Source organism: Candoia aspera, chromosome 2 (assembly GCF_035149785.1).
Source record: "Candoia aspera isolate rCanAsp1 chromosome 2, rCanAsp1.hap2, whole genome shotgun sequence".
Classification (NCBI taxonomy): domain Eukaryota; kingdom Metazoa; phylum Chordata; class Lepidosauria; order Squamata; family Boidae; genus Candoia; species Candoia aspera.
In genome coordinates, this window is record NC_086154.1 from 75833907 (window position 1) to 76898457 (window position 1064551).

Consider the following 1064551-nt stretch of genomic DNA (forward strand, 5'->3'; position numbering starts at 1 on the left):
GCTGCCAGTACTTGCTCTAGAGCTTAGGAATAGGGTGAGACAGAAATCCAATTAAGCGCGAAGCAATGGACGTGCATTCTGAAGCAAGTGTCCCCTTCCAGGGCATAAACCACGGGGCCAAGACAAAAAACGCTCCCTGCCCTTGCTGCATTTGCTTCGTCCCCCTTGTCGGTCTTTTAAACGAGCAGAACCCCGCCAAAAAGATGCCCTGTACAAATGCAGCAGCCGGGGCGGTGCAATGTACCTATCCGCACAGCTGGTGTTGCCAGGAGACCGAGTCGCATGCTCGGAGAGGGAGGAAGAAAGGCAGAAGGGAGTGGGCTGCCGAGGCTGGAGGCAGAGTGGCGGCGGCGGCAGCGGGGACCTCTGGGAAGGGAGTGTTCTCCTGGCTGCTGCAAAGTTAACCTGCTGCTGTTGCTTTAGGCGCGAGAGGAAGCGGCGCAGGGGCGAGAAGGAAGGCGGCCGGCTGAGCCCAGCCAAATCAGGGCGCCGAGTGGTTCGCTGCGGCAGCGCTCGAGAAGCGAGCGGGCAGGAGCCGAGGGCGCATGCAGCAGGGCTCCAGCTCCGCTCCGGCGGCGCACAATGGACGACGAAAGGTTTGTGCGGCTCGCTCGGCGTGGCTATGCGAAGAGGGCAGGCGCCTTTTTGCTTGCGTGGAGGGTGGGCAGAGCGCTCCGGGCTTCCTGGCGCTGGCTGAGGAAGCCTGGCGGAAGATGCCTTGGCCGAATTCGGTAGCATCCCCCGAAAGTTGGCTGCGGTAACCTCCGGACAACGCGGTTTATTTGCGTCTGTTTATTCGTCGCGGCCCCGGAGGTTGCGCCGCCGCCCCTCGTTTGGAGATGGTCCCTCTGGTGAATCTTCCCCCTTTTTAAGGGAGGCGGTGGCGTTTGCACCGTGTGACTTTGCTTTTAATCAAGGGTTCATTCATCGCGAATCTCTTTCAGCACTTCTACAAATCCCCCCCAACACACTTCCTGTCTGCAGTGGCCCTTCTTTGAAAGTGTCTCCCTGTCTCCTTCCGTTGCTCTGGGGAACCTCGAGGCGCAATTTCTAGTATCTCCTTGGAAAGCGGTAGTCATTTTGGGAAGCCGATTCCTTTCCGCCGGGGCAAAGCTTTTAACTTCGTGCTCGGAGTTTTAATACACTCGTCGGAAAGATGGTGAGGTGAGGCGTGCGTGCATGGGTGTGTTTGACCTTTGGGTGAACATCCCACCCTGACCGGGCAGGCATTAAAATACAACAGCAGTGATTAGATTCAGTCCTGCTGATTCGAGCATGAACTCTCCTTTGCCTTCTGCTTCTCTTCCCCCTCCCCTCCCCTCCCCTCTCCACTGTTGTTCTGCAATTCACTTTTTAATCCACATATACATGCCTGCTTAGTTCCTTGGCACGGCAGTTACATAGGTGAAAGGTTAACTTGTTTGGATTTAATGAATCTCAAGCTGCAGGAAATATGTGTGAGTGGGAGCCTTTGCTATGGGAACACTTTTGTATTTTCGTAAAGCTACACCTGGTAGATTCACACAATCTGCTTTCTTAGTGTGGGATGCTAGTTGCTGCTGCTCCTTGACAGTCTTATCATGGTAGTTGCTGACTGAATAATCATAGCTACGAAGTTGGGGGCAGTTTCTTATGCGGATTTCCAGGTGTAATCCATTTGAAGCTCCCTGATATTTGTATGATCATAAGGTATGAGTTGAATATGATTGTGCATCACAGTGAGTGATCTTTCTTTGCACCCTACTCAATGATAGAAAATTATACAATTCATCACATAAGAAAAGAACTGAACCCTTGTTTCCAGCGGAGTGGCAATAGATGTCTTCCAAGACATTGTAATCTAATTTTTCTACTGTTTTTGATGTTTGGCAGTTCTTGATGTTTATTTTGGATCTTCTTAACCTGGAAGTTTTTGAGAAACTTAAACTAAGAAAAGTACAATATGTTTACAAAGATATTACTGCAAAAACAAAGCCAATACTAGCTATGACTTGTAAGATGGCAGGTGAAAAAGCAAAAGTTATATTAACATTTAAATAAAAAGGTGACTAATCTATATCAGAATGCATGAATTTTGGGGCCCAAGGCCATGAGTTATGAACCCAGAGCTAAATCTGAGCGGTTGCCTGGGCCAGAACAATAACTAAATTTGATGTAAGTTATGCTTACATTTAATTATGATGAAATTTAATGAAATGCTATTCTTATGATGACTCCCTCCATATTTAACATGCTCTATCATGTTGCACCTTTGGAGGGAGTCTGGAGGCTGCATTCAAAACTTTTGGGTTGGTATGAAGCCGTGGGAACTTACGTTACTCACAATGCTAGTAAATGCTTAAGAAGAATGATGAGATGTAATATATGAAATATGGTGGGAAGTTATATTATTTCCCAGTAATCAAATTAGAAAAGTGTTGTCCTCTCACTATGAGAGAATTCAGATTGATGAAATACTGGCCATCCTCCTCCATGCAAACTCAAAGCTTGCTTTCTTTGAAAAACAGGATATGTCAAGCACTTCCTTTTTACACTGTTAACTGGACTTGTTCAGGAAAAGAACACGTGGAAACTGCTGTGTGTTGAGATAGAAGAGCAACGGCTTGCCTTTGCTGCTCTTAGTATGGGAAGGAGTGCTGCTACTGATGTTATCTGAATGCTGGAGTCCAGTAACTGGGCATCAGCCCCATTAATGTGGGTGAAATGTGCCCTTCTATTCTCTCTTTCAGTGGCCTGATTCACTAAGCCAAAAGGAGGGTGATAATGTTTTGGGCCCAGTATATTTTGGAGAACTAGACCTTTTGGCTTATAAACTGTAGTTTGTGACTAGGTACAGCATATGAACCCAGCCAGTTGTGGTTTATTTGACAAAGTGTGGTGTGGTAAACCATGGTTTAGCACAGGAGTAGGCAACATTTAGGAGCACATTTAGAATTTTAAAAGCATGTGATTAGGGCACTCATAAGACCACATAGTCGATCACAAAATTCCCACTTACCAGAAGAACCAGTTTGGTGTAGTGATTAAAGCAGTGCTTCCCAAACCTGGGTAAATTACCCAAAATTGGGTAAAAGTGGTTTTTCTTTGGGTAGCAACTATGAACCCATTAAATTGACTTAAAGTGTTTCACCTACATTGAGTAAAAAAGGACTTTCTGATAAGCGATTTTGGATAATGAAGGAAAACTTTTGGGAAGCACTAGGTTAAAGCACCAGGTTAGAGACCGGGAGTGCTAGCCCTGGCTTACGCACAAAGTCAGCTGGGCCAGTCCCTCTCTCTCTCTCTCAGCCCTAGGAAGGAGGCAAGGGCAAACCACTTCCAAAAAATCCTTGCCAAGAAAACTGCAGGGACTAGTCCAGGCAGTCGCCAGGAGTCAACACGAGAGGATAATCATATTTTAATCTGATACCTAAAAAACAGATTCCTGTCAACTTCTTCTGTGAAAGGAAATCCATACCTTGGGTATGACTACTGGGGAGGGGGGAAAAAACCCCTTATTGTTGTCTATCATTTGTTCATGGTGGGTGGCACTCTGAACCACTCCCCCATGAAAACTGTCAGGGCAAGCTACTGTATAGACACAGGGAGCAAACCCCACACTAACCAGCACTGATGATGTTACCTAGTTGGATAATGAAACATCTGCAAACAAACAACCAAGCTCAGAGAACACCAAGGACTCCACAGTTCAACCCTGAGCTACAGCTATTCTCTTTGGTTGGATTTTAATTTGGTTGGCAACTGACATGGGCAGAGATTAGAGTGAATTGGAAATTTCCTTTTCCTTTCCCTCTAAATGTGATATAAGACTTTGGCAACTCATTGCCCCAAGAAGCCTGCAGTTTATCTTCATCGACTGGATTTTCTGGTTTTGGTGGGATTGCTTTCTTGTACTAGCAGTCAGGCCCGCAACTAAGGTCTGTGTCACCCGGGGCAAACATGGATTCCGAGCCCATTTTGGTGCCCCCCCAGTGCTCATTTGGGTGCCCCCCCAGCTTGGTGCCTGGGGCACATGTCCCACTTCCCCCCTCCGCTGGCAGTTTCTGTAGTGAATGATAACAATTACTGTAGCCGGTTATGTCTGATTTTATATTAGCCCTACAGGTAGGGATGGATGAATCTGTTGGTATTGGTTGTCCTCTAACATTCACATTTTAAATTCAAAATAACACATCTTGTAATAAATAAAATATTACTTGAACAGAAAAAAAATGGTTGCCCTCCAATATAGCTTGACTCCTGGTGACTTATCATGGCATGATATGGAACGACTTGCCGTTACTTTCTTCCAGGATGGCAAGTGGTTGTTTTTTTTTTTACTTCCCATTCTAGTAACTTTGTCCTGAGCCATATTATTAATGCATCTTTGTTTGAATGTCATATATGTCCTCAGTATATTTACCACTTGTTTTCTGGTGAAGCCACTTCTACAGCATTTGAGTAATTCCAATTTTTTTTTTCTAAAATATTTTGAAAAAACAGAAAGAAGCTTGGGATGGGATGGAATAGAGAAGGGAGAACACACCTTTGTTTAATTTATCTGTTTTTTCATCATATGTAATTGGCCCATCATATGCAACTCTTTCTTCTTAGTAAATAGACATGTATGTGAACATGTTATTCACCTTCTGGACTGGAACAGTTTCCAGAATAGTGTGACTTAAATCCACTTTACTCAGTCCATGGCAAGAATCCTAGGCTTGTAGAAGAGTAATCCATTTTGGCTTCTACCATTTCATGTTACTCTGATCTTACATTCCAGTGGAGTGTTTCTGCACGTGGTTTATTCCAGTAGAAGGCATGCGTGGCATGTACATAGTTTCAAGACATCTGCTGTCCATGGAATGCGTTTGATAGTTACAAACACAGATTCTATCCTTCTTCACTGAAATGGATTCTCTCTTGATTATGCATTAGTACAAAGTATATTTTAATGTTGCTGAGAATATTGGCAAGTTCCCTGATTTTCAGTGTTGAAAGCAAGTTAATTTTGCTTACGAAAGTTTGGAAAACTGACCAGTGCCTGAAGCTGAGATTTCTCCTTTTCCAGTAAATAATGATATACAGTATTGTCACAATTAGTGAATGCATGAAAAAGAGGCAACTGCCATAGTCTTCTCATCTTTTAATGACCATCATAAGCATATATAGATGGAAAGCATTTTTTAAAAAAATATTTATTATAATTTTAAGTTTATTTGTTAGATGTATATCCTGCCTTTTGTTCAGGAGCTCAAGGTGGTGAAGTAGCACTAGGTGAAAGAACTTCAGATTGAGGCTTTTTAAAAAAAAAAAGTAATTATGTCCTGTTTTCTAAATCCCTGAGCCTACCTTTTTAATAGCTTTTTGTTTGTTTTGCAATCAGTCTTTCCTAACAACCTTTTTCTGTTTCTTTTCTCTGAATTATCCCAGCTAATCAGTTATATATTTCCATTAAAGGCAAAGTCATTAATATAACATTGTGCATCCTTTACAGATTATTTCCATGATTTTAGCAAGATCCTTTCACCTTTCAAAGATAGGACCTAGCTTATTGGAAGAATCTCAAAGAGAATACAAAGCACGTACAGTTTTTTCCACATGTCCAAATAACACAACAGAATACCAGTAATTGTTGACTTCCTTTGATTGTTAAGATTTGTTTGTTAAAGCTTCCCAATGTATGATTATCTGATACCTGGGATATTTTTTATTGTCATCCTACATTATGATTTCTTCAAAAGACGTTATGTTTTCTGTTGTCTTTTAGCCATGTTAGTTTGTTCAGGGGGAAGAAATCTGAAAAATGTTGTAAGCTGGTATTTCTATTGGAGCTGACTAAATCATACAACAGTGATAAAACTTAAGTTCTCCAGAAGCACATCTGGAAAAGGAGAGGGGTAAAAGCTGTTAGGGATGCGGTGGTGCTGCGGGTTAAACCGCTGAGCTGCTGAGCTTGCCGATCGGAAGGTTGGCGGTTCGAATCCACGTGACAGGGTGAGCTCCTGTTGCTAGTCCCAGCTCTTGTCAACCTAGAAGTTTGAAAACATGCAAATGTGAGTTGATTAATAGGTACCGCTTCGGCAGGCAGGTAACGGTGTTCCGTTTAGTCATGCCAGCCACATGACCACAGAACTGTCTACAGACAAACGCCGGCTCTTCGGCTTTGAAATGGAGATGAGCACCGCCCCCTAGAGTCGGACACGACTGGACTTAATGTCAAGGGAAACCTTTACCTTTACCTAAAAGCTGTTAGTGCTGTAGAAGCCCCAGTTTCCCCTTGGTGTAATAAAACATAGTTAAGATACAAAATAAAACTTAGAAAATACTAATAAGAGAAAGGGGAGGTTGACCCAGCCAAGAATTTATTACTAGTAGTTGAGTAGTATTACTGGTCCTTGTGGTTTTAGATTGAAACGAGAGAAGCAGAAAGAAGGAAGGAGAGAATGTAAGACTCAAAAAAAATCCAACTACCCCAAAGCAGAAAACCCTCTTGTGTGGGTCTAGTGAGAACTCTTGGGAAAAATAGTTTCCTAAAATGTAAAAAGTTCTGGCCTTCATTCCTGTTTCTGGATCTTCAGTAATGATTTTAAATAATAGTACAACAAACCTTTGATTTAATGGACCTTGGATTAGCAGACTTCAGGTTTAATGGACAAACTCTGCTGGATCTGAATTTTGTCTGTTGTTTAGTGAATTGGTACAGAGAGTGTTGTCTGCTCCCCCGCAAATGGCTATTAATTCTTATTAGTAAAATAAGCTTTTTCAGCTAAGAGTGTATTTTGTGTTTAACAGACATTTGGTTTCTTTCCATTAGTCCATTAAATCAGTGATTATTTCTGAGTTTGGGAACTGAATGCTGCTCCTTGCTTTTCAAGTCCATTTCTAAAACAGCAGTTGTGTTGGTACATTAACTGTCTTTCTTTAAATACTTACCTTCCTAATAACATATTCAAGGCTCACAGCAAGAAATGAAGTAGAATAAAGCCATAACTTGGGTTAAAAACAATAGTTAATGTACCAACACCACTGATGTTTTAGAAATGGACTTGAAAAGCAAGGAGCAGCATTCAGTTCCCAAACTCAGAAGTAATCATTGATTTAAGGGACTAATGGAAGGAAACCAAATGTCCGTTAAACACAAAACACACTCTTACCTGAAAAAGCTTATTTTACTAATAAGAATTAATTTGATTTGATTTTAAAGAAATTGTGGGTTTTTATTTTTTTACTTTATCTGACATTCCCATGGGTAGTATTTTGATTGACTTGTTGCTATCATTTTTACATTTCCATAAGCCATCTTGAAAAAATTAAGTCCCCATTAATTAATTGTAGGTGCCCGTAATCTCACAATATATGGGGATAATGCAGGAGATGGGATTGGTGGAATCTTGCAGGATCTGGGCTGTTTTAAAATCAGGTTATAGGAGGATTGATGCTTCTTAGCAGAAAAATTTGCTGACCTCTGCTGTAGGATATGGCAAGAGTAGGCAACTATTTTGTGGTGGTCATAGGCTATCCTTTTAGTTCGTAGTTTTTCTCCCACATCATGGTATGATCAAAGGGTGTGAGTGTGATTTTTTTCAACTTTTTATATGGTGCGGGGGAGGTCTTGGCTCTTATTTTTTAACAGTTAAAGCCTAATCTGAAAATATTAAAATAATTTTCAAATGATGGAGATCTACACTGACAATTTTCAGTATTTTCTAGCTGCATTTCAGTGGTGTCTGTGAGCGACAGGTTAATTGAGATTAAATGCTTCTACTCCAAAGAGGCATATTTCTATTTTAATACCCTTTTTAGCATTGCTTCAAATAAGCTTTGGGGTGAAAAAGTGAATTGTACTGCAGTCAGCAATACAACTGAGCATCCGTTATGAACTCTACAGTATATACATTAGGGCTGTCTCCACTCCTGGGATTATAGATAGTAAAGAATAATTTTTTTTCACTGTTTCTTTTTTGTATTCTTTTTTCTCATTTTTGGATGCAGTGGATTCCTGCTGGGTAGATCACAGACGTACAGGTTCAAGGCTTTGGTGGAATCTGTGGATTCGAATCCCACCAAAAAAAGCCCTTTGCTTTGCTAAGAAATGATTGTCCTTTAAGTGCTTCAGTTTGATGGGCGAATTAAGAGAATTGTGGGCTCAGGAAATACGTTGCTATCCAAGGCAGAGCAAACTGCTTCTCAATTAGCCTTCCAGAAGTTAGCCTTTCCCTCTTCAGACAAGAAGTACGATGTTCATCTTGTACTTGGCATTTCTTATTTTAGAACTCATCCTCATTTGCTTCCTTCCCCTCAGTCCATCTGTTCAGTTCTCTTGCATTTTATCCTTGGCTCAGGATGGAGGCTGCTGGGTTTGTTATGGACAAAGCAGCACACCTTTCAAATGTGTCTAAGTAGCAGCATGTAAACCGAGTACAACTCCCTGGCGTTGAAATAGTCACGTTTAAATTGACCAGCAAACCTGTTGGGGAGATCAGTTTGAAGAAAAAGGTTTTGGATGCTAGCTTTACTAAAACTTTTAATCCAACGGGAAGGCAGTTTTGCTTGCCCTTCAAAGCAGTGCTATGAATAATCAGAGAGCAGATAAATGTAACTTTAAAGCTTTCAAAACATGAATGTGGGGGGAAATGCTGTTTTTCTGTCTCTTAGCTAAGTGGTAACATTTTCCCCACTTCTCTTCCACAACAAGCAAAAAGTTTTTTTATGGGCTAGACCCCAATGCAGTGTTGCTCAGCTTTGGCAGCTTGAAAATGTGTGGACTTCAACTCTCAGAATTCCCCAAGCTGCCAAGGTCGAGCAACACTTCCGTAGTGAAATATGTCCCATTTCTTCTCATGCTTGGGTCCTATGTATCAGTTGCTTTGGGCCAATAGCTGTAATTTTGCTGTTAAAATTCCACTGATAGGGGAGGGGAGAGATGGGCGGTGAATAAATTTATAAATAAATAAATAAGTTATTACTGGTGCTGCCTCACCAGCAAATGTCCTCTTTTCCAAAGGTCTGAGTGTCCAGCTGCAGTTTCCTTTTCCCCCTAATAAACCACCACTTTATTTCCCACTGCTTGCTACCCCTTTCTTCTCCATGCCAAGACAATCATTTCTGGCCTACCAGCCAAAGTATATAGAAACCACCTTGATTGCTTCTTCCCCTTCCACTGAACAAAACCCATCTTACCTATTTTGCCTGGTAGCCTATGCTAGCATATTGCACAAGCCTGGGAGGGGCGGGGGCAAGGGTTAGGAGGTTCTGTAGAAGTCATCTGAAAGCCAGACTCTTTTCTTCTGTTCAAGAGGAGCATTGAAGGGGATGCCTTATTTTCTGTGGAGTCTGGTGGAAGTGTTCTGAGAAGAAGAGGCAGCAAGTGAATTGAATATTAGAGGAGGGAGACAACTGGTGGATTATTTCCAGGGAAGGGTGGTACTGGAGAGCTGGCATATGAAGATGGGTCTGAAACGGTAGGCTGGAAAGGAATGAGGGCAAGGAGCGGTTGCTTTCCTTAAAAAAACCCAGAGGAGCAGCAGGAAGGGTTCCAGCACCTTGTATGCATAAGCAAAATCACCCACTCTGCCCAGTTCTCAGCCTCTATTTATGGTGGCTAAGGGCCCAGTTTAAAAGTGAAAGCTGGCTTTGTGAGATGCCCTGTGGGTAGGTTTGCTGTGTCCCCAGGCTCATGAGGCATCTCTCTTTAGGGAATGGTTCAGTTAGGCTTCTGTCTTTTCAGGAAGCGTTTACCTACAGCTGAATTGGCCAGTGCTGCCAGTGAACGTGTTTTTTGTTTTGTTTTGATGGAACTGGTTTGGCAAGGTTCTGTGATTGTTTCTGGGCTGAGTGTAGAAATGGCCTTGCCTTACAACTATTATCAGATGCTTTTGGATTAGGCAGTACATTCACTCCCATAGGCCTCTCCATTTGACCTTGAAGTTGCACTAAAATATTGGGGAAAGAACATATGAACTGTTTTTTATATCAATGAATGAAGTGCTGAATAATTTACTTTAGTTTGTGGCTGTAGAGTGAATGATGTTAATTGTATTGCCATTCAGATTTGTGAAACCTGTGGATTGTTTGAAACACTGGATCTGGATATTTCATGGGGGGAAAAAGACATTTCCTGGTAGTGTCTTTGTTTTTCAGGTGCAATAAATAGATCAGTTGTAATTCCAATGTCTCTTGACTTTTTACTTTTTAATCCAGATGACATGCTGTATTTACCCAAAAGGACGATGACTGCATTTTTCCCAAGAAGATTTGACAGAAAAACTGATCTGCCTCCATTACCATTTTCTTATTAAATCTAAGACTCAGAGAGTTAATCATATTTCTTTCCATGTGAATACTTTTTTAAAAATTACACATAAATGTGCAGAGATCTTTAAAAGCTCATGTATGCTGTTCACAAATGCTTGCCTTGGTTAAGCAAAGAATTCGTGCATGTGTTCTGAGCACATATTTCACATAGTTATGTCAAAGGCATTCACTTTGGCATAGCTGAGATTTTAAAACAGTACTCCAGTTACACTTTGCAGAAGTAGTATGGACAGCTGGTTGTGCAAGCTGAAAACTTGTAATCATTTGTAATATGTGACAATCAATGAGATAGTGGTTTTGTGTTAATTATTAGGTCATATTTTATCTCAGATCTTACAAATTAAACGGGGGTGTTTACTTGCTTTTCTTTCTTGTCTTCAGCATCAAGAGGTGCCCCCAACCACCTGAGGCAGATGGAGACAAGGACCAGCGAACAGTGACCATCAATCCTTGTCACATGGGAAAGGCATTCAAAGTCATGAATGAATTAAGGAGGTACTCCTTCATGTTCATTTTGCATCTCCTTGCAATTATTAGCCACTTGCTAGCTGGAGTCGACGCATCTAACCTGCAGAATGATTTGTTTCTGTTTGGGTAAAAGGTACTCAGTTCCAGCATGAACTTCAAACTCTATACTGTTCTTTGTAAGTTCCTCCTGTGGATTCCCCAAATCATATGGTGCTTCACAACAGAACACAAATGCTGGTGCTTGTGTACAAAATAACTATGTTATTTAAGCAATCTACTGGATACTGTACCTTAAGCAATATTGATGTACTTATTTATTTTATTATATAGATTTGTATTCAGCCTGATTCATCAACCTAATTTAGGGAATCTGCAAACTAGGACTGCTCTAGTTCTTACAGGGGCCCTGGACAGCCTCCTTTGCCTCCAGTCTCTACTGGGTTTCCTTCCTTCCCCACTTGCCCCTTGCTAGGCACATATTTGCTTCTTCTCCCCCTCCCTATAGTTTGATGTTGGCTGCGATAAAGCTACAGAACCCTAGCAAGAGGGGCAGGAGGATGCCCATCTAGGATATAAAATGATGGCAGGAACAGATCTCTCAGGTGCTGAAAAGGTACTGGGGGCTGTTGTGGGCAAAATCAAGCGTTGATTTTGTTTGAGATGTCCGTGTTCAGGAGGATCCTGGGAAAACTCAAATAGTAGTGTGATGAAGGGCAGGAGCTCTGTAGCACTGCTTTCCATTCTGAGACAGTGCAGTTAAACTTCAATGGTATACAATGGTAAGGAGTAGGGAAGACCATTTGCCCAATAATGCAAAGGTGGACTATCGCATTACAAAGATCATATTTTTTTGAACATATTTGGAAGTTTGCTACTATCAGATTCAGTCACAATAAAACAATTTTAATGCAATTTTCCACTTGGCACAAAGGTCCATATAGTCCATATTTATAAAATGATAGGGCAGTTTTACTCATATTAAATACTGTTGTACCTAATCGCAGAGGAAAAATGGCTAGTTTATTACTTGTTTTGGTTTTTGTTTCACTGACAAGGCTCGTACTGTACAATTAAGCATTTTATGATAGTGTATCTAAGAGAGTATTTTTATTTATTTATTTATCAAATTTGTCACTGCCCATCTCCTCCCACCGGAAGGACTCTGGGTGGTTTACAACAAAATACTCACTAAAACAATAAATATATAAAAATGCCTTATAAAATTACATATCATTAATAAATATAAATAAGAGTAAAGTCTGGATGGCTGTGATCTTGTTCAGTCTTTGCGTGGAAGGGGTACTTCAAGGTTCTAGCCAACCCCAGGCATGACTGTTTTCCTCCCTGCCCCAGGCCAGGTGGCAGGGCCAGGTCTTCAAGTTCCTCCAAAAGGCCAAGAGTGATGGGGCTAGCCTCACCTCTGAGGGCAAGATGTTCCAAAGGGCGGGCGCTACTGCAGAGAAGGCCCACCTCCTGCACCCCGCCAGATGGAATTCTATTACCGACGGGGGTCCTCAGCATGCCCTCTCTGCAAGATCGGGTGTGGCGGGTTGATGTAACAGGGAAGAGGCGGTCCCTCAGGTAACCTGGCCCCATGCCATGTAGGGCTTTAAAGGTGATAACCAACACCTTGAATTGGACCCAGAAGCAAACTGGTACGCAATGCAGCTCGCGTAGCAAAGGTGTTATATGCGCCCTTCTGGAGACACCACAAATAGCCCGCGCAGCTGCATTCTGGACCAGCTGAAGCTTCCGGATACTCTTCAAGGGTAGCCCCACGTAGAGCGTGGGCTATTTGTAAAGTATACTTTCTGCCATTCAACTAGTCTGTAAAAAATGGCCTATGATATCAGCTAATCACTTTTGTAATTAAGGTAGTTGTGTATGTGTTCAAGCTTATGTATAATTTTTTTCAGAGCAAAGTGCTCACTGGAGATAGATAGATAGATTGATAGATAGATAGATAGATAGATTGATAGATAGATAGATTGATCGATCTGTTCAGCTGTGTCTGATTCTTGGAGACTGCCTGGACAAGGCCCTGCAGTTTTCTTGGCAAGGTTTTTCAGAAGTGGTTTGCTATTGCCTCCTTCCTGAGAGTGACTGGCCCAAGGTCACTGGCTGGCTTTGTGCCTAAGGTGGGACTGGAACTCACGGTCTCCCAGTTTCTAGCCTGATGCCTTAACCACTACACCAAACTGACTATCAGATATTATTTAGAGATATATAAATAAACCTATTGTTCTTGTCCTGGGCTAATGCAAAGGATATTTGTGGGTAGGATATTCTTTGCCACATGGAGATATTGTGTTTTAGACATACATAGGTGCAATTCTGGCTAATCATTTAAATTCTCTGCATATTAATAAGGATAGTAAAACTAATTGTAGGTAATATTGGATATATTTCATGAAACATGAAATGCAGAAATATTTATAATAGAAAGTTTCTTTGTTCATGAACACAGTTGCAGTTATTTTATTTTGGGGAAAAGGAAAGTACTGATTTATTTAGAGATTTTCATTAAAGCAAGTCAAATGGCATTGCTAAACAAAACATTTAACAATATTGGCAGCAATGTAGGAAATGATCTGTTCTTTCATCAAGATCTGAAAGCTGTTGATTAAATCAAAAAGCCAGACCTGCTTGGATTAATTGGCAATATTTCATCTCTCTAATTATTACACAGGTCTAGAAGAATAGCAAAACAACATTTTCAGGCAAGTTTTGCTGCAGGAGTCTAGCCACAGTCTAGCGGTTATCTATAAGCACCAGTGTTGCTCTGCAGACTTGTACCAAGGCATTCTCAACTGTGCCACCATGGAACTGCTATTCTCTGAGTTCACATAAAAATCAGGAGTCTAGCGTTCATACCTTTTAATAACATGTCTTTTAATAAACCTTGTTAGTTAGAAAAGGTACTGTCAGACTCCTGATTTTTTTGCCACCAAAGACTAACGCAGTTCTCCTCCTACAATGAGTTCACGGAAGTGCAACTGTAATGTTTAACAGCTCATCATCAGCCATTGCTTGGTGATACATACTTTGCTTTATAACACAACGGCCATGCCATTGTACGAACACATGGAGAAGCATTTGCGTGCCCTGTCTAGGAAGGCATCAGTCCTGAGTGAATTATCCTGCCTGTTGTCCCTTGGTACAAATTGCTTTTGCCTCTTCTTTGCTGGCATAGGACATGAAAGACTGGAGGGCTGTGGTTTGTATGCTGCTTCAGCTGGGGTACAAGCAAGATTAAATGAAAAAATATTAGATTATTCCTTTTGTAACTTGAATGCTATGGGGGATAATGGGAGAAGAGTGACAGCATTTCTCTTAGAGGAACTAACAGCGCATGCTGCCTATGACACCCTTCCAAACAAGCTAAATTGCAGCTGCCCTGAAATCCCTGTCATCTCTTCCCTTTCATGCTTATTGCTGATTTATGCTCATTCCTGCTGCTGAGCCATTGTAGAACTAAAATATGGCAGTAGTTGAATGCTTTAAATTGGTAGGCAAAGGCTGATCGCCATAGCAGGATTATGTAGAAAGGTGTTTAGGGGCCACTGAAGTAGGGTAGGGATAGGAAAAAGAGAAATCCCCCTGTGTGCCTCCAGTAGCATTCTTCAAGGAAGGGATATACTCATGAACGGAGAAGGGAGAGTCTTAGTTGGTGTAACTTGATGCTGCTATCTGTCTGTGTAACTTGGGATTCCTTAGAATGCTGGTGACATTAAAAGTCAGCTGCTCTCTTGAATCTTCCCTGTCAAGTGAGCTAGTCCAAGAATGGATGGTTGCCTTGCCTGCTGGTTTGTTGCATTGGCACTGGAAACTTCAGACATTAAATTATGTTTACTTATTGGTTATCCTGATTTGTTAATGTTTCTGTTTATCCCCAGATGAGCCCATGAAAATGCAATGTATATGAAACAATTTTTTAAATCAAAATGTTTTATATGTTTGAGCCTTTATGTAGATAAATAGGCTGGCAGTATAAAGTGCTATTGTCCATCAAGATCATAAGTGTCCTTGGGGTTTTCTGGTAAAGTCCTAGTTATCTATTCTAGCTTGCAACAAATATGCAGTGCAAATTCAAAATTATATAAAGATGGATGTTAAATATACTGATGAAAAGATACCAGTTTAAGGAGGGAAGATCGGACAGTTGTGGAGCTGGATAATGATGAAATTAACTTCATCTTTATTTTGGGCCAATCACTCCACTCTAAATTAAGCTTTAAAAACAAAACTGGTAACTAGAGGGTTTTTAGAGATGGAGATGATTGAGCTAGTAGAAAATTAATCCAAAAAGAGATTGTAGGGGTTGGTAAACTACCTACTTCGGATTGAGTTTTGTAGCAGGTTATAATCTAGATTGCATTTCTGATGGGCCAAGTACTGAGTTCTAGATTCAACACTAACTGGGAAGGCTAAGATGGCAGTGGGAGCTAGGAATGCTTTTTACCAGCTTAGATTGGTTTTAGCTGTCCATGCTTTGTAGCACAGTCTTCCCCAACTTGGTGTGCTTTCGATGAATTGGAGCTGCAGCATCTCAAATTCTTAGTTGACAAATCTAGAATCTGAGAATTTTAAGAACACTGGTTCAATAAATGTGGAAGATACCAACTTGAGTAGGCTGCTCTTGTGATATTTAGGCTGTCATGCTGTAATGTGCACTAGGTAGGTCTGCTATCCCATTCTGAAAATTCAAATGGTGCAAAAGTTGCTTGCTAATGCAATGCAACCATGTTATGTCACATTATATCACTTTCAGATTTTACCCAGCCAATCTCCAGCCAACATTAAATTGTCTATGTTTGTAAAGAGAGAAGCAGTTTGGGTTGAGGTTAGTTGACTAATCTGCTGCATGATCTGTTGGCACTGGAGGTCTGCTTGTGTGATGATCCATTTGATCAGATTGAACAAGGGATTGCCATTTCTCAATAGTGGCTTGCTTCTTGTGGCATTGTTTTCCACATGATGTTTGTTTGGCCTTGTCTCTCTAGGCCTCTTAAAGCTCACATGAGTACGTTAGCCTGTAATAGAAACTGAATTCAGTCAAGGGCACTGTATAGATGGTGCTAGCTCATTTGACTTGGGAATAGGTGGGTTATTGTATAATTGTTTCTCTTATTATTGTGTTATATTTTTGTAATTTTTCTGGTCTGGGAAGGTTTATTCTGGTAGGTGGCATATGGATCCTAATAAAAATATAAACAAGCATGGCAACTATAGCCTTCATTTATTTAGTATGCATTCAGTGGTTCTGTATTTGCCAGATTTGTTCTGAAACCATCCTTGTTGATATGTTCACAGCAAGCGGCTTCTTTGCGATGTGGTAATTGTTGCTGAAGACATTGAAATTGAAGCCCACCGTATTGTCCTAGCAGCTTGCAGTCCATATTTCTGTGCAATGTTTACAGGTAACTTTATTTTCCAAACAAATAACTATTATTATTTTGGGAAGGATGAAAAGAAAACATGGTGGTATTACATGCATGTGGGAAAGGTAGAGGTGTGGCCTTTATTGAAAATGTTCTGCCAGAAGAAGGAAAGATAGGCACAAAGTGTATGGCGTACACTATAAGCCAATATTCCTCATTTTTAGTGAATGTCTCATGACTATGGAGCTTCACATCATGGGTTGGATCGTGGAGATAATATCGGTCTAAAATCAATATAGTCTTAGTGGAAGTTTTGGGTTGGCCTTTGCATTAAGGCTGCCATTGGGCTGGTTTTGATGGTAGAGGATAAGATCCTTATTTGAGCACCAAGGTGACTTGGCCGCTACTCATCCATTTAAAACAGACCAACAGAAAACAAGCTTCATGAACTTTTGCCTCTCCCTTCCCTTCTCCATTTTTTACCTTACTTTATCACCTTTGTAAGGGACGCGGTGGCGCTGCGGGTTAAACCGCTGAGCTGTCGATCGGAAGGTCGGCGGTTCGAAACCGCGCGGCGGGGTGAGCTCCCGTTGTTAATCCCAGCTCCTGCTCACCTAGCAGTTCGAAAACATGCAAATGTGAGTAGATCAATAGGTACCGCTTCGGCGGGAAGGTAACGGCGTTCCGAGTCGTCATGCTGGCCACATGACCCGGAAGTGTCTATGACAACGCCGGCTCCAAGGCTTAGAAACGGAGATGAGCACCGCCCCCTAGAGTCGGATTCGACTGGACTTTACGTCAAGGGAAACCTTTACCTTTACCTTTATCACCTTTGTATGGCAACTGTGATAACTGGTGTTACTATTTTTACCCAAAAAAATAGAAAAAAAATGCTTGGGGCATAATATCACCCATGGTGTGAATCCTCTGCAGACCACACTTCACTAAGTATCTTATTTGTGTTACTGTATTCTATCAGTGTTATATTTTACAATTAATAATTACCTCTTTGACTTTTGTGATCACAGTTGCTAAAAAACACATGGTTTCTTTTTGCTTGAACAATGAAGAAATGGAAACATAATAATATATAGGTATAGATATAGATATAGATACATGACATTTGACAGATACAATCCAGGTTTTTTAAACATTTGGCTTGTATGAAGTGGTCTTTAAAGCACTTAAGTATATTTTATTGGCTGTGACATTGCAATTATACAGATTGACTTCATTGCTTGCAAAGCACTAAATAAGAGACCAGCATTTGATACTCAGGGTGCAGGATCTGACACCATCTGAGAAAGGGGAAGATTTTTTCTTTTTTGAATGAAGCAGTGGCAACCTTGCTAGTACCCAGTATCAAGATGGAAAAGGAGAAGAGAGAATTGAGTCTGCTACTGCCATGCTACCATCCCATCTAGTACATCTTCATGAACAGGAAATTAAGAGTTACCAAAAAAAGAGACCCAAGGGGTTGTCCTCCCTCCCAGTTTCAGGCTTGCAAGAATAGCCAGCATAAACTCAAAAGAAGAGTTTAAACAACTCCATTAAAAAAAGAAATAGAAAGAGTAAGAAAGGGATTGTAGTTCAGCAGTAATGCATATGGTTTGCATGCAGAAGGTCCTAGGTTCAATTCTTGGCGTCTCTGATTGAAAGATTCCTTCTAAATCTAAGACTTTGAAGAGGCAATGAGAGAATAGACACAATTACTGTAAGCTGATTTTGGTAAGGCAGCTTCATTTTTTTCACTCCTTTCAAGGAAAGATGGCTTTTCTCTTCAGTGTTGATTTTGTGGCTGATTGTTAGCCTTCACCCATATAATATAAGGAAATAAAAGGGAAATTGTCTTAAGTACTCCATGAAATCTAAAATGAAGCTCTCAAACCCATCATCCATAATCCAGCTTCTTTGAGGTCATTGCTTTACAGTGCTTTCAAGCTTACATTTCATGGACGTTATTGTTTAGTGAGGCCTCCTATGACTGCATTTCATCCATATGGTATTTCATCTGTATGGTTTGTCTTTGTGAACCTGCTGAGAATAGTCTTTTTGGAATGCAGGGGTCAAGAAAGCAATGGTGGCCCTAAACTGAATATAGTACTAAAGTAGATGCTGTCAAAAAGCTTAAGTTCAGTCCAGAGAAGGAAAAAGTCATGAGAGAAGTTGATTTGGAATACTTGTTCTAGATTGAGTTCCATTCACTGTGAAGGAGCAGATTCACAGCTTGTGGGTCTTTCTTGGGCCCAGCATTGTTCCTGGAGGACAACAAGATTATTGTGGTAAGTAGTTTTGCCCAGCTTCAGTTGATGTGTCAAATATCCTTTTTCCTGGACAAAGTAGATCTAGCCCAAGATAATTAATTAATTAGAATGAACTGCATGCATTTGTGTGAAGTTAGGGGTTTACCCCACTATGCACTTATTTAAATTAAAACATATTTGCCAGTTTTAAGAAATCCACTTATGTAACTCTCTTATTAAGAACATTGGATTGACCCTTTCTTTATAAGTATTTGTTTCTTACTCTGCTTTAAAATACTGGGCTACGTGTACTTTTTTTGTTTCAAAGTGATTGGAAGCATTGATTTCTGTGTTGAAGACAACTGTTTTTTTTTTTTTTTTATAAGTACTAAGCTATTGTATGAAAGATACAGATACTTTAGAGAAGCTTGACTTGGTATCAACTCTCTTTATAGCACTTGTACACAAAAAAGGGTTATTTATTCATTTAATTTATTTAATTTTTATCCCACGCTTATTATTTTTATAACTAGCTCAAGGTGGCAAACATACCTAATACTCCTTCCTCCTCCTATTTTCCCCACAACAACAACCCTGTAAGGAGAGTTGGTCGGAGAGAGAGTGACTGGTCCAAGGTCACCCAGCCGGCGTTCATGCCTAAGGTGGGACTGGAACTCCCAGTCTCCTGGTTTCTAGCCCAGCACCTTAACCACTGGACCAAACTGGCTCTGGTTAAACTGGTTAGGTGTATTTTCCAGTGTTGTGACCATGACATCTCTCAATTGGTGTTAAGCCAGACTTCAGCCACCTTAATTTTTCAGTGTTCCTTTTTTTTCCTTTGTTAATGGTCTCTTTGTAGATTTTAATGCTGTTTCAGGGAAATGCATGCTCCCGGCTTATACTCTAGGAAATAAGGGGATGTTTGCCCTTGTCTGAAATTTATGTTGAAATACACTATTTATGATTATGGCTGATTCTGTACTTTCCTGAAGTTGCTGATTTACTCTAAAAAGCACTAATTAATCTTCCATTATTAATTCTACCTCTCCTATAAATTGTCATAGTATTTTGCTACTAATGGGGTGGGGTGTTTATGAAAGCAGAAGATTAATTATATTCTTGTTATCTTAAAAAAAATACTCCCATTGATAATGACAGTGTTTGTAATGCTTTCCAAATAGTATGCACAATTTTTATAAGGCCTTTTTAAAAAACAAAACAAAGCAAGTGGTTCCTCTTTCTGGTGCGTATGCGTGTAAAGGCTGTGCAGATTCAAAGGGAAAAGTATGCTTTGAAGCATGTGCAGGGCTCATGTACAATTTGTCAGCAACTCCTTAAAGCAGGTGTGCCTTTTCCCTCCTGCCCATGTATATTCCCCATCAACTTTTTCTCTTCAAATCTACTGGGCACCATCCTTTGACAATGGAAAAAGCCTCCCCAGATAATTATATCAGATAATAAATTGCCAACCTTGAGTAGTTTTTTTGTTTTTCCAGATCATTAGCCATGAAACAAAATAGTGAACATCAGGGATACTTTCTGTGCTGAAATACTTTGCTATGATAATGCAGATTATTCAACTGTATGGGCAAATACTTTATTACTTGGTGAAGACCTAAGGGTTTGCTACGTATCTGAATGTGTGACAGAAAAAGGATGAAGTTCACACGTTGTATATTATACAGGTGCTTAAGGAACCCTTTGGTAGAATATTTACTGAGGTAATCCATTGCCAATGATAGGTTAGAATTATGTTGTCCTCCATGATAAAAACTCAGTAGTGATAAATCCAAAGGTATTATCTCCTGCCCAGAATGCAGGGACTTCATGTTATTCACGGCATTTAACCTCATTTTGAGTAACAGACAGAATCTCTTGCATAGGAGAGGCAAGAAAATATTTTTCTCCTTCCCTGGAACACCAACCAAAAAATGTATTTGGGTGATGGACAAGTACGCTGACTTTCTCAAGTCAGGTTAAAATTTGAGATGAGCACTGTAAATGATAAAACTCTGATTTATGAACCAGAAATTACGAAACTTGGCAACATGGATATGTAGCAGTAAGAATCTATAATGGAAAGATAATGATTTGAATTTTCAGATTTCATCACATTATCCTCAGTTTTTTCACCTTTAGCTAATTAAAATTCATCCCCAGACCTACATGGAATGCATCCAAAAATGCTGTACAACTAGTCTCGTCCACTCTGGCTTTACTCAGGCTACCTATTCTGAAGGTTGGATATAAAGGAATACAGAAACTGAAGAACTTTTCACTAAGACAATCGTAGTCATTGTGTTCTAAACCAGAGGATAAACATAGTTACCTAGTTTTGTAACATATGTTTTTCCCAAAGGAATAAAAACCCTGTTGAAGGCATAAAAAGATACTCAATTTATCACCTCAGAAAAGAAACAAAAACATGTTGGTTTTGGCTTTCTTCATGGAATAGTACGAAATTATATAGAACATTACAGTTGGTATAAAAGTACAGTTAAAGAGTAGAATAATAGTTTCTGAAGTTTAGAAGTTGTAATATAGAATCATAGATTGGAAGAGATTTTCAAGGTTATCTAGTTCCACTCTGGAAACCTACTACTGCAGCATCCCCAAAAGAATAGATGCCCAGTAATTGGTTCAAAGAGAGACACCTTCACTTTCCCACATATATTCTTTGGTTATTCCAAATATGGCTTTTAAAATAAAAAGATAATAAGTTGATGGAACCTAATGGGATCTCTCCCAACTCAAACTATGACTGCCTTTTAAAATAATTTCTATAATTGAATTTCAGGAGATATGACTGAAAGCAAAGCAAAGAAGATTGAGATCAAAGATGTTGATGGACTAACCTTAAGCAAACTAATTGATTATATCTACACAGCAGAGGTAGAGGTCACAGAAGAGAATGTCCAGGTGAGGAAAGCTTAGAAGAATCTCTTGGTTACTCTGTGGTTTTAGCAGCTCATAGAAGCGCCCTGCCCTGTAAATTCCTTTTGAACCAGCTTTAGAATGCCTTCTGTTCTATGATTTTCTGCTGGTTCTTGATGTTACTATTACTTTTCAATTAAAGCAAACAAGATAGCAATGCATCCTCAAGTATAAAATAGGACAACATAAGAAAACAGTTAAAACCATTTAAAAGAATATAACATTTGAAATATTAAGAAATACAGCCATTTAAAACTTCCATATTCAATATTACTATGCATAATGACATTGAATAGGTAATGTATTTTCAATCTTACTGATATAAACAAAATGCAGAGATCAATTTTGAACAAGCAGCATTTAAAGAATACTCTTTGCCGACTTTTGAAAAAACTATTGTTATTTCCCATGTTGTTCAACATTATTGATCTAAATAGGTATGTATTTTAGTTCAGTAAAATTATGTGATAGAAAATATTATGTGTAAATTATTGGGAAACATAGACAATAATTTTGCCAATTGATATATAGACAAAATTTGCTTCGATTGGTACATAGACAATAAACCTACAGTAGAATTTATTACCAAATATGCTTGTTCATATTTTGTTCTCATTATTTTGTTGTTGTTGTTAGTACAATTTACAGTGTTATCTTGTACACATCTCAATCAGAAGGTCCGCTAATTTCAGTTGGGTTTATTCGAAGCAGAGATAAAGGATTACTGCTTTTCTTATCTAAGCCACTTTGGAAATTTTTCATTTTAATGATGGGAAGAAAAAATAACAAAAGTACAGAATACATTTTGGGTTGAAATTTAAATTGAATCACTATAACTCTATTATACCCATGTGTGCATGAAAGCACACACACAAAATTGCGGTGTCTTATCAAAATTAAGTATCTCTGAAGAATTTAAAAGTACAGAATGTACTTTGGGAGCATTACATCTGACATGCCAGTGAAAATGTAATCACTTGATCTGGTTTTGTTGTTCAAGATTTCAGTTCCGGCAGCGTTTGAAAGTTGAAAGCTGCAGATTTTAAATGAAGTTTGCGGTCCACTGCAGTGTGGTTTCGGATGCCCAGACGTTGACATTCAGTTCATATTGTCTGTTTTTATACAGTCCAAGTCCTGGTCTTACGTTCTCGTTCAGATTGCTCTGAAACCCTCTCCAGGCATTATAAAATAGGAAGGATGGATGGGAGGGTGGCAGGAACCCCATCTCCATCTCTTCCACCCCTGCTTCCTTGGATTGGCAGGGAAGGTCTGTGTTGAGCTGTAACTGTCTCCATCTTCAGAGAGCAATTAATCTCCACAGAGTTGGGAACTTGCATATTTGGGATTTCCAGTCTCATGGAGGACCATTAACAAGAGATTGGACACACTTAACTGTTCCTCTCAATCTGAGGAGATCTGTGAAGGGGTTTCTAAAGGATACTCGAGGGTCAGGTTTACCAACAGATTTTGAAAATGCCGGCCATTGGTATATGATACTCCAATAACTTAACCATTGAAGTACAACATAGATGTGGATGTCCTCCTTACTGGGAAAAGTGCTGTAAGTTACATTTATATTCTGTCCTTCATTGTTTGAGTAGGATATTAAAACCCTGAAGAACTGATATTAGCTGAAAAGAAAACAATCATGATTAGTTTCCCTTTACTAGGTTAAGCTAATCTATTCTAAGAATCAAAATGTTGAGGCCTAGAGACTGATAGCTTAATTAATTTCTTCATTTTATTGATGCCTGTTGGGGTTAGTGCTCTCTAAAAAAGTTACTGATTTGTAATATTCCCGTGTGATCCAGTTGGGTTGGATTGTTCTTGCTGGAATAGTAGAATGAATGCACCTCAGGGCATGCTGCGGTTTTATTGTTCTGTTTGGCTGAAGTATGTTAAGGATGTAGAGAAATACAGTTCTTTTCTTGCCCAGGTGTGTTATAGTATGGTTAGTCTTCAGTACTTTTTAAAATTGTGTTTCAATGTATTGCCTTTTCTGGAGGAGACAACCTGGGACTTCAGTTGCTAATTCTTTCTTGCATTTTCTTTTTTCAACTTTCAGGTTTTACTGCCAGCCGCCAGTCTATTACAACTGATGGATGTTCGACAAAACTGTTGTGACTTTCTTCAGTCTCAGCTTCACCCCACAAATTGCCTTGGAATTCGCGCCTTTGCAGATGTGCACACCTGCACAGAATTATTGCAACAGGCCAATGCCTATGCAGGTGATTATAAAAGCCGTCAAGATGTTCCTGGCTTTATAATATGAAAATATGGATGCCTTGAATACTAGTACATCCTTCAACATAAAACAAAACAAGGGGGAGGGAACTAATCTGCTGCTTAAGCTTGCAGGTGATCCTCTTGCTAAATAGAGGACTTTTAACATGCATAACATGCTCATTCTAACGGGTGAAATTCAACTGAATATATATGATCCATATCTCTAAAATAGAGGGAGGCTTCAGGAAGAAGTTTCATAATTCTTGAACAATGATCTTGTTGCATGAAGTATATTAAAGCTGTAGTTCAACACATTTGGAGGGCAGTATGTTTCCTACTCTTAGCTTAGAACAGCCACCCCAGCCGAGGTGCCCTTCAGAAGTGTGGACTTCAGCTCCCAAAATTTCCTAGCCAGAATGAACATTGCTGAAATGTCTGGAGGGACAAACATTGGAAAAGGCTGCCATTGGGATATTAATTTATCTAAATAGCCATCTTGTACTTTAAATACACTTTCGATGCTAGATGTTCCAAACAGACATGGAAATTACAAAATGCTTTCAGTTTACAAGTAGTAAATTGAACAGAATTTTTTATAAAGAAAATTATACTGATATTTCAAAACAGCAATGTTGAGTAAAATGACCATTGCATATTTAAGATCTACTGAAAAAACAACCAACCCTGTCCTTCCTAAGAGTAATTGCCTGCTCTCCAGTCAACTCTAATCTAATATACCATTAGCTAAAAAATGGATATGGGGGGAGTTAGAAAAGCTAAGTAGAATATTGTGGTTTTAATTGGGAACATGTCTTTGCTCTCTTAGATGTAACCATCATTAAAAGAGCACCACTGAGTTTAAAAGTCAAGGATCACTTTTGAGCAGGAGGGTGGTGGAGTCAAGTTTGCATAGGAAAGAAACACCATGATGGATTTTTAGGAAATGGCCTAAAATCAGAGAAGGTTAAGAGAGGTAAGAAAGGAAGTAAATTAATAGCAAGGAATTGTCTAAGAATTGTCTAAGAAACTACTTCCAAGTAGAATCACTTGGAAGTAGAAAAGTACACAATATCTAAAGAAAGAGAAGTAACAGAAAGAACTGATGTAAGAAGAGAGAGCAAGCTACAAAGAAGAGTTTATCATGAATAAGCAGATAGTAGAGGGAGTAGAAGGAATTTGAGTAGAATATTAGGAAAATATTACAAGGTCAGGTTGAAGGAAAAGTTGTTAGTGCAAACAATACCCATCTCTCCCTGCTGATTTGCTGCAAGCTTGTCTCAGCTGTTTAAGAATTGAGGAGGTAGTGGGAGGGTGGGCAAGGGAAGTGATTTTTTGACCCACTATGTGCCTGTTAGTTCAGCTTACAAGTCTTGAAGCCAACTGGTAGCCTGCCACTGGCCTGTTATATGATTAAGTAAAATGTAGCCTTTTTCTACAGCTATAATATTAAAGACTTAGCACCCTATTCACTGAAAGTTAGCATATTTGAGATGAGTTGTAAGAATGTAGCCTTGTTCATGAGATGTCAATTTCCAATTGGCAGGTTTCTGATATGGGGAGTACTTAAACCATGTGATCTGTTACGTGCTATCAGAAGAATAAACAATTGTAGAAAAGTTATGGGTAAAATAGACAAGAATAGAGAACCTTGAAGTATCCTTCCACTATTATTATTTATAGGTCCTGAAGTCAAGTACTTCAAGCATATATGCAGAAAATGCTTTACACTGAAGCAAATTCTGTCCTTCTCCTAAGATTTCAGATCTATTCCCTAATCACCATTTTCATAGCCTTCAACATAGTTGTACTTACCATGTAGTGCCTTCCCTGGAGCCTTCCCTAAAGGAATGGAAGTACAGAGCTAGTGGTGTCCATGTCAATGACGCAGTCTTGTTTAGACGACAATGATAACAGCAGTATATCATAGGATGATTCTATATAGCTGCAGCTCTGTCTCCACCTTCTTTGTCCAAATAAACTGGACTTGGCTAGTGAATATGAAATTTTAAGTGTGAATCAAATTATTTGCAAATCCAGATGCAAATCTTTTCAGTAACTTTTTCATTGATTAAACACAGCAGGCATGTGCTAAGGGGACAGATGCTGTCATGGAATGGTAGCTGGCTAAAGAACAGAAAATAGAGACAATTTTCATGTAATAGGAACTGTTGAAGACTGACTGAAAAGGAGGATTTTGAATCATGATGGATAGATCTAGGCAAACATCAATCCATTCTGTGATGACTGTAAAAAGAAAAGACAAATTCCAGGCTTGGAGCCATTAGGGAAGGAAGAATTAAAAATGAAATTACTGGCATCCCTTATTAGCCATGATACATTATCTGCAGTTTTGCATTTTCATGGTTACTAAACAAACCAGACCTAAAGGTTTTGCATATCTGCAGTGTTGACCTTATATTTTGTTCCTTTACTTAAGTGCAGACAGCCTTTTGCAGATGCATAAAATACATTTTTGTAAGGTCTCGTTTCTGATGTAATGAAGTGAGAACAGAATCCCTGAAGATAACCAGGTCAACCAATGCACCAATTCATAATACATCTTTGGTGATACTGCACTTGGAGTATGCATGCATGTTCTCCCTAAACCTTGGCTAATCTGAGAGCTGGGAAAGATATAAACAAGGGCAGTCAATATGATTATGGGGCTAGATCAGTTCTATAAAAAAAAGCTACAGTTTAGGTTTGTTAGCTTGCAGCAAAGGCAGTTAAGAGGAGACAGGTTAGAGTGGTGTTTTCATCCTGAGCAAATCCAGACTTTTAAGGTGGACTTTTAACCCCCAGAATTCCATAGCCAGCATGGCTATTGCTGGGAATTCTGGCAGTTGTTCACATATCTGGACATTGGCTAGGCTGAGAAACACTATCTTAGAGGAGTGTAAAATCATACATGTGTGTATGGACCTGAGGATAAGGAGAGAGTTTTTTTTTTCTGTTTCTTAACTGGAGGTTCTGACATTGTTAAGAAACAGAAAATAAATAAATAATATTTATTTATTTATTAAGAAACAAATTTGTTATTTTTATTTGTTAAGAAACAGAAATAAATAAATAATATTTAGTTATTATATTTTTATTACCACCCATCTCCCCCACTTGGGGGACCCTGGGCGGTTCACAATAAAACAATTTAAAATTCAATAAAATCAGAATAACATGGGGAGATTCAACCTGATATGGGGAGATTTAGGACCTGTAAAGGAAGCACTTGGTTAAACCTTGGAACTGGGGATGATGGCTACTGATTTGGGTGGCTGTAAAGGATTCCAGAGAAATTAAGGGGTTATCACTGGCAACAAAGATGTTTGTTACAGTTGACCTGCCTTGAAAATCAAGGACACCTGTTGCTCCGTTGCCCACATTTCTGAGCTTCTTGAATGTAGGGCAGTCAGAGCTTTTCTTACATTCTGATGTCTGGGACAAATAATTACCTTTTAAGTGTTTGATTTTTGGAACCTTTTAATCTTTAACCAGACCGGTACTGTATGACATTTAGTTTAAATCTGGCTTGATTGCAAGAGCTGCGCTTAATGTTTTGTTGCCCTTCATGAAGAATGTATTACTTTAACATCCCCCTACGAAATGTTAATGAAAATATTCCAGAACTTCATTCAAAATTCCTTTGGCTGTACATTAACTGTGTACAGTAAAATAATCTGCATGTTAAAGCAGCAGAAAGCAACTTATGAGGTCACTGAATATCTTTGAGAAATGCCTAAAGCAGATGACTTAGCCTGTGTTGACATGGTGCCTTAAGCCACAATGTGATTTATTGGATTTTGGTTTAGTGTGATATATGGACTATAATCTTGGTAACACTAGAGTGTAAATTTTTGCCTTCGTACAATATTGAATATTTGTATAGAACATTATATCCTCATTTTTAAAAGTTGTTTTCCCATAATAAGCTATTGGATGATCTGTGATAGACCATTATAATTATTAAAGTTGGGTTGAGATTGATGTTCTCAAGAGCCACCTGCTGGTGAACAGAAGTATTTTAGCAGAGCTAATTTTAAAAAAATACTCAGTAATAACATTCAGAACTGATACCGGAAATGAAAAGTTCTGAAGATAAGTATCTATATTGTAATCTATCTGTGTCTATGTATTTATATGATGATAACATCTTCATTATCGCGTTGCTTTTCAGCTTGGAAAACAAACTAGGTTCCAATCTACTATGGATTATTTGTCTAAAAAGAAATTCAGTTTCTATGTGCAGTTTTCCACACTAGTACAGAAACTGTCTTTCTTGGGCCTGCCCTCAGGAAACAGTGTTATACTATTCCTCCATATATGTAATCAGTCTTTACAATTACAGTCTTTACAAGCCTTTCCCACCCAAGCACTTCCCAAATGCTTTGGACTACAGTTTCCATCACCTACAGTCAGTGTAACCAGTCGCAAGCCTGGTCAACATTGGTTGATACAGTAGATGCTGCCTGCAGAATCAGATAGATGTTCTTCTTGTTGTTGTTGTTTTCTGTACATGATTGGACCTGAGTTCCTTTGCATGCCAAGCATGTACTAAGCTGTGGCTCTTCTACAGCGTGTCAGTGAAATTCAGAGTTTCACACATGCGCAGCAGCAGGCTGTACACCTCTTGATGTAACTGTGGAGCTCATTTTCTTTATTGGTGTCATTCCTGAGCACCAATCAGTCTGTTCTTTATACACTGTAATACCATCGTTCAGCTATTAGTTGTTTGTGTTGAGTGAAAACTTGGATTTTCATTATGATCTTCCTTTTCTTAACTTCTAATTCTTTGGAACAGAGCAGCATTTTCCTGAAGTGATGCTTGGTGAAGAATTTCTTAGCCTAAGCCTGGACCAGGTTTGCAGCTTGATATCAAGTGACAAGCTCACAGTGTCATCAGAGGAAAAGGTATTCTTGATTGTATCTTCTGTAATATGGAAATGTAACAAAACTTGCTTCACTGCATAGACAGAGGAAAAAGAGAAAGACCTGAGCATTCAAATAAATGACAACATTTGCTAGCTGTCACGTGGGTATTCTCCATCTTCTGATTTTGTTTTTTGTTTTTAGTTTTAAGCTTAGTTTCAGATCCCCTGTGACAAGTATTTGGGCTAGTTACATGAAGTGATGACACATGAGGGGAGCCTGTACTGAGGTCCTGGCTCCCATTTAGCTCTTCCCTAACAGATAGGGAAAGCTCTAATAACTGTTGTTTTTCCAACTCTGTTTGGAGATCCCATTCCAAGATTTCGAATTTGCTGGAAGTGGGAAAGATTTGTTTTACTTACGTTTCCCTTTTGTACAAAGCAATCTTTGATTCTTGGCTGTTTAGCAAACTTCAGTGGAGGAAGGGAACTTGGGCTAACATGGTGCCGCTTCTTTCTTTTACCCATGTCAGTCAATTCCACACAAAGTCCTTTAGCTAAGCTTTTGTCTTCACAGTCGTCTATTAATGTAATTAGACTGACAGGAGGTGCGAAATACATGTGCTATCCTGATAGGCTAAGAAAAAAGATGATAAAAACAATCTTTTGGAGGAGCTCTTTACATCAATTGCTGCCTCATTGCCATCTTGGCTCTTGTCGCATGGATATTGCTTCTAAGAATGAAATAAATTTTCTTCTTCTCTGAGAAGAGCCTCCCCTGAAGATCCCAAGGCACACATATGCTGCCATAGGGAGTGATGCGTCTTAGGTATTTGGATCTCAAGCTAATTAGGGTTTTAAAGATCGGCACAATCATACACCTTGGTGTTTAAAAGCCTTGGCATGGTGCTGCCCAGAGCCAAGACAGAAGTGGAATAAACTCCAGCAGGCTTTGAAATTCTGTAATCTAAGAAGATGCAGCGCACCTAAAGGCAGAAGACTTACATGATCAGGAAAGGGATACACCAAAACGCCCACTAATGAAGCTGAAAAGATGAGAAGGCACACAGATCAAGGTTCACAATTTAAAACATTGCTAAATGAGTAATTGATTAACCTTTTGTAGAAAGTATAACAAGCTAGAGAGAATGCAATTAGTGCCACTTTAAATTTAATGTCCCATCCCTAATTTACACTGGCTGAAGGATTCGGTTTTTAAGCAACACAAGCATACAAATGTGCATAAGCACCATCAGTACTTTAGTCTGGACTTCCCATTTGCATCTTTTTCTTACTGCAGATTCATTAATTGAAGCTCCTTTTCTTCAACATTCTTTCTGATGCTCTTAGATAATATTCAGGCCTCCAGCCTGGAGGTTCCTTATCAGGCATAACTCCTGCACTGAAATAAATTTGTGGTTGCTGGTGATTGGATGATTTCAACACAAACCAGGATTTTAGCTGTGCAGTGGCTATGTATAGTGATCTAGACTATATTTGGATCTTCCTTCCCTTACCTACAAAATCTATTTTGAACTAAAAAGTGAGATTTCCAATGGCTGGTGTATACCTTTGTTCATTTCATAGAACTCCATGATTTTTCCACGCTCCTTTTGTGTTCCCTGCTATCACATACTACACGCTCCAGTATCTTCTTTCCGGTTGGTCCTTAGAACATTATCCAAATAGTCATGCAAAAGACTTGAAGCGGGAAAATTAAGTACACATCCCAAACACATTTTTTTTCTAGTGGTGAAATCAGAATGTGAATATTGCCCTTGAGGTTTTAAATTAGCTTCAGAATGCTAACAATTATAATGTAGACTTATTGCACAACACTGTAAACAAGTTGATGTTCTGGACTGGAAGTGTGCTACATAATTTGAAGTCAAAAAGTACACAAGCTATGGCTTATTTGAAGTTCTATATTCTCCTCCTGCACACAATCTTATTAATGCTTATATAAGCCTTATTCTATCATCATCCTCTGCCTTTTAAAAATGTTTATTTAGTTTCTGCAGACTTAGTATTGCATAATTTATGGAATCACTGGTTCCAAAGTTCGGTTCTGTAATGACAAATTATGTCCCTTTTAGGCAAACAAGTTTTTTTGCTGTTTGCAGGTCTTTGAAGCTGTCATTTCTTGGATAAACTATGACAAAGAGTCTCGTTTGGAACACATGGCAAAGCTGATGGAGCATGTTCGTCTTCCTCTCTTGCCCAGAGATTACCTTGTACAGGTTAGTAGTCATCAGATCTTTGCGCAATTAAAAATAACAGAAGCTTGAGCTGCTTCTTTATGAATTGGAATCCATTCATCTATCAGCCTTAGAAATCAGTCTTTGCATGCTTTCTTGCTAGGTAGCACAATGCTTTCTTCACTTGAAGGCTCAGTTGGATGGAACAGGGATTAAACTTGTCTAATAAATGGCACAGGAAAGGCTGCCATTTTGCATTCTAATGAGATATGAATTCAGAATTCATATTATATAGGTTTTTTAGTAATGTAATCACTGGGAGGGATCATTTATTGACCCAGGGTGAAGCTATAGCAGTGTGCTGATGATGATCATTTATAGGTCTCCACCTCTGACTGAACAGGAGGGGCTATCAAGATTCATTTCCAGCAAGCTGGAGTGGCTGTGGATTTAGAAGCAAATGGATTCCAGTGGAATTCAATCTTTAGCACTGAATGGGGTAGCGCTCCCCATCCAAAGGTCATCCATAATCTGGGGATCTGCTTGAATTCATGGCTCTTGCTTGAAGAGCAGGTGGAGACTATGGCATAACTCATCTTGTGAGCCAATTGTAGCCATTTGTGGATTGAGATACTTCGATGATTGTCACTTAGCTTTTGTCACCTCATGTTTGGACTACCATAATTTGCTTTGCATGGGCTGTCTTTAAAGATCATGTGGACATTTCAGGTGGTCCAGAATGCAGTGGTCTGCCTAGTTAATGGGCACCACTTGGTTCACCCATCTGACACCGCTCCTTTAAGACCTGCACTTGGTGCCATTTGGTTTCTCAAAACCTTTTGTAGCTTTGAATTTGGATATCTGCCTTCTTTGGGTGGAAACTTCCTGCCCAATAAAATCAAATAGGTAAAGCTTAATGTAGGTCCTCACTCCTGAAGTGTACTGTTTTGGAGTGTCATATGCGTGCCTGAATGCATGTATGTATATGCGTGTGTGTTACTATTGTTCTTGCTGCTGTTAGCTGTTTTTCAGAGAAAAATTCTTCCAAGGGAGTTTACAGGTTAAGATAATACTGATGTCAATATTAATAAAGGCCAAGTTAATCTTTTCCCAAAATATGAAACACCAAATACCATAGCAAGTGTGGTTAAAAAAAATTAAGTAAAGATGATAGACTACAGGTTAAAATTTTAAATCTTCCTGAAGACCTGTAGAGATGCTGTTTGAGAAACTTCTAATATAGGGATACTGTAAAAAAAATCCTGTCCCTCATGCCTACCTCGTTCCTACTATCATCACACAGACTATTTAGGTAGTCTTATGCATGTGTTCATATCTTTAAATGCTGGCATTTAAGTCAATTACCTAAGTTTAAAAGAAAAGAAAATCCTGGTGATAATAAACTGCATGTTCTCCCAATCATTGTATACTTGATGGGGAATGGATGTCCTCCCATTCTTGTAATATTAATTATCCAATCACAAGAACATTTCATTCATCCTCTTGTTAAGTTCCCACATCAGTGCAATTAAAAAAAACATGAGCATCTACAGAAACCAAAAAACCCAAACAAATTTAGCATGTGAGATACCTTCTGCGCCAAAGAGACTAATATGTCATAATTAAGTATCTTTGAAAGGATTGCTCAGTTCACTCTCACACACACAAACTTACAATACATATGGGTGGCCTACAAGTTACATGCAGCATTCAGTCTTTTTTTATGTGGGCCACATGGGCATCACATAATTGCCTCCCAACTTCTGTTAAAGGGGTCAGGGAGGCAGAAGAAGGGCCATCTCTATGCTTCTTTGCTATGGAGACTATGTTCCTCCCAGCCTGTTAAGCAACAATTTAGGCTGAGCGAAGTACACTCTCTCCTGAATTGGAAAGAAGAATATATTTTCTGATCCTGGCATTTGAAAGCCAAAATTTGTGCAGTGTCACTACCATCTTCCCACTTTTATAGGATTTGAAAGATGATTCAAATCATCCCAACCCTGCACACTACTGCTTTCCATGTCTGTTTTTTTCTGTGCCTGAAAACTCTGTGTATGCCTTGAGGATTTCCCACCCTCATTTTATATCAGTGTTTGCCATCTGTGGCAACTTTTAAGATGTGTGGACTTCAGCTCCCAGATTTCCCCAGCCAGCATGGCTGGGAATTGAAGTCCACACATCTTAAAGTTGCCAAAGTTGGGAAACACTGAATTAGATAAGGTGGTAGCACAATTTCATGCATAGAATGTGCATCAGTGCCCACTTAAAATAAAACTAATATTGTAAGGAATGAAATATGGGAACCGCTTAATGGACTAAGTGTGGAATAGGCAGAATGGCCTATAGCTTAATACTGCTACATCTAAATCTTTCAAGACAGATCCAGCAAACTTCCCTTGGCACATACTTTTTAACGTTCACCACCTATTGTTCATTAGTGAAATGTAACCATTGCACTAATCTGTATTGACATATTTAGACAGTTGAAGAAGAAGCTTTAATCAAGAATAATAATACATGTAAAGACTTCCTCATTGAAGCCATGAAATATCACTTACTTCCTCTGGATCAAAGACAGCTGATAAAAAATCCTAGGACCAAACCAAGGACACCAGTCAGTCTGCCAAAGGTAAACAATGTTTCCTTGATGAAAAATTCACTTTTTAGTTCAGAACTCTAGCATGTACCACAGACATTGGCAAGGATTCCAGCCCAAGTATAAAAATAAGTTGGCAATATGTATTCCAGTGGTTAACACTTTTCCTACCCAAATGTTTTTCTATTTAGTGTTGATTCAGAAGTCACTTACATTACATTTGGTTTGTGTGCCAAAACCTTGTTTCTGCCATGCTGTGATACGGAAAACACCAGTCAGACATAGTATAGGATATCTACAGTGCAAAGAAAGCACAAAGGGGAGTGCTACATATTGTTGTTGTTTATTCGTTTAGTCGCATCCAACTCTTCGTGACTTCATGGACCAGCCCACGCCAGAGCTTCCTGTCGGTCGTCAACACCCCCAGCTCCCCCAGGGACAAGTCCGTCACCTCTAGAATATCATCCATCCATCTTGCCCTTGGTCGGCCCCTCTTCCTTTTGCCTTCTACTCTCCCTAGCATCAGCATCTTCTCCAGGGTGTCCTGTCTTCTCATTATGTGGCCAAAGTATTTCAGTTTTGCCTTTAATATCATTCCCTCCAGTGAGCAGTCTGGCTTTATTTCCTGGAGGATGGACTGGTTTGATCTTCTTGCAGTCCAAGGCACTCTCAGAATTTTCCTCCAACACCACAGTTCCAAAGCAACTATCTTCCTTCTCTCAGCCTTCCTTATGGTCCAGCTCTCGCAGCCATATGTTACTACGGGGAACACCATTGCTTTAACTATGTGGACCTTTGTTGTCAATGTGATGTCTCTCCTCTTAACTATTTTATCAAGATTTGTCATTGCTCTTCTCCCAAGGATTAAGCGTGTTCCGATTTCCTGACTGCAGTCAGCATCTGCAGTAACCTTCGCACCTAGAAATACAAAGTCTTTCACTGCTTCTACATTTTCTCCCTCTATTTGCTAGTTATCAGTCAAGCTGGTTGCCATAATCCTGGTTTTTTTGAGGTTTAGCTGCAAGCCAGTTTTTGCACTTTCTTCTTTCACCTTCATCATAAGGCTCCTCAGTTCCTCTTCACTTTCAGCCATCAAAGTGGTATCATCTGCATATCTGAGATTGTTAATGTTTCCTCCAGCGATTTTAACTCCAGCCTTGGATTCCTCAAGCCCAGCATGTCGCATGATGTGTTCTGCGTACAAGTTGAATAGGTAGGGTGAGAGTATACAGCCCTGCCGTACTCCTTTCCCAATCTTAAACTAGTCTGTTGTTCCGTGGTCTGTTCCTACCATTGCTACTTGGTCGTTATACAGATTCTTCAGGAGGCATACAAGATGACTTGGTATCCCCATACCACTAAGAACTTGCCAAAATGTGTTATGGTCCACACAGTCAAAGGCTTTAGGATAGTCAATAAAACAGAAATAGATGTCTTTCTGAAACTCCCTGGCTTTTTCCATTATCCAGCGGATATTGGCAATTTGGTCCCGAGTTCCTCTGCCTTTTCTAAACCCAGCTTGTACATCTGGCAATTCTCGCTCCATGAACTGCTGAAGTCTACCTTGCAGGATCTTGAGCATTACCTTACTGGCATGTGAAATGAGTGCCACTGTTCGATAGTTTGAACATTCTTTAGTGTTCCCCTTTTTTGGTATGGGGATATAAGTTGATTTTTTCCAATCTGATGGCCATTCTTGTGTTTTCCAAATTTGCTGGCATATAGCATGCATTACCTTGACAGCATCATCTTGCAAGATTTTGAACAGTTCACCTGAGATGCCGTCGTCTCCTGCTGCCTTGTTATTAGCAATGCTTCTTAAGGCCCACTCAACCTCACTCTTCAGGATGTCTGGCTCTAGCTCACTGACCACAGCGTCAAAGCTATCCCCGATATTGTTATCCTTCCTATACAGGTCTGCTGTATATTCTTGCCACCTTTTCTTGATCTCTTCTTCTTCTGTTAGGTCCTTGCCATCTTTGTTTTTGATCATACCCATTTTGGCCTGGAATTTACCTCCAATGTTTCTAATTTTCTGGAAGAGGTCTCTTGTCCTTCCTATACTATTGTCTTCTTCCACTTCCGCGCATTGCTTGTTTAAAAATAATTCCTTATCTCTTCTGGCTAACCTCTGGAATTTTGCATTTAATTGGGCATATCTCTCCCTATCACTGTTGCCTTTTGCTTTCCTTCTTTCTTGGGATGCTTCTAGTGTCTCAGCAGACAGCCATTTTGCCTTCTTGGTTTTCTCTTTCTTTGGGATGTATTTTGTTGCCGCCTCCTGAACCATGTTGCGAACCTCTGTCCAGAGTTCTTCTGGGACCCTATCTCCTAAGTCCAGTCCCTTAAATCTATTCTTCACCTCCACTGCATATTCCTTAGGAATATTAGTGAGCTCATATCTAGCTGATCTGTGGGTCTTCCCTAATCTCTTTAGTCTGATCCTAAATTGTGCAAGAAGAAGTTTGTGATCTGAACTACAGTCAGCTCCAGGCCTTGTTTTTACCGACTGTATAGATGTCCTCCACCTTTGGCTGCAAAGGATGTAGTCAATCTGATTTCAGTGTTGTCCATCTGGTGAAGTCCATGTATAAAGCCATCTCTTAGGTTGTTGGAAGAGAGTGTTTGTTACGCAGAGTGAGTTGTCTTGGCAAAAGTCTATCAGCCTATGTCCTGCTTCGTTTTGTTCTCCCAGGCCATGCTTACCTGTAATTCCAGGTGTCATTTGACTGCTCACCTTAGCATTCCAGTCTCCCGTGATGAAAATAACATCACTTTTAGGCGTGTTGTCCAGTAGGTGCTGCAGATCCTCATAGAACTGCTCTACTTCAGGTTCTTCACCATCTGTGGTTGGGGCCTATATTTGGATCACTGTGATGTTAGATGGCTTGCCCTGAATTCGAATTGAGATCATTCTATCATTTTTTGGATTGTATCCAAGCACTGCTTTAGCCACTTTACTATTAATTATGAAGGCTACTCCATTTCTTCTGTGGTCCTCTTGTCCACAGTAGTAGATCTGGTGGTCATTTGATGTGAAGTGGCCCATTCCAGTCCATTTCAGTTCACTGACGCCCAAACTGTCTATCTTTAATCTTGACATCTCACCAATAACCACATCCAATTTGCCCTGGCTCATAGATCTTACATTCCAGGTTCCAATGGTGTGTTGATCCTTAGAACATTGGATTTGCCGTTCACCACCAGCACCGTCGGCCGCTAGCTGTCCTTTCGGCTTTGAGCTAGCTGCGTCATCACGTCTGGGGCTAGTTGAACTCATCCTCTGTTCCTCCCCAGTAGCATTTTGACCATCTTCAGACCTGGGGGTCTCATCTTCCGATGGTATACCGAGATATCTCTGGTTGTACTGATGCATTTAGTTTTCACGGCAAGAATACTGGGGTGGGTTGCCATTACCTTCCCCAGGGATCGCATTTAGTCTGACCTCTCTGTCATGACCTTCCCGTCTTGGGTGGCCCTTCACGCTTTAGCTCATGGCATCAGTGAGGTGCTGAAGCTCCAGCACCATGACAAAGTAACAATCCTTTGCTGAAGGGGCTACATATAGTCTTCTTAAATATTTTATTTATTTTATTTATTATTTAAATTTATATCACCGCCCATCTCCCCCCAATGGGGGACTCTGGGCAGTTTACAATAAACCTAAATTACAATCTAAAAATATAAATAAGATAATAAATGTAAAATCCAAGAGGAGGTGGCGCAAACTATCCCCAGGTGGAGCTGTTACCCTCCCCATCCCAGGCAAGGCAGCAGAACCAGGTCTTCAAATTCTTCCGGAAGGCCAGGAGTGAGGAAACCCATCTGAACTCCGGGGGCAAGATATTCCAAAGGGCGGGCGCTACTGCTGAGAAGGCCCGCCTCCTGGACCCCGCTAGATGCAGTTCTTTTGTTGATGGGGTCCGCAGCATGCCCTCTCTGCCTGACCAGGTGGGGCGAGTCAATGTTATGGGAATGAGACGGTCCCTCAGGTACCATGGCCGCATGCCATGTAGGGCTTTAAAGGTGATAACCAACACCTGAATTGGACCCGGAAGCAAACTGGTACCCAATGCAGCTTGCGAAGCAACAGTGTCACGTGTGCCGATTTTACAGCACCAACAACTGTCTGCGCAGCTGCATTCTGGACCAGTTGAAGCTTCCGGATACTCTTCAAGGGTAGCCCCGTGTAGATCGCGTTGCAATAGCCTATATGGTTATGTTTCTTCTATACAACATACATAAATATGTTAAATACTGGCATGTAATAGGTGACCATGAATATCAGTTCAGATTAGTCAACTTGTGGAGGAACACTTTAGTTTTGGCAAACATGAATTTTGAAACTTTTTCATCTAGGTTTACACTTACGTAAGAATGCAAATAAATATTAAACACAGGTTTAAAATGTTGAAGTATTGTTTTTCATTAGCTCAATTTCATTCTGATTTGTTTTAACGTTCTGTGTTCCTCTATATTAAAACTGCTCTCTTCTGATATTAATCACCGTTTTTAGTGATATTATTCATAGAATTGTCATATCTTTCCAGGCGGTTACCACAGGTTTTTGTTAAAACGTGTTTGGGATTCTGAATTATGGCCTTTTACAAAGCAATGTAGTTTATTAAGCCAAGTGCATAGGCCTTATCCAAAGATAACAGCAACAACTTTTTGGGTGTACTTTTAATTTTAATATCATGCAGATGTCAAATTCCCATGCTTCTATTATAAAACATTTTTTCTTGAGCAATTTCTTACTCTGTTTAATGCACTCAGTTATTTTGGGAGACAAAGAAGTTTAAGAATTACATTTTCTAAATGTCTATTTCTATTGAAAAGACCATGATCATATGAGATTTCTTTATTTAGTAATTACTTTTCCTTTCTCACCAAGATAATGATTGTGGTGGGTGGGCAGGCCCCAAAAGCCATTCGAAGCGTAGAGTGTTACGACTTTGAGGAGGAGCGATGGGATCAGATTGCTGAACTTCCTTCTCGGAGATGTAGAGCAGGTAAGTTTTGTTCTTTCTAATAGTTTCAATCACCATTCAAATATTATTTGTTGTATTATTTATATATCCTGTCACCTATAAGTAGGTATGTAACATACCCACCACCCTACTCCTTTTTTGTGTAAGCAATATTGTGCAAAGTACAAGATTTTGTAAGGAAAGAAATCGGATACGGAAGAGAAACAAAACAAAACCTAAATAGATCTAGTTTTCATCAGCACTATTTGCTCTGCCTCTTTTCTATCCTTGCAAACTGTTCTTGTTTCTATTATGCCCATGCCCTGATTCATTCATTTCTTTCTGTTCTTTAAACTTCTCACCTCTCTTTTTTTGAGGATCTTATTCAACCACCACTTCCTTGGTCTTCTCCATCTTCTGAATCCATTCATCCTTCATAGATTTGGTTTGCAATTCATTCCTCATTTATTCTTTTTGTGTGACTGAACCACTTCAACATACTTCATTTCTAGAGGTCACTCACTTTTACATTTAGTCCACATTCAATCAATATTGATCCATTGATTCATTCTTCCTGTTTTACACACATACATCTTAAATAACCAATTCTCAGTGCATTCGACTTATTTCTGTGCTGCTCATGTCATATCTAGCTATCGTTTTTCTATAATGGTCAGAATTTGCTGTTACACGCAGCAATCGTTGCTTCTTTCAATAGTCTGAATACTATCTACTGCTCTTCTACTAACATTTACACATCTTAAAATGTCTCTATCCATTTCCTCATCATTAGCAAGCAATATATCTTCTAATAATTTTTTTCATACAGGACTCATATGTTATTTTTGAGGAGTTGCTCTTCATTCTAACTTCTTTCACTTCTTGCCTTTTTTTCCTGGCCCATTTTTCCCTATGATTCCTGACACCACCAAAAATTGTCTGTGATACATTTGGAACATCTTATCTCTTTTATCCTTCACTAATTCTCTAAATCCTTCATTATAAACAATAAATCATGCTTTTAGATTCATGCTTTTGCCAAGTGTAAACAAGAACCTCTGCTTTATACTTATTCTTAAGCATATGTTTAAGTCGTATATTTATGCCTTAGCTGTGCAAATTCAAAAGAGACCTTTTTTTAAGCAGATAGTTAGCAAACAATCACCACTGGTTTCTGAGTAGCCCTGAATTTAGTTTTCCTATACTCTCTTTTCTCATTCTTGCTTACCCATTCATACCACCTAACAGAATAACTTTTTCCTTTTAGATCAAATTCATTTAGAATGCTGCACAATTTTCCCTAAACGCATCCCTGGTTATTTCAGTATCATTGTTTATGAAGTGTAACATGAAACTATATCGGTCTATTATTGAACGTTTTCATATGTACCCACAATAATCTAGATGACACTAACTCAGCTTTCTAATACACATTTTAGGCTTTTAACTTCCCTCCTGTATTCATCCGCTCTCCTCTACAAGATCAGACCTTTTTTACTCAGATCTATTATATCCTTTCCCTTTCCTCTTAAGTCTTTTCGCAGACACGCAATATATTTATTTTTCTTTCATTCAGTTAATATCTTAATTCATGCTGTTTTTTATATACATACATACATACATACATACATATTTCCAAGTTGCAATCTTCCATGTGCCATGGTCATCTGGGCCAATGAATACTGATAATCAGATGTCCATCATAGTTTTGGTTAATTGAGGCTTACACATAATACTTCAGTATACCATTGGAAGATGAGACCCCCAGGTCGGAAGATGGTCAAAATGCTACTGGGGAGGAACAGAGGATGAGTTCAACTAGCCCCAGACGTGATGACGCAGCTAGCTCAAAGCCGAAAGGACGGCTAGTGGCCGACGGTGCTGGTGGTGAACGGCGAATCCGATGCTCTAAGGATCAACACACCATTGGAACCTGGAATGTAAGATCTACGAGCCAGGGCAAATTGGATGTGGTTATTGGTGAGATGCCAAGATTAAAGATAGACATTTTGGGCGTCAGTGAACTGAAATGGACTGGAATGGGCCACTTCACATCAAATGACCACCAGATCTACTACGGTGGACAAGAGGACCACAGAGGAAATGGAGTAGCCTTCATAATTAATAGTAAAGTGGCTAAAGCAGTGCTTGGTTACAATCCAAAAAACGACAGAATGATCTCAATTTGAATTCAGGGCAAGCCATCTAATATCACAGTGATCCAAATATACGCCCCAACCACAGATGCTGAAGAAGCTGAAGTAGAGCAGTTCTGTGAGGATCTGCAGCACCTACTGGACAACACGCCTAAAAGAGATGTTATTTTCATCACAGGAGACTGGAATGCTAAGGTGAGCAGTCAAATGACACCTGGAATTACAGGTAAGCATGGCCTGGGAGAACAAAACGAAGCAGGACATAGGCTGATAGACTTTTGCCAAGACAACTCACTCTGCATAACAAACACTCTCTTCCAACAACCTAAGAGACGGCTTTATACATGGACTTCACCAGATGGACAACACTGAAATCAGATTGACTACATGCTTTGCAGCCAAAGGTGGTGGACATCTGTACAGTCGGTAAAAACAAGACCTGGAGCTGACTGTAGCTCAGATCACAAACTTCTTGCACAATTTAGGATCAGACTAAAGAGATTAGGGAAGACCCACAGATCAGCTAGATATGAGCTCACTAATATTCCTAAGGAATATGCAGTGGAGGTGAAGAATAGATTTAAGGGACTGGACTTAGGAGATAGGGTCCCGGAAGAACTCTGGACAGAAGTTGGCAGCATTGTTCAGGAGGCGGCAACAAAATACATCCCAAAGAAAGAGAAAACCAAGAAGGCAAAATGGCTGTCTGGTGAGACACTAGAAGTAGCCCAAGAAAGAAGGAAAGCAAAAGGCAACAGTGATAGGGGGAGATATGCCCAATTAAATGCAAAATTCCAGAGGTTAGCCAGAAGAGATAAGGAATTATTTTTAAACAAGCAATGCGCGGAAGTGGAAGAAGACAATAGTATAGGAAGGACAAGAGACCTCTTCCAGAAAATTAGAAACATTGGAGGTAAATTCCAGGCCAAAATGGGTATGATCAAAAACAAAGATGGCAAGGACCTAACAGAAGAAGAAGAGATCAAGAAAAGGTGGCAAGAATATACGGAAGACCTGTATAGGAAGGATAACAATATCGGGGATAGCTTTGACGCTGTGGTCAGTGAGCTAGAGCCAGACATCCTGAAGAGTGAGGTTGAGTGGGCCTTAAGAAGCATTGCTAATAACAAGGCAGCAGGAGACGACGGCATCCCAGGTGAACTGTTCAAAATCTTGCAAGATGATGCTGTCAAGGTAATGCATGCTATATGCCAGCAAATTTGGAAAACACAAGAATGGCCATCAGATTGGAAAAAATCAACTTATATCCCCATACCAAAAAAGGGGAACACTAAAGAATGTTCAAACTATCGAACAGTGGCACTCATTTCACATGCCAGTAAGGTAATGCTCAAGATCCTGCAAGGTAGACTTCAGCAGTTCATGGAGCGAGAATTGCCAGATGTACAAGCTGGGTTTAGAAAAGGCAGAGGAACTCGGGACCAAATTGCCAATATCTGCTGGATAATGGAAAAAGCCAGGGAGTTTCAGAAAGACATCTATTTCTGTTTTATTGACTATTCTAAAGCCTTTGACTGTGTGGACCATAACACATTTTGGCAAGCTCTTAGTGGTATGGGGATACCAAGTCATCTTGTCTGCCTCCTGAAGAATCTGTATAATGACCAAGTAGCAACAGTAGGAACAGACCACGGAACAACGGACTAGTTTAAGATTGGGAAAGGAGTACAGCAGGGCTGTATACTCTCACCCTACCTATTCAACTTGTACGCAGAACACATCATGCGACATGCTGGGCTTGAGGAATCCAAGGCTGGAGTTAAAATCTCTGGAAGAAACATTAACAATCTCAGATATGCAGATGATACCACTTTGATGGCTGAAAGCGAAGAGGAACTGAGGAGCCTTATGATGAAGGTGAAAGAAGAAAGTGCAAAAGCTGGCTTGCAGCTAAACCTCAAAAAACCAAGATTATGGCAACCAGCTTGATTGATAACTGGCAAATAGAGGGAGAAAATGTAGAAGCAGTGAGAGACTTTGTATTCCTAGGTGCAAAGATTACTGCAGATGCTGACTGCAGTCAGGAAATCAGAAGACGCTTAATCCTTGGGAGAAGAGCAATGACAAATCTCGATAAAATAGTTAGGAGAGACATCACACTGACAACAAAGGCCCGCATAGTTAAAGCAATGGTGTTCCCCATAGTAACATATGGCTGCGAGAGCTGGACCATAAGGAAGGCTGAGCGAAGGAAGATAGATGCTTTGGAACTGTGATGTTGGAGGAAAATTCTGAGAGTGCCTTGGACTGCAAGAAGATCAAACCAGTCCATCCTCCAGGAAATAAAGCCAGACTGCTCACTGGAGGGAATGATATTAAAGGCAAAACTGAAATACTTTGGCCACATAATGAGAAGACAGGACGCCCTGGAGAAGATGTTGATGCTAGGGAGAGTGGAGGGCAAAAGGAAGAGGGGCTGACCAAGGGCAAGGTGGATGGATGATATTCTAGAGGTGACGGACTCGTCCCTGGGGGAGCTGGGGGTGTTGATGACCGACAGGAAGCTCTGGCGTGGGCTGGTCCATGAAGTCACAAAGAGTCGGAAGCGACTAAACGAATAAACAACAAAACATAATACTTCACACTTAGAGAATAAATAGACTGTTACTAGCCTCATTAATGCTCATGCCCATGCTGCATTTCCTGCTAATGGTAAGGATAGTACTAGTCAGTTTAGTTACATTTGGGGCAGTATTCCATAAAAGCAGCTGACTCTCAGTTTTACCCTAAGCATGCTCATCTTATTCTTTGCAAACTGGGATTTCTAATCTAGAGACCACCTTGCAAGCCAATGCTCTATTGCCTGAATCCCACCAGCTTGGAGTTATTAGCAAATAGGGTACCTATATCTCACTAACTTTCTGTATGATGCTGAACAGGACAAAACAGTAAAGCCAGGGTCCCATAGGTAGTGCCTGTGGGCACTTCTCATAGCATCCACTAGGCTTCTTATCACACCCACCTTTAACAGTTCCATTTTAGAGAAAGATGTCAGGCTGCAAAGCTAAGCCCATAGATTCCAGACCATTCTTAAAAAATAAAACTAGTAGCTGGCTGAAGCCTAGTGCTTTATCTATTTATTTAAATATTGTTTATGGCTGCTCATCTTAACTGAATAACTCTGGGCAGCTAATGAAACAAGTGCATAAATCAGACATTATAAAAGCCGTAAGGCAATACATAATTAAAAATAACTGAGGCTTCACATGGAACTGTCTCATAGCACAGAACAAAACACACATACCAAGCTTCACTAGCATCCTGGCCTCAGTACCTGAAGGAAAGCCAGATCTTCAAGACCATCCAGACCTTGAGGGGAAACAGTTTCATAGGGCAGGTGCTGCGACAGAGAAGGCAAGCCACCTGGGTCCCACTGGATGACAGTGTTTCATAGAAGGGACACAGACCCTGCCAGGTCCAATAGAACAGGCAGAAACCAGTGGAAACAGGCAGGAAACAGGAAGTAACCTGGCCCTGTGCCATACAGGGCTTTAAAGGTGAAAACCAGCACTTTGAATTGCGCCTGGCAACCACTGCAGCTCATACAGCAGTGGTGTTAGGTGAGCATACCCACATACCCCTGCGGTATGCCCCAAATTGTACCTGCCACTGCATTCTGGAGTAGCCCTCATATCACCCTTTTGGTGAGAATACCCATGTTATGCCTTCCAAATTCCAGATGTACTTGCTGACCCTCCCCCCCAATTTTGGGAATCGCTGCAGTGAACATTAATGATAATTAAAATTGAATTAGCTTCTGCTAACAAGTTCTCTAAATTCATTTCAGCAGCTGCTAAAACCTATTTAACATACTGCACTAAAATCTTGTTGAGTGTAACCGCAATTGCAGACACTTGTGTATAATCCAAGGAAAATTAACCAGGAACTGCAGGTGCTTGTTGGGTGTACTTAGTGTTCAGTCCAGCCTTTTATTTGTATAATATATGAAATAACTCACACTGGTTGTTATCAAATGCTTCTGTTGACTGGTGGATTATATCTACTGAATATAGATCATGACAATGCTGAAAAACTGCCAGAAATTGCTAACGCAAAGGTTAACATGGTGTTTCGCGGAATCAGAAGCAGGTAGATGTTACTGCATTTGCATGGAACGGATACTTTCCTGTGTTTTTCTTTTTTTATGACCCTTACGTGGCTTCCTTAATGTAAGAAGTTGGGATAGGAATTTTGTGGTAGACAAAATGATGATTTGCTTAAAGATTTGTTCTTTTCCCATTTGTTTCTAACAGGAGTGGTATTCATGGCAGGCAAGGTCTACGCAGTGGGAGGTTTCAATGGCTCTTTGCGAGTTCGGACAGTCGATGTGTATGATGCAGTGAAAGATCAATGGACATCTATAGCTAGTATGCAAGAAAGACGAAGCACTTTAGGGGCTGCTGTGCTCAGTGATCTCCTGTATGCTGTTGGTGGATTTGATGGAAGTACTGGTAGGTTGCTGCGCAAAAGCCAGCACCAGTGGGAGAATATTCAAATCTTTATTCTTTAGACCTTCTTCTGGAATAAGTGTTCCTCTGTTCATAACTACAACCTTGGACATTCTGTACCTACTCATGTTATGCCCCCACTTACTTTAATAATGATCTCTCAGGGAAATGGATGGCGTTGAAGCCTATTGGAGTGTGCAGATTTTTCAGGATGGTTAATTTTGGTTCGCCCATTGGAAGAAAAACCTAAATGTTTGCTTAAGAAACACTTTGCTTCAAAATGCCACAAGAATGTAGTGAGTAAGATTCTACAGAACCCCTCTTAGAATATCTCTTCACTGTTGTTTAGAATGTGCTGTTAAGCACTGATCAATAATAAGAACTGGGTGTAGCTTCTTATTGCAAGCGCATGACTATTGCAATGGGTAAGGATAGCTTTAAAGCCTGGAAAAGAAGCTTCCTGATTACCAGAGGAGCTGTGGCTTGCTTCCTTCCCCTTTTTGCCTAAAGGGAAACGATCATTATTAGATGACTTCTGTGATAGAAACACTGTATTATGGACATAACCCCCCCCCCCACTTTCATGTTTTCAAACTAGGCCTGGCATCTGTGGAGGCTTATAATTATAAGATCAATGAATGGTTTTTTGTGGCACCTATGAACACAAGAAGAAGCAGTGTTGGAGTTGGAGTTGTAGAGGGTAAGAATTTTCTGTTCTGAAGTCACTGTACAGTATTGCAACATTACAACTACAGAGAATATGACATCACATTCAGCCACTTAAATGAGTCAGGTGACCCTAGATGTCTTTCTGTAAATACATACATCTTTGATGTTCTATAAATTCAGCTGTGATTGAAGCTTAGTTGGTTACATTTTCAATGTGTTCTTCTTACTGAGAGTGTCATACATATTTTATCCCCTGGTCTGGAAAGAAATCAAGAAGTTGGTAGGCAGTCCTTGACTTACAGCCATTTGTTCAGCAACTGTTCAAAGTTACGACGGTGCTGAATGAGGGGGACTTAAAACGGGTCCCTGGAGTTCCGGCCATTGGCAACATGGTTTTAAAAAGTGACAGTAACTAATACACTTCCATTCCATTTTAGAATAAGGGAAAAACCTGAAATGATTGCTGCTTGTAGCTAGAGTTTTTAAAGAGCTGCTTGCTTTGCAAGAGTTTCTCATTGCCTTGATCTTTTATTAGAAATGCCTAATAAAGGTTAATTGAAGCATATTATAACTAATGCCACCAAGCTTGTAGATCTTCAACAAGATTATGTCTATTATGTGATAATCAGATCAGCAGTGATGAAAAACTGGTTGTCAAATATTCACCATATATTTTCCTTTAATTGATCCTGTTGATGGCTGATGCTGCAAATTCTAGGTAAACTCTATGCTGTTGGTGGATATGATGGAGCATCGCGTCAGTGCCTTAGTACCGTGGAGCAGTATAACCCAGCTACAAATGAATGGACTTATGTTTCAGATATGAGTACTCGGCGCAGTGGTGCAGGTATTTTATCCCAGGTTATCCTCCTCCGAGGACAGACCCTACATTTATTTAAAGCGTTAGACTTCTGCAACATAAGCAAATAGTTCCTTTTATATTGTTTTCCCCCCAGTTCTTTGTGCCAGTCTCCTTATGGTCAGGCATTCAGGCCAAAGCAGATAGCCTCATATTGGCCTGGAGTAGATAAATATGCAGTATCTAAAGAAAAAGTTGAACATAATATTGGCTAGCAAGTTGGGATGTTAAATGGACTTAATTCCTTATGTGTTTGTCATGATTATTGAGGGCTAACTTGAAATCTGCTTCAAATGTGACAATTCAATCTAGTGAGAATGAGCTTCAGGTGGTAACCAGGTCTGACATTGGACACAGAATATTTATAGCTACAGCAATTCCTTTTCACACATCCCCATATAGATGTCATGAACATGTTTGGAACATAGAAGTGACTGTGTATTTGCCTCATGGCTAAGGCTGCCTCCATATAGTTGATTTTTGTATATTACCTTGACTTTCAGTGGTTTACATAGTGAAATGGATTACTAAGGGGAAACCTCTAGTTGGCTACAGTGGAAAGCACAACTTTTACTGCCTGTAACACCTCAACTCTTGATGGTTAAAAATAAAAAGACAGGTAGCTATGCTGTTTTGCCTCTCACTTCCTCCCAAATGGGAGACATTGGCCCACATTTGGGAGGGTTTGGGCAAGGGTTAAAGCTCGTATCTCACCCTCCCAAATCCCTAAAATGCTCCCAAAAGAAAGAAAGAAAACAGAGCCCTAAAATGCCCATTCCCAGTGGCTGGAAAAGAGTGCTAGGTAGCCTCAGATTTTCTCTCCATTTTAGGCCAATTCTGTCAGCCCTTCAAGGTAGACCAGACTAGGAAACCAAAGTTGCGAATGCTAATACTGCTTTTATTATAAGGTTACAGTAACAGAATCTTGCAAGCCTGAATATGCCTCCTCCATCCTTCCCTTTATTTTCATGAGAACCAGGGAGGGTCATGTCTGAGTCGCTTTCTCAAATTACATTTCTGCCCTGGACTCAGATTTCTTTTATCTGACCATGCCTTGGCTATGGCTCTTCCTCCTGTTCCTCAAGGTTATTCCTTCTGCCCATTACAAATTAGTTGCCTGTAATAGCTACCACAGTGGATACTGTGCTGTTTAGTGCTCTTTCAAGGGTATGATCTTGGTGCAGCTCTTTATCATTCATGCCCAGAAGTTGATGCACAATAGATCCCGAGACTCCCTGCTTGGCTTTTCAGGTGTTGGTGTTCTTAGTGGCCAGCTGTTTGCTACTGGAGGTCATGATGGTCCTTTGGTGAGGAAAAGTGTGGAAGTATATGATCCTGGAACAAATACATGGAAGCAAGTAGCTGATATGAACATGTGTAGAAGAAATGCAGGTATTTCCCCCAAACATTTCTATATCACTGTTGTTCAGATATAAACAAAACAGTTAAGGGAAATATTAATACCAAGGACATACAATAATAAAAGCACCACAACACATTTAGTTACTTCAGCAATAAATAGGTAATGATGTCTTATTTTAAGCTTGATGTTTCTTTAAGTCTACATACTTTAAGTCCAGCAGATTTGAAAATATTTGTAAAAACAGTGTCAAATAAGGGAATCTTAGTGGGCAGCCAAAATGTCAGAAATCTAACAAGGGGCCTGATTTGCAGGGCATTTAATATTCTTTTTAATTACATGTTTCTATATCTTGGATTTGTAAAGAAATATATTAAAAATAAATAAATACACACAGAGAATATTAAAGTACTTTAAAATCACATTTTACTTTTATAAATGTTAGGATAGTGTACAAGAGTACAACTTAAATATAAAACTATGGAATTTAGAGAAGGCATAAAACCACAAGAATTAATGTATTTATTTTAAAGGATTTCTAGGTATCTGAAATTTGAAACTTTTGTGTCCTGTAAATCTCATCATTTGCTAGGCCCCAGGACAAGCATTTTAAACAGGGTGTACTTTCTCATTTTTAATTAATTAAATGCTAAACGTAAGGGTGAGATAGTTCAATTTATATTTATTGCAGAATGGATGCCATGTTCAATGAATGTGTAATGCTGTCCGTCCGTCCGTCCTTCCTTCCTTCCGTCCTTCCTTCCTTCCTTCCTTCCTTCCTTCCTTCCTTCCTTCCTTCCCTGCCCAATTCCTTAATAACTCTGGGCAGTTTACAATTAAAAGAGGAAAAAAGCATATAGAAAAAATATATAGGCTTTTGCTAATAGTTCGTTATTTCATTTTCAACTTTATTTCAGTTTTCCACACGCATGTCTAGAATTATATGGATTGCTATTGAGATCTCATAGTTAACAAGAATTCTTAGATCCATTTTTCATTTTTATTATTTTTCATTTTTATTATGAATTACAAACACAACTATTATTTTTATCTATTCATTTTTTTAGGCATGGGGTTGGCTGGCTTTTCACAAATAATGTCTTCTTAGTGGTTAGAAGAAAAGCAAAAAAAAAAGTGCAAACAGAAGCCACTAGCATTGTTTCTCTTCTCTCTGTAGGTGTGTGTGCAGTGAATGGACTTCTCTATGTAGTTGGGGGAGACGACGGGTCTTGCAATTTGGCTTCTGTAGAATACTATAATCCTGTCACTGACAAGTGGACGTTATTACCAAGCAACATGAGCACTGGAAGAAGTTATGCAGGTAAGCAAGGTATTGGTCTGTGTGGGAACAGAATAATAGACAAGTTGATTATCGATTGTTCAATTTCCTGCTGTGGCTTTTCTTGGGGACTGCTGATCATTTTCCTGACTGAACCTGATAGGATCTTAGATATTTGATAAGAGTTCGTGTCTTCATTAGAGTTACCCACTGATTATTTAACATTATGCCATTGGCATCTTTTTCTGGGTTTGAAAAGCTTATTTAAACAAATGAACAAACCAACCAATCCATGAAAACACATGCATACATACCTACATATGTACTTTATTGCAAACACAAACTAAAAATTAAATCAGTATAAAAAGAGATGAATGGATAAAATGATAGTAACAAAATAAAATAATAAGAAATCCATATATTAGCTTTTTAAAAGTTAACCCAAATCAATCCTAGAGGGGTTAACAAGAATGTGACAAATCCTTGTAGCTGTAAAATACTTTGCAACAAAATATATAACTATGTAAACTCCACTAACAGATACATCAAATATAAAATTATCCTGGGTAGCCTGAGAAATGTTTAATAAAGGTTGAAGCAGCCTTTAGTGAGAGTCAGAATAAATACACAACGTAGCAGCATTTTCCCAGTCTTACCTGGTACATAAGAGCAGAACCTTGGAGGTTCTACCCCTCAAAATGTCAAGGGGAGATCATTAAGGCAGGCTGTAGAAAATCCCCATGATACTTGGGCTAAGTAAATGATATTTTGCCCTTTCCAGCCCTAATGATAATCCTTGTGCAAGAGGCCCTATTAGAGCACATGGCTTATATTGTTGTTCTACCACCTGACCTATAATTGCCCAGTAATATTAATGAGAACAGCCCAGTTGAAGCCTACAAAATAAAATGACAAGCCAAACTATAGCTTTGACTCTCAGCAGCCCAGTTTCTAATCTCAGAGTGCACTAGGGACACATCTAGGAGTTAAAAAAAATACATCTTAAAAAAGACTGTACCTTTTCAAAGGGGATGAAGTTAAAATAAAGGCCTAAAAAGAAGGGAGATCTTTAAAAAGACTGTAATTTTTCAAGGGGGATGAAGTTAAAATAAAGGTCTAATTGCGCCCCATGCAGTAATTACATGATGGCAGCTGGAATGAACAATAATTTGATGGCAGCTGGAATAAAATTCTTTCCCTGCATCCAGTAAAATTGCTGGGATGCTTTTGGAGTCATGGAGAAGGTGTAATTCATTGGAGAGGCTTGAAAAACATCTCCCAAGATTTTTAAAACAACTCATCTGCTCTATGTCATTAGGTAAAACAAGATATACGTCTAGCATCATTTAGCTTACCTTTCAGGAGTGTCACTAACAGGAATGTTTAGATCATGTTTTTCTATTTTTATCAAAAACGATACAAATTTTCAATTAAAACAATGATTTTTTTCTTAGCAGTGGAGACTGTTTCAGATTTCAGCTTCTCGACCATTTATGAGGAGACAGTATTTTCTCAGTCCTCCCTGATATTGAAGTCTATAAAACTTAAGAAAAAGAATAGAACTCTTGTTTCTAAGTCCCAAATATTTGTATCCAACCAGCTGATGCAGCTTTGAGCTTTGAGATGAACGGTGGTTCATTCCAAATTGGGTTGTATCTTTACTTCTGGAAAACATTACTTCACTGCTAATATTAATTTTTTGTCCTTTAAATTATGGCTCACAATCTAAATTTCTAAAATATCTCTGAAACATACTCAGATATTCAGGTATTGTCCTTCAGACTGATTAAATCTGATTCAAGCTAAGTATGCAAATTAGTGTAGAATCTTTAACTTTCTTATATTATACAGTAATTTTGCTCACCAAGTGATGAGTGGAAGCTCTGTATACTTTTGACTAAAGTTCTACAACTTTGGCCTTCGTATAACCATCTTGTGCTCTGGGTTTTATTCCATCATTCTCATTTCAGATAGTATCTAAACCAGTTTGCTCATCAGTGGGGTTTTTTGGTTATCAATTACTCAGAATTCATTGAACGTTTCCTTGGATCTTCCCTTTAATACAATTAATATTTCTACTTACTCACACTATTAAGGATTCCTACATGGGCATCTTCATTGTTTTTCACTTACCTTTTTATAACAAAACAATGTATTCCCTGGGGGAAGTGGGTTAGCGATTTCTCATAGACTTTCTAGTAATTTTAGTACTTGAAAACGAGTGATTAACTTAAAAACTGTGACCCTTTTTGCTAATTGCTTCAGGACATGGAACAATATTATGCTTTCAGCCAATAAGCTCCCATCAGTGTTATTATTTTGATGCGCATATCAAAATAATAGGTCTGTTGGAATCTATTTGCTGTGTAACAATGATAAACAAAAGAGACTTCACTTGTGAAAGAGTCAGTAGTTTATGACTCAAGATCTTGAACATGTCTGCTCACTATTTTACATGAAAATTAATCTCTAAATCAACTTGAATGGAATGCATTGAATGCCCATTTACTTCTCTTCCTTGCAGGTGTAGCTGTGATCCATAAACCATTGTGACACCCATTTGTGTGAATGCAAAGCAAGAAATGATATCTGTCTAGCTTGACGTGTTTTGGAAGATACTGATGGGGGACTCTTAATTGCCATACGAACACTGCACTTCTTGCCTGACAAGCATATACTAAGAGCATCACCTTCTGCTTAACAATGGGCAGAGCAGCAATGTGAACATGCCACTGCTGGGAACAAATTCCAGAAATAAGATGTTGCTTATTTCGTAGGTGTTCTGTTCTGTTTTTGTGTGAGCTGTTTTATGTACAGCCAGGATTGAGATTGAAGCGAATTTCTCGAGAGGAAATATTTCTCTACAGAATGTGACTGGGAGAACTTTTTTAAAGAGTTCTTTGCTACTGACAGTGAATAAGTAATAGACATAATTTTTATTGCTTATAATAAGTACTTAATTAAACCTACAGAAACTAGACCTTTCAAAATACCCATAAGAAAACTGGGAAGCAGGCCCGAAGTTTATTTGCTGTATTGTATCCACTCTGTGTATATATCCTACTTGACTACTGTAAATGTATAATTTTGGGTGCTGGAAGTATCCACTGTATGATTTTCTCTTGAGGCAAAAACCCACATTCATCAAATTGGTTTGATGAGCCAATTAGTGTCTTTCTCTGAGGTTCAAATACCCAAACACCAGGAACACCATTGAAATGCAGTGTTCTCAAGGGACCTACTGCTTTTTGAACAGACATTTTTCATCAACGTTGACTTTTCAATGGAGTGGTGAGGGAATATAATACTTTCGTTGGCAACAACTGAAAAACCAATCAGAAAATGCAAGCTGGACCTGCAGTCTGTTTTTGGTATTGTGATATCGTTTCATACTCAGTAATGTAGTATTATGGAAACATGCCACCAAATTCCAGAGAACCTTGCAACTTTGTGATGGTTTGGGGATTTCAGGTGGGACCATAAGCCACTTCAGGAACAGAAGCAGTAGCATCCCTGGATGGTAAGGTACTGCCGGGTACAAGGGCTGAGGGAATTTTGGGCAAGGCTTTCTGTGGAAATGGATCTTCAGAAGAGCAGATGGGATGTCAACAAGACTGGAAAAATCATCTGGCAAATCCCAGCTAAGCTTTGATTAGAAGGAACTGGATTCCTGCATATACCTCTCATGCATTTGGCCATTCACCATCAGTTGCCCAAGATATTTAAAACTTCTAAGTGTTTTCCACCTCATCATCGTTTAATTCTTCCAGCTAGAGCTATCCTTTTAAAAAGTTATCCATACTTTCATTGTTCTATATGTAAAAAAGTTACTTGGAGTTAATTTATTCTAAAAAGGAAAGGTGACTTCTCAGAGTAGGGAAAATCATCCAACTACATGACTTGATCTGTACCTGATCCCCTTCTAGCTATTTTTTTAATCAAAACTATCATGACATGGAAAATAATTTCGTTGCTAGAAATATATTCTTATTCACTTCCAGTTTTTCTGTTCTAGTTAACATTCCCCCAAAGGCACATATTTCCCTGTTCTCCAATATTTTTTTCTTGAATACATTTTCTGTTTTATTTTGATTTTAAGAAATAGCATTTAACTCACTTGTCATGCTTTCAGCTTTTCTATCACTTAAAGCAACTGTGAACCATTAGCAGTGAAGCAGAAAATGCAATTGAACATAATTTTCAGTAAGTGTTCCTAAAGGCAAGGCTGCATAATTTTTTTATAAGGGATTTCTTCCCTTTATCCTTTAAAAAACTCGTGTGTCTTGCAGTTCCTTTTTTATATTGGCAGAAATGCTCATAGAGCAATCCTAGCTGCTGTTTAAAACTCTTGGGCGGGAACCTGTTCAACACATTCCCTAAAGCAGGATATAGCATTTTCTTCTCCCTTTCTACCAAGGTAACCTGTCACTAAGGAATTATTTCCAAAGCTGGGGTGGAGAACTGTTTTATCAATTGCGTTTTCTGTATGGAGCGTGAGGGTTAATGACATACAGCTTCCTTTTCTCCCATAGGAGTTCCATCCAGAGTCATTGAATACTGACCTCCTATGGCAAATCTCCAGTCCTTCCAAGGAAGATTTGGGAACGCTGTGGAAATTTTGACAGGGCTTAGCCAGGAACAGTGGCCTGGCTTGGATGTTAATGCTAAACAATAATGGGTTGAGTTGATATATTTTGTTCAGCCAAAAGCAAACAAATCACATCCTGTCTGAAAGTTATATGTGAACCAGGACTTTGCATGGGATGATGGTGGACAGCATTCAATGATTTATAAACAAATAGATGCTCACTTGTAAATCCTGTAAACAGGATTTAAAGACCCTATTTTCCTACCACCACCCACACAAATCTCCCTAGAGGGTCTCCTGGATACCACTAGTTTTTGCTCAAAAATCTCTAGGGTTCTTGTCTTGAGTATTTCTCCTTGTCTGAGAATAAATCCTGTTGTGCTCATACATCTGCGTAGGATTCTGTTAATCTTGCCTGTAGCAGATGTGAATCAACAGGTGGAAAATGCTTCCAGTAATTCCCATGTGAAGACTACAGCATGTAGGCCATTCAAGTCATTGAAATACAGTGAGATTTGTTCCTTTGTTTTTGCTCTATGATGCTAATTGAGGAATTCCTGAGGTGGTAAGAGGCCATATTTACCTCATTTGATGATGCAAGTATTTTCACAAATGTGTATGCATTGAAATCCAACTTCTTATCAAAGCTGCGTGCTGCTTATATTCCACCACTGATGGGCAATGCATTTTGCTATCTAGCTCTACTATGAAGTGGCACCTATGTTCCCATGTGACAGCTGGGGGGAAAATTGCAAACTAATGTGCTGGCTGTTCATAAATGGCATTGGTTTCAGCTAAGAGCCACTTATCACTAGCAAATGGTATGTGTCACTTTCTGTGGGTAAACTTGCAGGGTTAATGCAAGTCAAGTGACCTCATTTCTCAGCTATGCAATATTAATAATTGTGACACAACAACCAGCTGCAATAGCCCTTTCAAAGCGCTTTTGAAATAACTTTCATTTGCACCATGCCAATTCTGAGCCACAGCCTTTCAAAGATTGCCTTTTTACAGGGCTTGAGAATATAGCTTTAGAGCTGGCAAATTTAAATTATTTTTGTAAGATAATTCTTAATGAGTTCTTGGATCTCTTGATGTTGGTGGCAATTATGATTAGTGTCTAATCCTTACACCATGGGCCCAATTCTCACCAGCCATTTATTTATGATGGCTAATGGAAAGGACACAATCCTCAATGTTAATTAACAGTGGACTGTTACCTCTATGACTAGTAACATTCTGAACTGAGACACACAGGCGTGCCCGTGTGTTTACCTGTTTGCTTTTTTTAAAGGGTTAGGGCATATTTGGCTTCATCTTTTACACCAGGGTTGTTTTATTTTTCTCTCTGGTTTTCTGTATTAACGTGCTGTGCAGCTAAATGCTAAAGACAAATTTAGAAGTAAAGTTTCTTTCCAAGATGGTTTTGAGAGAGCTAATCTTTTCCAAATATTATTCACCGAAGCTGTTGTTCAATCTCTTATTCTAAAGCTGACTTGTTTGGCGGTGAGATGATCTTCCATAAACCTGGGTGATAGATGCAAAACCTAAAAGCAAATGTGAAAGACTGTTTTTATGTCTCTGTTCAATATATGCTCCCAAATATGTTACAGATTTTCCTTCTTGGAAGCTGCTGCCACAGAATCCCCTCTCCCCAGTATTTTAAAGTAAATCAGTATGATGCCAACTTAATTGGCATGGATGAGCTGTTTCCTCCTAACTTTTCCACTTCAGTTGCTGTTGTAGTTCGCTAGGCGTAACAAAAACCCGGAGTTTTCTGTGTGTCTCTGCTGCCATCTAGTGGCTGCCTGGATTTTTTCAATCCAGAGATGAGCCCAACTCCATTGATGTTTCAAACTTTGGGATTTTCAGTAGAGGAGGGGTTTGCAAGCAGCTAGCTTATTGGGTGAGCTTAGGTCTAGAAGTTAAAGCACAAAGCACTACTGTACTTAAAATGTATTCAGAACTAAGTGCTGTATTTATGCAGCATGTATAAATGGAATTTTTAGTTTCTCTGGCCTAGTATTATGAATTAGCTGCTAGCTTTATTTGAATTTGTGTATAAATTGGCTTAACTGAAGCTCAGACAGGTTAACTGGATTTCATTTTGTATTTAACTAGCTTCAGCCAGATTCTATTATATATATTCAATAGACCCTGAATAGCACTGCATGATTAAGCAGTGAAAGGGGAATTGTTTTATTTTTTGCACTATTTGTACACTGAGGACTTTGGATATTATATTATTTACCTTTTCAATTAAACGATTGCACATGTCCACTACTTTAATGGGCTTGTTTCCTGTTTATGTGTAGGAGTCAAGACTGACTTGAAGGCACTGAAAAAAAACCCTAAAAAATTAAAGATGATCCACATTTGGAACATAACTGAATTAACAGATTTGGGGTAAAGGGGCAGTTTGCCAGTAGCTCTTCCAGAATATTGCGTTTCTGAAAACATGTAATGATTACATTCAGCTGAATTTCAGGCATTCAGATACCTCCTTCTACAGCACAGTTTCTAACTGGATTCCATAATTTGTTCCTAAATTATCACCCAGATGAGTTTAATCCTGGATTATGGATAGATGTTGGCTTGCTGCCATGCAAAGGCAGGAGGGAGCTGGTAAGGTGCTGCTTGTGCATATAATGGTTTGGTTAAGGATGACATCTGAATGTGCTCATTATGTGATAAGTATAGTATATAGTAGAAGAATCCAAAACTCTTTGTTTCCAATATCCTAAATTATTTTATTTTCCTGTGCGGTAGCAATAAATGCTAAGAAGTTTAATTTATAAATATATTGTGTAAGATACAGTTTAAAACTAGCAGTAGATTGTAAAGGTAAAGGTTTTTCTTACAATCTAGACTGAGATACAATGTAGCTGTGATCCTATACTATTTACAGCCCAATCCTGTGCATGTTTACTCAGAAGCAAGTTTCACTTTAAACAGTGGGAGTTACTTCTAAACAGATGTGCACAAGATTGCAGCTGCAATTAGTTTAATTAGTTTTTTCCCCAATCATATTGCACATTACATTGATCTGTTAACTATTTATACTGCTGTGGGACCAACTGGTTGCTGGTGCAATTCTATTCTCCCCTCTCCCCCTTTCTTTCAGCTTCAAGACTCCATAAAAATGTTAGCTTGTCAACATGAAGTTATATGTATTTTATAGCACATTGAATTTTGGTTGAATAAAGCTGAGCAAATGAAACTGATTTTGTATTTCTTCTGATCCTGTCAAGGGTTTCAGTGAAAGAAAGCATGGTGTGGAAATGTATTTTTTTCTAACGATGAAGCTTCAGTAATCCTATTATTTTCTGCATCCATGCAGTTAATATGTACACATTATAACTATTAGCAAGTTTTAAGATCAAAAAGTCAACCTTTCCTGTTCCTTCAGGTGGATGATGGAAACACTTGGAATAAAAAATATTAATTTTTTTATATATATATGTAAGATTGCACATATATTGAAGGCTTTGGTATAGTGTCCATTATATTGAAGGCTTTGGTATAGTGTCCATTATATTGAAGGCTTTGGTATAGTGTCCATTGCTTGGAATGAGTATGAAAAGGCTATTAAAATGTTGGCTGTAATGAATTCTGCTTGCAAGAGATGCTCAGGAGAAGCTGCTTAAAGTTGTATTGAAAGTGGCAAGCTGTAACTGCACTTAAGTTTGCTGTGGGAATTGACCATTGAGAAACATATTTTTCCTCAGTGTGGCCATATGGATGCAAACAGGCTAAGAAAGTTTGCAAACCAATCTCTGAGCATAGGGTGCTCCAAATTTCATTACTTGTGGAAGTTCATCTGCGGACTTCCGCACCTCACTTTTGGTTACATATTAAACTGCCTATGACAATGAAGAGCAGTTGTGTGAATAATGCAGAGTAACTTTTGTATATTACTCATAACTGATACCCACTGCATTCAATGGCTCTTACGCTCAGATGTGCATAGCACTGTAATCTACATACACAGAGTTGTGGAAAATAATGTAAGCACAAACCAGAGAATGTTAGGAAGTAGTTGAGGTGACCTTACTCTGTATATAGCTGTTTCTTGTCAGCTGTTTCATTAACAAGCAATACTTCTGCTCAACAATGTTCTTTTGGGGTGAGCAGCCAAGGCTTGTAAAACTAACCCCAAAAGGGATGTCCAGAGGGATGTCCAGCAGTTCACAGCCATCTTATTTCCTCTGTTCAGTTTAAAGGTGGTTCTCCCAGAAAAATTGAAGATACATCCAAATGCCAAGCCTCTCACATGGTGATATGAATAAAGTTCACAATCTGCCTTGGCGGAAAAAAAAATCCCAGATCCAAAATGCATCAGAACAGATCCCTTCACGACAGTGACATCAGTGCATTTCTTACTGATCCTTCCTTTTGTTTTGCCTATTGATACCACAGCTAGGTATCCTTGGTTCCTATGATATCTGCCCTGCTGCAAACAAGTATGGCCACTGAACCTTTATGCTATTTGTTCTGGAGCCCTTGAATCTGGCATTCTTTTTCTTGGCTTTGTTTCCTGGTTCTGATGCCTGTGTTTTCCAAGGTCAGCATAACTCCACCTGTAATGATTGCCTATTCCAATAAAAGGAGTCTCATCAGTAGTTACTAGAGAAAACTAATTTATTGAATGAATAGTATGCAAAGTACGAAGAAAACTGAGAATGAGCAAAAGCGCGCCAAATGCAAACTTAAAAAGCCTTGCTCCCGTTGCGAACCCTCCCCTCAGGCTAGCATAGCAACCACCCCCCCAGATGCTAGCAACCGTTAGAATCGGCCTGAGAAAGTAACCTTGAACAGCAGAGATAACCCAAACATACATTCCAGAAGATTACAAGTCAGCACAAAGGAAATTTACCAGCGTGGCCAGGCAGGCACGCAACTGCAGATATGACATGTGAAACGTTACGAGGAACCATAAACATCGGAACGGGAACATGACACCACCCCCCGCAATTCATTTGAGGTCCAAACTACTCCTCGGGTGGTTTTTGATCTAGTTTTGTGCCTAGCTCTTGTTTTTAGGGTCCCTGGTGCTCCTTGAAAATCTTGTTTCCTCATTTTCTTGGAGAGCCATGTGTCTTCCTTGCTTAAAAAGAAAGCTTTACAATCCTCAAAAAATGTACACAATCTGGAGATTGGTTTCATATAAAAGGAATAATGTACCTGTGAACTTTTATTTTTTCATACCCCATGTTAAACCATATTTTAGGAAGATATGCTGGTTTTGAGGTCACCCTATTAAAGATTATGTCTCTTCATTCTCTCATTATCTCTATGAGAACCCATTTTGTCAGAACTTCACTCACCTATATCATCCAAGTAAAAATAAATTTAGATGTTGAGATCAATATGAATAACTGGTGCTATTCAAGTAATTCAATCTTGGGTTCTTCCAGGGCTAGATAAACTTCTAAAGTTTTACATGCTTAAGGCTCATTTTCTTCAGGAACTCATCCATAAATGATGTGACAAGGGACTGTTGCAACAGGCAAATCTTGCCCACACACAAGTGATACACTCTGAATACCAGGTTATTTAATGACTGAGATAGAAGATCATATACCCATTTACCTGGCAGTAAGCCACTGAACTGAATGGATCTGATTTCTGAACAGATGCATATAAAATAGCAGTAAGGTGTTCTTAACTTCCAGTCTAAAAATGTGCTTTTCTAGCCAGCTGTATTGTAGGTTTCCCTAAGGAGGTTCACTAGATTAGTGGGCTATGGGCACACTTTCAATGAACAACATAGAGTTTTTGTAATTCTTTTTTCCTATCTATGTTCCTTCTGATTATATTTATTGAAATGTAATTTTATGTCTGTTGGATCTAATAATAAATTGGGCTTGTATTTTGTATGTCTATTTTTTTAATTTCATTTTTTAACAATTCATTTTTATTGAATGTTACAAAAGTATTGGTCTGTGATAGATTGGAATTTTTTTTAAAAAACTGGTCCTTCACCACAGATAGTTTGAGGATCACAGAGCTAAGGGACACTTATGGACAGTGGTAATTTTAGCACACCTGAATACATTAATCCAATAAAAAGTGATGTGTACAATAGAACCCACCCCTTTTCTTACTACTGAAATTTCAGCTACGCAACACAATTCCTTGGAAATAATATTCTAAATGGATAATATATTTTAATACAAATCTTCACAAAGAAGGATAGTGCAGGTCCAAGTGAAAAACTTCCCATAGGTTGTTCAAAATCCTTGCCATTTCTGTGAATCTAGGATTGTGTATCTAATTTCAGATATACAGGAATTGTGTATCCAAACCTAATTTTGACGATAAATAACAATAGAAATCAACTGGAAAATAAATGTGTTTCACTCAATTAGGTAAAGGTAAAGGTTTCCCTTGACATTAAGTCCAGTCGTGTCCGACTCTAGGGGGCGGCACTCATCTCCGTTTCAAAGCTGAAGAGCCGGTGTTTGTCCGTAGACACTTCCGTGGTCACGTGGCCGGCATGACTAAACAGAACACCGTTACCTGCCTGCCAAAGCGGTACCTATTAATTAACTCATATTTGCATGTTTTCAAACTGCTAGGTTGGCAGGAGCTGGGACTAGCAACAGGAGCTCACCCCGTCACGCGGATTTGAACCACCGACCTTCCGATCGGCAAGCTCAGCAGCTCAGTGGTTTAACCCACAGTGTCATTGCGTCCCCTCAATTAGCCGGCAATTAATCAAACATTGATCAAAAACCAAGAATAGCTTTTCCAGTAAGAATCACTCTTACTTTCTGATATGACAGCCTGGAAAAGATTACTGTTCTGTAGTTTGAGGAGAGAGAATTGCAAGCAGACACTAGAGGTCGCTAGAGCCAAATAGTAGAACAATGTGGCACGCAGCAGTTGCAGAATTAAAAGCTGCTTTCTCAAAATACCTTGCAATGCTGTATTTGCAGAAATGTGAGTACTCTCTAATTGTGGGTTATCATAACAGCCTTGGTGTGAACTAAAATTATCATGTTCACGTTGGTTATTTTTGTTGTTATTGTATGTTTTCTCCAGCTAGTTCAAATGCCAGCTAGTGAAAGTGTGAATTATAAAAGAAGCACTTGGTTGCAGTCAGCTCTGTGTTCAGTGCCAGTTTATGGTTTTGTAAAATTTCCATCAGGTCAATGGGAAGAAAACCTCTGCTTTTAATCATTTCACCTTTTTATTTGCAAATGAGTGATTAAAAATCAGGAATGTCTCTTCAAAAGACTTCTTGTCAGACTAGGCACGTATAATAGAAAGGTGATAGAAGTCCTTTTTATAAAATTTTATGGGTGCCCTCTATGTATTATTGCAACGTGGCATTATGAAAGAAGAAAACATGCATGCAACCTCTGTAGCCATCTCTCTATTTATTCTGCAAAGAGTTAAGCTTATGGAGTCCTTGGTGCTCTCTGAGCCTTGTTGTTTTCTTGCAGACATTTCATTGCCAGACTAGGTAACATCTTCAGTGTGAAAAGGGAGTGGGCCTTGCTCTCTGTTTACACACCACAGTTTGTCCAGCTTGTGTTGGTGGAGGTGTTGTTCTCTCCTTGGGAGTTCCTTGATTGGGCTGTTGTTTGCTGCTTGGTTGACTGACTGAGTTAATATTTCCTTGATTAAGATGTATTGTGCTGTTTGATGGTTCATCTGGTGTTAATCCTAGTGTTGATTTTTGCATATCTGGGTGTTGATTGCTGGCAAGGAAGTGTCCTGGTCTTTTGGCTTTTCTATTGTCTCTTTTGAATGGTATGTAAATGTTGTTTACCTCTATGCATCTGTTGATGGCTGCTTGGTCTGAGTGCCAGGCTTCCAGGAATTCTCTGGCGTTTTTGGATTTGGCTTGGTTTAGGATGCTCACCATTTCCCAGTTGAAACTATGGTTGAGTCTGTCCATGTGTTGTGAGATTAAGGAGTTCTCATTGTGTCTTCTGACTGCTAGTTGGTGTTTGTGGATGCGCTCTGCTAGTCTTCTGCCTGTCTGTCCTACATAGTGGCTATTACAGTCCTTACACTATAAGTTGTAGATCACTCCTGTTTTTTCTCCTTGGGCTACTGGGTCTTTTGGGTTGCTTAAGATGTTTTGAAGAGTTTTAGTTGGCTTATGTGCTACGGTGATGCTGTGTGGTTGTAACAAACTGTTGGTAGTTTCTGAGATGTTTCTGATGTATGGCAGTGTTATCCTTTTCATAGCTTCTGTTGATTGGGTTGTAGTGGGTTGAATGGCGAGGCACATTTTGATAAAGTTGAGGGGGTATCCATTTTGCTGGAAGATGCTGTATAGATGATCTCTTTCATTTTTTTTTTTTTTGGTGTTCAGGGTTGCTGCAGTGTGTAAGTTAAGCTTATATTATGCAATAGCACATCGCTTCCTCATCTATAAGAAGAAAAGAAAAGAAAAGAAAAACACCAGATAAATCAATAATTGGGAAAGTGTTGGATCCATTACAAACATTCTAACATAGAGTGAATTTCTTCCAGCTGGAATATAGAACTTGCATGGAGGCTAGCTTGCCTTTAAGAAGGGCAGTATTATACCATATTGAAAGTAATTTTTCCTTGACAAGAGAGGAGATATGAGCTCTTCTTGGCTGGCCGCGGTTCTTGAATATGATACTTTGCAATACTCTGCCAGACGGAAAAGGCTGGCTTTTGCTCTGTGTTGGATTTCAATTACTGAATCATACCTGCTCCATCATGGGCAGTAGCATCACTGCTATCAGTGTTTGTTTGAATTCTCTTCTAATATAGGGCAAAAAGCAGAGAAAGACAGACAGACGAGGGCCAAGAGAGAGATAAATTATAATCTAAGAAAAAAATGGTGTTAGGTGTTTTGGGACTTTTCTACTCTGACATGTTGTACCTTCTCTTCTGTCCCAACTATAAAAGCAGATTGGAACCACTGTACACATTTGTTTTAAAAAATACATCTAGGTTCTGTTTTCCAAATTCGGACTAACGGGTTCTTTCTCTGATAATGGGATTAAGTACAGGAGCTGAAAAGCGTGACTGCATCAGTTTTTTTGTAGCTGAGTTGAAAACTAAAAGAGGGAAGGTATAGTCTACCCAATAGGTCAGCTTTCTCTCATCTGCTGCCCCCTATATATGTCGGAACTTGTGGTCCCTGGCCACTTTGGATGCTGGGCTGGAGTGGTTGTGTTAGGATTTGGTAATATAAGTCTGGGCCAAACTGGGCTAGATGTATAGAAGCTGCTCTCTCTTCTGGGGGAGATGGGCGGTGGCTAAATTTGAGTAATAAATAGATAAATAAATATTCAGTTTCAGGCCCTGAGAAGTCACCTTGTTAGTTGTTCATGCCAGTTGGTGAAGGCTAGGCATGTGGATTTTTATTTAAAAGCAAACATTTATCTTCATTTGCAACTTAATTATTTCAGAAGTCCTTCACATCTCTGGGAAACAAGATTCTCTTTTAGAGCTCTGTTACTCCTGTGAGGCAAGTACAGTAAATAGGTAGAAAGGTAAATATAGCTATTACCATTTCTCCTTTTACTGCAGCTCACTTAAAGAGGAAGAGAAACTTCTCTCTGTCAGGGATGTCTGCAGGGTATGGAAAAAAAGTCAAGATGGCAGCCAGAAGGATGCCATCGAAGCATCGACTCCATGGTGATCGCACCTTTCTGGCTGCCATCTTGACTTTTTTTTACCATAACTTGCAGATACCCCTGTGTTTCATGAATGGGAGAACAAAAAAACAATAACAGGGGAGCTTATTCTGGTGAGCATGAGAAAAACATCTAAACCTAAACCTAAACCAAGGCTATTATGATAACCCACAACTAGAGAACACTTGCATTTCTGCAAATACAGTATTGTAAAACCTAAACACAAACCTAAACCTACCAAATTCTTTTACCATCTGCAGACAACATGTACCATTTGAAGTGGAGCCAGAAACAAGCGGCCCGCCAGATAGTTTTGGACTATGGTTTCCTCCCTCCCTGCACATCGGTTACACTGACAAGGCTTATGATCAGAATTTTTTTTCTCACTAAACAAAAGAAACATAAAGCTGCATTGCAGCAAATCTGCATCGAGAGTAAAAATATTTTGTGACTCATGTCATAAAGGATTGTATTCAAATAATTTTGTCACCTCCTTGGGGACTCCTGTGTCTCCAGCTTGTTGTTGTTTATTCATTTAGTCGCTTCCGACTCTTCGTGACTTCATGGACCAGCCCACGCCAGAGCTTCCTGTCGGTCATCAACACCCCCAGCTCCCCCCAGGGACAAGTCCGTCACCTCTAGAATATCATCCATCCACCTTGCCCTTGGTCGGCCCCTCTTCCTTTTGCCTTCCACTCTCCCTAGAATCAGCATCTTCTCCAGGGTGTCCTGTCTTCTCATTATGTGGCCAAAGTATTTCAGTTTTGCCTTTAATATCATTCCCTCCAGTGAGCAGTCTGGCTTTATTTCCTGGAGGATGGACTGGTTTGATCTTCTTGCAGTCCAAGGCACTCTCAGAATTTTCCTCCAACACCACAGTTCCAAAGCATCGATCTTCCTTCTCTCAGTCTTCCTTATGGTCCAGCTCTCGCAGCCATATGTTACTATGGGGAACACCATTGCTTTAACTATGCGGTCTCTGCTCTTAACTATTTTATTGAGATTTGTCATTGCTCTTCTCCCAAGGATTAAGCGACTTCTGATTTCCTGACTGCAGTCAGCATCTGCAGTAATCTTCGCACCTAGAAATACAAAGTCTTTCACTGCTTCTACATTTTCTTCCTCTATTTGCCAGTTATCAATCAAGCTGGTTGCCATAATCTTGGTTTTTTTGAGGTTTAGCTGCAAGGCAGCTTTTGCACTTTCTTTTTTCACCTTCATCATAAGGCTCCTCAGTTCCTCTTTGCTTTCAGCCATCAAAGTGGTATAATCTGCATATCTGAGATTGTTAATGTTTCTTCCAGCGATTTTAACTCCAGCCTTGGACTCCAATGTTTATAATTTTCTGGAAGAGGTCTCTTGTCCTTCCTATACTATTGTCTTCTTCCGCGCATTGCTTGTTTAAAAATAATTCCTTATCTCTTCTGGCTAACCTCTGGAATTTTGCATTTAATTGGGCATATCTCCCCCTATCACTGTTGCCTTTTCCTTTCCTTCTTTCTTGGGCTACTTCTAGTGTCTCACCAGACAGCCATTTTGCCTTCTTGGTTTTCTCTTTCTTTGGGATGTATTTTGTTGCCGCCTCCTGAACCATGTTGCGAACTTCTGTCCAGAGTTCTTCCGGGACCCTATCTCCTAAGTCCAGTCCCTTAAATCTATTCTTCACCTCCACTGCATATTCCTTAGGAATATTAGTGAGCTCATATCTAGCTGATCTGTGGGTCTTCCCTAATCTCTTTAGTCTGATCCTAAATTGTGCAAGAAGAAGTTTGTGATCTGAACTACAGTCAGCTCCAGGTCTTGTTTTTACCGACTGTACAGATGTCCGCCACCTTTGGCTGCAAAGGATGTAGTCAATCTGATTTCAGTGTTGTCCATCTGGTGAAGTCCATGTATAAAGCCGTCTCTTAGGTTGTTGGAAGAGAGTGTTTGTTATGCAGAGTGAGTTGTCTTGGCAAAAGTCTATCAGCCTATGTCCTGCTTCGTTTTGTTCTCCCAGGCCATGCTTACCCGTAATTCCAGGTGTCATTTGACCGCCCACCTTAGCATTCCAGTCTCCCGTGATGAAAATAACATCTCTTTTAGGCGTGTTGTCCAGTAGGTGCTGCAGATCCTGATAGAACTGCTCCACTTCAGCTTCTTCAGCATCTGTGGTTGGGGCGTATATTTGGATCACTGTGATGTTAGATGGCTTGCCCTGAATTCGAATTGAGATCATTCTGTCGTTTTTTGGATTGTATCCAAGCACTGCTTTAGCCACTTTACTATTAATTATGAAGGCTACTCCATTTCTTCTGTGGTCCTCTTGTCCACAGTAGTAGATCTGGTGGTCATTTGATGCGAAGTGGCCCATTCCAGTCCATTTCAGTTCACTGACGCCCAAACTGTCTATCTTTAATCTTGACATCTCACCAATAACCACATCCAATTTGCCCTGGCTCATAGATCTTACATTCCAGGTTCCAATGCTGTGTTGATCCTTAGAACATTGGATTCGCCGTTCACCACCAGCAGCACCGTCGGCTGCTAGCCGTCCTTTCGGCTTTGAGCTAGCTGCGTCATCACGTCTGGGGCTAGTTGAACTCATCCTCTGTTCCTCCCCAGTAGCATTTTGACCATCTTCCGACCTGGGGGTCTCATCTTCCGATGGTATACCGACATATCTCTGGTTGTACTGATCCATTTAGTTTTCACGGCAAGAATACTGGGGTGGGTTGCCATAACCTTCCCCAGGGATCGCATTTAGTCTGACCTCTCTGTCATGACCTTCCCGTCTTGGGTGGCCCTTCACGCTTTAGCTCATGGCATCATTGAGGTGCTCAAGCTCCAGGTCTATGACAAGGTAACGATCCTTTGCTGAAGTGTCTCCAGCTTAGGGAACCTCAAATATTGTTTGGATCTGTTAGATTTCATTTAAAACCTGGTCTGAATTGATCATTGTTGTGTCTTAGTACCTCAAAGCTGAATATTTACTTATTTATTATTCAAATTTTGCTACCACCCATCTCCCCCAAAAGGGGGACTCTGGGCAGTTTACAATAAAATCAATAAAATCAAGACTATAATAATAACAATTAACATCTATAAAAACAATTACAGATATAAAATACAATTAATAAGTATAAAATCCAAGAGGTTAAAAATTCTGATCAGGTGGGAGGGGCTCTAAGGTGTGAGCCAACCCCATGGATGGTTGCCCACTTGCCTGCCCCATGTGAGATGGCAGAACCAGGTTTTCAGGGCCGTCCTAAAGGTCGGAAGTGAAGGCGCCTGCCTCACTTCTGAGGGCAAGATGTTCCAAAAGGCGGGGGCAACTGCAGAGAAGGCCCGTTTCCTGGACCCCACCAGATGGAATTCTCTTTTTGACAGGGTCCGCAACATGCCCTCTCTGCCTGACCCGGGGGGGCGGGTCGATGTTGTGGGGATGAGATGGTCCCTCAGGTAGCCTGGCCCCATACCATATAGGGCTTTAAAGGTCATAACCAACACCTTGAATTGGACCCGGAAGCAAACTGGCACCCAGTGCAGCTTGCAAAATATTGCAAAAAAAAAAAAAAGCTCAACATGTAAAGTGAGTTCTAAAATGGTCCCACTTTTGAAAGGGCTTTTAAAAAATGGCTTGACTAATTCAGTGTAGCCATCTCTACAGACTTTGGAACCAGCAGTGGTTCTGTAGAACCACTGTCCTGTTCACATGCAAACTACTTTCTTCCCAAGGATGGTCCTGCTACTGAGGCCTTTGCTTCTTCAGAAAGTTAGACAATATTCAGGCTTTTTGTTCCATTGCTGTTGTGCTTCAGTGAAAGAAGTTTTAGCTGTGTGTGAGCTGACCGTCAGACAAACGGCAGGATTCATTTTCCCTTTTGGAATATTTAGACTTACTAAAGCCTTGTGCTTCATAGTCTTGCCTCCCATTCCTGGTAAAGCTTTTATATTTTTAATTGTTGCATGACACATAAGAAGTTCAACAGGTGAGGTCTCATATGTTTCATTTATTAAGGCCCATAATTCCTCCCCAAGCATGACTGTAGGCAGAAGAGCATAAAAAAACTGAAGATGGTGGCTGCAGCTGTGCAATCAAAGCCCCACTCCTTTTTATATGTATTGTGTTGCATATAAATAGGGATGGGGTTTCAACTGCGTAGCTGTAGAACTGTTTTAACTTCCCCTGGATGTCCCTGCTCTCCCCGCTTAGAGATCCATTTTATTCTTTAGCTTTTAATATCAAAATTAAATAAGAGTGTTGAACAACTGGTAGATGTAACACACTTTTTAATAACAAGCCAAATTCAGAAAGGGCTAAAAATTGTCCTTGCCCCTTCTAGTCTCACTGTTTCATCACCATGTGCACATAAACCTGCATGCACCGATACCAGTGAATTATGCTCGTAGGCCATAAAAAGTTGACTTAAACTTCTGTTAAAAGGCTACAAGAACCATTTCTGTTACTTGGATGCAATACAAATGGGTTGGCTAAAGTACGCTATATATAGAATGTTCCCCCCCCCCCAACCATTGAAGGAATATATGGAGGTCCAGCCTTGCCTTTCAAAGATAACATTCCAGGGGAAACTACTGTGATATCATGGAATGACTGAGGGTTGGTCTGTGCTCCTATTGCCTTCAAAGATGCAATTCTATAAAATAACCAATCTGATTTAAAACACACAACTGGCTTGATATCATATAAACATAAGAAAAACTATTAAACAAGAAGAGTTTTATGATGAGCAGGAGATTAGCTTAATGGTCTCCATTTACTTGAAGTTGTGATTACCAGATTGTTGGGGGCCAAGGTGCGTGGCTGCAAGGTAATAAAAACACCTAACAGCTGAGGAGTGGAGAGTTTCTCTGGGGGCATACAGACTGAGATGCCATAGGCAAAAGACCTTTGTGGTAATGACAACTTCATCATCTGCAGATGTGACTATTAATCTTTTAGGTAAATGCCTATCCTGGTGAGTCTATTTATTCATTAATTCATTAATTCATTAATTCATTAATTAATTCATTCATTCACCGCCCATCTCTCCCCAATGGGGGGACTCTGGGCAGCTTACAATAAAATGTTACTAGAACAGCTTTGGTGGCAAAATGATCTGCCCTTCTGGAGTCTCCTTCTCCATTATCTAAATTTGGGCTTCTTGATGGACTTCTTCCCATAATCATATCTGGCAGAGGAAGCTACTGCCATCCCATCCAACAATCTGGTGATGGTTAATGATCCAAATGCAGATGACACATCTGGAAGCTAAGGGGCAGTGAAGAAGGCAATCCATTCAGGATACGGAAATTGTCAGGACAGAGTTTAAATTTTGCAAGCAGCATGGTTTGTAAATACCATTAGATCTGTTTGGAACAAGATGGCTGAATTTTAATACACGAAAAGTGGCTTTGAACTTGGAAACTAACCACAGTGGTGATCAAATAATATTTCTGCTAGGAGAAATCATTGATTTATTGTGATAAATCATGAGAGACATGACCAGAATGCCTTTATCAGGGTTGAAATTTCACTCAGTATCAGCCATAGCTTTCCTCCTCTTCTTCCTCTTCTTCCTCTTCTTCAACTTAATCTTGGCCACAGGGTGGCTGCTATCTAATTTAAGCTTCAGTTAACAAATATAGACAAGCCTAGGAAAAACAAAAATAATATTATTGACAGCTGGTATTATTGACATCACACCCCACCTAGGCGAGCTACAATTACATGTAATGCAGTTTGCTTCTTAAAAGGATCACAGAAGTCACAGATAATAATGCTTTAGAGAGATCTCAGCAATGTTATTTGAAAGAAGCTTTCCTATTTATTAATGTAAGTATCCACCCAAATGCTTTTATGCCTCTATATTTTGGTACATACATGTCAAACCCTTTACAGCAGCTCATAAAGTGAGACTCTCACAGATTCAGAGGAGGTAGGATATTGCAAGGCCAAAAGGGCTTAAGTTACAGGGACTTGGAAACTGGCTAAGCGTATCTTGGCCCATGTTTACCAATAAGTATGGTAGGGTGGGGACTATCTATTGCCTTTGATTTTTTTTTCCATAAACAATCTTGATTTAATGAAGATGATGCAAATTGCTGATCTGATACCACAAAATTGTCCATCTGTCCATGTTCTACAATATTTTAGAATTATCCATTTTCATTCTCAGAGCGAGAGGATTCCATCACTGAAGTATTTATGTACAGGAGCTGGTGTGGTTGGGGCTTTATTTTTTCCTTTTAGAGAACAATCATTCTCCTTTTGCCTTCATGTAATAGCACTGATTCAGCACTGATTTTCCTACATACTGTATACACCATGCTTTAAGTAGTGTTTCTTTCAGTTGGCGGTGCCGCTGGGAACTGTATAAAAACTGTCTTGTTTTAAACCATTTCAAATATGCACAGAAGACAAGGTACATCTTGAAATATTGTTCTGTGTACATGGGCAAGAATGGATTGATGATTGGCACAAGGGACAGCCAATCAGCAGCAGAAGTGGGAACAAGAAGAAACCAATTACTTTAGAGCTTGGCTTATATCCCTTGCCAAAAAACAGTAAGTGTGAATTCATAGTCAGCTCACCATGTATTTCAGAACTAAGTTTTTGAGCAGAAGTATGGTTCTGAAATTTAGAAAACGTTTCTTAGAATGATTGAATAAGGACTTTGTGTTCCCCGTTCTTTCATAAAGTCTGCAGTGGGAGGAGTAGCAGATACTACAACAGGTTCTGAAGTTTTGGAACAGATGCAGAAGCATAAGAGGATAATGAAATGAGAAGAACTTAAGATGCTGACAGGAATAAGATGTCCTTCCACCAAAGGGAATGTAAGATATTCTCTTTAGGAAGAAAAATAAATGTAGGATATCATGAGGGGTCTTTGCTTTCCAAGGACTGGATATATCACAGCATAGGAGATCTGTACACATTGCTTTATTGTGGCACACACCTTCCACAGCAACAGGCTATTGCTCTGAGTTAACTCCACCTTTCTAGGCTTTGCAAATTGATGTTACCACATAAATACATCTTTAATACTCAGTCCTTAAAGCAGGGTTTCTCAACCAGGGTTCTGTGGAACCCCAGGGTTCCGCAAGAGGTCACTAGGGGTTCCCTGGGAGATCACGATTTATTTAAAAAATTATTTCTCGCTCACCTCAGCTCACCTCACAGGGTTGTTGTTGTGGGGAAAATAGGAGGAGGAAGGAGTATTTGGTATGTTCACTGCCTTGAGTTATTTATAAAAATAATAACGGTGGGATAAAAATTAAAATAAATAAAAAAATTCAAATTCAGGCAACTTCACATTAAAGAGGTAAGTTTCAGTCTTGATTTTTTGTTTAAGAACACTGTTAATGCATATATACAGGCCTACATATGAAAGGAATATAATAATTTTGTAACTTCTGGCCTATATTTGAGCCTAAACATGCAGGGGTTCCCTGAGGCCTGAAAAATATTTCAAGGGTTCCTCCAGGATCAAAAGGTTGAGAAAGGCTGCCTTCAAGCAAACAAAAGTCTCGAAGTCTATAAAGTGGCATATATCCTTTGCCTCCCTCCAAAAGTTCTTGCACTGGTTGGGATGAGGTGCTGCCTCAGTGTGGTTGTTCCTTTTTGGGTTGCTGCTGAGCTCCAGGCCAAGCTCCAAGTTTTGGTCTTAGCTCTGCTTTTGAGCTCTCCAGCTGAGCTCCCAAGCCAAGCTCCAGGCAAGAATCCCACCAGGCTATGCTGCTTACTGTAGCTTGTAGTCCTGGCAGTTGACTGATAGCCCTCTTGCCTGCCTCTAATAGTTGTCAATCTCCAACCATCACCTCCCGCTTCCCCATCTGCTTGCTGTTTTTTTATCTCCTTTTCTTCTACACACACAGTCTTAGAGTTGCTTGCTGTTTTCTTCTCTCTCTCTCTTGGTTTACTTTTGTAAGCTAAGGGTCTGGGCGGGGTGAGGCTGCCTCTGGATGTCAGCATGTTCCTGAAAATGCCAGGGTGTGGCTCAATTAGCCAGGCATCTGGAACACTGGTGTGGATGCTTGTGAGTAGACAGTGAGTGAATGAATGAATGAGCCCATCAAGTTTCTGGGGCTATAAACTTTTGGGAAAAAACATGAGCTTTGCTGAGCCTTGGGGAAGTGGGGGTAGGAAGCATTTCTGCCTGACTGCCACTGCTTTTCCCAAGCACAGATAGCAATCCCAGCTTCACTTCCTCACAGCCACATATACAAGATGGCATATTCATGGCTTGGAAGCACTACAGCAGAAAAGACCTTGGGTGTGGTCATTGACAACAAGCTGCACATAACAGTGTGGGACAGTTGCTAGAAGGGGTCATGTAGTTCTGAGCTGCATCAGAAGAAGCATTATGTCAAAGGTGTGTGAAGTTCTGATTCCTCTTTACTCTGCACTCAGTGAGGCCACACCTGGAGTATTGTATACAAGTCTATGCATTACATTTCCAGAAGAATATTGACAGGTGAATAAATTCAGAGGAAAGCAACAAAGATGATACAGGGACTTGAAGACATGCCTTATGAGGATAGTCTAGAGGAACTGGGGATATTCAGTCTGGAGAAAAGAAAAGTGTGGGGAGATATCAGTGTTATCATATGGCATAAAAGAGTGCCATATGGAAGATGGTGATTGCGACAGGAACCAAGGAACAGTAATAATGGGTACAAATTGCAGCTACTTAGATTGTATTTAAATATAAGGAAGAACTACCTGATGGTAATATCTCTGCACCTCTTGAACAGTCCGCCCACAAAAGCTGTGAGTTCTCTGTTGGCAGATGCTGGGAAAGCCTTTAGCCCAGGAGAGGTCAAAAAAGTCACACACCAAGCATTTCTATAAAAATAATTTATTTACAGAAAACAAAACAAAAGCAAAACATATTTAAAGGACTTAGCTCCCTTGGAGCAAGCCTTTCTTGCCTACATTGCCGGCAGAGAGAAAAAGAGGAAGTGAGAACAAGTCCGGGCAGGTTTCCTCCCCCCCAGGTGATTTGCATGAAGTACGTTAGAGGAGACAATCTTAATACAACCTTTTTAACCCGGCCAAAATGATTAGGCACATATAGCAGTCTTAATCTATTAGTAGGAAAACCTCAACATTCTCTATTTCTGGAGACTTTTAAGAAGAGGCTAGACAGCTGCCTCTCACAAGGATGTTTTAATTGCTTTTCCCCACATTTCCCGCACATTCCAAGGGTTGAACTAGATGATCCTTTTGCTCTCTTCCAACTCTACAATTCTGTGATACTCAAGAATGAAACTCTGTTGTCTGCAGCTGGCAGAGTGGCATTTTTCAGAACTGCATTGAAATGCCGGATGAGGTTGTTGTATTACTCCACTGGATCCTCTCCCCTGCAAGATTTAGGCTTTGTCCTACAACCAAAGGTCACTGGAAAACTGCTGTAGGAAGGCATGTATTAGTTGCACCCTTCAGTGGTGTGCTGGAGTGTTTTAAAGGCTCCCCATACGAAGGGGAAAGATCTCATTTGCTACATATTTTCTTGACAGAGGCTCTGGCGTGACAAGAGCTGCAGAACAGGCAGAAATTCACCAGCTGCAGCTTTCTCATAAGGCTACATCTGGCTGCCAGATGGAGGTACAGCTGCCTTTCCTGCAGCTGTGGATGGAATGGTACTTTCGTCAGGGAAACTGGTGGGAACAAGGTTTACCCATTCTTTGCTGGGAGGGTGTATCTCAGCTCTTTATATGTTCATGAGACTCAGTTAATGGGAGCAACTGCCCCACAGCCAGTTTGCAGCCTGTCCCTTCACTGTCATCTGGGCCACAAGCAATAAGAGAAATCCCAGGAGACAGGAGATGCAAAGTAGCTAGTCTAAGTGTACATAGAAGAGTTTCATGAGGTGGAAGAAAACTCTAAGGTGGGTCTACTTTGGGGGAAAAAAAACATTTGTATTGAAGCAATTTTTTTTCTTTTTTCTTTTAAATGACTTCATACCTTCAAGGTTTTCTCCACAATGGCTAAAAAAGTGTCCTAAACTGTATTTTGCACACAGCTCCACAGATCCTGTTTAATGTAACCCTGGCATGGAGGCATGTTTTTACTTGCCCCCTTTCTTTCTCGTTATGTTCCAGGATCAAAACTGCCTTAAATTAAATGACAGTTTTCTACTAATGTCTGAACTATGGAATTGTGGCTTAAACTTGGTAGATTTTACTCTTCCTTTGTTAATCATCATAAAGCTAGAGTTCCTCTGCTCGCATGTAATGGGTATTCTGGCTTGCTTCAAGCCAAGATCTCCATAGCAGAAATTAAAGGGAGGAAAAACACATGACCATGGTTTGGATGAATATAGCTACAGACCATACACTTCACAGCCAGGTACGAAATAAGCACCCCTCTGGCTGTAATTTTGCTTACAATCTCAATGTCTGTAATATGCATAGAGCAATTTGTAAACAATTTTCCACTTCATTTTTATTGTCTGTAACAGCCATTCATTGCGTGCTTTCTGAAAAACACTTTATACAGGTGGACATTTTAAACTTTGTCCTGAAAGTGAGAAGCCAACATCCAGAAGAGAGCGAGCACATCTGAAAATATTTCATGACTGAGAGAGCACAGCAAGTGGTTTCGTTTCCCGAGTCGAATGTGTTCAGCCTTGGTGGACAATGTTAGCTTTTTAAAAAGCTTATAGGATTCCTGTATTTGTTAAGAAAATATAAATCCAAATATCTCTTTGGTTTGCTAGAATTTGTTATAGTGTAGATTTTATGTAGCCAGCCAGCCAGTAATTTATGTGTTATCTCTTATGTGTTGTTTTAGGACCTTGCAGTACATGAATGTGAATAAAACTTAAGCTGTCAGGAAGAACATCTAGGTACTTACTTTACCCGTCAGGTATTTATTCATATTGTCTGACAATTGCTATTATTTTCAGTCTGCTTCCGTGTCAGTCTGTCAAGAGATAGTATTATTGCCTCTGCTTCCTCACAGCATTTACTTTAAATGCAGAACATACTGTTTATATATATACTTTTTTCTCATCTTTGAATAGCTAACTAATGGTGTACTTTATCATAACTACAACAGTTATGCACAATATGTAGGAAAAAGGTTGATAATGTCTGGAAAATCAATCTTATAGTGCTGGAATAGATGTTCTTTTCAGTTCTGTCTCTGAGCAAAATAAGTATAGGAAATCTACCCACTTTCTTAAGTGCTGCCTTTGGCCATTCATGCTGTTTTACAAGTGAAGGTTGTGATTAATGAGTCACCAATAATGAAGGTATAAATAGCAAAATGACTGGTACGGCTGCAGGCTGATGATCAAGCATTTCAAATATGGCCATGGTCTAGTCTGGGATTCAGATTTTTCTCAGTGGTATTTTTAATATATACATAATCAAATGCATCTGTAGGCAATTAATTAGACACTGCCTGGGTAAACCTTCATGAAGAAAATATTTAAACATATATATAAAGGTAGGAAAAATGTTTTTTGTCACCATCGCCGTATATGAAACCTGTTTTGTTCTCCCACATTGGATTACTATTAACATCCTTCTGGTGGAGCAGATGAGAAGGAAAGGCGGGTGCTACTATGGCTGAATTTTCCACATTTATCTTTGTCACATCATTTATCTTTGTCTTCTGTGAATGAAGCAACCATCATGATAGCTGCCTTGTGGAAGGCAATACACATAATGCTGGAAGTTCTGCTCCAGTAGAAATGCACAGATCTTAGGCATATTGGAAGGATATCTGCTGAGACTGAATCAAAAATTCAGCTCAGGTGAAATGCACCCAAGCACAGCACTGACTTCCTGTGAGCATCTTCTCCTTGGCTTTGTTGAGAAAGGAGTGAATTGGAATGGGTGACTTGCCTATGCGAACTGTCAAGTGCAATTCTGTAGGTAAAATATGCATATACTGTATGCAATGTTTTTCCATGGAGACAATTCATAGATTAATTTAAGAAAACCCATACTAGGTCAAACCCAAGCTGTACCTAGTTCAATGCTCTATTCCCACATAGTCAATGATTGTCTGGGGAAAAGTCACAAGCCAGACATGAGCACTATAGTACTCTCCCTCATTTTCCCTGATATTGAGAAGTGTACTGGATTTATCTAGGGTTGGTTTATTTAGTAATTTTGCATACCATCATAACCAACAAGTCTTAGTCCACAAGGGTGACAAACTCTACCATATATCAAAAGCATCTCTGAAACTACTAACAGATTAAGATAAAGCTAAAATGTAATAGACTTTAGAGTGCTATTTAGGGAACTCTTTTACAGGTAGTCCTTGTTTAGCTACTGCCTCATTTAGTGACCATTTGCAGTTTGGATGGTGATAAAAAATGACTTTATGACCAGTCCTCGCATTTACGACCTTTGAAGGTCTGTAAAGCAAAGGAAAGCAGAAGTAAGATCATAAGCAGAGTTTCACTTGGTGACCACTTTGCTTAATGACTGAGCTGCCAGTCCTAATTGTGGTCGCTAAATGAGGACTACCTGTATTTATATCCCTCTGTATTACTTTTTGTTTTCTATCCATACGTCCATAAGAGGACCTTTTTTTCTTTTATAAGATTGCTAAGCCTACTCAGGAGACTTTAGGAATGATATTGTAAAACTCCTTTGAAGATTGAAGCATATGATCCCTTCTGGATGTCTCCATATCCACAAATGTTCACATCTCTGGATCCAGAATTGACTAATGAAACAGTTGCAGCAGTACTACACAACACACCAAACCTAGCACAACACACAAATTTGAAATACCCAAACTTAGGGAACTTCACCACCTACTCCCAGTTGGATGGACAAATATACAAACAGATCAGAGGAACAGTTACGGGATCACCTATTTCAGGATTCTTAGTAGGGATAGTGATGTTGTTCTTTTCTTTGTTAGAACCCACGATCAGACGAACACAGTGCTTCTGATCGCGTTCTTCTGCCAGTAGTGATAATGTGTGTTCAGCTTGGCTGTGAACTGGAAGGGAGGGGGAGAATTCCAGAGAGTGATTGTTTGGGTAACGCTAGAAGCCAAGGCCGAACTCTTTGAAGACATCTGGAACAGGCACAATGAAGACGGTTGGAAGACGGGTGAGAAATGGAAAGGGAGGGCTAGTCTGCCTGGGCAGTAGAATGTTTTGATTAGGAAAAAAGGCGCAAATTGACACTTGCAACTTTGCTTCTGAATTGTATGCATCTTTCCAACAATACAGGATTTTCTGCTTCTGTGCTGAATAGACTGAAAACTTTAATATTGGGAATTAAGCAGTGCAGTTCTTACATTCTTCTTTTGTAAATCTGATGCCATGGAAAGTGTTGTTGATGGTTTTATGTGTGTGCTCTAGTTGATCTTTTTTTAATAATGACAAATTTGTCATTCACATAATGGAGCCATATTTGGTTTGTATCTATGGGGATACTGTTGTTAGAACAGACTACCCTGGACATGCACATCAGCAGGGAGAATAATAATGAACTACAAACCCAAGTGTACTGCAAAACAAGCCACACTGATCAAGTACTCAACTATCACAGCAGCAGCCCAACCCAATAACGCCCAAAAGAAGCTGTGTAAGAAGTTCAGACAAGCAAAAACATGTTGCAATAACACAAAACTCCAAAAAGCTGTCATAGAGTATCTATATAATACATTCTAATTCAATGGATACCCATGCAACTTCATCAAAAAGTGACTATCCCTGCAACCAATAAGTACATGACCCATACAACCCATGAAAAGGATAACTCTAACATATATGAAAAACGTCTCTGAAACTTCCAACTGAGTACTATACAACTCCTAGCTCCTAAGCCAACAAAATCTATCTGGAGCATGCTAAGCAAACCCATTAGCCAAAGAAGACAAAACAGTAATTTACAACATACAATACATGTACTGTTAAAACCAGTGTAATAGAGTTAAAACAGGCAGAAAATTAAGAAAACACATCCATGAACATCAACTGGCAGTCAAAAGACACAATGAAAACTCCTTACTTTCACAACATGCCAACAAATTCGACCACAATTTCAACTGGGAAACTGTAGACAACTTAGAGCAAGCCAGATCCAAAAAGGCAAGAGAGTTCTTACAGGCTTGGTGCTCTGACAAATCAGTCATTAACAGACTCACTGAGATAAGCTCCATCTACAAACCATTCAGAAAAGGAAACAGTCAAAGGCCAGGAAGGGAGCAAACAATCCTAAGCACATCCTTCCTCATTGTACACCTATTAACCAACATCCAGACTAGCAGAAAGCAGTGTCATAGAAACAAGAACAATCAAAGAAGAAACAAGACCCCATTCAAGGAACAATAAAGAATTAACAATACTTTAATCAAAACTGGTCAGACAAGCTACCACTTATAAACAGCTAGCAAACTCCACTCCACCATGCAGTGATGGCATTACCTAGTCTGGTCATGAAATGTCTGCAGGAACAGAAGGAAGCTCAGAGAATACCAAGAACCTAATAATAAATACGTTTTAACCTACCTTGGGTTATATATTCTATATTTCTGTTGGAGAAAGATAGAATATATCTATTTATAAAAACTATGTAAAAACTAGTAAACTTAACTGTTCACAGGGTTCATCAAATAAAGTAAGTACCAAAAGAATTTAGAAGCCAGTATTGCAAAAGTTGTATTTTAGAAATATACCCTGTTAGCTAGGGCTGGTCTAATAAAAACATATTTGATCTACTATACAATTAAATAATATTCATATATTTAACATATTAATTAAATAATACATCAGTTTAGCATCCAGATTCAGGTTAATTAACTGAGGATACAGTCCAGGCAAAATTGCAATCAATAATTGGCAAGAGCTAACAGCATCCATATAAATGTAGGGAGGGTAGAAAACTATTAAGGAAAAAATAGTTGTAAATCTAAAATGAAATCAAGTGATAACTCACATACTCAAGGCTTCAATTCCTTTTTTTTTTTGGCAGCAGTTGATCTCTCAGACTGTTTTTACTTTGAGTTAAATACTGTTGAATGTAAAAGAACTTACTTTAAGCAGAAATATATACATTTGTTTGTTGGTCTCTTGTCTCTCCACCACATGATGGCACCGGCATACAGGAGCTATACCTGCTTTATGGATAGAAGTCTACTTTTTTGTTTTTTTCATAAAACAGAAAATTGAAATAAATGGTTCACTTATGACATGGATTTCTCTGTAAAACTGGTTTCCAGTCTTGTTACTTTTATGACATGTTTCAATTAAGAGTGTTTTTTAAAAATGACATGCTTGGTAGGGGTGGACAGTCTAAGGGCTGCATGAAGGCTCCCAAGTACCCTGAATTCATCAGAAAAAAAAGGCAGAAAATTTCAGTAGTGCCATTTGGGGTGGGGTCTGGGAAATTTAAGTGTGGGGTTAATGGCATTTTGCCCCCTGCCATTCTCAGCCTTAAGACCTCCAACTGCCAAAATATGGGCCAAAAGTTTTGGCCACATCCTTTTGATTGAGGATATCATATCTTGGCCTAGCCACTGTGGCCCACCTCTGGAGTAGCCCTACAGTAGGATACCATTTGCTTTGCAGCAAAGGCCAGTCTTGCATCATGGAATCACAACTAAGTAATATTAATTACTGCTATTGCTTCAATATTATTTCCATAATATCTATTGGTATTGTTAAGATTGCTTCACAGCTTGACACTAAGACTTGCTTGAGCAGGAGTTATTTTTTTCTTCTTCTCAAAATTGTACCTGCTTATGGACAGGTGATGACAATATGTTGACAAAATTTGGATAAGAGAAGATTTTAGATTCATGAGGCTAAAAAGGCAAGTTTTTATGTTTGTTTGTTTGTTTATTATTTATTTATTATTCCAATTTCTATCACCACCCATATCCCCCTGAAAAATGTTTGTTTTTAGAAAGTCACTAGTCAAAGAAGCAATTACTTTTTGGATTTCTTCAATCTTCATCCCAAATGCTAAGGCTTTAAATCTTAGACCCAGATTTCTCAGGTTTCTTCCTAATGATATTTTACTCTGGCTTCCTGGATCCACATGTTATCCTCTAATCTCAGGTAGGACTAGTGTCTTGGAAATGGTAAGAATTGTTTTAAACTTGTTTTACAGAGTCAGATTCTTACTGCGATACTGTTCCCCGTAATTAATCATGCAGATGCAGAGAATCCATGAGGCATATTTACTGATTGTAATGCCTCAAAATGTTTAGGCATTTTTGTGTTCATGCCAAGAATGTAAATGTTTATTCATAAATAGATATACAGCATGGAAATAAGCTACTTTCATGGGCATGCTGTGCCTGCCTAATATGTCTATAAAAAGCTTAAAGAGCAGCATCTTGAAGTCGGTATGCTTATGTTTTGTTTGCATTAAGTGTAAAGCTATTAGAATGCCTCCTGGAAAACAGTGAGCATGAGTAAGATTATTCTTGAAAATAAAATACATTACACAATTCAGGCATGCGTAGGATGGCATGGGGGGCCCCTGGAAACTGGGCTGATACAGTGAAGCTAAATTAGGGGAGATATTTAGAACAAAACCAATGTAGCTGTTTCAACACAGGGTGATGTGGCACCTCCTAGAGATGCCAACCCCACCCCGCCCTCTGTGCCACCACATTGTGAGCCAGCTCCAATCAAATGAGGACAGAGATTCTTCCTGTGTCTTAACCATTGTAATGGTATGTGGGATACTCCTGTATCTGTCAGCATATGTTGATGAAACCAGATCTCTTTTCTCTGGGTAAGGACACATCTGGTTAAGCAAAGGAAGCTGATAAAAGTCTCCCTATGCCATTGTTGTGATGTAATTATCCAGTATCAGTTTTGGATCAAGGAAGACCCAGACTGCAAATCTCTTCCTTCAAGACGAGTGCAACCCCATTCAGGATAGCATATTCTCCAATCTCTGGACCCCTGGCCCTGGAAACAGCAATAACTCTGATTGGCTGAATTCAGCTTGTTTTCCCATATCTGGTTCTTTACTTCCTGGAGACACATGGAGGCCCTTGAGACTTCTAACCCTAAGCTCCAGAGAAAGAAGGATTACAGCTGAACATTGTGAGCATACAAATGGTAGGTTACTCCAAACTTTAGAAAGACTTTTCCCAGCAGCTTCATATAGGTGATAAATACTTTGAGAGACATGATAGAACCCACCAAGACAATTCCCAAGTAGATGTTTCCCAATATGATCTTTTGTTGGGTCCAAAGAGAGAATAGAAGACTGAAAACAGCAACTTCAATTCCCAGCTCTTTTAGGTACTCCAAAAGAATACTGGGGTCAATGTTGTCAAAAGCTGCTGACAGATACAGGAGTATCCCACATACCATTACAATGGTTAAGACACAGGAAGAATCTCTGTCCTCATTTGATTGGTCAGAACAAGACACATACTCAAAAATAGGGAAGTCCCAAAGATGGGGCCTGGAAAGTGAGATGAAACCTTAATGGAACATTTGCATGTGGAAAAATAGTCATAGAAAAGAAAATGTCAAGGGATAAAGGGCTGGCCTTGAAGTTTCTTCTCTTTCTTACAGTATCACATCATTTCTCATGGTTACAGTTTTACACATCTTTTAAACTGAAACACAGGTTTTAGATACTCAGATTTGAAACAGTTTATCAGAATTACTGTTATTTTAAAATGACTAATAGCCCCTTTCAGCTCCATGATTCCACAAGTGATTTGCCCTTCTTGATAACCCCAAAAGTTATCTAAGTTTTCAAATTACACAAATTGCTTCCAAATTCAAAATATCTCTTATTGGTCTCTTACTTAGCCTGTTTTGCAACAAAACAGGAGGATATATACTTCAATATATATGTTCATTTAGGCCATACTTGGCTTGTAAAAAATAAGCAAAACCAAAGCACCTCACGACATTATCATGTGAAAACTGGTTGAAGTGTTGTATGCTCAAACTATTAAGCATTTCCTGCTCAGGCAGCAGCAGAATAACAGAAAAATTGACATCAGGAACAGCATTGCTGTGTACCTGTCAAAAGGCACAGACTAACAGCAGACTAACCTGTCAAAAGGCACAGAACAACAGGTGGTCCACCTGGCTCTGCTGCTGGCCAATAAAAAGAGTATGGAGGAAGAACTGGACTCTCCAGGTTGCCTTGTCACAGCTTGGACTATGGCTCAGAAGCAGAATGCAAACAAGTAGATAGTGGTTTAGCCTTCCTGAAGCTAACATATGCTAAATGGTTAGGGTCAGAACTAGAAATCATTGGAGACCTAGTGACCCCCTTTCTGCTTTTCTCTTTCCCTCTTATACCGTGTAATAATATAAAATACAGGATACGACCAAATTTTCAAAGTTACTAATTTAGCAATGGTTGTTAGTGAAATGGCAAAGACAGGTAGGATACTTGTGATATGATAAAAAATGCTAGGGAGCTGAGCACGTTTCACAGGATTTCAGCTTATTGTAGTTTTCCAACTGATAATGTGATTGTGTTGGACACCCTAGTGAAGATGAAATTATCCAGAATGTTGAGGAAGTTGAGACGTTATTTTTTTTCAGCTGGAAAGATGGGAAGCCAGTCCTCAAATTTAACTTTTCCTATTCCTTATTTTCTTGATTGCCTTTTATGGCAAAATGGTGAGCTATATATTCCAGAAATAAGTACAAAATAAAAGAATTGGCAGATGCACTCACAAAATAGTCAATGTTTTGCTTAACTAGTGAGTTTGATTAGGCCAGCCTTTCTCAACCTTTTGACCCTGGAGGAACCCTTGAACTATTTTTCAGGCCTCAGGGAACCCCTGCACATTCAGGCTCAAATATAGGCCAGAAGTTACAAAATTACTATATTCGTTTCATGTGTTGGCCTGTATATATACATTAACAGTGTTCTTAAAGTAAAAATAAAGAATGAAATTTACCTCTTTAATGTGAAGTTGCCCAAATTCGAAATAATTTTTTTAAACAAATCGTGATTCCCCCAGGGAATCCCTAGTGTCCTCTCGTGGGACCCTAGGGTCCTATGGAACCCTGGTTGAGAAACCCTGGGTTAGGCTAACCAAGGCCTCTCCTGTTCATCTGAATCCTGTGTATTTTTACCTAGCTCATACTGATTCTCAAGTGTGGGACATATGCTTTATTTAAGTATTTGAATTATTTTTCCTCTCTTGTAAGGAATGTTAATGATGTAACCTTTCTGTTTGCTATGTAACCTCTACACTTTTCAGAGTAGGTTTTGAAGTTTCTCAACAATGAAGAGTTTCATATTGTGAGAATTAACCTCTAGCATGGTAGGATTAATCTTCGCATCACTGGATCTGGAGTTTGATTAAGCCATACCCTCAAGTCATTCTGCAGGCCTGTCCTGCGTTTTGCAGTGTGTCCACCTTCTACTGTGATGCACAAATTACTTCACACACATTCAAACCATTCTAGTCCCCTTGAAGTAAGCTGTCCAAGTAAACAAATTTAGACAAATATGCTTGTTTAAACAGGGATAACAGTCATATTCTGTGTCTTTTCGCCTGTTTTGTGTTCAAGTTGTTCGCTGGCCACCTCAGTGTATATTTCTTGTATCTGACAGATTCATTTATGGCTCTGTCAGTATGTGGCAAGTTGGGTATGTAGTTATACTGCTGTGAAACTAGGTTTTAGCATACCTTCTTAAATTTGGGGTGTGTGTGTGTGCTTCTCACATTGAAGATATATAGTATAGCTGTTTCTAGACTGTACCATTTCAAACCACAGTTGGCAGTGCCTCACATTTAAAAATGATGTTCAGAGAAAGCAAATCTAAAATTCTTAAATGACATTTCCAACTGAAGAAATTATTACAGAACGGCCTTAAAAAGGAAGAAAGAAAGAATTTTGTGTGAATTTTATGTTGGTGTATTCTGGATTAACTAAAAAGTAAGTGAATGAAATATGGCCAGAAAGGATTAAGTGGCTAGAACAGAAGCAAATAATCAGCATGAGAGCTTGCTGAGCACATGTGTACAATTAGGAGTAGTGTTTTGCTATTATGGATACTTTTAAAAAATCCGTTCAATCTTGTCCGATTCTCGGAGACTGCCTGGCAAGTCCCTGCAGTTTTCTTGGCAAGGTTTTTCAGAAGTGGTTTGCCATTGCCTCCTTCCTAGGGCTGAGAGAAAGTGACTGGCCTAAGGTCACCCAGCTGGCTTTGTGCCTAAGGCAGGACTAGAACTCACGGTCTCCTGGTTTCTAGCCAAACTGGCTCTCAGACTGATACTAGATAACACTATATTCTGCTGTCTTAGCTCTGTCGCGTCCCCTACTCCCCCCCAAAAGTTTTCCACGCTATCTCAATATGTTTGCTGCAAATGAACTGAAGTGGTTTGATAGGACTGGACTATAAATCCTCAACATTTTCCCTCTCAGGAAATCTAAATGCATTTGCATTTGCAGAAATGGCCAGATATAACAGAGCAATGTTGTTTTGCTGTTAAGTATAGCATTTTATTATAATAATATGAAACAATATTAAATTTCATTCCAAAGACAGTTCATAAATTCAGCACTATCTTGTACATGCAACTGTTAACTTATTTCTACCACCATGGGGCTCAGATGGCTATATATTTGAGAAAAGAGCAAATGGTTTAATTGATTTAAAAGCTTTGTATTTGATTCTTGTATTTAGTTTATCTTTTTCCATGAATGCAACTTTATGCTTGAGTTGGTATATTTCTTCTTAAACTGATTTATAGGCAGTGATTAAGAGCTGCTTTACACAGTCTGGCTTTCTTTTGTGGATAAGAAATCTTCCTATAAGGAAAACATATTCATGTTAAATGAAGAGTCGTTTTCTGTCATTGTGAAGGCAGGGCAGTTGATATACACAGGATTAGGAAATCTGTTGCCTTCCAGATGTGGTCTTCCTACAGTTCCCAGAAACTCAAGCCAGCTTCAGCTGTAAGAGAGACACTGTGTGTACATGGCAGAAAATGGTAAGTGCCTTGATCTTTAGATAGCACAATAAAGATATTCCAGTGTAGCCTAAACTAGCTTAAATACACCACATGAGTCAACTATTTTATGGACAGTTTTTATGACTTACTGTTTGCACTAAAAAGGAAAAAAGATATACATTTATTTGAAAACAAAACTTCAGGTACATCTATGCATTTTTAAAACTTTATATAATGACTTTTGTCCTTTTTACTAGTAGAGTTTAGCTAAAACTATCCTTTGGCAGATATGGTACCTTAAATCTTCACCTTCCATTTCTCTCCAATGAACCTAATAAATCATTTACCAATCCACTCCTGCATGGTCCAAATCATTTTCAAGTTTATTACTATTTCCTCTTAAACTGACAACCATTTGCCCCTCCAGTTTGTGCCATTATCCTTTTCTTTATCACCTTCCTACATATTTTTTCCAGACCAGTGATACAAAAAAATGAATAAAACCTGCCTTGATAGTAATCTTTATAACATTTTCCAAAAGAGCAACTTTCATCCCCAAAATGCATTGGAACGAATGTCAGTGAAATGGATTCTATCATACATTAAAAAATCTGTTTCATTGCCAGCAATGCATTTACCTCAGGTTTTTCATGGCAATGACATAATATTAGAGACACTCACAAAAGGAAACACGGACACAAGCCCATTTATATTTTCTGGCTATGGTCAGTCTCTTCTGATCATAAATGGTGGTGAGTTCTCTTCTCCAGGTGAAGCAGAATTCTATGGGGAACAGAAATTCTGCTGAGAATCAGGATGGCTGGGAAAAAAAAAACCACAGGTAGAATGCTGTGAAAGAATATTGTAATATTAGGAGTTACCCACTTCTGGCTTCTCAGGTGGTGTTATCCTGCTAAAGGATCTGGACTTTGGGAAAAAATTGAAAATTGTATGTAACCCAAAGAGTTGTAGTAGAATTGGGAAATGAATCAATCTGATACAGATTGCTAGGGTTTTGCCAGGCAGAAAGTTAGCTTGGATGCTAAAACGATAGCTGCACAGGTCTGTACTAGGACTCAGAAGTATAGGAAAGAGATTTCTCAGATACTAAAATAAATAGGAGGAAAGAAAGATAAATAGATCTTAGGAAAAAGATAAGGTAGGTCTATAGCAGATTGTGTGGAGTCTGCAAGGACATTAAAATTTGGGACACCCACAAAGTGTGTGTTTGTGTAGGGGGGAGAGGTTGTCTTGAAGAACTGAGAGGGAAGAAATAAAGTTTAGAGTTTGGGTGGGGGAATCTAAAAGCTGTAGAGCTGTAGGCACAAGGTACTTCACTAGATGCTGACAGATGCATTGGGGAGAAAAAAGGCATTAATCAGGAAGCAATAGATAAAAAAGGAAACAATTAGCCTAGAAGAAGAGGCAAAGATTCCAGGTTCAAGGAGAGACAGAAAGCCTTACTTATGAGTAAGAGGAAAAGGAGAGAAGTGTAAGAAATTGTCTGGAGCATTTGTGGGTGATCCCAAGTCTTCTCCTTGTCCAGAGAGGAATCTCAAAGAGCTGATCTATTTGCTGGCTCTTCATTCCACCACAGTCATTAGCTCTGCTCTCAGCAGAGCCATCCTCAGTTTGTCTTTTCTTTCCCCGAAGGAGACCTGCTTCATTTGTGATTATTACTATTTTTTTACCGGGATAGAAATTGTATGTTCAAAAGATGTAAATAATGTTGTAAATCCTACATAATTGTAAATAATATATAATTATGGTACACGTATTTTGCAGCTATACATGTGCCAAGAAGTCATTTTTCAGCTTCTCAGTGTGTTTATCCAACAAAAATGATAATGCATTCATTAGAGTCAGTATATAGTTTGTAGATGTCCATCCTTATAGGACATTCATTATATATGAAGTGGTACTAATTGAATTAGTAAATTTGCCCTTGTGTAAAGTGAAATGGCATTTATTCAGTAAATTAAGAATACTCATGTCTTTATAACACTCTCATTTGTAACTGCATGAAGAACAAAGGTTGAAGTGGATTTGAATAATTCCCATTCAAGTTCCTTGCCTGGCTGTTTCTGTCAATATTTGGAGCAGTTGTTTTTATGCCAGCGGAAAGATTCTGAATGCAGGGTACTGTATGTCCTAAAGAGTGCATTTGCTAAAAGAAGGGTAAGATGTTCCCTGGCCTGAGCTTCATTTTATTTTTCTCCTTCTTCTTTTGGTTGGGAATAATATTTTCCAGCTCACTTCTTGAAAGAAAACCAAACCACAAAAAGATAATTCCTCTAATTTAAGCATTTTCTTCTGCTACATAAACATTTTTGATAGGACTGTTTGTTAGCGATTCATGGTCTGCAATGCATTTCAGCCATGCTGCTGCTTAGGAAATAACATTTACTTGTAATGATAGTATAAGGGATAAGGTAAGCATTTGACATTTCACGTAATGCTGAGCTAAGGAATAGATTATAATTATTTTTAGAAAAATAGGCTGTATGTGTTGGGAGAATACGTTAAGAGGGGAAGCTAAAGGCTAAAAACATTGAGTCAGGAGGCAGTGTCAGAACATCAGGCAACAGGAACCAAAGCAATACAAATGACCTTAGTTATGAGAGACCTACTGAAACAGGCAAGCAGACATTAAATTCCTAGCCATGTGCTGATTTTCAGAATTGCTCTGATTCCTAGAATGAGGAATTTGTTTGGTCCTAAGAGCACTGCCACTGATAGACCATCAGAATTAAGAGACTGGGTATACGTAGCATAATTGTGATATGCCTAAAGAGACGATTCTAAAAAGTAACAAGCTGAAAGTCTAGTGATAAATGTTCCAAATTTGTTCTGGGCCATTTTCCCCATTTTGCAAGTGTTTTGAGATCAAAACACTCTTGACTTTGAAACTCTTCCCACATGGCTGAAACAACTATTTGGATCTGGAAACAATTTGAATTCAAAACATTTGCACACCCCTAAACATTCCACCCTTATACCAAAGAGTATAAGGTGTAAGTATAAGAGTACAATATATTCTGCATTCTTCACTCCTTTGAGGCCATCACCTATCAGGTGGGTGGGAGAGGAGATTACAGAGATATCTTAAAACATTTTGTTTATCTTCTTACTTGTGTTCTATAAGGTTGTCAGTCAAGTTACATGGAAAGTAAGCAAACATACATTGGTGGTCTATCTATTCCCCTGAAACTCTTTTAGCTACCCTGTTAAAAAGAAGACTGTTCAATTTTTTTTCTCTCCTAGCTGCTCCGGTCACCATGACCAGTATTAGGAAAACATAAGCTATGGAAAATACAAATGGGAAAATAATATTTCACTTACATTCTGCTGACGAATATCAGCTTGGCCTCATGGGGACAGAACACTGGGCACAGGAGGTTTCTACAGTATAACATGGAAACCCTCAAATATAAGCTTAGGCTTTTTGGCAGAGACATCCAAACAATTGTAGGATTAATGCTTTTTCTTCCTTTTTCCCATAGTCAATAACCCTCTTTAATACAGCAGAGTTTATATATTTCATCAGGTTTAAAATTCTGATGCTTTAAATGAAATATATTAAGAAACAGCATTCAGGAAGATAATTATTTCTTTTTTTTTCTTTTTTCTTTAAATTAATTAGTAATTGTTCAAGATATAATTAAGACAAATGCACAACATAAAATATTAGTTACAAAACTTGAAAGTTGAGTTTTTCCATTTCTAAACTGAAAGAACTGAGTATGCTCCAGTCCAAAATTGATTCATACAAAATGTATTTGTTTCAGAAGTGCTGATATATAAAACTATATGCCCTTCAGGCAATACTATAGATTGCTAAATTATCTAATGATAGTGCATATTTCATATTTGCTAGTTTCTTTGTATAATATAGTAATACAGTAATGTAATCTAAATACACACACACACACAATTCTTGGTGCAATTCAAAGCATACCCTGTTACTACATTTTAGTCTAAAATCCTGCCCATGTTGTCTGTAAGATAAATGAACAATTTTCAGATCTTTTCTTATGTTCAGACATGAACAGGGATCTCGAAGGGTACAATGGAGGTATACTTACTTTGGAGATTGGCAGTGTTCATGAAGTTCGAACACCTCAGCTACAAGTTTTTGTAAACCTTGTGTTGGATCCAGACTTGGGCTGATAGGGCTTAAATAAGTCTACTTCTATTCATTCTGCATATCTGCTGAATTACTAAATGTGATTCCAAATTAATGCTTACATGGAAGAGAATAGCATATGTGATCCAGTATAGACTATGATTTCCTCAAGGCTAGTGCCCCATGTAATCCAGAGTTAGCTTGGAAAAAAAGGTACATCCCTTATATAAGAATGTTGTCTAATTGAATATATCAAAACAAGTATGCAGAACCCCAGTAATATCTACATTCTCCTGATTCTGATGCACCTTAGAGTGTTTTGACTTGGCAGAAAGCACAGGTAATTGTATAATGTTGCTATTGTCCCTCGACCATTGATACAAGGGATTGACTTTTGCTTACTGGGGACAGTTTGAGGCTAGGAAAGAAGGTCTTCAATATATCTATTTTCTTTCCTTTATAGCTCAATTAAAGATAAGGTTGGAGGTACTGCATGCCATAACATCACTGTTTTTGCTAAAGTTCAGCAGTTCCCCCATCCAGAGTTTGTTTTTATCTTCTGTTTCCATCTTTATTTCTGTTCTTGTTGGGAATCAATCTCCTGAGATTAGCTGGGTGAAGTTAAAGGGGAAAGTGAAGGCTTCACAAGGGATATATAGTCTGTTCAGGCTCTTTCTGATTATGCCGCCTATTGCTAGCTATTGTGTGGCTTGTTCTGCTTCAGTATTGGTATGCACATACTGCATTGTAGGCCTCAGGGACAATAAGGCTGCTGAAGGCTTGATAAAGATTTTATTTTCTCCAAAAACAAAATATATACAAACCCTGGAGTAGTCCCCACAGATCTGAAGAGTATGGAACAAGCAACAGATGCTTGTGTAAAACTGAAACCTAATTAAACCAAGACCAATCTCATAGGCCCAGAAACATTGGATTCTGGATTGCCATGTTCATGTGCTTTGAATTTTATTGTGTTTAGCTTTATTTTTAACCCAAGATGAAAATGCTGACCCTTTCTGATTTGTAGAACATAGACAAATGTCTTGCATTGTAAAAGAGCTTCATTGCACTAGTTGGTTCCATCAGTTTCCATCTGAAAAGCAGATATATCTTGCAAGCACAGAATGCTGGGCTGCTTTCTTTAACAAACATGAAGTAGCTACCTTTAAAGAGTTAGAGCGTGATAAATAAAATTCTGAAATATTTTTGGAGAACTCTGTCAGATTTTTAACACAGATTCCTCTTAAGATGCAATTTCTTTTCAGTTGTCTTATCATAGTCTATATTCTACCACTAGACATTTAACTTTTTACTTCAGTCATGTCATGAGATCAACATTGTTGGAGAAAGATGTTGTGCTTGGAACGGTCAGAGGCAAAAGATGACGAGGATGACAAAGAACGCGCTGGTTGGGTGTAATCAAAGCAGACACAGGCCGAAATATAAAGCAACTGAAAGAAGCTCTACAAGATCGGAAATCATGGAGGGAGCTGGCTGATGGAATCGCCAAGGGTCGGATAGGACTGAATGGATGATTCAATTGATATATTTAGCTGTATTTTTCTGAATTCTGAGGTAGAGGTCAATATGACATTTCCATACTCCATTCCATTCCATCTATTTCTAGTTTTTCAATTTGCACATACCTATGAGCAAATAAAGTGCCTTCTAGTCGAAAACGGCCTACTCACAACATGAAGTGATCCTCTAGATCAGGGTTCTGTGGAATTGAATAAGAAAAAAAAATCACAACTTTTTTTTCACTAATCTCTAATTGAAATTTAATTGATTTTTTCATTCAATAATGTATGTAGGCTACAGAGTAATTTGTGTCTCCAAAAATGCTTGTTAACTTCAAAAAAATCTCACTATCTAAAATTATATACCATAAAAAGGGCATTATTTTGTTACTGATTGAATGAATAAAAAAGCATATCAATTACTATACTATATATGTATTATTTTAAATAATTTGATAACTGTATTTGAGCATTAGTTTTCTTTGTAATACAATTTATATCTATGCATTTTATTTTATGCATGTGAATACATTTTCTAAGAAGGGATTCATAGGTTGAACCAGACTCTCAAAGGGGTCCATGGAACAAAATGGTTAAGAACCCCTGCTGTAGACTGTGCACATATATTTTGCATAATCTTGTACAGCAAATAGGATTTGATTTGGTAGCACTCTAACATATGGGGCTACAGAGTAAATGCAACATTCCCAGCTTCAGACTGGAAGCAGTAAAAATACCGTGTATTCATGGACATTTTTTCAAGGTAGGGTAGAAGGGAGATATTTTTTAGAGTGTTGCATAATTTGATATCTTCATATTTCCAGAATTTGCCAAAGAAGAAATCTAATACAGAGCAGTGTGGGATAAAAGGAACTGCATGCTACTAATGGAAGGGGTGTGGGGAAACGATCACCCTAAAAATATTACACAAGGTACAAATAATCAGGCTCAAGTTATCCTACTGAGGACACATTATGCAAGACATTAAGCAAAGGCAGCTCTAGTGCTGGGAAAGGTGGAAGGAAAGGATTCATTGAATTGGATTCCAGATGCAGAGTTCCCATCTAACAAGCCATTACCTCCTCTGCTATCATCAGATCATTTGAGTTGTATGTCCTTCAGTGAAATTGTGAGCTGAGCTATATTGAAGTTGGCTACTTTTTTCGCAGATGGCATTAAAAGATAAACGAAGAAGGCCTTGTTTCTTGGTGCAAGTAGATCTTACACTCATAGCTCAGAACTGAGAACTAATTTGATCATCTAACTGGCTTGAGCTCTTTGATGAAACTACAGAATAATTACAGAATAGGCTAAAGCCATCGAATAAACTAATTAGTGGATCTATGAACCAAGCAGCTCAAATAGATTGAGCTGACGAAGCAAATTCCTGTTTGCAAAGCAAGCCAGTGAGTCGCAATTACTCATTCTGTTTTTCCTCAACTGTGCAGAGCATACATTGAATTAAACTTGGCAAAATTCATTACTCCTATTAGCAAAATGAGAAAGAAAGCCAATAGCAGTGAAGAGAATTGGTCTGCAACTTACCTGTTTAGGTAATTTTCATTAAAAATCACTCCCAGTAAAAGGCTCCTGGTTGCTGGAACTTACATGGTCAAAGTATCAATGTCAATTCAATCAATCAATTCAATTCAAGTTCAGCTAGATCAACATACAGTACATGCAGAATGACCTCGAATCTCACATTCTAAGTGAGAACAATTTGGGTATCATTCATTTTCTATCTAGATGTTTTTAAACATATTTTTGAATTGACCCTCCCCCCCCAATGAATGCCAAAAGTGATTTACAGATAAAACACAAACATCTTGAAACAAATAAAATACATTAGAATAAATGGAGGACCCTTCTAAATTCTAGGAGGGATATTCATCATTACATTTTTTCCCAGCCATTTAAAGACCAATAATTTCATGGCCTGTCATGAGCACTGATGGTGAGCAGGAGGCGGCTCCTACCCAGGGGGGAAAATGCATGCGTAGTAGTGAGGAGTTGAGCAGCCATTCAAAGAGTCACAGAACAGACCCACCTTGACTTTTGGGGTTTATCTATATGGGTTTTCTCATGCTTCTTCAGTTTGTTAGGATTTTCTGTCTAATGTAGCAGTAATAAAACACTAGAGACCTATTCCTCATCTCAGCGTGGTTCCTGACTGTTAGGACATCAATCCTAACAAACTCCTACTCCCATTGAAAGAGGGAGGAACAAAAAAAACAGAGAGACATTTGGGAAAATGTCTTCGGAAAACCAGGAAATTCGGCAAGCCATCCAACAACTGGCAGCAGCCTTGCAACAACACCACCAACAAGTAGATCTCTAGATCAACACATTACAAGCAGCTATGCTACAGCAGTTACAACAACCAGCTCCGATTAACCCGCAACTGGTGCCAGCAGCAGCAGCAGCAGCTCCGCCAGTAGTCTTGAGATCCCAGGGCAGTCTACCAGAGAAGTTTGGAGGAGAAGCAGGACAGTTGAGAATCTTTCTCACACAGTGCACAATGTTTTTCAACAGCAGACCGGCAGAGTTCCCAACAGACCGAACCAGAGTCACCTTCATTTTAAGTCTGCTAAAGGGCCCAGCAGCCAAATGGGCTATTCCCATGGTGGAGAACAATGATCCAATTCTCAATGACTACCAGAATTTTCTGGCAGGGTTCCGAGCACACTTTGACGACCCGATCAGAGAGGTCACTGCCAGCCGGGAAATTCGGAAGCTCAAATAAGGCAACAAGAGGGTGGGAATTTACATTGCTGATTTCAAGCTGTTAGCAGGACATCTGGACTGGAATGAGAGTGCCTTGAAAGACCAATTCAAACAGGGGCTGGATGAGGAAATTAAAAATGAATTAGTGCACCAGGGAACACCAGCTACCTTAGAAGGTTTATATCAGCTATCTGTGGTCATAGACGCCAGACTAGAAGAGCTCAGACAGATGCAGCCAGGGAGAGGCAGGGGCTTCAGAGCGCTTCCAGGATTTCCAGCTCTCTCTGCAGCATCTCTCTACTCAGGACCAGAGGAGCCGATGCAGATTGGGGTGAGCAGGAGGCTTACTTCCGAGGCTGAGAGACAGAAAAGGAGAGAGAGAGCCCTCTGTTTCTACTGCAGAGTCCCGGGGCATATGGTGAGAGCTTGCCCAGCGAGAAGCCAAGCAAATTTCGTTAGAGCCCCAGGGCAAGCAGCAGAACCAAGAGCCACCTCCACCTCTACTTCCAACCAGGGAAACTCCATCAGTCTCCCTCCACAGAGCTCAGCAGGGAGACCATCAATCAATTAAGAAGGGCTCATTCCGAGGATTCCAGGCAATCCTTTTACTACTTACCAGTCATAATGCATGTAAACCCAGAGCACCAGGTCAAGCTAGAGGCCCTCGTGGATTCCGGAGCTTCCACCAATTTTATTGATGTACAGACTGTACAAGACCTGAACATCCCAACCATGGAATTGCCACGTCCCATAGACATTGAGACCTCAAGGCAGGACCAATTTGAAGTTTCACAGAACCTTTGCAACTAACAACAGGAGACCACACTGAGTGGATCCAACTTTATGTTACTGCATCACTTAATGTGCCTATAGTCCTGGACACACCTTGGCTGAAGATCCACAACCCATTGTTGGACTGGACTACGGGAGCAGTCTCCTTCCCAGCTAAGGAATGCCAGCACCACAAGATTCAAGCCGCTCTTCTCTCTCCAGCAACCAACGCAGTCACTGAAGCAAGGGGGGTCCAGTTGCCAGCCAAGTATGCAGATTTCGCAGACGTTTTCAGCGAACAAGAGGCCACAGCACTACCCCCCCCCCATAGGGACTGTGATTGCACCATTGAGTTGATACCAGAAGCCAAGATTCCAGCAAAGAAACAATATCCCATGTCCCCCAAGGAACTAGCCACTTTTGGATTCTAATCTCCAAAAGGGTTTCATCCGACCATCTACTTCCCCAGCATCTGCTCCTACATTCTTCGTACCAAAGAAGACTGACCCGTTGGCACGGACAGCTCAGGAGGCACCCATGAGAGTGGTGCATGATTTCAGCTCCCTCAATAAGGTCAAGGTCAAAGAAAATTACCCACTCCCCTTAATATCTGATCTGCTGGATTGCTTACAGAAAACATGCATTTTTACTAGGTTGGACCTCAGGAATGCATACAATCTGATCTGGATGAAAGAGGGGCATGAATATCTGACTGCCTTCGACACCAGGTTTGGTAAATTTGAGTACCTTGTTTTGCCCTTTGGCTTGACTAACGCAGGAGCCATATTTTCCCGATTTATGAATCAAATTTTCTCTGATTTACTAGATAAGTATCTGGTCATTTATCTAGATGACATATTAATATTCTCTGAGGATGCTACAACTCATGTAACCCATGTACATAATGTCTTACAAAGACTGAGAGAGAACAAGCTGTTCGCCAAGCTAGAGAAGTGTGCCTTCGATTTAACTGAATTACATTTCCTGGGCTATAGAATACCAACAGAAGGCATATCCATGGATCCTTCAAAGGTCCAGGCAATTCTCTCTTGGCAACCCCCCCACAATGTGAAAGAAGTACAAAAATTCCTAGGATTCTCCAATTTTTATAGAAAATTTATAAATAAATTTAGTGACAGGGCCAAACCCCTCACACAGCTTTTGAAGAAAGGATCAAAATTCATTTGGGGGGAGAGGGAGCAAGCAGCCTTCCAAGAATTTAAGCAACTCTTTGCATCCCAGCTGCTTTTAAAGCATCCTGATCCCATGAAGCAATTCATAATGCATTCAGATGCTTCAGATTTTGCTATCGCTGCTGTTTTATTGCAATATACTGACAAAGAAGGGAAGACATTGCTTCTTTGTGCCTTTTTCTCTCGCACACTCTCACCGGTAGAGAGAAACTATGATGTTTTTAACAAGGAGTTCCTGGCAATTAAAGCAGCGTTTCAAGAGTGGAGGCACTGGCTAGACGTTGCATCCTTTCCTGTGAAAGTTTGCACTGATCACAAGAATTTACAGCTTCTACAAAACACCAGATCCCTTACCCCATGCCAAATCAGATGGAGCGTTTTTCTCCCGTTTCAATTTTGTTATTTCTTATGTTCCTGGGGTGCAGAACTGTTTAGCAGATGCTTTGTCTCGATCCATTCAGGCAACCCCCGCTACTCACCAGGAGGTCCAGGCTACTATATTACAACCTCACAACTTTGATCAGTCTATGAGGGGGAACCAGACAGAGATTTTAGCAGCAGGCAGACAAGCAGAGGACCTATTTACAAGAGTCAGAGCTCAGCAACAACAGGACCTGTATGCCAGGGCCAGGATGGATGACCTCCAGAGGGGACCGCAAGACACTCCCTCCCCATTTAATGTGGAAGCAGGAATCCTCTGGCATAGTGGGCGATTATACATTCCCCCCTCATTGAGGGAAGAAGTACTGAGACTTTGCCATGACCATCAAACGGCAGGCCACGGAGGTGTTTTCAAAACTCTCTATAGAGCTCCGAGAGACTACTGGTGGCCTAAGATGACTGCAGACATAAAGGGTTACGTTGCTTCTTGTCATACCTGTAGATGAGCCAAGCTGTCCTAACAGTCAGGAATCACGCTGAGACGAGGAGTAGGTCTCTAGTGTTTATTACTGCTACATAAGACAGAATCCTAACAAACTGAAGAAGCATGGGAAAACCCAGACAGATAAACCCCAAAAGTTAAGGCGGGTCTGATCTGTCTCTCTTTGAATGGCTGCTTAATTCCTCAGTACTACACATGCGTTTCCCCTCTGGATAGAGGCCCCCTCCTGCTCACCGTCATTACTCATGACATCGGCCTTGGGATACAATCTCCATGGATTTCATCACTGATTTACCCCTGGTCCAGGGGCTGACTTCCATACTAGTGGTGGTGGACCTTTTCACTAAAATGGCGCATTTTATTCCTTGCAAGGGCCTCCCATCTGCGTAAGCCACAGCGCAGTTGTTTATGGACCATGTTTTTAGGTATAGAGGCATGATAAATCACTTGGTGAGTGACAGAGGCCCTCAGTTCACTTCCAGGTTCTGGAGGGCGCTTTTCCAGTCATTAGGGGTCCAGATCCACCTATCATCATCGCATCATCTGGCTAGTAATGGGCAAGCTGAGAAAATTAATCAATGGTTACAGCAGTATCTCAGGTGTTACACCACTTATTAGCAAGACAATTGGCCTGCCCTGCTCCCCATGGCAGAATTTACTTATAACAACTCTGTGCAATCCTCGACCAAGATGTCTCCTTTCCAAGCACTCTACAGGGTTAACCCTCAGGTGTTGCCCACCTCCTCCCAGCAGGGAACTGTTCCAGCCGCAGCTGATTTTCTTAAAGAGCAACAAGCCACACAGGAGTTGTTAAAGGAGCAGCTGAACAGGGCAAAGAGTGCTCACAAGATTGCTGCAGATGCTCACAGACAAGAGGGGCCAGCGATTGTGGTAGGAGACAGAGTGTGGCTCTTTACCTAGTTTTTGACCTCTACCAGGCCTTCCAAGAAGTTGGACTCTAAGTTTGTGGACCCTTTCACTGTAGTACAGAAGATAAATCCAGTGGCTTATCGTTTACAGCTACCAGCATCCATGAAAGTCCATCCAGTGTTTCACAGAGCCTTGCTAGCCAAAGACCCTCCCCCAGTGCCTTACGATCACAAATGCCCCCCCCCCAACCTCCAGTAATTGTGGATGGGGAGGAGGAATACGAAGTCGAGGAAATTCTGGACTCTAGGAGGAGGGGAAGCGGCATCCAATATTTAATACACTGGAAAGGGTACATGTGGGAAAATGCCAGAGATGTGCATGCACCAGTGCTGGTTCAATGATTCCATCAGCTTTTCCCTCACAAACCCAAGCCTCGCACTCTACCAGAGATTCCTCACTTGACTGAGCAAGCAGAGGAATCCCAAGCAGAGGAGTTCGTAAGTTGGCAACCTCCACCCCCACCAGAGGCTCTGAGGCCAGAGCGAGAGGAGGAGGGGGAGCCTCAGCCCTCCACCTCGGGCTTGTATTTCCCAAGGGGGAGGGGGGAAGAATCATCTAATTATCTAGCTATTTTCCAGCAGCAGCCACCTGGGCCAGAAGCGTTATCAGACCTGGAGAGCAGCAGTGATTCGTCCTTGGAGGAGTTTTCCTTTGAAGAATTTCCATCCTTGCCCAGTTCCCATGGGAGCTTGGAGGGGGAGATGGACTCTCATGAGACTTTGGAGGGAGGAAGGAACTCTAGAGAGGAGGGAGCTGAAATGGAATGTAAATCTGGAGGGGAGGGTGATGTCATGAGCACTGATGGTGAGCAGGAGGGGGCCCCTTTCCAGGGGGGAAAACGCATGCGTAGTACTGAGGAGTTGAGCAGCCATTCAAAGAGACACAGATCAGACCCGCCTTGACTTTTGGGGTTTATCTGTCTGGGTTTTTCCCACACTTCTTCCGTTTGTTAGGATTTTCTGTCTAATGTAGCAGTAATAAAACACTAGAGACCTATTCCTCGTCTCAGCGTGGTTCCTGGCTGTTAGGACATGGCCAGGATGCTGCTGCAGAGATGATTTTATTGTATCCTTCCAAAGACAGTTGTCTAGAATCAGCTATAACAGGGCCATATTTATCAATGTACTCAGCTAAGTTTGAAAGGATCTATGTTATGTTTACAAAAGACAAATACACAGATTCTTGAAGAAACAGAGGAGATTAACAGCAAATTCTTTTCTCTCTGTGGAAGAGGGTAACTTTCCTCCCTGCTCCAGGATCCATGCATGCCCAGATGCCACCAGGATGGGGGCCTGTAGACCACAGCTGAGTCATCAGCTGAGAAGCAATAAGAAAAACCATTGTTTTGCTGGTAACATCTCACCATTCTCAAATCACTGAAGTGAATGGAACATGGTGTTAGGAATATCAGAATAGCAATAGGTTGATACAAATGACCTTAAAATATTTCAAGTACATTTTATTTTTCCAACCCTTAGACAACAAATAACTCAGTATTTGGCAGTATCCATAGATTAGTTATATTTCTCAGCATAGTGTACATTGGATGAAGTACCTAAGAAAATGTAGTCCAGAGAATTCAGCAGATCCATGATTAAACGTGGGTTGTATAATCAAGAAACACACACACACACACAATTATTGTTTGACATAGGCAGTGTTCTTTTATGTCTCAGTGCAATCCTATGGATGTTTGCTTAGATGTTCAGTCCATCTGTGTTCCTTGAGCTGTAATGTTAGACCACTGTCAGGTAAGATTGCAGTGAAACATTTAACAAACCTTTTGAACAAACCCTTGGTGGGTGCCCACATTCCTAGAGTGTGAATGGATAACCGAGCCATTTATCTAACATATATTTAAGATGTCTCCACTCAATGAAATTAACTCATCATTTAAGGATATTTCCTTTCTTTGTAGGTCATAACATCATAGCGGGGGAAGGGATCTTGGAAGTCTTCTAGTCCATCCCATTGCCCAAAGTAGGAGTCCTCATATCATCCCAAACAAATGGCCGTCCAACCTTTGCTTGAAAATCCCCAGTGATGGAGCCCCATGACTCCAGGAGGCAGGCTGTTACATTGCTTAATGGCTCTCAGTCAGGAAATTCCTTTTTATTTCAATTTTGGATCTCTCTCTATAAAGCTTCCACCCATTGGTTCTTGTCTTACCCTCAGAAGAAGAAATGCAGAAGAAATCCATACTGTCTTCTCTGTGGCCACCCTTCAAATACTGGAAGACTACTATTCTGTGCTGACTGTGTGGTTTCTGCAGTCTAAACCTTTCAATGGAGAGGAAGCTTGTGCAGTAAAAAATAGCACAGAAAAGTGCCATTAATATTGTAATTTGAAGAGTTAGAGCATGAAGTTATTGCATTAGTGGTATGGGCCAGATATAGTAGTATGTGAATACAAACATTTTATAATTGCTAAATTAGCGTTACGTTTTTTATATACTGTGTCCATAGGTTCCCATTGTGTACAATTTTTGGTTAGAAATAGAACCAGTTCTTTTGTCTCTGCCCAAAGTCATAGCATTATAATTCAGAAATAGCACTGAAATTTTGTCACCAATAGTATTGGCTTTCACAACTTGTGAAGATCAGAATTTTGGTTTATTTACTGGCTTTATTTAGGGTTAGCAAGTCACTTAGCTTTTGCTTTCTACTCCCTTTCAGGTATTCACATTTGAAATATGTTTCTAATCAAAATGTTGGGCTGCAATGTCTTTTTTCAGTTTCAGCTTTATGAACATCATTTCAGTAGAAAACAGCACCTTTTAATAGTTTTTTCACTGAAGTCAGAATCAACAGTGGGTGCAGTTCAGTACAAAGTTAGCCCTTGAATGGCTGGGAATGGCCAATGTGCTTTTGGTCAAGAGATGTAGCAAAGAATAAGAGTTTTCTGTATTTCTTTGCTGCCATTAAATGATGGTCTGGATTTCTGCAGCCCATTTCCAATAGACCAAATTTAACTCTTCATTTTGAAACCAGAAGCAGGCATAGAACCTTTCCGTAACAAACTTGCAACAATTTGTAATAATAGAGAGAAGCTCCTATAGCAAAGTAGCTCTTGTATGAATATATAAACTTCCAATAACTGATGCTATCATGTGCAGAGATGCTATTGAGTTCCTGTCCCAACTGCCTATCAATTAGACTTTAGCTTCAAGGCTTCGTTGATCGCTGGCTTGCTTTTCCTACACTGTCAGAAAGACTGGAAGTGTTCTTTGGCTAAGTATTTAAACATTTACAAAGGCTGCCTGATGTCAAAGGACCTTCTGTTGATTGGCTACTGTCATGTATCCTATGCCTAATTTTTATGTAACATCTCATTATATCAGATTGTTTTGTAATCATGTTTAATTTTGGTTTACCCATGGTAATCAAATCTAGCTGCAGGCTTTTAATTATGCTTCATGGTCCTAAGCCACTAATTCTGTCTAGACTTCAATTGAACTGTCTTTTGCTCACATAATGTCTGATTTAGCATTTGTACAACAGAATTTGGCATGCCATTGTCAAGAGCTTGCCCTCCATTAGATCTGTTGATCCTTTGTTGATCTTGAACAGAAAGAAGCAGAGATTAGAAATATGATAAAAAGCAGTGATCAGGATAATGAACATAGGAAAAAGCCAACTTTTTTTTTTTTGCATTATTAAAGGGCAGTATAGAAGTTTTATCCATACTCATTCCTCAGCATAAGCAAAAGTTTCAAATCTATGTCATCGTAGCATTCTGATTGCAACCTCTGAAAGTTATACAAAAAAATATGATTTTTAAAAGTTAAATACCATGCTTTGAGGGAGAGGGGGAGAGAGAGGAAATATTAGATTTAGTGACTAGCAGGTCTATCTGTTGTGGTACCTGTCCTCTGGAATAATACCCCCCCCCCATTTCTATGGCTCACACCTTGATGATATTCCAGAGGCATTAAAAATGTGATTATTCTTCCAGGCTTGGGGGTAGAATGGTGGTGAGCTCTTGTAAGATTTAGTGTGTTTAATACAATGTCTTTTCTGAATGCACATCTCTTTGTTCTTTTACTTTATTCTGGCTTTTAATGGTGTAAAGGACCCAGAGTTGCTGGGAGTCAGGTACTTTTCAAGTTTATGTAAATAATAAAGAATAATTGTCAAATTCAAATGACCACTGTGATCTGAACATTCTAATCAGCCCCTTGTGATGAATTAGGAGAACATTGTTTTCCAATTTCCATTCTGATTAGTTGGTTCAGCTGTTCTGAGAATTCCATCACAACTCTACACATAGAAAAATTAAAGACATTTTTTCTGGGGGGGGGGGGGACCAAAGTTCCAGTTTTCCAAATCCTGCATTTGATTCTCAGACAGAAACATATTGGACTTCCATCAGACTGAAAGCAAATCAATACTTTTTGGAATTCTGAATCTGCCCTCAAGCAGTTCAAATGGTTTTTGTACACACTATCTTCTCCTGGAATTATATTTTGCTACATGCTGTTAATGTGTTCTGGATAAAGATACAGATAAAACTAAGGACGACTCAGCTATGAGTCTTCAGATTTTACCTCAATTTGGAAATTACTTCCAAACCGAATCCCAGAAAGTCTTAAAAATCAAGCAAAGACATGAATTATCAAAGTTTTACAATAAGCATCCCATAGTTTACAAACATAATTACAGGAACATTTAAATGAACATGAAATCCATGGAACAGTGAAATAACTTCAGAGAATTTTTCCATTCACCGTAAACTGAATTTCTGAATTTATTTCCTGGATCAATATTGTTCAACTCCTACTCTGTGTTGGTCACTATGACTGGCTTTGTGCTGAAAGAGGGACTAGAACTCATGATCTCTTGGTTTCTAGCCTAGTGCCTTAACCACAACACCAAACTGGCTATTATGATTTAGTACATATTATTTCCATTATCACAGATTCTGGCCTCTCAGGCCAGTTTCCTGGGGAAGGGTGTGATTAGCATTCACCTCCAGCTTGTGGACTTAGAATCCAATTTTCCATTAGAGAAATTACCCTAGATTAAATAAACCTTAGCCTGATCCAGTATAGCTCTTTTTATGTAGTTATATTATTGGTAGAATCCAACTGATACCTATTAAGTTCTGGTGTCATATTGTATTCTTCTTTAAACCATAACACACATGTGTCCATTGCAGGAAGGAAGGAAGGAAGGACTTTTTCTCAGCTACTATGATGGCAACTTTATTTGCACAGTGATATGATGGCTCTGCTTCAGAAGTATGATGTGCAGGAACAAGTAATATCCAAGGAATATTTGATCTCAATTTGAAATCTACTACAAGTGGCACATTTATTTTCCCTTTCCATTATTTTCTCTCCTGGAAAGCAAGCTCTTCATTTTCTTCTAACGTTAGCAAATTCCTTTCAAAAAACAGCTAAATAATTTAGAATCCCAAACATTCACTGGGGAGTGAACCTTTAAAATTATTACATCTTCTTAGAAACTTCACCCTTACTGCTACTACATGTAGTTATTTCCCCCCCTTTAACTGTCATTGATTCTCCCTGATGTATGGGCGAATCAATGTTCTGCTTCTATTGACAAATTGCTGTCTTTCAGAAAACTCATTTTCAACATTTTCCTTTGGTGTTACAATCTTCTTTCCCCTATTCTTCAGTCCTTAATCAAACCCTTCTCAATCTTGCAGTCTCTTTGCTAACCCATATCCCCAAATTTCCTCATTTTGAATCTTATACTCCAAATCAACATCTATTTCATCTACACAGATAGACCAACCCTGAATAGGCAATTGTCTGATTGCTGTGCACATTGTTTTTTATCATATAGCTTTTCCCACTCCTGGACAATCCTATCAGTTCTCTTTTCTTCAGTGTTCTCTAATATGGGTCTTTGCTGATTGAGAATACTTTACAGTGATGGATAGCTCCATCATAACTCCTACATGCTTAAGGCCTGATAATATACTTTAATATTTGACTCCAAAATATGGTGTAGTGTAAGATAATTCCATCTTGTTATTGCTCCATAGGCTACATAATTCATAAATGTAGCCCATTTCTAACAGTCTGCTTTAAAAAAAGCAGTGATTTGTTTTACTGCAGTTCTGGCAGCCTACTAAGTTTGAAAGGGACAGAACAATGCAGGTTTGTCTTACAGTATATGCAATTCCTACATACACACACAAGCCTACTGTTTTGGACCCATAGGAATAGGAGGTTAATGTTATTTTGTGAATTTTTCACAAGAGGTATCAAACTACTGTGCACTACAATATCTCAATATGGCAGAGGTTGGGTCCCAGTGCAAGAATAGTCAACAACAACAACAACAACGCCTTCTTCCAGTCACTTTTAGGCAACTAAAGTAAACTGAAGCTTTCAGAAATGTGCATGGATTGGAGGAAGTGAATACAGACATTTCACCGCCCCCCATGACATTAGATTTTGGGGTAGAGGGATAAAATTGATTGGAAGAAGATTCAGGACAGTCAAAGGAATTACATTCTACATAATATGATAAGGAATAGGATTGTTATTTAAATAGAAATGAATGAAATAATGCATTTATAGCATTTTTTTCCATGAGAATATGGTGTTAGTATCTGCTCAATTTACAAATCAAGTTATAGAAGATGAATCTACAATGGCTACTCTGCTTGTTGGCTTTGTGGAAGTATTTTCTTTATTTAAAAAAAACTGTCTTTCATAGGGCATTTATGTTCATCTTGCAGTGTGGTATTTATTCAGGTACTTATTTCAGATTCATATTCTGTCAGCATGAATAAGCTTTCCTTCAGAAACATCTTTCACATTTAGTCTAACTATTATTTCAAAATCTTCTGCTGCTACACAAGAACAGAGCACATAAATTCTAATCACAGGTACAACTCTTCCTTCAGCATTTTTTGAGCACTAAATCAACTCTCTGTCTTTTCCTTTATTATTTTTCAGAACAGAGTTGAAACAGAAAGCAAGTGAGAAAGAGACAGGAATACTCTGACACAATCTACTATAAGCATACATATACATTTAAAGATTAAAGTTTTGCCTGAAAAAAATGGCCTCCAAGTTTATCTGAGCTGACCTTTTTCAAAACTCTAGAATGGTTCAATGGTAGCACCAAACCACTGTTTGGGGGTTAAATCAGGTGTATTAGGTTAATTTACATACTCTGTGCTCCATCTGTTTATCCTAGTTAGAAGCAACCACAATTTGCAATTAATAAACATCTTTGATTTGGATTTGGAGTTGCTTTTTATACTACATGGAATAGAAACCAGCAACAGATGGAGTCCTTAAGTTCACCATACTGATGCAAGGGAAAGCCTCTAGAACAATACCACTTGGGCCAACAGCTTCTACTTCCAGTCTTTTGACCCGCTCCAGAAGCCTGAACCAATCTCTGAGATGAGATAGCAACAATTAGGTAAGAGAGAAATATGTCCAGAGAAGCGGGATAAGGTGTGGTGAAATACCATCTACAGTTTCTTCTTCTATAAAGCCTCCATGGGCTGGTCAAGGGAATTTAATGGCAGCGAGATAAGTAAAGAGAATTGATACTCTTTCCTTTCACAGTCCTGGAGATGAATCTATTGATGGTCAACTTACATTCCTATTTTTTTCCTAGGTGATTTGTAAGTCCAAAAATCCTTTGTATTAACCCTTCTTGATATAAAGAGAGAAGAGCCTATTTATTTATTTAGTTAGTTAGCCCTGGTGAACTAGAAGCTCACTATGCCTTATTTTCCTTAAAACATGATACTGCTGAATGAAAAACACATAAGTAATATATGCTTCTACTAGGTTGATGGTTTCTCAGTCCACTGGTCCAGTGAGGCTGACATAAATTGCTTGGGGCAGATTTTGACTTTATTCCATACAAACTTCTTTTTGATGCTGATTTTTTTCTCCTTAAAAATGGCAATTGAATCTTGTATTTTCTTATCTAGAATAGTAATTTATTTTGCATGAAAGTTCTATATCCCAGAACTATACTTAAAATAATTATTTCTCTTTTCAGTTCAAATTTTATTGTGGTCTTTGACCTACTTGAAAAGGTTTCAAAGAGAAATAAGAAACAGTAATACTAAAATCCAAGTTAAAAACTATGAGATTAAAATTAAATGCATGAATGTTGGGACAATATATAAAATAGAATACATAGAATATAGAGCCATACATAAAGCCATTTTGGTCTAGTGGTTAAGGCACCAGGCTAGGAACCAGGAGACTGAGAGTTCTAGTCCCACTTTAGGCATGAAAGCCGGCTGAGTGACCTTGGGCCAGTCACTCCCTCTCAGCCCAACTCACCTCACAGGGTTATTGTTGTAGAGAACATAGGAGGAGGGAGGAGTATTTGGTTTGCTGCCTTGAGTTGACCAAATATTTTAAAAAAGGCAGGATAAAAATCTAATAATAGTATAATGTTAATCCAATTATTTATTTTGATGTAGAACTCCTCAACCATATGAACCACAGATGACCCACAAAGGATTATCTACAGAACTATTCCCAGGCAGGGCTGCAACTAGAGGGGGCCAAGTGGGGCATGTGCCCCAGGTGCCATGCTGGGGGGGTGCCAAAATGAGTGCTGCATGGGCACCAAAATGGGTGCGGAATCCATGTTTGCCTTGAGTGATACAGACCCTAGTTGTGGGCCTGTGCCCAGGAACAGCCTCCAAGATAAAATCAGTTAAGGTACAGGAAGTCTGGTATAATCCTGCAGTGCAACTCCAGCTCCATTGCAAGCTGAATTGGAAGCTCCAAACTTCCATGGGAAGAACCTCAAAAATGTCTCAACAAAACTTCAGAGGACCAGGATCTTGTGAAGCTTGCAAATCAAGCAATGGAAAAAGAGGTTCTAGGAAGAAGCAGCTTCCCTTTTTATCAATGGTGTTTTTACTTCTGAAACAAGAAATATTTTCCTAAAAGCTTGATGCTTAAAAGGAGAGGGCCTAAATTTTTGTCTTATAGAAGTAGTTGCTTAAACTAAGTTTTTTGTTATCTGTTTTGGGGTAAATCAGACTTTTATATTTTGCATGCAAAGGAGAGCTTCACAACTTCCAGGAATTAGATTAGTATTTAAACAATGGGAGCAAGCAATTTTAGGAAATAGAATTAATGGAGAGGGTTGTGTAACATACAGACAGTTCCAATCGAAGCAAATATTTGTAGCTTAGGGTTGAACTGTGGAGTCCTTGGTGCTCTCTGAGCCTTGTTTTCTTGCAGATGTTTCATTGCCAAACTAGGCAACATCTTCAGTGCAAAGAGGGAGTGAGCCTTGCTCTCAGTTTATATACTGTGGCTTGCCCTGCTTGTGTTGGTGGGGGTGTTGTTCTCTCCTTGGGAGTTCTTTGATTGGGCTGTTTGCTGCTTGGTTGATTGCCTGAGTTAATAGTTCCTTGATTAGGGTGTATTGTGCTGTTTGATGGCTCATCTGGTGTTAATCCTAGTGTTGATTTTTGCATATCTGGGTGTTGATTGCTGGCAAGGGAGTGTCCTGGTCTTTTGGCTTTCCTATTGTTTCTTTTGAATGGTATGTAAATGTTGTTTACCTCTATGTGTCTGTTGATGACTACTTTGTCTAAGTACCAGGCTTCCAGGAATTCTCTGGCATTTTTAGATTTGGCTTGGTTTAGGATGCTCACAGTTTCCCAGTTGAAACTATGGTTGAGTCTATGTGTTGTGAGATTAAGGACTGCTAGTTGGTGATCGTGGATGCGCTCTACTAGTCTTCTGCCTGTCTGTCCTGCACAGTGGCTGGTACAGTCTTTGCATTGTATGTTGTAAATAATTCCTGTTGTTTCTTCTTGGGCTATTGGGTCTTTTGGATTGCTTAATATGTTTTGAAGAGTTTTAGTTGGTTTATGTGCTATGGTGATGCCATGTGGTTGTAGCAGTCTGTTGGTGGTTTCTGAAATGTGTCTGATGTATGGCAGTGTTATCCTTTTCATAATTTCCATTGGTAGGGTTGTAGTGGGTTGGGTGGTGAGGCACTTTTTGATAAAGTTGAAGGGTTATCCATTTTGTTGGAAGATGCTGTGCAGATGTTCTTTTTCTTTTTTCTGGTGTTCTGGGTTGCTGCAGCGTGTAAGTGCTCGTCTGAATAATGTTCTTACACAGCTTCTCTTGTGGGAGGTTGGTTTGTGACATTGGTAGTGGAGCACTTGGTTGGTGTGGGTAGCTTTCCTGTAGACTTGTGTTTCTAACTTACCATCATTTCCTCTACGGATGAGGATGTCCAGGAATGGTAGTGAGTTGTTGTTTTCTTTCATGGAATTTTATTCCATGAAAGATGTTATTGATGGTTTTGTGGGTTTCTTCCAGTTGTTTCTTTTGTATTATGACAAAAGTATCATCTACATACCAGATCCATACTTTGGGTTGTATGTGTGGGAGTGCTATCCTTTTCAGACGCTGCATTACGATCTCTGCTATAAGTCCTGAAATTGGTGATCCCATGGGTGTTCCTTTGATCTGTTGGTATATTTCTCCATCAAACTGAAAGTAGGTTATAAGGCAGAGGTTGATGAGGTCCATTATCCTGGGTATTTCTATTTTGGTGTAATTGGCTAGGTCAGGTGTGTTGCGCAGAACTGCAGCCATGGATTCTTTCACTAGGGCTGGGGCTATGGATGTGAAGAGAGCTGTAATGTCGAATGATACCATGATCTCATCATCTTCTATTTTTATCTCCTCAGAGGAGAGTGAACATTCGATCAACTCCCCACTACAATGCCTCCAGAAAATCAAAAACATAAAAAACACCTAACACCATTTTTTTCTTAGATTATAATTTATCTCTCTCTTGGCCCTCGTCTGTCTGTCTTTCTCTGCTTTTTGCCCTATATTAGAAGAGAATTCAAACAAACACTGATAGCAGTGATGCTACTGCCCATGATGGAGCAGGTACGATTCAGTAATTGAAATCCAACACAGAGCAAAAGCCAGCCTTTTCCGTCTGGCAGAGTATTGCAAAGTATCATATTCAAGAACCGCGGCCAGCCAAGAAGAGCTCATATCTCCTCTCTTGTCAAGGAAAAATTACTTTCAATATGGTATAATACTGCCCTTCTTAAAGGCAAGCTAACCTCCATGCAAGTTCTATATTCCAGCTGGAAGAAATTCACTCTATGTTAGAATGTTTGTAATGGATCCAACACTTTCCCAATTATTGATTTATCTGGTGTTTTTCTTTTCTTTTCTTTTCTTCTTATAGATGAGGAAGCGATGTGTTATTGCATAATATAAGCTTAACTTACACACTGCAGCAACCCTGAACACCAAAAAAAAAATATGAAAGAGATCATCTATACAGCATCTTCCAGCAAAATGGATACCCCCTCAACTTTATCAAAATGTGCCTCACCATTCAACCCACTACAACCCAACCAACAGAAGCTATGAAAAGGATAACACTGCCATACATCAGAAACATCTCAGAAACTACCAACAGTCTGTTGTGAGATTGATGCCACACAGCATCACCGTAGCACATAAGCCAACTAAAACTCTTCAAAACATCTTAAGCAACCCAAAAGACCCAGTAGCCCAAGAAGAAAAAACAGGAGTGATCTACAACATATAGTGTAAGGACTGTAATAGCCACTACGTAAGACAGACAGGCAGAAGACTAGCAGAGCACGTCCACGAACACCAACTAGCAGTCAGAAGACACAATGAGAACTCCTTAATCTCACAACACATGGACAGACTCAACCATAGTTTCAACTGGGAAACTGTGAGCTTCCTAAACCAAGCCAAATCCAAAAATGCCAGAGAATTCCTGGAAGCCTGGCACTCAGACCAAGCAGCCATCAACAGACACAGAGGTAAAGAACATTTACATACCATTCAAAAGAGACAATAGAAAAGCCAAAAGACCAGGACATTCCCTTGCCAGCAATCAACACCCAGATATGCAAAAATCAACACTAGGATTAATACCAGATGAATTATCAAACAGCACAATACATCTTAATCAAGGAACTATTAACTCAGTCAACCAAGCAGCAAACAGCAGCCCAATCAAAGAACTCCCAAGGAGAGGAGAACACCCCCACCAACACAAGCAGGGCAAGCCACCGTATATAAACTGAGAGCAAGGCCCACTCCCTCTTCGCACTGAAGATGTTGCCTAGTCTGGCAGTGAAACGTCTGCAAGAAACAAGGCTCAGAGAGCACCAAGGACTCCATACTGATAGTTTGCAAATTCATGCTTCCCTTTGCCTTTGGATCTCCATTGAAACCTTCTCCAAGTCCTGTTGTGGCTAGGAAGCAAACCTTGGAACTCTGAGTAGCATTTTATTTTGAGTCTCATTGAGAGGCAAAATAGTATCATTTAGAGGAGTAGAAATCACACTTACAGTATTTATCTCAGGACTATGAATGAAAAATTAACCTTTTTGCAGGATATACATATTAAGTTTGAAATTGCCTTTCATAGGCTAAATGGGCACAAAGCTTGTCAGAATAGTTTGTTATATGCTATAATGGGTCATTGTTACCAGGAGCATTTTGATGAATTTAGAAGGTGGCCCTCTAATGATATCAGAGTCATTATTAAAGCAGAGGCCCCACCACATTACTATCCTTCTGGACTGGCTTCAGGAGTTGGAGGTGGGTGGCACAGTGTTGCGCTGGTTCTCCTCCTTCCTCCGGGGTTGGTTGAAGTTGGTGTTGATGGTGGGGGAGAGATCCAGCCTGCACCCCCTACTTTGTGGAGTGCTTCAGTGTTCAGTTCTCTCCCCTCTCCTATTTTAACATCTACATGAGGCAACTGGGGGAGGTGATCCAACCGTTTCGGGTGGAGATATAAGGCTGGGTATCATCAATATGCTGATGATAAGTAAAGGTAAAGGTTTCCCTTGACATTAAGTCCAGTTGTGTCCAACTCTAGGGGGCGGTGCTCATCTCTATTTCAAAGCCGAAGAGCCGGCGTTTGTCCGTAGACACTTCCGTGGCCAGCATGACTACACGGAACGCCGTTACCTGCCCACCGAAGCGGTACCTATTAATCTACTCACATTTGCATATTTTCGAACTGCTAGGTTGGCAGGAGCTGGGACTAGCAACGGGAGCTCACTCCGTCATGCGGATTCGAACCACCGACCTTCCAATCGGCAAGCTCAGCAGCTCAGCGGTTTAACCCGCAGCGCCACCATGTCCCTATATGCTGATGATACCCAGCCTTATATCTCCACCTTGGGCTGCCTGAGTGATGCCGTGGATGTCCTGTCCCAGTGTTTGGAGGCTGTAAGGTCCTGGATGGGGTGCAGTGGGCTTCAGCTCAACCCAAACAAGACTGAAAGGCTTTGGGTATGTGGGCCTTCTGGTGACAAGGTTTTTCCATTGTTGGTCCTGAATGGGGTGGCACTGCCCCAGATGGACCCAGTGTGCAATCTGGGGGTCCTCGTGGACTCACATCTTCTGCTTGAAGAGCAGGTGGCAGTTGTGGCTAGGAGGGCTTTTGCATACATCCGGGTTGTGCGCCAGTTGTGCCCATTCCTGGACCAAGAGGCTCTGCTCACAGTCACTCATGCCCTTGTGACCTCCCGTCTGGATTACTGCAATGTGCTCTACATGGGGCTGCTCTTGAAGAGCATTCAGGAGCTTCAACTGGTACAGAATGCAGCTGCAGGGGTAGCAAATGGTGTCGGATATTCGACACATGTAATACCACTACTACGTGAGCTGCATTGGTTGCTGGTGTACTTCCGAGTGCAATTCAAGGATGGCACCTTTAAAGCCCTCCATGGCTTGGGATTGGGTTACCTAAGTGACTGTCTTCTCCCAGTTGTTTCTACCTGTCCAATTTGGTCTGGTAGGTTGAGCATGCTACGGGTCCCATCAGCCAAAGAATGTCGGTTGGTGGGGATTAGAAGGTGTGCCTTCTCTGCCGTAGTGCCTGCCCTCTAGAATATTCTCCCTTCAGAGATTAGGAAGTCCCCAACCCTGTTGGCCTTCTGCAAGGCTGTGAAGACCTGGTTATATGCCCGGAGCCCGGGGCCCTGAGTGTGTTAAGGGCCCCATTTCTTGGCTATACTAACATCTATGCATTGTTTACTTGGTGACCATATATATTTTGTATTGTTTAATTGCTTTTAATTATGTTAACTGTTTTATGGTTTTATGATTGTAAGCTGCCCAGAGTCACTTGTTGAGATGGGTGGCTATAGAAAATAAATAAATACATAAATAAAATCTGAGAAGGCCAGTTTCATCTAGACTGAAGTGCAGCCAGAGAGAAGGAATACAGCATGCTCTGAAGAAAGGGCTACTCAATTGATGCAATATTTTCTCCATTAGATTTCTACCTGTCACTGTGGTGGCAGCCAGGTTCTCAGTCTGATGAAGACAATTGCAGAGCATCCTGGAACAATGTTTGAAGACCTGAAATGAGGACAACTTAAAGAAGAACACTTGACTTAATCCTGATGTGATGGTTGGAAAGACAGCTTCTTTAGGATTTTAATTCCCTGGAACTTTTGTATGTATTTTTTCCAGCAATACTAAGACTGTTCTGAATGATCTTTGTGTCCAGATGAATTATCAATAAAGGAAGAACTGCGAAAACAATGCAAACATGAAGTTATTGTGTTAAGGAACAAAAGGTTGGAGAGACTTATATTTACTATAGTTCAGATCTGCCTGACCTTGATGGCCATTGCAGTTCAGAAAGACTAGGATTTCTCAGAACTCTTCTGTTTAGAAAACTGGTCTCTGGTGTGCAAATAAAAAGGAAATCAGTAACAAATCAAAATTATACTGTTTTTCCATCTATGGATTTGTACATGAATAAATTCTTAAGAAACCCTGTATAGAATGCTATAGACTGTTTCTTAAAAATGGATGCCGGTTAGTCCACAATCTCAGAATTTTTCTTGTGAATATCAAAAGGGTAAAGCAATTGATATGCAACATTATATTCATTTTCAGCAAGACCAGCTAACACAGGTGGAGGAAAACTTGGCTCGATGCTTCTGTTTCCGTACAAACCATTGGGATTAGTGGGCACAGGTAATAAAAAGTGCAATTTGACTGATATCTTGCTTCATGCCGAACCAATTATTTTATTAGTGGAATCTCCTCCCTTGATGGGATCAATATTTAGTGGTTCAGTAATGAACTAATATTGCCTAATAAACAGAATAGAGCATATGTAGCTTTTACATGCCTGCATATGTACTTGGCATTTGTTTTTGGTAGAATAATTATTTTCTCTAGATAAGGGTGACAATATCCTATATGTTGTTGTTCCATGCTCTCAGTGGATTGAAGGAAATTACTTTTGGATGTTGCATGCATATAATGACTCCTTTCCAGCATATGATCTGACTCTGTTGATCACTGTGATTTGTAACCTGTTTCTGATGGAAATGGATTCTGAAAAGACAGGACTTGGAAGTCGCAGACACCCAGAATGACAGTGTGTCTTGTATCCTGAGTGCTAAGAAGAATGATGTATTTGGGACAATAGATTGTATGGCACTCAGTGACTATGAACGACAAAATTATGGGGATTCAGAATTGGGAGTGGGGGTTGTAATGGATTCCTTGAGTGGACCTGAATGTGTAATGTGTAATCATTTACAACACTTGTAAGTAAGTTCTTTTATGCCATTGAAAAAGCTTCCTTGTATTCTTTGTGCTGTAGAATTTTGTGATCATGGCTTTTCCCACTGGGAAACTCCAAATGGATTTTGTACATCTTATCAGTAGTTTTATTTAGCTTCACGTTATGCTAATTATATGATACTTCCCTATCAACAACAACAACAACAGCTGCTTTTCCTTGGAGACAAGAGTGGGAGTAACAGAAGAATACCCCCTGAAAAATTTAATTTGCATGAGGATATTAGTGTATCAAATATGGAAACTATCTAAGAAAAAGCACCTGGTTACAGTGACCAATGAAATGAAAAAGATTCTGGAGAAAATGTAGGTTTATATAGGAGTTATAGAAAAATTGTTGAAGTAAACATTGCACGGATATTTCAGATATAGAGAGCATTGTTTTCCCTTGGTTGTAATGGTTGCCTAAACCCAAATACTCAGTCTCACAAGCTCGGGCTTAAGGATAACTGATTTATTAAAGGAATAGTATGCAAATACAGAGAAAGCTGAGAATGAGCAAAAGCGCGCCAAATACAAACTTAAAAGCTTTGCCTGTGAGCCAGTCCCGCCCCAATCACCCGTCAGTGCGCACCCCCTCCCAGGTGCTAGAAACCGTTACACGCGCCTGGGAAAGTAACCTTGAACAGGAGCGCAAACCCAAACACACATTCCAAGGCTTCAAAACATCGGAAGGCGGAGGAATGGAAAAAGCCTGAAAGGGCGAAGGAACACGGGAAAGAAGTTGACATGTGAAACGTTACAATGTTAACAGAACATTGAAATGGGGAACATGACATTGGTAAATCTACTTTGGAAATATATATTCCAAAGATATTTAACAGCAACACACGTAATGATTTAACAGAGAAGATGGTGTTATCTCAAGGTACCTGCTCATAAATATCTGTCAAACATGAGACATGAACTCTTAAGTAAATACCAGATTAGGAGCAATATAAATGGAAACTCGTGCAGAAGCCACTTTAGCTACTCTAACTGGATATTTCAATTCCTTTTTATTCACACATTAAATTGACTGTGTAAACAAATCAGAATGAAACAAGGAAAAATAACATGATAAAAGGTATGATTTTGTAAACCAGCTCCTGTCAAAAGCCTTTCTTTTCTACCCCCCGTTTTTCCATTCGAGAATTCAGAGTAGTCTGTGCAGAAACACCCAGTCAGCATCTACTTGGTTTCAAAAATACTCCCTCAAACTTTGAGTTCAGGTGGGATGTGGGTCTTGAGAGTAGCTTGGGAAAGAATGTTTCCATTTTTCTCCATATATTCTGGCAAATTCACTCCACCCTCTGAATCTCTAATAAAAAAAATACACTCTGCATCACTGCATGATATAAACAGTGATGGAAATAGTTCTTTGAAAAAATCTGAAAGCCAATTGGGATTTTAATTGCTTTTCTAAAGAAAATACTAAAAGAAAATGTACATCCGCCCCCCCCGCACGCATTCAATCTTACCACTTAGTGTTCTTTCTACAGGGGGACATTATCACACAAAGTTCCCTCTTTCCTTGAGATAACTCAGATTACCAAGATCATTTTATTTTCTTTGATAAAGCCTGACTCTAACAAGTAAACCATATTTAATCTAGATTCCCAAACATGTTGCTATAAATAAAATGCAGGGCATTTTATTTACAAAGCAATGTGACACTTCCACCACTTGCTCATTTTCATCTTAGCTGTGCTCTGCAGTTCTAATGGCTTTCCTAACTGAATTTTACTGGCATTCTACTTATCATTGTGATTCATACTGTAACAGGGCCTAAGAACCACCAGTATTAGAAGAGCGTCCATCAATTTATACAACTTACACAATTTACACATTGCATGAGATGGGTGGTGGAGAAATGTAATCAAACAAACTGGAACTCCCACCCCAACCTAAGGCTAATTTCCTCAAAATATGTTTGATAATGGGTTCAGGAAAGAAACAAAATGCACTGTCATTATCTAAAAGGTTTACAGGACCAATTTATAGATCTTTCACTGGTTCCAAATAACACAGAGATGTTTTTTTTTCAGATATTCCCACCTCACTGGATTTCTCTGAATGTTTATGTACATACTTTTATAGAGAGAGGCAGTTAAGAGAATTGGAGGCTTAAAATGGACAGTGGAATTCCTTAGCTATTTTCCACTTCTTCATCATGTTCGGCAGATATAAGTGCCACATCAGAGTAAAAGTTTTCAGCAGTTGCTTCATGAGGAAAGTCCATTCTGTGGCATATGAAATGAACGCATTGGGAGAAGTTAGGAATGGACTTTAATCCATATCAGCACATAACTGTTGGATACAGAAGTAATAAGAGAATATTTTGTAAAAGCAATGGAGCCAAATCTAAATATCCAGTCAATACATCCCTCCAAAGTTTTATGCCTTGGGGCACATCAAGGAACATTAAATCTCATGTTTTTTTACTATTACCTATACACAAGTGTACAAATATAGTTTTGAGAGTATATAAACTGAGTGCTGAAATATTGGATAGAAATATGAGCAGCATGGTATCTCTTCAGGCACAGAACACTTTAAACAGAAAAAGAGATTAACATACATATCCTCACTTATATTCTCCCATTATGTTCCAGTAATGCCCATATGAAGCTGCTGATAAAATAGTTTGGCTCTCAGTTCTGTTGTTAGCAATGTGGTGGCACCCTGCCACCTTTCCTTCTCCTAAATGAATACCACACACCTCTTTTGACAAAAAAGATGACAAAATGCTTGATATTTGGAGTAGGAAGTTTCATTAATTTGTGCATAGTATGCATTGCTGAGCTGGTAAATCCAGTATCTCGGCTATTTCAACAACAGTTTTAACAGCATGAAGATACTTCCCTAATATTTATATATTTGCAAATATGACTGAACTTCTTTTGCAAAGCATTTAAAGAAGCAAAAGACCAATTCTAATTTTATCTCCAGTGCCCATTAATGCTTCCAGTAAACTCAAGTGTAAACACAAACCATCTCCTCCTTTCATACCAAGGATCCAACAGTTGATCAGAATGCTGCCTGCCAGAGCTAATTCACACCTTATAGAACAACAGTGATTTGTTTTCTATTTAAACACAGGGAAGGAAAGTTTACATCTTCTGCCTTGTACTGTACATATATCACTGAGCTGCAATTACTCATGAGTGCCTGCGTGCGCTCCTGAGAATTTGGCCTCCTTAAATCTCCACTGTGGAAATAACAAAATACAGCTGCCACCTAAGTATGAATTGGCCCTCAGCCTATAAGATTCCTTAAAGCATTCATGCCTTCTAGGAGGAGCATGGAACCGCAAAGAGCAGTGACAAAAGCAATTAATGTTGAAGCTTTATTTATTGTCCTTTATCCTTTGTTTATTTATTTATTTAGTAGCCCCTACAGCTGCTGAGTGTTTTAGACCCACAGCTCCTGATTGCAATAATGAGAATAGACATACAGTATCAGGACAAAGCCCATCTTAGACCAGAACTTTGTTTCTCACAGTGATATTTCTGGGATGCTTACAAACAAGAGATGGAGTCATAGTCTTCTCTGGTTTTTATTGCCCTGTGATTGCTATTTGCAGGCATGCTTCAGCCAACTTGGGGGTAACATGAAGTCTTCAAGACAAACAATCCTTGGTAGACCTCTCCTCCATGAATTTATCCAATCCAGTTTTCAAATCATGAAGAACCTAGTAGAGAATTTAACAATTTATAACTTGAGATCCTTGAATTCAAATTCACTAAGTGGTTGATAGACTTCACAGATTGTAAGTTTACACATTGTTCTATAAAGTCCCTGTGAACCTACTATATAAACAAATGATAAAGACTGTCTAATTCTAGTAAGTTTCCTAGATTTTATTGGTAAGATTGTATATTGACTAGGAACCAACCAACCAACCATCTATATATGGCAGGACTGCTCCATCCACAGTTCATTCCCTCTCCCACCACCATCCCCAGTGGTTTTGGTTTTTCACTTTAAATCTGAATTTTCCTGCTTACGCGAATTTTTTAAAATGCTTTTTTATCCACCACAAAAATCTCAAAATATATTCTCTTCTGGAACTATCATCACAGAGCCAGAAGTAGCAACTAACTCCTGAATAAGCAAGTCTGGCTGGAATCGGGCAGCATAAAATCTATCAGAACTTCAAGAAAATCAACTGCATCCACCTTATTTCAAAGCCCTTTGTAAACTACTGAGGAAATTATGTAAAAATGATATACCCAGAACTAAGGAAGTCAAATTAATTTCTGTGCTTTGATGGTTATACATATTTTACACTGTAGGGCTCTTGTGAAATTTAGAAAGAAAAGCTAGAAGAAATGGTGACTGCTGCTTAGATAATCTGGAAAGATGGAATGGTAGAAATGGCTCTTTGAACTCAGGATGTACAGTATTTCATCTTTTTTTTAAAAGAAACATTATAGAATTCCATTTATATGTTTACAATGCGGTATCTTTATAAAACTTTTCATGCGAAATACAATAAGTAAAAGAAGAATGGACATGAATAAGTTCATGGTACTTTAGACTTGTTAAACCTTGGATACACATTTTAATCTAGCGGTAGAACTGTTTTCCATTTCTTATTTTTTCATCCTGTAATTCATCCAAGTTGCTCAGGACAAAGGCAGACTTCTTTCGCCCTTTTATCCCGATAACAATCCTGTGAAATAGCAACAGCTAAAGGAGATTGGTGCATCTCTCATTTTTAATTTTCATTGTTATTTTAAAATCTTCATAGGCCGATTGTTCCTGAACTACTAAATGCTAAGAACAAGTACCTGTATCTCTTCAAATGGTGGTCCTCTATCTAGATGAACTCATCTACTGCCCATGAACACACATATCTGTGACTAGCTCCCCTCTTACAAACATTTTTTTTTAAAAAAAACTGTACGTTACCTTCATTACAACACAAGCAATGTATTTTCTAAATGAAAAGGATAGATGTCCAAGTAAAACTCTCCTCTTCCTCCTCCTCCTCTTTTGTAATTATTCTGCCTGCTTCTTTGGTATCATGAGACTCTGCTTTTGCCTATCTCATTTTTAGCTGCTAAGAGCAAATACAGGAAAGCTTGAATTGTTATGTCAGTTGCTGTAAATTGGTGTCTGGGTAAATTAAGCATTACTGGATCCAAACTGGACTGGATAAATTCATGGAGGAGAGGTCTGCTGAGGAGAGGTCTACTGAGGATTGTTTGTCTTGAAGACTTCATGTTACCCCCAAGTTAGCTGAAGCTTCATTAAGGCCAATGCTGAATCTGACTGGTGAGAAACACTGCACATAGACGGTTTTCAGGTCTATGAATCAGACTTCAATCTGACTAGGCTGGGACTGCATTCTCCTTGAAATAATAAGTTTGCAACGTCTGCATCAAGTTTGCCCTGAGAAGCTCTGGTGACCTCAGCATCAGAGTCCTTTTACAACTGGCTGGCTCACCAGCTGCCACTGCTGAAGAGGGATCAGTTGATCCTGGTAATCCATGCTCTTATACCCTTCCATCTGTAATTTTTAAATGCTCTATGTGTGGGACAGCTCTTGAAGATGTCACAGATGCTTCAGTTAGTGGAGAATATGCCTGAAAAATGGTTGAATTTTTGACAGTCTGATTTTGGGGCATCACATCAATTTTAAGAGAACTGTATTGGCAACGTATTCATTTCTGATATCAACTTCTGACCTAATTCCTTTAATGCCATTGATGGCAAGGAATCTGAATCCTTCAAGGAGCATCTCTTTCTATAGCAGCCAGTTCATAAGATCAGTCCCTTCTCCACGATATTGATCTATTTTGCAACTATAGAGCAGAAAGCTTTTTTCAGCATAGTAGAATTCTCAATCTTTAGAGGGAGACATAGGAAACAGCACTATAGAACTACCAGGTCTTGGCTGCCGAAATATATGGGTGACCACGTGGTGGCAGCAAACAGTTAGTGTTCTGGAGGTCGTTCAGATCTTTGCAGCCCAGATCTAGTAGCTCTAATCTACATTAAGATTATATATATTTTTTAATCTATATTTTTTTGGTGCCATTTTACAACATTTTTATTTGGCTAAGCATCTCAATCTGCGTTTGCATCTTAGGAATGCTTTGTGGTTTCTAGTTGCCCCTCTTGTTACCATCATTAATCCTACTGCCTTCTACTATAAATCTTGCACTGTTTCTATTTTGTAATACACTGCCCTGAAATCCAAATGGGGTGAAAGACAGTATGTGAATGTGAATCATAAATACATACAGTTATAGTGTCTCAATTTGGGCTGATAGTTCAACACTGTGAAATGTCTGAAAGAGGATTGTACAACTGAACAATAAGGTCTTTTTAGCTATATTTCAGAGACTTTTTGGAAAATTATTCTCATAAAGCCTAAGAAATAAAACTACAGAGAAAATCATTACCTGGATTCTTTAAGCTAGAAGAAGGGCTTGTCTGAGATGTTTTCTCAAATTACTTTCTTGGCCTGATCTCAGGCTCCTTTTATCTGTCTGTTGCCTTGGTAGTGGCTCGTCCTCCTGTCCTTCAAGCCATCCCCTATGCTCTCTATGAAACCCAATAGGGTCCATCAGGTATCTGGGGTGGACCAAGTGAATAGGTCCCACTTTTCTGTGACAGGGTGCAGCCTCAGAGTACTCTGGAGCATTCAGAAAACATTCCACTTGTCCTCATGTGTGTTTTACTTCTAGCAATACTGTCACAGCATTTAGCAATCTACCAACAGTTCCACATGAACCTATTCACTTTCTCATAGCTTTACTCTAAATCAATAATGGTACAAAAATCTTTATTTCTCCCATGTATACAATTCTTAATTATCTATTGAAGGCCAAACATCTGTTTAGCACACACACATACCCATGCCAGGCATAAGTGACACTGCGCTTCCCAAATTTGGCTCATTGCTTCTTTGCAGAATTCTGCCAAACACCTTCTTGGGTGCACACATTTAACAAAGCAATTCTCCCATAGTTTTTGCATTCACCCCTCCTACATTTTTCTTTGTGTAGGAACAATAAGAGCATTCTTCTAATCATCAGGCACAGATGTGGCTTCACACACACTCACTAAACAAATCACACAGCCATTCCATAATACATAATATTATAATAATAAAGACTTATGCAGCTAAATAGCTCAGTCTTGAGGAGAACGGCTGGTGATGGCTTACTTTATATCTAAAATTAGCCACTTGGGATGCTAGAAACAAGCCACTATTATAATTAAGTGTTGGCTCTCTAAATGCACCAAGTTATGAAGTTTTATGATAATAGGCTAATAGGACTTGCCAAAATTCTATTTTTCCAAAAAGTCATTAACAACACTATAAAGTTATTAGCCGAGTCTTCTTTGACTCTGAATGAGAAAACTGGATTCAAATATTATCTCCTCTCACCAAACACGATTGAGACAAAGGGCTGTTTTTATTTTTTGTAAGTGGAAAACTGTTTATGTTAATGCTGTGGAAGTACTTGGCATTAAACAGCTGGACAAATTATAGCCAGGTGTTGTTTTTGTTCTTTTGTTCAGGTAGTTTTGAACAATTCTTCCTTGTTTGTGCCCTCCACATCCCCCCTCCCCCCAGTGTGTGTGGCTGTGGCGTAACCGTGGTAAATAATCTATAAAATAGACGGCTCTGCCCATCTTCCCAGAACACGACACTCCTCCAGTCTCTGTGCTATATAGAGAAGCTGAAATTATGGCTGGCATTTGGAGGGACTCCCAAGAGCCCAATCTAAGGCTTGTGCTAAAATGCTAAGCCTGCAAACCTGTACTGTCCTGCATCTCAAGTGAGGGTCTATTTGCACATAGGGGTACAGTTTGTCCTCCTTTGAAATACTGTAGATCCCTAAACATGCCTGGCATAACAAATCAGCTCCCAATTGAGCTGTTCCAGCTTCGGTGCCTGCTCAAAACCTAGCAGCCGAATGCAAAGGTTTCTACCGAGGAAAGGCGGTAAAGAGAAGTGTCAGGACAAAGGAACATCTGATCTGTTCAGAGGCAGCCTTCTTGCTGGGGGCTGTAAAAGTGGTACAGGTTTGAAAGGGGCAGAGATTGTCTTCTGTGTGGGGGAAGGAGGTAGAGGCAGACTGCAAGATTGAAAAAGCGATCACAGTACTGTTAAACATGGATCTGCCACTCTCCCTTTGGAAAGAAGAATGAGGGTAGCTAAAATCCTATGTATACAGTATGTTCCTTAATTCCCCTAGAGGATAAAGGAGGTTAATCAAGGAGAGAGAAAAACTCATTCTGTACCACAGTCATCTGCTAGTGGGAGTCAGCTTCAATAAAATCATTTGATTGATGTGCTCCTTAATTCCTTCTGGCCAAATAATTTCAGTCTGATACCATTTTTTTCTTTATTTGCTTTTTATATTACTATGTTCTTTATTTCACTGCTGAATAAGCAGTTGAGGATCCTGTATACCTAGAATTTAACTGTGTGTCTACAGAGGTTGAAAGCCTGGTGAATGGTACATTGGAAATAAATAGATCTGTGGTATTCAACTGCAATATTCCCCCCCCCCACACACACACACAGCTGAATCACAGTTCACCACTTTGTTCTTGTACAAGACTTTTTCATTCAGCTACTATCTCACATGACACTGTAGGCAGGGGTTGGCAACCTATAGCCTGTGGGCTGTGTGGCAGAGTGCTGGAAAGTGTTTGGCCCGAGAGATCAGAAAAAACACACACCAGGCATTTCTATAAAAATAAATGTATTTACAGAAAGCATAAAACATAAACAAGTTTCCATATCCAGAGCTGGATAGGCTCAAAAGCTTCTTATATACAAAGAAAACATATTTTACAAGCTCATTCACACGCACACATGCTCTGAGTAGGATGAGCTGCTGCTGTTGCTGGGCTTAAAACAGAAACTAAACACCTTTCTGGTGGCAAGCTTCCCCCCAGGCAAATCAGCAGCTTTAGCTTATATGGTCATCTTTTCACACCCCAACCTGAGGATACTTAAGTTTGACCTGTTCACCCTGCCAAAGTGATTTGTTACCATAGTAACTTAGTGGCTTGCTACTTGCAAACAACCACATACCAACAGGCTGGATGTGTCCCACCATCCAAAATCATGTGGCCTGTAGTCCCAAAAAGAAATACATTCATCCAGCCCGCCATTTTGGTGAAGGCTTCACCAGTTGCCTTGGGGTAGTGGAACAACAAGTGCCCTAGAAATGGGGGTGACAGCAGCATGGCTCTGGCTTCTATGCTGAAGGTTGCCACCCCCTGCTGTGGAGGAGAGCTGTGTTAGTCTATGTGGCAACAAATCAGAAGATGTTTGGTAGCAAGCTCCTACATTAATCTAGCCATTCTATGCCCCTGATGAAGTGAGCTGCAGCTCATGAAAGCTTTTGCCTTTTAATAAAATGTGTTAGTTGGAAATGGCGCTACCAGGCTCCTTCTGATTTCTTATGTGATACAGAGCTCATAAATTAATTGACTCCCGCAAGTGGGTAAAAACTGAAAAACTACCATTGTTTAAGCTGTGCATCTAGTTGGATGGGGAACACAGAGATGCTAGCTAATTCAAATTCAGCCAATGTTCCTGTATTTATTTGAATTTCATAATTTATTTTTCTTTATAGGTAAAGTAAATCAAATTGAAGAGGATTAAACTCATGGACTATTACGTATAACTTGACAATGGCAGCTGCTTACTGAGTGTTCCCTTTACTTTGCAACCTTTAAAAGTGCCGGAATGTTCTTAGAAGTCAGGACTTCCTGTTATGCAATACTCAGCACTCCCACATTAGTGTGGGGCAGTGGTTAAGGCTCCAGGCTAGCAGCTGGGAGACTGTGAGTTCCAGTCCTGCCTGAGGCACAAAAGCCAGCTGGGTGACCTTGGGCCAGTCACTCTTTCTCAGCCCTGGGAAGCAGGCAATGGCAAACTACTTCCGAAAAACCTTGCCAAGAAAACTGCGGGGACTAGTCCAGGCAGGCACCAGGAGTCAAGACTGACTTGAAGGTGTACACACACACACACACACACACACACTAAAAGTGGTTAGGCTGGCAACCCTCAGTCAAAGAAGGCCCTTGGGTAACTTTGGGCCAGTGACTCTCTACCTAGTCTGCCCTATAGAGTCGTTGTGGTGGGGCGGGGAGGGAGGAAAGAGCTCTATGTAAGCTGCCTTGATTTCCTGAATGAAAGGTGGGATACCAGTCTAACAAATAAATGAACACATGTATGGAAATCTAGCCCAAGTGTGTCATTTTCAAGGAAGGTGACATTTCTAGTGTCAGGGTATAGACTATTTGGGGAAGTAAATATTCTCAGAATGTTTTCTGAATATGACAATCCAATATTTTGGTGTTTCTTCTTCCTTCTAACTGCATAATCTTGCTTCATTCACTACAGTGAGTTTATTCACAGGAAAAACAGACATTGCTTTTGGGGCTCAACAAAGGGATGCGTTCGTTTCTTGCCCAAAAGTATGCTAAGTCAACTAAGCGTACCTGCTGATCAGTTCCCTGAATTGATTACAGAGCTGAAGCAAATGGCTTCTTAGTATTCTCTGTTCTGTTTCTAAGCAAAGAGATTGGGAGAACCCCCTAAATGCTCTAGGGCAGTTGTTTCTCAACCTTGGCAATTTTAAGAAGTGTGGACTTCAACTCCCAGAATTCTCCAGCCAGCCATGCTGGCTGGGGAATTCTGGGAGTTGAAGTCCACACCTCTTAAAGTTGCCAGGGTTTCCCTCGACGTAAAGTCCAGTCGTGTCCGACTCTAGGGGGCGGTGCTCATCTCCGTTTCTAAGCCTTGGAGCCAGCGTTGTCATAGACACTTCCGGGTCATGTGGCCAGCATGACTCACGGAACGCTGTTACCTTCCCGCCGAAGCGGTACCTATTGATCTACTCACATTTGCATGTTTTCGAACTGCTAGGTGAGCAGGAGCTGGGACGAGCAACGGGAGCTCACCCCGCCGCGCGGTTTCGAACCGCCGACCTTCCGATCGGCAGCTCAGCGGTTTAACCCGCAGCGCCACCGCGTCCCCCAAAGTTGCCAAGGTTGAGAAACAACTGCTCTAGGGGATCTCACATTAGCTGTGGCAGTAGAATAATGGTGTCCAGCAACTCTATGAGTAGCCATGGGCAAATAAGCACACAGAGTCTCACAGGGTTTACTTTTAATACTTAGTAATTAAACCTATTTTCCCCAACAACAGTCCTGTGAGGTAGGTTGGGCTGAGGGCAAGTGCCCGGCCCACAGTCACCCAGTGAGGTTTCTTGGCTGAAGGTGAACTTGAAACCTGGGTTTCTTCAACTGTATTCCAACACTTTCACCACTACAGCACATTTTAATTACATTCTCTCCCATGTCTCAGATAGTTGTTCTGGGAAATGGAGGAGGAACAAAGAGTGCCATTACATAATGTGGTGGAAAATGTTCAGGATAAATGGTCTTTTTTAGGAGAAGAAAACAGGAGAACTTTTATTTTTCATGAGATATCAGAATGCTGAGTTCTACAACCCAAGCCAGTTTCTATGTTTGTTGCAATTATGAAATCATGAAATATGCAAAGTCCTGAATATTGGACATAGAGAAAAGCTTTCCAAGTTTTTCTTAGGCACAAAGACTGCATATTTCACTTAAGTTGTTTCTTCTCCTTCCCCGATCAATTTATGTTACAATGTAATATAGTGATGATGATAATAGTAATAGTAATAATAAACAAGTTAGAGGATAAGTTGCACTTAATAAATGGTAGATATTTGGGGGGGGGGAGTCAAAATTAATGTGTTTCATCACTGCATCTTTGCTCAATCACTCCCAGAGTTATAGAGTCAGTCTATTCATTCATCCCTAAGAACATATGTAGGAATATTCATTAATGTTCACTCATGTAGAATAACCCCACTATATTAGTTGCGGTCCTATAAATTTGGCTAGTTTTCCACACACATCACATGAATTATAGCCCCATAAAAAAATAGCCATTGATTTCTATAATGCCCCCTACAGACAATACATTGCAATATGAAAGGAAAGTCCTAGCTTTTTCCACTCTCATGTCTGATTATGGAAGATAAAGTCATATATATGACTGCTGGTTTATTAAGAATGATTTTATTTAAGAAGCACCCATACATTTATATACAATGAGATCGATTTTTTGTGTTGCTGGGTTTTAATATCCCGAATACCTGCGTAGAGTTTGAAACATGGCCTTGAAAAATAAATCCAAATAAATAAACTTCAGTCACATGAGCACCATCTGAATTATTAGCTCATGCTCCAAAATTATTCTTCTCAAGAAAAATAGCATCATTTTGGAGTCACAAGGCATTACATTTGTTTACACTCTAAATGCCCTTAATGCTTTACAAGCCAAATACATATAGGAGTCAATTTGCAACAACCACCGAAAAGCTTTGCAGAGCTTGGAGGCTATAAAGCCAAATCTCTCCTGAGACTTTTCAGTGTTTTTTTCAGCATCCCAACCTAGCTAACAGCCCTAGAATACCTGGCTGGTCCTTTAACTGAGTACAGGGGCATCAATGGTGTGTGTGTGTGTATGATTAGAAAAGTCAAGGTGGCAGTTGTGACCATGCGATTGAAGCCCCACCCCTTTGGTATGTGCATGGCAAATTTGAAAGGGGTGGAGTTCACATTGTGATGTCATGATGCTGCTTTTGTCATCCTGATAAAAGCTGCAGCTCTTCCAGATACCCATGACTGCATTAAAGTAAACAGAATTGCTGGTCTTCTCACGTAACATAACACACACACACACACACAGCCTAGCTCTTCCTTAAATTGATTATGTGCCATCAAGTCATAGAAATAATTTATCCAGGAGGATTTGACCCCAACCTGGTCCGACAATCTTCCAGCAGTGCACCCATCACTGCTGTAATTGAGTCCATTCACCTTGCTGCTGGTTGTCCTCTAATTCTCCTTCCTTGCACCTTTCCCAGAATTATAGAGTTCTCTAGAGAGCTAGGTATTTGCATAATGTGACTGGAGTATGATAATTTGAGGCTGGTCATTTGTGCCTTGAGTGAGAATTCTGGATTGATTTGTTCAATGATCTTTTTTTTTTCTTGGCTACCCATGATACTCTGAGGAGTCTTCTCCAGCAGTAAAGTCCAAGAGCATCATACTTTTTCTATTCTGTTTCTTCAAGGTCTACCTTCCTTAAGAGGAATATGCTGTGTGTAGTACCTATAAAACAAAGGAAACTAAGCTCAGAAATCCATACTTAAGTCCTACACTGGAGAGTGCCACCCATGGAGGGACAGAGATAACTCCTGCAATCATTTTGTTTCACTGTAGCTAAAGGCAATCATTGGTGTGGTTCTCTAACAGTTGCCATGCCAAAGTCAATTGTTTATTCATTTAGTCACTTCCGACTCTTCGTGACTTCATGGACCAGCCCACGCCAGAGCTTCCTGTCAGTCAACACCCCCAGCTCCCCCAGGGACGAGTCCGTCACCTCTAGAATATCATCCATCCACCTTGCCCTTGGTCGGCCCCTCTTCCTTTTGCCCTCCACTCTCCCTAGCATCAGCATCTTCTCCAGGGTGTCCTGTCTTCTCATTATGTGGCCAAAGTATTTCAGTTTTGCCTTTAATATCATTCCCTCCAGTGAGCAGTCTGGCTTTATTTCCTGGAGGATGGACTGGTTTGATCTCCTTGCAGTCCAAGGCACTCTCAGAATTTTCCTCCAACATCACAGTTCCAAAGCATCTATCTTCCTTCGCTCAGCCTTCCTTATGGTCCAGCTCTCGCAGCCATATGTTACTATGAGGAACACCTTTGCTTTAACTATGTGGACCTTTGTTGTCAGTGTGATGTCTCTGCTCTTAATTATTTTATCGAGATTTGTCATTGCTCTTCTCCCAAGGATTAAGCGTCTTCCAATTTCCTGACTGCAGTCAGCATCTGCAGTAATCTTCACACCTAGAAATACAAAGTCTTTCACTGCTTCTACATTTTCTCCCTCTATTTGCCAGTTATCAATCAAGCTGGTTGCCATAATCTTGGTTTTTTTGAGGTTTAGCTGCAAGCCAGCTTTTGCACTTTCTTCTTTCACCTTCATCATAAGGCTCCTCAGTTCCTCTTCGCTTTCAGCCATCAAAGTGGTATCATCTGCATATCTGAGATTGTTAATGTTTCCTCCAGGGATTTTAACTCCAGCCTTGGATTCCTCAAGCCCAGCATGTCGCATGATTTCTTCTGCATACAAGTTGAATAGGTAGGGTGAGAGTATACAGCCCTGCCATACTCCTTTCCCAATCTTAAACCAGTCAGTTGTTCCGTGGTCTGTTCTTACCATTGCTACTTGGTCATTATACTGATTCTTCAGGAGGCAGACAAGATGACTTGGTATCCCCATACTGCTAAGAACTTCCCACAATTTGTTATGGTCCACACAGTCAAAGGCTTTAGAATAGTCAATAAAACAGAAATAGATGTTTTTCTGAAACTCCCTGGCTTTTTCCATTATCCATCAGATATTGGCAATTTGGTCCCTAGTTCCTCTGCCTTTTCTAAACCCAGCTTGTACATCTGGCAATTCTCGCTCCATGAATTGCTGAAGTCTACCTTGCAGGATCTTGAGCATTACCTTACTGGCATGTGAAATGAGTGCCACTGTTCGATAGTTTGAACATTCTTTAGTGTTTCCCTTTTTTGGTATGGGGATATAAGTTGATTTTTTCCAATCTGATGGCCATTCTTGTGTTTTCCAAATTTGCTGGCATATAGCATGCATTACCTTGACAGCATCATCTTGCAAGATTTTGAACAGTTCACCTGGGATGCCTTCGTCTCCTGCTGCCTTGTTATTAGCAATGCTTCTTAAGGCCCATTCAACTTCACTCTTCAGGATGTCTGGCTCTAGCTCACTGACCACACCATCAAAGCTATCCCCGATATTGTTATCCTTTCTATACAGGTCTTCTGTATATTCTTGCCACCTTTTCTTGATCTCTTCTTCTTCTGTTAGGTCCTTGCCATCTTTGTTTTTGATCATACCCATTTTGGCCTGGAATTTACCTCCGATGGTTCTAATTTTCTGGAAGAGGTCTCTTGTCCTTCCTATTCTATTGTCTTCTTCCACTTCCACGCATTGCTTGTTTAAAAATAACTCCTTATCTCTTCTGGCTAACCTCTGGAATTTTGCATTTAATTGGGCATATCTCCCCCTATCACTGTTGCCTTTTGCTTTCCTTCTTTCTTGGGCTACTTCTAGTGTCTCACCAGACAGCCATTTTGCCTTCTTGGTTTTCTCTTTCTTTGGGATGTATTTTGTTGCCGCCTCCTGAACCATGTTGCGGACTTCTGTCCAGAGTTCTTCCGGGACCCTATCTACTAAGTCCAGTCCCTTAAATCTATTCTTCACCTCCACTGCATATTCCTTAGGAATATTAGTGAGCTCATATCTAGCTGATCTGTGGGTCTTCCCTAATTTCTTTAGTCTGATCCTAAATTGTGCAGTAAGAAGTTCGTGATCGGAACTACAGTCAGCTCCAGGTCTTGTTTTTAACAACTGTATAGATGTCCACCACCTTTGGCTGCAAAGGATGTAGTCAATCTGATTTCAGTGTTGTCCATCTGGTGAAGTCCATGTATAAAGCCGTCTCTTAGGTTGTTGGAAGAGAGTGTTTGTTATGCAGAGTGAGTTGCCTTGGCAAAATTCTATCAGCCTATGTCCTGCTTCGTTTTGTTCTCCCAGGCCATGCTTACCTGTAATTCCAGGTGTCATTTGACTGCCCACCTTAGCATTCCAGTCTCCTGTGATGAAAATAACATCTCTTTTAGGCGTGTTGTCCAGTAGGTGCTGCAGATCCTCATAGAACTGCTCTACTTCAGCTTCTTCAGCATCTATGGTTGGCGCGTATATTTGGATCACTGTGATGTTAGATGGCTTGCCCTAAATTCGAACTGAGATCATTCTGTTGTTTTCTGGATTGTATCCAAGCACTGCTCTAGCCACTTTACTATTAATTATGAAGGCTACTCCATTTTTTCTGTGGTCCTCTTGTCCACAGTAGTAGATCTGGTGGTCATTTGATGTGAAGTGGCCCATTCCAGTCCACTGACGCCCAAACTGTCTATCTTTAATCTTGACATCTCACCAATAACGACATCCAATTTGCCCTGGCTCATAGATCTTACATTCCAGGTTCCAATGGTGTGTTGATCCTTAGAACATCGGATTCGCCGTTCATCACCAGCACCGTCGGCCGCTAGCCGTCCTTTCGGCTTTGAGCTAGCTGCGTCATCACGTCTGGGGCTAGTTGAACTCATCCTCTGTTTCTTCCCAGTAGCATTTTGACCATCCTCCAGCCTGGGGGTCTCATCTTCCGATCGTATACCGACATATCTCTGGTTGTACTGATCCATTGAGTTTTCATGGCAAGAATACTGGGGTGGGTTGCCATTACCTTCTCCAGGGATTGCATTTAGTCTGACCTCTCTGTCATGACCTTCCTGTCTTGGGTGGCCCTTCATGGTTTAGCTCATGGCATCATTGAGGTGGTCAAGCTCCAGCACCACGGCAAAGTAACAATCCTTTGCTGAAGGCCAAAGTCAATGGAGACAGGATATAGAACAGAGGAGGAGATTGAGCAATCCTGCCAGGTGAGGTATTGAACCAGCTGGCTAGTTCATCTCATTAGAAAACATAGGAAGGGAGAATCAGTACAGCGTGAAATAGTTTGCTGATCCAGAACTCGGTCTGTTTGCAAATATGGTCCTATCACAAGCAGATATAAATGGTGGTGGAAGGGAGCGTTTGAGATAGATGGGTAGTCTGAGACGTAGCAAAGAATATGAGAAGAACCTGGGTGACCATAGCCCCTTCTGCTCCTAATTATCTGAAGTCTTTTCACAGATATCCAAATACAGACTACAGATATCCTCCTAAGTGGGTAAGCTATTTTCAGAGTTTCTTGAAAGGTAATACTAGCCCAAGTCACCTTACTGAATTTGAGAAATATTTGAAGATTGAATAAGCTACACATGCCAAAGTTTGACTCAGAACAGGACCAACATTCCAAACCGTGACAGGCTATGATGTGTGTGGCACGCAGAACTGATGTCCCTTCAGGAATGAATTTGGGAAAATACAGTACTTCCAGAAATACATGTCTACCCTTGTAGAATACCATCCTCATGTGCCAGGTGAGATTCAACTCTCTCCAGAGCAAGAGGTATCTGTGTTACTTACAGAACATGACACATTTCTTCTTAATAATGAGTAATGGAGGTGGCACAGACATCAATAGCTGTTTATTCCTGCCTTTCTGCAAGCTGCTATTTAAGATTAATGTATGTAGTAGACCTTGTTGCTCAGAGCTCAAAGATAACAGCTCTGCTGAAAGGACTGGTCACTTCAAACAGGATTTGCCACAAAGGAGAAGCGGTTTCTATAGAACTGGGCAGTCACACAGGTGGAGCAGGTAGAGCTCTTTAAGGATAAGTTTAATGCTGAGCAGCTAGATTGGCATTTACAGTATTTATCCAGCCCAGGATCCCAGTTGTGGAAATTGTTGCTTTTTATAGAATATGGAGATGGATTGGGAAAGTTGGGATCTTAAGCATGGTGGCTTCCCCTCAACTCCCTGTCCTGATTAATTGATATACAGTATATCTCAGTGAGGTTGACATACAGTACTGCAAAGCAAATCTCTGGTCTCCTTCCTCGCCTTTATTTTCAGCAGTGGCTCTGTGTTATTTGCAAAGGCAAATAACAGCAATAACAATAATAGATGTGGCATGCTGTAACCAGTGCTTCATTTGGAAGCATGGCAACGCAGCCAGAAAAAGGAGAAAGGTAAGCTAGCCTGGCAATTGGCAGTGCTTGGCTTATGCTTTGTGTGTCTTTTGTCGTGCTTCATGGGGTCAACATATAATTTGGCACTTGAGGCTCATATACCTTGTCTCTGCCCTACCCCAGTTTCTGGGTCAAGTTACTTGTTCTTTGTATCTTGATCATTCACTTTGTTTGTTGTTTTATTTATTTATATGATTTCTATGGCTGCCCATCTCACACAGATGTCTCTAGGCAACTTCCAAGGATTAAAACACAGAAAAAGCCACAACTTACAACCCCTGGTGCCCAAAGATAAACAATAACTCCGCTCGCTGAAAAAACACATACTGTAGATAACAACAAAGCTCATCTACCCACCTGACCCAAAGACCTGGGGAAACAGCCAGGTCTTCAATGCCTTGCGAAAGACTAACAGGGCTGGGGCCATCTGAATCCCTGGGGGGATGCTGTTCCACAGGGCAGGCACTGCCACTGAGAAGGTATGACCCAGAATCCAACAGAATGGCATTGTTTGATAGAAAGGATTTAGAGCATGTTGTCTCTATTAGGTCTGGTGGGGCAGGCAGAAACAATAGGAGAAAGGCCGTCCCACAAGTAGCCTGGCCCTACACCATGGAGGATTTTATAGGTGATGACCAATGCTTTCAATTGCACCTGGAAGCCTACTTGGAGCCAGTGCAGCTCATGGAGCATCAGTGTTATATGAGCAATATGAAGAACACCAAAAACTGCCCATGCTGCTCCATTCTGGACCAGCTGCAGCTTCTGTGTTTTCTTCAAGGACAGCCCCACATAATGCACATTATAGTAACCCAAATAGGAGGTAACTAAGAATAGAATAGAATACTTTATACTTTATTGGCCAACTATGTTTAGATATACAAGGAATTTGACTTCGGTGCAACAGCTCTCAATATATTTACATAACATAAAAAATAAACAATAGTAAAGTAATAATGTTATTTACTAAAACTATACAATCAAGAAAGAAAAAAAAAATGAAGGAAATAATACTACAGCTATTAACTAACACACACTCATATTTAATAGGAGAATTAAGGGACAGCATACTGCATCTGTTGTCTAACATACGTTCACATTTAACAGAGCATTACCGGTCACATCTTAGCAGTCATGTCTTACCATACATTGTCAATCATTATATCAGGCTACGTTAATCAGGAGTTCAACAGAGCAATGGCACGAGGGAAAAAACTGTTTCGATGTCTAGATGTTTTGACATACGGTACTCTGTAGCGCCGACCTGATGGTAGAAGTTGAAACCGTTTATGTCCAGGATGCGAAGGGTCTGCAGATACCTTCTCCGCCCTCCTTTTGACCCTTGCAATATACAGGTCTTCTATAGAAGGCAGGCGGATTGCAATAATTCTTTCTGCAGACTTCACTATCCGTTGAAGTCTATATCTGTCCTGCTTGGTTGCGGAACCAAACCAGACAGTTATAGAAGAACAGATAACAGACTCAATAATTCCTCTGTAAAACTATACCAAAAGCTCCTGAGATAGATTAAACTTCCTAAGTTGACGCAGGAAGAACATCCTTTGTTGTGCCTTTTTGATGACAGTTCTGATGTTAAGCGTCCATTTCAGGTCTTGAGAAATTATGGAGCCCAAAAACTTAAAGGACTCTACTACTAATACTGGGCTATCGAATATGGTAAGAAGAGGGGAGTTAGAAGGATTCTTTCTAAAATCCACAGCCATCTCTACAGTTTTGAGCATATTCAGTTTTAGGTTGTTATAACTACACCGCAGGGCCAGTTGTTGTACCTCCCGTCTATATGCTGACTCATCCCCATTCCAAATGAGACCAATAACAGCTGTATCATCTGCAAATTTCAGAACTTTAACAGAAGAATCTTTTGAAGTGCAGTCAATGGTATAGAGGGAGAAAAGCAACGGGGAGAGCACACATCCCTGAGGGGCACCTGTGCTAATTGACTGAATACTGGATATAGTTTTGCCTAACCTCACATGCTGTTTCCTATGAATCACTGTGAGCAAGCCCTCCCAATCCAGGAATGGGCATAATTGGAGCACAAGATGAACCTGTGCAAAAGCCCTGCTGGCTATGGCTGCCATCTGCTCTTTGAGCAGGAGCCAAGAGTCCAAGAAGACCCCTAACTCTGTGTGATGTAAGCATTCCTGAAACAGAGAAACCAGTTTAAAGGAGTGCCACTATGCTTTGGATCGTAAAATTCACTTTTGCTTTATACACTTATACAAGTTATTTGGGCTTCAGCAGTTTGCCTAATCTGTGATTACATATCACAATTGTTTGGGCACCTATGATGATTCATTAGCAATATTCTCAATAGATCCAGCATGCTCCATGATCCCAAAGGCAGGGAAACTGTGCAGATAAGGCTTCTGGAATTCTTTGTAGCTTCTTTACCACAGTAGCCATAAGAGTCACCTGCATTTTCTTCTCTGTAATGAAGCAACATATTGCATGTTTGTGTGTGTGTGTGTGTGTATGCAGCATTTGCTCTCTCAAGTTGCATCTATCCATATGCATGTATTTGCGTGCACTGGGAATCACAGGGTGGGTTGCATAGACTCTGCTTCAGTTAGGAGGCTAAGACAGAGGAAGAAGAGGGCTTGGAATGGAGGAGTTGCCCACATTCCCAGCCAAACCCAATTGCCCAACACACAGAGATGCATTGGGGGATTTTTTCCTGGATCTTTTTCTCTACACTCCTGGCTAGATCTGGCCCTTTTTAATTTTAATCTTTCTTTTGTCAGCTTCTCCAATTTGGTTCCATTCTGTTTAGTTTTTGGAGAGTTATCCAATTGACAGACAAACTGTCCTGAGACCCTTACATTATTTCCTAACATCACAATACTGAGTTGGATAGAATAAAAAGGAAGGAAACTTTTAGTGCAAACTACTTGTGACTTCTCCGCAATTCATATAAGTAGCTTTTATGTGTAAAACACATAATGGGGCATAAGTTATTAAAGAGGCTGGAAAAGCAGCAGTGATGACTGTATAATTCCTCTCTATCCTTTGCATATCATTCGTATTTCTGTTTTTGTTATAGCTTGTCCTGCAAACTGACACTTGTAAAGCCACATAAAAATTAATCCATTAACAAGATTAACTGGTTAGTTTCTATTTCTTACCTACCTTTCTCAAAACTATAGAATTAAACCAAAATTAATTGCTCCATCAACTAAAACACACTGCAGCTTGAACCTGTGTAACATTTCATCTTTCTCAAATTTACTGTGCCTCAAATTGGGCTGTCCTTGCATTGTCTATAACTGGCACAATTTCTTAGATACAGTGTTAGGCAACAGAGCAGGACCAGGCAGCCTCTGAGCAGCCACAACTGTAACCATGGAGTTTTCTAACTTTCTGAAGGGCTTCAGCAGAGGGCCTGGTGAAACAGTTGTTGGAGGTTGACCTCTTGTGTGCAATGTGAACATTCTTGAGAGCACAAGGATTAGTGAAGCACACATTTTATAATGGAAAGAGGATTTATTTATAGGAAGTACATAGCTGGGATAGGCAAAGCAACTACATCCTACCAGGTGGATAATCCAAGATCGTGTATTCCCATGAATGTTCTTTGGAAGAAAGGCAGAAGGAAATTACCTCAAATTAGCAACCCCTTAGACAAAGAGCAGACAAAGAGGTAGAAAAGAGCCAGTTTGGTGTAGTGGTTAAGATACCAGGCTGGAAACTGGGAGACTGTGAGTTCTAGTCCCACTTTAGGCACAAAGTCAGCTGGGTGACCTTGGGCCAGTCACTGTCCCTCAGCCCTAGGAAGAAGAAGGTGATGGCAAACCATTTCCAAAATCTTGCCAAGAAAACCGCAGGGAATAATCCAGACAGTTGCCAGGAATTAACACTGATTTAAAGACACATGCACACACCCCAAATAAATCCTTAATTCCCGATGTATACCCTACTGCCACCTTGTGGTCTGTAGGACATGAGGTGCTGAAGAGTTAATACCAACAGATTCAGTTTGTCAACAGCCATGATCACTGGAATGAGAATGGCCAAACCTTTTAAAACCTGATTGTTGATTTTTCTGAGAGGGGAGGAGTAAAGTGTGGAAATGGAAGCTGGGGATATCTGGGAGGTAAACTGCTACCATGTTCAGCTGTAAGCTCCTCCCAACTCCCCCCAATGCCTAAAGATCACATTTTTGAAACTTGGGCATTGCCCACCAAATTTCTGTGGTGCAATCTCAGGGTACTTGTGGGCAGCTGGAAACAAGGTGATTTGGGTTACATATAGCCCACTGGGCTATACTAAAGGCTGCTGATTTTAAGAGTTACAGTGAATAATTAAAAAAAAATCCCATTTCTTTTTCCCATACTAGGATTTAACAATCTTAAAAACAAAAATAGGCTTTTAAAAATTTACGCCATGATTTGTTTGATAATATTGAAGAATATTATTTATTTTTTACACATCTAGGCAAGGGCACAGGAAGAACTTCCAAAGCTGATCTACAGTTCATTTAGAAATTTAATCATACCACAATTCAGTCATCTATTTTGGGGCACCACACATACATACTACCTTACGAAACAATAAATTCATCAACATTTTTAAATATTTGGGAACATTTCTAGCTGTATCAGTTTTTAAAAAAAATACAAAATTAAACCATTCCTTTCCTATCAGGCATTTTCCAAATAAATGTTAGGAACATTTTTCTAATAATAACAATTCGACAACTGAGAAGTGACAATTCCTCTTCATTTAATGTATTCAAGGAAGGGCTGAATAGCCATCTGTTGAGGATTCTTAAACTGGGATTCCTACAATGAGCAAGGGGCTGCCCCCATCTGTTTCAATTCTGAGATTCTATGAAAATGCTTAGCTCGCTTCATGATGAGGGAGGCTGGTGAATTGTTGTATCTTCTCTATAATCTTTAAGTGGTATGGTCTCTTATTCTGGGAGGGCTTTTTATTTGTTTCTCTTACAACAATACCCCTGTTTTGAACGTTGTACCTGATTTCTAATTTACTAAGAAAATGCAAAGAACCTCCTCTGTTACATGCGCTCCCAGGCTTGGCTTATGATCACTCACTTGTGCACACACAGCCTGTCGAGCCACAAAGATCTTGCAGCCACCCTTGCGGTCTACCTGGGCTTTCCAGATAGGAGTGGCTAGAGCATAAAACACACACAGCCCTGGTCAGCGGCTGGGAAATAATTAGGAACAGATGCAAATCACTTTCAGCTGAACACTGAGGCATGTCAGGTTCTGATGGAATACATGGAGACCAAATTGATTCAAAGTGGCAGCAAAACTATACTGGTTATAATGTACACTTGTGCTCTCTCTCTCTCCCCCCCCCCCGCCCCACCCCTTACCCATATCCTTCTCAGCTAGGCTATCAGGCACTAGCTAGAGGGACAGAAGCTGCCAAGTCTAGATCCAGGAGGACTCAAAGAGTGGGCAGGCTTCAGGACCCCTTTTCTCCTCAGAAGTCCTTGCTTTGTTGATTCACAAGTCTGGTAGCTGCCGGTGGGATTGACGGCTTTTCCAAATGCTCAGCGTCCAGCCTCCTTAGTCTGTCTTCTGGTGACATTTCTCCTTTGATCCTTAATTACTTGGTTCCTCTCATCTACCTCCTGAAGGGATATTTTTGAAAAGATTCCTGGCTTTTGTCCTCTCTGCATATATGCCTGCTTCATTTTTAGGTTATGGCAACTTCAGCCTGGTCTGATACCCCAGGACTGAATTATTCTTCATACCAAGCTAGGTTACACCAACTTCCTTGACTTTTAATAAAAATAATTGGAATCCACTGAGAACATGATATTTTCAAATTAGTTATAGTACGGTCAGGGCTTCATAGACAAAAATATAATTCTAATTCTACATGCCCACTAGAGTAAGCAATTGGTTGATTCCTTGGTTTGGTTCTCTCCTCCTTCTGCATGGCCAGTGGGAGCAGTGCTTTGGCAGTCATGAGGCTGCAGCAGGAATGGGTCAGGTTTGGCTGCAGGACCATATTCAGTGCCCTTGCACACTTCATGTGCTCCTACTCCCCCATCTGATTATAACTCAAGTTGCACACATAAACAAAATCATATTGAAATCATAAAGTGCTGAGTCACAAACAACACTTTTATTTAGGATTTCTTTCCCCTTCCTTTTATTTTTTTACTTAGGTGTCAATATTGACTTTGAGTTTTCTCCATGCCCTGTCTGGGAGGCAACGCAGGGGGAGGGGGTGGCCGTGCTTATGTTAAACCACTAAGGGCCACAGAATTCAAGCAGGTACTGCCAACTGAGCAGAAGTGCTACTGTGCAATTCTGATAGACCATCTGTGCATCCAGCTCTTTAGGGATGCAGAATGGAAGCAGAGCAGGCTGCTCAGGGATGGGAAGAGAGAAGGCATGTCTGCATCAGTCTGAAGTGGCCAATGAACTTTGCTCTGATCTCACCCACCCCTAGTCAGCTAGTTTGCCTCCAAAATAATGGGTGGTAAAGCATAATCATTTTTACTCACCTTACAACTACTGTTGGGTACTCTTGACTTAAATGAGAAAATGCTTCTTTATTAATAGGACTCATGGGCTGGGAATAAGATAAGAGCATCATAGAGACATGGCAGAAAAAAGATATTGTCAGAACACTATGTTAGGTGCAAGTGGAGAAAGGCCATCAATGAAAATCCCATGCTTATTTAAGTTGTACCTCTGCTGATACAAGCTAACATGAAAGGCTAGGATATATGCAGTCTTTATCTGGAAGCCAGAGTTACCTTAGATTATGTATTTTAACAAAGATTAGTAGAAGGAATAAGTCACAGCATACTGATGCTTTTCAGTATAGAACAGAATTAAGTAAAGATGAGGTAATAAGAATTAAGGTCATATTCTATAGAGGGTGGAGGAGCCAAGCTAACAACTGAGACAGGCCCATAAGTGTCAAGCTTTGTCTAAACACAATAGCTTTATGGCCTTGTTTTGTTCCATTCATTGTAAATCATTTGTACTGGATACAAAATGAGAAACGTTATTCAGAACAAATCTCTAAAAAAAGATAAATTTCAAGAGAGAAGATAGATGAAAACTAGAACCAAGAAATGCCACTGAAAAAGCACAGAGAGCGGTAGGATATGTACCATGTTCTAGGGTAGAGCTGGCATTTGTTACAATTATTTAGAGATAGGCTTCCCTAATCCCTATTGTATTTTTGCATCCATACAAAAGATGGTCTCTATTCAAACTTCAAAAGCCTAGGAATTTGCTGCCTGAGCTTTTAATGGAGGTTGATGCTATGAGGCCTTATATGTATTTGAGGAGCACTCATCAGTCTCTTCAAATGCCAGTTTATACACTCTGTGCCTCTCCCCAACATCAGTACATATATTTATAATGCATGCAATCACATCTGTCAGCCTAAGGTTCGTCTTCCATCTTATGAGAGAAGCCATAAAATGGAAGAATTCAAGCTGACAATAGCTGTACATCTGTCAAAGAAATGACGATTGAAAGAGGTGGGGAGAAGAAAATTACCATTTTCTCTTCATTAGAGTAGGCTGGCAGCTGCATTAAAGCAAAATGCCAGATGCCTCTTGGTATGAAACCAGGAGGGAAAAGGCAGTGTACCTACAAGACTTCACCATATGAGCTTCACAAACTGGTAGTTGGGGCAGCCATGGGCTTCATTTGCATTTTTATTGATATTGGACTACCTTAGCTTTCTGTCAATCATTGTATGACTTATAGTCTTTGCCTACATTTTTCTATTTCTTGTTAGCCTACATCTAAAATGACCTTCCTGGTGCTTTAGTCCTGAAGCAAAATTATATTTTATAATAAGGAGCTGCTGCTGCTGCTGCTGCTACAAATTATTTTGGAAAGTACACCCCTGAAATGGATAAATACTTGTACATCTGCCAGTCTTGGAGGTTGACTTGATTGTTTTATTCTTTTCTGCTATATTAAGTGATGTGAAACCAATCAGGAATCCCTGCAAATTCCACTTAATTTTATAGAAGTAAAGAAACTGATAAATGGGTTACAGGTTTGACAAAACAGTACCTGAGGCAATAACAGCATTTCAACAAGATAATTTCAAAAGGCTTGCCAGTTCTTATTTCCCAAAATGAAGTTGGGCTTGATGGCCTGATAACAGTATTCCTATAAAGTTTAGGAGACAAAAGTGATCTCTCCTGCCTTTTCCACTCCATTTTCCCTGAGTGATTCCTAATCTTGAGGCAACTTCTATTATACCTCTGAGATGACTTTGCTTCTTCCTTTCACTCAAGGAACAATAAGCTCAACAAATTATTACAGACATGAAACTTCCAGCCAGGCTTGGCTTATTTGGATTTATTTAGACATCTTGTTATGAGATTACCTTTTCCAGATTTAAACCTCCTAAATAGGGACTTCTGCAGAACTTGGGTTCACAAAACGTTTTCTGTGGCTAACCTTTCTAATGACAGTGGAGAAAAATTGTCACTAGCTAAGCTTAGAGCATATGTTCAATGCATGTATGAATTTAACAAAGTCTTAAGTGTATTTTAGATACAACAGTTATGAGATGGAGATAATCACTAAGCTACCTATAGGTGATTGGAGTATCTTGCAACAGCTGGCTATGAAAGGTGAGGACATCTGGCCAGCCATCTTAACAAGAAGTGAACCTGTACCTGTAGCCATGTGTCCTCTCACTAGTATACCATCTTATCACAACCTTGCCTAACTGAGTAGCATGGCTTCATCTCCTAGAAATCAGATGTGTGAAACGGTGATTCAGCTTCACCAAAATGACACTATTTCTCAGCTCCCTGTCTATAATATTGTAATGCTAACCTACCTTTCTAGTAACTAAAAAATGTATACAGGTAATGCTTGTGAAACATTCTGAACACTGTAAAAGTATGTAGTGACTAGAAGATGGCTTGTTTTATTTTAGAGTTGACAGTGGCTTGCTTAATATGTAAAACTAAATAAAAAACCATAATTGATTACGGCTTGAGTCACACAAACTATCCAGCTAAACCCAACCCAAACATAACATGGGTTAGTAAATTGTGTGAATTTCCACAGTGAGATTGAAGCTGACAATTCATTATTTGTTAACTTCTCTGCATTCCATAGAAGAGGACAGCTAGCTATGAATGTAAACTATCTCCTGGGTTTACAGTTAGCACTGACTACAGTTTATTGTTTACATTTTCAACAACTTTTTATGTTCACCCCAATGACAAATCCTTTTTTTCTTTTCTTTTCATATTTTCAAAATATTTTCAAAATCAGTTTAGTACGTATAGTTTAGTTAAATAAATATCATTCCCTCTCATTATTTCAGAGCACTAAGGCATACAATAGTGCACTCTTTGAAGACATTTGAGGAAACATTTTCAAACATTTTCTGTTTTATTATCTAGTGATATTTTAAACTTCAGGTTGTTGCTTGAATCTTCCCAGAAGCAATAATTTGTTCTGACCTGTCTGTGCTCCTCACTTTCTTTCAAGCATCAATTTTCTTATGTTTCTAAGAGAGCTTGAAATTAACAAAGCTGAACTCATGATTAAAATACAAACAAGCTTAGTTACTGCCTTTGGAATTGGCAGGAACTGTAGCAAAACGATGATGGCCACCCTTCTTCCCATGAAATCATTGCACAAATGCTGCCATTATATATTTGTCTTCTGATGTCTGCTGCAAGTGGGTAACTTGCAGCATTTGCACTTTGATGGTGTGTCCCATTTGTATCTTCATTTGCCCCTCCCCACAATACTGAAGTCTATATTTACCTTGGTAAACTCTTTGTACTGCATACATACATACATACAATTATGTAGAGTTGGGCTAAATAATTGCTTAGGGATTCCTTACATGATAATTCCTTACACTCTGACACTATTTTGTGGAAGGCCAAAACTGACTAAACAGGGTGAGTTTGGAAGGAAGGCCCTCCTTGTGTTAGAGGAAAGGACCAACAAATATCAAAATGGATGCCTTCCCCACTTTCTTCCACACCAAGGTATGTAGTTAAATTGGGTGCCTATGAAGAACAAAGAACTTTTGGGAGATTAATGGAGACACACAGTTGAACTGTTTTCTATAACATGAAATCCATAGAAATCTGATGGGAAGCAGTGCTTTTGAAATAGCTTTAAGTGTAATTTGTATACATGTGTAATCACCTCTCCCCTATATTGCAAAATGCCAGTCCAGATCTTTCCAGAAGAGCATTTTATTGTGCAATTGCCCTATCTCTTTCATGATTTCCTGGCAGTGTCAAAGAATCTTTTTTATTTAGAATGGAAAGCATGGGGCTGAAAAAGCTCAAGATCAGGATCACTTCCCTGCAAGATCAGATCCAAAGATCTGAGTTGGACAAAGAGGCTGAGGGACCACCAAAGCCTAGGAAGCATAGGTATTTATGGTGCAGGCTCCAAAAGGTAGGGTAGATTTCAACAACAAATCTTCTCAAGATAAGGAATTTGTTTGGGAGCACAGCCCTGTTTGAAAGTAGCAGTTTCATCAACAACAGTTGATAACTAGTAGTGGAGCATGGGTAGAAAACTCTAATTTTTCTACCAGTCCTAGAAACAACATTTCCTTACTTCGTTATCTTCACTGATACTCTTATGGATTCTCTGGTTCTTGAGACAATGAGGACTTTGATGTTGGCTCTTTTTTACCCACCTGCCTGAATCTCAGGCATGAAACCTGCTTTGCTGATTCTGGTACAAATCACTGCTCTTCTGTCTTCCTGAGTTGATTATCAATTCTCTTGGAAATCTACACCCTAGCCAGGACATGTGGAATTTCAGAGGGCCCAGATGTTTTTGCCGACTGTTATTTGCAATCCTTGCATTTTCTTTACTGTTGTTTCCATTTTTTATTTTGCATGAACATCCATCAATGAGGAAATTTGAATATTTTGCAATTTATTCTGCTTGATGGTGGTAGGAGCCATCTGTTGACTGGTTCTAGAGAGACTATATTCAGGGCAAAACTCTTTTTGAGTTTTCAGCATTGAGAGTACTGAGGCAAGCCTTTTGATTAGAAGCTGTACTGTTAGAACACATGGGACTGTCTTCATAATTCTCATTCAGCTCACAGTGAAGACCACTTTTCATAGTGACAGGACCTGCCTCCAGCTCTATTGCTGCATTAGCCACTGGCACTTGTTACGCTAGTACCTTCCTCTTGCCTTTGGCATAAACTTCCCCAGCGAATAATGGGGAAGGAAAACTGGGCTGTGCATGCCACTGTAGCATATTGCCTCACAGGATCACAAGAAGTTAGTCTTCCAAAGAGAAACAGCTCTTGAGTCAAAAGACACCACACACAGAATCCTTCCTTGCCAGAGTGGAAGAAGGCCCTGTTCACCCCAGTCCATAAAACTCACGCTGAATCACTCCACCACATGCTGAGAAATCTGCAAAGGAAATTGGGGTCATGATGAGTGAGGGTTAACTTGATGGAAGTTTCCTACCTCTGTGATTGTGACACAAAATATTCATTTGCTGCATTTTGCTAATTAGCTTTGAGCAAAAGGATGGCTTTGTTTCAAGCTGCTTGGCTGGGAAGAGTTAACAGTGTTCCTCTTCTTTACCCATCCAAGAGCTTTCATTTCTCAAATAATAATGTTTCTCTCCCCCTTGACATGGTGCAGTACACAAAATACTACCCCAGACAATCATAGTCATGTCTATTAGTTTCCAAGGCAACCATCTTGGATACATTTGTTTGAACCAATTTCAGAAGGCTGACTAAAACCAAATAAGAAAATTGAAGATCTTTTTGCTTTGCAAAATTTGGGAAGCAGGAACCTCCATTACATTTTGTCTTCTTTAGCATCACAGAATCTGATGGAAAAAGACAGGGGAAGGAAAAGAGAAAATATACTTGCATGCAAAGAATCCTAATGCAGAACTAAAGCGAAATGTGTTATATACAATAGCCAAGGATGCAGAATGATGACTGAGCCAAAAACAGATGAGCCAGTAAAATTGCTTGTAGATTGTTAGATTGAAGGTGGAGGAGGTAAAGTGCCTGGACTTTGCCCCATGAAAACTGTTGAGACACACAGAAAACTAACATGTGATGGAAAAGGCTAGACGGCTAGTGTTTGTTTAGCTATCTTTTTTCTGTGTCAGGCATCTTGGTGAGTTTGTTTTACATCCAAAAATACGTTCAGCTGCACATCTGCCTCTCCTCCATAAGATGCCTGAAGGGATATAGTCCTTTTCATCCAACTCTATTCTAACCTGAACTAGCTGGTCTCTTCTCTTCTCTTCTCTTCTCTTCTCTTCTCTTCTCTTCTCTTCTCTTCTCTTCTCTTCTCTTCTCTTCTCTTCTCTTCTCTTCTCTTCCCTTCCCTTCCCTTCCCTTCCCTTCCCTTTGTTGGCATTTGATTGTTTTGCAAGGACTAAGCCACTATGTTACTATGGTAACAAATCACTCTGACAGGGTGAACAGGTCAGACTTAGGTATCCTCAGTTTTGGGGGTGAAAAGGCATGACCATATAAGGTAAAGCTCCTGATTTGCCTAGAGGAAGCCTGCCTGGACTAGTTTTGGTTTCCTTTCTGTAGCCTCTCCTTCCAGTATGAGCTTGTAAATACGTTTTTGTGCTTTCTGTAAATACATTTATTTTTATAGAAATGCCTGGTGTGTGTTTTTTTCTGATCTCTCAGGCCAAACACTTTCCAGCACACTCTGACACCCTTCCCTTCCCTTCCCTTCCCTTTTTTGACTGGGGATTATAAAGTGTTGGAGTTAAAGACCTGGGTAAAAATATACTGGGAAAGAATCCAACTTGTGGAAGATAAGAAGAGGCTATTAAGAGAATTATGACAGTGGTAAGTCTGAATTACAGTACCAAACGGAGAATAAAACAAAGCTGTGTTAGTTGGCCACATTTGCCATCTCTTATTGAGAACATTAACCTATGGATTTATTCTATGCCAAGGCTTTTTTGCTGTAGTTTGTGCCTTTTGTATCCCAGTTAGAACAAGCTGAATCTGCTCTTTGTTCAAACACGCACATTCTCGCCTGGATTCCTGACCTAGCAACAAGACCATGTATAGTTATGCACCATATTGCTCAGCCAGAGGGGAAAATCCAGTGACATTACAAAGCATTAGCTTTAATTAGGTGGTGAGGCGAGAGATCGTTTGCACAGTGTGTGAACTACTGAGCGGCATGTTCAGCATGTCCCAGTGAAGGTCACTGTGGTCCAAGTACTCCATTGATTTTAAGGCTGTGCCTGATCAAGGCTAAAAGTTTTACACTCTGTGAAGTGAATACTGATTTTTCTTGAAAGGAAATGTTGCTCATGTCTTATCATTCAAAAAGTGATTCTTTTTCTTCAAGAAGGGCAACTTAAGACAAAACAGAAAGAAGTTATGCTTCCTTAGGTTATCAAGCCCTTTCCCTGCTTTAGGTTGTCTAGCCAGTTTTGCCCCTATTTTTATTAACTGTGTCATATTAAATTCTTGGAAATGGTATTGCATTGTATATTACATTGGTGGCAAAAAGTCCCCTGTGCAAGCACCGAGTCGTGTCTGACCCTTTGGGGGGACGCCGCTTTCGCGACCTTTTCTTGGCAGACTATAGCGGGGTGGTTTGCCATGGCCTTCCCCAGTCGTCACCTTCCCCAGCAATCTGAGTACTAATTTTACCGACCTCGAAAGGATGGAAGGCTGAGTTGGCCTGAGCTGGCTACCCGAGAGAGAATCCGGCTTCCTCTGGGATCGAACTCAGGTTGTGGGGGGAGTTTCGGTTGCAATACTGCCGCCTACCACTCTGCGCCACATGAGGCTCTGTATCATTATATATTATATAATACATTATAATATATTATAATGCAATGCATTGCAGAGAAGTTGGATTGACAGATGCTTGGTTAAGAACATGAAGAATTATTCCCTTTGTAGCTAGCCAAAGTCATTCTGAGTTGGGTGGCACCAAAATAGAAATCAATCAAGCTTACAAATGGCAATTGACATCTTTTAAAACATGTTTCAATACATTACTTCTGTTGCATCTGCACAATTATATTATTTATTAATGATTTTCTATAATATAAGGTTGCCCAATATTTGCAATGTTCATTCAGAAAAATAGTGCTTTGTTTTTATTTAATTCTACCAATTTCAGGGCTGCCTCATTGTGAGTACAATACTCTTTCTGAAGTCAGGAAAAGCACTCCAAACAGACAGATGTTATTTTGGAGTTGACAGCTGGAATGTGAAGTAGTTGAGGCCAAATTATATGTTACTGTTAATTGCTTGAATACAATTAGTCTGGGCTTTTTGTTTTGTTTTGTTTTGTTTTTGGATCACATGAATAACAGTTGCAAGGCAGCCTAAGTAACACAGAATCTCCCTGAGAAAGGGAGATATTAACCCTTTGTTCCTTTATGTCTGCAACAAGAACTGGTATATCATGTTTAACATGTATCAGAAGCCCTCCCCAGCTGCTATTGCATTTTTTAAAACATAGTTATGTACAGTCATAGACCCCTGCCAAAGCTATTGCATCATTTAGCTCCAATGTAGGCTTCCCTTCTGATGCTAACAGCTAAGGGACAGATTTCCTTGCTGCCATGACACAAGGAAAGGGTTAAGCTCTTCTTCTCCATCCCCTTTAATTTCCATATTGCTTAGGCTTCTCCACAGCAGCTACTTACAGAATAAAAAGTATGTATTGATGCTCATTGGAATTTAGAAAACGAGCTATAAGTTTTAAACTCCAGACTTAGCCCAGCTATGACCTCACACTAGATACTTTACGCAGAGCACCATCTGGTTTGGCTCCAGGTTTGAGAAGGCCCTCAGTAAATTGTTTTCAGAGGCCTCATCAGTAATGTTGGCAGAGGTTCCCAAGCATGAATTTAAATCAGAGCAACAGGTAGTGTATTTTGAGCAAGTATTATGGAACATTGATGGAGGACAAATCAACACTAGATAGGATTTGCTGGAAAATTGGAGATTCAGTGTTAGGGTGGTGAAATAGTGACCGCACTCCTACACTCTCAGCCCCCAGTCATCTGCAATAAAGTAATAATTTGCACTGGGTTTTTGGTGAGATTTTTGAAAATAATATGAGATATCACAGGTGTATGTTGTCCCTTGTCATTTCCTTTAAAATACACTGTACCCCACATTATTTTTAGTTAGAAGCACTTTCTGTTGCTACACTAGTTTAGAATAGTTTAAAATTATATTTCCAAATTTATTCTAGGTACTTTTATTTTAAATTGTTCAGAGTATCAGTGTGCAGATTAAGCTTATATGAAACTGATAAATATAATTCCTTGGGAGCAAAACCCTGATCCATAGAATAAGACCTAAGCTAGAATACTGAAGGAGAAGAATTGGTTTTATTTTTTTATTTTGAACCCCAACCCTTCCTTTGAGTTTTTGAAGCAGGGAAGCAGTGGCCACCTGGACAGAAGAGATGACTTAAAGGCTTTTTCCAACCATTAAGCTTTATGACTCTTGTAAACGTTTGTGTTGTTTGGGGAAATTTTATTTTAATTAAAACAACCATCTAGCATAGAGTGACATATAAACAGATACAGTTACAAAGGAGGCAAAATAATGCTTAGAGTTTGTCCACTGGAAAATAACAGCTTTGCCCACATTTCACATTCTGGTAAGCATGAGCAATAGCTTTGTTCCAGTATAATTATATACTTTCCCCACATGCTTTTCTTCCAATTAAGTTCAAGTGCATGGCCATTTAACTAGGTTTAGGGTGCTCATTAATAGTGAGCTATTTCAGAAATCCAGAATTAGCGCAGCAAAGCACTGTAGTGCTACATGGCTCATGTGTCTGTATCACAATGCCCCTAGCTTTTTGCTTTTGAAAATCTGTAACAATGGAATATTTCTTTTCATAGCTTTATAAAGGAATTGGGAGAATGGAGTTGGCAGGACGGAATGCACAGTGACCTTTTAGTGATAGACAGAGATGAGTTAATATTGAAAGACAATTATCTGAAGTGCCTGTGGGCACCAGCTTCCTGTTGATAACCTGCAATGCTAATTACCTCTAAGAATCCAGGGCAGATGTTTGTGACTTGAATTAATTGGCACTCAGGAAAGAGTATTTATTGTGGTCACTAGCAGAAAAGAATGTAAAAAAGGGGAACACTTTGTTCAGTAATAGCACAGACCTTTTAGGATTCTGATCTTCTCCAATCTTAATTAAGCTATGATGATAATGTGTATTTAGGTTTATTGAAATTGCCATGACATTGCTGTTTGCTAGGATTGTGTATGCATTAAACATTATTTGTAAGAAGGGCTCTGGAGCTTATGCAAACCCAGGATCTTTCTGTTGTTCATCAAAGCAGAGCCTCAAAAAGAGGCCAGGGAGGTGCTGGGCTTGAGTGAGAACCAAAGCGCTTCTTCCAAATCATTTTACTACACACTACAGCATTTCAGCTTAACCATAATTCATACATAATGTTAAACTTTAAGGCTTGAGATTTATTTATTTATTTTGGCGCAGAGTGGGGAAGAAAGGCTGAAAATGATGTGAGAACCTATCCCAACATAGAAAGATGTGGTTTCCGAACCAAAGGGGATGGTATTATGTGTCAGATTAAACAAAAGGAAGGCTGCTGAAATAGTGTGGTTTTGTGGAGTCTTTGACTTGTAATTGTGCCAGTGGAATTGGGTGCCAGTGGGTATTTTAATTGACATATCATTGAGTTTGTTTTTCTGATTTGTTTTGTTTTTTATGGTTTTTACTGTGAACAGCTGGGAATGTTTTGCAGCACTGCAGAATAAAAAAATATTGCCAATAAATGCATAGATCAATCAATCTCAGATATAAGCCTATTTAAATTCAGTGGAGGTATAGTTAGTAGAGTCTTGGAACATTTTTAAATCTTGCCAATGGATTTCACTTCCTTGTCTTTCCCTGTTTAAAGGCTTATGGCCCTAATAAAGGGAAGAGTGTGATGAATCCCTGCTTATCAAAATGAATTTCCATTTCAGTCAGAATGCTGGGTATTTTCAGTATCTAATTTAATTGCAACCTTTCTAACTGACATTTAAAGAGGCACAATTGAAACTAAAACTAGCTTAACAAACAATGACATAAAAGCCTAAATCAGCAAAGAAAAAAAAATCCATGGAACTGTAAATGAAATGGCAAATTAAAAACTATCCAGCAGAACTACCATGGCTAAGCCCAGTCACTGTAAAATTAGTAGTCACATTACAGTAACACTAAGAAGAGTTCCCCAATTGGGATACCCCCATAAAAATGTATTTTTTCTAATAAACACTTAAATGAATGTTGGTTCCCAAAGGGGAACCTCTGGTGATAATTTCAACAGTTAACCAAATTAATGCAGAAACAGGTACTCCTTCAGTGACCATGCCCTCAGAAAATATGGCAGTGCAGTTCAAACAGCTCTTTCAGCTGTGCCTGCTATCATATCCAGAGTGTTCCAAGATCTCTCTATATAGGTCAAGAGATTAGTCACTATATTCTGAGTCCCTTGAAGTTTTCAAAGGAAACTTCACCTTTAACACATGTAACCCAGGGGGTTGCAGTAAAGTTGGGGAAATAAATGAATCTAATGCAAACCAGTAGAAATTGGCCAGAAGAAACAAAGAAATAACTTGGGTGCTAGGAATCTGAGTGCCCAGCGTTGTAATTAGTAGGATGTGAGAATGAGGAAAGAAGATGCCAACATAAATAGGAGAAAATAGGGGTAGTGATCATGGGATAAGATCCAGGGCTTTTTAGTAGACAAAATGGAGCCTGCAAAGAAAATGTCATGAAACTGCAAATACAATTTTATCTAATAATGGTCAAACACTGTAAAGAGTAAGGAAGATGACCCTGACAGAAATATGCAGGAACCATTAACTAGGAAAAGGGGCTCAAACATTTTTTAAGTCCAGAGCACCGAGATAACATTCAGAAGTGACTCAGGCAGATACCTCCCTGAGTAATTAGAGTATAAAAAGAGGAAGGAGGTCCAGCACAACCAGACTTGCAAGATGCTGTTATTGTAGCCAATCTCAGTAAAAGTAGTTTTAGCCTCCCTGTGGAGTGGATTTCCTGGTCTTGTCTACCCAGTGGTCCTGATAAGTATCTTCTCTAGAAATTATTACAAGAATAAAAAATGATCTCAGGAAGAAGGAGGCATCTTGAGAAAGAATCTGAAACATTTATACAGAATCAATATCATCTATTGGGATGCATCTATAAACTGTTATTGAAATAGCTTGGAGACAGAATGAATTGAAAACTGCATGATAAAATGGATGCAAAATTTCCACAAAGTAATTACAATGGAACAATGGGAAGAGCTATGGAAAAAAAATAAAAAAAATCAATCCAAGGTACAATTTGAGAGAAAATTGATACAAAACCTTTTATAGATGGTACATAAACCTGTTAATTATTAATAAGATGGACAAATCATACAATAACAAATGCTACAAAAGCCAAAATAAAGAAGGAATGTTCTATCACATGTGCTGGCTATGTGGAAAAAAAACCCGCAAACCCAAAGTATTGGAAGGAAATACACCCAAGACATGCCAAATTAATAATAATAGTAGTAATAGTAATAATAATAATAATAAAATATTTTTACTAGAAACAATTTCAGACAGCAGAAAAGTATCACAGTTTACTAAGATACATGCTGAGTAAGAACAAATTTGGCACAACTTTTCTGATAATACAAGAATGGAAGACCAAAACTGAAGCATACGCAGTGGTGGGAAAACTGGCCGTATATATTCATAACTAAACTTAACTAAATTCAAGCAGGAATAGCTCCTTTGCATACAATATATCACACAGCAAGGCAGATTTAGACATTTGGAATACATTTTTTTAAGGAAAAGAGTTAAGAGAGCGATTAAAAAATAGCAAATGAAACAATTTAAATAAATATAAGCAACAATATCCAATATTTTAAGAAAAGTACAAATACTTCAGTAGTGATCAGTGGTTAGGGAAAATCAAAGGAAATAGAAACATAAGGTATCAAAAGTTCATCCTTTTCTCACCTTCTCCATTGTTAATGACTGGAAACCTGCTTCCATCTTGTCAAGATTTAATTCCAACTTTCTAGTCCCTTTTCCAAGCTGTTCCAAACAAACGGCTCCACCAATTAAAATGATTGTACATTTTAATTGTACTTTCCTTAACTTAAATGGATTTTTTCTGGAAATAAAAACAACAGAAATTGTGGAGAAAGACAGGAGGGTCACTAATGGAGAATGGGGTCATCTCATAACATTCTGTGAATAAGGTAAGGTTAATTGTACAATCAAAGCCTTGTCAGGAAACAACACCTTTCTGACATCAGAATGTGTTCAGAAAAACCACTGTCTTATATAGTTTAGATTAAAAAAGAAGAGGGGGGAGTTTATGTTGATATCTCATTCCAAACTCTAGAGGATTGTTTCTCAACCTTGGCAACTTTAGGATGTGTGGACTTCAACTCCCAGTATTGCCCAGCGAGCTAGATGACCTTTCAGAAAATATGGCGACTGCAAAGCATGAAGAACAAAAGAATCCCAAAGAATCCCATTGCATAAACACCCTGGTACCCAGGAAGATCCCCTCGTCTTCCCTCTGAATTTTATTGAACAGAGAGAAGCAAAATCAAGGGAACTCAGTGCTTCTTCCTCACTTTCCTCACAGGATACCAGGAAATATTTCCTGCTTCTTCCTCACTTTCCTCCCAAATATTGTTGAAATAAATGAATCTATAACACAAAGTGAGTTATAGTTGATAAGTGTAGTTCAGTTTCTAGGTGAAAAAAATCTTAGATTTATCTTAGAAATGCAGTCTTCAATGTGACTCTGTGTTCACTCATGCACAATTACTTTAGCAAAGTATGATTTGCAAGCAAATTATGAAGTCAGTCTGAATAAGTTCAACAGAGAGCTCTTTGGGAGAGAACACCTTTCCAAATTAATCCCAGATTAATTTCTAGATTGGTAAATTGACTGTGAACCTTAAGTAAGGAATAGACCAAAAAAAGTGAAGACTGATAACTCTAGTTATTTCTTTTTAAACGAAGTATCAGAAATAGTGTCTAAAGTCGTGGTTTTTCCTAGGCATCTTATGAAACTACAGCCTTATAAAAGTAGCAACTCCATGTACCTGAACTATTTGTTATCTGAATGTCTTGGATGTGCCTCGGGGAAGTGAATAAATGAGGTTGTGCCATAATTAAAATTTTACTAGATCAGTCATGCTTTCAGGCTACATGTGTGGCATATGCCAATGTTAAATTGTAATTGAGAAGGATTTACAGTCCTTAGATTATATAGTCCCTAACTGCAGATAAATCCACCTGTAATCATTTTTACAGTTTATCCCACACAACCTGATGAGTATTAACCCTGCAGTTTCTAATTTGACTGTATTTTTATAGACAAGTTAAGATTAGACAGGTTTGAACGTAGTCACACTGATGTGTATAAATATTTACTGTTGATGTTGATATCCAGCTAAGTGTTTACCCTGTCCTCATCATCAGGCTACAAACATTTGTTTTTCTCCCAGGAACATCAGTGCACATTTAAATGTGTGTCCTGAATACTGAGCATAGTAATCAAGTTTGCCATTCATCTTGGTTACCCTGCTGCCAATGAATTCAGCTTCATATCTTTTCAAAGATCAAATGGAGATAATATGTGCATTTTGTTAGAGAATGGTAGGTAGATAGATAGATAGACAGACAGACAGACAGGCTGACAGACATATAAATTGCTTGCTTGCTTGCTTGACTGATTTACTACAGTCCAAGACCAAGGATGTAATTGCTAGTGATAATTAATCCTGTCTCTTTAGTATTGTCATTTTTTTATACTTCACTGCAAAAAACAGTTGAGAAGCAACGCTATATTGAAAGAACTAGATAGATCCTGAAGAAGCCACTTTTATTTGGTTGGTTGGTTGATTAATATTGAGAGAACATTTTAAGTGACTCAGGAAGAAGGTAAGGCTCAAAGATGTTGAAGAAACTCTTTGGGTTGTTGTGGTCCACTTTCCCTGCAAAAAGCCTTAAGGATACCAAGATTCTTAGATCCGATATAGATTGTGCAAGCTGCATTCCACAGTACGTAGGTATGCTATGCTACTTCTCTACAAAGAAAACCTTGGGAAAAGGTCCTGGTAATGCTCACACTGGGGCACAACAAGGCATTGGTAGATGACCCTCATGGAAAGCTAATTTGCAGTCTCATCCAATGTGTGTGCACAGGAGCCAGCTACAATTGTCAGGCTGGACTTTAGAGGACTCAAGCCTTTGAAGTGTCTCTTTGGCCTGTTTGTAGGCACACAACACAGAGGAAGCAATTTGGGAAGGCAGGAAGGGTTTGTTTATTCCTTAAGAATAAACCTGAACAGAATCAGCCTGACAAACCTGACTGAATGCATTCGTTTTCTGTAGTTTTCTGATCTGTTTCTGCTTAAATACTTATATGATCAAATTCCAACCATGTCAACTTTTTAAAATCAAAATTTTAAGGAAAAGAATATGTAGGGGACATTTTGCTACTAAACTGATTTGGGCTGAATTCAAAGTATTGCTTCTCAATGATTTTTTATGCAAAAGTACTCTCAGGGTGTCTGCAGCAAAGCAGGATGAGTTATGGCAAGTCCTGTTTAACATCTTCATGAAACTGTTGGGTGACATCATTCAATAGCATGGGGTGAGGTATCACCTGTATACTGATGGTTGATTGATTGATTATGTGCCATCCAGTTGTGTTTGACTCCTAGTGTCCACATAGATAGATTTTCCCCATGATGATCTATCCCTAACCTGTCCTTTCAAGTCTCCCAACGGTCTACTCATCGCCACTGTAACTGAGTCCATCTGCCTTGCTGCTGTTTGTCCTCTTCTTTTCTTTCCTTCCACCTTTCCCAGCATTACAGCCTTCTCCAGAGAGCTGGGTCTTCGCAGAATGTGTCCAAAGTAGGATAATTTGAGCCTGGTCGTTTGTGCCTCAAGTGAGAACTCTGGGTTCATTTGTTCAATGATCATCAGTTTGTTTTCTTGGCTGTCCACAGTGTTCTCAGGAGTCTTCCCCAACACCAAAGTTCAAAGGCATCAATACTCTTCCTATCCTGCTTCTTTAAAGTCCAACTTTCACTTCCATGGAGTGTCACAGGGAATACCATGGCTTGCACAATTCTGATCTGTGTAGGTATAGACACGTCACGGCATTTGAATATCTTTTCCAAGGCCTTCATGGCTGCTCTACAGAGTGCTAATCTGCAGTATATTTCTGCTTGTTCTTTTACTCTTGATGGTGGATCCTAAAAGGCAAAAGCTATCCACCACTTCACTATCTTCATTGTCAATTCTAAGACTGATTGTTGTATCTATTATCATTAGTTTGGTCTTCTTTATATGTAATTTTAGTCCCATTTTTTCACTGTGCTCTTTGACTTTTAGGATTGGGGACTGCAGATCCTTTTGCATAGCACAGGTTATTGATGTTTCTTCCTCCAGTTTTAAAACCATGCTCATCTTCTTCCAATCCAGCTTTCCTTATTATATATTCTACATATAGTTTGAATAAATAAGAGGAGAATATGCAGCCAGTCTCAATCCTTTGCTGACCTGGAGCTAGTCTTTTTCACCATGTTCTTTCTGTACTGTGGCTTCCTGACTTGTATATAAGTGTGTATATACTGATGATGTTTTGTTGTTTATTCGTTTAGTCGCTTCTGACTCTTCGTGACTTCATGGACCAGCCCACGCCAGAGCTTCCTGTCGGTCGTCAACATCCCCAGCTCCCCCAGGGACGAATCCGTCACCTCTAGAATATCATCCATCCACCTTGCCCTTGGTCGGCCCCTCTTCCTTTTGCCTTCCACTCTCCCTAGCATCAACATCTTCTCCAGGGTGTCCTGTCTTCTCATTATGTGGCCAAAGTATTTCATTTTTGCCTTTAATACCATTCCCTCAAGTGAGCAGTCTGGCTTTATTTCCTGGAGGATGGACTGGTTTGATCTTCTTGCAGTCCAAGGCACTCTCAGAATTTTCCTCCAACACCACAGTGCAAAAGCATCGATCTTCCTTCTCTCAGCCTTCCTTATGGTCCAGCTCTCGCAGCCATATGTTACTACAGGGAACACCATTGCTTTAACAATGAGGACCTTTGTTGTCAGTGTGATGTCTCTGCTCTTAACTATTTTATCGAGATTTGTCATTGCTCTTCTCCCAAGGATTAAGCGTCTTCTGATTTCCTGACTGCAGTCAGCATCTGCAGTAATCTTCGCACCTAGAATACAAAGTCTTTCACTGCTTCTATATTTTCTCCCTCTATTTGCCAGTTATCAATCAAGCTGGTTGCCATAATCTTGGTTTTCTTGAGGTTTAGCTGCAAGCCAGCTTTTGCACTTTCTTCTTTCACCTTCATCATAAGGCTCCTCAGTTCCTCTTCGCTTTCAGCCATCCAAGTGGTATCATCTGCATATCTGAGATTGTTAATGTTTCCTCCAGCGATTTTAACTCCAGCCTTGGATTCCTCAAGCCCAGCATGTCGCATGATGTGTTCTGCATACAAGTTGAATAGGTAGGGTGAGAGTATACAGCCCTGCCGTACTCCTTTCCCAATCTTAAACCAGTCCGTTGTTCCGTGGTCTGTTCTTACCATTGCTACTTGGTCGTTATACTGATTCTTCAGGAGGCAGACAAGATGACTTGGTATCCCCATACCACTAAGAACTTGCCACAATTTGTTATAGTCCACACAGTCGAAGGCTTTAGAATAGTCGATAAAACAGAAATAGATGTTTTTCTGAAACTCCCTGGGTTTTTCCATTATCCAGTGGATATTGGCAATTTGGTCTCTAGTTCCTCTGCCTTTTCTAAACCCAGCTTGTACATCTGGCAATTCTCGCTCCATGAATTGCTGAAGTCTACCTTGCAGGATCTTGAGCATTACCTTACTGGCATGTGAAATGAGTGCCACTGTTCGATAGTTTGAACATTCTTTAGTATTTCCCTTTTTTGGTATGGGGATATAAGTTGATTTTTTCCAATCTGATGGCCATTCTTGTGTTTTCCAAATTTGCTGGCATATAGCATGCATTACCTTGACAGCATCATCTTGCAAGATTTTGAACAGTTCAGCTGGGATGCCTTCGTCTCCTGCTGCCTTGTTATTAGCAATGCTTCTTAAGGCCCACTCAACCTCACTCTTCAGGATGTCTGGCTCTAGCTCACTGACGACACTGTCAAAGCTATCCCCGATATTGTTATCCTTGCTATACAGGTCTTCTGTATATTCTTGCCACCTTTTCTTGATCTCTTCTTCTTCTGTTAGGTCCTTGCCATCTTTGTTTTTGATCATACCCATTTTGGCCTGGAATTTACCTCCGATGTTTCTAATTTTCTGGAAGAGGTCTCTTGTCCTTCCTATTCTATTGTCTTCTTCCACTTCCACGCATTGCTTGTTTAAAAATAACTCCTTATCTCTTCTGGCTAACCTCTGGAATTTTGCATTTAATTGGGCATATCTCCCCCTATCACTGTTGCCTTTTGCTTTCCTTCTTTCTTGGGCTACTTCTAGTGTCTCACCAGACAGCCATTTTGCCTTCTTGGTTTTCTCTTTCTTTGGGATGTATTTTGTGCCGCCTCCTGAACCATGTTGCGGACTTCTGTCCATAGTTCCTCCGGGACCCTATCTACTAAGTCCAGTCCCTTAAATCTATTCTTCACCTCCACTGCATATTCCTTAGGAATATTAGTGAGCTCATATCTAGCTGATCTGTGGGTCTTCCCTAATTTCTTTAGTCTGATCCTAAATTGTGCAGTAAGAAGTTCGTGACCGGAACTACAGTCAGCTCCAGGTCTTGTTTTTACCAACTGTATAGATGTCCACCACCTTTGGCTGCAAAGGATGTAGTCAATCTGATTTCAGTGTTGTCCATCTGGTGAAGTCCATGTATAAAGCCGTCTCTTAGGTTGTTGGAAGAGAGTGTTTGTTATGCAGAGTGAGTTGCCTTGGCAAAATTCTATCAGCCTATGTCCTGCTTCGTTTTGTTCTCCCAGGCCATACTTACCTGTAATTCCAGGTGTCATTTGACTGCCCACCTTAGCATTCCAGTCTCCTGTGATGAAAATAACATCTCTTTTAGTCCAGTAGGTGCTGCAGATCCTCATAGAACTGCTCTACTTCAGCTTCTTCAGCATCTGTGGTTGGGGCGTATATTTGGATCACTGTGATGTTAGATGGCTTGCCCTGAATTCGAATTGAGATCATTCTATCGTTTTTTGGGTTGTTCCAAGCACTGCTTTAGCCACTTTACTATTAATTGTGAAGGCTACTCCATTTCTTCTGTGGTCCTCTTGTCCACAGTTAGTAGATCTGGTGGTCATTTGATGTGAAGTGGCCCATTCCAGTCCATTTCAGTTCACTGATGCCCAGAATGTCTATCTTTAATCTTGACATCTCACCAGTAACCACACCCAATTTGCCCTGGCTCATAGATCTTACATTCCAGGTTCCAATGGTGTGTTGATCCTTAGAACATCGGATTCGCCGTTCACCACCAGCACCGTTGGCCGCTAGCCGTCCTTTCGGCTTTGAGCTAGCTGCGTCATCATGTCTGGGGCTAGTTGAACTCATCCTCTGATCCTCCCCAGTAGCATTTTGACCATCTTCCAACCTGGGGGTCTCATCTTCCGATGGTATACCGACATATCTCTGGTTGTACCGATCCATTGAGTTTTCACGGCAAGAATACTGGGGTGGGTTGCCATTACCTTCCCCAGGGATCGCCTTTAGTCTGACCTCTCTGTCATGACCTTCCCGTCTTGGGTGGCCCTTCACGGTTTAGCTCATGTCATCATTGAGGTGCTCAAGCTCCAGCACCATGACAAGGTAACGATCCTTTGCTGAAGATACTGATGATACCCAGCTTTATATCTCCACCCCTGGCAGGCCAAGTGATGCCATGGAGACTCTACCTTGGTGTCTGGGGGCTATGGGGTTTTGGATAGGGCAAAACAGGCTTCAGCTCAAGCCTAACAAGACTGAGTAGCTCTGGATTTCAGGGCCTCTGGTTTTCCATTGTTAATTCTTGATAGAGTGAATGGAACCTGTGTGCAACTTGAGGGTCCTCCTGAACTCGCAGCTCTTGTTTGTGGAACAGGTGGTAGCTGTGGCCAGGAGGGCTTTGCACAGCTTGTTTTGTGCACCAATTGCACTGGTTCCTAAACTGAGAAGCTTTGCTCATACTCATTCATACCTTAGTCTACTGCATGGGCTACTGCTCCCATTTGGAACCTGGGAGTTGAAGTTTACACATCTTACAGCTGCCAAGTTTGAAAAACATTGATCTACAGCATGGCTTATAAACAGCTTTTCCTGACTCAGTTGGCTGTTACTCTGCAAGAGTTTAATGTTTCCTCTCTTCTTGCCCAGTTTTGCAGCACCTGAAACACCTGGTGTCTGCTTTATCACTGTCCACAGACCAGGGCTGGGCTCTCCTTTCTGCCACCTCTTTGCAGTTTTTGTCCTTGACCATCAGCTGCTGCAGGCTTCTTCCCCATTTCTTTCTCTCCGTGGCTGGTCCCAGGCTCTTTCTCATCCTGTTTGGTTGTGTCTCAGTCCAGCAGCATCTCCTACCAAACCTAGAGCTCCCCCCCACCCTCCATATCAACCTGTTCTGGCTTCTTTTTATACTTGGTTGCTACAAAACTCCTGTGCCAGCTTGCAGGCAAATCTTAGGAGTTTAGACTTTTTTCCCCTTTTCTTTGTAAATGCTTCTGTGCCAGGCCATCAGACCACCAAGGAGAAAGAAGCCCTTGGCCCTCGGCTTTTGCATCTAACAAAGTTCATATTTCATGGGAGTTAATCCTTCCACAGATGCAGCCCTGTTTGCTCTCTATGGATGCCACTAGTGTGTGGGGCATAATGACATTAGGATATAGCTAAAACTATACTTATCAGGAGAAGCAATTTCTGCTAGTAGCAAATTTTATTAAGAGATTATTCCCCCTCCCCCCTTTGTCCTATGTATGAGATGAGAAAAATGTAGAGAGTTTATGAACTTGCTGGAAAGCTACATTAGTTGTTTCCTAACATACATGTTACATCTGGTTGCCAACATTGCTGATCTATATTATTCCAGATAGCTGATCTGGTTAACTTTTTGTGTAAAAAAACTTCATTCCTGGCATCGGCACTTGAATTTGGAAGGATCCTGTCTGAAAAACTGGAGAATTATTGTCTTCAGTGTAGGCTTATTTAGAGAGATGATGTTAGAGTAATATAAGATAAAAGAAAGTACAAACTATTCCACTGGAAGAGACATATTCCTTTTATCCTCATAGATCACCTTGGATTAAAACAAATATAAAGATAATTTTCATGGGAGTTTAAGATTTTAGTACTTTAAAAACTATTTAACTATTATTAAAATCAAAGTTTAGATTAACAAAGGGATCTATATAATAATAAAAATAATCATAGTTTAAAAGTTCCAAACTTATTAACTTATTTTAATAACCCTCTGATGTGGCAGCAATGTATGTACAGAATTATACTCCATAAACTATTTTACACATTCATGCATACTCCCATAGTTTAAGTTGCCATTCCTCTAATGAAGAAATTAAATGTGATTTCCAGTAAAAAGCATAATGTGTCATGGTGGCAGTTTATACATAAAGACAACTCAATGTATTTAGTATGTATATAAGGTTTAGTGCTACTTAACAGAAAAATAGCTGGTAGAAATGGAAAATCATTATTTAGGACTGTAGCAGATCCTCTTCCAGAATGGCTAAGCTTTATGACATTGCCACCCAATATGGTAAAACTTTCCAGATTAACTTTAAGGCAACTTTCTTCAGAGAAGGGCCATACTGCAGTGCATGTGGACGTTTCTGGAGTCAGTCTTGGCATAAGACCCCTTTTTCTTTTGTCAGTCTGCTTATTATAAATTATAACTAGAAAAATATAATTGGACTTGATCAAGGGCAGCACTCTATGGTCCATCTAACAATAGTCTGTAGAAAAGGCTTGTAGTTCAGTGATAGGAATGCATCTCAGATGTAGGCCCTGCCTTCTTCAAGGAGGTCAGGGAAAACCACTGAAGTCCTAAAATGGTGGATAGACAGTTGATATAGTCCAGGTTCTTAAACTGCCCCCAGTTTATTACAAACTACATACTGCATGAGTAACTTATGGTAAATATTAATAGAGCTGTCACAAAGGAGTACCTAATTCTTGGTCTTTGAACAGGGTACCTACTTGCCATTTGATTTTTTTTTTTAATGTTCACTTTTTGTTCTATTTTCAGTGGAAGTTTGTAGGGCCATTTTTCATTTTCCCCAGTGCTTTGGGCATATAATTCCTATGAATCTGAGCAGTCATATGTGAAGTCACAAAATAATAAATACTGGTGTGACAAAGATTTAAGAAAATGAATGAGCTTTCAGTGGTAATAGGCCTATTGTGTTTTATTATTTTAAATACATTACCAACAGAGGCTGTTAGTGCCTTAGGATCTATCCTTTAGGCAGACAGATAAGTTGTTGAATTTTGACATCTACCATGACATCTATCAAATAAATTAATTGTTTTCATTCATGTACTCATTAAATTGAATTAGTGTTATGACAAACTGAAATATTAGCCCTTCAGAATCATTTAAGCAATGATTCCAAAAAGGTAGTAGATCATATTATACTGGTGGATTATGAGAAAAAAAATGTAAATGTGTGTATGTACGTGTGTAGGAACATCTGGCTGACTTCAAAAGGAAGAGAAGTCTTCTTGCAATTAGTCCTTGGTGTTTGATTTACAAATAACGTTTCTTGTTATTCTAATTGGTCAGTTTGTCCAACTTTCACTGCAAAGGTTTTGGTCAGCCCCATAGTGCAAATCTGCATGCTTAAATAATATTGCCCATTGTCTCCCCTTTGAAATGAATTGTTACTTATTTGACGCAAACAGATGGTTCCAAGTGGCTAGCATCTGCAGAGCTCAGTAACAGAATGACAACATTGGTAATGATCAGTTTTGGCAACAGATGGCTTATAGACAGATTTCTGTGTAAACTGGCAATGGTACATTTAAAATGAAGGCTCCAGTGAACCTGCACATTATTTCTCTGATTACAGCATCACTCAGATGTTGAAAAATTAAGTTATGCTTTAATGTGTTATGTAATGTCTGAGATGAAAGGTTAAGAATGATTGATTTGATAATTATCATTTTAACACATCTGCAGCAGTTTTGTATACACATTCCCCACCTAAATTGTTGTAATGATTGTTTGAACATTTATTAGGCAGATAGGCAAGCAGTGTGCTTGCCTTATAAAGTCCTTGTATTTTTGTTTCAGCTTTAAAAGCCTTGCCTGGTAGAAAGGTATCCCTTGTCAAAAGCTGAAATGTCAGAATGGACCAAGTTAGAATGAATGACACATTGGAGCCAATTCTGGAAAAAAATTCCAAATACAGTCGACTGAAAAGTTGGCTTGTTACTACAGATCACTAACTTGGAGCAGCCACTCTGCAGTTTCTCCAATGAAGTCATAGTCTCCATTTTCAAATAGGCACAACTGCATTGTATACAACTCACAGGTTGGGTTATTGCTACCTGGGAGAGCTAGGGCTGTTCCTTCCAGCTTCACATGTACATTAGTTTGCATAAGTCACCCGTGACTGGGATGGATTGAGTGCTCTCGCCTGACTGTTCTTCACGACTGAAAACTGTTACATTTTTTGGCTTGTTTCTAAACTCTTTTCATTGAGGTGTAATGATTTATGTGTATTTCCAATTTCCAAGGGATTAATCCATCTGATACCAGCTTGAAACCAAAGCTGTAAAATACCGAAGTGAGTTCCACTGAGCACTGTTCTCTCTTTTGTCATCCTGCACAAAATAATTGCCCACTTCAAGAAAGGGAAACATTTGAAATCCTCAAAGTCCCTTAAACCATCCACTCATATAAATATTGTTGGAAATGACAGGTTCTACGCCCTTTGACTTCAAGGGTGTATTTTGGGGGGAAGGCAATAACTATTGCTCTGTTGCCAGATGTATTGCTTGAAAATCGTTCTGTTCAGTTTTCATTTTTGCTAAACTGTTACAGTACATGAGACTCCAGTACAGCAGGAAAATTGCATAGTAAAAATGTATCAAAATGCTAAGCCTAGTTAATTTCCATAAAATATTCAATTCACAGTTTATTCTGGATTACTTTGCAACACAAATCATCTTTTCATGGAAGCAAAGAGTTTTTATAACGATGCAGAGGCTATTACAGCTTCAGTTTTTCACAGTGCTCAAATTGTACAATAAAAGTGTCTTGGGTGCTAACCCTTGGTGCAAAGACAGCTGGCTTATTCTCTTGCTTGTTTTGAAGCCAAATGAAACAAGTCTCTTCTTTTCTTCAACAGGATTCTTTTTATAAGAACTCTGGTACACATTGGATAGAAATTTATTTATTTATTTATTTATTTTATTATTCACATTTCTATCACCACCCATCTCCCCCTAAAAGGGGGACTCTGGGCGGTTTACAATAAAAATTACTTTAAATGCAAAGAATGAGAGATGTCAAAACTGCAAGTTTGGCACTGAAAAGAACAAAGGAATTTAATGAACTTAATCCAGTGAAAGAACAAGTGAAAAACTGGGGTTCTTTTAGAGTCTTGGATATAACTATTTAATACATACAATTTATCTTTTTCAATCAATGTTATCAGTTAAGATATTGAAATCCTTCATATACCATTTTTTTTACAATTCTTTATTTCTTCCAAAAAATAATTTCCAATTTTTTTCCTGTATAGGTTCAGATTTTTTTCTTTTTTCTACAGTTCCAGATTTTCTAAATTTTCCCTTATTTATTCATTTACTATATTTTATATGCCACTCAATCCATCAAGAGTCTAAATGGCTTACAAAATAATACAACTTTGGAATAAAAAACAGTGACATAAAACAATCAAACAAAACAATAATAATAATGATAGTGATAACAATAACAAGTTTGATATTACCTTCATATTTATCATCACACTAAGGAATGACACTTTCAGCAACCACCAACCCACCACTGTGATGGTAGGTACCCACCATTTTATCCATCCCCAAAGGCTTTCTTAAGTAGCCAGATCTTATTGGCCTTTCAAAATGTTCAGATGCAACACTGTCCCACAGGGGAAGAGCAGCAGCAGAAAAGGCATGTCCTCATGGTGCTTGATGGTAACATTACTTCAAGGATGTGACTCGAAGGGTACAGCCCTATGAACAGTACATTGCAATATTTGAGTTGAAATGTGACCATGGCATGAGTGATTGAGCAGACTTCCTGCTCTAGGGATGATTGTAACTAGTGCATAAGTTGTGCAAAGGCCCACCTAATGAGTCTAGGAGGACTCCCAAGTTTTGAGTCTAGGAGGACTTCCAAGTTGTGAATCATTTCAATCTCAGGGGGAGCCATATCCTATCTAGAATCATATATCACAGGCCTCAGCTGGTTTCCAAACTTACATTCATTTTGTCTTGCTGGGATTGAGTCTGATCCTATTCTTTCCCAGCCAGACCTCAGCCTTCAGGCACTGGAATAACACTTAGACTGCATCTCCTGTTTGTCCAAGGGTCAACAACCCAGCAGGCCTTCTTATTACTGTTTGTTTGAAGAGAAATTATCACCAGCATCTTTATTACTTCTTCCAGTTCTCCCCTTATCTTATTTTCATTCTTAGTTCCTCTAAGAAGCAGGAAAGAACAGCCTTTGAAAGACTAAGCTTAGGGAAAGAGAGAGAGAGAAAAAACGTTGACTGTGAGTGTAGAATATGTACAAATATTTTTCTGTATTTTAGCCCACAACACTAATCTAAAAATTAAGAGTTTTTGAGCTGCATGGTCAGACTTATTCAAAGGTCATGGTAATAAAATATAGTGCTCATTAGAAGTAGGAATCTTCAGCAAAGGATCGTTACCTTGTCGTGGTGCTGGAGCTTGAGCACCTCAATGATGCCATGAGCTAAACCGTGAAGGGCCACCCAAGACAGGAAGGTCATGACAGAGAGGTCAGACTAAAGGCGATCCCTGGGGAAGGTAATGGCAACCCACCCCAGTATTCTTGCCGTGAAAACTCAATGGATCAGTACAACCAGAGATATGTCGGTATACCATCGGAACATGAGACCCCCAGGTCGGAAGATGGTCAAAATGCTACTGGGGAGGAACAGAGGATGAGCTCAACTAGCCCCAGACGTGATGACGCAGCTAGCTCAAAGCCGAAAGGACGGCTAGCAGCCGACGGTGCTGGTGGTGAACGGCGAATCCGATGTTCTAAGGATCAACACACCATTGGAACCTGGAATGTAAGAACTATGAGCCAGGGCAAATTGGATGTGGTTATTGGTGAGATGTCAAGATTAAAGATAGACAGTTTGGGCATCAGTGAACTGAAATGGACTGGAATGGGCCACTTCACATCAAATGACCACCAGATCTACTACTGTGGGCAAGAGGACCACAGAAGAAATGGAGTAGCCTTCATAATTAATAGTAAAGTGGCTAAAGCAGTGCTTGGATACAATCCAAAAAATGAAAGAATGATCTCAATTCGAATTCAGGGCAAGCCATCTAACATCACAGTGATCCAAATATACGCCCCAACCACAAATGCTGAAGAAGCTGAAGTAGAGCAGTTCTATGAGGATCTGCAGCACCTACTGGACAACACGCCTAAAAGAGATGTTATTTTCATCACAGGAGACTGGAATGCTAAGGTGAGCAGTCAAATGACACCTGGAATTACAGGTAAGTATGGCCTGGGAGAACAAAACGAAGCAGGACATAGGCTGATAGAATTTTGCCAAGACAATTCACTCTGCATAACAAACACTCTCTTCCAACAACCTAAGAGATGGCTTTATACATGGACTTCCCCAGATGGACAACACCGAAATCAGATTGACTATATCCTTTGCAGCCAAAGGTGGCGGACATCTGTACAGTCGGTAAAAACAAGACCTGGAGCTGACTGTAGTTCAGATCACGAACTTCTTCTTGCACAAATTAGGATCAGACTCAAGAGATTAGGGAAGACCCACAGATCAGCTAGATATGAGCTCACTAATATTCCTAAGGAATATGCAGTGGAGGTGAAGAATAGATTTAAGGAACTGGACTTAGTAGATAGGGTCCCGGAAGAACTCTGGACAGAAGTTCGCAGCATTGTTCAGGAGGCGGCAACAAAATACATCCCAAAGAAAGAGAAAACCAAGAAGGCAAAATGGCTGTCTGCTGAGACACTAGAAGTAGCCCAAGAAAGAAGGAAAGCAAAAGGCAACAGTGATAGGGGGAGATATGCCCAATTAAATGCAAAATTCCAGAGGTTAGCCAGAAGAGATAAGGAATTATTTTTAAACAAGCAATGTGTGGAAGTGGAAGAAGACAATAGAATAGGAAGGACAAGAGACCTCTTCCAGAAAATTAGAAACATCGGAGGTAAATTCCAGGCCAAAATGGGTATGATCAAAAACAAAGATGGCAAGGACCTAACAGAAGAAGAAGAGATCAAGAAAAGGTGGCAAGAATATACAGAAGACCTGTATAGGAAGGATAACAATATCGGGGATAGCTTTGACGGTGTGGTCAGTGAGCTAGAGCCAGACATCCTGAAGAGTGAGGTTGAGTGGGCCTTAAGAAGCATTGCTAATAACAAGGCAGCAGGAGACGACGGCATCCCCGCTGAACTGTTCAAAATCTTGCAAGATGATGCTGTCAAGGTAATGCATGCTATATGCCAGCAAATTTGGAAAACACAAGAATGGCCATCAGATTGGAAAAAATCAATTTATATCCCCATACCAAAAAAGGGGAACACTAAAGAATGTTCAAACTATCGAACAGTGGCACTCATTTCACATGCCAGTAAGGTAATGCTCAAGATCCTGCAAGGTAGTCTTCAGCAGTTCATGGAGCGAGAATTGCCAGATAAACAAGCTGGGTTTAGAAAAGGCAGAGGAACTAGAGACCAAATTGCCAATATCCGCTGGATAATGGAAAAAGCCAGGGAGTTTCAGAAAAACATCTATTTCTGTTTTATTGACTATTCTAAAGCCTTTGACTGTGTGGACCATAACAAATTCTGGCAAGTTCTTAGTGGTATGGGGATACCAAGTCATCTTGTCTGCCTCCTGAAGAATCTGTATAACGACCAGGTAGCGACAGTAAGAACAGACCACGGAACAACGGACTGGTTTAAGATTGGGAAAGGAGTACGGCAGGGCTGTATACTCTCACCCTACCTATTCAACTTGTATGCAGAACACATCATGCGACAAGCTGGGCTTGAGGAATCCAAGGCTGGAGTTAAAATCTCTGGAAGAAACATTAACAATCTCAGTTATGCAGACGATACCACTTTGATGGCTGAAAGCGAAGAGGAACTGAGGAGCCTTATGATGAAGGTGAAAGAAGAAAGTGCAAAAGCTGGCTTGCAGCTAAACCTCAAAAAAACCAAGATTATGGCAACCAGCTTGATTGATAACTGGCAAATAGAGGGAGAAAATGTAGAAGCAGTGAAAGACTTTGTATTCTAGGTGTGAAGATTACTGCAGATGCTGACTGCAGTCAGGAAATCAGAAGATGCTTAATCCTTGGGAGAAGAGCAATGACAAATCTCGATAAAATAGTTAAGAGCAGAGACATCACACTGACAACAAAGGCCCGCATAGTTAAAGCAATGGTGTTCCCTGTAGTAACATATGGCTGCGAGAGCTGGACCATAAGGAAGGCTGAGAGAAGGAAGATTGATGCTTTGGAACTGTGGTGTTGGAGGAAAATTCTGAGAGTGCCTTGGACTGCAAGAAGATCAAACCAGTCCATCCTCCAGGAAATAAAGCCAGACTGCTCACTGGAGGGAATGATATTAAAGGCAAAACCGACATACTTTGGCCACAAAATGAGAAGACAGGACACCCTGGAGAAGATGCTGATGCTAGGGAGAGTGGAAGGCAAAAGGAAGAGGGGCCGACCAAGGGCAAGATGGATGGATGATATTCTAGAGGTGACGGACTCATCCCTGGGGGAGCTGGGGGTGTTGACGACCGACAGGAAGCTCTGGCGTGGGCTGGTCCATGAAGTCACGAAGAGTCGGAAGCGACTAAACGAATAAACAACAAGAAGTAGGAATTAATGTAATGGCACTAGATGGGGCCATAACCAAGGGGAAGATATAGGGGTCTAGTCCTTCTAAATGCCTCCCTCTCCCCTTAAATATTTATAAGCAAATAATGTTTAACTAACTGCATAGGCAGATTTACAAACACCAAATAACCTCCCCCATCTTTTTCATGTTCTTCCCTTATATTATGTTAACTATAAGCCTGACAGTAGATTGAGATTATTGGTCTCCTAGTCTGAGGTATCTGCAGAATTTTTATCTTCCCCACTGACTTTTATTTCAACATTTCAGTCCTGTTCAGGATGAATTATTCTTAACATACATGTAATTGCATTAGTAGGTAAGTAACGAGGAAGGGCATATTAAAATAGGCATGAAAGTGCTTACCTGGTATATCAGAGCCTATTAATAATGTCATAATGCAGGAATAAAATGCTAATGGCCAGCAATAGCAGCTGTGTGCCATACACTCTTTCTGGCAGTAGTAATCTGGTTTAATGTCTGTACAGCAAGAATAATTATAGCAAATATATTACAGAATTAGTAGAGCCTTTCTGTAATATCACATGAGGTAGCCAAAGATAAGTATCTTTTTGGTTCTGATTGAATGAACATGTGACATACAGAGTCCCAATCAAGCCATGAAATTGTAGCCAACCCTTTTTGTGGGTAATTCTCAATTTAGTTTGGATCCCACATACTCCCAGTCAATTCATATATCAAGATCACAGCAAGCACACATGTCACTCAGCTCAGCCAGCAAAAAATATAGCTTAATGTTTATTTATTAAACATCAGCAAACATAAAAAACAATTAATTGACAAAATGGGACAAAAGGCAGGCAAAAGCAGGGGGAGGAAGACATGAACAATAGGCAAGAATCTATCATCTATGTCTACCTGTCTGTCTGCCTTTCTGTCTGTCTGTCTGTCTGTCTGTCTGTCTGTCTATCGATCAATCAGCTACCCCTGTTACAGCATTTTCCATGGGAAACAAGATTGTGGGTAATTATCATGGAGAGTTCCAAAGGGAGGGGCCTTTGGTCATTCCAGCTTTAGCCCTTTTATGCACTGGATGGCAGCAGAATAGAGTTGGATGCCAGGGGATTCCTACTCTATCCACACCCTGAAGGAAATCATTTGGTGGACAAGGATGATGTATCCAGTACCCTTGATAGCAATGCAGAGGTGGACAAAGATTTTCTGACAAGCAGCTCTGATTTAGGTCTTTAATCTCAACAACAGTCTAAATTATGACTTTAATTGCAAATAATAAACTGGTGATTTTCAGCTGGTAGTGCCTAACAACCATCAAGGACTATGTCAGGACTATTATAATAAAGAGCAACACGAGATTATCCTTACAACTGCGGCAAAGATCCATGGAGTCCCATAAAATCAGACCCAGCCTGTGACTGATAATGAGCATAAGGAAATGTGCTGCATTTTCCTAATGATGAGAGGCAAACTGCTGGACTGATAATGCCACATGAAACAATGTTTCTGATATAATTGTGCTCCCAGATTGAAGACTATTTTGGGTAACTGCCTTTCTGTCCTATGCATGGAAACTTACCAAGCTGGATTCAACCAAAGGATCTTGGTTTTCTAAGCACACTTTCCTGGAAATAAAATTATTGAATTCTGTGGGAGTGACATTTGAATAAATATGTATGGGACTGTGCTGCTAGTTGGGCATGGTAACCCATAAGGAGCTTGATAAATGTCATAGCTTGGCAGTTTGTATAAGACTGCCAAAAACCCAGGACAGGCACTGTATGGATCCCAAAGCACTGCTAACAATGCCTGCTGTGATGCAACTAAAATGAAGTATTGTTTTTATTTAGCTTTTATTTAGCTGTTTAACTCTCATGCATCAATTTCAAAAGAGAAATGACTTGATTAATCAATTAAGCTATCTCATCCACTCTTTAAGGATTCCTTATAGCCCTGATAATAATGATTGTAGCCTCCAGAATCTTTCATGAGCTCTTGTCCTGTTTTGCCTCATTGACTTGGGTTCTCTTGCCTCCCTTGAACATTGCAGGATCATGATAGAGCAGCTGCTACTGTTTCCTTTTATGTTTTCCTAATCAGCACAGACAATGGGATTCCATATGTGAAGTCAAACAAGATGATCTTCTTTGTTTACAGGAGTTTCTATTTATACTGCATTGCACCAGAAATAATAATCCAAAGGTTAGAGCAGGTAACACAAAATGTTAGCTGAGAGTCAATGGATTATCTACTTAAATCACAGCCAAAGTTCCAAATGTTTTTTTTTCCCCACAGAAGGCAAAAGCTGTTAAATTGGACCACAAAAATATTATAGTTTATATGTGATATAGACCAGGTAGGATTAAATTACAGCAGCCAATGAACAAGGGAAATTTGTACCATAGTTTTGGAGTAAAAAGCATTGAATTTCATTTGACTAAGGCTACCAACACCCAAGTAAAAGAGTAAGTGGAAAACATGAGAATACAAACTTTATAGCAGTTGAGATGACAGGTGAAAGAGACTGTTTAACTTCCTTCCTAGTGTTCAAATCAAAACAGACCTGCCTGCAAAATGGTTAAAAATCCCCATTGTGGGATTATTGTTAAGACAACAATAAAAGGAAAGGAAATGTTTTATTATGATCTAGTTGGAACCCCTGGGCCTCATTTGCAGTATACTGCTACTGACAAAACCTGGACTAGATTTTTTCCAAATCCTGGCTAGTTACAATTAAAACAAAAACATGAATTGGACTTTTAAACTTTGCATCCATATCAGAAAGAAAAGTTTTAGGCCAGGCCGCTCACTGCTATTCTAATTTTCTACTTACAATTGTTTTACATAGGGAACATTTAGACGTGTAATGTCTTAGTGCAATCTGTTTTAATGCTTCATTCTCATTGTATTAGCTGCATGAGTAAACCAAGCCTTGGAGAGAAATGGATTTGAAACGAACAAGATACTTGGGTCTTGTCTTTATAGGGTAAAATACACCTACTTGGATTGTACTGTAATACTTCAGTGGCAATGAATGCTTTCTCATACATTTTCCCTCTGAAGAGAGAAAACTAGCGTGTCACAGTGAAGGCTACATCGGTATCCAGACTGTATTCAGGAATGAGTGTATTTTTATATAGGCTAGTATTCTACCATGTAAGCTCCACCTTTGAAATCAGAAATGAGATCTTATTACTAGGACTTCTAAGCTTTGCTACTTTAGTAAGAATTGAAAGGAAATCCCTATTCTGTAATAAGGGAATAACATATTGACAGTAACAATGTGTCAGTCCTACTTCAATATTTCCAACACTACTGATTCCGTCTCCGGCCTTCCTCTATTAATTGAACACCCTTACAACCTTTCCTGTGATTGAGAACCACTCACCTCACAGAGGCTAAGCATTTTCAGATGCCCTGATAAATGCTGAGAAAATGGTATTGAATTCCTTTGGAGAATTACAAGTTAGCAGTATGAGAACTAAGGGCATCAGCTGCAAACGGAGCTTTCTGTTCAGTGCTAAGTGTTATCAATATGCAATGAAAATAAGTAGCTCCAATTTCTACCACATAGCTACAATATATAGTATATGACCGGAATACTTCCTAAGTTCAGTTTTAAACCATGGCTGATTAATAAAAAAAATCAGCTGCACTTAAATTAAGATGTACCATGGAACTCATCAAGGTTGTCCTTTATCTCCTCTTATATTAATTTGATATTGGATCCATTGGTCTGTCCTCATCAGGCAATTGAAAGACATTCTAGGCATGAAAGTGGCTGGAGTTGAACACAAATTATGTGCCAATGATATATTATGTTTTGTGATCATTATAAATACTCTAAATCAAAACTTGAGAGAGCCAGTTTGGTGTAGTGGTTAAGGCATCAGGCTAGAAACCAGGAGGCCGTGAGTTCTAGTCCTGCCTTAGACACAAAGCCAGCCACTTGATGTTGAGCCAGTCACTCCCTCTCAGCCCTAGGAAGAAGGCAATAGCAAAGCAAAAAACCTTGCCAAGAAACTGAAGGGACTAGTCCAGGCAGTCTCCAGGAGTCAACACTGACTCAAAGGAAAAAAACAAAAAACACCTTACAGATACAGTACAAGAATATGGTAAACTATTAAGCTACTTAATTTACTGGAGCAAATTTCATACAGTTCTTGTAGGTTGAACAGTATCTATGGAGATCTTTAAACTGGGTTTTTACCTGGTGTGTGGATTCTCCAGAAACTTTTGTGTTTGTAGATATAAATATATTTTATTTATAAAAGAGTGTATATCAGATTAGTTGATATAATTGTTAATTATATTGATAATCCAATGTTAATATTCTTATAAATACTCTTATATTTTAAGTATGCTGATAAGTTATTAAGAATATTTTATGGGAAGAACAAACTCCTAGGTTCTCTTACTGTAACCTTATAATAAAAGTAGTATTAGTATTCATAACTTTGGTTTCCTAATCTGGGCTATCTTGAAGGGCTGACACACTCCCACACACCCCATGTTATTATTTACACAGAAGAAAACCCAGGAGCCTCTATTTCCTCATAAAATCTTTGATTATATTCCTAATATAATCTCTCTAATTTTAGGAAGTTTCTTTTGTTATGCAAAAACTTCTCTCCTTCTATTAACAACACCCCCATCTGTTAGAAATAAAAACTGTCCATACAACTAGCCAACTACCTCTATTGTCAAGAACGTGCAGTTTGTGATAGACAGCATGCTTGTTTCAATTAAAGATTCATAAACCTTGTGCAGTCATTACAATAGCATCTACTACAACTGTCTTTGAGTGATCTGGGTATGCGTGAGACTACAGCTAGTCCTTGTTTAGCAACTGCAATTGGGACCAGCAACTTGGTCATTAAGTGAAATGGTCGCTAAGTGAAAATCATGTAACCATGACTGTGCTTAGGTTTTTACTTCAGTTTTCCTTTGCTTCTTGCTACTTCCTTCAGCTGAACTAGGTTCTTTCTCTTTCTCTTTGAAGACATCTTGGTATGGGGTACTGTAAATAAGCAAGTGAAAACAAAAGCAGGTTATATGTGTGTTGCCATTAATCTATGCCTTGATATTTACTTTAGAATTTACAGGATGGACACCAAAGAACTAGAACACTAAGGGAGATGCCAGGAAGGTGATAAATCTCAAAAAAGGTTTGATACAGTCCCAGTTGAGTGAACCCAAACAGCAGGGAAGGTTTCTAGAACTCAGCTCACAAGTAAGTTGGGTAAAAGGGCAAATCTTATCACCCTTTTCCCCCACTCCCCTGCAAGAAGAGAATTAATGTTTGTATTTACATTCATTGGAGAGGAAGGGATTACAAGACAGTAAACTTTGGCCACATAATGAGAAGACAGGACACCCTGGAGCAGATGCTGATGCTAGGGAGAGTGGAGGGCAAAAGGAAGAGGGGCCGACCAAGGGCAAGGTGGATGGATGATATTCTAGAGGTGACGGACTCGTCCCTGGGGGAGCTGGGGGTCTTGACGACTGACAGGAAGCTCTGGCGTGGGCTGGTCCATGAAGTCACGAAGAGTCGGAAGCGACTAAACGAATAAACAACAAAAAAAGCAGGCAGACAGTGTGGAATACACATGGAAAGGAATACTCTGGTGCTGCTGCTGTTTGCCTAGCAGTCTTAGGAGGCAAAAAAAAGCCTTTAGTGTGAAACTGATTAAGATCTTGTCAGTGTCAGGCAGCAGCTGCAGGTGGGCAGAAGCTTCTCATCAACTAATTAATGTCACAGAGCAGAGCTTGTTAACTTGTGGTTAGCACTTTTTAGGGATGCGCTGTGCTGCAAAGAAAAGCCACTCAGGAAGAGATAGCTTGTTTAGGCAATCTCTCCCCTCTGCAAGGGGAAAAAAGGAAAAAATGGGTCAGGCACAGGACAATGTGATGCCGTACTAACAGACTGTAATGGTGAACACGTGACTGATAGAGAGACACTGCAAAAATCATAAATGTGTGCATTAGTCACAAAATTACTTTTTCATTGCCATCGTAATTGCGAATGGTCACTGTCCAAGGCAGTTGCTAAGCAAGGACTACCTGTACAGTATTAACTTTTGTTTCCTTTAAGTCACATGATTTCCCTGAACTAATGTGGCTAAAGCCATTCCCTAAACACCTTATAAGGAAATGTAACTCAAGAATCATACTAAAGTTGCTCATAACAAACACGTGACCAGGCCTCTGCATGTGACTAATGATGAAAGCAAGAAGGAAGAGTCTCTACAACCTACTGTACATATGGAGAAGTCAGTTTCTGTGCTCATTCTGCTAACGTTCCAAGTGCTGCAGGAAATAGATTTGACTCTTTATCCAAGGAAACATATTTGCTACAGTTGAATTCTCTCTGGTTCTGATTTATTGGGTTTAGGAAGAACAACATCTCCTATGATGACTGATGGTAGTAGGGTCAGAAAGAGTTCTGGAAACCTTGCTGTGCCTGATTTTCCTAAATTGCTTGGTATTTGTAGACTGATTGGGTTATTAATACTTTTAACCAGCTTATTGCCAATCCAGTTTTAAACCTTAGGAGCATTGGAAGAGCCACATGAATTTTCTAGAAAAGCAGAATTTCCGTATATTCCGTTAAAATGTGTTTTGATTTCACAGTTTGGTCCAGATGTATTAGAAACAGCTAATTACTCTGAGCATTGAAATGTATTTTGGAATGTTCCAAATCCACAGTAGTTTTATAGACATGTTATATTATGGCAACTAATTAGGTTGGTAACTAATCTTATGATAGATAAGAACAACAATGACACAGAGGAACAGAAGTGCCAAAAAGTGAACCATACAAAATGGAAGGTAACATGTATGTGTGGGGGTATACACATATACTGTACATCTCTGAGAGCCAATATGATGCTGTAGTTAAGGTGCTAGACTAGGAGTGGGGAGACCCAGATTCCTGACTGGGTGACTTTGGGCCAGTCACTCTCTCCCAGCCAAAGACTGGAAAGTAAAAAAATGACCTACAGTATTTAGCAATCTGCACTGAACCAGTGTGGTATATTACAAGCTATAGCCTTCAGTGAAGAAGCCTTCATCCTGCAGTGGATGGATTCAGGCTAATAACAATCAAGATCAGAATCATGGTATTCCCTATGACACTCTATGGAAGCAAAAATTGGACTTTGAAGAAGCAGGAAGAGTATTGATGCTTTTCATCTTTGGTGTTGGAGAAGACTCGTAATAATACTGTGGACTGCCAAGATAACAAACAAATGATCATCAAACAAATCAACCCAGAGGTTTCACTCAAGGCACACATGGCTAGGCTCAAATTATCCTACTTTGGACACATTATGTGAAGACCCAGCTCTCTGGAAAAGGCTCTGGTGCTGGGAAAGGTGGAAGGAAAGAGAAGAAGAGGACAACCAGCAGTGATCTGAGTGCACCATTGGAAGACCTGAAATACCAGGTTAGGGACAGATTGTCATGGAGAAAATCTATGTGGTTGCTAAAAGTTGAGAATGACTTGATGGTACATAATCCTAATAATAATCACAAATATGCAACTCAAACTCTACTTTAGTGATGAAACTAAAATATCTTATTTCTAGCTATAATAGAGGAAAGGAACTTGAATTAGAAGGATACATCTGTTGAGATCCTTCCTCTAAGGCAGGGTTTGGACAAACGTGTGGGTGGCTGGGAGCCACTCAATCCAATGCAAAGGACAGGAATTTTTCCCCTCTGTGTTTTTTTTAGGAGCATTGAGATTTGTCTTTGTTTTGTCAAGCTATGTTAAGGGCTTATTCTTCTGATAGGAAATGTCACTGCCTACCTTTACATCATGGATACACTGTCCTTTGTGGGTTGAGGGACACATGGAAAACTTGTTAGAATATGTTGGGGATTTCATCAGTATGGAGAAATGGGGAAAATGAGTGTGATCAAAGGAAAAAATGATACAGTATAACCTGCCTCATCAATCTTATCTAGTTTTAAAATAGCCTAATTTATGTAGTCTTAAAACCACTGTACTTTATTTTAACAATGATAATTAGTGAAGAATTACAGGCAATAGAAATGTCATCTTACTTGGCTCTTGTGAAGTCATGGGGATAAGTTAATAAACTTTTATAATATATTATTTCACATATTCCTTTCTAGTTTGTGATTAGGACTAGAATTGATGTTGAGCGGATCACACTTTGTATTGTCTTGATGCTCTCCAATTTTGGCTCTAATAAATTGAGCAAAGGAAGCATTTCCATATTCTGGAAGTTACTACTTCCCTTGAGCCTAGAGGGTTATGTAAACCAATTGCTGTCAGAATTAGAAATGTCTTCAGGACTCCAATAATTTAATACAATTCTAAGAATCAAGAAAATCAGCGTTCATCATTATTAATCAAACTCCTTTTCCACTGCTATAGACACTGAGTGGAATTTGCTTTGTTATAATATCATTCAGTCACGTTTATGTGAGATATTACTATAAAGTGTAAAAATATCTTCAAGCTCTTGATGCAAATGGAATTTTTATCAGAGAAATCACACCCTATTGGCAACATTTTCATCATCAGGATTTTAATAAGCTGCTACTGTTCACAATTTCTTAATTAATTTCACCTTTTCAGGCCTTCAAGTGAATTTATCAGCTAAATAAGTTTTGTTAAACAGATGAAATAGTTCATATATTATTTGGTTTTCATTTATTAACTAGACTGTCTCAGTTGTTTAGTTTTAAAGAGTTTGTTGTATAAATTCAAGCACTATACATTTATTCCTGTTACCTTTGAAGAGAGTAATTTTATTGAGTTGAATGGATTTGAACTAAACTTTTATCAAGTAAGGTGGTAAGCACAAAACCATGGTTCAGTTTTCATTATACAAGGTTGACTTCAAGTTTTGCTTTTTCTTTAGATGTTAATGTTTTGGGGAAAAAAAGCCTTGCCCTACAAGAGTGATAGTCCAGCTTTTCTCTTTTTGAGTGGATTTTGTATTAATCCAAAGCTCAAATCAAAGGGGTTTTATCCATGCACATATATAAAAAAGAGAAGAACCTTGACCATATACTCTTTCAGTCATGGTGGCTAAAAAGCGATAAGTTTAAATGCCCACACACATACACTCTTTTTATGTTCTTGAGCCTTCATTTAGGTGCTTGATGACCTTTTCTCCTGCATTATTTTTCACAAATGACTGAAGGGATATTACCCTGTAGTTGAAAACCAAGGCTGGGAAATTTCTGCAACTTCCACTTGATGTTGCAGAGAGATTTTTTAAATTAATGCCTAAGCTATAAAAGATTTTATGCAGTTTTCATTAAAAACAGGTCAGTTTTCAACACGCTAGTTTATTAAGGCTAACATTGATAGCAATGATTGATTGCAAGCAGGATGAATTTCAACTCAGGCCAGCCCTAGGTCTCATTATTGTGTAGGCTAATTAGGGAAGGAGGGAGGCCTAAATATGCCAGATTTGCAACATGCTGGTATTTTCCCTTAACTATGCTGGTGATGTCACTTCTGATCAGCTTGTTGTCAACATGATTCAAATCTTTGAGTGGTGGTTTCTGTTCTGATTTATCACTAGGCACCAGCAGCTAAAGCAATCCTGTTGCTCCTGAATCCTCTGTCAGCTTGGATGACTGCTGAGATCCAATTCTCACCTATTAACACAGCTTTTCCTTGAGGTGTTCAAAGAAAAAGGTTGAAGTTGACATTAGCTGTAATTATTCATTTCCAATCAAGCTTCTACTGTTTGAAACATCAGTAAGGAGACTAGAAACTGGCTCAGCTTTTCAGTAATTAGATCACAATCCTAAAATACTATTTAGCTATTCAGGCTGTGTTGTTGATTACAGAGGAGGCAGGAGTTGCACCTGCAGATGCTGTAGTAGAGGAGACAGATGTGCAGTTGTATCAGGCCACAGCTTTAGTCTCCTATTTAATGTGACAGCTGTAAACAAAATTATGACCAATGTCCTAATTCCAGGTCTAAGGAGTAGCCCAGGGTGCCCTTCATGATTATCCAGGACTTGTGTGTATGAATATGAGGACTAAATTAAGCTACATTCCAGAGAAGATCCCCATCATAAGTGTGGACAACTTTTTAAAAAATCCAATTGTCCCTTTTCCTTTTTTGATACTGTCTTCTTTCTCTTTCCTTCCCTAAACAACAGTTTAGAATAGATCATACTTTCCAGAAGCATACATGGTTTGCTTGCAAAGGACTTTTCAAAGGCCGTAATGAAGTTAGAGAAATGGCCTTCTAAATCCTTTTAAGTTGCCCATCCCTGCCCCACAAGCACACACAGTCGGGTTGTTCCTTCCTAGTGGTACTATGGGAATTCACCCAATCCCTCCAATCAAGAATTCACCACAGTTATCCTGCTATGTTCTCCCACTGCTAATGTCCCAGGGTGATTTCCCCAAGTAAGGGGTCCTCTTGCAAAGACGTGTTGTTGTTGTTTATTCATTTAGTCGTTTCCGACTCTTCGTGACTTCATGGACCAGCCCACGCCAGAGCTTCCTGTCGGTCGTCAGCACCCCCAGCTCCCCCAGGGACGAATCCATCACCTCTAGAATATCATCCATCCATCTTGCCCTTGGTTGGCCCCTCTTCCTTTTGCCTTCCACTCTCCCTAGCATCAGCATCTTCTCCAGGGTGTCCTGTCTTCTCATTATGTGGCCAAAGTATTTCAGTTTTGCCTTTAATACCATTCCCTCAAGTGAGCAGTCTGGCTTTATTTCCTGGAGGATGGACTGGTTTGATCTTCTTGCAGTCCATGGCACTCTCAGAATTTTCCTCCAACACCACAGTTCCAAAGCATCTATCTTCTTTCTCTCAGCCTTCCTTATGGTCCAGCTCTGGCAGCCATATGTTACTACGGGGAACACCATTGCTTTAACTATGCAGACCTTTGTTGTCAGCGTGATGTCTCTGCTCTTAACTATTTTATTGAGATTTGTCATTGCTCTTCTCCCAAGGATTAAGTGTCTTCTGATTTCCTGACTGCAGTCAGCATCTGCAGTAATCTTCGCACCTAGAATACAAAGTCTTTCACTGCTTCTACATTTTCTCCCTCTATTTGCCAGTTATCAATCAAGCTGGTTGCCATAATCTTGCTAAACCCACAGCTGAAGTGCTACAATGCTGGAAATAACATGCTGATTTCCTTTTAATCAAAAGTAGCACCAGCAGCACTAAATCAGGAACTAGATTATCTAGGGCCACTCACTAACATGCAAAGCTGAGCCAAGCAAAACAGAGATTTAATAACATAAACATGGCAAAGCCACAGGACCTGAGCAAGTCACTGTGGAGGCACTGAAGGTAGGAGGGCCTGCTGTAGTTGATTACAGTATATTCACAGCCTATTTTCAATGGTATGAAAAGAAGAACAGGTCCTATTTGACTGGAAACTTGCTGATATTGTCCCTGATTTAAAAGAGTGATAAAACACGATGTGAAAACTATTGTGGAATCAGCCTCCTCTATATAGTTGGAAAGGTCCCTGTGCATATGTACAGTCTGTTAATATGTTTTCTACGACAGATTAAGGTTACTATGGTAACTAATCATTTTGGTCGGGTGAAGAGGTTGAATTTAATTGTCCCCTTTTCAGTTGTTAATTGTTGCACTGGGGGGGAGAAGAACTTGCCTGGACTTGTTAGTTTCAGTTTCCCTTCTGTGTAGGCTTGCAGAGAATATGCAGCTGAGAGAAATCTCTCCTCTCAGCAAACAGCCTTTAAATATGTTTGTTTTCTGTAAATAAAATTATTTTTATAGAAATGCCTGGTGTGTGACTTTTCTGATCTCTCCTGGGCCAAAGGCTTTCCTAGAAATCTGCTAACAGGTTATGGGCCCAATAAGCAGCCCAGTAAACCCAGTAAGAAGCCCAGTAAAACCCCAGAGAGAATAGAGAGATCAGCTCCACAGCTCACGCACAATTTAAAGGCAGGTAGCAAAGACCTGTGAAGATTTTCTTTGAAGCTGCCTGGAGATCCAAAGTGCCAGTCTACAGGACAAAGAAGCCAGCTGAGGTGACTTGCATAAGAAGGAAGAAGCCATGGCTACCTCCCAGCCCTCAGTGATGCCTCTGGAGCGCCTATCAGAGACCAACTATTTGAATTGGGCCCTGAAGATGGAGATGTATCTTCGCAGAGAGAATCTTTGGCTGCCAATTGGTGAGCAAACCCCCCAAAATCCCAGTGCTGAATGGCTGAGACAGGATGAGTGGGCTAGAGCCACCATTATCCTGGGAGTTGAGGACAATCAGCTAGTCCATGTGTGAGGTATGCAGTCTGCAAAGCAACTTTGGGACATTTTGAGAGACTTGTATGTAAAGGCAACAGCAGGGAGTAAAGTTACCCTGACAAAAAGCTGTACAGAGCCTACCTTGCAGAAGGAGATAGCCTTCCTGAGAACCTGCATTATATTCAGCAGCTGTTTGTTGAGTTGCAGGAGAGAGGAATGGAATTTACACCTCTCACAAAATCCTATATCCTCCTGTCCTCACTGAATGAAATGTGGGACACACTGATTTGTACCCTGGAGGCTATGCCTGAAGCAGACCTCACCCCATTGTATGTTACACAGCGCTTACTCGCTGAATGGGAGAAGAGAGAAGAAAGATCCCCCATTTCTTCTGGAAAGCTGCAGTACCAGAAAAGAAGGGAAAGGAAGCTGAGGCCACAGCGCTAGCCAGCCAGCGATGCTTCACCTGTGGTTCAGCTGGACATTTGCAGAAAGACTGTGCCTTGAGACCCAAGAGTAGAAAGATAAAGAAGAACACAAGGGCAACACAGAAGAAGGCTCTTCAGACAACCCAAATTGCACAGGTTGCTGAGAAGGGTAATTCTGATGTATGGGTGTTAGATTCTGGGTCCAATTATCATTTATGTAATTGTAAAAGCTCTTTTGTGTCACTGTCTAAAACTGAAAGACAAAGTGTATCTTTGGCTGATGGGTCTGTGATCAAAATTATGGGACAAGGTGACTTGTATTTATCCTGGTTGGGAGAAACTGTAAAACGTGTGTTGTATGTGCCAAATTTACAATCAAACCTTTTATCTGTGGCACAATTGGCTGCAAAAGGGTATGTCATAACATTTAAGAAAAATGGTTGTGAGATATTAAAAATGGAAAATTGTGTGCTACTGGTATATTAAAAGACTCCTTGTACATTGTGCAAAATGCAAGGAAGCCAAGCTGCAAGGCTGCAGCTGGCATCACGCCATATCATGACCAATGTGTACACCTGATGCACAGGAGATTTGGTCATGCTAATTTCAGGTATATAGCACAAATGCCACAGCTGTGTGCTGAGCTAAAGATAAAACCCTGTGATAAATACTTAGACTGTGTAGTTTGCAAAGAATGCAAAACACTAAAAGCTCCTGTGAGTAAGCACAGTGACAGAGTTACAACTAGACCTTTGTACACTCTGTACAACTAGAAATTGTACACTCTGACATTATTGGTCCTTTTGCTCCAAGTCTTGGACAAGCAAGGTATGCAATGACCATCATTGATGATTTCTCAAGATACACATTTATCTACATCTTAAAACACAAAGATGAGGCATTTGAGAAATTTAAAGGTTTTGTGACATGGGCAAATGGAAAATTCTCTAGGCCTGTATCTGCACTCCAATGTGATAGAGGAGGAGAGTACCTTTCTCACAAATTCAAAAGGTTCCTAGTGGAAAAGGGGATAGAACAAATTCTTTCTAAGCCATACACCCCTCAGCAAAATGGTGTTGCTGAAAGAAAGGACAGAGCCTTGCAAAATGCGATGGAATGCATGCTTAAAGATTCACATTTATCTTTTAAGTATTGGGGAGAGGCCATATCTACTGCCTGTTATGTACAAAACAGATTGTATAACTCTGTGATTCAGGACACTCCATTCCATTTGTTTTATAGTGTGAAACCAAAGGTAAACCATCTTAGAGTGTTTGGTAGCACTGCTTGGGTTCATATTCCAAAACAACAGAGAAGGAAAGGAGGCCCCACAACAAAGAAAGCCATCTTTGTTGGCTATGAACAAAGCCAAAGGAGCTACAGGTTCATAGTGGGAGAGAAATTAATAATTAGCAAAAGCACTTCTTTTGCTGAGCAAAACTGGGGGAGATTAAATTCTTAAAATCTTTAAGCATGCATTCCATCGCTCTCCAGTTGATCTGACCACCACAAGAGAACCACAAGGACTTGCTGATAGTGATCTTTTGCCTGATGAGGACATTAAACCAGAAAAGCAAACTGAAGATCTGCCTGATGAGACAGATGCTTCTCAGGAAAGCGATAGGAGTCAAAATTTAAGCCCTGTATTACCTCGCCGATCTCAGAGGAGTAATAAAGGCGTTCCTCCATCACGTTTTCAGGCTGAAACGGTAAAGGCTTTTCACATATTCACGGAACCTGAGTCTTTAGAACAAGTGAATGCTTTACCACCTGAGATTGCACAAAATTGGCATTCTGCCATGCAACAGGAGTTAGCATCCTTGAAAGAAAATAAAACATGGAAACTGGTAAATCTACCTCCCAATGAATGCTGTCTAGGTTGCAGGTGGGTTTTCAAACTGAAAAGGGATGCTGATGGCAAAATCCAAAAATATAAAGCAAGGTTAGTTGCAAAAGGGTTCACTCAAAGGAAAGATTTAGACTTTGACAAGACTTTTGCATCAGTTACTAAAAGTGAATCAATTAGATTACTGTTAAAAATTGCTGCACTCAAAGGAATGTCAGTTCACCACTATGACATTCAAACTGCATTTCTCTATGGTGATTTAGACCACAAATTATACATGCAGCAACCCCCTGGCTATGAAAAAGGGGAGAATCTAGTCTGTGAACTGCAGAAGTCAAACAATGGGTTAAAACAAGCTGCTAGATCCTGGAACCAAAAATTAGATGAAAAAAAACTGCAGAATTTTGGTTTTGAAAAAGGAAAAGCAGATCCATGTGTATATATGAAGAAAGACAAACAAGGCTGTATGTATCTGTGCATTTATGTTGATGATTTGCTGCTGTTCACACCAACAGAAATATTAAGGCTTGATTTTGAAGCCTGCATGAAAAACCATTTCACATTAAAAAGCCTTGGAACTGTAACAAATTACCTAGGTTTGGAAATACACAGGAAGAAGGATGGTAGCTCTCTGTTAAAGGAAAGGGGAGATTATGTTAAAATAATGTGAATGGAAAGACATACAGAGTTGTCAAAGAAAATTGGTTTGCATCTTATTCTGTAGTATAAAAAGGGGAGTGTTAATATGTTTTCTATGACAGATTAAGGTTACTATGGTAACTAATCATTTTGGCCGGGTGAAGAGGTTGAATTTAATTGTTCCCTTTTCAGTTGTTAATTGTTGCACTGGCGGGGAGAAGAACTTGCCTGGACTTGTTAGTTTCAGTTTCCCTTCTGTGTAGGCTTGCAGAGAATATGCAGCTGAGAGAAATCTCTCCTCTCAGCAAACAGCCTTTAAATATGTATGTTTTCTGTAAATAAAATTATTTTTATAGAAATGCCTGGTGTGTGACTTTTCTGATCTCTCCTGGGCCAAAGGCTTTCCTAGCAATCTGCTAACACAGTCACCACTGTAGTGATAGATTGGGTAATGGGGAAAGCCTGGCTGGGCATGCAGGATGAGCTGAACTTCAAGGTGCAGCATAAGCCTTGTTTCCTAGAAGAATCAGAGCTGAAGGCACATGAGCCATTAGATGTCAGAAGCAAAAGAGCACAGAGGCTTTGATAAATGCAAACACAATCAAAGCCTTGTCAACTGTTGGCGTATGAGTTAGCCTTGACCTTACAGGTGAGCCAAGTGAACAGGTGGATGAGTTCAAATACCTAAGATCTTTAATCTCTGCATCAATGTTGCCACATCCACTGATGTTGCTGCACAAATTTGTAGTCCTCCAGCAGCTTTTGCCAGCTAATTGTGATGCCTAAAACATTAGCCTGAAAATGAAAAAAATGTGTATTCAGTACAGCTATCATGCCAGTCTTGCTGCATGCAGCAGAAACTGGACTCTGCTTGCTCATGACCTACAAAATCTAGAGGTGTTTCAGATGAGATGTTTGAAGACAGTCCTGGGCATCTTCTTGCATGACTGATGGCAGAATGAGGACATCCTACAGATATAGTCAACACCCCACAGCTGGGATTAAAATCTGGCAGTCAAGCCTTCATTGTTTTGGTATGTCTGTAGAATGGATATAGCATATCTGCCTGGGAGACTGCAGGAAAGTCTGCCTTCCTGAAAAATAACAAAAAATGCCCCCCCCTCAGACCTGGATCACCCAGACAGGAGTAGAAACACAATGGTTATGCTCTCATGTTGCAGAACTTGCAGCATCTGCTCAGAACATAGAACACTGGAAGGGTATCTGGGGACATATTAGCCCTGGCCACCAAAGCTCCTGCAGTAATATCTTAACATTGTCAGGGCTATCCTGCTGGCACTGGAGCACATCAGTGAATGAATGTATGAAAGGATGCACCACAGATAGTTCCTGGATCCTTCCCCCAGCTGGCCAGGAACTGCTCAGAGATGATTAGAAAATAGGGCAGAGAGACCTGTTCCAAGCAGTTGCTCTGGTAGAAGGTCCCTCCCCAAGGCAGGGAGAGGAGGAGAGGCAGGAACAATCAGATGTGCAAGAGTTTCATCCTGTTCATTTGTGGCTGGGCAGAAATGAGCAACATTTTCTGAACTCAACTTTTTCCTGAAGCAGTAAGAAGTGTGGTAACTCAACATCTTCTCTCACTCTTTGTCTGTAAATTTCTCTTGTTTTATCTTTCGGGGAATAACAATCAACAGTCTTATACTGTTGAGGACTTGGGGAGGAAGGTATGAAGTATAATTGATGGTCGCATGTTTTGCCCTTGCCCTGCAATATAACTCATGAGGTTTCAGATAAGACACAAGCATTTTGCAAGCATCCTGTACTCTGTTTCTAACCCTTCTCCTTCATTGCTGCATCAGATCCAGAAAACACAGCTGGAAGTAACCACCAACTTTTCTCAGACAAAGGCTGAGACTGCTATTCTAGTGGGACTCACAGGAAGGTGAATGCCACCTACCTTGCTAATAATAATTTGACACAGAATTTGGTTTCCATATTTTGGATCTATTTTGAATTTGTGGATTGTTTTTTCTTGTCCCCTAAACTTCTATATAAAATTTTGGAAAGTTAAAAAAAAACTTATAAAATTAAGTGAAAGAATACACATCTTGTGTCCAGAAGATCCCAGCTTTTAATCCTTGATTTTTCCTAGTAGAATGGCAAAGCGCTGCCAGGAGTATGAGGCGAGAGTAGGGGACTTCTGGCACTTTTCATATTGTTGAACTACATCTTCATGAAGTCTTAGTAAGCATGGCCAATGAGGAGGAATGACAGGAGCTATAAATCAGCCCCCCACCCCCAGTACTCATAAACTAAATGGTCTAGTAGCCTAACTTGATTTAAGGTTATATGCTTGTCACCTGTGTCTGCCAAAACTATTTTAAAATAATACAGAAATGAATTCTAGTTTCAAAAAGTTCACATTTTTATATTGTTGCTGTTTCTGTTGATGTTAATCAATTTGTATCTAGGAATCATGCTCAACTCAAAGAAGACTTTTACCATTTATCTCACTTCTTTGTCCAGAGCCGTTTGAAGTGATTGGCAGTAAGACAACAACAACACCCCCTTTAGTTAAAATCGTGTTAAAAACAATACATTCTTTACTAATTCAAAGTCAAAAGGCCCATTTAAAGAGAGAGATGTGGGCCCCTTTTCTGAAAATGAAAAGAGGGGTGCTGAGCTCATTCTACAGCTGGATAGCCACGCAGCACAAGGACTCACATATTGCATCATGCGCATCATTGTTTGAGCGCTAAGGCCAGGATTGCTCAGTTCGTGCACATTCTGCCCAACATGCCACAAGCACAGCCAAAGCCCAGTTTGGCCCAGGCACGCTCACACTATTCTATGCAAGCTATGCTGTCTACTCCAGAGACAACCTTAAAAACCATGTAGCATCTCAGAGGTACATGCAATATATTGACACATGCCTAGGATGTGTAAATGAAATGAGTTCATTTTGTTTTTATTCTGTAAACTCCACTTTTCCAGCCTTGATTCAGCCACTTCTGCCTGTTTTAAAAAGACTCAAATTGTTCTTTTTCCAGCTAAGGGAGGAACAGGGGCATTCCCTTTTGTGTACATGACAGAGTGCATCTCTCCCTCATTGAAGATGTGGATTGGGCATGTCTGCGTTGGCAGGCTGGAATGTCCAAGCCTGCATGTTCACAACAAATTGTTTTGGCTGGATTGCTTTTCTTTTTCTTTCAACTTCCTTCTCAGATTGGAATCTTAGGGACCAACTCCTGGCTTGATTTTAGGTAGAGCTGTCTTTCCCTTGTTTGATGCTTGACCAATATATATTTCTTTAATGATTTTATTCACTGTGGTTCCCCTTTCCACTGTCATATCAGTTCGACTGGGAAAAGTACTGTCTTTATTCCAAGTGATTTTATTCTGGTGAGAGCTTTTTCCAGAAAACAACCTGCTATCCAGAATATTGAACAGACCTGCTTTGGCTCCAGGAAGCATGGGTAGAACTGGTAATTTGAAACTGCAAAGGAGCAGATTTTCACTAAGCATTAGGAAAAACCTCCCATGGATCTTCTTCCATGATGGGAGAGGCTGTCTTGAGGCAGCATCCTCTGTCATGGAAGGATTTTCAGGAAAGGAACCATCTTATGAACAATTCCTCTGTGTTCCAAGTCCCTTTTATCTATCTCTATTTTTGTCAAGCAATTAGCTTAACACTTACCAGATAGAATTTATTGAAGTAAATTGACAGACTTCCCTGGAGACTTCTCTCTTGAGATTTGAAACACACATGACTTATCTTTAAATCGTTCTTTGAGGCATCTTTCTCTCTTTTCACTAAAACATGGGTCGATGACTTGTTGGAACTGGTGAAAAGAATATTAAAATATGTTATCTTAATCCATCAGTTTAGGTACTTCTACTGCTTTCCAGTGTGGTGTTAGACATACAGACACACACATACACACAGACTTGCCACGATTAGTAAAATTAAGGTGTAAAGCTATGGGTCCCATAGTTTCTCTATAATAGCATGAAAGATAATTTTAGGATTATCTTTTGATGCTATGACAAAATATAAAGAAAATCTGCTTTGGTATTTAGGATCTTGTAAATAAAAAGTCACATCCCTAAAATGGCTCAGTATCTCTGTGGCAACAAGTACAGTGGCAACCAGACCCTTCAGCACCGGAAATACACTTGTGTGGGAAGGGAAGCTGCTAAGTAACTGAGCCCCTGCATTCTGCATGACTGTAGCTTCTGAACCTCTTCCACCATGCTTGTAGATTGGACACTGAATGGACTTGATGAACTATTTCCTACTATGAGGTATGAGACAAGCATTCCCTAAAGGGAGTTTCCAGAATATACTGTATGTGTGAACTTCCACCAACTCCTCATAAACCTCCACCCCTAGGTGAAGTATGTTGACCAAGACAATCAGTCTCTTTTTCAATCAATAACCAGCATAAACAAAAACAGTCCCAAAAGTAAAGAAGTACGAAACTAGAAAATAATTTCAAGCAACTTTCTAGATAAAAGTATAAAATATCACGACACCGATAGGTCTCATTTCCAAACTGTGTGAAATACAGTTATGCAGCACTATAACTTACTCCACACACAGAGGTGCTTGCTCCTCGGCACTATCTTTCTGAGTTCTTCTGCACAGAACTTCTGTCTGTGTGCAAAATCCTTCCTGAAGATGGGAATATGTGAACTGTATGCATGCGAAGCACGCACACTGGCTCTGACTTCTGGGTTTTCCTTGTCTCTCAGGCTTGTTTCCCAGTTATTGAATCCTTCCCTTCTTCAGACCATTCTGATTAAGAAGGATAGACACTATTCTTAAGAATCTGCATAAGAATTCTGTGAGGGTTATTCAGCTGAAAAATGTTAGCACATTCAGGCATTTGTCTCTATCTGTGAAGGCTGAAAATTGGGTAGAAGACAGAGCTATCTATGGTAGTCCCACTGCCCCATGTTTTCTTCTTCCTAATAATCAGGTAGGAGGTCTAAAGAGGAGCTGTAATTAGGTTCACAGATGAGCATCACTTTTGGTGTTCTAAACATCTCTGTACTGGTATCCAGATAGACTTCAATGCAAATACAGCTCTCTGCACAATGCAAATGTGTCTCTCCTTCAGACCATCTGGATAAATGTCCCATTTTCTACTCTATTTCAAATTTGGGCAAACCAGTTAAGAGTGCTATTTACTGTGCAAAATCCAGGCAATGAGTTTTATAGCTGAAGTAGGTTCTAATTCCTTAGTTCTATAATATCCTGTCTAGCCTGCTATGCTCTGCTATGCTAGATACCATTCAATGTCAGTCAATAGAGGACGTTTCATGAAAGTATCTTTTTATTCAATTCTGACAGGAATTAACTAGAACTATTTCCTGTTTTCAGTGTCTTTCTTTCTTTGGCTTGAAGTATTTTTCATTCTCTCTATAAGGTCTCAGTGAGTGAGAATGAAGGAGAGTCAAATGGAAGACAGTTGGAAAGGACTAATTTTCAAGAAGGAGGCAGGCATAGAGTTCAAACAGAAAGAGGAATTATGAGGAGTGGTGAATGATGCGCATCACATAATTGTGTCTATTTTGAAATCTCAAAGTAGAAAAATTGCCCAGTGTGTAACAAACCTTTCTCTTATAAATCAAGCCTAAATTATCACACTGAGGAGAAGCCATTTAAATGTGGAATGTGGAAAGGGTTTCATTTGGAGGACAGAACTCAATTACCAGCAACAAATTCACACCAAGGAGAAACCGATTAAGTGCCCTGAGTCTGGAATGAACTTCAGCTGAAGGGTGAGCTTGTTTAGACAACAGAGTCTGCACACAGAGGAGAAATCCTATGTGTGCCTATATAGCCTATTATATTTTATTGAATTGTCTCATGAATATAACTGCAAAAACATTAATTCTTCAACTGGGCAGTGTTTTCTACCTTGTGCTTAAATGCATTTTTATATGCTCTCTGTGTGTGTGCGTGCGTATACACACATGCACACACACAATTCACTTTGTGAGTCAGCTATAATGAAATACAAACAGATTTCTATAGGATGTAATTCAAGCACCAAACACAGAGATACCTAAACAGTCCAAGATTGGAAATGTGGTTGTTCCATTGACTTAGATTGCCTTCTGCACTTGAAGCAACCTCTGCTAGCTTCTTGGAACCTTTGCTTGAAGTCCAAAATGAAAATGTTCCGACTCTCCAGATGCCTACAACCTTGCCTGGAACAAGAGGTGTTGGAAGTTTAAGCCCATGATCGTTCCGTGCTACCATGAAGGAGACTTGTGCCTTTCAGGGCCCCGAAATGCACTGCCTAAGGATAGAGCCTTTTAGCCCCTATAAAGTAAGGGATGGTGGCCTCTAATGGACAACTTGTTCAGTTTGTTAACTAGTTTATCCAGCTGGCTAACTGAGAGTGAAGGTTACACCTGTAGTGGGGAAAGCACTTCATTCAGAAGAGAAGTACAACAGCACACCAAAGAATCCACCACATGAAGGAAAGTATTTAAATGTTCAGAGCAGAGAAGGAATTTCATTCACTATGTAAACCATGGTAAATTTACACATAGATAAAACCCATTTCCAACGTTTCAGATGTTGGAAAAAGTTCAGATGCTGGAAAGACTTGGTATCCCACCAAATAACTCTTACAGTAGAGAACCCTACTAAATGCTCTGAGCATGGAAAGTGCTTCTGTTCCTCTTCAGACATCATTAGGTGCCAGGGAATTCACACCAGTGAGAAACCAGTTAAGGGCTGGCTCAAAGTGTGGACTTGCAGAGAAAGGCTTATGGGACCCGTGACCTCATCCAGGAGACACTAGTCTATGGTGGCAAAATTCAAAAGGTGTAAGCCTTCATGAGCTGCAGCTCACTTCATCAGATGCAGAAGCTTTCATGCATTTAAGCTCACTTCAGATGCAGCTCATGAAAGCTGATGGCTTTTAATAAAATTTGTTGATTGGCAAAGCTGCTACTAGACTCCTTCAGATTTTTTTGCACACAGGAGAGAAGCTGCAAAGGAGCCTTGAGGTGGTGCCAAAGAGTTCATAAAAGGGAGAAGCTACCTCTGGCGGCTCACAAGGCATCATTCTGAGGACTCAGCAGTGCAATGTCTGTCTCTAGGAAAAGACTGCCTGAGTGGCAGGTCATTTCTTCCATCTTGTGCAGTGGGCTGTCAATTTCCTTTTCTAATCCCTGTTATCTACACTGAACCTTACTCCTGGTGACTTCAGGAATGTGTCCATATAATTTTCTTGGCAAATGTATGGAAATGGATGCACACTTCATTCCAGAAGTTTTTTTTTAAACTTTCTGATATTAACTATAGAAATTGTCTGGTTGCCTCCTATCCACATACTAACCAGGTCTGACTATAGTCAGTCTTTTGAGAGCAGCCAATGTCAGCTAGGTGCTGCCATCTGGCCAGGCCAAAGCAGGATTGTAATACCTCAGATATGGAAGATTTGGATTAAATGCAGTTTGAGCCCACTCAGTGCAGTAAGAAAATCGAAAAAGGGATTTAGGGGGTATAGTCATAAAGTGTGTGAAGGTGATACTGAGCAAAGTGTAACATAAAGGAGTGTCTGTATGTGTGTGTGTGTTTATGTGTATAAAGATAATCACAGGATTATTCATCTATCAGGTGAATTTCAGTTAGAATCAACTTGTTGTCAAGGACACAGACTTAGTAGGCTATTGCAAGCTGGTGAATTTCCTATGAATCCAAAACCAATAATCGTAAGAGTCATAAAATATCACAACCAGTGATCAGATTTCTGAGTTTTCCAGAACTCTATAAGGATGGCTGTTATGCAAAGGGGAAAGAGCATTAAAAGCTTGTTTATTCTGATTTTGGATCCTGATTGTGACTGACTATGAAAAAAGTTGTCACTCATCAGAGATTCAGGATGGAAGAAATAAAAAGCTTTAGTTCTAAATACTCTGCAGATTCCTAGTCATATCTAGAGATGCTAAAGCAAAGGTTGAATCCTTTTTTATTTTTGGAATTATAAAAAGAAGTTGCCCAGCTTTCTTTCTATATGACATGCCCATTTTATTGTTATATAGTATATAAAAGTTTTCCCAACTGAAAATAGAACTGAAACACATGATTCCTGGTGTGGGTGTGTATTTAATTAAATATGTCAAGATAATCCTTATTTTACAAAAAAGCAGTTTGATCACATTCCTCCACGATCTAATTGAAAGGTTATTTGTTTCTGGTGCCTGATGGTACCTTCATCCCCTTTGGGAAATCACCAGCCATGTTGGTTAAAAGTTCCTACACCTGGAACAGAAGAGATGAAAGTTCCAAGGAAGAAAAAGAATGAGAAAGAAACACTAGAATGAAACAGTTTGGGATTATTTTCTGCCCCTTGGAATGACTAGGATGAATGGTTCTTATCCATTGTTCTTCATGACTATTTTCTTCTGCCTGAAAAGAAGCAGCTTTCTACCCAGATGAATAGCTGGGAATTGACCTCTGGCCCACCTTCTCTAACTGAATCTTTGCTCAGACAAAGGGACCCCAAAAGGTGGGCCTTTGCAGTGGAGAAGGATCATAAAGGGATGGGATCTTATGTAGGGCTGGAGCCCTCAAATAGGCCTTGACTGATTGAGGAGGGGCAGGAGACCATGCTGGCTAGTTCAACCGTGGGGCTGCTTTCCCCCTTCCCTTCCACAGTTAAACCTGCTGCATTGATTTCCTTTGCATGCAGATCAACAGAGTCTGTTTATGAAGAGAAGGCAAGATGTGTTGCCCATTCCCAATGACATTAAACTGGTTTTGTTTCTTGGTTGGAAAGTGGAAAAAGAGAAGGAGCCTTTAAAGGCTAAAGTATGGAAAGAGCTTTTCTCAGAGGCTAAGAAGTCATTGGGGAATTCACATGGGGAGAAACTGTGCACCTACCTGGAAAACCTTTCATCAGGTTGTGGCTCAAATTGTACAGCAATGCATTCATGCAGCCAAGCAACCATCAACATGCAGGACCTATGGAAAGAATTGGAGTCCTTGATCATAGCTGACTTGCCAACTAACAGTTCCCCCAGAAGAGAAGCAATATGCATGCTGGCCACATGGAAAGAGTTTCAGGCAGAATACAAATCTTCCTTTACATCAGAGAAATAATGTACATAGAGGAAACAGGGCAAAAAGCATGGAAGGGCTTTCAGGCACTGCTCCACCCCCTTAGGAGAGAAGCAACTTATTTGTAGAGTGCTCAAAATACCAGCCTTAATTCACATACGGCTTTCATATTAGCACTAGCTTTACTTTATATTGACAAATTCACACAAAAGAAATATGATATACTTATTCTGAGTGTGGGAAGAGCTTTTGTATAACTATAAACTTATTCTCCCTCTCTCTCTTTCCATCTGTCTCTCCTCTGTCTGTCTGTCTGTCTGTCTGTCTGTCTGTCTGTCTATCTATCTATCTATCTATCTATCTATCTATATCTATCTATCTATCTATCTATCTAATCTATCTCTCTATCATCTATCTCATCTATCATCATCATCCTCATCCTCATCTCTATCTTTTCAGAACAGTAGCTGAGGGCCTTCTTCTTTAAATTCAAAGCATACTTCTATTTCCCAAGACTCCGTGCACCAGTGGATTGTTGATATTGTTCTTTGTCAGCATTTGAATTAGATTTTTTGAAAAGGGCACTGTCAAATCTTTGGAATTGTTCTGGCTATAACATAATTTTCCAGGAGATTTTCTTTCTACTTTTTCTTCTTTATGTCATCATGATTATTAATATTGAGGTCACATTATATTAATATTGTTCTATGTACTCTACTTGTTAATTAGTTTAAGAATAAGAATAAAATAATATTTTCCCAGGATTCCATTTTTTTCCCATAGTCTTCTGAGTCATTATTCTAACCCAGAAAGCTTGGGGTGTTTTATGATATTTCTAACAGTCTGTCAAATCTTGATATGTTGTGGATAAAGTAAGCTGATACTATAATCCAGTTTAAATGTAAATGTATACACAGAGTATTGAAACTTTTGAACTTTGGTGTTGGAGAAGGCTCCTGAGAATACCATCATTAGCCAAGAAAACAAACGAATGGATCATCAAACAGATGAACCCAGAGTGCTCACTCGAGGCACAAACAACCAGGCTCAAATTATCCTACTTGGGACACATTCTGCAAAGGCCCAGGTCTCTGGAGAAGGCTCTAATGCTGGGAAAGGTGGAAGGAAAGAGAAGAAGAGGATGACCAGCAGCAAGGTAGATGGACTCAATTAGAGCAGCGTTGAGTGCACTGCTGAGGACAGATCTCCTGGAGAAAATATATCCATGTGATCACTAAGAGTTGATGCTGACTTGATGGCATATTATCAGTCAATTCATAGAGAATAACAACATACCTAATCCTGTTCCTCTTTTTCTTACGGATAATGTAAACTTTTACTGAGATTTATTAAGCTGGCCCTGACAGATGCTCCAGTTACAGCTATCAAAAGACTGGATTTCTCACCCCATGCAAGAATAATATTTGAATCAAGGAAATGTGACCAGTCAAAATTGTCATTGACTCTTGTGGCCCCCAGACAAAGATTTAGTCTCTTTTAAAGTTGGTAGCAAAAGTCCAGATCCAATCCCTAGAACAAGTGTTAACCATCTAGTGCCCATAGATACCTCCATTGCTGCCTGACAGACTTCCTGACCCAGTTTATTTATTTTAAATTACAACTACATAAATAGATGGGAGGCTGGTATATTGAAAAGCAAACTGCCAGCTCCTAGCATCAATTTTATTTATGAGAATGCCTCCAAGCAAAACCTGTGCTCCATAATACTGTATGTTAGAGTGCAATCTGTGTCTATTAAAAAGGAAAAAAAGGATGGAATTGTAAAAAGTATCCTTGGGCCCTAGAAGAGGTAATAAATGGTGGTTTTGTGGCTGTTCACACCTACTGTGTCAGCCGTTTTGTAAGATCTAAAGGCCCACAAAGATGACCTCCCCCCACCCTGGAATCGCCATTCTAAAATGATCAGGTAACAGCTGATGTGAGTATTGCCTGGAGAGTGAATACTCTCAGGGCCCTGGAGAGTAACTATAAGAGAGAACCCATCAGGCATGGCAAAGAAGATTCCTACAAGGCTCTACACAAGCAACCACAGATGCCCCAAACTGAGCATTTAACAATAAAAATGACCACACCTTGTGTGATTGACAATTCTTGTAGAATCTCAGCATTGTTTCATATGATCTTAAGAGGGAAGATTGCCAAAATCTTGCAAAATTTGGTCATGGCCCAAGGTCTGAATTGGCTACAATGTCTATGTTCGGTTCCCACTCTGATGCATGAGACTGCACAGTGTCTTCCTCACCCTGAAAAGTTGTTGATTCCTGGGGTGTCCTGACATACTGGGCTAGCCTGATAACTTTGCCTGACACAATAAAAACCATTCATTACATTGCAAACCTTTGTGTATGCTTTCTTAGGAGCAAGCCCCACTGGACCCAGATTTTCTGCTGAATGAGCAGAATGGGCCACACTTACCAATCTGGTATTTCAGAAAGTGATGGAAGATTTGCTTTGGTCCAAACTTCAGAAAATATTCTAGTTTATCAGCTTGCAATACTGTACCAAAATTGATACCTTTTTCACTGGAGTTGTTCACTTCATCCAAGACTATAGTAAGGAACTATTCTTCCATTATTTCACTGTTTGCATCCATTGTCTTCAGCTTAGCTGCACTGTTTCAAATAGAAGAGTGGCATACTGCAGTTATCTGAATGGAAGCCTGCCTTTTCCTAAATTATTTAAAAGAAGCTAAAATCTAAAACCAGTTATGTGTAGTTGGCATTGAAATTTGTACATATGCATGTGCTGGGCTAGGTGGAAGCAAGCTTTGTTCAATGTATGTGTTGTTTATTCGTTCAGTCGCTTCCGACTCTTCGTGACTTCATGGACCAGCCCACGCCAGAGCTTCCTCTCGGTTGTCAACACCCCCAGCTCCCCCAGGGATGAGTCCATCACCTCTAGAATATCATCCATCCATCTTGCCCTTGGTCGGCCCCTCTTCCTTTTGCCTTCCACTCTCCTCCAGGGTGTCCTGTCTTCTCATTATGTGGCCAAAGTATTTCAGTTTTGCCTTGAATATCATTCCCTCAAGTGAGCAGTCTGGCTTTATGTCCTGGAGGATGGACTGGTTTGATCTTCTTGCAGTCCAAGGCACTCTCAGAATTTTCCTCCAACACCACAGTTCAAAAGCATCTATCTTCCTTCTCTCAGCCTTCCTTATGGCCCAGCCATATGTTACTACTGGGGTTCAATGTATATTGAGAATAATATTTGCACATTTGAATAGGGCACCTTTGAATACAGGTAGTCCTTGTTTAGCAACTGCCTCACACAGCAACCATTCAGTCATGATGGTGATGAAAAAGTAACTTTGCAACCAATGCCCACATTTACAACCTTCCCAGAGTCTCTCTCTCAGTCATGTGTTTGCCATTACAGTCAGTATGTGTTGTTCTCTGCCTGACACATTTTTCTTCCTTTTTCCTTCCCTTGCAGAGTGGAGAGACTGCCTGAACAAGCTAACTCTTCCTGAGCCCCTTTTCTCTGCAGAATAGTGCATCCCTAAAAAAGTGCTAACTGCAAGTTAGCAAGTTCAGCTCTGTAACCTTAATTGGTTGATTAGAAGCCTGGACTGCTGGCAGCTGCTGTCTGTAACTGACAAGGCCCTAATCAGTTTCACGCTAAAGGTTTTCTTTTGCCTCCTAAGCAGCTCAGGGCTCATAGCTGGGAGCTCGCTAGGCAAACAGCTGGTGCCAGCACATTCCTTTCAACGTGTGTTCCCCATTGTGTGCCTCCTTACTCTCTTGTAATCCCTTCCTCTCCAATGAATGTAAATACAAACATCAATTCTCTTCTTGCTAATTATCCCAGCACCGGGGTAAGTATCCTAAAGGGTTCTGGGGATGAGGAAAAAGGCATATAAGATTTGCCTTTTACCCAGCTTCCTTGTGAGTTGAGTTCTGGAAACCTTCCACACCATTTGGGCTCACCTTGCTGTTTGGGGTCATATCCTTCTGATGATGTAAAGCAAAGGAAAGCTGAAGTAAAAGCACAGTTGTGATTATGTGATTTTCACTCAGCAACCTCTTCACTTAATGACTTAGTTGCCAGTCCCAATTGTGGTCACTAAATGAGGACTACCTTTCTAGGAAAATATTTGCACTATGCAGAATAGAGTGTTACCTAAATTTGGTAACAGTCATCTCCTGTAACAACTCTGACCAGTGCAGATCACTGTAAGAGCCATGGAATTTACTCCCAGAAAAACATGTAGGATTGCAGTCTAAATGTGGCTCTTCCTCCATGCTCCAGGGTAAAGAGTAGCTACCAAACATCTCCCCATTTTTAATTTCTGCATGATCCCCAGAGGCCTGAACTGCCCCTTTTCCTTTCTTGTAATTCTGATGGCCTCACTAACCAAGACGTTTCATGAAAGACCAGTCCCAATGTTTATCTGCCACGTGAAGCATAGCGGCAGAACACAGAGACTAGGAATACTTCCAGTTCTCTTTCAAATGGCCACTTGAACCTCGCCTCAAGTTGGAAAGGAAACCACTTCCTCACCGTATCTTTACAGGGCTTCAGAACTGAGTTGTTGCAGTTGATTTGGAACTAGAAATCATTGGGAGCTGGAAATGTAGGTCCCCCTTTCTTGAGCTGGTGTGCTTTGGGTCTATCTTTCCAGCTTACTTCCACCACCCTGCTTGTTAAGCTTTATTACAACTGGTTTAGAGCAGTGTTTTTCAAACTTGGCAACTTTCAGAGGTGTGGACTTCAACTCCCAGAAGTCCCTAGCCAGCAATTCTGTGAGTTGAAGTCCACACATCTTAAAGTTGCCATGTTTGGAAATACTGGTTTAGAGGATCCAGACTGAGCTGACCAGATACCCGCACTGATTCAGAGAATGGACTAGAAAATGCCAAATGTCTATCCAGAGTTTCAGTTCTAAACTAAAATGCAGTAACGGCAGCCACTCAGTTTGAAAGATTGCACCTTGCTTATGCTAATAACAGTATTGGAAAACAAAAGATACTCTTCTATTTTCCTTGTATTTTTCCACCCTTTCCAGATGGACAAAAGCAAAGAACAATTGATTTATTATTTCTCACTTTAGAAACATCTCCTCCTGCAATTTCTCTCCAAATAGCTAAGAGTATGGTTTTCAAAGCTTTGCATTGGCGCAGACTCTGCAGAAATAAAAGGGGCTTACATACAGAGAGGGTTTGAAGCATTCTTCAACAATACCTGGAGGAGAACCTTTGCAGTGAAGAGAGACTTGAAACAGGAAACAGTGACAAGAATATTGCTTCATAACCCTTTGAAGTCTCTTTCTCTCTCTTAGCATATCAATGGTTACTTTTTCGTTCCCAACTGGAAAGCAATCAAAGTTGGCCATGAGGACCAGAGTTGTATGTAAAGCTGAACAAATAGTTTCTTTGATGTTGTGTACAACAGTCATTTTGAAGATTTTTCCCACTGTTGTGTTTCAGATCAACTGTAAGGGTGCACAACTCTGGGATGAGTATTGGAGAGAAGAACCATGTAAAACAAATCATTGAAATAATTCACAAAAACAGATTGCAAATGCATTGTATCCTCTGAAATGTGTGACAGTAGCTGGCCAAGATCAATACTTCTCATCCTGATCCTTGCAAGCCACCAGGCCCTGCAGTGGTTCTTTACTCCATGATCCAAAGAATGGATACCACAGATGTTAACATAAATCTTACCTTTGATGCAAACAAATCTAGAGCTTTAGCAGAACAGGCATCCAAGTGGATCCTATGCTAGTTCAAGGACAAACTTATAATTTCTTTGTCCTTTTGTTTTATAAGCAAAATCTCTTGAATGTCTTTATTATGTATAATTAACTGTAGATCATATTATGTCTTAGTTTTACTTGAGTTAACAAAATTCTAAGGTTAGAGGGAACTTCTCATCCCATAAAACTTCAGTGAGCTGTTACTTTGGCAAACAGGAATGAAACTGAAGGATGGTAGTTTTTTTCAAAGATGAGGGAAATACAAGAAGCAGATCATATTTTCAGATTTATATTTAAGAAACAGAGCAGCCTGGTCAAAGAACACAGCACATTCCTGAGAGCCATAAATCAATTGTCTTGTTGTGGAATTATTGTTACTTCTGGGTACAACCCAACTGGGAGATACTGTTAGAGTTTGCTGGAAAGCATTTGGCTTGAGAGACCAGGAAAAAAACACACCAGGCATTTCTATAAAAATAAATGTATTTACAGAAAGCATAAAAACATAAACAGTTTCATATCCAGATATCCTGGATAGGCACAAACACTTTACAAGCTCATATTTACAAGCTCAGACACACGGATGCATGCTCTGAGTAGGACTGGAAGGAAGGCTGTGTAAAAGGAAACAAAACAAGCCCAGGCAAGCTCCCCTCCAGGCAATTTCCTTATATGGTCATTCTATTCACAGCCATTACAAAGTCACTACAAAACAGTGCTCACAGACTCAAACCCACCATATATCCTAAAAGTATACAGTAATGGAGAACACTGGAAGGCACTGAGAGGGCCAGGAAAATTAGAAGGACACAGATATTTTTTTTCAAGGTATCCATAGAAGTCTCCATTCTGTGTCCTGGCTGAAAGCCCAATATAAATGTGTCTGATGAATCAGGATCATCCATGTGTGGGATGGACAAGATGCCATCTAAGACCTTTCCCAATTCTATGTTTCAGTGACCCAATTCAATGAGAATTCGATATGATGCACATTACCAAGATTTCCCATACATTTGTCTTGCCTTTTGATTCTGTACCAAGATTTACAATGTTGTTGTTTATTCATTCAGTCGCTTCTGACTCTTCGTGACTTCATGGACCAGCCCACGCCAGAGCTTCCTGTCAGTCATCAACACCCCCAGCTCCCCCAGGGACGAGTCCGTCACCTCTAGAATATCATCCATCCACCTTGCCCTTGGTCGGCCCCTCTTCCTTTTGCCTTCCACTCTCCCTAGCATCAGCATCTTCTCCAGGGTGTCCTGTCTTCTCATTATGTGGCCAAAGTATTTCAGTTTGGCCTTTAATATTGTTCCTGCAAGTGAGCAGTCTGGCTTTATTTCCTGGAGGATGGACTGGTTTGATCTTCTTGCAGTCCAAGGCACTCTCAGAATTTTCCTCCAACACCACAGTTCAAAAGCATCGATCTTCCTTCTCTCAGCCTTCCCTATGGTCCAGCTCTCACAGCCATATGTTACTACAGGGAACACCATTGCTTTAACTATGTGGACCTTTGTTGTCAGTGTGATGTCTCTGCTCTTAACTATTTTATCGAGATTTGTCATTGCTCTTCTCCCAAGGATTAAGCGTCTTCTGATTTCCTGACTGCAGTCAGCATCTGCAGTAATCTTCGCACCTAGAATACAAAGTCTTTCACTGCTTCTACATTTTCTCCCTCTATTTGCCAGTTATCAATCAAGCTGGTTGCCATAATCTTGGTTTTTTTGAGGTTTAGCTGCAAGCCAGCTTTTGCACTTTCTCTTTCACCTTCATCATAAGGCTCCTCAGTTCCTCTTCGCTTTCAGCCATCAAAGTGGTATCATCTGCATATCTGAGATGGTTAATGTTTCTTCCAGCAATTTTAACTCCAGCCTTGGATTCCTCAAGTCCAGCATGTGGCATGATGTGTTCTGCGTACAAGTTGAATAGGTAGGATGTGATGAATGCCTAAGGCCAAATAAAAGACTCAGACTCTAAATCAAGTTTAAGCTCTGGCTTTTATTTAGAATAGAATGCACACCAGTAAAAAGCTGAGAGTGAGGGAAGTGTGCCAAAAGTTGAATTAAATAGTCTCGCGCCAAACAGCGCTCCACCCCCACACTCCCCAGGTGTGCCCCACGAGTTCCACGGAGTGACAGGTCATCAAGACTTGATAGGTGAGAGGTCGTCCAGCCCCATTCGCCCCGGGCATCGCCCTGTTTATCTTCCTGCGAGGTAATGGTCCATTACTGGGCGATTAGACCTTGATATTCCTCGAAAGCCCGGATGCGCCCTTCTGAACCTCACCCTGATCATTTCTTTGACAATGGTATCAATGGTCGATTACCGGGCGATGAGACCTTGTTGTTCAATAGATCTCCCAAACCCATTACCTTCTTTGTCTGGTTTATCACCCGCACCTCTCCAGTCATTGACAAGCATCCACGCTTTGTCATGCGAGCTGTTACGATATCGCAAACATTGCAATGGCGATCATGACATACCACCCCCCTGAAGAAAATCAAGCCGAGGGCTTGGAGGGATATGCAACATGGAAGTTGCGGATTAGCTCAGGGGCCTGAATGTCGTGGGCAGTGACCCACTCAGGGTGGGGAAAGTGTTTCCAGCGCGCTAAGTATTGGAGAGAGCCACGAAGCTTGCGGGAGTCGAGAACCTCCTTGACTTCGAAGTGCTGCTTTCCATTGATCATGACGGGTGGAGGAGGGGGAGTGCATGGATGCCACCAGGAGGGGTCACTGGCCGGCTTGAGTAAGCTGCAGTGGAACACAGGGTGCAGCCGCTTCAAATTATGAGGTAGATCCAAACGCACCGTGACCGGTTCACAATTTGTGTAACCTGAAAGGGGCCAATAAATTTGGGGGCCAGTTTCTTGGAAGGCTGAGGTGACTTGATAAATTTAGTGGAGAGATAAACCAGGTCCCCTACTCGAAAAGGTGGCTGTTGGCGCCTGTGCTTGTCAGCCTGAAGTTTGTATGAGGTCTGAGCCTCATTGAGAGCGTCCTTGATGACGGGCCAGGAGTCTGCGAGTTTAGAACCCCAATCACAGGTTGCCACTACTGGAGACGGGGGCTGCGGGAGCTCGGGAATGGGGACGAAGTCCCAACCCAACACCACCCCGAAGGGGGGTTGTCCCATGCTTTGATGCACCGCGTTATTGTATGCAACCTCCGCGAAAGGAAGCAAATCCACCCAGTCGTCCTGGTGGTAGTTGATGTAGGAGCGGAGGAATTGTTCAAGGGTGGCATTGAGGATCTCAGTAGATCCGTCAGTCTGGGGATGCCAGGAGGTTGACAATGCTTGCTCGGTGCCAATTAATCTCAAAAAAGCCCGCCAAAACCATGAGGTAAATTGTGTGCCCCTATCGGTCACCAGTTGAGAGGGGCAGCCGTGAAGGCGGTACACGTGCACCAAAAAGAGCTTCGCCAGCTGTTGCGCCGATGGGATAGAGGCACAGGGGACAAAATGAGCTTGTTTGGAAAAGTAGTCTTTGACTACCCAAATGACTGTTTTCTTTTGACTGGGCAGTAAATCCATGATGAAATCCATAGAGATTTCATCCCAAGGGCGTGAAGGGTTAGCCACGGGCTGCAGCAAACCCAACGGTCGCTTAGACATTGTGCAAACAGGGCAGGATGCCACATACGTTTTGACATCCTTCCTCAGCGAGGGCCACCAAAATTGACGTCGGGTCAAGTGGAGGGATTTGAGGAACCCGAAATGACCAGCCTGTTTGCTGTCATGAGACCGGCTGAGGATAGTTGATCGTTGCGAGTCAGGGACATACAAACGACCCTCCACCCAGGCGAGGTCTTGTTCCATGGAAATCTTGTCAGGGTTAGCAAGGAGCCAGGGATCAGACTTTAATGCGAGGGCAAAATCTGCACACAACCCACCCGGCATCTGTGGTTGCCTGCGGCCCGGAGCGGGCTGCACTGGAGTTGTTCGCAAGGGGGGGGGAGGCTGTTCCCGAGCGCGGCTCCATGTGACAGCGGACAAACCCAATTGAGACTCAGAGAGCACAGTCCCCACAACGTTGGAGACAGGCTTCGCATCCTGGGGCAGTCGGGAAAGTGCATCTGCCAAAAAATTCTTCTTCCCCGGAATAAACTTCAGCTGAAAGTTAAAACGGCTGAAAAATTGAGCCCAGCGAATCTGCTTAGGGCTGAGGCACCTGGGTGTGCGGAGCGCCTCGAGGTTGCGGTGGTCTGTCCAGACCTCAAAAGGGCAAGTCGCCCCTTCTAAAAGGTGACACCAAGCCTCCAGTGCCGCTTTTACTGCAAATGCCTCTTTTTCCCAGACATGCCAGCGCCTTTCCGTCTCGGAAAATTTCTGGGAGAGATAGGCACAGGGCTTCAAGAGTCCAGCAGAATCCTTTTGTAATAGGATAGCCCCAATTGAAAAATCAGAGGCATCAGCCTGAACGACAAAAGGCTGTTCGGGGTCGGGATGGGATAAAATTGGCTCTGCTGTAAAGAGAGCTTTCAACCGGTTGAAAGCAGCCTGACAGGTGGGAGTCCAATTGAGCATGGCCCCTGGGTTTTTTACCTTGCGCGTTTCCCCGATGCCTTTGGTCCGCAACAAATCAGTCAAGGGCAGGGCAATCTCTGCAAACCCTTTTGCAAAGGATCTGTAGAAATTTGCGAATCCCAGGAAACTTTGGAGCTGGCGCCGGGTGCATGGGCGCTCCCAGCTCAAAACAGCCTGAACCTTTGCAGGATCCATTTCGATGCCCTTATCTGAAATCCTGTAGCCTAAGTAATCCAGGCGTGACTTATGGAATTCGCACTTGGAAAGCTTAGCATAAAGTTTAGTGTGCCGGAGCTTGGTGAGAACCTGTCTTACCAATCTTTTGTGTTCTCTCTCAGTTTTGGAGTATATCAGGACATCGTCCAGATAAACCAGTACTCCTTTAAACAAATGGTCATGCAGAACCTCATTAATTAGTTGCATGAAACCCCCCGGGGCCCCTGCAAGACCAAAAGGCAGTACCTTATACTGGAAGGAGCCCAAGGGACAGTTAAAAGCTGTTTTCCATTCGTCCCCCTCCCTGATGCGAATGCGGTAATATGCCTCGCCGAGGTCCAGTTTGGAAAAAACCTTTCCAGTTGACAAGTGTGCCAACATGTCTTTCACAAGGAGGAGGGGGTACTTGTTTGCCAAGGAGGCTGAATTTAACCTGCGATAGTCTGTACACAGTCTCAGGGTACTGTCCTTCTTCTCGCGGAACAGAACGGGCGCTCCAACTGGCGAGCTTGCCGGTTCGATGAAGCCACGAGCGAGGTTTTTATCAAGGAAGTCCCGCAATGCCGCCAATTCCTTTTGTGTCATTGGGTAAATTTTTGGCTTAGGCAATGGGACATGAGGGAGCAGTTCAATGGCACAGTCCATCTTGCGATGGGGGGGGGTGTAACTGGTCCGCCTCCTCCTCCCCGAAGACGTCAGAGAAGTCTGCGTATTGTTCTGGCAACCCCTCCGTGGGGGAAGCGTGAACTTGAGGGTCGACAATCTCAACCCTCCCTACAGTCACAGTGAGGGATTTCCCTTTAGCAGGTGCCTGGTAGAACCCATCCTCAAACATTATCGTACGGATCCTCCAGTTAATGTAGAGATTGTGGTGAGTTAGCCAGGGGATTCCCAGAACCACTATAAGCTTGCCCACCAGGGTGACCACGAATTCTATGGTTTCCCTGTGCGTGCCTATTTGTAGGGTAACATTCCCTGTACCCTGGGTGCCCCCCCCCCCATGGAACCATCAAGTTGCTGGAAGATCAGCAGCTTCGGGAGAGGGAAACAGGGTAAATTTAGCGCAGCGACTAGGTTGGGGTGGATTAGGCATCTGGAGCACCCGGAGTCCACCAAAGCCCTGACTTCAATGGTCTTGGAGCAGTAGCTCAGTTCAATTTTTACGGCCAGGATGGGACAGTCCGCACTCACCCTGGTGGTATCGCATCCATTCTCCACCACCTGCCCAGCAGCGCTGTTTAGGAGAGGTGGAAGGCGTTTTCCGCCGGCTGCTCCGGGGCGGCCAACCCATCCCCCGTGAGGTAGACATCCTCTTCTTCGTCCAGGGTCGCTAGTGCCCCTGTCAGCTGTCAGGGAGGGTTGGGTGGTTTCTGTGGAGCCTTCTGCGTCGGTCTAGGTGGGCAATCCGCCGTCCTAGCCTTGTGGTATTCTGCCGCACGGTGACCTGCCTTACCGTACTTGATGCATTGCCCACGGGCAAAGTGACGTTGTCTTTCGGCATCCCATGTCGGGCCTGACTGTGGCAGTGGCCCTTTCCCACTGGGAGGAAGCCTGTCTCTCTTAGCCACCAGCATGAAGGTGCGCTGGGCATGTTCAGCCTTCCCGGCAAGACAGATCCAGTCATGCAGTGATTCCGGATCATCTCTGTACAGCACCCATTGCAACACCTCTCGATTGAGGCCATCCTTAAACATATCGATCAGGGTGGCCTCTGACCATTCAGGGACCTTCCCTGCCAAGACCTTAAATTCTAGGGCGTAATCTGCGACTGATTTCTGCCCCTGATTAAGTTCTTTCAGAGCGCCTTTAGCCCTCTCCTTCACCAGGGGGTCTTCAAAGTACCACTTCAAGGCGGTCAGGAAGGTGTGGAAGGTAGCCAGGGCTGGGGCTCCGGACTCTGACATTTTACGTACCAGTCTGCGGCTCTGCCCTTATGTTTTGTGGCAATAGCCAAGATTTTAGCCCCTTCTGATGCAAAACAATGTCCGTATAGCTGGATGTAGTTTGTTGCGTTAGTTAAAAAGAATGACAGGTTTGTGGGGTCGCCATCAAATTTTACTGGAAAGTCTTTAGCAATCCCACCAACTGGAGAAACCCCAGCCTGTGAGTGAGTAGGGGTAATCCCCACTGGAATAAAACCACAGGGCCCTGGGAAAAAGTCCCGCGCCTGGCCCCTTCCTCTCAGGGCCGGCGATAGGGTGGGTGGGATGCCGAGACCCCTCCCTGTGCCCTGCGCAGCAGCACTCTTTGTGAGCTCACTCACCACAGTTGACATGGATTGCAGCATGTGTTCTAATGATTGCACCTTGGACTCCAGAGCCCTGATCCTGTCTGGTGTGATGGGATCGTCCATCCTCGGTGCTGCCGGTTGTTGCCCGATCGGCAGTCCTGCGAATTCCCTCTTGGGCATCTGGGGGCATTGGAGTCTCCAAGTGGTGTGGGATGTCCCTGGCCAGGGGTCCGCTACGCCGTCCCACCTGAAGTGTTGACTCATGACTCCCTCTTCCATCGGGGCCCTCCACTCCGGGCTGGGGCTCCAGGCTCCAAACTAGGGTGTGGTGTGGGTAGGGAGGGGGCTCGTGTCCCATCTCAGGAGTGCCAATTCCAGAAGCTGTCTGGTCGCTTCCCCCACTCGCGTTGATTCCTTCGCATCTCCGCTTGAAGCGCCGACTCTAGGATCGTCCCCGGTTCAGTCATCGCTAGTTGCTTCTCTTGCAAAAAAAAAAAATCCTGGTAGAGGCTAGCGAGGTTCATTCTTAAAAGACTCTCAGCTTTATGTGATGAATGCCTAAGGCCAAATAAAAGACTCAGACTCTAAATCAAGTTTAAGCTCTGGCTTTTATTTAGAATAGAATGCACACCAGTAAAAAGCTGAGAGTGAGGGAAGCGTGCCAAAAGTTGAATTAAATAGTCTCGCGCCAAACAGCACTCCACCCCCACACTCCCCAGGTGTGCCCCACAAGTTCCACGGAGTGACAGGTCATCAAGACTTGATAGGTGAGAGGTTGTCCAGCCCCATTCGCCCCGGGCATCGCCCTGTTTATCTTCCTGCAAGGTAATGGTCCATTACCGGGCAATTAGACCTCGATATTCCTCGAAAGCCCGGATGCGCCCTTCCGAACCTCGCCCTGATCATTTCTTTGACAATGGTGTCAATGGCCGATTACCGGGCGATGGGACCTTGTTGTTCAATAGATCTCCCAAGCCCATTACCTTCTTTGTCTGGCTTATCGCCCGCACCTCTCCAGTCATTGACACGCATCCGTGCTTTGTCATGCGAGCCGTTACGATGTCGCAAACATCGCAACGGCGATCATGACATAGGGTGAGAGGATACAACACTGCCGTACTCCTTTCCCAATCTTAAACCAGTCTGTTGTTCCGTGGTCTGTTCTTACTGTTACTACTTGGTCATTATACAGATTCCTCAGGAGGCATACAAGATGACTTGGTATTCCCATACCACTAAGAACTTCCCACAATTTGTTATGGTCCACACAGTCAAAGGCTTTAGAATAGTCGATAAAACAGAAATAGATGTTTTTCTGAAACTCCCTGGCTTTTTCCACTATCCAGAGGATATTGGCAATTTGGTCCCTAGATCCTCTGCCTTTTCTATCCCTGTTAAAAATCCTGCATTATGAACCAATTATCTTCACTAAGAATATGTCTTGGTGAGACAATTGATAAATTAACAATGTGAGGAAATAACTGAAAAAATTGAAAAAGAACTTAGTGTGGAAAAAAATGAGAAAAATGGGAGAATAATGAGCTCTTGTAAATAAAACCCACAAACAATAAATTCAAATTATGAAGCAACAAGCTGTAAATAATCAGTGTGACATTGTTAAGTAATGGCATGCTGCTGCTTCAGGCAAATCCCATTTCAAGAAAATTGGGAAAATGGGGAGAATATGAGCAAAATGGCTTTTCTTAACTGTTGGGCATAAGGCAAATGCCTGATTTAACCCTTGGTAGCTTGAATAATAATAAAAAAGAAAGGTTGATTGTTGTGCCTACTGAAATTCAATCAATCTTTTTTGCTACTTGCTGCATGAAATGCACCCAGTAGTTTTTGGCTAGTCTCAAATACAACTTGATGGGGAGAGCTGTCTTAAATGAATAAATCAGGCACATCTGAGGACCAAATGAGATGTTACTTGGTAGATGCAGCATAACAGTTGCCCAGTAAGAATGTTTTTCATGAAAACCATCTGTGGTTGGTCGCAAAGTTGATCAAACACAGAGTAGAGAAAACCGTATTGATTCTACAGTAGCTCCTACCCATTATATAATTAAAAAACTATACAGGTTGAAACATCTGTTCATGAAGATCAGGTGTACATTTTGTTTGAACTGATTTAAACTATATACATTACCCCTTAGTCACAGGTTAGCTAAAATATGCAATCATAATAAAACCTCAAAATAAACAATAAAACCTCAAAAAGATCAAACTAATAACCTTGGCAACAGCAACAGCAAATCAAGTATACTAGAAGCATCCACTGTGTTTTGTTAAAGGCAGAAAAAAATATCAACATTTTAGGTTTGTAGCATGAGATTGCCCATTTGTATGCTTATCTGTGTCACACATGGCTTATTCCTGGGGACAGAAGGGGCAAATGTGGCTGGAATTAAGGTACGGTGAAGGCTTCTATAACAGAGGGCATGATGCAACTCAACTTGAAGGAGGTGGTGGTTTCCCTTCTGAAGAAGTCATATCTTGATCTAGTTACTTTAGAGAGCTATTGGACAAAATTCAGCCTTTCTTTTCAGAGAAGGTTTCAAACTCCAACTGTAGAGAACCCTGGAGAAAATGGCTTTGGTAGACTAGTCACAGTCAGGATTTGGGCCTGGAGATGGGATAGAAATGGCATTGGTCACTTTGTTGGATGAGGGAGCGAGTGTGCCTCTTCGGGACCTCTCTGTGGCCTTCTGTACAGAGTGAAATCTTTCTGGACAGCCTGCAGGAGCTGGGGTGTAGACACACTATATTACAATTGTTTCACTCCCTCCTACATAGGCATTTCCAGTTGGTGTGCACAGGGAAAGTGGATGCAATCATGACTATTGCAATATGGGGATCCGGAGGGCTTGGTTCTCTTCGAAATGCAATTTAAGTTCTATATGAAGCCTCTGGGGGAGGTCATTGGTTGGTTTGGGGTGGGGTATTACTAGTGTAGTAACAAAATCCTGCTGTAGGTTGCCACTCCAGGATGGATGAATGCCTGGAGGCAATAAATGCCTATATGGGTCAAATCAAGTTTGGATTAAATCCCTGCAAGATGGAGTTGCTGTTGATTGGTGACTGATCTGTCTTGAGCCCAGTTCCAACTTTGTCACTGGATAGGGTTCCATTCCTCATGAAGGATCCAATTTATAATCTGGGGGTTTCTTCAACTCTCAGCTCCTGCTAGATGCTGTGGCCAGGGGTGCCTTTGCTCATCTCCTACTATTTTGTGAATTGCAAGTCTTTTTGGCCTGACATGCCTGGCAACAGTGAATTATGCCCACATCATCTTGGGTATAGACTACTGTAATGCACTCTACATGAGACTGTCCTGGAAGATGACTTGGAAGCTTCAATTGATTGAAAATGCTGTGATCCATCTGCTAATTGGAAGTAGCAGATTTAGCAGTGTTGCACCCATGCAGTTATTACATTGGCTACTGGATTGCTTCTGGGTTCAGTTCAAGGGACTTGGTGCCCAGGTGCCTACAAAACTATCCTCACCAGAGGTCAGCCCACCCTGTCGAATCATTGAGGGAGGAATTCTGAGAGTTCCTATCCCTTGAAAGGTGGTGCCGGGGTTTCAGTCCGACTTCTCAATGGCAGACCTCACCCATCTCCTTGGTTTCTAATTGTTTTAGCCTGGTATAGTTGGTGGCATAATATTTTCTGGTTAATTTGGCCCCTGGCAGTTCTTGGGTCTTAGTAGGTGCTTAATTAAGTCATCTAGACTTGTTTTCAGTAATGGACTTGTAAGTAGTTTACCTTCTTTTTTCCCCCCCCCTAAGTGTACCATATCTGTATGAATAAGTAATCAGAGAAAAAAAGTGTTATTTCATATTTTCCAGTAAGAACTTTGAGGTAGTTTTATCAAGTAGGCAAAATGAATGAGAATCAAATGGCGAAACATACACCATATACGAAGGAAGAGTGAAAGAGTCAAGAGGAAGTCTGAGAAAGTTGTGGTTGTGTGGAATTGATGAGATCTTGAAAAAGAGGTGGGTGAGAAGTTTAAATAACAAAAGGCAACACATGGACTGGTGCAGAGATGTGAAAGACACAAGGTAGTTTTGCAATGATAGAGAGGTGTTGTGAATGGTGCTGTTGACTAGATGTCAGCTAGATTTGTTGTTGACATGGTGTGAACTAGATTTAATTATTTTTTTCTTTGAGTTACTATTTCTCACTCCCTTTATGTGCTTTGTGCAATGTTTCTGACCCAATGGGAATAGCCTCATGGCTATGTATGTGTGGTATAAATTTCTTCTAAGGTGGTGCTTTACATATATACACCCGTTTTTTGTCTTTGAAGTAATTTATATGTGTGAAAGTTGTCCATCATTAAAAGTCATAATGCGAGGTTAATGGTAACTGTTTATACTGAATTGGAAGAGATGCAATAATATTATGATCCCTTGTGGAGGCAGAAATATTCATTTTATTCCTACATATGGCTGTCTTTATATTTTGATAATTAGCTTAGTCAGCAGCTATTGTTATGGCCCTTCCCTTTTCACACTGATCTTCTTTTCTCTTCTTCATGAGGCCTCTCCAATGGTCTCCTTGCCTCCTGAAGAGAGGCTGGAGGCCAAGGAACACTTGTTCTTGGCTTGCTTGAAAGAAAAGCCCCTTCGCCAACACCAGCAGTCAGGCATTCTGCATCTGGCAGAAACGGAGAGAGAGGGAGAGAAAAGGAAGAATACAAGTCATGTATGACTGCTGATTTTCTTTTTTATGCTGGATATTCCTTTCTTTCTTTAGGAGTGTGGCAATAAAAACTGTCGTGCGAAGTACCGTACCACCCAGGAAACTGACCACGGGTTTAAATCTTGGCTGACTTCTTGTTTACACAGCCTTTCCTAGTTTGGCAGCTTTCAGATGCTTTGGATTACAAATGGCATCAGTTGCAGCCTGCACTGTCTATACGAATTGGGACTTCTTCCATATCCAGCTGTCTTTTCTAGCTTTGCGCAAATTAGAGGAGAGATGGCCCACAGTGTCATGAGGAATGTTTGTTGAGCTGCTGTGAAGGAAGTGCTCACAGAACAAATTCATAAAGACCAGAAATGTCCAATCAGCCAATTTGACAGCTTGCTGATTTGGTCATATGCATTGGTGCAAAAAGATGAGCCGCTATAGGTCTGCAAACTTCATCAAAAAAGACAAATTAGATAGGCAGTTTCATTAAACATTTACTATTTTATCCCCAAAGAGTCTGGACTGTAACATAACCATATATCAACCTCAGTGAAGTCAGTGTTATTCATAAACTTTATTTGCTTAAGTATCTTGTTCCTCCTTTGCCATCAGTACAGCTTTTATTTGCTATATACATGGCTTTCCATTACAGCAGAAGTATAAGGTAATGCTGGCTCATTTCCAGTCTCTATTCTTTGGGGTTCTTCATCCTGAGTTATATCTTTAGTTGCCATATATGGCCTACAATAATCAGAGTGAGCACCAAATGGTGGCCAAGAGATACTGAGGTTTGTTCTCTTTGATGGATGTCTGGAGTTTTGCAGGCCTGACACAACAGCCCTTTGTATCAGCTGTTAAGATATGTGAGGCTGAAAATTAGAATATCTGGCTTAACATGAGCATGACAGTAAGGTGATTGTGATGAATGTCATCTGATTTCTTAAAAAATAATATAAATTAACAAGTTTTCAGCTTAAAAAGAAAAATGTAAAATCAAATCAGGGAACGTCTACCTCTCAAGGCATTTATATCCTGTCTTCTAATAAAGTGTCTAACAAAATGAAATTATCAAATAAAATCTCAATAATCCTAGAATGAGTGAAGTGAAATAATACGTAAATGAAATTGAATTATACAACCCACAAATCCTTTGGAGCGTCAGCTTGTGTGCAAGGGACAGAGGGTATCAAGCACAGAGTGGGGACTCTCTGAAGGCCACTCTCAGATCTTACTTGACCCCAGTGCAAAGCGCAAAGTGCTCTCACTGCACACAGACCAGGCTGTTGTTTCTTTGCCACACAGTCTGAAGGAGGTGGTTAAGGATTTCTTCGCAGGGGACAAAGGGGCTGGGATGCACCTCAGGATAACGCTACGGCCTGTGCTGGTACTAAATGACAAGTTATAACAAGTGGTGTTTCTCTCTCATCAATCAAGAAAGGAATCAGGACTCCAAAAGCATTAAAATGCTAAAATGAATAACACTCCCTGGAAAGAAAACAGGAAAAAGGAATTCTGTCTGTTGCTTCTTTAGAGGCATCATGTCTTTCTCACACAGATTCTCCCCACACTGCTTTAGCATGAATACCTGGATTCATTCATTCATTCTTTTTTTTACATTTTATTTTGGTTGTGATCTTTTAATGTATTTTCCAAGTTCATCAATGGCACATTAGTGTTCTTAAATGGAAAAGCTAACAGTCTCTTGACAACCAAGTTATTCACAAACAATTAAAAGGAGAAGGGTAATTATCCTTTTAACTGTATTTTGATACCTTTGTGTTCTGTCTTTCATGATCAACATTAGAGTCAAGATCACTTGATTCCTCATGTTTCTATTTATATATTTGTTCAATTTATATGTCCACCCATCTTACCATATACTGTTCTGGAATACTAGCAGCAGGAGTTGTTTACATGAATTGTTTCTACTTTAGTGTATCAGTTTTTTTTAATTCTTGGCTTTATGTTAAAATGCAAAGTGCTTTCCATTTCCTTAGTAATAACTAAGGAAATTACTGGTCCAGGATTTTAATGAATGAAACCCAATCAGTCAGAAGCCCCGTCAATCAGAGTTTGCTCAGTGAAGGGAATATTTAAAGGAAATAGGCTTTACATGAAGATTTTATCTGCTCCCAAAGATGGCTCCTCCATGATCATAGAAGCCCCCCAGCAAGTCATAGGAGAGTTCCCTGGAAGACCATATAGGAATCTGTTCAGTAGTGCACATATTCACATTTAAATGAAGCCCAATGTGTATCTGTTGAAATTCATAAAGTTCCACAAACTCCAGTAGTCATCTCAAGTGTCTTCCTGGATAAATGAACTGCTGCTATGTACTGTAATCCAGGAGTTGGTCCAGATATGCTTCTTTGCTACAGACCATCTCCTTTTGTGCATATTACTATTTGCAGAAAAAGCACTGACTGCCGTTTTGTTAGATTTCAGCAATATAAAATCAGACAGTAAGGAGTCGCAGACAAATCAAAATTTATTAAGACAGACAAAAATGCAACTACTTAGGACTACAATTCAGCATTTACAATTAACCCAGGAAATCAGCAAAATATTCACATTCCTTTAAGTTTTCATAGGGAAAAAGCATTCAAAATTTACTACACTACTCTAACCATGATATTGTACATTCCATCTACAGTAGGGACATAAAACTGAAACACTTAATATTTGGACCTCTCCTTACAACGCTACACATTAAGCAGTAACAGATGTCAGCAGCATTGAGAAAAGTATAAAAAGACCAAGTACCATGCAGTGTAGAAAGGGCTCTTAGATGTGTTATGACTTAGACATTCTGTGCAGTTAAAGCAAACTGGATGACAGAAAGAAGGACGGCAGTGAAAGCAACAAACTTTATGAAAAAAGGTGAGATTTCAAATGCTTTGATGGCAGTGAGAATCCTGGATTCATTATGTATCATCAAGCCAAGGGTAAGCCTATTACTTCTAGGAGTCAAAAACATACACTTAACTCTGCCACTTAGTAACTTAAGTCTGAGTTACAGATTCCTTGTTTCTGGATTGTGCTCCATATCATTTGCTGCTTAGAGAATATGGAAGTATTACCTTTCAAATCACTGTAACAAAAGTGAAACCAAAGAAACCAACAAGTGTATTATTTTAAAGATGAGTCCTCTGTGGGAAATACAAACTACAGAATAAATATGAAACTCATAGATAACAATCCTACACAGAGGTTCAACTTACTCCTGCACAGGCTTACTTAGGAGGCTCACGAAGTTCCCTGTGACTAGTTTTATCATGCATAGGGTCATCCCTTATGTATTTTCATACTGAATACTGTGTCATGGTGGCAACACCAGCTTCCATCCAGCATTTGCTCTTACCCTCAAGAGTTCTCTTGAGCAGCACTTGCTCAGTTACTTCCCTCTGCAACTCCCAACATCATTCCTCCTGCTGTCCAAGAAAACTCTCAACCTGTTGTAGCAGGGGAAGAAAGCAGCTGTCAAAATATCCTTGTCTATTGTTTTACAGGCAGTCCTTGTTTAGTAACCACAATTGGGACCAGCAACTTGGTCATTAAGTAAAGTGGTCACTAAGTGAAATTGCAACTGTGCTTATGATCTTATTCCCACTTTCCTTTGCTTTACAGACTTGTGAAGGTCGTAAATGCCAGGATTGGTTGCAAAGTTACTTTTTCATCACTGTCATAACTGCAAATGGTTGCTAAACAAGCCAGTCGCTAAACAAGGACTACATGTATTGGCAGCTCAGCTTTTCATCACAGATCCAACCTGTTGCATAATTTCAGAGGAAGCTGTGAACCAAAGTGCTATTTTGTGGAAACAGCATGTGAAATACAATGTGAAAACATAATGATTCTTTTAGTAAAGGTAATGTAACAAAATTAGGTGGCAGCCCTAAAAGCTTCCATATTTCAAAGTGGCTCCATTTACACTGAGGGACTAATAGGCTTGAGTATTTCTGGACTGCTCTGGTTCTCTTTTATATGGGAATTGTCTGCTTTCCAATTTTGGGAAGGTCAATGAATTGAAGGGAAATGGAATACTTTAAAGGAAATAGAAATTAAGTGAAGCTGGAGGCAAGTTAAAAGCTTTCTGTTGCCATATGGGAGAAACTCAATACTTAATTCTGTTGTAGGGTATAATAGTTGACGGCTCTACTTTATACAGAATTAAAGACCTCATTTCTTTATTATTTTAATTAAATGGAATCCTTTTTTAAGCATATTTTCAAACAAGGGGGCAAAAAGCCACAGTAAGAGCTCTTACAACGTGACTTTAATGGTGCTTGCATTAACTATTTAAAAGGAGGTGTTAATTATGAATAGAGTACTAATAATTCTAATAACCTGTATCAATAGTCTAATTTATGCCTTATAAAATAATTAAATTAGATTATGAGATTTGCTTTCTAGTAAAGTTTTTCACTCTGTTAATTTTGCCAGAAAGTCACCAGGATTAATTTAATTATATATATTGCTACTACAAGATTCTTTAAATGAAGATGGATTCTAAACATCACTTCTGTTCACATTAAAATCATCAGACATAGTCTTTCTCAACATATGTTTAAATTATTATACTGAGTTCCAGACTGGGTGCTTATTAACCCACTCATAAAACTAGTTCAGTAGATGGCAATTTACTGGGGGCAAAATCATTCTCCTGGCTTTAGAGTACCAAAATGATCAAAATAATCCAACCATACCTTTAATAATGCAGATGCTGTTCTAAATACACATTTGTGAAAAATCATTTGCTTTCTCACATGGTTAGATTTTACATGAATATAAATATCATGCAACAATATATAGCATGAACGGTCTATGGCCATAGTTTACATTTCAATGTAAATATTAAATGCCACTGATTTAGGCAAAGTTTCTCTACATGCATCTGTTCTCCATTATATAACGTACTATATTATGTTACATCATGGTTTCTTATTCTGATAATAATCACTGGAAAAAAAGCAAGTAAAGGCTGCAAAGATTTAGAAGGAAATCTTGTCACAGTGCAAATCGAGAGTCCAATATGATTAGGGAAGAAAGCCTTGAAATGTCCTTGCGTTCTAAGTGGAAATAGGGAAGGCTTGAAGTCACTACACCTCTATCTAAGAATCAGGTTCCCCAATTACATGAATATGAAATACACATTGGAGCTTATTTTATTTAGTTATGGTTCAGCAGGTGATACCGCTGAACTAGAGAATGGAAAACGGGCTTCAGATGAAAGTAATCAAAATTCTAATCTCTGGGATCTAGTGTTTGTTGGGACTGTTTCTTTTTTCCACTTGTTCTTAGATGCTATAGGTTAGTCTTCTAGAGTGATGAGTACCCCTTATATACCTGGAATAGATGCTCCCTCCCAAGCTCAAATAGGTATGCTTTGCCTTGCCTTCTGCTGAAACCAAGTTCAGGACCATTAAGGCTATTAAGGTTAGGATAGAAGACTGTGGCCCTTCAGAATGTCTAAAGTTACTTGATTTCCAGTACTGTTTCTCCCTCCCCTCCACACACATTTGGAGGACATGGTGTACCTGCTGAAGTTAGAATTGCCTAGACAGAAGGCAGAAAACAAGAATTATTTGGGCAAACATGAAGAGGGGTCCTGATGCAGCAATCCTGATAGGAAGCAATGGGGAAGATACACAACTTTTGCATATGAGGATCTTCCTGGTAAAATGGGTTGGGGTGGGATATAGGAGATAGTGGTGGAATCTCCAGTAGCTGATCACAAGAAAAACTGATAGCGCTGACAATATTTTAGCATGGAAGAAAAAAAAATAATTTTAAAAAGGAGCTTATAGATCTTCTAAAAAGATAATTCATAGAATAATGGAATGGAAGCTGCACATTTAGAGACAAGTCCACAATATGGCTTGGTCTTTGACACATACAGATTGCTGTTGATTATAATTTCTTTGAACCAGCTGCTGGTTCGTATCACTGTATCAAAATTGAATATAACCTAGTATAAAATAACCCAATTTTATGTTCTGGTTATATGCACAGCCAAACACCATTGTTATATTTTGTCTGGTAGCAGTTAAATCCACGAGAAGCTATAAATAAAGTAATTTTAGAGAAGCTAGGGCAGGAGGCCTATTATTGGCTTGGTAAGACAAAATAGTAGTTACATTTATTATTTTCCCCCCAGCAATTTAATGAGAAATGAATTGCAGCATTCTCTGGCTTGATAGGAATCTCAGAGATCCTGCCATGGCTTTGTATTTGGACTTGTTCTAGTTTTGCACAGTTTTACAGAGGAATAATAGGTTGTAAGGCTTGCTTAGTTAAATCCCATGTAGTTTTGCCCTTTTGTCCCATTCCCCAAAGCTTATGTTTACTGTTTTCTTCTAATGAAGCCAACTATTCAACATGACAATGACTAGGAAATTATGCTGCGACTTTTCAGTTTTTCCAAAGGCACAGTTCTATTCTGCTTCTTTGGCACAGCTCTCACGGGCTACAAAGGCTTGGTCTTTCCTTCACATTGCTGCTGATAAATTGATATAATTATAGGAATGTTGTAGTTGTTCCTGCAAGTTTTCTACCTGAAATTACATGAATCCATGGTGGTTTATATCATGCCCTTGAAATCTTGCCCCCTTTCCAAGCTTAAAATGCGCTGTCTAGACAAACAGGAAATCAAATGATAGGAAATCACAAACAGGACAATGATTATGGTTTGCCATTTCTGACAGAATGAAGATGGACCAGGGCAAGTCCTTAAGAGCTTATTTTATAGGTGTTCATAAAACTAAGGAGGTTACCTGTTACACTTTATTTATACACGGCATATTGAAATGCCTCTCTCCTTTATAATTTTCACATCTTTTGCCACAGTTTACTTAGGAGGTTATATTTCAGGGAAAACATTTGAAACAGCTCTTCAGAAAATTGTACACCACCACGTGCTGGCAACTTTGAATGCACAGAGGTACCACGTACAAATGAAAACTATGTTACCATAAGACTGTGGGTTCAACAGAAGAATTACACATTTTGAAGAAACAAGAAAATAAACCATGTGTTTTTGTACAAGTCCATCATCAGATGAAATGAACTGTTAATACTACATTTAAACCCAACGTATCTCCCAATCTGGGATTTTTTTTAAAGTTCTGGATGAGGGCAGTCTTACTTAAGAAAGTAATCACTACATCCACTTTAAATCAACATAAACTTTAACTATTGATGGATTTAAATAGAATTTAGCTGTGAGTTACAGAGGCAAATGCTGATCAAATGGGAGAAATCTCTGATTCAATGTTCAGCAACACAGGGGGACACCAAACACACATGCACATACACATATGCAAATCCCCTCAAAAAGCTGCTCCCATGTTACTGTTTGTCTTGAAAATAAAGCTACATGCAAGTTACTTTCCAGTGTGCAACAGACAGGATTTCTGTGCAACTACAGCCAATGTGATTTCTAGGAGCTTTATTAAGCAGAGACCTTGCCTTTAATCAATAGGATGAAAGTGGCCATTATATTACAGCTTCAAACTGGCTTTTAACTTCTCTTTAATAGCTCTGCAGCCAAATCTAAATACTATGGCTAGTGAAATTCATATTTCACTTGTACTTTGCACTTAAAGTCATCTGTCTTTGGGAGCAAACTCTATTACTTTTACAGAACTTCAAGCATAAGCTCAGGAGAAACATCCCATGGTCCGATTTCCTGAAGCACCTTAGAAGCATGATAGGTTACTATGCTTGGGGCGAGAAGGTGATACTGACATACACCAGAGCTTTGCAATGAGCCAAGATTTGACCCAGTTCCCATTGCTGATGCAGCCAGCAATATAACTTTTATCATCAACTGCCACTCGTTTCTCTTGCAGCTCTTCCAAAGAAAAGTAGTTTCATGGCTTTACTGGAAACTGGGGTAGGGCTGGGGAAGAGACAGTCGGATGACAGTTTATATTCCTTTGCTGGGAGGTCTGTACAAACCTCCAACGTCTATTATTGGCTATAAGATCAAGTAGAGGCCAAATGGCAATTAGGGCAGAGCCCAATGGCTTTATTGTATTTCATATTAAATGTAACAGCACACATCACGGTTTGGGTTGCTGTAGATAAAGCATTTTTAAAAAAATCTAAGCTACCATATGAATTTCTTCAGTAGGGCTCTGCAGTATAGGATAGACTATAGAAATATTATTCCTTAAGAGTCAAAGCCCATTAAACTACTAGAAATCTTTGTGGGCAAGATTTCAGGCTAAGGCTGTGTCTGGCCACCTTTTTTTGCGGACCAATGAATTTAGACTGCCCTCTCTAGGAGGAGTTAAACAATGGGCAAAATGAGATATCAAGGTATCACATTTGGCATTATTCTGAAGGATTCATTTTCAGTCCTTTTTGTGTGACTTTTTTTTAAAGCAACCTCAGACTTCATCATGCCAGAAGCAAAAGGCATAAATAAGCCAAGCTGTAATAGAACAAACAATGATCTGTGGGTAGATGCCATTTTGTAGTTATTTAGAAAAAATGTTAGAAATTTACACCAAAGAAGTATCTTCTCAACAGTGTATAAAAATATACACTTTTCTTTCTTTTTTAATTTGTAGAAGCCATGATAATTTAGTATTAACAGGAAGGATCGAGATAGACTAAAGTAGATATGGCCCTTAGTTTTTGCAGAACTTAAATGACCTAAGTAGCAATGGATTTCCTTGTATTTAATGAGAAAAAAATGGGCACTTGTTATAAATGCATTGGTTGCTGCCCCAGCTCTTCTTACATACCCATTATGTTTGGTCCTTATGTGGACATCAAACATAATAAAATGTCTGCCGTAGCACATTTATTTTCCCACAATGAATGGCAATTGAGTACAATGAGATGCTGCTATGGAGATAGAACAATGCAGGAACGCTTATGGAATAATTCTAATCACACTCTTCTGGTTCATGAGTATAAGTATCTCTTGTGATGTTAACTAGGAGTGATATTAACCATGGAAACAACTGCCTAAGGATATTTTTCTTCTAAAATGGAGCAAATAAATATTAACAATTTAAAATAAAAGAAAGACAGCTTATTACTTTTGATGGTTAGTGCCTCTGACAGTTTCAGTGCTTCCCAATGAGGAATCATTTAGTGTGAATGAAAAAAAAGCATTTTCAGCAATCCAATGGTATGCTATTCAGGAAGCAGAGACAGCTTGCATAGCATTAGCGCAAACTTGATTAAAACAAATTCAAGACTTGCAAGTCTGCAAAAAGACTAAAGAGAAGCAAAGAAATATCTTTGCAAAGTATTACTTCCTCGCATGTTCTGAAAGACGGTTCCTCTTGCTAACAGCTAGAGGTGAGCATCGTGTGTAAGCATGCAAGTCAACAATTTTTTTTTAGTCAACATCACTTTCATTAACTTAAATTGAACTGAGATTGATTAATGGGCTGAAAGGTCAACCAACATCTTGTCCTCTACACTCTTAGTCAGTGGGGAGAACTTTAACTGAGTTCTATTGGAATTCAGCTCTGCTTTTGTTCTCAGGCAAAGTGAGAAGGAGATAAAATGGAATAATTCTGCCAAGCCAGAGTGCTAAGGAGTTTGATCTTTTCTAACAAGTTCTGCATAGCAAGACAAAAAGATCACCTGCCTTAGCTGCTGAAACAGAAAGCAGAGTAGTAGCTGATAGCAAATGGCACAATGAAAATGGACCCGCCAATTGAAAACTTCAGAAACTATAGTATAAGAGGAGCCTAGTTTTGGGCTAGCTCCCCCTGCTGTGGTTTCTGTTTCATTCAAAATGATATGCTGCATGAACGGATTTAATTCTGAAAATGTGAAAAACAAATGAGAACAATGCTTACAGTTATTCTGAACAGCAGCTATTTGAGAGTGAAAGCGGTTTTCCAAATTAATACATAGCATACAAAATTAAATCAAGTGGAGAGAGAGTTGTCCTTACTGACAGTATGATGGTCACAGGAGCCCAAATGCACATGTGTGTATAAAGTTACCCCATGTGTACAAGGAGCACCCACATGCAAAAGGTCTTCCCAGTTCACTTCAGTGACAGATTCAGGTATGCATGCTGATCTCCATTGTGCCTGTGGAGTTATGCCTACCAGTAAAGTGAAAGGAAAGCCCAATTGTGAAGGAGATCAGGGTGCATACTGGGAGGCCCATACAGCTATTGACTGAGCTCCGTGTGTGATGCCTGATGTTTCCATTATCTCTGCAGAGTTACGAAATGATTTGTGATATTGTGCAAAACATGAGTCCTCAGAGTTATGGGAACTACCATATATACCCAATTTCATCATCCTTATCATCATCTTCATCTTCATCATCCTCATTAGCTGCTCTTACATGTATCTTCTGTTTGTCCTTTTTTGCTGCTTCATGTGCTTCTTCCAGGTCGTCCAACAATAACACTGATCCACCACTACCAAAATCCCCTGAGGTTTCTTGCTCTTCTTCTGCAAAAGGGAAGAATTCAAAGCTATAATTTAAGCCCAGTTTTCTGCCTTGGTATGTCAGTTGTCTCACCCATTAAGCTAAATTAATTCTTTTTGTCAGTATTGCTTTTAAATATTTCCCCCCACAATGGAAGATATCACAACGGGAACTCGAAAGAGCATACAGTCCTGGCAGAACCCCCCCCACACCGTGCGTTTTCAGGAGGAAGCAACAGCTGAAGACAGAACCTTACATTTCTAAATAGTTGGCTCAAATCCATTCCAGGTCAATGGTGACTGAAAGACACCACCATCTGATGAGTATTCGAAGGTATCTGAAATGAGTCGGTGGTCTCAGTAAATTGCAAACCTCAAAACACCTCCCCACAAGCATCATTAAACACTTGATCCATTGATCCTGACTCGACATCTCAAGAAAGAATGGATTATAAATGGAACCAGAAATATTCCAGTTGTGATCCTACCTACCAAGTCAAATAAGAAATAGGGTAAGAAATGTTGGGTGGTCCTGCATCAAAATAACTATAGTGGTTTGTTTATGGCTTTGGCTGCTAGCTACGTGGCACAGTATATACAGACTTGGCTTTCAAACAGTGTGTGCCTTGAGAGCTGAGCTGAGGTTCCCCGCAAAGATCAATAATGGCAGACAAACTCTTCTGACAGTCAGGCTGTCTACCGGTCCTGGCTGACTGCACTTTTCTTGATCAAAGGTGTCCCTTAATAAAGAACGCAGAAGTCTCTGCAACACAGAACGTTCCCACTGCAAATATACAGGAATGTCTGTCTTTGCAGCTAGAAAGAGTGGAAAAGGTTCCTAGAAGAAGTCTAACCACCACCACTTTTCTTATCTTTAGTGGTGTTACAATGAAATAAACGCCAGTGCCATTACTCTTCATGCTTTGAATCTGAAGAAGAAATTCCAGATGCAGACCTTCCATGTATAAGAACTGAATGCCTTTGAAGAAGACTGGCTTACAAAAGTTTCAGTGCTGCATTTCTCTAAAGCCAAAATGTGTCCTTTTAAACTCATTTCCTCACTGAAAGGACTGAACTGAGCATGGAATTGTAGAAACGGCACTTGGCCTGCATTCCCTCAGTTGGCACTCCCAGAGGAGTTCCCGCAGGATCGGTGCCTTTTGGCGTTGCTTGCACACCACTTGACAGGGAAGGACTGAGGCTTGGCAGCGAAGAGGATATGGCCAGCCATGGTGGGGAGTGGGACTGGATTCTGCTCAAGGTCCAGTGAGCCTTTGGCTGGGCTGGCTGGGCTGAGATGTCACATCTTCAACATGCAAAGTGCATGTGGCCACAGATGTGTGTGGCTGGCAGAATTAGCAGCAACTGTTCATATTTAACTTCTGTGACAGCGATGCTTGCCTGATGCTTCAGTTGCAATTCCAAAAATGTGCTTTGAGCAGTGTGATGCCAGGAAAAGATGTGGCTTCTTCAAAGCATCTTTTCTGAATTACTTTTGAAGCGTTACATAACCCCAAGGCAACTCTGCTAAGTTCTTTATTTGTGTGGGGTTTTTTTCCTGCTATGGGCATCATATTAAAATTCAAACAAAACATCTCTACCCACAATAATCACTCCATCAGTATATTTTACATAAATACAAGCCACTGTTGTCTTTTAAGCTGACAGGGAAAGCAGATTGGACTCTTTTACCAAGTTCACATTGTCTTTCATGCTTAGGAGGAAAGGTTTCTTGCATGAGCACATCTGTGTTATAAATACAAAGACTTGAAGATAGTTGTCCTGATGGCTAACACATGTCTTCTATGTCATGTTGTACTTTCCTAGCCAGCCTTGCAGGGATGGGCAATGACTTACGTAGGGCAGACTCCTATTTTCTTGGAGAACGTCTGATGTCACTTACCACAGCTAACTGTCCCTTGCTTCCTAGAGCCAGCAATCTCATTTCCATACTTATCAACACACCAACACTGGCCAGTACTTCCGTGACACTGAGTTGCTTTGTAATAGCCTTCTTCGTTGCAGCGGGGGATGAAGGCACCTGGAGGCAGCAAATGGAGACTGGGTCAGTAATAAAAACCTTTGTAATTATACAGTGCAGCAGGCAGGTAATGTGGCATGACCCTGGCTCTGATTTTCCAAAATGTCCTTTTGGGCTCTTTAGATAGCTAGGTCAAAATTATCATGCCTTCTGTTTCTTCCTAAATCAACACTGCTTAGGTAAATACGATACTGTGACACAAGGTGCATTTTTGGTCTGAATAGAGGCCACAGCTTACCTGGGTTTATTTCAGCTTATGAAGGAGTAAAGTTTGCCACCATAAATACCCAGCCCAATTGCTGGCAGTTCTGTGTCAATGTTTGTATAAGAACAATCCACTGAGTACTACAGATGTGCACCTCTCATTCATTTTGCTGGGTATGTACCTAGCAGTAAATATTATTTGATGGAGCCTATGCCATGGAGAGGTCTGTAGTGCTAGTAATCCAAAAGCAATCACTAAAGGGAACACACACACACCTGTGTGCGTGCCATTATATTCCAAGATACAGCTTTTCAGTACCAAACAGCACGAGTCAGTGCAATCTTTTCCAACCAGCATACATATACTGTACGCATGCAGTGCATGCTGCTTTGGAAAGAATCAGAAAATTATTAAGTCTCTGTCTCATTTTTAATTTACAATTTGTATTGTTAATAATATAAGGATAAATTACCCTGGAAGTGTCTGCTTGGCCTAGGCAAATCCTGGCTCCAGTATCAATCCACGCCAGTACTGGATCTCTATATAGTACCAAATCCACCCACCTCATGGATGGAACAGCATTCACACTGAATTTAGGAAATCCTTTACTGGGAGATTATTCTGGCTGTGGCTTTTTGACTCAATCTGGTTTACTTGAGTCTCTCTTGAGATGTCCCACTTCTCCACATCTGAAACATGTAGAGGCTGGGTCTGTCAGGAAGCTTGTCCTTAGTGGTATGTTGGGTGATGAGTAATGTAGCATTGTTGATGCTTGATATAGTATAACTCCTAGACTGACTCTGGCCAGAATTCCTCTCAAGTTTTGTGAACATATCCATTGCCCCTGGAGGCCTTGAAGCCACCAGCTTTTGGGTATCCCTCCTGGTGTCTTTTATGTTTCTGAGTATCATTAGAAATTCTTGATCATAAATATGGTTGAGTATTTGGGCCATGAACTGTTCCACTTTCATCAGCTTTTTGACTTCCCTAACTGTATTGGCTCTTGCCTGTTCACATCAGTTATATATCATGTCCATTCTGTGGGTGAAGGCCTGAAAGGAATCAAACATCTTTCACTGTAGAGACTTGAAATTCCTTCTACACTTTCAGGCATCAATTCTTGCATGGACTTCACCATGGTTTTAAATAGTGCATAGCTGTCCATTTCACCCCCAAGTCATTTCATAGCCCTTAACAAGGGAATCAGTTATCTTAACAAACACATATACTAACTTTCCTCCACTGTGGCAAGCCCTTTCTCAATTGTCCAGTTTAGTGGTTAGGATCCTCCCCTTTCCTGTATTCTGAAAACTTGTACTTTTCCACAGGAGCTCCTGAGATTGTGGATTAGTTGCAGTAGAAACATTCCATTCTTCAGCCTCTCACTTTCTAGTTGAGAAACATGTTTGTTTTCCTCTTATTCCAACACTACTTTCTTCAATCTTTCCACTTGCTCCATTTCCAATGTTTAAACTTTTCCCTACCTCTGGAATGCCATTCTTTTTGATGCTGAAGTTGGCTTTATAACTGAAGTTGGCTTTATAATTTCTTTAACTCAAATGGGTCAATAGGTCCCATCACAGTGCTTGGTTCATTGGGTCCCATTGGTGTAGCTGAGCTACCTGTCCTGTCCTCAGGCATGACACTCTTGGAATCTGGAACTTCAAGATGTCTTTGGCTGGGCAAAGACATCATCTCATTTCTCCATAGCATGTGAAAGAGCTCTGTCTCCTAACATTAATCTAGCTATCCTGTCAAGCCTGGAAAGTCAAAATAAAAATAACTTTTGTGTAAGTCACTTTAGGTCTCTGCTGAAAAGAACTACGAAAAAGAAGAAAAAAGGAAGAAAATATTTTCCTCCATCTACCTGACCCAGTTAGACTCCTTCCTGCGTGTCAGGCACAAAGCAACCACACCCGTTTAAAATCTTGAAAGTCGTAAGGGGGGTGGGTGGGGAGGGAAGAATTATTTTGGACTTGAGGTTGATCCTTAGTGTCCATTGTTTTCACCCCCTGTAGCAGCAGGGTGGAAAAACTATTCCCAGATGTCCTTTAGGTCTAAACACTCCAGCTCCATTTCCTGCCTTGATGTAGCATTTGGTGATTCTTGCTGTCCCACCTAACTATCAGGAAACACCTCATGTGTATCTATGTCAAGAGAAACAGGCCAAGAACTATGCTGAGTCTATGTCTTCAACTCTAGTTCTTTACTGTTCATACCATGCAGACAAAATCTTGCCAGACTGAATGTGCTCTAACTGACCTAAGTGTAAATAATCAGTGAGGCTCTAGGGCGGAGCTACCCTGAACCTCTTAGCTTTCCCACAAACAGAATCTGGACTATGAAATCTCTTATCTGCCTGGAATGTGCCCCCTCCTCTCTGGGAATGAGGGGCAGCTCTGAAATCCACCACAGTCTTCCCCCTAACCTTGGTGTGTGAAAGAGGCAACGCTCCCATAACCTGTGTTACCTTCTGGCAATTTAAAATGGAGAGGGAGGGAGAGAGAATGAGAATAAATTCTAGTCACCTCCTACCCGGGTTGTATGAAGAAACCCAACTATTGAAATTCATCCCTCCTCCCCTTTCTGCTTTGTGGAAGATAGACCAAACTCATGAGACATAGAGAGAATAAAAATGTTATTAAAAGGGGGGGGGGGTATGTAAACTCCTTTTTAGCTTTAAAACATTCAACGTGTAAAGCATTCAGTGGCAAAGGAGATGAAAATATAGAGCTGTTCCAATTACAGACAGCATCTGAAAAGAACCTCCAGGAGAAAAACATCCAAGACAATACAAGGCTCTGAGCAAATTACAAAATGCTACAATATAGAAGCAACTCTGACAGAAAGAGGTGCTAATTCGCATAAAACACACAAGGAGTGAGTCAATAAATTAGACCTAAATACCCACCGTCAAATTAACAGTAATCTAACTCAATATTTCTATTTTAGCATTTTTTTAATGTATAATTTCAAAGACAACTATTTTTTTTCCTGAAACAGATTTCCCCGTTTCAGCTCTTCCTGGACTCCCCTCCTGAACTGTCGTGGCTGGAGATGCCCTGTTTCTTTTCCCAAATTCTGCCATTGTTTTTAAAAGACAATTTGTCTTCTAAAGGGAGAGGTTTGGGTAATCTGACTTTGGGTAATCTGACTTCGTATGTGACCCAGGTCATGCAAGTGCAGATATAGGTTCTGTGTTGGAGATGAGTGAAGGTGAATTGAAACTCAGATGTGTCTTGCTGGGCGAGGTGAGTTGGCTACATGGACAAGACAAGACAAGACAAGACAAAATATTTTCTAGGTATGCCTTCCAGGGTTCCCCAAAGTGGTCAGTATCGACCCCAAGGGTCAATGGGACTATACAAGAAATGGCTGAGGGTCAAAGGGGATCAGTAAATGTCTGGGGGTCAATAGATGATGGATAAATGATGGAAGGTCAATTGGGGTCAATTAATTTTTTGGGGTCTTTGCAGAGCTCCATGCCAGTCCCTAGTCCTGAAGATGAGAAGGCTAGAGGTGAGACAGTGTTACTCAGGGTTGGATGGTCAACCACCAGTGAGAGAGGCCCTGTCTTTATTTTTATTATTGTTATTCATAGTACCATTAGTTAAAGTGATATTTATTAAATTATTTACATATATGTTTAGGAGTTGATGAACAATTAGGAAACTTCATGAAGGGGTTGATGAGCTGAAGAGTTTGGGGACCCCTGGTTTATAACAACCTCGCTGATACAAGGTGGCTTTGTGTATAACTGCAGCTGTTCGCTTAATCAGTCCTGCCTTAAGAAAACCGGCTGACTTCTGTCATCATCTTCAGCAGATGCAGTGTTAATGCACCTGAAGGCATACATACAACCCAAGTTACTTCTACCTGGAGATCAGTTAGATTAATTCCTCATGGATGCCTCTGTAGTAATTTCCATTCTCTGCCATTTGCTTCGCTGTCAGACACAGAGAAGCAGCTTTTATTATGTGCAGTGATATTGGGGGGGGGGGGGGTCACTCTTTTGTCAGAGAGATGCTCCTTGATTTACTGGTAATAATAAGAAAGGAGCTTCTTTCACCAGTTCCATACATGGAGTGTGTCTGCAAAGTGTGCGTATATGTCAAAAGGGCTATTTTCACTCCATTTCCCATGGAAGGCAAAAAATGAACAAAATGCATTGCTTGAAATGCCATGCCATTATTTCCCTAAAAGACAGAGAAATGAGAAATCACTCTAATATTTCATACATTATAAATAAATGCATTTTCCACCTCAGCTATTGCAGATATTAAAGTGAGTGTCCAATTTTTAAATGTTACAAATGTAGTTTATAAATAGCTGTATATTAACCTTCCTGTATCTGATCTGGGTCCAGCTCAGATAACAGTACCAAGCCAACTTTTGGTGGATCTCAAAAAAAAAAAAAGTGCTATGCAGGGTTGGAGCTAGTCCTTGGATGGGAGACCACCAGGAAAGGCCAGAGCTGTAGGCTAGAATTGGAAGTTGAAAAAACATCCCAGGAGAAGGCAGTGGAAAATCATGTCCATTATGATGCCATGAAAGTAACATGGATGTCTCAAATTAGTCACCAGGAGTCACATTTAGCTTGAATAGTCTTTACCTTTCTCTCTTGCCTAATTTTAAAACAGTTGTGGTGAAAATCATATTTTTTAGGCTTTCTTTTCAAACACATTAAAAAAAAGTCTTGGTGAAGGTGAAAGAAACTAGCAGTGAGAGTGGAAGCTGAGTGCATGTGATTATGAAATTAAAGTCCAGGGCCCAAATGAGATGGAATGTTTAACTCTCTTGTGTTCAAAGTTCTCCAAACGAATCCTCATTCATTACCTCTTCTGCAGTTGCTAAACCAGGTGGATGTTTGGTTTTTTTAATCTTGGGGTAGGGGGAGAGAAGGAAACAATTCATCTCTTTTAGCAGGTAGGGAAAATGATATTTAGGAGCCATGTTGTGACTCAACACCCTTAAAAGAAAGAAAGAAAGAAACCACTGTTTGTGGCAGTAGCTACAGAAGTAGAATTTGGATTACTATTTTACCCAGAACACATGATGCTAATTGAACTATTTTGCCTCCAAATGCATGCAAAGTTATTCTGGCCAGACCAGTCCTCTAATTCTGCCTGAGTGAGTTCCACTGAAATGAAAACTGCTTTTCCCGGCAAACTTCATTGTTAGGTAATCTCACTGATGGCTTTGCAAAGTTGCAGTTTTACAGCGGATTTTCTTTTCATGGCCCTGCTTTGGTTCCCTTGCCTCTAGGCACTGGTCCTGCAGAAGACTGTGAGGAGTTAGTGGCATGGACCCCTTTCCCCCTTTGCATATACAGGAATACATCTGCAGAAAGGGTTATTTAGACACTTTGTATGGAATTTGGCATGCTTTGCATTGCAAATTCCTCCACAAATGCACTTAGGCTTTGTGGATTGCATCAGTGTGTTGTTAATCACTCTTGCTTGCTTCTTATCTATATTCCTACTTGTAACCATTCAGATAAAGAGGACAACACCAGCTCCTTAATCTAATACCTGCCAAGGGAAGAGGAACAATAGCTGCTTAAGAATGTTCTCATAAACAAAGGGTCACTTATCTGGGTTTCCAAGGCTCTAATAAGGCATGTCATCAGACCATCCCCAGGTGCTGTCTGCTAGAGACCCTGCCTTCAATAAAAAATATTCTTGGCAAAGGTTCTACCGTCTAAAATGATAAGATGTGCTATCGTACCATTTCTAGGTGTTCTCATTTATATTCCCTGTCTGAAAAGATGGCAAAAGCAACCAGTTTGAACCTCTGAGTAGGCCCAAAGTCCTGGAGGATGCTATGCAACTCCCGGCTCCAGGGGGTCCATTTATCACCATTCTTGGGATCTGTGGCCTGCTGAAGGGATGTGGATTGGTATTTCTTTCTCTGTTAACTCTCTTCATATTTATTCCATAAAATTCTCTTTGGCATTTCACCCTGGTTCCAGCTTATTGCCTCTGAATCCTAAAGAACCTACTGGATCCCAGTTAGTTGCAGATACAAATGGATAAGGGCCTTAGGTAGGGAGACACAGCAAGAAAAGCAAGGGACTTAGAAAAGGGAGTTGCTATATCTAAAGCTGGCTAGAAATGACAGCACACACATTTTAAAGCAGTGTCATTCACCTCAATGAGTTTTGTTGATTCATTGCTTTTTTAGCCTCTTAACAGTCCTGATAGAGTTTTATCAAGGGACTGCCTGTCTCCCGAGATTTCTGCCCAGCCATGTGAGCCAACAGAGTCGCTCCAATTAAACACTGTCATCTGTTGGGATGACTCTGTTGTGCTGCCTGCCCTGTGGATGAAGGTCCCCCTGAGATCTGCATGGCTCCCACTCTGATGGTATTCTGGAACGTCACCAAAAGCTGGCTGCTCTCCCAGGCCTTTTGTTAGAGTGGAGCCCCTTTTTGGTTGTATTTTGTATATGTTTTTCTAAGTTGTTTGGCTGTTCATCATTTACCGATTATTGCTTTTTTTAAAAAAAAATCTTGTTCTGTCATATTGTGAGCTGCCCAAAGTCATCCTAGAGTTGGGTGGTGACAAAATCAAATAAATAAATAAGCAAGACCAAAACTTTAAAAGGCACACTGTTCCATTTACGGAGAGTGGGTTAATCAGAAATTAATCGAGAGGGCTGTGTGTAGTTCCAAAATGATTAAGAAGTGATCTCAACCACATGCAAACACAGCACCTCTCTGCTATTCATTAACATAGCCCCTTTTTTTCAGATTTCAAAGTGAACCTGAAAAGAAGTACAGCTGCTTTAAGGACTCACCTCTTAATACCACTCTTAAAGCAGCTGGATCTTTTTTTTCCACCAAAAAATGCTAGGCAGCTTTAAAGAATACCAGAGAGGTAATATGGTTGTGCAAGATCAAAAGCATTTCCTCTCATTTTCAAAGTGGCCACAGCCCTATTAATCATACAATCCTATTCAAAAATAAACCACATTGGCTTAGTCCCAAGATAGCATGCTAAACAATCAATGAGTTTAATCAATAAGTTGAAACAATGAAACAAAGGAGGGAAGGATTTCAGATCACTTTCATTTGAAACAATTAGATTGTTAATATATTACTTTATTTTAATCCTATCATTATAACATTGTTAAAAAGTACAATTTAGACTTAAGGGAGCAAAAGAATCAATAAATACCATTTATGCATGTTGATTCAGGAAGAAGGTCAATCGAATTTCGTAGGTTTTGTTTTAAGGTAAGTATGAATATGACTGTAGCTTTAGGTCTTTTCTTATGCTTTAGATTTCCAAAACAGTAACAAGAAAATATATCTATCTATGCCCAATGTCAATTTAATTTAATGGACCTGATTTAAGACTTTGGTAAGAAGACAATATCCTTTTGCTATAAAGGTGATGCCAAGTCATGAATCACATATATTAATCTTCTGTTCTGTATGTGATTTTATGAAGTGGCACACAGGGACCATTGCTATTTCAATAGGAACTGATTACATCATATAACATATGATGCTGTGTTATATATGGGTCCCATCGATTAAAGAATGCCATCCTGTGGGACCCAGGCAGTGTGCCTTTTCTGACACAGCACCTGCCCTCAGGAACACCCTACTACCTGAAATCAGATTGGCCCCAACCCTGCTTGCCTTCTGAAAAGTATTGAAAAACTGGTTGTTTTTGGGAGTTATGTAGTCAGTGGGAGTTATGTAGTCAGTTAAGCCCAAGTGGGTTGATATTATATTACACTGCTTTTTATTCTTTCAGGTGTTTTGCTTTTGAATTGCAGTATATGTTTAGCATTGTATGTTTTATTTATTTATTTATCAAATTTGTCACTGCCCGTTTCCTCCCACCAGAGGAGTTTTAAGTTTTATATTGTGGTTTCTATTTAAACTTTGTTTGCTGCCCGGAGTCACTGTGATGAGAAGGGTAGCCATATAAAAATAAATAAATAAATAAATAAAGTAATAGTAGTAGTAATAATGGAGGCTTTAATTAATAGCTTGAGTGAGTGGCAAATCACTAAACTTACCCATCAAGTTCTTCCCTTTGCCCATCTTTTGAATTCTGTTCATCTCATTCTGGCATGGGAGGCCTAAAACATAATTCATGAGAATGAGTTTCCAGATGGTGAGGGACAGACCCTCTAATGATTAGCTTCACAATTGACAGGCAATGTAGTCTATTGCTCACCTGGGAATGAACAAACTACATATGCTTGTACTGTACAGCAGAAGAAATGCATGACATTAGCTTTACTAATTAAAAAATTCACAACATGCTATGCTTAAAAATAGTGTTTGGGGGCCATTTTAGTTGTTAAACAGTTTTTTCTTTCTCTTCATCAGCCTGATATAAACAGGATGCTAATTTACCACTGGCTTGTCAATTAATTTCCTCATTTTAAGCAATTACCTAGGCTATAAACTAATAGCAACTGAAGCAGTTCTGAAGTTTTCATTGCAACTCATGGCCATGATCTACATTTCTCAGGGTATTTACAGAGCATCCTGCTGCTTAATCAATGGAACAAGGTCCTCATGTGATTGAATTTAGTGTGTTTTGTAGTAGTTAAGTAGTAGACCATGCACGCATTAGAAGTTTGGCCCTACAGTGGAGAAAGGCAGAAATTTTTGTGTGTATATGTCAAATACACGTTGCTGGCACCCTCCTTCCCTACCTGTAAGCTGAATGTCTAGGAAGACTGAATTTTTGTTATACTGCTTGCAAAAATTTGTATGGGATATTGCAAAGAAGGTTCTCTATTCCTCCCAGAAGCAGCCCAAAAGCATCTGTTATTCCTCTTAGACTATTACTGAAACAGACGGGACGGAGAAGGTATCATGTTGATATAGAGATGCTTCTGAGAATGTGGAAAGAGATTCTGTATTCTGCAGATTTCTAACAAAATGTAACATTCTGAGTGAACGTCTTCTGCTTATGTAATAATGGTTTTGTTTATACTTATACAGAAATATAAGGAAATGTAAAACTAGTAAGAAGAAAAATATGGAGAGATTAAAGAATAGTATATTGAACAGTTGAGGATGAAAATGGAAATACTTTGTTCAAAAAGAAAAATTAGGATTAGAAACAGTAAAACATTAACAGAGAGAACTGCATTAAACAGACTAATACTTTATGAAATGGAAAAGAGGAAAGATAGAAAAAGGATATATGAAATTTGATAAATTTATCTTTGAATATATTAGAAACTATCTGAATGGTGTCTTTCTGAAGCCACAATTCAATCTTTCTTTGTTCTCTTTAAATGAAGAGTCTAAAAGAAACAACACAAGGAAAAGAACAAAACACTTCCATATCTGAAATTGTGTTTTTGGACAGGAGAAATAGCTCTAAAATAGAAACCATTGCACACACTGGAAAGTAATCCTAAATTACATAAAACCTTTCTTTCATCTGGGAAAAAGCTGCTCCTCAAACAGTCTCTGCATATCAATAAATGTTTTTGGGCTCACTGTCAGAGGGATACAGGTGGTAATAAGCAGGTATGAGTATGGGAAAAGTCAGATGTCTACTGTTAACCCTTCTCACTTTAGAGGAGAAGATAATACCTTAAATCAAGTTAATGAAAGTATACTGGTTTGGGACTAATTGCTGTACCAAAGGGAAAGAAGGACTAAAGGAATGTCTATGCTACATCCCACCCATGGCTTGTTTGGATTGGGCCAGGCTCTGAATACTGACTTTAATGCAAAAGTTGGAGAGGGACCTGCATGGAAGCAGGCCAATGGCTGGTACTTCTGTACAGAAAATGGTCTGTACGTTGCTAATACATTCTTTCAGCAACCCAAATGACAGTTCTATATCTGTATCCAAATGGACAACACAGTAACACAGTAGATTACATCTTATGTAGCAACAGATAGAAAATTTCTCTGCTGACTTATAAAACACTGTCAGGTGCTGAGTATGGATCAGACTATCATCTCCTAACCACAGAAATATGCTTTAGGCTGAAAAAGTCTAGAAAGAATCAAATCCCAATGAGCAATAACACATTCCTGACCTGAGGAAATAGAAGATTGAGGTCAGGAGTAAAGATCTGGACCTTTGTGGGAAGAACTGTGGGAAGAAGTTAAAAGAGGAAGCTGGAAAACACATAGCAACTTGGGAGTGCAAACAGAAGAAAAGAACAAAACTGGAAGAACACGGGATCTATTTAGGAAAATTAGAGACATCACAAGAATGTTCCAACATCATGTTAATGTCATAAGGAACACTCATGGAAAGGATTTAATGTTTAAAAAAGTGCAAAGAATGCATGAAAAATACTGTACAAGACAACCAACTTAGATAAGATTGTATTCAAGATGGAAGAAGTTGACAATGAACCAATGGTGCTAGAAAAGCCCCAGTGGGGGATAAAATAACCACAGAGTGCTTAAAGGAAGCTGGTATGAAAACAGTAAAGATCATGATAGCTCTCTGCCAACTAACATGTAAAAAAAAAAATAGCATGGTCCAAAGACTGGAAAAGGTCTATCTATATCCCAGTCCCTTAAAAGAATTACAGAACAATAGCCTTAATACTATATACCAGCAAGATACTGCTGAAAATCCTTTAGAACAGGTTAGAACTTTATATGGAGATAAGTAACAATTGAACAAGCAGGCTTCAAACTCAACTACCTGATTCTTCTGATAAGAAAGCTCTACAATAAGGAGGGTGCCATGGTGAGAATGGAATGTGTATGGTTTACTGTTGGTGCCATACCTATTCAGTCTACATCTTGAACATGCCATGCATGCCATAGGTCTGTAAGAACTGAGGGCTGGTGTCAAAATCAGTGGGAAAGAAGTAAATAACCTGAGATAGATGGATCTTGATGGCAGAAACCGAAGAAGACCTAACAGCAGTCATTCTAAAAGTAAAGCAGGAGAGTAAAAAGGCAGGACTTCCTTTCAACGTCAAGAAAATGAAGGTCATGTCTACTGGAAAGCTAGAGGAATTTAAGGTAAGCAGTGAGATGATAGAAGTGGTTAACAGCTTCGAAGTTCTAAGCTCCAGAATTGATAAAATAGGGTGTACCTAAAAGAGATTCAGAGAGTAATAATGATGAGCAAAAAGGCTTTGGGGGCCTATACGTCTCATGAAAGATCATGACATTTCAGTTAAGTCAAAAGCTAGAATGGTCCACTCACTGGTCTTCTCTTGTTAGGATGAACGGATGTGAGGGATGGACTCACCATGTGAGAGGAAAAAGATTAATTCCTTTGTACTTTGGTGCTGGAAGAACCGCCTTGCATCCCTTTGACAGCCAAGAGAACCAACCACATACTGTAGTACTAGAGGAAATCAAGCCTGAGTGCTCATTGGAAGTACAGATCACAAAACAAAAGCTATAAAACTTTGGGTGCCTCATAAATAAAAACAAAACTAAAGAAATGAGAGGGCTCTATACACTGTAGTGCACATGGGAGGGACATAAACTTGCTTCCTGTGCTGTTCAGCAACTCACCTGCTATCCACTAGACTGAAGTATGGGATATTTGGATTTTTGCATCCTTAGGCAGGTAACTTATGAATGCTGCTCTCTAGATGGAATAGTTACATGAGGTATCAAATAATTTGTGCATGAATATGAACATCAACACCACTCTTAAAGATATACAAGCAATTGTATTGTGGAAGCATGGTTATAGATATCACACAAATCTTCAGAACCTCTTTGCCTTTTAATTTTACTTGGAAGTGACAGTATAGCATACTGAATTGCAATCCCTTTTCTCTGACATGGAATTAAGTCAATTACCTCCAGGCTTCTGAAAGCAGTAACACCATTCATTGTTGGAAAGCTTTCCATCTTTGAAGGAGTCACAGGAGTTGAAGAGAGGTTTAATGCATGGTTCATATTTATCAAGATAAATAGCATTGATCTCAGAGTGATCAAGGAGAAGGTCATAGTTCATATCCAGTTTGTTGAACATCCAGCCCAATGAATCCTTACAGATAGGTAATATGCTAGTATCAAATCCTGTAAAGGAAGGAACAAACAATGCCAGCTGAGAAAAACACAGGTATCTAAAGAAAGTTAAAAAAAGCCCCACTCTAATTAATTGGGTTCTCATGTTTTGCAAATAATGGTGGCAAAATTGGATTTCACATTAAGTTTTCCTCCCTGACTTGCTAGAAAATGGAATATGTTCTCAGTTCAGACCTAAATGAAAATGAAATGGGCTGAAGCTATGGTAGATAAAATCTTCAGAGCATAGAGATGCATGTGGTCCACAGTTAAATGAAGACTTTTTCAATCAGAATTCAGTTTAATTGTTCATCTATAAATGAAACACTCTTCATTAAATAAAATGATTTATTTATAATTAAAGAATGTTGGTTTTCAGTGAACCATATATTCCTATAGTGGTTCAAAGAAATTATTAAATTAAAGTGCAGAATGCTGCTGGAATTAGCATTTTGCAATTGAAACAGGAGTCATAATACCAGAAGAAAAAATAACATTTCCTCCTCCCCTCACAATTTTAGCAGAAGCAGCATTAATATCTTCGTATTATCTAGAAGCTGAGAATAAGAGCTACCATGAAGGACACACTAGTTTTCTGCATTAAATTCATTAATATCAATAATCTCACATTCCTTAAACATTTGGTCTCTGGAAAGCATTGCTTTGGAAGCAAAAAGCAGCATCTTCCCTGTTAGTGAACGGTTTTCTCTTTTTTAAAGGAAAACCTAAGTTGTGTGCATATATTTTGAGGCAGAACCATTTTAAAATCTCAGGTGTACATGGATGAGTATTAACTGTGATAAAATGAGCCTGCATCTCCAGGAAAAATATGCAATTACGTTTTCTTTCAAACTTCTTAAGATCTCAGGTTACAACACCCAAATATGACAAGTTCCCAATCTTCCTTTCAGACCTACTGTACTAAAATCTCACTTCCTCTTGTGTCCTTTTGCTTTTGCTTCTTTCAGGGTTAATGATAAGAAGACACACAATTTGTCAAACAATTTTCTGCATTAATTAGGTATCTAGGTGTGCAGAACTTTTTGAACTCTGACTTATGGTAACCAGGTAGTAGGTCACTTCTCAGGATCACCAGTCAACATATCTGCCAGTCCTCTGTCTGGTGAAGCTGTTATTTCTTCATAATTTATAAACAAAAGAGTTGTATTTCCATTTGTAAACATTATGTATCAGAATTTTCCATATGGTGTGTCAGTTGTAAAGGCCATCCTTGTAACAGAAGAAAACATCTTTCACCCAGATGGAAGTGTCCTGAAAACTAGAAAGGCACTGTAATGTACTTGCTACTTTAAATGTTAACTTGTAGGAAGAGAAAGACATCTTCCTAGAAGAATTAGTGCCAAGCCCAGGTGAGGATCATCAATGACACTGAAGGATCATCCAAAGAGGCTTTGGTAATGCAGACATTGATGCTATTTTATAACATGCTGCATTTAACAGATAAGCTACAGATGTAATGGATGAGGTCTGAGCAACAGTTCCAGCATTCTGCTTTTTTTTTTTTTTGGCAGTACGTTATGTGGTTGAACATAAATACAACAAAAATGAAAACCAGTGCAAAATAATCAAATTCTTGTTTACATTTAGCTAAATGATCATGAGTAACTTTGGAGAAATAAAGCTCTGACTCACTATTAAACACGGACATTTCTTCAATCAGATACTGTATAAGTGAACCAAGAAACTGTTTATACACTTATTTATGACTTTTTAGGCTGTTACCTGTTACATATCTCCAAAGCTCTATTTGTATATTGCTAAATATGCTCAATAGATACCATAGAGTAAAAGCAGCAGAAGCTTTATAGCCTGCATGTCATATTTGTGACATCTGGTGGGAAAAAGTATGTTGAACTAGCTAGTCCTTTGGTTGACTCCAGCAGGGTTTTTCTTGTACTTGTTCCATAAACCAATAATTTACAACCTGGTACAACCTGTGATGATGTTATGTGCACCATGACAACATCATACAGATGATGGAAATTATATAATTTGTTTCATTTGTATGATGATATCACAGTGCAGATGTCATTTGTCTCTTCTTCCTCCCCCCCAACCCCCTAGGATGCCCATATGCATGGATCAACCATCATTAATTCATACAAATTATTCCATAAAACAGGGAAGACCTTTCTTATGGTGATCTCATAAGAGCATTTGGTTTCAGTAAAGAAGCTTATGTAGTTTCCAAGTATCACTCTCTCTCTCATCTCTCTCTCTTCTATCATCCATCCATCCATCCATCCATCCATCCATCCATCCATCCATCCATCCAAATATTATAGAACCATCCTAAAATTTGTCTATAGAACTTTATATCCACTGATGTCACCTCAAACAGTATTTCTGAATGGACATAATTTCAAGTCATCTAAAATGAAATGGCCAAAAATATGCAAAGTAATTTCTATAACTTATATTTTAAACATCAATATCAATACTCCATTGATTCATGTTTTTAATTAATTTATCTAAAAACGAATGTGATCAGATGTCATCCCTCTATCTTTCTCTGCCATAGGAGATCTTTTGCATATTAAAAACAAGGAGATTACATATTCCAGGTCCAATATCAACCTTTCCATCTTTCCTTATAAAACTTCACAATGTACAAAGTGATTGGATTTCCATTTGCTGCTCATTTCTTCCCATAAATAAACACTACGTTAGAGGATTAATGCACTAACTGAAGACTCTGTGGCTGCTATTAAATTAATCAGCTGGTTTATTAGCTAACAAAATTGATGGCTACTATAGAAAAATAATTCTGAATTCTGAATTCTGTACACAGTTTATTGCTTTTATTTCTAGTATGCAACAGATTGAATTATAACCCTTGTATGCTGCTTTGGCTAAGCTATGAGGGAAATCTAGGAAGCTAGAGTGAGGACAGACATAACAGCACATCAATTAATTTCAGCCAATGCCAATTTTATAGTCTAATCCAGTGTTTCTCAACCTAAGATGTTATCTTAAAGTTGCTGAGGTTGAGAAACACTGGTCTAATCCATTGGAATATGTGTCAGCAAATCAAATCATTAAAAAAAATCTTTACTACTGATATCTCCTTTATGTTAAAGTGGGTTGTCACCTTTAAAACAAACATGAAGTGGCAGATGTGTTTACTACCATAAAATGTTTTTAAAGGGATTGAAATGGAAGAGGTTTCCTTGTTACAGTGTGGGATAGGGAGAAAGATAAACAAAGAAATGAGCAAGTACTATACTTAGCTAGCCATTTCTATAGGAGAGACATACATTCAATGTGAACAAAGCAAGAGTCCATCCATTCTTATCAAATTGTTGCAATATGCATTTTGAATGCATTAGGTAGAAATACTGAGATTAATATGGGCATCCTAATTGTTATGATGCACCATAAAGATCAGATAGGAACATAGATGTAAACAGTATTTTTGGAAATACTAGTTTTAATATAATGCCCATTATGTATAATTACAAGAAGTTCTTTTTAGCACCTTCTAGGAAATGTTCTTTACTTTGATTTATAGGCATTTTGAAAAGAATTAAGAAAAAAGAATAAGAAAAAAAAATAGCTGGGTAAATGCATATTGCTGTTGAAAATGTTTATGCTAGGAAATGTTTCCAGGACTATATTCTATTGAGATGCTTAAAATTGCCAGTTTATAAAAATGGATGTTCGTAAGTCACCACTTGGCAAAGTACGGTTTCTTGTCTTTTCTAAATCATTAAGAACAAAAATGGTAAAGATATTTTCTTGTTTTTTTCTAAACAACTTGAACAACTTGAATTTTAAGTAAGCAGTGCATTCTGCCTAAGATACATATTTATCTGGATGTAAGCAACGGTAGGAATTTTATCTTGGAAATGTTTTAGATAACCTATAATTTAATTCACTTAATGTAAGTTCTATATAGGAGAGGATTCTAAATATTATTTACCTATCTAGGAAAAAGAGAAATAGTGCCCTAAAACTTTCAGGCTTTGAGAAACTACCTCAATTGCTGTACACTGCTCCCTATTTCAGGGAACTAGGACTGAATATATAGAGTATTTTTTGCACTAAAAATGTTACAAGGTAACTTTAGATGAATAAAGCCCAACTTGAATTCTGCCTCAGCTCATAGATCTTATAATGCAGAAAATAACTTAACTGATTGTAAATCTTAATCCTGCAGACTAATAATACAGCATATTATTACTTTTCCCCTTTTTTGCATAACATACATAGTTTAACAAAACAGTGGAACACTCCAGCTAAAGATACAGTGAAAAAGTCAATCCTACACTGGAGATGTAGGATTTGTGGAAAATCTGAAGCCTAGAAAAAAGTGTATTTACTGTAAATACTTTTTAAAAATATTCTGAAAATTTACAGTTACCTTCGTACTTTGGGGTATAACACTATAACTTGACTTGCTCATAAGATCATAATGTATGGTATAAAAATGTAAAATGTGTGGGTGTTTCATAAAATCAAAACTGTTTGGACAAGTGATTCAAGTTAGTAGAAATTCAAATATTGATACAGATTATGGAAATACACTAATGAAATGCAACGGAAGCCAATATACAGAATTCTGAACTTCTACTTTTCTTTTTCCTTTTACATAAAAAAGTTGTTCTAAACTTCATGTTAGGGCTCACAGGAAGGGGCAGAGGAGCCCTTTCTAGTCCAGACCTTTAAGGCTTGCTATATCCTTCTGAGCAAGCACAGTAGCCAGTTCCTGGTTTCTAATTTAATCTCTACTTACGATCACATTAGGGACTGGAAAGTTTGTCATTAAGTGGTGCAGTCATTAAGTGAGGCATCATGTGACCACATCCAATTTTACAAGGTTTTTTGTGGTGGTTGTTAAGCAAATCACAACATTCCCCAGAAGCCAGCTGGGAAGGTCACAAGTGGTGATCACGTGACCCTGGGATGCTGCAACCATCATAAATACATGCCAGTTGCCAAGTGCCAGAATTTTGATCACGTGACCAGGGGGATGCTGTGACAATCATACGTGCAAGGATCAGTCACAAGTCACTTTTTCCAGTGCTGTCTTAACTTTAAAAGGTCACTAAATGAAAGTCACAAGTCGAGGACTACCTGTAAATGCCTACTCTGCTGCATTTCCAATTCTTTGATTCGATTCCTAGTTAGGCTAGCTGAGGACAGGAAAAGATCCACCAACTGATACAAATCTGCCCCAATAAAGCACTATAACAAGGAAGGGATTGAGGGTACCCTGAAAGCAGAAATGCATTTTGTTTCTGGCAAGCATCTCTTACCAGGCATTCCAGGACTAATAAGGTTTATTATGATCCTCTATAGAAAATCTTCCTTTTCCATAGTTTTATTCCTTTTCTTAAGGAAAGTGTTACGTAATCCAATTTCCCAGGCCATCCTAAATACAAGGTTATTACTAATGATTCCTGTTCTGACATAATTTATTCAGATCATAATAAGAATAAGCAAGCATGATTTGATGAAGATGAAATGTCAAAATATTACACGGATGTACAGTGCTGGATAATATAAAAGTTATACAGGGAGACACTATAAGAGAAGTCCATCCCATGCCAGTATTGGCTCAGGCTGGGAATTACAAGAAATAAATGGGCAAGAAAATTGGGGCTAGAACACACAATTAGTTTATCACTTATATGCTGTCTACCTTCCCCTCCTTCCTTACTGAAAAAATAAGAGAACCCTCTTCTGCAGGGCAGGGTGAGACGCCCCGATTGGGACAGAGTTGTAAATTGGCCTCAAGATTAAGTTAAAGGGTTTTTTTCTGGTCAATGTACCAAATCCATGCAAAGTGTCTTGCCTAATTAACATACCCAGGAGTAGGCACACTTGCCTCTTAGGGAGAGTATATAAGTGGGACAGACTTCTTAAGCAATGGAGGAGGCTGTTGGACATTGCTGGTGTTTTATATGTGCTGTGTGGATTGAAGGTGATGTATGAATCCAAGAACAGATGGAGGAGAAATCTGCAGCTGAGGACCCATCAGGAGCAAGCAGGATCAGAGAGAGACCTGCAGAGCAGTCTGGCTGATAAAAAAGACTGCTACAGTTGGAAAGGACAAGCTGGGAGTTAGCTTCCAAAAGGCTTAGGAAAGAATTATTTTCCCCTCTTTTCCTCCTCTTCTCCAGGCTAAAAGCAAGCCCAATAAATACTGAAGCTGCCTAAGCGAGTGAGCATATCAAGGTTTCAATTTTTGAAATTGATAGGTTTCCCTGTGTGAATCAGAGACAGAATAATGGATTAGTTAAGAACTGTAAAAACTTTGTATAGAAATGTATGTATAGGTCAGTGTTTCTCAATCTTGGCAACTTTGAGATGTGTGGACTTCAACTCCCAGAATTTCCCAGCCAGCATGAGTTATTAAATTAAGCCCACTGTGTATGTAACAAATAGGCACAAATTATTTACTTGAAAAGGAATAATAAACCATAGTGAAATTTAGTGAATTATGTGTGTGCAGCTGGACAATTTCTGTCCCTTTTCCTACCCTCCATCAAATATTCAAAAGGGAATCTTGTGAATCAGATCATAAATGGGTTGAGACATTATCTGGAATGAGGTCCACTCTGAGACCTGGATATTCCCCACCCTACTGGTGTTTCAAAGGGGCTTGAAGACCTGGGTCTTCTCCCAGGTCTTTAGCGAGGGTGAGCGAAGCCCCCTTGGATATTTTTCCCCGTTCCAGTCCAGTTTCTGTCATCTTGCTATCTTTTATTCCTATTTTTTGTTTTTGTTTCTGGTTGTATCTTTTTAAAAATCTTTTTACTTGTGAGCTGCTGGGAGTTGTGAGTTTGGCAGCATACACATTTAATAATATATAAACATATGACTTGTCTTGAGCAGTTGGTTACAGCATCTAACTCCTATTCACTTCAAATTCTGTAGCAGCTCCAAACAACCAACCCACCTGAAAAAGGCCTTCCCATCCTTGAAATAGAACATTCTTATACATCTAACCCCAAGACTGTATATTAAGCAACATTGCATATAATCTTTCACCCATTTCTATTGAAGGCTATTCAAGGACAATAAGATAATTCTGGGGAAATGGTTTTAGAGGAGCCAGATTCAGTACAGAGAAAGATCTCCTACGGCATTCACGAGAAGCAGATGTTAAGTTTCATATTTCTAGTCTTACGACTCATGGAGCTGAAAGTGGGTGGAGAAAAAATCCCTTTCTACATTCTGTGGAGAACAATTAGTGCATTGGACTGCAAGCAACGCAGCTCAATGTGTTCATTACAGCCTTCACCACAGGACAAAATCACAAGATGGGAACAATAGGGAGGGAACAAACTAAAAATAAAATGACAAGACAATGCTGGACAAAACTTTCAGAAGACTTTGGCTATGGAATTTTTGACTTTGGTCATGATATGTCTCATAAAACAGAACAAAGCTAAAGAAAACAAATTTTAGTAGACCTACAGTAACTGCAAAACAAAGAAAAAAATCTGAGCTGATCTCCAGATTAAATCTAGGAGCATGAACATTAAATCTAAGACATGATTCTGATTCCACCAAGTAGATGTCAGATTGTGCTACTTCTCTTTGTGTCTCCAAAAATGGACTTATATTCTTTTGCTTGCAAAGAAAGAAAGGAGCTTCCTCTGTAGCTGATGAAGGCTAATACTTAAGTCTGTGCCAATATTCTCATTTCAAGTTAGGAGATTTTTAATTTTTTGTCCATTTTTAAAATTTACATTCATAGCAACATTTCAGTGTTTTAATAGCTCATGTGATGCATCCAAAGGAGTTTTAACCCATCATTTCCCACTATCTTTAAGTGACTTTACAACTTTAGTCCTCAATGTGGTACCCATGGTGATTCCTTCCATATCTCATTTTGTTAAAAAAAGAAAAAAGGGTTTGTTTTTTTAAAGGGAAACAAAATATCAATCACTAAGTACAATCTTTATTCCCAGTACTGTTTCTAGGTATCACATGAGCCTCACAGACATTCTTAGAAAATAAAACTGATGGGTGACTGCAGTGTTTTGCTTGGAAATGTGACCCATCTGTCCAGAAAAACACAAATGTGACATGGATGGTCGTGGTAGGAGGAAGCATTCTAGGAAATTAGAAGATTCAGGAGTACATTCTCACCAGTTTTTGTTGTACAAACTAGCATGTCTGTAATTTGTCACACTTATCAAGGTGCTCCAGATTTTTAATTATAGTGTCCATGACATAACTCTCAACATTGTAAATGTTTGATCACTAGTTGAAAGCCATACAGCCTACACAACACTGTACGGGGGGAAAAATTATATACCCACTATGGCTTCATAAGTATATCCTGATAACTCATGTCAGGGAGGATTGTAGAAGAAAGTACAAGCCAATAGCAGACATATGAAGAATGTGCCTTATACCTAGTTCATATAGGCATCACTGAGATAATAAATCCACTCTTAGTTTGTACCACAACAGACAGCAAGTCAGGTTGAGTTCTTCCCTGTGTGTATATGAATAACCTGTACATGTCCAATTTAGCATAGTAAGAAGAAATTCTAAATAGAAACTTCATCCTTATTCTCTATGCTCAGAGAGGATATTAAGAAGATCCACATTTGAAACAAGTTGACTTGACCTGTAATTCATGGCCTAATGCATGGAACAGCATGCAGATTTTACAGTTCTCCAAATTTTGCACTGTGGCAAAATACCAAAACATGTGAAAAGATTCCTGTTTTAGACAAATACACATTTACCATGTGTACACTGAATAATGTGATTTTGCTCCCTATAATCTCTGTGGAAAAAGTACAAGAATTGTGTAGAATGGTCTGCTGTTTAAGAGGCTTGGTATATCTGTATGAATGTTTGAATTTCAGGAATAGTTAGAGATGCAGTTCTTTTCGTCTGAATGATTACAGTTGTCAAAAAGCGTAGCAAGGTCTTATGGCATGTATATAGGTTCTAGACTGGGTCACTGATTTAAGAGAAAAGCTCAGCCTTGTTGGCCAACTTTTCCCCAAAGCTCATCGTCCCACAGAAAGAAGCAGATTTGTACAGAGAAGATCTCAAAGGTTCTTTGCTCAGAGAGATGGGCTTTCAGGCTTCATAATAAATGTGTGTTTTAAAAGATATTTTCTTAAAGTTATGTTTTCAGTGGAGTACCTGTCAGGAGCATATAGCTTTTTGTGGTGGTTTTTTTTTTTTACCTACAGACTGAAAAATTGACCACGTTTGACAAAGTCTGTCATGGGTAGCTGGGAAGTTGCTGACAGGTTCAGCAAAATCTGCTTCCCACCACTGAAAGAAGGGAATATCAGGCTGACAGATTTGTTTCTCCTCTCTCTGACTGTTGTCTACCAGGCTGGCATGAAAAACAGCAGGGCTGCCAAAGGGCTTTTTATGCTGCCCTGCGCTTTAGCTCAAATTCACGGTTTTGTAGGTCTTTTGGCAGGCAATTGTAATTGGATCCTTACCTGCCCTTTGTTCAGTGTTCTTTGTTTATGTGTAATTGTGCTTTATATTTTTCCAGTGACACTCGGTGGCATGAAAACTGGTTCTCAAATAAAAAATGGGGTCAGAAGATGATCCCATGTTTCTTTCAGCACCTAAGTATCCCAGATTCCATACAGTATCTAGAGGACCACATATTCCCCATCCCTGGATTAAATTGAAGGAAGTTGCTCCCAGAAGTTGGTGATACATGTACATATCTATCTGATTATCAAGTTTTCAAGTTTTTGGATTACAACATCCAGAACAGACGTTCAGAATATCACATCAACAGTCTTCAAGGTATCATTTGGCTTCTGTTATGTGATCCCTACCCTAATTGGCCCCCAGTCTCACAACTAGAAATCCAAAAACTAGTTTCTAATTGAAAAGTGGCAAAGCCACAGGTAAAGATACGATTTTGGAAGAATTACTGAAAATAATCCTGGCTAGTGGGCCTCTGTGTTAGCCCCCTGGTTAACTGCCATTAATAACTCTTTATCTTTCTCCAAAGAGGGGCTTAATTCTATCACTCTCCCATTATATAAGAAATGGCAAAATCCAGCTATTGCTCGATTAGCTAATTGTCAATCATTAGCAAACTCTATGTCCAATTTTTATACCATAAACGTTTGGATTTGATGTATTCAGAGAATATTTTAGCTCTTGAACAAGCAGGTTTTAAGTTAGGATATACCACCATGGATTAATGTACAATTTTGCACCATTTAGCTGAAAAATATGCTAGCCTTAACAAAGGTGCCTTTTATGCTGCTTTTTCCAATTGAAAGGCAGCTTTCGATTCAGTTCCTCATGACTATGGAGACTATGGAGGAAATTAGCCACAGCATCCATCAATTGTTGCTCTCTCAGGATGATAGTTCATTACATCAAAATATTACAAATGTAAATTAGGGGCAACTGTAATGACGATTTAACCACCCCCATCCCTATCATTGGAGGAGTCAAACATGGTTGTATCCCTGCCCCCTTGTGTTCAACTTTTATATAAATGATATTATTGTGGCTCTTCTTAAACCAGAATTTCACCTCCCAACAATTTGCTTACATTCCTGTTTCAATCCTCTTGTATCCTGAGGATGCAGCCATCTTACCTGTGACTCAAGTGGGCCTTCATAGATGCCTAGCTGCTTTAGAACCCTATGGTTCTAGGGAACTTCTTGAAATTCTTTGCTCAAAAACATGTTCTAGTTTTCTCTAGAATGCCCTTTAAGTTGCCTGTTAAATGGGAAAGCCACACAAGAACCAATTAAGCAAGTTAAGGACTTCAAGAACCTATGCATCCACTTGCGATCCTCCACCTGCTGGAATAGCTAACCAAGTGAGCTTTCATTCATGCTCAAAAAGCTTCTAACTCAATCTTAAAATATGATAGTCATCACAGCAGTACTTATATTCCTGCAGCAATAAAACTGTATAAAGCAAAGATCTTGGGCTTGTTGTTAGATGCTGCACAAATTTATGCTTATAAGAATGCCCCTACTCTAGAAGCTGTTCAGTCTAAGTTACTGAAAAACATGCTCCGTGTCCCTCGCTCAACCCCCTTGTTCAGCTAGAGCTTGGTTGCATTTCTCTTGGGGCCCATCTGAGACTTTGCTGTCTCAGGTTTTGGCTGAAACAAATCCTTTGGGGTGAATCTCTGGTTCACCTCACCCCACTGGATAGGTTTTCCTCATTCCTGAGGAGGCAAATCGTTTCTGACCTAGGATACTGCGGCCTCTCACTCCAGGCAATATTGTCTCTTAGCCCAGAAAAAGCTTTAATTGAACTTAAACAGAGTATTTGTGACTACAAAATGACAGGGCAAAAACCATCCATCCCTATTATGGCACAATGGCAGGTTCTCCATGGATGATTCCTAGCTATCTCTATAACATCCTACATTTTTCACACAGGAGACTTTTTACCTTGGCTCGAATTGGCACACTACTGATTATAGAGACTACAGTATAGGCAGATATACTACTCTCCAAAAAAACCATTGTATGTGTTTCTCCTGAGATACAGAGCTTGAGTCAGTAATCCATGTATTGCTGCACTGCCCATTGTACCACCCATCATGCCTGGCATGCATAACCTGAATATCAGAAATTTTAGCCATCTTTCTGATAAAAAAAAATTGCAATCTTCCTTCTATAAGACCTAACTTGACAACCACTATGAAGGTGGCGATGTTTCTAGCAATAGCTATGGCTTGCAGAAATGGGAAGATATCTTCTCATTATTAATGGCTCTTCTCATTGTTAATGGCTTCAGGGTTGTTGGTTTTTCCCCTGTATGTTAAAGTTTGCATTTGTGTTTTATTGGTCTGGGCTTTAACATTATTCTTCATATCCATTCCTTGCGCTATCTGTCCTCTATCCCATGTGTCTAGGGCCACGACTCTTGCTTTCCTTGAGCTACCTTGCTGCCTCATTTGCCTCGAGATATGTTTGAAGAACTTTAAATAAAGACTCTCCCATTGATAAAATGCATGTTAAGTCCGAATCCCATGGCATGACCTAACTGTGAACTTTCTATTTCCATTTTATGTTGCCTTGCATAAATAGTATCTCTTGTAGTATAAACATCTGGCTTGAGGGACAGTGGTTCTGGGGACAACGCGAGGTTTTAGAGCAGTGTTTTGCAACCTAGGCAACGTGTGGATTTCAACTCCTAGAATTCTTAGTATTGGCCATGCTGGCTGGGGAATTCTGAGAGTTGAAGTTCACATATCTTAAAGTTGCTTAGGTTGGGAAACACTAATTGACAGCATTTAGTAATGTGCTATCAAAGCAGTTCAGCCAATCAAACCAATCAGCCACCTTTTAGTTCTATTCTTATACCAAGTTCTGAGCTTGTTCATAATGGCTAAATCTCAATTTGGCCTCTTCATTAGAAGCTGTTGTGCCAGAAATGCTCGTTCAATTCTAAATAGTTTTTGGAGACTGAGAAACTTGAGATATTTTTGCCTCCTTAAAATTTAGAATCCAATGTTCAGACAAGAAGGTAGCCTGTGTACATTCTGACTTTACAGAAATGAAGCACTTTGTTTTCTTCTTTATTCTGGAGTAAACAATTATAATGCTGTCTTTCACTATTTCATTTCCTTTTCCCTTCTAAATCTATATATTTATATTTCACTTATGTGGCCCTGTATTTTACCAAACTTTTTTCTGATGGACAGAAATGAATGTTTTTCCATTTCTATGGAATTTTTTCTACTTGTCATTTGGTGAACTCTAAACCTCCTCAGTATGTGTAGGCGAGTATACTAACTGTGTTGTTGGCTATATAATATCTTCACATCGCCTCTGAATACAAGTTACTACATTGTGAATACAAGAGCCAGTGTGGTGTAGCAATTAAGGTGATGGAATATGGCTTGGGAAACCCAAGTTGAAGTTTATCCTCATCCATGGAAACTCAATGGGTAACCTGAGTTTCACTTTCTCTTAGTCCAATATACCACAATAACAAGTTGTTACTGTGGAAATAAAATGAAGAGAAAATCTCCATTCAAGAAAGGATGGATAATAAATATAACAAATTAATAAACAGTGGTGTGGAAAGGACTCATGTCCTTTTTGTAGCCTTTCTATATGTATCTGTTTAGCTACTGTGGGGAATAGGACTTCAATTTGATCCATCAAATCCCTTCTAACGCTTTCATGAAAAAGAGACAAAAATAACAGGACCTGTAAACTCTTGTCAGAAGCATAAAAACACCTGAGCTTTAGAGCCTGGTATCCTATAGTATCTCACTATCAGGGCTTGATAGTGTAAGTAAAGTCAAAGTTGCCCTATTTCTTGTCCCTGCCCTACCAAATAACTCTCCATAACCGGATTAAGGAGAAGGGATTGGGGAAGTCCAGACACTGATCCATACCAAGCCACAGAAGTGTTTATGAAATATACTAATGCATATATTGATCTCCCCTAAAACCTCCCTCCCCAAAACTATATTAATTTGAAAGCAGATCTTAGATTAATTCAAGCTTAGAAATTTGAAAGTAACTAGAGAGCAAGGCAAGTTACAAAACATTATACCATGAATTGATCGTGCTGTTTTAGAATCCTTCCTCATTCTTTGTTATAGTTTGATTTCTGTACATTTCCAAGTTTAATTCAGCTTTCTCATTTAAGCCTAGAGGGCAAGACCCTGGAATCCCTAGGGGCTGAAAGAAAATACAGTACTATTATACAAGAAACTATTTTATTTTTAAAATGTATTTAAAATGGCAGTCCTTGGCTAGATGAACCCTGCTTCACTACACAATGAAAATATGTGGTTGTGAAAGGAGTGGAAATATGTGCCAAGGCATTACTGGATCACTTAAAAAAAGATAGCTGTCATTGCTATTCTTGTTGAACTTGTGAGTATATCTTAAATTTTATTCTCAGATTTGTCATCTTACTGCCTTGTGCTGAATCTGAGCTTGTTGGCTTGATGACACGATTCGCATCTTCATGAAGACTGCCAAACCAGTCTTTCAGACGGGATGCAAGATTTCGCAACTCCTTGTCTGTGCAAGCTGCAAAAAGAATGAGAGCAATTACATGACGGATAACATGATAAACATATCCTTACCAAATATTATTTTTGTTTACTGCCTGAAGAATAAACTTTGATTCAAAGACCACTGAATTCCAAAGAGAAATTATGTAGCAGGTCAAAGGGTAAGACTGTATCAAGAACATACAAAGCAGCAAGACAAGATTTATTATTATGCTTGGATTTTGGCTAAATGGGAGACATAATTTATGATGTACAATCTGGACACAAATCCATCTTCCGTTGCTTCTCAGTGAAGTGTGGGATTTTTCTATTTTGTTTTTTTGGTAATAGGTATCACCTTTTAGGTCTTCCAAGAAAGGACATCAATCAAACAGCAGTAGGGAAAAATAGCACTGCTATTAGAACAAGACTCTGGATATAATTTATAACCTTGTTTGGTTTAGCTTAAATTTATTGCCATGGTAGTAGGAAATCTTAATGTGAGGTTTCATGTTTTCCAGTTTGATGGCATTTTTAAAAATCCCTTCTGTATTCTTAAAGCTTATTTAAACATTAGCAACCACTAAAGCATTTCAAATATATGACATAATAAAAAATAAAGAAGTAGAAAAGTACACAAAAGCATTCACACACTGTTGTGTGTAAGTGTGTGTGTGTATCTGTAATCTTTAATATTGAAATATTCAACAGCTCTGTCCAGAATGATATTTGTATAGATGGAGGTAATATATTAGGCAATGCTATGTTGGTGTAATTAAAAAACATAACAAACATGAATAAAGTAACCTTAAATTAAAGCATTCTTCATGTGGTGTTAATTTTTCATCCAAGGCTGAAAAACTAAACTTTAGTTTTCCAGTGACTTTTGTTATAGCAAGTCTGGCAGCTTATAACAGAAATTGAATTAATTTATTATATTGCACCATTTTATGTCTTGGGAAAAATAAACAGTAAGCTTATACTAGTATTAATTATTAAATGTTGTTTCGTAATCCTTCCAGTTTCAAGATCTTTCAGTCAAAATTAAGAATCACATGGTTACTACCACCAGAGATAGAACGTGTACTGATTTGATTATAATCCCTTCATCACAATCAACACATTGATTAATATAAAGCAATTTTAAGGAGGTATTCTATCATTTATGAATTATCTTGGGGGGAGATAGGCGGTAACAAAATTTGAATAATAAATAAATAATTTTTTATAGTCAGTTCTTGATTACTTCCAAAATAAAAGGAATTTAAAAGGATTTTAACACCATAAATAGTTCCCTGTTGATTCATTACGTTCAAATCCCAAGTTCTCTTCTCATACTTTTAAAAGGTTTGTTGTATTTGATACAGGACCCTGCTAAGTGACAGTACCAATCTGCCCTTGAAAAAGCTAAGAAGTTGGATGGGAGACCTACCTGGAAATCATAGGCTGTAGGCAAGCTGGCATCTGGGGGAAAAAAATCCCAGAAGGCAAAGGCAAACTACTTCTACAGTATATTGTTGCCAAGAAAATAATGTGGAATTTAGCTCAAGAGGTTACCATTTTATTGTGCATTTCGCATAATACTGAGAAGGCTCATTTGATTCTAAAATATACACCATTCTTCAAACCCTGTTAATTGCAGGTCTGATAAAGTCATATTAGTTTATGAAAGAAAACTGAACTTGCATAATTTGAACTTCTGGTCAATTTTTCTTCGAAATATATTCAGCAGAAATAGGTTTCCAATCAGTGATCAAGTGTTTAATCCTATAGTCCTCAATCCTCCCACTTCTTGAGCACATATTTATTCATGTTTTAAAACTTGGATGATCAAGGAATGGGAGAAAAGAAGGATGAAAGATCAAAATTTTATTCCTCTTCCAAATTTCAAAAGGTAAGTTTTAAATACAGATTCGTGATGGCAATAGGAATTACTAAACACCAGGGAGAAAGTGTACTACCTAAGAGATGACAATTTGATCAGTTAATTTGTACTATTAACTATCATTTGAGTTCTGAATAAGATGACTTCATGCATTTTAAATGAAAAGCATTAAAGCAATGTTTCAAATTTGGTGCATCTGAACCTCAATCATACTTTTGCCTATCATTTTTGCTTATCATTTGGCTGGCCCCAGTTTTTTATTAATTAAGAATGTATGTATGTATGTGTAATGAACATACATACTAATTCTTAGCTACATACAAAATAAAGTAATAGTTAAGGCAAATGTAAGTGTCTGAAACAAGAATAAAAATTGTAGATTGAATTATCATTTTAATTGCAGGTATTCTGTCAAGCAATAATAAAGGAAAGTGCCATAATGTTAAGTTCTCCTTGGATTTTTCAGAATAGGATCATAATTACATTGCTTTCTTAATAATTATCCCTCTCCAATCTTTCAATGGTAATATCATTTCTTCATGTTATCTAGATAAATGTATCCACTGTTTGTTTCTGTTATACATGTTTATTGGGGAATATCTATTTTTTTTTGTTATAAATTTCTGCTAAGCGATTAGTGGCCAGCAGAATCCATTATTTATAAGAAAGGACAGAAAAGATGTTCCAGCTTTTCATTATCTTTAGTGATAGAATTTACATATTGAAGCCATTTTATTATTCTTCACATGAGTTCATTCAAAAAATTAAATAACATTAATCAAATACAAAGGAAGATTTTCCTCCATGTTTCACACAATAATCCATGAATTAATGGACATGCTTCACACAATAACTTGCATTGTGGTATCTTCATTCATTGCATATTCTAATATAGTCCCTTGAACTATATCTATACAGCCCAATGAATGTCATTGTGTTGCACAAAGTTAGGAAATTGGATTTTTATTTAGTGCAAGAAATTTTTAAAAACAGTTTAACAACAGAGCAAGAAGGAGAGAGAGCATAGCAAGGGACAGAAGTGGTAGTCACAGGGATTATATATCAAATCCAAAATCAAATTCAATTGCATGAGCCAATACAATTAAACGATTGTATCCGAACACCCAGAAAAATGGACTTTTATCTATGAAGCCAATGAACTATCTTAGCAGTCAAAGAACTAACTTAGCAGCCATACACACACACACACACACACACACACACACACACACACACACACACGATGGAACCCCATCCCTGCTCCCAATCAGCTAGTGTCTGCAACTCTCCTGTTCTGATGCAACTTACAACAGTACCCTTACAAGATTTGTAAGCAGCCTTGCACACTGATCTAGTTTAACTCCCTACTCAGTGCATAGTCTGCAATGCAGGACTTAAGATGCAACCACAGAATAAGTGATCATTAGTATCAGCAGGTGATGTTCCAGTCTCTGGTTAAACACTTCTAGGGAAGGCGTGTGTACAACTTATCAAGGCATTAAGCTCCATTCTTAGGAACATTTCTTCTAATTTGTATCCAAAAAAAGCTGCTCTGCAATTTTCAGCAAATGATTCTGATGTTTTCAATAAATATGGTTTAGTTTTTTTCATCTATCATGTGACACCCTTCAGATTATTTAAAGAATATCACTATATCTCCCCTTAATCTTATTTTCTACTGGATAAATATGTATCCAGTTCTTTTGTTTTGTTTTTACCATTCCTTGTAATTCTTGGGTTTTCAAACTTGTTACATTCTGGTTATTTTTCTAAGAGTACACACTTGCTTAAATCTAACATCCAAAACTAGACACATTAATTCAAAAGTGGCCTAACCAGCACAGAGTAAACTGGAATGATTATCATCTGACCTGGATGTATTACAGGTATTCACTTTTTAGCAACAACCCTGTGCTACTATCTCATGTTCAGACAGTTTATATTAAGACACTGGAACCGTATGTATGATTGCCAAGCCAGATTTTTTTCATCCCATACTTGGGCCTTTGACTTGTTGTACCTAAATGTAGGTACAACATTGACATTAATTTGTTGGCATCACATTTATTCCATTTTCGTATTCCAACTTTCCAAGATAATTTTGAACTTTGGTGTTAGCTGCCACTTCTGACCGTGAAACTTCTGTACACTTATATGTCATTGAAAGGCCAAGTACATTCCCTGGCTAATTTATTATTTTATCTAAGTCATCTATAACATTTTTGAAATATCATAGATCTTAGGATAGATTCCTTTTCTTTACAGCTGTCCCATCTGCTTAAGGTGTGGGGAGGGGGAGAACTCTGTTTCTGTATATAAGGGTGTTCTATCAGCTCAAACAATAGGTATGTTGCCTTTGGGAAGTATGCATGTGCCTTTATAAGACCATAATGGCTTCCTGAAATAAGTAATAATTCAGAAACATGGGGAATAAAGCTTCTTTGAATTTATTTTTCAGGAAAAAATAAAGTTTTATAATGACCACACATAACACTACATTGCATTATAGCCTTCATTCTGTCATACAACGTTGTTCTTAGAAGCTGGGGGGAGCCAAAGACTTGGCAGCTAATATTCACCTTCCCAATCTACTTGACTTAGTGAATTCCAGCTGTTTAAGGACTATGACTACCATCAGCCTTAGGCATCTGGACACCTGATTTTTCATCCATGTTTATTACATGGATTAGCTACATCACAGTATATTACTTGGTAGGCTATATTTAGTTTCAGGTACCTCATAAATGACACAGGCCTGTTGTTTGTATAAGACTGTGCTACTTTTTACACTTTTTCAAGAGTGTTCTATGGGATTCATAAAAAAAAAAGAAGCAAAGAGATTTGTTGCACTTAAATGATCTCGAGCCATTATGTGCAAAGTTTTTTTAAAAATCCAAAAGACATAAACATGTAAAATTGGCAAATTATAGTGAAGGGAAATGTAATTTTAACAAGTATATTGTTTTTATTACTGAAAAGGCCATGCATTATTCATTATCCTTTATTATTAGAAACTATGCAACCTTATATTTTATTACATTCTACTCTTTGTTCAAAAATAGAAATAAAAGACTTTAATTAATTAATTATCTAAGGATACCAAGTAGTCTTCCCTTTAAAGAACTGCCTGAACCACTGATAATGAAAAACTACTTTCCATCTTCCACTACTTTATTTAACAGATTAAATAAGCATAGAAAGCCCTTCTGGAGCATATGGGGTTGCTGCACACTCCTGGATATAAATTCTACTGTTCTACTGTTCAAGGATCTATGATGAAAGGTTGGTGACATGGAACATTTTCCATGAATTTTAGCTGGTTCACTATTTTTGGACAAAATGATATTTCATGCTATCACTTCTTATTTGACTATGTCGTACAAGGGGCTATTCCTGAAGATGACTGAGCAGCTTCCATAATACAGGTGTTGGAAGTTTACTTGCCAAGTTCCATTTTATACAAATTAATCCTTTCAAGAAGCTTTGGACACAGATTCCTCAAGGAACATCTCATCCCGTATTAATTTAATCATGCATTATTATCTGCAGTGAGGTTCTGCTCCATGTGTCTCTTTTATCAAAGATACATTTATCAAAGATATATATTTTATCAAATATATATATATATAACGATATATATTTAGCAATCATGGTTAGGGCCTTTTCAGGAGAAGCCTGGTTAGGGAATGTCCTTCTTTAGGAAGGTGCCATTACAATCTTTTTAGTTCCAGGCAAAAGTGTACTTTAAAAATTATGTATTGTTTAAGTGTATAGTTTTCAATTTTAGTTCTATTTTAATAATGTAATTTATTGATGTTTGTATTATGCCATAAATGATGGATATTCTTGAAATAAGATCCATATCTTCTATATTATTGAAGCCATATCATCCTACACCATTGAAATTATGGGGAAAAAAATGCTGAAATGAGGCTGAGTAGGAAGAAGGGTTATATGTGTGTGTATATCAAGAAGAAGTGCTCTCTAATCTCAGAACATCTGATTCAAATGCTAGATGGCCCCTACCTGGCCCAGAGTGAGAAGAATTTGGCATGCTGCTGGGGCTTCAAGAGACATATAGGTGTTGACAGTCAAAGGTGGACGCTTAGGATCCAGCTTTGGGGGAAAAAGAAGAATGGCATTGCCTGAAATTACTTGAATTAGAAAAAAAATGGAATAGAGGAGGGGCAACAGAAACACTGGTTATAAATATGTTTCAAAGACTCACCCACATTGCTGACAGCCAGTTTGGTCTAGTGGCAAAGGCAGCGGGCTAGAAACCAGGAGACTGGGAGTTCTAGTCCTGCCTTAGGCATGAAAGCCGGCTGGGTGTCCTTGGGCCAGTCACTCTCACTCTCAGCCCAACCCACCTCACGGGGTTGTTGTTGTGGGGAAAATAGGAGGAGGAAGGAATATTAGGTATGTTCGCTGCCTTGAGTTATTTCTAAAAATAATAAAGGTGGGTTATAAAATAAATATAAATAAATAAATAAATAAATAAATAAGTAAATTCAACAAGGATAAACTCTTGACCCTCAGGATTCTGTTATCTTAACTGAGAACAGAGAATGGCCTGTTCTCTGCTTATGACCTTGATTTGGTTCCTGTTTTCTTTGGTCCTTGTGCATGATGGTCTGGTTCTTGACCACTGGCCATGTATGGATTTCATGTATGCTTCAATTGTTTCTTGCTAGAAAGCTGTGGCAGAAGAGCTCATTCATTTCAGGCTGAAACTGGAAAAGTTTCAAGCACATTATTGCAAAACTCTGTTAGCATCTGATAATGATAAAGCTATTGAATTGGCTCCAATTTAAGTTGTCACTATTTAATTTAAATCCCACTGAACTATGTTCAGCTGAGGCTGAATCAGATCCATTACAATTCATATTTAATGGATTCATATGATTCATAAGTCAGATGGATTTAACACTAGCTAATGGTTTGGCATTAAATGTAAGAACAGACTAAAACCTCACGTATGTACCATCTGTCTCTTTTTGCCATCATGCAGTTTCTGTTCTACATCTAATTACCTGGCTCTAACTCTGTGTTTCTCAACCTTGGCCATGTTAAGATGTGTGGACTTCAAATCCCAGAATTCTGACTGGGGAATTCTGGGAGTTGAAGTCCACACATCTTAAAATGGCTGAGGCACTGCTCTACACAAAGTATCCCTTGGCATCTTATCTGAACTGGGAAAATTACTGTTGGCTCAAACCTTAGCTTACTCACAAACAGAAGCAACTCTAGTTTGCGACTTTTGTGGGTATGGTTTGCGCAGTTTGAAAAGTTCAAGCTATAATTTGCCAAGAATAGGGGAGTGCAGAAATCTTGATGTGCTAAGCGGCCTGTGAAGGCAATGTTAAAACATAGTATAGCTAACAAGAGTCACTGTTTTATTTAATGCTAACAGCTAACAAAAGTTATTGCCCTTCTTAATCCAAAGGGGCATACAACACTTTGGATTCTATTCTAAATCTTGTGAGTAGCTAGGTGTTCTCCTGAGCCTGCAACTGCACAGTCCTAAAGGAAAAAGGTGCAGCTGTTTTCAGGTGTTGAAGACAAGTGCTACATTTGCACTCCTGCATGCTGCAAAGCACTTTTTTTTTTTTGGAACTGAATCCAAAGTGATGGTGCATAGCCCTACTTATCACCAGCTATATCGTCTTTGTTTTGGTGCTAAATGAAATTGAAATTATAATTTCTAGTTCTGCTTTCACTGAGAATTTGTAATTACTGAACTATTAATGGAACATCAGGCAAAAGGCAAGAAATTATTCTGCTGCTTTAATTTAATACTAAATGTTGAGTCTGACAATGGGTTCAAAAAATTGATGTTTCGTTATATAGTCAGGACTAAGCTATGGCTGCACAGATGCTCATAAATTGTCCATCTCTTTTTGAGTACTGTTTATGTAATTTTATAAACATTTATTTGTAGATCTGCCTCCCAGGAGAAACTACCATTATTCTTTTAGTGAAATTAAAGGCATGCCTAGCATCCTTGGATGAGGTATGTTTCTGGTTCTTGAAAAATAGCCTAGAAGGCCAAATCAGCAGTATCAAATCTTTTAAAACTGTCTGCCAGGGTCTGTATGCTTACCTGCTTACCTGCTTACCTGCTTACCTGCTTACCTGCATACTCTGTTCTTTTTTGGAAAGCTCAAAGCCCTTTGGCACACATATTAAATATTATAATTGAAAGTTGGAAGTTTGAAGAATACAGATTGTTCTTCTTCATGGACTCTTCATTAGCCTAAAGGAGGAAGTATGAGCTGCCTCAGCATGCATTTTAATTATAATAATGAGCAATATTGGGGCAGTCTGATTCTGGGATCCAGATGAAATTCAGATGGGTTTAAATGATATATTCCATGTATGTGTGTGTGTGTGTGTATGTATACACACACACACACACACACACACATACAGTATATATATGAAAAGGACTACAAATTAATGCTGTGTTGTGTACCTATTTCAGAGACAGTGTATTTTTATTATGTTATGATTAATGAGGTTGAAGGAAATGGTCTTTCAAATCAAGCTCCTTCTTGATCAGCTTTAGCTGAATGAAATAGAAGTACAAAGTTAATTTCATGGTGTTTCTTCCTCTTGTTGTATACAAAATCCCAAGGATGCAGGAGAGGTGGGACAAATGTTTTGGCCCCACCTCAAACACTTCTTCATTCACAGGGAAGAGCTGTAATCATGTTGGGCTGAATGCAGTTGCAGTTTCATGCATTTCAGGCCTTCCTCAACAACCCAAGAAGTTGACAATAGAGGAGATGAAGCCAGCAAGTTTGTATCCCCCTCCACAATTAGGATACCTGGATAACCATAGTCAGCAAAGGTAATTAAAAGGGTCATCTGGAATGCTACACTAAGAACGAGTGCACTTTTGATACAGGTTTTGAAGTTCCTCCTGATCTTTCATGAAGCCTGGAAGTACTTCTGAGAGATCCTGATGGCTCCAACCCTGAAGTTCATTAGTTCAAGAAGCTAATGAAGACCTGGATGTTCTCCCAGGACTAGGAGTAGGTTGACAGTGGAATTCCTGCCGGATGGGATTTTTTTGTGTATATGGCTGTATATGAATATTTCTTTCTTTTATGGCATTGTTCTTGATTTTTAATTGGAAGTAGCTCAGAATTGTTAGAGTCGGGCAGCCTTAAATAAATACATAAGAAAGAGACTGAATATTTTTCCCCCCTGAATGCTTGGGAATGTGCAGTCCTTGGGAAACTGTATTTTTCTAGATGTGAACATTTCATATTTGCACGAATTTCCAAAGAACTGTTCATCTCTGAGCATTCACTGATCAATCTTCTTAGGAGGAAAAGCTTTGGGCAACTGCTTTCAATCCCCACATTGCTTATTTACACCTGATCCTATAAACAAAGTCAAAGAGGGTAAGAATTTGTAATAGCAGCTGTGAGATGAGTACAGAAAAAAGCGGTTTCTTAGAGCAATGTTTCTCAAACGCTTTGTTCTCAGGACCCTTTCTCACTTTTAAAAATTATGGAGGACACCAAAAGAGTGTTTGCTTATGTGGGTTATATTTATCAATATTTATTGTATTAAATATTAAAATTGACACATTTATAGAATATTTATTTATTGAATCATGTGAAGATAACAATGTTGAACACATTAGGTTTTAACATAAATAAAATATTCATGAAAAAAACTGTCTTTTTTTAACCTATAAAAATTAATAATGAGAAGTGTGACATTGTTTAAAATTTTTGCAAATATCATCAATATTGGGCAAGTAATTTTTGATTTTGCAGACACCTGAGAGGGTCTTGGGGGACCCGCAGGGGTCCTCAGACCACACTTTAAGAAACACTGTCTTAGAGGAAATAAACAGATCTGAAGCTTATATAAAACCCGAACTTTTAAAGAAACAAAGCCCAGAGAAAACAACATGAAAGCTGAGGGCTCAACTTTCAAAGCTGCGTGGTAAAAAGAACAGCAGTTTAGTCTCTTTACATAATTCATGTCAGAAGCTTCCAGTTAATTAATGCTGTGGGAACTTTGAAAGATATAGCCATTTAACTTACTCAAATATCTAAAAATCTGGATGCTAATCTCAGGCTTACATCAACTACTTTAACATAGTGGGCAGGCAGATTTACTTCTGTATTTTATGCTACCTGCAATGGTGTGCCAGATGTTTTTTTCCCCGAGACAGTGATTATCTTTCAAGAGCTGCAGTCCCTATATTAGTGTTGCTTTTGTTAGCATGGCAATGCACTTGTGGGAATTTTCCTGCCTACAACTTTAAGAAAGTTGGAAAATGCGCAGCTGTGGGAAAATGTAGGATTGGTGCAGGTAGGTGTTCTGCCTGTCATTTTGGCAGGACACCTGTGCCTTTAGCAACTTAGGGAAGTGTTTCTCAATCTTGACAACTTTTAAGATGTATGGACTTCAACATGGCTGGCTGGGGAATTCTGGGAGTTGAAGTGCATACATCCTAAAGTTACTAAGGTTGAGAAACACTGATTTAGGAAGTGATCTTAGGTTTCTGTTTTTGCAGAGAGCTCTATGGGCAGACACGTCAGAAAGAAGGTCACAGGATACATCAAAGAAGACTGTCTATTCCATCCGCCTTTAAATAAAATAGAGGTAGAATATCCCTATGTATGTGTGTGGGTATATTTGATCTATATATTTATTGTTAAAATATTTAAATATAAAGGTAGTAGAAAAAGCAAGATGATACCAAAAACCCCTGCTATATTTTAACTAAAAATAAATAAAGAAAAAAGAAAAAGTAATTTTTTAGTCATGCATCCTTCCATTCTTCCTTCCTAATATCCCTATATTTTAACCTTCCCTTTCATAACAAAAAGTGTCTTTGAGACAGAGGGAATGTGAGGTGCATGGGATAAAAGCTGTTTTTCCTTTGCCCTTCAAATTTTCTTATCTTTATTTAGATTTCTATTCTGACTAGTTCCAGAAGGTCAGAGTAAGACAGAATATAATTCTTATCAATAGAGATATTACTAAGAGAGGCAGTTTGACAAAGATTTGAACAAAAGGATATAAATTGCTCAATTGCCAGGGCAAATTCTAAATATATATAATTCCAGATTTTTTTCCACAAGGTCTTCTTTGATAGTGGAAGATAGACTGACTCATACATGGAGGGTGTTTTCCATTACCAGACCATTCAGTCAAGATTTATTACACTGCAATATGATCCCATCAAATTTAAAAAATGTATGTGATGTGTATCAATCTATTAATCTAGCTATTTTGATGGTCCTGGAGCTGCATCTATGATCGTACTGGTCAAAACAGTCAAGATGGTGGTAGCAGCAGCACAATTGATATGCATCCACATTGTGCACACACACAGAGGGATAGTGATTCAATTGTGTAGTTGTGACTGCCATCTTGCCATTTTTGACCTCCTCAGCAGATGCCCCTGTGCTGTTGTCAAAACAGGGTGAATTAAATGAATATTACTGTGAAAGTTAATGTAAATTTGCTGATGAAACATTTTAGCTATACCTAAGATTATTTCCATAATAGTTTAGTTTTTATTCAGACACATATATGCCTCTCTACTTAGTTTTATAAGTTATACTGTATGTAGTGAAACATAATACATAAATCTATTAATGAAAGAATTATATTTTTACTATTTACTGTATTTATTGTGCATATATACATAGCCAAATCATATTTATAAAATAAAATCATCTATATGGTTTTCCCCATAAACTTCTTCACCAAGTAATCTGAAACAAACAAACAAAAAACCACCACAGTCAAAATAAAAAAACTAACAACCCCAAACATAAAGGTACCGTGACTCTACCAGTCTTGCCCAAAGGCTCATCTGAACAGAATTGTTTTCACAGCTCTGTGAAAGACCAGAAAGTGTGGGAGCCTATCGCACCACAGGGAGAAGTAATGTTGGGGCCACCACTGAAAAGATCTGCTTCCTAGGATGCTTGCCCTGGACAGTGTTGGAGGACACAGTCCCAGAGATAACAGAGTTGTGCCATGTTGGGCTTCAGACGTTAACACCAGGGCTGTGAATTGTACTCAGAAACCTACTGGTATCCAGTGCAGTAACTGTGGCACTGGTGTTATGGTGCAAAATTGGTTCTCATCTATCAGCTGCTGGCTACTGCATTCTGGACCAACGATGATTTTCAGGTAGTCTCCAAAGTCAGCACCTAGTGAGAGTGTCACAGTAGTCTCATTCACGGTAATGAGGGCATGAGTCACTGCCATACAGACTGTCCAGTCCTGGAAGGGCAATATTTTGAAGCTAGGTAAAGTCTTCTACCCACTGCTTCAGCAAGAGCCTTAACTTCGGAATAACCTCCAAATTACAGGCCTGACCTTTCAGGGGATCTGTATCCCTGACCAGAGCTACCACCAGAACTGGAATTCAGAAACATTTGCAGATTAACAGTACCTCCATCTTTTATCTTTTTTCTTCCTTTTAATTGGTTTTATTGTAAATTCTTGTTTTGATAGTTGTGAGCTGTCCAGAGTCACTGGGAGTTGGGCAGCATACAAGTTTAATAATAAGTAAGTAAGTAAGTAAGTAAGTAAGTAAGTAAGTAAGTAAGTAAATAAATAAATGATCCAGACCATCCTAGACCAAGCTAAATCCAAAACCACTAGAGAATTCCTGGAAGCTTGGCATTCAGACAAATTAGCCATCAATAGATACACAGAGACAAACCACATTTACACACCATTCAAAATAGACAATAAAAAAGCTAAGAAGGAAACAAAAAGACCAGAACACATCTCTCCAGCAGCCAACTCCCAGATAAGCAGGGATTAACACCAGACAAACGATCAGGCAGAGAACAATACCCTAATCAAGAAACTACCAAGTAGAAAACCCCAGCCCCACCAACACTGGCAGGGCAGGCTACTGTATATAAGTGGGGAGCAAACCCCACACTCACTTGCACTGATGATGTTACCTAGCCAGGTAATGAAATGTCTGCAAGCAAACAACCAAGCTCAGAGACCACCAAGGACTCCACTGTAAATATAGCTTTTTAATGTTTCAGTATAGGCTTTAACTTTTAAAAAAAAATAAAATATGTAATAAATTAGGACTGTTCTTCATTGATGCATTTGTATTGTAGCTTTTCTACTCTTGGTTGAGAATTTGATGAATATGCTACTTCCATATTTGAAACCTGTATCATCAAACAGGACTTGCAAGGGCCAGCAGGCCATCTCATGGTATTCTCAAACAAAACAGGGAGAATTCTCTTAGCAAGTTAAACCCAGTGCTTTTCAATGGTGTCTGATGACTCTTGACAAGGTAATGGCAATTTCCTTGAGGAGCAGATGACTTCTTAATGTCCCCCAAAGACTTCTTAATGCCACTACTTGTACCTTAAAGAGAACTGAAACTAAATTGATTTAAAGAATATGAAGAGGCTCAATGGATATTGGGTTCTATTTTTAGTCTTCAAAGTAAATTGACTCATGACGTAAAATCACTTTTCTTCGTTGTGACTCAAGTCCAGTTTACGCATTAGAATGAAATAGGACTGAAATTTCTATTAAGGGATATGTGAATGAGATCTAGATATGGACATGCACACTGAAATCATTGAGTGGATGCTCTTGACACAAAATGAACTAGCTTGCAACGCTATAAATTTTTTCCCATTGTTTACCTAAACTGAAAGAGCCTTAAGGGACTCTCAGGTAGATTTATGTATATACTACAATTTCACTCTTCCACAAAGAAATGAATTACAAAATTTGGTCATGGTGATTTTTTTCAGAGTCCAGATTTTATTTTACAAAAAATACACATATTATGATTGCGAAAACATTTTTGTGAAAGTATAAGTACTGTGCTCAAAAAATGGAAACATAACTAGTAAAGCTTCTAGTTATTAATGGTTCATTATTCTAAGCAGTGACTAACACAAATAAAGTACACAAATCATCCTCATTTTGCATAACTGGAAGGGTGGGGGGAATCACAGAGTTTGGTTCCACCGAAGCTTTTTTAAAAGTATGGTATATGTGTATGTCTTATTTTAAAAGCTCCATGTATTCATCCCCAGTTCTTTCATCTGCAAAATGTTAATGTTGTTGACAATATCAGAAGTTGTGAATACACTCCTTTCTGAGTTTTCTATTTCCATCCCAGGTTATCAAAGTGATGCAATTTCATAATCGCTAATAGGGACTTCTTGGTATAGTCATCAGACTAATTTTTTTATGAGTGCTCCCCTATCCATATCTATTCAGAAGTAAGACTCACTGAATTTAAGGAGACTGACTTTCCTAAATTTGCATAGGACTGCAGCTTCGGTACAGGAGTGCAGAAAATCACTTTGTGCTCTTTTTCATTGAATGCAGTTAATGAAGTATTCTAGTGCTGTTCAGGAAGGATGAAATTGAAGAACGTAACACAGGCAGCTCCACTCAAATGTATTTGACATCTGAAATTAATTAGATCCCTGCTGGTTATTGTTTCTATTTTAATTTTTTTAAATGATATGTTTTCATAATTTCTTTCTTTTATTACATACCCTGGGGAAACAGAAATAAGCCCCCTTGTGAAAATCTTTTTATTTACATAGCATGAAGGTACACAAATAAGAAATTATTAACTACTTGCAGAAATTCAAATGATTTATTTTAATCTGAGCTGTTTACTGAATGTAATCATATGCAAGGCATTATGAAGCTTTACTCATGAGCTAGCTGGGTTGGCTTTCAGGCATGTCACAACTGTAAGGTGCATGTAATCTATTTGTTTTGTAAGATGTCTCTCTGCTGTGCATACAGTATTTACAAGGGAGAAAAATCCTAATCAGACACTGAAAAACTTTTGTCTCTTCTATCAGGGTGAAAAGATTGATACACTTAATTTCTAAATTCCGTTTTTTCAGGACCTATAGTAGGAAATCATGAGAAAATTTTGATTAACTGGAAGATGACAGTGGAGTCCTTGGTGCTCTCTGAACTTGTTTGCTTGCTTGCAGACACTTCATTACCCACTATGTACCATCATCAGATCATCATCATCACCATCTTCATCATCATAGATATTACCTAGTCGGGTAATGAAACATCTGCAAGCAAGCAACCAAGCTCAGAGAGCACCAAGGACTCCACAGTTCAACCCTGAGCTACAAATACTCTCTTCTATTGGAAGATGGCAACACTGCTTTTGAGATCTGGTACAACATTCCATAAAAATAATTAAAACAATTATTTCCCACTCAGGTCCATTATTAGTAATCAGCAGACAGTCTATAAAGAGAAACTCCTGGTGAATATTTTTTTTTCCTGGGACCTCCATATAAGGCAACTAGGTTTCCCAATTGCTGTTGGAAATGTTCTCATCCAGTTGCTGCATTTTGAACCATCAGGAATTTCTCAGTAACTTAGAAAGGGAAGCCCAATAGGAATGGATTCATTCTAGTACTCCAGACTGAAGACTAGCCAAACTCCTTCTCTCCAGGAAATGCCACAATTGCCATATGAGCATCAGTTAGGAAAAGGACTATGTAACCAGCGCCACAACAGAGGTGGGTGGGTGGGGAAAGTGGGGCATGTGCCCTGGGTGCCACGCTGGGGAGGCACCAAAATGAGCTCGGGGGGGGCACCAAAATGAGTGCTGGAGGGGCACCAAAATGGGCGTGGAATCCATGTTTGCCCTGGGTGACACAGACCCTAGTTACAGGCCTGAAACCCAGCTTTCATTGTGGAAGCCTGGTAGAACAGGTAGAATCTTACCTCTGTTGTGAGGTGAACTACAGTACCTGTTAGAAACAATACCTCCATGTTACTTCTATTAAGTTCTATCTTTCATCCTGTCCATCATTGACATAAATGTGAATTTTACAGATGGAGAACATATGGCTATTACCCAACCAATGAAAGTTCAGCTCAAATGTCTGAGGAAAATTACTTAGTGTTTTCACATAACTGGACTTTTCAGAACTGAATATTAGTCACTGTATGAAAATCAGTGTAGGTAGTTACAGTCAGTATTTACTGTCATAACCTGAGTGACGAGATCCACATTGCACTTTGACTATACCGTATGTATTAAAATTAAAATTCTTTTCGGTGCATCTAATACCTGAATGATACATAAATGCAGGATTATATCATGACTTTAGGGAAACCCTAATATTAATCTATTTAATAAATGGAATAATTTCTTCTTTGTTATAATAACTTTATTAAATTTTCAAAGTAAAGATAAATCATAAAAAGATAGAAAAAGTGTGAAAGAAAACTAAAGAAAAAAAAAGACAAACTAAAAAGTGCAGAAATAAATAGAAAAAGATACAAAAAGAATGACTTCCGACCTTTTACAACAAAGATATAGATAAAAAATACACCAATCTCTTAGGTCAATTTTAACTGTAATAAACATTATTTCTATAGTCCATATCAACCTAATAATCAAAACCCTAAAGTAAAACTTCATTTTTTCCCAGTTAAACAAAAAATCAAAAAGCGATTCTCTACCAGAAACAAATTTAAACTAAACATTTTCTCTAATCCATATAGTCAATTTTGCCATCTCTGCCAGATCCATTAAATTTATCTTCCATTCTTCCCTTGTAGGAATTAATAATACCTTCCACCATTGTAAATTTAAAAAATTCTTACTGTTATTATCATATGTAAAAAAAAAAAATCCCAAATACTGTTTCAAACCATATCTCCATCAAACTTACAAGGGAAAAACTCCAATTCCAATTATACATTCAACTTAAAAGTCTTAACATTACAATACATATCTATTCCCAGTATTTCTTAACATTCTTAAATGACAAAAAATACTTTCACTTTATGTATCTTCAACTTTATACAGTATATCAAACATAAAAATACATTTTTGCTAATACTTAAAAGATACTTCCATTATCAATATCAATATTGCCTGAAGTAACAATACCATCCTGGGCAGAGCATTCAACTTAGTCACCAAAAATCCACCCCAACAAAAATAACTGGAATTTATTCCACCTCGAAGTAAACCAAAACATCTCTTAATCTATTATTCATTGTTACATATCTTAAATTTATACAGAGAACTTTATCCACCTCCCCCATCTTTTCTTCTTCCCATCCTGGCAGCCCCAGTATTATTTGGGATACTTTCCTCCCTATAATCCCTTGTTTCTCTTCTGGGACCCCTCACAATTTTAAACCACATTCCTTTTCCTGAAGCTCAAACATTACAATCTTATCCAATTCTCTTTTTATCTCCAAATCTCTAGTATCCATCTTGTTCTTTAGAAGTTCCATTCTGTCATTTAAGTGTTTAACATTGCCATCAGTTTTTTCCAACTTCTGATCCAGCCTCTTTTCCAAACCTTCAGATTTTTCTTTACAAATTGGATAACTTTCAGAGTGAAATAGCTTTAAGAGATTCCATATTTAGAAATCCAGACCTTTATATTCTTCTTTCTGCAATGGTGTATGGCTCCCTCTAGTGTCCCAAAGTACATAACAAAGGCAAGATAAACACCGCTCCAGTAGTGAAAGTTATTTCAAAAGGAAGGGAAAGTTCTTCAATTACTACTGCTTACACAGCTAAGCCAATCGACACACTGGGAAATAATAACAAAAGGCAACTTTCCTACAGGAACACAGACACACAAAAAAAGACAGATTAGGGTTCCATCAACGTAGATTTGCCCCCCCCCCAATAACTTCAATAATCCATAAGACTTCTCTTGCTTCTTAAAAAAGGAAAAACAACAACAACGAGTAATCCCAGCTTCAGTCTTTCTGCATTATATGCAAAACATGAATTTCCAAGCCATTCACATAAGAAGAAAATCTCAGAAAATAATGAGAGCCTCCAAGAGTCTCAGCTTCTCTTCATTGTAAAAAGCCTCGCTTAGGTAACAAATAAGTAAATAATACAGTGTCTTACAAATGGGGTGGTTAGTTTCAGAGTCTATTTCCCGGCTTCGACACATCTCGAAGAAGATGACAGCCCTGCCTCCCAGCTGCTCCTCTCAGTGCTCAATTGCATAAACTCCATTTTGCAACACACACGCGCACACACACACCCTGTGAGGAACAGCTGTCTGGAGGACAAGTGGATTGATTTTCCAGATTTTCCTTGCATCCAGAGAATTCTTTGGGCTCAAGGATCCAGCTGGAGCCCCCCAAAAAACCTGTGCCATCAGCTCCACTTCAAAGGAGCCGGTCAAGCCACCATGTTCCCCACCGGAAGTCAATAAATAGAATAATTTCAAACTAAGCAACATTCATTTTGTTTTACAGCAATGCTAACAATAATTTTATTTCATTTTAGGTGTCAGCCAGGTGATATATTTTAGCTTACACAGTCTGCAAAGCTTATTGTTTGATAATGTTTGTACATTTTATTTGTTATGTTTGTCTAATGTCTTTGTGCTTCTGTTTATCATCCTGTATGCAATAAAGAATAAACAAACTTAGGTTTTCCTAGAAAACAAATGAATTGAACATCTCTTTTAACATGGAGTTTATTTGTCCTGATCCCTTTGATACTTTGCCTCCTACCATGCTTATAAGATCAAACAAGACTTCAGTTTGCCCCAAAGCATTCAGAGGAAGAGGCAAAAGAAAATGGACTGCTAAATATCCCACCTAAAGGGGGATATAAAGGTATAGGAAATGTAAATGCCTCTATACCTGGGACTTTTCCAAACACAGTCACTGATATTTTCAGAAATACTGTATATTGGAAGGTGTCAGAGAGTTTATCCAAGATAATGTGGTTAGATTTCTCAGTTATTTCTCAGTTTCTCTTGTTATTTATTTATTTATTTATTTATTTATTTAATTTATTTTTCGAATTTTGCCACTGCCCATCTCCCCCCAGCAGGGGGACCCTGGGATCCAACAGAGAAGCTTAAGTTTGAATATGTACTCATAGACAGAATTATTTTACAAATTCAAGATTAGGAAGCAGCACTGCACCATGATAGCCTTGTCCTGAAATATGGTTTATTTTACAAAATGAATTACTGGAATCACAAAACACTAGATCGTTTGCGTTGTTGTTTCCAAAGGACTGGATTTTACATTTAGAACTATAAATAGAATTTGGAAGCAAAATCTGAATATTGTACAGTATCTTTCAACATACAAACCATAAATTTATTTACAGTTGCAATACAGTGGAAATAGATGACCTTTCAGTTGTGATGTGGCCTGAGGTATAACATATAATCTAATTGAAAGTAAAGGACTCTTATTCTCTTGTCTTTCAGAGACCCTCATTCTTCTTTCTTAAACTCATTAGTAATTATCTCAGAGTCTTTATGATTAGTGAGGCTGAATTATTGTACATCTTATGTAATTTCCTGCTTTGTTACTTAAGCTAAAAGTTGCTCAGAATCTGATATAGTCTTACTACAGATACTAATTAGCAAGGAGGCACAGATTGTTATTGCTCAAAAGCTGTATGATGAATGGAAAGACATGCATATCTTAAAAATCCAACAAACAACTGTCCAGCTAAAGGTAATTCCAATTCTTCATATCTCTGTGTATGGCTTACATCCAAAATTATTGCTTGGAACTTGATCCTAAACATCCTAAAGCTAAGGCTTCTCAAATTGAATTTGATTCCTGATGACTACGTGGACAAATCCATGTAGGGTTTGCCATTGCATCCTTCCAGGATACGGATATGGATATGGATATATTTCAATTTTCCAGTTTAGATTGCAACCCTGGGAAGTTTTCGAGGCCTTCCATGCAAGTTCAAACCAGGCTTTTTTTTTTTTTAAAGACAGCTAATGTGATGTAGAGGCTGCTATCTGCTTAAGTACTTTTATTGTGATTCAGAAACATATGCAAATAGCTCTAACTTTGGGAACTATTTTATATTAAATCACTCTGCCAAGAAAGGACATCTGACATATGTAAGGGGTAAGGGTAGAAAAATGAAAGAATTATAGTAAAAGGGCAGAACTAAAAGCAGAACATTTAAACCAGCTAAACTGTGGGAAAATTATTTCACAAATTCAAGATTGGAAAGCAACACAGCACCATGACAGCCTTGGCCTTAAATACTGTTTATTTTACAAGATGAGCTACTGGAATCACAAAACACTAGAACGTTTGCATTGTTGTTTCCAAAGGACTGGATTTTACATTTAGAACTATAAAGTATGAGGCCCCCTTCATATGTAATTTGATCACAGAGGAGGGGGCAGACCTGGCGTACGTTACCGAAACCTGGCTGGGCATGGAAGGAGGCATCCTTCTTTCGGAGATATGCCCAGCTGGGTTCCGAGTTTGGTACCAGCCGAGACCTCAGGGCAGGGGAGGAGGGGTGGCTGTTGTCATCCGGGAATCTCTAGCAGCCGTCAGGGGCTCTGCTCCACAAGTGGCCGGGTGTGAGACCTTGTTTTTCAAGTTGGGTTCTCGAGAGCAGTGTTGCTATTGTACCAGCCTCCCTGTTGCATAGCAACCTCCCTGCTGGAGGCCGTCTCCAGTTAGGTGGTGGAGTTCCCCAGGCTCATGGTTCTGGGGGATTTCAACCCACCATCCCTGGGGCATGCCTCGGAGGCAGCTCGGGAGTTCATGGCCACCATGGCAGCCATGGGCCTGTCTCAGATTATTCAAGACTCGACTCAAGACAGTGGCCTCACACTGGACTTAGTTTTCTTGTCAGAGCAGTGACAATGTGATCTGAAGGGAGAGTTACATCTTTCCCCTCTCTCATGGTCGGATCATGCCCTAGTGACCTTGAGATTCTCTCATGCCTCCCCCCTTTGCAGGGAGGCAGGACCCATTCAACTAGTCTGCCCCTGGTGACTGATGGACCTGATGGGGTTTCAGAGGGAGCTGGAGGTTATACCTGAGGATCTGCTGCATGGTCCAGCAGAGGACCTGGCTGCTGCCTGGAATAGGGAGGCGGTTGGGGCCTTGGACAGGATCACGCCTGTGTGGCCTCTCTTGTCCCATTGAACCCGACACTCCCTGTGGTTTACGGAGGAGCTGAGCATTTTGAAGAGGATTAAGAGATGCCTAGAGCACCGCTGGAGGAAGACAAAGACTGAATCCGATCAAACACAAGCTAGAACCGCTATTAAGGCCTACCTTGTGGCAGTAAGAGTGGCAAAACGTCAGTATTTCTCTGCTCTTATTGCATCCGCAGAATGCCATCAGTGGCCCTGTTTAAGATTACCCAATCCCTTCTTGGGAAAGGGGATTCAGAGATCCATCTACAGGGCTGTGCTGAGGAATTTTCTGGGCATCTGCAGGATAAAATAGCTTGGATCCATTGTGAGTTGGACTCTGAGCATGGGACAGAGTCTGAGGAGATACCCAGGGAACGTACTTACCATGTTATCTTGGAACAGTTTGACTCTGTTAAACCTGAGGAAGCGGACAGGATCCTCCAGTCTGTAAATGCCACCACTTGCCAATTAGATCCATGTCCCTCCTGGCTGGTGAAAGCAGCTTGGGAGGTGACTTGTGGCTGGGTCCAGGCAATGGTGAATGCATCCTTGAGGGAGGGGGTATTTCCAGCAGCCTTTAAGGAAGCGCTGGTGTGCCCCCTCCTCAAGAAGCCATCGCTGGACCCAACTGTGCTGGACAACTTTCGCCCAGTCTCCCACCTCCCCTTTTGGGGGAAGGTGGTTGAGAAAGTGGTGGCGTTACAGCTCCAGAGGATTTTGGATGGAATAGATTATCTAAACCCCTTTCAGTCAGGTTTCAGACCTGGTTATGAGATGGAAATGGCATTGGTTGCAGTTATGGATGATCTGTGGCAGGAGCGGGATGGAGGCAGTGCATCCATCCTTGCTCTTCTTGACCTCTCAGTGGCTTTCAATACCATTGACAATGGTATCCTTCTGGACCATTTCAGGGAGTTGGGGTGGGCAGCATAGTCTTGCGCTGGTTTGCCTCCTTCCTCCAGGACCAGTCCCAGTCAGTGTTGATAGGGAGTGAGAGATCCAGCCCACGTCCCCTATTCCGTGGGGTTCCGCAGGGCTCGGTACTCTCTCCGCTCCTTTTTAACATCTACATGAAACCATTGGGCAAGGTTATCTGTCACCATGGGGTGAGGTATCATCAGTATGCGGATGATACCCAATTATACATCTCCATCCCAGGTGAAGTAAGTGATGCCATGACCACCCTCTCTGAGTGTCTGGGGGCTATGTGGGCCAGGATGGGGAATAACAGACTTTGGCTGAACCCTGGTAAGATGGAGTGGCTGTGGATTAATGGCTCCTTGGTTTCTGCAAAATTGCCATCTTTAATTCTGGATGAGGTCGCACTGCCTCAGACAGATCAGGTGCGTAACTTGGGGGTCCTCCTGGACTCACGACTCCTGCTCGAAGAGCAGGTGGCAGTAGTCACCAGGATGTTGCGCAACTCTGTGTTGTGTGCCAGTTATGCCCTTTCCTGGAACGAGAGGCCCTTCAAACAGTCACTCATGCCCTGGTTATCTCCCACATAAACTGCTGTAATGCACACTACATGGGGCTACCCTTGAAGAGTATCCAGAAGCTACAGCTGGTCCAGAATGCAGCCGCATAGGTAATTCTTGGTGCCCCAAGGGTGGCACGCATAACACCTTTGCTGCGTGAGCTGCACTGGGTTCTAGTTTGCTTCTGGGTCCAATTCAAGGTGTTGGTTATGACCTTTAAAGCCCTACATGGCATGGGACCAGGTTACCTGAGGGACTGTCACATCCCCATTACATCGACCCGTCCCACCTGGGCATGCAGAGAAGGCATGCTACGGATCCCATCTGCTAGAGAGTTCTATCTGGTGGGGTCGTGGAAGCGTGCCTTCCCTGCAGCAGCTCCTGCCCTTTGAAACATTCTTCCCCCAGAGTTGAGACAGGCCCCATCACTCCTGGACTTCTGCAAAAACTTAAAAACCTGGTTTTGTCATCATGCCTGAGGCGGGAAGGAGAACAGCTCCTCTTAGCTCCCTAGAATTGCCCTGTTTTGCTTATGGATTGAGAGACGACTTTGCCATCTGGATTCTATTACATTTTAGTATATTTATATTTTATTGTTTATTTATATTAGATAATTGTACCATATTTATATTACATTGTGGTTAATTGTTTTTTACTGTAAACCACCCAGAGTCCCTCCTTGAGGGGGAGATGGGCGGTGATAAATTTGACAAATAAACAAACAAACAAACAAATAAATAAAATGGTTCACAGATCAGATACTGATAGTATAAAAACAATATACTTTGAAATGTGAAAAGAATTTGCTAGTTTAGAGGGGAAAAAGGGGGTTCTCCTGTCCATATAAGCTCAGATTTCTGTGGTATTTAAAATAAAAAACCAAACCAAAATGTCCTTTAAACTACTGTACCATGTAAAACTTAAATTTTGTCTCCTTGTATGATTTTCCACAGCCCTGTCCACTAAGGGCTTGGCGCTGAGATCATTAGAAAACTGAGAAGATCCATTTGGACTGTAAAGTATTTCCCCAACTTTTCAGAAAGGATCTTTGCTACACTGGCATAAATCTAATTCATTTTGGTTGCAGCAAGATGAAAAATGTCGGCTGCAAGTCAGCATTACATGCTTACAGATATCATTTCTCTCTTCCATTAATATATATATACAGTATATATACATATACATATACATATATATACATATACATATACATACATATACATATACATATATATACATATACATATACACACACACATATATATATATATATATATATTTGGGTATGTCCAGCTGATTTTGATTTTAAATAATGTGTGTCCTCTGGGTTTTATTTGTATGTTTCTCACTGAACATTATCATGTCTTTTACCACAAGGACTTCATTAAAGTAGAATGTTGTCATGCAGGGAATTAGTCTCAACTGTGAAAACAGAGTGGCTTCAAAAGGAAAATTAGGTGTCCTGGAGCACCACAGGATTGCTTGTATTTAAAGATGTCCCAGAGGATCTTTCCTGCAATTTTCGGAAAACTTAAAAGAAAGGTAATGACTGTGCAAATATGGAAAAACCCAGTTCCCTAACGAATGGCAACAGAAAAAAACTTCATGGAAAGAGCAAAGTGTCTTTCTGCCCTGCTGCTTTGGCTAAATTGAAATGAATGAAACATGCTGGCTGGGTACTTTGAAGAACAACTTTTAAGCAAGTGAAGTTCTGACTCAATACCCAAAGGCAGGGCAGGTTCATGTACAATTGAAACCAGAGGTTTTTCTTTTGGGACTAATGGACAAACAGCTGGAAAAAGATCACGGAACTTTGTTTTTATATATAACTACTGCAGCGAGATTATTATATGTTGAAAAGTGGAAAGGTTTGGCACTACCCACAATGGTTGGTGAAGATGATGGAACTTGCAGGGATGGCTAAACTGACTTCCTTGATTAGAGAAAAGTCAGTATCTACATTTATTGTTGACTGGAAACCTCTTATAGACTTTTTCCATGAAACAGAAAAAAGTGAACTCATGATTTGTGGTTTTGATGATTAGGAAAAAAATCTAGGTAATAGAAAAAAGAGAGCTTTTCTTTTTGTAACCATAGAGTAAGAGATAATTTTGTAATCATACTTGTATTTGCTGCAAAGAAAATGGGAGCTTCTTCTATTTCTTTTTATATTTTCTTTTTGCACTTTTGTCTTTTTGTCTTTCTTTTTCTCCTCTTCCTCCTTCCTTCTCTTTCTTTATGTTTATGTAAAAAGTTAGTTTTTATCTTCTTTTTAAAACTTTTAAACACACACACACACACCCAAAGGCAGGACAGGCAAACTATAGTAAGGTTTTTGCATTAAAATCAAGGTGCATTCAAACAAGAATGAAGGGGTTGCTGGTTCAAGTTAGCAGCTTTTAATTCATAGGGTTAATTCATACAGTGAGATGTCCTCCTACACATCACTGACAAAACCAAAGACAACTATTTTTGAGATGAAACCATGTGTATTTCATGGCTGAGTATTTCTAGCATTCTTGGAGGCAAAGGAAATGCTGTCATGTGGACATTCCTTCTATGTGTATTTTCAGAAACATGTTCAGACACATGCACAATCCATCATGCAAGCAAATTAGTTGCCGGTGAAGTCCCAAAACATCCCTAGAACTCTGAACTTGTTCTATAAACAAAGATTTCTTTTTATTTATTGATTGATTCAAATTTGTTATAGTTCCCCAACTCCAACTGGATGGTATACAAAACCACAAAATCCATAAAAACAGATAAAACATAAAATTACACAGACAGCCTGGACTAAAACAATCTTAAAAGCAACACCAATCGAACAAAAGGGTAGGGATCAAAAACTACTCTTAATTACTCCTGAGACTATCAGTACCTGCTATTGCAAATATTCAATTTAAAACCTAAACTGATTTTTTAAAAAATGGGATGGTTAAACTCTCCTAGCCCTATGCATGTTTCCAGTTTGACTAGTGTGATAATCTGGACATTTAGTCTAGTGACCAAAGAAGAAAGATCTTGAGACCAAAACCACCATATTTATCGTTTTTTCAGTAGCATGACAATGTGGTATTGTGCTTGTTGTAATTTCTGCCATAATTTCACTACGAAGCCATCCAATTTCAATGAAGTACAACTCTCCTTAGTAAAACAGTACACACACACGTCATTATACAATGGCTTTTTAAAAATATGGAAAAGCAAAAAACAAGGACCATTTCTGCTACTATTAAATAGATCGAGGATGATTTTTCTGGATTTATAGCATTAAAAGAATGATAAAAAATACATAATTTTAATTTCAAAATTAAAACTATATAACTGAGCCATAACAGAATATACTTTAGATGTAAATGTAAAAACCTAATTGAAGATGACTCAGAAAGCCAGCCCATACATCTGCCATCTAAGGTTAGTGGGCACTTTGAAGGCACTTTTATGACTCTTTTCATTTTTATGTATCTGATAAACAAGCTTTAGTGCTTCTACTTATTCAAAACAAACAAACAAATCAACAACAAACCTTCCAACTCAAAGAAAGTAAAAAGCTTTTCTAAGCTGTTTGACCAAATCTATAGTGAAACAAAATAAATCCCCCTATTACTAAAAGGAACAAAAAGTCCTGCCATACAGCTACCAGCCTCCTTATTCTTACTCTTTGCAACATCTTTGCGGCATCAAGAGGATGCCCCCAAGCTGTTCTATCCTTCCCCTGTCACCAGCCAACACCTCCTCAGCTGGCCAAGGGGACCATGCCGCCAGCGCCAAGCCTGCACCCTCATTCTTTCTTTGCTCTGTTTTCTTTTTGTGGCAAGGAAAAGTCTGGATTGCAAAATCTTGAGCATTGTCTTACCAGCACGTGAGCAACTGTTCAGCAGTTTGAACGCTCTTTAGCACTGCCCCTCTTTGGTACTGGAATATAAATTGATCTTTCCCCATTGAGTGGCCACTCCTGATTTTTTCATTCCTGTTTACAGACCCCTAGCAGCATTTTAACTTCGACATCTTGCAAGCTTTTAAACAGCTCTACCGGCATTTCATCTATCTTGCAGCTTTGTATGTATCGTGAGCTCTGGGATCTGTCAAATACAGTTCTTCTGTATATTCATACAATCTCCTCTTTATCTCCCTTTACTCCAGTTGATTTTTTCCTTCTCTCTTATCATACACATCTTTGCATAAGCTTCCCTTGATTTCTGCAATTTTCTTAAATGTCTCTTGCCATTCCCACCGTTACTGTTATTAATTCCTTTGCACTGTTTATTTAGATTTTTAGCTTCTTTAAAACCTACTGCCTGTTCCCAGCACAGCATGTGCTCTGTTTGGCCCACAGTTTTCTATTATTTCTTTGCAGAACTGCTGAATAAGGAATAGCTTTAAAAAACATTATTATAGGGAGGAACTGTAAGTGTAGTAGGGCCAGTTTCATATATTGAGAATCTGCAGGCAGGAGAAGGCTGATTTGTGCAGGTTCAAGTTCTGATTTCATCTAAATGTATTTGTGTGGAATGCCCATGTGTCGTTGATCTCTAGATTCCTGCATGTTTCCCCGAACATCTGTAAAAGGCCAATAATATAAAGTGATCACAACCCTTTAGTGCAAAAGATCCTGTGTTTTCCCATACGGAGAACAACTGCACATCCTTTTCTGCTTTTTTTCAGTAATACTGTTATGCAATTTATATTAAGAAAAACGAATACCTCTTATTACTGTGTTCCTCTCCCAGAACTGAAACATGAAATGTCACTACAGTTATTTAATTATGGTCCAGAAATTAGACAATGATACCTGTTTTCTGCTCATCAGGTTGTATGTCATTGGCTAACTGTATACGGGTAAAATAATCAATATACGTATCTGGCTACACCAATGTTATTGATGAAAACAGTGCATTTAATTGTCTGGAGTTCTTTGAAGACTCACAGGCCAACATATGTATTGATCTACCAGAAGTAAAGTCTCTGTTAAAACTTGCTCAAGTAATTATGTTATTGCCTTAGAATCAAGATGGAACTCTACTGCAGCAAAAAGAGGCTGAAAATGAAGGGAACTATGGAGGGGAATATAAGTCAATACTTAATCCAACACCTAAGCAACTGGATTAGCAGCCAGTATAGAAAGCCTTACCACATCTCCAGTCCTTCATGCCTGTTCCATCCATACAGTAAAATAATTACTGATTCCCCCACCCCCAGTTCTCTAGAGGACCTCTATAGTTACCAATACACAAACAAACAAACAAACAAACAGAACAAATGAATTAAACTTTCTCAGATCCAAGACAGATTATGTGAAAATGAAGATAACCAATCCAATTTAAATGTTACCAATTCTGGAGAAAACTAAACAGATATCGAAAGGAAATGGAAGTAGAGAGCAATGTTCTGGGAGATGGCAACGGCCTTCATTTACATTTAGATCTTGTGTGGTTCATTCAAACCAGTCTCCTGTCTGTCCTCATGGTACTGTTCTGAATAATTATTTCATCAGAATGGTTATGGATCAATGAATCCAAAATGTTGGCAATTAAAACATCTTGTAAAAGGTCCAGCCAGGCATTCTTTACAACAAAGAATTCTGAACTCTAGATAAAACTTCTATATTATGCATACATCATCAGCATTACAGCTGAGACAATTTAATTGCTAACAGCTTACTGATATATAATATATGTACTTAATGGGTTTCTTTTATAATGTGAATGGACTTTTGTAAAATTTCATTGTACATCTAAATTGATGTTATGCCTGAACAGTTCCAGTTATCCAGTTGATTCAAAGCCTGATTCGGTTTTGGTTTTACACAATTTTCTCTATGTATCCCATGACTTTGCAACACTCTCAGGGGAAAGGAATATAATAGAGGACCAATGGAAAATGGGACTCCCTAAATGGAGTAATGCCATTCTCCAACAATACCAGGATGTAGAAGGGGCTCATGGAGACACTGTTGCTGTTCTAATAAAAAAGCAAAGTAGGCCCAGATATGCAGATTTTTAGGGATGGAAGAGCTCTCTACATTAAGGTACAATTCAATAGCTTTCATAACAGAAATTTTGGGCAGCCTTTGCTGATCAGCCTTAGAATGCCACTGTCCTTGCCAGCAACTGCAAGAGGTTAGGCTTAAAAAATGATATTTACAGTACAACAATGCAAGAGCTCGGGAAAAGTAAACAAACTTACTTCAGAATTCATAGTTCCATGCAGACAAATCCAAGAGCCAAGAATGAGAACTGAGAGTAATGTTGTACTCCCATTGACAAAGGTCAATCAGGAAACAAGGTCCAGAGTTAGAAAATTGTTTGCCAATAGAAGTCTGACTTCTTCAGACTTTTTGAAAGGACTGAGTCAGGCATGTGGATTTTCCTGAGTCATGTTTCTTTCTTTTGTGGAACATAATTGAATGTCTTTGTTCTACTCACTTGATCATTTTGCATGTGCAAGAGCTGATCCTCTGTTCCTGTTTAGGCTCCATGTTAGATGATTCGGCTGAGCTTCTATGTCAGGTGATTCAATCTGTTGCTATGCATCTCTGACAAGTGGCTGATTACCTGACTGCTTCTGAACTTCAGGGTCATCCTCCAACAGTTCCTGCTTTTTCTGAATGTCATTTGCAAATATCTAAAAGTTCACTGGCTCCTGAGTTACAAGGTCAGAACCTACCAAGCCCTGCTCTTCCATTTAGTGTCTGGCTCATCAGGCAGGCTCATAACAGCCACACAAAAAATCCAAGATACATCTGTCTAGAATTGAGAGGAATTGTGGCTCTGTGGTAAAGCACACAAACCCTCACATCTCCAAATAAAAGAATCAGACAACAGGAAACAGGAAAGACATTAGAGTGAAGGGAAAGTCAACAAGACTTCCTTGAAGTGACTGTCTTGTCATTCATTGTCTTTGCTCTGCAAGCCATTTTAAGCAGGTTCACCAGGAAGATGATGAGTCACCAGTGGTAAGAAATGACTAGTTTCCCACTGTGAATGGCATTAGGAAATCAATGGACTATTCCCTTGGCCAGCTCAGCTAGCTAGCCAGTTCGAAAAGCAGGTCGTATTCTATTTCTCTACAGGACACAATTTTTATGCCCAAGGCATGCAAATAACACTTGTTTGTTGTGTTGTACACCACCCAGAATCATGTGAGATGGGTGGCTATATAAATATGCTAAATAAATAAATGTCTCCTCCTAAATTATTTATAAAATGCAACCAAAACATGACAAATAGAATTTACTAGACAATCCTGTGACCCATTGGGTCATCCTTTGAGAGAAAGGTAGTGCCTTCTGATGTTACCAGAATGAACATTAAATTTTAGGCTGCTCATATTTTTTTAAACAAAATGCTGGATGGCCCCGTGTTCATCTAAGAAGGGTATATATCATAAGTAGAAAAATAATTGTAGTGGCAGCAAACTTCAATAGTAAGTCAATAGTTACTTAAACAGATAAAAAGAATGACCATGGGTGGGCAAAAAAGCAGTGGGAGCGGGACCTATTTTTGACTTCCTGCTGGCTTCCCCATTGACTTTGCTTGTGGGAAGCTGGCAAGGAGGGTCGGAAATCATGATCATGTGACTGCAGGGATACTGCAATGGCTACAGCTTTGCAAATAAAACTGGTCTGAACATCATGGAAATCTCAGTTCCACAGGAGGAATTGGCTCTGGAATTTTTACCCATTCTTTTATTATAGTAAATTTTATTAAGTTTCAAGAGAACAATAAAAACTACAAAAAATCCAAAAAACTACAAAGAAAGAAAAAAGAACTAAAAAGGTGAGAAAACACAAGAGAAGATTTTTTCAAATTTACAAAAGATGTGGCTTCCGACTTTTAACAGCAAGGATGTACAAAACTTTCCATAATCGATCTCTTACTCTGTATTACACCAAAACACCACATTATCTCTATAAATCATTCCACTTTGGCACATAATAAAGATCACTAAATACACCCACTCCTCCCCTTTATATTAAAATAAAGAGAAAAAAAATTCCTAGAAACCTCCTAAATATCTTTCTCCTCTCAAAAAGATAACACATATTTAATTATTCCCTTCCTACCACTATTCTATCTTCAGCAAAGGATCGTTACCTTGTTGTGGTGCTGGAGCTTGAGCACCTCAATGATGCCATGAGCTAAACCGTGAAGGGCCACCCAAGACGGGAAGGTCATGACAGAGAGGTCAGACTAAAGGCGATCCCTGGGGAAGGTAATGGCAACCCACCCCAGTATTCTTGCCGTGAAAACTCAATGGATCAGTACAACCAGAGATATGTCGGTATACCATCGGAAGATGAGACCCCCAGGTCGGAAGATGGTCAAAATGCTACTGGGGAGGAACAGAGGATGAGTTCAACTAGCCCCAGACGTGATGACGCAGCTAGCTCAAAGCCGAAAGGACGGCTAGCGGCCGACGGTGCTGGTGGTGAACGGCGAATCCGATGTTCTAAGGATCAACACACCATTGGAACCTGGAATGTAAGATCTATGAGCCAGGGAAAATTGGATGTGGTTATTGGTGAGATGTCAAGATTAAAGATAGACATTCTGGGTGTCAGTGAACTGAAATGGACTGGAATGGGCCACTTCACATCAAATGACCACCAGATCTACTACTGTGGACAAGAGGACCACAGAAGAAATGGAGTAGCCTTCATAATTAATAGTAAAGTGGCTAAAGCAGTGCTTGGATACAATCCAAAAAACGATAGAATGATCTCAATCTGAATTCAGGGCAAGCCATCTAACATCACAGTGATCCAAATATACGCCCCAACCACAGATGCTGAAGAAGCTGAAGTAGAGCAGTTCTATGAGGATCTGCAGCACCTACTGGACAACACGCCTAAAAGAGATGTTATTTTCATCACGGGAGACTGGAATGCTAAGGTGGGCAGTCAAATGACACCTGGAACTACAGGTAAGCATGGCCTGGGAGAACAAAACGAAGCAGGACATAGGCTGATAGAATTGTGCCAAGACAACTCACTCTGCATAACAAACACTCTCTTCCAACAACCTAAGAGACGGCTTTATACATGGACTTCACCAGATGGACAACACCGAAATCAGATTGACTACATCCTTTGCAGCCAAAGGTGGCGGTCATCTATACAGTCGGTAAAAACAAGACCTGGAGCTGACTGTAGTTCAGATCACGAACTTCTTCTTGCACAGTTTAGGATCAGACTAAAGAGATTAGGGAAGACCCACAGATCAGCTAGATATGAGCTCACTAATATTCCTAAGGAATATGCAGTGGAGGTGAAGAATAGATTTAAGGGACTGGACTTAGGAGATAGGGTCCCGGAAGAACTCTGGACAGAAGTTCGCAACATGGTTCAGGAGGCGGCAACAAAATACATCCCGAAGAAAGAGAAAACCAAGAAGGCAAAATGGCTGTCTGCTGAGACACTAGAAGTAGCCCAAGAAAGAAGGAAAGCAAAAGGCAACAGCGATAGGGGGAGATATGCCCAATTAAATGCAAAATTCCAGAGGTTAGCCAGAAGAGATAAGGAATTATTTTTAAACGAGCAATGCGCAGAAGTGGAAGAAGACAATAGAATAGGAAGGACAAGAGCCCTCTTCCAGAAAATTAGAAACATCGGAGGTAAATTCCAGGCAACAATGGGTATGATCAAAAACAAAGATGGCAAGGACCTAACAGAAGAATAAGAGATCAAGAAAAGGTGGCAAGAATATACAGAAGACCTGTATAGGAAGGATAACAATATCGGGGATAGCTTTGACAGTGTGGTCAGTGAACTAGAGCCAGACATCCTGAAGAGTGGATAATGGAAAAAGCCAGGGAGTTTCAGAAAAACATCTATTTCTGTTTTATTGACTATTCTAAAGCCTTTGACTGTGTGGACCAAAACAAATTGTGGCAAGTTCTTAGTGGTATGGGGATAGCAAGTCATCTTGTCTGCCTCCTGAGGAATCTGTATAACGACCAAGTAGCAACAATAAAAACACACCACGGAAAAACCGACTGGTTTAAGATTGGGAAAGGAGTACGGCAGGGCTGTATACTCTCACCCTACCTATTCAATTTGTACGCAGAACACATCATGCGACATGCTGGGCTTGAGGAATCCAAGGCTGGAGTTAAAATCTCTGGAAGAAACATTAACAATCTCAGATATGCAGATGATACCACTTTGATGGCTGAAAGCGAAGAGGAACTGAGGAGCCTTATGATGAAGGTGAAAGAAGAAAGTGCAAAAGCTGGCTTGCAGCTAAACCTCAAAAAAACCAAGATTATGGCAACTAGCTTGATTGATAACTGGCAAATAGAGGGAGAAAATGTAGAAGCAGTGAAAGACTTTGTATTTCTAGGTGCGAAGATTACTGCAGATGCTGACTGCAGTCAGGAAATCTGAAGACGCTTAATCCTTGGGAGAAGAGCAATGACAAATCTCGATAAAATAGTTAAGAGCAGAGACATCACACTGACAACAAAGGTCCGCATAGTTAAAGCAATGGTGTTCCCCGTAGTAACATATGGCTGCGAGAGCTGGACCCATAAGGAAGGCTGAGAGAAGGAAGATCGATGCTTTTGCACTGTGGTGTTGGAGGAAAATTCTGAGAGTGCCTTGGACTGCAAGAAGATCAAACCAGTCCATCCTCCAGGAAATTAAGCCAGACTGCTCACTGGAGGGAATGATATTAAAGGCAAAACTGAAATACTTTGGCCACATCATGAGAAGACAGGACACCCTGGAGAAGATGTTGATGCTAGGGAGAGTGGAAGGCAAAAGGAAGAGGGGCCGACCAAGGGCAAGGTGGATGGATGATATTCTAGAGGTGACGGACTCGTCCCTGGGGGAGCTGGGGTTGTTGACAACCGACAGGAAGCTCTGGCGTGGGCTGGTCCATGAAGTCACGAAGAGTCGGAAGCGACTCAACGAATAAAGAACAAAACCCACTATTCTATACATCCCTGTCTACTATAACAAGAATCAAATTGAAAAGCACATAGATTGTCTGCTATTATACTTGATAATGCAACTGTTTTAATAATCCTAATCCCAATAAACCCAGAAAACAAGGACAATTCAAAACAATAAATTCAAATCTTTAAAAGCAAATAATATCAATCAACTCGTTAAAGCAAACCAGATAAACATTCTTTAACCCTTATCCCACTTCAAAATAAACCAGAACATTTACATATCCCCACAATATGCACAGAGCTTTTCTCTTGAAAGAATCAAACAGCCCAACTGTCCCCCTCAAAGACTCCAGGTTCTTTTCATGGCATTCCACCATAAAGTCAGTCTCACTCATGGCTTGCAGATCTCTCTCTCCCTTAAATTCCTCCAAGTCTACTGTCCAATCTTCAGCCAGTATCTTGATAAAAATCCCAATTTCACTCTTAAAACAAACCTTTCTATTGCTGTTGAATTCCTCAATTTCATCTACCACATCCCCAACCTGGTGGCACATTTTAGATCTCATATTTTCCACAATGTCCTGAATATCTTGCATAAAAGCTTGATAGAAGTCAGAAGAAATCTGTTTAAAATCTTGGTGGAAGTCAGAAAAAATGTTTGAAATCCTCCATGTCTCACACAGTAGATTATGGCGCCCCCTAGGAGCTTAACCAGCCGAAGTCAAAGATATGAAAAAGTTCTGAAGTGTGTTTACATAAAGTGAAAGTGAGATAGCAGACAGTTTTCAAGGGAAAGTGAAAACAGAAAGCTGCAGGTTGAAATCAGCTGATTCAACAAGTAGGAAAATGCTAATATCTTCAAATGTAATACAAAAATAATAACAGGAAGACAATTGTTTACTCTCAATCCTCCTTTATATTTGGAAGGAAAACGAAATCCAAAACTTAAAAATTTTAAAAAATCCTAAAACTAATGATAAGCACCAAGAGAACCAGCTTCTCCTCACTGTAGAAAGCCTCTCTTGGGGTACATATACTTAAAAAAAATACAAACTGATGATTTAGAAATGGGGTGGCCAGTCTTAGTGTCCCTTTAAGGCTACAGCACGGGTTGGAGAGTGATGGTGGCCCTGCCTCCCAGCTGTCTCTTACCAGTCCAACACGAAACGCTGTTTGCAATCTTCTGGCTGCAAGCAGCTGTCTGGAGGACAGATGGGGTGTTTCCAGGCATTCTGCTTTATCGGAGAACATTTCTGGGCTTCAGGAGAACCTGAGCCCTAAAAAAGTTGCGTTGTCAGCTCCGCCTGCTGAGCCTGCAGGCACAGCCATTCAGTCTGCCATTCCCACCAGAAGCCAGAATTTTTACACATATTGTACTTTCAGTTAGCGGAATTCAGGTATGTTGATCCAAAAATTGTTGCGGTATAATGCATTGTTTGGGCTACCTTGAGGGTACAAACAGATAAACACAATGAGAGTTTTAATAGTATATAGATATTGGGGAGTTCATATTGCCCAGCTAAGCTAAAGGTTGACTTACTTGTTTCAAATGACACCTGTAAGGAAGGAATCTGGTGAAGTAGGAACTAGGAGCTAGGGTTTCTCAGGTTAGAGAACACAGGTTATGTTAATACAGATTGAATGCCTTCCAAGGCCAACAAGAGAACAGAAACTACTTGAAAATGTAGGAAAAAGCCTAGAATTTAAATCCTGGGGCATAGGCTCATAGATAGTCTTTAACTTTTATATACTGCAGTAAGCATTTCTTCTTTGTCCATAAGGGTTCATTTTTGCCTGCAATAGAATAATTTTGCTGACTGATGTCTGTCAGCCTTCTACCATGTAAGCCAACTCCTGAATAAGTGGAGTTGAAGTCTTCACTGTTGAAGATCTGAAATTTACAAGTGTGCCTTTGTGAAGACTGACAGCTAGGTAGATCCACTCCTACTCCCATTAATATAGGAGGAGAGCCTTGCCTATGATTATACTATTACAGGCAGTTTTGGGGTTAATGGCCGCTCGTTCAGCAGCCATTTGAAGTTGTGACAGCGCTGAACGAGTGATACTTACAAACAGTCCTCGAAGTTCTGGCCATCCCAGAACCCCTTCAGTCATGTGATTGCGATCTGGGCACTTGGTAACTGGCTTACACGAGAGTTGCAGCATCCTGCAGTCATGTGATTGCCGTTTGAGACCTTCCCTGCTGGCTTCCCACAAGCAAAGTCAATAGGGAAGCCAGCAGGGAAGGTTGCAAGTTGCTTGGGTAAGTCTTCTTCACCCTGCAGCAGCCACCCCCAGCTCCGCCATGCTTGTGCTGCACCTCACTGGCCCCTCACACACCCTCCTGCACCCTGCAGTAGACACCCCAAGCCCTGCTGTACTTGCACCGCACTGACCCCTTGTGCATCCTCATGCACCCTGCAGCAGCCACCCCAAGTCCCACTGCGCTTGCACCATGCCTCACTGGTCCCTTGCACACCATCCCACAGCTGGCAGCAGCCACTTACTTGCCTGCCAGCAAGCTGCCTGGGACTTGCAACTTTCTGCTGGCTTCTCCACTGACTTTGCCTGTTGGAAACTGGCAGGAAGTTGTGAGGAGGTCCTCGCTTAACAACCTGCAATCCTTGCTTAACGATGGTAATGGGGATTGCTAGGATTGCCATCACTAAGCAATGCAGTCACTTGATGTCCCACTTTATGACCACATTGCTTAGTGACAGAAATTCTGGTCCCAATTACTATTGTTAACTGAGGACTACCTGAATGATCAAACTAGCCATTGATCAAGTTGCCAGTCTTTTGCTTTAATATCAGAACCAAATGATCAGCCAGACAGATCAGTTAGCCAAGACAATGAGCCATCTAGCTCAGCAGATGGGACAGAGTCTATTACAACCATTGCTAAAATAACTGCAGCAGCCACAGCCCTCTGAAATGAAGTATATGTTTCCTTGAGTAGTCTGGAGTGAAAGAGGCTTAATTGCCCAATTCAAAGAGGGACTAACGGATGAAATACATAATGATTTACTAGGGTACTCCAGATATTATCTCAGCATTAATCTAGGGTATTCTGACTCTGAGGGGAGGAGGAAAGTTGTATGGTTAATAAGAGAGACTGAGTCTGTCCTGGCAAAGATGAAGGGAGAGGTCTGGAACAGACAGGTTATTAATGAAGAAGTAGAAAAGATGGAAGTAACCTCTTTCCTGTTATCCAATGTCAGGAGGAGTGGAGGGCCTGAAATGGGGGAAGACTTTAATTTCAGCAGAAGAAACAATGGACCTCTCCCATCCTTAGTTTGGAGGAGAAAGAGAAGAACAGGCCTGAAAGGAGGTGGTAAATCTCATTAGCTACAAAGAAATGGGAAAAGGAAAGAGGAGCATATTGCCCACAGCTACTCATGACCAGAAGGAGGGAAAAGAGCAGCTTCTGACACTTCCAGACCCAGAGAGGGAGGGGAAAGAAAACATAGAGAACGAGATGGTTAAGGAATGAAGCTGGCTGAGACAGGAACTAGCAGTTATCACACTAGAAAAAAAATGTTATGTCAACGTAACTTTGGGCTGAGAGAAAGTGACTGGCTCAAAGTCACCCAGCTGGCTTTCATGCCTAAGGGAGCCCTAGAACTCAGTTTCCTGGTTTCTAGCCCAGCACCTTAACCACTATACCAACTGGCCATCATAATTCTCACAATCATGTCAGCTTCTAACATTTCATGGATGAAATTAAGGAACCACCCCTACAACACCTTGGAATTATTTAGATGAGCTGCTCACTGCTAGTTACACATTGTGGAAGACTTCAGGCATTCACAGGACCATACAGAGAGAAGCACATCTTTCTTTCAGATGAAAACGCAGGCCAGCAGGTACGCTATGTCTTCACCCACCTGAAGCCCTTATACACATCCAGGTGAAAGCTTGAAGAGGGCTTCTGTCATTTGATATATGCAATAATTATTTAACTTGCATTAGTTTACTTCTGCATTGGTTAAAAAAATACTTTTTCAAAAGAAGCTCACAAGCTGTTATAAGCAATGCAAAATACATTTCACTAGCATAGAAAAAATCTTGTGTAGATTTAATATCTTTGTTTTTTGAAAAGGAACTTTGCTTTAAAAGAAAGACTAGAAGGACAAGTAGTTCTAAAAACAATTTACTTGCTAATATAATTTGTACTGATCTAGTAAGTCAATTAAAGCTTTTCTAGATTATTAAATTCTAGTAACCTTTAATATTTTGTTGATTAAAATAGTATTACTTCAGCCAAAACAAAAGGGTTTTAGAAATTATACAACATTTGCATTACATATTAGCTGAACAACACTTTCTAGTACATTAATCTATGATTTTTTTGACTTGCTAAATGCAACACTAAATTATCCATTTCATTTTTTTTTAATGTCTAGGTAAAACAGTATATTTATTACCCTTAATGATGAAGATTGCTTTGTTCATCATTCAATGTGTCTGACATGCCTGTTGAATTACTGTACACAGTAGAATTAGGCCCAGTATGAGAACAAAACCACATGCTGTGGTTTTAAGAGGAATTCTGTGAATGATGTTGATCTCTCTTCTCTCTCTCTTTCTGCTTCTGTTGTGTTCATAATGAAAGTAAAGGATATTTGTTCCACTTTACAGGTTAGAACCATTAGTCTTACTCCATTAGGAATGCAAGTAAACACTAACTGGAATGCAACGTGTATTGCTCAGGAAACAAGACTGGGGATCAAGCCTGGGACTATTTATTAGAGATTAACAGATCTTGCTGTGCCATTACTCATTCAGCTCTGTATTGCAGTCATCTTGACTTCTGATTAAATTAGTATTTTGATGTAATTAATTTCCAAATTGGAGCATGTGTTGTTTGCTGCAGCATTTGCAAATATTAGTTGCTTCTGTTTATTTGTACCTTATCTCTACGTTGCATATGTAGATTGATCAAATAATGGATGTTTGTATGAGCTGCTGCACTCTGGTGAAACACTAAGAAAAAAGCTTTTTATTATATAATCCAATTTGCTTTTTACTTGAGCACGTAAGTAAAAACAGTATAAAAATAACCTTCATGCAATTGTATATTAAAACATCAATATGTTATTTGTAACGTTTTGCCAGTCATAATGTATGTATATGTGTGCGCGCACATGTGAATCTGACTGACTGAAGATCATGGTTTTTCCACAGCTTGTTACTTATATGTATGTGCTCACCCATAATGTGAGGGGAAGAAACATACAAAAAAATGTAAAGCTGTAGGAAATGGTGAGGACTGCCTCTGAAATTCTTTCCAAACCCTTTACCAGCAATGGCCATAAGAGGCTTCTCTCTCTCTCTTTTTTTAATAATAAACTAATATGTTACCTCTCTCTCTTTCTGTGTGTATCTGCCTTCCCCTCATGTTGTGTCTGTGTTTGTAGGTATGTATGCACCGAGAGGGCTATATATGCTCCATTTTGGGTCATGTGACAAGCAGGGAGGTGGGCTTAAGAATGAGCAGTTGAGAACATGCCAAGCTGCTGCTCAATTGCCTTTCTCATTGTGATGCATATTCTGCTGCAGCCCCATCCCACATTCAGCCCAGTTTGGTTCCTGATCTTTCTTTGGTCGGCTTCCCCCACCGTACCAAATTTGGTCATGTTCTAACATGGTTTGGGAAAGCTGTCCTCCTGATGGACAGAGTCCTGAGCCCCTTCAGTTTTTTCCAACATTTGGTTGGGTTAGAAAGAATAAAAATGATTCAGTGGTCAGCTGGAAATATTATAAGATAATTTGGGGAAAAGCTAGATAATTTTGGAAGCATCCCTAGTATCTTTGTATGTTTGTAGCTGTATTACTGCAACCCTTTGTGTGTACTGTCTATTATACGTGGCTTAATCAGAGAACTGTAAAACTTCACAGTGTATTTTAAGAATAGTCTCATCATTGTGCATATAGGTGGATTCATTCAGGACATCGATCTTCATACTCCTGCTTTTTCAAATGTTATTTCTCATGATTGAGTGTCTGTTCCAAATAGGTGGACAGAAATGCATAAGAGATTTCAAAGTTCTTCCTTAGTGGGTGACTGCAACTACAAATGATATCGTTCTAGTCATAAAGCCCTGCTGGAAATCATTACTGTCACACACTCTGTCAGTTGCTACCCAAATCTGACTTATTACCTAATTAGTAAGAAGTCCAAGCCCATTTGAATCTCTGTATCTAATTGACCTTCAAACTGAATTAGAAAATTGAATTACAGAATTGGATTGAACTGACCTGATTCAGGGCTTTGCACTAAAGTGCCAAATCAAACTGATCTTTCAAATGGTTAAACTGACAGTTCAAATCAGATTTGAGTTGATCCATCAATTACTGTAATTAAGCGCATCTGAATGACTTCCTCAATGAACTATCATATCAGAAAACATGGATCTATTTGTGGGAAAATAAAGTAAGTTCTAGGGAGTTTTCTTGAAGGCATGTTCATGTCCAGTTTTCTCCAGCATTGCTTATTATTTGAGAAGAGCATTCTACTAAAAATTGACAGATTACAGTGACATGGCTGCCATCCTGACTTTTTTTTACCACACCCAGTGGACCCCCCTGATGAAAGCACTTTAGAAATACCTATCAGCTTACAGGAGGAAGGGGTAATACAGAGATTAATTGTTTTTAAAAAAATCATTTGTCTACTATTCCACAGGTAATTTCAAGCTTTCTTCAGAAGCATATGGATTGTCTATGTGCACTTTTTGCTACAGTACACACTGCAAACTTTTCTTTTCTACCTTAGCGATCCCATCACATTGACTGCAATGCTTCACTGAGTGTAATGGGCATTAGAGGAGTGAAAAAGCACAGATGTAGACTCTTACAAACAGTAAAGGCCCTCAGAACTGATATACCTGATGGCCAAACTGGAAATCCCTCAGCTGTGTGCTGCTTTTATATTGAACTCACATTCTGATTGTGCTGATGCTGCAACACACATCACTTTCTTAAGCATCAGCATCTCCTACTTTAATTAAAAGGGGAAAAAATCTCATAGAGAGTAAGTCAATCACTGTCAAGCAAAAACGGATCAGCATTTCCAAACAGAGAACCCACATATTTCAAATTAACTCCATTATCCTGAATTAATTCAAGACGGCTACTTCCTTTTCTGCAATGATACTCTATCATGGCCTGCCAATACAATTTTTTGTCAGTTCTCCCTTTCAACCAAATATAATGGGATCTGCGCTTCATGGAGAGCAACCTGTCATAAATGATTACTTTGTGTATTATGATACATTTTTCAGGGGGGAAAAAAAGTTAAAGAAGTAATAGCCAGGCCAGAAGATCATAAACAGATAGTGTCAGCCCACCACCACATAGAACTTGGATAGGTAAATTACTCTGAATAACATAGTCAGAGGACAATTTTGCACTGCAATCTAAGCTGCTTGTCTGTCATGCTGCCCTTGGACATTGCAACGGACTGGAAGTGGGGCCAGGTTGCTACTCAGCCTGGACTACACCCACTGCAAGACTTGATTGTTAGTTCCCCTGCTTCTTGCTTTTCCCATCCATGCAAGGAAGGCAAACCTCACTGGTTGGTTCCTGTGTGGACCAGTCTACCAGTGCCTGCCCTTTCCTTTTAGGGGTTGTTCCCTCCTTGCTAGCCCCTTTCTTTTGATTTCCAAGATGTTTGCACACATGGATGCCTTCACATCCTTTTCCCACCTATCTCCTTTGACACTAACACACGCCCGTTCTTTTTTCTTTTCTCGCCTTATGGTACCATTGTAGCTCTGATGCTACAATATTCAAAACAAAAGGGAACAGATTGTTCTTTTGCTCCTATCTTCCTCTTTAGGTCCATGAAAACTCTGTAGCAAGACAGACTGATAGTTCAGCTTCAGAGGAACAAAATGGCAGCATCCCTATGTTGCAACTTAAAGATATTTTAAAAAATAATAATAAAGGAAAGAGAGGAGAAGCTTTGCAGAACTGTGGGGGAGGGGGGAGGGGGGAGGGGAGCAAGAGGAGCATGCTTCACCCAGTCTGGAGAGAAACTGAAAGGGTTCCCACTGGGAGATGTGAAGGTTAGACTTAATGGGCCATCACTGGATCAACTGCAAGACCATTAAGAAATAAACCAAAAGAAATAGCAATTGCCAACTAGCAGAGAAAATAGCAGCCTGGCAGTCCAGGATGAAATGATTGCCCAGGGCAGCAACCAGGTGCTGGAGGGGAGGGGGCATGCTAGGCACTGCAGTCAAGTGGAGCTACTACTAGAATGGAATGAAGCACCGGAGACCATTTGACCAGAAGGGCTTAAGACAGCTCAGGTCAGAAAAGAGTACAGTAGTTTTAAATCAAAGCCTGAAAACATGTGCGTGTGGGGACATTTGCAATTGGGAGTGGGAGTAAAGCAAAGCTGTTTGTTTCTGCACTCAGACAGTGGTGAGTCACCCATACTGGCTATGGGCCAAACAGAAAGTGTTGATCCCACCAGCATCGATCAATCGGCCTTTCTTTGCTAAGCCTGTGGAAAGTACGTGCTCCTTCAGGTAGGATGTTTGCAAGCTTCAGCTTGGATAACAGTCAACTGACTTGAATGTAGAAGGTTGAACAGCTCTGGTCTCAATGCATGTAAAAAGCCAGGCATCTTTCTCTCTTTGGGCCTTCTCATTGCCTCTCACTAGATCACTGTTTCTCAACCTCAGCAACTTTAAGACGTGTGGACCAACTCCTTGAATTCCCCAGCCAGCATGGCTGACTGGGGAATTCTGGGAGTTGAAGTCCACGCATCTTAAAGTTGCTGAGGTTCAGAAACACTGCACTGGATAATCTCTCTTGGGGCAATTTTCTTTTCCCCCAGTGAAGCACTAACCCTTCTCGTATATTCAGCTTGTGTTTTTCCAAAGCTCTGTATAGCATGAGTCACTGCCACCTCTGACTTCACCTGTTGTTTATCTCTGCTGACTTTTTCTCCATCTTTCAACCCAGAGGGACAATAATAGTCTCAGAAGGAAGAGCAACCAACAGGTAAACAATACCGAAAATGGCTGGTAGCTCCCCATTCTAGAACATGGGTGAACATGCAGCCCTCAGCCAGTGTATTGTAATAGTTAGGGGTTGTGTTGGGACTGGGAACAGCCAGAATCAAGTTCCTGCACAACCAGAGAGCTCACTGGATGATTTGGGGCCAGATGCTCTCTCTGCTCAATCCACCTCACAGGATTGTTGTAGCAATAAAGCGACCTCCTAATATAATCCAGCAATAACAATTTGACTGGCAGAAACCCATTTCTGCTTTCCTGCCACTGATGGCAGGAAAGGCAGCTGATTATCTTACAAGTTAACTGGCAGAATCAATTGTTAGTAGATAGGTAGGAGAAGGGGAGGAAAAGAAAGAAAAGAGATATGAGGTGTGTTATGAGTATTAGCTCTCTGTGTGTGAAGATTACAAGTTTACAAGTGTGCAGCAGCAATTGTGCTGGGAGTGATGGTGCTGTTTTTTCTAGTATCTTGGTGTACTGGTTCTGAATATGGAAACTTAAAATATATCATAGTTGACAGGCTGGGCTTCCACACCTGGATTTGTAACAGGAACCTTGGTTGCACAATTGAGTAAAAGTGGAGTGAGTAGGATTTTAGTGCACCCACATCTGAGAGACATTTCACTCACAGATCTGCAAGTGTCTACAAGATCATCCCAGCATTCCAGGTTTTTTTCAGGATTGCAGAAGTCAAGCGAATCTGTGTTTGTAGGACAAACTTATCATAAAATAAACAGCTGGCCAATGATGCTGTATGCCTTGTTAATATATTGTTTTCTACTACAGATTAAGGTTACTATGGTAACTAATCATTTTGGCCAGGTGAAGAGGTTGAATTTAATTGTCCCCTTTTCACATGTTAATGGTTGCATTGCCTAAGGGAGGAACTTGCCTGGACTTGTTTTAGTTTCAGTTTCCCTTCTGTGTAGGCTTGCAAAGAATATGCAGCTGAGAAAAATCTCTCCTCTCAGCAAACAGCCTTTAAATATGTTTGTTTTCTGTAAATAAAATTATTTTTATAGAAATGCCTGGTGTGTGATTTTCTGATCTCTCTTGGGCCAAATGCTTTCTAGCACTCTGCCAACATGCCTGAAGATGCAAAGACTGCCTGGTAAGAGAAAGCGGATTTTCTTAACCCAGTTTTTTGAGTCAATGGATATTTGCCAATTCTTTTGATGGCCTTGTGAGACACCTGATCTATGTTGAGATACAACTAAACTGCTGTCTCTTTCCTTCCAGCTTCATTCATTAAAGAGTGAAGCAGAATCAATTACTAGATTGTAACATGGATCAATATTTAAATATGGATTATATAAACTCAAGTTCTAAAGTTAGTTTACTTCTAAAATGTAACTCGACACCCAGATATGGATTACAAATCTATGATTACTATACTTTTTAACATCATATTGACAATGTTATCGGAACATGTCATTTAGCCACTGTGATCACCTTTATTTTCCTTTTGTGAGATTTCTTCCATATTTGTTAAAAGATTTCATGTGCAGGGTAGATTTTTTAAATCTTTCTCAATATTTTACTAGTGAAATGTTCCTCATTACAGTTTGTCAGAATTTAAATGATGCTGATGCTTATTAATGTGTTGTGAGTTTGGGGGATGAACATTATAGTAATAGTTATATTTGTATTTCATAACAAAATATATTTAAACGTTTAAAAGTAAATATATAACAAAATATATTTACTTTGTCGGCATGAGCTACAGCACTCTTTGTTATTCCTCCCTTCAACCCTTTGCTTGCATTCGTTTTCAAATGTGTACTGAATTTCTCAAGAAGATTATACTCTATGAACCAAGACTTTACTTAAATCACCATCTAAACTCCTCCATTGTTTATCTTGCTTTCAAGCACTAATTAGCACATCGTTGTATGGGGAGCTTTGATCATTTGTTCCAGCAATTTCAATTTTAACTTAAAGTGGAGTTATCACAGCCCCAAATATTAATTTTTGAAATCATGTGCATCAAAGGGCTTTTGCTGTAGCAAGGCAGCACTCCCAACACTACACAAGAGAAGCAAATTTCTGATATATGGACCCTGGAGAGAAGGCAATGGGAAGCTGGCTGAACCTGCTGCACTTTTAAGGAGTACTGACCATAAAAGCCGGGGGCGGGGGCAGGAGGAACCCAAGAACTTGGGGATCACGGTGTTGGACAACAGAATCTCTGTGCATTTTGCTGTGAGGGAGAAGGTCAAAGAGGAGCCAGCCTCTTCACCTAGAATTAGATTTGTCTGTCTAAGGCAGTGTTTCTCAACCTTGGCAGCTTGAAGATGTGTGGACTTCAACTCCCAGAAATCCCCAGCCAGCATGGCTGGAGATTTCTGGGAGTTGAAGTCCACACATCTTCAAGCTGCCAAGGTTGAGAAACACTGGTCTAAGTGGAAATGAGGGCATCAGTACCCATTTCATAGATTTGAAAGGAAGCCTTGACAGCACTCTCGTCTTTCAATTCAGGAAATGGGCCAGATTATTCTGAGAAAATACTGTCTTTTCCAATTCTGCAAAACTTTTTAATCTGCTTTCTATATTACTTTTTAGGGACGCGGTGGCGCTGCAGGTTAAACCACTGAGCTGCTGATCGGAAGGTCGGCGGTTCGAAACCGCGCGGCAGGGTGAGCTCCCGTTGTTCGTCCCAGCTCCTGCTCACCTAGCAGTTCGAAAACATGCAAATGTGAGTAGATCAATAGGTACCGCTTCGGCGGGAAGGTAACGACGTTCCGAGTCATCATGCTGGCCACATGACCCGGAAGTGTCTATGACAACGCCGGTTCCAAGGCTTAGAAATGGAGATGAGCACCGCCCCCTAGAGTCGGACACAACTGGACTTTACGTCAAGGGAAACCTTTACCTTTACCTATATTACTTTTTACCTTCCTTGTCATAGGGTTGATACCAAGACAGCTGAAATCTGATGGAGGGAAATAATTTTGGGAGAACACCCACTACTAGTTTTATCACTGCCAACAGTGCACTTATGAACAGTATTACATCTAAGCAATTGTTTAGATATTCTGCACTTAAAGGACAAAAGAACATATATGCTGATATGATACTCTGCACAGGTCTTTGTTTAACATGAAGCTACTGGAAGAGGTCCTCCAGTGATGTGTGCTGTGGTATCACCAGTTTCCTGATGATACCCAATTGTACATTACTATCCCTGCCACATGGCAGATGCTATCAGCAACTTGACCCAGTGTTTGGAGGCTGTCAGGGTCTGAAAGGGATAAAAAAAGGCTGAAATTTGTTACTTCTCAGCTGGACTGTTGCAACACCCTCTGTATGCCCAGAAAGTCTATCTGGAAGCTGCAGCTGATCCAGAGCACAGCAGCTCAAGTAGTTTCAAGCACGCTTAATCTGGTTGCTGTGAGAGCTGCACTAGCTACGAATCAGCTTCTGGGTGCAATTCAAGGTGCTGGCTGTCACCTTTAAAGATCAACATGGTTCAAGACCTCAGTGTCTTTGGGACTGCCTACTCCCAGTTGTATCTGCCTGTTCAACAAGATGTGGAAGGGAGGGCTCACTTCAAGTCCTTATTTTGAAAGAGTTTTACCATCCCACAAGGGTGGGACTTCTGTATCATTGCCCCTTTTCTCTGGAACAATATTTCTCCTGAGATTAGACTGACACCAGCACTGCTGGGGATTAGGAAAGCTATTAAGACATGGCTCTTCCAGAAGGCCTTGGGAGTAAATATGATTGAAATATTATTGGAAAGATTATGGCTTTGTGGAATTTTGGATTGTTGTTGCTTGGCATGCTATGAAGGAAAAGAACTATTGTTATGTTCTATAATATTTATTGTTTCAATTTTTTCTCAGTCTGTAAATTGGGAATGTAAATTACTTAGAGGCATTAATGACTAAAATGGCCTAAAAGCCTAAGCAAGCAAGCAAATAAATAAATAGAATCTCAGCAGGATGGAATTGCTGTTTGTACATTGAGGTTCTTTTATAGCTTTGCTGTTTCTCAGTGGGGTGACACTGCTCCTGAGAGAGCAGGTTTGCAACCTGATCATACACCTGGACTCACAGCTAGTAGCTGTAGCCAAACCTGGAGTAGTGGGACTTCACAACATTACTTCATGCCATTATTGGACTACTACAATGCAGTGTACATAGTACTGCCTCTCAAGATCATCTGGAAACTTCAGTTAGCTGAGAATGCAATAGCCTGGTTATTGGTTGGTGCATATCACCAAAAGCACATTACACTGGTGCTTCAGTTCCTTCACTGGATTCTTATTGGCTAATAGTTCATATAGGGGTTTAACCATATGAATCATATAAACCCCTATATGGCTTGGTGCTGAGGAACCTACATGACCACTTTCTCCAGCTGGAATTGATTTCCCTGATCTACGTATATGTCCCAGGGAAAGCTGCTTAAGGCCCTCCCACTACCTCAGTGTGACAGAGGCTGGCCATGCCTCTTGGAAGGACATCAGACTGATCACCACATTGTTGGTCTTCTGAACACTGTTAAAAATAGAATTGTTTCAGAAGGTGATGGAGATGGCACTGAGGTATACTTGATGGTTCTTATTATTTTATATTGGGGTTTCATTTATTATCTACTTTATGTATTTTTACTTTGGCTGTTTTATTGTATTATTCTTCTATGTGATTCTTGTGAACTGCTGAGACTGTGGTTGATTGCAATACAGTAGGTACAAATCATAAGTACATACATAATACGTACGTATAATTAATAAAAGAAAAAGTGCTTTTATCTGACCATAGGACATGCTGTTATAAATATCATAGTTATATCATAGTTCACTTTTATAGCACATGGCGTTCTTTTTTCATTTGCTCAATAGTGACTGAGCCAAAGTCACTTATACTACGTTTCATCTTTGCTTTTGTCCCTGTAACGGACTCTCTATTTTTGCATCCCAGGATTTTACTTGAATTCTTTTTTAAGAGATGCCATAAAGTAAGATCTTAGATTGCTTAAGCTATGGCTTTATGAGGTCATGGGAAATGTGACTTAATGAAGTATGAGGCTCTGTAACTGAAAAGACTGTCTACCACAAATCAGAAATAATATAAAAAAGAAGAGTGAGACATGCAGAGAGATTTACAGAGAGACCCAGAAACACACATCTCTGCAACCTTTATGGAATCTGTCAATTCCTCCCTCTGTCAGGAAATCCTTAACTGTTTCTGTAGATTAGTTTCCTGGCTGCTTTAAGTAGCAAAACAGCTGCATCAGGATTCAGTATTGATCCCCAGATGGTGTGCATTAATGAACATAACTGGCCCATTCATAAGAAGGAGGAATTTAACAGCAAAAGCAAACAATAGGAGCCTAAAATAGAAACACGGTTGACTAAGGCTACAGTTCAAGCATGCTTGTTCAGAAATGCATCCCAGTGCATGCTATGGGGCTCAGGTCCAAGCAAAACATGCCTGGCAGTGGCTCTAAAGTTGAACCCATATTGCATTTGCCAATAAAGGCTACATCAAGCAAAGCAGGTCAGGCCTTTATTTGGAAGACACATTGTTCTGTCTTTAATTTTTTGTTCATAAACCATTATATCTTCCAATCTGAATGTTATCCACTAAGTACTACTGCCCATCCAGGGTTTTAGGCAACAATCCTTTCTGGACCATTTGTGAGATGCCATAGATGAAGCCCCAAATCTGTTACAAACTGATCACTTCATAGTTCTGTGAAACTCTAGAGCAGCACATTGCCATAATCAATGCTTCTGCCAGTTTATGCTACCCCTTGACAGATGAGAGACAGCAAATTCTGGGCAAGATTTATAGAATGCGGGCAGAATGACACAAATTAGCAGGACAGACACAACAGTCAGATGTTGTTATCCCTGGCCTGGGAGAGAGTACAAGAGTGAAGAGGTATATGCATACATTGAGCACCTCAATGATGCCATGAGCTAAACTGTGAAGGGCCACCCAAGACGGGAAGGTCATGACAGAGAGGTCAGACTAAATGCGATCCCTGGGGAAGGTAATGGCAACCCACCCCAGTATTCTTGCCATGAAAATTAAATGGATCAGTACAACCAGAGAGATGTCGGTATACCATCGGAGGATGAGACCCCCAGGTCGGAAGATGGTCAAAATGCTACTGGGGAGGAACAGAGGATGAGTTCAACTAGCCCCAGACGTGATGACGCAGCTAGCTCAAAGCCGAAAGGGCGGTTAGCGGCCGACAGTGCTGGTGGTGAACGGCGAATCCGATGTTCTAAGGATCAACACGCCATTGGAACCTGGAATGTAAGATCTATGAACCAGGGAAAATTGGATGTGGTTATTGGTGAGATGTCAAGATTAAAGATAGACATTTTGGGCATCAGCGAACTGAAATGGACTGGAATGGGCCACTTCACATCAAATGACCACCAGATCTACTACTGTGGACAAGAGGACCACAGAAGAAATGGAGTAGCCTTCATAATTAATAGTAAAGTGGCTAAAGCAGTGCTTGGATACAACCCAAAAAACGATAGAATTATCTCAATTCGAATTCAGGGCAAGCCATCTAACATCACAGTGATCCAAATATACGCCCCAACCACAGATGCTGAAGAAGCTGAAGTAGAGCAGTTCTGTGAGGATCTGCAGCACCTACTGGACAACACGCCTAAAAGAGATGTTATTTTCATCACAGGAGACTGGAATGCTAAGGTGGGCAGTCAAATGACACCTGGAATTACAGGTAAGCATGGCCTGGGAGAACAAAATGAAGCAGGACATAGGCTGATAGAATTGTGCCAAGACAACTCACTCTGCATAACAAACACTCTCTTCCAACAACCTAAGAGACGGCTTTATACATGGACTTCACCAGATGGACAACACCGAAATCAGATTGACTACATCCTTTGCAGCCAAAGGTGGCGGTCATCTATACAGTCGGTAAAAACAAGACCTGGAGCTGACTGTAGTTCAGATCACGAACTTCTTCTTGCACAGTTTAGGATCAGACTAAAGAGATTAGGGAAGACCCACAGATCAGCTAGATATGAGCTCACTAATATCCCTCAGGAATATGCAGTGGAGGTGAAGAATAGATTTAAGGGACTGGACTTAGGAGACAGGGTCCCGGAAGAACTCTGGACAGAAGTTCGCAACATGGTTCAGGAGGCGGCAACAAAATACATCCCAAAGAAAGAGAAAACCAAGAAGGCAAAGTGGCTGTCTGCTGAGACACTAGAAGTAGCCCAAGAAAGAAGGAAAGCAAAAGGTAACAGTGATAGGGGGAGATATGCCCAATTAAATGCAAAATTCCAGAGGTTAGCCAGAAGAGATAAGGAATTATTTTTAAACAAGCAATGCGCGGAAGTGGAAGAAGACAATAGAATAGGAAGGACAAGAGACCTCTTCCAGAAAATTAGAAACATTGGAGGTAAATTCCAGGCAAAAATGGGTATGATCAAAAACAAAGATGGCAAGGACCTAACAGAAGAAGAAGAGATCAAGAAAAGGTGGCAAGAATATATGGAAGATCTGTATAGGAAGGATAACAATATCGGGGATAGCTTTGACGGTGTGGTCAGTGAGCTAGAGCCAGACATCCTGAAGAGTGAGGTTGAATGGGCCTTAAGAAGCATTGCTAATAACAAGGCAGCAGGAGACGACGGCATCCCAGCTGAACTGTTCAAAATCTTGCAAGATGATGCTGTCAAGGTAATGCATGCTATATGCCAGCAAATTTGGAAAACACAGGAATGGCCATCAGATTGGAAAAAATCAACTTACATCCCCATACCAAAAAAGGGAAACACTAAAGAATGTTCAAACTATCGAACAGTGGCACTCATTTCACATGCCAGTAAGGTAATGCTCAAGGTCCTGCAAGGTAGACTTCAGCAATTCATGGAGCGAGAATTGCCAGATGTACAAGCTGGGTTTAGAAAAGGCAGAGGAACTAGGGACCAAATTGCCAATATCCGCTGGATAATGGAAAAAGCCAGGGAGTTTCAGAAAAACATCTATTTCTGTTTTATTGACTATTCTAAAGCCTTTGACTGTGTGGACCATAACAAATTGTGGTAAGTTCTTAGCAGTATGGGGATACCAAGTCATCTTGTCTGCCTCCTGAAGAATCTCTATAACGACCAAGTAGCAACAGTAAGAACAGACCATGGAACAACCGACTGGTTTAAGATTGGGAAAGGAGTACGGCAGGGCTGTATACTCTCACCCTACCTATTCAACTTGTACGCAGAACACATCATGCAACATGCTGGGCTTGAGGAATCCAAGGCTGTAATTAAAATCGCTGGAAGAAACATTAACAATCTCAGATATGCAGATGATACCACTTTGATGGCTGAAAGCGAAGAGGAACTGAGGAGCCTTATGATGAAGGTGAAAGAAGAAAGTGCAAAAGCTGGCTTGCAACTAAACCTCAAAAAAACCAAGATTATGGCAACCAGCTTGATTGATAACTGGCAAATAGAGGGAGAAAATGTAGAAGCAGTGAAAGACTTTGTATTTCTAGGTGCGAAGATTACTGCAGATGCTGACTGCAGTCAGGAAATCAGAAGACGCTTAATCCTTGGGAGAAGAGCAATGACAAATCTCGATAAAATAGTTAAGAGCAGAGACATCACACTGACAACAAAGGTCCTCATTGTTAAAGCAATGGTGTTCCCTGTAGTAACATATGGCTGCGAGAGCTGGACCATAAGGAAGGCTGAGAGAAGGAAGATCGATGCTTTTGCACTGTGGTGTTGGAGGAAAATTCTGAGAGTGCCTTGGACTGCCAGAAGATCAAACCAGTCCACCCTCCAGGAAATAAAGCCAGACTGCTCACTTGAGGGAATGATATTCAAGGCAAAACTGAAATACTTTGGCCACACAATGAGAAGACAGGACACCCTGGAGAAGATGCTGATGCTAGGGAGAGTGGAAGACAAAAGGAAGAGGGGCCGACCAAGGGCAAGGTGGATGGATGATATTCTAGAGGTGACGGACTCGTCCCTGGGGGAGCTGGGGATGTTGATGACCGACAGGAAGCTCTGGCGTGGGCTGGTCCATGAAGTCACGAAGAGTCGGAAGCGACTGAATGAATAAACAACAACAACCTTTTGGCACTTTCTTGTCATACTACACAAAGCTGCAATTGTTTAATCTAATTTCACTCTTTCTCCATCTTAACTTTTCAGATCCACCCCTCCTCTATTAATTGCCTGAAATCTTCCCCCCTCTTTGTATACGTATATGTATGCTTTGCTTTCTTATCAAAGCTAGACAGAAATGCCTTCTCTAAGTATGTACATTTACCTCAAGTAAGATTGCAGAGTTGAGGAAAATCTGAACAACCAGCAGAGGTGGTTTTCTGTAGCTCTTTGCTATTACTAAGTATGGTCTGGATTTCTGTGGCCCAATTATAGTAGCCCTGTCTTTTTCTTTTGAGTAACCTGCTTGGGTTATATTCCCCTCTTTTAGAGCACAGTTAAGCTCATTCAAAATAAGTTCATTGAGTTTAGTGAGGCTTTCTCCCATGAAGAAACATCTCCTCAATCAAACCCACTGTGTTTTGTGGGTTTGTTGACTAAGAAAAGGAAATGATGGAACGGCCTGCTCATGAGGTGCCTGCATTTCAGACAGGCCTCTCACATTCTTACTGCAATGCAGCCACTTCAGTATTTTACCTGGCAAATGATGTGTGTAGAAAAACTTGTCAGTCCTGTTATCTTAAGTGATTTGCTTTTATTTGTTTCCTCTGTGGGTTATTTTTAGCTGAACTGTTAAAAGTAGCCAGAACAGATTTACATTTGGATATGGAAAAGATACAGCAAAGACAGGAAAGCTATCACATAAATTCTAGTTACAATGCAAATAAAGGCAATAAAAATCACTTAACCATAGCATGATACATAATGAACAAACAGGCAATAATTATCTTCCATAACATGCTCTTGGCCTGCTTTAGCATTTGCACTTCTTTGTTGCTGTTTGTTGCAAAAAGTTCTTCCAGTAGCTGCTCAACCCTCACACAAACACAAGAGTTCACGTTTACCACAAATGCAGCAGCAGCTTCAGTAAATCATGTTTTTCTTCAAACTAGAAGTATGAGCTCCATTTGTTTATTTTTTAAAAGAAACACTGAGGGAAAAATCCCTCCCTAATACAGGGACTTGCAGACCTCAACACATCTCACAGACCTTTGTTTTTACAAGATTCACCCTCTTAGAATGAAGGAATGCAGGAAAGGAAGGTGAGTGTCATTAAAATTGTACTGTATGGCCGATTCATTAGGCAGATTAATTCCACAAGTTAAAATTCCATCACCTATTTTTACATAGACAAAATGTAAAACTTTTGACTGTAGAAGTTCAGTTCCTTGGAATCTCTACTTTGGTATAAAGCTAGAGAAGTTAACCTTGAAATTAACTACAGTTGTTCAAAATTGCTACAAAACAGAGCTCTACCTGTACTGTACTGAATCTTTTATACAGAGGAACTAACAAGTGGAAGCTGTGTCTATTTATAGATTATTCATTGTGGTATTTTATTGTACATTTAAGGCTGCCTTTGCCCCTCTCACCCCGTTCTAATATGGCCAGAAGTATTTATCAAATATTTAAAAGAATATATCATGCACATGGAAAATAGTTTTGTGTTAGTTTTTTTTTAAAAAGCTTTGCATGATCCATTGGAAGATGCCAAGTATGTGTGTCAATAATAGAACAAAGATTAAGAAAAAAGGAGCTTGCTTCAGAACAGGAAAAAATCCCTCTACATTAAGTGATATGTCAGTCCCAACATATCTGCAATCAGAAAAATACAGAAACCCATGCACCCACTCACACTGAAAACAACAAATTGGAAGATGGAATGGAGATGTTGAAATATTGGAACAGTATGATCCGGTCTTAACAATTACCACTTAAGATTTTCTCTGGTGCATTTTTCTGGAAGGAAGCAATAAAGAATGCCCTCCGCTTCGTTTTGATGCATTCCAATGCATTCAACTACCACAAGCGTCTGTTCACTATCTGTGTAAAGCAGACTAAGATTGTAGCCTTGTACTTCTTGTGACTCACTTAAAAAACAAAATATAACACCAGTCCCAGAAGTACTAGAAACCACTCTGGCTGAAGATCAATTCACAATGCAACCAGCACAGACAGAAAAGTTTTCTATTTTAGTTCATTTTATTCAATTCATATTGCAAAATGAATCTCTTACAGAGGACTGTGATCTCCCCTAGGAGAGAGATATGGACATTTCAATAAACATGCCTTTGTAAAATGTGTTGTGTCATTTCTTGGATGAGTAAATTTAGTTGAAAATAAGCCTTGCCTTGAATTTCATGGTATGGGCAGAGTCTTCTACTTGCTCTTGTTTATTATAAAATATCTGACTATCTTATTATAGAATATCTGACTATCCTCCTTGTGTCTTAGTCAGAAACATTTCATCATCATTAAAAAATCTAATCACAGCAGTTGCACAGGGCATGCTATAAATCAGGTGTCCTGTTTATTTGTCAAACTTGTCAGCAGCATCAAACATGCTGGCATTTTATGAGAATGTTACCCTTTTATCATATGCATCAGTCTATGAAAATCAGAAGAACAAATAAACTGCTACATTTTTGTGGAGTGAAATATTAGCATCACATCTTTCACAGGCGCGACCAATTAGTGACTGGGTTATAGTGATAAGACGATGAAACATAAGCAATGGCCGAATCTCAGTAACGCAAGGAATGGATTAAAATAATAAACTGAAACTGTATGACTTTAAGAACTGTTTAATCTTGAGATGCTTTATATGGGAAATCTGAATGTTATTCAACTGAAAAGAAGTAGAAGCAATAACAAATGTTTGAGTATTTTGGATTATTTATCTCATGATAAAAAGTGCCTTTATTTTATTTGTTCTTGGCCTCAGGTTCTTCTGTTTGTTTATTAAATCAATGTTTCTCAAGTAAAAAAATCTTCAGCTATTTTTGCTGTGCCCTACAAGTTTCACCCGAATAGTTTACTGAAAGTTTTTGTTTTGTTTTGGCCTACCCCACTGAATGGCTACTGAAAGGATAGTATATTATTATCTAATACTAATGTACTATTCATACATTATGTTTCTATGGAAATAAGTGCTGAGTGGCATTCTCACAAAATGCACCCTGGTTGTGTAATGTTGCTTTGATCATGATAATCATCACAAACAGAAGCCATTTTCTCTGGTCCCACATTTGCAGCACTTCTGCAGTTCTGCCCTGAGATTGAAGAAATGCTACAGTTAAATTTTGTTTCAGCCCCAAACCTATTTAGTCATCTTAGGCAAGCCATTATTATATGTGTAGCTTCTGTTTTTCCCATCTAAAATAACTCCAAATTATTTTACGGGGTTGATGTAAGGATTATGAATAATTCATATGCACCGGTTGAATCTGGTATGCAATTGTTTATTACTATAATTCTTATTAACAACAACTGACATCCTGCAATAATAGATTTTATTCATTTCAGCCTCTCCATTGTTGATATATTCCAGGAGTTATGCCTTGGATGAAATGCAGCATCCGTAGCAAAGGACTAATCCATGGCAATTCTTCTGCATTCCACTCATTGCTGACCTGGCTGTGTACAAGTATCGCCAGAGTCTGAATCAAGGGCCTCTGTTTGGCAGATCTGCAGTAGCACAGCATGCTAGTCAGTCTGTGTTAACACACTCCAGTGAAATCCATGTAGTTTGGGGCCAATTCACACCCAAACTCTCTGCATTTTTATTCCAGCTTTCAATCCTGACCCAAGTTCTTTGCACACAAAGCAGGGAGAAAGAGGCAGGATTGGCAAGTGAGGTTTTCATCACACTTATGAAGGTGAGTACTCAGGTGAATATTCCATTTCACCACCATCCATGGAAATGCACTGGGTGATAAGTCACTCTGTCTCAACCCCACCCATCTCAGAGGATAGCTGCTGGGGAGAGATCTTCCATGTAATCTACCCTGAGCTCTTGGAGGAAAGGAAGTAAATCTAACAATAATTATGTAAGAAAAGATAAGCCAGCTAAAAGCTCTTGAGATGGTGCTCCTGAATGAAAAAAAAAATCAAATCTGACTGAACTTTTCCTCTGTTTACAGGGATCTCCATCCAAACTATGGTTAGTAAGTAGGCAAATTCAAAGCCCCTGCTCTCCCCAGCAGCAGCAAGTGTAAAACAAACTGAGTCTGTAGATCACCTGGTTAAAATGTTTCTCATGATGGTGAGCTATGGATTTCTATTAAAGTTATAGTGTTGCAGATTGCAACATCTCTTTGCAGCTATGAGCTGTTATAACCATTAGGACAAGTGGTAAGAGATTGCTAAAGGGAAGAGTTTTCATATGGTATCTCTATGTTTTCTACTCTCATCTGGCCTATTGTTAAATTATTTCTTCTTATTATTAATTTAAAATTTTTGGCCACCTAACTCCGGTAGACTCTGCGTGGTGTACAAAACTAGGAAAAAATAACATAGAAACAGCTAAAAACATAAAATCAGACAGCCCAGACTAAAATAATCTGATAAACAACAAAATCAACAAAATCAAACAGGGGCCTTAAAGAAATCATAAACATCAACCCCAGACCTGGGACCAGAGCCAGGTTTTCAAGGCTTTCTGAAAACCCAGGAGAGAGAGTGCCTTCCTTATTTTGGGGGGGGGGGGGTTGGGGGATGCTGTTCCAGAGGGTGGGGGTCCACAACAGAGAAGGCACGCTTCCTAGGTCTCACAAGATGGCAGTGTTTAATGGAGGGGACCTGGAGTGCACCCACTCTGTTGGAATGCACTGGGTGGGCAGAAACATTTGGAGATAATAGGTCTCTCAGATATCCAGGCCCTATCCCGTACAGGGCTTTATAGGTAATAAACAGCACCTCAAATTCCACTTGGAAGCCAACTGGCCTATTGGTTCCCATTTCCCCCAGCATGCTTTCCCCACTTGACACTGACTGAGGTGAGTTTGCTATGGATGGATTGCTACTCCACCTTAGAAACATTTCTGAGACATCTCCCATGACCTTTTCTCCTCTCCACCCTTCCCTTTCCTTCCCTTTGACTGAGACACAGAGCTTTAATAAGTAATTACACAGAGTAATTACTTATTAAACTTCAGATGCTCAATTTTGTATTCTTTTATTCAGCTAAGGAAAGAGATAACAAAAAAGCTAAATCTGGTCTAATTCTTAAGCCAATTTAAAGAACCTTAAAAGGATTGTCCTTTGAATGCTGTAGCCTGGCCTGAGAAAGAATGGGACATATGATTGATTGTAGGGACCAGATGTGGTAGAGATATCCAAAACAAACACAGGTGTTTTGGGATCAGTCTCCTTAGAGGAATTCCTATGAAGTTTTGGGGTCATTATTGATAGAGACCTCTCTAAGATTCCTCAGGTCAATTTTGATGGAGACATTTTAGGATTATAGAGTGACTTAAGGGCTCAGGCTGCTACATATGGGAAACTCAGAGTGTGTTCCTTGGTCCTGGGTTGACTTGACAGCCTCCAGTATGGGATCCACAAAGCGGTATGTGACTCGAAAGGAAAGCAAGTGTGTGTATACCCAACCCCAGAGTAATAGCCACAGGTTTAGCCATCTCTCAAAATATGCTGAGGCTTTTATAGTGTTCCATCTTATAAGGGAGTGAGAAATAAGTATCAAAACATTATACATCTGCATGATAAACTCAGTGGGAATGAAAAGCTTAGCACTAGTTATTTGTTCCAAATTGGTGACAAAAATAATTATATCTCTCTCATTTTTTCCCTTTGCCCATATGTATGTGTGAACCATACATGTTCAGATGTATGAACATAGTTAGGAGCTTGCTGTGAGACTGATAGGAGCTAACCTATGTACCTGGATTTAAATAATGTTTCAAGAGGATTTTTATTTGGAAAAGGTAATATTTACGTCATTTTTCCCATCCTTGTCCCCAAAATCAATTCCTGTTGTGGCATTTTCATTCCCATAATTATCTTTGTTGTGAGAGGTTTTTATTCTCTTCATAATTTCTGGAGAAGACAGCTGCATAATACACACTAAATACATTATACATTTGATATGACCTTTTCACAGTTCTAGAGTTTGATTAGCTAGTCATTCCAGTTTTTTTTTTCTTTTTCTTTAAACAGTCCTGGCAGTCTGAGGAAAATTGGTGGTATAATTGCACAATCAAAGCACTAGATCTTTATGAAGTTGCAATTATAACTATACTTGTTATAGTTATACAACAATGGTTCCCAGTCTGTGGATCATGAGGACAGAGCAGGTGATCCATCTTTCATATGGATGAAAACCTAATACATTTTTAAATGTCCAAAATCTTATATCCTATGATCAACTGAATGTTTAAATTATTGTGGTTGATCACACAGTCAGCCAGAAGTTTAGACTGGATTTGGCATTTTGGTCCACCTATCGAGCCCTTCCCAAGGGCCTGGGATAGGAAGATGCTGCTTTTAAAATAATATTAAAGATATCATCACAGGATGGAAGCTGTTCCAAGTAAAACTGCCTTTTGCAACTGACTGATGGTGATTTTGTCAATGCCAATAGTGTTCAAATGGTGCTCCAGATGTTTTGGAATTGCACCCAAGGTGCCTACTGGTACTATCTTTTCTTTTGCCACAGTCGTCCTACTTCTATTTGCAGGTCTTTATATTTCGTGATTTTCTCCAGCTCTTTCTCTTCTATTCTGCTGTCTCCAGGTATTGCAATGTCCACTATTCAGATTTGTCTTTCTTATCAATAACAACAACAACAACAACAATAATAATTTAATTCCGTGGTTCTGCAGATGTTATTATTAGAGTGGTCTACTAAAATTTTTGATAATGGAGGAGTAGTTTGCTTTGGGGATCACAATTCTTCAAGTCTATTGTAAATATTAAGATGAAAACTCAAAACCTTTCATCTTGAAACTGGGGACAATTAATGACTTCTAAAATTAGGGGCAGGGAAAGATTGTGGGAAGCAATTATTGACAACAGCACATATAGGCACATATCATTGATGGTGATAGCAATGATTTCCTTTCCCTTTTTTACTTAATTCTTCCACAACAGATGGCAGTGATGAAACTCCTCTGAAGATCACCAACATTCCTCACACCAACGATTTGCCAAAAATTACTACACTTCGTTTATAGGAGAAGATGGATAGGTAGATAGAGATAACTACACTGTACACAGTAATTGTAGAAATTAATACTAAAATAAAACATATCCATTATATTACTGTACATTGATTTAATAGCTATTTGCTGCCTCTTCAAGCTTCCCTTATTTTCTCAGAAATGTATTTTTGGAACTAAAGGTGACTGACTGCCATTACTTCTATCTTTGCAAACAAATATGGGAAAGCAACTTCTACAATGCTTTTCCTTTTTTGCTAGAAGCAGAACCCGCAACACATGAACAGCTTGTAGAAATGGGGTGACCGGAAGGAATCCACTGTTTTTCCTTGGTCAGCGTGCACAGTGCCATCAAAAGGACAATCCTCCTCTCCCCTGTAGCTATCCATGCAGATTTTCTAGGGAAAGAGACTGTATCAGAGAAGAAGGAAAGACACTCAAGTTGAAGTTCATTTGTATGTCACGGTGTCTTGCATGTAGGAAGATACGCTTGACTCAGATCTCTTAAAATACTATACTTTACACGCTGTTTTTATATGCAAGAAGGAGCAGGATGTAATTTCTCTCTCTCTCTCTTCCCACCCCCCCTTCATTTTAGGTTTTAAGCAGGTAAATCTGTCACCCAGCATTATGGGAAGATGTCATTCACATGTGAGATAAAACGAGAAATACAGCAGTAAACTTCTACAGGTATATGGACCTCTACAGTTTGTCATGAAAATGTGTGCCTTTTAAAAAAAAAAGTTGCAGCAGTTTAAAATGGCTGGAAATCTACCTTAATGAGAGGAAAATAAACAAGAAGGACTGGCAGCTTGTTGGGCTGGGGGCGGGGGTTGAGTCTCTTGTATATCATTCTCATTTGCAAGGGCAGCTCTACTGAATTGCGGGTGCGCATTAGAGCCACTGGAAGCCTCCTGCTTTTGAAAGGGTGTTCAGATTACCCTTAGACTCTTTCAGGTATAATTAGGATGCTTCTCCTCACCTCCCAGTAGCTGCAAGGGTCAACAGGGCCGGGATCAATCGCTTGGTGGACGTCAGCAAATGCTTACAAGAAAGCACCAGAAGTCACCTGATGCACAAAAAAAGATGAGAAAAGAGCTTTCTCTGGCCTCCCTTTATCTTTACTAATTATGTACACAAAAGTGAATTAAATAAGATGAGTAATATGTACCCAGTGAATGAATGAATGAATGAATGTATTTATTTATTTATTTACTTACTATAGCTACCCATCTCAACAAATGACCCTGGGCAGCTATAGAAATTAAATGAATTTGATTAAGTATCATTTTTTTCAATCCATTCAATCGTGTCCGATTCTTGGAGACTGCCTGGACAAATCCCTGCAATTTTCTTGGCAAGATTTTTGGAAGTGGTTTACCATTGCCTGCTTCCTAGGGCTGAGAGAGAGTGGCTGGCCCAAGGTCACCCTACTGGCTTTGTGCCTAAGGCGGGACTAGAACTCACAGCTTCCTGGTTTCTAGCCTGGTGCCTTAACCACTACACCAAACTGGCTCTCAAAAATATCATTACTCCTTCATCAATCAGTATCATTACTTAGTATCAGTATCATTACTCCTTCATTAATCAGTGACTCTTAAAATCAATGAGTTGGAAGGGACCTTGTAGTCCACTGCCCTGCTTAGTGCAGGAATTCACTAAACTATCCTAACAGATGTCTGTTCAACCTTCGTTTGAAAGTCTTCACCAAGATGAATCTACTACTGCTTTAGGCAGACTGTTCCACTGCTTAACAGCTTTTATCATCAGGAAATTCCTTATAATAGTCAGCCCAAATCTCCTTTTTTTAATTTCAATCCACTGGTCCTTGTCTTGCTCTTGGTTACGAAACAGATCAGTTCTGCCCCCTCTTGCATATGAGAGCCTTTTTGATATTTGTAGATTGTTGTCCTTTCTCCCTTAGTTTTCCCTTTTGCAAGTTAAACATGCCTAGCATCTTTAACTGTTTAATGGGACTTGGTTTCCAGATCCCTTATCATCCTCAATTTTACTTTATTTGTGTATTTCTGCTTTAGCAAGCACTCAATACAGTGCAATATTTTCAGAAACCTTAGAGAAGAATGTCAATCCCACATACTCCTCCCTCCCTCCCTCCCTCCCTCTCCTGAGAATATTGTGGACAGCCAAGAAAACAAACTAATAGATCATCCAAAAAAAAAAAAATCAACCCAGAGTTCTCACTCGAGGCACAAATTTTCCTACTTTGGACACATTAGGCAAAGACCTAGCTCTCTAGAGAAGCCTCTAATGCTGGGAAAGGTGGAAGGAAAGAGAAAAGGATGACCAGAAGCAAAGTGGTGGAATTGGTTACAGTGGTAAGGGGTGCACCATTCAAAGACCAGGTTAGCCACAGATTGTCAAGGAGAATAATTATCTATGTGGTCACTAAGAGTAGACAATAACCTGATGGCACATTATCTATCTATCTATCTATCTATCTATCTATCTATCTATCTATCTATCTATCTATCTATCTATCTATCTATCTTTGCTTTCTATCCTACCAGCCTCAAAAGGCTCCATGAATTGCTGCAAGCAGCTCAAAATGTTAAAGTACAAAATGACAATAACCACAGGTATACAGCTGCACTCATCCACCATTACTTCAGTCTCTACAGTGGCCACAATACAGGGATCCATACAGCAATTGGCTGAATGACAATAACAATCCAGCTGTCCGTATTTCACATCTGGTTTGGTTTACAGTTTGGATCCTGAACAGATTATTTATGTTTCTGCTCAAAATGTCATCAAGACCATTCAAGAAAATATATTCCAATGGCCTTCCTGGTGAAGCAGCAGGCATTAAGGGCATGGCCAGTTGAATCTGGCTAAGTAGCACTGCAACCTGTTTTCTGAGCAGGTAGCATTTAAATGGTTCACAGCCTTAAATAAGAGGGGAAAATCCTCAGCCCTGTTTCCTGTAAGATTCCTCCCTTTGTCCTCTTAGCTACCTTTCTCATGTGATAACTCATTACAGCCTGTTTAAATGATATGTGTGTGTCTGTGTTGAGGCAAAAGGGCTAGTAATATAATGGGGCAGAAGCACAGAATCTCAGTGCCTTGAATCATTAAGTACATAGGCACCACTGTGTAGGATCAGGTCACTAATTGCTAAGAAAAAGTGGCCATCAGTCAAAGTCGAGACAGATTGAAACATCATTATATCTATATCTTTGTGTTGAGGTTCTAATTTCCTAATATTCTTATACCACAAAATAATTAATTAAGGCTAAGATTCTCAAAGCAAAATGTGACCCAATTTCCAAGAAATATGTAGCTCTCCAATTCCTTTAAGCATCTTGGAAAGCTCAAACACAGGTCTTCTGGCAATGTTCAATATTGTAGCCCCAGGTCTGCTTGATTTCTCTTGAGTATTTCTTTGCATCTTGACCTACTGCTAAGGGCATTTTTCATACTTCAGGCCCATGGTAAAGCCTCATTTAATCCTGTTACACTCTAGGCTTGTAAGATAGAACCCTTTGCTTGCTTCCTCGGGGAAATAAGCACTTTTAAAAATAAGTCTGGATTGTAGAATGACTTAAACAAATACAAGAGACCTGGTTACCAGTGAGTCATTCCATTTTCTGCTGCCCACAAAGATGACTGTAACAAAAATGACTAATAAAAGAGAGAGAAAATTATGTGCTTTTCTACATGGTCATTTGTGATTTTTTTGTTTGTTTATTGCCCCTATGTTCTCCAAGAAAGCCCATTTCTTTTTCCAGCAGCAATAACTTGATAAACTCAAAGATCTAACTGGCAGACAAAGTGTCACTTCAGCTTTCATTGCTACAATCATCCTTTCCCCCACGGGAAAGTCGGGCAGCAGATATAGCGAGACAGAAAACCAATGTCAATTATCCCATGAGTCTGAAACTGGATACCAATATTTGCTCAAAATGCAAATTTGGAGAAAAAGATATAGAGGTCAATAGACATGACAAACTGCAGTGAGGATACTAAATCGACAGTTTTTTTTTATTTTTTTTAAAATGCTATAACAATCTTTTGGGTCCTAAGTACTTATATAAAAATATCCATCAAAGACCCCTACCCCAAAAAGAGTACCATGACCAACATACAAATTACTGTAATTATCAACCTTAATCCATTATTTTAGATAATTAAAATGCAGCTGAATACTAACTGGCAATCTGAAACGGTTGTAAAAAAGGAAAATATAATTTGAGGCTGCATCTATAGAAGTGTGGTGTCCAAATTAAGGGAAGGGATAGTTCCACTTTTTTCTCTGCTGATCAAACGTACTTCATATTGAGCCCATGTTCATCTTTGAGCACCTAGCCTTAAGAAGGGTCTACACAAATTAGAAAGGTTCAGAGGAGGATAGCAAGAACGATCAGAGCATTGGAAAAAATGTCCTAGGAGGAAAGAGTGGGGGAACTGGATATGTTTAACTTTGCTCAACCTTTAGAAAAGATTACTGAGAGGACAGTACAGTACTTGAAGGAATGCCATCCCTTAGTGCAAGATACAACTTAATAGTTTTAAGTTACAGGAAGGCAAATTCCAACTGAATGTTTGAAAAGTATTTCTAGAAATAAGAGCAGTTTGACAATGGAAGTAGATACCTGACAGAGTGGAAGAAAGTTTTCAAGTAGAGCTGAGGCACTTTTCTATTGGGAATGCTTCAATCACATCTACATCAGGTAAGAGAAGATTGTCTCAGGCTATGAGACTGTTCACTCCACATCACTTCCCAGGTGACAAGACACTGTTCTCCTCTACTCTCTTTATTATCAATCTAGCTTTCAAAATTAATATTTCATTTTGATTCTATCATTTTCATTTTTTCCCCTGAAGAGCAAAGACCTAATGTCAGGATAATCTCTTTTTCAGAAGAAGCAACAATTCTTTTATCACTCTACACTGAATTATTGAGGTATAGCATGCATAAAAGGCTGATTCCCTCTTCACTTTATGTACAGAAGTTCATAATGATGGTACGTGACGATCTGGCAATCTCTCTGATTCTCAGGGTAGATGCTTCTGCTAACATCACTACGGTCACAGTCTAGACTCTGTGATGACTGGTTAGCTAAATCCCAGCCCACTTCAATGGCACAACAGAAAAAGTGCCCCAGGCATGAACTTCTGACAAACAGCAATTTGTCAGAATATGTCAAGGCAATACAGCTGCACCATATCTAGTTCTATTAGTCCTGAAGCCTCTTCACTTGAAGGAGAGCTTAACAAACCTTTGGAAAGTATTTTCATGCCTTTTGTGTTGCTGTCTTGGGAATTAGTAATGGTCACTCCTCTCTTCTGCCTTAGTTTTAAACTGAAGTGAAGGGATAATTTTGACAACGGGATCTGAAAAGAATGAAGACTCTTGTATTTTGTGCCATTGCAGTATGAAATCTACTCATCCATATTCCAGACATTTGGTCAGAAGACAGCCTTGTCCTGAGCAAAAGTCACAGTGCTTTTGATCGCATTTCAGATATACATTTACTCTGTCCATTTAGGTAACAGTTCAAGAAATGATCCGGCTCTTCTTTTTGGCACCTGCTGGTGCCAGATTGAATTTATCTGCCATAATGGTGTGATGTGTGGTGAATCAGCTCCTGGGATTTTTTCCTGGCTGAAATATTTCTCATGTGTTTTATTTTCCCCCTGTTATTTACTGAAATATATTATCTTGTAACAATATACTGATTTTATCACACAAGCTTTGCATTTTTAATTGTATTATTGAACACAGACAAAAAGAAAGAGAAGAGGAAGGGAAAAAAAATACATCTCTTATGCTCACAGAAGTAGTTTTGCCTAGAATCATAGCCTGGAAAAGGCCATTTATGCCATTAAACCTAAACCTCTGCTCAAACCAGGAATCCAAATTAAAGTACCACAAGATGTGGCTGCTCAGCCTAAAGGCAATCCGCCCTGGACAATTGGTCCCACTGTTGCGTTGCACTTATAGTTGATGTTCAAGCCTTGTTATACAATTACATTAACGTGTATATTAACATTAACATGTAAAGTCTGTACTTAACAGTAGGAAACAAATGGAAACTAAGCATATGCATGAATGCATGCAGTCTACATTTATACACAGTCTTCAGCTGGGACTCCCAACAATAAATTGCTTGTCTGATACATAAAAAGATTGTATATCAGATGAAGAGTGGGTGTTTTTCCAAACTTGTAGTATTGCTATAACATTATGGAAGTTTCTTTTGTCTGTTTGTTGTTTTGTAAAGCCATGAAACCTAAATCTCCTTTCCTCCATCTTTCTATAACTTACCTTTCCTTCTTTATAGCCAATAAATGTGCTTTTTGTGGAAATGTAATATCAGCTTTTAGTCTCTTACATTTAGTTAAAAGTTTGTTTTCACTTGCTTAGGGATATGTGAATCCCCTCACATTTCATTACACAACATTCAAAGATGTATTAATCTACAGAAGTATATATGCACATGACTTATTACAGGGATAATGTTCAAAACTTATATATGAAAAGAGCCGTACATTTTCACAACTACAAAAATTACAGTTTTAAATACTAAGATCCCCAAATCTGTATTGACTGAGGCAATTTGCATTATTTTTGAAAACTTTACTAGACTTTGAACTGAAAATGATTGAAGGTTTTTTATAGCGTTTTATTACATAATTTTCACTTCCTTTGAAGTGCTATTTTGATAAGCTGGTACTTGCTGCCTGTCTTTTATTGACGTTTGCCTTCCAAGTTACAATGCAATATTTAATAATACATGGAGCTTTTATTCAAAATATTTTAGTGACAATGATTCTGGCATTAAGGACAAATGACAACTTCCTTCATTTCCCCTTTTTTCCCTTGTGTCAAAGAATGGAGTATGACTTTGCCAGTAACAATGATAGCACCAGCAACAGAAAAAAAAAAAAGCATTACTGTGTTCCTTCTGCAGGTACCCTTGCCATTCAGTCTTCTGGCCCAGGGGAGAGATCAGAGGATTTCTACTTTCACATGTGCTTACAATTCTCTTCCCTTAACTACCAAAAAATCAACAGAGGTGTTAAAGAAACTAGTAGTGCAGGTCATGCCACAATAAATTTGGCCTCCTATCCTGCAAATCAATGATATATCTTCTCAAAACTTCATTTCAAGTGGTGGAGATTCATTTTTGTTTAGTCATTTTGACAGACACTAAATCTCAATGCCTTGCAAGACCAAATTCTCCATCCAGGAGCCAGAGTGATTTCAACCAGTGCCACCAAAAGTGTGTCAGCAAATTACAATTTGAAAATCTAATCTAATCTAATCTAATCTAATCTAATCTAATCTAATCTAATCTAATCTAATCTAATCTAATCTATTGTTATTTTTATGTTGACCACTTGGGTGACTCTACATGGCTTACAACCAAGACCATAATATTTTGGGTCTAATATATTATTAGGAGTATGGTCCCATTAATTATCCTACTCTAATGTTTATATATTTTAATGAGGCTGGTGAAGTAGAATTTTCCAGCTGGTGTCTCCTGCAATGGTTTTTCAGGCCCACTTCCGTCTCATAAAGCAATTTCCTTTAGTTTATTGAGACCATTACATTTGTTATGCTTTATGGATTCTTTCATATTATAGGCAGAGAGCCAAATGACTTCTTTCCATACAGAACTTAACTTTGTCAATCCCTTGGTTGTTTACATTTTTTTTTTATAAAAATGGCATTAATGATTTAATGCCATTTTTAAACTAAAAATAGCTTTCCTTTTACACACAATTGCACTGAACAGTAGGTTAAACCAACTGCATTTTCTTATGTTTTATTACATAAAAAAAGATGTCTCTAGAGCTTAAATTCTATACATACTTATCCTGGACTTAATGGCCTTATTAATTATTTGCAGAGTGCTATATGTGTATCAATGTCCTGCAAACTAGGAAGCAGCCATTTCATCATCTGTCAGCATAAGCCCCACTTTCTGTTATTTCAAAATTAAGATGAAAGAAACCCTATAGACAAGGCTATTTCTCAGAGAAAAATGGAACAGCCATTCCCTCAGTTTTCTGTCAGTATTTGTCTTGATAAGCATGTACCTGCTAGGTTTAGAATTAGAGAAACGTCCTGAACAAAGATTCTGACCTAAGGATGGTTCTTTGAAGTTAGTGAAATATTGTTTTAAATATCTACGATAATACTTCACTAAGGCAAAGCTCTATGAATAATCCAACATTGTACATACTGCTTTGGAGCCCATATTGTTCTTCAACTTTCTGTACTTTTATTCCTAGAAAAACTGTCTCATGTATATAATTATTTTGTCTTCAAACTCTTCCAAAAAAGAAAAGAAGTCATTGCCTAGAAAGTTATCAAGATACTGTCTGGCAAGGCACATCTCACCATTTGCCTGTATTAAGCTTCTTAAATTTTATTTTTATTCAAGACTTATTTTCAGTGCCTGAGGCTGTTGAATTGATGCACAAAATAATCCAAGGCCTGGGGAATAGTTCCATTAGCTGCAGTACTGCTTCAGTTGTTAAAACATCATAATTGAAATAAGCATCTCAATGAAGATCTATGAAGTTGTATGAAGATGTAAGATCCATTGATCTTCCAATGGACTACTAACAAATGAAGAAAACTAAGTTCTCCTCATCCCAGATGTGATGAATTTGAGAGATGGAAGCTTTCCTTCCTGGCAGAGTTTTTAGTAAGAGTCCTGCTAATCTGCAAATCAGAATAGGCTGTCTTCACATACTGATTCTAGCTTGAATAGTCTGTACTTATAGAGAGTTTATGTATATGGAGCTTCTTGCTGTCATAAACTTGGCTCATGAAATATTCAACCACAAGCAGCTCTGGATTTACCTTACAAAGGCAAAGAAGACACAAAATTTAGTGAAATACTGTGAACTATCTGAAAATATCCTCCTCTCCGCATATGAGAAAAATTTTAATGTGATTAAAAAAAATATTTTCAAACTGAGTAAGATAATCAATTTATTCAGAGAAAAAAGAGATGAGGAGGAAATAGGACTTGCAAAAACAACAACAAAAAATGTCATTAAAATGCAGTAAAATTAAACTGGTTATAATTTACCTGCTTTCATAATAATTCAATTCTCACAGCATGTACTGTGACAGAAAACAGCATTGGTCGCACTTATGGATGATCTCTGGAGGGAGTGGGATGAAGGCAGTGCATCCCTCCTTGCTCTTCTTGACCTCTCAGCGGCTTTCAATACCATCGACCATGGTATCCTTCTGGACCGGCTTAGGGAGTTGGGGGTGGGTGGCGTGGTTTTGCGCTGGTTCACCTCCTTACTCCAGGGTTGGTCTCTGTCGATGTTGATAGTGAGCAAGAGATCCATCCCCCGGACCCTCCTTTGTGGGGTGCTGCAGGGCTTGGTACTCTCTCTGCTCCTTTTTAACATCTACATGAAACCACTGGGCGAGATCATCCGTCTCCATGGGATGAGGTATCATTAATATGCTGAAGATACTCAACTATACACCTCCATCCCAAGGGAAGTAAGTGATCCTGTGACTGCCCTTTCCAGGTGTCTGGGGGCTGTTGGGGTCTGGATGGGGAACAACAGGCTTCAGCTGAACCCTGGTAAGATGGAGTGGCTGTGGGTTAATGGCCCCTCGGCTCCTAGGAATTTGCCATCTTTGGTTCTGGATGGGGTTGCACTGCCCCAGACAGATCCGGTGCATAACTTGGGGGTCCTCTTGGACTCACGACTCCTGCTCAATGAGCAGGTGGCAGTCGTGGCCAGGAGGGCCTTTGCGCAACTTTGTGTTGTGTGCCAGTTACGCCCCTTCCTGGAGCAAGAGGCCCTTCGAAAGGTCACTCACGCCCTGGTCATCTCCCATATAGAGTACTGTAATGAGCTCTACATGGGGCTACCCTTGAAGAGTACGCAGAAGCTACAGCTGGTCCAAAATGCAGCTGCGCGGACAGTTTTTGGTGCCTCAAGATCAGCACATATTACTCCCTTGCTCCGCGAGCTGCATTGGGTGCCAGTTTGCTTCCGGGTCCAATTCAAGGTGTTGGTTATCACCTTTAAAGCCCTACATGGCATGGGTCCAGGTTACCTAAGGGACCGTCTCATCCCCGTTACATCAACCCGTCCCACCCGGTCATGCAGAGAGGGCATGTTGCGGACCCCGTCTGCAAGAGAATTCCATCTGGCGGGGTCCAGGAGGTGGGCTTTCTCTGCAGCAGCTCCCGCCCTTTGGAACATCCTTCCCCCGGAAGTGAGCTTGGCCTCCTCTCTTCTGGACTTCAGGAAATGGCCGAAGACCTGGTTTTGTCACCATGCCTGGAGTGGGGAGAGGAGGAGCCACACTTGGGATTGGTAGGTTCCCTAGTCCTGCTGGAACCGGTCCGGTCCCCTGTGGATGGAATTAGATCTGCCATCATTTGGATTTTATTATATTTTATATGTATATTTATTGATATTATTCTGATTTTATTGAATTTTATAGTGTTTTATTGTGAACTGCCCAGAGTCCCCCGAGTGGGGGAGATGGGCGGTAATAAAAATATGACAAATAAATAAAATAAATAAATGTACAGTATTATCTGCTAGAAAAATAATCTGAGAGGCTAATGGTTAATGGCTAATGGTTCCAAGCAGCCAAGACTGAAGGTGCAGCTTCCCATATTCATAGGAAGCTGCCTCAAAACCGAAATGGATTGATGGATTGTTGTTCTGTTTAGTGGTAACAGAAATTACATTTCTGATGTGAGTGGATTACATAGCCAATCACAGTTTAGGTCCACTTCTTTTATCCACTTTGCATTATAGCTGATCCTGACTAGTTTTGTTAACTGTGAAAAAAAAATCAACCTGAAAGGGTTTGAAATATCCATGTTGCAGCCATTCCTTTCATACCTTCTTAATGAATTTTCTATTGCAAAAGAAAATATGGAAGATACTCTGGGAAAACATGTTAATATTACATGAGAATATGTCATCTGGATCCCACGTTAAATTCCATGAATGAGGCAAAAAAACTAGATACAGTATTGTAATAAAAGGTACATTTGAATGAAGCCCAAGCTACTTTCCTCAGGCAAACTGGCTGAACTGCTCCTAGTTTAGTCTTGAATTATGCAAATCCCACAATATAGTCTGTACATTAATTCATTAATTAACGTTCCGCAAAGTTATTTATGTATGTTTCACTGTGCAAACTCATTATCTAATAAACATGGAGCTGAAAATACATAATTTTTGAAAGTATATAATTAAGTTAGTTATCTTAGAAGAAGAGATGGAAGACCTTAGGCCAAAACCTGCCATATGGTCTTTACATAATAAATTATTACTGTTGTTTTTGTTGGGTTTTGGTGCTGTCACCCATACTTCCTTGATAGCTCAAGCACTCTCTGTTCAGAGTGTAAAGCAATTCATGCTGTCAGTCTGACATGACTAACTAATGATTATTAATTCTTAATCCTCCCTGAAGATGATGATGCTAGGGAGAGTGGAAGGCAAAAGGAAGAGGGGCCGACCAAGGGCAAGATGGATAGATGATATTCTAGAGGTGACAGATTCGTCCTTGGGGGAGCTGGGGGTGTTGACGACCGACAGGAAGCTCTGGCGTGGGCTGGTCCATGAAGTCACGAAGAGTCGGAAGTGACTGAATGAATAAACAACAACACCTCCCGGTCTGAAGGTATGTAAAGCTGTCATGTAGCTGGTTTAGGTGTAATTATCTGCTCGGTAGCAAACTTCCCAGAAAATGCTATTTAAGTTGCCTTGACTTCCATGGTAGGAGAAAGATAGGATATAAATATTACATCTGCCTAAATGATTTGCAAGGTAAGTATCAGGGATATGCTGATTTGTGGAAGTATCTCTTGTATGTCGACATGCACGTTAAGGAGATCAGAAAAGGGTTCCAAAGCAGCTGCAAGGAGCCACCAAGAGCTAATCTAAATACTTGGAGCCCACAAAGTGCCCCTTGGAATGATTGAATTGCCTTATATTTATATATAAATATAAATATAAACAAATATAACAATTTGTTTAGCTGAAATATTGCCATTTGTTACGCTATATTTGAAAACTTATTTACTGAGCAATGAGCCCCATTAAATATACTGGGACTTACTTCTCTGTAAAGGTGCACAGGATAGCACAGTTAGAGGAGCTCTGCTTGGGGGAAAAGATAGCTTGCTTTATGATACACTCTAACCCTATTAACAGAATGTGTTTATTTATAAATCACATTTATAAACCACCCCAATTAAATGACTCTGGATGGTGAACAGAAGAATTTCCAAGCATTAATAAATAATCTTCAGAACAATAGCTACAAAAAAGACTATATAAAATCAAATAGCCCACTGCTATCCTCCTTAAGCATCAAAATAGTTGAAAGCTAACCAAGAAAGAACAGTTTTAAGAGGCTTCCTGAAGGCCATTGGGAGTTCTGTGGAATAGTGGCCACAACTGAGTAATTCTTTTGCCTCATCCATGTTCTGTGCACCTCATATGGGTGTGGCCTCTCTGGATGAAGGTCAGGAAGAATAATTTTGGACAAAGTAGTCCCTAAGGACTTTATTGGTAATAAACAGCATTTTGAATTGTGCTCAGAAGACTATTAGCAACCAGTGCAGCAAATGTAATATAGGTGTTATGGCAGGATCTGGCTGCCAACGCCTGGCTGCCACATTCTGTAGCAGCAGCAGCTTCTAGGGTCATATTCAAAGCAGCCCCATGTAGAGTGCATTACAGTAATCCAACTGCATGATGATAAGACTGTCAGTCATTATCATCAGTGGCTCCCAGTTCAGATAAGCACATAACTAGCACATCAACCAAAGCTGGGCAAAGCCCCCTGGCCGTAGCTTCTATCTGTTGCTCAAGCAGATACTGTGAGTCCAAGTTACAGAGCTGCTGTTGCAGAGAAAGTGCATCCCTGTCCACAGCTACAACTAGAATGAATGTTTCAAGGAAGTAAGAAGTCTATAGATGGATAGTAATTCTGTCTTGCTAGGGTTTGGTCTGAGCATGTTTCTCTCCATCCAGATTATGACAGCCTCTCAGTACCAGTTCAGAACTTCCACTGCATCTTCAGTCCATTGCAGGATGAAGATAAACAATCAGGTATAATCAGTATGATCAACCCCACCCAATGGATAACCTCTCAGTGGTTTCACATAGATGCTTAATGCCATATAGGACCATGGGCTAGATCACTCTTCCCTTAAATGGAACCACCATAAAATAGTGTCAAATCTCAACTTGCATGAGCAGTCCAGTAACATATATGGTCAATAGTACCAAGCCTGCTGAGAGGTCTAATAGAACCAGAGAGTATGCATTTCCCCCATCAGGTCCTGATGAAGGTCATCTACCAGAGAGACCAATGCTGTTTCTATTCTCACTCAGACCTGAATCCTGGATGAAAGGGATCTAGATTATTTCCTCAAGAGCTTTGTAGCTGATTCTCAACCACTCTCTCAACAATATTGCCCCCAAAGAAAAGATTGGAGATTAGGTGGGAATTGTCAAATATGGCTGGATATAGAGATACACTCCCCTCTTCAAAGCTGGCACCTTGCCTTTCCTCAGAGAGGCTTTAATCACCTCTGGAATCTAGCCAATCATGACCTTCCACAGCTGCCCAGTGGGAGAGGGGTTCAGCTCCCAGGTGGCTGAGCTCACACTATAAAGAACTTTATCTTAGGCTCCACACACCCAAAAGAATTCCACCTTGCTTGGCTCTCCCCTGTTGGTGCACCAATCCTGAAAGAATATGAGCAACTTCATCTACAAAGAAACCCACACAAACTTTATAGGTGTCTGTAGGAATCTTATCTTTTCCAATCTTCTCTAAAAGACTCAGGGTCAACTTGAACAGGAATGAAACTCCATTCACAATAAAGTGGAGAAGTACAGATGTTTCATTCCTCTTATTGCTATTGTGTAGCCCAAATGTGGGCATGTACCGTTACTCGGTCATGATCAGTTCTGGTGGGCTTTTTTGATGGGGGGGGGGCAATGTTGCTTGAAGTACATTTTCATTTGTTTCACTACCTTCACCTCTTCTGAAAACCAAGGAGCTACATAACTGGAATAACTGGAAACAGGCTTCACAGAGCAACTTGTCTAAAAACCTGAGTGACTCATTTACCAGAATTGTGCAAATTTTGCAATAAAAATGGTTTCAAAGCTATTAATAGATTAAAAACTTTGCATGGATATACACCAAGGTTTATTTTTCCTGGATTCATTTAGTTTCACTTGTCTTAATTTATGTCTTGTGAAACTGTGGTGTGACATTATAATTTTATTTATATTCCTCCCCTGTGCCACCTGCCATTATGAAGTGGTTTCTTAATAATTATGTATATTGTTATGAAAACTTAAATGGTAACTTGTTAAGAAATAGTCCATTTATAATCTTGTTTTTATTATGCCTTCAAGAGGATCAAGAGCTTTTCTTAAGGAAATTATTGTCTAAATGAGATACACAATTAATTTTAGACATGGGAGGTTGTATCTTGAGAGTCTAACACAACCTTTAAGAAGGTAGTTTGTTGGCACAGTTAAGGACCAGTATTTTATTTCTTCAATATTCAGGTGTTTCAGGACTGAGATTAATTGGTGATGAAAGACTTTATTATATGGATTATGAAAGTAAGTCAGTGATACATTTGATGTCAAATCTTATTTATTTTAACCAGTTGAGATGTAAACAGATGCTGGTCTATAATACGTTTATATGCAGGATATTGTCCTAACAGTCAGGAACCACGCTGAGACAAGGAATAGGTCTCTAGTGTTTTATTACTGCTACATTAGACAGAAAATCCTAACAAACTGAAGAAGCGTGGGGAAAACCCAGACAGATAAACCCCAAAAGTCAAGGCGGGTCTGATCTGTGTCTCTTTGAATGGCTGCTTAACTCCTCAGTACTATGCATGTGTTTTCCCCCCTGGATAGGGGCCCCCTCCTGCTCACCATCAGTACTCATGACAGATATGCTAAAATTTAAGACTTTTTCCACTCATCATGTTACCGTATTTTGAATTAGTGATGAGTGCCCTGAGTATTCTTTCTGGTTTGGTTTCTACTTACTTATTGGTTTGACTGCAATGATTTGAATGATAACCTTAACTAATTATTTTAAAAGAATTCAGTGATGACTTTGGGAGTCTAAACCTCAGGCCATTTAACAGTTTTAATAGCCTGTAAGAATCATACAGTTGTGGACATTCTTCTTAAAACACTGTGGTATCAGGATGTAGGCATTTTTACAGGTTTCATGTAAACACTCCAAACACACCCCAGTTTTCTTTCTACTTATCTTCTAATGCTTGCCACTTCTATAAATGTATAAATCCATGTTATGATCTGTTTCCATTAGCAGACCAAACATATGGTTGGTCACTGGTCTGAGATGGGCAGCTATATAAATTAAATACACAAATAAAAAAGATTAAATGATATCCCATTTTTAAATCCAATTTTTGTTGTAATTTTTTTCCCAGAACAATTCTTTAAGAAATTGCATTATTTAGAGAACCTGAATTTCTCACAGCTCAGTTGGAATAATCTTCTTAGTTTCATAAATCAGGGGTACTCATCAAGGCCACGCGTTTCTTCATTCTTCCTTTTCTTCATCAATATGTACTGGCTTTATTGCAAAGAATCCTGGCTTGTATTACAGTGCAAGTCTATCACATTCAAGCCATCTGGCTGACCTTAACTGGGCTTGGCAGCTAAGCATGGCCAGATCTAGTTAACGCTTATATAGAAGTTCCAGGGCTGTGGGCTAGACTGGGAAGCTGAAACACCATCTCAGAGAGCAGCAATGCCAAAACACGTCCATGCAAAACATTTCCAAGAAAACTGCATAGAGGTCTCTACGTAAACACGAAGACTCAGACTTGACTTAGGAGTCTTGTTACCAGTAGCCAATCCTGCATATTTGACAACCATACGTTTTTGAAAACCAATATAAACTCATTTGACCATTTTTTCATATGCTTTTCAAATTAGTTAAATGCTTTATATGAATAAATTAATTGTGAAGCAATCCTGTGTATACAATAATGACCATTCTGTACATTTCACAAAAGAAATCCTAAATTGGTCCTAGAATTGGAGCATGAAACACATTTTGTAAGACACATTTTCAAATTCCAGACATCTTAGTGGCTAGCAAAAAATATAAAATGTGAAATATTACTAAAGTTCAGATTCTTTTTCATTGTATTTACTTATGCATTTATAAATTGCTATGTTATTTTGTATTAATTATGTATGGTTTTTTGTCTTTTGTATGCCACCTAATGCCACACAATTTGAGATGAGTGGCCATATAAATGCATAAATGAATAATATATATTTAAGCTACCTTTGTACCAGAACAAGTGGTTCAGTGCAATTCATTTTCAGAGTGTGCTGCTTTTGCTTTTCAGACACAGGGTGGAAGAATTATTTTGTGATACACTGGAAGTTTAGTCATGTCAAAAGAAGAAACCTAGTCAGTTGCAGCTATTATTTAAAATTGGTTTTCTTTTCATAAAATATTTTTCCCACTGCTGGGGAACAAGTATTTCAAAAAAGTAGGGTTAATTCAAAGTTTGTGCATCAAACTTAGTAAAGCTTCTTAGGCATCAGTTATTCAAAATGAAACACAATAGAATCGGTTTAAGCGGGGTGGTATGTGTGTGTGTATAAAAACAGTCAAGATAGTAGTCACAACCATGTAATTGTCCCTTTTTACCACGTATATACCATGTATGTACCACTTATTTACCACGTATGCATATACAATGGATACAAAAGAGAGTCAAGGATTTGATCACCCAGTTGTGGCTACCATCCTGACCTTTTTTACCTCCTCTGAGGACACCCTTTCACTTAAGGAAGCAGAATATTTGTTTTCCAATAAACATTATTATCTGTTAACAACTTTTAGTATAATACTATTAAGTGCTGCATCAGGTATGAAGTTACAGTTGCGTGAAGAGCTGGAAAAAGACATTAATAATATGCAAGAATTAGGAACTAATGTTTAGACTTTATGATTTTTACAAAATCCACTCTATTCATCCACTCAAAGAATTTCTGGGCCTTTGAGTTTCATTCTAAGCTCTTTGAATAGTCACTAAAATTATCTATCTATCTATCTATCTATCTATCTATCTATCTATCTATCTATCTATCTATCTATCTATCATCTGTCTGTCTGTCAAATTTCACCACCGCCCATCTCCCCCTGGGAGACGGACTCTGGGTGGTTTACACTAGAGCAAAAAAATTAAATTACAATAAAACCACAATTAATACATAAAATATAAATACAGAATATAAATATAAAATAAAATCCAATCGCAGTAAAAAGTTCCAATTCAATTCAAGTATATAAGAGGACCACCTTAAGGCGCCAGCCATCCCCAGGAATGACTACTCCCCTTCCCGCCCCAAGCGAGATGGCAGAACCAGGCCTTCAACTTTTTCCGGAAGGTCAGGAGAGAGGGGTCTTGCCTCACCTCTGGAGGAAGAATGTTCCAGAGGGTGGGAGCCACTGCAGAGGAGGCCCACTTCCTGGACCCTGCCAAATGGCATTCCCTTGTAGACTGGGTCTGTAACATGGTCTCTCTGCATGGCCAGGTGGAATGGGTTGATGTAATGTGGATGAGATGGTCCCTTCATGCCTGAATTGTGCCATGAAGTGACAAGAATAAAGACAGAAACGGCTGTGTAATTCTCCATATAGCATGGTACACGAAAGGGAAATGATCAAATAACTACCAAGGCTAAGGTACTGGAAGAGCTTCCTCATCTCTTTGCTTCTCTGCAATAAAGCCATAGCTCTAGAGGCTGTCAACGTTTTTCTAGCAGAAATCCTAAAAGCTTACGTTGTCCCAAAGTATTCTGGTTCGTGACATTTCAATATTTTGCCTGAGAAATTCTTTCTCTTTTGTCCTTAAACAGCACAGCCATTCACTGCACTCTGGGTGGATTTAAGGCAAATAACACTGATTAAAGGATTTCCATGGAATTCAAAATTGCTTGGTTCATTAAATGTAACCATAGGTGGAATCTGCACTTGACTGCATGAGAGTTAACAAGGGAAATTGTCAGTGTGAACTGTTGCTTTTTTCTTATGCACTGCTCAGGCTTCTGGAACAAAACACAAGAATGCAATATATTAATATGTCCTGGAAGGCCCCGGGTTCTCTTTTCTTATAATCCCCATCATATTTAAAAGAGAGAGAATAGCACTGCGGGTGCTTGTGCATGATCGGCACAACACTGAAAGCCTTGAGCCTTACCAAATAAATCAAGGAATAGATGGGGGACTGACGTACTTCAAATTTGTAAAGAAAGGAACTGACACCCTCTAAATTTAAAACTACCAGTAGGAGGGGTCGCCTTTGCTGAAGCAAGCCTTGTTTGGCAGCTTCTACCCACCTTGCCTCATTCTCAGCCCAGCATTCTTCATAAAGGGAGCTGCTTTTGAAAGGCACAGCAAGGGAAGAAAAACTGTGGCTGGGTTCAGATATCACCCTAAACCATTATGGGCTTGTTTTGGATTTTGGCTTCATGCATGATGTGAGCCTAACCATTGTGATCTGTAAACCATGTTTATACAGCTTAGTGTTATCTCTGAACCCAGCCATTACAGCTTTTTCTTTTCTTACTTTTACAACCTGAGTTAATTCAAGCCATGGCTAGGTGCTGTACAAACCCAGCCATCGTTCGCTATTGGACCTTTTGCTTCTATACCCCTAATTCTGCCTCCTTCTCTAGGGGCCTTCGTAAGGGAGCTTATGCTAGAAGGAAGAGTGTTTCCCATCAGGGATCGGCTGTTTCTTCTGGCCTCACCCCGTCCTTAGCGCTAGGAATGGCCTTTTCCATTTTGTCTCTCCTGATGCTTCATCACCTACAGGCAACAGGAAATGAGCTGGCTCAGAAGGATACCATGGTCACAAGTATCGAAAGCCGCTAAGAGATCCAGGAGGGGTGTTGTATCATCCGTGTGCCAAGCCCTCCAAAGATCATCTGCAGGTGTGACCAATGCCATCTCAGTACTGTATCCCAGCCTGAAAAGGGTCCAGATAATCCACTTTGTCCAGGGCCCTTTGCAGCTGAGTACCAACCACCCTCTCAACAAACTTTCCTAGAAAGGGAATGTTGTGGACTTGACAAAAGCTTGTGTGGCAGCACAGTCTGATTTAAGGAGATCCTGACAAGCGTTATATACATGTCTGCTTGTGCTCCAAATAATCTTTCCCGACTGAATCCAGAACAGCTTTTTCTTCAGTTTGGAGGAATGAGGCCGTATTAGCACTGCTTCAAAGGAAATGACTTTGCATGGGATGGAGAGCCCATTACCCTCTAGATGCTTTCTGCATCAACTCCCATCCACCCCAGTCTGTATGACGAATAGTCTGGAATGATGGGAATTGTAATGAACAACATCAGAGGATCATAAGTTTTTCATATCTTGCCAAAAATCTTAACCATTACTCTCTACAGAAGCAAACCCAGGCTCTTGCTGAAAAGCTTCCTCTTTATGCTTTTATTTTGCTATTTCTTTCACAAATACAGAAATTAGAAAAAGGAAGAACAGGTGGTGGTAGTATAATAATACAGATGAATAAGCATTACTGCTGGAGTGCTCATACTAAGATTGCTATGGCTGAATTACTTCATGTATCTATGAAACTAAAACCTCAGTGAAATATAGAGAAAGAGAATAATACAGTATGTGAAATTACACATATTGCTACGTAGAAAGCAAAATCAGGAAAGCAGATTCAGTAACATTATTCTTGTCACAGAGGCGATAGCATAAAGGTAGATTGTTGAGTACTCTGCTATTTAACCATTCAACACTTGACAAGGAGTCTATCTTTGAGAATGTTGGCTTTTGCATCTTTAAGAATCATTGTTTAGGGTATTAAAAAATAACTCTATAGAACCAGTGAAATGTCACTCAAGAGCATTCTCTTTCAAAACAGCACTTTGCACAAAATTCAATATAATATATAGTGGTGATACATGTTGCATAAAACACTTTTTTAAAAAAATGCCTTCAAGGCACTCCTGATTCCTGGGGGCTGCCTGGACAAGTCCATATTGTTTCCTTGGAAATATTTCCAGAAGTGGCTTGCCCTTGCCTTCTTCCTGGGGCTGAGAGAGAGGGACTGGCCCAAGGTTACCCAGCTGGCTTTGTGGCTAAGGCCGGACTAGGTCTCCTGGTTTCTGGCTTTACCTTATCAGAAACTTTTATTATAGGAGAGGGATAATATATAATACGTATTACATATTAACCCTTACAATAAAAATTTCTGATAACATTTTTGGTGGGGGGAGGTTCTGAGAAAATTAATAAACTGGTAATGGAAGAACAACAGACTGCAGTATTGGAGCTTATTACTTTATTTCACTTTATGCTTATGTTATGGGCCTAAGACAAACATCTTGGTATTAGTAGAAGACAGACATCTACTAATACCAACTGAAGTTATTTGGAGGTGTTTGTTATTATGTCTACTTAAGCAGAAGCTAATAAACATTAGCATGAAAGTTGATAATGCCTGTTTTACACTTTTTCTCTCTTTCCAGTAATTCATATACTGTATACTTGAACAGAACTGTATTTTTTACCGAACAGGAAATGCTTTAGGGACACAGTTATTGTTGATCAGGGTAAAAGAAGGGCTGTGAGGCTGAAGGATGTATGGGCCTCTACATTAAAGCAACCCTATGACACTTATTCTCATATGAGCACTGGAAACAATTTTTGCTGCACTGCCATAATTATGCAGGGAAACACTGTGGTGCTGACTTGGGGGCTGATAATTAGGCAAGCTGTGACTGATCCTCTTGGGCAAGTATTGTCCAACTCTGTAAAATAATAATAGTTTCTTGCTTCAGACTTTGGAACTCGCTCCCTCTCTTTGCTGAAATACTTAATGTGTTGGATTGATTTTAGAAAACAGGAGCACGCTGTCTGAAAGGATAGCAAGTTTCAGTGCTGATTACAAATAAGCATTTAACTTTTAACACTTGTTGAGCATCATTACCAAAACAGACAGTAGGGCCCGGTGTTGTTGTAAATAATGAAGAATGTACAATATTTTTATGGAGTTTAAGAACAGAGACAGCAAAAGAAGATTCTCTCCTTGAAAAGAGTTTACTATAGAATGACAAACAGTACCAGGAGCAGTACACTGCCTAGCCTTTCATCAATTATCCTCATTATAGAGCCATCTAAGTAAAATAATTATGTGAAGACATAATGGGAATGCTAAGGTCCCTCCCAAATGACAGCTTTGATTCTTTGGTGGAGTGACATGACCATTAGTGAATGCTGTTCCTGGGTGCATGTGATTGTGCCAAGCCACTTTTCCTTCTTGCTTCTGTAGGGAGGGTTTTAAAAATTTCAGTTTCTCATCAATAATGGAAATAATAATAATAATAATAATAATAATAATAGTAACAGTCATTTTGCAGAAGAAATCAGCATCTGACACACACATTGAGAAAAAAAAATTACTAAGATGTTTTCTATATACAGTATTATTAGCACAGCATCAGCAGATGGCAATAAAATTGCCTAATAGATATGCAGAGAGGATACCAAATCACTGGTCACATAGTGTTAGATTCTGAAGAAAACCTTATGAAATACCATGTGTATTTGAACATACCATTAAGAGATACTTGCACGTTAAGACATTGGTGTGCAGCTGTGGAGGAGGGGATAGTACATAACTACCTTCTTTCTCATCATGCGCTTGAACAAAAGTAGCTCAAGCACATGATGAGAAAGAAGGTAGTTATGTACTATCCCCTCCCATATTCCCCCCTATTGAACAAAGAGGTTGGAATAGGAAATTTTGCATAGCCTGAATCATAGCAGTAGAGTGGTAGTTTGGAAAGCAAGAGCTGTGCAACAACCAGCAAGACTGATCCTGGTAATTATGGGAGAGAAGAATAGGCAGCAGGAGGTGAGGTATAGCATGAATGCTAGCCCCAGTTGTTACTGACCTATTATTGCTTCACTCTAGTCAGGAGGGGAAATTTGTTTAGGAAGAATAAGGAAAGTGCTGCTCTTTTGGATTGTGAGATGAAGAAAACTTGACACTCTCTTAGAAAAAAGGAAGATAAGCAGCACTCATACAGATAGCAAATCAATCACAAACATTTACTCATTTAGGGTATAACAACATAACTGTTGGAGATGCAATTTCAAAACAATTATTGCCTCAAACATCCGGGAAGTGGTCTTGTACAATAAGCAATCAAACCACAACGGACTCTGTTCAGCAACATTAGCTGAATCAGAGATTCAGCCACAACAAAAGAGTGCCCTGCTGAATGCCTACATGCTGTCAAATTTAGTTTATCAGCATCATGGTTATTACAATTTATTCTGTTGTCTGAGCTTAAAATGCCACTGGGAATTTATTAATACAATATTACTTCTGATAAGGGCAGGTGAAACGGTATGGAAAGAACATATTATCAGAGGCTAAGCGTGTACATCACTCTACGTGCATTCTTTATCAGGGCTGGTTCATTTATGAAACACATGTGATCGTACTGCCTAAACTGTTTTTCAGAAGTGTGTACGTGTGCACACATGCATATCTATGAGAATACTGATGAACTTTGTGAATGGTGCATCCCAATTATATGTTGATTTTTATATCTGCAGCTGAAGAATGTAATTTTATTTGACCTGATAAAATGAATGAAGTGAATGAAATCAGTAATTCAATAAAAGATCTCTCAAATCTGTTTTATAAGCATAGTTTTTAAGCAATGCTCATCTTGAGTCTCTGACTCAATTCTACCAAGACTGAGAGGCTGTGGGTGTTTGGGCCACCCAAATCTGGGGATATTCCATCTTTGACCTTGGATGGAGTATCACTTCCCCATTCAAGCTTGGTAGGCAATCTGGGGGTCTTCCTGGACTTGTCAGACAGTCACTCAAGCCCTAGTCACCTCATGGCTTTACAACACGTTCTACATGGGGTTGCCCTTGAAGACCAACTGGAAGCTTCAACTGGTCCAGAATGTGGCAATGCAAGCAGTAATGGGCATGCCCATGTAATACCTCTGCTTCGCGAGCTGCACCAGTTGCCAGTTTGCTTCCTGGTGTGAATAAAGATGGCGGCTGTTACCTGTAAAGCCCTGCATGGCAGAGCTGTTGTGCTCTGGGTTCTTTCAATTAAACAATGCCATCTACCGGGACACCAGAAGCAAACCTTCTTTGTAGCAGTACCTGGCCTCTGGAATGAGGTTCTCCCTGAGATCCAGATGGCCCCACTCTGCTGTCATTTAGAAGAACTGTGAGGACCTGGCTCTTCACCCAGGCCTTTCGCAAGGAAGAGTGAGACCTCTTGCTTCATCATACTTGCCATCTTTTATCTTTATCTTTTATCTGTTATTGATTTGATTGTAATTTCTTTGTTGAATTGTTGTGAGCCTCCTAGAGTCATTGAGAGTCAGGTGGCATAAAAGTTTAATAAATTATTATTATCTTCAAAAAGTAGTTCTTTGGATCTACCATAAAGGAGGCATCTAAAGAACTGTGCATTCCAGCTCTATGGTGTTTGCGATTTTCAAGGATTACTTTTCCTCTGCAATGACTGGCTGCTCTGGAATGTAGGAAAGGCCAATTCTGAATAAGTCCTCCCAAAACATATAGTTGCAGTCTGAAATCTAGGGGTAGGAATGGAGGTAGTAACAAATGCTGACTTAGGCCATCCAGGAACAGTATGCATGCATGCATGCATACATGCATTCATTTTCTATCCCACCTTTATTATTTTTATAAATAATTCAAGGCGGTGAACATACCTAATACTCCTTCCTCCTTTTCTCCCCACAACAACAATCCTGTGAGGTGAGTTGGGCTGAGAGAGGGTGATGGCCCAAGGTCACCCAGCCAGCTTTCTTGCCTAAGGCGGGACTAGAACTCTCAGTCTCCTGGTTTCTACCTTAACTACTAGACCAAACTGGGTCCTTTGATCTCTTGCTATCAACTGAGAAGTCAGGTATAGTCACTGGTAGATACAAACTATTTGACATGCTAACTAGAAATCCAAGATGGGGCTCTTGACCAAAAGTCTTCAAATATTTCCTTCAAGAATACAGAAATAAGCAGTTGTATTTTTGGTTCTTCGTTGCCCACTTCTTAGTTTCTCACTAACAAGATAATGTACTTGTCAAGTGCTTGTTCTGCACTGTCCTTAACATGAACTTGCATTAACATTTTATAAGTCAGCTGCAGGGCTCCAAGAGCCATTCTGTATTTATCGTTGAGTCTGGGATTCAAGAATGCTGCCATGGTTAATAATCTTTTACCTCTTTCCTTAATTCCAACAAAATTTGTAAACCAAATATCAATACATAAATGGCAATCCTATTATTTTCTGGAAAATAATAGTGGGTTTAATGGGTCTCACTTCTAAACAAATATGCATAGGATTGGTCTTCCAGATTATTACGATAATAAAATTCACTGAGAAATCTGATATTTAATTCAACAGGTAAACTCACCAGGTTTCTCAGTCTTGTGTTTTGGACTCTCTTGTCCTGGAAGGCATGGGCAAGGCCCTTCACAGCGAGCTGCAATGTTTTTGCCAGATGTGCAGGCATGAAACTCCAACTTGCACTGTAAACACAACAAAACAAACACCATTTATTGGATGTAAAAGTGGAGTGAGACAGAGATGTGAAAATAAACACTCTCATCAAAATAGGACCTTGAGAATCAGTTTTTCTGTTCTGAGTTTCAAGTTACTTTTGTTTGTTACTTAGTACCAATATATTTGGCCAAATTTCCAGTTCTTTATGCTGGCTTAGGAAATTCTATTGCTATAGTTTATTGGGATCGCCCTTTCCCTGTCTCACCTATATTTCAAAGTCCCAGTTTTGAGTGTTACAAGTAGTCCGGATAGAGGATGGAATCCGTGATATAATGATCTGATGGAAGTGGAACTCCCTATGCTACAGTTTAGAACAATTCTTTTATTTCTCATCAACAAAAACCCTGTATTTTATTAAATATAAGGAGGTTTTTCTTGTACTGTAGTTTTATGCCATTCATCTTGTTTGGACAATTGAGGGCTTCGTGGCTGACATATTGATTGTGGAACTGTGCAAAAGGATTGTTTGTGAAAGGTGAAAGGTCCCCTGTGCAAGCACCGAGTCATGTCTGACCCTTTGGGGGGACGCCGCTTTTGCGATGTTTTCTTGGCAGACCATAGTGGGGTGGTTTGCCATTGCCTTTACTCTCACCCAATAAACATAGGGGACTTATTTGATGCTGATGTCAAGAGTGTGCAACATGGGGGAGTGAGTGGGCAAATAAAGGACCTTATTCACAGGTGGGAACTATGGCCACAGGGGGCTTTGCACAACTTAGCTTTGTGCACCAACTGTGCCCTATCCTGGATTGGGAGGATCTGCTCATAGTCACTTATGCCTTACCTTGTGGTTGAGTCTGTTGGAGCAGGCAGCTATAATAAATTTAAATAAATAAACACAACACGTTCTACATGGGGCTGCCTCTGAAGACCATCCAGAAGCTACAATTGGTCTAGAATGCAGTGATGTGGTACTTATTGATGCTTCTTGCTAGGCCCATGTAACACCACTACTCCAAGAGTGGCATTGGCTCCCAACTGGCTTCTGAATGCAGTTCAAGGTGCTGGCTGTCTCCTTTTAAGCCCTGCATGGCTTAAGATTGGGTTACTTGAGGGACCACCTTCTTTCCAGAGTATCTGCCCTCCCCACATGCTCTGATAGGGGAGGGCAGATACTCTGTTTACTACAGTCCCTTCATTGAAACAATCCCATCTTGCAGGACCCAGGATGTACGCTTTCTCAGTGGCAGCCCCTATCTTATGGAACAATTGACCTCTTGACATACAGTATGAAGAAAGACTGTCAAGATCTGGTTCTTTCCCTAGGACTTTGGGTCATGATGCCTTGGTGCCCTGATTGGATGATGGTTGTACTGCTGTTTGGATCATTGTTTTATTCTGTCATTATTGTTTGTAAGTGCAGGTATTATGGTTTTGTATTCTTTTCGTTAGGCTTTGTCACCTTGGTTGAATTGGGGGCCATATAAATGTTTTAAATAAGTAAGTAAGTGGTTATTCAGGTTCACAGTCCAAAATGTAGGCAAGGAACAGAATACAAATACTTACTGAATAAAAATATAAGCTAAATTAAAATTAAATTTAATTAATTACAGTTAGCTAGATTTAATTACTCTTTTCTTAAATATTTAGAAATCACAGTCCATCAACAAGTTTTGAAAGGACTCTTAAGTCCCTGGTCCCTTTGGATGACTGCATGAACCCCACAGCCATTGGTTACACTCCTCTTCCCTAAATATAAAACCTCTTATAAGATGTCTGTAATGACCCACCACAACAAATGATAAAAATTAGCCATTTTGAGATGAAAAAAAGGTTACAAAACTACCTGTAAAAGTGAGTAATTTAGTAATATCAAAGCATGTCTATTTGAAATCCTGAACAAGATTCTGTACCTTGTTGATACTGATGGAAGCCATGCCTACAACTGTTGTATGGGAACTAAAGCAAGGTAAATACATGAGATAAATCAATCAGCAAACCAGTGAATCACTGCATATTTTTCAGAATTACATTTTTGCTTTCTATTCTACTACAATAAAAAGCAGAGTGAATGAATCTTGCCGCAAGATTAATGCCTCCCACTCTGAAAATGCCAGAAATAGCTTGCTTCTGCTTGTGTGTATTTTTCCTAAGCGAGTTCACCTCCCCAGGCTTTAATCCAGCAGCAGGAGACTGTTTATTCTCTGACAACATTCTGTCCCAATGACATTATCTCCTAGGTGCTTTCTGAACTTCAGAGGACCCTGAGGACTGCAAATTGCCTCTGCTATTCCACCCTTCAGATTTAGAACATTCACGGATACAGCCTGCTACCCTCTTGTGGATAAATTCAGGGGGCGCTCTGTGCTGTTTCGTTTTCCTACCCATATCTAAGAAGCAGATGAAAATCCCATGTGTGAATGCAACATTGTGGGGTACTTGGATTCCAGTCAAAAGAGGAGGGATAATTCAAATCATACAATGACAATGGCTGAGAAGGTATAGAGTAGACAGAAAGGCTCGGAAAAAGGAAGGACCCAAATACAAATTAAAAACAGAAAAATTGAGATAAAATGCCCAAAGAATAATAGAAGAAAATGAAGATTTTCAATTGTACTATCCTGAATTCAACACTTTGTCCTATTCTTAAAAAAAAAAAAGGAATTACACTTCTAGACATTATATTGGTCTTTTTCTCTTCCTTTCATTTATAGAGGAAAAGCAGTAGCATTCAGAAATAATTATTTTAAATAGAAATACAACTAATGGTACTTTTAGGATAATATCATTGGCTTAGGTCAGGGATGGAGATCTGGAGGGTTATTCATAATCCCTAGAATAAGGAAATACTGTGTAAACTTTTGACTAGCTGCTGAAATATTTTCTCTCTTGCATGCTGAGGAGAGAAAACGCAGAGATGAGGCAAACACCGCCCAGAGTCACTTGTTGAGATGGGTGTCTATAGAAATCAATCAATCAATCAATCAATCAATCAAATAAAATGTGATAGAGGGAGGAGAAGACAGCAACACCAGAAAAGGTGGGATTGAAAAGGAGGATAAAAATGGCGACAGTGGAAAAGTCAGGGGAGAAGGAGGCAGAAAGCTTGGAAGAAGCTTGTGATTATTTTAGTGTGTTTGTGTGGGTTTACATGTATAGAGTTATTGTTGCTAGTTTTGTAAGTTTTTTTCTTCTTCAAGTTTGGTGAGGTACAGCTTCAGTGCAGAAAGATTTTGTTCTCATACTGGCAGCCAATAGGACAATGCCATAACAAAGCAGACTCTGTAGGCACAGGCCTCTTAGCAAGCTTAAGGGCCAATGAGACATTTATTACCAGTCCATCACACTATTATTTATTTATTTAAATGTATTGGTTGCCTAACTCCAGTGGACTCTGGGTGGCATACAAAACTAGAACAAAACATAAAAGCAGCTAAAAACATTAAATCAGACAGACAGCCCAGACTATGCTACATGCTCTCTCAATCCTATGTAAGATGGCTGAAAGATACAGTTAAGTTCTATTTTGTAAGCAGATATTCGCCCATAAAAAATAGGCCTCAGATATGTTGTCTGTCTCTACTTGAAATGAACATTAATTTAAAAAATGAATTATAATGGAGTAGTGAAAAGTTTAAACTGTTCTTCTTCTTACACAGAATAATTGTACACTCTTCAAATGTCCCACTGATTTGTTATATTTCAGTTTGATTAAACAAAACAAAACAAAACACTTTCATATGGTGCATTGGCGGACAGAGGAGTTAATCCACTGATATAGTTCTGCATTGCATTAAAATGGTAACGGAAAACATTTTTGTAATATAACTACCTCTTTATAAAACAATGGTGCATGATAAAAATTAGTAGGTAACCTATATGGATTTGTGGTTTGGGTACATCCTTCTAAATGATGGTGCTGGTAACAACCCAATGTTCCTCTGATGGTTTCTTGCCAGGGCCTGCCAGGTTTTCCACAAGAATGGCAGTAAAACTCAGCTTCTAGACAAATAACTCCTTATTCAGAAAATTAGCTTGTGTGGCAAAAGATTCAGAGACACGACTTAGCAAAATTAATCTTTTTATTTACTGTAGACAAGAATAAAGACCATACTTCCCTCCCTCCCACAGAGTCAGAAGTATCCTCAGGTATTTCTCCACTGGGGAATCACCATTTCCCACTCCACTATTTCTACTTCTTTGTGGGCTGGAGCTGATGAAATGTCACTCTTTTTAATGTAGGGGGTAGGAGGAAGAGGATTCCTCCCTCCCTATTTTAGAAAGTCAACCAGCCTGTATCTATATATTGTTTTGGAAATGGTTATTAGCTTTTTCTCAATATGAGTACTAGACTTCACAAAGAATGTGCCAGAAAAGGAATGTCCAGAGGATGAAGTTGTCTTCAAAGTTTGGAGTGGAATATAAACATACAGCTTCCAAGGTGAATTAACAAGCATTTGCTTTTTCTCAATGGGCTGAGAATGGAATGCTTGCTGAGCATCATAATAATACTTAAGAGGTACTCTCTTCATGGTAAGATGAGTCAATGGGATGGTCAGTGCACAATACTAGAAGTGAATGTATGCTTTAAATTGCTAAAGCCCATAAAATGCTATATAGCTCTGGTAGTGTATGATCATGGCTTCCTTTGAATGTGAAAACTCCCGTCATTCCCTTGTCCTGAATATATTTCCAATTTGCTGGATCAAATTTGAATGTTGTATCGCTCCCTGAATATATTTTTGTTTATTGTTTTTAATATTTTTATTAAAGACTTTTTTTTACAAAATTAGAGGGACGCGGTGGCGCTGCGGGTTAAACCGCTGAGCTGTCGATCGGAAGGTCGGCGGTTCGAAACCGCGCGGCGGGGTGAGCTCCCGTTGCTCGTCCCAGCTCCTGCACACCAAGCAGTTCGAAAACATGCAAATGTGAGTAGATTAATTGGTACCGCTTCGGCGGGAAGGTAACGGCGTTCCGTGAGTCGTGCTGGCCACATGACCCGGAAGTGTCCTATGGACAACGCCGGCTCCAAGGCTTTGAAACGGAGATGAGCACCACCCCCTAGAGTCGGACACGACTGGACTTTACGTCAAGGGAAACCTTTACCTTTACCTTTTACAAAATTAAAAGATAAACATAAAACAATATAGAAAAAAGTATGAAAGAAAGATAAAGAAAAAAATGTTGAAAACAATAGTGAAGAGAAAGAAAAAGAAAAAAAGGACTTAAAGAAGCAACTTCTGATCTTCTTTAGAGCAGTTATAGACATATTGAAAGAGTTTCTCCCCTTCTAGGTTATATAACATGGTTTCCTTCTCCCCATATTCAACCATTACTAATCAGTAAATCCAGAAATCATCAGTTCATTTTTATCCATTTTCATCAAAAAGTCCATAAAGGGTTTCCAGTCTTTTATAAAAGCAGTTGTTGTTCCCTCCCTAATCAAACAAGTCAATTCAGCCATTTCTGCAAGTTCTGTCATCTTCACAATCCCTTCCTCCATTGTGGATTCCTTGAATATGTTTTTGCATCATGTAGTAGGCCAATGGATTGTTTCACATGAATAATAAAAGCTATTAGGAGATCCCTTTAAAACTATAATGTAGAATTTCAGTTTTGAGTTTATTTACTTAAATGGCATATCAGAAGGATGTGTCACAAGGATACCAATACTTTATTGCTCTATAATATTAAACAACTTTTTAAAAAATCTCTCATTTTCAAAACTTTGCACCCAATACATAATCTGTTTTTATGGATATACTGTACTTCTGTTTTCATTTGATATTTGCTTTCCATAGCCTTTATCTCTTAAAAAGTAATGATTTTTTCCCTCTTATCTGATCAATAAAAAACAGTATTTTGAAGTAAGGGATAACAATGTTTGCAATTTTTCTGATCTAACCTTTCTTCTCCTGATCATTTGGAGATTCAGGCATCCTTGGAGAAGAAGATTTTGTTGACTTCTATTGGAGCACTTCTTGCCAACATCCTATGGTTTTATCATTATAAATCTTCCTGTTTTGGTGTTCGTGGTTTAAATGTGGTTTGGTGGTTTTTATAGAACACAGCATTGTAGGAAACAAGACAGCTAGCTTTTTAACCAACTACAGATTTTTAAAAAAATACTTTTTTTAATATACTCACAAGGATGAGCATCTTTATTTAAAAAAAAACTGTAGTGCTGTTTCACTTTCATGTTGCCTGCTATTTCATACCAAGAAGATTTAAAAATGAATTTAACATGGGTTATTTGAGTAGCGAACAACCTTAAGCATATAGGTTTTGATGCTTCTCTTATTAAAGTCGAAAAGCTTTCTACTTTATTGCTGCAATAGTTTAGACAATTTTAACTGTCTTATGTCCAGATTTCTTGATTATTCTTGTGGAGTAATGACTGATAAATAGGATGAATGTATAAGTAATAAACTGGTCCTACCAATTTGCTCTTGGTTCCTATTTATTACTGATTAAGCTGGATTTACCTTTTTGCAAGTAAAGAAGCATTTAGCCAGTCAATTTCATGTCATTTCATTAAAAGGGAAACCCATACAACTTGAATTATTATATATTTTTTCATCACTGATCTAATTAATCGCAGAATTCTCTGATTGAATAAGAATCACTGTCATTAATATTAATAGACATTAAATCTGCCAGTAGTGGTGGCCAAGACCACCAAAATAACATTCAGTGTTTACTGTGTAAATATGTATTTAGCCATCTGGGAAATACGTGTTAAATTTGTTTTCTTGAGTGGGTATTATTTGCCTCTTTGAAGTAGATTTCACAGCTGATTAGGCTAGAAATACCAACTTTATAAGTAACTAAATGTTGATTGACATATAAGACCATTATTGACTGTTCTGTAAATGAATACACATTAAAAACTCCCTTCTCAGTTCATATTTACACTTCAGGCTAGCAGCATTTAACCATCTAGGAAAACAGTATGCATTAGGAAAGCTGCCATAATAAAGGAAGTTTACCGCATCTTTACAAAAGACATTGAGTACATTTATTAGGTGGGAGGGAGACATTTTTGTTACCTCTCAGAGTCACTGAGAAGGCTGCAGAAATGAGCTCCTGGTAAGGCTGACAATATGGGCAAGTGTTTCTGCTCCACAACCAGGGCTGGGATGGCTTGCTTTGTGGCCTAAACCAGGCTGCTAATGTGGTCACAACGCTGCCTCCAGGGAAAATGACTTTGGAACTTGATTTCAGTAAGATGCTGTAAGATTCAAAATGGTGTATTTGTGGATTCTGAACTCTGGTGGTTGGTGTTCAAACTATTAAAATCTAATATATAGTATTTGCTTATACCCTGTTCAGTGGATATATCCATGAAAAATTAAAACACATGAGGAGGTCATACCTGGTGACTGCACATCCACCTCCCACACAATCATCTGAATTTGTAATTTATTACCTAGAGCTTTAGATTTGGTTCAGAATTGGCTTGCACAAAATTAGGTCTCTGGAAATAGTCACAAAAACCAAGCCAGGATCCTGACCTTTTCTTTCATGTTTATAATGGCTAAACAAGATGGCCTAATAGAACGAGTACTGGAAACATCTGCCTCATGACTGGGTGGCATGGGTAGGAAGTTGGTGTAGAACTGCAGCTCGTGAAGGAGTAGCCTCCTTGGGAACCCATCTTTTTCTTCCTCCAGTGCTGATTTTTCTAATGCTGTCACTAGCCATTCCATGCATAAAGGATAATTCAGAATTAACCCTGTACGTTTTACTATCTGAAGTCATGACTGTAGAATAAGCAGATCCAGTCAATTTGAAAACTACAGAGCCCATGGTTTTGTACAGTACTGGCACATCAAAAAGAGAGACTGTAACTCAAGATACTGTATGATGTTTACTCTGGGCCCGGTTTGCTTCAATTAAAAAGACTTCAAGAGATATCTTAAACGATATACACTATTTTAACAGCAACAATAAGAACAGGAAAAGATCATGCCAAATCAAAAAGACAGATCAAAATATTATCAAAATATCTGAAGTGTCTAATTTGTTTTCAACAAAACAGATGTGTTTTCAGATTAAACTATTGCTTTTATACATAGACATATAAATGAAAGTCAAAGACACTTGTGAAGATTCTAAGAAAATATGCTTCAATAACATATCAGTATAGATTAGTGAGGAATAATGTAATAACTTTATTTCTCATGGAGCTACAACTATTATTATGATCTCCATGATTCAGAGATCATTCTTGCATATCTACCTAAATAGGGTTATCATTTCTAGACTGAAAAACTGCAGGCTACCTCAAGCTGGCAGCAGAGCTTTTTATATCTCTTTGCTGCCATCTAGTGGAGTAGAAAAGGATACATTTGGTAGCGTTATCAAAATAACTACCCATAGGAAGGGTCCACCAAAGGAAGAACCACTCTCCAATTGAGATATTAATTCAATATTGGGTCCTCAAAATTTTTAATTCTTAAAAACTTGTTTTGGAGTATTTTAGCTGATACATCCTCCTGCTTGCGTGGTTGTACCAACTGAATGCTATACAAGACTGATACTTTGCACAGACACAATCTGCTTTAAAAGAAGATAATCTTGAAACTGAAATAACTGTCTGTATGGGAAGGTGAGGTGAGGAACTAATCCTTACTGTTTCTAGGAATAAATTTTCCTTTGATGTTTAGCCACATTAAACTATAAAACTTCCTGAATTTGATTTGTGAATGAGAACAATTTGGTTTATCTTCCCATCCCCATATTATGCAGTTCAGGGAGCAGATTCATTTGGGATCTGTACATATAAAGTCTTGGTATTAAGCTAATTCAGTGAGCTCTCTATGTGATAGTTTACATAAGTCCTTAGACGCTATGCTGATATTGCACAGAAAACCAAAACACATTTTTTATTTCTGCAGGTATGACTTAGATAGGAATTTAAAAAAAGATAAATAATCACACTCGGTCATCTAATGGAAGCAATCCATTGTTCTAGTGGTGGAGCTGGAAACCAAGGATATAACAACATCTTATTACAGAACTGCTCATTTCTGTCCTGGAGAAAAACAGATTACAACCTTACAGACTGGTTCCCCAAGCACAAAATGCTATGTTAATGCCAAATAAACTGTCCCAAGAGACAGATGAAGGATCAGCTCATTCAGAGAGAAGGAAAATAGAAATGCAGTCAATCACAACAGTTTTATGATGTGTAAAGTAACAAGCAAGGAGGTACTGTAAAATAGCTTTTAAATGTTTTTAAAATATTTTAAAGTATCTTAAAAAATAAAGGTATGTTATAAATCTTTAGTAGGAGCCTTAAATGGAGGGCTAGGGAACATCTCCAACAGGAGGCCATAGGGACAAAGACTAATTTGTTCCTGGGCAGTCTGGACAGGGCATTTAAAACCAATTCATGGACCTATTACTGTACCACCATACGGTGAAAGACTTCTGTCCAACAACTGATCAGACACATCTTGTTTTCCTGCTTGACACAGAAGGAGTGATGTGGACAGAACAGCCTAATTAGCAAGAGGAACTGCCACAAAGGAACATTTGACTCATGGAACAGCTTAAACCAGGCCTTGAATGGTGCGTATTGTCAGCCAGATTATCAAAGGTCAGAAGAAATTGTTTTCTTTTTTTATTCCCTGCTGTATAATTATACTCACAATGGGAATTACACTCACTTTTGGCCCTGGAATAGAAGCTACCATAGAAAATGCTATAATAAGAAGCAGCCTTTTCCCCTCCATTCTGGCTTTGCAATGGTGCATGCTGCTGCTAAAGACTCACAAGCTATAGAAAAACCTGCACAAAGAAGGAGGGAAGGCTAGTATAGGCCCCCTATGCAATACTCCAGAGCCCAAGGGTTGGCATTCTTTGCAAGTGCCGAATTGTACAAGACTAGATTGCTCCCACCTTTGAGGTCCCACATTACCTCTAGTGGGAATACCAAAACTGTCATCTATGAATGCCAAAACTGAGCAAGGCTTCCGTGTTCTTCTGAGATGTTGATGACTGTTAGCTATTTTAAAATTATCTTGTATTTATTTTGGGGGTTTTCAAATACTGTCTAAATTATTGAATAGCAAGATAGGACTGGAGTTCCTATTCATATGCAGTTGCATAAATATACTTTGGGCTTCTGGATTCCAATTAGCAGGATTTGAGATCCCAAGGAGTGTTCAGTTTGACAGGACCAGAATCTCCTTTTAGACTTCTTATTTAATGCAGCACATTGTAAAAGTCAGAACAAAACATACATATGTACAGCATACTTATCCCAGAAACAGTTTTCTGTTGCTGCAACTGAGCTTTTGACATAAAATTTAAAAAGCCTATTTTCTGATTCTAAAACATTTTTGCCTTTGGGAGTTTGTAAAGATTCTCTTCACCTTACTCTATCTTTTCATGTAAGAATCTTTTCAGGTATTATTCTTGTAGTTGAAGATGGAACATGAGGTTAATCAGAAAAAGGCATGCTTCTTTGGTGCTGTTCTTCTTCTCAAACTAATCTTCCTGCTTGTCTATTTTATTGGTTTTCCCAAGCCATACTTTCACAAATGTGGGTGGATGGCAGAAGCATTCAAAATTGGATTGTGAAAAGAGTGCATGTTCCTGTCACTCTCTTCCAGGACAAAAATAATAATTTCTGAAGTAGCGATACATATAGTACATTTGCTAAAGGAAGTGTCAAGCTATTCAAATGAATATTCCTTTCAGGCTTAGCGGGAGATCTTTTAACAAAAGATCTTTCCCCTGAAGAAATTAGCAGAACCTATTCAGGTGAACATTCTTCCCTGGCCAAACTGAGGGATATCTCCATAATCAAATAATAAAAGATTCCTTCCCCAGAGAGTTAACATTCCAAAGTAGCAGTGCTGATAGGAAAAAGCTGCAGCTCAGCAGGATGCCTAATTGCCTAAATTACAGGAAACTGCAAAGAGCAGGGTGCCTGACCACAAAGTGCCCTCTCTGGAACTCTGGCTATTTGCACTTTCCCAGAATTCCTAGAGGGCGGGCTCTCCTTTCCTGAGCTTTTGAAGAGCAAAGGCAAAGTTTCCCCAGGCTTTTGGAGAAATCCTGATTGCAGCTGCCCCAGCAGCTGGCTAATCTGTGCATCATGCTTTTGGAAAATAAATTTCACCTCTAATTCAAGCAACTGCCTATGCAATTTTTTTATTCCTGACTCAGAAGCAAACTCGGTAAGATTTCATTCTAACACCTTGATGAAAGAAGTTTTATGTAAGTTTAAGATTTTTAAAGGAAAAACTAGTTTTGAATAAACAGCAAAAGGTAACTAGAACATTGATTTTGGAAAGCTATAAATGGATTAAGGGGCCAGATGGACTTGACAAGTTTTTGAAATTCATTACAAGAATACTTTCTGTGGGTTCTTTAAAATTTTATAAATGTATTATGAAGATGTTGAAACCAACTGCAAGAAATCTTCCCATGGGAAAGTGTTGCTGATTAGAAAAAATAAACACACGATAAGAGGGGACTTTAAAGGTTGACTAGAGGGAACCAGAGAGAGCTAAAATTATAATTAAAGGAGAAGAGACTTATTAATACAGAATGGAGCAATATTATTTGACTGTGGAAGAATTCAAGGTATTTGGGAACAATGCACTCAGAAATTGCTTTTAAGAATGTCTGTTATTATAAGAATGGATTCAAAAGCAGTTATGGAAGTAAATTAACGTTAAAAGTAAATATGGAAATAAAAAAAAAGTTATGGAAGAAGAGCAGATTTTACTGGATAAAACAGAGTGAGGCTGATTTGAATGTGGATCTGAAAATGGGTTTTAAAATGTCAGGCTATAGGGAGGATATGGAAAATGGTGTTACACTGGATTTACAAATGAAACTGGCTGATGTCTTAATAATTAATGGGGACGTACAAATAATACATCAGAAGACTGACTTGGATGGCTTTCTTATCTTGGAGACATCTTAAACTTGTGAAGGAGTTTCTGAGAGGAGACAAAGAGAAAACGATAAGAAATCATCTTTTGTGACACTATTTGGAGGAATGAAAATCAAGCTTCTTAAAAATAAATGGAAGGCATACAAAGTAGACTTACAGTATATGATCATATTTAAAATATATATGTTGTTTTGGGTAGCTCTTAATGGATTTATTTTTTACTAGGACTGAATGACAAGGCTTTAAAGATATGTTTATAGATAACAGATAAGGTATGGGAAGAATAGTTTTTTTGCTGTATTTTTAGAGAAAGTAATATGTCACTGGGTTAAAAGGAATATACAAATGATTTATTTGATTAGTTAAAATATATATGCTATTATTTCTGGTACCTCTTGATGCACTTTTGCTGATTGGGATTGAATGATGGGATTTTATAATTGGTTTATTGATAAGAGATGAGTTATGGGAAGAGAGATATTTTATTGAAATATCAGAGAAGGTGATAAGTTACTGAAGTTGTTTGTACTTGTCTTGAGGGAGGGGGGAGTCATTTCTTTATACTGTTTATCTTTCTTCTTTTTTTCCTTCTTCTTTTTTTCTTTTTTTCTGCACTTCTTTCTTTTTATATTTTTATTTTTATTAGTTTTATTTTTGTATTTGTAAACTTTAATAAAAATTATTACCAAAAAAGAGATTTATATATATATATATATATATATATATATATATACACATACATACATACACACACACACACACACATACATACACAAACACACATACACAAATACACACATGGTACAATTGCATTTCCTTCCTCAAAATGGCAGGCCCCCAATCTGACCTTAATTAATCAAGCCCTTGAAACCTGGTTATTTCTCCAGCCCTTGGCCAGAGTGGACAGCAGACCCTTTGTGGGATCATTCGTTCATTGGATGTTGTTTTTTCCAGACCCTTTTTTCCTTTTTAGGCTGTACATGTTATTGTTCCATATTGTTTTTATATTGTGAGCCGCTCAGAATCATGATGGAGTCAGGCCTATAACTCAAATGAGAAAGAAAGTAGGTAGGTAGGTAGGTAAGTAGATTGGTTAGAGGAGAATATTAGCTCTCTCTTTCTTGTCCCCACTTGGGCATGTAGCTTCTTGCTCCTTTCCCTCCAAAGTTCTGCCCTGTTTTTCAGACAAATTCCCAATCTCTAGCCAGCAGACAGGGGTTGAGAGATTTTTTTTTTTTGCACACATCCTAAAGATCATGCCTGAGAGAAGATGCTGATTCAAATGATGAGTCAACATGAAGGGCTGACAGGCAGGTTCCAAGAGTGAAAGTGGAGGTGGAGTTTGCATTTCATTTATTACTTGGGGGCTGAATAATATAACTGACTACTAATCTCTATTCTGCTAAATTGCTCATTTGAATACTTGCACTTTCTCCCAGCCTACTCATTGTGTCATGAGTAAGGATGGCGAGCAGGGGGCTCCCTTCCAGACTGTTAAGCGCATGCGTAGCACTGAGGAATTGTTCAGCCATTCAAAGAGACACAGATCGGGACCGCCTTAACCTGCGGGGTTTATATGGCTGGGTTTTTCCCACGCTTGTTCAGTTTGTTAGGATTACTGTTATGTACTAGCAATAAACATTAGAGAACAGTTCCTTGTCTCAGAGTGTTTCCTGGGAGTCAGGACACATTGCATGACAAGTACATTTTTAATTCTTTCAACTCATCTGTTATTACCAGACTCTGTTCTGCTCTAAGTTAACACTTGCAATATACCAAGTCACAGGTAGGAGGACCCTATACTGATTATGTTCTTCAATGACAGCAATATGTTGCTATATATGTAAAGAAATCACATTCATCCTTAGATTTTTTAAAAAATGGAATAATGTAGGCTAACTGAAATGCAGAACACTAAATGAAATGCATAAGAAGGATGTGCTCTATTGGTGAGCTAACATTATACTTTATTGCCATTAAGATGATAAGAATCACAACAGTAAAATCAATGATTTAGCCCCTAGCTATCTTCTTGGGCAATATGCTTATATTTTGAAGTGTTCTCAACTATATGGGAGCTAATAATCTTTAAATAGCATCCAAGTGGCTGATCCAAGTATGTGGGTGGAGCCCACAAGACAAGTTTTATTAGGCAGTTAGCACCTCTTCCCTGCTCACTGTGGTGTGGCTGTCTAAAGAAGAACAAAGCAATCCTCCTGTTTTAGGAAATGGGGCAGAGAACAGATACATAAAAGGAAATTTGAACAAACTACTATCTAACTAGCAATAAGGGATGAAGATATAAAGGGTGGATCTTACTGAGATAGGCAGGAAAAACTTTGGGCAGTGGGATATATGCAGCACAATTTAGGAGGTTTTTTGGGGATTACCAATCTGTGTTCATTTGGCCCAATCAAACCAGTGGAGCTGTCTCTGTGAATCAAAAGAATTACAAAGAAAAATAATCATAGCTATCACACATAATGCTTTTGAACTTCAAGGATAAACTTGGATTTTTATAAGCATATAAAAATGCAAAAGTTACCTTCTGCCCATATTTGAAGATCTTTGAATCATTCATGGAAACTGGCCATATTCTTTTCACAGTGCTTTAATAGCAGAGAGATTATTTAATATGTCTATTTGTATTTGTCAGTCAAATACATTTATCTCTGGTTTATATAAATAAGCAAATATTTTATTCTCAGGACACCACGCTGCAACAGATCTACTGGCAGCTATTGAAACAACGTAAGTAGTAATAGTACATAGTTTTTTCTAGTGTGACTTATCAGTACTTTTAATCAGCGACATCGTCAGTGATGTAATCAAAGTTAAACACACGTGATGCTTATGTCACCAGGTCATGACCCTAAGCAGAAGTGACGTGCCCAGCCCCCAACCCCCAGATATGACGTGCATAGCCCTCCTCCCCAGATGTGATGTGCATAATCCTTCCCTCATGTGGTGTAGGACTCGCAAGGTTATAACCCTAGCTGGATATGATGCGCGGGACCTAACCCCATCAAGTAAAGTGTGAGTCGCGAGGTCGTAACCCTAATCAGATAAGGTGTGTTGAACCTAGCCCCGTCAAGAAAGGTGTGGTGGTGTAATGGTTGCCTAATCCCAAATACTCAGTCTCACAAGCTCGGGCTTAAAGATAACTGATTTATTAAAGGAATAGTATGCAAATACAGAGAAAGCTGAGAATGAGCAAAAGTGCGCCAAATACAAACTTAAAAGCCTTGCCTTCAATCCAGTCCCGCCCCAAGCACCTGTCAGCACGCACCCCCTCCCAGGTGCTAGCAACTGTTACACGCGCCTGGGAAAGTAACCTTGAATAGGATTGCAAACCCAAACATACATTCCAAAGTTCCAAAACAAAGCAGAGAGCAGGAATGGAAAATACCAGCAATGAGCAAGCTGGGTATACACGGAAAAACGGTTTGACATGTGAAACGTTACGATGTTAACAGAACATTGAAACGGGGAACATGACAGGTGGTCAAGGCCCTGGGTACGTGATTATATTAACCCCTAGCCTAATTCTATGGGTGTTCAAAGCCAAAACAGCTAAGTAAAGTGAACAGAGGCCTAGGCAGCCCTGTATTTTTGGGAAACAAACCCTTACTTTGTGCCCTGTGAAATAAAAAATAATCGCCTAATGATGCTTTTAATTTTTGTGTAGTGCTAAAAATCAGTGCCTCGAATACTGGAAAATGATCCCCTAAAAGGCAGCCCCAGCCTGCGTTTGACCCCCTTTTTTAAAATCACTTCATTGAAAGCAGGAAAAAAAGCCCTTTTAAAACCACAGCCAGCTTTCACCTTTGTAAAAAGTCTAAAGGCGTGTATTTTGCCAATTGTACCCTCAAATCCACATGTACATGTAAGTGTTTGAAGCATGGCCTTAATAAAATTTATTCCGCGCCTACGGCAAAAGAGAAGGAATGTTAACGGGAATAAAAATACTCACAAGCAACAATCAACCAGGCAGCAAGCATCCGGTCATCGTACTTATTATGGGTACGTGTCAGGACCACGATTCCAGGCATGCATGTTTGTGTCTGCTAGTAAAAAAAGAGGTTAAGTCTTGTTCAGGACATGCCCGGGCATGCCAGACCACCCGCGATTCTGGGCATGCGACAGGCATGCGCAAGGCTCGTTGACATGTCTTTGCAGGGGTAGGGAAGTTTGTGCAGACAGGCCTGAACAGCTACCGGTTTAAACCTAGCCGGGGTTGAAAATAATATGGCAGCCTCAGATTCCAAAGAAGTGCTTAATAAAGGTTCTGCAACCCTTTCTACCTCTTTAGACACCCCTACCAATACAAGGGACAATTCAAGGCCGCTGCTGGCAGAATGTGGCAAAAGCTGCTGTTGAGGTTTTGATAAAAAAAAAAAATGAGTTCTTCAGACCGGTGTTGTATGGGTGTAGTAAGCAGCGCTGCAAATTTAGTGATGAGGAATAGTGGGAAACAGTGGACACATCCTGTAATACTTACAAGGCGGATTGTGAAATGGTGAACAGATCATCTTTAGTCCCCCTCAAAGGACATGGAGCGGGTAAGTAACTACTTTTATTTATTGCTATGTAAATGTTGCTGGAGTGGATAGCACGCTAACAGGATATGTTTTATAAAAAACTCAGTATTTAAGAGCATGGGTAAGACATTTCTCAGGGTACAGAAGGATAACAGAAATTCCATCTTATGCTATTGCTGTTAATTGTCCTGAATGCCAGTATTTTCAGCCTAAAATGTCTTCAGATAATTAGTATTTAAGGCGAATGTCTACCTTCCATAGAAGGTATATTGACATGGTGTCAAACTCAAACTGAAAAAAAGGAAAATGATTCATAAGAAGGTGGTTTAAAAATCCTGTAAAATGTTGGGATTCGATAACAGGGCCTGTAGAAGTGTCAGTTGCATAAAATCTTTTGGTTCTATGATATTTCGAAATGTATGGAGATATTTATTTATTTATTTGTTTGTCAAATTTATCACCGCCCATCTCCTCCAAGTGGAGGTACTCTGGGCAGTTTACAATATAAAACAATAAATACACAATAAAATTTCAATATAAAACACATTATAAAACAATTTTATATTAAATCTGTATTATTTTTTTCATCCCCCCACCAATTTAAGATGGAGTTTCACCTCATCACTTTTTTCTGTTAACTTCTGTTAAGAAGAAAGATTTTGTCAACCCTAATACTTCAAGTATTTGATCTCACGTATTTGTATATGAATGAAACTGAAGATGAAATTAAATATCCATTAAATTATCTATGTTTTCTGCAGCATCTGTTTCTTTCTCACAAAAACACTAAAAGACAATTGTACATTTATTGCAGTATTTTGTTTGTTCAAATAAACTAGCTACAGTACAGGGAACGTCCAATAAAATATAAGCATTTCTTTTATATCAGTGATGTATATAGCAATTACAATGCTTTAATGTCAACTGATATTACCTGTTTATAATATATTTATCTCTTGCTTTTGCTGTAGGAGCTCATGGTAATATATTTAATTTCCCCATTTTAACCTCAAACAATTGTTTGAATTAGAGTAGGCTGAGAGAGTGTGAATTTCATATCAAATAGTGCATTTCATGGATGAATGATGATTTCAACCTAGGATTATCCACTTCTAGTCCAAGCACTCTATTATGCTATACCTGTAAGCGAGTAAGCAACTTAATGCCCTCATTTATAGACTTCAATTCCCATCAGTCCAGGCAAATGATCAATGGGAGGGGATTGCTCAAATATGCAGTGATTGATTGCTTAGTTCTTTCAAGAAATACGGTGGAATGTCTGCCTATTATAATTGTATAGGAAAATTCTGTGAGTGGGAAACCCAGAAGGGTGTTTTTAAGTACTGGGTAACTGACAAGCCCACAGGACAAGCTGGCATGGGCGATCTACACACCCCTGTATTAACAAGCAAATGAATAAAGCCAAAAAGCATTCAGGCTGGGTGGGTGTATTTTAGACAATACTATAAAGGGTAGAGCTAATATTGGAAGTGGATTATTGGATGGACGTAACAGTCAGAAGATGAAAAGGAGACAAAAGGGCTATAAAAAAGCTCATGCCAACAACATTTGGAAAAGGACATGGTGTACAGATGTTTCTTTACCAGTGAAATAAGTTTTGCAGCCAAGGCAGAAGAATTAGTGTTTGACTATAAGCAAGAACTTAAATATAGCGGGCACAACAGAAATGTGGTGGAACAGAGACTCAGTGGGAGACAGTCATTCCTGAATACAAGCTTCCGAAAGGATGGAAAAGAGTCCAGTCTCTTAAAATATCTTTATATTTTTTTCTCCAATTTTTTGAGTGAGATAATCAGTACTGGCTTTGGAATGGAGTGGGGTGCGGGTGTTCTTGTCCTGTATTTTCAGTACATTCTATCCAGAAGTTTCAGTAGTAAGTTTTTCTGGTATGTATGTATGTATGTATGTATGTATTTTCTATTTCTTTTATTATTTTTATAAATAACTCAAGGCAGGGAACATACCTAATACTCCTTCCTCCTCCTATTTTCTCCACAATAACCACCCTGTGAGTTCAATATGACATCTTTATTATTTTTGAGGAATATAAATGGCTTTAAATATCCTTCCAAGTGGCGACAAATACTACATTGTGCAATTTAAAACCTGTGGTTTAATAAAAAGCCAAGAAAGTCATACTTTTCCAGAAGAGAAATATCAGTCTAGCTATATATTGGAAGAAGTTCAAGAACTGCTGGGGGTTTAGTAATTTTTATTGATAGTCACTTAAAATTTGTGTTGGAACATAAAATGAGTGATCCAAAGGGTATATTTTATTACTGGTGATTGTTTCAATAAACATGCTCCATTTATCAATTATTATGATTCTATTCAACATTACACACACACACACACACACAGAAACTTTTTCTTAATTCCACTCCACCATGGATGAGGTAACTATGGCTGAAGAATTTAATCAAGTTTTAGATCCCTTATTAGGTTATAATACCAGCTCATTTAAATTTAATTCTTGCACATGGTAAACACTGTAGTGTTATGTATCAGTTTAATATGGTGGACATATGATGACTTTTAAATCCTGCACAAGAAGAATAGCTTTTTTAAAAACTCCGTGTGAGCTTTGTTCCCAACCTAATTGTGTTTTTTATTTTAATCTTCAGATAAATTGTTAGATAAATATAATATAGCTTCTACTGCAATACCTGATTGGGTCTTGCAGTAGAAGCTATATTATAGTACCAATAACATTATCAACGAGTATATAAAACAGCTACCACATTTTTTTCATGATTTTTCATGATGGTATTTAAATATTTCATTATTAAAAGATCTACTTTTTATAAAGGAGACACAATAAGAGTTTGAAGTTATTTTTCCCTATAAATGAATGTTCTGTGAACTTAATGGTTGTTTCAGTCAACTATAAGGAATATATGCATACTCATACTGTTACTGATACTTCATGGAAATTTTGAACGTATAAGTTTTTGGAGAAAGATACTTAAGGAACTTGTAAGTACATTTTCATGATGACTTATGCCACAATCATGTAAAACATTTATAAGTACTAAATTGAAATTTAATTCCCTTTAAACGCTTGGAACAGAGTATTCATTGAATTGTATAAAGGGAAGATACTGGGAATAAGGTGAAAGACCTGGACATTTATTAGCCGCTCAGCTGAAATTGTTACAATAAAGCAATATTATGCAATATTATCTATACTATTAAGGAAACCCAGGATAAAATATATAGTGAGTCTGAGTCTATAAAGGAACAGTTTACAGTTAATTACTTTTTATTATCAATTGCATAAAACTAAGTCAAATGTAAGAATAAAGTAATCAATTCTTATATAATATAGCTCTTCCTAAAATTATGTATGATCAGGCTGACTACTTAGCTGAACTTTTATCCCTCCAAGAAATTATAGAAAGGATTAAATCTTTGAAAATAGGAAAAGCTGACTGGAAACCCTTTATGGATTTTTTGCGTAAAACAGAAAAAAATTAACTTATGACCTATGGTTCTGAAGGTTAGATAGGGTAGATTATAGAAAGAAGAGAGTCATGATGTAACTTTAGAGAAAGAGGTAAATCTATACTTGTACTTATAACTGCTGTAAAGAAAATCGGAAGCCACTTCGTATCTTTTTTCTTTCTTTTCTATTTCTTTCTTTTCTATATATCTATTTCTCTTCTATTTCTATTTTTCTTCTGCCTTTTTTTCTTTTTTTCTTTTTGCACTTTAGCTTTTTCTTTTATTCCCTCCTTTTTCTTTTTTCCTACTTACTCTATTTTGGTTTGCATCAATTTTTACTTTTGTTTTTAAAACTTTCAATAAAGTTGTATTTAAAAAAAAGAAAATAGGAAAAGCTTCTAGTCTAGATGGTTAGCCCATGAATAAAATAACACAGTATATTGAATTATTTGCTACAATATTATTGGAGGCCTATTTTTAAATACGAAGGCTGTGTACTCTCCCCTTATTTATTCAGCATGTATGCCATATATATATATTGAAGGAAGCTGGATTGGAAGAAGGTGAACATGGTTTTAAAATTAGAGGAAGAAACACCAGTAACCTGCACTACGTTGATGACACTATTCTGATAGCCAAAAATGCAAAGGATCTGCAAGCTATGGTAATGAAAGTCAAGGACCACAGTGAAAAAAATGATACTAAGGTTAATTATAAAGAAGACCAAACTAATGACACAGGTAGAGCAAACAACCTTAGAACTGACAATGAAGATACTGAAATGGTGGACAGCTTCTGCCTTTTAGGATCAACTATCAACAATAAAGGAACCAGCAGTCAAAAAATATGCAGCAGACTAGCACTTAGTAGCGTAACAATAAACGTTTTGGAAAAAGGTAGTCATATGCCAATTAAAATCATGTACAAAATGGTTTTCCCTGTAACAGTCTATGGAAGCAAAACTTGAATTTAAAGAAGCAGGATAGGGTTATTGACACTTTTGAACTCTGGTGAAGAAGACTTCTGAGAATACCATGGAAAGCCAAGAAAATAAACAAATAGATCATTAAACAAATCAACCCAGAGTTCTCCCTCGAGGCACAAAGGACCAGGCTCAAACTATCATACTTCAAACAAATTATGTGAAGACTTCTCTGTAGAAGGCTCTAATGCTGGGAAAGGTGGAAAGAAAGAGGTCAACCAGCAGCAAGGTGGATGGACTCAGTTACAGTAGCAATGGGTAGACCATTGAAGACCTGAAGGACCAGGTTGAGAACAGATTGTCCTAGAGAAAATGTTTATGTGGTTGCTAATATATGACGACACAAAATCAACCAACCAACCAACCAACTTTTAAATAAAAAAATCTATCTTCTTTCAGTGAGGCTTATATAACTGAATATGAAGGCTGGTAAGGATCCTGCTGCTTCTGCAAGCAATTGTCCAATTTCCTTAAATACTGATGCAAAAAAATTGTCAGTGAAGCTGGCATATGCATTACAAATGGTATTTCCTTTGATCATGTATCCTGCTCAATCTGGCTTTACAAAAGGTACCAAGGGTCTGATAATATTAGATTACTAACTGAATTCTAGATCAGTGTTTCTGAACCTCAGCATGCTGGCTGGGGAATTCTGGGAGATGAAGTCCACACACCTTAAAGCCACTAAGTTTGAGAAACACTTTTCTAGACATATGTTTCAAAGAATTGAAATCAGCAATGGCAGACTCAGTGGATAAAGAAAGGGTCACAGTGCTGTGGAAATTTTTTAAAACAAAATTTTGTTTTAATACAGAGCTCCTGCTCCTTTTTATTAATTGGATCACTATGTGGTCCTCCACTCTTTTTGGTAGGATTATTACAAATTGAATTCTCTATTCAATTTATCAGGCTACATCATGGAACTCATCCAATATGCATTTTGTTTTCATTTATATTATATTTGATATTAGAGCTATTGGCTTGCCTTAACAGACAAAAAAAATATTTTGGGCATAATAATGGCTGAGGTTGAACACAAGGTATTATTATATGCCAAAGACATATTACAGTTTATTTATATTTATATATGTTCTGTACCAAAATCAGGTTATTCAGTTAAGTGGAATAAGTTTCTCATACTTCCTCTAGGCATTAATTTTCAAAAGTATGGTTTTACTTGTCTGAATTTTTTTAAATTCCTGGGAATAATTATTCCAAAGAAACATTCATTCATAGATGTAAATATATTAAATTGCTTATCTTACATGAAAATCAATAAGAATAATAATTTTATTGAGTTTATGGACAAAGATAAATGTTGTAAAATTGGATACTATGTTAAAACTTTATTTACTTAGACGTATTCCTATGTTAATACTTTAAACCATTTTAAGCAAATTGATAAGATATTAAGAAATTTTATATGGGCAAGATAAACCCCTTTATTTTTTATATTTAAATTGTACTTTCATATGATGATATTTTATTTTATATATGATGATATTTTAACTTCCTTGATTTTCAGCTTTATCACTGGGTGCACATTTTGACTACAATTCCTTTATGGGATGTGCAAATGGTTAAATTAAAAAACCTCTATCAGCACAATTAGAAAGCCATTATGTGACTTCTCTGATAGATCTTCTTTTAGTAATGGTTTTATTGCATTTCCCAGACTAAAGGCATTTTTAGAAGATGTTGACATGGAAGCGTAATTTTTATCCTTATTCATACAGTGGACTTGTATTTTCTGACAATCGCAGCTTGAAATTTGCAGGAAAACCCTGTTTTGGGAAGATATTATTGGTTTAGATCAGCTTATTGCTAATGAGGGTTTTATACTGTTGAGTTCCTCCATGTAACGGTTGCCTATCCCAAATACTCACAGACTCTCAAGCGGGGGCTTGGTAATATCTGGTTTATTTAAGAATAGTGAGCAAACACAAAGAAAGCTGAGAATGAGCAAAAGCGCACCAAATACAAACTAAAAACCCTCGGTGCGAATGTGATCCCTCCCCCTTCATTCAACTGTTTCAAATTCCCCATCCCAGGTGCTCCTAACGAGTTCTGCTAATCAACGGGCAAAAAGGACCTTGAACACCAACGATAAGCCAAACACATTCCATCCCCATGAATAGAGATAGAAAGCCTGGTACAAAGTCTCCCAGCAGCTCCCTCCCGACCGGAACGCGCGTCAGCACCATGGCATGCGAAACGTTACGATGTACATTGAACATTGCAACGATGAACATGACACTCCAGGAGGAATTTGGATTGCCCAAATTAGGGCATCTCTCGATTTCACCATTTGGTCCACATGCACTAGCAGCATCTCAAATTCCTGAATTACTGTCAGTATTGCTACAGTATATGTTTTAGACCAGGCAGCCCTCCAAACAGTCACTCACACTGTTGTCACCTCACAACTCTGCTACCTGCAATGAACATGGACCTGCCCTTGAAGCTTCAACAGAACGTAGTGGTGGGGGTAGTACTGAGCTCGCCTGAGTATGCCCACCTGACACTCCTGTTTTGCAAGCTGCCCTGGTCACTAGTGTGCTTCTAGGGGTGATTCAAGGTGCTGGTTATCACCTATAAAGCCCATCTCCCATGGTTTCTGCTTGGCTGGCCAACAGAGTGGGTACTGTCATCTGTTGTGGCATGGTCCTCTGGAATGAAGTCCCCCTTAATATCCATATGGCTCCCTCCGTGACTGTTTGGAGGGCTGCCCAAGAAGTTGTGCGACCAAAAAAAAAACCCATTGATGTTTGAAAAATAATGAGACCCCAGGATTACAGTCTTATATCAGTTATATATTCATTGGTTCTTTATGAATTGGCTCTTTGACAGCGTAATGGAGACTGATCAATATTATTCTATGTGGTCAAGATTTAATGATTTTTTCAAAAATTGGGTTGAATTATTTTTTTCCAAATGATGTTTCAGTTTTTGTTAATTTTTTCCCTATTTATTTCTTTTTTCTTTTTTGTACCTAAAAACAAAAATAATTTTAAAAGAGACAGGTGTCAGGGCAATTGGCAAAGAAACAATGCTGAGTCGAAGTTCTAACTCTGGTTGTTTATTGCTTCTACCATACACAGAATCTTGCCAGATTAAAGGCTCCTTCTCTGAGCCAAAGGGAAAAATACCCTTGGGAAACTAAGGTGGTGCCTTCTTCTTAGGCCCCCCTGCACTTTCCACGCTAAGCAGGCTGAGACTTCTTTTATCAGTCTGGAATGTATTCTCCTCTCCCCCTTCTCTGAGCTCCCTCACAAAGGGTGCATTAAGGGCCACGTTGCTCTTTACATCAAGAAGAGTATGAAATCTAATATATTAGAAAATTTTGGAAGACTGAATTTCTTCAGGGAATCACTATAGTAGCAATATCTGGACAAAATAATAAATAAGGAATATGCTATTACTTCCTTGATTAAAATATTGAGAGTGATCCTAACATGATGAAAGAAAGAAAGAAAAAAAAAAAAGGAAGGGGCACCAGAGAATAATAATAATAATTAATAAAGCATAAAAATAATAATGCAAAATAAAATAATAACATATAAAATAAATTAATAGTAATGCATAATAATAAAACGTAATAAAATAAAATAACTGGCAGTGGTGGTCCCAGTGGTTATCGGCACGCTGGGTGCCATTCCAAAAACTTCCATCTATCAATTACAAAAGGCCACATTGTTTGGATCCACACATATACTATTCTGATACATTACAGCATCCTAGGTTCTTGGAAAGAACTCAGTGTGAATGAAGGCCAACATCAGCTAAAGAACTGGCAGCTGTGATTTTATGTTGTTGTGTAAAATAATAATAATAATAACAACAGCAGCAACTGTTGGTCCCTGACAAACCAAAGATACTCTAAGTGGCTGCAGCAGTTGGCCCTGGAATCAGCTACAGGGGAGGCAATCCTAGATTTAATCCTAAACTGTGACCATGACCTAGAATGACATATAAGTATTGCATAACTGACAGGAAACATAATGCCATTACATCTGGTATACAAGCAAGTGAAAATCATCAGTTGTCATATCTGACTACAAAAAATGGAAACTTCTGAAAAAATGACTGGGTTAGTGAAAAATAGAGAGAAAGAAAAAGCCAAAAGGGCCAAATCATGATGCCCTGGAGGTTATTTAAAACCACAATAACTGGTCTTCAATTGGAAGACATTCTCCAGTATAAGAAAGGGACCAAGTCAACCAAGTCAGGGAAAAATCTGGCACAGCTGTCTAATAATGTCCAAGAACACTATTATTAAAAGTTAAGACAGCTTAGAGTGTTTCAGGAAAGAGAAAGTCTGTCCTCCGAATGAGGAGAACAAAAGGGAACACAAATTCTGGCAGAAAAAGTGTGAAGTGGTAATAAAAGAATGTTTTTTTTTAAAAAAAACCAAGGATATGTCCTAACATAACATAACATAACATAACATAACATAACATAACAAAAAGAATAATGACTTCAGAAATGTATCTGAAGTGGAAAACTAGTCATGAAAGCAGTTGGACTGTTAGTCAGCAAAGGAGTCAGCAAGGAGATTCTATATGGAGATTGTAGAGAAAGTGAATGAATCTATTTTGCATCTATTTTCACTACAAAAGATACAGGAGATGTACCTGAAGGAAAGAACTGAAGCAAATTAAGACAAGTGAAGTCACAAAAGAATATATTCTCTTGAGAAACTACAAAATAATGAATTACTAGGGCCTGATGGCATCTACCTGCAAGTTCTTAGAGAACTCAGATGTAAGGTTCCTGACTTTGTTTCATAACTATGTAATCCTCACCTCAAGTCAGGCTCTGTACTAAAGGGCTGGAAGATATCCAATGTGATACTTTTTTTTTTAAGGTGATTGAGGTAAAAATGATAGTTTAATGCCTGTTCTAGGCAAATTTGTAGAAATAATAATAAAAGAAAAAGTAACTAAATTGTTAATTGGTTAAAAAATGGGAAACAAAGAGTAAGAGTAGAATCAATTGGTAATCTTTTGTCAATGGAGAGAATTAAGAAGTGGAATCTTTCAAGGGCCAGTGCTTGTCGACATGTTCATAAATGATTGTGATTTAATGGTAAGCAGTGAGATGACCAAGTGTGTGGATGACATTAAGCTATTCAGGGTGGTGAAAACCATGTTATACCTCTTGGCTCAGGAAGATGTCATGAGATTCCAGCCTGTTGACAAGAAGATTATGCTACTTCCCCACTTGCTTTCTGACTTTTAATTGGTTCCTTTTATGTTCCATGAAGTTGTCAGCAGCTGTTTAGGAAACTGAAGTTGATATAGATGGATTTTGTTTTGAGAACAGTCTCGTGGTTGAGAAATCTATAATGTCTGGGAGATGCCTTTGTCAGGAGAACCTATCTTCCTTAAAGACAAGCTTGCCCATTCCAGGTGGCATCAGTTTCTCACATGATCGTGTGTGACACGATCTTTGCTGCCATTCCATCCACCCTATTCCCATCTGCCATCATGGACATCTCTTCCTGAGCCTTAGCATTTAAAGTAAAGTGAATTTCACCATAAGTCATTCACAGCTACTGTTTAAGGTCTTCCTAAAAAAATGTTTTTGATCTTGCTTCAGTTCTTGAAGCTCCTGCTCATTCCTTAATTTACATAAGGTAGCTTCCCATGGCTTACTACCTTAGTTAATATATGGTGCCACACAAGAGACATCTTAACCTAGATTGTTTACATTCACAATACATGTTGTTATCAAGCCAGGTATCCCCTATACCTGCACATTTATTTATTTTCTTCCTAAATGAAGAACTTTGCAATTGTCTCCATTACATTTTATTCTATTATTTTCAGCATATTGCATTTTAAATTGTATTTCTGTCTTCCCAAATATTACCTACTCAGTGGGATACAGTAGTTTTGTCCTAACTACCAGGAAACACACTGAGACAATGAACTGGTCTCTAATATTTATTATTAGTACTTAACAAGAATCCTAACAAACTGAAGAAGCGTGGGAAAAACCCAGCCATATAAACCCCAAGGGTTAAGGCGGTCCCGATCTGTGTCTCTTTGAATGGCTGAACAGTTCCTCAGTGCTACGCATGCGCTTGACAGTCTGGGTGGGAGCCCCCTGCTCGCCATCCTTACTCATGACAAGTTTATCTGTAAAGTTCATATTTTTATCCATAACACTGATGAAAATAATAAAGAAAAAATGGTGCAGGACCCAACCCTGCAGCACCCCACTTGTTCTAGTTTAATGAGAAGCCCTGATGAGGACTTTCAGAGCATGGTTTTTGAAGGAGCTGCTGATCCACTGAATACATATGCCATTCAACCCACATTTAACTAGCTTGCAATCAGAATGACATCAGGTACTTTGTTCTTGAAAAATCCATGCTGACTCTAGTAATCAGTACACTACTTTCAAGGTGCTTACAGATCAATAAATGTATAATGTGCTTTAGAATCTTCCAGGTATTGATGTCAGACTGACTGATTTGTAATTCACTGGATTCTCTGCCCACTTCGAATATAGGAATGCTTGCCCTTCTCCAGTTATGTGGTAGTTCTCCAGGATTTCTAAAAGTTAATGAATAGTTTCAGTCAGTCCATCAATCTATGATGCAATCAATCTGTCTCTGTAGATTTGAACTCATTCAAGTGAGAAGGTGTTCCTTGTATATGAGCCTATAGAGCTCAAGCTGAAATCCTGCTCCTTATACCAGCTCTTCACAATTGCCCAGTGAAGACATATTCTTTTCTCAGGGGAGACTGAATCCTGTTTTTTCTTTTTTAACTGCCTGCATTCTTCCATCTTAACTGAGCAGCTTATATACTGATCTCTCTCTCTTTCTCCTTTGTTCTCAGCATCCTTCACTAACTTCAGTTTATGCTGAGCTTCAGCTTTCTTAACTCTTTTGCTACACCTTTGACCTACTTGAATGAACCATCTCTACAAATCCACACTATCTCTTTCCACCTCATATAGTATCCTTTTTGTTTTTCAGACTGCCTCCAGGCTTTTTGTGCAACAACACTGGCACCTTCTGTTGTGCTGACCTCTTTTTTCTCACAGGAATTGTTTGCAATTGTGTTTTTAATACATGCTTGCTAAGGAACTCCTACCTATTTTGAGTCCTTTTTGCATTAGCGTCTCCTTTTAAGTGGACCTACTTTATATACTGTAGCCCTAAATATATTATCATCTGCTTTCTTGAAGTAAAGGTATAAATTTGACTACACTTAGAATTTCTTTTAATATCAAGAATTCCAAAATTACATGGTTATTTCCCCAAAGGTTCCCACTATCTACACTTTATTTTTTTCTTTAACCGTTCAGTTGTGACCGATCCCTGGAGACTGCCTGGACAAGTCCCTGCAGTTTCCTTGGCAAGGTTTTTCAGAAGTGCTTTGCTATTGCCTCCTTCCTAGGGCTGAGAGTGACTGGCCCAAGGTCACCCAGCTGGCTTTGTGACTAAGGCAGGACTAGAACTCACAGTCTCCCAGATTCTCCCAGTCTGATGTCTTAACCACTGTGCCAGACTGTCTCTCTCTTTGTCTATTAAGTTTTCCTTATTACTTGGGGTCCAGTAATTTCAGCACATCCTCTTGTGCCTTCCTCTGTCCCCTGAAGGAGAAAGTTATCGGCCATACAAATCAAATATTTCCTGAAAGGACCAGTGTCTGGCAGAGATATTCCCCAACAGATGTCAGAATAATTAAATTCTCCCAAAATACTACTCCATGACTTTTTGAAAGAGCTGCTGTATACTTTTGGAAAACCCCATCCACATCTTCTTAGTAGATGGCCATAATGGGAGCCTGCAACAGTACTATTTTCATTTAATCTTCCACTTCATGCTCTCAAGTAAATTATTTTGGATTTCTGTGAAGGAGTGGACATTTCTATCATATAGAGAAATTCCTCTTCCCTTTCTTTGTTTTCATTCTTTGAGCAAATGGTATCCTTCAGTTGCTGTATTCCAGTCATGAGAATCATCCTATCAGATGAGAGCTAGTTGGTGTAGTGGATAAAATGCTGGACTAGAAATCAGGAGACTGAGAGTTCTAGTTCTCCTTTAGGCATGGCAACCAATTGGATGACTTGGGACCAGCCACTTTCTCTCAGCCCAACCCACTTGTTGCTGTTGGAAAATAGGAAGTGGGAGCATTGTGTATACTGCCTTGAGTCATACGAAGTAACATACAAATATAATAAAAATCAGGTCTCAATAATACCTATTAAATTACATTTGCTTTTCTGTATTAGGAGTTCAAGTTCTTTTTATTTACTTCCCATGCCCTGAGCATTGGTATATAAATAAAGGCCATTAATTTTATAATGTCCTTCCTGATTTTTCTTTAAATAGTTTAATAGGCCCCAGGTACAGGTAGGCCTCAACTTACAACCATTTGTTTAATGACTGTTCGAAGTAACGATGGTGCTGAAAAAGTGACTTATGACCAGTCCTCGCACTTACAACTGTCGCAGTGTCCCTGTGGTCACATGTTCAAAATTTGGGCACTTGGCAACTGGCATGTATTTTTGATGGTTGCAGCATCCCAGAGTCACATGATCACCATTTGAGACCTTCCCAGGGGGCTTCCAACAAGCAAGGTCAATGGGGAAGCCAGATTCACTTAATGACTGCACCATTTGCTTAACAACCACAGTGATTTGCTTAACAACCATGGCAAAAATGTTCGTAAAATCAGGCTCGACTCACTTAACAACCACATCACTTAGCAATAGAAGTGCCAAGCCAAATTGTGGTCGTAAATCGAGGACTACCTGTATTCTCTCACTTACTGCTGCAGTACACAAGTCTTTATCTGAAGTTCTTACTTATGGGTTTCCAGCTCTAACCTCCACAGGATTAAGTTTAAAGTGTTGCTGATGAGGAAGATACATTTTCTCAGTCTTTGTAAGATACAACACATTATCGAGTTAAAGCAACTCTCTTGTTGACACCATTTCTCCATCAATATTGTCCCAAAACTTATGATTAAGATTTCAGATAAATGATTATTAGCACTGGAGAAAACAAGGCCTTATGAAGCCCCATAGCATGCTTTCAGTTACAGAGGAGTAATTACCCAATGTTAATCTCTGAATCTGCAAGTAGGAACTACTGTGATAGTTCAGATACATCAAATCCCAGCTCATATTATATCATGGTTGCTGATATGAAAAGCTACAGAGAGATTAAGCCCCACTTCCATTCTTTTTCCCCTGTAGCTGGTCATCTGTTTGAGCTGGGATAGACAACCTACATCTGGCAGGACACCTATGCTCCCCAGCACTCCATTTGTGGTCCACAAAATATCCCAAGCAGTCTACCTACAGTATCTATGGATCCTCAAAGAAGGCACCATTTTCCTGGGCTCACATAGTAGTCCACCATGCTGCAGTCTGCCAGGATAATGAATGACAGTTCTTCAGCTGAAGAACTTCAACCACTCTTTCATTAGGTGATCGAATCTAATCCTGTCCTCAATCCAGCTTGAACCAAGACTGAAAGGGGGCAAGGTATCAGCAAAAGTCATAGTGGGTTCTAGACACTGATTGCAGCCAACTCTACTGAGATTCAACAAGCTTGCTCCATAATATGCCTTTTTAAGACTTCTCTCTTCATGTTCCTGATGTGAGGTTGGAAGATAATGATTTTCTAAAGATTTCTAAAGGCTACCTCTTGGAAGAAAGATTTAAACCAGTTTTCCTGCAGGCAGGACTGACTGTTAATCATTGCTCTCTACTATTTTTCCAGAAATAATATAGTGATAGCAAATGGGCTAAGTAAGCTTACTTTGTCATAAAGAAACATAGCACTGAAATGTAAAAGCAACTATTTTTATAAAATACAGCAAAGGGAGATAGCATATAGAAATGAAGGGTCTGAAAGCACTCGGTTTTATTCTGCTTGTGGAAATATACCGGTCTGGGTCTGAGCACTGCTAAAGTAGAAAACAGGGCACAGATGTGAGGAATAGTAATCTATCCTGATTCTTTTAATTTCTGATTCTTTTTTAGAAAGAAGGTTATATATAGTAGGTCTGACTGCTCTTATAGTATTTTTTTTGAAATTTTTATAATGATTGCTTTTGAAGCAGTTCTTTTATGGAGTAACTCTCGAGAGCCACTAAAGGCCTTTTTACAGTTTGAGAAGAGGCTAAGTCTTTAATGATCTCTCATATTCTTTTCAAACCAAACACATTGCTGTTTTACAACAGAAAAGAGAGTAACGCACACACACACACACACACAGGTACCTTCTGTGAAATGGGCAACATAGTGCATGCTATATCTTGAATTTTTCTTTCTAATGATTGATTCTATTTTTGTAAAACTTTTCCACATTGATTCTGCTACAAAAAAAGTAAGGCTGTCTAAGTTATTGTGCTGTCTATAGAGAACATGTAAGGGTTTCAAATCTTGACCTACAAACCTAGTTTTATTTTTGATTAAATACAAGATAATAATCCCATTATCTAGAAATAAGATATATTCATTACTTCTGGGACCACAATTAAGTTCTTTGTCCCAAATTATATATTTTATTGAAAAAAGATAAAAGCCTTCTTTAGAAGGAAAATATTGTAGAAACATATTTAGTCTTTCCCCCTTCTGATTTCCCTTGAATGATGATCTTAAGCAAACCAGTTCATACATGAGCCCGTGCATATATATTATATCACTTGGTATATTTGGCAGGGCTTAACTGAAAACAGTGTTTGAGATAACATGAAAGTTTTTCTCGCAATGCTTGATCTATGATATTGATAACCACTTCCACAACTGATAATTGTGCTATTCTGTTGCAGCAAAAATAGTACTGTAGGACTTGAAAACAGATTAAAGCATTTTTTTTGAGGGTGAGATCAAAGTCTATTTTATTAGATGCAAATCAAGGCCTGATACTTTACTTACACTCACTAATGGATAAGCAGAAATGGTATCAGGAGACTCATTCTCTTATTCTTGCTTTGGCTAAATTCCCAAGCCATAAAACACTAAGTGACAAGCTTATTGGGGCTAACATCAATGTTTTATACTGTGAGGTGTATAAGTCTAACAATTATGCAGCTCAGCTGTTAACAGCTTATCAGAATCCTGAGAATTCATAGAAAAATGTTTTCACTTATCCCAGCCTGTTATTTAACATACTTCAGATATTTGATGTGTAAGCAAATAAGAGCTTGAAAATAAATACAAGAATATAAACTGGACTACTACTAATTGTTGTTGTTTATTCATTTAGTCACCTCCGACTCTTCGTGACTTCATGGACCAGCCCACACCAGAGCTTCCTGTCAGTCGCCAACACCCCCAGCTCCCCCAGGGATGAGTCCGTCACCTCTAGAATATCATCCATCCATCTTGCCCTTGGTCGGCCCCTTTTCCTTTTGCCTTCCACTCTCCCTAGCATCAGCATCTTCTCCAGGGTGTCCTGTCTTCTCATTATGTGGCCAAAGTATTTCATTTTTGCCTTTAATATCATTCCCTCCAGTGAGCAGTCTGGCTTTATTTCCTGGAGGATGGACTGGTTTGATCTTCTTGCAGTCCATGGCACTCTCAGAATTTTCCTCCAACACCACAGTTCAAAAGCATCCATCTTCCTTCTCTCAGCCTTCCTTATGGTCCAGCTCTCGCAGCCATATGTTACTACAGGGAACACCATTGCTTTAACTATGCGGACCTTTGTTGTCAGTGTGATGTCTCTGCTCTTAACTATTTTATTGAGATTTGTCATTGCTCTTCTCCCAAGCATTAAGCGTCTTCTGATTTCCTGACTGCAGTCAGCATCTGCAGTAATCTTCGCACCTAGAAATACAAAGTCTTTCACTGCTTCTACATTTTCTCCCTCTATTTGCCAGTTATCAATCAAGCTGGTTGCCATAATCTTGGTTTTTTTCAGGTTTAGCTGCAAGCCAGCTTTTGCACTTTCTTCTTTCACCTTCATCATAAGGCTCCTCAGTTCCTCTTCGCTTTCAGCCATCAAAGTGGTATCATCTGCATATCTGAGATTGTTAATGTTTCTTCCAGCGATTTTAATTCCAGCCTTGGATTCCTCAAGCCCAGCATGTCGCATGATGTGTTCTGTGTACAAGTTGAATAGGTAGGGTGAGAGTATACAGCCCTGCCATACTCCTTTCCCAATCTTAAACCAGTCCATTGTTCCGTGGTCTGTTCTTACTGTTGCTACTTGGTCTTTATACAGATTCTTCAGGAGGCAGACAAGATGACTTGGTATTCCCATACCACTAAGAACTTGCCACAATTTGTTATGGTCCACACAGTCAAAGGCTTTAGAATAGTCAATCAAACAGAAATAGATGTTTTTCTGAAACTCCCTGGCTTTTTCCATTATCCAGCGAATATTGGCAATTTGGTCCCTAGTTCCTCTGCCTTTTCTAAACCCAGCCTGTACATCTGGCAATTCTCGCTCCATGAATTGCTGAAGTCTACCTTGCAGGATCTTGAGCATTACCTTACTGGCATGTGAAATGAGTGCCACTGTTCGATAGCTTGAACATTCTTTAGTGTTTCCCTTTTTTGGTATGGGGATATATGTTGATTTTTTCCAATCTGATGGCCATTCTTGTGTTTCCCAAATTTGCTGGCATATAGCATGCATTACCTTGACAGCATCATCTTGCAAGATTTTGAACAGTTCAGCTGGGATGCCGTCGTCTCCTGCTGCCTTGTTATTAGCAATGCTTCTTAAGGCCCATTCAACCTCACTCTTCAGGATGTCTGGCTCTAGCTCACTGACCACACCGTCAAAGCTATCCCCGATATTGTTAACCTTCCTATACAGGTCTTCTGTATATTCTTGCCACCTTTTCTTGATCTCTTTTTCTTCTGTTAGGTCCTTGCCATCTTTGTTTTTGATCATACCCATTTTGGCCTGGAATTTACCTCCAATGTTTCTAATTTTCTGGAAGAGGTCTCTTGTCCTTCCTATTCTATTGTCTTCTTCCACTTCCATGCATTGCTTGTTTAAAAATAATTCCTTATCTCTTCTGGCTAACCTCTGGAATTTTGCATTTAATTGGGCATATCTCCCCCTATCACTGTTGCCTTTTGCTTTCTTTCTTTCTTGGGCTACTTCTAGTGTCTCAGCAGACAGCCATTTCGCCTTCTTGGTTTTCTCTTTCTTTGGGATATATTTTGTTGCTGCCTCCTAAACCATGTTGCGAACTTTTGTCCAGAGTTCTTCCGGGACCCTATCTCCTAAGTCCAGTCCCTTAAATCTATTCTTCACCTCCACTGCATATTCCTTAGGAATATTAGTGAGCTCATATCTAGCTGATCTGTGGGTCTTCCCTAATCTCTTTATTCTGATCCTAAATTGTGCAATAAGAAGTTCGTGATCTGAACTACAGTCAGCTCCAGGTCTTGTTTTTACCGACTGTATAGATGTCCGCCACCTTTGGCTGCAAAGGATGTAGTCAATCTGATTTCGGTGTTGTCCATCTGGTGAAGTCCATGTATAAAGCCGTCTCTTAGGTTGTTGGAAGAGAGTGTTTGTTATGCAGAGTGAGTTGTCTTGGCAAAATTCTATCAGCCTATGTCCTGCTTCATTTTGTTCTCCCAGGCCATGCTTACCTGTAATTCCAGGTGTCATTTGACTGCCCACCTTAGCATTCCAGTCTCCTGTGATGAAAATAACATCTCTTTTAGGCGTGTTGTCCAGTACACCTACTGGAGTACACCTCATAGAGCTGATCTACTTCAGCTTCTTCAGCATCTGTGGTTGGGGCGTATATTTGGATCACTGTGATGTTAGATGGCTTGCCCTGAATTCGAATTAAGATCATTCTATCATTTTTTGGATTGTATCCAAGCACTGCTTTAGCCACTTTACTATTAATTATGAAGGCTACTCCATTTCTTCTGTGGTCCTGTCGTCATTTGATGTGAAGTGGCCCATTCCAGTCCATTTCAGTTCACTGACGCCCAAACTGTCTATCTTTAATCCTGACATCTCACCAATAACCACATCCAATTTGCCTGGCTCATAGATCTTACATTCCAGGTTCCAATGGCGTGTTGATCCTTAGAACATCGGATTCGCCGTTCACCACCAGCACTGTCGGCCGCTAGCCGTCCTTTCGGCTTTGAGCTAGCTGCGTCATCACGTCTGGGGCTAGTTGAACTCATCCTCTGTTCCTCCCCAGTAGCATTTTGACCATCTTCCAACCTGGGGGTCTCATCTTCCGATGGTATACCGACATATCTCTGGTTGTACTGATCCATTGAGTTTTTACGGCAAGAATACTGGGGTGGGTTGCCATTACCTTCCCCAGGGATCGCATTTAGGCTGACCTCTCTGTCATGACCTTCCTGTCTTGGGTGGCCCTTCACGGTTTAACTCATGGCATCATTGAGGTGCTCAAGCTCCAGCACCACGACAAGGTAACAATCCTTTGCTGAAGACTACTACTAATAATAAACACTTAAAATACTACATGATGCATCAGGTATGTCATGTTGCCCTACAATCCAACTGAGAATATTCAGATTTTTGTTTAATGGCAGGATGCAAGATCTTCCATACTTTACATATTATCACAACCAGATTCAACTTGTGGGGGGGAAAACCTTTCATTTTCAAATACAAAATAACAAGGATAGATTTATGCCAGTTTCAGTAGGTAATAAGAGCAAGCACATCACTGATCCTTAGTCATGAGAACATTTTGAGGCTTAGTGACAGGGTTAAGTTGGTGCATTATTAGCTCTCCTCAGTGAAAATGGAAGATCTACAGTATATTGTGGTGGCTGGCCTTGTATTTTTTTTTCCTGAAAAGGTGAAACAGTATTGATCCTGTCTGTTTTTCTCAGCCTGTGTACTCTGACTGGAATACATGTTTTAACTTCCAAGTCCTTTCAATCAGTTTAGCATATACTTGTCATACAATATACTTGTTCTGGGATGGAAATAGCCCAGGCAGGACACAGACAACCCTTTTGGTGAATAAGTGTGTTTATTTAGCAATGTGTGCTATAAAAATAAACTTTGCTAATTAAACAGTGAGGTGCTTGGTTATTCACAGTATAGTTCTATTTCCTGCATACTTACTTTCTTTTAGCTTAACTTATTTACTGTCTATCTTAGAACTTATTGTTATATCTGAACTTAATTCCGAGTTCTCTTCTTTATATGCCTTACATGTACTTCCAACTGTTCTATATTTCACCAGCTCCCAGCTGGTCTTTATCTTCTTTCTTCTTCCTCTGGCAGCTGCTTTTTATCAACCCTGCCTATCTTTAGCTCACTTCCTTAGCATAACAATTCATTCTATATTTTACATGTGCATTTATCTTAATTTATTTTATCCCCTTCCATCCCTATTCTATTCTTATTTAGGTAATGCTGCCAGGCCTATTGTACTGGTCTGTCTTGAAGGTGTTCTCTCTCTCTCAGCAGGTCAATGTTGAGTGTCTTGGTAGCCTTCAGGATATGTTTTGAATCCAACCTCCTCCTCCTCCTCCTCCAGCTGGCACTGCTCTCTGAAGCTCTGGCTCTCTCTGTGAATACAACTGGAAAGCTGCCAGCTGCTTGGCACTTTGACGGTGGGGCTATGGAAAGGGAAGAAAGTCTACCCTTTTCTTTCTTCTGCTTGCTTTATCCCCTCTTGGGATGCAGCCTGCCCCTTCTAAACTTCCTGTTCCTCTACGGCAGCCCTTCAAGGTTTCTGCAGATTCCGACACTACCTTTCACAATTCAGCATCTGGGATATTCCCACGATCAGTCAGGAATGCTTCCACAGGCTATGTAGACTCTCTCTCTGCTACAAATGGCTTTACTTCTAACTTCCTACTGGTTTCTGCTCTTGCTTTTTTTCTTTAAACCTTTCTTTCGTCTTTCCTCCTTTTTCTGACCAGCCGGCATGAAAGGCCCATACTCTGAATCTGAAGTGCTAACCGCTCTCCCCTCTAATGTGCCCAAGACCTGCAAACTACGTGAGAAATTGGGTAGAAAGCAACAGTGCCTCAGCCGCTTCCCATAATTCTACACACTTATGTTAACCTTGGTCATAGGACTTTGCTTTCTTATTATAATCCTATGTGGTGACAGGGCTTACTGCACACAAATATTGGAGTTCTCACAAACACCTGCAGTTCTAGGACTTTATTTTTAGTGCTATTGTTTCTTATCTTTTTAGTGAAGAACCCAGTGTGACTATGTCCAAATACGTATCTAAAAAGGTATGTTATGGCATTGGAAGGATATTTCCCCAAAGGAGATGAGAGTTGTAAGCAAGTTGAACTATGGCTTATTTTAGTTCCCTATAGATGCCATCTGGATTATTGCACATTATTTTTTACATTATATTTTTAGACTTCTTATTAACCTCCTTTTCTCAAGGTTATCTAAGACATGATGCTAGTTTACCGTATGGCTCTGTGTTCCCTGAGCACTCTGACAGAGAAATGACAACTGAACATTGTTCAATGGGCTGAAGGCCAGGAGTATGGTATTTTTTTTTTCAATAACTTGCAGCCTTCTTGATTTTAAATGTTCCTGTGATTTAATTCCAAGTGACAAAAAATAAGGGGATTTTCAATAGATAAAACGTTGTTTCTTCTTCTTCAGTCCTCTCATCCCAACACCACTTTGAGAGTCAGATGCTCCCCACAGGAATATCTCCCTGGAGCTGTCATGACCCAGAGACAAGTGTGGCAAGGGTGTATTAACTACACCCTTGCCACACTACTCTACTTTTTAGTTATTAACTCAATCACTAACACCCCTGTTAACTCATCTTATAATGGGAATTTTATTAAGCAGGTGTGCACTTAAAAATGCCTCACTTTTCTAGAGACATTTTTTATATCTGGCAAGTGTTCAGCTATCCTGAAATTTATCCCTCAAGGAGCCCACTTCATCCCTACAACTTGCAAGGTCTTCATAGTCAAGGTCATCTCCAGCTTCCTGTATGGAGTTCTTTACTATTAGAAACCTTGACATCCTTGAAGCCATTGAATCTAAGCTTATTAGAGGTATTCTTGTAGCTCAAATATTCTTGTAGCTACAAGCCAAGATGCATTAAAAGGCAGCACTTCATTTAGAGACAGGCTTAATCGCCATGGATCTAGAACTCATCTCTCCAGATTGAGAGGACCTTCAGACAGTTACCCATGCCCTGGTCATATCACAACTGGACTATTGCAGCATACTGTATGTGAGGCTACCCTTGAAGAACACCTGGATGCTGGTTCAAAATGCAGCGGTGCAAGCAGTTACAGGTGACTTTCAGTATGCCCATGTGTCACCATTGCTACACGAGCTGCACTGGTTGCCAGTTGGCTTCCAAGTGCAATTCAAGGTGTTGGTTATTACATATAAAGCCCTGTATGGCAGAGGGCCTGAATACCTGAGGGACTGCTTGTCTCCAATGGTTTCTGCCTGCTGTCATGGGTTCTTTTTTAAACCATGCGCAATTAGATTGATCCAGACTCAAGAGAGAAACAAACACACCGGACCCAGGACCAGGTGGCTTCTTTATATCTGCCTGTAAGGGTTGGGGAGATGTTTTATTTTGAAAAACAACACTAGAAAAGTGATATGTGAAACATACAGATCTATATGTGAGTGTTTCCTATTACTTTTATCCTATATTCTGTTCTACTGCTATTATTTCTATACTATTACTATGACGATTACTATTACTATGACAATGTTTCCACAATACTAATACTAGTAAATACTATGCTATACGTTATACACTATACTCTCACGATGACGATTACCTCTATACTATGCTCTATACTATTACTATTATATAGCAGTGTTTCCTTCTTACAGAACCTGTTCTGCCTCAGTTCGTCGCTCTGGGATTTCTTCTACTTTTTTCTTCTCTGTTAATGGCCAGCATGTAGAGCTCTTGCACCTTTCCACATCGTGCTTTGCCTTGCTGGGCCTCTGTGCTTCTTTGTTTCTCTCTGGACCGTCCACTCCCTCTGAAGGAAAAACACCTTCTTCTTTCTTTTGGCTGCTGCACATCTCCCTTTGCTGGTGGCTGTAGAGCTCCCAAACACCCCTCTCCTCCCACACCTGCATCAAGGTTGCTGCTTTATTGGCAACTCTACCATGCTGCGGCTGGGGGAAAGGCTCAGATGGGAGGGAAAGAAGGCAGCACAGGGGCCTGCAGTTTTGCCAAGCAGCCTGCTCTTTCTCACCTGCCCGGTACATTCCAGTAAAGTGGATGTGCTCCAGGTCTCTTCTATTAAACACTGTCATCTTGCGGGGCCAAGGAAGCATGCCTTCTCTATCATGGCCCCCACCCTCTGGAACATCCTCCTCCCTGGGATAAGAACTGTGTCCTCTATCCTAGGGTTCCAGAAAGCTCTTAAAACCTGGCTTTGGTTCCAGGCCTGGGGCTGATGTATTGCCTTCTTGTCCTATTGAGGTGCTATGAAATTGCTCAAATATATCTTTCCAGGCTGGCCAATCTTCCACCTTTATATTTGTACCCAGTCTCTCCTTGGGTCTGAAAATGTACTAGGGTGTTTTTTTTTAAAATATACTTTCATTTTAACCTGTGTGACTGCTGGCCTTAGGGCTGTAATAAAGATTTCATTTGATTTCAATAATTCAGTGATGCTTTGTTACTTAGAGACTTTGGGATTTTTTTATTTGTTTGTGTAACATATCTTCTGCTCTCCACTAGGGCAAGCAGATTTTAATGGTACATGGATTTGAACACCCTAGATACTGGAGAAAATGCAGTCTTTGAGAAATTTGCAAACAATACTACCTCTTCTCAGATGTTTGAGAATACCTTCTGCTATCATATTTTGTAGCTGGCATGTTTCTAAACTAAAGCCATTTTGCAATTCATTTTTTCTGTCTTTCCTCTTACTGTGGGTCAAGGAACTAACTCTGTTAGGAGATTCAATATTTAATAGCATTTTTAATGAAAAGCTATTACAATTATGGTATAACATAAAATAACTGTATGAATGACAGTTACCAAATGCATTTTAATCCTCTTTGTAGAACTGTATATATCCTAAAAACAATGCATGCTAATTTTTCCATATTAAAAGAGTAAAATTAATCAACAGGTCTATTTATGTATTTGTGATATATATATATAGCTCACTCTTGTTTGTTTTGCAAATAACACGCCTCCACATACAGCCACACAGTGCTTCAATAACAAATAGTACAAAGCTGCTTTACCCAGTCTGGAGTTCTCCAGGTATACCGGATTATGAACCCCAGAATTCTCAAACAACATAGATTATGATTACTGGGGATTCTGGGAGTTGTTGTCTAATGATCCAAGTGGCAGTCAGTTGGACAAGGCTGGTGGAAAGGTCATCACACGAAAACAGACATGCAGGACATGCAGTATTTTTTTAAAAAGAGTCTTGAGGTACAGTCACCACACCAGGGAAGAAACTGCTCTTATTCCCACCACTCAGCTATTCGTTTACCTGACCCAACTTCAATTTGTACCATTTTCTGCTGATTTGTCAAAATAGTTGACTTGAATTTTAAACCTGAAGAGTCAGCAGCCTGATTGGATTGTCTTGAAAATGTGTCGGTAATAGACTGGGTTCATCAATTTAGAAGAATGAGAGTCGAATCCAAGAAGAGTGGGACAATGGCCAAGGAAGGAAAGTAATGAATAAGGTAAGAAAAACAAAACAAAACCGCAGGGATAATGCCTTTAAAATTAGCATATAAACTGGAAGGAAGTGACATTTTAATTTAAAATATAGTCTCCATCTGATGTAATCAGCCATTGTTAAGTGGATGATATTGCTTTAATATATAGCAGGGATTATATATTAACTGAGATCGTCAGCACTGCGCATGAGTTAGCAATGACAGGGACTCGCATTTTCCCTAGACACACTTAGGTATCAGTGTGCGCATCAGATTTAGTGTACATATCTTTTTTTTCTACCTTTTTTTAAAAAGGTCAAGAATTAGTAAAAAGGTATCAGATGAAGTTTGAGGAACTCCAAGACTCTGAAGTCTGAAAGTTTTTCATTGCAATAAGTTGTTTAGTGACTTCATACGTATTAATGGATGCTTTGAAGTGGAAAAGACCAGTTCTTCTAGTTTAGATAAAAACACTGTATTACTAAATGTGAATGAAATAAAGCAAACAAGCCATCTTTTACAAATATTTACTGTCTAGAAAGCCTCATCAAAAGAACGTGCAGGTCACATTTGCATAGGTTTTAGTTGATAAGAAATGTGGTCAAAGTCAATTCAGTTCATTTAGAAAAAAATATTGCATACATGCACAAACACATACACACACATACAGAAAATATAAAATTACAGAAGCTTAAAGATCAACCTGAAGAAAAAAATGACTGAATTTCAGTGTTTGTTAAAGGCCAGCATATCTAAATAATGCACAGCAATATGCATACAAGAAAACATATATTCATTTACTTATGGGAAACTAGACTGATTTGGGTACTACAGTTTCTCTAACCTTGATGTGGTCACAGTAAAGTAATTTAAACCCTATTGATTTTAGTGGGGAAAATTCAAACAAGCATGTGCATAAATATGTTGTGTTTATTTATTTTTATTATTAAATTTATACACCACCCATCTCACTATAAAAGCAACTCTTTTATATTGCATTATTTCAAAAGTGTTGAAATAATGGGACTTAAAAGTGCTTGATTTGGGCTGCATCATGTCATCTGGCCATGATCTAAGAATATATCCACAACAACTTCACCAGCAGGGCAGAGGACTAGAGGGATTCATAGAGAATTCAATGTTCTCCTGCCCCCCCCCTTTAAAGATATCCCTTAAAATGGAACCAGGCAGGAATAATAATAATAATAATAATAATAATAATAATAATAATAATAATGGTAGGCAGAGCAAGAACACAATGCAAACAAAACCACTTTTTCCTTTCTCTGACATCTTTCTCTTTCTCTTAGCCCTTGTTCAGTAGGCTGTCCAGGATATGACAGACACATTTGACAGAGGTGTGAATTGTTCACTTTGAGGCAAAGGCCTCAAAATTAGGCTGAGAAATGCCTGAAATTAGGCCCTGGGCCACATGTGGCCCTTCAGCCACAGCTGTCCTACCTTTGCTTAAAATGGATTTTGCCCTGACATTCAAAAACTGACCTTTTTATGATGGGAAGCCACTATTTCTAAATCAACACATCAGTCATTAGTTGGTGACCTTAACTTTGATTTTTCATGGAGCACCTTGAATGATCTGTTGCTCCTACTTGAAGCAATACTCATTCTTGGGAGCACTGTGTTCAACCCAGCATGTCTGAATTAATTTTCTTAATAAATACTAAAATAAAGTGATTTTGATCTATACGGAACCTTTGTGGCATCTTGAAAGGAATGAAAGGGTAAATATACAGTTATCAGTAAAAAGAAGATATCACAGCTGGGAAGGCCTCTTTATGGTGCAAAATCAAAGCCCCAAAAGCTCTCCCAGCAGTCAAGTCCTCTGGCCTCATTAATTAAAACCGCATGAGGTCCTCAGCCTGACACAGTCTGTTTCTTGTACAATGACAAGGGCAGGGAAGCAAATTATTAGAGACAGTCATCAACTCATTCCAGGTGGAAAGGAAGAAATAGTGGTGTGAATGGCAGGGGACTGCCATATAACACACACACCTTATTCTTGCAGGACTTCTGATGTCATTTGGGACTCATGTGTCTCAACAGGCATGAGAGCCAGAAGTCCCAATTAAAGAGAAGCAAAGAAAACAGAAGTATAACTCATACTCACTTGTTCACAATGCTACTTGTGATGTATGAATGGTCTTTCTAGTAAACCAAACACCTCTTCTAATATGGCTGTGTATCCCAAATTCTAGTATTTATAGAGGAAAAACATTTGCAATCAATGCCTAAAACCCTGTCTTTAATCTTATTCATTTTATGATTCATACATTACCATTCTATGGATGCATATTTGGCAAGGCAAGAAGGGCTACTTCTTATCACATGAGTTAAGGAGGCAGTGGTGCGTCCTCTCCTCAAGGGGCCATTGCTTGACCCAACCAGCCTGGACAGTTTTCGTCCAGTCTCCAACCTCCCATTTTTGGGGAAGGTTGTGGAGAGAGTGGTCGCGTGGCAGCTGCAGGGGACACTGGATGAAGCATATTATCTGGACCCTTTTCAGTCAGGCAGGAGCAGGATGGGGACAGTGCAACCATCCTTGCCCTTCTTGACCTCTCAGTGGCCTTCGATACCATCGATCATGGTATCCTTCTGGACCAACTTCAGGAGTTGGGGGTGGGCGGTACAGTGTTGTGCCGGTTTTCCTCCTTCCTCTGGGGTCAGTTCCAGTCAGTGTTGATAGAGGGGGGGAAAGGTCCAGCCCACATCCCCTACTCTGTGGGGTGCCTCAGGGCTTGGTCCTCTCCCCTCTCCTATTTAACATCTACATGAGACCGTTGGGGGAGGTGATCTGATGGTTTGGGGTAAGATATCATCAATATGCTGATGATACTCAGCTTTATATCTCTACTCCAGACCGCCTGAGTGATGCCATGGATGTCCTGACCCAGTGCCTGGAGGCTGTAAGGGCCTGGATGGGGTGCAATGGGCTTCGACTCAACCCAAGCAAGACTGAGTGGCTTTGGGTTTGTAGGCCTCCCGATGCTAAGGTTTTTCCACCTTTGGTCTTAGATGGGGTTGCACTGCCCCAGACAGACCCGGTGTGCAATCTGGGGGTCCTCTTAGACTCACGGCTCCTGCTCAAAGAGCAGGTGGCAGCTGTGGCTAGGAGGGCCTTTGCACACCTTCAGGTTGTGTGCCAGCTGTGCCCATTCTTAGACCGAGAGGCTTGGCAGTCACTCATGCCCTCGTGACTTCCTGTCTGGACTACTGTAATGCGCTCTACATGGGGCTGCCCTTGAAGAGCATTCGGAAGCTTCAGCTGGTGCAGAATGCAGCTGCATGGATAGTAAATGGTGTCGGGTACTCGACACATGTCAGGCTCTGCCTGCGATCCAGTAAAGACACAGACGCTAGCGTAGGCTTAGGTTCTGGCTTTATTGAGGAACAGAGTGCATGCCTTTAAAAAGCTGAGAGTGAGGGGAGCGCACCGGAACGGGATTTAAATAGCCCGCGCCCGTCAGCGCTCCACCCCAACTTATTCCAGGTGCATCCCACGAGTCCCACTGGTTTCGTCCCTGTCAGGTGAGAGGTCGTTCAGCCCCCCTGCGCCCCGGGCGTCGCCTCGATCGCCTTCCTGAACGGTAATGATTCATTGCCGGGCGATCAGGCTCTTAATCCTTTGACAGCTCGGGCGCGCCTCTCTTGTTGTTAGTCAATTGCTTGTTGGCAACTTTGTATCACTGTCTTCTGCACCGCTGGTCTCGGTTGTTACTTAGTTTCCTGCACCTGTTGCTTTCTTTTGTGTTTCATAGTTCCCTTTGCCTTAATCCACCAGGGACCCATTTCCCTGTATTGTCATGCGAGCTGTTGCGATGTCACAAGCATCGCAACGGTGATCATGACATACTGCCCCCCTTTAGGAAATCACCGAGGGTTTGGAGGGATAGGCGGTATGGAAGTTGCAGATCAGGTCGGGAGCCTGGATGTCGTGGGCAGTGACCCACTCAGGGTGTGGGAAGTGTTTCCATTTGACTAGGTACTGGAGGGAGCCCCGCAGCTTGCGGGAGTCTAGTACCTCCTTGACCTCGAAGTGTTGCTGTCCGTCTATCATCACTGGTGGGGGGGGCGTGTGTGGGTGCCACCGGGAGGGGTCACTTGCTGGCTTAAGTAAGCTGCAGTGGAACACCGAGTGCAGCCGCTTTAAATTATGAGGCAGGTCCAAGCGCACCGTGACTGGGTTCACGATTTGTGTCACCTGGAATGGCCCAATAAATTTGGGGGCCAGTTTCTTAGACGGTTGCGGTGATTTGATGAATCTGGTGGATAGGTAAACCAGGTCCTCTACCCGAAACGTTGGTTGTTGGCGCCGGTGTTTGTCCGCTTGCAGTTTGTATGCGGTTTGCGCCTCTTTAAGCGCGTCCTTGATGACCGGCCAGGAATCTGCGAGTTTCGCATCCCAATCACAGGCGGCCACTGCTGGGGACGGGGGCTGGGGTAGCTCAGGGATGGGGACGAACTCCCGACCCGACACCACCCCAAAGGGGGTTTGTCCCGTGCTTTGATGTATCACGTTGTTGTATGCGACCTCTGCAAACGGGAGTATGTCCACCCAGTCGTCCTGGTGGTAGTTTATATAGGAGCGGAGGAATTGCTCCAGTGTGGCATTAAAGATCTCTGTAGATCTGTCCGTCTGGGGATGCCAGGAGGTTGACAGGGCTTGCTGGGTACCTATCAGTTTCAAAAAAGCCCGCCAAAACCTTGAGGTAAATTGTGTGCCCCTATCGGTCACCAAGTGGGAGGGGCAGCTGTGGAGGCGGTACACGTGTACCAGGAAAAGTTTCGCCAGCTGTTGTGCTGATGGGATCGAGGCGCAGGGGACAAAATGGGCTTGTTTTGAGAAGTAGTCTTTGACTACCCAAATGACCGTTTTCTTTTGGCTAGGCGGTAAGTCCACAATGAAATCCATTGAGATTTCATCCCAAGGGCGGGAGGGTTCAGCCACGGGTTGCAGCAGCCCCTGGGGTTTACCAGCTGGTCGCTTGGCCATCGCACACACCGGGCAGAACGCCACATACATTTTGACGTCCTTCCTCATCGAGGGCCACCAAAACTGTCGCCGAGTTAGGTGTAGGGTTTTCAGGAACCCGAAGTGACCAGCCTGTTTGCTGTCATGCGATCCGCTAAGGATCGTCGGTCTTTGTGAGTCAGGGACATATAACCTTCCCTCCGCCCATGCGAGGTCCTGTTCCATAGTTACTTTGTTAGGGTTGGCGAGGAGCCAGGGGTCAGATTTTATTGCTGTTATAAAATCTGCCCATAGCCCACCTGGCATTTGTGGTTGCCTGCGCCTTGGGGCGGGTTGCGCCGGAGTCGCTTGCAAGGGGGGGGGGCAGGCTGTCCCCGAGCGCGTCCCCAGGTGACAGCTGCCAGACCCAGCTGGGAGTCAGAGAGCACAGTCCTGACGATGTCGGACATAGGCTCCGCATCCTGGGGTAGTCGGGAGAGTGTGTCTGCCAGGAAATTCTTTTTTCCTGGGATGAACTTCAGCTGGAATTTGAACCGGCTGAAGAACTGAGCCCAGTGTATCTGTTTGGGACTGAGGCGCCGGGGCATATGGAGTGCCTCGAGATTGCAGTGGTCTGTCCAGACCTCAAAGGGGCAAGTCGCCCCTTCCAAAAGGTGACGCCAAGCCTCCAGTGCTGCTTTAACTGCAAAGGCTTCCTTTTCCCACACGTGCCAGCGCCTCTCTGTCTCTGAAAATTTCCTAAAGAGATAGGCGCATGGCTTCAGGATTCCAGCGGAATCCTTTTGCAGTAGGATGGCCCCAATTGAGAAGTCAGAGGCGTCCGCCTGCACCACAAAAGGCCGTTTGGGGTCCGGGTGGGACAGGATTGGCTCTGCTGTGAACAGTGCTTTTAGCCTGTCAAAAGTGGTTTGACAGTCGGGAGTCCAATTAAGCATGGCCCCTGGGTTTTTGACCTTGCGCGTCTCCCCGAACCTCGCCAGTCTCCACCAGGAAAAAAATTTTTCTGCGGGAGAAAACACTGGCGATGACGGAACTGGGGACGGCCATGGAGTTGGCGCTTCACACCAGAGGCGCGAAGGACGGAACGGAAGAGGGGGAGATGACCCAACAGCTGCTAGAGTCGGCGCACCCGAGATGGGACACGGGCTCCCTCCCTGCCCACACCACACCCCAGTTCCAGACCTGGAGCTCCAGCCCGGACTGGAGAGCCCCAACAGAAGATGAAGTCAGGGGCCAACAACTCTTCACATGAGACAGCGGAGCAGGACCCCGGACGGGGACATCCTACACCACCTGGAGACTCCACTACCCCCAAACGCCCGAGCAAGGAGTCGCAGGACTGCCGATCGGGCAGCAACCGGCAGCACCGAGGACGGACGACCCTGTCACACCAGACAGGGTCAGAGCCCTGGAAGCCAAGGTACGAGCCCTGGAACACATGCTCCAGTCCATGGCATCGGTGGTGAGTGAGCTCACAAAGACTGCTGCTGCACAGGGGGCAAGAGGGGATCGGGGCACCCTACCCACCCCATCGACAACCACAAGAGGAAGGGGCCAAGCATTGGACTCTTTCACAGGGCTTCATGGTCCCAGCCCGGTGGGGGTCATCCCTAACCACCCACAGGTGGGGGTCTTGCAAGTTGGGGGATTCGCCAAGGACTTCTCTGTGAAATTTGACGGAGACCCCACAAACCTGTCATTCTTCCTGACAAACGCCAGGAACTACATGGCCCAGTATGGACATTGCTTCGAGATGGAAGTGTCCAAAATCTCAGCAGTGGCCACGAAACTCAAGGGCAGGGCTGCAGACTGGTACGTCCAGATGTCAGAGTCTGGAGCCCCAGCCCTGGCCACTTTTCACAACTTCCTAGCCGCGCTCAAACAATACTTCAAAGACCCCCTGGCAAAGGAAAGGGCCATGAGTACCCTTAAAGGACATCGCCAAGGGAAAAAAGCGGTGGCAGACTACGCTCTCGAGTTCAAGGTCCTAGAGAGTAAAATCCCAGAATGGTCTGAGGCCACCTTGATCGACATGTTCAAGGATGGCCTCAACCGTGAGGTGCTACAATGGGCACTCTATAGGGACGACCCAGACTCCCTACATGGGTGGATTTGTCTGGCTGGAAAGGCTGAGCACACCCAGCGCACCTTCATGCTAGCAACCACGAACGATAGAACCCCTTCCAGTGGGAGAGGACCAGTCCCACAGTCGGGCCCGACCTGGGATGCAGAGCGACAATGGCGGTTTGCCCGCGGGCAATGTGCCAGGTGTGGGAAGACGGGCCACTGGGCAGCTGAATGCTTCAAGGACAGGACAGATCACCCGCCCAGACCAACACAGAAGGCGCTGCACAAGCTGCCCAACCCTCCCAGATGGCTGACAGGAGTGCTAGTGACCCCGGACAAGGAAGCGGACGCCTACCTCACAGGGGACGTGGTTGACGCCCAGGAGCCGGTGGGAAACGCCTCCCACCTGCCCTAAGCAGCGCCGCCAGGCAGGTGGTAAAGAAGGGGCGCGACAACCCCAGGGTGAGTGAAGATTGCTCCATCCTGGCAGGGAAAATCGAACTGACTTACAGCTCTAGAGCCATCGCGGTCGAAGCTCTGATGGACTCTGGGTGCTCCAGAAACCTAATCCACCCAGACATTGTCACCGCACTAAAACTGCCCTGCTCCCCCATCCCTAAACCGCTGGTGTTCCAACAACTCGATGGCTCTACAGCGGGCGGGGGGGGGGGGACCGGCCACCCAGGGTACAAGTAAGGTCACCCTGAAAATGGGCACCCACAGGGAGTCCATAGACTTTGTGGTAACCCCGGTGGGGAAGCCCATAGTGGTGCTGGGGATCCCCTGGCTAGCACACCACAACCCCTGCATAAATTGGAGGACCCGCTCTATAACGTTCGAGGACGGGGTCTACCAAGCACCAACAAAGGAGAAATCCTCCGCTCTGACTGTGGGGAGGGCAGAGATCATCGACCAAACCCACGCCCCACGCCCCCAGAAGGACTGCCGGAGCAATACTTGGACTTCGCAGACGTCTTCGGGGAAGAGGAGGCGGACCAATTACCCCCCCATCGCAAGATGGACTGTGCAATCGAACTGCTCCCGGACGTCCCATTACCCACGCCCAAAATCTACCCCATGACCCAGAGGGAATTGGCGGCGCTGCGAGAATTTTTGGACAAAAACTTCTCCAGGGGCTTCATCGAACCAGCAAACTCGCCGGTTGGAGCGCCCATCCTATTCCGAGAAAAGAAGGACGGCACCCTGAGACTATGCACAGATTACCGCAGATTAAATTCTGCCTCCCTATCCAACAAATACCCCCTTCCCCTCGTAAAAGACATGCTGGCACACTTGTCAAAGGGAAGGGTGTTTTCCAAACTCGACCTCCGCGAAGCGTACTACTGAATTCGCATCAGGGAGGGGGATGAGTGGAAAATGGCATTCAACTGTCCCTTGGACTCCTTCCAGTACAAGGTACTGCCTTTCGGTCTTGCGGGGGCCCCGGGAGTCTTCACACAACTCATCAACGAGGTGCTGCATGAACATCTGTTCAAGGGCGTACTAGTTTACCTAGACGATGTCCTAATCTACACAAGGACTCAGAGGGAACATGAGAGATTAGTGAGACAAGTTCTCACTAAGCTCTGGAAAGCCAAACTCTACACTAAGCTGTCCAAGTGCGAATTCCACAAGTCGCGCTTGGATTACTTAGGGTACAGAATCTCTGACAAGGGCATAGAGATGGACCCTGCGAAGGTTCAGGCAGTTTTGAGCTGGGAACGCCCATGCACCAGGCGCCAGCTTCAAAGCTTCCTTGGGTTCGTGAACTTCTATAGGTCCTTTGCGAGGGGGTTCGCGGAAATTGCCCTGCCCTTAACCGATTTACTAAAGACCAAAGCTGAGACTCTCAGCTTTATGTCAGGCTCTGTGTCCTAACTGCCAGGAAACACGCTGAGACAAGGAACTGGTCTCTAATGTTTTATTGCTTGTACATAACAGGAATCCTAACAAACTGAAGAAGCGTGGGAAAACCCCAGCCATATAAACCCCAAAGGTTAAGGCGGTTCAGATCTGTGTCTCTTTCAATGGCTACCTAATTCCTCAGTGCTACGCATGTGCTTAACAGTCTGGATGGGAGCCCCCTGCTCGCCATCCTTACTCATGACACTCTGCCTGCGATCCAGTAAAGACACAGACGCTAGCGTAGGCTTAGGTTCTGGCTTTATTGAGGAACAGAGTGCGTGCCTTTAAAAAGCTGAGAGTGAGGGGAGCGCGCCGGTCAGCGCTCCACCCCACCTTATTCCAGGTGCGTCCCACGAGTCCCACCGGTTTCGTCCCTGTCAGGTGAGAGGTCGTTCAGCCCCCCTGCGCCCCGGGCGTCGCCTCGATTGCCTTCCTGAACGGTAATGATTCATTGCCGGGCGATCAGGCTCTTAATCCTTTGACAGCTCGGGCGCGCCTCTCTTGTTGTTAGTCAATTGCTTGTTGGCAACTTTGTATCGCTGTCTTCCATGCCGCCGGTCTCAGTTGTTACTTAGTTTCCTGCACCTGTTGCTTTCTTTTGTGTTTCATAGTTGCCTTTGCCTTAATCTGCCAGGGACCCATTTCCCTGTATTGTCATGTGAGCCATTGCGATGTCACAAGCATCGCAACGGTGATCATGACAACACATGTAACACCACTGCTACGTGAGCTGCATTGGTTGCCGGTGTGCTTCCAGGTGCAATTCAAGGTGCTGGTTGTCACCTTTAAAGCCCTTCGTGGCTTGGGGCTGGGCTACCTAAGGGACTGCCTTCTCCCAGTTGTTTCTGCCTGTCCAATTCAATCTAGTAGGTTGGGTATGCTGCGGGTCCCATCAGCCAGGGAGTGTCAGTTGGTGGGAACTAGAAGGCATGCCTTCTCTTCCATAGCACCTGCCCTCTGGAACATCCTCCCCGCAGAAATTAGGATGTCCCTGACCCTGTTGGCCTTCCATAAGGCCGTGAAGACCTGGCTTTGTGCCTGGGCCTGGGGCCTTGAGCGTGTGGATGGTCCCACCTCTTGGCTGTATTAACATTCATGCATTGCGCAGTTGGCAGCCATGTACATCTATTTTGTATTTATTTTATATTTTAACTGTTTTAATTGTAATTGTTTTAATTGTTTTATAGTTTTATTGGTGTAAGCCACCCAGAGTCACTTGCTGAGATGGGTGGCTATAGACAGCAAACAAACAAACAAACAAACAAACAAATGAGTTCTACCCAAACAGTTAACAAGGGGGCACATGGTAGCCCAGTTTTGTTTTGTTTTGTCCATTGTGTGATTAAACATACCTTAGAGATACTAAATTTATATCCTGTAAGAGCTATTGATTTGAGAGTTACTTTCTAATCTGTTATTGGACACACCTGCTTAACTTCTTCCAAATAATGATCAAGAATCTGTAGCCTTTCAGGGTTGGACTCTAATGGCTAATGATGAAAGATGCTTGGAAGTGTAATTTTGAAATCCAGCAATCTTAGGCTCCTCACCTGTGCAATAATACTACAAATTCTCAGATAACTGACATATTGACAGCAGTACCTGGGAAAATCCTAGAAAAGATCATCATGCAGTGGGATTGCAAACACTTAGAAAGGAACAAGGTGAGTAGTAGATGCCAGCACAGATTTGTTAAAAACATGTCATGCCAGACAAATCTTAATGCTTTTTTTTTTTGGATAAAGTAACTAGATTAGTAGGTGAGAAGAACGCTGTAAATGCCATGTACTTAGACTTCAGTAAGGCATTTGATCAAGTTGACTACAGCCTCATTCTTGATAAAATACAATGAAGTTGGATGGATTTGCAGCTGGTTGAACAACTGTACCCAATATATAGTTCTTAGTGGTTCTACATCAACATGGAGTGAGGTATCCAGTGGGGTTCTGTCCTTGGCCCAATGCTCTTCCACATTTTCATAAGTGACTTAGAAGAGGGGATAGAAGGGATGCTCATCAAGTTTGCAGATGACACTTTAGAAGAGAGGCTCAAGATCCCAAAAGATCTTGATAGACTTGAACATTAGCCCTATCAAACAAAAGCAGTTAGGTAGGAAAAAACAGGTACAAATCAGGTGGTAACTGGCTCAGCAGTAGTACTTTGTGAGAATTATCTAAGAAAACCTGTACACAAATTCCCTAATGAATTCAGTCCTCCCACCCACCCCTCAAATCCAGACTATGTGCTACTTCACCTCAGTCAACCCTACCTTAGGAAGACTGAAAGGTTGCAAGGGAGTGATCTGGTGTGTATCAGCAGGAAATTTGAAAGGGAAGAATGAGAGAACTATAAGCAAAGATAACATTATGAGTTACAGGTAGTCCTCGCTTATTGGCTGCTCATTCAGCTACCGCTCAAAGTTACAGTGGCACTGAAAAAGGAGATTTATGACCAGTTCTCGAACTTGTGGATGTTGCAGTTTCCCCACAGTCACATGATCGAGATTCTCTGAAATGCAACTGGTGTGCATTTCCAACACTTGCAGTGTCCCACAGTCACGTGATCTCCATTTACAGCCTTCACAGCCAGCTTCCATCAAGCAAAGTCAATGTTTCCCATCAGGAAGTTGCAAGTTGCAAGCTGCCATCAGAAAGTTGCAAGTTGCAGTCACATGATGTCATGCTTAATGACTGTGGGTGCTTGTGACAGAGTGAAGTTGGAAAAGGTAGATGCAGTCATGCAGAAACACTTCTCAAACCATTTCCCACATACATTCATTCCCTAACCCACAATGTTACTCACAAGAATCCAAACTGGCGTTCCGGCTGCCTGTGATAATTAAGCCACACGCTAGCATTTTCAAGGATATGCTGACCTCCAGAGGCAGCCTCACCCCACCCAGACTCTTAGATTACAAAAACAAATGCTAAGAGAGAGTGAGAAGGGTGTTTGTGCAGGAGGAAAGGTGATAAGCAAACAGCATACAGACGGGGAAGCGGAGGTGACTTCTGAAGATTGGCAGCTATTACAAGCAGGCAAGAGGACTATCATTCAACTGCCAGGACCACAGTTATGGCAAGCAACATATCCTGGTGGGAGTCCTGCCTGGAGCTTGGAGCTTTGCTGGGAGCTCAGTAGCAACTAGAAAAGGAACAACCACACTAGGACAGCACCTCAACCCAACTAGAGTAAGAACTTTTGGAAGGGGAAAAAATGTACGTTATTTTATAGACTTTTGAGATTTTTGTTTGAACGGAGTATTAAAAGACTGAGTATAAAGGACTGAGTATTAAAGACGTATTTATGTGGCAACAGCAACTTGCAAGGCCTAGAAGGGTGGAGTTGACCCATAATAATACCCTGTTGTTGGGGAAGGTGTGTGCAGCAATAAAGCATTGTGTACAGATTTGCAATGCTGTGGTGTGTCCAGTCCTTGGAAAGTAAAGAACCCTCACAGTGATTCACTTAACCACGGCTGGAACTGACGTGGCAAATCAGACATGGTCACTTGATGTTTCACTTTACGCCATGTCACTTGGCAACAGAGTCGCTGGTCCCAATTGTGGATGGTGAGGACTACCTGTACAAACCTCATAGAAGAGAGTGATTATTGCTGTCCAGGGCTATTGGTTCTGAAATCTCAAGTGCATGTGAAAGCCTGAGCTATAAATGGACAAATTTGTAAGTCATTTTTTTAGTGAATAAAAATAGCACTACCATTCGATTCTATTGTCACATACACTTGTTGAAAAGAGAGGAATTATAGCACTGCAACCACATTGACCAACCATGCAATATGCCAGTCCCATATTCTGAAGCTGTTTAAAAGAACTCTTATGCTGTATATAAAGGTCACCTGGGGTGAATTCTAGTTGGTACAAAATTCCCCTTGTAGAGAAAGGCCTTATGCACACTAGTCACTGTGTGCAGAACCCTAAAATATACCTACTTCACAGTTAAAGGGGTATACAGCTGGTGTACACAGCTACTTCCCCAACTTCTTCACACAGGCTTTCAGTGTTTGAGGGACATTATGTGAATACCTCTACATTATACCTCTACGTACAGTAGCATCCAAGACAGTGCAATGAGAGAGATGCTGTGAATTTACTATTTTTGGTTATATTTGATGAAATTAAGGTAATGCCTTTGCTGTGAAATAAAAATATTCTGATTGGTAGAGGGATATCAGACCAATACATGCTGGAATTGGGTGGATATAATTGGGTGGAGGAGGATGTCACATGATTATTCCTCAAGAGCATCTATACTTCTGGTTACTATGAGATACAACAAGGTCAGGAAATGGCATGGCTTCTAGAATCCTTTCAACCTTTTTATCAGCAGTGGCTGTGATGACCCTGCTGTCAGTCATAACTTCTTGCTGGCTTTTAATCTATCCAGGAATCCATGCAGACACCCAAACAAAACAGTTTGTACCTGCTTTGCTGATAAGGAACTAACAGTAGGTGTGAGTTTATATTCTGACAGAAAATAGTTCCTATAAGAGGAGGCATGATGAAAGATAGGGAGTAGCACCGGGGGCAGTCTTAAAACACCCAGAGAGGTTTGAGAAGAAGAAGCTTGGAAATGGAGGTGATGGCTGGCAGCTAAAGTGGTTAAAATGGATTTAACCAGTTCTAGGGTTTGTTGAAGATGGATTGTTGGTTGGAATCCAAAGAAAGAGCTGCGCCTGATTCTAAAATGGACAAGGCACTGCCCTATTTGCACTGCTGAAGACTTTTTACTTCATTAGTCATCCATGAAGCTTTTGAGGGCACAATCTATGGGAAGAGTGCTGAAGAGGATGAAGATTGCCAGGTGACAAATTACTAAAGAACAAAGAAGACATGTTAAGATACCAGGAGAATAATAAAAGAAAAAAGAAAAAAGGTTTTACTTGTCAAAGGATTATCAGCTAGATCAAGGTCAGATGCCAGTTTGTCTGACTGAACTAGAGAAAGAGGAAATCTTGCCACTAAAATTCATAAGTGCTTTTTAAACTCTAGAGTTAAGAATAATAGCTGAAGTGGAATTAGAATAAAATAGAATATGTTATGCTGAGACTATAGTCCACCCAAATCCACATGCTAAGGTTTGATTGGTGGAAAGCTGGAGTTCAGAAAAAAAAATGCTTGCACTTGTAATTTTGAAATACTGTCTTATCCACAGGGAAGGCAAAACTGTTCACACTGGCATGCAGAGCAATTATGAAGCTGTAAATCATGCTAGCAAAGTTTAGCTGGAAATAAAACTGCTTCTGCAATGTGTTTTATCAGTCATTTGAATAAAAAGGGGAAAAAACCCAGGAATGCTGTTTTGCCAATGCCTCTTTCAATCAAATCCTTCAAACACTTAAATATACTTGGTGACAGTGACAACCATATTTCCCTCTTGTAATCAAGTACTGTGTGATGTCTCTCTCTGTGTTTCTGCTTTCCCTTTGTGTGCAATCTGTGTGTATTGTGTGTATGTGTGCAGTGGAAAGCACATGGGGTGGGCTAATAGACTCCAGTTTGTATCATATACTCTACTAACAGAAAGACAAATGAACGGAGTCCCAAGCCTCCTTATATAACTTATTTTATTCTTTCCATCGGTTTGGAAAGGATAGAAAAATTGAAGTCCACAAGTGCTTATAATGTACAGTGATTTTTGCAGTTTAATTCTGATCAAGAGAAGCATTTTAAGCTCTTCTGTGAATCTTCTTCACTCGCTGAAATATTGATGTTCTGCTCCAAATGTGAAATTTGCTACTAACTGACAGTGCCAATTAATTTCATATAAGGCAGCCTCAATTGATCCTGACTGAGATGTTGACAATCTTGAAAAACTATTAAATCTGGCTTGATATGATGCAAAAAAAAAAAAAAAAAAAATGCTTGTCATCCTCCTGTAATACTACCTGATTAATCTGAGCAAAAACCTTAACATTGATTATTGTTCTTCTAATTTAGTATAAAATATGTAAGGAATAACACATTTTAGCAGGCTTAATTTTGATGTAAAATTTGCCAATATACAAATTAAGGAAGATTTGAATGGTCTTGAATAGTCTCTGATTTTAATAAATGGAATCTTATCTGCAGGTACCCCTGAAGTCCTGCAAAGATGTAGCTCTCTGGGGCAGTCTATAGAGCTGCAAAAGATGGAAAGAAAGAGAAGAGGATGACCAGGCAGCAAGGTTGATACATGCAGTTACAATGGCAATAAGTGCACTGTTGAAAGACCTGAAGAACCAGTTTGGGGACATACCCCCCTGGAGAAAATCTATGTGGTCACTAAGAGTTGACACTGACTTGATGTCACATGATAAATCAATCATTATGTTACAAGACCTTATACTAAGCAAGCCACCTAAATTGGATGGAATTAATATTCTGTTTCAGAACACATGTACACTTAGGTTTCAGCCCCAAAGTGCTTCTTCAAACCCTTTCATGATATCTGCTTGAAATTTAATTCTACATATATTTTGAAATGCAATATAGATATTCCTTCCACTTGTGGTTTCCCACTTACTTGGTATTCCTTCTTATGTTTTTCTGTTTGCATATGGAATGACTGAAAATTTCATTTTTCAAGTAAGTCCATTACTCAATGAATTCTCTTGCCCTTTGCCAAAACACATATAATATATCATTTAGGATGATCCCATCCTAAATAATATTATTATTGTTTTTAAGACACTGTTTTAATGGTCAGAGGTCACCCTTAACAACATAGTGGGTAGAGAGAGGATACAAAATAGGCAAAGCCAGGATTTTTAATTTTTTAAATATTTCTTTTGATTTGAGGAAGAGCTATGTAAAGTCTATTTTAGGAGTTCAACCTTCCAACCTCAAGAGAACACAAATCTATGACCATTACAGTGGACATGGATGCACCATCAGAAGCCCTGAAGGGCCAGATTGGAGACAGATTGTCCTGGAGAAAATGTATCTATATGGTCATCAAGAGTTGACACTAACTTGATGGCACATACTGTCATAATTATAATCATCCATTCTCCTTGAACCAACTTGATATACAATGGGAAATCCTGCATGAGCGAAAACTGCTGGTTTAGCCATCAAAGATCAAAATATCCTGGGGTCTGTAGCTTATTAAAAATAGCTTAAATACTTAAATATTCTCAGAACATCTGATCTTTTAAAAAGTTTTACCTACATACATGGAACTGATTAGCAACAGATCATGGAGCTACCAGTAGCTGTAATCATGGATCATAATAACATGTAATTATTGTGGCATTTGGAAGGGAATCTGCAAATCAGAATGTACATTCCTGATTCACAGAAGGGTCAGGCTGATATGAAAGTTTTTCCAGAAAACATGTAATGATCTAAACTGTGTAATAGGGCTGTCTAAAGGTTCGCTGTCAAATATATTGAAGCACAGACCATACGTTGAAGAAAAATGTGTACCTGCCAGGGCAGCCTTAGCTTTCCCTGGAATACTAACAACAAATATATTTATTATAACAGATTTTATTCTTCTTAATTCCTAGTTGTGCACTGCCCAAACTCTGGGGATTGGGCTTGTGTGCAAATATTGTATTATATTTACTGTATGTGTGTGTTTTTATGTGTATATACACACACACATACATACAGAGGGGGGATATGATTGTGACAGCATTTTTTTTTTGGAAAACTAAAAGCTGTTTAGAAATATTTTTCAATGATGGAGGCATATGGAAGACTAGGCACAGACTGAAAATGACTACATTTTAGCAAATAATCAGATGTAGCATCATTTAGACAAGTTTGTGTCCTCCCAATGTGCAATAACGATTGCTTCCAGAATTTCCAACTAGCACAGCCATTGACTTAGCTATCTGGGAATTCAGGGAATTATAAACTCAGATACTAAAGAACACCAGGATGGAGAAGGCTGATTATGATTACATGTCTAAATGTGAGGACATAACCCTTAACTCACTATTTAACTAATTGAACTGAAATCTTCTTTAGCGCTGAGTCAAGAAACCATCTCTGACAGAAGGATTTTATTTGCTCTATGTTGCCTGAAAAAAAAAAAAACCCTCTAACAACAACAGATAGTACTTTCCATAATTTTGGTATGATAGATTTTATTTTTGAACCAAACAATATGGATTATTGATACTTTCATTTAGGTTTAAAGTGAGGCCTAAAAGAAATATTTTCTAGTACAAATGGAACCAGGCAGATGCTGTCTGAAAGTAATACGTTTGCCCCTGACTGTGACCTGATTGTTCTTCATTCCAGTGTACCATAGAAGCTTGAATGGCTTTTTCATTTTGCTTCCTTTTAAAATCAGAGGTAGGTGTGTGTGTCTGGGTGGGTGGCCGTTGTGTATACTCTGTAAAAATCCCAACGGTTAGCACTCATGCTAATAACTCTAATTGTGTTTTAGTTCTTCTTAACATGATAACATGTTGAAGATGCCCCCATGAATTACATGAATTTAATTAAGAACTTTTTAACATCCCCATCTTGGATTTTATATTTATATTATTATTTAAGAATACTGTTTCTATTGTATTTTAATCTGTATTTATTTTAGTTTTATTGTAAGCTGCCCAGAGTCACTCTTTGAATGTGATGGGCGGTGATGAAATTTGAAATATAAATAAATAAAGAAAGAAAGAACAGTGGAATTTTTGGTGATCAGTTCTCTTATAAAAGATAAACTAGAAATCTAATAAGACCAGGGTAAATCCATTAGCAATTTAAAACCATAATCAACAAAACACAGTTGATTACTGTGTAATTTAATGAAGTCTGTAGTATGAGCTTTCTCCCTATGAAGATGATTAATTAATTCTGTACTTTATACCATATGTAGAATCACAGATGATGGCTGAAAGCGAAGAGGAACTGAGGAGCCTTATGATGAAGGTGAAAGAAGAAAGTGCAAAAGCTGGCTTGCAGCTAAACCTGAAAAAAACCAAGATTATGGCAACCAGCTTGATTGATAACTGGCAAATAGAGGGAGAAAATGTAGAAGCAGTGAAAGACTTTGTATTCTAGGTGTGAAGATTACTGCAGATGCTGACTGCAGTCAGGAAATCAGAAGACACTTAATCCTTGGGAGAAGAGCAATGACAAATCTCGATAAAATAGTTAAGAGCAGAGACATCACACTGACAACAAAGGCCCGCATAGTTAAAGCAATGGTGTTCCCTGTAGTAACATATGGCTGCAAGAGCTGGACCATAAGGAAGGCTGAGAGAAGGAAGATCGATGCTTTTGAACTGTGGTGTTGGAGGAAAATTCTGAGAGTGCCTTGGACTGCAAGAAGATCAAACCAGTCCATCCTCCAGGAAATAAAGCCAGACTGCTCACTTGAGGGAATGGTATTAAAGGCAAAAATGAAATACTTTGGCCACATCATGAGAAGACAGGACACCCTGGCGAAGATGCTGATGCTAGGGAGAGTGGAAGGCAAAAGGAAGAGGGGCCGACCAAGGGCAAGATGGATGGATGATATTCTAGAGGTGACGGACTTGTCCCTGGGGGAGCTGGGGGTGTTGATGACCGACAGGAAGCTCTGGCGTGGGCTGGTCCATGAAGTCACGAAGAGTCGGAAGTGACTAAACGAATAAACAACAACAACAAAGAATCACAGAGTTGCAACTAGCCTTAGAGGTCATCCAGTCCAACTCCCTGCTTAGCACAGGATCTACTACTGCCCCTCTGACAGATATCCATCTAGTCTCTGTTTCAAGACCTCTAAGGAAGGAGAACTCATCACTTCATATGGCAGACTGTTCCATGGTTGACAGCTTGTATATTCTGAATATTCTGTATTCTAAATTAATAGATACTTTCAAAGTTGCTGTCCCAGATAATCATGCCATTTGTACGTATAATTAATTAAACCCATTATCACTCTCTATATGTTATCTTTACAAAAGCAATTTGTGAAGCAGTCAAAAGGAGTAATAGCAGTAATATCACATTATCTTCAGTTACTGACCTCTGCTTACAATCACATTAAAATTAAGCTATGGGCAAATAAAAAGGAAGTGTAAGGCAATGGTGGGAAGAAGAGTGACATTCTAATAAATGTCATACAGAGTCATACCTCTAGTAATGTAATCTTAGGTTTAACCAGTTTCTTTAGGCAGTCAGTTTCTGTTGAATAAAATAAAGAACATTATTTTTTTCCCCCTGAAGCCATATCTGAAAATCCTTGAACCTTGCTTCTGCTTTGAGAAGCATCTCTGGCTGTTAAGCTTAAAGCAGCAGAGCCTTTCAGGAAAATGGGCCCATGTGCCTGAACATAGCCAATGACCTACCTTTAATTCAGCTTCTCTTTTCTTCCCCTTCTTCCTAGTGTATCATGTAAAACAAAGGTTTTCAAGTTTCATGTCTGTCTTAAGTCCCACAACTCACTCTGTCAAAGAATCTGGATTTCTCTAAGATAAAACGTAAAAATCCACTTTCTAAAATATTTTTACATATTTTTACTACCTATCTAGATTTACATCCTACATTTCTGCTCTTATATTAATAAGGACTAATTTTGAGGGAAAAAAAAGAATAGGTTTATTAGCCCATTACAACCGACAGAACTTTTTGAATATCAGTTAAAAAAAAAGACTTGAAGTAGCTGATTCCCTGTTTCTGGTTTCTAGATAATCTGATAACTTTCACTATGAGTTTATGAGTGCTGTATGGATCTGTGGATTAATGGGGCCTCACTTCTATCTCATACCTGCTTTAAGTTTCCTGAGCCTGTGTCAAAAGAGCTGGGATTTACTTCGAGTAAATTTAGCATAGTTCCTGTGCAAAACTTAAATTTTATTTATTTTTAACATATAGAAATACAAAATCTTCCTGCACAAAATCAGTGGCATATGAGGTTTCTCCATACTGTGGTTGGCCTGGGAGATCTGAGTGAAATTGAAATAAATAGGTCCTTGCTAAAAAAAAAATATTGGGAAATCTAAGTAATATCAGGCTTACCTATGACCTACACCATTAAAACAAACTATATTCCAGGGTTCTGAAAAATAATACTTTCTCATCAAGATCCTTTAAGATGCAATAGGAAATATATATGACTAGGGTACACATAAAAATAATTCAACTTTCAGCTTTGTGATAAAAGCAGTGGAAGATCCAGTGGTTGTTTTAAAATAACGTAAGACTTTGATCTGCAGTAGTTAGTGTGAATTATAGTGCAGGTCACCAAAAGCCACTTTCTCAAGCCATACCCCCTTCCAGTCTGTAAAATGGGACAGTTGGATATATTTTCTTTAGTGTGTGTTAGGAGGGCTAGTTTGTAAAGATTTTGCACAAAATAAAAGGAAAGCTAGAAAGAACCAACACTTTTTCATTTCCTGCTTTGAAGCAGGGTTGAGACAAACATACTGAACTCTAATTATGTCACTGTTGATACTGATGGAAATCCATTTTATTCTTTGCTTTATTTTTTTTTATACTGATACAAGTAAGATGATACTGTTGGAAAATTGCTGTGGGTAGTTTCCAGGTTAGTTTGCATCCAACACACTCTCAGTCAATCCCTATATCCAGATTAAACACATATGCACCACTCAGTTCACCTAGCCAAATGTATTGCTTAATGCTTATTTATTAAACATCAACAAATGGTTAATGGTTAAAAAACAGTTAACAGGCAAAACAGGATAAAAACAGGCAAAACTGGGGTGGGAGGTGAGGAACATGAATATGAACAATGGGCATGAATTCACTCCGTCCCACAGATTTTTCCAGAGCCACTTAAAACAAGATTGTGGGTAATTAGCATGGAGAGTCCCAAATGGAGGGGCCTTTGGTCATTCCAGCTTTAATCCTTTTATGCACATAGCAGCAGCAGAACAGAGTTGGAAAATAGGTCACCAGATAATCCCTCTGCTATTTTGCACCACGAAGGAAACAGTTGAGTGGATGGGGATGATGTATCCAACAGATACAGTTAGTCAGGTTTATACTTTGACTGCCAATAGTAGCAACTCTAAACTATTTCATTGATGATTAAAACATGAGCAACTCTCACTTCCATCCAGATATTTAACAATAATAATATTTATTTAACAACCTTCAACAACAACGTAGAGAGACAGAATTGTTATTTCTTTTCTTCTTTACATCTTTCCCCGATACACTTCCCTTTTCTTTTTCAGCTAGTGAAAGTATTTTGAAATTCTATAGCTATTGAGGCCACATTTTCAGCTGTTCTACTTCATGTCACTCTGAAATATATATCTGACCTGACCTGCCTTTTAAAAAGTTTGTAATAGAATTTTTATAGTTGTTAGGAGAGTGTGTCAGGAACTCAACTCTTTATTATTAGAGCTCTACCCTCACTAAAAGCCCTTTAGCAAGAACTGTAACTTGGCAGCCTGAGTCTCCCCACATACAAAGGAGCTGCTGTGATCATCATTAACATAATGTTTGCTTAGCATTCTGAATATTCAGGAAAAGTGCCTTGTAAATGACTCATTTATTAACAACTACAGTGAAGTCCTATGCCTACTTAGCATGGGGATGAGAGACTGACCATGCAATTTTACATATATCTTCTCCAAAATAAATTCCACTGTGTCCAGTCAAGCTGACTTGCACTTTCCAAACTTGAGACCTCCAGATATCCTGCATTTCAACTAAAGTAATTCCCAGCCAGCATTGTAGCCAGTTGGGGGAATACTGATAATAGGACTACACTACAGCCTTATAATCAACTATTTTATCAATTGCTATTATTACTACCACAATCACCATTATGAAGACACTGAAAACAACACAGGGTTGCTTTATTGAACCACAACAGTTCTTTTTGAACTGTTACAGCACCTATGTATAAAATACTTCAGCCTGTTCCTCCAGCCCACTAACAAGTACACAGCACTACTAAAGTGTTAAAAGTGGATTTCTGAAATTTGTTTGATAGGGTCAACAGCACAAGTCAATGTAGAAATAAATTCTACAGAGGAGATGTAGCTTTTTTCCTTGGTAAACCTGTGTTTAAATTGAAGGCTAAGCACAAGTGCAGCTCTGCAACATTTGAGAGAGATGAAAATGAGCAAAATTTCTGTGTACAACCATTTTGTCTTGGTAATAACCCAGTGTGCTGCATACAACAACGTCTGTGTTTTCTGCAGTCAGCTCTGTCATTTGCAGAAAAGGCGGTGGGTGCCAAGCTACATTAGCATGATGATATTTAAGAAGTTTCTTCTAATTATTTTGCATTATGCTGTGCTTTTTTGGAAAAGCAATGAAAAGAAGAGATAGGCAAAATGTATGATGAAATTACAACACTGCCTTTAAACCAACTCTTTTACATAAAAATCTATGTATTAAAATACGCAGAGGCAAATATTGACAGAAGGCATTTTCTTTTATAGCTCGTGAAATAGGGTGTAATGTGAGCTGAATAATTCTCTGTTGAAAGATCCTGGTTTATTTGTAAAGAAAATCAAGGAAGAAAATTAGTTTCATAGAAGAGAACAAAATAAGAATTGTTTCAGTTAGCTCTGTTAAAAGGGTAGTCATTCATTCTTGAACATAAGGACAAATTGCAACTCCTTTTGTTCAGGGACTCAATTCTTCTCCTTTGACAATGTCCCTTTGTACATGGAAAGTATTTTTTTGATTATTTTAAATTATTTTTAAATTATTTATTGGGATTTCTATGCTGCATCAGTCTAGCAGGATTGATAAAGAAAATAACACATCAAAGGAGCAGGATTGTTACCACCAAGTATATAGATATAATTATTTTGTTAGCCAATCCTGATTCTTCTAGAAAATAGTACAGTACTCTTTAAAAACAAACAAACAAAAAATTAAATAATTAATTTCTATGGTACAATTAAACTGAACTTTCAAACTAATAAGTCCAATTTCTTGTAGCTTTTTTTTTTAAACAACCAGAAAATAATACATGAAAAGTTTAAGAACTGGAATGGCACTTTACAGTTCAGGTTCGCTCACAGGTATTTTCCTATGCTATGACTGTTTACAAGATGGCATCTATCTATCTATCTATCTATCTATCTATCTATCTATCTATCTATCTATCTATCTATCTATCTTTATGCAGTAGAACCCCTCAAATTTTCTGAGGGGTGTTTGTGTGTGTGGTGGTGGTGGAGCATTAACTAAACTAGGGTATAGAAAAAAGGAATTATTGTCCTTATGAGTTGTTTCAGTAGCTTGAAAATATCCACCTAACTTTCAAACATTAATCTCAAAGCACATAAATGGAAGTTACATCAGTAAGAAGCAAGCACACAAAATGGCAGTCATGCCTACCAATTATACACCAGCTCTGGGAAATAATGCCCTCTGATGCTTCTTTTGAAAACTCATGGAATGATAAAGTTGGAAAGGGCTGTTTTGGCCAGAAGTCTTTCTGCTCCGTGCAAGAATCCAAATTAAAGCATCTCTGACAAATGGTTGACTAGTTTCTGCTTGAAGACATCCAGTGAATGACATTTAATTCAACCTTCTCTTTTTTGTCCCCCTAGGAAAGCATGGTTCTCAACAATGGTTCTCAGCTGTTCATGTCTTAATCACTCTCTCAAAGAATCTGGGTCTCACTAAGATAAAAATTAAAAACCCATTTTTTTCAAGGGCTTTTATACATTTACACATGTGCTCTGCTATTATATTTATTAGCATTAGTAACTTTTAAGTACAGCAAAATTGCAGCAATACCACTGACAAGTTTTACTGCTAAAACTGTAAAACATGAGAATAAGAAATAATTTCATTACCAGGAATACATGATGATAATTCAAACTTATTAGTGAGAACCCTTTGGTTGCATTTCACTAAACAGCATTTTAGTGAGAAGAAATTCAAATCTCCCCTTGCACTAGGGTAACACAGTACATTTGTCTCAGTCAGAAAGAAATCAGATCCCCACAAACTGGAGTAATATAATACAATGGCATTTGTGTTTGTCTCCATCAAAAGAAAATTGCTACACAGCCCTAACTTAATAACTTCCCTAAGACTGTGCCTTTTCCAAGAGCAGCTCCTAAGTCTTACCCTCTCTCCAACATTTGTTTCTCTCTAGGATGCGCCAAAAGATTCTGTTTCCAGTGATTGACTCTGTTTATTACAATCTAATTTTTCAGTATTTGTCAGCATTTTACTGCAGGCATGATGGCCTGTGGAGGAAAAAGTCAGGGCAGACGGGAGTCAGAGATGGGTAGAATCTGGTGAGATATGGCAGCCATGGGCAGAATCCAGAGTGTAGTCAATTAAAAAAAAATCTTGATGGGGCTTTATTAATTAGCTTAATAACTACTTGATCTCTTGATGGATTTCTGCCTTTGAACTACTTGGTACGGAAGAACAATTAATTGTTTAAACCAAAAACTCATTCAGTGGGTAGAGTCAATGAACTAGACATAAATATGTATTCTGAAGCAGGGAGCAATGTCTCCCTTTCCCTCTAAGCCCTAATTCTTCTGGCTATAGCTTTTACACACCGGTTTCTGCTCCAGGGAGAATAAAAGAAGAATAAGCTATTTCTGATCCCCCCCCCTTAAATATTTGGGTACTTCTGTAATTTGGAGTCAGTAATAAATATTAATGCATGAAAAAGACAACATGCAAGCTTTTCTACAGAGAGCTATTACAGCATTGACATTCTTCCTGGCCTTTTCATGTAATTCTTACTTAATATGAATAATTTTTTTAGCAGAAACTGCCAGCTGTGCCAAATTGCATTCTATTACCCAGATAATGAAAAATAAAAATGGAGTCCTACCTTTTTCTGATGCGTTACTACTAGGGCAACCAAATTTGGCTGAAAAAAATTGAAAAACCGGTAGATAAACAGCAAAAAAGCATAGAAAATTCCAACTCTTTGCTATCATCTAGTAGTTAATCTGATTTTTGCAGCCCAGTTTTAGTAGCTATCTATTACCTATCTATAAAACATATGGGGATCCCTTTACTGGAGAACGTACTGTTTATTTGAATTATCAGCAGAAAATGTAATTTTTTTTCCTTTACCTAATTTACAACAGCCATAATACCCAAATAGGTGCTCAAAAGAAAAGGGAGATTTGCCTGAATTTCATTGGCTTTAGCTCAGCAATTCAGTTTAATACTGCAAATTAGGCTGAAGACAATTAAAAAGCCCACTATTGCAACAGGTTCTTAATTATAGGGAGCAATTTTTTTCTTGAAAAAAAACAGAACAATGTATTTATTTTTCCTGTACAGGAATAGAAGTTCAGCCAGTATCTGAAAGTCTTGTCAAACTAGGGCATATACCAAGGATCAATATAAGGGGGAAATCAGGTTATTGGTACAGAATAAGATTTCAGCCAAGACTTTGCATGGTATACTTTTTGGTTGCTCTGAAACCAAAATCAGAAACAACATGTAAAATCCATCTCTGGGAAGAAAACTCTATATTGACTTCCTTGCATATTCCTTTTGTATCCTTCAAGAGTGATGCATAGGAAGTGTTAGGGATTTGACTGGAGGCCTGATTCCCCTTTGGGGGAGAATTTTATGCATGCAGTTACAACATGGAGGAATGCGCTATAGTGACTTGAGTGTTGGATTAGGGCTGGGAAGACCCAGGCTGAAGTCACTTTCACCCATAGCAGCTTCGTGGCTGAACTTGGACCAGTTACTTCTCTCAGCTTGACCCAGAAGTGGGGAGAGGGGGAGTCAAGATGGTGACTGCAACTGCATAACTGAAGCCCCACCAGTTTTTTGTGCATTGTGGGCATGATGCATGTAGAAAGAGCAGAGCTTCAGATGTGCAATCACTGCTGCCATCTAGACTTTTTGGGCCTCCAGGTGACACCTCTGGTTCAATCTTCCTCACAGGATTGTTGCAGAGAAAAATGGAAGGAGGGAATGCTATGCACTCTGCCTTGAACTGAAGGAAAAAGGTGGGATATAAACATAACACATCAATCAATCAAATCAACATACAACATATACTGTATATGAAGAAATACAAGACAAGACAGATAACCGTGGATACAATAAATGCCTGTTAATGATCTTTACGTATACAGTGGAATCACATACTGTATATAAATGTAAAATCAACAAAGGTTATATTTGGAATATTGTTTGCTTCTCAACCTGTAATTGTCTCTGAATATACTATTTATTTAGTATTTCAGATTATTTTTTCATGCATGCTTTGTAATGTTTCTTACTAACAATAAATCTTAATCTTGAGATTGCATCTTGCAAATAACTATTAAAATTAATTTGTCTTATATTTACATTTTTTAAATGTAAGGCAAGAGAAGACAACTGCCTATGCAAACTTGAACTAGCTACTGGCCTGAATAACAACAAAGCAGAACAAGTTCAGTAGCAGCTGTCCCTGAGACAGAAGATGAGAAAACATTTTTTGATTCTTGGATTTGGCTTTGTAAAAATATCAGTAATATACATTCATTTTTGCAAAACCTGTAAAGGGTTACATTAAAAATATGAAGTAAAATTGGGCTGAACATTCATTTCAGTGTTAAGAAAAACTATGTTCTTTTTAACCGTGGTAACTTTTGGTGTCAGATTGCACTTTTGATGACCTAGGGATGCCCTATTAGTCTTCTCCTTCTTATACTTGTGAACTTCAGCAACCAAAGAATTCATTTCAGGATTTTCTTGTAAAGGTACCATACTAGTCTGTGCTGGCAGACTTCTCCAGCATCATTTCAAGCCTTGCAAAGGGAAAGCCGGCTGTGGAAATAATGAACATTATCTTGATCTGAAAAGAAGGTAGGCCTGGTGACTCATAAATGTATGGATTCCTTTTCTCAGCCTAATCAAGCTAACGCACTTTTCTGGCTTTACCTATGCATGATTTAAATCAGAGGATATATAGTATTGTCCTCATGCCATTTTCCTTGGATTAGTCCTTGAAAGAAATAAGATCCAAAGAAAACTTATGATAATTTACTTTCATAAATCTACATATATTAATTTTGTAAATCAATTTTGTAAATTCATGTGGATTGATTAATTTTGCAAATATTTATTTACTAGACTGTATCCAACTCTTCCTCCATGAGCTCAAGATGGCCTACATGGTGCTGCCTCCTTAAATTTTTTCCCCATAATATTCCTGTGTGGTAAGATGGATTCCGAGATTGGCCCCAAGTCATCCAGTGAGTTTCTATGACTAAGTCTAGGGTTGAACCTGGATCTCCTGGTCCAATTCTAACCCCTTAGCCTAAATTACATAAAGCATTGGCTTATATAAAATTGATGTTGACCTCATACTGAACACATAGCTAAATCAGTGAAAGAGCAGTGACCTGCTCATGGTTTTTTTTCCTTATCAAAATACAATAGCAGTTAAATATAGAATGGAAATCTTCTATTTCAAATGGGACAAAAAAGACCACAAAACAGATATTTACATTTATATGGTTCCTTTCATAAAGTAATATTGTGATTCTACAAGTTCACAACGTTTGTACCCAAATGCATCAGGGGCAAGAGAGAGGAACACAAATTAGGATTGCCTCTCTGCTGCTGCTTTGCCACATTTTCCTGAATCAATGCCCCCTTCTAGCTCATCACCCTCAGCTCTGACTCTGGACTCAACTCTGTGCCGCCCACACAGTGCCTGGCTAACAGGCAAGATCTCACTTTCTTGAATATTTCCTGCAGTATACAGTATATGTATGTGTGCATCTGCTCAGCCAGCTTAGTGCCCCGTATTGTCTGAACTTCAACTTCTCATTAACTCAATTGCAACTTTTCTCTGATGTATTTTTCTAGCCTGGAACAGCAAAGTATCAGGGAATATCAGGGAACATTTTAGAAGAAGCCATAGCTTACTGTGGAAAGAAAAATAAATCTTCTATAGTTCTCCAAAAAATCAGACATGCTTTGCGGATACTTTCTGCTATTTGTTCACATGAATTAATGTTACAGTGAGGATAAGCCGATTTATCAAGATAACAAATACACTAGAGCAGCCTTTCTCAACCTTTTGACCCTGGAGGAACCCTTGAAATATTTTTCAGACCTCGGGGAACCCCTGCCCATGCAGGCTCAAATATAGGCCAGAAGGTACAACATTACTATATTCGTTTCATGTGTAGGCCTGTATATATGCATTAACAGTGTCTTAAACTAAAAATAAAGAATGAAAGTTCTTTAATGTGAAGTTGCCTGAATTTGAAATAATTTTTTAAATAAATCATGATCCCCCAGGAAACCCCTAGTGACCTCTCGCGGAACCCTAGGATTCCAAGGAACCCTGGTTGAGAAGCCCTGCGCTAGAGGCATAACATAAATGGATTATACTATCATTTAACAGTTTCAGGTGCTCTTTGTCCTTTCTAGTTGTCTTATATCTGTTAACATGGACTATTACAGCTGGACCAACTCAGCTGAACAGTTTTTATATTCTTGAGATTGTCAGCCAATTTATAAACAATCCACTGTGCAGCAAGTCTATACCTGTCCTGGGTATGAAGAATACTCTTCTATCCCTAAGCTTTATGGAGGTCTGGGACATCATAAACAAAACTCTGCTTCCTCGTTCCCATGATTACTGATGACACTGGGAGGAATCAAAACTCTAACCTCTACATGTCCATTTCGCAATGGCTATTTATATTATTCTCTCCACATAGTACAAATCTGATTGGATCATGAGATTAGAGTTCCCCATTAAGAGACATAAGGCTACATCATAGTGACAGCGAAGGTTTATAAACTAAGACTGAAATGTATAATTTACATTTACTTTGAAATACCTGCATTAATGTTTGAGCTTTTTCTTTTTCTAGCCTCTTTTCTCTCCCCATATTCATACACCTTCACTATTGATAGGCAGCACTTTTAGAAATTAGTAGTACTAGTGACGATAATTCAACAATTTTTATTTATTTTTGGTATGAGGCCATGTATGCATTCTGCATTTGGTTTCTTTTCAGCAGGTTGCAAATTCAGAATAAAACAGCCATTTCAACTGACACTGAATCCCATGGAGACACTTTGGAGAATTATACATAATGTATTAAAAAAAGGAATAATATTAATCCCAGCCTAGGCAAAAAGAGCCTTTATACCTACTTCCTATACAGTTTCAGAATGAGGCCTAACCTCATAGCTGCAGATAACTCATGTATTTTTCATTCCTCTGTTTCTGGGGTTTCAAGGGATTGCATAAGAGTTTTGAAATTTTGAACAGAGAGGGAAAAAAAAGTGTGTAGCCTTTTCTTTTTGCATGGTAAAAATGTTAACGTTATATCACCCCAATAATCTCATTTTCCAGTTCCTCTTTGTTCAACTGCTGACTTTGGCCAATTACAAATGCCTTCAGGCTTGCTGACTCATAATCATAACATGACAGGTCAAATTTTGTTTGCTCCATCCATCGATACTGACATGCTAATTCAAAGTAAGTATGGCACAGCCTATTCGCTGCTGTTCTCTTCTCCCTACACAACTGTTGTAATTTGAATGCAGAGGATTATTAGGAAGCCCATTTGCCTGCTGCCATTCAGGGCACACCTCTTCCATGCATGTCCAGAGTCTATAATTATGCTTTCCCTCCCACAATGTACCTAGTATTCCTTAACAACTATCAGGCAAACCAACCCAGAGGCCATCACCAGTGGCCGCCGTGGAAATAACCAGTGATAATGTACAGTATAGAGAAGGTGGGGCGGGGGGAGAAGAATGATAGCTGGCAAGTTGCTATGACAGAAAGTATAAAACTCCTACAGGTTTATATGTCAGATGCTAGCATGAGGATTATAGACTTCATGCCTCTGAGCATCAGTTAGTGGAGAACAGTAGCAGGTTGACTGCATTCATGCCTTGATTAGAGTGAAAATGGATACAACTCGAATAGGCCTTTGATCTGATCTAGAACCCTTTTTGGAAGCACTCTTATAGTGCTGTATCAATGATCAACAATAGAATGCTAATATAACAGTACTAAGAGGTCCAAGTTTCATGGTGAGAAGCATGTGAAGAGTGATACTTTGCTTCTTCCCCCCGAAGTTGTGCATTTACATGGCTATATCACCGGTTATTTATTTATTTATTTATTTATTTAATTTATTTTCTATCCCACCTTTATTATTTTTATAAATAACTCAAGGTGGCAAACATGCCCAATACTACTTCCTCCTCCTATTTTCCCCACAACAACAACCCGGTGAGATATGTTGGGCTGGGAGAGAGTGACTGACCCAAGGTCACCCAGCCGGCTTTCATGCCTAAAGCGGGACTAGAACTCAGTCTCCTGGTTTCTAGCCTGTTGCCTTAACCACTAGACCAAACTGGCTCTTGTTTCTCGTATGTCCATTGTTATAATAGCAGTGGAATATGTGTGTGTGTGTATTTATGCACATACACAAATAAGGGTCCTCTCAATGGGTCTTTGTGAGTGCAATGTATTTAATTTTCCTCCATGAGTGGGAAGGGGACACCTACGAAGTTCAGTTCCATACATAGGAATGAACAAACGCTTTTGTAGTTGGAGATAAATATGACTAAATAATCTTTTGTTAAAATGCAGTAAGGCTGCATGCAGTGCTTCAGATCTGAAGGAAAAAAAGATGCTTTGGAGTATGTGTGTCATGAGTACTGATGGTGAGCAGGAGGGGGCCCCTATCCAGGGGGGGAAACGCATGCGTAGTACTGAGGAGTTAAGCAGCCATTCAGAGAGACACAGATCAGACCCGCCTTAACTTTCGGGGTTTATCTGTCTGGGTTTTCCCACGCTTCTTCAGTTTGGTAGGATTTTCTGTCTAATGTAGCAGTAATAAAGCACTAGAGACCTATTTCTTGTCTCAGCGTGGTTCCTGACTGTTAGGACTTCAATCCTAACAAACTCCTACTCCCATTGAAAGAGGGAGGAACAAAAAAAAAAGGAAGAGACATTTGGGAAAATGTCTTCGGAAAACCAGGAAATTCGGCAGGCCATCCAACAATTGGCAGCAGCATTGCAACAACATCAACAGCAAGTAGATTTCCAGATCAACACATTACAAGCAGCCATGCTACAGCAGTTACAACAACCAGCTCCGATTAACCCACCACCGGTGCCAGCAGCAGCAGCAGCAGCTCCGCCAGTAGTCTTGAGATCCCAGGGCAGTCTACCAGAGAAGTCTGGAGGAGAAGCAGGACAGTTGAGAACCTTTCTCACACAGTGCACAATGTTTTTCAACAGCAGACTGGCAGAGTTTCCCACAGACAGAACCAGAGTCACCTTCATTTTAAGTCTGCTAAAGGGCCCAGCAGCCAAATGGGCTATTCCCATGGTGGAGAACAACGACCCAATTCTCAACGACTACCAGAATTTTCTGGCAGGGTTCCGAGCACACTTTGACGACCCGATCAGAGAGGTCACTGCCAGCCGGGAAATTCGGAAGCTCAAGCAAGGCAACAAGAGAGTGGGAATCTACATTGCTGATTTCAAGCTGTTAGCAGGAGATCTGGACTGGAATGAGAGTGCCTTGAAAGACCAATTCAAACAGGGGCTGGATGAAGAAATTAAAAATGAATTAGTGCGCCAGGGAACACCAGCTACCTTAGAAGGTTTATATCAACTGTCTGTGGTAGTAGACGCCAGGCTAGAATTGCTCAGACAGATGCAGCCGGGGAGAAACGGGCCTCAGAGCGCTTCCAGGATTTCCAGCTCTCTCCGCAGCATCTCCTTACTCAGGATCAGAGGACCCGTATGCCAGGGCCAGGATGGATGACCTCCAGAGGGACCCACAAGACACTGCCTCCCCCTTTAATGTGGAGGCAGGAATCCTCTGGCATAGCGGGCGATTATACATCCCCCCCTCATTGAGGGAAGAAGTACTGAGACTTTGCCTTGACCATCAAATGGCAGGCCATGGAGGTGTTTTCAAAACTATCCATAGAGCCCTGAGAGACTACTGGTGGCCTAAGATGACTGCAGACATAAAGGGCTACGTGGCTTCTTGTCATACCTGTAGACGAGCCAAGTCTCTCCCAGGGAAGCCCACAGGACTCTTGCAACCCTTACCCACCCCCAGTAGGCCTTGAGATACAATCTCTATGGATTTCATCACTGATTTACCCCCGGTCCAGGGGCTGTCTTCCATACTAGTGGTGGTGGACCTTTTCACTAAAATGGCGCATTTTATTCCTTGCAAGGGCCTCCCATCTGCGCAAGTCACAGCGCAGTTGTTCATGGACCATGTTTTTAGGTATAGAGGCATGATAAATCACTTGGTGAGTGACAGAGGCCCTCAGTTCACTTCCAGGTTCTGGAGGGCGCTTTTCCAGTCATTAGGGGTCCAGATCCACCTATCATCATCGCATCATCTGGCTAGTAACGGGCAAGCTGAGAAAATTAACCAATGGTTACAGCAGTATCTCAGGTGTTACACCACTTATCAGCAAGACAATTGGCCAGCCCTGCTCCCCATGGCAGAATTTACTTATAACAACTCTGTGCAATTCTCTACCAAGATGTCTCCTTTCCAAGCACTCTACAGGGTTAACCCTCGGGTGTTGCCCACCTCCTCCCAGCAGGGAACTGTTCCAGCCGCGGCTGATTTTCTTAAAGAGCAACAAGCCGCACAGAAGTTGTTAAAGGAGCAGCTGAACAGGGCAAAGAGTGCTTACAAGAGAGCTGCAGATGCTCACAGACAAGAGGGGCCAGCGACTGCGGTAGGAGACAGAGTGTGGCTCTCTACCAAGTTTTTGACCACTACCAGACCCTCCAAGAAGTTGGACTCTAAGTTTGTGGGCCCTTTCACTGTGGCACAGCAGATAAATCCAGTGGCTTATCGTTTAAAGCTACCAGCGTCCATGAAAATCCATCCAGTCTTTCACAGAGCCTTGCTAGCCAAGGACCCTCCCCCAAGTACCTTACAATAGCAAATGCCAACCCACCTCCAGTAATTGTGGAGGGGGAGGAGGAATACGAAGTCGAGGAAATTCTGGACTCTAGGAGGAGGGGAAGGGGCATCCAATATTTAATACACTGGAAAGGGTACCCTGAGGAAGAGCGCACGTGGGAGAATGCCAGAGATGTGCATGCACCAGTGCTGGTTCAACGATTCCATCAGCTTTTCCCTCACAAACCCAAGCCTCGCACTCTACCAGAGATTCCTCACTTGACTGAGCGAGCAGAGGAATCCCAAGCAGACGAGTTCGTAAGTTGGCAACCTCCACCCCCACCAGAGGCTCTGAGGCCAGAGCAAAAGGAGGAGGGGGAGCCTCAGCCCTCCACCTCGGGCTTGTATTTCCCAAGGGGGAGGGGGGAAGAATCTTCTAATTATCTAGCTATTTTCCAGCAGCAGCCACCTGGGCCAGAAGCATTATCAGACCTGGAGAGCAGCAGTGATTCGTCCTTGGAGGAGTTTTCCTTTGAAGAATTTCCATCCTTGCCCAGTTCCCATGGGAGCTTAGAGGGGGAGATGGACTCTTATGAGACCTCTGGAAGGGAGGGGGCTGAAATGGAATGTGAATCTGGAGGGGAGGGTGATGTCATGAGTACTGATGGTGAGCAGGAGGGGGCCCCTATCCAGGGGGAAAACGCATGCGTAGTACTGAGGACTTAAGCAGCCATTCAAAGAGACACAGATCAGACCCGCCTTAACCTTTGGGGTTTATCTGTCTGGGTTTTTCCCACGCTTATTCAGTTTGTTAGGATTTTCTGTCTAATGTAGCAATAATAAAGCACTAGAGACCTATTCCTTGTCTCAGCGTGGTTCCTGGCTGTTAGGACAATGTGCATCTCCTTAAACCAAATATATATTTTCCCCACAACTACATGAGCCTAGGAAAAGACAACTGTTTTAAGGAGTTGTAGGCAGGTGGCATGTTATCTTCTAGGCTGAAGCACTACAGAACTTAATAGCCACCCATGTCTATCAGATGTGCCTTATTCTATATAACTGGAATATATGCAGCTGAGAAATTATTCTTTTTGAATTTTTGTCTCTTCCTTGGCATAAAATTGTTTTTTCTTTTCCCCTTCAGGCAAAGGGATACATGTGAAATTGGTAATGCATCCTAAGAGCTTAGAACCCTTTGCCCAACAAGTGGATGGAGATGGCAGGCAGGGGACCATAGAAGCTGACAATGTTTTCAGAGTCCACTTACTTTGCCTATTCTGCCCTCTGCCCATACCAGATCTTTCTATTCGTAGGCAGTTTTATGCTTCCAGGAGTGCATAATTCTTGGCTTGTGTCAGTTGGGATCTGGTGAAATAGTAGGGCTAGGTAGAAGTTCCATCATCACATAAACAAACAAATATATTGACATATGGATAGATTCTTTATTCAATATAGATCTCATCTGTTCTTTTGCAGATGTTCTCAAGTATTCAACTATCATGATAAGGAACTTTTAATATACAGACTTACTCAGAGCAAATATAATGATTGTTATTTCTTCTAACTGGTGATTACTATCATTCTTTCTGCATGGTCCTTTGAATTTTAATTTAACATTAGAAATTATGATTCACTATTCTGTTTCCTAAATACTGTGGTCTTATATTTATAATTAAATTCAGACAATTGTGAGTTAAGGGCTTCCCTTTAAAGTAAAACTTTATATAAAAAAAGTAAGCATCAGTAAACTGACAAAATATTTTAAAATGTATCTAGAAATAAAAATCTACAATTTGCACTTGATTATGTACTGCTAATAGCAAAAAATAAAATAAGAAAATAGAAGAAAATAAGAACTGTGTTAGGGTTGGAAAAAGATATGTATTTCCCTATACTGATGTTTTATTTGCTTAATTAGAATTTAACCCACATGGCTAGATAAAGTTTCCAGGTAGAATTTGTGACAAACCAAGTCCACATTTCCAATATAGGGTTTTCCAGCTTTATTGGTCCATCATTCTGTATTCTGAAACTGATGGGCAAATGCTAGATGCACTCATACACAGATTTTACTCAAACATATATCAAACTAGTCTGGTGAAACAGTGGTAGTAATGAAAAATAATATCACTTTGTCAAGCAAGCATGTAACATCAAATAAGGCGGAAAAAAACAGCCTTGCAGAATAGATTTGGATTTACTGCAAATTCAAATGGCCAACAAGCATTTCTCTTACAATCTTTAATACATTATCTCAGAAAGACTTCTGTGGCCAAAATTAACCATGTGAACAATGTAACATCTGAACTACAACCAGCCTGGGAATTTTAAAGGAATGATCTACTGAAAAACAGCCATAATCTATTGGAAAATCCATCTGTGTTTTCAGTTTTAAAAAGATATTGTTTTATTTTATTTATTCAATCTGTATAGCCGCCCATCTCAAACCAGTGACTCTGGGTGGTGAACAATCAGAAAAACAATTTAAACTATTAAACCCAATACAGAAAGAAATTAAATACAAAAGCAACCAAGAGATATAATCCGTCGGTGTCAGCAAACCAGGAAGCAGGGCCATTCACATACTCAAGACCCCAGGCCTGGGCATATAGCCAGGTCTTCAAGGCCTTCCAAAATGCCAGCAGGGTCAGGGCAATCCTAATCTCAGGAAGGAGGATGTTCCAGAGGTCAGGCACTACAGCAAAAGAGGCATGACTCCCGGTCCCCACCAGCCAATATTCCTTGGCTGATGGGACCTGGAGCATGCCCATCCTGCCGGACCGGTTTGGATGGGTAGAAACAATTGGGAGAAGACAATCCCTCAGGTAACCTGGTCCCAAGGAACGAAGGGCTTTAAAGGTGACAACCAGCACCTTGAATTGTACTTTCTGGCTTTTCTGTGAAAGGAAAATTATGTCAAGAACTGTATTTTCAAACAGACACAACCAATCTTCAGTCTCTGTGACGTTTGGCCATATTAACAGGATTATCAATGCTTACTGGACAACATAGTAAGAGTAATATACAAGAAAAGAAAAAATACAGTTTTCTTCTTAGTGATGGATTGGTCAAAACTCTCTGCTAAATAGATATACTGTTGGTGCTCCAAAACTTAGTTTTTCTTAAAATAGTTGCTACAAGTGTTTCAGCTTTATTATTAAGATACTGAAATGGTGGACAAAGCCAGAAATAACTCATATCATCTGGACAACAGCTCTCTGGTAGTGCTAAAATAAATAATTCTTCTAAGGAATTGGTGTGTTCTCTTTGCCTTTTCATATACTGGACTCTTGCACAAGCTAGAGAATAAAGAACCTAGATTTAGCTTCAGAATTAATCCCAAGGGTTATTTTTATTCCTGTTTCAACAAAACATGAAGAGTTAGACATCAACTAGTCTTTTTGTATAGTTTCTTTGAATGTTCAGCTTTTCTCTGAACCTAGGAACATTTTTGGTTTGATAATTCTCTTTGCAGGACAGAATTCTTCTTCCTTTCATAGAGAACTTCTCTCCTGACTGGGGACTGTTCCTGATGGCCACACTCATGTGCTTTCTTACCAACCCTGACCAGCACAGAAGTACATTGGCCTACTTTGCCTCAGCAACGAACCCAGGGACTGGTGCTATCCTCACACATTTAATGTGGGCCACTTAAGAAATTAGTGAGGTCCCTGCTGGCAGGAAAAATAGCCACCAAACGTTCTCCTTAAGCTGGGAGGTAAGTGCTGACAACTATGCCACATATCAAAACATAGCTTTGCCAGTCCATGGGTGGAGGGGATTCTGTTTCCTGCAGACCAGACTGAGATTTCCCCAAAGATATTGGAATGAGCAGTGGCTGGTTCTCCCCAGTAAAGCAAGCAAAGCTCTCTTGCTTTACTGAGCAGAACCACCATCTCCTTTGAGGGATAGGTTAAATTTAATGAGCCACTTCCCCCTCCTTCATGTACTGCCCCTTTTGCTGTGACTCTGCAGAATTGAAGATTCGGCAGGAAAAGATCACTTTCCCCCCTCCCCACCATCTCTCCAAGCCTTGGCAGCCAGCTACTACCAGGTTTGACACAGCTGGGAGAAAAGTAAAAAATGCTGCACTGCACAAGTGTTACAAATGCAGTAGAAGAGTGTGTTATCTAAGCTAGTAAGTATGTAAATAAAAAGTCAAGTTGCACTGCTTAATTTCTCTTCCAATAACTATATTGAGTGATTTAGACAAAAAAATGTTATTTAATTTCATTATTATCATACAACGCATAAACAGGTAAGTGCAGTAGCAATAGATATATTTCATTTATTTATTCAATTTCTATAGCCTATTTATAATTTAAAATGTATTTATTTATTCAATTTCTATGGATTCAATTTAATCCATTTCAGATGGAAATTTGGGATATTTCCATTATATTAGCCATGCTTTCATAGGCTGGCTAACACACATATATCAAACACATACAAGCAAATGAAGAAACATGGAAAGATTTATTTGAAAGCTATAAGAAGCTATGCTGATTTGTTTATGGTGTAAAATATTTATTGCTGTCTGTGTCAACACATTCTCCACTATCTTTCACTACATTATTAGTATACTCTGTCTTTCAACTTGGGGAGCTAGTAAAAAAAAACCTAAGGAGAAAAAACATGAATGTGAGACCTACTCTAGATTATTACTCTTTAGCAGGAGTAATTAGAAGAGACAGAAGGAAGCTTGATATGATTTAATTCTCCAAGTGAGATACCTCTTTTTTTTAATTTGGTTGTCTTGATCAAGCTTGATTTCAAATAATCTTAAGATTAAAATAAAAAAAAAGTACTCCTTGTGGAAAAACATCTGGAATCAAGAAAACTCCAACTTAAGCCTATGTAAATATATTAGAGCAAAAAATAGTAAATTACAAGTATTGTAGATAATAAAACAGGCACTCAAAGCAATACCATTGTAACTGACCTCCAAGTGTGTTTGGATAAACAATAACATAATTGCACCTACTTCTGTCGGCATCTGGATGTAAAAGAGCCACCTCATCTCAGCTGTTATGACAAAATGAAGAACATATTGCTGGACAGTAAGCTGGAAATTTTATACCACTGTATCTCCTGTGCTTGAAGTGAATTAGCAGCTTAATCTCTCCTTCTCCCATTTCAAGTAGCATATCCCATTTACCATATGACCGCAATGTCCCATCCTACATTTTGTTAATAACTGTCATGTTCCCCGTTGCAAGGCATATGCGCATCACAACGGGGAACATGCACATTAGGTAAGAGGAAGGGATAAGCATAATCCCTAAATCACTCAAGCACCCATATCCAGAAGGGAACCCCTAACACAATAGATAAGCCCTTCAGACCAAACTTAGCACCCATAAAGAGGTAAGGGGAATGCCTTCCCATTCCCCCCGGGGATGCATTCACACCTCCCTCAGGCACGCAGAGGGATATCCAACATAATGGGAGTGCCCATCAGACAGGAGTTAACGCCTATCAGAAGATCGGGGAAACACCTTCAGGGGACGCACCCGGTCCGGATGAAGACAGGGAGACAAAGGAGATCGCCGGGATCGCCCATCAGCTGACGCATCGCGGTTTCAAGCACCCATCCGGTCCTGGCCCGAGGGTGGAGAAGCACAACGTCCGCCAGCAAAGTATAAACAGGGCACCCTGTCACCACATAAGGATTCCCGTCTTTCTCTTTGCACGCACACCGTTCTAATAAAACCAGAAATCCTTAGACCTTCTAAGTGAGTCTGAGTCTTATTCAGAGCGTGGCTGCCCTGACAATAACGTTTGCTGTAATGGTACCATTTGGAGGCATCTCAAATAGGTTGCTATTTCCGAACTCAGTTAAAAATAATAATTTATAAACCACACTTCTAGGTTCATGTAACATACTAAACCCAAACCAAACCAGCTACTGTAGATTTTAAAACAATGACTGAATCCAACAAGATCTGTAACAAACTGCAAGGATGTCAGACTAACCATATGTGATGATGCCATCATATACATGTCATCATTTGCCTCCCTTGTCCTTCCTGTGTACTCCTACAGGTGAACCCAACCACAGAGCAGCACAATACTAGCTTCTAGGCCACAGTCTGAAGGCAGAAGACACACACAAAGGAGAGAATGCCCTTGGAATCCTTATGTATCTTGTACTCCATGGAAACAGAAACGAAAGATGTGTGGTAAATAGGGGAAATACAGAGGGTATAGGTTTATCTAGTAACAATTGGTGCTGCAATTACTTGTTGCTTATGAGAAGAAACAGCTTCTAGCTTTCTCCACACTTGGGAGGATTAAACTGCTACTTATTATGCCTGGGGGAAAAAAGCTGTACCAGCAGAAATTCCCTCCTCTATGTACTGTTAAAAAAATCCACCTTTGCTTCTTAAATCAAAGCAATCAATAACTGTGATCAAGGACAAACTGAGTCACCTGTGTTGTTTTGTGTTATCTTTGTGTATTCACAAACTAGGATCACGGACAAAGGTCACTAGGTGAATGTTATTCAGAAGAAAACAAAAGAAGATTCCCAACCAAGGCTTTGACTTCTCTTCTTCCATACTGCCTTGTTTTTGAAAACCCTTGCTTTTTCTTGTCCAATTAATGACTGCTATAGCTACTGACACTTTTTGGTCCCTATTTTCAAACAAGAAACTTGATAATTGGATTAATTTGTTTATAATGATTTAATTAAATTTGCCAAACAATGTACATACTTACAAGCACAATAATTATGTGTACCTTCCAATCACTGGAAGGGCTGTTAGTCACTAAGGAAGTATTTGGTAATTTAAGATTACCCCTATTTTCATTTTCTGATTAGTGAAGAACAGTCATTGTCATGTTCAGGTAATTGCTTTATTAACTACCTTAATTACACATCCGGTAAAACTGGCAGCTATGCAGTTACTCTGTTCAATGTACTGCTGAAGAAAAAGTGTTAAATAATTGCTTGCAGAATTTTTAAAGGGCTAGAAGACTTGGCTGACTTAGTTATTTTTAAAGAAATGCTATGTATTTTTAATTACAGAGAACAAGACTGTGCTCTGTCAAACAGGTACAGTGGGAGGTTGGAATGACAAAAGCAGCATTACAATGCAAGCCCTGCCCTTTGTGTGTGCATCAAGATGTGGCATCCATGCACAAAACGGGCAGAGCTTGCTTCCATGGATTCCACTGAATATTTGGGTGTTTTTGATTTGGCAGCCATATCATACAAACAAGCAAGCAAACAAATAGTTCTAAGTTTCCAGTGGGATCATGGGGGTCTGAACAGCTGTGCTCGTGGGCTCCGTGAGCAGAAATGACAATGCAGCAATTTGGGGGCTCAGGCAGGATTTTCCTGAAGCCCAGGACTGTTTTTCCGGAGAAAGGAAAACACTTGGAATTACCCCATTTGTCCTTGGAAAGGCTGCTTGCAGCCAGAAAATCGCTAACAGTGTTCACGATCAACTGGTAAGAGCAGCCAGGAGGCTGGGCCGTCACCATTTCCAAGCTGCGCTGTAGCCTTAGAGGGACATTAAGACCAGCCACCCCATTTCTAAATCACCCAATTTATTTTTCTTTTAAGTTTATGTACCCTAAGAGAGGCTTCTACAGCAAGGAGAAATGCATTCTCTTGATGCTTATCGTTAGTTTTGTGATTAATTTTCCGGACATTGTGGAAAATATGAAGTTTAAAACGTGTCATCTGGTTGAGGATGTCGTGGAAGCAATTGAAGAGCTTACAACAATAGACATGTTTCTTCTAATAGCGAGATCGGGGCTTCTGTCAGAATTCTGGATGGAGATCGGATAGTTCAGTTGAAGAAATTAAAGGGAGAGATCGAATTGCAAGCCATAAGTGAAACTGAATTGTTGATGGAACGTTATGGAAAATAAGAGGTTATTTTGTATGGGAGGCTTTTTGTTGAGAAGTCGGAGTTCTTAAGAGGGGCAGTTGGGCTGCTTGATTTCTTTATGAAAAACGCTCTGTGTGTATTGTGGGGATATGTAAATGCTCTGGTTTATTTTGAAGTGGGGTAAAGACTCTAGAATATTTATCTGGATTGCTCCTAGGGCTGGTTTGACTTCATTCAACTTTAAAGATTTGGATTAAGATGAACAAGGTATAATAATAAATGCTTGTTTTTAGGCTTAATATGATTATTATAATTGTTGTATTATTAATTATAATGGCAGGCAACTTATATGCTTTTTAGTTTGATCTTTATTATAGTAGGCAGGAATGTATAGAATAGTAGTAGGAAGGAAATAATTAAATAAATGTTATCTTGGGGGGGAGTTGATTAGGACAGGTGTGTGTGTGTCTGTGTGTGTGTGTGTGTGTAAAATTTGTTGTATATCCTTGCTGTTAAAAGTCGGAAGTCACTTCTTTTTGTAATTGAATTGTTTTTTTCTCTTGGGATTTACAATTTCAACACATCTGGAAGATAACAGGGTGGGCACTTCTTGGATACAGATTACTGGGAATGTTTATAGAGAAGAACTGGTTAGCAGATGGGAGGCTGGGAGCTGGATCTTCAGGACCTTGTTGTGCTACAACGATTCTATAAAGCAAAGGAGAGATAAAGCATGTCACCTTTTGTGTATGTGGCTTACCTGATATAATTAATGAATACAGGATTATATGGAACTGATTTTAGTTAAATATATTTATTTGCAACCTTGGGTTTTAGGTTTTAGCAAAATTCATGTAAAATCATAACAATCGGCATCAGTGCAATTCATCCCCCTAAAATTAACAGCACTGTCTGTCAACATCTGCATTTGCAGCCATGCAAACAACGCAACTTGTTTTGTTACATGTTCATCTACATCATTACATGAGAGCAATGAAAATGAATACAGCATTGTCTGACAGACAGCAACGGAACCCTAGTCTATTATATCTATAGCTAAAAATGCAATGGACTATACAAAGAGCATGATGAAGAGGAATTCAACTTGGGTATTTAGTTATTTTGTACTTTGTTGTATCTTGTTAGTGGGAGAAGCATGAAGCTTTTGAATTGAATTCTAGACCTAATTGTTGGGAAGTATTTCTTCTATTAACTATATTTAAAAGGAATACTTTTAAGGCAAAATCTCCCACAAATTTTGCTGAGATGGATTGTTGTAGTGGGATGCGCTGTAGTAGTGGATTCCTGTACAGGGCAGAGGGTTGGACTAGATGATCTCTAAAATCCCTTCCAAACCATTATGGTCTATGATTATATGATACAATGGGCATGACCTTGTGGGGTTCTGGGGGCAGTATTGTGGAAGTGATGTGTATTCAGCTCCAATCTAACCTACAGCCCCGATATTCCTTGGTAGTCTCTCATCCAAGTACTAACCAGCTTTGATCCTGCTAATTTTTCAAGAAGAGTGTTAACTTAAGATGGTTACTGGATAGCTTGTAGCACAGAAACAGTAGGCTTTTTCATAAAAAGGTTATTTTACATAAGATCTTTTTTTTTATTGGAGTTAGTGATAAGACTGCACTTCAATAGTATTGCCATAAGCAAAAGTCTATGATATACTCCCCAAAGAATTGGAATTCCAGTGAGGATTCATGATGGACTAGACATCCCTGAAGGAGCGGGATAGCATTGCGGAGAGATGGGGGGCCAGATGGTGAATTCTGGCGAGAGAAGTCTCTCTGGAAAAAGGACAGATCGTGAGATTGCCCAGTTGCACTTTGGACAGCTGTTCCTCATGAGTAAACTGCAGGAACTGAGGTTTTTGTGGTCAACTTGTTAGTCAAGAGGCTGGGAGAAGGAGGGATTTCATTCAAGCTCACAGCCATAATGTAGCCTATATGGACATAAGGTTTGCTGAGCCTCATTTCTTAATCACTTTTGGAAATTGCTTCTTAACTGCTTTTCAACTATTAGGAACCTTTGGATCGACAAGTTTTATAGCACCAGGTGAGTTTCCATAAATCCTTAGCAAAATAAGTTTTAAATACAAGTTTAAGGACTTCAAAAAATTCTTTTTTTGGAATAAACAGGAAAAGAGTGATCAGAACGTTGATTTTGGAAAGTTAGAAATGGACTAAGGGTCCAGATGATTTGAAATAAGGTTTTGAAATTATTTATAAGAATCCTTCCCGTGGGAAAATGCTGTTGTTTTGAATTCTTAAAAAAAAAAAAGATAGGCTGCAACACTAGAGGGAACTAGAAGAAACTAAAGATTACAATTAAAGAGGAAGAACACTTAAATTTGATTTACTAATACAGAATGGAGCAAAATACTTTAACATTGGGCATATTGAAGGACATTTGTGAACAATGGATCCAGAAGTTAATTTTAAGAGTGTCTGCCATTATAGATAGACTGTCTTTAAAAGAAGTTACGGAATAGGAACAAGTTTACTGGACAAGACTGATTTGAAAGTGGATTTAAAAATGACAGACTACAAGAATGATATGGAAGAAGATGCTACACTAGATATATAAATGAAACAGACTGATAATTAAAAGAGATATATAAATAACAAACCAAAAGAGTGACCTGGATAACTTTCCTATATTGGATTTACAAAAGAGACCTGTTAAAGTTTTGAAGGATTTTGTGAGAAGGGACAAAATAAAAACGAAAAGAAATCAAGTTCTAGGACATTATTTGAAGAGATTAAAGATCAAGACTGTTAAAAGTAAAAGGAAGGAATATAAAGTTAGTTTATTTGATCAAGCTTAAAATAAATGTTAACTTTGGTAACCCTTAATAGACTTCTGCTGATCAGGACTGAACAATGAGGCTTTAAGGATCTGTTTATAGATAAGAGATGGGTGCGCTGCGGGTTAAACCGCTGAGCTGCTGAGCTTGCTGATCGGAAGGTCGGCGGTTCGAATCTGCGTGACAGGGTGAGCTCCCATTGCTAGTCCCAGCTCCTGCCAACCTAGCAGTTTGAAAACATGCAAATGTGAGTAGATTAAGAGGTACCGCTTTGGCGGGCAGGTAACGGCGTTCCGTTTAGTCATGCCGGCCACATGACCATGGAAGTGTCTATGGACAAATGCCGGCTCTTTGGCTTTGAAACGGAGATGAGCACTGCCCCCTAGAGTTGGACATGACTGGACTTAATGTCAAGGGAAACCTTTACCTTTACCTAAGAGATGGGATATGGGAAGAATAGATCATTTGTTGTATTTTAAGAGAAGGTGATAAGTTACTAAAATTGTTTATACTTGTGATGAAGGGGAATTCATTTTTTTATATATTTCTTTTCTTTTTCTTTACTATATTTTTTCTTTTTTAATTTTTCTTTCTAATTCTTTTCTTTTCTTTTCTGCACTTCTACACTTTCTATTTTTTTTCTTTTTATCCTTTTCTTTTTTTAAGTTGGTATTAGTTTGTACCTTTTTAATTGTAATGTTTAATAATTTTTTTATAAAAATATACTTCCCCCAAAACTGCATTTTCTTCTTTTACCCCCTAGCAGAATATTGCTTATTGTCAACTTTGTCATCATGGAATACAGTTTGAGTGTTGTACAATGCACAGCATGACAACATGTGTTAAATTCCCTTTTCCTGAATTTCCTGCTGTTCAAGACAAATGCTATATTGAGCTTGTAATTCCTTTTACTGCCATTATAATTAATAGAATTTGTTTGCATTCATCACAGAGCCTCAATACCTTATATCAGAGTAGACAGCCATATAATGTTATTGCATATTTATTGTACCAACAGACAAATTTAAAATGGGAAAGTGCATTTTGGATCAGAAGCAAGCGCTGTCTCAGATTTTGGAAAGAAAAAGAAGGTATATTTCACACTGAAACTTCTATCCTAAGTGTAATTTCTATGCAATGAACTTGATTAATTTTTATGGATTGAGTATACTTTGAATAGCAGCCTTAATTTCATTTCCAGCATCTGGTTTGGTCATGGGGTCCCTCATCCTTCCACTAGCACTGCTTATAGTTTTGAGGAACTGTTACTATTCAGTGAGGTGTGAGGAGAGGGGCTCAGAAGCAACCATTCTCTGCAGGAGACTGTCCTACCAGGTATATGAACTGCACCCTCACTTTTAATTCTCAGCATTTGAAAAAAATTATAAAGCTTCTGTTAGTGTGCCTTTGAGGACTGAGGTGAGAATGGGAGAGGCACCTGAGCTTGGAATAAATCTGGTTGTCTTGATGATATACTGTAAGGTGTCATGGTTTTTATGGCTATAACACAATTTATGTTGATTGTACCATTTTGATATATTTGATAACTTTGATAATGGTATGCAGTGTAGGTTACTGCTATAAGCCATTTATAGTTGGATGACTGAAGCAGCATAAAACCATTTGTAATAAATAAATAAAAATAATAGTTATTGTTTATAAGCTCAGATTTTGGTTACTCTATAACTTTGTGCCAGATTATACATGGCATAACGTTTTCATAATTATTCCTAAATAATAGTAATTTTATGAAACGAGCTAAACTCTGGCATCCAAACCTTATTTTTATTATTATTTTCTGCATCAGTAAATGCTGTATTTTTCATAAGTCATCAAAAGCTAAAGGCTGATTGCAGCTGAGTGCATAGCAAGCCAAAATGTTATTGTTGAGGTCATTTTGCAAGAATAAAAAGTGGGTGTAAACCATACAATCTGTCAATGCCAAGAAAGATAATAACGTGAGAATGTGTTGGACTGTAGTTGTTTATTAGTGTTGTTATTATTATTACCAGGGTTTCTTGCAATCACCCAGCTATCAACAGTTTAAGCCAGAAATAGTGCAAGAACTACAGATGAGGTTGATCCTCGCCCTGACTTTGGCCAATATCCTTTAAGAGGTATTTAGGCTCTTTGGAAACTGGAAGGAGTCACTGAGGGGAAAGTGATGAGGGATAACCTCTATTATAGTCATTGACTATCAAATTAAACGGTTGGGTTGTTAAAGTAACAAAAGAATAGAGCACAAGAAACCATGGCATGGGAAGAGAAACATGTGCACAAGGGTCTCAGGTTGTATGAGAGAAAGAAGGACTGCATTGTCAGCATAAAAGGAGTACAACCAACACTGTAGTTAAATCCAGTGAGGTGGTGGTAGAATTCTGCTTTAATTAAAGCAGTGACCATTGAATGTATTGTGTTGTGTTGTATTATTAATATCTCCCAAGTCACAGAAGGTTGTGGAGAATAATAGGGCTAAGATCCTGTGGGACTTCCATATCTAGATGGACAGGCAGGCACTGGCCAGTCAACCAGACATTGTGGTAATAGACAAGGACCAGAAGATGGCAGTGGTGATAGATGCAGTGGTACCAAGTTACAGCAACATCAGGAAGGAGTATGAGACGCTGGAGACGTACCAGGGCCTGAAGTAGGAACTAGAGATGATGTGGAAAGTGAAGGCCAAAGTGGTCCCAGTGGTGGTAGGAGCACTTGGGGCTGTGACTCCCAAGCTGGGAGAGTGGCTCCAACAGATCCCAGGAACAACATCAGAGCTCTCTGTTCAGAAGAGTGCAGTGCTAGGAACAACTAAGACACTGTGCAGAACCCTCAAACCCCCAGGCCTCTGGTAGAGGCCTGAGGTTGAAGACGACACATACCACCCATAGGGTGAGAAGGGAATATTTTTATATATATTAAAAATAAGAGGGCCCAGGATACTGTCCTATTTCACTCATTTCTGGATAGGAATATCTACAAGCCATTACCACCACATCTAACTTGTGTGGCATTGTTCTCCTGCAGCATCCTAATTAGGCAGAACGGCCTCCAGTCTATCATTGATTGTGATAGCTTTCTCCAGAGCCTTCTCTGGAGGAATTAAATGTTGATTTTAGATCAATATAGGTGAGATAAAGGGAGTGGGAGTGTGCATATGTATATTTCTCTGCCCAAAACTGCAGAATAGAACACTGATTCATGGTTGATCTGCCCTCCCTAAAGGTTGCTTGTTCATGGCATAGGGCTGGTTTATTTGAGGGAATGCCTCTCTCAAACCACATCTACCAGTCCAGCAAAAAGGACATGCTGGGGGTCCTATCTTCTAAGAAATGTCATCTGATGGGCCTGGGAGGATAACCCTTTCTATTGTGGCACCTACCACATCGTGGTAATACCCCACAAAGTATTAACAGGCCCTGAACCTTACTGGCTTTCTGGAAGGGCCTGAAGATACAGCTTTGTCTTCTGGCCTGGGGATCTGGTAGTGTGGTATGGAGCCTACAAAATGGCTGTCCTGTTAGTGAGATTGATTGTGCTGTCCTGTAGATTATGTTTTTTTATAATGGTTTTAATAGTTGTTATTGTTTTAATGTTTTAATGGTCTTTGGTTGTGATGATTTTGGTTATTTTTGATTTGTTTTTTGTGTTTTTAACCCTGTAAGCCAGCCAGTGTCATATATGAGATATAGGTGGCTATATAAATTAAATAAATAAATAAATAAATAAATAGATAGGCAAGAAATTTATCTTGTTCTACCCAGTCAAGCAGCTTATGTGAAAAGAAAGCTGCATATGGTTTACTGGGAATACTGAGGAGACTAATTCTGTGATAATTGGAAGAGTCTGGGCTAGTGGCCTAGAAGAGTAGAACAATAATTGAATAATTCCAGTCTTTGGGCATATGAAAGGTGTCATTAATATAGGGAAATAAGGAGATCAAAAGGGGGCCCCACCAATCAAAATCTGATTATGTGCCATCATATAAATTATGATTATATGGTTAGCAACCATATAAATAGATTTTCTCTTTTACAATCTGTCCCTAACCTGGTCTTTAAGGACTTCCAACAGTGCACTCATCAGTCACCCTGTGACTGAGTCCCTCCACCTTGCTGATGGTTGTTCTCTATTTCTCTTTCCTTCCACCTTTCCCAGCATTACAGCCTTCTTTGCATAATGTGTCCAAAGTAGGATAATTTAAGCCTGGTCACTTGTGCCTCCGGTGAGAACTCTGGGTTGATTTGTTCAATTATTCATTTGTTTGTTTTCCTAGCTGTCCACGGTATTTTCAGGAGTCTTCTCCAACCTCAAAGTTCAAAAGTGTCAATACTTCTCCTATCCCACTTCAAAGTCCAACTTTTGCTTCCATAGTGTGTCACAGGGAATACCATGGCTCCCACAGTTCTGATCTTTGTAGGTGTAGACACATCACAGAATCTGAGTATCTTTTCCATGGGCATTACTTTTTAATTTTATGGGTATCAAATCAGTAGCAGAGGCTTTTTAGCTGATCAATTAATTTGACAATTTCTGGCCAAGAGAGTGGTGGCCAAGGAGGAATACTGTTTAAGGAGGTAGGCTGGAATGAAACACTGGTAGGGAGGAAGAGTTGATATAATTGTCTGTAAAACTCTACCCACCTCTCCGGTGGAATCTTAGCTTCTGGCCAGCATGACCTATGGGTTGAAGTGTTTGCAATTATCTTCCAGAAGACAGTAGGATTTTTGTTTCTTGTCACTAGAAAAAGTCATTCCCATTTATTTTGTATGTACATCTGCTTTCTTTTTATTAAGATTTTATAGCTTCTTTTATGATCTAGAAGCTGATTCTTAGCAACAGTGCAATTACTGGATTAATACAATTTGAAGGCTGCCACTAAATCTGCCCTGGTTTGTATACAGTCCTAATCAAACCTGGGTTTACTGTTCATGGAATGCTGACATATTAATAACGACCTCTGAAGTTTGTCATTATTAATATGTCAGCATTCCATGAACAGTTATATGTAATAAGAGCCTCTGCAGCATTTAAGCTCTCAGTCATACAATCTGGTCCTTGGTGTGTCTGGGCCTATATCATTATTATCACTGTTCTGAGAGGTATATATAGAGACATAAGGGCCATGGCCCAAATGAAACAGTAGTGGAGAATGGTTGCTATTCAGCCACAGTCCAACTTTAAAAGGAACTATAAAAAGAAAAATAATTATTGGAAATTAACATATAATTGAGTGTACGGTACTGGATCTACTCCCCAGTAGCTATACAGTACTCGCCAATAAGGTCACTGTCTATTCTGCCATTTAATATGCAAAGCCTGAATTTTCTGGTGATGCCTTGTAGGTGTCATTCTGTAAGGCTGATGCCCCAACTATGCCCTATGTAGGTGGCATAGTTGGCCTCTGGGATGACCTTTGGGGGAGGGGTGGAGATTATGGTTATTAAACTGGGAGGAAAGGGCTTTGTCATTGGTATCAAGTCTGACATTAAAGTCACCTGGAAATATAAGGCCAGTAATTGTGTGAGCCCAGGTAAACTGTGTCAAGTAATTCTCTAATTTATCCCAGTTGACATTTGTTGAAGAAACCAACCTGCAAGGAGGTGAATAAATGCTTATAATTAGGAAAGCATATTCTGGTAAGTTGACCCTAGAGGCTAGTCATTTGCTCACATGCATCCAACTGAGAAACTGGGGACAGCAGGTTACCTGCATTTGCTATAAAGATTCAAATACCTCCTTGAGCCCAGCTTTTTTAGCACTAGAAACACCATTAAGGGAGTATACTAAATAACCCTGTAATGGAAGCTCTAGAGACTAAAATGAAATAAAATGAAATCATATGTATAAATCAAGTCTAAAATATGGATAATCTTTTTGGCACTTTCAACCAGGATGTTCCAGGAAATCAAAAAGGGCCCCTTTGGGCTTTCACTCAGTCAGTCTGAAGATTGATTATTAAGTTGAGTCAGCTGTACTTTTGGAGAACTTCCTTTCTGATGAAGATGGAGTGGGTTTGTTGAACAAGCAATATGATCATTTGGTGAGGAAAGGGGATTTCACAGATGCTCTTTATTGATAGGGGAGCATCGGGTTGGAAACCTTCTAGGATCTGTTTGAAAAAGGAAGAAGTAGAAGGACCCAAGTCATAATGTGTCAGCTGTGAGGCCAGGCTGAGATAGAAATGTTAGGGTAGGTCAGCTGGTGAATATTACCCAAAGGATCCTTAGTAAGGTCAGGTTGAAGGCTGAGGCCAATATCAATTTGTCTAAAATTGTAACTTGCTATTGAGGAGGATGCCTCACATTTGATGAAGTTATCTTCATACTCAACTGTAGCAGATTTCCAGTATTAATGACATGCTCACAGGGGGACATGCTTGTATTCATCTAACCTTCCAAAGACTTCAGTAGGGGAGGACATCCCTGTGTCTTATCTTGCCATGGTACTTCCTCTGCTTGATCTTCCTTCTGTGTCTGCTGCTGCTGCCTCAGGCATTCTCTCAGCAGCTCACCTGCTTTCATGCCTAAGGCGGGACTAGAACTCACAGTCTCCTGGTTTCTAGCCTGGAGCCTTAACCACTAGACCAAACTGGCTTAAGTCAATGAACACTTAGATGGGGAAAATTCCAAAATATTTCATTGATTATATTAATGACTTGCTAAAAAACAACTGGATCCTTTTTCTCCCACCATATTGGGGAGCCAATTAATACTCTAATTAATATGTTAGTAAGATCAACAGTGTAAGGCTGGCAGTGGAGCAATTGGCTTAAAGAGAAACCAATGGAACCTCTAGTAGTCCATCTTCCTGTGTTAATATTATTATTAAGAATGGATAAAACTAGAGGTAGTCCTTGTTTAGTGGATTATGGGGACTAGCAACTTGGTCATTAAGCAAAGCAGTTGCAAAATGAAATTGCAACTGTGCTTATTATCTTATTTCAGCTTTCCTTTGCTTCATAGACCTGCGAAGGTCTTAAATGTGAGGATTAGTCGCAAGTTACTTTTTCATCACCATTCTAACTGTGAATGGACACTGAACAAGGCAGTTGCTAAACAAGGACTGTCTGTAGTTGATTATATTGATAAGTGAGGGCAAAATCCTCTTTATTGTCTGGGCTTGCAGCAGCACTGAATTTGCTGCCTTCAGAATACATTCTGGCATGGGAGCTTGCTGAAAGTGTTTTACTTTCTTTGTCTTTAGCTCTTGGGAGGCATCTATGTGAACATCAGTATTTTCTCCAAGTTATCAGTTTTACCAGAGATAGCTGCTAGTTGCTCAAAGTTATAATCATATCAGAAGTTAAAAGACAATATTAAGCCAGAAAATCTGAGGAAAGATTTTATAATTATATCCTTATTTAGCTCATCTGCTAGAACCTCATTAGCGGTATAAATATAGATACTATCTTCATAGTGGACAGCACACTTACAGGTTGTGATGTTTTCCTGAAAGTCATGCCAAAGGAATCCATTGTCTTCATTTAGGAAAAAGGAACCTGATAACAATCTTCGTATCATTCATGGCTACCAAATCTAGATGACCACTAAGTGTCTTGTTTGTCACTGTCATGCTGGTAGTTAACTGGATTTCTACAGCACAGATGTGGTAGCCATGCCATAATTAGGGCAGGGTCCTGGGGGCCAAAATAACAGGAAATGTGATGTTCATTCAGGAGTGGCTTTGGTTATCATAAACACACTCTCTCATGAAATGCTCTTTAGTATAAGCAATGTACAAGACAGCACAAGAAATCTGAAATGTCATGTCTGCAAGTGTTGCTGAGTAACACTAATGAATCATCACCAAGAGAAAGCTCCCTTGAAAGCACACTTTTTTACCCCCTTTTCAGATTTTCCTATGGCTTATGTCAAGTTAGTCAGAAGTCTCTTATTTTTCGATTATCTCCCTTTAAAGCAGTATCACTCAGAGCACAACACACAGTTATGTTACTTAACTCAAATTGGCTACAGTTGAGAAGCTGAAGCTGAGTCAAAGGCCACCAGTGAAGCCATGTCTAAGCGGGAATTCTTAACTTTTAAAAAAAAAATTATTCAGGCAGAAAATCTAGTTAATGAGTTGGAATGCTATTATTAGAGAGCCAGCGACTGTCTTGGCCGCTGGATAGTCAAAAGCTCCCCATTTTCTCCTGTGATGAGCAAAGCTTTGCCAGCAGACCCATTTACTGACCAGTTTATTTGTTGAATTGATATGTCTTTTCAGAGTCAAAGGGGAAAAAAAAAAAAGCTTTGGGGACATTTGAACCCTGCCTTTTATCCAGAAACACATGGGTATTTCTCATTTTATCCTTACAACAAACTTTTGGGTCAGTTTGGACTAAGAGAAATGGGTGGGTAAAAGTCACCAGTAAGTTTCCATAGCTGAGGGTGGACTCGATCCTGGTTCTCTTGGTTGTAATCCAGTGCTTTGATTACTACACCACACTGGATCACACATTGACTACATGTGGGATTTCTTGGTTTATAATAAAGAAGGAAATTGGAAAACCCTTATATGACCCCAAGATATTAGAAACTACATGAAGAAAGTGGATGGTCCAGATTAATTTTTGTTTCTGAATATGGAATTCAGAGAATTTTATCCAATATTTTATATCAGAAATGATGGATTGAAAATCAGATTCCATGACATGGTAGAAGAATTTCATCGTGACTCAAGATTTGAGAGGGTTAGAAGACAATGACAGAATAATATTTCCACCTTTTAAAGTGGGCTCTAGAAATTTTAAAGAAAAAGAAAGTCATATTAAACCTATGGACCTCTTTATAAATAAATTGTAAAAAGAAATGTATAAAAGATTCTGCACTAGAGTTCATATTAAAAATGCCAATATAATTTCATAAATCTTCTGATAAGTTTAGCCTCTGTGGGGCGACTAATTTTCTACATACCATATTCACATGGAAGCTATATTTATGATACTACAGTATTATCTTCACCCGGTCAGATGCACTGCTTTTCTGGGTTAGAATTCAAAACAGCAATATCCATAAATGCCACTTCTGCTGCTCTGAATTTTGTCAGACTCATTAAGGTCTTCGTTCATTGAAGCTTAAAACATTCCCTGAAATTTTGGGCAGGCACTAGAATTACCTGATAATTACTTACAATCATCAACATTTTATTTGCTAGGACATTAAATCTTGACCTTTAGTTTCACAGCAGTTGTTTGAAACAATTTAGATTGCAGGGAAACGAAACCTTGTGTGAAGTCAAACAGTTGAAATAAATGCCAAACTCATAAAAGCTAGCAATTCAGAGGCCCACATGGATAACTTCGGGTGGGTGGGCGAGGGGTGGGGGGAGGCTGTATTTCCCTCATCAGCTTTTCATTTCTCCTTGGTGCAGCTTTCCCCAAACTGTTTCTCTTCAACTATATTAGGTTTATAATCCTAGAATCCTAATTACCCCAGCTACTGGGCATGCTGATTGGAAATTCTGTGAGTTGCAATCCAGAGGGAATCAGGTTGGTGAAAGTTGCCTTAAAAATGGCCTTGAGTCCATTTACTAATGGACTTGTTGCAGTTTTCAAATGGCAAATGACAGTTTCTGGGACTTAATAGAATTTACTCACCCAGAAAATTGACCAGTCATGCCAACGTATGCACAGAGCTTTTTAGTAGCCAAGCAAAAATTTGATGTTTTGAGAACCCTGATGCCACTTTAAGTTCTTGTCCCTATGCACTGGATCACTGAAATTCTGTTTAAAGCCAGAGGCAATCTACTGTCTTCACCTGCCTTTGTGATCTAGGAAAAAGTACTGGAGCATGACTTTTGTAATAATGACTCAAAAGTATAGCAGAATACAGGAGAATCACAGCAATCATTCTGGACATGGAGATGGTTAGGGAACCATCTGCTCTTTGGGTTGTGTTTTGAAAGCAGTGGAATTATGATGCAACACACAGATCTCTTCATGAGCTTGGAGGTGAGGAAAAGGCAAGATTTTGGTAAGATGGAGCAGCTGTGGGTTGGGGGCTCCTCTGTATCTGGGAGTTTACCATCTTTGGTTCTGGATGGGGTTGCACTGCCCAAGACAGACCCAGTGCAGAATCTGGGGGTCCTCCTGGACTCACAACTCCTGCCAGGAGGGCCTTGGCTCAACTGTGTTGTGAGCCAGTCAGTCACTCATGCTCTGCTCATTTCCCATACAGAATACTGCAATGTATCAGAACCCGCGATCAAAGAACTGGTAGATCGTGTTTTGTGCCAGTTGAATCAACATGTGTCAAGCACCAGACAGGAGGGGGAGATTTGCTGAGAGTGGGAAAGAATAGCGTTTCATCTAATGATGGACTCCAAGGTTGTATCAGCCAGAGATGGTTGGAAATGGAATGCCGGACTGCTGGTGGAAGGGGGGATGGAATGTGGAGGGGGGTTCTGTCTTGCCTGTTTGCTTTTAATTAGGTAGTTTGCATGGGAATCTTTAGTCATGGCTTTTTGCTTCCATCTTGTACACATCTACAATAAATCTGAAATCTGCATTTTACATGAATGCATGAGTCAGGTCATTATTGAGTAAATTGTGTCAGATCCTTACATAAAGGCACGTCTGTACCAAATCTAACTTTACCAGGAGAAGCTATCTTCTCTGAGGAAAGTTAACTTTTTTTTTCCTGTCCTATTTGGGCAAAATGGAAGAGGCTGAGCAGCCCAAGTTGGAAGGGGTGATTGCAGAAGAAGACAACTCTGGGACGATTGCTGGAACCTCGATGGCTATGAGAGGTCGGGGGGCGAAATCCCAGGGAGGAAAAGTCAAGGAGAAGTGAGCTAAGCTGAAGGCAAAGAAGCCACAAACAACCCAACCTCCCTTCGTGGACTCCGATAATTGGGTGGAAAAGGACCTCCTACAGAAACCCAAGCTTGGCTGGACTTTTGGGGTAGGAGACGGGGTGGAGAGAACACCGGAGAGTTGGAGGTAGATTCAGCAGGAGGTGAGGAGCAGAGATCTGCTGACCAAGCAGCGGCTGGCCAGGCTGAAGCACAAAGTGCAGTTGGTGGCCAGTACAGTAGCCAGCTTGAAGGAGTCCATGGATGGTCTGGTGAGTCACCTAAGTCGCGCAGTGCCCACCCTGGAGAGTGCTCCGTTGGTGTCGGTGTCAGGAGATGACTCAGGGACTTCAGAGCATTCCCAGTCAAGTGGAGAGGAAGCTGCTGACCTGGCTCAACCATGATATCAGTCAGCAAGGAGATGAGTTCAAATCCAGCCAGCTCTGAGACTGATGTGACGAGCTGAAAGCCCAAAGTCATTCTGTGATCTAAGGGTGAAGTTCGGGGGGGACCCGAATGAGTTGGCTTGCTTCCTGGCTCACGTGAGTGGATTTATGGATTAATTTGGGGACACTTTTCATTCTGATGAAGTGAAAGTCAGGTACGTGTCCACGCACCTAGAAGCAAAAGCCTCTAAATGGATGGTGGCTTTGCATGAAGCCAGGGCACCGGAACTGCAGAATTTTGATGATTTTATGACAACCATGAGAGACCAGTTTGAAGACCCCCTGGCCAGGATGAAAGCTAAGACCAGTCTGCAGTTCCTGAGGCAAAGGAATTGGTTGGTGACTGAGTATGCCATGGAATTTAAGAGCCTGGCAGGGAGCTTGACTGACTGACCGGAGTCGCTCAAAGTGGAATTTTTCCAGATGGGATTGCAGCCTGACATTTTAGACTGATGCATGGCCAGGGGCGACCCAGAAACCCTGAAAGAGTAGCTTTGTCTAGCCAGAATGGTGGAGAATCAGCAGATTCATCTGAAGAAACAGTGTCAGTTTCAAAAACCAATCAAGAAAATGACCCCATGGGGTAGCACGGCCTCAAGGGCGCCTTTATGAAAGACCTGGGACGAAGAAAAGGATTATCGTTTGAAGGAGGGATTATGTTTTAAATGTGGGCAAGGAGGTCATCGAGCTGTGGATTGTTCTAGCCAACCCCCCACCCCATCACCAAAGCCGAACCCAAGCCTGCCAAGTCTTCCACCGCCAAGGGAAAGCAGCAGTGGCCAGTGAAGTGTTGCGACTAGTAATCAGCTCAGAGACTTCCAAGGTGGACTCCTTGGATGAACCCCAGTTGCTGGCGGGAAACAAGTCAGGCCTGCCTTGATGGGCACCAGCAGGAAGGCTGGACAGAAGGGGTGCAGAAAAGCAGTGGTGAGTGGAGATAACTGCGTGGTGGTGGGGGTGTAGTTAAGGACTTTAGGGAGAAATAAGAGCACGGATCTAAATGCTCTGGTGGACTCAGGGTGTGCTAAGTGTTTAATTCACCCTGCCATAGTGAATGTGTTAGGATTGAAGATCCAGAAATTGAAAGAGCCTGTAGTGTTTAACCAGCTGGATGGCTCTGAGGCTACTGGGGTCCCAGCGATGTTCTATACTGAAGAGGTGGAAAAGAGAGTGGGCACCCACCAAGAAATCCTCCAATTCATAGTCACAGCCATAGCTAATTATTCAATAATTTTGGGAGTACCCTGGTTGAAGGCTCACAACCCTCATGTGGATTGGATGACAGAGAGGATTAAATTTAAAAATGGACTGTATGCGGGAAACCAAGAAGAAGAGAGGGGAGCTGCCAGGGGCTTGGCAGCAGTGTCAACAGAGATGGGGAGGGACGCAACCCTTGATGATGATTTGATTCCTGAATCCTATCAGGACTTGAGGGAGGTGTTTGGAGAGGCCGAATGTGACCAATTACCCCCCATCGGAAGACAGACTGTGCCATAGAAATTGAGCCAGGGGCGAAACTCCCCAAACCCAAAATATATGCTATGTCTTTGAAGGAGCAGGAAGTGTTACACGAGTTTATAGACAAAAACCTGGCAAGGGGTTTCATTCATCCAGCTAACTCTCCCATGGCTGCGCTAGTGCTATTTAGAACAAAGAAGGATGGTTCTTTAAGACTGTGCACGGACTATAGAGGTTTGAATGCAATTTGCAGTGCGAACCAGTACCCCTGCCTCTGATGAAAGATATGTTGTCTCATCTGTCGAAGGGAAAGATTTTCACAAAGCTGCATCTGAGGGAGGCATACTTTAGAGTACGCATCTAGGAGGGGGAAAACTGCTTTCAATTGCCCTCTAGGAAGCTATGAGTACCTGGTTCTCCTATTTGGATTAAAAGGTGGACCTGGAGTGTTCATGCAGTTGATAACAAAGTGTTACATGAGTACCTGTATAATGGATGCTTAGTGTATCTCGATGATATTTTAATCTATTCAGAAAATGAGAAAGAGCACATTCAACTGGTGTGCAAAGTGTTGGAAAAACTTAGGCACACTAAATTGTATGCTAAGGTGTCTAAATGTGAATTGCATAAGAAGCAACTGGACTATTTAGGGTATAGAGTGTCAAACAAGGGCATTGAGATGGATCCAGCTAAAGTAAAATATGTGCTGGAATGGGAAGCCCTTAGAACCAGGAGGCAATTACAGAGTTTCTTGGGGTTCATGAATTTCTATTGCCAATTCATCCCCCAATTTGCTCAGATTGCATTGCCGCTTACTGAATTGTTAAAGACTAAAGGCGTCAGGGAGTTGAAAAAAGCCAAAAGCCCTGGTGCACTGTTAACTTGGACCCCAGAGTGCCAAGCAGCCTTTGACAATTTAAAGCGATTATTTACTGCAGAACCCATTTTGCACCACCCTGATCCCACGAAACCATTCATCATACAGGCTGATTCTTCTGATGTTGCAATTGGAGCTGTACTTTTACAGAAAAATGAGAAAGGAGATTTGCAGCCATGTGCTTATTTGTCATGGAAGTTCACTGAGATGGAACACAGGTGGCGCGTTTTGGAGAAAGAGGCATTTTCAGTACACTGGGCTTTATTGACCTGGAGGCATCTGTTGGAAGGGGCTGCAGAGCCTTTTGAGGTTTGGACTGACCATAAGAACTTGGAAGCGTTGAAAACCAGGCGGTGTTTGAACGCCAAACAAATCTGCTGGGCTTTTTTCAGCAGGTTCAATTTCACTCTAAAGTATTTGCCTGGGGGGAAAATCTTTCTGGTGGATGCTCTTTTGCACTTGCCTCAACATAATAGCCCAAAAGAGGAAGTAGTGGATACAGTGTTTCCCAAACAGCAATTAGGCTTGGCAATAGTTACTCAGAGCCAGGCGAAAGTAGAGAAAGCGAAAGTGCCTATTGACTTGAAAGAGAAACTAATTAGAGAACACACAGATGATTCCTGGCTACATGAAAATAAATCCTCTCTAACAGAGAAAGATGGGATATGGTGGGCAGAGAGTAAAATTTATGTACCAGAGACCTTACGTAAGGAAATTCTGATGCATAGTCATAATGCCAAGTCGGCTGGCCATTTTGGTCTGGTAAAAACTCTGCACTTACTTCGCAGACAACTGTGGTGACCCAGTCTGAGGCAGGATGTTAAGGACTATGTGGCTAGCTGCCCAGTTTGTGCCATGTCAAAAAAGAAAGGGGGAAAACCTCAAGGCTTATTGCAGCCAGTAGCTAACCCCACAAACCCTGGAAGGCAGTTGCGATGGATTTTGTAGGGGAATTGCCAGAAAGTAAAAAGAGGACTGTAATTTGGGTTGTGACAGATCTCTTCTCTAAGCAAGCTCATTTTATCCCATGTGCAGGCATGCCAACTGCCAAGTAACTGGCAAAGCTTTTTATTCAGCATATCTATAGACTGTATGGGGTGCCTGATAGGACAGTGAGCAATCATGGGCCCCAGTACACCTCACAATTTTGGAGATGGTTTTTTAAAATTAATTGGAGCCACCCAAGCCCTGTCACCCTTGAACCATCTGCAACTGGACGGAGGTTGTGAACGTTTGAACGCCACCTTAGAGCAATTTTTAAGATGTTACATAAGTTACCAACAGGACGACTGGGTAGATTTACTGCCATTTGCTGAGGTTGCTTGTAATAATTCTGTGCACCAAAGCACGGGACTGTCTCCATTTCAGATAGTGTATGGCCAAGAATTTGTACCAGTTCCCAAGCTACCACAAAAACCATGTAAGTTCCACTCTGCCAGCGAGTGGATGAAGCAATTAAGGGCCCAATGGCCGATAATTCAAAAAACCATTGCCATTGCTCAAGAGAGTTATAAAAAGCATGCTGACAACAAAAGGACTCCAGAATGGGAGTTTAAAGTGGGAGAGAAAATATATTTATCCACCAAATTTTTGCTATCTTTGCAACAATCAAAGAAATTAGGTCCGAAGTTCATGGGGCCTTTTGAAATTGAAAAAAATCATCAACCTGGTGACTATCAAGTTAAAACTTCCAAAGAACTTGAAATGAATCCATCCTGTTTTCCATTGCAGCCTCCTAAAGCGTGCTTCTCAATGGCATCCTGAACAACCACCCCCTACTTCCATGATGATAAACAGGGAACAATATTTTGAAGTAAAAGAAATATTAGATGCCAGAAAACATTGAGGTAAATTGCAATATTTAATCCACTGGAAATATTTCCCTGACCGTGAGTGGGTAGACAGCCGTCAGGTTAAAGCCCCAGATCTTCTCAAGAAGTTTTATGCAAAGTATCCTAACAAACCTAAATCCTAATTGTCATGCCTTATTGTATATATGTTTCAGTATATGTATTAACCATGTTAGTTATCTTTTTCAGGAGGGGTAGTATGTCAGAACCCACAATCAAAGAACTGGTAGATTGTTTGATCGTGTTTTCTGCCAGTTGAATCAACACGTGTCAAGCACCAGATGGGAGGGGGAGATTTGCTGAGAGTGGGAAAGAATAGCGTTTCGTCTGATGATGAACTCCAAGGTTGTATCAGCCAGAGATGGTTGGAAATGGAATGCCGGACTGCTGGTGGAAGGGGGGATGGAATGTGGAGGGGGGTTCTGTCTTGCCTGTTTGCTTTTAATTAGGTAGTTTGCGTGGGAATCTTTAGTCGTGGCTTTTTGCTTCCATCCTGTACACATCTACAATAAATCTGAAATCTGCATTTTACATGAATGCATGAGTCAGGTCATTATTGAGTCAATTGTGTCAGATCCTTACACAATGTGCTCTACATGGGACTACCTTTGAAGGGTATCCAGAAGCTACAGCTGGTTCAAAATGCGGTTGTGCAAGAAATCTTGGGTGCCCCAAGGAGGGCACACATAACATCATTGCAGTGTGACCTGCATTGGGTGCCAATCTGCTTCTGGGTCCAATTCAAGGTGTTGGTTATTACCTTTAAAGCCCTACATGGCATGGGTCCAGGTTACCTGAGGGATCGCCTCACCCCCATTACATTGACCTGTCCCACCCCCTCACATCAACCTGTCCCACCTGGTCAGGCAGAGAGGGCATGTTATGGACACTGTCCATGAGAGAGTGTCGATTGGCTGGGCCCAGGAAGAGAGCCTTCTCTGTTGTGGCACTGCCCTCTGGAACATTCTTCCCCAGTGGTGAGGCTGGCTCCCACTCTCCTGGCTTTCCAGAAAGAAGTGAAGACCAGGCTCTGCTCCTACTCTACTCCTCCTCACATGGGGCGTGAGGAGAAGTAACCAACCCTGGGGGTGGTTAGCACCCTGAAAGTGCTCCTGTAAATCAAGACAGTTTTAACACCCCTATCTTGGATTATATAGGGGTGCGGTGGCTTAGTGGTTAAGACACCAGGCTTGTCAACCAGAGGGTTGCAAGTTCGGCGGTTTGACACCCGAGTGCCACGTGATGGAGCAAGCTCCCACGCTCGCCCCAGCTCTTGCCAACCTAGCAATTCAAAAGCATGCAAATGTGAGTAGATAAATAGATACCGCTTCGGCGGGAAGGTAACAGCTTTCTGTGACTGTCATGCTGGCCCCATGACTGCAGAAGTGTCTTTAGAAAACACTGGCTCTTCAGCCATGAAACGGATATAAGCACCGCCCCCTAGTGTCAGACACGACTAAACGGGAACCTTTACTTTTACCTTTTTATCTTGGATTATATTTTTGTTTGAAAATATGATTTTATTATATTGTATTTTAATGATTATTTATTCTTGTTTTATTTTAAATGCCCAGAGCCACTCTTTGAGTGAGATGGGCGGTAATTAAATTTGAAACATAAAAAAAAATTGTGTATGCCTCTGTCTACTGTCACGATCCATTTCTGAAGTCTCTGGAGTGTTTTCAAACCATAGCTCCTGGGATAATACCTCTAGATCCAAGACAGAATAGAACTCTGCAATTTCTCCATGGCAAACTGCACTTCCAATTTTTTTGCAATTCCCTGGAGCCCTCCACTCTTGTCAATTCACTCAGATTCACTCCTGGAAACATCAGTGTGCTCAGTGCTGATGCATTGAGGGAAGAAACCTGGCTTGAATCAATGCATGTACAGCTACATGTGTGAAGGTTTTCTTTCTGCAGATGCCTGTGCAAGATACATGAGCTTTTGCAGATACTGGCATTACAGTGATGTTGACAATGGTATGGGCATCTGTGCATCTACAAATACATGCCTGAATTAAGGTTACATCATTAAGGCCTGGTTTGCATCATCTACAATCAATGTTACTATAGGAACCCAGTTTGCCATAAACTCTTTTCTTGATGCATTTTTTTAAAAAAATGTTAACTGTTGGTAGCTGCGGCTGAAATACCCATCAGGACATTATTACTCATTACATAGTAACCACAAAAAATTTGAATCCAAATTTTGAGGGAAATTGCTGCAGATGTGAAACAGAAGAAAAAACAAGTAATAACATAAGAATTCTGTGTCTGATTACACTGAAAGCAATGGAAAGAATAATTGGCTAACAGATGGGAAGTAATATAAGATAATAGTAAAAGGAAAAAAGAGAGATTTATCCTTGCTTCATTTTGCAAACACTGGAAATAAAACAAATGTTTTACAAAAGTTTCTTTATAATCTTCATGGGTATCACAAATCACTGAAATGGAATTAATTGAATTATGTACAGATACAGAGAAGTCAGCTCTGTTTATACACATCAATACACGAAGCCTCAGCCCCATATTGTGGTAGAATGAGCATGCAGAGACTGGGATTTGCATCTGCTGACCCCACTTCTTCTGAAGGCAGAGATATCACAAAGACCGTACAGAGAGTGCCTATAGGTCTAGGGTACAACCAATAGGTGTGATGCTGACTTTGTATCTCCACAATTACTGTATCAAGATTTTTACCCTGCCAGGTAATATTCCCTATCTCAGTTACCAACATGCTAAGCACAAAATGGGAGAAGAACATAAATTAATATATGCCTTATTATGTCTACTAGATACAAAACTAAGCTGAAGAAAGCTGATGAACTAACAATATCAATGATTATTTACTATGGAATTCAAAGGTTTTGAATTCCATAGTAAATAATCAAAAGGCTTTCTGAAAGAACTGGCACTCAGCCTGACTTGTTCAGTAAAGATCTACTGAGCTTGTGAAACAGATTGCTGGAGTGCACAACAAAAGGCTCTGACTGATTTATCAAGTCAGTCCCAACTTGTTTATATGATTGTGGACTAAGTGGCTCAGAAGATAAGAGATATAGTCAGGGAAGAATAGAAATCTATCTTTCATTCTATTTTCTTTGTGGTTTGTTGGTGCGACTGCAAAAACACCTGCAATTTCTTTGGCAATTATGATTTATATGACAGTAATCAAAATTGATATACCTTTCATCAGTAGCTGTGGTTTTTTTTTTTTAATGGAGCTTGTTGAACCTGAAATTGTAACTGTACCACCCACTAATGCACATATAAGAATAAAGTTTAAGGGTGAGAAAACCTGTAGACAAAAGTCTGAAATAAATAATTTAAATGATCTTACAATGAAGAGCATTGGAGAAGAAAATAATTTACTATGGCAGAAAATTGTTCCTCAGATGCATTATATCCTAGGCATATAAAGAAATGCTTGTGTATGGCAGAAGATGGGTAGGAGGTTGATAAACAGGAGGAGAGGGAAAATGTAAACTGATGGGTCAATTTAACATGGGATAACAACATCTTGGTCCTGGACAAGATCACCAAATGTGTTAATTAGTTCTTCAGTGCAAGGTTATTTGACCCTCTGCTCAGATATCTCAGCAATTCTGTAAATGGCCATTGTACAGATTACTTGTCCATTCAGGTCTTTATTACTTGTTTCTAACAAACAGAAAATTGTCCCATTCCTGCTCCCTGACAGCCTTAAAGTCAGGGAGTCTGGTGTTGCAACTCAGCCTCCCAACCTTCTGGAGGGCAGCATAAAGCAATGAGGTTAGTATTATTATTACTTCACTGGAAAGGGTGGATTCAGTGGTATTCACAAGGAGTGGACAAGCAGGTAAGATGGTGATTGTGGTATCACAATAGAAACCTGGCTGCTTTTGCACATGTGTCAGTCACACATGGGAAGAGGCAGAGCTTCAGTGATGGTGCTGCAACCACTATCTTGACTGTTTTGATTCTCTTCCGCAGACACTGCTGGGTGAATTAATTTGTGGGGCATGTTAGGTTTTCAGGGTGGGAATGGAAACAGGAAGCATCTAGGAAGGAATTAAACTTTTGCTTGCCAAGCATGTGTTTTACCTTTTAGCTATGGCTCATTTCCCAAACTGGAGTTCACACAGAGATTTACAGTATGATATATGTTGTGGAATTAATCTTTTAGACAAGCACTAATAATTCAAAGATAGGAAGAAAGTGGTTTATGGAGGCATTTCTATATTGCCTGAGCTTATGCATTTTACCTTTTCATCTGTATTTTTATGGAATCAAGATTATTATTGTAAGGGACTGTGCACAATGAAAGGCTTTATGAATAGAGCAAATCATGTACATTACTAATTGAATATGACTAACTAACCCAACATCAGATACAGTAGAGAACACAGAAGTCTTAATTCCACTTATAAAGTAGCATAGTGCCTGAATTGCATATTACTAAGGAGGTGATTTTCTTTTGCTCAATTGATACCTAAGGCATGAATAATTTTGTTGTTTTTAAACAATCCGCTGGGCAATCTGTTCTTGGATATGAAATTCTCTTACTTGCTTAGCTATTTGGTGTATGCCTAACCCTTACCCTAATGCCTGTAACTCAAAAACAACTAAACAGTGTACACTAGTATTGAGTTATATATGCACCATAAAATTCATTTTTATTTGTTTCTCGTATCTGTAAAGGTGCCCAACTCCATAGCACCTCTGGGTGGTGTACAATATTAAAAACAAATTTACAACCACAATGAAAAAATAAAGTACATCATATAGATATTAAACAAGAAACAGGAGATTGTCAAACCCCATATCACTTCACCCATTAGGGGGCTCAGGTCAGTCTCTCTCCTGCTTCCATGATTGATAGTATCAAAAGCCACTAAAAGAGCAAGGATGATCAGGACAGTAGCACCACCCCACCCTGGCTTTGCCAGAAGTCATCCATAAACTATCAACCATAATGCCATCTCTGTACTATGTCCCAACCTGAAACAGGTCTGGATAATCTGTTTCCTCCAGGGCCCTCTGAAGCTATAACCTGACTTCTTAATAACCCTCCCAAGAAAGGGAAGGTTGGAGACTGGGTAAAAATTGTCCAGAACTGTTGGATCCAGCAACATCCTCTTAAGGAGAGAGACGTACCACCAGCAAACCAGGCCATCCCTCTGCACAGCTGATATTACTGCACAGAATCAATCACGCACCACCTCCTGGGAGGACTTCACAAGCCAAGAGGGCAGGGACCTAATAAACAGGTGGTCAGGTTAACAGTCCTGAGCATCTTGTTCACTTCCTAGGAGTTTCACATTCAAACACAAGCCAGATAACCACATAAGACTTCCATCACTTCAGTAGAACTTGCTCAGTCAGAGTCTAATTCTGAGTGAATCTGATGATTTTATCTACCAGATGCCTAGAATATTCAAGCTAAGGCCCTTGTCACGTGCCCAGTCCAGGTAGCAACTAAGACCTCAGTTGATCTGCCCACCAGATCCACAGGGAAAATCTCAACTTTCCTCTGGAACCCATTAGAGTCCATTAGTTGACTGGGGCAGACTACTCTAATAGGTCCTATCCCCCTGAGGGGGTGCGGGGGGCAGTGCCAGTACAGCAGTACAGCTATCAGAGAATGATTGGACATTGGACAGTGGCAAAGGACTGATGGCTACGTTCTCCACTACCAGATTTCTTTATATTTCCCAGATTTTAAATTTTTAACAGCAATGCATATGATCAATATGAATGCAGTACAGTATCATATCTTTCAGTGTGTTAAGCTGCACAAGAAATAAAATGAAACATGGCACAAGAGTAAGTTAAAGATTCAAGTAACATGCACATTTAGTCAACTCTTCTTTCTCTGCATCAATGTTATTCGTCTTGTGGCATCAAATCTGGTAGCTTTGCAAACCCTAAAAAGCCCTTCCACTTCGGTGGAGCACTAGAAACGTCAAAAATAGTGTGAGATACTGCACTTCGCTCAGTGATCTGGTACAGGGGCAGTGGCAAAGTAAGGTTTTCCTTATCCCCAATCCTTCATAAAACAAATTAATCAAGTAGTTCAAGCCAAAAAGCTACACACATATAAGTTTACATTTCTCATAGTACTTTCATGGATGAATTACCATACATGTTTTCATTATTAGATGATGTTACCTTGGTGGTATAAGTGTGTCCGTCGGAGCCACAAACAGAGCTGGCATGCATCAGAGGGCATGGCTTGCATTTAACTAAATTAGATGATCCAGTCCAATGCCTTTGGGGAAGGTTTCCTTTCTTTTGCCGAAGGCTGTGAGAGATGTGCAAAAGGAGAGATTAGAGACTGAAAAATGATTCTTTGCAGTATCAGCCTCTACATAACTAAAAACAATCTACATTTTGTGTAGGGTAATATCCATTTCAAATCCTGGCTTCTCTAAGTACTTTCCAAGTAGGAGCAACTTGACAGTTGTTATCATGATAATAAATGACAACAATTCTAGCCACAACAACACTAGTAGTAATTTTCCAGAATATGACAATATGGCCTATCATATTCAGACAGATAGCACAATATTCTGTGTAGTATTTTTGTGGGGCTAACTTGTTGATACATGGAGCAAAGGTAAGGATTCAATTTGTTGTATACATCTAAATCTGGATCAAACAACATTTTGATTTCTAATTTTGCTAATTACCATTTCAAAAGAGAAGTTTGAAATACAACAGAGGGAGCTAGAAAATATTGATAGTGCAAGTAGAAGCGGTAGAATTACAGATAAGATTTTATATTACAGTAAGATGAAAGGAGGCATGGGAGCATATAATATAAAATATATATAATTTGTATTTATCTGTTATTTGTTTATTTGATTTCTAAGGCTGTCCACTCAACAAGCAGCTCTGAGTTAAAGGTTTAAAAACAGTTATCATTACAAAGAACAAAATAAAAAAATGTTACATATTGGGGACAAATAAATTCCAAATGCACATTATCAGACAAATTCACACAACACACTGGCACATCCCTAAGGGAAGAACCAGGTCTTCAAGCCCCCCAAAGGCTGGCATACTTAGGGATATCTGGACCTTGGCTCCAGATAGAACAGATGGTTGGTTGTTCAGCATATTCATTTATTCCTCCTTAAGTAGAGATGCACAAAACTCACCGATTCAGGAACAGAATCAGAAAGTTTCTGAAAACCCCAAACATTCCATTCCTAATTCAGATTATCCCATAATATGGTCAGTTAGGCAGTTTGTATAGATAAACATCTTCTAAAGAGGACACTGTCTGAGATGTTCCTAGGGCCTAAGAATTGGAATGGCATATTTGGGATTTGTCAGTGATTTACTTCCAGAAACTGCTAAATGGAACCCACAATGACACACCCTGGAGCAGGTTAAGTATGGTACAGAGCAGAAATGGAATGTTCTAGACTTTTCTGGAATGTTCCATTCCTATTCTCAGGGCTTCATAAATTTAGAAGAACTGCATGGATGAGTAATTTCTTTCAACCTTTTTTTTATTGGTAAAGCTTTTTGTATGTTAATCGAACATACAACACACACACATCTGTATCATGGATTAAACTGTATTAAATTCCATCATCAAACTCAATCTTGTGCAATGAATTTCCCATAAGTTTTCTCCTTTTTCTAGATTTTGAAAAGAAAGACTCCTGCAGTTGATCTTAGCTCCTAAGGCCATGTAGCTTTCTGGGCAACAATATGGAAGTGTTTGGCCATTGCTTCCTTCTGGAACACTCTTTTACCTTCCCAGTCATGTTTAAAAGTTTGGGATTTCCAGCTGCCTCTCGATCCAGGTACTAACCTGGAGGGTTAGGTGTGACATCTTCTGTGATTTTTCCAGGTTTGGGGAAGGTTTAGATCTTTTAAAAAGTTGTGTCCAATCATCTGAATAATGAATGAACTGGTTGTCAACCTCAGGCCAAACTAGCAACAACAATAAAATGCAGTAACCGGAGTTACTGGCACAAAATTTCAATCAATTAATCAGTCAATCAAATAATCCATTATTTTATGATTAAAAAATCAATCTCTATAAAGCAAAAAGATAATTTAAATGAAAAATAATGGGTAAGTAATAAATCATATAAGATTTGGATTTCCCAGAATTGTTCAACAAATATTCTCATATAATAGAGCAAATTTTTGCAACTTCCTTTACTATATATGAAAACTGATATAACCTATCATAAATTCATATATTCTGTTTGTGACCTACATGGGTATATAATAATGAATGATTGTATTAAATAATTTCAAAGCCATATGTAGAATGGACAGTAAAGTCCATGGTCTACTGTTTCAATTTCCTTTCATCTACATCAGCACATTTGGGATATTATATTTTTCCTTGATCTAAACTGTGCCTTGATAAAGTCATGTAATAAGTAATAATTATTTATTCATGTATTTAATTTATAGAATTACAGTTTCTGTTTCTGAGGGTGACTGACACAAGTTTCTGAACTGGAACATTAAGTAATAAGTACTTAAAGTACTTAATGGTACTTTACTAATTACATTACTTTATGGATCATATAGATTTTTATAGATTATACTGTACAGATTGGAGAGATTATATTTCTCAGGATTTCCAGGATTTATTTCTTGTTGGGTATCATGTGATATCTACTGTTGGGTGCTTTTATTCAAAAAATGAAATCTTGTAAAATGCAGACCATAGCAGTAGAGACTGAATTCATGTAGTTTATTTGTTTTAGAGTTAATAGAGCATTAACTCTAAAACAAACTGTGATCCCAGACAATTGTAGCTTATTTAGAAACAGTGTTAAGCAAGCCACTGCTTATGCAATGTATGAACCTTTATATAAATCTACACATGGTTAAAAGTACCAGATAATCTGCAAGTTAGAGAAGAACCAGAGGGACTGCAACGTATAATAGTGTGCCCTTTTAACCCTGGTGAAGGACAAGAATTTTAATGTATATATCAGCTCCTTATGATATTCTGCATATTATAACAATAGCTAATACAAATCTCATAACATGCATTTGGAGAAAAAAAATCTCAGCAATTGCACTGATTAGCCTTAACAGCTCATCAGGCCAGTTTAGGATGGACAAAGAGTTTGTTTTAAGGTAGCAGTAAATTATTTTATAATACTTTAGAAAACACACATAGGATTTTTTTCTAAATCAAGATCACCTTGATTTGTAAGGTGCAAATCATACCTATACAATATCGCTATATGATTTGCCTATGCAAGGTGAAGCCATATTCAGCAGCTGAAATAATCAAAATTATTTTTGATTTTTTCATTTCATTTCATTCCAGCTCGAGCTTTCTTCTATTCCTGCCTTTGTCATAGAGATAAATAGCACTGCTAAAAGCTTGTGTCCACATATGAACCCCCCTTGCAATACATAAACTGCAAAGCCTGCAGTTAGAACCACTGGTCCCTTGCTATCATGTAGGATCAAGCTCAGTATACAACAGCAGGAATCTTCTTTCTTCAGCAACTGTTAGTAATGAAAATGTGACTAACAAAGCTTGATTTCTGGGGTGGGTCTAAAGTGAAGGAGTTTAGGGTGATCTTGTGTTATTTCAAAACATTATAGGGTAAGAATTTTTTTAAAAAAAATAAAATAAAACCCATACTCTATTACAAGACCACAAGTAGCTGTTCTGCTGGGGTCATAAAATGAGAGCAGGAGTAAATTACATTAGGAAACAAAGTGTTCACAAGCTAACATTCACAAAATACAATTTTGTGGCTAAAAGGTTGTACTCCCCATACACTAGCAGAACATTCTAGTTTGATGACTGAGCAATTTTAGGCTTTTTCATGGGGTGGTTGGGGGGATGTGGGAAAGACAAACAGCCAAATGCTCCTTGTAACCTGCTAGATGTTCCTAATCCCTGATTGCTTTCTTCATATGGTGACCTGGATTGGGGGGAAGACCTTTACAGGCAGATCTTTGATAACTGTGGAGTCCTTGGTGCTCTCTGAGCCTTGTTGTTTTCTTGCAGATGTTTCATTGCCAGACTAGGCAACATCTCCAGTGAGATCTTTGATAAACTAATTGTGTGTGTGCTTGCATAGATGTTGGTCAGAATCCGATCACATGTAGAGCAAGTACTTATTTCCAAACATGTTTTAAAACTAGGAAAAAATTGCAATAGGTAGCCTTATATTAAAGCGATTAAAAATGGAGCGCTCTATCCCCTGAAATCCAACTGTGAAGGATCCTGGTCCCCAGCCTGTACTTTCAATCTGAGGATTGATTAACTCTTACTGTGCACCATCCATCTCTTTCCCAGCTCCTCAATGGTTGTAATTACTTATATTGTCCTCTACTCATTCATCTGCTCTTCTATTTAATCCATCATTTTTATATTAATGTGGCTCTCTAAATGCCAAAGGATAATCAAAGATGGATATTATTATAGCATACCCTAGCTAAAAATGTAAAGAAAATACAGGCAAGTTGCAGTCTGGCTGCAGGAAAAGGAAAAAGAGGATGAGTGGCAACCTGCTGGGGGACAATTTGCATAGCAGATGCTAATTATACTGTGTGTGCTTGAACAGATAATCAAAAATATGTTTTATTGACAAAAAGTTTTAAAAAAACAATTGAAGTATAGCAAATGTTCTAGCAGCATGGACCACATTCCCCATAGGCATTTTAATCCAAAAAGAAATCAGATGCAGAAATATAGCAAAAACAGCTACAGTTGTCATGCTAGATTCATCAGACATGTCCCCTGAGCCTCTTCACCAGAAATGCTTCATAGCCTTCTAGCAGAAATCCATCTAATCTGAAATTACATATCCAGATTAAGCATTTTTATGATTCAGCGTAAAGAGCCAACCAACCCTGCAGTGCTTGTGGCAGAGAATCAGCTCTTGATTCCCAAGAAGCTTCAGGCTTAAAATAATACCCCATAAAGCATTTTCTCAGCTTAAACTTTTCATAGAGCTTTTCTCAGTATTTTACTTTTTCCAGCTGTTAAACATTTTCTTGATGAGCCATCTCAGTTCACTAATAAGAGATTTTCATCAAGGAAAAATGTCGCAAATCTAATTAAAAATGGTGCGAATACCTTTTTCAACAAAACGTTCAGAAATGTAACAGTTTTAAAGCTGCTCATTTTAGAAATGTTTTGTCTTTTCAGCTTGACCAAAATGTCTGGTCATTTTGCCTTTATCTCTCTGGACTACTCAGTTATAGTAATGTAAGTGCTTTGAGTCAAAGTATGACCTGTTAAAATCCAAAACCCAGAGAGGAAAAAGATTTATTATTATTATCTTATTTCTGTCTGTCTCTGAGTTTTATCACCTTTGCAGCATTCACCTTATCTTCCTGGTTTAAATTTTAGACTTGATTTTCAGACACCCCTCGCAGGTTCCTACTGTATGTCTTAACAAAAAGACAGTCTTCAAGTTATAGTTGCTGTTGGAAATAAATGGGATTCATGTAACATTATTAGAAACACATATGTCAAATTGTAATGCCTTGAAATGTTCACATCTATAATACTGTAGTTTCAAGAAAGTAGATAATGCATTGAGATATACTACGCAGGAATATAAAGTATTTACGCAATTACCTTGTTCTTGAAAAAACCCTAACTGGAACTGTCAGATTACAATATGGGGCTTATTGATATATCTTCACATTCCTTAATGAAGACAGAAACTCTGCAATGATATCTTCTCCAACCACTTTTCCTTAGTCCTACTATCTGCCCCCATCAGTACAGCCTGATTTCTAATTATATCCAACTAAATGGGGAGAAATTAGCTCAAGAATCCAACTAATAATACTGACAACAACAAACCGCACAACAAACTGGTTTTTTGTCGTAAACCGCCCAGAGTCCCTCTGGTGGGAGGAGATGGGCAGTGACAAATTTGATAAACAAACAAACAAACAAACAAATAAAAAAGCAAGAGAAGCTCTAACTGCTGAACATCAAATAAGAAGAAGCCCTGTTCTGATCTTAAAACATTTCCAGTGAGGTCAGCGTAACCTTTTTCAAACTCTAAACAACTGTTTCATACTAATAATGATTTGCACACCTCTACTGAAAATTAGAAGTTTGTAATGGAACTAATAAAAAGACTACACAAAATTGCAGGCCATCAATTATCAAAGGATATCAAAATCACCCAAGTCAGACCTGGACACATATCCCTGAGGGAGATATTTTATATAGACTTATGAGAGATACGATGCTTTCCCACCTTCAGGGAGTTTTGTATTTGAACAAACAATGAGATACACCAATTTCCATTTTAAATCATGATATATTCCTGAACATGTTATTTAGAACTATGTTGATCTTTGACATTCTTCTCAAATCTAACATTAAATCAATACTTATTACTAATTGTCACAGCCCCAGCAAAAAATACTGTTCCAAAATTCTTCTAACTTCCAAATCCCCATCCCTGACTAGCTTATTTTTCATACAAGACTTATACACATTCGCCTAAGACTTTTGTCGTTACTCTGTGCATAGATACATTCACTTGGTTCCTTTTTATTGATACTCCAACTCTATTGCCTTGCTGTGGCACTAAGCTGCAGTGTGTTCTGTTCAGTTTAGGCTTAGTACATTGCGTGAACCCAGACAATGTGTTTATAAATTACTGTTCATGGCTTAGTGCAATATGTGAACCCAAGGAACTGTAGCTGATCATAGTTAACAATGACTTAGAGTGATGTATGAACTCAGCCACAATCAGTATAATTTACATAACTTCAAGGTTCCATTATATCTCATTTAAAAATAAAAAGACTTTTAACAAATGAGCAAAACTCTGTTTGAACCTAATTGAAATGATTTTGATTATTTCTACTGATGATTTAATTAGTCCTGCATAGCCTCCCCATATGCCCTAATTTATAATTTATGTTCCTCCCATTTATATTTCAGAAATTAACGTTAATAGATGAACTTTAATCTAATAACATTTTCTCTCCCCTGGCCTTCTTGTCATTTTGAAATACAGTTTTAGGAGTCATCTGGAACCATCTGAACAGTTCACTGAATTTGAAGGTCTTCCCCAAGAAGTAACAGTGAATAAAGGGAAAGTGTAGAGGTTGAAACTGCCTGTGTAAAGCTGTTTTAAAGAAGACTTAACAATATAGAAGTACTGATGTTTACAACAGAATGGCCCATCTTATAGGTTTCCTTTAGGTCACATAAACTCTAACTAAAGAAGGTTAGCAGTGACTCCCTAATAGGGGACCAGGAATCCTGCCTCGCATTGCAAGGAAATGTCCCAAAAGAAGAGGCTGCCTTTTTGTCATGAGACAGAGGTAGAATGCCTTATAATAAGTTGGCTGAAGATCCTGAGGAAGGGTGTTTGCAGTAAGTCAACATTTTGCTGGGCATGTTGTGTACAGCTGATTCAGTCTTTACACCACCACCGCCACCATCTAAGGTCAGTCTTGCTCTTGCTTATGAAGGGGCCTGAGGCATAATGGCCCTTTAAGCCCCAGCAGTTTCTTCAGATAAAAGTGGAGTCAGGAAACAAAACCTGACACAAAGCTATTTAAGTACTTTATCTGGACAGAACAAGTCAGAAGGACCTTATTTAGATACAGAAACCTAAAGGGATTTGTGTGTGTGTGTTTATTTTCTGCTTGAACTCCTGCCTTATGAAGCTGTTTCTCTTCTAGGCTTTGCTGAATTGCAGCATGATTCCCATCCATTCAGTGTGGAACTGTCCATGGTTCTACTTCTTTCTCTCCTTGTGTTTCCATGGGTATGTGTGATTTGTTTAAAGAACTTTAATTTTCAAAGTATAGTTAAAATACAAAATATAGAGTATAGAAAAGACAGAGTACAGAACTAAAGGAAAAAGAAAAACAATAAAAGTGCAGAGTTAAATAGAAAACAGAAAAAGAAAGTGACTTCTGACCTTCTCCAACACAGATATAAATGCACATTATACAGATATAATATCTTACCATTAATTAAACTATAGTAACTTTATTTCTATAAAATCAAACCATTTAATCATCAAAACCCAAAGTCCACACCTCATTTTTTTCAGACACAAGCAAATAGTCCAAAAGTGGTTGCCAAGTAGAAACAAATCCAGACATGTGTAATGATTGCCTAAACCCAAATACTCAGTCTCACAAGCTCGGGCTTAAAGATAACTGATTTATTAAAGGAATAGTATGCAAATACAGAGAAAGCTGAGAATGAGCAAAAGCGCGCCAAATACAAACTTAAAAGCCTTGCTTGTGGGCAGGTCCCGCCCCGTCGCCCGTCAGGACGCTCCCCCTCCCAGGTGCTGAATGCCGTTAGATGCGCCTGGGAAAGTAACCTTGAACAGGAGCGCAAACCCAAACATGCATTCCAAGCCCTCAAAACAAGGGAGGGCAACAGAATGGAAAAACCCCGGGTGAAGGGATACGGAACAGAGAATGACATGTGAAACGTTACAATGTTAACCAGACATTAGAATGTGAACATGACAACATGGTATTTTCTCTTATAGGTGCTGTTAACTTTGCCATTGAGCCAATTCCATTAATTTAACCATCCATTCTTCCACTGTGAGGATTTGTGGATCTTTCCATCTTTGTGCATATAAAAGTCTTGCTGCTGTTGTCATATATAAAAGCAAAGTCCCATGCTGTTTCTGAAGCTGTTCATCCATCAACCCCAAGAGAAACAGTTCTGGTTTCTTCTGTAAGACCACTTTAAGAATCTTTTGAATATTAACGCATATTTGTTCCCAATTTTTCTGGCCTTCTCACAAGTCCACCAAAGATGATAAAAAGTTCCTTCACCAAGAGAACATTTCCAACAAACATTTGTTACCCTGTTATACCTTTTTTGACAACTTATCAGGAGTTAAATACCAAAGACACCCATTTAAAAGAGAATTTTTACAAAATGATGAATGTGTGATTTTTTGTTGTTCTTTTCCCAAATCCTGTTAGGAAACATGAAACTTTGAAGCCTTCCCAGTTAAACTGGGAAGATGAGAAGCTGGTCCCTAGATACTGCTGCATAATTCAAATCACAACTGCTAATGACAATCATGTTTATGTGTCTGCATTACAAACTGGGCTGGATTTGCAATATCCTGCCACTCCTTTTCTCAAAATTTTATTTCTCATAAAAAACATTCCTATTTTAGCTTCGTGAAGTTTAGTACACATGAATTTGGAAGGATCTACTGTATAATTGGCAGGGCACATGCTATGTAGATGGCTTAAAATCTGGCTAAGATATGGTGATTTACAAAGCTAGCTGCACTTTGTTAATCATTTTTTTAAAGGAAATGTATTTTTATTTTGCTTTTTAGCTGGTGACAATAACAACAACAACAATGTGTACGGCCACCCATCTCATCCAAGCAACTCTGGGTGGTTCACAATAGGTAAATAAAATAGTCCTGAGTCATTCTCCTAGATAATAATAAAAAAGCTTCTCAAAAGTATAATGGCAGTTGACTCAGAAAAGGCCCATTTTAATAGGAGTAAATTATACTGGCCAGACCTAGGTGCACATGCTCAGATCATGTGTGTGAAAGTAATCTGCATATGCTGTTAAACATTTATTCCCCATAATACATCACTGAAACTACCATATAAGTCATCTTCCTTTAGGATGGAAGTGAGTGCAAGAAGAAGAGGAAAATGTTAAACTTCCTGCCATTTTTTTATGGTGAATGTGTGTGAGAGAGAGAGACAGAACAGATTTGTTTAATCCTGTTTACCCTGATGTTTTCCCATTGATTTTAGCGCAAGGATAGCAACGTTCTTGGGGCTGAACCTTGCATCCCTAAGAAAGAAACCAGCTGGAAACCCATATAACTTATCACTGAAATTTCCTGATATGATCTGGGGCCATGGAGGGTGGAGTTTGCCTCCTATTTGTACTCTTTTTTTGGAAGGGGGGAAGGGATAGAAAACAAAACAAAAGCTGTGCTTTGAAAGATTGGCCTTTTTTGCCAGCATAGTTCAGGATTCTAAGGATGGTCAGGTAGAGGATTGGGGGCTGTATATGTGTCACTAGTTACCAACCCTGCTTCAGTGCATCTTGGATTTTGTACACAATGCATGTTGAAGGTGGTCATCTCACAGAAGGGCATTTAGAGAAACGTAGGGTCATAAAAATATAAATTTCATTCCGGTGGTAATCCAGTGTTAGTGGAGTTTCACTAGCCAATGCATATTTGCTCTGAAGCAGCCCCACTGCATTCATCAAACTGAATTCCAGGTAAATATGTATTTAAACTGGGCCATCTTAATGCTGAATGTTCAGTTCCTGTGGAATAGCCAAGTTGCTGACTGGAAGAAAGGGGATGGGAAAAGACAGGAAACGAACTCTCTCAAATACAAAGATTATGTACAAAGACATAGCCAAGACGAGAGGAACAATGGCAGTTTAAAGAGGTCAAACACCAGCTTACTCATGAGAATGCTGGATTCTCTTTAGCCACTTGCAAGGTGAGATTTAACAGACCCAGCCAGCTAATTTGTTGACAGCTGCTAACAAGAGGAGCAAAAGGAAGGGGGAGATGAGTTCTTTATAGAACACCTAATAGGGACAAGGAAGGAAGCTGGATATTAACTTGCAGCAGGAAAAACTCAGCTTGACTGCACGTGACAAGGCAAGTCTTGCTTCTAGATTCAAAATTCAGAAATTCTATTCTGCCTGACTTTGCTGGTAAAACCCCTCCAGGATTGCTGGTGGGGAATCTGTCAAGCTCTCCTTAAGCCATAAAGCTTCCTAGTTGGAATCAGAAAATTAAGTTTGCCTCCTAAAAGGGAGCCGGTAGAATTTTTCTGCAAAAGGACTAAAGATTCTATCTGGGTTGTGTTTTTTTCTTTTATTTTTCCTGTTCCCATTTGGTTTTCTGCTGATAACTGAGAACGCTAAAAAGTTAACCAAACCTTGACTGTGGAACTTAAAGGGACAAGATCAAATAAAAAGTCAATTCAAACGTTACTCCTCTTTGTATGGCTTTGTGAGGACACTTGCACTTACAAGCTGATCCACCACCTCTAGGCAGGGAAGGAAGAAACTGTTCTGGCCTCACTCAGAGCAGAAGGAACAACAACAACAACAACAAAGGCAGTGCTTCTATAATTATAATGCATGTTTGAGACCTTCAGTGATACTCTATAACCCCTAATGGCGCCAACCATCACTCATCGGGGGGACAAACTAACCTGTCCTCAAGGAGGAGGCTATTCCATAAAACAGGGGCTGCAACCAAGGAAATTGTTTATGGGCCATAGTTCTTCTACCTTCCCCCAAATGGGGGGCCACTAATAGTTTCCTTTGAGAAAAACGAACTAGGTGGGTCAATTTTCCTTGAAGAAGGTAATCCTGAAGGAACCTAACAGCCAAGCCATATAGGCTTTAAACCCAGGACTTTGACTTGCACTGTCTCATATGGCTATGACAGTTTGTATTGGTCAGTAGCAGACTTCTGCATTTTTCATCAACTGCCGTTTTGGAGTGTTCTTGAAAGATAACTCAAGACTGAGCACAATAGGAATGCAATGTGTGACCTTCCAGATATTGCTGAACTACACTTGTCAGGATTGACTGTTAACCCTGCTAGCTGGGACTGCTTGTTAAAGAAGCTTTGCTCCTTTCAGACTATACATTAAGCCATTGTATACTTAATTACAGTTTGTTGAATAAACCACAGTATTAATAATAGTGGAACATGCTGGCTGGGACATTCTGAACAAAAAGGACAGATAGAAATAAAGCGAAGACAGTACAGGCAATAATAAACTTATTCAGCAGCAGCCATTTACAAAACTGTTGTCAGTTGTGACATAGACACTGTTGTATAGATAGGCTGATTAACATATGGTAATGTTTAATGCATGGACCTGGATGCTTGTAGAATTTTTCTGGAAGCAAGAGCTAAAGCTACAATATAAAGCAAGCTATTATCACATACTTCGTCTATTTCAATTTTATGTACGCTCTTGGATTTGGTTTTGAAACACTGCCTTTTTCATAAATTGAACAACTTCATATTTTATGTCAGGAAAAGGATCCCATTTTCTATGGGATGCCTAGCTCAGAATTGCCCTCAAGACGGCTAGCAACATTCTAGGTTTGCAGGTTGAAATTTAACTGGGAAAGAAGTTAGCAGAAGCTGTTCTAGTTGAATACTGGTTGGTTTTGGCAGAAGCCAGAAGGGAGTGCAGGTTCTTCCCCAAATGCAAGTACTCTTTCCAAAAATTGATCAGTTGGTGAACTACATCTGATGCTAAACTGTATTGATAAATTACTGCTATTAAAAGAAGTATGGGAATTAAATAAAATCTGCAGTTTAAGGAGACATTATGTGAAAGTGAAAGGTCCCCTGTGCAAGCACCTGAGTAGAATATACTGTTAACTATGCCTTTATGACTTGTACAGTCAAACTGTACAGACTTTGGTCAGTCCTGTACACTATGAAGGCTTTACAAATCAGAATTCATTGACCCATAGTTTGTCTTGCAAATCAACTTTGGGTTGGGGAGAGACATCCAGGCAGGCATACCACAATTGTAGCTTCCCCAGTTTCATGATGGGAATACTCCTGGGCACCATAAGTCTGATGGATCTCTATGAGATATTGTGCTCCACCTCCACCCCGATTCTACCTACTATAGTAACTGCTTAGGTAGAAATTCAACAGACCAACACTCTATTCGTAATCACTTCCCTTAGATACATCTGATGGATTTCTGCAGATGTATACTGACATTTTTTCATAGTATTCCATAGAAAAACAGAATATGTCATCAGTAGAATAAAATTAATTTAGGAAGCCTCTAGAGGAAGTTGTGACTGACAAAAAAAAAGTCTGCTTCAGCATGCAGGGGAATATTTTCTCATCTTAACTGATTTATTTCAACTTATGTCACATACAGTTCAGTTGCTTCTCTCAACTGGAAATTTAGCAGGGTATTTTACATACATGAAAAAAGGCAAGTATTTACTAATATTTATTTTAGTACATTTTTTTTCAGATTCATTAGAATTGTACTATAATGATCTTGATTTCTATCATATTGAAAAACATAATTAGGAGGCTTCATTGATGCACAGTTAAGGTGAGAATACTGAAATGCTGAATGCTGAATTGTTTATTGAGAATATTAGTTTATTAGAGTTTAGTCTGTTAAACCAGAATCATAATACTATTCTGTACATTATTATATGTAATGATTTAAAGTTCTTTTGGGGAAGTGGGAAAAGTTGTGCTCTGTACTCATGCAATTGTACAAATGGGCAATGCTACCATGGTATGTTCTGCATTTGCCATTAACGTATAATACAATTTATAGGTCAAACTGATGACAAATTCTGAGAATTCTGATTATGACCTATCCATAATTCATACAGTGCTTAGGAAGGTAAAATTTTAATTATGGATCTTGAACAGTTCACTATAAAATTACTAAATGATGCTGCTTCACTTCTTGACATTCTGAATGAACATTATGTATTGTACATTCCATCCTATAGTGCTGCAGTGTCATCTTGCAGTGAATTATGGAGAAAGACTTCAGGTATAAGCCATTAGTTATCAATTATGGGCCCATTCAATTACATTTTTATGCCATTTCTAATGTCACAGTGCATCAGGCAGAAAGCCATCAGATGTATCTGTAGGAAATCATTGTGTTTTCCCTGGGTTTTTGAAGGAAAGGTAGACTTTGGAAAATCTTGACTACTACCTTAAACAGAATTTTTAAATTTCTGATTATATAACAGCCTGCATTAATTATTGTATTGTATTGTATTTTGGAAAAGTACAACTTTCTCAAATTGTGGTTTTTAGCTTAGGGTCTACCAGATCTGGACAGAAAAATTCAACAAACAAACAAAAATGCACCCCCAAAACCTGCTTGATGACAGCCAAGAAGCATAGAAAGCTCTATCTGCTGACCACCTAATGGTTGTCTAAGAGAGACAGTTTGGTGTAGTGGTTAATGCCTTGGGCTAGAAACCAGGAGACTGACTTCTAGTCTTGCCTTGGGGACAAAGCCAGCTGGGTAACACTTTCTTTCAGCCCTGGGAAGGAGGCAATGGCAAACCACTTCTGAAAAACCTCGCAAAGAAAATTGCAGGGACTTGTCCAGGCAGTCTCCAAGAATCAGACATGATTGAAAGGATAAAAAAAAAGATTTCTAGATTTCTGCAACCCAGATAAGGCAACCCTATTTTAGTCAGATCGAAGACATGTTTTTGAAAGCCTGTTCCTTCTAGCATTAGACATCGACATATTAACCCTTGCAAGCTGATTTAAGGAACACAACATATAATTTGGAATATGTTATTAGCTGTTATTAACAAAAATGAACTTCACCTTTTTGATAGCAGCCTATTCAGCACATCCACATTAAAACAGTGGTTTCTGGGTGGGAACAAATTCATTAGGCTCCTGGCTGTTGCATTTGCACAGATGGGGAAACTGGCCTCCCAGATATCACACCTCCTGAGAGGAAGCATTTTTTTTTTTCCAAATAAAGATGGTTGGTCCTCATACATTCATTGATGACAGAAGCAGCTATTGAAAACAAAGGGATAAGCAAGAGGTGCAAATGTGTGCAGACACTACTGATAAAACACATGGATGGTTTTAAAGATTAGGCTGAAGAACAGACTGATTCGGAGGGCCTGTTTATGGTGAATCTAGCTTCTTTGTAATGCCTAAACAAGGCAGGTTACTTTTTTTCCCCTTCCCTTTCCATGATTCTCTTTCTCTCATTTCATTTTTATTTAGTTGTGTTCCTTGTTGTCTCCTTCCTTCTCTTCCTAGTGTAGCCACCTTTTATCCTTCCCTCATCTCCATCTTCTTTTACTATTGTGTGTATGTGCGGTTGTGTGTTTCTGTATGTGTGGATGGTCTCTATTTGTTTATTCAATTTATCATCATAGACCAGATAATACAAAGGTAAGAAAATCTAATATGCCTTATGGCTGGAGCATAATGTAAAAGCCGGACAAAAAAAGAACCGAAAATTCTTATCCAGGAAGAGAGTATTTAAGTTGCTGGGCCAGAATCTGACTTCTAGTCTTGAAAGCAGCCTAACAGAATTTGGCCACTGTGAAGGATATAGACTCATATGATCAAACATATGACTCTATTGGAATCCCACTAAAAGAGATGCAAGATACCTTTTACTAATATCTCTAGAAAAGAGGCAATGTAATCAAACATCACTTAAGGATTCCACTGCATTTGACCTACAAGGGCATAATTGATCATTATAAGGGACTGTTTTGAATTTCCCTTCCAGGACAGCAGTAGGGAAAATGTGATACTGAGCCAGAGTGAAGAATCTTCTTGTTGTTTATTCGTTCAGTCGCTTCTGACTCTTTGTGACTTCATGGACCAGCCCATGCCAGAGCTTCCTGTCGGTCGTCAACACTCCCAGCTGCCCCAGGGATGAGTCCGTCACCGCTAGAATATCATCTATCCATCTTGCCCTTGGTCGGCTCCTCTTCCTTTTGTCCTCCACTCTCCCTAGCATCAGCATCTTCTCCAGGGTGTCCTGTCTTCTCATTATGTGGCCAAAGTATTTCAGTTTTGCCTTTAATATCATTCCCTCAAGTGAGCAGTCTGGCTTTATTTCCTGGAGGATGGACTGGTTTGATCTTCTTGCAGTCCAAGGCACTCTCAGAATTTTCCTCCAACACCACAGTTCCAAAGCATCTATCTTCCTTCTCTCAGCCTTCCTTACGGTCCAGCTCTCACAGCCATATGTTACTATGGGGAACACCATTGCTTTAACTATGTGAACCTTTGTTGTCAGTGTGATGTCTCTGCTCTTAACTATTTTATCGAGATTTGTCATTGCTCTTCTCCCAAGGATTAAACGTCTTCTGATTTCCTGACTGCAGTCAGCATCTGCAGTAATCTTTGCACCTAGAAATACAAAGTCTGTCACTGCTTCTACGTTTTCTCCCTCTATTTGCCAGTTATCAATCAAGCTGGTTGCCATAATCTTGGTTTTTTTCAGGTTTAGCTGCAAGCCAGCTTTTGCACTTTCTTCTTTCACCTTCATCATAAGGCTCCTCAGTTCCCCTTTCAGCCATCAAAGTGGTATCATCTGCATATCTGAGATTGTTAATGTTTCTTCCAGCAATTTTAACTCCAGCCTTGGATTCCTCAAGCCCAGCACGTTGCATGATGTGTTCTGCGTACAAGTTGAATCGGTAGGGTGAGAGTATACAGCCCTGCCGTACTCCTTTCCCAATCTTAAACCAGTCAGTTGTTCCATGGTCTGTTCTTACCGTTGCTACTTGGTCGTTATACAGATTCTTTAGGAGGCAGACAAGATGACTTGGTATCCCCATACCGCTAAGAACTTGCCACAATTTGTTATGGTCCACACACTCAAAGGCTTTAGAGTAGTCAATAAAACTAGTAGTCAAGAAATAGATGTTTTTCTGAAACTCCCTGGCTTTTTCCATTATCCAGCGGATATTGGCAATTTGGTCCCTAGTTCCCCAGCCTTTTTCTAAACCCAGCCTGTACATCTGGCAATTCTCACTCCATGAATTGCTGAAGTCTACCTTGCAGGATCTTGAGCATTACCTTACTGGCATGTGAAATGAGTGCCACTGTTCGATAGTTTGAACATTCTTTAGTGTTTCCCTTTTTTGGTATAGGGATATAAGTTGATTTTTTCCAATCTGATGGCCATTCTTGTGTTTTCCAAATTTGCTGGCATATAGCATGCATTACCTTGACAGCATCATCTTGCAAGATTTTGAACAATTCAGCTGGGATACTGTCGTCTCCTGCTGCCTTGTTGTTAGCAATGCTTCTTAAGGCCCATTCAACCTCACTCTTCAGGATGTCTGGCTCTAGCTCAATGACCACACCGTCAAAGCTATCCCCGATATTGTTATCCTTCCTATACAGGTCTTCCATATATTCTTGCCACCTTTTCTTGATCTCTCCTTCTTCTGTTAGGTCTGTGCCATCTTTATTTTAATCATACCCATTTTTGCCTGGAATTTACCTCCGATGTTTCTAATTTTCTGGAAGAGGTCTCTTGTCCACCTTATTCTATTGTCTTCTTCCACTTCCGCGTATTGCTTGTTTAAAAATAATTCCTTGTCTCTTCTGGCTAACCTCTGGACTTTTGCATTTAATTGGGCATATATCCCCCTATCGCTGTTGCCTTTTGCTTTCCTTCTTTCTTGGGCTACTTCTAGTGTCTCAGCAGACAGCCATTTTGCCTTCTTGATTTACCTCTTTCTTTGGGATGCATTTTCTTGCCACCTCCTGAACCATGTTGCGGACTTCTGTCCATAGTTCTTACGGGACCCTATCTACTAAGTCCAGTCCCTTAAATCTGTTCTTCACCTCCACTGCATATTCCTTAGGAATATTAGTGAGCTCATATCTAGCTGATCTGTGGGTCTTCCCTAATCTCTTTAGTCTGATCCTAAATTGTGCAAGAAGAAGTTCGTGATCTGAACTACAGTCAGCTCCAGGTCTTGTTTTTACCGACTGTATAGATGTCCGCCACCTTTGGCTGCAAAGGATGTAGTCAGTCTGATTTCGGTGTTGTCCATCTGGTGAAGTCCATGTATAAAGCTGTCTCTTAGGTTGTTGGAAGAGAGTGTTTGTTATGCAGAATGAGTTGTCTTGGCAAAATTCTATCAGCCTATGTCCTGCTTCGTTTTGTTCTCCCAGGCCATGCTTACCTGTAATTCCAGGTGTCATTTGACTGCCCACCTTAGCATTCCAGTCTCCCGTGATGAAAATAACATCTCTTTTAGGCGTGTTGTCCAGTAGGTGCTGCAGATCCTCATAGAACTGATCTACTTCAGCTTCTTCAGCATTTGTGGTTGGGGCATACATTTGGATCACTGTGATGTTAGACAGCTTGCCCTGAATTTGAATTGAGATCATTCTATCGTTTTTTGGATTGTATCCAAGCACTGCTTTAGCCACTTTACTATTAATTATGATAACCACATCCAATTTGCCCTGGCTCATAGATCTTACATTCCAGGTTCTAGTAGTGTGTTGATCCTTAGAACATCGGATTCGCCGTTCACCACCAGCACCGTCAGCCGCTAGCTGTCCTTTCGGCTTTGAGCTAGCTGCCTCATCACATCTGTTGATGTGTTAGTTGAACTCATCCTCTGTTCCTCCCCAGTAGCATTTTGAACATCTCCCAACCTGGGAGTCTCATCTTCCAATGGTATACCGACGTATCTCTGGTTGTACTGATTCATTTAGTTTTCATGGCAAGAATACTGGGGTGGGTTGCCATTACCTTCCCCAGGATTGCATTTAGTCTGACCTCTCTGTCATGACCTTCCCGTCTTGGGTGGCCCTTCATGGTTTAGCTCATGGCATCATTGAGGTGCTCAAGCTCCAGCACCACGACAAGGTAACGATCCTTTGCTGAAGAACGAATCTTCTACATTTCGATATTGTTACTGCCTCAAGTAGCTCCTTGGTTTCCACATAGAAGCAGAGCTTTTAAAAGAACAATATGGGCTCTGTGTATGTGTGTGAGAAAGAATGTTATTTTTGGTTAGTATATGTAGATGGGTTTTGCAAATAGATCTCATAGATCTATAGATCTCAGGAATTTTTATTGAACTGCTTCTAATGCAGGGATAGCTTCACATGCATTGTGTACGTACATGCCACATAGCAACAGCCTTTAGATTTAAATAATTTGATTGCTCCAGGAACATAATTATTCTCTTACCACTTTAAAAAAATGGAAGCTTTTTATGGCTGCAGGATATGGTTAGAAGTTGGAGTTTCGAAGAGGTACAGTAGCTGACTGAGTCATCCTGAAAGGCCTATCAATTTTGCCACCAAAATATGACATTTACTTGACAACACATAATCAATCAATCAATCAATCAATCAATCAATCAAAATATAATTGAGAATAAATGCCTATATACTGGAAGACTTTCATTGGTTCAGTCTGTTAATTTTCCAGATATGACAGTGAATAGTGCACCCACCTGGTAAATACTACCAACTAGGGTTTTGCTGGCCTGGCAGAATAGTGCTAGTACATGAAGAATTTATCATGGTCATGCCTGGAATTTAAGGAGGCTAGCAAGATTGCTGGTGTACGATCATATGGAGACTGGATTATGAGCCAGAGATGGAGGGTTTGGTGAGGGCTTGTATGATGTCATTAATATAGAAATGAAATAGTAGCAGAGGGACAAACTTCTGTTATGTTCCTGTGATGTAGGCAGCAATTTCTGGAGACAGGAGAAAAACTGCATCATACCACATTCTCTTCGGAGAAGAAGAATAGATGTCTTGAGTTTTTTGGATGCCTTTCAAGTACACAATCCCTAATAGCAAATCAAAATTCCAAACAAACAAATTAAGATCTAATCTGAAATGCCAGCTGCAATAAACTGAGACTGCAAATCCCTTCTCAATGGAAGGGCTAACACATGCTGTGAATCTACTTTTGTATGCCACTCATACTGCATATAAGCAAATGTACTGGAACATCACAGGTGTTCTGCCAAGTGTCCAAGCAGTGATTAGGTGCTCAAACAATTGGTTCTTTTAGATCCAGAGACAATAAGCACGCCAGTGGATAAAGAAACTTTAAGCTTTATTATCAACTTAAGCAAACAGAGTTAAACAGAAACACAGTTTAAACCAAAAACACAGTTTAGGCAGATTAAACCAAAATATAAAAAGCATAGCATACAGAAAGAAATCATACATACCGAGCAAGTTGATACCCAGTCCCTTTTATGTTGCCAGGAGCCTCCTGACCAAGGCAACAGGAATGCTCCTAGGGTAGCAAAATTGTTCTACAGCATTCAGTGCACTGGATCTGTACAGAAGCTCCCAAACCGCAAAAGCAAGCCCAAGAGTTTTTATCAAAGTCTGGCCCTCAAACCTCATGACCATGTTGCCATGGTTGCAGGCTATGTGATCTGACCTTGACTAGGAAGCTTCCCAAGGCCCAAAAACACCTGTCTATAACATCATCCAAAAGCCTGGGAAGTTTTACAGATAAGCTAGTGCTTAACAAAACAATCTGGGGTTTTTCTCTTATCTCTCCCCTCCTACTTCACACTCTCTGGAGGGCTGTTGGAGGAGTGGGCTTGTGCTTACAAAAAACAATCTTGTGGTTCTACCTGCCCCCCTCCTCATGCCAAGCAGAAATAAAAACAAGCCAATTAAACATCAGCATAACTCAACATAAACTCTAATCTTCTTTGAGTGAGGGAGAAAATCAACATATGTCACTTAACTCCTCAAAATAACAATGGTCTTCTGCATTGCCACTACAACAGGCCATGGAAAACGAACCTTTATTTTGCTGTAAATGTAACAGCCTATAATCTTTATTTTAAGATCCACAAGCTGAAGGACCTACTGTCATTCATTAGGAAGCACAATGGTGAACAGCAAGCAGATCAAGGTATCAGCAGGAAATGCTTGCAAATAAGTAGGTGAATGAGTAGAGTGGAAAAATTCTTTCAATAGCAACTAACAACTTGTGAGCATTTATCTCTGGTCAATCTAGTTTCTATTTCATCAATATTGAGAAAATACATTACTGCTATTCAGTATAATATATCCCATGAGTTAAAAAGAAAACCAAGGCCATTGTATTCTTACTGCTTTTCTGCCTCATGAAATGGGATGAGATCGTAATACATTAGCTTCTGCTTGAATCATTAAAAAGGGATAGCATTTTTAGATTAGACAGAAACTTCTGTTAATAGTTCATTCTGACATACATTCCACTGGCCACTTTAATTATTGAGTATTGACTTGATCTTAGTAATGGTTCTGAAATCTCAAATTAATATGCAACACTGTTCTAATGTCATCTTGAAAATTTAATTTAATTTTATATAGCTTGTATATCTCTTTTCTATTAGTTTCCCTTCCCCCCCATGTATTTCCTCTTAGTGCTGTTTTTAAATATCTATTAAAGTAAAAGAAAAAGAAAATATGAACAAAATGGGATGAAGGACTATGAGGTCTTTTGTAACTCTTGAGAGAGAGAATTGGAAGAGCACCACATTCTACATGATGTCTCTCAAGAACAGCCCATCCTAACTATTGGTAAGGGTGACTGAAGGCCTTTTTAGGTTATGTGGGTTTGTTTTCGCTCCTGTCCAGTTTGCTCTCCTTCCTTGTTCTTGTTTATTGTTGTTTTAATCTTTTTAATGTTGAACCACCCAGAGTTGTTGGAAGTTGGGTGGTATACAAATTTAATAATAATAATAACAACAACAATAACAACAATAGATTCTGTCAAGCAGAATCTCCCATGTAATTATATTATGTATTTATTTATTATGTGATGCTGAGTCATTCTGACCCCTGACAGCTTACCACAAAATCAAACACAATAAAAACATCCATTGCAAGAAAACAAAAAACCAAACATGATGAAGCCATAATAAAATAATAACAACAATACTCCATAGTCTTCATAATGCCAAAGTCCAAAGCAGCTCAAAAAACCAAAACCAATGATCACAGTAATGGCAAGAAACATAATAATAATACTGACATTATTGCATCCCCACCACTCTCTGGATGAGGTCAGGCTTTGCTACCTTCTAAAAGGCCATTCCTGAGGGGAAAAGTCTAACCTCTAGAGGGAGGTTCTTCCAAGAAGAGGTACTTTCTAGCCTCAGTCCCTTCACCTCACAAAAATGGGGCACTACCAGTAACATTGTCCAGGAGGACCTTCTTGAAGGGGGTTGGCCTGGTTGGAGTACATGGTTCTGTATCTACCTTGCTGCCAGGACACAGGGCTTCCTAAGCCAACAGTCTTAAGAAGGGACCCACAAGATGACATGCTGGGTAGAAAAAGGAGACAGAGAATAAGAGACACTTTATACCTGCTGTGGGCCCACCATGTTCAGTAGAAATATGACCACCTATGTAACAAATGCTCTTTTCCTCAGACACTACGGATAGATGTTGCTGTGAGTAATGCTTTGCAGGCATTCAGGAGAAGTTAAAGGAAACCACCTGCTACATCCCCCCTCTGTCAGCTCCCAAACTTGAGGAAGAAACTGGTCAGCATGCTGGTGACAATGCTTTTCAAACATTCCATTAAAACTAGAAAGAGACTACAAGAAAAGCACACTCATACCACTTTGCTGTGTACCACATCAAAATCTGGGTTCATAAACCCTGCTGAAACATATCTGATTCTGATCTGTTTTTCCTATTGTTCCCCAGTCTTCTGAAGTTTTAATTTTCCTTTTTATCTCCTGAACCTTTCCTCCATAAATAAAAGCACTGACATATACCCAGAATAAAGGAAGGATTGTATCAGCCTCGTGCAGATGTACTCCATTAATTCCCAATGAAATCAGAGGGAGGAAAGAAATGCAGCTGCAAAGAGAACTGCAAGTTGGTAAGGCATTGGGAAAGGTTGCTGCTTCAGATCCATCTCCTAGAGATAGTTATGGAAGCAGTGACATGAGTGTCTAATCTGGAGGAAAGTGCTTACTAGGTAACGTGAGCCAATTAAGTTTTAACAAGGTGAATAATTTCGTCCTCAATGTAATGCTTTTGATCAATCAGAAAACAGAAATAGCAAATAATATCAACAGAAATTATTTTCATTTCCATTATGCGTTTCCACTTCCTGACTTCAAAATCGCCAAAACATCAACGAACCAGCAAATGCAGGGTTGTAAAAATGCAATTAGGTTAGCTTTTAAAAAAATAAAATAAATTGAATCCACCTTGTAAAAGAACACTTAAATGTTAATAAGCAAAAATGCATGTAAGCTCAATGTTTATGAACAAAGCATAAACTTTTAAAGTGAAGTTAGTTGTCCTTAAGTATTTACTTTTATTTAAAATTTATCCAAACTTTTGGAACTAGAAATGCTATCGGCAAAGTGATTCAATGTTAAATAAACAGCAAGTTTTAAATCAAATCTCTGTTGCTTGTACACACTGTATTCTTACAAGGAAATATACCACTCTGTGAACAGAACCTGGTCTGATTCTATTTCTGCCTTGTATAAAAGGTTTCCTATAATTTTTTTTAAAAGGAAATGATTGCTCTTGAATTTGCTAGGATAAATGTCAAAGCAATGTTCTCTTGTTACATACATCACTGTTCTGTGCATTTACTGATGCAAAGACATTTTACACTCTTCTCTATTTTTAACACAAGCAGCACAGTTCCACAACTGCTATAAAGATTTTCCCCTGAAATTTCATTTTATGGGGAAAAAGGATCCACAGCAATATTTTAGTTATGAGAAATAAAGCTTATTTTGGACTGAAACACAAACCCTTCATTTAAAATGAACATTACAAAGTGAAAGGCACAAATCAGTCATTTCCCTACTTGGGTTAAATACTAACATTTATAAAGAAAAGAATGGGAGGATTTAGTTTGGCTTTCAACATCATTCTAGACAATTTCCATGATTTAATTGGGATAAGTGACTTTGCAAATTTAGAATGCTTTCAGACAAGTGAATACTCTCCTTGTATTTTCTCCTAGCCATGTCTAGCATAATAAACAGCATGCATGTTAGTGGGTACATGAATTGCTTCCAATAACTAGGAATGGCTTTAACTAGAGTAAACTGTTGATTAGTATTCTGGTTGCTCTTTCTAAGCTTCAGCACACAGAACAAATCCACCTCTGCTGAAAGCTTGCAAATGGGACCGAAATGACATGTTAGTCTAACATGAAGAGAATTATTCAGAACTCTCTCTAACATATATTTATTCAGCTTAACAGATAAGGGTAAGAGAAAGTCAAGCTCATGTAATAGCCTGAAGGAAAGAAGAATGATATTTAAGAAAGAGAAGAAATGATATTTAAGAAATGATAGTTATCCAAATGAGAGGATGGAAAGAGATGAGCATACTTAACTAGGGTTGCCTTCCCTAACTAATACCCTCCAGCAGGGTTTGCAAGTCTCCCAGTGTTCCATCATGAGGTCAAAGTCATCTGAAGCATTGAGAAGGCACTTGAGGGTGTTTAGGTCCAAACTAAAGATTTCTGGAACTATGCGGCTGCCACTGGCCATAGCACTTAACCTAGTATTGTTAAATAAGCAATATGTGATATGGCATTGTCGTGTCCAACTTTTTTTTTTCACCCTTTCTCCAGTACTGGTCAATGTGAGCAGCAGGCTGTTGTATCCAAATATGTGCTCCCTGTAGCAAAATAAAACAATTAAAAAATCCCCATATCAGGATGTGGGAGAGCCTCTGTAGGGTTATTGTGAGAATTATTGTTGGCATCTGTCAGATAAAGTTGCTTGGAATGCTTGGAGTTGGAATCTGGCTGGGCAGTCCTATGGAACTGACTGAGGCACATTCTTGCTTGATTATCTGGGGAGAGTTTGAGCCTCCCCACTGAGGAAGTGGACAGGGCCTTTGAGGCTTTGAGTCCTCCACCTGTCTTTTAGATCCATGTCCCTCCTGGCTGGTTAAGGCCTCCCAGGAGATGACATGTCACTGGAACCAGTTGGTGGTGAATGTCTCTTTGTGGAAGAGGATGGTGCTGTCTGCCTTGAGGAAAGCAGTGGTTTACCTTCTTCTCAAGAGGCCATCGCTGGATCCTTTTTAGGGAAGGTTGTTGAGAATATGGTAGGCTTACAGCTTCAAGGAGCCCTGGAGCTTATTTTTTAACCTGGTGTCTCCCCCACTGCCATTAGTGAGTTTCATGCACCAACTGATTAGGTCTGCCGGTTCAGCTGTCTTGCCCTTTCCCTCCCCAAATAGATTAGGGTTAGGGTTTATGTACTGTATCCATGCCCAATCACAACAAGGATACCACACCAATTGGTTAGGTATGCAATGGACAAAAACTTTTCAGACATGAGATTTTAACCCTAATGGTGGGCAAGAGAGGAACAAGAGCCAGTTAGTCCCCCAGAGTAATTTGAGTAAGTTGGGTGGCCATATACATTCATATAATAAGGAAGTAAGTAAGTAAGTGTATTTTCTGACTGTGGGCCACTGAGTTGTCAGAGTGATCCTTTTGCCCTGCTCAAGTTTCAGAGGAAGACACTTTAAGGAAGCTAAAATGCCGAAGAACAACTTCCCCTTACATCTTTTTTCAGTGTTGAGAACATGTAGGATTCCACTGGTAAGAAAGTGATGCATAAATGCTTGCTGCTTATTGGGTAACGCTACTGCCTCAGAAATTCCAGTGGCAGAGGTTTTAAGGACTCCACCACTCTATCAACAGGGGGCAGAAAAGTCAAAAGTGAAGACAAAGATATATTTATGCTTTTCCCTCTCCTGTCCAGATTTTTTTTAAAGACCCTCCTACTGACCACCTCAATATCTCATCTTGGGTTTTTCATCAGTCAAGAGCATGTTAAAAGGCTGAAAGGACTTTCAGACCCAAAGCCTTCCCTGTCCCATTCCTAAATCCCATTTTGTCCTTTCCCCAAAGTGGAGCTCTGGCACTGAGGAGGGAAAAAATGCAGATAGTTCCACAAATACCTACAGTATAAGCTTCTCTGAGAGCAGAGCAGACGTCAGAGGAAGAATACCAAGCTATATTAGGAACTCAAGAATCTTATCCAAGGGGCCACAAATTCTCCAAATCTTCCTAGATTAAGCAAACCAAATGCCTCTGTTGTTAGCATAAAAAAAGCAATATTCATATTTCTTCTTATCTGAAGTTGTCCAATAAAATTAGCCCATCTCTTCCCATAGTCAGCATGGTAGACCCAATCCGTCCTTCAGTATGAATAACTTCAGTTATCCATATCCACAAAATTTTAATATAATTAAAAGTAACGCAAATAGCTACTTAACAAGTCACTATTGTCATACTCTTCTACATTATAGCTATGAACTAATTTTTCTAATATAAATGTTCTTCATACAGGTAGTCCTTGATTTACAATCACAATTGGGACCAGAATTTCCATCATAAGTCATTGCAGTCATAAGTTGAGTCACCATGTGACCAGACCCGACTTTATAACCATTTTGACAGTGGTCATTAAGCAAATCATTGTGGTTGTTAAGTGAATCCAGCTTCCCCATTGGGCATTTTTTGCTGGAAAATGGCTAAAAAGTCACAGAACGCAATCACGGTCCTGCGGGACGCTGCAACCAGTTGTAAATGCGAGCTGGTTGCCAAGCGCCCAAAATGCAATCATGTGACCATGGGGGCTGGTATGACATTTTGCAACACTTGAAAGTGCTTTACAGGCTGTAAAGCACCCATTCTGAGACTGTCGTAACTTCAGACTGTAGTTAAACAGTCATAAGTCAAAGACTATCTGTAGTTACTTCTGTTAGCCTACTTATAGTTCTGTTTTCTGGACTTAGAAAACTGACCTTCAGATATAAAAATCTGTTTTTATTAAAAGGACTTTTACTCTGTTCAATTAACATTTCAAGCATTTTTTGTTGTTTATTGATCTGTAACTTTTAGTGGATCAATTTATGCTCAGAAGTTCAAAACCTTAAAAAGAGGTTAATTACTTTCTTCTCCCACACCAAATCTTGCCTTTTCTTTTCATACCACTGTGGCCCATTAAATATCCAGCACAAATTCACAACTTTTCTGGATCTCATGAGAGATATATATATATATATAGATAGATAGATATATTCATATTCTTTTTATCACTACTTTTACAGTAACTTAAAAGAGAATTTCAAACACAAAACTATTGAAAAATACCACACAGAGCTTACAATTTCAAAGGAATTTGAAAGATAGGAGAAATGTTAATAATTAATGCTGAAATCCTTTTTAACTCCCCCATCTACAATACATTCAAAAGGGTATTTCTTAACAGTGGGACTTGAACGTTACATCCATGGATGTATGCAAGAATGTGAATCTATATTTTTCAGCTGCAATGATAAAGGAGTGGCTGAGCAGATAAGGAAGTGCCTACAGATGTCTGGGCCAGATAGGAATCACTATAGGCTTCTAAGAATGAAATGTTATCCATTCTTTCCTTGGCAGCCAGAAAATACATACATTTCCCTTCCAATTTCTGGCCACTGTTCATTGATAAGCTCTTATCACCTAGCCTGGAATGACTACCAAGTTATATATTATAGTCTGGAGAAAAGATTAGCTATATTTTCTGTTGAATGATGCTCGTCCCTACCAGCATAACTAAAATCTCATGAGGTATTGGCAATCTTACATCAGAATCCAAGTGAGAACACTAACATTTTCAAAATTTTGACTTATGAATTATCATGTGATCTTACATCATGCTGAAATCTTACAAGATTTGGAAATCATGTGAGAAATTAGTTTCATTTGAAATCAACTGGGCAGTTGCCATTACAGCTTTTCTGGTACTCATCATACTGCTTGGACAATGCTTTAAGTATTTCAGTCAAGATGCATACTCACCTTAGTAATAAGGAATTATTATGAGCTGGGTGGCCTATAAATTTGATAAATAAAATGAATGGCTTTTATTGTTGTTGTTTATTTGTTTAGTTGCTTCTGACTCTTCATGACTTCATGGATCAGCCCACGCCAGAGCTTCCTGTCGGTCGTCAACACCCCCAGCTCCCCCAGGGACGAGTCCGTCACCTCTAGAATATCATCCATCCACCTTGCCCTTGGTCAGCCCCTTGGTCTTCCTTTTGTCCTCCACTCTCCCTAGCATCAGCATCTTCTCCAGGGTGTCCTGTCTTCTCATTATGTGGCCAAAGTATTTCAGTTTTGCCTTTAATATCATTCCCTCAAGTGAGCAGTCTGGCTTAATTTCCTGGAGGATGGACTGGTTTGATCTTCTTGCAGTCCAAGGCACCCTCAGAATTTTCCTCCAACACCACACTTCAAAAGCATCGATCTTCCTTCTCTCAGCCTTCCTTATGGTCCAGCTCTCGCAGCCATATGTTACTACGGGGAACACCATTGCTTTAACTATGCGGAGCTTTGTTGTCAGTGTGATGTCTCTGCTCTTAACTATTTTATCGAGATTTGTCATTGCTCTTCTCCCAAGGATTAAGCGTCTTCTGATTTCCTGGCTGCAGTCAGCATCTGCAGTAATCTTTGTGCCTAGAAATACAAAATCTTTCACTGCCTCTACATTTTCTCCCTCTATTTGCCAGTTATCAATCAAGCTGGTTGCCATGATCAGCTTTTATTGTACTTCCTGAATTTATGTAACTTGGCTTCTAAGAATGAATGCAACATAACTATTATTCAAAACTTTTATCTAATTGTCTGGACTGATCCATTGCAGGGAGTAAGGGTGTGTGATCTAATTCAGAGATTTACAAGTTGGTCCAAATTGGGTTACTTTGGATGTTATCTGGTTCAATTCAGTGGTGAGATTGCATGAGAGATTTGGAAGAATGGAGATCCATTCTCTGATATTTTAAAATGGGAAAAACAGAGGCACTTTAACTGATTTTTTTTCCTTTTCAACAGAATTGGATGAAATCAATAGAAAAGACTTTCACAAGCTGGTGAAGCATGCCACATTCCACAGAAAATGGTGCAGACGTTTTTGAGCTACATTCCTTTGAAAACTTTGTTCTTAAGTGCTTTAATTTCATTGTTTGGGGACAGAAGATGAAATTTCAGACCAACTGAGTAGTTTCTGTGCAGAGAAAAGTGGCGCTTAAAAGAAATTATGATGCTCCTGCCTGAAAGCAGTGGAACCAATTCTCCGCCTTTTGGGCAAGTTCAAGTTTAGCGTAGTGGAGCTGCTGTCAGAGGCTGTGTCCCTCTCCTAGACATTGCATTTGAGGGCAGGAATTGAATCCATTACTCCCCTTCCTTTCCATCCTCACACCATTATGGCCTCAACAACAAAAGCAATATTTTATTTTATTTTATTTTATTTATTTTGCTTCAGCCTTTTCTTTTTCACCCTTTATACCACACAGAGCATTATATCAACAGATCAGGACTGAAGCTCTGCGGAGGCCCAAGATTTGAATAAGCAGGTTCAGGCTATGGAATATGGGGTTTGATTCAATCCAATGTACACCTCTACTAAGGATATTGGAAAAGATGTATATTTGTTTTGTACTGCTTAGAAAATGTTAGCATCTTAGAGACAGTGACATCCTTAGGACTGTCACTGTCTCTTAGTGACATAGTGGGTTAAACTGGTTACTATTCAGAATACATTGCCAACAGTCTAAAATCCTTTATCAGAACTTTTGTTGTTCAAAGAAAGAGTCTATTTGTAGAATTTCCTACAAACTTTTTTTCTCCTCTGTGAAGGCAGCAAAAGATTTGAGATTTTTTATCAAGAAAGCACCATGAATTATGAACTAAGGAGACTTAAGAAGAACTATGTATTTGCTATTAACTATTGCTACACAAGACATATATGATGTGCTATAGAATGTGTATTATCAATGTGATTGTAAATGCTAGCATTGCCTCCCATCCGTTGCTTGTCTCCCCCCCCCCATCCATTTCTTTAATTATAGGATTAAATGGATAATCTTTGCTGCCTAGTTCAATTTAGGAAATGAAAATTGTGTTTTGAAATTTTGGAATCTATAGGTATGGGTTTCTCATGCAGTACAGGAGGTGGAAGGGCCACATTTATTCATTTATTTATGAGTTTTAGAGGCTGCCCAACTCCAAGGTGGCTTACACTAAAGGAAGAGAAAACAATAAAAAGAAAATTGTATGTGTTCAGACAAACACACTCCTTATAAGAAAAAACATAACCAACAGGGGTTCCACAACCCTGTAGTCTGAATGGGATGCACTCATGGGACTTCCCATGAAAACTATATACAATAGATTTGATTTAAACTTCAAAGAAAGTTGAGCCAACTTTGATCCCAAAGGTCATATTTTATTTTACTTTGGGTTATCCTAAGTTTCTAGAGAAGCCCATGTATGAATCCTGACTGTAATTTACTCTAGCTTTGGGGGAAAGTTACACCTTCACCACTTGAGAATAGATGATGATAATTTTAATAAGCATATTCCCCAATAACCCAAAAGTTCTATTCACAACGTTAAACACTACCAAACTATTAAGCAATCTTCTTTGACTTTGAAGTTAGGCACACCATGTCTTAATGCAGTATCATAACCATTTTATTATATGTTGCTACAGATGTCACTGTAATTTTACAAATACTATACCCTGTCAAAGTAACCATATTTATGCACTCAGCATGTTATTCTTTTTAACAACTTCCACATATGCATACTTTATTATTCCAAAAGAAGCTGTAAACTAGTGGTACATTTGGATAGAGTTTTCTAGTTTTCACTACCACTTACTTCCAAAGATCCCTATTTCAGTGAGGACCAATGAGGCAGCATAGTGATAATAAATGGTAGATGCTATTGACTGGCCCTACACACTTAGGAGTGACGCCAGTCTTAACTATCATCAACTGTAATGCACATCTCCATCCCAATGGGAGGAGATGGGTGGGGACAAATTGGATAAATAAATAAATAATGAAGTACTTTTTTGAATCCAGAATTTTCTGGTTTTATTACACGTCCACCAAACATTATAAAATGTTCCTTCCTTTCCCCAGGGGGAAAAAAATGAAAGCCTTGCCAAATCTTCCCATTGCCATCATATCCATGCCAAATCAGTCACAAGGGAACATTGTAGGAGATCACAGGGAAAGATGGGGGATGAAAGAAGGGAAACCACTAAAACTCTTTTGGTAAAGTCCACAGTATCAGAAGGAAGAGCACATCACAAATCATTGTAACTTTCTTTTGATTGACTTCAGAAGCACCAGTAAGAAATTACATTTACCAAAGTTACCCAAAATATCCAAAGGAAGGCAAATACTTTGCTGACATTTATTGTACAAAATTAAAATAATAATCTTGGAAGTTCAAAAATAATTTTAAAAAGACAGAATGCAATACAAGTCCACCCATCTTCTTGTAGTAATGGTTTGAAGATATCATCAGTTTGCTCTCACTTGAAGGTGACATAAAGATGGTTGTTCATTCTCATTGGCTGTCATGTAGTTAAAGGGGAATAGTGTTCCGAAGGCCCAAATACATTGTTTTTACCAGATTCACTGCTATTCTCACTGCTGCTGCTTTGTCTGTCTGCAAGGACAACTCTCAAGGATATACTTGGCCATGATTCTTTTCTCCACATCCACAGGGGAAACTACCACACTCCCTTTTTATACAATGGTGGCAGTTCTTCTGTGAGTATCAGAAAACTGTCTTCCTGAAGCACAGATAGTCCCAATTTTATTAGTGAATAATGGACATACAGTATCTGAAGTAATATTATCAGAAATGTCTGGGACATGCTTCAGGGGAAGCTTCATATTACTAGAATATCTTCTGTTTGTAACGATCTAGGTTTCTCCACTGCAGCTCTCACTTCTGATATAGTAGCTGCTTATAGTTCCACTGAGACTTCTGCAAGACTTCACAGGTAACTGTGTGTGGTCTGTGTGCTGATGTGTGCTGTGAGTGGTCTGTGTGCTTATAACCAATCTAAATTAATAGCCTTAAACATTAGGAGAATCTACAGGCACTTGGAAGGGACACATGTGGCAAAGAATACTGTTCTCTTCAAAAGACTAGGGTATAACTGTGTTCCATAAGAATGGTATCTTCCACTGGATTTGTATGGATGTGTGTGTGTATGTGAGTTTTCCTCTTGTGTTTCTGACTTCTACTCTAGTAGTCTTCCAAGATATGCTGTCTTACAACTCCTCATATCTGTAGGTTTCCTCTGGCATGCATTTTAGTCATCTCTACAGTGAAGTAGTTTTTTACACACTATAAACATTTCATATGTTTCAGTTATACATCAGGATCTCTTTGGCAGAATGTTCAATTTCATTTTCACTTTTGCTGTTGTCAGTAGCCTCTGCTCTATTCAGAGTTAGTTTATGGTCTCAATCCAATGTATAATTTTAATTCGTTTTTACAGTTTTAAATAGCTGGGGCTTAGACACCTCAAGGATATTACTAATCCTATATAAATATCCCCTTATGTTTAGGTCATCAAGGAGGGTTCTGCTTCAAATCTCATATGGTTCTAAGCCTCAGAATGTAACACAGCAGGGCTTTTACATCATTGGAATTTGCTGCTTAAGATTCCTCAGGTACTTCTAGATAAACAGTCCCTACAGTCAATAAATCATTGCCATGGCTTTTCAACGATAAGCTATAAGTAGAATGGCAATTGACTGTTTACAGTATTCTAGGAACACTGCATTGTCAGACTGTAAATATTCCATTCCAGGTACATTCATACACTTAGTGCTCCACTTGGTATCTAATTTTACCATGATTTCATAAATTAAAGTAAAAACTATACATAATAATATAACAAATACACACAACAAAACTCATTTGAAACATGGAAAGCACCCAGTTGCTAGGTTCTTTTGAATCACTTCATAGTTTGGGAATGAAAGTGACTGAAAGGTAAAACAGAAGGCATAGTTCAGACTTCCTGTAGTTCTAAACAAAATGAATTAGGAAAGCAGAAAGAATGGAAATAGGAAATCATTCAGAAGTTCAACATTTCTAGCATTTTCCTTTTATATTTTTAAGGTGCTGAAAAGTCTCAAAGAGTTACTGTTTTATCAATGGGACAAATATAAATTAGTTCTTAAGCAACCCATTTGACATTCAACCTGTTTGTCAAAAATGCAATTTCACAATAAATTTAATACCCTCATTTGCTTCTGAGATTAATTAATCTCTGATAGTTGATTTTAACTAATGGTTACTGGTAATTATTCAGGCTTAGGGGGAGTGATGTTGATGAAAGAAGCTAGGTTGCCTGGTAAACAAAAACTGGAAGATAGAGGTCAAATAAATTAGCAGGACAACACTCCGAACTGTCATCATAACTATGTAATGTACTTGATAGGTTTTTCTTCTGACTATTGTAGTAATAAAGTTATGACAGGCGTACAAGAAGAAAATCACAATCCTTGATAGGAATGTCTCTGAGAATACAAGAGTGTGTTCTATTACAGTATTCCATGCTACAATATGGCTTGCATTTGTAGACTATTCACGCACAACATAAGTCATCTGCAAGAGAGGACATACACTAGCAACATGTAATGGAACCAGTCGGGTTTGCAGTGACTAGAGCTAGCACATAGCCTTACTACCCTGGATCTTGCATTGTGTGTGTGATGGACCCAAGATTGTGATTGGCATTTTATTCTCAGGACCTAAATTCTGTACGATATGGAATAGATTACTTCCCCCCCACCCCCAGAGGGTTCTTCCAATTAGCTAGGTCTACAGAATTCAATTACTGCAAGTAGTTGCCTGTATTGCCTATTTAGTTTGGCTGGACCCCGTGGAGATGATCTATTAAAGTAAGCATTTAAAAGATATTTTAAAGCATATGGACTGCTAACCTCTAGACTGTATTACAGAAATGTGTTACTTGGGGCAAAACTTAAAAAGGCCCAGAAATTGCAGCTGACCCAGAATGCACTAGTGTGGGTGGGGAGTGATATTTTTAGAGAGTGCCTCATTATACCCAGGTTGAAACAGCTACTTTCCAAACTCAATCAAGATATTGTACAAGCCCAGATACCGGGTCGAATTGCCAGGTAGACTGCCTTCTGCTGTACAATCCATCCAGTACACCTAGTTCTTCACCACCATCTTTAGGCAGGAAACTCTATAGTTTAATTATGTGCTGTATGCAAAAGTACTTCCTCTTATCTCATTACTCAGCTTCAGTGTAATGGGTATTATCAATGAGAAAGTTCTCTTAATATGCTTTCCTACACTATGGCATAATTTTACCCATATCTATCCTCTTGCTATTTCCAAATTAAAAAATCCCAATCCTTAAATCTTTTCTCAGAGGAGAATTGCTGTAGCACACAACAATTTTTCCCAAAATTATTCCAGGTATGACTGCACAGTAGTTTTCTATAATGGTATTATGCCACTGAACATTATATTTCTAATTCCTTTCCTATGACTTCAGTTGTGGAATTTTCACAGCATAAGTCAACATTTTCATGGAGTTACTGAACAATTATCACCAGCTCTAGGATCATTAGTCAATAATTGAAATTAAGATTTTGCATCAGTTTTTTGCTTGTTTAAATTTGACATATGATAGGTCTGTTTCTCCAATTTGTCCGCTCACTTCTTAGCCCTAACTCCAGGTAATTTATGAACAAATTAAGAACAGTAGTCCTACTAATGATCTTTCAAATGCTGTATTGTTTAAACTCATCATTTGGGGAATTAATCATTCATTTCTATTTATTGTTCTTTAACAAATTACAGGACACCACTTATCCCTTGATTGCTAAGTTTGCTGAGGACTCTTTTATGAGGACTTTTATTATATAGAATCAATAAATGTAAGAGTTGGAAGAGACGCTGAAGATCATCTAGTCAAACCACTAACCAGTGCAGGAATTCATTACTACAGCATATCTGAGAAAGGCCATCCAGATTTGCTTTAAATGTTTCCAGCAAAGGAGAGTTCACCCCTTCCCAAGGCAGCCTGTTCCAGCATTGAACAGTTCTTACCATTAGGAAATTCCTCTTATCCAATCAAAACCTTTTTCACTGTAAAAGAAATGGACAAATCTACCTTTCCGTATATGACAACCCTTCAGATACCTGAAAATAGCTATTATGTCTTTCTGTAGTCTTCTGTACTTCAGGCTATATCCAGTGCCTCCAACTGTTCCTCTTAAGTTTTTTCTTCTTCTTCCAGGCCCTTTATCATCTTGAGGTTGTTCTTCTCTGAACATGCTCCAGTCTGTTAATGTACTTCTGTCATGTTCACTGATTCAATGTAGTTTATACATCGTAACGTTTCACATGCCATGGTGCTGACGCGCGTTTCTGTTTGGGAGGGAGCTGCTGTGAAACCTTGTACCAAGCTCTGTATGTGAATTCCTTACGATGGAATGTGTTTGGGTTATGTTCTCTGTTCAAGGACTTTTCCCATCAGAAACCATTAGGAGCCCCTGGGATTGTGGACTTGAGAAGACTCTGCGGGGGGAGGGATTTCATTTGCACCGAGGGTTTTTAGTTTGAATTTGGCACGCTTTCATCATTCTCAGCTTTCTCTGTGATCCTGCATACTATTCTTTAATAAATCAGATATCTTTGAATTCCTGCTCATGAGTCTGATAGTGTTTTAGAATAGGCAACCATTACATAAAGCTGAGAATCCCCAAAGTTGTACCGTTCGCTCCTACCAAGATCAGTTTCTTGTGAGGGAAAATAGTTAACGATGGCTGAGTTGAAATCCACAACCAGGGGACTCAAGGAGATGGCTAGCTTGATGCCCGAGTCGACGGTCAAGAGTGGAGAACTGAACCTCACCACAGAACCTTCAGAATCCCAAGACCTGTCAAGGGATGGATCAAATTCCAATTCTGATTCAGACGAATCTGACAATGGGGAAGATCCAAAGCAACCGGCACCCAGTGAATTGCTCACAGAGTTGATCACCTTGGATGAAGTGGGGGAACCCCAACCAGGGATGTCGGGGACGTCCTGGAAGTATCGGTTCCCACTAACCCCAGACAAAGAATCTACTACAGTGTCGACTGAGAGGAAACCGGGCACGCGAAGGAGAGGGGACTCTCGAACCCCTGAGAGACTAAGAGTGGTGGAAGCCAAAATAGAATCGATGGAGTACATGTTGAAAAACCTGTCTTTGTCACTGGAGTGGCAGGGGAGACACAGAGGAGATCCCAGCTTCCCGCAACCATCCCCCATCCTCCCACCTAGACCGCCGGCGGAATGGGGCCAGAGACGGCTCCGGGACAAATCTCCACCCCGCAGAGCCCGGCCATCAGTATCTCCACCCGGTAAAGGGAAAGCTACTGTAACCTGGGGCCAAACCACTCAAGTGCCTGCTGGTTCCACTCCAACCGGAGGAGAAGTGAGAAACTTTTCTGTCAAATCTGATGGGGATCCAACAAAGTTATCTTTCTTTTTAACTAATGCTAAGAGTTATATGAGACAGTTTGGGGCAAACTTCCCTTCTGAAGAGGCTAAAATAACTGCCATTGCCACCAAGTTGAAGGGTCGAGCAGCTGACTGGTATGTTCAATTAAGTGATGCTGACTCCCCTGCACTTGATTATTTTGATGATTTCATCTGGGCATTAAAGCTGCATTTTGAAGATCCTCTGGCCAAGGCAAGAGCTAAGAAGGCACTGAAGGATCTTACCAAGGGCCAAATGTCAGTAGCTGATTACCCCTTAGAGTTTAAAGCTCTGGCTGGGAAAATCCCCGACTGGTTTCAGTCAACCTTAATAGAACAGTTTAAAGAGGGACTCAACCGGGACATCCTAGGGTGGGCATTGTGTAGGGACGACCCAGAGTCATTGTATGAATGGATCTGTCTGGCAGGCAAGGCTGAGCATGCTCAGCATACCTTCATGCAAGCTAGAAGATCTGAAAGACCACTCGCCACCATGAGGGCACCCCGAAGTGCTGCGACTGCTCCCCGGCCAAGCTATGGAGCCTGGGATGAGGAGAGAGATCGGCGCTACGCGAGGGGTCAGTGTCTCTGATGTGGAAAGGAAGGGCATTGAGCAGCTGATTGCCCAAAAGCCAAGGCTGGAGATTGAGCAGGCAAGCCGCCGGCCAAATTGTGCCCCCCCCCTCGCAGCGGATGACAGCAGCCAAGGGCACAGCCGACGCTGAGGAAGTATTCTACTTCTCGGGAGAGGCTGAAGACGACTCTAAGAAGCCGGCGGGAAATGCCAGCCACCTGCCATGAACAGCGCCTGTGGGCAGGTGGAGGAGGATGGGCGCGAGGATGCTATGGTGAGTGCTGACTGTCCCACTTTAGCAGTAAAAGTGAAATTGGGCTCCCACACAAAAACTACAGAGCTCTGGGCTTTTGTTGACTCTGGGTGTTCCAGGTGTCTAATTCACCCTGATCTGGTTGCTGCTTTGGACCTGCCTAGCTTCCCCCTCCAGCAGCCTTTGATCTTCACACAGTTGGATGGTTCAACAGCGGGTGGGGTGGGGTGGCGGCAACCCATTTCACTGGAACTGTCGCAATTCCATTTCAATTTTCAACAAGTACTCTCTTCCGCTCATGAAGGACATGTTAGCTCATTTGTCAAAGGGCAAGATTTTGTCCTAACAGCCAGGAAACACGCTGAGACAAGGAACTGGTCTCTAATGTTTTATTGCTAGTACATAACAGGAATCCTAACAAACTAAAGAAGCGTGGGAAAAACCCAGACATATAAACCCCAAAGGTTAAGGCGGTCCCGATCTGTGTCTCTTTGAATGGCTGACCAATTCCTCAGTGCTATGCATGCACTTAACAGTCTGGAAGGGAGCCCCCTGCTCGCCATCCTTACTCATGACAGATTTTCTCCAAGCTCGATCTTCGTGAAGCCTATTTCCGCATCCGCATACGAGCTGGAGATGAGTGGAAAACTGCTTTTAATTGCCCATTGGGTTCATTTCAGTACAAAGTCCTCCCTTTTGGGTTGGCAGGGGTGCCCGGAGTGTTCATGCAATTGATTAATGAAGTATTACATGATCATTTGTTTAAAGGGGTCCTGGTTTATTTAGATGATGTTCTCATTTACATTGAAACCAAGGAGGAACACGAACGCCTCCTCAAACAGGTGTTACGCAAGCTTAGAAATGCCAAACTCTATGCCAAACTTTCCAAATGTGAATTCCACAAGACCCAACTTGACTATATGGGCTATAGGGTGTCTGACAAGGGCACTGAAATGGACCCTGCAAAAATCCAGGCGATCTTAAGTTGGGAATGTTCCCACACCTGGAGGCAATTGCAAAGTTTCCCCGGGTTCAGTAATTACTATCGCCAATTTATCCAGGGGTTCGCTGAGATTGCTTTGCCCCTCACTGATTTACTCTGTTCCAAGGGCTTGGGGGAGACACGCAAAGTAAAAAACCCTGGGGCAGTGTTGAATTGGATGCCTGAATGCCAGGCAGCATTTGAGAAATTAAAAACCCTTTTCACTGCTGAGCCTATTCTACAGCACCCCGATCCTGAACGCCCCTTTGTGGTCCAAGTTGATGCTTCTGACTCCTCAGTTGGGGCTATATTGTTACAGAGAGATCCTGAAAATCACTTAAAACCATGCGCTTATCTGTCCAGAAAATTTTCTGAAACCGAACGCTGGTGGCATGTTTGGGAAAAGGAGGTGTTCGCTGTAAAAGCCGCTTTGGAAGCCTGGCGTCACCTCCTGGAAGGCACTAAATGCCCTTTCGAGGTTTGGACCGATCACAGGAATTTGGAAGCCCTCCGCACCCCCTGGCATCTCAGTCCTAAACAAATTCGCTGGGCTCAGTTTTTCAGTCGTTTCAACTTCCAGTTAAAATTTATCCCAGGAAAGAAAAACTTTCTGGCCGATGCTTTGTAGCGTTTACCTCAGGATTTTGACCAGGGTGCAGATGTGGTTGGGACTGTTCTCACTGAACCACAACTGGATTTGGTTGCTGTCACTCAGAGCCAGACCCGTGCGCAAGCAACCCCGCCCCCAGCCCAGTCTGGGAAGCGGAAGGTGCAAGTTCCTTGTCAGTTACAGAAAGACTTTCTCCAGGCGCTGAAATCTGACACTTGGTTGCTAGCTAATAAAGACACAGTTTCTTTTGAAAACAGTCTGGCATGGGTGGAACACCGCCTTTATGTACCTGAAACTTTAAGAGCTGAGATTTTACAGCATTCCCATGATGAGAAACTTGCTGGGCACTTTGGTTTTGTCAAAACATTACATTTGGTTCGTTGTCAATTCTGGTGGCCTACCTCGAGACGTGATGTAAAAGACTATGTGGCTTCCTGTCCTGTTTGTGCAATGTCAAAACATAAGGGGGGGGGGGAAACCACAGGGGCTTTTACAGCCTGTGGCCAGCCCGTCCCGTCCCTGGGATGAGATTTCTATGGATTTTATTGTGGATCTTCCTCCCAGTCAGAAGAAAACTGTCATTTGGGTTGTAAAATATTTTTTTTCCAAACAAGCACATTTCATTCCATGTGCATCCATCCCATCAGCCCCGCAACTGGTGTGCCTATTTCTCATCCACATGTACTGCCTCCACTGTAGCCCCTCCCATTTGGTCAGTGGCCGCGGGACACAGTTTACTTCCCAGTTTTGGAAATCATTTTTAAAATTGATTGGCACCAAACAAGCACTATCCACGTCTTCCCATCCTGAGACTGACAGTTCTACTGAGATTTTAAACTCCACTCTTGAACAGTTTCTTAGAGCATACATTAGCTACCATCAGGACGATTGGGTGGAGTTACTACCTTTTGCTGAAGTGGCTTACAACAATGCTGTCCATCAAAGTACCGGGCAAACCCCTTTTCATGTGGTTTCTGGTCATGACTTTGTTCCCATCCCTGAACTGCCACAACCCCCTTCCCAAACATGTTCTGCCTCTGACTGGGCTATTAAGCTGGCTGATTCCTGGCCGGTGATTCAACAAGCTTTGGCTGATGCCCAGGCTGCTTACAAGTTTCAAGCCGATAAGCATCGTTCTTTTCAACACGACTTCAAGATTGGGAATCTGGTGTATCTATCTACCAAATTTATCAAGTCACCACAACCCTCTAAAAAACTTGCTCCCAAGTTCATTGGTCCTTTCCCTATTGTTGGTCTTATCAATCGAGTTACTGTTAAATTGGACCTGCCTCACAATTTGAAATGCTTGCACCCTGTTTTCCATTGCAGCTTGCTCAAGCCTGTCCACCACTCCTCCCGCTGGCATCCCCAACTTCCTCCTCCTGCTCCGATCATGATTGATGGCCAACAGCACTTTGAGGTCAAGGAGGTCGTTGATTCTCGCAAGCTTCAAGGCACCCTCCAGTATCTGGTCCGATGGAAACATTTTCCTCATCCTGAATGGGTGTCTGCTCACCATGTTAATGCTCCTGAATTAGTTCGCCGTTTCCACCTTGCTTATCCTTTGAAGCCTGCTGCTTAGTGTTTTCTTTCTTTTGGGGGGGCAGTATGTCATGTTCACTGTTTCAATGTATAGTATACATCGTAACGTTTCACATGCCATGGTACTGATGCGCGTTTCTGTTTGGGAGGGAGCTGCTGTGAAACCTTGTACCAAGCTCTGTATCTGTGTTCATTACAATGGAATATGTTTGGGTTACGTTCTCTGTTCAAGGACTTTTCCTGCAGACCATCAGAAGCCGTTAGGAGCACCTGGGATTGTGAACCTGGGAAGATTCTATGGGGGGAGGGATCTCATTTACACTGAGGGTTTTTAGTTTGCATTTGGCACGCTTTTATCATTCTCAGTTTTCTCTGTGATCCTGCATACTATTCTTTAATAAATCAGATATCTTTGAATTCCTGCTCATGAGTCTGATAGTGTTTTAGAATAGGCAACCATTACACCCTACAGTAACTAGTCCGAAGGAAACACTTTCCTCATCCTGAATGGGTGTCTGCCCACCATGTTAACGCTCCTGATTTAGTTAACTGTTTCTACCTTGCTTATCCTTTGAAGCCTGCTGCTTAATGTATTCTCAATTTTTGGGGGGCAGTATGTCATGTTCACTGATTCAATGTAGTTTATACATCGTAACGTTTCACATGCCATGGCGCTGATGTGCGTTTCTGTTTGGGAGCAAGCTGCTGTGAGATCTTGTACCAAGCTCTGTATGTGAAATCAGTACAATGGAATGTTTTTGGGTTATTTTCTCTGCTCAAGGACTTTTCCCGCAGACCATCAGAAACTGTTAGGAGCACCTGGGATTGTGGACTTGAGAAGATTCTATGGGGGGAGGGATCTCATTTGCACTGAGGGTTTTTAATTTGAATTTGGCGCACTTTCATCATTCTCAGCTTTCTCTGTGATCCTGCATACTATTCTTTAATAAATCAGATATCTTTGAATTCCTACTTATGAGTCTGATGGTGTTTTAGAATAGGCAACCATTACAACTTCCTAAAATGTGGTACTGAGAACTGGATTCTAGGTGTAGTCTGACCAACACAGAATAGAGAGAAATATTACTTTTTTTGATCTTGATACCATATTTCCATTGATGCTGCCTACAACTGATTTTTTTTGCAGTCTGCATCACACTGTTGGCTCAAGTTCAATTTATAATCCACCAAGACATCAAAATCCTTTTTTGCATATATTTCTGCCCAATATAGTGTCCCTCATCTTATACTTACGACTTTGATTTTTCTACCCAAATGAAAGACATTACTTTGGTTCCTATGGGAATTCACCTTGGTGGATTCTGTCCATTATTCCACCTTGTCAAGATTCTCCTGAATCTTAATGCTGTCTTGTAATGCCTTTTCTATTCCCCATCTTTGTGTCATCCAGAAAATTGATAATCTTATTTTCCAAGACTTCATCCAAATAATTATGTTGGACAGCACATGGCTTAAAATGGATCCCTGCAGTATAAGACTTGACACTTCTCTCCAGCTTGATATGCAGCCATCCATAAACACCAGTTCAGCTAGCTCCCTATTCATCTAATGATAGCATAATCTGGCCCGCAGCTTGCCCTCTTCTTTACTAAGATTTCATGGGACTCTTTATCAGATGCTTTAAAAAATTGTGTTTTACATTTCTTGCATTCTTTTAAGTATCTGGGAAAAATTATTCATTTGTGGCTGTAAATATATGATATATGACAGGGCCCTGTCTGCTAGAAGCACCTGCACATAAAAAGGGGTTGAGATTCTCTTGCAGGGCTGCATACACCATCATGACTTCTGTGATTCCTTCTCCCCATGGTGCCCCTGCTACCCGCAGTCCTGCCGAGGCCAAATGACTCACTCCTAAGGTCCATTCCTCAGAGCAGAGCATTGTGGAGAAGTTGGCTTGGAGATTGCCTAGGCTGTAGCAGCACAAATAGTCTTCAAGAATACCTCATAAATTGTGCTTCTCTGAAAAAGGATCCTTCAGGAAGTGGGACAGTGGCTTCCTTTTTCAGACTGTGATACATATTAATGACTGAAAATTGAATTTTAAGGTACAGACAGCCCCAAACTTGGGTTTCTGCAAACTGCCTTCTGCTCCTACACCTTAAAAGAAGCAGGAGCTTGTGGCTTAGTCTATGCTGTACTCAGAATCATAGTTCCAGATGGCCAGAGGACAGAATTGTAATCTCCACTTCTTTAGAGGCCAGGTAGCTGAAAGAGTAAGTAAGTTCAATTTCTTTTACACAATTTTTTATTCAACTTTGTTTTCCTTTTGCTCTTTCTCTCTTAAGTAAGAGATATATTGCCTTTGTTTGCCTAAGATTCAGAATGGATTCTTAATCTTTAAAAAATAATGTTTAGCCATAGTAATGCTGTATTAATCCATTTTTGAAGCACTCCAAAGAATCTTTGGGTTAAATTTAGACAAGCATTAGTGAGCCTGAAACAGACTGTACTTATCGCTGGTGCCCATAAATAATGTCATTTGTGGTTCATTGGTCAAATTAATTTGATAGAAAATGACTAAATTGAAAATCTGTGGGTTGAACTCTTGATGAGTTTTGGCAGGATGCTAAGCAGGCAGTTGCCGACTTATTAATGAAAAAGGAGAAGGATGGATACTGAAGAATGAAAGTACCAGGAAGTGACAGATTAAAAAGTAATGAAGTAAGGTCACTTTCATTAAAGAATAAAATGTTATTGTGTTATAACCTTTTATTTTAATACAGACAATTCAAAATTCCACCATTAGCTTTGTAATATTTGGCACCTCCCAAATATTACTTTTCTTGGAATCCCATTACATTATGAAAATTAATTTGGACAATAATAAACTCTTGGAAAATAACTTTATTTCTGAGGACTCAAGTTGGTGATGGTGAAAGCAAAGACCTTGAGATCAGAAAGGGCCATTCTCAAAACACAAGGAAAGTTTTGTTTTCCAAGCTGACAAGAAGATTGTTATTGTGTAAGTGCAGGAGAAAAGAGAGGGAAGATTTAAACCCTGGGGCTGTTATCAGGCTTCTTTTATCTGCAATAAAAGCAACTTATCTGTATGAAGCACATCCTTGATTCTTCCCTGCTAGCTCCTGAGTACACGTTTGAGTTTTCTGAAAAATATTTCTTGCTGAGACTTCATAACCCCAAACCATAAGCCTGCTTTGACACTAACCTAATTTTTGCTGATCAAGCCTCCTAAGAGAGGGCAGCCACAAAAATTAGGACTCCCTTCTCCTGTACCCTTCTCCTGTGCACACTGCAGAAAGTCTGAAATTAAAAGCTCTACCTCTCCTCTGTATGATTTCTTGGTTTGAACTACCCCAGTATTTTATGTCACTCCTATCCCTTGAAGAGAGCCATATCACATGTACAGAATTTGATTTCTCCCTCCTTGTAAGTACTGATGACAAATTTCCCATTCTGCGTTGTGTATATTTGAACGCTTGATCTAGAATAAGGGCAAAATTGGAGACTGTTGCATAAACCCTACCAAATATAGCTATGGCAGTCTTTTCCACCCTTTAGACGTTTGTGTGTGTCTGTGTGCATGTGTGTTTTGTTCTACTGGCTGGAGTTCTGTGAGCAATAGTCCCAATAATCTGAAAAGCACCAGGTTAAAAGTTATGATGTGAGCTCTAGAATAAACTAAAAAGCAGAAATTAAGCCATATTATCCACAAATGATAGACCATAGTAATTTTAATGAAATTTTGATGACTTACGCACCTACTTAAGTCAAATGAGAAATAGTGAATATTAATAGGGTTAATGTATAATAATATAATCAGGCAATGAATTCAAATGAATGGGAGCATAGGTCCTAAGGGTCCAATAACAATTTTTCACTTGGACAGCATCATATGAGATTTAAAAGATATTGCGGCGCTTGAGAATAGGGTCACCTTCAGTTCTCTGCCTCCTGGATGCTTTATTTAGCCCCCAAGATGCAGCAAGGAGTTTTTATTCTGTTTGTATGCTTGTTTTGATTTCCAGTGAATTCAGACTTTGTTTTCTTATTGTCAATAAACTTTATTTAAATAAAACTTGGGCATAATTCTTCTACTTGGAAATTTGTAATTTCCTATTTCTTTTATGAACTTTTTTATTAGTTATTCCTTTGGCTTATATGCTGCTTCAGTTATATGTGAGTCTCAGTGGCTTACACTCCCAATTATAGTAAACAAGATTAAAAATCAAGCACGTAACAAAATAAATATCCAGGAACAATATAATCCAAAATGCCAATGATTAAAACAAAAAAACAAAAACAAATCAACAACCCTCAATGCAGGAGATGCTTCAATGACTTTTGGATCATACATGTTTAATAGGGGTGGAACTGATCTGACCTTGGGGGAACACTGTTCCAAAGAATGGAGCAATGACAGAAACAGCCTGTGCACAGTGGACCCTTATGGCAGCACTCCCTAGGAGTAAGGACAGAGGAAGGCAGGTGGCAATTATTGGAGAGACAGGTACCACTGGTAGTAGGGAGTCTGTGTAGATACCCAGGTCCTGGGTTTTATCTGTTATTGATTAATTTGCTGGAAATTGGGGGATTGAGATATAAAATAGTTCAGCCAGACTCCAAAGAATTAGCTCCACAGTCAGGCCTTTTCCAGTTAGGCTGAAATAGACTGCCTAAAATGGGCCATGACAATATTAAATTGCCATTCTGAAGATCCTAGCCATATTATTTTGTCTGATATATTATTATTCTATTCCTCTACTTAAAAAGCACTCAAAACAGCTTGATTTTTCATGAAATCAAGTTTTGCCGCCATTTGATTCTACTAAAACTGAGAAGTGCAAGTGTCTTATAAATATTAGTTACTAATGTATTTAATTAATAATGGTTATAGAATTGCAAAAGAATTTAATATACCAATCATTTCCAAATTATCTTCAAACCTTTTAAAAAGATAATCTGAAAACATGATATGAATTCTTTCAAGTTTGTAATATATACTGTGATTGGAATTCACTCTACCCCTGTTAAAACTGCTATTTTACAAGGCTGCAGATTTAACTTTCCCCCTGTCTAATAGGGATACCAGAAATTGAAGAAAGGCTTTAATAAAACTTTTCCCCCATAAACGTAATTTCTAATATTATGAAAGCATGAACTTTTATTAGTGCTAAGGAGATTTTCCTATTCCACTTTTATTTCCTGCAGCCTTTACTCCAAATAGTGCATAATATTTAGTGTTGCTAACATGTAAATTATTGTACAAATAAAAAATAATTAAACAATATTACTGGTGATTTGTAAATACTAAATAGTTGTAACAATTTCTGGTTTAATAGATTGCTCAGTTAATTTAAGTTGCAAATAAACAGGAAAAATAAGCAACTATTTTTAGGAATGTAATAGTATTGGCAGCTATTCCATATTTATAATAATAATATAGGAACAAAAATGTATTATTATTATTATTATTATTATAATTATTATTATTTATATAACACCAGGCTCCCAATGAGTTTTTTGCACATAGTCCTATCCCACCTTCCAGTAAAAGTAGTGCTCAAAGATATATTAATAAAGATATACCAACCAAATTATAACTAAGACATTAAATCTCCCCCAACCACATCCAATATAAACTCCTCAATTTGCATCAACAAGAACAAAACAGCATGTCAAATTTGGCAGCAAAACTTGTATGTATAAAAACATCTTTGCTATCAGGAGGATAACAGAGATGGTCCCTCTTGGCAAGAAGCTTCAAAGCCTGTGAACAACTCTTTTGTGTGTCCCTGGCAAGTGTGACTTTGGCTGAGAAAAGGGCAAAAGATACTTTTCTGATCATCTTAACACTTTGATAGTTTTATTTGGGAGATTCTGGTTTTTCAGAACACTTGGTCTTAAGCTGCAATGGGCTTCAGAGCTCATGACCAGTACTTTGAACTGGGCCTGGAAGCAAACTATTGTAGTGACACAACATGCTCTCTATAACTGGGTCAATAGTCCAACCACAAGATTCTGGACCAGGTGCAGAATTGCAATGCTTTTCAAAGATGGCAATAGGCAAAATGTATTTGGGTGGAGAGATCTAGTTAAGTTTGCAGCTTTGACAATCTTTTTTTTCCAATGCAAATTTAGATGCGCGCCACCCAATTCCAATTAGCATAGCGGTTAAAAATGACTAAAACCCTCTAGCCCTCTTAACTGAATCACAAATTAGATTAGGTTGCCAGATCTTTTAAGTTACAAGGAACAAATGGATTGTCCTTGTAAAGTAAATTGCAGTCATGCAGTTCTTAGTTATGGATCAGGACCTTAGTGAAGACAAAGAGTAAGGCCCATCTTTTTCCATGGACACCCAACCTACACTGTAATCCCACATTTGTACTAGCTATTAAAGTGAATGAGTGGGAAATGTTTGAATATGAATGGATATATGGAAATAGTAGTATACATGATAAATAATATCCAACCCTATTTTTTAAATCCAATATCCACTGCTAGCATAATAGTAATCTGATATATTAACATAATAATAATTTGATATATTAACTCCAAGGAAATGAGAACGTTGGAGGATGAGGAAGTCTTCTAATCCCAATCCATTATACTCATCATTTAGAAGTAATGTACTATTAGAGTACTTAGTAAGATAGGATACAGTTCCTGGTGACCGTATGGAAAAATGATTACAATTTCAAAGTCTTTCCAGTATTATCCATAATTTTTCAAGGATATTCCAATAACCTTCTTGAGCCCATTCCCCTCATCATATACATTGTCTTCCTGTCTTCTTACTTTCCCAAATCTTGCCTGGCATAGTGGTTTTTACTAGTCCATCATCTACTTGCATCACATGCGCAAAGGATATGGGTTTCGGATGGCTTAACAAACTATAAGACAAGCATGTATGTAGATGCCCAAGTAGCTTTCATAGCACAAGTATGTCATGGACAGAGATCGCTTGGCCATGCTAAATCACACTCAGGTAACATGCTGTTGGGTTACTGCCAGGTACTATACATGGAGCTGACTTTCATCATTTTGCCAGTGTTGAAAGAATTGCACTAATTCTCAGATACCTTTGCCTTGAAAGAACTAGCATTGAAATCCTCTGCTTGTCTACTTAGCTCACTGAGTTAAATGAGTCTTTCTTTCTCAGCGAGCTATGTGGAAATGAGACCAAAGTATCTGAAGGCTTCCTTGTCACATGAAGCTGATATAATTATTCTATCCTAAACCCATTCTTCACATGCTCATTGTCTTCAGGGCTTCTGAATAAATAGTATTTTTCAGCAACAGTCTGGAATACCGTATCTAGAAGTATGACCAGAATGATCTTTGCTTTAAGTCTTCCTTGGCCTTAATGTCTTTTGAGCATGGAATCAGGTTTTATGCTTGGCTTCTGTGATATTTCAGACTTTAAAATAGTAATAAGGGTGGCTTTTTATTGCTATGTATTTTATTGGTTCTATTGTAAACTATATGCAGAATAGCAAGTAGCTTTCCTTCGGCATGGAAAAAACCCCAATAACCCCTTGGCTGAGCCTTTTTCCAAAGAGAAGAGAGAAAAAGAAAAGAGAGCTTAGTTCAGGGTTTATCATTGAGACTGTGGAAGAAATATCTTCTACTGCTCCTGAATTTCCAAGCCTGCAAGAGTATCAACTCATCACTTAAAGAAGAGAGAGATAAAAGAGTACTAGATTGCTTCAAAGAGCATCTTGGGAGTAATAGTTTACTTTGGAGGAATATTCTAGACAGAAGTAGGCTATTATTTCAAGTAGGCCCTCTTCTGTAATCAGCTGTGATCACTGCCAGCCAAGCCTTCCACTACTGAGAATGGTCAGATGCTGGAACAACTTGCATATTAGCCTGATCTTGTGCCTTGATTTCAAGCCTTGTATGACTTCCCACTGGTTTGAACCTTGAAATGAGACTTTAGTTACACTGCTGCCTTCTCTAAGGACCCTGAGCTAGTTTTTGCTCTTGAGTTGTCTGATTACAGCTCTTGCCTGATTGTGTGAACTCTGGGACAGAACAAAGAAGCAAGTTAACATATGGTAGATGAGAACTCAAAAGTAATGATAACTTCAAAGTAAATATACCAGAAATCCTAAATGTTTTAGTTTTTCCATTGGTATCCTTCTAATTTGTGTAATTTTTTAAATTATTTTTATGCATTTTTTCCAGACCAATTTTTTTAATTGGATGATTTGGTATACCTCTAACATAATTTCACTATGGATCTGTATATATGTACAATGATGCTCTGTTTGTATATTTGCAAATATACCAATACCAATACGTATATGTATATGTATATATGCACCATAATGCTCTTAGAACTCTGTTTACTTCATATAAATTATGCACTATCTTTTCATAGCCAATACACAAAAGACTGAAATTTGCACTACTGTTGTAGCATTCATGAGTTCAGATGCAGTCTCTGTAAATGGGAAGCTAAGATTCCATGCCTTAATGTGCATCACTTTCACTTGTTTACCCAGTATAACCTTATTTGCTAGTTAGTTGCTCATTTGCCCAGACTGAAGATATTGCTTTTAAGCATTTAATAGTTCTTCTAGCATTACATTATGTGCTTAATATTGCAATCCTTTTTGCACCATTTCCTCTTCTTTCATTCTTTAATCCATTTTATATGAGTTCCTATTTCTAAGATTAGCCTCAATGAGTCATGCATGACCAGCCTAGATTCTAGAAGAAATAATATGATAAAGTCTTGTTTTGTTTTGTTTTTAAAGCCAGGTATTGCACAGATAGGTATACTGGGAATAAATAAAATAGAAGATGGTAAACTTCAGGATTGAGTTACGATGGTCTTGATGTTCATCCTGGGAATTGATGGATGATATTTATTTTATGATGATAATAGTAATGTTTTCGAACCATACAGTAATGAAATATGACGTTTGTCCAGTGTTTTATAAGTCAAGAAAATGTCAGTGTTATTGCAGAAGGTGCAATCTTTATACCTTCCTTAACACAATGAATGCTTAAAAGAACGTTAGTGTATATTTAATAAGAAAAGCTTTTTATTGGTATTTTGTGAAGTCTCACAGTCTGTCTGAAAAGAGACACTAATGAATGTTTCTCCTGAAAAGGGGCTTACATGAGTTTTTCCTGCTACTAAAACATGAAGTGAATAAGACATAAAAGCACTACCAGGAAGACCAGAATTATGGAATAAATTTGGTGAGCTTCTCAACTGAAGTTCAGGTATAGTTGATTAGAGTGGTTTGCAAGATGGGCAGCCATTTAAAGTTGCCAAATAAATAAATAAATAAACTTTATTATTTCATCTAGGTCATACCCTAGCTATGATTAAAAAACAAACTACTTAGTTATTCTGAAATAAATAAATAAATAAGACCAATTGTCCAGATCAGTAAGTGATGTCTAAGGCTAAGAACCAGATAAAAATACGGAAAAAGAACAGTACATAATCTAACACTGATGTGTTCTTTGCAAAGTAGGATAAACGATGTGTTTATTCGTTTAGTCGCTTCCGACTCTTCGTGACTTCAAGGACCAGCCCACGCCAGAGCTTCCTGTCGGTCGTCAACACCCTTCTCAAGTATTTCTATAATATTTCTGCACTGTTAAAATTAACAAATATGTATTTTCTGATTTGTCTGCACATAAGTTTATCATGTTTCATTTCATTCGCCCTCCCACAAGCCCAAATGTACATAGATTCTTACCATTTTCCTCTTGTAAAAAGGGTATGTTTTGATCATAACATTCTGTATAGAATTCTGTAAAATTCTGCTGTGATTGTTAATAGTATCCTACTTGAAATTGTAATCAACCTTTTATTCATCTTCATCCCTATTTAATTTTTTGAAATCTGTATACGTTATTTAAAAACAATCCACCTCCCATTAAAGAGAAAATAGTAAACTTGACTAATGGCTCATTTGTCAACAGTTCTTTTCCCTATGGATAAAAAAAAATGGGGATGTTTAAACTAAAATTACTTTTGTAAAATAAATTACAACCCGTTCAAATAAAAACTTATACTTTGCTTTTATACTACTAAATTCATTCATAATATAGAAATAAAAAGAACTACCTCACAGCAAGGTTAGTATTAATCAGATGCAGATACTGCTAGCAGACCTACTGAAGGCATAAACCATGTCTAGCTTTATAAAGAATTCAAGGGCATTTGAATTAGACTTGGAGTTTTTGAAATGGAACATATTCAACAGAACTCTTACTAGTATTCTATTAGTACAGGAAGGAACTTAGTATTTTTTACTACCAGGTGTCTATTTCTTTGTAATAAAATCTGAAACTGCAGTGCATTGTAATAAATCACTTGGCTGTCTTGTAAAATAGATGTAAGATACTGTGCTCTCTAAAGCTTTTGACTTTGTTCCCTAGCTTTATTTATTTTTATATGTCTGGCAATGCATTTTTTTCCCCTGACCTCTAAAGCAAATTTCTCATGATCATATAGAATATATTAGGCTGCATTTGTTTTACTAACAATGAGTGACACAACATACTATATAATGTTGTATTTAGATTCTAATATTAACTCCAAGCATAAACCTTCATGGACTGGAGTCTATTATATTACTTGCATTAAGTGTTAAACTAAGTTGGCAGGTATACACATTGTTATGTGTTTTGAATTTTAGACTGATGCTTTTTTTTTAATCTGTTCAATTGTGTGCAATTCTCAGAGACTGCCTGGACAAGTCCCTGCAGTTTTCTTGGCAAGATTTTCAGAAGTGGTTTGCCATTGCCTCCTTCCTAGGGCTGAGAGCGCGTGACTGGCCCAAGGTCACCCAGCTGGCTTTGCACCCAAAGCAGGACAAGAACTCATGGTCTCCTGGTTTCCAAGCCAGTGCCTTAACCACTACACCAAACTGGCTCTCAGAGTGATGCTAGTAGCAGATTAAATAGGAGAATCTTCTATGACCATGATATTATACTTTAAATGCACATAAGACCTGAAAATTCACAACCACCCTGGAATTGGTAAGGTAAATAAATAACGTCATAAAAACTGTTACCCAGGTATCAGGATAGAGAGAAAGCAGTTCAACTGAATTCAATTTAATTTTTTAAAAAACAGTAATTCAATGGAATTCCATAATTTCATTTTTAATAAGAATTTTATTAAGTTTCAAATAGAGATAAAAGCTACAGAAAAAAAAACTACAAAGAAAAAAGATAACTAAAAAAGTGTGGAAACACAAGATAATTTTTTTAAAAAATACAAAAAAGAGGTGACTTCCGACTTTTAACAGCAAGGACATACAACAAATCCATAATCAACTCCTTACTCAATATTAGATCAAAATCACATTATTTCTTTAAATCATACCATTGGCACATTATAAAAATCACTAAGTATAGTTGCTCTCTCCCCTTATATTAAAAGAAAAAAGAAAATATATATACATACACACACCTCCTAACCAACTCCCCGCCCCAAAGAAAACATTTAGTTCTTTCCTTCCTACTATTCTATGCATTCCTGTCTACTATAATAAAGACCAAACTAAAAAAAACCAAACATATAAATTGTCTATCATTATACTTGATAGTACAGCAATTTTAATAATCTTAATCATGTCAGACCAAAAACCAAACATTATTTTTTTATACCTTAATAATCTTAATCCAAATCATTAAAGATAAATGAAATCAGCCAAACCTTAAAAGCAATCCAGATAAGTATTCTTAAACCCTTATCCCACCTCAAAATAAATCAAAACATTTACATATCCCCACAATACACACAAAGCCTTTTTCTTAAAGAAATCAAACAGCCCAACCGCCCCCCCTCGAAAACTCCAACTTCTCTTCAACAAACCTCCCATACATAACAACCCCTTGTTTTCCAAGGCATTCCATCAAAAGATCAATTTCACTTATGATTTGTAACTCGATCTCTCCCTTTAATTTCATCAACTCAACTATCCAATCTTCCTCCAGAACCTCAGAATAAGTCAGAGACATTCCTGACAATGTTAAATTTCTCAGTTTCATCCACGACATCCCCAACCAGATGAGACATTTTAAAATTCATATTTTTCCACAATATCTTGAATACCTTTATAAAAACTTGGTAAGAATCAGAAAAAATCTGCTTGAAATCTCATTGGAAGTCTGAGAAAGGTTCTCCATGTCTCATGCAGTAGATTATGGCACTCCCTAAGAGTTTAACCAGTGAAAGTCAAAGTTAGAAGGAATGTGTTTACTTAAGCAAGAGTGAGATTGCAGACAATTCCCCAGGGAAAGTAGAAGCAGAAAAGTGAAAGTTCAAAACAGCTGATTCAAAATGTAGGAAATCGCTAATTTCTTCAAGTTTAGTACAAAGATAATAACAGGGAGACAATTATTTACTCTCAATCTTGCTTAATATTTGGATGGAAAACAAATTAAGCCAAAGCTTAATTAAAAGCTTAATTAAAAAATTAATCCCAAAAATAATGATAAGCACCAAGAGAGCCCACTTCTGCTTGCTATATAAAGCCTCTCTTAGGGTACATATACTTAAATATATAATTTGGGTGATTTAGAAATGGGGCGGCTGGACTTAATGTCCCTATAGGGCTACAGCGTGGCTTGGAGAATGGTGACGTCCCAGCCTCCCGGCATCTCTTACCAGTCCAGTGCAAATGCTGTTTACAATCTCCTGGCTGCAAGCCACCGTCCTGGAGGACAGCTGGGGTGATTCCAAGTTTTTCCTTTCCCAGTAAAATGCTCCTGAGCTTCAGGAAAAGCCTGCCTGAGCCCCCAAAAACTGCCACATTGTCAGTTCTGCCCATGGAGCCCACGAGCACAGCTGTTCAGTCTGCCATGTCCCCACCGGAAGAGGAATTCCATAATTTCATAATAAATCCAAATTTCATTGTTGAAGAATGCTTTCAACCTTTAATAGTCAAAGTGTTCTTAGAGCCACCTTTTTTCACTTGTAGCTAATTCCCTTCCTGATGTTAACTTCTGTTCATATGATCGTGAATGATAAACAAATATATATAACATTATGCATGGTGTGTGAACATCCCTGGCTTCTCTGACTTGTATTAAAAACCAGAATTAATGCAATTGTAGGGAATGAGAATTTGAAATGATTAAAGAAAGCATTTGACTTGAATGCCTTCGAACAATGGCTAGACAAATTTATGGGATTATAATTGCTAAAAAATAATTATGATACCATAGAATGTTTGGGTTCACAGCCTTTTATCACTGGAAAGCTATTGCTAGAAGTTGAAAAATGGCAATAGAAGGAGGCTGTTAGCAAGATAACTGGTTGTCTGCTGTTAGAAGATGAATACTAGACCAAATTGACTTTAAATCTAATCAAACAGAGATTCATGCCAAAATGCTTTAGCTGTGCCCTTGACAAAGGAATTTCTAAAATTCCTGGGCTTTTTCACAATAAAACATTTTTCACTTTTCACCATTCTCCCCTCTTTTTCTAGTTTTTATTGCTTTCCCTCTTTTTTTCCCCTGTTTTTAATCATCTAACACATTAATTACCATTTTCAAATGTCATTAATTTATAGTACATTGTCAAGAAAAGAATATAGGCTCTTGTCACATTTGAAGTATCAGTGGCAAGCCATATATATTGTTTAGAGAAAAAAAGAACTGCTCAAGAATCATACCATACTTGACCTTGTCTTGGGTATAAATTGACAAAAATCAGACACTGAATTTATTAGAAACTATCTAAGGGGGTACCCTTACCCCCTATCCCCAAATGAATGGTTGGATTCAACCCAATTCTTAATGTTCTCACAAACTATGCCCATAAAAGAGGGAGACATGGAGATTTATAGGAGATAAAAAGTAGATGAGTGATGCATTGCTCAGTTTTATAGGCTTTATGGTAACGCATCTTAAAAGAAAATGCAAATAGAGCTTCTAAATGCATGGAAACACTGAATACATGGAAACAATAAATGATAACATACTTTTAAAACTTAATCCAGAAAGCCTAAACAGGACATACAGATATGGCTTTGTAATACACAAACTCCCAGTTCAGTTTTGAAAAGCAGGCAAGAACTAGAAATGAATGCAACATCGTCCCCTCCTGAATTTCTTTTTAGCTGTAGTGAAGATCAGATACCCTGAAGATTAGGAGAGAGGGAGATGTTTTGCATGCTCACAAGAAGTTATTTTACCACTTTTATTTGCCATAGAGAACTGAAAAGTGGAATGAGAAAGAAACAGGAGTCCCACTTCTCTGGATAAACGTAGTTGTCAGCGCTGCTGGCTGCCCGCTCATAGATTTCTACAAAGGGAGGGAAGTGATGAAATGTGCACAAGTGACTTATGTGCTTGCCTCCGACATCAGGACACAAGCACAAAAAGCTGGGATTTGTGTGGTGATGTTGTCACACACATGTTGTCATTTTTTTCACTGCTGAAGTTTGTACAAGACACCTATGTGCCGTATGTACCAGATGTCTATGTGCCATATGTAAACTGAAAGATCTGATCTCTACTTTAGAGAGGCAGATACTTTATCCAGGAACTTAGCCAAACCTTTCAATATGCCTGTGTGTACAATGTGCATAAACACACAGAACATTTATTCTGTGAATTTGCCTTTTTGGTATCTAAGAAAGGCTTCAGTTGTTTTGCATTAGTATAGGGAATAAGAACTACAATGGGAGTTCAGTTCTGCGCCTCTGGCAAATCTTCCATATTATGCCTAGAAGGTTCTTCCATTGAGAAAATGTACTTGAAAACAGAACTGAGCTAGAAGTGTTGACATTTCATTGACCCCCCTGCTTGCTGCAAACAGCATGTTCCATTGGTAATCATTTGTTGAGGGCAGAAAATACCTCAACACACAGCTCTACTCAACACTCAACTGTACCTCCACTTCCAGGCCAATATTTTTCACCCTCACAAAATGATTACTGACACACTGTGTCCCTGTGCTTCAGAGTAGCAGTACTCGGGAGTCAATAAGCTACAAGCCCAATATAGAAAGCCTTAGTAGTGCTTAGCACTGCAGCACTTTTCATAAGGTAAATTGGTTTTCAGTGGCAGGGGAACATTCCTTTCTTCTCTCCTCCACATAATTTTATCACCTAGATAGGCTGAAATCTGGGATATTCTTCTGAACAAAGATACTTAATTGAAACCATAAATCACAGCTTCTTACCTGTGTACCAACTGTTTGCGGCTTACACAAATGGCTGTCTCGTAGTCATGAGTGACACACACTTTATGAGGGCTGCACTTTACCTTCAAACATGGATCTTTTGATGGGTCAAGAGCTATTAAAAACAAGATACAGGAAGTTGTTTAGAAAATTATCCCTCTGTTCATTTGTCAAAATATTGACTTAGAAATCAAAAACACTTTTCAGCTATTTGTGAAATGCTCTAAAATATTTATTCCATTTAACCTCCCAACTCTGCATGATGGATGATATTCAGATATTGTCAGTTGATTGAGGTCATCCAATGAACTTCAGAACCAATTAATTAGGACTTTAAGCTAGCCCTGTACTTTATATTGTGCCTTCAAGTCAGATTTTACTCCTAGAAATCTCTTGGACAAGTCCTTGTAGTTTTCTTGGAAAAAAAAATCGGAAGTGGTTTGCCTTCTTCCTATGGCTTAGAGAGAGTGACTGGTCCAAAGTCACACAGTTGGTGTCATGTTTAAGGCAGCACTAGAACTCATGGTCTCTTAGTTTCTAGCATGTTACCTTTAGCCACTACACCAAACTAGCTCTCAGCTGTGGGCTTTCGTAGCTGCAATATCCTAGCTGCTGTCCTCCTCCCAATAGTACTATTAACGAACAATCATGTGTAACTATTGCCAACATACATGAAAGAGCTTCAAGTCAATGGTTATCTAGATTGCAACTAACATGGAAAAAGGTGTATTAATCCTGGAGGATAGACAGACAATGAAATACTTGTTATGTTTTTTTAAAAAAGAAGATAGATTTGGCATGAAGAAAAATTTTCTCATTTATCACCTCTCTGAGCCAAAATTGCAGGAGACATTTTATCAGTTCCACTGTTCAGTTTTCTATGCTTCTGCATATTAGAATTGCTTTTAACTAATTTAAATTAAGATGAATGCTACATGGAACATCTCAAGCCTGTCATGCATAGAATTCTGGTCTGCATCCAAATGCTGTTAAATCTATTGAAATAACAATTACATGACAAAGCATTTAATTATTACTATTGCACAACAGGATATTCAGCAATTCCTGGGCCCTGTGTGAAGTTTAGCAATCTTGTGTTACTAGAATATATGATTTTCCTCTACTGATCCAACATAACTCTTAAATCAACAAAAATATAGTATGCCAGTTTCAGCTAGTGCTAGCATGACACACAAATGCTAGTAAGGAATGGGAATATTATCCTTATCTACCTATCTACCTATCTATCTATCAAATTTGTCATCGCCCATCTCCTCCGAATGGAGGGACTCTGGGTGGTTTACAACATAAAGCAATAACTATATAATAAAATATAGTATTTGTAATATATATATTACAATTACACTTAAAAATTACCTTTCATTTGCAAATAATCTTTAAAACTTTCTGCATACATACACTCATGGATTATACTGTATTCACCGATAAAATACAATTAATTATCCTTGTGTTACAATGCTATCTTTATGGTGCAGTGTAAGAGTACACTGTTATAGGTTTGGAGGAATTGATATCATATTGTACTGAAACCCTGGCCTGCTGTTTCGATTTTAGAGAAAGAAAAATAATTACTGATTTGGATTTTTTTTCCAATACTTAAGTATTAAAATATTGTCACATCTAAGAAAAATCATTTGTGGTTACAAGGAACCCACTGATGTTTTGCCAATATTATAATAGCAGGGTTAATGCTCATGCTACACTTTTAGGGTATAGCTCATGTAGCAGCTCATGCTACACTTTTAGGGTATAGAATATAAATATAAACAAGAACAGAAGCATATCAGCAGGGATGGGTCTGAAATGAAAGGATAGTTAGCATCTTCTTGAAATATTCATTTATTTATTAAATGGGACAATGCCAAAGAATGGCAACTGCCCATTTCATAGAACACAACCTCCCAACAAACACAGATATTAGAAAATAAACAGTGTCTACTTTGGACACATTATGTGAAGACCTAGCTCTCTGGAGAAAGCTCTAATGCTGGGAAAGATGGAAAGAAAGAGAAGAGGATGAGTAGCAGCAAGATCGATGGACTCAGGTACAATGGCGATGGGAGCACCATTGGAAGAGATGAAGGACCAGGTTAGGAACAGATCATCATGGAGAAAATCTATGTCTGTTGTCGCTAAGAGTCGACAGTGCCTTGATGGCATGTAATCATCAATCAATCAATCAATTGCTTACTAACCATCTAAATTGTTAACATCTAAATCATTTCATCTTCAGCAAAGGATCGTTACCTTGTCGTGGTGCTGGAGCTTGAGCACCTCAATGATGCCATGAGCTAAACCGTGAAGGGCCACCTGAGATGGGAAGGTCATGACAGAGAGGTCAGGCTAAATGCGATCCCTGGGGAAGGTAATGGCAACCCACCCCAGTATTCTTGCCATGAAAACTCAATGGATCAGTACAACCAGAGATATGTCGGTATACCATCGGAAGATGAGACCCCCAGGTCGGAAGATGGTCAAAATGCTACTGGAGAGGAACAGAGGATGAGTTCAACTAGCCCCAGACGTGATGACGCAGCTAGCTCAAAGCTGAAAGGACGGCTAGCGGCCGACAGTGCTGGTGGTGAACGGCGAATCCAATGTTCTAAGGATCAACACACCATTGGAACCTGGAATGTAGGATCTATGAGACAGGGCAAACTGGATGTGGTTATTGGTGAGATGTCAAGATTAAAGATAGACATTTTGGGCGTCAGTGAACTGAAATGGGCCACTTCACATCAAATGACCACCAGATATACTACTGTGGACAAGAGGACCACAGAAGAAATGGAGTAGCCTTCATAATTAATAGTAAAGTGGCTAAAGCAGTGCTTGGATACAATCCAAAAAACGACAGAATGATCTCAATTCGAATTCAGGGCAAGCCATCTAACATCACAGTGATCCAAATATACGCCCCAACCACAAATGCTGAAGAAGCTGAAGTAGAGCAGTTCTATGAGGATCTGCAGCACCTACTGGACAACACGCCTAAAAGAGATGTTATTTTCATCACAGGAGACTGGAATGCTAAGGTAGGCAGTCAAATGACACCTGGAATTACCGGTAAGTATGGCCTGGGAGAACAAAACGAAGCAGGACGTAGGCTGATAGAATTTTGCCAAGACAATTCACTCTGCATAACAAACACTCTCTTCCAACAACCTAAGAGACGGCTTTATACATGGACTTCACCAGATGGACAACACCGAAATCAGATTGACTACATCCTTTGCAGCCAAAGGTGGCGGACATCTGTACAGTCGGTAAAAACAAGACCTGGAGCTGACTGTAGTTCAGATCATGAACTTCTTCTTGCACAATTTAGGATCAGACTAAAGCAATTAGGGAAGACCCACAGATCAGCTAGATATGAGCTCACTAATATTCCTAAGGATTATGCAGTGGAGGTGAAGAATCGATTTAAGGGACTGGACTTAGTAGATAGGGTCCCAGAAGAACTCTGGACAGAAGTTTGCAGCATTGTTCAGGAGGCGGCAACAAAATACATCCCAAAGAAAGAGAAAACCAAGAAGGCAAAATGGCTGTCTGCTGAGACACTAGAAGTAGCCCAAGAAAGAAGGAAAGCAAAAGGCAACAGTGATAGGGGGAGATATGCCCAATTAAATGCAAAATTCCAGAGGTTAGCCAGAAGAGATAAGGAATTATTTTTAAACAAGCAATGCGTGGAAGTGGAAGAAGACAATAGAATAGGAAGGACAAGAGACCTCTTCCAGAAAATTAGAAACATCGGAGGTAAATTCCAGGCCAAAATGGGTATGATCAAAAACAAAGATGGCAAGGACCTAACAGAAGAAGAAGAGATCAAGAAAAGGTGGCAAGAATATACAGAAGACCTGTATAGGAAGGATATCAATATCGGGGATAGCTTTGACGGTGTGGTCAGTGAGCTAGAGCCAGACATCCTGAAGAGTGAGGTTGAGTGGGCCTTAAGAAGCATTGCTAATAACAAGGCAGCAGGAGACGACGGCATCCCAGCTGAACTGTTCAAAATCTTGCAAGATGATGCTGTCAAGGTAATGCATGCTATATGCCAGCAAATTTGGAAAACACAAGAATGGCCATCAGATTGGAAAAAATCAACTTATATCCCCATACCAAAAAAGGGAAACACTAAAGAATGTTCAAACTATCGAACAGTGGCACTCATTTCACATGCCAGTAAGGTAATGCTCAAGATCCTGCAAGGTAGACTTCAGCAGTTCATGGAGCGAGAATTGCCAGATGTACAAGCTGGGTTTAGAAAAGGCAGAGGAACTAGAGACCAAATTGCCAATATCCGCTGGATAATGGAAAAAGCCAGGGAGTTTCAGAAAAACATCTATTTTTGTTTTATTGACTATTCTAAAGCCTTTGACTATGTGGCTTGAGGAATCTAAGGCTGGAGTTAAAATCTCTGGAAGAAACATTAACAATCTCAGATATGCAGATGATACTACTTTGATGGCTGAAAGTGAAGAGGAACTGAGGAGCCTTATGATGAAGGTGAAAGAAGAAAGTGCAAAAGCTGGCTTGCAGCTAAACCTCAAAAAAACCAAGATTATGGCAACCAGCTTGATTGATTACTGGCAAATAGAGGGAGAAAATGTAGAAGCGGTGAAAGACTTTGTATTCCTAGGTGCAAAGATTACTGCAGATGCTGACTGCAGTCAGGAAATCAGAAGACGCTTAATGCTTGGGAGAAGAGCAATGACAAATCTCGATAAAATAGTTAAGGGCAGAGACATCACACTGACAACAAAGGTCAGCATAGTTAAAGCAATGGTGTTCCCCATAGTAACATATGGCTGCGAGAGCTGGACCATAAGGAAGGCTGAGAGAAGGAAGATAGATGCTTTGGAACTGTGGTGTTGGAGGAAAATTCTGAGAGTGCCTTGGACTGCAAGAAGATCAAACCAGTCCATCCTCCAGGAAATAAAGCCAGACTGCTCACTTGAGGGAATGATATTAAAGGCAAAACGGAAATACTTTGGCCACATAATGAGAAGACAGGACACCCTGGAGAAGATGCTGATGCTAGGGAGAGTGGAGGGCAAAAGGAAGAGGGGCCGATCAAGGGCAAGATGGATGGATGATATTCTAGAGGTGACGGACTCGTCCCTGGGGGAGCTGGGGGTGTTGACGACCGACAGGAAGCTCTGGCGTGGGCTGGTCCATGAAGTCACAAAGAGCCGGAAGCGACTAAACGAATAAACAACAACAACAAATCATTTCATAATTCTGAGTCCATTGCATATACTGAATAGGGACTGGAACCTAGTCTAACTTTGCTGCTTAGATATTGATACTGTACATTCACTAGGGTTGTGCTTTGCAAAACAGGGGTGCATATGTAGCAGTTGTCTGAAACTGCATAAACCAAGTACATCTTTCCCAGAATCTTGCTGCATCTGCAAAGGGCAGTGACACAACCCCAGGAAAAGATGCAGCTGCTTTAAGAAGTTGTACTTTGGTGCCACCAGTGTCCCTGTGCACTCCAAAACAACTTTTGCCCTTTGAATCCAAGTGCTGCACAGATCAAATGACTTCAGGGATTATCTGGAAGAGTTGTACAGACAGAGTATTTCAGCTAATACTCAATTTGTACCAATTGGTGGAGCATGTACTGATGTCAGCCAGCAGGTATCACTGTACTTTCCTCATGATGTGTTGAATGGATTCCAGTAGGATGGACTAATAAAAGGATTACCTTGAGGCCATCTAAATTGCAATGCAAGTAACCCAATCCAGACTAGTTAGATAAAACCACCCTGTTTTACATTTATCAGAATAATCAGGTCTTTCAAATAAGCTGTTACATGCACCTTTATGGCTGGTAGATCAACATAGTAACAAGGGTCCTAAAATCGGCAATACACAAATGCTCAAATTATCATTTAGACTAAATTCCTTTATTTTCCAATATTGGAAGTCAACTCGGAGGTCTAATAAACAAGAATAAACAAGGGAGCTTTAATTTATGTCTTTAATCATAAATAATTTCTATATTAATTCCATACCACTTAGCGATAGCAAAAGCAGCATTTAGAGGTTATGCTGCTCTCATGTGCAGTATAATTAAACTGAAAAGTAAGATGAAGTTTCTTAAAAATCAGCTCGCTCAACCTGTTGTAATCCAGATGTGTTAGCTTTGTTGGTTCGGAATTCTGGGAGTTGTAGTCCCAACACATATGGAGGACAACAGATTGGGGAAACCTGAGTTAACATAATTGAACTAAAGATTCATTTAATCCATTAGTCTACAACTGGGAATCGCTATTAAGTTGTACATATGGCCAAATCTGGCAGTTTTATATTTTAAAACATTTGCATTATTTAAGCACAGTTTCTTTCAATTCCATTTTTAGAATCATCTACAAGTTTTAAAAATATGTATTTTTCACCAATATACATCACAAAATGTGGGGAATTGTTAAAATCGATGCATTACTGTATTCTGATCTGCATAGTAGTATAGGAAGTAAGAATAGATACATGTAAAAGCCATTGGAACATTGTTAGACCTTCTATCCTTATTAGACCACATTCTGACTGAAGACAGTTACAGTAACAAAATTAGAGGAAGGAAGGCTAGTGAAGACTATCCCAGAAGCCTTTTTCAGCTGGACTCTTCCCTCGATATCTGTTAGGCCTACTGATAAGAATTTGGCAGTGATTCACAGAAACTGGATTAAATAGATCTTAGAATCATACCTGACTTAAGCATCTCAGACATACAACACAGCACAGATAGATAACGACTTTCACTCCATACTAGGATGAAACCACTTCAGACAGTTGATTGCCCTCTGTCAGCATGAAATGCACCCATTTAAGTTTGATAAAGGCACAAGCCCTTCCTGTTATTTATCGCTAATATCTTAAATCTCTAGTAGCATAGTATATCATTGGTAAATAGTTTCTGTGCAGCTATTATAACTAATAAGTAACAAAGCCATGCCTCTATGGACTTTGGAGGCATTGAACATTTCTGTCAATTGCATGTTGGTGGTACATGTTCTACTGGACAAGGAAGTATAAAAACTTATTTGCAAAGCTGAGAACATAAATTATATCTCCTCAGCAAGTGGGCCCAATAGCCTGGGATTGAAAGAAGCAAAGAATAATGCTGTCCTTTTCTTAGGATTGATAGTAACTGGTACTTCATACCTTGAAGGACTATGCTAGGATACTGATATATAAAACAATAACTTACACCCTCCTCCCCCACCTATGGCAGAATCTAAGACTACTTCCTAGAATATGCTAATGATAAATCACTCTCCATTAATCAGTTTCTAGGAGCAGATGTTCATCATCTGTTGGGAAAGAAGACCCATTAGAATAAGATGAAAGAGAAAAAAATTCTTAATTTTGTTATCCTAGTTCTCAGAACTGAAAACAGTGAGTGGGAAAGCTCTGACATGAACATTCATAAATTTATATGCAGAGTAAGAAGTGGAAAAACAAGAGCTGAAACAATTATTCATGCAGACTTTGCTCAGCAATGCAAATAAGTGCTATAATGAGATGGCATGGGCAGCCTATCCAGGCTATGATACATGACTTTCCACAATTCTTTGCTATCTTTCACTCTTATAAAAAAAATAAAATGTATTTTGCCATCTCACACAAAAGAAGTACCCTTTACCACTTCATCTGACTGAGATTCATTAATTCATTTCCCCCCTATCCATATAGGTTTCCCCCCCATTAATATGCATACTGCCTTCAAAGAGCCATAATGCCTCTATGAGGGAATTGTGTATGTCACCATAAGATACATGATCAATCAGATGCAGTCAGAACAAAACAGTTTTCTAATATCTGTAGACAAGCATTTATTTGCAGAATAAAGGAAAGCACAAGTCAAGCTGGCTGGGAAATATTGCAAGCCTTAGTCCCAATATATTCTAAATGTACATTTGGGAAGTCTGTTCTATATGTACCCAGGACATGACAGCCCTTCCTCCAATGCCTTCACATAACTCTGTTGCAAGTATTCCAATCCGTATTAATTTTCATGCCAATTTTCATTTCAGTCTTAAATAGGCAAGGAGTCAGAGCACTGAATGGCCTCCTCACTATGACAGAGCCAATTTTAGACAAAAGCCCTTAGCTATTCCAATATCAGACCTTAATCTGTGACTGGTTTCTTTCCATTCAGCTTTCTCACCCTGAGGCCCTGAAGACAACTCTGTACATGTAAGGTACAGAAGACTTTAGGGACTTTGGATCATTGTGCTGGATCAGGTCAAAGACATATCAAACACAGTATTCTGTTCCCATGGGGACTGATCAGATGCCTGCAAAAAACCAACATGCAACTGCCAAGCACAATAACATCCTGTTCCTGCTCCCAGCAACTGATTTTGAGATAAATACTGCTTTAGTTATGGATGAAAATACATATCCATCATGCCCAGTGGCCACCAATGCTAGTCTTATTTTCATAAATTGGTTTAATCCCATTTTAAAATTAAAATTTAAAGTTAGTAGCCATTGCCAACCTCTTGAGGTAGCACGTTCCACAATTTAAGTATGTAGAACTGCATGTTTTGCTATTCCAACTATTTGTAAAGAATTTTTTTTCTGGTACTTTCTCCAAACATACAGTATATAAGTTTCCATATTCATATTAACATTCTCCCTCCTCTTTGTTTCAAAGGTAAGAAGACCCAGCATTTTGCAGCATTTCCTCATGGCAGAGCTGCTTCAGCTTTTTGAACATTTGGATTCCCCACCCTGTCCATTTAAAGAAATGACTGGGATGTAAGGAACCCTTCATAGCTGTTTTTGTAGAAGGATAGTCAGAAAAGTTCACAAAAAAATCTTTAGTATCTCTTGGCTTGGCAAATACTATGATTCTCTTCTCTGGTTCAAAAGCAATACATCAGCTACACTGTGCAAAGAACGAGCCACATATGGCGGTACAAAGCCTCCTAGGCAACTCCCACTTTGCTGGGATAAAGGACAAGTGAAATTTTCTGCTATATAACTCCTATCAGGAAGTCATAAGGAGGTGGGTGGGAAATAGAACCATCACATTCACACCCTGTCTCCCAAAGTGTCAACTTTTCTCACCCTTCAGCTCAAATGTACAGCTTGCCATGTCAAGGAGATCTCACTGAACAGAACCAGATAAATGTTGTAACATATGGCAGCCACCAGAAAAAATATTTCAAGAATGGAAGCAAGGTCAGCAACTCATTGATAACAGTTTTTTTGTCTACCAAAACCTACTGAGTGGTACCACTGGCTCAAAGACAAGGAAAGGTCAGCTATGTTGCATGTTTCAAATTTCTATCTAAAGTCTATTTAATTCAAACTTTCTGACTGACAAAAAAAAGTGAAATGCACCCATTATGAGAGTGTTTCTTCTTTCACTGTTTTCCAGCTGACCTTTTATTATTCATACCTTCCTAAGCCTTTTATTAAATCCATAAATCCTCTGCAGCTCTTCCCAAAGCTCTTGAAATAATTGGGAAATAAACACCAACAAGTACATCTCATCCTCAGCAACAGCACACTGAAATATGTATGTATGTCTGTGTGTGTGCGTCCACATGCACAACACACATGAGCTGCATTACAAAACGGTTCATCTCATGAATCCCTTTTCCTATGAAGAGAGAGCAGACCATTTTGTTTTGGAAGAATACAGATTACTTTGTCCACTCCTCCTTGGCCTCCACATAAAGCTATAACTTAACAGTATTGAACTCTGTGGGACAAGAACTAATAATAGTGGTTGAGAGACTTTTCTATTATATTTCTTATTTATGGATCATGACTATAAAAGAAGACATATGAACCGAGAGAAAAACTCTCAAATTCAGATGGTAGAAATCCATTGGAGAGCTGGAACATAAGACTATGCTGTAGCTCTAAGTTATATGTTAAATGAATAGCATAGCAAAATTTATACTTCATCCATATGAGGGTGATAATAAATAAATACTCCCAAAGGCTTTCTGGAATGAATGTACAATTCAACAGAACTTTATAATGTACTTGCAAGGTGATTTATTTACTTGATTTTGCTTCACAGCCACTGTTTGATTTATTTATTTATTTTAAAATCAATCCAACTTCACAAGCATTCAGTAAAGCTGCCATTTAAAAGGTAAAGGTATTAAAGGTAATACGACATTATCTGAACACTTTGTTTTCAATAGTGGTCTTTTGTAAGTACCATGAATATTCAAAAGCAAAAGTATTTTTATGCAGTATAAGACAGTCTAGTAAAATTGACCTCCCTGCGGAATTAATGTTCTCCTGCTGGCTGCCAATTGGGCTTTCAGAGGTTGGAAATTTCATAGACACATTTCAGTTATTTGCAAAAATTAGATATAGCATCAGTAGAGGGACACAGTACATTTAATCCTAACAACTGCCTGCTTACTACATATATAACCTCAGAGAGACTTACACAACAAAATGCCTTTAGAGCTGGCTATTTCTCTTTTCCTCCTCTCTCAACTTTCCCCAAACTTTCATATGCAGGCCTTAAGAAGCCCCCTTAGTTGGGATAAGGCGATAAGTGAGAATTTATTTTTCCCAAATGGCTGTTGCATTTTAAGGATAACCTTTGTATAGTTTCTAAACATTAAGGTCCTCTTGAGGAACCACGTTTGCAATGGGCCTTTTTCCTAACAAAGGGTGAAATGTACTCAGCATTCTTGCCAGAAACATTTATTTATTAATCAAATTTGTGTAGCCACCCATCTCACAGAAAAGTGACTCTGGGTGGCTCACAACAATCCAATAAAACAACACATACATAAACAATCAATATAAAAAAATATAAAAATCAATATTAAAAGATAAAAAGATGATTAAAAAAACAAATATACAAACTGTATGCAAGAGAGAATAAGGATAGCTAACTCGGCAATGGAGCCATCTAAGCATGTCTTCAGTTCGCTGGGAGCCCCAGGCCTGGTGACATAACCAGGTCTTGAGGGACTTCCAAAAGGTCAAAAGTGATGGAGCTAATTTAATATTGGGGGAGGAATGTTCCACAAGGCACATGCCACAGCAGAGAAGGCCCAACGCCTGGGACCCACCAAATGCAGGTCCCTCAGCATGCCTTCTCTGCTAGATCTGATGGGGCAGGCTGATATAATTGGAGAGATTCGTGTATACACCATAAAATAGGAGTAATAAAAAGCAATACAGAGATATCATTGTCCCTTATGTCAAGTAGGATGGACAACTGTTTTTGACAAGTTGCTGCTCCATTTCTTATTGTGGATAAAAGTTGCAATGGGCATGGTCATATCATACATATGGTCAGGATCTATTTCTTTTCCAATGTTTTTTTTGGGGGGGGGTTGAGGAGAATGGGGTGTTGTCATGGTTCCTGTTTCAATATTCCTGTGAACATTGTAACTAGTTCCCATGCCATGCTGGTGTTGACACTTGTTACTGTTTGGGAGGGGGTTGCTCTTGTTTTTTGTAGCAGGCACTGATGTAAGAGACTTTGGAATGTCTATTTGGGTTATCTCGCCTGTTCAAGGACACTTTCCCAAAGACCAGCAGGAACTGTTAGGAACACCTGCAGGCTGCAGGGAGTGGACTCTTTCTGACTCTGGGGGGAGGGACTGGAACTGTTTAAGCTTTGTTTGAAAGGCCCGCGCTTTTGCCATTCTCAGCTTTGCTCTTGAACTCGCATACTATCCAGTAATAAATCAGATATCCATAAGCTTCTTGTGTGAGTCTGGTTGGAAACTTGGGTAGGTGTTCATCACAGGTGTTTTCTTTATTATTAAAACCTTGTGATTGTATTTTTTTGTTTCTGTAATTCCTACCTCAAAGGTCACAGGTTGCCCAACCTTATATGGACTTTATAGCAGAACCAGAGAACACATGCTCACTAAATATTTTGGATTTCAAGTCCTAATTACCCAAGTCAGCTTTTCTAATGAGGAAGAATTGTGGACATTGTAATCCAAAACACCTGCAGACTAGGTTGTCTCCCCTGATCTACAAATTTTGTATACTGATGTCTGTCCTGTGTTTTATCATATTACCCATGTGGGTAACTGATGCAAATAAATGTGTTATGGATGAAGAGATATGAGAGAAAGTGAAAGTGATGGCTAGTAGGGAATTTTTTTTATAAAAGTTGGATTTAACAGTAATTATCCCCTTTTATTATTCTCTCATGATATATGATTCAATAATATATTCATGATCAACACAGATCCACCCTTCACTCAATGTAGCTTTAAATTTCTTCACAGTAAAATTGGCATTTCTCTGATATATCATGTTCCCAGAGTGCTGAATAAGTCAGAATATATGCATAAAGTTGTATTAATCAGCTCCTAAAGTAGCACAGACATACATATCTATGTAGCCTTATATGTAGTGACATAAAAGACAATCTTTTTCAATAACTTGCTTGTGTGTGAATGGATCCTATGAAGAACTCAGTGTAGAAAATGTTGACATTATCCTGGTTAGAATTTTTTTTCTTAAAATATTGGCAATCTTAGAATCCTTGGAAGGATTTTTAGGCCATCAAGTTCAACCGAGGTGCAAGAATCCAAATTAAGCCATCCCAGACAAGTGGCTGTCCAGTTTCTACTTCAACATTTCCAATAAATGGAAGCCTCCTGTCTCCCTCAGTAATTGGTCCCACTGTTAAACTATTACTGCCATTAGGAACTTTTTCCTAACATTCAAAGTAGAATCTTCCTTCCTGTAATTTATTCCATGTCCTGTACTTTGAGATGATAAAATACAGGTCATGACCTTCTTCAGTGAAGTGCCCCTTGAGGTACTTGAAAAGAACAATCACACACTCCTTCAGTCATCTTTTCTCTTTTCTCTTTCTAATTTTATGTATCTAAATTTTATTAAAAGTTTTAAAGAGAACATACAAACTTATACAAACCAATACAGAATAAAGAGAACAAAAAAGAAAGAAAAAGAAAAAAGAAATGATAGAAGTGTAGAAAGAAAGAATAAAAAGAAATAGAAGAAGCTTCCAATTTCCTTTGCAGCAAAGTATGATTACAAAGTTAACTCTTACTCTATGATTTAAAAAAAAGCTCACTTTTTTCTATCATCCAGTTTTTCCCCCTAATCATCAAAACTGCAAGTCATAAATGCATTTTTTCCTTTTCATGCAAAATGGCTATAAGGGGTTTCCAGTCATCCATAAATGTAGATATTGTCTTTCCTCTGGTCAAGGACGCTAGCCTTTTCTCAAGGCTAAACATATCCAGTTTCCTCTTCTTAAATCCCTTGAGAGATTTAGTTTCCAAATATCTGAGCAATCTCATTTTGATTATTTGTACCTGTTATCAGCTGCTTAATCTTTCTTAAAATCTGGCACCCAAAATTGGGCACTATACCTGAGATGGATCTCACTAATACAGAATATGCTGGAACTATTACTTTCTATGATTTGGAAATTACATTTGTGTTGTTACATCCTAACATTGCATTTTTCTGTTTGGCAACAACATCACACTGCTAACTCACATGTGACTTGTGATCTACTTCAGTATTGGGATCATTTTTAAAGGTAAAGGTAAAGGTTTCCCTTGACGTAAAGTCCAGTCGAATCCGACTCTAGGGGGCGGTGCTCATCTCCGTTTCTAAGCCATGGAGCCGGCGTTGTCATAGACACTTCCGGGTCATGTGGCCAGCATGACTCACGGAACGCCGTTACCTTCCCGCCGAAGCGGTACCTATTGATCTACTCACATTTGCATGTTTTCGAACTGCTAGGTGAGCAGAAGCTGGGACGAACAACGGGAGCTCACCCCGCCGCGCGGTTTCGAACCGCCGACCTTCCGATCGACAGCTCAGTGGTTTAACCCGCAGCGCCACCGCGTCCCTTTTACACACTGCCTAACTAGATATTCTTCATCTTATATCTGTACATGTTTCTTCTTAACTCTAAGTAATGGGTACACAACATACGGTCCTCCAGATGTTGCTGAAGTACATACTGGCCATTCTGACAGGAGCTGTTGGGGATTGTATTTCAGCAACCTCTGAAGGGCCATTATGTACCCACGCCCTAAGTGCATTTGCCATTTGATTCTGTTATTCAGCTGACATAGTCAAGACTTTTTTCCCCCATCAGCTACTACATTAGCTCTCCCTACCCAATTTTGTATCACTTTCCGATATTATAAGCGTTTCATCCTGCTTTTTATTGAAATGATGAATACAAATGTTGAATAATTCCAAGACCAGGAATAAGCTCTGTGGCACCTACTTGTTATATCACCCTAGTTTGATGAGGAACCATTGTGGAGCACCCTTTGATTAAAGTTTTCATGCCAGCTATTGAACCCAGTATCCAGTAAATAAATATGTCATCATGTTTATATAGAGATAGTTTGCTATTCAAAATGTAATGGGGTACTTTGTTAAATGCTTTGCTGACATCAAGATGAATTATACTGACACCAGGGGTGTCTGCAGTGATGGACATGACACAGCAATTGAAGACCTGCCCATTTTTTACATGCATTGCACATACATAAAAAGGGGTGGTGCTTTGCCCAGTCATTGTCATGAGTAATGATGGAGAGCAGGAAGGGGCTCCCATCCAAGGTGGAAAACGCATGCGTAGTACTGAGGAATTAAGCAGCCATTCAAAGAGACACAGATCAGGCCCACCTTAGCTTTTGGGGTTTATATGTATGGGTTTTTCCCACGCTTATTCAGTTTGTTAGGATTCTGTTTATGTAGCAGTAATAAACACTAGAGAACTACTCCTCGTCTCAGTGTGATTCTCACTGTTAGGACAGTCATGCCCACTATTTTGAAGCTAAAGACCACTGCTGAAGAAGGCCCTGGCCCACAAAGTTGCCACAGTCTATTAAGGAAGTTACCATTCCAAAACATGAAATAAGATTAGTCTGAAAAAAAAACTTGTTCTAGACAAATCCACACTGGCTTCTAGTAGTCACTGCATTATTTTCAAGGTGCTTATATTCTCTACTCTACAACCTTTGCAGGTATTAGTTTTCCAGGTCTTCCCTCTCCCCATTTTGCAGATAGAGAGAACATTTTCTTGCCTGTAGATATCTGGTATGCCATTCAGTCTTCAGGATTTTTCATGGACTATAAGCAATTTCCTTCAAAACCTTTCACCATTTGTGCACTCATTTCCCTTGCTTTTTTTTTTTTTGCTTGACAGAATTGTTTGTGATTACACTTTCAGTATCATTTTTTTTAGGAAGTCCCACTGGTTTTGAGCTCCTTCTCCCATGAGCTTTTCCTGCGACAGAATCTTGCTTTCTGCATTATTATCCTGAGGTGATTAAGATTGGGTTTTTGAAGATCAAAGTACACACTGTGATCACATTTTAGTTTCCCTTAAATTCAAGAATCTAACATTAAAGTTGACTTTCTACCATAGTTCTTACTACTTGCACTTTGTCTGCTAATGCCCCTTCTCTGTGTACAGATTGGACACTGACTGCCTTATATTTCTTTCAGAGTTTCTGAAACAATATCTGCTTGTTACAGACATGGTGTTAGATAAACTACAGCATATGACAGCAAAATAGAGGGATTGTCCTAAGGAAAAATGTACTTATTATCATTCATATTGGCACTTTTCAAAGTCAACATTCAACGCTGAAATACAATGGGACTGGTAGATATCCTGGCTCAAGATGCTGTAAAAGAACTGGGCAGATCTGCTTTTCAGGTCTGATAAAAAAGCTGAATAATGACAGCTTGCTTGACAAAGGTTCCTAACTATAGTAAGTATATGAGAGAAGGAAAACAAGGCTGGTAAGAAATATATAATGTGGCATTTCATATTGATACAAGAATTCATGTACTTTAATAATCTCCACATTGATATTCTATTTAAATTCCTAGCATTCTGGAAAGTAGTTATTACATTTTTTTTAAAGCAGGCATTAACCCATAATCCAGCAGGGACCGTGTGGTTACTGTGGGTTATGTTTTGCTGTGGGTTATGTTTCATTTCAAATTGGGTTAATTTTTGTGGGGAGTTGATGGGTGTCAGGGAAATTTTATATTGCTATTTTAAACTCCTGGACTAGTTTGAGTGGATAGTATAAAAAGTTGTTACTTTGTAACTTAAAAATAAACAAACAAGTGCTATTGTCCAGGAGTACCACTTTCTTCCTGGGAATAAATAAGTACAGAGTTAGATACTTCATATTTATGTATCAAAGAGAGTAACTTTTAATCTTCTCTTACATGAAGAAATGTTTTCTATAAATTGGAACTGAACATGTAGCCGAAGCCCATTCATCATTTAACAGAAAATCATATTATGTAATAGAGCATTTACTAGGTTGGTTGATAGCTTAATTTCACTATTACATTATGTAGTAACTACAATTAATATCAAGGTATTTTGTCAAGCTGACAAAAAATAACTTCGTAAAATTTTTAATATTATAATCTAAAACCAGGTAAGGTTTCTGCAGCCAGCCCCAAGTACTAAATACAAACATTTAACTAATGGATGCAAAGATTCTCCTTTTTCTAGTAATAATCTATAATTTGACATCTGTAGTATTTTGGTCCCTTAAGTCCTAGTTACTGTCTGTGAGAGTTAATTTATTCTTGGATGCATCTCTCTCTCTCTATGGCAGCTATTCCACATGTCCTGATAAGCTCAAGGCCAAACTCTGTTTGAAACTAAATAGCTTTGAATCAAGGACAGTGGTAGGCTGTTTACTCAATTGTTAACTCTAGGAAGAACAGAGAATACAAATGAGAAATTATTTAAACTGTTGGATTTTGACTCTGCTTCTCATGAGAACAATGTTTATACTACTCATATGTGTTATCTCAAAATATGTGTCTATTTTCCCATTTTCAGGCAGGACTCTTATTATTATACCAATCCATGCATCCAAGTAAGCTCCCTGAAGAAATCCTATTGCTAGATTGTACAGAGTAAGAAAAATACACTAAATCAGAGGTAGGCAACCTCTTTTATGTCAGTGGGCACACTAGACGCCACTCATGACCCTTTCAGAATTACAGCTACCAGGAAGAAAGTTTTGGGATTCACTAACAGGGCTACCATACATAGCCAGTTACAAAACCAGAAGGAAAACTGGTGTGATTGCATCTAAGTTAAAGCTCTTTACTGCCTTGCCAAAGCTGGAATGTAGCTACCTACCATACTTATTTTCTAAGAATGCCTGTGGATCTTATGGGGGCCCAAATGAAAATAGGAGTGATACCAGAGGTTGATACCTCATTTCTGCACTGTTATCAGCTTTCCACAAATTTTTTTAGTCAAAAGAAGCTTTAAAAAATTAGTGTGGAAGAGAGCTTGGTATTATTCATTTCTGTTTACTATTGATGAGTATACTTCTGGAACTTTAAGTATTCCTGTTTCTTCATTATATGTGAAAATTATGTCACAGTTTGATCAAAGCTAAATAATTTTTGGAAATCACCAGTAGTTACATGCAGCCGCTTTGGCTGAATATTGGCTCTATTCTTTATAGAGAATATTCTCTGAGAAAACATACTTCCTGAGATTCTCATCTTTTCTCATCTTAATAAAACAAATATAATTTATATGAGAATGCTGCATATGAGCCATTTTACTCTTCCCAGGATCCTATAACACACAAAGTCAAATGCAGTCTCTTTGGTGTTGTCTTAGTATGAACTTAGACATTATGGTAAATCATGGCTTATGCTATGTGTGAATCCAAATATACTGAGTAATAACTCAGTAAGTGATGGTTAAAATAAAAATGGCTTAGCATAATAGCACTGCAGCCATTGCAACTGGAATAAATTACTATGGTTATGTAATTTCTAGGACTGTCCAATGCTTTAGCTTTGATTTAGAAGATCTGCTTTGGAAGATGCAGGAGCAGCAACACAGTACTTGACATCAGCTCATTAAACCAGACACATCTGTCTCCAGGAATGCACAGATGTTACAGGAGGCTATTATATACCACTCGGCAGTCCTTATTTATATTGTTACATGTCTTGAAAATATATGAACAATTTGAATATTTAATTTCCAGTCCTACAAGCAAGCTGTGACTCTTCAAGGAAAAAAAATACTTATTAATAACTCTGGGTCCATTCTCATTTACTGAAAACTAAGCAGCAGATTATCAGGTTTATAAATCTGGATTTCAGCAAAAATAATAAAACTGTTTCCTGGTGAATATTATACCACTGTAAGTAATTGCTACAAGCTTCTGAAATTGATTTACCAAAATGATGAGCCACATATACAGAAAGAAAATGCATGGTGCACCAGCAGATATAGATCTTATTGTGGCTATAATGTGTATTCAAAAAATCAATCCACACATGTAGAATACACTGAGTTTTACAAAAAGTAATTAGGCATTATGATAGGGTGAGTTATTTTCTTAGCTACACACAGGTTAACTGGAAGAATTCAGATCCTTGTAAATAATGAAATAAATTTGGTCTTGTCATTTTCAACTAGTTAACATGTTAAGTCCCCTCAAGACCTGCTATGGGGCCTCATAATGGTGGATGTGTGTATATGTGTGTTCCTGGGATGGATGAGCAAAGAATGATGGGAGTGTATGCCAAGAATGTATACTCCCAGAATGGTCACCCACATGCCCAGCTAAGAAGTACTAAAAAGTACTTATATCAGTGATATAGGAAGATGTTGGGGCCAAATAGCCAGTTTGGTCTTGTCATGAGTAATGATGGTGAGCAGGAGGGGGCCTCGATCCAGGGTGGAAAACGCCTGCGTAGTACTGAGGAATTAAGCAGCCATTCAAAGAGACACAGATCAGACCCGCCTTAGCTTTTGGGGTTTATATGTCTGGGTTTTTCCCACGCTTCTTCAGTTTGTTAGGATTCTGTTAATGTAGCAGTAAAAAACACTAGAGACCTACTCCTCGTCTCAGCGTGATTCTGACTGTTAGGATATCAATCCTAACAAACTCCTACTCCTATCAAAAGAGGGAGGAACAAAGAAAATGAAGGAGAGACATTTGGAAAATGTCTCCAGAAAACCAGGAAATTCGGCAAGCCATCCAACAATTGGCAGCAGCCCTGCAACAACACCAACAACAAATAGATCTCCAGATCAACATATTACAAGCTGTCATGCTACAGCAGTTACAACAACCAGCTCCGATTAACCCACAACCAGTGCCAGCAGCAGCAGCAGCAGCTCCGCCAGTAGTCTTGAGATCCCAGGGCAGTCTACCAGAGAAGTTTGGAGGAGAAGCAGGACAGTTGAGAACCTTTCTCACACAGTGCACAATGTTTTTCGACAGCAGACCGGGAGAGTTTCCCACAGACAGAACCAGATTCACCTTCATTTTAAGTCTGCTAAAGGGCCCAGCAGCCAAATGGGCTATTCCCATGGTGGAGAACAACGACCCAATTCTCAACGACTACTAGAATTTTCTGGCAGGGTTCCGAGCACACTTTGACGACCCGATCAGAGAGGTCACTGCCAGCTGGGAAATTCGGAAGCTCAAGCAAGGCAACAAGACAGTGGGAATCTACATTGCTGATTTCAAGCTGTTAGCAGGAGATCTGGACTGGAATGAGAGTGCCTTGAAAGACCAATTCAAACAGGGGCTGGATGAAGAAATTAAGAATGAATTAGTGTGCCAGGGAACACCAGCTACCCTAGAAGCCTTATATCAGTTGTCTGTGGTCATAGACGCCAGGCTAGAAGAGCTCAGACAGATGCAGCCGGGGAAAGGCAGGGGCATCAGGACGCTTCCAGGATTTCCAGCCCTCTCCACAGCACTTCCTTACTCAGGACCAGAGGAGCCGATGCAGATCGGGGCGAGCAGGAGGCTTACTTCTGAGGCTGAGAGACAGAGAAGGAGAGAAAGAGCCCTCTGTTTCTACTGCGGAGCCCAGGGGCACATGGTGAGAGCTTGCCCAGCGAGAAGCCAAGCAAATTCCATAAGAGCCCCAGGGCAAGCAGCTGAAACAAGAGCCACCTCCACCTCTACTTCCAACCAGGGAAACTCCGTTGGTCTCCCTCCACAGAGCTCAGCAGGGAGACCATCAATCAATTAAGAAGGGCTCATTCTGAGGATTCCAGGCACTCCTTTTACTACTTACCAGTAATAATGCGCGTAAACCCAGAGCACCAGGTCAAGGTAGAGGCCCTCGTGGATTCCAGAGCTTCAACCAATTTTATTGATCTACAGACCGTACAAGACTTCAACATCCCGACCATAGAATTGCCACGTCCCATAGAAGTGGAGACCATTGACGGCCAGCCCCTCAAGGCAGGGCCAATTAGAAGGTTCACAGAACCGGTGCAACTAACAACGGGAGACCACACTGAGTGGATCCAACTTTATGTTACTGCATCACTTAATGTGCCTGTAGTCCTAGGCACACCTTGGCTGAAGACCCACAACCCATTGCTGAACTGGACTATGGGAGCAATCTCCTTCCCAGCTAAGGAATGCCAGCACCACAAGATTCAAGCCACTCTCCTCTCTTCAGCAACCAACGCAGTCACGGAAGCAGGGGGGGTCCAGTTGCCAGCCAAGTATGCAGATTTCGCAGACGTTTTCAGCGAACAAGAGGCCACAGCACTACCCCCCACCCATAGGGACTGTGATTGCACCATTGAGTTGATACCAGGAGCCAGGATTCCAGCAAGAAAACAATATCCCATGTCTCCCAAAGAACTAGCCACCTTAAAGGATTACTTGGATTCTAATCTCCAAAAGGGGTTCATCCGACCATCTACTTCCCCAGCGTCTGCTCCTACCTTCTTCATACCAAAGAAGCCTGACCTGTTGGCACCAGCAAACCAGGAGACACCCGTGAGAGTGGTCCATGATTTCAGTTTTTTAAATAAACTCACAAAAAAAGAAACTTATCCACTGCCCCTAATATCTGATCTGCTGGATTGCTTACAGAAAGCACGTATTTTTACCAGGTTGGACCTCAGGAATGCGTACAATCTGATCCGGATGAAAGAGGGGCACGAATATCTGACTGCTTTCGACACCAGGTTTGGTAAATTTGAGTACCTTGTTTTGCCCTTTGCCTTGTCTAATGCAGGAGCCATATTTTCCCGATTTATGAATCAAATTTTCTCTGATTTACTAGATAAGTATCTGGTCATTTATCTAGATGACATATTAATTTTCTCTGAGGATGCTACAACTCATGTAAGCCATGTACATAATGTCTTACAAAGACTGAGAGAGAACAAGCTGTTCGCCAAGCTAGAGAAGTGTGCCTTCGATTTAACTGAATTACGTTTCCTGGGCTATAAGGTATCAACAGAAGGCATATCCATGGATCCTTCTAAGGTCCAGGCAATTGTCTCTTGGCAACCCCCCCAAAATGTTAAAGATGTACAAAGGTTCCTAGGATTTTGCAATTTCTACAGGCGGTTCATAAAAATCTTTAGTGACAGGGCTAGACCCCTCACACAGCTTTTGAAGAAAGGATCAAAATTCATTTGGGGGGAGAGGGAGCAAACAGCCTTCCAAGAATTCAAGCAACTCTTTGCATCCCAGCCGCTGTTAAAACACCCTGATCCCATGAAGCAATTCATAATGCATTCAGATGCTTCAGATATTGCCATTGGGGCGGTGTTATTGCAACATACAAACAAAACCGAGAATACATTGCTTCCTTGTGCCTTTTTTTCACGCGTACTCTCACCAGCAGAGAGAAACTATGATGTTTTTAACAAGGAGTTGCTGGCAATTAAAGCAGCATTCCAAGAGTGGAGGCACTGGCTAGAAGGTGCAACCTTTCCTGTGAAAGTTTGCACCGATCACAAGAATTTACAGCTTCTACAAAACACCAGATCCCTCACCCCATGCCAAATCAGATGGAGCCAGTTTTTCTCCCGTTTCAATTTTGTCATTCCTTATGTTCCCGGGGTGCAAAACTGCTTGGCAGATGCCCTCTCTCAATCCATTCAGGCAACCTCTGCCACTCACCAGGAGGTACAGGCTACTATATTACAACCTCACAACTTTGATCAGTCTATGAGGGGGAACCAAACAGAGATTTTAGCAGCAGGCAGACAAGCAGAGGACCTATTTATAAGAGTCAGAGCTCAGCAGCAAGATGACCCGTATGCCAGGGCCAGGATGGATGACCTCCAGAGGGGACCGCAAGACACTGCCTCGCCATTCAATGTGGAGGCAGAAATCCTCTGGCATAGCAGGCGATTATACATTCCCCCCTCATTGAGGGAAGAAGTACTGAGACTTTGCCATGACCATCAAATGGCAGGCCATGGAGGTGTTTTCAAAGGTCTCCATAGAGCTCTGAGATACTACTGGTGGCCTAAGATGACTGCAGACATAAAGGGCTACGTGGCTTCTTGTCATACCTGCAGATGAGCCAAGCCTCTCCCAGGGAAGCCCACAGGACTCTTGCAACCCCTACCCACCCCCACTCAGCCTTGGGATACAATCTCCATGGATTTCATCACTGATTTACCCCCGGTCCAGGGGCTGACTTCCATACTAGTGGTGGTGGACCTTTCCACTAAAATGGCATATTTTATTCCTTGCAAGGGACTCCCATCTGCACAAGCCATAGCGCAGTTGTTCATGGATCATGTTTTTCGGTATAGAGGCATGGTAAATCACTTGGTGAGTGACAGAGGCCCTCAGTTCACTTCCAGGTTCTGGAGGGCCCTTTTCCAGTCATTAGGGGTCCAGATCCACCTATCATCATCCCATCATCCAGCTAGTAAAAGGCAAGCTGAGAAAATTAACCAATGGTTACAGCAGTATCTCAGGTGTTACACCACTTATCAGCAAGACAATTGGCCAGCCCTGCTCCCCATGGCAGAATTTACTTATAACAACTCTGTGCAATCCTCGACCAAGATGACTCCTTTCCAAGCACTCTACAGGGTTAACCCTTGGGTGTTGCCCACCTTCTCCCAGCAGGGAACTGTTCCAGCCGCGGCTGATTTTCTTAAAGAGCAACAAGCCGCACAGGAGTTGTTAAAGGAGCAGCTGAACAGGGCAAAGAGTGCTTACAAGAGGGCGGCTGATGCTCACAGACAAGAGGGGCCAGCGACTGCGGTAGGAGACAAAGTGTGGCTCTCTACCGAGTTTTTGACCTCTACCAGACCCTCCAAGAAGTTGGACTCTAAGTTTGTGGGCCCTTTCACTGTGGTGCAGCAGATAAATCCAGTGGCTTATCGCTTAAAGCTACCAGCGTCCATGAAAATCCATCCAGTCTTTCACAGAGCCTTGCTAGCCAAAGACCCTCCCCAAGTACCTTACAATAGCAAATGCCAACCCACCCCCAGTAATTGTGGAGGGGGAGGAGGAATACGAAGTCGAGGAAATTCTGGACTCTAGGAGGAGGGGAAGGGTCATTCAATATTTAATACACTGGAAAGGGTACCCTGAGGAAGAGCGCACGTGGGAGAATGCCAGAGATGTGCATGCACCAGTGCTGGTTCAACAATTCCATCAGCTTTTCCCTCACAAACCCAAGCCTCGCACTCCACCAGAGATTCCTCACTTGACTGAGCGAGCAGAGGAATCCCAAGCAGACGAGTTCGTAAGTTGGCAACCTCCACCCCCACCAGAGGCTCTGAGGCCAGAGTGAGAGGAGGAGGGGGAGCCTCAGCCCTCCACCTCGGGCTTGCATTTCCCAAGGGGGAGTGGGGACGACTCTTCTAATTATCTAGCTATTTTCCAGCAGCAGCCACCTGGGCCAGAAGAGTTATCAGACCTGGAGAGCAGCACTGATTCGTCCTTGGAGGAGTTTTCCTTTGAAGACTTTCCATCCTTGCCCAGTTCCCATGGGAGCTTAGAGGGGGAGATGGACTCTTATGAGACCTCTGGAAGGGAGGGGGCTGAAATGGAATGTGAATCTGGAGGGGAGGGTGATGTCATGAGTACTGATGGCGAGCAGGAGGGGGCCTCAATCCAGGGTGGAAAACGCATGCGTTGTACTGAGGAATTAAGCAGCCATTCAAAGAGACACAGATCAGACCCACCGTAGCCTTTGGGGTTTATATGTCTGGGTTTTTCCCACGCTTCTTCAGTTTGTTAGGATTCTGTTAATGTAGCAGTAATAAACACTAGAGACCTACTCCTCATCTCAGCGTGATTTCTGACTGTTAGGATAGGTCTAGTGGTTAAGGTTCTGGGCTAGAAACCAGGAGTCTGTGAGTTCTAGTCCTGTCTCAGGCACGAAAGCTGGCTGGGTTAACTTTGGACAGTCACTTTCTCTCAGCCCAACTCAGTGCAATGTAGACTAGCCTCCTTGTGGTGCACCCTGGGCAATGTGACTTGTAATGGTTGCGTAAACCCAAATACTCAGTCTCACAAGCTCGAGCTTAAAGATTACTGATTTATTAAAGGAATAGTATGCAAATACAGAGAAAGCTGAGAATGAGCAAAAGCGCGCCAAATACAAACTTAAAAGCTTTGCCTGTGAGCCAGTCCCGCCCCAATCACCCGTCAGTGCGCACCCCCTCCCAGGTGCTAGAAACCGTTACACGCGCCTGGGAAAGTAACCTTGAACAGGAGCGCAAACCCAAACACACATTCCAAGGCTTCAAAACATCGGAAGGCGGAGGAATGGAAAAAGCCTGGAAGGGCGACTGAACACGGGAAAGAAGTTGACATGTGAAACGTTACAATGTTGACAGAACAGTGAAATGGGGAACATGACACTTGTCATGGCTAAATAGTCTACACATCTGGCTGCTGGACCTCACAAGGATTTCCCAGCAAGAAAAAGCAGCATGAACACTGAACTGCTATGCCATATGATTAAAAAAAAAAATGTTGGGGCCAGATATCACTATAGCAAAGTTATCATTTCATATTGCATTGGAGAAGGTGATGGTAAATCATTCCTGTATTTTACCAAGAAAACCACATAGTTAGAAGACATAAAATGAGTGACGATATAGTGCAGGATGATTAGGCCCCTCAGGTCTGACGGCTCTCAAAATGCTGCTGAAGAAGATATGAGGATGTTTTGGAGTTCTAATGGGGTTTATGATGTGGCTAGATAAAAGCCTTCAGGCCCTCTAGTTGCTGATGTTGTCATGCAGGAAAAGAAAATGTGAAGTGAAAAGGACAATTGTAGTGGAAATATAGAATGTAACAAACATGAACATGGGAAAGCTAAACACAGTGGAAGGTAAAATCAATCAACTAGACATTGTCATCTGAGGCATCAGTGGAGGCATATGAACTGGAACTGAACATTTTCATCTCAGAAAATTATACTGTTTACTACTCAGGACATGAAAAGCAAAGAAGCAACCACTGTTGCTTTCAGAGTCAGGAAGGATATAGCAAAGACAATACCTACAATGTACAATGCAGCCAATGACTGAATATCTATTAGACTTTGCAGACAACTCTTCAGTATGATGTTATCCAAGTTTATCTAACCACTGATGCAGAAGAAGAGGTGGTTGACAATTTTTATGATCAAGTTCAATCTGAAATCAATAGAACCTGCAAGGAAGATATGCCGTGTGTGGTTGGAGACTAGAATGCCAAAGGTGAGAATAATAAGGAGGAAAATATAGCTTGATTATGGTCTAGGAAAAAGAAATAAAGCAGGATAACAACTACCTAGTTGCTAGTTTCTGACAATTTTCATTGTTAAGGCAGCCTTTAAACAACTCAAATGACATCTATATTCATGGACATCGCTCAATTACAGAAAAGATGCATCTGTTGGGTGACTATGAAACCATGAACTGCTCATATGCAGGTTCCAAGTCAAGTGAAAGTAGAAGAAGAAAGCCAGCTGGTTTCCACAATATGATCTTGAACTTATACCTGTCAATTTCAAGGAGTACATCAGGAACAACTTTGAGGTCCAGAACTTGACCGAAACCAATAGACATAGGAACTGCAGAATGAAATCAAAGAAGCTGTTAAGGAAGAATATGAAAAGGCACTGCAAAAGATGAAGAAACAGAAGAAAACAAACTGGATGTCAGAACAGACAGTGGAAATTGCCCAGAACTGAAGAGAAACCAAAGCCAAGAAAGGAAAAGGAAGAAACTTAAAAAGAATTTCAGGCAACTGTTTGAAGAGACAAGAAGCACTATTACCATGACATCTGTAAAGACATTAAAAAACAAGGAAAGTTGTCAAAATATCCCTGAACTCCAAAGAGGTTCCAACTTCAAGTTGGTATGCTAAAGGATGCCAATGGACACAGAGTAACTGATTGAAAGACAATCAAACACAGATGAAAGAAGTATACTGGAACTGTACAGTAGAGAAGTCAACATCCAAGATACCTTAGAAGATATTCCATATTTACAAGACCTTCTAGTACTAGAAGATGAAGTCAGGTCAGCACTATAGTCATTGCCAAATCAGAGGCCTACAGGAATTGATGGGATATTTACAGAAAAATAGCAAGCAGCAGTAGAATGATTAATAAAGGTTCTAACCAAGCTATGCCAGCAAATCTAGAAAATGGCTAACAGACTGGAAGAGGTCAGACTTCATATCAATACCAAACAAAGAGACTTAACAGAGTATGCAGACTCTCATAGAATATTCTTAATTTCACATGCTAGCAAAATAATGTTGAGGATCACCCAGCACAGATTAGAGCCCTACATGGAAATAGAGATACAAAGATGAGAATCCCGCTGCCAGTGCTTTTCCCTGTGACAATCTATGGAAGTGAAAGTTGGACATTGAAGAAACGGACACATTATTAAAGACCAAGCTCTCCTGAGAAGCCTATAAATCTGAGAAAGATGGAAGGAAATGGAAAAAGAGGTTGGCCAGTAGCAAGATGGATCGATTCAATTATAGCATTGATCAGTGCACTGTTGGAAGACCTGAAGGGTCAGGTTGGGGACAGATCATCCTGAAAAAGGTCTACTTATGTGGTTGCTGACAGTCAATATTGACTTGATGCGATATACTTTATCATGTTTTCATTAATCAATCAATGAAAACATGATAAAGTGATAAATCAGTCTTTCTGGGGCCACACTTAGCTCACTTAGGGGAAAAAAATATCCCAATTCAATTAAGTGCAGGTAAATAAGAGGGCTTTAACTATTGACCATACCACAATGTGCAGCACAATACAAATATTTCTGGAATATTTGTGCATTCATGATGGGAAGGAGGAAGGGAATCCAGTAATAGAAATTGCCAAACAAGCATCATGTACACTAGGAATAGGGATCAAAGTATAGAAATACAAAGCCAATTTAAAAAACAAAGTATTAAGAATGGGGTCATTTAGATCTTCACTTGGTATATGTTTAAAGGTGGAAAGAGGAATGGTGGAAGCTGAATTATACAGTTTACCTCAGAGAGTACTGGTTTGACACCTAGGATAGTAATAAGGATTATTATTATATTTTATTTTTATAATTTGGATACTTTGGACTTGGCCTGCCAGAATATGTAAAGTAAAAATGGGAGAAGCAAAATATTAGTACACTATATTGGAAATCCACTCAAAGTTCTACTTTCAATTTTTCATTTTAGACTTTAGCAGTTCTTCTTTCTGGTTCTTCATTGTTCAGCTTTCATAACAGGAATAATAATGACTGCTTGTAGCTTATTTTTTCTCATAGGCACCATGTGTTGCACATCCCCATCTAAACTCTGAGTTACTGAAATCAGATAAAGAAATTATACAGTACACCTGAAACACCCACAGAGCTCAAAGTCATGATAATATCCACATTTCCAAGAAAATGTGCAGAGGCATTTTATTCCTTTACCAACAATTAAAAACTTGTTTCCATAATATGGTAATGCTGGTCTTCACTGAGAAGGCTACATGAAAAACTGGTATGTGGAATTTCAAAGACTAATCGTGCTTCGTTTATATGGAAATAAAGCCTAGTTTCAAAATCTACATGACTAAATAAATCATACATATATCTCAATGTCTCTTTGTCTCTCCCTGTCTGGGTACTATAAATCCTTTCTAGAGAACTATGATCATTTTTTTCAATGAATTGGGCTGAGAGTATGCAGAGATCCAAATTCTCCTTTCAGCTACATGGAAAAGTTATTTTCTAGAGCAGAGAAATCTCTTTTTCCATGTGAGGTTCCTTTTGTGAAGCAGCATACTGATATTTGAATGGGAGTACTGTATCATTTTGTCCATACCTCAGTTTGGTGGATTTCAGGTGAAACTTTAATAAATGAACTGCCAAAATATGGTTCTAAAATTTCGATATTTTCACTGCATGTTTTAAATAATGCAATGCAAAAGAATCAAATGGCCATCAATCTGTCATTAATACATACATACATATCCATCATACTATGCCCTTTCAGAGTAAGCTGTATTATGCAGTGTGGAGGAAAGAAGTTATCTCACTTACAAATAAACAAGGTGAGCAGAGGCACACCTATTTTCTTCATGTTGTTTTTTAAGATAAAGAAAATACTTTCTTTTGGGATGAGCCAGGTTTTTCCAGGGTCATTTTATTTTGTTCATAATGTCCTTACATAATAATCTGCTAGTTTAATATAATCGATATATTTAAATCTGGCAGACAAGGAACATTTATAGCATTTAGTTAATTTTTTAAAATTGCAACTATTTGTATGCTGCTTGATTTACAAGACTTGATCAGACCAATCAGCTGATTTAAGGCTACTGAAACCCAACCCTAAAAACCCTATTTTACTTCAAACAGATACACATATTTACATTATACATTTCAATATATATATATATACTGTACATATATACATTTATGTACATTACTTATATTTATATTAATATCTCCATAATTTAAAATGTAAGATAACTTTGAAAATGAAAGAAAAACATGGCCACAGTGTCTGATGTTAGCTGGATATATTAAAAAAACATAAAGCTTGGCCACTGCTTGGTGATAACGCAGATACTTGCAAAGGTTCTCTATCTCAGATCTGAGTTCTCCAGAAAAGGTAAGAAAAACTCATGGCTGAAATTCAGAAAATTCTCATCTTTCAAAGTATAGTGGTACATACCTGCAGCCATTGGAGAATGCCCTTTAGCTGCAGATACATCATATTCCAGGTAAAGCAGCTACGTATGCAAGTCATCAGTGGAAAATGGCTTGCTTGGAACAAGAGCAATTGGTATGGATGGGACAGTGATTCCTGTTGCTTTTTTATTTCTTTTGTTAAATAGTTTTTCTCTCTTTCTAACACAGAATAATCCTTGGAAACAAGATATTGGTCCCTGAATTCTCTAATAATTGCAGATAAAACAGAAAGAATTATATAATTTTAGACAAACAAAATATAGTCAACTGTAAAAAAAGAAGACAAATGCTAAATTGCGTTAAAATTAGGTTCAGCATTTGCAGGATAGTGGGTGGCACCGATTCACCGGCAACATATCTTTAAAGTGCCATTTAGAAAGGCACTAAAGATGATCATCATCATCATTAAAAATTTATCATGGCTGCCCACTCCAGAAGACCGTGGGAGGTTTACAATATCCAAAAAATAATTAAAAACAGTTAAAAACACATAAAGCAAGAGAAGGCAGCCTGAATAAAAGAACCATACCAATAAAACTGATAAAAACATGATAAAACTGATAAAAACACAACTCAGGTTCAGTTCCATGATCAGGCAATAGTTCTGACTGCCAGGGATTCAGATAATCTGCTTCTTTCACAATCCTTTGCAGTTACTGCCTAACCATCGTTCCCAGGAAATGAAGACTTGTCAGTCCTTCAAGGCAGACCAGACTAGGAAACCAAAATTATGAATACTACTACTACTTTTATTATAATAACAGTAACAGAATCTTGCAAGTCTGAATGCACCTACCCCCCTCCTTTATCTACAAGAGAACTAGGGAGGGTCAAGTCGGAGATGTTTTCTCAAATTACATTCCTGCTTTGGGCTCAGATTTCTCTTATCTGACTGTTGTCTTGGTTGCAGCTCTGTCCTAACTGCCAGGAAACACGCTGAGACAAGGAACTGGTCTCTAATGTTTTATTGCTTGTACATAACAGGAATCCTAACAAACTGAAGAAGCGTGGGAAAAACCCAGCCATATAAACCCCAAAGGTTAAGGCGGTTCCGATCTGTGTCTCTTTGAATGGCTACCTAATTCCTCAGTGCTACGCAATGCACTTAACAGTCTGGATGGGAGCCCCCTGCTCGCCATCCTTACTCATGACAGCTCTTCCTCCTGTTCCTCAAGGTTATTCTCACAGACTGGATATAGAGTGACAGTTAACCAAGACTGCTAGGTCCAACTTAGCCTCTTGAGAAGGGGGCAGATTAGTATATCTTTCAAGAGAGCTAGTACCTCCTCCTTCCATACTGAAATGTTCACTACTGCAAAGACCACCTTCCTGTCCCCTCCTTAGTAGCCTTTACCAACAAAGTGGAATATGGGCAAGCCCACAAGTGGCATTGCAAATGATTCTGTCCAATTTCTCAAAACTCACAGGATCAGGAACCTCCCAGATAACAATGCAAGACAGCATCCCTATCTCCACATTGAACCATTCAGCTTGCAGCTCAGAACAAAAGCCACATTTATTTATTTTATTTTATTTATTAAATTTCTCTGCCACCCATCTTGTACACGACGACTCTGGGCAGCTTACAAAGAATAAAAATAAATATAAAAACATAGAAATACCAATAGAAATATAAAATATATAATATATAAAATTCAAGATGGGCAAAGATCTTATCCTGGCACCCTCAGGGGCCAACAACCCCCATGAATAGCTATCGCCTCTCCCATCCCAGGCCAGGTGGCACAACCATGTTTTTACTCCCTTTCAAAAGGCCGGGAGAGTGGGGCCCTGAGACTAAATAGGCATTAAGAACAAACACTAAGTAGATCTTCTAGCCCACAGTTTCCTAATAGGGTCAGAGTTACTCTAAACAGATCTGCTGACCGGCATTCCACAAATGCAGCGAAGTGGTAGTAGTAGTTATATATTAACACCCTTACTGCCAGAGTTAGGTTGAAATAGAAAATAAAATCCAGTCACAGGAGGTTATGCCTGGTCAACCTCACTTCTCATTTTCCAGCAGCATTGCTCTAGGCATGTCTTAGTTCACTTCATCTCTAGAGCTTCTCATAATACCCAGGAGTGTGCCAGATAAGCAGACAAGGAGAGGCCACTTGGTGGCAATTCTATCTACTGTGTAATGGTATGTGTGAAAGACCTTGGGAGACTGGGTGATGAGATGCTGCCAAGGGAATGGTCAGATAAGAGACAATATAGCCCACAGAGAGATAGTGGGTGGGGCAAGAGGCTCAGTAGAGACCCTCCCTAATTTCTCGGGCTGTAAGGAAATGGGGGGGAGAATTGTACTTTTATACTTGCAAGATTCTGTCAATGTAGTTTTACAATAAAGTACAGCTAGCTCATCTGTTTGTGATTCTTATCTGGTTTACCCTGTGAGACTGACATCAATCCATAAGATGACTTTGCCTAGGGTGCCAAAATGTCTAGAGCTGGGCTGGCTGTAGTAGGGGCAATTTTCTCTGTATTCCCTCAGAGAAGATCAAGTCATGAAATGTATAGCCCTACATTCTTTTTCTCTCCTCCCAGCCTCTGCTAGTACTGGCAGTAACTAGAGGAGGGGCTGACTGGTGCTTGTGAGCACACTTGCTCACTTTTTCCTCCTTGCTTCATTGCCTTGAAGTGACTTGCTTCATTTTGCCTTTTTCTATTCAGTGAGTTTCTGGTAAAGCAAAAGCAAAAGTGGTTTCAAATGAGTGCTTTAAATGTTGTTGTGTCAGATTATTCTCAACACTTGTTTCCACACTCAGTCTTACATAGCTTGCCTTCTCTTCTATGTGATAGATTAATGACAGAGTCTTGGATGTGGACTCAAAGGAGTGCTATATGTTCCTTTAAGGGTCAGATCCCCGTTTTCAAATTTCTGTGTTGCATGGACATTGTGTTTCCATTAACAGAAACATCTGCCCATGAAATTGGGGAATATATGTTATAATATATATATATTATTGGGGAAAGGGAATACTCCATATGCCCTTGAGAACTGCTCTGAAGGATCCCCAAGTCCAGCTTTTAGGGCAAGTGGGAGGAAAGCTGCAAAAGAAAAGAAAAAGAGAAAGAGAAAAGATGCCCACTCACATAATGCTGGATTGCATCCATGATTCTTCTAACTCCTGATTCTATAACATGTTTCACCTGCTGTGACTGCTGGTCCTACTATCATGGGTTCTTTTTTAAACCATGTGCAATTAGATTGACCTAGACTCAAGAGAGACACAAAAGCACTGGACCAGGTGGTTTCTTTATATCTCCCTATAATGGCTGGGGAATTTTTTTATTTTGCAGAACACCATAAAAGTGGTAAGTGAAACTTACAAATCTATAGTGAGTCCTTCCTATTACTTTTATCCTATATTCTCTTCTATTGCTATTATTTCTACAGTATACTATTATGATGATAATCACTATTACTATGACAATGTTTCCTCTATACTCTATACCAGGGTTTCTCAACCAGGGTTCCGTGGAGCCTTGGGTTCCGCAAGAAGTCACTAGGGGTTCCCTAAGAGATCATGAATTATTTAAAAAAATATTTCAAATTTGAGCAACTTCACATTAAAGAGGTAAGTTTAATTCTTTATTTTTAGTTTAAGAACACTGTTAATGAATCTATACAGGCCTACCCATGAAATGAATATAATAATTTGGTAACCTCTGGCCTATATTTGAGCCTGAATGTGCAGGGGGTCCCCGAGGCCTGAAAAATGTTTCAAGGGTTCCTCCAGGGTCAAAAAGTTGAGAAAGGCTGCTCTATACTCTTATGATGACGATTACCTCTATACTATGCTCTATACTATTACTATTATATAGCAGTGTTTCCTTCTTACAGAACCTGTTCTGCCTCAGTTCGTCGCTCTGGGATTTCTTCAACTTTTTTCTTCTCTGTCAATGGCCAGCATGTAGAGCTCTTGCACCTTTCCACATTGTGCTTTGCCTTGCTGGGCCTCTGTGCTTCTTTGTTTCTCTCTGGACCGTCCACTCCCTCTGAAGGAAAAACACCTTCTTCTTTCTTTTAGCTGCTGCACATTTCCCTTTGCTGGTGGCTGTAGAGCTCCAAAACACCCCTCTCCTCCCACACCTGCATCAAGGTTGCTGCTTTATCGGCAACTCTACCATGCTGCGGCTGGGGGAAAAGCTCAGATGGGAGGGAAAGAAGGCAGCACAGGGGCCTGCAGTTTTGCCAAGCAGCCTGCTCTTCCTCCTGTACCTACCTTGGTTGCCCTGATTCCACCCCATCAGATCAAATGGGCACTGATTGCTATGATTTCCATTTCTATCATAAAACAATGTCAAAGAACTATTTCTGAGCAAAGGACTGTTTCTTTACCTATTTCAGTAGGCCCTGTGGCAGAGAATTGTGGAAAAGACACTGTGGTGATTAACAGTCTTACAACATGTCTACAGGTAGCAGTTTCAAAAGGGTTTTATGATACCCTCAAACAGGTATGAAAAATGGGGGAAAGATGGAGTTTGCATTTTAGTAAGAGTGAACTTTAGAGAAGGCCAGTTAATACAATGCAAAATGACAACAGGAAACAATATGACAGCCTATAAAGGCCTCAGGCAAGGGTGAAATATCAGATCATCTCACAGTAATAACTAAAATTCCTAAGGCAAATTTCCAATACGAAACATAGAAATGGGCTAATTAAACAGTCACCAGCATATGCCAAGTTATTTGTAAGGATTTACAGCCTCACATACAGTTCTTTGCCAAAGTCACTCAGTCATTATTTCAATATGGGATGACAGAGATTAGGAGAACTGAGCAATTAAAAGAAGAACGTAACAGAAATACAAGAAATTAGACAATACGGATCCATTGTGGTGTTCATAAAAGGAAGATGTAACAGCATTGAGGAGCATGTATCTACACCTCCAATCCTGAGAAGGACAGGCTATCAACACCCCCTCCCCTTTCAGACCCTTTTCTGAGGCAGTCTGCTGGTGTCTCTCATGGCATTTTCATCCCTTGAGAACCACCAGTTTGGCACATGGATAAGACACTTCCCAAATTTGGCAAATCAACTCCCAAATGCACCTGTAGGCTTCTGGGTACAGTTCAAAGTTTTGGTTATCACCTGTAAAGCCCTACAGAGCAGAGGGCCAGGTTAGTTGTGGGACTGCCTGCCTCTGAGGGTTTCTGCATGTCCCCCCAGTTACAATAGGGTGAACATGTTCTAGGCCCCTTTTATGAAATGTCATCTAGGGGGAATCCACAAAATGTGTGTTTTGTGTCACAGCACCTGCCCTATGAAACACCCTTCTTACTGAAATTCAGGAGGCTCCGACCCTCTTGGTCTTCTAGAAGGCCATGAAGACCTGCGTCTTCCCTCAGGCATTAGGGCCAGGATATTAATGGAGCACAATATGCAGTGCCTCTGTCATTGTATTACAATTATTTTTAAGTGTATTTCTATTTGTAGGGGTTTTATCATATTGTTTTTCATTTGTGTATTGGTTCTAAGTTGCTCAGATTTATTTATTTAAGATGGATAGCCATATATATTTTCTAAAATAAATAAACAAATAAATTCAATACATTTATTAGAATCTGTGGAGAAAAGTTTAGGAATGATCAGTTGCAGTTTTTTTAAAAAAATCCTTTTGCTAGCTAAAAGCTGTCAGATTTAGTTCCTCAAACTTATCAGGAGTCTTAAGTTTGAGGATACTAGATAATTTTGTGGGACTCCACAGACAGCTCTTGCTTTTAGTCCTTTTCAGCCTCTGGAAGACAAAGAAAGTTCATGCAAAGATGGATTTTCTAAAGGTGTGGGAATAACTTTCAAGAAAGAGATTGAAACTGCTGAAATCGGTAGAGCTAAGCATACTTTAAAAATTATTCAGAAATGTTTCAGACTTGTGCAAACTCAGCACCTGTTATTAATGAATGAATCCTGGTTTCTTTCAGGCTACAAAAGCCTAAAAAGGTACTGGTGCTTGAAGAGTTACAGTAATTCTTGATTAATTCAGTGGATTCCTTAAAATTAAGAATTTCAAAAATAGCTGCCAAGGAACTTTTGCAAACAGTTACAAAACTAATGGAGGAACAAAATTCATTGGATGCTTTCAATCAATATTTTTTGCATTCTAGTGATACAAAGCCTAAATTTTGCTTGAAAACATCTGAAGATAGAAAACTTTGCACTTAGGTACAGTATAGTGATAAAAGATTTAAATTAAAAAAATTAAACATAGTAAATATGAACCATAATACAGCAGAAATAATCTGAATGTATTTTAATATATGTGATGTCTCATCAGTCAGACAACTGCGAGAAAAGGCTAGCAAATAAGAACAGCTGCCACTGAGGGAGGCTACCAGGTATAAAAATAGATAGATAGATAGATAGATAGATAGATAGATAGATAGATAGATAGATAGATAGATAGATAGATAGATAGATAGAGGGGGCAACGATGGTATCAAAGACCCACCTCTGTTTAATATGTGTTGCACATACCATGCACATATAGAAGGTGCAGGGCCCTGAATGCTATCATGATAATATTCAGATGTGTTAAGAAGCTTTGTGGGGCCAGATGCCATGCCTGTTGTGGTAACTGTATGCTGTTTCTTGAAATTACCTATCAAAAGTTTTAAACACTTAAACTACATCATTGCCAGTCCAACACCATACCTGATGGTACTTAGAAAACTTGTGGTGCTTGAAGTGGTTTGGAAGTGGGGCTATCATGTACTTTCTGACATTTTGGTTAAAAAAAAAAAGTGACACAATAGTGCCAAATTTACCATTTTATAGGTAAATAATTGTCTTTTCACCAATGCTCATTATTTTCTTTTCTTGCCTTTGTCATAGAAAACATTTGCTTGCTTCAATTGTTTTATTCACTGGTACCAGATAAATGTCCTGCCAGAGTCAAAAACTACATGTGAAAATGGCAGGTATTGAACAGATTCTTGTAGAAGCCTTAAACTTTTAAATATTAATGACTGTTTCTTGGGAGATTTTCTTTTCCTCTGAAGAAATGTGAAGATCATCAATATTAGTACAGATAGATTGGACAAGAAAATCTATGTTTTTCCCAATAATAGTACTGCATGTTCTAGCACAACTTTATGTTGTTAATGACTATTTAAAGAGGTCTACATCACTCTTTTTATAATTACTCACCTAAATGACATAGGTAGAATTAAATATAGCCCTCCTATGCCCAAGCAGTCTTTGAAAGGGCTGAAGAACAGCCATCCAGGAAATAAGAAGAATGACTATTCCATCACTTCACGCCTAACAGGACTCCACGTACAGTTCCAAAACCTGGTTTTTCCCTTTCTTTCCTGAATCCAGTCAGGTTAAAAAAAATGATAAGTTATACTTTTCATCAGGCTTATGTTCTTTACAACTGAAGGTAGGTAAAATATCAGAAGATAATTTGCATTATATAGTTGGTGAGAAGGGATATTAAACGGGACTGATATGCACATTAAAGGGAACACACAAGAACTGTCACTGCTTCCATCTATCCAATTGTAGGGCCAGCTCTGCTTGATGTACAGTATGTCAGATATCACAAAATGTTTCTCCTTAATATAGCAATTTGCTTTACCTAAGGAGAAGCATGGGCTTTGGTTATGTATTTTTGTTTTCCATTCTTAGGTATGAAACACTTACAAAGTGGGAAAAAAAAACAATGGCAACAGGGTAATTGAGCAAGCAGGTGCAGACTATACATATCTGTTGCTTATTCACCCACATGCTGCAATTAATATAAAAACGGTACAGACATTCATGATGTTAATTCACCATTGCAGTGGCTTCTCTCTGTGTGTTTTATTTATTTATTTATTTATTTATTTATCCATCCATCCATCCATCCATCCATCCATCCATCCATCCATCCATCCATCCAATTTGTCCCCGCCCATCTCCTCCCTTCGGGGGACTCTGGGCGGTTTACAGTAATCAATTAAAATAACAATCATAAAATCCACAATATAAAATTACAATAATAAATAATAAAAATAAGAGTAAAAAAAAATAAAAAAGTCCAAGTGGCAAAAGAATCTAAAGCAGTCCAAGTGTGGGAGGAGTGGTCTATAGCAGCCATCCCCATGTAGATCTATTCCCCTCTCTGCCCCAAGCGAGACAGAAGAACCAGGTCTTCAGACTCCGCCGAAAGGCCAGGAGCGATGGGGCCAGTCTCACCTCTGGGGGCAGCACGTTCCATAGGGCGGGCGCCACTGCAGAGAAGGCCCGCTTCCTGGACCCTGCCAAACGAAGTTGTCTTAGAGACAGGGTCCACAGCATGCCCTCTCTGCACAATTGGGTGGGGTGGGCTGATGTAATGGGGAAGAGTCCCTCAGGTAACCTGGCCCCATGCCATGTAGGGCTTTAAAGGTGATAACCAACACCTTGAATTGGACCCAGAAGCAAACTGGTACCCAATGCAGCTCGTGCAGCAGCGGTGTTACATGTGCCCTCTGGGGGCACCAAAAACAGCTCGTGTGGCTGCATTCTGGACCAGCTGAAGCTTCCGGATACTTTTGGTTTGAGAACCGGTAGGGAATCTCTTGTGGTATGATTCCACTGATTGCTAACAGACTATTTCTGGAAAATTTAAGGACACATGCCATGCAGCTAAAGTTGGTAAAAATCTAACCTTATAAATTAAAGCTTTTTCATCCTTTCCTACCTCTATCTATGAGAAGAGACACAACTATTTTGACAGCCCTCAAGTTATACTCCTGCCCACAGTGAATTCTATACAGAATTACCATCTTGATGTACTGCATAAAGGATGATTTTCTTCATTAATATAAATTGGACTTCCATTTTCTCACAGCTCAGAGTCAGACTGGAGAAAGTCCAGAACATTTTCAGCTCTCACTGAAACCATACAATAGGTACATTCAGTCCCTCTTAAAAATCTACTCTTAATGTGTGATTATTTTCTAAACAACATACAACTCAGGTTTTTGCATTCTAGATATACTATAAAAAGAATGAAAACATTAATTAAATATTAATTATTATTTGAAATGTGACAAATCATAACAGTTATATTGAACAGGTGGAAATTACAAAGGATTAACTTCAATGCTTCACCTTTTGCTTGGGTGGGGAGAAATATGTTGCATTGCATGTTATGAATTGGACTTCAAGATTGTAAAACATTTTGATTCTTATTTACATCAACTGATGCTGAAAACCTGTTTGAGATAGTTGAGATTGCTGAGGTCAGGCAATATACTAAAACAAATCTGTTAACAAAGCACAATTGCTGTGTTCACATATGTACTCTGCCTAAACAAATAAAACACATTATGGCCTAGTCATACAACATAATAAGACAATGGCTAGGTTACCACAATATGTTGAGCTATCCAATGCTATTTTTAGCCTACCTTAGAGCGTTGTAGAAACCCAGCCATTATATTTCTACTTGGAGATGTAACATTTCCAGATACGTAGCCATGGAAGAAAAATTATTTACTTTTTTCCTCCCAGAAACTTACCAAAATTTGAAGAATGGAATTCCTTTAATTTATAACTTTATAAACAGAAATATTAAATGTGCAGTATGAATTATACAATTATTCATGGATTGTTGTAATTTGCTCTGTATTATACTCTCCTTGAAGATTGCTCAGCAACTGCAGTTTGTTCAAAATATAGTGGTCCATGTGCCTCCTGGTCAGTCTCAATACTGCCATCTTACCCTACTGCGGTGGGAGCTGCATTGGTTACTGGTGTATTTATAAGCGCAAAGCAAGGTCCTGGTCACTATCTAAAAAGTCCTATTCACTTGGGAACCTAACAGATCATCTTTCTCAAGTAGATTCTGCTGACTTATCTGGGTGAACAATGGTACATTTGCTGAAGTATCCTTCTACTACAAAGTGTGATGGAAGGCAGAAAGACTGAAAAATAGAGAAAGCCTGTCCAGATGCCACATAATTGCAGATAAAGAAATAGTCACTATTTCGTAGAAAATGGAAGAACACGCATCAAAGTTCTCAATTTACTTTTTCTAACTCTCAATCAGCCTTCTCTGTAACAGGCCAAAAGTGGTGTGGTTTCATTTAACAAATTAGAATAGCAGGTAATGTGTGGCTTCAGATTTTTTTTTCAGTTCTTTAATAATAATAATATTGCTCTGGATCATATGACTGGGAAGGTAGGTTTCAGCAAAAAGCCAAGCTGCTGCTCATCTGCCTCCCCCAAAGGGGTGCACAGAGTTAGGATCTATGTAACTCCCTTCCAACATTTTGTTGTCTTAGAAAGAATAAGAATGATTGTCTCTGAATGCTAATTATCCTTTACACTTAGTAGTACAGCAAAGCTATGCAGCTTTTAATATTGATGTTATTAAATTAATAAAGCTAATTTCAGAAATTACATACAAAGAATGAAACCAGGTATAGCTGTTAAAGATTGGATGCTTTCCGGTTTAATGAGATCTAAAAGGCAAATTTAAGGAGCTGGAACACCTGTGCTATTACATGGTACAAATCTTTTCACTTCTTTTAGAGCAGGTTGCTGCTGGTAATGGAATCTTTGAGTAACATACTTAGATGAAATTATTTTAGCCTTCTTTAAAAAAGCTATCAAATTGCTTACAGATAATTTGTGAAGGGGTCCAGAAGAACTGCAATAGATTTAATTCTTTCCTTTTCCTCACCTGTCCGTTTCAAAGCTGGGTGAAAAGCATATACAGATTTTTTAAAAAGTATATTTTTTAAAATCAAGTTTATCATCCATTATTCTTGAATTGTTATTTGTTGCTTCCCATTATAAAACACTGTTGGAAAATGTTATTTAATGTGATTGTATTGAAATTTCTTCCTAAACGATCATGAGGGGATTTTATCAGGAAAGGTGAGTTCTATATATCTTTGGCTACAGATAAATACTGATGTTTGATAGTGTATAACATGAAGTTATCTTAATTTGATCACATTATCAGTGGTCAAGGTTTTCTTGCTGCATCAAGCACTTATCCATGAATAATAGAAAAGCAGGTAATCCTATCAGAGGCTGGGTACTGGTATTCTCAGTTTAATAAATTCTGAAATGATTATTGACAGAACGGGAGTTGAAAATATGAGGTATCATTGGGCAAACATTTACTAAAGCTGTGCCTATGAAACTTACTGATAATAAAATGAGGCCTAGAGGAGAAGAAAATCAGGATGAGTTCAGCCAGGTTCCATATTAATATGCATTAGTTGATAAGTAAACGGTAAATACTAACAACATTTCCATGCTATCTTTACTACCATGAAGTGAATCCAATTACAGAGGGGTTGGCAGCATTACCTCTGCAGAAGAGATGAGAAATGAAGAGGCATTCCATACACCTTGCCTGCAGATAATGTTAGTAAGATGTTTTCTCTCGTGGATTGGATCATTCTTATTAGCTATGATTTTAAAAATGCATACAGAATAACTAAGGTCAACTTGAAACGTATGAACATAGAAACCTGCCTAAGACTGAATCTGGCCATCTGTCTTATTGTATCTATCAGCCCTGGGTACCATTGTTAGATAAACAAAAAATAAGTTTAAACAATAAATTACAAATATACTAATTGGAAGGTTTCCAGTGTGGTTTCTTTCTGTTACTTGCTACATGTTTCTATTGCTTTGCTACATGTTCCTTCTACTTGCAGATATTATAAAATGAACCTAGGACTTTTTGCATGGACTTATGGACCTTTTTGCATGGACCATGCACTTTTCTCCAGGAATCATAAAAGAGGAGTTTACCCATAACATTTCTCTAAATCAAAGAGAAGTGCTATGGGTAAGTTTTCTGATAAGGAGGATCCAAAGGGTATTGGATAGGGTTACCTTCCAAGTCTATCGTTACGATTTTTTTTTTCCTAGATTCAACACTGACTGTGGAAGCACTGGTGTAGAGTTATTAGGGTTTGTTTTACTTTTTTTAACCAACTGTAATTGGTATGCAGCTGTGACCATATCTAGAGATATCAGAATGACCTGAGTTATGCAAACCTTTCTGGATTATAATAATATAAACGCCATGCAGCTGCTGTTGAAGACAAGTCAGAAAATTCATCTGTTAAAGAATGCAACCATTCCTTTGTTGAGCCTAGATGGTCATCTCAAACTACACCAATACTGTATCCCCTCACTGGTTGCCAGCACCTTTCAAGGCTTATATCAGTAATGTTAACATTCAGATAACAACACTAACATTGTTTGCGTTGAGCCTTGAAAGTATTAAACAATTTAGATAACTGAAAGATTGTGTCAGAGGGGGAAACAGAAACTTACCAGGCAGAAACCAGGAAAGCAAAACCCAGAAGTGACTCAGCAGCACGGGAGAAGTTACAGACGCTGATTGGCCAGTCTTTGGAGGATTTGAATCCACCAATCAGCACGCAGGAAAGATGTGCAGAAAAGTGAGCGAAGGAGAAGGCAGCCTGATTGGCTGCAGAAGGGTCCAGGCGCGCGAAGGATCGGCATAAAAGGCAGACGTGTGTAGACTCACAGCCCCAGCAGAAGAGTCCTTACGTGCATCAGAAACCTCGTCTGTAGCCGGAGAGGAATCAGCTCCTGCGTTTCCTAGCATCGAGGACCTGCCCTCTGTGCAAGTTGCCACAAAAGATCTTCTTCCTGCCGATTCTTGCAATCTCAGACTTGCATCCAGTTCTGAACCTCGCTGCTGCCATTCAGCGCATTCCAAGTGCGTTCCCAGCCCTGTCCCTAGCTCTCAGCCTGGTCCAGTATCACCAGCCCAGTCTCATCATGCTCCAAGCTTCCAGCCTTGCCCAGGATCTCCAGTCGTTTCAACTTGCTCCAAGCTCCCAGCCTTGCCTAGGATCTCCAGTCCAGTCCAGTTTTGCTTCCAGTTCTCAGCCTTGCCTAGAATATCCAGTCAAGCCCAGCCTAGCCTCCAGAGCCAAACCTTGTCCAGTGTTTCCAGTTCGGTCTCGCCTAGCCTCCACGTTCCAGCCCAGTTTGATCGGTGTTCCAGATTGCGGACTCTTGTCTTCAGTTTCAGCCTTGCCACGTTTCCTAGAATCATCCAGTCCCACAGTTCCGGTCAGCGAATCCTGCCCTGCGATTCTGTCACAGCGTGATCCTACAACCTTGCCTGGTCTTCCGTTGTTGCCTGGGTGGTCTTGACCAGAAACAGTCTTACCTCATCTACCACATGGACTTATTGTTGTAAATAGTTGTCTTAATAGAATTGTTGTTGATAATATTCAATATGTCTGGACGCCTCATAGTCTGAACAAGACAGTCTACTCTTCAAAACATACTTGTTCTTTTCATCTTCTAACTGAGGAAGCTTGATCTTCACCTCATGCGATATGCTTTAAATTTTAACTAAATTCTAATATAGTTTAAATTAAATGATTTTATAATTTCATACTAAATTTTATTTGCTTGTACTGCCCAACTTGAGAAGTCGCTAAGACATACATTAAATAAATATATGTGATGTACATGCTTGACCACTGAACTAGAATTCTCTTTCTAAAACCTCAGCATAATGGCTGTATGTATGTAAGTGAAGAGCTGTTCCATTAATGTAGCCTCAAAGCATACTTAATGATAATTTATGTCTTACCCCTGTCTCCACCTCTTTTCTTTCCATAATGAAAATGCCAGATGTTGAATTCCCAGGTTGTCTTCTATCCATGGAGAAATAACATATAGCTCTACCTAGCTTCAACGAGCTAATTATCTTTTATTTCAACACTTTAATCTTCATATATGTTGTTCAGTTTTTCTTTTGCAATTAACTGATCCAATAATTGGAGTCAATGTTGAATTTCTCTGTTTTGGTACAGTTCTCTACTTCAAAAGTTTTGAGTTAATTTTTGTAACAACACTTCTAAAGGACAGAGGCTGGGTAAAACTTGTGCCCAGGGTCCCTGCGTAGATTTATCAGGTGGGCAGAGGAGTAGAGCTGACCTTCTTAGTGCCAGTTTCAGCACTGCTTTTACTACTGATGCCATTTTTCATATATGCTCCAGTTTCCACGGAACCAGCTGATGTGTGTGGAGGGCAGGGAAGGCATTTTCTGCCTCTCATGATCAGGAATTCCACATTTATTCCACAGTTAATTCACAACTCTCAGACTGAATGTACAGTTCTTGAAAAGGCTGAAATCTTACATCACTAAAACTGCAGGGTAGCTTACTGGTTGCTTCATACTGAGCTTAAGACAAGAAGGGGAGGAATCTTTGTTCATTTACAAAGAGATGAATAATGTTGCAATTGTGACACAGTAAATCATAAAGGAGGTGCTGACTGGATGCCTGAGCTGAAAGCTCCCTACTGATCAATTACAAAGATGTACCGTAAGGCAATTTCAAAGCATACTTTGTGTCTTGCTCTGCCAATCAAGCAGCAAATGTTACAATTTAAGTCAGTCAGACTTGGACTTAAAGAAAACAAATGCACATATACTATGTTAAAAGAATTCCTATAAAATAGTACAATGAAAAACTATAATAAAATAATATTATTGCCAAATATTAGAATTTATTCTGTATCCTCCCCACCCAAAGAAATTAGTAATTCTTTGAAAAGTGATGTATTTTCTGCACTTGGGGTATATTAACTTTTAAACTGATGCAGCAGATCACAACAATAGCACACTAAAGTCACATTTAAAAGACAGCAACACTTTAAAAAAATTAAACATATAAATGTATACTTTGTGCTATTACAGCTACCCTGTGAGATACGGGTTTAATAGCAGAAACTGAATCAGGTAGCAATGATTTATAAATAAATGATCTTTATTGTTTAAAAATCAGATTGAAAATGTCATATCCATTTCTATCCTTCTTGTATTGCTTTTTTATAGCAACTTTGCACGACCTATGTAGAAAGCGCCTATACAAATGTCATCTACGTTTGAAAGAGGCACATTATTTTACTATAAGCATTTTACTGATAATTTTTGCATATCTTTTTATTTATTTAATTTATATTCCACTGCAATCCAAAGCAACTGTCATTAACTATCTTACACTATATAAGGATCAAATATTGGATCAAACATGGCAAATATTGAAATAAAGATAAACAACCAGGAGTCTGTGAGTTCCTGAGGCCTGAAAGCTGGCTGGGTGACCTTGGGGCAGTCACTCTCTCTCAGCCCAACTCACCTCACAGGGTTGCTGTTGTGGGGAAAATAGGAGGAGGAAGGAGTATTAGCTATGTTTGCCGCCTTGAGTTATTTATAAAAATAATAAAGGCAAGACAGACAGACAGACAGACAGACCAAATAGAAACTGACATGATCACAAAAACCAGATAAACCAAAATAAAAATAAGGAACAAAAGATGGCCAAGACTGATGGCATGTTGTGGTAACATGAGTGGCAGGAAAGATTGCTGCATTTATCCAGCAAATTAAAGAACCTTATTAAATACATTATTAAGAATCTCGCATACATGATGCATAGATAAATGTTTTCACAAAAACAACAAAAATCATAAATATCATATCTGTTATACCTTAAAATATTCACATACACAGCCAGGTGTGCACACACATATTATCTATTTTTCCTGAAAACTGTACTGAAAAGTTCTGAGAAATACAGTTGTATTCCTACCTACATATTTATCTGAGAACTGCAAATCAGGTTAATTGTTTTCAAAACAGGGATTGAAGAAACTCTGGACCATTCTTACTTTCAAAAATGTCTGTAATCTTAGCTCACCATTCTAATATTATGCATATATACTGTGCCACTGAGCAGTGTTGATTTGTGGCAGCGTATAATCATACATACAATACTCAATATGCTTCATGTGCATCTAAGGATTTTTGTACAGAAATAATTGAAGATTCATATTCCTACAACACAGTGTAATATGAATATAATTGTGATACCCTCACATTTGTATAGTGGCTTTCTACATACAATATATATATATATATATATATATATATATATATATATATATATATATATATATATATACATACATACACATACATACACACACACACACACACACACACACACACACACACACATACTTGTGTGTTTTCAACCTAGACATTCTAGGTTATGATTGCTTGTACTGATTTCCATCATTAGGGAATTGTGTTTATAATATTTGTTTTACTTACAAACATAAAGGATGACTTCTTACACTAAAACAGGCCATCAGGTCAACTAGTTTAACAATGTTTATGTGTGGATTATGGGTAACACTGTGAGAGCAGTTTTTTTTTTTTATTTGTTTATTTTTCAAATTTTGTTACTGCCCATCTCACTCAAAGAGTGACTCTAGGCAGTTTATAATAAAAGTAAAAATAAATACAGATTAAAATACAATAAAAACAGTATTTCTTAAATGTAAATGTAAATGTAAAATCCAAGATGGAGATATTAAAAGTTCTTAATTTAAATTCATGAATTCACGGGGGCCTCTTTAGGGCGCTAACCACCCCCAAGGTTGATTACCCCTCCTCCCACCTCAAGCGAGCTGGCAGAGCCAGGTCTTTACCCCTTTCCGGAAGGCCAGGAGAGTAGGGGCTGCCTCACCTCTGGGGGGAGAGTGTTCCATTGGGTGGGGGCCACAGCAGAGAAGATTATCTTCCTGGGCCCCACCAAATGATAATCTCTCATGGACGGGGTCTGTAACATGCCCTCTCTGCCTGGATGGGTCAATGTAATAGGGGTGAGATGGTCCCTCAAGTAACCTGGACCCATGCTGTGTAAGGCTTTAAAGATGATAACCAACACCCTTGGGGCACCCAAGACTGCTCGTGCAGCTGCATGCTGAACCAGCTGTAGCTTCCAGATACTCTTCAAGGGTAGCCCCATATAGTACATATTGAAATAGTCTATACGGGAGATGACTAGGGCATCAGTGACTGACCGGAGGGCTTCCTGATCCAGAAAGGGTATAACTCATGCAATAAAAATTTCCCTCATCCCACCTGAAACTCTTTCAGAGGGTCCTCCAATCCTCCAGAGGACATTTGGGGACCTGTGAGGGCTTTTAAAGGAAAAGGATCCATTCCACTGGTAGATGAAATACCTCAGATATATTTGCTACTTTAAGTGATTGCATATGTAGATATCAGTGATAGAGCTTGAACCTTTCTTTATGCAAAGTATGTGCTTTACTACTTCATTAAAGACCTGATTGAGAAGTCATGCAGTCCTAGAGATTGCAAGGACCTTTAAGTCATAAAATACACCAGACTTCTAGAAGTTCTTCTATGACTTCAGAGTATTCTTATATGATTTTACACACCTACTCTGAACCTGCACATTCATTTACTCTGCAACTGAGAACCCATTCTTGCAGTTAAATTTCTCATTCAGAGATCACCTATAACACTGAAAGGAGCATTCATCTTTGTTTACAGGTGGGTTTCTCTGGCTTGGTCAAATTCTTGACAAAACAAATTAAACACTCCAGGCAAAACAAACCCTTTCACATGAAGAAGACTGCCATACTTGCAGCATTATTCTCTCTCTTTGAGAGAGCTCTGAAGTCATGCCAAGATTACTTAAATTAGTTATGTTTGCAACTGCAACAGGCAATCAGCTAGTTTAAATACAGATAAAATAAGAAATATCACACAGATTAAATGTTACATATTAAAATTGAGAACATCAAGTGTTATTATTAACTATTTAAATATTACTAATGTTTTTCCCATCAATAAATTTATGTTGTTTTGGACAGGAGAAGTTAATGAAGAATGGCATATGCATGGTCCTGCATCATTGTATGGACTTGCTTACTTGGGTTAGGAATTCCTTTGCCTCCAAGTTCCCACAAGCATTAGAATTCAATCAAAAGTTAAATGAGATGTTTGGCTTGAATACAATGGTGCAAAAAGAGGTAAAGCGTCTTGATCTCTGTCCTATTTTTAATATAATCACCATCACTTTTATGATGATGATGGCAAGGAACACTGTCTTTTCAATTTTCTCTTTCCAGTTCCTAGGAAGCATGCAACTTATGAAAAGTGGAAATCTGCTATCTGATCTTTAATTTCACGGTATGAAACAGAAGCTACTGCTTCTATAACTACAGCTACTTTTCTTCTAGAAAAAAATATTTAGCTCTCTAAGTGTGTTTCTTCTCATATTTTTTCTATACTAGCCCACAGTTTTTCTTTTTTCCTTTATGCTGCTTCTTAGCAGTCAGTTATTTCAAATATTTCCTTACTGCTTCCAAAAATTATAAAAACAAATTCCCTTCAAATTCCAGGATGATTGTCCACTGATTCTTTTATATCTCTATATACATTTCAACAAATAAATAAAAGTTCCATTCAAATTAATTGTCTGCCTTCCCTTATTCACGTTTCTGAATGGCACGTGCAAATTTTAACCATATAACATGGTTTTCTAATTCTGCCAGAATGACTCCCTGAAGCTGACTGACATCCCTTTCCTTCATCTCAGTTGAGGTAGTAAAAAACAGAAGTACGTAAACTTCTTTTGTTAGTGCCTCATAACTTGCAGCTTCTGGATTTCTACTGCAAAATCTTTTCTCCGCTGGAAATATTGCTCTTTGGGACAGATTAACTGCAGACACTCTCTATTAGACCATGTACTAGTTCCTTGTTCATACTTTCCAGATTCCGCTGGTTAAGCAACTAAGCATCTCCCTTCCAATATACACTATAGTTTTCCTGTTTCAGTGTTTGCATACTTTCTCAGTATTTCTTTAAATTTTGCATTTTTACCAAAGTTGCTAGGATCCAAAACTTAAGAAAGGCTTTTAATTCTATGTTACTGAATACAGTGCTATCAAACCAAGCCTGGGAATGGCTCATTCACCTTAGCCACCTTGACTCTGCAGGTGTATTTTCAAACAGCCGAGCAGGAAAAGGGATGGAAAAGGATAACTTGGTTGCAGGTTGGTTACCTTTTCCATCAGAAAGTAGGAAAAGTATTGGCTACAACTTTATGTATATGTCTATAAATGCTTTTCTAAATAATGCTTACATGCATTCAGCAGTAACTTTCAACATTTTAACCATTACAATTATTATGATTTATATCTCGTTTTTCTGCCCATACAGAATTCTTGCAACACTGTACCATAGTCCAAATAACTATTACTAAAAAAATATTTATCTACTGGTTCAATATGCCTTAACATTAACCACAGCAGCTATCAATATCTTCAAAAAATGTACTATATAACACTGAGATATAGGGCTATCCAGTCAGTAAATAATGACACTGTAAAAAGATCTTTTATTTTTTGTAAGTTGTGGCATGAACTGTTCTATTAATTTTCTATGATTGAGCCTGAAGCGAAGTTATTAACAGGGGACAACGCATCTCTTGTCATTATTCCCTGCAAATGGAAAGCATATTCCTAATTTTCTGTTGATATTTCACTTATTTTCACTTATGAAAGGTCTTGTTCTCTCATCATAAATAAAGGACAATACATTAAGTTTATGATACCAGCTTTTACAATCAGTAGGTGATCTTATTTTCTCACATACCCCTAGGATTTTGATTTTCATTTGCGATTGCACACAAAACAAGTACGTGTATCCCTGGGGGCCGGGGAAGATAATAGTTTGCCAAATAAAGAAATATCTGCCTAGCAGTTTGTACTTTTTTCCCTTTTAAGATAATTTAAATTTAACCAATAAAACCTTACAAGCTTATAATCCAAAACTCAGAATTCTATTCAATTTTTCAAATTTGGCCTTTGGCACATAGTTCAAGAGACATTCAAACATGTTCAGTTCTGCTGACACACTGGAGCCAGAAGGAAACTTTGTTGGGGCTAAAGCTCTTTAATCTATTTACAGCTACCTGAAGTCAGAGATGAACAGTGACATACCTGTATTTTGTGGGTGACCACAAAATATTGAGGGCACTAAAATCAAAAGTAGTAGTACCAACTCAGATATCTATTAATCTGCATCAGAAGCATTTACAGTGACTGCAGCAACTCTCCAGAGTTTTAGATGGGAGACTTTCATAGTCCTACCTGGAGATGCTGGAAACTGAATCTGGGAGTCTTGGCATACAATCACGTGCAGTATCAGTTATGATCCTACAGTGTGATGGGCTACTTCCTTTGAGTGACGCAGGAGGCTTTCTAAAGAGGAAGTAATATCACCAAAAAAGGCTGTCAGGCACAACTGTAAATCTTGACTCTCCTATATTCAGGGGTTGGCTTACTTGGCAGAAGATTCACAGACAAAATTTGCCAAGATTATACTTTGTATTACAGACAAAAATAAAGCAATTTACAAACAGAAGACCTGCCTATTACAGTATGTAGAAGTCAAAGTCTATATATATAGGTGTAATGAGTGATGCTGATAACCTGTATAATTCTCACAACTATTTCCTAAAATAGGATTACCAGCCAAGACCATACCTAAATGGCAGCTAGTAGGATGATCTGCTTAAATTAAATCACGTAGGTGGTAGCACCTACTTGATCTGGGCTGATCTGAGAAGTTAAAGTGGGGCTGATGATTAAGAAATGGGCAGGAGAATATCTGGAAATTCCAGGACTGTTGGCTAGATTATGGAGCTGAAAAAGGATCCCAGAAAAAAGCAGTGGCAAACATAATACTGTCAAGAAAATCATATCAGTGCTGTCAAAAGAAGACAAATTCAACTTGAAGGCATCTTTACCTTCCTTTTGAGGACAATATCTTAAATTCAGGATAATCATTTCAAATAAGTTCAGTATATGTATGTCTGTGCATCTCTCTTTCTCTGTGTATGCATGTATATGTATATATACATACATGTATGCATGTGTGTGTGTGTGTGTGTAAAAACACACACACACACACTGATGTGTTATTTTCTGCTTTGGTGTAGAGGGTGTTAAGAACCAGCTTCCTTCCAGGCATTAGGAGCCAGTTGAGTGGAATCTCCTTTTGGTTGTTTTCTTATGGTGCTTGGTCACTATTTTATATTTTGTATCTTACATTTATATATTGTACATGTTTTAATATTAAATGGGTTTTTGGTTGCTTTTTATTTTTGTATGCTACTCGGAGTCACATTGTTTGAGTTGGGTGGTCTTATAAATCTAGTTAAAAATAAATCGAGTGCTGTTGGAGAAGAACAAAGTGTTAACATGACCAAGCACAAGTAAGAGCCCACATTATATTGTGGTTTCAACACTGGCAAAACATAGTTATTTTTACTGTATGCTGTTATCATGTCCGCAGATAGCTGTTCAGCAGACCTATTTAAGGAAACACATTCTTTGCTGGGGAGGGACAAGCCACAAGACCAACTGCAGAATAGTTGTGAAGAATATTCTAGGCACCTGGTGCATAAAGTCACTCAGATTTGCTTGGAGTTGGACTCTGACTGGCAAGTCTTACTGAGGTGACTGAGGCATGATCTTGCATCATTAGCTGGGATGAATTTGAATCTGTAGCTTCTAAGGAAGTACTCGTGGTCCTGACCACCTGTTTATTAGATCCATGTCCCTCATGATTGGTGACAGCTGTCCTGGAGGTGACATGCAATAAGATCTATTCAGTAGTGTCCATTTTCTTGAGGGAAAGGGACTCCACATATTTTGAAGGGTGTGGTGGTGTGCCCCTCTTCAAGAAGCTATTGCGGGATCCAACATTCCTGGACGATTTTCATCCAGTTGAGACAGTGGTTGAGCTGCAGCTTCAGAGGGTCTTGGAGGAGATGGATTTTCTAAACCTTTTTCAATCAGATTTCAAACTGGAGCACAGTACTAAGAGCACGGATTGTGCTTGTTGGTGACCTCTGGTAGAACTGGGATGGGAGAGGTACAATCATCATGGTTGAGAAGGTAAACTATGATTGATGCTATCAAGAGCTGCTAGTAATGTTGCTCCCACTTGGCCTTGTCAAGCTTGCAACCTGAAGCAAAATTTGAAGTGAGTCTTGACAGCACTCCCGCTTTTCCTGCTCATGCCATATCAACTGAAAAGCAGAGGAGTGTTGTCAAACTCATTCCCATTTTGATTCATGTGTCTCCCACAAATTCATTTATCATTTAATGGAAAGGGGGATTTGAGCTACAAAAAACTCAGTTACTGAAGCCTACTGTTTCTATAAACAGCTTCTGTTTGCAGGGGATACAATAGGCTGGGAGGACCGAATGCATCTGAACCTTTTGTATGACACAGAAAATGAGAAAATGAAATATATGTGAGAAAATTAGATGACAGTGGACTCAGTATGTTCATGAGAATGTAAGATGAGTGTGAATATGGCATGCATGTTTTTTTTTGGATTAAAAATATGATTTTCTGGGTTAAAAATATGTTGTTAGGTATAGTACACTGGAATTATGGAAATTGAAGTCCAACATAAATAGAGAACAAATATGGACTGTTATAAAATAAGACAATGTTATCATTTTCCATATTACATTTGCTGGAATTAAGGATGAGAATGAACAGTTGCCTGAAGTTTTCTAGCTATACTGGCTACAAATTCTTAGAGTTCAAATCCAGCATCCCTGGTCAACAATAGATAACGAAAAGCAGTTCTTATGAACAAGCTAGGTATATGGGGAGTGTATCAGGTGAGGAATCTAATAGGTATATAGGTAAGTGCTAAGCTGTGATTTTATTTACTTATTTAAACTCTGAATTTCATTACTGCCCATCTTACTCAAAGAGCGAGTCTGGGTGGTTTACAATAAAATTAAAAATAAATACAGATTAAAATACAATAAAAACAGTGCTTCTTACTATAAATATAAATGTAAAATATAAAATCCAAGATGGAGATATTAAAAGTTCTTAATTTAAATCCATGAATTCATGGGGGCCTCTTTAGGGTGCTAACCACCCCCAGGATTGATTACCCCTCCTCCTGCCCCAAGCGAGATGGCAGAGCCAGGTCTTTCCAGAAGGCCAGGAAAGTGGGGGCCTGCCTCACTTCTGGGGGAAGAGTGTTCCTTAGGGCCAGAGCATGGCAGAGCTTTTTTCCTGGGCCCCGCCAACTGATAATCTCTCATGGACGGGGTCCATAACATGCCTCCTCTGCCTGACTGGGTGGGACAGGTCGATGTAATGAGGGTGAGATGGTCCTTCAGGTAACTTGGACCCATGCCATGTAGCACTTTAAAGGTGATAACCAACACCTTGAATTGGACCTGGAAGCAAACTGGCACTCAATGCGGCTCCCGCACCACAGGTGTTACGTGTGCCATCCTTGGGGCACCCAAGACTGCTCGTGTGGCCACATTGTAACCCAGTTGAAGCTTATGGATACTCTACAAGGTTAGCCCCTTGTAGAGCACATTGCAATAGTCTATACAGGAGATGGCTAGGGTATGAGTGACTGACTGGAGGGCTTCCTGATCCAGGAAGGGGTGTAACTGGTGCACAACATGAAGTTGAGCAAAAGCCCTCCTGCCATGACTCTTCCAGCAGGAATCGTGAGTCCAGGAGGAACCCCAGATTCTGTACTGGGGTCTGTCTTGGGCAGTGCAACCCGATCCATAACCAAAGATGGTAAATACCTGGATACAGAGGAGCCCCCAACCCACAGCCACTCCATCTTACCATTTCAAAAATCCACTTTATTGAATAAACTCCAGCAACTATGACTGTGGGTTATATTGGCTGTTAAGTTAAAACTCCTATTAACTACAGTCAGAATAAGTATGTTGTAGATACGTAGGACACAATTTAACAGAAAAGACAAGTTCTCAACTAATTCTGCATGTACTGCTATTATGAAAGAATGCAGGTTCAATAAAAAAAAAAAAAAAGCTTTCAGTTTGAGGTGTGAGTACTCATGCTTCAAAAAGCCAGAAAATTGGAAGCAAGCTCTTATATGCTGTGTAAGAGAAGCTGGGAAGAGACTGTTCACCCTTATATGCTCTAATCAGAGCCACTGCTGCATCCACAGTGTATGCTGCTCTTTCAGTCCATGTTTTAACCAACCAAATCAATGTTCAACAACTGGGATATGATTGCATTTCCTTGGATAAAAGTTCAATATTTGGAGCAACTAATGTTATCTGTAAGTGAAGATCTTCTATATTGGCCTATTTCTATACTTGGCTTCTATTGTTGTTTCTGCATACAAAGAGAAAAATCTCAAGGATACTTTGGAAGTAATGTCTGGGGAAAACATGGTGAATCAAATCTTACAAACATTCTAGTGGCATAATGCAATGCAGTACACGCAATAACAAGTCAAATGCCAAAGTTGTTGTTCTTAGGTTGTACCTTACATTCAAAATTGGAGTTTTTTGAACCAATTGTTCAAGAGAAATAGCTGAAATAAGATGAGCAATCTTCTCACACTGAAACACGGCACATTTCCATTGAACAGACTGTACTAGCAAGAGACCATAGAGGCAGTGAAATGGACAACCAGAAAAACTGAAGTAGTGAGTGATGCGGTTGGAGCTCCAACTATAATTTCCCAACTTACCCCAAGGAGCATCTACCCCTGAAGTAGACACACAAAGAGTGGTTGCTCCATAGTCACCAGTACCACTGGACACACTAAGTGTTCCTCTTTATGGTAACAGGCATAGTCTCACTTGCATGGAAAAAAAGCCATCATCGTGCTTCAATTTGTAAATATAACATAGATTTTTATCTTGATGGGGGGGGGGAGAATACTGATTATTATTGTTGCTTTAATTAAACATGCAATCTTGTGATCTTGTATTGTTGCTCAGTAGCCTTGGGCTGCCTGTATATGTTAAGACTCTTGCACACCCCCATGAGGTTAGATCTTCTAGAAGTGTTAGTAAAAACAAGCAGAAAAAATAAATTTCTGTCTTTTTGTTCAGTACTGTAAGACAAAAAAGATACAACAGATGTGATATGATCTGATGAACTGAACGATTTGATTACTATATTAACTCAGAAATAGAACAGAGAAGAAAGCTTGGGTTCTATTTTAAAATGAGTAAAGTTATTTCAAACCCCTTTATTCAGACAAAGGGAGAAGGAAAAGAAGAGACAGGATAATGTCTATGTTAGAATTAATATACGCAACTTCTTGGCTACTGTTTATTAACAGTAAAGGGTCTGTTTCAATCAAATGATCATATTTATCTGTTGTTGAAATATGGCCTTTTAAATCTCTCTTGATAACTAGATGAGGACATGTTAATCTTGGAAAAATACATGGAAAAAACTCAAGCCATGCTGACTTGTTATTATACCACTATCAATTTATGTAGCACTTTACAAAGCAATGAAAGAAAAAAAAAGGGTTCCAGACCATAAAGAATGTATCATCTGAAATTTAATAATGATAACCTGATTGGTCTTTGCTAGGAAAGAACTTGGAATCTCAGGAAAGATTCCTGAACTTTCTGAAGTCAAAATTAATCAGAAAAAAAAAGACAAATTGCCAGTTGTCTCACAACTCTCATAAATTTGACTTAGATTAAGTTACATAATAATAATAGCATTGCTTGACAGATTGTTCCTTCTCGTTTTTAACAAACCCTTATATAAAAGTATCAGGTTGAAATAAATTTATCCCAATTATTTGGGATAAGCTCTTCATAAGGATTTGCATAATGATTTCATAAATTCTACTAGTGGAGCTGCTGACTTTCACTGATGAAGTCTTATGATGCAAAACAGATAGATACCAGTGTTGACTTTCCTAAGTCTATAACGTGCTTTTCTCATTAGACATTGCTTTTGAAGAGCCAGAAAATATTTTCCTATTTAAAATTTAGGAGTACTCACTGTTGGGTAGAATAACATCTGTCAGTCAGGGTGTACAGAAACAAAACTCTATGATATATATAATTCTGCATCATCAGAAACCATTTCACAACTAGAATTACATTCCTTTTTGCAACACAGTGTTAAGTGCTAACAGCAGCATAGCAGAAATCTCTCAGGCATCAGTTTTGATTCTGAACTTTGAGACAAAAGTCACTACCGGAAACAAAGCAAATTACAGCACAGGCAGCTCAGCAACATTCTGAAGCTTCTCTAATCACAGTAGTTTGTAATATCAAAGAAAACTGACATGTTGCCATCTCTCTGACAGCTCTGTAACTATCCCTCCCTATTATCAGCGCTAAACAAGCTGTTCAGGAGAAGGTCATCCCCGAGAGCAAAAACAGACTGCCAGTACTGAATGCCCTGTAAACAAGGTCCAAAGCCATTCATCCCTGTCACCAACAAAGGAAAGGAATAACTAAAGCTGAGAAGTTGAGAACCATAAGCATTATAAACCTATTTGCTATAGAGTTGTCTGACTGGTTGAGGTCTAAGCTGTTTGAAAGAGGTTGCTGACAGACGCAGCAAAAAGAGGGGGCAAAAATGGGAGTTTTAGAACTGACAGTAATTATCACGGACTATGGCTTATTTGATTTATTTATATCTTGTCTTTCCTCCAGGAGCAAAGGTGGATATATAATACACCTCCCAATTATCCTCATAACAACAACCCCATGAGAAAGGCTGAGACACAATGACTTACTCAAAGTCACCCAGTGAACTTCCATGACAAAGGTTGGACTTGAACTATTACATCAAGTTTGATTATTTTGTATTTTTTAAAAAGAAAACAAAGCTCTTGTTTATACTGTACATAAACATTGCAAAGTAGGAAATCAGTTATTTATACTTTATTATGCTGTCTTTTTAAAAACTTTGTTGTTACTGCCACCAGCCATAATAAAACGATTTTTAAAAAGATTCCAATAGCAACTTTTGTATGTACTGGGGAAACAAAAAGAGGAATTTGGCTTATTATGCTTTGCTAAAAGGATTACTTTTCATCAAAAAATAATTGTTCCGATATTCTCTAACCCTGCCCCCCCACATGTGTTATATGTCAATTTTTTCATTACAACGAGTTCCCCTGATTTTTCATAACAGAGATCTAGTGATGTAGCCTCTGGTTATTTCCAATATTGTGCTATAGCCAGCCTTGCCACAATCACCATGAACTGAACACTTACCTAATTTTCAGTTCTTTGAGTTGCCTCATTAAATAATGACAGAAAATACATCTCAGGACTGCAACAGAATTTTCCGATACCCATACTATAATCTCTCTAATCATTTCTGACCAGAATCTTTGTATAACCTCACAGGACCACCATACATGCATACAGGTGTCCTTTGCTTCATCACACTTCCAGCACGGGTCTTTCCCAGTAATTTTAGTTATTTGTATGAAGGTATAATACCACCTATGAATCACTTTTAAGTTATTTTCCCTGATTTTTGCTGATATTGATTGTAATGTAGGGTTCTTCCAAAGTGTAGCACACTGAGTGTCAGAGATACTATGTCCTAAATCTGATTCCCATATTTCTTTAAGAAATGTTGATCCCACTCCAACAACTTCTATCATAATATATATTTTTGACATTAGACCTTTAGAGGACTTTGAAGATTCTGACATAAGATTTTCAAAGGCTGTAACAGTCATGATACTATCATTTTATGAATTACATTTGTAACAAAAAACTCATTTCATTAATTTGTAAACTATTAGAGTTTAAACATGACAATTTCTGCTTTAAAGTATCATTGGCACTACTTGATTATTTATAAAATAGTCCCTTAAACTAAACAGATTTTGCTGGGTCCACATATTACTAGATAATCATGCTAAATTACATGGAAAAGAATCATAACCCATAATTGGCATGGGGGGGTGGAACTAATTTTTTACTCCAATACTTCCATGTCTTCAGAAAACTGTTGAGGAGCCTATTGATATATGTTGGTTTTACTCATATTATATATCTTGCTTTCAAAAAGGGTATCAGTTCTGTTCTTATGATCTTGGTTTTGATAGAGGGATTATTCACAACTATGAGCTTCACTCCAGCCACATGCAGTAGGAGGAGTTATTCTATACTGAGAAACACCCATGGCCTACTGAGATCAGTATTATCTACTAAAATTTGAAACAGGAGTCTTTTTCACTGTTATTCACCAGATACTGAACTTGGAAATGGTTGCATACAGTGTATGCACTCCATACTTTGCAACAACGTAGAGCCCTTTCCACTCTATATAGGAGAAATTCACCCCATTCTATATCACAACATTGTACTGCTTTATTAATATACATAGTCTAATCCAGTTTCCTGTAGCTTAATATCCTCAAATGTTTTGGGATTGCAGCTTCCAAATTTCAGCTGCATAGTAGTTATTTATTTACTTATTATTTGAATTTCAAGGCTGCCTGACTCTGTAGTGACTCTGGGTGCTTTATGGATAAAAATTAAAAGAAAACAGAATATATCAGGAAGAAAAGAACTGGCTGGAGGCCAGAACCTGCAAGGCCAAAAAAGCAAAAAGCTGACCAAGGGGGCTCAACCCCCCATTCTAGCCCAAGGCCTAAGAGAACTAGGTCTTAAACAGTTTGCAGAAAGTCAGAAAAGTGGGAGCAGTACGAATAGGGAAATCTCCAGGGAAATGTTCCACAGGATAGACGCCATCATCAAGAAGGCGCGCTTCCTAGATCCTGCAAGATGACACTGGGAAAGGGATTCTCTCCTACCCCTTCCATGTTCCTCCCAGGCCAAGGCATCCATTCACACACACCACCACATACACCATCAAACACCTTCCACACCACTCAATCAAAAATCCACAAACACACCCAGACCTCCCAGAAAGACCCCATCCCCTTTCTTTGGCATTTGGCAGCCTATGGTTTCAGGGCTTGCCAACTGGGGACGCCTGGTTGGGAAAGATTAACTTAAGCCACGTACAATTATTTATTAGGAAGTGGAGTTCAATCTGGCAGTGGTGAATTAGGCTGCACTAGGATAGCAGAAATAAACTTTGTATTACAAATACATGAGTTTATTAGCCTTGTCCCTAAGCTCAACAGCTATAAGCTGCATGTTCATTCCTCTCTCATCTTCCCTGGAAGAAAATATTTTTTAACATACCACATCTTTCACTAATAGTCTGATGTTTACATTGGTATATTTTTATTGGGCAACTATTATTGTAAAGTTAGAGGTACTGGTTTACTTTCAACAAAGTACAAAGGCAAAAAAAAAAAAAAAGGAAAATGATCACAGAATTCTGCACAGAAGCTCAGCCTTACTTTAAGAAATTTTAAGCATCACATAAAACATTTTTTTAAAGGCAATGGCTCAGTTTTATCCATAGAGGGATCTATGCCTTTTCATTTTCCCCAGAATGATCAGTGGAAAGTGTTCATCATAGTTCATGAAATATAAATGTGTCAAAGCTATAATTTTAAAAGTAATGGGAATTTTGCATTACTTGTATGAAGGTTTCCAATTATGATTATGTCATTATTTTATCAATACATAATACATTATTACTGAATTATTGATCTTTTTTTTGAGGTTGAATTGCTGTCATGGAACTTTATGTAAATTATTCTTTTTTGTATTACTATTAAATGAATGTGGATCATTCCATTCCCAGAATGTGCTCATTCAACAAGCTCAAAATGAACTTCAACGGTATGAACTAGAAATTCAGAGCCATATGTGCATCCCCAATCAATCCATCTGCAGACCATACTGCATGCCAGTAATTTTAGACACAGTAAATTGGAAGAGGGACCCATTAAATATCTGAATTTAATTAATAAACTTTTTTTCCCCTTTTTCTCTCTTCTGCTTTTCATTGAGGGATGCTGCTGCTACAGCAGCTGATTTGGCATTAAATATAAATGGGTTGTGGTGATTTAAACACAGGCCTACAAACTAGTGTTAAGAATTATTATCTTAAAAAGTGTTTTCCTCACCTCTTCACTTACATGAATCTAGGAGGACAAAATACAAAAGAGATTTTTTTTGATGGATAGATTGGAAGATCAAGGGATTATAATCACTGAATTAAATCTCTTGGAAAAGCACTGTGGCATGGATGTACTCAGTCAATTATAGCAGTAATGCTTTTTTGCATCCAAATAAAATTAGAAAGAGAAATATGTAATGGAATTGTCATAGGACAGACCTTACAGCTGTGAACTAATACTACTCTCTCTTAGTCTTTTTCTAGACTGATTTTTAATTGTAAATATTTTTTCTGTTCTCTAAGAAAAACAATGATGTGCTGTCTCTCTCCATTTTTTCCTCTTCTTCCATTTCTAACATCTCCTGTGGCTTTGGAGCCATGTAGCTGGTTTAAATTTCAAAGTCAGCCATGGTTTATTGTCATGGTTTGTTTAGTAAACAAAACTAGTTGAGTTCTGACATTGCATTAAGCTATAAACTTCAGTTACTAAACACAATGATTGGGTCACACAACATAGTAAGACAAATTAAGTAGACCACCTTGTTACTCAGTCACCTTAATGTGATCTTGATCACTGTGAAGGCAAAAGCCTTCCTAGGAGAGAATGAAACCTTAATCTAATTCAGTTTTCTACACCAAAACACAAGCCACATTTGCTTTTGGTTACTTTTCAACAAACCAAGGGCAGCTTAAAATTCAAGGGAATCTTCTAAACAGAGGCAAGGAAGAGTAGAGAAACCTTAAAAAGGGAGAGAATATAGCACACAATCTACAGATGATTCCCTATTGGTTGGTAATCCAATCTAACATGCCCTTGATTGACTATTCATATAGAGATGGAAAGTCTCCATTGAATCTTTCTATAGCTTTGTTAATATATTGCTTAGCTGATATGTCTTCTACTTTCTGCTTACAAGGGACCTATGCATCACACAACAGATAGAAACAGGTGTGATTTTAACAACTACATTTTACATCCCCAAAATTTGAAATACCAGTTATCTATTACTTCTCTGAGATGATTTGAGGATTTCAACCTGGGCAGAGGGTTGAACATTGGAGTTGGGTGGCTAATAAATGTGAATGAATGAATAAATAAATAAAGTAGAAGGCATCCAAGGTCCTTTCTGACCAGTGTGCGCTGAAGCTGGATTGCAAGGGCCAATTGTTAAATTTTCTGGAATTTTGCAAATCCATTCACAGCAGAGATAAGCCTCAATGCCTAGTGCTCCACTCAGCTGCTCCATGGCTAGCAGTGTGGTGCAGCAGCAGCAATGATTCCATAATGCTATTCATGTAGCCTCCCCAGCAAACTTTGGGAGGGTGCTGGGGAATGGCATGCATATATACTTATCAGGAAGAACATGGAGGAGCATGTGCATTGTAGGAGCAAGTTGACAGGCCAATTAATTGGGAACAATACTATGGGAGAGATAACTTGCTGTCCCCTGTCCCCTATTTGTAATTTGTTATCAATCTGGAATTTTATACAAAATTTTCCACATATACATTAACATCAAGCACTGATAGTGAAAGCTTTGTATTTCCATGATTGGAACTGAATCAAAAAGTGACTCTCAAACTGAATGCACATAAGTTCTTACCAGGGAATAAGAAGTAAGACATCTTGGAGGCAAGCTTTTCAGTAAAAATGTTAGTCTATTTCCGTTTAACAATTATTAGGAAAATGACTGAAAATAAAATGTTTAATTTATGCAATAACATAAATCTATGTCATAGATCTATGTCACAATTACACTTAGAATACTCTGTGCAGTTCTAATTAAAAAAAAACCCACACCATTATTAGCTGAAAACAAGTCAGGAAACAGCTATCAAATTGACCAGGGGAGCACTTTTTGGGAATGTTTTGTTTTTAGGAATGTGAATAAAAAGATACATAACAGAGCTTAATGAAATTATCTGTGCTGTGGATAAAGTTGATGAAAAATATTTTTTTCCCATCTTAATTATTGTGATAGAACTCACAACCCATTGGTGTCATCCACTGAGGTTGGATGGTGGGAGATGGACATTATGCCCCCACTCTGCAGGTGTTTTGCAGGGGCCTGAAGACCTGGCTCTTCACCCAGGTCTTTGGTGAGGATGACTGAAGCCTCCTTTTAATTTAGGTTGTTTTCTTTTGTTTCTACCTGATTTGCTTGTCTGCCATCTCTACCCATTTTTGTTTCTTGTTTTTACTGTCTTGTTCTCATGTTTTAAATCATTTGTAAGCCATCCAGAGTCCGATGCTGGGAATCCGATATCATATACATTTTAATAATAATAATGGAAATAGATTAAAGAAAATACTTCACATAATGTATAAACTGAAAAAGACAACTACCATAAAAGGTAGTGATGACCACCAATCATGAGAAGTTTAAAAATGTTAGGCCATAAATGGGTACTAGGAATTTGCCCTCATAAGTCTACTTCATTCTAATGTCGTTTGGCAGGACAGCTTTCCTATTAAACATGTTTTCCTGGAGGTGTTCTAAGTTATAAAAAAAAAAAAAGACTAGATGATCCATAATGGTTACAGCCCAGGAATTACTGGAGATCTACTTAAAAAAAACCTGGATTTTAAGGGTTAAACAAAGCTGAAAGAGATTCCTTGCAAAACTTTCATATTAAAAAAAAATGAAATTTCCTAGGTATGTGTGTTTGTGTATATATTTACATATGGAAAAACAATTGTTGCTCACTTGATTTTGCTTATAGGTGTTCATCCCATCACGGATTTCTCAGTAGACAAAATTTCCAACTCTTTTCCCAGAGGAACAGAATTCATTTGGTCTGTTAACAAGGAGCCACATGCAACTTGCAAAGCCCTTCTTTTGGCAGACCCTGAAACCCTCAGAATACAAATTAGTGGTGTGGTTTTCTTCTATTTTGAAACAGAAAATACAGAAAATTCAGAATAACCCCTAAACCAGGCTTAGCATAATTGAATTCCATGTATGTGTATATGTGTATGTGTGTGTATGTGTGTATGTGTGTGTGTGTTACACTCCTGCACACTTTGCATCATTACACAGCTACCCCAAACTATCAAGTACAGGCTCTACTTACCAAATGTTTGCCCATCCTTGCCTTATAGCCATTAGTCTAAACTCAAAAGTACATTTTGGATCTTCACTGCTCTTTTCAGGAGATATTAGTTGCTACCAAAAGTTTTTCTCTCTATGTAAAACAAACAAATTTTCCCTCAGTGAGACAAAAGCCATTTAGCTAAAAACTGGCAGAAGAGAAAAGTGGTGAAAGGAACTCACTGAAATTGCCTTTTTCTTTCCAATGATGGCAAAAGGAAAGAGTGTAGGGTTCAACAGGCAAAGGTAGTAGAAGTAATGAAGAAAAACATGAGGTAACAAGGCTATTTTGGAACAGAAGGGAAGTCCTGACACCCATAGTACAAATGCAGGTTTATTTGATCATTACTAGAGTACTCGTCATATCAGAAGCAGAAATTGACACTTCAAGATGAATGGGAATGGAAATATTGGCAATTTCAACTTTTATGACCAGCTTAATTTCTTCTCTATTGTAATATGTGTGGTGGCATAACTACACAGAGAAACAGTGATACGAATCAAACTACATATATATCCATGAACCTCTAGTCTGAGAAATGGGACCATGAGCTAAACAGATAGTGGCAGGAGATAATTCTTGATTTCATTTTTATAGACACCAGTGCATGACAACTCATATAACCACCATTTGCCTGTTCATTTTTAATTATTAATAAAATCCAAAGACTTGGGCCAAAAAAATTACAGCAAATGGTCCCCATAATGTTGTTGGAAACAAACGGCTACTAAAAACTCAATATCCAGATTGTCTTGCTCTTCTTACTCAGATTCTAAATCTATTGAGTACTGAAGCAACTGTAAGCTTCTTTATGTGAATCTCCAGACTGAACTCCACTTCAGTCTAATCCAACTGCTATCTGGAACATGAGCCCTTGCCTTACCGACTTTTCCTGGATCTGGGACTTCTACCAGAGTTCACTTTTTAGTACAGTATGACTTTTGCTGCATTTAAAGCAACGTTTGTTGCATATAAACTTCAATCATTCATGTGTAAGTCCTTGTTTGCAACTTTAATACTAAAAAGTGCTAACTTCACATGAATGCATCAGGCTAAAGAACATCAGGTTACACCACTGGTCCATATAGGGCAGTGCTTCTAGAACAGGGTTTCTCAACCAGGGTTTCATGGAACCTTAAGGTTCTGCAAGAGGTCACTAGGGGTTCCCTGGAAGATCACAATTTATTTTAAAAATTATTTCAAATTTGGGCAACTGCACATTAAAGAGGTACATTTCATTATTTTTAGTTTAAGAACACTGTTCATGCATATATACAGGCCTACACATGAAATGAATATAATAATTTTGTAAGTTCTGGCCTATATTTGAGCCTGAATGTGCAGGAGTTCCCTGAGGCCTGAAAAGTGTTCCTCTAATGTCAAAAGATTGAGAAAGGCTGCTCTAGAATAGAGATGCTGGGACTGAATCTGGGATGACTGCCTGCAAGCTTCATGCTTTGCTGGGTTGTAGCCTTCTGGACATTAAGAATATCACTTTTAAAAAACCTATGGAACTACTGGGGCAAGCACAGTAACATGCTTTTCCTGATTGCACTCTGGCAGAAAATGGAAGTATTATATTGCTATAGGATATTGCATTAGTACGGTAGCATATCCTGACCAATAATTCATTAGTAATCAGCTGAAATTGTGATTTTGATTTTTTTTCCTATGGAATAAATATTTGTATATATTGGTGAGCATCTGCCATCAATATATGAAAACAGTCCTGCATTATTTTGCCTCCTAGAATCATTTAAACTGACTTAAACTTGTTCATCTTAAGACTTTTGAGTGGCAGCTGTAGACACGAAGCTCGGGCTTAATGCACAAATCCTGCCACAAGTCATATATACCTGATTACATTAGATGGCAGGTTTGCCAGCTTAAGAGGAATAAACAAGTTTCTGCTGCAGAATGTCATTTTGGGGGAAGGAATTATCTGTAAAAATTCAGAAAACTGTGGAAATTGAATACCAAGCAGATTCTTTAAGCCCTTCTCTTTTCTAAACTGGTCCTATTTTGAAGCTCCTTTGGGCAATCACTGCATTAGCAGGTAAGGATCAGAACTTTGCACATTTGTCCATTTTGCAATGATACCACTTGTACTCATTGGATTGGGTGGAGCTTGGAAATTTCCTTCTGTGATATCCTCAACATTATTTACTAGAGAAATTTTAAAAAAAGTCAGTTAAACATTCCCTTCCTTGCTTTTTATTTGAGAAAAGAGTAACACAAGAATTTTCAATATTGCAGCCGCTTTTGGACTATTTACTTGTAGCTGAAAAAATGAAGTTCTGATTTTGGCTTTTGATGATTAAATGGTTTGACTTTAGACAAATACTAAATGTTTAATTAATAGTAAGATCAACTTTTTAAATATGCTTTTATATCTGTGAAGAAGGTCGGAAGTCACTTGTCTTTTATGTTTTTCTATCTCTTTTCACTGTTTTAGTTTTCCTTGTTTCTTTTTAGTCTTGTATTCTATCTGTTCTGTATTCTATATTCTGTATTTTAATTATACTTTTAAAAAATAATAAAGCTTTAATAAGTGTTTGATATTGCACTTACCCAATACATACAAACACATGTATCTCAAAAATGTCAAAACATCTAGCTCCCATTCACTAAGATTCAGCTCACTTGCAAACTCACACATACCCCTTTCCTTTATTTTGAACGAATGCTACCCCTACCTCTTGCTGACCTTTCCCTCCCTCTAGGAACTCAGCGTAGTTCTGCCCTTGATTTGCTGAGGACCATGTCTTCCCATATCAATAAAGGTTGTTAACTTGGCTAGTAAGCACAGTAATAGGAGTCTATCTAGAAAGTAACTCCTTTAGTGTCATTTATATAATTGCTTTTTTCTAATATCATTCATATGCAATTAGTTTTAATGAAATACTTAATTTAGAACTCTTGGGTTGATTAAATACTTTTTCATTAAACTTTGTTATATTTTGCTATCCTTTCACCAGAAGGAAAACATTTTTATTTAGTTATTAACAGGTGTTTGATTTATTGTTGTATATTTAATCATACACATCCTCTAGATAATATACTGCCCTAATATGTATTTCATCCATGTCACAAGCTTTTAAGAATAATTGACTTAAAACCAGTACATTTTTTCCCTTCCAGATTCCTTGTAAAGCCCATAGGTAAACCATTAGGTGATGAGTAAATAACATGTGACAGTATATCAGTTCCTTATTATGAACAAAGGGCTTTCTTACCTTTGTTTCTACATATTTATTTAAAATACTTGTATGGCCACCCATCTTAATTAAAACTAGAACTCTGGGCAATTCACAACCATAAAATAAAAACAGTATCATAACCCCCCCCCAAAAAAAAACAAATTAAAAGCAAAACACCCAATTAAACAGAAACAGCAAAAACCTGGTACCATACCCTAACTCCCTTGATGCAACCCAACACTTTCTTCCAACTCCAGCTTTATCCTATCACAATACGGGGGGGGGGGGAATCAGATCTTCATTGCTTTCCAGAATGTTAAAATGGTAGCAGCCTGCTGAATCTCAAAAGGAAGGGTATTCCATAGAGGAGAGGCTGCCACAGAAAATATGCACATTCAGGTCTGGTCTTCCTAACTTTATACAGTAGATTCTCAGTTAACCGGCACCCATGGGGATTGGCAGATGCAGGATAAATGTAGTTTCTGGTTCCTTGAGAGCTACTGTTATACCCTAATACGCACTAGATGGCAGCAGAGAGATAGATTGTTTTGTCCGTTGCTTGAGTTCCGGTTAACTGAGAGACTACTGGAATATGATTGTGCTGGTTCATGTGGGTATTATGTATCACAATGGTGCAACAGTAACCACAGCACTACTTCAGTGCAACTCAATTAACTGAAATAAGCTTTAATGCAAGAATGTTCTGTTTCAGGTCTCAAACTCCTACACATACAGTTGTTAGGTAAGCAATTTACTCAAGGCTGAGCAGATAACAGCAGACAAGGGAAGAAATGTAAATCAACAAAGTCTCTTGGAAAGAAAGCTTGCCTGAGTGGTTTCGCTTTCAACAGGATCATGAAGAAAAGAGGTCAAAATCCAGTCCAAAGTTCAGAAAGCCAAGTCAGGTTTGTCAGCCAGTCTAAGGTCAGAATTTAATGAGCAGGATTCACAGGACTGACACACCAGAACAGGAAGTCAGATGGTTGTTTCCAATGGAGAAACATGGGTCAGGTCTGCAGTGAGCTATCTTTAATTAAGAGTTACTCTCTTGCTTGGCAAGGAGCCTCATTGAGTGTCTTTGCTCTCTTCTCCAAGGGCTTGGAGGCAGTACCTCATCATCTGACTGCTCCAGCTGTTCTGACAGTGCCTCTGTTTGATCAGCCTCAGATGATTCCTGGCTTAGTGCCTCCTGGGGCTGACATTCCACTGGTGCAGCTGAAGCAGCTTCTTCAGACTCAGAGTCTGAGTCCTGGGCCATGACAGTTAAGTTCTATAAGTGCCCATTTTAGAATATGGATTTTAGATTTAAAAAGTAACTCATCTTGCACATTTAGCAGTTCTGATAATTTTACTAAAACAAATTTTATTCATCTATTTCTTTAGATACTCAAATGTCCATCACAAGCCATGGTAGCAAGTTCATGCCTACTTTACTATAGATTTCAAGTTAATATTGAAAGACTAAACTACAACGGCCAATAAAAAGAAGACACTGCTTTAAGGGAGACTGTATCCTTGAAGGCTACACCAAATTTAATGCAGCCTACCAAGGACTCCAAAAAGGGGACCCCCAAAATAAGAGGAGACTGTAGAAAATTTCTAAATTAAAAATAAATACTATGCACAAAAATATTTATTTTACTGAAGCTTTTAATAAAAAAGGGGAAAGGCACTTGATCACTCTTCATGTGAAGTCACCTTAACGATTACGATAATAACAAAACTGCTCCTTTCCTAACATGAATCCTAATTATCACCCCTTTTATAACAACTTATCCCCCAATTTCAGGCTATTAGTAAGAAGTAAGAGCCATGGAAGCACTTTTCTGCTGACCCTCAGTTGATTGTAATTTGCAATTTGTAGGAACTTGAAGTGCCAAGAGACAGCCAATAATGAGGTGCTATGATAAGCATTGGCAGGCAGTGCTGTGAATGCTTTTATATAAATAAAATAAATGGGGGTGTTATGACTTAGAAACATTGCAAAATAGTTGTTTGGAAGGAATGAGGGAGAAAGAGAGAAACACAGGTTGGGAAAATATGGAGTAGATGAATAGCACAAGGAGGCACACAACTGCAGAAGGCATACAGAAAACACAAGGACATGTTAGGTCAGAGACAGAAGTGAGCAGGGAAGAATCAGTTGAACTTTGGAAAGAAGTCATTACATATTCAACAGAGGGAAAGAGACAGAAATTGCAGCTCTAGTGATGAGACAGATGAGTTGGAAAGTTATAAAGATGGGAACAAGGGAAAAGAGAAGCAGGTAAGGCAGCAAGTATATGGAGAAGATTATGGGGAAGCAAGAACCCACTTACCAGACTTCACATGGCCTAAAGACCACATTTTTGTACTACTCCATTACTAGTTCTTTAGTGTTCTTATAAGAAAATTTAATTAGCATACTTTATTATGCTATTAATCATTAGGGCTGATGCTTCCAAATGCTCAGGAGTGCATATAATATTCCTATCTTTAAATTATTCAGACTCTTCTCTGAGTCATTCTCTCTGAATCTTCTTCCAGCCCACACGGCTACTTCATAAATTGTGCCTGGCCTTTCCCACATGTGTGTGCATGCACAATCATTTTGTTTTACTTCCTTCCTTCCTTTATACAATATGAAGGGTGAGTCATCAGTTTTTCTAGAAAGCACCAAAAGCACCTATTCTTGAGCAACCAAGATTGATAATGAATATTTGCTATTCCAAAGACCATCAAGATTTTCTTGACTATGCACATAAGCACAGTGTTCACAAGAAAATCAATTGCACTCCCTCCAATTTCAAAGGATCCCTGTTGTATGGACTTCTTTCTGAATTAACTTAAAACACATTCTCTTACTACAATACAACATTATTTCAATTTCTTTTAATAGGAATGTTAATACAGTATTTCCCCTGTCAGTATACAAAGTTTACTGACAAATTATTACAGGAGTTCAACTTTAGCATGCTGTACAGAATAGTAATTTATCATCTGTATAAAAATAGTATCATGTTGACAATGCAGTTATCAGGCTCTATCTCTATTTATATTTTCTCTGCCCAACAGGCACCAGGCTCATAAAATTCCATCTCAAATGAGAGGTGAGCTTTTGAAACTGCTAAGTTTGTCTCTGTCAGTATCAATAACAAAGCTGAAGAAAAATTACTGGCTTCCTCCTCTCAAATTCTTGTGCAATGCAGAGGGAGATGTGAAGAAGTGGTATTTTATATCTCAGGCATCCTGAGCAGTCTCATTTCTTTCCATTAGATGCACCTTTGCTCCCAGCAGACAATCAGTGCTGTGGTAGAGTTTTCTCTCTCCTTTCTAAAACTATTTTCTAGAATAGGAAACTGAATTAAATTTGCCTTCCCCCCCATCACTATGATTCAGAATTAATCTAAAGCAAGGTAGGGAGACAGAAAAAAGCCTGTTTTCTGTTGCAGCGCCTTCCTGACGTACAGTTGGTCTGGGCCCCGTAGAGCTTTAGAAAGGGCTCTTTGTTTGGTCCTGGATTATTGGAGTTCCTGTCTGAAGGAATGCAATAAATGTGAGTCTCTGATTGCCAGTTAATGGTTGTCCCTTGTTTTTACTGTAGCTGGTATTGTTGACTGTGTCTCTGTATTTTTGGTTTATTGTACCTTTGCAGAGTCACATTGTTCAAGTGGGGCAGCCTTATAAATAAGCAAACAAAGTCTTAAGAACTTTGAACTTATTGGAAATTGAAGGGCAGAAGGCATTTTCTCTAGCTGTATAAAAATCAAAGGAAATTATAACCCAATTTTATATAATGTATGCTGACAGATCCAATTTTCAATTTTTCAAAATATCCAAAATCAGAAGGAGACTCTTATCTCTAAAGAATCTGAGCTTTCTGATTATACAAAAAGAGTTTGAAGATATGGTGAAAGCTCATTAAAAACTCTACTAAGTGTACATCGCCAATGGTTGGTGAACTGCCATATCAATGGTAAATTATTATGAAAGAGTTCTTCTAAAAATTATAATTCTCAGTGAGTGAAATAAAAACTTTGTCCTATATATATAAAAGACACACTGAAATACAAAACGGTACAAAGGTACTATTCCCCACAATGCATTATTAAGAATGATATAAGTAAGCATTATAGTGAGGGAGCTGGTTCAGAGAAAGGAGGTATCTTACATGAAACACATGCTGGTTTGAGGGAGGGAGCCCTTAAACTACCATTCTGTAGATTGGATATCATGCTAAGTGTAGAAGAGCAGAATGGAAGGTCAAACTCATTCATTTATATACAAATCATAGTTTGCTACTACATCTGAACAGGGTCTCTCTGTAACTTAATTCAAAGATTAATAAACAGCTAAAGGAGATGACATTCATCTGAACTGAAATGATAGAGGAGAATTCTGGCAGTAGTTTACTTATCGCTTTGGGACAAATATGCAGAAAAATACAAAGTTTGCAGGCTTAATAATGAAAAAGTGTAAAGAAATATCAAGTGTGCTTCACTGATGCATACACAAATAGGGCTAAGAATAAGGCAACTAGATGTAAGCTCAAAACAAAAGGATCTATGAATATTGATGAATTGTAAACCTTTAAAACTTGCTGGACAAGTCATTTAAAAGGAATAAACCCACTAATCTGGAAATGTTTGTTGTAGGAACCTCATCCATATGCAGCAAGGAGATGTTTAATCAGCTAATCAAAACACTTAAGTAATTGAATGTTGATTATCTAATGCACTGAGGGGAAAGACAGCCCTTCCAACCATGGCTGAAGACGGCTGCCAAATAACTAATATCCTTTCTTGTAGTAAAAAGATTAACATCCTGAAATCATTGTTCTCACTTATTCTTGGTTCATCAATTATCCGCCCTGCCCCGCCCCGCAATATCAATGCTTTAAAGGTTCAGAAGTCATGACTCTGTCTGGTTACTTGGAAAACTTATCCAGGAAGGTATGTCAGGACACTTTAAATTTTTGATCCAGTCCACCTGATTCCAGTAAATATGACTGCTTATCCCTTTGGGGTAACGATCTTTGCACTCTCTGGTAGTTCTGCTGTCTTCCAGAACTTCATTCCTGAAATGAAGCATGGAGTTAATATGAAACTGCTACGGCATGTTGTTGTTTATTCGTTTAGTCGCTTCCGACTCTTCGTGACTTCATGGACCAGCCCACGCCAGAGCTTCCTGTCGGTCGTCAACACCCCCAGCTGCCCCAGGGACGAATCCGTCACCGCTAGAATATCATCCATCCACCTTGCCCTTGGTCGGCCCTTCTTCCTTTTGCCCTCCACTCTCCCTAGCATCAGCATCTTCTTCAGGGTGTCCTGTCTTCTCATTATGTGGCCAAAGTATTTCAGTTTTGCCTTGAATATCATTCCCTCAAGTGAGCAGTCTGGCTTAATTTCCTGGAGGATGGACTGGTTTGATCTTCTTGCAGTCCAAGGCACTCTCAGAATTTTCCTCCAACACCACAGATCCAAAGCATCGATCTTCCTTCTCTCAGCTTTCCTTATGTCCAGCTCTCGCAGCCATATGTTACTACGGGGAACACCATTGCTTTAACTATGCGGACCTTTGTTGTCAGTGTGATGTCTCTGCTCTTAACTATTTTATCGAGATTTGTCATTGCTCTTCTCCCAAGGATTAAACGTCTTCTGATTTCCTGACTGCAGTCAGCATCTGCAGTAATCTTCGCACCTAGAAATACAAAGTCTTTCACTGCTTCTACATTTTCTCCCTCTATTTGCCAGTTATCAATCAAGCTGGTTGCCATAATCTTGGTTTTGTTGAGGTTTAGCTGCAAGCCAGCTTTTACACTTTCTTCTTTCACCTTCATCATAAGGCTCCTCAGTTCCTCTTCGCTTTCAGCCATCAAAGTAGTATCATCTGAATATGTGAGATTGTTAATGTTTCTTCCAGCAATTTTAACTCCAGCCTTGGATTCCTCAAGCCCAGCATGTCGCATGATGTGTTCTGCGTACAAGTTGAATAGGTAGGGTGAGAGTATACAGCCCTGCCGTACTCCTTTCCCAATCTTAAACCAGTCCGTTGTTCCGTGGTCTGTTCTTACTGTTGCTAGTTGGTCATTATATAGATTCTTCAGGAGGCAGACAAGATGACTTGGTATCCCCATACCACTTGCCACAATTTGTTATGGTCCACACAGTCAAAGGCTTTAGAATAGTCAATAAAACAGAAATAGATGTTTTTCTGAAACTCCCTGGCTTTTTCCATTATCCAGCGGATATTGGCAATTTGGTCCCTAGTTCCTCTGCCTTTTCTAAACTCAGCTTGTACATCTGGCAATTCTCGCTCCATGAATTGCTGAAGTCCACCTTGCAGGATCTTGAGCATTACCTTACTGGCATGTGAAATGAGTGCCACTGTTCAATAGTTTGAACATTCTTTAGTATTTCCCTTTTTTGGTCTGGAGATATAAGTTGATTTTTTCCAATCTGATGGCCATTCTTGTGTTTCCCAAATTTGCTGGCATATAGCATGCATTACCTTGACAGCATCATCTTGCAAGATTTTGAACAGTTCAGCTGGGATGCCGTCGTCTCCTGCTGCCTTGTTATTAGCAATGCTTCTTAAGGCCCACTCAACCTCACTCTTCAGGATGTCTGGCTCTAGCTCACTGACCACAGCGTCAAAGCTATCCCCGATATTGTTATCCTTCCTATACAGGTCTTCTGTATATTCTTGCCACCTTTTCTTGATCTCTTCTTCTTCTGTTAGGTCCTTGCCATCTTTGTTTTTGATCATACCCATTTTGGCCTGGAATTTACCTCCAATGTTTCTAATTTTCTGGAAGAGGTCTCTTGTCCTTCCTATTCTATTGTCTTCTTCCACTTCCACGCATTGCTTGTTTAAAAATAATTCCTTATCTCTTCTGGCTAACCTCTGGAATTTTGCATTTAATTGGGCATATCTCCCCCTATCACTGTTGCCTTTTGCTTTCCTTCTTACTTGGGCTACTTCTAGTGTCTCAGCAGACAGCCATTTTGCCTTCTTGGTTTTCTCTTTCTTTGGGATGTATTTTGTTGCCGCCTCTTGAACAATGTTGCGGACTTCTGTCCAGAGTTCTTCTGGGACCCTATCTACTAAGTCCAGTCCTTTAAATCGATTCTTCACCTCCACTGCATATTCCTTAGGAATATTAGTGAGCTCATATCTAGCTGATCTGTGGGTCTTCCTTAATCTCTTTAGTCTGATCCTAAATTGTTCAAGAAGAAGTTCGTGATCTGAACTACAGTCAGCTCCAGGTCTTGTTTTTACCGACTGTACAGATGTCCGCCACCTTTGGCTGCAAAGGATGTAGTCAATCTGGTTTCGGTGTTGTCCATCTGGGGGAGTCCATGTATAAAGCCATCTCTTAGGTTGCTGGAAGAGAGTGTTTGTTATGCACATTGAGGTGTCTTGGCAAAATTCTATCAGCCTATGTCCTGCTTCGTTTTGTTCACCCAAGCCATTCTTACCTGTAATTCCAGGTGCCATTTGACTGCCTACCTTAGCATTCCAGTCTCCTGTGATGAAAATAACATCTCTTTTAGGCGTGTTGTCCAGTAGGTGCTGCAGATCCTCATAGAACTGCTCTACTTCAGCTTCTTCAGCATCTGTGGTTGGGGCGTATATTTGGATCACTGTGATGTTAGATGGCTTGCCCTGAATTCGAATTGAGATCATTCTATCGTTTTTTGGATTGTATCCAAGCACTGCTTTAGCTACTTTACTATTAATTATGAAGGCTACTCCATTTCTTCTGTGGTCCTCTTGTACACAGTAGTAGATCTGGTGATCATTTGATGTGAAGTGGCCCATTCCAGTCCATTTCAGTTCACTGACGCCCAGAATGTCTATCTTTAATCTTGACATCTCACCAATAACCACATCCAATTTGCCCTGGCTCATAGATCTTACATTCCAGGTTCCAATGGTGTGTTGATCCTTAGAACATCGGATTCACCGTTCACCACCAGCACCGTCGGCCGCTAGCCGTCCTTTCGGCTTTGAGCTAGCTGCGTCATCACGTCTGGGGCTAGTTGAACTCATCCTCTGTTCTTCCCCAGTAGCATTTTGAACATCTTCCGACCTGGGGGTCTCATCTTCCAATGATATACCAGCATATCTCTGGTTGTACTGATCCATTGAGTTTTCACGGCAAGAATACTGGGGTGGGTTGCCATTACCTTCCCCAGGGATCACCTTTAGTCTGACCTCTCTGTTATGACCTTCCCGTCTTGGGTGGCCCTTCACGGTTTAGCTCATGGCATCATTGAGGTGCTCAAGCTGCAGTACCACGACAAGGTAACGATCCTTTGCTGAAGGCTATGGCATAAAGGGTCATATTATTTTATCACCTATTGAAAACCTGTAGTTTCTCTCAAGCTTCATAGAATGATAGCTTGTTCTTCTCTTTACTGTGATGGTCAGGGGATAGGAAGACTGAAGCAATCAATTGTTTTGCCGTCAGGAACCTTTATTTTTTTCAAGCTTCCAGGACCACCTGAGGTAGGAGTGAAACCACTGGGGTTGGCAAGGTCATTTTTCCCCTCATTATTTGAGGAGTTCAGTGAATTCAAAACATGAAGAGGTGCCTTAAGCCTTGCAGAGGATTATAACATCCATTTTACCCTCCCCCATTTTAAACCCAAAATACAGTGCCAAAAAAACATGGGTTTCCTACCAAATGACAGAGGCATTTTGAGTGTACCTACTGTTTGGAGGCCTACAAAACAGGGCATAAGGGAGTCAGCTTGAATGACTGCCTACTCAACAGCTGGGTTCAAACAGACAACACATGGCATAAGGCCTGGATAGTTGAGGCACTGCCTGTCTCCCATCTATCTGCCTGACCACTTCGATCCTGCAGGGTTGGCACGCTCTGAGTTCCTTTGATTAAACAATGTCATCTAGTGGGATCCTGGGAGCAGACCTTCTCTGTAGCAGTGCTTGCCCTCTGGAATGAGGTCCCCCCCAAGATCCAGGTGGTTCCCATTCTGGTGTTGTTTAGAAGGGCCATGAAAACCTGGGTCTTTACCCAAGGCTTTGCCAACGAAAAGTGAGAACTCTTGCTCCAGTTCATCTGGTCTGTCGTACTTGCCATCTTCTGATTTTACTGCAATTTCTTCATTTAATTGTTGTGAGCCACCCAGAGTTGCTGGGAGTCATGGTGGCATACAAGTTTAAATAATGATAATAATAGCAGTCAAAGAATTGGAGAAGATCAAAAAGTATCAAGATCTGAAAATCAAAGTTGAAAGATAAACCGGAAGTGGTGGTCCCACTGGTTATCGGCATACTGGGTACCATTCCAAACCTTGGACTGCACTTGGAAATTTTGTCAATGTGCAGATTTTCATCCACACTGCTTGGATCTGCACATTTACTATGCTAGTACATTATGACATCCTAGGTTCTTGAGAACTTGATGCAAATGAAGGCTTACACCAGCTAAAAAACTGGCAGCTGTGGTTGCACATTGTTGTGTATATAATAATAATAATATTAATAATAATAATAATAAATTGTAGTGAAAAGGATGAAACAATCGACCGTCTGATCAGTGGCTGCAGTAAAATTACACAAACTGACAACAAGCAGTGACACGACCAAGTTGCCAAACTTATTCACTGGAAACTGCCAGAGGTTTGCATTTGAACAGAGGAAGAACCACCAGGACCATCAAGTTGAGAAGGTTTTGGAAAATGAGTGGGCTAAGATCTTGTTCATAACATGCCTGGTATAACAGTCATTGAAAAGAAGGAAGCCTGGTTCATTGACGATGCTGTACCGGGTGATGCTAGCAATTGGAAAAAAATAAGAAATACCAGGACTTGCAGATCGAAGTTGAATGCTTATGGAAAAAGAAATCCACTGTTATAACAATCGTGACTGGAGCCGTTGGAGCAATACCTAAAGGTCTCCATTGATATTGGGAAATTCCAAATTTATCGGACTTGAACTCCTTAATTTTACAAACAACAACACCCTGCTTGGAACTGCCTATATTCTCAGACCCTACCTTAATAATTCTTAGGTCCTTAGTTAGGACTTGAAGTATTAGGCTTTTACCAGCCTTAGACTTTGAATCTAATTGTAGATTACAATAATAATAATGATAATAAATTAAAATTGGAAAGCACAAATTGAACTAATACAGGAAGTAACATCCAGAAATATGACTGTTGGGTAAAACACTGGATGGAAGAAATTATACCTGAGAGAATACCTCTGAGAGAAGTATTTTAAGGTTGGGCCATCAAACTCTCATTTGGAGCCCTAAAAAAGTATTTATTTATTCTATAGTATAGGGTTTACTCTTTTACTGTACATTCCTACAAAAATAATGCTCTTAATGTTCACGGCTACTTCTCTGCAACTCATCATGTCTTGAAACTGAGCGGCATCTTGAAGAACAATGAATAATAATTATTTTAATTACAGAAGATACAGCTTATGATTGTCATAATGCCAAAACTAATGCTGCTAAGTATTACTAAATGCAAATGTGCTGTTGCATGTTGGCTATTGGATAATGTCCTGAGTTGAGTACGGCATCTCAGTTATCATGTTATGCTCCTGGCTTCAGTGTTATCCCTGGATGTGAAAAACCAAAGGCGAGGCAATCAGGGAGTCAGACTCTGGAAGTGCTGCCTCGAGCCACAGGACAGGGGTAGCCTCATGACACTCTCCTCCTGGCTTTTGTGATTGTCATGAGTGAGGATGGCGAGCAGGGGGCTCCCATCCAGGCTGTAAAGTGCATGCGTAGTACTGAGGAATTAGGTAGCCATTCAAAGAGACACAGATCAGGCCCGCCTTAGCCTTTGGGGTTTATATGTCTGGGTTTTTCCCACGCTTCTTCAGTTTGTTAGGATTTTCTGTTATGTAGCAGTAATAAAACACTAGAGACTTGTCTCAGCGTGGTTCCTGGCTGTTAGGACAGTGATTCAGCGCTTGAACTGAAGGCTGATCCACCTAGTCTGTGGGAATACCAGCATTTTCATTTAAAAAATTACAAAGCGGGAAAATGGAGGAGCGCTTGCTCACACAGAGAAACATCTGGTTCAGGGAGGGCTGATCAGGAGCAACCTGGGGCTGGAAATCAGCTGTGCTCAGGTGGAAGTTGACAGCTTCTTGTTTTTAAGATCCCACCTGTATGTAGTCTGGCACTGAAGCAAATTTTCATGACAGCTCAGTACTCTGCTCTAAGGCATGTTCTCTTGTTCCATCTATAGTTTCTCCAATAATGAGCATTGTCATGCCCTGTGAACTACTTTCTTAGAACTTGGACTTTATTTACAATCACATAATTGGCTGCTGGATTTATAACCTTGTGAATGACAATTTAAGGGCACCCCGGTATATAATCAGATATCAAGTGTTACCATATATCAATAGTTATTATCAAAAGATGAGCGCTATTACATTTTGTAAGATATCAAATTACAGATTTTGGCAAATATTTACATAGGCACAACACAGTAAAAGAATTGAGACAAATATGTCAATTTTTTTCCTCAGTTTATTTTTATTGCACTTACAGCGTATCTGTTTTTTTTTTCCTTAGGGAGCACAGGGTCTTTTCTAATTTTATCCCCAATAAAAATCCTATGAGATAGATTGGACTGAAAGAGAATGAATGGCCCCAAATTGCCAGTGAACTCTATGGTCAACTGGGGTCCTAAACTTGGATATGTCGTGTTACAATCCAACAATGTAATACTAAATTATAACAACCAAGTCCTGTACCCATTTCTTTTCACTACAGCTTACTTTAAAAAGAAAAAAAAAAGTTTGTTCCATCATAACAGAGAATATGCACCAACAAAATTTAAAAAGAACTGTTCAGGGAATTTTAAAGGTATGCTGTAGATATTTGCTCCCTCTTCAACAGATAGAAAGTGCCTGGAAAATAGCTGATTTCTTTTAGCTAAACAGTATTTCAGGTATCATTTCAGGTATTGATACTTGCAAAAGTATGTTTATAGAAAAATGTTGAGTAAACACCAAAGCTTTCTTATTTTTTTTAATGCCTCTCCCATATCTAATAAAAAGTACACATCCAGCCTGAAATTTGTAGCTTCCCTGGAGCAGTTAATTTCCTTTGTATGATTGTATACAAGTCCAAGGCGAGTTGTTTCATTACAATTACTTCTTTCCAATTCTGCTCTCAGCTACCTAAAAACTTTGCCATCACAGATACTACAGCATTTGTTTCATTTATTTATTTATTTATTAAATCCATCAAATTTATATGGCTGCCCATCTCACAAATGTGACTCTGGGTAGCATACAATAAAATCAACAAAACATTCTTTAAAATATTAAAAACAATTAGACATAAATAGAAACAAGATAACAGGAGAATGTGTCAGAATATTACACATAATACACCCAGTGTGTGGGCTTCCTGTTTTCAAGGAGATCCCCAGGTCTGTTGAAACATACACACACGCACACACGCACATTTGGAGAGATTTCCAGAAGGTCACTAGGGTTGGGGCTAGTCTCACCTTGAGTTGGGGGGGGGGGATGACCAAAGAAGAGGTGCCATGGCAGAAAAGGCTCATCTCCTAGGTCCCATCAGATGGAACTCCTTAGAAGATGGGACCTGTGACATGTTTTTCTTGACAGACCTGATGGAATGGGTAGATGTAATCATGGAGAGGCAGTTCCTCAGATAACCTGACTCCATGCCATGTAGGGCTTTAAAGGTCAAAACCAGCACCCTGAATTGGACCTGGAAGCAAACTGGTAATCAATGCAGCTCATGGAGCAGAGGTGTAACTGTTAGCTGTTATATTTGACTTTATTTTACAGTAGTAAAATACTTACATTAGAATTTCATCTTTTTGTGTATATTTTGTACTGCAGTTGTTAGCTTAATTAGTATATCCAAGATTGAACTGGATGAATTAAAAAGATTAAATAAAATCAATCATTAATATACTTGCTACTTCTAAAATACATATAAATAAAGACTGACAAGTTCTACAGGAGCAATGATTAGTTTATTACTTAATGTGCTTTGTTAATAAAATGGTATGCTTATGTTCTTGTGCATATGGCTCTGAGGACCAAAGGGTGTATCATTCGTATTTTTAAGTTTTGAACCAGGTTTCAGCTTTTTAAAAGTATTACAGAGGTTCTATGAAGTTGCAGAAGACCAATAAATAAATGATAAAAGTGTTTATACTTTTCAGGCATTTCTTACAAATAGGTTTATGTAATATTATTAAATTACTCACTTCTTTAAAAACAAAAGCAGAATAAAATAAGAAAGCATCTGAGTACATTAACTGAGCATGGGGAAGAAAGCTAATTGGGAAAAGATAAGCCAATTCTAATTCATATTAAGTTCTGAAAGATATATAATATTGCAACTTGTTCCTGCTTCAGATTATTTTCTCAAAAGCCTTCCTAATCCATTCTTTCAAAAACTATGCAGGCTATTGCTCATCTTTTTATCTTCCCCACACACCTTTCAGTTTTAGCTACTTTTACATTGGTGAAATATTACATTTTTCAATTTTTTTTCTGTGTTTGATTTTTCTTTCAAACGAAACTTGGTGCAAGACTCTTGATCAGATCTTTGCAATGGAGAGGCACAGATATAATATTATTCATTCCATTTTGTAAAAATGTAAAACTCAGAAGTAGGTATGGCTCACATTTGGTTAAAAGTCACTTTAGTATCTAGTTATCCAGAATCCCTACAGTGCTGAGAAAATGGACCTCTATTACATGTATCACATGTGGAGGACTGGTCTGCAGAAACACATCGGTTAGGACCTCTAGGCTGCTTAAAATGCAAAGAGATTAGAAGAACTACAATGTGTTCTGCAGAGGTCACAAGATGGAATTTCCCAGCTGCTAAAATTAAAAAAAAAATCTTCCTTACTCATATAAAGCTGTACAGACTTTACTGAAAAGTCTAATTACCCTACAGTATGTCGCTTAAGCAATAATACTATGGTTTTATAACATAGACATCTTCAGAAAATAGGGCTAATATGTTGAGGATACTTGTATTTTCATGTCCAAGCCTATTGCAATAGAATAACTATTCAAAATTACAATGATTTCCAACTATGAGAAATATGTAAATACTGTATATAAAAACCATTTGAAATCATTTAATTGAATTAGACACATGCTTTTTTTTTCTTGCATTCATGGTATTTCCTTCTTAAAGTTGGGAAACATTAAAAATGTTTCTCCTGACTTGACTTTCCTGTGTTCTAGATTCAGCTTAGAATTCTATCAACTCCTTACACCATTTTCTCCTTTATTTCTTAATTGAAGATGCTGTTATTAAAGCACCAGGTTGAGAAACTTGGTTCAGCAGATGGACAACTAACAGTTCTGTGCCAAAGCAGATCTGAGAGGGAAAGGGTTTCTCTAAAGTTCTGTGTTCTGTTGGCATACTGGTAAGTGGGGAACAGAAAGAAAGCAGATGTTCTTCAGACCACGTACCCCAAACCTCTGGGCTTAGATTAGTTCTTGGGAATTCAGCTCAAACATGTCCTGGAGAAGAAAGGGTTTTTTTTTTCTTGATTGTCAATTATATGCACATGATATTTTCCTTGTCTCATTGCTCCAAAGGTAAGTACATAGGACTAGTTATTTCTATAACCACCACTAATGTGATTAAGGGAATTCCCTCAAATATCCTTCTGGGTATCTGAAAGATTATAAAACGCAGTTCCTGAAATACTGACTTTGGGTGAAATCTAAACTTAGAACAGACTCAGTGAAACTCAGTGGGTCTTAGGCTACTCATAACAGGTTCCATTTTTTAAATATTAATAAAACTTCTCTAAGTATGGATTTTACCTGCTATACAGAGGCTTCTTTCTCCTAACATACAATGGCTTTAGACAAAAAACATATGAAAGAAAATGAAGGAAATTATTGTAATAACTCAAGCTCCCTTTCCACAAGATGATCTGGTTAATGGATTTATCACCAGCCTGCAGTCTTTCAGAGATCATTCTATTTACATTTTATCTACCCCAGGCTGAAGGCAAAGGCAAAAGCTTTTGATTACATTCACTGAATCATATTTCTGGCAATAAAAGAATTGCTCAGAGAGTGTTTATTTCATATTGTGAATATTTAATCCCTCCCCCAAACTTACACAAATAAAAATATTTAAGGCAGTATGTTCAATATACTATAATACCATATTTTCAAATGTAAAGAAATGCCATCCCTACTACATCTTCTCAAATAGGTAAATACTCTCTAAATTTACATATTACAAAAGATGAAGAACATTCCTGTAGGCAGAGAAAACAAATACTTTAATAACAATTCCTTTAATCAAGTATCAAGCGACTCTATTCCCAGCTTCTGAAATAAATAAAACACATTGACTTAATCTAACTTAACAAAAACAGCTTTCCTGTACAGAATGTATAAAATAAAATGCTTCTAAAGGGTTTATCAGCCAGAATGTAGATATTTATCACAACACAAAAAAAGAAACTTATGCACCTTAATGAAACACAGTTATAGATTCAATGTATATACAGCTAAGGCCACAGTGCTCTGTTCAGAGGGCTGACAAAAATCCAACTGCCTGTAGCTTACTCCTGCTATTTTAAAATATTTTGGAGGATTGCATATAGTTAAAAGGGCATCCTCTGAAACTAATCTACATATAGTTGAAGGTTATCTTTTGAAACTAAACACACTGAATAGTATGCATGTATGTATGTGTATGTATGTGTGTGTGTGCATGTGTATGTATGTATGTGTATGTATGTATGTATGTATGTGTGTGTATGTATGTGTGTGTGTGTGTATATCTATATCTATATATATCTATCTTCATCCATCCATCCTAAGAAATAGAATATATATCCTAAGAAAAAGCAGCAGCAAAATAAATAGTTTTTATTGGGATTTGCTCAAAATCCTTTAGCATCAGGGTCAGCATCTGGCAGGGGCATAATACTCCAGAAAAGCCCAGTGGTATTTACATTTGTCTATGGTGCCTTGTGTCACATGTTTCTGAGTTATTATTTCAAATTTCTCACAGTGTCCCAAACAGCAGTTTGCTTCTCACACAGGCAGATATAATAATCCACATATATTCCCTTCTCTGATTGCAGCTAAAACAGTGATAGAGGAAGGGGAAGGGAAAGCTGCAGTGGGAAGAGAAGAACAGAGGAAGAAAATGCCATAGTAGATTATTAAATTAGCTATGAGCCAGTTTCAAACCTTAATTCAACAAAGAACTTGCTTGATTACTTCTCTTATCTTCCTCTTTATAAATAAAGAAACAATTATATTACTGCTAATAGGACAATGAGAAAAGAGTAATTGGGAAAAATCTTTGGAACTTTTATTATATAATATTCATGAGAATGAAGACATCTCATATTTCCATCTCTGAGTGCAAGTCCATAAATAGCCAAGCCAAATGGCAGCTAAGGAGCTTTAAAATAATTGAAGTTTAATGTTTATTTAATAATAATTAAATAAATATAAAACAGCAATTCCACACTCTGGACTGGATAAATACAGGATGCACATGATAATGCTATTGGGTGCTGCTTACTATAATCTTATCATCTGCTTTGGATTTCAAAGGAGTAGAAAACTGTCTTCCTCTAATTAAGTACTCTTTTTTACCATGGAGTCAGATAATGGTTTCTAGGTTTGAATTTAGAATCAGAAGATTAAGGTTAAAACTAAGATTATTGCTGGAAGTTTTTTTTTTTAATCAAAGTGAGATTGTTTCATGTGAAACAGTAGAAAAATGTGCTATAAACTCAGCAGAAATATCCCCTTTGGAAACACTTAATTACAGTTAAAATTTGAATCCTTAAGAAATAAGCTACTCTATTGTGTCCTTAGCTGGACTGTGGACAAGAATGCAGAGCAACTTTTGCTAATCATGTGCTGTCCACCTAGCTTGGACTCCACTTCCCATCAGCCCCACTTCCTGGAGTGAGAATGGGTTTAAAATTGTGTCACATTCAGAACATATCCAACAGAGTTTGGATATATTCCAAACTTTAGCACAAAGAAACCAGATATTTCCAATTATTTTCACAGAAGATCACACGTAGTGGGTACATTTCATAGCTCAGTCATTTTAGAATAATTATATTCTATAGTGTGACTGATACTATTTTGGAGTTATATACAGTAACTTTATTAAATAATACTGAAAAAAAGCTTTATCCAATTCTAACAATAGTTGATCTTAAAAGTGCCTCCAAAATATTTGATAATACCTGGTAAGAATACTTATTTTAGTAGCATATTTTTGGAAACAACCTACTCTACAATTCATTATAAAAATGACTGACAATGTATACAAATACAAGAAGAAAAATTTAGGGGAAGAATTAATTAAGTTTTGGACAGAACAAACGTAGGACTGAAAAGACTTTATCATTCCAAGGCTATCACTGATTGCACACATTTCTGTTCTATTATGCCACTTATACTTCAGAGTTAATATAATTCTGCAAAAAAGCTTATTCATTGAGATTGATGGATATGCTTCATGATAATTCCTTCCACTGTTAGTAAGCCTTTGTTTTCCATGTCAAGGAAACAAAGTGATGAGAAGCAACCAAGCAGATTAACAACTGCGTATTTTAGAACATCATAATGTTGCAGAGTAAATTAAAATGTTTGCCATACACATTCAGACATACAATAGGGCCTCCGTGTTTCTATCATTTGAGTTATGTTGATAATACATGGAACTTATTTGGCAGGTGTAATAAAATGCATGCCAATAGAAGAACTTATATTTCTGGGGGAAAAATACACCTCAGTTTCATTATGTTAGATGGCAAGAAGCTAAAACACTAAGGGAAAGGTTAAGTTGAAAGAAATACTGGATATCAGTGCACATCTACAGTATATCAACATGTTTAATTTTACTCCAGAGGACTGGAGGCAAATGGGATTATTATGGCCATTGTCTGTTATTTAACATCCAAATTAACATGCTCATGCCCTTATAAAATCATACGCATGAGCTGTAAATGAGAGTTTGAGGAAAACAGACTAATTCTATCAGTAGTAGTGTTAAATGGAAGCAAATAAGTAAGCATGATATTCATGATTTTTGTTATTTGAAACAAAGCCAAAACTGCCTTCTGTATTGAACTCAGATACAAAGCTTTGATTAAGTTACTTCATAAATGTTGGATTAGATTTTACAAGATATTCCATGTAACTTCTCAAGATCATTTAAAACCAATTTTATTTTAATTTTCTTCTATAAAAATATACAATCTGCTATAAAAAATGGAGGAAAGCAGTAGCAAAAGCCTCCAATCCCCCAAAAGGAAGAGAAACATTCATGAAAGCAACCTGAAGGAGCCATTAAATGAGCAACTACATTCATCCATGCTTATCAGACAGCAAAAGATAGCCTGAAATTTCAAAGAACAAATTTTTAGTCAATACAACTTACTTGCAAGTAAACGTCTGGTTGTGGGAGAGAACTACTGTATAACACAGCAGCATACTCAAGAGCAATATAAACCTGTCTTTTAATTCTACATCCACATAAATATAGGAAAGCACTGAATCAGGAATGATAAGGTTCTAGTGCACAAGGAACTTCAACTAATTTCTTACTTTAGTCTGATGCTTCCACCTTTACCAGAAGCAAGATTATGTGCAGAAAGGCTGTATCTTGTAAGTGAAATATAGATTGTTTTTATTGGTCTCTAGTTGCATCAAAGATATGGGATAATTCATATTACCTGAAGACTTTCTCCACTGGAAATGTATGAATCTTAATTTGGTAGTGCTTACCTAAAATATATGTTGAGCTTGGGCTTTCTGATAAAATAGTAACTAGACCTGAAAGGTAAAATAGCTGGAGGAGGAGGAGGAATTGCAGAAGCACTGCAGAAATTGGCAGTAGTCCTACAAATTTTGAAAAACTTTTCATTAACAAGATATAACCATTTAAGAATTTTGCAAGTAGAGTAGAACAGCCGAGAATAAATCAGAATATTTTATTTTATCATATACAGTAAGCTTTTACTTCACCAGATGTATGCAATATAGTCCTGGAAAGATATTTTATTTGCACATAATTTTACTGTGGAAGGGAAAAGAAAGGAAAAGGTAGAACACTGAGAAAACAGGGACAAAATGATGGAATGGTGGACAGGGTAAGGTGAGAGATAATGTCACATGAGCTTACTGAGAGAGAAAAAATAGTCTTATATTACTGGGAGAGAGAGATGAGACAGTAGGGAAGGAGAAAAATGATGGAGTGGCAAAATTGTATAAAGCAGAAACTAGACACAAGCATTCTTGCACTGAATAGATAATTACAATTACAAGTTTTATAACTGATAAAACTTATTTTATAATGTTGGGTCTTCTGCAATCTTAAGGTAAAAGACGAAATTTAAATACATTTTAATAAATTCATATAAAATGTAATTAAATTTGTATAAATTTAACCACCACCACTACAACAACATGTTTTGGGGAGATGAAACATTACCCTACTGTTTTTTGGGTACTGCCATTTCTGATGTCAGAATTATGCCCATTTATTGTGTTGAGGAGAGCTTGAGCAAGTGCAGTGGGACTCTGCAGAAAGCTGATGCAGATACCAAAGTGGAGGATAAGAAAACCTATCTTCTCTTGACTTTGTGGATGATCTTATTTGTATATGAAATGTTGCCAGAAAAACAAGTAGACCAAGTTGGCATCTATATCTGCCACAGCACCTGGCTTCTGCGTGTGCATCATTATGGCATGGTTTGTTGTTGATGATTAATTGCTCTTTCATATTGGATGTAAATGCCACTAAATCTCTCCTACTAAGGTTTGTAAACAGGAAGAGCCATTGCACAAGCAGGCTTAGATTATTGATGGTGAGTTGGCATGGTTTTAGTTGGGACTTAAAGGTAACTATTAATCAAATTCTGTTGTTTTCCCTTCTGGGGTTTTTATATGGTAGGTTATTCTATTGATTTTATTTATTATTTCATAGAAAAGCAGTTCTCAAACTGCAATGCCTAACTAAAATATCTTAGTTGTCTACCTTTGTTGGTAGGATCAAAACAGATGTGGTTGCTTTGTGGGACTTAATCTGCATACAGTGAATTTTGTGGCATATCCTGAAATGCATTCTGGATGGAAGTTGGAGGCATGTAATAAATTTAATGATCAGTTAAATTTCCTATATGATGTATTGATTACATACCCACTTTTTAGTTTTACAGTAATGTTCACAACATGTTGGTTGGTCTAAGCTCAAGTTAATGGTGGACTGAAAATAACTGAAGATGGAGCTTTGCAAAAAAATTTGTTCTGAGCAAGAATCAGTTGCAATTTTGTTTCTAACTCCATTATGGTGGATTACAAAAATATCAAAACTACACATTGCTTTGTATCAAATTTGACTTCATAAATGGTTCAGAGAACAAAAAAAGGGGGGGGAATTTTCTAAGTCATTTTAGAAATAAAATATTAAAACTTATGCATTTTGACCACAGTCCTATTCATTATTATGGATGAATAAATCTAAGGCTGATTGGGAGCATGAACATTCCCTTCGGGAAGCTCTGAAAAGGCTATAAATTAGATAAAATTGCTCTTGTCATTGTGTTTGAATACAGAAGCAACAAAAAGTAATTTCAGTTCAGAGATGCTTAGGGTAAACAATTGTAATATTGGGTTTCATTTTTATTCCAGTGTGTCCTCTCATTGATGGCATCCTTTTAATTGCTTTTCTAGGTATCTAGTGGTGCATAACTGTGTGATAATATTCAAACTATTTCAGTTTGTTTTATTAGCTCTATGGGGAGTCTGCCACCACCCCACAAAGTAATGTGTAACATCCAATGCCAAATAATAAAACACTAATGTGCTACTGAACTAGATAAAATTGTCTCCTAGCTATGTTAAGTACTGGGGCTTTTTTATATTGGCAGCTGTTCCAATTTGACAAGTCCCAATATGGTTTAATATCACCATGGTCTTGAATAGTACGTAGTTGTCCATATTGCTCTGAAACACTTCACAGGTTACTGACAACAGGGAACCAGTTAAACATGGTCTCAAAGATTGCACAGACTGATCTGATTTCCCCCCACCCCAATCATCCTGAAGCCCCAATCATCCTGCAGAAGTCTTTACAAAATTGTCCATGAAGTAATCATGTCAAACCCCTCTCTAATTTCTTGAACTTGGGTGAGTTGATTGGTTCATTTGGGTGATAGGGTTCCCTGCTCAAGTATGACTGACTTGGAGTCCAACATCTTGTTACTCAAGACATCTTCTACTGTCTTCCCATGCCTCAATAACATAAAGGACAGCCTTGCTTTCAGCACCATTCTAGTTATTCTATCAAACCTGGGAGCAAGAAAGAAACATAACTTTTGTGTTTAGAACTACCTCTGTGCTAAAAAGAATTTAGAAAAAAGAAGAATAAAAATGGTGCATGTGTGAGAATGGTCTGTCTACCTACCCCTGACCACACACAAACAATTTCTGTTAACAGATAGACAGAAAACCTGAAAGGAAAAAAAGAATACTGTGGGCTGCCTTCTAGTGTCCACTTATCCCACTGTTAACACAGTGTAGAAGATAGCTACTCCCACAGGATAGAAGGCTAGAGGTCTCAAACCCTCCCAGGGCCATACATGATCCATGGGAATATGTACTGTGGGTATCTGAGTCTCAGGAAAACAGACTCTATTTACAACAATCCCAATTACAACAATGTCTGTTATTGCTGCCACCTCCTGGGTTATCTGATATGGCAGGGCACACCTGTAAAAGTCAAGCTCATTGAAAATGCTGTGTTCAGATGATAAACATAGCAATCTATGTGGTTATTAATCTCTTATCATCAGGTAATGCACCTATACTGATACCATACCATGAATTGCTAATATTGAAAACAATGTAAGGTCATCTAAGAAGCAATTTAAGCTGCAACATTCAGACAAAATAAATCCATGGAGAGAACTCAAGAGACATGTAAGAGAGAGAATTAAAGTGAGCCAACTCATCAACAGAATATAGTTGTAGCTATAAGCATTAAGTTAACAATTATGCATGATGTATTGTTCCTACTCTGGCTTACTGTAAGAGTCTCAGACTGGAACATGGAATATTTAAACAAAGTGCTAATGTGGCATGCTGTGGAAGTTGCCCAACTCAATTTCTACACACTGTCTTGGCTGTTGTTTGTAATAAATCTGAAAATCTATTGATGCATCTCACTGCCAAGGGACACTGGAAAGCTGAACAGTCAGGCAGAGTGCGAGGCAGTAAATTCATCTACTTCCAAGTTTGAGGGGTCCAATGCATAAAGCAATCTTAATAGATACATAAATATTGTAGCATCTTAAAGTTTGCAGCCACTGGATTTCAAAATAATACTCCTCCTTCTCCTCCTCCTCTTTTTTTTTAATTAACATAGTTTTCTTCATAAATTTCAAGCAATTTGTCCTCTGGCTACTCTTTTATGAAGGAAATGATCTCTGACCTTTGACAGGGGTAATCTTAAGAAGCATCCAAATATTCTAGGTCTGAGTCATATCAAATGGAAGATTTGTGGTGTTAGAAGAATATTGACTGCAGCAGAGTGCTACTTTTAAATTTAAAAATTATTTCAATATATACTACTTTAAAGGAAAGACATTTATCTTCCCAACTATTATTTTCAGAATAAAAGGAAATATAATTTAAAGATGTTGTACAGAGACTATTATTCTCTTTTCATAGTGATTGTCATTTTTTAAAGACAATAATACACTTATTTAAAAATATTATGATTTAATGCACTAATAGTGATGCTGATTCAATTTTCAGCCTGCATAAATATACTTAAAACCCTTATAAAGATAGTTGGTCCTCATTTACTAAAATTAATGATTGGGTAATGCTCTGTCATTGATAAAGAGAACAATCAGACCTCATGTGTAGCATGTCATTGAATATACATCAATTAGTAAAAATAATTCAATAAGATCTATTAGCAGCAAACAGAATTAAAAGATTATTTCACTGAACAGAAGTCATGAGAGTGAGATTATCTGAAACAATCTGGAAATTCTGCTAACTGAAAGCTGAAGGCTAGACATCCTTACATGTTTTGTTATCCTGTAGTGGTGAAAGGGCTTGTGCATCTCAATGATGCTATGAACTATACGACTGGGAATACACATTCCCAGATGAGTCACTTTTGATAGGCAGGTTTAGATGAGGGATCAGACTAAATATGATCCACAAGAAAAGGTAATGGCAAGCCACTCCTGTAATTGAAAGTGGAAAAGACCTTGCTGCCCGTGGGCTAAGCGATGCTGCCTAGGGAATGGGCAGATAAGACTCAGCATAGCCTGCAGCTGGATAGTGGACAGGACAAGAGCCTCACAAGGGATCTACTTTCTCTGGCTGTAAATGAGACGGCAGTATAATTGTACTTGCAAACTTGCAAGATTCTGTTAATGTAGCTTTACAATGAAGTAGAATTAGCTTATCTGGTCGTGTTTCCTGTCTGGTCTACCTGGTAAGGCTGACACTCCTGTATTCTGCCAAGAAAAAACAAATAGATATTAATAAACAGGACAATGTCTATGTCAGGAGTTCTTAACCTCTTTTGTGTCAGGGACCCCTTTGAAAGTCTCCTGAAACCTACAGACATGAGAGTCTCATGAAACCTATAAACCTTTATTGGATTATAAAGAAGCGTATATATTATTATTATTATTATTATTATTATTATTATTTAGATATATTACCTAAAATATAATTTTAGAGGTTTATTGAAGTTAACAAACACTTTTGGAGTCTAGAGACAATAAATTACTTTACTGCCTACATATATTATGGAATGTAAAGCTAAATTTCAATTAGAGATAGTAATTTTTTCCCGCCCAAATTTATGAAGTTCCTGAAATCTATTCATGGACCCCCAAATAATTTGTGGATCTTGGATTAAGAGTCCCTGATCTAGAAGGTTCTGGAAGGCGAATGCCTCAGGCCGGAATTTAGCCAATGAGCTACAGCAGAGGATAAGTATGAGTAGCACTGGTGTTCATAATGTGGCTGGTTTAAAATCTAAAGAACACCCAGTAGCTGATGCGCCCAGTGGCAAAAGAAAAATGTGATGCTGCAAAGCTATAAATACCATTGATACCTGTAATGTCAGAACCAGGAACCATGGCAAACTTGATGTTGCCAGACTACCAAGAATGAGCAACTACATGGTTTGGAATTGGCCACTTCACTTCACATGAGAGGAACACTCTATCTTTTACTGTGGACAAGAAATTTATTTATTTAATTTTTATCTCTCCCTTATTATTTTTATAAATAACTCAAGGTGGAGAACGTACCTAATATTCCTTCCTCCTCCTATTTTCCCCACAATAACAACCCTGTGAAGTGAGTTGGGCTGAGAGAGAGTGACTGGCCCAAAGTCATTCAGCCGGCTTTCATGCCTAAGGCGGGACTAGAACTCACAGTCTCCTGGATTCTAGCCTGGTGCCTTAACCACTAGACCAAACTGGCTCTTTATTATGTAAGAAATAGAATAGCCATCATTATTAACAAATGAGTACTAAAGTAAATACTTGGAAAGAACCTTCCAAATAACAGAATATGTTGGTTCAAATCAAAAACAAGCCTTTCAGTGTTACAGTGATCCAAATTTATGCTTCAACCACAGATTCAGAGGAAGCTGATAGTGAACAGTTCTATGTCAACACACAAAATCATGTTGATACAACACACAAAAAAAGTCATGTTCATCATAGGTGACTGGGATGCCAAAGGTGGAAATAAAATACCATTTGGAGTAATAAGGAAAATTGAATCTTGATGTATGAAAGAAAGCAGGTAACAGATTATTCAATTCTGCCAGAAAATTCAATGTTTACAGCAAATATAATTCTACCCAGCATAATTTTGGTCAGTGACCATAATAAATTTACATGTGAGCATCACTGGACAGATATCATTGAAATCAAATCCACAATATATTCAATCAACGTAGGTAAAATCTGGTTCTGACTGTGGCTCAGAAAGTGAATGTCTTCTTGGCAAAATCCAAGATAAACTAAAGAAAACAAACACAACAAGAGATATCATGGTATTCCAAATGAATATGTGGTAAAGAACAGATTTAATGGACAAAATTTGATAAATATAGTAACTTGGTAACTCTTGACTGAAATTTGTGATACCATTAAAGATGAAGCAATTAAAAGTAGTCTGCACTGTAAAAAGCAAATAAAGGTAAAATAGCTGTCTACTAATATAATGAAAATAGCTGAAGGAAAAGCAGAACATAGCAGTGACAATGGACTTCTTTTTCAATCAATGGCTGAATTACTGAGAAGAGCAAGAAGAGACAAGGATATATATATCCAACACAAAAAATTGAGGGCAATAATTAAATGGAAAGGACAAGAGATTTATTGAATAAAATTATAGGAATGAAAAGATACTACCAAACAATTGCACTTCTCTCACATGCTAATTATAATTGCATAATGTTTGAGATTTTGAACTCCAGACTTCAACAATATATGGAACAGGAATTACCAGAGTGAGAAGCTGGTTTCAGAAGAAGAGGCACCCTGGACCACATCTTATGAATAATGGGATAGGCAAGAATGTAAAATAAATAAATAAATGTCTTGCATCAATGCTTATATGAAGAGCACAACAAATTGCGAACAGTCCTAAAAGGCATGGATGTATTGGATCAACTCATCTGCCGATACAAGAACTTATATGCTGACCAGGAAGTAACACTTAAAATGGAATATAGAGCAATTAATTGGTTCAAAATGCCACGCTATATATTCTACTTACATATAGAATATATGTTGGACTAGAAGAAGCAGAAGTTGGAATTAATGAAACCACCCAGAGTTGTTGGGAAGCATACACATTTAATAAATAATAACAACAACAGTGCTGGAATGTATATTAACAGTCTTAGATATGCTGATGATACTACTCTGATGGCTCATAGCAAGGAATGTCTTAAGGAATGTCACGCTGATGGTAAAAGACAAAAGTGGAAACACTGGTTTACTGTTCAGTATTAAAAAAAAAACCTGGATTATGATAACTGCTAGTGTCAACCCAATACAAACAGATGTGGACATGTTAATAGACATTATCTTCCTGGACTCAAAAATCCACTGGGATGATTATTATAATCATGAAATAAAGAGAAAACTGCTTCTTGTGGTGGAGACTATGACAAGCCTAGAGAAAATATTAAAATGAATAGATATCATATGGGCAACAAAAGATTATACTGTCAAGGTCATGGCTTTCCCAGTTGTAATACATGGCTGTAAAAGCTGAACTATCAGAAAATCTGAACAAAGAAAAAATGATGCCTTTGAATTGTAGTGCTGGAAAAAAACAGCTGAGAATATCTTGGACTGCAAAAAGACAAATCATACAATACTGTATGAAATAAAACCAGATTGCTTTTTGGAAATACTAATAATGAAAGTAAAATTTAGACATTTTGGAAACATAATTATGTTTTATTGTAAACCGCCCAGAGTTCCCCCTTGGGGGAGATGGGTGGTGATATAAATTTAATAATAAATAAATAAATAAACAAATAAACAAACAAACATAATGCAAAGATGAGAAACATCACAGAAGATCCTGATGCCTGGAAAAATTGAAAACCGACAGAAGAGAAGGCAGCTAGATACTATTACGGATGACACAAGAATGAGTTGTGAGAACTTAAAGCAGCAGCTACTGACAGATGATCCTAGCAAACAGTTGTCCATCAGGTCAGGAAGAGTCAGAAGCAACTAAATGATTGAACAACATTGAGATTTTAGCATATGTTGGAAAAGGCAAGGACTTTTAAATATTATAAATATACTTTTAAATGTTATAATATAAATATTGTATAAATATCAAGAGACTTGTAAGACAAACCCAGTTATGGTCCAGTCCTCAGTACTATTTTTTTCTTGATGAGAAAAAGAATAACCTTTTTATTCGTGTTAAATGAAGTACATGACTTTGAGTCTATAGCAATTAAAAATATAACATATAAACAAATTTCACTATAAACCTCCATCATAATAGTTCTCCATTTAGAGAAGAGATGCTTTAATTTCACATGTTTTATTAAACTACTGACCAATCATATTCACATACCGAACATGAAGCAACACAAGGTTGCCATATTCAGATAATGAAGTTACATTTCTGAATTGTGGTGAAGAGTTTAGGGACATACACTCTTCTTCTCATCTTTTTCCCAGAGCAAATGTCATGAGTAAGGATGGCGAGCAGGGGGCTCCCACCCAGACTGTCAAGCGCATGCGTAGCACTGAGGAACTGTTCAGCCATTCAAAGAGACACAGATCGGGACCGCCTTAAACTTTGGGGTTTATATGGCTGGGGTTTTCCCACGCTTCTTCAGTTTGTTAGGATTCTTGTTAAGTACTAGTAATAAATATTAGAGACCAGTTCCTTGTCTCAATGTGTTTCCTGGTTGTTAGGACAGCAAATGATAGACTAGTCTGTGAAGCTGGTTAAGCATCCTGACGGAACAGAGAACATGGGCGTCTGCCTTGACATTAAATTATTGTCAAGGCGTCTTTCAATAATGGACTGAATAGATGCAGAGGCAAAGGAAGTAACGCTTCAATTAACTCTCAGTCTTTTGACTGTACAGTAGTTAAGAGATGACCTTTCCTACAGAGAAAGCAGCTCATCTTCTAAGAACTTTAGTAATGTAAAAAAATAGGTTAGTCCAATTCTAAGTCTCTGATTTATATGTCATTTTTAGTTTCTATGAGACCTTTTTTTGATATGGAGATATGGTATGTACGTTTCTGAAGTAAAATAAGCAGTTGGAACAAGTCAGCTTGAGTGTTGATGAGAGTCCCAACATGATTAGGCTCTCCTTCTGTGCAGTGAAATGCTAGTGGACACTATGGAAACCAAAATGAGAGGTAACTGCCTAGCCATCTGACCCTGGTAAAGAGTGGTCCAGTTGGCTCTTGTGCACCAAGTGGTTTGTCAAGCAGTAGCAGTAATGAAAGCAGCACAGGGAAGCCCCGCAGTGTGCATACAGCCACCTACTTAGTGCTTTTGATTGCCAATTCCATTCAGGAACAATTGTCGGAAAAAGAATACTTATCCCAACTGAGCACAGGATTCAGTTTATGCCGAAGAGATATGCAATATCTAGAATATGTTCATTCTTTATTCTGTATGTATTCTTCTATTATTTTCTCTTTGAATCTTACTATTATTTCTATATCCTTCTATTACTAACTCATCAGAAAGGGAACAAAGGGAAGAATGAGAGGCTTGAAGAATATAAACTAAACTATCAGCTGACACCAATTAGAGCCGATAAATGGAAAATAAAGTAAAAAAAAAATCTATATGATTGAATGATTGGTACTAATAAACAAGGGGTTTTTTTTAGAGAACCAGCACAAATACCAAGACCTCTGTATGGTACAAAAGGTGGAAGCATGACATTGGAAAAGTTGAGGTTCTCCCATACTTCGGAAACTCCCCATTCTCTTCCATCTATTTGGCCAGTGGAGGAGAAGGGGATATTCTCTTTCTCTACTTTTCTTCCTTGGGGTGTGTATATGGCGTGCATGAGAATGGATGTGTCTGTATGGTTGTAAAATATGTTCTTACAAAGTAATTAGAAAACTATCATACTTGTGGCTTGTTTGGTGGGACCTTTGCCATCTATGCTCTGATACTGCCTTATATTTATATTCATTCAAAATTAAAGGTTGCTGATACACACACACACACACACACACACACAGCAGTCTTTAATTTTGAAAACAAAGAAACAGAGGGCTATTCTAGCAGCCAGACAATACAAAGTTCCACAAGTGAGTGTTTCCCAAAGACTCCTCCCTCCATCCCGCAGATAATCTAAATTACTCTGAATCTAGTACTTTAATATGCTGCAAAGTTGGTTCTGATTTTGCATGAATCATAGCTGTTGGGAGAAACAGTTCATGGGCAGATACTAATTCTTGAATCCCCAAGGAGGTTAATCTTATAATACCCACTTCTTAATCACAATGCATTTTAATGGGAACAGACATAATCCGGTTTACTTGGCAAAATGAAATGGATTTACATAACCTCAGTTGAGAAACAAATAAAATATGGTTAAGGTGTTGTGTATATCAATACCATTTAGGAAAGGGAGGAACAATGTATGAGCTGAGTTTTTCAAAATATGTTAGGGGGAGACTCTAATCTCTGAGTTAGTGAAGAGTCTGAAGTGTTAGGACTCCATTGAGTTGTGTAAATCACATCCTGCTTTTAGAGTGGTATATGTTATTTACTTGCCTTGGCAGTTATATGAGAACAAATATCAGTGTAACACTTGTTATTCCACAAGCATGAGGTGCCCCATCAGTGTGTTGACCAATAGGGCTGCACTATTTGTTAAAAACAGTGGAATGAAACAAGGTATTTCCAACCAGCTTTTATTTATCGAAATCTTAGATCAGGATTGGCAGGATGGTGCCTAAAGTACAGAATATCCTGAGGGGCTAGTTTTGATTCTGAGAAATGGGTGTTTGGTGAGAAGCCATGCCCATCATGGGAGCCATTTTGTAAACAAGCAGGTCTCCCACAGGAATAATTTTGTGAGCATATTCACCACATTTTACCAAACTTCCCAATGTGTCCCCAGCTTTAAACATTTGCCAAGCCCTGCTTAGGCAGTATGGCAGCCACATCCATTTTTAGGGAAGCCAAACTTTCCCTAAGAAATAGTGAAACAAAATTCAGAAGAACTGTTGAAAAACAACACATACAGATTTTAGGCAATTGACAAGAGTAATTTATTTTTTAAAAAAGTCTCATGAGCTATTAACAACACAATGTATTGTAGCAATTCTTATTATGGTCATCTATCCTATGCACATGGTGAAATCTATTGCACTTGACCAAGAAAATCTATATAACAACAGAAAATCCTTTAAAAAAAAATATTCATATGGAAATATGGAAAGACATTTATTTATTTATATTTCAAATTTCTATCACTGCCCATCTCCCCCAAAAGACATGTGCTCATTCAGTATGAATGAATCTCCATCTTAAATTAATCATTTGTTCCCATTGGACACATTGCTTAATGTATCTTCCCATCTTTGCCTAAAAGGTGGGAAGTCAATTTTCATCTGAAATAAAAGTCAATTTTCATGTGAAATAAAAGAGCTGCATCTATCAAAAGTTAATCTCTGATGCAATTTTGAACTATGCAATATATGCATGCCACAGTATTTTGGCAACTTTCATCTATCAAGCGTGACTTTTAGAAAATTCAGCCTAGAAAAAACATTTAACAAGTAAATGCACTTTAGATGCAAGATCTTATTTGTAAAGAATAAATCAAGAGATGGCAGAAACACACATATAAAAATACACTTTTCCCTATTCATTTTGTAAATGGATTATATTAATGAGGACAAATGGTATTGTAGATAGTCATGCTCACATTGGAGGTAACTGTCTAAACCACCCTTCTCCAATGGATTGCCCCTCTAGATAGTTCGCATTCTAAATTCCATAATTCCCAGATCCAGATTCCTAACTCCAAATCTCAAATTAAAGCATCTGCTTGGAATAAGAATAAGAAAGCTGTTACTAGCCAGCAAAAGCAGGTTAGAGAGGATGCTACCTGAACCTCATAGAAAAGTTATTTCATAGTTTGTGTTCTACCCTTTATGATAGCCCTGTCTCTTGTCCATAGTGACCTATACATATACTGCAGGCAAGACTATAAGAATGTCTTCTTCACTAAGGTCTTAGGCAGCAGATGTGGGAGAAGCCACTTCTTTAGGCATCTTGGTTCCAAATCACTTCTGGTGTGCACTTATAACTAAGTAAAACATAATAAATAAATAAAATACAATACAGTATCAACCAATATGAGACTAGTACACAGGAACATAAATCATAATGAAGTAATTCAAATAAATGAATGTTCCTGTATACATGCCTCAGAAGTTAATACCAGTACAACCCAAGCTGTACTGATTCAGTAGAATGGCCCTGATTGCAATGGATCAATGAAATTGACTGCTTACAAATAAGGAAGGAATTGGGCAAGTACAGCTCATTTGATGATTGTAGTCAAAAACAAGAGAGAAGACACTGGATGAAAATTAGAACAAACTGAAACATCCAAAGGATGCTTTTTTGAGAGAAAATATGTAATAAAAAGTTGAATTATTCTTTATAACAACTGGTAAGTAACACATCTGTTTCAGAACAGATGCCATATGATCCCAGGCAAGCACTCAATAACTTCCCTTGTAGTCAGATGCTAGACTAATTGGTTTTTCTAAATATTGTTCAAAAAGGTAGCTGTATGTAGAGAATAGTGTAATAAACCCAATTAGATCTAAATAAAGCATATTGTCATCAGTACTCATGACACATATATTAATTTTCTTAGGTGGGCAGCCTCCTACTATTTGGTGATCAAGACGACTTGCATCCTTGATGCTACTGTATTTATTCATATTTCTCCTACTCATATTCCAACCACCAGCCAGGACTTCAGAATTTATGTGTGATAACAGAGACTTTGGAGTGTGTTGTTCCCTACCTAGACCTACCCTATAATTCCCAAGGGGCATTTGTTAAAATATATTTGGTCTCATGTTTTTTTGGTTGTACCTTTTATTAGCACTACCTGGTTTGCCAGTTATGCCCTTACCAGAAAATCCTTGCCATGGTAATTCATGTTGTAGTTATGAAGTTGATTATTTACTTACAGCCATAGTCTAAATTTCTTGCAAAAAAAAAATCAAAGCAATGTACTAAGTATTGCCTCCTCCAATTTCTTGTGAGGAAGGCTGGACAGAGAGGTAATAACTGACCAAAATCAAGCGTTAACTCCCTGATACTTGAACATGGGTCTCTACAATCCTAGTCCCAAATATTACCCTCTATACCACCCTGTTCATATATCATTAGAACATAAGAGCATCTCTCCTGAGACAGGCCAAGGCTGATCATAGCCTGGTACTTTGCTCCTCCCAAAGGCCAACTAGATGCCTCTAGGTGTTTGCAAGCAGGAGACAGAGACATATCCTACTTCTGTAGTTGTTGCTCTGCAACTGGATTTGGAGACCCAGTAGTCACATTAACTCTTCAAGGCCAATAGTCTGTGATATGAATCTACCCAACACTCATATCTGAAGCTGTCCTTAAAAGATATCTAAAAATGTTAGGTTATGGATAATGCTGCTAGCTGGGTTGCAATATATTACTTTTCAAAAAATGGCAGTAGTTCCTCATTCATTTCAAGCTAAATTTAAAGGTTTAACATTTGGAGGCTTACATGGCTTATGACCCATATTCTTGAAGGAACACCACCCCTTGAATCAGTGTGCCAGTGTTCTTAGGGCTTCGCAGATCTAGTTTGTCACCCTATCAGTAGAAAAAGTACATGTAATAAAGATCTGAAATAAGATTTCCCTGGAGGTAGCATCCTGAATAAGAAATGGCATCCTGCTCAAAGTATGGCACTAAATGTACTGACATTTAGACAACTGGCTATTTTTTTTTTTGGTGTGGGGGTGTTAACAATTGCACTGATCTACTGTAATGGATACAGGGGATCCACACTTTGCCTTTTTGTTATCAAGTTTCTACATTTAACTGAAATTTTACTGATGTTTCATTACTGATTCCTTTACATTGTTATTATCTAGCTTAGGGCTTTTACACAAAGAAATGGACACTAGTGATACTGAATAAAGAAAAATAATACACTATTGCACTAGGTTAGACTCAGAAAAGCCTAATGATGTTATCCTATACCTACCATACTATTTATGGAATAAATAAATTAAAAAAAACATTGAAATAATTTTTTAAGGTTCCTTAGTATTCCTTGCTGTTTCAAAAGTGTTGAGAGGTGAATATTTTTTGAATCAGAGATGATTATATGGGGGTGGGGAGGGAAGAGTTATATTGCTATACACAAAACCAAACAAGCACATTGAAAATGCAGATATAAAAACTGACCTCTGATCTTGAGAAATAAATCTGTTTTGTCATTTGTTCATTGTGTTCAATCATAAATCCTCCCTAAAAGCAAATCAGATCCTTCAGGTCCATTCTAGATCATCACAAAGGTCATGTACTGTAATTCTATTTTTTCCCCTGAAATTTCATTTTACCTTTGTCTACTGTTGACTGAAATGTAGATGGGTAGTAAAGGAAGAGAAGTAGAAGGGCATTTGTCTTTAATAAAATGACTAAATGAGATTAGAAGTACCCTTTATATGCTGGTGATAATATGCATATAGGTCTTTGCAATCTGCTATTTTACAGCCTTGCCAAATTTGCATCTGGGAAATAGAAAGAATATAAAGAAGTGGATTTTTTTAAAGTGGAGGCCTCTAATAAAATGCTATTTAAAAGACACACCAGTTATTTACTGTTCTTATTACAAGTTAGATGATAAATAAAACGAATTTATATTCTAACCTGAAGTTTAGGATACATCATACTACATGAAACAAAAACAAATTAGTTAATTAGAATCACTGTTGTGTTTATAATAGGGCTTTATTATAACATTGTTTCTGAAGTAGATGACCCTATAAGCTAAAATACCTCATGGAATTAAAAGAATGTCTCTCTTATTCCTCAATTTTAGTTCTGAGCGATTAGCCTTTGTTTCCATTATGAAAAAACAGAGCAACTCAAGGTTAAATAAGGTCACATACTAAAATTGAATGTAAAAACCAAAGGGAGGAAGACCTAGAGATAGAACATATAAGGCATGAGACAATCATGTCAAAGCATGATTTTAATAGCCCTTTATTTAAATTATAATAAAAGATTATGTATTCATATAATTTATAATAAATATTTGTTAATATAATAAATAATTAAATAAGACCTACATGCCTACCACTGAAATCTGTAAAAGTCAAAACTGTTTAATTTTAATTGAATTATTATAATATTGTGTAATATATTTCAAAATATCTGACTGTAATATTGTACTGAATGTTTATGGACACTAATATATATTTATATTAAAAAATATGCTAGAATTATATTCCACTCACTTGGAAATAAACCTTACAAAAGAGGATTTAATTCTCAGTAAACGTATCTGCTGCTTTATATTACTGCATTCTGCCACCTAGAGGTTCTTCAGCAATTGAAGCATCTAATAAATTGCTAAAATAAAATAAATTAAATAAATAAACATGTATAGTAAACCATTCATAAACATTTAAATATGAGGTAAAAATATATACTATGATACAAGTCTTCAAATGATTCTAGTCAGCTGAAAGTCTAAACAATGTTTGATGTTTATCAATAGTTCTTCAAATTAACCACAGGGTTTAGCTAATGACAAACTGCCTTTGTTATTACAAGAATAGTGGTACAAGTCATCTAGAAAGAAGTCAGTTGGAAAAGCTGATTTAGTTAATTAAATAAATGTTCTCATGTTTGCACATAATACAGTTTAAAAACTCACAGCCTATTTTAAGGACGCTAAGTATCATGGGCACAAGTCCTATTCATTTTAAAGGACATAATGACAATAGAAATATAAAGCTTGGCTCCAAAGATATGTACCAACATAAGGTATTTCTACATTTGCAAAACAGATTTCTGTGAATGTACAATTTTATGGCAATGTTCCATGGTGAATACTATGACTTTCTAGCCATAACCTCAAATTCAAGTAGCGACCCCCTAGCTATTAGTTTTGAGAAATCCTGGAGAACTGGTGAAATGCCTATTAGATAAAATTAAATTCAAAACAATCTTGGTAGGTTGAAGAAGTGGGCAGAAAGGAATAGAATGAAATTTAACAGAGATTAAGTACAATATTGATTATAATCACAGACTTACAAAACATAAATCAAATGTAGAGATCTAGATTAAGAACTATCTGGTTTAGTAATAATACTTGCAAAAAGATCTTCGAACTTTTGCAAACTGAACATTTGTCAGCAGTATAATGTGACTGAAAATAAATGTTTTTAGGTTGCATCAAAAGTATAATTTCTAAATCACAGGAAGTAATTGTCCAACTGTTTTCTGGATAGTTCAACCTGACCTTGCACCATGCAGTAGTGGATACCATTCTTTAAGAAATGGTCAGATAAACTGGAACAGGCTCCAAAAAGAGCAAAAAACTTGATCAAAATACAGAAACTAATCCCTAAGAAGAGAGAATGAATGAGTTGTGCATGCTGATTTATTTATTACATCAATTTATAAACAGCAAGAGCCAGTTTAGTCTAGTGGTGAAGACTCCATGCTAGAATCCAGGAGACTGGGAGTTCTAGTCCTGCCTTAGGCATGAAAGCCAGCTGGGTGACTTTGGGCCAGTCACTCTCTCTCAGCCCACAACATCAGGCTCAGGCAACAAGCTAGTCAGTCAATTCCTGTCACAACCAACGGATCAACATTCAGTTGCTCTGGAAAAGTGGACCCTGCAACTGTGGGGAAAACTGTAGGAAAAAAAATCAATTTATATATAGCCATCTATCTCACAGTCAGGACTCTAGGCAGTGAACACAGTAGCAAAAAACAAAATATAAATAATAAACGATACAATAATAACACAGTGGCAACTGAGGGCAATCAATTCAACCACATAAACATACTAATGCCAAAGACAACTACAATGACATGCTCACCCAACCTATGAACCCACATTTCACTTTGTGGGGGATATAATAGCAAACACCTGAATACACAGAAAGAAGTCAAGACCTGTGTTCTCTTAGTCCAGAATACAGGACATAGAATAATGGATTTCAGTTGCAGGAATGCACACTAAATGAATGTTATAAGAAGCTTCCTCACAGTAAAAGCAGTTAGTCAGTGAAACCCCAAATATCCGAAGAAGTGTTGAGCCCTGCTTCATTGGATATGCTCAAGTGAAATCTTGACAACTATACACCTGGGATGCTTTCATTTGATTTCTTGCACTGGGCAGCGGGTTGGACTTAATAACCTAAATGACACTTTTCATCTTTTAATATTTTATGATTCTAATCACTTTCCCATCAAGAAATGAACTTTGACTTCCACTGGCAAAAAATATATAAATATTTGCACCCCTAATTATATTATATTTTGCAATTTTATAATCTCCACCTTAGAGACACTAGAGAAATTGCAGATAATCATATACTGGGCACATTTTCTTTTAATACTGGATCCATCTGCTTGCTTAATAGAAATAATAATAGATGTTCAGTGGGGCCAATATTTTTAATTCAAAACATACATTACTATAGTCAAAAAGCATCTAATTACTTTCCATGTGTTTGTCTTTTGGGTAGTGATGCTTTTAAAAGTACCATATGGCAAACAAATTATAAACTGTTCTAAACTGGTTCACTGAATTTAAGACTACCAATGTTTATTCTTTATTGGTGCACATTAACATAAAGTTTAACGACATCTGTTTGTATAGAAATTTTGCAAATCTGTTAGGAATGGTGATGGGTCTTATTTGCAATTGCGCATAAGATTTCTTGTGCTTGATTAGGTAAGTTCATTTAACTTAACAGTTCACATTTTAATTTATTACATTCTTATCAATAATTAATCTAGTGGTTTTTGCTGGTGGGTTACCAAGACAGCATTTGCATTCTATTGTAGGAAGCAGCAGTGCTCTTGATGTGTCTTCACAGCCCTGCTGATTTTTCCCAGGCTAACTGTTTTGGGATTTCACTGTCATGCTGAGCACCAAAGGCATAAGAGCTGCTGCCATCCTTTCCCCAGTGTTCTTCCCTTCTCTATTCTACATTCCATCCCCGGAATGCTTAGCCTCCCTTCTTGGTCAGTGTCACATTTGTAGGATACTCAAAGAACAGCATTTGAGTCTGAGATGCACTCTGGTGAGCCATGCTACTTTCTTCTGCTGGAATGAATGACAGTTACTTTGCATGTGACAGAATATTTTGCAACACCATGGAATGAGAAGTAATGTAACATTTGGATAATAATGAAAAGAATAAAGGTGCTATTTACAAGAAGTTAACCTAAGGTCACAGAATCCTAAAATATAAGTGCATTTACACTATTCCAGGGTTCTACAAATATCAAAATATAACCAGAATAATTAGCTGTGGTGTTAAAATAAACTGTGGTGGTTTTTGCTTTGTGTCTACTCTAAGAACCCTTGCAAATAAACAGTAAACAAGTGATGCATATGCTATCTGTCAATCAAAGTAATTGGGATATACACACTTCCGTGTTTAAGTAGACCATATATCTACAGTATTATCAGTCATAAGATTAGGGGAGAGAATTGGGCTGAATACAGTACAATTTTGTATTCTCAAGATATATGGTCATTAATATATTAATATATAATTGAGACCAGGAGTGGGGTGTGGGTATCATAATTAATTTCATGAAATTGTGGAGGTCAGTTAAAAATTGTTATTAACTTAATTGTTATTAACCTATTAAATAGCCATTTCCCATCATGCTAGGCTTCTGCAGAAATGCAAGAAATGGGGAAAAAACTTAATCAGCACATAGGTTCAAACTAGATTAATTTCTAAGCCACTCCAAGATCACCAACATGTTTACATAGTGTAATACAGTATAAAGGTGGGATATAAATCTAATAAATAAATCAATAAGCTAGCATAAAGGTCTAAATAACACTACTGTATTATTATTATTATTATTATTATTATTATTATTATTATTTTACTTAAAATAGCCACCCATTCCAGTAGTCTCTTATTTTGGACAACTGATCCAAAAAATCTGTAATCAAAAATAAAAAATAACCATTGACTCAAGGGTAGGAAGCAAAGAAACAGAATGCCAGAAACAGAATGATGTTAATACTTCCTTAGACTCAGTATAGGTACAAAAATATTAACTAAGTGGGAAGTTCTAATTAATAAACATATTTTCTTTTACTTTACTATATTTGCCTGAAATGAAGAATAATTCTTTGACATAAATTATCTTTAAAATGGAAGGTTCAACTTGGATTCAGTGAGTATATTTTAACAGACAAAGATAAATTTTACGGTCTGTTTATTTCTGTGGGGCATGGGGTGATCTTAAAATCAGAACTGTTTTCCGTCTCCATGAATAATAGCATTTTATGGCATTTTAATAGCATCTCAGCTACTTCATTCAAAGGGAAGGTTCATTGGACAATCCCAAATTCTGCATGTAACCTTTTGGGATGTATTGCTGGTGGTTATGCAGAACAGATTAAAGATTGCTGTTCCTATGTTCCCTATTCCATATTATTAGGAAGTATCTTTATTCACATCATAAAAATTCATTGATAACTACTTTGGACAAGTACAAAAATTAGAACCAGGGCTATGTTCAGTTCTAGAAATGTCATGTTCAAAAACAAAACACCATACAGTGTTTTGGCTCATGAACTTCCAAGTATTTTCCTTCCTTCTCCCTCCCAAGTGCCAATGTGAATCTACAAAGGTAAAAAAGGAATGATAATATCTTTTCATTCTTCTTTCTCTTCTCTTCTCTCCTTGTTCCTTTATTCTCTGTCAAAACCTTAGGTCTGAAAAGAAAAACACTCCTAACATGATAGCTAATTAATAAAATAAAATCAATATTTTATCTCATAAAATAGAGGGAAATAGAAAATTAATAGTAATTTAAGAATGTAATTATTTGTCATATAATTTACCAATCCTATCTGATGCCCAAGAAAATCTACTCCTTATAGCTTTTATTTTTCTTTTTTAGGTATAGGAAGAAGATTCTAAGTCACTTATTTTCCTGTCTTACCATCACAGGCAGCATTAAAGCATTATACACATTTTCCAGAACTAAAATGACTCCAGTTTTTACAATTAACAGCACTACATAGAACATTTTCTCTCATTACGTCCTGATGAATGCAGCAATAATTTATGAGATGGGAATGAAAAATAAATGTTTATGACTGGGTTCACATATCACAATAAGCCATATTTTGGTACTGTGTACTGTGAATCCAGGTATTCTGCTTTGTGAACCATGCTTTTTAGATTGTGTAAGTTCAGCTGATATTTTGCACTTGCCCTTTTCTTCATAGCCCCTATTACCTTTAAATGCAAAATAATAATGAAGTAATAAATGCAAGTTATGGTTCTTGATATGATCTCTATAATTTCAATGACTCAATCTGCTTTGATGCTCTACAGTCTCTCCATGTTTCAATGCATATTAACTCACATATAACTCTTGATTTGTTGATGGAGACCTACTGATAAATGAATATAGACAAAATGGAAATCAAGAACAGGATTTCTTTTCATTTCCTGCATAAATTTGATATATGTAAATGAATATAAAACTATTTTAACTGTAAGATACTAAAGCTAATACAATTTGACAGTGTGATTTTGATGACTGAATGCCAGTTTAACTTTAATGACTAAATTTAAATGAAAATTGAACACGTAGAGTCCCCACTTTCCTGCTTCAGAGCAGCCTTATTCCATGTAAATAGTGTGAGACCTACACTGTTCGGTTGGGAGCTTTATAATAAAATTATTTCCCCAACAATAACAGTGAAAAGAAAGATAACTTCATGCTGCACTGTATTAATAACCCCATCATTTTTCTAGTTTCAAAAGAAATTCACTGATGAAGTTAATTATCTTATCATAACTACCCAATTTATGAGGTCCCTTTTATGTACACTCTAATCAATAATTTTAAACAGGTCACTTTTTATATACCAGCATATATTCGATATATGTGCAGAGTAGCTTCAGAAGCCCTACACAGGGAATGCAAACTGATTATAACAGCAGACTGATTAGCAGCTTGCAGCTAAGGCAATTCAAACATGAAAGACAGAGCAAGAGGGTTGGCATCATTAGAATGCTAATAGCACAAGGACATTAGCAACCCCCAAAATACAAGTAATAAAAATAAGCAGCTAATACCAAATGAGAGCCAATAGTTCCCCTTAATAATAAAAAAACACAATTAAATAAAGAATGGAATTTACTGTTAATACATTCATTCAGGGTGAAAAGTTTGAGATTAAGTACTGAATAGAAAATTGTTGAGTGCAATAATATCTGTTTACCTGAACATGATATTATGTACCAGCAATTATGCATTAAAAATACTAAATCTCCTCTGCCAAATTACATCTTATAGACAACAAATACATCTAAATCTTGGGGAAGGGAGGGGTTGGACATTGGTGAAAAGATGGATTGAGATGGTACTGTAATATAATTAAAATAGATCTCTGTTCGTATTAGAAGCTAACACAATTTTTGTGAACCATCTTAATCCATCTTTTCACCAATGTCCAACCCCTCCCTTCCCCAAGATTTAGATGTTTTTGATATTGTTGATGGTGTGAAACCCTAATGTAAATATAGAAAGACAGATATTTTCTAGAGCACACAGAAGCCTACTATTTTTATCTTATTCTTGTTCTTAGTGTATGGCCAGCTGTCAGCCTTACCAGGGAGACCAGACAGGAAACACAACCAGATGAGCTAATTCTACTTTATTGTAAGGCTGCATTAACAGAATCTTTCAAGTCCGAAAGGGCCATTCTCCTGCCGTCCCCTCTACAGCCTGATAACTTAGGGAGGGTCCCTCCTGAGCCTCTTGCTCCACCACCATGCAGATGTGGGCTATGTTCTATCTTATCTGACCATTCCCTAGGCAGCATCTCTTTGCCTGGTCTCCCAAGGTCATTCCCACATACCATTACATTCGCTTAGTTGTAGGGTCCACTTATTTGGTTTTGCACTTGCGAAGTTCTTACAGTGAAGCTCATCAATGCATGCTATGACAAGGGGTTGTGATTTTCAGTCAGCTTGTTCTAGAGCCTGATGCTGATTTGAGCTGGGAGGGAGTGACTGGACCAAGGTCACCCAGCTGGCTTCCGTATCTATGGGAAGTGAGAACCTGGGTCTCCCTCATCCTAGCCCAGAGCTTTAATTACTATACTATACTGGCTCTCAAGCCTAGCACTTTTGTAATAACAATTATATCCCGAATAAGCTTTTACCATTTAATAAAACAAACCCCACCCATCTATACTTTTGCCCATGTGTATTTCACTGTATAGCAATGAATACATAAGATAATAGATTGTCTGTAAAGTGTCAGTGAACTGCCTTAGATTTTTGTCACAGAAGGTTGATATATAATGATTTAGAAAAGAACGTAACTGTGCTGTCCTCTTACATACGTAACAGTGCCAACAGGCCTTATTTACAGTAAATATAATGTTGGGCAAAGATGATCAATAGTATCTACTTAAATTTTAATGAAGCAATATTCTGAAGAGTTTAATTGCCACACCTGTTCACCTTACCAATAACAAAGCCTAAATGAAAAACATTTTCAGGCAGCTTTGCTTTAACTTATTTGGGGAGTTTTCAGGATTTCTGTGCAGCATACCATGCTTCTGCCATTCTACAGAATTAAACAGGAATTTAACATCTACTGTGGAAGAAAATATAACTTTCAGTATGATGTCTGCTATCAATTTAAAGCAGTTCCAGAATCTGCATTTTGATTCTGATTGTTATAGAGTCTCTACTTTTTAATGAGTAAGCAAAAAGCATTAAACATGAAGCACCATGTACACAACCACAACAAAGTTAATAATATGCCAGGTTAAAATCAATACGATTTTGAAAGAATTCTGCTAATCAGTCTGCTAAAGAATATGTTGCTTCCCTTGGGGAGGCAGACTGCATTTTTATGAACTGCCTAACTTTTCAAAAACGTACAGCATCCAATTTCTTCTTCTCCCACCATCCTTATGCTAAGAACCAAAAGGATATTTGATTTCAGGTTCGGGTGTGTCCAAATCAGTTCCTTGACTGAAGCAATAATAACCAGCATGTATATTACCATGAGAAATGTTGTCAGGTCCCCCTGATCAAAGGATTCACAGAACCCCTTATTGGAGCATCTGCCATCATTTCCTTCTCCATGGGTGTAGACTCTGTGTCGCCAGATGGGAGGGGGTGTGAGGTTGGAGTGTGAAGTGGATTATTATGGCTATGGAAGACATCAAGGACAATGGGCTGAGATACACCAGGAACACCACCTGGATGGGGGTGTGTGTGACATAATTTCGAGGGAAAGGGAACCAGTTAGGGAAATGTAGTTTTGAGCGGGAACTCTCCATTCGCAGCTTTACTTCTGTACCATTCATTTCACTTCATTAAAGCAGTTAAAGGATCCCAGCCTCCTGACTGTGATTGTGTGAATGCTCACATGAACAGGTGCTGACAATGTCGTCTGCATGTTCATTTGCAAAAAAGATCCTCTAGCAACATATTTGGCATGAACAAAAATCTAGAACAAGTTTTTAAATGAGTTCAAAACATTTTAAACAAGCTTCTATAGTTTGTATGGAAACTCCAGTTGTTACAAAACAGATTCTACAAAGTCATAGCTCAGAGCACTGTGTTAGCTAGAGCAATATTGCAGGATTTGTCAGATTGCTTTCCTGTAGTAATTATGGATCCTATGCTTTTCAGGATTAACAGTTCTGAAATGAAGTTGTAACTGTTGTGGACAATTACTAAGGTAAATGGAATATATATTACCATGGTAAGCCATGTATTCTTTTTCTATTTTACCTTCTTTTTGGCAGAAGGTTTCCTAGAGCTAAGCTCATATTTCACATTAGAGTTTCCAGCATTTGGTTGCTAATACAACACTCATTCTTTTATGTGGTCTGTACACAAGACAGACCTTTCTCCCACATTGTCATTTAGCACACTTGAGGAGTGTACCATTAATCCTGGGAGATTTTTGTACTCACAATGAAACAAAAAACACATTTATCAATATTATCTTTCAATCCTAGTATGACATTCATGTTATTATTGACCTTTGGCTTTCAGCCTGAGAAATCAAGACTAATCTTAATTCTATCCCATGTAGCTAGAGTAAATTATTTCAGTTCTAAGTTGGACATCTGCAGCCATACAGCACATTTTTAGCACATTAAGCTTGGTAAATAATAGCAATATATTCCAATATAAAGTATTTCTTATTTTAAGAAACTGGATCTGAATGTTAAAAAGTCAAATCATACTTATTTAATTTTCATTTCCACAAGATCATTCCCAGATCCTGAATAATTAGCCTTATGTTATATTTCAAAATAGTATCCTAATTACAATGCATGTGGTGATGAAATTTTGAAACATAAGGACAAGTAACTCTTTCTTGTTCTATAAAAAATGTCTAAAATGTCCAAATTAAAGCATTAGAAAATGGATATGCTAAGAATTTCTCAGACAGAAAAAAATAGCTTAATGTACACAACATGAAACAGTTTCAGTCTAATATTTCTTTTACCTTGATCAAAAGGCTTGTTTGGATTCCAGTTTCTGAAATAATCATCCTAAATGAAAGAAGATGGATACAATTAAAATACATTTTATGCACACTTTCAGTCATATGTGGGTGTGTACACAGGTTCTAATGTGTATATATACACACCATATACTTATCTTACTGGCAAAGAATTATGTCCACCAGACTTTACCACTCTTCCAATGTTCAGCACTTGAGTGAAGTACTTTCAGACCATTCCATTAAAAAATTTATATGATTCAAACTCACATATAGAGTTACCGACAATGGTACTATCCCATGAAGGGCTGAATCTGTTTTAATTTGAACCTTATATTAAGCCAACATAACCATTAGCCATTTCCAATAAGGATATTACTGACTTTTTATGGGTTTTGGTTATTACTGTATTTATCTGATATGATAATGTTCGATTTCCCCTGAAATAATTACTAAGGGAAATAGCAATAGAGGTATGTCATCTTAAATTTCCTGAGAATAGAAGATGCTGAAAAGGAGAAAATGGCTGCAGACAACACTTCAGTAGGTGCCTTGAACATAGGATTAGATGCCATGAGTTAACTCTGGAGGAACAGGGTTTATCCTTGCTGATTGCTTTGTTAAATTTTATTTTTGTAATTCCTAAATAGGACTTCACTCTTTCCGATCCCTGGCTTTCAAGTGACCTCTTCCCTTGCCTGGAATCCATCCCGGGTTTTTTTCTTACCCTCCTTTTTCTTCCTTGCCTGGAGCAACTATCCTTTCCTTTCCCCATTTTTTTTCTCCTTCTGTTTTTTGTTGAGTCTACTAGAATGAGGGTGGGAAGTGTGTGCTTGTGTAACAGTCCGTTTCTGCCTAAGACTATGTGGGAGGAAGAATGTTTGCTATGCAGGTCAATTCACTTTATAAAGGGCTTGCTTTATTTTACTAGTAATGAAATTTAATTAGATTATTAATTCATTTAATTATTTTTTTAATTTTGTTTTCGGTCCTTACCCTGCCATTTTTCAGGAGTGTGGTGGTAGATATATGGTCTAGACATGCATAGACATATACAGTACATTCATTGGGAAAATTTTTCCAAACCAGTCTTAGTTAAAGTTGGCAATTCTATATAGAAAACTGGAGAATGTGGGTATTGAACAACATTTTTGTCCATATTTCCTTTTTCTCTCTATTGTTTCTTTAGGGTAAAGAATCATTTTAAATGAAGGAATGAAGAAATACAGTATGTATTAACTATTCTATTTGACAATTTAAATATTAGAGAAGGAATACAAAAACTACTATGATAGAACGGTTTGAAATAGTTTTAATTGGCTAGGGGGCAATTTATGTTGAAGAATACGCAGCTCATGCAAATAGTTTACTCACATTGAGCAGAAAAGCTACTGAGCCTTGAATTCATCTGGCAATTTTCTAATTAAAGGAAAAAATGAAAGGGTCATCTTATGTGTGTCATCATAAAGTTTTACAACTCAAGAGAATAAATTACTTGCATGAACAATTTACTATGTGTGAATGTTTCTTCAGAAACAAAACTACAGTTCTTCTGTGAGTGAAATATTCATTGTTTTTGTGTTTCTAACATATTTATTACAGGTGTAATAAATATGCATAATTTTAATTTATTGAGGAGAAAACAGAACTTGTTAGACTCACTCTTGATAATATTTTTGGTATGAACAAAAACATTCTAAACTGAGAATCATGAAGGAATAAAAAATACGTCTGGAAAAACAGCTTTACGTTTTTATGGATTCAGAGCATATGGAAGCCTATAAATGTTAGAAACAATATTTCACTCACAGAAGAACTAGTTTTGTTCCTGAAGAAACATGCATAGTAAATATAACAGAGAGATAATTTCAGAGGAGTAACCCTTCATGACAAATTTGAAAAGAATGCCATAACATGGAAAAAAATTGCCACAGCAATAATATATCCATTATTAAAGTTCTTTTCTCCAAAACAGAAATATTTTTGGGGTGATAATGAGTGAAATTATCGATGAGGATAAAGTCATTGTGATAGGAAACATAGATAATAAAATAAGTATCTCAGTTTAAAACATATAAATATATAGCATGCAATTATCATCATATTATTCAGTATCACATATTCCTCTAAAATGCTTTACTACAGCATTGTTTATCAGCTCAGTTCTCTTCTTTTATGGCAGTATGACCACTGAACTGATTATTCATGTACTTGAATAATGCCACTGATAGAAAATGTTTATTCATAGTTGAGCTGTGTCCAACTGTATCAGATTAGCAGCACATGAATGCCACAAATGGATTCCTTCTTTCTATCACAGTCTCCAATCCATGGAAATAGAACTCGATTGAATCTTGTTCAACTGAATACTCCTATACTAAATATGACTAAATAAATTCGACTAAATCAGCATCGAAGACGTCAGGAGATTGCTCTACAAAGATTCAGTGCAAAGGTTATTTAATCAAATTGACAACTCAATCAACTTTCCAAATCAAAATATTGAATCTGATTATTTGATTGCTTTTGTACAGGTGCAACACTGTATTTTATTGAATGCCTTGAACTGAATTTGTTAATCCAAATTCAGTTATGATTTTCCTTATCAGAAAATTTTTCAGGTTGAAACTATTCAAAGCTCACACTGACTCAACAATTTCAATCAAATAATAGCTGACTGACATGTCCTTAGCTTAAATGAATCTCATGGAAGCATTTTTCTGGGCATGAGAAATTTCCCTTGGAAAAAGGAAATGAGCATACATAACTAATGTCACATAACAAGTGTCACTGATAAAGGTCAAGGGACTGTTGATAAAGATCAAATGATTGTTCATTCAGCCAACTTGGTGTTATATGTCCATGTATTGATTTTAAATTCCTGCAAGCTTGTCTAAGCTAGATCCTGACATTTTTCTGAACCATCCAATACCCAAAGGTTAAACACAGGCTCACAAAATCTCTGGCCTCAGTCTAAAATAAAGTCAGTATCACCTAGCAATACGAACTTTACACCTAGAGTGCAGGATTTCATAAAAATATACACAATTTAAAACAATACAAAGCATATAGGCATGAAATAGTTCATAAAAATATAAATGAAATGTAGCACATCCTGATTAGATGAGATTTTTCTGGAGAGTTGTACTTGGCTGCTGAGCTACTGATTTCTGTGTTAGTTCATTACTACTGCATTATACATGACTGACATAATCAGTCATGTATGATTAATCACTTGTAATCTTACTTATTTCTGTGGGGAGTTGAAAATACTAATTTGTCCTTTTTAAATATGTATTAAGTATATATCTTTATCAGAGATGAGAATGCAAATTTAAATAAATAACAGTTGAATGTTACATATGCTCTAGTCATTTCACAAAAGATGCAGCCAAGTATGAGATAACAAATCAAATGTTTTAGAACACCAAAACTAGAATAGAATGTAAAATTCAACAGGATATAGGATACATTTTTAAAAAGAATTCTTCAGTCTTTATATAAATAAAGGAAAATAAAAACATACCTCAACCTCCTGATCACGTAAGCATAATAAATAAGAGGAAACAAAAGAATTGTGTTAAATGCTGCAAAACTTTCAGCTTTTTATCTAGCAATAATTCACAAGCAGACTTATTCCATGCAATGGATAGTTTAAAATCTGAAGATGTAAATATGTTTAGATATCGCAAATCAGCCATCTTCAGTAAACCTTCCACACCAACTGAAAATATATGCTAGCTTCCAAAGTTCATGGGAAATATTGTAAATTCTACTGCAAGCCATCTAATATTTTCTGAGGTATTATTACCCAAGAATACATACTCACCATCCTAAGCACAATCAGGTTCTACTATCATACAAAATTCTTAGAAGACCATAGAACAACATAGTTGACAAGTGTAGAAGCTAGCATAACTGAACTATTGTTTCACAGACTCAAGAATAATAAAGAGTTGGAAGGAGCCCTTTAGACCATCAAATCCAATCCTCTATTTAGTACAAATCCAAATTAAAGTTTCCTAGACAGATGTCTACCTAGTCTCTGCTTAAGCCCATTAGTTCCATGGCTGAGCTGTTTTTACTGCTAGGAATCTGTTTTCCTGTAAGTTAAATCTGTTATTCCATATACTGCATTCAGGGACCAAAGAGTTCTTAACTTCCTTCTGGGTGACATACTTTCAGATATTTGAACAGTGCTATCAAATCCCCCCATGATCTTCTCAACATGCTTAGCTCATTCAATATCTCTTTGTAAAAGTTAGCTTCTAGTGCCTCTTTGGCATTTGTTAATCCTGTTTCAGTTTGTATGACTTCTTCTTGAATATGGTGTCCAGAGCTACACATAGTATTCAAGTCGTAATCTCACAAAAGCAGATTAAAGTGTAACTATTATCTCCTGTGATCTGGAAACTATATGTCTGATGTAATTTGTAATTATAACCCACTTTTTCATTTGTACTACTACCAAGTCAGATATCCCCCATCCTAGACCTATGCTTTCAATTTCTCTTTTCTAACTGAAGATTGCTTTTGTTAAATTTCTCAGACACATCAAGAATGTTGTCAGTTTTAAAAGCTGTTGTACAATTGTTTCCTGTTGTCAGCAACAACCTAAACATGAACCTTTTGTACTAAAATCCTATGCTCCAAGATTTGTTCTTGGATGTGGATTGTTGTTTTTGTCACCAATCTGACCTTGCTAGAGAGCCTGGAATAGTCACTCTATGCATACGCAAAGACTATTATGGAATAAAGGAAATCCAGTGCATTTTCCTCTCTGCCAACGTACTCTGCCCTAGACTACAGTAAAGAAAATGCACTGATCCCTATGGAGTTTTTCTTCAGGGCACACATAATTTATTCCTTCTATTCACCTATACTAGGGGTGAGTTAGGGAACTGAAACCTTTTGACCTCTGGCAAACTGGAAGGGGTCATAATAACATCATAGGAAGGGCATAATTCATTTTTTGCAGGGTATTTTTTGCATTTTTGGGGGGTGCAGCCATACCTATTTCTCATCTTTAACTCTTACCTGAGGCATAACAACAACAAAAATATTCCACTGATTTTAAGTAGCATGATTTTGACCTGTGGGCATAAAAACTCTTTGCCTCCCAGAGGTATCTTACTCCCATTCCCATACTTAATTATGGACTACTCCATAAAAAAGGGACTGCTCCCAAGTTCAGTGGCATGATCTTGGGCCACTGGGGGCTGCAATTGTGGAATTGGGGCCAGATGAAAACCCTTCTATTGGAGGAAAAAAGCAGCAAATAAATAAAAGGTAGTATTCTACATTAAATAAAATATTACAAATCCAACACAACTCAACTGTCACTTTTATTATTTCAGAGGAACTCTGGTAGTTCTCACCACCACCACAAGAACACTGAAAAATCAATACTCTTATAGGCAAATAATAAAAATAAGACTAGCTGGTACTGAAACCATGTATGCTTAAATTATCAACTAAATAGAGTTCTTAAAAGAGTCTTTGGTCTCTCAGCATTTCAAGATTAATTCACCCATCATCAAGATCTATCCAGCCAGTTAATGCTCGCGCTCTCTCTCGCTCTCATATACCAACATATGATATACTGCCATGTCACGGTTGTTCATACTCTTCCAGTTTAGCTATTTACATTAAAAAAGTTCAGGTGTAGTCCCAACCTGAATGCCAGAAAAAAACCCTAATTGTGGCCTCTTTTAGGGAAGGGAGGTGTAAGTAGAGTTCCACACACTGCCTTGAGTCTTGGCATATACACTGCCATACAAATGAATGAATTCATTAATATGTTAGCTAGGTTCTGGGATGAACTTTAGGAGAAGGTCTACTATGGACACCAAGGACAATGATAAACTGTGTGCTTGATACTTCTTAAGGCCTGTAGTAGCAGTATGACTGAATTTTGCTAAACCTTGAATTATGAATCAAAGTGGCTGATCTGGATTGAAAGAAAGGTTGTACAAGGTGAAGCCAAATCTCCCCAAAACAATCAAACCTGAAGTGGGAAATTTTGCAGGTGATTTTGCTTTTACACCCCCTTAAAATGCTAAGAAAGGGAGAGAAGGTATGGAATAAAGTGACTGGCAGATTGGTCTTTTAATCATACAGGTAGTCCTCGCTTAATGACTGTTCAAAGTTACGACAGCCTTGGAAAGGGTGCTTTATGCCCGAAAAGCACTTCCGGCCATCATGAAATGTTGTGCCACCCCCCTGCGGTCACATGACTGTATTTCAGGCACTTGGAAGCCAGCCTGCATTTACAACTGTTTGCCAAGCGCCCCGCAATCATGTGATTGCCATTTGCAATCTTCTGTGCTGGCCTCCCCAGAAAGTCAATGGGGAAGCCAGCAGAGAAGGTTGCAAGCAGAGGGGATGGAACTCTTCAGAGCTCTTGGGAGGGGGCAGGGCTGGCTTTGTACTGCGAAGAAGGGGGAAAAGAGGCTGCTTTTGGCTCTTTTTTATTTATTTAGTTATTTATTTTCTATCCCACCTTTATTATTTTTATAAATAACTCAAGGTGGCGAACATACCTAATACTCCTTCCTCCTCCTCTTTTCCCCACAACAACATCCCTGTGAGGTGGGTGGGGCTGAGAGAGAGTGACTGGCCCAAGGTCACCCAGCCAGCTTTCATGCCTCAGGTGGGACTAGAACTCTCAGCCTCCTGGTTTCTAGCCCGTTGCCTTAATCGCTAGACCAAACTGGCTTTTCCCCTTCTTTGCGGTGCAAACCTTCTTTGGCACCCGGGGCACATGCCCTGTTGCCAACCCCCCCCCCCCCAGTTGAGGCCCTGCCCCTATATTACTGTAATGGCTACTGTAATGGATATACCTTAGTGAGTGATCCCCTGCTAAAGCGCTGGAGCTGCTCCATCATCTGCAATCTCCTTAAACTTATCTTAAGCTTATCCGGGTCCTATCCTCCCTGGGGTTTTCAATCAAAATGCTTTGGAGGAGGATACTAAATGCAAGTATATTAAAACAAACACAGATTAATGGTTATTGCAATGCTTGGGTTCATTCACATGATTTACCCCCTTCTGATGGTCCTGTTTGCCAATCACTGGCTTCTTGATTAAGGAACCTGTCAGCTTCTAAAGTGATTGTTGGAAGCAATGGGAAGCTGAGGCAGTTTACCTAATTTGATCATGAGGAGAATTAATAAATCATTTATTTTGCTTTTATCAACTTCAATCAGTAAATCAGTTTTTGTATAACTCCCTTTGACTCATCTTTCTTAAATATGATACAGTATAATTTATCCTTGCAGGAGGAGGAAACCATGTCTTTGAATATTATCAAATATCTAAATGGTAGTTAGGCAGTTGTCCTACAATAACATCAGAATATAAAGGAGCTTAGTTGCAATTCTCTGTATCATTTTTATAAATTTTTATAATCTCCATCCTCTCAGATGCCCATGCAACTTTTACTCCTTTATGTAAAGAAATAAATGTGAGCTACTTTAGTTTGAGTTTTGAGAAAACTGGAAAAAAAAATCAGCCAACTGCAGTAATTTTAATCATAGTGTAAATTTATTATCCCTATTTTAAAAAAAATTACAATTTATACAATTTGTGTGAAGAGTTAGTTGCTAAAGCTACTATTGAAAAATACTGGAAAAACAATGACCTCCTTTCTTTGGATCTATGGTATTTAAAGGTGAATAAAAAACCGCAGAACAACAAATAATCTTGAAGAACATCTCAGTTAATTATTATCCATTCAAACTTGGTTTATGCATATTAATGAAATATTTTCTAATAAAATATTTCCTAACCTGCTTCAGTGCAAATGTCTCCCTGCATAGAGTTTACTTATATTGTTAAAAAAATCTTCTTACAGTGTAATATAATATTCTATATAGTTTTTTTTCTTTTTTTACTTCTTAGGGTGCATATGTATGTATATATTTTATATGTGTATATGTGGAGAGTGTCTGTGTGTGTGTGTGTATAATTTTCTGTATTGTTTTAACTGTTTGACTGTTTTTTATTACTGTTAGCCACCCAGAGTCACTGGTTTGAGATGGGCGGCTATATAAATTAATTAACCAACCAAACAAACAAACAAATAAATAAATTCCCTTCTCACCCCTATGGGTAGTATGTGTCTTTCTCGATCTTGGTCCTCTACCATACTACCTTATGGGTGGTATGCATCTTCCTCAGTCTTGATCCTCTACCAAAAGTCTGGGAGTTTGAGGGTTCTGCGCAGTATCTTGGCTGTTCCTAGCCCTGCATTCTTCTGGACAGAGAGCTCTGATGTTGTTCCTGGGATCTGTTGGAGCGACTCTCCCAGCTTGGGGGTCACAGGCCCTACCACCACTGGGACCACTTTGGCCTTCACTTTCCACATCCTCTTTAGTTCCTCCTTCAGGCTCTGGTACTTCTCCAGCTTCTCATACTCCTTCCTGATGTTGCTCTCACTTGGACCCGCTACATCTATTTTACCACCATCTCCTGATCCTTGTCTACTACCATGATGTTTGATTGATTGGCCAGAACCTTCCTGTCCATCTGGATCTGGAAGTCCCATAGGATCTTAGCCCTGTTATTCTCCACAACCTTCTGTGGAATCTCCCACAGCTAGACTTGTGAGGGTCTATCCATACACTGTGCAGATAATCCTGTACACAATGCTAGCTACTTGGTTGTGCTGTTCAGTGTATGCTGGTCCTTTCTGCATCTTACACCCTGTCTCTGAGGCCTCTCTGCACAGTCTGCACCTCAGGTCCTGTCTAGTGTGATAGATCCCTGCTTCTATGGATCTGGTGCTTGCTTCCAACATTCTAAAGCACCTCTTTCAAAGGATTTATATAGCTCTGTTAATAATTTCAGTTTTGCTTTAAGAGGATAAAAGAAATAATCTTTTCTATTGTTATTGTTTATAGAAATGTAGCCAAAATTGACTCATACTTCTCAGCTATATCCAAAGCAGCATTGGATGAAAGCTCATTAAATAATACTGAGCAGCTTTCACAAGGTTGAACAGACCGTGACTTGAACACTGTCTCATAGCTGTTTATTTCTCCCTGCAGTTCTATTACGATCAAAACTTTTCTTATGTCATACTGACATAAAAGTCCTAAGGGATTGAGTTGAATTATAAGTACTGTCAATGAATTAATTAATAATTAAAGTAAAAGTATGAGATACCACCATATTACACTGGAGCCCCAGAGAGAGTTTGATTTCACATAGTTTGATGGTATAAGCACTGAACCTCTTTCTATCACTGCAAGCAAGAAAAGGTATGACAAGCAATGGCGGATTTTAGAAAGTCAGAGGTAAGAATTAATAGAAAGATAGTTGGAGAAAATATGCTTAGCTAAGAGGTTAGGAGGAATTTGATTAATCATGGGAAGACTAGAAATCAAAATGAGGGAAGACTAGAATAAGCAGGAAATCAAATTGCTGAACCATAGGAAACTGGAAAGAAAGCAAGTTAAAGAGGAAATTATATTAATTGCTTAAAATCTCAATAAAATAAGAAACTAAATCCGTTGTAATTATATGTACAAATAGCACATTGTGGGTGGAATGTATTATCTTTACCTCAGATAACTGCCATCTCTTTATGTTCAATATAGAGTGCTGGTTGCTGAAAATTACACATTGGAATTCTGAATAGTAAGTCCATACCTCACTATCTTGCTACCAGAGAAAGAAAGAAGTCCTATACCAAAAGGAAAGAGCTACCTAGATAGGCCTAGCTGTGAATAAAAATAGGTGGTTCCTGGAAGTAAAACTAAGTGGTAAAGCAAGTACAGTCAGATATGAGGGGAAACCAAGTTCCAGAAAAGAGTGGGATTTAATTCTTGAGTAGCTAAACGTCCATGGATGGAACCTAGGAAGTTGCTTGAAGTTAATTGAAACATTCATCCATCTTGTGTAGTATGTCTCTAGTCTACACTGTCTGGAAGCAACTCTTCCGGGTCTTAGATAGAACTGTTATAAGTCCCTATCTGGAGATGACAAGGATCAAACTTGGGATCAGCTCCACACAAAAAAATGTGGCTTCTTGCTGACCCCTCCATAAGTAATGTATGATTTTTAAAGAATTAATTGCTAAGATAGACCCATGCTGTCATAATTAGCAAAGTGCTATCAGAAAACTCTATTGTCAACTGAGAAAAATTACAGTTTTTGCAATTAAATTTACTGGTGCAAAATTCAGCAGTGCGGGCAGTTACGTGTACCTCTAGAACAGCACATGTTACACCTCTGCTCCGCGAGCTGCATTGGTTGCCACTCTGCTTCTGGGTCCAATTCAAGGTGCTGGTATTGACCTTTAAAGCCCTTCATGGCATGAGACTGGGTTATTTGACAGACCGCCTCTCCCCAATTATATCTAACCATCCCATCAGATCTGGCAGAAGAGGCATGCTATTGGTCCTGTCTGCTAGGGAGCTACAATTGGTGAGACCCAGGAGGCGGGCTTTCTCTGCCATGGAGCCTGCCTTATGAAACATCCTTCCCCCCAAAGTGAGGCTGGATTCACCCCTGTAGATTTTCTGGAACTCCCTCAAAACCTGGTTATGCCATCAGCCTAGAGGCCCCAGGGGACTGGCGAGGTACTCAGCTGGCTCCGTTATTGTTGGTATCTGCTGTCCTCTCTTAGCCTTTACTTGTGATTTTTAAGTTTTTTTCTGAATAATAATCATTTTCTCTGTGTTAACTGTTTTATAGTTTTATTGTATATCTTCCAGAGTCACTTTCTCATGAGATGGATGGCCATATAAAGTTGATGAATGATTGAATGTTTGAATGAATAAATAATAAGAAGGCACAGCTTTTGACTTTCATTTCCTCTACCTTGTAATACTGCAGTTTATCCCAACATCAAGGCAATATGAGAGCAGCAGCTGCTGTTCGTAGTGTGTGCTGATACTAATCCAGACCATAATATAACATCTCCCCAAGGCTAAATGCCTAGTGAAATAAATTGTAATGTCAGCAAATTATACATTTTTTAATGCAAATATAGATTTCCCAGTTGTAACTATAGACCTGCTTTAGTTAAAAAGGGTAGTTTTTCAACCTTCCATGCACAATGTAATTTTTCCAGCAATCTTTTTCTACTTGGTTTCTTGGGAAATGTGGAATATTCATTCAATTAGTCTGGCTTCCACAATGAATGGATAGCAGGTACCAGGGGGAATATTCCTTTCTCTCTTTTTCTGTTGGCAGAAGGAACCCTTGAAGACATAGTGATATCTTTCCCAAGATGGATAGAATTCAGGAGATATTACTTTTGCACATGACAAGACAATTGGATAAAATACAGAAAGGATTGTTTTAAGTATCAGCAGGGCTGGACTGGGAGGTAGACCTATGGGAATCAGGAGGTTTCTAAGTCACTGCAGCTCAACTGCTAATGAAATTAAATCAGACTTTCTGATCTGGAAGAGACCTTTTGTTTGCTTTGTAAACGATGAAGATAAACTCATCAATTCCTACGAAGTAGGACAGGAAGTCTCTCCTGCTCAGGATCTAATAATACAATTAGGTACATTAAACTTCTTCTCTTTTAACTCAGAGAGTTTCCACATTTATTTAAATTTTAGATTTTTTATTTCATATAGAATGAAAACTTCCATCTCTTTATTCATGACAAAACTGACACAGCCTACTATTTCTGCTTGTAAAAGCAAAAATGGTGGATTGCACTAAAATGCTAAATCTGTCAGACCAAACCTTCAATAAATGCAAGATCCTTTGCACTGACACAGAACTAGACTAGATTGTCTCCCTCACTGGTGTCCGTCCCCCCTCCCCCCCCCCCGCTACATTTAGGTCTCGGTATCTGATAGCACAGGAGAATACAGAACATAATGTAAAATCTTATTCATTGAATCTTATTGAATCTTTTTCAATAGAGCTCAATATCTGGGAATTGTATGGATGCATCCATCTAGCAATATGGAAGCGGTCTGCTGTCATTTTCTTCTGAGATTTTTTAATATCCTAGTCTAGCCTATAGCACTGGTATTCCCCGGAGGTCTCTCATTCAAGTATTAACCAGGCATGATACTGCTTAGCTTCTAAGCCCAGATAAAGTTGGCTGGCTATGGTTATCTGCCAAGAATTTTATGAAAGCCAGTCATAAATGCCAACAACTCTCAGGAAAATCACACCCTTTTAGTGTGGCTGAAAAAGTTTGTTGTCTGAGTGCAAATGCTAGATGCCTCAGAGCCAGGGCTTGAGTGCTTGGTTTTAAAAGAAAGTGCCTAATATAATGGAAACCTGATGGAATGGATGAAACACACTGCATAGAGTCATATCTAACTACAAACTCTATAAAAAAAGACAGGAAAGAATATATTAGGAATGTCATGTTGTTGTTGTTTATTCGTTCAGTCGCTTCTGACTCTTCGTGACTTCATGGACCAGCCCATGCCAGAGCTTCCTGTTGGTCGTCTAGGAATGTCATACTACATACCAAACAAACAAGCTGTTTGGTAGTATCAGATCAAACTATTTAGGGTGCTCTTCAGTTGAAAATAAAAGTAATATCTAAAGAAAATAGGGTTGTAGTAGATCCTGTAGATTGGTCCTGACCCTGCTGGCCATTCACAAGGTGTTAAAGAGAAGATTTTGTCACTGGGTTTGGGGATCCACAGGTGTGGCAGAGACCATGCAATGATTGTGTTGATTTATTGTTGATGGTTTTGTTTTTACCTTGGTTCCTGATTACATGTGTGTGTGTGTGTGTGTGTTACTGTTATATGTTGTTTTGGTGTTTTTAACTGTTGTTAGCTGCTCAGGGTCATGAATCTGAGATTGGCAACCATATACTGTACACTGAAGTAATACATAAAAATTATATATAAATATAAATTTTGGAACTCTTTGAAGGCAGTGTCAACATTATTCTAACATTTGATAATATTGCTACTCATTCCTAGCTTGAAAGTCTTTGAATGACCACACCAGAAGTCAGCAGGGTTCATTGGCTGCCTTTTTATATATCATCCTATTTGTGGCATATCTTGAAGAAATTAAGAGCTTGTTAATAATAATCTTTACAACATGCCAAATAAATATTTTTGTGGTAGTACTTGGGAGTTTCTCCTCTCCTGACATTTTCAAGGACTACAAGAGGTTCTGGGACTTCACCTTTGTTCTAATATTTGGTAATGATACTAGTAATTTCTCTAATAAGTCCATCTATTTCTATCCATAAATTATATTTCTATAAATATAGAATGTGCCATTCTCATTTGATTCACAACCGCAAATTCATAGAGATGGAATGGAATGTCATTCCTAGCCATTCTTTCTGGTAAGATGGAAGCATTTTTTCTGAGCAAAACTGATTCTCAATATGTCTGAATATTCCCTAGCAAAAAGGTAATAAATTAAGCAGATGGTTAAAGTATCAGCACAAATGGTATTTACTTTGTTCCGGTCAACCTTGGCTATATATCTCTTTAATGTAATGAAAGCACAAAACTGTATGAACTCCTGACCAACAGGAATCCCAAGAGCTAGCTCAGAAATAGAACACCTCACTGATTAGCCCTTTCATTAACTAAATGTCAAACTCACCACAGCATTGCTAAGGGCTCCTTGGCTTCCAGGAGCTGTTTACTTACCTCTTGGACAGACAGACCAGCATACCATGAATTGTACCAAGGCAATCATGTTTGTTTGTACGAAGAGCAACCACAAGAAAGACTGTACAAAATCACAGTTTCCTCTGAGTTGGGAGGAGTTTTACTTTTGAAAGAATGCAGATTTGGCCTTGGGAAGGGGGAAAGAAACAATTAATCCATTAACAGAGGAGAAAATATTATCCTCAGTCCTAAGAAATTGTAAAGCATGAGAAAGAAACTCAAAATAAATCTGCCTTGATTTTGTTTGTTATGAAATGGGGTGAGAGAAACTCTGACAGGCTTTTATGATTCTGCTATTCTCTCCTACAACAATAAAGAGCCCTCCTGAAATGCCTGATACTGCTGCGTCTTGACCTTGCCTACCTCGAAGGGCTGACAACCACCTTGTATTACAGCCTCAGCAAAGTCTACCTTCTTTGAAATGCAAATAGCAGTTTCAGAAGTCATAGATATACAAGTCATTAATCTTATGGGTATGTAATTGTACACATAAAGTCTATTTCAATTTTGAAATGAGTTTAGATGCATTTGGAAATACAGTAAATGTCCATCTTCATCCTGTATATATGTAGATGCAGAAAAACAGCCTGATAATGTTTAAGCACCAGGATCATTATCATTAATTTCCTACATCACACATAGCCTTTCATTTAAGGAATATGGGGAACAAAGCAAGTGTTTGTTTTATTTTGGTATGTGTGGAAAGACATATAAATACATTAAAGCAACAATTGTATTGCAGGTCAGCCTAATATAGTTTCTAATACAAAAATGAAAGTGAATGTATCCTTTATTCTGGATAAACAAGGTATGAAAGTGTGCTTTGTTGTTGCATTCTTATGCTTCCCATTATGTGGCACTTTCATCTTATCCTACCACTGAAGCAACCATTTCAGCCATGGATGAACTCATGGAAAAAACACACTTCCCCTTCTTTCCCATGCACAGGTTCCTTACAGCAAGCCCCAAGTAATTAAAATAGGGGAAACTCTTTTCTTGATTTACTTTAGTGTCAGCTTCTTCCAGGGTTTGAAAATTGGGGGAGGGGGCGGGGGAGGATGGAATGTAAATCTAGTTTCACTCATTTCATCTACTGCAATCATGTCTCATTTTCCATCAACTTAACTCCCTTCCTACCTTCCAGAAATCCCTCCCTTGGAGAGATGAAGCATGGGCCAAATCAAATGCTTCTGGGTTCACAAATCATATGTATATTGTAAGACCCCAGTAGGAACAATACACTTGAAATGCTTGGATCTGAAGCATGATGTTCTAGTGTCACAGTGCAGTCTTACAATGATCCATTTGAAACCTTAATAATATTGGCCTTATGGTTTACGTTTAGATTGGCATTATTTTATTCATTTCAGATTGAACTCTATTACAAATTACTAATCTTTGTTGCAACTGATTACTTCAACAGCATGGCAAAAATTCATATAGCTTATAAGATTTAACCCCAGATATGTGAATTAAGTGAACTGATCTTCAAATATTTAAGGGTATCTTTAAACATGTCAGGGACGCGGTCACGCTGTGGGTTAAACTGCTGAGCTGCTGAGCTTGCCGATCGGAAGGTCGGTGGTTCAAATCCACATGACGGGGTGAGCTCCCATTGCTAGTCCCAGCTCCTGCCAACCTAGCAGTTCGAAAACATGCAAATGTGAGTAGATTAATAGGTACCGCTTCGGCGGGCAGGTAATGACGTTCCGTGTAGTCATGCCAGCCACATGACCACGGAAGTGTCTATGGACAAATGCTGGCTCTTCAGCTTTGAAACGGAGATGAGCACTGCCCCCTAGAGTTGGACACGACTGGACTTAATGTCAAGGGAAACCTTTACCTTTACCTTAAACATGTCAGATACGTATCTAGACATTCAAGTAGCAAAAGAGGAAATAATTAACAAACATTAGCAGCAACTGTTGCAACACCTATGTGAGAAGACTAACAGTGAATGAGAAAATGTTATAAGCCATAAAATTGCATGCTGTCATCTGCTTGAGGTGATAATATTTCCAAGATAAACTTTCTGTAAGTGTGAACAGCATTTGAATTTGAAAGTGGTTGCTGGAGTAGTCAATAAAAAATAAAAATATAAATATGATAAAAACACAATATACTGGCTCAGTGGAGGCACTACTAATCAACAATAATAGCTGCAGCGAGTCAGGGACTGCAAAGTCAGTTAATGTCTATAGAGCAGTATCCATAAGGGATGGATTCACTTTTGTCACAATGGGAGGGAGAGGGGGGAAAGGAGAGAATAAAATATTACCATCTACTTTTACCACAAAGTGTTCCTCATAAGCACTCTTTGCTACTCTATATAAATATAATTTCAATCTTTTTGTGTTTATAAAATGACAATCCAATTTGAGTTCAATGTAGAGTAGTCTGCCTAATTCTCCTATTGATGCTATTGACAAAGATTTGCTAGGCCTTCAAATATAGAACACTGCATTTTTTTGTAAAGACATAAAAACAAGCTTCTTGAAATTTCTCATGTTGAACACAACAGTGCTATGAGGATATAGTTAGTTTATTAATAGGATTTGACAATCATCAACAATGGCAAATGTTCTCAACTTTTACAACAACAATAAGATTCAAAAATGGAGATGTATTAGAGAGCCAGTTTAGTGTAGTGGTTAAGGCATTGGGCTAGAAACAGGGAGACCATGAGTTCTAGTCCCACTTTAGGCACAACCCAGCTGGGTGACTTTGGGCCAGTCCCTCTCTCTCAGCCATAGGAAGCAGGCAATGGCAAACCACTTCCAAGAAAATTGCAAAGGGAAACACTAAAGAATGTTCAAGCTATCGAACAGTGGCACTCATTTCACATGCCAGTAAGGTAATGCTCAAGATCCTGCAAGGTAGACTTCAGCAATTCATGGAGCGAGAATTGCCAGATGTACAAGCTGGGTTTAGAAAAGGCAGAGGAACTAGGGACCAAATTGCCAATATCTGCTGGATAATGGAAAAAGCCAAGGAGTTTCAGAAAAACATCTATTTCTGTTTTATTGACTATTCTAAAGCCTTTGACTGTGTGGACCATAACAAATTGTGGCAAGTTCTTAGTGGTATGGAGATACCAAGTCATCTCGTATGCCTCCTGAAGAATCTGTGTAACGACCAAGTAGCAACAGTAAGAACAGACCATGGAACAACGGACTGGTCTAAGATTGGGAAAGGAGTACGGCAGGGCTGTATACTCTCACCCTACCTATTCAACTTGTACGCAGAACACATCATGCGACGTGCTGGGCTTGAGGAATCCAAGGCTGGAGTTAAAATCACTGGAAGAAACATTAACAATCTCAGATATGCAGATGATACCACTTTGATAGCTGAAAGCAAAGAGGAACTGAGGAGCCTTATGATGAAGGTGAAAGAAGAAAGTGCAAAAGCTGGCTTGCACCAAACCTCAAAAAAACCAAGATTATGGCAACCAGCTTGATTGATAACTGGCAAATAGAGGGAGAAAATGTAGAAGCAGTGAAAGACTTTGTATTTCTAGGTGTGAAGATTACTGCAGATGCTGACTGCAGTCAGGAAATCAGAAGACGCTTAATCCTTGGGAGAAGAGCAATGACAAATCTCGATAAAATAGTTAAGAGCAGAGACATCACACTGACAACAAATGTCCGCATAGTTAAAGCAATGGTGTTCCCCGTAGTAACATATGGCTGTGAGAGCTGGACCATAAGGAAGGCTGAGAGAAGGAAGATAGATGCTTTTGAACTGTGGTGTTGGAGGAAAATTCTGAGAGTGCCTTGGACTGCAAGAAGATCAGACCAGTCCATACTCCAGGAAATAAAGCCAGACTGCTCACTGGAGGGAATGATATTAAAGGCCAAACTGAAATACTTTGGCCACATAATGAGAAGACAGGACATCCTGGAAGAGGGGCTGACCGAGGGCTAGGTGGATGGATGATATTCTAGAGGTGACGGACTCGTCCCTGGGGGAGCTGGGGGTGTTGACGACCGACAGGAAGCTCTGGCATGGGCTGGTCCATGAAGTCACGAAGAGTCGGAAGCGACTAAACGAATAAACAACAACAACAGGCCAGGCAGTCACCAAAAACTGATTAAAGGCACCAAATATCTCTATCTCTATCATCTATATCTGAAAGCATGCATAGACCATAGCATGTTTCATATTCCATAAACAGCTAGATATATAGTTGTTTATGCACAAATAGGAAGGGTAATGCATTAAGAAATAGAAAAGTTATATGCTGCCCAACTCTATTGTGACTGCAATTAAATTATTAATTTAAAAAAACTTCTAACAACCTATTATAAACCTAAAAGAGATGAAAACAAAACGAAAGAGCCTTAATCTCATTGTTATATGAATTTGGAGATTACATAAAAAATGGAACATTCAATTTGCTTGTAATTCCAAGAACATAGGAACTTATGGGAAATTAATTTATCACCCAGATGTTAATGCATAGACTTCACATAACTTCACAAAACTGGGAGTGGCTGGGTTCATGCAACACTGTTAATGTAAGCCCAGGTTAACAAAACACATCTGTGGCATTCATATGACATGCCAGATTCAAACAAATAAAAAACATTATGACTTCATTAATGGCCTGAATCACACAACATGCTAGGACAACTGCTGGGTTTCCACAGTCAGTGAACCACCAACTACCTTATTCCATTTTAGCCCAAGTCTAGTTTCTTGTATGAATTCAATCACTGAGTTACAATGATACCCCAAACTTAGGTTTCAGAGGATGACCATCAATCAGTGAAGGAGTTTTAGGTCAATGATGAGCTTTCACCTCATAGTGCTGTAAATACAGTCAGCAAGAAACTCAAGAAGCCAAATCAATTCTTCTTAAGCAAAACGTTCAGGGATCTAATGTTGAGTTATCATAAGTGAACGCAAGTGCTCAGCGGCAATAAAAGACTGCACACTGAACACTATGGTGGCTGCAATGAAAATGAAAGGCTTTGCTGAGCAAGAGAAAAGTCTTGTGTCAATGTTTCAAAATTATATGCGAAGAATTCCTAAACGTGTTTATTTGGAGTAAGTTCTATCTAGTTCAGTGGCATGTAGAACCAGATAAGTAGACAAATTGAATCATCTTACATATAGCTGTTGCATCAATTACTCAAGAGTAGGCATGTATTACACCGTATTGTAAAAATCTACTCCTACTAAGGATTACTAGGATTAATTTCCAGTAAGCATGGTTATACTTCTCAGTCAGCTTGCATAAAATTTCACTTTAAAAAGTGTATTATACTTCTCTAAGGCAAATAAAATAACAAAATGAAATGGAGAGAGACGAGAAAGAAATTAAAAGGTTTAGCTTTCTAAAAATAATTAAAATAAACTAAGGACCACAAAATGGCACTTTTCTTGAATCAAGGAAAGGCAAGCAATAATATGTGAGGTAAGGCAAAAGATGTACAGTTCGACTTGCCAGAACACATGACTATGTGTTTCAGTGATAAAAGGTCAGTATTTCCTTTCTTCTCACCTGGGATAGGAAGACCAATGACGCAAGGAAACTAGATTCAACAAAACATTATTTCACACTGTTAAGAAGTGTTCTTCAGCTATGGCTCAAGAGATTATAAAATTTACCAATCTTCCAGAAACAATCTTCAACTAGGTGGAAATAAACAAAAGTATCTTCTTGGTTTTGAAAATTGTTATTACTATCCTTTATAGGCAGAAAATCATGTAAGGTGTCAAAGCAAAAATAAAACAGGTTGGGAAAATATAAATGCAATATTTATTTAAATAGCAGCATTACATAACAGGAGAAGGCTAGAATTTTAAATTTAAATTTTCAGTTTAGGGGCTTGAAACAATAAATTGCATGCTGTGTAATCAGCATATATGCAAATTTCTAGTATTCTCTTCCTCAATGCAATTCTATGATCATGAACACTTACCGCCCACTAGCAACTACATAAGGATTAACTGACGAGACAATGTGGTTTCGTGATAATAAACTGAAAATCTGGAAATGAATCTGTATATATATTGTTTTGATATATCCATCTTCCAAGACTTCCTTTCAAAAAAGAAGTAAAGCAAATAACACAACTCTCCTTCACTTGCTTTTTGAAACTAAAAAATAGGAAATAATATCCAACACCCAGCCAACACCCAGATAAAGAGCCAACACCCAAATAAGCAAGGATCAACACCAGACAAATGATCAGGCAGAAAACAATACCCCAATCAAGGAACTTCCAAGGAGTTGTCCTGCTATACTGTACCTTCTATAAGGACTCATGGACCCATGTTAGAACTCTTATTTGATAAAATACCCGGAAATTCTGATTTTTATGTACAGTTGTTGCTATCTGATTATTATGATTCAGTTTCTTTGAACGTAGCTAAATTTTGTTATACTGTCTGTAAAATTAGGCAGAATTTGATTACCCACTGATGATCCCACCATAAATATTATCATGTTTAGTTTTATTTCATTTAATGGAGGATAACATCGCTCAGATCCACTCTACCCTAGACTCCAAGCGTGAGGCATGGTCCATGGAGGTACCAAGGGAGCGGACTTACCTAGTTATCTGGGAACATTTTGACCTGTTGGACCCAAGGAAGTGGACAGGATCCTCCATACAGTAAATGCCACCACTTGTTATCTAGACCCATGTCCCTCCTGGATGGTGAAAGCAGCTCGGGAGGCGACATGTGGGTGGGTCCAGGCAATGGTTAATACATCCTTCAGGGAGGGGCTGTTCCCAACTGTCTTTAAGGAGGAGTTGGTGCAGCCACTCCTCAAGAAGCCATCACTGGACTCTACTGTATTGGACAATTTTCGTCCAGTGTCTCACCTCCCCTTTTTGGAGAAAGTGGTTGAGAAAGTGGTGGCATTATAGCTCCAGAGGGTTCTGGATGAAACGGATTATCTAGACCCCTTTCAGTCAGGTTTCAGGCCCGGATATGGGACGGAAACGGCATTGGTCGCACTTATAGACAATCTCTGGCAGGAGTGGGATGGTGGTAGTGCATTTATCCTTGCTCTTCTTGACTTCTCAGTGGCTTTCGATACCATCGACCATGGTATCCTTTTGGGGTGACTCAGGGAGTTGGGGGTGGGCGGCATGGTTCTGTGCTGGTTCACCTCCTTCCTCCAGGGCCAGCCCCAATTGTGGTGATAGGGGGTGAGAGATCCCACCCTCGACCCCTCCATTGTGGGTTGCCGCAGGGTTTGGTTCTCTCTCCTCTCCTATTCAACATCTACATGAAACCACTGGGTGAGATCATCCGTCACCATGGGATGAGGTATCATCACGATGCTGATGATACTGAATTGTATATCTCCATCCCGGGTGACGCCATGACCGTCCTTTCCAGGTGCCTGGAGCCTGTGGGGGTCTGGATGGGGAACAACAGGCTTCATCTGAACCCTGGTAAGACAGAGTGGCTGTGGGTTAATGGCTCTTCCCTATCTGGGGCTTTGTCATCTTTGGTTCTGGATGGGGTTGCACTGCCACAGACAGACCTGGTGCGTAATCTGAAGGTCCTCCTGGACTCACGGCTCCTGCTCAAAGAGCAGGTAGCAGCCATGGCCAGAAGGGCCTATGCACAGCTCCAGCTCTTTCCTGGATCGGGAAGCCCTTCGGTCACTCATGCCCTTGTTATCTTCCATATTGACTATTGCAACACGCTCTACATGGGGCTACCCTTGAAGAGTATCTGGAAGCTTCAGCTGGTCCAGAATGCAGCCACGTGGGCTATCTTTGGTGCCCCCAGAAGGGCACATATAACACCTTTGCTATGCAAGCTGCATTGGGTACTAGTTTGCTTCCAGGTCCAATTCAAGGTGTTGGTGATCACCTTTAAAGCCCTACATGGCATGGGGCCAGGCTACCTGAGGGACTGCCTCTTCCCCATTAAATCAACCCGTCCCACCCAATCATGCAGAGAAGGCATGCTGTGGAGCCCACTGGTAAGAGAATTACATCTGGCAGGGTCCAGAAGGCGGGCCTTCACTGCAGTAGCACCCGTCCTCTGGAACATCTTGCCCCCGGAGGTGAGGTTAGTCCCATTGTTCCTGGCCTTTTGGAGGAACTTGAAGACCTGGCTCTGCCACCTGGCCTGGGGTGTGGAGGAGAACAGTCATGCCCGAAGTGGGCTAGTGCCTTGAAGTAACCCTTCCATGCAAAGACTGAATGAGATCACAGCCATCTGGACTTTACTTTTATTTGTTAATGATATATAAAATTACAAATCAATATAAGGCATTTTTATATATTTATTGTTTTAGTGAGTATATTGTTGTAAACCGCCCAGATTCCCTCCAGTGGGACGAGATGGGTGGTGACAAATTTCACAAACAAATAAATACATTTTCCTTTGTATTTGTACAAATTTGTATTTTATTTGTAATTCTAGTCTATGACCGTAATAAAATATTGATTGAACTACCAAGGAGAAAACCATACCCTCACTAACACTGGCAGGGCAAGCTACTGTACATACACAGGGAGCAAACCCCACACTCAATAGCACTGATGATGTTACCTAATCAGGTAATAAAATGTCTGCAAGCAAACAACCAAGCTCAGAGAGCACCAACGACTCTACAAATAGTATCTGTATGATTTCTTAATTTGATTTTAATATGTTTTTCCTCTATTGTAGAACGCCCAAAAAACCAGCAGAACACAGCAGATATATAGACCTTTGCCACTGGAATTAGTATAAGGTAGCTTTCTGTTCTGCATGTTTTATTTGTGCTACTATATGAACTGGGAGCACTACTGTTATATACTAGAATAACTGAAGCAGTCACATCTCAAATTATTATGCAAAAATCCCTCTTTACACCACCCTCCTACACATTTAGTTCTGCTAACCCAGTCTTTAAGGTTATAATTTTACAGCCAAAGTTTAAAGAACCCTCAGGATCTTCAAAGGAAAAAAATGTGCTCAGTTTAGACTTAACGAGTTTAAAACTGATCGAAGAGATCTTCTTGTCATGTCAGAACTGTGATATGCATTGATCAAATATACTGTACCTAAAAGCTGAAAGGAAAATTCTGATGCTGCCAGCAACCCTTCAGATGTGACATTGGAAGATCTAGCTACCTGGAGTGCGTGAATATATTTGAAATGCAGATAAGATTGTGTGGATTGGCATAAGAAAAGGCTTAAAATGTGAACAGATTTGGAAAGGCAGGGTTCCTTTTTCTCAATCTGCATTTCTTCCTTTTTTTGTATAATACTTCTTTATTTTATTCTCTATTCAGCTTCTATTACTCAGAGCTGTATCCATTTTCTCCATGTTGGTTGCTCTATCCTAATTCACTGGAGCCAGTTTGGTCTAGTGGTTAAGGTGCTGGGTTAGAAACCAGGAGTCTGTGAGTTCTAGTCCCACTTTAGGCATGAAAGCCGGCTGGGTGATCTTGGGCCAGTCACTCCCTCTCAGCCCAACTCACCTCACGGGGTTTATGTTGTGGGGAAAATAGGAGGAGGAAGGAGTATTAGGTATGTTTGCTGCCTTGAGTTATTTATAAAAATAATAAAGGTGGGATAGAAAATAAATAAATAAGGAGGAAAGGGAAAATGCAGTCAGGCTTTCAAGACTGATATCAGCCCTTTGAGGTAGACAAGGTCAGGAAACTCAAGTTTATTGATGTAGGCTATAGAAACAGAATCTTGAAAGAATCTCACTTCTCTTTTTCTTCTCTCCCACTTATACTACAGTAACTTAGGGGAGAGCCAATTTTAGTTTCTCTCTAACACTTTCTGTTTTCTGGACTTGAAGCATGTTTTAGTTTTATAACCACTTCTGCATAGTTTCTCCAAGGACATCTCTATGGTCTCTACATGACTAGGCAGCCGCTGGGGAAGTTGCAGCAACTCTATCAACTGAGGTACTGTGAGGAAGAAACCAATGGAAGCTACTTCTTAGTGTACACATGGAAAGAAGCTCAACAAAAAAGAATATCAGGTTTTTTATTTTATTTTATATCCCGCCTTTATTATTTTTACAAATAACTCAAGGCGGAGAACATGCCCAATACTCCTTCCTTCTCCTATTTTCCCCACAACAACCCTGTGAGGTGAGTTGGGCTGAGAGCGAGTGACTGGCCCAAGGTCATCCAGCCGGCTTTCACGCCTAAGGCGGGACTAGAACTCACAGTCACCTGGATTCTAGCCCATTGCTTTAACCACTAGACCAAACTGTCTCTCTTGCTTGGGGAAGAGACATGAGGCCAAATAATTTCCTTTTTAAAAGATTTTTTTTATCTTTTAAAAACATACTTCAAAAAATAAAAATTCTTCTATAATATAAAGCATTTTGGTTTTGGTTTCTTGTTCCCAAGAATTATACTTAGTGCATTTCAATTCTCTCTCTCTCTCTCTTTGAAAACTATCAGAGTGGAGTGGGAGAGAAAATCTTTCCTTGTACAACTGGATTCCTCTGCTAGCTCTTACCTTAACGGTATTATCAATTTCATAATAAGCTGTAAAAAGCCTGGAATACAACAACAGAAAATCTTAAAACAGAAGACATAATGTAACTCTCTTAAAATATTTAAATCTCACATACTAAAGCTCAGTATGACAAACTGCCGTGGCATTGGACACATAATCTATTTACACAGAAGTAATGTTTCTGACAGTTGTTTATTATAGTATTTCCACACATAATTCCTAATATTTGGTGCTTATATTGCTAGTAAAAATATTCAGGTGTTGCAGTGATTTACCAGTTTTAAGTCACTGAGCTGGAATTTGCCAATGAAAAAATGAGCTTTTAAAGCATCACTTTGTCAGAGCGTTATTTACAATTTCTGCTGCTTAGGGATGGCTGGAAGACTGCAAGAAAAGAACAATGCGGAACAAATTATGTTAGTAAGAAGTGGCGGTGGGAAAATTGTATCTTGATTTGCCATAATCACAGACAAGTCTAGAACTCTCAATGGTTAGAGATAACTGTAGCCTCTACTGAATCATTTCAAATGGGAGATCATGAAAAAGGTAACCTAAAATGAAGAAACAAAATGGTTGTTTACTAGAATGGGGAAATGCTAGCTTCTGCAAGTTCGTATAACCAGTGGGAAGAGTCAAAGGCCTCAGTTTGTCTGAACTTGCTCAAGAGACTGTATTCTGCATCTATACCCTATGAAGGGTCAAAGACATACATTCTGATGTCAACCATGGAGTTCCCATGAGATACAGTTGCACATCCCTAGTATTTACAGAGCAAAACAGAACAGGAACCTTTTCACAATCCCGCAGAGAATCTGGTAACATTTAGCAAAACTCAGAACTTTCATTCCATATTCTTTCCTTTAAATACATATTTACTATTGGTTGGGAGTTGATATGATTGATTTCTGTGTTTTTAATCTTGAATTAATGTTATAAAACAAATTAAATGAGACACTCAAGTTCACAGAAAAGTTGTATTCATAAATCCAATTATATACTTTATGATTAACAATATCATAAATTCAATAATAATATGAATTACAGCAAAAAGCGGGCAGAGCATTTTTTTTCTTTTTCTTTTACCTAAACAGGTGGATAGATACCTATCCCATGCCAGAACTTCCTGAGTAGTAAGGCCAATTGAAAGCCAGTCTGCCACGAAAGAAAACTTGTCTGCATGAGAAATGAAATGAGGAAGAAAAGGTTTAACTAAGTTATTAAATGATCAGATGAATATGCTTTGTTATATTAAAAATATTAAATATTATATTTGTTCAATAAAGTGTAATCACAATTCAAGCTTATGCGTCACTTTGTCTAGTTTCCTTTACATACTTAAAATAAGTTACTATGTAATAATTAAGGAAGGTAGCATCTTTTAATTTTTATTTTATGTACAAATATTTAAAAAGTATAAAAGTTAATAGTAAAACAGTCATAATTTACCTCAAAAAGCTCCAACTTTATCTAACAGACCTATATATTTGATTCTGAAAAATCAGCTACATTTTTCTAGCAGGGTTCTTACCTCATAGACTATGAGATACCTGGCCATTTTCCCCATGTGGTCAGATGCACGTTCACAAGGAGAAACCCAGCTTTTAATTGACCAATGTCACTGTCAAATTTCAATATAGGCTTTACTTGAGTTTGAAAACTGTATTGTTGATTACTAAAGGGACATTCTAGAGCAGCCTTTCTCAACCTTTTGACCCTGGAGGAACCCATTACATATTTTTCATGCCTCCGGGAACCCCTGCATATTCAGACTCAAATATAGGCCAGAAGTTATAAAATTATTATATTCAGGTGTAGGCCTATTTATATGCATGAACAGTGTTCTTAAGCTAAAAATAAAGAATGAAAATTACCTCTTTAATGTGAAGTTTCCCAAATTTGAAATAATTTTTTAAATAAATTGTGATCTCCCAGGGAACCCCTAGTGACCTCTTGTGGAACCCTTGGGTTCCACAGAACCCTAGTTGAGAGAAACCCTGTTCTAGAGATTACTCAGAAGGCAAAATAGGAAGGGAAGAAAATCAAAAGGATTATTCCCAAACTAGACAAATAAATAGGTCAGCTGTGGATTCAAATCTGGATGCTGGCAGAACTCTAGGTTTGTCAAAATGCTGATTCACTGTTTAAGGTTTCTCAGCCCTTCTGTCTCTGAATTCTGAAAATCTGTATTGTGTAAAAGGATGTCTTTCTCCACTTCGTGCAAAACATTTCTGAGAGATCTGAGAGGGAAAATGAGCTAGGTATTTTGAATCAAGTATAAACAGTAGCTATAGATTATAGTGAAATTTGGGTTAAAGCATTCAGTTGTCTTAAATACCAAACTTGCAAGCTAACAAAATGCTCTGGGGGAAGAAACATCCTAGCTCTATACTCTTTCCTGGGTCCAGAATTGTTAACTGAAGCTAAGTCAGTAATTCTGTGTTTTAGAAGGAAATGCATCTTAGAGATGGTTTATACAGTTTCCTGGATATGGGAAGAACTGGGAGGTGAGCAAATGTGGTCCCACACCTCAAGGAAGGAAAAAAGACTATTCCAGTAATTATCCACCAGTGAGGCTAACATCAATGCCTGGAAAGATGTTACAACTGATAAGAAAGCAGGCCAGTTGTAAGTATCCTGAAGAAAATGCTGTTATTGCTAAGACTGTGCATGGCTTTGTCAATAATAGGTCAGATCAGACAAATCTCATTTCCTACTTTGACAAGGTAATGACTTCAGTCGACAAGGGGAACGCCTGGATATAGTCTACCACAAAAGTTCAATGTGACATTCTCATTGACAAGATATTGACAAGAATGTGGTTTGGATGACAGTAAGATTGGTCCATAACTGTCTGGCTAACTGCATTCAGGGAGTCGGCTATGATAGCTCTACTGGAGTTAGAGAGCAATAGCCATTGTCATCCTGCAGGGCCAAAATTATTCAACATTTTTATTAATGACCTGGATAACTGGGTTGATGAGCTGTTTGTCAAATGTTTGCATAACCCAAAATTGGGAGGTTTGACCTACACCCAGGATGATGGAATAAGGCTTCAGTCTAATCTTTACAAGTTGGAAGACTTAGTTGAAAGGAACAAGATATCCTTCAACAGGGAGAAATGTAAGTTATTACATTTAAGGAAGAAAATTCTAGGGTACACATGTGTACAAAAGTACTGTTAACTTAGAACAGGTCCAAGAACAGTGTCAAAAATGGTACAGGGACCTAGCATATGCCCTATGAGGACAGGCTGGAGAAACTTGTGATGTTTAATCTGGATAAAAGAAGACTGTGGGGAGACATGATATCACTATTCAGATTCCTAAAAGGTGCCATAGGGAAGATTTAATTTCATTTTCATTTTTTTGTTTTTTGAAAGAGAAAAGGCACATGACTGAAAAAGCCATATAGTCAGTTTGGAGAATTCAGGGTAACTTGTGTTTGTTAAAGATCTGTAAAACTTGCACTACCTTTTGAAACTGAATAGAGAACACTCTAAATAGTTTGTGAATTAAAGTCACCAAGTGACATGTTGCTAATTTGTAAGCCTCTGTTAAGGACTGTAAATAATTATTAACTGACGACTTTAGACTTTGTTTCCAGTTATTTTTTATTACCAGGAAATGAAATGAAATGAAATGAATAAATGTTTCACCTATACAATGCAAAATGCCTGTAAATGCTTGTAAATTAAGCATAGCAAGCTCAGCAAGATTATCATTATTATTCAGGAAATAGGAGAACATAATTTCCAGGGCTTCTACACATAAATTAGAAGCCCCATGAGACTGCTTTCAATTACTCACAAAGTTTTTTGGGTAAGCACTTACGTAAACTATAAATCTGGTTATTTTTCTTCATACTATACTCTTTAAAAAATAATTTCTGATGGGAAACTGAGGAAATTATTTTTTAGTTACATTAGTTATTCTGAAAGTGAATAGTGGACATTAATAAACTTAATTTTTTTTCATTTTTTTCTATGTTAAGTCTTTGCACTTTTCATATAAATAGAAACGTTCTCTAAATTGAGTTAAATGGCAATTTGAACTGGGTATTTATATTGTCTTGTTTCTCCAAGGCTTTACTTTAAATAAACAGTTTCTAGAATAATCCTATGTGAATGCTTAAAAGTTAATTAGAGGATAAACTATTTCTTTCCCCCCACTCCCATATAATTCCTTCATGCCACATTCAAATCAAAATATTTTATTCAGTTTGCAAATTTTTTATGAAGGGCTTTTGCTGACGGATGAAAAAATTAAAATGATTACTGTAATTCTTTTTTTCTCTCAATGACAGACATCTTCCTCTATATTTGCACCGATAGTAAGAGAACTGCTAAATAATAAGACAAAGTTAGAACCCCCTATATCTTTTAAATTTCTTATACCAACTTATTCAGGTAGTACATTTTATCTCCAGATAACAGGAGTAACAAAGAAATCCAGTGTTGCTGATAACAGGATCCCAGTAATTTAACTCTACCTGTGGTGATTTACTTCTTTAAGTGTATCATTTGCCCATAAACATTGTTACAGCAATGAAGTTATTCATCATAGTGACACACACAACATTTTAGTAATAATGTGTTAAAAATGTATGTATCCCTGAGTGTAAACAAGTACCCCTATTAAAGAATCTGCTGGCTTCTTTTAATACATTCAGCATAACCTTTACTTATTATACTAGTCATCATCAACTAAAGCCATGGATGTATTAAATTATTCCTATTCTTTCCATGATACACAAAAGTGAAAATGTAATCTGATAATAGTAACATCTGTTATATGCATTAAGCTTTATTTACTAATACAAAGCTGTATAAAATAAAGACTCATGTGAAAAGGACAGATTTATGTATAGATGAGTTTATGCAGTTTATATATAGACTGAGTTTGACCCTCCACCCCTCCCCCCAAAAAAATCCCAACACTTTTAATTAACTGCTATTGTGATTTAGTAGTGTGGCTTCAAGATCTTTATAATGTGGCGACAACTTTAAACATCTTAGTCAGTCATAGGATTTAAAAATGGAATTTTTAAAAGGTCACAAAAGCTGCAATACTATTCATGCACACTTACTGGGCAGCTATTAAGCATAAAAAGATGTGAAAGTGGAGTGGTTGTAGAATAAATAAAACACAATTTTAAAAGACCCAAATTTTAAACACTTGAGTTCCATAAAATATTAAAAGATCCCTTCTACTTTTTTTTAACTTTATGTTGGAAAGCTATGATTTTCCAATTAATATGCACTATTTATATCTAACTTTTTAAAATTTATAACTAATCCTACAAATATCTTTCTTTTTTATGTTGGCTTTTATGTGTTTCAGATATGGGAATGGTAAAACAATATAGTAATTTAGTATCTCTTAAATAGAGGAGAATAAAAAGATAGTTTTAAACAAATAAACATGTTATATGATTTTAAAGGTCATACTTCTGCATTGTTGCCATCAACTCAGATAGTCTCTCATCATAACACAGTCCATTACTCCTGAAAAGGACTACAGTGATTTATACAAAATGCAAGGATCATTATTTATGTTTCTATGCATTGTGTATATTTTCTTATACATCTCCTTTTCATACTGTATAGACCCGAGTTAGTATATTAATAAAATAACAACATTCCACACTATTTCACTTCATATTTGGAATAAGGAAGTACACATACACACTTCTGATGCTTGTCAAGCAAGGACATCCATAATTTATTCCTATTTTATTTTATTTTATTTTATGAGGTACACAGGCCCTGTATAGCAACCATAGTTTACTTAACTAAATCACTGTAATTTCCCATCAAATGTAATGTTCTATTAAATTGTTCTGCACATTTGCTTCCTTTTATTTACTATGCCTAATGAAAACAAAGACAAGACACATATGCTTTAAAATAGCTTTAAAGTAGCTTTCATAAGCTAACATGTGCTAGTAAATACAAAGTTGTAATAATAGAGGTGTCAAAATTCTAAATGTCATTCTTTGAATCACATTCTGATTACAGAAGCTGGGTGAAAAATTGGGTGAATCCAAGTTAAGTCACCAATATCACATGTAGTGTATAAATTGGAAGACAATTTATATGTACAATACCAAAAAAGTAAAGACAGACCATAAAAGATGCTTGGCAGATCCTGACTGATTATTAAAGTAGTACCACTGGCTGGCTGCCAATCTATGTTGAGAAAAATATGCACAACTAGAAAAGAAAGCTAAAGTCACTGTTGCTAATAGTTTGATAACACGCTCACAAAATCTTTAGGAAAATATATGCCATAGCATTTCATGTCAGTATAGGTGATTAACTTCCCCATGTTTCAAGTCTCAGAAAGCACCTAAACTATTTTACTTACCAAGTAGAAGCATAGTAAACTGGGCAAAGAAAGGCAGATTGGGGGGCAGGGGCGGGGAGAGATTGTGGCAATCCTAATGTCCACATGCTGTATTCCTAATCTTTTAATGATAATGATAATGATAATAAAATCAAAACACTGAAGGTTATTTGAAGGTTTTCAAATATGCTGCCTTTATCATTTCACAGCAATTGAAATGGTAGGAGCTGTAATGCATGGACATTATTTTTCCCCATGTTGCAGATGAGTTATGGCAAGAAAGAGTGGCTTGCCTAAGGCAATCTACTGAGTTTATGGCAGAGGCAACATTTGAACTTTGCTCTTATAGTTCAATATCTTTTCTAGTAACAAACGATGAGTGTTGACAGAGGTAAGAGGATTATGATACAAGGAGATGTATTAGCAGATTCTGATACCAAGAGAAGAAACAAAATATAAGAGAGCAATCCCTTTCTCAACAGTCCACTGGTAATTAAATATATTTAGTAGCCAGTAGTTGGGAAAAAAAAATATAGAACCATGAGCAGTGAAGGAAAAATGTAGTATCCTGGATAAGAGCTTGCTAGTTGGCTGGAAATCTGAATGAAAGCATTCCTATTAGAGGGTAAAGACACACTGCTACATTTTGTTGATGATCCTGCTTGTCTTGCCAGCTATACTGTGCTACTTCAAATAACTGATCAAAGAAAGTAAAGGCCTTACTTGCAGCACTAAGCAGACAGCTTATCTTAGTGATGGACAATTCAGAAGATACTGAACTCAGGATTTTGAGTATTTTGGAGCCTTAATAAACCAACTGAGAGAGAGAGAGAGAGATCTTCATACTTGTGTGAGGTATACAAGTACACAAGACTGTATTAATCACAAATTTATCTTCCTAGATGATGTTGTTCAAGGAAGAATGGACAAGAGTAATCATATGACAATATTACTATTAATCCATAGATAGTTGATTCAATTCCTAAGTAATAAACCAAGTCAAAAAAGGTATAAAAATAATTTATTTTATTTATGTCAGTCTGAAGTGTGATTTTAAAATTATCAAGTATATGAACAGAATTCTATCAACTGTCCAGAAAAAGCTATTTCATTCAGGAAATAGTTGAAATCAAATGAACCATAACCCCTGTCTAATAAGAGAACTCGCCACATACTTCACACACACAAAAGCTCACATTATTTGCACAGTTGGGTGATTCTGGGAAGTGGTGATTCATATAAACACTTTAAGGATACCTCTTTACAGAAGCTTCTTCCATCCTGTATTTGAAACTTTTGGTAAATGAAGAACAGATCATGTCAAAAAATATGTAGAATAAGAGCTGGAAAACAATATAATTGAACAGCAGCAAGTTCTAAGACAAAGAAAGGGGAAACATTTCTTCATTAAAAGAAGGAATTATATGTACAGTGTTTTAGATGATTTGTAGACAAACTCTTGGAAGACAGCTATTGACAGACCTATTTATCATAATAGTTAAAATGGAAAGTTCATGTTCAGAAACTGTATTACACTAATCATTAGTCTATGAATAAATTACATTAGTTTTTTTCTTTATCTACAACCTGATATCTGTGCAAATTTGGATTAACCAATAATATCCAAATGAAAATAATATAGTGCAGGATTGTGTCCTTTTCAAAACTATAATGCAAATTGAGCAAGTAAGCTACATTTCCAAAGTATTTCCCACCAAAAATTGGAGAAAGAACACTATGGAATGCAGAATGTATCACTTTCTACTCTGTTAGTTTACTATTGGCACAGATTTTAAGGGGGAAAAAATCAGCACTGTTTTGATCATTCCATAATGAAAGCAGGTATATAAAAGGATTGTTTTATATCTCCCCTTGCCTTGTTTTTTGCAGAAAATGTACATAAAATATAAAAATATATACATGTTGCTGAAAATGTACATAAAATATAAAACAAAATCATATTTGGCCTTTACAAATATTTATTTAAATGATTCATATGATCACCCATCTCATGACAGTGGCCAGTGTACAAAGTGGAAAAAAAATTGACATATGATTGATGGAACTCACCAATAGGTATTTTTTAAAAGCTCTGTATACATCCTCACTAGATATTAGAAATAGAATTCACATCAATCACACAAAGTTATTTGGTGATTGCATTTTGACTGCATTGCCAGAAAAAATACTTTTTTATTTGACTGAATAAACGTCTTCCCCCACCATGAGAAAATGATGTACGGAGGAAAGCAATATTACCACATAACCACTATAACTAAATTTAATTCCCAGAGAAATAAGGAAGGCAAAGCTCTGAGGATGCAGAGAGTTGATATATGAATTTATAAAGAACTGACTTCCAGTAACAATGGTCTGTTACCTACTAGAATGATCATAGCAGTCTTACCCTTCTGAATACCATAGAATAACAGTGAAGAATGTTTCATTCTGAGGAACTTGAAAAACTTTACACTGCTATAGTTTACTGCTTTTGAAGGACTTATTTTGTAAACGCAACCTTTAAAAGCCAAAGCAATTCACTCCCATAGGCAAGATTTATACACATATAGGGGTGCACCAGTGTCATACTAACAACTGATGACATTTCCTGCCAACCTTATGTTTAAAAGCTAATACTCACCCCCAAACTTCATTATAAAACAGTTTCTTTGTCTGAAATGTTACTGTCAAGTAGTACATTGCGCATTGATAGAACCTGTTTTCACTGGACATTTTTGTAAATAAAAAGGATATGTTCAAATCTGATTTCTCTTTGGCAATTTACAATCATTTCCAGCTAAACTGTATTTTATAAAACAGAATTGTTTGTGGGCTTCTTTCAATGCTTGGTTCACTATAAAACAATGAATCAAAAGGCAGATGGAAAATGACATCAGAATGATAGAGGGTAAATATTGCTTGAACCACCGTTAATAATTTGTTTGCATGCTTAAAGGTAATGCTTAAGCAGCAACATCAAAACAAAGGAGCCACTATACATTTCTTCTGCATGTAAGCCTTTCTCTTTATCTGCACCTTGTTCCCTCAATCAAAGATAAATATATTATCCTTTTTTATGATACCATATTTGTTACTTATATCTGATCTGCAGGATAGGGAAAAATGTGGATTTTTTCCTACCAAGACAATGTATCCAATATGCGGTCTTGCATGTGTAACATTAAGGAAAAGGAGTGCCTAGTGCCATTGCCACTTTTTCTCCACCCACCCCCAATTTTCTCCGCTTTTTCTTTTCCACCATCTGATACTGCCTTCACCACTGACATTTCCTTGGTAGTCAGTTTAGATGAATAGTGCTACCGTCCAGTTGGTGCCATACCAATTCGTCACACATCATTTTAAAATACCTCCCCCCACAACAGACGAATTGGGCATATGAAACCATTATACACTTTTTTTGGGGGGGGGTGACTCAGCCAAACAGAGAACATAAGTGGCAGTGAGATGGACCTATTACAACTTAAGTGCCTTCACTAGCAGAAAACCCAAATTTTAAGGACTGTCTAACGTTACTGAAATTTTTACTGGTGGACCAGTGCAATGACGTATCATCATTATTGGTCGGTGTTGATGAACTGTTACACTGGACCAGTGCAGCCCTAGCATCACTACACAATCAGCCTTTGTATCAGGGGCCTGGAATGTGATCATTCTTAACATCTATTTTTAAGAAGAGATCCAGAATTGTGGGATCTAGGAAATTATTGACCAGTTGGCTCTGTGGTCTGAATAAATTGATGAAAAAACATTATTAAACTTGAATAGTGAGATGACCATGTTTCCTAATAACAATTTATTGTTTAAGGCACTTAAAATAAAAAGGAATGATAAAAAAATACTAAAATGAAGGACAAGAAGCTGCATATAAGCCAATAATGTGAGATAGCTGCTAGAAGGGCCAATGCAATTCTGGGCTCCATTTGAAAAAAGTAGTGTTATCAAATATGTGTGAAGTCCTTAGTCTACTCTGTTCTGCACAGGTGAGACTACACCTGGAGACTGTGTACAGTTCCACAAGAGTACTGACAATTTAGAACAGTGACAAAAATGGTGCAGGGACCCCGTACATGTCTTATCAGGACAAGCTGGAGAAACTTGTGATGTTTAATCTGGATACAAGAAGATTGAGGGGAGACACAATATCAATATTCAGGTTCTTAAAAGGGTGCCATAAAGAAGATACAGGGACTATTTTCTACTGCCACAGAAACTAGAACAAGAAATAAGGGATACAAATAGCAGGTATCTAGATTTTCTTTAAACATAAAGAAAAATGTCCTGATGGTAAGATCTGTAGAACAGTGGAAGTGTCAACCTATGGAGGTTGTGTATTCTATATCTCTGGAAGTTTTAAAGAAGAGGCTAGACAGCCATCTCCCAAGGATGGTTTAATTAGTTTTCTTGGACAGGATTGGACTATGATCCTTGTGGTCTCTTTCAAGCTCCACAGTTCTATGATTCTATAACCTATGCAATTCACTCTGAGAAGATTCAGTGATATCCACAATTTTTACATTATTTTACATTATTTTGCGACTGACTTGTTTTATGAATCTAAAATTGTTCAGTTGTTCAATTGTTCAGTTTACATACAGTTCCTATATATTATACTCTTAACTGAAAGACTTTGTGCTTTAGAAAAATTAGGGAATAAACCCATACTGAAATTAGGGAACAAACCATACTGAAATTACTTGCCTGGGCAGGTCCAGTTTCTCCCAATTTTAAAGACAGAAACTGAGTTCAGTAATAAATTAAAGTATTCTGCTATACAATATAGAACCCAAATATTGTTTTAATAAGTCCTGAAATTAATGTGTTGAATTGTGATCATATTTCTGAAAGGAAGAGGCAAACTGGAAAAAATTCAGACAAAACAAGCAAAATTACTGAAGGCATAGAAAATCTTCTGTGGAAAGATCTTAAAGGTTAAGATTGAGGAGATAATAAATATTATTTGATATAAATCTAAAAGAAAAAATGTCATAACCATATTAACAGGAGAAGAAACAATCAGTAAAGGTTCAGTGTTTCATATGGAAGAGTTGGCAGGCAGCAGTTGTAATGGATGCTTATCTCCCATCTAAAACAACAAGATATTTAACTGTATTTCTACAATGTTACATGTTTTTCTACTTGTTTTTATTGTATTTTAATATTTTTTAGCTTTATTGTAAAGCGCCCAGAGTCCCTCTTTTGGGGGAGATGGACAGTGATGAAATTTGATAGATAGATAGATAGATAGATAGATAGATAGATAGATAGATAGATAGATACTTCATTTTGTCCAAACTGGTGATTCTTTAAATTGTCTGTGAACTTGTTCAAGATTTACTTTCTTAAGAATTCTTGTCTACGCCATTTGGTCTAGTGGTTCAGGTGCTGGGCTAGAAACCAGGAGATTGAGAGTTCTAGTCCTGCCTTGGGCATGAAAGCCGGCTGGGTGACCTTGAGCCAGTCACTCTCTCTCAGCCCAACTCACCTCACAGAGTGGTTGTTGTGGGGAAAATAGGAGGAGGAAGGAGTATGTTTGCTGCCTTGAGTTATTTATTAAAAAAAATAATAAAGGCAGGATAGAAAATAATTTTTTTAAAAAAAACTGAAAATAAATGCTGCACTGAAGATCAAATCTGCAGGTAGCATGTGTAGGAGAGAATATGATTTTCCTTTAGGAGTACTGTATGGAAAAAAATTAGCTCCACTTCGTACTCAGTAAATCACTCAGAACTAGTTTCTGAAGTTGCTAAGATAAAACCTATAACATTTGTATATTTTTGCTCTCTGCCACGTCAGAAGCCAGAAAGCTTTGCCTATAGAAGGAGACTATGGGATAAATGATCTTTGAGTTGTCCAAGTCGGAAAGATTAATCCAAATTCAGCTGTAACCTGAGATTAATGATGCCATCACTAAAAGGCTTTATGTTAATCTTAAAGCTGAATTTCAACAGAGTAATCACGGATGAAACATCTGACCTAAGTTTTGTCTTTGGATTTTGTATATTTTTTATGTTCCCTCCAAAAAATTACAAGTTTTGTATTTACATCCCTCCTCCTCCCAGCATATATTTGTTACACCATAACCCAGCAGCAATATTAAAACATTGTGTGATACACTGGCAGTTATGGTTTTATGATGCCTTATCACATATCCATACTTTCCTGCAGACACCCAAACAAATGCTTTGTGCTAGTTTGTTTTCATGTTTTTGAGAAAGCAAAGAAAGGTAGTTCGGGTCTCCTAGGCAAGGTTCTGAGAAGAGAGAAAGGAGAAAAGCCAGCTGCCAGCCTGACTTCCAGTGGGAAAATTGACTCTAATCTCCATGTTCTCTTCTTTAACTTTAACTTAGAAAGTAAGATTAGAGAACTGCACACATATATTAAGTTCACATCATAAACCACAAATATACAGTATATACACTTAGAATTGCTTTAGGCTGAAATCTTGAGAACATGAAAAAGTTCTTGCTTTGCAATTTAAAAGATAGAGTGACTTCACTGTGTTATTGAGGCTTCGAAGGAGGGAGGAATCTGCAACAGAATGCAGTGCAATTAGTTACGTTTGTCAAGTGAAGCAATTAAAATGTAACTCTTTCTGCTGCTCAATTTAATACATTTTTAATAAAAATATAAAAACATGTGGAGTCTTGCACTAAATTTTCTATCAGACCCTAAGAATCTACCTTGTGTGGTGTCTGGCTGGCTAAGTTGAGCTGACAGGGTTGGTGTGCTATGGGTTCCTTTGATTAAACAATGTCATGTTTCAGGTTCCAGAAACATGCCTTCTCTGTTATGGTGCCTGCCCTCTGGGATAAAGTTTTGCCTAAGATCCAGATGGCTTCCACTCTGTTGGTGTTCTGAAGAGCTATAGACCTTGCTGTTCTCCCAGGCCCTGGGCTGGGGTGGTTGATGCCCCCTTCTTGGATGCCAATTGCTGGTGGGATGTTTTGGGGTTTGCCACTTGCTATTCTTCCTTTTTTAAAATCTGAGTCTCGTTTTGCTGTTGTTTATCTTGTTGTACTGTTTTTATATTGTTTTAGTGTTGTGAGCTGCCCACAGACACTTGGAACTGAATGAAATGTAAGGAAAGGAAATGAGAATCAGAGGATGGTCGAGTCACAAATTTTAACAATACTGTAGGATTTTTAGTATTTTACTACTAATATTTGAAGTTTCCACACAAGGCATAGTCTAGAAACATAATTTTGTCTCTGATCCCTGCTTAACTTTTATTCATTTTTAAAACCAAGGGTAGTGGTGGTAGTTTGGTGCCTTTGAGTAAGTTTTGAGTCCCGGCGACTGCCTGGACTTGTCCCTGCAGTTTACTCGACGAAGTTCATAATTTATTACAGTGCAAGTAATGACTTCTCAAATAATACATAGGCACCTACATTGCTTTGGTTGTGAGTGACACGTATCAGTTATAGAAAGCAGTCTTAAGTGCTATTAAGATTTGTTTATGTGTTTGCTTATTGAATTTATATCCTGCCAAAATCTCACAATTCTCAATGGGTATACAAGATAGGAAAATAAATAAATAAAATATATAAGTATTAAGCTTATTTGACATAAGGAGTACAAGCATCTATTAGTAGCAGCATAAACATCATTATTCTTTTTATTTTTCAATAGGGTAAAACAGCTAAATATTCACCATAATTTAGATAATATCAAGTAATTTGTTGAATTTTAGCTGGCAATGCTGGGAGAACAATGAAACAGAAGATATGGGTTGCATCCTGCAATAGCAGCAAGAAGGCACAAAAATAGGGTGATTTATATGGAGCATGTTGAAGTACTTCTAGTCCAAACTTCTATTCCAATGACAAGATGTCATTAAGATTGTCTAGCAAGGTGAAGAAGCACAAACATTTTTGAGAATATGGTATCAGTAACAACACATGACAATAAAACAGAAATATACCATTCTAAATCAACTTATTACTATATGGTCTTCATATATCATTGAGGAGAAAACGCAAAATGAATTGATTACTCTTCAAAGTATAAGTTCTACTTATGTATTTGGTGTGTTCCCTGAGGAAATAACTGTCCTGTAGTGAATATCTTACTAGAAGAAAAAGAAGGATGCTTCAGTTCAACCTCAAAGACTGAGGGCATGCTTTAAAACTTTTTTATTTTTCTCTCTTTCCAAGGTTTTTTCAAGAAGAACTGCTGCTTTATTTTGCAATTCACAACCCCCTTTTAGTGATAAGCCCTTCTTTCTCTGACAGCAAATCTACTGTCTTCATGACTTAACCTAAACCAACTTGAGATTTCTCCTGAATGATTTATCCTCCCCTAATAGAAGGCAACTCCATCCTTATCAGGGTAGCTTGGAAATGCACAGTTCAAATAATTTGTATCTGGATCTCACTTCGGGCTTACCAAAGCAAGCTACGATTATATAGCTTTTGGTTGTTGTTTTTTAATGCTTCTTACAGTACCTTGAGATTAAACAATAAACCTGTGATAATCAAATAGGAAATAAGCTTTATGTTACAGAAAAATTCTATTACTTTAGCACCAGAATTCATAAGAAATATACTGCTAAAACTGACCTAATTTATTGGCCTTCTTGATCCTTCCTGAAAACAATTCAGGCTTTGAATCTTAACTTTGTGTTCTCAAAAAGCCTCAAGGAGCTTCCTGAAAGTTTGATATGAATACCTAGCAATCCAAATTCACTACCACTCCCCACCCCCAAAAATCCCTAAGTAGCATCAGGGACCAGAAAGCTGTCTTAGCCAGAAAACTCTATGCAAAGTCACTCTGCAATGATAAATGGAGCATTGCTTGCCAAGAGACTAATAATCCACTGAAGATCTGTAGGAAGTTGGCAAAAATATAACAAATTTTAAGTCTGGAAGAAAAAAGACTGATCAAAACTAAGTGAATTTTGTGGCCACATAGTGCTGATTGACATAACACTGAACCGCATAGTAGGTGCTCATCTGAAACATGAACAGAACATGAACAGAAGCTGGGTAGGATAATGAGGCCGTACCTGCACGCCTTCCCCCTACTCTTCTGAATCCCATATATTAAGATGGGTGTTCTGAAGGACACTTGTCCTCGTGTCTGCTTGAACTCAAGTACACTTCTTTGCTTGATCCAGACCCCTAATAAAATAGCCTCCCAACTATGCAAATAGTTGCTCATGTAACTGTGAGTACAGCTCTTGGCTGAACAAGTGAAGCACAGGAAAACAAATAGATGGACCCCTGTGTGCACTGCCCCATTTTCTACCTTATTTGAAGCCTCCTCTTGTTCAGCTGAATGCCTGAGCAGGACATGGATGTAAGAGTAACTAGAAAGGAATGCAGTGTGTAGGAACAGAAGCAACAACCATGGAAGCAAGCCGCCCTCACAGCTTGATGAACACTTTCAGTTTACTCTGTGTAAGACATTTAAGCTGTGTAAGATGAGGACTATATCTAGTTCTAAGCATCACCCTTGACAACAAAGATGAAATTAAAATGATTTTTTTTTAAAGAAGAACAACTCACAGGTATATTGGGGGGGAGGGGCGAGCTCTATGAAGACAAGCCCCAGGAACTGGATATATTTAGCCCAAAAAACCAAAAGGCTGAAGGGAGGCATAACTTTCACATATTTTTCAAATATGTGAAAGTTATCACACACACAAAAGGCAAAGACTTATTCCTTTTTTTCCCCTCCAGGAAGCAAATTTTGGTTTACTTTTATCTAAGCATAAGCTGAATAACCTTCTAAAAAGGATGCTCTTACTCTGCAGTTTCTTGCATCAAGTGGGAGATTGGATGAATACACTAGAATTTTTATGTAGAAACCTAATAATATTTAATTGCTGGCTGGGGCTGATGGAAAGTGGAGTCCAAAAAAATGGAAAAGTGCCACAATTACTATCAAAGAGCATATTACTATACAGTGCAGGGATTAAACAGATACTTTACTACCATGATTTTCTTAATGTGTACTCCTCTTGACTATCTGTTGATAATTAAAATAATTGTTTGCTTACATATACATCTCAGTGTTGCCAAGAAATAAGACGTTTCCAAATCTAATTCTTATATTACTTTGAATGCTGATTTAATAATTCAATAAGCCATATTAAGAGTTGGTAATCTGTCCTGGCAAAAAATTCCAGTTCTTAATTATCCTCACTGCTAGAAACTGACAATTTTATTCACTGACACTTTTGACAGGAGTCAACCCAAACTCTAATGAAATCAATACCTGCTTTTCACTTAATTAATTTAATAAAACCCAAGGTCCACATTTCAGTACCTGATCCAATATTGAATATGTTGCCTCTTTCTTTACTTGCATATAATCACAACTATCTGAAATCATTGGTCCTGAACAAGTCAATTCTCATTCAAGTCACATGAAGAGTATTAAGCATATTTACTCAAAAATAAAGCTTACAAATTAATAGGTTCCCCTTATGAAATAAATGTAGAATCAAATATATTTGAGAATGTCTCATGTTGCTTTGAAGAGTGCTTAGGACTGCTGACTTGGCTGAATGGGATACTTTCTGAGTGTGTTAGCTAAAGTGTCAAATTAATGGGTATGGCCTCCTCACTTAACATTTGCAACAAAATATATTATTGATGTTTTCTGATGGGCAGGGTAATGGATTCAGCATAAATCTTTCTCAACAGTTAATAATACCAACTTGGCTAATTGTTAAGACTGGTGATTTCAATATAATTGAATGGATAGAATGTAGTTAAGCATTTAAGACTTCAATAACCTTCCAGGAAAAAAAAATCAATATTTCTTTTAAACTAGCCTCCTGGGCCTAAGGTTTTACAAGCACATCAATAAAACTGAAAGCATTGCACTGCCCAGCTCTGCATGTTTGTTCCTTCTGCACAGATCATTTACAGAACGAAAAAGAAAAGTTCCTAGGATATCTTTATAAAACTCTCAAAACCAAGTCAGAATCAATACCTCTCTAGGGAACAGACTGCTTGGTATTGTTACTGCTAGTTAGCATATGTATAACTGTCACCATATGACTGAATACCTGGGTGTCTGATGGTAAATATCAATATCATCTTTACAAAACACCTAGAGACTCAAAAGATGTTTAATCCAAATTGTTTATTGGATTTTTTTTTATTCCTGTCTGATGGAAGACTATTGAATGACCTATGCACATGTTTTTCCACCCAAACACCTCATCACTGTTTTGTCACGCTCCAATTCCCAAGCTGCCATTTGAAAGTGCTGATGAAATATGGGTCTTCTAAGTGGAGGTGAAAGAGGGATTTCTATTTCCAAAATGTGGGGAATATGGTATTATTCATGTGAATATTCAAATGAAGAAGGCAGAAATTAGCTGCAAGAAAAAAGATATTTAAATAGTGCATTCCCAGTAGCAATTCTGGGATTGACAATTCCTGAGGCAACCTATTTTGCCCTGGATGCTCTTTTCCACTTCATTAGTCTGAAGCTTTAAGTTCTTGATCATTGGGGTTGAACAAAGAAGCAGCAAAGGAAGTTGAGACAACTTCTAAGACAGAGCAGTCAAATTTTTGAAGTACTTTATTTGCAAAAAGGGGGGGGGGAAGGTACATTTTTCATATACTAATCAAAGCTACTTATGTATCCAAGGTATTTTATACATTTAGGTTGGTTTGGTTGTCAATAAGAAAAAAATGGAAAATTAATAAAGCCATATATACAGACCTAATTGCTCAACAGCCCTCCAACCAAGATTTGCAGCAATATTGTTTAAATATAAAAATAAGACCATTGCATAATTGAGACAGGATAGATATCCTTCCCATGTTGTATCATGCAATACCTACAGTATTTCCACTGCCCTTCTGCTAATTTTCAAAATAATCCACACATCTATAAAAATCTGAGTGTTGCAGAACAAAAATAATATGTGAAACAACTTTTGTCCAAAAGGAAGATACAAGAGCAGCAGACCTCAGCATATGAATCAGAGTTGCATGCTGAGCATTACATCTAAAGAATTAGCTGAACCCATAAATTTCGTCCTAAAAAGTATAACCAACAAGTGTAAAATATCTTCTATTAAATTAACTGAATTTAAATCTATATAAAGATATGACAGTGATTCCAAAATAGTCTTCCCTTTATATTCACACACTAGACACTGGATTTCTTATTCCATGCTTCTCAAACATCTAATTTAATATCTTTTAACAATTTATAAATAAATATTATAGGCTTACTATTTTGTAATTAATAGGTGAATCTTATACTACGAGAAGGGGTTCTGAAGCAAACTAACCTATAACTAGATGTCAAACTTAACATACTACTACCCTGCACTTTTTGGTAAAGGATACTTATGTAGCAACTCAAAAGCACTCTCCCCAGTTATTTAATTATATTAATTGATCCAATAACAACATTCTGTCTTGAACTAGCTCACAAGACACAAAAGCCATAAAGGACAAATGCTTACAATATCTCTTAGGATTAGTACAACTATGTGAAGTACCACACAAACACATGTATTAAGCTTTCCACCCTGTGATGAAATACAACAACTTTTATATCAAACTCTATTAAATTGGGGGGGGGGGGGGGCTTATGTGTGTGAATATGAAATTACCCTGAACCATGATTACTATTTTGAGAGCTTCTCCTCAAACATCACAGCCATCAATAAAGACTTTATTTGTATTGCGGGGGAGGAGCCATGATGGCGACAACTAGCAGCTCCTGAACTAAGCTCCTGAACTGTGACTGGCCTCACCCCTTCTGGCTTAGCCCTATGGCCCAAAACTGCCATCCCAAGGCAAGAAAAGAACCCGGACCAGCCTCAGTAATGATACTGGGGCCCATAAATCCAACAAAGCACAGAAACAGATGAGGATTGACTTCTACCTTCTCACCGCAGAGAGGACAAAAAACGTAACAGATCTACAGCTTCAGGACCCCCTTCACCCTGAAAAAACAATAACAAGCCTGGACTCCTCCCCAACCCTCCAAAGCTTCAGCCCAAGTCACTCCCCAGAGCAGGGAGGTAGCAGAGATAACCTGTTGGAACAAGCCTCCTGCACACCCTACAGCTACATTATTCAACCTTTCCATGAGATCTTCCTTTTGTCTGTAGAAACTCTGATCTTTATACTACAAGGGCTAAATGACATTGCAGTCAAGGTGGACAGTTTCCAGCATCTGCAAATCCTCCATGAAAATCAGGGGGTTAAAATGGCTGGCCACATTGGCTTTCCAGCAGCCTGTCCCACAACGTCCATAGGGCATCCAGAAGCAGTTGCTACGGCCAACCACCATAATTTGCTCCAGAAAAAGCAACTCCTCCTAGAAATCCACCAGAACTCCCACAGATGGAACAACCACAAGTTTATTGTAACCTCCCTATCTCAGTTCCTAAACTGCCAAAATAGAATGATTGATTTGAAAGATTTTCATTACTTACCCAACCAAAGAAATGTTAAGCGTATATTTGTATTACTAAAGATGCTTCCATGAAAAAGTGAAATCTACAGTGTCTTAGAGACCAAGCATTTTCCAAAGAGTTCTGCAAATAGTTCCAAAAAGAGGATGGAACTGACCACAGTGCAGTTATTGCCTATTTATATCAAGCCCTCAGTTTGCTTTAGAGTGTTATTAAGACAATATCATAAGGAAGATTTGTTAAGACCCAATGCCCTACTTCCTGTTGCTCTCTTCACAGGAGGATCTCTGCTATCATTTTCCCCACTATACATCTACCCTTTTTCAACTGGCTTGACTTTCTTATCTTGTCCATACTGTACATGTTTGTGCAGTATGCCTCACCTTTTCTAACCTAGCTCTGGTATCACTTATTTTATCTATGAAGTTCAGATAGTCATAGAGTAGGGCAATAATTATTAAGTTGTCTTAATAATGAAACTGTATTTACTGGAAACTCTTTGTCAAGATCTGGGCTTGCTTTAACCACACATAAAACTCTTAAGATTTTTCTTTCATTATTAACATTGGTTATCATGTAATCTAGCCGCTGCCAGGAGAGTTTTTACTGCATTTATAAGCATTCCACAATTATTAAATATTTGCCTTTAAATACTTAACCTCTATTACTGTGTGACAAATACTTGGGCTATATATCACATACATTCTGATATTAGGGCAAGTCAAAAACTATTTTTATGTTTTAAAATACAGAAAGAGAAAGGAGACCCCAAATATTACCTATGCCCTACTGCTTAAAAGTACTGGCTCTGGCAGAACAAGGTTAATTACACAGTTTAAATAGCCAGCTGAATGCAATGAAGCAGGTGATATAAGAACTTACAAGTCAGTGCAGAAAAGTTGACATTTTTTAGACCAGACACAGACCTAGTCTATATTCTACTGGAGATCCAATGAAGAGTTTTTCTATTCTGTAAGACCTTCTTCCCAGAATGCTGGAAAGGAAGAGTCAGAGACCTGCTGTGAACAATTTGTTTTAACTTTTGCAGTGGATAATTTCTCAGCTACACCTTCATTTAGCCAGCAATATTGGTGCAACTGGACTTTCAGTTAGTTTTGATTCTTTTCAGCTTGTAGATCATGAAGATGATGTTCTCTCTAGCTTACTAAATCAAGACCATGCTAGTCTTATCTATGGTTAAATTGGTATTTCCTTGTGACAATGGTGTAGTTCATCTTGTTTAAAGGAGGCAATAATAGGTCTTTCCTTGACCCATCCAGTCATGGCTACTATTTTGAATCAAGGTAATCAGTAAGAGAGTAGTCTAACCAACACCTCTGAAAGTAGGGTTGGTTTAAACCCATTTTAATCAGGGTTTTGGCTGTATTATGTAATAGTTCTTGGTCTTCTTGAGATTAACAAAACAAGATAAAACATATGATGTTTGATGTGAGCAATAATAATCTCAAACTTTTATGGGTAGCGTTTCCTATACACAATGCTGCTGTTTTCTACTAATAATTACTTTACAAGAAAAAGTATACTTGCATGGGTTTAGGATATCTCAGGATAGAAAGGCAGCATCAGCTAAGCACTGATACATACAGACTTCTAGAATGAGAATTAGTGTGTGACTGTATCCATTATAGCTGCGTAATTGTTCTGAATGATATGAGAGACACATCACTACTGCTACATGTAGCTAATGGATATACACAGTTTGTGTATGAGAACAGGAGTCATCTACAACATACAGTGTAAGGACTGTAACAGCCACTATGTAGGACAGACAGGCAGAAGACTAGCAGAGTGAATCCATGTACACCAACTAGCAGTCAGAAGACACGATGAAAACTCCTTAATCTCACAATACATGGACAGACTCAACCATACTTTCAACTGGAAAACTGTGAGCGTCCTAGACCAAGCCAAATCCAGAAATGATAGGGAATTCCTGGAAGCTTGGCACTCAGACAAGTTAGCCATCAACAGGCACATAAAGGTAAATGACACTTACATACCATTCAAAAGAGACAACAAAAAGCTAAAAAGGAAACAAAGAGACCAGAACACCTCCTTGCCAGCAATCAACACCCAGATAGCAAAGATTAACACCAGGATTAACACCAGATGAACAATCAAGCAGTATACAATACCCTAATCAAGGAACTACCAACTCAAACAATCAAGCAGCAAATTAACAGCCTAATCAAGGAACTACCTAGGGGAGAACAACACCCCCACCAACACAGGCAGGGCAAGCCACTGTACATAAACGGAGAGCAAACCCACTCCCTTCTCATACTGAAGATGTTGCCTAGTCAGGCAATGAAGCATCTGCAAGAAAGCCACCAGGTTCAGAGAGCACCAAGGACTCCACAGCAATTCAAATTCACAAATAGATAATTAAGGGTACTTGGCATGGGTAAACAGAGAATCCCTCTTTTTAAATCATTTAATCTCTTTTTAATATCCTTTTTGTGGCCTTCAGAGCCCCTCCCCCTTTAGTTCATAGTCTTCGTATTAAGAATTTTTATAGATACTTTAGTGTTTTAATATTACAGTATTACATTAGCAATCCTAGCTTTTGGCTATCTTTTATCTCTTATAAGAGTCAGTATTACTATTGAAAATGGGTGTAATTTTTCTTGATTGTATTTTATGCTGGTCTGTGACTGAAATAAAGATTTGACTGATTGGCTGAGAACTGCAGGGAGTAGCATCACCTACCCTCAGGGAGAACAGATAAGAGATAGTCAAAACTGAAAAACACAGTGCTCAACTAAGGAACAAGCCTAAACTTTACTTTCCAGGTGACTGGCAGTGAGGCTTGGGAATAATCCAGAGTTCTACTTTCATAAACCCTCAGTTTCTAGCAGCCAAAGCTAGAAAAATTCCTCTATAATGGCACTGGACCCTGTCCTCATTTCTATCTCTTTGTAGGAAGTCCTTTTTCAACTTGATCATCCTTGACCCAATGTCCTTGACCCAATGTCTGACTTTACTAATAATTGAGTATGCTTGTTTTTAGTCATCTGACCTAGTTTGCTGTTGACTGAAGGATCTGGGGCTTCTCAGCCAGGACAACCCTTAAATAGGGCACCAGCATGCAGAGTAAATGTTGCTGAGAGAAGAGAAATAAGACAGTGGTCTATTTAGACAAGATCTTGCAAAACTGCAGTAGGCTTATCTGAATTATGTGTCAGCATGGGAAAACATCTGATTTTGACATCCTTATAGTAAGAAAATAAGCAAAACCGCAAAGTTATTTTATATAATAACTTACTGGGTTATTCTGGACCTTGGACTCAAGTTTTATGGTTTGTATGTTTATGTGCCCCCAAAAGATAACATCAACATTTTAGTCTTCATTATTTACTGAGCATAAGACCCCGATAGCTAGCCATAATACAAAATGACTTCAACTAAGGCTATGCAAAGATCTTTAGGAGGGTGTTTCCATTCCCCAAAGCTTTAAACAAATCACCACCCCTCAAAGTGCCTCACTGAGACAAAGCTATACTCTGCTGGGGGGAGGAATGTTATTTCAAACTGTCTAACTAAACAACTGGTTCTAACAGCGTGCCGTACATATTTCACATTAAAGCCCCTTTCCTTAAGCAAGGTGACCAATTAAGTTATACATGCCCTGCCCCAATAAGTTGTTAATGCAGATGATGCACCTTGAGAATGACCTGCCTCCATGAAATGAAGTGCTTCATCAAAGAGTATTGCTACTGAACTATACACCCCAATTTTCAACTGTACAAATCAAGTGACTAGCTCAAACATAGTTATTAGATTTTTTTTTCCTTGAAATTACAACCTGTTGGTGTGAACAAATGTGGGTTATTCTATGAAATGCTTAAACTGTAGTATTCCATTATTACATTACATATAGTTATATATTTCAGTTTAATATCCTGACTTTCCTCCAGGAGTTCAACAAAGTTTTTACATATGGATCGCCCTTCATACATTCCCACAATGCTAAACCAAGTTCAATAAGAGTGACCAGCACAAATCATCCCATAGGTTTCCATGGTTGAGGGTGGACTTATTACTACTTAAAAAGATAATATATCTCGTAAGAGTTATTCCCATAACTCAATCATTGGTTTCAAGGCTATTCCCACACTTCTTTGTTGGGATCAGTAGAGGCAGAGGACTACCAATACTACAAATGCTGCTTTTGGAAGCTCTGTGTTATACTCTGGGTAGTATCAGATATGTTTATCCTGAAATCCTATTTGCACATATAGAATTTTCTGCACCTTCCCTTCCATACATAGACCTAATCAGAGTATAGTCTGCTGACTCCCTTTTAATAATTTACCTAGTTTAACAAAAAATCTAACTATGTAAGAATTCTTAACACCAGATGAAATACATGCAAAGCTCCAGGCCCAGATGGTGTGACTCCCTCCTGTCTGAGAGCTTGTGCGGAACAACTGGCCCCTATTTTTACACATATTTGTAATAAATCGTTGGAGATGTGTTATGTTCCTTCTTGTTTTAAAGCTCTACAGTTATTCCAGTTCCTAAGAAATCTTCCATCAGTGAGTCGAATGACTGCAGACCTGTTGCATTGATGTCTGTAGTTAAGAAGACCTTTGAGAGGTTAGGGCTGGCTCATCTGAAAGCTACCACGGATCCTCTGCTAGATCCACTGCAGTTTGCTTATAGAGGAAACAGGTCAGCAGATGATGCTGTCAGCATGGCTCTACATTATATTCTGCAACATCTTGAATCTCCGGAGTCTTATGTACAAATCCTTTTTGTGGACTTTAGCTCAGCGTTCAATATTATTATTCCAGGAATTCTTTATAACAAATTGGTCCAGCTTACTGTGCCTGACCTTACCTGTAGGTGGATAATCAGTCTTCTAACAGATAGGAAACAGCATGTGAGGTTAGGCAAAACTATATCCAGTATTCGGTCAATTAGCACAGGTGCCCCTCAGGGATGTGTGCACTCCCCGTTGCTTTTCTCCCTCTATACCAATGACTGCACTTCAAAAGATTCTTCTGTTAAAGTTCTGAAATTTGCAGATGATACAGCTGTTATTGGTCTCATTTGGAATGGGGATGAGTCAGCATATAGACGGGAGGTACAACAACTGGCCCTGCGGTGTAGTTATAACAACCTGAAACTGAATATGCTCAAAACTGTAGAGATGGCTGTGGATTTTAGAAAGAATCCTTCTAACTCCCCTCTTCTTACCATATTTGATAGCCCAGTATTAGTAGTAGAGTCCTTTAAGTTTTTGGGCTCCATAATTTCTCAAGACCTGAAATGGACGCTTAACATCAGAACTGTCATCAAAAAGGCACAACAAAGGATGTTCTTCCTGCGTCAACTTAGGAAGTTTAATCTATCTCAGGAGCTTTTGGTATAGTTTTACAGAGGAATTATTGAGTCTGTTATCTGTTCTTCTATAACTGTCTGGTTTGGTTCCGCAACCAAACAGGACAGATATAGACTTCAACGGATAGTTAAGTCTGCAGAAAGAATTATTGCAATCCGCCTGCCTTCTATAGAAGACCTGTATATTGCAAGGGTCAAAAGGAGGGCGGAGAAGGTATCTGCAGACCCTTCGCATCCTGGACATAAACGGTTTCAACTTCTACCATCAGGACGGCACTACAGAGTACCGTATGTCAAAACATCTAGACATCGAAACAGTTTTTTCCCTCGTGCCATTGCTCTGTTGAACTCCTGATTAATGTAGCCTGATATAATGATTGACAATGTATGGTAAGACATGACTGCTAAGATGTGGCCGGTAATGCTCTGTTAAATGTGAACGTATGTTAGACAACAGATGCAGTATGCTGTCCCTTAATTCTCCTGTTAAATATGAGTGTGTGTTGGTTGATAGCTGTAGTATTATTTTCCTTCAATTTTTTTTTCTTTCTTGATTGTATAGTTTTAGTAAATAACATTATTACTTTACTATTGTTTATTTTTTATGTTATGTAAATATATTGAGAGCTGTTGCACCGAAGTCAAATTCCTTGTATGTCTAATCATACTTGGCCAATAAAGTGTTCTGTTCTGTTCTGTTCTATTCTATGCAAAGCAGAAAAATATAAATTATTCTGAAGCAAGGGTTTTTCAAACTTCGTAATGCCCCATAAAATGACAAAATGAATTTGAAAGACTCTCTCCAATGAATTTCATTGTGGTTAAGGTTAGGAAGAAATAAATGTACTATTTATTTTAATTGTATTTTGATCTGTATATCAAATAAAACAATGATAAAAGCTTACAACTTTATAAAATAAAAGAACAGAAAATAAGCAAAAAATATTTAACCCTTATTTTTAAACAGAAAAGATGAGCTTACTTGTGCATCATTCCTGAAATCTGGATTTCATTCTGAAAACATCTACTCACAATCACTAAAAACAGGACAAGGAGAGAGTGTTTCTTTGCTTTAAATCATCTTGCCTTAAACCACTTGCAAAACAATGCCAGGCTGTAAGTTGCTTTTGGCCTCTCTCCCCAAAATTTAGCTGCCCTGAGATAACAGTTAACAGCCCTCACCTTCCTTCCCCTCTGCATAGTAAATATCAGAGCTTTGGATAGATGGTCAAATGGTCAGAGCTTTGAACAGAACCTTTGTGCCCTCAAAGCATGATTAAAAGGCAAATTTGGTTGTTGTTATTTTACATATTCAGGCTCCATAAAAGTTCTGGAATGTTGCACTGCTTCACATTTTAGCAGACTTTTCTATTAAATAGTAAGACTGCTCAGAAAGGATTGTGAGGAAAACACTCTCTGTGCTGACTTTCCATTGTCCAGTAAGCTTCCTGGGGGTTGTAACCCATACTTCGAGAAATGCTGGGTCAGGCAAATGTACAATTACAGGTAGTCCTCATTTAGTGACCATAATTGGGACCAGCAATTCAGTTGTTAAGCGAAGCAGTTGCTAAGTGAAACAGCAACTGTGCTTATGATCTAGTTTGCATGGACAGATCACCAGATTGCTTATATTTTGTTTTACATTCTGGAAAATACTATGATCTGCATTTTATGCATGCATACAACGTTTTGGGTAGGTATGAAAAAGCTACTGCTTCCCTTCATGTTGACTTTTCATATTCATTTTACAGTTCCTGCCTTTTGGAATTGTTTGGGTGACTAAGCTAACATCACACTGGGACCTACACAGATGTTCATTGCAGAACTTTGCCCATGCTGTGATTTTTTTTTTCATCTGCTAAATGTGAAGCAATTAGTACTGATTCATGCTTTCCAAGCACTGCTTGAAAGTTCAGTTTATGGGAATATATTTTGGAATGCATTTATAGAAGTGCTGCATCATATTTAATCAGTACAGCTATAATGTTGTTTATAAATCTGCATGAATTACATAGAAAAAATATTTAAATTGCATGAATGACAATGTACGTGCTTGGTTATATTACTAATCTAAAATTAGTTATACAAATATTTCTGGACCATAAATATAATATTCCATGTATTTCAGAAAGAAAATAATGATCCAGCATCAACAAAGGAGAATGTTTCTTTTTTTCCAGTGTATTTTCAGATGGAGAGCTCCTACTGCAAACGTAAAAATTCACTGAGCACTGTCCTATCTTTTTTCTACTTAACAATTTCTTGTCTGTGGAAAGAAAAAAAGATGAAAGCAGAAAGAAAACGTGAGAATGTTATAAATATTAGATGGTGAATGTTGTGAATTAAGATATGATGATTGCACAATAAAACCATGGCTAGGGGCTTCCCAAACTCTGCTTTTCTTCTAGCTAACATGTTCAACTTCAGTTTTCATATTTGTGCAACTTGATATGCCCAAGGATTTATGGGAGTAAAGTCTAAAATGAGATACAGAAATGATCTTGTGTGGTTTATGAAGAACAGTCTTCCTCTGTGTAGGCAAAAAGATTGATTTGTAAGAGAACTCAAAGGAGAAGGGGGGAGAGGGAGAGGGAGAGAGATTTCTGTGGCTGCCCAACTTAAAAATGGAAAAGCCAACAGGGACAGGGACATTCAAATCTTGGGGAGTATGCTGTTCCAAACGGCAGACGCCACAACAGACCTTTGTCCAGTATACAGGATTGCTTGGAGGGAGCCATTGATATAATAGAGCAGGACCTCATGCAATCCTTCTGATCACACTGCTGAATTTTAGCAGCATGGTTGTTGAAAAATACAAAAACTATGGTATAATCCCTAAAAAAGATTTCATACTGTTTAGAAACAAAACCATACCCACAAAACTAGTAACTAACTAACCAGATAAATGGAAAAACTTGGCCCTGGCCATATATATGATGCAGCCTGATACACTTTGCCCATGATGTCCCTCAGCTCCACCAAAATTGAATGAAGCTCCATGCTACAAAAAGATTGGCTACTCTTGATATAAACCAAGGTGCTGAGATGTGTTTAAAAAGCACTAGCAACAACACTTATGTTTAGTTATTCTGAAGTCAGTATAGTTTCACTGATTTTAAAAAACGATGTTTGTGGTCTTTTATACTTTATACTGCTAAAGATTTGTGCCCATTCACCAAATAGTGTTCATATTTTATTTTTGCTGATCCAGAATAATTTCTTGGTTCATTGACATTTCTTCAGATTTACTGCATCATACTACTGAGTTCTATCCAATATTGATCAGGCTTGTATCCCAGTACTCATAAACAAATTAAAATCCATTTTCAACTCAGCAGCCAAACCTAGAAAGCCATTATGCATCCTTGAAGACAGAGGGTTATTCTATTTTGCTCTGACATAAACATTCTTCAAAGGGTTGAGGTTAAAAGCCTGTGTTTTGCCCTAAGCCAGCCCCTTACATAGCTACCCTAGGGAAAGATCAAATGGGCACCACATCACTAGAGGATCCCAGTATGTAGCAGACAACTTCCTGTGATTTAGGGACTGTAAACTTATAATTGTGGAGAGTACCAAAAATCTTTTCTGCTCTGGTGTCTCTGTGTTGATAGGGCCTGACATGATAGTATAACAATCAGATAAATCTAGCTAAAGTGCTTTGGGCAAAGAGGAACTTTGTTCTAAGCATTTGTAATCAGCACCATTTGCTTTTGACCACCTTTACTTTTCCTCTACCAGCATCTGTTAGAATAATGTAGAATGGCATTACATCTGAAAGATGTAATAATCTTTAACCAACCATTCATAAGAGGAGAAAAGACAATGCATTCAGTTAAACATATTCCGTACTATTTCTGAAATGCAGATAGTATTTATAAAGCAGTTCCAGATTTCCCATTTTACCTTTTCCTATCTGAATTTACTGCAGGCCACTATTCTGCCCTTTTTATTGCACAATATTCTAAGTTTAGTTCTGTTGTTCTTCCTTCTTTCATTATCTTTTCCTCTACTCTATTCTCAGCTATAATTATGTTCATTATTTTTACCCTGACCTCAAACCTTTTGACCTGTCAGGAGAGGAGTAAAATCCTGGTTCAGTTTCTATTTCTTTTTAGTTGCTTAATTTCTGAGTTGATCTCTCAATAAAACTTACATTCTGATGTTGAATATTTAACCCTCATGGTTAAATATTCATGGTGGACAACATGGTGTCCAGGGGCAATAATATGCCACCTGGATTTTTAGGTTGAAAATACTTTAATTTTAAAAGGGAGGAAGCTGACGGACAGCAAAATTGTTGTCCAACCCCCAGTTATTTTCACGAGTAACTCTGAGCATGGAAAGGGTCCCACTGGTTTTCTTCCCAAATCAAAATGACAGGTGGTCTAGTTCTTAGTTCAAAAATGGGCTCACCTGACCTAAACAAAGGACAAAAGCAGATAGAGGTAGTAAGGAGTGTTTTGTACGTGAGAGAGAAGGAGGGATTGGGTGGCAGGTAGCATTCTGGTAAGAGTGCTCACCGTTCTCAACATTCCAAATGTGTCCCAAAAGGGAAGCTCATTGGTGTAAGCAAGTGGAAAATATATTGTGCATTTTGTGCACACAGTGATGTCATAGATGAATAACTTGAGTTAACCCCAGCCAATCAACTTGGCTGTAAGTTTGATATAACTAGCACATAAACCTTTCTGCACATAATTTCATAAGTTCCAGAAGAAGAGAATGGGATAGTCTTTTGAACCCTGGCATGTTAGATGAATTGTGAGTGGGGTTTGTATGTTTCATTGTGCCCCTTTCCTATTTTCCATGCATAATCTGAGCATTACAGCCAGTCCTCCCCCTTTTTCCTGTGTCATGCTTCTTCAATTTTTTACCTAACGTGTCCCCATTTTCTCAAACATATCAATATATACTTTAAATGAGTTTGTTCAAAAGATAAACTTTATATTAACTGCTTACTTTTTATTAAATCTGGCAGTTCTTTATTTCCCATTAGAAGACCTAGCAGCACTATAGGTTATCACTCATGAATTGCAAAAGAATTGGAACTGCTGCCAAATTGGTTTGTTAGGAAATGTAAATGCATGATTCGACAGAAATTAATAAAATGAAAAGTTTGAGTGAATAAGTTTCAAAATGATAGCTAATGTTTTCTTTCAAATTCAAAGGCAAAAAAAAGTTATTAAAGGAGATACTTAACTAATTGTTTTGCCATGTAAGATACGTGCTTAAGGTCAAAAACTGAGGCCATATATGGTTCCTTGTTGAATGATGTGATACATTATTCCTGCAATGAATGGATTTTATAGGGAATTATGTGAAAAAAAAACGAAATAATACATAATTTATGTTGAATAATTTTATGATAAAAGTGTAGATTTCTGATCTAAAAATATGCTAACTTCTAAAAAATGTTCTGGCCAATTGTTTTAAAATCTGAATCATTGTTAAATACTAAATGAAGATGGGATATCTAACCAAAGCGTACGCATTACGCATATATTTCTAAAAGGGTGCAGTTCCCTTTAATTATGTTTGGTTGGCTGATTTGTAAAAGAGATTCATTGGAAAAATGAGTCTTGGGGTATTTTGTTCTTGAACTTCTGTAAATCAATGCTACTTGGTGTGAAAAATTTCAGAGAGAAGATGGACAACAATGAATTTGTGGATTTTGGGGTGGAGAAGGTACTAAGATAGCTGTCAAGGTAGAGAACAACAGCTATCTGCTCCTGAATGAAGGCTTCTGATGGGGAGACATAGATTCTATGTTTCTGAAAAATTGGGTGCTTTAGAATAGAGAGTCCTGTGAACAGTGTGGTTTATTACCAGAAAAAAAAATAGTTTTAACATTTAAATAAACTTCTAGCTTTATTTTACAATTTGACATCACAAACAAGATAAAATGCAAGTACTGTAAAAGGAAGATCTTAGAAAATGCTAGAACATCAAGACAAGTATAAACAATTATATTAAGAAACTGTACATGGCTAATGCTGTCATTGATGCCCAAGTTTCCTATGGCAACAAATTACTCATATGGAGACAAGTTAAGAGTTCTGTGATCAAAAACAAGAGACTGGGGCATCCATACTATGGTATTTTATGACTTTAAAAATAAATTATCCAAGCTTTAAAAGAGGGCATCACAAAGACTTCCAGATATGGAGGAGGCAGTTTTTCATTCATTCATTCATTCATTCATTCATTCATTCATTCATTCATTCAAGAAGATCTATTTCACCATAGGGGGTATATGCCAGTGAAGGAGCACTCTCAAATTATTTTTCACAGTTGGTTAAGTTTACAGGTGATTGAGCAGAAGAGGAGGAAGCATCTTCTCATATAGCCCAAGGCTCTAACAGAAAGAAGACTAAGGCATGTGGTCATGCAAACCAGAGCCTCAACTCTTCATCCCTTAAGTACAACTGGATATGTGGTTGTGAAGCAAGAGGAAATTTTCAGGGTGTTTTTTGTGCCCATTTCACACAGGCTTGCCAGTGACCTCCCAGGACAGGATTTTGAGTTGTAACTGTGCATAGCTTGGGCAGAGTCCCTCCTTTCGGAGGAGATGGGCGGTGACAAATTTGATAGATAGATAGATAGATAGATAGATAGATAGATAGATAGATAAAATATTAGTAGAAAATGGCTTAACAGGAACAAAATGAAGAAAGTCCTAAAGCCAAATGTGAAAAGCCAGATGGTTATCCATAAGCTAAAATGGAAAGCTTCAAAACAAAGCCTTTGGCGAGTACTCGTTCAGATAGGCACCAAAAACTTATGAACAGTACAGATGTAGAATGCCTTGTGGGTACTAGTTCAGAAGTAACCACAGTTTTCCTAAAATAGGTTGAAGTGACCAGTTGAATTTGATGTATGGGGTAAAACTCACAGTTGCCAATGAATCAGAAGTCCCTATAGTGGGTATACAGAAGCTGAGACAGATGTTCTTGGACATAAGTTATAACGTGTCTTAGTAATTAAAATGCTCACAAACACAAGCCTCAGAGTCAAACCTATACCTGGAACACTGGATATCAATATAATGAACGACATGCAAAAGTTTATTGTTCCTTCTGAAAATTTCACCAACAGAAATGGCTTTGTTCTGAGAGGGTTGCCTCCAATCTACCATGACAAACTGCAGTCCCAGTTAGGATGGCTTATGTGTTGTTGGATTGGTTGCTGGCCCAAAAATTGAACAGCAGATTCATACTACCCTGTGCTACTTCAATAAAGGAGCTATTTTGGGGGACATACTGGTATATATAGAAATGTAGATTGTGCTTACAGAGACTGAAATGCATATTACTTTATGCACTGGAATCCAGAATGAACTAAACAAAGATAATTCCTATAATGGTACAGATATGAATTTTGAAACAGAAGACATGGGATCTACCTGGTTTACTTCCAACCCAGGACCTCCTTCAAATGGTGCCAAGGAGATTCTTGTTTTCTATTTGTGGTTGTTAGTAACATGAAGGTTCCATGGAAAGGAGGTCAGCAATTTACACATCACCTGTCTTTTACATTTCCTGAAACCCAGGCACATCCCCTGGTCCAGAAATAAAAAGAGAACTACCCAGAACAGTTAACTAGGCCAGCCTTCCATGCTATATCATTGCAGGACTTAGACATTGTGTGTATAGGCAATGCTCGTCTCACAGGACCTAGTGATTTACAAAGTTGAATTCAGTCCTTCAAGCCCACCAAGGAGTACTTAGGAAATTTCCCCCTCAAAGGCTAGATGATTTTGCAGTTGATTATGATTTCTTCTGGATTCTGAAAAGTGGTGGTAAACAAAACAAAAATAAGGGAAATTTGTAAGAATTGTGTTTGTGAAAATTTTCAAGTTATGAATATAATGAAATGTTCTGTGGATATGTAAAGCTGCGACAAACCAAGGGGAGGAGTAGGAAAAGAGTGAAGTTCCTTTTAATTATATTTGCCATGGAGATTCAGCAAAGAGGTGGTTCAGCAAGGAGAGGTGCCAGGAAAGACAAGAACCTGGGAATGATTTGCGACTGAACTGACCTGATTGCTGCTTAGCAGAAACAAAAACAGAGAGAAGATGGATAATGGTGAATTTGTTTGTGGGTTTCAGAGTAAAGGAGGGAACAAGACAGCAATTGGAGGGTTTATGCTAACTGCTCCTGAATGAAGGCTGCTCACATAGGGTAGGGTCTGCAACTGACATTATAATGGATCGATACAACTTTATCATCATCACTGTTGCCAATTAATTCTAAGAACTGGTAGACAATATCTGCTGGCAAGGACAAGTATGGATTCTTACAATGTGCTCTACATGGGCTGCCCTTGAAAACCATTTGAAAGCTACAGCTGGTCCAGAATGCAGCAGCATGGACATGTCATGCTGAGGTAAATTCTCTGCTTTGTGAGCTGCAGTGGTTATTGGTAGGGTTCTGAATGCAATTCAAGGTGCATGTTATTACCCATAAAGCCCTCCATGGCATTTTGCCTGCTTAGTTGAAGGACAGTCTGTCTTCTGCAACTTCTTCTGTGTCGCCCCCCTTGTGTGTTATATGGCTTCCCCCCCCCCCCCTAAATCTGTGTTTTGAAATTGTTTTAATATTGTACACCACTCAAATCCAATGGAGTTGGGTAGCCTAATATACAAATCCTCGTATCTCTACTATCAGAAAGTTCTCTGCTTAGCTTGACTGCTTCTGACATCACTGTCATTTTGCCTTGCATTTCTATTTCCCTCCTTAGGCAGGAGCAATAGGAACAATTCCAGAAAAGAAACCAAACCAAACCATAAGAGATATGAAACAAAAAATAGGAGAGAAAGGAATCAATTTCTCCTATATTTCTATATGATGTAGCAACTGATAAGAAGCACACTTTGAGGGAAAATTGCAGTTACTTTTTTCACTGCTGTTTGTATTGTTTTATAAAATTAGAATGTAAAACTACTTATGCCAGCAAATCATATCTGTGCTTTATAAAACCCAATACATGATGCTTATTACAGTGCCTGCCTTATACCAAGTCAAACAACTGATGCTATTGAAATTGACTTGAAGAAGTTTCTTTAAGATTTAAGATAGGAAGATCTTCTCTCCTGTTTGGAGATGACAGGTGACAGATGACAAGACTATTAAGAGATATTTACTCAGAAGTAATTTACATGAAGCTCAGTATTAGTTTAAGTTAATACAGACAACATTCTAACTTTCAAGTGTCCTTCAAAATCCTTGAAATTGCTTGTCCTGTTTAACTTTTTTATATCCATTTTTCCCCAAGGACTGCTTCTAATATAGATCTCATGCCATCGTTTTCCTAGTTAATGAACTTTAAATAGTATTCTTAAGAATCTAACTGCCTATAATAGACCATATTTAACTATCCATTCCCCAAATTATATCTCAAATAGTACTCCTCCTCTGTTTCCTACTGTATACTGTGTTTTACAATAACTTTAATATGGAAAGAGCTGTGAAGAGTGCCTATTAAATTGAAGTTCAAGGTGGAAAGATCCTTGATTTGATTCTGTAACTCTTGAAAAATCTAGCCCAGAGGCAAAGAGACAGACCTTCTCTATTCTAAATCATTTGTCTATTTTGGCATAGTTTTGTGAAAGCAGTTGCAAAAGCATATTCAAGTTGAGTATGCAAGAATATATAAAAATATATTACCACTTACAAATGCCTGCTGTGTCTTAACTTTTTTTCTATCCTGCAATTTTCAGTATTGAATAGATTGTTGTGGTGATGAAAGGAGTAATTAGAATAAGAATTCCAGGGTAAAGGACTTGCAATATGTTGTACAGAATGAACTGTATTCTTAACATGCAGTCCTTTTCATTACTTCCAGAGTTATATATGATACTCATATATTAAATTAAACTGATTTTAGTATACAAGTTAACTGCAAAGATTAGAACATATTCCAGATATGGTGTCTCGTAACGTGAAACAAGTGATTCTGTAGTTTCACTTTGATATTTTCAAAGCATTTTACATAACTTAATTTTATTCTTTATGAATATAAAATATTTTGATTTTTCAGTGATGATTAAAAAATGAAAGAAAAGGATTGTTTTGGTTGCCAGAATAGTTTTCAACCAACATGGTTTTGAGATGGAAAGCAAATTAAATACATGGAGAAACTGAAGATGTATTTTATAATCGCCCAGAGTCCTCCCGATGAGAGGAGATGGGCGGGGGAAAATTGAATGAATGAATGAATGAATGAATGAATGAATGAATAAATAAGTTTGCCAAGTGGAGGTTTGTTTTTGACATGTTGGAAGTTCCATGATCAAACACGTTCCGAATGCAGCAGTCATGAGCACTGATGGTGAGCAGGAGGGGGCCCCTTTCCAGGGGGGAAAACGCACGTGTAGTACTGAGGAGTTAAGCAGCCGTTCAAAGAGACACAGATCAGACCCGCCTTAACTTTTGGGGTTTATCTGTCTGGGTTTTTCCCATGCTTCTTCAGTTTGTTAGGATTTTCTGTCTTATGTAGCAGTAATAAACACTAGAGACCTACTCCTCATCTCAGCGTGATTCCTGACTGTTAGGATATCATGGCGTTTCCCCCCCCCCCCCTGGATAGAGGCCCCCTCCTGCTCGCCATCAGTACCCATGACAACAATATGATATCCTAACAGTCAGGAATCACGCTGAGACGAGGAATAGGTCTCTAGTGCTTTATTACTGCTACAGTAAACAGAAAATCCTACCAAACTGAAGAAGCGTGAGAAAAACCGAGACAGATAAACCCCAAAAGTCAAGGCGGGTCTGATCTGTGTCTCTTTGAATGGCTGCTTAACTCCTCAGTACTACGCATGCATTTCCCCCACTGGATAGAGGCCCCCTCCTGCTCGCCATCAGTACCCATGACAGCAGCACTCCTCTTTGTTAACTTGAGGCTTGGTCTGTGATCTGTAAAAAGGGAAGAATTGTGAGCTCTGGGCGTGAAGGCTTTTGCTTATGATCCTTGAGATGAAAAGTAGCCTAGGACAGCTCATTGGACTGACTTTTCTACAAGCAAGGAAGGAGTGGCTGGGTGGGTGGGTCAGCACTTATAGGATAGAAATTTGAAAAATAAATAAATACATACATACATACATAAAATATTCTGATTTAGTTCTCATAGGCAGAATTGTTGTTGTTAAAGCTAGGTTTATTGGTTGGACTAAGTAGTATTTGACTTAGTGGAATTTACTTCTGAGTAAATTTGTGTGGAGATTTGCATAATAAATGATTAAATATGAGGAAGCATATATGAAAGATAGAGTATGTATGTGAAATGGCCGATTGAAAAAGAAAAAGGAATGAACCTGCCAATTGCTGGTTATCAAATGGAGTTAAAACTGTGGACATTAGATAATAAGAGTAATTAATTATTTTTATTTGCTTGTTTTAAGAGTGGAGGCTCCTCTGAGTTATGGTCTTTCCTGATCTAATTTGAGCTCCTGTCACTTCTGTAGACTGTACTTGTGAAATATTTTGTCATGGGTTAATACCACCAAACATTAATCATTACTTAATCTGTTTGATCTTATAGGTGATTAGGGTGACAATAAAGAGTGTTTTTGTTCAAGAGTGGGTTAAACATTTAAAGATCAGTAGTGCTACTCAGACTTTATTAAATAATACTTAATTAAATAATCCTTCCAGAAGAACAAATGAAGCTTTATTCCCTCTGATAGTGGAATTCGACAAATAGGGTAAATGCAGATAACTATTAGAAAGGGTATGCATGTATATAATATTGCAATATCTGATTAGTCTGTGAGATAGACAGACAGACAGACAGATGAGATTTAGAAAAAAAGGCCTGGTTCTCAACTGGAATTTAGAAGCTATTATTCATATATCAGTGCATTCCAGGATTTCCAAGGCTTTGTGTCAACTGCAAACTTTGCACCTGTCCCTCAGCCCCCTTCATCCAAGTCATTGATAGCAATGATGACCAGCACAGAGCTGAGGAGAGAGCCCTATGACACTCCATTCAATGCTACTCTTCATGCTGAAGTAGAGCCATAAATGAGCATCCTTCTGGTGTGGTCATTCAGCAATCTGAATTTATCAGCTACAGAAACTGTTTGTCTGGGAAATCACCTAAAAAGATGGTAGACGGTACTTAACTGCACTATTCTGTCAAATCTAGACTTTCCTAGATGTACACTGTAAGAAACTTGGTAAAAGTCTTAGCCAGATCACAGAATGGATAATAGACTACTGATTATGCATAAATGCATAACATGCATACCCACCACACGATTTCCTTTTGAGGAACATTATGCAAAACACAAAAACTAAGAAATAATAAGCCAAAGAAATCAAGGTACATAATAAAAAGAAAAGGAAATATAACTTATATAGTTTATATCAAATCACTCATACGTCTCTCTATGATGAATAGAAGAAATTCACAGAATTTGAAGAATACTGCAAAGCCACATGATATTTACGTATGAACTAGGATTTTCATTGTATCAATGGATTTGAATTGGTTCAGTTTCTTGTTTTTGCTGCTTGCTTTTGGAAGACCGCCCATCATTTTGCCTTCTCAACCCAAAATATATAAACTAAAGATAAAAAGAACAGCATTTCTTTTTCCTGATTATGCAGAAGAGTAACCATAATTGCTTTTCTTAAAAATTGCAAAGTGAAAATTCTATTAGAACCCAAGTTGCACAATATGCAGCCAGACAAAATTAATTTAAAGAAAGGTTGCATCAATAGTAGTTTTTAAACCTGAAAAGATCAGAGCCCCCATCTTGAATACTGTATTCAGTTCTGAGCACCACTTGTTAAGAAAAGTTCAGATGAAGCCCATCAGGTAGAAAGAATGGCATCAAAAGTGATCAGGAGACTGGAAGCTAAGTCTTACAAGGATAGTGAAATGGCTGTGTTCAGCTTTGTGAAAAGACACTGAGAAGTGATCTAATAGCATTTTTCAATTATCTGGAGGGTGTGACAGAAATAAAGGACATGGCCTGTATCATATCAGAATAATGAAGTTAAATTATAAAGGCAGATGCTTTTTAGTTTTTGTGGGCTGCAAAACTTCACTATAGAAATGAAGTCTTTCCTAGACAGTTCCATATCCTATTAAGTACCCTCAGATTAATGACTGATCTCTGTGTTATTCCATCTGCTAACTATTTTTAACACATCGAATTATCAATATCTTCTCTTGATATGCTTTTCAGCTACAGGTAGTCCTTGCTTAGTGACTGCTTCATTTAGCAACTGTTTGCAGTTATGACGGTGATGAAAAAGTAACTTATGACCAGTTCTCACATTTATGCCCTTTGCAGGTCTGTGAAGCAAAGGAAAGCTGCATGAGGCTAGCATCCATATTTATTTTCAAACCTGGGATATTTGTTTGTATTGCTGTAATATTTGGACAGCTAAAATGTTCAACAAGGTTTTGTTGGGCTGCAATACTGTTACAAAGTTATACTCATGCTGTTATGCTGCTGTTGTTGCTGTTTTACTTGCAGTTGGAGCAATTCCTGTTATGATGCCTATTGCTTCCAATGTGCTATAGGAATTTAAATTCTAATATGCATAGTTGTAGGAAAACCTTTATATTTGCTTCTACTATTTTATTATTCATTTGTTCAATCCACATCTCAGCCACTCTTCTTGAGCATAATCTTCCCAAGAAAGCTTACAGCATCAAAGCAATACAAAATACTCTTAATATAAAGAATTCTGAACAAAACAATTTACAATAATATTAGAGTCTGGAAACTAAGCTTTTCTCCTTGGTTTCTACTTTTAAAATGACATCCATTACTAGTGGATCTGTCGTATTTTCCCAAGTGAGAAAGAACCCTAACTGCTTAAAAATTTCCTGATATTGCCAGTGGGATCGGCTGCTTCTTCCTCAGCATGGAATCCAATAGATGGGGGCCACCACTGAGAAGACTGTCTATCTAGCACCCACCTAACTGAGCTCTGTGGTAGCAAACAGGCAAGGGCTTGTTCATATGCATATATCAAACCAAATCTTTATTACAGCCATAGACCAGCACAAGGAGGGGTACAGTCAATCAAAAAGCATAAAAGAAGTCTAAAAAAAATTATGAAACGTTAGAAGGTATTAAAATAATACACACATACTCTGTGTGTGTGTGTGTGTGTGTGTGTGTATTTATGCATGTGTTTGTGTGTGTGTGTATGTAGATGTGTGTGTGTGTGTTTATGTGTATGTGTGTGTATGCAGCCTATAAGAATCTAAAAGAAGGGGTAGCAGGATTAGATGGTGTAGGGGAGCATAAAAGGTTAATATGTGGAAGACTAATATCAAATTACAGAGCACTCTAATATGGCAACTTGGTGCTCATTAAGCCTAGTTTATGGCACAGGTCATCATCTGACAAATTTTGAGTGCTGCTGTGCAGAACCTGGCAACGTTGTATGTTGTAGCAGGATTGGTATCAGAATTGTCCTGTGCGCCCTGGGTATTTATGTGGTAATGGTGGTATGAGGCTAGTACAGATGTCTCTGTAGTACAGGCACTGGAGAAGCACATGCTCTGTTGTTTCTGTGTATCCAGAATCACAGGGGCATTGTCTGTCTTGGTAAGGAATCTTCCTGTATCAGCCTTCAAGGACAGCTGAGGGGAGGGGAGGGCATGAGATCATGCCAGAATAAAGGCAACTTCAAGTTTAGTTAGGTATCCAGTGGGGAGGCAGAGTACCTGTTAGATTCACTGGTAATAAAGGTTGGGGTCAGGTTTGGCTGGATTCAATTGGTGCTCTGTGTCTGCTACATGCTGTTTAATCAGCACTTCGGCCTGATCGTATCCCATGCTGAGTAGAAAAGAGGAGAAAAGCCCAGGGATAAAATTTTAATTTAGTTGAAAATCATCACTCATAGTTAATAAAACAAGGCCAAGGGGGGAAAGGGATAGTCTGGGGGTTACATCACTCTCTCTCAGCCCAACTTACCTCACAGGGTTGCTGTTGTGGGGAAAATAGAAGGAGGAAGGAGTATTAGGTATGTTCCCTGCCTTGAGTTATTTATAAAAAAATAATAAAGACAGGATAAAAAAAAAATATTTAAAAAATGGACCTAAGCAGTTTATGACCATAAAAATAAAAATCTGTATTTTGAATTCAGTCCCAAAGCACACTGGCAATCTAGGCAAGTGGTTTTTATACCATACATTTCTTCAAAAACATACCATAATTATGCCTTTATTATTATACTCATAAGAATAAAATAAACTGAAATACCCTAATTCTAGCTGTAAAATTATTCAAAATGTGGATACTCATTGAAGCTTTGAATTATGACAGCAGAAAGTAGCATTTCTGGACAAGCAAAGGAACTAGGTGGCATTTTAGCGTTTTGCATCAGACACTGCTGCTTTGAAAGAAAAATTGGCAAATTCACATTGACCTTGAAATTAACTGAGCTAATTCTAAACCTGGGTGATAATACGTTACCTTGTTTTGCTGTTCCTGTGATGTGAAAGGTGAAAGGTCCCCTGGGCAAGCACCGAGTCATGTCTGACCCTTTGGGGGGACACCGCTTTTGCGATGTTTTCTTGGCAGACTATAGAGAGGGGTGGTTTGCCATGGCCTTCCCCATTGCTAATTAGGGACAACTGTAGCACACAACAATTAATCAAAATTGTCTAGGCTGTTTATCTTGGTTTCATGGATTAAAGAACGAACAAATGGCTGAAAACTTAAGTATTTAATATTTTCATTTAATATTTTCATTCATGTCTTTATTATTCCTTTATTATATGCTGGTTTTTCAGTGAATGACTGATTTTTGCAGTTTGGTATGACTCTTTTAATAGCTCTTGTTTTTCTCTCTGAATTTTTAAATTCATCCAGGGTTGCTTAAAATTTGAAAAGAAAAAAGGGGGCAAGAGGCAACACTGCATCCATAATGTGAACTTCTTCCAAATACCTACAAAATTTAATAGTCATTTTAACCATCTGCATTTATTATATATGTGTGTGCAGATGCACATGCCTTTAAGGCAGTCTTGTCTCTTTGTGATTATGTGCAAAACTGCAAGTCCATGAGGTTTTCTTAGCAACATTTATTAGAAGTGGTTTGCCACTGCTTTCCTCCTAGGGCTGAGACAGAGTGACTGAAAAGTTAATTTCACATACATTATAACCCAATAAATGCATTTATATTTAATTAGCACCATACTACAACAGCTCTCATTTGCCTGCAAATACAATATGTCACAAACTTATGCCATTCTTTCTTTGTGTTGTTCTTAAGCTTCTAGGCAATCCAGTGCATCGATCTACTTTTCTGGCTGCTAATATCAACAAGTCTGCATCTCAAATAAATTAAAAAAGAATACAAAGTTTGAATGCAATATGAGGTACGATATCAAAAGACTCTGAGAAAAAAGGTATCTATTTCTCACTTTCTACTTTTGCCATTTAATTTCATGAACAGAAGGATATTACAGTGCTGATTATCTGTTCTCTTCTTTCCTTTTTCAAAACTATGGGCATGCCAAAATGATTCATCTTGCCCCATCATACAAATCCTTCAACCAGTACAACACACATGTATTTACTACATTCACAATCAGGTAATTATCCTAAGTTTGTCCTATAAGAAATATCAAATAATTATTTCTCACCTTTGAACTGATACTACATGATAGCTGTAAAAATAGTAAACTGATACTTAGTGTCAATTATGTAAATCTGACAGGCACTGCCCACAGCTTATTTTAGATATCTACCAGACTTGAACAAGTAAGTGTAGTAGAAGAAGGGCATTCCCGCATCATCTATGCAAGTAACTTCAGATATCAAATAATTATTTAAAAGTGTGAAAAAATCAAAACGTCTGAGCAATCAAATATATGAACCAGGAAACTTCATGGGAAGTTATCTCTGAGGGAAGAAGGGCTTTTCCTGGCTCAGTAAATATATAAACTGCAGTAGTGTTAAATGATAACTTTTAATAGGAATCAGAAAGTAAAACTAGCAATGAAGCAATGAGCTTAACATAAAAAGGGACTAAAGTGAGGGGGCAACCAGCAAGAAATGAAAAACTTATAAAAAAAATTGGACAACCTCACTCTGAAGCTTTTTCCTCTTTCAGCAAAAAGTATATCTGCAAAGTGTGCTGCAGTAATAAAGACACAAATTCATAACATGCATCTTTTTCACATTTAGCTGGTATGGTAAATTCACTTACGCATTAAGATCAAATATTTAGACAAAAGATACTGCATTTTTTCCATTATGTAGAAACCCATTAAGTTCTATTTTGCAATAATGAAATTCCTTCCATTATCATTCTTTTCTTTTAAAAATATAATTTCAACACATAGAGTGTTTCCCTAGAGCAACCTAACCAAAGAAGTATGCCTTTTTTAGATTTGTCAAAGCTTTTACTTTTATATCCCCTCACCCCCAGGAAACTTCATTTGAGTTTAAGCTGATAATCACAAACACTTGCCAACATTTGTTGGAAATGCAAACAGAATATAGTAAAATGTCTTAAAATTGCAGAGAGGCAAAAATGATTTCTGTGTATCTTTACAAATAATAATACTGTACAGAGAGAGATTATAGGGTGAACCTTACTGACAAAGTTATTCATACAGGTAGTCCTCAACTTACAATTGGGACCGGAATTTTTGTCACTAAGCAATGCAGTCGTAAAGTGCAAGGAAGGCTTTCTGAGGAAGCCTGCAGTCCTGGTTGCTGTCGTTAACTAAATCTCACAGTTGTTAGGTGAGGCAACTTCCTGCCGGCTTCCCACAACCAAAGTCAGTGGGGAAGCCAGCAGGAAGTTGCAAGTCCCAGGCTGGCAGGCAGGCAAGTGGCTGTTGCTGGGTTAAAGGGGGTGTGCAGGGGTGTGGGGCAGGTTAGGGAGGGTGCATGAGGATCCAAGGAGGTGCGCAAGAGGTGCTGCATGGGTTGGAGAGGGTGGCTAAGCATGCGAGGGGGTGCTTGAGAGGTGCCACACAGGTCAGGGAGGGTATGCAAGGGTGTGCAAGGGTGCAAGAGAGGTGCCGCATGGGTCGGGGACAGTGCATGAGGGTGCGCAAGAAATGCTGCATGGGTTAGGGAGGGTGTGTGGGGGTGCATGAGGGTGTGAGGGAGGCATGGGGAGGGTGTGCAGGGGTGTGCAAGTGGCTGGTGCAGTGTGAGTGCAGAAGGGCTGAACAGGGTGCGCAGGTGTGCTGGGGAGGGTGCATGAGTGAGGGACTCTTACCCCAGTGACTTGCAACCTTCCCTGCCAGCTTCCCCACTGACTTTCTGAGGAAGCCAGCAGGGAAGGCTGCAAATGGCAATCACATGATTGTGGGGTGCTTAGCAACCGGTTGTAAGTGAAAATGGGTTGCCAAACGTCCAGTTCTCAATCACATGACTGTGGGAGTCCAGGGATGGCTGGAACTCCGAGGACCAGTTGTAACTACCATTTGTTCAGCACCGTCGTAACTTTGAACAGTCACTGAACGAATTGTCATAGGTCGAGGACTACTTGTATAGGTCAATCTCAGTTTATCCACTACCCAATACTGCAGACACATCTCATTCTATTAATGTCATTCGAAAAGACAGATTTCCTTTCAAAGCTTTTCGAAGTCATAAAAATATATTTACAGGCAGTGGTCCAGAGCAGATAATGTGTACCTGCAACATGTATTCTGCAAACTGAGAGTTCTCAAAATATGCTCTGCCTCCTTTTTCTGGTAGGAATTTCTCACTATTTTTCTCTTAACAGAGCCTAAAACTGCTAAGACAGGCTTTCAGAACTCACTTTAGATGAATTTTGCATTAAAAAAAAACACCAACAAAAATGGTAAATAAACAAATGGTTTTTCAGAGCATTTCAGTGAAGTGGGGGATGGGGACTAAGATCATTACCGTAAGGAGGTACAGGGAACAAAGTCATATTGCAAATCGTGCTTGTAGAGATTCATGTGAACGTATGTTTTTGTATTTCTGTTCTTATTTGCCAAAACCTCTGGAGAAAAGTTGATTGCTTACAAAGATATGGTATAAGCAACATTCTGAACAAGTGCCATTACCAACCAAGTACTTCCCATCCTATACCTAGACATTTGATTTCTGTTTCCTAACCAATACATACATGCATACATACATACATTGCTATTAGCCCGTCTGCCTAATATAGCAAGATCATTTTCAATTTTAGTTCTGTCTTACAGAGCATGAGGTATCCCACTCAATTTTGTATTATTTGCAAATATAAAAAGCATGGCTTTCATCTCTTGTCTAAGTAATTAATAAAAACATTGTGGAGTACAAGACAGGTCACTTTTGGCATTTCACCTGGTATCTCACTCCAGTCTGATGAGTAACATAATTGATGTGCTCTCTCTGAATATGATTTTCAAGTAAGCTATGTATCCATGTAATTGTAATGCCATCCACCTCACACTTAAATAGTTTACTAATCTGAATGTCATGAGGTATTCTGTCAAATTCTTTGCTGAAATGAAGAGATATTATGTTTACGGCATTTGCACAATCTACAAAAGAAGTTACCCAATTAAAAAAAGGAGATAAACATTCTGGTAAGACCGTCTCTTCACAAATCCATGCTGACTTCTGGTAAAAATCCAAATGTTTTCAAAATGCTTTCAGAAAGATCTCTTTACGACCTGCTCTAGAATCTTCCCATGCTTTAATGTCATACTGTGTGGTCTATAGTTCTCTGAATCTTCCTTTTCCTCCCTTTTGAAGATAGAATTATTTGCCTTTCCCCAGTCAACTGGCATTTTCCTAGTTCTTGAGGAGTTTTTGAAAATAATTTACATAGTAAGCCACTCAGAGTCGTTATGATTCAAGTGGCACAAAAGGTTATGAGAGGGAGAGAGAGGGAGAGAGAGGGAGGGAGGGAGGTTCAATAAGGCCATAATTATGTTCCTGTGGTATCCTAAAATGGAATTCATTCTGCAAAGGAAATTTAAATTCATTCAAAGGAAATGTTTCTATCAATATTAGGCTTCAATCCTGATTCTTCTGCTCTTCACAGTTGCCATTGTAACATATAACCTCTTACTGTAACATATAACCTCTTACTGGAAAAGACCAAGTCTGATATTATAAGCATTATACAGTCCTCTCGTGTGGCACAGAGAGGTAGGCAGCAGTATTGCAACCGAAACTCTCCCTGCGACCTGAGTTCGATCCCAGTGGAAGCTGGATTCTCGGGCAGCCATCTCAGGTCGACTCAGCCTTCCATCCTTCCGAGGTCGGTAAAACGAGTACCCGGCTTGCTGGGGAAGGCGATGACTGGGGAAGGCCATGGCAAACCACCCCGCTCTATAGTCTGCCAAGCAAATCTCATAAAAGCGGCATCCCCCAGAGTCAGAAAATGACTCGGAGACCTTTCTTCTTCTAACCCCTTAATTCAGCACTTGATTGATTTCACTTCACAGAAAATGCTTATGCACAATTTGATACTTTTTCCTAACCAATACATACATACATACATACATACATACAAACATACGTTGCTATTAGCCCATCTGCCTAATATAGCAAGATAATTTGTCTACTATAAAGTTTCTAATCTTTATAGTAGACAAAACTGAAGCCTTAAACCCTGCAGTTGATTGCCTCATGTAGTGTAAATAAATAAATATAAGCAGTATCAGTTTAAATTCTAAGTTTTTTCTTCCCACTCTTCTGAGTTAACAGATATTTGGTTGGTCTGTTGATGGCTTTGAGAGACACCTTGATCAGGAAGGCTTTAAACTGAATTATGTGGCAAAATCAAAAAACTGAAGTCAAGAACATAGATGACTTCCACATTATAAAAGGATGTGGGAGCTGGGCTATTAAATGACTTGGGCAACATCAGAAAAATATTGTCTTTTTCTTGACTTCCAGAGGAAGAAATGGCGGACTGAAGATGGCTCCCAAACAGCAGAGCCAACAACTGTGGCAAAGACCAGCTCTTCAAACCTCCCCAGATAAAGGAGAGGACCAGAGATCACCCACAAGTGCTCCACACAATTGCTCCTCGTGAGGAGACCACAAGATGGCAGTTTCCAGTGGGTTTTGAGCAGTGGCAGATGAGAGAATAGTCATCTTGCTCAAACTACAGTCAGTACCTTGGAAAGGACACTAAGTTCGCATTCTTGCTTTTCTAATCACATTCAGAAATTGCATCTTAACTTCTTAGCAATTAGAAACCTTCGGATTGACAAGTCTGAAAACATCGAGTAAGTCTGCCTTCAATCCTTAATGACAGAAAAATTTAACGACAAGCTTAAGAACTTAATTTAAAAAAAGAAAACAGCAAAAGGTTGATTATTTTTTTTTTATTTTAGAAAGCTACAAATGGACTAAGGGTCCAGATAAATTTGAAATAAGATTTTGGAATTAATTATAAAGAATCCTTCCCATGGGAAAATGCTTTTGTTTTGAATTTTTTTTTTTTTTAAACTAGTAAGGTTTTAAAAACTGGACACTAGAGGGAACTAAAGATTTCAGTTACAGGAGAAGAACACATAAATTTGACTGTTACAGAATGGCAGAAAATATTCTAACACTGGAAATATTGAAGGATACTTTTGAAAAATGGAGTCAGAAATTAATATTAACAATGTCAACAACAATATCTGCCTCTATGGGTAGACTGTGCCTAAAAGAGATTATGGAAGAGGAACAAGTTTTACCTGACAAGACAGAGACTGAGTTGAAATTAGACTTACAAATGACAGGTTACAAGAATGACATGGAAAAAGATGTTACACTGGACATACAAAAGAAACTGGCTGATGATTTAATAATTAAAAGGGGCATACAAACAATAAACCAAGAGAGTAACCTGGATAATTATTCTATATTGGATTTACAAGAAAAAATTGTTAAAGCTTTGAAGAATCTCATGAGAAAGAACAAAGAAGAAATGAAAAGAAATCAAGTTCTATGACATTATTTGAATGGAATAAATATTAAGATTGTTAGAAGTAAAAGGAAGGAACATAAATTGGTTATTTGATCAAAGTTAAAACAGACATATTGTTATTTCTGGTAACCTTTAATGGACTTTTGCTGACACCAGGACTGAAATGACAATGCTTTATGGATTTGTTTATAGATAAGGGGTGGGATATGAGAAGAAGAGATCATGTATTGTAATTTAAAAGGAGGTGAAAAGTTACTAAATTGTTTGTACTTATGTGATGAAGGTTGGAGTCCCTTCTTTATATATTTTTCTTTTTCTTTACTGTGTTCTTATTTTTCTTTCTTTCCTTTTTCTCTTCCTATTCTTTATGTCTTTCCTGTTTTTTTTCCCTTTGCACCTTTTACTCCTTCTATTTTTCTATCTTTCTTTCAGTTTGTATTAGTTTTTACTATTGTAATTATAATATTTAATAAAATTACTTGAAAAAGGAAAAAAGAAAAAATACTATATTTTTCTTAATGCTTAGGGTATGGAAAATAAGTAATATGAGCTTGAACTTGTAGTACAGAAAGGCAAACATGACTTTAGGTATAATAAAATCCTAGGCAGTAAACTCCCTTGATTGTAATATAGTAGTTGAAGGGTACAATTTGTTCAAAAGGAACAGAAGTAGTAGAAAGGGAAGAGGAGTTGTGGTATATGTAACACACCTGTCCAGAAATCCAAGTGAATCCAGTATGGTTCAAGATGTAGTTTAAAATATGGTTGAAAATGTATTTTGTGGAAGTTCTTCTATTAAATGTTATGTCATCCATTGTAGCAACAAATGAATTCTTCTGTTTCCAGCACATATGGGCAGATTCTTTACTACAACACCTTTACTGAAGATGCTTGCCACGAAGGGGTTGAATACTTTTGAGACTGGAGAAGTCATTATAAGTTGCATTTTCAGTTGACTTTGGGGACACCACTTGAAGCATTCGTTGTGCTGAGCTATTTCAATTGCTTTTGTTTGATTTGTTCATTGCAAACAGCTGAAAGTCTGTACATTTTGACAATCAACCTGATTTGCAATGGGGGTTGAATAATTTTGATTACAATTGTATTTGTTTTCCAGTATGAGATTAGGCAACCTATGGTAGAAAAACATGTATTTCTGGTAAAAAAGCAGCTTTATCTCTCTGTATTAATAGCTTTAAAAGGTCTCTTTTCAAGGGGCCTTAAATAAATTTTAATACTTACTTTTTAAATTATAGTATGTATTCAATACACATAATGCACAGTCGGAGGTGTGGGTCCAAGGTGTGAGTCCAAAGTGTCTTCACCACCTCATAACCTACTGAACACACAGAGCCAATAAGGTATAGATAGAGAGTTAAGGATTTGTTTTGTGTCTCCTCTTTATCTTTCACTCTGTCTACCCTTTGCCTCAAAGACTGCTAATCTGGGGTCGCTTCTTTTTGCCTTTCTTCCAATCACAAGCACACAGAGGACATGCTATTTGATTGTTCTCCCAGTAAGATCTAGTTAGCTAGGTACTAGACTTTGCCTATCTAAACCTTTTGACCCTGGAGGAACCCTTGAAATATTTTTCAGGCCTTGGGGAACCCCTGCCCATTCAGGCTCAAATATAGAACAGAAGTTACAAAATTATTACATTTCTTTCACGTGTAGGCCTGTTTGCATTAACAGTGTTCTTAAACTAAAAATAAAGAATGAAGCTTACCTCTTTATGTGAAATTGCCCAAATGTTAAATAATTTTTTAAATAAATCATGATCTCCAGGGAACCCCTAGTGACCTCTCACAGAACCATGGAACCCTGGTTGAGAAACCCTGCCCTACAGTGTACTTCTGTAAATAAATCTCCTCCCTGTTACAGATATAAAACTTGCTTCACCGCTCAAATTTCCACTCTCAGGAAAATTCACATGCACATACAGAACACTTGAACCTCTAACATGCACCAATCATGAATAGCTTGGCAGTGTCAGCCTTTCATCACAGCAAAGATACAACAAACATTTAAAGAGATTTTCATTATGTTAAACAATTGTTAATCTTAAAGATAAAGCAGAACAGAGAGGAGAACCCATCTGAATTTCAAAGAGTGCTCTGTTAAAGGCTTAGACATTCAAACCCAAAGCATCAGTTAAAATATCTTTATAAGGACATTTTTGTAAAGAATGTCTCAAGGGGTAAATATATATCAGTGTGCAACCGCTGTAAGATTTCAAAAAGGCTTTTAGTCAGTTACAGCTGAAAACAACAACAACAACAAAATTGTTTCGGTATGTGTTTCATTGTTCTTTAATACCTACTAGCAATCCATCTATCCTTTATCACTTATGCTAAGAGATGCTTACAGATTTAACTAAGCCTAAAGCTTAAGCATGCTTAACATGTACACTAAACATCCTTATTGTTCCTCAAGAAGATTCGCCTTCTGAATTAGTTTGTATTGGTTAAGGGTAGCTTAATAAACACAAGACTAATAAAATGTCACTTTTAATTTTAAAAAACAAGCAAAATTGTTTTATTTAATGTATGGGAAAAAACAAGAAAACTTAAATCAGTAGTCCTTGATTTTTTTCAAAATCCAAATCAACACAGTATTTTATGAAAATTGCATCTTATTAAAGTCTCTCAGTTCTAGATATGAACTATTTATATATATATATATATATATGTATGTATGTATATGTATATGTATATGTATATGTATATGTGTATATGTGTATATGTGTATATATATATATATATATATATATATATATATATATATATATATATTTCGAATTTCTATCACTGCCCATCACTCCCAAAAAGGGGACTCTGGGCAGTTTACAATCAGAATTAAAACACATAAATTACAATATAAATAACTCTATAAAAATAAAATAAATATAAAATATAAAATCCAAGCAGCACAGATCTTGTTTGTTGGGGAGAGATCTATAATAGCCACCCCCAAGATGAACTGATGGCCCTCCCACCCCAAGCGAGGCGGCAGAACCAGGTTTTTAGGTTCTTCCGAAAGTCCGGGAGCGAATGGGCCTTTCTCACCTCCGGGGGCAGAATATTCCAGAGGGCAGGTGCCACTGCAGAGAAGGGCCACCTCCTGGACCCCTCCAGGTGGAATTCCTTTACTGGCGGGGTTCATAGCATGCCCTCTCTGCATGACCAGGTGGGGCGGGTCGATGTTAGGGGGATGAGGCGGTCCCTATACCATGGACAGATTCACAGCAGAGAATGCATTATTCATCTTTTTTTTCAATGTGAAAACAAATAAAAATTGTTAAAATAATTTGATGACTTTAAATGGATATAATTTCTAATGCACTGATAAATGACGTCACTTGTCCCCAAAAAGGAATTTTATAGGTTGCAACTATTAGAGCCTATCAGGCACCGATGACAATAATTATTTCCTCTACTCATTTCCTAGGGAACTGGGGATTCTTCTGTTCTCCATTCTGAAGTTCTTCTCAAGCTCAGTAAAAAATTAAAAGGAAAAAGTGCCTCTAAAGAATTATCATTTCCCTAGAATATTTCAGGTAGAGGTTACTGCCCTATCAGACTTCTAGGGACAGAAGACTTTAGTTTAGTGTAGCCCTAATCACCTCATATCATTGGAATCCAAAAAGCAAATACTACAGCAATAGCCATTCAGGGAACCATTAAGGAGGAGCAATAAATCAGCAATAAATTTCATTCTAGGAATTCAACCCACACTCAAGAGCTAGCAGAAAACAGGTTGCTGGATAAGGTGATGAATAAGGTATTTCTACTGCTTTTAGAGGAAGCCCTGATAATGAAGGCTGGCTACTGCAGAATCAAGCAATCACACCATTTATGCAGCTGTAGTGTTTAAAACTTACATCTCTTTCTCCTGCCCTTACAGGATAGCAAACCTCTTGCAACTTGTTGCTCAGCCTTGGACAGGGAGGGTGGGGGGGAGGTGGCATCTCCTACCACACATTCTGATAACAGTACTGTCTGGTGTCAGGTTATTTGCTTCCAACCTTCCCAACTTTAGGCCTCACCCTGATAGTACCTGCCTTGACTATTATGACCATGCCAAAAAAACATTGCATTGTCTTACCTAGTCTCTAACCATTACAGGACAGATTTGTTACAGTTTGTCTCCCCAAGCCTGAACCATAATAAAGAGGCATACCTAAGGGTTAGAAATCCCACTTCAAGAATGTCCAGTCATGTAACTGTAATCCAAGAATTAGAATATGCATAACACGTGCACCAATATTTTAGCTACTGCATCAATGATACAATAATTAAAAAACATTTTCATATACAGTATTTATACTCTTCTTGTTGGGATTAATGAATAGATAATTAGAAAAGAGTTATGGAAGATTGTTTTTATATATTATAACTGCTGCAAGATTATTATATGGACAAAAATGGAAAGATTCTGAAATATCTGCGATGGAGGAATGGATGGTGAAGATGACAGAATTGGCAAAATTGACTTGTCTGCTTAGAGAAAGATCAACTACTACATTTATTAGTGACTGGAAACCCTTTATGGACTTTTTGCTGAAAAAAGAAAAAAAATGAACTTGCAATTTATGGGTTGGATGATTAGAAAGGCTAGACTATGCAAAGAATGAAATTATTATAACCTTAGCGAGAGAGAGGGTAAAAGATAAATGTACTTGTAACTGCTAAGATCGGAATCTGCTGCTTTGTAACTTTTTATTTTTCTTTTCTTTTCTTAAAATTTCTTTCTCTTCTCTCTCTCTTTGTAATTTTCTTTACTCACTTATGACTTCTCTTTACTTTCCTTACTTTTCTCTTTCAAAATTTGTATTGTTTTTATTCTTTTTAAAATTTATTTAAATATATTATTATTATTATTATTACTACTACTACTACTACTACTAGCGTAAAAAAAGTTAAAGAGCAGAGAGGTCAAGGCAGGAGACCCAGACCATAATGTCTAAATAAGTATAACTAATTTATAGCACCATTTGATGCCAAAATTATCACTGAATCGTTGTTCTGAATGTAAAGCATGCACCACTGTAAGTGGCACCAGCGCACTGGTCTGGCTTTAGGACAAGGATCTGCCAGCACCAGTTTTTGTCATCTGTTTGCCAAGGCCAACACTGGAACACAGTCTGCTATAGCCACAGCTGTTACCCTGAACTTGAACAACACCTCTTGCCTAAAAATGTGACGCAAAACAAAACAATCCATTATAGCAAGCACAGTGCTTATTCTGTATAAAGGGTATCATGCTTTTCTGAATTTTTATATACTCATGTTTTCCATGAAACATTTTTATTGTGATCTTAAAAGTCTGATTCCTAGACAAAACTTTCTAGGATTCACACATGCAGAGGTCAGTAAGGAAAGAGATGCTAAAGAACTATCTATCTTTTGTTTTAATGAATAGACGGGGGGGGGGAAAAGTAAGGAAAACTATTTAAACAAGTTGTGAGAGTCCAAGCTGGAAATGACCCTGGGATCAGATAGGCCTTTTGTGTAAGCATAAGCCCAAGCTAGATATAAAGCGAGGGGCGATGGCCTAGGAGGAAGCAGACTGCAACCAGGCAATTACGAAGGACAGGACCAAAATGTTAGGATTGAATCCATGGGGGCATACATATGTATACCCAGAACCAAGTTCATCGTTTTGTGGAAACTCTTCTTCATCTTATGGAAACAAGGAATGTTTTCTACTCAAGTATTGCCCCAGAATTCCAATGAGGGCACCAAGGAAGGAATTCTGCTGAGGCTGGAGGCAATATCAATGTACTGTAGGGTAGCCGTGCTTCACAAATGTCTGCCCGCATACAAATGACCACTTTTCAAATTGTTGAAATAGCTGTGCCATTTGCAGGACTTGTGCAATTTCTACCAAAGCTGTCCCCAGCTGACTTTCCCTGGGTACCCAAATACAGCCCCTTTAACTTTGGCTAGATGGGAAAGCAGGGACAAACCTGTTATTGCCAAGGAAGCTACATGGACATGACTACGTACTCAAGCAGGAATTCAGCTCAGATCATTTTTTTTTTTAAACCAGACCTTAAGGATGACTTAATTATTATATACTCCAACAAAACGCGGAAAGGCAGTGAAGCGTGACTGGAGTTTTAAAAGGTGGAGAAAAGTATGAAGCCAGTGAAGACAAATTGCTAGAGTAGCCTCCAGGAAAGAAATAGCATTTTAAGTAGAGGAGTTACATCCAGGAGTCTTTATATAGAGAGCTATAAATTCAATTGCATGAATATATGTTTTTTTTAGAAAAAGGAAATGCTGTTTGTATCTGACAGAGAAGAATATGAAGAAATTACTTCACTATAATAAAAACTATGGGCAAAAGAAACTGCTTATAAGCTTATACACTATAGGATTTTAAGTATCACTACACCTCCTCATACGTAGTCCTATTAAATGTTGTAATACACTAACATTCGGCTTTTCAACTCTGTATTGATGGGTGCAATTGACATTGCTTTATGTATCACATCAAGCAGAAATCAATCCGTTATAATTAAAAGAAATGCTTGAGATGTTGCTGAAGTTCATAATTACCTACTTTGAAATAAGAATTTTTGCAGTTCATAATATTCAATGATGGTTTACAAGTTGCATGCCATTATTGAAATACTCTTTCTACATTCAAACTATAAAACAGAATTTTGTTTAAGTCCAATTTTAAAAGATTAAGAACTTAGTAATCATTGTAAAATGATTATTGGAATTTTAGGCACATCCAGAAACTGTAACTTTTTCTACTTTCTAGGTTGACAGAAAATTCAATATTCCTTTCCCTGCTCCATTTCTTCCAGCTCAAGTTTAAATCTATGCCTTGCCCAAGTCCTAGAATGCTTGAAAACTGCATTGACCTGAATCCTTAGTTTTCAAGAGAAGCTGGCAAATATTCCAACTAAAACAAAACTAATTTCCCCCACCCACACACCTATTCCTCTTTTTCTGCCTTTCTGGTCTCATAAAGAATCTAGAGGGAACTAGATGGAATTAATCAAAAGAGAGCACTAACCTAATCAAGTGCCTAATGGAATTTGGAGAAGGAAAGTTTGATACAAGCAATGTGGTGGCTTGGGAAGCGTGCTTCCCAAAGCTGTTGAATGTGCCTGCGGAAAACAAGCAAGTTCTTCTCTTAAATAAAATTTATTCATTTTAATTATATATGCCTCTAAGTGAAGAGTGTATCAGTGTGCCACTTTTTTTTGCCAAAAGGAAAGGTGAAATATTCCAGCAGAGGTACACCTATAAAACACATTTTATCTCATTTTTAACTAAATTATGGTCTTTCTAAAAAAATGGAGTTTAGAAAATTGCCATTTCTGAAATACCATCAATACTTGTTTTGAAGTCAAGTATTTTTCCTCTACAAGCAAACTTAAATTTGGACAGATTGCTGGCAGAAAAAAAAATACTCTGAGCACATACAAATTCACAATTAAATTGTATGTAAGTCCAATCAGAACAGCTTTCTGAATTCAGTAGACAGCTTATTTTGTTCACACTTTGACTACAGTTGTAGTTGGGTGTGTGTGTTTTTTTTTTTACCATTTCTTTGCCATTTTTTAAAAGATTTGAACTAAAGTTTTCCAATCCCAATACAAAAATCCCAAGCATTTCTCTACAAATAATTTTACCTTAATAGTCCTATACATTAAATATGCTTGAGATTCATGGTATGGAAACCAGAGTCACTGGTTTCAGATGGATGAATGAATAAATAAATAAATAAATAAATGACATATAACTGAGTTATATAAAGTAGTTAATTAGGTAGTGGAGGCGAATGGCCTCTACTGTTTCAAATTTCTAACTTCTGTTGTAAGATATGAACTACCATACTTCCATATGAATTAAGTTAGTATAAAAAAACTCAGGAAGTTTTTCAGTCAAATAAATATTGTTGAAAGATGGGAACTGTTTGTTATATATCAGACTGTGTGTTTTGCGGAAAGAATAAAACTTTTTGTTTTGCCTTTCCAATTCAGAATGATAATATATTCCAATAAAGTATACGAAGAAAAATATACTGGAAGTATTAATTCTTATCAGAAATGCATTGGATTCTGCAGCTACTTTATTCATGCCAATCCTTATGAGAATTGTTCTCCTGACTCCTGATCCAATGAATGAAATATTAATAAAAAGCTGTTTACATACATAAACCTTAGATATCCATGCATTTTATGTTTTTGAACCCACATCTTTTTTATAGTATTTCATCTACTGAACTGCTTTATTTCATTAGGAATCAATAAGAAATCTCATATATTCACAATTTAAAAATATTACCATATAAATGAGGAATACATAAGTGACATAATATTGTTTATAAAATAATCCAAGTTTTGGAAGAAAAATTTAATCATAGCTCTTCTTCAGTGCAATTTGGGAATAGGAGGATTATAGATTACACTCTTCCCTTATATTAACACAGCCTTTTGAAGAACTTTAAAGAAATAAAACATTGACCAATAAAAATACTCTGCTATGGCTTAATATTTACAAGCAAACAAAAAATGGAAAAGTTATGTTCAGCTTGGTGGAAAATCTCTACTTGTCTGAAAGTCAGTTTGCCTTCCAAAGGCCAGATGATGCCTTTAAGTAGTCTCCCTCTCCTAAGCCTTACCTGTCAATATTATTTGGAGGAAAATCTCTTCCTCTTTAATCAAGCAGATCTGTACCTCTTCACGCACAAGGAAAGAAAATGTTTCCTGTGCACATAGAAGACTAGAGTATTTAGGAGAAAGAAAGGTCTTCTGCAAGCCAGGAAAAGTGAACCTAAAACATGCAGGCTCCTATATATTGTTTCACCAATGTTACATCCCCTAGGCAAAAATAATTTTTCACAGCAACCTTCTGTCATACTCCCCGATCAGACGTTCTCAGAACATCTGATTGGATTTGCCTGCATGAATGGAGTCAACAGGTGTTGGGACTTGTGGGTCAGTAGAACTGGGAGGGGGAACATGCCAGGAGTGTGAAAACATATTGTTTGGACTATCTCTGGTATCCAGGGTCAAGCTGCCAAGCCGCTGGAGACATCTGCAGTGAACTGACTAGTACAAAGAGGGGGCTGCATGCCTGAGGAAAGGAGGGGGTTTGAATTTATTGAGTTGTTTAACTTAGGGAAAACGAGGAACTTTCATTTGCAACTTTTTCACTGTTCTGTATACTACACTCCATTAAAGAGATTTCTACTATATTTACCTATGAATCAAAAATGGCAGATTGAGTTATACAGTCATTACACTTCTGCATCTGGCTGCCATCAGCCACTAAGGACTTATAACAATATAGCATACAACTGTCAACAAAGTGAATCTCAAATGGTGCTAAATTAAACTATTTATAGAAACACTATAAGTTTATTTATTTATTTATTTGTCAAATTTATAACCACCCATCTCCCCCCTAGGAGGGACTCTGGGCAGTTTACAATAAAACAAAATTAAAACTATACAATATAAAACTATACAATAAATGCAGATACACAATAAAATAAATGTAATAAAACCTATGAATCTGCAAGTAAAACAGGGCCCTTTTAGGGAGCTAGCCATCCCCAAGAGTGAATGCTCTCCTTCCTGCCCCAGGCAAGATGGCAAAACCAGGTTTTCAATTGCTTGTGGAAGTCCCAGAGCGAAGGGGCCTGTCTCAACTCTGGGGGAAGGATGTTCCAAAGGGCAGGCACTGCTGTAGAGAAGGCATGCTTCCATGACCCCACCAGATGAAATTCTCTAGCAGATGGGATCCGTAGCATGCCCTCTCTACATGCCCTGGTAGGATGGATTATTGTCTAATTTGATTATGTCATTCTCTTTGCAGTGGAAAGATCACTTCCTAAATGTTCTTCATTAAACTGTTTTTTGTGCTGAAATTGTCATTCATTTTTACAGATGGTCAAAATGCTTGTACATTTTTGGCATCAAGGATTTTTAAAGTCTTTTGCTTGCTTTCTTTTAAAATAAAAATTCAATCTGATCTATGATGGGGGGAGTTGGTTAAAAAAAATGCAGCTCTAGCCTATCCAGGAAGGACAAAACATTAAGACTTTTCAAATGCCCTGAGCCTTTGCATGAAAAACCTACTTTTTATATTGTTTTGTTTCTTATTGATCCCAGTCTGGGGATTAATAATCTTTCTGTTAAAAGAGGAGGAAGAGGAGGAGGAGAGTTTGACTACAGAATTCCTCTAATTTTTTTCTCTTTTTTTCTTTAAAAAGATATAGCAAAAAATTAAAGGGGGGTGGGGGGGAGAAAGAGAAACTGACCTGGGGCAATTCTTAAAGAGACTGTTCAAAGGCAACTTACAAAAATGTTTATTTGAACTTTTGAAAAAAACTTTGTGGAATGGGAGTAAATATTCTAGGGAAGGACCCTGGCAGTTAACTGAGGACCCAGCCTCTAGAAGCCTGTCAGGAAGCTGATAAAGACAGTCCTTTTGCTGATTTAACTATTTCTGAGTAGTGATGTTTTTTAACTGCTCAGGGTAGCTTCATGAATTATAATGACTGTATTACTCAATCTGCCATCAAATTTGATTCATACATAAATATAGTAGAAATCTCTTTAATGGAGTGTAGAATACACAACAGTGAAAAAGTTGCAAATAAAAGTTCCTGCATTTTCCCCAAGTTAAACAACACAATGAATTCAAACCCCTCCCTTCCTCAAGCATGCAGCCCCCTCTTCATGCCAGTCAGTTCAGTTCCATGAAGATGTCTCCAATGGCTTGGCATCTTGACCTTGGATACCAGAGATAGTCCAAACAAGATGCTTTCACACTCCTGGCATGTTCCCCCTCCCAGTTCTACTGACCCACAAGTCCCAACACCTGTTGACTCCATTCATGCAGGCAAATCCAATCAGATGTTCTGGGAACGTCTGATCGGGGAGCATGACAGCAGTACAGAATTTGAAGGATAAATGTTCCAATTGCCGTAGAAGTCCCCAAAGAATAAATTCAGTTTAAGTGCAGAGAAAACAAACTTGAATTCCCTAATCAAATATTACTGCTCTCATGGCTGATACACTGAGGTTAAAAAGGAAAAGACATGTCTGGGAGTTTTTACCCATGTTGGGAGCAATGCAAATCTTAAGATTTATATCCGTTTGTCTGAATCTCTCCCACTACCATCACTGTGTTCCCCACTTCTACTCTACTAGCTCATTCTTTTTTTTATTTTTTTCCTTTTATTATGTTGTTATAATTCTTAATACATTGTGCTGTTTCAGTACACTGATGTTTATATAATATGACTGAACATTATTAACTTTCTATTATTTAGATAGATTGAGGGTAGAGAAGAAAAAATATTAGTTACAATTTAGAATGTCAATATTACCAGCATAAAATTATTTGGCTTTCATCCAGAGTTAGGTATAACATTGAAAAAGAACCACTGCGACTCACATCAAAATATTTGTTATATACTAGGGGTTTTGATCTTAAGCTGATTACTTAATATTAAAGTCTCCATTATATTGTTATTCTACTTGCTCATTCTGATGGTTTTTGCTCTATAGATCCTCATTCTACCCCAAACTGTATACATACAGCAGATGTACTATAATTTAAAAAGCAATTACCACTACCATGTGATGTCCAGACCTTAACTTCTGTAATAAACCTTTAATTTAAAAAGCCGTGCTGCAAGAGGTATCAGGTAAATCAGAAAGTCCATTTAATTTGAATGGAGTTTTGCACATGCACATTTTATGCATACATAAAATGGCAAATGGGATTTTACATATTTTTAGAAACATAGACAATTGTTTTTCCAAAGCATCCAGACTCTGCTAGACCATCAAAGGGTTACCATACATGTCGAATTAAGGATGCAATACAGCCCTGTCAGGTATTCAAATGAATCCATGGAAGACTTCAAATTTGGTAGAAGACTTTGTGCACATGAAAATCTCCCCCCTATTCTTCCTAACTTTCACACATTCAGCTGGAGGATTTAACAGAAAATGTAGCTTAAACTGGCTTCAATATAAGTTTATTTTTTATACTATTTTGTGATTTAAAAAAACATAATTGTAATACTTCATTTTTTACTCTTATGTCCACATTTCTCAAATATATTCATTTGGTATATAGGTTTTCAATGAAAACCCAATAATAAAATCCAAAGCAGTATAGAATCTGAAGGATAAACGTTCCAATCCCCATAGAGGTCCCCAAAAAATAAATTCAGTTTAAATGCAGACAAAACAAACTTGAATTCCCTAATCAAATATTACTGCTCTCTTGGCTGATACACTGAGGTTAAAAAGGAAAAGACATGTCTGGAAGCCTTTACTCATGTTTGGAGCAGTGATCCAGGACCCTAATAAAGAGGGTTTCAGATTATTTATTATATTTATCTATTATTTATTTATTATGCACATTTACAGGGCCACCCATCTCACTAAACGTGACCCTGGGCAGCATACAATCAATAGTTAAAACAATATCACAACTATTAAAACACTTTAAATAAATAAATAAAAACAAGATGTTGTTGTTTATTCGTTTAGTCGCTTCCAACTCTTCGTGACTTCATGGACCAGCCCACGCCAGAGCTTCCTGTCGGTCGTCAACACCCCCAGCTCCCCCAGGGATGAGTCCGTCACCTCTAGAATATCATCCATCCATCTTGCCCTTGGTCGGCCCCTCTTCCTTTTGCCCTCCACTCTCCCTAGCATCAGCATCTTCTCCAGGGTGTCCTGTCTTCTCATGATGTGGCCAAAGTATTTCAGTTTTGCCTTTAATATCATTCCCTCAAGTGAGCAGTCTGCCTTTATTTCCTGGAGGATGGACTGGTTGGATCTTCTTGCAGTCCAAGGCACTCTCAGAATTTTCCTCCAACACCACAGTTCAAAAGCATCGATCTTCCTTCGCTCAGCCTTCCTTATGGTCCAGCTCTCGCAGCCATATGTTACTACAGGGAACACCATTGCTTTAACTATGCGGGCTATGTGGGGAATTACACTCCCATTGAAACAAATGCAAATGCAACCTTCCTGAAGTCTAGAAGTCAGTAAGACCCTATTCTCTAGTCAGTTTGACCTTTCCATATCTCCAAATGAATGCCTGAACAGGACTTCTGTGATCCTGGGACTATGATGCTGCTCTCTTTACCCCTTCTCCATATATTTATTATATATCCCAAAATAATGAACAGGAAGTAAGGTAAAGAATGTTCCTCAAATAGATTCTAATAAAGCTGGATGCAACAGACAAAAAAATCAGATAAATGCAATGCAACTATTCTAGGCCACTATGCAAATTAAGTAATAGAATTTGATTAAATTGGCTTTCTTTAAATAAAGAAGGGAAACTGGATGTTTACTGTGGAGAAATAGGAACAGGAATATTTAATTTTTCTAAAACCAATTGGTACATTTGCAATTGAGGAAAAAGAGGTTCACTGTTAACAGAAGGGTACTTTCTTACATTATGTCAGATTATTAGGGCCACTGACTGGAGACAGGTCTCCAGATTCCATTGTCCAACTACGAGATGGCTGACATAAGAGGACTTGTCCACAGTGACCTCCACCACTGAAAACAACACAAGACAACTTCTATTCACACTATGAACAAAACACTGTAGACAGACAGTTTCTCCCTATTTGAAAGTAATAAAATTTGATACAGCCCCAAATATCATTTTGATCAAAGATCTTGTGATTTCAAAATTCAGATAAACAAGCCAGCATTCAGACAAGACAACTGGAAACTGTATCTTATGGTTGGTGCATTTAATTACTGGCTACAACTTAAGGAAATGTCAGAGTATCATCTCATGAAAATATGTTATTGAGAATAATTTTTATTGTAAACCACCCAGAGTCCCTCCTCGGGGGGAGATGGGTGGTGATAAAAATTTGATAAGTAAATACATAAATAGGATTTTGGTATACTAATCATATCAAAATACAATGCATTTACTTGAGAAATTTGGCAATTCACAGATTTATTTTCTCTAAAGAGCCGGTATTTTAAATAAGAAGTAATTTAAATTATGGACTAATTACGTGTTTCTTGCAAAATGATTTGCACTGCTAACATCTTACGTTCTGGTATAATTTTTAGATCCAAAGAACTATTTTTTTTAAAAAACAACTGGTTATGGAAAAAAACTCAATTTTGCTAATTTTCAGTGAATACCTTCTAAAAATATTCTTATCTGTGTACTAAAAAACCTATAACTAATATATATATATATATATGAAAATGTTTTTTAAAACTTTTAAAAAGGAAGATTAAAAACTAATACAAACTAATATAAAGTAAGAAAAAGAAAAAAAAGAAAGGAATCAAAGAAAGCTAAAAGTGCAAGAAAGAAAAACAAAAGTAAAAGAAAAATAGAAAAGAAAGAAAAAAGATACAAAGAAGTGGTTTCCAATATTCATCACAGCAGTTATAAGTACAATATATTTTCACCTGTCTCTCTAAAGTTATATCATGATTCTCTTCTTTCTATAATCTAACCCATCTAATCATCAAAGCCATAAATCACGAGTTCATTTTTACGCAAAAAGTCCGAAGTCCAGTCACCAATAAATGTAGATACTATCTTTTCTCTAATCAAAGAGGTTAGTTTATCCACCTCAGCAAGATCTGTCAATTTCACCAGCCATTCCTCCATAGTGGGTAGTGTCGAATCTCTACATCTTTGCACATATAATAATATTGCTGCAGTAATCCCATATTAAAATAATCTTCCATGACATTTTTTCTAACTCTGTATCCATCAATCCTAAAAGGAAAAGTTCTGGCTTCAATTGAATATTAATATTTAAAATCCTCTGTATCAATGTATGCATTTGAATCCAAATTTTTTTAGCTTTTTTACATTTATTTACATATTTATTTGTCATATTTTTATTACAGCCCATCTCCCCCACTCGAGGGACCTGTCTACCAAGCATGATCAAATGTCCCTTCAAGTTGTTGACATTTACAACATACATTTGAAGTGACTTTATACATTCCAGACAATTTCTCTGGCATCATGTACCAACAATACACCATTTTATAAAAATTCTCTTTAATATCATAACATAATGTAAATTTCAACCCTTTTAACCACATATTTTCCCACTGATCCATCTGAATGTTACAACCAAAATTCTTAGCTCACTTTATCATACATTCTTTAACCTATTCTTCCTCAGTTTTAAATTTCAACGAAAGTTTATACATTATAGCAATTACATGTTTATCATCAGTGCACAATTCTACTTCAATTTTGTCTTACTTTGCTCCATACCATAACTCTTTTTGTCCATTTTGAATCTTTCTGAAAACTGTGAATGGGAAAACCATTGACAACAATATCCTTCTGCTATTAGTTGCTCTCTTAATTTAATCTTAAATTCCCCTTGATGGTTTTCCAATAATTCCCATTACATCAACCACTTGCCTTAGCCTGCTGTTTCTCTTCTATGATACACTTCTTGAATTGAGATCCACAAAGGTGCTTTCAGGCACAACCTGGGTTTACATCTATTCCATATTCTCAATATGGCACATCTAATAAAATGATTTTTAAAATCCACATTAATTTTAACTTTATCATACCATAAATATACCACGCCATCCAAACCTCAGGTCATGTTCTTCTAAACTCTAAAAGTCTCTTGTTTCTCATTCTTTCATCCAAACCAAACAACAAGGTGCAAAATACAATTTCAAATTCAATAAACCCAGTCCTCTTCTTTCCTTTGCAACTTATAATACTTTACATTTAACTCTTTTTTTGTCATTCCTGCTGAAATAAATTCTTCACCCAAATTTTTGTGATTCAAATACTTCATTTTCCTAATATCAGTTTCTTATAAGCAAATCACATCGTTTTAACTTTTTCAAACAATGATTTTTTTTCTTTTGAGGAACATTTGCTCCATTTATATTTCATGTTAAGCATTTATAAACCACAGTTAAGCCAAGATTTTAGAAAAGTTAATACCTATAGCACCCAACATGGAATCCTCTTCAATGTCTTGTTGTATCTGTTGTGACATTTGTTTGGTCACATCTGTCATTGTGACTTCCATTTCTATTTACTCCAGTTCTTCTTTAATTTTTTTCCAAAAAATCTCTTCCTTTCTGTATGGAGTGCAGTCTGATCTCTGCTGTTTAAAAGTAAAAATCACCTCTTCCAACTTATCCCATCTAAATAGAATTTTCTTCTGTTTAAGTTTGTCAGAAAAAAATACTCTTTTCTCTTACGTAGCATTCTAATTGGAATTTCCTTAAGTACAATTGCATCTGTATTATCAATTCTCAATCTAGTATTAAAATGCTGCTGCAAAACTTGATCTCTGGTTTTCTTCCTGACAAAGTGCACAAGGACATCCCTTGGAACATTTCTTAATTTTGCAAAATGTGTATTAATCCTATAAACCTTATCAATCTCTGTCTCAGTGTCATCTTCCTTCCAATCCAAAAAATTAGCTACTTAACAAAATTTTGTTGACTATCTTCTCTATGTTCTTCTGGAATCACTCTGAATCTTAAACATTTTTTTTTTCTCAATTCCAGTAACGCCAAGTTTTCCAAATCTTTCTCCATCTCTCTACTTATACCTTCTGTCTTACTTTCCAAAACTTCCACTTTGTCAGTAATTTGGTTTAGGTCTCCAGCCAATTGCCCTACATGTTCTTCAATCTTCTTAACTTCTTCTTTCACATCCTTTTTTATTCTTGCAAATCCTTCCTCCATTTCCATTTTAAAAGCATCCAAACTATTGGCAACCATTGCAGTCATATTTTTGCCAAATTCCTCAAACATTTTCTGCAATCTTGTGAAATGCCCTTATATGTAAGTTGTTCTAATGAACCTCTCCATCCTTCTAATTTTCTTGTGGCTGACATTATTCGAAAGTGAAAATATGTCAATTACTAGAGTAAAAGGCAGCCCTCTTTTTTTGTTTTGCTTTTCTTTATCTTTAACACTTTAGTCCCAATTAGCTCTCTGTAATTACAGTCACACCATTTAGCTAAAATTACCCATATTTTGTAAAATCCACCAATTATCTATTTTTCTTAATAATAACCAGCATTCACCTGGAGGCCGTTTTGTTAGTCTAATTGATTTTGCTATTTTCAAAGGCACTTTCATCAGAAAAAAAAATATTTCTTCTGTTTTCCAAAATTACTGTCCCCTTTATCTGTTTAAAACTTTCTTGAATCACAAACTTATTAAGCTTTTTGCTTTTAAATTAAAATCCTTTAAGATAGCATTTGTTCTTCCTCTTAATTCCAAAAAGAAAGGTAATTCACCAAGAGACTTTGAACTTCCTTGCCATACAGAATATCTCTCTTAGGTTGCGAATTACTAAAATCTAAAAGTATTTAAGAAAGTGAGACTTTTGTTGGTCATATGTCCATAAAGGCTGCCTAGTGGTTACAGGTGCATTGAAAATCCCTCAGCTCCCAAGCCACTCACTGTGTGCAGAGAAGACTGGAGTTTTATAACCTAGAGTATTAGGAGAAAGAAAGGGCTTCTGCAAGCCAGGAAAAGTGAACTTAAAACATGCAGGCTCCCTGTATGTTTCACCAGTGTTACATCCCTTGTTTATTCGTTTAGTCGCTTCCGACTCTTCGTGACTTCATGGACCAGCCCACACCAGAGCTTCCTGTTGGTCGTCAACACCCCCAGCTCCCCCAGGGACGAGTCCATCACCTCTAGAATATCATCTATCCATCTTGCCCTTGGTCGGCCCCTCTTCCTTTTGCCCTCCACTCTCCCTAGCATCAGCATCTTCTCCAGGGTGTCCTGTCTTCTCATTATGTGGCCAAAGTATTTCAGTTTTGCCTTTAATATCATTCCCTCAAGTGAGCAGTCTGCTTTATTTCCTGGAGGATGGACTGGTTTGATCTTCTTGCAGTCCAAGGCACTCTCGGAATTTTCCTCCAACACCACAGTTCAAAAGCATTGATCTTCCTTCTCTCAGCCTTCCTTATGGTCCAGCTCTCGCAGCCATATGTCACTACTGGGAACACCATTGCTTTAACTATGCGGACCTTTGTTGTCAGTGTGATGTCTCTGCTCTTAACTATTTTATTGAGATTTGTCATTGCTCTTCTCCCAAGGATTAAGCGTCTTCTGATTTCCTGACTGCAGTCAGCATCTGCAGTAAGTTACATCCCTTAGGCAAAAATAATTTTTCACAGCAACCTTCTGCAACTGGCTGCCATCAGCCACTAAGGACTTACAACAATATAGCATACAACTGTCAAAAAAGTGAACCTCAAATTGTGCTAAATTAAACTATTTATAGAAGCATTTATAATTGCCTATTTTGATTATGCCATTCTCTTTGCAGTGGGAAGATTACTTCCTAAATGTTCTTTATTCATCAATGAGGCTTTCGACTCTCAGCTACTCATCAGCTAGCAAGTAATTGAAGGAACTGAGTGGCATGAAAGGACCTTTCATGTACCACTGGCCTTTCTCTACTGCCCAGCAGCAGCCAGAAGAATGTGGCTGTCACTTCACAAAAATATTGTCCACTATTTTGTGACTCAACCATTCAGCCTGAAATGTGAAGGGGGCTCAAGCCTGAGCAGCTCCTCCATAAACCAAAGAGGCTTCAAGTTCACCATCTCCAGCACATGCAGCAGAATTGATCACCAACCATATACAGAATGGTACTCCAAACTACGCAGTTACAGTCAGAGTGAAGGGCATCGTTTTGCACCACTCAACTTTTCCTGATAGCTGGCAACAGCAGAACAGAAATCTTTCATGCTACTTGGCTTCTCCCAACTACTGGCCAGGTGATCCTGTGGAGGGAATTGATACATTTTTCCTTGGCATTGCTCTTCTGCTGTTGGGAAGCAAGTGGCACAAAACAACACAAAGACTGTCTTCACCCAGCACTATGGGAGGACATGAGAAGAGCCTTCTCCCACAGTGGTGGCTAACGGGTTTCTTGGTTTGTCAGCCTCCACAAACTGTGGCGTTATCCAGAATTTGAGTTCAAAGCACCCTGCTTGGGGCATTCTTGGTATATACTGAAAGTCTTTTAACTATGCAGCTTTGGTAAACATCACAGGCAATGCCCAGCCTGGAACTCATTTGGATGCTGTTGGGAGGCAAGGCTGAGAGAGCTTTCCCCTGGAATACTGGGCCAAAGTTATTTTGAGACCTTCCACATTGCTTCATTGAGTTGAATCATGTGGCCTCTTCGTTTCAATGAAGGAAAAAAAATGATCTCCACAACCCAGATCACCTCACAAGCAAATCTTCACACAGGGAAAAATGTGTTATGATTATGGATTCATAATTGCCTATAATAATTAGTAAAAGTTAATGATTAGCATTTGATTTTTCATAGTATTAAAGAGGCAAGGAATTTTTTACATGTGCTGAGTGATAAGGATGAAGGGGCACATTTGAAAGAAGTTCTGAGGGCAAAGTAATCTGAATAGTGTAAGAGAAATGGTATGCAAGGTCTATTGAAGCAAATAGTTCTTGGGCAACTAATCTAAAGACAGCTTGCATGGACACAGTGTAATCATTATTGTGCTTAAAGATGGAGATTCTTCAGGATTCTAGAAGATGTGAAAGCAAAGCAAGCAGAGAAGGGCCCATCTACAATTGTCACTTTACCAGCTTCCTAGGCCTAGAACTTAAATGTATTACTGTGATTCTGTTCAGGCTTTCAGCCAGGATATGGCAATGAATCTGTTTTGATCACCTTTGTAGATGACTTATACCAGAAATGAGATGTGATGAGCATAGCCTTGCTATATTCTGTAACTCTCTGTGGGTTTCAGTACCATTAATCATATTACCCTTCAGGACTGTTTATTAGAATTAAGTCCTGGGAACAAATTTTTTGCAATGTCCAAGATGTCAGCAAAATGTAGATGTCATGTTCCCCGTTGCAAGGCATATGTGCATCACAATGGGGAACATGCACATTAGGTAAGAGGAAGGGATAAGTATAATCCCTAAATCACTCAAGCACCCATAATCCCGAAGGGAACCCCCAACACAATAGATAAGCCCTTCAGACCAAACTTAGCACCCATCAAAAGGCAAGGGGAACGCCTTCCCATTTCCCCTGGGGATGCATTCACACCTCCCTCAGGCACGCATATCCACAGAGTAATGCCCAACATAATGGGAGCGCCCATCAGGCAGTAATTAACGCCTATCAGAAGATCGGGGAAACACCTTCAGGGGACGCACCCGGTCCGGACGAAGACAGGGAGACAAAGGAGATCGCCGGGATCGCCCATCAGCTGACGCATCGCGGTCTCAAGCACCCATCTGGTCCTGGCCCGAGGGTGGAGAAGCACGACGTCCGCCAGCAAAGTATAAACAGGGCACCCTGTCACCACATAAGGATTCCCGTCTTTCTCTTTGCACGCACACCGTTCTAATAAAACCAGAAATCCTTAGACCTTCTAAGTGAGTCTGAGTCTTATTCTGAGCATGGCTGCCCTGACAGTAGATGACACTGTAGAAGATACAGTTCAATACCTAGGAGTAGACCTGTGATGTCCTACAGAGTTTTCATATGATCTCCCTATTCAACACTTACATGAAACCATGTTCCTTCACTTTCAAGGATGTAATAAGTAGCCTTGAATATCATCTAAATTCAAAAATGGGCTGGAGGAGGAGGAATAACCTAAAGCTAGATCCAGATGAGATGGAGTTGTTGTCAGTAGACTCAGGAATTGGTAATCCCGTTCTGCACACTCCTGAAGGTGCAGGTCATAGTCTGGGATTGCTCCTTGGTCATCAGTTGTTACTGAATTCACATGTAGCAGCTGTGGCAAAGAATGCTTTTCTTCAGTTATGCTTGGTGCACCAGCTGCTACAATTCCTGAGCAGTAAGACATGATCAAGTTTATCCATGACTTGGTTATGTTCCATCTTGGCTACTGCAGCATGTTCTATATGGGCAACCTTTGAAAAGTGTTTGAAAATTTCAAGTGGTGGCAGCTAAGTTAGGCTGCTAACTGGTACCAAGTATAGGAATCACACAAAGTCTATACTAAAAGAACTGCACTGCTTAATCAATTACTTACCAAGAACAATTTAAGATACTGCCGTTGACATTTAAATCCCTCCCTAAATGGCCTATCTAGGGCCTTTCTAATTGTCATGAGCACTGATGGTGAGCAGGAAGGGGCCCCTATCCAGGGGGGAAAACGCATGCGTAGTAGAGAGAATTTGAGCTGTCATTCAAAGAGACACAGAACAGACCCGCCTTGACTTTTGGGGTTTATCTGTATGGGTTTTCTCGCGCTTCTTCAGTTTGGTAGGATTTTCTGTCTACTGTAGCAGTAATAAAACACTAGAGACTTATTCTTCGTCTCAGTGTGGTTCCTGCTTGTCAGGACACTAATTATGAATAACTTGCTGAAATATGAAAAATAAGGTTAGGGTTGAAAATGCTCCTGCTGTCAGAAGCTCTTTTTCTGGCATACAAGAGGACCTTTTCCTGTATTGTTCTTAGGTGTAGAGGACTATAGTCTTGGAGAAGGTATTAAACAACCATTAGGTAAACATTAGATGTACGGTATTTAAATGAGGCATGAATTCAACATTACATGGGTGGGCTACCACAATGAGACTAGTTCCTTCATCCCTTCTGTCCTGCAATGCATGCGAGAGCAGTGGAGGCCTTTTGAGAAGACTTCCAGAGTGAGAAGGGTAAGAGATATCACTCCATCTTACTCCTTGAGCAAAAGTAGTTTATGGAAATATATCACTAGATTCCACCTCATATGTATAGGCTTTTAACTAAAAAGACATCAAGAACTGCAAAAAAAAAAGAAGTGCTGATGTTACCAAGTTTGAAATTTTACATAAAACCGTTTGGAATATATATAAAAAATAAGCTCCCTTCCCTGTCAACACATGGCTGATTCCTGGTAACTATATGGATACAACCATGCAAATTCTCTTGATAGTAATACAGAAATGATTTGCCACTGCCTTCTTAACAAAATTCTATAAACTAGGTAAGCTAATTGCACAATAAAAGAGCAATCTGAAAGCTACCCAAGATTTTGGTACTGACTGTTGCTGCTCTTTCAGTGCAGAAAACAAATCTGGCTTCATTCTGTAAAGTGGAAGGATAGAACCTTCATGCACTGTTGCTAACATTCAAGAAATATTATCGGAGATTCTATACAAATATATTCCTAATAATAATTTGAGCTTTTATACTGCAGGCATGACTCTCATAACATCTGAACCAGAATAATTAAGGTTTACATAAAACAAGAACTGCCACTTTTCATTCTTATTCCTGGCTAATACTATAAAGTTCTTTTCTCTGACTTTATGCTATGTCAGACAATTGACCCATTTAGCTGAGTAATGTCCGCCCCATATTTCAGATAGGATCCTTCACAGTCCTGCTGGAATTGGGGTCAGGAGCCAATCATGGGGCCTACAAATCATGTCCTTTCCCACCAAATTATGACCCTTTCCTAAACTGTTCTGATATATGAAGGATTCCTCTTCATTTGTACAGAGGTACTAGCCATTATGCCTACAGTATGCTATAACACAGCTGGATTTTGATAAACTTTAAGAGATTAATTCTATACATGATTATATTCCCACCAAAATTCACTTTTTGGGGGGAAGGAGTATTGGTCCTGAAATACAGTTTGTAATACTTATTACTCAGATTAGCTTTTTAAGGAAAGTTATTCTTCTGGATTTCTAAAGTTTTTTAAAGGGTTATGCTACTAGCCATGCTGCTTAAATCTACTATTTCCTGTATGTAGTACAAAACCAGGATTGTTTCTAAGAGATAGTGAGTCAAGCTAGTCATCTAATATGCCTATGGGGGTAATCAAGAGGAGTGGTCCTACGGACTCACCTTTTTGTCCCGTCTCCTGATGTGTTATGGTTTTATTTTTAAAAGAAATATGGAGTTTGGGGAACAGGGCTGATGGTTCTACTGGCACTGCAGTTTATTAAGAACTGGAGTATACTGTATGCACACTACAAATTTTATTTTTTCTTACTGTATATCCTGGGTAGGATATCTCCACTCTTAAAGTAGGCTATGCTGCTGAGGCACTTTGGCATGCCTTTATTCACAAATCAATGTGCTTCATGTATTATAAAGAATTATACTGTGAAGACAATTATGTTTGTTGTGTGTTACCTAGAAAGTAGAGGCTAAGGATTGCTCTCAAGCTAGGTCAAGCAGTATTATACCACTGAAGGAAGCTAAAGAAAACATTTCTTTATTAGATGTGTATCAGATATTTACCTCCAAAGGGTCCTCAAAAGAAATTAACAATTCTTTGATCTACTTTTTGACAATCCTCCTCCTCATCCAGATTAAATATAAAATTGCTTTCCTTCGTGACACTGCTTTAACTCTTGAAGATTTTAGTCACACAGAGAAAGATATTGTTTCGATTCCAAGTTTATCCATTGAAAATGAAAAGGCAGACCCAGAATAAGTTTGTCAAAGTCAGGCCTATCTATCTTGGCAGACATTCAGCACAAGCTTCTTATTCACACAAGAACCAAAAATTATAGCCCTTCCTGGACAGACACAATATGTGCTGTTCCAGAAAGAAACATGAAGTTCCAACTGCATTTGTGCAATAAAAAACTAAAATAGGGAAAAATACCTTTCCTGATTGTTTAAAAAGGTAATTAATCAACAATGAGAAAGCAAATTTCAAATTCTAGAGCAAAATATCAATTTCTCCCATCTCCACAATAAAAAGTATTCCTCAGAAATTTCACTCATACTGTGCAGACTGCTCTCCAGTGCCTCTAGGTTGAAGGGGAGGCAGACATTCTGGAGCAGATCCTTTGTTTTACATGCAGAAACACCCAAATTTAATCCTTAGAACAGCTACAGAGTCACCATGGACAAGACAAAGGTAATGGATTGAGGTGTAAATATAGGGTAGTTTTTCATGTTCTCATTCTAGAACATGACATTTTTTCCCTAACAACTCATGTGAAACTCTCAAATTTATGAAAGTATTGATTAAAACCATTTTGTAACAAGAAAAAACAGAATGGTGTACTGTGGTAGCAGGCACTATGCAGGAACATTACAATCGCATCCTATACTGCAGATTTCTTCCCCCTATCAGCACAACTTTACTGTAGTAAACAGTTTGTATAGTTGCAGCAACATTATGATCTCTTGCCAAATAACCTGAGTTTACTGAGAAAGCTTCTCAAATACAATTAGAAATTAATGCTATCTAGAGGAATGCAGTATTTGGTACCTTACATGATACCAAAGTTCAGAGACATTATACCCTAAACAGAGAGTAATCTCTGAATTTTTTCAAAGCTTTCTTAGATAAAATTAATGGAGATGAAAAAATTGACTGAATGCCTTTAGATATTGTAAGGTACTGCATTTGTTATATTAGCAACACTTTGCTGGGAAATAAATTATTGTTTCCAAGTAACAGCCTGCAATTCCTAAAAAAAAGCCTTATAGTTAAATGTTGAGCTGATATTTAAATAATACTATTAATGGAATGTATAGAGAATTTTGTTTTAGAATTCAACAGGCTTACAATTTATTTTACAAAACATATTTTAATGTTTTATTTTTCACCATATTGCAGAGATGCAAAATTATGACTGTAAGTAAGTTAGTTTATTGTTGTAACCACAGGTCATAACATATAATGTACCATAAAATACAATAAAATAACAGTAAAACAGTAAGATTGTAAAATAAAATAATAAAAATAGTATTAGATGTTAAAAGGTTACAGCAAGATAAAGTCAAAGCTAGAACTAAGAACTTAAATACTTCTAACTTTAAATGACAGCAGAGCAAAAGTAGTAACTTGGTTGCTGACAGATGGGAACATGTCTGCAAGAAGATAGCTCAATTTTTTGAGGTCCGAGCCCTTGAGTTCACCTACCATCAGTAATTTGGCCCCAATCTCATTATAAATGGGGCAGTGGAGGACATAATGAATAATATCCTCCACCTGACCAACGCTACAAGGACAGAGATGTTGTTCTACAGGGAGCTTACAGTATCTCCCTTTGAGGTATGTGGAGGGCATTGTCTGCAGGCAAAGGGATGTTAAAGCCCTTCTCAGTGAAACACTGGTAATATTAACCAGGTCCCGGGGGAGGCTTCTATCCTTTTTATAGCAATGGTACCAAGATGAAAATGTGGATGATTGTACTACAGAGGCATCTTTATCGGCATCCCTTTCAGAATGCCTATCTCTAATAAATTATGGCTGTTCATACTCTTTTTACAATCATAACTACTCCACTCTACAAAGTTCCTTGAGTTAACTGTGAAACAAAAAACTTTTTCTCCATAATGCTAAATACTGCAAATATATACTAATATCATCAGTATAGGCTCCCAAACACAACATATCTAAAATTACTAATTATAAAAAATTAGAAATGAACACTTGCTTAGAATGACATGCTAAATCTTTGTGTCAAACATTTCTAGTATTCTGTGAAAAACAGGGATTAGATTCAGATTTAGTCAGATTAATTTAAAATTTAATTATAAGCCTAAGCATACCTAAATCTGGATCCAACCTAATTCAGTCATGAATAGCTGAATTTAAAAACTGTTTTTTTAAATAAACATAGTATTACAGTGCACTCTAACTCAAAAAAAGCTAACGTGAACACTGCTGTTACCTATGAAATAGCACAATCTAAGCAGGTAAGGTACTATCACTGCTGCTTTTTGTGGAAATAAAAAGCTCTAGTCTTAAGGTGAAAGGAGTTCCAGAATTTCTAATACATTATCCTGCTATTTACAGGGGGATATCATATTTTATTAAGGCCAATAATAATGCTTAATGTTAAGCTTATGCATCTGTAGGGCTCCTGTATCGATTGGTCTATATTGCTTTTTTTCTGACTGATATATTCTATCCAACATTTCATTTTGGTGTACTGCAATGGATTTGCTCACCCAGGAGAGTTTCATTTATTACTAATGTTGTTATTGATCTGGATTTTGTTATTTGTTGCAATCCTATGTAAGTTCTTACCACAGCAAAAATTGACTAACATGAACTTACCAGAAAAAAAAATCCAACATAAATCTTAATGTAGCATATCTTATCAAATGATCAGATCAATGTTGCCTTTTAATATGCATCACCAATGGCATCGCTAGAAAGAGAACATAATTTAAGTTTTAGAAGTTTAGTTCATTTCCAATAACTACCATTACTCTAGAGGTATCCACTTTCAGAGCTGTCACAATAATAGCTTTTTTAGCTTGTATGGAAAATAGCTCATACACTAAACCAATAGCAATGCCAAAACTTACACAGTTTCTAAAAAAATTAAACTTCTTTTGTAACTGAAAGAAGAGAAATTTCAAAATAATTTTGAAATTTCAAAACTTATTTTTACCACTCCTTTTACCTAAATATACAAAACAATATTATTCACAAGTGAAGAAATTTCCAGTTTAATTCAACTTTTCTCCAAATTTCAAATCAGAGCCCTCTAACTCCCACTGTCATAATATATAGTGGCATCTCATTACTCTACGAATTCTCTAAAAACATTGCTAAGCTTAATTTATCCAACACATGTTCAGAATAAAATTAGCCTTTCATTAGTATGTTGGAATATTTATTGACCTAGGTTCACATGTCAAATCGCTAAGAAAAAGTAAATGTTTGCTCTGCCCCCCCCCCTCTCCATATGTCTTTCTGTCTGTCCCAATCTTAATTCCAGGTTCTACATAAACCACACTTGGAAAACTCCAACAATTCAACAAAAGGGGGAAGGTTCTAGCCCCTTGATTCTTTTGGTTATAATATGTCAATGTTTCCTCAGACATGTCCTTCTTTTAGATCTTGAAAGCTTCCTCCGTGGAAATCTAAAAGTGCCAAACATGTTGAAACCAACAATTTTATGATGGTGGAGACCATGAAAGAAAGGTTTTCTGAGTGGAACAAGGTGCCGCAGATGATAGAAGTCAATTATTGTACTTGAAACATGCTACACTTCTGTGCAATATAGTATTTGTGCTGCCATTTGAGACATACTCCCTTGGGGGGAGGTGTTCAGTGCCTGCCCTCTTTTTTGCCTTTTGTTGTTCATTCTGTGCTGCTGCATAAACACTGGAATGATTTCTTCCTGTTTCTGATTCCAAACAGCCAGAAATACAACTTAGAGCAACACACTCTTTTTGCAAGATAGAGGGATAAAGACCCAGGAAGCCTTAAAGCAAGTTCACCCAAACAAAGTGGTAATAGCCCTATTTAGGCATCCATCTGAATACTCAAATGGCTCAAACTCTAGAGAGAACAGGGGCTTGCACACAGTCCCATTCCCTCTTCCTAGGACATCTCAACCTTCAGGTGGTGGTCTAAAGGGGAATTACTTATATCAGTCTTCCATGTGACTGAGGACCCAATGCCCAAGCAAATATGAATGCAGCTCCATTTCAAACCACCCACCTGAAGAAACATAGAAACAGCACCAGGACAAATCATAATGTTCACGAAAATTGTGTAATCCCATTTCCAGTTCATTTTTCCTTCTTAAAAAAAAAAAAAAATACAATACTGGTTTTAATCTAACACAAAATAAAAGGAGAAAAACCTGTACTAATGAAAACAAAACAAAACAAAACACCAAAAGCAGAAAAGAAAAGAAAAGAAAAATAATACATGTTACAATAGATCTATACACATGAAGTTTGTGGATATCTTATTGTGGCATCTGAACCTGGGACAATTTACTGGGCAGAAGCAAACCACAATTTATAAAATAATGCCTGGTTTGTGTTACTGGCTATTTTGGGCATAATAAATGTAACCTAGATTGCCCCTTATTTACTACCCAGAAAAGTGTGAAGACTAAAATATAAATGAATCATTGTACATGCTGGTATTGTTTAATAAGCTAGGAATTTAGAATTCTGCTTTCTAATTAGCAAGCAGCATGCCAAAGTACTACCAGTCCTTCAAAGTAGGCCAGGTGATAGAAGAGACAGCGCAAGTCTTCCAGCATGGAAAGTTTTAACACACTGTACATATTATTTGATTATGTGCCATCAAGTCAATGTCAACTCTTAGGGGCAACATAGATAGATTTTTTTCCATGATTATCTATTCTTAACATGGTCCTTCAGGTTTTTCAATGGTGTACCCATTGCCAATGTAATTGAATCTATCCACCTTGCTGCTGGTCATTCTCTTCTTCTTTTTCCTTCCACCTTTTCCAGCATTACAGCCTTCTCCACAGAGCTAGGTCTTTGCATAATGTGTCTAAAGTATGACAATTTGAGTCTGGTCATTTGTGACTCAAGTGAGAACTCAGGGTTGATTTGTTCAATGATCTGTTTGTTTTCTTGGCTATCAACGGTATTCTCAGGAGTCTTCTCCAACATCAAAGTTCGAAAGTTTCAAAACTCTTTCTATTCTGCTTCTTCAAAGTCCTATTTTCTCTTCCATAAAGTGTCACAGGGAATACCATGGTTTGCACTATTCTGATCTCTGATATCTTTTCCAAGGCCTTAAAGTCTGCAGTGTATTTCTTGACTGCTTGTTCTTTTGCTGATCATGGTCAAACCTAAAAGGCAGCAGCTATCCACCACTTCGATATCTTCACTGTCAATTCTAAAGCTGGTTGTACCATCTGTTACCATTACTTTGGCCTTCTTTATATTTAATTTTAGTCCCATTTTTTACACTGTGCTCCTTTGACTTTTATTACTAGAACTGGTAGATCCTTTTCATTTTCAGCTATCAGCATAGCATAGGTTATTGATTTTTTTCTTCCAGTTTAAATACCATGCTCATCTTCCCTTGATATAAACAATAATCAGCATATAGGTTGAATCAATAAGGGGAGAATATATAGCTTGTCTCACTCCATTGCCAACCTGGAGACAGTTTTTCTCACCATGTTGTGTCCATACTGTGACTTCCTGACTTGTATATAGGTTCTGCAATATAGGGTACATAATAATATACTGCTTATCATAAACTTTAATTGCAGGAAAGAAACATATTCCAGGGATTAAGAACATTTAATAATTATTAATATATCCCAAATTTTGTTGTTTATTTGTTTAGTCGCTTCAGACTCTTCGTGACTTCATGGACCAGCCCACGCCAGAGCTTCCTGTCGGTAGTCAACACCCCCAGCTCCCCCAAGGACGAGTCCGTCACCTCTAGAATATCATCCATCCACCTTGCCCTTGGTCGGCCCCTCTTCCTTTTGCCCTCCACTCTCCCTAGCATCAGCATCTTCTCCAGGGTGTCCTGTCTTCTCATTATGTGGCCAAAGTATTTCAGTTTTGCCTTTAATACCATTCCCTCAAGTGAGCAGTCTGGCTTTATTTCCTGGAGTATGGACTGGTTTGATCTTCTTGCAGTCCAAGGCACTCTCGGAATTTTCCTCCAACACCACAGTTCAAAAGCATCAATCTTCCTTCTCTCAGCCTTCCTTATGGTCCAGCACTCACAGCCATATGTTACTACGGGGAACACCATTGCTTTAACTATGCGGACCTTTGTTGTCAGTGTGATGTCTCTGCTCTTAACTATTTTATCGAGATTTGTCATTGCTCTTCTCCCAAGGATTAAGCGTCTTCTGATTTCCTGACTGCAGTCAGCATCTGCAGTAACCTTCGCACCTAGAAATACAAAGTCTTTCACTGCTTCTACATTTTCTCCCTCTATTTGCCAGTTATCAATCAAGCTGGTTGCCATAATCTTGGTTTTTTTGAGGTTTAGCTGCAAGCCAGCTTTTGCACTTTCTTCTTTCACCTTCATCATAAGGCTCCTCAGTTCCTCTTCGCTTTCAGCCATCAAAGTGGTATCATCTGCATATCTGAGATTGTTAATGTTTCTTCCAGTGATTTTAACTCCAGCCTTGGATTCCTCAAGCCCAGCACGTCGCATGATGTGTTCTGCATACAAGTTGAATAGGTAGGGTGAGAGTATACAGCCCTGCCGTACTCCTTTCCCAATCTTAAACCAGTCCGTTGTTCCGTGGTCTGTTCTTACTGTTGCTACTTGGTCGTTATACAGATTCCTCAGGAGGCAGACAAGATGATGTGGTATCCCCATACCGCTAAGAACTTGCCACAATTTGTTATGGTCCACACAGTCAAAGGCTTTAGAATACTCAATAAAACAGAAATAGATGTTTTTCTGAAACTCCCTGGCTTTTTCCATTATCCAGCGGATATTGGCAATTTGGTCCCTAGTTCCTCTGCCTTTTCTAAACCCAGCTTGTACATCTGGCAATTCTCACTCATTCCATGAATTGCTGAAGTCTACCTTGCAGGATCTTGAGCATTACCTTACTGGCATGTGAAATGAGTGCCACTGTTCGATAGTTTGAACATTCTTTAGTGTTTCCCTTTTTTGGTATGGGGATATAAGTTGATTTTTTCCAATCTGATGGCCATTCTTGTGTTTTCCAAATTTGCTGGCATATAGCATGCATTACCTTGACAGCATCATCTCGCAAGATTTTGAACAGTTCAGCTGGGATGCCGTCGTCTCCTGCTGCCTTATTAGCAATGCTTCTTAAGGCCCATTCAACCTCACTCTTCAGGATGTCTGGCTCTAGCTCACTGACCACACCATCAAAGCTATCCCTGATATTGTTATCCTTCCTATACAGGTCTTCCGTATATTCTTGCCACCTTTTCTTGATCTCTTCTTCTGTTAGGTCCTTGCCATCTTTGTTTTTGATCATACCCATTTTGGCCTGGAATTTACCTCCAATGTTTCTAATTTTCTGGAAGAGGTCTCTTGTCCTTCCTATTCTATTGTCTTCTTCCACTTCCGCGCATTGCTTGTTTAAAAATAATTCCTATTCTGGCTAACCTCTGGAATTTTGCATTTAATTGGGCATATCTCCCCCTATCACTGTTGCCTTTTGCTTTCCTTCTTTCTTGGGCTACTTCTAGTGTCTCAGCAGACAGCCATTTTGCCTTCTTGGTTTTCTCTTTCTTTGGGATGTATTTTGTTGCCGCCTCCTGAACAATGTTGTGGACTTCTGTCGATAGTTCCTCTGGGACCCTATCTACTAAGTCCAGTCCCTTAAATCGATTCTTCACCTCCACTGCATATTCCTTAGGGATATTAGTGAGCTCATATCTAGCTGATCTGTGGGTCTTCCCTAATCTCTTTAGTCTGATCCTAAATTGTGCAAGAAGAAGTTCATGATCTGAACTACAGTCAGCTCCAGGTCTTGTTTTTACTGACTGTATAGATGTCCGCCACCTTTGGCTGCAAAGGATGTAGTCAATCTGATTTCGGTGTTGTCCATCTGGTGAAGTCCATGTATAAAGCCGTCTCTTATGCTGCTGGAAGAGAGTGTTTGTTATGCACATTGAGTTGTCTTGGCAAAATTCTATCAGCCTATGTCCTGCTTCGTTTTGTTCACCCAGGCCATGCTTACCTGTAATTCCAGGTGTCATTTGACTGCCCACCTTAGCATTCCAGTCTCCCGTGATTAAAATAACATCTCTTTTAGGCGTGTTGTCCAGTAGGTGCTGCAGATCCTCATAGAACTGCTCTACTTCAGCTTCTTCAGCATCTGTGGTTGGAGTGTATATTTGGATCACTGTGATGTTAGATGGCTTGCCCTGAATTCAAACTGAGATCATTCTATCGTTTTTTGGATTGTATCCAAGCACTGCTTTAGCCACTTTACTATTAATTATGAAGGCTACTCCATTTCTTCTGTGGTCCTCTTGTCCACAGTAGTAGATCTGGTGGTCATTTGATGTGAAGTGGCCCATTCCAGTTCATTTCAGTTCACTGATGCCCAGAATGTCTATCTTTAATCTTGACATCTCACCAATAACCACATGCAATTTGCCCTGGCTCATAGATCTTACATTCCAGGTTCCAATGGTGTGTTGATCCTTAGAACATCGGATTCGCCGTTCACCACCAGCAGCACCGTCAGCCGCTAGCCGTCCTTTCGGCTTTGAGCTAGCTGCGTCATCACGTCTGGGGCTAGTTGAACTCATCCTCTGTTCCTCCCCAGTAGCATTTTGACCATCTTCCGACCTGGGGGTCTCATCTTCCGATGGTATACCGACATATCTCTGGTTGTACTGATCCATTTAGTTTTCACGGCAAGAATACTGGGGTGGGTTGCCATTAACTTCCCCAGGATCCCAATAATTAAAACTTTACATGTAAAATCTAAATAAGCCACTAACGCATTCAGATAAAAAGTTTTGTTTTTCCTATGTTTGCTATATATCTTAGTGTTCCAAATCCTTTTACCAGTGGTTCTCAATCTCAGTAACCCAAAAATTAAAAGTAACCCAGCCATTAAAAGCAACTTTGAATAGCTGAATGTTTTTAATTGTCTTAGGCTTTTGAATATAAGTAACCTTATTAAATTTGGGAGCATGGTGGCTCAGTGGTTAAGATGCCAGGCTTGTCAACCGGAAGGCTGCAAGTTCAACAGTTCAAGACCTGAGCGCCGTGTGACAGAGTGAGCTCACACACTCGCCCCAGCTCTTGCCAACCTAGCAATTTGAAAGCATGCAAATGCGAGTAGATAAAAAGGTACCACTTTGGTGGGAAGGGAACAGTGTTCCGTGACTGTCATGCTGGCCACATGACCATGGAAGTGTCTTCGGACAACGCTGGTTCTTCGGCCATGAAACAGAGATGAGCACTGCCCCCTAGTGTCAGACACGACTAAACGGGAACCTTTACCTTTGCTTTAACCTTATAAATTGGTTTATCACATGCTTACTTTCCTTAGCAGAAGCACAAGTATTGTACAATACTATATACTTTAATTTGTTAGAGAATGTTATTTTGAATTGAATATTTGTAGCATACACATACCTATTTTATTAACTTGTAAATTTATCTACTAAAACCCATTATTATATCAAAATGACTTTCTGTAACTTGTTTTGACTAAAGTGTAATGTATTTCATGGATTAGGGTTTGAAGAACACTTTCATTTCTGAAGAGTACACACGGGAACCTATGACAATATGACAATGTATTTTCAGTTATTGGTGATCCATTGAACCTGATATTGATAGTTGGATTTGGCTACTCCTGGAATGTCTTTCAGAGAATGCATGAAATATATCATGAAGATGATTATCATCATCACCCCTCCCCCCATTAATACAGGTAAGCACCACAAATACAGTTATAATTTTCAATTTTTCAGGAGTATCAAATGTGTAAGTGAACCCTTTTTTTCTACAACAGAACTTCTCCAATCCATTCCAGAATGTCTCTCAATCCCCTTTAGAAGATTTATGAGACTGCAAAAAGAAGAACATCCATTCTCTGTTGGATAGACATCAGTAGATACTAACTTGTACTGCACCCATTGTATGTGAAGATGACTTCTATAGTAAAATGAGAAAAAAGTAACAATAAATGCCATATTTCATTCTATATTATAAATCTACATGATCAGTGCAAAATACAACATCAATTTTATATCTTTAAGAGTCAACTCTACACTTTTTGACACTTTTCAAACTAGCTTGCATAAAAAATTAAGGTAAAGATTGACTTGCGACAAGCTCAATTCATGGCAACTCTATGTAATTTCCTGGTCAGCATTACAGGATTGGCTTGCCACTGCCTTCTGTGATTTTTTTAGGGGGGGAACTATTCAATAAGGACTACAGTCCTTAAGTTTTCATAATGGTTTCCCATCCATATACTAACCAGGTATGCCCCACTTAGCTTTCAAGATTGCCAAAGGTCTTTATGTCATTTCAACAGAACATGAAATGTGGGGAAGCAATATAGGACATTTTTTTTATAGGAAGGCTACCATTCTATCCTTGAAAGATTCAGAAAGATCCTTGTTGAAACCCTTGAGCATGAACAATGTATGGGACAATCCTTAACATCTGGTATTGTTAACTCCAATTATGCATGGGACTGTTAATTCCAGTTCTGCAAGTAAAACGACCACCTGAACACTGAACGCTTTTCCCCACAACAGCAAATGGACCATTTTAATTGTATAAAGCCAAGATCTTAATTACATTCCTGTTAAAAGCAGTTGGTTAAGTTTCTGTTAAGTAGCAGGAGAATAACCACAAAGTGAGAGCAACCATGTTACTGCAACAAAGTAGGTCTTGAAACAGCAATATTCCAGTAACCACTTTAAAAGGGGATAAAATAGCAAAGTATTATATATATATAAATGTAAAGTGAAAAACAAAATAAAGTAAAATAAAATAAAATAAAGCCAATCTAATTAAATAGAATTGTTTGTAATTTGTAATAGCTGTGAGGAAACAATTCATGACAAATTCCAATTATAAAAAGAAATTATCTGTTCTGCAACAGCAATTTTAGTGACATTTTTAATACAGAGAAATCATGAACCTTAATTATTGGAATTTACTCATGCTACAGATGCTCTACTGAAATCTAATTAAATAGATCTGATAGTACTTCCACAGAGAAGATTTCAAATGGGAAATTTGCTGATCCATGTGTTGGCTTAAAAACCAATTTTTCATGACCTCTAAAACAAAGGCGAAGCCATTTTGTCAAAAATCATCAGCCTGAATGAGAAAGAAATTGGTGTCTTAAATTTAAGAGGCCCAGCTTAAAAATAATTTTTAGTTTGAATATTGCACTCTCCATAGACTTATAAGTGGTTCCTCTACTTTCATGGTTAATTAACTAAATATTAACAACAGCTTAAACTTTTTAATTCTTATTGTGATGTTCTATAAGCAGAATCAATGAATTCTGTTCTGAAAAATACTGGGTGAGTGGATCACATTAATTCTACCAGCCAAATCTTCACCCGCTTGTGACACCAGGAATGGATAACAGAATTCATTTTGAATTTTGGCTTAGTTTCTAACACAACTTAAATAGTTCAGAATTGCTTTGCTTCTTCCCCAGTGGTGCATGGAATCCTTGGCCAAAGGTAGACCATATCTTCATTGGGACTGAAAGTTTTACTATAGCACTAGAGAAAGGAAGAAAAAAGGAAGTTTAGAAGGTAACTTTTTACATCTTTCTCTTATTATGTAACTAGAAAGTAAAACTGGAAGAAAGACGAAAGGTTGGGACTTGCAATGAGAAGAAGTAAAGCTAGTGATCTGTGTTAAGTTCACCCAATACATGTAGATTCTGAATTACTTTTGATGTAGGCTACCCTGCCAGAAAAATCTTCTGCACATACTCATTTATAGTGCCTTGAATTAGCTATGCCAATGTTATAGGAGATGCAGATGCTTTTTTGACATGAATTCAGAAAGGCACTTTACTCAACTTCTCATCAAATGATCTCCACAATCCTAGTTTTTATGTTCAGGTGATCCAGGCTTTGCATTTACATGACACTGCCTAAAAATCTTGCATTACTGCCTAAAAGCTAGTTAAAATATAGTAATTTAAAACAAGGTTTAAACACAAATTTGTACATTTGAATTATCAACACACTTTAAAATGGAAACCCTGCTACAGATGATGATATTCATCACATCATGATCAGGGATAGAGGTATCACATCACGATGCCTGAGGCTGACAGGTTTAGCCATTAGTTGACCAAAAAAAAAAAGTCCAACTGACTAATTTCAAATTCCATTTGAATGGAATTATATCTTAATAAATGTTATAATGAATATTCATTTTCTAACTTATTCTGATAGCACAAAAGGTACTATAGGTTAACCAAACTCTATTAAAAATGAAAGTGACTTTAGAGGTGCCCCAAGATTTTCAGATGCCTATCCCTCTGCATTTGATTTAAAAGTCACTGTACATTTTTTAAAATTATTAAAAGATAATTACAAGTAAGTAAAACATCAGGTTGTCTTCTTATCTTAAGGGTATAATTCATTATTCAGTTCTGCTTTGGAGCATGGCAGTTATGCTTCTAAGAATTTACTGTGAAAGATCTATTACAGATACATATTCCAAAATAACACAATTCTAAATGATTATTATTGAACTGCACTATTTTTAGATATACTGAAAACCTTGAAACCCTCTCAAATTCAGAGATGTTTGAGAAAAGAAGATTTCATACAATTTCCTTCCTACACTGGTGCAAAGTAATCCCTTTAATTGACCAAATAAATGTAGTATCAGATACAATTGAGCTGGAATTCTGAGCTATACTCTTTTGTGTTGCAAATCCAGAATTTTCTTACAGGACTGTGGAAGCATTACAACAATAACCACTGGCTGCTACAAGTCCTGATGATTTTGCTTGCCTCTGGCCATTGCAAACCGTGGCAGAATTCTACTCACCCCTGACTACAATACGGCATCGACAATGTGTTTCATCTAATAAACTGGCTTCTTTAGCTTATTCTTCTGTAAACTATTTTGATTGCTACAAAGATTACTGAAATGCAGTTTTATCGCATGGCAGCAAAATCAAATGTGAAATCAGTCCTAGACAGACTGCATATGTCTGCATGCTAAATTACATGCTGATAACTAACCCAACTTTGATTCAACTTACAGGCCATAGTCACTGTTAATCTGTGTGGCTTCCTTCAAGAGACAAATTTCCTATGATGAATGACACAAAACACAGAAAGTCCTCTTTCTGAAATATTTAATATTGCAATCATGTACTAAGGTCTAGAGCTTTAACATCTGTACAACTCCTAGCACTGCAGGCGCTACTGGAAATCAATTTTGAAGGCTTTATATCACACCACTGAAGCAAGTAGGCGATCTGCCTTTAGTTTCAATAGAACTGTTGAAACTAGAGGTCAAGCCTTAAGTCTCTTAAGTCGATAACCATGTCTTTTCAGGAATCTACCAAACAAAGAGTCAAGGAGCTATATTAAATTTCAGCAAGCGGGAAGAAGGGTTAATATGCACCTTACAGTCTGCTTTGCACTTCAAGGAAAATAAAAAGGAATGGCAATATTGGCACTGATAGTTTTTGTCTTTGGTCTAGAAATATAAAGCATTAAACATAGACAGACAGACAGACAGACAGACAGACAGACAGACAGGATATGCTGAAAGCTACGGATTCCCCCCAGCACCAGAGACAGTTATGATAAATTTAACTTGAAAACGTATTTTCCCCTTTTGGATTTTATGAACTTCGTATATGATTGCAAAATGTTGTAATTCCAATGAAACCCATGATTTTACAAAAGATTCTACATGAAGAAATCCATCCAATCTCTACTACATACGTTATACTTTCCATTTAACAAGGAATTAAATGTTAAATAGTGACTGTCCACTACAATTGCTATGTACTTACAGAACCACTGAAAATAAAAAAGCATTATTCCCTTAAACTGTGAGTACTAGTTTTTTCCCAGGGCACTAAGTTAATATTCACCTTTAATAAAAGCTAACCCTGTATGCAAGGTCAGGGGTAAATTAGATAACATGTAGATGAACTCATTCTGCTGATCATTAGCTAGGGAAATGTTTCTATTCAAAATTTAATACTACCCCAGCTGCCACAACTATTATCAGTTTCAGCCCCAGTGCACACTGTACCCTTTTTAAATTAGACACTGATACAAAGGTAGTATCTAAAAAAGTAGAATATCAGCTATACATGGCAACACAAATATGAAGTGTTTTCTTAGGCATTATTCACTGTAACACTAAAAAAGAGCAGTTAACCCTAGCTTATAGAAAAGCCTTTGGATTTTTGCTTTAAGTTTTAACCATCTTTCATTACATAGCACCATTTAATTGTACAGAGCGTAACAGCACATTATTAATCACACCCGACAACAAGTTATTTTCACTGTCATGAAGGATAATACATCAGCAAATGCCACATAGTATTCTTCGTAACAAAAGAAAAATCCATAGGAGGAGTTCTTCAAATGAAGCCAAATGTTCCCTTGTAAATGATACTCCAGAGCTGTGTAATGGAAAATGTCACTCATGTCACCTCATGTTTAACTGTTATCTATTTATACCAAGAAACAAGCTCACCACACACTTGAATGACCAAGGATGGCTGTATATCAAATCAGCCACCAACAAGAACACAAAATGCAATGGCATGTGAAAAAAGAAATGGAAGTACATCTTGAAAAGGCTGGCCAGTGAGTACTGCTCTTAGTTAATGCCACTCTGCAGCTAACACCTGGCAAACATTCACCCCTTTTCAACAATGGTACTCAAAATGGTACTATAATTCAACCTTAAATATACAGGCAAGCCACTTGACCTCTATTCCTTGTCTCTGAAGGCTGTCCCTTTCTAGGACCTATATTCAGCCAGTCAAAGAAGGAACAGGGGGATTTATTTATTTCTTTATCAAATTTGTCACTGCCCATCTCCTCCCACCAGAGGGACTCTGGGCAGTTTACAATAAGATAGTCAGTTAAAACAATAAGCATAAAATATAAATACAATATATAAAAATATAATTACCATTAATAAATATAAAAATAAGAATAAAATCCAAGTGGCACAAGGATCTAATTCAGTCCATGTGTGTGAGGAGCACTCCAAGGTGCCAGCCATTCCCAAGCGGAGCTACTCCCCTCTCTGCCCGAAACGAGGCAGCAGAGCCAAGTTTTCAGGTTCCTCCAGAAGGACTGGGGCTAACCTCACCTCTGAGGCCAGCGTGTTCCACAGGGCGGGAGCTACTGCAGAGAAGGCCCGCTTCCCGGACCCCGCCAAACGGAATTCTCTTGCAGAGGGGGTCCGCAACATGCACCCACTGCATGATCAAGTGGGATGGGTTGATGTGATGGGGAAGAGGTGGCCCCTCAGGTAACCTGGACCCATGCCATGTAGGGCTTTAAAGGTGACAACCAACACCTTGAATTGGACCTGGAAGCAGACTGGTACCCAACGCAGCTCGCTGTTATGTGTGTCCTTCTAGGGGCACCAAAGATAACCCACATGGCTGTATTCTGGACCAGCTGTAGCTTCTGGATACTCTTCAAGGGCAGCCCCATGTAGAGTGTGTTGCAATAGTCTATGTGGGAGATAACAAGGGCATGGGTGAGTGTTCGAAGGGCCTCCCGACCCAGGAAAGGGTGTAAGTGACACACAACATGAAGCTACTAAAAGGCCCTCCTGGCCATGCATGCCACCTGCTCTCCGAGCAGTCCAGTAGGACCCCCAGATTATGCACCAGGTCTGTCTGGGGCAGTGCAACCCCATCCAGAACCAAAGATGACAAAGTCTCAGATACAGAAGAGCCATTAACCCACAGCCACTCCATGTTACCAGGGTTCAGCTGAAGCCTGTTGTTCCCCATCCAGACCCCCACAGCCTCCAGGAAGCAAGAGAGGGCAGTCATGGCATCACTTACCTCACCCAGGATAGAGACGTACAATTGAGTATCATCAGCATATTAAGGATACCTCATCCTGTGGAGACAGATGATCTCACCCAGAGATTTCATGTAGATGTTAAAGAGGAGCCGAGAGAGAACCAAACCCTGTGGCACCCTGAAAAGGAGAGGCCAAGGGTCAGATCTCTCGCTCCCTATCAACACCGATTGGGACTGGCCCTGGAGGAAGGAGGTGAACCAGCGCAGAACCACACCGCCCACCCCTAACTCCCTGAGCCACCCCAAAGGATACCATGGTCGATGGTATCAAAAGCCACTGAGAGGTCAAGAAGAGCCAGGATGGATGCACTCCCTCCATCCCGCTCCCACCAGAGATCATCCAAAAGTGTGACCAATGCCATTTCCATCCCATAACCAGGCCTGAAACCTGACTGAAAGGGGTCTAGATAATCCATTTCATCCAGAATCCTCTGGAGCTGTAACACCACCACTTTCTCAACCACCTTCCCCAAAAAGGGGAGGTGGGAGACTGGATGAAAATTGTCCAGAACAATAGGGTCCTGCAATGGTTTCTTGAGGAGGGGGTGTACTAACGCCTCCTTAAAGGCAGCCAGAAACACCCCCTCTCTCAAGGATGTATTAACCATTGCCTGGACTCAACCACATGTCACCTCCTGAGCCACTTTTACCAGCCAGGAGGGGCATGGGTCTAGATGACAACTGGTGGCATTTACTATCCGTAGGATCCTGTCCACTTCCTCAGGCTTAACAGGATCAAACTGTTCCTAGATAACTGGGTAAGTACGTTCGCCCGATATCTCCCCAGACCATGCCTCGTGCTTAGAGTCTAACTTGGAGCGGATCTGAGCTATTTTGTCCTGCAGATGCTCAGCAAACTTCTCTGCACAGCCCTGTAGGTAGTTCACTGGGCCCACTTTCCCCAAAAGAGATTGAGTAATTTTAAACAGGGTTGTCGGGCAGCATTCTGCATATGCGATAAGAGCAGAGAAGCATTGATGCTTCGCCGCTCTTAACGCCACAAGGTAGGCCTTAATAGCGGCTCTAACCTGTGTTCGGTCAGATTTGGTCCTCATCTTCCTCCAGCAGCACTCTCTTCCTCCAGCAGAAGTCTCTTAACCCTCTTCAGAACCCTCAACTCCTCTGTAAACCATGGGCAAGCGAGGTCACACAGGCACGATCCTGTCCAAGGCTCCGGCCGCCTCCCTATTCCAGGCAGTGGCCAGGACCTCCACTGGACCATACAGCAGATCCTCAGGTATAACCCCCAGCTCCCTTTGAAACCCTACCAGGTCCATCAGTCACTGGGGGCAGACCCATGGAATGGGTCTGACTTTCTCCTCAGATCACTTTGCCACTGCTGACAAGAAAAACAAGTCCGGGGTGAGGCCACTGTCCCAAGTCGGGCCCCAAATAATCTGGACATGGCTGCCATGAACTCCCGAACCGCCTCCGAGGCACGCCCCAGGGATTGCAGGTTGAAGTCCCCCAGAACCATGAGCCTGGGGAACTCCACCACCAGCCCCGAGACAGCCTCCAGCAGCTCAGGCAGGGAGGTTGCCACGCAGCAGGGAGGCTGGTACAATAGCAACACTCCCAACTGTTCTCGGGAACCCAACTTGAAAAACAGGGTCTCACAACTGGCCACTTTCAGAGCAGTGCCCCTGAAGGCCACAAGAGACTCTCAAATGACAACAGCCACCCCTCCCCTACTGCCCTGGAATCTCGGCTGGTGCCATACCTTAACCCGGCCAGGGACATTTCCGAAAGGGCCCAGCCAGGTCTCGGTAATACACGCCAGGTCTGCCCCCTCCTCAGTGTTCAAATCACGTATGAGGGGGGCTTTATTGTTAACTGACCTGGCACTGAGCAGCATCAGTCAGAGACCAGGGCCCCTATGAATCTACTGTCCAGGGCTTGGGTCTGAGCACAGAGGGCCGGAACATGCCACTGGTAACAAATACGGGGGGCATCTTCCCCGAAGACGGCCCACCCTCCAGCTCCCACCATAACTACCTCAACGATGTGACCTGCTCTACAGCCCCCAGAGACTCCTAATCCATTTGCCCCCAATCCTGGACCTCCAGAGTCCCTGGTTCGAAATAGGGCTCGCTCCATCCATTCATACATCCTTACACACTCTCAATCACACACAGGGTGATGGTAGGACCTCCAGTGCACCAGTTCCTGCTCTCGGCACCGTCAGAGCCCATCACACACCCATTCACTATGCCTCCCCTAGCCTCTCCTCACTGGTCAGCAGGGGGGAGAACTCATCTACTCGTCACTCACCCCATCTCTCACTCAGGAGGTGAGTGCTCTTTTATACTATCATATGCTCCTGGACACCCCCCTAGTCTCTCACCCCCGGGAGGGAGTGCTTCACTCACTCTGGAGGGACCCTAACAGCTCTCTGCCGTCTCTGGGCCAGTTGGGAGGGGATGGCCAGGTTCTCACTTCCAAACCCACCAAGGCCTGCCACATCGAAGGCAACTATACCACTGGGTCCCTTGTATTACTGCAGTCCGTGGCGCTGCCAAGATTACTCGTCCCCACCACTTCATCCAAGGGGATCTGGCTGTGGAGGTGGGGACCCAAAGCCACTCTGGCTTATCACCTCCCTCCATCCAAGTCCATCATGCTGGGCTCATCACATTGCTGACCACGCTACCAGGGTCCACCACACTGTAGAAAGCCACTATGTCCCCAGGGCCGGCTTGTTGCGCCAAGGCCCACCGCACCACCAGGCTCCACTGTACTACCAGGCCAGTCCACTTTACTGGGGACCGATTCCGTCCCCCGGGCCTGTTGCATCACCAAACTGGTCCACCTAGGCCGGTCTGCCAGTCTGCCACGCTGCCAGTTCACTGCACCGCCAAACTGCTCCACCACGCTGCCAAACCACTGCACCATGCCTAGGCTCACCGAGCCATGGCCAGAGGGGCCTGGAAGATGGAACCAAAAAGCACCAGGCCCACCGTCCAATGCCACCGAAGGCTGCGCCACCAAGGCTCCCTGCACTGCCAAAGTCCTCTGGAGTCTGCCACACCACTGGTCCGCTGCCAATCCTCCAGAGTTCGCCATGCTGCAGGGGCTCATCCAGGCTTGCCTCACTCCACCACTCCATCCAGGGTGCTCCATACAAGTCCGGCCCATCAGGTACAAGGGCCAGGGACCCTTAAAAACCCCCCTCCAAGATCCAACTTACCAGTGGGGTTGGGAGGCAGGGGGTCAGAAAAAGCTGGAAAAAACTGGGAGTCTCCCACTTAGAGCAGCAGATGGCGCCTGCTCTCAGTCGCCATCTTGGAATTCACTCTTTGAAGTGTCTCATTAGTCCTGATTCCTACTTATTAGATTCATGGGAAGGGTGGCATAATATCCAGGATGAATCTGACTATTGTGTTCAAAGCAGCCAAACTGGTTATTTGTGCTTCATCTAGTGCTATGGTGGTAGAGTGGCACATTTTCCTTCCTTTTTTCTGCAACTACACACAGCTTTGGGGATTTTGTAATGGGATGCAGGAGATATCTAGCCATCTTTTCTTCCCTTGCTTTTGGAATTGAAAGACAAGATTGAGAGCAGAGAAATATAAGGTGGTGAGCAGTAGAATCTGCTTTCTATACATCATACCTATTTTTTCAATTGCAAGGGCACAGTCATCTTCAGCTATTTGTGTATGATGCGTTAGACAACAGGACTGAACAAATACTTCTGTGGGTGGCAGTGTTGTTTCTGCTTCCTCCATTTAGTTGCACAATCTCATGCTAGTTTGGGGGCCAGGAAGCCATTCAGATGATGGCTACTTTTGTAGTTAGACATAACATCATGGCCCTTGGTCAAAAATATAGATGAGGGTATAACTATTATGCTTTTAAGAATATGATTTTGTACAGCGACAGGGAGCAGCCACTGATCAGAAATTGAAAGGGTAAAGCAGTGCACTGAAAAATCCAGGGACATCTCACATGATTAGTGGTCATACAATTTTAGATACTAGTCTCAACTCTGAATCCAGGGTAGACTTATCACACAAAGCAAACCAATTAAATGTAAAACTGAGAACAAATTGTGAATATTCCTTCTACTTTTTCAGCCCTCCTGTGGAGTACATAAAAGCTCCATGCTGTCTTGTCTGCAATTAGGCCAATGATAACCGTCAATTAACTTGTGCTTCTTAAGAGATAAAATTATATTATGTACTGTTTTAATAAGCTGCTACATTTGTGTTAGGCTAACAGCAAGTGCAGCCTAATCTTGTTGCATAGGATAATGTAACATGCAGTACATTTAAAGCTCCAGGGAAAGTCTTTTTCTCTGTACACAGAAAAGGAACTAATTATAGAGATTCCTTGGAGAAAAACTGGAAACACAGAAATGAAGCTTGCTGGAAGGTCTTTCACTGTTTGATCATAGTTTCTATAAGAACAAAAAAACTGAAATATGTTTTTTGGTAACCCATATAAACATTGCAATCCCACTCCACAAGAGAAAAAGTTCTGGTAACTTACAACCACTGCTTTCATCATTTTAAATGTGCCACTTTGCACATTTCAGTTGCACATTTCAGAAATAACAACAATAAAAGCAACAAAATCCTTTGGGTTTAACTGAGAAAAAACAAAAACAAAACAAGGTCAAGCAGCACAGTTTTCAAAACATTCCAATGATTCTAAAGGAAAATATTGTATGTGATATTTAGAATACTCATATTCCTATTTCCTCTTCTATTTTCATTCTCTCATCTTTTTATTTTCAGCTAAAAGTTAAATTGATGCAATTAAATAGAGCAAACTGCAGAGCTACAACAAAGAAATACAGTTTCGAAGTCAAATCTCAGCACTTACAGGTTATCATGTTCTTTCCAAACAATCTTTCAAACAGAACTTAAAATGTCTGGATCAAATAGAAGCAGTGCCAGAAAGTATCTCAATGTTCATACACCTTTAACTGTACAAAGCTAACAGATTTTTTTTGCCAATTATTAATATGTGTCTCTCCTATTTTAAATAAGACTGTGCTTGTCTTGTATCATACTATATAAATTCTCCCACCCATGGATTCACTGAAGATTTACTATTTTAGTGAGATACAGGATATAAGTTGTCTTGCATTTATAACATAACTGGATAAATGGTGAAACTGTCTTCAGCTGCATCACTTTGTGAGTACAGAACTCAGCAATAGATTAACTTGTTTTCTTTCATTGTGTGGATTAGGCAAACACACCTCCTTTTCTTTCCAGATCTTGCTATGGTGAAGTATCAGCAACTTCAATCTATAAGCCAAGGGTTGTCCAACTGCAGAATGCAACTTTCTGGAGGTTCATGAACAAACCTGAGGGAGATCAGACTAGATCCCACTCTGCTTGGATGTAGCTGGCCTTCACTCAGCTGCTGTGTTGTGCTGTGGCAATGTAAAGATCTAGGCCCTGGAGCTTTCCTTACATAGCCTTTGTACTTGCACCAATGTGTCCTGTAACACTGATTTGTTTGTTCCAGACATGTTTGTTTCAGGCAGTCTGGTGGCCTCTTTCATGGTGGCCTCTCATCACAAGACACTGTCGTCTTAGAAGAAGTAGTAGATGCATAGATCTTGGGATCCCTGGAGCAGGAATTTAGACTCAGCGCCAGGATTCAGGGATGTTCCTTAGGAAGAAACTCAGGAAGAAGGTGAAGCTGTGACTGGGCAAGACTGCCTTGAACCTGGCCAGGCTACCTTGGACAGCACTCAGGAGCAGGTTAGGGCTGTAACAGCAAACACTGCTGTGAGCACAAAGGCCATCAGAAGAGAGTCCCACCTCTGGGAGAAAGTTCTGACAGCAGCTTTGGGTGTGCAACTCTGGCTTATCAACTTGTCCAGAAAGAGTAGGAACCCCACCTGTACAGAGTTTGGTAGTTCCATTTGGAGGGGTGGAGTGATATCACACCATCTCATTATATACTTTAGGACACCACAAAAAATGAGAACTTATAAATCATTATGTGATAACTTTACACGTTTAAACATGCCACTATAATTCCCTTTAAAATATTAAGATTGGATTAGTATGGATGCATCAAAGCCAGGCTGAACAAATACAATCTAAATCAAGTCATAATGTAACTATTACCATTTTAATACACAAAGATTGTGGGAATTAGGTTTTATAAAACAACTAATTTGATTTTAGAGATCATGTACCCTCTAAGTACAGGTAGTCCTCATTTAATGACCACTCATACAGAGACCATTTGAAGCTCTGACAGCACTGAACAAGTGGTACTTATGACCAATCCTTGAAGTTCTGGCCATCCCAGCACCCCTGCAGTCATGTAATTGTGATCTGGGCGCTTGGAAAGTGGCTTGCACTTACAACAACGGTTGTAGCATCCGGCAGTCACATGATCGCCATTTGCGACTTCCCTGCTGGCTTCCCATAAGCAAAGTCAATGGGGAAGCTGGCAGGGAACGTCCCAAGTCACTCCAGGAAGTTTTCACACCCTACCTGCCTGGCAGTAGCCACCCCTGGCCCCACTGTGCTCACACCGCAACTCATGGGCAACCTGCACACACTCCCCTACTGCACTTGCACCACACATTACCTGCCTGCCGGCCCGCTTGCAAGCCACCTGGGACTCACTTAACGACCCGCAATCCTTGCTTAACAACAGCAGTGGGGAGTGCTGGGATTGCCATCGCTAATGTAGCATTGTGCTTTACAACCACATTGCTTGGCTATGGAAATTCCAGTCCCAATTACTGTCACTAACCAAGAACTACCTGTAATGATCTTGGATATAATGTAGCAACATATGTGCACCAATTTCATTATGAGCTGTTTGGGTAAGTAAAATAATTATAATGGGATAAAACAACAGTTTCCATTTTCAACCAAGGTATTATAATTATCCTGAACCCTCTTTGTGTTCCTTTCTATCTGATTTACTTTTCTATCCATGCAGTAGAATAGATAAATAAACATCCCGGTATAACATATGAAATACAAAGTAACATTAGAATGTAAATGTGCATTCTTACATGCATTTTACTCATACTAAGGATACTTGAGTACAAGATGATCCAAGACATGACACTGAATTTCTATAGATAGCAGAGGGCAAGGAAAAAGGGGGGTATGGAGCTTATAGACATAAAAATGGATTTCTTAGATTTCTATATGTTGATTTAGGACTGAGTTCTAAAGGTCATCTTCCTGGTACCCATCATGCTGCTTGTGCTGCTAGTCCCATGTGTGCATAACCACACACCCACACCCACATACCCAAATAAGATTTGAGCATCATATTTATTTCCAAGAATGGCTCTGGGACTTGTGTGGGCCTGACAGGCATTATACTGATTATATTATAGGAAATGGCTTCCAAGATGATAGGATAATGTGACCTAACTGATGTCAGCTGTAAATTCACAGAAGTACCACTGAATTGGACAGAACAGACACCGGGAGGGGGAAAATGGCCAAATCCTGAAAATATACAGCCTCCATCACAGAACTTCTGAACTCTGCTTCATGCAGCAAGAACTTGTCCAAAGCATATTTTCAGCCAATCAGATGCAAGCTAAATGAATCATATATCTAGAAACCTCCTTGAAGTTTCGCTTGATTTCTAAAGATGAAATTATCAAGATCTTTGCCTTGGTCCCTCCACAACAAAGCCTCAAAAGTTCTGAATCCATTAGATTTGATGATTTAAAGCCTACAATTTCCTTTGAGACTGGCACCTGTACTACTCTTTCTCTCTAGGTACCCAGCACGATTCATGCATTTGATCCAGACTTTGCTTGATCTCTCACAATCCTACCCTAGTTCTATATTTCTTCTACAAAGCAGTTCTTTTTTCTTTCCTTACTGTTTCAATTGCCTTGGGAAATCTATACACTCAGAAAAAAAATTATCAAGTTAAAGTGCCCAACAGTCCAAAACTTAATTTCAAATAGGCATATAATTTTGAGATCCTTAGGTCCTTAGTGGTCAAGAATTATATTTAGGAATGCCATAGGAAGTATTAGTTAAGGCTCCAAACCAAACTCAATTTTAGCCACTTTTGAAATCTATTTGACTGATTGCCAAACTTATGCTCATACATCCCTGGCAAGCTAGCCCATGAAGGTTAACATAAAAATAAACAGCATTAAACAGCAAGTAACTTCAGTTAAAACAGCATCAATAAAACAAGTAAACAGTGTAAAAATAAAGATATACATAAAAACTAAACTTTGTAAGATAAGGGAACGCTTGCTTAAACAGGCAAATCTTTACATTTCTGTTAAAATCAGCCAGTGAGGACAACATCTACGCCACCAGGAGTAGAGAATTTCTCAAACTTTTTGTCTTTACTGAGAAGGTCCTGGACCTAGCTGTTTTAGCTGGTCCTAGAGGATAAACAGAGCTCCCATTTGATTACATAACTGGGAAGTCATTCCTTTACATAGCTAGATATTTCATTCATAAACTTCTTGTAATTTAAGTATGGTTTTTAAAATATCCATTTGCTAACTGCCCTTTCAGTTAAAGCAAGATCTGTTTTTGTGGGATAAAGAATCAACATAGAATCTATTGCTGAAAAAAAGAGAGAGAGAGAGATAACTCTCCCTTGAAACCACCATCAGCTGCTACATACAAAAAAAAAATGATAATCAGTCAATTTTATTTTAAATAAATCCCATTGTCGCCAGTCTTTGAATCCATTCTGATATGACCACAGAGTTTTGAGCCAAATTTCAAAGATTTCAACAAAGATAAAATATATCTTATGTAAAGGCCTTCCTATTTTAGAAACTCTTTCTTCATTTATATGTCTATGTGTAGGTCCAGGTGTATGTTTCTTTGTGCCCCTTTAAATTGCAGCCATATATTACTTCAGGTTTCAACCATCTGAAAACTGCAAAAGCAAAGAAACTAAAGTTATGGTAGTTAAGGGACAGGACATTTCTGCAAATATGGGAAAAGGTTCTTCAGGATGTGTGGTAACGACAACAAAAGCAATTGTGCGGCATGTCAAAGTTGGTATAGGAACTGGGGAATTACTTCAAGTTTTGCTTTTATCAAGTTTTAGGCTGCTTGTCCATTAATGGTTTTAAACATTACATACGGAAAATAAAACCATAATGAAACAATAATTGATTCTATAATAAATGATTATTGCACCAAGTAAGAATTGACATTAATCTGAGCAGCAAAAACAAAACAAAGCCCCACATAAATGTAAGAAAATGAAACTTAATACAATCTAAAGCATCATTTCTCAACCTTGGCAACTCGAAGTCCTCACATCTTCAAGCTGCCGAGGTTGAGAAACACTGATCTAAAGGCTAGTGAAGGAAAACATGTTTAATCATATAACAGTTTTATTAAAATTAGTACAGAGTGTTTGAAAGAAGGAGTAACTGAGCCTGGATATAACTAAAATAAAGAGCTCCTGCCCAGAATCATAGAACATAAGAGCTGGAAGCTCGTCTTGAGATCTAGTCCAACCTCCTGCTTAATGCAGGAATATACATTATCACCAACTATATGGAATACAGTTTGTATATGAATTTTTAATTAGCTTCTTGTTCTAAATAAGAATCAAGCAAGCTGTTAACAAAGGGCAGCACAGAATTCTTACCACATTAAATATATATTTTGTCATGTATTTTAAAAGTCAATGGTAGGGAAAAGCACTGCTATTCCTATGGATTTCTAAATATTACCTGAACACACAACTTAAAGGTTTTAATGAATGAATGTAAAATGGTTTACCAGATAACTAATCAGATACATCACTGCATACTGCATATCATATTCACTAGAATATGGTTTTGGAAGTCCCTCAATACTGTTAAAGGAATACCTCTGAATCTTGGCTTGATCACTGTCTTCAGTGGATTTTCAGTCAGTGATGCCTCTTCCCAAATGGATATGTGGTATTATGGAGGCAGCTTGCTGACATTTAAAATTGCAAACATGACATTTTAGGATTAAGGATATTACTAATATATTTTTGATGAACTACTACAGGACAAGTGCCTTCTGAAATAAGAGAAAAATATAGTATTTGGTGATACTTTGTTTTTCAGAAATAGATATGATTTCTTCCAAATACATCCTGTCTTTTCCAAGGACCTGTCCCTGTGATATAAATAGATAAAACAGTGAGTTAACTTCTCATAAGAATGCTAACCTGAATCTTGTTGTCTCCCTCGTTCTAAGAGAAGAAATTGGATATTTTATGATGCAGCCACATAAGAACCTAAGAAGATCCCTGCTAGATCAGACTAAATGTCAATTTAGTCTAACATTCTATTTCGAAAGTAGCCGAGCAGATGCACAACAGAAGCTAAGAAGTGGAACAAAATTTATTCAAGACCACTCACGACTCTTAAAAAACATGCATGTGTGGAAACCCTGGATGTTAAATAGGAGGGCTTAGGTGAAAGGGGAAGACCTCTATTGGAAATGAGTAATGCCTTGATCCTCAGTATCTTTCCCTCTGGAAGGATACAAAGGCTTGCTACTATCATTAACTGATTTCAGACGGATTGATATTTACCCTGTATACCTTCATAGCACATCATCAACACACACACAAGACACAATTATATTGGTTTCATTCCTAGATTTCCATGATAGCATTCAATAGGATTCTCATATTGATATTTATTTATTTATTACTCAAATTTAGCCACCGCCCATCTCCCCCAGAGGAGGGACTCTGGGCAGTTTACAACAAAATCCCACACGAAACATAAACATTAAAATCACATAAAACAATTATGACAAAACACAATAAATAAATAAAATCCAGGAGAGATGTAAAATCCAGGCTGGTGGGAGGGACTCTAGGGTGCAAGCCATCCCCAAGAATGGTTATTCACTTTCCCACCCCAGGTGAGACGGCAGAACCAGGTCTTCAGGGCCTTCCGGAAGGTCAGGAGTGAAGGGGCCTGCCTCACCTCCGGGGGCAAGATATTCCAGAGAGCGGGGGCCACCACAGAGAAGGCCCGCTTCCTGGACCCTGCCAGATGAAATTCTCTTATGGACAGGGTCCGTAACATGCCCTCTCTGGATGATCGGATGGGGTGGGCCGATGTAATGGGGATGAGACGGTCCCTCGGGTAACCTGGCCCCATGCCATGTAGGGCTTTAAAGGTAATAACCAACACCTTGAATTGGACCCGGAAGCAAACTGGCACCCAGTGCAGCTCGCACAGCAACGGTGTTATATGTGCCCACCTAGGGGCACCAAAAATAGCCCATGCGGCTGCATTTTGGACCAGCTGAAGTTTCTGGATACTCTTCAGGGGTAGCCCCATGTAGACCGCATTGCAGTAGTCTATATGGGAGATAACCCTCTGACTGTTCAGAGGGCTTCATGATCCAGGAATGGGAGTAACTGGCGCACAACCCAAAGTTGCGCAAAGGCCCTCCTGGCCATGACTGCCACCTGCTCTTCCAGCAGGAGTCCTAAGTCCAGGAGAACCCCCAGATTACGCACTGAGTCTGTCTGGGGCAGTGCCACCCCATCCAGAACTAAAGATGACAGTTTCCCAGAAGATGAAGCCCCATCAATCCACAGCCACTCCGTCTTACCAGGGTTCAGTTGAAGCCTGTTGTTCCCCATCCAGACCCCCACAGCCCCCAGGCACCGAGAAAGGGCAGTCACTTCATCACTTACCTCACCCGGGATAGAGATGTATAATTGGGTATCATCAGCATACTGATGATACCTCAACCTGTGGTGACGGATGATCTCACCCAGTGGTTTCATGCAGATGTTAAACAAGAGCGGAGAGAGAACCGAAACCTGCGGCACCCTACAATGGAGGGGTCGAGGGTCGGATCTCTCCTCTCCTATCACCACTGACTGGGACCGGCCCTGGAGGAAGGAGGTGAACCAGCGCAGAACTATGCCACCCACCCCCAACTCCCTGAGCCGTCCCAAAAGGATACCATGGTCGATGGTATCGAAAGCTGCTGTCAAGGAGAGCAAGGATGGATGCACTGCCTCCATCCTGCTCCCGCCAGAGATCATCCATAAGTGCAACCAATGCAGTTTCTGTCCCATATCCTGGCCTGAAACCTGACTGAAAGGGGTCCAGATAATCCGTTCCCTCCAGGACCCTCTGGAGTTGTAACGCCACCACATTCTCAACCACCTTCCCTAAAAAGGGGAGGTGGGAGACTGGATGAAAATTGTCCAGCACAGTTGGGTCCAGCGATGGCTTCTTGAGGAGGGGGTGCACCAGTGCCTCCTTAAAGGCAACCGGGAACACCCCCTCACTCAAGGATGTATTTACTATCGCTTGGACCCAACCACACGTCACCGCCCAAGCTGCCTTCACCAGCCAGGAGGGGCATGGATCTAAATAACAGGTGGTGGCATTCACAATCCGGAGGATCCTGTCCACTTCCTCAGGTCCAACTGGATCAAACTGCTCCCAGATAACAAGGCTAAAACATTCCCTCGGTATCTCTACAGACCCTGCTTCACGCATGGAGTCCAACTTAGACCGGATCCGAGTGATTTTATCCTGCAGATGCTCAGAAAACTCTTCCGCACGGCCCTGTAGGTGGGTCACTGGGCCCACGTTCCCCAAAAGGGTACGTGTGATCTTAAACAGGACCGTTGGACAGCAATCTGCAGATGCAATAAGAGTGGAGAAATACTGCCGTTTCGCCACTCTTACCACCACAAGGTAGGCCTTAATAGCGGCCCTAGCTTGTGTTCGGTGGATTCGGTCTTTGTCTTCCTCCAGTGGCACTCTAGGCATCTCTTAAGACTCTTCAAAACTCTCAGCTCCTCCGTGAACCACGGGGAGTGTTGGGTTGGATGAGGCAAGAGAGGCCGCACAGGCGCGATCCTGTCCAAGGCCCCGGCCACTTCCCTGTTCCAGGAAGCAGCCAGGGCCTCCGCTGGACCATGCAGCAGATCCCTGGGCACCTCCCCCAGCTCCCTCTGAAACCTCACTGGGTCCATCAGTCCCCGGGGGCAGACCAATCGAATGGGTCCTGCCTCCCTGTGGAGGGGAGCAGCATAGGAGAATCTCAGGGCCACCAGGGCGTGATCTGACCATGACAATGGGGATAGATGCGGCTCTCCCCTCAGATCACGTTGCCACTGCTCCAACAAAAAGACCAAGTCCAGAGTGAGACCACTGTCTCAAGTCGGGTCCCAAATGATCTGAGACAGGCCCATGGCTGCCATGGTAGCCATGAACTCCTGAGCTGCCTCCGAGGCCCACCTCAGGGAAGGCAGATTGAAGTCCCCCAGAACCATAAGTTTGGGGAACTCCACCGCCAAACCCGAGACGGCCTCCAGCAGCTCAGGCAGGGAGGTTGCTACGCAGCAGGGGGCTGGTACAGTAGCAATACTCCCAACTGTTCTCGGGAACCCAACTTGAAGAACAGGGTCTCACACCCAGCAACTTGTGGGGCAGGGCCCCTGAAGGCCACAAGAGACTCTCGGATGACAACAGCCACCCCTCCTCCCCTACCCTGGTATCTTGGCTGGTGCCACACCCGAAACCCAGCTGGGCACCTTTCTGAGAGGGTTACCCCCCCTTCTGATCCCAGCCAGGTTTCAGTGATACAGGCCAGGTCTTGTTTATGATAGTTATATTGCATCTATTTATAACTAAACATCTCAATTTTTGTGCTTATAAAAAATGACTGTTACAAATTTAAAATTCAGATACTTGAAAAGATTTCAATACACTTTCAAAAGAATCACCACAACAGGGCAACAAGCTGATTTTTAAAAAGCACTGTTAAGTTTACATCTGCGTGAAGCTTAAAAGGAAATTGCAAAAATATAATTAGAAAAAAAATTATTCTTGTACATTGAAGGCCACTATAGAACAAAAATATATTGATAAGACTAATATTATACTGTCCTCACAAACAATGCTGAAACTACAATTACATTAAAAGTACTTGACTCATAGGTAGTTTTATAACTAGCCCACAGCCATACATGAGCTCAGATGTCCTTGACACAGATTAAGGAAGGAGAAACTAAATAAAAAAATACTGAAAGAAGGAAAACTGATGAGGAGAGACATTTTTTTAAAAAACTGATAGTCTTAGTAGTTGTCAAATACAAACCACTTTGTAGCCTTTAGCAAAGGGTTATTTTGTTCACAAACATGCTGAGGTAAAAATAAGCAGCACTGAGATCAATATAAAGGTCATAACAATGGGAATTCCTCATATTGTTACTGACTGTAAAGTACAATGTTGGTAAGGTGGGAACCAAAGGTTCCCAGGCTAAAGGGAGATGTTGTGTAAACATTTACCAGCTGTCTCCCACTGCCACCAAGAGATGACCAACTGCTGAGTTTTGATGTGAACCCTGGCACTGACTGCATATTAAATATAATATAGCTCACAAGAAATTTGGGGCTGGGTGTTCATGTAGTAATTCTCTTCCCAATTTATTTTTTACATTCTGGATGTGTTTCTGCAACAGTCAGAACTTTTCGTCTGTGTGAAAAAACATGGTATTGTGCTTGTCTTGTTTCTTGCAATAAGGAAAGGAAATACTGGGGTCAGCGCTCCCAAAAGCTGAACCGATTTAGTATTCCAGACAGAGAGTTCCAAAACTTAGTTTTTGTTTGCAAATAGTATGACATATTCATTATTAAACTGGGAAATTTAGCTGATATGAATGCCATACTATGGCTTGGTAGTTCTGATTCATATCCATTCTATTATAGGGGTTCTTCATAGGTTGTCCTCAGTTAACCTAATTGGGACCAGGAACTCTGTCAATAAGCGACATGGTCATAAGGCGAAAAATCGCCTGACCACACGGACTTACGATGGCAGTTCTAGCAGTTCCGACTGAGGTGTTAAGCACGATGTCACGTGACTGCAACTTGCAACTTCCTGCCCGATTCCCCATTCTCTTTGCTTGTCAGAAGCCAGCAGTGAAGGCTGCAAATTTTCCATCTCCTCAAGGATGCTTTGACCATTGAAATTGCTCACCGGTTGCCAAGCGCCCAAATCACATTCACATAACCATGGGGATACAAAGGCCGCAACTTTGAGGACCGGCCATAAGTCTCCTTGTTCAGTGCCATTGTAACTTTGAACAGTTGCTGAACAAGTGGTCGCTAAGTGAGGACCAGCCAGGTTTCAGTGATACAGGCCAGGTCTTGTTTATGATAGTTATATTGCATCTATTTATAACTAAACGTCTTGATTTTTGTGTTTATAAAAAATGACTGTTACAAATTTAAAATTCAGATACTTGAAAAGATTTCAATACACTTTCAAAAGAATCACCACAACAGGGCAACAAGCTGATTTTTAAAAAGAACTGTTAAATATCTGTACTTATTTTTCATTTTTTTTCCAAATTAAAGCATAATCCCATTAACCCAAGAATATTTATATGATGTATTGGTTTTGCTGCCATCACCAAACTTTTTTTTGGTATGGTAATTCTTCATTATTTGTGTCTATTTTCCTATATCTAGCATGACTAAATGGAACATACAGTAGGAAACATATGGAACAGCACAGTCACTCTGTTAGCATTTAAACAAGGAATCAAATTAAGTTTGGTAAATAACTTAAAATGGGCTACACACAGATTTTCTTAATATTACATCTACAGGCTATAAATTCTTGCCATCCCTAGCATGAAATATGTAGCCATATACTCATATCTCTAACAGATGGAGGTTTTCCTAGGGCTAAGCTTCTGGGCTTCCCTCAGGCACATCCTCCCACCAATGCTATCCAAATCTCAGAATATAAACAAGGAAGAATACCCTGCATGTTCTGATTGATGGTTCTAATGCCCAATCATCAGCTTCATTTTCATGTTTACACAGAGCTCATCCAGACTGATGTAGAATGTTTCAGTAGATATTTACCCAAAGGACGTGCTCTTATTTTAGTCTCTAATTTGATATTTACAAATTTTACTTGTAAAATATTTACAGGGGCAATATTTACTTACACTAACTACTTTTTCATGTATACCAGTGTCATACTGAAATGTAAATTAATGGGAAAGTCTTGTTTGTTTAGTCATTCATTCATTCACCAATTTTCTTAGCCATATGATTCCAGAATGACTCTGGGCAGCTATTTAGCATACCTAGTGGCCCTTGTTTGACGATATCTGTCTGATGGAAGAACACCCACTCATGGTTACAATATCCATACAAAGTCACAGATACATGAATAATGCTCCTCCACATTGTATTTATACATGAGATAGAGAGAAAGAGATAAAATACAGAGAGAAAGAGAGAGAAATCTGTAACAATAAGAAGAGTTGGAAAATGGAAGCCATTATATGGAGAGATAGCAAGGTCTCCCACAGGAGTTGTGTTCAAGGAAAGGCTGGACAGCCATGTCTAATGGATACTTTAATTTGAATTCTTGCAAAGGTTCTTTAATGTTGATTCTTGAGAGCTTGGATTCAATAACCCAATTGTTCCTTCCCACTTAATTCTATGATTTTATGGTACAAGATAGAAATCCCTGAAGGCAGAACCTTTCTTCCTAAACAATTCTATTGCTCTTACATGTTTGCACTCATTTGTTCTGTTTCTTATAACTACTACTGGGAAAATATAAAGCATTTCTGGTAGCATACAGAAGATATAGTTTGCAAAATAGCATAGAGATGCACAGTTTGACTTGCAGAAAAGGAGAATATGTTATAAAAGATTAAATAACTGGAGGTCATTGATGCTATGCTACATACAGAATGCTCTTAGGACTTATAACAATACAGTTGTATACAGTTAGAAATGTCACATGTTTTGTTAGAGCTTTTTTTCCTCTATATGTACTTCATATAGTACATATAAGTCCCAGAAATGAAAGTACAATATAAAACATGGTTAAAGTATGTAACATGACATTGTATTCATTGTGCCTTTCAGATAAACCATAAACCATAAACCATAAACCATCTCACATAGATAAGCAACCAAAATACCTTTTATCTTTTTTTTTTGAAGCCAGCTGATCTTAAACCAAGAAGAAATTGGAAAAATAAAGCCAACTGATCCAACAATATAAGACTGGATGCAGTAATCCATTCCAGCCTCTTTGGGATACAGAAATAATATATCTGTTAGATTAAAAGAATAAAGTGCTTTAGAGTATTTTCATGCACTTGAGGAAAAGAAGAAAAGTTCCCTTTTTTCATTTAGAATTCTGGAAAGGATCATCTCACAACTAATTACTAGTCAGCTTTTGTATCTAAAATCTTACCATACTGAAGGAGAACTCACACACACCTTAGCAACAGTGCCTCCAGGCAACAAACTGCTTTCTTAAGTAGATTACATGGACCAAAAGAACCTATTTTGTTTTGCCCTGAAGCTTCCTATGTACAACTTGTGCCATGGTGAAATGCTGACAAAATGTTCTTGCATTTCTTGCCTTTAAAAAGTTAATGTGAAACTGGAAAAGGAAGAAAAGAATAAACTTCTTTTTTCAAATGAAGGATGCACAAATATTTTAACACCAAGGAGACAAAACCAAAAGCTTTTTTCTACCCTCAGGTACATCATTCAATTTTCACTTTTAAAAACAACTCTGAATCTTATTATGCTATGGAAGTATGGAGTAACTTTAAATAGGACATTCACACAGTCCTACTGAGCACCTTTTAACAAAACAAGTGAAAGAATACCATACTTCATCCACAGAATTTCTCCAACATTTCTAAAGCATATTCTCTAAAAAACCACAGAATAATTGGTATGTGTAGAACTGTTTAAACACAAAAATTCCTAATATAGGCTGACTTGTCTAAAGGAATTTCACTTTACATTCCAAATGAATGCAAATAAAATAAGTTAATAACTGCTTTACTCTAAATTTCTTCCCATCTCTCACAGTGCTTCTCAAACTTTAAGTTTCTATACATTTTTCAATTCCTTTTACATAGCTGAACAAGCAATTAGATTAAAATGTTTTTGCCTCTATATAAACAAGAGAAACTAAGTATTACTTGTAATGTTTTAAAACTAGGTCTGTGCCATATGTTCAATCTGTGATTATGAATGCAACAAACATTTTGTGTAGGCTCAGCAAAACTGTTAAGTTAGATAACGTGCTTTTTCAGCAAACTGACCTACAGTTCATTTCAAGTGAAGCTGATACTCCAGATGCACAATGCATTGGTATAAAGATCAAATATTAAAATTGTCCTACTCCTGCTTTATTAGACAGAAACTGTGCTAAAAGAATAAAGCTATTCAAGCAAATGCCTTCATCAAATGTATGTTGGGCTCTCTCCTAATGACTATCTTCAGTCAATTTTGTGACAATTTTAGTGATCTTTATCACTACTTTCAATAGAGAAGCAAGCTTTTATCATTTAAAATAATCTCTATGTAAATAAAAAATATGTAGCATATTTTCAGTGAAAAGGTATCAGATTAAGTTTGCAATCATACCCATTTATTCCAGAGTATACAGTTGCAGGGTTGCATTGCACATAATGCTACATATGTATTCCTCAAGGTCATTGCCCACCCCCCAACAAAATATGCATCACAGGTGAGCAAAAATGCCATATAAAATAACACTATATAAAGAAATTAGCCCAAGGTTCTTTAGAACCAGAGCCAGTTTGGTCTAGTGGTTAAGGGAATGGGCTAGAAACCAGGAGACGGTGAGTTCTAGTCCCACGTTAGGCATGAAAGCCGGCTGGGTGACCTTGGGCCAGTCACTCTCCCTCAGCCCAACTCACCTCACAGGGTTGTTGTTGTAGGGAAAACAGGAGAAGGAAGGAGTATTAGGTATGTTCGCCACCTTGAGTTATTTATAAAAAATAATTAAGGCAGGATAAAAGTAAAAAATTAAAAAAACAAACTATTCATAGCTATACTCTTATGATCCATAGTCATAACATATTTGCAATTAAGCATTTTAAGCATCATGATTATCCTGCTAAGCAAATGTTCATAAATATTGCACTAATATACTAAGGAAAGATAAGAGTGATGATTTTAACATAGTGTTCTAGTGATAAAAAGGAGCAACTTAGATATATTACCAATTTTTTTTTACTGTAAACATCTGAAAACCCATCACTTCAAAGCATTTTCCCTTTCAACCATAAGGAGAAAGACACTACATTGAATATTTCACAGTGAATCCTATCTTGATGTTGTTAAAAATAGGACTGGATTTCCAGAAAATCAATAGCAAATAGGACTTAGGAGTATTGAACTTCTTTACCTGTAGAACAGATTTTCCATGAATTCTGCAGGAGATGATATTCCCAAAATCTCTGTTGAAGGCATGGGAAACCACAAAGGAGAGAAAGAAAAAGCAAGTAGAAACTAGTTTGTGCAATACAGGCAGTCCTTGCTTATCGATTGCCTTGTTCAGGGACCACTTGAAGTTATGACAATGCTGAAAAAATAACTTTATGAATTATGCCCGCATTTACAACCTTTGCAGCATCCCTCAGTCATGTGATCACCAATATAGTCAGTATGTATTGTCCTGTGCCTGACCTGTTGTTTTTCTTTTTTTCTCCCCTTGCAGACTGGATGTCATGAGTGCCGTTGAGCTAAAGTCATCAGCGCAATGGCACACATGACAATGGCAAGGAAATAGGTGAAGGAGTACAAGATAAGTAGCCATCAACCCACAACGACTAACGGCCAACAAACAATAACTAAACGGATCACGGAGCACACCCAAGCTATCAGCGCCAATACAACGGGGATCGCCCAGCTGAAAGCAATCAGCAGAGGAATGGAAAACCTGATGATGGGCGATCCCGGAAACCCTCACCCACCGGCAGGGCAACGTATTGGACAAAGGGGGGTGACGTGACCGCGAGCGAGGGGGCGCTGACCGGCGCGGGGTATTTAAACCCCGCACCGGCGCGCTCCTGTCACTCTCAGCTTTTTTCTACCAACGCTGTACCTGCCCTGCAAATAAATCAGAGCCTGATCCACGAACCAGTGTCTGAGTGTTATTCAGAGGCAGGCAGCGCATGACATAAAGCTGAGAGTCATAAACTCAGCCTCGCCGAGCCCCACCGGACGACAACGAGCCGCGGGAGGAGTAGACGGCGAGAAGACCAGCAAGATGAGGCCGGAGCGGCGCGGGCAAGGAGGGCGAGCCGCGCGGCAAGAGACAGAGGAGGACCGACCAAGGCCAGAGGCACCGCGGACTCCCGGAGCCATGGACGCCCACCCCACCCGACCCGAGCCTCAGCTCCAACCCCAAGGGGAGATGGCGACGGAGGCAACCCGACCGCGGGAGGGAGCAGCACGACTTCCGAAACCAGCGGAGGACCCCGCGCCCCACATCGCACCCCAGCAACGGGCGTGGAGCGACAGCCCAACGGCGGTCAACACGGAGGAGGACGACGGAGACACCCAGCAGACGGCGGAGGAAGCGGACCCGCGGCAGAGGGACGATGAACCCCGCCGGCAACCCACCCCCGAGGACGCGCCAACGGAACCGGCCCCAGCGGCGGCGCGGGCTGTGGACGAGGAGGCACGAGCTGAACTCGCGGCCATGCGGGCTCAACTGACGGAACTCCGGACCATGCTCCAGTCGCTTATGCCCCCCGTGCCACCCAACGACGTCCCCGCACAGGCCCACACCCTGAGCGAAGCACCGAACCCACACGGGCCAGCGGAGGGTCAGCAGACGGCACAGGCGGCCGACACCACACCCCGGGAAGCGAGAGGCGGGGCCGCACAAAACGCCCGGGCCCCAAAGGACTTCCCCATCTTCTTCGATGGGACCCCCACAAAACTCTCGTTTTTCGTGACGAACGCTAGGGAGTTCATGGGGAGGCACGGACACTCCTATGACTCCGAGGCCGACAAGATCGCCGCCGTGGCGATCAAACTCCAAGACAGGGCGGCGGACTGGTACGTCCAACTGTACGAGTCCAGCTCCCCCGCCCTCGCCACCTTCCCTGCTTTCATCAATGAGATGAAAAACTACTTCGAAGACCCCCTAGCCAAAGTAAGGGCGAAAAGCGCACTCCAAAGACTTAAACAGGGCACACGCACGGTCCCTGACTACGCCCTGGAGTTCAAAGCCCTCGCGGGGAAGGTCAGCGACTGGTCCGAGACCACCCTGCTGGAAATGTTCAAAAGGGGGCTCAACCGCGACGTTCTCCAATGGGCCCTCTACCGCGACGACCCAGAAACGCTACACGGGTGGATCCACCTCGCGGGGAAAGCCGAACACGCGCACCGCACCTTCCTCATGACAACCACGGAAGACACAAACTATGCCGGGAAAAAGGTACCCGCACCACACGGGGGGATGGCCGGCCCCATATACCCAAAAAAGAAGTTCAACCGGGAGCCCTGCGGGAGGTGTGGCAAATTAGGGCACAAGACGGTGGATTGCTTCGCCAACCGACCGCCGACCAGCGCGCCCAAACCCACCCCGAAAATTAGCCCCAAACCACCCAACCTGGGGCCGCCCCCTCACCGCCGAATGACCGTGGCCACAGCAACACCAGAGGAGGGCTGGGACGCTTACTGGGGGGAAGAGGACAACGCAGACCCCGACCAGCCGGCGGGAAATGCTCCCCGCTTGCCCTGAAACGCGTGGCGAGGCAGGCGGTGGGACAGCAGCGCGGACCACCTCAACGAAACGACGAAAGCCCCGTAATAATGGCAGCAATTAAACTCTCTGCCGGCAACGGAGCCACCACGGCCGCGGCACTAGTGGACTCTGGGTGCTCAAAAAACCTCATCCACCCCGACCTAGTCGCCAAACTCGACCTCCGCTGCTTCCCCCTCCCCACGCCGCTGGCATTCCACCAGCTGGACGGCTCTACAGCGGGAGGGAAACCAGCCACGCTACAAACCGAGCCGGTCACCCTGCAAATGGGCACTCACACCGAGCGCACATCGTTCGTAGTCACGCACATCGGACGGCCCATTGCAGTCCTGGGGATGCCATGGCTCGCGACAAACAACCCGCGGATCAACTGGGAGACCCGCACCTTCACATTCGGCGACGGCGAGTATGGAGCACCAGTTCCAGCGGGCAGAACCAACCCCACGGTAGGACGAGCGGAGGCGACCACACAAGACAACGCCGCTACCACAGCAGACCTACCAGAACAATACGCCGACTTCTCCGAGGTCTTCGGAGAGGCAGAAGCTGACCAACTACCCCCCCACCGCAAGACGGATTGCCGGATCGACCTACTGCCCGACGTCCCCTTACCTAGACCAAAGATCTATTCGATGACCCCGAAGGAGATGGCAACCCTCCGGGAGTTCATCGATAAAAACCTAGACAGGGGATTCATAGAGCCAGCATGCTCACCGGTCGGAGCCCCCGTCTTATTCCGGGAGAAGAAAGACGGGACCCTACGGCTCTGCACCGACTACCGGGGCCTAAACGCGGCTTCCCTGTCCAACAAATACCCCTTACCCCTGGTGAAGGACATGCTCGCCCACCTGTCCACGGGCAAAGTCTTTTCCAAACTGGACCTTCGCGAGGCGTACTATCGCATCCGAATCAGGGAGGGGGACGAATGGAAGACGGCGTTCAACTGCCCCCTAGGCGCCTTCCAGTACAAAGTACTGCCCTTCGGACTCGCGGGGGCCCCTGGGGTGTTCATGCAGCTCATCAATGAGGTACTGCATGAACATCTGTTCAAAGGGGTCCTGGTCTACATCGACGACGTCCTTATTTACACAAAAACGCACGAGGAACATGTGACCCTAGTCAGGCAAGTCCTCGACAAGCTCAGAAGGGCGCAGCTCTATGCCAAGCCTACAAAGTGCGAGTTTCACAAAGAGCGCCTAGACTATCTGGGGTACCGAATCTCCGGGGACGGCATCGAAATGGACCCCGCAAAAGTCGAAGCGGTGCTAAACTGGGAGCGGCCCCGCAACAGACGCCAACTACAGAGCTTCCTCGGATTCGCGAATTTTTACAGGTCATTCGCCCGGGGGTTCGCTGAGATAGCCCTCCCCTTAACGGACCTCCTCAAAACCAAAGGGGTGGGGGACACCCGACGCGCCAAGAACCCAGGCACAGTGCTGAATTGGACTCCCGCGTGCCAGACCGCATTCAACAAGCTGAAAGCGCTGTTCACTACGGAGCCAATCCTCGCGCACCCGGACCCAGAACGGCCGTTCGTGGTCCAAGCCGACGCCTCAGACTTCTCCCTGGGAGCCATCCTGCTACAGAAAGACCCCACGGGACTCCTGAAACCATGCGCCTACCTGTCAAGGAAGTTCTCCGAGACAGAGAGGCGATGGCACGTCTGGGAGAAAGAAGCCTTCGCGGTGAAATCGGCACTAGAGACATGGCGACACCTACTCGAGGGAGCCACCCAACCATTCGAGGTCTGGACTGACCACCGGAACCTCGAGGCCCTACGAACGCCTAGACGCCTTAGCCCAAAACAGGTCCGATGGGCCCAATTCTTCAGCCGCTTTAATTTGCAGCTGAAGTTCATGCCGGGCAAAAAGAACTTCCTGGCCGACGCCCTCTCCCGACTGCCCCAAGACGAAGAGCCCGCCCCAGACACCATTGGGACGGTCCTATCCGCCTCGCAACTGGGGATGGCCGTGACCACCCGAAGCGGCGCGCGGAGGCAGCTCGACTCTACGGCGCAGCCGACGGCGGGACAACCGGCGACTGGAAGAAGCCAACCGCAACTACCAGGGAGAATGCGCACGGACCTCGCCGCCGCCCTCAAAACCGACCCCTGGTTCCTGGCAAACCCCGACAAGGTAACGATGGCACAAGACCTGGCATGGGGGGAAGGCAGAATCTACGTCCCGGACTCGCAACGCCAGGCGATCTTGCATAGGTCACACGACGCCAAGCAAGCGGGACACTTTGGGTTCCTCAAGACCCTACACCTAACACGGCGTCAATTCTGGTGGCCCGCGCTCAGGCGAGACGTAAAAACCTACGTGGCGTCCTGCCCAACGTGCGCTAGGGCCAAACGGGCACCAGGCAAACCCGCGGGGCTATTGCAACAGGTGGCAGAACCCTCCCGCCCATGGGAGGAAATCTCTATGGATTTTATAGTGGACCTCCCACCCAGCCAGAAGAAAACGGCCATTTGGGTGGTGAAGGACTACTTCTCAAAGCAGGCCCACTTCATCCCCTGCACGTCGGTCCCATCCTCACAACAGCTAGCCAAACTCTTCCTCATCCACGTGTACAGGCTACACGGATGTCCCGCACGTGTGGTGACCGACAGGGGCACACAGTTCACCTCCAAATTCTGGCGGGCCTTCCTGAAGCTGACGGGGACCCAACAGGCCCTATCTACGGCTTGGCACCCCCAGACGGACGGAGCCACAGAGGTTCTTAATGCCACCTTAGAGCAATTCATACGATCATATACTAACTACCACCAAGACGACTGGGCTGAACTGCTCCCGTTCGCCGAAGTCGCATACAACAACGTCGTCCACACGAGCACGGGGAAAACTCGTTCGAAGTAGTCTCGGGGCGCGACTTCGTCCCCATACCGGAGCTACCTCAACCCCCGGAACCCCAGGTGGACGCTAGCGACTGGGGACGGAAGATCGCGGAAGCATGGCCAGTAATCACGGCGGCGCTGAAGGATGCACAGGCAGCCTACAAAGAGCAGGCCGACAAGCACCGGCGCCAACAACCGACGTTCCAGGCGGGGGATATGGCCTATCTATCCACCAAGTTCCTAAAGTCAACCCAACCCTCGAAAAAACTGGGGCCTAAGTACATCGGGCCGTTCCGAGTCACGCAAATAGTGAACCCGGTAGCAATACGCTTGGACCTGCCACACAACCTCCGGAGACTCCACCCGGTGTTCCACACCAGCCTCCTGAAACCGGCAACCACCTCCCGATGGCACCCAAGCACGCCACAGCCCGCACCGGTGATGATCGACGGGCAACACCACTTCGAGATAAGGGACATTCTCGACTCCCGCAAGCAACGAGGAACTCTACACTATCTGGTCAGGTGGAAATACTTCCCCCACCCGGAATGGGTGGCGGCGCACAACGTTAACGCGCCTGACCTGACCAGAGCATTTCACCGGGCATACCCCGACAAACCACAACCAAGGTCAGCAAACCAACCCCCCCCCCGCAGGCCCCCCCCGCCTCCCGTGCCCCAAGGGAAAGGGCCCCCCCAAGCCCGCGACTTGGGTGGACCTCCCCCCCCGGGACTCACTCCCCCCGCCCCGGGCCCACGGGGTGGTGACAAACGTTCGCCAGCACCATCCCCCCGCCCCCCCGGCCGCGGGGGAGTGGCAAGCAAGTCAACAGGGCAACCTGGGGGCAACGCCCAGGAGACACAACAAAGGCGACGCACTTTAAATAAGAAAAAAGAAGGGCCCTACCTGGAGCTGAGAAGCACCCGACCAGCCACGCCTCTCTCCTCGCCGAACTGAGCCAAACAAACAGGGTGTGGCTGGAGCATGCGCACGCCAGGTCAGGACCCGAGCATGCGCACCATGGACACACCCTGGGGAGACACGTGGTAGAGGGAGGAGCAAAGGGAGGGGCGACAACTACTCCGGCGGGAACTTTGAAAAAAAAAAAAAAAATGTGGCGTTTTGACAGCTCCACGGAAAAAACCCAGAAAACCGGGGGGGAACACTATTCGGAAAGGGGGCAGTATGTCATGAGTGCCGTTGAGCTAAAGTCATCAGCGCAATGGCACACATGACAATGGCAAGGAAATAGGTGAAGGGGTACAAGATAAGTAGCCATCAACCCACAACGACTAACGGCCAACAAACAATAACTAAACGGATCACGGAGCACACCCAAGCCATCAGCGCCAATACAACGGGGATCGCCCAGCTGAAAGCAATCAGCAGAGGAATGGAAAACCTGATGATGGGCGATCCCGGAAACCCTCACCCACCGGCAGGGCAACGTATTGGACAAAGGGGGGTGACGTGACCGCGAGCGAGGGGGCGCTGACCGGCGCGGGGTATTTAAACCCCGCACCGGCGCGCTCCTGTCACTCTCAGCTTTTTTCTACCAACGCTGTGCCTGCCCTGCAAATAAATCAGAGCCTGATCCACGAACCAGTGTCTGAGTGTTATTCAGAGGCAGGCAGCGCATGACACTGGAGAGATTCAAGAGGAAGGGGTTACAAGAGAGTAAGGAGGAACACAATGGGGAACACAGATCAAAAGCAATGAGCTGGCGCCAGCAGCCACAAGCACACTATGCAAAGAGGCTGGTGGGTTCCCCATTGTGTACCTGCTTACTCTCTTGTAATCCCTTCCTTTCCAGTGAATGTAAAAGCAAACATTAATTCCCTTCTTGTTAATTATCCCAGTGCTGGGATGAACATTCCAAAGGGCTGAGGAGTGGTTAGGAGGCAAACAAAAGCAGAAGGTGTGAAACTGATCATTCTTGTCAGTTTCGAGCACCCTGAGCATTCCAAAGGGCAGGGGAGTGGGGAAAAGGAAAGCACACCCACAGTCACATGATTTCCCACTTAGTGAACACTTTACTTAGCAACAGAGTTGCTGGTCCCAATTGTGGTCACTAAACGAGGACTATCTGTGCTAGTTATTAGGCTGTGCAATGCCTTGGATTTAATTTGGAAGATGCTGGAAAATGAACACAATATCTCTACATAACTCATTAAAGTAGCTGCAGAATCTTCCAGGATCACACAGCTGCTATAGGAAGGAAGGGTTACTATACATTTCAAAGCACCTCATCTGAACTGAATCTGAAGTACTGCACAGCCATATTGGTAATAGCACATAAAAACAAACAAGCAGCTAGAGGAACAAAGTACTGGCTTATATGAGCACAGATTCTATTTAGTAGGAAGACAGAGAAGTTTGTATTTGCTTAACTGGAGTAAAGCACCATTATGGGCAGAGCACTTAGTACAGCCTGGGACATAACACAGTAGAGACAAGTAGTGTATTTTTCTAAAATGTAATACAGGTAGTCCTCGACTTACGAACATTCGTTTAGTGACCGTTCAAAATTAAAACAGCACTGAAAAAAGTGACTGATGACTGGTCCTCACATTTACAACCGCTGTAGCATCCCCACAGTCATGTGATCAAATTTGGGCACTTGGCAACCGGCATGCATTTACCACGATTGCAGCATCCTAGGGTCACATGACCACCATTTGCAACCTTCCCAGCTGGCTTCCAACAAGCAAAATCAATGGGGTACTGGTTTCATAGCCTGAATAGATGGATAGACCAGGATCTACCTCACAATATTACAGCTGAGAAGGGAGAGGTCGTCAACACCCCCAGCTCCCCCAGGGACGAGTCCGTCACCTCTAGAATATCATCCATCCATCTTGCCCTTGGTCGGCCCCTCTTCCTTTTGCCTTCCACTCTCCCTAGCATCAGCATCTTCTCCAGGGTGTCCTGTCTTCTCATGATGTGGCCAAAGTATTTCAGTTTTGCCTTTAATATCATTCCCTCAAGTGAGCAGTCTGGCTTTATTTCCTGGAGGATGGACTGGTTGGATCTTCTTGCAGTCCAAGGCACTCTCAGAATTTTCCTCCAACACCACAGTTCAAAAGCATCGATCTTCCTTCGCTCAGCCTTCCTTATGGTCCAGCAAAAGACTTCTTCAGCAAAGGATCGTTACCTTCTCGTGGTGCTGGAGCTTGAGCGCCTCAATGATGCCATGAGCTAAACCGTGAAGGGCCACCCAAGATGGGAAGGTCATGACAGAGAGGTCAGACTAAATGCGATCCCTGGGGAAGGTAATGGCAACCCACCTCAGTATTCTTGCCGTGAAAACTAAATGGATCAGTACAACCAGAGATATGTCGGTATACCATCGGAAGGTGAGACCCCCAGGTCGGAAGATGGTCAAAATGCTACTGGGGAGGAACAGAGGATGAGCTCAACTAGCCCCAGACGTGATGACGCAGCTAGCTCAAAGCCGAAAGGACGGCTAGCGGCCGACGGTGCTGGTGGTGAACGGCGAATCCGATGTTCTAAGGATCAACACACCATCGGAACCTGGAATGTAAGATCTATGAGCCAGAGCAAATTGGATGTGGTTATTGGTGAGATGTCAAGATTAAAGATAGACATTCTTGGCGTCAGTGAACTGAAATGGACTGGAATGGGCCACTTCACATCAAATGACCACCAGATCTACTACTGCGGACAAGAGGACCACAGAAGAAATGGAGTAGCCTTCATAATTAATAGTAAAGTGGCTAAAGCAGTGCTTGGATACAACCCAAAAAATGATAGAATGATCTCAATTCGAATTCAGGGCAAGCCATCTAACATCACAGTGATCCAAATATACGCCCCAACCACAAATGCTGAAGAAGCTGAAGTAGAGCAGTTCTATGAGGATCTGCAGCACCTACTGGACAACACGCCTAAAAGAGATGTTATTTTCATCACAGGAGACTGGAATGCTAAGGTGGGCAGTCAAATGACACCTCGAATTACAGGTAAGTATGGCCTGGGAGAACAAAACGAAGCAGGACACAGGGTGATAGAATTTTGCCAAGACAATTCACTCTGCATAACAAACACTCTCTTCCAACAACCTAAGAGACGGCTTTATACATGGACTTCACCAGATGGACAACACCGAAATCAGGTTAATTACATCCTTTGCAGCCAAAGGTGGCGGACATCTGTACAGTCGGTAAAAACAAGGCCTGGAGCTGACTGTAGTTCAGATCACGAACTTCTTCTTGCACAATTTAGGATCAGACTAAAGAGATTAGGGAAGACCCACAGATCAGCTAGATATGAGCTCACTAATATTCCTAAGGAATATGCAGTGGAGGTGAAGAATCGATTTAAGGGACTGGACTTAGGAGATAGGGTCCCGGAAGAACTCTGGACAGAAGTTGGCAGCATTGTTCAGGAGGCGGCAACAAAATACATCCCAAAGAAAGAGAAAACCAAGAAGGCAAAATGGCTGTCTGCTGAGACACTAGAAGTAGCCCAAGAAAGAAGGAAAGCAAAAGGCAACAGTGATAGGGGGTGATATGCCCAATTAAATGCAAAATTCCAGAGGTTAGCCAGAAGAGATAAGGAGTTATTTTTAAACAAGCAATGCGTGGAAGTGGAAGAAGACAATAGAATAGGAAGGACAAGAGACCTCTTCCAGAAAATTAGAAACATTGGAGGTAAATTCCAGGCAAAAATGGGTATGATCAAAAACAAAGATGGCAAGGACCTAACAGAAGAAGAAGAGATCAAGAAAAGGTGGCAAGAATATACAGAAAACCTGTATAGGAAGGATAACAATATCGGGGATAGCTTTGACAGTGTGGTTGATGAGCTAGAGCCAGACATCCTGAAGAGTGAGGTTGAGTGGGCCTTAAGAAGCATTGCTAATAACAAGGCAACAGGAGACGACGGCATCCCAGCTGAACTGTTCAAAATCTTGCAAGATGATGCTGTCAAGGTAATGCATGCTATATGCCAGCAAATTTGGAAAACACAAGAATGGCCATCAGACTGGAAAAAATCAACTTATATCCCCATACCAAAAAAGGGAAACACTAAAGAATGTTCAAACTATCGAACAGTGGCACTCATTTCACATGCCAGTAAGGTAATGCTCAAGATCCTGCAAGGTAGACTTCAGCAGTTCATGGAGCGAGAATTGCCAGACGTACAAGCTGGGTTTAGAAAAGGCAGAGGAACTAGAGACCAAATTGCCAATATCCGCTGGATAATGGAAAAAGCCAGGGAGTTTCAGAAAAACATCTATTTCTGTTTTATTGACTATTCTAAAGCCTTTGACTGTGTGGACCATAACAAATTGTGGCAAGTTCTTAGTGGTATGGGGATACCAAGTCATCTTGTATGCCTCCTGAAGAATCTGTATAACGACCAAGTAGCAACAGTAAGAACAGACCACGGAACAACAGACTGGTTTAAGATTGGGAAAGGAGTACGGCAGGGCTGTATACTCTCACCCTACCTATTCAACTTGTATGCAGAACACATCATGCGACAAGCTGGCCTTGAGGAATCCAAGGCTGGAGTTAAAATCTCTGGAAGAAACATTAACAATCTCAGATATGCAGATGATACCACTTTGATGGCTGAAAGTGAAGAGGAACTGAGGAGCCTTATGATGAAGGTGAAAGAAGGAAGTGCAAAAGCTGGTTTGCAGCTAAACCTCAAAAAAACCAAGATTATGGCAACCAGCTTGATTGATAACTGGCAAATAGAGGGAGAAAATGTAGAAGCAGTGAAAGACTTTGTATTCCTAGGTGCAAAGATTACTGCAGATGCTGACTGCAGTCAGGAAATCAGAAGACGCTTAATCCTTGGAAGAAGAGCAATGACAAATCTCGATAAAATAGTTAAGAGCAGAGACATCACACTGACAACAAAGGCCCGCATAGTTAAAGCAATGGTGTTCCCTGTAGTAACATATGGCTGCGAGAGCTGGACCATAAGGAAGGCTGAGCGAAGGAAGATCGATGCTTTTGAACTGTGGTGTTGGAGGAAAATTCTGAGAGTGCCTTGGACTGCAAGAAGATCCAACCAGTCCATCCTCCAGGAAATAAAGCCAGACTGCTCACTTGAGGGAATGATATTAAAGGCAAAACTGAAATACTTTGGCCACATCATGAGAAGACAGGACACCCTGGAGAAGATGCTGATGCTAGGGAGAGTGGAAGGCAAAAGGAAGAGGGGCCGACCAAGGGCAAGATGGATGGATGATATTCTAGAGGTGACGGACTCGTCCCTGGGGGAGCTGGGGGTGTTGACGACCGACAGGAAGTTCTGGCGTGGGCTGGTCCATGAAGTCACGAAGAGTCGGAAGCGACTAAACGAATAAACAACAACCAACTTGAGATTGTTTTTAACAATGAAAATGTGGGTATAAACTTTATAAATACATAACATGAAAAACCTTTCCTCATAAAGCCAGTCTGTACCTATATGTCTAGATTACAACACAACTGAGGGTGATTTACTATATTTGTACTGGTCCTTTTGTTGTCTATTTTATGTTGCTCTTCAAATATATTTCAAATCACAGTAAGAGTGTATTGAGTCCTGTTTGTTCATTTATATAAATTCAATGACAAGATAAATGTCTCAAAAATATGAAAATATGAAATAATTTTACGTTACCCAATCTCAATTTCAAGACAGAGCTATACTAAAGAGACTGAATTTTACTTTGCATTTATTCACTTATGCTGGCCATATATTAATATCTTCAGGTGAGGTCATTCTCTACATGTAAGTATACTTTCAAAATGGCCTTTCCTGCAGTGGGACTGTGACACAGGAATGTGTTTCTGCTGGAGATACAGTTTGGAACCTCTCTTTGTTTCGTTCTGGCACCAAAGATAAAGCATAATAATTGATAAATGATTTCATTTTTTAACCAGTAGTCCCCTTAATCCTGAAGATTTCACCACTGAATTCTCCACATCTGCAGAACTAAAAGCAAAGCAAAGAAGTGTCCAACACAACTGCACTTTTTGCATGCCAGCATACAGTTCCTCGCAGCAGTTCAAACAAAATCTACACAAATGATAGGCAAAAACCTCAGACTGTATCTAATGTTTGGTGATTCATTAAGTTTTTAAAATCTTCTGAAATATTAATCCTTAGGACGAACAGAAATAAGCATAGACCCTTTTGTAAAATGTTAATATTTACAGACAAACAACAGAGTGAGCCAGTGTGAATCTATACACATATTTTAAGATTTCAATGAAAGCAAAATAGAATTAAGTATGTTATTATCAGAATGTTTGAAGAAAGTGCAAATAATGTACCACCAAAAGGCAACATATTTCATTCAATAATTACAAAGAAGTGTAAGCTATTAATATTAATTATTTTACAGTGATTTTACAGGTGTCCAATATATTACCATAGAAAAATAAAAAAGACTTTCAGTTTTCTTTTCCTAGCAGCCAAACTGTCCTCAAGGAAGGATTTACCTCACTCAAAAAATGGTTGGGTTCACATACAATGTTTAGATAGAATGACATATTGAACAAGTCATCATATCTTGGTTTGTATATAATGCTGAACCAAAACCAAAAAAACAACATGATGAATTACTATGAAGTGTGATATGCAACAGTTGGATTTTGCAGACCTTCAGGATAAAATGCCAATTAATCTATTTTTTTCTGTCTGGAGTAGCCCCTCCATATACAAACATTAGTAATCTAACAGCCAAATTTAACCACAGCTAAATATTATGTTTCTGTTGTTTTCAGGCAGATATCAAACCAAACACTTTATCAACTACTTTCCTTAGATAGGTGTAAAAAAACAGTACCAGACTTACCTTGAAAGTCACTAAACAGCTTGAGAAATGTTAGAGAATAAAAAAGGTAAACTAAAGTCCCATGTGTACAATTAAATTAAAAGAGAAGAAAAGTAAGGAAGAGTAAGGAATTGGGAGATCTGTACTTTCAGACTCACAAGAATCTGTTCATGAAGCCGCATAATAAAGTAGAATTAGCTCATCTTGTCATGTTTCCTGTCTGGTTTACTGGGAGGGCTGACAACAATTTTGCAGGTCTGAAAGTACAGATCCCCTGCCTTCCCTATTTACCATCTGAGTAGTTATGGTGGGTCCTTCCTAATTTCTTTCTCTGGCCATTACTCTGTTGCGGGCTCCTTTCTCTTTTATCTGATCATTCCCTAGGCAGCATCTCTTCCTCTGTCCTCCAAAGTCACCCTCACATTCCATCACAAGGACACACCTTCTGGAAACATAGTGGCAGGCAGAAGTTCTCCTGTTCCATTTGAGAGGACTATAATCGAGATCCTGCACACAACCATTCATTTGCCAGTTCTGATGAAAGAGAAACTTTCATCAAAACACTTGAGATGAAAGAACTGAGGACTATCTCTCACAGCAGCACTGGATACAGCAATACCATATTGTTGGCCACCAGACAACATGAGCAATATCAGCAAGAGACTTGCTACAGAAATCAGCGCCATCAGAATGGATCAGTATCGTGATCTACTCAATAAAAGCTTTTTTCTTTTCTAAGAAACAAAGGCTGCTAGTGTGTCTGGGGAAGAGAAAAAGAGGCGGAAGGATTTGGAAGTGTCTTTGCCAAGAATGAAGCTATGCAGGTGAAGGAGGAAGTGCACCACTTTAATACATTCTAACATTGTTTGTCAGATGACAGTTGCATCATCACCTCTTCATTCCTAAAGAAAATGGATGATGGAAAAGAAAGCTCTTATGCACAGTGACAGCTTACACCAGGTTTTTTTCTTTTTTAAAAAGAAAATGAGTGGCCACTAGAAAGGCACAGTGACTTTCATTCTATAGAATGAAACTATAAATTTTGTTCAGAGGCAGTTAGGAACTGTGAATGTCAGGATCCCATTTGGCATCTCTTATAGATGCCACCTGAGTAAAACAGTCATTCAATGTAGAGAAGGAAAATCAGCAATACATACCAATAAATGCATGAACGAGTGAGAAAAATTAAAAATGGGAGGATGGTGGATGTGTTGCAAATACTGTAAGAAAGCAAGAGAATAGGAGGCTTTTATGGCTCATTTCTGGGAGTTCTACAACCCTGAGGTTGTACATTCTTTCCATGCAGAAGGCTGCCTCTCAGCTCACCCATAAAACTTTTTCCAAACAGATTTCCAGTTCTGTCAACATGTCAGTTAACTACTGACATGTTAACAAAGCTACATGACAACTTTAAGGGGAAGACATATTTCAGACCCTTAGTACGTGGGCTCAACTGCAACTCTGGACTCTTAAAATAATGTCTATTATTGAATTGCATTTCATATCTGACATTCCATTTCTATAGAACTGCAGCCAATTCATCCTTATTTTCTTAGAAGCCACTGGGGTCCCTAACACCTGGTTGTAAGAGAGCTAATGAGGCTGCAGTGGTCCTGGCAGTTTTTTATGATGTGCTATAAGAACCATGGCTTTCCAGACTCCTATAACATTTTACCTACCTATGGAATCCCTGCTTTGGCCAGAGCAGAAAAGACTCAATGTCTATCATGCAGTTGAGCAATGATAATTAGCCAACTATTAATACACATAGGTTAGAGCTAGGCAAAGATTAAAAAAAAAAGCTGCACTGAGACCTATTTGAAGCTGCTTTACAAAGCATTTAATTCTGTGTTGCACTGAACTCTAGATCATTGTTCTGGCATAAACAGAGCTCTTCCATCTCTTAACTATCGGCTGCTACTACTACTGCCATATGAAGCCACGGAGTCATGCAAAGTACCTGATCAAGATGAAGCCTCTGTAGGGTAAAATGATAAAATGCTTCAGGGACACAAAGTGCAGTTTCACATATGCTCCATATCCATTTTATAGGTACCTAAGCCTCCATGGCATTCAGCATCTACATGGAACTGCTAGGAGGCTAACCAAATTTTGGAGTGCAATGTCATTTGTCAAGCCCCCACCAGCAGTGTATAATCCAAAAAGAAAGAATCACAGAGTCTCATTTTATTGTTAAGAAGAGTTAATATACAAAATCTTGGAAACTGAATATTCCAACATTCTAGCAGTCATGGTTCAGTGAATTTATTAAGGTGGGGTCTCTGGAAGAGCTTTGAACCTCTTTTTCCCAGAATGCAAGATCCAAGGGTTAATCATCCTTTTTCTAGATAAGGCTAGATTTTCATCTGCTCATTTGTTAATTACGTTTTAAAGTATTCTATTTTCTTTCTCAGTCCTCCAGGATCTCTCTTACACCATTAACCCACACTGCCTTTTCAAACCCAGGACTTAACTGTTTCTGCAGTGATTTGCTCTTATCACCATTCCGTTAAGTGCAGGGAAGTAACAAAGTTTCTGAAATCTAAAATAATTATTCCTGAAAAGAAGGGGGCAGAAAGGAGAGAGAAATCAGTATTTTACTGAAGATGTTATTTTAAATGTCATTAGAACCCTTCATTTCCTTGTATTTACAAAACATATTTTTCTGGGTTTTATGATTAATACTGGTTACGCATCAAAATGTTTTGTAGAACAGTGAATCAGCTTTGCAAAGCTTCACCAAAATCAAATAACCCATGTACTTCATCCTTCTGCATATGAGAGCACTAGAAAATAATAGAATTCTTCTGTAAGTCAGGCTATTCACAGGGTAACAAGCTTAGAAATGCAAGCTATCACTGTGCACATACAAATTATCACTCCTAATCGTACAAGGATTATTTGTGTGCTGCTATTGGGAAAAATGCTTCTACAATCTGTTTTCTTTTTGTAAGATGGTTTATTTATTAGATTTTTATTTCACATTGCCACCATGAACGCAAGCCTACATGGGGATTTTCTTTCACTGTACCTGCACAACAGCAACCTCATCAGGTAGCACTTGGCTGTGTGAGAGTGATTGGCCTAAAATCCCCCACTGAGTTTCCACAGCCAGAGTCTCCATGATCCTAGCCTTAGTCTCTACACCATACAGAACATAAAGATTGTTCATCTATGATGCTCACTATCTTCAGACAGCAAGCTAATAAAGAGTCATATAGGGATACAATTCCCAAGTATCTGCAAAGTATCATTCTGCCAAAGTTACTTCAAACATCTAAATTATTATTATTTTCCTATCCCATTAAATATTGAGCATACTCAAAGGCAGAAGGGGATAGCAGAACTGTACAAAATTCAATACTGCTACCAAGAACGTGAGAAAAAATAGCAAAAACATGGAAAGTGGCCACTAACTTTGCAAATCAGTTATTACCAAAATCTAGACTGATTTTTTATGAAAAAGGGATAATGGTAGCTACTGAAGTAAATAAATCAGCTTCTTGCTTAGAGCAATTGCTATTTTAAATATACAAATTATCAGCCTCTCCACCAGCATATAAAACTCTATGTTTGGTCCTACAGTACGTTCAGATCAGCACTGTAAGATACTTTCTCATACTCTTGGGCATGCAGATGTGACTGGGCTCAAATGTGGAAACTCCAAGTTTAATAACTGCACAGACTATCAGCAGATGACCATTACTTAATGTGCTGCAGTTTTGAACTTGACTGATAACTGTTTGAAAATCTCTCACTGCAATATAACCTATGGGAGGCCAGCTAAATTAAGGGTCTGTGCACTTTTGCATTCCTGGTTGAATCATCCATTGGAATAAAAAGGAGGCAGAAAGTTCAGAAGAGTGACTGAGGGTGGTAGAAAGGTTGCCATGATATATTGCCATAGCATATAAGATATGAAACTGGAAATACATCCTCTGGGTAAAATAGCATCTTCACTGAAATTTCTGAAATTACGCTATTCTATTGCATAACCGTGTATATTATTTCCATTGTTAATGAGCTTGATTCCAGCATTTCTTCTGCCAGCTGAAATATTCCCTGAACATAATTCATTTGGGATATTCTGGTTTACAGGAGATGGAAAACAATCTTAGCCAATTCTCCTTTCTTTTAACCCCCAACACTATATCCCATATTGTTCCAGTGGGCATACCAACTTTACAGAGCAGATTTTGGGGGGGGTGGGGGGGGGGGAGGAAGGGGACTTACAGGAGAAATAGATCAAAGATTTTCTTCTCTTTTGATCAACTAGTGCAAATGCTCTGCTGGGTCACCCAAGCCACACAGATGGAAGGACCCTTTCTGTTTTTACAAAACGTATCATCAAATTATTATGTGTTGAATAAAAGCATTATTCCATTTCTAGAGGTTTCTATGATACTTCTTATGAGCTCCTTCGTCCTATGGCTTGTGTGGCTATTTTTCTACAGTGCTTGGAGCTTCTACAGTCCAGCTGATTACCTTCAGACTCTCCTGTGACACAGAAAATACGCTTCAAGCATAGAGACCAGTGTGGAATGGTGATTATGGCATTGAAGACCCAGTTCAAATCAACTCTCAACTATGAAACTCACTGGGTACCTCTGGGTCAGCTTTCTCTCAGTTCAACTACTCAACATGTCTCTTGTAAGAAAAAGAAAAGGAAGGAGGGAACCCTACAAACAGCACTTTGACCTCTTGGAAGAAAGCTGGACATAAACATAACCATAGAAAAATAGTTCTACAGCATAATGGCTGGAACTGTGAGGGAGGCACTGTAGATTCCCGTGGTCAAAAGCTCTTGCCTTGTTCCTACTAGGCTCTTCCCCAGCCCAGCTGAAGTCAAGGTAGTTGGGAGCTGGATGGCATATACATTTAATAAATAAAGGGTGCCATGCCACTATTTCACAGTCATTTGTATTTTGAGCAGTTCTCTTTTCCCTTTGCAAAAGTTAAATTGCCTAGTCCCTATTTCACCATGTTCTTTAAATGGAGCAATCAGGGATTTTTTTCCTTCACTATGAAAACAAATGCAGCAAAGGCAATGTTGAGGACCAGCTGGAAGCTAGCTTTTTAGATTCCATTTGGTCAACTGGAGAGAACATTGATCAATTCATGGGGAGTATTGTTAACTACAAAAATGGCAACAATAAGGACACTTTATTTTATTAATTTATTTTTTATCCTGCCTTTATTATTTTTTACAACTAACTCAAGGTGCTGAAAATACCTATTACTCCTTCCTCCTCCTATTTTCCCCATAACAACCACCCTGTGAAGTGAGTTGGGCTGAGAGGGAGTGACTGGCCCAAAGTCAGCTGGCTGGCTTTCATGCCTAAGGCAGGACTAGAGCTCTCAGTCTCCTGGTTTCTAGCCCATTGCCTTAACCACTAGACCAAACTGGCAGGGTACTTCTGAGGTTTCATGGGATGGTAACAATGGCTGTGTTGGGGCAGCCTGTTATTAGTTTGGGATACTAAATAAAGCTCCAACTTCCCTCCTAGAAGTATCCATAGAACATGGGAGGAGAGGCTGAGACCAGCCTGTGGACCTCCACATACTGAAAGCAAAAACATCTGCAATGGGAGATGGTGGAGAATGGAAGACACCACCATGATTCAAAGCCCCTTTGTATATGGGTATGACACTGTGCCCCCCTTTTTGATCACTTGTGGATAGATTTGGATGAGAAACATGCTTTTAGCAATACTGTTTCATTTCTCGTTAGAATTTTTCCAACAGAATATTTTGATCAGGATTTCAATGTCAATCATACCTAATTAAGATGTAATTTTCCATTTATCCATCTTTAAAGGCTTCCCTCTTCCATATACAGGATGAGCTTGCACATTTTATTTCACAATTCACTAAAAGCCGAAGTATTTTCCTTTTGTTCAACACTATAAATATTTCAATTTATGAAAAAGCTGGATTATTGTAATTCTTTTCAGAGAACTAAAGTTCCAGTCTTAAACTATTTTCATTAAAACACAGGAAAGTCAAAGCAAAGGGCTACAGCATTATACAGATATAACAGGCAGCTGCGGAATAGCTACTTCCAACAGGAACTATGTTCCACTGAGACCAGGAGAATGGTTGTCTTTCCCTTCATTTACCCCCACCGTATTTCAGAAAAGCTAAGTAAGATCAGATCTACTTAACACTTGGATAGGAGAACACTGGGGAAATCCAAGGGACAAAAACTAATCTGGGAAGTCAAAAAATATCCTGGAAGCAATGGAAAACCACACCTGTTCAGGTGGTCACCAGGGGTGAATTTCATTGAAAGCAGACTTTTAACTTTTAATATGTTTTGCCTTTATGAGAAGCAAAGGTGATGATTCACACAACTGAGTGAAGACACCCAAGTGTGATGTAATGTCATGAGAATGTGGAGCTAATAGAAAAAAGATACCTCAGGCCTGGGAAAGTAGAAAGCATGAGAGCCAAACTCAAAACAACTCCACCTTGATTGGATTAGATGCAAACTGAAATAGAGAGGGGCTTTGATAGGCTTTCAAGATTCTGTTAAATTGCCCTAGCCACACTAAAGTATTTTGCAAGACCCTTAGCAGCTCATGTATACTTTACCTCTAAGGGCTGACAACCCTAAAATAAATGTGACTATTCCCATCTTGGTTTGCATTATATCCTTGACATGTTTCATGTTCAAATAATATTCATAAGAACATTTCTAAGCTCAAATTTTCCATGTCATTCTGCAGTTGAGACAAAATGTCATTCTAACAATTAAGAAGATCAGTGCTGTTAAGAATATTTGATATATAAGCTCCAGTGAAATGAGTTGGGGCTGCTCAAGCTATTGCTCATTTTAACTGGCCTGAAGTCATTACATTTTTCAGGAGATAATGTCTCTGATATCTTTTCCAACCCAAAAGGAAAAAATTGTTCCTGCAACCACAAGAAAAATAATACCCAGCTTCTCCAGGGTACTGCACCATTACAGAAGAAGCAGTTGAGACTACGGCAAACAGTAAGCACTGTTCAGCATATTAGCATCTTCTTCATATGCATAATGGGAAGATAACATTCCTTTATATAAACTGTGCAGACTGTACTGAATCAAACATAGTGATTTTACACTTATTTTACACCCATTTTTAAATGTGCTTTGAGAAAGCATCTTTCCTTGGCACTATTTCAGACAGCAATCTATGCCACTGCAATCTGGAAGCCTCTCTCCCAAATTTATAGTGTCTGGTTGGTTTACACAGGTGGCAAAGCAGGCTTATGAAACAATCTCTGAATTGTTATTTTACCAACTAAATGTAGGCTTACTTTTTGGTCAGGAACTGGAAAAAGTTAGGAAGGTTTTGGAAACTAGATAAAAATTGAAGCTGTTCTTAATGTTGTTCAGATAAGCATTTATGGGCAGATGAATTAACTGATTACTGAAAAATAATATAGTAGTGGAAAGTTTTATTTACTCCTTCCCCATATTTACCTCAACATACTTTTACATGTCTTATCTGTATCCTGGTAAAAGCTCAACAAGATTGAACTAATGTTGAACCTACTCCTGTAGCTATCTTGTTGACTTTGTCTATATTTGTTTTCTAAGTTATTTTATTTATTTATGACTAATCATGGGCTAAACAAAATTGCATCACTGAAAAAGTTTATATGAGATTTGACCAACGGCTCCTTTGTAACTTCCAAAAATAATGTTTCAAGTACTGGCGAAAAGATACCCCCATTTTTTTTAAAGTCTCTCTCAATTGTCATCACATTGTCAAATTCAATTTGAAAATAATATAGTAATTCACAGACTGGAAAAACTGGAACTAGAAAAGTTGACTCCATTTTAACGTTTTGACTGTGGCTGCACAAGACCTTGTATGATGCAGGTAAGCAGAACACCTAAATATTGCAATCCTAAGGTAAAGATAAAGGTTTCCCTTGACATTAAGTCCAGTCGTGTCCGACTCTAGGGGGCGGTGCTCATCTCCGTTTCAAAGCCGAAGAGCCGGCGTTTGTCCGTAGACACTTCCGTGGTCATGTGGCCAGCATGACTAAACTGAAGCGGTACCTATTAATCTACTCACATTTGCATGTTTTCGAACTGCTAGGTTGGCAGGAGCTGGGACTAGCAACAGGAGCTCACCCTGTCACGCGGATTCGAATCGCCGACCCTCTGATCGGCAAGCTCAGCAGCTCAGCGGTTTAACCTGCAGTGCCACCACGTCCCTACACAGTGTTTTTTTTCCTGTTTTCAGAACACTGAATGATGAACAAGTCAGCCCAACTACTATCCTATGGCCCACCTGAAAAACCATCTCACCTACAGCAGATACATAACACTATGGACTTGGCTCTTCTAGGGAATTCTAAGGGGTTAAGATCAAACAGTTCAAATATCTAATCTTAAAACAAAACCTTTCTATTACATTCTCTTCCCAGGCTGATGAATAATCCAGAAATCTTCATTTTTTCTGAAGTTTCACTCAGAATATCTTTTGCTGCCCTCCCACAGAATGATACACAGTGTTACAATACAATCCATAAATTAAGATATATCTGAAAGTGTTCCTGAATTATTAACATGCCTGGTCTGGAAAAAAAAATATGAACCCTGTCCAACTGCACAGAGCAGCATGCTTCTGGTCTGCCCACCACCCACAGCAACAGAAAGCTCCAGTGCTTACCATGATTGGGGTTCTGTTAGTAAATAGTTCTGTATGTAACTGGCAGTATATCACAGTCATTAATTCTGTAAACCAGCACACAAAGTTCCCTGGAAGTCTTAAGCGAAAATGGAAGACCAAGAAAACTAACCACTTATCTGAAAACACAACCATAGCACACACACACACACAAATAAAATAAAACCCAGTGGATTTTAAAGGGCAACCAACCTCCTTCCAACACTACAGTGGCATCCACTTACAACAAATGTAGCCATCTCCCTTCTCTCCCATGAAGACCCCCTTGCAGGCAAAAATCCCAGGAGACCTTTGAGAAACATACCATACATATACATATACATCTATATAGGAGTACAACTCACATCTCTGAATTTGTTCCAGTATTTATCTTTGTCATATTGGGAAACAGTGCTCAGCCATTTGTCATTGTCCAAAAAATTGCCATTGTTGCTGCTACGAATGGTGATCTCTGGATGCCTGCCCTCCGCTTGCAGAAAACACCAAAGCGCTATGGCTAATATCCTGTACATCTGGCAAAAGAGGAAGAAGAAAGGAAGAGTGGAAGGATGCGGAGAAGGGAGACGACGAATACCGCTCGCTCGGTCAGCCACTGAAAAAACAAACAAGTGTTCAACACGCAGCTGGGAGAGTAACAATAGGAGGGACAACGTGGGCTAGTCAGGTACGCTGGGGAACCGAGCTGCCTCACCACCAGCTTCCCCGCTGTGCAGAGCACGGAGGGCCACCGTGCGATTTAAAGCGAACTGCAAAACAAGCAGCAGCCACAGAGAGGCCACAAGCGGTTGGGTTCTCGGCAAAGTTTGAGGGGACCAGGTGGGATTTCTCCTCAGAATCCCGCCCTGTCCTCCCCGCCAAAAGCTTTGAGCAGCCGCCCCTCCACTCGAGAACGTGACGAAACCGAGGCGGGCGCGCGATGCCACTCCGCTGCCTTCCCTCCGCCAGGCAAGCAACCTGCAAGTTTTCCGGCCCAGATGCTCTAGTTCTACTCACCTTCAGCCAAAATGCTTTGCTGTCGGCGGCTCTGTCACTCTTTGCAGCCGCCTCCGGGTCGCCGACTCCCCCCGCCCCCTCCGGGTTAGATCGGAGTAAAACCCCGGAAAGCCCGCTAAAGCTTCGCCCAGCTGCTTTGTGCGTGCTTGTCGAAGTGTTGGGCTTGGGTTGGGTGCGCGCGCGTTTCCTACAGGCGCGGCGTGAACGATCGAAATCTGGCGCCACTTGGTGACCAACCTAAGGCATTGCCGTTGCTGGAGCAGAAAGCGAGCACGCTCCTTCCCGTCTGTTCCTGGGGCTGGTTCCCCACCGAGGCGAGCTCTTTGAAGCTCACGGGGGCGTTTTGACTGACAACCTTTCATCCTCGAATCTGGTTCATATACGTACGAAGCCATGGAGTGGTTACTACATAAGCTGCAGTTAGCTGGGTTCATGTGCTGTTATAAACCATTGTTTACAAACCATAATAGCTACCTTTGCATATTAAAAAACAAAGCAAAACAAGCTATGATTTAGCAGAATGTGTAAACCTGGCCTATGTCTAACATTTAGGTTATATAGCATTAATGCTTGGATAGCATCTCCACACCAATCTTAGGTATTCATTAGAAGCCAGCATGACATGGTCATAAAAAGGATACAATTATGCATTTGCATCGTGACATCTAACACAAGCAGATACTGTAAGTCACATCATATGCCTGATGATGTTATTTGGCCCCCTTTGCTCTCCTCCATAGAAGTCCATGCTACCAATTATGTTTCAGGCTGGAGTTACATATAATGATACACCATAACGTGGCCTTGTTTGCTTTTGATTTAGTGCAGTGTTTGAACTGTACAACGTTATGGCTCAGACTTGCAAATGAAGCAGGTCACAAAGGCATGTTCAATAAAACACAATGAAAATTCTTGGCTTAGAGCAGGCGGACCCAGCCAATACAATGTCCTGTCTGGAACAGTTCTCTTATGGCTGCACTTAACCATCATGCGATTTATTTTATTGCTTTAGCTTTTAACTGAGAATTAATTGTCAAAAGTGGGGATAAAAAAGACATTTTCCAAAGTTCTTTAATAAAAATCCGTAGTGAATCACCCTGATGTATACATTTGCTTACATTACCATCCAGTCTGTTGAGTTCAGCTGCTGCTTCAGTGCAGATGTGATTTCTTTATAGAAGACTTCCTCAATTTGATGGTCTTCAAAAATGTTGGAGTTCAACTTCCCTAAGTCACAGCCACCATGACTGGCATATTCATATCCATGACTTATTCCTGGATAAGCTAGGAATAGAACTGAGATGAAAGTATAGGGAAACCAGGTTCAGCTAAAAATTAACTTCCTATAACAGGTAGTCCTCATTTAGTGACTGCCTCATTTAACAACCATTTGCAGTTACAGTTGTGATGAAAAAGTAATTTTATGATCAATCCTCATATTTATGTCCTTTGCAGGTCTGTAAAGCAAAGGAAAGCAGAAGTAAGGACAGTTGCAGTTTCACTTAGCAACCACTTTGCTTAACGACCAATTGCTAAACAAGGACTACCTGTAAATAATAATAATAATAATAATAATAATAATAGAAGGACTATGGCAAAAGAAAGATAGTACCAATAGTAATAGGTGCTTTGGGTGCAATTCCAAAACATCTAGAGCACTGCTTGAACACCATCGGCATTGATAAAATCACGATCAGTCAATTGCATAAGGCAGCTTTACATAGAACACTCTACATCCTGCGATGATACCTTTAATATTATTAAAGAACAACATCTGTCTATCCCAGGTCCTTGGGAAGAACTCAACAGGTGGACAAAAATACCAAATCCAGTCTAAACATCTGGCTGACTGCGCAATCAACCATAATAGTAGCAACAGCCTACACTGTGTTATGAACTGGAAGTATTTAAACAGATTACTAGGACTATGCAATGTTTTGGATTTTATTCAAAAATGTGCTTTAGAAGACATGAGTGCTTTAAACAGCTGCAGAAAAGTGCTTTGTTTCTGCTCCTCTGCATGCCAATACAACTTTTTCAAACTGAAAATTGCTGTTTTTAGTGCTGATGTAGTTACATCCCATGTTGAGAATAACTAAACACTAGATGACCTCTTAAATACCCTCCAATTTAAAATAATGAGTATAGCATAGTTCTAAGATGGAGTAACAACTTATTCATCAACAACTTTAATTTCAGAGTGAAGATTATTGCCCAGTTAGATGATTCATTGCTTATTTGTGGTGCTGAGAGTTTTGTCCACTTTATGGTGCCTTCCTTGCTAAATTCATGTCTGGAACCATTTAAGAAGATTGATGTCATTACTAAGTATTATGGAGAATCCATTGCACATGTAGGACTATATTAGTCAACAACTCCTCCCTTTAAATTTAGTATAAATGCCCAAGGTCTATTTACTTCAGAGATGAAGATTTTTTAAAAAGTTTTTATAGTATTCTGGTTACTAGGTGGTTGAATGAATTGATGCAAGAATATAAAGGAATAGGCCAGAATATTTCTTTGAAGAATATGGAGAGTGAAGGGAAAGGTGGCAAACACAAAAAAATAATGTGAAAAAATGAAGACTCAAATTCTGAAGAGATACATAATAGTGTAGGTATGTAATCTTCAAGGTAGTGATAACTGTTAAATCAGTATTTTTCCTAGAAGACATTTCATTTGTTTATTCCAGATACTGTAATGTGGATAATGTTTGCAGAAGAACGTTTTTGTGTTTTTTGTGTTTACCCAATTATAACATAATTCCATATTTCAAATACCACTAATCCCTTTTGATCCTACTCAGCTTGAGATCTAAGTTTAATCTTTGACAGTGATTCACATACTTCAGCAAGTGCAAAACATCATAGCTATTTATCATTCACAGTAGTAGTAAAACATTTTTGCCTGTAAATGTAATAATGGATTTATTTTCAACAACTGTGTCTAATTCCAGTGCTGGGGTTAGAGCAAAGTAAGATCACCTGATCTACAAGGGAGTTTCATTATTAGAACAGCAGAGATCCTAGATTGTGTGGTTATCTGGTCTTCCTGTGTGTTCTATTGAAAATATTGTCAGCAGGCTGAAGAGTGCAGGGAAGATCCCAGGACTGGGGAGAATCTAATCTGAGGGGCAAAAAATATGGGATTGTTACAAAAAGTGCCAAATTTTAAGACAGCAATATGGTAATATTAGGCTGCAGCTGCTTCTTGGTAGACCCAAGATGTAATGACCTGAACGCTCGAGCATTCACTGAAAGACAGTCCAGAGACTTTGTTCTCGGTTAACTGTTTAGTGAAGCAAAGCGTCCGATACAAGGAAAAGTTGCAAATGGCAGTTCCCACGCGTTCTACAGTTTAAAATCACAAAAGCCTCCAATTCCCCCCCACTCCCCGCATAGGCATGCACCCCCTCCCTGGTACCAGCAGATGGCTCGAACGGTTTCTGCCCGCTGACCTTGGGCAAGGGGCATCTAACCCAAACAATATAATTCACACTCCAATCTTGTTCCCCCTCCCTGCTGGCAACTTGCAGTCTGCTGACATGGGTTTCTGGGTTTCTTCAAAATGGAAGCGAGATCGATCAGATGTTGTGTTAACATTTGGTCGAGAAGTCTGACACAAGATTTATAGCAATTCCAGCAGCTGCAACAGTTCAAACCAAGCCTAAACAGAGGTGTATTTGTTCTTATAGGCACTTGGCACTCCATTTTATGGATGGGACTTTTCTACATCTTATCAACCCATTGGGCTCTGTCTTTTGAGATCTGAGAATACAGAAGCAGGAGATGAGGATGACATCAAAGAAGAGTCCATATCCCGATATTTACCTTAATTTCAAAAGTTCACATTAATTACTATTAAATTATATATGCATGTGTGTATATATGTGTGTGTGTGGGTGTGTGTGTGTGTACATATATATAAAATATTTTCCTGCTGTTCAATCATGACTGCCTGGACTAGTCTCTGCAGTTTTCTTGGCAAGATTTCAGAAGTGGCTTGCTGTTGTCTCCTTCCTAAGGCTGAGAGAGAGTGACTTGCCCAAAGTCACTCAGCTGGCTCCCACACCTAAGGTGAAATTAGAACTCATGGTCTCCTAGTTTCTAGCCTGTTGCCTTAACTACTACACCAAACTGGTGGATGGATGGATGGATGGATGGATGGATGGATGGATGGATGGATGTAGCGGTGCCAAGTGACAGCAACATCAGGAAGAAGGAGTATGAGAAGCTGGAGAAGTACCAGGGCCTGAAGGAGGAACTAGAGAGGATGCAGAAAGTGAAGGCCAAAGTGGTCCCAGTGGTGGTAGGGGCACTTGGGGCTGTGACGCCCAAGCTGGGAGAGTGGCTCCAACAGACCCCAGGAGCAAAATCAGAGCTCTCTGTCCAGAAGAGAGCAGTGCTAGGAACAGCTAAGATACTGCACAGAACCCTCAATCTCCCAGGCCTCTGGTAGAGGACCCAAGGTTGAGGAGGACACATACCACCCATAGGGGTGAGAAGGGATATTTTAATTTTTTTATATATATTTATATATTTTATACATTATTTTACTATAGATATTTTTTACTTGCTTTGTTTTTAGGTTAGCCTTATACAGCTTTACAGATTAAAGATTCCCTAAGCAGTTCACATTTTTCTGGTAACTGATTCTAAGAAAAAATAGAACAGCAAAGTCTAAATACGTTGAAGACAACAACAACAAAAAAGGTAACCACTGATTGTACTGGAGTCAAAATTTTATGCTTTCCCATTAATTATGTGCATTAACAGTTTGTGTCAATCTGTTGATGAGAAGTAGGTTAAGTAACTTGCTCATTTACAGTACCATGTGACCACAGAGTCACTGACTGTCAGTCATGACCACCAAACTTCCCTCCTTGCTGAAGGTGGTTTCATTCATCACCTTTATCCACTAGTCACCAAATAGCTCCCATTTTTTTCCTTCTGGAATTATGGCCAGTGTTGCAGAAGATGATGCCTGAGTCTTGAATTTGGTAAGATTAAAAATATTCTCCTGACTCCTTTGTACAAAGGTATAGTCAGGGGCTGAGTGTTGGAACTGAGCCCCAGCAGTGTCAGAGCATCAACCAGGGCTCAGCCATAAATATTTGTCTAGAAACTCAAACCTGTACTCAGGAGTGGCAGCACCAAATCAAGGACTTGGCTTGGTCTAAATAAGTTGCTTTTATTGCCAAACCAATAAGATAATGAAATAACAGTAACAAAGGTCAGCTACTGCAGAATCAACCATCAAGCTCCTTATTTATAACAGCCCCAGGGTTTAAAGCAGGGGTCCTCAAACTCTTCAGCTCATCAACTCCTTCATGAAGTTTCAGATTGTTCGTCAACCCCAAATATGTATTATATGAAAATAATAAATACTACTCTAATAGTACTATTAATAGTAATAACAATATCAATCTCTTGGATAGTCCCACTGACTACTTTGGAGAACCCTGGTTTAAAGTATTAAACTGGCCAAAGTTGATATGGCTTTCAGTAGCACTATTTCTTAATTTTACAAATGTTTTCTTGCTTGTAAAGGCGATTCTGTATTCTTATTTAATCATTATTACTTTTAAACTCTATCATCTACAACCAAATGGGGCTTCTTTCCAAGCAAATAGATATATAGCATCAGGCAAAAAGCAAATTTTTGTTTTATCCTTACAATCTTTATGGTGCTATGATTTAACTGAGTTTAAAATGTGAAACTGTACATGCTCAGGAATAATGTATCACATCACATTGACATGAAATACTGTATATGACTTGAATTCTCTACTTAGTGTCTGTGTGTGTGTTTGGGTATGTATGTGTGCATATATATATTCAGTCTTTATTCTACTCTCTATACGTATCCTTCTGTTACATTCCCTCTGAATCCTACTATGCTCTGGGTGTATCCTTCCATTACGAGCTGACTAGAAAAAAAGGGGTGGGAATGGGGAGCGTGAACAAGAGGAAAGAAAGCTGAAGAATACAGAATAAAGCATCAACTGGCACCATTTACAGCTGATAAATGCAAACAAACTAAACATCTATTTTTCATGATTTAATGACTGGTACTAGTAAACAAGGGCTTTATTTCCTTGAGAAGAAAAAGAACTCATCAAAACAAGAAGGGAAGGCATGAAGCCAGAACAAAATGTGAAATCCTGTTGTGAGAATAAGCGCAGATGCCACGACCTGTGTATGGTATAAAAGGTGCAAGTATGGTGCTGGAAAAGCTGAGCTTCTCCCACAAAGAATGCTTTGAAATCTTCCAATTCTCTTTCATTGACTTGGGCAGTAGAGAAGGAGGACATTTTCTCTTTATCTCTTTCTGTTTTCTTTTCTACCTTTTGGGTATGTGTATTGTGTACATGGGTATGTGTATGTGTGCATGCTTGTAGAGTATGTTTTAATGAAGTAGTTAGAACATGATTGATTGTGCTCCTGGTTTCTTTGGGGTACTTCTGCTGTCTGTACTCAAATACTCAAAAAGATTCCTAGATGTTTGGTAACAGCACCAAAATTGGCAAATAGCATGCCCTGTTCCCATAAAAAAAGGAGTAATATGAAAATATACATATAGCATGGATTGGTGGAGATGGAGAGGAAAAAATAGTTATGTATATCATAACTGAAGGCTACATCTTGCCCCCATCAAAAATGTAAGTCCAAGATCTACAGTTATGTAGCTGAACCACTGCCTGTCTTTTAAAATTCTCTATCGTAAATCCAAAAATTCTCATTTTTGAAAAACAATTTTGTGCAGGCAAGTTGAGTTCCTTCCTTCCTTCCTTCCTTCCTTCCTTCCTTCCTTCCTTCCTTCCTTCCTTCCTTCCTTCCTTCCTTCCTTCGATTCACCATTAAAACAGTATCCAAACTATTTCAAGAAACAATTTGTTCAGCAGAGATTATCCTAACACTTATTCTCAGTTAGAAAGGAGAAGAAAGATCAGAACTAGCTGGGTTAACACACCTAGAATGGTGTATCGCCCAGCCAAAACCAAGAAAGCCACGATAGCCCAGATAAGCCCATCTCTTACCTAAGTTTCTTCAGATAAAATTCCATGTAGATGGGTGCTACAAAACAAAACTTTCAACTTTAATTGTAAATTGATGTATTTCCTTCTTAGAGACAAATAAAAAACAATAAATAAATGAGAGGCAATAGAATAGTTTCAGTGATAAATAACTGCTGTGCTTTGCATAAAAGAGTGGGTAGTAATTGTCTTACTAGAAAGACAATTTGGCTTACCCATTTCCTTTTCCTCCGCTGTTAGCTATTTCCCAAGACCAATTAAGGGGTCATTTTTGGAAAATTCTTCCATGTTTATGCTTAGCTTGTTGATAATCATCATTGCCTTTCACACAGCATTTTAAAGGAACTAAGATAGAGAAGTCTGCTTAACAAAACTCTAATTTCACACAACGCAGTTTGCTTGAAATCTAAATTTTAGCTAAAAGCAATTTACATGGGGCAGTTATTGTAAAAGAAAGCAGTAGGAATAAAAACAGGAAATAAAAGGAATGATTTCTAAAGCATCACCATTCATTCAGCAAGAATCTCTGTAATGGGAATGTAACTGAAGTCCAAAAAATGAGTGTAATTCACCAAGCTTCTCTGTCAAGCTCTTCTAGGTACTGAATGCACCAGTATCTATTTGTCCCAGATAGGACTTTCTGTATTAATTTGAGAGGTTCTATTACTGAAGGAAAGAAAAAGAAGAAAGAACTGAATTGAATTGAAAGAGATTGTGAAAGTAGAAAAGACATCCAGGTATACAGTAGCAGTTTCATCTACTGTTCTATTGTATCTTTTCCACTTCAGAGAACAAGTGGATATTCTATTTAAAAGCAGCTTTTTCTTCACTAGTAGGAGTGCTTCAGAAATAAAAGTAAATGAAGATCTGGCTGGCTGGATGCTGGAACTTGTATGTTTCCTTTCTGACGTACTCACAAGATCATATTTATTAAACTGACCATCTCTACACTCCTTAGATTTCCAAGACTGTTGCTGCGGCATTATTAGCTGTGCCACAGAGTAATGCAGAGAACTTTATCCACTGGAAATGATTATCTATTTAGAAAATGTTCCTTAGCCAGTCTTCCACATTTCACTGAGCTACAATTCTTTCCTTATCTTTCTTTTGCTCTGAGGCAAGAAGAGCATTTTAAACAAAGAAACAGATAGTGAATATGACTTGAACACTAAATTCATAGCTTCCATAATATTAAGACAAGCCTTCTTTCAACTCCACAGGGCTGTGCAAGGATATTTTACAGCCAAAAGGCATGATGAATGTTGTCCTCATTCTATATTCTCATAATTAAAACAACAAAATTAAAAATGGTACTTGGCACAAAGAACTAATGTGCAGGTAAAACAGAGCAGCACTGACTATATTTTAGATATTTCAGATCGTCTCCTTACTGAGCAGTAAGAAATACTCTTACATTGAAATTGCATAATCCCAATAGCCTAGTGGGAAAAATCCTATTGACTTTTACAGGAGCAGCAGAATTGGACTCAACAAAATTAGCAGATTCTGCAAGCAGTTCATTAGTCTTAATGAGTTATAATAACCTGAGTATCAAAGCCAATTTAAGATTGTACTACAGTTGCCAAGCTCAAAGTTAACACAGGTGCTGGCTAGGTGAATTGTTTAGCAGGGAGGGGTAGAATTGGAAACCAAAATAAAGTTCTTACAGATTGATGCAATTTCTTCTTCTTCTACCTTTCCAAAGTTTTTTTTTAAAAAAGGGGGATGGTTGTTAAAAAAAGTGAATAATATGTGTCCTGGCAACTTTTTTGCCCTTTTTGCTATGTCCTCATTATTCATATTTTCCCAGCTCACAAGTGACACAGACCAAAGTCCTGCTAGTTATTCCAGAAGTAAAATGGTATTTCCCGTGTTTTTCTAACACCATCCAGTGACTGGAAAAGAGGCAGGAGAGAGATCAGCAATGAAGACAGCAATTTCAAGTCGGTATAGTGTTCTGATGACTAAAGTATTGTCATGCTTCTGGCTCGCATTCCGAAATGTAGCCACTCCAGATTCTCAACCCAGAATTCTAGAATTAGTCTGTGAAAGGTGAAAGGTCCCCTGTGCCAGCACCGAGTCATGTCTGACTCTTTGGGGGGATGCCGCTTTTGCAATGTTTTCTTCGCAGACTATAGCGGGGTGGTTTGCCATTGCCTTCCCCAGTCGTCACCTTCCCCAGCAAGCTGGTGCTCATTTTACTGACCTCGGAAGGGTGGAAGGCTGAGTCGACCTGAGCCAGCTACCCAAGTATCCAGCTTCCATTGGGATCGAACTCAGGTCATGGGGAGAGTTTCGGTTGTAATGCTGCCGCCTACCACTCTGAGCCACACAAGGCTCACTAGAATTAGCATTAGTATAGAATTAGTAGAATAAGTCTACTCAGCCACAATTCAGCTCGCAGAGAGACAACAAGAAATCTAACTACTAGGTCATATATTCAAAAGAAACAGATCTCATTCTAAACCAGGGTTCTCCAAAGTGGTCTATATGGGACTATCCATTATTATTGTTATTTGTAGTACTATTAGTTAAAGTAGTATTTATTAAATTATTTTCATATAATAAAAGTTTGGGGTCAATGAGCTGAAGAGTTTGGGACCCCTGTTCTAAACAGATACTGTGCTGTCATTCATTTTTGGCACAATCACTTTTTTTGGTATTCTCTCTCTGCATTCCCAACTATCCTTTTAAGTCACCTAACAATATTGTTTCTCTGACTCTCATTCATTCAGAATGTTGCGCAGTTTTCCCCAAAACTCATCTCTGGTTATTCTAGTATCATGCAACTGTCACCAAGCTATGGATAGCTACTTTCATACATACCTACAACAATCTAGATAATACAAATTCATACTTTTTGACATACATTTAAATATTTATTTCTTTATTAAAACTACACATTCTTTTTCCTGCATGTATTCATTAACTCTACTCCGAGGTTCAGATCACTTTCATTCAGATCTATTATCTGCTTCCTTTTTCTCTTAGTTTCAAAGTCACACTACCTACCTGTTGTTTTTCTTTCATGTCATTTGTTAATTCATACCCTATACCATATTCTATTTTTGATATTACAAATCATGGTGACCATTGGATGGCCCATAGATATTGGCCTCAATCACCCTACACTATGTTAGAGTGCCAGTCTGGTGTAGTGATTAAGGCACCAGGCTAGAAACTGGGAGACTGTGAGTTCTAGCCACACCTTAGGCACAAAGCCAGATGGGTGACCTTGGGCCAGTTACTCACACTCAGCCCTAGGAAGAAGACACTCCTGAAAATCTTGCTGCAGTCATCAGGAGTCAATACTGACTCAAAGGCACAATGAATGAATGAATGACCATGTTACCACACTTAGCTGTACATGTCCCATGTGCAGCATTCCCTGCTAATTGTAAGATCAGTGCTTGTCAGTTTTGGCACACTGTGGCCAGTACGCCACAAATGCAAACAGGTTGGTTTTTTCAAGCTGTTTTATCTAAGCTAAGATCTCTGCTTTGCAAAACAACTACCTTGCAAGACAACATATAGCTATTCACGTCCCATTGACTTAGAGTTACATGCAGTGTACTGACATATCCTCAGGTTGGTGCTCAGTCTATTGCTATGTGATTTTTAATAAAACTGATCTCATACTTAATGTGCCTAACTATTTGAATAATACATTTGTTACCCTTTTCTCTCCTAACTAGTATAAATTTTGATTTTCTGGTTTAAAAATTATAATGCTTGAACTTATATACTAAACTAATTATCTTATATACTAAACTAATTATCCTTTTCTGTTCTTTTGCTATAAATTTTAATTTTCTCATTATAAAAAATAATATTTGAACTAGCTTCTGATAAATGAAACTGCTTTATTTTACACTACTGTAAAAGGTTTTGATTTGGATAATATTCAATCCATTATATATACAAACAAATGTTCCTTAATCATCCTTATAGGAATAGCAATCCTTTTTTTTTACCCTTTTCTGATTTTCAATTTTAATGATGGGAAATATATATCAGTCAGTTATTTCGATATAGTTTCATCAAAAGCATGATCACCAACCTTTATCCAAGATATATAAGGCATGGAGTTAACCATCATGGCTTCATTGTTCATTCTGTGCATAAAATTTAGACTTACTTTCTTGTTTATTGCCTGAAAGCTATTCTCAGTGCCAGAGGATATTAATATACCAAGATAAACGATAATAATTATGTTGCTGTGCTTATTATAGTGGATTATTATGGAAATACTTTTGCCCAGGCTACAGTCCCCCATGATCCAGATCAAGCCATGCGTTTCTTCCCCTCCAGATGAAGCCATTAAGGAGAAGATAAGTCAGGAACATCCACTCCAAATTTGTTATAAAGATACCCTTTGCAGTGATTCTGGATGCTGCTAAATGGTATCAGTTGTAAATCATTCAGAAGCATGAAGCATTAAAGCAATACGCTTAGGGTCAGGTTTTGTTCCACAGAAGGCTATACAGAAAAGCCTGATTTTTTTCAGAACCATCAAGGGTGAACATGCTAAAAACAGATGGTGGTATCAAAATCACGCTAACCACTCTGGCAGAAAGCAGCACAACCTGCTCCCATGAATGAGATGATTGGGTCAGCTGATGTGTCAAGTCAGTGAATCATAAAAATGCTGGTGTGTCAGTCAGTCAATGCTGGCTGCATCCTTTGAGCTAGAACCCCAGCCTTGATCTATAGAGCTTTGATGACAGGTCTCTCATACACATCAGATGAAAGAGACAAGGAGAAGTTATTTGTCCGTTTGTTCGTCAAATTTATATAGCTGCCCATCTCACAAAAACAAGTGACTCTGGGTGGCATACAAAAAAGCTTCAAATTGTTAATAAATACCCAAAACAATTATTATTATTTAAAAACATTAAAAACTATAAAAAACAAGGCTAAAAAGAAGAAATAATGAAGGGATGTTAATAATGGAGACACCTCGCTAGTTCACTAGTCCCCTGGGGTCCTCAGGCCTGATGGCACAACCAGATCTTCAGGGACCTTTGGAAGTCAAAAGTGATGGAGCCAGCCTCACCTCAAGGGAGAGGTGACACAACATGGGCGCCACAGCAGAAAAGGCCTGCCATCTGGGGCCTGCCAAATTTAGCTCCCTAGATGACTGTGAGGAACATGGGTTCAGATATCCCAATAGTAAGAAATCTCTCTGGAGTCAGTTAGGTCTGAGTAAGGTATTTAGTTTATTGAAAGATACAGTACCATCGCCCGCTGCATCTAAAGACTCAAGTAATTGTATTTCCCCCTGCCCTCTTCTTTTATCAGACCCAGGTCCCCAACTTTGTTTGAAACTGAATATTTACAACTGCCTTCAGTTTTACAACTTGGGCTTCAGCAACATTCTTCACTCCCTGTTGGCAGATAACACACTTTAGCCACAACATTCTGGTGTCAACATGCTGAGTCTGTGAAGTTTCTAATTCTTGTTGGCTCTGTGATGTTTCCAGCTCTCACTCACATCAGTCAAGTCTCCCCCCTCCCTCCTTTACAACCCATGACAGAGGAAAAGGCCCAGAAAGGGGTTTTATGACTTCTGGGGCCAAACCTCTGACAATGACAGAACCATAGCATGCCCTATCTGATGGGATGGGCATGGGGGACTCTGGGCGGTTTACAATAAAATGATACTAAAAACATGTCCACCTAATTTACCATTAGAAATATAAATAGAAAACAAATATAAAATCCAAGTGGAGATGGGACACAATCACTAAGGGGTGCTATGGCGCCAGCCACCCCCAGGTATTGCTGTCGCTCTCCCCCTCCCAAGCAAGGCGGCAGAACCAGGTCTTCAGTTTCTTCCAGAAATCCAAGAGCAAAGAGACCCATCTCAACTCCGGGGGCAAGATATTCCAAAGGGCAGGCGCCATTGAAGAGAAGGCTCGCCTCCTGGACCCCACTAGATGAGATTCCTTTGCTGATGGGGTCTGTAGCATGCCCTCCCTGCCTGACCGGGTGGGGCAGGTCAGTGTTATGGGAAGAGTTGGTCCCTCAGATTACCCATAATTCCTAGAGGTCCATCACCACGCTTTATTTAAGAGCCTTACAATTAAAGGTTATGGGTTGGATCCAGCTGCTTACTTATTCATGGCCATCTTAGGTCCATTTGATTTGAATGTCTCTCTTCTAAATATGAATATATCTGGATATTTCTAGAATTAGATCCTTTTATTTTGGAACAAGCCAATATAATAATTTATTCTGAAACATAATTAGAGCTTTCTGCGTAGAGTTTGAGAATTACATTGTATTAAAAGAAATACAGTGTAAGCAGGCAATCTCTGCACTTCATTTGGACCTCCTGGTCAACCAAATTTTAGTGGTCCTGAAACATACATAGAAATATGCATATCTTTTCTGTATAGAGACATACAATACTAATAAAAGTTCTAAAAAATGTTACAAGAGCTTGGAGAGAATATATAAAAAGCATAATGTTTAAAAAGAAACATAACTGATTTTAGAAGTCATTTTCTGACACATACACAAAATAAACGTGACCTGAATTGCCTTCCTTTGCAGCTTCCATCTGAGACAGTCTGTCAGATTGTTTCCATTATTTTCAGCTATCACTTACTATTTCCCAGTGTCTTCTCAGATAATTTATTGTACCTTCACCGTGTGGGACAGAATGAATTAAGACTGTTCTTTTAGAAGGTGCGAGACTTATGAAAAACATAAATAAATGTTTTAAAATTTTCAGTATTCCTTTCTAAAGGTCTTGACTACTCTTATTCATTGTCTCCCTAACCAACAGCACAATCACTTTTAAATTTTTTTTTATGTTTTAGACAATCTGCATTCAGAAATAGGTTTCCATCTATTTTTAAATAAAGATTATTAATATATGCATAGGAGAGGCAAATATAAAACCAAATTTCCCATATTTGCTACAAATTTCTTAGTGCCAAAGAATGTATCAGTTTAAAGATGTACTAATAATTATATATTTTTGTTCATAAAAATAAGTAAGTAAAATGAGGACATCTGGATTGGGACCTTTCATGGGAATCAGTAAGACAGACTAATTTCCAGTGCATACTGCCTGGAAAATTCTGGGAGTTGAAGGCTACACATCTTAAAGTTTCAAGTTTGAGAAACACTGCCCTAGACTAAGGCAAAGTGAGATTTCGGAACTACCCCAAATCAGGCCCTTCTTCTTTCTTTAAAGATCTTCTACCACTTCTCCTTTTAGAAAGGATTTTATCTTTTTAAAGTCCTTGTAGTGATTTCTTTTAATTTTCAGAGAGCTGTCTGAAATCATTTGAATAGTTGTGTGTCTTTCTACCCTAGTTTAATGTTTTTATTAATGGTATCAATATAACATTTTAAAATCTTTTAAGAATGTTACCCTCATATCCCACTTTTTTCTTCAAGAACTCAGGGTGAAATATCTAGCACTCTCTCCTTTTTTTTTTTAAACCTTATGGTAAAGATTGGGCTAAGAAAATCATCTGGTAAGCTTCCATGGCTGAGGCTGGACTTGAAACTGAGTTTACTTAGTATTGGTCTAGCACTTTAACAATACACTTCACATTGGCTCTCGTTTAACCTGTGATATGCCTTAGGATCAACATTAAGAAAGGTGAGATAAATGCTGAATGAATAAATAAATAAATAAATAAATGAACGAACAAATGAATAAATCTTAATACAATATATCTGCTGTACCAATCCAGCTGCACTGTAAGCAGTCAGAAAACATTTGAAGAAACAAAGAATTATTGCAAATTTAAGTTCCTTTCAGCTAAGGCTGAAAAGTGCAGTAAAACCTATTGTTACTTTTATACTCAGCAATGCTGATACTGTGATAAAGTCATCACCATAGGCAAAATCAAGATCAGAAAACAACAGCATTATGATTACTAAAGCCACATCCAACTGCAGTTTTGCCTCTTATGACTGAAGCCTTAACTACGGAGAAAAACAAAAACAAAGACAATTGAAAAGAAAGCCAAAGAATACAGATGAGCCAATCAAATCCCATAAACAAAACTGAAGAACTCCAAGGCTAGAACGCTTAATTTACCGACAGCGTGGAGATCAGCATGTATCACCTGTTACATCACAGAACTGCTGAGGCAAGATTAGAAGGCAGTTTTAAAATACTAAATCCCAATGATATTTAGACAAGCTGGCATTAAAAAAATTAAGTACATGGAAGGCTGGCAAAATAAAGCAGTGACTGAAAAATAAAAACTTCAAAGCTGAAAATTCATTTGGCATTTTTATCTGAAATGATAATATAAATTTACTTGTCCGAAGAACTAAGGGTGCTTTTTCTATTGGTATATCCTGAGGGTAAAATCCACCCTTTGTTTCTATACGCTAATGAACACTAATCTCTTCGGCATTTGGCAGTGGATTTGCAAAGCAGCACTTGTGTGCCAGGATTGGAAGGTTCTCCAGGGTCCCCAAGGCAAATTATTTGAGTTCACTGTAGGTTTGAGCGATGTTCAAGAAGTGGAAGGGAAGCGAAGTACTTCACAGGGGGAATTATACTACCTGGGTGTTCAGGACAGTGGATTTCATAGATGCATGCAAAGTAAACAATGATCTTTGGAAGAGATTAATTTAAAATGTAATATATAAATAAAATGAATGATAGACTTGAATATAAGAGCAGAAAGCAAATTATTTGGATTGACTTAGAATGCAATAGAAAGAAAGGAAACCCTTCTTTGGATTGCTTGAAACTAGTGTGCTGTCTTGGTGGAAAGATGAAATGAAAGAGGCTGGATGATGAGGAAAAATGTACATAAGGGCATAATTGCTGCCAAGTATGAGGGACAAAGAAATATATAAGGTGCACGCAGGGAAAAGAATGCGATCAAAGAAAGTAAAGAACAGTTAAGGTTAAAAGAAGTAGAGAAAATGCAAAGCAATTTTGATGGCACTGAAAAAAACATTGTTTGGAAGTGGGTGAAAAGAGAGCCTTCAGCACAGTGAATGAATTCAAAATGAAAGCAATACATGAATTGGGATGAAACTGATGTGAGAAGAAATATTTTACAGATCTGTAAGAGAATGCTAGGGATATATCAAGAGTTGAATTCATACAAGTGCTATAAATATTAATGTCCAAAAAGATGTGTGAAAGGAAGTAATTAACACTGTCAGAATGCTGCAGAAGGCTGCAGATGGAGGTAGGGTAACTGAAGGCATGTTAAAATATGGAAGTGGTTTGCTTGTGGCGTGGCTATGTATTTTGTTAAACATCTGTGTGTGAAGACTGGATCAGTGCCTGACAACTGGAAGAATTCCATTACTGTCCCTGTATACAACCAGAAAGGTTTCAAGAATAAATTGCAAAAAGTGCAGCAAGATTAGTTTATTAAGTCTGCCTGGGAAGATGTTTGGCAGAATCTTTATTGAAAAAGTACAAGAGGTGACAATGAGCAACATTTAGGTAGTACAATGTGGTTTCATGTTAGGCAGATGATGTGCTGTTCAGCAAATTATTGAGAAACATGAATGTGAACTGCACGGTGGGTATATGAATGTCAAATTAAAACATAAAATTTAACTATTGAGGTTTCTTTGGAACCTACTTAAAGTGGTATTGGTTAAATGTTTTCCATTTTATTTTCTCCATCCCTCTCTCCATTGTCCCTTTTGTTGTCCATAGAAAATCATTATTTTTTTCAGTCTAATTAAAATAAAAAAGAAACATGGTCAAGTGCTATCCTGTCCTAAAATGTGTAAGTATTAGCAGTGACATGATTAATGGGGATGTACACAAAGAACTGGAAATCAACAAGAACAAATAGTATTGGAATTTTTTTTCAATGCATGATTCTGAATGAATGAATCTGATCCTGGTTTGTTCAGTAATAAATTGGGGTATGTCTGTTATACATTATGGATACATAACAATAATTGATGCAGGTAGCAATGAATGATCTCTGTTATCTATCACTTGCTAGCTATGTAGATATGATATGGTTCTACCTCACTTCCTTTACCTTGTGAACTGGATTTCATGAAAATATCTCAAAAGAATAAAGCCATAAATCAAAGAAGGCACTACCCTCTATCCTACAGTTACATAGATGCTTTTAAGAGTAGAATTATCTGCTTTGCTGTTTGATTCACTATACTGAAAAGTTTTTCTGTAAAAGATGTATTAAAGAAGAACTGCATTAACAGAAATGTGTTCTTTAAAAGGTACATTTCAATTCATTTTGCTTAGGCAAAAAGAATGCAAGCCTGTTAGCCTCACTTCTGTTTTTGAGGTCATTCTGTCCCATAATTTAAAAATGTAGACTGAAAGCACACATACTACTTCAATCTAGAATATACCTTTAGAGGAAACTGCAGCTTTTGTATGTCACTGAAAGGAAATTCTCTACAGTTTCCCATATGGGCTTATGAAAATTAATCCCTTGGCTTCAAAGAGAAAACAATGAATTATTCCATTCTTCGTGGGAAATAGTTATCTATAAATGCACTTAAAAGTGCCTTATAAAGTAATTAGAACTGAATTAACTTCCATCAGTTCCTTTAAAGAAGGAGGAGGAGGGTAGGAGGAAGAAGAAGCATTGCTGAGAATTTATAGCCTTTGTTCTTGTAATTTTTGCTGTTCTAAGTTGGGACACTGATACAACTTGAATATTTCCATGTTGAGTAGTATATACAATATAACATATCAATTCTATTTTCATTAAGTCCTGCTTCTAGGATACACAATTTAGAATCAACATCAGGACCCAGGTTACCTTGTGTGGTAGCTTAAATTGCAGTGGTGTTTTAGATACCATTTTATGGACATTAATGGCCAAAAACAGAGCATATGAGTCCTGTTCAAATGTATGCATAAAGAAACATAAAAGAAAGAGAAAATCATGAAACTTTCTTGCCAAATAGTCACAGAAACAATTCATTAATTCTATTTGAGTCCAATGCCATCACACTTCGTTTGAAACAGTGCAAGTTGTTTCCTGTTTTATTGTGCTTAAGTTGCTCCTCAGGTAGACAATTACAGTTTGCCCATGTTTTATATCTGTTTAGAGTATTCACTTGGATATATGTGTGTATCTCATACTTTTTGGCCCAATGAATCCAATCCAACAAATTCACCGTAAAATGATAGTTTCAGAAAAAAACCCCAAAATACAAACATGTTCATGAAGACAGATATCTTCCAGGAAAGGCAGGACAGAAAGTTCTTCCCATGCTCCAGTTTAGAGCTTTAAAGATGCTGGCCAGCATTTTGTTCTGGCTGACATTTTGCATTTCTTTTGCTTTTGTAAACCTGAATCATCTGCTCTGATTTCTTTCATTAAATTATAACTTATTCTTTATTGACTGGGAAGGAGCTTTGGCTTTATCTCAGACCTTTTCTCTCTCTTTCACTCTAGTCAGGCAGTAAAGATATCTAGGTTGGGAGATGAGGATATACATGTTCTTATCATAATGAAAGAGATATTTTTCAACACGGTAATTCTGTAAGTGTGGGCAACTGGATGCTCTTACAGAAACATTTGTAGATCTTTTTGTTTTGAATGCCAAAGATTTAATAGACAACTGAGCATGAGGGGACATTTAGTGGTAGATCTTACCTTTATGCTCACATCCCCCAACTCTATTTAGGTGGGTAGTCAGAGGTCTGCCTGTAGCTTCTGAAACTAAATTCACTTAACTCTAAGTTTACCATGGTGAACATCCAATTTTTCTATTCAGCCCTTGTTGGAGCTCTTAATTTATGCTTTGTCATCTCACATCTTGATAGTGAAAAACTGCCTTTTTCACTGGAAAAGTATTCATTTCTGTTGACATTCACAACATGTGAAAGACATACTCAAATCCCTCACTGACATCGTTTTTATTTTGCATTCAGTATCCACCTTTTTTCTTTGTTTTCAAAACTATTCAGAGATATATTTTACAAAAACTGGGAAGAAAGCATTTGGCAGGAACCTCAAGAGTTTCATCAAGAGGGTATTAAAAGTAGAATGAGAAGGGGAGGGTGCCAAAAAGCCAGAACTAGAACCACAGGAGACTGAATATGCAGTCAAGGATTAGGGCAAAGAAAGGGGAACAAAAAGGGAGAAATAGGAAGCTAGGATGGGAACTCAGAGTTCCTCAGGACACCACAAGAGAAAGTCTAGTGTGTAGCACTCATAACTTAATATGTTCTTAACCAATGAACAGAGTATGGGAAATAAATAGGAAGAAATAGAAACCTTAATTCAAGACAGCAAATATGATGTGATAGACATCACTAAAATTTGTTTGAATAATACCATTATTGGCACAAAGCCCTGAACACTATTTAAAAGGAACAGAGGTAGGAAAAAACATATGGATGTTCTACTTCTATGAATGTAAAGAAAAATATATATACAGTACTTGCACAAAAATTCAAGAATTAGACCATGGAAGTCCTACTGAAAGTATTTTAGTAAGAAAAGAAGAGAGAAACAAAAGAGATATGATTGTAGCAGTATGTTATAGACCACTTGAGCTGGCAGAAAATATAGATGAGGTCTTTCTGTATCAGGTGACAAGTCTTTCAAAGAAACATGCAATAATGATAATGGGGCATATCAATTATCTTGACATCTCCAGAGACTAATTCAAGCCCTGCCAAGAGTCAGAAGTCCAACAAATTCTTATCCTATCTTGCTGACCACCTCATTTGTCAGAAGATTTGCATGTCAGCTCAAGTTTGGGCACCACAATTCAAAAATGGCAATGACAAATTAGAAAACATTCTCTGGAAGACTACCAAGAGGGTGAAGTGTCTGGAAATTAAGCAGATATGAGGATCAGGATTTGGGTATGTTTAGCCTGCAGAAAATATGACTAAGGGAGGATAGTCTTCAACTATCTGAGGAACTGTCAACAGATGAGGGAGTGGACTTTCTTTCTACTGCCACAGAGGACAGAACCCAGAACTAATGGGTTAAAATAAAAAGGAAGAAGGTTCATATTAGACATCAAGAAAAAACCCTAACTGTATGCCCTGTCATCAAGTAAAACAGGCTGCCATATGACATGGTGAGTTCTCCTTCACTAGAAGTCTTCAAACAGAGGCTGATCAAGTACAGGGATGCTCTAATGGATCCTGCACTGACCAGAGGATTGGACTTGATGACTTATATGGTAACTTCCAATTTTGTGATTCTATTATCCTGTGGTACTGGATTTGTTCTACTTTCCTTCTCTTATCTGATATATCCCACCAGACTGATTGATTGATTATGTGCCATCAAGTCATTTTCGATTCCGATCTAGAGTTTCTCCATGACAGTCTGTCCCTACCCTGTTTTTTCAGGCCTTTTAACAGTGCACTCATTGCCAGTGTAAGTAAGTCCATTCACCTTGCTGCTGGTCATGTTCTTCTCTTTCCTTTGACCTTTCCCAGCATTAGAGGTTATTTGTGCCTCAAGTCCCACCAGAACATTTCTCAAAATTCACCTCATTGGTTTAGTGACTGCCATCATTTGTGCAGTTTTAGTATAGACACCGGTAGAAGTTAGCACTAATAAAAACCATATTGTTCAATATTTTCTTGAACTTATAATAAGAATGGAACAGATAGAGACACAAAGATATGAGAGACCTCTGTCTTTACCTTTCCAATTCTAAAAATGTTCCAGTTCTAGTTTTTATAGAATGCTGACAAGTTGCAGGGGCATCTGATTGCTAAGTTACCAATTCAGATCCTAGCAACAGACCTGCCAGCAAAACTGTAAGTTCAGAAGGTTAAGAATAGGTAAGGTGTTGGAGAAACAAGCATGACTGAAGCCCCTTTTTTTCTTTGTTCTCATCCAGTTTTGTTATTTTTGCCATCTTTATTCTTTTTTTGTAGTTTTCTTGTTTTTAAATGTTTTTAACAATTTGTAAACTACCCAGAATACACACACACGTGTGTGTGTGTGTGTATGTGTTTGTCTCTCTCTCTCTCTCTCTCTCTGTGTGTCTCTCTCTGTGTATAATTTCAAACTGTAAAAGCAAGGACTTCAGAAAGATGTTCTATTCACATTTATGTGAAAGAATAAAAAGGAGACCTCCAGCCAAGAGAAGACTGATCCCATGTAATTGTAATGGAGATTCAAATTCAAGAAGGAATAAAAGGAAAATATGGGCAGAATTAGAGAGGAGAAAATGAGAACAAAACCCTGTTTGTTATTCTTCTTGTGATATCCAGCCTTGAAGCTACCACATTCCTCTCTTGACTTTCCTTTGACCTGAGACAGCTTTTGGAAGTTCTGAGACAGAGAAGGTAGTTGAGCTCAACAGCTCTAAAAGGATTGTTTCCAGAGAAATGACAAGAATAGGATTCTTTGCAATATGTATTTAATATCTCAATTTGTGATAATAAAGATCCTGAAACTTACACTTTTTAAGATCAATTGGAACTTAAATCCACCCTGCTCTTATTATGCAGTACATTGTTAGAATTAATTATCCTTATTAATGGCAGTGAAAGTGCTAAATCTCATAGACAGCTCCAGCTGGTGTACATGATTGGAATGTGTTGTATCTAAAGATCAATACACTTGGTGACTAGTGCAACTATACTATTATATTACCTGCACTGGGCAAATGTCACTTTATGTGGCAAAGCAATTGCAAGCAATTATCTTCTGGACATCTTGAGAGATTAAGTAGGCAGGCTGGAGACCTTAATTTGCCCAACTTCTATTGGAGAGCATAGGACCTCTATTTCAAAGAATTATCCTTTAACTTGATTAGAAGCTGATATATTTATTTTACTTTTTATTTTATTTATTCTCTATCCCACCTTTATTCTTTTTTATAAATAATTCAAGCAGCGAACATACCTAATACTCCTTCCTCCTCCTATTTTCCCCACGACAACAACCCTGTGAGGTGAGTTAGGCTGAGAGACAGTGACTGGCCCAAGGTCACCCAGCTGGCTTTCATGCCTAAGGCGGGACTAGAACTCACAGACTCCTGGTTTCTACCCCAGCACCTTAACCACTAGACCAAACTGGCTCTCTTATAAAAATTGTCAGCTGAAAATCTTACATCTGTGAGCATAAATCCACATTTAGGATACTTGATTCTCAATTTCATTCTGAAAAAGTGATCAAAAGTCCATGAAGTAGGTTCTTCCATTTTATATAATGTACTTGCTTGAGTGTCCTGTGCAAGAGATTTTTGGATGGCGGGTGTGTCCTTTTATTTATACTATCTTCCCAACCTAGAAGTCCTCCAGAATCTCTAGCCAGCACAACTCATAGACGTGTTGGTTGGGAATCGTAATACCATACATAGAAAGCCAGTGGGTTGGAGAAGGGTTTATCTTAGAGAAGATGACCTTCATTTCCTTTATGAAGACTGAAGTGCTGTTGTGATTTTTTTTATTCTCTGCCTTCTGTGGGTTAGAAGTTACACGAAGCAAGCACTTGACAATATTAACAGTAAAAATAAGTCTTAAAAGCAAGCTGCTTCAAAATCGAAATAATTATGTAAAACAATAACCTGATACAGTACATGTGGATCATATGTTACCCTATGGTTGCAGGCTGCCCCCAGTGCTAAGTTACATTGCTGGGACATGGATGCAGAGGGGGTGGGATTGATAAACTAAACATTGTTTAATTTATTTTCCAACAGTTAAGATGGTATAACTAATTAATAAAAGAAAAGTGTCATCAATTTGGAAATGATTCAGAAGTAAGCCCAGAATCTTTCTGCTAACTCATTAAAAGCAGTCAGACATTTTTAGGCTTCTGGACAAGAATCATGTTAACTTGAAGAAATTGGTTTTTTTGAAGAAGTGCACCTTTTCTGAAGCATGGACAGTCCTAAAATGTAATCACTTCACTTTATGAAAAAGGCAGTGGAAATCTATATTGCTTTAGAAAATGACCAGAATATTTGAGCATTTTAAATAAATAAAATATATCCAGGGATTGTTGTAACAAGAAGAAAAGCATATGGTGTTTTAATTTTCTGATTAAAATGGTAACACAGGAAGCTCAGCTCCATTCATGAAGTATATTTCAAAGTCAGCATAAATATATTTAATCTATAAGTTTTTAAAAGGAAATTCTGCATGTCTACTCACAAATGATTCCCACTGTGATCACGTAAAGAACCATGTAGGAACACAGTACTGTAAACATACCCCAGAGACACATGGTCCTTCTTTAGCTAAGCAAATGCTTAAGATCGTTGCCTTCCGCACAAAGTGTTGTGACAGTTACATTTACGTATTGAACACAAAGAAAGCTCTTTCCCTACATTGGTCTCAATGTAGAGGCATGTATGTACTCCAAAGTCCATACAGAGTTCCTGTGTAAGAAAATCACCTTTACAGAGCTTTGGGATTGAAGAGAAAGAAGAGATAGCTTATAACTAAGAAATTACTGGATTACATAAAAGCCATTTATACTAAGAATAATTTACTCAATTATTTTAGTAGGGAGGTTGTTTGTTTGAAATGTAAAGATCTCATACTGCAATCTTAAGATTACATTGGTTTTTATTTATCTTTAATATTATTTGCAGTTTTTCTAAAAAATCTACTTCTATTTTAAGAGTTCTCTTTTAATATAAGCTTTTTCCCAAAATTTCTCCAGTGGGTAATGAATTGCCTAGTGAGTAATTCTTGTGAATTATTGGGAGGAGATCAGTCTCTCTATATAAAGACAATAAAGACTATTATTTATAACTTTGCATTTGGTTACAAAGACAAATTGATTGTTAAGTATTTTATTTTGTCTTTCTCTGTCTTAAATGCCAGAACATTCTATAGGCATTCCTAACTGAAGACACTGAAAAATATAGTAAGGATAAAATTAGTTTAGTTTGGCAGTGGTATGAATATGCATTCTATTAAAAATGTCAGAAGAGAATAATTTGTGATTCGTCTGTTAAATTTTAAATAGAATGATTTACAATAGGGGTTGTTATTTTCTAGAATGTATATTTATGTGAGTAAAAAGTAAATGCAGTCGCTTGTAAATAGCATTGTAATGTTGGGTGTTGGAACTCTGTTGGTGCTTTCTTAAGGAATGGGAAAATGAAGCTGGAAACTTGACCTTTTAAACACAAAGGGTAAGTTTCTAACCACGCTTATGCCAGAATTATGGAAGTTGCATGATGCCATCACAGTGCAAACCCCACTTTTTGTTACTTGCAGGGCATAAACAAATACAAAAATAGGAAAGTGATGGAGTATGTGTTGTGACATGTTTCATCACTTGCCACTTTGCTCCCTTTGTGAATGTCTATTTTTCTATAATAAATAACTTTTAATATGTTGCATTAAATATGTTTTAACATGTAATATTTCTTAAATTTCTATTTCTAAGCTTCCATTAGTGTATTCATGTGACATGTTATCATTGCTTGTACTTTATTTTGAGTTTAATTACTTTCTATTCTAATCTGGTGTCTTATCTACATGTTTATGATTAGCATAGGTTTACTTACACTTATTTGGTCTCTACAACTCAGACTACCCAGTGGACCTTGGTTGAATTCAAAATCACTTAGTATAGTAGGACTTGGTTAGCCCTGGATGGGGCACCAGGAAATCCCAGGGCTGTGGAAAAACTTCCCAGAAGAATGCAAAGGTTAATCACCTCTGCATGAAACACCATATAGATTACATGACCTGCATTCCTTCAAATACTTTAAGACAGCTTCATATCTTACAGTGCTATCGTGCATCAAGTTTGACCACTCGTCTACTTACCAGAAAATTGCCTATAGTAACTGGGAGATTTGTGGAATTAAGTCTTCCAACTTTTGCATGGAAAACCTATACCATCACTGTAACCTATGTGTCATCTTCAAAATAATGCTCAGGATGATACTAAACTTTATTTGAAATTATATCATTCAACTGCAGTAGCAAAGCTCACTGATTATAAGGCTGTTATACTTCAAATTGTCTTCAGTTTTAGATTGGTTGTAGGTGATATACTTTCTTATTGCTCTTTGGTCACCTCTAGTGTGGTGTCCTTGGAATAACTACATTCAAATGGCTTTTTATTTAACATCCAGTGGGAGTAATGGGAGAATTTTTTAAGAATGACCAGATGCTGCCTGTAAATTGCAATCCTGTTTATATTTCCTTGGGAGTACTGAAATCTTAGGCTCACATAGGTTAGTTGATACATTGGAATGAAAAAAAAATGTACCCTTCAGATATTGTTGGACTCCAACCAACTAGACCAAATTAACACAGTCAGTAGTCACAAACAGTAGACCAACAATAACTGCAAAGCTCAATATTCTTCATCCTTTCTTTATAGCTTTTTACATGAAGAAGATGTAGAAATAGAAATGATGCCCATGGTGCATATGACTACCCTTTCATATCTAATCATATATGCACCTAGCTTCTACACATATAGTTTCCTCAGCTTTGGGTGTTTCTCACCCATAATGATCATAGATCCATTATATATTCAATATCAGCTGAATTCTGAAACATGGGAGTTCCATGAAGTAAGGGATGGAAAGAACCAAGAAAATAATAGTCTCAGGTGGCTAAAATATTTTAGGCAATTGTAAGGAAGAAAGCACATTTCATTATTTCTATAACAAACAGATGCTTGTAAGAGCTAAGGGCAATGCACTGGAAGGTCCAGCAACATCCTGTGGGGTGTATTTGCACATCAAAGTCAGTGGAAGGCTCCAATAGACCTCTTGCTTTGCAAGGACACTGTCTGTACTTAAGTATAGTCCATGACGGAGATATGGTCTCAGATGGCTCCAAGAGGTTTCTCTCTGGGGTACTCAAAGACTTGCAAGGAAGGGGATAGTTTAGCACCCCCATCTCTTTTTGGCCTTCCAACTCTGCTATTTCTTTGAATGAGTTCAGCAAGATATGGAGACAAAAACTCAAAAGGACGTCCTTTCTTCTCTATCTGGACAAAACCTCAGGAGTATTATACTGCGTCTGCCTAATGTGAATTGTTCAGAGGGGCTCCTGTGTCATCCCTTGCCCAGAGGCAAATTCATTAAAGGCTTTCCAGTTCTCATTGTCATTAAAGATTTGTCTTCTTCTTGTTGTATTCAAGGTGGTCAGAATTTATGAGATCTGTGATCCAATCAACCTTTCAACACAATACAGTACCTATCTGTTCCATTTGCCTACAGTGGAATATTTACTCCTGTAAACAGCACTGAAATTAAACCTGAGCAAAATGTCCATTTGTAAGTGGGGCATTTTACAAATGGAGTAAGGGAAGGAGGATTCCTCGTATGCATTGCTTGTAGTCATCTGGAATCTTCCAGTATCTGTCATGTTTTGAAAGCTCTTCCTCCTATATAGACTTAAAATGGCGCAGTACTGGGATTTCATAGGTGAGAGTCTCTTAGGACAAGCTGAAGAGAAGACAGTTTTGGGTCAAACTGGGGGCTTTATTACAGTATATTCTGCACTTTTCAGGAGATCCTATGATTTTACTTTCAAATAAGCAATAAAAACACACGAATCTCTCTCATTCTCTTCTTTTAGGTAGTTGAATTTGGATTCTGTACCTAACCAAATTTAGCTGTTATGAACACAAAGAAGCATAAACGGTTTAATTCTATTGCCACATCATTATGTCTGCTAATTATAACTCAGTACCTGTTCACTTACTGAACAATTACTATTGTTACATACAGTTATTTAGTATTAAATTCCATTGAACAGAAAGATTTGCTTCCATCTAACAAGTATAATAATAAGCTACCCAGAAATTAAATAGCAAGGCAAGCAGAGATGGACAAAGAATGTCTCTCCAGATGTTGAACTACATCAGCATATCCAATAATGAGAGGCCATCCAACAGTATTTGGAAGATCTCAGCTTGCCAATCTTTGTGTCCCATTTTTTCTAGAGTTTTTTGCTTTGCTTTATTTGTTCACAAGGCATTTTAGCTTTTGAATCATTTCTTGATTCAGCAAACAAGCCAGAAATAAGTTCATAAATTGCTTCTATCCTTTACGGGACAGTAGCCCTTGAAGGTAGGCCAGGTCAGGTTAAGAGGCACCACATGTATTATAAGGCTGTGACTTTATTGCTGTAGAATTCAATAATAGCATCTTAAAAACCTGCCAAAGTTTCCCTTGTTCCCTCTTATACCAAACAGAACCAAGGCAGAGTTATTCTGAGTCACTCTCTCACACTCTCTTCTTCCCCAGGATTCAGTTGCCCAGAATTGTTAAGAGTCGTTGTTGTTGTCGTTATTCTTCCCCTAACAGTTCCAGCATGTGGTCATCAAGATTATCTCCACATCCCTCTACAATGGCCTTTCATTTTTTATTAGCTGCTGTGCAGACAACAGTTGGTTTGCCCAGTGATTCTGTCAGAACTTTGTAGTTCTTTGACAATCAGCTCAGCACAGAGATTCCCATGGACACTTTTCTACATATAGCCAGATAATAAACAAACATACTCAGAAGTAAGTCCTACTGAGAGCTTTATTTATTGTTAACCAATTTTAGCTGGCTAGAATGGCCAATTGGATAATAAATAAATAAATTTTCAGTTAGTATGTTGAGGAATAAGCCAAAGATTCCACAGCACACATTATTACTCTGAGATGATATATGGAAATATGTATCTTTCTAAACAGCAAGTCCTAATGAATTTACTACTTCACTATGATTTTTTGAAACTTTTGCAGATTTAGATTATATGTTTTATACTGTAAGCTTTCTTGGAAATACTGTAGTCTTAATGGGGAGCTAAGAAATTGAATCAAGGCAGCCAACATTATGTCCCTCTTTCCCTCCCCCCCTCCCACAACCAATGTTATATCTTATACATAAACATAGTACATAATGGTTAGGAAATATGGGAGTTGAAATCTATAAATTCCTGGGGAGAGTGGCAGATCGCCTACAGTAGAAATAAGTGCACTTCCAAATAATCAAATACAGGATTCTTTAGTATAAATGAGGTGTCCCTTACCTGAAATAACCTCATGTATGAAATCTAAGTCTCTCTCATGTTTTAAATCATGCTGTAACTCAAATGGCCCTTTGGAGTTCAGGCTGGGCTCTGCAAAAATTTCATCATGAATATAAATTGCCAGGATCCTTAGATAAATGTATTCATAGATCTTAATGCTGGAAAAAAGCCATCGTTCTGTTTGACCTCATTTCTAATAGAGGGCTAACACATTCACTTAGTAATTTCTGCATCCTAACCAGAAAAATCTGATATTAGCAAATGCATGCTCAGAATATATATTTCTATAGCAATTCTCTTTAATATTTCATGGTTAGTTATATCTAACTGGCTAGCTGTCTCCAGTACTAAGAATGTGATTTTTGCTGGTTAAGGCATTAGTAGAGGGCAATTATATTAGTCCTTCTAGGATACTGAATATATCTTTTGAGTCCAAATATTATTTTAAATGTTGAGCTGCATTTTCTGTGATGTCATTTCAAGTATAGGCAGAATGATCTTCTGCTCCACAGCTACGGCAGTGATGATTTCTAGCAAGCAAAACATGAGTTCCAAACTCTTGGTCTCAAGATCAGTACATTAAGTTCTTTCTTAAACTTTCCATTTATTTTAGTAGTTTAAAGCTCAACTGTCAGAGAAAGATGCCTTAGAGTTAGTCTCAGCAGTGTGAGATTTCATAACTGATCATGCCCTACTGAACAACAGGCAAGGCGTTGCGGATTGCTTCTTATTATAGGAAAATTCATTTAACATAGGAAAAATTTATTCATCTTGGGCAATCTGTCTGCCACATGCTGGCTACCACAGTCTTTTACCTTATCATTAAGATAATGGCTTCAGACATAATGTTTATGATATAAAGCAACATCACACAATTTGCTTTATCTTTTAGGAATGAGCAAGCATTTAAATGTTATTAGTCTGCCCTTGAAAAATATTAATTGGAATGATACATTAGACATTTATATAAAGGGACTTTGGTGCAGGCTCGTGATTCTAAAAGTAGTAACGTATGAAAATGAACCAATAAATCCTCTGTCATTAGAAAAGTGTTGTGTGCGTACACACAAACTTAAACACAGAGAGAGAGAACCGTTCCACCAACGGAGAACTTTCCATTTCACAGCATTTTAACTTTTTAAAATTAATATTATTATTTTTCAGAGAGAGAATGTGGGACTCTCAAAACATGTCAGCCTTATGACTTCATAGCAACATTTGATTCACCCCGAAGCAATTAAGATAACATGGAACAGTAACTGTACTCATAGTAAACATGATATGCTGGGACACTATAAGAATGCTTCAGTGCTTTTTCTAAAAAAGGCCCTGGCTCAAATATTTGTATTATGTTCTTAGGCAACCATCTTGCAAAAACCTATTACAGGGTAGCCCTACTGTCATGTTCGCCGTTTCAATGTCTTTGATACATCGTAACGTTTTGCATGTCATTAGCTGGATACGTGTTTCATCTTTCACGGGAGAATGGGAGGATTTATCTCTTGGCTCTGCTTTTGGAATGTGTTTGGGTTATCTGTTGTGTTCAAGGTTACTTTCCCAGGCTAGCAGTTCTGACGGTTGCCAGCACCTGGGATGGGCGGGGCTGTTGGCAGGGAGGCGGGGTACATTTGCACCGAGGGTTTTAAGTTTGTATTTGGCGCGCTTTTGCTCATTCTCAGCTTTCTCTGTATTTGTCCTAAGTTCCCTAATAAATCAGATTTCATTTAGCAACCTCTTGTGAGTCTGAGTATTTGGGTTGGGCAACCATTACACCTACTAGCTGAATTAGCATGAAAATGATTCCAACATACTTCCACATAATAGTAAGGCCTGGACTTTTATGAATCTTCTACAACACCTTAATACCAGAAATTACAGATCCTCTATAGCACCTCAGTAACAAATGAGTTAATTTAGGCAATATACAGACCACAGACTTACATCCAGGTTACACAAATTTCAGCACTGCTTAATTCTGCCTATTATCTGTGATCCTCCATCCTTATGCAACTGGATGCCTGGCCATTTTATATAATATAAGAAGCAGAAATAAATAAGTAAATATAATAAAAGCCATCCCAGGTATTTAAACATTCCTCATTGTTTTAAAGAGGGAGAAATACTGAATTTGAAAGAAATATGGCATAGCGTGTACTTGAGATCAGTATCTTGCACTGGCAGAACTTTTTAAGCCTTGTGTCTTTTCTCCCTACGTCTGTCCACTTCTCTTCTGCCTGCTACAGCTGTATCTATTGCAACTGGACTAATCACTAACATTACTGACACCTCCCCACCCCCTCAACATTATGGTAGAGGAGTTCTGCAATATATTATCCACTAATCAGAATATTTAAAATCTGTGGATTTCTAAATATAAGAAGAAATCGTTCTGAGAAGACACTAATACTGTACTGCACCAATCTTACAACTTAAGCCTAAATATATTCAAAGTATTTAAATTTAATAAAAACGGTGTGGTTTGTTGGGAATGTTTATGATCAAAAATTATGTAAATAATAAATATGGTAACACACTCCATGCCTCTCTAGCATCCTGTCATATAAGCATCCTGACAGACAAGTTGTTCTTTTTTAGCTGATAAATAGAATTTCAACAGCAGGAGACATATTTTCCCATCAACAGTAACTTTCCCATAGGATAGTGGTGGGGTGGGGGTACTGTTGAGCTGGCAAGGAGATAGGTGGAAACTTAACATAAAAAGAACTCTGGGAAGAAGAAGGGAGGAGTGATGGAGGTGTAATGGATCTAGACAATATTGGCTGCTGTAGGACTGTAATTTCCAGGGAGGGTTGGGACAAGACTCTTGGAAGCAGCTTGGGAGGCCCAGAACAAGATCCACTGAAAAAAGGAGACCTCTAAGAACCACAATTTACTGTTTGCTGATAGCTTTTGTGGAAATCTGAAGAAAGACCTCTAGAGAGAACAGGTGAATTGAACTGAATAATATGGTACAGGACATATTGTAATCTCTTCCTCTGCTGCTTAATATTTGTGTGCCTGGTATAGATACGGGAATGGCTCATACTGTAGGTGAGGGAGTAATTCTGCCCACATTGGGTTGTAACCCTACCAGTTATGTGCAGCTTCTGACATCACTCTACAATGATGTCCATATTAATCTCTTATGGATTGTTGTTTCATATTGTTGTGATAATATGAAAACATGGTTTTAATGAGTATTTTTTTCTACCTGAGCCAGTTAATTAGTTTGGTTAATTATTGCAAAAATAGTGATTCTTGCTACCCATTTATACCTATAAATCCACCTTTTATTGTCAGGTGTGAGTAGGTATTTCCACACAATCAGTGACCTTACCTATCTTCTCTGCAGCAGTTTGATGCCATCATATGAGTGTCCTCATTGTTGCTCCCTGGGGCTGCAAAGAATGAGGGAGTGGAAGGATAGAAAGGCCATCTATCCACCTGGCTAGCGAGGGAGTGGAAAAATCAATGCTTCCTCCCTCCCTGCATCTTCCCTGTTATCTTAATGCATAAGTTCCTGGTAATGAGAAATCACTCACTCTGCAGCATTAGAGCAAATGCTGCAAACCTACTGCATGTCTTCTGAGCAGCAGTTAAACCAAAAGTTAATTCGCTTAGATTGGAAAGACCTCCGGAAGCCGCATAGGATCATGGGAGACACAGATGACACAGATTCCTGAATCAGTCCAGTCCTTGTGTGTAGAAGGAGCAAGAGTAAATGTGACTGAACATATAGAGTCCTCCATGAGGGCTGTAATTCATGGGAATTACAGTTCCCAGCAGTTAATAATATTATGTATGACTATATGTGTGTTACCAACAATGAATGTTTATACAAGCTAAGGAAACTACAGTTCAATATAGTGCCTTGCATCATGAAGGGGGCTCTGAATATAAAATATGACTGAATTTCAAGTTTTACATACCTAAGAAAAATACAATTGAGAGTTTAAGCTTTAATTTACAATGATTTTCCAGAAATGTTGTTTTAGGAAATGATGTTAGATTTAGGAGGGAAACATGCAGAAGGACTGTAAGACAAGAAACAGGATAGAGAAGGCTGTAAAATGCTCAGTTGATTGAAACAGTTTGTTATCTGGAACTGTAATTAAAGTATGTATAAAACTACACAATTGCCATATGTACATGCTGGTATGAAGAACATTTAAGTTCTGTGTGTTTCATTCAAGGACATAGCAATGTTGAAGTAGCCCTAGGAGAGATGACTCTGATGTCCCCCAGCCCTTGCTGCAATCTTCCTCCCAAATCTCTTCATGTGTTTAGTGCAGAAAGGAGAGAACAAAAGAGAGAGGAACATTTTTGGTATGCCCTTTCGGTCACTCAAGTCTGATGCAAATAATGTCAGGCACTCACCATACTCTGATCAGCAAATCTGACTTACTTGCTTGCCACTGAGATAGGAGGGAAGAACCAAATGCAGCCCATTTTCCAGCCAGTGGAGGATTTACTGCAACAATCATAGAACAGCTTCCCTTAGTTATTTGTAGAGGAGTATAGACATAACCTTGAAAAAGGAATACAAGGGGAAGTTACATAAACATCACCTGAACCCTGAGAGAGAGGAGGAAATGAAAAAGGAACTCAAGATTGTCCTGCCCTGATTCTCTTTGATACAAGAAGAGGGAGAGAGAAACTCTTTCAAGGTTCTGTTATTATACTCTACAACCACAAATTAGAGCCCCATGAGTGCTTATGGAGTGTATGGTCTGGCCTATATTAAAGGACTGACAACATTTGATAAGACAACATGAATTAACCTGTTGGATTCCCACATGGAGGAACAGATGAAAAAGGTGAAAGTATGTTGGAGACATGTTCCTGGATATGTTGTTGCACTTACTTGCATATTAACAGAACATTTGAGCACACACATTCTTCATAAGTTGTTTGTATTATACTATTCTGATGAAAAGACCCTGAAATGCGCTGGGACTCAGTTATAATTAAGTTTCCTTTATACCAATTTTCTTCCTTTTCCATCTACTTAGCTCCATTGTGAGAACTGGTTGTTGTTGTTTTTTCTATGATGGGGTGCTTCTCCTTCTGGCCTTCAAATTATTTTATAAATGCTTGTATACTGATGCTTTATAATTAATATCAGAGTTTTGCCTGATATCGACATCAAGCCTCTCTTTCTCTCTGTCCTGGCATCTCCATCTTTATTTCTCAAAGAATTATCTTTTTCTCTTGTTGTTCCTCATGATTCATATCCTAAAACTTGGGTAGCTGGAAATCAATTCCTGGGAATATCTTCATACATTGAGTCTTTTTTCTTGGAATATAAGTGTTTGTTGTGTGTGTGTAAGTAATATATAGAGATGTATTTATCTCTAGACACATACACATACACACAGCATGTTCTTGCCTTCCAATTTCTCCAAGGAATCTGCTCTGGGTTTTTTGTTTTTGTTGTTTTCTTATTAAAGAGTTCCAGTCATAGATTTATCACTGGCTTGTTCTGTGATTAGAGCCAAATGGATTTTAAAAATTCTACTTCGGATTTCTCAACTGTAGCAAGAGAAGCGGAGGGATCATTTTCCAGGGAATTCGACTGCTGCTTCTTCCAACTGTAGCTACAGCTTCCTTCTTCAGCTGGCTTTGCCAGTGATGTAAATGTACAACTGTGCCTAATAACTGATGTGCTTTTTTCTATATGATAGAAAACTTTCATTCTCACTTGTGTCGCTGAGGCACTGCAACTGGATTTTAAGAGGGTGTATTTGATTCCGGAGTACAGATGGGGAAAAACATGAAGAAAAAGGCTACTGGAGCAGTACGATAAAAATAAAGAAATGTAAGAATCAGTGTCAGTGTTGTTGCTTAATCAGATCAGAGGCTATTCAGAAAGCACCACACTCCACTCTTAATTGGTTCTTTAATTAACTTTCAGTATATTAGCATTTAGTCAGAACTAACTGGTGGTTACAGTTTTGACTGTTACCCTGTCTTTTCTCAAGAGCTCAAGGCAGCTTAGGGCTGTGGGTGTGTGTCTCCTTTTATTTCATCCACACAACCCTGAAAGAGAGTTATTGTCCCCAAGTCAGCCAGTGAACTTCTATGGCTAAGGATGGACTTGAAAATGGGTCTTTCTAGTCCTAGTCCAGTATTTTACCTATTACATCACACTGGCTATAAGGCATCTTGTTTGTTATGTAGATCTGGATTGGTGGAAATTGTTGATACAATTAGGAAGCACCACAGTCATACTTCAGTTTCCTCAGTGACATTATTTATTTATTTTATGTACAGTATTTGTAGACTGTCCCAGTTATGAGACTCTGGATGGTGTACAACATCATAAAAAGGAACAAAAGCAGCAGACTAAAACTTAGCCATACATATATACCAAGATAGATACCTACAAGGTTATCAATATTATGCTTATCAACATTGTCATTTTAGAAAACATAGTTAATATTTATATAACCTTCTTCTTTTTCTTTATCTTTAAAGGTTTAAGTTATCTAAACAGTAGAATGTTAATAATATCTAGGCAATATTGTATAAATACCATGGTACTCAGATAATATACTACTTATGTTTTACAATAACATAATAAAACAAATTAGGAAAAAATTAAGGAGGATGGATGGATGGATGGATGGATGGATGGATGGATATATATATATATATATATATATATATATATAGAGAGAGAGAGAGAGAGAGAGAGAGAGAGAGAGATAGATAGATACCTACAATAGGTCAATTAGAGCCCAAAGCATGATAGAATAAAAAGCTTAATTGGTTTATGGAATATAAGGATGGACAGTACTACTGCATCACCACAGAAATCATGATCCAGAGTATTGGGGCCAAATTCCATGTGCTTCTTATGGAAGGAGGGCTGGCAGCAAATCCTCTTGAGGTGTTCAGATTTGACAGGCAGAAACAAGTTTTGCAAGGTGGTGCCTGTTGCAACCAGGTGCTGTGAAATACAGAGCTTTGTTAAGTGATTACCATGTACCACATGGACCAGAGTGCAATGGCCATAATTTATTTCACAATTCCCAGCTCACCCACTTGAATATTCTAAGAGAAAAATGATGTAGGAATTAGAAGAAAGAGATAATGCTAAGGAAGCAACAATTAAGTAGTGGAAGAAAAGGAGGAATAGAAAGAAGGGTTTTTTTTAGCCGATATATAGAAGTATTTGAATAAACATTTCATTCATTCTCCTAAGTATCATATTGGATTCAACAACCACCCCCCCACCCCCCGAAACAAATATCTTTGATATGGTGGTTTAAACTCTAAATTACATAAAGGTGGAATATGGACTTTCACCTTAGTCCATAAATTCCCTTAGTTTGTAACTGTCATAAATGAGGTTAATTTTGGTTTAATTCTACACTGCTAAAGACCTTTTGCTTTTAGCAACATTTCCAAAATTACAGAGTGTGAAATGTAATTTTTCCCCTTTCTAACCCATTTTTGTGAGAGACCAGTTTTTTTAAAAAAACAGTTCCTCAATTTCAAGCTTTTTACACAGAGTCTATTACCATATTTAGGAATAATTGCTCTTCATAGACGTGACTGAACATACAAATACCTGCAGCCTGGCAGAAAGTTCCATAGCTTTTATTTCAGAAAAGCAACACAGCAGCCAGGAAAAGGCAAAAGACAAGTTAAGACATGTAAAATGCTATGTTCTCACTATTTTAATAAAATAATGTTCATATATTTTATCACATTATCACATGCTAATTTTAAAAATCCCCCAATTAGAATACCTGGCTATTAAATTGTATTTAGCAAAGATTTATGAGGTTAGTTCATTGGCATCATGATTTGATACCATAGTAAACTTATGAATCAATCCACAAAAATTTCCATTCCTTTGATAACTTTTGATACACATCAGCATACCAAACCCAGACGTACTAGTGACCTATGCATTATGCAGCTCCCTAAAACTAGGCAGGTAGTTTTCTAGTGTTTGTAAAGCCCTTTGTATTGGTTTTAAGTGAAGTGCTGGACAGGATCTTAATAAGACATTCCTTTCAAAATGGCTCATGATTAACAAATAACCTAGGTTTTAGAGGATAAGAAGTACACTCTGGCTTATTCTATAGCTAGGACACTAAAGGTCATTGAAAGCTTCATTTTCTGCTTCCAAGCTAGAATAAGGTGTGAAAAATACAACTGCTTCAATGCTGACTCCCTTCCCTCATCATCCTTTTCTCCTTTTGTATCCTAACTGAGCTTAAGGGCAAGATGATGATGATGATGATGATGATGATGATGATAGTACACCAGACAGTTGAAGAAATAAAAAGGGCATTAGAAAAATATCTGAAGGACAGTAGAGAAGATGTACGGAAGCTAGTATGCCATGAAGGAATACCAAAGAGACCAAACTGGCCTATAAGAAAGACCAAATGAAGAACAGAGAAGAGACATGGCAAGGCAAAGTATTACATGGCCAGTACATTAAAAAAAAAAAAAAAACTAGCAGGCAAAGCAGATAACAACAAGACCTGGAAATGGCTAAGCACAGGGAAGTTGAAGAAAGAAACAGAAGGCCTAATTCTGGCTGCACAAGACCAAACCTTAAAAACAAATGCACATAAAGCCAGAATTGAGAAGCAGAAGCAGACAGCAAATGCCATCCCTGCAAAGGAGCTGAAGAAACAGTGGGCCACCTAGTTAGCTGCTGCAAGAAGATCACACAGACTGATGGCATAACAAACTGGCAAGAATGGTGCATTGGAATATCTGCAAGAAATACCAGTTTGGTATAGAAAGAGCCAGTTTGGTCTAGTGGTTAAGGCACTGGGCTAGAAACCAGGAGACTGGGAGTTCTAGTCCCACCTTAGGCATGAAAGCTGGCTGGGTGACCTTGGACCGGTCACTCTCTCTCAGCCAAGTCACCTCACAGGGCTGCTGTTGCAGGGAAAAAAGGAAGAGGAAGGAGTATTAGGTATGCTCCCTGCCTTAAGTTATTTATACAAATAATAAAGGTAGGATATAAAATAAATAAAAAAGATACCACTTGCCTGCAAGGAAGAACTGGTGGGACCACAAAATAGACAAAGTAATAGAAAATGAAGAAGCCAAAGCGCTCTGGGACTTTAGAATTCAGATAGACAGGCATCTGCTACACAATACCCCAGACTTAACAATTGTTGATAAGAAACACAAAAAAGTCTGAATAGTGGACATTGCAATACCTGGAGACAGCAGAATAGAAGAGAAAGAACTGGAGAAAATCACAAAATATAAAGACTGCAAATAGAAGTAGAATGGCTGTGGCAAAAAGAAAGCAAAGATAGTACCAGTAGTACTAGGTGCCTTGGGTGCAATTCCAAAACATCTGGAGCAGGGCCTGAACACCATCAGCATTGACAAAATCACCATCAGTCAACTGCAAAAGGCAGCTTTACTTGGAACAGCTTACATCCTCGATGATACCTTTAATATTATTAAATAACAACAACTGCCTATCCCAGATCCTTGGGAAGGACTTGATAGGTGGACAAAAATGCCAAATCCAGTCTAAACATGTGGCTGACTGTGCAATCAACCATACTAATAGCAAGCCATCATAGGCTAATAAAGTTTTGAAGGGCCTGAGTGATCATCTAATTCAACCTGCCAATGTAGGAAACTCAAAAGTTGCAGCATCCCTGATATGTAGACAGCCAGCTCTTTAATGAAAAAGATCTACCATCTTCTAAGACATCTGTAATAAAAGCAAGTTCTGTACTTCCTGAGGCAGCTCATTCTACTATTAAACAACTCATAGTGTCTGGTAGTAAAGAAGCTTAATAAATGAATTAACCCAATGAGTGCTTTCCTGGAAGATTATGAGACAGAAAGATGTACCAATGATTTGCAGTGAGTTGAACCACACTGCAGAAGATTTCCACAATAGTACTTTTTGTTCTATCCTGATGACTTTGTCTTGTTAATTCCACTGGTGTTTTTTTTATAGCTCTCTAGCAACCCAGCTGTCCAGGTTATTAGTCTTTTGTCACAAAGTAAAGAACAAAATTCTAAGGCACAGGCATGGATAATTAGAAGAAAAAAAATGGGTTCTTACTTGTAATTACCATATATATCTAACCAAACGGGTTATACAATTTGTCATTATATAAGCAGACAAAGTGAGTCATTCTCTGTAAAAGACTATGACAGTTCTAAGCTGGTAAACTCAAAGGCAGGCACCTAAGACAGTGGACAAACATGTTCGTATCCATAAAATGTCATTGATCACTTTGTAGTATTGGAACATCTGCCAAAGGAGAAATGTTGCATCATTTAGAACATTTGACTGGTGTAATATACTGCAAGATTTTGTATGGTTTTCAATGCCCTAGAAAGCAGCCCAGGTGAAAAGTTTTTATACTACCAACCCTCATCAAAATTCTAGAATCTCTACCACCAGTGAACAGTTTTCTACAGATACAATATAGGCACACATGACAAACAATATTTATACTTCCTTAAATAATTCATACCAGAAGATCTAGACATAACCATTGCCATCAGAATGTTTGCTATAGAATGTCTCTGTGCAGCAGATAATGGTTGCACATAGAAACAGCAAGAAATGTAAATGGATTCTCCATACTATGGCCAAAAGATGGATCTTGCAGCACTGGAAATATAAATATATGCCCCATTTAGTCAACGGATTGAAGACCTGGCTACACCTGCTACTTATGAGCAGATTGCCTATAGACGTAGACTTTGTGTGGACAAGGATAATGGAATATGGGACTCATTTATACAGAATACAGTAGGTTAAAAAACCTCACATGATAGTCATATAAATCTATTAGAAATATATATGTACTTGAATAATATTTGTATTACAGGTAGTCTTCACTTAATGATGATAATTGAGCCCAGAATTTCCATCACTAAGCCATGCGGTTGTAAAGTGAGATGGCACTGCTTAGCGATGGCAATCCTAGCAATTCCCCTTGCCATTGTTAAGTGAATTTTACCCGCCGTTAGCCTGAGCACCCACCCGAATCCAAGCCATTCTGAGCTTGGTTCCACCCAGCCCTGAACACTGCCTTCAGTGTTCCCCCCTGTCTGTCTACCCCCAACCTATCTCCCCCCCACATCTCTGCCCTTTTGGAAGGCCTGCACCTGCCTTGCAGGGCGGGAAGCCCACCCAAGTGGCACGAGGCATCCTGTCCCATCCCACCTGTGTGCAAGGCCGCCAATAGCAAGCCTCACCCTCTCCAGCCCTCATTCCTTCACCCAGCTGCCTCCTCTCCCAGTTCCCCGCACCTACCTTTTGCCTTTTTTTGCCCAGCAGAAGGCCAGCAGAAGTGGCTGCCTGCCTTTGTGAGTCCTTTTCGGACCCAGCTTCTCTGGTGAACGTCGTTTCTTCCACATGGCTCCCTTCAGAACACTATCTTCTCAGCTTACACTATCTTCTCAGTGCCTCAGGCTCTGAGAAGATAGCGTAAGCTGAGAAGATAGCGTAAGCTGAGAAGATAGCGTTCTGAAGGGAGCCACGTGGAAGAGACAATGTTCGCCAGGGAAGCTGGGTCTGAAAAGGACTCACAAAAGCAGTCAGCTGCTTCTGCTGGGAGAAAAAGGCAAAAGGTAGGTGCAGGGAACTGGGAGAAGAGGCAGCAGGGTGAAGGAATGCAGGCTGGGGAGGGTGGAGTTTGCTATTGGTGGCCTTGCACCCGTATGGGTGGGACAGGATGGGATGCCTCGCGCCATGCAGGTGGGCTCCCCGCCCTGCAAGGTGGGTTGCAGGGCTTCCAGAATGGCAGAGATGGGGGGGGGGTAGAATTTTGATCATGTGACTGAGGGGGTGCTGCAACAGTCGTCATTTCAGGCACAGGTTGTAAGGCCATTTTTTCAGCGCTGAACAACATGGTCATTAAGCGAAGACAACCTGTAGATGCATTAAGCATATTGAATTGCAATCGTTGACTGTTATAATGACATATTAACACTTTTTTCCTTTGTTGTATTCCTTTCACTTTTTTGTTAAAGCCCTTTTTATGTGTTTTTTTCCTTCTCTTTTTGTAATTAATTAAAAAAAAAAATAGAAACAACAAGAAAAAACAATTAAGATGCTGGCACAAGACTGTATTTCTTTTTCATACTAAGTATTAGAATGAAAATAAAGGAAGAGTAGCTATTGGCAGAGTGCTCCGAAGAAAAATAAACAGTGAAGTCATTAGTTATAGCAAGCAATGAGAAGCATACATAGACATCAAACGCACACACACACAAAACCCACAAATGTAATTAGAACCCAAGCAGGGCAAAGAAAAGAAGAAGGGCAGGTATATAACTTCTCAGTGCCCAGTTTCTTTTATCCATGCCTACCAATACAAACACCCCCCAAGATTTTCAGCTCCATAGCTGCTACATGGTCATGTATGTTAAACTTCCACCACAGTTGTGGAAAGCAAATATGGAAGAAAAGTTATTCTAAATACTTATCATATTCACTGGCATTATTTGCCAAACACCATGCTGTTGAGGAGCACTTCTAAGGGAATATGGCACTTGTGGAGATTACTGCTCCCCTAACACAATTATATTCTCACACCAATAGAGCCACACGTTCACAATCCTCTAGAAGAGATACAGCAAATTATCTGGGCACATATTGGGAAGTAGGATCTCTAGTACTTAAAAGCTGTGCCAGAGATTTGAGCAGTAAAAATGGAAGAATTCACACTGACTTCCACATGTGCTTATTCATGTTTGCCTCCTGCCATGACCACCTAGTTTGTAGCAAGATGTGCCCTTATACAAGTCACCCCTGGAAAACCAACCAATCCATGAAACCTTTCAAGCATATACCCCAATGCTAAATTGGCAGCCCAGGCCCTTCTTAAGATGTGTATCTAGATACAAAATATAGAGTTTGGAAAAAGTCCTCCATCTCTTGTTATATCTTAACAAACTATAGCTAGATCATAGATACAATGGCTCACTGAATACCTCTGCTATGGTTAGTAGTTACCTTTGTCTTTTTGCTTTCATCTCATCTCCAAAATCACATCCTTTGACTTTTGGTCATAGTCGCCTGAATAGGTCAGTCTCATTGTACTGCAGTAGCCGGACAGGTCACCCAACACATATTATTATTGTTAAGGTGTTGATTAAATCTCTGATAGCAGGCCTGACTGGTTGAACTGCATTAAACAGCTGCACCACCCACCACCCACCAAAACGAACTGAAGAGGACATTTGTAAGACAAATTCAGCAGGTGTAAGATGGCGTTTTTTACCCTTCTCATTCTTTCTCCAAAACACTTTCTGTGGGGCAGCTGCCTTTCTCTGTTAGGTAGAAAATGCATATCTGATGGAAGTAGACAGGAAAGAAGAAGGCTCAAAGAGAAAACGTGGCAGAGAAGAGAATGGTTAACTATTCTCTTCAGTCAGCTGCTTCACATACCATCTTTTTGGTTCTAAACTGAGCTTTCATTCTTTCTGCAGAGGAAAGAAGAAACACGGACTTCTCCTAGCCTCATTGTCATTCTTGTCCATAACACAGGCCACATCTCGGGCAATCCAATTAGCTCACCTCTGAATTCTATGGCTGTAAATGATCCACCTGCAGCTTACTATACTGTGAAAAACTAGTCACCCCCTTTTGGATTTTCTGAATCTTTGCATAACTTTGGCAGTGATTGTTATCAGAACTTTTTGTGGGTCCTACTGATATATATATAAAAGAAGCTTAATGAAAAAAAATACCAATGTTTGGCAAATGTTTCATTTATTTCATAATCAAAATAATTCAACAGGCAATGGGCCAATGTGAAAAAGTAATCACTCACCAGTTCAACTAGTTCGGTTAAAGGGTTAACTATGGGCAGCCATATAAGTACTTATTAAGCATCCAGGGCCAATTTGGGCCAACCCCATCCCTTATAACTTTCGCTCCACTTATCACAGTGAAGTTGATACCATACAGATTCTATGGACACTTTAAGACTTTTGATAAAATTACATGACTATTTCTAAAGCTCTGAGGTGCTATTGATCTACAGTCAGAAACATAGTCTTGAACTGTAGAAGATTTGGAACAATTGCAAAAGTAGTCATCCTGTCAAAATCACTCAAAGAATGTAGTAAAATCACCCATGAAGTCACAGAGAACTCTAGAACATGCATCTGGGGACCAAGCAGGATTTTCTCATCTTGGCCAAAGACAGGGACTCTACCAGCAGAAAAGCCCTGGGTAAATATGATATCCATGGGAGAGAAACAAGAGAGAAACCATTAGGTGCTAAGAAGAACATTTATACTTGTCTCAAGTTTTTAAAAAATCACATGGATAAGCCTCCAAACTTCTAAAGGAAGCTTTTATAGAGAGATAAGTTTTAGAAAATGAAATTTGCAAGCTTTATGAATGTTGCTCTGGTGAAAAACAAACTATATTTGTTTGTTTAAGAATCTCATGCTTAGGGTCATGGCTTGGGGATGTTTTGTTGCCTCAGGGCCAGAATAAAGACCATTATTGAAAGAAACATGAACTTTGTTTCATATCAGATTTTACAGAAGAATATCAGGCTATTTGTCTGTGGTTCTGAAGCTGAAGAGTAAGTGGGTCATGCAGCAAGACAGTGTTCCCCAAAATAGAAGCAAGTTCTCAAGGTAAAGGATAAAAAAGAGCAGATTCAGTGTTTTAGCATGGTCGAGTCAAATCCAGATCAAAAGTTCATAGCGATGTTGTGCTAGGAACTGAATTTAACAGTTCATGCTGAAAAGTTCTTAAATGTAATAATTGGAAGACGTTTGCCATGGAAGAATGAGCCAAAATTCCTTGCAGCTAAAAGTGGTGCAGCTGGTTCCTGAGCTGAAGGAGGCAATTGCTTTTCACATTGGTGCATCACATGTTGGATGACTTTGTTTATGAAATAAATGAAACAAGCAGCAAATTTTCATTTTTCATTCTCACTCCCCTTATATATCATTGGGATTCCCTGAAGCTCTGCTAAGATTCAGTACAGAAAAAAATCAGAAAATCCCAAAAGGAGTGTGTTTCACAGAAGTGCAAATGAAATCTTTTCCCAATTCTGTCATAGACATAGATGCCCTTTTGCCAGTGTGTTTCACTCACAGGAAGGCTATGTCATGGATGGTATACACTATATATGTTCTATGCCGGGACTATGAAATGAGGACAGAATGATACATCTACAACACAACAAATCTATTAAATTGAGATTTTGCATTATGTTTGCACTAGAGCAGCAGTAGGAAAGAAAACCCCTGATTCTGCAAAATCTGAAAATAAGAACTTCCAAGCCATATCACTCCTGGCTTTTGGTACCAGCTAAACATCTTTCATTTACAATTTTAATTTGAATGTGAATACCCATTTCCAGGAGACAGCAGCCCTTCTAATTTTTCAAAGAACTCCATGGCTTTACAATTAAGACCCTCTGCATATGATCATCCCTGGAATTCTTTCCCCTGTATCATTTGTTAATAAGGATGATTCCTTTGTTTTGCATGAAGGTTTTCCTAATAGTTTCATGGTACCATAGAAGGGGACAGTCCAAGCCATGAAATACATTCTCTTTGGAGCCCTATTCTCCCCCACCATTCCCCCACCCTGCTTTTAGGAAAGGCCTTTCTTTTTTTCAATTTGAGCTCCTTTGATTTTAATGTTCTTTATGGTTGTTAACTGCCTTGAGTTCCAATGGGCTGCATGGTGGGATACAAATCAGAATCATCCTGTGCATCTTATGTTGCCTCATTAAATCTTTCTTTTGGTTTTGGCTTCAAGAAATCAATATAAGTAGCTACCGCTCTGACAATTATTGCAAAACAGTTATTTCAGTTATGTGGGTGGGTGGAGATAGATAGATAGATAGATAGATAGATAGATAGATAGATAGATAGATAGATAGATGTCAGTTTTGAGCTGAATTGAAAATGCTAAGTATAAGCAGCAATTACAGGTAAGAAAAAAATAAATTAACATAGGCTACCTGATATAGAAATGTAGGAAATTTATACCAAGTCATTGCTGTGGACAATCTAGCTCAGTTTTATTTTCTACAATGGCAGTGGTATTCCAGGTTTTTAGACAAGGGTCTTTTCCAGTTCTATTTGAAAATGCTGGAGACTGAATCTATGTCTTTCAGGATGCAAAATGGGTTCTCTACAAATTCAATTACAACTTTTCTTCAAAGGTTAAGTATATAGATCTTCTAACCACTATTATGCCCTCATTTTGGACCCAAAGGTGATAAATGTAGGTGGGATGACAACCTTTGCTGACTTCTACCTACTACCCAGCCTATAGGAAAACTGACTAAAGTGATTATTTTAAAAATAAAAGAAACAATAGAAACTAAGCCATCTCCCCTTTGCACTCTGGTGTAAATATCCAGTAATGATACTTGTTTGTATAACAGTGATGGTAGGACTATAGTGCATATTGAGATGATCTTTGGCTGGCCTTTTCCATTCTCAGGCTTTCTACATTGTTAGCTAAAATTCAGAACAATGCCACTGATATTGGCAAACTGCACCCAACATTTTGGCCCATTGTCTGTAACCAATAGCCAGAGGTTGAGGTTGAGGTGTCCTGACAACCAGCTTTCAGCCATGCCCATAATAGACATGCAAATGTGCTATGTGGGAATGCTCCAGCACCTCACTATGAAGACACAATCTCTTGTCCCTGGCTCTGCAGCACAGCATGTCCTAGCAACTATGGCAGCAAGTACCTCTCAGTCTTGCCCCATTCTGATCAGTGTGTGATGAAGGCGAGATAAGCAGTATAATTGATGGATTGATTATGTGCCATCAAGTTGGTATCAACTCTTAGCAACCACATAGATAGATTTTTTTCCATGACAATCTATCCCTGATCTGGCCCTTCCTTTCAATGTTGCACTTTCTTTCAATGTTGTGCTGTAACTGAGTACACCCACCTTCCTGCTGGTTATCATATTCTTCTCTTTCCTTCCACCTTTCCCAGGCTTTTCCAGAGAACTAGATCTTTGCATAAAGTGTCCAGAGTAGGATAATTTGAGCCTGGTAATTTGTGCCTTGGGTGAGAACTCTGGATTGATTTGCTTGATGATCCAGTTGTTTGTATTCTTCACTGTCCATGGTATTCTTAGGTGTCTGCTCCAACACCAAAAGCATCAATACTCTTTCAGTCTTGCTTCTTCACAATCCAACTTTTACTTCCATAGGGTGTCACATGGAATACTGTTTGCATTATTCTGAACTTTGTAGATACAGACACCTCACAGCATCTGAATATCTTTTCCAAGGCCTTCATGGCTGCTCTACCAAGTGCTAGTCTGCAGCTTATTTCTTGATTGCTTGTCTCTTTACGTTTGATGCTAAAAGTCAGAAGCTATTTACCTCTTGATATCTTACTGGACCATAAGGAAGGCTGAGAGAAGGAAGATGGATGTTTTTGGACTGTGGTGTTAGAGGAAAATTCTGAGAGTACCTTGGACTGCAAGAAGTTCAAACCAGTCCATCCTCCAGGAAATAAAGCCAGACTGCTCACTTGAGGAAATGATATTAAAGGCAAAACTGAAATACTTTGGCCACATAATGAGAAGACAGGACACCCTGGAGAAGATGCTGATGCTAGGGAGAGTGGAAGGCAAAAGGAAGAGGGGCCGACCAAGGGCAAGGTGGATGGATGATATTCTAGAGGTGACGGACTTGTCCCTGGGGGGAGCTGGGGGTGGTGACGACCGACAGGAAGCTCTGGCGTGGGCTGGTCCATGAAGTCACGAAGAGTCGGAAGTGACTGAATGAATAAACAACAATCTTACTGTCAATTCTAAAAACAGCATAAACACCATCTCAAACTTAACCACATTATGAAGTGAAGTGCACATTGTGTTGCACAGAGCAGTTCCAATACTTGCTCCCTGCATCACAGGGGGCATATCACTTGTTTGCTGAAAGTTGCAGAGATTTATTTATCTACTGTGGCAAGACTGGTTGTAGATGAGTATGGAATATCTAAGCATCCCTGATAACAAAAGGTGTTCTGTGATGGTCCTTTCCTTTGCCGAAGTAGGTATAGATAACATAGCATGAATTTCCAAGGTTGAAATGATCTCGTGTTAGGCTGTGATGTGACCACTTTTTTGTTCGTGCTGCCCACTAGTTCTGTGTCACTAGAAGCACCAATTATGGACTTGGATTCAAGTAGAGATAGCTCCTCCATCTCCTGATTTTCAGCCCCAGGTTGCTAACAGAAATGAATGGACTGACTGGGCCTATGGTAAGCACCACCACATCTTTTGCATGTACTTATCCTGTACCAAGTCCTGTGTTACTCAGAATGACAGTCCACAGGGCAGTGTGGGGCTTTGGATTTGATCACTCAAAGATGCTTTGGGACCAGAGGGAGCACAAACATAACATCTGTCAGCAATAGCTTAAAACTGCTGCATAACCCTACCCTTTGGTTGTATCGCAGCATGCTACATGCTTTCCCAGGCTTGCTATCTCACTAGGAACTGACAAACTCTGATTTAAAAGAAAAGGGTTCTATTAATATGTGTTAATATTAGAAGGAGTATACACAGACATTGGGAAGAATTAATCTTTCCAGATAAGGAAGAAAGCCTACTGCTGGGTTGAGGGGGGGATTTTATTTAGTGGAAAGGGAAAATGTTCTTTTCATTTTAAAAGTGGTGAAATGAAACAAAAGGGGGAAGGAGGAATGTCTGTCTCTCTGTGTGGGCTCTCTAATTGAGTGCCAGTCACTACACTATTTTAAAACTAAAATTAAGCACACACATATAACCACCCTCGTGGTTAAACGTTCAGTCACAGTGAATTTCAGTCAGTTTTGGTCCTCTTTCTCCAGCAGCAGAATCTAAAATGTTTCTTCAGGTCCTCCTAAGACACATCCTTAAATAACTGCTGCTTTCTCCTGTACTCACTCCTCATCCCACCCAGCCTAAGCCAATAGTAGCGGGGCCTCAGAAGCAGGCCTTCTCTGCTGTAGCTCCCGCCCTTTGGAACATCCTCCCCCCAGAGGTCAGACAGGCCCCCTCGCTCCCGGACTTCCGAAAAAGGCTAAAGACCTGGTTTTGTAGGCAGGCTTGGAATGGGAGGGCAAATAATTACACCTGGGGATGGCTAGCACCCTAAGTGATCTTGAGGGGCCTGTTACACTCACGGACTGATTAAATCTTTTGCCACTTAGATTTTATTATATTTTTATTTTATTGTATTGTTGTATTGAAATGGTTTTAAAATTTAACTGTGTTTTATTGTAAACCGCCCAGAGTCCCCCATGAGGTGGAGATGGGCGGTGAACAAATTTATAAATAAATAAATAAATAAAAATAGTAGCAGGAATGTAACCAGTTCCTGCTGCTTTAGTGGGAAAAAAAATATGGGGAAAAAACTATAAATCATAAAACAGGCTAATCACACAACTCAGAACAATAGCAAGACTTGGTGGGATGCTGTTTGAAAGCTTGAAACATTTGAAACTCAAAATATTTTTCAAATCCCATTAAGGATGAATTATATTATTAAATCTTTAAGTGTTTTTAATGTGTTCCTTTATACTGTTATAAAGTTTATTAGAAAATTATTTATCTTGGAGGAAGAAAGAGCATGTCAGGTGCAATGAACTTATAGTGCTTTACCTAAATATATGAATAGGTAAGGAAGGACTAACAGACATTCTTCTTATTTTATATCAGTTTTTCGGAGATCATGCAAGACTGCCTGTTATACATAGTAAGCCCACCTGTTAACAGCACCACCAACAGGAATAGAAAATTATACTATTTAAGCCTGGTAAACGTTAATTATTATCTATCTGCTATAATCCACAGAAAATCACAATTAAAAGAGTTACAGCACTAATTTTTGAACAGCACACAATCTACCCTCCGGTGATCTGGAAATCATTAAATAGAGAGAATCAGTAGAGGAACTTGAAAAATTGCCATTGCCAAGTAAACAACAACCAGATCAAATAATTATGATACATTCTTGCATTATATTGTCCCCCAAATTGTGTGATATCCTAACTGTATGAGCAATTTGTTGTATAAAATATCTCTCCTGCTGATCTTTTTTTTTTTTTATCCATTCAATCATGTCTGATTCTTGGAGACTGCCTGGACAAGTCCCTGCAGTTTTCTCGGCAAGGTTTTTCAGAAGTGGTTTGCCATTGCCTCCTTCCTAGGGCTGAGAGACAGTGACTGGCCCAGGGTCACCCAGCTGGCTTTGTGCCTAAGGTGGGACTAGAACTCACATTCTCCCGGTTTCTAGCCTGATGCCTTAACCACTACACCACACTGGCTCCCTGCTGATCATACAAATGAATAATTTTCTTTTCATACAGTTTTTATAATGGGAACCCTACAACAAATCTATCTAGCAAAATTTTTCTGCACTGATGAGGTCTTTAGGGATTTATATTACAGTCAAGAACAGCATGAAATGCTAGGCCTGCATCACTATAGTCAACTTATCAACCACAGCACATCTGAGAATTCGATTATGCTTCCTTGTATTGTTTGCCTACTGGATGGAAATGGATAATTGCACATGGTAGCTTTCATAACAATAGAAGGTGTTCCAGGTCTCAGTACTTATAGTGCTTATAAGAATGGTGGGATTTTCCTAAATTTGCACATTTTGGAGTTTTAAAGTGATTTTTATCCTTTTTTTTTTTAGATCTTCCAATATTTTATTTTTATAAGAAGGACCCCTTTAATTATGCATTTTTTTTTCATTTATAGGGAAATAGATGTCCAGCATTGCTAAAATTTTCAAAGGCAAATGTGTTTGCTTGTCCAGACAGTACAGTCTATGGTCTATATGGTATCACCTATTTGCTCTTTACTCTCTAGTAGATGGATTTTATTAAAAGTGCTCATTACAAAAATGACTAGCACTTCAACTTGGATAAAATAGGGAGCTAGATTTTCATTTTGTTCCCAACTGCAACCATGATGCTCACACATAGGTTTTAGAGAACACAGAGAAATGAGGGGGTAGGATGTAAATCATGATTTTATAGCATTTAGCCTTTTTTGTAGCACCTAATTTATGTTTTTCAGAATTTCAAAACATTATGAACCTGCTCCCATCCATATAGACAGCAGTGTCCTCAGCAAATTATGATGACACCAAATTGATGACCAATGTGCAATGATGTAATCACACAAAGACTACACTTGCTCCGAAGTCTGACTGAAATACGTAAGTGCATTTTTGCATTTTTATGTCATACAATAATGTCAATGCACAATCACACTAACTGGGTCAAAAATTGCTTTACCTACTTTCTTCATTGCATTGCTAGACCCTTCCTCATTGGCCAGGCAACAGCAGTAGGCTTGAGTTGAGCTGCGTACCCAGTATTTGAGAGTCATGTTCTTTGTTGCCAGGCCTTGAAAGTGAGTTCTGTAATGGGCAGCCTTACTTTTTCAGCTGCTTTTTCTCTCCTGCTCTTTTACTTGGAGGACTAGGCATGCAAAACAGGCAACTGGGATTAATTCTTCCCACAACAAGGCTTTTTGGGTTGAGTTAAATCTACTTTGTGCATGCCTAGGTCTATTCCAAGCTAGATGCAATCCCTCTGAGTTACTTCATTGAATCAATTAACCACTTTTTGTTGATCCCATAGTGCACTAATTATCCCACTGACCCAGTTAACCATGTTGTAAGAACAGGTCAGTGAGATCTTTTTCTTTAAAAGACATATAGAGGGTTGTACCGATTCCAAATTAACTTTATTTAGAGATAAATTGCATTTTTGAAATATCAAATTGTGGTAGGCATCCTGAACACCTTTTCTTCCTGCATACTGTATATTATTACTCTATATTCCTTCTCTCTCTCTCTTTCTTGTATACATACATAATGCCAGTAATTCACAATCAATCAGATGCTAGCATGATCAAGAAATGAAAAATAGGATGATGCTATATGGATAAAAGGGTGGATTAAATAAGTAGGGAAAGTATTCAAGGTTGTTTCTGTGTGCCTAGAATAGTTTCCTTCAGTTACCAACTGACAGCAATTCTGGAAGTTGTAATCCTAAAATATCTGGAGGGCTCTAGTTTGGACAAGGCATTGCTAAGCTGATGGAGATAATGTTGTTTTAATTGTTTTTCTACTTCCTATCAACTGAATAATTACTCATCAGTCCTCCAGGTGAAAATAAAACACTGGACACTTTTGTAATGGGTGTCAAATTCCTTCATCTCAACAGCCCAATCCAGGCCTCACTTACGTGACCCTAATAGATTGCACGTGCATCTATATGTGTGCAAGTACATAGCATCCCTCAATGATCCTTGCACTATAGAAAACCTCCCTTTATGCTTGCTACCCATTATAATGACATTTTTTGCTAATACACAAATAAAATTCAGTGCTTTGGTAATGTCTTTCACCCAACCAATTCAAATTTCAAGTAAATTCCACTAGGGATGTATAAACTTGCATAGAGACATTTTAGCTAACCTTATAAAAATTCTAATAGCTTATTTCTAAAAACCTTACAGATTCTTATCTTAAGCAAAGTGTTATGCCCTTGTTTTGAATTCTACTTTAAGGCAGTAAATATTTTTTGCTGCCTTATGAAAACACTGCTTGATTATGGATATTGGCATTTTTCTTATGGACCAACACAATTTCCTTTGATTTTTTTTCCCCTGACAACTTCATATGACCAGGTAAGATTTGTTCTATATTAGATCATGTGGAGTACTCCATTGCAATATTCCAAGAAATGGCAAATCTCACATTTTACTGTATATTAGATCTGTATGAGATCACTCAGCTTGCACTGGTGTGAGTTCTCATGCCACAGAATCAACATGTTTCTCCTCATCAAGGAAAAGAGATGACACATTTTTCTTCAACAAACTTTTTGTATTTCCACAAAGCCTCAATTTTCAGTTCCAATAGCCAATTACAGGCTTCTAGTACCCGACTAGCAGAGATGGAAAAGGATGCTACACATGTGCAATTAATAGGAAGGTTCCAGTTCATTATGAAACTTCTGGAGGAGCCATCAGAGCTGCTATAGTGAAGAAATGCAATCATTTTGTTATGCTTTGCACAATTTTCATTGAAATTCATGCCCCCTTGAAGACATGTGTAGCTGTACCATGCATGGCTGATTTCCACTATGCATCAGTAAAGCTGCTTTGTAGCAGGTTGCATTGCAACCTTTTGATTTGTGTTAATCCTAAACATTTCATTTTACAGACCTGAAAACAAAGCGGGAACAAAATTGAAAGCACAACTTTTAAAGCCAGTCTACATCAAATTTAAATTTGGATTTGAATCAAAATTACATTAAAGTTCCCACTGCAGTTTCATCACATCAACGTACTAGTTTAATAGTACACTGTGAACCCCAGAGTTGTTTCTTACACTTAATTCAGATAAATGATGGAAATGCCTCATTTCAGTCATCTTAGTGTCTGTTTAATAAATGAGTAAATTTTTCACATTATTATTAAATGTTGCTGTATTCTGGATCATTCTCTGTGACAAGCTTGCTCAGTTAGGCAATTATCACATCCCTTGACTGTCCTTTTCCTTGTTTACTTTCTGACAGTGAAAGTCAATTAGTTTCTGGCATAGTAACAGGGTGTTTGGAAATGTTATAAAAGCAGTAAATATTGCAGGTGGTAGTTTAGGTAGTGTTGTGCACAAGCATGAAATGCAGTACATTTACAAGGCACAAAACTTGCACAGAAGGTTTGAACAAAACTGACCAGGTAATGTTACTGCTATTAATCACATTAGTGCTGCACAAAACCACATTATTTGATATTCCAAAAGGGACAATAACAATCCATTCTCTCCATCACAATAATCAAAGTGAGACACATTTTTATGACATTGAACAACTAATTTTCATAGTGGGGGGGGTTTGTTCTTAAAAAACAGTAACAAATTTCTCTTATTTACTCTATCCTAGCTGTCTTGTTTTGTATGTATGTGTGTATGTATGTATGTATGTATGTTTCCCATTCTTTCTTTTTTCCCTTTTCCTTCTTCTCTTTCATTTTGTGCATGTTGATAAACTCTTAGCCTAATGTATGTGGCCCACTCCCTATACCAGCGTTTCTCAACCCTGGCAACTTTAAGATAGGTGGACTTCAACTCCCAGAATTCCCCAGCCAGCTCTGGGGAACTGCTCTGAGGTCACTGGTGAAAGGAAAGAATTTGGATGTGATCAAATAAAAATGTTGAAGCAGGAGCAAGGAGAGAATAGAGCATATAGTGAAGCATTTAGAGGCATGTTTGATGAGCAGATGGTGATCTAAAACCTATAACCAGTGACCTTTAATAACTGTGGACTGCAACAACCTAAATAACTTGTAACTCAAACACTATATAATAGTTCACTGACTGGGAAGAAAAGAAGTCCTGGTTCCTTCTGAACATTCTCTTCATATTTCATTCTGTTGCACAGCATGTTGCTGCCTCCCAATTTAATGGAATATATAAAAGTTTGGCCTGCAAACTTCAGAAGGCATCTGGATCCCTCTAAACTTCAATGACCAAACAGGAGAAATTCCTGATTGGTGTTTCTTTCTATTTAAAAAAGGTTTATAAATAAAACTTCTTTCTCCCATAATGGTCAATAAATATAAGTAACTTTTATGAATGTATATAATGTAGAGTTCAAAGTAATAAATTGACTCAGACCTCAGATCCTTTTTACATACTTCTCTTGAACTTTCAAGATAGCATGTTGCATTTGATTAACAGTTTCCTATACCATTGGAAATAAAACACTTGATTTTAATTGAAGCAGATATATACTGTTCTTCGTAACCGATATAGCTGATCTAATAAGTTTAGAAATTAATTATAAAACTGAGCTACATAATTGGATTTCTTCTTTGGGGCGGGTTCCAGTGCCTTATAAAGATAGTTACACATTTTTCTTTTGATAAACACAGAGTTAAAACTAAAAGCATATTAAAATAAAAATGTAAAATAATTAACAGTTTAAAGCCTGTTCAAAGAGACCTGTTTTAAGGCCTTTTAGAAAGCTGCCAAAGAGGTTAATCACCTCAGCTCAATAGGGAGCATATTTTAGGGAAGGCTTGACCCCAGGCCACTGCAAATGAAGCTGTGGCAATAGTAGGTAAACCTCTTCAGATGACCTCAATGAGCAGCAGAAATTGTATAGAAAAAGGTCTGCTCTCAGTTAACCCAAGGTGGACTTAAGTTGGCTTTTTTTAATCCATTCAATCATGCCCGATTCTTGGAGACTGCCTGGACAAGTCCCTGCATTTTTCTTGGCAAGGTTTTTCAGAAATGGTTTGCCATTGCCTCCTTCCTAGGACTGAGATGGAGTGACTGGCCCAAGGTCACCCAGCTGGCTTCATGCCTAAGGTGGGACTAGAACTCGCGGTCTCCTGGTTTCTAGCCTGATGCCTTAACCGCTACACCAAACTGGCTCTATAGAAAAAGGCCTGCTCTCAATTAACCCAAGCTGCACTCAAGTTATACATTGTTCTAATAACAAGCATTTTGTATCTTGCTGAGAAACAAACTGGCAGCCAGCATACTGTTGTCAGCACAGGTGTGATATGGTCTCCTTGAGTCCTTTAAGAGATCAACTTGGCTACCAATGGGTGTAGTAACTGAAGTTTTCAGACTAGACCCAAAGGCCACTCTATGCAGTTTTCCCATGAAGACATAATTGGCATAGTGTTAAAGTGGAATGAAAGCTGCTCCTGATGCTTGGCATATTCTTGGAAATCTGAAAAACATCCAAATGCAGAAATACCCTCAAACTGCATTCTTGTTCTTCTGGAAGAGTGTTACTGTATCTAGCACAAAGGGGTTTACAGTTTCCCCAAAGTTATAATTCACAATGAACATCCCCATCTTGGCTACATTCAGTTTCAAAATGATTTTACCTTACTTAGACCATTACCATCTCTAGGCAGGGAAGCCATGCCATTACCTGAACATATTATATAGAAATAGACTTGAATGCCATCAATATTCTAATAGCAGAAACAAATCTGATGACTCTCCCACCCACTCCAGTGTTTTAATGAAGCTGTTGAATAGCATTAAAGACAGAATGAAGCTGTCAAGAACGCAATATAATAACTCTCATCTTAAGGAACAACTAGCTCCAACTAACACCATCAGAAATCTGCCTGTTTTGGGGAATGAAATAAATGCAGACCAGTGTTTCATAATTTCATATCTCATAATCTAGAAGGATTGATTATGTGCTATCAAGTCATTGTCAATTCTTAGTGATCTCATAGCTTTTGTCCATGTTGATTTGTCCTTAACCTGGTTTTTCAGGTATTCCAGTGGTGAACTCATCGCCACTGTGAGTCCATCCACCTTGCTGCTGATCATCCTCTTCTTTTCTTTCCTTCCATAATCTAGAAGGATATTATGATAAATGATATTTAATACAGCTAAGAGGCTGAGAAGAAGCACACTCACACTTTCTTTGTCAATTCCCACTGAACGATCATCCATCAGATGGATCAAGACAGTCTCATTCCTGTAGTTGACTCTGAATTCAGTTTGAAATGGGTTAAGGTAATCTGCTTCCTCCAGGACTGCAAAGTCATCATCTGTCAATCATCTTATGTTGTTAAGGAGTTTGGAAGCCAGCTTAGAACTGGCTGTCTCCAAGAGATCCAATATAAGCACCTTAAGAACTCTAAAAATTGCCTCTTTTTTAAAAAAAAAGCAACCTACCATTCTCTCCTTGAAAAAAAAAATACTAACAAAAGCATTTCTAATAACTTCTAATTTCTCCTGCCCACCCAGTACATAGCTAATCTTGCCCAATCTTGGAAAGCTATATTTGGATCTGGTTAGTAATTGGATAGAAGAACACTAAGAAATACCAGCCCTGTAGTTTAGACAAGAAAATAAATAAAGTAATAATGATCCCAAAATAATCGCATAAAGAGGAAATACATCCATATAGCTGGCAAGAAAACCACATGATGTTTATGCCCTATTTATGCTAGAAGTGGTAATTTTAGAAAGGTATGGAGATAAACTCAAGGAAAGAATGCAAGAGCAGTTACATAAATGTCAGCTGAGCCCTGAAAATGAGGAGAGGGTGAGAAAGAAACTCAAGATTGGCCCACCTTGATTCTCTTTGAGGGGAGAGAGAGAAACTCTATTTGGCTTTCAAGATTCTGTTATTATAGCCTACAGAGTTAGGCTATAATAACAGAAGTTATTATAGCCTAACTCTGTAGAGTTAGAATTAGAGTTCTATCTGTAGTTAGAGTTCCAGATTCTGATTTAATGGATATTATCATTGAACATTCCCATATTCAGGGCTGCATGACTATATTGTGGTAGTGGATTTATTTACCAAGATGGCTCATTTTATTCCTTGTGAGGGCTTTCCATCAGCTCAGGAGATTGCACAATTCTTTTTAGACCATATTTTTAGGTACAGGGGCTTAGTTGTTCATGTGATCTCTGATTGTGACTCAATTTACATCCAGGTTTGGAAGGTCCTTTTCCAGCTATTAAAAAAAAAAAGAAATGCCTTCAAGTCAGTCTTGACTCCTGATGACTGCCTGGACAAGTCCCTGCAGTTTTCTTAGCAAGATTTCAGAAGTGGTTTGCCCTTGCCTCCTTCCTAGGACTGAGAGAGGGTGACTGGCCCAAGGTCGCCCAGCTGGCTTTGTGCCTAAGGCAGGACTAGAACTCATGATCTCTGATTTCTATCCTGGTACCTTAACCACTACACCTAAATGACTCTCCCAGCTCTTAGACATTCAGAATCCTTTGTTATCCTCAAATCATCCAGCTTCTAATGGGAAAGCTAGCAGAGTCAACCAAACATCAGGACAGTACTGGAGGTGCTACATCTTTATCAGAAGGGCAATTGGACTGAATTATTGACTTGTGCAGAATTTGCATATAACAACTAAGTAGAATCCTCCATACATATGTCTCCCTTTCAGGCAATCTATTGCTAAGAAGACATATTCTTTGGTGATCGCATTACTCTGAAGTCATTATTATTATTATTTATTATTAATAATATTATTATTATTATTATTATTTCCTTTCTACATGAATTCTTTGCTTCCTGGATTGCAGTACTGGAATATGGATGCCAGATATAGATTGCCAGCTAGAACCTTGATATTGGTGTGATTTGAAAACTGCTACTGCCTGACCCTTTGCAACTCCAATAAAAGATGAGGACTGATTTATAGTTTTATGACTAAGTATCGTAGCCAATGGACTTGATTTATGACTACTGTATTTCCTGCCGGAGCTTTATTAAGCTGTGAAAAAATTTCTCACTTCATAGGTTCCCAAGTGCATAGGTTGTAGAAACAATGTTACCAATCTGTATTTCAGTTGAATAACAGCCTTTAAAACCATTTATATAAAAGTGTTACAACAATTTAAAATAATTACAAAGTGAATGAAATATTCCAATATATTTATGTTGAATATCAGCCTTCTTCAAACTGATATGGTATATGCGTGTGACGATGTCATCATGCAAATGACACTACTTACATACAAGTACATAATACGTAAGGATGTTGCTGTGCAAGCCTTATTTTTTTGGTAAAATGCAATAACCAAAATATAAATATTGGATGGTAATAATAAGACAATGCAGTCAAAAATAAATTAATACATAATAGTGATTAAAATGTACTACAACTAAGAGAGAGTACAATATACTATTGGTATAAAAGTAAGTAAAACCCTTAACATATTATTAAATCTATGTCATAAAGAAACATAATGCTTCATCTTCTTATTTTTATAATAAAAGGACATTCCAAACATTGATAAGCACCATCACAGATTGCTGTGGATACCTCAGGCCTGTTGATTTATATGTCCATCACATCTGGTATGTACCAGCTTAGGCAAACCTGCTCATACTGTACTGGATGTCATCATCTGGATTCTTAGGTAAGGCTGATTCAGATGTCACCCAGAGTCCATCGCAGTTGGGCAGCTGTGATAAATGCAAATGGATGAATAAATGTGTGCCTTATAGGATTTTTCAGGGAATCCTGTACCTAACACAAGCCTCACTTTTGCTTCAAAATATTTACAAAATATTTTGCTCTAAATATGGCTCTAATCTCAGATTTCCTTGAAGACAAAACAGCATGCTATTAGATAAAAATGTGAAGCTTTTATACCTGTAAGTTTTTATGAAAGTAAGGTTTTACAGGGCTGCGAGAGCTGGACCATAAGGAAGGCTGAGAGAAGGAAGATCGATGCTTTTGAACTGTGGTGTTGGAGGAAAATTCTGAGAGTGCCTTGGACTGCAAGAAGATCCAACCAGTCCATCCTCCAGGAAATTAAGCCAGACTGCTCACTTGAGGGAATGGTATTAAAGGCAAAACTGAAATACTTTGGCCACATAATGAGAAGACAGGACACCCTGGAGAAGATGCTGATGCTAGGGAGAGTGGAAGGCAAAAGGAAGAGGGGCCGACCAAGGGCAAGATGGATGGATGATATTCTAGAGGTGACGGACTCGTCCCTGGGGGAGCTGGGGGTGTTGACGACCGACAGGAAGCTCTGGCGTGGGCTGGTCCATAAGGTCACGAAGAGTCGGAAGCAACTGAACGAATAAACAACAACAAAGGTTTTACAGTCTTTGGCTCAACTTACCCATTTGATTTTACACAATATGTAAATGCATTATAATATACTATATTGTTTATGTTAAATAAGAAAATAGTCTCACTGGCTTTAGGTCTGTTGCCTTCCTAATACTAGGAGCTTACAAACGGCTGAGTTTTGAGAAACTTTATCACAACCAACCTAGGCAGCAAAAAATCAATCTAGTCACCAACCCAAGTACCTAGAAATGACTGATTTTATGCTATTGCATTGCTGTTGTGGTTTTTATGTAATAAAGGTCAGTGAGATTCTTGAGCGACACACTAGTTTCTGCACATGCAGTACAGGAACTGATATTTCTTAGGCAACTGCTATATTATATTTTGCAAAGCAAAGCTAGATACAAATTTTCCTTTCTGTTAAACTTTAAAATCCAACCCTCTAGACTACTCCTTTAATTCATTTCTTGTTCATATTCTAAACATATCTCATACTGTAGTTGAAATTGATTCTACTGCATCCTCTGCAAGGCTCAGTGTGCTGCTGAGCACAATATTGAAAATTTACTCAAAAGGACATCAATTTTTAATTGTTCAGTGTATATTTCCTAGTAAAATATGACATCAATTAAACCCTTTTATGCAAGTTTTGTTGAGAGAACCTATTACCAATCTTGGCATCTGCTGGAATGCTATTGATCATCTGTACATTGTGTCAAGATAATTTTAGTATATTTTATGGAAGTGAAGTATTTCTGTGAATATTTTCAAGTTGTAAAACATGACCAGGGATGCGGTGGCGCTGCGGGTTAAACCGCTGAGCTGCTGAGCTTGCCGATCGGAAGGTCGGCGGTTCGAACCCACGTGACGGGGTGAGCTCCCGTTGCTAGTCCCAGCTCCTGCCAACCTAGCAGTTCGAAAACATGCAAATGTGAGTAGATTAATAGGTACTGCTTCAGCAGGCAGGTAACGGCGTTCTGTTTAGTCATGCCGGCCACATGACAATGGAAGTGTCTGCGGACAAACGCCAGCTCTTCCGCTTTGAAATGGAGATGAGCACTGCCCCCTAGAGTCAGACACGACTGGGCTTTATGTTAAGGGAAACCTTTACCTTTACTAAAACATGACCATGAGTTTCAGAGCAGTGTTCATTAAAGTGGAAATGCATTTTCTGCAAGGGCAGAAGTAACTAGATATTTTTACTTTATAACCTACTATGATACCACAATATATCCTATTCATTCAAAGGAATGTAGATGGCTAAAATACTCCTATATTGATATTGTGCTGGGAGAGGGGAGAATGAGGTACGCCAACATGATATTGGTAGATAACAGCTGTTGTATCCAATGATGGCTAAGGCCAGAATGGGAGGGCAACCACAAGGAAGCATAAATGTGCAGAGAAAAATATGTCCTTTTTTCCTTAGGACCACTACAAAATCACATCCCTGCAAATCAGAGGCCAAGCTGAAGAGACGGCCTGTATGAACTTGGAATTAGCCCATCAGCACAGGCTGAGTTAGAGACCTGACTACTCTGCCACCACATCACCTAAAATAGCAACTCAGAGAGCAGTGGATCCCTACGTTTACCAGATACAAGGGAACTAAGTCACAAACATGTGTATTCCAGGGGTTATTGGTTCCATTTTCACAAACATGGAGCAAACTTGGCATAAACAAAGTAAAATAGAATAACTAAAGGGGTAGATGGTATGTTCTGCACAAACAGGTACACATACTTGCTGATGGTGGTTAGCTTGAATACTCCCATGAAAAAAATGTTTTCACCTCCATGTGCAAAAGGGAGGACCATCAAAGTGAAATAAAAAGAAGGTAAGTATGTGAGCAATGCAGATTGCCACTCTCCAGGACAGAACCTTCCTCTGCATTTTCATTCCAGGTAAGTCCTTCCACAATGTCAGCCTTATGAGGTAAACCAGACAGGAAACGTGACCAGATGAGCTAATTCTACATTATTGTAAGGTTACATTAACAAAATCATGCAAGTCTGAAAGTACTTCTCTCCCCCTGTCCCCTTTACAGCCCCCAAACTAGGGAAGGTCTCTTCTGAGCCTCTTGCCCCACCCATATTCCTGCTCAGGGCTAAGCTGCCTTTAACCTGGCTGTTTCCTTGGTTGCGTCTCCTTGCCCTGTCTCCCAAGTCATTCCCATGTACCACTACACACAATTATTCTTGGTAAAGAGTGGTTCTATGTGACAGGTACTCAGCTGCATGCCATCTTAACAATAACAGGACCAAATTTCATTTGTAATATATAAAGGGATCTTACAGCCGTGGTCCTGTGAGGTAAGGTTCTATTATTTTTGAGGTGACGTACACCTGACTGCCTATCAGATATAGGAATGGGGTATACATTTCTTTGATTCTACTGTTATCTGTCAGCTTGGTTTAAGAAGGTGATACAATTAAGGAATCTCTTCTCTATGGGATCTATGTAGTGACATTCCATAAAAATTAGTGTTATCTTCCACAAGGAGTACTTCTTCTAGTGTTATCTCCTTTGTGGAAATTACTGGTTTCAGACAAAAGTTAAACAGCATGGATGGTGACACTGATTTTTATGGAACGTCACTACGTAGATCCCATAGAGGAGAGATGACTTAATCCTTGTGGGGTTTATCCAGGGATGTGTTGTGAGGCATGCCAGTGAAAAGCTGCCAATCCTAAACACGATTTATCAACAAAGCCACAACATGGGTTCATGGAAGAAGATGGATAAGTGATCAGGACTTTTCTCTGCTGAGTAGCATCAGCATATTCAAATGTATATATTTTTGCCTGTCTTAAATTATTTCTTCACTCAATTGCCTGCTCGGTGGGACATTTTACCAAATCAGTTTGCAGCCTAGTATCGTAATGAAAAATTGTCTGCTCAGTTAGGGATGAACTAAATTAAACAGAGAAAAATTAATGGGCTGGCCCAAGAATCCTACTAGAGCATTTGACATCATCAAACAGGGCTGCCAAAGCAGAGCAATGGGTGTTTTCCCCAAGCCTTTGTTTCTATATATTGTTTAAATTGCAAATCAACTGTCAAATGATCTTGTTTTCTATTTGTAGATATTTGGCACCATTTGTAGGATGGCTCTTCTAAGGGTGAATCATGTGGGGTAGTTGCCATGACTTTCCATCAACACATGCACTAGCATCTTCAATTGTAATCTGATGAGTTGTGAAATGTGTAGCTGACTTTGGCAGAAAACCCTGCCATATGGGATGATTTTGCAGTGACATCTACACTGTCATTTTGTGACTGCATCAGAATCATATGGTGAAGATCTTACTGGATCACACCCCTTTGAATTGGAGGCTGTTAATGGTTGAACATCTACTCCTTATTAAAAACAATCAGAATAAAGCAGCACATCATGTGCAAGTGGATTATTGCCAAAAAGGTGATTTTGTATTCCAGGATGGATGGATGTGTACTAAAACTCTAAAGTTTGGCTCAATGAAATATGCCAATTCTCAGCTTCTGAACCAGCTTTGAATCAATGAAGAGGCAAGATTGGACAATATGATTCCATATGGTCTAGGTTTAATTTGTGGCTTAAAAATTGAATTGTAACTACTCGTATAAATATATTATTATGTTGATATTTTAGTAAGTACATTTTAATTACATTGTATTATTGGTTTTTTTTTTCATTTTAGCACTCTTTTCTTATATTTTTCTTCCTTTTTTTCCTTTGTAGATGATGATGATGATGATGATGATGATGATGCCGCCAATTTATTATAGCTGCCCACTCCAAAATACTCTGGGTAACATACAACATCAAATATGCAATGTAAAAGAAATCGATGATGGAAAGTGGGTGGGACAAGGATTTCCTTTTCCAGCCCCCTCTTCTCCTTGGGAGGCATGTCAAGCTTGCAGTCCCCATGACTTTGGTGCTGGTGGGTAATTTATACCCAGATCCATGCAAACTCTTGAGAGGGGAGAAGGGACAGTAGCCCAAACAAACGCTCTGTTCTTATTCTGTATGTTTATGTTTGATGATAATGTGCTCGGAATAGAAGACAGTTTAGGACAGTTCTCATAGAAGAAGGGGCAAAAATAGGGGGCATCTTTAAAAAGTATCCAAGATGATATGTTAAGATTGGAGAGAATTCTGGGGAGAAAAAGCTGAATAATGAAGATTTGGGCTGACAGGTTAAAGTCCTGTAATTGCTAACATAGGCAATTCCAATAGCTGTTGAAGATAGATTGTTAGTCCATTGGTGTCTATCCAGAATAAGGTTAAGTTTGTAAACCTAAAATGGACTGAGCAGTTTACATTAATAAGGATTTTTGGATGTTGGACAAGACCAGCAGAAGACTTACCAAAGGAATGAGGGCATGATCTTGGGAAAAAGAAGGTTGAAGAGGAAAAGTGCCATGGGACTGTTGTAGAGGGCAGTGAGCAAGAGGACGGATGAAAAACAATCAAAGATTTACCTCCCAGAAGATCATCAGCCAGGCACAGGTCAGCTGTTCAGTTTGAGAGTGGATGGTAAAATGCCAACTGATTTCAGGACCCTTTCCTTATAGTTAGATGGGTTAAGAGGAGTAATCCTAATAATTAGTGGCATAAAACGATGCTTACATACTAGGAATGCACATATATTAAACTCAGACCACATCACGTTAAGATATGTTTGGAATGTTTTTCAGAAACAAAAGATAGTCCACATTAAAAAAAATGGATAAAGCACAAACTATTTTGCTATGCTGTACTTGGTTAGAGAGGGAGGACAAACTGCCCACATAAAGGAATGCAAACCATTAGCAGTGCTGAGGCTGGAGAAGTGAAAGTACCTGTCTGCTCTAATGAGGATCAAACGGCTTCTTCTTGTCTCTATAAACTGAATTAAAAGAAGGAGAAAAAGCTTGGAAACTGTGCATCCCTGTCTGTTTCAATCAGATCCTTGAACCCCTATATACATACCCCATCATGGGGAGGAGATACCTTTTATTAAAATAACCTTAAGCCTATTTTAGGGCTTTTACTAAAGTATTTAAGTGTTTTGCATCTCAAAATTGCAGGAAAATATCTTACCAACTCTCAACAACTGTGGGCAGAGGTACCCCCAGAAAGGGGGCTCAAGAGTCATGTGTAACCCCAGGTTGCTCCATTCCCATATTTATAAAGTAAATTAAACTTCATGCTAGTACCAGATTTTTGTTGTAGTTGTTTAATGTTGTGTTCTAATTTGTATTTAATTTGCAAAGTAAAACACCACTTCTTGAAGCAAAGTAAAAGTAGTAACAAGAATGAAAGTATAATTACTCTTAGACATTAGTAACAGGAAATTGTTCTATTGTTGCTGTGCTTTTTTTTTTTTTTTTGCCCTTCAAGGGACAATTAAAGCAGAAACACTAAATGTTCTGGTTAAATATATACTAGGAGATGGCCACTACTGATTCTCAGAGATTTTGGAAAGTGAGATAACAGGGCCATCTGTATGATGAGATTTTGCATTATGGTGACAACTGCACAGCCCTGAATCTGGTTCAAACCATTCCATTCTGCTACATCCATGTGAAGAAGTGTAGGTATATGTATATGTATATGTATATGTATATGTATATGTATATGTATGTGTATGTGTATATGTATATGTATATGTACACATACACATACACATACACATTGTATGTATGTATGTATGTATGTATGTATGTATGTTCAGAGGTGATATGTTCAGTTCCCTTAACTAATTAAACCAAAAAGAATTGATTTTCATTTTTGTTAATGATCAATAAGGAAACAGGTGTTTCTGTGCTAGGGCGAGCCAGAGGTTTATTAACGGAGTGACACTTCTCTGCAATTTTGATAGATGATAGCTTATTTAAGGATCCAGAAGGCTATTAATGGATAACCAGCTCCCATAGAAACCCTTCCAAACTTCAAAAGACAGAGGTAAGTTACATGCTTTTTTTTTTTAAAAAAAGAATGAATAAATGGGCTACTTCTTTCTTTACTGAATTAATTAAACTATATTTTCTTTTTAACAGCTTTTAATAAGATGGTTATGTGTTCTTCTACCATTACACTTCATCTATCATCTGATCCTTCATTGTTCATACTAAAGACAAAAGCAAAATACGTGGAACTAATGAAAGAGCAGACTGCGAGTGTCATTTTGTCTTCAAACTTCAAGTTTTAAAACTTTAAGTTTTATTCTTATGTTGAATAAAAGTTATATTCTTATATTGAAAATAAATGTGAATTCTGTACTTTGTAGAATAGACTTTATTTACTTCATTAGTAAAATAGTTATTACCTTATATTATTACTATATATGTATGTATGTATGTATGTATGTATGTATGTATGTATGTCTTCAGCAAAGGATCGTTACCTTGTTGTGGTGCTGGAGCTTGAGCACCTCAATGATGCCATGAGCTAAACCATGAAGGGCTACCCAAGACGGGAAGCTCATGACAGAGAGGTCAGACTAAATGCGATCCCTGGGGAAGGTAATGGCAACCCACCCCAGTATTCTTGACGTGAAAATTAAATGGATCAGTACAACCAGAGATATGTCGGTATACCATCGGAAGATGAGACCCCCAGGTCGGAAGAAGATCAAAATGCTACTGGGGAGGAACAGAGGATGAGTTCAACTAGCCCCAGACATGATGACGCAGCTAGCTCAAAGCCGAAAGGACGGCTAGCGGCCGACGGTGCTGGTAGTGAACGGCGAATCCGATGTTCTAAGGATCAACACACCATTGGAACCTGGAATGTAAGATCTATGAGCCAGGGCAAATTGGATGTGGTTATTGGTGAGATGTCAAGATTAAAGATAGACAGTTTGGGCGTCAGTGAATTGAAATGGACTGGAATGGGCCACTTCACATCAAATGACCACCAGATCTACTACTGTGGACAAGAGGACCACAGAAGAAATGGAGTAGCCTTCATAATTAATAGTAAAGTGGCTAAAGCAGTGCTCGGATACAATCCAAAAAATGATAGAATGATCTCAGTTCGAATTCAGGGCAAGCCATCTAACATCACAGTGATCCAAATATACGCCCCAACCACAGATGCTGAAGAAGCTGAAGTAGAGCAGTTCTGTGAGGATCTGCAGCACCTACTGGACAACACACCTAAAAGAGATGTTATTTTCATCACAGGAGACTGGAATGCTAAAGTGGGCAGTCAAATGACACCTGGAATTACAGGTAAGCATGGCCTGGGAGAACAAGCAGCAGGAGATGATGGCATTCCAGCTGAACTGTTCAAAAGTTTGCAAGATGATGCTGTCAAGGTAATGCATGCTATATGCCAGCAAATTTGGAAAACACAAGAATGGCCATCAGACTGGAAAAATCAACTTATATCCCCATACCAAAAAAGGGAAACACTAAAGAATGTTCAAACTATCGAACAGTGGCACTCATTTCACATGCCAGTAAGGTAATGCTCAAGATCCTGCAAGTGAGTCTTCAGCAATTCATGGAGCGAGAATTGCCAAATGTACAAGCTGGGTTTAGAAAAGGCAGAGGAACTAGGGACCAAATTGCCAATATCCGCTGGATAATGGAAAAAGCCAGGGAGTTTCAGAAAAACATCTATTTCTGTTTTATTGACTATTCTAAAGCCTTTGACTGTGTGGACCATAACAAATTGTGGCAAGTTCTTAGTGGTATGGGGATACCAAGTCATCTTGTCTGCCTCCTGAAGAATCTGTATAACGGCCAAGTAGCAACAGTAAGAACAGACCAGGGAAAAACGGACTGGTTTAAGATTGGGAAAGGAGTACGGCAGGGCTGTATACTCTCACCCTACCTATTCAACTTGTACGCAGAACACATCATGCAACGTGCTGGGCTTGAGGAATCCAAGGCTGGAGTTAAAATCGCTGGAAGAAACATTAACAATCTCAGATATGCAGATAATACCACTTTGATGGCTGAAAGCGAAGAGGAACTGAGGAGCCTTATGATGAAGGTGAAAGAAGAAAGTGCAAAAGCTGGCTTGCAGCTAAACCTCAAAAAAACCAAGATTATGGCAACCAGCTTGATTGATAACTGGCAAATAGAGGGAGAAAATGTAGAAGCAGTGAAAAACTTTGCATTTCTAGGTGCGAAGATTACTGCAGATGCTGACTGCAGTCAGGAAATCAGAAGACGTTTAATCCTTGGAAGAAGAGCAATGACAAATCTCGATAAAATAGTTAAGAGCAGAGACATCACACTGACAACAAAGGTCTGCATAGTTAAAGCAATGGTGTTCCCCATAGTAACATATGGCTGTGAGAGCTGGACCATAAGGAAGGCTGAGAGAAGGAAGATCGATGCTTTTGAGCTGTGGTGTTGGAGGAAAATTCTGAGAGTGCCTTGGACTGCAAGAAGATCCAACCAGTCCATCCTCCAGGAAATCAAGCCAGACTGCTCACTTGAGGGAATGATATTCAAGGCAAAACTGAAATACTTTGGCCACATAATGAGAAGACAGGACATCCTGGAGAAGATGCTGATGCTAGGGAGAGTAGAGGGCAAAAGGAAGAGGGGCTGACCAAGGGCAAGGTGGATGGATGATATTCTAGAGGTGACGGACTCATCCCTCGGGGAGCTGGGGGTGTTGACGACCGACAGGAAGCTCTGGCGTGGGCTGGTCCATGAAGTCATGAAGAGTCGGAAGCGACTAAAGAAATAAACAACAACAACAACATATATATATATATATATATATATATATATATATATATATATATTGTTATTGTTATCTATCTTTATCTTTATATATTTCTTTATATATTTCTTTATATATATATATATATATATAAAGAAAATTATTCGGATGACTATATCCATAATTTATTTATTTTGCTCTACTATTTAGCCCATAAAGTTTCCCAAGACAATACCCCCAAAGTCTGTGGCCACAGAGATGTTTATGAATGAGAGATGACAAAAAAGGGAATGGGAATGGGAAAAGAAGAGGGAAGGAAAAACACACCCTCGTGTTTAAGTGGCAAAATTCAGCAGGTAAGATTTCAACAGGCCATGAAAGTCCATACATCCAGATCAAAGGACTTATGGTTTGGGTAATGGGAATTAGAAGCTACAGAATTCACAGTTGTGATTTCTTTAATAACCTGAGCTACCCTTCCCCAACTCAGGAATTCAAAGTGATATGATCTCAACACATCTCAAAATTTTAAAAAAAGGCATGAGTTGACTATACAATATAATGAAGTGCACTGATTATAGTTGAAACTTTATATTCAATAGGCCATAAGTCATCCTTTGCATTATTGAGGAAAACATCTGGGTTACTTCAAGGAAAATGTTTGTACTGAATAGTAATTTCTCCTTGTTTTTTAAAATTGCCATGAATTAGGCAGGAAGGGAAAATGGTTAAATTTCTGCTTGAGTATGATATGACATGAAGAATTTCAGGAAAATGCCATGATTCTCAATTAATGTTGCCCGTGTTGTATAAAATTTACAGCATCTGATTTAAAAATGGAAAGTCAGATTCTAATCCCCACTTAGCCATAATGCATCCTTGGTTGTCATTGGCTTCTTTAGTCATTATCTGCTTATGTGAATATGTTAGAGTGGTAGATTCTAGAAGAGGTTTGGTATAATACCTTTACTGTTGGAATCAATAAGCAGGGTTATACACTGTTTAATGGCTGCTGTCTCCTTGTATTGATCTAAAAATTTCACATATACCTCCTTCAGTGGATTCTTGTGAGGATGCAACAAAGGGGCGGAGATCCTGTTTTAAGTTCCTTGGAGGAAAAAGAGAATAACAGGTAATCATGTAGAAAGTAAATAAATATGTCATCAATCTTTATTTTAAAAATATATACAGAGATGGAAAATCAGTTAAGAAAGGTATGCATTATCAATGGAGTTTGAAAACCAGCAAACAGACAAAAGGTTTCCTGTTCCTTTTAACAGAAATGCTTTAAAAAAAAAAACAGAATGTATTAGCATATTTCCATGTGGATATCTAGGATGTATTTCCAGCTCTCTACTCATGTTCATCTTTACCTAGCAGAGTGGGTTAGAGCCAGCTAGAAAATGTTACTGGTGATGTTACTTTTGGAGAGCAGTGTACAGTATATAGCATCTGAAGAGAAGGGCTGGATTTCCTATTAAGGGGGGAACTCAAATAGACTCATTTCAAGAATATTTCTAAAGAAAGAATTTTTGTGGTTTGATTAGAAGCACATTTTTCTAGGATGTGAGAAGGATTTCAAGGAATCATATATAATGATACACATACTTACATGGCTGTGACATATCTATACATGCTATTATTTTAATGGCAATGTGACTTAAGTCAACCGTGATTAATCTAATTCATGCTGATGTTAATAGAATTATTCTAAGCATGATTAAATCTAGATTAAACCTATATTCATTCTCTTTTCCCTGGTATGTCTATGTAATGAAGTAATCAACACAGAAAATTAGTAGTCAGACACAGTAGAAAGTGGGGCAGGCTGAACTAATGAAAGAATATAAAAAGGAAAAAAAAAGAAATCTGCTCATCCTTAGATTAGCTATGTCATGTCAACAAAAGTATGCATGCATCTATGCAAATCTATAAAATTGCCAGATTGATTCACAGGGCACCCAATTTGAGGCATCAAATTAATACAAAGTTTGATTTGACAATTCACTTCAAAAATGTGATTTGACTGAATTTCTTTTGAATCAAATATATGGATCAAAGTTTTGTAAAGCCCTGAACAGATTTGGCAGACGTGCCAAGACCACCATTTCCCCTTCCCATAAAAGTTGTCCTAGACTTTCTATATTTCAGTGATAATGGCATAAATATGATGGATTGGTGTGTTGTGTTTTCAGTTCAGCATCTTGACTACTCTCACCTCTCTTGATGCTGAGAATGGAACAGGAACTTTTAGTTGCTGCAGGCTACAGTAACGCAACCAGCTGCTTTAACGCTGTTCATCATCTTCTGATCTTGCAAGAACTGCTAATGGAACAATAGCTATGCCCATCTTTGCTCCCAGTCTTCTTCTTATGCTAGTCTCAATCATCATCTCTAGCCCAGCGTGTACAAAAAACATAATCACATGCATACCCAAACAGGCTTACAAGAAGAGGGAGGGGAATGATAAGTAAATGATTTGAGAGTGGCAAAATAATCCCTAGGAAATCACATAGTGTACATTATAAAATGCAAGCCATATTCTTCCTTGTGATTAAGGAATCTAGATCTAGTAGCATCCCACCAACTGCTTTATGCTTCAAGAGTCACTGGAGTAGTGTTAATGCCAGCCTGTGTCCACTTTCTTCCATGAGTAGAAAAATATTGAATGAAATTCAAACTTTTAATGGTTCCACTGGGAAATGAGGGGATATAAAAGAACAGAATTTGGGAAGCTCTGCTTTCTCTTTCTTGTGCTGCAACAATAGAGAACAATTGATGGGCAAAATTCACATGTTTTACTCTTTCTCTGTTCTTTCAAGGAAAGACAAGCAAGTAACCTGATTGGCAGCCCCTCCATTTACTCTGCACACTTAAGAGTGACCTAGGGGTGATAACTGATAATTGAATAATTTAAAGACAGTGAGAATGTAAACAATCAATTACTGTCCAACTGATTTTATCGACTAATTCTCTTGCTACAGACTTGTGGCAAGATTCTCGTTGCATGTGGGTTAAAATTAAAGTGTTTTTTAAAATAAGTTGCCATAATTCATATGCTTTTAACATTGTCAGTAAGAAGTTAAGGTAAAGGTAAAGGTTTCCCTTGACATTAAGTCCAGTTGTGTCCGACTCTAGGGGGCGGTGCTCATCTCCGTTTCAAAGCCGAAGAGCTGGCGTTTGTCCATAGACACTTCCGTGGCCATGTGGCTGGCATGACTACACGGAATGCCATTACCTGCCCACCGAAGCAGTACCTATTAATCTACTCACATTTGCATGTTTTCGAATTGGCCAAAGATTAGCTAATGTCACCTATCAACTACAGCCTGCTCAGAGCATGTGAATACAGAAATTCCATTACAGAAAACAATGGAAGTTACTAATCTGATTACTATTCCTATATTATACTGATTGCAAGATATAAATGTTATGGGATGCTCAGCATCAGCTCCTATTCTGTGTTAATCAAAGATGTACCACCAGCCCCATCTCCACATTACACAGTCTAGGCATGTAGAAGTCTACATTGAAGCCTCATATATTATAAACATCCATATTCAATACTGAGCTCAGGGACAAGATTTGGAAAACAGATGACATCAATATAATGTACCAATTGCCCTTTGCATCCACTGATACTGTTTGTAGACCCATATGATGTAACCTGTGAGTTTATAGTTTAGTTATCCAAAACAGCAATGCTGAATTAAGCAAAATCCTGCTCTTAATAAGACAAGGGCTCTACAAATGTTTGAATAGTATCAATCAAAGTCTAATAATTATCCATTAACACTCTTAATGGATAGCACCAAACAGGGCTTATTTCAACAAAGGTCCATCAACAATTGACATCTCAGGTAGGCTGGTGAAGCCTGATATTTTAGTAGTTACATTTCCACTTGATGGGATGATACTGGTTCTTAAGACTCCTGGTTAGTCTTGAAGACCTTTGGGCAGGTGATGGACAGATGTTATGGGGGATGAGACTGAATTCAAAATGGTGGGTAAAAAGACATAAGAATTTTTAGAGGGTTTCCCTTAAAGTGGGGAGCATTGTAGTTCATCAGACTGAGACTTCTTGTTTCAACACTTCTTGAGTGTTGTTTAGCCCTTATACAGATACCATGATGCCATTTATATAATGAATTCATGAAGGGGACTCCTGAATAAAGCTATTAACTTTAAGCCATTAACACAATCATGTTCATCAAGTGTTTGCTCTCACTTTTGTGGTTCAAACTTCCTATATGATTTTATGCTGATTTCAGCCATTTTATAAAACAACGTTTTTAAATGAATTAACTGTTTCCATTATGTTCCTGTGCAAAGTACCTGCCTAACCATATAACGAATATTTGCTTTACAGCACACTCCTATGCAAATTTACTCAAAATTAAATCTCATTATGTTCAATACATCTTATTTTTTAGAAGTGTAACCAGGACTGAAGATTGATCTTATCTAGAAAAAAGGTTTTGCAGTTCAAATAAGTCAGGAAGAAAAGAAAATCAAAATGTAATCATATAGACAAAACTTAGTCTCAATACACAGCATTTACAATTCCCCAAATTCATGTCTGGGTATTGATAGACCTGTTTCATAAAAACAGAAATAAAACTGTTCAAACTGACCTGCCCGACATCAATGATATATCTGCTGATTCTAGAATAAGAAATATAGATCTCAGATTTTTATCTTAACATACCAATACACACACACACACACATGCACACAGACGCAGATGATCCCAGGTTCAACATCCACTGCCAACAGTCACAGTGTGGCAAATGCCCTTCCAGGTGTTATTGGAGTCCCCTTTACATCATGACCAACGATCAGGAATAACAGATGTGCCTTTTCTGTAACAGTTCCTCTCTGCTGGAACACCATACTACCTGAGATTGGATTGGCCTTACCTTGCTGGCCTTCAGCAAGGTCATTAAGACTGGGCAGTTCTCCCAGGCATGGGAGGCAGGACTCAGTTGAGCCCATGAAGTCTGCTATTGTTAAGGAATGGCCATTAGCTGCCATTTTTTTTCTCTGATTATGTGTCAGATGGTTTATTTATTTATTTGACTCTATTTAGTCACTGCCTGACTTTGAAATGAGTCTGGGCAGTTCACCACATCAAACAATATTTGTTTTGCTATTTGTTATTTATATTGTTGTTTTAAAATTCTGTTTGTTGCCTAGGGTCAACTTGTGAGATGGATGGCTATAAACAAACAAACAAACAAACAAGTTCCCATTGAAACTGAGATAGATGAACCACCCATCTGATTCAGATTACAAGAATAACTTAGATACCAAAAACATTATTGGGACACTTAATTGATGAGTCTTAATTGATATGAGACACTTAACTGATCTATATAATGCTTATATAGAAGAGGGAAGAAGAATAGATGTTAGGAAAAGATATTGCTACAGCTAGAACCATATTGGATATTGTGGTTTCTCTCAAAGATTCTACAGAATCAAATGAAGCCTCCTTCCTTTCATCTTGTCCTGAGAAATGCCCATCTCTGAAATCCCAATGCTGCATCATTTTAGGCTTTTAAAGGAGGAAAAGGCTTAGGGATTGGAGAAATCCAAGATTCCACAGAGCAATACTTTTGAGGAATCATCCTTCTCTAACTCCCTCCCTGCCCCCCCACCCCCGTACAAATGTGATCTTTTGCTCCAGTGCTGCCTGCAAGGGTAAAATTTCCATTGCAGGACATAGAACAACCACATAGGCATACTGTTGAAAGGTTGATTGGATGACAAGTCTCATCAGTGCTGACCACTTTGAAGGAAAGAAGAAGGAGACAGCACATTTGAAAAACAATCGGAACTGGAAAGTCTTTGGTGAATTGCCTCTCTGAGCAACCCACTTTGGGTAGATACAGCATAAAAATTATGACATTTTGGCTAACTAGAGACAGCAGAAAAAACACTACTGTATTTTGAGTTCCGTTTCCATTTCCAGCTGAAGCTATACAAGGGCAGAACTGGACAGCCAGCTTTGAACTATTCCCTTTCTTACAAGTGTTTGCTCTTCCCAGAAAGAAATTTCTTTGGACCATCTGAGGCCAGGTCTCTTTATTGGACTGTACTTGAGCCCAGCCAGCATGAGCACAATGTGGGCAGAAATCTATTGGAGGTCTCTCCTGCATTGGACATGCAGAAACAGGTTACAGGAGGCTGTTAGACCTTCCGATACATTTTTTAAACTTAATCCTTTCAGTCCATTGCTCATTAAACCTGAGAAACACAGCCTTCTCTCAAGCTGCATGTGGAGTTGGGTTTCTCAGCCAGGAACAGCCAACCAGCTTTGCCGGAACAGACCAGATGAAATCAGAGAAAGGAGTTATATACTACTGCCTTCTGAACTGGTCTGTGTCCCCACGACCAGGAGAGCTGTGCCTTGAGGAACTGAGATGGCTCAGTTCACTCAGCTGATACAGGCAAACAACATGGCTTTCTGCTTTTAGGGACTTCCTACTTTCCCTCCATGAGACTGTTTATCAGCAGTCCTCAAGATGTAGGACCATGCAATGAAAAAGGATTTCAGTCCTCCTTCCACTCTTTTTCCCCTCCCCATCTTCCTATTATCTGTATTTACATATCTGCTGGCCTGCTGGGCTGCCTGCCTGCCATCCTCGTTTATTTGTTGCATATACTGTATGCTGTTTTAAATCTCCTTTTCTTTCCTTTTTCGATTAAGTTCCTGATTCCCCAAATGTAGGGTGTGCTAGTTACCCCTGCTCCCAATTTATCCAACAGACACTCTCTCATGCAAAGAAACAGGCTTTCAGAGAATACATCGGATCTGCTCTCTTTTCTAAATACTGGTCTGTACATGCTGTCCCATTACCAGTCTCAGGGATTGTTCATTGCTATTAGCTCAGTATTGCTTAAATGCTTTTTCTTCATGGAATTCTATGATTGTTGCTTTCTATTTCCATTTCCCACTGACATGATGTTCCTCATTCTACTCTACCCCCTTTCTCAGAAGCATATGTAGTTATTGTTTTTGAGGTCCATATTCACTCTGGCATATTTAAAAACCTCTTTATTTAAAGGATTGGTCTTGCAAACCAGTCCCTGCATAAATCCTCTGACAGCATGGCTATCTCAAAATCAACTGTGTTTCATGCATATTAGGTTCCTTTCTGTTCCTGAAAGTAGGAAGTTAGCTTGCTGTTGCACACTATCTCCAGTCTCCTGTTGTTTTTCCCTACTCTGATAAAAATCTTTTAACACTTCCTTCTTCTTTTAAAGTCTACTGCTCTCCAGTGATCAAAAGGAATTTCCGTTATGTAATTTTAAGTTAGAGCCTTCCATGTTGAAACAAATTCTCCAATGGGCCTTATCTCAGGGTACTTAATCCTTTAAGGAGCTCCTGTCCTCTGCTCATTCAATTTGCCTTTAAGCTGGTTTAAGAAAAGCCTGTCCAAACTAAACCACTTTGGCAACAGCTTGCACAGACTGCTAGCTATCAAGTCCTCCCATCGGATGCTTCCTCTACTGCTCTGCGCTCCAACCTTTCTCTTCTTTTCTTCCCAATCACTTTCCTTCTTGTGGGAGGGTCTCCTTGTGTGTATTTGTGTGAATGTAAATGTGTGTGTATATCTATATCTATCTATATCATTTATATCTATATCTATATCATCTACAGTATCTCTATCTCTATCTTTCTATCTATCCACATACACACACATATACTATACACATGCATAATTAAATTAAATGTAAATATACAGGGTTAAAGCATCAAAATGGAGATACAGTACATGCAGGCACAGCAATCCCTTTTTTCCACCATGCACTCTATTTATAACTCACTTACTGAGCCCTGCTGAAAGATCATAATCGTTTCTGTCCTTTTTTATTACAATTTTTCTTTTCTTGGATAGATCATTTCCTCCTGGATTTTTCTAAAAAAAGTAAGTCCAGAGGTTTACCATTTTACCGTTTTCCCAGTCACCTAAAGTAGAAAACTTTCACTTCCTTGTCTCACTCAGTGCAAACAAATCCTAGTATATCAGAGGCAAAAGATGAGTTAGAGCTGTAGGTAGAAGTGGCATTAAAAATATTCAGTAAGTTGAGCATGAACTATTGGTTAATGTAGCAAGTCAAAACACTAACAGCCAGACTTAGACATCAGGAGACACTTTTTAGTGTTGGCTGACTGAAAATGAGCACTATCAGGTGGAGCAAATAAAATTCCATAATAAAAGCAATGTCTACAATGCTGTAGTTGATCCTGCTCATCTGATTGCTAGGTACATTTTTATTTGTAGAGATACCTGATGGACACTGAAATCCAATACTCTCTCTATTCCTTTTTCTCTCTCCCCTTCCCTTCAATTGTCCAAGACAGTGCCTTTGGTAATAATGCTTCCATGATGCCCAAATCTCCAGAAAGACAGATTAGGACCAGAGATTTGTGAAGAACCTCTTCAGGACCAAAGCTGGACCAACTGAGAATGGTCTCCCTGAGTGATCCCACTTTGCTGCTGGATTTGAGGTTCATTCATATCTAATGTACAATCTTAGTAGTCATTATTGGCGCTGAAACCATTTTCCCTTGTAAAACCTAGTGTAGCTTCAAGGATGTGGATTTGATTTTCTTTAAGTTTGCCACAGTGAAAGAGGGATTAATTACCTTCCCCTGTAATATGGTCCAAAACCAAACCAAGAATTTTGTGCCTGCCATTTTGAAGAAGTGCAAGACATGCACATGCAAAAATGCATTTAATATAATGCATATGTAGTTTAGACACAATAGAAGATAGGTTATTAATGCTGTTGTGACAGATGGGAGTACATGAATGTTGAAGTAGGAACTGTACTTCCTAAGGACAAGATATTGCCAAATCTAAAGGCCAGAGAGGGACAGCAAAGAAAAGTATTAATTCACTATCAGTATAATAGTGAATTATATAGAGTCCATTAGAGTTAGGTGGCTATAATAAATTTGAATATAAATAAATAAAAGCTGGTTCTTTGTTTAGGAATAGTAGGAGAATTATAATATACATTCACATATTGAATGGGTTATTCACTGGGTCACAGCATGGCAAGCCCTTTCCTCCAAGCAGAGAGCCAATGTACAGTTCCAGACTTCAGCAGACAGGAATACAAATTCATATTGACTGCAATATCCAAGCTTCAAGGTGTGTGTGTGTGGGGATTGCCTGGGCTTGCTAAGCCCTGCCTTTGTTGGCAAAAAACTTGGTCTTGAGAAAGGACCAGGGAGAAAGAATACCTGAAAGAGAGAGAGAGAGAGATTGCTGGAAAGATATAAGCAAGATAGAGATTGGGAACAGTTGCATGGTTGGGGTGAGTAAGTTCACAAGACAGAAAGCTGAGAAACTGCAGTAGGAGAAAAGCTCTCTCAGACTGGAAGTGAGGGAGGGTGTGACTTGGAGCCAAGGAACTCTTCTTTAAGCAGAGAATTAGTCCTGATTTATGTGGAGAGAAGTTGGAGTAGGGCCTGTGCTAAGAGCAAAGCTAAGTGTCACTGAGAAGCAGATGAGAGAACCCACTGAATTGTGACCCAGAGATCTGTAGAAAGTCAAGAGGAGACAGCAGAAATTGCTCCAAAGCTTTCATTGAAGGTCCCAATCTATGGCAGTCAGGGACTGGTTAGGCCTAGTGAGCTGGGAGCAAATCCCTCCTCTCAGAGGTAAAGTAACAATTCTATGCTAGGGTCTGTGTTCAGATTAGTTTGTGTTCAGGTGCACTAGACTGAATTATGGATTCTGGTATGTGGAAAGTGTCTCTTAACTGTTTCAAGGTATTTGCTTCTGATTCTATGATTCAATTGTAGTTGTTTGGGCATTTGATCATCTAAAGCCAAAAGAAAGTTTTACTTCTGTTTCTATTTTTGAAATAAAACTCATTCTTGAATGGGTAGTAGCAGTGGGGAAAGTATTGTGCAACCCAGAACTAGAAACTGCCAGGCATTTGGACAGAAGGGAAGCAGGGATGAAGGATATAGCTAGGAGGGTTGAGACCCTTTCCATCATCCACCAAGGTTGTACCCCTCATCTAGCCATCCACTACAAATCAGTTGAAGGTCTGCAGTCCTGACAACAGAATAGCATGATATAGTCGCTCAGCAATAGATAATGCTTTCATTTTCAAGGCAAAATTGATCAATACTTGTAACTTTGTCTTTTTCAGTGGGAAATCTTGCTGAAACAAGGCTGTTTTGCAGACTAAGCAACCCTCAGATAGTTATACAAGGGGTAAGAGGTATACAGGGACGAAGTGGCGCTGCAGGTTAAACTGCTGAGCTGCTGAGCTTGCCGATCAGAAGGTCGACGGTTCGAATCCACGTGATGGGGTGAGCTTCTGTTGCTAGTCCCAGCTCCTGCCAACCTAGCAGTTCGAAAACATGCAAATGTGAGTAGATTAATAGGTACCGCTTTGGTTTAGTCATGCCAGCCACATGACCACGGAAGTGTCTATGGACAAACACCAGCTCTTCGGCTTTGAAACGGAGACGAGCACCGCCCCCTAGAGTCTGACACGACTGGACTTAATGTCAAGGGAAATCTTTACCTTTACCTTTAAGAGGTATACACATAGCTATCCTGATTTGCACAGAGATGACTTCATACATACCAATGCCAATGCCCAGCAATGCCATCAGCATGTCAACCCCACCCATTTGGTGAGCCAGTAGTGGCTGTATCTATATCAACCTGTGCCAATCTGGTGTGATAGGCTTCTACTCCTATTATCCCTCAGACAGAATGATTCTGCATGTTCACAGGTTAAACATGCCCTTAAGTCAGACAAACATACAACACTTAATGTATTTCTGTTGCTCTATGATTATTTTTGAAATATAAAGCCCTGCTGGCATATTGTCATAATATTATGCCCCAAATCAGGCCATCATGCTCCAGTATCAGCAGTGGTGTTTCTTAGTTTTTTTCTGCACCTTTTTACCCTTTTCTTATACTACTGGAGTAGGAAGGAAGACTAAAAATATTTGAGATCTCCATATCAATTTTCCCCAGCTCAGGAACAGTCATTTTTCAGTGCTCTAAATCAAATACAAATACAGATCCAATCAAGAAATAGAAAAGCTCCAGTGGCTTCTATTTGCCGCCTTATATCTTATCAGAGAGTCCATTTCCAGAATCCTTAATACTTCCTACCGTCATTGGCTTTAGCACTGAAGTTATCTTGTTTCTTCTTTTTCTTTTGAAAGTCATACGCAAAACTCTAATGAAGACTGCGATATTTTCTGCCTGCTGCATAATTATGCTTTCATCTGACTCCATGTTTTAGTATCAAAATGCAAATTCTGAAGTTTATGATCCAAGTTGATCATTCAAGCTGTCATTCCAGCTAGTTCAATGTGTCCCTTAGGAATGTGATACCATGAATTCTCAGACAGATTTGGAAGGTCAAAAATATGGTCTGATTGCAGAGTTTTCAACAGCCATTGTGGCAAGCCACGATAAGGCTAAAACAATGACATGTATACACTGACATAATCATGCAAATGTCACAATTTCAGACTTCAGGCAGAATATCTGACTCAAGTGCTTAAGTCACAGCATTTACATGATTACATCAACATGCATGTTGTCATTTGCCTCCCTTTCCCCCCTTCTGAATAGATGCCCATGAGAAATTTTATCTTAATTCTACTTTACCTGTATATAAGCCACTGGACAATCCATACAAAGCCAGCCATTACTTTCTCACTGTTATTGAATACACAAGGAAAATCATTCAATTTTACTGTAAAAGCAATATAAATTTATCAGAGAAAAATGTGATTCCAATACTAGTGAGAAAATTCCCCAAATGTCATTTGACAGAAGTGTTTCCCAGCCAAGTGCGAAGAGTGCCCTCTGCTGTTTTCTTCCCTTAAAATTTGCTCTTTAGAACATGTCACTGTGAAATTGTAAGTTACCCTTTTACTTTATAGGAGGGCAATATGCATCAATTCATAATTCATATACTTTTAAAAATAAAAACACAGTAACATTGGAATGTGAACATTGTCACAGTTAATACAGCAATCTGACAAACATATTAGAGTCCGCTGGAGCTGGGTGGCCAATTAATTTAAATTAGTAATAATGATAATATTAAATGTAGGAAGTTGAAATCAGACTGCAGCAAACACTAAACTTGTTTTCTGGGATAAGTCCTAAAATGTCTTTAACTGAACTGGTATTTATTCATGGAATTAAGTTCATTAACATTCTTGCAATTAACCCTGACTGACTAAATAAAATGAAAGGGCAATAATGACATCTTCAGCCAAGGTATTTTCATTGTATGGGCAAATTATATCTGGTACCCAGATAATTTAGGTTTCATTGTTAAACTTCATTTGTTAAAAAGGAAGACAGCAGTTTAACATGTATTACTCAGAAGTTCTTTCTTCCCATGTTCCTCTTTCTTTTTCAATTCTACTTTGAGGTTTCAAAGTGCTTCTCAAATTCACTTAAAAAACTGAATGAAAATGGCTGCTCATATAGTAAATTCTAAAGACAGTTAAAACAGTTTGATCAATAGGTTGAAACAGTTTAAAAATACATGGTCACTTCATTAAAATCTTTCAGCATACCAAATCAAATGTCACTTGGAACAGAAAATGGAAGGAAAGAAGGAGAGAAAAAGAACATACTGTTTAGGGCTACCATATCTGAACTGCAAAAATATGGGTGACCAGTAGATGGCACCACCAAAGAGATATAGAAAATGATAATTCTTTGCTGCCATCTATTGGTCATCTGGATTTCTGCAGCTCAGGCCTAATAAGTACCTAATACGTACTTATCAAGGGGTACCACGTTGGCGCTGATTTTTGTTTTATCATGTTGATTTATTGTTATTTTATTGTACTTACAATGAGCCACCCAGAGAACATTTGGTTACATAGCATGTGAATTATATTTTGATTAGATATAAAATCTATTCTTGTTCCTTGATGTGATCTTTTTGACAGAGTAAAGATGGTTGAACTTCCAAGTAGCTCTCAGCTACTATTGATTAAATTACAAATTAATAAGGTTGTTTGGCTTATATGACCAGTTTTGCTGGACAAGGAGAAGAGGAATCAGTCTGACCAATTTGTCTCTCCTCCTGAAGTTCCCAAGGGCTGCATCATAGAAGATCCATTTGGTGGTACTCAAGATTTGCATCTATTCTCTTAGTAGGAAACATGGGGTATTGAGACATAAAAAGTATATGTACATAGCATTAACAATATAATACAATATTACCATTGTTATTTACATTGTCTACAGATAGTCAAAAATACCAAATCCAGTGAGAACTATCAGATACTTCTCAAGGATCTAGGACAGCTAAATATATTGTTGTAATATATGTACTGAATATATTAGTAATGCAACAACAGTAAGTAAATAAAAATAAGAAGAAAAATGCCATTTTAATTCATTTCCTTGTATGAACTGATATAGGCTTCCAATTTTCTCTCCTGAATGAAAAGATGCGGTGTTGACTGCCTGTGCCACTGTTAGAGCAAATGATCCTGAGATGTATTTGCAGCAAATGCAAGTTTATGGCAGGCCTGGATGAAAATGACAAAGGATTGAAAGAGCCACATTTCACCTGATGAGAAAGGATGAGTTATCAACACAAAGAGAGGAGCTTGTGTAGTAAAAATGATAGTGGAAACAATTCCACATAAGAAAGATCATCAGAGGAGAAAACCCAATAGATGAGAGTAACCATCAGAAGCAAGAGACCCTGACATTATTCTGTGCTGCTGGGATTCATGGTTTTCAGGCCCTGCACATGAGGGTTCAGAGGAAGAAAAAGAAACACTCCCAAACAGTCAATGAGATGGTAGACCCTTAAAGAGCCAAAAGGTTGTAACTGTGCCCTGTAGGAAGACAATGAGAAGAGGCATGACAATTGGTGCTTTACTACTATGGTTGGTGATTAACTATTACAAGGAACTGAAACAAATACAGTATATGCTTTCTGAAGCCATCAGCTTATAAAATCTACAGTCTGCCAGGAGCTAGAACCAGGGGTATGACTGAACAACTTCCAAGGTTTAGGAAGTCCAATTATATTTATTTATGTATTTAAATGGCTGCCCATTTCACCAAAGTGACTTTTGAATTAAAATGTAATAAAAAATATAATGTATTGGGTTTTTTTGAAAAATAAAAATACAGTTCCCAGACTAACACAAAGTGGCGCCCAAACTCAACATTCATCATTAATGTGGTGAAAACTTAGAAAGAATGTTGGCTCATAACGTTCATGGCATTCAATGTTTATGTACTAATGCTCAGAGTATTGATGAATAAACAAAATGAGCTTGAACACAGAAAGAAAAATACAATTTAATAAGTATAAAGGAAACCTGGTACAATGACTCCCATGACTAAAATAGAATTTGTTCAAAAGGAACAGAAGCAGTAGAAAACCTATATTCCTGCTCAAAAATCCAAATGGATGGACGTAATAGTACACCTGGGTTAAGTAAGTTGAAGATCAAATAAAAGGAATAATGTGGTTAGTGTCTCCTTTCATGTAACCAGCTAATGAGAAGGATGATGCCTTTGAAGGTTTGATGCCTTTGGGATGGGTTGCTCGCTTCTGTAATGACTCAACAGGGCTTTTCTATTTCTCTCTTTTTCTTTCCTTGTCTGGTTATCTCATTCCCTCTCTTCTCCTCATCTTGTCACCTTACTCAATCCTCATTCTGTTTTTAATTCTTTTTTTGCTATTTATGCTGGAAGTAGGAAGGTCTCTCTTCCCTCCCATCCATCCATCCATCCATGTTTCTGTGTGGAGAAGCAGCGTATATGTGTGGGAGACAATTGTTGGTCCATGACAATGGGGGTCAATCACACATTACTTCATCTAACAGGGTCAAGTGGGGGGGGGGCTGTTAATTCCAAATTTCATGTACTGCATAGAAACATCTGCCAAATTGAAGCTTCACTTGTAATTCTATGTGCAAAATTCGAATTAGTTTTCATTAAATTCAGTGAGACTTTCGTTCCAGCTTATTTTAATTCTAGCTAAATAAATAATACTATTGTGTCAATGAGCAAAGCATTTCACATTTTTGTGAACATAATTCACATCTGACATAATACCATGCGGCTTTCTCAAGGCTTTATAGTGAACGTATAATTGGGATAATGTTTGAATCCAAGCTTTTCAAATATCTACCCACTGCTTCATATTTCTCACTGAGGGATTTGTTTTACCCAACAATACTGGAATAGTCTGGCATTTTCAAAACAGGGATTTCTTCACATTTGAAATGATTTAAGATAGTTGAGGTTTTCCACCCTTGTGAAGGATTAAACTTTAATTTAAGGACAATGAAATTGTGTGAAGAGTGCCAGCTAAGAACAGTGATTGTTCTGCAGCTTGAATGGTAAAAGATTAAAGCTTAGTTTGACAGAATGTCTCATTGTGGAAGTGCTTAATTACCAAGACATTTCATTTATCTTAAGTGCTAACTACTTGGAAGCCAAGAGGATTGGCCCAGTCATTTAATGGCCATGACAGTACTGCTGCTAACAATGATCAAGAAAAAGGAATGATTCAGGGGTGTGTTATACCTCTGTTAACTCAGTGACCTTTTTTGTCTGAAAGGGAAGAAATTGTCTAATGATAGTTTTGCTGGCTGGTGTCCTCAGTTCTGGAATTTGGGAGAATGATTAATCAGGAGAGGGGTTAACACTAGTATATTTCAGTGACAAGGCAAGGTGACTGGATGATGATGTTGGGGGAGGGGCTGGAAAGACTAATGGTCCATCCCACAGTTGTTGTTCTCTCCTGTTGTCCATATATTGAAGAATATCTATAATGGATGAGCCTGCTATATATGCAGAGAAGTAATGCATCTCCTGGGTTATTGTGAAGTAGTTAATTGGTCTCCCTTGTATGTGAGTGGCTTATTATGTTTTAAAGAGCACATTTACAGTATGCAGGGCATCTAGTTAACTTTGATTAACCTTATATGTTTGATTTGGGCACAGACCCAAACACATGTTTTCTGGATACAGGTGTTCCAAGATGGGAGATAGTGGAGAAACAGAACACCATCAACAGTGGTGGTAGCTAAAGAAAGGTGAAGCAGGTGGGCCAGTTGGGTACTCTGAACTTGGATTCAATAAGGGAGCCATGCAGATGAAGTCAGCAGAGAAGGGCAGGACCCAACAGTCTTGCTTTACTCAGCCTGTAAGTCTCCTCTGGAATTTGTCTTAATTGAAACCTGCAATAACCAAGAAGCTCCAGATTTCAGATTTGCTGATTTATGATCTTCCTGAATGGTTTGGCTGAATTCCAAGCCATAATGTGTTTGGTCTGTGTCCAGGTGAAAACACATTTTCCATGTCATACAAACCTCTAGAGTATACTGAATAGTAATAAAACTGGGCAATGGTTTCTTTAAATTTTATGAGCACTTATTTCAAAGATTTAGAAATTTATCAGGTTGCATAATGGTCATTCTATCGAAGTTGATTCAATAAAATAGAACTACTTTCTGTCCCTCTGTCTTTCTACAAAATTTAGAGAAATACTGTAGTGTGGGGAAGGCCTCTTACAGTGGCTTACTGACCACAGTTGAAGTTCAATTGTATGCTTCTTTTAGCAGAAACAATTTATGTTGATTAAGACCAGATCCAGGCTGCAAAATCTGGGTGAACACTAATGCTCTAAATCTTTGGTGCCATCTAGTAGTTTTGCACTCCAGATCTGGTAGCCCTCATGTTGATGAAAGAGAATGCTGGATTCCCTTCCCATCCTTCCGTACATAAATCATCAAAAGCTGCTCTGAAAAGGCCCTTTCTCTAGACAGATTTGGAGGTGGGGGTGGCAAGAATATAGATGATTATAAGGAGAAGAGGTAGCAGCAACCCACAAGTGCAACTCTGGATTCTACATTTGATAGATTCTCAGCAACTCCCTCAAGCCACTCCTTTCTTTGCATCAAAAACTAAACAGGAAGAAGAAAATTTGAGTTCAGCGCTGGAATTCTCTGATTAACTTGCTAGGAAAGAAGGGTCATTGCAATTAGTGTTACATCTTCAGTTGCATGGGCCTTTGACGTCACCGTCATCTTTTAGGATGAATACATAGACAAGTTTTATGTGTGCACATCTGCTCAAGGATCTGGCTGTATGATACATTCCACATGTATACATTGTAGAACGAGAGCTGTGCTAGTCTATGGTGGTAAAATATCAGAAGTCTGGTAGCATCTCACAAAGTAATTAACTAACATCTGACCCACAAATTTCATCAAAAGGCCTAAGCTTTGTGAATATGACTTAGAAAATGCATGTATTCAGCTATTTATCAGCAGGAGCTTTACGCTGTCCAGCTTTACATTGTTTGCTTAATGCATTAAAATAAAAGTAAAGTCGATATGATAACATACAAATGTTCAATGGAAGAAAGCAAAAACAATCCAAAGCTTTCCTGCCACACAAACACACAACATTTCTTCAGCCTAGGGACTGCACTTGGCCTTTAAATGATCTGTCTGCCTTTCTCTCTAGCAACAGGTGAGGACAAAATATAGGCACTGCCAGAATAATAATAACTCTGATTTAACTGACATTACAGTTTCATTTAAATAATTATATAGTTAAAAGATTCATGTTAAAACTTATAATTCAGTAGACTGTTTTGGAATTGCTCTTGAGTCTCTAAGGTTGTGTCCTCTGGCTCTGAGGCTGCTTTGTATGTTCTGAATATGCCTAATGAAGAAAATATGAAGTCATTCTGCAATACCAGTACTAATACTCTGAGCTGAGCATTTGCATTCTACTTCAGTTTAAGCCTCTAAGCTATGTTTATTTTTCAGTTTTTCATTTTCTATCATCTTCATTGTCTGTGTATAATTTATCATATATTCCAACCATCCCTACAGCTTGCTTTCTTATGGTAGAATACGGTCATTTTGGCAGCTGAAAGAAAAGAATGATTTTCAAAATAGTTTTAAAACTACAAAAAATCTTCTTCCTGTACAAGTCAGGCGGAAGTTGTGCTTATATTTGTTCCGATGACTCCTATTGCTAAGAAAAAAAAGTAAAACCAAAACAAATCTCATTTTAACTTTGCTAACTGTCAATGCAATGTATAAGTTGAGATCACACATATTTTGAATCAAATTATCCATTCAGTCCTATCTGACCCTTGGCGATTCCATCAGCCAGCTCTCTCCATGATTTCCAATCTTGTACAGCTTCTTTCAGTTGCTTTATATTTTGGCCTGTGTCTGCTTTGACCAACCAGCATATTCTTTTAATGATGTTTTATTAAATAACTCAACTGGCTTGATTCACAACAGATTAAACCATCAGATGTGGTTGATAAACCAGAATGTTTGGCCTTGTAAACACACTAAGCCAAGTATGGCCAAAGTAGAAAATAAAGAGGATGAACTCTTTGATCTGTTAACAAAGCAATGAGGCACTAAACATGGCTTGAGTCCAAAAGAAGAAGAAGGTATGGGTAAACCTCTCAGGCACCCTCCTAATTCACAGGAGTATAAGAAAGGGAGGAAGGAAAGCATAATCAGACTTGCAAGACTCTGTTACAATTGTCCATCTTAATAAAGTAGTTTTAGACTTCCATGGAGTTTGTTTCTTGGTCTGGTCCACATCATGCACCTGACACCACATGAGGGCTTAATGTGATGTGTGAGACAGGTCACAAAGAATTTGAAGAACTGTCTCAGCTTTCTTCCTTCTGTGGTTTGGCAAGCAAACTCCTTATGGCAAAAACAAGGGTAAAGGAAAGGAAACAGCAGTTGTCACCGTCATAATTTTATCTAATTTTTAAAAGTATTTTCCTGAAGTAATAGAAAGCTGTAAGTATGCAAATAATGCAGTAGAACATTAGCAAGCAGAGGGCTTCAAGTGTTTTCAACAAACACACGCAGAAAATTTGTATCTAGTCTGAATGATCATCAGAGCTATTGTTAACATTAGAGGGCAGCAAACACACATGCTATACTTCTGGGAGGCTTACTAGAAAAAAAATCTTTTCACTTATTGCAGGAAAATAAAAAGTTATGAAATCTGATCAAAATGCTTTTTTAGAGTCACCTTTTAAATGCTGCAAATTGCAAACTGAAATGTATAAAATACTGGCTACTTAAAATGCATAAAATACTGCTTCTCTCAATGAAATTATAATGGAATTTGTGAAAATAAAGTCTAGTGTCATGCTTTAGGAAAGCAGAACTCAGTATTAAAAAAATCTATGAACAGTTTCTCTGTTTTTCTTTCAGACAACCACACACATTCATGACTGTGAGTGCTAGACCCACCTTATGTTCAAAGCCAGCTGGTGACCTTGGGCCAGTCTCACTCTCTCAGCCCTAGGAAGGAGGCAATGGCAAACCCCTTCTGAAAAAGTTCGCCAAGAAAACGGCAGGGATTTGTCCAGGCAGTCTCTGAGAATCAGACATGATTGAACAGAATATATATAACTTTACACTGAACTTTACATTAACTTTACACTGTATAAGTTTCACTGCACAAAATAAAATGACAGCTAGTTTCTTGATGGGGATCACTTATAGGTGTCATGTAGAACATGATGACTAGAATTAATACAATGGACCTGCCACAAACCTTTTCTCATGGAGAATTACTGTTCAGGATGTCAGGTGCTCCATTCTACCACCACCCCCTTTTCTTGTTTTAGTTCCAAATAGGCTTCATTGTACTAGTTTATCTATCTATATATTATCTATATTATCTATCTATCTATCTATCTATCTATCTATCTATCTATCTATCTATCTATCTATCTATCTATCTATCTATCTATCTATCTATCTAGCTAGCTAGCTAGCTAGCTAGCTAGCTAGCTATCATCTCCAAACATTGGCTCCCTCAAGTTTTGGGAATCAATAACATCATTTTGGCTGCATAATCAGTGACATAGCCTTAACACTGGAAACAGGGACAATAACGCAAAGGAGATAACTTCATTTAACTATAGATCCTGTCATGTCTCCTATTTTACTACTGTATTTTATTGAACTACCAGCTTCTCATTATATTGACCAATCTTATATGCACCATCAGAACACATCCAGGCTCTTGGATGGATCCTGGATGGCTTGCGTTTTGATAGGTGAAACAGGCTGAAAAGAGCCAGTTTGGTCTAGCGGTGAAGGCACCAGGCTAGAAACCAGGAGAATGAGAGTTCTAGTCCCACATTAGGCATGAAAGCTGGCTGGGTGACCTTGGGCCAGTCACTTTTATCTAAGGTGAGATGATTCATCTGAGTAATAACAGGACATAAGAATAGGGAAATCAAAGAGGGTTTACATATAAGCTTTGTCTCTAGACATTTTTTTTAAAATATCCCTCTGATTTTGTGGGTATGTGTAGGGAATGGAACATTACAGAAAAGATTAATTCCTTTGTGCTGATGCAAATATAATTGCTATTGGGAACCTAGTCGATGAAGATTCTCAGTCATCCAGGTGGAATTGTCTGTAGGCTGAGTCATGGCAACTAGATTTCTTTCTCTTTGGTAGAAACGTTTTGCTGCTTGTCCAAGCAGCTTCTTCATATTGGGAACCTAGCTTATTCTGCAGATGTTCCTATACTCCATTTGGGGGTGCTGGAAGACCTTGTTTTGTTGTTTGTTCCTTCATTTAAATTTGCTCAGCTAGCACTGTTGCTTTGCATTAATTTCAGATACCACAAAGTCTAGCTGAGCTATAGTGTGTGTGTGTGTGTGTGTGTACTGGACTTGTGCTAGTTCTGGCTAAAACTGCCTTCTAGGTTCCCATATTTTGCTACACTATAATGAGGCTGAATTGTGTTTTGTTGTGTTCTGTGAAACCAGCTATTATGGTATGTAAGTTGTTTTTTGTGGCTTAGGCTACTGTGAAAACTTTTATGTTTTTTAATAAACTATGATTAAATAAATCATAACCTTATGCGATGTGCAAACTTGCACAAAGGAAATGCAGATTAAAAATAAAGGATTTAAAAACTCATACACATAATGCTAATAAAGAAACTCTATTTAAATACATCAGAAGTGAAAGAATCAGAGACATTTAGATGATTTGCATTAAAAGAAGGATTTGAAAATCAAAGAGAAATTGAACAAATTATTTACTTCTAACTTCACAGGTACCTGTGAACTGATAGTTTCAGTTATAACTCTCAGGATCTGAGGCAATTTTTATAGATAAGAAATAAAATTCTGTACTTCATTGACAAACTGAAAGCAAATTACCTATAGAAGAGAATGAAAGCAAATTACTCACTAGGTACAACAGATATCCAATTTTTAAAGAATTCAACTAAGAAGCTATTCATTTTCTAACAAACTTATAAAACACCTAGAACTGTACAGAAGACTGGAAAGAAGCCCATTTACTTCAATTTTTAAAAAAGAGAGAGAGATCCAAGAAATTATCAGTTAAGTCATTTAATATCTATTAAAGATAAACTGGTACAAAACATTATCAACAATAAATAAAGATAAATTGGAGGAAAGCAAGGATAAACTGATCAAACAATGGGGTTTCTGTAAAGATTAGGTCCTTGCCTATAGCTCCTGAACAGATTTAGTAGTCATCAATTATGACAGAGACATAAGCAATTTCCTTGGCTTTAACTTCCATAACCCTTTACTATTTACCATATTGCCTTTACTATTTGCCACATTGAATAGGGACTTGGAATTCAGCAACATCTGAAAGGCAACGTACTGCCTACCTATTCTTGGTTTAAAAGGCGACACCTTTGTATGGAAAGTTTAAAGAACAGAAAGCAAAGAATAGGAATAAACTCACAATATGACTGCCAACCTGAATATTGTGGCTCTGGTTGGTGTACAATGGATACAAAACCTAAAATAAGATAATTTCAGTTATAGTCTGAAACATCAGTAGGTGACCCAGAACTCACAGTCATACCACTCTCTAGGTAGGAAACTCCAATTATCCTGTCCTTAAAGTGTGAAGACAAAACCAAGTTTTTGCTGCCTTTCTGAAGGCCGACAGGGTCAGGGTCATATCATGGGGGAGGGGGGACAGGGGTCATTCCAGAGGGCAGGCACCACTACAGAAAAGGCACACCTCCTGGGTCCCATCAGATGGCAAGTGTGTCCACCCTATTGGAGAATGTGGGATGGGTAGCTATTATTTTGGAGATGTGATACTACAGATAATCTGGTCCTGTGCTATCAGGGCTTCATAGGTGATAACCAGCATCTTGAATTACTGTACATCCAGAAGCCAAAAGAAGCCAGTGGGGTTTGTGAAATAGTGGAGTTACATAGGTGTCCCAAAGTGTGCCCATAACTACTCATACTGCTGCATTCTGGACCAATTGTGGCTTCCAGATGGTCTTCTCGGGCAGCCCCATGTAGAATGTGTTTCAGAATTCCAGCCAGGAGGTGATTAGGGCACAAGGGCATGATTGGGCCTCATAATCCAGGAATGGGCACAACTGGTGAACAAGACAAGAACAAGGCCCTCCTGGCCTCAGCTGCCACCTACTCTTTAAGCAGGAGCTGTGAGTCCAGAATGACCCCAGATTGCAACTAGGTCTGAGCAGGAGAGTTAGGATTATGGAGAGTGCAACCCCACCCAGAACTGAAGTTGGAAACCTGCTCTGGGATCTGGGGGATCCAAAGGTATTCAGTTTGGGCAGGATGGAGCTGAGACCTGTTCTTCCCTATCTGGACCAATGCAGCCTACAGATAGGAGCAATGAAATAAGATCTTGGTGCAAAATGATTAGGGTTGTTAAAACAAAAAGGGATGGTAAAGAGCTCTAAAAGAATATGTTTAAATTGGGAAACTGTTAAGTAAAATAGCAATAGTAGTTAATACGTAAGTAAGAGCAAAGCTATACATAATGAAAAAAAAATAATTTCTCTGTAAGCTAATACAGTCTGAACAGAGCAATTGTCAGGGAAAGGGGTAACTGAGGATGGGGTTGGTACTCAGTGGAAACACTGAACCAACTATGGTTATTCTGGGGGGAAAAGCTTTTACTGAGGTTTATTAAGAAATAAATAAAAAGTAAATGAGGAAATATTTTAATGGCTATAGCGCAATATACGATGCAGCCAAATTTGAAATACATTATATTATAGGTAGCAATATCCATAACAGTCTGTGATGATGTAAATAGTATATGTGCATTATGACATGACTGTGCAAATGGTACAATTATATAGTGATATTATGATGTCTGATGGAAATAAGTAAGTTGTATCATTTGCATAATGACATCAACATGTATATGTCTCTGGTTACCCATTTGGCTCTGATTGTAGGGCGTATTTGGGATGAAAAAGTAGATAAGAAGCAAATAAAGAAACTTCTGATTTTTTTTGAAGTACAAACACTTGTTTGAGGAAATGTCTTCCTGGGCAGTTTCCAAGATACTTTTTTCAAAAAGACTGTACTAAAAATCTGGAAACATATAAAGCCAAAAGGAAAAAAGAAAGAAAGCCATAACAAAGCAAATTTAAATCTTATTGCATTGCGAAGAATTTCCTTCAGCTGTGATATATTTTGGTAGAATATCTGCCAAGGAAAAAGAACAGATGTGACCGCAAAGTTTTGAATTGTTCTTCTCTAAAAACATGGGTAGCAGTTACAGTATTTCTTGTTTCAGCAGCACCCGCACACACGCATGCACGCACACACATACACACACAGAAGAGGAGTGGGGAAAGAGCAAGACTTGTTTCGTTTGTAACCATTTTGTCATGGTTGCTTTTTCAGTTCTAATTCAGAAGCTTTAAGGTCATAATTGTTGTGGATCCAATCTGTATTTTTACAGGTTTGTTTCCTTTAGTTTTGTATAAGGCCAGGAGAATAATAATTGAAAACCCTGATTTGTGTCTGCTTTGAAGGGAGAATAAATGTTTATATTACCCACAATTAAGCATTTTCTATATTAGCACAGGTAGTCCTCGGGTTATGACCGCACGTTCAGCAACCTTGCAAAGCTACAATGGTGCCGAATGAGGAGGACTTATGACTGGTCCTTGAGGTTGTGGCCATTGCAGTGTTCCCACGATCACATGATCGTGATTCAGGTGCTTGGCAACCGGCTCGCAATTAAGATGGTTGCAGTGTCCTGCAGTCACTTGATCACCATTTTCTACCTTCCCTGACAGCTTCCCACAAGCAAAGTCATTGGTGAAGCCTGCAGAATGTTGCAAGTTGCTCCCACAAGTCATTTCTGCTCCTGCTTCTTTTCCTCCTGAGGAGCCCCTGGGTGGCATGGGGATCTCATACTCCATAGTGCCCACCTGCCCGCACTCCATAGCACACGCTCACTTGCACTGCAAAGCGCCCAGCTATGGCCCCTGCCCACCCATCTGTTCTTTGAGTACCCACCTGTGGCACCTGCCTGCCCACCCATACTCCATAGTGCCAGTCTGCTTACCTTGTGACTTACTTGGTGAAATACAGGAATGGTTTACTCCCACATGGCATAAAATTATCTCTTTGCTATTGTCACTAAAGTGGTCTTCCATCTCTGACATCTTCCTATATCACTGCTGCCCAGTATAGGTGCTGGCTTGCTTTAGCTGGGCAGCTGGGATGACCTTCATGTCTTGTGTGACCATAATGGGATTATGTACTCTCTTTCTAATTTTTTTGTCAAGTTAAATGTTTTAATTGCATTATAAATTGCAAATAATACATTATAGAGTACAGATAATAACTAAATACAGTGGTGCATATACAATACTAAAAATTGTCAACGCTATGAAGATATATATAAATCAAACCTTTCAAGATGAGGAAAAATGTTTATATCAGTTTTAAATGTGATTTCTAAAATGTAATGAACATAAGGTTGTTTAAATTGTACAATTAATGCTAAGTATGACATTGACAAACAGTTTGAGTTTAATACTAAAATCTCCACTGTATCGTTATTTTTATGTTAAAACAGAGAAAAAAGAAAAAAAGAAAAATGAGCTGCTTGGAAAAAGTAGATAGGTTTTTAATTTCTAACTTCCCCCTTTATACTATGACCAATTTAAAGTGTTTATGGACATTTAGACCCCCTTAAAAATCATTCTGTAAGTCTTTCCATTTGCCTTGCTGCATGATGTATTGTGTACAGGGAAAACTTCCTTGCTTGAATTTAGCTGAACTTCTGTGGTGGATATATTTATTATTTATTTATTATTCAAATTTAATTACCTCCCATCTCCCCAAAGAGAGGGACTCTGGGCGGTTTACAATAAAATCAAACTCCGATCATAAACATTAAAATCTCATAAAACCAGACACATTACAATTATTATAAAATACAATAAATAAATATAAAATCCAAGAGGGTATAAAATCCAAGCTGGTGATAGGGGCTCTAGGGTGTGAGTCACCCCCAAGAATGGTTGCTCACTTTCCCACCCCAGGCGAGACGGCAGAACCAAGTCTTCAGGGCCTTCCGGAAGGTCAGGAGTGAAGGGGCCTGCCTCACCTCTGGGGGCAAGATGTTCCAAAGGGCGGGGGCCACTGCAAAGAAGGCCCATTTCCTGGACCCCGCCAGATGAAATTCTCTTACAGACAGGGTCCGCAACATGCCCTCTCTGGATGATCGGGTGGGGTGGGCCAATGTAATGGGGATAATGTAATATATGCTGTTTTTTTCTGCCATTGCTGCATATTCTTCAAGTTTAAGTTCCCAATCAGGTATTATCAGTGTTGTGTCTTTCTTCCAGTGTTGGGGAAATTAGGTACTCTGGACATACACGCCCCCCGGCCACAAGGAGGCAGCACAGGACTTGTGGAGGGGGAAGGGGAAGGCTATTCTATTGCACTAAATCCTAACTTTCCAGTAGACCTAGAATCAGAGGAGCTACCTTAGACAGAGTCAGGGTGTTTGTCCATCTTGGCCAACATACCCTACCCTAACTGGCAGCATTTTTCCAGGATTTCTAGTGGTACAAGGGATTGCTTTTGGGACCAATGAAGTAATGCCTTGGTAAACTGAAAGGTGGAAATGTAACCGTCATACCTATATTTCAAAATGTCTTAGAAATTGTAATATAATTTTTAATTAAGAATTTTTATTATAATAGTAAAATCTAATACAGACTAAACTTAAAGAAAGCAAAGAGAATAGAAAGGAGTAAAAAGTGCAAGGAAAAAGAAAAAAAGAAAAAGAGAAGAAAAAAGTAAGAATATAATAAAGAAAAAAGAAATATATGAAGAAGTGACTTACAACTTTCATCACAAGTATAAACAAATGTAGTAACTCTTCACCTCTCTAAAGTAACAAACATTTATATCTTCATCCCATATCTCATCTCTTATCTATAAGAAAATCCATAAAGCATCATGTTTTCAGTCCTGGTGTCAACAGAAAATCCATAAAGCATTGCCAGAAGTAACAACATATCTTGTAATCCTGATCAAATGAACCAACTTTATATTCCTTCCTTTTACTTCTAACATAGGGTTTCAGAGGGAGCTGGGGGTTATACCTGGGGATCTGCTGCACAGTCCAGCGGAAGCCCTGGCCACCACCTGGAATAGGGAGGCGGCTGGGACCTTGGACAGGATCGCACCTGTGTGACCTCTCTTGCCTCATCATACTTGATGCTCCCCGTGGTTTACAGAGGAGCTGAGGGCTTTGAAGAAGATTAAGAGACGTCTAGAGCACCGCTGGAGGAAGACAAAGACCGTATCCGACCGAACACTGGTTAGAGCTGCTATTAAGGCCTACCTGGTGGCGATAAAAGTGGCGAAGCGTCAATACTTCTCCGCTTTTATTGCATCTGCAGAATGCTGCCCAACGGCCCTATTTAAAATCACTCAATCCCTTTTGGGGAAGGTGGGTGCAGTGACCCACCTACAGGGCCATGCAGAGGGGTTTCCGGAGCATCTGCAAGACAAAATCACTCGGATCCGCTCTACGCTAGACTCCAAGTGTGAGGCAGGGTCTGTGGAGATACCAAGGGATCGTACTTACCATGTTATCTGGGAACTGTTTGATCCTGTTGGACCCAAGGAAGTGGACAGGATCCTGCAGACAGTAAATGCCACCACTTGCCAATTAGATCCATGTCCCTCCTGGCTGGTGAAAACAGCTCGGGAGGTGACATGTGGTTGGGTCCAAGTGATGGTTAATACATCCTTGAGGGAGGGGGTGTTTCCAGCTGCCTTTAAGGAGGTGCTGGTACAACCCCTCCTCAAGAAACCATCGTTGGACCCTACTGTACTGGATAATTTTTGTCCAGTCTCCCACCTCCTCTTTTTGGGGAAAGTGGTTGAGAAAGTGGTAGCATTACAACTCCAGAGGATTCTGGAGGAAACGGATTATCTAGACCCCTCAGTCAGGTTTCAGGCCAGGATATGGGACAGAAACGGCATTGTTTGCACTTATGAATGATCTCTGGCAGGAGCGGGATGGGGGTAGTGCATCCATCCTCACTCTTCTTGACCTCTCAGCGGCTTTCGATACCATCGACCATGGTATCCTTTTGGGCCGGCTCAGGGAGTTGGGGGTGGGCGGCGTAGTTTTGTGCTGGTTCACCTCCTTCCTCCAGGGCCGGTCCCAGTCAGTGGTGATAGGGGGGAGAGATCCGACCCTCGACCTCTCCTTTGTGGGGTGCCGCAGGGCTCGGTCCTCTCTCCTCTCCTATTTAACATCTACATGAAACTGCTGGGTGAGATCATCCGTCACCATGGGATGAGGTATCATCAGTATGCCGATGATACTCAATTGTATATCTCCATCCCGGGTGAGGTAAGTGATGCTGTGACTGCCCTCTCTTGGTGCCTGGGGGCTGTAGGGGTCTGGATGGGGAACAACAGGCTTCGGCTGAATGCTGGTAAGATGGAGTGGCTGTGGGTTAAGGGTTCCTCCGTATCTGGGACTTTGTCATTTTTAGTTCTGGATAGGGTTGCACTGCCCCAGACAGACCCGGTGCGTAACCTGGGGGTCCTCATGGACTCATGGCTCCTGCTGGAAGAGCAGGTAGCAGCCATGGCTGGAAGGGCCTTTGCACAGCTTTGTGTTGTGCACCAGTTGCGCCCTTTCCTGGATTGGGAGGCCCTTCGGACGGTCGCTCATGCCCTTGTTATCTCCCATATAGACTACTGCGATGTGCTCTACATGGGGCTACCCTTGAAGTGTATCCGGAAGCTTCAGCTGATCCAGAATGCGGCCGCACAGGCTATTTTTGGTGCCCCTAGAAGGGCGCATATAACACCTTTGCTACGTGAGCTGCATTGGATACCAGTTTGCTTTCGGGTCCAATTGAAGGTGTTGGTTATCACCTTTAAAGCCCTACATGGCATGGGACCGGGTTACCTGAGGGACCGCCTCTTCCCCATATCATCAGCCCGTCCCACCCACTCATGCAGAGAGGACATGCTGCGGACCCCGTCAATAAGAGAATTCCATCTGGCGGGGTCCAGGAGGCGGGCCTTCTCGGCAGTAGTGCCCGCCCTTTGGAACATCTTGCCCCTGGAGTTAAGATTATCCCCATCGCTTTTAGCCTTCTGGAGGAAGTTGAAGACCTGGCTCTGCCACCGGGCTTGGGGCAGGGAGGAGAATCGACATACTTGGGGTTGGCCGGTGCCTTGAAGTGCCCCTCCTACATGATGGTTGAAGAGATCATAGCCATCTGGATTTTATGAGCTGGGGTAGTTAAGAAATTGTTTTGGTTTTAATGGGATTTTATTGGAATTTTATTGTGTATTTATCTGAGTTTTTATTGTATATTTATTCTGTGTTGTAAACCACCCAGAGTCCCTCTGGTTGGAGGGGATGGGCGGTGACAAATTTGACAAACAAACAAACAAACATCTTCTAACATAAAGAACATGAATCTTTAGTTCATTCAAATATTGACATAGGATTTGACTTCTCTTCATTTCTTCTTTTCACAGAGAGTTCTTCAAGGTTTTAACAAGCCTCTTTTGTAAATCCAATAGGAAAAAAAAATTATCCAGGTCACTCTCTTGGTTTGTCATTTGTATTTTCCTTTTAAATTTTAAAATCTCAGCCAATTTCTTTTGCAGATCCAGTAAAACATCATTTTCTAAACCATTCTCTGACATTGCTGATATTGTGGCTATTTTCTGATTCCATTCTTCAGAAGTCTCCTTCAGTATTTCTATTGTCATAATGTTTCCCATCATCTTACATGCCTGTGTATCTTTCCTTTACCTAAAATCTTTAGGCCCCTCTAGTGTCCAGTTTTTGAAATCATGAAATTGCTTATCTATGTTGTGTCTTGTAAAAACCAAAACAGGATCTATTTCCCATGAGAAGCTGTTTGTACTTTATAATTAATTCCAAGATCTTATTGTAAAAGTTTCAATATTCCAATTTTATATGGACCCTTAGTTTATTTATAACTTTCTAAGATCAAAATGTTATTCAGCTTTTTCCTGTTTATTTCAAATTCTTTAAATTCTTAAACTTATGATTAAATTTTTCTTTCATTCAGGACTGAAGGCAGACTCACCTGGCATTTTCAAACTTGTCATTCTGAAGGTCTTTAATAGCTTAGAAGTAGTTAACAAGCAATTTCCAGAAGTGATTAGAAAGTGAGGTTTGCGAACTTAGGAACCTTTAAAAGTCTCTGTGGTGGTTGTGAGCAAGATGGCTAATCCTGTGGCATTAAAACCCACAGAAAACAGCTGTCCTGTCGTCTCCTCATGAGGAGCAGCTGTCCAGAGCATATGTGGGTGATCTTCCATCCTTTCCTTATCTGGAGAATTTCCAAGGAACTGGCCTATTTAGTGGTTCCTTGGTCTTTGCCACAGTTGTTGGCTCTGCTTTCATGAAGACATCTTCAGTTCGCCATGCCTCCCCTCATATCCTCATATTATATCATAGTTATCTTAATGAGTATGCTGGTACTTTCCTGCCAGAGTTTTTTTTTATTATTATTATTTTCCTCCCTAAGGCTCTCACTTTCTTTATTTCAGGAGATGCCCTAAATACTATCTTGATAACCTGTATTCCTTATGGCACACAAGGTTTTTGGAAAGATGAAGGCAAAACCCCAGCCTGTTTTTTAAAAAGACTGTGAAAGGATGAATTTCAGGGTGCTTTTATGATTCTATGGTTGTGTTCACACAACATACTGAATTGGAACAGTAAAAACTAGTAGAGGTATTCACATGATAAGGTTGGGTAGTGTTAATCTTGGTAGCTTAAGATGTTATGCAAACCCTCCTTGGTTGGTAAGTTTATGGTTTATTGTATTGCGTGACTCAAGAAAATAAGTTAATTCAATAATCAAGTTAAATATGTACTCTGAACACAGTTATGTGTGATGGAAATTTTGTAATAGTGGAAACCCTCTTGTGGATCCTATATTTGAAAAGTTCAGAACCTCCATCGCCAGTTAGATAAGGACATATTCTTAAATATACAAGGAACAATTTAGAATAAATATGGCTTCCAGATTTAAAGAGTAGAGTCTTAAGAGCCCCAGTGGGGTTAATTACCTTGAAGAGCCTTTCGCAAGAATAGCATTCTCATTTTACACTGATTATACATATCACCTCCCTTCCGACCATGTAGTTTTCTTTGCAAAGAGAGGCAGCATCAAATGTACTGCCATCCATGCAAGATCTATATTTTGCTCTTAGTTTTTCATCCCTTGATATTATGAAAGTCTATCTTAGCAGCATCTCCTAAGGCCAAATCTTTGAAATATTTTGATGCAATATATACTTGAAGTTCACTGATTAAAAGGTAAGGGTTACCTGGGTAAGAGGAACAGATCCAGAGACCATATAAAACAGATGGGACAAGCTGTCAATTTAGACACAATTAAATTTGAGATGTTTTGCCTAGTTGTGGTAGAGAAGCACATCCAGCATTATCCATGTCCTCAAGCTTTTTGGGCCAGCAGGAAAGAACAATAATTCAGGTGCTTTTCAACATCAATCCATGGAAAACAGTGGGTTTCTCTTTAGATCATATACACTTTTTGTAACATCTTCTTGGAAAAGGGAGTTAAGACGTGGCTATGCCACCTTGCATGGGGTGAGAGGGGGGATAGTCAAGCATGGGGGTGGTTGATACCATGATGTGGCCCTGGAAAATTTTACCAAGTCCATCTTGGATTTTATATTATTTTATATTTTATATATACAGTATTTATATTTTATACTGTATCTTTTATGCTTTTTATTCATTTGTAAACTGCCCAGAGTCATCGTTATACCAGATGGGTGGTGAATAAGTATGATTGATAAATAAGTAAGTAAGTAAATAAATAAGTAAATGTGAAATCTGCATGTTGTGGCTATTATCTAGTCATTTTTCATAATGAAAAAGTGTGCAATTCTTTAAATTCATTATTGATTTTTGAACGTGGAAAAATATAAACCTAAGTACATTCCCTAGGGTTTTGTTTAGATGGTTGTTATAATTTGTCATATGATTATACTGTATATATCTAAGTTCCTGTGAATTAGTACGTGTTTCCATTTTTAACAGATAATATTAGTTCCTTATATAACCTCATTTTCTGGCAAATTAAACAGAGCACAAATATTTTCTCTCCAATTTAAACGGACTAGAGTTTCAGTATTTTAAAAAATAAAATTGTTGGCGGGTTTGTGTGTGTTGCCAAATGTTTAAAAGATATCTCTGGCTCTACACATTTGCTTCTCTGGTACAATTGGCAGTGATAGATAAATTAACTTTCTTGTATAAATGGCACTTCTTTAATTTTAACATGCATTATAAAGGCAATTATTGTATATAGGGTACATGTTTAGTAAATAAATTGTCTGTCCTAAAAATCACTTCTTAAAAATGAGTTCCATTGAACACTGCTGGATTCACTTCCAAATGTAAATTTGGAAGTGGCAAATTCAGCTTTTGGAAGTCATCTACAGAAGCAAATGCTCCCAAATAAGATTTTTATACAGCATCCATGAATTGATTCTCCAGTCTTTGGAATTAGCTTATTAAAGATTAAATAGAAGTTCTAGATATAAAATGGGAAAGGAATCTAGGGATCAAGTTTAGTTGCCAGGTAGATGGAAAAAAGACATATTTTACTGTTTGCCTTAAAAGACCTTGTCCCCCATCCTAATGTACATAGCAGCAGAGTTAATAAATGTTGCTATATTACAAGATCATCATTACCAAACAAATGACTAGTGGTTTTCACCCTGGTAATTCATTGCCTGTTACAGTGCTGCTGGAATCAAAAGATTATTTGTATTGTCAACAGTGATAGTGCTAATTTTCTACTTGGATAGACTTGAGTATGGATGATTGGATGCACACAGAAGTGGGTATGGTGCATGCCCATAGCTTCATAATCAATATGTCTGGAATTGTTTTTCTGAAAATGGTGGAGTTACTGGAAGACCCTAGCTAATTAAGATTGTCCTGTAAGAGATATGCCATTTTTATATCCTGAATAGTTGTTTAAGATTGCAGTACAAAATCTGTTTGTAAGAGACTGTCTTCCTCCAAATTCCAAACACAGAAACAGTTTGACCAATGAGTTTAGTTTAATCAGTGTTCCCACAGAGATGATTCTCCACATATATACATCTAAGGAAAAATTCTATTTTACCATATATGATTTTATATACCCCTTTCTGCAACAAGTGAGTACCAGGACTTGAATAGCATCTAAAGCTAATGAACTGAAGTGCAAAGGTCCATGAGTTCGTTTCCCAGTAGAAATGTCTAAAATTGGTAACCTAGTTTACCTTTTCTTTCTTTTACTAAAAATATGTGAAAGTCTCAATTGACCGACTCCACAATGAGTGACATCAATAGGCCATCTGGTGACGACCACAGCATATAGAAAATTGTGACTTGAAATGTAAGAGGAGCAAATGAGAAAGAACATGAATAAATGAAATGAAAAATAGGTATGTTGCATGTATGTAAAATTAAGACAAAAAGGACAGAAGTAATAGATCTGGAAGAAGTTTGGTCTTATGGATCTGAATTTCCTACAGGGAAATGAAACTGTAGTTTAATATGACTACAAGGGCTAAAATATATGTCAGAAAGTGTGGATTGGGGTCCTTTAGGTTATTGTAGATGCACAAAAAAGTAGCAACTCATATGCTGCAATGAATTGTGGTAACCTGGGTGAGTTTTGGGGAAAAAAATTGCAGCAATCTGAATGAATGAGATCTGATAGTTATTCTGCTAGGTGAAATGAATGAAGGGGTGTTCAGAATTTCAATTCCCAAGAATGAAAGAGAATGGTAATTGTTTGATAATATTATAAAGAATTAGATCATGGCCACTTCAGTAATTTTCTCTTGGAATTTATTCTGCACTTCAGAGCTTTTAAAGAAAAGTCTAGTATTCAACTTAAGAAGATAAGTATTTTTTAAAATGTAAATATTAAATAACCATCTGAAGTATCTACTATTTATGAACATCATCTTCTAAAAGTCTAAGAATCTAGTTCTCTATCTACTGTATTTCCCAAAGTTTAAGAGTTATGAAAGGTGTAAATCTATGAGAGCCTTTTTTTGGTAGCGTGAAGAGTGGATTTTGGAGGTTCTGGACTGAACGTGTAAGACGGAGACTTTTTTTTTTGGGTTGTGTCAAGAGTGAATTTTGAGGAAATTTTGAGGGCTAGGAATGAACGGATGGTGAACCAATGTGGGATGAATACAAAAGAAATTGACCAGTGCGAAAAAAGCATATTGAGGTGTTTTGGTCGTGTAGATAGAATGAATGCAATTTTTTAAAAACTTCATTACTGGTTCCGACAATAGGAAGAGAAATTGGATTAAGTCCTGAAATGCCCCAGAAAGAACAGTTGCTCATACTACAGATGGAGAACAAACAGGTGGACTAATCTTTCTCTTGTACTCATTTACATAGAAATAAGTCTCATTAAATTTAGTCAAAGATATCTCTAAGGAGACATAGTTAGGTTTGCACTGTTAGGGAGAACGAGCTGCACCATTTTAATTGCAGGATGTGGGATGACAGTCCTGATCAACAGTAACAAAATAGCAACCGTAAAACCTCTCTGCAAATGAGACAAGACTTAGCATGTGCAGGAGAATGTGGCTGGGCCAATCTGGGTATTAGTTTTCTAATAAAAGGGTTGGGAATTTTTAACTATCACTACAAAATTGATGATTGAAATAGAAAAGGTAAGATGCCATCTAAATCCCAAAGTCATATGGGTATTCTTCCTCTTCAAAAGACTACCACTTCTTTGTTACTTCATTCTAAAATTTGGTATTTTTTTTTTATGAATGCTTATTCTTACCAGAAAATGATGCAAATACCAATTCTGGAACATCAGGAACAATTTCTAAAATATTTAAAGTGTTGATCAGGGCTATGCCACATGATATCTCAATAGACCTCTGAAAAGTGTGGTCCCACCTCCCTCCCCTTTTTATCCATTGTATGTTCTGATTCTTGTTCCACTCTGTAAACTTGATAGAAAGTGATAATATACATCATGTGTAATTATAATCCAGAGTTGGTCTCTAGTTATCTTACATAATGAGACATTGGAGTCAGATCTCCTATTAATCATCATTATTGTATTAATAAGTGCACATAATGGCTGGAGGGAAAGAAAAGGACAAAAGTGTCTTTGACATTTTCAGTTAATATCTTTTGAGCTTGCATTTTCATGTTCAACCCATCCCACCCACTATCCCTATAAATTGCCACCCAGTGTAGCATGAAAAGTTCTGTACCTTTTATGTAGCTTTGGATAACATAGAATCAGAGACCAGAAATGAATAAAGGATATCCATACACCTTACCACACAGTGTCCCTTATTTTAGATATAATCTAGGCAATAAGTGGAAAGCAGGATAAAATGCTATTAAAGATAAAATGCCAGACATTTGGAGGCACAGGCCTTGCTCAAGGATGCCCAAGATGGCTTTGCTAAGGGAATGTCTTGTCTAACTAATCCACTAGAGTTTTTTGGAGGTGTTAAACACATGGATAAGGGCAGGCCAGTAGACATCATCTACTTAGATTTTCAAAAAGCCTTTGAAGTCCCTCACCAAAGACTTCTTACTAAGCCTAACAGCCATGGAATGAAAGGGCAGGAGTAAATGTAGGAACAAATGGACATTTCTCACAAGGGAGGGATGTTAACTAGTGTATTCTGCCCTAGGACCAGTGCTTTTTGATATATTCATAAATGATCTGGAACTGGATGTGACTAGTGGAATAGCCAATTGCCGATGACACTAAATTGTTCAGAGTAGTAAAAACAATAAGGGTCTGTGACGAGTTCCAAAGGGATCTCTGAACATTAGGGCAGTGGTATAAAGTGATGGACCCTGGTGCCCAAAATCCTAACTGCTCATACAAATAGGATTAGAGGTAGCAGTGACTGATGAGGAAAGAGATCTTGGAGTAATGGTAAACAGTTCAGTAAAGGTGTTGATAGAGTGTGCATTTGCTGTAAAAAAAAAAAGGCCAATGTCCATTGAAAATAGAGACACCAATATTACAATGCTCTTATATAAATGAATGGTATGACCACATCTGGAATAATGCATGCAGTTCTGGTCACCATACCACAAACAAGATATAGTTGAGCTAGAGAAGGTTTAGAGGAGGGCAACTAAGATGATTAAGGGGCTGGAGCAGCTTCCTTATGAGGAAAAGTTGTGACTTTTTAGTCTAGAAAGGAGGCAAATGAGGGAACATGATTAAGGTGTACACAATTATGCACATTGTAGTTAAAGTGGACAAGGAGAAGCTGTTTTTTCCTTCCCAAAATACTAGAACCAGAGGTGACCGAGTGAAATTGAATCCTGGAAGAAGCAGGACAAAGTTTTTTTTTAAACATAATGCATAATTAAACTTTGTAATTCACTAGCACGAGATATGGTGCTGGCTACCAACTTGGCTCATTTCAAAAAAGGATTGGACCAATTCATGGAAATCCTAGTGATCAATGGTTATTGATGTCAGTGTGGCTGCCTCTGAAGGCCATCAGTGGGAGACAAATGAGCTTTCTTGTGCAGTTGGTTGGCTATCATGCAGTTGGTTGGCCACCGTGTAAATCATGAAAACAGACTGCTGGCCTGACTCAGCAAGGCACTTGCTTGCTTGCTTGGTATAGCTGCCCATCTAACACAAGTAACTTTGGGAGGTGTACAAGGATTAAGCACCCGTGCTCACACACAGACACACATGATTCCACAACATATAACCTCAGATGTCCAAGGATAAGCAGTAACCCCACTCACAGAAATAAATGAATAAAGAAAGAAAGAAAACTACATCAACAATAGCAGAGCTTATCTAACCACCTCACTCAAATACCCAGGGAAACAGCCAGATGTTCAGTGATTTACAAAAAACTAACAGGATTTGGGGGAACTGAATCTCCAAGGGGATGCTGTTCCATAGAGCATGTATATTCTTAAATCTCTAGAGATCAAGCATGAGATAATCCTTTGGGGGGACTGAAGTTATGCACAGCTGCATGTATCGCCACACATACACTTCCTTTGTCTCCTACCTGTTCAAGATCTCTGATTCCCGCTGTCTCCCACTGCAGGATTTACTTCCTGTGTCCCCCACAGACAGAGGGACTTGTCTTGTATATTCTGGTGAAGACCACTGCTTTCTCTATTGCTAATAAATTTCTACATATCCCTAGGGGCTGTGTGAGGCTGTTCCTTCTAACTTTAAATGTATTAATTGGCCAAGCCAAAAATGGAGCTATTTGCATGTAGTACACATAACATCCAGGTATAGTAAGCACTTATGCAATGGTTCATGATAGATCCCAGTTGTACCCAAAGGGACACAAAGCTGAAGAGAGAAAGAGGGTTTAGACAAGGATAATTTATTCCAGAGTAAGAGAGGATCTGAGCTGTTCCTTACCGCACTTATCTGAGTGAAAGACACACTTAAATGGATACATTTAAAGAACGTTTTTACTACAGAGAGAGGGAGAGATTCCATCACTACAAGAAAATACCCTTCTTGATGGTTTTGCACAGCTCTGATATGCACACAGGCACCTCTGCACACACATGCACACACAAGCGTACAGCTTAGATCAGAAGCCTTATATTCTAGAAAACTAATAATTTTTTTTTATTTTAACAGTAATTAAAATAATTAAAATGATGGCCCTCATCTTGCAAAATGAAAATGACAGGATTTAGAACAGAAGCCAGGAAAATAAGAATTCCATGTCAGTTTTCAACATCTGCTTTCATATACTGCAGGATTTAAACACTGAAGGCTTTTGAACATGTGTATAAAAATTGGAGTAACTTACACAATATTTACAGCAGTCTTCAACATGAATTGACAAAGATTGCAATGTAATATGTTAGCACAATTCTCAAATACTTATTTGATTCTTTCAAAAAATCCTTAAAAAAAACCCCTGCATCGGATCTGTCATCCCATGAAGAAAATGGGATTTAAAATATAGAAAACTTGCACAAGAAGTGAAGATAACTGGCTTTAGATTGTGTGAGTCACATGGTTTCTGATGTCTTGCCCCTCTATTTTCTCTATTTGGGTTTGAAAAAATGAAACACCCCCTTATTATTAATTCAAACAATGACTTTGGGCTTGAATTCAACCTTGTTGCATCAGTACAATGATGGACATTTTTAAACCCATGGATGACTTGAGAACCAGCATTTATCTCTGCCAAGCAACTGAAGATCAGAATGGCTATCATCAGAAACAAAATGCATTGAATAGGGCAGACAGCCAAAGCAAAAAGCTAGCAAGAAAGCTGAAAGGAGTGATTGGTACACCTGCAGTTTGCTCTGCTCTATTGTCTAGGCTTTTGTCAGAAGCATGAATGTGCAGTAGTTGGCCTACCCTATTGCTAAAGATAGAGAGTGGGGAAATTGTTCATTGTATTTTAAGATGCCAATTAAGAGGAATAACTTGAATACATGCACGCACGCACGCACACACACACACACCTCAAGAGGAGGGTTAGACTTCTGTCTTCCTGGGTGCAGTTGAAGTGAGGCTCTTCATGTAGTTCTAGAGATTAGCAAATTTTCAAGTGGACAGACATGTTCCTTGAAAGAGTTTAGAACAATAAGGGGAACAGAATTCAGAAAAGCTCTTTTCCAGTCACCTGGATTGGTTTTCCAGCAGCCTATAAGTACTCCTGTTTCTCCTGCCATGTTTTCACTTCATACTGTCTCTTGTGACTCTCTCACTGGTCAAAACAAGCTATTTGTCTCTGTTTTGGGGCTGTGGAAACATCCCAGTTTTCTCAGAGCAAGTTTTTAAATGTTACCCCCATTGCAAAGCTGTGGTGAGTTTCTTTCCTATTTTCCTAGGAAGCTTTTAAAAATATTTTCTTGCTTGGAAAACTAAAAAAATAAATAAAAAATCTGGAGTTGAGGGGCCCTTTATTGAAGTGAAAACTAAACACAGCAAACTTTTTAAAAAAATGCCTGGGCCATGGTAGTTCTTGTTGTAGACAACTGGATCTAATTGGAATTACATCAGTAGGTTTGTGGAATAACATTCATCCGTCCTTGACTCCTAAGAAATAGCATTTGTGAAGGTATGTTTAAATGCAATCTACTGCTGTGTCATCTAGATTATATTTCCCTTTTCTTTGTTTGATAGAATGGAGAGATAAATTGGACACTTTTAAGTTTCCTTTACAGTTTCTGTGTTGAAAAGCCCATTTCCTTTATCAAGAACTGTCTATCATGCAAATAATTCTTCAGGAAACTCAGTCAAGGACAAAGAATAAGTCAGTTAAGACCGAAAATGAATGCACGCAACTCAGTCCAGAAACCAAAGGAATAGCTTCTGAGAAACAAGTGGGAAATAAAAGGACAATGTTTTGAGTTTGAAGAAGACAGACATACTGCAATAATGAGAAATCCAACAATAAAGATGTAGTTGGAACGTGGAAGCCACTTTTGTACCATGAATTATTCTTTAATTGCCATGGTTTTGTGAATGGTTCAGAATGTGTACATTATGTGTGTTGTGGCTATCATCATCATCATCATCATCATCATCATCATCATCATCATCCACATCTTTTATTGTGGTCCAAGATCAATACAATTTAAAACAACTTAAGTACAGTCCAAAAATATAATAGCATAAGAGTTTAATATATAATGTACATCTATTAAGAAGTCTGGATATGATGTAGCCTTATGGCAAAGGGATGAAACTTAACAATTAAAAAGGTCATTTTAGGACACCTGTCATTTAAGGAAATTTCTAGATAACATTAATCGGGGCAGCCAGGCAGTCTTTCCATTAGAGGGTGAATTAGTTGAGAGTCAATTCCTCATAGAATTTAGATCTTTAAAAACATGTTCTAGAATTTCAAGTTCACCAGAGGCAAAAAGGCATTGCCTAAGCATGACAGGGTTCCTTAATAACTGTCATCTGTCAGGGTTGCCTCGTTCCCCAATAAGACACAGACTCACTTAGATGGGGCTAAGGATTTCCGTTTATTGGGTACAGAGTGCATACACGCAAAAAGACGGGAATGCGGGTGTGGTTGCGGGGTACCTCGTATATACCTGCGGTGCAGACCTTGCCGTCCACCACCACCCATTGTCCCACAAGCTGGATCCGGATCCTTGATGGGCGATCTGGAAGTGATACCGGTCTGGCGATGGGCGATCATGAGGATCATCGCTGGTTTCCTCTGTCTCCTTCCCGTGTCCAGTGCAGGTGTGTCCCCCAGGGTAATGTGGAGATGTTAGGGCGATATGTTGATGGCTCCTCTGGTCCGGGCAAAGGTGCCTCCTTTGCCCTGGTGATTGCTTTAGTGTTAAAGTGTTTAAGGGATTAGGATTATTCCTTCCTCCTTCCTTCCCCCTTTCTGAAAGGCATGTTCCCCGTTGTGATGCATGGATGCCTTGCAACGGGGAACATGACATCATCCATAATTGGAGAAAGGAGGGCATTAAAATGTGCTTTGGCAAAAGCCCATCGGTGATGGGTGTAGAATAACTTAAATAATGTGCAGATTATGGTTCTCTTGATTCACTGGGGAGATGATAGAACCTGCTGCTAAATTATGCTGAAGTTCATGTCTTCTAGTCTTTGTTTAATAAGCTCCATGGCTTTATTGGAACCAATATTTAGAAGAAGATGGGAGATACATTTTTGTTGTTGTTCAGTCATTAAGTCGTGTCCAACTCTTCGTGACCCCATGGACCATAGCATGCCAGGCCTTCCTGTCCTCCACTCTCTCCCAGAATTTGCTCTAATGCTCAGGGTCTTTTCCAGTGAGTCTTCTCTTTGCATTAGGTGGCTCAAGTATTTGAGCTTCAGCTTCTGTATCTGTCCTTCCAATGAACAGTTAGGGTTGATTTCCTGTAGGATTGACTGATTTGACCCCCTTGCAGGCCAGGTGACTCTTGAGATTCTTCTCCAACACCACAGTTTGAAAGCATCAATTCTTTGGCACTAAGCCTTCCTTATGGTCCAGCTCTCACAGTCATACATTACTGCTACATTACTACTGGGAAAACCATAGGTTTGATTATACAGACCTTTGTTGGCAAGGTGATGTCTCTGCTTTTTAATATGCTGTCTGTTTCGTTTGCCATAGCTTTCCTCCCAAGGATCAAGCATCTTTTAATTTCATGGCTGCAGTCACCGTTTGCGGTGATCTTAGAGCCCAAGAAAATAAAATCTGTCACTGCTTCCATTTCTTCCCCTTCTGTTTGCCAGGAAGTGATGGGACCAGATGCCATGATCTTAGTTTTTTTAATGTTGAGTTTCAAGCCAGCTTTTGCTCTCTCCTCTTTCACCCTCATCAGGAGGCTCTTTAGTTCCTCTTCACTTTCTGCCATTAGGGTGGTATCGTCCTCATATCTGAGGTTGTTGATATTTTTCCCAGCAATCTTAATTCCGGCTTGTGATTCATCCAGCCCAGCATTTCTCACGATGTACTCTGCATATAAGTTAAATAAGCAGGGTGACAAAATACAGCCTTGTCATACTCCTTTCCCAATTTTGAACCAATCGGTTGTTCCATGTCTGGTTCTAACTGTTGCTTCCTGACCTGCATACACCAGTAATATGTGATTAGTTGCCAGACTCTTGCTTTGTTGCTAATCAGCCCAGGCTGTGGCTTCAGTACAGCACTGGAAGCACTTCAAGGTGCAGAAAATATGGCTCTCCGAAAGTATGACTGAATTCTTTCGTTTGGCTAGAATGTTATGCCAGGGTTCAGCTACACTCCATAAAGAAGCTGTGTTACTGATTTTGCAACCAATAATCTACCACAGTGTTTCTCAGCCTTGGCAACTTTAAGACTGGTGGACTTCAACTCCCAGAATTCCTCAGTCAGACATGCTGGCTGGGGAATTCTGGGAATTGAAGTCCACCCATCTTAAAGTTGCCAAGGTTGAGGAACACTGATCTAATGGCTGCAGGTATACTGTACAAAGCCCACCCTAGTTCCTAAAAAAAAAAAAAATTAGCCTGTCCAACCTATTTCTCTGAGCTTAGTTGATATGTACCTTATGCTGGTTTGTAACCAAAGTAAAGATCTGACTTTGTGCCATTTGTCTAGAGGCTTGAAAAAAATACCTCCAAATATTTAAAGCAACTAACCTGTTTTATTGGTGATCTATCTACTGTATATACTAGTTGTGCTTTTTAAGGCTGTTGGAAAATACCATTATTCTGGGTTTGTTTGTTTTTTATGATTAACAATCAACAGAATTGACCCAGTACTCTGAAGGCCCTCATAAGGCATGGCTAGAAGGCAAAAAAATCACAATGTCTACTTCTAGATTAGTAACTTTTAAATTTATTTTCTTTGTGTTAAGGAAAACTATCTTTAACTTTTGTTTAGATTGTTTATTTGTTGCCTTTTTTTGTTTAAAATCTATTCAGAGCAGTTTGGACTAGCCTGCTCCGTAAGTTGCTGCTGTTTGGAGTACGATTATTAGGAATATAGGAATTAATTGCAGTGCTACACATAATTTAGGTGGCCAGTTCCCAACACACATTCTGCACTTCTGGTTTATACCGTATATAGAGCCATCTGACCTGAGTCAGTCCATTGTCCCTTTGGTTCAGTACTGACTATTCCAGCTTGGGATAGTGCTGCAAAAGAGGTCTTTTCCAGAATTAGTAACTAACGATGATTCAAGATGCCAGAAATTAATCTGGAATCTTCTGCTCTACCATTAACTGAAAGCAAAGTTCCTACATTTCAAGTTTTAAATTTTGACTTTGAAGGACATTTATGGCTTGGCTGTCCTCTCAAAGGACTTACACTGTTAAAATGCTTTAGAAACCTATCTCATAGGATGGGTAAATCTCTCTATTTACAATTTTTGAAGATATTTGGTCACCATCTATAGAGATTGCACAGCTAAAAGCTTTTGCCACATTTTACTATTCTGTATTTTGTTTTCCTATATTTTGGCTGATGTCCAGAGCTCCGTAACCAAAGTGCCTTGTAACTAATCCATATTTTTGGCTATTATTTGGCACAGCGTAGCATCAGGAGTTTAAAATCTCTACTTACAATGTAAGATGTAAACATTATTGGCAATATTAGTTCACAAGTCTTCTTATTTACACATGGAATTTCAGGTCATTCAAGGTGATTGTATATGAGAATACTTCTTTTGTGTCCATCCCAATTGGGTGGCTTGGTATATTGACCTAATCTTGATGTTATTTGCTTAACAATTTAACAGAGTAAAGAAGTGTAAAATGAGGAAATGGGAGTCAGAAAGGAACTGAGTCAAGGACAAAGGGACAGAGGTAAATGGGGGGGGGGGGAAATAAAAGTGTGCATGGAGGAAGAGCAAGTACACATGTTTACAATCCCACACTCATCCAGAAATAGTTAGTGTTGAATTTAATACAGGACTAGGTTAAGGCTACCCTTCTATAACACTTAGGATGAAGTCTTACTGAGCAGAAATGTATGCAGTAATACTAATCACTCACATACGATAAACGGTTCTTCTTCCAATTGTTCTGAATGCCCCAAACTACCCAAGCTGAATTATGTTACAGAACTCTTTCCAAAATCTGGCAAGATTTGGTTGAACTTATGAATTCAGCCAGTTTGCTTATCACTAGTTTTATACCAGCTGAGGGTTGGGGCTGAAAAAAGGGGCATTTTGCCCTTTTTTAGGGTGGAAATGAGATAAGGAGACCTCCAGCACCAGCACCCCTTTTAAACCAGCACCCCTTTTAATACCACCCCCCCCAAACAAACAAACAAACAAGAAAAGGCCAAAAATAACCCCACCCGAATTAAGCAATTTTCCTACTGAATTTCAGGTGTATAATCTGCAAGGGGCAGGGGTTACAACCAAGGAGTTGAAGGGTGCATAGGGCCCTGCAGCTCTGGGTTGTCTATCCCACACAACACCTTCAAGGGACTGCATACTGATGAGGAAAGGGTTAAAGCCAAAAGTAGGAGGGGTCAATACAGCTCATTGTCATTACTCACCTGCATCTATTCCTATGCTGTGTATATGCAGACCCATGCATTTTCTTACACAGCAAGTTGACTTCATGGCAGGAAACATTACTGAGGGAAAAGGGGAGTTTTTATTTCAAACTGTTTTGCAGTGCAGAGAATTGCAAGCCTATGGTAGAAGGAAGGGGGACTTAAGGTTTCCATCACTAGCAGTAATTTCCCCAAATCACTCCCTATTTGCAATTATGTTTGGGAAAGCTTTCCCAGTGCTTCCAGAGCACTTAAAATAGGGATAGGGCTTTGATCACAAGGTCTTAACCGCCATCTTGACTTTTTTGACTCCGCCTTTGGGAACACCCTTGTTTCAGGAGGAGTCTTTCTCCAAACATAATTGGTGTGCTCTGCCTTATTTCTGGGGGTCGCTTCTCTCATACAGTCTGCTTAACTTCTTCCACATCAAAACCCAACATTTCTCATTAACGTTGGAATGTGTTGGTATGTTACATGTGAAAATAGAAGTGTGGGAGGCAGAGAAAGAATACATGAACAAATGTAGGTCAATAGGGAAGTATATAAATTTATTGGGTATTGGGTATATAAATGGGTATTATACAAGATTACCCTGTTTCTGTATTCCTAGGAACACTAGAAAATTAGATGTAAGGCTGCAGGTCACAGAAGCAGAATGCTTGCAGTTCAGCAGAGTGGAATTGATGTTCAATATCTCAAAATCTCTGCTGACCTGAATATCAAGGAGGGAGGTATTTCTGGATGCAGTTTCCTCAAATGCCAGCTGGGATCTATAACTCCCAAAGTATTCAGTAGGGAATGATGCTGCCAAGTTGCTGAAAATACTGCTTTGATTTACCCAACTATTTAATTGAAACTCCTTAAAGCTTGTGCTAAAATGTATTGCAATTGCTGCAGTAATAACATAATAATAATAACAGGTCCTTTAAGGCAGTACTGCCGAATTAGTCCCTCATGTCTCTGTCTCACAGATGAGTGGAAAAAAATGTACTATCTGTGTTGGTTGGATTGAGATCAAAGGATCATAAAAATTAGAGTCAATTAATCTCTGGGAAGCATCCACAGTCAGAAGGAGGTGTTGCCATTATGGAGACTGGAATATATTACAGAGATAATCAACTAAAAGCTTAGCTCCAGATTTGTAGTGTTGGCTTTTCACTTGGGGTGACTTATGTGAAGCATCAGGTGGGCTCTTGCCATCAGGCTAAACAGCATGTGCCAAGGTAAGAGATGAAATTGCATATTTATATCCAGTAGCAGGTTCAACATTATGTCCTCTGTGGCCAATCACAGGTTTCTCCTCTGTTGCCCTGTGCAGGATGATCCATGGATGAAGATGCAAAACCTCTTCAAGTGCTTGCTTTGACCCTAAAAATGCAGTATCAGGGGGAACTTTGGGAAATTACTGGAGTGCTAAATATGATTGCTAAGAGAACTGAGTAACAGCTAAGTGCTCTTATCACCTGCTGTAAGGAAATCTGAATTAGTGCATAAATATAGCTGAACTGCAGGACAAGGGCCAATTTCTACATCCCTGCTATTATGTTTGCTATGTCATTATTAGGTCTCTGGATTTCAAACTCCATTTTATAAATGGCAGCAACAATTGCTGTCCAGTTTTTTGGAAATAGAGTTTTATTTTGGGGGTGGGAATTGCAGAACAGTAACTCAAACTTTAATAAAAAGACCAATTGGATTCCCTGGCCACAACTTTTGCGAGCACACTGGAATTGTATATTTGGTTTTGGTCCAAGAGGGACAGTTAGTCTGCTGTGCGTGTTTGTGTTTTTGATTTTATTGTTTTGCATAAATATTTGTACGTCTAGATGAAGACTGTTCTGTTTAAACGCTTTAAACTTTTTTTTTCAAGCAAGCCTCATAAGACGTATTGACAGGGATGATGTTACCATTCCTTTGAGGCACTAGGGAAAGTCTTCTGCTACTGTGAGCCTGCCTGCCTGCCTGCCTGCCTGCCTGCCTGCCTGCCTTCCTTCCTTCCTTCCTTCCTTCCTTCCTTCCTTCCTTCCTTCCTTCCTTCCTTCCTTCCTTCCTTCCTTCCTTCCTCTGTAGAGCACTTGAAAGATTGCAAAAAGAACCCGTTAGATAAAAATACATCAGATGGAGAGAGACATATGTCCTATTCTAATAAAGAGAGGAAGGAGCAGGCAAAGGAATCAAACTACAGTCCCTAAACCTACCTGTGACACAAGGGATGAGAGATGCTACTTTTGTAGCATCCAATTTGCTTGCCTGTCCAGGCTTAAGACAGCAGGGTTTTTTTTTTTTCATTGAGAGGAAATCTACATTTCAGGAAGCACATTGCTGGAAGCAATATTGCTCTGCTGCTTCAAAGAAAGACTCTATAAAAAGTTTCTTTGCAAAGTATAAAATATGTCTTATAGCACATTGTTAAAGGAAAGGTTGGAAATGATATGCCATGCAATCCCATATATTTCTGCTCAAGGGAGGGGGAATAACTTTGATGCATCCTATCTTAGTCTTAAAAGCCAGTTTGGTGCAGTGGTTAAGGCACCAGGCTAGAAACCGGGAGACAGTGAGTTCTAATCCTGCCTTAGGCATGAAGCCAGCTGGGTGTCTTGGGCAAGTCACTCTCTCTCTCGGCCCTAGGAAAGATGCAAGGGCAAACCACTTCCGAAAATCTTGCCAAGAAAACTGCAACGAATTGTCCAGGCAGTCTCCGAGAATCAGACACGATTGAATGGATAACAAAAAGAAATCTTAGTCTTAGAGCTATAGCTGCCTGCCCATTTTCTTCTTCCATTTCTTGAATATCTTAGGATATGAGGGGGAAAAAAAAGGTCATTTCTACTTCCCCATCTCTGTCTGTCTAATTCCAATTCCTTTTGATCACTCTTCCACAGCTGGCAGCAGCCAGGTTTTCTTTCTTCAATTCTTCAGTGTTGAAACAAATGAGGAGCTCTTGACAAGGTAGCCAAAATGGAACCTTGCACCTCAGCATTCAGTGCAAACTTCCAAACAAATGTATACTACATAAAAATGTGACATTAATAGAACACACTGTCTTATTTAGACCCATAAAAATGGCTTGGAGGATTTTTTCTACTCTAGGTTTACAGATAGTATAAAGCAGTAGAGTAAAACATCCCTGAACAAAATAAATTGCTTTCTGCCAGAAGATATCAGGTGTTAGCATGCAGCCAACCTTAGGACATCTTTGAAAAACAAAACAAAACCTAAGCAAGGTCAAACCTGGTTAGTATTTGGATGGTCAACCACCATGACTCCTCAGGGGTAGACTGTAGACCAGTTTACGAAGTGAATTCTCAAAAAAGACAATGATAAATCACTTCCACATTGTTACCCAAGAGACCAACATAGACATATCCTTGTAGTTAATGTGAGTCAAGCACAGCTGAAGGGGAACTTTACCTTCAGAAGAGGTCTGCTTCCTTTCCCCTGAAAAATCTCACAGAAAGTATTTTATTTAAGTATGGATTTTATATTTTTTACTCTGTATTTATTCTATTTTTACATAGTATTTATACTGTAATTAGGTGTTTTAATTTTGATTGTAAACCGCCCAGAGTCTCCTTCTCAGGGGAGATGGGTGGTGATGGAAATTTGAAATATAAATATAAATAAATAAATGTTAATACTAAAAAGGACAACAAAATAACATAAACCAATGGCAAAGGCTAATATATTTCTTGGATAATTGGGAACATTTGCCAGTTATTGCCAGCCTCCTTCCATAACTGTGCAACCTCTTTACATGCTGAGGCTACAACTCCCAGTTGTTTTGACCAGTGGAAAATGTGGGAATTGTAGTCCCAATGTATCAAAAGGATTCCAGGTGATTTTTCTACATTTTAAAAAGCATTTCATTTATCTAACCAGTTTTTTTGAGATATGATTATTCTAAAGCATTTTCTTTCATGAAATCTTATACTTCTATTTAAATTCTTATATCTCATGGGCCATCATTCTCCATGATATAATTTATCTTCCAGACTTATATTTGCAATGTCTTCCTAATGCCTGAATCTGATTAAATGCCTACTCAAGTGAATTGAAGGGTACATATTTTTTGCTAGAGTTGGATTGCTTTCTTGCTAGGTTGAATAGTCTTTATCTAGTTATTTTCATTTTTCTTAATATAAATACTATCATAATCCTATTTGTTAGACCAAGAGCTTGTTCATATACAGCATATTATATTTTACACAGCATTTTCCTGGAGGAAATTACTTTTTTATGGGGCATGTTTGCCATCTGTCATGCCTTAAAGATTCTTCTTTGTTGTTCTGACTTCAGTATCTCTTACAGCAGATATGAAGCTTCTTAGAATCAAAAGCAGTAATTGTCTCTTTGGATAGTAATCCAAAAGTAAACAAGAGTAATGTGTTTATGAGCAATTGGTAATTCAATGATATCCACGGTACCTTAGGCTAAAATCTCCAGGCTATTTGCATTAAAGTAATCAAAACTGACATCCAAGCAAAATCAATGAAATATTTTTCTGAAATAATTTTAAAATCTCAGTCAAATTATTTTAAATACAGGTTCCTGGTATTTAAAGCAGGGATAACCTGAAAATGCATGACATGTGCACACTGAGATAATATATAAAAAACACTTCTGAGATGCATAAACTAAGCCATGATATACCACAAAAAGGAGTGGGTACTTCACAGAGGATGCCCACTCAGGGTGACCACTGAGGAAACTGTTCTGGCCAGTAAGGCAACTGATCTAGGGCTGATATTACAAAGAGCAGATCAATAGCAGTAGGAAAGAAAAGCTAGAGAAAATAGCCAACTAAGGCAAGAGAAAGTTCATTCTCAACTCCATCTTCTTGGCAAAGTCTTCCAGACAAAATGTGTGAAGGAGTCAGTGTAACACTATTCTAGATTTATGCTTGTTGCCACAGAAGTTAATGACAGCTCCCTTTATGGACCAACCTTGAATTTCAGCTTGCATCTGGTACTAGGACCGGCTCTGCAGCCCCTTCAACTCTATATGCCTTGGCTGACATCTTCATTCCTATAGTAATGACTTTTTAAAACGGTTAGTTCTGACTGGAGGATATTGTGTGCATTTGTTATTAAGAAACTGTTTGGTATTCACTGAATTTTAAAGGGAGAACTCACAGGTGCCAATATATTGTTAATCTATTTCTATTTTTATTATGGCAGATATTCTTGTGACCTGCCTTGAGAATAACAATTACTGAAAAAGAAGATACAGGTAAACCCAAAGAGATTAGAACTCTTTGCTCAAAGTTATGTAAGCTTTAACAGCATCCTTTAAATAAAGTGTTGTGTTTATTTCATTAGTATATAACATTGTTCTGCATTTTTCAATATATTAGAATATGATCTTATTGCTGTGGGTTGGGGGAAAAATCTTCCCCCAAAGATTATTCATATATTATGTTTTATTGCCCCAGGAACAATGAATAAACAATGAAACTGCTTGTTGGCTCCTTTTTAGCCCATTTGGGTACCACAAGAAAGATGTTCAGAATGAATGTTGTTTATTCATTCAGTCACTTCTGACTCTTTGTGACTTCATGGACCAGCCCACATCAGAGCTTCCTGTCGGTCGTCAACACCCCCAGCTCCCCCAGGGACGAGTCCGTCACCTCTAGAATATCATCCATCCACCTTGCCCTTGGCTGGCCCCTCTTCCTTTTGACCTCCACTCTCCTTAGCATCAGCATCTTCTCCAGGGTGTCCTGTCTTCTCATTATGTGCCAAAGTACTTCAGTTTTGCCTTTAATATCATTCCCACAAGATCCATTTAGTTTTCACGGCAAGAATACTGGGGTGGGTTGCCATTACCTTCCCCAGGGATCGCATTTAGTCTGACCTCTCTGTCATGACCTTCCCGTCTTGGGTGGCCCTTCATGGTTTAGCTCATGGCATCATTGAGGTGCTCAAGCTCCAGCACCACGACAAGGTAACGATCCTTTGCTGAAGAATGAATACTTTCCAGATTTAGCACTTCTCCAAGATTATACCTGAGCAAGCTAGGGCTCAAACAAGAGAGCCGCTCCTTGATGGGGAAGCCTCTGGAAACCAGATGTTAACTCATGTGCCTGCTTTGTCAGCTTCTTCTCTTTCTCACGTGACCATTTATAGATGTTATGGGCAATGGGACTATTTGGATTAAGAATGTGTCTTCCCCATTAATTAGCTGGTTTATTTGTTAGCTGGTTAGATTTATATCCTTCCTTTGCATTCAGGAGTTTAAGGTGGCATGTATAGCACACCCTGTTACTATTTTAGCCCACAGTAACAACCCTCTTAGGATTGGGAGTAACTGCTGCAGAATCATTCAGTGAGTTGGTGCAATCCATGCATTTGGTTAAAAGGATATATAAGTTGTCTGTCAAATCTAGCATGTGTGTCTGTGTGTAAGCAGGAAAACTATGTACAACAATAACACTTTGGGAGACAACAGACGGTGCTTTGATTTTTATGACTATAATAATACAACCATATTTTTCATAAGTCTTTGTTCCAAAAAAATTAATTGGTAAAATTTTTAGCAGCCTATGTTATTCAAAATTGAGACATGTTATATGTGGTCATGGACCCAAACTTCCATTGCTAAGTCATCAAGGCTCTGGATCAGGGCCCTCATATCTGCTAGCCTGGATTTGATGTTAATTTTTTTTTTCCCACTGAAAGAGGTGTTTTAAAAAAGCTACTTGCTACTGGTACTAAGGGAAAACACAGTATGGAGCTTCCCCTTGATCTAATACGCACACACAGACATACAGACACAAGCTGATGCAGTACAAATATGGAAATCAACTGACAAAATCCAACCCAGAAGTCTATGGGGAAACAAAGAGCTGCCAATTCATGTTAAGCTGCTGGAATCAGTCATCAAAATTTAAACTTCCATCAATAGGCCTTTCCCCCACTTTCTAAATCAAAATCACCACAGGCCTTCCTCAAAGCTATTTATCCTTGACTGTCAAGTTCGAGATCAATCCACAGAGCAATTTTCTAGCTATAAACTGTAATATTTTTCTCTCCTTTTTTTGGTAAAAATGGGGGAAAATGTTTTTTCTGCCTTGTCTTTAACACAGAGCCATAACCACAACCCTGGTATTATTACTATATGTAAGGGAAAATCCTATGCTGCAGGGGACTGTGGCCATATACTGCAAGATGTTGCAAATCTTTCTCTTACACCAGAAGAGAGACACCCATGGGTGGAAGCTTCCCCAGGGCCATCATGTCATGTTCTGCCCATGGGTGGTGAGGCTGACAACAGAGCATTTCAGGGATGCATCATTTATTGGGGGATGTATTGGTGTTCAAGGGCCACTTGTTGCCTGGTACAGGCCCAGAAAGACAGAAAAAGTATGCCAGACCAGGAGCTGGCATGCTTATATGCCTTCCCATTGGTGTCAACTGATAATATTTGAATGGTAGGTGGACAATAAATCTGCACCCACACTGTTGCCAGTACAAGGGGGCAACAGGGGTTAGAAAGAGATGGTTTGTCTATCCCAAAGTCTCAGGACTGCTTATGTCAGTTGCCAAATGGCACTTCCTTGCCTGGAAGATAATAACAACTCCCAGTGGGCTTTGCTTTTCAGCAGGCATGCATGCCATTGCATTAATACTTATTGGTTCAATCCCCAGCAATTCTAGAAATACTCACAGCAGTGAAACATGTTTACTGTTCCATTCCAGAAAGCATCAAGGGACAGAGAACAAATATTACATGAAGTTAAGGGCTTTGTTCACAAACTTACTGTAAATTCTCAGAAGGGGATAAATTAGCAATGTCAACAGCATATATAAAGTGGGAATGAATTTAACTCATGAATATTGATCATTTATGATAATACCATTTTTATTAGCTAAAAAAATGTAGAAATAATATTGGTGTTTTTCAATTGCTTGATAAATTGTGTGCACCCACCCATATCATGCATAAAACAGTATTTTTCTATCTTGCTTAGATTACACAGTTTGACCTTCAAGCCTATAAGCAGCTTAATATTTATTGCTCTTATTAACTAATTATAATCTTCTCTAGGAGTTCTTCCACTGTTAGGATCTCCATAAGGTCATGATAGTACAGCAACTAAACAGAGTACAGCATTATTCTTGCATAAATAATGATGCTATCGAGATCATACTCATATTGCTGACCAGCTTACAATTTGTCCTGCGTTACAAATTCTCTCCCCACAATCTACTTCAAATTTGACTTAATCAGTGTGTCTGCCTTCTTCCCTCTCTGCTTTAGACATTGCAGTAGTAGCATCCTAGGAATTAGAGATCCTGGGGAATGTTGGAAGTTTTGGCAAATCTAGCATGCCTCATTCACATGTAAGTTGCCCCACAATGCAACTCAGAGGAAGCTGTTTGTTGCCACTCCCACTCCCTCTTTCTCTCTTTCCCTCTTCTCCACCCTCTCTTCATCAGGGCCATGTGCTTGGGCCTTGATGAGGGATTCTGCCCCTTTCTTTCACACACCCCTTGGCAGCTGTAGGGCTGAGAGTTTAGGGCAAATATGTAATTAGGAAGAAAAGAAGAACAAAGGAACTTCATCTTTTTCCATCAAGATGGATGTAGCAGAAGCAACAAAGAATAAAGTCAGTAAGCTTCTTTTTACTTCTTAACCTAATGTGTCTAAGCATGTGATTCTTTATGCTTGGGAGGGCTGAATGTGTAAGAGCAATAACCTGTGTTTCTCTGGCATGCTCATTGAAGCTATCTAAGATAATTTCAGTGGTTCTATCAGGCCACTGAATTGGCTTCAGGGAATACATTTTTCCAATGGTACTTGAGTCCTTAGAATATCTGTTGCTCAACAGCATTATAAAGACAAGAATATTAATAGATTTAGATTTATGCCTCAAAATGGCTTACAAAATATGCAGGCAAAGAGAAACAAACAGAAGCCACTCGAAGATCAGTCTTGTCATTTCTGCTACCATCCAGCTAGAATGGTTGGGGTGCATGGAGGAATAGAAATCTGTTTGGACAATTTAGAGGCAGAAAGATTTTCCAAGGTCAGTTATAAATTGAGTTATGGGGAGCTTATCCATCTCCATTGCAGAAGGTCCTTTGATACTTCATTTCAAAACTGAATAAATATTTGCATGCAAATATAACTGTACTGGATAGCAACTCATATTTGTCCACGAACAATTACTATCTACAAAACAATACACTTTTCACATTTTCTCTCTAAAACTTCCATCCTGAACTTCTGTGTACCTAAATGAAAAACAAAGAAGGTAAAGATGTTTCCAGATCTTCCTGTACAGGTGGTTTAGGTTTAAAAAAATATTAACTTCCAGTGAGTGCCATGGTGAGCTGATGTTCTGTGGGCAGCAGGACTGTGTTTATGAGAAGAACTGTGGCTGGATGCTAGATCCAGACCAGCAAACTCTCTCTGGAGTAAGGAGAGATCATTGAGATAATCCACATGACTCCGGACAGCTGCTTCTTGTGAGTAGACCACAAGAGCTGTCATCTTGCAGTCAGCTTATGATTTGAGTGGCTGGGAGTCAAGGATCCCATCAAACTCATACCCATAACACAGCCTTTTAAGTAAATAAAGCTTGGGTGAGCCTTATTTCTTAATCACTTTTTCGATTTTTTTTTACTATACTGGAAAAACTAAGATCCCTTTGGATCAGCAAGGTCTCACTGTATTCATTGAGTGAGTTGCCTTCTCCTTAGAAAAAGTTGGTTTAAATATGATTTTACAACCTTTGTAAAAATATTGTGTTTTGGATTACACAGCAAGAGTACTTAGAATATGGATTTTGGAAAGTTAAAAATGGATTAAGGGTCCAGATGGATTTGGAATTATAGTTCTGAATTAATCAGAAGAATTATCCTGTGGGAAATGGTGTTTGCTTGGTTTTTTTTTTAAGAAACATGATAATGGGACCTTGAAGGTTTGACACTAGAGGGAGCCTTGTTAACACAGAAATAAAGAATGGAGCAAAAAACCTTAATGGATGTTTTTGGTCCTCAAAATTACTTGACAAGGTAGAGCATGTGTCAATTAAGTTACAGAAGAAGAAGAAGCTATTTGAAATCAATTTGAAGGTGGACTTAAATGTGTTCAGCAATGAGAAGGCTATGGAGAAAGATGTACTGGATACACAAATGAAACCCATGGATGTTTCACTGCCTAAAGGAGATGTACAATTATTCAACGAGAAAAGCGATTTGGATAATTTTTTCTTACTGCATCTACAAAAGAGGTTTATTAAGGTCTTGAAGGACATTATGAGAAGTGACCCCCCCCCCAAAAGAACAAACTTTACTTACTGGATGTACGAAAGAGGTCTGTTAAAGTTTTGAAAGACGCTTGGGTTAAAAAAAAGAGATGAACAGAAAACAAGTTCTGGGATTATATCTGAAGTGTTTAAAAAGATTCTTAAAAATTCAGGGAAAGAATACAAGGCTGGCTTATTCAATTAAGGTTAAAATAGAAAATTAGTGATACCTGGTTCCCCTTACTGGACTTTTGCTGACAAAGAATGAATGATCAGGCTTTTGGATTTTGTTTTTTAGTTAAGAGATGAGTTATGAGTTGAAGAGAGTTTATGTTGTATTTGGAGATGGTGATAAGCTATTAAGATTGTCTTTACTTGCTGGAATGAAGGGGGAACTTTGTCTTTTTTTCCTTTCTTTTTTCTCTTTTTTCTTTTTTACACTTTTTTCCTTTTGTTGTGTTTTTCTGTTTGTATTTTTTGTAGTTTGTATTAACTTTTATTCTTTCTACTTGTAATTCTTAAAATTATTTGAAAAAAAAGTAGCAGAACAATATTTATCCCTTGATATTGGTCTAAACACTTTTTTCAACGTTGTATTGAGACATTTATTGCTGCGACTTTCTTTCTTTCTTTCTTTCTTTCTTTCTTTCTTTCTTTCTTTCTTTCTTTCTTTCTTTCTTCATTCATTCATTCATTCATTCATTCATTCATTCATTCATCACTTTTTTTCAGAGCATAGGCTGATAGTTTGGGGGCAAGGTCCTCTACTATGATTTCAGTTCACCTAACTGGAAACCCTAGCAGTATTTTTTTTTAAGTTTCTTGTTTTAGTTTTAGTTTTATACCTATATTATGACTTTTGTTTGTTTCTTGTAAAAAAAAAAGCCAAATTCTTCCTTGGCTTAAGGAAGTATTGGTCTATGAATATACCTGTGAGCATGTTGGTGTGTGTCTTTGTGTTTATTCATACACTCTTTGATATTTATTTGTTTTATTTATAATTTCAATTTCTTATTTATAATTTCAATTTCTATGGCCACCCAGTCACATACAACTTTGGGTGAGTAATCTAAGTTTTAGCCCAATATGATGTCCAATATGTTATCTCTGTTAGTTTTAGAAGTAATGTACTTGTAAGATTGGTCAACCTGAAACCAAGAGTTGCTTATAGTTGGTTTTCTTTCAATAATAATACTTGTCAGTCCCTCCGATCAAAAGGTTCACAGAACCCCTTATTGGAACATCTTCCATCAGTCTCTTATCAGTGGTAACAGACTTCGAGTCACCAGATGGGAGGGGGTGCTGGGTTGGAGTGTGAACTGCATTGTTATGGCTAGGGATTTATGGCATTAGTACCCCAAGGCCATGGAAGGGAGATACATCAGAGAAGCCACCTGGATTGGGAAGGGGGGTGACATACTCTAGTGGGAAGAGTAGTAAAGGGTAATTAAGTGAATGTAGTTTTAAATGTAGGTTTGAGCGGGAATTCTCCATTTGCAGCTTTCTTCTTGTACTGGTCATTTTGCTTCATTAAAACAGTAGAAAGAGCTTGGTCTCTTGACTGTCATTGTATGAATGCTTGAATTTGCCAGTGCTTACATACTAATCATCATCATCATCTAATATTTTTCCATAAGAGATGGTTTAGTCAAGCATATATGAATGAACATTCAAAATCTGCTGCAGGTATAGTAAGTTTTGTTTCATGCATGCTCAAAATTTGGTGGTAGAACAACAACACAAAAGAATGATCCACCATGATATGTTCTAATATTGATAACAGTTTTAATAAATACACTGTGGTTATTCATTACATTGTTTCTAGTAAAGTTTCTCCAGATATGTTACATTAATGTTTGATCTTTTTATTTTGGCTGTGGATCAGATATTTATGGTTGGAGATACTAATCAAGTTTTAGATTCTTTATTAGACTGCAATACTCCTCCTCCTAATTTTAAGTCTTGTCTGTGGAAAGTACTGCAAGCTTATATATTGGAGTTCAGTTTGGTGGACATATGGCAACTCTGAACTCCTATGCATCAGTTTCAGTTCCACATCAGAGTTGCTCTTTATTGGACTGTGTTCTGGTATCGCAATTTTTAGCTGGATGAATAATTAAACGTAATATGAGTACTACTGCTAAATTGGTAATGCTGCAGTAACATTATCAGTTAATACAAGAAATAGTTGCCCTATTTTTTCTCTATAGTATTTAAATATATTATATACCACTGAATCAGGAGTGACACATGTGTACTTTTTTTAATAAAAGAGATGCAATAAGAGGGTTTTTTGTGATGAATAGATAAGTTGTGGATTTATTAGTTGCTTGGGATGCCTGTAAGGCATATACTGTATACATGGCCCAAGTTTGCTTATGCTTCATCAAAACTAAGAAGAAACAAGAAATTTTGAGGGTAACAATTTAAGGATCTTTGAGTACATATGCAAGATGTCTTACACATGAATTATATAAAGATCTGTGACCATTAAAAAGGTATGTAATTCCCTCTATGCATATTAATGCTTGAAACAACAGTGAAAACAGTATAGTACAATTTGAAAGTTATTGTATGATTCCAAAGAGTTGCTCTTTGAGTGAGATGGGCAGTGACTAAATTTGAAAAAATTATAAATAAATAAAATTTCTTTGATATAATGGAAGAGGCTTGGTTCGACTTTTAGCAAAAGTTCTATTGTATTTCCTGCATTGTAGGATGCAAGGCATATTTGGAAGATGGGCCAGAAATATAACTCAACTTTTATGCACCCAGCAAACCTTTAGCACAATCCTTGTTGTTGCTGGATTCATGGCCAGGTCTTTAAATCATCTGCATTATTGCAAGAATAATTGCATTCTCCTAATTCTCCTAATTCCACAATTTGGGCAAGATGCATTAGCAGCAAACAGCAAAAACAGTTCCTGAGTTATCATCATTATTGGAATGTGTCGTGAATGATCTACATTTGTAGTATTCTTTTAAAAAAACTTTTGATAAAGAGCATCACTGAATTGGATATTAGTTATTTTCAAGAGCTCCAAAATAAAAACATGGGATAGCTCACATCAACAGATCAATAGTTAAAAGATTTTAAAGAATATAAATTATCAATATCTTAGCATGAGATTAATTGAACACAGAAGTTTCTTTCATGTTTGCTGAAACATTTTTAAAAAGGGTTGGTTGTCAACTTCATTACACTGGAAGTATAAAAAGGGAGAGGGAAATTCATATGCTATAGGCTTGTCCAACTATTGTCCCATTTTAGTTTGATATTAAGAGGCTTTCCTTGTCAGTAATTTTTTTCACATCATATCTTTCTCTTCTAGTCTTGTAAAACTATGGTCAAAATAAAGCACCTATTTCATTCTCAGTAATATTATGGCACAATCCCAAACAATTTGTTCCTCTTTTTAGTAGTTTTATGTTTTGTCTAATAACTGGTCTCAGATTATACTGCAAAATGTGTTTCTGCAAACATATAACCACCTGCAAGTGTTTGGCAGATATGATATGCAGATTATGATATTTTATTAAAATCTGATTCTGACTTGAGGCATAAAAGCAACACCTTCATTTTTCCTCATGAGAAAACAACCAATATTCCTCTCTTTTGTAAAAGGCAGCTGGCAAACACATTGCCTTGTTGTTCTTGGCTGTTATTTAAAGTTAGACCTGCCAAAAAACCCCCAAAAGGCTAAGGCATTCATTTTCCTTCCAATTTTCTTCCTTCCTCAATTATCTTATTACAGAAGAGACTCTAAAACTCTGGTGCACATTACTTTCACTATTCGATTTTAAAAGTGCTAAGGAAGATTAATTTGGGTGGAAGTCTGAGATTTTCAGGAACTTCACCAGCAATAATGATACTGGATTACAGGAAAATGTTTAAAATCATACACATTCCAGTTTTGACCCAAACCATAACAATAACCATGGCTCAGGCTTGATCAGGAGTCAAAGTACTGTGTCCACTATATCCTTAGTGTGTGTGTGTGTGTGTGTGTGTGTGTGGAGAGAGAAATAGCCATAAATGTACATCTCCTTAATGCTATGATCCTTCATTTGGAGATTAAGAATGGTACCAGAGATTGTTTTTAGCTAGGGGTGTGAATATTCCAACCTGAAGTGAGCAAGGGTATTTCAGACCTGTGTGAGCTTTACCTTCTTTACCTGTCAGCTGTCCTTGAAGAAAATGTGCCTTTTCCTGGGTTCACCTGAGGTGCAAACACCAAGTGAAAGGAAGGAACCCATGCTGGATCCCAAATTCCTTTTCCTGCTTTGGATCAAAATACTGTTCACCACTATTTTGAACTCTTATTTATGTTCTGCTCATTTTAGCTTTTTGTATAACTATCATTACTAGTGTTTTTAATACTTGGATGTTAATTGTTTGTACTTTTTGGGACAGGGCAGAGTACAAGTAAAATCAGTAATTTCTTAGGTGATATTAATGTAGTAATTATATTGTTCAATGACTGCCATTTTTCCTTGGACTTATCTTATTTACTTCTCTTATTTTCCTGCTTTTATAACCCTGTTCCCATCTCTATGTTCCTACATCTACATCTATCTCTACCTAACAAACTATGTACATTTGTATGTATGTATATGTGTGTGTGTCTGGGTCTGTGTAACACATGCACACACACGCCTACCTATCTACCAACTTATCTATTTATCTAAATATACAGTAGATATAGATTGGTAATAGTCATTTAACTTCCTTGATATCACCCAACTTTCCCCATCCTGTAGGGGAATGTCCTATCCCAGGCCAGACATGCATATACCCCAAAGAATAATTTACCAGAACCTTTACTTGTATTTTAAAAATACTAACAACAGCATAGCAGCATATGTTTTAATAGTAGGTTTTATTGTACACCACCCAGAATCACTTGTGAGATAGGCAGCCTTATACCTTTGACAAATAAAAAAATAAAAATAATAAAAAAGCAGCAGGGAGGGCCTGTGTGCAAACACACACACACACACAGAGCAGCAAAGTTCAAAATCCCTAGACAGCTTGCTTTCAATGAGTTCCAATTGGCAGAGTCCAATGCAGGGGGCAGAAGCATAGTCAGGTCATGGTCCAGAAATCCAATAGTCCAAAACATGGCTGATCAGCCAGTCTGGGTTCCAAGGACTAGACTTTTCTCAGGCCACAAATGCAAATGCAAACAGAACTGTTGTTCCTAATTGAGTATGGTTAGGCAGTGATGGCTCTTAAATGGAGTTTGCATCAGGTGCAGGCAATTAAGGATGGGAACACCCTTGCCAAGCAAGAAGCTGTGCAGATCTCCTCTGCTCTATTCTGTGCTTAGCTCTATGTGCCCCAGGGCTGGGAGGAGGTCCCAGATGAGGGTCCTCATCTTCTGCTGCCTCCAGCTGCCTCAAATGTTGATTGGTCAAGTCAGCTGCGGTACCTGGTTGCTAGGGCCCCCCTGAGGCTGGTATTCATCCAGGCCATTTTGAGCAGCTTCATCCATCTCAGAGTCTTTTGAGTCAGAGCCGGTCATCACAATAAATATGTTGAGCTTTGGCTATATTGGCTGAGGAATTTGGGAGCTACACTTCTGCACAATTGGAAGGCAGTGGGTTGTGGAAAATGGATGTAACTTGACACTTCTCAGATAAAACTAAAAGAACAGAAAAGAAACCATAGTTTTCCAGAAGTATAATATTTCTGATTATATATTGCATGGGCACATATAAAAGATTCAGAGTTCTTAAATACACAAAGACAAAGCAATAAACAGCTAGGTATGTATTTTTCTCTCTCTGGCATAAAAATACAATCATAATAATTTTTTAAAAATGCTATTTGCAATCTTTTTCTGAGAGCTCAAATAAACTTCCTGGACCCATGTCAGTTTATTTAATATTAGGCTGGCTGAAACCCAATGCAATAAGTAGTTGCATGTATAACTGGAAAAAATTCATATATTATATGGACAGGATTGACTGATTAAGGACTTTTTTCATGCATACACAGAATACATGTATATACTAATTTTATCTTTAAATAATTATGCAAACTTCCATGGTAATGTAAAGCTATCAGAGATCTGCAAATAAAACAATATCCACCTTGAATCTTTTATTTGATTCATATTTGCAATCTGATTTGATTAAGAAAAGAAACTTTCTGCATGTACAGATGTCTGAATCATCTGCCCTTGTTTGGGGGCATCTGTCTTGATTTGACAATTTAAACTGACTTGCCAGTTCAATTCAGAAATCTAATTCAATTTAAAGATCTAATCATATTGCCATTGCCATGAATTTTATTGTCTCTTTTGAATAGTGTGTAAATGTGTTTTATCTCTATGTGTCTATTGATGGCTGATTTGTCTGAATGCCAAGCTTCCAGGAATGCCCTAGCATTTTTGGATTTAGCTTGGCCTAGAATGCTCACAGTTTTCCAGTTGAAACTATGGTTGAGTCTGTCCATGTGTTGTGAGATTAAGGAGTTTTCGTCATGTCTTCTGGCTGCTAGTTGGTGTTCGTGGATGCGCTCTGCTAGTCTTCTGCCTGTCTGTCCTACACAGTGGCTGTGACAGTCTTTGCACTGTATGTTGTACATGACTCCTGTTTTCCTTCTTGGGCTACTGGGTCTTTTGGTTTGCTCAAGATGTTCTGGAGGGCTTTAGTTGGTTTATGTGATAAAGTGATGCCATGTGGTTGTAATAGTTGTTTCTGAGATGGTTTTGATGTACAGTAGTGTTATCCTTTTCATAGCTTGTGTTGGTTGTGCTGTAGTGGGTTGAGTGGTCAGGCACTTTTTGATAAAGTTGAGGGGGTATCCATTTTGTTGGAAGACGTATGGCAGTCTGTTTCCTTTTTCTGGTGTTCTGGGTTGCTGCAGTGCATTTGTGCTTGTCTGAATAATGTTCTTGCACAGCTCCTCCTGTGGGTTGTTACTATGGTAATGGAGCACTTTGTTAGTATTGTCAAAAAAGACAATAAAAAAGCTAAGAAGGAAACAAAAAGACCAGAAGACATCATCTCCAGCAGCCAACACTCAGATAAGCAGAGATTAACACCAGACAAACAATCAAGCAGAAAACAACTAATTCAATTCTACAGTTATGCATCTCCAACTCTGCTGTGACACTGCCTGGACCAGGATGCCCTAGCAATAGTAACTCATGCCTTGTTCTTCATGTTAATGGATTACTGCAATGTGCTGTACGTAAAGCAGCCTTTGAAAAAGTTTCAGAAGCTGCAACTGGTCCAGAATATAGCAGCCAGACTGCTGGAGGGATAAACCCACTGTTGCATGGTAACATCTATCCCATGGTTGCTGCGTTGGTTGCCAATAAGCTTCTGGTCCCAATTCAAAGTACTGGTTGTCATCTACTGTAATGGAATGCCTAGCAGATTTTGGGAACACCGAGGGGGCAACAAGACAGATAAGAGAGGAAACAGTGTTGTACAAAAGAGATTCTTGAGTCTGGGGAGGGGGCAAGCATGAGAAAGAGACTCAAAATAACACCACATTACTTATGCTAGGTGTATGTTGTACAGGAGAATTACTTTGTTAAGCTTTCAGGATTCTGTTCATTATAGAGCCCCATCCCTCCTTGCTTTCTGCAAGGCTGTTAAAACACTTTGGTCCATTCCCTTTAACTCTCTCATTGCCAATGTTCATCTTAGTATGTAAATTATTTGATTTTTATTTGTATGCTATTGCTCTTATTATCTTATGGTTCTTTTTGCCTTGTACATTGCTCAGGATGTCATAATTAAGTTGGTCTTAAAACAGTGTTTAAATAAATAATAAAAATCCTGTGCCAGTGCAAGGTGGGAAAACATCACGGCTGATTAGTTGTGCATGAATTTCAGATTGGTTTTCTTACAAAGAAAGGCTATGGAAATGTTAGCTAAGCTAATTTCATTTATTTATTTTCCTTATTAGTTGGAGTTGGGATACAAATTAAATAAACAACAACGGGTTCCCTATTTCTGAACATTAAACATAATGATCATTTTCTGTGAACTTGTGACATGTTTATTCTCCAAATTAATATGCAACTTGGAAAACAGTGATTCTTCCTTAGTTACGTTTTTCAGGATCTGTAGCCCTAAACTTTAAGAAGTTCTCTCTTCTTAAAAAAGTTGCATATAAAATACATCAGAGAAAAAGGTATATAACATTAATTCTCTCTCTCTCTCTCTCTCTCTCTCTCTCTCTCTCTGAAATTTCTACAGATACATTCATATAACAATAAATGCATTTTGTTTTGGTTGAAATACCTTCCTTTTTTGTCTTAGAGACATCCAGGTCTGAGATTAGGCAAGTGCTGTTGACAAGCTACTAAGCTTGGAAAAATATCAAATGGTACGTCACTTGTGGTTAGCAGCATGTGCTATCCAATGAGTCCTTGCTGAAAAATAATTCATTATCATCCGTGCAACTGTGAAATGAAAATGAGAAGTGTAGCTATTATTTGTAATACATTTTAAGATTAAAGCTTTTTTTAAAAGGGTGTTTTTTTTATCAAATTACTTTTAGAATCAATCTCCAAATGGGGAAAAAAAGTGCTCAAAGATAATGTTAGCCTTAGTGTCAGCATTACATTGGTAATTACATCTGGCCCATAGCACTTCTCAGAGGAACAATATGTGCTATAAAGGTTCACAACATTTAGGGAGGGCCCACATTATATACATTTATAGAATTTATATAAAATTTATTTAAAATTACAATCGCTCAGCTTCCTGCTAAGAAAGAAGACCATGCTTTGGTAATAATTAAACTCTGAATCTTTGAATAAATCCTTTGATAGACTAGGCCAGTGTTTCTCAACCTCAGCAACTTTAAGTTGTATGGACCTGAACTCTCAGAATTCCTCAGCCAGCATGTTGAACTCCATGCACTGAAGTCCACACATCTTGAAATTGCCGAGGTTGAGAAACACTGGCCTAGATTAAGTGTTCTGCTTTGTGAAGTGGAGGTATAAAACTCTCCCCTCCAAATCATCCAGAACCTCCATCTCTGAAGCCATGATGTTGAACCTGGTGGTTATAGCAAGAAAGATGAGCAACTTTAGAATCGCTGGGCGTTGTTTTTCTGTTTTACAGAAAGTAAAGAAATAGATGGAGCGACTAGAATTTTCCTATACTCTGGCTGCCTTATTATTCTTTATATTTCTCAAGAGAACAACAAAAATGTTTCATTTCAAGAAGCAATAGTTTAAATTGCTCCAGGGGAAGCTATACACCTTTGAATCCAATGTTCTTTGTTATAAGAGAGTACAATACTCTTGGGCAATTATCTGGGAATTTGGGGTTATCAGTACATTGCTGTCTGGCCAGTAAAGTTATCATTTGCTGCTTTTAAGAAATAATCTGTAATTCAGATCCTTTACATTCCAGGATGACAGCACTTGGATGTCATAAATCCTGAACTATAGCAAGGAGCTCAATTTATATTGAAGTAAGGAGCTGACGCTAACTTGTTCTGAGGATTCTTCCTGTATTTAAGTATATAGGTTGTTATTAATCCCTGAGCTGGAGAATTGCTTTCTAGATATTTGCAAACCATTCTATCTCCAGAGATGGAACTTTTCAGCCAACTCCAGAGTGTCACTCCAGAGAGTTCCTTTCTTCCTCTGGGCCACAGCAATCTGGCAAGACCGGAAATAAATCTTTCAGAACACAAAGCAGTTTGTGGTTCCCTGGAAGTAGTTTGATACTGAACTACTATCAGACCACTTCCAGAATGGCCAGATCAGAGTGGTTTGGATCAGGAAGAAAAGAATATTTGGGAATTCCTAGAATGCTCCATGTAGGAATAGAAAATATTTTTCACATATTGAGTACTTTCCAAATCTTCTGCAATCCCAATCCTTGCAGCCAAAAAGGAAATGAACAGTCACTTCAATAATATCTGTTTCAGCCTTCTGGGTCCAATTCAAAGTACTGTTTTTGAAACTGAAAAGTCTCTATAGTTTGCCTCCAAGGTACCTTAGGGACTGTCATCTGCCAGGCCTGTGCATGCGTGCAAGGAGGGTTTGCATGCCCCTAGGGATTTGCCTAGCACTCTCCCTATTAGCCTTCTGCAAGTTAGGAAAGAGAGGAGAGGAGAGGAGAGGAGAGGAGAGGAGAGGAGAGGAGAGGAGAAGAGAAGAGAAGAGAAGAGAAGAGAAGAGAAGAGAAGAGAAGAGAAGAGAAGAGAAGAGAAGAGAAGAGACATCTACTGGGATCAGTGGGACTTATTTTAAAATAATAGAATTGAATCTTACTGGATTTATAGTAGTTAAATGTGATCATATATTTCCATTCCTTCAGACATTCCCAAGCTTGTCAAATGATGAATGTTGATAGAACATAAGCCCCCCACCTTTTTTTTTTAGGAAGCAAGGGATATAGAATTGGTAATGGCTTTTATTATTTCTCTTTATGCTTTTATCTGTAAACTTTGTCCCCATATGAAGCTTTACAAAAATATTATACGTGTATACCTAAGCACCAAATTAGATCTTATGGCTAATATGTTCTTGCCCAATGAAGCTATTACTGATCTACTTCCCATGTAGTAGGATTTCCACTGTTTTTAAAAATCACAATATTCTGTCTTCCATTATTTTTAATTCACATAATGAGCTTTTGATGGCACTGATGAGGAAATAGAGATGCCTTCTGTGGCTTCTACTGAACAGAGGGAGAATCAGGACATTTATTTTTGTGTGATAGGTCTTTTGTGTGAAGACTTTTCCCCAAGACTCAGTAATTTATGTTAACTTTATAAAGTTAGCTTTGGGGACACTTCATATAGCAATTTAATTATAATTCAACATATAATCTCTTTGTTCTTTGAAAGATGCATATGCTAATGATACTGCAGAAGCTCCTTTTTAAAAAAAAATAATGATCACTGAACCTCTTTACAAATCAGACCCTGAACTAAGTTGTTAAACTCTTCAAAATTTGTCTCTGACTTACTTTGGGAAATTATTCTATTAATAGAATCAGGTTCATCTGGGTGCACATAACTTTAAATTTCTTGGATTTGTATGACCAAAATTGTTTTAGGAAGTCATATTAGCAATATTAAGCGGTGTTCCTCATGACAGTTCTCCAATCTGCTTTGGGGGAAAATGTTCAGACAAAGACATGTAAAGTACAAAATTGGCATGTTTCATTAATAGCCTTTTCCACCTCATCTGGAAGCAATATGAATTCAGTTATGGTTCTCTGATGACAATAAACCTGCATATTAAACCTGCACATAATTGTTCCAGAATTATCATGTAATTTGCATTTGTACTGCAGTGATACTTTTAACAAGATATTGTTCATATTAAATAAAGGAAATAGAGAAAAATAGAGAAACAAGCTAAAACTAGGAAAGTCAGTGATTGGAGGTGGTAAGGCATCCAACAAGTTAGTGGTCATTCTTCATTAAGTTTGTTATCCCATAAAAACAAGTGGAAAAGTAGGAGCTTCCCTTTTAAACAGTATCTGAAAGAATTATGGTTGAGTTAGGCACTTGTTGCACAGGATCAGCACAAGCTTGGCCATCTACTGGAGAATTTGGAGGCTGCTCTGCTGTCATTTCAAGTTTTATTGTGGTGAAATCCACCAGATGAAACTAATCCTAGTTAAATCCTCTAAAGAGTTAGTACGTTTTTACAAGCATACTAGGGGCCACGTATACATAGCTGAAAACATAAATGATTTTCCAAACAAAGGAATAAATTAAGGACAAAAGGATGCTGCAGAAAGAGAGAAATAACATCTGGGAAATGCAAAGAACAAGTAAGGCAGGGTATAAACTTTCAAATAAGTAAATAAAACAAAATAAATCCTGACTATCTAGGAATCTTCCCACTACTTTTTAATGCAATATGCTATGCTAGTTCATTATATGCTCTGTAGTTTGTTAAATAAATAAATTTATCCTTTAAAAAATCTGTCATCCACCTATGGTAAGAAGAAGAGGCAACATTTGACCCACACACTTAATCTGGTCCAGTAAGTTCAACCATTCAGTTTACAGGACTTTGTGCGAGACTGTTCACTTTTCCTTAAGGGCTTATCACCACTACTGTCCTGATTCTCCTACATCTTGTACTGATCATTTGAGAGTAACGATAGAGTGTGGACAAAGCCAGCAGCAAAAGAGAAATTGATTTTTCATGATCTGTGGCTTAACTGTGGCTACCAGCTAACCTGTGTCTACTTCCTTCTTATTGGGAAGCTGCATGCCTCTTGGATAACATCTACCATGCATCTTCCCAGCTCTTCCTTTTCTACCATGCCATCACCCTGGCCAGGCCCCCCACCAAGTCTTCTGTTGACAGACTACGGAAAGGAACACCACCTTAGACAGGCTCAGATCAACCTTATGATTCAGAGTCCTAATGTATTGCAACTATGTACAACTATGCTGTTTATCAACTGTGCTTTGATAGTCTGTAATAAATACCCAGATAAACTTTGGATATGCAGTTGGATGCATTTGGAAGAGAAGTCTTAAGGCAACAAAAATCATGTTATTCCCTCAAATATTCCTCATTCGTTGTAACAGACCATATTTTCAACTGCACGTTGACTACATTTATTAACAATAAGCATTTATTTGTCTGGATTGTGGGTCAGATCCAAAATAGATATTTGAACTCGTGCCTAACTCTTACCTGGCACTTTGGTCACTTCCACAGTGATGTTATTTTGAAGGGACTTTTCAGGCAGTTTGGGGACTTTTCTTCAAATCGTTGGAAACTTCACATTTTTTTCTCTTTTTACCAAAAAAACCCCAGTGAGACTTAAAATATTGCTACTGTCTGTCACTCCATCAGCATGCCACTGATGTCCTTGGCAAGGTACCAGGAAAGAGAGCAGCGGCTGCTAATGGATCCTACTGACATTTATATGCACAACATATGCCTTGACAGCAGTGATCAATTCACGTGGGAAAGGCTTTACTCCAAAGCTCATGACCCACAAACTGCATTGAGCTGAAATACTTCAACTACTTCATTTATTGTAAGAATAGACAGCCTGGAGCTCAACAACAACTAAAAATGGGTTGCACCAATGGGATTTTGATGATAGAATTCTTTAGGCACACAGGATGCATACAGTTGTGAAAAGTCTTTTATACTCAGCTGATAAAAAGCTTTTGGTTGGTAAATTGTAACTCTATGCATTAGTTTAAAAAAAAACATTTTAAGCTTGTTGCCGGAGTCTTTGATCACATAAATGGCAGGATTATGTTCATTGACATTTCTCAGTTTTTTAGAGTGCTCCAAAAATAAGTAGAGTGCATGTCATCTAGCATATTGAATGCATCTCCTTGGGAGCCATGGTGATAATTCAGTGTTGCTGTGAAAGTGGCACAAGGATACTGTGGATTTTTGAAGTGCTTTAAAATGTTTTAAACTGGGGTCCTCAGAGAACCTGCTGCTTAATAGTATGAACAAGCTGTTAAGGCACAATAAATAATGTCAAGGAGCAACAACCTGAAGCATTTTGAAAAAAGTTATCCACTTGCATGTCCACAAAGTCTGTGCATACTTTGTAGTTTGCGCGACTTGACACCGTTTGTTATTAGTAGCAATGTGCTGTGCTTTGGATCTGAAACTGAAAAGGGGCTTAAGAGTGGGTCTGCACCTGCATCTTTTCCTGGGCTTGTCTGATAGCCACATACAAGCCCAGGAAAATATATGTATGACTTAAGGTACAGTGTACCCACAGCAACTCCAAATTACCTTGTCACATGCCCTCTGCACTTCATTAAGTCAAACAGGCATTTTCCTTAGGCAAAGTGGGTGTGGCTCCTTCCTTTTTAGAGTATTGATCTTATTTCAGATTTACTTGTTTTCCAACAGGAACATGAATTTGGTGGTTTAATTGGAGGAGATATTAGGAGTTGCCTGAAAGGAGTTTAGACAGCAAATGTAGGCCTGAGGCTCCAACTTTCCTGCCCCTTTATCAAATGGACAGGGCACTCTCTGTTTTAAAAATGCTTTAAAGGGTAAGCTTAAGAGTTGGCATGGAATGGTCGAGTCATTCACTTTTTACTCTAGTTGGAGGATAGAGTGCCATATGTAATCCCTCTGCAGTCTCACTGCTTTTGGCAACACATTCAGCAATGATAACTTTGTTTGGTTGCTCCATCAATCTCACTATTTCCCATGGAATAATGGAACTGTTTGTATTTAATCTCCCCTCACTTTTATATTCATTCCTTTCAATCGACTGTTTCAGTAGCAAAAAAAAACAAAAGATAAAATTTTGAGCAAGCTGAACTAGGAAGCAATTGTGGCACTTAAGGAAACCGGCACAGGTTTTTTTTTTTTTTGGTCAAATTCAAGAAAATGGGAAATGAGACATAGCAGGCTTCCCAGGGTAGGGTAGCCTCACATCCATAACTGTTGAAAATAATTTCATGCTGTTCAACCTGAGATTGGCTTCATTGGCTAGCAGTATTTGGATGAAAATAAAGGAACAAAAATGGTCTTTTGAGATGTAGGATCAGCACTCACTTCAGAGCTATAGTGGAAGGCTACTTAAGGTGACCATTGACAGAAAAAATATTTTAATGTATGTGAATTTTTTTAAAAAAGGCAGTCTCAAAACATCCTTATTTTTTACCTTTTCATTTTGTACTATTATATTGATTTTTAATGGTGCTTTCAGACAAAACTCAGTTACACAAGGTCATAGAAATTTAAACAAACAAGCAAAATGTTTGAAATTTTAACACTTAGGATTTTGGATTGTTGTTGTTTATTCGTTTAGTCACTTCCGACTCTTCGTGACTTCATGGACCAGCCCACGCCAGAGCTTCCTGTCGGTCGTCAACACCCCCAGCTCCCCCAGGGACGAGTCCGTCACCTCTAGAATATCATCCATCCACCTTGCCCTTGGTCGGCCCCTCTTCCTTTTGCCCTTCACTCTCCCTAGCATCAGCATCTTCTCCAGGGTGTCCTGTCTTCTCATTATGTGGCCAGGGTATTTCAGTTTTGCCTTTAATATCATTCCCTCCAGTGAGCAGTCTGGCTTTATTTCCTGGAGGATGGACTGGTTTGATCTTCTTGCAGTCCAAGGCACTCTCAGAATTTTCCTCCAACACCACAGTTCAAAAGCATCGATCTTCCTTCTCTCAGCCTTCCTTATGGTCCAGCTCTCGCAGCCATATGTTACTATGGGGAACACCATTGCTTTAACTATGCGGACCTTTGTTGTCAGTGTGATGTCTCTGCTCTTAACTATTTTATCGAGATTTGTCATTGCTCTTCTCCCAAGGATTAAGCGTCTTCTGATTTCCTGACTGCAGTCAGCATCTGCACTAATCTTCACACCTAGAAATACAAAGTCTTTCACTGCTTCTACATTTTCTCCCTCTATTTGCCAGTTATCAATCAAGCTGGTTGCCATAATCTTGGTTTCTTTGAGGTTTAGCTGCAAACCAGCTTTTGCACTTTCTTCTTTCACCTTCATCATAAGGCTCCTCAGTTCCTCTTCGCTTTCAGCCATCAAAGTGGTATCATCTGCATATCTGAGATCGTTAATGTTTCTTCCAGCAATTTTAACTCCAGCCTTGGATTCCTCAAGCCCAGCATGTCGCATGATGTGTTCTGCGTACAAGTTGAATAGGTAGGGTGAGAGTATACAGCCCTGCCGTACTCCTTTCCCAATCTTAAACCAGTCTGTTGTTCCGTGGTCTGTTCTTAGTGTTGCTAAAGTAAAGGTAAAGGTTTCCCTTGACGTTAAGTCCAGTCGTGTCCGACTCCAGGGGGCGGTGCTCATCTCCGTTTCAAAGCCGAAGAGCCAGCGTTTGTCTGTAGACACTTCCATGGTCATGCGGCCGGCATGACTACACGGAACACCGTTACCTGCCCGCCGAAGCGGTACCTATTAATCTACTCACATTTGCATGTTTTTGAACTGCTAGGTTGGCAGGAGCTGGGACTAGGCCATTACACAGATTCTTCAGCAGGCAGACAAGATGACTTGGTATCCCCATACCACTAAGAACTTGCCACAATTTGTTATGGTCCACACAGTCAAAGGCTTTAGAATAGTCGATAAAACAGAAATAGATGTTTTTCTGAAACTCCCTGGCTTTTTCCATTATCCAGCGGATATTGGCAATTTGGTCCCTAGTTCCTCTGCCTTTTCTAAACCCAGCTTGTACATCTGGCAATTCTCGCTCCATGAATTGCTGAAGTCTACCTTGCAGGATCTTGAGCATTACCTTACTGGCATGTGAAATGAGTGCCACTGTTTGATAGTTTGAACATTCTTTAGTGTTCCCCTTTTTGGTATGGGGATATAAGTTGATTTTTTCCAATCTGATGGCCATTCTTGTGTTTTCCAAATTTGCTGGCATATAGCATGCATTACCTTGACAGCATCATCTTGCAAGATTTTGAACAGTTCAGCTGGGATGCCGTCGTCTCCTGCTGCCTTATTAACAGTGCTTCTTAAGGCCCATTCAACCTCACTCTTCAGGATGTCTGGCTCTAGCTCACTGACCACACCGTCAAAGCTATCCCCGATATTGTTATCCTTCCTATACAGGTCTTCTGTATATTCTTGCCACCTTTTCTTGATCTCTTCTTCTTCTGTTAGGTCCTTGCCATCTTTGTTTTTGATCATACCCATTTTGGCCTGGAATTTACCTCCAATGTTTCTAACTTTCTGGAAGAGGTCTCTTGTCCTTCCTATTCTATTGTCTTCTTCTACTTCCGTGCATTGCTTCTTTAAAAATAATTCCTTATCTCTTCTGGCTAACCTCTGGAATTTTGCATTTAATTGGGCATATCTCCCCCTATCGCTGTTGCTTTTTGCTTTCCTTCTTTCTTGGGCTACTTCTAGTGTCTCAGCAGACAGCCATTTTGCCTTCTTGGTTTTCTCTTTCTTTGGGATGTATTTTGTTGCCGCCTCCTGAACAATGTTGCGAACTTCTGTCCATAGTTCTTCCAGGACCCTATCTACTAAGTCCAGCCCCTTAAATCTATTCTTCACCTCCACTGCATATTCCTGAGGAATATTCGTGAGCTCATATCTAGCTGATCTGTGGGTCTTCCCTAATCTCTTTAGTCTGATCCTAAATTGTGCAAGAAGAAGTTCGTGATCTGAACTACAGTCAGCTCCAGGTCTTGTTTTTACCGACTGTATAGATGTCCGCCACCTTTGGCTGCAAAGGATGTAGTCAATCTGATTTCGGTGTTGTCCATCTGGTGAAGTCCATGTATAAAGCCGTCTCTTAGGTTGTTGGAAGAGAGTGTTTGTTATGCAGAGTGAGTTGTCTTGGCACAATTCTATCAGCCTATGTCCTGCTTCATTTTGTTCTCCCAGGCCATACTTACCTGTAATTCCAGGTATCATTTGACTGCCCACCTTAGCATTCCAGTCTCCTGTGATGAAAATAACATCTCTTTTAAGCATGTTGTCCAGTAGGTGCTGCAGATCCTCATAGAACTGCTCTGCTTCAACTTCTTCAGCATCTGTGGTTGGGGCGTATATTTGGATCACTGTGATGTTAGATGGCTTGCCCTGAATTCGAATTGAGATCATTCTGTCATTTTTTGGATTGTATCCAAGCACTGCTTTAAAAATGGGAATTCCTCCTGAATAAACAATATTCTGTCTCTTGTTTGTAATTATTCAGCAGCGTTATAAATGATCTCGAGTGTCTTGTTATAAAAGTCCATGAACTTCTAATCAATCTTGAATATATATTTAGCTTTTGTTTTTACATAGATGTAGATACACAGGAGATATATTCAGATAGATAGATAAATAGATAGATAGATGATAGATTCTAAAAGCAATGGAATATTGCTATTATATGAAGCACTCATCAAATAATAAATGATATACTCTATAATACTTGATTAAGTTTTAAACATAAAACTTAATCATAAGTGAGCATAATCCGGCTCATAAAAAGAATGGTCTGGATTAAATTAGGTGGACAGATAGGCAGATAGATAATGTTTATATCTTTGGTGGGACATATGAAAGGGAGTTCCTATCTACCTATATTACAGGCTCAGTACATTAGTAACTTCCTTTTTCCATGTCTTCCATGACTGTAAGGACAGTAGTCCAACCCCATGTTATGCAATTTTCTGTAGAACATGGGAACATAAAGCCAATGGGAAGGAATTTAAGCAAAGTTAATTTTTTGGGATTTTGTATATATTAACTATAGTTTCAAACATGTAACTGTTGTCTAAATGTTAACCTCATAAACAGAACTATCCAATAACTATCCATTAACCCATTGAATAAATTGCTAATGGTAGCTATGCTCTATGGAAAGTAATAGAATATGGTTTACTATATTTATTAAAAGGAGGATGATCAGGAATTTAAAACTATCTTTGCTCTAAAAGGAAGCATTCTCATTAAATCTAGGATGATACTCCCAATTTAAAGATGAATAATCTTTGTTTCAGGCAAATATAGTAATTGTGGTGGGAAGAAGTCCATTTCATTTAACTGAAACTTAATTACTTTTTTGCATTATATTTGCATGCACTGCAAGAGTTAATATAAAGAATAGTATAATGTCATTTCTTAAAATGAAAAGCAATTCATTTAATTGGAAATGTGCTATTTTGAACCCAGATAATTTTCTTTCTTCCTAAACAAAATGTTCTATAATATAAAAGCTTATCAACAAGGGTAGAATTTGAAATAAATTCTGTTATTTCATTGTGCTGTCATATCAACAGTAGAATGGATGTTTTACAGGCATGACAAATTCAAATATTCATCTTTGAAGTGTAAAGTGATTTACACAGCTTATTAAAGACGCTGCTGACAGTCAAATTTAGTACAGCCACACTTTACAGAGATCACTGAAATTAAGTACATTTCTTTCCTTATTCATTTCAAGGAGGCAGGCAGTAATATGCTGCAGAAGGGTATACAGTGAATAGAGCAAGGAAATCCGTTGTATGTAATGCTGATACTTGTGCACATCAGATTAATTCATTTATTTTATATATCACCTGTATCAACTATTAATGGTGTGCCTCAAAATAAATTAAAATAGAGATAATTAACCCACATAATCAAATTCAAGTAAACAATTGTATTAAAACAACAGATTAAAAGCAGCACAGTCTAAAATCATGGAAAACACAAAGAAGACAGAAGATAGAAAAAAGACAATTAGCAGATATATTTCCCAGTCCTATACTGACTGAATATTAAGATTTTAATTTTATTTGTTTATGCATTACAATTTTTTTTAAGCTGTTCAATTTTGTTTAATTTTCAGAGACTGCCTGGACAAGTCTATGCAGTTTTCTTGGCAAGATTTTTGGAAGTGGTTTGCCATTGCCTCCTTCCTAGGGCTGAGAGAGAGCAACTGGCCCAGGTCACCCAGCTGGCTTCGTGCCTAAGGCAGGACTAGAACTAACCACTACACCAAATTGGCTCTCATGCCTTACAATAAATGTATAATATTACATTTTCTCTTATGTTCAAAGAAATGTTCAAGTTTTCTTCCAATTTAAATATATTAAAATCAAGCTTGTAAGGAATTTTCTCCAATAGAAGAGCAAATTACACCAAAGCAGTCTGAAGTGGAATGCTGCTTTGTGTTGTTTATTTATTTTAACCAGCCCACAGAGAGAAATACAGAAACACTGAATAGGAAGAAATCTGAAAAGTCTTCTGGGAAAAAATATTTTAAAAACCAGATCAAAACCTCAATCAAGAAAAGATGAGATATTCCTAAAACATGGCAGTATTGTTATCATCCAAGAAAGGATTATTTATTTATTTATCTGGAACATTCTCCCTCCAGAAATTAGGATGTCCCCAACCCTGTTGGCCTTTCATAAGGCCATGAAGACCTGGCTTTGTGCCTGGGCCTGGGGCCTCGAGCGTGTGGATGGTCCTGCCTCTTGGCTATCCATACATTGCTTACTTGGCAGCCATGTATATCTATTTTGTATTTATTTTATATTTTAATTGTTTTAAACTGTTTTAAAGTTTTATTGTTGTAAGCCACCTAGAGTTACTTGCTGAGATGGGCAGCTATAGAAATCAAATAAATAAATAAATAAATAAATAAAAATGATGATGATGATAATTTATTACACTTGTAAGCCACCCAACTCTCAACAACTCTGGGTGCCTCACAACAATCAAAGAAATTACAATATAAAATCAATAAAAAATAAAGAGAAAAATGGCAAGTGCATTGAAGTGAGGGCTCTGACTGTCCCTTGCCAAAGGCCTGGGTGAAAAGCCAGGTCTTTATGGCTCTTCTAAACAACAACAGGATGGTGGCCATCCAGTTCTTGGGGGGGACCTCATTCCAGAGGGCAGGTGCTGCTACAGAGAAAGTGCACTTCCGGGGTCCCAATAGATGACATTGTCTAATTGAAGGAACTTGGAGTACACCAACCCCACAGGATCAAATTGGCTGGGCAGACATTATGGGAAGCAGGTAGTCCTTCAAGTAACCAGGCCTTATGCCATGATAATAATATATATGATAATGTGGAGAAGATGGAACACATCAGTACTAGTGTATTTCAACAGTAAAGATTCTTGTTCCAAACAAAGCTAGCATAGTCCCCTTCTGGCCTTATTGCAACTGGAACATTCAAAACATGGGGATTCTCATTAAATCCTTGAATCCCATGTCCACAGAAACTGACCTGAAGACAGCTACATTGGCAGGGGGTGGAACAACATCTAGGACACTCATTTTTTGAGTCTGCAAGCTACAATCAAACCTGAAAAGTGTTTGTTTGTTTGTTTGTTTATCAAATTTCATCACCCTCCGTCTCCCTCAAAAAAGGGACTCTGGGGGGTTTACAGTAAAGCTAAAAAGAGATTAAAATACAGTAAAAACAAGATATCTTAAAGATAAATATAAATAATGTAAGTATAAATATAAATTAGCATCCAGGATGGCAATATTAAAAGTTCTGATTTAAATTCATAAATACATGGGAAATTTATGCCATCTCCTGATGAGTATTTGCCTGGAAATGATTCACATTCACCCTGTTTTCTACAGCCCAATTTACTACATGCAGTAAAAATCTATATAATTTATTGGCTGCCTTACATTAGAGGCTGTGAGTTGGTATCTTGTAAAATTAGAACCAGAACTAGTTAAAATAACCATAGTGATACAATAAAATGTTGTTTATATTAATCAACTTTTGTTAGGATAGAGTTGTTAAACTATTTAAACCAAAATTCATAAAAATCACCTGGCTTGAGAAAGACTCAATAACTAAGAAACTTCCTTAAAAATGATCTATTTCACTTTAAGCTATGTTCACAGAAGTCTATATGCTATTGTTAGAATTTAGCATCTACTCATGTATTCTGCAGGGGGACGCGGTGGCGCTGCGGGTTAAACCGCTGAGCTGTCGATCGGAAGGTCGGCGGTTCGAAACCGCGCGGCGGGGTGAGCTCCCGTTGTTAATCCCAGCTCCTGCTCACCTAGCAGTTCGAAAACATGCAAATGTGAGTAGATCAATAGGTACCGCTTCGGTGGGAAGGTAACGGCGTTCCGAGTCGTCATGCTGGCCACATGACCCGGAAGTGTCTATGACAACGCCGGCTCCAAGGCTTAGAAACGGAGATGAGCACCGCCCCCTAGAGTCGGATTCGACTGGACTTTACGTCAAGGGAAACCTTTACCTTTACCATGTATTCTGCAAACACCTTAAACACATCTACACATTTTGCAAATAATTAAAGATCCATTCTTCATATTATTAAAGAGAATAATGCTTTTCTGAAAGAAAAACAAATACAGAATTTAAATGAGTTCTAATCTTTAGTCTTGCTTATGAGTCTCTTAAACTCACCACAACTATATGCTGCAAAGAGAACCCATCTGGCATTTCTGGGGCTGCCTTTTATAATTTTTTTTTTAGTTCCTTCTTTCAAATAATTGTTTATATCTGGCCAGACTGAACCCAGATCAATCCAAAGGTAAGGTAGTTTAGATGGACTCATTTGAAAAATATTCACTGGAAAGTTTTTAAATCAATTTGTTCAATAGCATTTAAACTCATTTTGAATTGGCAAGGGCACTTGGCAATTGATACAAGCAGAACACAGATCAGGCAGCCCGACTATAGAATTCACTATGTTCCATGCCTGTAACAGCACACCTGATAATTTTTCACTATGGACTTTTTTAGCAGGAGTATTATGTTCAGCCTGCTGCTTCCTAACTTAGTTTATTAAAAAGTCAGAAAGACAGGATGATGTGTTAGTGGCCCCAGGATAACCATTCCAACTCAGCTGTTGACCCCTATTTACTGCTGCCTCAATCCTCTGCCATTCTCTACACAGTCTTTTGGGCCCGCTTTTGACTGCAAGGCCCTGGACCTCCACCCCCAGCTTGATCTAAGCTACCCCCTTCCTATCCACTTACCAAAAGTAACTGCTGTAGCATGTCAAGCCAGTGGACTGCTGGTTCAGTCTATATACCACCTTGTACTTTTTTCTCCAACATATCATGCTTTTATTTCTTGCTAACAAAAGTGATGAAAGAGACATGAAGGCTAGAAGACACTCCTGTGGCTCAAGGAGCCTGCATGTTATGAGCATGTGCTGCAGCCTCCAGATATGTTGGCAGGATTCTAGTGTAGCAGCCTCCAGGCATGCTGAAAAAGAAGCCTGTTTCTAACCTCCTTGTGCTCTAGATGCTGTCATGCAGGTTAGCTGCAATCGCCAAGCTTTGATCGTAATCCGCTCAACATCTGCATAGTAGTAGTAAAAGAAGAAGCAATTATATTTGACATCCTTTTATAATGCATGCAAATGAGGAAATATTATATTATATTATTAATAATACATTGTAATATAGTGCTATTAAAATAATAATAATATATCAACATAAATGAATATCAGCAATAAAACAATATAATAATCAATATGGGGCATTTCTTAATATTAGCACAATCTTATAAATGAATAGTAATAATGACAAAGAGGGTTCTTCCAGCCTCAGAAAGGTCCTGTGAAAAGACATGTTTAAAAATCTTAAACTTCTAGGGATTGGACTCCAGATGTAATTTGCGGGTAAATTGATTCTGGAAAGTATGAGCTAAATGGGAAAGAGCCATTTAAATACAAGAAAAAAACTAATCAATTTTGATTGCACAATTGAGCTGAGTGCATAGATAGTTATTCAAATAATTGGGTGTTCCTGTATGCAGGAACGGCTTATTATGCTTCCAAAGGCTGCCAAATGTAATGGTAGTGCATGTGTGTCTGTGTGAACGAAGACTGAAAACTGAAACAGTTCAATTCAGATTCAGCCTAAATTCAATCTGGAGCTGAGCAGATGTTCACATCTAATCTTTTACTGAATCAGTGTGAAAATGTAGGGGACCTGACTGTCTTTCAAAATCTAATCAGTCATTCCTTAGTATTGCGCTATTAACTATTTTCCCTAAGGCACAACTTCCACTGATTATTATTTTCCCAATTGAATGATGTCATCTAGCTAATACGTTATTGCATTTCTGAATGTTTCATGGATTACGGAGAAGCATATTTCATATGAAATTCCTAATTAATATATATGGTAAACATTTTCTTTCATATATGTGAATGTGTGAATTTTCTTTAAAATCTAAATGTGGGGCATTCTCCAGTTCTATTGTAAAGTCTGGGTACCTTCTTATTTCTTTTAAAATGTTCAGAAAATTTTTCCTGAAGGAATAAATCTACTACTTTCTAGTTTGTCTTTCCATTCTTCCTTTTCAAAGTGCTTTTAAACCTTCCCATTTAAAACATTCCCCAGTATCTGCATGTAAGTAGGTATGTATTCTATTACCCCTTCTAATTTACAAAAGAAAAAAAAAATCTGCTAGCATCAGTAAAGAAATCTGATTCTGTTCAATGTGATATCCAGCAGGAGAAAAGGGCAGTTTTACCTACTGTATCAACAGTGTAAGCCTCTAACCTTTCCCACCAACATTTTGTGTGCTACCTATTTTATTTTGTCCAAAGAACTTAAACATTGCTTTATTAATAATATAAGCAAAATGTTATTTCCTTCATTAAATTCAGTGATTTTGCTTAAATCAAAATTAAAACAGCCAAAGATGTCAAGCTAAATCATCATCTGTCAAATCCCTGTAAACATAGCAGTAACTGGAACTTAATTAAGTCCCAAAGAAAGCATCAATAATTGCATCAATCTTTCCATGTTCTGAGTACGTGAGCAGCATCTTTTGTGTTGTTATAGTTAAAAGAAGACAGAATTGCAGCTTTGTAAGAGAGATAATAGTAGTACATGTTTGGCTAGGAGGTTTAAGGCAGTTATTTAAAAACTAGGTGTTTTATACCAGTGATTTTTCTTTTCAGTATAAAGATGCAATAAATCATAGATTTGCAAATTCTTTCTTTCTTTCTTATTCATTCATTCATTCATTCAATTTCTATAGCTGCCCTTCTCAGCAAGTGACTCGGAGTGGCAAATTAATTGTCTAACCTCGATTGGACTTGCATCATCTGCTTCAGTTTCAGCAGAAAAATACAGAACATGGTCAGCCCTCTTTAAATTACGCTGCTGTAATGAAGAAAACTTGGGGTTGTATAAAAAGAAGATGAACCTGATTCTGCACTAAAAAATGAATAATAAGCTCAGCATTCTCTTCAATTTACACATCTGCCATTAGTGCCTGACTCCAGTTGGTGGATCTTGAGAATACCCAGCTGATGACTGGCATAGCAACTAAGCTGGATATTTTTTCCAATAAGTAAGCACTATTGGTTGATATAGTTAGGTTGCAATTAATGCAAGGTCAAACAGTGTGATATTTGATTTAGTGTGGATTATAAATTGATACCAGGTTGCATTTAATGTGAGCCCAAATTCAGTTAATGCAAGGCTAGCGTGCATGAAGTTGAGGCTAGTGCATACACGGTTGCCGCTGGAGTTTTAGACACTAATTGTCGCATGTGCAATAGAGAGAAATGGAAGGTTCCATTCAAGGAAGGCTCAAAAAAAGAAGAGGCTCATTTTGAAGAACTGCAGCAGAATATAGGAGACAGCAGGTATGCTTTGGACATGGGTTTATCCTCCAGCTTGTCCTTTGTTCACTTGATTTATCTATTTTAAATATTTATGCAATCTATGTAGAAGATCTCATGGCAGGTTATAATCTATTAAAAAGCTATAAAAAAACACTTTCAAATATTCTGAAAGACAATAACGATGTTTTTGACAGTGTAAGCTTACGTTTAGGAATGATATTTAGGTTTTTTTGTTTTGTTTTTATTTGCTTTCTGTAACTACTCTGTGACTGTTGAAAATTAATTTAAGTTGTAACTGTATTCTTTTAATCTTCTACTGTTATATTTCATTAATAAACATATAAAATGTATGTTTAAATTTTTTATTGCCTATTTCCATAGAGCTGGAACCAATTATCTTATTTTCCATAGAAATCTGATGTTGAATAGTGCTAATTCAAATAATGTGTAATGGTATGTGGGAAAGACCCTGGGAGATGGGAGAAAAGGCACAATCAGAGGAAGAGTTGGATAAGAGGTAGCTTAGCCCTCAGAAGGACTATGGGCATGGCAAACGTCTCTGAAGGGACCCTCCCTAGTTTCTTGTACTATAAAGTTGATGGGGGAGAAATGTACTTTCAGACTTGCAAGATTCTGGTAATGTAACCTTACAATAACATAGGATTAGTTCATCTGGGTGTGCTTCCTGTCTGGACTACCTCGTAAGGCTGACATAATGTGACCATTTCATAGGATTCATTATCAGCATTAATCGAGACCTACCTGTATTGATGTTTCTATGCCAATTAAGAAACTATATAGATTTGGTAGGAAGGGTATATTCTATATCTGGCCCTGGAATAAGGGTCGGTTGATTTGTTTCTGGGCAACTGCTTTCAAAATGTGAAGTAATACTCTAACTGGTGTTGCAATACTCTTGCATAGATAATTGTTTGTTCTCAGATTCTTGAACCAGAGACCCATTTCACTTCTCAGAAGAATGTAAATGTTGGAATGAATTTTCATTGGCTGTAAATGAATCCACTTAGTCCTCCTGGTATGAAAATACATAAAGATGAACGACTTTCTTCTCATTTTAATTACTTTTAAGATTTCCTCTTTCTTTGTAACTGTTCATTATACTGATTCATTTAAACTCCTGCACTTCAGGTTATGAAAGCACGATAGAAAATCGCCAAATACATGGAAGAAAATATGCTAAATAAAAAGGAAACATTTTGATTTGCACTGTCTTTCATAATTAAAAACAATAACAATTACTAAATTATTTTCAACGCAAATAAACTGTGTAAAAATATCTCATAAATTATATGTAATTTCTCACATTACATATGTTAGCCAAGTTAGTTAGGGTGTAGGAATGCAAAAAGGGTGTGCAGAAAGACGAATTTGCCAAAGCTAATTGTGAACTAGAAATTTCTGCTGATGCTGCCGCTTATCCCATCTATCTTTTCTTTATCCTTCATCTGTATCTCCATCTGGCTTTCTAGGGCTTCTTTACTGCTCTTTAGCATGCTTTCAACAGAAATCGCAAGACAGAAATAGAGACAATATTTATTTCATATATGTTTAATCGACTGTCATATGCATTTTGAATTGTACTATATTTACTGTGCCTGATTTAAGGGCACAATAAAGATAGCACAATTCAAAAAGCATATGACTAATTAAGTTATATGATGTAATCCTGTGGACATTGGATTTGTCATGAGAATTTGACCCAAGCTGAAACCTCTACTTCATCAGAGAGCTCGTCTCAGGCCACCCTAATATATAATAATAGTTGTTGTTGTTGTTATTACACCTTGAGAAGGTGGAATACAAAACAAAACAGTCAGTTATTACAAATCAATCTAATAAAGTTAGCTCAGAACTTTATAACAATCCAGTAATCAGAGTTTAACACTAAAGCCATTTGTTCGAACTACCAAGAGAGAAGCAAGTTTGGACAATATGATACTGTGTAGTCTAGGTTTAAGTCATTGATTAAAATGGATTTGTAACCATTTCTTACAACCATTTGTAACTGATCCGTTTCATGATTTTTAGTGTTTTTCTTTCATTTTTCTTTTCATTATTTTTCTTTCTTCTTTTTTGTTTGTACTGTATTTTTTAAAGTATACAACAACAATAGTTGAAAGGAAAGGAAATTTATTAGTTTTGCTCTTAGTTGTTCCTACTTGCATTGCATTTGTGTTATTACTTGTACTGCTTGTATCATTAATTGTATTGGTTTAAAAATTTAAAAAAATGCTATCTTAAGAAAAATGCCCTTTATAGATAATTTAGTCTTCTTTTTTTTTTTTTTTGGACCTCATTATCAGTGACAGAAGCTTATACATCTTAGGTTTCATTGCGGTATTTGTACTGCTACGTATCAACAATTGAATAAAGTTATTATCTACACAAATCAGACTAAACTATGATAACACTGAGTTTCTTTTCCAAATTTTATTTTCAGCTCACTCCCTTTCTTAAAAGAAAAGAAAAATACAACTCCAAAACAAATGGCTTCAGGCCTGTCCACTTTTGTTTTATCTTCAAGTATGTTTTAATATTTTCGGGCAGGGATTCTGAGAGCCGAATCATAATTTCCTTAGATACTTATGCTTCCTTCAGCAAAGGATCGTTACCTTGTCGTGGTGCTGGAGCTTGAGCACCTCAATGATGCCATGAGCTAAACCGTGAAGGGCCACCCAAGATGGGAAGGTCCTGACAGAGAGGTCAGACTAAATGCGATCCCTGGGGAAGGTAATGGCAACCCACCCCAGTATTCTTGCCGTGAAAACTAAATGGATCTGTACAACCAGAGATATGTCGCTATACCATTGGAAGATGAGACCCCCAGGTTGGAAGATGGTCAAAATGCTACTGGGAAGGAACAGAGGATGAGTTCAACTAGCCCCAGACGTGATGACGCAGCTAGCTCAAAGCCGAAAGGACGGGTAGCGGCCGACGGTGCTGGTGGTGAACGGCAAATCCGATGTTCTAAGGATCAACTCACCATTGGAACCTGGAATGTAAGATCTATGAGCCAGGGCAAATTGGATGTGGTTATTGGTGAGCTGTCAAGATTAAAGATAGACATTCTGGGCGTCAGTGAATTGAAATGGACTGGAATGGGCCACTTCACATCAAATGACCACCAGATCTACTACTGTGGACAAGAGGACCACAGAAGAAATGGAGTAGCCTTCATAATTAATAGTAAAGTGGCTAAAGCAGTGCTTGGATACAATCCAAAAAATGACAGAATGATCTCAATTCGAATTCAGGGCAAGCCATCTAACATCACACTGATCCAAATATATGCCCCAACCACAGATGCTGAAGAAGCTGAAGTAGGGCAGTTCTATGAGGATCTGCAGCACCTACTGGATAACACGCCTAAAAGAGATGTTATTTTCATCATGGGAGACTGGAATGCTAAGGTGGGCAGTCAAATGACACCTGGAATTACAGGTAAGCATGGCCTGGGAGAACAAAATGAAGCAGGACGTAGGCTGATAGAATTTTGCCAAACAACTCACTCTGCATAACAAACACTCTCTTCCAACAACCTAAGAGACGGCTTTATACATGGACTTCACCAGATGGACAACACCGAAATCAGATTGACTACATCCTTTGCAGCCAAAGGTGGCGGACATCTATACAGTCGGTAAAAACAAGACCTGGAGCTGACTGTAGTTCAGATCACGAACTTCTTCTTGCACAATTTAGGATCAGACTAAAGAGATTAGGGAAGACCCACAGATCAGCTAGATATGAGCTCACGAATATTCCTCAGGAATATGCAGTGGAGGTGAAGAATAGATTTAAGGGACTGGACTTAGTAGATAGGGTCCCGGAAGAACTCTGGACAGAAGTTGGCAGCATTGTTCAGGAGGCGGCAACAAAATACATCCCACAGAAAGAGAAAACCAAGAAGGCAAAATGGCTGTCTGCTGAGACACTAGAAGTAGCCCAAGAAAGAAGGAAAGCAAAAGGCAACAGTGATAGGGGGAGATATTGTCATGAGTAAGGATGGCGAGCAGGGGGCTCCCATCCAGACTGTTAAGCGCATGCGTAGCACTGAGGAATTGGGCAGCCATTCAAAGAGACACAGATCGGGACCGCCTTAACCTTTGGGTTTTATATGTCTGGGTTTTCCCACGCTTCTTCAGTTTGTTAGGATTCCTGTTAAGTACTAGCAATAAATATTAGAGACCAGTTCCTTGTCTCAGCGTGTTTCCTGGTTGTTAGGACAGATATGCCGAATTAAATGCAAAATTCCATAGGTTAGCCAGAAGAGATAAGGAATTATTTTTAAACAAGCAATGCGCGGAAGTGGAAGAAGACAATAGAATAGGAAGGACAAGAGACCTCTTCCAGAAAATTAGAAACATCGGCGGTAAATTCCAGGCAACAATGGATATGATCAAAAACAAAGATGGCAAGGGCCTAACAGAAGAAGAAGAGATCAAGAAAAGGTGGCAAGAATATATGGAAGACCTGTATAGGAAGGATAACAATATCGGGGATAGCTTTGACGGTGTGGTCAGTGAGCTAGAGCCAGACATCCTGAAGAGTGAGGTTGAATGGGCCTTAAGAAGCATTGCTAATAACAAGGCAGCGGGAGATGACGGCATCCCAGCTGAACTGTTCAAAATCTTGCGAGATGATGCTGTCAAGGTAATGCATGCTATATGCCAGCAAATTTGGAAAACACAAGAATGGCCATCAGACTGGAAAAAATCAACTTATATCCCCATACCAAAAAAGGGAAACACTAAAGAATGTTCAAACTATCGAACAGTGGCACTCATTTCACATGCCAGTAAGGTAATGCTCAAGATCCTGCAAGGTAGACTTCAGCAATTCATGGAGCGAGAATTGCCAGATGTACAAGCTGGGTTTAGAAAAGGCAGAGGAACTCGGGACCAAATTGCCAATATCCGCTGGATAATGGAAAAAGCCTGGGAGTTTCAGAAAAACATCTATTTCTGTTTTATTGACTATTCTAAAGCCTTTGACTGTGTGGACCATAACAAATTTTGGCAAGTTCTTAGTGGTATGGGGATACCAAGTCATCTTGTCTGCCTCCTGAAGAATCTGTATAACGACCAAGTAGCAACAGTAAGAACAGACCATGGAACAACGGACTGGTTTAAGATTGGGAAAGGAGTATGGCAGGGCTGTATACTCTCACCCTACCTATTCAACTTGTACACAGAACACATCATGCGACATGCTGGGCTTGAGGAATCCAAGGCTGGAGTTAAAATTGCTGGAAGAAACATTAACAATCTCAGATATGCAGATGATACCACTTTGATGGCTGAAAGCAAAGAGGAACTGAGGAGCCTTATGATGAAGGTGAAAGAAGAAAGTGCAAAAGCTGGCTTGCAGCTAAACCTCAACAAAACCAAGATTATGGCAACCAGCTTGATTGATAACTGGCAAATAGAGGGAGAAAATGTAGAAGCAGTGAAAGACTTTGTATTTCTAGGTGTGACGGTTACTGCAGATGCTGACTGCAGTCAGGAAATCAGAAGACGCTTAATCCTTGGGAGAAGAGCAATGACAAATCTCGATAAAATAGTTAAGAGCAGAGACATCACACTGACAACAAAGGTCCGCATAGTTAAAGCAATGGTGTTCCCCATAGTAACATATGGCTGCGAGAGCTGGACCATAAGGAAGGCTGAGAGAAGGAAGATCGATGCTTTTGAACTGTGGTGTTGGAGGAAAATTCTGAGAGTGCCTTGGACTGCAAGAAGATCAAACCAGTCCATCCTCCAGGAAATCAAGCCAGACTGCTCACTGGAGGGAATGATATTAAAGGCAAAACTGAAACACTTTGGCCGCATAATGAGAAGACAGGACACCCTGGAGAAGGTGCTGATGCTAGGGAGAGTGGAGGGCAAAAGGAAGAGGGGCCGACCAAGGGCAAGATGGATGGATGATATTCTAGAGGTGACGGACTTGTCCCTGGGGGGAGCTGGGGGTGTTGACGACCGACAGGAAGCTCTGGTGTGGGCTGGTCCATGAAGTCACAAAGAGTCGGAAGTGACTAAACGAATAAACAACAAACGTATGCTTCACCTATTTATAATGTTCTCTTGTTAAGCAGACATATAGGATACAAAAAGCAATTCATATATGAAACTGCTCCAACTGACTTTAGAGAACATTTCTTTCATTTTTTAAAAACCTCGATGTAATTATTGTTCATGGCATTCCTGTGAAATACACACTGGAAGGGGCATTTACTGAAAGAACAAAAAAAACCCTGGGAAATCAGCTATAATAGCATAAAAATATGCCAGTCAACCTTCAACTTGTTTAATTTAAACCTAAACTTTAAACAGAATGACAGCCACTGGAATCTCAAAAGTGAGTCCTACTTCAGAGCATTTAAATTTCACCATGGAACTATAAATGTAATATTAAACTATTCTAAGTCTTCCTTTGTCTATCCTTTAGGGAAGCAGCTTTTCAAAATGCAGATTATGGCATTTTTGTTTATCTTTTTTTTTTTACCCTTAATGGAAGATAAATGAATGTTCAGCCTGTGCCAAGAGAATGTTGCCAATTATCAATGGTTAGCCCCAGGCACCCAGCACACTTGGCTCTGCCTGTGACCTGTTTCTTCTTTCAGCTTCAGCTTATACGAGGATTCCATTGTTCAGCTGTTAAATAAAGAAAACACAAACAAACTATAGATGCTATGTGAGTTATGAACCCAAAAGAATGCTTCCTCACAGGCTTCAGTTGCCGAAGGAATGCTTTCTGATTAGCTGCTTTTTACATTTTTGTCAGTGGAATTGGTTATAATGATAATTTTTTAGAAACCATTGCTACACTATGATACCATTGCATAGTCAGGTTTTCATGAGTACAGGTAGCTTGATTCACCATAATTGTTTTAATAGGCCAGGTGAAGTAGAAAGTTTGTTTCTCTAATGCATTATTTATAAGCATATAATTGGCTTGCTATATGCAAAAGCACTTCAGCTGGGACCAGTAGGTGTGAGCCTGCTCCTCTCCTTCATTTACTGATTTTGTACACATTCATTTTTATCTGTTAGACCTATATCCTACCTTTATTTTGTACAACTCATACAGCAAGCTCCATCCTCCTCTTTTCCCCACAACAGCAACCCTGTGAGGTGAGTTTGGCTGAGATAGAGGGACTGGCCCAGAGTCACCCAGCCAGCTTCCATGTCTAAAGGAGGACTAGAACACATGGCCTCCAGATTTCTAGTCCAGCACCCTAACTACTGCACCAAATGGCTCCCTTGGTAATTTGCACTGACTCAATATTTCAAGGCAGTTTCTAAGCATCCCTCCTCACAAATCCTCCATGAAGCATTCCAGAAAACACATGGGTTCCAGAGTGATTGAGATGATCCAAATTCCCTATCCAACAAAGGTGGGGGTGGGGGGGAGGCTAGGGCAGGCAAATGACCTGAGTTGCTCTGTCATGACACGAGCTGTGTGTCACAGCATTATACACAATAGGAGTGTATAGCACAAAAGGAGAGGAGTTGGCACCATGACAACACAATGCTTCTTTTTGTTTTGATCCTGCAGACGCTTCTGATCCTCTCCACCAACCTCTGCTTTAATCAGGAGGGACACTGTACTTGCATTTGCTCAAATTATCCCTAACAGTTGGGGATTTAGGGAACAACTTCTCTCCTGAGTGAACATGAGGAAGCTGAAGACATAAGTGGGCGTAGGATCGATATAAACATCTCTCTCCTTCACACATAGCTTAGCTTTCATACCTTTAACAGGATGCTTGTAGTAAGCCATAGTATGGTCTTAAAATGACCTTTGGGGCACTGGGGTGGGTGCCTGGGAAACACTATTTGCAAGGCTATGTGTGTGTCACACAAAACATAGTTCAGGTATGAGGAACTTCATTAAAAAAATTAATCAATTTTTTTACAACAGTTTTCTTGCTTTGTTTGTGGTGCCAGTGGAAGTGTTGCTTGTGCAAGGACACACACAAATAGACAACCAGAGAAAGCTTCAAGGCTGCTGCACGACCCTTGTGGAGAATGTGGCAGCTTTAAGACTTTGAGGAGGCACACTTCTGTCACCATAACAGGCTTTGCAAAGCATCTCTTTCAAACAATTTACACAGCCACACCAAACCCAACAGCTGACGTTAGTGGAATGTAGATGCTGAAAGAGTTTGTCACATTTTTTTAGTTTCTGATAGGGACATTTATCATAGAAAATTTGAATCAAATTTGGATGATTTAGAAGGCTGTGAACCATTTGAATAGATGCAAGGTACCTCTAAAGCAGGCAGAATGAGCCAGAAGGAGCATTCTATCTCAAATATATATGTTGAAAACATTAAAAATAAACATTATTTTCACTTACCCAGAGAAATGGAAACACTTGCATGTTAGAAACATAAAGTATTTTAATTTTGGAATCCTGACACAGAAAATGCATTGTATGAGGCAGATAGAGTCACAGTGTAATTTTAAACATTTAATCAGTGTTAAAATTATTGATTAAAATAATTGCCATTTACATAAATGTGATTGGTGATATTTCCATTTGTCATTTCTAAGGGACCAAAACTTATGGCAAGCTTTGAGCATGTCCTGTAAAGTGTTTATTAGATTAAAACATTTAGATTATGAATGTGACAGCTGGTCAATATTTTTTTTCCAGAATTCTAGGTGACAGTCATTCAACAGCTCCTTCCTTAAGTAACCATAGGAAACAATTTATATTATTCAATAACCAATAATATTTGATATACTAGATGATCTACAATTTTCTGTATGATTTGTTGTTTAAATCCAATACTTCAGGGATGAACAATTTTTAAAAAAATGAATATTGCTTTGTTAGTTTGTATCTCAATAATTTAATATAGCATCAACATAGATCAGCTAATTAACGTGAGAAGAATTATATTTCCTCAGTGAGTGCTGGAGATCAGCTACGAAAATGACAGGGTTGGTTTAAGCTGATGTTTTTCAATTGGATTGGATTAATGTAATGCATTCTGGCTATATATTAGCAAAAGTATTCCCCATCTGAAGAGACTGCTCTCTATTAAAGTTCCCTGGGAATTGTTTGAGCTCAGTGCTATTCTGGAACAAGGCCAAACGGAGCAACTGCCAGTTTATTAAAACTCTATTCTCTGATTGAGGAGAAGAATCCCTGAAGAGAGGGGGAGAAAGACAGGTGAAGGCCATCCCAGATGTTTGTTTAACTGAAGCCTCTACATTATACGTTACCACCAGTTGTTCTGCTGGAAATCTTCCTGAAGATAGAGCCTGGAAAGCAACCATCATCCTAGAAGTCTGCTGGGGGTGCGGGTGCGGGTGGGGGTGGGGAGAATCTTTCCTTCCCAACCCACATGATCATCACTACCCAGTGCCCATTTGTGTGATTTTTTAAAAATAATGTTGGTTTATTTTTATTTGCAAGTGTACATATTCTGTTCTACTTACAGGGATCTTCTTTTTCTACTAAGATGAAATGTGAGCCTAGACAAACCAGTGTCCTAGTGCAGTAGAAACCTTTCTTCTGGCCCCTGACTCTAGCAGCAATAATTCAATCTTCATGAGAAGCATTTGCAGAACAGAAGGGTGCAAGAATGATAGTGGGAAGGCTCACCAACTGTGAAAGAATAAAGACAGGATTCTGTGAAAGTAGTTATAGGCAGTGGCTCTCCTGGGATGAAGCAATAACACAGAGCTATGCAAAGAGATTAGAAGAAGCTAGTTGAGAACTAGTATCCCGCCATTCTAGTGTGGCTGTTGATGTAGCCAAGTTGCCTGCTGTTCAGTTTCTGTTACAAGAACTGTGGACAGAAATGTACCTGTCTGTCTGCCTTCCTACCTACCTACCTCATTACTGCAGTGGAACTTTCTCACCAAGGGAAGGATTGTATTGCTGATGCTAGCTTGCACCACAGCATGAGATCTACTTTCTTCTCAAAATATCTGACAAGCCGTGTGACAAAACAAGGACTTGCCCTACTGCATCCCAGAAGAGGTTTGTAGTGATTGCAGATAATTTTTGATTGTACCTAAGTGTTAAATACTAATTAAACAACAAAGCTGAAGAATATCAGTTGATATCTGGTTAGGTATTACAGATCTTTTTACTTTCCCCAAGTAAACAAGAAGATCTAATAGTTTTGGGGGGAAAGTATTTTTTTTTGGGGGGAACAATGTTTTAAAATTGACATGAGCTTATTGAAGAGCAGTAGTTGTAAGAGGGGAAGCTCTCTCTCTCTTTCTCTCTCTTTTTCTTCCCTCTAGTCATCCACCCTACTATACTTCTTTAAATATGGTTTTGAACCCAAACAAAAAAGCAGCAGACTTGAATTTAAATGAGATGGTGGCATGTGGGGGTTGCTTCAGAGGCAGCCAGTGAAATAGATGCTCACTGGGTCCAGCACAGTGGGAGTCCAATGAATCACCAACCAGGATAGGCACTTTCCATAGTCCCTGTCCTCCTTTCTCAGTCTTTTGCCAACAGCATTCAGATCCAGAAAGGACCTTTCTGGGCTGTGTGCCATTTAAATGCTGCTTGCTCCATATCCCACCATCAAGCTCATCACCCATTCAGTCTTAGCCAAAAGCAGCAGAGACATAACCAATTCCTGCTGCTGTGTTGGCCCAGGTAAGACACGCTTTAAAAAAAAAAATCTATCCAATAGCAATGTACAAAGCAACATTCCCATCATCCTGGAACACTTGAAACAGCACTGCTCAAAATTCTGGTGTGAATTATATTTTGGATGGGAGGAGATAGTACCTTCCTCAATCTGGTGCTCTCCAGATGTGCATATTGTCTAGCCTACATAGTTTATGGCAATGTCATTAATTGTTGTGCACTGAAGTTTAGTACATCACAAGAGATGTCTTGTGAAAAGCACAGTATGAAACTTTTCACCAAATGTTCTCATTACAATACTGAAATGGGATGGATGTACAAGCTAGGCATTAAAGTTTGTAGGTATTAGGTCAGCATGAGTAACCTGCAGCCCTGTGCCCCTTCTCTGTGGTTTTCTGAATATTGTTGCTAATATCTGTTAGAACTCACCATTTTGTAAAAGAAAAATTACACAATCTATAATGTAGGTCGTACAGGTAATTGTAAAATCAATGCTAAACACTATCCCTCCTTCCCCTTTGCATAATTGACTCATCAACTATCAGGGCATTCACAAGTGTGTGTTGTGTGTGTGTGTGTGTGTGTATGTCAAAAAGTCAAAATGGCAGCCATAATTACACTACTGAAGTCCTATTTTTTAAAATCTGTATCATTTTTTAACATCCACACTCCCATTAATACCCCTGTTGTCTGTGACTCTTGGGTCCCCAAAAACTGTTAAGTGCATGGTCTGGCTACCAAAAGATTCCTTATTGCTATATTAGATCTACCCAGAGCAGATGTATTTATTTAATAAAATTGATATTCTGCATTTTCATTGCTGAAACACAGAAATATAATTCATTTTAAAAAAGAAAACAAAGTTTAACTTGCAATTAAAAATTTAAAAGATGCAATTGAAATAATTCATTTCTTTAAAGTTAAATCATATATCTCAAATAGTAAACTACTCAACGATCTGGGACAATTGTCTATTTATTTCTAGTCTCTATTTAAAGGGCTTAAACTCCAATTAGCTTAGGATCAGATTTACACAAAAGTAGACTTTCAGGTGAGCCTGCCAGCCTTTGCAATCAGTTGTATTAATCCTTGTAAGGGTTGAGGGTGGTGAGGTGGGAACCAGTGGTTCCCAGGCTAGAGAAGGTTGTTATATAAATATACTACAGCTCTTTGATTTCAAGGCCACCAAGTGTTGTATCAACTACTGTTAACTTGGAAGAGCAGCAGGAAAAAATTCCAGTTTAAACCTTTGAGAATATATACATGTCTCTGACAACCTGGCACTGCAGTAGGCAATCCAGTGTGTGTGTTTGTGTGTGTGTCCATTGTTGTGTGTGTGTGGCTTCGTCCCTGTTTGCAATAAAGCTTCTAAGGCAACCAAGCTGTGTCTCAGAGTCTTCTTTCCATTCAATTCAAGTCAAGAAGTCAAAATGAGTGTGGGAGATTAGTAGTTCACTACCACTAGCCTGCTAGTCTTTAGCAGCGAACCCTCCAAGATAATGCCAGGTAGTGGGTTTCAAAGGACAGATAACTGTCTGGATTGTCTGGATTGATATGTCAAAAGATTTGAAGCAGAATTTTGACATATGATCCACAGTCCTATGAAGCTTTATTCCAATGTTTCTCTTCTTTTTATGTACTGAGGGACAGGTTTTAATTGATTAGTAATTTTATTGCTTTGGTTTTATTATATTTAGCATTACTGTAAGCCACTGATTTTTTTTTAATAGAGAAGCAGATTATACATTTTATATGGAATCTTAAACTTGCAATTAAATGTTTAACCATTTTTTTCTGTGGCTTCTCTTCTGATGATTTCTAATGCAGATGCAGAGCATAAACATTTAATGAGAATCTCATCTGCATAAGTTAAGACTCAGGCTCCAAATAATATGATAACAGTTCAGCCTTTGGGAATATTTTTGATATGGGAATTCATAAGTATATAAAAAGAAATCTGTGTTCACACAAGGTTAAGCATGTATTAGGCTGCACCAAGTATGAAATGAGATAATCATATAAAATCTGCTTTAACAACCCTAAATATATACTAAGACCTACTTTAAAATCTGCATGAGTATAGAATTTCAAAAGCAAATTCTTGGTTAAAAAGATATGATAGAAACATGTTTTAAAAGGCTATATCATACAATATATTATACAGTATTGGCAAGAAATAATTAAGGGTAAAGATGTATTGTTCTCTTAATTTGGGATATGACTCTTGTGATACACCCAGGAGAGATGCTAATTTTAGTAGTAAATTTCTGTTACATTCGATATGCCGAAAGTACATACAATAAACACATTAAGTTCTATTTATTCTGTTTTTCTTCCATAGTTCAGATGGAATTTGAAGTCCTGGCATGTTAATGTTTCTGTAAATGATCCTAACCAAGTTTTGAGTGGCATCCAAGTAATTGAAGATTATTCCATAGAAAACTGACTTGATGCCATTGCTAGACAAGATAGAATGAAATTGTGTTTCATTATATTGAAGCTTGTGATTCATTAAAATGTTCTTTCTGGACTGATGTTTAAATAACCAGCTGGTGGAGAAATTATGTTTAGCAACTTACACTAACATGACATCACTGCCATGCTTCCTGTCACCCTCAGTATCTTTTGGGTTACAAATAAGCTTACCTGGCTATGGAAGATAGTTATTTAACGTTAAACATTTCTATGTCACCTTAATTTCTTGTGACTCAGAGTGACTTACATAAAATAAATAATACAACTAAAAATTACACACATAACCCAGTTCCATGGTTGCACTAATAGCCCATTTGTCAGACTCCACAATCAAATGGTTGATGAATCATCTGATAGTGTTAGTCAATGCGTAATGAGTCAATGCGTGTCAAGAACCAGATGGGAGGGGGAACACCAACTATTCTGTTTGGGTTAAGGGGGTTGGGGAGAGTCAAGGTCCTACCGCCAGAGACATCTCTGCTTGGTATGGCTGACCATACCAAGTTGGGATTAGGTGGGAAGAGATGTAAGGGGGGAGCAGGGTGCTGGGTAAGTTTTAATTAGGTGGTTTAGGCAGGAATCTTTAATCGCAGCTTTTCTCTTGATCTGTACACTACTCTCATTAAATCTGAATTCTGCATATTTCAATTGCGCATGACTCAGGTCATTATTGGGACTCAAGGTGTCAGTTCTTACACCATTGGAGGAGAGGGGTTTTCTCAGCTTTGTGAAATGCAAGCAATATATTCCTTTAGCATACAAAAGTTTTCTATTTCATATGCTAAACAAACCCAGTGCCTCCAACTGCTCAGGTTTTTCTTCCCATGTTCATTATTATCTTTGTTGCTCTCTCCTGGACATGCTCTGGTTTGTCAATGTTCTTCCTAAAATGTGACATTCTAGGTATGGTCTGGCCAGTGCAGAATAGAGAAGAGTGATTTTTCTTGGTCTCAATACTATACTTCGGTTGAGGCTGTCTAGGACTGCATTTGCTTTTTCTTATAGTAGCATCATACAGAAACGCTTGGCTCCTGTTCAGTTTCTGATCCACCAAGACACCAGATCCTTTTCCCATGGAATGCCTGCTTCCAAAGATGATAGCCTTGGAATTTTAAACTTGTAACTTTGACTTTTCTTACCTAGATGTGGAACTTTGCATTTTTCCCAGTCGAAGTTTATTTCACTGGGTTTTGCCTGTTGTTTCACCTTGTCAGCATCCTCCTGAATCTTGATACTGTCCTCCAAGGTATTTGTTGCCCCACCTCTTTCTCTGCAAATTTTATATTTTATAACCTCTGTCTCTCTAATACTGCTAGAAAAGAGTCCTATGATATGCCACTTGATGCTTCCTACAAATATGATTTGAAGCCATTGTTGTACATTGATTTTGGACCATTATTCAGTGAGCTTTATAGCTATATAATAGTAGCACAGTCTAGCTGACATTTTAGTGTGTTCTATTCTAGAACCTTGTGGTACACCAAGAACACCAGGAACACCAAGGGAGTGAAAACCTGCTTGGGGTGGGAGGGGGGATAGCCAAACATAGGGGTGGTTGGCACCATGATGTGGCTCCAAGGAATTTATATTTTATATACATTTTAAATATTTTTCTATATTTTATATTTCTATTTCTATGATGTACTTGTGTTTATGTTTTTAATCTCTTGTTATTTTAACTGAATTGTAAACCGCCCAGAGGCGCTTGCAAGATGGGTGGTGCAGAAATCTGGGAAATAAATAAATAAAGATCTGAATGAGTTTCCAATTCTGTTCATTTCAACACAAGTAGATCCCTTTGCATAAACCAGGCCTTACTTTATCAAGGTTCCTGATTGCATAGGTCTCTATTCACATTCAAGTAATGAAATTCTCTTGTTGCTTGATTTTGAATTTGCTAATTTAAGCACAGTTGGAGTTCAATTATTAAAGCTCATTTGCTACAAATTGCCTCATCCATGGTTGTACCAAATAATTGAGAATATTTGAATGATCTTTGGAGAGAACTTTATGAAATGGGTAAGATCGATTTATACTCCACAGAAAGCAGAAATAATTGTTAATGGAGATCTAACAAAGCCTTGTGAGATACAAAAAGGAACAAGACAGGGATGCCCACTGTTCTCCTCTGTTGTTTATTTTAGTCCTTGAAATATTTAATAGAGATATAAGACAAGATGAGAGGAATGTGGGAGTAAAGATTTAAAAAGAAACTTATGAGTCAAGGACTTTTGCAGATGACTTGGTGTTGGTTTTGGAAGATCCTTTAAAGGGAATTGAAACATTAATGGAAAAAAAGAATTTGGTACGTTACCAGGTTAACAAACAGATTAACAAACAGAAGATGGATATTTGTGGTACAGTAAAGTCAAGGTTAATGTGGATTTTAAAAATCATTATGTTAGATGTGCCATATTGAAAATATGGAATAGATACAAACCCAGGTTGTCCCCCAAATCACCTTTGTGACTCTCAACACAAGAAGCATTTTATAGACAAGAAATAGCAGGCAAACACAAATAGCTAACTTTTTGTGAGATACTAGAATTTTGTCAAGGGGAATACAAAATAAAATCAAGAGAACAATTGGTGGCAGAGGGATATAGTTGCCAAAGGTTTTCATATTTACAGTTATCAGAAAGATTTCAAATAGACAAAACAGTTTATGGTATTGAACATTGTAAGACTGATTTTGAAATATAATTGTGTACAAATGAACATGTAATTGCTTAAATGTATAAACTTTTATTGAAATCTCAAATAAAAGAAGAACAAGTGAAAGAATGTATGATAAAGTGGGCTAAAATTGTTGGTTATACTATACAGACTGAACAATGGGAATATATGTGGTTGAAAGAATTGAAATTTACACTGTGTTGTAACCTTAAAGAGAACTTTTTTAAAATTATGTACTGTTGGTATATGATACCAGAGAAATTGTCTAGAATATATAAAGATACTTCAGATGTAGGAAATGTGAACAAGAAAGGTCATTTTATCATGTCTGGTGGACATGTAAAAAAGCTAGAAAATGTTGGATTCAAATGCATACACTGATTCAGAGGATATTAAAGATTAATATACAACTGAGAACAGAAGACTTCCTCTTGGGACTGGTGGACAAACCATTGGAAAAAAGTTGTGGAACTTTGTTTTTTGTCTATGATAACCGCAGCAAGGTTATTATATGCTCACAGATGGAAAGATTTGGTAATACCTACAATGGAGGAATGGTTGGTACAAATGATAGAACTTGCTGAGTTGGCCAGACTGACTTCTTTGATCACAGACAAGACAATATCTATGTTTATTGCTGACTGGAAACCCCTTATGGATTTTTGCATAAAACAAACAAAACTGAACTCATGATGCATGTCTTTGATGATTAGATAGGATTTTATTTATTTTATTTATTTATTAAATTTTGCCAACCCATCTTCCCCCAAGGGGGTACTCTGGGTGGTTTGCAGCAAGGATAAAAACATTAAAATGCCATAAATAAATATAAATACACATATAATATTGAAGATAAATACAATATAAAATCCAGGTGATGATGCTAGTTGGAATATCATGCATGTGTATCTAAAAGGTCGTTTTAGGGTGCTAACCATCTCCAGGGGTTATTACTCCCCCTCTCGCCCCAAGCGAGATGGCAGAACCAGGTTTTTAGTTGTTTGCGGAAGGCCAGAAGGGGTGGAATCTGTCTTATCTCTGGGGGAGGGATGTTCCAAAGGCAGGAGCCACTGCAGAGAAGGCATGCATTCTGGACCCTGCCAGATGGAATTCTCTTGCAGACGGGGTCCGTAACATGCCCTCTCTGCATGATCGGGTGGGATGGGTAGATGTAATGGGGGTGAGATGGTCCCTCAGGTAACCTGGCTTCATGCCATGAAGGGCTTTAAAGGTAATAATCAACACCTTGAATTGCACCCAGAAGCAGACCGGTACCCAATGCCACTCGCGAAGCAATGGTGTAATGTGTGCTGATCTGGGGCACCAAGAATTGCCTGCGTGGCCGCATTCTGGACCAGCTGTAGCTTCTGGATACTCTTCAAGGGTAGCCCCATGTAAAGCTCATTGCAGTAGTCACAAGGATAGATTATAGAAAGAACAGTCATGATGTAACTTTAGAAAAAGAGTTAATTTTATAATTGTACTTATATCTGCTGTAAAGAAGATTGGAAGACACTTCTTTATATATATTTTTCTTTTCTTTTCTTTTCTATTTTTCTTTTTCTTTCTTTCTTGAACTTTTAGCTCTCTGTTTTCTTTCTTTTTCTTTTGTCTTCCTTATACTATATTAGTTTGTATTAGTTTTTACCTTTGTTTTTAAAACTTTTAATAAATATATATAAAGATTCCCTTCTCACCATCACCCCTATGTATGGTATGCATCTTCCTCAATCTCGATCCTCTACCAAAAGTCTGGGAGTTTGAGGGTTCTGTGCAGTATCTTGGCTGTTCCTAGCACTGCACTCTTCTGGACAGAGAGCTCTGATGTTGTTCCTGGGATCTGTTGGAGCCACTCTCCCAGTTTGGGGGCCACAGCCCCAAGTGCCCCTACCACCACTGGGACCACTTTGGCCTTCACTTCCACATCCTGTCTAGTTCCTCCTTCAGGCCCTGGTACTTCTCCAGCTTCTCATACTCCTTCTTCCTGTTGTTGCTGTCACTTGGCACTGCTACATCTATCACCACTGCCGCCTTCTGTCCTTGTCTACTAAGACAAGAGAACCTGGAGATTAGATAGACAGACAGATGGACGGACAGACAGACAGACATAGATAGATAGTTAGATAGTAGAGAATATTTAAATGATGACTTGTGGATTGGAATTATAGCCATCCTAGTTAGGGGAAGCCTATCTGTAGAATATGGATAGCTTGTGCCCCGAATTATATATTCCTTTATCCTCTGGATGCTGGAATACTACTTACATCCAGTAGAAAGTGATGGAGTTGACATGTCATCCAAGGACCATTCAACATTCAGGCATGCAACTTTTCAGACTCTGGGGTCACTGATTTATTTTGAAGTATCCAGCCACTTCTCCTCATTGAAATATTGTCACAAAATTTCTAGGGTGTAACTGAGCACCTTTGCTTTCTGCTTCAAGATGTAGACATGGCTGGACGCAGGGACCAAAATTGAAAGATTTAGGATTTTAGACAGTAGGTATGAGAGCACTGTCACAAAAGTTTGCTCTGGACAAAACACCTCCTGTTTTGATTGTGTCTCCTTTCACCCTTGTCCTGCTCATTGATAGCATCTGATACTTTCCACTTGATTTATAAATGGCTGTCCATCCAAAGGTGACCATGCACTTGTGTACAACTCTCACTCTTCTGCAGCTGAGAATTTCCAGAAGGAAAGCTTCTCAGCTCAATCTCATCTTGTGCTTTAGACCAGCCTTTAGAGAGATGAATTTTAACTCATTTAAAGGAAGCACATGAGCCATCTGGAACACTCAGGTAAATATGATGAATCCTAAGAGGGCTGCCATTGTTTAAATAAATCACATTCTCTGTCATCGGTCAATGCTGCAGAACGGAAACAAATCTTGCTGTAACCAAGCTCCTTTTATCTTAAATAAAGTTTAGGTCACAGATGCATCATTTCAGCTGGCTGCAGCTGCATAATAAAAGCTCCCCACAGGCAATGTCCTGAGGTATGTGGTAGATTTTAATCTTAATTGTGTATAACCAATCTGTCTCTTCTACCTAACTCAAAGTAGAATGGATCACCAGTGACATTTAGCTCTAGCTATGGAATGAGGCCCACAAATGCTTTTTGCCAGTGGAAAAGAGAGAAAGAGACTTGTTCATAGTAGAGGATCTTAGCATGTGTGTATCTTAAAATATTCTCCTAAAATTATCACCATCTATCATCTATATCTATCTATATCTATCTATCTATCATCTATCATCTATCTAACTTATATGCCACTCCATTCCTGAATACCCGCTGCAGCTTTCCATGAACAACCTAAATGAAACATAGAAAATCAGTAACATAATATAGCCATGACAACACAAAGGACCTAGTGTGTCACCATTTGGGCTATAAAATCTTCAGACATCCTTAAATGCTTCTGTGAAGATGCATGTTTTCATGGCTCTTTGAAAATATAATAGGGGTTGGCCATACATCTGGGGCAAGCTCTCCAGAAGTGGGGGTCCATCACTGAGAAGGCTCAAGCACAGTATCATGGTAGACTGCATTCCTCAGGTTGCCATCTCTGATAGATTTCACCCGATGCGCAGAGGGTGGTCTGGAGATATCCAGGCTCTAAGCCATGTTGGCCTGTGAAAATGATAACTAGCACCTTGAATTGTACCCAGAAATGACAGGTAGACTGAGCAGCTCCCAAGGTATGCAAGATGGAGCATCTGTCAACTCAGCTGCACCTGTTCGGCAGCCACATCTCTGGGCAGATGTGAGCAATTTTATCCTCTAGGATGCTGTGTGATCTGGTCTGTTTTTTCCTAATAGGGATTGTCACCTGAAATGATTCTGCCAGGTGGAATAAGAATGAAAAAATCAGCATGCTCTACCGCTCTTACCACTACAGAATGCAAACTCTTACCTATAGTTGGTCACATTCACTTTTTGTTTAATGCCAGCTATGGCAATTACCAAACAAATGTTTGAAACTCTCACTGATTAATTTATACAGAACATACATGCAGAGCTGTGGCTCTTGGACTCACTGCTGACCTGCTTCACTAGCAGCTGATGATGGTGGTGGTGATTTCCACAGTAATAGCCATATTAGACTGCTTCAACAAAATAAACCAAGACTTTTAAGACTAACAAATTTATTAGTCCATGAAAGTGCTCATTCAATCTTCCCCCAATACCTATTCTAATGAAAGCAACATGAAAGTCTCAGGGTTTTCCTTCTCATTTAAATTCCAGAAGGATTTATTGCCTTGATGAAAATAACTTGGCAGAAATATATAGGAACACATGTTCTGAGTAAGCAGTTGCACCACTGATATGCACAATGCTTAACAGCATACAAAAGGACAGATGCCTGCCTTAGATGGTTCATAAGTTAACATTTGACATGTTATGGGCAAGGCAGGGTATAAGTAATAAAGATAAGGAAAACCCTAGTGGATGGGGAAAGGAGGGGTAAACAGGGAAATAATACACACCGTATATATTCATGGATAAGTCCATCCACAGATAAGCTGACCAAAATTTTAACCAAATTTTAACCAAAATACCATGAAAAATGTGACACCCATGGATAAACTAACCCTTGAAATTTTCGTATTTTAATTTTCACAATTGGCTTATCTGCAGATAGCACATTTTTTTCATGGTATTTTGGTTAAAAATTCGAGGGTCACCTTATTCTGGGATGGGTTTATCCACGACTATATATGGTAATCATTCCAATCACTGGCCTAGTTAAGTTGTGGCCAGGGTTATCTGCAGGGTGGGGGGGGGGGTTCAACAAAGTCAAGATGGTGGCTGTGACTGTGCATTCAAAGCCCTGTCCTTTTTATGCATGTGTAATTTATTAATAGTTCCTTCATTTTGTTAAGAAAAATAGTATCTTACCACAAGTATGGAATCTTTTAGATTAAGGTGAGCATTTACTGTGCAAACCTATGTATGTCTACTCAAAAGTAATGTCATTCAATGAAATATGTATAAAGCTTACAGCTTTGATGGACTTTTCCAGAATACTTCTTCACCCTAAAATAGTATTTTTGACCAAATTATTGTTTGATTTAGAACAATGAGAAAAGTGCTGCTGTTCCTTCAGTAAATTTATTTTGTTTGAACAGTGAACTGATTTCATTACATCTTAAAGCATTTTACTGAAGCAGGAACATAAGTTATTTGATGGCCATATTCAATGCTATTGTGCTCAGATTAATTTCAAAAGATAGGGATCCTATCTTCAGCTAGCATAAAATTATGTCAGCAGGGCACTTTCTCTCTTAACTGAAAATCTGATCCAAGGGAAATGGAACAAACATTATCCTCCCTTCAAGTTAATTGGTTTGTATCTTTCATTCATTGTTGGATGAAACCTGACATTCACTTGCCTTCCTTCAATCACTATTAATCTTCATTATCAGAAGAAAACCAAATCTTTGCAATCTAGCGAAAGGTGAAATGTGTTCAGTGCTCTTTGACTTAAGAAAGTAATACTAAAAAAAGGAAAAACACAATAAAGGTTAATAAAATTTGCACTATTTTGGGGGGGAAAAGACAGATAAATGTACTCCCATTTTTGTAATACCTGTACAGCAGAGTGGCCCCTGCGAAATACAAAAGGAAAAGAGATCACCACATATAAAACCTATCTTTGCATTCAAAAGAAAATGTACATGTTCAGGCTTACTCTGAGTGTGCCTTGAATTGCATAGGATGAGGTTTGCATGATGTTCCCACATGTGTTAGTAATGTATCTATGAACAAATTCATGGATTTATCATGGATGATCTTCGGGCAAGTGGACGTGCCAGGTCAAGGCTGTGGGGCCATGCAACGTGAAGCACTCTTAGAAGCAGCTGTACCCATACTGTTCTGTGGATCTTCTGCATTGAATCAGCTGAGTCACCATTAATCAAATCACCCATTAAAGCTTTGTATAGACTGGCTTTCAGATAAACTCTGTACAGTGGTTCTGGTGCTTAGCACGCTTCTGGTGCTAAGACTGGCATTTTCTAGGCAAAAATACAGTAAACATCTGGAATCTTCATAACAAACAAACAAGATTTATTTCAAACATGTTGCTTTGAAAGCTTCTCTTTAGTCTCACCCCACTTCTTTTGCCTCAGTGAATGTGTAGTCATTACGCTGATCCTTCTTTTTCACTGAAAATTGTCCTACAAATTGAATTTTCATTCCAAACTTAAAACACTATGAATTTGCTTGGTCTTCTTCTGGTCAGTTTGCTGAGGTTTGTATTCTTTAATTTCAATATACTGTTTTTTTTAGAAAAGAAAATTAATTAAAACTATTAAGACTTTAATAATTAAAATGATTAAAATAACTAATGACTGACTCTCTGTAGACCTGTACCATTTAATCACAAGGCCTTTCCACTGATCACTTTTAATCCCTTGCTGTTTTTTTTCCCAATAAGGAAAGTGTGGAGAGATCCTTAGTATGCTGTATAGACTCCCCCTACATATTTTATTTGCTGAATGGATTGTTCGTTCTTCTTGCCGTGCCTCTTTTTATATTACCATTTATAAATTTTCTTTTGTCTAGTGCTGCTTTCTGTTCCTTATATGCCATCCCCCATTTTTACACCTTAATCCTTTTTCTCATTCTTTTCTACAGGCTGCCCTGCGTACACTTCATTAATAAATAGTCCATGCATCTGCCTTCCCTGCAATTCAGCTTCCTCTCATTCTGTTTAAAATCATTAATTATTTTCCTTCTGCCACTCATTATTCATAGCAGTTCCATGCCAGAACAATGAAAACAGACTCTCTTACTCAAGGCTGCTTTGAATCTGAAACAAAAGGATCCCCAAGATAAAAGTACAACATTATATCAACATGTTGCATTCCAACTGTGACTGGACCAAAGAAAGAAGAAAGAAAAAAAATTAAGAACTATTATCCTCTTGAATATGAGCTCTTAATTCACACTTGTGTTTTTTTTAAAAAACACTGTGCAGAAAAGCTATTACTGCCTAGAAGAGAACATCTGAAATGTCATCCAGAAAGACCTACCTGTTCCTTCCTTCCTTTCTTGTCAGCTAAAACTAATTACTATGCTGGGATTCTCTCATTCCAGTAGGAAATTGCTTAGGTTTTTTTTTTTTCCAGTTATTGCAATACCAGTCTTTTGAAGTTGTATGTTGAGTAGATATTCTTGAAAAACTCTTCATTTCCATTACAGCTGTTGCTTGGGCCTGGATGTATTGCTCTGTAGGAATCAGCATTTGAATTTTACCTGAATAGAGAATCTAAACTACACAAATAAAAAAGAAATCTTATTTTACTATATGAACGAGGGACAATTTTTGAATGATCGAATATCTACAATACAAGATTCTGTACTGCAAAAAGATAGTCTTAGCATTTTACTTTCTTGTAGCTTAGGTTTAGTATAAAAACTTTGTGATGCCTGTTTTCTAACTTACATTTATTTTAATTCTAACAGATGAGTTAGAAAAGTTTCAGATAAGGAAAAAGTCAGCAAAGGAGCAACTTTGTATCAATATAAATTGGAATGTGGAAAGTCTGATTTTCAGTACCTATAGTCATTAATTTAATGATCCAAGCTAATAAAATGCATCGGATACCCGTTCTTCTTTATGAAAAAAATATGTTGCAGCAGTGGTGATTCTGAATAGCTTACACTGAAACCATTGGGAACATTTATGAGGGGATTAGTTTGCATTATTCCTGTCAGAATCAGTTTAAATTATGCCAAATAGGTTCATTAAAATCCTAAATTATAATAAAATGCTTTCCATATGGGACTTTGCTAAGAATCAGTCAAATTATATCTGGTTGCTAATACCAAATGAGGTAAAATGATGATTCCCACCACCGGAATACCAAATGTGGCCAAAAAAAAAAAAAAGATAATCCGCCACTGTGTTTCTATTCCATTAAACTTTTTCAGAATTTGGGCAATCTGAATACTATTCCCTTCTCAGACTGTATTATAAACTATTTATTCTTTATATTCCACAACCATAATACTTTTATTTAGGCTCATTTAATAGCAATTATTTCTGTATTCTTGGGATTTATCATTTTGGTTGTAAAACTGTATGTTGTATTGGTCAGTGACCAAAATAAAGGCTACTCAAATTCAGATTGTATGGTAATATGCTCACGCACAGTTAAGATTTTTAAAATAATCTTTTCTTCTGCCTATAGAGGCCTGCTTGAGAAGAAAAAAATACCTTCTATATTATGTGAAAGTTGTGGGAAGTATTCTTTTCATGTTTCAACAGGCTTTTTAAAAATTTGGTCTCTTATTTTTTTTTTAAATCTATGTTTATTGTTTTATTTCCTATATGTATAATTTTGTATTACAAGTAATTGTGTATTTGTTTTTTGTTTTTTTACTTTTAGCTGCTTTGGGCACCAAGAGGAAGGTACAAATTGAGCAAACGAATGAAGTAAATGATTGGTTGCTGCAGCATCTGATCTACTTTGTCCATGATGCTCTCTCTGCAGGTGGTATCTGATCACCCTTGTCTAAGTGTCAGACCTTGTAAGATCTTGAATTACCCTTCAGGTCATATCTGGGTTATGGGCTAGACTAGGTAATCAAAAGGAAAATAAAATCTTGAAGAAGGCCATGACAAATCATTTCTGTATGTTGCCAAGAAAATTACAGTTAGTCCTCAATTTAAGACCATTCATTTAGCGACCATTCAAAGTTACAATGGCACTGAAAAAGTGAGTGGCAACTGATCCTTGGACTTATGACCATCGCAGTATCCCCACAGTCATGTGATCACCATTTCTTACCTTCCTAGCTGGTTTCCAATGAGCAAAATCAATGGGGGAAGCTGGATTTGCTTAACGACCACATGATTTGCTTAACAATCACATGAGTCACTTAATGGACATGGTGATTTGCTTAACAACCATTGCAAAAAAGGTTGTAAAATCAGGTGTGGTCATGTTATGCCTCACTTAATGACTGCATCACTTAGTGACCAAAGGTCCGGTCCCAATTGTGGTCATAAGTCAAGGACTACCTGTACATGGACTTTCCATGAAATCACCAGGAGTCAAGCTCAGCTTGAAAAAGACTTCAGCTTTATGTTCTCTCAGCAAGTAGAACTGGAAGGAAGAGCCAACAAGGTGTGGTATGAGAGAACTTTGGATGGCTGACAGATTTATTTGGATATCATCCCTGAAAGGTTTGTGCTATGATTCCCACAGCTGGAATCACTGTGTTCCTATTTTTTAAAAGGAGGCCTTCTGAGTTTATGTTTGGCTATTCTCCAACAGAGATGTCATGGTTGGTGATATTTGGGGCCAAGTCACCTAAGGGTTACAGTTTAATCTAAATTTGATTGCTCTTAATTTAGAACCAGCTCTTTTAATTTATCTCAGTTTATGTCATTTGCTTAATTGTTTAGATTTGATTATTTTCCTTTATATAAATCAAAGAGAAAATGAGACATCACTTAACAAAGCACAGTAAGCAAGATGGCACAGTAAGAATGAATTAACATTATGCTAGCTCTAGTGCATTAGCCTATTCCAAAAGCCTCAAAAGATTCCCCAAGATGCCTGGAGAGCAAAAACTTTCTAAGTTGGTCCTTTTTACAAGCCTACAACAGTAGCTATTGAGTTTCCCTTTCTCCAGTAACATTTAATGTTCCACAGTAACTATATGTAGCTAATCCCTCAGTCATTTTAGCCTATTATGGATCAGTTGCGACATGGATTGATGATGACACCTTAAAGACAAGTTAAGATCTGCCAAAACATTTGAATAAGTTGGACATCATGCTTCAATGCTTGTAAGATTCAGGCTAAAAGTAAACAGACAAGTATGTGTCTTTTTTTAGAACAGGTTAGATATTTGGACTATATAATACATAAAAAAGTGGAGCCTCTCAGTGGAAAAAACTTCAGGTTATCATAGAGGCAACTGTATTTGTATCTACAGTTAGCACAGTATTATATGCAGTTTATTCTGAAAATCTCCATCATAATGGAATGCTTTTAAGAATTGCTGGCTCAAAGAAAAGCTTGGGCTTGGTTCTCAACAGGCATTTCAGTGCACTAAGTGAGATCTCACCAGAGCTTGGATTTTTCTGTTATGATGCTGCTAGTCCATGTAATATGAACTCATTTGTAAGTTCCTTTCTTAACCATCTTTAGCTTATACATTTTGACTATGATTTTGGTTTTCTACAGATAAGGCTTGACGTTCAAACCATTTTACACAATACACAAAAATGTGTAAAATGCAGACTGTGGTTCCCCCAGTTAATGTACACTATCAAGATGTGTTTTGGGGAAACATTACTTTTGTCAAACAACAATGTTGCTAATGCAACATCCACATAACTGGGCCAAAGACAGCAGACCAATTCAGATGATAGGGACCCTCTTTGCACAAAAGAAAATGAGAATTCCTGGTTGGGGATTTAGAATAGTAATTCTTGAAACTCAGAATAAGAAGACATTTCCTGACCATGATCAATCTCAAAATAACGGAATTTCTTGAATGTACAAGCAGTGAAACAGTCTGCCTTCCAGAATTACGAGGGCTCCATCTTGGGATATTTTCAAGCAAAGGGTAGGAGGGGGTGTCAGCCATTTGCCTGGGATGGTATGAGGATTCCTGCCCTGGGAAGGCTCTCCAAGATCTCTGCCAACCCTTCGACTCTGTGAAACTCTAAGGCTTAGCCAGTCATATTAAGAACACTGAGGCATTCCTAAAAAGAAGTTTATGTCTTTGGGCATTGTTTGTTGGGCTACAGTCAATAAAGATTTAGCATTTATAGTTTATGGCCATGAAGTGACAACTGCTGTATATAAATATTGTTATAGTTCATCTCCAGAGATCAGATTAAAGTCTTTGCAGAAACCACATATAGGTTTCAGTAAAGATCAGGGACATTAGACTCATAGTGACACAGGATCTGTACTCAACATGGACAGAGGTTCATTTTCTGCAGAATATTTGCACACCGTCTGTCTCTTGGGTTTAACAGAGTTCCCAATGCACAAACAAACCCAAAACCTGAACCAGACATTGAGGAAATCTTCTAAGGATCCTTTGAGGAAGTAATATCAGAAAATGGATCCCTTTCCAATCTGCAAAACAGACTGAACTTTTTAAACAATTTCAAACAAGTAATCATGCAGCCATTCTATCATATATATTTTCTACTAATAGGAAAGAAGAACAAAAGGTACAGTTCCTGTTGCTGGGAACTTTAGTTTCTGCTCAACACACTCCCAATCAATCCCTATATGCAGATCAGAGCAAATAGACACATCCCACTTAGTTCACCTAGGAAAAATATAGCTTGATGCTTATTTATTAAATATAAAAACAAGGAAAAACTAATGAAGGACTCAGTAATAAAAACCTATAATCTCATACCTATATAAGAGAAGAACACAGAACTTTCCAGAGCCACCAGAAATAGTACTGTAGATGATTAGCATAAAGAGTCTCAAAGGTTGTAAAACTTTGTACATACCTAATAGTCGCAGAACAGAGATGGAAAGTAGGATGCGAGGGATCTTTGCTATATTCTGCACCATAAAGAGAACAAAGTGGTGGATGGGGATGATGTATCCAAGAACCATAATGGAAGAGTGATAAGCATCATCTACAGCCTGAGATGTTCATTCAAACCATACTCCACAGCACAAAAGACACACAGTACTCCAACGTCATTTGGATAGGGAGCTGTCCACCATTTCCCCTGGTTCAGAATGAAGACTGCCATGTGGAAAAGTGCTAATCTCCCTTGATGGGCCACTGTTTCAATTAGAAAGCATTACTGTAAATAGAGGAGTGCTGTTACTATTGATGCTGGGAAAAAAAATGACTGACACATGGAACAAACCAGACTGAAAGGTTCCTGTGCTTTATAGCATTGATAACCAAACTGGATAAAGGGCAGGCAGAGACTTTCCGAGGATGTAATTATAGAGAAAATGAAATTAGGCTTTGTCTAAAGTTAGAAATTCTCTGAGGATTTGGTGATGTCCTGACTTACTGATAGTAAGTTTAATCACAACTGTTTAATTTGATCAGTTTCATTTCTGAATTTGTCCCTAGATTTGTGCCAGTGTTCTGATAGTTTTAAACAGTGTATTTCAAAAACCTTTGCAGCCATAGTGTCTTCACACTGGGGGTGGGGAGACCATCCTTAGTTTATGTAACAATTTTTTACAATCTGTAAAAGAGATCCAGAGAAAGACAAGCTGTTAATTTAATCGAAGTGTCAAAGTGCTGTGTGCCCTATAGAGTTCTTGAAGAAGGGTTTTTCACACCAAAGCTCTTTTTCATGAAGTATTCTTGCTGTGTGAAATATGCTGGCAGGACCTTATCAAGAGGGTAGATTCAACAAGACAGTCAGTTTGATATAGTGGTTAAGGCTAGAAACCAGGAGACCATGAGTTCTAGTCCTGCCTTAGGCACAAAGCCAGCTGGGTGACCTTGGGCCAGTCACTTTCTCTCAGCTCTAGGAAGAAGGCAATGGCAAACCACTTCTGAAAATCTTGCCAAGAAAACTGCAGGGACTTGTTCAGGCAGTTAGAACTTGTCAGACAAAAAAAAAAGAAAAGAAAAGAAAAAGAGAGATGGTCATAAATTGCATGTTTGGGGCAACTTTTATAATTTTGTAATTACTTTATTTTTGAATATAAATATTGCCTGTGGAACTGTAAGGCTAAATAAAGATGATTAAAAATATTCATGCATTGTCAATGTGTTTTTGCCTACATTAATTTTCTCTGCAGAATATGATTGTTGATATACAATATATTCATATAAAAGAACAAGGGATATAAGTCAAAAAATTATATTAAAAGTTTCAGGGTTTTAGTCACTGAATCTTGGCTCATTTATTTGAAGATAAGGGTGCAGGTATATTAATTATGATTCTTGCCCCAGCATGACTTTTACTACAACATTGAACCTTTATTTAAAAAAACAACCACAGACTTTTGCTTGATTTTTTTTTCACACTGTCAAACTAGGAAGCACTAATAATTTAATAGTCAATTTAATAATTTAATAGGCTGTTTTGTATTTCATGGTTCAGCTACCATGAGATAGTGCAATGCTATTAAATAGGAAGCTTTGGTTGCTGCATTGTGATTGTTAAAAGATATACTTTACTGGGGATTAAAGACTGGGGCGGGGGCGCTTCTGGCCAAACCGCAGCTCCATTATAACGGTGTAAAAATGAAGCTGTAGGATGCTGAAGTTTTGAAAAGGCTGCGGATGGGGAGAAAACTGCATTTTTGTATCTCAGGTTGGATGATGGAAATACCATGGGGTCTCATCTTTCCTCTTGCTACTGTCAACTCTAAGTGCCTGCTAATAAATGACTGTGAGAAAGAGGAGTTAATTAGCAGGTGGTTGCTCAACTGATCCAATGGAATTGGCCTTGTAATCCTTAGAGATGGATACATCTGTTATTTTTCAATTTCTCCAAATTTTTAAGTCTCTAATTGTTATGAAGAAATCTGGGGATTGTAGTAAATTCTTATGAGAATAAACAGCCAGCCCACATGTTCATCTATGTAGCTATTCCCAGCTTGGAGAGGATAATGGTATACTTGCTTGGCATGTGATTCTGAAGAAAGAAAGAAAGAAAGAAAGAAAGAAAGAAAGAAAGAAAGAAAGAAAGAAAGAAAGAAAGAAAGAAAGAAAGAAACTGTACCACTGGAAGTGATTCAAACCTTAATATTTAAGAGAGAAACCAATGCCATTTGACTTTCTCCCATGTCTCATCCCATCTAATAGTGGAGGGAAGGTAATTTTAATAGGTTCTCTTCAATCAAAATTAAGTCAATGTGAATTCTCCTATCTGTCCCTTTGCAGCAGGCTGGCAAGACATCAGGGGCAGAGGCAATTTTACCTATAGTCCAAGGTGCAGACAATCCCATGCAACTTGGTTATGTAGAACTTTACCACAATGCCATGGATTTTTACATTTGCGGCAGCCTTTGGTTAAAGCTTCAGTGTGATTGCTTCTGGGAAGCAAGCACTGTAGTCCAAAGTCCCCCTCCCCCATTCCATTCCTCCTTTCTAAGAGAGCTTGACTTGATTATCTGAAAATAGCCAATTTAGTGGAACGGTGCAAAGGTTGGTATGAGTTTTTCCCAGGTGCAAGAGCAGCTGAGCCTGACAAATGAGGAAAGGTCATTACAATTTGTCAAAATATATGGCGCTTTGCCCGGGATTTGCTTTGTTCTGTTCTCTTCTTCTTCTAAATTAAGGCAGTTAATTTCATAGATACAGAAGAAGAGGATATATGAAAAATTCCTGTTGTTGTGGACCAATTGATTCTGTGCTCTAATGCTGCATTTGCCAGAACTGCCTTTTCATATTTCTGCTATGGCTGTCAAATAAAGAACAGGCATTTGTCACCAGCACAACCATAAGACTTTCTGGGGAAACGTTTCTTTCCCAAAGTTTTCTGCTGATTAAAAAGCGAAACCAGATACTGAATTCTTCCTGGATGAGCTGTATAAAATATTTGTTTTCTTTGCAATGTATATAAAGAACAGAAAATGCTTGCTAAGTATTCAGATAGGTAATTGGTAGCTCTTGAATACCAAATAATTCTTTGAACTTGATTTATGGTGAGTGTGGTTTATGATTGCAGGCTTACTGTAGCTGTGGAGATTAAAGGGTTGGGATTAATGAAGAGTTAGTCAAGTTACCTGACACCAATTATAATTTTATTATGGTTTACACATACAAAGATAAAAAACTAATACAAACAAAGGAAGTATAAAAAGGAAAGAAAAAAAGGAAATACAAAGAAATAAAGATAAAAGATAAAGAAAATATACAAAAGTTGATGTCTCCCTCCCCTCCAGACAAGTATAAACAATTTCAATAAGTTAACACCTTCTCTAGTAAGAAAAAAAAGAAAAAAAAAATCTCTTCTTCCCATATCACATCCCTTCTTAATAATCAAAATATAAGAAATCTTCATTTAATCCTAATTAGCAAAGGTCTATTAAGAGCTATCAGAGATAGCATATGAATTTTAACCTTAAGTAAAAAAATCTATTTTATAAACCAACTTATCCTTTCTCTAAAAAATGAAACAAAAGAAAACTGTCTTCACTTCTAGACAAATCCTTAAAGCCTCATCATACAGTCCTTATGAAGGGGGGAAAAAAACCTTAATAACTACCAGAAACCACAACATATAAAACCCTGATCAAATAGATTCACTTTATAAAGTTTCTTTTACTTTTAAAAAGCGTAATCTTTAACTCTGTCGAATAATGTCCCCCAAGTTAATTTCTTATCATGTCTTTGTTTCCTTTCAGGAACAACCTCAATAATTTCTGTCTGTCTCCTCTGAGAAACAACTTCATTGGTTTAACACATTCTTTTTGTAAATCCAAGATAAAAAGTCTTTCCAATTCACTCTTCTGATTTATTATTTGTATAATCGCTTTCCTTTGATTCTCCATTTTGACATCTTTTTCCATATCTCTCTTGTACTCTGCCATTTTTGAATCACTTTTCAAAACCACAGCATCTCTTTCCATATCATTTTTGTGATCCTTCTTCAAATCCACATCCGAAACAGCCTTAGTCCCTCTTTTATCTGATAGCATCTGTTCCTCTATAGCCTCTGTTAAATCCATTTTTGTAGTAGCAGATATATCTTTAAAAGTAAATCCTGAGTGTAATGTTCGCAAACAGACTTATTTTCTTTTAAAGTCAGATAATGCTGCTCCATTATTTTAATAGGGAACTTCCCCTTCAAATGCTCTCTGGTTCCCTCTAGTTAAACTTCAAAGTCCACTCTTATCATATGTCTATTTTTCAGTGGCAGGACTTTCCCACAAGAGAGTTCTTACAGTTAATTTCAAAGTCTTAAAATATGTTTTATATAAAATTATAAACAATCCATAAAAACTTGTTAGAAATCTTTCTGGCACTATGACTATACAAAGTCAATTTTGAGCTTCCTTTGCTATTTTCAAAAGTCAAAGTCATTCTTTTTAATCTTTAAACTTACAAAAATCTTCTTACATCAAGGATTGAAGGAAATTCTCCGAGTGGGCTGAGACCTGCACTTCAGAAGGTTCCTAATTTTCAAAGAAAACATTAATAGATAGTTTTGGATGTTAATTAAGAGAGGAAGTAAACACGAACCTAGTATCCATTTGAAGGCTCTGAAGCACCTTGTGGCTTGGCAAGGTGTTTCCCATGACTTGCTGGAGATCGCAATTGGGCAACCTACAGGAGATCGCAGTTGGGCAATTTATATGCAGGGAACCTCTCTACAAAGTACGCGTGGGTGATCCAGTCCTCTCCTTGATCTGGAGAGGGTTCCAAAAAGCCAGAATCTGCATCAGCTTCTCTTATCCTTCACGGCTGTCAGCTCTGTGATCCACCATTTCTCCCCGGAAGTCCCTGACACCAATTATTCTGGGTGACGAAAATCCAAACATGTTGTGCAGAATCACTGAAGAATTGAGATTCAATGTAAAAAGCTGAACTTTGGGGAAAGACAACCAGACTTCACTGATGGACTTTGATAATAAATAAATTTGATTATCTATTTATTTTTCAAATTTCTATCACCAACCATCTCTCCCAAAAAGGGGACTCTGGGCGGTTTACAATAAGATCACAATTAAAACATATAAATTACAATATAAATAGATCAGTAAAAATATAAAAATAGATATAAAATATAAAATATAGATTAGATTATTATTTCACTTCTCACCTTTCTGCTTACTGGGAATTTAAAGTACAGCAGAAGTGAAAACTAACAAGCAATTTTAGATTAAGGATTTTTAGCATATGATAATATTCTCCAAGAAGCTGTGATAAGTACTAATTGCATCTCTTGGTCAGTGATGAATCAGGAAGTTTATCATTTAATCTCACAAAGCAGCAACCAAAGTTGGTGACAGATTTTGCACGATGCAAGCACATAGCTGTTTATATAGACACATAGGTTGGGAGTGCTATTATGCCTATTGAGCCTTGCTAGCAAGTCAGCAGTTACTTGCCAGGACAGTCCTGCTACTATCTACTAATAGAATCTGAATCCTGCTACTATCTACTAATAGAATCTGCTAGGACTGGAAAAGGGGAAGGACTATTATCTTCCTGCAGTGCTCATGGATTCTCTGACTACTTTTAGGAACCAATGCTGGAGGGCCACATGACATTTTCCTCTGATCCAAGTGGATTTTTTTTCTCATGCTATTATCTATACTTAAATTGATAGGGCTATTGGACTGTTTAAACTGGTGCACTTGAACCACTTCTCCATTATATTTTCCCAGCCATTGCCACTACTTTCAGAACCATGGTGTACATTCACAGACAAGATGTTACTCCTCCACAAATCATAAAGAAAGGGCTTAAAGGTCTGCTGAAAAACAGCTTCCAAAAATGTAAAAATCTAAAGGGAATGGGTGAAAAGAAAAGAACATTCCAGAAGTAAAAAGCATAGACTCAAAGTACAATATAGTGCCCTCTACAAATATTAATGTCTGAAGCAATTGTTCTCGGGATTTAAGAGTAGCCCTTTGTAATTACTTTGCTTTTTTAAGTTCAGAAAATATGAACCTGGGAGCAGAATGTACTTTTTAATACTCTGTAGTCACAGCATAAATAGTGAGATGTGTTGACTTATGTAGAACTGAATTTGTATTTAAATGGTGACTTTTAAGTATAGTATTTCATAAATACAAGTTACAACTGTAAGGTTATGTCAAGGTACCTTGCTCTTTAATCATAATGCAAACTTTCCAAACATATTTGCCTCTTCTCCATGAACTATTGTTTAATATCCATAATGAAAGACTCATCCAGCCTTCTACAATTTGATCCCTTCCAGATGTTCCAGGACTGCAACACCCAGAATTCACAGCCAACATAGCTGAATTCTGGGACTTTGACCTGCAGCCACAGCCAGGCTGGGAATAAGTATGGTTAAAGCTGTGGGTGGACAACAGATGCTGGAAACACTATGGTGGAATATATGGAATATCAATTGAATTCTGCAAAGTAATGTTATGCTGTTTAAGCCCACAGTCATTACTTTATTAATACGCTTAATCCCATGTCTCTTCATATTAAGTACATATTGGTTTTATCCCATTTGTTCGCTAAAATATTAAAAATTAAGGATAATTAGTGCAGTGTAGTAGTTAAGGTGTTGGATTAGGAAAAGGGTGTCAGCAGTGTCTGCAGGGACGCGGTGGCGCTGCGGGTTAAACCGCTGTGCTGCTGAGCTTGCCGATCGGAAGGTCGGCGGTTCGAAACTGCATGGCGGGGTGAGCTCCTGTTGTTAATCCCAGCTCCTGCTCACCTAGCAGTTCGAAAACATGCAAATGTGAGTAGATCAATAGGTACCGCTTTGGCTGGAAGGTAATGGCGTTCCGTGTCGTCATGCCGGCCACATGACCACGGACAACGCCGGCTCTAACGGCTTAGAAACGGAGATGAGAACCGCCCCTAGAGTCGGACACGACTGGACTTTACGTCAAGGGAAACCTTTACCTTTACCTAGTGTCTGCAGTATTGTACCTTGAGGTCCACCTCTTTGGGGCCTGCATGGAATGTTGTGATCCATGTAAAAAAAAGGGTGGGGAATTGCAGTACCACAACGCTGCTTTCATCAGTTTGACTCTCCACACACCCATACACACTGCAGCAGGGAGACACAAGTTCAAGTCTACCATCAACTATAGAAGCACACTAAGGACTCTTAGGCTAACTTATTTCACAGGGTTGTTGTGGAGAAAAATAGCAGGAAAGAGTGATATATATCCTGCCTTGAGCTCCTGAATGAAAGGTGGAATCTAAGCTTAATAAATATTAATATGTTAATATTAATTAATATATAGAAAACAAATGCCATAATACAAGAGGACTGACTCAAGACATGTTCCTGCCTGAGGCAGAATTACAAATGCTGCCCTGCCCCCCGCCAAAAGTAAGAACAATCCTGTGACAATGATGAGGAGCCATCACTACTTTGAAAGTTGTGCCAGCTTGCTCTAGCCAGAAGAGGAGCTACCACTTCTCCTTCTCAACTACACCACATGAGAGAACTTCAACAAAACCATCAACATGCTTTTGGACTGTTCTATCTATCTATCTATCTATCTATCTATCTATCTATCTATCTATCTATCTATCTATCAAATTTGTCACCACCCATCTCCTGCCACCGGAGGGACTCTGGGCGGTTTACAACAAAATAATCAAAAAACAATAAATATATAATAAAAGTCCAATATAAAAGTGCACTATAAAACAATTTCACTCTGGAAGCCATATCCAGAGCTTAAGGAATGAGGAGGCTTCTGTTCTTGAAAATCTATGATATCCCAGAATGCCCCTTTTTCTCTCTTCCCTTGCTGACTGAACTACAGCTGCGGGACAAGGAGGGTGATTTTGTTCCAGTGTCAGAGGACCTCTGGCTCTGGACATATCTTTCCAGTGGCTGATATTTTTCTATGTCAGTGGAGGAGCTCTCGTCCAATACCCTTTGGCTCCTCATCTACCCTTATAAGGAGCATAGAATTGCCCTAGCAAATCAGGTAACTAACATCTTACCACCCTTTCATGATGCTTGTTTCCTCCCTCCCTAACAATAGCTTGACCTCAGTCTGTCCCCAAATCTCAAGACTTCTACAGCTGCATTTCTGTGGGAGTCCATGACCCAGCACTCATACCCCTGGAAGGAAATGAACAGTTTCTTTTCCAAATTAGCAAGATGATATACAAACCCTGTGATGAGTCCATGAAAAATGTATAATACCGGTATATTTTTTCATTGCATGAAATATTTTTGTTTGATTTCAATTACTAAATATATGTACCATGCTTTTATTTAATTTTTGAAACGTTTGGGGAAATTGTTTGCCCCATAATGTATGCCTTGAAAAGCTAGAAATTTAGGATTTAGCATGCTCAATAAATAAGCAAACCTAACATAAAGGACCGTAATGATAGTTATTCAGGTCTATTAAAACAGCACAGCATGTTCAACTTAGGAAGTGTGTTGTGGTAATAATGCTATTCAACAGACTTCCCATCAAGAAAGAGGTACTTAATCATCACATTCACACTGTGAACTCCTCAAATAGATATTCCAAATGCATGCCTTTCAAGCATAATAATGCTGGTGTGCCTGTCTCTCGTATCAACTTTTTTTCTTTTAAGTGAAAGAACAACGGAAGTCTAGGATTCATACTTTTGTAGAATCAAGAAAATCTGAAAAATCTGAGGATTGCATATACAGGACATACATACATACATGTGTGTGTGTGTGTGTTGCAAGCTATTTGGTCACATGAGGAACTTTTCATTGGCTTAGGCAAACTATAAGATTACAAGATAAAGATTTCATATTTCTGGGATCCTCACTAATAACATGAACAAAATATAATAATATAAACAAAACCATATGACTTGGCTGGGCCGACTGAACTTTGCTGGTGTATGTAAAAGTTGTCAAATACCCAGGAAAACACAGAGTTTTAGCACATTATGGCTTTATTATAGCAGCCTGAAGGACAGTCTCATATTTCAATGGTCTGACTATGAAAAGGGAGGGAGAAAAGCTTCCAAAGAAAAACTGTGAGAATTACTACAGATTCTGAGACCTTCGAAGGCTTAGGAAAACGGGAGAAGCTGCTAGAGCATCTCAGAAATACTGTCCTTTTACAGATCTCATTCAGCATACTTATCAAGCTTTTTCCTATTTCCAAAAGGATCAGTTCTGCGATTAGGGCTGATTTACTATTCCTTTTTCCCTATTTAATGTTGAAGGTTAATCTGTTAATGATTAAATGAAAATGCTGCAACTGAAGGGCAAGCAACATGGTGGAGACTGCATTTTCTCTCTGCACCTATGAACTTCTTTGACCACAAGGGCAAATGGACAGAGGTAGATCAAGAGAAGGGTCTTCATCAGGGCTGTGCACAGGGGGTATGGTCAGAAAGTCAAGGTGGTGCTGGGCCAGTGCAATCAAAGCTCCAACATGCACAGAAAAGCAGGTAAAGCTTTAATAGCACCATTGTGGCTACTGTATTGCTGTTTTCACCACACCTGGGGACACCCCTAGTCTTTGTACACTGTCCATGCAGCTGGGGTCACCTGGCCTATTGTTGAGTGAATCTTTGTCTTTAAAAGACCAAGAACCTTCCTGTTTTTCACTCTCTTCTCTTTCTAAGATGTAGCTTAGATAGAAGTGGGGCTTTACTATCCTATGTGTTTCTTAATAACCCTCATTTATATTATCTTTTATCTGAAATACAATGAATGTCTGTTTGCATTCACTGATAGCTTTGCTAACCCTATCCTCTGCATCCATTAGGGGCCTTAGGAACATTTTTCTTTTTGAATGGGACCTGCTGCTACTTAATTACTTGGTATTCTTTTACCACTCTACACATGCTCAGAAACGCATCCTCTTACAAGGTCTCCTGCTGAATTCAAATCTCCAGCCTGACAAGTACAGGTGATTTCTGGTACCCTTGCCTTTCTTTTTCAATAATGAGCCATCCCTTTGCAGTTCTTATTCTGATTAAATTTCCAGTGCAGTCAAGTATATTCTTAATATATCCATAAGTAGTATAAAAACAATACTGATTGTGTGCAACAAGATGTACATAAACAAAACCAAAAAGTGCCTTTGGAGAAACTTCAGTTAATGATGAGTCTGTGGTGAGCAATTCATGTTGAGACTGAAATGCCCACCACAGACTCATCATTCGAGACTGAATAAACTGTAGAAAAGATTAATCTGTTGAAAGCATTGAAGAAAAAATGGAGTTGAATATGTTATGCAGATCTGTACAAGCTATGAATGAAGTGGTTATTTTCTTTGCATGCATTTTCTTAAAATAAGAGTGGTCCAGTCTATCAAAGAGGTTATCAGCAGCCTGAGCTAAATTTGAAATCCTTGACAGAAAGCAATTTATAAAATGCAGCCTCCAGCATTACAGATTTCAAAGTGCTATCAAGTTGCACTTCTTATTGGTTTTGTAAAAAACCTGCTCAGATGGTTGTGCAAATAAGTATGTCATTCAAATGCCATGACTATGAACTTACCACCTCCAGTCAATCATTTACATCAAGAATGCAGAAACTATCAAGAATCCAGTGCAGCACTGAGTATTGCTAGAGTTATTGGTTCCTTCCTTTTTGTTCTTCTTCCTCATTAAATACTTTCCTTTAAAAAAACAAAAAAACAAATTTAGCATGATGGCAGTATCTACCTTGCCTGATCTTGAAAATTTTAAACAGAGTTAAAACTGGCTATTCTTTAAATGGAAGACTCCCCAGAAACACTAAGTTATCAACTAGAATGGAAAATTAAAAAAAAAAAAAAAGGAAAAATCCACAAAGAAGGTAATGAGAAATTATGCTTTTACTGTTGCTAAGAAAAGCAACATGGACAAGACCATGCAGTAACCAGGAGCTGAACTTGATGCTTATGACTTTTTTCAGTATTTTTTCAGTAAATCTTGAATGTATTTCTTCATTGGGCTCAACTCTGCAAAGGTTTCCCAGGGTGCAGTGTTACAAACAACAGTGATGAATTCTAATTAAAGATATCGATACACTTTACCCCTTAGGCGCCTTTGTGCAAAAAGATTTTTCTTGCCAGAGTGTCAAGTCATGTCATGGGGCAGCTTCAGCTTCCAGGTGCTTCGTTCTCCCTTTTCTTCTACAGTGCATGTAGAAGATCCAGGTTGGATGGACTTCTTCCCCCAACCTGGTGCCCTGCAGTGCAACACTGAGCAACTACCATTCCCATTGTTTGGCACCCCCATGTCATGGCACCATTGTGTAGTGCACAACTTGCACACCCCTGCTTGCAGTGGCCCTGAATTTATTATTTAGTAGGGCTGTGCAAAGAGTGACTTTGCTAAGCTTTGATTGATTTGATTTGATACCTTGCCCGATTTTGTGCCACCACATGTTCTATCCGTCCTACCTATGGTTGAAGTTTAGCGCAAATTTGGGTAATTGTCACTGTAATCTGCATTATTGTTACTATATTAATTTATTTTATGTACTTTTATGCCATTTTATGTCTACTTTTTAGTTTTATTAATAATTACAGGTTTATGTATTTTTATTGTTGTGTTCTCTGGCCATAATAAAGGCTTTAGTCTAAAGCTTCAAGCAAACCATCCTGTGAAATTAACATTGTGGGGTTATGTGGCTCCTTGCTTTTACAGAGCAAGCCTGCCATGTTGCTTCTGGGGCCACCTTTGTAACTATGAGCAGCCACATGAGGTCAAGGAAATGACTCACATCATCTCTATAGCTCAACAAGGTAGACTGCCTCCACGACATAAAGCAATTCGGCAAGTTGGGTAGAATCTCTTCTGTAGGACAAGGCACTGTGCAGAAACCATGGAACAATCATTTTGAGTTCCGAGTACTGTAACTGAAAGTACACAGCTATCAGAGCAAATGCTCAGGATTAGTTATGCAATCTTGGAAGACCAGCATTACAGAATATTTTGCCCAACTTTGTACATTTACACTTTCTCTAAGCTTTGTATTTTTGCATTTGTATTTTCCTCCCTTGCTGAGGTCTGTTCCAGGGGTAGACAGCCTTTGGGTGAGTGGGACTGTACCTCAAGTCTTTTCAGGGAGGGCAAGGGCCTCAGTGAGCACAGTGCAAAATACTGAGGATTGGTCTATGGAAACAGGATGGGATTTTCTTTCTATTCTTTTAAATTCCTTTGGATGGATTGGGTTTTGCTCTGATTTTTAAATTGTGCTGGGCTCATGTTATGGTGTGCCCTACAGGCTTGGGAGAGTGTACACAAAGGCTGTAGTGTGGCTAATTTTCAGGGGTGTGATTAGAGAGGACTCTTGGGGACAAGCAGTGGGATTGCTTGAAATTGCTGCAGCATAAAACCTCTGGCCATTGTGAGCACATGGCCCACCACTCATTTTTTAAATGGCATCTGGAAACTCCATGACTGCTGCTGAATTTCACCAGCAAAAATATTCAAACTCTGATATCCTGCCAATTTTCAGTGTGAACCAGAAGCGTTCAATGTATATGCACTATTGGATTGGCTTAACACATCTGAATAAGTCTTTTTTATAAAGTCCTACAACTAAAACCTGAATTTCAGAAAATCCCAGTCTTAGCATGTACGTGATGACATAGTGTCTTTGTTCTGCCTGCTACAGCCATGACATGGGGGATACCAAACAATGGGAATGGTAGTAGCTCAGTGCTGCATTGCAGGGCACCAGGTTGGGGGAAGAAGTCCATCCAACCTGGATTTTGATCATGATGATCAAGTTCTGAAATGTCATCTGTCTAGGATCATAAATTTAGCCTTTTCCTAAACTGGCCAACAAAAATTAAATCCAAGACTGGTGAATCTAGCCTCCCCATCCTTTCACTATATATTGTCTGCCAAATGTTGTGTACTATCTGATACACAATTTATATTGATATATAGATTAGAAATAGTAGAAATAGCCTCTTGTCGTTGACCCTAACTGCCAGCCTGGCACAGATTTCAGCAGGAGTGAAATGGTGTGCAATGGTGCAATCCACCCAAACAGACTCAGTCATGATATAGAGGGGCAGCACCAAACACCTGTTATTTCCCACTCAAAACTTAGAATAATAAACATAAATTTGGGGAAAAAAATCATTTTAAAAAGCCATCATAAAAACTTCTAGCATTTTTTAATCTGCAAGAAAAACAAAACTCTAAAGTGGAAGAATGCACACAAATCTGCAAAGCTTACAGAGGCATGTATCAAATTTGAATATTAATATTGTTTTTTTCAGATTCTATGCAGTCAATTTTCCCTAGCCCCTTTTTTCTAGTAGTGCTGTAACACAAGAGTAACTGTTTAGGAATAGAATTATTACCTTTAATTAAAACAAACAAATGCAAGTTATAGATAAAGGTAAAGGTAAAGGTTTCCCTTGACGTAAAGTCCAGTCGAATCCAACTCTAGGGGGCGGTGCTCATCTCCGTTTCTAAGCCTTAGAGCCGGCGTTGTCATAGACACTTCCGGGTCATGTGGCCAGCATGACTCACGGAACGCCGTTACCTGCCCGCCGAAGCGGTACCAATTAATCTACTCACATTTGCATGTTTTCGAACTGCTTGGTGTGCAGGAGCTGGGACTAGCAACGGGAGCTCACCCCGCCGCGCGGTTTCGAACCGCCGACCTTCCGATCGGCAGCTCAGCGGTTTAACCCGCAGTGCCACCGCGTCCCATTTAAGTTATAGATAGATAGAGGTAATTCTTTAACTATAACTATTTTTAAAATAATTAATTAAATAATTAATTTTTAAAAGCTTAGTTTGTGTACCAGAAATAGGAAACCTCACTGCAAACATAAATCATACACACAAAAGAAGATTAGATTAATATTGTTTCATTTTATCTCAAACTTTAGATTTTAAAACTTTTGTCATGGGCCTGAATGTATTTCAGAATCACAAGCATATTGAAAATGCATAAAAGCAAGCTACTGCTTACTTGGCCTAGATAAATTTGGAATATTGCAAGTCTTTCTTAGTAGTCAAATTATGTGCTCACTGGATTGAATCATCAGCCTTCACAAGGTGAAAGCCACTGGAGACAGAACCTATGAGTTGTGCCTTAATGTTTTTTGGTATTTTTAACAAGAAAATGTCCTGTGAGCTTTATCAAAGGGCTTCATTTTTTTTTCCTAAGGTGCAGAATTTGTCACTAATATTGGCATGCAACATTTTTTGTTAAACATCTGTGACACCTGCAAATGCAACCATTTTATGGTATCTAAATGTACATGTTGTATAGACTAGCAGTATCATTCTGTACACAAAAATCACTGTGTAAAAAATTGTGACTTGAAGTTGAATTACCAATTGTAATTACCAATTCCTTCATAACAATCCTTTTTATGCCAAGCACATTAAATACCAAGGCAAGAATGTTTTTAATCAATTTGCATTGAAGAATTCTCTGTAGAATTCCTCCTGGATATTTATTTATTTATTATTCAACTTTTATTACCGCCCATCTCCCCCAAAAGTGGGACTCTTACAATAAAATCAATGCTACAACAATAATGTTAAAATCCCATAAAAAAGAAGCACATTACAAATATAAAATGCAATAAATAAATATAGAATCCAAGTGGCTGCAAAATTCCAATCTGGTGGGAGGGGCTCTAAGGTGTGAGCCACCCCCAAGAATGGCTACCCACCTTCCTGCCCCAAGTGACATGGCAGAACCAGGTCTTCAGGGCCTTCTGGAAGGTCAGGAGTGAAGGGGCCTGCCTCACCTCCGGGGCAAGATGTTCCAAAGGGCAGCGGCCACTACAGAGAAGGCCCACTTCCTGGACCCCGCTGGGGTCCATAACATGCCCTCTCTGCACGATTGGGTGGGGCGGGTCGATGTTATGGGGAAGAGGCGGTCCCTTAGGTAACCTGGTCCCATGCCATGTAGGCCTTTAAGGGTGATAACCAACACCTTGAATTGGACCCAGAAGCACACTGGCACCCAGTGCAGCTCATGCAGCAGAGGTGTTATATGTGCTGATCTAGGGGCACCATTCTGGACCAGCTGAAGCTTCCGGATACTCTTCAAGGGTAGCCCCATGTACAGCGCATTGCAATAGTCTATACGGGAGATGACCAGGGCATGAGTGACTGTCCGGAGGTCTTCTCGCTCCAGGAATGGTTGTGACTGGCGCACAACCTGAAGTTCACATGAATATATGAAATATTGCTTAAATATTGCTCCTGGAACATATTGACATACAGAACATCTCCAAAATGGAGAACTTTCCCATTTCTACTGTGGAAAACTTTGGTCTTACCTTCTTCAAAAACAGGTGACTCTATAATACAGGCTATATTGTGGCTTTTGAGCCAGAAGATGGCAGAATGACCTCAGGTAGTAATATGGGCTTCTAATGCAATCTGAATCCTCCAGCCATGGTGAATCTGACATAGGTTATGGCTGTCCAATTTTTCATGTTCACCATGAAGTTGTGTAATCTCTATATGGAGCTGTGTATTTTAAAAGAGGGTTTTCAAAAAGAGCAGAAGTAAAGATGTAGATATTACTAGCAAAAATAATATCACAGCATGAAACAGTGGGAGAAATTCTTAGAGGCTAACTAGTTAATTATGACACTGGGTTTTTCAATTGGCAGCATATATTTTCAGATTGGTGGAATGAATTGTGACAACTGTAAATGGGTTTAGTTATTCTGGAAAATAAAATAGCGTTAAAGGGAAAAACTAATGATGATATAAAATCTTAGCTATTCAAAACAGATAAAGCCCTTCGTGCAAATATGTGCTATACATACTAATGCATCATTTTTGGAACATTAAATAGATGAAATAGTAGACAATGATCTATCATTAGATAATGCAGATTGCGTTATACAGAGCTGAATCTGAGCAATGAGAAAACAAGGGAACATAAAGATTGTCTTGTGAATCAGATAAATATTCTTCCAGTCTTATCTTCTGCAACAGCCATTCAGATATCTAGGCTCACAAACCAATGGAAAGCTGATGTTAAGGAAACCTTGAAGACTAATAAGCGTTTGAGAATCCAGGTGCAAACTGACCTGATCCCAACTAATGGGTAAACAAGTCTAGAAATCCTTTGATTTTTTTAATTCACCAAACTTGGCAATGGAAGTAACTTCATATTGGATTTAATTACTCAGAAACATCCAAAAATAACTTTTAAGAAAGCACACTATAAGATGAACTTTAGACATGAATATGCTAAGCAGGGATATGCTTTTCAAAACTGCTTTTCAAAAGCATATTTTTTGGGAAACCTGTTCAAAAATAAGTATTCAGTGTGCATATATGCATACACAAACATATTTCTTCATGGTGAAACAGATAAGATGAAGGAATTCCCATATGGAAAATAAATATGGGTTGAGTATAAGTAGCTGATACTTTGATTTCTATTTGTAATGATTGTTCCTGACATCTGGATTGCTTGAAGAGACAAGACACAGTGAAGGCCAGTAACTAGAATATTTATACATATGTTGAAATATCAACATAAGAACACGTCAGTTGAATAAAGTGGTACTTTGTCTTTCCCTGGACTAACTTTTCTATATAATTAAGATTATTCCTAAAGTAATAAAGTAAAAACTATAACCCCATCAGAGAGGTTTTCACTCAATGTGCTATCAGTTCTATGCATAAAACATTGTCTCTAGGCAGTCTAGACAGTCATTATATGTGACTTGGGGTTACACTGCTTTCTGGAAGCTGAGCATCTTCAGAATAAATAGCTTTCAGAACGATTCAGTATATCCATAGGGGACTTGGGAAGAGATCACAATGTGTTCTATTGATGTTCCTTATCAAACGTAGCTTTTCCAACCTTGAAGCAAAACAGTTCATCTTATTACAACATCCCATGCTTAGCTGGGCTGATGAAATCTGACAGTGTTATATGAGCCCTGAGTGTACAAGTTTTACCAACATCCTCCTTTATCTACTTGCAGCTGTTTTTTTCCCACTTTTCCATTTAAAAACATCAAACACAGTTAACAAAATTTATAAAGTTTATAAATTTTAAAAATGTGTAAACTTTATAAAACTTTATAAAATTTATAAAGGTTATAAATTTTAGTTCTTTTATTAAAAAGAACTACAATGTCATCACAATACACCATTACTGAAAGAAAATCTAATTTAAATGTATTTCAAAGTTCCCCGGAATAATTATTTCACAACACTCTGAAAGTTGATTGAGAGGAGGAATTATGGAATTCCCTCCATAATGTTGACACTATATCAGGATGTTCTTTGGGGACAGAGATCTGGTCCTCAGTGGTAAACGTTGGTTAGATTAGGACAGATCATGGTGACTTAGTCTTGGGCTGTATTCAGCTTAGTCCTAAAATTTTTGTTGCTAAACTGGAATTCAATTACATGGGTTGCTTTAGAAATATTTAGCCATTTCTTAAAACACTCATGTGCTGCTTTTTAAAAAAATCTTATTTTTACTGTTCTGTTTCAATAATTTATAACAGACTTCCCCAGTGTGGTTCCTTCCTATCAACCAAAGAAGCAGAAGCATAACTGGAAAAAACTGTTACAGGCTTCTGAGTGAGGATCTATGGTGGACTAGATGATCTATGGCCCTGAAGGAGCAGGGAAGGCATTGCAGTGAAGAACGGTGACCAGACAGTGATTTCTGGCCACCGCAGCCTTTCCAGACAAGGAAAGATTGTGAGATCACCCACTTGCACTCTGGACAGCTGCTCCTCATGAGTAAACTGCTGGAACTGAGGTTTTTGTGGTCTACTCATGAGTCAAGTGGCTGGGAGTTGAGGGATTTCAATCGAACTCACAGTGGTAATGCAGCCTCTATGGACACAAGGTTTGCAAAAGCCTTACTAAATTAATTACACAGCAGATGTAATTAATTTACAGCTAAAGAGAGATTTTTCTGAGTGGCAGGATAAGAGAATTCCACTTGGTGAGTCAACATTCTTTCTGGATTAAAAAGGGGGAAATACGGGGTTTCAAACAAGGAATGGATGTAAGAAAATGTAAAATGGATAAAGGGGATAGTTACTTTGAAAGACTACTTTTTTGTGCAAATGCTTTTGAACAAATTAGAATTAAACTAGACAAATGAACTGAACCTTCATGGGAATGTGTTTTGTCTACTGTTAAAGAGTACAGACAATTGGTGGATTTTTACTTTTAAACAGCAGAGGTTTTGACTGAATATTCTGTCTAGAAAGTCAGGAAATTTCTAGAAAAAAATAAAGAGGAATTGGAGGAGATTCAGTTGGAGGTGTCAGATGAGACTACACAAAAAGTTCAACAGGTACAATAGGAAAATGAAAGCGATGATACTGAACTAGACACTATAGGTATCGACTTTTCTAAATTTTTGGCTTGATTATGGATTTCAAATGCTTAATGTGGAATATAAATGGAGCAAATGTTCCTCCAAAGGGGGGGGGGAAATCACTATTTGAAAAAAATTAAAACAAGATATAATTTGTCTACAAGAGACTCATATTACAAAAAAGGACATAAAATATTTGATTTATAAAAAAAATTGGGTGAAGAGTTTATTTCAGCAGGAACTAAAAAAAGAAATGGAGTTGTTTTGTATATAATCCCCCAACTAAAACCAGAACTTGTATTGACTGATGAGCACAGTAGATTTGTTGGGATGAAAGTTAATTTGCATGGGACAGACTCTGATATTGGGAATTTATGCCTCAAATGAGGATAAAGTACTGTTCTGTAAAGGACCCATGGAGAGACTAATGCATTTTTCTTATGAAAATTGGTGTTTGATGGGGGACTGGAATGGAATGATCTCCCTACAACTGGACAGAACTTCTGAGAAAATATTAAAATCACTCAAGGCAAATTACCAAAAGTTTTCTTTTATTTGATGGACAATTTAGGGCTTGTTGATATACAGAGACAGAAAAATGGGGACATAGAACCTTTTCAAGAATAGATATGATTTGGATATAGAAGAACTTGGCTCCTATGGCTTCTAAAGTAGAGATACTACCAAAGACTTTTTTGGATCATAATCCTGTGAGTTTGGTTTATAAAAGGAAATCCAGTTCTTTTAGGTTGAGAAAGAAGCAATAATGGAGGATTGTAAAAAAATAAATAAATAAAAGAATTTTTTGAAAATAATTTAGATAAAAGTACTGATTTAAGAATGGTTTGGGATGCAAGTAAAGCTTTTATTAGAGGTCATTTTATACAACATAATATGAACTCAAAAAGAAGAGGCAAGAGAAAATACAAGCTATTTTGGATAAAGAGAAAAGAAGAAGAATTAAAGAATTTTCCAGAGAAGATAAGTATTCCTCAACAAATTAAGCTTTTGTAATGACAGTTATCTATGTTAACAGTAAGAGAAATAGAAATAAAAATGAACTATGTAAAGCAAAAAACTTTTTTGTTTGCAAGCAAACCAGAGAAGTGGTTAGCATACAAATCATGAAAAGAAAAAGAAAAGAAAATGATATTGAAATGACAAGAAGGAGACACTGTACTAATGGATAGAGTGGTGGCTATGCAAAAAGCATTTCATCAATATTATTCCTTCTTGAATAAAGAAAGTGACATCTCTCTGGAGAAAATAGATGAATACCTAAAGTAACAAATTTTACTGAGTATTACAGAGGAACAGAGACAGAATGGACCTATAAAAATAAGGGAAGTTTGTGAAGCTATAAAAAAGATTAAACCAGGTAAGATGCCTGGACCAGATGGATTATCAGGTTCTTATTATAAAAGTTTTGAGGATGAACTTTTACAACCTACAACATATGATGAATTTTATTTTACAGGGAGGAAAGATACCAGTGAGTTAGAAAGAGGCCAATATAGCCTATTGAGGGACAAGATTTGACTTTAACAAGAAACTATAGGCTGATATCATTAATAAATAATGACAAGTTATAAATAAAAGAGGTTTAAGATTGAGAAGAAAGCAAAATATCTGGATATCACTATGACAAATATGAATTGTATGGTATTTCAAAATAACTATGTTAAGGCATGGTATGAAGTTTAAAAAGACATGTTAAGATGGGAAAAACTACAACTGTCATTGCTAGAGAGAATTTCTGTGATAGAAATGAATGTCTTGCCTAGAATGATGTTTTTGTTTCAGACAATACCTATTTTGACAACTGATGCACCATTTAATCAGTGGCAAAAGGATATATCTAAGTTTGTATGGCAGGGGAAAAGAAACATGTGTTAAATATAAGGTGTTACAAGATGCAAAGGAAAGAGGAGGACTGGGTTTACCTGATTTGAAATTGTATTTCGCAGCTTGCTGTTTCGTTTGGATGAAAGAGTGGACACTGCTAAGAAATAGAAGGTTTTTGGAGTTAGAAGGACATGACCTGATATTTGGGCGGCATGGGTATCTGTGATACGATAAGGTCAAGGTTAATGTGGATTTTAAAAATCATTATGTTAAACATGCCATATTGAGAATACGGAATAGTTACAAACCCAGGTTCTGCCTTAAAACACCTTTGTGGTTCTCAGAACAAGAGGCATTTTATAGATGAGGAATAAGAGGCAAAAACAAATGGCTTACTTATCATGAGATACTAGAATTTTATCAAGAGGAATACAAAATAAAATAAAGAGAAGTACTGGTGGGAAAGGGATATAGCTGCCAATGGTTTTCTTATTTATAGCTGTTAGAAAGATTTAAAGTAGACAAAAAAGTTTATGGTACTGACATTGTAAGACTGAGTTTGAAATAGAATTGTGTATAAATGAACATGTAATTGCTAAAATGTATAAACTTTTATTGAAATTTGAAATAGAAGAACAAATGAAAGAATGTATGATAAATTGGACTAAAAATTTTGCTTATAATATACAGATTGAACAATGGTGAAATATGTGGTTGAAAGGATTGAAATTTACATTGTGTTATTATCTTAAAGAGAATTTTTTAATAAAATGATGTACCATTGGTATATGACACCAGAGAAATTGTCTAGAATGTGTAAATGCACTTCAAATATACTGTATGTTGGAAATGTGACCAACAAGAAAGGACTGTTTATCATGCATGGTGGATATGTAAAAAAGCTAAAAAATTCTGGATTCAAATATACACACTGATTCAAAGGATTTTAAAGATTAATATACAATGAGACCAGAGGTGTTTCTTTGGGATTGATGTGATGGACAATCAATTGGAAAAAAGTCATGGAACTTTGTTTTTATATATGATAACCACAGTGAGATTACTGTATGGAAAAGATGGAAAGATTTGGCAATGCCTACAATGGAGATTTGGTTGGTGATGATGATGGAACTTGCTAAGATGGCCAAATTGACTTGCTGACTGGAAATCCGTTATGAACTTTTTGGTAGAATGGAAAAAAATGAACATATGATTTATAGTTTTGATGATTAGACAGGATAGATTATAGAAAGAAGAGAGTCATGATGTAACTTTAGAGAAAGAAGTAAATTTATAATTGTACTCATAACTGGTAAAGAAGATTGGAAGCCACTTCTTCATATCTTTTTTCTTTCTATTTTTCATTTACTTTTTCTTTCTTTCGTGTACTTTTAGCTTTCTCTTTGATTTCTTCCTTACTTTATATTAGTTGGTATCAATTTTTATCTTCATTTTTAAAACTTTTAATAAAACAATAAAAAAGAAAAAGAAAAAAACTGTTGCAGTATATTCATTTTACAATAAATGTTTTCCATATGGTCCACATGACCCCCAGGTCCGTCTCAATCATTTTTGTCTTCTTCTCTTTCCTTTCTTCTACACCATAAGTAGTTTCCTTTATTTATTTAACTAGGTTTATATGTTGCTCCAATCATGTCTGACTATGAGGAGTTTACAGACCTCCAGAACAGTAATAGCAATAAAATCTAAAGCACTGGAATATAACTGTGAAGTTTCTCAGTGTTGAACAACAACCATAACCCATATACATGATCACCCAAGAAAGAGAAGAATATTTTCTCAGACTCCAAAAGCCTACTAAAACTATCAGGTCTTAATGGCTTTGCAAACAAATAAACAAATGCTAACCAATTCAGGTCCTGTCAGATTGTGGGGAAAAGCTTTTCCAGAGAAGGGAGGCAGTGACTGAAAGGCCCGACCCTGGGATCCCCAAGATGATATTCCATAAGTGAAGGGACCTTCTCTTCCAGGTCTTAACAGATGGGCAGAGACCACTGGGGGAAGGTGGCCCTGCAGATATCCAAGTTCTAACCTATAATGGCAACAGTCTAGTTAGTGAAGAACTTAATAAGTTGCATTAAACAGGATTAGATCAGTAGCCACCTATCCCCATGCTGTGTACACTGATTGGCAAGGTTACAAACAAAAGTCTTATCCAGTGTTAAGAATGGAGCTACCTGCATTTTCTTGGTGACTATAGGTGACTATAGGTGACTGCATCTATAATGCAGAACCATCACTGCAGGGTTGAGGACTAAATAGATTATAAAGGGGATATTGTATATTGCTGGATATGTCTGAATAAAAACTGAAAAGGGCAGATACTAAAAACTGATAAAGTCATCAGCCTTCTAGAATGAGTTGCCAATGAGGACATTTCAAGTACAAAAAGAATTTGGAATATGTATTGTGAGATATTAGGAAAGCAGGTTGCTTTTTCATATCTGTTTCCTAATCAGGTTTTGCTTTCACACTCCCCAGATGTGCACTTGCTTGACCCCACATCTGCAGAAAAAATCCTCACACTTAGTTGGCAGAAATTACAGCTGTGGGATATGAATATATACAAAGAATGAAAAGGAACACCTGTCTCTTCTGTGAGTTCCCTGAGACAGAATAACTCCTACTGATTGCATCTCCCAAGCAGATAATGTGCTGCTATAAATATCACAGAATGCCTGTATTTTGTTTGATGAGTCAGTCCTGTATGGAAGGTCATTAAAATGACTTGGAGATGTTTCATGAGCATGTTCCAATTTAAGCTCATGAAATATGCAATGGGAATCACAGAGAGGAATGGGTAAGTGTCATGTTCACCAAGGTATCAATAATGAAGGTGTTTCAAGGGTAAGGAGGAAAACACAGACAAAGGAAAAAGGTCGCAACACTGATTAGAATGGTTGATTTCTGTTGGTTTCATATTTCCAAGGTGATCAGCGAGTTTATATTTGCCACTGACAGGGCTGTCAGCTGCAGAGGTACTTCTAAGAGCTGAATAAAAACCTTGGCTGGTAGGCCACCACCTCTTTCATGCAAGCTGTGAACTTTCTCTCCTAGGCTCCAAAGAGATTTAGTAACTTCTCACTGTGGTGCATTACAACCGATCTTTTCTATTTCTACTATTTTCACTATGCTGTGAAATCCTTTTGTGGAAAAGTACAAACCTGAACCATGTTTATTTGTCTACTCTGAGTCCTTCTTAGACTTTTCATAACTTCAGAATTCCACCCTATTACTTCCCCCTCCTCTATTTTCCCCCCTTTGAACTGCCATCACAGAAACAACCTTGGCCTATTTAACTATAACCCACCTAGTCTTTCAACAAGAAGCAAAGCACAGACCTAAGCATGTATTTTTATACCCCTGGATAGCATTAAGACTATGCTAGACATACCAGATCCTGTTGAAATTAATAGAACAAGTTAGCCTAATTCATACACTGAAGTTTCTTATGAATAACCTTTGCCTGAATATTGTCCCATAATAAAAATTAAATTAAAGGTTTTATTAAAGTAGATCTTGTAGTTATGATCCATATTTCCCAAATGTAATCCTTATTAACTGCATTCTTTATTAACTAGAGAACAGGTGGCAAATTAATGGAACTTATGCAACTTTCTCCCACTGACATTCATTTGCCATTAATTATTATCCTTAAAAACCAAGCAAAATATATCCTGTTTCTTCTTTTAATAGTATCATAAGCATCTGCAGTGGGGAAAGGGGGACAAGGAATGAAATAGCTGTTGCAATATTGTGAAACAAATCCTGTCCCTAACTTGTACTATTAATTTCTACAGGATCTGGTTATGTCTAGCATTGTCTTAATGCTATATATTAAATAAATGTCCTGCTTTAAAGTAACTTCATTACATTTCATGTGATGTCAGAAAACATTAACAAATGGTGAGAGTATGCTTTGTGACATCACAACACACATTTCATCATTTTGGTGTCATCACAGTTAGGAACAGATGCATAAATGGAATGGGTCACATTTCAATGTGTTTAGCATGTAATATTGCATTATTTAGATCCATACAAATCATAGCACAACCAACCCTGGATGATTTTGGAAGTTAAGCAATGTTGGCCCTGGTGAATACTTGGTAGGGGAACTGTGAGGACATTGCAGGTTTGTTGGATAGATATATATATATAAATATAGATATAGATATATAATAGATAGATAGATAGATAGATGATAGAATCAGCTAATTATACTGTATGTTCCATAAGTGGGACCTTTGTTCCCTTTTATGAATGCTTACCTTCCATGTGAATTTCTAGCTGTTCCTTTCTGAAGTTATAGCTTAGCATATTTTGTTGTTGTTTATTCGTTTAGTCGCTTCCGACTCTTCGTGACTTCATGGACCAGCCCACGCCAGAGCTTCCTGTCGGTCGTCAACACCCCCAGCTCCCCCAGGGACGAGTCCGTCACCTCTAGAATATCATCCATCCATCTTGCCCTTGGTCGGCCCCTCTTCCTTTTGCCTTCCACTCTCCCTAGCATCAGCATCTTCTCCAGGGTGTCCTGTCTTCTCATTATGTGGCCAAAGTATTTCAGTTTTGCCTTTAATATCATTCCCTCAAGTGGGCAGTCTGGCTTGATTTCCTGGAGGATGGACTGGTTTGATCTTCTTGCAGTCCAAGGCACTCTCAGAATTTTCCTCCAACACCACAGTTCAAAAGCATCGATCTTCCTTCGCTCAGCCTTCCTTATGGTCCAGCTCTCGCAGCCATATGTTACTACGGGGAACACCATTGCTTTAACTATGCGGGCCTTTGTTGTCAGTGTGATGTCTCTGCTCTTAACTATTTTATCGAGATTTGTCATTGCTCTTCTCCCAAGGATTAAGCGTCTTCTGATTTCCTGACTGCAGTCAGCATCTGCAGTAATCTTTGCACCTAGGAATACAAAGTCTTTCACTGCTTCTACATTTTCTCCCTCTATTTGCCAGTTATCAATCAAGCTGGTTGCCATAATCTTGGTTTTTTTGAGGTTTAGCTGCAAACCAGCTTTTGCACTTTCTTCTTTCACCTTCATCATAAGGCTCCTCAGTTCCTCTTCGCTTTCAGCCATCAAAGTGGTATCATCTGCATATCTGAGATTGTTAATGTTTCTTCCAGAGATTTTAACTCCAACCTTGGATTCCTCAAGCCCAGCTTGTCGCATGATGTGTTCTGAGTACAAGTTGAATAGGTAGGGTGAGAGTATACAGCCCTGCCGTACTCCTTTCCCAATCCTAAACCAGTCAGTTGTTCCGTGGTCTGTTCTTACTGTTGCTACTTGGTCGTTATACAGATTCTTCAGGAGGCAGACAAGATGACTTGGTATCCCCATACCGCTAAGAACTTGCCACAATTTGTTATGGTCCACACAGTCAAAGGCTTTAGAATAGTCAATAAAACAGAAATAGATGTTTTTCTGAAACTCCCTGGCTTTTTCCATTATCCAGCGGATATTGGCAATTTGGTCTCTAGTTCCTCTGCCTTTTCTAAACCCAGCTTGTACATCTGGCAATTCTCGCTCCATGAACTGCTGAAGTCTACCTTGCAGGATCTTGAGCATTACCTTACTGGCATGCGAAATGAGTGCCACTGTTCGATAGTTTGAACATTCTTTAGTGTTTCCCTTTTTTGGTATGGGGATATAAGTTGATTTTTTCCAATCTGATGGCCATTCTTGTGTTTTCCAAATTTGCTGGCATATAGCATGCATTACCTTGACAGCATCATCTTGCAAGATTTTGAACAGTTCCGCTGGGATGCCGTCGTCTCCTGCTGCCTTGTTATTAGCAATGCTTCTTAAGGCCCACTCAACCTCACTCTTCAGGATGTCTGGCTCTAGCTCACTGACCACACCGTCAAAGCTATCCCCGATATTGTTATCCTTCCTATACAGGTCTTCTGTATATTCTTGCCACCTTTTCTTGATCTCTTCTTCTTCTGTTAGGTCCTTGCCATCTTTGTTTTTGATCATACCCAGTTTTGCCTGGAATTTACCTCCAATGTTTCTAATTTTCTGGAAGAGGTCTCTTGTCCTTCCTATTCTGTTGTCTTCTTCCACTTCCGCACATTGCTTGTTTAAAAATAAATCCTTATCTCTTCTGGCTAACCTCTGGAATTTTGCATTTAATTGGGCATATCTCCCCCTATCACTGTTGCCTTTTGCTTTCCTTCTTTCTTGGGCTACTTCTAGTGTCTCAGCAGACAGCCATTTTGCCTTCTTGGTTTTCTCTTTCTTTGGGATGTATTTTGTTGCCGCCTCCTGAACAATGCTGCCAACTTCTGTCCAGAGTTCTTCTGGGACCCTATCTACTAAGTCCAGTCCCTTAAATCTATTCTTCACCTCCACTGCATATTCCTTAGGAATATTAGTGAGCTCATATCTAGCTGATCTGTGGGTCTTCCCTAATCTCTTTAGTCTGATCCTAAATTGTGCAAGAAGAAGTTCGTGATCGGAACTACAGTCAGCTCCAGGCCTTGTTTTTACCGAGTGTACAGATGTCCGCCACCTTTGGCTGCAAAGGATGTAATCAATCTGATTTCGGTGTTGTCCATCTGGTGAAGTCCATGTATAAAGCCTTCTCTTAGGTTGTTGGAAGAGAGTGTTTGTTATGCAGAGTGAATTGTCTTGGCAAAATTCTATCAGCCTATGTCCTGCTTCATTTTGTTCTCCCAGGCCATACTTACCTGTAATTCGAGGTGTCATTTGACTGCCCACCTTAGCATTCCAGTCTCCTGTGATGAAAATAACATCTCTTTTAGGCGTGTTGTCCAGTAGGTGCTGCAGATCCTCATAGAACTGCTCTACTTCAGCTTCTTCAGCATTTGTGGTTGGGGCGTATATTTGGATCACTGTGATGTTAGATGGCTTGCCCTGAATTCGAATTGAGATCATTCTGTCGTTTTTGGGGTTGTATCCAAGCACTGCTTTAGCCACTTTACTATTAATTATGAAGGCTACTCCATTTCTTCTGTGGTCCTCTTGTCCACAGTAGTAGATCTGGTGGTCATTTGATGTGAAGTGGCCCATCCCAGTCCATTTCAGTTCACTGACGCCCAGAATGTCTATCTTTAATCTTGACATCTCACCAATAACCACATCCAATTTGCCCTGGCTCATAGATCTTACATTCCAGGTTCCAATGGTGTGTTGATCCTTAGAACATCGGATTCGCCGTTCACCACCAGCACCGTCGGCCGCTAGCCGTCCTTTCGGCTTTGAGCTAGCTGCGTCATCACGTCTGGGGCTAGTTGAACTCATCCTTTGTTCCTCCCCAGTAGCATTTTGACCATCTTCCGACCTGGGGGTCTCATCTTCCGATGGTATACCGACATATCTCTGTTTGTACTGATCCATTTAGTTTTCACGGCAAGAATACTGGGGTGGGTTGCCATTACCTTCCCCAGGGATCGCATTTAGTCTGACCTCTCTGTCATGACCTTCCCGTCTTGGGTGGCCCTTCACGGTTTAGCTCATGGCATCATTGAGGTGCTCAAGCTCCAGCACCACGACAAGGTAACGATCCTTTGCTGAAGAGCTTAGCATATACTCATCAAATATTTTTCTTTGAAAAAGAACAACCAAACCACAACAATAACAACAAGTCTTTAACCCTATTTTTAATTAGTCCAATGCATCATTAAGCTCTGGCCAGTGTTTTGGGTTAATGATTATCACTCCAAACCCAGCCATCCTCTGATGAACCCAATAACCATCAACAGAATTTATGCTAAGTGTTGTTGAACTGATTTCTAGCTTTCTTCAGGAAGACAGTCTGCTTACTCTTGCATGTACAATTACTTCTGACTTAAAATTGATTGGAGTTTGTTACCATCTCTCATTTTTCTTCCTTGTTTCCTTGCAAACCTCTTTGAAGTACTATATCTGAAAAATTAAATGAATCTACATTGATTCCTTGTCTTTGGTTTCTTTCCTTAGACAGATTAGACAAATTGGACAGGACCAACTAAGCATGGCTTTTTGTCATGATGAAGGAAAATTATCAGTTTAGAAACAGATTGTGGTCTGGAGGTTCTCTCTAAATTTTATGGGCTTACCACTAAAGTGACAGTTAATTTAAAGCTGATCCGTGGTGTTTTTTTTCCCCTTCCTTTTCCAATAAGCCATTTTATTTTAATCCCAGATGAAAACACTGCTGTGGGAAAATGGATTCTTTCTGAAAGGCAAAATACTTTCAAGCATCAGGACAGCAAACAGTTCACCAAGATGTCAGAAACATTTATTTTTCCTTTGAATGTATAAAGAGAGATGCCATGTGGAAGCTCAAGGTTCTTTGTTCTTCACATCCTTGTTTATGCATTTTATCACAAATGTGCTACAGAAGAGGGAGCTGCTTGTTTATTACACTTCCCCACTAGTACAAGGTTGTTTTTTGTTTATTCGTTTAGTCGCTTCCGACTCTTCGTGACTTCATGGACCAGCCCATGCCAGAGCTTCCTGTCGGTCGTCAACACCCCCATCTCCCCCAGGGACAAGTCCGTCACCTCTAGAATATCATCCATCCATCTTGCCCTTGGTCGGCCCCTCTTCCTTTTGCCTTCCACTCTCCCTAGCATCAGCATCTTCTCCAGGCTGTCCTGTCTTCTCATTATGTGGCCAAAGTATTTCAGTTTTGCCTTTAATATCGTTCCCTCAAGTGAGCAGTCTGGCTTAATTTCCTGGAGGATGGACTGGTTTGATCTTCTTGCAGTCCAAGGCACTCTCAGAATTTTCCTCCACCACAGTTCAAAAGCATCTATCTTCCTTCTCTCAGCCTTCCTTACGGTCCAGCTCTCGCAGCCATATGTTACTACGGGGAACACCATTGCTTTAACTATGCGGGCCTTTGTTGTCAGTGTGATGTCTCTGCTCTTAACTATTTTATCGAGATTTGTCATTGCTCTTCTCCCAAGGATTAAGCGTCTTCTGATTTCCTGACTGCAGTCAGCATCTGCAGTAATCTTTGCACCTAGGAATACAAAGTTTTTCACTGCTTCTACATTTTCTCCCTCTATTTGCCAGTTATCAGTCAAGCTCGTTGCCATAATCTTGGTTTTTTTGAGGTTTAGCTGCAAGCCAGCTTTTGCACTTTCTTCTTTCACCTTCATCATAAGGCTCCTCAGTTCCTCTTCGCTTTCAGCCATCAAAGTGGTATCATCTGCATATCTGAGATCGTTAGCGTTTCTTCCAGAGATTTTAACTCCAGCCTTGGATTCCTCAAGCCCAGCATGCCGCATGATGTGTTCTGCATACAAGTTGAATAGGTAGGGTGAGAGTATACAGCCCTGCCGTACTCCTTTCCCAATCTTAAACCAGTCCGTTGTTCCATGGTCTGTTCTTACTGTCGCTACCTGGTCGTTATACAGATTCTTCAGGAGTCATACAAGATGACTTGGTATCCCCATACCACTAAGAACTTGCCACAATTTGTTATGGTCCACCCAGTCAAAGGCTTTAGAATAGTCAATAAAACAGAAATAGATGTCTTTCTGAAACTCCCTGGCTTTTTCCATTATCCAGCGGATATTGGCAATTTGGTCTCTAGTTCCTCTGCCTTTTCTAAACCCAGCTTGTACATCTGGCAATTCTCGCTCCATGAACTGCTGAAGTCTACCTTGCAGGATCTTGAGCATTACCTTACTGGCATGTGAAATGAGTGCCACTTTTCGATAGTTTGAACATTCTTTAGTGTTTCCCTTTTTTGGTATGGGGATATAAGTTGATTTTTTCCAATCTGATGGCCATTCTTGTGTTTTCCAAATTTGCTGGCATATAGCATGCATTACCTTGACAGCATCATCTTGCAAGATTTTGAACAGTTCAGCTGGGATGCCATCGTCTCCTGCTGCCTTGTTATTAGCAATGCTTCTTAAGGCCCACTCAACCTCACTCTTCAGGATGTCTGGCTCTAGCTCACTGACCACACCATCAAAGCTATCCCCGATATTGTTATCCTTCCTATACAGGTCTTCTGTATATTCTTGCCACCTTTTCTTGATCTCTTCTTCTTCTGTTAGGTCCTTGCCATCTTTGTTTTTGATCATACCCATTTTGGCCTGGAATTTACCTCCAATGTTTCTAACTTTCTGGAAGAGGTCTCTTGTCCTTCCTATTCTATTGTCTTCTTCCACTTCCACGCATTGCTTGTTTAAAAATAATTCCTTATCTCTTCTGGCTAACCTCTGGAATTTTGCATTTAATTGGGCATATCTCCCCCTATCACTGTTGCCTTTTGCTTTCCTTCTTTCTTGGGCTACTTCTAGTGTCTCACCAGACAGCTATTTTGCCTTCTTGGTTTTCTCTTTCTTTGGGATGTATTTTGTTGCCGCCTCCTGAACAATGCTGCGAACTTCTGTCCAGAGTTCTTCTGGGACCCTATCTACTATGTCCAGTCCCTTAAATCGATTCTTCACCTCCACTGCATATTCCTTAGGAATATTAGTGAGCTCATATCTAGCTGATCTGTGGGTCTTCCCTAATCTCTTTAGTCTGATCCTAAATTGTGCAAGAAGAAGTTCATGATCGGAACTACAGTCAGCTCCAAGTCTTGTTTTTACCGACTGTACAGATGTCCACCACCTTTGGCTGCAAAGGATGTAGTCAATCTGATTTCGGTGTTGTCCATCTGGTGAAGTCCATGTATAAAGCCGTCTCTTAGGCTGCTGGAAGAGAGTGTTTGTTATGCAGAGTGAATTGTCTTGGCAAAATTCTATCAGCCTACGTCCTGCTTCATTTTGTTCTCCCAGGCCATGCTTACCTGTAATTCCAGGTGTCATTTGACTGCCCACCTTAGCATTCCAGTCTCCTGTGATGAAAATAACATCTCTTTTAGGCGTGTCGTCCAGTAGGTGCTGCAGATCCTCATAGAACTGCTCTACTTCAGCTTCTTCAGCATTTGTGGTTGGGGCGTATATTTGGATCACTGTGATGTTAGATGGCTTGCCCTGAATTCAAATTGACATCATTCTGTCATTTTTTGGATTGTATCCAAGCACTGCTTTCGCCACTTTACTATTAATTATGAAGGCTACTCTATTTCTTCTGTGGTCCTCTTGTCCACAGTAGTAGATCTGGTGGTCATTTGATGTGAAGTGGCCCATTCCAGTCCATTTCAGTTCACTGACGCCCAAAATGTCTATCTTTAATCTTGACATCTCACCAATAACCACATCCAATTTGCCCTGGCTCATAGATCTTACATTCCAGGTTCCAATGGTGTGTTGATCCTTAGAACATCGGATTCGCCGTTCACCACCAGCACCGTCGGCTGCTAGCCGTCCTTTCGGCTTTGAGCTAGCTGCGTCACCCCATCTGGGGCTAGTTGAACTCATCCTCTGTTCCTCCCCAGTAGCATTTTGACCATCTTCCGACCTGGGGGGGTCTCATCTTCCAATGGTATACCGACATATCTCTGGTTGTACTGATCCATTTAGTTTCCACGGCAAGAATACTGGGGTGGGTTGCCATTACCTTCCCCAGGGATCGCATTTAGTCTGACCTCTCTGTCATGACCTTCCCGTCTTGGGTGGCCCTTCACGGTTTAGCTCATGGCATCATTGAGGTGCTCAAGCTCCAGCACCATGACAAGGTAACGATCCTTTGCTGAAGAGTACAAGGTTAGAACACTCCTATTAATCCTAAAACAGACCAAAGAAGAGAGAGAAAGGGAATGTGTTGGTCTCCTAAGAAAAGGTGTAATGGAAATGATAAGACAACATTTGGAAACTCATAGAGCAAGGGAAGCTCAAATGTTGGTGAAATATGGAAACACTGCAGAGGCTGAAATGATAAGTTCAGAGAAGTAAAAGAGCAGAAATCAAAGGTAAAGCAGTTATAATTGCCATCTGCCAGAAGAAAGGGAAGATTTAAAAAAAATGCTCTGAGTAAATCAGCACTGATTTGACTTGAATTAGAGATTCAAGATTTAAAGAAGGCAAGATGTGATTGGAGTTCGTAATTCAAGAGCAACCTTGATTCAATGCAAGATGCTTTAGGATTTGATTAAGGGAGGGAGAGAGAGGGAGGGAGGGAGAGAGGGAGAGAGAGGGGGGGAGGAGTTTGACACGAAGTTACAATGGGCGAGTTTCAAAATGTTGGAAGTTGTGTTGATTTTTGGCAGAATAGGATGGAAATAGGAGGGATAGTAGTTTTTTCAGAGGACATTAACCCTTCCATGGTTCACCTGGATATCATCAAGGGGTTTAGCCATGAAATAGTTTGGAAATATATCTCCATAGCTGTTTTAGGGCAGATATGGTAGGAAGGAGAAAAATATAACATGAACAGCTCCAGACTGCCTATCAAAGTTCCTTTAGAGAGTTTGCTTAACCACACAGAAAGTGTCCCACTTTAATTTAACAACACAAAATATTAATTTTGAAAACCTGCTCTTGTAACAAAACATTGAAGAATATCCCTGGTTTCTCCTTGTGGGGTGGGCGTCCTGGGGCAACAGGAGAATTGACACAGCTGGCTGGCTGGCAAGAAACTTTCATTGCTGGGGTTTTAATGGGGTGCTCATTGGCAACGCTTGTCCTCTTTGGAGCATGACTGAGAAAAATGATCACTGTCTTGTTATTATGGGATGGAGGCAAGCCTGGACTTTTCTAGAAAGAAACAGGATAGGATTTGGTTCTGCTAGAGTTGTAGCTTGCTGGCAATACTCCGTATTGGGTAAGTTAGCTAACAGTGACAGCATAAGGTAGAGGATACAATGCCACAAAGGCAGGCAGAAAAAGAGGCTGGCATGGAGAAAATCGTATTCTTAGCTTTAGCACCCCATGTTTGTTTTTAAAACAGTAATATGTTTAGGCCAACACTTGTAAATGTTAGATTATTATCAAAAGACCTCAACTTGCAGAATTTAAAAGTAAGATCACCCTTGACCCCATGTGCAGAATGTTGGGAGCAGACCAGCTATCTCAGTTGCATTGGAAGGACTAGCGTAGAAGTGTAACCTTCCATTAGTAAAAGAGCAAGCAAAATTAAGGTTTGTGTCCCACCAGATTAAAGAATCTGAAAAGTGAATGAAGACATAAGTAACGTTAAACTTCCCACCCTGAAGGAGCTCTGACAGGCAGAGAGTTTAATGAGGCATTACTCTTCTTGTCTGGCTACTCAGTGTCACTAAGGCAGTTGCATCATGCAACTCCGCCTCATCTGTAGTGGAAGTCACTACACTGATATTGCCTGAACCCCAAAAGCAACAGAAAACCTATCAGACCTGTGAAGTCCTCTGAAAGGCTATGCTATAACTGCTTTGACAAACATTCCTGGCTTGATTTCTGAATCTGTTTCAGTGGGCTGATTCATCTGAGAGTTTGCTGAAACGAAGCAATCTGTTGAAACTTTGCAGAGACCTGTAGGTAATGTTCTCTAAAAAGAACAGTATCTTCAGACAGAAATTGTTTTCTTCAAGCATATCACAAAGAACAAAAGCAATAATAAATGACAAGCAGCGTTTAATAATGGCTGAAGCATAGCATGAAGTAACAAAGGTATTGGAATAGGCGTCTTAAACCTCATTCTCTCTTCTAAAACACTTGGCTATTTCAGATTGTTCTACCGTGGTAAGCACCAAAAAGCAACTGATCATATCTACCCAACTAATGTTGTGATGCAAAGGCTCCAAATGCTTAGAATTGAGGCATTCAGTATTTGTGGCAAATCTGAAGAGTTCAGGAGTTGAAAGGAAAAGATACAAAGGAAGAAGATATAAAAGTGCTGAGAATCAGAACTGGTCATTTTTTGGTCACTTATGTTAATCTGATATAGATCACATACGTGACCATGTAGGTAATTCCACCATACCCAGCCTTTAATCTATTTAATAGATTGGGCAAGGCAACTACGCTCAGCATATTTTGCACAAACTTGTTCAGAACGTTATTTCCAACAATCCAATCATGTATAATATTCTCCCCCCTCCTTTTTTCTGCCTGTTAGTATCTTGTTACATATAATGTACCTTATTTATCGTGTTATCAGAAACAAAAAAAACCAAGATCTCACATTGGGCACCCCCACACATGGAATTTGATCCATCCACTTCACTTCCCCCCACCCCCCATCCTGATTCACTGCACTCTTTTGACACTGGTATGGAAGTATCCTCATCGATCACCATTTGATAGATGGCTAATTTATTTGCTGAGTTAATTATCCTAGCTTTCCAAGACCGCTGAAAGCCTCATTGCATTTGGATGGCATATAAGCGGAGGTATCCATCATACCTAATGCTTTCAACTACATGATGAAAGCAGCATCATGCCAGTGCAATGGGAGCTCTGCCCCTTTCATACACCCATGGTCATGGTGCCTGTTCAGAAGTGGCAGAGCTTGTTTCATGACAATGCAATGCTGCTCCCATACTTTCCTCCCCTTTGACCTATCTATGGACACCTGCTTTGATTTTAGATCAGCGTGTCCCTTGCGCTTCACACAGCAAAGCTTCAGGCAGTTGATACAGAACCAGAGTTTTCATTTGTTGTCATCTATCCTCATTCATCATGGGTGCTCTAGAAAGTACCCAATTCAGTGGTTTCTTAGATCTAGCAAGAGAACTCTGGCAAGTCTTACTGTAAAACATAAACATTTTCATGCCTAGGACAGAAGCATCCCTCAGTCTGAATGCAGGCTGCAGAATTTTTACACTCCCTCTTTGTCACTTCCAATATATAGAAACTACACACATAAAGTTGCAAAAAGATAAGCAATAGAATTACATTACTCTGATTCCTACTAGAAGAAAAGTTGTAATATCCCACCATGATTTTTGTGTATGCAAAATGTAGTTGATCTGCTTAAAATACCTGCACACATTTTGCCAACTCTTTATTAACCTGTTACTTTGCTACATTTCCTTTCCCAGTATAACTCTCTGGGGTGTATTTTACACTATCATTATCATCCCTAGAAATTAATTAGAATTAATAGCTTAGTTGAGTCCATGCTAAAGGAATGAATAATAATTATATACTTGAAACATTTGTGGTACAACATTTCCTCTGTATTTGTACTGATTAGTAGATGAGGCAGTAAAAGAGAAAACAGGGAAACAAAGCTGCTCCCAAATCTTCCCTTCCTGGAGTTTTGAAATCCAATGAATAATGATACATATTCAGAATGGAAAATTACCCAGTGGATTTTGTTCTAAGAAGTTTTGTGAAGAATGCTTGCATGTCAGTTCTGACTGTGGCTTTCAAAATCTTTCAGGATGTGTAAGAAACGTGTTGAACAACTTTCTCTCATATTGGCAGTATTTAATTTATCTAATTTTAATTCAGTGTAAATATATATAAAATTAGATCATCTACCCGCTTTTTGTTTTTTTACTTTGCCTTCCCAGTTTTTGATTGATTGATTGTTTGATTGGGGCTCTGTGCACAGCCTTCAGGCCAAAAAAAGTTGTGCTTCCATGCATTATACAGAATGCAAAAGCTTCGTTAAGCAGCAAATCAGGGCTGTCACAAAAAGGCAGCTGAAATTTGGTTGTTCTGTTATCATTCTATAGCAGGGCTATGTCTGCTTCAGGGATCATTCAGATGTCATCTCTCTGCTACTCATTAAACCAGTTCAACCTTTCTGAGGCTTCCATGTGAACCTGGGGGGAAAAAAAGTCATCACTTTAAAGAACCCATTCATTAAAGTTAATGTAGAAATTTAGAAAGAAAATTCATAAATGCTGAGCCAAGTCAGAATCAACCTAGCAAAATATCATACCCATCTGTTGATTATGATTCAATAAATAGGAACATGTGAACATAAAACTAATTATTGGAGCTGGAACTCCAGATTTTGTGCTTTTCATCCTGGTGATTACATGAGTAGAGATAGCAGACAAAGGGACCAACTTCTGGTTGACATCCATGGGGAGCTACTCATCCCTTTTTGTTGTGGGACAGCATTACAAGGAGATTGGTGCAGGATACAGGATCCTGGCCACCAAAATGCTCTCTGGATTAAGGAGAGATCATTGAGAGAGCCCATGTGATTCTGCACAGCTACTCCCCATAAATAAACCACAGGAACTGTCATCTGTGGTTTGCCTATGGGTCGAGTGGCTGGGAGTTGAGGGAGAAACCATCTTCAGAATGGCAAGTTATACTGTATTTGCTAGGTGAGTTGCCTTCTCCTTAGAGAAAGAACTTTCAAATGTGATTTTTAAAAGCTTGTGAAAAATATTACTTTTTGGATTAAACAACAAAAGGGTGCTTAGAATATGGACTTTAGAAAGTTTAACAATGAATTGAGGGCTCAGATGGACTTGGAATTATAATTTTAAATGCACACAAAGAGATTTGAATTAATTAGAAGGAATTTTCCCATGGGAAAAAATGGTGATTGTTTTGAGTTTTTTGATGATAAGGGGACCTTGAAGGTTGGACACTAGAGGGAGCTAGAGGATAAATAAAATGGAGCAGAAATCTATAATGCAAATTTGTGGATATTTGTCTACCAAGCTTTTCGACAAATTAGATACATTTCTTGGCAAAATTGACAGCATGTTGTAATGAAATTACAGAAGAAGAGCAAGTTGCAACAGATGATTTTGAAATTACTTTGAAAGGGGACTCAAATGTAACAAGTAATGAGAAAGATATGGAGGAAGATATGGGCACACAAATAGCACCAATGGATTACTTATTCCCAAAAGGAGATGTACAAATATTGAGCCAGGAAACTGACTTGAATATTTATTTATTAATGAATATACAAAAGAGCTCTCTTAAGGTTTTGAAGGACTTTATTAGAAGTGACGAACAAAAGGACAAACTTTACTTACTGAGTATACAAAAGAAATCTGCTAAAGTTCTGAAAGATTTTTGGCTTGAAACACAGATGAACAGAAGACTAGCTCTGGAACTCTTTTTGAAGGGCTTAAAAGATATTTTTAAAAACTCAGGGAATAAATGCAAGGTTGGCTTATCTGATCAGGACTAAAGGAGTTCTCTGAGTGAAGAACTGGTTTAAATTATCACTCATAGTGCAGCTAAGCCCGAATCTCACATTTTTCTAGCTCACTATCATTGGAACAGCTTTATTACCTCTCAGCATCTTTTACCTCTGTGTTGTTTTTTTTCCTACAGCTAATAACTACCCAATGACAAAACTTTCTTTGGCTAGAGGAAATGATGATGGTAACCAGTTTTACCTTTTGCAAAAGAAAAGGAGAATTTCATTTTGGGCAGAATAGGAATAGGAGAGAGAGAGAGAGAGACTATGCTGTCGTGTCTAACTGTTCTTGACTAGATTTATTTTCCAATTAATCAAAGATATTTAGAGAAAAACATGGCGAGGCATAGTATACCTGCTAATTTAATAGCTTTTAATGAAATATTAATTCAAGTTAAGCCCTAGACTGCATGTAAACAATCCTATCATTTTATTCAACAGGTCTTACAGTATTATAAGGCTTTTTAATGTAGTTTTTACTGAAGAAATTTTTAACAAGATAAAAACAATACAAATATTAGAAAAGAGCAAAAAATAAGGAAGAGTAGTGAAAAAGAAACAAAGAAAATAAGGAGAAAGAGAAAGGAAGGTGCTTCCAATCTTTTTTACAGAGGTTATAAATGCATTTATATTTTACCCTCTCTCTCTAAGGCTACATTATAACTTCCTCCTTTCCATAAGCTACCCTATCTATCTTCAAACCCATACAGTTGTAATCAAAATTAGTCAACCCCCATTGCAAATCAGGTTGATTGTCAAAATGTACAGACTTTCAGCTGTTTGCAATGAACAAATCAAGCTTCAGTCTCTCCAGTTCTCCAGGCTCAAAATTATTCAACCCCCTGAATAGAATCGGTCACAACAGCACACATACAGTATGCAAAACAGGTGTTGTCTCAAGCACACCTGATGCAACTAATCAAGGGCTTCATTAGTTGCACCAGGTGTGCTTGAGCTGGAACACATGAAATACCTGAACTGGCTAGGGGTTTGTGGAGTGTCACGTTTGACTGCATGTTAGACATACAGTATGGCTAAGTCAAAAGGAACAGGATATAAAAAGATAGCGAAGGCACTGAATGTTCCTAGAGACACTGTTGGAAGCATAGTTCGCAAGTTCAAAGTTAAAGGAACTAGTGGTTATGCTACCTGGATGGGGCAGAAAAAGGAAGCTGTCAATGGCTGCAACCAGATTTCCGAGAAGGCAGGTGGAGAGAAACCCCTGAGTGACTGCAAAAGACCTGCAGCAAGACTTGGTGGCAATAGGCACTGAGGTTTCAGTGAGAACAGTAAGGCTTGTACTAAACACAGAAGGTTTCCATGCCAGAACTCCAAGACATACACCACTACTAGCCCAAAACTACAAGAAAAGTCGGCTCCAATATGCTCAAAATCATATAAATAAGCCACAGAAGTTTTGGGATTCTGTTCTATGGAGCAATAAAACAAAACTGGAACTTTTCAGCCTGATGGATCAGCAGTATGTCTGGAGGAAGAAGAATGAAGCTGAAAAGAACACTCTGCCTACAGTTAAGCATGGTGGTGGCTCAGTGATGCTCTGGGGCTGCTTTGCATTCTCTGGCACTGGAAACCTGCAGCGTGTGGACGACAAGATGGATTCATTGAAGTATCAGGAAATCCTAGGAGAAAACATCATGCCGTCTGTGAGATTCCAGCCAGCCTCTGACTCAGAAAACAAAACTCTTTCTCAGTCAGAGGAGGAAATAGAAACTTACCAGGCTGAAACCAGGAAAGCAAAACCCAGAGATGAGTCAGCAGCATGGGAAGAGTCACAGGCGCTGATCTTCAGAGGAGGATTCGAATTCTCCAATCAACGTGTGCCAACAATGGGCAGAAAAGCGTGCGAAGGAGAAGGCAGCCTGACTGGCTACAGAAGGGTCTAGGCGCATGAAGGATTGGCATAAAAGGCAGATGCGCAAAGAGCAAGCTGCCAGTGACAACTGATCCTACAAGCCTGCAGCTTCTGCAGAAGAGTTCTTACCCTCATCAGAGACAATGTTACCAAAGAGGGATCAGCGCCAGCGTTTTCCACCAAAGAGGACTTGAATCCTGCTTCTGCTGCCACCGAGGATCTCCTCACCGGACCCAGCAACCTCAGTCTCATGTCCAGCCTCAGACCTCTGGGATCACATCATGAGCATTCCAGGCATGCTTCCAGTCCTGTTTTGAGATTCCAGCCGTGTCCAGAGTCTTCAGTCCAGCCTCGTTGTGCCTCAAGTTCGCAGCATCGCCCCGTGTCTTTGGTGCAGCCTTGCAATGTTTCTAGCTCACAGCTTAGTTCCAGGTCTTCAGTACAGATTCAGGGTGCCTCTGACCTCCAGCCTCTCCATGGATCTCCAGCCCAGTTTAGCCATGCCTTGGGTGCTTGACATTGTTCAGGAGTTTCACACCTACAGTACTGTGCAAAAGTCTTAGGCCACCATTAGATCTGTTGTTTTAGCAATGGCATAGTGACCATATATAATTATTTCTCAGAGCCCAATCCTATGCATGTCTACTCAGAAGTAAGTCCCATTATACTCAATGGATAGAGGTGTTTGTTTCCAGTGAGTAGGGTAGGATTACACCTACTTCCTGCTGAATACAATGGGCTTACTTCTGAGTAAGGTAAATAACACCATTTTCAAATACCTCTATCAATGGGACTTAGTTCCAGGTAAGTGTGGATAGGATTACAGCCTCAGTCTCTTTAGTCTAAGATATTCTGAAAATTGTGTTTGTTTAAATTTTCACTGAAGGCCACAAGCACTCATTCGTCCATCTCTCTCCAGCTCTTCTTCTCACATATTGTTGACGATTGGACCCAGAAATTTCAAACTTGGATTCATCACTCCATAATACTCTTTTCCACTGATCCTCATTCCAATCTTTGTGGGCTTTAGCATATCTTAGCCTTTTCACCCAGTTCCCCTTCCACAAAAGTGTGTGTGTGTGTGTGTGTGTGTAGTATTTCTGATTTTTTTCTGTTTTTGAATACTGCATACAAATTTCCTGAATATTACTAAACTGGAGGCCACTGCTCATGAGGAATGGGCTAAGATTCCTCAGGAACACTGCCAGAAGCTGGTGTCTGGCTATGCATCTCATCTGCGGCAGGTCATCACAGCGAAAGGGTGCTCTACTAAGTACTGAAGATGCTTGCCATGAAGGCGTTGAATAATTTTGGGACTGGAGAAGTCATTATAAGTTGCATTTTCAGTTGACTTTGGGGACACCACTTGAAGCATTTGTTGTGTTGAGCTATTTCAATTGCTTTTGTTTGATTTGTTCAAATTGCAAACAGCTGAAAGTCTGTACATTTTGACAATCAACTGATTTGCAATGTGGGTTGAATAATTTCAGTTACAACTGGTCTTATAATATTATAGGTTTTTAATGTAATTTTTATTGAAGAAATTTTTAACAAGATAAAAACAATACAAGTATTAGAAAAGAACAAAAAATAAGGAAGAATAGTGAAAAAGGAACAAAGAAAATGAGAAAGGGAAAGGGAAAGAAGGAAGGAGCTTCCAATCTTTTTTTACAGAGGTTATAAATGCATTTACATTTTACCCTCTCTCTCTAAGGCTACATCATAATTTTCTTCTTTCCATATGCTACTCTATCTAATCTTCAAACCCATACATCACAAGTCCATTTTTCTCTTTTTTCAGCAGAAATCCATAAGAGGTTTCCAGTCACTGATAAATGTAGTTGTAGTTGTAGATCTTTCTCTAATCAAGCAAGTTAATTTTGCCATCTCTGCTAGTTCTATCGTATTCACCAACCATTCCTCCATTGTGGGTATTTCGGAATCTTTCCATTCTTGCGCTTATAATAGTCTCACGACAGTAATCATATATAAGAATAATCTTATATAATTGACTGTCCATTAATCCCAGCAAGAAAAGCTCTGGTTTCAGTTGAATGTTGATCTTTAAAATGTTTTGTATCATTACATGTATTTGAACACAGACATTTCCAACATAAATTTATACATTCTAGACAATTTTTCTGGAGTTATATACCAAGAGTTTCATCATTTTATAAAAATGTAGGTTATAACATAATGCAAAATTAAATTGTTTCCACATACAGTGAATGGGCCACATATGTCATTTAGTATCAAGAATCCAAAATTATACTTAGACTCTTACCCTTTTAATAATAAATCACAGTGTGCTGAAATCACCCTTGCATATTCTCAAAACTTTCCTTCCACTATGAAAGAGAGTTCTGGCTGCCTCTCCAGGGTGGGATTCCTGCAGAATTTCTCTTGGTAGTATGTTCTTTAGCTTGTTGTTTGTTTGTTTGTTTGTTTATTTATTTGGTGTGCTTCAGTCATTTCACTCTGAACAGCTTACAAGCAATCTCTTTCCCCTGGAAGGTAGCAGAGATTGATTTACTGGTGGTGTTATCTGCTATGAAACATTTTTCCATCTTTATGAAACTACCCATTCTTCACAATCAGAGAATGGCCTTGTGGAAGGAATTCCCTCAACTAAACCCCTGAGAATTTAATTGTAGCAGGGAAAACCAGGAAGCTAGGAAAACTGTAGACTGCTGAAGAGTTTGTTGTGCAAAAGAAGACAGGACACAAAATCTCTTAGCCATCTCTTGAGTAAAAGAATGTGCAAAATACCATAAGTAACGTTTTCAAAAGCAAATTCTCTTTTATCAAGTTGAGTGACGGTGCATAATTTTTCAGCATAAAATTGGTAATATAGTAATGACATTAAGTTTGGGTCAATCCACAAAGTCCTCCCTCTGAACTTGGAAATAGGTCAGATCTTACCATCATTTCTATATTTTCTTCCTTCTTTGGGAAGAGAAAGCTTACCAAGAGTTCTATTCGCAGATAGGCAGGAGATCACTTGCAGAAATCATATTCCAAACCCTTTGCCATAACACCTTTTTTCTCTTATGTGTTTTGTGGATAATAAAATGACGTGTTTGGGAGCTTAATGAACTGTTCTTCACTCTGCTCTCTAATTTGCTTTGCAATCGCATCACCTATTTGTGGCTGCAGCTGCTGCTGTCATAGTTAATGTAATCACAGAAGGGAATTAGTATTACAGCAAGCAAGCTTACTGTTGCTTCCTGTGAGCCTATTTTCTTAATAGCATTATGCTCCCATTTGAAGAAAAGGGGATTTATTCTGTCTTCTTGTTTTGCAGTAAGCAAGAGCATGCCCATTATTTTAATACACCATGCCACTGTCTTCAGGAACTTCACTTTTGGTACATATTTGAATTTCCATATGCTACACTATACATTATAGGAAGTTTTTCTTGAAAAGCAAGGGCAGTTCTGTCCATTATCTAGCTATTCCAAAGGGATTGTGTGATACCCAAATTTTCTGACTCTGGAAATGATTTTCAAGCATCATGTATGAGTAAGACCTTGGATGCTTCATTTTTCTGTAGATTTCAATTCATATCAGTGATGAATAGAATAACAGCTTTAGCAAATATGTTAAATTGATTATTAGAATGGACTGGAGGGTGTTGGGGATTTGGGGATGTGTTGAATAGGGTGAGGGTAATGTTTGAGTTAGGGGGTCTGTTGAGTGATTTGCCAGATTGCTAATTCCATTTATAGGTTAGGTGGGGGTGACTGAGCTGTAGTGAAGGAATTGAAAAGATACAGGCACTCAGGTGAGCAGGGTGGGAGGAATGCGTGGGAGGGAGTGCAGCCACTATATCCTGGTGGTGTTGGGTTGGGGATGATATGGTAGGGATACCAGACTGGCTGTTCAAGGGTGATCTCTTCCAAACTGGTAGTACCATCTTGAAGAACCTGGTAGTCTGATTGTCAAAGCATCTGGCTTTAAGGTCTTGCTGCTAAATGCCAGATCAGTATGTAATAAAGCTGTGTCCATTCATGATTTGGTGGTGGATAAACAGAAGACCTACCATGTATTACTGAAACAAGGCTGTGTGAGGGCAAGGGTGTTGCTCTTTCAGAAGTTAATTTTGGATCCTGCATCAGCCACAACACCAGGACTGAGGAGGTAGAGTGGTATAAATCTAATAGAAGACCTTGTCTGTGACTACAAACCAATGAGGTGTAACTGCCTTTGTGTCAGGTTGGGCCATCAGGACAAGCTAGAGGGCATCCTGTCATATAGCCACCTTGCTGCCCATCTGGGCTCCTGAGACTGGTTGCTGGGCTTGTAGCTGAGTCTCTCTGCAGTTGTATGGGGAACTTCAACCTCCATACAACCTCCATAGTGGGTCTAGTAGATACCAGAAATTCATATTCCAAGTAATCTCAGACCTGGCTTGCAAAGGTACCCACATATCATTTTTGCTCTGGAATAAGAGTCAACAGTGACCTAATGGCACATAATCAATCATCATTGCTCTGGATATAGAGGATATTACCAACACCCCCTTTTCATAGTCAGATCATTTCCTGGTCCACCTGCAACTGACAGCTGCTGATAAACTTTAAAGGGTTGGATCTATTTGGACAGTCTGCAACAGCATTCCATGGATCTGGATGGTTTCCAGGAGGTGCTTGGGGTATTTTGCCACAGTTTTATGGGTGAATCTGTCCAGGGCTTGGTTTGCCCCTTGCAACAAGAGGTATCTTGGGCCCTTGATGAAATTGCTCCTGAGTGTCCTGTCTCTGTTGGCTGAATTTAGATGGCCACCCAGGTGGCCCCTTGGGAGATGAAGCATCAGGAGTGATGCCCAGATGATAGGTGGAGGAGGACAAAGAGTGAAATTAACTGAGCATGGGTATGTGCCCAGGTTGAGGTTTCCTTCATTGCAATAAGAGAGATGAAACAGTCTTACTCCTCCTTATTGCATCAGCAGGCTGTCACCTGATGGCCTTATTCAAGGTGGCTAATTCCCTTTTGGGAAGAAGGCAATTGCAAGAGCTTCTCTTAGGCTGCTGTGACCAGTTAGGACAGCACCAGCTAGCAGTTGCTCAGATTCATTCATTGATTCTCCATTGGCATGAATTAAAGTGGTGACTAGGACAACATCTTACCATGTTATCTGTGATTCGTTTTGGTCTGTGAGAATGTTCTTTGCCACCTGCATCTCAGACTCTTGCCACTCATAGCTTTTTTTGCATAGCTTGGGTGGGGGGACACATTATCTTCTGAACCTAAGAGATTGCCAATGAATCCTTGTGGGAGAAGGTTTTGTCAGGAGCCTTGAAGGAAAAACACACACAAAACCATCACCCATTGCTTTGGACAATAAATTATCAATAAATTATCATAAGATAAGAATGGTACCTACTGAGTAACCTTATATGCAGTATGTCATAATACAAACATTTAGAAGTTCATATAAATGGCCTATTTGTAACTTCTAAGAACAGTGTTTGCCCAGCTGCATTATATGCCATGTTGGGAGAGGAGGTGAAAAAGTATCCATTATGACCCAAGAAAACACTTCAGAAAGAGTAAGTGTATGTTAGCTTCCACATTCTGTGATGTAGTATTGGCCCCAAATCTAAATTATCTCCATTGACAGCCACCCTGCTAGCTACAAAATACCATCCCAGTGGGAACCACTGAAGATAATGAGTCACGTCATCATAAGGTAGGTGAGGCTAATCCTCAAACTAATTCAGGCTGAGCACTGATTCTGCCCAAAACATCTTGACCAATTGTCAGGGTCTTCATTCCAAGTTTGCCTGTCCTACCTGTGAATCTAGTTCAGTAAGCTACCTGCATGGCCCATGCCACTGCTGCAATCAATATGAGAGAGATCCTTAAATATCCTACAGTAATAAGCTTTTCTCTCAATTTGAAAGGTGTACATCATTATCCTGGATGCTAGTCTTCTCCTTCAGCAGTATTCAAGATATTGGGCCATGCAATGGTATGTGGGAATGACCTTGGAAGACAGGCAATGGTCAGACAAGAGGCAGCTGAGCCCACAGAAGGAATGGGGCATCTGAGAAGGGACCCTCCACAGTTTCTTGGGCTGTAGAGGTGAGGGGGGATACATGTGCTTTCAGACTTACAAGATTCTGTCAATGTAACCTTACAATAAAGATAGAGCTGTTATTCCTGGGTGTGGTCCTTGTCTGAACAACCTCACCAGGGTGACAGGCAGCCTCATGAGCCAGAAAATACACAGTCTTGCTCATGAGAGCTAGTTCTTGGCTAATAAAGAGGATAGCAATTACCAAAACAACGTGCAAATGCGTACTGCTTTGCCAAGAGTTCTGTTGCTTTAGTTTGCCCTCATATACTGTAGTTTTCTCATCTGAAAGGAAAGCATTTGCTGAACTCCTAGAGTTGGGTAGCAACCAAAGCATGTCTGCCAATGGCCATCTCAGTGGCAAACCAACCATTGCCGCAAACATGATTTATCTCTTTGGGGTGGATTGCGGTCAACCTAAATATCATAGCTTTCACACCTTCATCACTTCTCAGATGTAGCAGGGTCTGATGTAACAGATTCTGAACAGTCTGTGCTGTTCAGCTAGCTTGGGAATGAACTTGGCTGCTAGCCAGTACCAATCGGCTGAAGTGTAACTGTTAGGTTGATCAACCACGACACACTGACCACTGTAGAGCAGGTGGAAAAAACACCCCGAAGACAGCAGTAGTAAAACTTCTGCCTGTAGACATCAAAATGGCATGGATATACCCATGAAGTCACCAGGACTTTTGCTTGTTAAGTTAGCTTTTACACCAGACAGGAGTCATTTATAACTCAGCCCATGGAATCTTGTAGATGTCATGCTTTGCACCTGCTTTGTTTTCGTGTAAGCTACTTGAAGTCCTTCAGATACATTAGTGGCCTATATATAAGTAAAGAAAAGGATAGGAAAGTCAGGTGTGAGCAGAGATGGAAGACTGTATTTCACAAAAACTCTGTGGGCTATGTCTGCCTTTAGCTTAGTGCAGAAGTGATCTCAGGTGAGCTGTTAATTAATGAGAGGTCAGAATCTTCCCAGCATCCTGAGGGTATTATTTGGGTCACCTGGAGTTTATGCTTCGCACAACAGCTCTGTAGTTCACAGCTGCCAGTTCATAACTGGCTGATACTGTGATACAGGTCACTTCCTATATGCTGTGTAAATCAATGGCTGCAATAGGAAAACATGTGTGTTTGGAATTTCTAATTCTAGTGGCTAAACTATGCAACATGATGCAACAGTGAGTTACAAACTTCCTCCTATGTGCAGCTTATCACATTTTTTAAAAAACTAAAGGTATGAGTAGTGACTTAAGCAATAGTTATGGCTCATATAGTAAGACTGTAGTTCTTCATATTCATTTCCAAAAGGAGCCTCAGAGTCTGGGGAGCACCTGTCTCATCTCTTTAAGTCAGGTTAGCTAGGAAACCACACCCCTGCTTAAGAATTGCAGAATGCCTTCTACATTTGCTCTCCTCAGCACCTTTTTGGAATCAAATGTGATGTGCTGCACAGCCCTATAATGTATGTGTTTGAATTTCAACTTCTAACAAGTAAAGTGAATGACCTAAATATTACTCTATTCCTGGTAAACCTCCTGTAATCTTGCAGTGGAAAGGAACCATTGCATCATGCAACTTTTCTTCACTCATTTGAAAAAAGAAACTGCTGTTGCAGGCCTATGCCACCTTAAGTAGCATCACCTGAGACTGCATAATTTGGAGCAATTCAATTCCATCCCCACCCTGGGTATGTGCAGGTCTTTAATCTGCCCAAAGGGCTAGCAAATCTTTTCTGAGAATGTTTGGCCTTTGCCTTGATTTCAATAAGCCATAACGCCTTGTCATGATTGTGCATTTCATACAGTCCTAAAATCATCAAGGTTCATATGTTGTTCATAACAATCAAGTGAATATATATATATATGCACACACACACACACACACACATTCATTCAGGCATGTGGATAATTGTTCATATTTTATTCCATATGCCAGTTTTTATACAGATATGATAAGCGGCATGTTGAGAAGTCTCATACGCCCTATGCTCTTTATCAGCATGCATTGCAGTGCAATTTTTACAGCCTAATTATATTAATAATTACATGGAAGGGAGTCCCACTGTTGGGATTATTCCTCAGAAAGAGAGGCTCTGTATTACAGTGTTGGTTGAATAGGTTTCCCAGGTCAAAGTTTACCTTTCTACTGTGCACAGTTGTGATAGCCTCAGCTCCTTTTGCAGGAAGAAGGATTCATAAAGTTTCTCATCCATCTTCATTTATAAACATTAAGGATTTTATTGATTTTTCAAAAGATATGGGCTTGAGATAGCCTGTTCCCATTTTCCAAGGAGATGATGAAAACTTCCTGCTTCATCTACTGACATGGTTACAGCTTAGCCTCTTTGAATAATTAGGTTTCCAAACTATTAATTAATGGATAAGCAAATATATAGAGATGCTCAAAGTAACCAGTTGTGTTCCTGCTTTCTGTCTCCAGTCCAGTCTGCTAAAGTGTTAAAGTGACTTGCTAAAGTGGTTCAACCATTGCCTTGTTCTCCTTTGCTGTGGAAAACACAGGGGGATGAGCTATTCTCTGTACTTAGTTCCATATTTGGCACTGATATTGTTACCTAGCCTGAAGTGTCTGCAGGAAAACAAGCAAGCTCAGAGGACACCAGGCATCCCACATAGAGTTCAGCTATAGAAGGTCTTCACATTTCTCACTCAAAAGTTGCAGGGATAACTCTGGAGAAAAAAGTACTGTATATGGCACTTTGGTCTGTTGGAAGGAAGTGGGATATAATTATGTGAATGAAAATAAATCAGGGAGAAGGGTAGAAGAAGAATATCAGTATCTTTAAAATGCATTACTTTTGAAATCAAGTACTATACCCAATACCTGCAAAATAGAGCTACCGATAGCAGGCCAAACCAAGTCAGTGCTACAAGTGTTATATACTATTTGTGGTTTTTTTCCTTCACAATCACATTTCTGGCTTATCAATATGAAAACAATATAATTGTCATTAGTGTAAATAGCAAGAGATGGAATTGTTCTTTCCATATGGGAGTAAATTGTGTTCTGAAATATATCTGGACAAAATGCATGGGACTTAATTGAACAGATGTATCTCATATGTTTGTTCTTTAAATAGCACCTGGGATTTTATTCAGCAAACTCTTCTGGTGCTCCTGCACAGTGGCCTACATGCCTTTCACAATATAAAAGATTCAGTTGTTTTTTTAATACAAATTAGTTGAATTAACTGTTTCCCAAATTTGCATTTGAAATCACCTTATCTTATTAAAAAATAATAATAAAATGCACATGTAAAGAGAATGTATGCCCAAGATGTGCCTTATAAGTGAATATCGTGCTCATTTTCCTTCTTTTTTTATAAGAATTTTATTAAGTTTCAAAGCAAAGATAAAAGTGATGAAAAAACCAAAAGCTGCAAAGAAAAAAATGCAGAAAAACTAAAAAGATGTGAAAAAACAGGATGATTTTTTTTTCAAAGTTACAAAAAGATGCGACTTCCAACTTTTAACAGCAAGGATATACAAAAATTTTCCATAATCAATCTCTTACTATATATTAAACCAAAACCCCATTATTTCTATTAATCATTCTACTTTGGCACATTATAAAAATCATTAAGTACAGTTACTCCCTACCCTTATATTGAAATAAAGAAAAAAAAAAATCATATGAACCTCCTAATCAACTTCCCCCTAAAGATAGCATTTATTTAATTATTCCCTTCTTACTACTATTCTATACATTTCTGTCCACTATAATAGAAATCAAACTAAAAAGCATATAAATTGTCTGCCATTATACTTAATAGTACAACAATTTTAATAATCTTAATCTTAATAAACCCCAAACCAAAACTTTTTTTACCCTAATAATCTTTATTCAAATCCTTAAAGACAAATAGCATCAACCAAACCCTAAAAACAATCCAGATAAATATTCTTAAACCTTTATCCCACTTCAAAATAAACCAGAGCATTTGCATATCCCCATAATGTGCACAGAGCTTTTTGCTTTGGAAAAAGCCCAACTGCCCCCCTCAAAAATTCCAACTTCTCTTCAGAAAACCTCCCATACAAAATGACCACTTCTTTTTCATGGTGTTCCACCAGAAAATCAATTTCACTTGTTGCTTGCAGATCCCCCTTTCTCTTAAATTTCTCCAACTCCACTAGCCAATCTTCATCCAGCATCTCAACAGAAATCCCGATCTCACTCTTAAAAGAAACATTTCTATCACTGTTAAATTCCTCGATTTCATCCACTGCATCCCCAACCAGATGACACATTTCAGGCTTTAAATTTTCCACAATGTCCTGAATGTCTTGCATAAAAGCTTGATAGGAGTCAGAAAGAATCTGTTTAAAATCTTGGTGGAAGTCAGAAAAAATCTGTTTAAGATCTTCCATGTCTCATTCCTGATGTCATAATGTCAAGAATAAAGTGAAGGGACAATGCTGAGTCAAGAATGAAGCTCTAGTCTTTATTGTTCTACCCTGTTGACTGACTCTTGCCAAAACTGAACAGTACTAATAAACTCTAAGGGAAAAACTCCAGAACTCTAAGGCGGTTCCTTTCTGATTCCTGGGAGCCCAAGGCTTTCTACACTGCGTGTGTGTTTTTTCCTCCTGGAAAGGGCCCCCTCCTTCTTTGCCTGTGATCTCCATAACATGCTCATTTTCCTTCTTAGGAAAAATTGTTCTCCAAAAAAATACATACGAATTTTAAGATTAAAAAAAAATAGTAATTCAGGGAAAGTAAAATTAATTGATCTATTCTGAATCCAGCTGACCATGATGCTGAGAATAAAAGGCTTTTCCAATGATTTAAAAAAACAACAGAGATGCTTTCTTGATGTGAGACAAACCTCTTAATCCTCATCCTAACAATCTGTTTTAGTTTGGATTTTTTAAAAAAACGTAGTAAGGCTTAAAAAATAGTTGAAGATTTGAGGAGGGGGAAAATAGATGTCCCCCATGAAGAAGGAACAATATGCAATAGTGACTGTTGTTTCTACATATATTGTGTTTATATGCAAACACATACAGGTAGTCTTCATTTAACTACCACTCATTCAGAGACCATTTGGAGTTACAACGGTGCTGAATGAGTGGTACTTATCACCAGTCCTCAAAGTTCCAGCCATCACAGCACCCCCACGGTCATGTGATTGCAATTCAGGCACTTGGTAACCAGCCTGTATTTCTGACTATCGTAGTTTCCTGCAGTCACGCTATCCTAATTTGCGACCTTCCCTGCCAGCTTCCCACAAGCAAAGTCAATGGGGAAGCTGGCAGGGAGTCGGAAGCTGCAGCACGTGAGGTCCTTGCTTAATGACCCACGGTGATTCACTTAACAGTGGCAATTGGGACTGCCAGCACTGCTGTTGCTAAGCAGCACGTTCATGTGACACTGCAGTTTATGACCATTCTGCTTAGTGGTGGAGTTTCTGGTCCCAGTTACCATCATTGAGCAAGGACTAGCTGTATGTGGATATATTTATAAATACTGTAGATGCTATGCAAAATGATTTCGCCAGAGGTGTAACAGCAGATTTATACACGGTGTGCCATTAAAATGGAAGTATGGGAGATGAAAGCTCAAATTAAGTCTAAAGTTACAGACTTTATACTTAACATGCCTGTATTCTACAAACAGGAAAAAAAAATCTTGGTTAATGCCTTATATCCATACCTTACTAGTTGGTTCAGTATATTGGCTATAGTAACATCAGAGAGAGAGAGAGAGAGAAAAAAAAGAGGGGAGAGAGAAATAAACCCATAGTTACTAACTTTAGTACAAAGTTAGCCTGGAAGAAGGTACATGGCAGCTGTTACAAAATCATCAGCTTAGTCCAGAAAGACAGGACGCACATATACATTTATATACTGGCTATTCTGGCATCCTCTGGAGAATTATTCTTGTTCCTTCCTACAGCCAAAGTCTCTGGCTTTGCTGTTTGTTGTGCAACAAACAGGATTCTCAGAGTTTCAGGACATTTGTTTATTTATTACACTTTTCTCCCACTGCAATCTGAATCACATCTCAGCTGTCAATGGAAAATACAAGGCACAAAGACAGGCGAAAGACAGACATTTTATCTAACTCCACATACACTGGCACATGCATATTTGTAATGGCTGTGCACATCTATTATTACTTGTACAGGTGATAGCTACATTCTGTCCTAGACTTCTGTAAATTGGTGCATCTACCTGAGGTGGGATAATGTCCCTGACACAGCCACGTGTGTGCATTTTGTCCATAACATGTGAGACAGCTTAGACAGGCTTTCGTCCCCTCAACCAAAGCAAACCTATTTCTGAGGGCTTTGGAGAACTGCTATTGTGCAGAGTGCCTTAACTGTAAATGTTTTTAACTCTGTTAAAAGCACTTCCGACAGCAAGGCTGAATGTCTCCCTTTCCTGATGAAATGGTAACAGTGGTCCCGAACTCTGGGGATTTCCTGGTCAGAGGTGACCCTTGATGGCTGCAGCTGCACTACCAGTGGAATAGAGGCTGGGCTGGTACTGTTCCTTTTCATGAAGACAGCTGATTAAAAGAAGCAGATGGTCATTTTTTAAACAAGGAATCACATCTTAAACAAACAACCAAGCAAGCAAGCAAGCAAATAAATAAATAAAACGATTATAGGCCCCCCACAGCCATTATAGCATACTCATGATCATGGGTGTATTATGTGACATGAATCCATTAGTACATTACAGCTCTCTGATTATCCTCTCAAGACTTGAGATGCACTGGCAAGGAGCAACAAAACTGTTATGCTTTGGGAAAAGCTGCTAGCTTTGATCCAGAAGTATATTGCCTTAGGCTTCTGTTCATCCAGCAGTGGAAGAAATCAATGTGGGGAGAAGATAACACCATTTCACATAGGAAGAACATCAGGAGGAATTGGAAGATAGTCTTCAGGAAATTATCTTCAATTGGAAGATAACTTTAAGTATTAGTTTCAGTGTTTGACCATTCATATTCAGTTGTTCTGTTTCTGCAGCCTTTCTCCTGACTTGGTTGTCTGATGTCTCATTCTAAAATACACAGATTATATACAAAATAAGAATTGTGTGTTCTTCTTCTAGTTTGACATCACTTATTGCAATTATTTTAATATGATGTTAGGAATGCTCCATTATCTTCAAGTTAGCTTCTTCATAAAGAGACGTTCATTCATGCATATGAAAAAGAAATATTTGTTAATAAAATGTAGATCTGGTACTAATATAGCAATACATTTTCTCCTGGGAATGATCTGTCCTAGTAATTATTTATTATAACTTTCTAACAATGAAATGATATGATGTACTGACATTTCACTAAGAACAGTAGGATCTAATAATAATACTATTAATAAGCATTGGAAATTTTATTTTAATTTTATTTTAATTATAGCTTTGATCCATAAAAATACATCTTACATCTTCAGCATATTCTTAACTTAATTAAAACTCTGAAAGATGTATCTTGGAAAAAAAATCTTTTCTTCCAAGATTTCATCTTACATTTTATATTATATAGAACTCTGCCTGTATAAGCACATTTAGGAAGCAATTCTATGATTCTTGGGAAGGTGGCAGAGAAGCCACAATCTTTGCAAACTTCCTTCTCTGATGGTTAAAGGCAGTCTCCTTAACATGGTGGTAGAATGTTGTGTAGCAATTGAAATGCTGAGAATAATACACCAGTAGTGGAAATTGTTGGGTAATCAGAGGATCTTAAAGTCTTCTGATGTGCTTCCAAAATCTATCCAGAGTTGCCCCTGCCTTGGAGCTGGTGCCATAACATCTATTCTCTTTGAAATCAGTTGAAATGAAACTGGGAAGTCTTTTAAGGAACAACCACACATGCACACACACACACACACATAGCTATCTTCCTGCCTTTTACAGGGAGTCAATAACACTTCCATCTTCCCCAACACTGAGTTGCTCAGAGCAACTTCCATCATCACTGTGGCATAAGATTCCTTTGTATAGGATGGATTTGCCAAATGAAAAAAAAAAAACAATCTTTTTTGGGTCTGGCATCCACAAGGAGGTCAAGGGGCATGAAACAATGAAAGGAATGTTGCAGTACCGTCACACAATCACCATTCCTTTGATATGAGCACTGTGGTGCTTCATGCACGCACAAAAGGGGCAGGGCTTGAAATACTGCTTTTGACATTTTAATGAAGGTTTCCAGTCTTCTGTGCCCCTCCTTATCTTCCATCTTCTTGATTTCAAGAATTCTACTGTAAGCATAACTAAACCAGGTTCTAATTCTTTGTTAATTTCTAGGATATATTTTTACAAACACAAGAAGAACTCTGCAGGATTGAGTCAGTGCACCATCTTTTCAAGCATTCTGTGTCAAACCATTGCCACAGTAACCAAACCCAAAAGCATGAACAGAAAGATGGTAGCCCAATGTTACCGCTTAGCTGCTTCTTGTGATTCAGGGAATAGTAAACCTTAATTAAGACTAGTAGCTGTTCATAAGCCAATTCTTCATGAATGTTTCAAGTCTTCTTTTTAAAGTCGTTTAAAATACATACATACAAACGTCTGTATTAGCCATGTTGTAAGAGTTGAGTTGGACTCAGGCTGAGGAAGGGGTAATTGAAACTTATGCTAGGCAAAACGGGGAAATCAAAACCCCAAGTGCTTCAGCAGAGCAGGAAAGCCTGGAGCAGCTGATTGGGTGGAATCAGGAGCCAAATTCAAAGCCACTAATCAGCATGAGAGACAGGCAAGCTGAAAAGCGCACCAAGCAAAAGGAAGCCTGATTGGCTTTGGAGGAGAAATGGTGCAAAGGGAACAGCTTAAAAAGAAGCCAGTGCAAGGACCAGACTGCCGGAGACAAACGTTACATTGAGCTAACAATTTCTTCCTGAGAAGAGGAGCCAGAACCGTTCTCAGAGCTTCACCCTGTAGCCTCTAAGGAACCAGAGCTTTTTCAGCCTTCTGAGCCTTGCCTTACCATCCTGCCACAAAGTCAAGCCGAGTTGAGTTCTGATGCTTTGCCTCCAAGCCTAGTCAAGTCTTGCCTTGTTGTCCTTCCATGGAGTTCAGCCAGACCGAGTCCTGTCACCTTGCCACCAAGCCCAGTCGAGTCTTGTCTTGCCGTCCTTCCAGAGTGCAGCCGAACCAAGTCCTGTCACCTTGCCTCAAAGCCTGGTTGAGTCTAGCCTTGCCACCCCACCATGAAGTCAAGCCAAGTCGAGTCCCACTGTTTTGCTTCGAAGCTCTGCCGAGTCCAGCCCTGCTGCCTTGCCATGAGATCCAGTCAAGTCCAGTCTTGCCACCTTGTCACAGAACCTAGTCAAGCCTAGCCTTGTTACCTCATTAAGACCCATAGCCAAGTTTTGTCTTGCAGTCTTGCCGTGTTCTCCAGCCAAGACAAATTCAGTCATCATGCCACAAATCCCAGTCGAGCCCATTCCAGTTGTATAGCCACACTCCCTGTCCTAACAGCCAGGAACCACGCTGAGACAAGGAATAGGTCTCTAGTGTTTTATTACTGCTACATAACAGAAAATCCTAACAAACTGAAGAAGCGTGGGAAAAACCCAGACATATAAACCCCAAAGGTTAAGGCGGTCCCGATCGGTGTCTCTTTGAATGGCTACCTAATTCCTCAGTACTACGCATGCGCTTTACAGCCTGGATGGGAGCCCCCTGCTCGCCATCCTTACTCATGACACTCTCCAGCAGAACCTGGCTTCTCTATCTTGCCAAACACTCTGCCTTTGCCCAGCTGGGCATGAATTGAACTGAACTCTTATTGAGAGACAATTGTTAATCGTATGTAGTTGAATTGTAAATAAAAAGAATTCCTTTTTATTTTTCTGGTCGTCTCATAGTCTAAACAGAACACATGTCTTGTAGTACATTCTCTAATGTTCCAGTGAAGCAGAGGCTTGGCATCTTTCATCATTTATTCCCAATGACATAAAAATCTGTGATGGCCAATAAGGTTACAGATTGACTGATCAACATGATACTGTCTCTACATTGCTACAGTTCCAACCTAATTCTTTGCCACACTTCCTTCCTCTAAATAGTAGGATATAGCTGCTACATATTGAGAAAAAAATATTCCCCAAATATATTACAGAAACACATGCACAATCTTTGTGTATGAAAAATTGTTTGCAAAAGTGGGCATATGACTGGGCATGACAAAGAGGGACTTTGTCTTGATTATATCCTTCTTTGGAATGCTTACAGCAACATGTCTTTAAAAATAAAATGTCTATATGAAGAGTTGCAAAAAATTTAATGTGACCTCAGCTGGCTAGCTAATTGTCAATTCGGCAGATATTGGGGCATAATCAGGCCATCTACAGTTGAATTAGTTTCATAGCTGGTAAGAGAAGAACATTACCAGAAGTCTGGATTTTTTTCAGCAACCCTGTTGTCAGAATCCACGATAAAAAGATTGATGAATCATTTGATCATGTTCATCTGTCATGATGAGCCAATGCATGTCAAGCACCAGAAGGGAGCGGGATCCAACAGGAGTGTGAAAGAATGCTGTTTGGACTAATGATGAGAGTCAAGGTCGTACCAACTGAAGACATCTGGACTTGACATGCAGGACTGTTGGAGCTAAGCGGGGAGAGAAATGAATGGGTCTTTTGTTTGCCTGCTTGCTTTTAATTAGGTAGTTTAGGCAGGAATCTTTACTCGTGGCTTTTTGCCTTGTTCTATACACATCTTCAATAAATCTGAATTCTGCATTGCAACTGATGCATGAGTCAGACCAGTATTGGAACAAGTGTGTCAGATTCTTACACTTGTATTCAAGCTGGGGAAACTTGAACTTGAAGAGCCTTTGTGACTCAAAGACTGGTCAGTCCTTTAGTCTTTGGGGTATGCCTCAACCTCCCAGTTAATAAGCAAGGTCTCTGCAGCTCCATTTTGCTCTGTGAGGATCCAGCCTGCCTCTGACTCAGAAATCAAAGCTCCTTCTGAGTCAGAGGAGGAAACAGAAACTTACCAGGCTGAAATGGGGAAGTGAAACCTGGGGATGAGTCAGCAGTATGGGAAGAGTCAAAGGTGCTGATTGGCCAAGACTCGGAGGAATATTTGAATCCTCCAATCAGTGCACACCAATGACGAGCAGAAAAGTGTGTGAAGGAGAAGGCAGCCTGATTGGCTACAGAAGGGAACAGGCGTGTGAAGTATCGGCATAAAAGGCAGATGCGCAAAGAGCAAGCTGCCAGAGACAACTGATCCTACAAGCCTGCAGTGTCCGCAGAAGAGTCCTTACCAGCATCAGAGACAGTGTCTGTTACCAAAGAGGAATCAGCGCCAGCGTTCTCCATGGATGAGGACTTGAATCCTGCCTCTGCTGCTACCCTGGATCTTCTCCTTGCCAAACCCAGCAACCTCAGTCTCCTGTCCAGCTTCAGATCATGCATGTTCCAGGTGTGCCCCTCACCCCATTTCAAGATTTTAGCCATGTTCAGAGTCTCCAGTCCAGTCTTGTCATGCCTCCAGCTCACAATCTTGCCCCGAGCCTTTCTAGACCGCTGCTTAGCTCCAGGTCTCCTGTGCAGCTTCAGTGTGCCTTCGACCTCCAGTCTCACAGTGACTCTTTAGTCCAGTCCAGTCTTGTTCCGAGTTTCCAGTCATGCTCCGAGTTCCTAGTCCAGAGTATTCAGTCTAGTCCAGAGCCTCCAGTCGAGTCCAGCCTTGCTCCAAGCTCTCAGCCTTGCTCCGAGTTCCTAGTTCTGAGTATCCAGTAATCCAGAGTCTTCAGCCAAGTCCAACCTTGCTCTGAGTTCTCAGCCTTGTTCCAGGTTCCTAGTCCAGGGCTTCCAGCCGAGTCCAGTGTTGCTCCAAGTTCTCAGCCTTGCTCCAAGTCTGCAGTCCCCAATGTTCAGTCCAGCCCAAGTCATTGAGTCCAGTCCAGTCTGGTCCTGAGATCCCAGAGGTGTCCAGGGAGCTCCAGCCAGCCCCACTCAGTATTCCAGTTCCAGCCTGTTTCAAAGTGGTATTCCAGTTCAAGATCAGTTGACTTCAGCTTCAGTACTGCCTCGCACTCCAGTTTCTTCCAGCCTTCCAGCCTCCATTAGACAGTCCTGCTCTGCTGCCTTGCTGTCATCTTCTCCTGCAATCTTGCCTGTTTCCTTGTTGCTGCCCAGTTGGTCTTGATTGAACAAGTTCTTTTCTTGATTCTAAGGACTTACTTATTGTAAATAGTTATTTAATAAAGAGTATGTTTGATATTTAATCTGCCTAGCTGCCTCTAAGTCTGAACAGGAGCATGCTCCATGGAATTCATGTCCACATAGACCCCAGGTGGGCTATTATAGCTACATGCAGCATATAAAATATTTTTCCTGGTATTTGGGAGTTGTAGCCCATAAGCAAACACCTAGCAGCAGCCAGATAGATACTGCATGAGATGACTAGATCCAATTAGATGGTTCTGATAGGCATATAAAATATAAATAGTATCTGTGAGTCACCCCTATGTTGGTCACATAACTCAGGCTTAAGCTCCATTTGTAAATATTTTGGTCTACCATTATTGCCAGCTCTATGATTCCTATGTCATTTCAACATGTTGTACAATCCAGAGTGAACAGTGAAGAATCTCTATCTTATATATCTATGCAGCTTTGTTTTTAAACTCCTATATTGTTTCAGCAGAGGACAGATATAGCTGCCTTCGAGCTGTTATCAGCCATAGTAGCTGCAGTTTCAAGGCTGGCTTAAAGCTGAATGAAGTGGCACCAGCACAGGATATTTCTTTTAGCAATTCATTTCCTCCTGCTTCTGGGGTTCCTTTTGTATCAGAGAAAAATTTAAAAGGCTTATAATAAAAAAAAAAAAACAAGGAGGAAAATATGTTAAAACTTTAAAATACCACACTCTGGGCCTCCCTTCTACAACCTTAAATCTCACTGAGTCAGAGGAAACAGATTTACACTAATGGCGTAGTAAAACAGAAAAAGGGGAAAAGTGATTTTCTAACACCACTGCCAACTGACTATAATCCACGTACTGACATTAGCAAATCACTCCTGAGTCACTTGAGGAAAGTGAGAAGGAAATCAGGTCATCAGGGCTTTTTATGACACTGGGAAGTTGAGAAGACAATTTGGTGAACAATCAATAATATTTTTATCCTCTTACTGAGTCATAGCTCTTGTGCAACTTTGTTCAAAGTGGGCATAAGTATCAGCCCCCTAGCCTACCTACATAAGCAAATAATGCTTGGAGACAAAGCACTTTTCCAGGTCCCCCTGCATGACATAATTTCTGAAGCACGCAGCAGCTGCTTTCGTGCTGAGAAAAGAAGCCAGTGGTGAGCAGAACAGCCCTTTTTTTTTCACATAACTGTAGACCACTAAAGCTGATTCCACTTTTGAATTAACCTATAGCTTAACTTCCTTAACTAGATCAACAGTGCACCATGAAACAAATAAAGTAAAGTATGAACAGAGGTTCAAGTGGGAAGTAACTTTTACTTTACCTTCTTGGGGAAAGAAAGGCAAAGGCTGAATGCATCAGACTGGACTGAAACATCCTTTCCCACACCAAGACACTTAGGAGACCATTTTCAACTTATAACTGCTCATGAAGGAATGAGATTGATATAGGTAAGCAGGCAATATCCAGATGTTCATAATGTGCATTATGTTTAGCTCAATGGTGAAATCTCAAGCTGAATTTGGGCTGATTTGTGGCTGGAAGAAGGAAAATGGGATCCCAGTTAACCAACGTGAACTGAATCAGGAGGCATTGTGCATTATTTGGTGCCATATTTCTTTTGAAGTAGGAATTGAAGAACTTGCACTGGTTATTTAAAACAACTGAACAAACAAAGGACAGCAGTGGAGATTAGATTTTCTCCATAACTTTTGCAATAATTCTGATTCAGATGAGGCCACAGCAGTTTTACTGTTAAGCGCATCAAAAAGTAGAGCAGGATGATATGCAGAATCTCAGAAAATGGCAGACAGAAAGAAGTTATAGATTATTTTAAAGAAGCCTAAGTCTAAAACAGAAAGAGTGATTTGGCCATGCTTCAGCCCATCAGAAAGTTTGACTGTGCCTAAAAATTCTATTAGAAAGAAAGAAAGAAAGAAAGAAAGAAAGAAAGAAAGAAAGAGAGGGAGGGAGGGAGGGAGGGAGGGAGGGAGGGAGGGAGGGAGGGAGGGAGGGAGGGAGGGAGGTGCAGTTGATACAAATTAAACTGGATTATTTTCTGAAGTGCTGAGTCAAAACCAAATCTTGTGGTTGGATCAGCCTGCCCAGACTTATTTACCCAAGATTGAAACTACACAGCCAGAAGGCACCATTTCTAGCCAGGGTGGTCACAAAGAAAGCTATATCCATTTTGAGAAGAAATGGCAGTCCAATAGGCCTGATTGTTGAAACAGCAGAAGGTGCTCTGGCCCGAATGCTACTTATGGAGTTGAAACATTTTTAAAAATCAAAACCATTAATTAATATCAATTAATTAATATCATCCATTAATTGCTTAATTAATTAATTAAAATTAATTAAGATCATTTCTTCCCTGATGAATATCAGGAAGCACAGAGTTCAGCTTTTTTCCCCAACTTCTACCCTGTTCAGTGCAAATGCAAACTGTAAACCAAAGCACTGCATCAGGAAGAATATGGTGCTTTCTTATCTATTTAGTTTTCTCTATCTGTAATGAACTTTGATTTTTACTACAGCAAATAAGATATGCCAGTTCTTTATTAAGGAAATTTGGAAGAGAAACAGATACAGGAAATCTTACATAGCCTTATTTGAGCCTTATCTCTTAGATCCACTTTAAACATATTCTAAATGTCACCTAGTAAATATGTTACTGTAAAAATGCAGTCTCATAATTATTTTATTGTTTTATTTGGTTTTTTTAATTATTAAAAGTTTTACAACCTTTACTTTTTTAAAAAATGAAAAGATGTGCAGTTGAAATTGCAGATGATACACCAGCTGATTAAAGGAAAACAAATCCATGATTGGTGTTTTGGTTTGTATCTAGAAACTTCATGTATGATGGCTTGAATTCTGTTACAGAAAAGGGTTGAGATGTAAGATGGATATATTAGATGACTGAATGTATGCTCAATCAAGGAATTAATAAGCAACAAATAAGCCAGCAAATGGGGTTTTTTTGGGGGGGGGGCTCGTTTTATAGCTTATGGCTCAGTCGTCTTTAATATCCTGAGCAACTGATTTTATTTCCTAGGATTATTCTCCCTTTCCAGTTACTGTTCCTAACCATTAAGCTTACCTATCTTTATCCAGACATTTTTATGGTATCCTTAATTCCTTTAACTGCAACCTTGATTAGTCTCTTCTGGATGACTGTAGTCATCCATCTCCATCTTGTTTTCTCCATGGCAAGAAAAACAAAACAAAACAATTGAAGAGAATAATCTTGTCACTCATGGTGGCAATGGGCTACTGGAAGGAATATATTATCATGTTAATGTTATCATAGCAATGTTCACTGACGATTGAAAATGGATCCAGGAAATTGTATTACCATTACAGAATTCTGTGGCTTATGTGATATGTTCTGTTGCAATGTGTGCTAAGGGCTAGCTAAGATAACTAGCATAGTTATTTATATAACTAGCATAGTTATTTATATGTATATGATTATGCCAGTGGTTCTTACATGCACAAAATAAGAGCAAAGCTATCTAAGTCAAAAGTGAGCAATTTAGAACCATGGGAAAGAAGTTGACATAATGTAATTAACAGGTGAAGGTCTGGTAGATGTATTCATGGCACAATTAAGGTACCAATCAAGTAATGGGACTGCACTTGAAGAGCATTCAGAAGTTTCAGCCGGTGCAGAATGTAGTTACATGGGTAGTAAATGGTGCCGGTTATTGGCACATGTAACACCACTCCTCTGTGAGCTGCATTGGCTGCTGGTGTGCTTTCAAGTGCAATTCAAGGTGCAATTCAAGATGCTGATTTCATCTTTAAAGCCCTTCATGGCTTGCGACTGGTTACATGAGGGATTATCTTTCCCCAGTTGTTTCTATCCATTTGATCTGGTCTTCAGGTCCCATTGGCTAAGAAATGCTGGTTGGTGAGGCCTAGAAAATGTGCTTTTTCTGCCACAGCACCCACGTTATGGAAGATTCTCACTCCAGAGATTAGGATGGCCCCAGCCCTGCTGGCCTTTCGTAAGGCCCTGATTCTGGGCCTGGGCCTGGGGTCCTGTCTCCTGGCTGTGCTAGCGACTGTTGATTGTGACACCTTCCTCGGCTGCCGTGTATTTTAATTTTTGTATTTGTGCTTGGAATTGTTTTTAATTTATTTTAAGATTGTTTGCCACCCAGAGTCACTTGTTGAGATGGGAAGCCATACAAATTGAATGAATGAATGAATGAATGAATGAATGAATGAATGAATGTCTTCTGCAACCATTATTAGAATTGGATCAGCATCACACTTTTTAAATTTCTTGCCCTTCTAGTCTTCTGTCCCCAATCCCCTGTATCCTGCCTCACTATTCAGGCATATAATAGTCTTGGTGGCATTGTATGCAGTAAGTTTTTAATGCCTATAATAAGCATTTGGCCATCACCGAAATATTTCCAATGCCCTTATAGGTATTATATTACTCAGCTGGAAAAACAAAAGCATTCGATATTTCTCCCTTTATTTGTTATATCAATAAAAGTATATTTGACAATTAGATAGCAAAATTCCTACAAATCAGTTATGAGTTTGATCCCTGGAACTGGTCCTCTTTTCTTTAACTCCCAGATGAACTATTGTATAAACTGAAAGAATGTGCTCAGGGATTGAGCAAAGATCTATGAAATCAAGCCTGGAAAAGAACTTCATATCTTCTGACATATTACTTTATCTGGAACTAATCTAAGCTACTAGCCTCCAAGGATTCTTTCCTCATGAAAGGACATAAATTTTGACTGCTACTAAGAATAGGCATGTCATATGTATAAATAATCCAAGACCCTCTTTTTGACTCAGGTGTCCCTTTGGGGATGGTATAGCGGCACCTGGGATGAGGGAGATTATCCAATACCAAATTAATGTGGGATAAAAGGATTGTGGCCTTGAAGACTGTAGGCCTTAGTTTACCTAAACTGAGATCCATCAGATATGCTGGTAATTCAACTTGTCCTTTATATTATGAGGTCTAATCTGTTGAAGAAGAAAACATGGAAAGGTGCAGAGAACCCAAGATGATAAACAGTTCACATAAAACATTCAAGAATGTACTTGTACATTCCATGCTAACTTTAAAGGTAAGTCTTATAGTATTGCAATATTTGTTTTGAGGACAATGCAACTTTTTGATGGAATAGCATCCAGAATATGACTATTGTATGTTAATAGGCCATTCTGAACTCATTTATTTATTTACAACATTTTAAGCCATTGACCTCCAAAATAACTTCTGGTGATTTACAGCGTAAGAAGATAAAACTAAACTTCAGCAGCATTGGTTTTGGTGCAAGGCAAGCCACTTGTGTCACTGGGTTATTAAGCTGGATCCATGATTTGACAGCCCAGTTGTGAAACATCCTGCAATTCAACAAATAAGGGGTCCCCTGAGTAGAGGCAAAGTATCAAAGGACAAACATGGCTTGACTTCAATCTTCCCCTCCCCTCATTCACCCATGTCTGTGGGTGCCATAGTGTGGCATTTGATTACTTTATGGTAAGCGGGTAGATGCTAATGTCTTACCACTCTCAGTTGATTTTCCAACACACATATCCATCAGATGAATTGATGAAAATATGAAATATGGATCTGGGGATTCTGATGCAACAAACCTACTGCAAAACTGTTACCATAAAACTGTAGCCAGTACAACTCCACCCAATCCTTTACTTTTTCTGCTTCTGCAAGAGAAATTTAATAAACAACAGTGAGCTCAGAAATAGTATTGCATGCATAGTGTATGTATCAACAGTCCCAAATACTGTGATTGGTGAGCCCTGATAAAATGATACCCTGTGATTAAAAATTAGCGCAGTCCATTTCCATTAGAAATTAATGCTTCCTCTCTCCATACTGGCTTATGCTGAGCTAGTGAATACACTTATCCATTGTGCCATAATGTACTCATGAATCCCTGTGATACCAACAAAGGTTTAGATTCAAATTCTGTCTGCTTTGAAATCCAAAGTCGAAATCCATTGCAAAATTTAGCGAAATCCAAAATACTCTGCTAGTCTAGAATTCACATCTGTTCCCAGATGCCAACCTAATAATATTTGCAAAAGGGAGCTTTTTCACTGTATACAAACAGACATGTATAACCAGAAGGTATTTCAGGTTTTTAGAAAAATGCATATCTAACCAATATTTATATCCAATGTATTTTGGGTATATTCTATCCAGGATTTTGATCTGGGAACTGCAGAAGTAGTTCTCCTTCCTTTCTAGATATTCTGTGTAACAAGAACGGATGACAAAGCCTTTTACTGAACTGCTGCACATTAATTTGGAGAGCTGTTCCGTGAGCTGGAATCACAATCTTGTTATTGTGTAATAGGACTGAAACAAAGCACACATTCAGATTTTTAATAACAAGTGGATGTGGCTTTGCTTTTTGTGTGTACATACACTTTGTGATTATTGCTTAATCAGTAAGCCAAACACTGCAAATGCTAAAAATGCTACTATATTACACCTAGGCCGTTAATAAACTCCCTGTTTTAAGTGATAATTCTTATTTTCCTGTTTCATTTTCTCTTATTAATAATAATGCTTTCTGTAGCATGGAGCCAAGAGCATGCATTCTCAGGAGTATACTGTTCTTCTCTTAGTATATTCAATTAGACATAGATACAGGTGTTTACAGTGATTTTTTCCAGGGGTGTAGAAACAGCAGTTTAAAATGTGACTATAACTTGTGAACATTTCTCTTCTTGGTGTGCTTGATTGCTTAGTATCATCCATGAAACAATCATCTTAAGAATGCGTTGGGTATATTTTTGACCCCACGGCTTGTTTTCCTAAGTTTCCTAAGCATCAGAAAAGGGTCCTGTGTTCTAGAACAGAAACATGGTGAGCTGCCTTATACTGAATCAGATCACTGGTATATCTAGCTCAATATTGTTTACTTTGCTTTGCAGCAGCTTTCCAAGGGTTTGGAGTCGAGTCTATATAGAGAAAATTGGTATGAAACCTAGAACCTTCTGCATGCAGCTGCAGCTGCTCTTAGATTTTACCTTCATTTTACAAACAGTGGGGAGCTTTAATCTCACAGCGGAGTCAGTGCAGACTGTCTTTGGCACAGGGGAAGAGAAGAAATGAATACACTTGGCTTGGAATCATTTTTACTTCAGCCACTGTTTTTCATTAATCTAATACAATTTTTGAATCATTTGATTTCAGGCCAACCTTGAGAATTTGGCATATTATGGTTTTCCCCAGTCTAGCACCCTACATATTAACTGGGACTGCAGCTCTTGGAATTTCCAACCGTAAGCCATGGGATCACTTCCAAATTGGCCGCAGTCTTGATCGTTTTGTGCACATGATGCTGTAAGCATAGAGATCTTCTCTTCACTTACGTCACCAGTACAACCACAGATGGGGAGGGCTAATCAAACTCCTTGCATGCTGCAGCAAACTTGCAAAGGTTTAGCTTGAATAGGGATTTGGGGGCTCCTGACTGGTCAAAGGCCATGTGATATAGTGAAGGCAAGATTCTAGTCTGCTGCACCCTTCTATATCTCTTAATACGTATTTCGCAGGCTAAATTTCTTACAGAATTGTTAAATAAGAATGACAGTAGAAGATATTTCTTATAAAAAGAAGTATCTTCTTATAATTGATATCTCCTTCTACAGCCACTCTTATTTACCATTAAGCTATCATTGCTTTTCCTTCTCCTTTTTCCCTCCAACTGCCACACTCCCTGCTGGAGGATCAGTATATTGCGAGTGGCACAGCTTCTCTTGAAACTTGTATAGGGAGTCCCACAAGAAAGAAGTCTGCATCCAGGGCAGGGATGCTCTGCCTTTGAACTGCTTCCAATCATTAAATCAGAAACTGCTTCAGCTAATTCAGATACATTAGAAATGGATGAAATCGAGAATAAGTGAATTAATCTGAATTGTTTTAGATTTTCCAAAAAGGAAAACAGAAAATGCCTAGATAGGGGATGGGAAGTATTAAAAGCCAAATAAGGGTAGAATGAAAGGTATAAAAACAACCCCCACCCATCCACGCAAAGCTCTAGGGTGAGAGATCTGCTCTGCGTGACTTGCTGTTTAGTATTTCCTTGTTGGCCAGCTAGAGGAACTTAAGGAGACTCATTGAAGGCTGCCTAAATAGTGCAAGACAGCCACTTAGAGCAAGGGGGCAAAGCTGGCAGCTCTGTGGAAAGACCTAGGAAAGAATTCTAAAAGATGAACTAACTTAAAGAGCGAATCAAACCAATTTTGACTGCAATTTCTAGTTCTCTGATATTAATGTTATGAGAAATCACAGTATGTTTAAATAAATAACTTACTTTAATTAATTTTACATATACTTCTGTCTTCTCTCTTCTGTCCAAACTTTAAAAACAGAAAAAATGAAATAAAGTAAGAAGAAATTGCAGTAGATGAAAGGATGGATGGGTCAAACTTCATTTCAAATGAGATAACATTCTCAATAATAATTTTGTCAATAATAATTTCATGGGCACTCAAAATACAGACATGATTATCTGGTTTGTGTTTTCAAGAACAACTTAAAATAGAAAAAGCTGTGGTTAATAATTTGTGACTGTGATTATTTATTCATTTCACTATTGCTTTTCTCAACCAACAATTTGGAGACAAAAGCTTCATCCTTTTTCCCCCTGTAGTATTGCCAAATCTCAATGTAGTAATAAAAAAAAAAATGTTATTGTCAGTCTCACTCATTTTGAAATTTCTATTGTACACAAAAGGGAGTGAAGAAAATTTATATTAGCAAAGACTATTTCTGGAAGAATAATAAACTTCTACATACAAAGCATTTACTTGGAAAAAATCATTAACATTTTCTCAAAAAATCTTGCCATTGAATGGCAAAGGCATCTATCTAATAAACAGCTCAATTAATTTATCTGGCATTTTTTCTCCCTTTCTATCAAACTAAAAAGCAAATGAGTTGCATGTAAAAAAAATAATAGAAAGAAAATGAACCACCAATCACTGAGAAATCTTTGCATGGCAGAAAGAGCTAATACAAAGAAATTATACCACAAAAGACTGACAGAATGTTGCATTTGTCCTCTCTGGAAAAAAAAAAACTCCAAATGTATTAACATTAGATGAATCTATTTCTTGCAGATATTTTAAATGTGTGGACTGAAGAAACCTATGAGTAAACCACTTGAGATATATCCTGCTATAGCTTTGTATCATACAACTAATGATCCAGCATACGTAGTATTGGCAATTTTCCATGATATTTTTTAACTTTCTTGCTGGAGTTGTTTAATGACTTTGAATACTTTAAAGTATGGACTCAGACACATATCATTCGTTTCCCCCAAGGTAGCAAATATTGCTAGGAATTCAAGTAATTTGTATAGCAGTCAAATGCACATGTTATCCTTTGTAAAACATAAGCAATGGAAATCAGGGATGACAGAGATATTTGTTTGGGTTGCATTTCCTATTTACAATCTGTCTACAACCTGGAACATACTTATCTTTTAATATCTGCTTTCATAATAGGAATACAACAGAAAATAGAGGGGTACAGAAAAAATTAGATGTTGGTCAAAATAATGAATGCAAATATTTTCTTTCAGAGAAGCATGGTTGTCAAATCTGTATGTTAGAAAAAGTTTGAAACAATTTGTTGCATCTGTCTCCAATTGTTTGGTTTCTTATTTAAAGGGAGCATTTTTCTCACAACAGATCCAACCATCTTTAGTGCATATGCAGCAGGCATCTCATCAGTTTTACTCTTCTATGTTTCATTAAGAACTTCTTTGTAACTTTCCAGTACCTGAAGGAGAGTCAGGGCATGGGATAAGAATGAATTTGGGTTCAAAAGGAGGCATTTTCCTCTGATGGCACATTTTTTTTATCTGCCTGTCATCTGAGATGCAGGCACAAATACTCCTGGTGAAGTGGCATAGACCAGTATAGAAGGAAGATATGAAATATATATTTATGTCCAGTGGTACAGGTTAATGTTCATAATCCCCCATATCAATGGGTACCCTGATGATAACTGGACATGTGTCCTCAACAGACAACTGTGTAGTTCTGCTCTTAAAATGCCATTGACTAATAAAGAACTAAAACAATGAATCACAAAATCACTTGTATCTTAGTGCAGTGGTTTACTTCACAGTTTTATTTTTCTTTCTCCTTGATTTTGGTTCTATTATTTATTATCTTTGCTTTTTAATTATTTATTTAAGCTTTGATGCCTTTTTTCTCAAAACTTGCTTTTGTCGTCTCTGAGAGAGGGAAAAATATTATTTTAATCATATCCATTTTGGAGTTTTCAAGTCAGTCTTGGCCTCTGTCGAATTAGCCTTTGGGGCTGGATCCTTAATTTCTGAGCAGATTGGAATAGAGTGACTTCTTTCAGTTTTCTAAAGTTCTTTCTCCTCTTTGAAAGTTTCTTTTCCACATAATTTTAAGAGCCTGCCCTTCAGATCTTTGCAGATACTTATCAAAGTGTTTTTAAAGCTTATGTAATGTTTGGGACAAAGTAAGCCTTATCTCACAAACATTTTAATCTTTGTCTCGAGCTGCCCACAACCTCACCTAGCACACACCACCAATAGCTGCCTATTGAAAAAAGCCTAGAAACTCCACTTCCTCCTCATTCGGCTACACCAGGCTTTTTTTCTCTCTCCTTCAGAGATAAATAAGTAAGGACATTTTGTTTTTCTGGGCTGTTCTTCCAACTCTTGCAGTTCTGCTCCAATAAATCTAGCTTGAGTGTATGGGAATTAATAGATTTCAGACTTATAGGACTGCTGGACTAACCCAATTTACCAAGTTTCCAAGATGGTTGCCATGGTGAAATGAAACATTTTTTCTTCATTGGGTTTTGTTGGTTCTTTGGGGGAGGTAAAAATTGATTGGTAATTAAATTTGAATAATAAATAAAATAAATAAAATAAATTTCAATATTTATTGTCTAATTAGGCAGAGGAAGGGGACCTGCAAAATTTATATCATCTAGTGGTTAAGGTGCTGTCCTAGAAACCTGTGAGTTCTAATCCTGCCTGAGGCATGAAAGCCGGCTGGGTGACCTTGGGCCAGCTGCTCTCTCTCAGTCCAACTCACCTCACAGGGTTGTTGTTCTGGGGAAAATAGGAGGAGGAAGGACTATTAGGTATATTCGCTGCTTGGAGTTATTTATAAAAATAATAAAAGGTGGAACAAAAATATAAAAAATTTAAAAAAAATTAAAAACCATGAATGGTGCAGGTAAAATATTGTCACCCCCACCCCAAAGAGTAGAGGTTTTAAAGTGCTTTGGGGATGCTTTGCAAATTAATAGGTATGGCAGAGCTCTGTGCTATATGGCTGGAAACCTCTAAGGAGCTACATTTAATTAGTTGGACTGGTGGAGGTTTAGATGGATCTAAAGTGACAGTGTAATTACAAATCCCAATGGCTAGTAATTTTCCTTGTCACAATTTTTGCATGTTATAGCTCTTTCACTTAATCATTCATTTCACAGTGTTCTAGTCAAAGTTAAATTGCAGTTAACGGTGCAGTATAACCTTTGTATATTTACAACTGTTTGGTTAAGGCATATAATATTATTTAGTATTCTCTTAAGTTAACTTGCATATAATTTGCTTCAATTTCTCTTTGATAGTGTTTTGTATAACACATTTTTCTTCTGTAATATGCAAAGCATTAATTAATTTCTTGCTTCAAATTTTAAATCATTGTTTTTCAAAATATAATTCATCTCTGAACAGATCTGATCACATTTTCTTGCCTACCAGGTACAAAGGAATCTCATTTTCACCTTTCCTTTCCTACTTCCTTTTAAAATCACCCTGTATCTGAATGACCAATTACTACTCTTGGCAACTTTTGAAAACTTGTATCTCTTCTAAAACTAACTATAATGTTTTTAAATCACTAACACAAACTATAAAATCATGATGCTAATACCACTAAAATTATGAGTTTAAGATTTTAAATGCAGGAGTGTGTATAGTGAAAAATTAATAACATTTAGGTAAAACTATAGAGTGGTGGCTTAGAATAATAAAATAAGGTAGTATAAATAAAATATTATTTTATTTTATTTATATAATATTTTATTTATTTTTATATAATAAAAAAAACCATCATACTATTTGATAATAATTAACCTTTTTGCTTCATGAAGGAGATGGGTTCATCTACAAAACACTAAATGCTACAATAGAAAAATCCCATAGCATAAAGAGCAGCTGTGCAACAACATATAAAACTGTCTGAACTGCAGCAGAGATGGTTTGGGAGAAACAAACTAACACAATGGGAAAAAAAAGAGACTTACTGAACATTAAAGTACAATAAAAGCCATAGTGGTATTTTGGAAATTGAAACTGGAATAAATATGGCCATATATAATGACCAACATGATTTTACTAATTGAAAATTGTATTTTCCAATCCAGTACAGATTACTAAAACATGATCTTGAATAAAATACTCTTGAATAGTCTGTGTAAGCTGCCCTGAATTTTAAAAGGCCAGTTTTAATGAGCATTTTAGAATTTCAGCCAATGTACTAACCTCCACACCCTATAGAATTATGGACATTTAACTCCCAGAAGCGTTGAGAATTTTGCTAGTTGGTTCTGAAGGGTACCAGACTTTGGAAGGCTAATCTAATGTATATTTCCAAAGTGTAAATGGTGCAGTATTTGGGATCAGCAAAACCCCTGTGAGCAGGAATCTTTTTTTTTTTTTTTTTTTAAGGAGTCCTGTAATCCATGCATTAGTGGCATGTTTTCCCACCATTTTGAGGCAGAAAATGTGAACACTTTAACGTAAATCTTAAAGTGGGATTAAACTCAGTTACTTCAGCAAAGGATCGTTACCTTGTCGTGGTGCTGGAGCTTGAGCACCTCAATGATGCCATGAGCTAAACCGTGAAGGGCCACCCAAGACGGGAAGGTCATGACAGAGGTCAGACTAAATGCGATCCCTGGGGAAGGTAATGGCAACCCACCTCAGTATTCTTGCCGTGAAAACTAAATGGATCAGTACAACCAGAGATATGTCGGTATACCATCGGAAGATGAGACCCCCAGGTCGGAAGATGGTCAAAATGCTACTGGGGAGGAACAGAGGATGAGCTCAACTAGCCCCAGACGTGATGACGCAGCTAGCTCAAAGCCGAAAGGACGGCTAGCGGCCAACGGTGCTGGTGATGAACGGCGAATCCGATGTTCTAAGGATCAACACACCATTGGAACCTGGAATGTAAGATCTATGAGCCAGGGCAAATTGGATGTGGTTATTGGTGAGATGTCAAGATTAAAGATAGACATTTTGGGCGTCAGTGAACTGAAATGGACTGGAATGGGCCACTTCACATCAAATGACCACCAGATCTACTACTGCGGACAAGAGGACCACAGAAGAAATGGAGTAGCCTTCATAATTAACAGTAAAGTGGCTAAAGCAGTGCTTGGATACAACCCAAAAAACGACAGAATGATCTCAATTCGAATTCAGGGCAAGCCATCTAACATCACAGTGATCCAAATATACGCCCCAACCACAAATGCTGAAGAAGCTGAAGTAGAGCAGTTCTATGAGGATCTGCAGCACCTACTGGACAACACGCCTAAAAGAGATGTTATTTTCATCACAGGAGACTGGAATGCTAAGGTGGGCAGTCAAATGGCACCTCGAATTACAGGTACGTATGGCCTGGGAGAACAAAATGAAGCAGGACATAGGCTGATAGAATTTTGCCAAGACAATTCACTCTGCGTAACAAACACTCTCTTCCAACAACCTAAGAGACGGCTTTATACATGGACTTCACCAGATGGACAACACCGAAATCAGATTGATTACATCCTTTGCAGCCAAAGGTGGCAGACATCTGTACAGTCGGTAAAAACAAGGCCTGGAGCTGACTGTAGTTCAGATCACGAACTTCTTCTTGCACAATTTAGGATCAGACTAAAGAGATTAGGGAAGACCCACAGATCAGCTAGATATGAGCTCACTAATATTCCTAAGGAATATGCAGTGGAGGTGAAGAATAGATTTAAGGGACTGGACTTAGTAGATAGGGTCCCGGAAGAACTCTGGACAGAAGTTGGCAGCATTGTTCAGGAGGCGGCAACAAAATACATCCCAAAGAAAGAGAAAACCAAGAAGGCAAAATGGCTGTCTGCTGAGACACTAGAAGTAGCCCAAGAAAGAAGGAAAGCAAAAGGCAACAGTGATAGGGGGAGATATGCCCAATTAAATGCAAAATTCCAGAGGTTAGCCAGAAGAGATAAGGAATTATTTTTAAACAAGCAATGCGCGGAAGTGGAAGAAGACAATAGAATAGGAAGGACAAGAGACCTCTTCCAGAAAATTAGAAACATTGGAGGTAAATTCCAGGCCAAAATGGGTATGATCAAAAACAAAGATGGCAAGGACCTAACAGAAGAAGAAGAGATCAAGAAAAGGTGGCAAGAATATACAGAAAACCTGTATAGGAAGGATAACAATATCGGGGATAGCTTTGACGGTGTGGTCGGTGAGCTAGAGCCAGACATCCTGAAGAGTGAGGTTGAGTGGGCCTTAAGAAGCATTGTTAATAACAAGGCAACAGGAGACGACGGCATCCCAGCTGAACTGTTCAAAATCTTGCAAGATGATGCTGTCAAGGTAATGCATGCTATATGTCAGCAAATTTGGAAAACACAAGAATGGCCATCAGACTGGAAAAAATCAACTTATATCCCCATACCAAAAAAGGGAAACACTAAAGAATGTTCAAACTATCGAACAGTGGCACTCATTTCACATGCCAGCAAGGTAATGCTCAAGATCCTGCAAGGTAGACTTCAGCAGTTCATGGAGCGAGAATTGCCAGATGTACAAGCTGGGTTTAGAAAAGGCAGAGGAACTAGAGACCAAATTGCCAATATCCGCTGGATAATGGAAAAAGCCAGGGAGTTTCAGAAAAACATCTATTTCTGTTTTATTGACTATTCTAAAGCCTTTGACTGTGTGGACCATAACAAATTGTGGCAAGTTCTTAGTGGTATGGGGATACCAAGTCATCTTGTATGCCTCCTGAAGAATCTGTATAACGACCAAGTAGCAACAGTAAGAACAGACCACGGAACAACAGACTGGTTTAAGATTGGGAAAGGAGTACGGCAGGGCTGTATACTCTCACCCTACCTATTCAACTTGTATGCAGAACACATCATGCGACAAGCTGGTCTTGAGGAATCCAAGGCTGGAGTTAAAATCTCTGGAAGAAACATTAACAATCTCAGATATGCAGATGATACCACTTTGATGGCTGAAAGTGAAGAGGAACTGAGGAGCCTTATGATGAAGGTGAAAGAAGAAAGTGCAAAAGCTGGTTTGCAGCTAAACCTAAAAAAAACCAAGATTATGGCAACCAGCTTGATTGATAACTGGCAAATAGAGGGAGAAAATGTAGAAGCAGTGAAAGACTTTGTATTCCTAGGTGCAAAGATTACTGCAGATGCTGACTGCAGTCAGGAAATCAGAAGACGCTTAATCCTTGGAAGAAGAGCAATGACAAATCTCGATAAAATAGTTAAGAGCAGAGACATCACACTGACAACAAAGGCCCGCATAGTTAAAGCAATGGTGTTCCCTGTAGTAACATATGGCTGCGAGAGCTGGACCATAAGGAAGGCTGAGCGAAGGAAGATCGATGCTTTTGAACTGTGGTGTTGGAGGAAAATTCTGAGAGTGCCTTGGACTGCCAGAAGATCAAACCAGTCCATCCTCCAGGAAATCAAGCCAGACTGCTCACTTGAGGGAATGATATTAAAGGCAAAACTGAAATACTTTGGCCACATAATGAGAAGACAGGACACCCTGGAGAAGATGCTGATGCTAGGGAGAGTGGAAGGCAAAAGGAAGAGGGGCCGACCAAGGGCAAGATGGATGGATGATATTCTAGAGGTGACGGACTCGTCCCTGGGGGAGCTGGGGGTGTTGACGACCGACAGGAAGCTCTGGCGTGGGCTGGTCCATGAAGTCACGAAGAGTCGGAAGCGACTAAACGAATAAACAACAAAACTCAGTTAAAATGCAAAGAAACTCCTCAGTTTGCCCTACAAACCTGTGAAAAGAATGGAAAACCCCAGCCTGCCATCTGCATGATGTAGCAGGGTGAACCTCAATCTTTCCAAGTCAAGTTTTCTGTTTACTAACAGCATCTCCATTTGTGACTTTAATGTCAGCCTGCTATTCTTTATCAAGTCTTATTATCAGAGTTAGGCAATGTTCAAGGGAATGAGTTGCTTCCTTGGAACTGGAGATAAGGAGCAATAGAGGTAGGTGTCAGAGAAGTGGGAGCAATTTGCTCTATGTAGTAATAGAGTTCTTTTTATCGCAGGAGCCTGGCACTGTTATGCTGCTGTTCTGATCCTGTTCAAGGAACAGTGCCTACTCCTCTAATAATCCTGTCATTGGCAATTATAAATGTAACATGTGTGAACAACTTCCAGCTCTCAAACCACATTTTAGTGGCCCTTAGAGCCACCTCTAACCATTATTTCTGAAAATTGACAGCACAGTTTCCCACTGTCTGAGGCAAAAAATACACACATATATGATATAAGCACTAAGATGAGTATGTAAAAATTCAATTCAGTTCCCCTAAATGTTAAGTGCTGACCTTAGTAACTAAACACTTTTCACCTCAATATACAATTTATATGGGAGAGGAAACATATTTTCTGTTTTGGTATATTTTAAAATACAGTACATTCATTTTTTTCTAAGAAAGTCTGATATGGTGAGAGTTTACAATATGGTCTGAACAAAAGTAAAACCCTATTTTCCCTTTATTAATCTCTCCTATTCTGCTGATTTCTGGGGAATAGACAAGACTCCGGCTTTGTTAAATACAAAAGCAGGACTGGGAAATAATGTTTTTACAGAAACATACAAATAGAAATGTGAAAGTCTAATTCTTATGCCCATGTGCATATTATTATGCAAATGTTATGATGAAAAATAATATTTTTGTGAATTTTTGCTCCAGGTAAAATGGCATGATCCATCAAAATGGAATTTGTTACAGCACAGTCAGTCATATAATTAATGGAGATTGCTATAGCCCATCTCAAAATATACCTGAGCTCAGAAATTGCATCCAGAAAGTATATTCACAAAAAAAAAAAAAGTATATTCAAGCCAGGACTCAGTTTTCAGGTGCTAAATTGAGACCTGGAATATGAAAGAAAAATAATGCCTTATTTGCATGCAGGAGGCCTTGGGTATGATTCCTGGCCACTGTAAGGTATAAAATTATAGCTTGAAACCTGGAAAGCCACTTTTAGTTTGACCAGTATTAACTGGACTAACCTGAACCAAAGACAGCTTACATAACTCTCTCTCTCCCTCTGTGTGTTTGTGGGTGGGTGGGTGGGTGTGGGTGGGTGTGTAAAACTAAGTTGCAGAGGACTAGTTTATTGTAGTTGCCTAGTATAAGGATGAAGGCTAATTGCAGGATATTTTTAATATCATTTCCCCTTTAAATCTAAATGGTTGTCTCATAATTCTACAAGCTGCAAGCTTTACTGATGTTTTCACTCTGATCCCCTTTACAAAGCTGCAGAGAGCCACTGGTTTTTGTTTGGACCATTTTGAAACTATTTTTAACTTTCCTGTTATCTTTTCTTCTTAGCACATCCCAGGGGTGCCAGCATCCAAAGCCACTCAGGGTTTCTTTCCTAACATAATGTTAGGCCTGATTCATATAGTCCTAACACATATCTGGGATGCTATATTTACTCAGTCTTAAAAAGCACCTCTTGGGGGTAAATGTCATCAAAGCAGTGGCAGGTTGGAAGTGTCAGTGTCCTACAGAGACTTGGCCTGTGAATCCAGTCATGGTTCCAGAGCAAATGTTTTCTCAGTAACACGGTGGGGTTTCTTCTTCTCACCAGCTGGTTTTCCAAGTACGGGGGGAATATTCCTGCAATGTCCTTGCTGTGTAGGGTTCTTGCCAGTTTAATTTTCAGTACTCATTCAATATAAACAATATCAGTGTATTTAATGCCACAGTTAGTCCTTGACTTACGACTGCAATGAATTATGATGGAAATTCTGGTCCTAATTGTGACTGTAAGTTGAGGACTACCTTTATGTCATCACCAACCATGTTCCCTCATTTAAGAGAAGTGGAGGGCTGTGTGTGTTACCTCTCTCCTCTATCATATATTTCAAAGAATGTGTGGACCATGAGCTCTGGCTGTGCCTCTTCTTATAAGAGGGACCCCAGGAATGGTTCAGGGGGGCAACTATATGTACAATTTTTGATGTGAAGGCTGCCGTGTCATTATGTCCCCAAACGTGAGTCGATCATAATGTTGTTATTTAGGCGCTGTTTGGAGATCATTCGTAGGACATGCTTGTTTCTTTGTAAAGACATTTTTGTAAACAGCCAATATCAAATTCCTTTTTTCCCTGATCCTTTTTGAAATATGATTTTCTTTTTGTATTAAGGCAAGATCTAAGATGTAGTTTATTAAATGACAGGAATATCATGAATAAATAGATCACATTATTACTGAGGGCTGTAACCAGGGATGAGGGAGTAACAAAGTCTACCAAGATCCGTAACATTGAAATTAAAACAGACACTAATTGTAAAGAAAAGAAAAGAAAAGATTATATACTATCTTTAATTTTATCTCACTATGTGACATGTTTAATGGATACAGATGAATCAGCCTGAATGGGGATTTTGTGTGCTACAATTTCAATATATTTATATTTACATAACACTGTGATTTGCAAAAGAGATTTCTATTTTGACATTCACATCCAGCCCTCTGCCACATGCTGATTTTGCCTTTTTATAATTGCTATGTCCCATCGTGTTTAGACTGCAATATTTAGCTACACTGGTGTTACCAAGGGGGGAGGGGGAGGGGAGGGGGGAGGGGAAGAATTTTCAGTGGTACCAAAGGTGTAGAATCTATGCTTGTGTGTGTGTGAAATGACTGCTATAATTTTATGTTGCAAAAAATGGCCTGGACCTGCCCCTTGTATCTTTCTGTTAAATTATCAGATTTAATAATTACCACTTGCAATTTAACTTTTGTAAACAGTGGAGAAAAGCTACAGTGCTTAGTTGCATTCCAAGTCCTTAGAGCAGTTCTTTCTCATTATCTCCTCTATAAATCTTTATAAATCGTACCATTCTGACCTTCCTGATCTGTTTGTAGGACAAACACTTAGAATGAATCATTGTTTATTGACAGAGATACCTGCATATGTTTATTGAGATAGGATTTCTTCCCTTCCCTCCACCCACCTTCTGAGATTTCATATCCTGCATGCAGTGAGTAAACTACCTTTGACAATCGATTCTACTGTCAGTCTGAGGAATCCCCAAATGAATCTGAACTTAAAGTGGCGACGTGGCCAGAGGCTAAAGCAAATTAGGGTTTGTTTGGTTTTTTTTACTAGAAGTTGTCATACAGATTACTTTAGGTTACTAAAAAAGCACCCTGTCACATCTTCTAATCCAGATGTAGAAGAATTCAGTCATAGATTCCTTTCCAGCCAAAGCTGGCATTTCACAGAGACTGCTAGCCTACTTCTTGAAATATTCCTTGGTTTAAGAATTATGTAAATTGCAAATACATAAAAAACTCTTAAGAATACTGAGTTTAAAAAAAAGGCGTATTTAAGAATGTGGTTCAGAAAAGGACAATTAAGTACAAAAATCATTAAGGAAAGTTGTCTATGAATGTGCATTCATTAAGAAAAGATGATAGGGAAAGCTATATACAACAACTATAGATTACAGTTAAACACTGAAGCAGGATTTATTTATGTATTTATGTATTTATTTATTTAAGTTATGTCAGATCTTTCCTGACATAACTTAAGGCAACCTACACAACATGGTTTTCTGATTGTCCATTTGTTTATTTAACAACAAGACAGACAGGCTAAGAGACTGACTGGACCAGCCTTTCTCAACCTTTTGACCCTGGAGGAACCCTTGAAATATTTTTCAGGCCTTAGGGAACCTCTGAACATTCATGCTGAAATATAGGCCAGACGTTGCAAAGTGATTATACTCATTTCATATGTAGGCCTGCATTAACGGTGTCCTTAAACTAAAAATAAAGACTGAAACTTACCTCTTTAATGTGAAGTTGCCTGAATTTGAAATAATTTTTTTAAATAAATTGTGATCTCCCAGGGAACCCCTAGTGACCTCTCATGGAACCCTAGGGTTCCACAGAACCCTGGTTGAGAAACTTTGGACTGGACTAATGTTATCCAGGGAAATCCCATGGCTGATGATGAACTTGAACGTGACTCCGTAGTTCTAATCCAGTCCCTTAACCATTTTACCATGTTAGCTTTAATACTTGAATGCATGCCATAGAGAGCTAGGGTGATGAAGCAGTTAAGTTGCTGAACTAGGAAGAGAGAGAACCAGGTTCTAGGAACAGAAGACAGCTGGGTGATCTTGGGGCAGTCACTCTCTCTCAGCCCAAATCACCATCAGGCTCTGTGAGAAAGCAGCCAATAAACAAAATCCCTTGTCACTTTGTACATTGATTGCTTTGCTGTAAGAACCAGGCAAGCACAGTCCAAAAATAAGCAGACTCTACAAATGCCAAGAAAAACAACAACCACCTGAATGCATGCCAGACTGACATAGGTAGGCCAATGTACATGTTCCTCCTTCTGATGAATACCTTTAATACTGGATTTAAAAGTTATATGTAATGAGAGAATGGCAATACATGCTAGGAAATATCAAATATTTTCTTCATTGATTGCATCTCCAAGACCACTTCAACTTGCCCACAGAATATACATAAACACACACATGCCTATACACATATTCAGCTAAGCTTTTCAATGCTATTGTACTCACTGTTTTGCACATAGGAGTTCCATATCAGAAATGCAGCATAGAGAAAATACGTTTTGATTGATTGATTGGATGTCAGAGAACAAAATAAAGCATAGCTATAATATAAAGCAATTTTAAAAAATGAGAAAATAACATGTTAGGGAGACAAGAATTTTTCTTTAAGTAGTGAATTTTATAAAAATTCTACAATTAATAAGATGTGATACAGACTTACATGTTAAGGATAACATGATGATAGGTAATACTGTATGCATGAAAGGAAAAACCTAAACAAAACTAATTAAAGAAAAAAGAAAAGAAAGAGAAAAATATATTTAAAAAATAAAAAAGGAATCCAAGATTGAGAGATTTTATTAGGTTTTTTAATAGAATGGATTTAATTATGTATTTATACAGATAATTACAATTTATATTCTAAATGCTGAATTAACCCTAGCCCATACAAAATGTACTGTCCAATCTTGCCTCTCTGTTGGAACAAAGCTAATTCAAAGGCTGAGAATTGACAAGTGTCATTGAACCAATGTTTAGAATCTGATACACAAAAATCTTTCCAGGAGTATGTTATCACCTCCTTGGTAATCGTCCATGCAGTTTTATCCCATATTTTCAGAATATAGTTCAAGAGCACATTGACATCTTTCAAACACGAGCACTACAATTCCTTCAAATTTATTTGATCTCCAGCATAAAGAGGCTACATAATTCACCAGGAGGCTGGTACTACATGATCAGTTCCATCATCATTGCAAATCATCAGATGTAGGCAGTCAGATGTAGTCTATGGGGTTTAAACCCTCTACCAGGAACTGAACTTATGGACCTTTGCATTTTAGTTAGCTATACAGAGTGCATTAGTTTTAAGAGCTATCCAGGTCCTAATGTTCAGCAGGTGCAGGAAAAGATATATAGAATCTATCAGAATGGAAGATATAGTCCATCTTCCATCTTAAGCTCTTAGCATAAAAAGGATTTCAGCCAGCTTTCTCTGAACATCCTCTGAAGAGTCCAATAAACCAGGATTTAAAAAAAAACACTGATTGAACATTTTTTAAATTATATAAAACATACTTAGCATTTCTTAAAACTGGAGATTTAATTTTTCAATACAGAATATTGCAATTCTCTACATTTGTTGTATATAATCCACATTTATTTTTTGTTAATTTTTAATCTTTTGATAGATAAATAGTTGGTTTGGTCCGTATAAAAGCCTTCTTCAATAAACTAGTGCTTCCAGAATTTTGGAATGTGAGAATGTGCAAGATTCAAAGGATTTCAAATTGTAATTCTAAAATTGAGCGCGTAACAGTAACTAATCAATGACTTTTTCATTCCAGTACAATTACTGAAGCTAAGTAATAGATGCTATGGTTTTCCTTAAAATCAGAATAATCTGCACATTTAGTAAAGTGGCCATATATTAATTCAGATTGCCAACTATCGCACAATGGAAAGCACAGCAAGATGTAGGAAACTATCTCTATGGATTTGTTAAAGCATGCACAGAAGCACTCTGAATATGGAATGTCTCCTCCTATTTCTTTGAGGGTAAGACAAACTTGGGTAATGTAAAGGCAGGGAAGATAATTAAAAAGTAGGAATTGTGAAATATTTTACTACAGAGACCCACATAAGAATACTTGGAAGCTTTGAAATTTTGGATCTGTCATTCTGCAGCTCCAAGTCAAGGACTCTCTGGTTTGATCTTTCTGTGATCCAAATATGATCAGGGTTTGGGTTTAGAGACTGTAATAGGTTGCTCATTTCTTTTCAAGAGGAAATAAATTTGTCAATAGGAATTCTGACTCACCTGAGAAAATTTATTTCAAGTGATGGATTTCTATGCAGGTCTCCACAGAAGCTCAATCTAGTTCCAGCAGAAGTCTTTTCTGGCAAACACTGAGAACTGTAAAGTACAGGGGGTTTTTGAAAATTTTGATTGCATTGCTTCTAAGGCCATTGTATCATTGTAGGTGCTAAGTTCTGCACCATACAGAATAGGGCTTATCACATTGGCTCCAAATAATGTACCTGCTGCAGGGACAAAATTATTATTAGCATTGAAGGCCTTTCTAGGCACATACTATAATTCCTCAAAATTGTTGTTTCTGAGATGAAAAGCAAATTCCTAAATATTTGAAACTTTAATCTGCTCACTTTGGATGCCATTGATTTTCCAATTATGGTGCCATTTGGCATGTCTCCTGGTGAATATGATTGCCTTCATTTTAGAATAATTAATTTCTAGTTTTGTGTGATAGCAGATGGTGCTAGAGCCTGAATTCTCTGCTGAAGGCCAACCTTCAGAGAAAGAATGATAGCATTGTCAATAAAAAGAAGAATGGAAATAAGTTTATGATCTAGTGACAAGGAGGTGGAATTACATTTTGAGAGAGTCTAAACTATAGAATTAATGTAAAAGTTAAATAAAAGAGAAGTGAGGATACACCTCTGTTTGATACCCATATCATGGAGAGAAAGCTTTATTGGCTTCTGCATTTAACCTCAATATAGATGATATTCATTGTTATACCTGATGGCCCTGACTAGAACACATTCTTCATCAAACCAAGGCTTGGAAAATGTTGCCTTCAATTTTTGAAGGCTGTTTAGGCACATTAGAAGAAATTAAGATCTCTCCCTGCCCACCATGTTGTCTCCCCCCAGAACACTGTCTTCCTGCGATATTGCCTTCCCCCTGAGCAAGGTCAAAGGTTAAAGATTACAAAATAGAATGGGTTCATACAAAGAGGATGCTAGAAAATTAAAATATAGCAGGAAACCCCAGCTGTTTAGACAAAAAATTCCCTTCAGACTTAATTAGAGACCTTGTAAAACAAAAGGTCACTCCTTCACAGAATTTAGCAGAGCCCATTCAGGCGAACAGCCAAACAGATCTCCGTAATCAAATAACAAAAGATTCCTTCCAAGGTGAACAGTCCAGGCTAGTAGACAAGGCCACAGCCCCGCAGGGAACCCAGACTATCAGAACAGGTGTCCTAACAGCCAGGAACCACGCTGAGACAAGGAATAGGTCTCTAGTGTTTTATTACTGCTACATTAGACAGAAAACCCTAACAAACTGAAGAAGCGTGGGATAAACCCAGACAGTTAAACCCCAAAAGTCAAGGCGGGTCTGATCTGTGTCTCTTTGAATGGCTGCTTAACTCCTCAGTACTATGCATGCATTTTTCCCCCTGGATAGGGGCCCCCTCCTGCTCACCATCAGTGCTCATGACATCAGGAAACACAAACAGCAGGGGGCCTGACCACAGAGCGCCTCCTATCTGAACTCTGGTAAACTGCACTTTTCTCAAGTTCCTAGAGGGCGGGAAGACTTTTACATAACAACAGCAAGCTCTCCTATATAAACACCTTGTGGAGGAAATACAAGTGTGGCCACCTCCAACCAGCAGATTCTGTACATGCTCTTGGAAAATAAAATTATCTCTGTTCAAGCAATCCCCTAAGAACTTTCATTCCAGGCTCAGAACAGACCTGGTAGGCAGTTGCCTCTCTTTTCCTTGCACTGATTTGGTGGACGAAATGGCTGATATAGACAGCTGAATGGTGCATGATTTATGCCCAGCTCTCACAGTTTAATAATCTGGATATAACCTTACTTTAACAAAATGACTGATAAAATGAAGAAGACATCTCCCTCTCAGTCACCTCGAGCCAAGGGCTCTGCTCCAAATAATAGGGAGTGAGGAAAGCTGGGCAAACATATGCAATCTAATGAAATCCTGGACAGGGTGGAGTGTGGGGGCTGGCCACTTCCCAGTTTCTGTCAAATTAGAGGAGATACCATGGAATTGGAGAATGAATTATTCAGATGTACCTTTGCAAAGGTTAAGAAAAGACTTTGACTCAACATGTACATTGGCAAGAAGCAAGAAAGTTAAAATACTTTTCTGTCTTCCTCCTGGAGAAGAGATCAAAAGATTTAAGAGCTGAGCTGCTGCTGTGGAATTTGTACAAGTTTTGTCCTTAACTGAGGGAGAACAACCTTGCCTCCTCCTCTTCCTCCTCCCCTCTTTTCTTCAACTGTTGCTGGTACTATATGAGCATGGACGGTTACTTTTTTTACGTGGAATTGCCAGGGTTGGAGTGGGGGGGTGGGGGAGCAAGCCAAATCAAAGATTTAAAATTGAGTTACTTTTTTTTCTTTTTTTTAAATGTTGGGACAGCTTAGTGGCTATTTTCTGTATATCACATGTCTTTGCATTTATTTTTATTTTTTTTAGTTCAGATCCATATTCATTATTTAAATGTTTTCTCTTTATATATATTGGGAAATGGATCTGAAGAAATATTTAGTCTATATGGAGACATGGCACTTAAGGTAATCAGCTGCGATGTAAACAGACTTATATTTAAAAGAAAAAAGAAAAAAAAAGACAAATGTGTAAAAATTACAGTCAACCAGATAATACTATGTTGCAAGAAACACATATTCTACCCCAACAGACAGCTTGAGGTCTAGGAGCTTGATTAGACAAAGGAAAAATTTATATTAGTGGATGCTCAATAAAACACATGAGGTAGCTATATTGTTTAATAGCAACTCTAAAACTGATGTGGAATATGAGCATTGTGACAGCAAAGGATACTTTTTTCCTTGATAGTCAACAGAACACTTGTTTTATGGCCTGACAAAGAACACTTCTCAAATATTTCATATATGTTTTCCTTAAGTATATTTTACAAACAATCAACATATAATCTGTGCTGGTGATTTTACTTTAATCCAAGATGCTCAGCTAGATAGAAATACTTTCCCCAAAGTCCTCTTACTTATTCTCAAAACTGAAAGGTATTGAAAGCATCCCTGTTACAATTTAAGTTGATCAACATTTGGCCTTTTTAAAATCCACACGATTAAGAATATACTGGTTTTCTCATGGACATCAAAATTGTTTTAGCTTTGTTTGTTTGTTTTCTCCTCTTGTTTTGATAGATCAAGTTGTAGATTCCTCAATAGGCTCCACTGCAGTTTTGGACCACACTCCTGGACTCCCATTCTGAAATTTATAAATTGTGACTACTATATTCAGGTGCTGGTGTAGATTGTTACGTTTACCATGGATGGTCAGAGTAACCAACAGAGAAGTGCTGGACCATATAAAACCTGATGCAACATTGGAAGCCAAAATGTTAAGACTACGGCTGACTTACTTTGGCCATGTCATATGTGCAAGCTCACTAGAAAAGTCGGTGATGCTAGGAATTGTTAGCTGAACAAGAAGAAGGGGCAGGCCAAGAATACGCTGGCTTAACACCATCAAAACAGATACCAAGATGAACATCCAGCAATTAAAAGAAGCCGTGCTTGATAGGGCTGCATGGAGAGCTCTCATCCATAAAGTCGCCAAGAGTCAGACACAACTGAATGCTTAAAATGAATGATATTCAGAACAATTTGAATATTCTTTGAAATGCATTAATCAGAACTATTGGGAATCGGGTGAGAAAGCCAAAAAGTTATTGGCTTACAAGTTGAAACAACAAAAACAACAAAACCAAATTATGCCTGGAATTCAGGCCAATGATGGTCAGTTATGTACTGAGAAATAACCTATCAATTACCAGTTTTACAATTTAAAATTGAAGACATCAGTAACTGAGCAGAAGATTATTAATTTCTTGGGCAATATTGAAATGGAAGAAATGTCTCAGGAAGATTAAAAAATACCTGGCATAACCATTGACATTACAAGAAATTGTAGAGACAGTGTATCCTTTGAAACTGGGGAATGCCCCTGGACCTGATGGATTTCCAGCTGAATGGTATAGAATTTTTAGAGAAGTATTGGCACCAATATTGTTAGAGGTGACAACTATATTGCTGATTTTTTACGCTCCATTTTTAATCATTCTATATTCCCTCCATTTTATGAAGCCTATTTTACTGTACTACAAAAGCCTAAAAAAAAACCTATCAGATGTCAGGGTATAAACCAATATCTTTGTTTAGCATGGATGCTAAATTATTAAATCCAATACTAGCCAGGAAGCTATAGAAAGTAATATATAATAGTAATATAACTTTATTGATTAGTCAATTAACCATATCAAAAGAAAGTAATACCACTGATAATTCATCCATTTTAGATGGTATTTATAAATAACACCAAGAATATCTGTTTGGTGATTGATATTTTGGACATTGTGACAGATCAATTAAAAGCAGTTGTTTGATTCTTGTTGGACACTGAAAGGCCTTTCATATGGTTCACACTGAATTTATGACCTGCATTCTAAGAAGATATGGGTTTCCACCATCTTTTGTCTTTGTACTACCAAATTTTCACCCTGTAGCTAGGGTCATTACAAATGGATTTTATCCTGGACACATGCATTTATATTGTAGCACTCATCAAGGATGCTCCTTGTCTTCTTTAATCATTAATTTGGTTCCTGAAGCTCAGTCTCAAAATACTAAGGTGGCACTTAATATTTAAAATACATTGTTTTTATATGCCCATGTCATAATGGCCATTTTGGATAATTACAGTGCATAGTTTCATTACCAAAGCTTATTAAAATTGTACAGCAATATAGTTTGTACTCTGGCTATAGTATTAATTGAAAAAGTCTAATCTGGGATGCACAATACCTATACACTTTAACACAAAATTAGGATTTACAATGGGTTCAGATTTCATAAAGTACTCCTTCTCGAAAAATATCATTATATCTTGAATTAAATATATCTAAATGTATATATACAATTTCAAGAGATATAATTTGATGACAAGAACTTCCATTAAAGCTCTGTGCAAGATTCATGTAATTAAAATGAATACCGTATTGCATCGAGGTTATTGTATATTTTAAGAAGGATTCCGACATCAATTTCCATTAGATACTTTACACAGATAGACAAATAAATGTCTTGTTGCTGTCAGCTCAGCTACCTGTGCATTAGATCCATATTCCTCTTGGCTGGTTAAAGGGGATGTGCAGCTAGGTCCAGGTGATGGTTTATTCCTCTGAAAAAGGGAGTGGTCTCACCATCTCTTAAGGAGGTGGTGCTGTGCCCTCTTCCTCAAGGGGCCATTGCTGACCTGACTGCTCTGAACAATTTCCATCCAGTATCCAACCTGCTCATAGTCACTCATCCCCTTGTGACCTCCTGCAGATTACTGCAGTGTGCTGTATGCAATGGGGCTGCCCTTGAAGAACATTCAAAAGCTTCAGCTGGTGCAGAATACAGTGGTGTGGACAGTTAATGGTGCTGGTTATTTGGCGCATGTGACACTACTGCTCTGTGAGATGCATTGGCTACCAGTTTGCTTTTGGGTGCAATTCATGCTATGGTAGTCACCTTTTAAGTCCTACATGGCTTGGAGCTGGGTTACTTACAGGACCATCTCTTCCTGGTTGTCTCTACCCACCCTATCCGATCTGGCAACAGAGGCATGCTGTTGGTACCATTAGCCAAGGAATGTTGGTTGGTGCAGCCCCAAAGAAGGATATTTTTCTGCCATGGTGCCTACTCTTTGGAAAATCATGCCTCCTGAGATTAGGTTGGTCCCCACCCTGCAGGCCTTTTGTAAAGCTTTGGATCACTGCCTGAGCCTGGGGCCCCAAGTGTGGGACAGAGCCCATTTCTTGGCTATGTTGTGGGTTTTTTATGATTCTCCAACAGCTGTGTATTATTTAGTCACTCTTAGTGAGATGGGCAGTGATGAAATATGAAATATGAAATGCAAGTTAAATAAATAAAAAAATAAGTAAGAGAGAGAAAGGATGAGAGAAAGGGAGGGAGGGAGGGAGGGAGGGAGGGAGAAATTATGGCATGCTACAATCCATTGAATATTTTGGGCCAAACTGAGGTTGTAAAGGTGGCTTTATTCTGATTTTCAACTATACTATTGGCCTATCATTTTAACATCTATATTTTTCTAGAATGATAATTTTCTGAATATTGTTCACTTTGGAAAACAACAGTGTAGCCCATCTGAAAGCTTGGCACATTTTAGGGTCCAAGTATGGTATATTAAACATGGATCTTGTTCCAGCTTTGAAAGCTGCTATACATATTTGCTTGCTAATAGGTAAGCAGTTAAGTTTTGAACCAGGATCACAAACTAATGTTGTAAAATAACCCAAACATGAAGACAGCAGGGAAGATGTGCTCTTGGAAAGCCTGGGCCAAACAAAGGATAAACAATCAGTTGATTTATAATAGTTGCTTCAAATGCAGGGATAGTGGGAATTGGGTACAGCTCTTGAATAATCTTTGCTATGTATACAAGCCTAACCATCTTCTTTCTTTCTTGAGTCCAGGTTACAGTAAAGCAAAATATACTGTATATTTATATAAACCAGTCATTCTACATTGGATGCCATCTTGGTAGCAAACAAAAACATGTGGTAGAAGTAATAAAAATCAGGTATGCCTCATAACAGCTGAGATCCTGTACTGAGAAACTTCCCCCTCAACTATCTAGTGGAAAGGTACAGGAAGGGGATGGAAGGTGCATCCATGTTTAGGTACCATCCATTTTTCCTTGAAAGCCTCACTTTCTAGTTGAATTCTACAGCTGCTGGTAGATTGGTAGATGTGCCTTCCTGGTTGCTTGTTGGGCAGTATTGTTATGGTTTATCTTATGTGTTGCTGATGCATTTGTTGCAAGCTGCTTAGAAGGCTGGAATAAACTGAAAGGTAGAGTATAAATTCAATAGAAATAGTCCTTTTTGTTTTTGCAGAATTAAATTAGAATGTGCAAACCTTATGCCAGCATTGAATTATTGAGAATAAAACAGGAGCAATGTATGTCAACTACCTTCATTTGCAATACTTTGCTGTATTAAAGAAGAGGATATGAACAAACTTGCTAATTTAATTTTCACTATTTTGGAAATAATCTAGATTACAGATTGGTGTTAATATCTCAGAAAAAACAAAGTTACAGATTCTTTTCTTTTCCTCTCAGATTTACTAATAAAACTGGTTCCTTTTATTTCTTATGATGACTTCTTTTTTATCTCTGCTAGACAGGACCAGACCTGCAAGACAGAACACTACATTTGTAACAAGTTATCAAAAGGATAATTACATCATCAAGTACTGCATTGTCTCAGCTTGTTGTGAACAGAGAAAAGTGATTATCACAGAATTTCATCTGAAAGCTAGATATTGACCTAACAAAAGATGTTAAAATATTCTGAGGCCACAATATAGGTCACAAACTAGCCAAGTCTTGAGACATTAAAAAAACTGACAGTTATTCTGGGATACGTTTTCATTGACAAGAGCCTGCATCAGATGTAGGCAGCATTCCATAAACACTTGAATGAATGAATAAATTGTGTGCCAACTACAAGATTTGGTTTGGATCCTGGTTCAGTGGTTCACAAAACATACAGATTGAATTTATACCAGATTGGTAACTGTCTGGTTCAGCTTGCATGCAGTTCTGAAGAGAGATTCAGAAACCTGAAGCTTTATGTGTTCCACTAACTAGCAGGGGAAAATGGAAAATAGATACCATTTTAAACATTATTTCTGAAGAAACGTAATGAAATGTGTAAGTACCGTAATAGAGTAATAGCGAGATAAATACAGTGAGTAGCTGTAATTCATTCTGTTTTGGATAAAATTAGATGAAATTGAAGATCATTTCCTTTTGTAGGAGAAGGCTGGGAGATTCAAGAAATTTGCTCAGGGGATTTAAGGGGTGAAGGAATGTTTGCTAGCCTATTGTTTCATTAATTGTTCAACAGCCAAAAAATCTCCAGCACATGATTGTAGAGGTGCACCTTAATAGGAATGCAATAAAATAGAAAATTATAAAGGCTTTGGAGTTAGGCATCTGGTACTTTTAAAAGAGGAAGATTCTCTTTCCTGAGACAGCATTAAATAATATTTGGGAAACAGAAAAGGAAGTGACATTGCCTGTACAAGTTTTATCAAGTTTGTTGTTGTTTATTCATTTAGTCGCTTCTGACTCTTTGTGACTTCATGGACCAGCCCACGCCAGAGCTTCCTGTCGGTCGTCAACACCCCCAGCTCCCCCAGGGATGAGTCCATCACCTCTAGAATGTCATCCATCCATCTTGCCCTTGGTCGGCCCCTCTTCCTTTTGCCCTCCACTCTCCCCAGCATCAGCATCTTCTCCAGGGTGTCCTGTCTTCTCATTATGTGGCCAAAGTATTTCAGTTTTGCCTTTAATATCATTCCCTCAAGTGAGCAGTCTGGCTTTATTTCCTGGAGTATGGACTGGTTTGATCTTCTTGCAGTCCAAGGCACTCTCAGGATTTTCCTCCAACATTTATCAAGATACAAGACCAATAACAACAGCAATGATAAATCCTTCATCTAAAGGGAGGATCAAGGGGTGAATGAATGACTGGAAAGGCACAAGAAGGAAGGCTTGAAAAGGAATAAAAAGAAAATAGTAGAAAATACTGATTTAAAAAATTGGTAAGAAGAAAGACAAGAAATCAGGATGGATTACTAACTTACTAGCTACATGAATGTCAAATCACCTTTGAGTCAAGCTGGACTCCTGATGACTTACAGGGAAACATCATGCATAACCCCTGAGAGTTGGCATACCCCCTGACATTCATAGAGTCCTCACCCTGCTAGCATTTGAAAGTCCTTGAAAATTGGATGTTCTCTCAGGCATGGGGCCTGGAGTTTAGTTGAACCCATCACTGTGTTTGTCTCTTTTATTATTGAAATGGTGGTTGTCTTCAGCCTCCATCACTTTTCCTGTTTTTCTTACTGTGTCTGTCTGATTTGGTTTTAACCCTGCATGTACTGCTCAGAGTTGCAATTGTGAAATGTGTGGCTATATGAATTGATGAATCCCAGGTTTTTTTTTTTCAATTTCCCAATCTAGGCTGCAAACATGGATGCCCCGTATTGTCCGTCATTCAACTACTAACCAGGGCTGATCCGGATTAGCTTTCTAGATCAGCCAATGCCAGCTAGTACATCAAGTCTCCCTCAATAGTACCAAAGGTAAGGCTTTTTTTTCAGAACGTACTTTTTATAACTCTTCCAAAACTCTGTGATTAGAGAGCACTTGATGAACCTATTCCCTTTGAACAGAATGGTAACTTAATACCATTGCTCTCCTCCTACATGCTGGAGTTTTATGGAAGAAGGGAAGCTATAAGTACTTCCTTTGTCAGATGCAGTGTCTGCTTTTCTGCAGCTACTGCTTAAGTTCTTATCACTTTGCAGGAAAGTACAAAGTTCTTATCACTTTGTAATTCAGGAAGCCATAAACTAGGTCTGTAATGACATGGTAGTTTGGCTTGATTAAGGATTTGTCTGTGCCTGATCAAACTTCTCTTTATCATACCCAATTTTGTGTCAGACTGGGACTGCAATTTATTTGTTTTACTATGAGAAAGATGGCTTTGTGAAGGATAACCTGAACATGGCTATGGATGAAATGTAATACATATAAAAGAATGATTGCTGCAAAAATAAGGATGAAAGACTGTATAATATGCATAGAGGGAAAAGGTTGTGGCAAAGGGTGTTATTGAAGAGAGCAAGGAACAGATAAGATTAAAAGAAACAGAAAATGCAGAGCAATTGTGATGAAGGGGGGTTGGCATGTGGTTGAGTCCAAGCAGTTGTTAATACCTCTTTGTGGGACTGGGTGTTCCTGCCTGGCTTGAAAGAGGCAGTGGTTCACGTCCTCCTCAAGACACCGGCCTTGGACCCCATGGTTTTGGATAACTTCTGTCCAGTATCAAATCTTCTCTTTTTAGGGAAGATTGTTGAGAGGGTGGTAGGCTCCAGGCTTCAGAGTGCACTGGATGAAGTAGATTATCTGGATCTTTTCAGTCAGGATTCAGGCTAGGCTATACAGCTGAGACAGCATTGGTCGTACTTGGGCCAGGTTATATGCAGGACTGCTTCTCCATGAGGATCCCTTCCCTTAAATGCTGTCATCTGATGGGACCTTGGAGGCATGGCTTCTCTGTAGTTGCCCCTGCCTTTGGAATAGCCTCCCGCCTCAGGGGCATTAAGAGGCTCCCACACTTTTAGCCTTCCAGAAGGCTTCAAAGACCTGGCTCTTCCTCCTATCATTGGGCTAGAATGGGGTTGAGTCAGGGGTTAACCAGATGGGTGGTCTGCTGCTTGGCGGGAAGGGTTTTTTGTGGTTTTATGTTGTTATTTTTATAGCTTGCTGTGAGCTGTTTAGGATCACTGTGTGAAACAGGTAGCCATATGTGTTGTTGAAGTACATGCCTACACACTCCCATACATACATACATATGAAAATAAATAAAATATTTTGACAGTGCATGGAAAAGGCTAAACCAGAGGCCTCCAGCAAAGTGAATGGAATTCAAAATAAAAGTATAGTGATTTGGGATAGAAATAAAGTGATGGAATGCTGAAAGGAATAATTTAGAGATTTGTATGGGAATTCTAGTGATAAATAAAAGAGTAGAGCGAAATGAAGGCTAAAAAATGCTAATATCCAAGGGAAAATGATGAAATATATATGCTGTGAGAATCATGAAAAATATTAAGGCTGTAGATGGTACAGTTGGAGCAGTGCTAAAATATGGTGTGATTTGTTCATGGAGTGGCTGTGCCATAACATCTGCATGAAGACTGCATCCATGGTTGACAACTGGAAGAATGCCATTACTGTACCTATACAAAAATACTCAGAAACAGTAAATGTAAAAATCATAGGGGGACTAATTTGTTAAGTCTGTCTAGCAAGATGTGTGGTATATTTCTGCTTGAAAGAATACAAGAAGTGGAAATGAGCACAATTTGGGAAGTACAGTATGGATTTAGGACATGTGGGGGATTGCAGACCATATTTTTGCTCTTCATCAAGTCTTTGAGAAACATAAAATTGATTGAAAGAAAGTGACTAGGCTTGACTTAAGAAATGTTTTATGCAAATGTGTAGTTGAAAGTTGGTTGCTGAATGCAGTAAAAGAGGTATATGATGAAAGCAAAGTGTGTATGAGAATACCCGGAATGCTTAATGAATGGTTCAACATTGAGCAGGGTTTAAGAGATGGATGTGTGATATGTGTGAGTAAGGAGGCTGTCTTTAGGAAAATACAGTAAAGGACTGCAAACTCTATATAAATAGTAAACAAGCAGGGCATGTAGATGGAATTGTATACCTTGATAGAATGCTTATTAAAGATTGAGAAATTTTAAGATGTGTAAATATATGAAGTGGTAGATAGTATGTAGTCTGTTGCAAGCAATTAATGTATGCTGAAATAAGGAAAATAGTTATGTATAAAACTATGCTTCTGCCTATCTTCTACATGGAATTAAGATTTGGTAAATCAGCAGAAACATACTTAAGAAGCATGTGTATTAACCCAAGAAGAGATAGGATAAAAATGTATGGGTGTGAAATGAATGTGGATTGAATAAAAAATTAATGATCAATGTGAAAGAAGAACATTGAGGTGGTTTGGTCATATAGAGGAAATGAATTAGGATCAAACTGCAAAACAGATATATAAAAGAAGAATGATCGGGTCAACATGAAGTGGAAGACTGAACATGTCATGGTTGGATAAACTTGAGATCTACTGTATATACAACTGAAACTCTTGTGTCTGTCTGTAACCTACAATTGAATGAAATGGTGCATCATAGGCCAACAATTTTTGAACCAAGGTACCTTGAATGAGCTAATTTACAGATTGTGTCCAAAATCCAGGACTCCCATGGGATTAAAATTTGGCAAAATTGTAGCCACTGTGCCTTCTGACTACACTTGCTAGAAACCCATAGGTTGTGTGGCACAAGAGAAGATGGGAGGGGCATATCCCTGCCCTCTTTCCTGCCTCCCTCTGGCCCCTGCACCCAATCAGCTGGCAGCAAGGCCCAAAGGGCAAGCAATGATTGGGGATGGCTGTTATAGATGACTCCTTCCACACTTGGACTGCTTGAGATTCTTTTGCCACTTGGACTTTTTATTTTTTGTTCTTATTTATATTATTTATTATTGTAATTTTATATTGTGGATTTTATTATTGTTGTTTTAATTGATTACTGTAAACCACCCAGAGTCCCCCAATGGGAGGAGATGGGCGGAGACAAATTAGATGAATAAAAATAAATAATTGGCTGCTTTGGAACTGAGGCCAAAATTTGAAATCTCTTAACAGCCAGCGGTGGGCAGCGAGGGAAGGGTGAGGAAGCAACTCAGATGCCTGTTGGTGAGGTAGGGCTGGCTGGGGGTCCCAGCAGTCGACAGGTGAGTCTTCTTCCTCCTGGAGATACATGGCCCTTGGGGACACACCGGGATGGGGAAAAAGGTGCAGTTTTCCTCATGGTCCGTGGCTCCGTTTGTTCCCCCTCACCCCAGCAAAGTGGCAAGCAGTTCCATGGATCAGCCAAGGAGGAAGAGGAGTGATTTCTAATGCTCCCTGCCAGCTTCCCACAAGCAAAGTCAATGGGGAAGCTGGCAGGAAGTCAGAAGTCACTCCCGCTCCCACTGCTTTTTTGCCCACCTGTGGTCATTCTGTTCCTTTGTTTAGGTAAGGAAATATCTCTGAAAGGATGACCCGAAGGGTCACAGGTTGTCTAGTAATCATTAAAATGGAAGAGTAAGAAGTTTAAAGAGCAAAAGGGAATGCATGAAGCTAGGATAGTTTGCAAGGATAGGAAAATTTGGAGGAGTATAATGAATAGTATAGTTTTAGCTATGTTTCTTTTTCTTATTGGGCCAAAATTTGTGTGGCTTTCTTTTTCCTACTTTTCTGTTCTTTACATAATGTTGCTTCCTCAGAAAGGGAATAGAGTGATGGCTATATATTTATGGCCGTAGATTAGTTACTTCTAGTCCGCTGGCACTCAATCTGATTTGAAGGACAAGTTACATATTTTTGCTAAGAGCTCAGCAATTTGAGTTGTTAAAGAACTCTTGGGTAGATGCCATCAAGACCAGGTGATTTGTTACAGTGTAGTCTCTCAAGTATCCTATATTACTTTTTCTAGCTACCCAGATTTGCTTTTGATTTTCTGATTCCCTACCTAAAAAAGCCTGTCCTCTACCTCCTGCAATAGAGACAGATGCAAGGAATTTGTTCAGTTTTTTTTCAGTCTCCATATTCTTCTTGTGCATCCATTTTTAATGGTGGAAGACTCATCCATTGTGCCTTGCACCATTAAAAACTGAAATTGTATTCCCAAAGCTGCTGTTCTACATGGTATTGTCCTTTTTTGATAGCAGAAGAAGGGGTGGGTTAATTTTTTTTTCTGAAATGTTTTGGTAATAAAACTTCTCTTTTTGCTGGATCTGTCTCTAGTTCCCAAACTTCATCCTCAAATATATTTAATCAGTCCAATAAGATTTTTATGGCTGGTTTATAATGCCAATGTAGCTAAGACTATTGAAACAACATTTAATCTTCTGTTTACTCTGTGGAGTAAATCAATTCTGCACAATTTTTGCTTTTATATATCAAGAAAATGAGGAGTGACTTCATACTGATTTACAAAGTAATCCTCACCATTAAAATGAAATTCTCTGAAAGTATTTCTAAGTACAAGTCATAAAGCTATGGAAAATGATCAAATATGAGAGCTTTCCAAACTTACCCTGAGCACTGAAATACTGTTCTAATTTGCACCTGCAAACAGTATGTATATAAACCAATTTTTGAAGACTGGCATAAAAATGTAATTGATCACTACACTTTTCTGAATCTGGAGATCAGTGGACTCCTTAGTCTAGGCTGCAATCCCTTTATGATGCAATAAATTAAATCTAAGGCTGTTTCCCAAATAGTGATTTAGCATCACCCAGCCTAAAACCTGTCATTACTCTTATTTTGGCCTCATTACTCTTATTTTGTCACAGTGATGATTTGACTACTCCAGAAGACAATAAAAGTTGCTAGTGGGGAAATGACCTTAGATTCCAGCTGTAAATTGTACATGAGGAGATTATTATTTCTTATTGTTCTCTGTGTTTGTTGTCTGGGTCTTGTGATATTTGTTGAAGCTAATCAGGAGCAGTGTTAACAATATTCTGAAAAGGAAAATATTGGCCCAGGCCCTTCTCCAGGGAGATTGAATCTTAGATTTTGGGAGGTTGAGCCTTCTCTGTTTGGCCAAGAACCACAGTCCAAAATTCTTTGTGCATAAGCAGAAGGCAGCACAGCTGGTGGGATTAAAACACACACACCATAATATCCAGGAACATCAATCCCACCAACAATAGAAGCCAGGATTGTTGTTAGAATTCACAGATTCAGTATAGACATGAGTAAATGTCTTTCTCAGATATCCTAAAAACTTTTTAAAAAATATGAATCCTCTGGAACAAGCAACTTTAGTTAACATAAGTTCCCCCATTCAAGTAAACCAAACAGCCCACTAAAAAAACCCATGTGATGATATTTTTTTGTGAAACCAGTGGGAACCCTTATTAGAAGGTCTACTCCTGACCATATGCCTACATATATGCTACAATAATGCCCAATAATTAAGTAGCAGTGGACTATTTTTCATAAAAGTAAAATGTTGGTAATATCTTGGCCTTGAATGCAGAGTATGAGCTTAGCCCAGCCACCAATGAATGCTAGCAGACATTCACTGCATTTAAAGTAAAAATTAGACTACATAGAATAGGAAAGCCTCACTTCTACCAAAGCTATATCTTGAAGAAAGGGAAGCACAAGAGAGAGAGGAAGTTCCCTTTTGGCTGTGAAATGGAGACTCATTTAACTAACAACAGGTCAGGTGAGAAACTGAACCAGGGACCGCATGTGAAGATATGAAGAGCCTTCCCCTTATTCATTGCATAGATATGATCATGAAAAAGCTTTTTTTTTTAAGGCCTAAAAAGTAATCAGTGTCTTTGCTGTGTTGTTTGACAAACATAATGTATGATTATACGACCTGCTAATTAAAAAAAAAAATCTCTCTATCCTATTTCTTTTCCCACCGATAGTGTGATTTGGTGATTTTTGTGAGCTTGTTTTGTTGCATGCATGTAAATATACTATTTTATAGAGATGAGCAAGCAGAATCTGTCTGGGAAAGTTAGTGATGAAAGATCTTCAGCTGCAAACTGCCACTAACTGTGACCTACAGTGGGACAAGGAATTCCTAAGGCTCTGGATAGGAGTCTATGACCACAGTTCATTCCATGATCAGAATCAGGCACGTGCAGATGTATAAGGACATCTTCATCAGTCAGAGCCAGGGAAGACTTCCTTTCTAAGTTCAAGGACAGATTTATTTTCATCCATGGCTTTGAAGAAAGCTCAGCGGCCTGCCTTTGGTTGAAATAAATCTTTGCTATAGGTAGATTTTAATAGACAAATGACTTGAGCTTTCTATGTGCAGTGCAGTTTTACTCCACACTTAATTGTAAATTTGAGATTTCAGAGTTAGTGTCATAAGAAGGCCTAGCCTTGGAGAAAACTTACCCCTCTATTTTAGGCCCTTGACTATTTTGGTCATGCAGATTTCTCACTCCACACTTTGAACTCACACCATTTTTGTTTCTTGAGAGTTGAGTCACAGTAACTGTGATTTGTGTCAGCACAGGCAAACATATTTCGACAAAAGAGAAAGGTGAAGAATTAATTTCTTTCCTTCTCTCATGACAACCCTGCTGGAAGTACAATGGTATAGAACAGTGAATTTAACTCAGCTATATTAAAATCAATGGGAGTTTTGCTACCACTGTTACTGGGAGACTGATTACATCAGAAATATGTATCCTGCTCTTCAAAGCTGCTGCATTTTGGAAAATGCTGGAGTAATATTGTCCTAACAGTCAGGAACCACGCTGAGACAAGGAATAGGTCTCTAGTGTTTTATTACTGCTACATTAGACAGAAAATCCTAACAAACTGAAGAAGCGTGGGAAAACCCAGGCAGATAAACCCCAAAAGTCAAGGCGGGTCTGATCTGTGTCTCTTTGAATGGCTGCTTAACTCCTCAGTACTACGCATGCGTTTTCCCCCCTGGATAGGGGCCCCCTCCTGCTCGCCAGCAGTGCTCATGACAGATATGCTTTATTAGAAGCAATGAAGGTTCCTAGGAATAGGCTAGGTACGGTTCTTTCCTGTTTTGGTTAATACAGATATAAAGAGGCAGAATTCCACAACTGACTGTTCATCCACCAAATAAAACAAGAAACGATATGTATGTATATGTATATGTATATGTATATGTATATGTATATGTATATGTATATGTATATGTATATGTATATGTATATATAACCTTGGTTCCACCAGCTAATAGGTCACCCCTCTAGCCACCCAGTGTTCTATAATCAGGTTGTTCAACATAACATTATTTCTGTATTTTATGGATGAGGAATTAATTTCAAAAAAGAAACACCTTAGAAAAATATTATTCCTACACTGGGAGACTTCCCTGAGAGAGTCTTCCCTTAATCCATCAGTCTTTCATTTAAGAGCCCTCATTTTTTTTTTCCTTGGGAAGGTGTTTGCTAATCAGCTTCCAAAGATGGATTTATTAAGAACAACCCAGCTTGAGACTGAAATAAAATAATGTCTCCATGAATGTTTAGGACAGGTCCTGGAGACTTCCTCTTGCCAAAGCCACTCAATTTATACGTAAGTCACAGTTTTGATTATATTATGAGGTTCAAACTTTTGTTTTCCCTGAATGTGATGGCCAGCTCAGACTCCAAGTCTGAGATGGAGGAAGCTACTCAAAGTGCCACAGACAAATGCTGGCATCTACAGAAGTCTAGTGATAAGTCATCTGAGATGGCCACTGAATGGCCACTGAATATTTAAAACAGCTGGAGGCAGCAGAAGATGAAGGTCCTGATCCAGGACCTCCTCCCAGACTTACAGCATGCAGAACAGAGTGAAGAGCAGAACAGAGGAGACCTGCATGGCTCCCCGCACAGTAGGGGTGTTCCAACCCTTGATTGACTGCACTTGGAACGGGCTCCATTTAAAAGCTGTAGCTGCCCAGAAGTTTTGCCTTAGGAAGAACCACTATGCTTGCCAGAACTTGGTGTGTTTTCCTCCTAAACCTGTTGCCTGAGTAAATTTTGCTTCTTGTACCCCAGACTGGCTGATGATATCCACATTTGGACTATTGGACTGGCTGATGATGTGAAGATACTTTTGCCTTCTCCTTTGGATTTGGACCAATTGTGTGCAGATTACTTAGAGTTTGGAACTTTGTGGTTATGTGTGCATGTGAAGCCTGTTAGTCCTGCTTCTGAGTAAAACATGCAGAACTCAACCTGTGTGTGCATGAAAGCTGAGGCAGGACATTGACCAGCTCAAATGCAATGCATTATTTTCTCTTATAAGCCTGTTTCTATAATACTGTTGGTACTTTTTGCTTTAGGGGGCAAGAAGCAAGTTAGGAGCTGGAGGATTATAATCAACAAAATAAGTCCCTGTTCCTTAAATCAGTGTTCTTTATTCATGGGGGGGGGGGGCAGTGGTATTCCTATAGCATATATTTTAACCCTCAAAAATCATATTCATGGATTTTCTATTTTACGTGTAATTTTGCTCTCTTCAATTTTAGTCTCTTTATTGACTCTCTGTCTCACTCAACTATTTTTGAACCATTATGTTTCATTCAACTCAATCAGACTTCCCAACTGCTTTTCATTATGTCTATAAGAGTGCTGAGGATCACAGCAATTATTTCCAATTTTTAACCTCTAAGACACCTGGCCAATGGTGCTCAGAAAATCAATAGCAGAAAGGCAGGATGGGCTTTAAAATTATACAGCTAGTGCTTCAATTCACCAAGCAATATATAACAACTTACTTTATGTAAGTCGATTAAACAGAACTCGGTTGAGGGTGCTAGCTGCATCTTTTAAACTAATGCTTATGCCACCACAGAAGCTAAACTGTAAACACTGCTGTCCTTTAATACCACCAGTTTCAAACTGCAGAAATAATCTTTATTCCATGGTGGGTTTTTTGTTTTTTTGCCATTCAATCATGTCTGATCCTTGGCAGCTGCCTGGTCTAGTCCCTGCAGTTTTCTTGGCAAGATTTCAGAAGTGGTTTGCCATTGCCTTCTTCCTAGGGCTGAGAGAAAGTGACTGGCCCAAGGTCACCCAGCCAGCTTTCATGCATAAGGTGGGAGTAGAACTCTGAATCTCCCAGTTTCTAGCCCATTGCCTTAACCACTAGGCCAAACTGACTCCTTTGTTCCATGTACCTCTTCCTAATTTGAAAGAAAGGTGTGTGGTCTCATGGCAGTTGTGTGTTGGCAGATGCTGGGAAAGCCTTTAGCCCAGGAGAGGTCAAAAAAGTCACACACCAAGCATTTCTATAAAAATAATTTATTTACAGAAAGCAAAAACAAAAGCAAAACACATTTAAAGGACTTAGCTCCCTTTGAAGCAAGCCTTGCTTGCCTACATTGCCGGCAGAGAGAAAAAGAGGAAGTGAGAACAAGTCCGGGCAGGTTTCCTCCCCCCAGGCTATTTTGCATGAAGCACGTGAGAGGAGACAATCTAATACAACCTTTTCACCCGGCCAAAATGATTAGGCACAATAGCAGTCTTAATCGTTAGTAGGAAAAACCTCAACATTGTGCATGGGAAGATAGTTGACCACCTTAGATAGAATTAGACCCTTGATCCCTCTAGTAGCATTGACATCATTACAGTGGTGCTCTAGGAGTTTTCTCCGTCCAATCTGGAGGTGTTAGGCACTGAACCAGGAACCTCCTCATGCTCTTTATGGCCTCTGCTAGAAAGACCAGTTCTACTGCACTGATGGCAGGAATCAAATTAACAAGGGACTCTGACATTCATACAGAGTACCCAAGGAAATACATCTAATGTGGTACAGGAACACAAGCACCACTGTATCAACCCAAGCCTGAGAATGCTGCAAGAACTGCATTCAATGCTACTTGGAAAAACAATGCAATAATCACAAGAAACTGTGATTAAAAATATGCATGTGGGCTCCTATCTTTATGACATGCAAGGTCTCCATTTAGCATAGTTCAGACTCGTGTCAGTAAACAAGATATTTACTCCTGTGTAAATGTATATTATAGTCAGCATGAAGCAAATCTAAGAAGGTATAATCATATTCCCCTTTGTAAACACAACATCATCTGGACTTGCGATAAAAGTCTGATTTGGCCTTTGGGCACCTAATTTCCTGCTATGCTACTTTCATCTTGTGGCAAACAACCCATAAAGCTTTCATTGCTGTAATAATGCCAGCTGCCTCCTATTTCTGGATCATATGATGTGCTGGAATATAGCAGCGTGAGCCACCCAGAACCTTTCTCTTCCCAGTGAGTCTTTGAAACTCATCAAGCAATACGTGTATGTCTTCCAGGGGAGAGATGATTTTCGACCAACTCTACTTCTGAACAGCAAAGAGGCTTTGCTGTTCTTCCAAATGTTTCCCAACACTCATCCCATCAAGCCATAGCAGGGACATGAGCTCAGCTGGAAAATCAGCAGTTTTTCACTCGAAACCTCCTTTTGAGTTCCCATTTCAGCTAATTATGAGAAGAAAGCATTAACGTCCAGTCACGGCGAAGCGACATTACAGATGGGTGCTATAAGAATTGTGTAACATTTAGGATGGGACCCTGAGTTTTTTCCTTTCTTTTTTCTTTTCTTTCTTCTTTTGCCCAAGTTGGACATCTAAAGGTGGGGGGAAACTACTTGTCGTTAATGTAATAATAAGCCACCTTGGGATTTTTTTCCGACTAAAGTATAAATGCTACAATAAATAAGTGAATAATCAGACAAAAGTGCTCAGTCTTCCCTGAATAATTTTGTCCGGTTTTTTTTATACCAGTGTACAATGTAATCGTATTCAAGCGGGCTTCTGAAACAAGGAGCTTAAATATCGACACTATTTGTGTTACATATGTTTATAAACTGTGCTGTGAATAAGGTTAAGTGGAATTGTATTGGTGGTTGTCTTAAAAAAAAACCTAAATAATGGCTTGTACTAAAAGAAATGTGTACAAATAACCTGCACATTATGCATAGGATAGTTGAGGACTGCAGTACCAAACTGATTTTGGAATAATATTAATTCCAAACCTTCCCTTAATAATCATAGGCTATCCCAATTCTGTTTGCAGTTTGAAGTCTTTGTCAGAAAGCTTGTCCCTTGCATAACATAAAATGATCTGTGTATTTGTTGTTTTCTGATTGCACTCATTTCCATGGCATATTATCTATTATTATCACAACCTGAGAATTCCATGTGCTTGTTCACTTGTTGCATTACTTCGGACTAATATGTAGAAACTCACATGATTGAATGCTCTTCCATCCAAGAAATTAATATTTAGGAAGAGCAGAGGCATAGCCCATCTTTAAACTGTGGAATTCATTACAATAAGATGAGGTGATCGGTAGATATTTAGATGGTTTTAAAAAAGGATAGAAGGAATCCATGGAAGACAGTGATATCAAGAGCTTTTAGTCTTGAGACTCAGATATTATGTCAGGGCTGGGAACAGCAATTACAGGGGAATCACTGTTGGAGAGGGCCATGTATGCATCTCCTGCTGTGCACATGCCAGAGGTATCTAGTTAGCCACCATGGGAAAGAAAATGCTGGACTATAGACCTTGGCCTGAGCCAATGGGGCTATTCTTGTGTTCTTTTTCTCCAGACCAAGCTATTTTTCTATGTGCAGGAAATTGACTGTGTATTTGCAACTGAAGTGATACAATTAAGATCAATGTGCTACTTAACTGAGATCTCTATAGGCATTGCCCTGCAATGTAATGTCAAGAGACATAGGGATTCACACACTCTGGGACACAATTTGAAAAGGACAGTTTTGCAGCCCTGAAGGTTTAGTGGTATTCTAACAATCTTTGAATATGACCCAGTTTCTTTCTTCAGGTGATAAACTGCATCAGTGTCACAACTTGCTTTAGTTGAATAAATCTATTTCCTATGTACAACAATGACCCATCTCCTCCAAGTATCATCAGCACTGAAGTATAAGGATGGTAGTCATGTTTAAGTAGCTTATGATAATCTGATTTTGTCTGTGGACTCCAGCTCTTTTCACAGTGCATCCAAAGAAAATGATTTGAGATAAGAAAAGTTGAAAAAACAAGGGATAAATGCAATGATTAACAGCATGTGGACTTCAGTTTGGTGGCCTTGCTTATACAGTGGCAATACTGGGCAGTAAGCACCACTGCACTCAGTACAACATCCTTCTGAACAGACATGTATACAGCTGTGTTGTAATAACTCTTCAGTATAGGGTCTTTTTTTTAATGTAACTACACAGACACTTCGCTAGTGAATAGAATAACAATGATGTTCTTTTAGGGATCCCCAGTGTTTGGGGACTGGTGGACACATTTAGACTTTTGAAAGCACTGTGTGGATACTTTCACAAAAGGCTTCCATGGGGGAGCTTCTTCACTTAGTCACAGTCATAAAGGATCATTATATCAGAAGGCAGACTGATGAATTTGCTCAAGACTCCCAGGGTGCTCCTTTAATTCCAGTTCACCTTTGCTGTATTTTTTTTTCCTGAGCAGATAGGAACATTTCTACTTAAAGCACTGAACTGCAGCCATCCACCATTGGGGTCCAGAGGTATTGTTGTAATAAAAATACTGCTAAGAGCTGACATTGCTCTACAGCATGTGAACTTCCCTTTGTATGGAATGCCTATTCTACAACACTCTCAGACTCATGAGCAGGAATTCAAAGATATCTGATTTATTAAAGAATAGTATGAAGAATCACAAAGAAAGCTGAGAATGATAAAAGTGCGCCAAATGCAAACTAAAAACCCTCAGTGCAAATGAGATCCTTCCCCCCATATAATCTTCCCAAGCTCACAATCCCAGGTGCTCCTAACGGCTTCTGATGGTCCGCGGGAAAAGTCCTTGAGCAGAGCACATAACCCAAACACATTCCATTGAAATGGACATAGATACAGAGCTTGGCACAAGGTTTCACAGCAGCTCCCTCCCAAACAGAAATGCGCATCAGTGCCATGGCATGTGAAACGTTACGATGTACAGTGCCCATTGAAACAGTGAACATGACACCCTTTTTATATGAAATATTATTTAGATTTTAGAAGGTTCCTTTAAAAACATAAAGCCAGGTCAGAAAGAGAGACTGGTGGACATCAAGGGAGGTGCCCTTCGGTTCAGTGTGGAATGCAGGCCCCATATTGCCTATCCTAGCACTGCAGTGTTACCAGATTCACCTTGATGGAATCAGTCCAACTTCACATTCACTTGGGAAAAGTATTTGCTAAGACTGAGAAAATGAGGTGCATATTTTAGTTACAATTTGGCATACTTTGCTTATGCATGTATTGACATATTTATGTTTGAATGAATATTTGCTTCATCTCTGGATTACTCTTCGAAGTAGTATCTTTGGGTTCATTTATTCAGAGTCCTTCCCTCCAACTCCCCACGGGCGCCCTTGCTTCTATCATGTCCACCCACCATTTTATACATTGCCATTTCTTTTTAAACTTCCCACTTCTCTCTTTTTAAAGAATTCATCAGGTCCATCCAACCACAGCTTTCTCAGTTTTCATCTTTCTTTCAACTTACTCCTTTTACCTTCAGATATTTCTTCTGCAACTTGATCCTCATTCATTCTCCCTAAAGGATAAACCATTGCTATGCACTTCTTTGCATTGGTCACTCATTTTATATTCAATCCAAAGTGACTCGGCATGCATTCATTCCTGACCCTATCTTTTCCTGTTTTACCACATACACTTCTCAGGAACCACATTCCCACTGCATTCAACTCAAATTTTATACTTCTCTTGATATACCCAGCTACCATATAACAAATTGGACAACTATTTTTTTCCTTCTTTCAACAATCATTCATTCCATGTCACCAATAACATATAGCCCATTAGCTCTCTACTAGCATTTGCACATCTTAAAATTCTTCAACCATATTCCCAACTTTAGTCAATATTCAATTTTTTTGTTTTGTTTTGGTTTTTGTTTGTGCCTTCAGTGTTGACTCCTGGAGACTGCCTGGACAAGTCCTTGCAGTTTTCTTGGGAAGATTTCAGAAGTGATTTGTCCTTGCCTCTGTCCTAGGGCTGAGAGAGGTGATCTTGGTGGCCCAAGGTCACCAAGCTGGCTTTGTGCCTAAGGTGGGTCAAGAACTCACAGTCTCCTGGTTTCTAGCCTGGTGCCTTAACCACTACACCAAACTGGCTCTCTAATATACTACTAAGGTTCATAAATTATTATTTGCTCTAGCTTTTAACCATTCATGTATAACTTGTTCACTCCATTTTCCCTTTCAAAATAATTATCTTGGTTTTTGATATTTTCATAATCAGATCCATATTCCTTGTTGCATTATAAAAGCTTTCTAACACTTGCTGCAAATCATTCAGGTCCTCAGCCAACAATAAGCACCACCTGCATACAAAAATACAGAAACTTTCATATTCCCAACTGTCATCATAAGCATTCCTTATACATTTACCCATAAATATATTGAGCAACCAATGGGACATAATACATCCTTGTCTTGCTCCCTGTTCAATGTTGAATCATTCTATTAGTCTCATGTATTTTGCTTTCATCGTACACCACCCTTATCACATCTGGTAGCTAACTTTCAACTTCATATTTGTGCAAAACATTCCATTATATCCAGAGAGCCAGTTTGGTCTAGTGATTAAGGCTCTGGGCTAGAAACCAGGAGACTGAGAGTTCTAGTCCCGCCTTAGGCAAGAAAGCTGGCTGGGTGACTTTGGGCCAGTCACTCACTCTCAGCCCAACTCACTTCACAGGATTGTTGTTGTGGGGGAAATAGGAGGAAGGAGTATTTGGTATGTTTGCCACCTTGAGTTATTTATAAAAAAATAATAAAGGCGGGATAGAAAATAAATAAAATAAATGATTCAAGTCTATTCACTTCATCATAAGCTTATTTTAAATTGTCAAACTATACCATACACTTTCTTTTTTACATTCATATATATTTTAATAACCTGCTTTAGAGCATCCCTTGTATAGCATAAATTCACATTGCATTTTGTTTGCTGTCACTTCTTGTACCCTTTCAATCAGGATTATGCTAATCCCTCTGTAGGTTTTGCATTCATTCTTGCTATCTTTCCCTTTGTATAGGAGAATAATGTCAATCTTCTAATTGTCATGCACAGATGCAGTCTTCACACACACATCAAATAGACACCCAGACACCCAGCTTCTGTATAAGCAAACCACATCTACACGTTAACATTTCTGCGGTTGTATCATGTACAGCTGCAGCCCTATCATTTTTCAACATTCATATTTATGATTTCTTTCTTATCACTTTTTGGGGACGCTAACATTTAAAACATTCATTTCAATCCCACATTTTGGCATTTGTCTGTAGTCCCCATACAAAATTCTAAATATACTTTCCAGCATTCATTCACTTCAGTTTCAACCCAAATCATTTAATCACTTTAAGTTTTAATTGAATTAGCTCTGCTGGAGGCTCTTTACTTACCCTTCTTCACCCACTCTGGAAACCTTTAAAAAAATCCCAAAATTGCTCTGCATTTACTCTGCTACCTTTAATTTTAATGGCTTCTTCCCCTGTGACCACGTTGTTTGCATTACATTTTTTTCTATATACATGTTACACAATATCTTTTTCTTGTCCTAATTTCTTGCAGCAGTCATTCTCTTATGTGCATTTTTCCCCATCCACAGCCTTATTCACTTCATCATGCTACCACACTTCCCATTAGTATGATTGCTCTCACTTCCTTGGCACTCTGTTCCAAGCAGCTTCCACATCCTCTTTGTTTGTGTCTACTTTCCATTCATTCTAGTCCTTTTTTCATACAGGACTTGTATTTTCACTTCCTCTGATCATTCTACTTGCACTCTAGTCCCTCTCATAGCTTTCTTTTTCTTCCATATCCACTGCTTCCAAAGATCCACTTCTGATACAACAAAGTAATGGTCTCTGTCGCATTCAGTTTCTTTTTTAATTGAGTTGTTTTGTTGCTTTTTTATTTTAATTTCTTGTTAGCCACATAGTGTCGCAATAGCAAGATAGGTGATTATAGAAATTGTTCAAATAAATAAATACCTAAATTCTGAACCTCTTATTTTTGTATCATTCAGTAATACTCTCAGTGTTTAATCTTAAGTGTCAAATCAATTATGCTTTTAGATTTGTATTCATTCCACAGCCATGTGTATGCATGAATAGATGATAATGACGATGATGATGTGCCATCAGGTCAGTGTTGTTGCTTAGCAACCACATGGATAGATGTACTCCAGGATGATCTGTCTAGAACCAGTCCTTCAGGTCTTCCAGCAGCGCACCCATCACCGCTGTAATTGAGTACATCCACCTTGCTCTGGTTGTCCTCTTTTCCTCTTTCCTTCCACTTTTCCCAGCATTATAGACTTCTCCAAAGAGCCCGGTCTTTCCATAATGTGTTCAAAATATAATTTGAGCCTGATTATTTCTGCTTTCAATGAGAACTCTGGATTATTCATATTGTTCTATGAAACAAACATTTGTTTGTTTTCTTAGCTATCCATGGTATTCTCAGGGGTCTTCTGCAACACCAAAGTTCAAAAGTATCAATACTCTTTCTATTGGATTCTGCTTCTTCAAAGTCCAACTTGTGATTCCATAGAGTATCAAAGAGAAAACTATTGCCCACATGATTCTGATCTTTGTAGGTACAGACATGCCATGGCATCTGAATATCTTTTCCAAGGCCTTCATAGCTAGTCTGTCAAGTGCTAGCCTGTGTCACATTTCCCTTTCTATGTAGTATTGGATGATTGCAGCATTACTTTGCTAGCATTTGAAATTAAGGGTGTTGTGTGATAGTTTGCACACTCTGTTACGTCTCCTTCTTTTAGTATTGGTATGTTTGCTGCTTTCTTCCAATTTGTTGGCCAGTGTGTTGTTCTCCAGATTTTCTACCATAGTTTGACTAAAATCTTTCCAGGTTCCTCTTCTGTTTCTTGCCATATTTCTGTCGATATTCCATCAATTCCTGTAGCCTTCTGACCTGGTAATGACTAGGCAATATCTTCTGAGATATTGAAACCATATGTCTGAGACAAACTAACTGTTTTCTAAGCATATACAGATCAAACTTTCATCATTCTCACTCATTCCTGAGTCTCCAAATGGCCCAGTCACTTTTTCTGTACTATTTCATCTTGTTCCTATCCATCCATTCATGTCACACAGCAGAATAATTGTTTTCCTCTGGATTGCATTCATTCAGAATGTTGCACATTTTTTACCAAGACTCATCTCTGTCTTTTTTCCATTATCATCATTTGTTAGAGAGTAACAAGCAAGTATCATCAACCTATGAATTCCTATTTTGATATGTTCCTATGACAACCTAGATGACAGCAAGTCATATTTTCTGACATATATTTTAGCCTTTTCATTTATTATTAAATCTGCACCTTTACTTCCCTGTATGTATTCCACTCCACAAGATCAGACCACCTTCACTCAGATCTCTTACACCCTTCCCATTTCTCTAGGCTTCAGACACACAACATCAATTTTTCTGTCTTTTATTTCATTCTTAAATGATGTTTACCATTTACTCTTCTTATGTTCTACATCACAATCTTCTATATGCAATGGCCATCACTAGAGGGGCCCATAGATATTGGCTTCTTATACCCATAATGGTGTTGCTCAGTTGAGGTTTTCACATAATGCTTTTTAGGAAGATAGATAATGTATAGACTAAGTTACTAACCTTAGTTGAATCTTTGCTGCAAACAGCATTCTCCACTAATAATAAGGCCAATGTCAGTAACTTTTAGCATATTGAGGCCAGTAGGAAAATCACAACCCAGTTTTGCCCCACACTTTTTTCACAATATTCAATATTCTATTCAGTATTCTCACCAAGGATACCTTAGTTTTATTTTATTATATTTATTCACATGTGCTAATACAGATCAACAATTCTTTTGGCATGTTTTTAACTTCTAGTGTATGGCTAAAATTTCCTGGTGGCCCAATCCAGGTAATCCAAATAATCAGGCCTAACCCAGTATAGCCCACAAGCCCAATCAAGATTGGCCAGATGCTGCCACCTGCAAAAGAACCATACTCTAACAGAAAAACAAATATTAATATAAAGTCACCCAGAGATAGTTTTGAGCTGGGGTGATCTTATAAATCAAAATAATAAACAAACAAACAAACAAACAAATAAATGTAAATAACTAACTTTCCAAGCTCCAACTGTATTTTAACGATGCCCATCAATGTATTAACCTTTTCCAAGAAGATTGTGGTGAATGGATGGTGTCAGCTGATAAATGAATGAAAATCAAGGGTCTAAAGGAATGTCCATTTTCTTATCTTTGAATAAGTCTTTCTTTTACCATGCTAATCTTACCAAAAAAGTGTTATATGCCAAACCTTTGCAAGCCAACTTAGAAGAGAAAGGTTATTCTTGTTTTCCATCAACATGCTATTTTTCCCTGGACTCTGTAGATCAGGGTTTTTCAACCACAGTTGAAAATGACTTTTTTTTTTTTTTGCCTTAATGGCCTGTACATTTTGCATGTTCTTGTCATCCTCCATCTGTCTCCCATTTGTTTCCTATCAATGTTATTATTATGGATAGGAGAATATGGATTGCTTTTGAGAGCAATATAGGTTTTTCTTTTCTTTTCTTTTCTTTTCTTCAGCTCTTGATTTACAGTACATTAAGAAAATTGTGGTTGTGGCCAAAAAAGAACATTTTTTAAAAAAAAAGAAATAATTGTGACATAAATGGAACTATTCATTCATGAAGCATTGTCCTTAGTAACTGCATTTACTGTCAATTAAACTATCATGTTATTTGGCTGCTGTCTATCTTGCTAATAAAACTTGTTTAACTTCTGTGATATCTCCTTGCAACCAAACCTGACTGGCTATCTATATTTCTCTTACAATCGTATTCACTATCTGAGTGACAATTACTTGATTTACTTTAGGAAGGGGAAAAACAATTATCCTTTCACACTGTGTGATTCCTGATCACTAAGAAGCACTTGTTAGTAAAACTAATATAAATCCATATAAGAGAAGGAACTAGCAATGGACAGGATTGAAAGAGGGTGAATATGCTTAGTAAAAAGAGAGGATTTCAGTGGACATTTATTTAACCTCACCTTCTAATTACCACCTTTTCCCTGGATATAGAAATTGGTGAATATTGGCATACCTTAACTTTAAGGGTAGTACTGATCATAAATAACTTCTTGGATGTTTGAGGAGCAGCCATGCACAACTCTCTGCCATTGCATCATATAATATATAGTTAATGAATATTTTTGACATTATTTTAGAAGGTTTTCAAGAAGAAGCTATTTAGTTTAAAATCTGAAACAAGAGCTGGCAGCATATACTGTAGCAGCCTTTGGTCACTGCTCATAATATCAACAAGACATCTCTTCTGCAGTTCTTGGACCAATTTTGCAATATTTTTTAAAAAAATATGCGTTATATTTTAGAAATGTATTCTTAACATGACAGCCAGTTTGATGTAGGGTTTCAGGCCCCAGGCTAGAAACCAGAAGACCCTGAGATCCAGTCCCACCTTAGGCACAACCCAGCTGGGTGACCTTGGGCAGTCACTCTCTCTCAGCCCTAGAAAGAAACAGGCAAGGGCAAACCACTTCTGAAAATCTTGCCAAGAAAACTGCAGGGACTAGTCCAGGCAGTTGCCAGGAGTCCACAATGACTCAAAGGCAACCCCCCCCACCCCACCCCAAATCTTAACATAAAAATAGCAAACTGTAACTTAAATGTACTGTTTTACTTTTCTTTTTAGAAAATAGGCAGCCTCTCTGCAGCATGGAGAGGAAGTGGAGGGGAGCAAGGTTAATGGCTGATACCATGTTTCATTTGATAGAAGACACCTTGGCTGATCTCCAAAAAGTAAGCACTAATTAGTTCTTGAGTGGAAAATCTCCATGGAATATCTGGATTGTTGGCTGGATTGGAATGGCAGAAAACATCCTAGAAGAAAACAAATATCCATAAAGTCACCAGGAGTTCAGTTCTACTTGAGGAACTGTTATATATGTTATATGTCTTAGGCAAACTCCAACCCCAGAAGAAACCAGGTTCATGTTATAATCATAACATCTGTTTGAATATTAATCTAATTTTTAGAATTAAAAATCTTATTTAAATGGATTGTCAATGTAGGAAATGAGCATGTATTCATTTTATTCCTTTCATCATAGTTGCTAGGCTGGTAGAAAATGCTAAACCATATTGGAGCTATTAACTTCCAGAAGAAACTGAAGACCTGGTTCTACCACCTTGCATGGGATGGGATAGCTCCACCTGGGGGTGGTTGGTGCCATAGCACCCCCTATTGATTGGGATTCCATCTCCTCTTGGATTTTATATTTATATTTATATTTTTTATCTTATTTATGTTTTTAAAGTGTGATTGAAGCTTAGATGTTTTTATTATTGCTTTTATTGTAAACCGCCCAGAGTCCCCCATTGGGGGAGATGGGTGGTAATATAAGTTTAATAAATAAATAAATAAACTTTCAGATTTATTCCCATAATGCTTTATCTCAATGCAAGTGACTAACCAAGACAATTTGGGTCATGATGCAGTTGTAACATAAGCTTATAGGACTGAGGTGGAAATTACTGCCATCATATTTCAATTTTTAAAATATCTTTACAGAGAATGCAGGATCTAGGGGAAGAAAGAAGAGCAAAATAAAGTAAGGATATGAGAAGAAGAATATGGGACTCAAAAATAAGTAGCCATGGCATAAGCTTTTCACCAACAGCAAACATTAGTGCTATATTTCATACTAACCTATTCCTCTGCTCTACACTTTTATGAACGTGTGAATCTAAGCACTTCCAAGGGTCATTCTAGCTTTTGAAGTTCATAGCCCTTGGGTGCTGTAAAATTTGCTAAAAAATAACCACTTGGGATACATGTCCACAGAAAGTTCAACAGAGTGCTTTTCCTCCAACAATTGCTGGGAGGGTTTTTTTTCTCAGTGAATGAACTTTTGCTGCTCAGAAACAGCAGGTTCAAAGTACATTACAGTGAAATGTTTGAACAGACAAAATGTAAGATTCACAAAATGAAATACAAATGGTTTTATAATACTGATGCTTACCAGAACCTTCCCCAAGCTCTGATGGACTACAACAGTCATAATTTCCAGCCACTGAGGACTGTTTAAATACTATGGTCATATGCCATTTATTTCATTAATGGAAGAGAAAAAATGTTTTTGACAACTTTCTGAATACCTGGCAGCCTCCAGCAGCACTTCTACAGTAGTGTTATTCTAAAACAGTGTTTCTCAACCTTAGCAACTTTAAGATGCATGGACAGGGCCACAACTGGGTGGGGGGCAGGCAACCAGGGCATGTGCCCCAGGCGCCATGCTGGGGGGGTGCCAAAATGAGCACTGGGGGGGAGGTGTCAAAATGGCCATGGAATCCATGTTTGCCCTGGGTGACACAGACCCTAGTTGCGGCCCTGTGCATGGACTTCAGCTCCCAGAATTCCCCAGTCAGCATGGCTGGGTGGGGAATTCTGGGAATTGAAGTCCACACATCTTAAAGTTGTCAAGGTTGAGAAACACTGTTCTAAAGAAAAAAGGGGCAAGAAGAAAGGGGTTTAGGAAAGTTCATCCTCCCTTCTCTGAGGAGAACTCCAGTGATTAGATTGAACTCATTGTTTTAGGATCAATGGTTTCTGTTCTTTCCTTAAAGAAGAGATCTCTTCAAACAACATTGGAGCACTCAGTGTAAGAATCTATTTGAAAGGGTGTGCATAATTGAGTCTTAGTCATTACAGTGGATGGTCACTGCTGTTCTGCTTCCTCTTTTCTGCTTGGAGGCTTGGAATTTTGATTTACAAAATACGTTATCTGGCTTGCACACAACAAGCCAAAATCAAACAAACCAAATTATGCTTAGTGCAATAGGTGAATCCAGCAACTTGTATCTTATTCAGTAATATTTAAGAATGTTGTGTGAGCCCAAACAGTATCTCTTGTTTTACAGACAAGCACTGCATTTTCTTAACTTCCTAAGTTCAGTATCGCCTAGACGAGGGTTAAGAAGGCTTTGGATACTTTGGATATCATTTTCCACCAGCTCCAGCCAGCATGACCATTGACACTGTTACAGCTGCAGTCCAAAATAACTGGAGTCTTTATTACCTGAAGGACATTAGCTCGTCTATCTCTGGCTTAGATTTTGGCTTCTCTTTCTGCCCAGCTCAAGTGTTCCCTGTCCATTCTCACCCTACAGTAATTCCAAACATCTTCGAAAACCTGGCTTTGCTCCCAGTCTTGGGCTAGGGGGATAGTTGAGCCTCTGATGGTTTTCTTCCAATGTGTTGGGTTTGTCTTTTGCTGGACATACGTGTTTGTTTTTTTCTTTTTATTTCATTCTTCCTACCTTGGAAATGTAAGCTACACAGAGTGGTCAGGGAGTTGTGTGGCCTCAAAACCCAATGAAATCTCTCTCTCTCTCTGTATTGTTCCAGAGTTCAGAACACTGAATAATGGACTAAAGTTACAGAAAGGCAGATTCTGATTGTTTAAATAAACAAAAAACAAAACCTCCCAAACAGTAACAGCAGTTCGTTTTGTTTATCTATCAGACTTTTATGCTGCCTGATTCCCAATGACTCTGGGCAGCTGTCAGCCTTGTGAGGTAGACAGTACAGAAAACACAGCCAGATGAGCTAATTTTGCTTTAGGGTAAGGTTTCATTAACATGTATCTTGCAAGTCTGAAAATACAGTACATTTCTCCCCCCACCATCCCTTTATAGCCCAAGAAACTAGGGAGTGTCTCTTCTGAGCCTCTTGCCCCACCCACATTCCAGCTGTTGGCTAAGTTGCCTTTTATCTGACCTTTCCCTTGGCCACATCTCTTTGCCCTGTCTCCCAAGGTCATTTCCACATACCATTATATCAGCTCACAACACCCAAGCCAAGGAAATTACAATAAAACCAATTTAAAAAGAAGGGGGGAAGATAAAAGTTGGTAAGAATGACAGATTGGATGGAAACAAAGCAAGTGGTCTCACATCAAAGGCCTAGATGAACAGCTGAGTCTTCATGGCCCCCCTAAACAACAGCAGAATGGGGGTCATCTGGATCTCTGGGGGAACCTCCTTCCAGAGACCAGGTGCTGCCACAGAGAAGAATCTCTTCTGGGGTCCCAATAGATTACATTGTTTAATCAAAAGAACCTGGAGCATGCCAACTCTGCAAGGTTGAATCAGCCAGACAGATACTATGGGAGGCAGGAGGTCCTTCAAGTAACCAGACTCTATGCCATATAGGGCTTTATAAGTAACAACCAGTACCTTGAACTGCACCCAGAACAAAGTTTGTCAGTGGAACCAGTTACATGAAGAGATAGAGGCTTCCCTTAATTTTCAAGTGGAGGCTAGCCAACCGTACCTTAAGGATTCTTTAATCTGGGATCCAGCATTGATCAGGAGGTTGAACTTGATGGCCACTTCCAACTCTATGATTCTCAGCAGCTTTAAAGCTCATTACATTAACACAAGAAAGATGCCTTCATCCCAGCCTGACCTTGTTCCCTGCAAAAGCAAATCAGTGCCAGAGCAAAACAGGTGTAATTGTAGCTGACTCGATGACCTAGCAGGTTATAAAATATAACCACTGGGGTTGTTTGCTGTTTCACTTCTGCAGCATCTTAAGTAGATGTATCTGATTTTTAACATTGCAGGGTTATTAATTATATAAAAGAAGTTCACCTTTCGTGCCATCTCACTTAATTGATAACACTGGCATCACCCTGGGAATGCATACATGCAACTACGTATAATAAATTGATTCTTGTTGAAGCTTTTTACAGTAAATTCTGCTGTTACAGCAGGAGCAGTGGCCACAACAAACCTTTACAGGGGGAAAAAAGCCCATCACAATAAACGATCATAAGAAAGAATTTCCCTTCACTGCAAAACTTTCAACCTGTCCTGTAGCTTTCACATGCATGTTGCCAGAAATGGACTACCAACCTTAGAAGCTTTGTGTAACACTGAAGAAACTTTTTCAAAAATGAACTGAAGTTGCATTCCTTCCCATCTTAGCAGAAACAGGTATTTAGAAATTGCCTTTCAAAAAGGTTTTTGCAGAGGGTAGGGGAGGGATGTCTTTTGATCCCTCCTTAAATCTCAGTGAATGTGGTCCTATTTTAAAATATGTGATTCACTAATTCATAAAGTAGGAGAAAGAAAGGATTCTACCTTAATGTCCTTAAAAATATTTGAAATTAGAGTTATATTTTTCAATGCACGTAATAAATGTTAAAAATATGGACTTGGATCCAAACAGGTTACTGTTAGGTATGTCTATTCAAACAAAGGTCAAATGGATACTCACAGATGTGTCTATACAAGATTGTACTCTAAATTAATTTAATTAAAGTCTTCACTAATGAAATATGGAATATATTACTCTGACATCAGTGTCACTAATTCCACTGGAACTAACTAGTGAAAAAAAAAAGGTGAAAGGTCCCTTGTGCAAGCACCGAGTCATGTCTGGCCCTTTGTGGGGTGGCCGCTTTCACAACGTTTTCTTGGCAGACTATAGAGCAGGGTGGTTTGCCATTGCCTTCCCCAATTGTCATCTTCCCCAGCAAGCTGGGTACTCATTTTACGGACCTCAGAAGGATGGAAGGCTGAGTTGGCCTGAGCCACCTACCCGAGAATCCAGCTTCTGCTGGGATCGAACTCAGGTCATGGGGAGAGTTTCGGTTGCAATACTGCCACCTACCACTCTGCTAACTAAGTAATTAATTGTTAGGTAGATAACTGTCACCTAATTTAGTATTTATACAACCTGTGTTATTTTTAATATCGAATACAACTAGCTACACACAAGATGGCATAGGTATGTTAAGGAATTCTCTTTCCTGTCAGCCTTCCCAGATAGATCCAACAGGAAACACGGCCAGATGAGCTAATTTTACTTTATTGTAAGGCTACATTAACAGAATCTGGCAAGTCTAAAAGTACAAATCTCCCACCATCTCCTTTACAGCCTGAGAAGTCAGGGAGAAATCTGTACAAACTTTTGTTGAAATTTGAAACGGAGGAAGAACAGGTTAAAAAATGTATGATAAAATGGGCTAAGGCTTTTGGTTATAATATACAGATGGATCAGTGGGAAAATATGTGGTTAAAAGGGTTGAAATTTACATTGTGTTATGATCTCAAAAAGAATTTTTATAAAATGATGTATTTTTGGTACATGACACCAGAGAAACTATCTAGAATGTATAAAGGCACTTCAGATGTATGTTGGAAATGTGAACAACATGAAGGGACATTTTATCATGCTTGGTGGACATGTCAAAAAGCTAAAAAAAGTGGATTCAGATACACACTTTGATACAGAGGATATTAAAGATCAATATTCAGTTGAAACCAGAACTTTTCCTTTTAGGATTAATGGATAAACAATAAAAAAAAAATGGAAGACTGTTTCAATATATGATTACTACAGCAAGATTACTATATGGACAGAGATGGAAAGATTCAACACTACCCACTATGGAAGAACGGTTGGTGAAGTTGACAGATTTTGCTGAAATGGATAAATTGACTTCTTTGATTAGAGAAAAGACTATCTACATTTATTGGTGACTGGAAGCCTCTTATGGACTTTTTGCGTAAAAATGAACAAAAATGAACTTGTGATTTATGGTTTTGATGATTAGACAGAACAGATTATAGAAAGAAGAGTAATTTGATGTACTGTTAGAGAGAGAGGTTAAAATATATTGTACTTAGAACTGCTGTGAAGAATATCGGAAGCCACTTCTTTATATCTTTTTTTCTTTCTTTTCTATTTTTCTTTAATCTTTTTCCTTTTCTTGCACTTTCTGTTCTCTCTTTGATTTCCTTATCTGACCATTTCCTAGGCAGCATCTCTTCATTCTGTTTCTCTAGGTCTTTCTCACATACCAATACAGTTCCATTCCCTTTCTATGTTCTATCTCTCTTCATTCTTGCAGTTTTTCCTTGACTCCTGATTTTTGCACCATCTCCTTTGTTCTTCTGTTCAGACTGTTATGTCCTAACATTATTTATTTGCTGACGTTTTTACATCAAGCTACTATTCAAACCATCACAGTGAAAAACTGGCAGGACTAACTAGTGGCTCAGTAACCAACAAGCTATGGACTGTGGTGAGAAATGCCACTCAACAAAGGAGAAGTTCACACATTGCAAAAAGTCAGAACATGCTTATTTGGGATGTTTTTATCATGTTACATGAATCCAACCACTCTGCCTACCAGGTTCCTTCAGTCTAAGTAGCAGCTCTGTTCTCTCAGATTAGGGCTACCATAATCTGGGCTGCAAAATTCTATATGATCTCTAGATGGCAGCAAAGCAACATAGACAAATATAATATTTTGCTGCCATCTAGTGATTGTCCTGAGTTTTGTAGTCTCAGATATGATAGCCCTATCTGACAAACACATGTAAACACCAGCCCTGGAGAATGATTGGCAAAAGGAATTTTGATTTTGCAAGCCTAGATCATGCCTTGTCTTCCTGTCTAAACCTAGAAGATGAAATAGAACGTAGGCAGTTACAACTGCAAATATAATATATTTTCTTTTCAGAAACAGAGACTTAAAAAAATGAAATACAAAGGATCCTAGAATCCTAGAATTATAGAATTGGAAGATACACTGGAGGACATCTAGTCCAACCCCCTGCTCAGTGCAGGTTCCACTACAACATCCCTGACAGATGACTGTCCAGCTTCTGTCTAAGGACTGCTAGCAAAGAACTTTGTTGTGTAGCATCCTGTTCCACTGCTGCTGACAGCTTGTACAGTCAAGAAGTTCCTCCTGTTGTCTAATTTGAACCTCTTCCTTATAATTATATCTCACTGGCTGTGGCCCTGCCCTCTGTGGCAATAGAGAGGAAGTCCATTCCATCTTTGTGTGACAGCCCTTCAGATATGAGAACACTACTATCATATATTCTCTTAGTTATCTTTTCTGTAGGCTAATCTTACCCATATCCTTTAACCTTTCCTCATAGGGCTTGTAACCAGACCTCTTCCTCTGAACTTGCTCCAATTTGTCACTGTTATTTTGAGCTGTGATGCTCCAAACTGAACAGAGGGTTACAAATGGGATGTGACCAGGGCAGAGACAATCTACAATTACTTCCCATATTTCTGTTAACACACCCCCAATATAGCATTTGTCTTTTTAGCAGCTGCATCACTTGTCTCTGGCTGGTGGTTGTCTCCAGATCCCTGTAATCTTTCTGAATTTCAGGCCATTCTGCTAAAACACTACAAGTTGGATTTGACATGCTAGTCAATGGGAAGCTTTCAGTTTCAGAATTGTCATTCACTTTTGGAGCTGAAGTCTAATCAGAGTCTTATTCCTTTGGAATAAGTTACCCTCAGAGGTAAGACAGGCCACCACTCTCCTGGCCTTCAGGAAGGGGGTTAAAACCTGGTTATGCCACCTGGCTTGGGGTGGGAGGGATGACAGCCATATATGGAGGTGGTTGGTACTGTGATGGTGCCAACAGTAAGATCTTGATTTCCCATCATGTATTTATATTTTATATTTGTATATTTATATTTATATGTACATTGTATTTTTAATGATATGTTATTTTTATTATTGTAAACTGCCCAGAGTTGTTGTATATGAGTTGGGCAGTTGAGAAGTTCAACAAATAAATAAATAAATAAATAAATTCAAATACAATCAGACTGTTTTTTTTTAAAAAAAAACATTGAATCTAGATCCAACCCAAAATTTGCAGTAGGAGCTTTCTTTCTTTTTTTCCCCTTCCTTCCTTCTTTCCTTCCTTCCTTCCTTCCTTCCTTCCTTCCTTCCTTCCTTCCTTCCTTCCTTCCTTCCTTCCTGATTTACTAATGCACACGACAAATTGCGATCCAGCTAAAGCAGACTGATACTGATGGTGCAATCTCTGGAGAGCAGATGGCATCATCATTCAAGGCAGCCAATGATGTCATTGGCATCATAATGCATTCTGTATATCTTTCTCTTGTTATTGGCATCATGCTGCATTTTGTATATCTTGTAACCATAGTTTCTCACAGATTCTTTCAATATTTGTGTGCACTTATTTACAGACTGAAGATCAGAAAACAGGGAATGTAGCAGGTGCCATAGTTTGGACACTTTTCCAGTTGATTCAGGGCTACTTTTTTAATACTGTAAAGTTGTTAATAAGGCCCCAAAAGGTGACTGACCCATGGGGTCTATAACTAGCTAGGAGAAGAAAATTCCACAGTTCTGACCAATACTTTTATAATTTCACCTCTCAGATTGTTATTGTTGTTCGATCTGCTTTCAACAACCCTGGGCTTCTCTAAGTAGTTGTCTAAGCAATTGAAAATGAAGATAATTCACTCCAACAAAGCAAGGGAAGGCTATAAAGAGATCTCTAATCACTTTCAGGTAGCAATTTCAGACTTTCAGTTGTAAGAAACATTATTAAGAAATTGGAGTTATGTGGAACAGTTGAAGGCAAGGCAAGGCAAGACCTGGAGGTCCAAAATAATTCTCTGCTAGAACTGCCTAAAAACTTGTCAGAAGTGCAAAACAGAACTCACAGATCTGCTGAAAAGGTTAGCTGTGCAAAGGTCCAAAGTTGCTTATAAAATCATGATCTCCATGGGAATGTTGTCATATGGAAACCATTTACTTGACCACATCCATAAATAGATGATAGACAGGAGAAGAGAGAGTGTTTAAAGTAGGAAAAAGTAAACTTTGGTAATCCTGAACTAACAAACTGCTTTGGACTAATGAAGCAAAAACTGAATAGTTTGCCCTCAACAACACAAGATACATTTGGAGGAAGAAAAGGTTGAAGTGTTTGATCAAAAAACATCTTGTCAACTGTTCCAACTGTTAATCAGAGAAATGGTTCTGTTATGATTTGGCCTGTTCTGTTATGATATGACAGCTAGTGGCCCAAGAAGTATTGGGTATGTGGAAGGAAAAATGCATTCACCTAAATAACAATATACTCCAGAAGCTAACATCCCAGTCAGTGAACACACTGAAATTGAAAAGAGGCTGTTATTTGATCAAGAAAATGCTATGAAACATATCTCCAAATCAGTGATGAAGTACTTACAAGAAAGAAAGATAAAGTGTTTGGAATGGCCTTCACTGTGTCCTGACTTGAATATTATCTGCAGGGAGATCTCAATCATGCAATGCCTCCAAGGAGATCTAAGCATATTTCTAAGCTAGAAGAGTTATCAGAGAAAGCTAGAACAGAGAGACTCTTAAGTGGTCACAGGAAACATTTAGAAGCTGATGGACTTGCATTTGCCCTCTGTGGGAGATATCCCAGTCAGGCAATGCCATCTCACAAATTTATTACAACAAACAAGGAACCCCTAAGACAATCACAGAATACTGAGTTGATAAGCAAAAAAAGAGAGCCAGTTAGTGTAGTGGTTAAGGCACCAGGCTAGACCCTGGGAGACTGTGAGTTCTGGTCTTGCCTTAGGCATGAAGCCAGCTGGGTGGCCTTGAGCCAGGCACCCTCTCTCAGCCCTAGGAAGGAGGCAATAGAAAACCAATTCTGACAAACCTTGCCAAGAAAATCGCAAGGACTAGTCCAGGTAGTTGCCAGGAGTCAAAAGGTGACTTGAAGGCACAAATAAAAGAAAAAGAAAAGAAAAAGAGCTAAAGCAGAAGAGAACATTACAAACTAAGCCAACTGCAGAAGAAGGTAATAATCCAGCTAAACAAGGAGTGCAGAACTCTGTCCTATGCACCTCTTGTCCCTGGCAGATATCCTGGCTGTCTCTCACTGATAGCACCCAGTGTGAGATAGCAAAGTAAGTGGGAGCAGAAATTATCAACTGCACTTATCTTAGATACTAATAAAGTAGTGCTCAAGATTTTGCAATCCATATCTTAAAAGTATATGGAATGAGAACTGCCAACTGTACAAGCTGGATTTGGAAAAGGCAGAGGCACCCAAGATCATATTGCTCAGAAGTGATTGATAATGGAGAAGACAAGGGAGTTCCAAAAAAGATGTTTGCTTTTATTTTATTGATTATACAATGATTTTTAACTGTTCAGATGGCCACATAAAAAAAAAAAAAAACAGCCCTTGAAACATGGATGTACTGTCATCTTATTTATGTAACTTATATGTAGGATAAGAAATGCTGTAGTAGAAAAAATTGAAATTGGAATTAAATTTGCTAAGAGAAACAACAGCAGTCTCAGATACACTGGTGATATCACTCTGATGGCTGGAGGTATGGGATACTTAAGGAATCTCTTATTGAAGATGAAAGAAGAGAATGCAGACTTGATCATCTGGTCAGTATTAAAAATAACCCTAAGCATATGTCAACAAGTAATGCCAGCTTAATACAAATAATTGGAGACGAAGCTGAAATAGTAACATATTTTATCTTCCTGTACTCAAAAATTCACAGGGATGGTGATTGTATCCATAAAATAAACAGACACTTCCTAGTTGCTAAAGAGACTATGACAGATCTAGACAAAATATTAAAGTGCAGAGACATCACACTGAGAGCAAAGGTATATACTGTCAAAACCCTGCTTTTTCCAGTTGGAATATATGGCTGTGAAAGCTGAAACATCAGAAAGTCAAAGTGAAGAAAAATTGATGCCTCTGAATTGTGGGTGCAAGAGAAAGTTGCTGACAATACTCTGGATTTCAGAAAGAACGTTCAATACTTGAGGAAGTAAAAATACTTATCACAGGGAACACTAATAATGAAGCTAAAGTTGAAATATTTTGGACATATAATGTGAAGGCAAGAGTCATTGGTGTTCTGATGCTTGGAAAAGATGGATTATTGGAAGAACTGAAAACAATTACTGGATGCTATCACTGCTGACTCAAGCAGGAGCTTACAATAGCTGAGCAGCTGCTGGCAGACAGTCCTGGCAAATGGTGTCCATGGGTCACAAAGAGACCCAGAGTGACTGAACAAAGAGAAAAAAATCATCTGAAGTTTTGAAGCCAGATTCAATAGCCCAAATTTGAAAGAAAGATCCATTCCAATGTTTAACATACTGTGGAAACAACACTGAATTGTTGCTCATGCTTACAGTTGATCTGCAGTCAGTGAGACTCAAGTTAGTCATAGCTAACTTGTCCCCTAAATTGTAGTATGTTTATTCTAAGCATGAATATGTACAAATCAAACTCTTTTGACTTTTCTGTATAATATGTCTATCAATGTTTGAAATAACAATGTTTGAAATAACAAAAACTGGCAGAAATGGCCTACATGGGGCTATCCTTGACGAGTATCCAGAAGCTGTAGCTGGTCCAGAATGTGGCTGCACGGGCAATTCTTGGTGGCCCAAGATTGGCACAGGTAACACCTTTGCTGCGCGAGCTGCATTGGGTGCCAGTTTGCTTCCGGGTCCAATTCAAGGTGTTGGTTATCACCTTTAAAGCCTCACATGGCATGGGGCCAGGCTACCTGGGGGACTGCCTCTTCCCCATGACATCAACCCATCCCCCGTTCATGCAGAGAGGGCATGTTATGACCCCATCGGTAAAAGAACTCCGGTTGGCGGGGTCCAGGAAACGGGCCTTCTCTGCAGTGGCTCCCACCCTTTGGAACATCCTGTCACCAGAGGTCAGGCAGGCTCCATCCCTTTGACCTTCTGGAAGTCTCTGAAGACCTGGCTCTGCCGCTGTGCCTGGGGTGGGGTGGGCGTAGTCATTCCTGGGGATGGCTGGCACCTTAGAGTGCTCCCCTCATATTTATGTTCTTTTGTAGCAATCTGGATTTTTATTTTACTTCTTAATTTTATAAAGTATTGTATGATATTTCATGTTCTATTATGGTTATTGTTTTAATGTTTTAATTGATTAACTTATTGTAAACCACTCAGAATCCCCTTTGTGGGGAGATGGGCAGTAGCAAAAATTTGAGAAATAAATAAATAAGAATAAACAATGAAAATTTGAGACCTGGTTTCCCTGACACCTAGACATTTAACTACTACTACTACTACTAGCATTAATTAAACATAGAAACTAACTCTACCCCCAAAATCTGCTGTAATGAATACAGTTAAAAGTAAGTATAGATTGAAAATGGAAAGAATAACTTTCCACAGTACTGGTGTAAGAGCAATCATTCACCTTTATTCTACATCAGAGAACCTCTCTTTTAAGTCATTATATCTTCTACTTAGCAGAAAAGAAGTAGAGGGTGTTTTGGGGAGGCCTGAGTGAGCAGCAACTGGAACAGAATCACTTCCCTTTAACTGTAGTGAATGTGCTTTAGGCCACCTGAACAAAGGAAGAAACCAATGCATGAAAGATAAAACAGATGAGAGAGATCAGAACAAGGAATACAGCAGAGAAGAAAAGTACCTCTGTGAAGGGGGTAACCAGGAATTCTATTTATTAAAGGTCAAGATGCCTTCAAGCTAAGTTCAAGCCTTGGTAACTTTTCTTGGCAGCATTATCACTGTCTTCTGCTGGGATGATTTTCCATTTCCCGGTCTCTATTGATTACTCAGCTTTAGTTTAGCAAACATCTCCTGGCTGCTCACATGTGGGTGAGGGCCTTACTGTTAGCTAAGCCAGGCAGAAGAACCCCAAAGGCGGTGTTTTTCATGTATAAACGTGAGAAAGATCCTGCTTGTTCTGATATGACAGCCTTACTGGATTATTACCGTAACATTTGCGATGAGTGTTACTTGAGGAAGAACATTTTACATTTATTGTTCCTTGTTTTACAAGTGCCAAAATGGCAAAAGCTCATTGCAAGAGATGCTAAACCAATCTATTTTAACCGAATAGATGAGCCCTCCTTCATTAATGAGGCAGTGTTTTTCTCTAAACTCTATTTCCTGTTATTTACAAAGCAAAGTTTGATTTGATTTACTAAATAGGATCTTAATCCATGACTTGCTGTTTGGTGTTACAGGGAATGAATTCCTTGTACTGATCTCTCTCTCTCTCAATCTTGTGTTAAATGAGGCAGTGTAGTACTGAAGCAAAGAGAAACAGATGACATAGTTAATATTTTTTAATAAAGGTTTTCAATGGGTTTTACTAACCCAGCACAGATGATTATGGCAACATAAACCATAGTCCCAATATTCATTATGCCATTATGGCAAAGCTGGAATTCCACTATTGCAGTGAAGTAGGATGGTCCAGATTTGTACTTGACATGCAATATATTGTTTCAAAGGGAGAGAAAGTTGCTGAGGGAATTAACGTATCTGGAAGAAGTTAGAAGTTGGAAATGTTACATAAAATCTGATGACCAAAAATATTTGAGGAAAGGACACAGAAAGGAAATGAAAAAAAAAAGTTCAATGTTATATTAATATAAGGACAAGAAAGAGGAGCCGGGTGCTGATATATGCAATGTATCTGTTCTTTTCTTTTAGGTAGGGGATGGATAGAACAAGGAAAATATTATTGATTCATAAAGAAAAAGAGGGAATAAATATTTACATAGAAATGAAAAACTAACAAATAGATATGGAGCAAATAAAAGTAAACAAACTGTAATCTGATCTAAGCCAAATATTTGCAAGAGATTTTCCATTTTTATGAGCTCAAAATATGAGCTCATTTTAAAATTGCCAGTCTTCACAATAACAATACAAGGGGTGGGTGGGGGGAAATGCATAGTAAATGGTCATCAGACTTTGTTCCTAATTATAAAAATTATAAAAATGGATCTCATAAATGTGCAATTACTTAGTTACACTGTGAAGTGACACAAAGATGCAACTGCTGCATCAGAGTGAGTAACATTGCATTCATACGCTCTCTCTTAGGTGATGTAGAGTTTAGAGCAGTCTATAATCTAGATTGTGGTTAGTGTTGCCTACAGCTGAAGAGTTAAACATTAATATAGCATATGCAGCTGTCTGTTTCAGAACAGAGACTTGCCACGTGTAACCCAACAGACTCGCAATGTGCGCATAGTGCACTTCAAGTACCAATAAATTGGTTATTTGGTTCAGCTAACTATACACACACACACACACACACACACAAACACACAGTGTGTATACCCTGTGTGTGTATACATACATACAGTGAGTGAGTGAGTATGTGTGTGTATTTATGTGTGTGTGTGTGTGTGTATCAATGAACCTTGAACAAAATGCCAAATACATTTATATTTCAGGCCATATAATAACCAAATGCTACATTTTCACATTATAGAAAGTCTGATTATTGGTAACTGGGACAGGACAGAACAATCATATTATACCTATAACTTTTGAATTCAGTGGCATACCAAGCTGAATGAATGAATGAATGAATGAATGAATGAATGAATGAATGAATGAATGAATGGTCTTTCTGTATTAACTTCCTGTCCATTTCTGGAAACAGTTGAAAGTGTGAGTTTCATCTTTAAAGCATCAAGTTTAGGGATAGTATACCATTTTCAGGGTGAATCTGAATCTTATTCTCTGGATAAACCTTTCACTGTTATTCCTTAGTTACAGAAAGGTTTTACTTGAGATTATCTCATGTCCTATCAGATGCTTCTATTTTTTAAGAAGATTTAACTTTTTTACTATATGTATGTGTCTCTTTCTGTGTTTGTATGTGTCTGTGTGCTTTATTATATTCTATATTTCTGCAGCTGCTTCTATGCTGTAATTAGCTTTTAAGGATTTATGGTTTTGTTTGTTACATACAGTTAGCTTTCACTGTAAGCTGCTCTGAGAACTTTTGCATGGATGTCATATAAATGTTGCTAAGCAAAATAATCCAACACACTTCTGTTTGTGGTGCTGAATGTTTAAATTTGCCATTTTTATGCCCCTTTGATGCCACTGTTTGAATTATTTAAGGAAGTTCTGGGTTTTGTTTGTTTTGTATATGTTTTAATTAGGAGATTGCCTCTTGAGAACTGAAACAATGACTACCATTGTATAAATAAGGATAAATGTTCTTTTCCAATACTGTATATTCTAAATTTTCTTGTTTCTCATTTACTCTGTTGCAAATTTTAAATATTACATTCTGCAGAAAAGAGACCTGGCTCCTTGTGTTTGGAAAGTGCCATTTGTCTTTCTATCCAATACGGCTGTACTGAGTACAGAAAACTGTTGCTACGACCATCAGATATGGAAGACTTTTTTCATATGTGGTACCGCTACATTTACTCTAAATGTTCCAGAGAATTGTAGCAAGACCAAGTCAAAAGTTATTAACCATAAACTGGCAGTTAGAATTATTGGTTTTTTCTTTTAATATTGTAAGATATAGTTCCAGTAAGATTTCAAACTCATTTTACATCTTATGTTGCCACAATGTTCCCAGACAGTAAAAACACCGCTGGGAGATACAAGACTAAATGTTACGTGAACCAATTTCTCCTCTTCCCTCCAGGTCTCTTTGGAGGAATGTACAAAGATGTCTTGGGGAAGTGTAAAGAGTGGGAAACCTTGAGGATGGAATTTCTTCCTCAGAATGAACATCATTGGATAAAACCATATCGCAGTGAACTTTCATCAGTTGTCTTATTATAAACCTATTTAGTTAAAAAATAACTTATAAATAATGATGTGATTTTTGTTAGGAGGTGCCATATAAATATAATAATATTTATCATATACTGTAGATCAGTAGCTTTTGCATATAATATTGAGGGCATTTTGAAATCAGTTTCATTATCATGAAATGACTTTATTTTTAGGATGAATCTTTGGCTGGATTTGAGTTATCTTGACTATTGCTATCCGTCAGCAAGGAGAAGTGCCTGGCCAACATTCTCTGGAGCTGGAAGCCACATAGGCCCAGGCCTGGTTAATATTTGCATGAGAAGCAGCCAGATAATATCAGCAGCGTATGTCATTCTGAATGCCTAAAACATCCGGAAAGTATGGCAGACCACTTCACTATTGTTGCTAGAAAAACTACCTGGTTGGTTCCATGTAGTAAGCAGAAATGGCTCTGTTCAGGAGTGTTTTTTTTTTTTTTTTTAATAAATCAGAACAAACTGCTGGATGTAAAGTTGTTCCCTAATTTTAAAAAAGAAAAGTGGTAAGTTCAAACAAGGACCAAAATAGTTAAAATCATAACATTTAAACATTTACTGATTAGTATTATTTTTGGCAAACTGGAAGGAACAAATAATTTTTTAAAAAATAGCCATTTTCTGAAGCCAAACTTATGCCTTTGGCATGCAAAATCAGGAACCCCCTAAATTCTGGGTAGCTTTTATGTCTGAAAACAAACATAGTTTGCAACACTCATTGGAGAAGACTCCTTCACTGAATCAATCTTTAATGAGCAATAGGCTTGCTGCTTTATTTTACAAGTAAACTAAAAAAGAGAGATTAGGAATTAGGAATCCCTAGTTAGCTGGTTGACTAAGAAAGAAAGGGACACAAATTCATCTAGGATTAAATGTATTTCACACTTTTTGACAATTTGACATAGACTGTTGCACATCATAACCAGTAAGCAGGAATGTGACTCCAGACTGGGGCTCTGTATGAGACACTTCTTCCTGGGCATCCTTGTTAAGACTGTTTGCTTTAGAGGCTTCGAGCTGAATGACATGAAATGTTTGTGCCTCACTGCTACTTTTGATGCTGTATCATGAATTGTTCCATTGGCCAAAGAAGAAAAATGGGGGGGGGGGGGGGAGGGAATTACCATAAATGGTCAGAAATGAGAGATACGTGTGCAATGCAACCTATGTGAGAGATGTAAGCACAATAAAGTTATTGCTTGTTTTCTACTCTTAATAGAGATGTTTCCTGAAATCATGCTTAAATCTCAGCCCTGCCAGGAAAAAAAAAAAATCACTAAATGGGGTCTTACTGAATTAGATAAAGGAGACGAGTCCCCTCTGCCGCCACCTCCTCCTCCTCCTCCTCCTCCTCCTCCTCCTCCTCCTATATTAACATTGAAAATGGGGGGAAGTAGAGGGGTATAGCACCTAATTCCCAAGCACACATAGAGGAAATATAAGTCAGGAGCCTAGGATGGGAGGGAGGATGAGATACCTCATTACCAAAGCAGCAAGCAAAAGAGCAGGGCGTGAAGGAAATCACGCAAGAGTCATGCATGATTAAATCCCTTAGATTCCCTGAGAATTCTTCCTTAGTCTGTGAAGGTGAGAACAATGTTGCTGTTTATCCATAGCTCAGTGTACTATTGCAGCATGAGGGACAGAAGCGCTCAACCTTGTCCTTTCTGCCACTGAAAACTGTCCAGATGCAATCACGTTTTCAGCACCACGGACAGCAATTCGCCAACCTGAGCGACAAGGATGGAGCCTGCCGATCCTGCAGTTAAACCTTGGATTCCAGGCATCTAGACAGGAAAGGATTCTACATCTTTTATGATAAAAGTAAGTGATTCTTTGATAGCTGGGAATGTTTCAGAAAGAGCTGGGGACGTCTTGTGTTTTTGTTTCCTTTACATGTTGCATTCAAGTTGGGATTTTTGTTTTTGTTTTAAATCTTGTTCAAATTCATAATTATACCAAGGGAAAAGAGCACATTTTCCTTTATAAAGAAGCCTTCTAAAAGAGTACATTTTATTTCATTAAGAAACTGGTGATCTCTTTGTCTGAAATGAATGAAGCCATACTAACTTTAAGTGGATGAATATGCATTATCTAGTCACATAAAATAAAGCCAAAAGTAATTTGACACTTTTTAGTGATGTCTGGAAGTTTCCATGTTTCTTCTATGTGGGTTTTTACTTTTAAAATAAAATCAGATGAGGTGCATTGGATAAAGACAGGAAGTACAGTTATATCCATAGCCACATTTTGCCACCAATCTTATTATATTTATTTTTCTCCTCAAGTCTAGAAAAGGTCATTGTTAGCTAATTACATTAGCATACCTGGTAAAAGCCAGAACATGATTTATAGAACTATCTAATCTTTATTTTGAATGTTTGGAATATTTAAGGAGCCTGCTGCAATGTCAAAATTATGCTGCCATCTACTGGAAAAGTGATTTCCATAGCTTATATATATATAAATGTGTGTGTGTGTGTGTGTGTAGTCTGTGCATATGAGTGTGTAAGTATGTGTGTGTACTTGTACACACACACACATTCATTCATAGCAGATATTAAGCAGAGACATTGATACTGACTTTCAAGGGCAATATTTATGTAGACCTCAATCTGAAGACTTTTAGCTTTACTTTAGATGTTATTAATATTATAGTTTAAAACTTGCTTAGTTTGAAGGGGGAAAGAGATTTTGTTTTTGCACTAACTTTCATGTTTCACACACTCCCCAAAACACCACTAACTACGCAACCCTCTATATTTTCACCAAATAGTCATATAACAAGTAGGATATGTACTCTTATGCTATGCTTGGAAAATTATATTATGTAATTACATTTTTTATTCTGGGTTCTACATTGCACAAGAGAGTGAGAAATGTGGGGTGAATTAAATTCAGAATGAAAATGTAATTAAAATAAATTCCTCTTGAAAATCCTTTACAAAGCCTTATTTTCAAATAAAATTTAATTTTTTATTAAAACAAAAAATGGAGACCAGATTCCAGCTGAGTTTAAAGAAAAGATATAATATTTTGAAAGATTTATGGCAATGTGTATAAAGGTTAGTTTTAAAGTAATTATTCAAGCATCATTTACTTAGTAGCTTCTGAATGGGTATGTTAATGTGGAATATAGACCACCTGATACTTCTATTTACTTCAGAAGGATTAGGAAAGATATTCTTGGAAATTAATGCAACATTCACAGTAAAAAAAATGGAAATTATGAAAGTTTAAGAAAGTGCAGTTGATTCCTGGTAATATCATGACTGTAAACATTTTCTTACTGGTATATTAAGTATTTAGTGGCAGCAAGATTGAAAACCTGGGGATGGTTGGCACCCTAAAGTCACTCCCCGGACTTTAAATCAAGAACTTTTTACCAGCCATCTTTTTGTAACATATTATTTATTAAGAAGACTGTTTTACTGTTTTATTGTATTTTAATTGTTTTATTCCTGTTTTATATAACCCACCCAGAGTCGCTCTCTGAGTGAGATGGGCAGGGAATAAATTTTATATATTATATACATACTCATTTGCCTGAAGTAAGTTACTCTGAGCTCAATGGGACCTATATCTGAATAAGCACATATAGGAAACCACTTTAAATATCTGTAGGCTTAAGTTATAAATTATATTGGCATCAATCAGATGAAAAAGAACATAAAATAATGACTAAATAGTAGTTGACTGAGTCATCAGTATATTTAAAGTTCACATGAATCCCCATTATTTGATTTGTGAACATTAAGTATTTTCAGAAGACATATTTGTTGTTTATTCGTTCAGTCGTTTCCAACTCTTTGTGACTTCATGGACCAGCCCACGCCAGAGCTTCCTGTCAGTCGTCAACACCCCCAGCTCCCCCAAGGTCAAGTCCGTCACCTCTAGAATGTCATCCATCCACCTGGGCCTTGGTCGTCCCCTGTTCCTTTTGCCTTCCACTCTCCCTAGCATCAGCATCTTCTCCAGGGTGTCCTGTCTTCTCATTATGTGGCCAAAGTATTTCAGTTTTGCCTTTAATACCATTCCCTCCAGTGAGCAGTCTGGCTTTATTTCCTGGAGGATGGACTGGTTTGATCTTCTTGCAGTCCAAGGCACTCTCAGGATTTTCCTCCAACACCACAGCATCTATCTTCCTTCTCTCAGCCTTCCTTATGGTCCAGCTCTTGCAGCCATATGTTACTACGGGGAATACCATTGCTTTAACTATGCGGACCTTTGTTGTCAGTGTGATGTCTCTGCTCTTAACTATTTTATTGAGATTTGTCATTGCTCTTCTTCCAAGGATTAAACATCTTCTGATTTCCTGACTGCAGTCAGCATCGGCAGTAATCTTTGCACCTAGAAATACAAAGTCTTTCATTGCCTCTACATTTTCTCCCTCTATTTGCCAATTACCAATCAAGCTGGTTGCCATAATCTTTGTTTTTTTGAGGTTTAGCTGCAGGCCAGCTTTTGCACTTTCTTCTTTCACCTTCATCATAAGGCTCCTCAGTTCCTCTTCGCTTTCAGCCATCAAAGTGGTATCATCTGCATATCTGAGATTGTTAATGTTTCTTCCAGCGATTTTAACTTCAGCCTTGGATTCCTCAAGCCCAGCATGTCGCATGATGTGTTCTGCGTACAAGTTGAATAGGTAGGGTGAGAGTATACAGCCCTGCCGTACTCCTTTCCCAATCTTAAACCAGTCTGTTGTTCCGTGGTCTGTTCTTACTGTTGCTACTTGGTCGTTATACAGATTCTTCAGGAGGCAGACAAGATGACTTGGTATCCCCATACCACTAAGAACTTGCCACAATTTGTTATGGTCCACCCAGTGAAAGGCTTTAGAATAGTCAATAAAACAGAAATAGATGTTTTTCTGAAACTCCCTGGCCTTTTCCATTATCCAGCGGATATTGGCAATTTGGTCCCTAGTTCCCCTGCCTTTTCTAAACCCAGCTTGTACATCTGGCAATTCTCACTCCATGAATTGCTGAAGTCTACCTTGCAGGATCTTGAGCATTACCTTACTGGCATGTGAAATGAGTGCCACTGTTCGATAGTTTGAACATTCTTTAGTATTTCCCTTTTTTGGTATGGGGATATAAGTTGATTTTTTCCAATCTGATGGCCATTCTTGTGTTTTCCAAATTTGCTGGCATATAGCTGGCATATTACCTTGACAGCAGCATCTCACAAGATTTTGAACAATTCAGCTGGGATACTGTCGTCTCCTGCTGCCTTGTTATTAGCAATGCTTATTAAGGCCCATTCAACCTCACTCTTCAGGATGTCTGGCTGTAGCTCACTGACCACACCGTCAAAGCTATTCCCGATACTGTTATCCTTCCTATACAGGTCTTCCGTATATTCTTGCCACCTTTTCTTGATCTCTTCTTCTGTTAGGTCCTTACCATCTTTGTTTTTGATCATACCCATTTTTGCCTAGAATTTACCTCCGATGTTTCTAATTTTCTGGAAGAGGTCTCTTGTCCTCCCTATTCTATTGTCTTCTTCCACTTCCGTGCATTGCTTCTTTAAAAATAATTCCTTATCTCTTCTGGCTAACCTCTGGAATTTTGCATTTAATTGGGCATATCTCCCCCTATCACTGTTGCCTTTTGCTCTCCTTCTTTCTTGGGCTACTTCTAGTGTCTCAGCAGACAGCCATTTTGCCTTCTTGGTTTTCTCTTTCTGTGAGATGTATTTTGTTGCCGCCTCCTGAACAATGTTGAGAACTTCTGTCCAGAGTTCTTCCGGGACCCTATCTACTAAGTCCAGTCCTTAAATCGATTCTTCACCTCCACTGCATATTCCTTAGGAATATTAGTGAGCTCATATCTAGCTGATCTGTGGGTTTTCCCTAATCTCTTTAGTCTGATCCTAAATTGTGCAATAAGAAGTTCGTGATCTGAACTGCAGACAGCTCCCGGTCTTGTTTTTACTGACAGTATAGATGTCCGCCACCTTTGGCTGCAAATGATGTAGTCAATCTGATTTCGGTGTTGTCCATCTGGTGAAGTCCATGTATAAAGCCATCTCTTAGGTTGTTGGAAGAGAGTGTTTGTTATTCAGAGTGAGATGTCTTGGCAAAATTCTATCTGCCTATGTCCTACTTCATTTTGTTCTCCCAGGCCATGCTTACCTGTAATTCCAGGTGTCAACTGACTGCCCACCTTAGCATTTCAGTCTTCTGTGATAAAAATAATGTCTTTTAAGTGTATTGTCCAGTAGGTGCTGCAGATCCTCAAAGAACTGCTCTACTTCAGCTTCTTCAGCATCTGTGGTTGGGGCATTTATTTGGATCACTGTGATGTTAGATGGCTTGCCCTGAATTCAAATTGAGATCATTCTATCGTTTTTTGGATTGTATCTGAGCACTGCTTTAGCCACTTTACTATTAATTATGAAGGCTACTCCATTTCTTCTGTGGTCCTCTTGTCCACAATAGTAGATCTGGTGGTCATCTGATGTGAAGTGGCCCATTCCAGTCCATTTCAGTTCACTGACACCCAAAATGTCTATCTTTAATCTTGACATCTCACCAGTAACTACGTGCAATTTGCCCTGGCTCATAGATCTTACTGTCATGAGTAAGGATGGCGAGCAGGGGGCTCCCATCCAGACTGTTAAGCGCATGCGTAGCACTGAGGAATTAGGTAGCCATTCAAAGAGACACAGATCGGGACCGCCTTAACCTTTGGGGTTTATATGGCTGGGTTTTTCCCACGCTTCTTCAGTTTGTTAGGATTCCTGTTATGTATAAGCAATAAACATTAGAGACCAGTTCCTTGTCTCAGCATGTTTCCTGGCTGTTAGGACACTTACATTCCAGGTTCCAATGGTGTGTTGATCCTTAGAACATTGGATTCGCCGTTCACCACCAGCACCGTCGTGTGATGGTTGCCTTATTCATAAAAAACACAGACTCACCAGCCAGGGCTAAGGATATCTGGTTTATTGAGAATAGAATGCAGACACAGAGAAAGACGGGAATGAGCACATGGTGTGTGAGGTAGCCAGTAAATACCCGCAGTGCAGACCTGATCCTTCCCCACCCCCCATTGTCCCAAAGTCCTGACTGATGGTGAACCCAGAGTCTCGATGGGTGATCAGGGGACGATTCTGGAGTCTCGATGGGCGATCAGGGGGATTAGCGCTGATTACCTCTGTCCTCTTCCTGTGTCCGGAGCAGGTGTGTCCCCCGTGGTAATACAGAGATGTCAGGGAGATAGGATGATGGCTTCCTGGGTCAGGGCAAAGGTATGGCTCCTTTGTCCTTTATCTGTATTGTCTTTCAGTGCTTATGAGATTAGCACTGATTCTTTCCTCCCCCCTCCCCTTCACCAGAAAGGCATGTTCCCCGTTGTGATGTATGTATACATCGCAATGGGGGACATGACATACTGCCTCCCCCAAAAAAACTTCAAGGCACCGGTTTGGAAGGATACGCTGCATGGAATCGTGTGACTAGCTGTTGCGCTGAGACATCCCGGGCATGCACCCACTCAGGGTGGGGGAAATGTCTCCAGCAGACCAGGTACTGAAGGGTGCCCCGTAGCCTTCGGGAATCTAGAACCTCCTTTATTTCAAGTTGCTGCTGCCCATCGATCATGATGGGAGGAGGTGGGGGGGTTTCGTTATGCCACTTTGAGGAGGTGGCCGGTTTCAGTAAGGCACAATGGAACACCGGGTGTATGCGTTTCAAGTTGTGTGGTAATTCTAACTTAAAAGTTACTGGGTTGATTATTTCCACTATTGGAAAAGGGCCAATGAACTTGGGGGCTAACTTCTTTGAGGGCTGCGGAGACTTAATGAATTTAGTGGAGAGGTAGACCTTATCTCCCACTTCGAAGTCTGGCTGCGTAGTCCTGTGGTTGTCTGCATAATGCTTGTAGGTTGCTTGGGCTTCAGAGAGAGCCAGCTGAATGATTGGCCAAACGTTGGCTAGCTGAGCAGCCCAGTCATCTGGGGAACAAGGTGGGGTAGCTGGCTGTGGCAACTCCAGGATCGGGACGAAGTCTTGTCCATAGACTACCCGGAAGGGGGTGTGGCCCATGCTCTGGTGCACTGCATTGTTGTATGCCACCTCAGCAAAGGGGAGTAAATCTACCCAATTATCTTGCTGGTAGCTTATGAAGGAGCGCAAAAATTGCTCCAGGATGGAGTTAAGGATTTCCGTAGAGCCATCCATGTGGGGGTGCCAAGCAGTGGACAATGCCTGCTTGGTGCCAATCAACTTCAAAAATGCTTTCCAGAATTGTGAAGTAAATTGTGTACCCCTATCTGTGACAAAGCGGAAGGGGGTACCATGTAATTTGTAAATGTGATTTAAAAAGAGGCATGCCAGCTGTTGAGCGGAGGGAATGGAGGCGCATGGAATAAAATGGGCCTGTTTCGAAAAGTAGTCCTTAACCACCCAGATGACCGTTTTCCGCTGGCTGGGCGGCAAGTCTACGATGAAATCCATCGAGATTTTCTCCCAAGGGCGGGAGGGGCTTGCCACCTGCTGCAATAGTCCCTGGGGCTTCCCCACTTTTTGCTTGGCCATAGCACATGTAGGGCAAGCAGCGACATATTCTTTTACATCCTTCCTAAGTGTAGGCCACCAGAATTGTCGCCTTACCAGATGTAGTGTTTTAACAAAGCCAAAGTGTCCTGCCATTTTGTCATTGTGAGAATGGCTCAGAACCTCTGCTCGCAATTGCTCCGGCACGTACAGGGTATTTTGTTTCCAGGCCAAATCATTTTCAAAAGAAACATTGTTTTTATTGGTTTGCAACCATGTATCCGTTTTTAAGGCTTGTATGAACTGCTGTTGCAATTGCGATGAAATTGACATGCATCTCCCTCCCCTTGCCGGCGGTTGTGCCAGAGTACGCTGCATTCCAGTTTGGCTGCGCATGACAGCTTGGCAACCCAGCTGTGTGTCGGTCCACACAGTACCTATAATGTCTGATGCCTGACTGGCATCCTGGGGCCACCTAGAGAGAGCGTCAGCTAAGAAGTTCTTTCTTCCCGGTATGAACTTCAGCTGAAAATTAAAGCGGCTGAAAAATTGAGCCCAGCGAACCTGCTTGGGGCTGAGGCATTTCGGGGTACTGAGCACTTCCAGGTTTTTGTGGTCCATCCAGACCTCAAAGGGGCAAGTGGCCCCTTCCAGGAGGTGTCGCCATGCCTCTAAGGCAGCTTTGACAGCAAAAGCCTCTTTCTCCCATACATGCCATCTCCATTCTGTTTCGGAGAACTTGCAGGAGAGGTACGCGCAGGGCTTCAGCTGATCATTTGGATCCCGCTGAAGCAAGAGCGCCCCAATTGAGAAATCAGAGGCATCTACTTGGACTACAAAGGGCTTGGTGGGGTCAGGGTGTTGTAGAACCGGTTCGGCTGTGAACAGGCTTTTGAGATTATCAAAAGCCCTTTGGCATTCAGGTGTCCGGTTAAGTAGCACACCCGGGTTTCATGCCTTGTGCATGTCTCCCAAACCCTTGGTGTGGAGTAAATTAGTTAGGGGCAAAATGATTTCCGCTAGTCCCTTGATCAACCCCCTGTAAAAATTAGAAAATCCCAGAAAACTTTGTAGTTGCCTCCTAGTGCGCGGGCACTCCCATGCCAGGATGGCCTGGACTTTCCCAGGGTCCATTTCGATGCCCCTCTCAGAGATTCTGTAACCCAGATAATCTAGCTGAGTTTTGTGAAACTCGCACTTAGAAAGCTTGGCAAATAGCTTGGCTTTGCGGAGTTTCCTTAGCACCTGATTAACCAAGCGTTCCTGCTCCTCTTCAGTCTCAGAATATATCAATACATCATCTAAATACACAAGGACCCCCTTGAACAAGTGTTCATGCAAGACCTCGTTGATCAATTGCATAAATACCCCTGGTGCCCCTGCCAAACCAAACGGTAATACTTTATATTGGAATGATCCCAGTGGGCAATTGAAAGCCATCTTCCACTCATCCCCCTCCCGTATGCGTATGCGGAAATAGGCTTCTCGCAAGTCCAGTTTAGAGAATATTTTCCCCTTTGCCAGATGTGCTAATATGTCTTTGATTAGGGGCGAGGGATATTTGTTTGATATGGAAACCGAATTCAATCCGTGGTAGTCCATACAGAGTCTTAATGTCCCATCCTTTTTTTCTCTGAATAACACTGGGGCTCCAACTGGCGATTTGCGGGCTCGATGAAGCCTCATGCTAAGTTCTTGTCCACAAACTCCCGCAATGCTGCCAGTTCTTTCTGGGTCATTGCATAAATGTTTGGCTTTGGCAAGGGTGTGTTGGGGACCAGTTCTATTGCACAGTCAGTCTTTCTGTGGGGTGGGAGTTTGTCTGCTTCGTTCTCCCCGAACACATCTGCAAACTCAGTGTACCTGTCCGGCAAGCCTTCCAGGGCCACTGCAGCCAGTTGTGTGGTTGTAGATGCCGCCCTCCCCACCGCAGCACAGGGAATTCGGTCCCCTGTAGGTGCTTGGTAGAAGCCGTCTGCAAATGTGATCGTCCTGGTTTCCCAATTTATGTATGGGTTCCTTCGTACCAGCCATGGAATGCCTAAGATGACTAAAGGGTGGCCCACTGGTGCCACGACAAATTTCAGTCTCTCCTGGTGGCTGGCTAACTGCAGCGCCACTTCTCCGGTGAATTGGGTGACTGGGCCCCCTCCCGCTGCCGAACCATCCAATTGCGTGAACACTATGTGGTGCTGAAGTCGAAAGCAGAGGAGATTTAAATCGGCAACCATGTCCGGGTGCATTAGGCACCTAGAACAGCCCGAGCCTATTAGGGCCCAGACTTCAACCGACTTCTCAGTGGAACTTAACTTAACTTTTACGTACAGGGTGGGACAGTTGGCACTCACCCTGTCGTCGCTGCACCCATTCTCCTCCTCCACCTGCCCTCTGGCGCTTCTCAGGGCAGGTGGCTGGCGTTTCCTGCCGGTTCTTCCTGGTCATTCTCCTCCTCTTCACTGGAGTAAGGTAGTTCTTTTGCTCCGATCTCTCCCCTGGCCGCTGGCATCTTTTTGGGCGCTACGGGTGGTTTGCCCAGCGTTTTTCCTGGCCTGTCAACTACCTTTGTTTTCGGGCATGCCACCGCTTTGTGGTCCTCTTTCCCTCATTGAAGGCACTGCCCCTTGGCGAACCGTCGCTCCCTCTCCTCTCTCCAGGGTTGGGATGTTGGCCTCACCAGTCCTGCAGTGGTTCAGGGTCCCTTTACCGTCGCCGCTTGTTGCGCCACCCTCTTGGCTTGTAGGAAGGTTTCCTGGGCATTTTCCGCCTTACCGGCCAGCAGTAACCACTCATGTAGAGTGTTTGGGTTGTCTCTGAATAATGCCCACCTCAGAACGTCCAAGTTCAGGCCCTCTTTGAAACGTTCAATTAGGATAGACTGTGGCCAGTCCACCACCTTTCCAGCCAGTGCTTTAAACTCCATGGCATAATCTGCTACAGATCGTTGCCCTTGGCTGATTCCCCTTAGGGATCTCTTCGCTCTCTCCTTTTCTAAGGGGTCTCTGAAGTGCAGATTTAGTGCCCAGAGGAATTCATCAAATTCATCGAGCTCTGGGGCTTCTGCCTGGCATAGCTGCACATACCAGTCAGCCGCCCTTCCTTTAAGTTTGTTAGCAATGGCATTAATTTTGCCCTTTTCTGAACAGAAATATGGCCCAAATTCTTCCATGTAGTTCTTGGCATTTGTTAGGAAGAAGGATAATGTTGCTGGGTCCCCATCGAATTTGACCCCGAAGTCTTTCACCCCCGCTCCTGGTGGGCTCCAAACCACATCTGGTCATCTGGACGTACCTCGGGCTGCTGGGGTTCTCCAGTCTCGGTGTGGGGATTCCCCAAGCCGGACTCTGGGCAGTGTTGCCTCAGTTTCGTGCCGGCTCCAGCCTCTTCCCAGCGGTCGCATCTCCAGGGTGGGAGGGGGGGAAGATGACCTCCTGGTGGATTCCATGAGGTGAACTCTGCCCGGCGCTGCCTCAGCCTCCTGCCATCTCCTTCCTCTCCCCGGCTGTCGCGTCTCAGGGGTGGGGGGGGGGTGATGAACTTCTGGTACCTGGTTCCACCTCACCCTTCCTCGGGATTCCCATGCCACCAACCATCTCAGGAACAGCTGTTCAATTGACTCCAGCCTCGCCTCCATTATCCTCAGCCTCTCAGCTGTCTGGGAGCCTGCCTTGGTTCGTCCGATCTGGCGCCTTCCCTCGGCTCCTGCGATCATCGAGGACAGCCGGTCCCGTGGCTCCCTAGACGCCTCGAGCATCCCTGGCAGGGATCCCAGCATCTTGTCCAGGGTGACCCACTCACCCTGCGACTCTCTGGTGGCTTCAGGTGTCCTGCTCCTTCCGGCCTCCTCCTCCTCCGAGCTTGATCTCGAACCCTCCTGGACCTCGTACCGTCTGGGAATAGTGTTCTCACTGATCACCCGTGCCGTGGAGTCAGGTGCCCCATCGCCATTCCTCTGGTAGCCACCTCTTCATGGGTTGAGTCTTTCCATCGCCAGCTTTGATCCCTCACAGACGAAATCTGGAATGGTGCTAGTGGAAAAAAAAAAATTGATTCCCGTCTTTACATGATGGTTGCCTTATTCATAAAAAACACAGACTCACCAGCCAGGGCTAAGGATATCTGGTTTATTGAGAATAGAATGCAGACATGGAGAAAGACGGGAATGAGCACATGGCGTGCGAGGTAGCCGGTAAATACCCGCAGTGTGGACCTGATCCTTCCCCACCCCCCATTGTCCCAAAGTCCTGACCGACGGTGAACCCAGAGTCTCGATGGGCGATCAGGGGGATTAGCGCTGATTACCTCTGTCCTCTTCCTGTGTCCGGAGCAGGTGTGTCCCCCGTGGTAATGCAGAGATGTCAGGGAGATAGGATGATGGCTTCCCGGGTCAGGGCAAAGGTATGGCTCCTTTGTCCTTTATCTGTATTGTCTTTCAGTGCTTATGAGATTAGTACTGATTCTTTCCTCCCCCCTCCCCTTCACCAGAAAGACATGTTCCCCGTTGTGATGTATGTATATATCGCAATGGGAGACATGGCACGTCGGCCGCTAGCCGTCCTTTCAGCTTTGAGCTAGCTGTGTCATCACGTCTGGGGCTAGTTGAACTCATCCTCTGTTCCTCCCCAGTAGCATTTTGACCATCTTCCGACCTGGGGGTCTCATCTTCCGATGGTATACCGACATATCTCTGGTTGTACTGATCCATTGAGTTTTCACGGCAAGAATACTGGGGTGGGTTGCCATTACCTTCCCCAGGGATCACATTTAGTCTGACCTCTCTGTCATGACCTTCCCGTCTTGGGTGGCCCTTCACTGTTTATTTCATGGCATCATTGAGGTGCTCAAGCTCCAGCACCATGACAAGGTAACGATCCTTTGCTAAAGTTCAGAAGACATACATTATGCAATATTAGAGATGCAAAAGGAAAAAAGTAGTATTGAAGAGAGAAGCAGAGGGCAAAGGGTTCAAACAGCTATAAGTCCATTCATCCTAAGTTTCTAGACTGCTGAATAAGTGCTCTCTTTCTTTTTTTATATCATTTTTACTACATACATTCAGCAACATTTCTTTCTGCATATGCTTTGAGACTACATTTATATGTAGCTCTGTGTCAGATAGTCTGACTCCCTGGAAAATCTTGGCTTCATGTGGAACCTAAACAACTAGCACAGCTAGCACAGTGTGCAAACTGTACTTTGGAAAGATGAATGTTTTGCACTGTCAATACTTTTAAAGATATGTTTGAAATCAAGCAATATGATGTCATAGGGCCTGGTTACTTAAGGGACCACCTATCTTCCATAGTATCTGCCTGACTGGTTCCATCTGGCAGAGCTGGCATGCTCCAGGTTTCATTGATTAAACAATGCCACCCATCATGGCACCTGCCCTGCTGGTGTTTTGAAGGGCCTTAAAGCTCTTCGGAACGGGAACATGACACAGGCTTTGAAGAGCATGACTGATGCACCTTTCTTCCTTGCTGTTCCCCTCTGGGTTTGTTTTCTTTGCCATTGCTATTCTTTAGTCTTGTGCTGTTTTTTTGTCTGTGTTTTTTCTATTGTTCTTTGTTTTTAAATGTTTTAATTATTATAAGCTGCCCTGAGTCATTGGGAGTTGGGTGGCATATAAATGTAATAAAATAATAATAATAATAATAATAATAATAATAATAATAATAATAATATGGGATTCAACATTTTGTACTGTCTCTCATCAAAAGTAGTTTTAATATGAAATGAATCTTTCATTTCTTTCTCATCCTTTATGAAACAGCTCAAAATGTTAATTTTATTTTACTTGAACAGAGTAAATCAAGTTTGCATACTTTGGTTATATTAGGAAGAGACGAGATGTTCACTTAAAATAGTATAGTTTGGTAAGATAAAAGTATTCTGAATTAGAAATAAGTTTAATAAAACATTCTATTAGAATGGAATATAATTCAACATTAAGAATCTATTTACATATTAAGCATGAATATTCAGATATTGACTAGTCTATATTGTTAGTAAATGAGAAGTTGAAGCAATGCAACTTTGGTGTTATGAGCTACTATAATAGTAAAGAGATTGGTGTCCAAACACTATAGAGTAAGACAGATATAACAGCAGCAGCAATAATGATAATAATAACAACAACATGCATAGTAATCATGCGTGTATTTTTCATGCAAAACATACTTGATGTCTACAAGTAGAGCTGGGAAAGTTTTCTTTTTGAAATCTTGGTGAGCTGTTGCAAGTCTTGACATTATTGGTAAGTTTGGTGGACTCAGGGAAAAGATATTAAATTCAGTAGTGATATAACTGCAGTTTAATGCTGTGTAAGAGACAGCCAAGGCATTGACAATTAAAAAAACGTAACTGTTTTATGCTGATTAATATATTAATGTGTGGGAGGAATGTTAAGGAATTATTATGTGGTTTTTTGAATTGCTTTTCTTGTCTTCCCTTCTAACCCCGATATGTATCCATTGAACTTTATTGTACTGTTTATAGTTATTGTAAATTTTTAGGAAAGAAAATTCTTTAAAAAATGTTTGGCCAATCTTCTGCTCAATCTACAATTTTTTAGTTGGTATGCTGACTAATAGTGGTTGGGATTGAAACATGATTTGATCCCTCCTAACATAATTCTTTATTTTTAAACAAGGCTCAGGTTTCTCAAAAATACACATAGATAAATCATAGGCAGACCTGAACAATATGACCCTGGCTTATTACTATGTGCCACTATGAAATCTACAAAAATGTATGTATTCACTTAACCATATTTTTAAAGTGTGGTATATTAAATCTAGATAGGGATGTAATTATCACAAGCCAATTTGATACACATATTTTGATATTGCCTCTTAATGACATCGCTGAGGTAAAAAGTAGAAATGCAACTATGGGTACAGACTTGGCATTTTTCCTTCTTTGTTCCTAATCCTGCGCCCCTTTATTTTTGTTAATGGGAACATATGATCTCATTTTGGATATATACTTATTGTTTTACTCTCTAGTCAATGTTAAAAGTGATAAACAGGAAATAGATAAACAGAATTATTTCATTCAAGTATAATAGGGGTCCCCAAACTCTTCAGTTGATCGACCACTTCATGAAGTTCCAGATTGTTCATTGAACCCCAAACATTTATTATATGAAAATAATTTAATAAATACTACTTTAACTAATAGTACTACAAATAACAACAACAACAACAACACCCTTGGATATATATGTGCCATCTGACCTCCAAAACAACTCTGGGTAGCTCATAATATCAAACAAGCAAAATTAAAAATGCAATCCAATATAAATAACCAAGAAGGCATCCAACCACTCCATGCAGAACATGTACAAAAACTCATCCAACAAGGGGACCCATCTGCCCTAACACACACTCTCTCATACCACACACACACATATATGTACACACAGGCACAGACACATGAACACACACAGATGGGATGCATGTATGTAATTTCTGGAAATATGAGATGCATGTATGTATATGTATACCAGAGAAATGAAATGAAGTTGGATAATGTGAATAGGCCTTCAATGAAAAAAAAAATCTCCATATAATTACAGGATGGCACAGACTGAACATAGCCAAGGAGAGGCATGGTTTTGACTAGATTTGTACTAAATGGATATTAGAGGCATGCATAATTTTTTAAACTTGAAATGTTTTTTCACATTATTATTTAATATAAAATTTGAATTTCCATTTTATTTCTATTTGTTTTAGTAAGGTCTGGGTTCAAAATGGGAAATGTTCTCAGTATCTTATAATCTTGGTAGACACTGAGGTCCTTTGGCAAGGGAATGGTTTTGATTTAAAGTCAGTTTACACTAAAGTTAATACATGATTGATGGTTTTATGCCCATATATGGGACAATGATGATTTATACATACATATGTACAGTATTATGAGAACACATAGTTTCACGAGGAATCCTGCCAAAGGTATCTATATTATCTGGTTCCTTTAGCAACAAAACATCACAAAAAGCAGGACTGACAAGCTAACTGTTAATCAAAATATTGTTCTCCAATGCCACCAAATGTCAATACACCATTCCCAGAAAAACACCCTTTCTTAAATGCTTGCCTAATGAGATTGATCACTAGCAGTCTTCGTAAAATATGCAGATACAGAGTAATTTAAATGCAAAGCATCATTAAACAAAAATGTTAAGATAAGTGCAATCAAGACTCATAATTAGACTTTAAAAAGAATGCATCACTTTCACCGTCTCTACATGGGATTAATTCCTAAAGCAGAGGAAAACAAGAACTGCAACATACAGATCTCCTGTTACTAACTGGTAATAAGCTTTTCCATCCCTGCAGGGATGGCTAAATATTATTGTTAGAAATATTTTAAGTTCAGAAAAACATTTTCTATTAAAAAGTAATTGGTGTGGAGGGGGAATGAGGATACCATTCTCACTTGGTCAAATTAGGGTAAGGCCATTAAGTCAAAATTACTGTCTAAATATTCAATTTCTATGACCATTTTACTTAATCTTCTGTTTAATTTTCTATTTCATCTAACTTAATATTCAAATATTGAATTCAATATTAAAATATTAAATTTAATAATTAAGTATTAAATATTTGGTTTGATTTTCTATGATACTTTACTTATTTTTTCTTCTTTTACCACAGAAGTAGAAGCACTTTGTTTACACCAACTTCTAAGAATTATTTTTCCTTAATATTTGCCATTTTAACCATTTCCATCTTCCAAGGCTAAGGATGGCCAGAAAAGATTGGTATTTGGCAACCCAAAATTTGTAAATTCCAAGAAAGTAATTTCTTTTTAGGTAATGTGTTTAAATGTCAGGAATGTAAAGAAGCACAGTAGAGAAGCTGATCTGTAAAAATGGTACATATTAAAGTGTAGACTTCTGCATGTAGTGGCTATCTGCAAATATTAAGCTGTTGCACCATAGGATTCAGACATTTTTTTCCATACCAATACAAATTACCATAACAAAACTGTGTTACAATGAAAAGTCACTTAATTTTCAAGGTTGGCATGGAATGGTAATTGTCACATGGACTTATATAAAGTGACTTTTGTGTAGCAGTTATAATTATGGAATTATATTACATTGTGCAAAAGATAATTTTTCTGAAATTCTCATTCAAATGCATTGCTGAATTAATTAATTAATTGCATTTAGATCCCACATTTTATCTGAAAGCTCAAGGCAGCATTAACTAGTTTCATTCCCATAACCACCCCTCTGTTAAATAGATTGGACTGAGTGAAAAGGGGTGTCTACAGCAACAGTCACTGACTTAAAAATGGCTGTCATGACTGGGTGATCAAAACTCTGCTCCTTTTAAGCATGTGTTGCATGTTTTACATGCACATAAAAAGCAGTAAGTCTTAATTTTCCATTGTTGGGGATGTCCCCCTGAGAAAGAATAATGAATTCAAAGTCACACAGTGAGTTCCATAGTTGAGAGGAATTTTGAACCAATATCCAATACATTAATATTGAAGACATTAACTGGCACAGCTTACCTACTATGCTATACTGGCTATTGCAGTAGATGCATCCTGTATTCTAGAGTGTTCACTGAATAGAAGACTAGACTAAATTACCTTGAAGACTCTCCCAAGCCTATGATGAAATTCTTTTACAGGAGTTTGCATACTTCTGCTGTGATTATTTATATCAAAGCTTTTATTGTATTCATTCTTCACTCAGCTGTAAAGCACTACAGTATCCATTCCATTCCACCCAAAAGTAGGTAGACCACTGACATATTTCCTATACATCTCTTTTGGTCAGAGTTGCAATATAATTTTATTATGAGATATGCTTAACATGAGCAAATATTTGGATCTTTGAGGTGTGTTTTTAGTAGGCCTTTTCTCTGTTAGTGTCTTAAAATATTGTCATAAAATATGGGGATGGAATTAAATAGAATTAAAGGATGTGACTGGAATCAGTTCTTAATTATATAAAGAAGTACAATCCCAAATCATAATTGATAAGGGATTGTAAAACTGTTGGTAAGGCATACCATTGTTGGGCAACTGGCCAATGCTTTTCGTTCTTTACTTTTTTGAGTCCCAGAGTATCAAAAAAACCTTGTTTCTCAGGAGTGAAGGACAAGAGGAGTTGGCAAAAG

At 39.0% G+C, this 1064551-nt stretch overlaps 2 protein-coding genes across 2 annotated transcripts; one reads left to right on the forward strand and one right to left on the reverse strand.

Annotated features, from left to right (window-relative positions):
• The first annotated feature begins 337 nt into the window (after positions 1-337).
• On the forward strand, positions 338-56774 carry KLHL3 (kelch like family member 3). Its single transcript, XM_063292277.1, has 15 exons — positions 338-596; positions 10678-10791; positions 16078-16184; positions 21186-21307; positions 23388-23550; positions 28344-28453; positions 30534-30650; positions 33088-33237; positions 38099-38216; positions 44605-44802; positions 45398-45499; positions 46187-46315; positions 47579-47719; positions 48865-49008; positions 51491-56774. Exons 1-15 carry the CDS (start codon positions 583-585, stop codon positions 51517-51519), a joined length of 1758 nt encoding a protein of 585 aa, XP_063148347.1. The 5' UTR covers positions 338-582; the 3' UTR covers positions 51520-56774.
• A 159519-nt stretch (positions 56775-216293) lies between these two features.
• On the reverse strand, positions 216294-749047 carry SPOCK1 (SPARC (osteonectin), cwcv and kazal like domains proteoglycan 1). The gene is made up of 11 exons (XM_063292278.1): positions 748913-749047; positions 748264-748431; positions 596658-596703; positions 488346-488448; positions 433501-433633; positions 327894-328008; positions 244896-245012; positions 230800-231021; positions 227055-227117; positions 218678-218815; positions 216294-216798 (listed from the first exon to the last, which is right to left on the reverse strand). Exons 2-11 carry the CDS (start codon positions 748429-748431, stop codon positions 216617-216619), a joined length of 1287 nt encoding a protein of 428 aa, XP_063148348.1. The 5' UTR covers positions 748913-749047; the 3' UTR covers positions 216294-216616.
• Positions 749048-1064551: the final 315504 nt, after the last annotated feature.

What these genes read in the sequence shown, in the direction of transcription:
- KLHL3 (XM_063292277.1), top strand. An exon ending in TGGATTTGATGGAAGTACTG is followed by an intron (nt 44,803 to 45,397) that starts GTAGGTTGCTGC and finishes TTTTCAAACTAG; the next exon opens with GCCTGGCATCTGTGGAGGCT. An exon ending in TACTCGGCGCAGTGGTGCAG is followed by an intron (nt 46,316 to 47,578) that starts GTATTTTATCCC and finishes TTGGCTTTTCAG; the next exon opens with GTGTTGGTGTTCTTAGTGGC.
- SPOCK1 (XM_063292278.1), bottom strand. Translation starts at nt 748,431, where the DNA reads ATGTACAGGATATTAGCCATAGCGCTTTGGTGTTTTCTGCAAGCGGAG. An exon ending in ACTGGAACAAATTCAGAGAT is followed by an intron (nt 596,704 to 748,263) that starts GTGAGTTGTACT and finishes TCTTTCATTTAG; the next exon opens with GATGATTATTTCAGAAACTG. An exon ending in ATTTGTGTAAGCCGCAAACA is followed by an intron (nt 433,634 to 488,345) that starts GTTGGTACACAG and finishes CATCTCTCACAG; the next exon opens with CCTTCGGCAAAAGAAAGGAA.